At 40.9% G+C, this 1,090,000-nt stretch overlaps 3 protein-coding genes, 1 long non-coding RNA gene, 6 other non-coding genes and 2 pseudogenes across 11 annotated transcripts; 6 read left to right on the top strand and 6 right to left on the bottom strand.

Annotated features, from left to right (window-relative positions):
• Nucleotides 1-119,927: 119,927 nt before the first annotated feature.
• Nucleotides 119,928-120,063, top strand: LOC126029361 (small Cajal body-specific RNA 23). Its single transcript, XR_007502972.1, has one exon. It is a non-coding gene; the product is annotated as a small Cajal body-specific RNA 23 (non-coding RNA).
• Nucleotides 120,064-161,537: 41,474 nt separating this feature from the next.
• LOC126027135 (uncharacterized) lies at nucleotides 161,538-162,413 on the bottom strand. Its single transcript, XR_007502210.1, has 2 exons — nucleotides 162,374-162,413; nucleotides 161,538-161,625 (listed from the first exon to the last, which is right to left on the bottom strand). It is a non-coding gene; the product is annotated as an uncharacterized LOC126027135 (long non-coding RNA).
• Nucleotides 162,414-255,025: 92,612 nt separating this feature from the next.
• On the top strand, nucleotides 255,026-257,861 carry IRX3 (iroquois homeobox 3). The gene is made up of 4 exons (XM_049786076.1): nucleotides 255,026-255,337; nucleotides 255,535-256,669; nucleotides 256,864-256,930; nucleotides 257,422-257,861. The coding sequence occupies exons 1-4, from the start codon at nucleotides 255,068-255,070 to the stop codon at nucleotides 257,474-257,476; spliced, it is 1,527 nt and encodes a 508-aa protein (XP_049642033.1). The 5' UTR covers nucleotides 255,026-255,067; the 3' UTR covers nucleotides 257,477-257,861.
• A 170,173-nt stretch (nucleotides 257,862-428,034) lies between these two features.
• On the bottom strand, nucleotides 428,035-856,583 carry FTO (FTO alpha-ketoglutarate dependent dioxygenase). Of its 2 annotated transcripts, XM_049786073.1 has the most exons (11): nucleotides 856,513-856,583; nucleotides 738,195-738,272; nucleotides 714,109-714,718; nucleotides 704,364-704,399; nucleotides 701,420-701,476; nucleotides 699,645-699,791; nucleotides 672,578-672,657; nucleotides 658,376-658,519; nucleotides 648,959-649,078; nucleotides 600,782-600,906; nucleotides 428,035-428,325 (listed from the first exon to the last, which is right to left on the bottom strand). In XM_049786073.1, exons 1-11 carry the CDS (start codon nucleotides 856,555-856,557, stop codon nucleotides 428,172-428,174), a joined length of 1,596 nt encoding a protein of 531 aa, XP_049642030.1. In that variant the 5' UTR covers nucleotides 856,558-856,583; the 3' UTR covers nucleotides 428,035-428,171. The 2 variants fall into 2 exon arrangements, with proteins under 2 accessions (XP_049642030.1, XP_049642031.1); XM_049786074.1 differs by lacking the exon at nucleotides 701,420-701,476.
• Nucleotides 547,784-547,879, top strand: LOC126029204 (uncharacterized; annotated as a pseudogene).
• On the bottom strand, nucleotides 550,799-550,905 carry LOC126029094 (U6 spliceosomal RNA). Its single transcript, XR_007502749.1, has one exon. It is a non-coding gene; the product is annotated as a U6 spliceosomal RNA (small nuclear RNA).
• LOC126029282 (U6 spliceosomal RNA) lies at nucleotides 618,175-618,279 on the bottom strand. Its single transcript, XR_007502908.1, has one exon. It is a non-coding gene; the product is annotated as a U6 spliceosomal RNA (small nuclear RNA).
• Nucleotides 662,415-662,547, bottom strand: LOC126028755 (small nucleolar RNA SNORA51). The gene has a single exon (XR_007502471.1). It is a non-coding gene; the product is annotated as a small nucleolar RNA SNORA51 (small nucleolar RNA).
• On the top strand, nucleotides 690,820-690,925 carry LOC126029146 (U6 spliceosomal RNA). The gene has a single exon (XR_007502799.1). It is a non-coding gene; the product is annotated as a U6 spliceosomal RNA (small nuclear RNA).
• Nucleotides 856,584-856,915: 332 nt separating the features above from the next.
• On the top strand, nucleotides 856,916-996,389 carry RPGRIP1L (RPGRIP1 like). Its single transcript, XM_049786057.1, has 26 exons — nucleotides 856,916-856,941; nucleotides 860,591-860,682; nucleotides 862,351-862,492; nucleotides 868,142-868,440; nucleotides 881,360-881,462; nucleotides 882,877-883,020; nucleotides 896,970-897,075; nucleotides 899,132-899,278; nucleotides 901,172-901,245; nucleotides 915,186-915,325; nucleotides 920,409-920,515; nucleotides 920,797-920,847; nucleotides 922,044-922,223; nucleotides 922,697-922,814; nucleotides 928,288-928,740; nucleotides 932,332-932,483; nucleotides 934,424-934,802; nucleotides 943,534-943,724; nucleotides 943,831-943,917; nucleotides 947,009-947,110; nucleotides 948,088-948,244; nucleotides 951,223-951,296; nucleotides 977,312-977,495; nucleotides 986,575-986,659; nucleotides 992,630-992,763; nucleotides 996,104-996,389. Exons 2-26 carry the CDS (start codon nucleotides 860,598-860,600, stop codon nucleotides 996,214-996,216), a joined length of 3,807 nt encoding a protein of 1,268 aa, XP_049642014.1. The 5' UTR covers nucleotides 856,916-856,941; nucleotides 860,591-860,597; the 3' UTR covers nucleotides 996,217-996,389.
• Nucleotides 927,730-927,835, bottom strand: LOC126029163 (U6 spliceosomal RNA). Its single transcript, XR_007502814.1, has one exon. It is a non-coding gene; the product is annotated as a U6 spliceosomal RNA (small nuclear RNA).
• Nucleotides 996,390-1,003,461: 7,072 nt separating the features above from the next.
• LOC126027114 (60S ribosomal protein L37a-like) lies at nucleotides 1,003,462-1,003,762 on the top strand (annotated as a pseudogene).
• Nucleotides 1,003,763-1,090,000: the final 86,238 nt, after the last annotated feature.

The following is a 1,090,000-nucleotide window of genomic DNA, read 5'->3' as shown; positions in this document are numbered from 1 at the left end:
AATTGCAACAGCTAAGCTCTCAATTAGAACCAAGTTATAAGGATTTGCCACTAATCGAAAACGGAGGCCAAGCTCATTGGTAAAAAACATGCCTGGTGTTTGTGGATCTTGGATTCTGCGTATTGCAAGAATGCGCTTTCTTCCCTGGTTAGATATTGGAAATGCCACCTGATTAGATTAAGACAATCATTTTTATATCTATCTCAGTGATTGTTTTCTCTCTGCCAAATCCTCAGCAGCACTCAGCTCCACATGGAGCTGGCAAACAGGGCTTCTGATTGATTGGAACGTACAGGAAGCTGCCAGAGGGCCGCATAGTTAAAATAAAATATACATACGGGGTACAAGAGGCAGCTGTGCTCAGCCACTGTTCACTTCAGCAGGGATTGGCATATGAAATCTCAAAAGCACAGCTTCATGGGATTGTGGAACAAATAATTTGGGGCACAGTGTATAATAGTGTATCTTCTGAGGGCTTCTTCCTGCCTGGGTCTGATTTTGTAAAGCTATCAGAAAGGTTCTAGAAAGAACAGCGCTATTCTTCGCTGTGAGAGCCTGGTTTAGCTCTCCATGTAGTTGGAAGCTGGTGAGTAAATAAGCAGTACTTTTAGCCAAGTGTGCCTTTTCTATGGGGCTTCAGGAGAGCTATTCCGTAAAGCCACTGCCTCCTGATCTTTGCAGAAAGCCAGTACTGCCTCTTTGCTCCCCAAATTTTACCACCATGCCAGCCAAGGCTCTAGGATCATACTGCAGTGCTCTCTGGATGGAATTATGAGACGTTATCAGATGTGAACTGTTCTTTCACTGCAGTGAGATAATTTCTGGAGGCAAGACACCTGGCTGGCCCTGAGTGGTGATTAATTTTATGTGTTTAGGGTGCAGTCATCACTCAGAAAAAGAGGTTGAGGGCTGGGATGATAGATGATGGGCAGGAAGGCGATGGCCCATGGAACTGTTCTACATCATCAGTTCCTTTGATCGCTGGCAGAAGTTCAGCGATAACTTCTTTGCATCTGCCCCTGAATAAACAAAGCTCGCCTTGATTTTGCAGAGCCCCCTACTACAAGCAGTGCGAGGACCACAGTAGCATAGTCCTTGAAGCTGAGAGAAGTTCTTGTTGGCTTTTCAAAGATGACATCAAAAATACTATGCATCTGCCTCTATTTTGCATTCTGCTTGCATAGATGTGGGTGCTGCGGGGTGCTGCTTGCACATCCCTTTAGGACTGATGCTGTCATTCTCCATTTCTATCTTTCAAAACCTGGGGAAAGGGTGATTCACCGCTCACATGTCCTCCCTGAACTGATCCCTCCAGCTGGCAACTCAGCTCCAAAGGCTGGTCAGTCTTCAGGACACAGAGATCGAGGCCTTCTGTCTCACTCTGGGTCAGCTTTAAGAGGCACCCCAGTAGCCTTCTATCAGATGTGGTCTCAGCAACACAGGGACTCCTCTTGCTTTTTTATTTTTGAATTAATTTATTGAATTACTATTAATAATAAATTCACAAAGTTATACATAACTGAGCTTATGAGATAGAATGTTTGAGCATTTCACCAGTGTCCACTTTCTCCACCAATGCCCCCAGTTTTCCTCCTATGCCCTAGCTTGCGTCTCTGGCAGACAATTTTTCACTTTTTTCCTTTAAGACGCTGTAGTTTACTGTTATAGGTAGGGTATCTTACACATCACTTTATGATTTTGATTCACTTTACCTCCTTTCAGCACCCAGCTCTCATCCAGAATGGCCACTTCTCTCTCTCTCTCTCTCTCTCTCTCTCTCTCTCTCTCATTGTCATGGTGGTCTCTTTCCTGATCTATCCCTTTTTCCCCCACATTGGGAAGCTTCCTACTGAAGGCCAATTTTCCTGCCCTTTATTTCTATTGTCTTTGGGCATTAGTTGTTCCCCTACTATGTTTCTTTAAATCCTGCAAATGGGAACTCCCCTTTTGCCTCTCTGCTCCCCTCATTCCCCAACAAGTAGTTTCACTGAGAGTGCCCTGCATGCAAATCTCCATCTCACAGTCTGTTCTCAGAGACCTTGACCTCAGGTGACATTTATCCTTCCTGAGATTATGTGATCCCATTTTAGTGGTACCCACTCTTTTGTCCATAAAACTGCATTAATAATGACAACAACAACCACCAATCTAGCCAGCCTGACAGATACAAAGTGGTGCCTATCTAATGTATATCTGCTTCTGCAGCTTTGATGACAAACTGTTCTCTGGTTAAAGCTTGGCTATGTGAGCAAGGACATTATAGAAGAGCTACTAATCAGAAAAATGATGTATGGATTAAAGTAAACACTCCAAAAGCATTTTTGCTCAATCAAAGAGATTTAGAGAAGGGATGCTTATCCCAACCAAAAGAGGGGGAAAAATGCCCCTTTTGTACTTCAATTAGCAAACAATAATTTGGATAATTGGAAGCAAATGTTTCTCTTTTTTATCACATGAATTCCACAGTTCTTTGCCCAATGCTGTCCCCTGCAGGGTAGAAGAAATCAAATCAGAAGATTCTGAACCATTCATGGGCCCCAGATCTCTGAGATCACAGCTAAGGAGCTAAGAGTTTGTGTCCTCCAAGGCTCCCTATATTTACAGGTCCTCACCCAGAAAGGAGGGCACTCTTTCACACAATATTATTTCCTAAGAGCTAGGCAGGGAAACACTTTCTCAGGTCCCCACAACCAGTTTCATAGATTTTCTTGGTTAAATGGGCTTGTAGGTCATTTGCTTCTTCTCAGTGACAGTGATTACTGCTGTTTTGAGAAACCAGTCTATCCAGCTGACTGTCTGCGAAGCTCTCCCAGCTGGAAGACAGCATTCCTTTTTGAAGAGGTAAGTAACAAAAGACTGGAGGAAGTGCTCTCAACCCAGGTAAATAGAGAAAGCAGTAACTCTACACTATTGCAGAAGGCTGTGCTCTCTCTGGTGATGAGGGAGAGGACAGATACCATGGAAGATGAGATAAGACTCACTCTGGGAATGGCAATTGTCCAACTGCAGTCTGTGCTATGCTCTCAGGGGCAGTGATGTGGACAATAGATGGTCCCAGGAACTTCTTCACTCTGACTCACTTTGTCACACTGATCACTCAGTAGCTCAGGAAGAACCTTTCAGAAAGAAAAGTGTCATCTCAACTTACATGGTCCAAGGAGGCTGATTTGATGTGATTTTTTTTCTGTGTCCTAGATACAAGAGCCCAACTCCAACCTTCACAGCTTACATATGGCTTCTTTTTGTTGTTATTGTTTTTTGTTTGTTTGTTTGTTTGTTTTGGGGGGGGCACACCAGTTTGATGCTCAGGGGTTGCTCCTTGCTAAGCGCTCAGAAATTGCCCCTGGCTTGGGGGACCACCAGGGGATCGAACCACAGTCCTTCCTTGGCTAGCACTTGCAAGGCAGACACCTTACCTCTAGCGCTACCTCTCTGGCCCCACATATGGCTTCTTACATCTTCACCCTCAATCTCCTTTCAGCAACCTCTTTGCTTGAGCTGACCTTTCACCTTATCTCTGCATCATATGATGTTTTTGGTGAAGCTGGTGCAATTGGTGGTGATTATAGTAATGGTGGTGATGATGATGACAGTTATGGTGATGATGGTGAGGGTAGTAATAAGACATTTAAAAAGGCTCATTGAAAGAACCACAGTGAAAGTATCGTGGGTAGGGCATTTGCCTTGCATCAGGCAGACCTGGGTAGTTTAATACCTGGCATGCCTTATGGCTCCCTGAGCCTATCAGGAGTAAGCCTTGAGCACTACTAGGTGTGGCCCAATAAACAAATAAACAAACAAAATGCTCATTGGCTCTACAGCAATTTTATAAAGTGAGTGCTATTATGCCAATTTACATATGAGGCCACTGAGGTTCAGAGAAATTAAATCACTTGTTCACCTTATTAGAGTAGCATCAAAGTAGAGGACATTAGTTCCTGAATCATACCCCTTCCTCAGCAAAATCAGCAATAGGAGGGAGCTGGGAAGGGGTGGTTGACAAAACTCCATTATGTAAAATACTCATTCTTTAGAAGTCTGGAAGCCAAGATTGGTAGATACTTTAAGATCTGGGGGGCATAGTGTGGCTGACCCCTGTGAGATAGATTCCTTTATTCCTCCATTCATTCATTCATTCATTCATTCATTAACATAGAACATATTTTGTATTTATCCTTGTCTTGAAGTATAAAATTGGTCAAAACCTTTTATTTATTTATTTTTTGATTTTGATCCATACTCAGCAATGCTCAGGGGTTACTCCTGGCTCTGCATTCAGAAATCACTCCTGGCAGGCTCGGGGAACCATACAGGATGTCAGGATTTGAACCATGGTCCCTTCTGGATTGTCTGCATGCAAGGCAGACACCTTACCACTGTGCTATCTCTCCTGTCTCCAAACCTTTTATCTTAGAGAAATCTACATTGTGCTTGAAAAGAGAGGTTTGTAGTAATGGGGTCTTACTCCTTCTCTGCCTCCTGCTGTTCAACGGGGTCACTGGGCTGGCTAAGACCCAGCTCTGCCTGAGAAGTTATTGGGTTGTAGAGTGAGCATCTGGCAGCTGCCCTGCATTTTCTAATTTCTGATGGAACGTGTGCATCCATCTGTTTTATCTCTGATATCTCATCTTTAGTCATTTCCTGAGCCTAATTCTGAAATTATGGAAGTAAGTCTTATTTTACCTCCCATGGGTTTATTTTAAGACCCAGGAGTCAATGATCCTGTTTTGGAAGTGAAATACTTTCCTCCTCCCGGAAGGCTAAGAATTGGTGACCACATTTCCACTGGGCCTATTTCATATATATAACTGTTTCAGTTAATATTCCCCCAGGACTCAGTACTGTGCATGCTTGAACAGAGGTGGTGTTAGAACTTATATAAGAACTTACATCTGGTCATCTTAGAAAACCATATATAAAGTGACATGTTTTATAACATATATAAAAGCATGTGATGATGATTATAGGGAAATCAGGGCCAGGGTGATCCTCCCACCCTACTTAGGGCTCAAAGGTGCAAGTCAGTGCTCAACCTGAGACAACGGCTAACTGGAGATTGGGGAAATGAACTCCTAGCACTGAGAGCTCTTTAGTTCACAATTTATCCTGCAAGAACAATTTAGTGAGATCCTTTCACATTTTAGCCCTATATCAGACATAGTCACTGCCTAAGTGAGTTCTGGTCCAATTAGGGAGAAAAACTTGAAACAGACAATCACAAAACATATGGACAGTCCCAAGGCTTCCCTTATTCTCTCTATAGCTCAAGCTTCCTGCACTCCCTCCTGCTGAGTAGAAATGAGAGTCATCTCAGGGAACTCTTACAGTCCATTCAGCTCCTGCTCTAAGCAGAAGGCCACAGTTCTTTTTTTTTTTTTTTTTTTTTTTTTTTTTTTTTGGTTTTTGGGCCACACCCAGCGGTGCTCAGGGGTTCCTCCTGGCTGTCTGCTCAGAAATAGCTCCTGGCAGGCACGGGGGACCATATGGGACACTGGGATTCGAACCAACCACCTTTGGTCCAGGATCGGCTGCTTGCAAGGCAAATGCCGCTGTGCTATCTCTCCAGGCCCAGGCCACAGTTCTAATGTCTAACTTTTGCCTGCCCTGGTCCCAGCAAATATTCTGGGGAGACTCCCAAGATACTGTTTAATAAGAAAAGAAAAAAAAATCACTATGTACCATAACTAATTCTGTGAAGAAAAAAAATAAAAAAACAAGATACTGCTTAAAAACCAAGCAGTCCTCATCTGCTCATTTGTTCTCAGCTTCTGAGCACCATGTGTACTAGAGTAGACACTACTGCTGCTTTGTTGCTAATAAGCTGTCATTTGCATTGCCATGGACCATAAACCGCACCCATAATCATTAAGGATTTTCTGGAGCTGGATTGTTGATGAAAACATTGATCTTCTCTAGAAGTTTTCCACATCCCATCTGTTAGAGGTGTGACCTTTCCTTCACACCTGTTAAGAGACAAAAAATTAACCTACTGAAGACAAAACCCAAAAAAGGTGAATGTTTGAAAGAGAAGAATTTTACATCTAGGATTCAAGTTTTGTGTGTGTTTGTAAGCAAGAGAGTATTGGAAAACAACACCATAATCCTGCCAGGGAAGTCTATGTCCCTTCTGAAGGAGTGGGAGAGGAAATTAGGTAAATGCATTTCTAGGAATGATATGGAATTACCTTGTCACCCACTGTGCACTTTTAGAACCCATCTCCTTCATTACTAAGCATAGATGCTGGCAGGGAACTCGGTGTTTGTGTACAAGAACCTTTTGGCTGCACTGATCTGGGGTCCATTTTACTGGGGTTCAATGGATTGATCCTTTCCCTCATTCATTCACCCATTTGACTATTATTTCCTGAGTGCCTAATAAGAATCAAACGTTGCTTGACAAAGCACTAAAATAATATTTCAAAGAGCTCATATTTAGAGATCAGACAAATCACAACTAAGACACAATACGATCAATATGTAAGCTAAATGTGTGGCGAAAAGAGAAAAACTAGTTAAGTTCCAAGAGAAAAATAATGGGGCAGAAGAATAGGATGGGATTTAAAACACGGGAGGTTGAAATTTTATTAAATTTAGTTCATCAGTCAATTGATTTATTTTGTTCAGTGACAGAATTAAACCAATGGCATCATCCAAACAAGGCAAGAACGTATCTATTGAGTTACCTCATAGCCTTGGAGATTAGAATTTTTAAAAGGAACCGGAGAAGAGATGACATAATTATTTTTATATTCTCTCTTCTGAGAATATAAATATTCACTTTTTCCCAAATCAATCCAGGAGCAATGAACACATTGCCAATCTCTTCTCCTTTTTTTAATTATTGGGGTTTTATTATAAACCCATTTTTGGTCTGAACAAGTTTCCAAATATCCCAAGATCAAGAAAATTACCTGCATTTAATAAATGAATCAAGAAAACCTGAGTGTGGAAAGATTCATATAAACAGATAAAGTCAAATAAATTCAAAACATAATAACTGGAATGGCTATTTTCATGACAAGGCAAAAGTTTTAGAAAATTACTGAGGACCCAATATGTTGGAAACCCTTATATCCATGCCACATCCTTACCCTACTCTGTGCTATGTGGCAGTGGCTGATCTATGCCAAGATAATGGTGGTTTCTATAATCTCTGGTCAATCGGAGGCACTGGAGGTACAGAAGTAAAAAGTAACCAGAGAAACTGTTCCTGACTTTCATGCTTTGGGTACTCTCTGAGCAATGATCCATCATGACCTCATTCAAACTCCTGGAAAGTAGATCCCCTTGCATGGCTCCAACTCCTAAGCAGTTCCCCACCATGGTTCCTCTAATTTCTGGAAAGTGCACATCCAAGTCCCAGCTGCCTCTCTTTGGTGCCAAACTCCTGAAATCAGACATTGTCTTCTATTGTACCAGTGAATGTAACTATCTAGGTCACCATTTTGCTCTGTCAGCTCCTGAAACTCTTCAGTTCTTTAGTACATTGTAATCAATCGCCCCAATTAAGAACAAATGGGTGTAATGCTTATGTTTGAACCAAGTCATGGGTATTGTTGGACATGTTCTTACGCCCCCATATACTCTGATAACGCCATGTGGCTTTATTTCTTGTTTGCTTAGGCACACTAAAACAGGAAAATACTATACATACCGATAAATTCTTATCTAATAGAGATGGGAACACACAAATCTTGTAGTGCAATGGGACCTTACACCCTGAACATTGACATAAAGACCTGGCACAGGCCTCAGAAGAATGGGCATTCTCCATTCACTCCTGATCTAGAGAAGACATCTACAAAACATCCAAGGTTGTCTATAACATCTCCTGGAGGCATTCCTCTACCAGGGAAGACCCTACAGCTGCTCTGACATCGATCTACTCAAAAGAGACTTCCCTTAACACTGAGAAGACTTAACAAGAACAATGACCTGCTTACTGGACAGGGCTTTGCCCCTTAATTGTGAGGTGAAACTAGAGGATACTCCACACCAGCCTGACTTCAATGTAGGATGTGCAGATTCCAGGATCTTTAATACAGAAACCTGATGCCAACAATAGGACTGCATGAAAAATAAAACTGTATTGGCACTACAGACAATGAATTGGATTGAATAAACTAGTTTTCCTGGAGCCTAGAGTTGGTCTTATGCCAGGAAACTTCAGGGGTAGTGGTCTCCTTGTATTTAGACCAAGGCTATTCCTTTCTATGACCCCCATATTTTGGTGGGCCTATGCCAACATTATTTGCCACTCTAACACCGTTTTTACTGTGTCCTTTTGACTAACCCTTAAAAAAACCTCTTAAACTTTTGATGTTAACTTAAACTAATATGTAAGTGCATGAATATATAAAAATACTATGCCTTCAAAGTTAAGGAGTCACATAAATCTCATGGCTTTAGGTTGCTTTGTGTACTGCTAAGAAATGTTATAATGTCCTACAATCTGGGGACTTGTGGACAAAGTAATTTTACATGGGTTCTGCCTTATTTTTCTTAATGATTTTTGACTGTAAGTTCAATATTTAGGCGTCAGCAAGGGGATTTCTTCTGAGAACTCTGTTTATGGGTGATTTGTTCTTTCACTGTAACTTTACCTTGTCCTCTTTGCATCATTGTTCTCATAATTAAAAATTAAAAAAAAAGAACAAATGGGTGTAGAAATGGCCAACCGACAAAATCTCCATGTCCATTTGTTTCAGGGGCTGAAAACTCTGGGATGTCCTTGAAGTATGGGCTTGTAGCCTCCCTCCATCTTTCTTGAACTTCCAGAGGCTCCAGCAGCCACCAAATCCCACAACCTCCAATATGCAAGCTGGGATCCTAAGGTTACTGGACACCTCCAACTTCCTCCATACTGACACCCCCATAGGATCAGAAGCCAATTAGTAGAAGCCACAGAAGCCAAATTATCTTAATAAGTAAAAATAGTAACAAATAGCTCAAAGGCTCAACTAGCAACAAATAGCTTAGTAAATCCTTAAACAATTACCTAATGATCCTATTATGTAAAAATTTTCTTTTACTTGAAGTAATTTTTGATAATTCCATTAGTGATTATTATCATAAGCTATATAAAATACATTATTTTTTGCCTTCCTAGAGATCTGGTTTAGTTCGGTGGGGTAGGAAATTGGGGACAATGGTGGAGGAAATGTTACACTGGTGGTGGGATTGATGTTGGAACATTAAATGCCAGAAACAACTGTATTGTGAACAACTTTGTAAACCACGGTGTTTAAAACCCATAGTGTTTAAATAAAGTAATAAAAAATGAACAATGGACACCAATTAAATAAAGTAATAAACATAAGTAATGGCTAAGTATATGAAGAAACACTCAGCATCATGCTGGCCATCAGAGAAATACCGATAAAACCACAGTGAGCTATTTCCTTGAACCTGTTAGAAAGGCCATGATGGAAAAGATAAGAAATAGCAAATGTCTGTGAAGATGTGGGAGAAAGGAAACTCTACATCACTGTTGGGTGGAAAGGTAAATTAATGCAAACACTATGGAAAAGAATATTGAGTTTCCTCAAAATATTAAAATAAATGACTATGATGCAATACTTTGACTTTTGGTTATCTATTTGGAGAAAATAGGAACTAAAAAAGATGTTAATATGTTGGTGACAGTATAGTAGCCAAGAGTTGAGGGAAAATATAATACCTATCCATGAATAAATGTGACATATAGATGATAGATAATATTTTACACATAGAGTATTATTCAACTATTAAAAAGTAAGAGCCTCCTTAGGGCCGAAGAGATAGTATAGCGGTAGGGCGTTTGCCTTGAATCCCAACATCCCATATGATTCCTCATGCCTGATAGGAGTGATTCCTGAGTGCAGAGCAGGAATAACCCCTGAGTGCCACCGGCTGTGACCCAAACCCAAAAATAAATAAATAAATAAAGGAGGGCCTTCTATCAGTTGTGATAGCATAGGGACTTCTTTTTAAATATAAATTACTTTATTTAAAGACCATGTATCCATAGTTGACATAGTTAATTATAATGCACATGTTTCCAGGTATGTGGGATTGAAATTATTAAAGAAAAAAAGAGAAAAGAAAACAAAAGAAGAGAGAAAATAAAGAATACAACAACAAGGGGCCAGAGAGAGAGCATAGCGGTGGAGCGTTTGCCTTGCATGTGGCTGACTGGGGAGGAGCCCGGTTCAATTCCTGGCATCCCATATGGTCTCCCAGCCTGCTGGGGCAATTTCTGAGTGCAGAGTCAGGAGTGGCCCCTGAACACTGCTGGGTGTGGTCCAACAACCAACCAACCAATCAATAAATAAAGTTTAAAAAAAGAGAATACAGCAACAAGAAAATTTGTGAAAATTATTATATCTCACAATGAGACCATAAAATCATTATCAGAAGTTTTAGTAAGCTCCTGTTGCTAGTTGATTATTCTATTATTTCTTTTGTTTCTAAAAGTTAGATGACTTTAGACATACATTGGCATCTAAATTGATGTGTTTCTCTAGGGATGACAATATAAAAAATTAGAGTTGCCCAAGGATTCTAAGCATTATTTCCGAAACTGCAGCTTTTGTGGGAAGTGTTTTCAACTGCATAAATTCTTCCTTAAGTATGAGAAGGGAAGGTAGGTTTCCAGCGCTCACTCCATAAAAGTCCTAATGATGTCAGCCCAAAATATGGGCATATCTGGAGTTTTGGTCAGATTAGTATCTCTACAAAGAGCCATAGAGGAGTAGTGAAGCAGGGCCATTGTCAATGAAGTGATTGTGGATTATTGGTGCAGCAGATGTGGTTTTGGCAGGACAGGGACTTGTCCCACCTACTCCTCCTGAGATTTGCAGCTTTCAGCAAGCATGGAGATCTTGAAAGGTTTGTGCAAAGTGATATTAATAAGAAAGATAAATATGTCTAATCTCATTTCCTATGAAAATTTTAGAAACAAAATTTATAAATACAGAAAACAAATTGGTTATCAGACATGAGCAATGGAAAAGTGATAGACGGATGATGGAGTAAAAAGTGATTAAAGACCTATGCTGGAAGGATAGACGTAAGGAACTTGCCTTGCTTTCAGTGAACCCTAGTTCTATTCCTGCTGTTGCATGTGTCTTGAATACCAAAAGGGATCACTCCTGAGCACCTAACAAGGAATATCCCTTGAGCATCCCCACCTGTGGCTCACCTCCAAAAATAAAACAAAAATAAAAGATACAAATATTTATGATAAACATATGATAAATAAGTCCTGGGAATGTGAGGTACAGTGTGGCAAAGACTGTGAACAATATTGCTTCTTTTCAGCTGTTAAGAGTTGTTCAAAGTTTTCCTCCCAAGGAAAAAAGTCTATGAATGTATGGTAATGGATGCTAACTAAACTTAATGTAGTAACCACCTCACAATCCTCGGTACATAGATCAAATCATTATATTGTGTACTTGACATTAATACCATGTTGTGTGTCAATTATATCTCAATTTAAAAGAATTCCCTGACTAAATTACCTGATATGAGTTCTGTTTCCCTGACTGGGCCCTGACACGAATGCAAATTGACTTTAGTTGCTCCAGTGTGACGCAATAAGAGAGCTCTCTAGAACTTCCCAGAGCCTCTGTGTGAACAAGGAGAAATGCTCCTGTCTACCATAAACCATTCACAAATTTGTGAACTTGTGTTCTGTTGGTCCTGTTTCTCTGCCATCCCAAACTCCAACAATATCTGTTGAAGGACTCTCTTTGGCTTGCTGAGTGCTGGACACTCACAACACTGCTCTGACTTCTAAAGATGATCAGTCCCCACCTCCCACCCTCTGGCTCCTTAGTAAGAGATACAAGGGCCACTACATGCAGCAATAGGTTCTTTCAGGTAATCTTTACAGATCCAGCCATGGAAAACGATGACTTAATGATAGACCAGTCTGCCTCTCTCTCATTAGCTGTCACTAACTCCCTCACTGACATTTCCTAGAACCCTCAGAAATCTATTCATCAGTGAACATATAAGAGATAGTTTCTTTTTGAAAGTAGCTATGTGTGTGTATGTGTGTATGTGTGTGTGTGTGTGTGTATGTGTGTGTGTGTGTGGTGGGGGGGGGCAGAGTGATAGCACAGCTTTAAGGCGTTTGCCTTGCACACTGCTAACACAGAATGAACCCGGTTTGTATCCCGGCATCCCATATGGTCCCCAGCGCCTGCCAGGAGCAACTTCTGAAAGTAGTGCCAGGAGTAGCTCCTGAACACTGCTGGTGTGACCCAAAAAACCAAACAAACAAAAAGATGGCTATGTGGCACTCAAAGCTTCAAGTTGGATGCTGAACACTGGCTTTCAGTAACCCTGAGTTTTCACTGTTTTCTGAAGGACAAGGGCAAGCTGGAGCGTTAGGCCCTTTTTGATGCACAAAACAAGCTCAAATCTCTCCTCCATGGCCTTTCTGAAGCTTGCATCTAATGATCAGTGAGTTCTGTGTATACTGAATTTTTTAAAAGTAAAGATTTCAAACTGAAGAGGTGACTCAAAGGACTGGAGCACATACTTTGTATGAAGGAACTTTGAGTCAAAAATTGACACCACATGGTTCCCCAAGCACTGAGCCAGGAGTAGTCCTCTAGCACTGATGGGTGTGGCTAAAATAAATAAAATTTTAAAATAAAGATTTTTGAGCCCTACATCAATTTTCTCAAGCAAAACTCTAGTGCTGTAGCCTAAAAGCACTTATCTGAGCCTGCCCAGGCTTTCTTGTGGTTGAGAAGCAGTGGACATGGAGTTTCAAAGCCTCAGACAAGGGCCACAGAGACCTCATGGTTTTGAATGCTCAATTACTCCTCTATTTCTACAAGAAGTGCTTCCTTTTTTTTTTATAAGGGAGGTATTTTTCTACATGACCTTGTTCAAGGTTAGAGTTCCTTGTTGAATTGTAAGCACCTGGACAAATCATAGATCATCTCTGGGATTTTCTAGCTGGAAACAGGAAAGAAGGGGGAACAAGGAAGGAACAAGAAGCTCAGTTTAATCAGAGGTCATTTTCCTAATACATATAGATTGAAATTAAGTATCATGAAATTAAGTCATCAGAGAAGACTCCAGACAAGATCAAGAGAGTCAGAATAACCTGGGTTTCAGCTCTATTCCTCCCTTTCCGAAAGTTGTCAGGCATATGAAATTGGCTTTCCTGACTTCTTTGGACTCTCCCTGCCATAAAATCTTCCTTCCACCAAAAGAATATCCTTTGACTAGAATAGAATTTGCAGAAGATGGGATTAAAATTATTCTTCATGGTCCCACATTCATGATCACATGCCCATATTTTCTCTTTCCAATGAGCCCCTACAAATGTAATTTGAATCTTTACTTGAGACTAATATGACTCTAGGTCAAAAACTAGGAGGAAGTTTGCCTCTGCTGGGGATTTCACACAATATGTAGAGTCCCAAGTTTTCCTGAAATCTTCCTGAAGATGTTGAGCAGGCTCTCGAAAACCAGGATTCGAAGAGGAACATTATTTAGTCTGTTTATATATTGAGGATCCAGATAAAAGTTATACATACACAAACAAACAAACACACACACACTTTTTTCTATATACAACAGAGCAGAAAGCTATGTTGTCATTTACTCAGAGTTAAAGTCATTCAAGACTAAACTCCTTTGAAAACCAAAAATTTGATTGAAACAGTCAAAAGTCTTAACAAAGATCTCACTAACAGAAACTTCACAGGCAACAAATACAACTGTATTTGTCATTTGTCATCAAGGCAAATTAAAACAGCAAACAAAACTTATTACACATATATTATAATACCTTACATCCAGATCAGAGGCAATACTGATTGCTGGTTAGGATATGGAGTAATGGAAATCTTATTCATTACTGTCACATTTATTTATTATTTATTACTGTTTATTATTTATTACTGTCATTTTTTACTACCACTGCTGGTGTTCCATTCTAGAAGGCAGTATTTTTTTCACCAAACTAAAATATCACTTAACCTCTTAATGATGAACCAACCATCATATTTCTGAAAGTGTTGAAAGCTTGTGTACACATAAAAACCTACACATGGATGCTGAGAACAGTTTTGCTCATAAGTGCCAAAACTTGAAAGCAACTAAAGTGTATATGATAAATGAATAAACTCTGAACCATCTGTACAATATAATCATATTTTAGTACTAAAAATGTGCAATAAATTTGAAAAGGCAAAGAGAAAGTTAAATGTATATTACTAAGTAAAAAAGTTTATCTGAGAAATCTTTGTACTATGCATTTCCAAAAATATGATGTTACAGAAAAGGAAAAACTATTGAGACTATAAGGCTATCTTTGATAAGGGTATGGGGGAGAAGAAATTAGCAGAATTTAAAGATTTGGAAAGAATTTAAATATTTAATATTATACCTAGTATTATACCTAATAGTGGATCCATGTCATTGTACCTTTGTCCAAATGCATAAAATTTAGACTACCAATAGATAATTTTTTAAATGAAAGACTTATTTTTTCTATTTTTCTTTCTTTCTTTCTTTTTTTATTAAGATGTGTCATTGTAGGTCTAAATATATTATTTGAAAAGATCTCTGGACTCTCTCCTTAAGTTTGGTGTGGACAAAATACTATAAAAGAAAAGATAAATTGACCACCTCCCAAATTATTAAAGTTTCACAGAAGCCTATTATATATCTTTTTTTAATTTGCTCTACTAAAAATGTTCATATAATTTCAAAGGTATGAGATTTTAAAAAGAAACAAACAATGGAGCCAGAGTAATAGTACAGTGATAGGGCATTTGCCTTGCATATGGCTGACCTAGGATGGACCTGGGTTTGATCCCTGGCATCCCATATGGTCCCCTTAGCCAGGAGCAATTTCTGAGCACATAGCCAGGAGTAGTCCTTGAGCATCACCAGGTGTGGCCCTAAAACCAAAAATAACAAACAAACAAAAATGGAGATATAGTACCCGGCTTAAGGCAAATGCCCTGTATTCATTGACACCAGATCACTGCTTGTCACTACATGGTCTTCCAGACCTCCAAGCACCATTGATGTGGTTTAGGTAATCTCTGGCTCTACAGGGCCTGAGCAGCACTACATATTCATGTCCTCAACTAAACCACCAAGCTGATTGACTAAGAATTGCTTAGAGGGGCCTCAAAACTTCTTGAGCACTATTCAAGAGTCCCTTTCTCATAAATCAAAATTTTAAAAGCTTAACATTAGCATGAGTTTTCTTTACAAATCTATTATCTGGAAAAGCATCTCTTTAGTTAGGCTCTTCTCTTAGTCTGCATGGTTCTGCCACTTACGTTTCACTAGATTTCCCCCACTCAGAAGTTATCATCACATGAACAAATGGCAACCAGTTACCTGGAATACAGTAAGTCCACCCCACTCCCCACCAAAAAAACCTGTTGGATCAAGAAATAGACCTTTCCACTTTGAACAGCCTTTGTTCCCTTAGTTAAAGCACTCTTCCGAAGCAAACACTCACAGCACGTAGTTTCCCAGCTAAGTAAGGAAAAGAATTGGGTGGACAAAACTGTAATTTCAGATTTCTATTGCTGATAAAAGGGCAAGGTTAGCCACCTTCAGTGTTAATCTGCAAAGTATGAGCAGATCTGGAAACAGAACTCTAGGCTTCCCAACTATAAACTATTGATCTGTGTGCCGAGAAAATCTAGTTATCTTTATTGCAAGCTGCCCAGTTCCAAGGGCCTTCTTTTTGTTGGGGGTGGGGCTTCTAAAACTAGTTTTAGTTGGGACAGTATAAGTTCTCATCAGATGGCAGTGGTCAGAATGGCTGGGTGATAGGAGAGGCCAGCCAGGGCAGGGAACTATACCATTAATTTACCCAGGGCCTGTGTGCCTGACTGTGAATAAACCACCATACACTCCTGGACCAGAATGAAGCTTGAACATAAAGCCTCAACTCCAACTCCAGCTATGTAGTATCAGGCAGGTAAAGCTTAATCTGTGGAGATTGTGCCATCTGAGATTGCAGCCTGTGCCAGAGCAGGCCCTAGAGAGTCATCGTTGAATTTTCTCATGTTGGGATGCCCAGAAGAAAGAAAGATCAAGAATTACACAAGAATTATAGAAGGTCTTCAGGACTCTGTTCTATGAAAGAGTAGCCCTGAGCTATTATAGGACATGAATGTAGGGGCCAGAGAAATAGCATGAAGGTAGGGCATTTGCCTTGCATGCAGAAGGATGGTGGTTCGAATCCCAGAATCCCAGATGGTCCCCTGAGCCTGCCAGGAGCGATTTCTGAGATTAGAGCCAGGAGGAATCTCTGAGCTCTACCGGCTGTGACCCAAAAACCAAAAAAAAAAAAAAAAAAAAAAAAAGACATGAATGTAAAGAAAGAGTTGTAACCTTCAAGGTTGGAACCCGATCTTCCCATTCGCTCTTGTGGAACAGCAGGTTAGTCTTTGCGCTTTCCTGAATTTCTCTGTGCTCATCTGTGAAATAGGACCATAGAAATATAGGCCTTATCTCTTTGAAGAATTAATAAGATCACTCCTGCTTGCTACTCATCACCATGAGAGTTCAATAAATGCATGTTATTATTGGAGCAATGATAATTAAGATGTGGATGTTGTCTAGGGAGCAACTTTTTTCCCCAGCCCATGGCACTACCTTCCACTTGTTCATCCTGCCCATCACAACAGTTCTGTTATGCTTATATTCTTTCTTGGGGCCAGTCTTTCCACCTAGCCTAGTTACATGTCATCACCATAAGCAAAGAAGGCTTATGTATCATTTGTATCACTGTACCTTTGTAACATTATTCCAGTGTGTTTTGAATAGTAGTCAATATGTTTTAAGCAAAATAAACCCAAGATTCTAATAAACATGGAGGAACATATTTAAGTATTTATTCTTGGCCCTGAATCATTGACTGAATTCACCAGAAAATTAATTTTCCCTTTCTTTTATAAAGTAAAGGCATCAGGCATGGTTAGAGCATAAAAAATATCTGGCCCATCTTAAGAGGATGAGGTATAGAAATACTTTGTTGAAAATCTCATTTTATCCTGGCAAAATCTTACTCTGGGGGGGGGATGTCTTACTTGCCCCCACTTCACAGATTTTATTAGATCACAGAGCCAGTAACCCCTGAGCACTGCAGGGTGTGCCCCCCCCAAAAAGGCAACAAAAAAAGAAAAGTAGATTTTATTAGAAAAGCTCGTTAAGGCTATGGTTGTGAGATCATACAAGTAATGAGTGCATGAAAAGATAGAGTTCTAGTTTCGAATAAAATAACAGATCATAGAGGTTCCTTCATTATCACAATATATTGAAACCAAAAAACATTTATCTCTAGGGATGATCTGACAATGTTTGGAGACATTTTCTATAGTAATAAATTGGTAGAAGGAGGTGCTACTGGGATATAGTGGGTAGGTTACAGGAATTCTGCTGAGCATTTTCTCATACATCAGATGGCTTCCATAATATATCAGGAATGTCCTGATTCAAATGTTAATATTGAAGGGTTGCAGTTAGCCTCTGCCTGCTGCCATAGGAGCATTGCAACAGAGGCCATGAGACAAGAGAAAGAAGAGAATGAACTAAATTAGAGGTAAGGGGCAAGTTTAATCACACCTTTTTACTTGGCCTGAAATTAAATATCAGGATCTATTGGAAGAACATTTTAGAATAAATATTTTAAGATTTGATTATTTATTGTTATGGCAAACATTTGCTTGAAATTTTCAGTTTTTGTTGGCATAGGTATCACTAAAGGTTGCTTTTCTTTGGCCAGGCCAAGTTAGGAATGGACCACTTGATTTACTTTTCTTAAAGAACTGTGAATAAAGTTATTGTCCTCACTTCTAGAAGATGATTTACAGGTCAGAGAATTTTGTTTTTAAATTTTGTTTTTGAATTTTGTTCCCATTTATTTGCACTGGTAAATAGGGGAAGGAACAGATGGAGAAAGATGTGGGAAGAACAGACAGACAAATATATAGATTCAGAGACAGAGACAACAAAAACAAGGGAACTATCCTATATATTCTGAGCTAGTTATTATCTAACTCCATGAGTATAAATGAGGGCAAAGTCCTCATTATACATCTGATGATATGAAAAATCAACAAGAATGCCTTCATTGTAATGTCTTTAATATTTAATATGATGTATTATATTTTGTACATTATAATAGTCACTCCAGAAAAATTACTATTTCCCCCATTGGAAAATAGATTTCCTAGAAAGACCCAAAGGTCACATTTACTTGGAGGAAATGAGAAATATTGGGAATTTTGGGTCTTTGAGAACCCTATGTCAAGATTAGTCACTCATAGGGAACATGTCAATTACTATTTGCTTAACCATTGAGGTTTGGACTTTGTGATACCTGATAACAATATTAAAAGTTAGTGTGTCAAGCTGAAGAACTAAACAAGTATGTTACCAGACCTAACTATTTAGGTAAAGGTAATGAACACAACCCTCCCCTTTCTTCATGATGGGAGAATCTAAGACAGCCTTGATACCTGTAATAGTTGCTCTTAAATTCTAGGTAACAAAATTCATCGCACGTTCTGATAAAAAGACATCAGTTTATCTCTATATTTTAGAAGATCTTTATCCCACTATTAATTCATTTGTTTGTTCATCCATCCGATTCACCATTAATTTGTTCATAAATATAATATTCATGTATTTACTCATTCACTTATTGCCATTTTCTCTCTCATTCAACAGCCTTGTAGCCATCACTTTTTGTTTGGAGATTTAGAAATGTGCACAGTCTGACCAGCACAGGCAAGTACTATTCTAACACTGAGATCAGCTTGAAGTTAGAATGTAGGTGGGCAATTGTCTCCAAAAATAGTTATTAAGAATTACTTCCACTTCTGTATCTACACACATCATTTCAAATAAAGTAAGTGTGGTCTATTTTCCTCCCTCTGAATATGAAATGGCTTACTTTGAGCAAGGAATTTAACACAGTAGATAGAGTACTTACGTTAGCTTGAGAATAGTTCTAAGGTCGCCAGACTTCTGTTCTCTTTCTATTTGAAACACAGCCAGTTTGACTCACTTGAGGCTGGATCCTCCTGTTCTACTTGACTACCCCCAGGTGACATCAGGTGGAGCAAGGGTGAGCTATTCTGAAGAACTCAGCCACAATAGATGTAACGTGTTACTTTCATTGCTTCTGTTTGGACATGTTGCCTATTAAAGATAACTGAAACAGTATGACTGATGAGAGAGGTCCACAAGAAGATGTGGAAAGTGATATTGGCCTTATAACTATTCATGATAAAATTTGGGAAGGGAACGCAAATGGGCAGTAGTCAGTTTTCAAGCAGAATTTAGCAAGGCACTAGCCCCAGAAAAGTCTTTCTAGCAAAGAAAAATGTTTTTGAAATGTATTACTTTCATATTTAAAAGATCACTGTTAAGGTTTCAGAAAGTTTTAAATATATTTAGAATAAGAAGGTCCTATTGAATGGCAAAATGAAGTACTGCAAGGGAATTGTCCAAAGCCCATCTCAGAAAGAAATTATAGTTATAGCTTTTGGGATATAGTATTATATTATTATTGTTCATAGATAACGTACAAGGTTTTTTAAGGGGAGTTTGGTTTTTGGGTCACACCCGATGATGCTCAGTGGTTACTCCTGTCTAAGCATTCAGAAATCGCTCCTGGCTTAGGAGATCATATGGGACGCTGGGGATCGAACCCAGATTTGTCTTAGATTAGCCTTGTGAAGGGCAAATGCTCTACTCCTGCTCCAGTCCCCAACCTACAAGTTTGTTTTTTTTTTTAAAGAATTGTATTGGTACAATTAGTACTGTGTTAAATCAAGAGAATAACACTGTGTTGGTTGTTCAAATTTTTGTTTTTTTTTTTTTTGTTTTTTTTTTTGTTTTTTGTTTTTGTTTTTGTTTTTGGGCCATACCTGGCGGTGCTCAGGGGTTATTCCTGGCTGTCTGCTCAGAAACAGCTCCTGGCAGGCACGGGGGACCATATGGGACACCGGGATTCGAACCAACCACCTTTGGTCCTGGATCGGCTGCTTGCAAGGCAAACGCCACTGTGCTATCTCTCCGGGCCCGGTTGTTCAAATTTTTAACTTTGTTGAAGTGGCAAGATGATAGGAAATGTATACAGCTATAAATATGAACCATTTCTGGGCCCGGAGAGATAGCACAGCGGTGTTTGCCTTGCAAGCAGCCGATCCAGGACCAAAGGTGGTTGGTTCGAATCCCGGTGTCCCATATGGTACCCCATGCCTGCCAGGAGCTATTTCTGAGCAGACAGCAAGGAGTAACCCCTGAGCAATGCCGGGTGTGGCCCAAAAACCAAAAAAAAAAAAAATATATATATATATATATGAACTATTTCTTATGAGAAAAGAGGGCCCTCTTAGAAGACAGTCAAAATCCAAGTATTAACATAGAAATCTGGAAAGAAAACAAAGCTAGGAACCTTTTTCAAGGGAGAATTGGGTATGATCAACTGATAAACAATATTCCCAGATAAATAACATATCTAGTTGTATGTGCCTAGTTGAATTTAAGCAAAGCTATTATGTACAAAAAAAAAGTACTCTTCTGGTTCTCTTCTTGTTCACTTTGAAAAAAATATTACCATTATTCTGTTCATATTTAACAATTGATTTGGAGTGTATGAGTAGAGATAATTTATCTTTTTACTTTACATATCTCTCAGGAAGTCCTCTTTAGGAGTTTTTATCAGCATCAAAGTGTGATTTCAATGACTATACCTTGGGCTTCTAACTAATGCTATAATGGCATGTGATTTATGCAGGAGAGTTTGCATTTTACTTGCACAACAAATCCAATTGTTGTGAGGAGAAAACATGTGGCAAGTGGTTTGAAATTGCTACAATAATTTCTCCCACCTGAATATACATTTTGAGTGTTAGAGAGCCACCTCATTTCACTTGGAACTGAATAGCCTTGTGACTCTCTTTAGCCACGATCATGGGGACAGAGTGAGGTTCAATATCTGAAGTTAGACTTTCAGAGCCTTTGCAACTTCTGCTTTTTCTTTTGAAATACTGAAAGGAAGAATAGCCTAGAATATTAAATACTGGGAGACCACATGAAGAAGAAATCACATGAAGCACAGCCAAGGTGACCTATGTGACTGACAGTCAGCACCAGGTCTCAGGAATGAAGTCACTTGATTCCTCCAGTCTCAATGCAGTTCATATGAAGCATTATGGTTAAGTTGAGACCTGCTCAAATTGCCAATCACCAGAATCTTGAGCAATATAAAGGTTGTTTGAAATGACTAAGTTTTGGTGTGATTTGTTACACAGCAATAGATAACCAAAATAAGGGCTTTGTTCCGGCACCTTCACTCCTTCAGCTGAAGAAATTGTTTCCATTTCACTCCAAATCAAAGCTGAGCTGTCAGAAATGACATTTCAGACCATCACACCTCATCAGCAGCCTTACTTCTTGACAAGCCTTGAAACAGCTGCCAACATGTGGCTGGAAAGCTCACCAGGGAGCCAGACACAGCTACTGAGAGTGTTCTCTTTGCCAAGTTGACATCATATTTCTTGAACTTTTAGGAAGAATGAGGAGTGGGGGGACAAGAGAGGAAGCAATAACAGTGGTCTGACTCCTGGTTAAAATTCCAAAGGGGGATCTTTTCCTAATTTGTTTCTTTTTAGATACCATTACTAATCAACTGCTACATGCAGAACCAATAACTGAAGGTTCTTTTGAGATCCCCATTTTGCAGCAAGAAAGCTGAGATAGCCCAGATCTTATGTGACTTAGCTGGGGTCACCCAAGGAGGAGAAGAAAGGGAACCTGGGACAGGAGCCCATGCCACTGTCTCTGGTTTCAGAAGTGTGCCACTGTTCTGCATTCTCAAGATGTGTGCCCTGCACTTTCTCTGACACCACTAAGCTCTGAAAACAAAAATGTGATTTGTAACAAAGGAAACTGCCTGCTTGGGAGGCCTATGCTGTGGACCTGGATATGTGCTTGAGGAACCAGGTGTGGCTGGGGCCAGTCATGAACCTGTCTTGGACTAGGTGTTGCAGAGGCAGCCTGCTGGCATGAAGTAAGAGGAATGTTTTTAAATAGAGAAGGAAAGGCAAGATTTATTTGGGGCTTAATTCTGTTTGGCACTGTGCTAGGAAATAGATACCTTTGTCCTACTTAACACATGAGAAATCTGAAGCTCACTGATCACCCCAGTCATGTAGCCAATAGACAGCAGAAATGCTTAAATCCAGGCATTTCCAGACCCAATATGCTTCACTTTGCCATGAACCTAGGCTCACAATTGAAGGAATGGAGGACTGCACAGAGGTTCTTTCCACAAATGGTTAGAACCAAGGATTTGTATTCACAGGCAAATATTCACAGGCAAATATTCACAGGCCTCTTAGAAGGCCCTCAAAGCACCTTTGCCTGACTGTCCTGTCCAAACAGCTCCCTCTCCTCACCAAACCTCTAGCTATCTGAGTCAGCAGATGACTTCAGTGTGTAAATCAGCCTGACGAAATGAAGGTGTTCAGTTATTAAGTACCTTACATTTTCTTCCAGTGCTTTGTGTCTCATTTCTTTATTGACTTCTTTGTTGTTTCTGGCTTTTGACAACTGCAACTGAGCAGAATTTTTCCTAGGACCATAAAGAAAGACCTTGGGGTTGGACAATAAAACTACAAAGTCTGTAGTCAGTCTTATGACAGTATGCTTCATGGGTGGAAACACCCTGTATCTCTTAGGCCAAGAAAATTTTCTTTCTAATTTCCCCAATGTTTACTGCACCTATGCAAAAAAAATAAATAAATAAAATCCCTTGCCACATCTGCCCCCCCTCATTTTTTTCTTCTTTTAATTTAATTTATATTTTCTAAATAGAGACTCCTGCCTTTTTCATAGAATCTTAGAACTTGATCATTGGGCCCGGAGAGGTAGCACAGCGGCGTTTGCCTTGCAAGCAGCCGATCCAGAACCTAAGGTGGTTGGTTCGAATCCCAGTGTCCCATATGGTCCCCCGTGCCTGCCAGGAGCTATTTCTGAGCAGACAGCCAGGAGTAACCCCTGAGCACCGCCGGGTGTGACCCAAAAACCAAAAACCAAAAAAAAAAAAAAAAAAAAAAAGAACTTGATCATTCTGTTCTGCCTCATATTTCTATGTTGTTTTGTTTTTAGAAACTGAGAAAAGAAAAAAAAGTGGATGGGACCCAGGGGCCAAATGGTCTCAGGAGCATTGAGTGGGGGAAAAAAAGATCAGATCTAAATACCCAAGCCAAAGTCAACAACAATAGAATCAAGAGACCCAAACTATAACAAGCTAAACACAAAATGAACCTGTTACACCAGTAGTCCAGTAGTGGGCTATGGGTGGAGATATGGGATACATGCTGGGACGTATGATGGAGGGTGGTCAACACTGGTGGTGGGAATGGCCCTAATTCACTGTCACTATATGCCTGAAATACAACTGTGAAAGACCTGTAAGAAATAAAAAAAAAAAAAGAAATGAAAGTGGATTTTAGAGCACAGGGAAAAATGACTTCCCTCATGTATTCCTCTGAGATTTAGATGAACAAGTGAATGTCATAACAAATTTATCAGAGAGAAAGACCCAGTTGGATAACATTTAAGTGGAAACCTGAAGTAGCTCTGAATTTAGAGTAAGAAGAACAGGAGGAGAGTTGAAAAGTCTGCTGAGATACTGGAATGGCAAGGAGGAGATGGTTCACAAGACAGGAGGTGATGACTTCAGATGTCAAACCTCACCTCTAGGTGTTTGTCTTGCCTTAAGATAAGTTTCTCTGATAAACAAAAAAGTTGTTTCCAGAGATATACTGGAATCTAGGTAAATCTGCATTTTTGAAATAATTGGAACAATTTCTCCAGAGGCTCAAAGGACTTCAATTGCCTATGTTCCACATACCAAGGTGACACTTACTGGAAAAGACCTATTCTTTGGGGGAAGACTGAGTTACCATGTATGAGTCTATGGAGGGGAGTGTAAAAACAGACACCCTGTAATCTTCCAGGTCATTGTTATCTTCGAATTGACAGTTCTCTTTTGGGACATTCTTTCTCACCATTTCACTCATCTCAGGACTTCTCTAGTTACTCCAATTCATTCTATCCTGATGAGCTTTGGGATCTATTGGAGGAGACAGAACCTGTAGAGCTTTCTTCCACACAAATATCCACTCCCTTAATTCAGAACCAAGCTCAAGATTGTCTGCATAAAAAAAAAGGAAAAGAGAAAACTCCCCATCCATCTCCTTTCTATCTTTCTTAAAAATCGAAACGAATATATCTGGGATTACATGTCAGTGTATAATGATAATCACCTCTATTAGGAGTTCACACTGTGGTTGTCGAGTATTTGGAGGACCCTAGACGCAGAGCACTCTGCACCAATCCGCCCCCACCTTTGCTGACCACAGCACTCTCACCCAGAGCCTCCCTGCACAGCCCAGCTCCAAAGTGTCTCTTCCAAATGAGCCCGCAAAGCCCTGAGACATACTTTCCCCCTTACTGAGGGTAATTAATGTGCCACAAGTCATGGCAGAAATAAGTTGCTTATTTTAAAGCAACTCCAACGGGGTATTTAATTTTCTAGGCCTATTCATTACGCTGTTGATTCACTCTTCGCAAAAGCAATTGCAAACCCTATTTAGGAGGATGACCACCGTTCCAACTTTAGCTTAATTCCTTAGACTTGGAGGTTATTTACTGCTACGTCATTTGGGCCTGGTGAGAGAGCATCTTATTTTGATAGTTAATTCCAAGCCAGAGAGAGGACTGGGAAGGGAGAGGGTAATGAAATTGCCAGTTAGCATTGGTATCATTGGCAAGCATTTGTAAGGTCATTGAGGAGTCATCAACCCTCAGAGATGACAATTCCAAGAAAAATAGTCATTATAAAAGGGAAAACACCAATTGTTGTCTTGTCAAACAAAAAAAAAACCAAGCATTGTGTTTTGCATGAACACCCAGTAGCTTCCACCAATTTTACAAAGCACGTTTCCCTTTGGGCGGGGGTAGTTCAGTTTTCCCTTCTATTACATCCTTCCACTGACTTACTGAGGCCCCCAGGGGAGGAGGAACCCACCCAGATATTTGTAATTCTCAAAGTTCATTTGCGTCATTTGCGTCCAAGACGGGTCATTATTCTAGGCTCAAACCACATCCTGCAAAATGAAAACAACAGGGAGACCTTTGACCAAAGGCTGGGAGGAGGTGGCAGAAAAAGCCGGGGGCTGGCAAATCGTCAAGGTGTTAAAAGACACAGCTAGGGCTCTGAGAGTTTTGAGAAACAAACTCTCAGGCTGTGAAACGTAATTACAACCTTTTCTTGGCTAAGTGTAGTACCCTGGAGATTACTATAAGTAACTTATAATAGAATTTTTATTAGCGGTAGTAATTTTTTATGATAATTAGAGTAATCTGCAGCCCATAAAATCAGAAGATATATAGTTATATCTTTTGTACAGGAAAAAAAATGTTTCTTTGCACTATGGGATCCCCATAATGGCAAATGCGGCTTTATGGCCATGGCTGACTTTTATGCTGGGCTGTTTGGTGCTTGTCTTCTGACTAATGCTTTTCATTATTTTGGCAGTAAACATTTGATGGCAAACTCAAAATGTGCTCCATGGGATCAAAAGGCAGCAGCAGCATCTCCAAATGTCTGTGATCCCAGGGTCCTCCCCTCCACCCTTCAGATCTCCTGAAGGCAAGGTCATTTGTCCAGAGGCCTTCATGTCCAGGTCCAGTCCTTGTCAGCATCTGAGATTTGGGTATGATGCTAAACTATTCCAGAATGATCCACGCAGAACATAATTCCATGAGAAGGAAGAGGACTCCTGGAGTCAAGACATACTGAGAGAAAGATTTGGAACAAATCTTTAGTTTTACACTGACCATGCAATAAGAACTGTATGGTCAGTTAATTCTAATGAATTAACATTGACATTTTAATGGAGTAGCTTTTTGTTTGTTTGGAATTTTGGGGTTTTTTGGGGGGGTATTTTATATATGTACTTATTTGTTTTTTGGCTTTCCTGTCAGCAAGTAAATCAGAAATCAGCAAGCAAATCATCAGAGAGAATCTATCTGGTGATTTTGAGATAAGGTTTCTTCCAGCTTATCTCATGCCCTGGGGCCTCACAGTAAAGAGGAGGAAGAGGAAACCCACTCATAAAACAAAACTCATCCTAGAAGGGATGCATGCAGAACTAGTCAGATGGCTACAACTAGTTGCAAGGATCCTGGGAAGTCATTTTCGATGTAGCAGTTGCGCCATTATGAGCCCATCAAAGGCTCTAGTAAATCCTGCAATGAAGAAACCTGCTTAAAATGAAACATTAAACTTGGCTAATATTGTAATAAGTTTGTAGTTCTCAACTTTATTTGCTTTTAGGCCTCCTAATTAATGTAGCATCTATTATGATTAATACTGTAAGAAGTTAAGATGCTTTTTATTGTATCTTATCACACATGGGGTCACATTCTTCAGGATTCATCAGGAGTTAGCCGTTGAAAGGTTTGTTTCAGGGGATAGCTCAATGGCTAAAAGTGCCTCCCTGGTAAACATGAGGCCACACATTTGATCCCTGGTACCAACCACAAAGAATAAGGGTGGTCCCAGTGTTCTCTGGCATCCCAAGCATCACAAGAGAGTATGCGATCTCCAGGGCAATTGGCCAAGTGTGCGGGAGCATTATAACTTAAGTGGATGTCACCCCCAGTTATTGCAATACCAATGCCAATGGCAACCAAGAAGAAGAAAAGAGCAAAAAGAAAGGTAAAAATCTGTGTCAGAGAGCAATGACTTCAAAGCCTGAGGATGGACCCTGGGGATCCAGGTCAATAGCCTGAGAGTTTTCAAATATCTGCTGCTATTTAGGGAGGATTTTGAAGGGGTCAGGGGATGGGCAACAGAAGCTCTACTACTTCTTGGAATTCCTGGTGATGTTTTATCAATATTATTAAACAGACTTCATTCTAGCTCTGCAGCTAGCTCAGTACTCTCCAGTACCCCTATCATTAGCCCCAAGAAACCACTTGGCCTCCATATGCATGAAGTTGTCAAGGCATATTGGATAGGAAGAGGGGAAATGAAACCAGTTTGACACCCTTTTAGCTCATTATTTCACATGAAAATGTATGTGACTTTGCAATGTGGACCTCAACTAAATCCCTCAAAAATCTTGATTGTTAAATCAGCCAGAAATCAACTAATTAGAATTCTCAATTAACCAGAAACTTGTCCCTTTACTACTTACTGGAGAGGAAAAAAAGATAAATGACACGTTAATAAGCTGCTAATAGTCATTTTAAAACAAATGAGAAAATATTTTCCAAATGAATAGCAAATACATTATTCTTTTTTTTTTTTTTTTTTTTTTTTTTTTTTGTGGTTTTTGGGTCACACCCGGCAGTGCTCAGAGATTATTCCTGGCTCCAGGCTCAGAAATTGTTCCTGGCAGGCACGGGGGACCATATGGGACGCCGGGATTTGAACCGATGACCTCCTGCATGAAAGGCAAACACCTTACCTCCATGCTATCTCTCCGGCCCCAAATACATTATTCTTAATAAACAGCTCATAAAATAATTTTTAAAACCAATTGAAAATATAGACAACAGAAATGCATAGATTAGGTATAGAGATGAAAAAGTTACTAAACATAAACATTTATATTTCAACAAATGTAAATTGCAGTCTGTAAAACCAAATTTTTTTTTTTTTTTGGTTTTTGGGCCACACCCGGCAGTGCTCAGGGGTTACTCCTGACTGTCTGCTCAGAAATAGCTCCTGGCAGGCACGGGGGACCATATGGGACACCGGATTCGAACCAACCACCTTTGGTCCTGGATCGGCTGCTTGCAAGGCAAACACTGCTGTGCTATCTCTCCGGGCCCTAAAACCAAATTTTTCACTGGATAAATAAATAAAGATTAAACTGTGCCAAACTTTTCAGGGTGCTAAATGTTCAAGTGCTATTTGTCCTGTTAATGAATGCCATTTCTAGGAAGTCATCTAAAAAATAAAAGCAAATACGGATTCATAAACACAGATATTTATTGCAGTGTTACCTGCAATAATGAGTTAAGAGAAAAGATGAGTCTAATTGCAGAGGAAGATTTAGGGCTAGTGTGGTTATTCTTAGTAGGATATTAAGATGAGTATAAAGAGAGGCTGGAGCTATGGTGGAGCGGTGACGCAGCAGTAGGGCTTTTGCCTTGCACGCGGCTGACCTTGGGCAGCCCAAGGTTCAATCTCCCAGTATCCCATATGGTCCCCAAGCCAGGAACGATTTCTGAGCGCATACCCAGGAGTAACACCTGAGTGTCAACGGATGTGACCCCAAAACAAACAAACAAACAAAAAACCCAAAAAGATGAGTATAAAGCAATGCTTTTAAAACTGTATTCATTATGAAGGAAAATTCTCATGTGATTAATAATACAAATGACAAGGAAATAGACATTAATCATGTTTAAATCAACTCTATCTACAAGCGGATGAGAAGGAAAAGGAAGAAGAGAAAAATAAAGGAAATAACATAAGAATGCGTGAGAATTGTAAAATTAGAACTGGTTTGTATTGCCATTTTTTTTTGTATTGCCATTTTTATTGAATCATTTTTCCAGCATTTCTATAATGGTTATAAATGATCAATGTCATTAGAAAAGTTGAATTAAAAACAAAACAAAACAAAAAGCCAAACAGCAGAGATGAGGATGTTTTCTTATCACTGCTGGCTCAGACCAGTTAGTCTTTGTGCACCCAAGCTCGGGTGTAACTGCAGAGGCTCTTCCAAAGGACAAACTAGCAAATTTATCAGCTCCCAGACATATTCCCTGCCTGAGTTTCCTGGAGTAGGACCAGAAACACTACATCTTAGAAAAAAGTTTCAGCAATGAGATTTGAAATCAAAAGACTCTCCAGTGTTGTGGGGAGTCCTCTATAAACTATAAGCTATTTTTGTCAACAAACTGGGAGTTCTAATCAGATGAGAGGCGACTATAGGCATAATCTAATATTCTGGCTTTAATTGTGATATTCTGGATATAATATGTGATATTATGATATTATAGATATAATATGTGTGGTATTAAAGATATAAAATAACATGTGTGATATTCTATTATTTTGGCTGCGTGTGTGTGTGTGTGTGTGTGTGTGTGTGTGTGTGTGTAAAATGAAAAACTAAAGCCTAGTTACATCAGTTCTGAAGCATTCCCTCCACTCTTTATAGATAGCGTTGCTTTAATCTTATTTATTTCTCCCCAAACCTGTTATTAGAGTACATGTCTTGTTCTCTGTTAGTCTCCTTGCTCAACTGATGATTATTCTCTAGTTGTTTCAGTGACCAAAGAATATCTACTGGAGTACTCTACAGGTTCCAAGGCTAGGGACCCATTAGTGGCGAAGCCTGAATCCCTGATTGATCCTATAAGCAGGGTGCATGGACAGATGCCCACTTGCTGGCACACTCAGAAAGCCTGTGGGGACTGCATGCTCAGTGAGCAGTGGTGTGTTACATGACTCAAGTCCAAGAGTTGTTTGTTACAGCAGTTAGCTCGCCCCCATGAATATATCACCCCAGGACAAACCCACTCAGTGTATTACTCTTGGGAGGATGATGGCAGAGAGGCATTTTAGATTAAGCAGAAGATTTAGAGATTATCAGGCTTAGATTTAAATCCCAGTTCCACCACTTACTAGCTCTAGGGCCTTGAGCAAATTAACACACTCTCTCTGAAGTCAGTATACCTTTCTGCAGGCCGAGTATAAAAACAGTTCCTATCTCAAGGTATTGCCCTGAAGTTTCAATGAAGAGTGTAAATAATGCCATTCCTGAGGAAAGGTGAGCAGTTCCCAGTTTCTCTTTCTCTCCTGAAGCTCTGCTTTGCTCCAAGGAGGCTAAATTTCCCCCACCTAAAAGCAAAGTGCTAAGTCCCCGAGGCCAAGCTTCCAGCTACCAAGCCTTATCTAAGAGTTACCCACACTCCCCTAGTTCTTACTGACTGTGTGCATCCTTTCCTTCACATGTCTTGAACTGAAATGTGTCTGACATACTCCAAATAAGAGAGTCAACCAGGAAAATAGAAGCGGAGGCCCAAACATAAACTTGAGTGTGTTAGCGTGTGGCTGATGTCAGTCATGTAGCCACAGAACCAAAAACATCTGGGGCTGAGTTGGTGGGATAAAGAGACATCATTGGCTTGTCTTTTCAAACACACACACACACACACACACACACACACACACACACACACACACACACACACACACACACACACACACACGAGTCACCCCAGGCCTTCCTGTTATAACACTGACCGAAGTCCTTAAACCTTTTGTTTGAGGGGACTGTGGCAAGTTATAAACATAAACAGATGATATAAAATAGTGTTATTAAGGGCTAAACTCGCTTACTCAACACTGAGCATCAACATATGCCTAACACATCCTAGGTGTTGACAGGTCATCAGTGAACAAAAGAGAACAAAATAAAATCCATGCATTTTGAAAGTTTGCATTTCAGATAATGAACACCTCAAGCAAATAAGTAGAGTAGGTTCTGTATCATGCAGACAGAGTTTGAACCTCTAGGCACCATAGGGAGTGCTCAAAGGGAAAGAGTAACTGCCATTCTGGGGAAATTGGGATGAATGTCAGTGGGGGCCTGAGAGAGTTGGGGGAAAGGTGCTAAATTATCCCTTTAGGGAATAGAGCTCAAAGCAGAAATAATAAATGACAGGGTCAGGGTGCCTCATGTTGGCATGTGAACAGGCATGAACAGCAGCAAGGAGCCAGTGTGACTAGAATGTAGTGAGCCCCTCAGTTTTGGTCAATTCACTTTATCCATCCTTGTTTCTTGGCATTGGCCTGAGTGCGTTCTGGCCCCCAGAAAGTTGTGGGAGCTTCAGGCAAGAGGGCAAAAGTGTATAGAAAAGCAGATGAAGAAAGGTGATAAAAATGGAGAGAAAACAGACAAAGACAAGTATTTTCATGTTTGCTACCAGATGACACATGCTATCTCTCCTTTCTTATCCAGTGATAAGAAGATTGCAGCCCTGCAGGGCAGCACAGGTCAGATGGAAGCTTTAGCCATGTAAGTAAGTACTCAGGGGACATGGTGGGGAGCATAGAAAAGCAGATGTTCCTGCATCATGTGAGTGAGGCTCTGGAAAACTGAGGGGAAATGGGGTCAGGTCCCCTGGACAGCTCCCAGATATTCTTCCCACCTTCCTGCTGTTCCTTGCTAATGGCCCACAACCTGGGGAATCAACAGTTGTTTTTATTCTGCCACCCCCCTGAAAACTTTAAGGAGGATCTGGCCCAGTCTTTGCACTATTCCAGTAGTTCTTATGTCCTCATGGTCTATATGAGTCTATGAATGAGATGTAATACCACTACTAAAAGTTATGGGTCATGTCTGGCAGTTTGTGAGTCAGGCATCTGAACTTTGCTTTGCACACCCAGTTCTTTTAGATAAGATCTGGGACAGACTGGGGCTATACCTGGCAGTGCTAAGGGGCTTACTCTGTTTCTGTGCTCATGGATGGCTCATGGAAGTGACACAGGGGACCATATACAGTGTCAGGGATTGATCTGGAGTTGACCACATGCAAAGTGTCTTAGCCCCTTTACTATTTCTTCAGCCCTTGATCAACCAATTATTAACACAATTTTCATGTCCAACAGTGATCAAATATCAGTGTTTAAATAATGTTCGAAAACAATACTGTCCAAAAAACTCATAAGTCTCAATAAAATCCTTCTTGTTCTACCATTTTCCAGCCCTCAGACTTTGGTAGTAGCTACCAAAGTCCTTAGTCACTTAGTTGTCCAGCTGTCAACTTGTACCTATGGCTTTATCTTTAATCTATGAAAATATCTTGCTATTTTTACTTAAATGATAACCATTTCAGAGTTTTCTTGTTCTTCTTTGTCAGCTGCATGTTATTCCACTGTGTGGCTGACTCATGGTTTGCAGAGCCCACCTCCTGCTGTGAGTTTTGGACAACATTCTACTCCTCCAAACAATTTAGGCAGATCCACCATGTGTGCACTGAACTTGGTGCAAGCTAGAGAACAATTTAAGGAGAATCCCTGGAAATAGAGTTATATCTATTGTGAGGAGGGGTCATGGGGAGTACAGACCTGGTGATCTGGATGCTTCCAGAGCCCTCTGTGGAGCTTGTTCCCTTTTACCCTCCAATTAGCCATCAGTGAGGGCATCTCTTACTATGCCCACAAGCTCATACACACTTAGTTTCAACTGTCTTTATTCTGTCTATTCTAACAGGAGAAAATGGAATTTAATTCACTTTAGTTTGTTATGAGACATGTGGTCTCCTGGGAGTAGATTGCCTCTCTCAAAGCTCCACCTTATGAACTTCTCTTCTATTCTAGGCTAAAGTTCCACTATGCAGTCCCATATCACTTATGCCCCTTACTTGTGAGAGGAATGAGGAGGCATTCCGTGGCAGAGACATATCCTAACTGGACATGACCTCACTGAACTCTGCCTGTGTTAAAGTCAAAGGATTCAGAGCTATCGAGGTCTCTCATCAAGTTCCACCTACACTGTGTTTGCTCTTAGAGGTCTAAAGTGAGGTCGGCACCTTTCTGCATGTGCCCCTGCCTTTCCAATGGCCCATTAGCCATGTCTACATTGGAATAGTCTCATGGCTATGCTCTCTTCAATCAAGTTCCCTTCTAGGACTATAATGAATGAAAAAACAATCTTTATAAAAAAAATTAACATGCCAACCTTTGGGAGAGTTCAGTATTAGAGTTCAATTGATCATGGCATATATGAGAAAAATCCTCAAATGGAAAATGGCCTCATGTTGAAATAGACAAACCAAAGGCCATGTCTATTTCCATTAGCCACCTGCTCTCCTGGCAGAGGTGCCAGTCTGAATTGGCACGTCAGAGGAATCAGTTTTGTGTAAACTCACCATCTCCACTTTTGTGTTATCCTAGAATGTCTGGTCATTGTCAAACACCCCCAGAATTCAACAGCAGTGAATTCACCTTCAAGCCCTGCCCACTCTCAAATCCCTGTGGTCTTGTCAGACTTCTTTAAACCTCTGGTAACTCTCCATGTCCTATAGAATAAAGCTTAAATGGAAAAGGACAAAGCCATAAATAGGCTAGTGCCACCATGACCCGTGGAGCATGTTACCAACCAAAACGAAGGCATCAAAACTCAAACTCCAGGAAGAAGGAGCTATTTTTTTCTAGACACCCAGGAACCACCCATGGCATTGGTATTTGAATGATGAATGTTTGAAACCAAGAGAAGGAAGGCAACGTCAACATTGTTATGAGAAAGATATAAGTATGGCCTTGAAAATTATGGACAAGTCAACTTGCCTCATCAAGTTGTCATATGAGCATCAAAGCCACTGGAAAGTATTTTCAAACATCAACTATATAAAAATGTAACTCTCCCAGTCTTTTGTGACTTTTATTTGTTGTTATTATTTTGTTTTGTTTGGGGTGCCACACCCACTGATACTCAGAGCTTATACCTGACTCTGTGCTCAGGGAGCACTCCTTTTCTCAGAGGGCCATATGTGATGATTAACTAGGATCAGCTCTATGCAAAGTGTCTTAACCTCTATACTATCTCTCTGGCCCCTGAAATTAACTTTTGAAAGTAAAACTGTTTACTGATGAAATGTAAAGAATTAATGTGACATTTAGCACTGAACATCTGTTGGAGAGGATGGATTTTTATACTCAACCAAGTGGTATTTCAATTTTAAAAACAGTAGCCAATAGAATGATTTTGTGGCTGATGAATTTGACTTAAAAACCTTGAGGCCAGAAATTGGATCCCTTAAGGGCCAAGGCAATAATACAATGGATAGATCACTTGTATTAAACTCGTGACTGACATGGTTTGAGTATGGCATATCATATGGTAGTCTGAGCACTGCCAGGAGTAATCCCTGAGTAACAAGCCAGGAAAAACCCTGAGCACTGCCAGGTGTGGCCCTACAAAAAAATTACAAATCTCTAGTGCTATCTACATGCATGGAGGATTCTGTGCTTTGCCTAGTAGCTCAGCTATTTATAATTTCTGGTGCCATAAGTGTTTTGCAGCACCATGCACAAGTATATGAGATCACCATTATTAAGCCAAGGAGTAGTCACAAGCAAACATATGTACCACTTATGATGAGTTCATTCATAGCACCAACAAAAGGAACAAAATAAAAAGAAAAGCAGTCAACCTCAAATACACATGAACTCAGGGCACACTCACACCATGAACGCATTTGACAAAAACAACAACAACAACAACAACAATAATATTCTTGGAACTTGAGAGGTGGATGGTCTAGAGTACATGCTTTGCAAGCAATATGCCCCATGTTCTATCTCTGACAACCCACTGTCCAAAAACAATACCTGAGCCAGGAGTAACGCCAATCACTACTCTGTATGGTCTAAAAACAGCCAAACTCTAAAGAACAGAATTCTTAGTAAAATCTAGCTTGTACTTTCTTCTAGTTTATGATGTTTACTGGACCCCTCTGATTCAATTTCCCTTAGAGGTTTAAAATCTTAAAATTTCTTTTCAAGCGCATCCACCTTGTTTACTGAATCCTTCTATCCTGACATAGGATCTCAAGGCTCTTGAGTCTTCCTTGAGTTCCCACTGTCCACAGTTTTTCTTTGGAAACAAACATGTCTCAGCTCTGCTGAGCAGCATTGCAAGAGGATAGGACTCTCCTGGAGAGCTTGATCTCTCACACTTTCCTTGAGGAGTCACACTCTCTTATAGTACCCCCACACAGAGATCAAGCCTGATTATTAAGGCAGAACTTGTGAGCCCAGACTTTCACTGTGATCCCATTTTTGGAGTTTTCCAAGAATAGTGATCCATGCATAGGATTGGGGTCTTCTACAATGGGGGTCCCACAGCAGAAGCACTAAATCCAAGTTGAGTGTACCCTGAGGATTGGTCCTCCCTCCCCAGGGAGCTAAGCCACTCAAGTCACCAAGCTAACCATCTCCCTTCCTAGAGCCAACTCAGAAAGTTCTCCAGGTCTAGGTCTCCTTGGGAAAGAGGAACCAACTAGAGGCATTCAATGGGTCTTGTTCATCTGTTATTTGAGACTTAAGCTCAAAAAGCCAGATCCAATCTTCAGCAGCTTATCTTTATGGTTTCCATTTTATTGAATCTCATCTTGCTAATTCCTTGTGATTCCGCACTCGCTATTAGCCATAATGGGCTCTTTATTGGTTTACCCCTAATATGTTAATTGATAGCTCTTAGGGCTTTAGGACCCAAGCTTTCCCACGTAAAGAAGCCTCAACAACTGTGCCATTACTAATAAGCTTCCTTTGTGGAAAGATCTGTGTGATTTTTTGACTTGTCTGGTGGGGGTTAGAGGAGTCTGTGTCTCAGTACGAAGGCCCCCCCACCCCCGACCCTGTGTGATGTCATATCGCTGCAGCTGCTGATGGTGTAAAGGAAAGGCAACAGGGTCAGGGCACCCCAAGCCTGTGGGGCCTCCAGCAGTCTGACAGGTGATCTTTTGGGGACTGCACAACCTTAGTCCATCGCCGTTAATGGGCACCCTCCATGTCACACAACTCAGGCCAACAGCATGTTCGGCAATTTGCAAACCAAGCAGGTGCCCAGGCAACCTCCCGCCGCCCCAGGAAAACATGAAGTTGAAGGGGCTTGGAGTGGGGCTCGGCCCTTCCCCGAGCACGGAAAGACCTCCTCAAAGTGCCACAATAAATTAGTTCAAAGCCCATGACAGCCCGGCAGATTACCCAGCGCCCCACAAAGGAGGGGACGCTCTGGTCCCCTTCACGAGAACAGAGATAAAAATGGTGTTCTTCTCCTCTAATGAGGCAAGCTCCGATATAAGTCAATAGAGCAATTCATTAACAAATCTAATGAAATCCCCCGGGTTGCCCAGCGCCGGGGCGCACAAGTCTCCTTGGGCGGGGGGTCCATATGTTGAGGGTCAGATTGTGGATGGTTTCCTCCGGCCTATTCACTGCCCACATATGGCAGTTAAGGTCAGTGTTATCAGACACTTTCTCTGTACACAAAACCCAATTTCCATATGGCCCATGGAAATGGCCCGGCCTGGCTCCTGGGCAGCTTCCCACGGCTCGGGCTTTGTGCAGCGCTGGTTAGAAGTGTAAAAAGAGGGTGTGAGGGTTACCTCGTCACTCAATTGCTCGCCCGGCTTTGTGCGTCAGTCCAATTTAGGGGAAATCTGCATCACTTTTTCCCCTGTCTTTCAGGCACAAATGCTCGTGTCAGTCTATTAGAACGTGATGGAAGTACTGATCGCAGCCTCTGTCTTTAAATCCTTTTGAAACTGCCGTGACCTGCTGGAGAGGGTGCCGAGGGGAAGGGCCTTCTCAGTGCTCTTTCAAATCCACATAAATAAAGGCCTTGCCTGGCTTCAAGTGGCCCCTCCAAGGGAGCCCCATGGAGCCCCTAAAAAAAGCCCAACACGATTGTCATGGATATTACATGACAGTAACAAGAACAGGCCAGGGAAGACAAGGCTCCGGGCGGCACAAAACCGGACGGGGCTTTCTTCATGATTTGGGCCTCGGATTGTTGACAGCCCAGTAAATAGGCTGTTTAACCCTTTGAAAGTGAATAAAGAGGGTGTAGACAAATGCTTTCTGATGGAGTTTGTGCATGTAATGGGCAAGAGCATACACACACTCGGGGACTTGGAGGACTCCAGAGAGTGGGGGTGAGGGAACAGAGGGGCCAGTGAACACCACGGGCTAGGAGGCTTCCTTCTTACACCTGGGCAGAGGCCTCCTTACAAATTTGATGGGAGCAGTCAAGGGTCTGATCAGGGCTTGCAGTCAAGAAGGAACAATAGAAAAGGCTGACAAGTTTGGTGGAGAATGCCCACTCTGTTCCCTCCAACCTTCAAATTTTCACTTCTGGTCTCACTAATATCAGGAGGGAGAGAGTGTCCTAAAATATAAGAGCAGACACAGGTAGGCTGCTTACTGAAAGGTGCCCTGCCAAATCCTCTTTCTTACTGCCTATCACCTGGCCACACTCATAAGTAGTAAGGACTGAGCCCATTGTTCAGATGAGGACACTAAGGCACAGAGTGATGGCACCACAGCTGGGAGGAGTCCAGTGGAGCAAGGCCATAGCTTAACCTGCCTCGTCAGTCTGTTTCTAGGCCTGGCCCTCCCATTTTTTTCCAAATAGGAAAATTCCTGTTCAGTGGTCCCATTGCTTTAATAAATACCATCATGCAGTCTCTTTGTCTCTCAGCTCCTTTCCCTCTCTCTTCCAATTTGATTTTGGGCAAAAATATATTCCTATTGACCCAAGGAGCCAAAGTAAACAAGGGAATAAAAATAATGCCTCCCAGAAATTTAACATTATGCACATTGCCTCCAATTTCATAAGCTGTTTCAGTTCCCATTGAAATGACTCCCCCGTGAACCACAATTCCTAAGGCTTGGCAGCCCTGGAGTTTCCATAAATCCAAATCCTACTGTTTCTAACCTCTGACTGTACTTTAACTGGGAAGGGCCTTTTTAATTCATTTAACTCATCTTAATTGTCTGGGGGGATGAGTGCTTTCTTGGGCCAGCTTCGCTGGCAGGAGCAGCTGATTAGAGCCCCCACTTGGCTCCCCAAGACCCCTCATGAAAATGCATGTGGGCTGCAGCCCCCCTCGGTCATCGTAATATTTCTTCCTTACTGTTTGTGTCAGAGAGTCATTACCGGGAGAGGCTGCCGCATCTGACATGCGTGCCATCGCCGCACATTAGGTGGTCCTCAGATAATTTCTAGACAAAGTTTGCGCGGTGCAGCGGGAACCAGCCCTGATGCATGCAGCAGAAATAAAAGAAAAAACATTTCCTATTGACTTCTTTAATGAGATCTTCAGCCCTATTCAGGGACTGCTGTTTGCTCCCTTTTTCAGAATGTGAAGTTCAGGGACTCTAAGGTTGGATCCTCCTCAGGTATGTCCCCTCCCCTTCTCTTGCACTGAGGTCTGTGTTTCCATTGGGTACTATGGAGCCTCCAGCCTTAGGTTGGATCATCTTGAACAAGTTCCTATGGAAACCTGGACTTCAGCTTGTAGTCATGGAGGAAAGTTGAAGCACAGAGAGGTTAGACAACTTGACTAGAGTGAAACAGCTCAGAGACCCAGAGGAAAACCATGCTGTTCCCTGACAACTGTCCCCTGGACTTCCACACCTGAGTAAGTGCTCGTGTGCCTTTCAGTGGGAGCCAAAGGTCAAAGGTCAAACTGCAAAGTTCTTGACACCAGGTCTGACCTCACTACCAATGGTGTGTCTTGAACTCACCAATCCCCTGCTCCCCATCTGTTGTCCCATCATAACACTCTGGGCTTTCCTTTAAGGCTAAATCAATCCACATAGGGTTTGTTGTTGTTTGTTTCTCTCAGTTTTGTTAAAGTAATTGCTCATGTTCTAATACTGAGAAATAAATGAGTATTTTCTAGTACCAATTTGATAGATATCACCTGGCTTGACTGCAAGAGGAAGTAAATCAATGGTTAGCCAAGGAGGAGGAGCTTTTTTTTTTTTAATAACTCACTTTAGATACGTGATCTCTCAGTTATTGCAAATTATAAGGTTAAGACCTCTTAGACGAATCCTAGCTGCTTAAAAATTTAAAACTCCAGGGTACAGCAGAGAAGTGCTAATGAGCTTCAGGCTTGTGACTACCAGAATCTGTGGGGGAGGCCTGCTGCTTCATGAGCACAGAGAAGCCTGTGCATTGTGGGCAGGGCACTGGGTAAGGAGGAACTATGAGAGTGGTAGCAGTGGGGAGAGTCCAGGGTGGAGGTTGGTGGAATGAAAAAGGTAAAGGTGGTGGCTTAGAACCTTCTGGATGTGACTGACTGGTTTAATGATTGAGAAGCGTGCGCTTCCTTGGAATGCTTCATTATGTCAATATAGCATTGGGTTTCTGCAGCACAATCCTCCATGCTCTGCATTTTATGAACTAGGGTGCCTTCATCGTAGGCTTGGAGAGTGTCTATGTGTGTGTGTGTGTGTGTGTGTGTGTGTGTGAGAGAGAGAGAGAGAGAGAGAGAGAGAGAGAGAGAGAGAGAGAGAGAGAGAGAGAGAGAGAGAGAAAGAGAGAGAAAGAGAGAGAGGTGCGGAATCAGGATTAAAATCTCTAAGAAAATAGAGCAGGCCGAAGTGACATGCAGTATTTACTCTCCCAATGGAAATGTAAACATTGGTGGGAGATGATGGAAATATTCAGAGAACAAACTGACCCGACCCAATTAAATGCTGCCAGAGAAGTCCCGCCTCTCAAAGGACTGGCCAGCAGCTTTGCTGTGGGCCTGAGGGGATGTATCCCTAGACCTCACCACCATGGGTCTTGGATTATCATCCAGCATGCCACTCTGCTCTCACCTCCACCTCTCAATCAAGGTCATCATCTAGTTCAAAGAGTCCATCATTGGCCAGGGGATCCAGCTTGAATGATTTGGGGGTCCTTCTTTCCTCAGGTGCAATCCCATTCTCATCAGCCCTCTCTATACTTCTCCCCTCTCCCCTACTCCAGAGCAAAGGGCAGCCCACGGTGATACCCGCACAGAGCCCCAGGGGTCCTCCCTCTCATCATCAGAATCCCTACTGGACTGCTGGAAAATCCCACCACCACCTCGTTTTAATTAAGGACGCAAAGATGGGCTGGGGAAGGGACTCCTGTTTACTCAATACAACCCTCCCACTCCCGGGCCAGCCTGGCGCAGAGTTCCACATGGAAAATTAAATTATGCTTGGGATAATATTGTCTTGAGCTCACAGTTGCTGACATGGATATTGACAAAGACTTAGCCAGTATTTTAATAAGGAAACAAAACGCAGCAAAAGGCACTGGAGTTTCCAGGCGGATCATTAAGAAGTCGCCTCGGAGGCCAGAGGCCGACTCTGACCGCATCCCAGTTCGTCATACAACTTAAACTTCTTTTGACATCTAGTTATGTCGAAATGTGACTGATCACGTAGGGGTTGGAGCTCCTGAGAGGGAAAAGTTCACTGACAGACAGCCGTGCAGGAAGCGGCTCTTAAATGAGAATCAAGAGAAAGTAGGCATCCGGCCGTCCTGACATTCTGCAGCTGCTACCTGGATCCATCTAACTAAGGCAGGCCTGTTCGGGTGAGTTCTATTAGCATCTGCACGCTTCTGTCTCATTATCACACATCTGCCCACCTTTATTCCGGTGACGCCGCCTCTCATCTGACAGCTCAGACATTGTCAGAGACTGGATATTATGGGAGCAGGGTGCAGCCGGCTCGCTACGTTGGTCCCTTTTATTTTCTAAAGACTGGTGTACAGTTTGACAGTGCCATGCAGTGGAGGTAAAGGAAATCATTAACATATTGGGCAGTTCCTAAACAAAGCAGAGGTGCAGATTTAAGGGGTTTGAGGAAGGAAACCAGCACTGGGCTAGTCGGGTTGTGCGTGGGGCTGGGAGATCAAAGCCACCACAGTAGAACACAGTTCTTTACCCAGTCTCCAAGCTTAGCTTCTCGACATTCCGGATGAAAAGCAAAAACAACAACAGAAAAGCCACGCTTCCATTTCGATCAACTTAACAACTGTCAGCATCCTGCCTTGGGGATTTTCTGTAGGAACCGGAGCACGTCCTCTGGGTCTGATGCTTCCAAATGGACCTCCTGTGGATGGATGAGAGAGGGGGAGGCCCTGCTTGCCCTCAGTTTCCTCCTGTCATTAAAACAACAGGCAGATGACGCTCCATTCATGTTAACAACAACCGGCATTGTAGTGCCGCAGCTGCCACCCCAGAACCAGTGCTGGGTAAGGGGAGGTGGGCTGGGAATACTGACCCCACCAAAAGGCCAGATAGGGCAGTTTGGGACATCTCTGCTCATTTCCAATCGCCAGAGGAATTTGCTGTCTCCACTTGCCTGTTCATCTCTTCCCTGGGGAAGGAGGCAGCCCAGCTCTGTTCCTGAACCTTAGGTCTAAAGGAGCCTTGAGCATTTCCCAGTTGAGGTCAACAGGGAGGCTAGATCCCCAACCTGGGAAAGAGCTGGGTGAAACCTCTTTACTCTCAGAAAAGACAACACAGCCACCTTGCTCCCCACACCCAGCTTGGGAAGGAAACAATAGAAACTGGCAAAGGGAGATGAAGGGTGCTCACTGAGACACAAATCCCAAGGGACCTCAAGGGGCACCTCAAATGGTGTCCCCCCATGAGCCCCTCCAGCCTAAGAAACTGGTGTGTGAAGTTGCATTAAGAGCCATTTAGGAAAACTCCTGGCTTGCCTCCCGGCGCTCATGGCTTTCATCCCTCTGATATTTCTTTGTTCTCCTGCTCGCTGAGGGTTTGTATGGGTTAATGGAAAAATTACTGCTACTTTGCAACAATGCAATCAAAGTCAGTTCAGCAAACCCTGATAAAGTGAGAATAGCTTATTCAGATTGAGCTGGCAGGCCTGAACTCACAATTGCAAAGTTTGAATACAAAATAAGATATTCCCTTTAAAAAAAAAAAGACAGAATCCGTTGTCATTCATGCTAAAAAGGCATTACAGACTGTCGACACTGTACAGAAAAATAGGAGATGTTGACCTTTTTATTATAGACTTTTCTCTTCTGTTGCCCTTCTTTCAACTGCACACCGCGCCCCCCGCTCCCCCCGCCCCCGTCTGCACTCACACACACTCTTTTCAGCTGTATGTTATCTCAAATAATTACCCTCGCTTCTGGCTGTCCCTGGTGACTTCTGCTGCTAAAAAAGCTACTCATTGTCGGAGACTGAAGAGGGATTTCAAACCTGCTTCTTGTGGCCGGGCAACGGCTCTTAATTAACCACTCAGGTATTGAGGAAGCTCCCAGCCCAACTCGCTTCCATATGGCTGGAACATGTCCGCAGTGATAATCACGGAAGGAAATATTGTATCAAAAAAAAGCTCCCACAACCGAAAGCTTGTGCAAATTATTTTTAATGATTCTTCTCTGGTGAGTCGGCTTATTTGTTATTTCAAGGAGAGAGAGAGAGAGAGAGAGAGAGAGAGAGAGAGAGAGAGAGAGAGAGAGAGAGAGAGAGCAATGCATTTGTCCTTGACCTAGATATTAAGAGCACATGCCCGAGTGTCTCCCTACCCCAAATCAGATGCCAGACACTGCCATAAAGCATGTCCCCCAAAGTAGCCAAGCCCCTCCAGATGCCCAAGAAAGCTCTGCTCATTACGATTCTTCATAAGCTTTTGTTTCTATTGGATGCCTCAGACTTCTCAATCATACACACGGAAATCAGAGGTTTTTCCAGCAAGCGATTTTAAATCACTCCAGGAGTGAGCTGTTCTGCAGTCCTTCGCATATTTATGCCTCCTGTATTTCTTGTTTTAAATAAATCGGAGGGGGGGGGGGCTTTCGAGCAGAGCTGGTGAAGTTTATAAATCTAATTAAAAATGAAGTTGCATTTACATTTTAAAAACCACCCATCCACCAGCCTACTGTGTCACAAGACATTATGTACGATTTTACTTTGCGACAGAAACCATTACATTTAAAAATTCATTACAGCAAGGTTAGTTAGACACATGATGGATGCAGCTTTAATCCTGCCATATATTATTACAGTTAAAATGTAAATGATGAAAAATATTTTGTGCTTATCAGCATTTATGTGGAAATGTGTTTTACAGTGATATATGGTGTTATATTTCTATTATTGTGATGAAAAGAAAGCAATACAAAAAGATGAAGTGTTTATTAAAACATGGTTACTTGTGATAACATATTCCTGTTGTACATGACTTTAAACATATTCACTGAGGGCATTTGTCCAAAACAACTGCAAAATGTATTTGCTGAGCGAATTGGGCTAAGTTTTTTTTTTCCTTCTGATTACAGCTCTTTCTAATAGACTGATCCTAATTCAGGCTCATGTAGAGCTCAGCCAAGTTAGCCGTTCTGTTTTCTCTCTGGTGTGGTTCAAAATGCACGTGTACGTGTGTGTGTGTGTGTGTGTGCGCGTGCGTGTGTGCTCAGAAATATTGGCTGGTTATAAAAGAAAAGGCTAGTGTGTTTATTTTGTACAATCATCCAGAGGAAAGCGGGGCCACCCCACTGAATAATCTTTCCAAAGTGATGTCATCTAGGGCATAATCAAGTCCTGTTCGAGTTGTAATTAACATAATGGAAAAGTATTATCACACGTCACTTTCCAATCAGGTGAGCATAAAACAATATGAAAAGGCCATGTTGGGCACATTCATGGTTCTACCAGGGCACAGAAATATTTCAGTGGTGATCATGGAAGAACTGAGGAAACAGAAGCTCTGCAGATCTCGGATCCTCAGGCAGTGAGACCAGAGGGTTCCCTCCTACGTGTCCATTTGCCAAGTCGACTCACAATGTAGTTCCTGCCTGCCGCTCCCCTCCCTGTTCACCAGCTACAGAACAATGCTCCATCCAACTTAAAATGGGACATAAAAAGAAAATAAACCCTCATCGGTAACAAAAAAAAAAAAGGAAAAGAAAATTTATTACTAAGCCCTATTTAAAGAAAAGGAACAAAAGACAAAAGGTCTTCCTACAGACATTCTCTGTGGCTTCTGTCATCATTTAGGACAGGAGAACTAACATTTCAACAGGGTCATTCTGCAGACAGTTGAGAGTTAGAATACAGTCATCACAGTAGTCAGGTCTTGGGAAATCACACCCATCCGTTAAAGGCAGATCTGCAGTACCTGGTTCCCTTGCACCTGCTTCATAATACCTGACGTAAGCTATAATTTTTTTCTCCCATCTTATTGATGACAGCTCTGGTAATACACATGGAATTGACCGGAACCAGTATAAAATCAGACTTAAAGCAAATTTCCCATCAACTTCCCAGAGTACCCCCATACCCGGCTACCCCCCCCCCCCGCCTATTTTATTCCTTCTTCTAACATCTGCTTTTAGGAGGATGCTGTTGTGTATGTTAGTTATGTAAAGTTTTGCACCCTTTAGGGCTACCTTTGGCTCGGAAACAAGAAGCCAACGTGCCAAGGAAAATAGCAGCCTGGAGTTTCCTCTCTCAGCTTTCTCCCCTCGCCCTGCTCCTCAGCTGCCTACGTTGTTATCTTTAGGAAGTCCAAGGTGGAGGAGAGGCTACAATTATCTGGCTCCCATCCTAGTCATAGACATGAAACCCCTCCCTGAACACCTTGGGAACATGGTCACAGAGGCCCCGTATCTTCCCAGATCTGCTGCCCAACTAGTTCACCACCCTTTACCTCTCTTTGGCTAAATCTCCATTCATCTGCTTAGAAGATATCTTTGTGAGGAAAAGGCCTTCCATCTGTGCGGCAAGACTTTCTCCTGTGTATCTTTTTGTTTCTTTTTTCCCATATTTTGCTTTTGTTTTCATTTATCATTGTAAAGAGACATGCTCACATTTATGAGTACACATAAACTCTTTCAAAGAAACGGGCTCTTATATTCTTTCAGTCCATTTTCCTACTTAAGGAATTTCCCCAAGCTAGGATCCCAGAAGCTGTGGGCTGGCTTGAGGTTGCCCTGTTACATGTATTTATTTCTTGGAGCTGAAGAATATTTGCTGAAAGCTGGATTATCACTTGGTAGACCACCAGCAGCTGTTGAAAACCAGGGCATAAAAGCTTGTTTATGTCTTTAATGGTCCACTTAATGATGGAGTAAGTATGTTATTCATAATAAAATGCCAAAGAATAATCTTAATACCCCAATGCATGGTGCTTGTGAATTAAGAAACAGCTGCTGTGTCATAAAAGAACATTTTATTTGGGGTCTACATTAAAAACATGATTCCATGGAGTTCTACTGATTTATATTATACACAACAAATTATGATGTCTTGAAGTAATTATACTTTACAATTAAACCTACAAGGGCCACTCTTGGGAAGTGAAAATCCTGCCCAGTCTTCTTCATTCTTTATCTTCCGTCATACAGTGCAGCCTGGCCTCAATCTAGTTCACCAAAGTACTGCTAAAAATCTCTCCTGGCATCTGTAACTCTCTAGGAAGATAACCCAGTTAAATGGTATCCCTGAAAGAATAAAAATAAAACCTTCCCACTTGCCTCTGATCTGATTCTGGCCTGGTAGCTCATTTTTATGCTACTTAAGGAAGGAAGGAGATCTAGAACTTTGATCTGGTCAAAATGACCCCCTTCCCACAGGCTATATACATATTTAGAAATGTGTGTGTGCATTTGTGTGTAATAAGTTGTGTTTTTATGTATATATGTACATGGCATGTGTATTTATGTATATGTATTTGCATAGTTGCATATGGGTATATATTAATATCCACATGTGTGTTCATGTATGTGCATATATTTTGTGCATGTGTGTATAAAGAGAACCCTACCACCACCATGGGAGAGATGTCAGCAGTCTGGGCCAGAGAAGCCTTCTGTGTCTCCATAGAAGGAAGGTGCTGAAGGGACAGGGTGTGGCCAGTTCTATCCCAGCCCTAACCCCTCTACTCCAGATGGCGTCTGTCTCCCACACACCCGCTATCAAACCAGGAAGCCGTGTGTCACCACCTCAGTGCCCAACACACTCATGAGTCCAGGGACATGTTGATTGCTTCCTGGAGCTGGGTTCCCCCAAAGGCATAGGCAGTGAGAGAAACGATGAGTTATTTTAAAAGTTGTGCTAGGATTGGACAACAGCTTGTGTACTGGGCTATTGTGGGTAGTGAAAGGAGGGGATTACCTGACTTTACCCAGGGGGCTTCCAGCCTTCATAGTTCAAGGGGCTACATACACACACACACACACACACACACACACACACACACACACACACACACAGTGGTTTTTTAGGCACTCACTTCCCAAAGAAATTCTCATGTGCAGTAAGTATAACAGCTGCTTTTGGGGGAAATTTTATTTTTCTATGGTCCTTTATCAAAACTATCCCTTTGTGGAACTTTGATTAGAGATAAGGCTGTTGCTGGGAGTGACTGTGGAATGGTGTGATCAGTGTAGTAAACAAGGCATCTGCTTTGCTAAAATTGGGACATAAATTTGCCCCAGGACCCAGCAGCCCTCCTCTAGGTATAGAAATGATGAGTGCCAGTTCTGAGAAAAGACACATACATCTATGCACATAGTAGTGTGACTTATGTTAGGCCAAGACAGAAATAGCTGAACACCCACCAAGCAAGAAGTAGGTGAACAAAACAGAGTCTGTGTACACAGTGGACTATTACTCTGCCTGGAAAAGGAAGGGCTGCAGGCCCAGGTTGCATTGCAGTGAAGCTGATATGTTAGTCCCCAGAGAGATAGATCAGATTCTGTTGGAGTAATTTATCTGAGAATCTGACAATAATCACATTCTTAGAAAAAGAGGAAAGCAGGTGTCCATGTGCTGTAATAGAGGGATATGGAGGGCCAGAGTTCCATGGTGGTGAGTAACAGTGGTTGTAGAACAGGATACATAACTTACTGCCACGGAAGTGCAGACTTAAACATGGCTAAGATGGTGCTTTTTATGTTCTGAGTGTTTTACCACAACTTTAAAAATATGTAAATGAATTGCCTGAGCTGCTGAGAACACAAAGACAGAAAATACAAGTAAAGTATACTTGTCCCTGTAAATGGCCTGAGACACTATTTAGGGTTCCTGCCACTGTCAGTTTCACAGATTCTGTTGCAAAAATTCTCTTTATTTTTACTAAATCACCATGAGATACTTTAAAAAGTTGTTGATGGTGAGTTTCAGTCATACAATTCATCCCTTTACTATGTTTTCAGGTACTAGGCCTCCATAGACATCCTGGAGTGTGTCAAAGTTACAAGGGCTTGGGCACTGGCCTTAGCAGCCACATCTGCCTCAAGCAAGACCTGGTGAAGATGCTTTGGGGGTTGTCTGAGATGGAAGCTGTGCAGGAGGGCACAGGATGAGGCAGGAAGGAGAGTTCTGTCTGATACCTCTAGTTCTCAGGAATGCCTTCCCTCAGAAGTGGGCACTTCTAGCTTTTCATTTGCACATTTTTGAAGGTTGCCTAGCAAATTATTGGTACCTTGGGAGGTACCTTGGGAAGTTGAATTCTCAACCTTGTACTAAGATTTCCCTGTCTCAACTGGTATAGACAGGACTCTGCGTCTGAGTGTTCTACCCTTTCTTGCCCAACTCAGATTTATTTGTTTGCTTTTAGTTTTGAGGTCCGCACTTGACTGTGCTCAAGGCTAACTCCTGGCTCTGCACTCAGTTATTATTCCTAGGGGATAAGAGAACCATATGTGGTGGTTGGGATTAAACCTAGGTGGGTGTGAGCAAAGCAGGGCCTTACACACTACACTATTTCTCCACCCTTATCTCCCTTCTCCCAGCTCAAATTGTAGTGAAATTCTCAGCAGTCAGCTCTTCAAATGCAGTGAAAACATGGTCCATCCACCGACTTTTGCCCAGGTTGCAACTAAGAGGAAAGAGGTTGTGGGGAACTGCTACATGTCAGACTGACAGCTCAGACCCACCATTTCCCTTGGACCCCCAAAGCTGGCTCCAGCTTTTCTGTTCTTTCTCTCACCTGGCAGAAAACTGACAGGAGGCGACTTTTAAGACAGATAAGAATGTGATAAACTTGGGACCAGAGTAATAGAACAGCTGATAGAGTGTTTGTTTTGCACACAGCTGACCCAGATTTGGTCCCCAGTGTCCCCATATGGTACTCTGAGCCTGACAGGAGTGATCTGTGAGCACAGAAAAGGAGAAGTAAGTCCTGAGAACTGCTAGGTATGGCCCAAAACACAAACAAAGGGGGGGATAAACTCATGAAAAAAAATTTTATTTGGATTTGGGGCCACATCTCATGGTACACAGGACTTATTCTTAGGTATACTTAGGGATGGTGATGCTTGGGGGGGGGGGGAGAACCATAAAAGATGCCAGGGGTTGAGCTCAGTTAGGCTGTGTGTAAGGCAATTGCCCTGCCTACTGTACTATCACCCTCATGAAAACATTTTTATAAGCTATGAAAACTGGGTGAGATTTCACCCCCACCTGAGCCTTCATTGGCAGAGCAGGATTTGCTGGAGGAATATCATCACTAAGCAAAGGGTTGGCAACATATTGTGACTCCAGTGCCACCAACCAATGAAGTCAGTAGGAGTTCCATGACATGAGACAAGATAACCTTATGCTTCCAGGAGCATATGTGGTTTCCATAATCTTCCGTTTTTGCCCTCTGTGAAATGGGATTATATCAGACAGTGCTGGCTGGCTGTAAGTTCAGTGAAGGTTTTGCACTGGCTTCCTAGTAATCCCTGGCATACCTCCTGCCGCCATACAAGGGAGTGCTACTGGGGTTCCCCCTACACAATCAGTAACTGTGGAGCTCAGATTGAACTGAAGGTATTGAGCCCAGGAAGGAAGATTTACCAGACAATAAAGTCTGGGCTCCTCTATCTTTAGATCTTTTCTTGCTTTCTTTGAAATAACCCTACTTTTAGTTTTCCATCTCTCTTCACTGCCATTCGTCTCCCCTATCCTCTCTCATGTCTTCTAGGTAACTATTACCCAATCCCAGTTATTTGCAATTCTCTGTTACAATTTTCAACATCCAGCTGCATTTATTTGGATTAAATGTGTCTGCATTCAAAGCCCCACAATAACAAAGATATTAAAAAAATTCAATGCTTGTCTTGCTTATTTCAAGACTGGAAGAAGTTGATTCAGAGAACGCATGATGTGATTATAGAAACCTGTCACCTTATCTTTGATTGCTTTGCCCTGTGTGACCCGGGTTCAGGTGTGGTTCCTGAGGCTCCAACTAGAAGTTGGAAGTGACCAGAGTTGGAGCAAGACCCTTTAAGGACATACCGTGTTTTTCTGCTTATAAGACGACTTTTGAACCGAAAAAAAGTCAACCGAAAATCGGGGGTCGTCCCAGTTAACATCATGTACGAAGGTAAAATCCAAATGGATTAAAGACCTTGATATCAGACCGGATACCATAAGGTATATAGAAAAACACATTGGTAAAGCACTCCATGTCATTGAGACTAAGGGCTCTTCAAGGAGGAAACTGCACTTTCCAAACAAGTGGAAGCAGAGATCAACAGATGGGAATACATTAAACTGAGAAGCTTCTGCACCTCAAAAAAAATAGTGCCCAGGATACAAGAGTCACCCACCGACTGGGAGAAACTATTCACCCAACACCCTTCAGATAAGGGGCTAATATCCAAAATATACAAGGCACTGACAGAACTTTACAAGAAAAAAGTCTAATCCCATCAAAAAATGGGGAGAAGAAATGAATAGACACTTTGATAAAAAAGAAATACAATTGACCAAAAGTCACATGAAAAAATGCTCCTAGTCACTAATCATCAGGGAGATGCAAATCAAAACAACAATGAGATACCACCTCACACCACAGAGATTGGCACACATCACAAAAAATGAGAACAATCAGTGCTGGTGGGGGTGTGGAGAGAAAGGAACTCGTAACCACTGCTGGTGGGAATGCCATCTAGTACAGCCTCTATGGAAAGCAATATGGAGATTCCTTCAAAATCTGGAAATTGAGCTCCCATTCGACCCAGCTATTCCACTCCTAGGGATATACCCTAAGAACACAAGAATACAATACAAAAACCCCTTCCTCACACCTATATTTATTGCAGCACTATTCACAATAGCCAGGCTCTGGAAACAACCAAGATGCCCTTCAACAAAGGAATGGCTAAAGAAACTGTGGTACATATACACAATGGAATATTATGCAGCTGTCAGGAGAGATGAAGTCATGAAATTTTCCTATACATGGATGTACATGGAATCTATCATGCTGAGTGAAATAAGTCAGAGGGAGAGAGAGAGAGATGCAGAATAGTCTCACTCATCTATGGGTTTTAAGAAAAATAAAAGTCATTTTTGTAACAATCCTCAGAGACAATGAGAGGAGAGCTGGAACACCAGCTCACTTCATGAAGCTCACCACAAAGAGTGGTGAGTACAGCTATAGAAATAACTACACAGAGAACTACCATAATCAAGTGAATGAATGAGGGAACTGGAAAGCCTGTCTGGAGTACAGGTGGGGGTGGGGTGGGATGGAGGGAGATTTGGGACATTGGTGGTGGGAATGTTGCACTGGTGAAGGGGGGTGTTCTTTACATGACTGAAACCTAATCACAATCATTTATGTAATCAAGATGTTCAAATAAAGAAGAAAAAAATGTAAAAACAAATCGGGGGTCGTCTTATATGCCCAGTATATCTCGAAAAACGTTTTGATATGCCGCTAAACGAAAATCGTCTGGATATTGCCTCTAAACGAATTTTCCAACTCGATCCTGCACCAATCACTGCAAGGCTGCTTGGACCGCCTCTCTAACTCAGCCAATACAAGCAGGCTTTTTATGCATGCAAATTAGACAATGTTCTGGACCCGAATCTGCACTATAAAAAGCCTGCTTGGATTGGCCAGAGTCAGAGAGGAAGTCTATTACAGTATAACCTTTAAGCCTTTGCTTGTTGTGATTGGCTCACTGTGGTACATACAGTTGCAGCACAGGAACGTTCTGTCTGATACAGCGAATATAGGCCTAAACCTATGTTTTAATTGTAAAATTAGAGGGTCCTCTTATACGCCAGGTCATCTTATATGCCAGAAAATATGGTATCTCTGAAACTGTCTATTCTGCTGCCGTTTATAACAAGTTTCTCCAAGCTCAGAAGCAAGGAAAGTATGTTTCTAGCATAAAGCCTTAATTCGAGGTGGGCAAATATCCAAAGAAAAATTAGGGGTCTATTTCAGAGAAGAAAATGGCTCCTGAGCATGATTAAAGGCATCTACCTTATTGAGATATAGTTATATTGACATGCCTTTACTTGAAGCATATAGTAGGTTATCAGAGTTTATGCAGGCACATAATTGAAATAGTAAAATCATTCTAAAAGCTTTATAATGCAAAAAACATTTTTATCACTCACCCTGATCTAGCGCTCCAGAAGCATCCATTTTAATTCTTTTAGTGCTCCTTCAGGCACATTTCTAACAAATAATATGATGATACAGCTATCTCCTGATTCATTAATTTCAGTCTCTTTATATTGACTTTCTACTTTAGTAAATAAAAACTTGGCTCTCTTTCCTTCTCACTCTGTCTCTCTATCTCCTCTCTTTTTCTCTTTGTCTCTTTCTCCCTTCACACACACACACACACACACACACACACACACACACACACACACACACCTCTGCCAGGCTTCCTCTCTCCCCCAGATCTTCTCAACAAGCTCAGATAAAAGTTTCCAGTTAAAGCAGAGTCCAATGTTTTTATTATTATGCCTGGTGCACTCAGCCATGACAATGCTTCTTTTTGGGAAAGCATCTTTTTATGACATAAATAATGGTTTCTTTTTTATTTTCTATTTTCCAAAAAGAAACACCCATTTTGGATTATTTCCACTCCCTCCTGTAACTCCTTAATATCATGATGTGTGTTCAATGACTCTGATCAACTATTTATTTTTTTCCTTAGATGCTCTCCAGGGACACTATCCTCCAGTTCCAGTCTATAAGGGTAGGTTTTCAGGATTGTATGTGACTACTAATATGTCTTCTTTCTGCAATGCTCTTTGCTGCTTTCATGTGCTGGATTTGCTCCCTGAGTCCCACTGCCCTTTTTTGATGAAGTCCTTCGTTGTGATATTTCCTGGGAAAAACCCATGGGAGATAAATGCTCTGTATGGAAGATATCTACCCAATGCTTGATCATTTGACTTTCATTGGAATTCTAAGTTGCAATTCTTTTTCATCCAGCCTGGTGAAAACTATCTCCTCTTTCCTAATGTGACTTATGGCTTCCTCCTGTCACTCTTCCCCATAGCTTCTTGTGTGGTAGAATTTCATTCTCTGTTCTCAGTATGGTTTCAGGGATTCTGTGTGTGTTCTGAAAGACTGTTGATGGCCCTCAAATAGGGTTTAAATTTATTGTGCTGAGTTTGAAGAGTTCTTACAATTCACATGAAAAACTACTAATTCCATTATGGAATTAAAAACTTTATAACTGTAATGAACCATTTTATTGATAATCTTTGGTTTACTTTAAAATATTTTAATTTGACACCATTATGTTTAGCAGTGCATTATGTTTAGTGTATGTTTTAAAATGACAATGTCACTATACCATGATCTGTTCTGAAGTAACCTTTAATCTTTGTCCATGCACCCACCCATACCTTTTGTTTTATAGAAAACTCAGTTTTATAGAAAAAATCTCAGAATCTATTGTTACTCTCTATTTTTGTTTGTTTGGTTTTTTAATTGTTTTAATTTTTTTATTTAAACAACTTTATTACATACATGATTGTGTTTGGGTTTCAGTCATGTAAAGAACACCATCCATCACCAGTGCAATATTCCCATCACCAATGTCCCAAATCTCCCTCCTCCCCACCCATCCCCGCCTGTACTTTAGACAGGCTTTCTATTTCCCTCATACATTCTCATTATTAGGATAGTTCAAAATGTAGTTATTTCTCTAACTAAACTCATCCCTGTTTGTGGTGAGCTACATGAGGTGAGCTGTAACTTCCAGCTCCTTTCTCTTTTGTGTCTGAAAGTTATTATTGCCAGAATGTCTTTCATTTTTCTTAAAACCCATAGATGAGTGAGACCATTCTGCGTCTTTCCTTTCTCTCTGACTTATTTCACTCAGCATAATAGATTCCATGTACATCCATGTATAGGAAAATTTCATGACTTTATCTCTCCTGACAGCTGCATAATATTCCACTGTGTGTATGTACCACAGTTTCTTTAGCCATTCATCTGTTGAAGGGTATCTTGGCTCTTTCCAGAGTCTTGCTATTGTAAATATTGCTGCAATGAATATAGGTGTAAGGAAGGGATTTTTGTATTGTATTTTTGTGTTCCTAGGGTATATTTCTAGGAGTGGTATAGCTGGGTCGTATGGGAGCTCGATTTCCAGTTTTTGGAGGAATCTCCATATTGCTTTCCATAAAGGTTGAACTAGATGGCATTCCCACCAGCAGAGGATAAGAGTTCCTTTCTCTCCACATCCCTGCCAATACTGCTTGTTCTCATTCTTTGTGATTTGTGCCAATCTCTGGGGTGTGAGGTGGTACCTCATAGTTGTTTTGATTAGCATCTCCCTGATGATTAGAGATGTGGAGCATTTTTTCATGTGTCTTTTGGCCATTTGTATTTCTTCTTTGTCAAAGTGTCTGTCCATTTCTTCTCCCCATTTTTTGATGGGATGAGATTTTTTTTTATAAAGTTCTGTCAGTGCCTTGTATATTTTGGAGATTAGCCCCTTATCTGATGGGTATTGGGTGAATAGTTTCTCCCACTCAGTGGGGGGCTCTTGAATTCTGGGCACTATATTTTTTGAGGTACAGAAGCTTCTCAGTTTAGTATATTCCCATCTGTTAATCTCTGCTTTCACTTGCTTGGAGAGTGCAGTTTCCTCTCTGAAGATGTCTTTAGTCTCAATGTCCTGGAGTGTTTAACCTACGTGTTGTTCTATATATCTTATGGTTTCGGGTCTGATATTGAGGTCTTTTATCCATTTGGATTTAACCTTTGTACATGATGTTAGCTGGGGGTCTAAGTTCAATTTTTTGCAAGTGGCTAGCCAGTTGTGCCAACACCACTTGTTGAAGAGGCTTTCTTTGCTTCATTTAGGATTTCTTGCTCCTTTATCAAAAATTAGGTGATTGTATGTCTGGGAAACATTCTCTGAGTATTCAAGCCTATTCCACTGATCTGAGGGCCTGTCCTTATTCCAATACCATGCTGTTTTGATAACTATTGCTTTGTAGTAAAGTTTAAAGTTGTGGAAAGTAATTCCTCCCATATTCTTTTCCCCAGTGATTGCATTAGCTATTCTAGGGTGTTTATTGTTCCAAATTAATTTCAAAAGTGCCTGATCCACTTCTTTGAAGAATGTCATGGGTATCTTTAGAGGGATAGCATTAAATCTGTATAATGCTTTGGGAGTATTGCCATTTTAATGATGTTAATCCTGCCAGTCCATGAGCAGGGTATGTGCTTCCATTTCCACGTGTCCTCTCTTATTTCTTGGGGCAGAGTTTTATAGTTTTCTTTGTATAGGTCCTTCACATTTTTAGTCAAGTTGATTCCAAGATATTTGAGTTTGTGTGGCACTATTGTGAATGGGGTTGTTTTCTTAATGTTCATTTCTTCCTTATTACTATTGGTATATAAAAAGGCCATTGATTTTTGTGTGTTAATTTTGTAGCCTGCCACCTTGTCACTATGTCCTGCCACTGCCTTCTGGCCTTGAGTGTTTCCGGTGACAGGTCTGCAGTAAATCTCAAGGATGTTCCTTTGAATGTATTTTCTCTTTTTGATCTTGCTGCTTTCAGAATTCTGTCTCTATCTGTGGAATTTGTCATTGTGACTAGTATGTGTCTTGAGGTATTTTTTCTGGGGTCTCTTTTAGTTGGTACTCTTCAGGCATGCAGGATATTCATTAGCTCTGGTAGTTTCTCTTTAATGATGTTCTTGACTGTTGATTCTTCCTGGAGATTTTCTTCCTGGGTCTCTGGGACTCCAATGATTCTTAAGTTGTTTCTGTTGAGCTCATCATAGACTTCTATTTTCATCTGTTCCCATTCTTTTAGTAATTTTTCCATTGTTTGATCATTTGCTTTAAGGCTTTTTTCCAGTTTCTTTTGCTGTATGGAATTGTTATTCATCTCATCTTCCTGTGTACCAATTCTATCCTCAGCTGCTGTTAACCTGTGGGAAAGCTCAACCATGTTTTTCTTCAATTCATCTACTGAGTTTTTCAGACCTGTTATTTGACCTGAAATTTCAGTTTGGAGTTTTCTGATTTTTATCTTCATTTTCTCTTGATTCTTATTAGTGTTTTCTTCTATACTTTCTTTGAGTTCTTTGAACATCTTTTATATTGCGACTCTAAACACCTTATCTGAGAGACTGACTAGTTGGTTGGTCATGTTCAAGTCATCAGAGTTGCCATCGTCATTCTCTATGTCTGGAGCTGGCCTGCGTTGTTTCCCCATTGTCACACTTTTATTGTGGGGTTTTCTACGTATTGTGGTTGTATTTATTGGCTAAATGATGTGCATGGCCCGGGAAGTGAAGCGAGCGGCTGTGCTCCTCTGGCTCCACCCTTTCTGGGCTTGTAAACTCACCTCCAGGGAAGGCTCCAGGGAAGGCGAGCTGTCCTCAGATGAGCCACACACAGGATGAAGTCAGGCCGAAAATGGAGCACAGCACAGAAGACAGGCAGATAGGGATGCTGGCATCTGAGTTCCAGCAGAGTTCAGTGGCTTCTTTGTTACTCTCTATTATCCCATTATATTTCTTCATACTCTATACATGAGAAACAATATTCAGTATGTGTCCTTTTTTCCTTTGATTTTGCTTAGCATGATATGCTCCATTTTCATCCAAGTTGCAATGAATTCCTTATTGTTGAGTAGTATTTCATTGTGTCTCCACAACTTCCTTATTCACTTATCTGGCTTGGGCACTTGGGTTGTTTCAAGATCTTGGCTACAATAAATATAGGTGAACAATTATCTTTCCAAATTTTGTGCTCTTATGCCAAGAAGTAAATTCACTGGAACATATAAAAGTCTGTTCTTAATTTTTGGAGATAACTCCACATTTTTACCACTATTTTCTTTTTTTACCATTTTTTACCATTACCAGATGACAGGCCCATCATATTTTTCCAGTTTTGGAATTTTTCTTTGTACTCTTTAGTAAACTTTACATTTATTTTTGAAAACTTTACTTGAAACAGTAATATATTTCTTTTTTTTCATAAAGTTTTATGTGCTAAGAGATTTTTTTCACTGTATTGTCCAAACTTTAAATTGCATTTTTATTTCTTTAATCCTCCTTTGAGTTTGTAGAATTCTTCAATACTTTATTTTAACTTTAATTTCCTCACTGTTTTGTTGCATTGGCTGCCTTCCTTCCACACTCCTGCTTTCCTCCGCCATCCTCATATTTAGTTGCAATGCTTGATAAGGGTCACACATTTATTCTAAGACTTGCACACAAATGGTTGAGGTGCTCCAGAAATCACACACTCTGAACTTATATAACTTAAAAAAAAAAAGAGTCAGCAATTAAAATTAAAATGTGAGTAGAATGATACTTCAAGCAAAAAAACATATCAGTGACTGCATTGCCACTGGCTACTAGGGAGATTCATATTAAAAACACAATTAGACACTACTTCACATCCAAGTAGCAGAATCACCAGAATCCTACTATTGTGTGTGGAAAGCACCTGGAATCAAACTCAGTCTCACATTTCCAAGGTAGATGCTTTTGTTCCTGAGTCATTTTGCCACTCCAATCCACTCCCTTGTCATTTTTTGTTAACTCATCTTCTTTTTGATTCCACCTCACATTTTCCCATTTCTAAATTTTCATGCCAACTTTAGACAACTTTAATTCTGTTATTAATATTCACTGCTTTTAAATTATTTTATTATTAGATTACTTTATTTGGAAGACATAGATAAAATCATATGAAGCTTCTCTTCCTCCACCTGACTTATTTTCTTTTTTTCTTTCTTTTGTTTTTGAGGTGGGAGGCTTGGAGCCACGCCTGACAATGATCAGGGGTTATTTACTCCTGGCTCTGCAGTCAGAAATTACTTCTGATGCTGGGGGAATCATATGAGTTGCTGGGGATCAAACTTGAGGCAGAAGCAAGAAAGTCAAGAGTATAATCTCTTTAGGCCTCTCCTGACTTATTTTGATTCATATGATCCCCTTGACTTCCTTCCATTTTTCTGAAAATCAAAATTTCATCTTTTTAAAAATAGTTGAATAGTATTCCACAGTTGAACTCTATCTTCTTTATTCAGTCATCTCTCCTGGGGCACTTTGGTTGCTTCCATATTTTAACTACTGTAAATAACTCTACAGTCATTTTTTGTATTGATGTTCTCCTGTTCTTCAGCTGGTACCCAGAAGTGGGATTAGTGGTTCATATGGGAATTCTGTAGCTCCTTGTTGAAGCATCATTCTGTTTTCCAAAGTAGTTGCAATGATTTATATTCTCACTGACAATCCACATGGTTTCTTTTTCTCCACATTGTTTTCAATACTTTTTCTTTCAATATAAATCATTCTCACAGGTGTGCAGTAGTGTCTAATTGTGGGTTTAATATGAATTTCTCTAGTAGCCAGTGGCCAAAAGATATAGGACAAGAATTAAGGTGACTTGACTTGCATGGTGACAATGCTGGTTTAATCCTCCACCCCATATAGTGTCCCTGAATACTTCCAGAAGTGATCTCTGAGCACAGAATCAGGAATAATCTTGAGCATCACTAGGTGTACCCCCCAAAATAAATAAAAATATTTTCAATTCAACACAATGCCAATTGCTTATACTTATTTTTATTTTCCTCGCTTTTGGAATAGAGACCCAAAGATGTCTCTGGTACTAATGTCAAAGAATGTTTCAGCTATTCTTTTATCATCTCAAGATCTTTGATCCAATTTGAGTTGATTTTTGTGTAAGGTAAGAGATATGAATCCAGCTTTAATTTCTTACATGTGGTTACCCAGCTGTCCCAACACTATTCGCTAAAGAGGCTGTCTTTATTCTATTTCATATCCTGATCTCTTTTGTAAAAAAATTAGTTGAACATATACTTGGGGGGTTGTCACTGTATATTCTTTTCTGATCCATTGGTCTGAAAATCCGTCTTTGTTCTAGTACCATGCTGTTTTGATCACGGTGACATTGTAGTACAGCTTCATGTTAGGTTTTTGGGTTTTTGTTGTTGTTGTTGTTACTCAGTATGATTTTGGTCATCTGGGGTATTTTATAATTTAGGATTGACTTTAGAGATTTAGGATTAACTGTTTTAAGTCTTTAAATGATGTCTGAAATAGTTAAGGACTACATTGAATCTATATAGTAGTTTAGGTAGGATAATCATTTTGGTAATATTGATTTTTCTGTTCCATTAACATGGAATGTTTTTCCATTTCCTTCTTCAATCTCTTTCTTAACTCTTTTGAAATTTTTATGGCACAGGTCTCTCACCTCTTTTGTTAAGTTGATTCCTAGGTATTTGATGACTTTTGACACTATTTTAAATGGGATAGATTCTTTTATCTCTATCTTCTCTGATTTATTATTTGTATAAAGAAATGTAGATAATTTTTGTGTATTGACTTTGTAACTGGCCACTTTGCTATATTGGTTTGTTGTTTCTAGGAGATTTTTTGTGGACTCTTTAGGGTCTTCAATGTATATCATCATGTCATCTGCAAATAGAGATAGTTTAACTTTCTCTTTTTTAATTTTGATTTTCTAACTTTGATTTTCTTGTCTTGCCTGACTGCTATTGTTAGGACTTCTAATACTGTGCAGAGTACAAGAGGAAAGTAAGAGTGGTTGCCTTTTGCCTGAACTCATTGGGAATACTTTCAGTTTTCTGCCATTAAGAATAATACTGGCTGTGGGTCAGAGAGATAGCACAGCAATAGGGTATTTGCCTGTATGCAGCCCTTCCAGGATAGACGGTGGTTCGAATACCGGCATCCCATATGTTACCTGGTGCCTGTCAGAAGCAATTTCTGAGCACAGAGCCAGGAGTAACCCCTGAGTGCCATTGGATGTGACAAAAAAAAAAAAAACAAAAAACCCAACCAAACAAACAAAGAATCCAAATATTTAAATAAAATTATTTTTTTAAATAATACTGGATATGGGCTTTTTATAAATAGCTGTTACTATCTTGAAGAAGTTTTCTGCCACTCCTATTTTGCTCAGAGTTTAAATCATGAATGAATATTGAGTGTTGGATCTTGTCAAATGCTTACTCTGTATTAATTGATATGATCATATGACTTGTATCTTTCCCTTTACCGATGTGATGTATGATATTATTTGATGGAATCTTATATTTATTGTTATGCAGTTATGTTATTACATACAAATTTGTTTCTAAAAAATTTATTTCTGTGTATTTAATGCTTAGGATGCAATTGTATATGAGATTATTTTTAATATTATCATCTTGTTTGCATATACAAAGCAGATAGTAATAGATTTTTGTGTGTTGATTTTGTAACCAGATACTTTATTAGTCATTTATGCTAGCTTTTGATTTTGGAGTCACTCTCAATAATGTCAAGGCTTCTTCTGGCTCTGCTCTCAAGAATCATTTCTGCCTGATCTGGGGAGCTATATAGGGTGCTGGAAATTAATCTGGGTCAGTTGCATTCAAGATAAATGCCCTATCCACTGTATTATCTCCCCAGTAGCTTTTAAATTAAGTCTTTGGGACTATATATATAATATATATTATATATATATGATCACATATACAAAAATGATAGTTTTTTCTTTTCTATAAATCTGAACTATTTCATTTTTTCTTAAGCAATTGCTCTACCTAAGACTCAAATAAATACTAAATTAAAGAGGGTTTTTTTTTTTCTTTTCTTTTTTTTTTTTTTGGCTTTTGGGTTTTTTGGGCCAGGGGTTACTTCTGGCTCTGTGTCCAAAAATCTTTCCTGGCTCGGAGGACCATGTGGAATGCCAGGGATGAAACCTACGTCCATCCTGGGTCAGCCATGGGCAAAGCAAATGCCTTACGATAGATAACCATGTCTTGTCCTTTATTCTAAAGAAAAAAGCTTATTTTTACTTGGCCATCTCTAATATATTAGCTTCTATTATAACATATAATTAGTTAGCATCACAAATAACCCTAATGTCATCAAAGAGTGAATCTCCAGGGCCTCATTCTTAGAATATTTTGGGGTGTTTCAAAAGAAGAGGAAAATTGCCCTTCTAGAAAAGTCTATGCTATACTTGGAGGGGAGGCAGGATGTGGGACTTCAAAGAAGCCCACTGTAGTGATACTTAGCCAACCGGATCAGATATTTAATGCGTTACTCAGCAGTGCTAAGGGCCACCAGGGCCCCAAAAGGCAGGAGGTCCTGGGACAAAACTATAATCCTTGCATATATAAGACACAGTCTCTGATCTCTCATTGTCTTCCAGTTTCCGATGCTACAGTGTAGTTAATGGTTATCTAATTTGTCCTTTTCATTTAGCCACATTTATTTGAACAAGATATTTTATATCACCATTGCCAAGTGACAAAAGAGAAAAATATAAAATTAAAGCAAGAACAATTGAAAAAAACGTGAGTTAGCTAGTTGATGATTATTACTTACTAAGATTCTAGACTTTTACTCTACATTTTCTTTTGTTGTTGTTGTTGTTGTTGTTGTTTGTGGACCACACCAGAATATGCTCAGGTTTTACTCCTGGCTCTGTACTCATGGATCACTCCTGGTAGGCTCAGGAGACCATATGGAGTGCTGGGGATCACAGTTTACCCCCAAGTATTAAAAAAAATGTTACCAATAAAAAGAAAAATTGGGGCCGGAGTAGTGGTGCAGGCCTTAAGGCATCTGCCTTGTGTGCGCTAGCCTAGGACGGACCATGGTTCAATCCCCTGGCATCTCATATAGTTTCCCAAGCCAGGAGTGATTTTTGAGCATATAGCCAGGAGTGGCCCCTGAGTGTCACCGAGTGTGACCAAAAAAAAAAAAAACAAACAAACAAACAAAAAAAAACTACCAAAGGAAGACATTTGAAATTTGTTAATAAAACAGATCAGAAAAAATGCTGGGAAATAAAAATACCTATCTAGTCTGTAACACTGAGACCTGAATTCCTGGTCCCCTGCCAACATGTGCCTTTGCAAATCTGGCTTCTTGTCATTGTTTAAGTGAAAACATCTAAGAGAAACCTCTTTGATTACTCCCTTTATGGAATGTCTAGCCTATCTCCCTCCCCTTTATTATTATTTGCGGGGGGGGGGGGCACACTCAGCAGTGTTCAGATGTTACTCATGGCTCTGCACTCAGAAATCACTCCTGACAGGCTCGGGGGACCATATGGGATTCCAGTGATCCAACCTGGGTCAGCCACATGCAAGGCAAACACCCTATCTGCTGTGCTATTGCTCCAGCCCCTCACCTGTATTATTTAATTTATTAGTTCTTACTGAGATTTCCAATGACCTATTTTTTTACTGGTCAATATTGCTTCACTTCTTTATCCCTATTGGAATGAGAGCTTCTTGAGAGTAGAAACACACAATTCATCCCTGTCTAAAATACACATTGACACATCAACGAGGTCCCAGGATATTTAGATAAATAAATGCCTAAAGGAAAAACATACAGTTAAAATGCTTGTTAATTTGGTTTTAATCTTCCACACACTCTACATCTTCCAATGGCTCTTCTAACCCTTCACCTCCCGTCTTTCTCTTATGTTCCCTCGGTCATTAGGTTTCAACCACAAGGCTCACTTCCATGCCAAGGTGCGCACCAGTTAAGAACAGTCATTCTTAAATGGTGGCCAAAACCACGTTGAAATGCACCGACAGGCCTCACACCACCTCTTAACATCTCTCATGAGAGCCAGCATCTCACAATGGCAAATGCTGGTCAATTAGGCAGAAATACTTTCATCTTAAAAAAAGAGAGAAAAAAAAGAATGTAAAGACCCAAAGGTATTACTGGCTGACATAAGTGTAATTAATTTCTTCGCAAGACAAAACGGACAGAAAATGAATGCCATTAAAAGGCGCGTTTCCTTGCTGCCAAACCAACAAATCAATTCAGCGACACCAGCAAAGTGACATGTTTCATTTTTCTCCCATCCTTTTTGTTTTATGTAAATGAAATTAGCATTGGAGAGTAGACTGCGGTTACTAAAACTTCGCATTTCCAGTTAATCTTACTAAATGGGATTATCCGGCTACTGACGGGGAGGCGATATTCCTGGACCCTTGTTTTCATGGCCTACGTCTGCTCATAAATGGGCCATGGAACTGACTGATTCGCTTCACAATCCCTTGTCAAAACTGGAGTTCGTGAGTCTTGAAGATAGAATGGCTTCAGGACTGGGAGCTGGTTCTAACGCACTTCACATGCCCTACAAGACCGGACATAGTACTTAATACATATTGGGTACTTAACTGCACCACACTGCTTGGAAAACTTTCCTGGCACTCAGCTACTCTGTAATATATGACCAATCTATTGAGTCTCACACTTTTGTCATTTATTTATTTATTTATTTATTTATTTATTTATTTATTTATTTATTTATTTATTTATTTATTTATTTTGGGTTTTGGGCCACACCCAGTGACGCTCAGGGGTTACTCCTGGCTATGTGCTCAGAAATCGCTCCTGGCTTGGGGAACCATATGGGATACCAGGGTATCGAACCTACATCCATTCTAGGCTAGCGCAGGCAAGGCAGACAGACGCCTTCCTGCTTGCGTCACTGGCCCCACACTTTTGTCTTTTTTAAGAAAACAGACTATTTCTCTGCGTATGAGTTTCACTCTCATCAAGAGAGTTCCCTAAACTTGTTCACAGACAATATTTGCTTTCAGAAATGAAAACATTTTCTTTCATTGGAAAAAAAAAGGAAAGATGTCAACAACTTCTCTGCATCCATAACGGGGCAACTGCCCCTTAACTGTGCAGCAAGCCTTGCCCTCACTTCCTCCCTGATGACCACACAGGAACTGTTTTGAGACAAGCTAAGTGTCTGTGCCCACAGAAACTATGGCCCTTGGGCCACATGCCATCTGTGGGCACCACAAGGGCAGGCTGCACAATGGCATTTGAGCTGAGACTTCAGGGAGCTCCCAGCTCATGTGCGCTTCGGCCACAATATGAATGAAAGAATAGAAGGTCATGAGGCTTGAAGAGGTGGATGCCGAGGACTCACTGCAGAGCTTTTGTGAGCACAGGCCAGTTTGAGAATGAACCGACATTATCCTCCAGGAGAAGTTCTTGCTATTGAGATGCTGTGCAAATTTATTTAAGGCTATTTCAAAGAGCAGTCACTTGGTAAACTTGGGAAATGTCAACATTTTCTTTTTTTCCTTTCCTTCCCCGTAGTTGTTTAGAGGATGGGGGCGGGTGAGAAGAGAGGGTCATGCATGAGCTTGGTTGTAGAATCTGCATTTTTGGTTAATGTGTTGGCTGCAGATCCTGTGCCTTGGATTGTGGAGCTCACTATGAGCCACTGGGATGTTAGTGTACAAACTTGTGGCCTTAGCATTCGAACATTTTGAAGGGTGGTGCGTATGCCTGGCTGTGTAATGAAGTTTTCCCTCTCTGGGGAGACTGGGGGATCCAGAAAGTAAAGTGGCCCTAGGGGCAGTGCTAAACCTGTGGGTAGCACTGGAGATTGAACTCACAGTCTCACATTTGCAAGACATCTGCCTTTGATACAGAAACATCCTCGAAGCCTCCATATTTCCTTCTGATGTTGGTGAATTTTCTTACTGTTCTCCCAAATTAAAAGAGGGCTGTGTCAGATTTGTGAAAGGTAATATATAGAATATGGCATAACAATTAGACTAATAATAGAAAATGACATTTTACATGTGATTCATCCTTTTACATACAAGTAAGACATAATTTAAATTAATTCATAGAGGATTCTCACACATTCATTTATCTGAGTAGGAGAGAAATGATGTGGTTATCATATATCGAGACATATATATATATAACCCAAAAAGCTTGGCTTATCAAGGCAAAATTGTATGTTCTTGGCTGTTGTTTCCAATGTTTAGCACATTGATCTTCAAGGTTTACTTCTCAGCATTTTTTTTAAAATTAGACAAAACCTGTATTCCTCCATTAAGGCACAACATTCAAGTGTATCTTAACCAAAAATCAAATGTTAAAACCCACTGTTCATCTTCAGAGTGGTAAAACATTGGCAAGTTATCATTTTTATCCTTTATCCTATTATGTGCCTTATGTAAGGATACATGCAATAAATATCTCTAAGGATTTAGTACCAGAAAAAAAATGTTTCTCTCTAGATAAACTTATATATTACTCCTTAGGAGCAGCAGGTCATGAGATGAACTAAAAGTCTCAGTTTTATTTCAGGTGGTCTGCAAGTTTTGAATTGAAAACCACTTTGCAGTTGGCTACAATTGAAAGAACATTAACCAGGAGCTGTATGGCCTGTCTTCTCGACCTAACTTGGCTGGGCCTCAGTTTCCACATGTGTCAGTGATAAAAATAACACCTGCCACCAGAGAGCTTGGCAGACTCTTCAGCATGTCTGAGCAGACTTGTCTGCCAGCTTTTCTATTGATACAGGGGCTCTGTATTATTTAAGTTCCCAATGACAACAGGCTCAGGAAAGAGGGGCCCAAATCAAGTGAATGAATCATCTTTCATAAAAACTAAATAAAATCAGGATAAAAACCAAATAAAGCAAAGGTTTTCCATTCCCCATGATAATTTTAGAGATGAATATGTGGCCCATCACAATGAAGAAGATAATCAAAGAGGGTATGAAGAAGCTTAGTAAAAGGTTTCCTTTAAGTGAGGTGAGTAAGGAGAAAACCAGATCACCTCTGGTCCTCAGGCTTTCATCCTTCTCTGAAACATGCTTTTGGATGTGAGAACAGGAGCAGGGTTACTATCTTGGAACCATAGAAAAATTCAGCCCAGAAATCAGGCCCTGTGTTGACATCATGATCCTGAAAACTTCAAGACTTCATGATAAATAGAACAATATTCATCAAAATCTGCAGCCCCTAGTAGCTGAGCATGTATTAATTGATCATCAAAATATTTTATTACAAGTCCAGAGTGATAGTACAGTGGGTAAGGATCTTGCCTTGCACACAACTTACCTAAAACTGACCCTTAACACCACATACGGTCCCTTGAGCACTCAGAGTGATTCATAAGTTCAAAAGTAAGCCCTGAACACTGCCAAGTGTGTCCAAAAAGGCAAATAAATAAATAAATAAATTTAATTATTAGATATTTTGACTAATCAACATCAAAACAATAAAAAGTGACAATTTGAAAATTTTTGTTTTCAATACAGCTATTTCTCCTTTTTGGCCCAAGGATTCTTAATTTAAAGTTCAAATTTTTAGTTTCTTATACTATGGTATGTGATTTCTATCGGAAATAATTAGCCCTAGGAACGGTTGTTATGCTTAGGATTGTTACTATTGCTGCTTTGCTCCAGTAGAGCTTGTAACTGTGCTCAAGAACCCTATGTGGGAGATGTCATCATCATTTTCAATTTACATGAGTCTAGTGAAGCTCTGACAACTTTGGGAACTTACCCAGCATCACTCATAAGCAGGCCAACACACAAAAACACCAATTGTAGTCTGAGTGACGCTATAGGTTGTATGCCCAACCATATTCCTCCCATTTGGGAGACATAAAGGACCAATCAGTCTATCTGTCAATATAGTTACACTGCTTTAGCATATCAAAGATTTTCCTAGAGATTTTACAAGGGTCCAACAGGTTCCAATTTTGCCAGGTCAGATTCTTACCACCATGCTTGGTGGCTGGGCCAGTCACATAGAAGCTTGAAGACAGGAAGGTAAGAATCCAGATTTTTCTTTCAATAAGAGGAAGCAAAAATGATATACAAAAGACAAATGAGGCACATCATTTTTTCAGAGGCCCCAAATGCTACAAAACAAATTTCAGCATCAGTTAGGTCAGTTGGCTGTGGGCAAATCTCACCCTGTGGACCTCACCACCATTGTTCTCTCACACAACCCTGAACTGGCTCGTGTCAAGAACCTATCAATTAGCTCAAATGCCTGCTGACTTGACAAGAAACCTTTATCATCCACAGGATGACACGGGCATGTTGGAGAAGGTGCTGAGAGAGAAGTTTTTCCATTGGGCTCATCTGAATGAGAAATACCTCCCCAAAGAAATGCTTACTTTTCAGCATGTCAGACTCCATTTCGACAGACGAAAAGGCAAAAGCGAAAATCATATTGAGTGAGTCAGAAATTGTCTCTCGTACCAAGATCACGTTCTCCTCATAAAGGGTGCTGTCATTCAGTTTGTCATCAACTGTCCTCCGGCAGAATCAGCAGCCTAGAAGACAAGGGGAGGGCAGAGATGGGGAAGCTGAGAATCAGAAGCCCTAAGCGGAGGTGATAGGTGAAATCCAGCTTCCTGTGTCAGAAACAAATGTCAGTGCCTGTGCTTAGGAAGCTGACTCAATCCCCAAAGTGTGCTTTGGTGCCAAGAGGGTTTAGAAAGAAAAAAAATAAAATAAAGGAATCCAGTTGTCTCTGGACACAGAGCCTTGAATAACATGGTTAAGAGCTTGTGCTCTTAAGAAGTGGCTGTTTTCAAGGATGCAAGGAAGCAAAGCAGGGTATTTGTAGGGAGATTTTCTGGCAGTAACCCTTTTCTAGGCAAGAGTGCTGGTATACATTCATTGTCCTAGAATGGTTTGATACTATTCTGAATGTATATTGGGAGAGAGGCAGGTGGAGAAAAGGGCCTTACATTGGCTACTGGGAAGGTGAGAAAATTCTAAATAAAATATAGGAAACAAAAAGTATTTAAAACGAGATCCTTGCACTTGCTTTTTATTCTCAGGGTCTTTTGGTCTGTTGGTTTGTCACTATGTTGTGAGAAGACCCTTCTTACTTTGAGTGAGCTGACAGCCCCTTGCCCTTTTACCAACACAAAGCCCACCACTGTACTTTCTTGCATCTGCCACCTATAATGCTGTGGCAGGGCTACCTTCCACCCAAACTCTTGCGGCTCAAAGCTCTGGCTGCTCATTGCTGTAGGACCTCCTTGGGCACCATGGAGCACTGGGACTGGGAGTGTTCAAAGTCTCTTCCCTTATCCCCTTCTTAGGTCAAGCAAATGAGCTCTTTGAGTAATTCATGGAGCGCCTATACTCAGAGGTATTGCACAATGTCATTACCATTAATTTTTGCATATTTAACTACAGTTTTTAATTAGATGGTATTTTATTATTCATGCACATAATTTGAGCCCAAGTCAGGCTGCTCTCTTGGAGAAAAGGAGAAGTGGGGTGGGGGAGATTCCTCTGAATTGAGAGTTGGGGTTGCATTCCTTCTTGACTGGTGAGCAAGCATGGCAGGCTGCGTCTATAATGGTTCTCTTTTAATTTTGCTAATAGCTATCATGTTATGTACCTTTATAAATTTGTTCAATCTAGAGTGCTGGGAGTTGTCTCTGTATGCGGTAACTGTAAATAGTTTGCTCTGTTTGGTTTGCACATACAAACTGTTTGCTCAGGCTCCTTGATGTATTATTAAAATGGGTAATGGGCCCCTGGGAAACCATCTAGTTATATGCCTTCATTTGCAGAATAAACCATGCGTTGTTTTCATCTTTACTCATGATTGTTAATGGCACTGATGATGAGATGGGTGGATTTTTTTTTCTCCACTGCCTTTATCAGCCCTGTTTTATTATGCAGGCAAAATAGCCAGGCTGCTGATTTTGTCTAAGATTTTCAATTAGTCATTTGACTGAACACATCTGTGCTGGCATCCACCCAGAGCCGGACTGCAGCGATTACTGGTTTACACCTGCTGAACCATGGCCATAAACGCGGATGGGAATAAACCTAAATTGGCCTTTTAGATATGGTTGAAAAGTTGTAATGTTGCAGTGTTTTATAACAGTGTCAGGAAGGTGTGAACTTTTCCGCCTTAAGGCCTAAGAACCTGCCACGATATTCCACTCCACTTACATGACTCACTTATAGGTTGGTTATTAATATCTGTTTGCCAGTTTGCAGCCCCGATGACTTAATCGGCTGACGTTAAGTAGATAAGATTATGTGTGTACTGCAGCTGGGAATGGCTGAGGTTTAATTGTGTTAGTAAACAGAGTACAGTGGCTGCTTTGGAATCTCTGCCGATGCCTCCAAATTATTCTGAATCTGTTTGGAATGTGACATCAACGTCTTCCACTGAGATGAAAATTGCTTCATGGCAGAGCAGGGGCCTCGGGGCTGGCACTGGAGGTGAGGCAGGACTTTAATACTCCAGAGAATCTGTCATCTATCACACAAGAGGAAGCCAGGGCATATCTCTGCAAAATAAAATGGAAGTGCCACACTGCTCTGTATGCCCCTATATTGTGAGCAAAGGGTAAATTGCTGAGTAGCTGGAAGTCCCCTCGGCTGCTCCTATAGATCCCCCAGGAATAGGCTAGACTGCAAAGAACAGCACTGGATGCCTGGAGAAAGGGTTCACATTTGGATAGTGAGAGATGAACATTTGGGGAAGTAGCAGCATTGCCACTAAAGCCAATAGATTCAAGGGTTTGGGGAATAAAAACATCATTTTTCTGGCACAGAGCAAAAGTATAGCCAGTAGGACATTCACCTTGCATGTGATCAACCCAGGTTCCATTCCCTGTATGTCATATGATTCCCTGAGCCAAAAGTGTTCCCTAAGTTCAAAAACATCTCTGTGGGAAAATCCTGGACAATCATTGAGACTCTGTGGATGACAAAAGATATTGGTAATGGAAATGCTCATTGTCTTTTGTTCATTTCACTATGGTCATGTGACTGTGACCACCATATTTACTCTAATGAGCATCAACACCTCTGTGTTGAACCCTTCAACTGTGCTTGCAAAGGGAAGATCCTGTTTCTTTGTGATCCCTGCCTCACTTAGGGATCACCACCAATGGTTTCTCTAACCATTTTTTTTACTTCAAAATGAGCTTTTGTGGTTTGTAACTGAGGATTAAATCTTCCATTTAGTTCATAACAGCCAAGTTCTTTTCCCTATGATTTATTTTTTATGGTTTTCTTATTTGTGTATTTGTAGAGCGGGGTTCTATGTTATAGTGATCTAAGTTGCTCTTGGCTCTGTGCTCAAGGGTCACTCCCAGAAGTGCTCAGAGTGGTGGGGGGACCAAATTCATCTGGGTCCTGTGCTAGTCTATCTCCATAACCTCTCGACTATCTCTCTAGCTCCTATTCTTTTTTTTCTTTTGTTGTTGCTACCATTTCTATTTTCCAATTAATGTCTAAAACAAATCCAAATAACAGCTAATAGCATAATCATCATCTCATTCCTTCTCACTTTTACTATAATATAAAATCCACCATTCTAAGTGATTCTCTAGCATTGTGCCATTAATTTCCATGGCAACCCTTTATTAAAAAAAAAAAAGCACTGTCACCATTGCCCCATTTTACAGATGTAGTAGCAAAAGCATAGCAAAGTCAAGAAAGCATTTCCTGGGGGCCGAAGAGAAAGCATGGAGGTAAGGCATTTGCCTTTCATGCAGAAGGTCATTGGTTCGAATCCCATATGGTCTCCCGAGCCTGCCAGGAGTAACCCCTGAGCACTGCTGGGTGTGACCCAAAAACAAAAAAAAAAAAAAGCATTTCCTGATGTTACTTTTTTTGTTTGTTTTGGGGGGGGCACACCCAATGATGCTTAGGAGTTACTCCTAGTTCTGTGCTCAGGAATTACTCCTGGCAATGCTTGGGGGACCATATAGGATCCTGGGGATCCAACCTGGGTGGGCCACATGCAAGGCAAACAGTCTGCCACTGTGTTATTGCTCAACTCCCTCCTGAGGTCACATTTTAACTAATGGAAGCAACCAAGATTCATGCCAGGTACCTGTTGCTAATTATTTGAATGTCCAGCTTCAGCATCAGAAAATGTTATTCAAGAGCCGGAGAGATAGCACAGTGGTAGGGCATTTGCCTTGCACACAGATGATCTAGGACAGACATCGGTTAGAATCCCGGCATCCCATATGGTCCCCGTGCCTGCCAGGAGCTATTTTTGAGTGCAGAGCTAGGAGTAACCCCTAAGCATGGCCAGTGTGAACCAAAAAAGGAAAAAGAAAAGAAAATGTTGTTTAAATCCAGGGTTTAAAAGAGCAAATTGAGGTGTTGCTAGAAAAATCCTATGAGCTGGAACCTTGCTTTTTCTTCCAATACTCATTAGTTTATATTTAGGTTGTTTCTGATTGTGTTTATTGCTGTAAAAATATTGTTTTCTTCTTTTATGACACAGAAAAACATATTTAGAAGAGAATTTAGACAATCGTATATCATGTACACTCAGAGTTTCACAATCCCCAAATCATCGCCCAAGATATTTTATACCCTTCCTAGAAGTTCATGGGGTTACTGTTTCTCCTGGCCCTTGCCCACATGTTGATATTATCAAGATCTTTTAAGTTTTGTTCATTCAAATGTGGTATATATTTTTTCAAAGTTGAGCTTTCCAAATGCTTTTGAAGGTAAGATTTAGATTTGTGATGTGTGAGACAAAGCTCTCTGATTCTCAAGCTAATCCTCTCACTCCTGCCTTGGCACTTTGAACAATTTGTTGTGTTTATTTATTATTTATTTATTTAGGTTATCTTTTTATATGTAAATGTAAGAAACCTATGTTATTTCAAATATAAGTGCAATCCCTGAGAGTGGTAGGTGAACATCACCCAAATTTATATAAAAATATGCATATATATGTGAAAATAATAGGTCTTTTCTCCCCTGGTTGTGATATTTCTGTGTATCAACAGTAGACTAACTGATTTTCAAGTCCATGTAACCTCTAGAGAGAGGGACTCTTTAGACCCTTTCAGCTGCTAGTCTTTTGGTGTGAATCTCAAAAACCACACCTTGAGGTCATATGGAGCTCACTACAGGTCCCCCGTGGCAATATTCCTTCTCCTATTACCCTGGCAGCCAGCCTCAGGTCATCTGCTGTCATCCAGTATTCTAAAAGGATTTCCTGCCAATTTCTGTCACCTCCTAATTTCATGGAAACCATTGTACCTTCTGGAGGATCAGTTATTTAAAGTCCATGGCCAAGTTCACCTCTGCATAGGTTTCCATTGCTACACTTGTGCTCATGAGCTCACTTAGATTGCAGGTGGCAGGACTGCTGGGACCTCCCAGTGGATATGGCCTTCCCCATCCCAACATTCTCCCCAAACCAGCACAATCACTTTCTTTCTGACTGAAGGACAATCTCTGGCTTGTTTCTCGTCCCAAGCTTAACTCCTGCTCTTCTTTAATTTGTCTAGCTCCAACCAACTCTCCTAGTTCCTATTTTATCTGGGGGATTTCGAGCATCCCTCAATTTAGTCCCAGTGTCCCTCCTTCCAATGGAAAGAAGGCTAATTTGCCAGATCCATAGTGTGCTTAGAACATATTTGGGGCTGAAGGACAATGTGAGTGCAGCTATAATAATTTTTGGGAAATCTCAGTTCTGCTTAATAAACATTATTTCCACTGGAGGAAATAGCAGTCATTTCTTGAAGCTGCTTTTAAGGGATTGAGGCTTTCTGGACAATGCTCAAGTGCAGCTAACATAGGCCTTTCAAGGACAGCTGTTTGCAGAGTCCTTTCTATGCATATCAAAGCTGCTGTACTTTATAATGACCCCATCCACTTCACCAGGATGATACCTATACCAGTGCCCTACCACGGAGAAGGAATCAAAGAAAGAGAAAGCAGATCTGCGTAGGTTTAGATCCTGGATTCAAACCCACAACTTGTGGTTCCATACAGCATATATTGCAGTGGAAAGTCCTGGAGTTTGTTCTTCGACGTGCCCCTCATGTCCTTCTTTACAAGGCAAACAGGCCCAGAGTTGACCAGGACTTGTTGAGAAGCAAGGCCAGACCAGGTGAACAAGGCAGCATGGCCAAATTCCCTGACCAACCCCACACACAACAGGGACTAAGGGAATGTGACGGGATACAACAGTGTTTCATGAAGAAATCAATTCTGACTTGCTTCGGTGCCTTCCTCCAGGCTCTGTCTCTGTTCCCCAAGACCTCTGGTGGAGAGGTGGCCTCCCACTTCTCCATTCTGGGCCCCAATTGACAGCCTATGCCTGAGTCCAGTCAGCCTTCTCCCCTTGTGGTAGTTGGGAGGTACAACCCCACACATGAAAGCAGGGGGCCCGACAAAGGGAAAATGAAATTTCCCTTGAGCTATTTGCCCTGGCTGACTAACCCGAACCTTCCTTCTCAGGATGAAGAGCAGCTCTGATGTTCTGATGTTGAAAGCATCAAAGGCTGATCCCTCAGCTGAGCAGTGACACACAGTTGCTCGGCAGCCAGGGTCTCAGGAGGCAGCAAGGGCCTCTAGAGCTCCCGCCTCCACGATTTCCAAGTCCAGACCCCCACCCCACCCGCAATCCACCCTGAGTCATTAACAGCCAATTTGCCTTTAGTGAGCTGGCTATAGCTGGACCACTCTATCCACAGGCCACCCTCTGACCCCAACCTCTAAGTGACACTAACCCTGCTCTTGCCCTCTCTGCACCAGCTGCAAAGTTCAAAGTCAGGGGAAGGAGAGTCTCAAGAAATACAGATCAGTTTCCAGAAGGCTGGATAATGTAGTTTCTAGAAAATCTTTTTCTTACCAGTTTCATCTTTCTTTTCTGATGGCTTGTAACACTCCATGTTTCAGAAATTCAGAAAAATAGAGAGAAGAATTAACTGGCTGTAGTAGACCCAAGTCCCTCCTGGGAAAGTCTCCTGTCATCTTCTGCTAACAACTGTCCACTTTAGCTCCCCAAAATGTCCTACCTAACTTGGACATTACTCTGAGTGTGGCCCCAAGACCCACCTTCTGTAACCCAGATTCACCACCTCATTTTCATCCTAGACACCTCAGTGATTCTCTTGCAATATAGCATGAATTCTGAACCTCTTCCAATGCTTCCTTTAGAACATAAGAGCTTCCTGCTGCTTTGCTGCAAACTCTGCTTTTAAGCTAAATTAGACACGAAAAAATGTGGCTGGGAACCAACTTCAGACAACCCCAAGCCACTTTGTGAGACAAAAGCCTCTCTTCATGATTTGTATAAAGCAAAATCATGGCCCCCTCCTCCTTTCCTTTGTTTTGAGAAATTAATAAAGCCTTTCCAACACACTGCTCTCCATCACTCATAGCGAACCGTCAAATCACGGCTTTTATTCCCAGCTCACCACATCAAGTAAATAGAAGCTTACAGGATAGACGGGGAGAACGATAAGTAATTCCCACTGCAGTGAATTCTTAATATATAAATTCATCTAGCAGCAGTTTAGTATCAACTGGCAAAACCAGGAACAATGGGACGCAGCCAGGCCTTGCTCTGACGAGGTCAACCGTCAAGGTTATCTATATTCAATTACTGGTATCTACAAACTTGCATAGCTGTCAGCTGGTCAGAGCCCAGATGAAAACTCACCATGCACTCAGAAAGCAAATATAGTTTTCCGAGGAGAGCCTCAAATTAGCTCTGTGAATGACTTGGCTTCAACTATACACAAGCCATCTACCTTGGGAGCTGTTGCCACCGGCAGTGCCTCCATGTCTAAATTTGGGCATCATCTTATAAATCTCTGTCCCTGAAGAAGGAAGGGACTGAAATTGCTCCTTAACCCTGCACAACGATAAATTATATCACTTAACAATAGATAAACTTAAGACACTTTTCCTGTACTGAGAACCTATTGTGAGGTAACCGGCTAATCTCCTGTATCTCTTCTCCCCTGCTGGCCCCACTAAAGACCTCTCAGTGGTGAAGAGACACAATAATTTGTTTTCTGACTCCTCCTCCGGAACCATATATCATGCATAGAAACAAAGCCCACCAACAACAGCTAGCTATCTGCTTCCTTGATCTAAGTTCCTCTTCCCATGACAGGCAATGCAAAGACAACACGTTTCTGGGGCTACATCCAGAGCCTGGAAGGAGACCTGCTCCTTTCCAGGTCCAGCTGGCAAAGGGTAGAAGTCTGGTTGGCCAGAAGGTGAGAGAGCAATTGTTGCAGAAAGGTTAGTTCTCTGTTCCCAGCCACATCTCACAACGACTTCAAAACACCAGTTCTGGCAGGTGCCTTTCAACTCAGGACACATTTTCAACTCCCTTGGAAATTTAATGGTAGGCAAATCATTGTTGAGGTAACTAATAAATCGAAGTCCTGTTAAGAATTGAAGGTCTGGGGCCGGTGAGGTGGCACTAGAGGTAAGGTGTCTGCCTTGCAAGCGCTAGCCAAGGAAGGACCGCCGTTCGATCCCCCGGCGTCCCATATGGTCCCCCCAAGCCAGGGGCAATTTCTGAGCGCTTAGCTAGAAGTAACCCCTGAGCATCAAACGGGTGTGGCCCAAAAAACAAAAACAAAAACAAAACACAAAAAATATAATTGAAGGTCTGGGGCTGGAGATATAGCAAGGAGGTAGGGCATTTGCCTTGCATACAGAAGGACAGTGGTTCTAATCCCGGCATCCCATATGGTCCCTTTAGCCTGCCAGGAGCAATTTCTGAGCATAAAGCCAGGAGTAACCCCTGAGCGCTGCAGGGTGTGACCCAAAAACAAAAACAAACAAACAAAAAAAACAACAACAAAGAATTGAAGGCCTAGGGTACTGGAGCTGTAGTACAGCAGGTATTTGCTTGGCATGTGGTCAACCTAGGTTTGATCCCCAATATCACATATGGTCCCCTGAATATTAGAAGTGATTCCTGAGTTCAGAGCCAGGAGTAAATCTTGAGTACCACTGGGTGTGTCTCTAAAAAAACAACAACAATAAAAAAAAAAAAAACCACAACTGGACCCAAGTGATAGTGCAGCTGGTTGGGCACATGCCTAGGTTATATTTGACCTGAGTGTGATCTCCAGGATCCCATATGGTCTCCGAAACCCACCAGGTGTGAAGAGTGCAGAACCAGGAGTAATCCCTGAGTACTTCTGGATGTGACCACACCATGCCACCCTACTCCCCCAAAACAGAACTGAAGATCTTGGAAGCTTTTGAGTTGTTCCTCTTCCATTTTCCAGCTTGTGTTCCAATAAATATCTCATCTTTTTCATAATGTTGGTGATTCAACTTCTATACACATTTCCCCATCCCACCCTGCCTTCTGATGACCTCCTGAAAGCACTGCATAACCCCTTGGTACTTGGTATCCATATGCAGGGCACAGTTCAGGACTGGACATTCCCATCTGGAATTTGTTTGGGTTAGATGAGCAAGCTTTAGGACAGAGGTGAAGCTAAATCTCTATTCATAAGAAATGACTTAAGATAAACTCTTTTATTTTAATTATTTTTATTTATTTTTTTTATAAATTTTTCTTTATTTAAGCGCCATGATTACATTTATGATTGTAGTTGGGTTTCAGTCATAAAAAGAATACCCCCTTCACCAGTGCAACCTTCCCACCATCAATGCCCTCATCTCCCTCCTTCCCCACTCCCCTGCCTTTATTCAAGATAGGCTTTCTACTTCTCTCATTCATTAACATTATCATGATAGTGTAGTCATCTCTCTAACTAAACTCACCACTCTATGTGGTGAGCTTCACATCGAGAGCCAGTCCTTCCAGCCCTCGTTTCTGTTGTCTATGGGCATTTTTTTATAATAGTGTCTTTTATTTTTTTTAAAACCCAGAGATGAGTGAAACTATTCTGTGTCTATCTCTCTCCCTCTGATTTATTTTACTCAGCATAATAGATTCCATGTACATCCATGTATAGGGAAAATTTCATGACTTCATCTTTCATGATGGCTGCATAATATTCCATTGTGTATATGTACCACAGTTTCTTTAGGCATTCATCTGTTGAAGGGCATCTTGGTTGTTTCCAGAGTCTGGCTATTGTAAATAGTGCTGTGATGAATATAGGTGTGAGAAAGGGATTTTTGTATTGCATTTTTGTGTTTCTAGGGTAGATTTCTAGGAGTGGTATAGCTGGATTATATGGAAGATTAATTTCCAGTCTCTTAAGGAATCTCCATATTTAACATGAACTCTTACAGAAAGGGCAAGACAAAATGGAGCAACAATATATCAACAATCAGACCAGGAAGTATGGCCACCTCCATCCAGGTACCTGAGTCCACTTAGTGAGACCAAAATATGACTATACAAACTGTGTACTGCATAAGAGCTCACATGCAAGAAGCCATCCACAACACATCTTTTGGTGACTACTCTACTTCTACTTCTTACAACCATCTTCTGTTGTCAGTTTTCTGATGACAAGAATATATTTCATTCAAACAGGATCTGTAGGATGTTTTATTTGACATAAAAATATGATGCCTTGAGAAAGGAAGTCTTTATTTAATCATCACAAAGGCCAGGCACCATGTAAACTTCACATTTCTGATGCTTACAGAGCCACTTAACCCATGACTGTCCTTTCTCTGTTACCAGGATTCTTGTCATAATGGAACAATCTGTTTGTGGGTCTGTATCCTTGCTATAAGGTCTCCTGGCCCCTTTTGGTATCCTGAGCACAGAGCCCATAGTTTGACCCATAAAGGTGTCTAATACTGGCTATTGAAAGGAAAGAATAAAAGAAAGAGAAATTTTATATCCTTCACTGCAAACCTGCTCTATATTGTCAGCTGTGTTAGTAAAAATGAACATTTTGTTAAACCAAACTGATTTTTATTTGTCTTGAAAATACTTCCTATTTGCTAAATGAAACTCTTGTGCCTACATTTCCTCATTTTTCAGGATGGGAAAATCACTGTATTTACCTGTGAGTTGTCAAGGTGAAGCAGATTAATACACTTAAATACATTTAAGACCAGTTCTGGCCTCATTAGGAGCAATGGAGGTGAGAGGAGGGGTGGGGATTATAGAAAAACTTTCTTGAATGTTCACTGTGCTTGAATTCAATTCAGATAAGTTTATGATAAACAGGACCTGTCTCCATGAAGCAATAGTCCAAATAACTGCAAATTGTTATCATTGCTATAAAGGAGACAAATGAATGAATGAAAAAAATGGGGTCGGGGCAGGGGTTGAGAGGGAGTGGACTGCCTGAGATAGAGGCCAGGAAGGCCTCTGAAGAGGCTGTAGAGGCTGAAAGCTTTTAAAAAGGTGCAGTTATATGAGCCTGATGAAGGAATGGCATTTTTATCACCTAGAGGCAGGGGGCGCTATGGATATTCATCTAGAGACAGAGGCCATTGAATGGGGGCCAGACCTCCAGTAGCCCCCCACACATGCCAACTTTAGGATTCTAGTTCAAGAACACAGGGTAGTGACTGAAGGATGATGCTTATTCAGATCAGAAACACAATATCATTGTCAGCTAGATGATGCTTAACTGCTCAGTGTAGAATGGTGGGGCAGAGGAGGGATTGGTGGGTGGTATCTCAGCTTTCTTTTTTTTTTTTGGTTTTTGGTTTTTGGGTCACACCTGGCAGTGCTCAGGGGTTATTCCTGGCTCCAGGCTCAGAAATTGCTCCTGGCAGGCACAGGGGACCATATGGTGCGCCGGGATTCGAACCGATGACCTCCTGCATGAAAGGCAAACGCCTTACCTCCATGCTATCTCTCCGGCCCGGTATCTCAGCTTTCTAAGACTGCCCTAGAATAAACTGCTCTCACACTCAGTGACTTCAAATGATGTTTCTATGAGAAATAGTGTGTTTTCTCATTTCTGTCAAACCCGAGTGTTTGACAGTGTTAGTCAAACTAGGCAGTGTTAACTGGACTTATTTTCTGCCTCTGTCTTCTGCCTCTGGTGTCTTTTGCCTCTACCAACCAGGTAGCTGGTTGGGGTTGGATAACCTGGAACACTTTTGGATGGGGGTGCCTAGCTCTGTGTCATGTGATTATGAGGAAAACAAGACAGAACAGCTTCTTAGATATAAGTGTAGAACCTCACAGTATACCTACAGTTATATTCTACTGGTCAAAGGACCCAAGGAAATTGCAGTCAGTCATAGCCAACCAGAGGCTGGTGGGAGCTCATGCTGAGAGGGTAGATCTGTGAGGGAAATTGGGGAAATGAGAAAATATAACCAAAGAGGAGAATAAATTTCACATGAAGCTTGGACACCTGACAGACACCTATTGGCCACTTTATGACCCCAGATTTTGGAGAGCAGTGACAAGGTTGAGTTCAGAAGTAGAACCTATTGTGTTGTGTGGTAGGTAAGACAGAATTGCTTATGGAGAGACCCATGAGCTGAGGATGATAAGAAGATTGGATTGATGGTATTTCTAATAAGTGGAATATTATTAGAGATAATTTGACCATAGAACTAAAAACTAGGAAGGAAGGAAGGAAGGAAGGAAGGAAGGAAGGAAGGAAGGAAGGAAGGAAGGAAGGAAGGAAGGAAGGAAGGAAGGAAGGAAGGAAGGAAGGAAGGAAGGAAGGAAGGAAGGAAGGAGGAGGAAGGAAGGAAGGAGGAAGGAAAGAAGGAGGAAGGAAGGAAGGAAGGAAGGAAGGAAGGAAGGAAGGAAGGAAGGAAGGAAGGAAGGAAGGAAGGAAGGAAGGGAGGGAGGGAGGGAGGGAGGAAGGAAGGGAGATAGGGAGGAAGGGAGGGAGAGAATGAGAGGAGGGAAGGAGGGAGAGAAGGAAGAGAGGGAGGGAGAGAAGGAAGGGAGGGAGAGAAGGAAGGAAGGAAGGGAGGGAGAGAGAGAAGGAAGAGAGGGAGGGAGAGAAGGAGGGAAGGGAGGGAGAGAAGGAGGCCAAATCCCATTATATTCTTTAAAATAGTAAATGTTATTGGAAGTTTGGAGAGCTTGTACAGGAATTAAGGCTTCCAAGTGACCAACCCCAATTCAATCCCCAAAGCTGATGGTCCTTAAAGCACTGCCAAGAGCAACCCACAAGCACAGAGCTGGAGCAACTGTGCCCAGTCCCACTCAAAAAGAAAAAAATACCAGGAACAGGAAAAAAACAGTTAGGCATTCACATTTCATCAAAATGCCATTTATCTTTTTTTTCTTTTATCTGCACATCAAGTTCTTCACAGATATAAGAGCTTTTTTGTTGCTGTTATTTGGCCTTTTCAGTTATACCTGGCTATTCTCAGTGCTTATTTCTGGATCTGCACTCAAAGAGTACTTCTGGTGGGTCTTAGAAAACTATAGAGGGTGCCTGAGGTCTAACATGAATCAACTGCATGCAAGGCAAGGACTTTACATGCTGTCCTCTCTCTGGCTCAGCATTAACTCATTTTAATTTAATGTCCCTCATCATAAAACTGGACCAGATGACAGGTTAATGGGGAGCACACAGGGATAAGGGGAAAAAAAGGATGGTTCAAACCCATAGCTATCAGAGTCTTCAGACTTCTTTGTAAGATGACACCAGCTATTAACCCAAAACAAAGGCGTTCCCCCATCTTCCCCTGTCTGTTAAATCTCCTTTGATATGTAAAAACCCACCTGGATTACTCTGCCCTGCCCTGGTGGATTTTGTTCTCGGAAACAAAGAAAAGTCAGTTTTGGTTTGGTGCTCAGAGACACCATGAGAAGCCACTGGATCCATGTTTTTGTTTTTTTTTTCTGACTGGCTTGGTTTATTATTTCTTTATGGATACTGTGCTTCTTTAGACCTCTCTGTGTAGGATTTAAAAACATATTGCCTGGGGCTGGAGAGATAACACAGCAGTAGGGTGTTTGCCTTGCATGTAGCCAATCCAAGACAGATGGTGGTTCTAATCCTGGCATCCATCCGATATGGTCCCCCAGCCTGCCTGGGGTGATTTCTGAGTGCAGAGCCAGGAGTAACCCCTGAGTGCCACCAGTTGTGGCCCAGAAACCAATGAATCAATCAATCAATAAATAAATAAAACTTAGAAACATGGTGCCTGGGGTGATCTCACAACTCATTATTCATCATGATGGAAATGGCAGTGGTGATTGTATTAATAGTGCTGGTATTAGTGGCAGTGTAATGATGGTGATCATGGTAGTAGGCATGGTGGAGATGGAGGGAGTGGAGGTACCACTGGTGTATTGGTAACAGTGGTGTTGGTGGGTAGCAGTGGCAATAGTGGGATTATAATGGCAATGATAGTATTTATGTTGCGATCATATCAATGCTCTTGGAGCTGGTAATGTTGTTAGTAGTGGTGGTGGAGTGAATAATAGCAGCAAAGGATGAAAGTAAAGGTAAATATTGAGTGTAATGCTAAGAATTAGCCTTACTTCAGTTATATCGGGAAACATAAGCATTGGAACCATGAAGGCACTGAGAACTTTCTGGCATATGCTACATTTCCAGGACCAGGGCAAGGCCAGAGCAACCCGAGTAAATCACACCAGCTCTGGGGCTCTTGCCGACAACATCTTTGCTGATTGCTCTCTCTCGACTCTAAAGAAACACCACCTCACCTTCTGCCCCACCCAATAAAACAGCTCGGTAAATATAATTACTTGCACCATCTAATCAATAGTGGATTGCTCCTGGCCCCTACTTGTTCAATATCAGTGTCTGGGATCACAGAATCTTGATACTTCCCTCAAGATGCCAATTTCTTCCTAATGTTAGATAAACCCTATCTATCAGCCCCCATCCGCTAATGAGATTTTATTGTGTCATTAATAATACCCATCTTAAAAAAGATGTTTTCGACTAATATAACATGAAATATGAGGTTGCAAATTCGCTCCACTTCCCAGCCGTAGAACTCCCAGTTGCCAATTGAACAACCCAAATCAATGTTGTATTAAGCAAGCTCAGAAAGTGATTATGGAATTTGAAAGACAACCAACGGGTAGGCAAAGAGCAACTATTTCCCATTGATTTGAGAGAGAGAGAGAGAGAGAGAGAGAGAGAGAGAGAGAGAGAGAGAGAGAGAGAGAGAGAGAGAGAGAGAGAGAAAGAGAGAGAGAGAGAAAGAGAATTAAAAGGCAGTTTCCATTCATATTAAGAGATCTGTTAGTAGAAGTTAACTTGTAGCAAATATTACCTCCAAAGAAGGTGAGTTTGGATCACTAGTGCCCAAGGAGCACAAGACTTTGAGATCTCCCAGGCTCCCCAACATATGATAACCAGAGCTTAGACTTTGCTGTGAAGTGCAGGCAAGATGCATCCACCTCATTAGAAACACATTGCCAATAGCATGTGGCTGGGATGCCTGCTGTTGAGGTTCATCCGCACACAGAATACACACCAGGGAAGCAGCCCAATTCGGCATGGAGCTGTCTCCACGTCAAATCCCAGGACGGAAAACCCCAGGGATGTCAAACTACACCACAAAACAAAAACAGCTGCAAGGAAATGCAGGCGATGGGGGAGAGGTGCCATGGGGTAATTAACAGGCCCAAGTTTGCTTGATCTGGAAAATCACATTCATTTTAATTGTCTCGCTGTTGTGTTCATGGGGTAAAGAATTTGGCTCACTCTCCTTTCCTTCTGAGAAAACGCTTTCATTTTGGAACAAGGCGATCATTAGTTCCATCTTCCCAAGGTTTGTGGCTCTTAAATGAATGACAGCAGAGTCTCTGTGAGGAGAGGTTGTCTAAATATTTTGTTAGTAACTCACCCTAATATTCTACTTACATAGCTCACTAATGATTTAATTAGTAACATGATAAATAGCACATCTCTTAGTAGATGGAATCAGCCCATGGGGTGGCACCCACACCGAGGCCTCTCCTCAGAGCCAGTCCGACTGCATTGGGGTTCTTATTCATAGGACCACTTGTGCCCTGACTGGGCATCTTGGCAGGTTCTAATTTTGGGAGCCAGTGTCCTGATCTGACAATTCCCACACTACAAAAGATCATGGTGTACATGTACAACATACACACACACACACACACACACACACACACACACACACACACACACCACACAAACACATACACCAAGGCTACCTCTGTGCCGCCAAACCTATTGCTATGGCTAGACGTGTGGGTTTCATCTAAGCCTGGGACCAGCTGTGACATATGATTGCATGTCCCGTAGTTTCTCTGTTCATCCTCTGATTGAAACTCTGGTTATTTCTCTGCAGACATCAAAGAGTTCAAACAGCTGTTGAGTTTCATCCAACAGGCCTCTCCATATGAGCAAAGCCTGCATCTCTTTCGAAGTCTTTCTTTTTTTCTACTTCCTGTTCCCCTCTATTTCTCTCACCATCAAAAAATATAAATGCCAAAATATTTTATTCTTACCTACCCATTGTTTATTTCCCTCTCATTTTCTAATGATTTTCTACATGTGCTTGATATAACATTGACAAAGATCAATGTTCAAATTGCTGTGATCTAGAATTTTTTGCTTTTGGGGGCTGCTATTCTATTTTAATCATTCGCAGAGGGTGGAGCCACCCACTCCCCTCCTTAGATCTAGCTTCCTTTACTCTTTTTCAATGTCCGTTCTTCTACCACAATTTCATTTGACCCTCGAAACAACTATGGTCATGTGGTGGATTTAATTTCAAACAAGAGTCTTTCTGCCTAAGATATGACAAGAAAACGAACAATGGAAGCTGCATCCTCTTTGTAACAAAGAGAAGACATGGAACTATGTGTTTGGTTATGTACTTTTGAGAACAAAATACTATATATAGGGGAACGCAATTTGGTAAAGAAATTGGGAGCAAAACTTATTGCTGAATATTTATATTGTATTTTTGAGCTATTTGTGCTATATTAAATAGCTCTGTGCTATTTAATTAACGTTAGAATCTTTTCAAAGCAACCCTCATCAAAAAAAAAACCTCATCGTCTTGGGTTGTTCAAATGGCCTTTCGGGTTATTCCAACCTTATGGCTCTTTCCCATCAAAAATAAGCAAACATTCTTTTTTAAAAAGTGGGACCTTATGTTTGGCATTATCTCTTTAACCTACAACTTCCCTGGGAACTCTCACTGCAGAGATTAGTTTAGAGGTGGGTAGGCTAACCTTGAGAGTAACTGCTGAGACCAGAAGGCTTATAGATTTTTAAGTATAGGTAAATCTTCTGCTAACTTTATTACTGCAGCTATTGGAAATGGAAACTATGTAAAACAACATAGAATACCATTGATTTGACTATGGGCAATTGCTAGAAAGAAGAGTTATATTCTGATGGCAAATTTTTCAGCCACTAAGCAAACTTTAATTAAAAAGCTCACAAAATAAAAAAACAAAAAAGCTCACAAAATGGGGTCAGAGATGTGGCACAAGCGGTAAGGTGTCTGCCTTGCCCACACTAGCCTAGGACGGACCCCAGTTTGATCCCCTAGTGTCCCATATGGTCCCCAAGCCAGGAGTGATTTCTGAATGCATAGCCAGGAGTAACCCCTGAACATCACCGGATGTGACCCAAAAACCAAAAAAAAAAAAAAAAAGCTCAATCTTTCAATAGTCATCAGGCATTTGTAGTTCTTAACACCTAGTTTAGGAGCTCAGGTGTAAGGTAAAACCAAGACTAGATGCTCAGGTACCATAAGGCTCATCACACTCACACTTTTCCAACCTCAGAACACATCTTTAAGGCACGAGAGGAAAATGCCGAAAAAATGCACCCAATCACAGGGAACAGGAGCTTATTTCTGAAGGTGACCCTGGCTGCACATATTTAGGACCAGCTGCACCTAGCATGGGAAGTGTGGCTTTTCTGGAGTTACTCAAAGAGGCCCTAGTTCAGAAGAAGACAAAAAGTGTGAGAAACTGGAGCACAAGATTTAGGGAGAATGATTTTTCAAAGTGCATCTATATCATTATGACCCTCAATCATTACTTTTTTGCGAAATACTAAAGTATTAACCGGGTTCTCCTGACAGTGTGCACAGGGACCATGTGGTGGAATGGAACCAGGGTTAGCTGCATGCAAGACAAGTGTCTTAAACCTAGTGCTATCTCTCTAGCCTGAGCCCCTCAGTTATGAAAAAGATTTGAACAGGCTTTTGTAGTACATGAAGCATCTCAGCATGAAGTGAAAGATGGCTATTTTCCCTGCTAGACTCGGGGGTTAAATGGGGCTAGTACTCTCCAAGGCCATTACTGAGTTGAAATTAAGGATCTTTCTGAACTGCAACTGAAGACCATGCAGCCACTGACAGCCATTCCCTCTGCTCCATTTGTTCTATTTCTTCTATTTTCTAATCCCTGCACGTCTTCAGGAATCCTGCTAGATAGAGAAGCACAACATCGAAAGAACAGCACACGGAGTTTTCATTTCTCCTTTCTTTCAAGCAAGGGCTTAAAAATGTGTCTGAAAAAAAAAAAGTGTCTTTGTTTGTCTAAAAAAACTGCACTATGATTGACCCACTTTATTTTTGATGGCTGCAATAAACACCTGCCCCAAGAAAGGGGCAGGAGAAAGAAAAAACACAACAGCGGATTCATGGGCTGGAGACGGTATTTATGTGTAAGTGATACCAAGACTAAGCTGGGTAACTCAATAGTAAAATGGGCAGGTTTTAGGGCTGCTGCCATTAAGAAAATAACACTAATATAAGACACATGTGGGTGCTGGCCTGACGCATCCCCAGAGCTCCCGGGCAGCCCACTCTGGGGATAAAGGCTGAGCACTCAGCCCCAGTGCATAGCCTTAGATATGATCCCAGGTCAGAATCTGCTAATGTAATTTTCTGCCAAAGTCGGGGCATCCATGTGTTCTCAATGACATGTCAAGAGGTTTTGTTTTGATCTATTATGTCATGGGATCATTGACCTTTAAAGTTCTGAGTTCTATAACTTCTGCCAGGCCCTTATTTAGAGAAACTGCTTGGCAAGGTTAAGAGACCTTCCCAAGTTCACCCAATGAACTGCTAACAGAACTAAGGCCAGCACTCAGATATTGCGAGGTGTTTTCTCATTCATATGTCGCAAGGAATAGGGTGGCCCCACATCACCTCCCCTTTTGCATCATGCTTGCTTAGCTTGGATCTATTCTAAGATGCTGTGAAAAGACATTGCCCTACATCAGAATACTACTCAATAAGTCAAGAGCATAGGGAAATGAAAGCACAATACAGATTAAAGTAACATGTGGGATGGTACTAAAAAAATAGTATGGTGGGTAAGGCGTTTGCCTTGCATTTGCTGGGTCAAGGTTCAATCTTTGACACTCCATATGGTTCACTGAGCACCATCAGATATGATCAATCCCTGAAGACAGAGCCAGTAATAACTCCTGAGCACTGCCAGAAGAGGTCTAAACACACCCTCACCCAAATAACATTTGAGTTTCCTCAGTTTCTTATTTCTATCTCCTTTAAAGACTTTTCTCATTCGCTGTTGCACATCTAAAGGTCACCCATAAGCAAGACTCTAACCACCCAACTCACACTGCTTGGTCCCAAAGCTTCCTGACACTTTCTATCTCTGTCATGTTGTTGCTATCATGGAATGACCCGACTTCTTAATCCTCTCACTTGATAATTCTCTTTCTAGAATGAAGGTCTGGGGTTACTTTGTTCAATGCTCTTTCCCCAAGCAAAGCTCTTAAGTGCTAACTTTTTGGTGATGTGTGTATGTGGGGGGCAAACCAAATAGTGCACTGAGCTTACTTCTGGCTCTGTGCCTAGGGATCACTCCTAAGGGTCCATCTGCAGTGCAGGGAATCAAATCAAGGTCTGCTGTGTACAAAGCAAATGCCTTAACTTCTGTACTATCTCTCAGACTCAAACTCGCTCACTTTTGTCACCAACACAATAGAGATTCCACAACTGAAGGCCATCTTCCTGAAAGCCTCCATGTCACCATTTTTCACTTCTTCTAGAACTCCCCAGCTCTCTTCCCTGGGCTGGAAAGTCTTTGAAGACAAATAAACACATTTCTACCTGCATCCAAAATTTTCCTGTCTGTCTTTTTTTTTTTTTTTTTTTTTTTTTTTTTTTTTTTTTTGCAGTTTTTAGACCACACCAAGTGGTGCTCAGGGATTACTCCTGGCTCTGTGCTCAGAAACTACTTCTTGTGGTGCTCAGGGGACCATCTGGGATGACAGTGATCAAACCTGGGTTGGTTATGTGCAAGGCAAATATCCCTAACTATACTATTGCTCCAGCCCTTATACAGTCCTTTTTATTCTGGTTCTAACTTTTTTTTTTGTTTGTTTTTTTGTTCACACCCGGCAGTGCTCAGGGGTTACTCCTGGCTCTACGCTCAGAAATCACCACTGGCAGGTTCGGGGAATCATATGGGATGCCGGGATTTGAACCACCGTCCTTTTGCATGCAGAGCAAATGTTTTACCTCCTTGCTATCTCTCCGGCCCCTTTATTCTAACTTCTAACTAAGACAGGCACATACATCCAGAGGTTTGGGAACTATCCCAAAGTAGAAGTCAACTCGCCATTTCTAGCAAAGTCAGGTGTGCTGTTTAAAGAACTCTTCAATTGCCACGAGTTACTACATTCTGGTCTTTTCTTTCTGGACTTGAAGCTGGGCATGGTGGAAACACTGTTAAGCAAAGCTATCTTGGACCACATTCTTGTTTGTGTCTCCTGAACAGCTACACCCAGCTGGCTCTATTTAAGTGATCATAGGATAAAATTTCCTCGCCATCTCCAGTGAACGTGACAAAGTATTGCTTCATCTAGTGTCTCTAGTGCTGGGACACTAAGGTCCATCAGTCCAAGAAAAGTCATAAGACAGGAAGGGAGCCAGCACCGAAATGGAGAGTCACTCCCTGCCCCTCCCTCTGAGCTTGGAAGCAGTAGTGTCTACCTTGCCAAAGAAGAGTAGTGGACAAAGTCTTGAGAATCAAATTAATCTGCGTTCAAATTATGGGTCTCTTTTAGACATGGTCATCAGGACCTCAATTTGCTCACTTGAAAATGGGAATATAGATGTTTCTTGGTATATCAAAAGGTTCCATATTTGTGGGTGCCTGAAACAAGTGGCCCTATTACCTAGTTCATCCTATACTATTCTTACTACAGCTGTGCCACACCATATCTTGTACTTAAAATTCACACCTGTGTTTGTGTTAAGGCATCATGCTCTGAACTCTGTCCCTGCACAGGTTTTGGCATTTGCTGCTTCTTCCATTTCTAAATGGAATGTGGCTATGAACAGTTCCCAGTAGCATGGTTGGTTTTATTCCATCACTAGCTTCTAAAGTCAAATGCTGCATTTACTCGATGCCTTCTCCAATGGCCTTGGGACCAGGAACCACATATTGTCCCCATCTTCTGAATACTTTTGAATACTCCAGTACATACATCCAGTTTTTGATCCTTCTTCACTATTGGCACCTGTAATCTGGAAGCTCCCTGAGAGGGTAAACCTGCCTGTTTTAATTTTTACAGATGCCTAGCATTTGTAGGCACAGTATAAATATGTATCAGGTGGAAAAGTCTATAAACAAATACCCTTCCACCAATAGTACTTATAGTTAGAACTATCAGAGGACTAGCTATGCAATTTTCAGGGTAGAATGCAAAATGAAACTAGTATTTCTTAGTTCTTAATTAATTCTTTATTTTAAGGGATCAGAGAGATGGTACAGCAGGTGGGGCATTTGTCTTGTATATGGCCAACCCACTTTCAATTCCCAGCACCCTGATAGACCAAGGGACCCCATTAGTAGTGATTCTTGAGTGCAGAGCCAGAACTAATTTCTGAGCACTGCCAAGTGTGTTCCCCCAAAACAAAATAATGAACAAATAAATACAAATTTCAAGGGGCCAGGGAGATCACTCAAATGGTAGAGCGAATGGCTTATATGTTGGAAACTCTTAACTTTTATCTAGCCATGTCATGGGTCCCATTGGTTGTGTCTAAGCATTACTGGGCCAGTGCATCTCTAGAAAGGATCTTAGTACAAAGACCAATGAAGACTGCCAAGAGAAAAACAATCAAGTGGTAACCAAGCTCACAGCACTTCTAAGCTACTACTCCCAGAAGGCAGAGGAGGCAACTGGAGATCTTGATGATGGGCAAGACCTTGAGAAGGTTCTCATATTACCTCCTGTAGTGACTGCAACAAACATAATTCATGTCTGGCCTCTCTCCTTTCCTCTTTTAGCTCTTTCTCTTTATTATATTTGGCTTTTGTTATGCTTGGGGGTTTTGCCTGATTGTGCTCAGGTCTTACTCCAGGCTCATTCCAGAAGTATTTAGGGGAACCTATGTGGTGTCATGAATTGAAACTGGATCAGTCATATGCAAGGCAAGTGACTATGGCTCCAGCTCCTCTCTCTCCTTAGAAAGCTGGTTCTAAAAATATCCTTTGCTAATCCCAAACCTTCCTGTGAGTCTTTTCCCTTTCCCAAGGTCACTTTTGGGGTGGGGGAGGGTATTTCAAAGTAGAGTGGCATAATGAGAAGATTTTGAAGTATCAGTTAGAAAGTCACAACATTGGAGGGAGGGAAAGGGGGAGGAAAAAATGTCACCACATTGAGAGGACAACTGTTGGGAATCTGGGGGTTGTCAGACAGTGAGAGAACTAGGAATAAGATAGCCATCTACAGCTGTGTAGACTGCACAGCAAAAGGCCCAAGAATGAGTAAATTTGAATCCCAGCTTGGATTACAGTTGTTCAACAGTGTATTTTATGTCCTAATTTTCTTTATACTGTTTATCTGATCATTCTCAGTCTGCTAAGAGGGGGCACCAATTCAGATTTGCTCAAAAGTTCTGAAAAGTTTAGAATTATTCCTGCCCAAGATGAGGCATTAGAAGTTCTTCACTTACTGTTGTTGCTGTTGTTGTTTTATTACTTTTGAGTCATATCAGGGCTTATTTCTTGCTCTGTGCCCCTGGTGTTGATCAGGGAACCATATGCCAGGGATTGAATGAACTGGGGTCAGCTACATGCAAGGCAAGTATCTCTACACCTGTATGTCCTTCTAGTCTAGTGGAAACTTTCTGAGCAATCAGAAAAACATGAGAGTAACTAAGAGCAAAATATTTTTTAAATTTTAGGGATATTTGGTAGCTGGAAATGTGCACTGGTGAAGGGTGTTGTACATTATATGACTGAAACTCAATCATGAACAACTTTAATTGTGAGGAAAAAACTTATGAACAACCTTGCAAACCACAGTGTTTAAATAAAGAATTATTATGAATGTAAAAATATTTAAGATTCTTCCCTACCCTTTTGACTGGTTTACTATTAATTTGCTTTATTACTGAATTCTAGAGTCAATCTTGATAATACCCTCTATTGTGTAGGATTCCCCACAGCCAGGGCCAAGATCCAGGTCTTCCTCACACTGAATTTGTTCAGAGAAAAAAAAACTGCCTCCCAATTCTTTTTCTCTCCTGTTTACCCACTATCCTTTCACCCATCTTTAAGAGTTTATTTGATTGTTTCCTACCATTTTTTTTTTTTTGCTTCAGTTGTTTTACATTCCAAGATGAATACAATACACCAGGAATGGTCTTTCACTTTCTTTCTTATGTCACTGAGCACAATAACTTCAAGTTCCATTCATTTTATCACTAATGATATGAATTTATCTTTTTTTTTTTTTTGAGTGGCAGAGTTACTTCTTCAAGCCTGCAGAGTGCATTTTCTCTATCTAGTCATCTGTCAGGTTCACTGGGCCGATTCCTGTTCTGGCTACTGTGACTAACACTGCCGGGAACATAGGGGCACACATAGCCTTTCAAATTGGTGTTTTCATGTGCTTTATATAAATACTTTGGATTGGCCTCACTGAATCATACGGTATTTCTATTTTATTTTTTTAAAGGTATCTCCACACTGTTTTCTACAGAGGCTGCATCATTGACATCCACCCAAAGTGTACTGGGACTGCTATTTCTCCACACCCTCACCATCATCTGTTGCTTCCAGTCTTTTTGAGATATTCGCTGTCACAGAAGGGAGTTGATATCTCATTGTAGCTTTGATGTGCATTTCCTCAATTCTAAAGAGAGTTTTTCATGTTTGCATGGGTTCATGGGACACCTCTGAGGAAAAGTATATCTGCTCGAATTTTCTGCCCATTTAAAACACTAGATTATCTTTTATTGAGTAGGCTGGTCTACTCAGCACCAAGCAGAAAGCAAAATAAACAAAGAGGTCCCTTGGAAGCCCATAGATAGAGGCTATTGGGCTAGGACAGGAAACTAGAAGTGGACAGCACAGAAACCTTTTCTCCTGGCCTACAGTCCACACTGTTTGTTCCTTAGCCTAGGTCTTTGGGGGGGGGGCATAGTTAAGATGAAGACACAGTAAGAACACAACAGTACCAATGGAGATGAAAGCTGACTTCTGGGGCCATTTGGAGGTTGAAGCCTGGGATTGGTAGAGTTCGGTTTTTGTTTGTTTGTTTGTTTTGGGGCCACACCCGGTGATACTCGGTGTTATTTCTGGCTATTCGCTCAGAAATCACTGCTGGCTTGAGGATGCTGAGGAATTGAACTGCGGTTTGTCCTAGGTTAGCACATGCAAGGCTAATGCCCTATCACTTGCACCACTGCTCTGGCCCAGACTGGTAGAATTTTAAGGGTTCTCAAAACAGTACTTGCTGGAAGAAATCTGTGCTCCTTCTTAGACTGGGCACCTCCAAAAACAAGAAACAATAGAGGAATAAACCCTTGCCCCACTCCCATTACATCAGGATGTGCCCCATGGAGATTTCTCTGTGGGTTCCAGTAGGAATGGAGGCCTCAATAAAACCAATCAAGGATCTTGATAAAATGCTTCACTCACTCCTTCCTTAACTGCCTTTAAAACTTAACCCTGATTTTATTATTTTTGTTTTGTTTGGGGCTATCCCTGACTATGCTCAAGGCTTATTCCTGGCTCTATATTCAGCAGTCACTCCAGGAAGAGCTTGGGGTGCTGGAGATCAAATCTGGGCCAGCTATATGCAAGAAAAGTGCCCAGTCCACTGATCTGTCTCTTGGACCCCAGTCCCTTACTTTAAAATGGAACTTTTTTGCAGCTCACCAAAAAAATGTGAAAGAGGTATCATGGAGTTTTGTATTTGATTTGTTTCTCAGTGCCCAGTTTTATCCACATAGATCAGGGAGTCAAGGGAAGTGAAGAGGCTCTAATGCTGCATGTAGGTACATTGCAGCTGTGTCAAGTAGCAAGACTCCCTACCCTCTGCTCTTTTCCAAATATGGAAACCAAGAAAAACATGTCAAATGATATGGGTTCTCTGAGCAATATAGTAAATGTTCTGTAAACAGCCTGATGTACTGGGTATTACCATAAATTCCCATTTTGCAGATGAGGAAATAGCTTCCTGAGCTGTCAGGAAGAGACATCAGGTTGATAGATCCAAGAAGTGGCATCCCCAAAAAGTTGAACTTAAGGGTCTAATTCTTTCAGTTCTGTATCTATCTCGAGTATTATAAAGCAAATGTACAGAGTAGCCACTAGGGCCAGACTCTGCTGAAGCATAGGAATCCTTTCCCCAACTCTGGACGGGAGCAGATATGAAAAGGAAATTCTTCATTTGCGTGTTTCAAAAGTCAAGTGGTACACTCTGAAGCCACCATCTGGGTGGGCAGAACCTACCCTCCCAACAAGCTCCCCAGTTGCCGGAACTGAGTAAAGCCAACAAGTCAATGGCAAACATGCTCCCAGCTCCTACTAACCCCCCCCACACCCCACACCATGAGATTTACAACTGCCAAGGGCTTTTCTTTGGATAGAAACCAACACAGCATCATGATCCAGGCCTTGAAGGCTAAATCCTCGGATGTGGAAACATCCTGCCCTTTACAAGTCCATTCTCTCTGTTGGTTTTATTAACCAGAAGGCTGCGAGGTGGACATGGGTTTGCAATACCAGTTACCAGCTGGTAGAATCACAGAGCAAAGTCCTCTCTTCAGAACCAGCCTAAAAACCATGCCAAGCCACCAGATGGGCAGTAAAATCTTTTAAACAGCTGCTGTCTACAGTTATGCTACTACTGGAATTTTAAGTTTATTTTATAGGGATCTTGGGTGTGCAAAGCCCTTTAAGCTGGAAATGAGAAAAACTGTGTTCCAGAGACGGGTTCATCTTTAAGCATCCTTGGGATCATGACAGCTTCCTGGAGTTAGCTTGGAGAATTCTACATTTGTCCATGTTCTGGGACCAGAATGTAGAACCCTCATCAGAAAGAGAATAATAACCATGCTCACATTCTTTAGCTGAACATTTGCTTTGTGTCTAGTAGGTACCACCTCTCTTAATCATTGTGACTAGTCCATGAAGTAAGATCCTACTACTTGGTCCACTCAGTAGATCAGTTGTTGTGATTAAGGAACCAAAATGACAAGATAGGGTCATTAGTTTTGGGGAAACTTCCCCAATTTTGTGGCATCCATTTACCTTTGGAACAAATGACCACGTAGAAATATTAAAATTGGAAGGAAAAAAAAAGAGCCTCTACCTCCTGGGTCTTTTATATTCATTTGAGTAATGTGCTGCCTCAGTTTCCCCAACTATGCAATGAACATGCTCTAAGAATATTCCTTTACTGTATTGTGTACAAAGGTGCCATGACAATAAATGCAAGATACTCAGCAAAGTGCTTGGCATGTAGCAAAAATTCAATCAATGTTGGCTGTTCTGCTGCTTCTTCTTTGCCTTACTCTGATGAGATAAAGGATGCAAAGCCTCTCCCCAGGTCCCCAAAGACCCTTTCAGCGCCTGGCTCCAATTGCCCTTGGAAGAACACTATCTGGGAAAATTCTGCCTTGCTTTGTTTTTAGAAGCCAAACTGGTGCCCTCTTTCTTTCACCATCGTTTGTAGAAAGTTCTTAACATTCAAACCAGATCCCGCTTAACCTTTTACCCAACATAGCTCTACCTACTTCAAACCCCTTTGGCTCTCTGAGGCCTGGCTTCCTTCAGGCTCAGGCTGTAAATGTTTGACTTTGATTTGAGATACATGACAATAAATTAGGGGACATTTATCAAAGCTGCTTTTTGCATAAATTACTGCATTATACAAATACACTTAGCAGGATCCTGCTTCTTTGATGTTGGAAGCAAAGATTTATGTGCAATGGAGTTTTTATTTATCTGCCCTGTTCACCTCTACAAGAGCTGGACATAGTCCTCAATTAGTTCCATACTTCTTGAAATGACATGTATCTCTTGCAACTTGAGTCAAAGGAACAAAGACACTGAGCCCCCATCCCAGTGACCTTTTTAAGCAGAAGAGAATCTTTAGCTGACACAAAATATCTCTGAAATTTTCTCTTGAGAAAAGATTGTATGACTAAATAGGTTATTCTAGAACCTTCCCACACCATTAAATTTTTTTCCAGAGAAAAGAATTTTCTCTCTTTTCTGATAGGTAGTCATCATTGACATTTTTGTTAGGATAGAGCCCCCAACATCAATGTCTGTCCTCCAATGCAGACCTCTTCTCCTCCATCGAGGCAACTACCCAAAAGTATTGTTTTCCCCCTTTTTGAAGAATATTTTTTTTAAAAAAGAAAATGATCGATTTGGGTCACCCATCCTTGATTAAAAATGATAAACCATCGAAACACAGGATTTAAAATAGAGGTAGAGGTTCAAGTTCTGCTGTTAAAGCAGCAAGTCCTACAAGTGGTGTAAATGGGTGCAGGGACCTCTTTGTAAGGGTTATAGCTCATTTTCAGAAAGAGGGTCATTGGTCATTTTTCAGCCATTTCAAGAACCTCATGTGCCCCACACTTATAAGCAGGAAAGATGGACCAGTGATCTAGGACTGGAAAAGTCTGAGTCCTGTCCCTTTCAGGTGGAAGGAAGGTTTGAAGACTCTGAACTACAGTGCATGGGGGTGTAGCTGGGGGCTAGGTGGAGGAAGTTGAGACAGCAATTGCAGTCACTGTCCAATGCCCAATGCACAAGTCATACCACAAAAGGGAGCAGCCTAGAAATTGGGGAAGAGACGGTTTTCTAGCTCCACTCTCCTTTCTAGCCCCAAGAACCATCCTCCTCTCCCTCATTTACATAGTAGAACTGCACACTCATTTTCTATGCAGTCCTAGTGTCACCAAAGCCCCTACATGCAGACAAAGTAAAAAACAGAAGTGAGAGAAAAGCACAACTTAGGGGAAGATGTGGTCAGGTGAAGGTGAAAGAAAATGGTGCTTCAACATAGGAAAAGAGTGGAATCTAGGAGGGAGAAATGTTTAAGAATTATGAGGTTAGGGGCTGGTGAGGTGGCACTAGAGGTAAGGTGTCTGCCTTGCAAGTGCTAGCCAAGGAAGGACCGAGGTTCAATCCCCCGGCATCCCATATGGTCCTCCCAAGCCAGGGGCAATTTCTGAGCGCTTAGCCAGGAGTAACCCCTGAGCATCAAACGGGTGTGATCCAAAAAAACAAAAAACAAAACAAAAAAAAAAGAATTATGAGGTTAGAATAATATTTACAGTTGTGTAACACCTGCTCTAAGCACTTAATTAAGCTATTATCTAACCTTGGCACAATCTAGGAGGTAAAAGAAGCTGGTAGCTCTATTTTATATACAGACAAACTGAGTTTCAGAAAGGCACCACTGCTTCATCATGTCCCATAAAATCCTCTTGGTTATGACAACTGTTAGAGAATCTTTGCATTTGAGGAGTTTGATATTAGTAAGGAAAACCTACTGGTCTTGCTCCAAAATGTCCCTCAAGAGGGATTTATCAGAGGTATGTCTCATTAGACTGGGATCATATAGGAGGGACACATCATTCTCTCCATCATATTCAGGGCACATGCTATCAACAACTGTCCACTGTTGACTTTGGGGGAGGGGGATTTGGGCCAAACCCGGTGACACTCAGGGGTTACTCCTGGTTATGTGCTCTGAAATCATTCCTGGCTTGGGGGACCATATTGGATGCCAGGGATTGAACCGAGGTCCGTCCTGTGTCAGCCAGGTGCAAAGCAAACATTCTATTGCTGCACTACTTACTGCTCTAGCCTTGACCACTATTGACTTTGATCTCCACCCCTGGTTTGGTGATCAGTTGTCAAGTTTCTCTACTGTCCAGTTATTCCTTTTTATTTTATTTTCCATCCTGTTCTCTGAAATATGCATAGCCTCACTTAGAAGTAGATACTATGTGCCAGTTCCTTGAGATCTGTGCCTTTCTGTAGATTATTTAGAATTCTTCATCATAGAAGACAGGGCTGCTCTCCCCATCTTAATTTCTTTGTTAAGATAGTTACTTGCATCAACATGTGTGTTTACTTTATTATGTCCATTATAATCCTATTTTGCTACACATATTGCTCTAATGCCAGCCAGTGGGACTTTACTTGGATCTTGGAGTACTTTGTCATTGTCCCATCATTCTGGCTTTGGTTTTCTGGTTCTGAGTTTGCTTTTCTGCACTTTCTTTCTGGCACTAGAAGAGACTTCAGGTTCATCATATATAAATATATGCATGTAGGCACATCTGTAGATATGTGTGTCTATATACTTTATGCTCCAGTCCTATAATCTTAGATTCAGTGGCTTTCTTCATCCCTGGATCTTTAAGGAGACAGATACTAGTGGCTGAAGTCTGTGCACTTAGGTATGGACACTATAATTGGAGCATGATAACTTATAAGTCCTTTCAGCATCCAGAGCAAGGAGATGAATACATATTTGTATTAAAACTTCTCTGTAACTACAATTCATTAAAGCACTAGTTACCTCCAATTCAAATCCCTTATCCTATGGCTTCTTCTAGCCTCCTCCTCTTGCTTATCTGTAACCTCTCACTCCTGCTGGTTCCTGCCATCTGCCATTCATTTAGTTAATCATCCAGTTCCGATATACACGGATAGTAGTTTCAGAATCATTAACCCGTAACTCTGTAGGAAACAACATTATTAACAGAGGAGAGTGTTTATGGATGCTCCTTTGGCCTTCAGTCTGACAATTTCTCATTTCCAAAGTTACTTAGGCCTGTGCCCAAATCTCCCCATACCCTTGCGTAAGAAGCTTCCAGACATTAGCAGCACAATCAGATTCTTATATCTGATTCTACATTGCCATTGTTGAATTCCTCAACCTCAAATAGCTTTAAACATTGTATACATTTAGTGTTGTCTTTTGTTCTTTGAGTTCTATGGGTTTTGGCCAACACCACAAACCTTCTATTTGCCATCACAATAACATAAAGAAGTTTCAGTGACCTAAACAATAACAATCTGTTATCAGTTGAACACTTCCCATCATCCTCCCCATCTCTTAACCCAGATCTTGAAACCACTGAACTTTTCACTCTAAAGTTCTGTTATTTCCAGAATATTCAAATTGAAAGTCCACGGTGTGTAGCATTTACAGGTTGTCTCCTTCCACTCACTTATGTAACAATGCAGCAATCATCCATAAATATCTTTTTGAGATTTGATAACACATATCCTTTTTATGGCTGAATCATTTTTCAGATTCTTTCCTGTTCATTCATCTCCTGCAAGAACTTTTGGTTGTTTTAAGACTGGTGATTTTGATTAAAGCTAATATATATATGTTCTATACAATAAGTTTGTGTTGAATGTGTTTTCAAAGCAATTGGGTAAGAATCTAGGGGTTTTCTTGTTGAGCTGCCTGGTTAGGGTACATAGATATACATTTATATATAATATATAATAACATATATAAAATTCCTGTCCTGATGTTTCACATTTCGCCCACAGTAAATAAGATTCCCTTACTCAATTGCACCTTACCCAATTGTTAATATTGCCAGATTTTTTAATTTTAGTTCATTTCATAGTTATCTAGTGGTATTTCATTGTTTTTTAATATAAATCTTTATTTAAGCACCATGATTACAAGCATATTTGTAGTTGGGCTTCAGTTATAAACAGAATACCCCCTTCACCAATGCAACATTCCCACCACCAATGCATTTCATTGTTTTTTAATTCACAATTCCTTAATTGCAAATGAGATCAAGTATCTTTTCATAAGCTCATTTGGCATTAGACATCTTTTTTTTGATATCTCTCTTTACATCTTTCGGTCATTTTGAAATACTCACTTAAATTTCTGTATGATTACATTTTCAAATTTTTTTTATTTCTTTAAAATATGTTTCTTTTTATCTTTGTCTGACTTTCTTGGCCAGTTCATGTCACATTGTCCTTGCCTCTTCAGGACTTATGGAATGTTCCAGCACCCTAACCTTACTCACACATCTAAGCTTAGGAAAGCAAGAGCTGACTCCCCCATTGAGGTCAACACTGAGATACTTCTCAAGGAATCCTGACCCACTGTGAAAGACACACCCAGAGCACAACTGAAAGCTCCTCAGTCTCCTAAAATCATGACTCTGGGGACACGTTACCCAATGATAACAGTGATTCATCAATAAGTTGGGAACCCTTGAGCTGAAGACTAATTTCTTGACTAAAGAGTCAAGAAATCCACCTGCTCTCAAGGATTTAGTGTTGTATGGATGCTGTGTCAACAGATTCCTTCACAGTGTTTGGCTAACGGATAGACAGCTACCTTAAGTACTCTTCACAGAAAATGTCTGTGCCAGAGACAGGAGAGCTGGTTAGAACTGGTCAATGGACACTGACTATATATCCCAAGCTTGTCAGAACATTGCCTCCTACAGAACAGCCCATGGGGTCGCTGGGTTATGAAGTTCTACTCTAGCAGTTCCCTGCTCTACCTGAGACACACCAGGATGGGGGAGTGGCAGCCTAAACCCATGTCCCCCATGCCTCCTTTGCCAGGCAAAACCTTTTTTCCCTGCCCTGTGCTGTCCTGTCCTCATCATGGACAGTCCCTGTATATGGCACAGAGAATTCAATGCCTTGGGCATCAGGCTGGCTGCCAGCCAGACTGGACACACATGCAAGTTATTTTTATGGGACATCAAATTCTGGAAAATATGTGGTTTAGAAGCAACATAATTATCATCCTCTAAAATTAGGCTCATAGTCTAAACAACCCCAAGTCTTCCTTCTGCAAGAAAACAAACAATCGCAGGCAGGAAGCCTGCAGTGCTGAGTGTCATGTTGGCCAACAAGGCCTTCTAGTCTCCCTGCTGGGCGAAAGAGGCAAACAACATGCAAAAATGTAAATATTATATTATTTTTCAAATACCACCTATTCCATTCTCACCCCAGCTGGCTCTGTCTGTCCACCTCGGCGCCCTCTGAGACCCCACCCTTCCCTGCTTTGGCCGTGAAATACATCTGTGTATTTTTTTTTTCAGAAGCCATTATCTAAACTGCTGATGTAATAAGGCCCTGTATATGAAATTCACTTAATAACTCACGCTTTGTTATTTATTGTGAACCTAGGTGCCTTCTCCCTGATTCCATTTCCCAACGAAATATAAGTGCAGCTTTCATCACGAGTGCCTGAATTTATGGCAAACAGACCGAGTGACATTAAGAAAGCCGCACAATCCCTTCATTCAGTCTTTAATAAGGAAGCCAAGGAAAAATTATCCTAGCTGGTTTGCGGGTGACAGCACAAGAACTTTCTGGAGTCAGAAAGTTAGCACCGTGCCTCCTTGTCAGCCCATTAAAAAGCAACGCTGGCATGGCATGATATTAGAACCATGTGTGAGAAGGAATTTCTCCTCTGGTAAGACATTCCAAATACTGTCTCCGAGCCAAAGACTTTGGTGTTAGACTAATTTAAGCAGCATGTTGAAATCAGCGCTCTGGACTTTGATCATACGGAGATCGTTTGTTACAAATTGAACTAACCCAGTCTCTATTTCTGGCGGATCAGAACTCTGGATTTGTTGAATTAAATGCCTCATTTAGTGCCGTTTGCACATGAAAAGGAGCGCTGCACTCAGGAATCTGATAGTGAATTTTTCACCTAACCAACAGGTCTACTTTTTTATTACTTTTAAACCTAATCCATACTTGGCCACACTGTTCTTAATAACCCCAGGGCTGTTCCTAGTGAAGTTTTAAATCAACTCCCATGTTATTGGGAGCTGGGGGGAAGGGGAACAGGGGGCTAGGGCAGCGGGGATGGCTGGGCCATCCTTGAGTTATCAAACCATGTAATAAAGAACATATTGGAACCCAGCACTGAAATAAGAGACAAAAGGCAAAAAGAAACAGAAATTAGTCCTCCGTTGTTATTTACTATCTGAATAACCCTGCTTCCTTTCATGACAATTCTGGACTCAAAGAATAAAAAATGCTTTAGCAGGCTCATACTGTTGCCTGGTCTGGTTCAGCTGAAGCAATGAGGGAAGGGGGTTAGAGGCCACAAAATAGACCATTTCCACATATGGCTACACTTTCTTTTCATTTTTGAAGTTATAATATCTTTAACTGTAGATAATGATATTATAAACTGTCATTTAGTGCATTTTAAGTATATTACATACATGAAACAAAAATCTAGGAGCTGCAGCTGAAACCTTCACAAAAAGATTGTGATTCCAATCCGCCAAGCAGAAAGCAGGTACCAGCTTTGCGAAGAATGTCTCGGAGCAGATAATCACAAACACAGACCACGAACTGACTCCTGGGCATCAATTGTAGGCCTGGCCCAAGCAGGCAATGATGATTTAAGAATAATTAACTGCTAATGATTAACACTCAGGGGTCAACAAGCTACTTCACAATGCTGTCTCACTTCTACATTGTTTGGTTTCTCTGTAACTTTATTTTCCCATGAGTTATCTGCTGACGGTGTTGAGGGGAGTGGGAGGTGTGTGTAGGGAGACAGAGGAGGATGAAGGTTACAGCTATCTCTGCTTCAATAATGGGAAAAGGCCTGACATCTCCCCCAGCAGGGGAAGATACCTGTGTTTCAGGATGTTGATGCTTTCCTCAGACCCAGGTAGAGCCATTTATCAATGTTCTTACCTGCAGGCTTAAAAATTCTCAGGCATGACCATGATTTTCTTCTTAAAAAAATATTTTTAAAGGTTCTGAGGCTCTTCTGTACCTCCAAGAAATCAACAGAGGATTCCTTTATATTGTGGCATGAAGATGAAGTTGATTGCTGCCCCTCCCCCATCCTCCCCCAACTCCCCCTTCCTGGAGAAAGAAAATGGTTAGGAAACAGATAACGAAAATAAATGTTTTATTGGTGAAAAAAAAAGATCAAATCTTTAATGAAATCAGGATGGGCCTTGAGATGAACTCCGCCTGAACTCGGCAGGATTCATGAAGCTTCAATTAAAACAATTTCAGAAGGGCAGCTGACAGCAAGGCGCTGGGAAGTGTAATTAAAACTGAGCAACGTTTTCAAGGCAGGTTTGCTAGTAGGGCCCTGAGAACAAGGAAGAGAGCAGGGCACTGAGAGCAGGTACAGGAGGCAAGAGGAAGATAGGCCAGGGAGAAACACAGATGCTGACCTCAGCCTTTGGCTACAATAGATTGCCTCTGTTTTGGTTTGATTTGGTTTTTGTTATCTGGGCACACCCTATGGCGCTCAGGTCTTCTGGCTCTGCACTCAGGGATCACTCCAGGCATTAATTCAGTAGATAATATCAGGTGTTGGGAGTCGAACCCAAGACAGTTGAGTGCAAAGCAAGTGCCCTACCCACTGTACTATCACTCCAACCCCTCCAGTTGGTCATTTTGAATATATTGTTTTTACTGCCATTGGAATAGTAGCAGAAAACTTGCTTTGTGAGCTGAGACCAGTGCTTCCAACCTGAAAAATTCTTTATGAATTCTACCTTTTAAAATGTCTTTGACAGGTATTAATTACAGTTAGATTATCAAAACGGGCCTGTAAGATTTGCAGCTTGGACTCCAGGCCAGAGGCCCTTGGCTTGGCGTGCTCGGCCACCTGCCAGCTCTGAAGTTCTGCACACAGTACGGGTGGGCGTGGAGCCTCTCCTTGCCTCCCTGTCCCCAGCTATACACCAGGGTGCTGATGGCTCCTGCCTCTTAAAGTTGAGAAGAAGCTTTAACAAGCTATTGCTTGTAAAGTGCTTAACACAGTGCCCAGCACCTAGTTAGCACCCAATAACTGCAAGCCAGCCAATATTGTTGTTTATTAGGACTGAAAATTAGGAACGTTAGCTCCGGAAGTTCAGCCTCTCCTTTGAAGAGGCAAAGCCTTCAACCAGATGTGGCACCCGTGCCGAGTGGAAAACATGGAAGGTTTGTACAGACAATGGCAGGGTTCAGCACCACAACTGGGCTGGCTGTACAATGAGACCTGGGGGCACCTGTCAGAATCTGGGGCAGGTGGGCATATAATTCAAGGCCTTTGATATGGGAAAAGAAGAAAATGAAAAAGAAAGAAAAGAAAGGAGGGAAGAAAAAGAGGATGGGAGGGATGAAGGGATGGAAGGGAGAGGGAGAAAGGAGAAGGGAGGAAGGAGGGAAGAAAGAAGAAAGGAAGGAGGAGGGAGGACAGAAGGGAAGAAGGAAGGAAGGAAGGAAGGAAGGAAGGAAGGAAGGAAGGAAGGAAGGAAGGAAGGAAGGAAGGAAGGAAGGAAGGAAGGAAGGAAGGAAGGAAGGAAGGAAGGAAGAGAAAAAGGAAGGAATGAGGGGCCAGAGCGACAGACACAGCCTTGCACGTGGACTGGGTTTGATCCCTGGTATCCCATATGGTCCCCCAAGCCAGGAGTAATTTCTGAGTGCATAGCCAGGAATAACCCCATAGTGTTACCAGGTGTGGCCCAAAAACAAATAAAACAAAAAAAAAAAAAAAGGGAAGGAATGCAAGAAGGAAAAAAGGAGAGGGGAGAAAGGAGAGTCAGAAGAAATGAAAGAATGGAGAAAGATATCCCAGCCTACTTCAGGTTAAGAAGTACTTGTTGAATTTTTTATGATCTCTGCAATGTTTTGGAGTGGGCTTGTTTTGGACATGGTAGGGATAGCCTTTGTATCTTTTGTCCTTCATATGTTTCACATATTGCCAGCATTTGCTTTCTGAGGTGACCCATCAGACTAAGTTGTGGAATTTTATAGAATTTCATGGAGACCCTTGCAAGAACCCCTTCTCTGACTTCTATTTCTTGGCCTAGGAAGTACATTCCCAGCATTCTGAGAGGTCCCAGTCTATCAAGGAGAAGTTTCCAAAACATAGTTGGAATCAAGGTAGCTAACTCTTCAGAGCATAGGGCAAACAGACTATGTACATGGCACTTGGATTATTCCTGACAATCACCTAGAAATAAGAACACTCACCCATTGGCCATACAACTCAGGAGCATATGACTTTTCTGTTTCCAGATTCTGGTTTCTAGTGAATCTTCCAGCTCTGTTCCACAATCCTTCCCAAAAGACAAGGTCCCTCCAGGATCTTAAAATAAATCTCCATGGTGTGAAATCACCCCAAGCACCATATTTGTAACTCCCATGCAGACAGTTCTGAAGCAGCAGGGTAGCGGCAAAGGATTAATAAACCAAGCCAGTCAGGAAAGAATCATGAAGTCAGTGGCTTCTCCCTTATGATGTCTCTCAGCACACTAAGCCAAAACCACTCTTTATCAACTCAGTACAAAATTCAACCAGATGGGGCAAGGGGGGAGTAAGATCCAGGTATACATTTACATATCAAAGGAAGAGGTATAATGGAAAGAGGAAGAGGAGGAACGCCTTTGTTTTGGATGAATAGGTGGATGTCATATACACAGGATCATCCTACCACAAAAAGCTGGGACTTTCTTACCTCTTCCCCAAGACTCACTGCTTCTTGGTAGACATGCCACCCTGACTCTCAGAACTAGCCCATGATTTTGAGTCCTCTCAAGTAATGTAGAGAACTTTAACCCATGAGTCTGAGTCACAGGTGGAAAAAAAGAATGCCAATGCATTTGAATTGCTTTCTGTAATTTTTTTTAGAACTGCAGCAGTTGAATTACCTTTTAAATTATATTGGGCACTGGTTATTAAAATGACTTTCAATTCCCTGAGTACACAGTGATAGACAGTCAGGCAGGGAAGCTGAAGCCAGGGATGTTCTTCCTGACACACAGAGAAACACACACGCATGCGTACACACAGATACATAGGCACACGCACACACACACACACATATATATATACACACATGTGCACTCATACACTTCTTTTAACTTCTTGAGATAAGCTACAGGCAGATAACTGAGAATTGACTGTTTCCATCTCCAATTAATCCATTTCCTCTGGTATCTGGTATTTACTCCTTGATTCCCCCTGGTTTACAGTACAAACTGACACTCTTTTAATACTCCAAATCCATTAGACACTTTTCTTTTCCCTCATGAACAAAGGAGAAATGTTTTCGTGCAACTTTATGGAAGCCATCAATCTCCCTGAGAGGCTTGTTACGCTCAACAGAATCCACATTATAACTTATGCAAAACAGAGGACTGTGGCGTGGGGGGAAAGCCCGCTTCCTAGAAGCAGTAGCAATGCATTAAAGAAAACATGCATTTCTGCTGAAATTCATATTGGTAAATGGATTTCCCATCTGAAACATTGTTTTTCACTAAGAGAAGCTTTTAATCCCCTTAAGTTCCTTTCTAATCTGCCTTGGAAGTGCTTGTCTCAGGAATAGAGCAGTGATGATATAACAGATTTAATTTATTAGGACACGACAGCACCAGCCAGCAGAGTACATGAGAGTGCAGGCCCACTAGAGAAGAGGGGCCTTCATTTCTGGGGCAGAGAGTTTTTCCAGACTCCTCCAGAATCCAGTGTCAATCAAGACCTTAACCTCCTGTGTCTCTTTGAAGTCAACACCCTCAGTTTCATGGGATAATGCCCTTTATCCTCTAGAGACCAGAAAAAGGCCTGGAAAGGCAGATCCCTGCCTGCTGCTGGAGCTCCATCCTCACAGCAGATGAGAACCAGTCTATAGGTGTAACAAGGCTGAAAACACAGGTATCCAGAGAACATGCTGGTTGATAGGAGTAAAGACTACTCCCACCCATCCCAATGATAGGATTCCATGCCCTCAAACTTGGCAAAGGCTTTCCATAAGCCACAGACCTCCCATTGACGAGTCTGATGTGCCAACAAGTCTAATGGGCCATCTGGGAAAACAAAAGACCCCAAGAAGCCAGGCATCAAAAACAAGGGACATCAGGACCTTTCTTTCCAACTCAATCCCACTCAAAATGGAGATGAGATGAAAGCTTAGGAAGATCAACAAATGCTCCTCAGCCCAAACTCAGTCAAATCTGGGTAAGAGAAAGGTAATTAACTGCTGGCTTAGTCAGTTTGCTTCTTCACTCACATTGATTAAGTGTTCTGTTTGAACAGAGACTCCTCAAGACAGGACACAATTGAGCCACCTATCTGGACTGTGACCAAACTATTTTGAGGGTCCCAACTGTATCCACACATAAATCCACTTCCTCTTCCACTGAGTAGGGAGTCATCCTTTAATGGCACAACATGGGCCTATGAATGCTATCATGAGCCAGCTTAGACTTGACATAATGCCAATATTCAACCCCATGAAAGTACAGTGATTTCAGCACAAGGCCTTCACATCCCTTCCCAGTTGGTCCCTATGCTATCACATACAACTTTCTGCTCATGGTCAAGAACATGATCTCTAGAACCAGAAAATCCCAGGTTCAGCACCCATGATTTAGGAGACCTCCCTGAAGTAATTCAACCTTACTAAGTGGTTGTTCCCTCATCTGTCAAATAGTAGTGGGACCATTCTCCTCCTCCAGAAAGGAATGATAAGTCATTCTAATAAAATGCTGAGTTGAATGCTCATACGTAGGAAGTGCTAGTGAACTCATTAAAGATGTGGGTTCATCTGTCTTTTTGTTGCTCATGTATTCTTTCAAAAGCTCATTGAGTACCTAAAATGTACCAAACATTCTGTATTATAGCAGATAAAAGTGAGTAAGTGAGAGAGAGAGAGAGAGAGAGAGAGAGAGAGAGAGAGAGAGAGAGAGAGAGAGAGAGAGAGGAGGATATAAACCTGGATGGGAGAGTTATTTTGAATTCATCATTTTATTTGAAACTCTCTCTCTCTCTCTCTCTCGCGCTCTCTCTCTCTCTCACACATACACACACACACACACACACACACACACTTGGCAAATAACATCTCAGAAGACATGATAATCAATCCCACTTTAGAGACCAATAGACATATCCAGTAAGATTAGATTTTATCAAATGGCAAAGTTGAGTTGACCCCCTTGAGTAGAATTTTCCAGAACACAGGTTCATGAGTCTAGTCACAGTAAAATGGAATAACACCAGACTCCTGTGCACAGGACTCCAGGAGACCAGAAGCAAACCCCTCCCATGGCCAGAAGCTATACTCCATGCTCAGTGGGAGCTGAGGGCCTGCTGATTTTTGATGAGCAGACTGCCAGGAGAGAGACTAGACTGTGGAACTGGGCGCTTATTAAAAGCACTTGTTCACAAGCTGAGTTCCTGCCTACATGATGCCCAAACCCAGAAACCCAGCCTCAGCAGGGGTCAATGCCCCGCCTGACAAGCGTGAGCTAGGGAGTCTGGGCTGAAGATGAATGGGGGCGCGAAACATGCCTGTGACAGCAGTAATCCTCATGACCCAAGATTGCAGGCTGGTATTTTGACCATTTCCCCACACTTTTTATGGGCCTGAAGGCGGGGGAGCGAATTTTCATCATTTCAGACATAAATAACTCCATGAGCAGTGTCGAGATCAGACGCCTCAAAATGAAGTACTTTGAGCAACAATGAGCCTTCTGCTGTACTGAATTTCCTTATTGCAGAGCTGCTGGACTCAGGCAATGCTTAAAGGGCCTCACACTACCTAGCCCTTCTCCTAGTCCCTGAAGAAGTCCCTATTCTGTACAGAGATGCCTGTTTAGTGACTCACTGTCATCCAGGACTGATGACCCTGCCCCATGCTTCATGGAGAGACTGAGAGCCAGCAAATCTATACTCTCTTTCTCCACCACCCATCTCACTACCCTGCTCCTAGATGAAGCCAATGTTCTTCATGTTTCTAGTCATAATCCTCTTCCTTATACCAAGGACCAGCCTCCGCTTGTGCCCTGAATTGTTTCTTTCCTAAACCTACCCATTCAACTTGGCACACCTCACACATCAACAGCCCCCTCCTGGATTACTCTCATCTGCAATGACACATATTCATTCTTACCTGCACATATCTCTCATCTCAAAACAAAACAAAACAGGAACTGGAGCAAGTGGTGGCAAAATGGGTAAGGCAATTGCCTTTGTGGCCAACCCAGGATGAATTCTTGGCATCCCACATGCTGTCTGGTGCTTGCTAGGAGTAATTTCTAAGCCGAATGACTCCTGAACACAGGTCCAGGAGAAGCCCTGAGCACCACCAGGTGTGGCTCAAAAACAAACCAATAAAATTTACTTAATTTCTCATCTTTACACAAACAAATCCTGTTCTTCTAAACCCATTCTTGTCAATATATCTTAGTGACACTTTTAAGGTCTGTCTCTAGCTCTTCAACTATATCCAGCTTGATTTCACCATCACTCCAACCAAATTGATCTCAAGTTTATCAATGGCTCCATATCAGATGCAAAACATTTTTCTTCCTTTTATTTGATTTCTCAGTCAATCCCTTGGTCCCACGTAGACCCCTTTTTTCCTATTCTCTTCTCTCCCTAACCATTGCAACTCAGTTTTTGGCTAATTGTCCATCCAATCTCAAAATAAAAAAGTTTCCCAAGGTTCAGTCCCATTCTCTTATCTTTTCTATGTTTATTCTCTCTTTGGGTGAATTCATTTATTCTCATGGTTTGAAATACCATCTGTGTTTCATTTACTTCAAGACCAAGCCCAGAAAGTTTCCCTGAGCTCTCTGTCTTGCCTATTTGGATGCATGTTGGCATCGCCATGCAGAAATCTTGTCAGCCCTCACCTTGACTGACATTTCACTGAGTTTATAAACATTGACTTTATATAACAAGAAATAGAACCAGCTTTCAGACATGTTGAAGATGTTTAACTCACTGAGAATTAATAAAATGCAAATTAAAACAAACTGAGTTATTTTTCATCTGTCTGTTTGATAAAGGAAGACCAACCCCATTAAAAAACATACTGTTAATAAGGATTTGAGGGAAAATGTGCCTTTGTAAATTGGTGTGTAAAATAAATTGGAATAATCCCTTTGTAAGGCAAATCATCAATATCTGTCAAAATGAAAAACATGCCTTCTTTGACATAGCAATTCTATTCTAGGAATTTATCTATTAGATGCATGTAATATATTCCATAAATGTATTTTTCATTAATATTTATCCAATAGAGTTACACACCTGCCAATGATTGTTGAAGGTTTCAGGAAACTCTCTAATAATACAGGCCACTGGAGGCAGGCTGCATCATGGAAGGAAGTTCAAAGGCAAACTTTCACTGCTATGTGAATGAGAAACTTCACAAGCTAATACACAAAGTCCCCGAGGTATAATTTCAATTGAAAAAGCAATTAAGGTGCAGAATGTTAGATATTATGGCTACTATTGGTGTTTTAAAGTGAATTTCAAGTTAGACATACATAGAGTAGTTATTGTCTCCAGACAAGTAAAAATAGTAGATATATAAGGACCACAAAGATAGAAATAAATAACATTATTCATAATATGAGTATTTCCATGTGACTGTTTCTGTATTGACAGTTTACCTGATCCAGATTGACCTACCACAAGTTAAGTGGCAATAACTATTTTGAAGACAGATAGGATAAGATATTCTATGGATAAGTGGTTAAAAGTCATGGTCTCAAGGGCTCCACTTTTTTCTTTTCTTTTTTTTTTTTGAATCATGCTTAGTTTGGATACCATTTCTCATCTTTTTTCAGTATATCCAACTGATTTTACTTTTGATTTTAAATTACTGATTTTCAAATAAATAAATTACTGATTTTTCATATCTTGGCTCCTTATCACCTTTCAGTTCTGTCTTCCTGAATAATCTACCTTATATCCACCTAATGATGCCCCCATTAGTCTATTTCCAATCAGAGAAACTCCACTTTCAATGACTAAATATTGGGCTTCCAAGGATGATTTAATTCAGAAACGCTTCTCATTCACCTTATTAATGAAGCTTTCCATGTGCTCTACTTGAAATAATAATCTCACCACGTCACTTTCTAATCTTTATCTTGCCTTTACCCCAATGCATTTATCAGCATTTGACATATTTTTACAATTTTTTATTCACTTTCACTAGTATATAAGATTCAGAAAGGTAGAAATCTTGCCCATTTTTATTCCTAGCTCTATCTCCTAATAGTCAGTCTAGAACAATGCCTGCCTCAATACACATGTCCAATAAATATTTGTAAAATTAACCTAGTGCTAAAAGAAGACAGATTAAATTAAGTTTAGAGGTCATTGATGTAGGAAAGAAATGCTCAAAGGCCTGAGAGTTTAATGTTGGGACTAACATCCACATTAGAAAATCACCAGCACTCCATCTGATTTGCTAAGCAGGTGTGGGCGACATTAGCAGAGATCCATGAAGACTCAGATTAGAGTGCTCTGCAGGAAAAACTCCTGTGATAGTAGGAAGCAGAAGGAGAAATGGCATGAGAAAACAGGGAAACATCTTTAGCAAACCCTATTTGTAAATGGGGAATCACCTTCCCTAGGGTACATAACCCCTGTTGGAGAGAGTCTAGGAGAGCAACGAGCAGTTCAAAGGGTCTCCTAGGCCCTTTCTCTCTTCCCCATGGTGCAGAGTCTCCACTCCTGATGGATGACACACCAAGATGTCATAGGAACAAACAGTTGCAAGGGAAGGAGCATGACTCACACCCTTACTAAACCAGCAATCCAGTTCAAGGCTGAAAAAAACAGAGTCAGCAAGTCCCTGAGAATCTTGGAGGTGAGTGCACAGACTTGGAAAGTGGGCAGTTGTTTGAGCCAGGGGAAAGAAGCACATGCCAAGGACACCTCCAAACTTCCACTCCCATGACCATTTTTGCAGGGAAGTTTGAACTGACACGAAGACCTCAGAAAGCTATTCTCAGATCAGTTTGTATGAGAGCTCGTATTGATCCTGTCAGGGCCTACAGGAACCTTAGGAAACCTCCTGTTTTCTAAATTGCACTTTCATGCACAGCAAGCCCTCAGGCTACCTGGTTAAAAGTTTACATGAAAAAATCCTGCATAATCGGTTCCTTTGGAGAGAACCTCTGCAGTCATCATTCATTAGCGGCCCTTATATAGAACCCCAGCAACTGGACAATTCTGGGTCTGGAGACACTTTTAGGCCAACAAATGGCAACCCTGGAATTTTAGGGATGGCAGGCTTGAGATAGCCTCTGCTTAGCAAGCTCTTCCCTGCCTTGGAATTTCTGCTATTTCAGACCAAATAATTCTTGAGAGGTATAGGGGTAGAAGGCACTGGTCTGTGCATTCTAGGATCTTATCAGCATCCCTGGTCTCCATCCCTTACTTATGACAACAAAAATGTCCCTAGGGGTTGCCAAACATGGGTTTAGTCCCAGGCGTTGGAGAATTCCTCTTCTAAACTTCTATGTGTTTGGAAGAAAAGTCAATTCACAGGCCAGAGCTGTAGTTCAAAGGGCTGGTCACAAAGTTAGCATGCAGGGAACCTTATAAATTTACTATATAAATGTTACAGTATCTTTAAGGGGTGATGACGCTATAAAACACACCCCTGTAATTGTCAACTGACCAGGCATAAAAGGGGAAGCCTGACAGAAAGGGGTGGCCCAGAAAGAAACCAGGGAAGAACCCGTGGGCAGGGGTCCCAGGGTGCCTAATAAGCATCAGCCAGATGTACCTCACTCCTCTTTCTCTTTCTTTCTCTCTCATGAAGCAGAATCTCCACACTTAGTTCAGCCCTGGAGTTCCAGGACCCCTTCACCAGCTCTCTCACTTGCTCACTCTCTCATCTTCTCCCTCCTCCCCAGCACATTAGTTGAGCATTAAAAGGCTACCTTTTTCCTTCTTTTCTCCCCCCTCTGAGTTGATTCTGTTTCACTACAGAGCTGCTGTTTTGATCCTGATACTATCAGGAGTGACCCTGGAGTATTGAGGCAGGAGTTGTCTCAGAGCACATCTCAGAGGAGTAGCCTCTGAGCATCTTCAGATGTTTAAAGAGGTGTGGGCTTCCACAAAATGAAGAAGCAAACATTTCATGGATTGGAAAAAGCCATTTCTTACAAGTCTACTGCCTGCGAGGTGTCATGTAACACATTGGATGCATTCAAATAAAATTTTAAAAGGTGCAAAATACTTCATTCTTCCTCAATGATCCAGTTTCTGGGCTCAGCTTTCTAAGCAAGAAGAGGAGAGGGTAGGTGAGATCAAGCTGTCTCTGGAGAAGCAAATGGGTGGGGAAGTGCTTAAGCAACTCCTGCAAAGGCGGCCTCAGAAAGACTTGTTTCTAGTACCTTGCCTCATGTAAACGGAGGTCTCAGGCCTTGAAAAGAGCACAATGGGTGTATTACTGAAGTGAGTCATCTCTGTTCATTACAGAAATCACCCTGCAGCTGGGCTCCTCTTGCAACACCAGACAGCAAGAGCCTCCATTGGTGATGAGGCTCATGTTCCTAACTGACACAGCTACAGAGCTCTCCTGGTGCCAGGCTGGAGTCAGGAAGAGCACAGAAGCAGTGAAGAAAGGTATTACAGCGTTTATCATCTCCTCTGTGAAAGCCAGCCCCCATTTCATTCCGGCATGGTTTATGAGAGGGATTGGAAGGGCCAGCAGGTCGAAGAAGAGAGGGTGGGTCTGTGGTGAGGGCAGGGTGAAGAGGTGAAGGACATAGCATGCAGATAAGACTGGCAGCATGATGGACACAGATTGAGGTTTCTTCAGGATGTCAGTTGATATCATCAAAGGTTTCCACAACTAACAAGAAGATTGCTCAGGGACTGAACACTGCTGTAGAGAGGTACCCCCAAGGATTCAATAGTAGAATTATTATTTCTGGGTCAGTGTGAGGTAAGGAAGAGAATTTGTAAACACCCAGTCTTTCCAAGGCCAAAAGAGTAATTTCAAGCAGCCATTCTTAGATGGAGAGTAAGGAAGAGACTGTTAACCTCAAATCCATTCTTCATAATACCGTCATATGGCAGACTCAGGCTTTGAGGACTATAGGTTTTCTTCACACTGAATTACCCAGGGAAAAAGTTCTTTCTCTGCATGACCAGGGAGTCCTGATGCAGACAAGGGAGAATCTTGATGGCAGAAAATATTTAAGGACACTACAATAAGAGGCCGCTCCCTCTCTCTTTTAAGTAATGAGGACAGTCCTTTGGGTTGATGCCTTGGAGCAGCAGGGATATCTGGCCATAATTTTAATAATCCTGGTTTGTATGCTTCTTTTTAATGCCAATTATCAAGGCAAAATTTACTCAGTAAAGTTTACCTTTTTCCTAATACGGTTCAAGGAGTTTTGACATATGCATGTCTATAATCACCATCACAACCACAATTTAGAGCTTTTCTACCCACTACAAAGCTCCCCTCTACCCCTCAAAGGCAATCTTCTGCAACTCTGGTTGCTGACAATCACCAATCTATGTTCTGCCCTTTTAGCTCTGTCTTTCGCAGCTTGTCATGGAAATGGAATTATATACTATATTGCCTTTAGGGATTTATGTGTTGCATTTATCTTCAGCTTAGATTTATGACTCAACAGACTGGTTTTCCATGTATGCCCATTACATGAAGAATTCCTTTAAAATAAGTCAACATATTCAGAGATGTCTTCAGTTTATAGACAAATAGTAAGTCAGTAATTGTACAGGTGTTGTGGACAAAAGGAGGAAGACTGGGTCTCAGGAACTGGGTAAGGACGTAGATGTTATCCTTCCTACAAGTCTATCTTCCCAAGCTCATTTGCCAGTTTCGAGGATGCTGGCAGGAGACACAAGACACCTGGATCAGAGACAAAGAACGTTATTACTCATGGCACTGCTAGCAGTGCTGAGACAACAGTCTCCTTTGTCCCCAGCCTACGGAGGGGGATCAGATTAGCCAGATGGATGTTGTCCAGGCAGAGGGCTGCATTATAAGAGAGAAACCAGCCCCACACTTAAGGAACAGCATCTTTTATAAGCAGCCATGATATCTGCCCTTTGTTCTTGGGAGACGCTCTCTCCATCTTCCCAAGTTCCTTTGCAAGACCTGCAGAAACATAAGAGGCCCTGGAGAGTTATCTCCCAATAGGAATGCCTGGAATCTGGGCCACGGAGACTAAGAAAAATCTGGGTGTCCATCAACAGTAGGGGTGTAGGGGAGATGGCAATGGTGGATGGTCAACTGAAACCTTTGCCTGCAGAAGACTCTCTGAAGAGGAGAAAAATCTCCAGTGTGCTAAGACCTAATAATGTCCTTCTGTTCCCAGAATAGGCTCTGAAACGTGACTTTCTCATTATTTTATGTAACCCAAGTTTATCCCAAAAAAAGGTGTACTGATCTGACATGTGGCCGCATCATTTTCTTGGCTAGTTACCATGATAATTGTTTTTTTACACACACCAGTTTATATGTCCACTCCACACTGAATATGTGTGTCTGTCTCACTCCGTATCCATAATATTGACCTGCTAAGTCTGAAGGATGCAGAAACAGGTCCCTCAATTTAACACATAAAATGAACTATAATCATTCCTCAATATCCAGAGTAGATTGGTTACACACACACACACACACATACACACACACACACACACACCAGATATAAGAATCTTCTACAAAATAATACAGATTTTACACAGAGTCTATGCATACCTTCCTGTAGATTGGAGGATATCTCCAGATGACTTCAAATACCTCCAGTTATATGAGTAGCAATTAAACTAATAGTTTAGCGACTAATGGCAAGGATAAAAGCCTGGATATGTTCCATACAGACACAAATGCCTAGACTTATTGATATATTTGTGCAGAGTTGTGACCCTATGTTCAATTGAATGCAGTTGAGGACCCAAAATAATAACTAATAATAGCAGTATTTATTGTGTATTCCAAGTTTTTGATACTCAGGATCTCATTTAATTCTCTAAACCATCATAAGCTTAACAGAGAACCCATGAGTATCATTCAGTTAATGATAAAAGTAAAGCACAAAGATGAAATCCCCCAGCTTTGGGCTCATGACTGTGTCTGACAGAGCTGGGGTTTACAAACAGTCTAATTGAGGTCTGTCAGTCAGCACTGTTCCCCATGACTGCACTAGAGAAGCTTCATCTGCCATGTTTCACAGGGGTCCTCAAACTTTTTAAACAGGGGGCCAGTTCACTGTCCCTCAGACCATTGGAGGGTCTGACTATAGTAAAAACAAAACTTATGAACGAATTCTTATGCACACTGCATATATCTTATTTTGCAATGAAGAAACAAAACAGATACAAATACAATATGTGGCCCGTGGGCCATAGTTTGAGGACCACTGGTCACTCTGCCATACCAGTGAACCAAGAGATGAGAGTCCCCGGTTCCCAATGTGTGTCGCCTGAGAACACAGATAGAAAGATCTCATCCCCAAGCCCTTCAAACCCTCAGCTCTCCAAGCCATTAAAATGCTTAGAACACTTTTTTCTTCTCAACACTCCATCTAGAGCTGACTAGAAGTTCCTCATAAACCTTTGCATTTTATTTTATTCACCATAGTTATATCACACACACACACACACACACACACACACACGAACTTAAAACATTTTATTCTACTGATTAGGAATTGGAAATGGATTAAGGCACGCTCACTTGGGATGTTTCATGAGGATTGCAATCACTATTATCAGGGACAACCTGCATCTGAATGGTTGAATGAATTGGACATTCCAAATTAGAAGTGTCTGTATGTAGGTACATATGCCAGTCACCATCCACTCTGGCAGTCATAATTATTAATTTGATCTTGCTTTTGCCAGACCCCAGAACCTAAAGGAAGTTTAGGAGGTCTTTATCAAATTTTATTTCAATCACCTGATAGATTCTTTGTGAAAAGCGTATTCCCAGAAGTGACCACATTCAATAAACATTTCTTGGAAGTAAGAGTGTAAAATCATTGGTATACCTTGATCTTAAACCCCACATCTCAACCCAATTTCCTCTTCTTGGTTCAAACTAGCAGCAGGACACTCCCAGAAATTTTTTTCATAAAGATACCCCAAGGTAAAACAGTTGATGAATTGTTGGGTGTTGGCTGAGGATAGTATGTGTGACTGTCATCTAATAATTATAATGAGGACCCAAATATGCATGCTCTGCCTTCATGAGTTAATAATTTGTTTAGGACTTGTTAACCTTAGTTATGTCAGGGCAAACCCTGGGAGATGCTAGAAGGAAGCTAAGAGACATCTCTTATTTTCAAAGATGCCCAGATTCTTCAGAGGGGAATAGATGGGTTGTTCCAGGGCCCCTGTGTGACCATTGAATCTTCTCATTTGGGATAGACAGCTTCAAGTTTTAGTGGGAGGCTGCATGTGCTTCCCCTTACACATCAAGTCTAGAGACACAAGGACACCCCCTTAAAGGTAGGGTGATTATAAATGGTGAAGGGAGTGGAGTAGATGTCAATCATTATTTTCCTCTATTTTTTTCTTTTTTCTTTTGTTTTTGGTTTTTGAACCACACCCAGTGATGCTCAGGGGTTATGTGCTCAGAAATTGCTCCTGGCTTGGGGGACCATATGGGATGCTGGGGATCGAACCCAGGTTCGTCCTGAGTCAGCCACGTGCAAGGCAAATCCCCTACTGCTGTGCTATTCCGCAGGTGTCTATCATTGCCCTCTTAAAGATGTGTTTTCTTGGGAAAAAACTGCACCACCAAGGAAACCTGCATGGCTTCCTGATATTTCTCTTGGACCCTGAATCCCCCTCTAAAGAATGGTAACCACCAAGTTCCTGAATAACAACAGAGCCCTACTTCTGCACAGAGGCATTGGGGGTATAAACCAAGGTCTTATCTGTCCTTTCATTACAGATGATGTATCAAGGAAGAATGCAGAGGGAATAATATTGATTTACTATATATACACAAAATGCACCTTTTTTTAGCCAAACACTCAAAATTCTCCACACATATAAATCACCCCTCTACACAGGCCTTTGGCTCCAAACTTCAGGGATGTGGCTCAAAACGGGAGTTTAAAGCCAGATATATTAGCAAAATTCTGTGCTGACTGGTTGCATGATCCAGACCATGCTTGGATAGCCCATCTTCAGTGTCTTCATGGAGCAATCATGGTCTCAACTTTGCATAGTTTAGAGCAGTACATAGTATACAGTAAGCACTTTCTGCTTTGTAAATTTAGAATTATACTCCACCTAAGGAAGCATCATCAATTAAAGCAACTGCTCTTGAATATTCAGATGATTAAATAGCATGACACAACCCAAACATGGCTTCCAAAGATTTGTTTGCAGTTCTCACGCTTGCTAATGACCTCCTAAAACCATCATCCAGTGAGAGCCAGAAGAATGTTGTTAGAGTTCCAGTGCCTGCAGGCAGCAGCCTGATGAGCTTCACCTATGGAGAGATCCAGGTACATTTGCTTGTGCATGTCACCAAAAATAACCCAACTTGAAAACATTTGGCATTCTATAAAATTTTGTTACACTTTCTTCATATAGTGCTTAGCATTATATATCTTTACATTAGTACATCTAATTGACTAATTAGGGTTATTTAAAAGGATGTACAGTGTTACTTTATTTTTTTTTTGAAGTTTACTTCAGGAGGATAGGGACCCCATCAGTAGATTCTTGTCCAGCTTGTCAGCAGTTCAATGCAAGGGCATTAGGATGTGTACTACTTAGGCCCTGAAGTACTGGAGATAACTGGGTCTCCCTAACAGTACCAAGACGCCTCTAGGACCATGCCTCTGGCTGTGCCCAAAGTTGTTCAGGGGATCATATGGTACTGGGGATCAAACTCAGGTTCAGCCTAAAATATATATCTTAAACACTACTATCTCTCATTCAACAATGGACATTTCAGATATACACACTTGGAATATCCATGTGTGCTGGTTTTCAAAACTCAATTCTCACTTAATATTCAATTTAGGGCTGGAGAGATAGTACAGCATATAGGACATTTGCCTTGCATGCTGCTGACTCAGGTTCTATACCTGGCGTTCCAAGCTTGCTAGGAGTAAGCTTCTGAGCACAGAACCCCATAAAACCTAAGCACTGCTAGGGTATGTTCAAAAAAGAAAAAAAGGAAAAGGCAACCCACTGAACTTCATTTTCTCTTTTCAGCCTTACAGTTAAGGTCTCAGAGATCTGCTCTCTGTTGGAAGCTACATGATGAGTTGTAGGCATGGGATTCAAGTCGATTCATCTTTATGGTCCTGTGTCCAGCCTCTGCCAGCAATATTTACTGATCCATGATTCCTCTGGGCCCTACATCTGTCACCAAAGAACTTAATAGCCCAGTCACAGATATTATTAAGTGAACTGTAGCAAGAAAAGATTGAGAGCAATGAAGTTCAGTTGAGTCATTCTCAGTTAAACTTCTCCCATAACCTTGATATTCTTCTTCCTCAGTGCTCAGGACTCACACTACCTCTAGGGAAGTGTTGTTTCTGGTATTTCCTAATTCACATGCTTTGTTGTCCAGTGTCCCCTCAACATTCATGCCTGTTATCATCTCTGGAACACAGCTTTGTGAGCTCCTCATATGTTCTAAGTCTTCAGTAGCTCTCCCTGGCCTACAAGAAAGTCTGAATAAAGTCTTGTTCATGATTGTGTTCAAATCCTGGGTTCCTCTCTAATATTCTTAGCTGTAGCCATACTGCATCCCTCTAAGATGACCCTGGTCCATTCCTGTCTCTCACTTAGCAGCTAACTCGTGTGGCCATGAGCTGCTATGGACATCAGTGGTCTGAGCTTGCTGTGTTCTTCCTGTGTTCACTTGCTCACATATTCTTTTATTCAATTAACTCATTCTTCAGTGGGCTTCCACTGTATGCTAAGTAGCCCATGCTGGATTATGGGTCCTTTAGAAGTAGAAAGCTGTGTGCTGCCAGATTGTCAGCTCTAGGTATAGCATTAAAGGTTAGTTGATAAGAACATGTTGAGAGGGGATGCAAAAATTGTTTACCTGGTGAAAGAAAGGAGTGATCGGTGAAGGGGAAATGGGATGTCTCACTGGTCAAGCACTGTTGACCAGAGAAGAAGGAAAGGTAGGATAAGGGTCAGCAAAGGGTCACACTGAGAAAATATGGAATCTGTAGTGAGACATTGGTTCTTTGAGGGCTCTGGAAATAAAGTGGCAAACTCAACTCAAGCTGACAGAGTTAAAAAGAGAGTTTATGTTCTTATGTTAATATGAAGTCTTTAGGCAGATCAGAAGCTAATTGATGTCATCAGGCTTTAGTGCGGTTCTCCTTCTTCCCCACAGCACTGTTTGCCTCAGAGTTAGCCTACCTCAAACAAGCTTTTTTCTCACAAGAAGTAAGTTGACCTGTAGCGCTCTGAGATAGCTTTCTCTCTTTCAGTACTGCTGTAGAAAGAGCATCTCTTTCTACTGGGATTGACTCTTAAAGTGCTGATTGACTCTGGAATATACTAAGTCAATTTTCCATACATAAAGTAGTCAGCAGTGGCTTAGGGAGTAAATATTCTAATTGGCCAGACCGAGTGGTCATATGTTCAATTCTTAATCAAACACTGAAACCAAAGGGGTTTCTTTGAACCAGCCATAACTGGGGCTAGCCATGACTACTTTGAATGGCTTGTCCTTGGTCACATGTCTAGACCTGGAAGTAAGACAAATGGAGAAAGTTCCCTGTGGACTGAATGTGATAGAGAAATGTAGAAGGTTAGAAACCAGCTGACATCTCTTAAATATTGGGCAGCCATGGAGTGAAGATTTCAGAGCAAGCACTGACCTGCATATTTATAAGTTTCATTGAACAGCCAGCCTTGTCTTTCCAAGGCCTCTAAAGAGGGGTGCACCCCTGAGAATGGGCCTAGCCCAGGAAGAGTAGCCTCCACTCTTTACCACTCCTTGGAGCCGAAAATGCTGAAGTCATCACAGCATCCTGGCATCCCTAGAAGAAAGCCTCTCTCCCCTCAACACAGGAACAGATACAGTCTCCACTCCAAACCAGAGACCTGTTAGCTGGCCGACCACAGTGCTCCCCCTGACCCCTCTTTCTTCCAGCTGCTTAATCTCTAGAACAGGTGGTAGCCTTGGTCCCTGGCTCTCAGCTTTCATGGCCAGGAGCATGGCAAGGGGAAACTCATTACATGGGTTTAACGGATTTTAAAAGGCATTAAAGAGTCCTGTGGGCCAAATTAAGGGCCTGGACTTATAAGCTAAGTTCTGAAGAGATCTAAGGCATATTTAGAGCCCTAAACACACTCTTGGACAGTTGTATTGAGAAAGACCTGAACTCTGATCAGAAAGGAAATAATAGGTGTTAGAGGCTGAGAGGCTGGTCGCAGGCCAAAGGTAAGGAAAATGCTAAGATGAGGATCTCTTTCCTTCTCTCTATAAAAGCCCCCCAAACCAGGTTCTATCAGCAAGATACAACTAGCTAAATAAACCCAGTTAAAATTGTGGTCTTTTCTCAGACAGAAATAATATACAACTATTAAAAATAAATGAGCTGAACCTTTAAGGACTGACACAAATGGTTTCCATAATAAAATTATTTGGTTAAAATCAATACAGATGTATCAAAGCAGGTGATATTTGTGCCTGGCATGAACAAGGACCAGGACTCTATCTTGGCCCTAAATGTCATCCCTCCACACCAGGTGGTCCTTAGTTCCACCGGGCATAAGCAGTGAACTGTCAGGCCTATCCCACCTGGTGACTCTCACCAGGTTGGGTCCATATGAAAAATGATCATTGTTAAACAAGCTGTTAAAAAAATGTTTTGAATTGGCTGTTGTTGTTTGTGCACATAGGACATTAGGTTGAACCAGAGTAGATAACCATTTTTGTAATTTAAATAGTTCTTCATGTATCCATAACTATGTTGTTAAATATCTCCATGCATAAGATATACAGGCATCCTGGGATAGTTACAGATGGCACTGATAATTTGGTTGTCCTCCAGGGATTCCTCAAGGACTCAAGTGCCAATAATGGAAGATGCAGTTTCATTCTGTACTGAACCACTCAGCTAGGTCCTTTTGTCTTCTGCTTATTTATGTTGGGCAGCATTTTAAGAACACATTGAGTGTCCCTGCGATGCAGAGAGTTCATATAGACACCCTTATCTCATTCAATCCTCATGGTACATCACATGTTAAGAACCACTGACAGTCTCATTTTAGAGTTGAGAAAATTGAGACTGTGAGGATCAGAGACTCTCTTTCCCTTTCTCTCTCTCTCTCTCTCTCTCTCTCTCTCTCTCTCTCTCTTTCTGAAGGTCAAAAAAACAGGAGCTAGGGTGAAAAATGAGGTGTCAGCATCTCTCCAGAACATTCTTGACCCTAAGGAAGTCTCTGTTCTTCTGACATGGGTGACCTAGGCAGTCTGGACTTTCCTTCACTTCCCTATTCAGTCCCATTGCAAACTCAACAGTCAGCCAAGAATTGATGGTCAGTCTCTACTGTCACCACGAAATAGGAATACTTCCCTTGCTCAGAGTCCACTTTGTCTGTAGAAGGACTGTACCACTGAAGCCTATGCCCTTCTCCGATAAATCTTCATACAGGAATGAAGTATCATGGGACTTACCCAGGAGGGGATGCTATCTATAGTCCCTAAGAGGGTGATCAATTCAGACCAGTCCTTGTGGCTCCATTCCCCACTGGCCAGATTCCAAACATGTTTTCTTACCTTGTGGCTAGGCCTGGGTCACATTTCTTCAAATAGTCAGAATTTTGTGAATAGTGCTACAATGAACGTAGGAATGTAGAGGACCTTTTGGTTTTGGGTTTCCTACAGTCTATTACAGGGAGTGGTATAGAGGGACCATATGGAATCTTAATTTCTAGTTTTTTGAAGAACATACATATTGTTTTCCAAAATAGCTAGACAATAGCCAGAAGCCGTAAACAACCCAAATGGCCAAGAACAGATGAGTGGATAAAGAAAGTATGGTACATCTATACAACAAAACACTATGCAGCTGTTAGGAAATATAAAGTCATGAAATCTGCTTATATGTGGATTAATATGGAGTATGGAGAGTATTATGTTGAGCAAAATGAGTCAGAGAGAGGATAGATATAAAATAATCTCACTTATTTGTGGTATATAAATAAAGTATAGTATGATAATAACATCCAGAGATAATAGAGACGAAGACCAGGAGGACCAGTCCATAGTAGGAAGCTTGCCACAAATAACAAGGGAGTGTAGTTAGGGCAGAGAAGGAACCACTTTGATAATGATAGTTGGAAATGATGACTCTGGACAAAAACTGGGTGCTGAAAGGAGATCAAGTGATACACTTGGTACCCTTTTATTAACAATAGTGCAAAGCACAGTGTCAAAAAGGTACAAAGGAATAAAGAGAGAGAGAAGTAAAATTCTATTCCAGAGGCAGGCAGTAGGAAGGGTGGAGGGAAACTGAGGGCATTGGTGATGGGAAATATGCTCTGGAGAAGGGTGTTGTATATTGTATGACTGAAACACAATCATGAACATCTTTTCAACTGTAAAAGAAAAACAACTGTCCTGACCTTTCCTTTATGAGCAAGAGAAATTGAACTGATTTGGGGGATACCCCATCTAAGTGGACATGGGAGACCACGGTTTTTAGTACAACAACAAAAACAAAAAAGAAAGAAAGAAAGAAAAAGAAAAAAAAAAACAACTGCATTATGAACAACCTTGTAACCACTGTGTTTAAATAAAATTAAAAATCCAGTCAACATCCAATTGAGCCCATGATGCCAGCCATCCACTGTGGGGAGCAGAGTTGCCCCTGAGTCCCAGCTATGCCCAGGTTCTTCCTATAGTGGCTGCTCTAGCTACACTTTATCCTACCCCCTAGGCCATGTGATTTAGAAAGTGGTCTCTGTCTCCCTGTGCAGTGGGAATGAGAAAGAGAGAGACCAGGACACTTCTCCAGAGCTGCCTCAACTTTTCACACTTTTGTGTCCTCTAGAGGGAGGTATCAACTGTGGGGAGAAGGGGGTCTATAGACCTTCTAGGGGTGTTTTCTCCTCTTTGGGTTAGACAGATGGTTAGGGGAACTTTTCTGGCACGTGAGGGCAGGTTTAGGTATCTGCCATATCTCTGGTCTTCACCTGATGACCTGCATCTTTGGCTCTGAAGCCCACAGAATGGGGAGAGCCATTGGTTCACCCTTGAAGAAAACAGCCAGTTACCTCAGTTTTAGGAACTGTTTCAGTTGCCTTCTTTATGTCTTTGGATGGGACAGAGGTCCATTCATATCAGGCATGTCCTTTTGAGAAAAGGGGCCTAGGATCAACTTAGACACAACATAATTACATTATTTTGGTACTAAGAGCAAGGCAGTGTATACCTCCACTACCTTTCACACAAACAACCCCCTCCCCAAAATTTAGGGTTTCACTACAAATACTCCTGAAAGACATTTTTGGCCTGCATTCATTTTGTAAAAGAACAAAATCACATACATTTTGTAGTTTCCCTATGTATATAAAGATATATTTACCTACTAGTCTAAGTGTACTATAGCATTATATTTTTAAGTACAGGCCTTAATTTTTATTTATTTATTTATTTATTTATTTTTGGTTTTTGGGCCACACCCGGTGGTGCTCAGGGGTTTCTTCTGGCTGTCTGCTCAGAAATAGCTCCTGGCAGTCACGGGGGACCATATGGGACACTGGGATTTGAACCAACCACCTTTGGTCCTGGATCGGCTGCTTGCAAGGCAAACGCTGCTGTGCTATCTCTCCGGGCCCAATTTTTTAATATTTTTATTAAAAAGTGCTCACCATCCATGGGGCTGTTGGGGATATGGTGCTGAGAGAGCAGCTCTGTTCTAAGTAGGCCCGAGGAGCCTCCAGCTTGTATAAAACACAGAATTGGTAAAGTCCAATGAAATGAAGTATAAATCAAGCAAGGCATGCCTGTATCTGATTTTGTGGTGCTGAGAATCATACCTAGAGCCTTATTCATGTCAGGCAAATAGTCTACCACCAACTCACATCTCCCACCCTTATTTGTACTTGATGTTTTTAATGAAGTCATCATTATGAGAAATGATTGTGAGGGATTTCTATTACTTATGGCAGAGAACGTAACTCTTGTCAGTGCCTCAGGCCTCAGTTTGAGTTTGGGTCATCTCAGCTGCTATAACAATCAACCCCAAATGTCTGATGTTGCAAACATAATAGAAAACTATTTATCTCTAAATGAGGTCTGAAACAGATGCTTCTGGCCCATGCATGGCTCTCCTCTGAGCAGTAGTTCAGGGTCTAAGGGTCTTCTACTATGTGCTCTCCTCTCGTAAGACATGGCTCTGAGTTACCACATTCAAGGGCCTTGAGTCTCACAGGCTGAGCTGAGAGTCATATCCACCTGCCCAAAATCTGTTGAGGAACGCCCAGTTTACAGGGCATGCCTAATTGTGAATGAGGCCTAAGGACATATTTTGGAAAGCAGCTGGCCAGTCTCAGAAACAACCACCTCAAGGTCTTCATTTGACCCTCATGGAGGTGATAATTAATCCCGAATTCTGGGCAAGATAGTAGGGGAGACAATGGGAGCCTTTGTCTCCAATCCTTGTAACATAACTGGAAAAAGTAGCTCTTCAATAAAGAATAACTGATATTTTAAATGTAATAAATTGACCAGAAGAAAAAAAAAACTATCAAAAGATGACCTAAAGTTAGATAAAAAGGCACTTTCTACTCTAATGCCTTTCATTTAGGATGTACTTCCTTGGAACTTATCATAAGTGAGCCCCCCCCCCCAGGAAAATAAAAAGCTCTCCAAAACTCAGTTTTCTAAGGGAGATAAACCTTAACTGAACAGTCACATGGAAGGGTGACATTCCCAAACCCCCTTCCATTGTGTCCTGCAGGACTGATGCCACAGGGCTACCCTGGGTAATTCCTTAGACTGATTCTGCAAAGCAGATAGAAAATTGGGGTACTTCTATACCAAGTGTGGTCAGAAATAAGAACACTAACTTCTTGACACTTCTAAGCTGTTGTGCCATTGGGCAGAGTAGAATTTCATGGTCAAAGAAAGTACTCAAGAGGGGTTGGAGAAATAGTACAGCAGGTAGAGCACTTGCCTTGCAGAGGTTGACCCAATTTCCCTCCCGGGCACCCCATATGGTCCCTGAACCCTACCAGGAATGCTCCTTGAGCACTGTCAGGTGTGACCACAAAGAAACCAAAAAATAATTTTAAACAAAAGGGCTGAGTTTCAAAGTTGAAAGATGGGTCACTTGGAAGATGGATCACCACCCACACTCACACACAACTGCATGTGCTGGCAAAGGTTCTGGGTTGGATGCAGTGAGAGCTACTACCTCCCAGGACACTGCATGAGAGACACACAGGAGTAAAAGAGAAGGGCTGGAGTGATTGGGCAGAGCTGAAAAGCAGATGGAGAGTGTGGCATGAATCCCTAGCTCTTGCCCATTGCAGTGCTGTGATCTCAAACATGTCCTCAGTTTCCTCATCCATGGATGGGATAGACAAGACTACCTGCTTTTGGGGAGGTGTCCCCTGGCCCTCATGGTCTGGAGTGCCCTAAAACAGCCCAGGGGAGTTGTGCTCTCCCCTTTGTCATTCCACAGCAGGTGACTTCCTCTCGCAGAGAGTTGTCAAAGCACCACAAATCATGTGGCCCTTCCGGCCTCTCCCATGGAAACCCAACTTCCCATGACCCAGGAACTGGCCCAGTCCTACCCTGGCCGCCCTCTGCGCTCCATTGATCCTGCTGGACACCCGATAGGCCATTTGGACATGCCGGCCTTGACTTCTCCGTGTGTCACATTCCAGTTCCAGGCCAGGTCTAAGCACCCGGCCACAGGGAGAACAATGTCCCCTCTGTTCCCCCCAACCCATTCATGTCGACTTTTGTTTCAGCTTAGAATAACACCACGCTGGACAGTATTTTCTTAACACCAGCAAGCCCTGTGGAAAATGGGCCAGTGGTGGCTGCTTGGGGTCCCGGGCTGATAACGACACTGTGATGTAGAGGTGAACTTCTGCTCCTCCAGGGCCCAGGCGACCCGGGGATTAGGGCTGCACTTATCTGCCAAGACATCTCAGCGAGTCTGGGATTCGGTTTCACCGCAGAGGCCCTAGGGGCCGAAGTTATGTTATGTGCTTATGAGCAAAGTGGACCATTCCTGGTCAGGCCTGGAGTGGATTAGGGTAGATCACTCGACCTAAAGCGGGGACATCTGAGAATGTTGAAGAAGGGGAAGAGACCCCACAACCCAAACAAATGCTGACTTCACGCAAAGGGCAGACACTCAATGTTTTAAAAGGCCTGTCTGAGGGCAACACGGACCCCAGGAAGAATGGGGTCCTCAAGTCGAAAACCTCTTCAAAGTCTCCAGCCAACCTGCCGAGCACCGGTCACAGCACAAGCTCTTAGCAGCTCCATCAATCACTACCTTTCCCCTCCTCCAGGCAGCTTTATGCCAAAAGGTGCTATTAAAAAAATTAAAAATGGACTTGTCCAAAGGACCTTAATAAAAAGTCACCAACCAGCACTTTCTTTATTAAAGTTCACAGAAAATAAATATCAAATTTCTTTCAGCTTGAATTTTCGCTCCAACTATAATCATAGAAACTAGAGATGAAGAAAGAGAAAAAAAAAAGGTGGAAGGGAGTGGGTAACTTTTTCCATAATTTGTGCAGCAAAATGTGTTTGTAGTCTTTTGCAAATTCACTTTTCCAGCTGCTCTCAAAGAAATCAAACAGTATCCCATCATTCTAATTCTAGAAATTTCTCAAAACAGAGCAGAGCCCCCTCCTTAAATTTTTTTCTTTGTTTTTGTTTTTTAAGAAAAGCTTTCCTTAAATTTCAAAAGAGCTTTCCTCTTCTATTTAGGTTCATACCAGTCATGGAATGGGATTGGACTTCCTCTCTGATTCATTCCTCAAAACCTCAATGTCGATTTTATCAGAAGCAGATCTGACTCCCGACTAGTCTCCATGCTGAACGCGCGTCTTCATCCGAGCTCATCTCTGGTTCACTCAGGGAGAAATCCCAACCTCAGGAGTTCGGTTACTTCTCTCTTTGTGATAAAATGTACTGACCTTTCCCTCGCCTTATTAGAGTAACTGGAGGCAACAAAAGTCCCCAAACACAATATTTCTCAAAGGAGACCCCAAACCTCCAGCTAAAACTCATAGCCCTCTCAGTGTTCCAGCTTGTTGTGCTCTGACCCTGGAGGCTTGAGAGAGTGAATTAGGAGGAGTCGCTGGTACCACTAAGGTCCCTTTCCTTGGACACACTCAGCTGACTGCAGATGTCCCTGAAAGCTGGAAGAAACCATGTAAGTCCCTTCCCCCACCCCCACAGACCTTGGCATAGATGCCTCCTTTTCTCACTAACCTTAACTAAGCCACTTAAAAAAGAAAGTGGAGGGGGCTGGGGAAATCTTTATAGATCGCCATCAAAACCTGACCACAAATGGTTCCAATTTGCCGCAGTGATTAAATCTATGTGAGTTTAAGGGTTTTCATTCAGGTCATTTGCTACTTTGGAATTTTGCTGCATGCCTTGCTAAGAAAACGAACTTATGAGTCACCAGTGAGCATGGAGAAGGAAGGTTACTAAACAAACACCAAGCAGAGCTTACTTAAGTGGATACAGAAAATAAAGACTCCAAATTCTAAATATGGATCTGCAAGGAGTGTAGAGGGGATTAGAGCCGCCTTTGTGCCTGGTGGGGTGGCCCGAAGCCGGTTCGCCTTTTTGGAGCTGGCAGCCAGAAATCAAAGTCACAGCCACCAGTGTGTCAATATGCTAAGCTGGGTGTTTTCACAAAAGTGTCAGAGCGCGCTTTCTTCCACAAAGAGGCTCAAGCAGTTGAAGATTAATTTTTTCCAAAACAGAGATGGTCAGTCAACACTGGCTTCTGGGGACCTCTCCTCCTCGGGGTTACATACTGAGCCCCAGGCTGAGATGCTGCCAAAGGCAAAGAACAGAGGGCCAGACGCCAGAAGGTGGCCAAGGCCCACCTGGAGGCCACTGCCTTTGCTTCTATTCGTGTGGTTTCTGCCTCTTTGCCCTGCCTGAAAGACTTAGACTGGTCTCAGGAGGCCTGGTGGCTCCTAGGCGATACTTCGCTTTTGTCTCTCACTTCTCCATGGTGTCTCAAGGACCTGCTTCCTCATTGCTCCACTCACCACCATAAGTATGTCCTGGCCTGGGGTACCAGGAGTGGAGGAAAACCTGAAGTCTGCAGAGACCTTGTGACATGAGCTCAGGTTTATCTGTTTCAGCCTCTGTAAAAGGACAGGCAGCATGCATACCCCATGTTAAAAGATTTAAAGGAAATATGTGACTTGTCATAGAGAGCAACAAAGCAAAGGTGCTCAGTTCGATACCAGCATTTTAGGATGTGTTCTAGATGATCCTGAACATGGGCCTGCATTTGAACAACCTCCTCCTGACGCACGCACGCGCGCACACACACACACACACACACACACATACTTACATACTAACAGACACATTCTCACATACATATTTAGTTACACACACAGAGATACACACAGATGCACATTCAAAAAGACACACTCACATTCACACAGACCAACACAGTTATACATAGTGACACTCACACACAAATCACAAATACACATACATATTCATCTCACACATACACACACACACACACACACACACACACACACACACACACACACACACATACCTCACACCAAAAGCCCAGTCAGGAAAGAATCCACAGAGTTACTCTCAGACCCCAGACACAGGGAGGACTGGGACAGCTGTGTCAAGGCAGATTCCCATGATAAAATCTGTAATGTAATGCTTCCAAATATGGCACTTCTGGGACTGGTGGCACCAGTATGCATTGATTTGTGCAGGAAGAAATATTTTTCACTTTTCTATCCATTTGTTTATATTACAGACTATTATAACCAGTTGTACAGAACAAATAACCATGACTTCAGAGTAGATCAGCATTTAAGAAAAACAGGAATTTTTTACATAAAAATTACCCAAGTGTTGGGGCTGGAGTGGTGGTGCAAGTGGCATGGTGCTTGCCTTACGTGCACTAAGCTAGGACGACTGCAATTCGATACCCCTGGCACCCCATATGGTCCCCCAAGTCAGGAGCAATTTCTGAGTGCATAGCCTGGAATAACCCCTGAGCATCACTGGGTGTGGCCCACCCTCCCCCACCAAATTACCAAGTGTTTTTGGATATCTATAAAATTACCTAAGTGGGCAAAGATTTCAGAATCCAAAAGGTCATACTGCAGAGGGGAGGGATTTATCCAGGATCCACAGCTGGACAGTACAAACTCATGTCAGCTCTGAGTTTTAGAAGCAGGCAGATTCCTGTTCATTCCTCTGTGTCTTAGCAGGGCACTGGGTCAACAAGCAGGAGGTGTCAGCATGAGATTTTGAGTACAACTGACAGATATTGCCTTTGAAGCTACCCCCCAGAACCTCTTCACCACCCAGCAGCTGCATAGAAGATATTCCTGAAGGACATATGGACTAGTACTGGGGAAAACTTTTCCCCAAGTGACTGCTAAGGACTCCTTAGTTCTGTTATGTCACTGATGTGCATATAGACAGTTGCTCTACATTCTCCCAAGAAAAACCCAAAGTGTTACAAGAAGATCTACTGAGTTAGGGCCAAAGTGTTAATATAGAGGGTAGGGTATTTGCTTTGCATGCAGCAGAGCCAGGTTCAGTCCCAGGCAGCCCATAGAGTCCCCCAAAGTCTTCCAAAAGTGATCCCTGAGTGCCCAACCAGGAGTAGCACATGAGCACTGTTGTATGTGACCTAAAAACTAAACATAGAAAAAGAAAATCTACAGGATCAAACAGTGGAGGGAAAGAAAGGGAAAGAAGAATCTGTTCTTCCAGGCCCACTTTGAATTCTCCATGTCCACTGGTTTTTATTTGTACATGAGTCAATGTGTCATGAGGACCTACATAGTGTGGGGTGCTGTTTTAAGGACCCTAGAAACAACACTGATGAGCCTCCTGTCTTCAGGGCAAGGGCTCCAGGCAAGAGCTCATGTCTGGGTGGGAAAGTGTGGAGCAGCTGGCAGAACCCTCAGTGTGTATGTGAGGAGGAGACACAGAGGGAGAAGGGCTGGATGGCCAAGGGTGGAGATCAGCCATGAGAATAGGGGGTGAGGGGTAGACTCTGACCATTTGGAACGCCCATCTGACTAACAGATGAAGAGCAAAGGGCCTGGCCACACCAGCTTCTCTGCTCTTTACCACAGTCTCCAAGTCTACTCCTGCCTCTGCACTCAGGACAAACCACCTGCGCCCTGGGGCTTGAACATGCTCTGAGGCAGAAGTGCCTTGTCATCACCTTCTTTGACTCTCATCTCCTGAGCCAGTCAGAGAGCTTGGCCCTGACCACATCTTTTCTAGCTTATAGCTCTTCCTCAAGGCTTCCTGTCTCTTCCTGGTCTGTCTGTCCTTGTCTTGGGAGCAAGGAGTTGTTACACAGTGTACGCAAACACACACACATACATACACACACATACAAAGTGTTCATCTCCCCCAGTGACAGGTGAGGCCTTGGGCCAGAGCAGGAGCTCAGTAAAGGTTGGTGAGATGTGCCAAGTGGTAGCAAGAGGCCTAGGCCATCAATCAGCCTCTTACAACTCCAGGCTCACCTCTTATCAGCCTGACTGCTATCCTTTGGAAATCTATCCTTATCCATGCATGATTGTCCTTTTTTTATATCAATTTATTCTTTGACTCATTTAAAATATATGAGTTGAACAACTTCTCTATGCCAGATACTACACTGAAAAGAAATGTAGCAATGGATCAAAGCAGCTACCTAACAGACTCTGGTAGCCTTAACAAACTCAGGTAGCTGATCCAATGGTTTAGGACTGAGATTTCTTCAGGGTGGCTACATTTTCTCTGACTGTGCGCTTAGCCACCTCTGCCCTGTACTGTCTATTCTCCTTGACTCTGCCCTGTGCCTCAGGAGACTGATCCCAGAGACAGCTTGCTTAGTCTCAATTGAGATCAAGGAGAAAAAAGGACAAGTTGCCATTATCAGTCTATGATTTCCACTAGTGACCAGGAAACTCCTGGGGGGCAATATTGCTCCCTTGACCCCTCTAAACTAAACCTGTTCCTGCAGGTGTTTGGCCAGCAAGATGTCATCTCAGAAATAAACATTGTTGTCTTAGTCTTTTGGGAGGCTCCAACAGGCTTCTGGTCTGTGTGGATTATCAAGCACATAAATGTTTTCTTACCTTGCTGAAGGAAGCAAGTCTGAGATCAGGGTTCCCTGGTCAGGGAGGGTTCTTTCAGGTGGCACATTTTTATTGTATCTTTATTTATTCATTCATTTATTTATTTGGGGGGGTCACACCCAGCAGTGCTCAGGGGTTACTCCTGGCTCTACGCTCAGAATTCACTTCTGGCAGGCTCAGGGGACCATATGGAATGCTGGGACTCAAACCACCATCCTTCTGCATGCAAGGCAAACGCCTTACTTCCATGCTATCTCTCCAGCCCCTTTTTATTGTATCTTTATAATGAAGAACAAAGGGAATAAGTGAAGTATGAGTTTGCTGAGGTATCTTTCATCAAAGCAAAAATTTCATCCAGAAAAGCTCCATCTCATGAACTAATCACCACCAAACTAACTCCCTAAGCTAAATTTAACATTCAAGTCATAGTAATCATGTGTATTTAAACAAATAATTTTTATAGGAATATAGATTAGATGACAGAGAGATAGGTAGACAGGGATAGATAGATGATAGATAGATAGATAGATGATAGATGGTAGATAGATAAGATAGATGATAGATAGATAGATAGATAGATAGATAGATAGATAGATAGATAGATAGATAGATAGATAGATAGATAGATAGATAGATAGATTCTACACCCCTCCAAAACAGTTTTGTATGTTTGGAAACATCACACTGGATGAACTTTTGACATAACCCTAAAGACTTTATCCCCTCACCCACAGCCCATTCTTGCGACAAGCCTTTTTCCCACCCACTGCACCATGGCATCAGGCTCACCCATGCACTGTGTCCTAATGTGCTTTCCAGAGGTATTTGTGGCCTCGTGTCTTCCACCCACGGCAACAGCTGTATCTACACCTTGGGATCAGACTGGTCAGTTTACAGATTTCAACTTGTCATTAAGCCTGGGAAGGAGGTGGCTGGATAAAAGTCAACTTGCAAAATAACTGTCAGCCCCTGGAGGCTGCTGGCGCACATTTATTCCTGGCATTCAATCATCCCATCAACATTTGTCACAGGCCAACAATATACTGGACACAAGGACAGTTTCTGGGGAGCAAGAGAGGTATCCAGCTCATCAGAATGGATGTCATTGGGTTCCTGACCCTCAGGATGGGGAGGAGAAGGGATGAAGTTCTTCAGGATTGTCATAGCCCTGGGTGACCTCTGAGAGACCTCCTTTCTCCAAAGATAACTTGAGTGTTCTTCCCCAGTTGGCTACTAATTGCAGGGCATTGTTCTTGAGGGAGCCAAAGGGAGCACTAAGCAATAATGCTGCAGAGAACACTGCTAGCATGGCTAATTACAGAAGGCTTGGCAAGCCTAAGGGAGGTACAACATGTTGTTCAACAAGAAAAATGACTTGTGTGTCCTCACCAGAGTCCAGAGAACTTCTTTAAGGTTGCCCAAGCCTCTCCCTGCTCTTATCTCCCATTGGGATCATGTCCATGATTGCAAAACAGAGAAGGTGTTATCACGCTCATCTGCCTGTGGCATCCGATGCTATTGTGTTTCATCACATAATCATTGTGGACTTTATGCCAATTTTGGGATTTGGAGTAGGGGATTATGGTGGGAAAAAATGGAGTGCAACCATCATGTGAAGCTCTTTAAAACATGTACAAAAAAAGCAGTGTGATTATTAGACAGCCAAATATGAGAGATGGGGATGAACAAAACAGTGACTGAGCACAGTAACCCAGAGCCTGGAAGCTCTTTCCTGGGTACAGGGTGCCCCGTATTAGGGTGTAGCCTGCAGGACTCACAGGGCCCTGATAAGAGGACAGATAAGAGGGTTGATTGCAGTAATCACAGTCTATTCAGAAACTCCCTGGTGGTCAACAATTTACAGAAAATTCCCACCCTCATACATTTCCAGGGAAGGAAATTTTGGAAACGCCAAGAGAAAAGAACCAGTCCTCTCCCAAGAGAGCTGTGATCCACAAGGATGTAAACAGTTTCTTCTGATCTGTCTTATTCAGTGTAGACCAGAGAGCCCAGCTTGTACCTGCATGAGTAGGAGCCCCTGCTCGGTCAGACAGAGGCACATAGTGCAACGCCTTTGAGATCATCCAGTACACTCATCCCCACAGCCTGCAGTGACTTGGCAGGTGGCAGCTAGGTGGCAGCATATGGAGCTGAGGGAGCCACCCAAGGGCTGGGGGGCTAAAGCCACATAGTCTGGGTTTGAATCACCATGACCTTGGCAGCTGATTTGACTCTCTAGGCCTCAGTTTCTCCATGTTTTAAGTAAAGTAAAAATGTCACCGCTAATGTTAACAGTGTTGATAACACTATTACAGCAGGGCCTGGCAACTTATACAGGAACTTTGAGTAACTTCGTCATTACTCTAGAACAGATACTATTGCTTCTAAGACTCCTACACTTTTCTTTTGGGAGGGGCCACACCTGGTGGTGCTCAGGGCTTACTCTGGCTTAGTACTCAGGGATCACTCCTGGGTGGTTTGGGGGACCATATGGAGTACCAGAGATTGACCTCAGGGCAATCATGTGCAAGGCAAGTGCCTTACCTGCTGTACTACTGGTACAGCCCAAAAGCCCTTATATTTTCTTACAGTGAAAATAACTTGAGTATGTAAGAATTTAAGTATAAAAAACTCAAAAGGTTGAGTATGGGGTATAACTATATTAGTATATATGATAGCTGTGCATACATATGTATAGATGCACAGTTGAGTGCAGGTGTCTGATGTCTATGTATGATTATGATAGGTATGTGTTCATATAAGTGCATTCATGTACAGGTATATGTATATGTGAATGTGCCTGTAGTGTCTTGTGTATATATGTAATGCATACTGTGAGTGTGTGTGACTACATGTCTGTGTGCAAGTGTATGAAATAAATATGTGAAACTGTGTGCATATGAGTGCATATAGGTTTGTTAATGTATGTGAATACATAGGATTAGTGTGTATGAAATAAAATAACCAATCAGGGAGAGCAGATGATTTGGGTACCTGACTAGCTGGTGGCCTAGTTATCAGAGATTGAAAGATTCTGACTGATTTTGTAATGGCCTTTCTGTGGGCTCCCAGCAGAGCTTGCTTGCAGATCCCACAATCTGACATGTTCCTCCCAAGCTGCATGTCTCTACTCCAGAGAGGTGACATTGTGTCCAACGGCCCTCATCAAACCCAGCCAGGTTCCTCAGATGCTGGGAGGTCCCACAGTGCTGCTGGGAGGTACAAGGCTGAGGAATATGATGCCATTGTTCCCCATCAGATGGCCCAACTATTCTCTGTTCCACCTTGGCCAACTTATCTCTCCTTCTTCCTGCCAAAAATCTAGGGGGAGCTAAAAGGTGGGTGTGACCTGACTCATGGAGTGATAAGAGAGATTTATGGAAACTTTGGTTCTTCCCACTCTCTGCCCACTCCCCTGGCCTAAAAAAAAAGTGTCCACATATGAGCCCACATTGTGCGATAAGCTACTGCTCTGCTCCTCTTGTCTCGTGGCAAACTCAGCAGCATTGCCACATGCCCCTTGTAGAAATACAGTGGTGCACTCTGTCACTGCCTCCAGGGTCCTTTCTGAAATGACCTTCGGAAGGATTTTGTTCTGCATGTCAGAACCAAATGTCCTTGGAGGGGAACCAAGATTAACTTGCTTTATCTTGAAGTTAGCTGACAATCAACTGGGTCATGGCAAAGTTCCACTACAGGCAAAGAAATTCAAGCCCTGCCACAGTACCTTGCTCTCCACCAAATCCTTCAGAGACCAGGACCCCCAGTGACCCCCAGATGATGGGAGTGCTCAAGACAGCAAAGCTTTGTGAAATCCTGCAAGCATGGCTGGAATTTGATCTGCTACTTCAGGGCTGAAAACCATACATACTTGTCTCTGTTGGGAAAGAGGGATCATAGGTGTCCAAGGTCATAGGGAGCAGCCAAAGGCCACCAAGAGGAGCAACAGCCTGAGCATGGGGATAGACCTGGGAAGAGTCATATTTTATCAGAAATCTTCAGGACATCATTGGACTGGTTACAAATGAACAAGGAGATTGTGGGGAACATAAGGGCCCCATACCAAAGTCCATATCCTTGGAATATGCCAAACTAAGATACAGGTGTTTATCAGTGTGTTGTGAACAAAATGGTTTTATCTATAAATGGTGCAGGGCAAAGCAGTAAACAAACCACCTTTTGGAGAAAATAGAACAAAGTCATTACCTGTTTTGCACATGCAAAAATAAGTTCCAGGGAATTAGTACTTAGTTCAAAGATCGGGAGAATATTCTTACATGCCCTCCCCTACTCCAGCTGGGTATAGTAGCTCTGGTGCCCCTCAAAGACTAACACTTCTGGGTATTACACTCGTGATTCCCATGTACTGCCCATGTAGCATTGATGGCCTCTAGTATTGCCAGGCCCAACATTGAATATCAGTTCAGTTGACTGGTATTAATGGGACTAGCCTCTGGGCTCCCTAAACATTGCTTTGGAAACACAATCAATCAATCAATCATAAATTCCAGAATAAATAAGCTTATCATTGTTTTTTCAAATTACTTGAACACTTGGTGGTGTGAAATAAGTCAACCACAGAAGAACACATTCTACTTGCAAGAGGCATCTAGAACAGGTCAGGTCATGGACAGAAAATGGGCTACTCGTTGCCAGGGAGTAGGAGTTATTTATTGTTTCATGGGGACAGAGTTTCAGCTGAGGAAGATGGAAAGAATTTCAGAGCAAAAAGGGAGGGGGCCTTGGAGGGTGGATATTTCACAAGAATGAGAGCAGAATTTATGTTGCTGAGCTATACATTGACAAGCGGTTAGAAGGGAAATTTTCATGTTACACAAATTTTTTTCAAATAAAACTTTAAAATATTTGTACTTTAAAGAAAGAAACTGGTACTTTAGAAACCCTTATATAAACCCCTAAAGACTATTTTAATAGAAACATTTCTACAATATTAGTATGGTGAGGGGTTTAGGGTGCCTTAAGCAAGACACAAGATCTAAACTCCACCAGAAAAAAGTCCAGAGAGAGAGTTAAAGTCACAATTGCATTTGATTGACAAATCATGCTAAGAAATGTTTCATGGACAGGTGGGAGAAAATACAACAATTCCTGGCCTTATCAGGAGCTCTGAAACCATCTCTATATTTACATATTTGTCTTTATTTTTACATAATTCCCATTTTATAACTTATCTTTCCTCTAAACTTGTCTTTTCATCCACTTCAACAAGATATGTTTTGCAGATAATAAAAAGTGATCCCTTTAAGTTCACTTACAGGAATCTTGACAAGCAGATATGCCAATTTGTCCATGGTCAAAACACAGTTTCTTCACCATCCTCAACAAGTAAAATGGTAAAGCCCTTTTGGAAAGTAGTATGGACAATCCTCAAAAGACTAAAAAGGGAAATGTTATAAAATTCAGTTATCCCACTTCTGGTTGTTTACCTGCAGAACACTTGTGCAAAAGATCTATGCACTTCATTTTCATTGTAGCATTATTTATTTATGGTAGCCAAAAGTTATAAACAACCTACTCTTGGACCCATTGAATCAGGGCTGGCTAAAGATGTGATACATACACATAATAAAAATCCACAAAGATTTTTGTGGATTGAAATCCTGCAGCAATACAGCTGGACCTGGAAGGCATTATGCTTAGTGAAGTCAAGAGTAAGAGATACGCCATGTGCTTTCATTGTATTTTGGTACATAGAGAAACAAAATAAATAAGCTAAATGAACCTAACACATTATATAGACCATAAAACAATATTATTGGCTACCCAAAGGGAAAGGAATTGGTATGTAAATCAAACAAAAGGACTTAATTATATAGTGGAAGATAGACATGAACTTTTAGGGGCAAACTTCATATGACTCACCTGCATGTTGCCTTATAGTGATGCTCATCTGAGATGTATATTGTGTATAATATTATATTATATTATGTTATATTATATTATGTATATTGTGTGTAATATTATATCAATAAACTAGGCTCTTTCATAGCCATCATTTCCTTCACCCTAGGGCTCTGGTGATCTCTTTATTATTGGTTACAATTGGCTTTTCTGCAAGTCATATAAATGGAATCATATATAAAGTGGGGGGGGGGACGACACCCTTCAACTCTCAGGCCTTACTCCTGGCTCTGTGCTCAGAAATTATTCCTGGCAGGTTTGGGAGACCATATAGGATACCAGGAACCAAACCCAAGTCAGCAACAAATGCCCTCTTGGTGGTGGTATGCTCCAGCCTTATATATAAACTTATTTATATATGGCATCTTTCATTTCATTTAATCCAACAGAAACTTGATAATTGGTTCTGTTCCAATGTTTCTCCACTATATGAAAAGGCATGTTTACTTATTCACCTGTCACTGTTTCGATGCAGGGTTATTATGGATAATACAAACATGATCATTTGTGGAAAAGTCTTTAGGAGAACTATGATGTTACTTCTCTTGAGGTAAATGCTTAGGGCAGGTGTTGGTTCAGAGGGTAAATTTGTGTCTTGTTTTCTATTTTTGTAAGGATCTCCCAAGTGTAACTTGAGGGGTTGGAGACACTCTTGACAATCACCAGGCACAATAATGTGAACCTGACAGAGTACTATTGTTAGGGGAGGTGCATGTGTGTGTAGGGTGGGATGTAGTCAGGGGTATGTGGTGTTGAAGTTATCTTCATCAACTCAGAGTCTGCAGCAGGCAAAGGATGTGTCCCACCTCTTCAAGCTATTTCCGTAGCTTCTATTTCCTAAACTAACTTCAACCTACCACTCCAAAGAGAATTTGATGTCACTACTATATTTATAACACAATGGCTCTTTCCAGAAATCAAATGGCCAAACTAAACCTCTGGTTTAAATAGCCACTAGAGCATTGGCTTTTGTGTGCAAATTTCATAAGTTATAACCTTATGCAAAATAATATTCTTATAATTGCCTGAGAACTCTTATTATCTGCCAGAGGCTTTGGGCCTTAGCTTTTTTCTCAATGAACTCTCTGGAGGGGGAAATTAGCCTGGTATCCAAAGACCTGAATTGTCACAGTGGGAGGGAAGGCCATTGTGGGTTGAGGTGCTTAATGTCCTGACCTGTGCCACCTGCCGTCCTACTGAGGATCTCTAAAGTGCTTCAGGGACCAGGGAAAAGGGTGATAGGGAGCCAGTCCCAAGTGCTCCATTCTATTCACTGCTGGGGTAAAGGAGAAAGATCTTCCAGACATTTCTTTTTACTTCACAAGTTACCAAACACTTCTGATGGGCCAGGCAATACTTGCAGTGAACTCCAGATCATCCCAGCTTCTTGTGTAATGATGAAAAGGTGGAAACATCGGGTAGAAAGGTGAAGGGAGATGAACTCACATTTTTGTTTCAGATGTGAGTGAGCTTGGCACCCTGTGGAATGACTTTTAAGGACCACGTTGGTAAGAGTGTATTGTCCCTGCACAAATTAAAAGCAGCATCAAAGATGAGCCTGGTTATGATACAGAGGATGTGTCATATTTCTCTCAAAGGTCCAGATACTGAGCCCTCATTGCCCACCACCATGGGGCTGGAGCTCCAGGTAGGTAACTAGCTGTCCAACCCGTGCCCTTTATATGCAGTGCAACCTAACCACAGTCAAGCAACTGGCTCTTTCATCACCTCCATTTTCTCATCTGTTAAATGGGATGAGCCAGAATATATCCTCCTCAGCTGCTGAAAGTGAGCTGGAAGAAGGAAGGACATGAGATAACAGATACAAACCATGGAGCTGGTGCTAGCAAACATCCCCCAGGAATCTCAGGTATGGTGGTGTAGCCCTAAAAGAAAAAGGTGAGAACACAGCTATTCTATGGATTCAGGAGGTGACTGGCCAGTTTGTCCATAGTACTGATTGCTCAATGCTGAAGTGCAGTGCCTGGCACTGAATTCACTCCAGATCTGTGGTAGGAAAGGAAACAAAGTCCTCCAACTTCCCTTATGAAGCTTGTGATCTGTAGGAGAAAGAACAAAATCAGTCTGAAAACCAATGATAAATGCAAGATTCTTGAATTTTTGGCAACTGTGAAAGGTCATAAACAAGAATAAATGGATTCAAAGAAGTTGGGTCATTTCTAGAGGAAAGTACTTTGGATCTATGAGTTGAGCCTAACATAACAACAGTTGGATAGAATCTTGAAAATATATATATATTTATAGATAAGAGGTAGAGAGAACTTTCTAGAAGGAAAGCTTATTTCAGGGTCTGAGAGATAGCACAGCGGTAGGGCGTTGGCCACACAGCCAATTCAGAAAGGTTGGTGGTTCAAATTCCAGTATTCCATATGGTCCCCCATGCCTGCCAGGGGCAATTTCTGAGCACAGAGTCAGGAATAACCTCTGAGAGCTTCTGGGTGTGACCCAAAAACCAAAAAAATAAATAAATAAAAAGATAAAGCTTATTTAGCATATGCAAAGGCCCTGGGGTTGCTGGGCTTGGGTGCAGTAAAGGCTAGAGACAAGAGAAGTGAAGAAGGCCTGATTATTATTCAGGAAATGAAAAACCATGCAGAAGTTTATATCTTTTTCTTGTGGGAAGACAAATATTTTCCTCAAAGTGTTTTATTATACTAGGGAAATGTATCGTTGGATTTTAATTTCCAAAGAATTATGCTGTCAGCTGTGCAGAGGACACCTCTGGCTTAGGAGAAGGGAGACCAACTTGGACTTGGCCAATCACTCTGCCTTCAGAGATGTGGTTCCTCACAGGTTGCATTTGAAAGCAAAAACAACAGATGTTCTGATGGATAGAGATAATGAGTGGGAGGGAAACAAGGGAGTTGAGAAGAATCCTAGGCATTTGACCCAGAAACTGGGAAATGTTGTTTCTCCTTCCAAAGATGGATAAAGATGGGAGAAGAGCAGGTGCCTTCAGAGCTGTTACCTAAGACAGAGTAAAAAGCAAGGTAGTGTCTGGAGCCTGAGGGGAATTTCTCACCAAGCTAGAACTTAAAATTTCAGAGAGAAATGGAATGTATTGTAAAGCTATCTAACAGATGACATGATGGCAGTGGGGAATACCGGTAGTTAAAGACTAAAGGGAGTCAGGTTTCTCACTATTTTTTGACCCAAGGGAGAATACATGGTTGAGAAGTGTTACATCCCATATTCCCCTCTGGGAGATTCCCAATGTGCATAAGTCCTGTAAATGTTCTGATAAGTTCTGCACCAAAAGGAAGCATGATAGCATTTGCTTTGGAATTCCTCCTATGTATTTTGTCACAAAAAGTTCTTTACAAATAAAACCAGTAAACATGCCATTGAGTGCCAAGCAAATCAAGCACTCAGTAGGCCCTTTAAAGATGTCAATGTCAATGAAAGGATGAAGGACAGGGGTCGTATAATTTCCACACCAGACCAACAAGGATAGATTTTAAGTTTTGAGTCCATCTAATCTCTTATATCTAGTCAAAATACTCCTTTTTGCCACTATAACACAAAAGTTGGCACAGGGACTGGAGAGATAATACAGCTGGGAAGGTACTTGCCTTGCATGCAGCCACCCCCGTTTCAGTCCCTCACACTGCCTATGGTTTCACTAAGCATCACCAGGAATAACCCCTGAGTGCCACCAGATGTGGCCCGTCAAACAAAATGAGACTAAAAGCAGCCACATACCAGAGATCAATAAACATTCCTGTGTGACTGGGTGTTAGATTACACCTTGTTTTATCCAAAACAGAGACTTTTTCTCAACCCCAAGAGTCCTCTTTCACCCACCCTTTTTTACATGTTAAAGATCCACCTAGACTAGATTAGCTCAAAATAAGTACTTTGTCACTCTCTCCCCCTTTCTACTCCTGGTTGTAGACTGAGCTGGTCAATAGAGAGATCTGTTCAAAGCCCACCTCGCACTAACTCCATATTTTTCACCTTTATGCTTGCTTTGTATTATTAATTATTGCTGCAAAACTGCTCAAGACCTATTCTTCCAGAATTGAATTACAGAAAGTGTAACCTTACAACTAGTCACTCTTAGTTTCAAACATAGGCAGCTCCTCAGATGTGGCCCATGGGCCAATGTGAGTTGACATCATTTGCTGATCTAGGATAAAGTTATCTGAAAATATAGACATTGTGGAATGAGTGGGTAGCTGAGCTGGGATGGAGCAGTGAATGTCTAGCTGCAGGTGGTCTCGTCCTTCATTGAGGAAGGCACTTTCCCAGCCAGTGATGATAACAGAAGGTCTCAGTGGAGACAGAAACTTAAATGCTATGAGGTGTCTTGTCCACAATCCTCTCATGGAGCCACATTTTCTGTTCTTAGGCCCCCTGGACTCCCAGAGATCTCCCACCACTCCACCACCCCAGCAGGTGAGAAAGGTAGGAAGAAATAATCCTCACCAGCCTGCTTTCCCTCCCACATACATGGGATTCTATTCTGAGGCCACAGGCCCCTCTGTCCCTCATCCAGACTAGGATTTGGAGTCAGTCTCCTTTTGGGTCCAGGTCAGGCTGCCAACCTCATCTCTGTCTTCCTAGGAACTCTATTCAAGGCAAGCAGAAAAAGCTGAGATGGGCTGTGGCCAATGCCAGGCCCTCCGGGTGCCCAGGACAGCACAAAGAGAACCAAGGAAATGCAGAGAGTTTTTGATCTCGTGTTTTCTTTCAGATCTAGCAATGTGACAATAACACGTGTCACCATGAGCCTCAGCTCTGCTGGCAACACCTTGAAACTCCACAGAGGTTCAGCAAATAAACAACAGCCACTCTGATTCCAGTGATAAAATGCAGTGTAAGGAGAGCCTCCTGGGATCCATAATCTGGGATTGTCAGGGGGAAAGAATTGTCTGCCTTTTTGATAAAAGATGTCATCTCCCCTTCTGGGGTGTACACAGAAATCAAGCTTGCAATGAAGCGGTGGGTTGGCTGGCACTGAGTCTGTGGAAAGGTTTTGTGTATACCAAGAGCATGAGTTCCTGCCTATCACTGACCTTAAAATTTCTTAGCAGAAGAAAATTCAGCCGTGTCAAGTGTACTAGAAAATACACAACTCCCACTTCAGCTGTGATATAAATTTAGTTTATTTCTCTGAGCACCTGTTTCACAAGGCCTGGGGGCTCCTGATTCCTATTCAGTTCATCATTTTCCACCATGGCTTGCGAATTGGCAATTTTTTTTTAAGGTTTTGGACTAATTAGCTTCATGAAAGATTGTTTTGTTGTTTGTGGTCTGTGGTAGTTATATAGCTTCACTTACCTCGAAAAATGCTACAGTTGCTTTCTTCTTTAATAATTGGAATTCAAGTTGGGGGTAATTAAGGAATCATCAGTGAATTGTCTCACACAGAATAAAACTCAAATAAATATTTATTGACGAGTTCATAAATATTAAATAGCTCTGATCCTGAAACAGATCCATCCATTCAGGGAAGAAATTCAGGCTTGACAAAATGCTAAGGTGTGGAGATGAAGTGCTCAGTGGTGAGCAGCCCTTGAGTTGCATATATGAAGTCATGGGTGTCATCACTAGAATATCACACACACACACACACACACACACACACACACACAGAAATGAGATGAAACTTCTCTCTCAAAGTCCAGGAGACCCATTGAAGAAGATGTTATGTAACTTGAGCCCTATAGACAACTAACAGGTCATGTGAAAGCATTGGTGTTAGTGACTTGGAAGTAAACATCCTTCACAAGGTCTGAGTTCCATGTTGTAACAAATGACCTCAAGCTCTGCTGCTTAAAGCAATAGAAATCCATGCTCTCACAGATTGGAAAAGCCAGAAGTCTAAGCAGTATTTCTAAAATGAGATTAGGATCACCTCACAAAGAGGTCTCTGGAAGATCCTTTTCCTCACCTCTCCTAGCTCTGGAGCTCACTGATACCCCTGGCTTGTGTCTGTACCTCTCTCCTTTCTGCCTCTGTTTTCTCCCTGCTCTTCTGTGTTTGTGAAGACACTTTGACCAGTGTCCATCCATATCTCTGCTACTAGGCTGATGAAGATTGTCTTGTTGTTTCTCTAACCTCCCTCAGTTCTTCCAGCATCAATCCACCCTCTACTTTCTTGTTGCTAGTTGTACTCTCTTGAGTTTATCAAGGTTTTGCTAGTATACTTGATTTGGCTCTCTGGCCTTCTCAGAGGCTTGTCATGAGAAGGCGGTTTCAAGATCATGTGGTGCTTCTTGCTAATCTCCAGTCCAGCTCCCAGCACTTCCACAGGTGCTGGGTTTATGGGACCCCAAGGCCCAGAAAAAAAGTCAGGTCAACTATCCAGTGACCAGGACCCATGCCTTCCATGAGAGCTACCTGCTTTGCATGCCACCTGCAACACTGTGTCCTTCAGTTAACAAGAGATAGGGCTCCGCCAACCCCCACTATGAAAAAGGGGCGCAGATTGGCTACTGGCTTTCTGTAGTGAGGCTCCCTCTACAGTCAAGAAGGACAATCTGCTTTCCTAGGGAGCAGGCACAGCCTCAGCAGGCCTGAACTCCTTTCTACAGGGAACATAGGACAGTGTGACCCTGTGCCTAGGACAGCCCCAAGGACTGGAACTCTCCAAGCATCAGCCAGGGGATACTATTATTTTCTGTCTCCGCAGATACAGGAAAGGAAATCCTAGTACCTCACCCAGAAGACAGGATTTAAAAAAGTACTTTAGAGCTACCACATGACCCAGTAATACCACTTCTTGGCATCTAGTCTCCAAACAACAAAACATTAATCTGAAAAGGATCTATGCACAACTATGTTCATCACTTAATATAATAGCAAAAATATGGAAGCAACCCAAATGCCCAACTAAGGATGAATGGATCAGAGAGTATGATATGTGTGTGTGTGTGTGTGTGTGTGTGTGTGTGTGTGTGTACAAACAATGAATACATGTCTTAAGAACAAAATTATGCAATTTGCAAAAACATGGCTGGAACTAGAGGATATCTTGATAAATGAATCAGTAAGAAAAAAGAAATAGATAAAGAATGATCTCTCTCATATGTAGGACTTAAAGATTTACATTAAGACAGTAACAAATGGTCGAAGTCAATATCATGGCAGAAATAATCCACACAATTTATTTGATAGGGATAAAAAAGAAAGGATGTTGGGGTCCTTTAAAAGAGAGATTAATACACCTAGTAATGGGTATGGTGTTGAAATTATGTCTATGAGACATTATTATTGTTTTATAAACAATCAACAGAGTCTCAATCAAAAACGTATAATAAATAAAAAGATGTTATTGTAACAGAGTGTTGATGGGATGCCTCAAGGAATTAATAAACAAGACCTTCAAACACCACAGAGGTACTAACCTACTGGCTATTATATATAGTATTATATATAGTAATAATCATTAGCATTATTAGTTATTGCTAGTATTGATGATATTGACATGCTACAAATAGGTTTGTAGGTTCCTGAAGCATCAGAATGTTCAAGATAATGGTGAATGAAGTAACCCAATTTCTCAGCTTGGAAGGAGCAATTCCTGACACCCCAATTTTCCAACTCTACTTTACAAATAGGTCCGAAACACCATGCCCCTGGGAGAGAATAGAATAGACTCATTGGTGGGTCAAAGAATGTTTCACAAATTCAGGAGATACTGAAGCCTCTAGGACCCCACTGAAGTTTCAGGGATCCCAATGGAATGGATATGGGCTGTCCAGTGTACAGGGAAAAGCTATAGAGTTGTGTTCTCCTGGGTCCAAGGCCCCACATCACCCCTCCTGGGCCCTCTGTCCTCATTTAGGAAATGGAAATGAGCCCTTTTGCCATAGGGCCATTGCAAAGATAGAGTAAGACAATATTAATCTTATTAAGATAACCTTAATAAGATAATTAAAAGATAACAGTAATTGTATTAAGATAATCTTAATAAGATAATAAGATCTAATAATCTCCCAAAATTATCTCATTCCCTGTCCTGGCAGGATACTGGAGAAATTCTGTCTTCTCACTGTGGAGAACTGGGGGAATCTTTGTGCTACTCTGTCCCCATGAATGGTTGAAGAAGCTGCTTGCTGTCATGGTGCTCCCAAAAAAGGAAGTGATGGATCAAGAGCCCCTCATGTGCTGCTGCCATTCTAGGGCAACAAGAGTTGACTAGATTGGGGAAAATCCCCCCAGCAATATTGGACGAAACAACCCTGCCATGTTGCTGTTAGATCTGCCAATCTGTTGGGAGCTGAGGACTGACTTCCCTCCCTATGGGATCTAACTCTGGAGCACAGACCAGCTGCATGGCCTCCCCAAAGGGCCTAGCCACCAAATAGCTTGCCCCAAAAGCAATTTCAAACAGGGCATATTTCCTACACATTTTATTTAGCTTAACAAGTTCATAGGCTTGCATGAAATCAAGCAGTTTTCACCTGCTGTTTCCTTGTGCTCGAGACTTCCATTCTCAAATTATGCTCAATGGTCAGATGAAACTGCCACGACCAAAACAAGGCTAGTTCCCAGGCACAGCCCCGTCCATATAGCAGCCTCTCAGGGTTGTGAGCTCTGTTCCTTCAGCTTCATCCTCAGGTGTCTGAGAGGTTGTCAATCTGGATGGGGAGAGAGGTCTAGATGGTGCTAGGGAACAGAGCTCACAGCACTCTGAGACACAAGGAAGCATCAATTCTTCCTCTTTCAGAGTGCCCCTGTAAAATCACACCATGCCCTATCTCCAACCCCAGGTGAATAAGTTTGAATCAGGGTCACGGATGAAATAATTCAAACCAGGCTGAGGGTGAAACACTTGTAGTCTGCCTGCCAGAACTACCATTTTTACTGAGTACAGAGACCATTCCAAAGTGCAGCAGCTATCCTGAACCTGTCCCACCCAGGTTTACATATTAGACTATCTTTGTTTTGGGTAAAAACCAAGTTGTAAACACACAGATACAAAAAAAAAAAAAAGAAAGAAACAGGAATGAACTTTGTTTTAGATAAAATAAGGTGTAACCCAGGAGTCCTCCTTTGATGGATGGAGCAGAGAGGATTTTAGGCAACAAAGGAGCTGCAGAACTCAGAACTCAGCCTTAGGTCCTTCTTCCACTCCTGTGCTATGACAAGAAAGTTAGAGGCAGTTGGGCTGGGCTCTAGAAATGGGCATTAAATTGACACATGCCCTCAAAGGTATTGGACCCTTTGGGCATACTGTGGAGGAAAGTGGGGGTGACTCAGCCCCCAGGTGTCTTGTTGGGCTGGGAAGTGGCTTTAGAGATCTCCTTTCTTATTTCTCTGAAATATTTTCCCTCTTCCTAGGTTTCAACCTTCTCTCTCCTTCGTGCCCACTGTGACACTTCCATCTATAAATTTAATTTGAATAAAGGAGGTGTCTCGCCAGGAGAGAGGTTTCATGAGACAGAATGCTGTCCCCACACCCCCAGTTCACACATTTTTCTTCAGGTCACAGATGTTTCCTCTGCCTTATCAGGCATGCTGAAAAGAAATCCAATATGCCAGGCTTTCAAATGTTCCGCCTCGGGGACAAAAGACAACAGGAGGGAAGGGGGCCTGGCTCCACGTGGAACAAGGATCCAGCTAAGATGGGGCCAGCAAGGCAGGGGGGTGGCCTGGGAAAGGAACAGGAGTGCTCATCCATGGACCCCAGTTCCTGCCCCTCAGTCCCACCCTGGCTGAATCACATTTATTACTTCTCCCCCCACCCATGTAAGCCGTGATGTGTCCTTTCGGGGTGCGCTTAGGAAGTACCTATATACTCGAATATAAGCTGACCCGAGTATAAGTCGACCCCCCTAATTTTACCTTAAAACTAGGAAAACTTAGTAACACAAGTATAAGCCGAAGTGGAAAATGCAGCAGGCACTGGTAAGTTTCAAGAATAAAAATATATACCCAAAATGATTACAATAATTTATGAATCAGTAGATTAAATATTTTTCAATATTTATTGCTAAAGAAAAACTAAACTAGGAACAATAATTTAAAAAATTTAAATAAAGTGGAGAAAACTGTTGCTTACCAGGTAATCAAGCTAAATCACAAAGGTTAAAATTCTTCAAAAATGGATTCCTCATCATCATCTGTACATCTAAACAGAGCTTCAGCTGTATCTGATGTGAGGGTGTCAGCATAGACATGGTCATCATCACTGAATTCACAGATATCATCATTACTGCTGTCGGTCTCATACAAAGTGCCTAATATTGTGGGTTAAATAGGTCAGTGGCATACAGTTCAGTTCAGCCGCCTACCTCTTCAGCTCAGCCGTGACTTGTGGACTGAGCTGAAGCATCATCCCCTCCAGCAGACGGCAGAAGATGACTGGAGACTATATGCATCGCCTACCGAATCAAATAACCTGTATGACCTGAGTATAGAGTTCGGGTTTTTTTGGCACAAATTTTGTGCCAGAAAAACTCGGCTTATGCTCAAGTACATAGGTACCTCCTTCCCACTCTGTAATCTACTTCTAACTCGCTGTGTCTTTCCTGTATTCTGGGAGTTCAACTTTTACTGTCCCAGCACCAAACATCCTGATCTCTCAGAACATCCCCATGCCGCACTATTTATATTTATATCTCCACACTATTTACACATATTCATACTCCACACTATTTACACACATACACAGATATTCTCACACAGCACACCACACACAAGTAGACACTCACATTCACACATGCATGCTTCATTCACACACAGCACACCACACACACATTCACATTATATACCCGCACACAGAAACATAGCATAGCACACACACATCCGTGGGTGAACCCCTTCATTAACTACCCAGCCCTGACACTTCATACATATTCATTCACATTCATATGTTCATATATATACACTCAGCACAACAGACATATACGAGTGCACACACACCTAGGCTGAACCCCTTTATTAGCTACCCAGCCCTCAGGCAGGCCTCATTTCAGCCCTAGGCTGCCACATTGTGTTGCAAAGACCTGAGTCCCCCACCTTTACCCTGTCCCACTGATCACTGTCTAGAACTTCACTTGCTCAGGGCTTAATTTTTTATTTCAAGAGCCAGACATTGATTTGATGGTATCTGAGTGTATTTTTCACTTCTAGTAGTGATCTAAAACTGCGTTTTGAAACAAGAATGTATAAAAACTAAAGTCAGCCCTCTGAGGTGTTTACAGACCAAATGTGAGCCTGTCTCTCAGACTGAAGCCTTACTCAGCTGTCTTCTTACTGTGTGACTTTAGCAGCCCCTCTGTATCGCATAGGGATCAGGGGAGGGTTTAGAGAGTTGGGGCTCACAAACCCCAGGGTGAACCTTAATCAATGTCCCTTCAGTGCCCCCCCAGTAACCTATGGTCATGCCACTTTACTACTAGAAGGATCCCAATCTCACACAGAAAATGTCCACACCTCTCCCAGGTCTCACACTCCAGGAACTGTACTAGCCATGGCTGCATCTTTCTTTGTTACTGACAACCTGTAACCAACATTGCAGCCATGTCCACTGCCTTACTGCACTCCCATGTCTTTTGCCATCCTTGCCTCGATCCTTGACCCATGCCCTATGACCAACTGGGGCTATCTTTCTAGTCCATTTTATATTCCATGAAGATCTGTTCCTCAAAGGATAATCCATCTCTCCTGACAGGGTTCAGCACTCTGACAGATTCTAAAACACTGACCAAAGTGCCTCCATTTAAAGTCACAAACTAAAATGACTCAAATATTAAGTTACCCTTTTTTAAATTCTTTGTTAAAAGTACAAGGGAGTGGGGTAGTTAAGGCTTATCTTGATTCATGAAAGAAAAATCATTTCAAAGCCAGGGGTAGCATGTTTAACAACCTTTAGTACTATTACATTGGTGAGTAAATTTGCACAACTCACAACAATTCCTGTTCTTAGTTTACAGTTCCTATAAAACTGCATGATGAGTCAATACTCATCATACTCCCTATTTGACTGTGATCACAGGATTATTTTTAAAAGGCCTTTTGGTGAACACATCAGAGGATTTCCTTCATTTTCTGGAAAAACGCTCAATACCTGGTTATTCAACTCCTCCTCTTGAAAAGCCCTTACCATGTCATCATCTTCGCAAATTTTCCTTTTTCTTTTGCCAACTGCTTCACCTCTGCCAGGTCCTCTTTGACCACTGGCTTTGAGAAGTTCTCCAAGTAGCTCAACAGTAAGTTCATCAGCTTTGTGAAACCTCTCCTCTTTGGCAAGACTGGTTGTTTGTGTCTGCTGTTGACTGGAGTTGGACTCAACCTTCCCAGGGTGTTTTAAGAGAAGTATGCAACACAGAGTGGCTGGAAAAAGAAAAAAAAGCTAAAGACAAAGAAGTGAACAGGGTCTGGAAAGGTGTCCTGCAAATATTTACTTCCAGCCTCAATCCAAGACTTCACAGGCTTTTCAAAACTCAATACTCAACTAGCATGGTCCTCTAATCTTCTGTCATCATCAGCTATTTGGAAGCCAGATATTTGGACCTGAAGTGGGATAGACACAATTTTCCTTCAGTGTCCAATATCTTTTCTACATGAGTGCCCCAACAACTATTTCCATTCTTCCAGACCCTTCTTGTCCCAGCACACAGAGATGATTTACACACAAGTCCTTGATTTCCACTTTTGAACACTTAATGTTGAGAAAGACGATTCTTGTTGACTATGTTGGGCAGGAGTGACATATATAATTTTCTTATCATGCTACATCTAATCAGCTAACTGCCAAGTTTAGGACTCTGAAAGTCAGAAGGGGTTTATAGAAGAGGCTGCCTTGGGGAATGTCTCTGTCTGTCCTGAGCTTGGAGGAGTGTGAAAGACTATAGGTTTAAAGGTGCATCCAAACTGGCCCAGAATGAGACATAGCATGTTCATTTTTTTCCTCTCAAACTCTTCTAAAAATTCTTACCTGAAGCTCTGTCATGCTCATTGCCAAGATGAAGGAATAACACAGGCTCTTAATATATTTTGTATTGCAGACCCAGGTGAAGAACTGAGGATGAAAAAGCTTCTCTCTGGGGCTGGAGTGGTAGCACAAGCAGTAGGGCATTTGCCTTGCAAAGGCTAACCTAGGACCAGCCACAGTTCAATAGCCTGGCGTCCCATCTGGTCCCCAAGCCAGGAACGATTTCTGAGCACATAGCCAGGAGTAACCCCTGAGCATCACCGGGTGTGGCCCAAAAAGAAAAAGAAAAATCTTTTCCCTGTGTCATCTCCCCTGCCACAAAGATACCTCCTCTCTAGAACTGAAGAACATACAAACCATTTTCTATGGAGGCCATGTAGTGAACCAGAAATTTAAAGCCTCCAATAAGCTCAGAAGTGGGTCATAGAGAAACGCATCTCCAGTGAAGTAGATCTGTTCTATCAGTGGAACACTTCATTCATTCATTCATTCAGTGAGTCAAATCACCAGGCAGCGCTGCCATGGTATGAAGAGACTGAAGTCATTCAGGTCTTTCTCATGGACAGGGTGGAACATGACCAATGGGTTTTGGAAGTACAATATTCCTGTGAATGAATCACTTTTCTAACGTCAGGCTTCCTTCCTACTTCTTAAGTATTTATTATGAAGAATTGGACAAACACAATGAATGTGGAGTCCATAATAAACTTCCCTATATGCTTTACCCAATTCCATCCGTTGGTTGACTTCATTGCACAGAGAGCAGCTGAGGACATTCATTGGCAACACTTATTTTTCAACAACAGTTGCTATGAAGCTAGACAATCTCCTTTCCTCACCCCACCACCACTCATCTCACCGCTTGCCAGAGGGGGGCTGCTGGCATTAGTTCAGTGGGTTCCCTCCCAATCTGTTTCTGTGAATTTCCACACATCTGTGTTCTGAGAGAAAAGTAGGGTGCTGCCTGGGGTGTGTCCTGTGGTTCTGTTTCTTTACTCTCTGTACTTTGATATGGTTTAAGTGAGACCATTGGGGTTTTTCTGTACTATGATTTACTTGCTATCAGAAAGTCTATGAGAGCTTTTCGAGACTGTACATAGAGTTCTAGCCTACGGCCATCAGTGAGGGTTTGTTTCTGTGCACCAGAGGGAATGAGGTCCATGAAGCACACAAAGGGGGGACTGTCCTGGGATGCCACATACACCCCCGAGATATTTTACACTGGTGCAATCAACCTGAGAGTGCCAAACAGCCTGAACATGGATGTTCCTTAGGCAGGAGTGAGATCTCAAATCACTGGGTGAAAAGGCATGTCTGTGCCCATTTTTAATGATAGTAAATCCTGCCAGATCTCCTCGACCAGGTTACATTCACATCAGAATAAAAAAAAAAAGCCATTTCCCCCACATTACACAATACTGAAATGATTAGACTTTAAACTTATTTGCAATTGGATGGGCAAATGAATGTATGTTGTTTCCTTTTTTTAATCCATGTTGCCCTTGTAAATCTGCTTGTAAATCAGAGTAATTGTCCCTTTCTTTCATCTTCTATTGCAGTCTATATTTAGGTTCTTCCCACCTCCGCATCCCTGTCTTCCCCCTGCCCCTATACTGTTTGCAATGCTGGGGTTATACATCTGTGGCTCTGATGCTCACACATTTCACTGAGATGCTAGCTGTTTTGTACCAGTTTGTACCCTCTTGAATTGCCTAAGAACATGCTCATCAGAATACAAGCCCTGGGTTCATATATCTTTGTTGTGGGGGTGCTCCCTAAGGCTCATACTCCCTAGTTGGGGTGCTCTCACACACCTGGCTGAATAGGGATGGAAACTGAAAAGCAGGGATTCTCACCCAATAGAGTTGGCAGATCATGTGAAGTGCATGTTCATCCTTGGTACAGTGTGAAAGTGCCTCTTCTCCCTCCCCAAAAGCCTTCAGGGAAAGGGAAACTCGATGGGATATCCCTGCCTGGTCCCAACCCCCCAACACACACACACACACACACACACACACACACACACACACACACACACACAGATTTGGTCAAAGTCTAGCCACTGTTCCTCCTTTGAGTCTTTGAAGCTACCTGTGAGGACCCCTGTCTTCAAGACCAGGAACATGAATCAGAGGGTGTCTAACATAATGGAAAACTGAGATTATCAGTGAAACCCACTGCACCTGTTTCTTCCATAGGGCAGATTTTATATTCTTTGTCTGTTTTTATGCTTCATTTTGTTCAACTTTTTTGTTTGTTTTCGAGTTTCATCTGGCTATGCTCAGGGTTTACTCCTGTCTCTAATCACACCTAGCATGTTCAGGAAACCACATGGGGTGTCAGGGATTGAACCTATGTTAGTTGTATAAAAGGCAAACACTGACTCTATTATTGCTCCAGGCCCCATTTTGTCCAATTTTTAGTTATATAAAAGTTATACCAAGTATTCTTGGAATTTGAGTAGGCCCAAGTCCCCCATGAACATTCCCCAGCACCAGAACACTCAGAAGCCTTCACTTTCATCTGCCATCTTCCTGGCAGAAAAATAATCTAGTTCCTTTACTAAAATCCAAAAAAAAATGATGGCCATTGATTATTACAAGGTAGTATGCTCTGAGGTGAAAACTCTGGAGTCTTCTAAGAACAGAGGGGTGCAGATTCCCCTTTCTGCCTTAAGACACAGCAATCCACCACACCCAACACCCTGTGACAGAAATGACCCAGCTCCATAAATTGACCTTATGAAACTGCCAAGTCACCAAATATGCTCCAGATTTATAGATCCTGGATCACATAGCCACTTGAGGTCACTCAACACCCTAATATTTCTTGGTAGCATCAGCTCAGTACAACCACCAAAAGTCTAATGGGAAGGCTACATAGAAACCCACCAAGCTCAGTGAGCCTAAACCTTGAAACCAACACAGACCAGTAAATCCTAAGGCAATGGCTTTAGTAACACTATTGAGAGATATAACAATTATTGCAAATTGATCCTGATTGATCTAAGTTTTGATAATTTATTTAGTTGAGTGTTATAATAAATAATATGAGGTAAATTAATAAATATTATTATAAATAATAATAAATAAGTAAGTAATAAATAATATGAAGTGCCTGCCAGGAGGCAGGCTAAAGTGTTGGGTACAAAACTGTGGATCCTGGTGGAGGAAAGGTCACATTAGCAGTGGGATTTATGTTTGAACATTTAATAATTGAAGCAAATGTATTTGGTAAATCATAGGATTATAATAAAATATTATAAAGCTCTATTATACCATTATTTGCTTACTAGCTTTTTTGAAATCAGCTCTCAAAAAAGGTTGAGAGTTGCTATAGCAAGAGTATCCAAGAAAATAGGAGTTTGATGCAAAATTGATAAAGTTTGCTTCTATACCTGAAAAACTCTGGAATAAATGAAAACTATTTTAATATCAATCTCTAGCCTTCTATCACCCACATAGTACCTGTAGGGCTCACCTGGTCCACCCTAAGTCTATTCTGCAGTCAACCTCCAACTGATTGGAGGGGAGAAGGTGAAAGGAAAAAGTGCTAGGAGTTGAGTTCAGTCCTGGACACTGACCACTGGACACTCCCTGCCTTTCTGAGCATAGCCAAACCTCTTCTTTGCCTAGCACCTCCATTTTAGTGTCTAGAAAAAGAGTTAATAATAGCAGCTCCTTGGGCCTCTAGAAATAGAAAGTATAGCTGTTAAGATGCCTTGCAAGTATCCAACCCATATTCAACCCCCAGTATCCCATATGGTCTCAAAGTCCTGCCAAGAGTGATCCTTGAGTGTAGAGCCAAGAGCAAATCTTGAACAATATTGGACGTGACCAAAAACAACAAACAAAAACCAAATAAATAATAGCACTATGGGGCTTGAGGTAGCAGATGCATGAGATCATGCATGGAGCAAGGCTGGCCCTTGGTAGCTCTCACAGTGTCACTGGCCTCTGGGAAAACAGCATCAGGGAGCTTCTGGGCCAGGGAAAAGCTCAAGGACTAGGTATGGATATGCTGAGTCTTTGTCTTTGCTGGGTCAAATCCAGGCATCCTCCTGACTCACAATGATCTGCAGCAGGGAGAAAGGGAATGAACCCTGACCACATCTTTGTGCTCAGGTCTGTTCTCCTGTACAGGGCAAGTCAGATGCAGTAGGGTGAATTACTTAGGGTTGTGTTCCCCCCGGGACTTCCTAATCTCCCTAGAGTGCATCTATGAGCTCTAGTGGTAGATCTCATCTGTACTACCTGTGGAGCTAGAAGCCCTCAGTGGCTTAGTTATGGGGTATAGACAGATTCACATTATGATGATGTTTAGGAGATCTTTCTACATAAAATGTTTTTTACTAAATGTTTTTTAAATTTTTAATTGAGATTCTGTGGTTTATAATGCTATAAAAATGATTTATCCACTTCCAAATAGCTATTATGAAGCCAACATCACCTTGATACCTAAACCAGACAGAGATGCTACGAAAAAAGAAAATTACAGACCAATATCGCTGATGAATACAGATGCAAAGATCCTCAACAAAATCCTGGCAAATAGGATTCAATGCCTCATTAAGAAGATCATCCACTACGATCAAGTAGGTTTCATCCCAGGAATGCAAGGACGGTTTAACATCCGTAAATCTATCAGCATAATAAACAACATCAACAACAAGAAAAATAAAAACCACATGATCATATCAATAGATGCAGAGAAAGCATTTGATAAGGTCCAACACCCATTCTTGACCAAAACTCTCAGCAAGATGGGAATGGAAAGAAACCTTCTCAATATAGTTAAGGCCATCTACCACAAGCCAGTGGCAAATACTATCCTCAATGGAGAAAAAGTAAAAGCCTTCCCTCTAAATTCTGGCACAAGACAAGGCTGTCCTCTCTCATCACTCCTATTCAACATAGCACTGGAAGTACTTGTTATAGCGATTAGGCAAGAAAAGGATATCAAGGAAATCCAGATAGGAAAGAAAGAAGTCAAGCTCTCACTGTTTGCAGATGACATGATACTCTACCTAGAAAACGCTAAAGACTCTACCAAAAAGCTTCTAGAAACAATAGACTCATATAGCAAGGTGGCAGGCTACAAAATTAGCACACAAAAATCAATGGCCTTTCTGTACACCAATAGTAATAAGGATGAAATGGACATTAAGAAAACAACCCCATTCACAATAGTGCCACACAAACTCAAATATCTTGGAATCAACTTGACTAAAAATGTGAAGGACCTATACAAAGAAAACTATAAAACTCTGCTCCAAGAGATAAGAGAGGACACGTGGAAATAGAAACACATACCCTGCTCATGGATTGGCAGGATTAACATCATCAAAATGGCAATACTCCCCAACACATTATACAGATTTAATGCTATCCCTCTAAAGATACCCATGACATACTTCAGGCACTTTTGAAATTCGTTTGGAACAATAAACACCCTAGAATAGCTAAAGCAATCATTGGGAAAAAGAATATGGGAGGAATTACTTTCCCCAACTTTAAACTTTACTACAAAGCAATAGTTATCAAAACAGCATGGTATTGGAATAAGGACAGGCTCTCAGATCAGTGGAATATGCTTGAATACTCAGAGAACGTTCCCCAGACATACAATCACCTAATGTTTGATAAAGGAGCAAGAAATCCTAAATGGAGCAAAGAAAGCCTCTTCAACAAGTGGTGTTGGCACAACTGGCTAGCCACCTGCAAAAAATTGAACTTAGACCCCCAGCTAACATCATGTACGAAGGTAAAATCCAAATGGATTAAAGACCTCGATATCAGACCCAAAACCATAAGATATATAGAACAACACATAGGCAAAACACTCCAGGACATTGAGACTACAGGCATATTCAAGGAGGAAACTGCACTCTCCAAGCAAGTGAAAACAGAGATTAACAGATGGGAATATTTTAAGCTGAGAAGCTTCTGCACCTCAAAGGAAATAGCGCCCAGGATACAAGAGCCACCCACTGAGTGGGAGAAACTATTCACCCAATACCCATCAGATAAGGGGCTAATCTCCAAAATATACAAGGCACTGAAAGAAATTTACAAGAAAAAAACATCTAATCCCATCAAAAAATGGGGAGAAGAAATGGACAGACACTTTGACAAAGAAATACAAATGGCCAAAAGACAAATGAAAAAATGCTCTACATCACTAATCATCAGGGAGATGCAAATCAAAACAACTATGAGGTACCACCTCACACCACAGAGAATGGCACACATCACAAAGAATGAGAATAAACAGTGTTGGCGGGGATGTGGAGAGAAAGGAACTCTTATCTACTGCTGGTGGGAATGCCGTCTAGTTCAACCTTTATGGAAAGCGATATGGAGATTCCTCCAAAAACTGGAAATCGAGCTCCCATACGATCCAGCTATACCACTCCTAGAAATATACCCTAGGAACACAAAAATACAATACAAAAACCCCTTCCTTACACCTATATTCATTGCAGCACTATTTACCATAGCAAGACTCTGGAAACAACCCAGATGCCCTTCAACAGACGAATGGCTAAAGAAACTGTGGTACATATACACAATGGAATATTATGCAGCTGTCAGGATAGATGAAGTCATGAAATTTTCCTATATACGGATGTACACGGAATCTATTATGCTGAGTGAAATAAGTCAGAGAAAGAGAGAGAAAAACGCAGAATGGTCTCACTCATCTATGGATTTTAAGAAAAATGAAAGACATTCTTGCAATAATAATTTTCAGACACAGAAGAGAAAAGAGCTGGAAGTTCCAGTTCACCTCAGGAAGCTCACCACAAAGAGTGATGAGTTTAGTTAGAGAAATAACCACATTTTGAACTGTCCTAATAATGAGCATGTATGAGGGAAATGGAAAGCCTGTCTAGAGCACAGGCAGGGGTCGGGTGGGGAGGAGAGAGATTTGGGACATTGGTGATGGGAGCGTTGCACTGGTGATGGGTGGTGTTCTTTACATGACTGAAACCCAAACACAATCATGTATGTAATCAAGGTGTTTAAATAAAATATTTAAAAAAATGGTTTTTCATGTGGTCAGAGTGATAGTTCAGTAGGTGGGGATTTGCCTTGCATGCATTCAACTCAGTTTCAATACCCAGCATTACATCTGGTCCCCCAAGCATGGCCAGGAGTAATTCTTGAGTACCATCAGGTTCTCAAAAACAAACAATAAAGGTTTCTCATGCACTTAATCCTAACACTATACCCATCACAAATGTACCCCTCTCCCTATTTCTCTTTCTTAGAGAAAGTACCCCAGCACCCTTCTCTATTAAATATTTAACAGGGGCTGGGAAATAGAATAATGTTCGAATTGTTTTATTTCTAGCACCAAGTGCTCTTCTGAGACAATCACTGGGTACAGCCCTAGAGACCCCTGAACTAGCTAAGCAAAGGAACCCTGGCACCAAGCAGCACCCCATTTTCAGGTCTCTGCCTGGAACCAGTCTAGTTAACCAAGAATTAACATTGGAAGCCTCAACACCAGCCCAGCTGGCCATGAGTCACCACTGGGCTCTCCCAGGTCACTTCTGAGAACTGCTTGGGAGGGGGGTGTCATAAATAAACAAATAAATAAAATGAATGAAAACAAAATAAAACCTATTTTACAATAGAATTAACATCAAGACAAGCTGTTACAGGGATCCTTTTATATAAGACTATATTCTTTTCTTCAGAGTATGAGAGAACAGAGAGCTGGGGGCCTAAATGCTACCCAGGCCTAAGATCAAGGTTCTTGGGGGTGATGAGGATCAGTCTGGCTGCTGAGTCCCAAGGGAAATACTCAGTGATCTCAGGGTGTACCTGGTACCCCAATACAGTCTCACGGGGTTTTCCCTACTTGGTCAGAGGAATCAGCACAGAAGCTGGGGTAACCCTCCCACTTCCAACCCCAGTTTGGGTCTATTGCATGGGGTCCAGATGCAGGCTCCACCCCAAGGGCCAAGGGGGGAGGGATGAAATTAATCATGGGGCAGAGCTAATTGATCCCTCCAGCCAATGTCTTCTCTCCCAAGACCCTCAAAGGATAACCACCTAAAAAAGTGTACATCCTCACTTCTAAAACTAGATGCTCCAGGATCAGGTCAGAGAGATTGTGCAATCTTGCATGTGGCCAACTTTGACTCAAATTCCCAGCACCTCATAGGGTCTTCATAGCCTCACCAGGAGTGGCCCCTGAGCACAAACTCAAGAGTGACCCTTGAATTGAGAGCTAGGAATGGAGCGATCCAAAAGAGAAAAAAGAGAAAAGAGCCAAGAGTGATCCCTGAACTCAGAGCCAAGAGTGACTCCTGAAATCCGGGCCAGGAGTGACCCTTGAGCATCATCCGGTGTGGCCAAAAGTCTAAAGAACAAAACAAGGGCCCGGAGAGATAGCACAGCGGTGTTTGCCTTGCAAACAGCCGACCCAGGACCAAAGGTGGTTGGTTCGAATCCCGGTGTCCCATATGGTCCCCCGTGCCTGCCAGGAGCTATTTCTGAGCAGACAGCCAGGAGTCACCCCTGAGCAACGCCGGGTGTGACCCAAAAACCAAAAAAAAAAAAAACAAAGAACAAAACAAAATAAAACAAAACTGTCCTACTATGCAACATTTTAGCAGGAGTTGGTCTGAACACAAGACAGCTAAGACCTTTCCTCAAAACAAAGGCTTGTAACAGGCCTTGGGGTGGAGGTCGGGGGCTGGAAAGCAGCTGCAGCCCTGGAAATAGAGGGCACTAGGTGTTAAAGGGAAGTTGAGGGGTGTAGAGAGTCTCCTTTTCAAATCATGACTGAACATTTCTGCTCCATTGGCAAAGCTGATAGAGATGGGATTTGGGCACCATCTGAGCTGGTCTTGCTGCCTCTTCATCTCAATTTCTTGATTGCAAGGCTAGAGACATGCATATCAGCTTGGGTGAGGAGTGCCAAACAAGCAGGAGCTCCCAGGAAAACAGCATCTCCATGGCCTTTGTCACCTGCATTTAAGCGCAATCTTCTCAGTATTGGGGGGAGTCCCCTAAACTAGGACAGGGCTCCTAGGAAGGTACCATCCCAGATGTTTACTGGGTCAGAAGCAGAAGGAATGGCAGTAGCCAAGTAGGGAGCCTATATGGAACCAATCTGCTAGTCAAGTGCACTCAGGGGAGGTGGGCAAGCAGAGCAGTGACCCATCTGTCTTCATCGATGTGCCCACACTCCATTCGCCAGAGTGTGATATTTACCCACCCAAGGCCCCTCTGGCAGGCCCCACACACACAAAGCTTGGGCAACTGGGTTCCCTGACACAGTGCAAGGAACCTCTTCCAAGCAAAGAGCAGCTATCTTGCCTCCCTCAGGTCCTGGCTCTCCACCCCTTAAGTGGAGGAAGACCTACAAGAAGGAAGCAGATCAGGGCTGGGTGGGGATCACTGGGTCCCATAGTGAAGTTTTCAAGCCAAGGAAACTGCAGCCGACATACCAGGACAGCAGACGCGGAGCAGATGCCTCTGCTCTCTGCCATCCTCCTAGGGAGTCTGCCAAGTCCCTGGGCCCAGCCTGCGCTGACATTTAAAGCAAAGTATCAACCACACTAAACAATAGGCCAAGCTGTGGTTTATTAAATGTAGGGTGAAGTGACCGCAGCAATTAAGCTGAGATTAGGGAGTGAGAAAGCCAGGCTTCCGGGAACCCAGGCCTCAAACCGGAACTTAGGAAGCTGGCTCAGACCATGGAAAGAGCTACTACAAAAGCTTGGGGTGCCTCTAAGAGTGCTCCTCCAGACCCTTCAGTCCAGTAATTCCCACCTTTATTTGACTTTGTTTTATTCCCAAAACTGTTCAGAGCCTCTGCAACTGATAGGAGACCCCGGGAGCTAGAGGTAGGCTGCCTAGAGAAGGGGTTGCCAAACTTCTTTGGCCTAACACGCCCTTTTCAGAAAACTAACTTCAACACTTCCCACCTCAAAAATCAGCCTTCTTTAAGTAGAAAACAGCCCCAAATACATCTAAGTCACCCAAACACATACATATCCCATTTGGGGAATGATTGTGTTTAAGGTTCTCTGCCCTCTTTCTCCCCTTTCTACTGTCAATACACAGATTGGGGGTGCTGTTTAGTACTCCCAAGACAGTAAAGGTAACTCTCAGCCTGCCAGGAACAAATACCCCACAAACACCCCTCCCTCAGCCACAGATGGAGGCCCTAAAGGAGATAGGGAGAGTCAGGAAGAACACAGCTAGGCACCCCCACCCCCAATATCAGTTAGATGGAGACTTTTTCAGCACTTGAATTTGAAGGGTCAATTGGCCCATGAACACACCCTGGACAGGAACTGTTCCCTAAGGGATCTGAGACTACCCTAGTAAAGTGGGAGTCTCCCCTTCTACATTGTAGGTTCCCCACAAACACGCAACAAGTAGATCAACCAGAATCTGAAGGAAAGGCCCACTGAGAGGCAACCTTTCTTATTAGAAGAGGTCTGAGCTCACTGCAGTACTGACTGAGAGAACAAGTAGGGACTCAGCTGTTTGCTTCTCAGCAGAACAATGTGATGGTGGTTGGGGGCTGGCAAAGCAGACTCCAGCCCAGCTTCCAGAAAGTCACTGGAGTGAGTGCGGTATAGGGGACCCCATTAGTCATCTCTTCATGACCACGTTGGTGGCCTTCATCTCAATGGGACATTCAACTCGACTCTTTAGGGGAGGGGAGTCACACCTGGCCGTGCTCTGTGTTACCCTGTGCTCTGCACTCAGAAATCACTCCTGGAAGGCTGGGTGTGTGTGTCAAGGGATGCTGGGGACCAATTCCTGGTTGGCCAAATACAAGGCAAATGTCCTCCCTGCTGTGCCATCTGACTCCACTATCTTTCGTCTATGCTATGGGTGGGGGGCATGGTAGGAGCATCTTGGGATGTTTAGTAGCCTTACACATACTCCTTTCCTGCTGGAGGCAGATCTGAACAAATGAACGGTCATTACTGGCCCACTCATTGCGGTTGGAAAATGATCGAACCAGCAGACTCTGGGGTCAGCATACCACTAGGCAAATGTTGGTTGGGAGAATTTTTTTGTTCTGAGTTGTCAGGAAGGATGAGGAATACTCTGTCCCGAATTGAATAGATTCCACCTCTGCTAACAGATTTGGTGTCTTACGTAGGTTTGCCCACTGCTATCTGGGGACAACTTAAAGGGACTTCAGCTTACTACACAGAGTGGTGAGTTCAGTTACAGAAATAACTACACGAACAACTATTATGACAATGGTAGTAGTGAAAGAAATAGAATGCCTGTCTCAAATACAGGCAAGAGGTGGAGGAAGAGGGAGATGAGGGCATTGGTGGTGGGAAGGTTGAAGAGGTGAAGGGGGGTATTCTTTTATATGACTGAAACCCAACTACAAACATGTTTGTAATCATGGTACTTAAATAAATATATTATTAAGAATAAATAAATAGGGGCCAGAGAGATAGCACAGTGGTAGGGTGTTTGCCTCGCATGCAGCAAATCTAGGATGGAAGGTGGTTCAAATCGTGGCATCCCATATGGTCCCCCAAGTCTGCCAGGTGTGACCTCTGAGCATAGAGCCAGGAGTAACCCCTGAGCACTGCCAAGGGTGACCTAAATACAAAACAAAACAATAAATAAATAAATAAAGAGGCTTCAGGTTCTTCTTTTATTTTGAATCAGTTTGTTTGAATTAACTAATAACTAATAGATCACATATCGCAAATTTCTGTTAAAGTACTCTTTTTAAAGTGTGAGTAGCTTTCCTTTCATGAGCTCACAGTAGAGACAAAGGGTGTTTTAAAGTCAGTCTTTTGAGAAGTTTATTTTATTCATGTAAATATTGGCACTTTAAAAATGATATTTTTATAGCAGTATAAGGATTTACAAAGATGTTCATAATAGTTTCAGGCAAACAATGTTCCAATACCAATCCCACCGCCAGTGCCAACTTCCCCTCACCAATGTCCCAGGTTCCTTCTCACCCTCCCCACAGCCTGCCTCCTTGACAGGCACATTTTTCACGTAGATTATTATGGTTGGGTGCCCCTGCTTGCACAGTTGTTCGCTCTGTGGTTTAAATATATACATGTACCACACCTCGGCATCAATGATGTGCCTAAGGTCCCTGGAGGCCCCAGACTCTATTCCCTCCAGTCCTCTTCCCTTAACTCACCCCCCTCTCTTTTTCTCTTCTTTCCTTTCTCCCATTTCATTTCTATAATCCAGAACCAAAGATCTGTTGCACTGAGAAGGATTTTAGGCACCAATAATGAAGACTCAGTCTAATGACCCCTCTCTCTAGAAAGCTTACTTCAAAAATACTTTTCTGGAAACAATTGAGCAGGGGTATTGGGAGACCTTGAATAAGCAACATGCCCTCTTGGTAACTGACTTTTTGCTTATTACTTGAGTAGACTTAACGAAGTTAATTCTTAAAAGCCCAAACTGCAGTACTTGATGTTCAAGTCTCTCCATAGTCATACTCTACACTGAATTTTAGTGTTCATCTTGCCCTTATAAAAAAAAGACTGTCTCATTTTTATATTGTATATTCTACACATTAAATTATATATTATAAATATGATATGTTTCTATATTATTATGGTGCTATAATAATGAGTTAGGGGGCTAGAGAGATAGTACAGAGGGTAGGTGCTTGTCTTTGCACAGGTTGACTTGTGTTCAATCTCCAGCATACCAAGTCCAATCAGGAACAATTCCTGAGTGCAAAACCAGGAATAACCCCTGAGAACTACTTCATACTTCATATGACCCCCCCCAAAAAAAAACTAAGAAGAGAAAAATTGTAATCTTAATAAGGTGGTGATGCCTCTTGAGTACTTATTACGGGCCACATATGAAGTCAAGCACTTTTTTCATTTGATTCTGAAATGCTTGAGCCACTTGTGCACACAGCATGAAAGGGCTGGGCTGGGGTTCAAAGCCAAGCAGTGGAGGTGCTGAGCTAGGGCCTCGTGCTGGGAAGACTTGTGCCCTGGATAAACAGCAGGTCCCACTCACTGTACGGAAGCAAACACAAAGCTCAAGGAGGTTCGGTAATTTGCTCAAGGTTATGTTAGCACTAAGTGGCTTCTGAAGCACTTCCCATGACCTACCCTGTTCCCACTGGATCCCCCAATCCTCCTGCTGCCCACTGGTTTCTCAGCAGCCCCTCACCCACCCTCTGGAACTGCTTGACAAGAGCATGACCAATAACAACAGCTCCTGAAGTGGCCTGGCTTAATGCCCCATTGCTCTACTGGAAAAGTAGCAGAAGGCCAGACTAAGAGGAGATGAAGGGTTTGGAAGGTTCAGTAAAGGCAGCCAGTTGCTCTTCTTTTGTGAAAATAAAACCAAAGAAAGCCAAAGACTTTAAATCTGACCCAGAAAATAAACTTCCTTTCTTCTGAGCTGGGGCAATAGATGCCAATTTCCACCTCAGGCCTTTAAAAAACAAAACCAAACTAAACACTCCTAAGCTTTAAGCCCCTCCGTGATTCCGTTTTTTAATAAAAACATCGACTTCCCCTCTCCCCTGGTGGGGTGAATTGCTGTGGTTAAAGAAACTGTTTTCATAGTCAGTTAATTATCCCTTAAAAGATGCCTGATGATCTAACTTCCTGCTTTCAGCTTGACCTAAGAATTCCCCAGCTTGGCTCAAGAGGGCTAAGTGGAGGAGAACCAGACCCCAGAAGGGAGGAGGAAGACCAGAATTAAAACTTTGGGGTCCCCCCCCCCAGAATCTGAAAGAAGAATGCTGATATCTAAAAACCTGGTTTCTGAATTTGTTCTTGGCTGTTGCTCAAGGGATATTATCTTCTTGGGACTGTTTCCTCATCTGTAAAATGGGATGGTTGTCATTTCCAGCATGTTTTTCCCCAATAAAAGCATTCATAATGAGCTATTAATGACAGCCACCAGCTGAGATGTTTATTACATGGTCTATAGGTAATCTGCAATTTAGGAAGACTCTTCATGAGTTAAGTCCAATGTTATACCTTTTTCAAAGCAGAAACAATTGAGACTGAGCAAGACTACCTTATTCTGAAATGCTAACAATGAAATGCTAATCAAATTAAAACACAGTTATATTCTAGTGTCCTCCTGTCCCACACCAAAGTCCTCCAGAAAAGTCAAGAGAACTAAACCATTTTCACTTCTCTGGAGCATGGAAAACTCAGGCTTTACTGAAAAATACCCAGGTATCCTGTTCTCTTAGGCTGGTTGTGAAGAGCAAACCAGTTGACAAAGGCTTCATTGTCTCTGAAGAGAAGCTTTGGGTCAAAGAGATGATGATATGACCTAGCTCAGGCATCTCTTGATGACAAGTGTTCCCTGCTATATTTCAAGGCACCTATATAGATGAAAAAGAAGCTAAGGTGGAAATTATGTCTTTATAAATAACCCAAATTTATTCATTATGATAAAAGTTAGAGGGAAACCAGCAGAGTCAGAGCTAGAGATCATAGCAGGCAGGAAGGTGGGGAAGGTGTGAGGAAGGTGTCTCTGGGAAGGCTAATGTCTGTCCTGGAGGCAGAGGAAGACTTGTTTGTGGGAAAGTAGTGGACAAGTATTGCAGAAGAATAACACAATGAGAGTTTTCTGGACTCACAGGAACTTCACGGTTGTTTCCTATACTATAGGTTCCCCACATCCAACAGTACAGATTTTCTTTTACAAACACAATGTTGGGTTTGAACACAGAAAAGAATCTCTCTACTTTGGTTTTAGATCAGGTTGTGTGCTTTCCAGTTGTGTACAAGCTCTGTTCCTAGGATTTCCCTTTGCCATTCCTTCCAGTTTCCTGGATTCCTTATCATCTTTATTGGATCATACCTTTAGTATGGACTGAATGTATCCCCACAACATTCATAAGTTGAAACCCTAACACCCAACATAACTATATCTGGAGATAAGGCCTAGCATGATCAAAGTTCAATGAAGTACAAGAAGTGGAATTCCAATCTGAAATAGCTAGGGCTCTTTTAAGAATGTAAATAAATGCAAACCCCACCTTTGCTTTTCTTTCTTAGCCCTTTCTCTCTTTCTTCCCTCTTCTTTCCCTCTCTGTCTCCCTACCCATATCCTTCTCCCTCTCTCTGTGTGTGAAGATACAGTGAGAAGGCAGCTCTCTGTAAGCTGGGGTGAATCCTCACAGAACTTTAGCTCTATCCTGCCAGACCATGGTCTGAGATTTCTAGACTCCGGAACTCTGAGCAAATACATTTCTTTATATATATATATGTGTGTGTGTGTGTGTGTGTGTGTGTGTGTGTGTGTGTGTGTGTGTGTGTGTGTGTGTGTGTGTGTATGTGTGTGTATAAATATGTGTGTGTATGTGTGTGTATTTTTTGGGTCACACCTGGCAGCGCTCGGGGGACCATATAGGATGCCAGGATTCAAACCACTATCCTTCTGCATGCAAGGCAAAGGCCCTACCGCTGTGCTATCTCTCCGGCCCTACATTTCTATTGTATAAGTTGTCCTGCCCATAACATTTTGTTATGGCAACCTGAGTTGATCCACATTTTGCTAAAATAAATCATGCAGTAGTTATCTTAGAGTTTTTGTCGTGGTGGTGATGGTGGTTGCATTTTGCTTTCAGGCTCTAAAAAAAATGGATAAAGAATTTGTCGGGTATAGAATCCTAGGATTAAGAGACTTTTCTCATGGCTTGAAGTAATTTTCCATTCTCTTCTAAGATCCACTGCCATCGCTGAGAAGTCTCATGCCATTTTACGTGCAATCCTTCAAGTATGATTGTTTTTCTGCTTTAAAAACTTTAAGATCTCTTTGCAGTTCTGCAATATCATCATACCAGGCTATAAGGTCATTTTTTGTTCATTATATATGTATTCATATATATTAATTTATATATTTATGTATTTTCATATATATATTACATGTATATATTCATTATACCCTAAAACTAATAGATCATTTAATCTCAAGATTTCTAGACATTTAATTCTAGACAGTTTTCTGACATTTAACTTTTTGCTAATTTTCTTGTTCCCAATTTTATATGCATTTTCCCTAAGCTTTCCCAGGTAAGATAAAGAATACATGAGTTTGGTATCTCCCTCTGTCCCCAAGGGTTAAGTCTACTAACTTTTTCAGAGACACCTTCCCCACAGGAGGTTCCTCCCTACCATGATCTCTAGTTCTATCTCTGCTGGCATATCTCTAGCTCTTACCTTCATGAATAATTACTAGGCATTCATAAAGACATGATCTCTTAGTACCAATCTTTACAGTTTTAAACTAATATTCTGAATTTTTCTCAATTTTATCTTCCATTTTTTCATTAGTTTTTATTATCTTTGCTATTGTAATAGTCCAATGATTCTGTTTTGCTCTACTCAGGTTGATATTTCATAAGTAGATACATTCTCTTATCACTCTGGAGATATTATAATGTTGGTGGGCCTTATGGATTTGATCTACCTGCACACCTGTGCTTTTGTAGTCTAAAAGTAGCTATCAATAATGCATAAATGAATGTATTTGGCAGTGTTTCAATAAAATTTTATAAAAACATGGGGCCGGAGCGACAGCGCAGCAGTAGGGCATTTGCCTTGCACATGGCTGACCCAGTTTGATCCCCCAGCATCTATATGGTCCCCCAAGCCAGGAGCGATTTCTAAGCGCATAGCCAGGAGTAACCCCTGAGCATCACCGAGGGTGGTCTAAAAATTAAAAAAAAAATACGTAATCTAGGGCCTGGAGAGCTAGCACAGCGGCGTTTGCCTTGCAAGCAGCCGATCCAGGACCAAAGGTGGTTGGTTCGAATCCCAGTGTCCCATATGGTCCCCCGTACCTGCCAGGAGCTATTTCTGAGCAGTCAGCCAGGAGCAACCCCTGAGCAATGCCGGGTGTGGCCCAAAAACAAAAACAAAGACAAAAAAAATGTAATCCAGAGTTGGCTGACAAAAATAATTTTCTGCCACCAAGCGAATACAGACTAGCCAAAGAAAATATTTTCAGGAATCCTAACACCTAAATATCACCAACATTGGTATTCACATATATTTACAGTTTTTGCCATGTATGTTTCATGTGTGTTTCATTTTCAAAACAAATTATGTTTATAGTTTGTTCCTATTTTTCCCATGTTTTAAGAATATTTGTCACTAAGAGTATTCTGCAATATTGTATTTCCTAATTATGAAATATTCCATCTTATAGGCATGTCACAATTACCTAACTATAATATTTTTCCATTTTCATCTTTCTTACAAAGAATCATGACCAATATTTAGTGTTTACCCCTGTTTCTTGCTGCGCCGATGAATAGCTGAGGACCTCTATTCTGATTAAATCCACTGTTCTTTACATAATGTAATTTGAGTATCAATCCTCTGACCAAGATGTGAACAAATACAGAACTGATGTCATCAATTAAATTTGTTGATAATTTACCGGAATGAATTTTCTAGGATCTATTTCTGAAAAAGAACTTACAGTTTACTAAGCACATTAACTTTTTTTTTTTGTTTGTTTTGTTTTGTTTTGTTTTTGGGGCCACACCCGGCGGTGCTCAGGGGTTACTCCTGGCTGTCTGCTCAGAAATAGCTCCTGGCAGGCACAGGGGACCATATGGGACACCGGGATTCGAACCAACCACCTTTGGTCCTGGATCGGCTGCTTGCAAGGCAAACGCCGCTGTGTTATCTCTCCGGGCCCAGCACATTAACTTTTTGACATCAACCTCCAGAAAGGTGATTCCAATTTCTAATCCAACGAACATACTATGAAAGAATGTATTCTACAAAGGATCCTTTTTAATAAGTAAATTTTACAAGTCATTATAAATTCTTAAACTCATGAAGAATATCCAGGATTAATGTCATTTATTCTCCCCCTTACAATTGCATAAACTCTCAGAACACATCTCAGACATGCCATCTTTGGCCTAACCTTTCTTTAACCTGTGTTCTGTGGATACTCATTCTAAGAGATATATTTAGAAAAGAGGATTCTGTGGCCAAACAAGTGTAGGTCAGTACTAATTACTATCATTTCCTTCTTTGAGAGTCCTAGAGCTCACTAGTTTATTAAAAGATCAGCAGTCCAGAGGGTGGATAAATATTACAGTGCTTGCCTTGCATGCAGCCAACACTAGTTTGATCTCTAGTGCTGCCAGGATTCAGGAGTAACCCTTAAGCCCTAGCAGGTACAGTCTCCACCCCAGTCTCCCCCCAAATGAATAGACCTGCATTCCATTTAAACTATTTTCCTTATTTAATTTAGAATTTCCGAATAAGGTCTCTTCTTGATGTATTGCCTATTAAAAGTTCAAAGAACTTGCTCTTCAGAACAAGCTTGAGAATCTGTTCTTATGTGTTGCAAAAATGTACAATCCTATTGGTCTACGAAGTTTGTGTGTTCACACCCAAGAATCCTCCTATTCATCATATAATCCTCCTATTCAGCATATAAAATAAAAATTAACAAGCAATTAAAATTATTAGCAGATAATAGAAATCTTTTTATATTATGATAAGGGGTTTTTTTAAGACAAAGACTACTATTTTTGGAACAGTGACTGATGAAAGGACTATGATTGAGTCAGAAAAGAGCTTCATCTATATACTGGAGGTAGTTCATAGAGCTTGAAAGATATTGTTTAACCTTCAAATGGGACAACGAAGTTGAGAAACTCATTACCCCATCAAACTCAAGGAACAGTTAGGCAAATTAGTGGGTGTCAGATTCATAATGGATTATTTGAGAAGAGTTAAGGATTTCAGGGAAGGAAACATCGATGACCTTTTAGAAACTGACATCATAGAAGGAAATTATCTTGTTCTTTCTCAGAGTATGCCAGTTCATCACTTAGGGTTTTTTTTTAAAGGTCTCCTAAAGGAGAAGTTCTCTTGGCCATTCAAAACAGTTCCTACCACCCATCACTAATTGCTTGGAAAGATCATTCTTATGCCCACCAAGACCCCTCATCTTCTTTCCTGTTTGGAACTGAAAAGTAACCATGTTAAACTCCTCTTTTATTTATCAGTGTACAACAAAGAGAGAATAGTTGATGTGAGAAGACCCTGAAAATGTACTCTTACCATGGATTCCTTGTCATCCTCCCAGGATAACTTGGAACTTTTTTTTTTTCTATTTGAGGCTTCAATCAGCAGTGCTCAGGGCTTACTCCTGGGTCTGCATTCAGGGATCACTCTTGGCAGGGATGTTTCTTGGAGGACTATATGGGTTGCTGGGGATTGAACTAGAGTCAACCATGTTCAAGGCCAACTCCCTACCTGAGATCATGGTACTTTTAGCTGCAAAAATGTTCCAAAAACCTATCACTTTCAACGTTCCTGAATAATAAAGTGTCTTTAAGACAATATTCATTCAGGCTTCTGTGTCCTGTCCAGAGGCCTCGGCCATCTCAGGGCACATCACAGCTCCAAACAGCTCAAAAGGTCTTGTGGCCACATAATAGATAAAGCTGAAGACATCCAGCTTGGAGGTCAACACCCCAAACTTCTCAACATCCTCATGTCTTGACAGAGAGAACATGGGAAGACCTACCATTCTAAGACACAGAAGACATGATCACATCCAATGCATTTCTTTTCTTTTCTTTTTCCTTATTCTTTCTTTTTTTCTTCTTTCTTTCTTTTTTGTTTTGTTTAGTGTGTATGTTGGGCGGGTGGCACTCAGTGATACTCAGGGCTTACTCCTAGTTTTGTGTTTAGGATCACTCCTAGCAGTGCTCTAGGAACTATAAGCAGTGCCAGCGTAAAATTAAGGTCAACTGCATGCAAAATAAGTACCTTAACCCTTATATTATCTCTCTGAAAAATCCACCATTTCATTGTTAGATGAACCAGGAGGAGGAAATTTTCCCCAAATAACAGTTTCAGAGTGACATTGTTAGGATCAGAATCCTGTATATCCTTCTCCAGTCCCGAGCACTATCCATTTGCAGTTCTACTCTACACTGAACGATTTTTGCCAGCTCTTAAGGGGTATTTGGTAGGTCAGAAGTGTCTAGAAACACTCCTCACAGGAAGATGAAGATAAACTTCTCATCTAGAACAATAAAAACCTCATTCTGAGTTTTTTAAGCCTTTGTCTTTTGGGTGCTAAGAGTTAAACTTTCCACATGGAAAACACTCTTTCCAACTGCCTAGCAAGATCCTTCCAAAAAATGCTCCCTTTAATTATACAGAAAACAGCTTTCTTGCTAGTTGCCAAATAATATTGCAGAAACTAAAGCAAAACTAAAGATTGTTTTCCTCTCTTTTCTTCTCCACTGTACATCCTTAGTTGGGTTTTAAATTTCTCCATTCTCCATGAGTATTGGCAACGGTGGATTAGTAATGCTAAAAAATTTATCTTTACAACCTATTGTCTTAGGTAAGATTGTATCAACAGCTCCAGATGGACCCGTCTCTAAGAATAATTTCACTTCCCCTTATCATTGACAGGAATCACATTTACATATTCTACTGGTGAGTGAGATAATGCAGAGATGATTAATGTCCCTTGATGTACAGATACCTGTAGTCTGTTTGATCAATGTCTCCCCAAGAAAGTGTCTTTCATTCTGGATGCTCAAAGTCCAAAAAAGCACGGTGATTAATGTAAGTAAATGTTTGGGGTCGGTGGAAGCTGCAGGTTCTATGCCTGCATCCCCTCACACTAAAGAGAGGTCACCAGAGATGGGATTAGTCCTGTGGAGAAAAAGGGGGGGGGCATGTGTGAATGGGATATTTAAATGTCCCCTCAAAGAAAGAAATGGAATCTTCCTTCCAGAGTGTCTGGTAAGAGAAAAAAAATACTGACAATCTTTCATGCCAGTTTCACTCCCAATTCAAATGCCAAGTAGGTCTGATCCTGGGGGTTAGACTGGAGTTGGGATACATTCTGATTTATTTCACTCACTTCTTAATCAGAAATATCTGGCTTTTCCAAGTCATCCTTTAGAGGGACCCTGGAACCAGCCAGAATCATGGAATAAAAAGGCCATGAAACTGTGCATTGTTTTCTTATCCTTCAGGTTTATAAAAACACTTCCTCTGAGATGTTTCTGAAGATTATTCAAATTCGGGGCATCCATACCTAAAGTCATGAGTGCAGAGAGGTGAATGAGCCTAAACACTTTAGGATCCAGCCCTTCCTCACTTGGTAGCAATGTCCAACCCTTCTATGCCTCAGTTTACTCATCAACCAGGGGTTGATAATTACAAAAACTGAGGGAGGTGAAGGATGGGCAAATTTAAAGGTGGAAGCATTTTAATGCCTTTGTCCTGTGCTTGCCACTTAGCAAGGATTCAATGAAGTCTAACAATTATTCTTGTCATTATTAGCACTAGAAATAGTGTGTTGAAATGCCTCATGCTTTGCATGTCTCATGCATGCTTTATGCAAACAATGAGCCTTTCTGCAGGTACTGCCTGGCTGGCTTTCTTGAGAAACTACAAGGAGATCCATTTTCCATCGGAAAATATGTTTAAGGAAATTATATTCAATTCAAGTACATTTACATAATAATATGCATATCTAAAACCTGACTAAGCCTGGCTGCCCCTAGCTGTGGGAACAGAGGAGGCCATATTTAGGAATACAAATTACTTTTGGAATATGTTTCTGTGCCCTGGACTGTTCCCAAGGAACACACGTGGGTCATGAGTAAATGGCAACACTGAAGATTCGAGAGGAATTAGAAAAGCAAATCCCGATGTACAGACTGTGGCCAAATCCAGATGATGAAATTGAGGAAGGAGGAGCCTGACTTGGTTATGGAGGGCATTTCTCGAAGTTAAGCATAGGACAAGGGAAAACCTTGAAAAGCATTTGCTTATTCAGTCATTGGACAGAGCTTTACTCAATGCCAGATTGTTCTGAGCATTGGGATAAATAAAATGGTGAATCAATAAGACCAAGTTTGTGCTCTCAGGAGGTTGCCATCCCAGCAGAGGGAGAGAAGGGATTGGTAGGCAACAATTCATAACATGTCCCCCAGGCTCTGAGGAAAATAGAGTCATCTTTGTTTCAAACCCCCCCACCCCTTAAGCAGTGAGCCCTCCTCCATTGAAAAATAACTCCCAGGCATTTGAGAACCTTATAGTCCACTCTCTTCTTTCCTATCCTTTGTGACTATGGAAAATACTATAGCCTCCACATAGTTCCAAGAGCTACAAAAACATGTGCAAGGCCTCAGATTTAATCCCAAGTCTTGTTGCTACCACTGAGTGTTGCCCCCTGGTGATCCCAGGACCACTGCACCACATGACTGAGCTCTGAACCATCAAGCCCTTATGGCTGGGTGAGATATAGCTGAGAGTAGCCTGGGGGGGGTGCCGGGGGGGGGGGGGGAATCCCTGAGGAAAAAGTTCACATTCTCTCTGGAGCTGCCTTAGATTTTGGGATGTGAATCCCATAATGTCCAGTCCCATACATAGGATTCTTAGAAAGGTCAGTCACACAGCAGCTAGGCAATCTCAACCAGATCTGAGCCCATAGCCCACCCCAAAACTCACCCTGACTGTAATGCAATGAGTTTTCAAGTACATATCCCATCATAGTCCATGGTACCAGCCTGCTGACCCTGCTGACTGTAAATGTGGAAGTCCTAGTCACATACTCTCTTGCTCCCCCCTACCCTCTGGGATGACAGCTATAAGCTGTCTAATCAGAAAGACCCCACTGAGCAGCAGCCGATGTCTTCTCCACATTCATCCTTCCAACAGCCATATTCTTTTCCTTGAGACATCTTATTGTATTTGTGCTTTTGTTTGGAGCCATACTTGGCTCTGCTTAGGGATCACTCCTGGAGGTGCTAGGGATCAAATCCAGAATAACTGCATGCAAGGCAAGCATCTTACCAGATGTACTGTCATTCTGGCACCCATGAACATCTGGACCTGTGAGTGATGACAGTCGGCTGCTCCAAAACTCACCCAACAGAACCCCAGTCAATACCTCTGGCAACTCCATCCCTAAACACCCATGTTAGAGTGAACATTGTGCTAGTTTTGGAGTTCCTCCCTTCTGATTTTAATCCCAGACTTCTCTCCCTGCCATGACTTCCACCTCTCTTGAAGTCTAGTTCTTTGAGGTCAATGGGATAATAACAGTATTCACCCAGTAAGGTGAGTGTAGAGTGAGCCAGTCCTTTCCAGGCCTTGCACATAGTTAGTCCTCAACAAATGTTCCATATTATCGTTGTTATTATTGTTATCTGTTAACAAGCAAGCAAGCAGGCTGCAAGAGCTTCATGGGGACCCAAATGCCTAACAGTCTGCTAAATAATGCAGACTGTTTGCCCTTTCCAACTGTGAAGGTTCAGAAGAAGGTTTATGTGATTTTGCATTTTTCTCCAATGGGGCTAGAGAGCCAGGAGGGAGAGTAGCAGCAGGAGGACTTGTCTCCAGCAACAAAAAATAAAGAGAGAGAGAGAGAGAGAGAGAGAGAGAGAGAGAGAGAGAGAGAGAGGCACATTCAATAAATGGAAAAATTATTTAAATAAGCAATCCTGGGGAAAAAATATGGAAGCCAATTTTATTCATAAAACAACTGATTTACAGCATTCTAGCTAAGAGCAGCTTTTAACTCAAGCCTCTGAGATCCTATTTATTATTCAGCAAAGTATTCAAGATTAATAAAGGTATCTTTAATACTAATATAGCAGCAAGAGCTAATATATGTAAAATAATTATTATGAAAAGTATTATCAATATTTGGGGGGAATAATGTCCATGCATAATGAATGAATTTTGCCCCTGGGTTTAGGCTTATATCTTGGCCTGATTTTGCATGGAGAAAGTCTGCATTCTAATGAAAGGCAAAATGATCACACATTATAACTGTAAGTTTTTTATCACTGCTTGAATGCTCCTAAAACTGTCACTTAAACAAGAAATATATGTGTATATATACTCATATATATATATGTATATTCCATAGTGTGAAGTTGATGAGATTTACATTCTTTGAGTAAGGACAAAACACCAAGTGTTTTCAAAATGACAGTTATCAACTCTGAAAAAAAAATAAATACCATTTTTAACAGTGAATTATCACCCCAAAACTACAAATCTTAGGCAAAGAATGACTTGCTTCAATTTATTTTTCAGTCTAAACATTCCTGAGACTAAAATCCTCAGGTATTTCTCAAATGGCATGTACAAACTAAATCAAACCAAGAACTGTTTCTATTTTCATGGTCCATTAGAACCCATTCCAAATTTCACAGAATGAGCTGCTACCTCTTGTCTCTGCCTCTCCCCCTGCCCCAATCTGCTGGAAAAAAATATCAATTCCACAATCATCCTTCCTGGCACCAAATGCTGTAAAAATATCAAGAAATTAGTGGTCCTTCTTCTCAATCTCAACATCAGAAAATCAAATCATAAAGAATTAGAATTAGAATTCTAGAGCAAACTCATTTGGCTATCCACCCCCTTTTTCAGAAAAAATAAAAATCAATCAATACTCCCCAGGAAATCTAATTTCTTGAAGTTTTCAAAGGAAAAGACCCAACTCTCTCGTCCAACACCTACCTCTGCTTTGTACCTGAGGTTCCCATAGTACCCTGTGGATCTTTCCAGACCTCCAAGGGGGAAGTGCCACCCACTTATCCACCACTCTCCAACAGGAAGGGGAATTCTCTTGTGGTCTAATTACAGGTGAAGAAACTGAGAGCAGTAGGTGGTCCCTCTTTCTATGGTGAATCTTCTGACAAACAAAGCAAGGTACGTTCCTCCATCCTCTACACCTTTGCCATGTTCACCTGGACAGCCAAATAAAGACACTGCATTTACAGTGACTACAGCCTACAACCATTTCTCCATGAGATCAGCAACCCCATCACTGAAGTGGGGCTAAGATAAGGGGGAGCAGGAATGCGTTGACATTACCTTTCACTACCTTCAGCCATGATCCCACTTTTGCACAACGGGTCCCCTTCTCTGCCCAGAGCCTAAAGTCTGCCACCCTTCATTGCCATTTCCGTCCCAAGGTGTCTACCTTCAATGATCCCTGAGATGGCAGGTAGGTTCAGCATCATCTAAGGAAAACAGAAGTTTCCAAACATTGGCAAGCTCTAGAATTTATGTGTAAGAACTCATGTTGGAGAGGTTTTATTTTTTATGTTAAAGGACTACACTATAAATCTCTGGAACTGCATAAATCAGTCTTGACTCCAGCCCCCTGAGTGAGACTGGGGCCGATTTATGGCGAGGCAGGAAGACGCACTGTGAGTTTGATTTGTTTTACCACCTGGCATTTACATGCAGAAGAGCCTGGGGAGAGTTGGCCAGTGCAGGCAGGAGAACAATCCACAAGGCTCTGATAAATCCACCCGGGACTGGCAACCCACTTTGGGTGAAGAACAAGAACTCACACCACCACAAAGACACCTTGTCTGGTGCCAGGTTCTTAATTCTGGAAAGGGATGACAGTGAGGCTGTGGAAGATGAATGGGACAGGCCACACATGGCTTTTCACACTAACACGGAGGAAGATTAAGGAGTCCTTTGTGGGCATTTCCCATTTTTTTCTAATTGGATTTTAGAGACTGGAGATCAGTATGCTTTTTTTGTTGTTGTTTTGTTTTGGTTTTGTTTTTGTTTTTTGGGGTCACACCCTTTTGATTCTCAGGGGTTACTCCTGGCTAAGTGCTCAGAAATTGCCCCTGGCTTGGGGTTGGGGGGGACCATATGGGAACCTGGGGGATCAAACCGAGGTCCTTCCTTCACTAGCGCTTGCAAGGCAGACACTTTACCTCTAGCGCCACCTCGCCAGCCCCGAGATCAGTATGTTTTTGTTAGTTGTTTTAGTTTGCTCATTTGCTTGTAACATTTGCTCAGTGTTGCTCATTTTAGGGCCATACTGATGGTGCTCAGGGCTTACTTTTAGCTCTATGCTCAGTGATCAATTCTGGCAGTATCCAGAGGACCATTTGGGATACCAGGGATTGAACTTGTATCATCTACTTGATAACAAGCAACCATCTCACTCTACTCTCTTTTTTTTCCCTGGAAATTGATATAAAACATTTTGTTTTGCTTTGTTTTGGTGACCATACCTAGCAGTGCTCATCATGGCTTACACCTGGCTCTGTTCTCAGGGATCAGTCCTGGTAGGACTTAGAGGACCATGTGTGGTGCTGAAGATGGAACCCAGGTTAGGCCATGTGCAAGGCAAGCACCTGATGCCCGCACTGTACTACTTTCAAATACCCAAGGAAGCGTTTTATGGAACATGTTAGGAATTTTGAAATTAGAAAACTTTGCCTTTAAAAGTTCAATAGCTTCCAGGGCACTCTCAAATCATTTACTTTTCTAAACTGTATTCTTCTTTTAAAATTATTGTGAGAAACACAAAGTTGACCATTTTTAGGTGTCCAGTTTTATGCCATGAACTCCATCCCCATATCATAATCTTTGTCCTCAGACCATTTTCATCATCCTGAACAGATACGAAACACCGTCCTTATGAGACTTTCACTTTAATTTTCTCCTCCCCACTACCCCTGTACCACCCAACTTTCTTCTTCCTGCCACTGAAAGCCCCTTCTTCAACAGTTCATAACCACACAAGAGGTAGTAAGTAGGCCTCTCATGATTTTCTTTTCTTTTGAGGTGATAAAACAGACAATATATTCATAATAGATGAGACAACAATTGCTATAGGGAAACATAGAGAGTGATGCCATATTTTTATAGACAAGGACCATCCTCTGGAGAAGTAAATATTTCATCAGAGACCTAAATGAGAGGTGGCAGAGCCTAGGTCATCACTGAGCCAGCAACATAGGTGTGGCTGAGAGCAAGGTTGTCATCTTGATAGATCCACAAGGAAGCCAAAGTGAATGACACAGAATAACAGAAAAGTAAGGATGAGATGAGAAAAGAGGCTGGCATCCAAACTGAGCAGAACTAAAGCTTTAAGGCAGAGAGATGGGAAGCCTCAGAAAACTGGAGCAGAAATGTGACTCAATTCTTGGAAGTCTCCATCTTGCTGAAAAAGCAGAGAGAAAGGCTAGAAGCCAGGAGACCAGCTTGCCCTTGCCAGTGATGATCTAAGTCTGAGATGGTGGCAACAGAGACAAACTCCCTGATTCGTCTCTTCCATCTATTCCCACTCACTGCTCACTAACCATCAGGCCCACTTTTAGGAAGACAATATCTAGATGAATCTAAGAATTATGGGTAATTTGAGGAAAGTGCAGTTTCTGAAAATCAAGGATAGTGGCCCTTTTTCATTAGGTACATATGAGGGTGTCTATAGTTCTGTTGGAATATGAGTCCACTCAGGACCAGAACTTGATTCCCAATGCCTGGCCTGAGACCAGTTGCTTTCCCCATAGATCTAGCTTCTGGAGGGAGAAAGCTCTAACCCTGTCTACTACTATGTCAAATAGTTTCAGAAACCTCGATGAATCTAATCAAAGCCCAACTGAACTTCGTAGAAAAGATGAAGAGAAAAGAACACCAAAGAGTGAGCTGGATGGTTTGGGGCTGCTGTAATGTGGTCTCTTCTAGCAAATTGGTTTCTGGTCCTGAGAGTGAATAGAGAAAAACACTTAGGAGTGATTACTAAAGGGGGGTGCACCAGACAGTGAAGAATGGGGCCAAATGGGAGGGACTGGACAAATTAATGATTAAGGAAGGTTTTTTTTCTCCTAGGAGTCATGTCCAGCCTAGACTCCCAGATTTACACCATCTTTCACTGTCAAGAGAGGCCAGGAGATTGATTCAATTAAGATTAGCAGAGTCAGAAAAAATGGCAGGGTTCCTTCTGATTACCAGTGTCTTTTCTCTCATCTCTGGACAGTGGTGCCCGAACACAAGCAGAGTTTAGCTTGATCAGATATCAAGGAAAGCAAAGTTTCCGAGAGGGGTTCACAGACCAGGCCAGAGGGTAGGTGGGGAAGTGTTTCTCAAGAAGTGGGATTTAGGGGCTGGAGAGATAGCATGGAGGTAGGGCATTTGTCTTACACGCAGAAGGATGGTGGTTCAAATCCCGGCATCCCATATGGTCCCCCAAGCCTACCAGGAGCAATTTCTGAGTGTAGAGTCAGGAGTAACCCCTGAGCGCTGCCGGGTGTGATCCAAAAACAAAAACAAAACAAAACAAAAAAGATGAAGAAGTAGCATTTACTTGTTTCTACATTTTGGTGTCTCTCCTTCTAAATGTTCATCTTGGAAGGCAGGAGGGAGTTTCTGATAATTAGCGACTTCTTCCCTTTCTAAGGGAGGGAAACTCTGAGATGGAAGTCGGGTGGCAGGTCATTATGGGTTACACTTCCTGGAAGCAAATGTATGTAATTGGGATCTCATTATTCTTGAGGCCATGCCAAAGTGTCCTCTTGGATCTACATGGAGGAAGGAGAACTTTTCTAGAGCTGGAGCTAGTCTGAGACATATGAAGAGTCTGGCAGAGTCCAGGGTGAAGGGAAGAGGGTTCGGGGTGAAGCAAAAGCTGGGAGTGGAGGAATTCCAATCACTTCCTCCCACTGCCATCTCCAAGAACCTAAAATGCATTGCTGAGGGCTTTTTTTGCCCAGCAAATCCTCGCCTAAAGGAGCAGCCGGCAAAAATGTGGAAGATGAATGTGACTTGTAATTTACAGCTGCCTCTAAATTCATATTCAGGCCCTGTTGCTGGATAAGTTTCATGAAAGTGGTACTTTCCACGAGGTCCCTGGTGGTATTAGTTCACATTACAAAATCATTATACATAATTTGACACTATTGTGCACCGTTAGCTTAGAAAAAGAGCTTGTTTTACAGCTCTGGGGACAGAGGTCCCTCCAGATAAGGTTGGGCTTATAAGAGAGGGAGAGAAGACAGAAGTGTCTCCCTCTGGTTAGCAATGAGGACTTTGATGTGCCAATGCAGTTCTTCTTTTTATCCTCATAAAGACTGGTATTTAGTTGGAGGGGGGTGGCTGAGGACTAGCCATGCAATTCTCTTAAAAGGCACCATGAAGCCAACACCAATGTAGCTTTCAACATCAACATTTCATCTGTGCTTGAAAAGTCTCTCTGACATCATCAATTGGATTTATTTGAGTCTGGAAACTCCTTCATACTAGCACAGCTTCAGCCTGTGATGCTCCACAAAATGGTCACACAAGCTGCCCTCAGTCTGGGCCCCATAGGCAAATCTTACAAGCTCCAAAGGTAAAATGCATTCATACTACCAGAACCCTGAGGATCTATGACCACAGGTACCCTAACTCACATTGAGAGCTCCAAAGGTTCTCAGGATCCAGCAGGTAAGGCCTGGAATTCCAGAGGATATACAGGACTGAACTTTGTATGCTGTCTTCTACCAAACAAAATAAATAAAAAAGCAAGTCCCTTCTGTGTGATCTGGAGCTCAGATCATTTTAAGGAGACCACGCAGGTTGGCTATGGTGACCAAGGGGATCCTAATTCCACCCCATGCTATCCTTATAAGAAGACATGCTGAGGGGCCAAATAAATAGTATAGTGGGTAGGGCACTTGCCTTTCATGTGGCCAACCTGAGTCAATCCCAGCACTCCATATGGTCTCCTGAGACTTTCCAGGAGTTATCCCAGAGTGCAGAGCCAAATGTGGGTATCCTTTGTGATCCCCAGTTTGAACCATATGCTTCTCCCAACATCACTAAAAGGAAGAAGTCCTGTGCATTGAGCCAGGAGTGCTCCCAAGCACTGTGGGGGCATGGTCCAAATATACCCCACCCCTAACAACATAAACTTATCAGTGGTTCTTTATCACATCATAGAACCTGACAGTATGTACAAGCTAGATCTGTAAATTTGAACCTTCCAGATTTTTGCTTCTGTTGCCTGAACCAAGCCTTTCCCTGTTTGTTCTTTATTTAGGCTCCACACCTGGCAGTACTTAGAGCTTACTTTTGGCTAGTGCTCAGAGATTTCTTCTGGAGATGCTCAGGAGCCATACGAGTTGCTAGGGATTGAACCGGGTCAGACACAGGCAAAGTATTTTACTACTTGTACTGTCTCTCCTATACCCCATAGCTCTTATAAGTTCCCACAGTGGGTCACTCCCATACACATCTGGTGGGCATCAATCTGATATCTGGCAGGGGTGGGGGGCAGGCTTTTCACCTGGGACTTGGTCTCCTAGGGATCCCACTTCTGGACAAGCCCAAGTTGTGCACCACTGACAGGGCTGAACTCTCTTGCAGTCGTCATTCTCAGCAGGATCCTTCTTCTGTTTCCCTAATTCTTTCCCCAACCTTCCCAATGTTCTGAGCTCCATGGGGTATTTTCCTTCCCTGCTGAATTCTCTGGTTCCTGAGGTGCCTGACATTCAGTTGGTTGTTGCATATAAATGAAGGAATCACTGAATGCTAATAGCAAGTTTCATGCCCTTGTTTTATCACCAACAACAACCAAAAAAAAAAAAAAAAAAGACTTTGCTGAAGAGGAAGGGAACATCCAGATCACAGGGCAAGAGAGTGGCAAGGCCTGGCTAGATGAGAAAGAACTTCAAAAGCAATTGGAGCAAACTGATCCACTCCAGTCCATTTCCTGATGACCTGAGAAGGAAGTAGACAAGACAGACGGGAACTTTTCCCCAAAGGCACAGTTGGAATAATGCAAATTTCTGCAAATGCCCATGCCCTATTCCACTATCATTTATTTGTGGGAAAGGGATACAGGCTGATGAGATTTTAAACACTGTGCTATTCTGGGCATTCATAACCCAGACCACAGGCAGGAAGTTTGGTTCATCTCCCAGAGGGAGACAAATGTGCTTTGGAAAATTTTCGGAGGGAAGGAGGGCATCACAGGGGGAAGCTCCATCTACTTAGCAAATCTGGCCTAAATCAGACAAGATAAAGGGGGAACCAGGTGGTTCCTTCACATTCCAGAATTTTCCTGGAAACAGTCCAGGTAGAGCAATGGGCATTTCAGAAGAAGACGAGAGGATCTAAAAGCTGAAATTGTCATAGAGATTCATACTGTCACCACCGTATGAGTAAACACACACACACACACACACACATGTGCTGTGCACATGCATGCGTGCAACTCTGTACAAAATACTGCTTCCCCACAAATGTCTTTCTTCCCCTCACCTCTCCTGCCATTATCCCAAACAACAAAGGAACAAAAAAAAGCTTATTTCAGAAATTCAGAGAAAATCTTCTCCTGCCAAGAAGTAGATGCAGAGTCCCCAGGATTCGAGATGCCACAAGATATACAAAGAAAATACTACCAAAAAAAAAAATCCTAAACAAAAAGATAGAAGAAAGTGAGGTTTAATCCTACTAACTTTAAATGTACAAATAGAGAAAAAAATAAACCTTTATGAAAAAACCTGGAGAAGGAGAGAATGAATATACTCATCTCTGTTTCTACCTCTCTGTCTTTGTATCTCTGTGTCTGTCTCTAGTTCTTCTTTCTTTGTCAGAGACTAGACTTCATCAGGATCCTGGGCAAGTTTAATCCTTCATAGCAATGGTCTTAGTCACAGAAATAAAGCACAACAATGATGTTATAAGTGGCACCTGATGTTTCTGGAGCTTACGCCACATAACCGCTACTCCAAGTTCTTCTCACTCAATCCACCCCAGGCCTTGCACATCAAATTCTTTTCCCTCTCACAGGGGGAGGACACCAAAAGTTCAAAGAAGTTTGTCATCAGTCCAGGGATAGGGGGCCATTCTAGCTGAAGCTGGGAGCTGTCAGACCTCAGGGGCCCTCTGCCTGGCATCTGCTGGCATCTTGGCTTTTTCACCATACCCCCCACCAACACACACACCTACTTTCCCAGCATTTCCTCACCCACAATCTCAGTTTATTCTAGACACCCCCCCCCACTCTGTGTTACAAACCTGGAAGACATTGCTATCAAATGTATTCCAATCTGGGCATATTTCCATCTGAAATTATCTTCATCTGAATTGAAGGTATTTTACTCTTTCCTTTTATTCTCTCTCTCTCTCTCTCTCTCTCTCTCTCTCTCTCTCTCTCTGCTTACTCCTGGCTCTGTGCTCAGGTACTCAAAGGACCATATGTGGTGCTGGGGTTGAAACCAGGTCCATCACATGCAAGGCAAGCACCTTACTTACTGTACTATATCAATGACTCCAAAACTTTACATAAAACTTTACTTTGTTTTTTTTCCCCCAACGTCCTCTTATTGGCAGAGTTAAGGACATGGTCAGGGGTTGTAAGGGAGGAAACTACTCCAAAATTCTTTTGAGGCTCCTTGCCATCTGAAAAGTTTCTGGAGCAGGACATCTGAAAAGTTTCTGGAGCAGGACAGGCTGTATTCTATGGCAGAATCTATATTTAAAAAAAAAACAGGAGTATAAGGGAAAAATGAAACCAGAATAATCTCAAAAATCTCAAAAATCAGGATTAATTGTCAGGGCCAAAGCCATAGCACAGTGGTAGGGTATTTGCCTTGCACATGGCCAATCCAGGATGGACATAGGTTCGATACCAGGCATCCCATATTGTCCCCCAAGCCAGGAGAGATTTTTGAGCACATAACCAGGAGTAATTTCTGAGCATCACCTGGTGTGGCCCAAAATAACAAACAAACAAAAAACATTTAAAAATCAAGATTAATTGTGCTTCCGTGGTGTTTCCAACTTTTCTCCCAAGCAGAGATGGGCCTACTGTGAGAAGCTCAGAGTTAATCCTGGTCTCACTTCTCTCCTACTGTTGCAGTGCCAAACAAGGCATCCCAGAGAGGTGAAGCTGTTTACCCAAGGCTGCACAGCAGAATTGAATCTTGGACTCACTTCTCTTGAAGTAAAACCTAAGCAGACACACTGAGATGCAAGTTCAGCAAATTCCACTGGAAAGTCCCTTCCCGGAACAGAGAGGTTTGGCACCTCTTGGGGTTGGTTGGGCATTGCCAGCATGCCATCCACATCATCCCTCTTTCAGTTTCTATCTTGTTGAGTCTTAAAAATCCAGGGATGAGATTAATAAAATTGAATGATTTGGACACAATTATTAAGAAAGATTTTACAAATGCCTTGGCTCTTAGGACAGACTCAATAAACCATTAGCTAATATTGCCATCCTCTATATTCAAGAAAAGACTCCCTTTCTGCATGCCAGGTCCCTTTCCAAGAGAGGCAATGCTGGTGAAATTTCTGGAAAATGTCTTTCTAACTAGGTCAAGACTCTTCATTGCAGTAGGCTGAGTTCTCTTCTGTAGAGTGAGCACCCAGCTGATCCTCCATCCTCCAGCCTCCATCTTCCACCTTCCACCCTCCATCTTCTATCATCCACCCTCCACCCTCCATTCTCCACCCTCCATCTCCCACCTTCCACCCTCCATTCTCCACCCTCCATCCTCCACCCTCCATCCTCCATCCTCCACCCTCCATCCTCCACCCTCCATCCTCCATCCTCCACCCTCCATCCTCCATCCTCCATTTTTCATTTTCCACTCTCCACCCTCCAACCTTCATTCTCCATCCTTCATTCTCCACCCTCCACCCTTCATTCTTTACCCTCCACCATCCATCCTCTATCCTCCATCTTCCATCTTCCATCCTCCATCCTCCATCCATCCTCCACCCTTCGTCCTCCATCCTCCATCCTCCATCTTCCATTCTCCATCCTTCATCCTCCATCACGGAGCCTACTGTCTATAAGCATGCCTACTACTGGCCATGCATGCAGCTACTACATCACTAGCAAATGCTGTTTGCCCAAAAAGTACTTCTACCTCCTGCTCTAAAATCAGCTATCAGCTTTCCTGAAGCTAGATTTGGGCTATGGCTCCTAGTGACTCTCCTTTGGGAAGAACAAGTAGTCTGGGAAGATGACATCAGGAGATGGGTTTTTCCTGGTGTCAAGGGGAAGAAATTTCTTAATCCAGACCTCCTTAGCTTGTTCCCTCCTTGGTCAGCTCAAACCCCCACTGGGCTGAGCGGGCAGAGGCCAGATCCCAGAGTCCTCTGGCTCCATTCAAAACTCCCTTTTCAGAGCTTTGGCAGTTTTATGGCCTTTAATGACCCCCTATTGTCTCCTGATTGCCAATCAGGGCACACGTAATGACCAAGCAGCGTCACTTAGCCCTTATTCCTATGACAATGGCCAGAGCGGCCAGCTCGCTGTTTTGACATGAGCGGGGTCACAGGGAAAGTTTTCGGGCAGTGATTTAAAGAGGCCGACTAGCCAGCACCCTCTCCCCCTTGGTTGCTGGGTCTTGGACAAAAGAATGAACTCTGAACTTTCTCTTTGACGGATGGAGGTCATTAAAGCCGGGGTGGAGCCCCTTCAAAGGCAGGTGTAGCCTAGTCTGTCCCTCAAAGCGCCTAATAAAGAGAAAACAGGCGATTGTGTGGGATTCCAAGAAGGGGGACTTCTGAGAGATGCACTCAAGTGATTCAAAGAAATCAATACGTCCCTCTGGCCGATTGACAGGGGCCAGAAGCACCACGCATTCCCCTACCACCCCTTGAATGGGTGGCTGCCCCGATTGTTCCCAAGTAGGGGCCCTACAATAAATGCTTGCGGCTCTTTCAGAGGTCCCCTAGACTCCAGAGTCTTAGAACAGTCAGAGAATCCAGAGAAAAGCCTGCCACCAACTCCCACTTTAAATTCCACCCATTTTAATCAAATGTCAAGAGACCTTCAAGCAGCTTAAAATAGTAAAGGTTTCTTATCAACATCTTGAAGGTAACATCTAATTACAATGTGGTGGTCTAGGTTATTAATATGTAATCAGAACTAATCCTTCCAACAGAAACAAACAGCCAGCAAAAATCCTGACCCTTAGAAGTATCATCTTTGTAGAAGTCCCCCAATACACATGATTTCAGATCCACACACACACACACACACACACACACACACACACACACTGTCGTTCCCACACTGGCACAGTAAACCACAGCCTCAGGCTGCCCTTGGAGTGGCAACCCAGGAAAGATGGACAGGTCCCACCATTAAAGGAAAGACAGGTTAGCTCTGTCATAGGCTACAAGACATATGGACTCTACAAGTCCAACCAGAAAAGAGAACAAAAGCTCGAGAAATTTTACCGCCCTCTTCTATTTGTTCAAAATGGTGTTTTTGGCTTTGAACACATGGATCAAGAATTTTGATCCAAAAGGTCTATTATAAATGAATATGGTCTAGCTGGAGGTAGAATTTAGGGGGATCAGTGTGCCAACTGAATGTTAGGGACATGCCTGAATAAAGAGATCTTTTGGTTCGCTCCCACCCTGCCCCACTTCTGGTGGTCCAAGAAAAGCACAGAACTCAAAGGAAGGAGCTATGTTGGAGAAAGGAAGTCCCGCCTCTCTGTGGGACATCCATAGGGTGAGCCACATCCTTCATCTGTCCAAGTCAGATCACAGCCACTTCTATACCACCAGTGCAGTCAGCATGACTAAAGACAACAGTGGTGGCTTGTGGCTACTGTAGGGAGCTCCAGAACCACTAAGGAGACGCTGATCTTCTTGGATCTTCCTTACCTCCTTCTCATGGGTGCATGAAAAGACACAAAGATGCAGAGTTGCTCCCAGCCCCCCCCCCTTCCAATGATGCCAGGAAGTTTCAAGCTGTCCCAAGAGATGATCCGGACTTTCTTCTCTCCAGGTTCCCAAGGAAATGGGTCTGTCCCACTCTACTGTTTCCTGCTCATGCAGAGATGTTCAAACTTTTTGGACACTCTTCAGAAGCGCAATTGCTCAGTGCTTCCTGGAAATCTACCGATTTGCACTGAACAAAGCAAAAGGGCCCTCTTCATGTCCTGCAAGGCTATCAATGTTCCCTTGATTTATTCCAGCCTTTCCAGGAGGGGTCACTCCTTTGGGATAAAATAGTCTCATGGAGCCAACATCTTTGAAGAAAGCACCATCTAGGCATGGGATTTGGGATGGACAGGCTCAACCTCATTGTCACTGAAAGCTGGAACTTGGTGATAACTGAGTTCAGGGACACTTTGAGAGAGGCCACTGGGAGAAGATCTCCAGCCCTCACTAGGGGCCTAGAAAGACCTCATGCTAGGAGAAATGCTGGGAAGGTTATCAATGTGAGCAGATACAGATAGGAAGAGAGACCTTGGTGGTCCAGGACAAGAAAGAGGAAGCAGCAAAGACTTGCATAAGGATAAGACAGCAGTGATAGTAACAAAGAACATTGTCTCTTTAGCCGCAGGGTGAAACATTTGATGAGACATGTTAGGAACTTTGAAATTAGAAAAATTTGTTTTCAAGAGTCCTAAGCCTTCCAAGGCAAGCTCCAGAGACTCTTGTCACTAAGCCACCTTTGTTAACTTTTTTTTTTCCATTTTGAGAAACCAGAGTTGACCATTTTTAGGCCACAGGTTTGTGTTATAAACATCAGGGTCTGAATACAGGTGGCAATGACAGGACAAGGAGTGGAGAAGAAAGTTACTATAAGCTGCTATGGGATGGTGGGCTTCAGACTTGTTTACTGCAGTCAGTTAATGAAGAAGAGACTGGGAAGAAAGTGGAGGTGGAAGAGAAAGAAGAGGAGGAGGAAGAGATGTAGAAAGAAGGAAGAGGGAAGGAGGAGGAGCAGGAAGAAGAGAAGCAGGAGAAGATGGACAAGGAAGAGAGCAGAAGGAAGAAAAGAAGCAGGAGGAGGAGGAGCAAGAGCAGGAGTGGGAGGAGGTAAGGCAGAATAAGAAGCAGGAATCAGATAGAGCAACAGCAGCTCCCTCCACATGTCCTAGAACGACTGCGCCCCCTCTATATTCTTACAGGAGGGTCCACACTATGGCTAGGGACCTCTTTCTTTAGGGTTGACCTATTGTTCTTGCTTGGAGTTCTTCACTGAAGAGCAGCTTTCTTTATAAAATAGAAAATCCACAGACGTGGCTCTCCCTGTGGCTCACCCTGAGTCAGGCTGTGCCACTGACCTTGGCCTCCTTCAATAGGAGTGAGTGCTGATAGTCCAAAAGAGGAAACTGAGGCTTCAGGAGCCACTTGCCCCAGCACCTTGACCTAGAAGTAGATCTGAACCCAGATCCCACGTGTCAGTGGCTTGCACCCTTCTGGTACAGAAGGAAGAAAAGCCCCCACATACTTGTTAGCCCCAGGAACTTACGGGCCTTGAGGAAGCCACTGTTGAGCCCTGGAGTGGGCTGTAAGTCACACTGGGTGAGTGGCTCAGGGTGGCCCTGCCTGGGGACAAGAACCCCCACTCCACAAGCAGACATGCTCACCAGGACTCAGAAACTTCCTCTTCCTCCCTCCCTGTCTACTAGATATTGTTACTCTTTTGTTATCTGGGGTCCAAAAGGAGACTAGCCAATACCTCAACACTTCAGAGAGGAAGAGGCCCAGGAAGCTGAGTGCTTGGGGCCAAAGAGGAGGAGGCACCTACCCCATCTCTCAAGCCAAGGGCCAGGGAGACGCTGGACAGCCAGTGGCAGCTGACATCCTCGCCCCTCGAAGGAGCCCCTGCTTTGTGTGGCAATGACGCGTCCCCATGCCTCAGCGCCTAATGAGCACCGTGTTCAAACAAGTGGAGCGAACACATCTGCCCGCGCCTGGACACTTGCGACTGTGTGACCAATCTCAGCATCTGAGAGTTAAATTAACAGCAAAGGGTTTAATTGTGAGTAAACAATGCGGCCTGCAGGAGCAGTAAACACAGCCATGGGGACCCCGGCGGGCTTCGGCAGCACAGATGCGGCTGCTTGGCGGGGCCCTTGTTAATAGTCCTCCAGACCAGATGTCCTCACGGAACCTCTGAGACCATTTGTCAAGTCCACGGTCCTTCCCACATGGTGCGATGAATCAGGGATCATTCACGGAAACAAACTTCTCCCCAGCAAGTGGAAGTGCTTGGCAAAGTTCCAGTTTTCGCCTGAATTGGTGCGGTGAAGAGACATAGACACCCCCTTAAATCCTCTACCAGGAAAGCCAGCCAATCCTGGCTTTATTTATTTAATAATTTATTTATTTATTTGGTTTGGGGTCACACCTGGCTGGGCTCAGGAGTTACTCCTAGTTCTTTACTCAGGAATTACTGTTGGTAGTGCTTGGGGACTATATGGGGTGCAGAGGATAGAACCTGGATTGGTCCTCTCGTACTATCACTCTGATCTCCGAACCTCTGTTTTACTCCAGTGAATAGGGGGAACCAAATAAAGTTCTCTTTAGATTAAAGATCCTGAACTATACCAGAGCACCTCGCCTCACATGGAGGGGGCTGAGTGATCACAACCTCTTCAATATCACCTAGAAACTGAGCTGGACAGGGCAGGTGGACAGAATGGCCAGGCCTTCCCAGCAGTCCCCAGAGAGCAGGGTATGGTTCATAAGCTCTGGCCCTCATAGACTCTCCAGCCACAAGTGGGCTAGGTTACAGGGCATTTGGGGTGCAGGAATTAGGGGATTCACACTGTGCTGCCTCTCTACCACCTTACACTGTCCCCACACAGACTTTGCTTGGCTCTGCCCCCCTTCCCTATTACTAGGTAAGATGATGCCCACTTCCCTTCACATGCCCCATGGGTCATGGCCTCCCATGGGTCAGTTTCTCAGGTGGACTGAGGCTGAAGACTCTGGGAAGAGGAGGATCACTCATGGCCTGAGGGATTTCTTCAGTCTTTCATGAAGGCTGCCAATCTCAGTCGTGTTCATATAGCAAAGACCCCCAGCCATGGCTCTCTTCCTGGCTCTGGGAAAACCTGTGGCCGCTGTGAGGAAAACCATGTTATGTGGGCACACCCACTCCCAGATCAGCCTCACTCCCAGATTAGCCTCTTGTCCCCACTCAGCCCCTTCCCTGTCTTTGAGTAGGCTCCTTCAGACATGGATGATTCCATATGGTGAAGGGTCAAGGGTATATTGAGTATTCAGGGGACCTCAGAAGAGCTACATGGATGGGGTTCATGGAGTTCCCTTTTACAGAACTGTAGGCTATAGGGGTTCTGGGCCCTGAAGGCTTCCTTCCCCATGCTTGTATGTGCCAACACTTAGCCTCCTTAAAACTACTCTAAGTCAAACCCAGCTCCCAAGCACCAAGCTGAATTCTCAAAAGTAAATGTGTTGGCCAGAGTTCTTGCCCTGTTTGAGAAGTTTCTTATGGTCTAAGAACATGATCTGGTGAACCCCCACATTTCAGTCCAGGATACTTCTCTAGCCAGTGTAAGCCCTTGCTGGTTTCTAGGTATAGACAGGGCAAATGCAAACATTGCTCAGGGAACTAGAACTTCTAGACTGGGTGCCCAGTGACACAAATTTGCTGAGACTGGGCTTGAGGGGACCTCTGGGTTTCATAGCTGCTCACTGCTTATTTGAAGCAGCTTTGGGAGACACCCATGGCTGTGCTGAGGGTAGGGGAAGCTGAAATCTCATACTCTCTCCTCCACAAAGACAAGTAAAAGACAATGAGGGCAGTGACCCCACACACAAATACCAGTCTTCGGAGGTCTGCTTTCATTCTTTATTCCTCTTTGAATATTTTTATTATTAATTTTCTGTGACTCACAAAACTATTAATGGCAGTCTCCCATGTACATAGTTATAGCACCGTATACCACACCCATCACCAGATTACCTGCTTCCTTCCACAAGAACCCTAATGTTCCTCCTTCTTTTGACCACTCCCTAACTCAGTTATGTGAATCACTTCTCTTGCTATGTTGCCTTTGGCCTTTTGTTGCTACCTCGCTCTGTATTTTTAAGTTCGACATATGAGAGCTCATTCTGTGAGCTTGTTCTCTTTCCTTCTGACTGACTTCACTCAGCATGATATCTTCTAGCTCCATGCATGTTGCTGCAACTTTATTCTTTCTTAGGGCTGTAGAATATTCCATTGTGTGTGTGTACCACAACTTCTTGATCTATTCATCCATAGTTGGGCATTTCTGTTGTGTCCATATCTTAGCTGATATACTAAGTACAGCAATGAACATAGGTGAGCATAAATCTTTCCGAATTAGTATTTTTGCGCTTTGGTGCTAGTCAATGCCAGGAAGTGATATCTCTGGGTCTTTTGGGAATGTCTGCTTTCTTCAAAAGAGTCATAGACAAAATGGCTATTGCATGTCCTCAAGATTAGAGACTCATATTTCTACACCACCATTTCAGGGTCATCTGTGTCTCCAAGTTCAAAGTCACCTGAGTCTGAGATGTAGCCTACTACTCCCTCTCTGACCATCACACGATAGCACAGAGATGCAGAGAGAGCCAGCACTGAGTGACCCATGGTTTGCAAAGCAAACCGTCCACATTTCCAGGACCAGCTTAAAACTGGAGTGCATATCCTTCCACCTAGGCTGATCCCCTCTATTTTTTAGACAGCTCTGCCCTGGTCACCGGAAGGAAGGAGGTGGAGTTTGTCCCAGCTGGGCTGTCAGCAACAACTTTCGGGTGTGGAACGGATGTTTAGAGACAGAGGTGGAAGGAAACTTGGAAACTCTCTCCTTCTGAGATTTTCCCCCCAAACTTTCTCTGCTGTGAATTTCTATCTTCAACAAAATCTTTTGTATGAACCTGTAAAAGCTATTTTCATCACTAAAAACCCAGAGCCCTAACCACTCTGCCCCACCTCAACTTTCACTTATTATCTATCTCCTCCTCCACCACACCCCCCATCACCACTGTGTGGTTTCTCCCAGAAAAGTTAGACTGAGAAGCATGGCCTTTGATGAATTCCATTTTCAGGTTGAGAAAAGTCAGAAGAACCAGTATCATGTGGCAGGAAGTTAACACAGCCTTCAAAAGTTAATTTCTCCCCTTGGACCACAATATAAGCTCATCCCCAACGTTGTCATCCTTAACATTCTCTGTAGAGCCATTTAGAGTAAAAGTACAATGAGTAAGGCATTTGCTCGGCATGTAGCTGAGCTGGATTCAATCCCCAGCATTTTATATGGTCCTACAGCACTATCAGGAGTGATTCCAGAGTGCAGAGCCAGGAGCAAACCCTGAGAACCACTAAGTATGGCCACAAAACAAAAATAAACTAAAATGCTCTTTTAAAGGGAGATGTCCCCCATTTATCCCATAACATAAACCTTTAAACCCAGGCCCCAGATCCAGACATTCTACAAGAAAAGATACTGAAATCCATGGAAAGACCAAACCAAACATGGTCTTCTTCCCTCTGAATTTATTTCGGCACTTATTGATTTTAGTTTTCCATGCGTCTATGAATGACAACTTGAATCAAGACAATCTGGCTGAGCGAGCACGAGGCAGTGTGCAAGAATGCTTCTTTCCACCAGGCTCTCAGGAACCCTCCCTATCTACCAGGAACTCCAGTTAAGTCAGGACAGATGTCTGAGATGAGGGAGGCAGTGCTCCCCCAGTGCCCCTGCCAGTCCTGCAGTCTCTTTGCTGAAGCAAGGGGACTTGATTACTGAAAGGACCTAGAAGGCAGGTCCCTGCCTCAGTCCCTTCCTTCCCACTCCATAGAAACAAGTTCACACACACACACCTTACAGAGAGAAAATGAAATCTTAAGAGACAATGCTGCTAGCTTCTAAAGGGTCCACTTTGGACAGCCTTTCTGCAGCAGTGCTCAGTGAGGTCAAGTTTAAAGTCGCATCCACAGTGCATCCTATGCCTCAATGTTATTAGAGTAAAATACAATCACAAAACCTTTAACCCAGAAGTTTCACTTTTTTTTTTTTTTTTTTTTTTTTTTGGTTTTTGGGCCACACCCAGCGGCGCTCAGGGGTTACTCCTGGCTGTCTACTCAGAAATAGCTCCTGGCAGGCACGGGGGACCATATGGGACACCGGGATTCGAACCAACCACCTTTGGTCCTGGATCGGCTGCTTGCAAGGCAAACGCCGCTGTGCTATCTCTCCGGGCCCCAGAAGTTTCACTTTTACAAATTGAAGAACATCATAGTGAAGATGCATCAGGTGTCTATGAGAACTGTTGGAGCAGCCCTTTAACAACCCTTAAGTCTAACCAGAAGGGGATGACCAAGAGCTTGTGGTACATCTGCTTAGTTAAATCCAATACAGCCATGTAAAATGTGAATCCTGGACAATATTAACTTACATGAAGACAGAGCTTTATATTATGTTATGTTTACGTTATATTGCTAAGCTAATTAAAAAACAAAATTTATATAATAACATGGAGAGAATGTTTAGGTCTTTCTGGAAATCTTTCTTTTTTTGTTGTCTTTGCTTTGAAGCCAACTTGGTACTGTTCAGGGGCTACTCCAGTTCTGTGCTCAGGAGTTGCTGTTGTGCTCAGGGGACCCTGTGCAGTCCTGGGAATTAAGCACAGGTCTCCTACATACAAAGGGAATCTCCAGTCCCTGGAAATCTTTCTGCTTGTTATTTGTGTAGTACAAAAATAAGAGTGGAGATGGACCAACATGTAAGGTCTTGATCCCCTTCTGATTGACTTCTGTATGCCCTAGTTTTAGACACTAATGGTTTCAAAATGGGTTATTGGGATTGTCATAAACAGCCTCAAATCCTACTCAAATTTTTTGATCTGTCCTCAGATTGGATTCCCAGCCCAAACTGCAGTTATAAGGGGCTGCCTGCCCTCTGCATCCTCCAAGCTCCCAGTTGGGGGCGCTGTGCAGACAGATCTGGAAACCCCCTTCTCACTGTCAGTTGGAAAGCTGGAAGTAAATGAATGTTTTTTTCTCTTGATGAAATAAAGAAAACCGAGGCCCAGAGAGAAAACGTATGATGGGGAGAGAGAACACACACACACACACACACACACACACACACAATAGGAATCAGGAGGAGAGAGAGGAAGAGAGGAGGAAGAAGAGGAAGGAAGGCTGGGACTGAAGAGGAACAAAGCTCATTTGAACATTTCACCTTAGGAAAAGCCCCAAGCTCCTGAGTGAAGCTCAGCCCATAGAAGCACGCTCACACATGCATGCACACAGACACACACACACACACACACACACACACACACACACACACACATACACACAGAGGAGTGCCTCCATCTAAACAACTCCCTAGAAGACTTTTCTGATTGCTGTGACTTCACTTTGAACTCACAGCAAATGGGGGAGGGGTCTGATGGGTGTGGCAACCCCCTCCGAGAAAAACACATGCCTTCCCCATTTTGTTTCAAGGTCATCCATGAACCTTTAGGGGATGAGCCGTGGAAGCTCCCTGAGTGGGGACCAATGTCCAGGTTTGAGGGGCACTGGCCAGTGCACTCCTCACTTTTTTACACACCACCCAGTCCCAGATTTCGTGAGGCTGGACAGGGGAATAGACCTCATGACCTTGCAGGAGGCCCTATGAAAGGCCAACAGAGCAGGAGAAATGGGATATCCTAGTCCTCCCCATACACACCTTCCTACAGAAGAAAGGTCCTGCCAGATAAACCCCCCTGCCAGGCTGGACTTCCTCAGAAGCCAGGACAACCTTGGGTGTTTTTCAAGGTGTTAAAGAGGGCAATTAGAGAGACTGGAAAGGGACCCCACACAGGACAGTCGGATCAGATCACAGGCCAGGCCTCAGAGGCTCTCAGCTGGGCTAGGGCTGTGCCAGCAACAAAAGGTGTTAACAGCCTGATGAGGAGGCCATGCTGATAGATGGCCCATTATGGTGATCGCTCTTGTGCAAATGGCAAATAGGTTTGATCAATTAGATTTTAATGTAAAGTGGGGCCTGGGGGGGAAAAAAGGCAACCAGGAGAGGGAAGACCCTTTGTTACTAATGTGTCTGAAAAAAGCACTTAATTGAGGTCATAATAATATTAGCAGTTTTCATCATCAATAATTCAGCCTTATTTATTACTACCCGATAAAGTCCTGTCAGGTGGAGAATGTAGGGGCCTTTTGTTAGACAGGACTTGTGTGTGACTATTCAACATCAAGTTTTCGCATTTTTAAAATTATCTGCACGATCAAAATGATTATCCCCACTCAATTTTAAAAGAAGGTACAGAAGAGAGGAGTTTGCTTTAAGGTACAAATTCACCCTCGCCTGCCCTTTTCCATGTGAGACAACATTAAATAAAAGCAATCTAAGCATGGTCTCTAAAACGGTAATGACTTTTACTTCTGAAATCTATGCAGAGGAAGTCAGTGTCCACTCTCACTTCATGTCAAAACCCCAATCGGCTTTTCCCACATATTTAGTCACCTGTAGTGTCTTATCTTCTAAGGCAAAAGAGAGCGTGAGAGGGTGTGCCAAAGGAATGCCTCATTGTACGATTAAAGATGCAAGCGCCAGTGTTCACATTTAAAATGTATTAGTCTCATAAAACCGCCTCATTAGTCTGCGTGTCTTAAAGGACAGTCTTGTCCATAATGAGGGGCGTAGGAAACGGGCAGGGGTGAGGCGGGGAAGGAGACGTGTGTGCTGGCTGCCATTTCATTTTTCAGAAAGGGGGAGGAAAAAACACTTAATAAAGATAATTGGGCTGGTAGTGCCTGTTCCCATCTGGAATCTCCACACAGACAGACCCCAGGGCAGACGATCGGTCATTAAGCAGGAAAATAACCTATTTGGAAGGGATCCGTTTGTTTTATAAATGATGCTCCACTTGAGAACAGCTTAACCGCAATAATAATAAAAGTTCCTTGGAAACCCAGCCAGGGGATGGTGCTAAAATATCGATCCAGCTTCTGCTGAGAGCGGCTGCCCTTGGCTTCCGCTTGGCTTGCAGGAAACTGTGCGGGAAGTTTTGCTTTTTACCTCCTTCCTTTTCTTCTTCTTTAAAAAAATATCTACATAGAATTCCAACTGCCCTTTGGTGATCAGTGGCTATTAGTGGCGTTGGTTAGGAAATGCTGCGTTGTGGGGTCAGTAAAGGTTGCCCAGGCTGTGGTTGGAAGCAGAGACCTGGGACAAGAGGGTGGGGAGGTCAGCTGGGGGTCAGCAGTCTCTGCAGAGGAAAGATGCAAAGGTGGGGGACTGATCTGGGAATCAACTCTGGGAAGAAAGAATTCACCCCAGCCTGTTAGTGCACCCCAATGCAAACACATACCACATAGACATAGAGGCACACACAGAGACATACAGAAACACGTGTGCAACCATGCATGCACACATTCATGAGCATGTGCATGGATATATATGTACACAGAGGCAGGGGGACATGTATATACACATGCACTCAAGGAACACAGAGGTTATGTGTTCTCGTGCACATGGGTACACATGGGTACATACAGTCATGCAACACACACAGGCATACAGGCACCACAGACACACACACACACACACACACACACACACACACACACACACACACACACACATATATATATATATATATATATATATATATATACACAGAGGCACCAGGTATTACCCTGCCTAACCATCATGGTGTACCAAAGAAAGATGCACTCAGGCCATGGGGGGCCCTGAGAGAAAAAAGTGAGGCACACTGGTGAGACGTGGGTCTCAATCCTCACACCCTAGTCTTGGCCTCCCCTTCAGCTTCACTGGGTAATAAGAAAAACATTGTTCTTTAGATGTTTGGTTCATCCCTACCTCCAGTCATGGCCCTCAGAGCCTCATTCTAAATATCCTTCCTTGAGTGATTTTAGCCTGGCAGCTGGAAGGCAGAGGACTGAAGGTTTGTCTCGGCACACAGGATAGATATGCCTCCCTCTTTGGGGTGCCCTGTGACTCCCAGGATCACCTTTATACAATCTTCCCATATATAGTCATTGTGCCCTCTTCTGCGCTATGAGATGATGACCCCAGTACCAGAATATAGTGAACACTCAAGGAGAAACTCAGCAGACAGAAATGGCAGGCAGGAACTAGAGCAATAGCACAGAGGTTAAGCATTTGCCTTGCATGTGGCCAACACAGGATGGACCCCGGGTTGAATTCCAGCATCCCATATGGTCCCCCGAGCCTGCCAGGAGTGCCTTCTGAGCACAGAGCCAGGAGTAACCCCTGAGTGCTTCCAAGTGCGGACCCCCCCCCCAAAAAAAAGAATAGAAATGGCAGGCAGATACCCCTAATATCCATGGGTATCCCTTCCCATCAAAAGCCGCCTATCATTGTATGGGGCCAGAGCAATTGCACAGTGTGTAGTGTATTTGCCTCACACATGGTCGACCTGGGTTCCATCCCCAACATCCTATATGGTCCTCTGTGCCCACAGGAATGCAGAGTGCACCTCTGAGTGCAGCCAGGAGTAACTTCTGAGCACTGTTGGTTGTGGCCCAAAAACCAAAAAATTAAAATAAAATAAAGCTGCCTATCATTTTCTGATCATAAAACAAAGTTAATGCACAAAGCTCTCTAGAGTAATCATGTCCATTGAGGGGTGCATTTACACCAGCCCCTCATTGCTCACCTTTCTCCCTGTTGGTTGAGAAGAAAAAGAGTGGGGAGAAAGAGAGAGCAGGGAAGGGCAGGGCATGGCCTGACCAAATTTCCCCCTGCCAGCTCCACTGTTCCCTCTGACAGCATTTGACTGTGCTGATTACTTCCAGCAAAGCCCTTATCATTTTCAATGTGAATTTCAAATCACACTGATCCAGCCCTTCTTAGCTAAAGTCAGCTTTATCAACCACAAGAGATGTGGGATTTGAGGGAGATCTGAGTAAATTCACATTGTTTGGATAAACTCATTCAGGGAGCTCAACAAATCAAAGCCGAAATGGATATGTATTCCAAAGAGACAGAGAACTGCTTGGGGGTAAAAAAGAACAAAAAGTTACCATTAACATTTTTATTTTTTCACACACACACACACACACACAACACACACACACACATGCACACAACATAGTGATGCCTTTTTAGTGAGTGCTTTCACCTGTGTGTGAACCAGCCCAGCCTCCCTCGGCCTCTAGTAAAGGGCTCCGATGCTTCTAGGTTATTGCCAGAGGGAATGAGTTGAGGGAGAAAAAGCTTTCAGGTCCCCACCCCCACCTGCCATCCCCTCCCTTGGTCAGTTAGAACACTATCAAATATGGTAATGGGTGAATTTATGCATTATCCCATGATTTAAGAAACTGTGTGTATCATGTATATTTAAAACTATTTCTCTGTAGTTTTAATTATCTCAGTCTGCAGGGGCAAAAAGGAAAAAAAAAACCAGGCAGCTCCCTTGCCTGAGACCAAAATGAAAGCACTTGCCTGCTGACAGCTAAGATGTCTGTCCTCGCTGGGTGAGATTTCCTCTCAAATTTGCATTGGAAAGGCAGCTTTAAGTATACTTAAAATAAAAAAAAGGGGGGCATTTGCATCTAATTTGCTACACTTGCAGTATTAGAGTTTTATCTGAATAAAGACACGTCAACTGGATTTATATAGTTAAGCTGATAGCTGGGGAAGTCAACACAGAAAACATCCACCAAATGCAGCCAAAGTCTGGGAGTCGCACAGAGGATCTGCATGTTTCCAGAGCTGTTTCTCCCACTGAAATGACTTTGAACCTGTCACAAATTGTCTTCTTCTTCCACAGGACTGGCAATTGCAAGGTTTTAACCTACCCGCCACCGCCAACAACATACCCTAATGAAGGGGTGATGATGACGTGTGGCAGCAGTGGATCCTACAGCTTCCAACCCCTCTGCTACATCCAGCCCATGTGACCTGGGGAGGTACCTTCTGTGTCTCCTTTTTCTCTGTAAATAAGGATCATGAGATCTCTCAGCCAGAGGAGTCTGCAGATCATACTGGGGGAGAGGGGCGAACCCAAAGACTCAGTGAGATCCAGTCCTTTGCACCCAGCCTGTGAGCAGACTGGACCTCTTTATCTGATTCACCCTCTGGGTTTATCCGCGGCTTCTCCCACATTTAATGTTGGAGTTTCCAAGAGGGTGCTTGAGGGAAAGACTTTAGGTGAGCACACTAGGCTGGAGTGAAGGCCAAAGAAAGCAGCTGTGGTTCTAGTGCCTTTGGACATTTGGTAATAGAAATAGAACAGGAGAACTGGCCTTGAGTAGAAAGCTTGCTGCTGGAAAAGAGCCCAAGAACAATGGTGGAGAGAAGCAATCACTTGGAGAAAGGGTGGGTGCTAGAAGGTGGTAAAGTAATAAGTATATGGAATCCACTCAGTAACAATCCTGTAAATCGCAATGCCTAACAGGGGAAATAAAGATGGGAGAGAACTGGGGGCATTGGTGGAGAGAAGTGGACACTGATATGTGATTGGATTTGTAACACTGTATTGATAGAAACTCAATCATGAATTACTTTGCAAATCACAGTATCTTGATTTTTAATAAAAGAAAGAAAAGAAGAGATGGTCTCTAAAAAAAAATAAAGGAAGTAGAAAAGAAACGAAGAAAACAGTTACAATGCTATGAGTGGTCCCAGGGAATTATCTTGGAGGAAGTTTCTGCGAGTTCAGTCACTCTGAAGACACCAGTGGACAGTTCTGCAGCTGTCTGTCCTGGGGGACTCTGGGCTCACTCACTGCACCTTTTAGCTTGGGAGCATTGGCCCTTCTCTCAGCACACTCTCCCCAGTTCTTGGCAGGGACTCACACAGCATGAAACCCCTAGTCCCTCCTCCCTGCCATTCCCTTTGAAGGAAATTCCCATGGAGAATGGTTACAGCACCCCAAGTGTGCTTCCCAGCCTCATCCCATGGAAACCCAGAGGTGGCAGGGAAAGAGCAGTCAATTCTCTGCCCATTGCAGAGACAAGAAATAACAATTGGCAAATCAAAGAGAAAATAAGCACACTTTGTACAGAACAACCCACATTAATGTATACTACAAGACCACTGAGTACCAAGAATCCACCATGTACACACAAGCTTATCATATACCCAAATCTCACAACATGGAATGGACTCCTCCTGTTCAGCCTCAGACTGATGCTAAAGTCCAGCAATCATTCCCCAAGCTCTGATCACCCTCATTCATTGCTGGGACCAGCCTGACAGCCACAGGCCAGCTGAGATGTCTGTGTCAGGGGAAGCAAAAGGTCTCTGGCCTCCTCAGACTGGTCACAGAATCTCCTGGATGATTTAGTGAGGCACCATTACATTGGCAACTGGTTTGACACTTTTGTGGTGAAACTAACATCCAAAGTGCTTCTCATTTTATAGAACAAGAGCCAGGGATAAAGAAATGCCCTTTGCTGGCAGCTTCCTTTGGGCACCCATGTGCCATCACCCAAGGAATCTGCTATTAAAATAAGCCCTGAACTCCCCCATACTGCCTTTCTCTCTATAAACCACAGAATGCATCACCTCCAGCCACAGAATGAGTTCTCGGGACACTGCACCAGGGCTTCCACAGTCATGTGCCACAGATCGCTGACCTAAAAGAGTGTAACTGGGGGCAAGTATGCTGATTCTGGTGTAAGCTGGGGATTCTCTATAGGGGTAGATGAACAAGGGAGAGGAGGAAAGTTTTCTGCAAGCACACAGTAAGCAAATAACCCATGTGGGCAGCATGAGCTGTATGATGCTGGGAACTTCTGAGATAGTGCCAAAGGCACCAAAAATGTATCCTCCAGCAGCCACAGAAGTTGGGGTATTTCCCACCAAAACCTATGTGTCAGTGGTTCAGGAACCTTTTGAAGACCTAGTTTCTGGGGACTATCACCCTCATCAGCCACAATAACACACAAAAATAAAACCACCGAGGAGTCTGGAGACTGAGTGGTGGTACCATCCTGAGCATCTTCTATGTTCTACCAACTGTCTGAGGGGGGGAGACAATTCTACTCCATTTTGCAGAAAGGAAAGCTGAAGCTTAGAGCCACAAGACTGAAAGGAGTAAAGAATGGGGTAAAAGTGATAGCACAGTGCATAGGGAATTTGCCTTTCACATGACCAACCCAGGTTCAACCCCTGGCATTCCACATGGTCCCCAAAACCCTCCAGAAGAAATTCCTGAATGCAGAGCCAGAATTAACCCCTGAATATTACTGAATGTGACCCCAAAAAACAACAACAACAAAAGAGTGGAGTTGGAGATGGGACTTGACTCACCTCTGACCTGCCAGGTTGCACTGCACACCCCCGAAAGTCTCCAAATACAGAGAAGTGGAAGAAGGGAGAATATTCTCTTAGGCAGCCAAAATCAAACAGTGTATGTCAGGACAAAATAGCTCCCATCACTGCTGTGCTCAAGAAATGCTTTACAGCCATTGTCTTTGCTTCCAGCTCACTGAGCCCCTTTACTCACTCAGGCTAGTTACCTCTCTTGGGAACTCCCATTACTTCAAGCCTTGGCCACCTCTTCTCAGTTCTGAGAGTGGGTTCTCAGTTCTAATGTTGCACTCAGGAGGGGACCCAGGAGACCAGCAACCAGGATAGATGAAGAATAGGATCTCCAGAGCAATACTTGCCTAGGAAATAGAATTGGGAGAGAAAAGAAGATGGATGTAGGACAGACATTGTGAGGCCCACTTTGGAATGTTCCTTGGGTGACTCAGGGTACCTCCTTTACCTCAAAGAACCTTCCTTTGTAATAGCCTAATGGCTTGAATCATTCCATCAGCCAAGTTTCCTTCCTCTGGGATTGTGTTCAAGTCTGAACTGGCACATTTAAAATATCTAAAGATCTAAGTTCAGCAAATGCTGATTTTTGTGGGGCCAACCCCATTTCCCAGAGAAGCCACCAGAACTGTCTAATTTGAATCCAGCTTGGATACTGGTCCAATGCTCAGCACTGCAGACATACCCCCCAGTTTCTCTCTTGGTGTGATTGCTCCTCAGCTCAAGAAATTAGAACAAATTGATCCCCAGCATCCCAGTATTCACCACCACCACCACCACTGACTTTAACATGCACAATTGTCTGATTCTGCCCCAGTGGTGTGGACTGTGCAACACTCAATTTGGGGACTATACTTTCTGAATCTCAGTTTCCTCATTCACACAATGAAAAAACAATGTGAAGGGTGATTTCTAAATTAAAATTTGATGGTGTTATAAATGCTGACTTACCTGGCCCAGAATTAGAGTAGAATCTGGATTTGTCTACTTCATCAGAGCTTCTTAAACGCTTGCCACATGTAACCTTTTATTGTATAGGAAATGTCTATGCGACCCAAGCATAGAGGATATAAAAGAGACATTTAAATAAAACATTTTTATACTAAATCATAAGTTTATTTTAAAACAAATTTTTCAAAAATGTATGTCATTCTGGGGCCAGAAAGGTGGCACTAATGGTAGAGCATTTGCCTTGCATGTGCTAAACTAGGACGAACCACGGTTTGATCCCCGGTGTCCCATATGATACTCCAAAACAGAATGATTTCTGAGTGCATAATAAGGAGTAACCCTTGAGCATCACTGGGTGTGGCCCAAAACAAACAAAAAAATGTATGTTATTCTATGTGGAGGCAATGACCGAGAGTTTAAGAAGCTAAGTATACACATACACACACACACACACACACACACACACACACACACACACACATCCCACAGGACAAAGAAAAGGAGTTGGATAAAACAATTTTAGATATATTTTTAAAAGCATGGAATAAACTAATAAGAAAAACAAAAGGAAGGATGGGAGACTCAAGTCCCAAGGAAGGTCCACAGCAGAGAGAAATTGAGCATCAACCAGACTTTCCTGAGGAGCAGCTGCTAAAACCAGGGGCTTGGTTATTTTCATAATAATGTGTGGAGAAAAAAAAGGACCTCAATTGAGACCTAAGCCAAGGAGTTGTTAGACTGAGCACCTTGCAAACACCTAGTGAGAGGACCCTCTCCATGAATGAATAAAATAAGAAGCTTCATTTCACAAATTAATGACATTGATACAAAACAAAGAAAATCCTATCATCCCACAGAGAAGGGTTTGGGGGTTGGGAGGTGACTGCCAATATTCTTTGTGAATTCCTTGTCATAAGTCTAATTTGGACAGAAAGTCAGAACCTCCTTCTCTATAAATGGCATGATAAACCTTATCCCAAGGATACTCCCAATAGTGGCTCTGTGTCATAACTAACCTAAATCCCAGTGAAGAAAGCACACATTTTCTTCAGACTACTACCCAACAAATTCCAAATATTGCCACAGAGGGTCATATCTTCACTGACCTCTAAACAAACTGCCCTAAGAATAAAACCTTCAAAGTCTGTAGATATTTGAATGAACCAATAGAATAATAAAACGGGCATGTAGACAACCCATCCACACAACTACATTAATGAATTTCAAAAATGTACCCTTTTCTGAATAGTTGGACCATATCCAACAGTGCTCAGGGACTTTCTTCTGGCTCTGTGCTCAGGAGTGACCCCTGAAAGAACTCAGACAACCACATTCATGGAAATGGGGTCAGCCACATGGCAGACAAATAAATGCCTTAACTTATGTTCTTTCTCTCTGACCCTCAAAAATGTACTCTGGAGTAAAAAACATCAGACAAACAAAAGGACTTGGGTTGTGTTTATATGTTTTACATTTACTCAGTGAAAATAAATCAGGCTGAAAACCTATGGTTTCTATGCTTCTCTAAATACTAGTTGTATTTTGATTTTTTTAAAAAGTAGATGTGGAGCTTGAGTGATGACATAGAAGATAGGGCATTTGCCTTGCATGCAACTGACTTGGAATTGTTCCACAGTATCCCATATGGTCCCCTAAGCACCACCAGGAATGACCCCTGAGCACAGAGCCAGGAGTAACCCTGAGCACCACTGAGTGTGACCCAAAAACCAAAAACAAAAGTGGATAACTAAAATAAATTAGACATAGATGAGGAAAAATTAGTGAACTAGATGACAGTTCTGAAGGAATTACTCAGACTGAGCACAGTGAGAAACAAATGGAAATTTTGGAAGAGAGGTTTTACAAAGTAAAACACACAGGGATAATGGAGAGGAATGGATACACATACATCTGATTTAAAAAGATTAGAGGTGAGACAATATTCAAATAAAAATGGTTGTGTGTTGAATAACAGCCTTGGATGGGGCTGGATGGTAATGGGATGGATGGAGGGGCCTTTCTCTGCCGGCCTACACCACGCGCCTTCAGCCTCTCTCTAACTGGTAGATCTGAGGGTTCAGAGTAGCGGTGAGGAAATGATCCAGAGACAGGTTTCAGGAGACATCAGGCCCTAGCCAACAGGTGTGGCTTCTATCATAACCTTTCATGCTGAATTCATATCAACCCTGCATTCTACTTCTTTCAGCCATCTCTCTTCCTGCTGCTGCTTCTTCCATCCCTCTTGCTGAATCTCTCTCAATCTCCCTTCCAAATCCTCCTCCTGCCCCCGAGGTGAACCTTTTGTTACCTTCCAAAGATCTCTCCCAAAAATGAGTAGGTCTTACTATCAGGCAGAAGATGGGGGTGGGGTGACAGTTGTGAATTTTCTAGAATTGATGTATCTTATCAATCCTCATGCTTTGTCCATTTGAAATAATAAAATGCCATTGATTTGGCTGGCTTATAAACAACCAACACCCACTTTCTACCTTCTGGTGATGGTAGGTTTTAGATCCAGGTGTCAGAAGATTTGGTGTCTGTACCCACTTGATGGGTTTTTTTTTGTTTATTTGTTTGTTTGTTTTTGTTTTTTGGGCCACACCCATTTGATGCTCAGGGGTTACTCCTGGCTAAGTGCTCAGAAATTGCCCCTGACTTGGGGGGACTATATGGGACGCCAGGGGATTGAATCACTGTCCTTTCTTGGCTAGCACTTGCAAGGCAGACACCTTACCTCTAGCACCACCTCGCCGGCTCCAGGAAGTAGCAGCGGTGGGACTTACACCTGCGCAGATGTGCGTGAGAATTCAGGCATTTGTCCACTAGACCTTCCTTTCTTTTTTCACAGGGTGGTTTCTAAACAGTCAAAATATCCCTGAGTTTTCACATAACAGGTGAAGTGGGAGTGTCACTGGTTTTACTTTCACAGGGTTATGAATCCCACTTGTTACAAGTCCAACCTCATGACAATAACTAGCTAGAGGTCCCATCTCCAAATATCCTCCTGGGGATAAAATGTCAACATAGTAATTTGAGAAAGATACAAAACAGTGGGAGCACCTCAAATTCAGGAAAACAAACAAACAAACAACAAATTAATAAACCCATGTCTAGATTATCTTAAAAGCAGAACACCAAAAAAAATCTTGAAAATGAAAATAAAAAGAATCTATGATAGTGCCCACAATCATCCATGACTTCTCAATGACAACAGGCAATATCATATAGAGACCTAGTGGTGCCATTCTTATTTGAGCTTATAATAGTAACGAGAATAGAAGTAATTAAATTGAAGTTCTCCCATTGTCTTTATTGTTAATCTAGAGTAAATAATGTGGTCTGTAAAAGTTTTCTTGTCTTAAAAATAGGGTTTATGGGTGCTGGGGGAGATAGTGCAGCAGGTAGGATGCTTTTCTTGCCTGTGACTGAACTGGGTTTGATCTCTTGCATCTCATATAGTACCCAGAGCACTACCAAAAGTTATTCTTGAACATAGAACCAAGAATAACTCCTGAGTATTGTCAGTTGTTCCCCCTTAAGGGAATCAAAAAAGTAGGGTTTGAATAGAGATGACCTGATAGAACATAAGTAAAGAATTTAGCACAGGGGGCCGGAGAGATAGCATGGAGGTAAGGCGTTTGCCTCTCATGCAGGAGGTCATCGGTTCGAATCCCGGCGTCCCATATATGGTCCTCCCGTGCCTGCCAGGAGCAATTTCTGAGCCTGGAGCCAGGAATAACCCCTGAGCACTGCCGGGTGTGACCCAAAAACCACAAAAAAAAAAAAAAAAAAAGAATTTAGCACAGCAGCTGGTACTTAGTTTATATGAAAGGAGGCGGTCAATAATGGTGGCCAGACACAGTCACCTGCTGTGTAGGAGTAATGAGGCTCAAGTTCATCTAAAGTTAATAGTGAGTAATTGGTTTTAGGATCTTGATTTTAAAGTTTAGTTCAACTCTCCACAATAGAAAATATCTATATGGAAAATGTCAATCAAGGACAGAGGAAGAAGCTCTATGGAAAAACATGTAAGGGAAACCATTTCCACATTCTTGATCCCAGGTCACTTCCATTTCTAGGGACAACACGCTTTCTACACCCACATCCTATATACCCATCAGATGAAGAAATATGAATCTCATTATTGTGTTTGTAACCCCAGCCTGCTTGTCACTTTTTAAGTGGCACATTGATTACAGTGACCTTGCAGAAAACAGATGAAGTCAGCTTTGCTGGCTAAGTAACAGAAACTCAGAAGAATGAATGTCCTGCCCTAGGATATTGCATCTATAAATGGCAGGTCATGACTAGAATCTAGGCCTCTCAAATCATCTAGTTATTTTCCTCTGGGGCTTGGTCGTGGACTCTCAAGTTCTTCCTCAAGTCTTCAAAGAAGCGACTTCAAGTGTCTCTTTCTCATCAAGTATTATCCCACCAACTAACCATATCTCTGCCATTGTACCCTTGTAGCTTCCAAAACAGCATTTTCCATTGCTTATAATCACATTACTTTGTGTTGCCTATTTGCTTAATGCCTTTATTTTGAGTATGACCCAATTCTCAGTGTGCATGTTTGTAGTGTTCACTCAATAATTGTATAAGCAGTGAATAATTTCATGTTGGGAAAAGTCTAAATGTTTAATGGATTCATTTTTACTGATACCTCTAATCGTGTTAACAACAATAACATCATTTAATAGGTATCAGTATTATTTCTTCTTATCACTCTTTCCCATCCCACCAGAACAATACACACTAGGCAAATAATAATAATAATAATAACATGGAATCAATCAGTGGAAAAGAGTCTGGCTATAGTCATATTTTTTTCTGCCTCCTGCTCCTCATTTTAAGCCACTCTTGAACAAAACTAAGACCTCTAGGAATTAGAATAAATCCATAGCCAAAACCTGTCTCTCACATCCATGCTTCCAATCAAGTAAATAAACACAATAAATGTGAGCATCTCCTATTCCGTGATCAATATTCCAAAAAGCTTCCTCCTGCTCATCTACCTCTGTTTTCTGACTCTATGACTTTTCTGAATCCCAATCCTATCTGGGAATGAAACATAAAGGAAGAGATGGAGAGAGGTTGGGGGAAGGAGGCAGTAGAAACACATTAAGACAAAGAGAGAGAAAAAGAAAGGGAGGGAGAGAATGAAATGGTATAAGGTTGGCCACACATTCGTCATTAAGTCAAAGCCAAATCCCAGTGTTTGTGTGAGGTGGAATTATCTCATTCTTTTAGCCTGTGAGTCTCTGTGATCCACCAGTCAAGTATGTGATTGGATTTTGGCTCAACAAAACCTTAAATTACACACCTATTGTGCCTGATCTAAGCCTAGTTTCACAGCGGTGGAGAAGGCTTCTCCCAGTTTCCTGGGTAGTGTTCGATCCAGTACTGTTCTCATCTGCTGGTTGATGAATGAGTAATAGGATTAGAGCCTCATCTTGAGCATGGTAATTGTTGTGTTGGGTGTAGGGACAAAGGCTGGGTGATGGATAGGGGCTGTGCAGTGGATATGGGCCTCTTCCCCCCAGTGGGCGCTGACATCGAGGAACAGGCTTCATGAGGGACAAGGCCAAGTCCCAGGGAGAGGCCAGCCAGCCTGTGCTCAGAGTCTCTGGGTGGGGGGGTCAAGATTGGGGTGATACCTAACAGAAGAAATCTGGTCCAGCGGATGTTTGATTTTATACTGGATGGACATTGAGACCACCTGTGGTGATTTGTTTGGCTGTGTGATTGTCGACAAGTATTCCATTCTCTATGAACATCAATTCTTATGTCAATTATAATAAAAAAATAAATATACCACTCCTTTGAGTAATTATAAAATACAATCAGATAAATACATATGTTATAATGTGTGACTGCAGGGAACAGAAATATACCACTTACTGAGACTTAAAAAGAGGGGGAATATTTTTCTTGAATGCTAAGACATCAAATATGAACAGTTCCAGAGTTAGATCAAAGGTGGTGATTGCACAATAAGTCTAAGCCAAGGTTCTTAGGAAGAGGTGCATTCTCATGCCTCCCTACTTCAAAGAGACTACATCTAGCACAGTTCTTCCAGGTGTCAGACACATCTAGATCACAGGATTCCCAGACTGCCTAACACATCTCTCTTCCATGTCATAAGCCACAACCAGATTACATGACCATTCCTAGCTGCAAGAGATACTAGGAAGACAAATATGTGAGAAAGGGAAATGAGCTTTCCATGACTAGTTTTACCAACTCCAATTTATTACAGGACTAAAGTAAACTCCAGGAAGAGAACCCAGCCCCCTATAAGATCCTCTAGGGAGTGTCCCATCCCTACCTGACCTTGCCTAATTGTGTGTGCTATTCTGGAAAGAAAAAGAGGGGCACCGAACAGCCATGGCTTCACCTTACATTCATGGTGATCATGTGAGCCCTCCTCTGTTTCTAGATGTACCAGGGCACATGAGTGACAGAGAGCCAAACAAGCAGCTGAGTAACAAAATTTTAAGACCATTTTTTTTCTGGAGCACTGCACTGCATGCTGGATCCTAAGCCAGAAGCAGGGCTATGACTCTGAGCACACACCGTCCCACTCTCTCAAATCACAGACACATCTAAGAACCTCTACTCTGCAGCCAGGAAGATTCTTGAAGAATATCGATATTCTAGAGGACCATGTGTTAGAAGACATGAGCAAGGAAAAGCTTCAAAGAGAAGCAGGATCCTGTTGCTAGCAGGAGGTTTACCCCTGGGGTTCCTAAACTCACAAGTCTCTCTGCTTCTCCCAGTGTGGTCACAGCCTATATCATACAGAAGAGCCTAACTACTGCTTAGGGCAGCTGGAGATTGACCTTTGCACTGTAGGTGGTTTAGGGTAGTGCTGGGGCCACAGGGGATCCTTAATGTGAGGCCTGGAGAATATGCCCAGTTGATCCCGTAGGGCTTTGGGGAAGATGGCCGAGTAAGAGAAAGGCAGGTGAGCAGAGAAGACCCTGAAACCTAGTGTAATTTATTTTTTAATAATTTTTTATTGTGACCAAAGTGAATTACAAATCTTTCACAGTAATATTTAAGGTACATAGTGACAATGAATCAGGGGCATCCCACCACCAGTGTTATCCTCCCTCCACCCATATCTCCCTCCTTTGCACCCTTGGACTGCTGGTGTAACTGGTTCCCTCTGTGTATAGCTTGTTGTAGATTGGGTATAGATTATGTTGTAGTTGACTTTGGATTTGGTGTTTTAATCTGATCATTTTTTATTTCTACTCAATGTTCATATGACTGTTTGATCCTGGTATCATGCTTCCCCCCTCTCAATTTATGAGGCAGAACAAGATGATTCAAGTTATGTGGTTCTGTTTGAAAAGAAGAAAAGAAAAAAGAAAAAGCTGGGAAGAGTCCATTTAGAGGTTATAAATATCAATTTAAAAGAAGAAAGGGAAAAAAGAAGAAAAACATCACAACAACAAAAACAGACAAAACAAAAAAAATTAAAAAACAGCAACTACGGGGCCGGGTAGGTGGCGCTGGAGGTAAGGTGTCTGCCTTGCAAGCGCTAGCCGAGGAAGGACCGCGGTTCGATCCCCCAGCGTCCCATATGGTTCCCCCAAGCCAGGGGCGATTTCTGAGCACATAGCCAGGAGTAACCCTTGAGCGTCAAACGGGTGTGGCCCAAAAACAAAAACAAAAAAAAACAAAAAAAAAAAACAGCAACTACAAAAAAGTACACTGCAACAAAAAAGCAACAACCAAATAATAACCACAAGAATGAAGAAAAGAAAAAAATGGAAGGAGGGCTGATGTGGCAAGATTTTGTGCTTTTTTTTTTTTTTTTTTTTTTTTTTGCATAGGCACAGTAAGTGTTAGAGAAATTAGAAAGGGAATTCCCTTGGCCTAAGAGATACAGGATTTCTCTGTCCTTGAAGCATACTGTCATGGGAACAACTACAGGCTCCGGACATGTTCATTTTCATACCCCAAGGTCTTTCTATAGAGCCAGGAAACTATCTGCTCAGTTGTAAATGATAAAATCCGGCCTAACTAGAGATCTTGGTATTTGCACAGATCATAGGACAAAGCCTAGGATAGAGTCTTTCTTTACGGTTCTAAAAGCTCTGTTCCATCACTGTTGTTGTAATCAACCTTCTGTAATTAGTGGTCTTGGTTTTTGCTCAGATTTTAGGACAAAGCCTAGATTAGAGTCTTTCGTTATGGTTCCAGTTCAGCTCAGTCACAGTTGTCAAAGTCAGACCTCTGAAATTAGAGATCTTCGTTATTGTACAAATCCTAGGCCGAAGTCTAGGCTAGGGTCTTTCTTATTGGTCTCAGGATAAGTTCTGCCCAGTCATAGTTGTCAAAGTCAGTCTTCTGTAGTTAGTGATCTTGGTTTTTGCATACATCAAAGGACAATGTGTCTTCTGATATCATCTTACCATTAGATGATGATATAGGACAACCTTCTCTTAAATCAAGTTGTTGCCATTTCCTCATGGTCAGGATGTCATATCAAAACTGGTGAAGTCTGGCAAGTTGGTGCCAGACCAGTATTAGGAATTTCTTAGGGGAAGTTTGGTTCCTGATGCTGTTGCAGGGAACTTTGTTGGTTCTATGTCTGAGATCTAGGGTTTGGAATTGGACAGTTGCTTTCGGATCACATGGAGTTTAAGTTGGGTTCACATGACACATGTTTAGTGAAACCTAGTGTGATTTTTGAAAGGGACTCTCCAGCTGGCTTGCCTCCATCCACAGAAGTTAGCTGCATGTCTCCTCAAACCCTGACATCCACCAAATCAGGAAGCAATGGAGCCTCATCTTCACAGGGGTACATGCTAGAGGGCGTGACCTTCTACCGGACATCACACACCTGCCCATACAGGAAATGGCCACCCAGCCCATCCAGCAACTGGATCTGAGTCCCAACTGGTTCTGCCCCAGTTAAATTGGTGCAAAAAGTCATTAGGGGGCCCCACCCCACTGCCTCTCCAGGCTGCTTGGAGGGTAATTGTTTGAGAATCTGCATAATGTCATCAAAGCAGTAATATCCCCAAAATACGACCCAAACAGTAAGGTGGAGCCCTGGGAGGTAAAGGGGCCTGGGTGTGTGTCTCTGTCTTTGTGTCTGTCATTGTGCCTGTCTGTTTCTCTTTTGTGACTGTCTGTCTCTGCCTCTGTCTCTGTCTGTCTGTCTGTCTGTCACACACACACACACACACACACACACACACACACACACACACACACACACACACACACACACACACACACACACACACACACTAACCTCCTTCCTCTCCAAACTCCTGGAATGAGAAACTGTTTCACTGGTGAATAACTTTGCTGAAGAAATTCATCTGGGGCATTTCACCATCCCCAGCTGGTGTTTCTTGGCAGCTGAAGCAAGATAATAACCATGTTGAAATGGCACCCACCTCCTTGTAGGAACAGGGCATGACTTGTTACCTCTGCCTGCCAGGCCAGGTCCACCTCCGCTGCACCATCTCTCCCCCACAGCGGCTCAGGGCCAGCTAGTTTGGAGGGGAGCGCTCCTATAGCTTTAGATCAGACCAGATTGGGGGGGGGGGAGGGGCGTAATAAAATGGTATATGGATGCTCTGAGTCAGTTCCCAAATAAATTACCACTAGCTCCTCCATGACACACCCCATCTCATCTTCCAGGAACCCCTCCCATTCTCCATTCCGCCCAGGTGTACTTGTACCCATTTGGAAAATCTGTTTAATAAATTACCACCTCTACATGACCTGACAATCGCCACAGATAATCCAGGGCTATTAGACGGCTTGTTTACAAGTCATATAATTCTAGGTTGTGCAAAGCCCAACAAGTTAGGAAAGGTGTCAACCTTCCCTAGGTTAATGGCATAACTTGTATTCACAAATTATATGTAATTGATCCAAAGATGTTACAGACATTTGAAAAACAAAAGCCTGGCCTCCTCCCACCCAGCCTCTCCTTCTGGGAATTTACCCGGGAGGAAATTACAGAAAACGTGGGCAAAAAAAAAAAAAAAGAGAGAGAGAAATAAAGAAAGAAAGAAAAAAAAATGATCACAGGCCTGTTCTTCCCTGTGTTATTTATAATAACAAAAACTTTAGAAACAGCCTACCTGCACAACAATGGAGAATTAGTTCAACAAACTTCGGAACATGCTTACAGTAAGATACTGAGCTGGCATTGGGAAATATTAATTAGTTGCTGGTAAATGAATGAGCCAAAGCAGGTTACAATGCTATACTTAATGCCATTGAAAGAGTTGATATAATACTTTAATGGTGCTTGGGAGGGGCTGTGTTCTTCAGGCAGTCAGCTGTGATTAGGGTTTGAATTTTATAAAATGGTGACCCTGAACAAATGATACAATATCTCCCTCTGCTTCAGAAGTTTACCTATAAAATGTCAGAAATATCTACTTAACACAGCTGCTGCAAAGATTGCAAAAAAATTATCTGTGTATATAAAATATTTAGAATGAAATAAAACCTGTTGTCATTTATACCCTGCAAAATGGTTAACTCTGTAAATAAAATTAGAAATCTCTCTCTCTCTCTCTCTCTCTCTCTCTCTCTCTCTCTCTCTCTCTCTCTCTCTCTCTCTCAGTTGCTGTTGTTTTTCTTGTCCTCTTCCTAGAAAGTACTGACATTGTCAAAACAAATAATTACAACAAAAATCCACATTTTTTTTTTTTAAGAATAATGAAGTTGGGGTAGGTGGGGAGTTGTTGCTTTAAGGAAGGAAGTGGCTTAATTAAAGGTGAAGCCTGTGTTAGCTCTGCAGGTGGGGCTGAGCCAGGTCCCCATTCTAACTGATCCTGCCACCCAGAAGGGGAGAACAAAGAGAAGCAGGATTCACACACACCCACATCTGAGGCTGGTGTTAGGGGTGTGGGAAAGCAGGGGAGAGAAGGCCCCAAACATTTGGGAACCAAGTGAATAAAAGGCACCCCCATTCCCCATCTCAAGTCCCTCAGGAATCAAGGGTGTATGGACCCCTGTGTGGACTGAGAAGGGGAACCTAAGGTTGAAACACATGCAAATAATGTCCAATCCCTACCCTCAGAGATAATATCCAAGCATCTGGGCTCTGGGAAGCCTCCTTCACTGGTCTGTCAAGGGGACCAGTGAAGTACTAAGGTCACTAAACCCATCTTCACCCAGGACTGAAAGAACCACCCACCAGACCAGGACTTGCTCCTTTCACAATGGGGGAAGAAGTTCCTAAAAGTGAGGTTCTTACCCAGATTTGTGGGGTGGAAAGAAGCAGGGAAGTTGAGTGTCAGGCAGAGAAACCCAAAGAACCTGGCATTGCCTTCCTGGTATTCTAGGAGTTCCAGAAGAAGTTTCAGGAGGAGTTGTTGTAGAGTAAGTTCTGGAAAATGTTCTAGGAGTTTCAGGAGGAAGGGTTCTAGAAGGAGTTCCAGAAGGAGGCTGGGGACCTGAGTGAGGCAGGCCTTTTAGGGAGACCACCATGAGGCCTCTGTCATTCCAAGCTCATCCTAGGTCATATTACTCCCCAAAGAAGAAGCTCACAGCTCTTCTGCCCAAATTTCCACCTGATCCTTTGTTAGCTGGGCCTGGCCCTGCACCCTGCTCTTCAGCTCAGGAACCACAATAGTGAGCAAAGAAGGACCCAATGGAGTGCATAATCTCCAGCTTCCTCTGGCATGGGTCCTTCCCCTCAACAATGGGTGAAAGCAGGCTAAGTGGGATGAGGCCACTTGACTCCTAGGTTCTCAGCAGGAAGCATCTGAAGCCACACCCAAGAGCCCAAGAGCCTAAGGGCCCATAGCATAGCTACAGCTGATCAACATTTCTCAAAAATGTAGGTCAATCCTAGATCCTGAACTCCCTTCCTATATGTCACTGCTTTACAAAGTATGAGATGCCATGGAGTGCCACTCAACCTCCACAGGAGATTTAAAATAAAAAATAAAAAGTGGGGGCCAGAGAGATAGCATGGAGGTAAGGCATTTAGCTTTCATGCAGAAGGTCATTGGTTCAAATCCCGGCATCCCATATGGGCCATGCCGTGCCTGCCAGGAGCAATTTCTGAGCACGGAGCCAGGAAAAACCCCTGAGCACTGCCAGTGTGACCCAAAAACCACACACACACAAAAAAAAAAGTGGTCTGGGCTGAGGACCTGGCCAAAGGGCTAGGAAATGGACTTTGTATGCAAGAGCTCTAAGTTTAATCAAAGCACTGCCAGGAGAGACCCCCAAGTACCTAGCATACCCCAATAATGCTGGATGTGTTCCCACACATAAAAAAGAAAAAATACATGTCTGGCATCCATTGAAACCATCACATGCTACTGGTCAGGGTGTGAAAGGGCTAAGCGCTCAGAAGAGTTTGGCAATTCTCAAAAAGTTAATCAGTGAGAGGCCCAATGGCTCAGAGCTCTCACTTCTCAGCACTAGAATCTAGGTCTCCACAACACCCCTTTGATGCCAATTAAATAATCTTTGGACATCATCTAACGTTCCCACTCTTGCTATCTCAAACCTGGCATGGTCAGCCTACCTGTCTTGTTACCAACTACACTGTGAATGGACATAGAACCCAATTGGGTCAACAAGGCAGAGAGGGAGGTCTGTTGGTCTACTGAGAAATGTGTCCTTGCTCCAGGAGGGCACAGTTCCCTTTCTTCCCCTCAAATATCATTAAACCTAGATGTGAGGTTGGGATGACTGAAGCCAACCTATCTCTGCCAGAGAAGACGATTCACAAGAGGAGAAAGAGCTGAGATATGAGAGGACAGGCTGGTTCCTTGTGAGTCCAGTTGGCCCATCCACATGTGAGTAAAATATCCTCACTACTTAAACTGGAATTTGCAAGATTTGAGCTAAGATATCTTACCTGACACAAGATCCAGAGCAGTAGAATGACTAGCCTTGAGTAGGAACTCAAGATTATGAACCCCAACTATGGCATCACCTTCACCATTGTAAGAGATGTCTCCTTTCTTCCATCTGCTGTCTATACAAAGGCAATGCCTTGTTCAAACTGGAGTAAGACACCTACCCCATGGGAAAGAAACCAATCCCCCAAAGACCCAACAGACCCGGTTTGAACTTAGAGCAGAGGCAATGTACAGTAGTTATGGTCCCCACTGCCTGAAACTTAGCCCTGCCAGACCACCAATTGATTTCTGGAGCATAGTTTCCTGCCATTCTCTGTCCCAGGTCACTGCATGGATACCCCTATCCTGCAAACTGTCTCTCTTCCTACATGGGAGATTAGAAATCAACCATTTCTGCTAACCACACAGCATCCAGAGACACCTTATTAAAGAAAAAAGAGCCGAATCCCATCAGCTCTTGCTGGAAGCCTTCTTCACTCTTGTATGCATGTTAGAATAAACCTCCTTTTGCATCCCCAGCCCCTAAGACTTTCCTTCCCACCAAACTATCTGTGCTCCCTCTCATTGTCCTTTAACTCCTCAAGCCAGAGCTCATTCTCAGTCTGGGATTTGCCCACCATGGTCTCTTAGGGAATAATGCTCTACCCCCTGAGTCTGGCCCTTGTGGACAGGTTGAAGGGGACTTCCCTACTGAAGTCAGCTGAGTCTCCATCGCTCTGGGTCACTTTTTTCATCTTTTCCAGAGCATCTCTAATTGGGCATCCTGTTTGCAGGACTGTGTGTCTTTCCCCTCATCCCCTCCACAGGAATGGACATACTCTGCCTGAGTCACTGCCACAGCACACACCGCAGGTGCCCATAGCTCTTTCAGGGATGAGCAGTGAGTTTGGATAAAGGGCTAAAGGCCTGCAGAGTCCCCACACTCCTTTGCTCTTCACACACTTGAAACATCCAAGAGCTTTGTCATTGTTCCATGTGTTGTTCTTGGTTCTAGTGGTCAGCTCAGACTTTTTCTCCCCTCATCTCTGTCAGTGTCTTAGGATGAGCCCTGAGATTATCACTTAACCTGTCTGTGCGCCTCAGTTGCTTTCAGAAAGTGGGGCCCTCTTTATTTTGGTGCCTGTGTGGGAAAGACATTCATGTTGGCTGTGCAGAGAACAGTCAGCATCAAAGAGCTGCCTCTGTGTCTTCTGTGATCACAAAGAAAAGGAAGATAAGAGAAATGGATGGGAGGGAAAGAAAAAGTAAAGGGGGGGGATGGAAGGGTAGAGTAGAGAAAAGGAGTGGGAGGAGAGAAGAAGGAAAAGGAGGAAGAGAAAGAGAAAGGGGGGCCATGTGTAGAGAATCACCTCCCTTTCAAGGGCATGTCTTGCACCCACTGATTCCCACTCTTTGTCTTCTTTTTCTTTTATCATATGTACTCATTAAAACTTCAGCAGAAAAGTATAGTAGAAAATGAAATACACTGTCCCTGATCTCATCCTTGCAGGCCTTCCAGATGGATACAGAGATAAATCTTACTTTTGACATTGAGTATTTAGAAGATTAATGTAATGAATATCCAAGTACCTACCATTTATCTTAAGAAATAAAACATCATAGACAAGATTGAATGCTCTTGTGCATCTTCCTGTATCATTCCCTCTCTCCCTCCACTAATGTAGCATCTGCTACATGAAGAGTGTGATCTCCTCGAGGGTCCTCTAGTTGTATTTGGTGAGACTCCATCCAGAGAGAACAGCTGAGGTTGAGCTGCCACAACTTCTCTTCCTCTCTATGTCCTTTCCAGCTTTTCTGTGTAGTTAGAAGTGGCCTAATTCCAATCCTTTCAACAATAGCATTTGATCATATGAAATAACCCAAAAGTGATTTCCCATTCTTCTGCTAGAACAACTGAGACTTTTGTTTATATTTACATGGTCCAGACAGCACTGCAGAGAGCATTTGGGTGCCCATCTCTCAGCGTGTGTGCAGTGAGGAATCCAGAGGTGCGAGAAGTGAACTGGCTGGGACAGGATCCCAGAAAATCTTCCACTGTAATCAACATTGCCCAGAGCACTCCAGTAGTGTGGGACTAATTTGTATTCTGCCATCGAATATAAATGAATGCCACCGATTTAGGGAGCAATTTGGCACTATGCGTCGGTGTATTTGAAAGTGCTTGTGGCTCCACATGCTCCCCAACATGGGATTGTCAACATTCAAATGGACTGCTCGCTGTGACTTGATATTTCATGCATTTTTGCTGAATTTTTATGATTACTAATGAGAATACTCACTTTCATGAGAATACTCACTTTCTTATGTTCCCAGTCTTTTCAATATCTTCTGGGACTTACCCATAAACACTGTTTTTCCCCTATTCCCGCCATTTCCCTATTTTAGTAGGGGAGAGAGGAGAAAGTCTACCTTTCAAAATATATTTAAAGCATTTTATCATATAAAATAAACATAGTCTATAGCCTTTATAATATCCTACAACATTCTTTTTGCTCATTTGCCCTAACATGTACATTTTTCCAGACTAGTAACTTGTCATATATTTTTTAACTGCACAATATGTATAGATTATGATTCACTAACCATTCATCTACAGATGGATATTTAGATTATTTTCCTTTTCTTTCATTATAACTAATGAATACTTTATAGGGTAGTTAGAAGTATAATTTAGCAGCAATAAGGTTAGGCAGCATCACAACTTTTTTGAGAGTCAAAAATTGACAGAGGTAATGATATGTAATAAAGAGAAAGTTAGAATTCAATAAAAATGCAGGAAAATTAATTTAGTCTTAAATCTCTTCTAGGCTTAATTACTCCTCTCTTTTTCATTTTTTCAATTCAAAAAGAAAACTTTTGAAATCCACTTGGGAAATACATTTGGCAAAATCTTCTAAAGCTCAATATATCTTTTCCTGGAATTTTCCCTCCTATGTATTCACTCATCAAAATTAGGCTCAGGTCTCTGGGAAAAGGCAAGAATGGGAATGTTTACAACAGGTTTTTGTTGGTTTGTTTTGTTTGGGGGCCACACCCATCAATGATCAGGGTCTACCCCTGATACTTTACTCAGGAATTACTCTTGGTAGGAACAGGAACCCATATAGGATGTCAGGGATTGATCCTGGGTAAGCTTTCTACAAAGCAAACAACTTACCTGCTGTACTATCACTCCAGCCCCCATTCACAACAGTTTTATTCATAAATAACTTAAAATGAGACAGGACCCAACGTTTGCCAGTAGATGTGTGTGGATGGACAGAAGACATCTTGAAATGAAGATGCCAGACGCAGAGGAGTATTATTTTATGTCACTTGCATTCAGGAACGAGCAGTACAAGACATTGTTATCAAAACTAAAAGGGACAGGAAAGATAAGACAGCAAGTAGGGTGCTTGCTTTGCACACATAAACCAGGTTTGATCTGCAGCACCAAATATGTTTCCCTAAGTCCCACCAGGAATGATCCTTGAGCACATGGCCAAAAATAAGCCCTGAGTACTACTTCCTGGAGAATGCTCATCTCTGGAGAACAGTATTCACAAGGAGGGAAAACAATGGACCTTCTGGGTGTATATATGTTCTTTCCCTTGATTTGGATCATTGCACGCTGAGTTTTACAGTAAAAAATGAACACACTTTATTTTGCAGTGCTTCCATAAGGCCCTTTTTCTTAAAGAAATCACCCTGATATTTATATCTAACTTGCTGCTTATGAAGACTCTGTCTAGAAGTTGACTGCTAAGAAGCTGCTCAGAGACCAGAGCATCTTTATACATGTCTATGAATTTCCATTACAGTTGCATAATGACTTCCATGCTACAAATATGTTACTCAGACAAGATGAGTCAGATCCTCAAGCCGTTTGTCTTCCAGTACTGACCCACCTGAGAACCAGCTGATGTTTCTGGGAAGCAATGAAAAGAAACACTGTCTGAAATTACACTCCTATTACTGAGGAGAAAGTTGTCTGGTCCATTCTCCAGCTCTCACAGCCAATGGGTGGAGAGACCCCAATCTCCTATCCACATTCCCAGCTCACCACTAGCATCTCTACCTTGGCAATGTGGGAGGCTGGTTCTACCAGGTGCACCCAGTACTGGGCTTCCAAAATGCTTGGGGCTCCTAGCTTCAATTCAAGATTTTCTGGTAGAAGCTTCTGTTGATGTGATTGTTCACTTGTTTTTCACACTCTCATCTGTTCAGAAAGTCACAAAATGATCCTCAAACCCACACATTCTGAGATAACTGACAGGCAGATATGCCCAAGGCAGAGGGCAGGGCAGAGGAAAGGAGAAGATTCCCATAGCTCCCTTGTCTTGCCCTCCCACCTGGGACTCCCCTGCTTCCCCCGGGGGTCTCCACACAGACAATAAACTAGCAGCCAAGGACTTGCGGATACATGCTTTTCTGCAGAATTAGATCTTGCCTAAGACCACAAATTTAATTTTTTTTATTTCTGAGCCACACCCAAGAATATCCAAGAACTAGTTCTGGCTTAGTACTGGGGGGATAGGGTAGCCCTAAAAGTCTTGAAAGGATCATGTGGTGTAGAGATCAAGCCCAGTCCTCCTGAGTGCAAAGCTTATGCTCCAGTTCATTTTGCTCTCTCTCTCCAGCCTAAGAGCATAACTTTACGGTAAATCCAGCCCCATGAAAGTGCTTTCCAGGTTTAAGAAGAGTGACTTTGGTCACCCGTGGCTGACTGATGCCATGGGACAGAGGGCTCAGCGGGGTCAAGAGGACAGGGAGGGTTCCAAATTCACCATTTCATAAGGTCTGGGCAGTATCCACTTTCTGAGCAAGTGATCCTCTTCCCAGAAAGCCCACCCTGGGTAGTCCTATGCCTCAAGCACAGAGCCCCATCTCAGGTCACACTACCCTGACATGGTGTGTCTGGTGACACACCTGGTGACATGTTGCCTGGTGACATGTTATTTCCACAATAGGAGAAATCCTTGTGAATGCACATCAGGGACTCTTGGACCCAAGAGACAACAGACTGAGCAGCATGGCATGGGTTCATCCATCTTGGTAGCACCATTCAGGCAGAGAGAAAGAGAAGAAAGTCATCCCTGACTCACCATGAACAGTTCTAATAATGGAATCAGCCCTATATACTGAGAACCTACCAGGAAGATCTTCTGTAATTTGCTTTTGCCCTTCACAGACCATGCAAGGAAGAAACACATATATCTCCATCTCTGTGACTGATGACTGACACTACAGAGGGCCATGCCACCTGGTTCTCCTGATCCAACATCTGCTTCTGAATAAGCCAAATCACACTCCTTGACTCCACCTAGAAACTTATCAACCAATGTTACTTCATTTTAAAAAGTAATTGATAAATAAATAAGTGTGGTTGCCTATCAATACCTTCAACACCTCTGTCCTTGATTTTATCTTCTTGAATAGAAGTGCATCTGACAAGAATGGATCATTTTAATCCCTTGTGGTTTCAGCAGCATGAAGTAGGGTTAAATGTTTGTGCAATCAACCTCACCAGCCCCCTCTAGAATGTCTCCCATCTCCCTCAACTGCAACTCTTTGGCCCAGTAACAACAAGCCCCTTTTCCTCTTCTCCCAGGCCCTGTCCACCACCAAGCTATTGCCTTGTCTCAAAATACTGCCTTACCGAGAATTAAGAAGATCTGTGAAGGTGCTTTGACTAGCAAACTGAGAAGCTCTTTTGACAGAAGGTTAAAAGGCAGTATGGTTCATGCAATGGAACCCCTGCTTCAATATTCTCCAATCACTCTCATGAATTCTGTTCATCCCACAACCTGTTGCCGAAGGGACTCTGGAGCTTCTCTTCACCTTTGATCTTCTAGGAAGTACACCCCCAAAAATCAATCTTAAAAGCAAGACAGCAAACAGAAGAGGAATGACACAGGGTCAGTGATTGTATAGAAGGCTCCTGATAATGCTCAGAGAGACTATTCCCAATTTTCTGAAAGTGATGTTATAGGTCCACAAACAAGAACACACAAAGAACCCACTGCAGGGATTTCTGGTGCAGACCAAGTGATGCTTTTCTAACCCCAACATCCTATGGCCCTCCAGGCATGCTTTAGAAGCTATGCCTGAGAGCATGGAGAATGACAGGAACCTGAGCAAAAGATGCAGCATGTAAACTCCTAACAAGTTCCTCAAGACTATCCCATGGCACATATTTATGCAGACTGCTCTTTCTGTCTCTTAAGTAGTGGGCCACTTTCTGAACATGGAACCACCAAGCTGGTCCTCTGCTAAAAGTACTCAATAGATGCCCCTTCGACACATCCCTGGGAGTGGGAGCTGCATTGCTCCTCACGAGGCCTTCATACCAGCAAAGCTCACTCTGTGCGGGGCCACTTCTGCAGTTGCAGGAATGATATATATGCATTTGACACAGCACCTCCTCCCAGACAAACTCCCATTTGCAGAGGGTTGCCAGCATCTCACTGTGCTGTTTTGTTTTTAAATAACAGTCAGGTAGAGATCTCAGCTAACTGGCTCTGGAGATGCCGACAGGTAGCATTTCCTTCTACTGTTCCAGCACCCCCTGCACACACCCCATATCCGCAGTTGCTGAATTTTCGGGAGCCTTCTGTTCAGTTCTGGGACGGGATGGACCCACACAAAAAATGCTTGCACAAAGCTCTAGAGTTTGCATAGTTCCTCATGTCTGTTATCCATTCCTCCATGGGTTCCAGGTACTAACCTCTCACCCCTCAGACTCACAAAACACCTCAAAGAAGTGTTCAAGTACTTTTCTCCTCTCTCATTAGAAGCCTTCCCTTTGTCTTGAGCAAAGTCTCTGGAGTCAGACCACATTTATACTCCTGGCCCACATCCAACCAACAGCCTGTTCACTGGAAAATCTATAACTGAGCAGGATGAAGTGTAGTAGTAGTGGGACTGGGTTCGACTTCTGCCAATCATAGGCCTATGGCAAAATCTTGCTTTTCCCAGAAAGAGGGGTGTGACTTAATCAAATCATGTGAATTAGATTTGAGTAATGAAACAAAATTGAGCTTGTGTTGCCTGCTCTGGAAAGCCCTTCTTTCTATCAATGCTGCCTGAGCAGCAGTTGTGGCCTATTCTGCAAAAGTCTAATTGAGAGGTCAGCTTGACATAGATGGAAATATAAACAGAAACTAAGTCCTCTGTGGTATCTTTGTGCTTCCCTCCGAACTGAAATTGTCCTTTTCCAACTCTCTCTTAATTAACAAGTAATTAGTTGCTTTGCTTCAGTTTGTCATTGGGTCTTAGTTTTTATCCTGTTTGTAGCTGAAAGCATTTCTGCCCATATTTCCTTCTTTGCCTAAGGTTGTTAGAAGAAACATAGCAAGTAGGATTTCCAAGAGAAGATAATCAACATTTTTAAGATCATTGCTTTCATGACTCAGTAGTTCATTCTTTTTTTATTTTTTTAAAATATCTTTATTTAAACACCTGATACAAATATTATTGTAGTTGGGTTTTGGTCATGTAAAGAACACTCCCCTTCACCTGTGCAACATTCCCATCACCAATGTCCCGCATCTTCCTCCTCCCACCCCACCTCAGAAGTTTATTTTCATGATTCAGCATTCTCTGGGGTTCCAAGATATCAGCTCCCCATCCCAAAAGGAATGACCAACCTGGGCTATGACAAGAGCCTTGAGCAGCACTATGCAAAGGTGGGAAAGTATAAGGAATACTGGCTGCCACTGTCTTCCTGAGCTGTCTTGCTTTCGGTAACGGTGGACAGATTCTTACCCTTCTCAAGGCACAGTCTTTGGTTATAAAACTAGGAGCATTCATTTGTTCATTATGATCACCACTTCCAATAAAAAAGATTTGATGCCTCCTTTTAAAAAAGAGAGAGACATGACATCTACTTTACTAAATTGTTGACACAATGCTTCTGCAGACAAGGCTTCAGCACCCCTGAATTGCTTGCTTCATTCACCTTCCCACTTGCTGCCTCTCACTCCCACTCCAGTGCCCACAGACAGCTGCTTAGATACACCACAGAGCTTTCCTCTGCATTCAGGAATTCTATCACCCAGCAGGAAGCTCATTCCCTCCTCCACCTCCTATCTTCAACTAGCTGGCCCTTGCTTCAATTCTTTCTTCACTTAAGTCACTTCTTCCTGGAAGCCTTCCTTAGACACACACAAACACACGCACACACACACAAGGGGGAGGGCACACCCCTGGAGTACTCTAGGGCTCTTCTCAGCTCATTACTTGGGTCATTCCTGTAATTATTCAGGGGTTCTTTGGGGGTCCATGTGGTGCTGGAGATGGAAACTGGACCTCCTGCATGAAAAGCATATTCTCTATTACCACTACCACTGGTTTTAAAATTTGGAGGCACTGTGATTCACAAGATTATTCAGGACAAGATTTCATGCTTACAATGTTCCAACACCCTATCCCCTCCCAGAATATTCACTTTCTGCCACACCACAATGCCCCCTCATGGAGTTCCCATAACATGCTCACCAGCCTTCCCTGCTGGTCTGTGAACTAAATAAGGACAAGGTGCATCCCTAGGTAGTGAGTGCGCCATCACACTCCAGCATCCAACAGATGACATTTAGGAAAATATATCCAGGCAGGACAGGCACCAACTGAAGAAAATAGCTCAGCTGCAGGCTCTTGGCAGGCCCACAGCAAACTCACAGCTACCTGTGGCCAGTTCAGCTCTGTGGCCTGGTACCCTGCCCAGCAATATCTCTGCCTGGGTCTGAGTCCCAGCTGGGCCACTTAGAAACTATGAGACCCTAGCCAGATCTCTCAGCTGCTTTGAGGCTCAGTTCCTCTTCTAGAAATAACTGTCCATGAGAAGATTTTCAAGGATTGGTGTGCGAATGAAATTATATAAATACCAAGAAAGTTCCTGACACACAGTAGGCACAAGCACTTCATTTTATTGATCCAACTTTTATTTCGCCACAGTTATAGGGATGAGAGTCAAAGCAAGTGGATTCATGGAGATCTCCAGCCCCTAGACTCTACTACCCTTATGGGTGCCCATTCTACACCCCCATCATTGGTAAGGCCACCTTGTCCCCCACCCAGTCCTGCTCCTTCCTCTTCACCCCCACCCGTCTCAGATGCACTTGCCTGATTGATCAAGTCCCTATCTGGTCATTTACGAGCTGGCTGCTGAAGAGGCAGCTCCTGCCAGCTTGAAAAGCAATTAATCTGCAAACAAGCTGGGCAACAGCAGGCCTGAGCATTGCAGTCTCGGGCCGAGGCCGCTCCGGAGAGCAGATAAGACTGCAGTCGGCTATTTATTGTACATTTTAATTAAGTGCTTGTTAACGACAGATATTTTAACAGTCATAAAATTACTGTTGTAATGCATTTTGTTGGAGGGAGAATGGAGGGGCCGCAGGACTTTATGAAAGCAACCACAGATTGCCTTCACTTTAAATCAAAGACTAAATTCTGAAGAGGAGGGACGGTGCTGTGGTCCGGGCCGAGACGCTAATGGTTATTTAATGCGCTCTTCGGTGTTTGTAAGTCCCGAGCATACGGCGCGGACACAACAGCCTCCAAACCCTCTTTAACACTTATTTGAGATGACAGGAAAAATGAAACCGTTTGTGCTTTCAATGGAAAAGCAATCATTGGTACATTATATTCGCCTTGCCCTATCATGCTAATGCATGGTAAAAATGTCACCAAATGTATTTAAGGGCCTGATGGACTGTTACCGTTGGATCCCCGGTACTGGACTGATTAATAAAAATCTTCAATTTGTATGTAAATGCAGAGAGGCCTCCTATCATCCGCGTACCTGCACCCAGAGAAAATAATAAACTGAAGTTTAATGCAGCAATTATCAGCATTTATGGAACTCTTAACGGCGGCAACAGCTCTTAAAAGCAGGGTGGTAGAGGTGCCTGGCATGGGCAGAGGTGCTCCTGGTGGGGTACATGACTGTGCCCCCAAAAGTACTGGACAGAGATGGACACATCACACCAGTGTTCCCTGCTCTGCTCTGAGGGGTGGTACAGGTAGTGATGCCGCATGGTGATTGGAGCTGCTGCCAAGGAGGTGTGGCCAGGAGAGATCAGCCCATCTCTTGGTGATTACCCCATCTGCGGGGAGGATTGCCTCTGAGAGTCTCTGCTCTGACTCTGTGTTAAGACTCCTTGTTGAGTCAAGCCACAGGCCATGATGAGAAGGACATGCTGCATGCTCGCAGAGACTCCATAGTTTGGAACAAGGGGTCATGGTGATAGAAATAGCCACTTACTTCACTGCTTGAGGCGTGTCAGGCCTAAAGCTCTAGAGTTGACATAGTACCTTGATCCTTTTAAATGCTGTGCCAGATACTGATGCATTGTTCACTGAACTCACTTCTTTTTACTCCTGGACACACAAAACTACATTTCCCAGAATCCCTTGCAGTGAAGTGTAAGCATGCGTGTTAGTTTGGGTTTCCTAGCCGGAGCGGTGGTGCAAGTGGTAGGGCGTTTGCCTTGCACCTGACTAACCTAGGATGGACAGTGGTTCGATCCCCCCAGCATCTCATATGGTCCCCCAAACCAGCAAGCCAGGAGCAATTTCTGAGCGCATATCCAGGAGTAACCCCTGAGCATCACCGATGTGCCCCCCCAAAATAAAAAAAAGACAAAAATACCCCCCCAAAACACCCAACCAGCAAAGGCCTTTTGGCCATGTATTTATATGCTCTCAATGGGATTAAAGTAGAGAGAAAGAAAGATGGATAAGGACAATATTAGACTGCATCTCACTCCAAAGAAAGCTTCGGCAAGCCAAGGGAAAATCTTGCAGTCGAATCTCCCATTGATTAAGACTTCAACCAAGCTAACTCAGGAGTTGGGAACATCGCTGGTAAATGTGAAGAGATTCAGAACCACAGAAAAAGTGGGGAAGTTTGTTTTCTGTGCTTCCCACAATGGGAAGAAAGTTGACCTACTGCTTGAGAAGATCCACCTTTCCAATCAATCAGAAACACCCATTTAGGACCATCGTGAGTGAGGCAAAACTCCATCATGTCAGATCACTGAGCTTTGGGTTAAATATTAACCTAATATTGCACCTGAATACAATTGTTCTGAGCTCCAGTTCTCAGGTGAGAGGCAATCCTGAAAGGTGAATCACTTGCCCACAGGTAATTGCAGGATGTCACAGAACTAGGATAGACTCTCAATCCATCTTACCCCAGAGCTATAGGCACTGCTTCAGGAAAACATATATTCAGCAGGGTAATAGTCACAGAACACCATCATATGATTCTATTTCCTGAAATAAAAACGATTATCTTAGTGAGTGCCTCAGGAGGAGCCCGAAAAGCAGGAGTTTGGCTGCTGGAAGAAGCCCCATTTCAGCACCATCTCCCACACACCCCATCTTAGTGTGAGAATTGTTTCTAAGAGTCACAGATCACTCCTTTCATCAGAGCAACGTTTCACATGTGTTATGGGAAGTCTCCTGGACAGAGCCTTGGCCCCAGGAAGAAGATTGAGAGTGTGAAGTAAAGTGAGGAAGGAAAAGCCAGAAAGGGAGTATGTGGAGGGTGGTTTTGTGTGAGCACCTGATGCTTTCTCTCACAGAGTGCTTCTTGGAAAAGATACAGAGCTCTGTGCAGGGAGGTCCCAACCTAGATCGGATGGGAAGTGTCAAGGTGAAGTTAAAGCATATTCCTTCTGTGAGGCATCAAAGCCGCACTGTGTCAAACTCAGAGGGACCCAGGATAAAGGAAATAGGATATCACACATATCCACATATCCACTTATTCATGAGCACACACGCACGCATGAACACATAAACTCATACATATATATGCACACACATGTGCACAGAAACACACAGTGCTCCCAAATAGTCACACACACACAAGTATCCCAAATAGTCACACACACACAAGTATTCACACACACACATAGGCACAAACATATGTTTACATAAGAAAAGACACCCAGAGCCAGAGTCTTAGCATAGTGGGTAGGGCGTTTGCCTTGCATGTGGTCCACCCAGATTCAATTCCCTGCAACCCTGAGCCACCAGGAATGATCTCTGAATGTAGAGCTAGGGGTAACCCATGAACACAGCCAAAAACCCCAAAATAGATGTATACACACACATACACATACACAGTCAGTCCCTGAGACTGGTATATGTGCACACACATACATGTGCATACGTAAAACACAGTCCATCTCTGAGACTGATTGCAGGCATCTGTTTTCTGCATTCCTAAATTCACCCAACTACTGACATCAGGTGAGCCCACAGAAGTGGAAGGCTTCTCCCTCTTTAGGAAGGGACAGCTCTAAACTATATTTGCATTTCTGGCTGCATGGGGAGTACCTCTGCCTCCACACTGTTCAAGTGTTTACTCAAACAACAGCAATACCTGTTATATCACAGAAAGTTGTGGGTGAACCTGGGAAACACCCTTCTCCTAAATAAGAGAAGGTTTTTCGATCCTTTCTCTCGATTCTCAATACCTAGAGCCTAAAACCAAAGGCAATCGTATTATGTGCCATACAAATTATAAAATAAAAACGGTAAGCTATATGTACAAGATCCTGTGTTTATTCTTTACCCCATGTGACTCCCCAATTATCACCAAGTACTCAACCCTAGTGACCTGCAGGCCCTAGAGCCTGACTTGAATGCTCCAACCCCATAAAAGAAAAGGGAAAAAAAACGACTTTCAATTATCATATGCTAGACTCCTCCCTCCATCTCCTGCCAATCCCTGAGAGCCCATCTGTGAGGTTTATGTGTCTTGACTACGGTCTAAAATCTGGTCTGATCTATTAATTGTACCAAACAGTCTAGGAAGACCAGAAACACCCCATATCAGAGAACAGAATTAAAGCACCTATAGATCCGCTTTCAGAAGTTACCCAAAGACACAATATTTTTTTTGTTTATTTTGTTTGTTTGAGGTCCACACCTAGCTGTGCTTAATTCCTGGCTCTTCACTCAAGAATCACTCCTGATGTACTCTGGGGACTATATGGTATTCGGTGTGTGTGGAGGGTTTGAACCTGGGTTTACCACATGCAGGGCTATCTCTCAGACCCTGCCCACTAGACTATCTCTCAGATCCCTGAAAGGGACATTTAAACACAGGTCCTTGAATTCTCTAACAATTCTTTAAGAATCTTTTGTGGTACTACTCTCCTCTGAGCTCCTCAGTCAATGGAGCCTCTGCAGATTCATAGGGGTCGCTCTGGGGTTCCTCTCTCCAATCACTACTGTGAATGTTGTTTCCATTGAGTCTGTCCACAGCTTTTTGTAGTTATAAGTAGATAATTTCTTACTTCAATTCCTCTATGTTCCTCTTGCTGCCTGTTTGAGGGAGGGGGGGCTTCTCAGTCCTGCTGAAAACTTAATATGCACACCCAAGAAATATCTGGAGTTGCCCCCCCTTCCATAACCCCCGCACACATACACACACTCCTGCTCCTGGCTTTTCCCAGACAAATTTCCTGCTCATCAGCCTTTGTTTGAGATCAGCTCTGGGGAGAGTTCAGGCAAAGACAGTTTTCATCAAAAATAATCAGAGTGCCTGAAAGGCTAGGAGTTTGAGCTGGGTTTTAAAGTAGGAAATAGAAAGAGCTTGGCAGAGAGAAATGGCACAAGAAACCCCAGAAAGACAAGGAGAAAAATGAATCTGAAGGAGAGAAGGGGCAGGATAAGGAGACTGGAACTGCAGGCCAGCCCCTGCCTGCTTCTCAATCTGTGTTCTGAATTGCCTTCGCTTTCTCAGAACTCCAATCAAGGTTCTTCCAGGGAAACACAGCAGTGGGTACATCTCCACCTCCTGACCTGGAAGCATCTTGGAACTCTGCTAAATGAACACTAGAGATCAAGTAGAAAAAGAAAAAGAATCAATGCCTTGGGGAGCGTGTGTATTCCCTGACCATCCTAAATGTACCAGCTCCCCCCATCCCCTCCACTGCTCAGTGCCTCTTTGTTAAAGTCTGTCCTGCCTCTCAAAACCCAGACCCCTCTACTCAAGGGCATTTGAACTCAGGGGAATGCCTCTCTCTCTCTCTCTCTCTCTCTCTCTCTCTCTCTCTCTCTCTCTCTCTCTCTCTCTCTCTCTCTCTCTCTCTCTCTCTCTCCCCACACACACACACACACACACACACACACACACACACTTCCAGCCAGACTGTGGCCCACAGCCAGGTTCAGGACAAAGACAGAAGATGAGATGCGGGTTGGGACACCTCCGATTACAGATCAGCAACAAAGGGACTCCCAGAAAACTCTGTGCTATCAACTCTTTCCCGGGACAGCATGGAGGCAACTTCTACTTCTGATATGCTTGTTGTGAAAAACACAAAACATAAACTTGATCTTCTAGGCTATTTTTTCTTTTGTTGTGTGGCCATGCTCAGGGGTTACTCCTGGCTCTGCACTCAGGGATTGTTTCTAGTGAACTCAGGGGACTGGACCGGATGTCAATGATCAAACCAGGGTCAACTGCATGCAAGGGAAATGCCCTATCTGTTGCAATATTGCTCTGGCATGACCAGCTGTTTTTTGAGGACAATTTAGAACAGATACTCGTAGGCTGATGAAGTGAAAATGCCATGCTCAGAAATCTTTTTTGTCCTGGGAAAATATGCTTCTGTCCCCACAAAATACTGACTCCCCGTTTTTGTGCTGCCGCACCCCTGGCAACTCACCCTCCTACTTTCTGTTTCTATGAATTTGACATTCCAAGTATCTGAGTTAAGTGGAACCTTGCAACAGTTGTCTTTCTGTGCCTGGGTTAGTTCACTGAGCATAATGCCTTCAAGGCTCATCCACATTGTAATGTGTATCAGAATTTCCTTCTTTTGTAAGTCTAAATAATGGCCTACCATATGTACAAGCTACTGCATTTTGTTGATAGGCTCATCTATCCGAGAACATGTGGTCTGTTCCTACTCATACTGGTCAGAATGTGAGAACCAGGGAATAAATTTCTCTTTGAGGTTTTTCTTCTAATTCTTTCAGGATCCAGGAGAAACCACTACAAGTAATTCCACAAGCAGTTGGAAAGTTTGTGAGCAGGAGGCAAGTTCCTCATGACAGAGATTTGGCTGTCAGATAGAACTGGTTTCAAATCCTGATTCTACCTGTTACTGTACATCTAACCAATTAGCTAACACTTGTTGGGCATAGGCCATCTGGACACATTCTTTAAAAACTCTTATACATATATTATTAGCTTATTATAATTCTCAGAGCAACTCCAAAAGGTATATAACTATTATTAATCCTTTCTCAGCAGAGAGAGATGCATAGGTGTTAAGTAGTTGCCAAATGTGGCAGATTTGAATTCAGGTAGACTGCTTTCAGAATTTTTTTTCTTTCATTTTAGTGAAAAAAGATTTTTACCGTCACCACTCACGATGGGCTGGGAACACTCTCATGGGTATTCATTTCTTGTCGGGCACTCTTATCACATCTAAAGAAATTGCCCAACCACTCTCTGAAGAAAAGCTATAATTTCCCTGTTTTTGTTCACAAGAAAAGTGTTTTTCCAGACAGTTTCATAACTTGTGCAAAGTCACGTGGTAAGCCAGAAAAGACTCCAGGATTCAAAGGCAGAGCCTTTTTCTAGCCAAGTCCTCCTTCCCCTGTTCATCAGATCATTGATCTCAGCACGAATCCTTCTGCAAAGAACGAGGAAGGACTGGGGGGCAAAGAGCTCGCATGGATGTCCAACCCATCCAGCCAGTTCTTTGGCCAGAGCCGAAATTCCAGGGACATCTGGCAGTGCACGAGGCAATAAAGTGTGACATGTGGAAAGGAGGAAGAGGAAATGTCATGTGGGTCGGAGATGATGAACAGATTTAGGGGCATTTGGAGAGTGAGCACCCCCATGGCAGCTGCAGGATGTGGGAGAATTGAGAAGAGAGAAGAGGGGATTTTAGGAAGTGTCACTCTACATGATAAATGGGATCCATGTGAAAGTGTTTTGAGAGTCACAAGTAGAGATTAGGATCCTTTTAACATTATGCATATTTTCATTGTGTACCGTTTCTCTGAATCCAACCTTGAGGTTAGACTGGGCCACATGGGGCCCAGGCTCATATTGGGTTATGCTTGTTAAATGCTACTATTGGGGGGAATATATGCTTTGTCTTCTAGATGCTGGGCTTATGGCCACAAACTGAGATAGAAACGTTGCTGCAATTTGGGGTTCCCTCCTCACAAGCCAATGAACCCACTCCAGGGGCTGGTTTAAATTAAAAGGCAGGACAGAGATCTTCAGGGTGTTGGAATATTATAGTTTCTCTCTCTTTCTGCTTTCCTGAATCATGCCAGGGACTGTCCAAGCAAGTCTGATTCCTACCTTTGTATTGACATTTGTCTTGGAGTCTCTCCACTGTCATCCTCTATCTTGGGATTCGATCTTAGCCCACCTTTACACCCCTCCCACCACTATCTTGCCACTGTCCTGGCAATCCTGATGGGGGTGCAACCCCCACCTCATGCATTTAATTAGGATGCAGAGAAGACACCTCATACACAAAGACAAGGTTCAAGGTTCCTAAGTCTCACATTTGGATTCCTACTATGCCCCCACAAAGGGATCAACATTTCTATTTTTTATTTGTTTGTTTATTTGGGGGCCATACCCAGCAGTTTTTAGGAGTTACTTCTGGTAATCTGTTATCAGGGATTACTCCTGGTAAGTTTGGGGAACCATATGGGATAGAACCTGGGTCGGATGCATGCAAGGCAAACCCCCTATCTGCTGCACTTATTCTCTGGCTCCAAGATGGACATTTCTTACCAGACATTGACTCCAAGGCTTCCAAATGACAGAAGATGACCACGGAATTCCAACCTTTCCTCTGTTGTCACTGATCTTTGCCCTTTTGCCAGTGTTTCAGAAATTGCCATTTTATGTTCTAAAAGCACATTATATTTTCTCTGAACTCTAAATTTTCATGTTTACAGTGCACAAAACCTTGCCAAACAGGACCAAAAAATTAATATTACTTAAGCCAGGAGTCATTGCAGTTGACATCCTAATAAGATGAATTTGCATCCACCAGAGGACCGCTCTAAAGCACAGAAAAACTGAATGGTTTCTCAAATGTCACCAGCAGGTAAAAGACAGGTCTTTCTGACTTTGAAACTCTTGAGTTGACCTCCTTCATTTTCCGTTCTTTTCTGTCCCTCCTCACTGGGTTTCCAGCCACTTGACCCATCTGCTCTGCCATATATGGAACAGGTGTGGGACATCTGGCCAGGCTGCCCATTAGGATAGCAACTGAGCACAGGGCCTTTGCACATGAGAACAATCGCCCACTCTGGAGACTGTCACTAGAGCCAAAAGACACTGGCCTTCACTCCTCTCCCAGGCCTTGCATCTGAGGAACTCCAAGGCCCTTTCTATCAGCCTAGCCCCCTTTAGGGGACAGAGGCCCTTGGGGGGTTGGAGGGATGTAGGAAACCTGGGACTGCTCACTCTGAAGCTTTGCAGCCTCCCTTGCAAGAATTTAGAAAGTCACTCAGGAGACTGCTGCCTGGCGTGCCTGGCATTTCTGTTCATCAGCAAATGGCCCTGATGGCACCAGTAACACAGGCTGCCTCTGAACAACATGATGGCTGGAGTATCCAGACAGCACTGAACACTTCCAGACAGATGTCTGCAACATGTTGCCCATAACACTGCCCCTGGGAACTGGTTCGCACTAGGGACCCAGAGGGACCCAGTCTCCCACACAAGTGTGTATCCATGAGGTCTTTTTTTTTAAATGACTCCATGTTTTACAAACTTCAAAATAATGTTAAACTTCAAAATAATGTTAAACTCCATGTTTTACAAACTTCAAAATAATGTTAAACTTCAAAATAATGTTAAACAGGCAATTAAAATTTTGAGGTATGTGAAAAGTTAGGAAAAACGTAGCATATAACCAGAAGAAAAATAAATGAACAGAAGATCCGGAAATAAAAATAATGAGGGAATTAGTAGAAAAAGGATAGTGAAGGCTTGTTATTAACGTGTTTAATATGCTCAATTATATAAAAATAGATAATGATACAAAAAATAGAAAATATAAGGAATGACAAAAGGAACTTTTAGAGATAAAATCTATAATACTTGAAATAAAACTAACATTAGAAAGAATTAGCACCAGGTTAGATGTGGCAGAGAAAAAAATCAATGAATTTGAAAATATAATGTTAGAAACTATATATAAAGGACATGATATAAACTTTATTACATAAATTATATAATAAAAGGAATTTTCATAATTTGCTGATTTAGATTAGATTTTAGATAAAAGGATTTCCTTTTATAAAAATGTTTATGATGTCTTGATATAATGACTCATCTTCATTCACAAGGACTCTAGGGGCTGTGTACACACACCCATGATCTATACTGTGGATTTATCTTGTAACCCATTCCTAGATTTACAACACTACTGTGAGGGTATCTGCTTTATCCACTCAATCGTGAGCTTCCTGGTGATCAGAAACAATGTCAAGACTCCTTTCCCAGAGGTCAGTTGTGCCTCTATCTTTGGCAATCACCGTCCAGCAACGTGGGAATGAATGAGCCGCCCCCTGCCTTGTCACCTTGTGCTTTCCTCCCCAAACTCCCCTTGTTCCTAGTTCACTACATTCAACATTTTACCTGGTCACCAGTCTTCATATACCCAAGATACTTCTTGCCTTAGGGGGCTCCCTTTCTGGTTATAGTGGCAAAACTGAAAAAGGCATCAAATAAGAACTACCTAACTTAGTGGTTACATGTGTTGAATCTCTTGGTTATCAGAAGCAGAAACCAACCTCAAATAGACTGTAGTAAACAAGGAAACTGAGATAGATTGCAGGCCTGGCTGGATCCAGAATATCATTAGTGTATGACAATGTGGTCAGAGTCATTTTGCCGTGTCCCTCCTTGGTCCCCCTGAAGGACTCAGTTGTGCCTCTTGGTTCCTTTCATTATCTCATTGAATCTCCCCCTTGTGGTGGTGAGATGATCATCCTCTTCTCCAGGGCTATCCCTACTATTTCTTCTTCCCCAAAGAGACAGGAATTCACTTTTTCTCACTAGTTTCAGAGTAAAAAGCCACAGTCACAAAATTGACTATGGGAGAACTCTTAGGGTCACATGATGCATATAGACCCATCTCTGTGCTCTGGGACAACAAATACACTTATTTGGGGCTACACCTATACCTCTAGAGTAGGGGTCTCAAACTCGCGGCCCACAGGCCGTTTGCGGCCCTCCGTACAACATTTTGTGGCCCGCGGCCAGCCTTCAAATATTGCAGTATTCACGATTATTCGCTTACCGAATAATTGCAATAAAATCGCATTAGTAAGAAAAAAAATCGCATTAAACATTCGCATACCCCGAGCAGTTCCATTCGGGGTATGCAAATGTTTAATGCGATTTTTGCGATTTTTTTTCTTACTAATGCGATTTTTTATTGCAAATATTCGGTAAGCGAATAATTGTGAATACTTTGCGCCTAGCACAGAAGTTATTTCCGCTGCTCCTGCCCGCAGGATTTTTTTGTAAAATCCCTTATGCGGCCCTGCTTCACCCCGACTTTGCCTCCTGCGGCCCCCAGGTAAATTGAATTTGAGACCCCTGCCCTAGAGCCAGGTAAGATAGGGGCAACCTTAAACAAGACCTGAATGTGAGATGTGCTTCCTCAAAGATGTGAGTCCATAGGTACCTGAAACAGGAAAGGATTCAGTGCAGGAGTCAGTCACCCCAAGTTTATCCAGCTCATTGATCTTCCCCAGGTCACTCACTCCCCCCTGTGACCTTCATCATCATGTTGAATAAATAGAGGTGAAAGGGCAGGGAGTTTGCATAGTGGGTGACATCAGTGGATCCCCCCAAGGACAGTGAGTTTGACAGGGGTATCCAAACAAGCTGACATTTCATGGCATTTCATTTTCTTGTTATTATTAATTTAGGATTAATTTAGGATTGTAAGTTGAGACCCTCTCTCTACTGTAGTGGATGATCAGGAGGCACAGGAACTGGAAGGGTCCCATTGCATGATTGTTTCCTAATCTTAGAGTCCCCAAAGCAAAGCCTAAGGTCTGAGGAAGGGAGTTAATTAGGGGATTAGCTCCTGACACCACAACATAACCACAGGAAAATAGAGGCAGAAAGAGAAGGGGCATGAGGAGCAACTTATCCCTGCATGTGGCCCCCTGGATTGCTTGACAGAACTAGGGAAACTCCCCTTGGAATCATGCCACAAAGGGATGGAAAAGCTGGGGTGATCATTCACAGACTCTGTCCCCCACGGATTAGCCACATGAATGGAAATACAAATTCCCATCTAGTATGACCTGCCATGTGTGTTAAATGCATTCACTATTGGTAAATATTTGAAAAGAGCCATGCTCAGCCGATGTGATGGCTCAAAGGACTGGAGCCCATCTGGCAGCTCAAGGCCCAGAGTTTAATTCCCATCACCATGTGGCCTCCAGAACACTACCAGGCTTGGTTCTTGGGTCCCCGAGCAATTCTGGCCAGGCTCAGATAATAACTAAGTGCATTAAAATGTAGGTGAGTATGCTGCTTTAGAACATTATCTGGACTTTCTGGACTCTTTGGAAGAATTGAGGTGCCTCTTAGCAATCCAAGTGGGGTCCCTTTCAGTGAGTATGGCCTTTCTGGTGTGAAGCAGAATTGGGATTTCCTAGGATGCATGCCACTATTGGAGATTTGGCTTTTGCCAGGGAAAATTCCATTCCAAATGGCTTCTCCACAGGCCCCTCTGGATCATCAAAACACAACAGGAACGCCCTAGGGTCACAAGCTGAGCATTTGACCACAGGCTATCAGCTCCCTGAGCTGCTCTGTGAGGGTTAACCTCATTGCCCCAGAGGTCTTGGTGAGCAAGGACCTCTCTCCTGCTCCGAACTCTTCCTTCCTTCCTTCTAGCTTGCACAATGGAGAAAGTCCCGTTATCGTGAATCATCTATGGGCCACCAGGGACGGGAACTGCAGGATTTTAGAGCTGCTGAAAGTGCCCACATCAAAAGCACCCGTTCAATTTCCATCCTGATTTGCTGTCAGGAAGCCCAGAGCCAGTTCAGAGCTTGTAAGAAGCAGGGAAATTGGGACCGAAGGGAGAAACTGAGGACAGCCTCTGGGCTTAGCTACTGGGGGTGTTTTATGAGTATTTTCTCTGTTCCCCAGCCCTGGAGAGATGGTGATCTCCAGATGAGGCAGACTAGGAGGCACTGGCCTGGGGCAAAATGAAAATGAGAACTTCCAGGTTCAAACAAGGTGAAGACTTTTAGGCCCGCAGTAGCTGCTCATCAAAGGAGAACACGAAGAGCACGTGGTAGTGGACCAGGGAGCCAATTTCTCTAAGCCAGAAATATCTCTAAGCTGGTGTCCACACACCAGATCTACTTGTGCTGTTCCAAGGCCATTTCCTTCTCTGATCTCAGGCTTTCTCGTCTCTCTCTTTCAGAATTTCTATTTTCTAACCATACTTGGAAAACACTTGTCGGAATATGTCAGCGTGCTTGTTTGTATTTGAACCTCCAGAAGAACAGAAATTCCCAGAAGTCAGGCAAACCAGCCTTGTATGCCACTATGTCTCCAGGGAGTAAGCATGGGGCTAGTCCCACAGGAAAGATTTCATCAGCATTTGGGGAGAACAAAGGACATTTAGGGGATTTTAAAGTTCAGAGAGCTCCAGCTCCTCTTCTGTTCTCAGGAAGCTATATCATCATCCCTTTCCCTCTTCCCTTTCTCAATCGATCTTTCAACTCCAACAGTGACCTCAAGAAATCTGCCAGTTTTGCCCTTTCAGCCCCTTAACAGGAAGGGGCTATCCTGCAGAAATGTGAGATGCTGAGATGTCTAACGAAACCTCATCAATAAGTCTATGGTGTGCTTTGACAACTCGTGCCTGAGACTAGGTCCAAATGTCATGTTTGATTTCCAGGCAAAAGTCAAGAAGGGAAATCACTTGCAAAGTGGCCTGAGAGATAGTACAGCAGGTAGGGTGCTCACTTGCTTCGCATGTGGCCCAGCTGGGTTCCATCTCCAGCATCCCATATGATCATCTGAGCACTGCCAGGAGTTATTCCTGAATGCAGAGCCAGGAGTAAACTCTGGCCATTACCAAAACTAAAACAAACTAAAAACAACAAAGTGCCCTACCTACAACTTCCCTCCCAACACAACCCTACTATGTCCTGAAAACTGGCAGTACATTCTAGAGTTCAGTATATATCAAGGCTGCATTCCACTCCAAGTTAGACAAGCAGAAATACATATTCCTGTGTGTCAAAGAGCACAGACCAGAATATTTCAGCCATACCATTCATAAGAACTTCCCAAAGGCCCAACTAAAAAATTAGAGAAAAATATTGCATAGGGGGCTCTCTGCATTAATGCAATATATGAACACAAGCCTCAAGATAGATGAAGCTTATATGTATACATCACATAGAATCAAAAGTGTCAAGAATAGGGCCCGGAGAGATAACACAGCGGTGTTTGCCTTGCAAGCAGCTGATCCAAGACCAAAGGTGGTTGGTTCGAATCCCGGTGTCCCATATGGTCCCCTGTGCCTGCCAGGAGCTATTTCTGAGCAGACAGTCAGGAGTAACCCCTGAGAACCGCTGGGTGTGGCCCAAAAACCAAAAAAAAAAAAAGTGTCAAGAATAAATTCACACCACATCATGACATTTTTGGTCATTTTTACACAAGACAAAGCTAATCTTTGCTGTTGAAGTGGAGCTAATGGATACTCTAGCAAGGGCAATAAGGAGACCCCAGAGACTCTGAAAAGGTTGTCTTCTGTTTCTGAATGTGCTATTTGCATGTAATTCTGGGTCTGTGTTAATGAATGGGTCCTATAGCATTTTGTCGCTGTATTTTATTCAAAGATAAGAAGTTACCTTATGAGAGAAAACACTTTTTCTTTTCCACTGTCAGGGATTGATACCAGGGCCTCATAAACAAAAAGCAGGTGTTCATCACTGAAGCCCCAAACCCTGGAAGTCAACAGCTTGATTGAAAAAGGATGCCTACTCCACATGCCAGGATTTCGTGGGCTTTTGACTGGTATGATGGGGGCTCTGGGCAGGACAGCTAGCCATAGGACCCCTGGGCTGACCACTTAGTCCAGGTGAACAAGATTCCCCCCACACCAGGCGGGTCTTCAGGGCCACGCCTGGTTAATCGGGCCCTGGGGGGAGGGGATGAGAAATTCCTCCCTAGGCATCCTAAAAACTACAGAACCTCGCGGGGGCTCACGCCCCCGCGCGTACTTCATGTACTTCATGTATTCAGAATATTCCTTATTCTTATGTTATGTTTTCCGTATACAGAATGTTCACTTTGTATTCTGCCCTTTCCCACACCCCTACAAAGCTCTTTTTTACTCCTTAATTCTCTAACCTCCTCTCAAACATCACTAACCTACTTTACTCTTTTTAACTTCAGTAGTGTACAATCCTAATCACAGTCCAAAGCTGTGCATTGTGTGTGACAACCCCAAACTGTTTCAAGATACATAAAATGGACACGTATTTCTTTAGAATATTTTGTGGTTTTTCTCTGACAGCTATAATTCTTACTAAATGTTGTCTTATACAGTGATGATTCTAACCACTTTTTATCTTCTCTTTTTGAGCTGTTTAACAAGAAATTTTGGTGGAAGAGTCCCCCAGTTTAATGCTTATGATTGAACCATGTCATGGGAATCATTGTAATTGTTCTTATGGCCCCCATATGCGCCAATAACACCATGTGGCATTGCTTCTTATTTGCATAGGCACATTAAAATGGGAAAAAACTATACATACAAATAAGATCCTATCTAATAGAGATCGGAACACACAAATCTTGTAGTGCAAAGGGACCTTACACCCTGAACATTGACATAACGACCTGGCACAGACCTCAGAAGAAAGGGCATAATCCATTCTCCCCTGAACCAGGGAAGCCATCCACGAAACATCCAGGCTGGTCTATAACATCACCTGGAAGCAATCCTCTACCATGGAAGACCTACACTGCTCAGACTTCGACCTGCTCAAAAGAGACTTTTCTTAACACTGAGAAGACTTAACAACAACAACGACCTGCTTACAGGACAGGGCTCCCTGCTTTGCCCTTTGATTGTGAGGTGAAAGGAGAGGATGCTCCACATCCTGACTTCAATGTAAGATATGCAGATTCCAGAATCTTTAATACAGAAACATGATACCAACAACAGAGACTGTGTGAAAAATAAAAGTGTGTTGGCACTACAGACAATGTATTGGATTGGACGATCTAGCTTGCCTGGAGCCTAGACTTGGTCTTGTGCCAGGAAACTTCAGGGGTCTGGTCTCTTTGTACTTAGGCCAAGGTTATTTCTTTCCATGTCCCTCATATTTTGGTGGGCCTATGCAAACAACAATTGCCACTCTAACACCATTTTTACTGTGCTCCTTTGACTCTAATCCTTAAAATGCACCCACTTAAAATTTGAGGTTAACTTAAGCTAATATGCATGTATATGGAAATGTAAGAAAATACTATGCCTGTAATGTTTAAGGAGTTATGTAAGTTTTATGGCTTTAGATTGCCTTGTGTACTGTTAAGAAATATTATAATGCGTTACAATCTGGGGACTTGAGGGACAAAGTAATTGTACATGGATTCTGTCTTATTTATCTTAATGTTCTTTGGCTGAAATTTCAAAGTTAAGATATCAGCAAGGGGACTTCTGAGAATTATGTTATGGGTGATTGTCCTTCCACTGTAACTTTACCTTGTCCTCTTTCTTTGCACCCTTGTTCTCATAATTAAAAATAAAAATTAAAAAAAAAAGAAAAGAAAAAGGATGCCTAGGGGCTGAGCGGTGGCGCTAGAGGTAAGGTGCCTGCCTCGCCTGTGCTAGCCTTGGACAGACCGCAGTTCGATCCCCCGGCATCCCATATGGTCCCCCAAGCCAGAAGCGACTTCTGAGCGCATAGCCAGGAGTAACCCCTGAGCGTCACTGGGTGTGGCCCAAAAACCAAAAAAAAAAAAAAAAAAAAAAAAAAAAAGAAAGAAAAGAAAAAGGATGCCTAGTAAAGATATGAACAGATAGCCCTAGTACAGAGGACATCTTGGGGACTCTGGGACCAAAGGCCTGAATCTTGATTCCACCTTGTGTGAATCTTGATTCACACCGGTTGTGTCTCAATTTTCTTTATCTATAAAATGTGGAAGTGACAGTCACTGCATCATTATGATATTTTGAGGTCTAAATAAAATTTATAAGGACTGAAAATTACACTTTGGTGAATGGCAGCTAAATATGTGTTCACACACAGTTATGAGACCATAAATCTGGCCATATATCCCTATGTCAAAGAGGAGTCATGAGCAGTGGATATAAACTAGACTTTTGGTGAACATCATAACATGGCTAATACAATTGTCCAAGTTTCCTCTTGTGCACCTGAAAGCCGGGTGGACTTGCAAATCCATGTTACTTCAATAAAAATTTTAATAATAATTATCATCAGAAAGGACCTCCTTAACTGTTAAATATATAATTATGCACATAAGTACTTAATTATAGGTTCAAAGCACTTTACATGCATTAAGTCATTTCATTTCCCTCACGGCATCTTGCAGATGGGAACACAAGGCACAGAGAGGCCAAGTAACTCTCCCAAGACCCCCCAGAAAGCAAGATACAAAGCTGGAATTGGAGCCTCTACTTGGCAGGAAGAAGCCAGGTGCTTCTTCCAGGAAGCTGGATGACAGTCTCAGCCTGGTCTGCACTGTCAGTTGAAGACATATCACAGAAACCAAAGGATGTCCCTGCACCTTAGAAGTCATTCAAACATGTAATCCTGCTGAACACAAGGGTAAGACCACACTTCTGAAGCCATGTGCTGGTGCAAAGGAATTTTCTAGAGAGTTCCCTGATTATCTATTTCCCTTCTGGGAATAAGTCTCCAAGTGCAGGAGGCATAGATAGGCACCAACCTAGCAAAAGCCATGGTAGTTTATTTTTCTCATCTTCTTTCCATCCAAGCTAGGAAAAGCTGGGGAGGGGGAGAGAGGTTAGCACTCACACATATCCCAGCATGCCAGCCTGTGCCCCGCCGAGCGACTTGACTTGTCGACTGCTTCTAAACAGCTGGAAAAATGTCAAACTGTCATCAGTGATTAAAGGGGATTTTCCAAAGGTTTCAAAAAATATTTCAGAATTCAAGACCTTATTCCTAGTGCAGAAAATAACACGAGTGGCCTTCCCTTAAGCAAATGCTACAAGGGCGCTGCTTTCCTGCCAGGAGTCCTCTCTGACTTTTCCCTTATGGTGGAGGGCAGACAGGGTCTTGGCTGGGATTTCCTTTGCAACTCAAAGTTAGGTCTTTATTGTTAGTTCTACTGCTAAGATGTATAAGAAGAACAGACCATGGCCCCGCACACACCAGAGAGCATATTACTGTCACACATCCCCTGCCACCAGGTCTGTAGGCTCTGGGAGACAAGGACTTTGTTTATTCCTTCAGCGTGCAAGTCAGTCACATAACCTCAGGGCTCAGTGAAAATGTGAAAGCTTGTTCAAATCTGAATTTCAAAATGGCGACAGCAGAGCATGACACACCAGGGCAGGGTTTTGCTAAGGACGAGCCACTGTGCCCTGACACTGGCCCAAGAATCCAACCTGGTCTGGAGCATAGGGGGGGCATTGCCAATCAACTGCACTGAATGGACATATTGCTGTGACCATAGTCTCCTCTGAATTTATTCTTTTGATTCTGGTTAGCATTTCTTTTTTATTATTTCTTTATTGATGAAAATGCATCACATTGTTGGCATAACCGATCATAATATTGTACAATTGTTTCAGGAAGACCAAAAGCAGCATGATTTAAAAAAAAATAGAAAATTGAAAGAAAAACTAAAAAATAGAAAAATTGAAAGAAAATGTTCAGTGGCAAGTATATTTTTGAAAATTACTGAATCACTAATGAACTCATTAGAGCACTAGCAGAAAGTTTAGTAAGCTCTTAATTTTTAAAGGATGAGAGTTTGAAAAAATACAGTATAACAGTGTGGGTGGCAATTGTTGTTTGCATAGGCCCAGCAAAATATGGGGGAAATGGAAGGGAAAAGCCTTGGCCTAAATACAAGGAGATATCACCCTTGAAATTTTCTGGCATAAGACTGACTCAGGGCTCCAGGCATACTAAGCTGTCCAACCCCTAATTCATTCTCTGTGGCCCTGGTAAAAAAATTTTTGCAGATTCACTGTTGTTAGTATCAGGTTTCTGTAGTTGAAAATTCTGGTTTCTGTGCATCTTCATCATCAAAATCAGGATGATGTTGAGCATCCTCTAGTTTCACCTCACCATTAGTGGGCAATGTGGAGAGCCCTGTCCTGCAAGCAGGTTGTTGCTGTTACTAAGTCTTCTGGTTGTTAAGAGAACCCTCTTTGGAGTAAGTCCATGCCAGGGCAGTGGTAGGGTCTTCCTTGGTAGAGGTTTGCTTCCTGGTGATGTTATAAACAATTGTAGATGTTTCTGTAGATGGTATCTATGGTTCAGGGGTATATAGACAATGCCTGTTCCTATGAGGCCTGAGCCAAGTCATTATGACCATGTTCAGGGTGTAAGGCCCTACTGCATTACAAAATTTGTGTTCCTATCTCTATTACATAAGAAGTTGTTTGCATATGTAATATTTTCCCATTTTAATGTGCCTATGCAAAAGGGGGACAATACCACAAAGTATTATTGGTGCATATGGGGACTGAAGAACAAGTCCAACAATCCTGGTAAGTTGGCTCTAACATGAACTTTAAACAGAGAGGCTCTTCTGACAGAATTCCCTATTGAACAGAACAAACAAACAAAAAAATCTCAAAACAATGGGTGAAATTGTCACTATATAATAGAATATTCAATAAGAGTTATAGCTGTTAAGAAAATACACTTAAGATATTCAAGAGAGATATACATGTCCCTTTTATCTCTTTGGAAATAGTCTAGAGAGTGTTAAGTCCGGGACACGACTTTGGTCTGTGAGTTGGCCTTCTGGAGTCTTCAAAACTGCCCTAGCAGTCCCATATCAGGAAATGTCTTTGAGTGGGGGCTTCTCAGAAACTGAGTAAGGTAGCAAGCACATGTACGCCATGAAGAAAAGTGGAGGAAAGGAGGCCAAGGAAAGGAGGCCGCTGAAAGTAGATCAATAGCAACAGAATATTGGTTTCTTCTCAGTCTGAGATTTTTTTCCACTTTGGGAGCTGTTTGGCAGCTGGCTTGAGTAGGGAAAATGATCTGCTTGTGAGGAGCCAAGAACTGATTGTAAAAAGGGTTAAATGTGGGATAACAGGTGGTGAGATGAGTGGGTAAAGAACTAGAAATGCACCTAAAGGTGGTGACCCAAAGGGGGAAGGACAGTATTTTACATTCTGTATAATGCAAAGTGGATTAAACTCTATGATATCCTATTAATCTACATAAACTTTACGTGCGGGGGCAATAGCCCCTGCGCAGTTTGAAAATGGGGACTAGCGAGGAGGAAAGTTGCCATCAACTTCCTCAAGCCCTGGGGTCTGGGAGAAAGGAGAGAGAAGGTTGTGGGTGCAGCTAGAGCCCACATCTTCCCCTAAACTTGCCAAAAAGCCTTCAACATGAAGCCATGCCATTCCCCTTGCTGCCTGCTAAAGCTTCCATCTGGTTAGCATTTCTAACAATTACTGTTTCTAGGTATGGGGCACTGTTAGCACTTGGCTATATACTAAAACTAATGTTTAATTAATATTTTTATTAAAATGGCAGAAGGGGTGGAGAGATAGTGGGTAGGACTCTTACCTTGTTCATGAACGACCCAGGCTCAATTCCTTGCATCCCCTACGGTCCCCAGAGCCCGTCAGGAATAATTCCTGAATGTAGAGCCAGGAGTAACCCCTGAACACTGCCTGATATGCCCCCCCCTCTGAAAAATAAAGGCAGGTGGAACCTCTGTTGATCTTAGAATAGGCATCAGGCATAATCTTTTTTTTAGATATTTAAAAATTATTTATTGCAGAGGCATACTAAAGTGGGAAATCTTATGGATAAAAAGAAGTTCGTACCTAACAGAGATAAGACCCCATAACTTTTATAGTGCAGTGGCATCTTCCACCCTAAACATTAGTCACAGGGGCTTGACTTAGGCCTCAACTGATTGGATATCAACTGCCTACCCCAAACTTCGATCCCAACATTAGAACTGGCAGTTTCCTGCACCAGCACCAGGAATCAAACCCCCTCTGGGGGAAGCCCTAATACTGCTCTGGCAACAATTTGCTCCAGGGTAGGTTCATATGACATCTTGACAATGAGGAAACAACAACTTGATCTAAGGGCAGGTTGCCCTACCTTACCACCTAATGGTGAGATTAAATCAGAATACCCTTCCTCCTAAGATCTGTAAGATCTGTGCAAAAACCAAGATCTCTAATTACAGAAGACTATGACAAATGCGACTGAGCAGAAATCTTCCTGGTACAATAAAGAAAGATTTTACCTTAGGCCTTGTCCTAGTGTCTGTGCAAAAATCAAGATCTCAAATTACAGAAAACTTACTTGGACAACAGCACTAAATAGAACTTCTCCTGGGACCATAAAGAAAGAAAGACCTTGGGGTTGGACAACCAACATGCCTAGAGCCTGTAGTCATTCATATGACAGTATGCTTCATGGGTGGAGATGCTTTGTGTCTCTTAGGCCAAGGAAATTTCCTTTCTAATTTCTACAATGTTTATTGTGCCTATGCAAAAAAAATCTTGCCACACCTTCCCTCCTCTTTTTTCTTTCTTTTAATTTTATTTATATCTTCTAGATAAGGGCTACCACTTTTTACATAGAACCTAAGAACTTGAATTATTTTGTTCTGCCTCATATTTCTATATCTTTCTACAAATTGAGAAAAGAAAACAAAAAGTGGATGGGACCAAGGGGCCAAGTAGTCTCAAGAGCATTGAGTAAAAAAAAAAAAAAGAAAAGAAAAGGTCAAATCTAAATACCCAAGTCATAGTCAATGACAATAGAATCAAGAGACCCAGGCTCTAAGGATCTGGACACAAAATGGACCTATTACACTCGTAGTTCAGGGGGCAAAGGGAAGAGGTATGTATATATATATATATATATATATATATATATATATATATATATATATATACTTGAAATACAACTGTGAAAGACTTATAATTCACAATGATCGCAATAAAAATTTTTAAATACTTTATTTAAACATCGTGATTTACATGATTTCCCCCCACAGTTAGAGAGTTGTTCACAATTCAGTTTTCGTCATACAGTGTACAACACCCTTCACCCTTCACATTTTCCACCCCCAATGTTCCCAATTTCCCTCTCTTTCTCCCCCATGCCCTCTTCCCTCCCTGCCTTTGTGGCAAATATTTTTCTTCTTTTTCTTTCTCCCTTTCTCTCTCTCCCTTTTTTTTAAATCCTTGTAGACACTATGGTTTGCAATATTATTACTTAAGAGGTAACATTCACATCATTTATCTCCTTTCAGCATCCAGTTCTTGTACAGAATTATCATTTCTATCATTGTCATAGTGATCCTTTTTTTCTGCCCTAATTGTACTCCCGGCTATTTTGGCAAACCTGGAGAATCTTGCCTGAGGTGAGAAGTGGGGTCAAATTTCTCTCCAGAAGATCTGGCTATAGATCCTCTTCGCAAAGCAAAGTATTTTGAAGATTTTTTAAATGCAGGGCTTCCAATTTATTCTTCTTTTTTTATTATCTTTTTTCTGTCCTCAAAGGAGGCAAAACCTTTAGTAGACAGCTCAGGTTTCTTTCTGTTCTGTAAACCATATCACTGATATTTCTTCTGCACCAGAAGGCAGGCTCTTGGAAGCTTTAGCTCTGTGCTCTTATTCAGGCTCTTAGACTAAGGTGGAACAGTGGTTGATAGTGGTTGGTAGGTGATATAATCAGGACTTTATCTAGAAGTGACATGAAAACGTTTCATTACTGGTTGGACGTGGGGACTGGCCAATCAGAGTCTAGAAGTTTGTACGGGAGGGCTCTTCTTGGGTCATGATTTATGCACTTTGGTTGCTGGATCATTGGACTAGGGAGGAGTCAGGAGAGCTGGGGCTGTAGGAGGCCAGCAAGACTCAGAGTAAGGAAGATTGAAATGTTTCCATATTTTAACTACCTGCCCTCTGTGTGTGCACCCTCACTGAATTTTTCTGACCACGAAGTTTTTTGTCATGTTCCAAATTGTTTCCTGAGAGTTCTAATCTCTAAAATACAATCTTAGTCCACAAACATTGGCATACTTACAATATCAAAGATGAAGGAAGTGCCTGTGGGCATTGTGGATAAAGGAATGAATGTGGCATTCAATAATATGACTGACCAGGCTTGGCATACAGTAGGTGTCCAGATAATTCCATTAAACTGAGTTCCACTGAAATAATAAATCCAAGACCTAGAAGTTAGTTTAGGTCCCAACATAAAGCTAAATCCATTGCTCTAGATCTTTTATCAGTTATCTATTGCTATGTAACAATTTTTTAAATCATGATAATATAAATCAGGAGTAAGCAAACTTTTCAAAGAATCATCTTAAAGGGCCAGAAAGTAAAGATTTTAGACATTTGGTATCTCTTACTCAGTAGCTACCATTATTGTAGGAATCAGCCATAAGTAGTCTGTACATGAACAGGCCTTCTTGGTTCCAATAAAACTTTATTTACAAAGATAGGTGGTCAGCCCATTGGGCTATATATAGTTTGCCAACCTCCAGCTTTAAATAGCTAATATTTATTTCAGTTTTCATGGGTTTCAAAAATCTAAGTACAATTTAGCTGGGTTCCTCTGCCACAGGGTTTTTCATGATGTTGTAGTTGAAGATCTGCAAGGACCAGACTTATCCAAAGATCTAGCCGGCACTGGAAAATCCATTTTCTAACTCATCCAATTGAATGTCATGGTACCTTTCATATGGATTTTACCATAAATCTGCAACATGCCAGCTGGTAGTCAGAGAGTAAGGGATGAAGAGGGTGAGAGTCCAAAATGAAATTTCATTTGATGACCTAATCTCATAAATAGTATCTCATTATTTCTTCATTATGTATACAATGGAAGCAAACTAGTAAATCAAGCCAGGCTCAGGGGACAGCACTCACTCCACAGCACCTGGGTACCAGAACCTGAATTTACCAGCTGCCAAGTCACTCACCTTATTACTCACTGCACCTCCTACAAACCATCAGGTAAAGCACTGAAAACATAGTGGAGACAAGACACATGCTTGTCCCTGCTCTCCTGGTTCCACCAGTATGAAGTTTTCTTAAAACTGACCTTTTCACTATACTAGAGATAAAGGAAGCAAAAAAGAAAGTACTTCATATTTGGGAATATTCCCTGTAGAATTAAAAAAATAATTGTAAAAACGTATAAGATATCTGGTACAGCTGATGACTCCACAACAGAAATAAGTCTCCCATCCCCTTGGAAAGCACCAAAACCTGCAGGCAGCCTATGACCCTGGAGTCACTTACCTTCAGGCCCTTAATGGGCTCAATGCATAACAGGAATCCCCTCTCAAGACAGTTGCCCACTTTCAATCCAGTGATTTTTCTAGAATTTCAAATTGGGGTGTTATAATCTATAACACCTAAGTTGTAAATATGGCCAAAAGTCAGAGATTGTTTTCATATACCTTTGCAGGACTGCCTTGGCATAGTTTTTTTTACAAGGTTATCAGATCTTCAGTTTAAGGCAAATGACCCATGGAATAAGTACAACACCCGAGAAATGGAACAAGGAAGGAGGGAGAACTACAAGGAAAGATTGTTGGGGTGGCCACTGCAGTGATGCTAGAAGCTACCCAGGGCAGATACCCCATAACTGCCTGCCCTTGGGAAGATGAGATCCTTTCATCCATCTGCTTTGTCCCCTGTAACCAGGGTTGACCCCAGAAATGTTCATTCTCCACACTGCCATTGCTCATGAGTGAGCACCTATGAGTACCCCTGGCATATCCATCAGACAAGCAAGAGGAATGCACTGGTGTGTAAGCATGGGTATGCTCCATCTGATTGAAACTAGAATAAGCTATAATAGTGAGGTTCACAAAAGGTGGCTCCCAGAGTTGCCTTCCTTGAAGGAGGTGTCTGAATCATCACCCCCATAGACCTGAAGTTTGGCCACACATGGTTGTTCTACAAGAAAATAGAAGCAGAGCTAACACATCACTTTAAAACAGAAGCTACCAGAGCCCAGATGTGCTGCAGTGCACTCTCTTGCTCTGCTATGGTCTTTAGCAATGCTCCCAGTGGAATCTATTCAGCCGTGAATGAAAGCATATATGGGGCAGGAGGTCAGGACCTGGAGTGAGGGTGGCATGCAATTAATGTGGGACCCAGGTCATGCCACATGGGTGAACAGCAGCTCTTAAGAGTTGCAAAAATGTTAAAGCAACGATGAAGCTCCAGAAAATGAAAGGGAAAGAGCCTTTATTCCTATCCAATCAAGGCATTTATCTGTGGGAGAAAACATCACACTCTAAGGTAGGAGCATCAGGTTTCCACACCTATCCAAGGCTCTACATTCAAAGATCCAATGAAAAACAATGCATAGAAATTGAAGTAGAAACAAACAAATCCCATAATCCCACAAATATCTTTGGACATTGGCTCCACAGATAACATTTGATACCATTTGGTGGTCTCCATTCGTAAAGACAAAAATTCTGACTTTATACATTAATTTTCATGGACTTTGGAGGACCATGGAGGTGTCTATCTTTTTTATTTCTCTCTTATAAATTTAAAATGTTTTATTACATAATTTTATAAATAAATTCTTTAATTGAATCACTGTGAGGTACAGTTATGAAAGTGTTCCTGATTGAATTTCAATCATATAACTTATAATATCCTGCACCAGTGCAGATTTCCCTCTATCAATGTCCCCAGTTTCCCTCCTGTCCTTCCCCTGCACTGCCTGCCTCTATGGCAAATATATATATATTGGTTTTTAGGTCACATCCGGCAGTGCTCAGGTGTTACTCCTGGTTCCATGCTCAGAAATTGCTCCTGGCAGGCTCAGGGGACCATATGGGATGTCGGGATTAGAACCAATGACCTTCTGCATGAAAGGCAAACGCCTTACCTCCATGCTATCTCTCCAGCCCCTATGACAAATGTTTTTCTCCTCTCTCTCTCTTTCTCTTTCTCTCTCTTCCCTTTTTCCCTTACACACAATGGTGTGCAATATTATTACTGAAAGGTATCATGCCTATCACCTTTCAGCACCTAGTTCTAGTCCAGAGTAATTATTTTCAACCATCATTGCCATAGTGCCAGGGGGTCCAGTCCATGGTTGGAAGCTTGCCACAAATAGCAGGGTAGTTCAGTTAGAGAGGTCTCAGCTCCCTAGCCTAGTGCCATGGTAGGGGGACTAGCCCTCAGCAGGCAGCTGCTTCTCAGGTAGGTCTTACTCCAAAGACCTTCAGGCTGAGAAGCTTCAGGAGAGGTTAAGGTGAGCCCCCGCCCTCCTGCTGAAAGCAAGAGCGGAATATGTGCCCTTGTTCTTTATCACAGGGTGAAGGAGCATAGGAAGGAAGCTGCTTTCATGAACCCCCTTTCACTGAGCAGAAGAAGGAAGAAAGACTCACAGATTCACCCTTAAGTCCAACAGAGTTTCAGAACTCACCTCCCCAGGTTAACAACATCCCCAAATAGCAACCTGCATGCTGAGTTCAGATCTGTAGACCACAAGATGCTCTCTGCCTGTCCTAGGGCTTTGGCATAACGGGGCCTAGTCCATCTAGATGGAACAACTATGAAAGAGGCAGAATGTGTGCTGCACCAAACCTCTAACATATAAGTCTAGTACCCACGTTTAGAATGTAAAAACAAACAGTTGAGATTTGTTTCAGTACTCTTTATTCAACTCAGCAATAGTCAAGACTATCATTTCCACAGGAAATCAATAGAAGAACTAGATATTGATATTCTGTTCTTGTACCACATCTTCTCTCCCTACTACTCTCTCAATGTCATTGTCTCGCATTTTGGATCTAGGCCCCATATACTGCCAATGAACTTGCACTATTTGTGGCTCTGGTGCAACAGCTTTCCAATATTCTTATCCCAATTTCTCAGGACCTCCTCCAATTCAGCTTAACCATCACCTCTTCACACAACAGTGTTCAAGCTCCCACAACCTAGGCAGCTTAAAACATCAGCGATATATTTTCCTATATTTCAAAAGACCAGAGATCTAAACTTCTGTAGGGACAAGGCTTGCCCCCTCTAAAGGCTTCATGGAGAGTCCTAATTTCCCATCAGTGCCTCTGGTGACAGACGGCCATCTTTGTCTTCCATGTCTTCCATCCTGGTACAACAGCAGTTCCTGTTGCCTTCTTCAGTGTTCTTCCTAGGGAAGAAAGTGGGTAGGGCCTTTACCTTGCATGCAATGAACCCAGATTTCATTGCCAGGACTCCATAAGGTCAGTTTTCTGAGGCAGCCAGGGGGATTCCTGAACTCAGAACCCTGAGCACCACTACTCCCCAGAGTAAACAATTCAATGATAATTTCTGTGTCTATCATGGTGTCTTCTCTTATGAAGACATGATTCATGCTGGATGTCACCCCCACACATGACTCTAGCAGAACATCAGAAAATATCACTAATGACACTAGCTGATGCAACCCAGGAAGAAGACTCCTGAAGAAGGATAGGCCATGTGTGGCCTACTCACCCTTGTTCTAGTCATTTCATGGACTTGACACTAATTCATCTTGCTGCAGTGTTACATTTTATAGCTAGTGACTGATCTTACCTGTAAGCTCTCTGAGGACGGGGCCCTGATCTGTCTAGCTCCTTGTTGTATGTCAGCACTCAGCATAGTCCTAAATATGCAGGAATCAGTAAATATTACAAAGAGAACAGGGAAGAGGAGGAGAGAAGGGAAGGATGAAAGAGAGTAACCATCTTTTCAGTTGTACCTTTTTGTTTAGCTGGTGTGTGGGAATCAAGAAAGGGCCAGTGCTAAGGAGACAAAATCAAGAGCATGGGGGAAATTTAGGGACCAGTTTTTCTATTCTTTTCCCCAGAAGCTTGAAAATATGCCCAGCTAGAGCCTTGGGACTACCTCCCAGTGCTATTCATTCCCATGGCTCCCAGAAACTCAGCCCACCATGGAAAAGCAGTTACCCAGGAGACTGGTAGGAAGAGAAGTAGCAGTGTTGGGCCATTCCAATCCAGCTCTGTGCCTGCACTCACACTGAAGGAGCAGGGATTATTCTTGTTGAAAAGGCCCGCCCATTCTTGCATTCTTCAAGCTGTGCTAGCAAGCTCAGAGGTCTGCAGGTGATTGAGAAGAGGGGACTGGAGTAAGCAGACATGTCCAGGTAAGGCAGCAGTAGGCATAAGCTCTATGTGGCTGATCTCAGAAACTCATACATGTCTTATGCATTTTTTTAAATTTGTTTTTGTTTTGGGGTCACATCCTATGGCACTCAGGGGTCACTCCTGGCTCTGCACTCAGAAATTGCTCCTGGCAGTTTCAAGGTCCATATGGGTTGCCGGGATTCAAACCACTGTTCGTCCTAGGTTGGCTGCATGAAAGGCAAATGCCCTACCTCTGTGCTACCTCTCTGGCCCCTGTCTTATGCTTTTCAAACAAATTTTGAGAACTAGATTATTAAGTAAAGGTTTCAAATTAGCAAGAACTGGCAAGCAAGTTTATGAAAATGACAACCTCCTTAAAAAAAAAAAAAACAACCAAATAAACAAAGAAAAAACTTGTAAAAGCCCAAATCTAAAAACAAAATCCCAAACCACCAAGAGCCAGAGGTAACCCTTGATTGACAAACTCTGTTGCAATACAGTTCCTCAGTTTGTCCTTGAGACTATAAAATCTGACCATTTCAGAAAGCATTTAGGGACCAGAGTAGCCCTGGTCTATAAACCAAGAAGACAGGAGCAGGTCCTAATTGCAGAAGTTGGCAAGTCTCTTTCTCCCTCCTTCAGCATGGCCTCACACAGGTTCAATGAATTTTGGAGTTCAGTATTTCTTCCAAAATATTTGCATGAAGAAAGTGAATTCTAGAAAGAAATTTAGGCAGCCTTCTTGCACCCCCCACTCCCAGAGTTCCCTTCTCAGTATCCCAGCACCATTCCCAAATGGGGTCCACTTCCTTCTGGGGGGGGGGGGGTGGAGGGGAAGCGTCACAGTCAAGTCTTCACTTGGCTAAGCTCTCCCTGCCTCAATTTTCTCTGGTTGAAGCTAAGGTGATAGCCTAACTTGTGTAAATTAGAGAAAGGTCCTTGTGGCATCTGGAATCAAGGCATGTGGCCTGCTGAACACAGGGGACTGACTGGCTATCAGATTCTCTCAGCACATTAGCAGGAAGCCCTTGATCAGTGAGCAACCTGCACAACCACACATGACCAACTTGGATAAATGTTTCTCTTATATGTCTAATATAAGAATGAAATGCGATAGTGGTTTTAGTGGTAACATGGTTTTGCTAAGTAATGACTCATGATGTTTTCAGCTTAATTTTTTTAAACATACTTCAGAAAAAATGACACTGGTTATTCATAAGCCAGTGCTTACACCCTTTTAGTGTTCTCAGCAAGATTTGGGGTAGTGAAAAATAAAAGAATTAAATTATAGTCAATAGTGAGAAACACTTCCCACTCCTGTGACAGGACAAATGCACATGAACCTTTGGAAGTCATTCAACAATATACTGAGTAATACAGCTCATAAGCATTCATGGAACTTGGTTTGAGTTGTTTATCTTTTACAATTTCCTGTTATGGTGAGTAATCGCTTTTTTTTTTTTTTTGTAACTGACAAGAGTAGTATCAAGCTTTCTTTCCAGAAACATGTATGCAAGTTTTTTTTGGGGGGGGAGGTATTTGTTGCTGTTGTTGTTATTTCATTGTTATTTCAATGAGTGCAAAGTTGTTGAGTAGGGGATAGAAAGCAGAAAGTCAGGGATACTGGACAGGCCCAATTCCAGGTAAGGCTTGCTTCTAGAACAGCTTGATGCTTGCCTAGCAGAGCATAAAGAGAGAATTGGGGGTGGGGGTAGACCAAACATCTCAGGTTCCTGAGATGCCTTCTCAGAACTCCAGTCCTTCTGATAGTCCAGCAAGGACACAGATGTCCTTTGAGCTGTCTGAGTGGTGTTTCCTGACTCTGGGTCAGAGTTCCCTGAGTTTGGCCTGAAAGCTGTTCCCTGAGCTCTAAGGACTCTAATCAGGCAGAGCCCATTGGCAGGGCAATGTGAAAGCCACAGCCCAGGGGTCTGCTCAAAAACTTCCCTGTGATGCCAATACTCCTCCAAGATTGAGGTGGAAACTCCTCTCTCTCTTTTTTCTTTTTACTTACTTCTCTTCTTTTTTCTTTTTCTTTCCTCTCTCCTCTCTTTTTCCTCTCTCTTCTCTCTCTCTCTCTCTTTATCCCCCAACCCCCAGGGAACCAGGGAATCTCAAACAATTTATTGTCATTATCCAATATCATCAGGCAATCATTTTCTGGTGGGCCTTCATTGCAGGCTTGGAAATATCAGGGAGTGAGGGCACAGAGGCCCACTAGTTAGGACACTAAGGAAATATCTCAGTAGAAGGGGGGGGGGTGTTCCCTTAATGAGCTTTTAATGAGGGCGCACTGGCCTCCTTAGTGAGGCCCTAAACAGGCAGTGGTAGCATCTTGGCCTGGCCTGGTGCTAGGTAAGGTCACTCGCTCCCAGGATCCTTGAAGGCAGAGGGGCCAGCTGCAGCAACCAGGCTGGGTGCCCACTGCCGGTTCTCTAGGGCTTTTGCCCCCCTTTGCCTACTTTGAACTGCACTGCGGCAGGAAAAGGAGTATTTCCATGCAACAATGCAAACGCGCTCATTACCATCTCCTCAATATGCAGGAAGAAAAGGCACTCGCTGGCCGAGCCCCATCACAGGGCTCTGGCCTGGCGACCAATAAGGCGACTGGTTCATCTCCCCAGAAGGAGGAGGGGGGGGGCGCGGGGTCCTGGGGAGGAAGAGGAGAAGCCAGAAAGCACTCAGAGACCCTGAAAGGCGCAACCAGGAATCCAGAAGGAAACGGGGAAAAGAAAGAATGAGAAAGGAAAACGGGGAGAGAGACTCAGACTGAATGCGGGGAACAAGGGCGTGGGGGGAGAGACTTGGTGCTAGGAAGGAGGAAGAAGCCAAATTGAGAAAAGTTAAATAAAATAAAAAAGCAAGTGGCCCAGATTGGGGAAAGAGGGGGAGGGGTGGTGGTAATAAATTAAACCAGCGAATGCGGGAGATAGTGGAGGGAAAAGTAAGGGAATTAAAGACCTAGAAATCGAATATATGGATGTCCGAGGAGCAGACGGACTGAGAGAGAAAAACAAAGGCTGGAGAGCGAGTGAAACAGCCCGGGGTGGGAAGCGGGTCCGGTGGGGAGGTAAAGGGGCCAGGGCGCGTTGCCCGCCCAGGACGGGTCTTCGTTCCAAGCCGTCCTGGTTGCAGCGCGACGAGGGCTGCTGGGACGCGGGGGAAGGCGTGGGGATCCATCGGGGACGCCAAGGCCCGCGCACTTACGCCTGCCTGCACCCTCCTGGTGCGACTGCTTGGCGCGCCCGAGTGTGGGGCCTGGTGTGCGGCCACCCCGCACATCTATCTCGGCCCACTACTGTCTCGCCAAGAGTAAAGTTGGCAAAGTTTCCCCCAAAGTTTCCCAACGCTCTTCAAAACTCAGGGAGCGGGTCCGAGGCCTTGCGGCATGTGGGGAGCAGTCGCAGGTTGCGGGGCGACTCTGGAGGCCAAGCGATCCCGAGCCTCTTGGGATTGTCGGGGTCCGGGTTCCCAGCCAGATTGAAATCCCTCCCGCGGAGGACGCCAGGCCACGCACTCCGAGATCTCAAAGGCTGCTAATAGCGGGGAGAGAGAGAGAGAGAGAACGCGGAAGAGAGAGAGGGAGAAGAGGAAAAAAATATTCTCAGCTCAATTTAAGTCTCATGGAAAGGGCTTACAACTGTAATTAAATCATTAAATTCTTGTCTACGCTTCACAGAGCGGAGAGAAATTAACTTCCCACCAACCTCATTTTCTATTTGAACATGAAATAATGATTTTCTGCCCGTCTAATTACAAAGCCAACATCTGATCAAGCCAGCATCCAGAGGGGATTATCGCATGCACGAGTATTAGACCTCATTACCAGCTTGAGTGCAAAATTATTACATCTTGTAATTGGATGGTGAGATTTATATACAGATCGGCCCGGTTTCTGTAAGATTGTAATTACAAGCTTCGTTGGTTAGCTACTTATCAGAACTTTGCAGGAAAACAAAACAAATGACTGAGGAAAACGAGCATTTCATTAACCTGTAACCCGAGCGCGGGGGGAGGGAGCGGTGGGAGCGCGCGCCGCGGCGTCGTCTGCAGGAAGCTGTGGGATCGCGGGTCCACAACTGCAGCCGAGAGATTCCCGGCCTGAGAGGGGAGGACAGAAGACGGGCCTCGGCAAGGGAGAACCGAGGACTGAAGCGGTGCCCCCCCGACGGGGACGCGCACGCACCGGGGGTCTGGGCACGGAAAGGGAAGGAAGGGAGCCCCGAGGCTGGATCTTGGCGAGGCGCGCGGCGCCACTAACCCCTCGCGGGCCGCGCGGGCCCTGGGCACACGTCGGGCCACGGCTCCCCAAGTGCGCGTCTGGTAAGCGCGGCTGTGCATGGCAAGCGTGTGCTCAGGACACCTCCGTGCACTCCTGGCACCCCGGGCCGCGTTCCGAGAGAGTCGACCGCGAACCTCCAAAGAGCTTTGCGCGCTGGGAACGTTGGAAGAAGGCGAAAGGATGGAGCAGTTTTTGCGCATGGCGCGCCCGTGTGCATGTTGCTTTTTCCAAATCAACTTAACATGCACCTGCTTTTCCTTCCAGGGCGAATGTGTTTCTTTGACCCAATCTCTCGGATTAAAAAATTCTGAAAAAAGGTTTTGCTGCGGGCCGGAGTCGGGCTTAGCTGGTCTGGTCGAACTGAGTCCACGTCGGGGCTCGCTTGTTTAGGAGTTTGGGGTCAACGTGGAGCGGGGATCACCAGGACCACGTTAGGGCTTTTTTTCAGTTGGGTAGCGGGGAGGACCATTTCTGCTCGGAATCTGGGTACCTGGAGGGAACTAATTAATTGGAGTTCTTGGGTCTGCCCCTGGGTCTAGTAGCTATTCACTTTCTGGGCCTTAGGCGCCCTTGGGCCGGCAGGACTAGTTGCCTAAGAGGTGCTTAACCCCTTCCCTAATCTTCTTTCCAGCCTCCCTAAGTCCAACAAGACTTAGTAGATGGCTGGCTAATATGGACAAAGCCGTTCTCCTTATATTCTCTTTTTCTATTGGGACCGCCGAATCAAAGAACCAAAGATCAGCGTCTCACCTGGACAGGGCACTGGAGGCGCAGCCTAAGTACCCCCATCTCGGACTTGCCCTTGGCACCATCCCAGTCTCATGCTAGCACTTGAGTACAAATGGTAGGACCCTGGGCCATCGAGGCTCGAGGGTTGACACCTAGGAAAACACCCCAAGAATGGATGTTTATCCTCAATTTTGTAGCCTCAGACTTCTTACGGGAAGGTGAGAGTATGCCTCTTGTGGAGTTTCATTGGAAACGAAATCAGGCGCCGGGGACACATTTCAAAGCCCAAGATAAATCCTGCAATTCTCCTCCTCCCTGGGGGCTATTGCTAAGGCCCGCGCGGGCCCCCAGGTGGAGAGGAGATACCGAATGCAGCCTGACACCACTAAGAAGGTTAGACATCAGTTTCCCCAATCGGACCCCCAAATTGGGTGGCACCTCCTTCTCCCCAAAAAATAGTCTTTCCCCCAAAGTAGCTTCGAAGTGTTCACTACCCCCTCTGGGAATTGCTGAGGGGTGGGAAGGAATGGGGAAGGGCGGCAGGGGGGTGCGTGTCAAAACGGGAGTGCCAGAGTTCCTTCTTTCCTGGACTGGGCTCTCCAGAGGTGCAGGGATCAGACTCGGTCACCCGGATCCCTTCAGACTGCCCCACACCAGTGGAACGGGGAGTCGATTCCTCCATCCATCAGCGCGCTGCAGTCCGTTTCCGCCCGCGAGCGAGCCGGGGCTGCCAACTTCACGGCAAGTCGCCGCCCCCATGTTGTCCCCGAACGCGCCCACTGCAGGCCCGGCCTGTGCGGCCGATCACCGGCGCGGCCTAAAGCGTTTAGCCCCAAGCCGCTGCCATTCCGGGAATTTCCACCGCTCGCCTGACGGGGACGTGCGGCACGTCTACTCGGTCCAGGCGGGCTCGGGGGTGGGGGCTGGAATGGCAGGTTGGATTCGGGAAAGAACCCCTCACCCTCGGGCTCAGGGTCTTGAGAGCCATCCACACCAGAGACCTAGAAGGGTCTGCAAACAGGTTTGGCGCAGAGACGCGGCTGCCGGGCAGGGGGTAGTGGAACGAAGGCTCTGCACACCTTACCCCACCCACCCACCCAAGAGCCAATTTAGAAACTTCTCGAAAACCTCTCCGAAAGTTCCTGCAGCCTCCGCAACCCGGCTCTCCACTCCACCCTTGCACTCTCACTTCTTAGAGCCCACTCGGAGAGAACCCCCTTAGCCCCCCGGGCCGAGCCCGCCATTTCCCATAAGGGATCCTCTCCTGGACCCCGGCGCCGCCGACAGTTGTGACTCGGGTCTCCCGAGAAAGGGGTGGGCCGGGAAACGGAGGTGCCGGCTGAAAAGTGGGGGGGCTGGAGGGGCTGGGTCGGCCGAAACCCACGCGCCAGGCCCGGACCCGAGCCCAAGGTCTGATCGCTGCTACGGCAGGGGGGCGTGGGTGCCGGGGTGCAGAGGTACCGCGGGGGCAGGGCGGCAGGGAGGAGCGAGCCGACCCCGTGGTCACCCGCGTCCCGGGGCTCCCGCTCCCCCTCTTGGAGTGGGGCGGGCCGGGCCCCCGCGCACCGGCTCCCGCCCCCGCTCCGCCCCGTCCGGCGCGCGCTCTCCGCGGGGGTGGGCAGGCCTCGCCGGCAAGGCGCCCCGGCGATTGGCGACTTGGGGCTGGAGACGCGCAGAAAAGTCAAATAAGAGGGCGCTACGTCAGACCCGAGATTTGGGGAAGGGCCGAGGGAGGGGGAGAGGGCGGGGACGGACACACAGACGGAGACACCCAGACGGACACACACGCACACCCCCACCCAGCAGCACCCTAAGAGTCCACAACTTTGGACCGCCTGAACCCAGGGGCGCGCCAGGGGGCCGGGAGTGGAGTGAAGTGGAGGTGTGGTGTGGGGTGGGGTGAAGGGGTCCGGTAGGGAGAGCGCAAGGGTGAGAAGAGCTAGAAAGCGAGAGCCCAGAAAAGGAGAAAGGGAAGAAAGGGTTGCGGGGAGAGAGAAAGAGAGAGAGCGAGGCGCGAGAGAGGAGTTTTTTTGGCTAAGCGTCCCGGTGAGTGAAGGCGCCCCCAGGAGCGGAAGCGATCCTGGGGGGACGGGGAGCGCGGCGAGGGGAGGAGAGAGGAAGGGCGCGGAGGGGGAGCGCCTAGGAGAGGAGAGGAGAGCAGAGGAGAGGAGAGGAGGGCGAAGGAAGCCAGGCGCGACAGTGCTGGAGAGAAGAGGAGGGCAGCGCGGAGCCAGGCTCCGGCGGCCGAGAGGAGGGAGCGCGGCGCCGAGAGGAGGGGCTTGCGGGCCCGTGGCGATGTCAATCAGAGCCCGGAGCCCCAGGAATCGCCGCCAATCTGTTCGAACCTGACCTGGCTGCTCGCCGCCGCCGCCGCCGCCGAGCAGATCAATAGGCGATCGCGGAGCGCAGCGCAGCGCGGCCCCAAGCCCAGCCCGGCCCAGCCCCCGATGCGCGCCGGAGCCCGCGGGCGGCGCTGAGCTGGGCGGCCCCGGGGGCCGGGCCCCCTCTCCGTCCGTGCCCCGCGGGCCACCATGTCCTTCCCTCAGCTCGGATACCAGTATATTCGCCCGCTCTACCCACCCGAGCGCCCGGGGGCGGCTGGCGGCGGCGGCGGCAGTGCAGGGTCCCGCGGAGGCCCGGGGGCCGGAGCCTCGGAGCTGGCCGCCTCGGGTTCCCTGTCCAATGTGCTCTCGTCCGTGTACGGGGCGCCCTACGCCGCGGCCGCTGCGGCCGCCGCCGCCGCCCAGGGTTACGGAGCCTTTCTGCCCTACGCCGCGGAGCTCCCCATCTTCCCGCAGCTGGTAAGCACTCGGGGGACTCGGTGCGATGGGGGGCTAGGGTTGTGGACCTTCGGGCGCCCAGCGAAGTGGGTGCGCGGGAGTGGAAGGAGCCTAGGCCGGGGCCGGGCGGGAGGTGCAGGCGGCAACGGCAGCCAGAACTCATACGCGCTCCCTCCCTCCCTCCACGCGTGCCCCTTCCTTCTTCTGTGTGCGTACAGGGCGCGCAGTATGAGCTAAAGGACAGTCCCGGGGTGCAGCACCCAGCCGCGGCCGCCGCGTTTCCGCACCCGCATCCCGCCTTCTACCCCTATGGCCAGTACCAATTCGGGGACCCGTCGCGTCCCAAGAACGCCACGCGCGAGAGCACCAGCACGCTCAAGGCCTGGCTCAACGAACACCGCAAGAACCCCTACCCCACCAAGGGCGAGAAGATCATGCTGGCCATCATCACCAAGATGACCCTCACCCAGGTGTCCACCTGGTTCGCCAACGCGCGCCGGCGCCTCAAGAAGGAGAACAAGATGACGTGGGCGCCCCGCAGCCGCACGGACGAGGAGGGCAACGCGTACGGGAGCGAGCGCGAGGAAGAGGACGAGGAAGAGGACGAGGAAGATGGCAAGCGCGAACTGGAGCTGGAAGAGGAGGAGCTCGGCGGCGAGGAGGACGACACCGGGGGTGAAGGCTTGGCCGACGAGGACGAGGACGAGGAGATCGATCTGGAGAACTTAGACGGCGCGGCCGCCGGACCCGAGCTGGCCCTGTCCGGGGCGGCGCATCGGAATGGGGGCGAGCTGGGCCTGGGGCCCATTTCCGACTCCAAGAACAGCGACTCGGACGATAGCTCGGAGGGCCTGGAGGAGCGCCCGCTGCCCATCCTGAGCCTGGCACCCAGGCCCCCCGCGGTGGCCACAGCCCCTCCGTCTCCGCCCTCGCCCCCCGTGGGCCTGGACCCTTGCGCGCCCGCCCCGGCGCCCGCCTCGGCCGCCCTGCAGAAGCCCAAGATCTGGTCGCTGGCCGAGACGGCTACCAGCCCGGACAACCCGCGCCGCTCGCCTCCGGGCACGGGGGGCTCTCCCACCGGCGCCTCCGTCGCGCCCTCCAGCCTGCAGCTCTCGCCGGCCGCTGCCGCCGCCGCGGCGCACAGACTGGTCTCGGCGCCGCTGGGCAAGTTCCCGGCTTGGACCAACCGGCCGTTCCCGGGTCCACCACCCGGCCCCCGCCCGCACCCGCTTTCCCTGCTCGGCTCGGCCCCGCCACACCTGCTGGGACTTCCCGGAGCCGCAGGCCACCCGGCCGCCGCCGCTGCAGCCGCGGCCACCTTTGCCAGGCCTGCGGAGCCCGAGGGCGGAACAGGTGACAGCAAAGCGGAGAATGCGGAAGGAGAGAGGGGTGGGCCCCGGGGGTCGCGCCCAAGCAGGCCAGGCCGGTGGGGCAGGGTAGGGGGGAATGGATTTAGTCCTAGACGCCTGCAGCTGGGGGCGCGGGCCACTGGTGCAGCTCGCTCTAAAGGCCCTTCTTTTCTTTCCTCCCCTTCCCCCTTGCCTTAGATCGCTGTAGTGCCTTGGAAGTGGAGAAAAAGTTACTCAAGACAGCTTTCCAACCTGTGCCGCGGCGGTAAGAGACTTGGGGGTGGTGCGGCGGCGGGGAGGTCAGACCGGCGGGGACAGGGAGAGAGGACACGGGGAGTCAGCTTTGGCCTTTGCCCCAGCTGAAGGTTGAGATGCGCTTTGAATCGGGACGGAATTCGCTTGGCGTCTCTGCGAACCTGGCTAGGTTCGGCGGTCTGTGCTCAGGCACCTGGACCACCCAAAGTACCAGCTTAGGGACACCTGAACCCTGTTAGTCTATGGGCCCCTACATTGGGAAGGCTCTGGAGCCCACTACCCTTTCTCTGGAGCTTCGGGCCTGCCGCCTCGACTCCTGACCGTCCAGTTGTTTTGATTAAACCCAAAGACCCGCATTTTCGGCTGGAAATCATTTTCTGGGAGAGCCGTCCAGGCCAGAGCCTCTGCCCCAGGGAGGAGGGTGTAGTAGCCCAGGGCCGGCTCGGTGCTGTCACCCCCTTTGCTGTCACCCCCTTTGCTACCTGCACTTCTCTTTTGTAGGCCCCAGAACCACCTGGATGCCGCTTTGGTCTTGTCTGCTCTCTCCTCGTCCTAGTTCTTTTTAATTTTTTAAAAATCGTTGTAATAATTGTAAAAAAGAAAAAAAAAAACGGAGATGAAGAAGTGCTCTGTATAGTTAAGACTTGTAAGCATGTCTGTGTATGAATACCTATCAAAGAAAACCAAACAAAAATAGTAAAAGAAAAAAAAAAGAAATAAAACGAGTTCCTCCTCAGCCCTCCCCAGTGACTTCTGTCCCCCCACATTAGCTGAGTTTGTGAGTTTGATTTTGGGGTGGGGATGAAGTTTCAGTGAGAATAAGAGTGTCTGACTTTTTCTTTTTGTATATACAGAAAAATGTACATATGTGTGAACCAAATTGTACAAGAAAGTTATCTATTTTTGGCTAAATAAATGAGCTGTTGCCACTTTGACTATAAGTGCATGTCTGCACCCTGGATGGATCTGTTTGGGTTTGGTTTTGTTTCCTCCTCTCCTCAACACCCCTTCCTGTGTTTGCAGAGCCCCGGGTTGAATTCAGGCACTGGAAAAGCAAATGTCCTACCAACGTGCCCAGGTGTCTCAAAGGTCACTGAATCAGAGGAGTCGGCTCTGGGTTGTGGCCTGAGAGCTGTGGCCTGGCTGGGGCAGAGGACAAGCAGGCCCTGTCGCAAACCTACCTGGCCTGAGAGGGGCTGATAGGAAGGAGTGAGACCCCCACACACACCTGAGCTGGGAATCTGGGCCCAGTCACTGATCCAAGGAACAAGTGCGGGTCTGGGGCTTCTTTGGGGCTCAGCAGAGTTGAAGAAGGGCCTAGTGCAGGGTTAGGCTGAGAGCCCTCGCGGCCCCTGCCAACACCATTGAGATTTGCTCCGTCTCAGTAAGGTGCACCACGGGCCCAGTCTCCGTACAGATGCTGGGGTGCTTGGGGGGGGGGGGTGTCAGCCAGTGGAGCCGGGAACTGAGGGTCGCCCTTTCATTCTTTGGGGAGTTGTACCCAGCCCCGAATATAGGGGCGCGGGGATCCGAGTAGAAGTGATGCCTGAGTGCCCTAGACGAGGCAATTTTCGGGGCTCCTGGCGCCAGGGCAGGCAGGCCGGGGCCGCGGCGGCACCGATCCAGCGGGGTTGCGGGCTCCCCACGGCGCCGAGGACGGGCGGGCGGGGTGCGAGCGGGAAATTTGGGGCTGGAGCTCCCTCTGCAGGACAAAAGGGCTGCTCGGCGCCCGCAGTCTCGCTCCGTGTTCGTTTGAGCTCAGACCTAGCTGTGCTCGCTCGTCGGTGGAAGGCCTGACGCCTGGAAACATGCACTGTTGGTGTGGGGGCGGACACACATTCTGAGGCCCCTTCCAAGAATTTGGGGAAGCTTAAACCCCATCACCTCCAGCACTAAAGTCAGGGAGAGATAGAGCCTTGTGCTGTGGAGAAGAGGCAGAAGGGTCTCAAAAGTCAGTCCCACATGCCTGCCCCCTGCTGAGGTGTGGCCAACAACATGCAGAGGACCCAACTATAGATACTTAAGAGATAGACACCAGAAGAAGATGTGAGAAATCGAGGGTTTCCTTAACCCCCAAAGCCAGAGCCATCTGCCCTCCCCATTCTTTGTAGGAGGGTTTCTTGGGTTCAGACAGTTCCCTCAGGTCCCAAAGGTTCGGCTTTGGCTCCAGACTCAGCCTTCTTCCCTCACCCAGTTTCCATTCTTTGAACCTCGAACCCCACATGTACCAGACCAGCCCAGGGCAGAAGCCAGGGATTATGACAATGAATATCCTGACATGAGTAACACCCCCTAACTCTTGCCTCATCAGTGCCGCTGTGACCCAGAGCTCCTATTGATGTTGTGGTGGTTGTTGATACTTTGGGAGCTATACCAAGTGGTGCTCAGGGTTTACTCTAGATTGCACTGCAGTAAACACTACTGGCAGTTGCTCAAGAGGCCATAGAGGGTGCTGGAAATTGTACCCAGGTGAGTCCACACAAGGCAAACGCCTTCCCTGCTTTCTCTGGCCCCTAATTCTGGCCTAGAACCCTTTCCAGAATTTCGCTAAGTCTCATTTTCTCCTCTGTGAAATAAAATCACCAGCCTCCAGGGAGGTTAGGAAGCAAAGTGTGTGCCAGGCAGTGCTGGGGTGCCAATTCAGGGCCGGGCACATGCAAACATAGGCTCTCTCAGGCCCCTGAAAAGCCCAGCAATTATCTTTAAACTCCAGAGTTCAAAGCCCCTCCTGCAAAGCCTGGTACCTCCCTCAGCCCACCGCTATTGACCTAAAGGTGAGGAAGCTGCAGAAGACTTTTGAGGATTCCGTCCAGTTTAGAGAAGCGATGAAGGAGACCAACCTCCCACCCCAGCAGAGCTGCAAAAGGGGTACTTATGACCATCCCTCAGCCAAGGTGGAAACAGGTAGTTGCAAGAGACTAGGATCTTAGAGAGACTGGCTCTGGATTGTTTTTGATGCCTCAGTCAATCCTATTCCAAGAGATAATTCCTGGCTCTGAGCTACCCCACTCCTCCCATGGAAATGAGCTGGTCAGGTTGGGGAGAGTTTGGGCCACTCTGCTAGTGGCTCCTGCATATTTGTGTCTCTAACCTAAAGAACCAGCCTCAAGTTGACCCTTATGAGATAATGGTAATCACACCATAAGAGAACCCCTCGAGTTTCTAGCTGAAAGTTTGTGGGGGGGGGGGCCAGGAGGTGTTTAACAGGAATGGTTTCAGGGAATAGGTCTTCATTCTCCCAGCAACACCCCAGAGTGACAACACCTCCGTCCCTGTCTCCTTCCTCTCAGGGAAACCCAGAAAAGCCTCCATCCTTTATTGTTGGGTCCTCAAATTTGAAAAGAAAAAAGGAGACTGGGGCTTGGTAGGGGGGAGAAGAGGGGCTGAGAATATCTGGGAAATCTCATCCTCCGTCCTGATTAAGCTTCAATTAGAAATAAAATATGTCAATCACTCAGCCTGGAAGGGGCTCCTGCTGTCGGGGCTGGTTATGCAAAGCACTCCCAGGTGTGTGGGGATAATCAATTAGGTCAGAGGAAGGGGTGCATGTCACTGCTTCCCTCATTATCGGCCTGGAGCTGGAGCTGGGGGTGCCGCACAGGGCCAGGGAGCCAGAGGAGAATCAAATTATCTCCCTAAGTGATGGCCCACCTCCGGGACCGGCACATTAGCAGCCTCCAATTGAATTTATTTGGGGTGAAATATCTGGAGGAGGAGACAGACCCAGTCAGGAAGTGGCGGGCAGGCCCAGGGGAGGGAGGACGGAGGGTTCCAACCACTCACCTGCTACAGGTAAGGTGCAGGGCCTCACCTCTGCACTGGTGTCCTCCAGGGATTTGGTGAACATGCAGGACCAGAGTTCAGCAAGGGAACAGGAAGAACGAATGGTGCCTGTAGGCTGGAAGCAGATGGCAGATGTCCTCACTAGATTGCTGAGACTTTCTTTCTAGAGCTTGTTCTGTGCCTCATTGTTTACGTCCTCCTAGAAATGTACTCGCCCTCCTAATTTTCAGCGGTGATCTCCTTTTCCCTCATCAAATAAGAAGAGACAATTGTGGACATGAGAAATAATATCTGTGTTTAGGCATAAACCCAACATTGGTGAAGCTTCTCTCTCTTAGATACTCCCAGAACCACACACCTGGGAAATGGAGGAGCCCGGATCAAATTAATTCACCCAAACTTTCCGACAAAACCAACATGTCCGAGATTGGGCAGAAAGGAGACACAAGTGTTTTACAATATAATTATGGGAATGAGTAGACCCTCTCCAGATACTCCTTTCTCTTCCAGCTTCATCACATGAACAATCCATTTTTCATATGACCAGTCAGCTAGGATGCAAAGCCCACTCGACCAATGGAGCTTCCAACCCCTCTAAAGGCCATCCTGACAAGGACATCCCACAAGTCACCTCTTCCACAGGAAAGGCCTTGACTGAGGGTAGAAAGGCCAAACAGAGAGCTGGAAGCATTCCTTAGTGACCTTCAGCTGGGCCCTCCCTTCTACTTCCAAATTATAGGGGCATATCAGAGACGATTTCCATCATGGACAGATAATTTCCTGGGTAAGACCAGCGCTGTTGCTAATGGTCCTACCAGGTCCAGGCCAATTCTCACAATAAAGAATTATCCAGTCTGAATTGTCATTGGGGCCTAGATCCAGCAACCATGGGGCTGCAGAAGAGAAGTGTCTGGAGGAAGACAACAGCATTTTTCCTCAGCTTTGTGGCAAGAAATATTACAGTGGGGTACTCAGGGAGAAACTTCTGTTCTATAAAATCATTTGATCCAGGGAGAAATAGGAAAGATAGGTGAAAACAAGAGAGGGTTTCAGCCTAGCTCAGTGCCTGAGAGTCCCTGGAGGTGGGTTGTTGCCACTCTAAATGAGAAGAAGGGGACAGAGGCCATTCCAAAGACACTGTATGTCTGGAAAGTTGTGGCCTTTCTCTCTGGATATTTCTCTCAAGAGCAGATTATTGGAAGGTTCTCACAGATAAAAGCTTACCTCCTGCAGTTTTCACCTCATAATTACTGCCAACTTTTAACTACTGCCAGCCTTTTCGTGCCCCTAAATGGGTCCATTTATTTACTTGCTTCACTCGGAAGTGGTGTGTGTAATGTGTGTGTGTGTGTGTGTGTGTGTGTGTGTGTGTGTGTGTGTGTGTGATGGTGGGGAGAGATGTGGAAAGGGTGCCTGTCTATGTGTCTGTGTCAGGGAGCAGGACAGAGACAAAGGCCTGGTAAGGTCTTACTCTGGGACCAGCCGTCTAGGCCGCCAAGGCTGTGATTTCATGGCTTTTGTGCCGGGTGGCGAGCCCCACATTCTCTCACTGAGCTAGGCCGCTAACAAGTGGGCCCACAGCCCTCCAGGGCCTTTGGAGTGCACTCATCTGAGAGATTGTGCTTTTCTCAGCCGCTCAGATTTATTTTGCCAAAGTTACAGGGCAATTATGGAAATGCGCCCTTTGAAGCTAGGCTGATTTCTCTTTATTTTCTTCTCCCTGACAAAGCAGAGCTTCCCTGCCTCTTGTGAGCTTTCTCCTCCCGCCTCCTCGCTCTCTCTCTCTCCCTTTTATTTTTGATAATTATTAGATAGCAGGAGTTTCCAAGGGTAATTTGGAAAAAATCTTCGAAATGGTGATAAAATATGTGTAGATTAAAAACACATTACTATTATTTTATGTCATTTAAGAAATAGGCAATTTGATGGCCAGGAGGAGAGAAATAGATTCATGAGAGCCAAAGCAAGATACCTCATGTCCAGTGTCTGGGTTTCTCTTGACCTTGTTGCTTGTCTGAAGCCCATGGCAGCTACCTGACTACTACTGTAATACTGGAACCCTCAATTCTCCCCATGCCTGATATAAGAACTCTTTCCCCTCTCATCGTCCAACACACACACACACACACACACACACACACACACACACACACACACTGGCACACTGGGCTCACACACAGGTTCAGCCACCCGACTCACTACTGTAATACTGGAACCATCAATTCTCCCCAGGCCTGATATAAGAACTCTTCCCCTGTGGGGTCCTGGGTTTCCATGTTCTACAGTGACTTTGAAGTTCTTCTGTCCCTTTTTTTGATTTACTCCTTTCTTCGTGTCTTGGGGAGAATAGCTTATTTGTCTGGAACACAGACACCAGCACGAGGGTTTGAACCTTCAGGAAGGGGGCATACAGGCCTCAGCAGCCTCTCCCAAGTGGAGGCCATTTCAGCCTTCACTCTCTCCACTTCCTTGTAAAATGAATTAAAAAAAAAAAGGAAAAAGAAAAAAACGAGCTCTGCTCAGTAAGTGCTCACTCTTGAGAGACCCCATGTGAGGGCTTTCCCAAGCACTTTGTTGCCGTGAGGGCAGGAAAGGAGTTGAAGAAACTCTTCTGGTATCAAAGAAAAACTTCCTGGGAGTGAATGTTTCTAGAACAAGCTTCAGCTGAGTTGGGGAAATATACCTTGGTCTGTTCAAGAAGCTTGTGAAGATAATTTCAGGAATGGGACCCAGGTTCTCAGAAACAGGATTCAGGATCTCTTCAGAAGCAGAACACAGGTTCTCAAGAATAGGGCCCAGGTTTTCAGGAACAGGACCCAGGCAGCAACTGGTAGTCAAAAAGGCAAACAATAGTTTCCAGTTCACAGCCATATTTTTAATATTTATTCTGTTATTTTATTTTGGATTTTGGGCCACAACCAGCAAAGCTCAGAGGTTACTCCTGGTAGGCTTTAGGTACCATATAGCATGCCGGGGATTGAACCTGGGTTGGCCATATGCAAGACAAACACCCAACCTGATGTACTATCACTCTGGCCTCCTCCACAGTTGCTTTTTGATCCTCTTTTCTGTAGAACCATGTGAATGTGTCCAAATGAAGAGCTGTCCCTCAAACTGTCTTGCTTTTAAGGACCTGAAAGAAGGGAGTAGATGGTGAGGGGTGGCAAGAAAGAGAAAGAAGGCATGATATGGGAAGGTAAGGGAAAGAAAGAGGGGAGAGCAAATTTTTTGATCTGTGCCCAGACTCCAAACCCCTCTCTAAGCTTTGCTCCTTTATAAAACAGAATAAATAATTAATTTTATCTCCCTGGCTGATGAGGAGTTAATTCATGCTTAGAACAATACATTATCAATACATTATGGTTAAGGTTGGTCTTGCACGCATGAATTTACCTAATAAAGCACATAACTACAGATACTCCTTGCTTACTGACCTACCTGTTTAGGGACAGCTCGTACTTAAGACCATCTCTTCACCATTATTTTATTTTAAATATCCTTTTTCTATCTTGTACACACTACAGTACAGTACTGTGGTTTTTGGTGCTTTAATGTACCTACATTACTAACTTTATGTTCTGTAATAAATTGCAGTACTGTGTATAAATTACACAACCTGTGCAAATTAAAACAAGTGGAAGTTTTCAGTTTGATCTTTCTCATTATTTTACTTATTCAGAATACTGTATTGTCAAATACTATGCATATACTGTACTACTGTATACAGTACATGCAGTTCCTTACCTAACTACCAATTCGCTTAACGTCCAAATAGAACTTTGGTACTTCTGTACTTGTTATTGATGGTCATCTTCATTTTAGGTGACAGGTTGCCCTCTCTAGGGCATTACAGGCAGGTGAGTACTGATCAGTCACTGACCATGTGTGGTTAAGAAAGGTGCAAACAGCCTACCAAAGGCTTCTGTAAATCCTGCTGGGCCCTGGTATGTTCAGACCTGCCTTCTGCTCTAAAGTCTACAACTAACTTGTGCATGGGAACTTGGAGTATCAGGCTCTGCTGCTATTACTCCTTGTACACACACACACACACACACACACACACACACACACACACACACACACACACACCCTACTTTTTAGATGAGCCACAGCCCCAAAGCAGTCCTGTGTCCTCAGCTCTCACAGTGACCCAAGTAGACACAGAGCCAAGCAAAGGCTTGGATGGGCTGTGTCCAGAGGACAGTCTTGACCCTGTCTCTGAGTTTCTTTTCCATGTGTGAATTGGGTGACATGAGGAGCCTTGGCAACTCAGGCCTTCTCATCATGCAAAGGCTCCAGCCATGGCAGTGCTGCCAGGAAGTGTCTATGGGGCTTGTCCTAACCACAGTTTGGCTCCTGCTTCTTGGGCCTGTAGCAACAGCCCAGATGGGGGAACCTTTCAGCTCCATTGAATTCAACCCCACTCTTCTCTAGGACTCGCCAGGTATATTTGAAAGTATGTGGGGGCGGCAGGTCTAATCTGATGTCTCAGTAGAACAGAGCAATCTGGGATCTGGGCCTCCCAAGACTTTGCAGGACACTGGAGGGCACAGAGGGAGGGAAGGGGAACGTTTAGGAAAGGAAGGTGGGAAGGTATGAAAACTGATAAAAAGGACAAGCCCTAGCACCTTTAGGTTTATCATGCTGGGACTGAAGTTATACTGACCCCTATTCTACCTTCCAGCATGTTCCAGGCTGAGCTCCTCATGACCATTATATCTTTCAGAGATATTACAGCATAGCATTAGGGGATATCTATGTCATCTGAAAATTTCAACTTTATTGGGAGTAATTAATCGCTATACATACTTCACAGCTGATAACCTCTAAACTCAGGTATAGCTCATTAGCAGGAGAGCGAGGGAGGGGGAAATACAAAAGAAGGGAGGGTAGAAGAAAGGAAGGAATGGAAGGAGAGAGGAAGAGAGGGATAAGGAAGGGGGAAAGGAGGGAGAGAATTGGGAAATGAGAGAGGGAGGGAAAAAGAAAGCAAAGGAGGGAAGGAAGAAGAAAAGGAAGAATGAAGGAAGAAGGGAAGTAGGGAGGAATGAGAAGAAAGAAGGAAGAAAGAAAAGATAATGGGAGGGAGAGGAAAGAAAAAAGGAAGGAAGAGAAAAGGGGAGGAAGAAATGGAGGGAGAGGAAAGAAAATGAAAGAAGGAAGGAAGAAAAAAGGGAGGAAGAAAGGGAGGGAGAGAAAAGAAAAAGGAATAAAAAGGGAGGGAGAAGGAAGGAAAGGGAAGGAAAGGAGAAGAGAAAGAAAGGAAGGAAAGAAGGGGAGGAAAGGAAGGGAAAGAGGGAGGAAAAAAGTAAGAAGGATGGGAAGGAGGGAGGAAAAAATGGAAAAAGGGAGGGAGAAAGGGAGAAAGGGAAAGAAAAAATGAGGGACACAGGGAGGAAGGGAGGGAGAGCAGCAGAGCTTCCAGGAGACTGAGTTGCTGACAGACCCTAGTCCAGCACCACTGCTGCTTTCCTTTGGAAATGGTAATATTTAGCATTTATTGAACATAACTTCAACTCAAATGAAGTGATCATTCCATCATCGCAAGATCCTTTGAGGTGGGTACTATCATGCTCTTCATTTGTCAGCTAAAAAAACTTAGAAGCTTAGAGAGCTGGCACTTAACCAAGGCATATCCCCCAAAAAGTGGTGGGGCAGGATTTAACCTATGTGATCTGGCTTCAGAGCCTGCAGTCCAAAACCACTGTGCTGCCACCTTCCTAACCATGGCACTCCACTCCTCAGGATTGTCATGGAGGCTTTTCACTAAGACAAAAATATGTGCAAGGAATTTTGAGATTCATCTCACAATTTGTAAGCACTTCTTAATTGATGGTTAATACTTTACAAAGGATTTTTAACACCCCCTCCCAAATCAAGCTATGAAAGTACAAAGTACTTACCTGATTTGGCAGGAGTCAATATTAAGGCATTGGATTGATAATCCATCACAGAGTACCTCAAAATTATCTCACACCTACTTCACAGATGACTTCAAAATATACTTGTGTAAAATAGCAATTATCTCACATTTTCTGTCCATCAGAAAGCCAAGAGTTGCTTAACAGTTTTTCATGAGGTTGAAGGTAAGATGTCAGACAGAGCCAGCCCCATCAGGGAGCCTGTCTGAGATTGGAGCATCCATTTCTGGGACACCTCACTCACAAGCTGTGGGCAGGAGAACTCTGATCTTTGCCACCTGATGTCTCTATAGGGATGCTTTAGTGTCCTTACAACATGGCAGGTGTCAGCCCCTAGAGCAAATGAACTGAGAAAGACAGAAGGCATCTTGTCTTCTTAGAACCTGGCTTGGAGGTTACATGCCATTATTTCTACTACATCCCATTGGAATTACATAAACCAACCTTAGTTGGGGATGACAGCACAGGGCTTGAATTCAGAAAATAGGTGCATTGGGACCATTCTATGCTATGACCACTGGCATTAAGCTTTTCCACCTGAGTATCTTTAGGGACAGGAGTGAGATCAGCCAGCAGAAACTGAGATCAGTTGGCCTCCATAAAGGTCCATATCTCTTGTCTTACTTTTCTTCTTATTTTCATCCTACTTCTGGAGTAAAATTTTCTTATGATCACTCTTATTACTTTGTTTTTCCAGTAATGATCATTAAACAAAGTGCCTGATTTAGTGCTTCCTGCAGCTTATCCTGTGGCATTGATGCCTTCTGGAATATGGCTGTAAAGGGCATTGGGGTTGACAAGAGCTGGACCCCAATGAGTTGGGAAGGAAATGCAGGCCAAAAAGCTGGGGTAGAATTGGGAGGCCAGAATGGGATGGGATGGTATATGAGTTGTATAATATCAGTGGAATGTTAGAGTCTTATATTTCCCTTTCCCTCCACTATCCCTTTTCTCTCTTTTCCTTTCATACTTGATCTTGAGCAGGGGGATGTAACTTTGTGCCAGAGACTATCTTGTCTCTGGGGGTATCCCAAAACCTAGGATTAGTGAGCTCTCAATAAATATTCATTGAAAGCACTGTTGTAGAATTCCACAATAAAATTAGACTTTTCCTAAAAATGTCTTTTGGGTCTTTATTAAAACCACTTGCAATATATAAAAATACATATACATTTACATATACATACATATGTCATAGATACATATATAGCATTGTTTTGGTTTTGGATCACATGTGATACTCAGGGGATACTAATGTCTCACTATTTCAGGGACCATGTGCTCCTAGGGGTGGAGCCATGGCATCCTGCATGCAAAGCAAGTTCTCCATTATATTGAACTATTTATCAGCCCCATATGAAAATTCTTTATAAATTAAAAATGATTGATATTAAAATTATAAGTATAGAGAAAAATGGCCCCGTTCCTTTACCAAACTTCAAAAGAAAATAATGGTTGTTGCTACTTCCCAGGTAGTACTATCTTGGCTGATATCCCTGTAGCATTCTCAGAAAGGGGTAAGAGGAAGATTCCTCTTTCTGTGTGAACTGTTGCAGCCCAGTACCACACCTGACTAGAAACAGCCCAGCTCTGAGATTTTAACATTATCACATTTCTGAGCCACCAAATTTGTTTCAGAGTGATAAATTCTAGATTGTAGAACTGCAAGTGGCCACAGTATACCTAAATATTTTTAAAGTAGTGTCAGTCTAGTAGAATCACAGAATATCTGATGGGAAAGTTACACAGTAATCTACCAAACTCAGTGGGCCTAAACAGTAACACAGAAGGCTCAACTAGCCCCAACAATAATCCAACAAATCCTCAGACACTGATTTTTTTTAGATATGATCATTTTTTATTTTCACTCAATGCTTCTGAGACCATTTGGCCCCTGGATCCCATACACTTTTTTTTTCCTTTTCTCAATTTGGAGTAGGACATAGAAATATGAAATAGAACAAGATGATTCCTATTTTATGGTTCTGTAAAAAAGGCAGGTCTCCCTATTTAGAAGCTATAAATAAAACTACAAGAAAAAGAAGACGAGGAGAAGAAGAAGAAGAAGAAGAAGAAGAAGAAGAAGAAGAAGAAGAAGAAGAAGAAGAAGAAGAAGAAGAAGAAGAAGAAGAAGAAGAAGAAGAAGAAGAAGAAGAAGAAGAAGAAGAAGAAGAAGAAGAAGAAGAAGAAGAAGAAGAAGAAGAAGAAGAAGAAGAAGAAGAAGAAGAAGAAGAAGAAGAAGAAGAAGAAGAAGAAGGAAGAAGAAGGAAGAAGAAGGAGGAGAAGGAGGAGGAGGAGAAGAAGAAGAAGAAGAAGAAGAAGAAGAAGAAGAAGAAGAAGAAGAAGAAGAAGAAGAAGAAGAAGAAGAAAAGAAGAAGAAAAAGAAGAAGAAGAGCAGATTTGGCTCTCTCTCTTTTGCATAGGTGCAGTAAACATTGGGGGGGAAATTAGAAAGGAAATTCACTTGGCCTAAAAGATACAGGGTATCTCTACCCTTTAAGCATATTGTCATAAGACTGACTACAGACTCTGGGCATGTTAGTTGTTAAACCCCAAAGTCTTTCTTTATGGTCCCAGGAAAAGTTCTGCTCAGTCATGGTTGTCAAAGCCAGTCTTCTGTAATTAGAGATCTTCGTTTTTGCACAGATCCTAAGAAAAAGCCTAGGATAAAGTCTTCTTCTTTTTTTTTTTTTTTACTTGTGCTTAATTTTTAATTGAAATACCATAAATTACAATGTTATTTATGATTGAGTTTCAGGTATACAATGTTCTAATGCCAGTCCCTTCACCAGTGACCACTTCCCTCCATTATTGTTCCCAGTTTCCCTCCAACTCCCCACCCACAGTCTGACTCCTTTCAGCATTCTATTTTGTCCAGAATTATCACTTCCTCCACCACGTCATTGTACCATATTGTACACTTCCCTTACCTATTCCTGCCTCCCACCCTCCAGTGGGAATCTTCTTGCTAGAAACCTATTCTCATGATCATTGTTTCTTTTTTTTTTTAATTTTTATTGTGATCATAATGGCTTACATATCTTTCACAATAGTATTTTAGGTACATATTAACATTGAATCAGGGGAATACTCATCACCAGATTTGTCCTCCCCCATCCCAGTTCCCTTTCTGCAACCAATATACCCCACCATCAACCCCCCGACTGCTAGAGTAGGTGGACCCCTCTTACTATTAGTGGTCATATATCTGTTTGGTCCTGGTACCCTCCCTTGTTTCCCCCTCTATTTAAGAGGCGGAGCTAGATAAATCGAGTTATGTGGTTTTGTTTGAAGGAAAGAAAAGCAATAGAATGGGGTACAAAATAAGAAAATAAATAAATAAATAAAAGAAGTCAAATACTTTGAAAATGGGTGGAGACCTTCTAGAGGCTTTCAACCTCAGTTTGAGAGAGGACATGAAAAAGGTAATTGAAACACCACAACATTAAAGAAAGAAATATCAAATTAAATATCCAGTGAGCACTACAGCAATAAAGACAAGCACCACACAATAGTCTTGGTTCTGAAATCAAATCATGCCAGAGTGCAAAAAGAAAGAGAAAGATAAGATAAAATTAAATAAAATAAAATTGGAGATATCAACTTAAATATCTACACCCAAATAAAGACGTCAAAAAAATCAATCAATAAAAAGTGTGTGGAAAGATGATTATTTTGTGTCTCCCACACCCCCCCCCCCCGCATAGGCACATTAAGTATTGGGCATATTATAGAGGGAATTTCCTTGGCCTAGGAGTTACAGGGTTTCTCCACCCCTAAAGTATACTGTCATGGGATTAACTGTAGACTCCTTGCATGATCATTTACTCTCCCCTCGGTGCTTTTGTGGTGTATGGAAGACTTCTGCTTCATCTTGGTTGGTAAAATCAGACCTCTGTATCTAGAGATCTTGGTGACTGTGCAGCTCAAGGAATGGAGCTTATGATGGAGTTATTCTTTGTGGTTCTAGGAGTTCTGCTTCTTCAGTGTCATTTTAATCCATCTTCTGTAATTGGTGGTCTTGGTCAGACACTGTTTTTAGGAACACCATGGAGAGATAGAACTATCATTTTAAATTGACCTATTTTGATCTAAGTTTTGATAATTTTATTTGGTTTTGTATTGTAAAGAACAATATGAAGTAAATTTGTGTCTGCATGGAGGCCAGCTATGATGGTAGGTGGGACATCGGGGACTCTAGTGAAGGGAAGGTCATACTGGTGGAATTGGTTTTGGAATATTCAATGACCAAAATAACTGTATTATTACAACTTGGTAAATTGCAGTGTTAAAATTTTAAAAATTATAAGTATAATTTCATCAAAGTTTTATAATCACTTTCTAATATAGTATACATTTAAATAAAATTCTAAAGTTAAATTTTAGAAAAATGAAAAGATGAGGGCCAGTGTGATAGTATCATGGCATCCTATAAGGTCCCCTGAACATCACTAGGAGTGATTTCCTGAGTGCAGAGCCAGAAGTAACCCCTGAGCATTGCCAGCTATGGCCCCAGAAAACCAAACAAACAAAAGATGGAAAAAGTGATCCATGAAGCAGAGAGATATAATAGGGCTTAAAGCACTTGCCTTGCAAGTGCCATCATGGTTCACATGTCCAGCACCACATGTGTTTCCCAATTATGGCCAAGGTCATTCTAGAGTACAGAACCAAGAATAACCCTTGAGCACTACTGGAACAAACAGAATTTAAAACACAGAAAAGGGGCCGGGCAGTGGCGCTAAAGGTAAGGTGCCTGCCTTGCCTGCGCTAGCCTTGGACGGACCGCGGTTCGATCCCCGGTGTCCCATATGGTCCACCAAGCCAGGAGCAACTTCTGAACACATAGCCAGGAGTAACCCCTGAGCGTTACCGGGTGTGGCCCAAAAACCAAAAAAAAAAAAAAAAAAAAAAAAAAAAAAAAAAAAAACCACAGAAAAGAGACAAAATCAAAACCAAGAATAGAGTGAGCATACTGGAAGCTGTTTTCAGGTTTGCCATGAGACAGTGTCTTGGAAGATTGTTCATAGTGATGTCAGCATGAGGACATTGCCTGAAGGCAATGAGCCCCCTCCACTTCTGTTGTCCTACATGCAGTCTGACATCTTACCTGGGAACCCAAAATAGATGCCCAGCCCTACTGTGTCCCCTCCACACATTGAACTTTAATGTTCAGTGGGACATTTTCAAGGTAGGTGACAGCAAGACTGGGGTCCTGTTATGGCTGGTCCTGTTTTTACAGGATGCTATTTACTGCCCATATTCATCAGACTGTAGACTGCTCCACAGGGTCTGACCCCAGAGACCAGGCTGACATGACTGGAGACCTTGCTGAGGCCAAGGACAGAGTCTTTATGACCTGATGGAAGGCCAGACACCATTGCTCAAAGTACCATTTCTCAGAAGTGGGAGCCCAAGAGTCAACTGAAGAAGGTCACAGCTGGGAAAAGGGTTCAGAGGTTAGGGAGAGGCAGAGCTGTTCCAGGATGATATAGAGTTGTGCAGAAACTCAGATGGAGTGAATACTCACCTTCCTCCTGAGACTTTCCTGTCCTTTTCAGGAGAGAGATGCTTTCCTCATGCAGGAACATGGAGAATCCAAATCATGTGCTTGCTTCTCAAAGGGCACATTTGTGTCAGGAGTAAAGGACAGGCTTCAAGTCTGCAAGGGAGGAACCTAAATGGAATCTTCTCATCTTGCCCCCACAAAATCTTTGGTTCAGAGTTTCTCAGGAAACCACCAAGCTCATTTGGGATGTCAGTACTCATGAGTGTGAGAAATACCAATGAGTTGGCATGACTTTGCTCCAGCAATGCCTCCTTGAGGTCCAATCTGTGGTCCAATTCATGACAAGATATAGGGTATGTCTGAATGCACTAGAAACCCCAAACCCAAGACTGCATGGAATATACACCAACCAACACATAGGTGTGACATTGAAGATCTTTAACAAGTGGCATTCTGGCATTCTTATCAAGACTGATAGTGGTTTAAAGGTTCCTGACAAGCCAGTGTGTCAGTTATGGAAATGTCCCCATAGGACCCCAGGGAAGGGCAAGAGCTCAAATGGGGACACAGTTTAGTAACTGCCATAGAACTGTTTTAAGTACAGACACAATTGCCATCTGGGTATTTGCAGCCAGAAAGACAAAGTTGAAACTTCCTCAATCCATACACACAAAGTAAATAAAAATATTTTGATTTAAAAAATTGAAAGTCTTAAAACACAATTCTTTTATTTTTTACTTTATTTTTGAGCTAAATGCTTCCCCAATATGTAGTGTTGCATGGGAGATACTCCTGGATTCTATTTAAAAATTATTTCTAGTGGGCTCTGGGGACTGTATGTAGTGCCAGAATTGAATCTAGGTTGATTGCATATAAGGCAAATGCCTTATCTACTGTACTATATCTCCAGACCTTACCACCCCCCAAAAAAACTATAAGACTCTTAAAATGAATAGGCATTAATATTTATGACCTTATTAAACTTAATGCCAAAAGCATAAGAAATGAAAAAATAATAGGTGAGTTGGCTTACATTAAAATATGAAACTGTGGGGCCGGAGAGATAGCATGGAGGTAAGGCATTTGCCTCTCATGCAGAAGGTCATCGGTTTGAATCCTGGCGTCCCATATGGTCCCCCGTGCTTGCTAAGAGCAACTTCTGAGCATGGAGCCAGGAGTAACTCCTGAGCAACTGCCGGGTGAGACCCAAAAAAAACCAAAAAAAAAAAATATGAAACTGTGCTAGAAAATATTTAATAAAAGCTAACACAATAGAGGAAAGGCATATTGGCAAATTACATATCTGGTAAGAGGATTGCATCTAGAACATAGAACTATAACAACTAAAATAAAATACAAATAACCCACCTTAAATACGGGCAAAATAATTGATCATACATTTCTACAAAAGATCTTTATATGACCAACAAGCAAATGATGCTTAACCTTAGTCTTCAGGCAAATGTAAATAAAAATGTAATAAGTTATCTTTACTCATAGCATAACTGTAAAAAGGGGAAAGGTGAATAATTACAAGGGATAGCAAGAAGAGAAAACTGTAACTCATATACACTTTCGATGAGCATGCAAAATTAAGCATTCCTGTGGCACTTATTCTAGAAACTTTTCTACGGCACAGCAATTCAATTCCTAGATAGATCTCTAAAAGAAACAAATGGTGGCAGACATCCAAAAACATATGTGGCTATTCCTAATGGCATTGCTAAAGAATTAAAAGTGGAAATGACATGTGTTTATTAACTGATGAATGAAGAAACAATGGCATGAGCCATAGTAAGTCATCAAGAGAAATTGACGATGTACAGGTTGCATGCTAGGACATGAACCTTGAAAACACGCTAAGCAAGTCACAAATGATGCCATCACGTCTATGTAACCAAGAAGATCAAGAAGAGGCAACCTAGTAGAAATTGAAAGTACATTAGTGGTTTCCTAGATAGGCAGAAATGGGAAGGAATGATTAAAAAGTACAGGATTGGGCCCGGAGAGATAGCACAGTGGTGTTTGCCTCGCAAGCAGCCAATCCAGGACCTAAGGTGGTTGGTTTGAATCCCGGTGTCCCATATGGTCCCCTGAGCCTGCCAGGAGCTATTTCTGAGCAGACAGCCAGGAGTAACCCCTGAGCACTGCCGGGTGTGGCCCAAAAACAAAAACAAAAAACAAAACAACAACAACAACAAAAAAAGTACAGGATTCTTTCTAGAGAGATGGCAATGTTCTAAAATGAATTGTGGTGACCACTGACAGCACCATCTCAAAGCCATTGGCCACTGTGAAATTTAAATAATTGCATTATAGTTCTATAAAATAGTCTCAAGAATACCATGGGAGATGCTCCATTGGCCAGTACACATACATGCTACTTCACCCCCAAAGAGTTCCAATATTGGTGCACATACATACCACACATAAAGAAAACACAGCACTAAAGGAAGATATTGAGAGAAATAAATCAACACAAAGAGTTGTGAACACTTTCTTCTGGGGCTGGTAATGGAGAATGAATTTTCATTGTAGATTTTTATCATAAAATTACTAAAAATACTTATATATAATTTTATAAATAAAATCATTTATTTTATATTTTCATATTTATGTTTATATTATATATATTTATATTTTATAAATAAAATTATATGTAAATAAATATCAAATAATAAGATACTACTGTTTCCTTAAATTACTATGTTGGGAAAACCTTTTTTATTTGGGAAACTCAGAATTGTTCCTTCCCATAATTATGATAGTGATAGAACCTAAAAGGAACCCTACTTTAAACTTCCAAAGTCTTGCTGTTTTCCCATTAAAAAGACCCACAGAGGGGTGCTGGATTGATATAGAGCAAGTAAGGTGTTTGTATTGTTCGTAGTAGACCCAGGTTCTTTGCCTATCATAACATATGGTTCCTCTGGCTCTACCAAGAGTAATTCCTGAGTACAGAGCCAGGGTTAGGCCCTGAGAACTGAGAGGTGTGACCCTAGACCCATAAATGAATGAATGAATAAATGAATAAATACATAGCTTCACATGGGATAATTACACCTCTCACACCACCCGCATTAGTAGTCATAAAGATTTCTGGCCACCTACAGGGCAGTGGGTTTGTTCTGAGGCCCAGGGAACAAAGAAGCTTTAGTGATAAACACACTGAATAGGGCAGAGAGCTTATACTGTACATAGTGGGAGATTCTTGAAAAAGCCCATTTTCCAGGCAGATTATACCTAGTCTTTTACAACAAGGGCCACATCACTGCCAAATATGCTTACGATTAAATGCAACTTTGAGGGAAGATATGTCTGGCTTCTAGAAAGCACTGTGGCACTCTTGACAACCCATCTCTAGTTCTGGGGCACAAAATCAATGCCAATGACTCTATCCAAGTTACTAGGACTATTTCCAATATACTGGGCACTATGATAGGACCCTACATGCGGCTCTCTTTTAATCTTCAAAGCCCTGGGGTTGGGGGTGTTGATGCAATCACTATGCCCACTGTGCAAGGGGAGAACTAGTCTCAGGATACAGGGTAAAGTTCTGAATTCTGCTTAGCCTGACACCTCGGCCAAACTCTGAATCACTGGTATTTCAGAAGCAGGTGCTGCAAAAACAGACTCATAAACCAATATGAGTGGAATGGCCAGCGAGTGTCAAGGCCATGACCATCAATGACTGGGGAAATGCTTGAGAAGCAACATTGTGGAGCCAAAAAGGAAGAGACTTTTTCAAAGTACAGGGGGAGATGAGAACAGGCAGGGCAAGGGAAGGGATGTTTCCCAAGGGAAATGTCTTCCTGCAAGTTTTAGCAACCCAAAAGGAGCAGTGAATTAGTGAGGAAAAAAGATGTCTACCAATGGCCTCTTCATCCTCAGTGCTGGACAGGCTTTCCTGCCCTTTTCCATAGATGTGGGGTTGCACAGTCAGATACCCCCATATTCTGTTTCTCGTTGCAAACAAAAGGTCTAGAGCCCCCAGGAAGGGAATCTCTCCTCTTGTCTTTCAATTCTCTGTGCCCTCCCTGTAAATGAATAAGGAGACACTGAAATCCTTCTATTAAGCTTTGACCTTGACCAGAAGTTTTTCCAATGAGCCACACAAGACAAGAAAGAAGTCCCAGGACTAAACAGGGAGTATGGAGCCAGAGGCTCAAATCTCAGCAACAGCAACTTTTACAAGACATCTACTTTGGTTTCTTTCTTTTAACTTTTGGCCTACTTTTAGATTTGTCTTAATTGCAAGCATTGTAGAAAGGATTCCCATAAAACCTTTACCCAGATGCTGCAAACATAAACATTTTACTATATGTTTTGCTCCCTCTAAACTGATAAATAGCTAAAGACATATCCAGCCATATATCTGATACTAGTAGAAATATATGTTTGTATTTATCAAATATCTGTATTTATAATATATGCATAGCTATAAAGACATAAAATATATTTAGGCAAGTACATATATACAATTCTACATTAGCACATCTTCATGCTTCTATGTATATATACATGAGTATATTTATACCTTCAACTCAACATTGTGGAGTTCATTAGATCCTGTGATTTCCATAAATGTAATTCCCTTCTCTGTCAGCAAGAAACCTGGTTCCCATTAAGCACAATATATTTGCTTGCTTGTGCAAAATGCACAGCATTTCAGAATGTTAACCCATGTTTCTGCAAAAAAAATAAATAAAGGAACTGGTTATCTGGCTTCAACTTTCAGGTAGTTGGATCTGTCAGGTAGTTGGTACCTTTCAGGTACCTTAGACCTTCCCCCAAACCTTTAGTTCCAGAGGGACTGAAGTCAACTCTCTCTAGCCACTCCTATAGTGTGGTTCTGCTTAATGTGAAATCTAATTTAATTCACTTATTTTTTACTTATATAGTTCATTTAATTTTATTTATATAGTTCAATTAATTTATTTCACCATTGTAGAGTTTCAGGAATACTGAGTCCTAAAATTTAGACATAAATTAAGAACTATATTCAGAGACATATCACTCGTCTTTTTTTCAAGCTCTTCTTCCTATCCATTTTCAATAACTAACCAATTCCCTTAGTTTCCATTTTATCTTTCAATGTATTTTTGTACAAATTGACTAATAAATGTTTCTTTTCTCCCTTCTTTCCTATACAATCTATTAACATCCTACTTAACAATCTGTCCTGAAAATTACTCCTATATAAATTCCTTTATATCCTCCTTTTTTTCCCACAGCTCCATTCTACTCCACTGGGTGGATCACCACAAGAAGTCAACCAATCTTATAGTTAACTTCTTTTAGTATAAATACCGTATATAAATATTTATTTATAAGTTTTGGGAGGTGTTTGGGTTATATCTGGTGGTTCTCAGGACTTACTTCTGGTTCCGCACTCAAGAATCACTCTTGCTAGTGCTCAAAGAGCCATAATGAATGTCAGGCACTGAACCCAGATTTATTGAATGCAAGATAAAATTTTGGTAATATGTTTTCAAAGTTTATTTATAGTGCTAGGTTTGAACCCAGAGTCTCGTGCATACAGGACATGAGTTTAACCACAGAGCCACATCCCTATCCCCTATCATTTTATTCTTTCATTCCTGGTATGTTCTACTATCACTGTTAACTCATGATCAAAAATGGCTGCTGATGTTACCATTATCATATGTGTATTCCAGGGAGAAGAAGGAAGAGCCATAGAGATCACCTGCATCTTTCATCTGTTTCTAGAAATACTGTGATAGTCTCTCCCAACAACTCTAATTGAATCTTACTGTTCAAATTTGATTACATCCTTAAATGGGAGCTTGATAAAATTGTTTTCTAAAGATAGTCACACCACCTAATCAGTGATTATGATCCTTTTTGTGAGGAAAAAGGGAGAGAAAGGGCATTTCCAGGCAATGAGCCATCTCTACTACATGTTACAATGAACTTCTCAGCACTTCTGTTGCTACTTAACAACTAGTAAATCATTTTTTTTTTTACAATAAAACAACGAAACATTCCCCCACCCATATACACACCCGCACACACCATCACTTTCCCCTAGAGTATTTAGGGAGCAATTTAGGAGAATTTTCAGTACCGGTCCTTCCATGAAGACCAGAACTGCCCAGGAGAAAGCATTCTCAGGGGACAATGCTGTTATCTGAGCCCCTAGGCAGGTCAGGTGTTTTCCGGAGATGAGGAAACATGTTGATCTTACAATAAGCTTTGGAGATAAGTTCAGAAGCCAGATGCTACTGCCTTTCAGCAGAGGTGAGTGTCTGTATTCAAAGAGACCAAGAGAAGTAAATGTATCAGGAGACATTAAGAAGTGTCCCAGTTTCGTTAGTCTCTGGGGACCAGGTTCTGTGTATGAAGCAACACTAATACAAATTGTATAGTGTCAGGAGGTGTCAGAGTGATCCAAGTTTAGTTTTTCTGGGTGAATTGGGATGTGCAGCTGGAGAGGGAAGGTTGGCTGGGAGGAGAATAGACTGAGCTGTGGTGAATTCTAGGATTGAACAAGGAAAGGGAAACTCCTGTGGTAGGAAGCTGTGTTTTCGGGATATCCTCCAGTCCACTATGCTATCTCTCCTGCCTAGTGTTCGGTATGTTTTGAGAAGCCAACAGAAGCTCGGCTTGGGCTGGTTATTGAATCAGAAATTGCTCGTGCCCAAATATCAGCAGGGCAAAATGCATTAATGCTCATTATCTCTCCAGACTGCAGGGTGAGCTCCTCCCAGCACTCTCTAAGGGAAAGCTGTCCCTACGCTTCAGAAGTGCAACTCATAACCTCCTTTTCATTTTACCCCACCTGGGGGCTGGGAACCTTCACCCTTTACCTCTGACTAAACTGAAACTCATAGTGGCTAAGAGACTGTCCAATGGCCTAGATCTAGAAAATAGCCAAACAGAGAATGAGTGGGGACCAGAGGCATGAAAGAAGAGGTGGGGATGGCTCAAAGGGCTGACACACACACCTTGCATGCAGGAAGCTCTTAATTGTATCTCCAGTAACACACGATGCCCTACCTCCAGCCTGCTGGGTGTGGCTCTATTCCTAGTACCAATATACCAATACCAATCTAGTATCAATACCAGATTTCCACTGGTTAGGGAGCTCCACACACACCCCTTAGATCCATACTGCTCTACCCCACAGAAGACCCCATGGTGTCCAATGACAGCCATTGGCGCAGGCAATCCTAGGCTTCTTCCCCCTTTCCTTCTTTCTCAACCACAATTAAACCAAGTTTATTTTCATTCCCCCAGTCCCATGTTCAAGGAAAACAGAACCTGGCCCAACATTCCATTCTAAATAAGAGACTGAAGGACTGTTCCATCTAATTAAGATGATTTTGGAGTTTTGAAAGAAGAATCATGCACATGCATGTAAGCACACACTCACGCACAAAGGCACATGCACACACAGCCACATTTGCCCGCATGCACACACTTACCCACCCACTTGGCAGACCCATGGGTTATCCCAGACACTGGTTCTTTTCCTCCAGTTGCACAGGATGGCTGTGCAGGCACACTGTTGCTTCAGGGGCTGCCCTTTCAGACACAGTTGAAGCACTCTGGGGCCTCTTTTTTCCTTTCTCTTACTTTTTATTATTTTTTTTGGTCTATCCCCAGGACAACTTTCCTGCTTCCCAAAGAACAACAGAAAAGCAGAGGTGAGGTGGGAGGCACCAATAACAGAAATTATGGAGGAGAAGGGATGAGTACTGATAACAGGACTGAGAAAGCTTTAACTTGATGTTTCAGCTTTAGCTCTAACCCCATAATATCTAGAGGCAATAGGACAGTCTTTGAAAATCCTGTCTTCTCAAAGCAAGGTCATGTCCAGCTTTGTGTCACTTAAAAACCCAGGACCCAAATGAACACATTCCCAGTAAGGTTTTGTGAAAGGGCCTCAAGATTTTGAAAGCCCCAAAGTCTCTCTTGCTACTGTCAGTTATAGATTTGAGTTTGGAAGGCTGAGAACTTAGCCAAGGCTTCCACAGGAGGGTGAGTGCAGGCTTGGCACCAGTGCCCTTGCCAGGCTCCATAGCAAGGGAATCCACTTGCTGTTTTGCCTAACTGAATGCTTCCCACAAAACAAAAACTTTTTGGACCACAATATTCTGTCCATGAGTACCACACAGATGAAGATCTTTTGGTAAATGCAATTCTGATTTGTAGGAGAGGTGATTCTTTTGAGGGAAGAGGAGGAGAGTTCAGCCACATCCAGTGGTACTCAGGACTTACTTCTCACTCTGGCTATATGCTCAGGGATAATTCCAAATGGTGCTCATGGGATCATACGTGGTGCAGGGGAATAAGTCAAGATTGACCATATGCATGGCAAATGCCTCAGCTCCTGTACAATATTTTTCCCACAACTCCATATATCACCTCCAAAAAAAGACAATAGTGGCATCCATGTGACATCACATTGGAACAACTGCTGAAGCCAGGAGCTCAGGACAGCATGGTCCCTGATAGGCCTGTGTAGTGTATGAAAATATTTCCTTAGGAGTATTCTTGGAATTGTTCTATGTGAAAGTATTTCCATAGGATTGTTCTTTGCCTGTCATCCCACCTGGATGTTCCAGGTGGGGGCAATTGAGTAGGGAATAAATAGCTTGTTGGTGAGGCGTGAGGGAGCTTTTTAGCAGAGCTGACGGCTGGTTTGGGGGTTTTGTGGAGCTGGCTTCAAACTGTCAAAGGACTCTTTTTGCCGAACAGTTTGTCCCCTAATCTTTCTGTCTGTGTGGATTATTTGCTGCGGATTATTATTACCTAGGTCTTCCCCAAAAGGGGGGATGGAAGAATGAGAATTAATCTCTCATTTTGGGAGCTATTTGTGGATTCACAAATAACCAACAAGGGGTTTAGTTTCACACCACAGGCCTGGACTCCTACAAGACCTGAGGCTCAGCCTTCTTACCCCATCTCATCCCAGCCACCTAAAACCCTGGTTCTTCTCCCAAGTGTCACCCCCAGAACTGCTCCCTCCACCGCTGCCTACGTCCCTCCATCAGGCCCTCCTATCCTAATTCTATGGGTCTCTTGCTCCCAAAGACTTCCCACTTCCTGCCCCATTTTCTCCATCATTCACCCCTGCCATAACAGCCAGGGGGGCTTCAGCTACTGTCCAGCTTCTGTTATACTGCTTCAGTGACACCATCATCCTCATCATCACTAAGGAGGACTTCATTTGTCCTAACGCTAATATTTGAATATTGAATATCCTGGAGTGGATAAGAATAAGGAAAATTATCCAGGCCTCACATCCAGTCAATTGTAAAATGAGCATTAGAAGTTGGACCATAGAAGCCAGAGTGATAGCACAGTGGTAGGGCATTTGCCTTGCACACAGCTGATCCTTGGTGGATGGTGGTTCGAATCCTGGCATCCTATATGATCTCCATGACTGCCAGAATGTAGAGCCAGGAGTAACCCCTGAGTGCTGCCAGGTATGACCCCCTACCAAAAAAAAAAAGAAGAAGAAGTTGAGCCATAGAGTACAAAACCTGTACGTACTTGGCACTGACATCTGTCTTTAACAAGAGCACCGTGTAACTTCTGTGCTCCCACTGAGGTGAAAAATGGCACAATCACGACCACCCTCCAACCTCAGCATGGAATCTAAGCTCCAAAATTATTCCTTCACGCCTGCCCATTCCCCAGCTACTCTTATCTGTGGAATCCTCTAGCACCAGTATGGAACCAACAGTCAACTTTGCCAGAACATGTATCTAGTTGTCTTTTTTCTAAGGCCTCAGAATTGGTTTTCTTTTTTTTTTTCTATTCTTCTTTTCCTTTCTTTCTTTCTTTCTTTCTTTCTTTCTTTCTTTCTTTCTTTCTTTCTTTCTTTCTTTCTTTCTTTCTTTCTTTCTTTCTTCTTTCTTTCCTTTCTTTCTTTTTTCTTTCTTCTTTCTTTCCTTCCTTTCCTCCCTTCCTTTCTTCTTCCTTCCTTCCTTCCTTCCTTCCTTCTTCCTTTCTTCCTTTCTTTTTCTTCCTTCCTTCCTTCCTTTCTTTCTTTTTCTTTCTTTCTCTTTCTTCTTTCTTTCTTTCTTTCTTTCTTTCTTTCTTTCTTCTTCTTTCTTTCTCTTTCTTTCTTCTCTCTCTCTTCTCTCTCTCTCTTCTTTCTTTCTTTCTTTCTTTCTTTCTTTCTTTCTTTCTTTCTTTCTTTCTTTCTTTCTTTCTTTCTTTCTTTCTTTCTTTCTGTTCTTTTGTTTTAGGGTCACATCCGGCAGAGATTACTCCTGGCTCTGCACTCATAACTCACTCCTGACAGGCTCAGGGTACCATATGGGATGCCAGGAATCAACCCGGATCCATCTGGTAGGGTTGGCCTTGTGCACACCCTACCGCTGTGCTGTTGCTCTGGACCCCCTCCCTCATCCTGCCTTTCCTTCCTTTTTCTTTTCTTCCTTCCTCTTTTCCTATCCCTCCCTCCTTCTTCCTTGTTTCCTTTCCCTTTTCCCTTCTTCTTTGCCTTTCTTTTTTTCTCTCTCCTTCCTTACCTTCCTTTCCTCTCTTTTCTATTTTTCTTCCCTTTACATTTCCTTAGTTTTTCTCTATTTCTTCTTTCTGTTTTATTCCTGCTTTAGTTCTTTTTTTTATTTTTTCCAGTTTTTATTTTTATTTATTTCTTAATTGATTGGTTTTTGGACCACACCCAGTGATGCTCAGGAGTTACTCCTGGCTCTGTACTCAGAAATCACTGCTGGCAAGCTCAGGGGACCATATGGGATGCTAGGAATTGAACCCGGTCTGTCTTGGGTAGGCCACATGCAAGGCAAATGCCCTGCCACTGTGCTATCTTTCTGACCCCAATTCTTTTTCTTAATTTTTATTTTGCTTTATTCCTTCTTTCATTTTATTTATTTCTTACTTCCTCCTTTCATTCTTTTTTTCTTCCTTTTTTTAAAATTTATCTCCCATCTTCTCTTCATCTCCTTTTTCTCTCTCATCTATTTATTATAGATATCTCTTCCATAGAATCTAGGCTGAGCAATTTGGTACATAAGACTGGGAATGCTGTGGAGCCACCAGGGATAAACCCATCTGTGCTGAAGGTCTGGGAGCTATATAACTTCCACTCATGGCCTTTCATTCAGGATACCAAAAGCACTGCTCAGAGTTTTACCCATCCTCTGGCCTATTTGAAAGAACTGGAGCTGGGAGCAGGAACAGTGGCTCAAAAGGTCTGGAGTACATGCTCTGCATGCAGGAGGGTTTAATCTCCCAGGGCTGACCTCTAAAAAACAACCCTGAGTGTGGTTTCAAGATAAACAAAATAGATCTGGATAGGTATGGATAACTTTTCTTATGAACACTTCTAACATATATCAAAATAAAAATTCTAATAAGTAAAAGCAGAAACTATGGTTTGACCAAACCTCTATATAGCCCATATCCCAGTTTCAGTGGTTTTCAAAATTTTGTCAGTGTTGGTTCACTTATTATCTACATTGTTTTTTGATGGAGACTAGGAGAAAATAAAACCTTGGTTCCAGATCACATAACACATAATTTCAACAGCATGTAGCCCAAATGTAGAGGAAGTAGCAACAACACTAACAACCCTATAAGGTTGATGTTACTACCAATGATAAAATTAGCATTTGTACAAATATTGGTAAACTATGGACCATGGGCCAAATACAAACCTCTCTCTGTTTTTGTAAATAGTTTTACTGATACACAATCACACCCATTTGCTGTCTGAATGTCTGTGGCTGTTTATAAGCTCTAATAGCAAAGGCAAGCAACTGTGATGAACAATACAGTTCACCAAGCTAAAATATTCATTCTTGCCCCTACAGAAAGTCAATTGACTCCAGATACTTAATATCCAGTCCACATTCAACTTCCCTGAATTGAAGAGAATTTTTTTGCCTGTGGGTAGAAGATCAAACACCCAGTGGAGCTTTGCAGGTCCTTCAATCCCGTACTCCCTCTGGTTTGGCAAGCTGGTTTTTCTTCAACAGTCTCTTCTCAGGGCCTTGTTATAAACAGTTGCCCTAGACCCAAGTCATCTCACACTTCCCATTCACATCTTTACCCATTGGGTACCACCTCTTCTCTCAGTTCTTTCTCAGTTAGCTCAGTTCTACCTCTGTTAAGGGTTCCCCACTGAGCCCTATTGATGACAGTGCATCACTGACCTCAGGATATAAGAACATTAATAACTGTGCCTTCTTCCATTGTAGGTTGTCTGGCCATCATGAGCCTTTTCTGTTGTCTCTGAATCTCTGTTCCTCAGGATGGTGCCCAACACACACACACACACACACACACACACACACACACACACACACACACACACACATATTTTCATCCTAAAATAATTGCTTCACTGCACTTAAAAAATGAGTTTTGTTTCATCCCTGGCACTACATGGTCCCCTGAGTATCTCAGGGAATGAGCCATGAACACCAAGCCAGGAATATATCCCCCATCTGTAAATATTACTTAAGATATTTTAAGTAAATAAAAAAATTTTAATTTCAAAAGCAATGTAAATGTGTTTCAAGTCCTTCAACGATGCTAAAAAGGCATAACAACAAAATGGCTTCATTCCAATTCTGAAATAGCTGATAATAGTATTTTTTTCACATCTTGACTGTGCCTGTACATTGTATGTGTGGACACATATAACAAACTTATAGGCATATGCCTGACTACATTCCCCCATATGGCTGCATATGACAGGGGAGGGTTCTGGGCATTAGCTCTTGAAACTTTACACAATGCAGGCAACAACCCTGAGCCTTCTCCTCTGGCCAATCAGCTCTATATCAGGTCAGGCCAGAGAGCAGGGCACATGTGCTGGTCAGCCCTTTCTTAAAGGTTGCACCTACATTAAAATGAAATTAAACAAAAAAAATTGAATGGAGTCACTCATTTGTCTCACACCAAACCCTTCCTGCTTAATATGCACCATCTTCTTATAATCCTCACAGGAAGCCTGTGTTGTAGGTAGTTACTACTACTACTACTACTACTACTACTACTACTACTACTACTTACTACTACTATGATCTACATTTCATAGATGAGAAAACAGGTGCAGCGAGAGAAAGTGATTTACGCAATTTAAACCAGGACGGACGCCCAGTTTGTCCTACTCCAAGGCCGTGCTGGATATCACCAGGCTCTGTGGCTTCCTTTATGGCCCAAGCATGCTAAGGATGAAGCCAGTGCTTGGCGGGTGGCCCTGCACCCGAAGAGGAGAGCTGGGACTTCATGAGGAGCAAGAACATAGGCAGGCAGAGGGAGAGAGAACAGGAGGAGGTGGTATTGAGATGAGACAGCTAGGATTTCAACAGGTGGACTGGACTGGGGCATGCCCAGCTGAGGCAACAGAGTACCAATGCCAGGAGGCAGGGCTAGTTTCAGGACAGCGGGGTGGACCTTGGCAAGGCCATAATCACGTACCCGAGGGAGTGAGGCAAGGCATCAATCCCAGCACTGAGATCAGCATAACTGGAATGTAGGACTTCACCTTGCCATGGGAAAACTCCTCTTAGATTTGTATGGGCACCAAGGCCTGCAGTGTCTACTGCTGTCCACCCTATAGGCCTGAGTGGGGTTGCAGGCTTGTGCACTCTGGCACTACAGAAAGATTTGGGGCTGAGGCAGGAACCTGGGCTGCCCACCTCTAGGCATTCTTTGGTATAAAAGAATTTGGCCCAAAGGCATGGCCCCCAAAATTCCTGGAAGCCACAGTGCATTGGACAGAATCCCAGGGACACCCTTGGATGTGCAGGTGCTGATTTTGGGGTCCAAAAGGAGTGAAGACAAGCAACTGGCGAGGATGATATCTCTTTCCTGTCCCCTCCATGTGAAAATGCCATGAAAAGCCTGAGAAATTATTTAAGAAAGACAGGAAAGACAGGGCTTGGCCAAACAGTCCCCTTCTCAGTTATTTGTAGAGACTCTCTGTGGAGAATCAGTAATCTCTTAATGAGCTGCGGAGCCACCCAGAACACACGCTACTCACCCCTTTCTGCCCTTGGTAGGGCCTCCCTGGGCCCCCATCTGGCTCTCTTTGACATCTGTGTCTTCTAGCCCAGAGGAAATAGGTAGGACCAGGGCTCAGGATTGTGGCTCAGATCACACCCTGCCTTGCCTCTGTCCACTAAATTGCCAGCTCTTGCACCACAGACAACTCTGGGGCAACTCTGGAGTTTCCCCACCTGGCATCCACTAAGGCTTGGTGATCTCCAGTTCAATAACGAATGAGTTTAAGACTGAGTTTCCTGGTGTTGGATGTTTGGTCCCCTGGCAAAGACCTCATCAGGGTATACCACCACTGAGTGTTCTAGTAACTTATACATATAACATATACAAACACAAAACAGATACATACATATACATAACATACATATACAACATATAACATTGGATAATCACTGTAGCAAAGCATAGGCAGCTAAATTTGACCATTATAAAATAGAAAGTCAGTGACCACCATATTACACCATTACTGCCTAGATCCACAAAAAAAAAAAAAAAAAAAAAAAGACTCTTACCTATTTATCTGCCCCTGCCCTTTCTGCTTTAGGCTACAGCCAGTCTGGTTTTGAATTTGTGAATTTGTCTATTCTGGATAGTGCATAAATAAAGTCCTATAGTAGATTACCTTTCGTTTTTGGTTTTGGTTTTTGGGCCACACCCAGAGGCGCTCAGTGGTTCTTCCTGGCTCTATGCTCAGAAATCACTCCTGGCAAGCTCAGGGGACCATATGGGATGCCGGAAATCGAACCCAGGTCCATCTTGGGTCAGCCACATGAAAGGCCTACTGCTCTGCTATCTCTCCAGCTAGTAGATTACCTTTTAATCTATCTTCTTTAACACAGCATTGCTTTTGTTTGTGAGGGCATACCTGACATGATTTAGTTTTTACTCCCAGTTTTTTGCTCAGAGATCACTCTTGGTAGTGCTTGAGGGACACAAACAGTGCCATGGAATGTAAGGTAACTGCCACAACCTCTGTGCTATCTATGCTATCTATTTTGCTCCACTTACCATTAAAAATTTTATTTATGGTGTCGGAGCAATAACACAGCAAGTAGGGCATTTGCCTTGCACGCAGCTGACCCAGGACTAACTGGATTTCGCTCCCCAGAATCCCATATGGTCCCTTGAATCTTCTAGGAGCAACTTCTGAGTGCAGAGCCAAGAGTAACCCTGAGTACCACCAGATATGGTCCAAAATCAATCAATCAATCAATCAATAAACAAACAAACAAATAAATCCTAGAGATGGAAAAGATAATTCAGCAGGTAAAGCATTTACCTTGCATGTGGTCAACCCAAGTTTGATTCCTGAGCAACACCAGGAATGATTCCTGAGTACAGAGCCAGGAGTAATCCCTGAACATTACAGGTATGCCCCATACCTGAACATTACCAGGTATGCACATACCTCCCTAGTATGGAAGTAAGGTGTTTGCCTTGCATGCAGAAGGATGGTGGTTCAAATTCTGGCATCCCATATGATCCCCAGAGCCTGCCAGGAGCAATTTCTGAGTGCAGAGCCTGAAATAACCCCTTATCGCTGTTGGGTATGACCCAAAAACAAACAAAAGAAAACATTAATATGAAACACATTCAGTAAGAGCTGGGGGTCCTAAGGCCATTCCCAGCAATGTTGGGTCTGGTGATATTTTGAAGCCACCAGGGCTGCATTCAAGCCAGTGCCAGGAGGGACCAGGAGATACATGGGTGGAATTCCTCACTCATGCTAGCTATATATTCTACGACTTGAACTATCTCCCCAGTTCATCATAATGTTTTCCAGCTTTATCCACACCATGGCAAACATCAGCATCTCCTTCATTTTTATGTCTAAATAATATTCCAGGGGATGAAATTCCACATGATAATCTTCCATTGTTTCACTGATGGATGTTTAGGTATTTCAACTATTTGACTATTGTGACTATGGCCATTCACCCAAGCTTTTATTTGAACACCTATTTTGGTTTGGGGAAGGGTTCAGTTCCATTCCACCCAAGAGTGGAATTTCTGGATCATATGATAATTCTGTTTGACTTATGAAGGAACTGCCAAATCCAATTTCCATGTTTTCCCCCAAGCATGTGTCTTTATCATAAGATATTTAGAAAATGCAGGCATGTGAAAGCAGAAGATAACATCACCCATATTCCTGGCACTCAAAGATAAGCATTGCTAACTTTCCTCAATCTTCCCTACCAGGATTTTTCAGACTGTATCTATTAAAACGCATTTTAGTGTACTTTCCATTGAAAAGTTTACACAAAAATTGATGGTGGAAATGCCAATGGATGTGCCTTTCTCTGTGGTAAGTCTATTTAGAATTACAGTCCTAGCAGGTCCTTCTTTATTTCTGTCTCCTACACTCTTCCTTCTCTACTTTCTTCCCACAATGTTTATAAATGTAAATGCTAAGGTGGCCAGCTACTGAGTTCACTGCCCTACACAAAGTAGGGCTTTTCCTGAGTTATCCTTCGTGAATGGAGATGAGGCACTGGAGTCAATTTCCAGTGTAAATTACCTTATAGCTGTATTGGTCAGAGACCATGTTATTCCCCACTGGAGACAGGCACCCTGGCCTTGTCTTATACAGAGGAAGATCATATCTCTTATCCCAAGCAAAGGAGCATCCCTAGGAATTCCCTCAACTCAGACTCACGCCTTTCTAGTTTTCAAGGAAGTTTCTTCCAGGCCAGATTCCCAGTTAGGCCTAGTAAAGATGGTCTTGAAAAATCTAACAACCTACACCCCATTTGGTCCTAATTTCGGACGGGTTTCTTCCGAAGTCCAACCAAAGCCACGGGTCCCCCAGGGGGACCATGTCTCTGCCTCCCCCTTCCTGTCCATGTCAGAGCAATTCTCCCAGCCACCTTGTCACGAGCCCACTGCGCGGCCGCTATTAGTTACAGATGACGGCAATTAGAGGCCGGATCGCCCTGGCTCCTGCTAGAATATTGAGACAGAGCTACAGCTATTTTAAGATTTTAAGCAGATTTATACTTAGTGCTTCAAAGAAGGCCAGCCAGCCAGGAAAATATGGTAACTGTTGCTTTAAATTATGGCTATCATTACTTCAAAAGGAGATTCAATCAGAAACCACTGAAGACTCAAACTATTTACATCTCCTGACACTTAAAAGCAAGCAAGCAGTTTTAGCCTGTCAGCGTGGACATGCTGGCTACAAAGAAAGAGGTACCTCACAGGCCCCGCGAAGAAAAACATTTGCAAAGGAGCAGGCAGGGAGACGGGAGCCTGGGGGTCCTCTGGCTCAGAGTTTGCCTCCCATCTCTCTCCCACGGCCCAGGAGGCACCTGGGGTCTGGGGCGAGGCGGCTCCACCCAGGGCTGCAGACACCAGTCTCCAAAGTCCTGGAAAACCGGCTTGTCTCCGAGGAGAACTGCCCTCTCCTGTCTGGCCTCTGGCCCTCGGGCTTCGGCCCTAGGGAACTCCTGTCTCATCCCATTAATACATGTCCTGGGACAACACCATCCCCTACTACTCCTTCAAGCCTGCAGCAGCCAGTAAGGCCAGGCTCTGCAACCATCCAAACCAGAGTCACTGAATGACTGTCTGAAAGCTTAGTTTTAGGAGACAGAGTTCTCTGGGCTTCTTTCGGGGCCAAGTGACCCTGACTAGTACACTTAAGTTCTCTAAGATCCAGCACTCTGGTTTGTCAAATTGGGGTAGTTCAGGTCCCTACTTCAGAGGACTGTTGAGAGGCAGGTATGCCAAGTTCCTGACAAACTTCCTTCACCAATAACACTTAACAATTTTAGTTGCTCAGCGTGATGAAACTCTAGTTCCCACTCACATCCCGATTCGAGGCCAAGGCTTCTAGTCTGCGGACAGCTTCTCCCCATCTGATCATCTGGCTCTCAGCTTCTGTGGCCAGGCCACCTTCCAGGATTCTGCTTCCAGCTTTGGGCAGGGCAGATGCCAGGACCCCAGGAGGCAAGCATTTCCCAGGTCACTCATTTTGGAGGATCAGCTAAAACACTGGTTGCCCTCACTCTGTGGGTCTGTCACATGCTCTGAGAAGCCATCTGCCACCTCTGGTTCGAATTAGAGGTTTGCCCTGTATGGTACCCTAGTGCTTGTACTTACTTACAGCTGTTGCATCACTAGAAGTTCATGTCAGAGGTGAGTCCCTGGTCCCTGTTATTTATATCCATATTCCAAAACAATTGAGCCACTCAAAAGAGTGTCATAAAAGTTTGTTAAAATCATTTCCAACTCAGAACTCTGTTACAAGGCAAATGCCAATGAGAACATTGCTAAGCAGTCGATCAGTAAATGTTACTCACTGACAGATTTTAGAGAAGTATAGACAAATATTTTATGTTCCAGAGGCTAGCTAAGGCCTGAGAGTCAAATTCAGGCCACCTGTTAATGCTAATAAAGTTTTCTTGGAACATAGATTCAGCAATACAGAAGGGGGCCACAGGCAGCAGGCCCTGTCTGAATTCCCTTTACCGAAAGGTCTCTACTCTGTGCAAGAGCTCATGTTTTCCATGGATAGGTAGAATTTAGTATTGGAAACACGTGGTATACCATTATTTGAGTGTTGTTTCAACTCTTCTCTTTTGCTAATGGGGTCCTCTGCACCCCTGAAAGTTATGGATCTTTGACTTTGACTCGGTTCTAGCAGCAGAACAGAAACTTTAGTTCCAAATTCTTCTGGTTCTGAGCCTTGCCTGGAAGCTAAAGGAGAAAATTTCCCAGGCAGAGTTTTCCCAGAATTCAGGAAACCCACATTTCAGGCCTGCTGACAATTTTGTAGACCAGGGGAGGATCTAATTTGCTTTTTATCATGGTTTTGGAATCAAACCTTCCCAATCTGACTTGCTCAGCTGGAGTTATGCAACCTATTGTCACTTGCTGTCCATACATGCTCCAGCATCTCCCTTCAGCAAAGCATGGTCGCAGCAGGCCATGGCAATGATCAACCTGTGCAAATTGTGCCTCACTCTCTCCTGACTAGGGCCCAAACTGCCTCCATCTAGATTGGAGGAGGACAATTGTGGTCATTTAAGCTCACTCCAACCTCTCCCTAGCCAGGCATTGGATGGCCTAAGCAAATATAGACTGAAAGCTGGCAAGGTGGGGGAGAGGGGCAGCAGGCAAAGGCAGTGGTTTGTTAGATGCTTTCAATTAGAGGGAAGGTCACTTAGTTCTTTAAGTTCCTGATTCTCCTCTACTCTAAAGATAGTGTCACTTGCTCAATCACCTTGTGGGGAAGTAGAGGGTAGGAGCAGAAATCTAGAACCATGACAATGTCCTACAGAGAGAACACCTATTAATTTTTCAATATCCCAGAATAAATGTTTCTCTTTTTTTAATGTAAAACTTCATTTCTTTAGAGCCAGTGATCCTTTTCTAACTCTATACAGACTTGAAGAGATTGTAATCAAGATGTTTCCATGACCAATAGGAGTGGACAAGAGTTCTGCTCAACCGCTTCCCAGAGTTTTTCGTTCTCTTTTCTGGGTTTTTAATTCTGGAGGAAGTTCAGAGGAGGAGAAGGGAAAAAACATTTAGGGAAGTAGAAGCATCTTGCCATCCTCTACAACACATACAAATAAATGCATGACATGTCACTTGTCCTCTAGTACATAACACATAGACAAACCACACCACTATGAATAAGACACCACATCACACACTTGCCTTGGGAGAGTGTCTTAAGATCTTAAGATTGTGTCTTCATCCCCAACTCCTTCATAAAGCTGTTCTGAGGAGAAAAGGGAAAACATCAATAGATTACCTAATGCATAAAAAGGGATTGTTGCTATTATCAACAATGACTACTGACCCTCCAACCTGAAGGCAAGTAAATGTTGCAAATAGCTACTGTTCTTTTCCAGGGGAGGTAGATACCAAAGGTTTTCATGAGAATTCCCCAAATTCAGAGAGCTCCCATGTTCCCCAGGCAATTCCTCAGCACCTAGGATGGCCCAACACCTCCTGTTAGAGCCTCCACATGAGTAGCAATTTAGCCCCTTTCAGTTCCAGATTTTCCTTAAGAAGGAGTACAGAAAACAGACTCCTTTTTTAGTTTTTTTTTTAACTGTCTCCAAGGTTTTTATGAAGCATGTGTACAAGTCACAAACCTCAGAACCACCAAGAAGTCTGTTTGCTGTCTGTAGTCTTTACCACTGGGTGCTCGATACTGCATCCAGACTCCATTTTTTTTTATATATGTACATATATTTTTATTTAAGCACCATGATTACAAGGTTGTTCATACTACAGTATTTTTTTTTTTTGAGATAAAGTTGTTCATGATTGAGTCACGGTCATACAATGTACAACAACCTTCACCAGTGCATATTTCCCGCCACCAATAAATATTCACATGTCAATACACAAACTACAGAGGCAGGGGCTGGGCTCAGAAGACTCAACATGCCAGGACTTCTGGGTGTCTTCGACTGGTATATAGGGGGCTCTGGGCAGGACAGCTAGCCATAGGCCCCCTGGACTGCCCACTAAGTCCAGGGTACTATGATCCTCCCATGCCAGGTGGATCTTCAGGGCCACACCTGGTTAATCGGGCCCTGGGGGGAGGAGGAAGAGAAATTCCTCCCTATGCATCCACAAACTACAGATGCAGGACTGCACCTGGAAGACTACACATGCCAGTTCTTCTGTTTCTCTTCAGCTGGTATGTTGGGGGCTCTGGGCAGGACAGCTAGCCATAGGCTCCCTGGGCTGACCACTTAGTTCAGGGGACTGAGATCCCCCAAGCCATACAGGTCTTCAGGGCCACGCCTGGTAAATCGGGCCCTGGGGGGGGCAGGTGGGGGAGAGAAATCCCTTCCCTATGCATACACAAATACAGAGGCAGGGCTGGGCTCAGAAGACTCAACATGTCATGACTTCTGGGGGTCTTCGACTGGTATGTTGGGGACTCTGGGCAGGACAGCTAGCCATAGGCCCCCTGGGCTGCCCACTTAGTCCAGGGGACTGAGATCCCAACAAGCCAGATGGGTCTTCAGGGCCATGCCTGGTAAATCGGGCCCTGGGGTAGGGTGAGGGAGAGAAATCCCTCCCCTATGCATACACAAACTACAGAGGCAGGGCTGGGCTCAGAAGACTCAACATGCCAGGACTTCTGGGTGTTTTCGACTGGTATGTTGGGGGCTCTGGGCAGGACAGATAGCCATAGGCCTCCTGGGCTGCCCACTTAGTCTTATGGGGACTAAGATCCCCCCACCCCAGACTGGACCCCATTTAGGAGTTCTCTTCTTACAATTATTCATTTCAAAAGCACACAGGCACATTTGTGCTCGCGCTACATATATACTTTTAAACAACACCCAAAATATTCTTAATTCTCGACTGTTTTTAGAAAAAAAATGGAATTCCCTAGATTTGGAGGATAATATTCAAATAGGTCTCTAAAATCAGTGTATACGTAGACGTGACTTCCTATACAGTGGTCCTCTCTGACTGCCAAGCCTAATCCATAAACAATTCATTCTATACAATGTGTAAAACCCCTCTGATATATTTCCCCTCCTCCACACAGAGCCCCTTCTACTCCCTCATCTCCCAATCCGATTCGTTATCTTCCCCTTAATTAATCCTCTTTACCCTCAATTTTTTAATTTGTTAGGCACCAAGACTGACTTCCTGTCTCAACAGATTCTACCCTTTCGCATACCCCTACAAAGCTCATTATTACTCCTTAACTCTCCCCAACCATCAGTACCTCACATTTACCCTTTTTAACTTCAGTACTACACAGTTCTAATCACAGACCAAAGTTGTGCATTGGATTTAACAACCCCCAACTACTTCAAAAGACAAAAAATGGACACATATGTCTTTTGAATATTTTATGTGTATTTTCTTTAACAGCTATAACTCTTTCTAAATATTCTTTTACCGTGATGATTCTACCCACTGTTTATCTTGTCTTCTCTTTGTGAGCTGTTCAATAAGGAATTTTGGTGGAAGAGTCCCTCAGTTTAATGTTTATGATTGAACCATGCCATGGGGATTGTTGGACTTGTCCTTATGGCCCACACATGTGCCGATAACACCACATGGCATTGTTCCTTATTTGCATAGGCACATTAAAATGGGAAAGTACTATATATACAAATAAGTTCTTATCTATTAGAGATCGGAACACACAAATTTCGTAGTGCAATAGGGCCTTACACCCTGAACATTGATATAATGACCTGTCACAGGCCTCAGAAAAATGGACATCCTCCATTTGCCCCTGAACCAGGGACACTATCTACGAAACATCCAAGGTTTTCTATAACAACACCTAGAAGCAATCATCTACCAGGGAAGTCACTACCACGGCTCTGACTTCGACCTGCTCAAAAGAGAGTTCCCTTAGCACTAAGAAGACTTGACAACAACAACGACCTGCTTACAGGACATGGTTCTCTGCATTGCCCTATAATTGTGAGGTGAAATGAGAGGACGCTCTGCACCATCCTGACTGCAATATAGGATTTGCAGATTCCAGGATCTTTAATACAGAAACATAATACCAACAACAGAGACTGTGTGAAAAATAAAAGTGTATTGGCACTACAGACAATGAGCTGGATTGGACAAACTAGTTTGCCTGGAGCCTAGAGTTGGTCTTATGCCAGAAAACTTCAGGGGTAGGGTCTCCTTGTATTTAGGCCAAGACTTTTCCTTTCCATGTCCCTCATATTTTGGTGGGCCTATGCAAATAATAATTGCCACTCTAACACCGTTTTTACTATACTCCTTTGACTCTAATCCTTAAGAAAAACATGTGTCTTTTGGCCATGTGTATTTCTTCTTTGTCAAAGTGTCTGTTCATTTCTTCTCCCTATTTTTTGATGGGGTTAGATGTTTTTTTCTTGTAAAGTTCTGTCAGTGCCTTGTATATTTTGGAGATTAGCCCCTTATCTGATGGGTATTGGGTGAATAGTTTCTCCCACTCAGTGGGGGGCTCTTGTATCCTGGGCACTATTTCCTTTGAGGTGCAGAAGCTTCTCAGCTTAATATATTCCCATCTGTTAATCTCTGCTTTCACTTGCTTGGAGAGTGCAGTTTCCTCCTTGAAGATGCCTGTAATGTCCTGGAGTGTTTTGCCTATGTGCTGTTCTATATATCTTATGGTTTTGGAGCTGATATCGAGGTCTTTAATCCATTTGGATTTTACCTTCATACATGATGTTAGCTGGGGGTCTAAGTTCAATTTTTTGCAAGTGGCTATCCAATTGTGCCAACACCACTTGTTGAAGAGGCTTTCCCTGCTCCATTTAGGATTTCCTGCTCCTTTATCAAAAATTAGGTGATTGTATGTCTGGGGAACATTTTCTGAGTATTCAAGCCTATTCCACTGATCTGAGGACCTGTCCTTATTCCAGTACCATGCTGTTTTGATAACTATTGCTTTGTAGTACAGTTTAAAGTTGGGGAAAGTAATTCCTCCCATATTCTTTTTCCCAATGATTGCTTTAGCTATTCGAGGGTGTTTATTGTTCCAAATGAATTTCAAAAGTGTCTGATCCACTTCTTTGAAGAATGTCATGGGTATCTTTAGAGGGATGGCATTAAATCTGTATAATGCCTTGGGGAGTATTGCCATTTTGATGATGTTAATCCTGCCGATCCATGAGCAGGGTATGTGTTTCCATTTCCGTGTGTCCTCTCTTATTTCTTGGAGCAGAGTTTTATAGTTTTCCTTGTATAGGTCCTTCACAACTAATATGCATGTGCATGGAAATGTAAAAAAGTACTTTGCCTTCAATGTTTAAGGAGTTAGATAAGTTTTATGTCTTTAGATTGCTTTGTGTGCTGCTAAGAAATATTATGTACTACAATCTGGGAACTTGAGGGACAACGTAATTGTACATGGGTTCTGTTTTATTTTTTTTTTTTTTTTTTTTTTTTTTTTTTTTTTTTTTTTTTGGTTTTTGGGCCACACCCGGTGACGCTCAGGGGTTACTCCTGGCTATGCGCTCAGAAGTCGCTCCTGGCTTGGGGGACCATATGGGACGCCGGGGGATCGAACCGCGGTCCGTCTCCTAGGCTAGCGCAGGTAAGGCAGGCACCTTACCTCGAGCGCCACCGCCCGGCCCCTGTTTTATTTTTCTTAATGTTCTTTGGATGAAAGTTCAAAGTTAAGATATCAGCAATGGAACTACTGAGCATTCTGTTTATGGGTGATTGTCCTTCCACTGTAACTTTACCCTGTCCTCTTTCTTTGCATCTTTGTTCTCATAATTAAAAAGAAAAGATTAAAAAAAAAGAAAAAAAATTCACATCTCTTTCCATTTTTTTAGTATGCACAAATAACTGATGAGATCTAGGGCAAAGTCACATTTTAAATAAGCATGAAAAACATTCAAATTTGTAAAATCATTTAAGAAATGAGTGATTATAGTGAAAAGATGTAATTTGCTTTCTAAAATAATTTGCCTTAGATAAGAGTAAGTAACACCTCTTGGTATAATTCAGACTCCATTTTTGAAGCCATTTTTCCCCTAACAGAAATAAAATTATTGTTCCTATGGGTCTCAGATTCCTGGGTTCTCACACTCAAGGAAACCACCACCCTCCTTTTGGCAGTTTTCAGGGTATGGAGATACCATTAATCAGATGCAAAAAGACCTGAGCTGAGGGTAAGGCCCCAGGCTGAGGAGAGCATGGTGAATAGGGAAGATGGCAGACAGGGTCCATGGCCCACCCCTAAAGTTGCTTCTGCTTTGGGGTCCTGAGAACTGAGGTTCACTATGATCATCCAAGTTCTCAATCATTCCTGCTTCCCCACCCCATCACCCATATGAGATGGCCCCCAGGGAATATGGCATGAGAGACAAATGGAAAGAAGAGAAGAATGAGATGGACACTGTATTCTCTCACTTCTTTCCTAGGAGGCTCTAGGGCCTCACAGAAAGCCCAACAAAAGGCTCCCAAGTCTCCTTTAGGGGTGTTTTTCTCTTCCAGACCTTGACAGCAGCTTCTTTTTGTAGCCTTCTGAGTGAAGATGGCCTCACAGCTATCCTTTCTGGTTCTCTGAGTCTTGGCCATACCTTTGACATCAACCCCTTTGGGGGTCCTGCTGAGGCCTAAAATGTCCCTTGCTTGCCACATCCAGTATTTTTCTACCCCACATTCTCTCAGTCATCCCTGATTTAACCTCCTGAGAGAAGCAGCCATGAAATATCCTCTGTTCAGGAAAAGCTTGGGGAGAGACAAAAACTTGTCCTGTAACAGTCAAGGAGAGGCCATGCTGGAAATGGCCATAACAATAGATCTTTCTAGACAAGATCCTGGGGGTGTTTCAGCTGTAGGCCCCCTGTGGAGGGGTCTAGAATTAAAGGGGCTGGAGGGCAAACCCCACCCTCCTACAACCTAAGCAATTCTATTTCCTGACCATCATGAAGTACTCACCTAAGTGAGGGGGAAATGGAGATCGTGTCCCCCCCCCCCCCACCAGATTCACTATGCCTCGACAGTCCCTGAGATAAGTCGTGGTGACTTTAAAAGGTTGCTGACATTTTCCGTTATGTATCTTTTCATTAGAGGTAACTATCACTTTAAGCAAATTGTTTTAGGGTCTGGAATGTAGCAATAAGTGATCTAATTAGTGTAGGCTGTAATTTAGGAAGGTTCATTATGTCACAGACATTATGACTCCTGGGTATTACTAAAGGACTCATTTCTAGCCCTTGAAATGATTTTCTCATGAACACACGAATGTCACTCATGTGCAGCGCTGCTCTGTCCTATATGAACTTTAGCTTTCTTGGGAACTAGGTTTCAAGCAGCAGAAAACAAATGGACTATTATAGGAAACCCTATTTTTCATTATAGCAATCCTGGATCTTCCACTGTCACCCAAATAACTTTTTTTTGGGGGGGGCCCACACCCGGCGTTGCTCAGGGGTTATTCCTGGCTATCTGCTCAGAAATAGCTCCTGGCAGGCACGGGGGACCATATGGGACACCGGGATTCGAACCATCCACCTTAGGTCCTGGATCGGCTGCTTGCAAGGCAAACACCGCTGTGCTATCTCTCCGGGCCCTAAATAACTTAAGATATCTGAGAGTAAATGATAGCCAAGAAATCTATTATGTCTAAATATTTTTGTCTCTCATGGAGCCTAAGCCTAAGAAAAAACTGACTATCTTCAGTGACCCAAACCCCCCAAAGATAGCACGTTTGTGATATCCATGTGCAAAAAATAAGACATGCTACATTGAAAGTAGCAACTTGGGGCCCAGAGAGATAGCACAGCGGCGTTTGCCTTGCAAGCAGCCGATCCAGGACCAAAGGTGGTTGGTTCGAATCCCGGTGTCCCATATGGTCCCCTGTGCCTGCCAGGAGCTATTTCTGAGCAGACAGCCAGGAGTGACCCCTGAGCACCGCCGGGTGTGGCCCAAAAACCAAAAAAAGAAAGAAAGAAAGAAAGTAGCAACGTGGTATTGGGTCCCTTGGAGGGCGGGGGGTACAGCAGAAACAAGCTAGCTACATTTTTTTCCTTTTTAATGCCTAGACACTCGAATGCACTACATTTCCCAGCTTCCCTTGCCTCCAGGAGACCTCATGACTCGGTTTAACCAATGAAAAGAGGGCAGTACTGAGAAGCCTCAGGTCAGGCCTAGTGTAACATCTTAGCACTGCTTCTTGCTTTCCACTCATTGGCTAGCTAGCTTCCACCTGCTGTCATCAGGTAAAGATATAGTGGGATCTCTGGTGCAGGAGAGTGGAATGATCAAGTGGAAATTACCTGACTCTGAGGGACTTGGTGGAACGTGGGGGGGGGGGGAGGGTTCAACTGGCAAAGAAAAAAAAACAAACAGATAAAATGTAATTGTGTGTCAGCATAGCACAACAATAGTCTCTTGACCTATCTCTGGGTGTTCCCTTTAAATCAGTCTCACCAAATAATATATAATGGCCTTTCCTTTCTGTAATTTGTTCTATAAAAGCAACTGGGTCCCCCTCCACCTTCTAAAAAACATGTTTAATTATATAAGTGTAATGACTTACAATGCCTTTTAATTTATATCCAAAGATATAAATAAAACTGTATGCTAGAGTGAATTCTATCAAATCTACTCCCTGTGAACAACAGATATTTTTTTTCCCTACAGGGTTCTAGGAAACCCCTTTGGCAACCCTAATTTAGGGTCGAAAAGGATGCCTCAATATGATTGGCCAGTTTTGGTCACATGACCACCCACTGCTGTCATCCCAGGTTCCTTAAACTAAAAGGGCTGAGAGTGGAGATGAGATAATTTCTCACGGAAAACCAATATATTATTAGCAAAGGAAATGAAGAATGGATGCTAGGCAGGTAAAAGTTAGAAAGAAGGATTAGGTTCTACATTCAGACGTGTAACGCACTAAAAATTTTTCAGGGGCTTTGTCAAGATCAAAGAGCAGAGAAGGGCAATAGTAGAAACTACCCTCATCTACTTCCGCTTTCTCCCTGGTGCCCCAGTGGTAACACAGGACAGTGTGTCCAAGAGACAGCTGTTTTTGGTGCGATGACCCACAAACTGCCAGCAACTGTGGATAATTATAACCACAGAGGAACCATGTTCCCTAATGCATGGACCATAAACCCATCAGTTGTTCAGAGGCTCAGAGGGATTTATAAAAGGCCATTCATCTCATTAATAATTGGTCTGCTGCCAACTTAAGTGGTTTGGTGCTGTTAGCTGTAAGTATATTTTTAATGTAAGGAACTTGCTCCCATTAGCTGTCTTCCCTTTTGAAAATATGGCTAAGTAAAAGGCCAAGATTTCACAAGCTAAGAGACTAGCCTGGCATTAGCCAGCCTCTTAGGAGTTTACTTGTGTAGCCAAGTTTGTTCCCAGACTCATGCTTTAAAAGATAAATTCATCTTCCATGGCATAAACTCTGAGCAAAGATACCGCCGATGAGGGTGATACTTCATTACTTACATTTGTCCCTGGTGGCTTTTACGTGAACGTCATTTGGTTCATAGCACCAGAGGTCAGGTATGGAGTAAGACCTACTGGATGACTGTGTTACCTGCATTATTGATTAGGACTCATCTCCTTTGCACTTCTTAATGCAGAAGCATTTCTTGCAGACCGTAAGGGTGGGAGGACCATTTATGTCTTAGTTTGCTAAATGGTTGTCTTGTCCTGAGAGGCAACTTGGTGTACTAGACAAAGTTATGAGCCCCTACTCTCAAACTCTTGTGTTGAAGCCCCATTCTGCAATGTGGTTGTACTTGGAGATGGACCTGAGAAGGTAATTAGATTGTAAGGATGGGGCCCTGACAATGAGATTAGTGCTCTTACAAGGAGAGACACAGAAAAAGTTCTCTTTCTTTGCAATACTAGCACACACTACGTGAGAAATAGATCTAGAAGACCACTTAGACAACTAGGAGAGGGCTCTTAATGGCTGCATTGCATGGCATTCTGATAATTTGTGAACTTCCTTGGTCTCTACAAAGTTAGAGAAAATTTTTTACTTCTCAGCCACTAGGTGTGTTGAGTTTTGTTAAAGCAGCAGAACAGACTCAGATACTGCAGGTGTTCTTTCCCATTAACCACTTCCCTTACTGAACCCCTTGCAGATAGGAACAACACAAAACTTTCTTTCCACCAGAAAAGAAAAAATGCTTCAGAATTTTCTCCTGGGTTAGATGCAAATCAGAATTCTTCCAGCTGATGGTGATTAAAAAAAAGTAAGAGTTATTAAAATGTTTAATTTTGTCCAAAGCTTGCATCAGCAGCTTGATCTGATGGATAGAAACAAAAGAAAAAAGAACTTTAAAATCCTCCTAGGACTTCACCAGACGTTCTCAGCTTTTGCCAGGCTGTGATCTAATCCTAGAAACCTCTTCAGGGTTGTGTGGGCCCCATTCTAGTTATTTCAGGCAAGCTGGCTGTCAGCTGTACAAGTGCACTCAGAGCAGTGGGTCCTCAGGTGCCCAAGGCCTTTGGTGCTCATATCAGAATAGCAGCTGCACTCAGGACCTCAGAGTTATTTAATCCATTCCACAAGCATGTGGAGTTTCAGCAAAATCCTCCACATACAAGAAGAAAGATGCTTTGGGGAGATTCAATGGGGATCAATCTTTTGCTAAATGTGAACCGGCTTTATAAAGATGTTAAATACATTAGACATTTCCCCTCAAACATCCAGCTGTTGTCTTCTAACTGCTTCCAGAGAACCCAGGCAGAACCAGGAATTCTTGAAGAAGGAAGATTCCATATTTCTGAAAAACAGCCCTCTACTGCCTGAGCCTCCTATGGAGAAGTGCCAGCCCCAAACAGCATACTCCGGGGTGCTGTTGGCTGAGAGGCCCAGGCCTCTGCATGTCAAAGACCCACCCAGCCCCCACAACCCCACTTGGCTACAGTCAGACCAGATGTGAAGCTGATGATAGTTTCTGGATTTTTGAAGAGAGAAAAAAAAAAAACCCGCATACATCTTTTCAGCATCCCCTGCAGAGATGCTGAGCCCATTACTGAGAAGCCCAGGAAGAGGAAACCCAGAAAATTGGTACCTGGCAGCTTGGAGCAGCAATGATGGCTCAGAGTCTAGAACATCTGGAGTGAGGCCATGAGGCCAGTCTCTCTTTGGGATGAAATACATGCCAGGCTAAGACAACTTTCAGGGTCTAAGGGAAAGGCTTGGGCTCAGTACTTCCCAGTGGTCTGCTCCTTGGACCTATCCAGAAGGTGGTAACAGCTCTCGATGCCAGGGTGGGAAGGGTTTTCTGTTTGTTTACTTAAAAAGGTACCTCTTCAGAGGGCTACTGTGTAAATTATTTTTTTCTGAAAAGAGAGTGATGAGCCAAATAAGTTTGGTGACCTCTATTTGTCTAGCTTTTCACATTGGTCTTCTGCAGTATTCCAAAGCTTTTCTCACTCAAGACCCATTTTTGCCAGAGAAAATTTTACATGACCCCTAGCAGACAGATATATAAAACAGGAAAACCAGAGAGATAGTGAGACAAATACATGTCATGCTGCCAACCCCAATTTGATCCAAGCTTTACATCTTACCCACCCAAGAACCATGGGATATAATTCTGGAGACCCTTAGCACCACCAGGGTAGCCCAGGCATTCTTCAGACCACAGATTTTGAGTAGAATCCCACATCACATCCTTGAGCCCTTGAATTAACCTCTGGCCCAGTTGGCCTACAATTGCTGAGAGGGGTCCTGAGCCCAGAAACACACCTCTATATATATATATATATATATATATATATATACTAATAAACACTACTAATAAGTTATAAATTTATTTTAAGATATTTTAAAATTAAAATCATTTTATTTAGGGAGTGCTGGAGGGATGCAGGGGAACAAGGTGAAAGAAGGTGGGTTTCTCCAGAGGAGAAAGATTCAACCATTTTTTAAAAGTTACATGGCCATATCTGACCCACAGTCAAAGAAGCTAGAGTCAAAAGACCAGGTTCCATAGGAAGCCCTTGTTTACTTAAATTACTCACTTGGTACTTTTTAGCAATTATGAAGCCTGGGCAAAGGAGAATCTGAACATGATGATAGTAGAGCTCAAAGCAAATACTCACTAATGTGTGGCATCGGGTCTGTGAATGATGCTTCTTATCTGCCCCCCTTCAATACATCTACATCAAACATTGGGTCATGACTGGCACCACCACTTAGTGGAAAAGAAAACTGACAGTAAAGGCCTGTGTGAAATACCTGCAAGGAAATAGTCCATGTTACACCCGAGGTTCCCAAGACACCTGACAGCTCTTGGGCATAAACAAGGCCTTTAATGTCCTTCTGACTTGCTCTGCCACCTCTTCACCCAAGGGGCTTGAGTTAATGATTTCCTAGCACAGTGTCTTAGCAAAGAAAACCCCATCTTGAAAGCTGTGTGAAGACAGAGATCCTGCTTGTCTGGTCTTACAGGGTTGTATGGTGACTGGAAGCTGAACTCAGTTTACCTGAGAGTCTGAACAGCTCATTTCCCTAGTCATTCCAATGTGTCTACAACTGACCAGATCAGATCTGAAAGTCACAAATAAAAACACACAACGTGAAGGACTGGGAAGCTCACTCATCTCCTTCCCACCTTTCAGCGAAACAAAACTATTTTGGTATTTCCTCTATGAATTGTAGACAATTTAAGTCAATAAGTGACAATAAAGTTATTGCCCATCCTCTCCCTTTTTAGCCTCTCTCACTTTCTCTTTCCTTTATCTATCATTTCTTCATTTATCATTTCTTCATCTTTTTATCTATTTATTTATCTATCTTCCCCTCCATCATTCTTTCCCATTGTCTCTGTCTCTACCCTCCCTTCATCCATCTACCTATCCATCCTACCATTCATCCCGTCATTCATCTATAAATTCATCCATATATCACCCCTCCATCCATCTCTCCATTCAACCAACCATCCAGCCAGCCATCCTGCTATAGATCCCACTGCCACCATCCAAATGTTCATCTATCTTCACAAACATACATCTATCCTACTATCCACCCCACCATGCTTTCATTCACTTATCTATCCAACTTCAGAGACCTGTTATGAATCAGGCTCTAGCCAATATATATTTTAATGGGATATTTAAGATCAAAATGTACGACAACATGGCGGCACCTTAACTAGCTAGTTGATCTTAATAAAGTCAGTACTTTAATTGTTGGATCATAGAGTCAGGTTGGGTTTCTTAAATGATCACTCCTCAATTTCATACTTGATTTTTATTCTTCTCCTTGATCCAAACTTCCTGATGGAATAAGAGCTTCCCCCCATGCCTTCATCCTGAACCCCTCCTCTACTTCATGGGGCCTTATGCTCTACGTGTCCTCAGAGAAAGAGCAAAGAAAGAACCCATGACAAGGAGGAGGACAAGAAGCATGCACATCACTTCTACTCTTATTACACTGGCAACAGCTCAAGCAAAGACCACAGATAACACTATGGTAAAGAAGAAAACACAGTCATTTTGGAAGGTGCTAGCAGTTTCTATCATAGGGCTGGCAACTGGTTTCTTATGACAAAATATAGATAATATTGACTGTGATGAGAATGAAGTCAGTAAGAGGCCTCCAGAGTTCTATTACCCCTAAGCAAAAACAAAGACTCTATGCTAACCCTGATTGCTACCAGAGCAAAATGGTTCTTCTGGGTTCCACATAGCCTAGGATATTTATTCAAGAGTGAATTCAAGAGTGAAAAGCATCAAAGGCTTCTTAACCTCTGAACTAGAGTCTTTCTGACATTGTTCCAAAATGGAAGCAAGAAGATCCTATTCTGATCTCCTTCAATAGTTGACATTGGGAGGAAAGGTTCATGATAACATCTAATTATAATCTTCATGTATCTATATTAGTATTCTGATGGCTAGGTTTATACCAGATTTTTCTAAATATGTGTGTGTGCACATTTTGGAGCTATCACACACCACCATCATTGCTGAGACCCACCAAATTATCACTGTGTCCCCTGCAAAGTTCTAAGAGCTAAGATCATTAAAGAATTTATTTACAAGAGCCTTATAAGTAAGTATAGTTATGATACTCATTTTATGTAACCTCAGCTAAGTTGTCTTTGCTAAGATATCTGTGCCAGGAAGGATACAGGGTTCTTATGAAGCAACAGGGGGTAGATATACCCACTTTGGCCTCTCCATATTACCCCTCTCTGCCAGAGAACCAGCATGCCTCAACTTTCTTTCCCTCTCTGCAAAGCTGTGGGGGCCAGACTCCCCCACCCTCCATGTTCCTGTGGGACAACTGGGCTTCCCTCCTCCTGGAGACGCGTGAGCATCTCTGCCTCTGGCAAGCAGGCCCTTTAAGCCTGTCTTTATGTCCTTATCAGTGCTCCACGGCAGGCCCAGGTGCCAGGCCTCGTTCACTCAATTACCGTCTTCGCAGGACACAATGCGCTCTTCTGAAAGCCTATGCTGGGCGCAGAGCGAGACACTTTCATGGCAAGGGTTCAGAGCTCAATCCTCTTTTGATATCGTCAGAACTCCCTGCCAAGCTGACACAGTATGTTAGAGGGAAGAGAGCTTGCCGGCGCAGAAAGCCGAAATTAAATTAAACAGGATATTAATACCTAGCTGTTAAGGAAATGATATTTCCTCTTTTTGATTCCTCTCTTGTGCTCAGTGCTGCAGCCAAAACACGCATCCAGCTTGGCTGAAGCAAGGGGCCCCAGGTTTCAAAAAGCAACTCGCCAAACTGATTCCTCCCCAAGAAGTTTCCAAGAACTTCCAGAAGCTTCTATTCTATTGAAGGGCATTCTATGGAATCCCTCTGAATGAGAAGGAACTTGAACTGTAGAGCTAGTGTCCCTTGTGGAATCTTCCTGGTTTATTTTCTAATTTTTTTAAATTAGAAAATTTTTAAATTCATTTTCTTTTCAAAGATAATTTTTTTGAGGTTTTGGGGCTACATCCAGCAATGCCTGAGGATTTTCCTGTAGGTGCTCAGGGGACCATGTGATGCCGGGGATCAAACCAGATTAAGGCTCTAGCTGTGCTAGCTCTCTGGCTCCTACTTTTCTAATACAAACGGTGTTGATGTTTATCTACAATACTCCCTTTTCCCTTTTCCTGAGTCCACAGACATAGAAAACATCTCTCTCAAATTCTGAGTCACAGATCATCTAAGGTCTAGGCTAATGGGGTTCTTCGGTTGTTCAATCTTGATCAAATGGCGTTCGGTCAACGCATTGTATAGACTGGACTTGAGGGAATTCTCTTACATAATCCTCACCAGGGTGACTACTTCCCCCCCACATTCCAGAGATGATGTGGGCATCCTGGTTTCTGGCAGCATTAGAAGAGTCAAAAGATCAAGGATTCCCAATTAGCAGATAAATGAATGTATGAACAAAGCATGGTATAAACACATGATGGGATTTAAGTCAGCCTTCCAAAATGAGGAACATTCCATCTGCCATGTGTTTCCATGAAGATTACCATGATCCTAATGAGGTAAATCAAGATGAGCACTGTTAGATTTTTTTTTCTCTGAGATGCCAAAGCAATCCCATAGAAACAGAAGCAGCATGATGGTGACCAAGGTTAACAGGAGGATGGTAGGGAGTATGTAATGAATCATTTCTAAAAATATGAGTGGTGATGGGTAGACAACGCCATTGATGGTTGGACATATCTATGATACTTTTCAGTGGTACATTTAAAAATGATAAGACTATTCATTAGGTTATATAAATTTTATGATTAAAAACTATCCAAATAGTGGGAACATTCAGATTCAGAAAATTGGAATAACTTGTCCAAAGGCAGTATTAATAACTAGCAAAGCTATTTCAAGGTCATTCCTGTTGGAAGTACCAAGGTTCTTCTTGTTCGAGAGCACTGTTGCTCTGAGTGCAAGTAGGTACCTTCTCTACAAATCTCTCTTTTGCTACAGACCTGCCAATGGGTTCCTGTTCCCCTGCTGAAATTATAATCTAAGTGATAATTATAACAAGGAATACACCATGGCAGTAGACTGAAAAATAGACAAGTCTTAAGAATATGTGCAAGGAGTCAGACTTCTGAGACTATGGTTCTGTGACACAATGTATCCAAAAAAGCAAATCTATTAAACAGGGACTGATTGTCTCGCATGTGTGTGTGCAAGGGGCTGGGGAGAGATGGGATTTATGGAGCTAGGAATTAACAGTCAAGATACAAAGGGATTGTTGCAGAGTGAAAACACTTATTCCAGGGATGGAGAGTTATGGCCACACAAGATGACCTGTTCCTGGGAAGGCACCTGAAAGGGTGAATGAATTCCCTGATGGGCAGAATGGGCTTTGGAAAAATTCATTCTCAGCAATACAGGCTAAGTTATGACAGCTTCCATGGCCCTACGGATGCTTCTGTGAATTGTTTTCTCCTCCAGTTTTCCTCCTGTGGCCTCTACTTAGAGCACACTGTCCTTCCACTACCACTTGCCAGTTTCCACCTGCAGCCAGTGTCCTGGCACCCTAGGGGTTTGAACAACTGCTCCCAGTACCCCCTAGAACTTGGCTTTCTCCACATGTCCCAGGGATCCACCTCACTCCACCCAGACCTCTGCTCAACTGCCACATCAGAAGGGCCTTTCCTAACTCCCTGTTTAACACCATCCTCTCAATCTTGGCCCTTTCAACTGCCTCCGTTTTCTTCTCAGCACTCCTCCTCTTATCTTAGGCTTTTGTTTCTTCTACCACAATGTCCCCCCTTAGCAGGAATTAGTATCTGTTCACTACAGCACCCCATGCCTCAGACAGTGTCTCATCCAAGTGAGGGACTATACAAGGATGCTAAATAAGTGGATCAAGTGCAAATGAAGACAGTGGGGAGATTCTTTGCAGCATATTGTGAGAACAAATGCCGTTTCCTGTTCCCTGTTTTCTAATCAGGTGTAGGGTGTGTTTCCAGTCACCATGTATCAATAGTTTCAGGGGTCTCATGGACATTATTAACTTCCCAGAGAGGGGGTTCTTTTGATGGACCTAAAACATTTATTGTCTTGACTCTTCATCACTCAGATTCACGTAGAGAAGAGCCACAATAGTCAGACCTTGATCAGAAGATCCAGAGTTCCCCCAATTCACCCAAGGCTCACTCCTGTTCTGAAGGAGCTTATCATGAGTGCTATGGACATTGGGAGGGAATCATTGTACCCCAGGTGTGTTGCTTGTCCTAGTTGGTGACTTGAGAAAGAAAATGAGTCAAGCCCATTTCCACCACCACCACCACCCCCCTACACACACACACCCATGTCTCCTGAACAAACCATACCCAGATACAGGAAGACCTTCCAGAAAACCAGATCAAGCCCAGCTCATTTAAAGTAGCTTTCAAGGGGCCAGAGTGATAGCACAGTGATAGGGCATTTGCCTTGTACATGGCCAATGTAGGACAAACCCCTGTTTGATCCCACCATCCCATATGTTCCCCCAAGCCTGCCAGGAGCAATTTCTGAGCAGAGAGTCAGGAGTAACCTCTGAGCACCACTGGGTGTGACCCAAAAACCAAATAAATAAATAAAGTAGCTTGGGAAAGATACTGTTTAGTTAAGTGGCTCTGAGGACCAGAGAACTACGCAAAGCTAACAAGGTAAGGACTCTGAGGAGGTAGTAGAAAAGCAAATCGGCTTAACCATCAATACTCAGAACCCTCCTTGAGCTCCCTTTGCCCTTTGCAAGGTTAAAACCTGACCATATACTCCAGGGTCCCAATGCAAGTTTCGCCCTATCCAGGCCTAACGCAGGTGAGAGACAAGGGCTTGGGCAGAAGTGGACTTATTTGAAGTCACAGCTCCTTCCTTCACTAATGTTCCTTTCTCTATGTTTCATACACAGCACTGGCAGCACTGGGCTGAATGCAGAGGGGAGTGAGTGAGCCCTGTCCCCAGTGCTAATCTTTAAGGACAGAGAGGGGGTCAGAAAACACATACCCCTTTTCCCACATGCCAAGAATTTCTGTACTCACCAGCATTTCCAACTGTTGGTGTGGCACTTTGCCCAAACTTGGCACCCAGAAAGGAAGTCTTACTCTACAGGTGAGAAACTGAGGCCTGGTCTACTGACCTAGTTGGACTAAGGTGCTCAGAAGACTGGAATATGGGCTCATGCTAGTGTCTGATTCCTGATGCTATATTCTCAAATTCCACATTTTCCTTCTCCTTGGGTCCAGCTGCCTCAGTTCCAGGGGAATCTTCTGGACCCTTCGAGGAAGAGCTCTGCAGAGCCCCCTTAGAAAGGTCTAAGTGTAAATTGATCTGGAAAAGGCAGATTTCTCTCCATTACCTCCTTGATTCCAAGAACAGAGGACCCAGGGAAAAGTGGGGCCACACAGAGTCATGGGTTTGGGCTTCTGTGGCAGTTCCCTGCTTCTCAGAGCCACAGAGTGGCTGTTCTCTAAGGAATGGTCCCCAGGGTGGAGGGAGGGTCTACCGGCCTAGCCACGCATCTGTCAGCACCTGCGCCCTGTTTGTTTTTTCTCTTGTAGGAAAACGAGCTGTTCTGACAGCCTCCTGGCATGGAACCCCACAGAACAGAAAGCAGCAGAAAGATTGATCCCCCATAAATCAGTCGGGCACAGTCTAACAAGTAATTATGTGATTGCAACAAGCGCTGTCAGAGGGGGCAGACCGTGCCTGGCCGGGCTCTGCGGGCCTCACACTCAGCCACAGTACCACGTGGTGTCGAGTTGCCCCAGTTGGATTTCTTTCTAACTAAATAAATGATCAAAATTCATGAAGAATAAAATTAAGCCTCTGCTTTATTGGAAAGAAGCAGCAATAAGGATTGGAGCAGCAACAATGATTGGTTAGAGAGAAAATAAGGGAAGGCCTCCTCTTCACTTTCTACCCACTACCCTTTGCTCTACTGGACCATACTCCCTCCCCTACCTTTTTCTTCCCGAAGCATCCCTACTCTGCACTTACTAGTTCCTCTCCCTTTCTTTGGGGGGGCTGTAATTTTATTTGTTTGGGGGCCACATCAGCAGTGCTCTGGTTTGCCCTAGCTCTGCTCTCAGGAATCACTCTTAATGGTGCTCTAGGACCATATGGAATGCACTGATTGAACTCAGATTAGTCACATGCGAGGTAAGCTCCTTACCCACTGTACTGTCTCTCTGGTCCCCGATGTCGTTTTGTAAAATATTGCTATTTTGTTCATCATGAAAGTATTGCGCCACTCTTGGTTTATAAGCACTTCATTAAAAGATTATTTATCTTTGGGGCCGGAGAGATAGCACAGCGGTAAGGCATTTGCCTTAGATGCAGAAGGACAATGATTCAAATCCCAGCATCCCATATGGTCCCCCGAGCCTGCCAGGAGCAATTTCTGAGCATAGATCCAGGAGTAACCCCTGAGCACTGCCGGATGTGACCCCCCCCTAAAAAATAGATTATTTATCTTTATTCCTAGATTTTCAGGTATTCCCAGAAATTTGGCCTTCCTTTCTTCTCCCAAGAAGTAAATATTTGTCTTGAGATGGGCAAAGCACAGATTTCTAAATGCTAATTCTTTTTAGTATGTTTGGTTTTGGTTTGGGACCACATGTGGTAGTGCTAAGGGTTTATTCCTGGCTCTGAGCTCAGGGATCACTCCTAGTGGAGTAGAGGGGATCATATGAGATGCTGGAAATTGAGCTCAGGTTGGTAGCAGTCAAGGCAAGTTTCCTACTGCTATACTCTCTCCAGTCTCTTCAGTGCTAATTTTTAAGTGATCTAATGAAGATCAGATGAGGAGATAAGAGGGAAAAGTAAATCATGTCAGCTCCCTGCTCACTCCTCTACATTCATTCAACCCCTTTGTGGCTGATACTCCCTTGACAGGCAGGAGAGTGACCAGTAATAATAACCATCAGAGAAGCCAACTTGGTGCTGTTTTCTCAATGCTGAGTTTCTTTCTGCTCTTCTTTCTGCACTTCTGTCCCACTGTGACTCTGTGACAAGGTTCTCTTAGGAACCATATGAAGTGGCTTGGCTGTGTCTGACCTACACTGGTGGCAATTTCATGTGGTTCATAGCATTGACTGTTTCATTAATGAGCAAATCAAGACCCCAAACAGGAAAGCCACTTACTCAAAGTCTCAAGGGTAAAACAGAGATTCCCACTTGGGCTGGGCTGTGTTGTGTGTGTGTGTGCTGAAGCTCTGATAGGAAACACTTCCCTCACCTACTTTCCCCTTCACTACTGGACTTTGTTTTGTAAAGAGGAATGTAGGCTTTGATAGATCAAAGAGCAGCCCGGGTGTCTGACCAACTTAGAGTTCAAGACCCAAGAGAGAGATTACTCAATGCCTCCTCTGAGCAGTCTGAAGGATTGAGATCTCAGTTGATTCTTAGAAGAAAGAATGTGCAGAGTGTAGTTCGAAGAAGTAAATACACCCACAATTTCTGACTTGTGGGGCTACTCAGGTTAGGGATCCACAGGGAACAGGCCACATTTGCTTTTGGAGGTCAGTTATCATCTGCAAATATAGTGCCAGTGATGGAGGATGAATACCAGACTGATTCCTATCTTGAACTCTGCCCTGCCATAACTTCCCAAGTTCTTTCCCAATATCCCAGAAGTTTCTAGACAGAGTAAGACCAAGCTCCCAAACCATAGCTAATGGTCCCTGGGTCCCTGATGGACACAGATCCAATAAGACATTGAGAACAACAATGACCACAGTCACCTGAAGGATGAGAGCAGGTAGGACCAGGCTTTAAGACAGAGTACAGAGGTTGAAGGCAGGATGAGCTTGCGATGATGATGCTCCGTTCCACCAGCTCAGCAGTGCCTGTCAGCAGCCAGGTGTCAGGAATTTCTGTTCTCTGCCGCCAGAGAACCCCAGCTGCCACATTCTTATGCACCAAAAAGTCCAAACATTTTCTCTCTTCCCTCAAGGGACACCTGGACCCAAAGACTCCCATCTGACACCTCGTGGCCTCCTGCTAGCACTCACTGCTCTTACCATTTCTGATTTAATAGCTATCACAAGGCCTCCTCTCAGAGTCCCCGTTGAGCAGTCAAAATGAAGCCAAACTGCAAATCAGCAATTACCCAGCTTTCTTCATTTTCTCTCCAGTTTTGGCAGATGGATGAGATGAGCAAGAGTCGGGGAGTTAATATCTGAAGCTCCTTCCCTGGTAGCACTAGCTCTGCACGTCTCTTGTCTTTTGTGCAAGTTTAATAAAATAAATTTTGAATATCAATAAAGTGCGTCCTATTTTTCTTGGCATGTCCCGGCCCTGCTCCATCCTTCTATTGCAGAAGTCTGCTACAGAGAGATCACTTTCCACAGATCATTGATGTGGTGCCACGAGGGCTGCAGATGATTTGCTAAAATGCTCCAAAGGTATTCAAATTTCTTTAAAGAAGAAATTCAATTTATGTGCATTTATATTACAATGTCTGTCAGGAAGAAAGGTTATAATCACCAGCATATTTTAGATTTACATTTTCTTCTGTCCATGAGGTAATGGTATCAGAGGGAAACTATGAAGCTGAGAGTTGAATTGGACGCATGGTCCTATTTTCATTGCTGCTAAAAGCAGGTTTTTGAAGTTCGGGAGGGAAGCATATGTTAGCATATGTTAGGGAAATAGCAAGAACAGGAGGCTGGGTGGCTGAGAGTTTCAAAACATTTGTCTTTCCTTCTGGCCTCTCCATGTGGGGCACAGACAGGCGGTTCCTCTCCACCTCGACCCCTCAGAACTCAATGGGATTTTCAGCACCTGACAGAGGCTAAGAACAAGGAGAACATAGTCCAAATTGGGGGGGGGGTGCTCCCACAGCACAGGTTTAATGGCCTTTTCAGGTCTATGTCCAAGCTGATCACATTCTTTTTATAAAAAAATTATTTTGTTTTAAATCTTTAACTTCTTCTAGTACTTTCTTCTGGGAAATTATAACAATTATAGGTTCTCTAGAAGCTTCAATTCTCTGATCATCTAACAGATCAGTGCACCAAGATGGCAGCTGAACCTGCCTTTGGTGTAAACTCCCAGCTGACATCTGTTTTCTGCTTAAGACCTATGGCCAATTAGAGGCCCCACTAGAATTTGAATCCAATGAGGTTGGCTCCCCAGGTTATGGTATTCATCCTGTCGCCTTGGGCCATCCAGATGGAGACCACACTCATGTTTCTTAAGCCATGCTCCTTCAAATATAGATCAGTAGATGCTAAGGGGACAGGTGTCCAACTGCAAAACTCATCAGGTTCTTGTCATCCCTTTCTTCTGCTCTTGAATCTTAGCCTTACTGCTTTCACTTATGTATGAAAAGGATTGGGTGACGAAAGGTAAAACCTTTTCCCAACTTCTCTTCTAAGTTGAGAAATGAAGTATCCAGCAGGTAGAGAGATACAGAGGAGATAGCACTTGCTTTGCACTCTGTTGACCTCCAACAGCACATATGGTCTCTTGAGCCCTGCCAGGAATGAGTTTGAAGAAGAAAAGAAAAAAAAAAGGAATGAGTTTGAGTATAGAGCCAGGAGTAAGCCCTGAGCACTGCAGGGAGGAGCCCCCAAAACAAGAAAACAAAAAAGAAGAAATCTCCTTGTTGATTTTTAACAGTATTTTTAACTTAATGTCACCACTTTTTTCATCATGTTTCATCTCATACTGATGTAATACCTAGTGTATGTTGGACCATAATTTATAGAAACTATCCAAACCTATAAACATCTAAAAATTTTTAAATAAATCCTAATTTATCTTCCAGAAATATCACCAGAGATGACAAGTATTAACATTTTGGTATATATCTTTTTTATATATGTGTATACATAAGTAATATGATATATTTATATAAACATATTTTAATAAAGATAAAACAATAAAACAATGGTTAGTCATATACTGATTTATTCATATATTGATTCACAATAGACTTATTTCCAGAACCCTTTATATCACTGACCAGTGTTCTAAAATATAGCTTTAGGGGCTGGAGAGATAGCATGGAGGTAAGGCGTTTGCCTTTTATGCAGAAGGTCCGTGGTTCAAATCCCGGCATCCCATATGATCCCCCATGCCTGCCAGGAGCGATTTCTGAGCATAGAGCCAGGAGTAACCCCTGAGCACTGCCGGGTGTGACCCAAAAACCAAATATATATATATATATGTATATATATATGTATATATATACATACATATATATATAGCTTTAATAGCTGCATAGCATTCCCTTCTATGGCTGTACCTTAAAGCAATTAACCAATCCCTTTATTTTATTATTGCTTTTTGAGTCACACCTGGTAGTGCTCAGGGCTTACCCCTGGTTCTATGCTCCGGAATCGCTCCTGATAAGATCTGGGGACCATTGAGGGTATTGAGGATACAACTCAGGTGGGTTGCACACAATACAAGCTTCTTACCCTCTGTAATATTGCTCTATCCTCCTTTGCCCCAATCAACTTTGTTATACGTTTAAGTTATTCCCAGTTTTTTCACTAGTGTCACTGATGCCACTATGCACATCCATGCATTCAATCTTCGCTAGTATTCATGATTATTCGTGATTATTTAGGACACAGCCCCTACATGAAATTTCGGTGTCACAGGATATGTAAGGCTTTTTTTGGACATGATTGCTACGTTGTCTCCAGAAAAGTTGTATCATTTATTTTCCCTATAACCAAGCACAGCAGGATATTCTATATTTCATTGAACAGCACTCTAACCTAATTAATTAAGGGAATTGCTGATAACTTTTTGCTCCACTTGGAGAAACATGGACAATAGTTTTCCTAAGAACTTTGACTCTTCCTGGGCAATAGAAGAAAAGTCACCTTTAGTTAATAGAGAAGGGTCTTGGCTAAGTCTATAACCTATAATTAGGTGTTCAAGAACCTTTGGGGTAAGAAGGGATCTGAAGTCCTTATTTTATTTCTGCATCCTCCAGAATTACTTAATAATAATATACCACTTGAATATGATTTAATTAACACAAATGGAAGCACCAGTGCCAATGTGTTAAATTTGGTAAGATGGAAACCGTTGACTGGGATATGAACATGAAAGGAAAGAAATTGTTTTGTGTTTGAAAAGAAAAATATTATCTATATAAGATGCTGGGTAGAATCACACAGTAGAAATCCACCAACAGAGAAATAGAGAAGTGAATTTGAGTAAACAGAAATACATAGATTGGCTTCAAACAATAGCACTTCCTATTTCTCATGGTTCTGTGAGATGGCTGGGCAGTTGTTTTATAGATTCCATCTGGACTCAGGAGAGTCCACAGCCACCCTCACTCTGCCATCTGTGGTGCTTGTGTATCTTTCAGTGTACCCCTCACCTTCTGGAAAGCCAGGTTGACTTCTCTGTGGAGACTCTCAGGATGAGTTGCACCAGTTGCTATAAACCATCTTCAGGTTTAGGTTCCTATTCACCTCATCTTCTTTCCATTTTCATCTGTTAAGATAGAGGTGTAATATCTTAGTCCAGGGGACTGAGATCCCTCCCCCCCACGGCAGACGGGTCTTCAGGGCCACGCCTGGTTAATCAGGCCCTGGGGGGGAGGGGGGAGAGAAATTCCTCCTATGCATCCACAAACTACAGAGGCAGGGCTGCACCCAAAAGACTCCACATGCCAGTTCTTCTGTTTCTCTTCAGCTGGTATGTTGAGGGCTCTGGGCAGGACAACTAGCCATAGGCCCCCTGGGCTGACCACTGTCAGATTGGACCCCATTCAGGACTGGACAGCTAGCCATAGGCCCCCTGGGCTTACCACTTAGTCAGACTGGACCCCATTCAGGAGTTCTCTTCTTACTATTATTCATTTGCGCCCGAGCGACATATATACTTTTTAACAACACCCAAAAATATTCTTAATTCTTGACTGTTTTTAGGGGAAAAAATGGAATTCCCTAGATTTGGAGGATAATATTCAAATAGGTCTCTAAAATAAATGTATATGTAGACGTGACTTCCTATACAGTGGTCCTCTCTGACTGCCAAGCCTAATCCATAAACAATTCATCTATACAATTTATATAACCCCTTTGATATATTTCTCCTCCTCCACGCCAGAGCCCCTCTACTCCATCTTCCAATCCGGATTCGTTATCTTCCCCTTAATTAACCCTCTCTACTCTCAGTTCTTTAATTTGTTAGGCACCAAGACCGACCTCCTGCCCCAATAGATTCTGTCCTTTTGCACACCCCTACAAAGTTCATTATTACTCCTTAACTCTCCCACCCCCAACCATCAGTACCTCACATTTACCCTTTTTAACTTCAGTACTACACAGTTCTAATCACAAATCAAAGTCGTGCATTGGATTTAAACAACCCCCAACTATTTCAAAAGACATAAAATGGACACATATGTCTTTTGAATATTTTATGTGTATTTTTTTAACAGCTATAACTCTAAATATTCTTTTACCGTGACTATTCTACCCACTGTTTATCTTGTCTTCTCTTTGTGAGCTGTTCAATAAGGAATTTTGGTGGAAGAGTCCCTCAGTTTAATGCTTATGATTGAACCATGCCATGGGAATTGTTGGACTTGTTCTTATGGCTCACACATGTGCCGATAACGCTACGTGGCATTGTTCCTCATTTGCATAGGCACGTTAAAATGGGAAAGTACTATACATAAAAATAAGTTCTTATCTATTAGAGATCGGAACACACAATTCTCGTAGTGTAATAGAGCCTTACACCCTGAACATTGATATAATGACCTGGCACAGGCCTCAGAAGAATGGGCATCCTCCATTTGCCCCTGAACCAGGGAAGCTATCTACGAAACATCCAAGGTTTTTTATAACAACACCTAGAAGCAATCCTCTACCAGGGAAGACACTACCATGGCTCTGACTTTGACCTGATCAAAAGAGACTTCCCTTAACACTAAAAAGATTTGACAACAACAACGACCTGCTTACAGGACAGGGTTCTCTGCATTGTTCTTTAATTGTGAGGTGAAATGGGAGGACGCTCTGCTCTATCCTGACTGCAACATAGGATATGCAGATTCCAGGATCTTTAATACAGAAACATGATACCAAGAACAGAGACTGTGCGAAAAATTAAAGTGTATTGGCACTACAGACAATGACCTGGATTGGACAAACTAGTTTGCCTGGAGCCTAAAGTTGGTCCAGGAAACTTCAGGGGTAGGGTCTCCTTGTACTTAGGCCAAGGCTTTTCCTTTCCATATGTCCCTCATATTTTGGTGGGCCTATGCAAACAATAATTGCCACTCTAACACCATTTTTACTGTGCTCCTTTGACTCTAATTCTTAAGAAAAACAACCCACTTAAACTTTTGAGGTTAACTGAAACTAATATGCATGTGCATGAAAATGTAAAAAAGTATTTTTCCTTCAATGTTTAAGGAGTTAGATAAGTTTTATGTCTTTAGATTGCTTTATGTGCTGCTAAGAAATATTATGTACTACAATCTGGGGACTTGGGGACGAAGTAATTGTACATGGGTTCTGTTTTATTTTTCTTAATGTTCTTTGGCTGAAAGTTCATTGGGACTACTGAGAATTCTGTTTATGGGTGATTGTCCTTCCACTGTAACTTTACCTTGTCCTCTTTTTTTGCATCTTTGCTCTCATAATTAAAAATAAAAATAAAAAAGATACAGGTGTAATTTACCACTTGGGATGTTTGTAAGTGTGCAGTTCATACCATTCACTTTGATGTCTCCATTGCTATCACCTATACACAGAACTTTTCCAGTTTTTCAAATAGAAACATCCCCCAATTAGTACAACCTCTTTGAACTCCCCTCTCTCCAGGATCTAGAAACTGCCATTTGACTGTGTCTCTATGATCCAGTTCCTCTTGCATATGTTGTATGCAGAAGTCAGACTAATCTCCATAAGTTGGAGAAATACATCCTCCTTCTGCCACAGAAGCAAAGCAGGAAGATGTGACAGAGACCATAAAATGACTCAAAGGGTTAAAGTACATAATCTACATGAAAGAGAACCAAATTCAATCCCTAAACCATACATGGGAGTGACCCCCAGGTAATGCCAGGTGTGGATCCCAAAATTTTAAAAAAATCAATAATAATAAAATAATAAAGTTAGAATGATGGGAACAGAAGCACAATGGGATTTCCTAGAATGTTGGTGGAAAGTAAAGGGCAGGGAATGTGTGCATTTCTGTGTCACCTGTGTGCTGGGGAGAATATTGCTTCTTCTTGCACCATCAACATCACGGTGTGACTAAACAGAAGCCAAACCTATCATTATTATAAAGGTCAAAAGCCAGTTAAATTATTTGAAAAAGATAAATTCCTCCAAATTGGATCAAAAGTAGCATGGTAGCATGATGATCTCAATATATAAAAACAACAACACAGAAAACAGCTTAGTAAACTTTCAGACAATAAGTTAATGTTCCCATTGTGTAACAATTTGTACAAAAGTTCCTTCAATGAAATATTTTTCATTAATTCTATTAACCATTTAATTTTAACATGTCATATAAAATAAACTATCTTGGTCCTGCTAATGGGTCAGTTTGGGAGGATGGGGAACTAAGGACAATAATGGAGGGAATGTTACTGGTGGTGGGATTGGTGTCAGAATATTAAATGCCAGAAACAATTTCATTATGAACAACATTTTAAACCACATACTTAAATAAAGTCATAAAAGATGAAAAGGTGTATGGATAGGAGGAGGGACCCTGCATCCTAATTCCTTGAACCCCATCCCACACCAGGAAAAAAAAATGTTGCATTCCCTAACATCAAGGAGCTTTATTCCATATCACTGCTTGCCTTGTCTCAATAGCAAAATGGAAATCACAGATCACATCTTGGCATGGGGAGACAATGAACTCGTGTTTGTGAAAGTCATTAAAAAATAAAAAGGAAAAACATTCGAAGTCTTGCTCCTTCTTCCTTCCCCGGGTGATCGCTTTCAAGTAGCCACATACCCCCTTTCTGGTGTCCAATTCTCTCTTTTCTTCCCATCTGGGGTCACTGACAATAGCCTTGTTTTTGCTTTATTTGATTTCTCTCTGAAGTAAAGCCAGGTGCCCCCAAAAGACTAAAAAGCTAAGTTTACCAGGATGCTTCCTGGTACATTTTGATTTCAAAGTGCACTGTGGGTTCTTAATGCTTGTTAAACAGTAACAACGACCACAACAGAAATAGCTGGGCTGTCCCTACCTCCTGCTATTTGCTATTCTCCTCTGCCCTGTTAGCAGAGGATGAGCAGAGGCAGAATAAGGCCTCCTCCAAGGCTCTGTGTTCCAAGGCAAGAGAAGGTAACTCCCAGCCCTGGTTTCTGTGTCTATAAGATTTGGCGATGTCAGACCTGGGATTAGGCCAGTCCTATAAGAGAGACTTATGGGATAAGATGGTGTAGCTACTCCTCTTCCCATAATTGTGAATTTGAGTTCACATTTTGAGTTTACAATTTGAGTCCATTGTGAATTTGAGTTCACATCTGGCAGTGCTCAGTGTTTACTCCTAGCTCTGTGTTCAGGGATCACTCCTGATGGTGTTCAGGGGATAGTAAGTGGTACTAGGGATTAAAATAAGGTCAGTTATATATGAGGCAAAAAGACACCATGATCCCTGTATTATCTTTCTGGCTCCCACTGTGACTTTTTAAATTTTATTTTAATTTTTCTTAATGACCTTGACTTATTATCTTGATGATCAAATTTTATGGGGTAAAATTTTAGGGGTAAAATTTAGTGCCTGGGACCAGTATCTTACCCTCCTTACATTGGCCATGGCCCTAGACCCCAGTGTTAACCCCATGAGGTCACTGAGATTAAATGCAGTGACCAGACAGGTCCATTTTTCACCTCATGTCTTAAGCTTATTTTTATTTAAATGCTGTGATTTACAAGATTGTTTATAATGCAGTTGGTTCAGGCATTTAAGCATTCAAAGTCCCAATACCAATCCCACTACCAGTGATACATTCTTTCCACCAATGCCACCAATTTTCTACCATCTCAAAGCCTGCCCCTTAGTGGGCATAAACAAATTTACTTCATATTACTTGTTACAAAATGGCAAATGGAATTATCAGAAAATAGGTCAGTAAAAGTCAATTTGTGATCATTGTTATATCACACAATAATTGATGTTAATAATGGCCTTCTGGGAATTTACTACACTGGTTGGTGCTGATTGCGCTGAAGCTATCATTTCTGTGCTCACCTTACCCATGTCTGTCTGCCTATGAGACAGCATGAAGCTGGGTTCCCAGAGTCAGCCTAGTCTTCTTGGCCATTTCCTACTGTGTAGACACCTGATGGGGTGGGCAAGTAAGAATTCATTTAATCCCAATTAAGATGAGGTTTCTCTCTTACTTGCTACTATCTTTAGAAATGTCCCCACCAACTAGACAACTAAAGTTGTCCCTCTTTGCAACCCCCATATTTTAGGCAAAGCCCTAACATTGCACACTGGCCCTGCCCAGGGTGCCAGGAGCCCATCACATCACTGTGGGCAGCTTGAGGTTCTGTTTTTGATTACTCTCCAACTCCTCAACCCAGAGAGGAAAGGCACGTGACTCCCATCCATGTCTAGCCTATCACCCTCCGTTCCTGCCCACCCGAAGAGAACTTGACCAAACAAAAGAGCAGAAGGGAAGTGCCAGTCACATCGTGAGGGGACCTGCCTGCACGTTCCACTCTGTCTTAGGTGGGGTGTTCCCAAATGGTGCTCAGGAACCCAAGAACCACCCATGGCAAGCTCAGCCAGCTGAGAGATTTAGGGTTAGGTGCCTGAACCAAAGCCAAGGTTTGAACTCATGCATCCTGACTTTCACCCAGTCTGTTGAATGTCACTTTTCTGCTCTACACATGTAGGCCTGTGTCCACACTTACGCTATCATCTCTAGAGGGAGTGTAGGAAGAAATTGCTTCTACCAAGACTTGACACATAGAAAATGCTCCAGAAAAGTCACAGGGGCCTTTTCTCATCCAAGCCAATGGCAAAGGAAGAATATTTGGGCTTCTCACAGATACAATATTTTCAGACTGGTAGGGTCATGCTTGCTGGGGCAAGAGAACAGTCTTGTGCCCTGAAGGCAAGTCACCTCCCTGACATTTCTCATAAAATGCTAGTAATAGAACACCCCAGTACGACAAGCAAAAAATCCATCTCATACTTTACAAAATGTCCCTCAATGGGGAAAATTGCACCATGGATGATAAATACTGATGGAAGTCATCACCCCAGTTTGGGGTTAGGGTATTCCAAAAGTGATCAGAAAACTTAGGGGCCCTACCAGCAATCCTCAGCCACCTAGGCTGGCAATTTTACTTGAGGAACTGAGAATGCTCCTTAGTCTCTGGTCCATAGTGTTGGAGATCACTTAGACAAACCAACAGTGCTTGGGGTGTGCAGGACCACACCCAGCAATGCTCTGGGGACCATATGGTGCTAAAGACTGAACTGGGGTTGGCCACCTGCTAGGCATATCTTAGTCTCTGTGCTAAGCTCTGAACTCCAATTTATTTGTTTGGAAGCAACATCTAACTGTGCTTCATTCTTGCTCCTTCCACTGTGCTCAGGGACCACTCCTGGCAGTGTCCAGCAAACAATACACAATTCCAAAGATTTGAACTTGCAGATAAGGCAAGCACTACCTCTCCTCTACTATCTTTTTGTTTTAGCCCTGAAATTAAAAAAAAAATAAGAAGGGGCCGGAGAGATAGCATGGAGGTAAGGCGTTTGCCTTTCATGCAGAAGTTCATCGGTTTGTATCCCAGCTTCCCATATGGTCCCCTGTGCCTGCCAGGAGCAATTTATGAGCATGGAGCCAGGAACCCCTGAGCACTGCCGGGTGTGACCCAAAAACCACACACACACAAAAAAAAAAAAAAAAGAAAAAGAAAAAGAAATAAGAACAACCTAAAAGAATTGTGATTGTGTGGATACATATTAGAATGGCCAGATATACTAAGTGAAGTCAGTCAGAAAAAAAAGGAATAGATACAGAATAATCTCTTTCAATAACACAATCACTGTGTCTGCATTTGGCCAATACCATAGGCTCTACTCTGTTCTTGAAAGATAATAAAAAATTATTAGTACACCAGACATGCAGCTGAAAGCTGGCAATCTTGAGAGGAGAGAGTGGGCCAAGTCACTGCCCTGCTGAAGCCATGCCTGCTACACCCATTACTCACAATGGTTCTGCTTCAACACTCCTCTACAGGATGACTATGGGCTTTGTCTGTTTCTACCTCAATCAGTCTACACATTGTTACTCATTGGATGGAATTATTTTTTTGTTTGCTTGTTTGTTTTGGGCCACACCGGATGACACTCAGGGGTTGGTTACTTCCGGCTATGTGCTCAGAAATCACTCCTGGCTTGGGGGACCATATGGGATGCCAGAGGATAGAACCACGATCCGTCCTAGGCTAGTGCCAGCAAGGCAGACACCTTACCGCTCCTTGCCACCGCTCTGGCCCCTGGACAGAATTATCTTTGAATGTAGAACCATTGATTAGTGTTGAGACCAGATGATCCCACCTTCCCGGTAGGATCCTCAGATTAAAAACTCGGATGGTGGAGGAAGTGAGTCCTTACATTTTCCAGGTCTCCTGGAAGCTAGCAACTTGGAGCTGGGGCCTACTAGGAGCAAAGGGTAATATGAAAAACTCCTGAAAATCCTTTGCTTTCTACATGCATGTGTATGTTTGTGTGTGAATTATTTTCCAGACCACCATTTAATTTCAGACCCATGTCTCTCCAGTGTTCTGGTGTTGGAACCTGAGGACTTAATTCAATATTCTACTGCCCTCTTTAGAAACACCAGTCTGACCAAAAGTTTAAGTATGCCAATATTTGGGCTGACATTCCTAGGACTCTTTTGAAATGAGTGTTGGCACCCTCCCTTTGCCTTCTCATACTTTCAGAACCCATGGCAGCCGATAGTACACCCCACAAAAGCCACAATATCAGTAGTAGTGCTTGGAATTACTGGACAACTCCAATTTTTTTCAATATTGTCATCCAGGTAGGAACCAATGTATATCCCAATGTGTTTCTGAAGCCACCTAATGTTCAGAAACAAAAGAAGTAACAAAATGATCAACGGGCAACAAAAACTTACTAAACTTCTGACAATGATTTAACGAACTTCATTGCAAGATACAGAAATTTTCACAAATTTTCTTGTTGCTGTACTCTTTTTTTCTTTTGTTATTTTTTTTAATAATTTTGTTCCCATTTATCTGGAAAAATGTATTAGGATTAACTGTCAACTATGTGATACATTGTTTTTAAATACAATAACTTATACTTAAAAAAAAGTCTCTCATATACAGGACTTGAAGATACACAACAAGATAGCAACAAAGGCCCAAAGTCAACATGAAAACAGAACTGATCTACACAACTGAGTTACAGGGGAATTGGGAAAAGGAGGGGGTACACTGTTGTTGGGTGTGGTATTGTTGGAATTATGTGCGTGAGAAATCATTATTAACAGCATTGGAAATCACAGAATCTTAATCAATAAAAAGTTAAAATAAAATAGGAAAATACTAACAAGGGCATTATGCTAATGGAGGACTGGAAGTAAAAGCTTCCTGGCTCCAGCCTGTGTTTTAGTCTGTCCCTGAAATGCCATCTTCCCACCGGGTAACTGAGACTCAGAGACTTCATGCAAGGACTCTCTCTATGGGGAGCGGGGGGGTACATCCAGAGCAGGCATCTTACCCCAACTGTATTCAGATGTCCTTATCGAGCTTTAATTTTCCTGCAAATTTCTAGCTGAAAGATCTCAACCAACTCCACCCTCCTCCCCACACCCCACCAAATGAAAAGATCTCTACTCTTCACCATACCAGCATCTGGAAGGCTCATGGGTGGGAACTGAATTAGGAGAAGGCATGCTGGAACTGGTATTTTCTGTTAAAAGGACCCCTGCCAAATTGAATTGACCCTTGCCTTGTTAGTTTTGGTCAAAGGACAGAGCTGGCTCTCCATGCTTCATTGGAACAGAGATGACTGCCCACAGAGCCTGAGAGCAGCATGTGGACACTCCAGTGACCAGAGTGGTCACTCTGGTGACCAGAGTCTTACTTATCTGATTTCTGAAAACTCTTTAAGAAACCAGCATTGGAGGGGCAGGGCCAATAGTACAGCATGAAGGGCATTTGCCTTGCATGCTACTGAACCACATATGGTTCTCTGAGCCCACCAGGAGTGATGTCTGAGCATAGAGCCAGAAGAAATACTTGAGCACTATCATGTGCAGCCTCAAAACAAAACAATAAAATAAGGAAACAGCCTTTGGGCCATCCACAAACTCTGACCACCTCTCTGCTCCCTGGAAATCTAGAAGAGGCTCCCCTCTTCTAGAGGACTCTAAGTCCTCCAGGAACATCATCTGAGACGTGCTAGAAAAGCTACTTCTTAGATCTGCCACTAGCTCTATTTAAGCTAAACCTCTGGAGGAAGGCTCAGAGATGTTTTGATTGTTGTGTTATTCAAGAACTCTCCTTGGGAGGCTGATGTCACTGGTCTTGTTCCCTCTGTGCTTCAGCCCTTCCCTTCACTAGCTTCATGACTTACAGGAGAAGGAACTCTGGGCCAGAGGGGTGGCTCAAAGGGGTAGGACACATTTCTGGCATGCAGAGGCCCACAGTTTGATCCTCAGTGCCACATGTTCTCCCATGCACCACTGGGTGTAGTTATGATGACTTTAGCAGAGCCCAGCCTGATCACTGGTATATTCAAACAAAGTTGAATCTTGTGAATTCTTGTGAATGACCATCAACTTGTTTGACTCTTAGATACAAACACAGTTGGAAGGAATGGGGAGAGTGGTGTTGATGGTGGAGGGGAAAGACTGAGTGTAGCACAGAGTGCAACAGTGTGCAGTGCAATAGGGAATAGGAATTGGTGCATGACCGAAAAGACCACTGTCTCTTCTTGGGTCCCAACTTCTTCCATGTCACTCTGCTGAAATCTACCGCAATCTGTGGTTTCTGCTACACCATCTGAAAGAGCGCTAGACAGACCTTCTATAACCTGCCCCCTGTTTTTGTGCAGCCACATCCCACCCCCTGTGGTAACAGTCATTTTCAGCTCCTATTTTCTGCCTAGTCCCTCTTTAGCTCCAGATGCTGATGGGTCCCATCCCTTCCATGAAGACAGAGACACCTGCCGGGAATTGCTCTGAAGAGATCAGCGCCAGAGGTCATTAACAATCTATACACCTCTCTCTGCTTAACTGTACTATAAAAACTAACCAACTGCCTTGCTCCAGCACTACTGCTTGACCAGTCAACTCCAACAGAGTTGTTAAGAAATTGTTGACCCTGAGGAGGGTCTGGAGAGATACTGAAGTGGGTAGGGTACTTGCCTCTAACTGAGACCACTCAATCCCAGGCACCTCATATGATCCTCCAAGTACTATCAGAAATGATCCCTGAGTATAGAACCAGGAGTAGTCCCTGAGTACAACTGTGTGGGGCCCAACAACACTGCCCCCAAAGAGAAAGCTGGCTCCATGGACATACTCCTGAGTACCTGTCAGAGCATACTTGGGAAATCCCAAGCCTTGGAGAAAAACTCTCCTCTGCCTCCCATTGTCTCAACCCTGCTCTATCCAAGGTAGTGCCTCTGTCTTTCCCTCCAAATGCTTCCTATTGTGTCTAGGCAGACATTCCTAATTGTTGCCTCTGTAAAGCCTCTGAGTTGCATTAATCTCATGACTGAGGCACTATTCCTTTTTCTGGAGGAAAAAAATCAGGGCTTTATTCCAGTTCTGACTCATGAATAAAGATATCTGGTAATTATCACCCAGCCTGCTTTAATATTTAGCCAGTACCTTTGTCAGAAAGTACTCACCCTACTTTTAAAAATTGTTTCATAGAAGCAATATAGCATCATGACGTATGGGTGGTTCTGCATCATCCAAAACAACTTTTAGGTGTCTTCCTTCAGCTTCCCAAATGACAGCAGGCCTAGGCTTTTCAGAGCCTGCAGGCAGCACCCAAAGCAATGAACATTAAGCTTTGCAGTAACAGGTGAATGGCCCTGAGCTGGAAGTGCCCACAGGCTGCCAAGGACATGGGAAGCAGAAGAAAGCAGCTGGAGAAACACTGTGGGGAGAGGGAGTAACTGGACAAGAAGAATCAGTCTGAGGGGCACATAATCAAGAGAAGACCAGCAGCAGAGCTGAACCAGTGACGTGGAATAAGGCTGGGTTAGGTGCCAACTTCTGGTGAAATGACACATGTTTCTGCTTTAAGTGATCGGTTTGGACTTTTAACGTTGAAGATTAAAATTAAGTGCATTACCATAGATCAGTTTACAGGGATTTGGTACATCTGTTTTGGAAATGTAAAACAACACTGAGTAACATCATTATATGTATCGCCAGAGTGGGGGTTCGGTATCTGCCCTGCCAGGGACCCCTCCCTGCCCTGCTGCATTCCTCAGTTCCCTCCCAACGCAGAGAGGATGGAGCTCCTAGAAGCTGGAAGCCCCAAGTAAGCATTTCTTGAAGACCCCTACCTCAGCACGCATCCTATCCCTTTTCTCCTCTCCCACTAACCTGGCCTAACACCCCACCACAAAGTGCCTGCCAAGAGTTTCCACTGACAACACCCCCCTAACCCAGCTAGTAGAAAGAAGACTCATTGCATCCATAATGAACAAACGGTTTCTGGTTTGCTATTTACACTGCTCTCTGGGCGAGAAAACAAGTCTTCCAACTGAAGCACTCCAATTTCTACTATTTATCTAAGATTACACGTATAATCCCATAATAAAACCCCGCTGCCCAAAGAGCCCTGATTGCCTGCAGATGTGCCCCAGCCCACATATGCACACCACCGAAGTGTCCGCCATTTGCTCCAAGATGGCCTTCTAACCCAGGAAACTCACCCAGTGGTGGAAGTGCCTAGCTAGGGAAGGGGAATCTGGGCTGGGACAGAGGCCGAGGCTGACTTCAGGTCACACCAGGCAGGCTGATGAAGTTTGGCCCCCTCTGCCTGCCATCCTGACACATGAAAATAAAATGCTTGCCTAATGGGGCTTGGCACTGCATCAGGAAAATACCTCATCTGAATTTTTATTCCACTGACAAATGATGTGTGTTCCTGCCTTTATCTGGCTGTGTCTATTAAATATCTGAGTGTAGTCAAAATTTCTTACTCCGCTCGTTTCTCTAGGCCCCTCTTCGAGAAAAAAAAAATATCCGAGACACAAGCAAATGAAGTCTACCTGTTCCTCTCAGCCCTCCTGGAAACTGCTGGGCCCTTCTGCATCTTCTCACGTAATCATCTCAGTTCTTCTTTGATTTGTCTCTCAATATACTGTTTAAAAATGTAACCCAATCACCAGGCCCAACAAGCAGTCTGTTTATTATTACTTTTGATAGAAAGGTTCATAACACCCTGTAACGTGTGTGCATTTTTTATTCTGTTTGGCTACTAGACACTGAAACCATTTGGGACATTTATTAAAATGCATTCAGCCGCTCTTTAGGAGGAGGTTAATGTGGGATTTATGCCTCTGCGGTGTGCAGTGCGCAGAGCGGTAATAATGCTTGTTTAGTACTTAGTTCACGTACAAAATGGTTGGCTATAAAAATCGAAGGAATACAAAGATGGGCTAAGAAAGCAGAGAACTAGAGGCTCATCTCTTCAGTTTGGTGGGGGACTGGAATAGAGCACCAGAAGAGAAGAAATTTATTTTTGTGAGAAATCTAATTCTCTGTATGAGACAAGCTGGGGCATTGGAGGCTTTGGAGAGGTTCAGATCCATACCCTACCAAGGGGGAGCCTACACCTCCTGGCTTGAACAGGAGATGTTTCAGTACCACCTGGCTTCCTGCACAGCTCCCTAACTTTTCCCCAAGCCCTCTCCCCAAGGAAAACCAAACCTGCCTGCAGTTTGTGAGGGGGAAACTTGGGACCAAACACACCAAACACACCAAACTTGGGACCTATCTGGCATCCAGACACCACATAAACCTGTGAGAAGGGGAAAACCATTCCAAGCTCCTTTCTGGAGTGCCCAGGTGATGGAGTGGGTGAAGACAGAGTAGGATGCTCCTTTCACGTACAAGTTATGTGCTCATTTTTGAAGTGGTGGGAAAACAAAGTCAACCAGGTAAGCCAAGTTGTTTTCTAGGAGTTTCTGGATTCAGGTCCTGCACACTTGTTTGGCCTGAAGTGAGGCCAGTCCAAGTTGAGTTCTGGTGGCAGAGGACAAGATGGTGACAGCCAAAGATGCTAAAAGAAAGAATACCCCCTTTCCCCTCCCTGCCCCTTTCTCTGTGGACCCCTGTGTGAAATCATCCCTCTAACAAAACCCCCAAGGTGGGGATAGTCCCTTGGGCTTTAGTATAAAGTATGTCTTTCAGTCTAAATAAGGCAGCAAACATGTATCAGGAAAGGCTAGAATAAAAGAGTTGAGTTCTTCTAGATGCAGAGGGTAGCACAGGCAAAAATAGAGTAGGAAGTTGTCATGATTTTAGTCTTGAGGGACACCTGCTGATTAACATGTGAAATATTCCAGCTCTTTTCATTATGTACCCATTGACATTGATGGGCCTACTAAATGTTCTTAGTATCTCTGTCAACTGAAACAATGTCTAATGTGTTAGGAACCAGGGTCGAATAGCAATATTGAATTGAATAATGCCAGTCTGTGAGCTCACTTGGGTTGCTCAGGTGAACCCAAAGCTTGTACCATCTTTGTGTGTTCGTTTTGTCTCTGGACAGATGGATGGAGGCCAATGGTATCAATCTGACTGACTTTACTGTGACCAATTGCCACACTCTAAATCACCCCAAACCCCTAGCTAGACCAACCTCGACTTCTTTGTGCCTTCTGCACCCCCTAGTGCAGGGGTCTGCAACCTTTCAGACATAAAGAGCCACTTGGACCCGTTTCCGAAGGAAACTGGGAGCCGCAAAACCATTGCAACATTTAAAACAAATATAACACTGCATATATTGTTTCTTACCTTAATGCTATATACGTCACCAGGTACGGCTGCCTCCATTGGCTCCGCTCCTCAGCTCCGCCTCACTGCTATAGATATAGCGGAGAGAAGCGGAGCTGAGATTAAAGCAGTATTTTTTTTTTCTGACATCGGCTCCGGAGCCGCGGCAAGCCTTCAAAAGAGCCGCATGCGGCTCCGGAGCCGCAGGTTGCCGACACCTGCCCTAGTGTATACACACTTCCAATCCTTCCCCAGCTTTCTACAGGCTTCACTCCCCTGCCCCCACCCTAAAGCCAGCACCTTTAAAAGCTTTTCATTGAATTCATAATGCACAGACCACAGAAGGTCATGAGAAAGCTGTGGGGAGAGGTGCAAAACCCACTGTGGATTGAGATTTGGTTAATGGGTCCTCTGGCTTCAGAGGCTCTTGCTACGTGCCTGGAGTGTATTGGAGGAATTATTCTCGGGGACCATGTGTGCTCCTGGCACCTTGGCCCCAGCATGTGTATTAGATATGTCCCAGGGCAGGGTGTTTTGCTCCTGTTATGTTCAGGATGACGGATGTTTCCACAGCTGCAAACTGGATGCTTTTGTGCGAAGCTGGGAGCTTGTGGAGAAGCCTGGGGAGCCTAGGATTGGTGCTAAAATGGAAAAAGAGGGAAGACAGCAGAGATGCCTCTAGACGGCATCAGGGCAAATGACAAGTGTAAGAAAGACAAATGGAGTGAGCCTCTGCTGGCATTCTAACAGGCAAAGCATTTAACTGAAAATATACCAAGTAAATAAATTAAAGCTGGCAGAACCCCACTGTGCAGCTATCCGAGAATCCACAGCAAATGCTGTGGGTTGCTCTACGCCAGGCACATGCACCACCTTGCTTGCTCCTGGCCTCAATTCTCCAGCTCGGATGGGCTGACCTGCATGGATGGAAATAAGAAGATGCAGGAAGATGAAGTCACTGGCTGGTATAGAGAATTGGGTCCTGAAAGCCCAACTATACTCGTCAAACTTTTGTCTTTTCTGCCCTAGTCCTCAGCTCTCTACTCTTCACATTTAGACTATAAATAAGGTTTTAGATCCACCTGCCCAAGAAAATTGTTCCAACATCTTTGCTTCATCCTCAGCTCAGAGCAATGAAATAAGAACTTGTAGCAATAGGACATCAGATCTGGGTCTTTTCCCAAAGTTTTCACCTCCCCCTCCCCAACTAAAGGAGTGCTAGACTTATACAAAGGTTCTTATAGTGGAGTTCTCTAGATCAATGAGACAAGCTCTAATACTTTGCTAGTATATTTTGGAGTTTACATGGAAGGTTTTATTAATGATAGGGAAGACATGATGATAACCACACCAAAACCAAAGTTCAAAATACAATTTAATGCATTCTATTTTAAATGCAAAGTTGAAAACATATTTATGTAAATGAGAATAGACATTAGATTCTACTGCATTAAAAGATTTGAATTTATTTACATAGGTTAAAATTTTAGTGCAATCAATCATCACAAATTTGTTTTTATTGATTTATTTTCTGATAATTCATTTGACATTCGTTTAAGTCTTGTTGGAGCAAGCAATATGAAGTCAATCTATCCTACTAAGGAGAGATATAAGGGAAACTGAGGAAATTATTAGAGGACGGTCACACAGGTTGTGGGACTACTTTTTGAACTTGTATGTCTGAAACAACTATATTATAAACAACTTCGTATATCATGATGAATTTTTGTTTGTTTGTTTTGTTTTTGGGCCACACTCAGCAGCACGCAGGGGCTACTCCTGACTATGTGTTCAGAAATCGCTACTGGCAGGTTCAGAGGACCATATAAGATACCAGGGATTGAAGCCGAGTTCATCCTGGATCTGTCAAATGCAAGGCAAACACCTGGCCACTGTGCTATCATGGTGTTTTAATTTAAAAATATCAAATACGGGCCCAGAGAGTTAGCACAGTGGCGTTTGCCTTGCAAGCAGCCAATCCAGGGCCTAAGGTGGTTGGTTCAAATCCCGGTGTCCCATGTGGTCCCCTGTGCCTGCCAGGAGCTATTTCTGAGCAGACAGTCAGGAGTAACCCCTGAGTGCCACCGGGTGTGGCCCAAAAGCCAAAAAAAAAAAAAGAAGGGGTGAGAAAGTCTAGAAACTTTTTACAGTAGTCTAAAATAAACCAAAGTTGAAAAAACACTGCTCTATATGGGGGGGGGGGTCGTGCCAGACCATGAGTTAATTTTTTTAGGATATACTCTAGAAGTAGAATTGCTAGATATTTCTTATTTTTATTTATTTTATTTTATTTTATTTTATTTTATTTTGTGTGTGTGTGTGTGGTTTTTGGGTCACACCCGGCAGTGCTCAGGGGTTATTCCTGGCTCCAGGCTCAGAAATTGCTCCTGGCAGGCACGGGGGACCATATGGGACACCGGGATTTGAACTGATGACCTTCTGCATGAAAGGCAAACGCCTTACCTCCATGCTATCTCTCTGGCCCCCTTATTTTTATTTTTCATTTTTCAAGAGACAGTTGTCCATTGTCACATCATTTTTGCAAGCTCTACAAAAGGGCCAAGATTTCAATTTCTTTACCTCCTCAGCAGTACTTGTCTGCTGTGGATGTCTGATAATAATCCTCCTGACGTGTGGGGGTGATGTCATGTTTAGATTTGGATCTCCCTGATGATCATTGACAGAGAACCTGGTTTTCACTTGTAAGCCATTTGTATATGCCAATATATGTTCAGCATTACTCATCAAAAAAAAATCCCGGTAAATATCAATGGCATAAAAGTAAATAAATAAATGTGCTCTACAAGAAATTCCACTTCTTGGAAACTATCTCCAAAACCTAAAAACCTTAGTCGTAAAGGATACCTAGCTTTCTTACTGCACTTAGTATAGTAGCCAAGATATGGAAACAACACATATGTCCAACTATGGATCAATGGATCAGAAATTATGGTATAAATACATGCTGGAATACTATGTAGCTCTAAGAAAGAACTAAATTATGTATTTCCAGAGACATATATGGAATTAAAAGATATCCATCAGGGCTAGTGAGGTGGCGCTAGAGGTAAGGTGTCTGCCTTGCAAGCACTAGCCAAGGAAGGACAGCAGTTTGATCCCCCGGCGTCCCATATGGTACCCCCAAGCCTGGATAATTTCTGAGCACTTAGCCAGGAGTAACCCCTGAGCATCAAATGGGTGTGACCCTAAAAACAAAAACAAAAACAAAAAAAGATATCCATCAAAAGGAAAAAGGCAAGTATAGAGTGATGTGGGACTTAAAGATACACAGCAAAGTAGCGAGGAAGATACAAAGACAATGAACATGATGGATAAACTGATTTACATAATTGAGTTGAGGAGGGTGAAAGGGAGAGAGGATGGGGTCCTGGAAGGAAGAGAAGTGGGTACACTGGTAATGGGTATTGTGTTGTAACTATGCCATGAGAAAACACTGTTAATAGTAATATAAACCAAAAAGAAAAAATAATGTAGTCTAGACACCCAGTGGTTACTGAGCAACCATCAAGGGAAGGAAATGAAGCCTGTGTTGCAACATGGATCAGCTTTTTGGATATTATGCTAAGTGAAACAGGCCAGATGCAGAAAGACAAAGTTCCATTTATGTGAGGTTCCTAAAATAGTCAAGTTTATTCAATCAAAACTAAAATAAGGGCTGCCAAGGACTGAGGGGATTAGAGGAAAATGGGAAAGGATTAATCAATATGCATAGTTTCAATTCAATAAGATAAATACGTCATAGAAGACTGCCTACTTCTAACATTGACTCTACAGTCAACAAAAAAAATGTTACACACTTAAAATGTACACAAGGATAAATTTCATGTGTGATCTCATTTCAATGTTAAAGATGTATAAACAATTATAATAAACAAGTAATTAAAAACATGGCTTTTTCTAGACTGTAAATTGTAAAAGTAAGGACCTCATAAGTTTTATTCACCTCTGTAGACCAAGTCCCAAGCCCCAGTCTTATAGAATGAATGAATGAATTTGCAGGCTATGTTGGACTGTTTCTATTTCTTTTTAAAAAAGTTGAACTGTAAGATTTTCTAGATCCTTCTTTAAAAAATTAAGAAGATTCCCTTTTACTATGTTGGTAAGATTATAATCTTTTTTGCCCCAAATCTTTTAGTTTGTCTGAATTTTTTCCCTTCTAAACAGATGACAAAATTGACTCTAATCCTTGAGGTGGTCAAGGCTGGCCTAACCCCTGATGTTACAGCCCTGGAAAAAGAAAAGATAGGAAAATCTTCTACAAAACTGTTTTTTGTTTGTTTGTTTGTTTGGTGTTTTTATTTTATTTTCTCTCAGAATGAGAAGGTGGCAGGCAGTTATTGACAAGACAGGAAGAAAACATGTCTCACCATTTAAAGAGTCGGTCCTGCCCAGCCCCAGACCCAAACAGAACTGCACCTTAATCAGAGAGAATTAAGTCTCTTTCCAATTTCTACTCAGTGAACAATGGAAATACCATGTATTTCTGGCAGCAGCTTGTGTCTCTCTCCATTCCCTTTTCCACTGCCTGACCACAATTTTACTGTGTGTGAAAAATGACTTGGAATCTCAGCAGTACTGCAAGGGAGCAATGATTAAATTTGTCCCCACAATTAATGTGCCTGTGATTGGCAGAGGGGAGGAGCGGGAGGACTGCAGGCAGGGTGTTATAGAGCAATCAACAATCAATGGTGGGAAGGTGACCTGACACCACAATCTCCTGCCATTGTAATCAATATCACTCTAGCTTCAGCAAGCCCCTCTCAATTGACACTACTTCATCTTGATAGAGTTTGTTCTCATATAAATACCTTAAATAAATGGCGTGAGGAGAACACCCAGGGATACTTGAAATGACATCCATATCATGCAAAAGCCAAAGCGGGATCCACTGGGGAAGAATTCGTCTCTCAGAACCCAACAAGCTTCTCCTTTAAAAACCTCATCATTGGTTATTTACACACTGCACGATTTTGCATTTATACCACAGCCCAATTATCATAAGTGTTTCTAATTTGATAAATTCCGACTGCAGTTATGGCAAGCAAGCTCTTCTCACTTGCAATGCCAGAGAGAATGGCTTGTAATTTGAATAGGAGAATGTCTGCTCCATCTCAGAGCCAGTGCAATGCTCCATTCTGGAAACCCTCAATGGATGGTCTTTAGGAATCATAAACATTATTACAGGGACCAGTATGTTGGTTGTTCTTGCTTACTCCTCCTTGCTATGCGGTAAGGGGGAAGGAAAAGATTCGGTAAACCGGTGGAGGGAGTGTCCAATGCCACAGTCTGAGCTAGTGGGGTGGTGAGTAGTAACATCAATTACATGCAGATCAATGTAATCACCAACACCAGCACTGACCGAAAAACTGTTTGTGCTGCAGGCTATGGGGATTCTAAGAAGACAGTTATCTGCAGAACTTGCCTGCATTCAATTGCTCCCCATGTGCCCCTCCCTTCTTCTGCAGGAGCCCTGAAACTGGGTAGCAGCACTGCAGAGTGGACTCCACACATGCCTACTTTTCCCTGTGCATGATGCTACCACCAGGCATTCCTTCTGCCACCCTGAGTTCATGTACCATAATCCATCCTGCACAGACTGCTAACCCAGGCCTTCTGCCCAAGTTCAAAGTGGTCTTTTCCACAGTAGGCATCAGGTCATGGAGTGCCTGGGACTGAGATACTCCCCAGTATCTGTTGGCTCCAGGGTGACAAGGTTTTACAGGGCTCCCTGACAACTGTTCCATCTGCTACACTCACAATGTGTCTTCTTTCTGTTTCTGGAACCCAAGTCTAAGTCCAATTCAGGCATTTTTCAAGGCTTCCCTGGTACCTTCTCATGGTGTGATGCAAAGTTAATAAAGATGACAGATGCCACCTATTCGTGTTCTATATCTCTGCAGATATATAGGTCTGTACTTATAGCCATAAAGATCTTTCCTCCCCTTCCCCACGTCTCCCAATGATGCTCAGGGAGCCTGAAATCACTCACTGGGATTCTCCGCCAGCCAAGGCCAAGTGGTGGAAAGTTCTAGAACTGGAAAATGCAAAACTGCAGTGTCTGCAGGCTGCACCTTGGAATGCTCAAAGGAGGGGCATGTGGTTCTAGGGATAGAACTGGGATCACTCTTGTGGTTATTATTTAGAGATTTATTTTTATTTTTATTTGCCGGGTCCATTTTTTTAATTTTTTCTTCCATTTTTCTTATCTTTTTTTTCTCTCTTCTTTCTTTTTTTGGTAGTTGTCATCAAATTTTTTCTCCCCTTTTTCTTATCCTTTTTATCTCCAATGACCGTGGAATAGATGCTCAATCTACAACAAGCTGTAAAGTGAAGACCAGTTGCACTAGCATTCTGGGGGCTAGAGGAGGGAGATATGGGATGCATACTGGGAACAGGGGCGGAGGGAGGACAGCACTGGTGGTGGGAATGCCCCTCATTCATTGTCACTATGTACCATAAATGATGCAGTGAAAGATTTGTAATGCACTTTGGACACAATAAAAATTTAAAAAAAAGAGTATGCAAGGCAAAAAATTAAAAAAGAGTATGCAAGCCATGAACCTTAACTTCTTTCCCAGCTCCTCACTAGACATCTTCCACGTGCCCCCTTGAAAACCCCACACCCACTTCTTACCTAATGCCATGACCCAGAACGTGCCCCCCATAACCATGTTTTGTCACTCCACCATACCATCGTGTCTGCTGTGTCTCATTTGTGACCTGTAGCCTGAGCCACTGTCATAAAATATTGGATCTTGGGTAGGCAGGGGATAGTTTGTCCTTACTGCTTGCTGAGTCAGTCAGAGCATCTCCATCAGAGTCAGGCACAGAGCTGGTGCTCAGAAATAGTTAAGAATGAATGAATGAGTGAATGAATGAATAAATGAAAGAATAAGTTAAAGAATAATGAGTGAATGAATGAATAAATGAGAGAATGAGTTAAAGAATGAATGAGTAAGTGAGTGAATGAAGGAATAAGTTATAAATGAGTGAATAAATAGTAAGGGCATGAATGAGTTCATAAATAAATGAGTGAGTAAAGAATGAATTAATTAATTAATCATCATGATCCAAAAATACTGACTATGGTGATGTCTATATATTAGCCTATCCATCCACTCATCACAATGCTCCATATTTACTTTACCCTCGGTCTAGCCAAGTTGGGGTGGGGAACTTTCGAATAAAGACAAACAGGAAGTGGGGACCTCCATCCACAAGACAGGCAGAAAGAAAAGTTGTCTCAGACACTACAACCATCAACAACTTGCAGCAAGAAAGGAATTTTGAGCAATTCCATCAAAGATCAGCAGACTTGCCTGAATCTCACTTCCCAAGAAGGCAAAGCAGGAAATATTCTACTCCACCTTTCAGTCTCGATGGGGTGCTTAATCTTCCCAGGATCCATGTGCCCTATCCACAGGGTTTCATTCTCCCTCATTTCCAATTTCAGGTCCTTCACCTTCCTCTTCTCCCTCCACATTCAATTCAGGTCAGGCCACCTCTGTTCTCTGCCCCAATGTTCCAAGGTGCTCCTGCAGAGATGGAGGTCCCACCTCCAGAAGCACCTCATGAGGAAAAGGGGAACTGTAACCCTTTGTCACAGAACCCTCCTCATCCCCCAGAAACTTGGATTACTCAGCAGATAAGCACCTCATCCTCACTGGGCCTCCAGCACCCTACTTCGGTGACCTCCCATTTCACCATCAGCACTTCATTCTTTTGTAAGAACTGAATTCAGACTCAAATACAGATTATTGGGCAGGGATGGGGGTGTCCTGAGGTTATGTATTCATACTAGGGAAGGCGAGGAGGCCAGAAAATTGAGGTTCTCAGCCAAGGCTGAGCCTCGTTTCATTCTAATAGAAACCCAGAATCTAGACACAGAGCCAGCAAGTGTTCCAAGTACTTTTGGCACAATGTGAGTGACAAAAATCACCCTCCAGGGCCAGTTTCACCTAGTAAGCCTACCCCCAAAGAAGCCTGCTACTCTAGCATTTGGGGGACTATGGGATGTAGAGTCCTCTGGCAGGTGTACTATGAAGACAGAGGCTTGGGCCAGGTATGAGATAATCCTCTGAATGTACCTTGGATTCTCAATGTTCCTGGAAAAGGGGCTGGAGCAAAGGACTCTTGGTAGCTTGGGAGAAAGAATTGGCTAATTATTATGGACCCTGACTGTTTATCCAGAACACCCAGACAAAATTTCAGCAGAGGTACAAGATGTGCACAGGGAAAAATGAGGAATAGGTTCTGGGTGCCTTTTCCAGTGGCCTGCATGCCTGTCCCTACTGCATCAGCCTGCAGGCTGCCTTGAAGGATCTAGGGGAAAATGAGAATTAATGGGATAGGAAAGGTAATCAGCAAGGAGGCCACACTTGCTAATAACCACCCTCCATCACAGAGAGAATGAGACAGAGCACCCACTCAAGGCCAGGGTCACCTTGGGGAAGGGGGTGGGGGCCCAGGAAGAAAATTTCAGCCCCAGTTCCTCCCCAGGTCATGAAACAGCCTATATGCAGACCACCCACTTTGAACTTTGGAGACTTGAAGGCACTTTTCAGACAGCTGTTAGAAGCAGTGGCACCATCCAATGCCTAAGCAAGCTGCCTTGCCCTCCACTGCACTGCCTTTTGCTCTTCTCTAATTCACCCCACTTTCTCCATCCCTATTCTACCATCACCCACAAAGTCACCATAGAAATGGAGAAGTTGGAGGCCAGAGTAATAGTACAGTGGTAGGCTGTTTGTCTTGCACAAGGCCTGAGTTCAATCCCAAGCACTCATAAGGTCCCCCGAGCCCACCAGGAGTGATCCCTGAGTGCAGAGCCAGAAGGAAGCCCTAAGCACCACTGGGTATGGCACAAAAGCAAAAAAAGTGGAGAGGTTAGGCCGGCAAAATAGTACAGCATATAGGGCACTTGCCTTTCACAGAAGTGACTTTGGCTTAATGTCTAGCACCACATAGGATCCCCCAAGCACTGATCTCTGAACATAGAGTGAGGATTGAACCCTGAACACAGCTGATTGGATGCCAAAGCCCCGCTCCACAAAACAGAGAGGTCTTAGGGTTGAAGCTGAGCACTCCCAAGGCCTCTCTATGCCTCCTTATACAGCCAGTTGACTGCTACTATGCTTGCCCTGTCCACACCGAAAGCCTGCCACCCTGCAGGCAAACACCTCTAGCAAGCTGCCCCTTTGTTTCCAAAGCCATTCTCATTACCCATGTGCTTACTTAGCCTCCCTAAGCCACTCCTATTGCTCCATGATGGGTGATATGGGTAAACAGGAAACTTGCAGGCTGCTCTTTGAAGTATGCCCTGCTGGCCATGGAAACCCTGAGGTTGGGGAGTGGTGGGGTAGGCCCACAAGTCAATCTTGGGGGGAGGTCAGGGTTCAGCAGGGAACAGGATCCTGTCTTTACCTGGTCCCTTTAAAAGATTCAGTGTCAGATGATTGCCCAACCCTGTCCAGCCAGCAGCCAAGGTTTAAGTGTGGAAGCCAGGCTACCAGAGGTCAGATCCAGTCCTGCCATTACTCAGTTGTGGGATCCAGGACAAGCACCTCAAACTCTCTGGACTTCCTATGCCTATAGGAAGGTCTGTCAGAAGCAAATAACCACATTTCCATCTTGAAGATACTGGGAAGTTTCAATAGATACATGGACAACATTGCAAATAGTTATATTCACAGCAATTAATCACCAGGTCATCAAGATAAAATGCATGTTCCTAGAGAAATTATTCTTTTGAACCAAGCCCATTGGGTTTGTTTTGAGTTTCTATAAATATAGACCCAGTTGGGACATTGGGTGGGAGGGGCAGGCAGCAGGGGGCTGGTCTGCAAAGGTTACTTCAGAGAAAACCAAAAAGTTCAAGGCCTAGACACCAGCCCCACGGGTCCAGGGATTCACTCACTCTGCATGTGCACATGCAGACAAGCTTCCCCCAGAGTCCTCTTGTGTTCAGGGAGAGGTGGAGTTTCTCTTTCACTTCTCCCAAGTGGACCTGGTCCAACAGGGTGAACAGCTTACCCCAGAGACCTCATTTAACTTATAGCCCATCCTCTCACATCTAATTGCAGTGGGGACAAGGACATCAGCATTTAAGTTGAGCTTATTGGGTGGGGAGATAGATCCTGGGGATCTATTCAGGCACAAGCTCTATGAAGACACCCATCGTTAGTATGATCATTGGATAACCCCCATCTGTACAAGAATGCTGAGACCCAAAGAAATAACAACACTTATCCTGGACCTCTGCACTAGATTGATATCAAAGGTCTTAGATGGAACCAGAAGCCAAATATTTGGCCCTTCTCTTTAGCTCTTCAGGACATTCAGCCCTTGAGATGCTTTATTCAATGCCCATTTATTCCCTGAAGACCTGAAAAAAACCTTAGGAACTCTTGACAAGGAACTGACATTGTTAAAGTAGAGGGCAGGTGGGTGGGGCTTGCTTAGAAGACTGGAGACTCTTCGTTCCTCCATCCCAAGAACCCATCCTCAATGTCCTTTTAAGACCCTGGACTGGCTGTTTACAAGAATAGGCAAGGATATAAAGTGGGAAAAGGCTAAGAGTCAGAACTGGGGCTAGCATGATAGCACAGTGGGTAGGGTGTTTGCCTTGCATGCAGCTGGCCCGGGTTTGATCCCCAGCATTCATATGGTTCTTGAGCCTGCCAGGAATAATTTCTTAGTGCAGATCCAGGAGTAACCCCTGAGCACAACCAGATATGGCCAGAAAAAAAAAAACCTGTCAGCAGGCTCCACTTGACCCTCAGGAGTTGAAGGATGTTGACCTGACAAGATTCTTCTTGATCTGATTGGTATCAGAAAGAGCCCCTGGACCTTTTTGCTCCATAGATAGACTTTGATGATAAGGCCTGTTGCAGACATCTGCCTGCCCAGCAGCCAGGCTTTTCTTATAGAAATAGCATCTGGTGTTGCCTTCCAAAGCCACCTGTCACATCTGTCCATGGGGCAGTGCTGAGCAGTCATGTGAATTTGGTTTGACTTCATCTTTTCAGATACTGTCTTGGTTCAGGAAAGGGATTTAATCCACACCTAGGCAGACCAGGAAATAAAAAAGAGTAAATTCCAAGGTAATCGTTAGCATGATCAGGAAAGAGCCTTTTTCCTCACTGAAGAAGCCTGAGGGTACAAAAGGTCAACCTGAAGCTGTTGGCTACCATCTTGTTTGCTTCTCTAAAAAAGAAGCCACTGAAAGTAGAGTCACTAAGAAAGACTGAGATAGACACATTCTAATACTGTTTTAACACTCAAGCCCAAATATCTCCCCTCTTTCTAGTGTGACTTTGGTTTCATGCCATGTAAAGAAGACCTTTGAAAGAGAGAGAAGGGAATTAGAAATAGTGTATTTCATGCTGGCTATGAGAGTTGTGGCTTTCTTTCTCTTTCCTGTGGAGCCCAAGTATTAGCCTGTTCTAGAAAGGAGAGGAATAGGCACAAGTATCAGCTCTATCCTCAAACCTGACCAGAAAAGATACTGGGGATTTCAGTAGTGTGGTTTGGAGGCACTGGTCCCTAGTGTCTTAGGAAGCTAAGCACTTTCAACGGGAACTTCTGTTTTAGATTTTGATTTTAAACGTTTTAAACATTGGTTTTGATGTCATGGCTATGTGCTTGCCAGAGTGAGATGATCAAGAGGTTTGATTTAGACTAGCTCATGAATCAGAGGTGAAGAGACCTTCAGAATGGCATAACTATCTTTCACCAGCAAGTTTATTTCAGACCTAAACCAAAGCACCTGACCTAAGGGAGGCTGGGAACCTTGAGGACCTTGGCTTATCATGGACAGAGGGGATGAGGAACTTGAGGCTGAGGGACTAAGTTACAGAAGGACTCACACAACACAACACAACACAACACAACACAATACACAACAAACACACACACTTCAATTGCCCCATAATTGTTTTAGGAAGAGAGGCCCGTAGCAAATGGGTGTGCCTCTCGAGCTACCAAAAGCCAGGTAAATCCCCTTCCAGGAGACCACCCCCCCCCCCCCCCCCCCCCCGCTTACTAAGTCCATTTTTAGAATCATTGCAAGTGAAGATAAAACATGAGGAGAGCATGTTGGCAAAGCAGGAGAGCTGAGGGAGGTTTGAGCCTAGAGTGGGCATGGATGAAGCCTCAGAGAATGTGAGGATTTAATAGAAAAATAAAGCCAAGCAACCTCTTAGAAGAGTGTTCTGGGGTCAGGGAAGTCAGGATGTCCACATTTAATTTCCTGGCCTTCTTCTCCCACTGACTTCAGGGCAACCATCCTGGCTTTGCAGAATGACTATGGGGGGGAAGAAGGAGTTTCCCCCAGAAAGAAGAGAACAGAGATGGTAATTCCTACATCTGCTTCCTTCTCTACTACTTGAGAGACAGGTTGGATCTGACAGGTTTCACCTCAGCTGGCAAAAAACACAGAGAACTGACTAGAAAGGTGTGAGGCAGCCTAAGAAAAGGCTGAAAGAGAAGAAGACAGATGCCTGCACACAGCCTCCTCAGAAAAATCCAGCTTCTGTCATTTTCCATCTTGAGTAAATCTGATTGGCTGAGCTCCAGTCAAGTGCCCACTATGGTTCAAACAAGAGGAGCACCTCATTGGCTAGGCTTCAGTCACTGCTCCACAATGGCTGAGGGCCTTGATTGACAGTTCTGCCCAGAGCAATGCCAGTTGGGGAAAGGGGGAGGTGGGAAGCTCTTTTATCAGAAGAAAACCCAGTACTCATCAGATATCGCTTGGGTAGTGGGTAGTAGGTTGGATAGGAAGATGGAATATGACCTATATCAAAGAAGACAATGAACAGTCCAACACAAGACTTAGCAACATATGATCAGTAAGACAAAGTTGGAGAGATAGTATAGTGGGTAGGGCACTTTAAGGGGCAGAAGTGAAACCCCCTTCCTGGCACCTTGGCTAGCACCAAGCCCAATGGACCTAGGTGGCCAGACTCCCTTTTATCAGCTGGGCTCCAAGTACAAAACCTCAGAAAACCTGTCTGTGCTAAATTCAGGCCTCCCTTAAGCAAAGTTTGTGAAAGGGCACCCTGAGAGAAGAAATGGTCTTATCTCAGTGGAGTCCCGCTAAGATCCCAATAAGCCCCACTGCGAGTTAGAGATTCAAGTGTGATTTTGCCATCTCTGCTCTGGTGTGGAAAGAGATTACACTGAGTCATATTTCAAAAAGGTAGCACTGACACAGTCTAATCTCTGGTCTTAACTTCCCCTGACCTTGAGAGAACAGCAATAAAGCAAAGCGGCAGCCTTGGGTGGGAACAGAGACACTGAGACAATGAGGGAGAAGGCCAGCTGCCAGTCGATCTCAGCCAGTCTTTTTTTTTGGGGGGGGGAGCAAAATGACATGTTCCAGGGAGAAGCAGACCTGATCAGGGTCCTCTCCCACTATCCCCCAACTGATCAGGCTCCAAGCTCCCAAGATCTAACCAGGGTCCAGCTTCTTCTCCCCTGGACTCCAGCTCAGTCCCTTCCCAGAACCTCCCTGGTACAAGCCCTGGGGCCTTCACCAGACCTTCTCATTGCTGCAGAACCTGGTCCCTTTTAATAATGAAGCTGAAAATGGTCGCCAGGAAAGACATCGATCTGTTTATCTGTCACTTGCTAATCAAAAGTTTCCTGCCCCCTGTTAAATAGCAATGATTTCCTTTGCAGAATCAAACAAGTCTGTTCTCAGGCTGAGTGCTTTGGTGGAGACAGTTTAATTACTGCCTTTGACACACCTTCCCTGAATACCAATCTTTGCTGAGTTGCACAGCAAGTACATCAGGGAAAGAATTAAATCAGAAAACAGGAGCTGACTAATTGTGGAGCGTCTGGCGTGGAACTGAGCTTCCCTGCCAAGCACTCAGTCCCTTCCCTATGTCCCACACTTATCCAGGGTATCTCAATCCAATCCCAGGTGAGCCTTTTGTTTACTCACAAATCTCACAAGGAAAATAGATTAAATACTATGTGTATATCATGAATGTTAGCAGGGAAGACTGGTCTCAAGCTCAAGTCCCTGCCCTAGCCATTTAATTTCTAGGAGTCTCTGACAGTCTGTAAAGTGGGAACATTCAAGGTTGCGGTGCAATTTCAATCAGGTGAAATAAGCAAAGTCTTGGTCAATTCCTGAGAGCTGTTATATTTTTTATTGCCAATAAACATAACCATAAGCGGTTGTTTATAAAAATAATCTGTCCTATTCAATGCAAACTAGATTTCTATAGATTTTTATGTTTTTATCACTGTTGAGTGGAGAAGGAACTACTAGGAGAGACCTGGTGAAGGGCGTCTGGGCATACCCTTGGACCCCAATTTTTCTCTGCTGGACTCTAATGAGCAGGGGAAATTAACAAGGTCATTTACCAGCCTCCTCACTATTCCCCACTGCATCCAGGGCCTATAACTCCAAAGCTGTTCTGTAAGAGGAGGGTGAGAAGCTGCAAACCACTAGTGGGCCTGGTGGTGGCAGAGCCCTCACTCACCCCAGCCACATCCATTTGGACCGAGACAAAGGACTGTTGTCGGATTCTTTTATGGAAAAGAAGACATGTGACAGTCATTTAGAAATGACCTAAGCAGTCTCAACAATAGAATTATTGTAATGATTACTATTGTTTCTGTGTTTATTATGTTGATTATTGTGTTTTGTGGATCATTCCCAGTAGTACTCAGGGTACTTCCATTTCCTATTTAGGGGTAGCTCCTGGTTGTTTCTGGGAGATCAAGCAGTACCAGCGAGTGAACCCCAGTCTCCTGCCTGCAAAGCATAAACACCAGCCCATTGAGTTATTCCCTGGATTCTCCGTGATAACATTATTTATTGAAATAAGAAAAATTAGCTCCTTGCTTTTGTCTGCAAAACAATAATGTCCCTGGTCTTCATATCCCCTCTCTATCTTTATATGCCTCTCTCCCTCCACAATGGTAATCTCTCACCTTCCGGTATGAATAGAAACTGAGTTTCCACTGCTATTTAGGGGAAACACAGAAGGGGCTAGATGGAAATCATACCCCCCCAAATTGCTGACTCTCACCTTTTATTATCATAGCAGCAGAAAACTTCAAATCAGAGGCGAAACCCCCAAGCTCAGAAAGGAGGTCTAATTCACGGGGATGGGGGTGATGTTTCTCTAAGAGGGTCGAACTGATGAGTTCATTCCCAGGACAACTTCTTAAGTCCAGTATCAGGAGAGAGGTTGTAGGAGAAAAGAGGGTCCCTAGTCTTCTGGCAGGGGGCAGGAATCATTCCATCAAAACTCAGCCCAGAGAAACTGAGGCTCTATTAGCTCATTCCTTCCCCACTCCCAAGAATCCACAGAAATGAGATGCTGTATTCTAGAGGTCTTGACCCCCAAAACAGCAAAGTCTCACATATAAGAATAGGAAAAGGTCCTTTCTGGGGGCTCCATTAGGAGCAATTAAAATGGTGCCATTCAGTGAAGGACAAAGGCATGAATGTCCACTCATGTGCCAGCACGTGCACAGGTGGTGACTGAGGCAGGCCCTGGGAAATAGACCACACCACCAGACATCAGGATGCAACAGGAGCAATTTGGGATGGGGAAAGTGGGGTGTCCTGTTCCAGAGGAGGTGCTCATGAGTCCCATTCTGCTTTGGAGAGGGCATGGGGTTCACCAAGAAAGCAGGACTCCTGGTGTCAGTGGGAAGCATCAACAACTTTGCACCTGAGATTGGCAGGATCCCTTTGCACTTGTCTTTGGCAAAGTGGCTGGCCTCTAACAAATAAGCACAACAGGAAAGCGGTTCCTCCTCCTGAGAGATGGTACTCCTGCTGTCACCCACTTGCTATCTGTTGGGGCTCTGTGGTAGCTGCTCTTCATGACCACCAATACTCTAGTTTTGATCTCTGGCCTATATCAGGGGTTACCTGCTCAAGGAGCCCCCTTTCTCTCTCTCTTTCTTTCTCCCTTCTCTTCTTTCTCAGGGTTTCCTTCCCAGGGTGGAGGTCTCTCACCCTTTCCCACTCTTAGTCCTTCCCCTTCCCCCATTGGATGTCCTCCCTTTAGCAACAGCAGCACACACATGACCCATGCCAGTTCCTAATGTAAATAAATATGTAAAAATATGTAAATATGTAAAAATAAATATGACCTTTCTTATATCAATTAAAGAGATGAATTTTCTTCTCTGTGCATGCTCCGTGTGCATGGGAGACCTTTCTAGCCAGGATACTAAAGGCTCACTTGCTGTGACCACCAGATCGGTTATCTCCCACTACTGGTGGGCTAAAGGACTGAGGGTGGGGGCACAGGCAGGAGGCAAACAGGAAAGAACATTGTCTAGTAGCCTCTCAAAGGCCCTTTATGCTATGGATGACACCAAGCCCCTTTAAGTCATTATAGAAAGTCAAAGGGAAGTGGGTGCCCTCAGCTTTTTGCTCTTCCTGGTTGTATTGGGCTATCCCAGCTATTCTAGGTTTCCAAGCACCATTCCCAATGATGCTGAGGGAGAATATATGCATGAGATGCCAAGGGTCAAGCCCAGGGTTTCGCACATGCTAAGCATTGCCATCATATCTCTGGCTCTCTTTTCCCTTCTTTTGAAAGACATGCCAGACCCAGGTTTGGCCTCTTGCTCTGGCCTCCCTGTAACTTGTTCCAGGAGTCCCTTCATACCACCAACCCTGGGAGTTAAGGAGCCAAAAACAAATCTCAGTTGATGCGAGAAGCAGTTTCTTCTTCCTTTGGCATCTTGCAACACAACAAAACCAAACAACTTTCCAATTTTTAGGCAATTTTCAAGAAACTGTCTTGTGTGCAGCTGCAGTTTTTTGCCAGTTTGGTCTTTGAGGGGGGGAGTCACACCCATCTCTGTGCTTAAGGATCACTCCTAGAGGTGTTCAGGGGAATATGCAGTGCTGGGACTCAGTCCCAAGCTCCTGCATGCAGAGTCTGCACTCAGCCTGTTGAGCTCTCTCCATATCCCAGTTCAGCAGCTATGGTCCCTTTTCTGCCTTTGGTTTCCATCCCTCTTGTCTCTCTTCATCCACTTCCTCCCCTCAGGTCAGGGTCCACTTCTCGGCTCCTCAGGATGCTGTTTCCTGCCTAACCAAAGTTCTCATAAAGAAAGCCATGTGGTAGAGGCCTGGGAGTGAGGCTCCTCCCATGCCCATGTGAGTCCTGCATTCCCTAGGGGAGTTCCAGACCTGGGTTCACCTGCAGGAGAGATTGGGGAGCAGAGAGTGGAGTCTGGAATATAGGAGTGGAGCAGGCACAATGGTTGCAGAAAGAACAGAGAAACTGACCATCCATGAATTTCCACCCTTCCCTGGCTGAGTATCCAGGTACCTCATTCTGGGCTCTAGTTCCCTGCACCAGACATCCAGGCCCCAGGAAAGGGATCACACAAACCCCATTGGCCCATGGCTGCTACAATCATGGCTGCACAGGGGTAAGGAGGGGGACTCTAAATGGCCAGGGAAGCCATTTGGGAAATCATTCTGTGTACACAAGGCACTCAGATGCCTTGTGAGGGGCATAATGATTGCAAAAGTCTGGGTCCCGTTCCTGAAACCCAGCCACATCCAGAACAGAGGCAGCCCAATGCTCAAGGTTAAAGACACTGGCAGGTGTGGAGAGGAGGCATAAGAGAAATGCCTCAAATGATCAGACAATTTGTCTCAGTGTCTGAGATGTTGAAAAGTGCTGCCCAATTTGGCTCCACACAAGTCACTCCTGACAAAAAACAGATTTTCAAAGTTGTCACCAATGGGGGAGAAATGGTGGCTTAGGATCCTGAGTTGGTTCTTTCCATCCTTGATTACTCACTTACACATACTCAGAGTCACTTACATATATATATATACACACACTCACACACACATACAAACACACTTATATATACTCAGACATTCACACATACATCACACTCACAATCTCACATTCACATACTCAATTATACATACATACACATGCTCATATATACAGATTCTCACACACATAAACACATGTGCTTGCACACTCAGTAGCAATGGTGTGTGGGTAACAAGCTTGCAAAAGTAGCAAGGGGCTCTGCATCTGGTCATACCTTCCATCCCAAATCTTCTGTTTATTTAATTGTGACGCTGGCCAGGGATATAGCATATGTCTCAGATGTATGGGGCCCTGGGTTTGATTTCAGACACCACCAACATTTTTTAATTAAAATTTCAAAGTGTGGTCCAAATGCAAAGGCTTTGAAAAAAGAGCTCCAGAAAGTCCTTCCTGCATTCCCTTGCCTCAGTCCAGGACTGTTCTTCCCAACTAAGAGATATAGTGAGACCTAATTACACTCACTCTGCCATTTCTGGGTCACCTACTATGAGGGTTAGCTCCCCGAAATTCAGAAAGGTAAGCACTAGAACATCCCAGCCAAATGACTACTCCCAGGAATTGATCCTATGGACACACAGTCAAATTTTCCAGAATCTACTTATGCACACACTGCTTACAACTCATTAAATTGGGCTTGATGGACTACAAGCTCACATAACTAAGACATGATGATAAAGAGGGGATGAGGCAATAGAGGTGATGAGACAATGCCCCCCCCACCCAACATTCCTGGAGCACAGGGGCCAGCAAGAGGGCAATCAGGCAGGTGGACTAAAAGCGACTGAAGGAAATGTTTAGTTCTGCAAAGGACTGGGATTTCCTTTACCTTCTTCATCATTCCAGCTCTCTTGACTGTGCTGTGTCTTCTGCTTTACAAAAGTGCATCAGTTTTTACCCAGCCCCAAAAATAGCTGTTTTCACTACAAAAGTAAAACCATCTTCAGAATCCCAAGAGGTTTCTACTTCTCATCTCAACACAGCTCAGCTTTAGTTCTGTAGCAGCTGTTTGGAGAAGCGCTGGTGCCCTGTGCTGTTAAGAGGAGCACTAGCTTTGTGATTTCCTTCCAAGGGAACTGCTCTGCAGTTTATGAGGATGAATTTGGGTTATATACGTTATGTGGAATGGTTAGGAATGTTTTTTTTTTTGTTGTTTATTTTGTTGGGAGGGGGTTTGCTGGGGGAGGCTTCTGGGAATGCTAACAAAAAGTCTTTCTGTGTAAATTAATGGTAACTGTTTCTTAGCTTACCCATCTCAGTTTAGAAAATACAGCTTGAGAACAACCTCCTTTTGGAGATAAGGGCCCAATGTTGATGCTTCATCTGGCCTCTGGAAGTTCACTCCCCAGAGTGCACGGATGCTTCAGTGGAGGGTATGTGGCATCCACACATTAGCCACTACAGTGGAGTCTCCAGGTGAAGGTTACTATTTCAGCCTGTAAGACTTTCGTGAACTTCCTCTTCTCCTTACTGAAATGAGATACCCTGAATCTCTAACTTCAACTACCAAATGACTAATGTGTTTTTCCTTCTAAAAAAAATCTTTTACAGCAGGATGTTTGCCTGGCACATGGTCAACTCAAGACCCACCCTGATCCCCCAAGCACACCAAGAATAATAATCCCTGAGTGCAGAGCCAGGAGAAATTCCTGGCATGGCCAGATATAGTAACCCCCCAACCAAAAAAAAAACCCCAAATCTTTATGATCTAGAGAGGTGCTAGTAAATTAGTCATTTTCATTATCACCACAGTTATTTATTGCTTATGTATTTAATAAAAGTTCATCTTAATACCATGTTAGTAAAATATTTAGTGGCTTGCAAAACCAATTCTGCCATATGGTTTATTTGGTAAGAAACCTAAAAGGGGTGCTGGTAGGGGGGTCCCTGATAAAGTTGTATTGATTGGAAGACTTATGCAAAAAAACTTAAGACTCTGTTTCTGAGGTGGTTTACAAAAATGACTGTGGCTGCAGCCTTGGGTTGTCCCTTGGGACTGCTGCACATGGCTGCTTGCCACTTCTCACGACAAGACAATTTTTCCCAGAGGAAGGGATGTATCCCAGTAATGGGACCCAGAGTCTTATATGCCTAGATCTGGGCAGTAATTTGTCACTACTTACACAAGGTCATTTCAGTTCACCCTGAGTTAACTCAAGGGCATGAATGCCAGGAGGCAGGAATGGGGGGGGGGCTATGTTGAGGTTTGCCTATCATATAGTAACCAACAATTAACAACACCAGGCACCTCTATCTTTGTCTCTGACCCCTCAAATTCCCCAAGGGTTCTTACTTGCTACTCTCTCAAATACTTTTTGAACTGCAATATATAAGTTTACTCATTTATTAAAACAGTGCCATCCTATCGTTCTAGATTGATGGTTTGGAGACTCCTGTCTTGTTTCTATCACTTCCCTCCCACCACTCTAGAATCCTACTACTCTCAAAGACCTAGATGTGAACTAAATGTGGATGATTATTCCACACTCTTGGCTAATTTCTTTATTAAAACTGGCTTGTGGGGCAGGAGCCTTGCATGCAGCCAACCCAAGTTCAATCCCCAGGATCCCATATGGTCCCTCAAGCCTTTCAGGGATAATTTCTAAGATCATAACCTGTAGTAACCCCTGAACACTGCCAGGTGTGGCCCAAATACATAACAACAACAACAAAAACTGGCTGTGTGAAGGCACAGGGGACCATATGGGATGCCGGGATTTGAACCAATGACCTTCTGCATTACCTCCATGCTATCTCTTCAGCCCCATTATTTACCTTTCTGACCATCTCTTTCCTCATCTGTTAAATGGGAATAATAAAGATTCCCACCTCTCTTGAATCAAAAATGACCCCACCTGACATGGATTAAGCATTGTTAATAGTGTTACAAGGAAAACACCTCCTTAATTGTAGCACAGAGTTAATGATGTAGCAAAATTGAATTATAATGCTATACACTTAAAATCTTCATGGTATCAACCAGCTACTTCAATTAAAATTTTTTAAATATTGTGGTATATATGTGTAACATAAAATGGACAATTAGAACCCTTTTGTAATGGTCAGTTGGATGATATTAAGTGTAACCATCACCACCAATTTTCTTTAGGAATATATGCTCAAAGAAACTCTGTACTCACCAAGCATTGACTTTTCCCAGTTCATCCCCCAGCTCCTGACAACCCCCATTCTAATTTCTATATCTTTGGGTATGACTATTCTGACTCATCATATAAGTGGAGTGCTTGTCCTTTTGTGCCTGGCTTATTATTTTTAGTACAATATCTTCAGGGTGACCCTCCACTCTAGCATGTATCTGAATCTCATTCTTTTTATAGCTAAATAATATTCCTTTGCAGTGAATACCACATTTTGTTTATCAATTCACACAAAGGTGACTTATTCATCAATGACTATGAGAGTTGATTTCACCTTTTGACTAATTTAAATAAACCTACCATCAACTTTGGCATTCAGTTCCAGGTTTTGTTTCCAATAACTTTAAATATGTACCCAAGACATGGTACCGCTAGATCATGTGGCCGTTCAATGTTCAAATATTCTGAGGAGCTGTGACTTCAAAACTGTACCAGTTTTCTCTTCCAGCATGCTCAGAATTCTAAATTCTACACATCTTTGATATTTCCTGTATATGAGTTGGTGGGGAGGAGGGATAAGTCCTCTTAGGGTTCATGTCCTTATTTACCAAAGAAATACACACTGATGCCTGGAACGTGACAACCATTTCATCAGAGTTGACAACATTTTTTAGAGCTCCAGCTCAAGCAACACCATGACTGGAAAGAGAAATTCTGGGGGCTGGTCCTTAGGAAGAAAAGTCTCCCCTCTACCCAAAGGCAGATTCCAAAGTGTAAACCAGCACAAGCTTTTCCTCTTTGCCAGGCATCTCACAGCTCACACCTGTTTCGGCTCTCCCTGAGGTCTCTTTGAAGAGCAATAAAGACTGAAATAAGGGTAGAGATATGAGTAAACTGAAGATTAAGGATCTTCAAGTCAGACCTCTCGGAGATGAGGCTCTGTAGAGAGAACAGAGCTTCACTTTCACCAGGAAGCCAAGTCTCTACCGGAATTCATTCATAAAAGCTTTCTTCTTGGGACTCCACCTGAAATGTCAAGTAACACCATTGCTTTCCTTTTGTTTGCTTCACTCCAGAGACACTGACACAGCAAGGCAAGCACACTGCCTGCTGGGAGTCTTCAAACAAGTGTCCATAAGCTATAGTGGTGAGATACCCTGCAGGTCTAGCTTTGGCCAGATGGGCCCATTAAACTATGAATGGTCTTTTCTCCTGAGTCTATATGAAGGTGGAAGAGGAAGAAAATGTTCTAACTGGGTAGAGTGTCCCTCCTTCCTCCCTCTCACTGTCCACTATGATTATGGCAATTGATTGTACATCTGCCTTCTTGAAGTGCTGGAACTGCTGAGGCCTCATTTAGAAAGAAATTCCCATGTACAGGATGAGGGTTTCTTCATGGAGTTTCCACCCAGCCACAAGGATCCCAAAAACACTTCATGGAAAATGTGACTCTAGATATCTCCTTTGAAACACAGGAAAGAGTCACTTGCTTCATTTGGTTCCCCTGAAAGGGTTGTCTTCTGTCAAATTCAACTAGAAGTTATCTTCCAGGCTGTTGCCTTTTTAAAGCATCTCTCTGCCCATCGATGGAACTCAGATATTTTCAGTTATTGGTTAACAGGAGGACCACATTTTTAGCTACGGGGAATGTCCATGCAGATCAGGAAAGGTAGACTTGGTCCCATTGAAATGGAAGTTGAGGGTTGTTGTGAAAGAAGGGTGTATGGGTGAGAGCTGCAACATTTGGCTCGAAATTACCACCTGGATTTGTTTTTGTCTTCTTAACAGATGACTTTAATGTACTGCAAATGATACTGCTATTCCATTTGTGAAATTCCTATAAATTTTCCACGGAAATAATTTACTTAAGCAGAAGGATAATCACTTAGATGACTGCTACCGCGTAAGTAATAACATAGTACTCAAATATGTCATAAGTCAGGATGGCAGTCAAGACAGCGACATTTGGAAAGAGTGATTGAACCAGCCAACCACACTGACATACTCCTTTGCTTCAATCCATTCACTTCCATCAGGTTATCAGCACCAATTACTGGGCAAAGAGCATTTTCTGGCTGTGCCACTTTGCTGTCAACTCAGCATCTCCACAATCTTCTCTGTAGCATTTCTCTGTAGCAGAGAAACTAGAACTGAAGTGCCCCAGATAAGAAATTCCCCTTTTGGTCTAAATTAGAGTTAGAATCGACAAGAAACCCCAAATTGAGGTGAAGATGGCAGCAGAAAGTCTTTTTTTTTTTTCTTTTGGAAGTGATCACAAAGGTGTAGAAGATATTGTGAGGGTTACAGAAAATCTCTAAAAATAAGGCCCTTTGTACTTCTTACTCCAGGATTGGGGGGGTTTCCCTGAGAACTGCCAGGTCTTCCCAGCAAGCTCTTCAGTAGTTACTCAGGTAAGTGCTTGAAGTCTGAAGACTTCAGCGGGCTTCCCACACCTGTGTTCTCTGGTTTTTCTGTGATTGAGCAAGTCTCTAATCACCCCCAACAAGCCTCTCTAACTTCAGCACACAATGGAAATTCCATTTTCCTGGAAGAAATCAATCCATCTTTGAGAATTTTATTTTCATATATTAGAAGATACATCAAAAGTTAAAAGAAATTATTAACTCTCCTCAACATCAAGGATATAAATTTTGTACAATATGCCACATCATGCAATCATTCAAATCAGAACATGACAACAAAACTTCACAGCAAATAATTGAGCCTGTTATGGGTCTACTTAAAAAGAACCATACAAACTAATTTATGCATATTAGAAGTTCATCTGATATATAAATATAGAACATAAATAAAACCTCTTACCTGAAAAAATTATTCTACTGATATCAAAACATAGAAGTTAAGTAGAAATAAAACTGTAGACCAGTCCATCTTTTTTGGAAATCAATATGGACATTCCTTAAAACAATAGAAATTAAGCATCCATAATGACCCAGTAATATCACTCTGGGATTATACCCTAGGGGCCCCAAAACACAATGCAGAAAAGACAATTGCACTCCTATGTTCATTACAGTATTATTCATAATAGCAAGAATCTGGAAACAACCCAAGTGTTCAAGAACAAAGGAGTGGACAGAGAAAGTATGATACAGCCACACGATGGAATGCTATGCATCCACGAGGAAAAATAACTAACTCTCATGACAATGGTAATGAATGAAAGAAATAGAATTCCTGTATAAAAGACAGGCAGGGGGTGTATAAAAGACAGGCAGGGGGTGTATAAAAGACAGGCAGGGGGTTGAGCAGGAGGGAGATGGGGGCCATTGGTGTGGAAAGTTGCACTGGTGAAGGGGATGTACTTTTTGTGATTGCAACCCAACTACAAACATGTTTGTAATCATGGTGCTTAAATAAAGATATTTAAAAAAGATAAAGCAAACATAAAATAAAATACTGGAAATATTGTTAGGGCATATTGTTCAGAGCTAGAGTGATAATACAGCTGATAGGATGGTAAAAAAAAAAGTGACTCGAACAGAAAGCCAGAAGTACCCTGAGTACTACTGAATATGACCCCAAAACCAATAACATCAAAACACAAATGCTGTCTTGAGAATTTTTTTTTTTTGGTTTTTGGGTCACACCCCGCAGCACTCACGGCTTACTCCTGGCTCTACGCTCAGAAATCACCCCTGTCAGGCACAGGGAACCATATGGGATGCCGGGATTCGAACCACCGTCCTTCTGCATGAAAGGCAAATAAATGCCTTACCTCCATGCTATCTCTCCGGCCCCGAGAATTTTCTTTCAATATAAAAAAAAAATAGGTCAATGAACTGTAGATGTGGATGTCTTAATGTTTCTGGCCTAAACAACCTATGTTCAGAAGATTTTAGGCCTGAATTCCACTGTTTTGGGTTTTGGGACCCCTTAGATAATTGAGAATCTATCATAGCACATTTTTGTTTATGTTGGGCTAAGTGGAAACCAGAAAAACCCTTGTCACCTCGCAAATATCTTAAAGCAAAATTTTTCAAACTTTGTTCAGAAACATGAGTTCTTTTTTTAATCGTTCCTGGCTTGGGGGATCATATGGAACATCAGGGATCAAACCTCGGTCCGTCCTAGGCTAGCACATGCAAGGCAGATGCCTTACCACTTGTGCCACCACTTCAGTCCCCAGATATATGATTTCTTAAGGCTATTGATTCTTTGGAGAAAAATACAATATTCTACAGTTAACACAGTCTATAAAATACTGACTTTAACAGAACTAAGTTTCTTTTATTAAAGAACCTTCTAGAGGTTTAATATGCTTTTGTCCATAGGCAATATCACAGAAGAGAATATAGACTGACATGGGGGACTGAAGGTTCACAGTTGGTAGAGTACATTGAATACTGAATGCTGTAGGTATGGTTCCAAAAAATAAATCTAGTCTCTCTGTATATGTATGTATGTATGTATGTATATAATTATGTATGTGTGTATGTATATATGTATGAATAGTCTTGCATTCAGTTGAACTGGGTTTTAGATGTTTGACACCACATATGATTCTCCACACCTACCAGGAGTGAGCCCTGAGTGCAGATCCAGGAGTAGACAACCTTCCTGGTATACCATGGGCCAGTTTGAGAGAAACAGAAATCTACACTTGATCTTAGCCAAAAGGCCGAGAAGCGATGAAACAGAAATCTAATCCTCAGATCCCTTCCTCAAACTTCAGAGCAAACAGAATGGTTAAGGAATATGGTAAAATGGCTGTGAAGTCCTTGGTATAAACAAGAATGACACAGGAAAATTAAGATATCTCTGAAACAACCACACATATACAGAAATTGAGGTGGGGAGGCACATAGGGATACAGGAAAACAAGTGTGAAAAAAGATCTCAGGTCTTAAACTTTATGCTGAGCCAATTCCAAGCATTAGAATTTGCTCTACTAATTGGTGTACTAACTCACAAGTCTGAAAAGACAGGAGAGAGAGATGGTTATTTTGTTTGGTTTTTGTTGGTTTGGTTTGGTTGGTTTGGGGCCATATCAGGCAGTAAGCAGGGTTTACTCCTCACTCTGTGCTCAGGAATCACTCCTGATGGTGCTCAGGGGACCATATAGGGTTCTTGTGATCAAACTGGGGCTGACCATGTGTCAGTCAAGCACCTTACTTGCTGTACTATCTCTCAAGCCTGGCTTATTTTTAAATAACTAATTTTAAACAAAATGTTAGAGACATACAAAGAAACACGGTCCATTAAAAAGAATAAAATTTTACACAGTGTTTCTGAAGAAAAATAGGAGTCATATTTACAAGACAAAGACATTAACTTCTGTTTTTGCTTTAGTTTTTTTTTTTTTTTTTTTGTGCTCAGGGCTTACTCTAGATGGCATTAAATCCCATGACAATCATCTCCCTCAATTTCAATGGATTAAATGCACCTGTTAAGAGATACAGAGTGGCTAAATAAATTTAAAAAAAAGATGAAACCAACCTTCTGCTGCCTACAAGCAACATACCTGAATAGTCAGAACAAACATAAACTCAAAATCAAAGGCTGGAGGAAAATCATCCAAGCAAACAACACACTTAAAAAAGCTAGTGTGGATATATTACTATCAGACAACACAAACTTTAGACTCAGAAAAGTTGTAAGGGACAAAGATGGACACATAGTATACTAATCAAGGGATATGTGCAACAGGAAGAAATCACACTACTGAACATATATGCACCCAATGAGAGACCAGCAAATTATCTAATATAATTGTCAAATTTGAAAGAGGATATCAAGAATAACACAATAATTGTGGGAGACTTCAACATGGCCCTGTCAAAACTTGTTAGGTCAACCAGACTGAAACCCAACAAAAATATACTAGCCCTGAAAAGAGAAATGGAAGAAGAGGCCTAGTAGATATATATAGGACTCTTCATCCCCAGAAACCTGGATACACATTCTTCTCCAATGTACGTGGGTCATTCTCCAGGATAGATCACAAGCTGGCACAAAAATCATATCTTCATAAAATCAAGAGTATAGAAATTTTGCAGGCTACCTCTGCTGACCACAAGGCTTTGAAATTAGATGTGAACTACAAAGGGACTCAGAAGAAAAACTTTAACAACTGGAAATAAAACAGCCTACTACTGAACAACCAGTGGGTCTGACATGAAATCAAAGAGGAAATCAAAACTTTCCTGGAAACAAATGACAATGAAGACACAAACTATCAGAATCAATGGAACTCAGCAAAAGTGGTACTGAGAGGAAAATTTATAGTCTTGCAAGCACACATCAGGAAGGAAGAAGGGGCATACCTGAATAGCTTAATGATACAGCTCATAAAATTAGAGAATGATCAACAAAAGGAACCAAAAATAGGGAAACAGAAGGAAATAACAAAGCTTAGAGCAGAAATCAATGAAGTAGAGACCTAAAAAACAATCCGAAAGATAAATGAAATCAGAAGTTGGTTCTTTGAAAAAATAAACAATATTGATAGACCATTGTCAAAACTCACAAAGAAAGAGAGAGAAACTTGATAACCCATATTAGAGATGAAAAGGAGATTACTACAGATATTGCAGAGATTCAAAATGTACTCAGAGACTACTTTGAGAAACTCTATACCACTAAACATGAGAACTTGGAAGAAATAGATAAATTCTTGGATTCTTATAACATTCTACAATTGAAGAAGGAGGATGTAGCATATCTAAACATATCAAAACACCCCATCACTATTGAGGAAATTAAAATGGTAATCAAATGTCTACCCAAAAACAAAAGCCCAGGCCCAGATGGATTCACTAATGAATTCTTTCAAACCTTTCAAGAGGAACTAACACCAATCCTGGCCAGGCTCTTTCATGAAATTTAAAAACTGGGAACACTTCCAAATAGCTTTTATAAAGCCAACATTAACTTGATTACAAAACCAGACAGAGATGCTGCCAAAAAAGGAAATTACAGACCAATATCCCTGATGAACACAGATGCAAATATCCTCAACAAAATTCTGGCAAATAGGATCCAATGCCTCATCAAGAAGATCATTCACTATGATCAAGTAAGTTTCATCCCAGGAATGCAAGGATGGCTTAACATCCATAAATCTATCAACATAATATACAACATCAACAACAAGAAAAATAAAAATCACATGATTATATCAATAGATGCAGAGAAAGCATCCAACACCCATTCTTGAAAAAAACTCTCAGCAAGATGGGAATGAAAGGAACCTTTCTCAATATAGTTAAGGTCATCTACCACAAGTCAATGACAAATATTATACTCAATGGAGAAAAACTAAAAGCCTTTCCTCTAAACTCTGGTACAAGACAAGGCTGTCCTCTCTCACCACTCCTATTCAACATAGTACTGGAAGTACTTGCTATAGTGATTAGGCAAGATAAAGATATCAAGGGAACCAGATAGAAAAGGAAGAAGTCAAGCTCTCACTGTTTGCAGATGACTTGATACTATACTTAGGAAGCCCTAAAGACTCTACCAAAAAGCAACTAGAAATAATAGATTCATACATCAATGTGGCAGGCTACAAAATTAACACAAAAATCAATAAACTTTTTATACACCAATAATGATAGGGAAGAAATGGACATTAAGAAAACAACCTCATTCACATTAGTGTCACACAAACTCAAATATCTTGGAGTCAATTTGACCAAAGATGTGAAGGACATATATAAAGAAAACTATAAAACCCTGCTCCAAGAAATAAGAGAGGACATGCAGAAATGAAGACACATACCCTGCTCATGGATTGGCAGGATTAGCATCATTAAAATGGCAACACTCCCCAAAGCATTATACAGATTTAATGCGATTCCTCTAAAGATACCCATGACATTCTTCAAAGAAGTGGATCACACACACTTCTGAAATTCATTTGGAACAATAAACACCCTTGACTAGCTAAAGCAATCCTGGGGAAAAGGAATATGGGAGGCATTACTTTCCCCAATTTTAAACTGCATTACAAAGCAATAGTTATCAAAACAGCATGGTATTGAAATAAAGACAGACCCCCAGATCAGTGGAATAGGCTTGAGTACTCAGAGAATGTTCCCCAGACATACAGTCACCTATTTATTTTTGGTTTTTCGGGCCACACCCGTTTGATGCTCAGGGGTTACTCCTGACTAAGTGCTCAGAAATTGCCCCTGTCTTGGGGGGACCATATGGGATGCTGGGGGATCGAACCGCAGTCCTTCCTTGGCTAGCACTTGCAAGGCAGACACCTTACCTCTAGCGTCACCTCGCTGACCCCCAGTCACCTAATTTTTGACAAAGGAGCAAGAAATTCTAAATGGAGCAAGGAAAGCCTCTTCAACAAGTGGTGTTGGTACAATCAGTTAACCACTTGCAAAAAAGCAAATTCGGACCCCCCAGCTAACACCATGTACAAAGATCAAATCCAAATGGATTAAAGACCTTGATACCAGACCTGAAACCATAAGGTATATAGAACAACACATAGGAAAAACATTCCATGCCATTGAGACTAAAGGCATCTTTAAGGAGGAAATAACACTCTCCAAACAAGTGGAAGCAGAGATAAACAGATGGGAATATATTAAGCTGAGAAGCTTCTGCACCTCAAAGGAAACAGTGCCCAGGATACAAGAAACTATTTACCCAATACCCATCAGCTAAGGGGTTAATATCCAAAATATACAAGGCACTGACAAATTTTTTCAAGGAAAAAAAATCTAATCACATCAAAAAATGGGGTGAAGAAATGAACAGACACTTTGTCAAAGAAGAAATACAGATGACCAAAAGGCACATGAAAAATTCCTCCACATCACTAATCATCAGGGAGATAGATGCAAATCAAAACAACTATGAGGTACCATCTCATGCCACAGAGATTGGCACATATCACATAGAATGAGAACAAGCAGTGCTGGCAGGGATGTGGAGAGAAAGGAACTCTTATTCACTGCTGTTGGGAATGCCATCTAGTCCAACCTTTATGGAAAGCCATATGGAGATTCCTCCAAAAACTGGAAATTGAGCTCCTATATGATCCAGCCATACCACTCCTAGGGATATACCCTAGGAACACAAAAATACAATACAAAAATCCCTTCCTCACATCTATATTCATTGCAGCACTATTTCCAATAGCCAGACTATGAAAACAATCAAGATGTCCTTCAACAGATGAATGGCTGAAGAAACTGTGGTACATATACACAATGGAATATTATGCAGCCATCAGAAGAGATAAAGTCATGAAATTTTCCTATACGTGGATGTATATGGAATCTAATATGCTGAGTGAAATAAGCCAAAGGGAGAAAGATGGACGCAGAATAACCTCACTCATCTATGGGTTTTAAGAAAATAAAAGACATTTTTGCAATAATTCTCAGAGACAAAAGAGATGAGGGATGGAAGGTCCAGCTCACAACATGAAGCTCACCACAAAGAGTGATGAGTGCATTTAGAGAAATAACTACATTGAGAACTATCATAACAATGTGAATGAATGAGGGAAGTAGAAAGCCTGTCTAGAGTACAGGCGGGGATGGGATGGGGAGGAGGGAGATTTGGGACATGGGAATGTTTCACTGCTGAAGGGGAGAGGGTGTTCGTTACATAACTGAAACCCAAATACAATCATGTTTGTAATCAAGGTGTTTAATAAAGATATTAATAAAATAAAATAAAAAGAAAGACTTATGAGTTAATTGACACAAAATAATATATGCAATCTAAGAACCTTAGAAGGAGAAGAAAGTGGAAAATGAGGCAGAGAGATTATTTGAAGAAATAATAATTAAAAATTTGGGGGGGGTAACCCCCAGCACTCAGGGGTTACTTCTGGCTCTGCACTCAGAAATTGCACCTGGCAGGCTCGGGGGAACATCTGGGATGCAGGGAATCAAACCCAGGTCCATTGTGCGTCCAACACGTGCAAGGCAAACTCCCTACCACTGTATTATCTCTCAGACCCCAATAAATAAAAATTCTTAAATTTTTAGAAAATAACATCTGCTACATATCCAATAATATCAACAAACTCCAAGCTGGAAAAATATACGTATCCATTTATCTAAAAATTTTAGTTTAGAAGTTTTTTTAATAAGGAAATACTGCAATTGTTTTCTATCTGGGTCACATTCTGCATTGCTTGGGCCTCTGTAGACTCTGGACAAAGGAGGCCATTCCCAGTAATGATCAGATGAACATACAGTGGCAGGACTGAACCCAGTCTCCTCCTGCTTGCAAAGAATGCATTTGACCCCTTGCACTTTTTCTCTTGCCTGGTTTCTAGACGTTAAGAGAAGAATTACAAGTACTGATCCCAAAAGATTTTAAAATTGTAAGCAGGTGAAATAACCTATGTAGCCAGCAAGAGATGATTGGATAACTAAAGCATATCTATCCCAAAAGGACATTGTACAGCTATTAGAAATAATGTTACCAATGTGCAGAATTAAATAATAAAGACAAGAGTGTGATTCAGTGTTAGAGCACTGGCCTTGTATGAGTGAGGCCTTGGGTTCAGTCCCTGGTACCTAAAAATCCAAATGAATATTGTAGGATGAAAAAAGAGGTTCAATCTTATGTTTGTTACATAGATGTGTTAAGTCTATATATGAAAGAGGATTTAGAAGGCTATCCATGAAAGAATTAAGTTTAATAAGATTAGACTATTTTTCTGGATGAGTAAGTTTAAGAATGTTTTTATTTTCTTCCTTTTGCATCTAGACCTTCTTGCTTTTGTGCTGACAAACAAAACCAACTTTACATTTTATATACCTTATAGTTTCTGGAGTAGAATGTGAACTTACATTGCTTCCCAGAAGACTGTACTGTCCTGTCAAGCACCAAATATCTGCTGTTGAGCACCTTCATTTGGAATGATCTCTATCCCTAGAATACCCTCTCCACATTCCTCACTGGGTCCTTCCACTCAGAACAGATCTTAGGATGAGAACACTGAAAATAACACCATTCACTTGCTGTCCTCAATTATCTATTAAGCCTAATGGACACTAGACCTTAATCACCATTTCACTTACAAATCAAAAAGATACCTGCTGGTTGTTTGATTATTTTTCCAGTGATTGTGGATCAAATCCAGATCTCATACTCATGGTTCATGCACTTTACTGTTGAGCCCCATTCCTGGCACACACAAAAAAAGACCCTTACTCTGAAAGTCACACTTACTCGAGGGCCTTCAGAGTCTCTTGTATGCATTATCAGGGCAAGAGCCAAGAACTAGAATGGCCAACCACGTAATGTAAGATCTTCTCATTTCTCCTTTTGTCAAGGTGTCTTAGCAAATTTCCTCTTTAATTTCTGTAATTTCAGCCAGCATTCCTTTTCCCCAAGGGGCTTTTGGATATCAAACATAAACAGGAAATACGAGTCATTCCCTCACCTTTGCCAAAGCCTAAATGAAATCAAATAAAAAAGGTAATAAAGTAAAATGAGGGATGACCTTTACCTTGCCACAGCTATTTCACCATAACAGGGTCTGACAAGTATTAATTTGCAAAGCAGACACACACATGCCCAGACTCTATGAAACAACTCACTTCCTGGGACTGCAATCTAAGATGTTTCTATCCCAAACAGTCTTCACAATTTAAGTTTATAAAGTTGGGGCCATGTCTACATGAAGAAAAATTCCATCAGGGAAGAAATTCACCTAGATGTGAATGGCTAGATGGTTCCACTTGTAAAAAAAAAGTTGTATCTCAAATCCAAGAGTGCATTGCTGCTAAGATCAGAGAACAGAACCTTGGAAATGTGGAAGTCCACTAATATAGCTACACCTTTAAAATTATTCAGTGGCAGAGGATCAGCAAATCCATTTTATGTTTGAGAAGCAGCTCTTTTATGACATGTATTTTTAAATTTCAAAGGCCTTGATACCTAGAACAGAGAGGCCTTTGGTTATAATATTAAATATGATATCAGCAAAGTAGAAAAAAGGTGTCTTCTCCCTGCCCACCAGACATTCAGGAAAGAATCTGTCCCATCAGAGGTAGGAACCAGGCATCAGATTTATGCTGTTAAAACAATGGGCACGTATATCTTCTCAGGCTATTCTCCTGAAAACTGATGCCTGGGTTTTTAGAAGACACCCCCCCCCCAAAAAAAGAATAAGTGAATGAGCCTGTTCACCAAGGTTTCTGTAAATTTTTGAGAACCAAATAACATACCTGCTTTTTCATTGATGCACAGAGTGTAAAAGGAAGGAGAGGAGTTAATACCAGGTGTCATGTATTTAGATATGGAGAATCCTGTGCAGTTGGGAGAGGATTCCAGGTGAGTGACTTTGGGAGTAAGACCACAGGAAGCAGGGCATAAGGGGAAAGGTGGCAGACAGGAGTAGAGGAGCATGCGAGGCACCTGGCTGGCTGCTCCCAGACTGGCATGGGCTGGGATGTGTGTAAGGGCTGGAGGGCTCCTTCATCTCACAGAAGCAGATTCCAAGTCAGGACACTAGTGTTTTTTGTTGGTACCTGCCTTGTTTGGGCAACCTGGAAAACTAGGATACTGGCAGTGCCCACACCTTCCCTCACTATTTGGGTTCTAGGAGAAGTTTATCAATAGAAGAACGTAGAAGCCACATGGGTCCATTTTATGAAGCTCCTCTTGAGAGATGTTTGAGGTAACTTTTGCTTTAAGAGTGGGAATTGACAGAAGCACAGATGGGAGATGAAGGGTAGGATGGAGGAAGGATTTATATGAAAGACAACTTAGTTTCACAAGGACATCAAACGCAGAATCATCTGGAACCTACTTCTTCCAAATCCTCAACTCTTCTTGCTCACACATGGACCTGTCTCCTTGGATGAGTCTAAATCTCAAAATGAGACATGGGCACATTTCCCTTTCTTTAGTACCCCCTCCCAAATAACCCTCAAATTCATATTCTAAGGAATTTAACCTGCATATTAAGTTAAATTTGCATTTAAGTACGTGATTCTAACCAGGGTAAAATGTATGCAGCCTTCAAGGAAAATTTAATGGTAATAACTATGATAGGTTACAATGAGGACAATGTGAGGCAGAAGTTCTATGGAACAGAAACAGTAACTCAGACTAGCAGATGTCACCTTGGCCTAATGATTAGATGCAAGCTCCAAACTTTTGTTCTGGTATTGATTGGCCCACAGAAGAATAAGAAGAATCTAAAAATCAATTATCTGAGGTCTTAGCCATGGGTTGACTTGAACCTCAGTTTCCTAACTATAAAATGAAACCCACTGGAAATTGATAGGAGCTGGGAACTTGGAGCCTAGTAACAGGAATGTTACCTGCAATAATTATCCTAATTACTTATATGCTGTCCTACTGATCCTTCCCATGTTCATCAGTGCCACCACCCATCAAGAGGTCTTCTAATAGAGGTCATAAAATGAAATACAGCTAATAGGCCTGGTCCCTTAGTGATATCATAAATGATCAACATTATGTTTTAGGTGATGGCTACTGAAGTCAAATTGGCTTCTACAAAGTGGGAGTTTACCCTCACCTTTTAAAATAAACTTAGGATTTTAGAAATGGGATGGCTTGATGGCTTCAGGCATGGCTGACTCCAGAGACTGGGGAGGTTATTATGAAGACTTAGTCTTTCTATCTCAACTTCTTACTTCTGTTTTCCCTGCAGTGACTTTAATATCAGGCAGCCAGGTACTATGTCTTACTTTGGAGTGGTTTCTCTGGCAGCTCCTTTAGCTAGCACTCTCTGCATTTTAAAAAGGCTCCTTGCTCCAGAGAAGTATAGAAATATTTGGGACATTGGTGATGGGAATGTTGCACTGGTGATGGTGGTGTTCTTTACATGACTGAAACCCAAACACAATCATGTATGTAATCAAGGTGTTTAAATAAAATATACTTAAAAAAAGAAATATGAAATTACTAACTGTGGCCAGAATGTTAGAGTATCTTTATTGCCAAACCTGAGTCCTGCCCCTCTAAGGGGACAAAAGTACTAAATCATTGTGGAAGCATCACTTTCCCTGGGATATCAGAACTTGATTAATGAGGGAAAGGGAATGATGAGACTCAAACAACAGAGACATACAACCCACCTCTACCAAAGAAGGGAAGACCGAGAGATGAAGGCAGCCAGCTTTCTCAGCAGCATTAGAACATGCCCCCCTCTGTCTCGGGCCAGTGATGGGAGACCTCACAGAAGAGATGAGATGTTCCTAAGAGTGTCCACAAATAAGAGCTGTTTCTTTTTTTTTTTTTTTTTTTTTTTTTTTTGGTTTTTGGGCCACACCCGGTGACGCTCAGGGGTTACTCCTGGCTATGTGCTCAGAAGTTGCTCCTGGCTTGGGGGACCATATGGGACACCGGGGGATCGAACCACGGTCCGTCCAAGGCTAGCGCAGGCAAGGCAGGCACCTTACCTTTAGCGCCACCGCCCGGCCCTGTTTATTTTTAAGAAACTAAGACCTCAAACTAAGACATCTAGAAGGGGAAATGAAGTGGTAAAAGTCATAGCAAAAGAAAAATCAGGAATGGGGGTGGCTAAGACCAACTAACCTTTCCTTTTAAGGACTTTTTAAAAATGTTACAGACTTAGGGGACCAGAGAGATAGCAAAGTGGGTACGGTGCTTGCCTTGCATGTGGCAGACTTGGGTTTGATTTCCCAATATGGTCTCCTAAGCCCCAGCAAAAGGGATCCCTGAGCACCATTGAGTGTGGCCCAGAAACAAAAATAAATAGATAGATTAAATGTTATAGACCTAAAAGATAACAAACACACATTCCAAAAGATAAAAAGAAAGGCACAAAATTGAAGTTACGTGTTTAGTGAAAGTATCTGCAAAACTCAATATTAAGTCAGCTCCCACTCATAGCTAACTTTGGAAATCATATTCCATTATATTGGATAAACAATTTGTGAAGTAGTTATTTCTTCCTTTACAGGCATCCTGAGGTGCACAACCAGAGCCAAGAAATCTCGATCATCATAATGAAACCGGGTATGCACAGCTAAATCAATGGCAAAATGATTTTTTTATTGTAAGAATTTATTCAAGAGACAAAATTGATTAACATAATGAGGTAAACTAACATAACATAATATAGTGACATAACATATAATATAATTGATATAATAATAATACATGTAAGTCAAAGAAAGTTTCTGATTAAAAACACATTTTTTTTCCATAATGGCTTACATGTCTTTCACTGTAGTATTTTAGGTATATATTAACATTGAATCAGGGGAATACTCATCACCAACTATGTCCTCCCCCCATTCCAGTTTCCTTTCTACAACCCATATACCCCACCATCACCCCCCCGGGCTGCTATAGTAGGTGGACCCCTCTTTGACTGGCTTACTATTAGTGATCACATATCTGTTTGGTCCTGGAACCCTCCCTTGTTTCCCCCTCTATTTAAGAGGCAGAGCTAGAAAAATCAAGGTATGTGGTTTTGTTTGAAGGAAAGAAAAGCAATAGATAGGGGTATAAAATAAGAGGAAAAAAAAAAGTCAAAAGTCAAATACGCTGAAAATGGGCAGAGTCCCTCTAGACTCTAGACTAGAGGCTTCCAACCTCAGTTTGAGAGAAGACGTGAAAAAGGTAATTGAGATACCACAGCAATACAGAAAAAAATATCGAATTAAATCTCTTCCACCATCATAATAAAACTTGGATTTGGATGGCCGGTCAATGCGTGAGATGTGATATGGACCAGGGTTCCCTAGGGAGTGGTGCCTAGTTGTCCGAACAGCCTTCCATGTGGGATCCTGCCTGGACAGAGGGGCAGAAGCCCCAGTGGGAATCTGTGCAGAACTTGCCCCTTCAAACCACTCCCCTCCCCTTTGGGTGCCCTAAGCCCTGCCCGGCTCCCAGCGCCTAGATGGCTGAGCCCCTACTTGGCTTCTAAGCCTCGATCATAGCAACAGCCCTGAGGCCAGACCCCTAATTGCCAGCTCCTTCTAAGTGCCAAGGAAAAAAGCCTCTCTCACCCTCCACCTCCTCCCTGCCACAAGCTCAGGAGGTCAGGCAGGTTCAAAAGGTGAAATAAATGAATCTTTACACATTATAAGGACCCCAGCCACATTCTCTATGGCATTAGTGCCTGAAATGGCAGCAAGTAAAAGCAGGTGTGCCGGGCGCCCTGTCAGCTAACGACGCTGATAAGCCTGCCATGCCCGGTTCTGCTTCATTTCAAACAGACTGCTGGAAAAAAAGGAGGGGAAAGCCAGAGCAGAAATAATTGCTGGAGCTTCCAGCGAGCTGAGAGCGCCTGCAGGCAGAGATCAAGGCGCCTGATTTCATCCTCTTCCTTTTATTTCTATAACCTTAAACGTTCTGCTATTATAAAAGTCATCATGTCAGCTTTCTCCCCAGCCTCTCGGGCTGCCCATTTTCAAATTGTATCAATTGGGAAGGCTTTGGGGCTGAAGGATTTTCATCTTGATTTATGGTTTCTGGGCTTTAAAGATGAAGCCAACCCCACCAACCTGAGTCAACCTCCGAGTTTACACCGTCTGGGGCGTGTTCGCCGGCATAGCTCCTGAAAGCCTGAACGCTTGGTGACTTTCTCCCTCGCTCGCTCTTTTAAATAAGAGCTATGAAAGCCAATTGCAAGTGGACAGCATTTATCGTGAATCTCCAGCTCAAGTGGGTGAGGGGAGGAGGGGAAGGGGCTTTGAATCTTAGCAGTCCTTTGCACACTGATGGACATGAATGACAGCTGGCTTCGAAATGGGGGAGTGGCAGAGGGCTGCTCTGAGGAGATGGTCAAAGGACAGAAGCCCTGGATTCGATCTCCAGCACCACTTGATCCCCTGAGCACTGCTGGGAGATGACCCACCCACGCATATCACTAGGAATAAATAACTTTGAGCACAGTTGGGTGTGGCCCCCATTTTTTTTTTAAACAGGGCATTAATAGGTCTGGAGGCAGACCAAGGAATCCTCTTAAGGTACTTTCTAAATACAGAAAGCAAGGGGCAGAGGAACCAGGTTGATACTGGTTGTGAACTGAAGAGTTGCAAGAACAGTAAAAATAAATAAACACAAAATAGACAGACCCCAAATGTCAATCACTGCCAGGACTTGGTTTGCAAAGGAGCCTGTCCATTGCTTTCCAGTGTGAGGCAGGGTAAGGCCATGTCCCTCATGTCCCTGAGAGATGGTTATTTAAATGTTATGACAGTGACTAAAGAGAAAAGAAGGGATTAAGCCTTGCATGTAGAGGACCTGGGTTCCATCCCTAGTACTGCAAATGGTCCCCAAGCACTACCAGGAGTGATCCCATGGACACAGCCAGGAGTAAGCCCTGGCAACATTTGGTATGGCTCAAAGGTCCCCCTGCCAAAATAATGTTTAGGCAAGTTGGGGGAAAGTTGAAAAATAAATAGTAACTTCTATAATCCTCTTCATGCATTGACCTTCAGGAACTCCAAAATAAATAACCTCCTAACTTTGTCATGTGGAAATAAGGAATAAGGACTTATCCCCAATACTCCCAACATCCATTCCCCCATCTACACCTTCCTCCTACTGGACAGGAGACAATAAGGGAAGTGACACTAGATATGGAGGAAAAGGGGGCTCCTCACTCTACATTAGATGGCTTTGGGGTAAACTGGGAGCTGTGCAGTGGAACCTTCAAGAATCTCTTTTCACTGAGGGAATGATAGAGTTGGATTCAGGGGCAGAGCAATCTCAATGCACATCCTCTCACTTATCAATTAATCAGACACCTGCACCAGGAAGGTGTGGCAGGAGTGATGGGGGTGCTCCTGCAATGGATATGGCAAAGATGAATGAAGCTTCATCCACACAATTCCCCTAGAATACTGTCGGGCTTCCCCATAGCCTGTGTCCTAATTCCTTCCAATTAATCTAAATGCCGATTACAGGCCTATTGGGTTACATCACACGACCTCCAAAATGAAAGAGGAGCTGTCCACAGTCAAGAAGCTACGGCATGAAATAAAACTGAGAGAGAGAGAGAGAGAGAGAGAGAGAGAGAGAGAGAGAGAGAGTGAGTGAATGCTAATTGTGCAAGGGATCCGACAGGCTTGACAGAAAGTGTCTTCATTGAGAAATCACGATCTGAAGTTCCCCCTTGTTCCTTCAGAAACAGGAGAAGAGGCATGAGGGAGCCTGACAGGAAGTGAGGATTCGAGACTTCAAATACAAACATTATGAAAAACAAGCAACATCTGCAAACAGTAAGTACTTATTTATATTTTATGGAGTGTGCGCTTGGGAACCTGACAGGTTTTTAAACAGAGACCAGATTAGGCCCCTTCACAGGCGAGAATGCCCCTTTTAAAAAAGGCCCTCCCTCTGCCAGCAGGCCTGCTGGCCTCAGGTGAGCCCTGACCCCCCCGACCTGGCCTAACGCATCCCACATGGGCCCCGTTCCCGCGTTCACCTTCGTTTGCGCCCCTGCCAGGCCGGCTGGGGCTGAGCATTCAGCCAGTCTCTCCCTCAGCACACAGAGCCGCTTTGAACTTTTCCCTTTTGAACAAATAGGAAGGGGACCTGCCAGGAAACAAGTGCCTGGAATCATAGAAAAGAGCGCGCGGCCAATAAATAAATAAGCCGCAAATAAATAAATAAATGGGCAGCAGAATCTCCGGCAAATAAAAGACCCCACTCCTCGGCTCCCAGCAAGTTCCGTGCATTTGGTGCATATGAGAAACTTGAAAATAAAAACAATAGAATAAACCCACTACCTTTCCCTCTCCCCCCCCACCCCTAAAGGATGAACCCTTTATTTTTTGACAACAAATAAGAGGCAGTTGGCAGGTACGGTGTGCTCTGCACCATGAAATATTTAGTAAGGCAATAACGACTCCCCGGACAGCTTAAGAAAACCACGATTATATTCTGAGAGAAAGCCACGAGCAAACAGAAGGGGAAAATACAAAGAAAGATAAAGGCAGGCCTTTCATCAAGACTTCCTGTCCAATAATGCAGCCAGGCTTGATCCATATGTTTTGAGAAAAATCAAAGTGTCACAACTATCCAAAATGTCAATAGCTCCGGTAAGGAATATTGTCTAACATTTTCTATTACACCGTTCAAGAATTTGCCTCCCAGCGCAATTTGGAAGGAAAAAAACCTCTTTTATTTTGAGAACACTCAAAGGAAAGAAAGGAGAGGGGGAGGAATGGCAGCAGAACAAGGCGCATTTCAGGGCCGCGTGTAACACAATCACGCTCTGGGCTCCCAGGCCCGTCTGAAAGGCGCTCCTCGATGAAAGTGCTTTGTCCTCCACACCTCGCCTGTGTTCTGGCCTTTCTTCACAGACGCTCTTGCAAAAGCACTTCCGGGACAGTTGGATGGAACTGAGCGATCTCCCTGCGCCCAGAAACTGGAGAAGCCCCACTTTCAGCAGCCTCAGTATTTGGATAATCCTGCATAATGACTTCAGGGCAGTCTGGAAAGTTCCATGGCTCCTCTACATTTTAGCAGCTCAACTGACCTGCTTTTTATTTATTTATTTATTTATTTATTTTTTTGATGGTAGTAGTGGGGCTGCTGGGGATGGGGAACCTGGTTAGTAGTGGAATCAAAGGCTTCAGGATATAAACAAGCAATTTATTGCTGCCCTGGGAAATGGAGATCAAATCCAGCTCCTTGCCCTGGGACCAACCCACGGTTGCAGGGGGACCGTTGGCTGCAGGTCTCCCTCCATTGGACTTGCAGCCTCCACTGCCTGCAGCTTGCAGAAGCGAACAATCGCATGCGCAGGAGTGGCTGCGGGCTGGTGGAATCTTAAACAGAACGAAACCGGCCTCCGACAATCAATATGACTGACAAATTAATCTCTGTGAATAAATTGTAGCCAGCTTCAAGGCTGGGTGTCCCTCAAATAATTGTTTCAATAAAACTGAGGTTTGGGTGCCAGCGTGCTGGGATTTTTCTGGTCATCTCCCAGGGGGAAGGGCACGGATTAGCCAAAGAATTTGCTTCTCTAATAATGATGTGGTGGCCCTGAACTTGCTCCTTACATTCCCCACTCTGGCTTTGTCTCTGCTTCAGAACAAATATTTTTGCCAAGTACTAAAGAGATACCCTTAATCTAGTTGGGTGGGGACACCAGGTGGTGGGGTCTCCTCTTTTGCCCAAACTCTGAGTTGATCTGTAATCATTTGGAAGCACAGGGTAAATGAGTCACTCCCTGTCAAGGTATCCAATGCCTAGTTTTTTTTTTCCTTAGAAAATAGCAAGGAAAGGTAAAAATCCTGTGGCTTTCTCCAGGTTCCTTCATTAGGGGATGGTAGGGGATGGGACTTCATACCCAAGACTAAAACTTAGCCAATCTGCACCAACACTCAGTACTGGGGTATGTTGAACCCCATCTCATACTCTTTATTGCTAATTTGCTTTCATTCTAACCACCGCCCCACACTACTCTCTAGCTTTCTCTTCTTTCAATGCAGCACCTGCAGGGTTAATAGCTTCTCAAAGCAGAGGAACCTTATAGAAGTGGGGACTGGTGGGCACTTTGTCCCCACATTGCTAACAGTATGGGCAGCCAAGATCCCCCATATTCACTGCCAAGCCTGAGGTCATTTGGCCTGCCACTCTGCATTGCAGCTCCTGAAGGCAGGAAGAATGACCACCAGGGCAAGTGTACCTGTGCTTTCCTGTCCATAGCAGCAGATTTCCTAGTCCACTCAGCTCAAACAGGTACATGGAGGTAGGGGACACCTGGCACTAGAGCCAAAGACAAAATTCTGTGGCCTCCTTCCCAGGTCTTAGTCAGTAAACAGTAGCAGAAATCAACAGTCACAAGGGTATAATTGTCATTAGTATGTAAATTTTAAAAGCTCAGTCAAAAAATATCAATACCTCCCACTTAATTTATTACTATATAAAGATGGATGGTAGTGAACCGTAGCATTGATTTTTAAAGCCCTTAAAAAAATAAAACTGCAAGGAAGAAAATGGTCAAAGACAACCTAACACTAAATGCTCTGTCTCAAAATTAATCATTGTGCTTTTTAAATACAACATAACACACACACACACACACACACACACACACACACACACACACACACACACACACACACACACACACCACTTCCCTTCCAGAAAATACTGTATCCTCAGCTTATGTGGCTTGATTGTATTGGATGGCCTTTTCTGAAAATGGAGACGTGGGCCAGGCTGTTTATGTAAAGAGCCTTGGCGATAGATTAGATGTAAAGATGGGTTAGCATTTTTATGGTATCGACAGCAACCATTAGGCAGCCACACTCCAGCCCCAACTCTGAGAGAAAATCGAAGGCGGCTCCCTGGCAAGACAGGACAGGGCAACCAATCAGCACCGGAGCTCCAGTGGGCCAGGCTGCCCCCATCTTCTGGGGTGGAAGGTGGGTAGATTTGTGGCACCTCCTCCTGTTTACTTTGATGTTCATAGGGCTGGTCATGACCACCAAGCAAATAAGTGAATTCATCTTGATGTCTAGAATTATTGTAGAAAGCCAGCAACCCTTGGAACCGGGGCAAGGTGTGAATGACAGAGACATCAGAACAGCATCAGCCCTGGGCCTTTACAGGATGGGTCATGTCTATGCTGCTGATGTTTTCAGATGTTTGCACCTAGAGAGCAGGAGGCAAGGTGGTGGTAGTGAGAAGGAGTGAAAAGGATGTTCAGGTTCTCAGCAAAGATGGCAGATCACAGCTACCCTGTATAAGCAGGTGGATCCTTTCCACATGCAGGAGAAGGATGACCTCTCTCTCTCAACATTCCCGGGAAGTCATGGCTTCCATAAGAACAAGAAATTCAGGTTTTATATCAAAAAAGAGTAGATGATTTTTTTCCCACTTCCTGAAGTCAAGCTCCCATCTCTTCAGCAAACCTTGTAAACGCTGTACTGTTGCCTTGGACTTTCTTAGGGCATCAGGAAACTTTGCTTATAAAGATAGTTCAACAACAATTAGGCTTGAAGTCCAGCACAATCCCTCACATTCATCAGTCTTGAAATAATCCACCCCCACTTTTTTTTTTTTTTTGGCCCAGAAAAGCCCAATCTCCAATCAGAGCTGTTCCTCGGGGTCCCTGCCATTAGAGTGGATCTTTCTAATTTATCAGGTTGTTTCTGCCATATCAAGCAGCAGACCAGTTCTCCGCCTCACTTTGCTTCTAAAGTGGAGCTGCTGCGGTTCTAAATGAACATCAAGTTGCTAGCTGTCTTCTTGCTGTAATTGGATTTAGTTCATTATCTTTCATTTCAATAAAATCACAGGAAAACACAGGGATGTAAATGTGTAGGCTAATTGCTTATGGAAATTCAGGTGCCAGTCCTACTCGTATAAATTTACCCCTCGCAGGAGGAGGACACAGTTGTGTCATTACCATGGAATTTTACAACAATATGTAATTATAGAGAGAAGCAGGTGTAATTAGCAAGTCTTTCCACAAAGCAGGTAGCATTCTTGGTTAAATATTTACAGCTGCACAAACAGCCGGTAATAATGAGCGTTTTTCTCAGCCACACGTTACAGAACATCCAACAAATATTATGAAAAGCGGTCATTATCAGCCCGGTGAGCACGGCTTTGCCTTCTTGCTTGCAAGAAATGCTTCTGCCGTGATTTGCAGGATGGGCGCCCAGGCTGAGTTGGCAGTTAGTGTAGTTTCGAGGGCAGTGAAAACAAGTATCTGAGAGCTCTTCCTCCCGTGTTGCTGCAGAGAGGAGCAATTAAAGCAGTCTCTTTCGAGATGACATCAACCAGGGATCACTGACACAGAGAAAGAATGCCTCGCTTGTTTCCTTGCCTTCTTTTCTTGCTCCCCTTTCTGTCCAAAAGAAACCCACGGCCAAACGCAGAGATGCAGAAGCTGCAAGGCATGCGGACACCACACCGCCTAAGGGTGAGCCTGACCTGCAGCTGTTGCACAAAATAGAATCATCACGACCCACCCCGGGCAAATACCCTCTGAGGCTCTTTATTAACAAATGATATGAACTTTGACCTAACCCTAGCAAAATTTAATATTTTCTCCCAAATATTTAAGAAATTCATTCCCAGGCTCCAGAGGAGTCAGGGCGTCTGCAGGCGTAATTTGACATCTGGATTATTCTGCAGCTAATACGGAAAGCTATTCACAAGCTTATTTGGAGATGTGTCAATCAAGGTATCACCGTGCAGGGGAGATGGACCGAGGCTTAGGACTGAAGATCGCTTCTAGGGAACCGAAAAATGAAAGGAAAGTGAGCGCTGATGAATAGGTTACGTCTTCATTCCTGATGCTGACATTTTTTTTTTTTCTTGTTAGGAAGTACAGACCTAGAAAAGCAGTGTCCCAGGGATGGGGTTTTTCTCCACACCTGTAAAAACATTTTAACATTTATTAAAAATGATAACCATAAACCACAAACATGGTGTCGGAACTCGCCTCTGCTCATTTTAACACACTGATTAAGATTTTAAGCAACGCTTCTAAATTAGACTGTCAGACCGCTGTCGCCTGCATGGGGCGGAGGTTCTGATCTCATCCAGGCTTGTTCGAGCAAGCAGCCTCTCTGGGTTAATTGTGAGCCGGGCTAGTGAGGGTCAATGTTCTTGTATTCATTTTCTGTGAGTTCGGGGTGATGCGATTAGCTCTGATTGTCGGTGAGATGTGGCCCAAAATAAAATGACCAGCTATGATATTTTTCTCCTCAAGTATTTCCCTGATGACAAGTAACAATGTTAATTACCCATTGCAAGGATCTGAAAGATACCAGAATTTTAATCTTTTAAATTCAGAGCCATTTTGTTTCTATGAGCAAATATTCATATATATTATCATAATATACAACTGGTCTTTTCCTTTGAGAGGATATTACTGTTGGTTTGTAATCTTAGCAAACTTACCGAAGAAGCCTGTGGTGTGTCAGAAAAGAGATTCTTCGGTCTGTGCCTCTATCAAAATTGAGGGATGACTTTGTTTTTACAAGATAAAGAAAAGAACCTGGTCTTTGATTATCTATTTCTTCTAGCGTTGTTCTTGGGAGGCTCTGACAGCCAGTGAGCTTGGCTGTGTCTGCTAACATAGAAGATTCTAGAATGGGTGCTTACTGCGGTAAACAATGCCTTCAAGTTTGAATCCTATGAGGGCTGGACTATTAACCAGTAATCTGACATCATGCACCCTCAACTCCAAATAAGTTGGGAATGTTGTCAGTTCACCAAGAAAACTCTAGAAAAATGCTCCAGGCTGAAAACTTCCCTCTATTTTCCCCAGAGGGCTGTTGAGGGTTTCAGAAACTTTCATTTCTCAAGAGGAGTCTTTATGTCAAGAAACAGTTCTACCTACAACCGGAGGATTCACTGTCTGACTGGAGATGCTCAGATGTTTATTGGGATATCAGGATGGATTTGATTTCATGTACTCTCAGCTGGAAGAAAACATAAAATTTTATGATAATAAAATAAAATAAACAGGAACTCAAATTTAAATTTATTAATTTTTGAGGATAAAAAGGAGGCCTGGAAATAATTCTCTCAGAAACTATCACCTAACTCTTGCCTTCCCTCAGAAGAACCCAAATTCTGGTGTAGGTGTGAGCCAAGTGCTTTCTTTGCTGGGCAACAGTGGTCAGAGTGTTTTAGAAAGTCTGGAATCCTCTGACCTTCAGCAGTTTCTGATCTGGGGTCTCTCTTCCTGTTTCCTAGTCAGGCATAAAATTAAAGTGATCTGGACTACATCATCTTGCCAATAGTGTTAAGTTGAATGCAGAGGACTTGACAGAGCAGAGAGAGAAAGCCTGGGCAGGGAAGCCATGGGGTAACAGGAGGAAAATAGGGGACTTCACAAGTTGATGAGCTCTGAAGCCAAGGAAACAGCTTGCCAAATCTTATCCAAAAGAGGAGAAAAACTGAGACATCCAATACCAGGCTAGATTTTAGTAAGATTTTGGTGAGTAGATATAATAAACATTTAATAACATTTATGCAAATTTACCAGAAGATGCTAACAAACATAACACAAAATCAGAAATGTGACTACCATGTTTTGAGCTTACCATGTGCTCAAAATCTCCTTACATGAACCCCATCATAAACTTCTTTGCTACAAGATTTTGATAGGGGAACTGGTCTAAAATCTTCCTGAGGACAAGAAGTAGCTCAGAATTTGTTCAACATCTCCAGAATATGACAAAATGAATGGAGGGATGGATAAATGGATAAAATGGAAGGAGGGATGGATAAATGATGGACATACAAACATGGGCAGATAGATGATTTGTGACACCTTATCTCCCCAGATCCCATTAGTGGGACTTTAGAATGACTTCCTTGAGATGAATATAGAAACATAAATGGCATTCAAAGAATACAGGACAGAGAGATGGAAGGGTAGACTCTATAGCTGGAATAGTAGGTACAAAAATGTAGTTGATGAATTGTCTGTTTGGCCAATTGTTTCTAGGCTGTTAAGGTAACCTATATGTGAATCACCCCTTTCCTCATACCCTTACCTTTCCTACTCCCCTATCCAAATTCAGTATTATATATTGACTGGAATGGAGAACTGGCTTAAGCACTGGAGGAAGTTTGCAACATCCTTTTTTTTTATCCACAAGATTCCAGTGGCACTCTCCTAACTGTGGCCACCAAATATGTATCCATAAATGGCCAAAGTTACCTTATAGAAGAGCAAATTCTCTTCTGCTCTGAAAGGCCTAATCTTCTTCCAGCTATTTTATTACCAACTAAACTAAATTTAGATATTGACTACCCCCCAAATATACTTGTCTGTTCCAGACCTCTCTTCTAAGTATGAACTTATTACCATTAAGATCAAACTTGGGTCCCTTCTTTTTCAATCTATCCCAAACACATAATACACACACAGTACCTTCAGTTCACTACATAAACCCATTTGAATATTTTCCTGTAACTACCTTCTGCTTTCCCAATTCTCATATCCCTACCCTCCCCAAAAAAGTTGTACCAAACAATTCCTGGCTCACCAGTCCTGCCTGTTCATGCCTTCTTCACAACATCCAATTACAGGTTTGCAAGGAGCTAGGTTGCTTTTTCTGCTCCCTTTCCACTGGTGATTCTTAGAAGAAAGACCAGACTCTCTCTGTGGTTGAATGTCTACCTGATCAAACCCTGCCAGCCATTCTAGACTCTTCACTTGCATCGAATGTGGCCTAGCCTTCAAACATGTTGCCTCTTCACTATATTGACCCTGTGCATCTTTAAGGACTCCAGTTTACTGTAGGTTGGTTACCTTTGTCCTGATCCCTGGATGACCTGTTTCTACCCTGTTCTACCTCTCTCATGACTATAACCTTCATTGAACCATGTTTGCCACCTTAAAGAGGGTCTTCTTTACTGGACTTAAACTCTGTGAAGATGGAGACCACAAGAATCTCAGACACCATAGTCTATATTTATAAGCAATTCAATATGGTGGCCATGTTTGGTTACTGAGCATTGGAAATGAGGCGAACGGGAATAAGATTTTATTTTTCTTAGAGTAGGATTTCTAAACAATATTTAGGGGTCACACCACTTCCTATAACACTTGACCCCACCTATTCAGGTTTGATGGTTTTATGTTCTTGTCCAGGAATGTGATACTACTTGAACTCTATGATACTAAGACCCACTAGGAAGTGGAAGTTTGGGATGGAGGTGGGGAATAATGGATCAGGGATTGAACTTTGGACCTTATGCTTTCCAGTCATCTGTGCTACCTCCTAACCCCTAGATCTGTTTTAATTGTAAAATAAACACTAGATTTTTGACAATAAAAAAAATAATGTAATATGAATCTTGGAGTAAAAATATTGGGGTAAAAATGTATATTAAGTGTATTATCTTCTTTTCACTTTATTAATAGTGATTGCTGGAATGCATAATTATGTATGTAGCCTACATTAGTTTTTTTTAATGGCAGTACAAATACAAGTACCCAGTGTCTGATCTGGAAAATAGTTGGGGTTTGCTTTTATATGTAATGAATAAGCTTAATTAACAAACTCATCTACACACAGATAAGGTACAATGTCAACCAAATCTGTGGTTCTTTAAAATATGCTTATTCCCCATGCCCACAAGGTCCTTCAGATCCAACTCTGCCTATGACTGCATAAAATTTCCTTCTACAGTTTATCTGCCCAACACTCTCCAACATCTTTCTATGTCTAGGAAGTCATCCCTTAGTCATTCTCATAAAATGGGGTCTAAGGCCAAGGTTTGCCATCCATCTACCCATCCATCCATCCCACCATACATCTATCATATAACCCACCAAAAATCCACCCATCTATTCATCCTCCTATTCATCCATTTATTCATCCCACCAATAAGCCAGCTGGCCATCTACCTGCCCATCTATTCATTGATCCATTCACCTACCTACCCACCCACCTACCAACCCACTCACCTATAGATGATGACCCATCTATCCATCCACCTACCCATCCATTTATTGATTCATCTACTACCTATCTATTCATTCTACAGTCATCTATTCACCAACACATCAATCTATCCACCTACCCATTCACCTACCCACCCACCTATCCATACATACACCCATTCATTCAGTGTGTTGGCTTCGATCAATCCAATAGTGAGCAAAATCTGAGCTTCATCCTGTCCTCGGGGAGCTTTTAGATTAGATTTTTTTATCAGACTCTGGGTTACTAACAAGTGTGAGTCTTTCATGTCAAAAATGCTGCCCCTAGCTCAGAGCTTGATTTGTGGTACACACTCTGTAAGTGTTTCATAGATAAATGATACTAATGCCAAGGTCTCACAGTCAAGTTTCATCAGTAAAGGTGTTTCCCTTCAAACCTCCATTATGAGTGCTGGCCTCCTCGCTCTCTTCCTGATGGGAAAAAGGGGAGATGGGATGGCTCAGCCATAGAGTTGCCAGTTAGGCTAGTCATTTGCTCAGGGATTATTGAGCCCCCTACAGAGGAGGATTACTTTGCGTCCAAACTCACCAGGCTTGGGAACAGCCCTCTAAATATTTGCTGAGAGTTCCTGACCTTTACCTTCTGTCCCCTGGCCCCACAGGGCCAGTGCTCGAGCAGTGGCTGCAGTTGACTGGCAGCTCATAGCTCCTCCCCATTCTAGTCTCCCAGCTTCCCAGTCTGTCTCTTCGGTATTCAGACCAGGCCTGGCTGGAAGGGCAAAGCCTCTGCTTCGTCACTCTTAATATTAAATAGGGAATGCATGCTGCTCTCCATGTTGACTCTGCTAAGACCATTCATGCCCTGGGTGGCATCACTTTAATTTGTGTTCTTGGAGGCAAACCACTGTCATAGGAGAACCGGCTGGGAGAATATTGCTTATATTAAAGATCAGGATGGAGGGGGAAGCCAGCTCTGACCTGCAGCCGTGCAGTGAGAGGATTGACTCGAGGAAAAATGAGACCATTATTGAATATCTGTGATAAGAGAGAGGATGAGGAAGGAGGCTATAGCTTCTGGGAATTCACCATTTCTCCAAAACCCCTGCATCAAGATGAGACACTTAACTAGTCCACAGACACTACCTGTTGGGGTTTTCAAGGACAGAAACAATGAGACTGCTGCTTAGTGAGGTACAGCAACAGAAAGCAAGAGGCCAACTAGTCCTGAAAAGTCAGCCCCTCCCCCCTAGGCTAGGGTAAGGGAATGGAAGACCAGAGGAGATTGTCCCCATGGAAAGGGGTGTCCAGAGTTCTTAGTGATGGGGGGATGGGGAGAAGATTTTTTGATAAAATAACCCAGTTAAGGACTAGAGAGATAGTACAGGGGTTAAGATGCTTGCCTTTGCATGTACCCAATGCTATTTCAATCCCAATACCACATGTAGTCCCCTGAGTACCACCAGGTTGTGATTTCTGAGCCTAGATCTAGGAGTAAGCTCAGAGCACAGCTGGATGTGGACCAAAAACAAATACTTTCTTTCCATTGATTTTGGGGCCAATGAGATGGCACAGTAGATAAATCACTTGTCTTGTATATGACCAATCCATATGATCCCTGGCACTATGTATGTTCCAAAGATTTGCCAGGAATGCTCCCTGAACAGAGTCAGGAGTAAACCCTGAGTACTATTGGGTGTGACATAAGAACTGCCCTCCCACCAAAAAAGGTTAAATTTGGTTTTCAGAGAAATGTCACATAATTTTAACAAATTTATTGAGACATCTTTGATACATAAAAATTATACACATTTAAGTTGCTTACTGTTTCTAATTAAGCTAGATGACAGTTCTCCTCTGCTCTGCAATGATGGTTAATATGCTATGTTGAGACAATATAAAGTCTTATCCTAGAAGCAAAATTCAAGTTGACACTACAATATTAACTGTTTCCACTTTGCTATAAAATCAGATGAACCCACTCAGCTTACATAACTGAAATTCTGCACTCTTAGACCAAAAGAGAATGCCATTTTCATGGGATTTGTTTATTATGGAAGTGTCTCATCTTCAAAGAGAAGGCAATCCTGCCCTTTGCACCAGCATGGACAGCAGACAAACCAGGAGGGTCTTATGATGACTAAAGCAGAAGCTGACCAGTAGGTTCTCACTTTTTTTGGAGTTTAAACCAATCTCAATGAGGCAGAGAGCAAAATGGTGGTTGTCCGTAGTGACCAAAATAACCAGGAGAAATGATGAAGTGTTGACCAGGATGCACATTCTTGGATGGGGTGCTCTTTTAAGAGGTGCTCAGGGGGTTCAGGGCTACTCCTGGTCAATTTTAAACATTTGCAACTGGAGTTCAATATTTTGTTTGAGGTTACTTTTAGGTATCAAGGATTACCTAGGCTATATCAGTGATACTCGGGGGGCCTCTAGGGCCTACCCGGAGAGGCTCTGGAGGCCATCCTGTGTGGTCAATATTTGCATGTATCCTAACTTCTGTAATACCTCGCCAAGCCCTCATGTGACATTTTAAACTGTGGTAAATGTACATACAATAAAATTTACCATCTGGCCCACTTTTTGGATGTACAATTCAGGAGCATAAAGTAAGTTTCCAGTGTTGTCCAGCCACTCTCTTGCTTCCAAGTTTCTGTCACCCCACACAAGTGCCCATTAGGCGACTATCCCCAAACCCAGTCCTAGTAACTGCTATTCTGCTTTGTTAAGGTGAACTGATCTCATTTTATCAATGGTTCAGATAGAGTCATACAGTAGGGCCTTTGGTGTCGAACTTTCTACAGCATAATATTCTTTTTTTTTTTTTTTTTTTTTTTTTAATTTTTTTTTTATTTAAACACCTTGATTACATACATGATTGTGTTTGGGTTTCAGTCATAAAAGGAACACCACCCATCACCAGTGCAACATTCCCATCACCCAAGTCCCAAATCACCCTCCTCCCCACCCAACCCCCGCCTGTACCCTAAACAGGCTCTACATTTCCCTCATACATTCTCAATATTAGGACAGTTCAAAATGTAGTTATTTCTCTAACTAAACTCATCACTCTTTGTGGTGAGCTTCCTGAGGTGAGCTGGAACTTCCAGCTCTTTTCTCTTTTGTGTCTGAAAATTATTATTACAAGGGTGTCTTTCATTTTTCTTAAAACCCATAGATGAGTGAGACCATTCTGCGTTTTTCTCTCTCTCTCTGACTTATTTCACTCAGCATAATAGATTCCATGTACATCCATGTATAGGAAAATTTCATGACTTCATCTCTCCTGACAGCTGCATAATATTCCATTGTGTATATGTACCACAGTTTCTTTAGCCATTCATCTGTTGAAGGGCATCTTGGTTGTTTCCAGAGTCTTGCTATGGTAAATAGAGCTGCAATGAATATAGGTGTAAGGAAGGGGTTTTTGTATTGTATTTTTGTGTTCCTAGGGTATATTCCTAGGAGTGGTATAGCTGGATCGTATGGGAGCTCGATTTCCAGTTTTTGGAGGAATCTCCGTATCGCTTTCCATAAAGGTTGAACTAGACAGCATTCCCACCAGCAGTGGATAAGAGTTCCTTTCTCTCCACATCCCCGCCAACACTGTTTATTCTCATTCTTTGTGATGTGTGCCATTCTCTGGGGTGTGAGGTGATATCTCATCGTTGTTTTGATTTGCATCTCCCTGATGATTAGTGATGTGGAACATTTTTTCATGTGTCTTTTGGCCATGTGTATTTCTTCTTTGTCAAAGTGTCTGTTCATTTCTTCTCCCCATTTTTTGATGGGGTTAGATGTTTTTTTCTTGTAAAGTTCTGTCAGTGCCTTGTATATTTTGGAGATTAGCCCCTTATCTGATGGGTATTGGGTGAATAGTTTCTCCCACTCAGTGGGTGGCTCTTGTATCCTGGGCACTATTTCCTTTGAGGTGCAGAAGCTTCTCAGCTTAATATATTCCCATCTGTTAATCTCTGCTTTCACTTGCTTGGAGAGTGCAGTTTCCTCCTTGAAGATGCCTGTAATGTCCTGGAGTGTTTTGCCTATGTGCTGTTCTATATATCTTATGGTTTTGGGGCTGATATCGAGGTCTTTAATCCATTTGGATTTTACCTTTGTACATGATGTTAGCTGGGGGTCTAAGTTTAATTTTTTGCAAGTGGCTATCCAATTGTGCCAACACCACTTGTTGAAGAGGCTTTCCCTGCTCCATTTAGGATTTCCTGCTCCTTTATCAAAAATTAGATGGTTGTATCTCTGGGGAACATTTTCTGAGTATTCAAGCCTATTCCACTGATCTGAGGACCTATCCTTATTCCAATACCATGCTGTTTTGATAACTGTTGCTTTGTAGTACAGTTTAAAGTTGGGAAAAGTAATTCCTCCCATATTCTTTTTCCCAATGATTGCTTTAGCTATTCGAGGGTGTTTATTGTTCCAAATGAATTTCAAAAGTGTCTGATCCACTTCTTTGAAGAATGACATGGGTATCTTTAGAGGGATGGCATTAAATCTGTATAATGCCTTGGGGAGTATTGACATTTTGATGATGTTAATCCTGCCAATCCATGAGCAGGGTATGCGTTTCCATTTCCGTGTGTCCTCTCTTATTTCTTGGAGCAGAGTTTTATAGTTTTCTTTGTATAGGTCCTTCACATATTTAGTCAAGTTGATTCCAAGATATTTGAGTTTGTGTGGTACTATTGTGAATGGGGTTGTTTTCTTAATGTCCATTTCATCTTTATTACTATTGGTGTATAGAAAGGCCATTGATTTTTGTGTGTTAATTCTGTAGCCTGCCACCTTGCTATATGAGTCTATTGTTTCTAGAAGCTTTTTGATAGAGTCTTTAGGGTTTTCTAAGTAGAGTATCATGTCATCTGCAAACAGTGAGAGCTTGACTTCTTCCTTTCCTATCTGGATTCCCTTGATATCCTTTTCTTGCCTAATCGCTATAGCAAGTACTTCCAGTGCTATGTTGAATAGGAGTGGTGAGAGAGGACAGCCTTGTCTTGTGCCAGAATTTAGAGGGAAGGCTTTCAGTTTTTCTCCATTGAGGATAATATTTGCCACTGGCTTGTGGTAGATGGCCTTCACTATATTGAGAAAGGTTCCCTCCATTCCCATCTTGCTGAGAGTTTTGATCAAGAATGGGTGTTGGACCTTATCAAATGCTTTCTCTGCATCTATTGATATGATCATGTGGTTTTTATTTTTCTTGTTATTGATGTTGTGTATTATGTTGATAGATTTACGGATGTTAAACCAGCCTTGCATTCCTGGGATGAAACCTACTTGATCGTAGTGGATGATCTTCTTAACGAGGCATTGAATCCTATTTGCCAGGATTTTGTTGAGGATCTTTGCATCTGCATTCATCAGTGATATTGGTCTGTAATTTTCTTTTTTGGTAGCGTCTCTGTCTGGTTTAGGTATCAAGGTGATGTTGGCTTCATAAAAGCTATTTGGAAGTGTTTCTGTTTGTTCAATTTCATGAAAGAGTCTTGCCAAGATTGGCAGTAGTTCCTCTTGGAAAGTTTGATAGAATTCATTAGTGAATCCATCTGGACCTGGGCTTTTGTTTTTCGGCAGACATTTGATTACTGTTTTAATTTCATCAATGGTGATGGGGGTGTTTAGATATGCTACATCCTCTTCCTTCAACCGTGGAAGATTATAAGAGTCCAAGAATTTATCCATTTCTTCCAGGTTCTCATTTTTAGTGGCGTAGAGTTTTTCAAAGTAGTTTCTGATTACCCTTTGAATCTCTGTCATATCAGTAGTGATCTCTCCTTTTTCATTCCTGATACGAGTTATCAAGTTTCTCTCTCTCTCTTTCTTTGTTAGGTTTGCCAGTGGTCTATCAATCTTGTTTATTTTTTCAAAGAACCAACTTCTGCTTTCGTTGATCTTTCGGATTGTTTTTTGAGTTTCCACTTCGTTGATTTCTGCTCTCAGCTTTGTTATTTCCTTCTGTCTTCCTGTTCTTGGGTCCTTTTGTTGAGCATTTTCTAGTTCTATTAGCTGTGTCATTAAGCTACTCAGGTAAGCTCCTTCTTCCTTCCTGATGTGTGCTTGCAAAGCTATAAATTTTCCTCTCAGTACTGCTTTTGCTGTGTCCCATAAGTTCTGAGAGTTTGTGTCTTTATTGTCATTTGTTTCCAGGAACCTTTTTATTTCCTCCTTGATTTCATCTCGGACCCACTGGTTATTGAGCATGAGGCTGTTTAACTTCCAGGTGTTAAAGTGTTTCTTCTGAGTCCCTTTGGAGTTCACAAATAATTTCAGAGCCTTGTGGTCAGCGAAGGTAGTCTGCAAAATTTCTATCCTCTTGATCTTATGGAGGTATGTTTTATGTGCCAGCATGTAGTCTATCCTGGAGAATGTCCCATGTACATTGGAGAAGAATGTGTATCCAGGTTTCTGGGGATGGAGTGTCCTATATATATCCACTAGGCCTCTTTCTTCCATTTCTCTCCTCAGGTCTAGTATATTCTTGTTGGGTTTCAGTCTGGTTGACCTGTCCAGTGTTGACAAAGCCGTGTTTAGGTCCCCCACAATTATTGTGTTGTTGTTGATATTATTTTTCAGATTTGTCAGCAGTTGTATTAAATATTTTGCTGGCCCCTCATTCGGTGCATATATGTTTAGGAGAGTGAATTCTTCCTGCTCTACATACCCCTTGATTAATATAAAATGTCCGTCTTTGTCCCTTACAACCTTCCTGAGTATAAAGTTTGCATTATCTGATATTAGTATGGCCACTCCAGCTTTTTTATGGGTGTTGTTTGCTTGGATAACTTTTCTCCAGCCTTTTATTTTGAGTCTATGTTTGTTCTGACTATTCAGGTGCGTTTCTTGTAGGCAGCAGAAGGTTGGATTGAGTTTTTTGATCCATTTAGCCACTCTGTGTCTCTTAACTGGTGCATTTAGTCCATTGACGTTGAGAGAAAGAATTGTCCTGGGATTTAACGCCATCTTTATTTCAAAATTTGGTGTGTCTTTTGGGTAGTCTTGTCTTAGATTAGGTCTTTCAGTTTTTCTCTTAAGACTGGTTTTGTGTCTGTGAAGTTTCTGAGCTGTTTTTTGTCTGTGAAACCATGTATTCTTCCATCAAACCGGAAAGTGAGTTTTGCTGGGTATAGTATTCTGGGTGAAGCATTCATTTCATTCAGTCTTGTCACAATATCCCACCACTGCTTTCTGGCATTGAGCGTTTCTGGTGACAGGTCTGCTGTAAATCTCAGGGAAGCTTGCTTGAACATGATTTCCCCTTTTGATCTTGCTGTTTTCAGAATTCTGTCTCTATCTGTGGGATTTGTCATTGTGACTAGGATGTGTCTTGGGGTGGTTTTTCTGGGGTCTCTTTTGGTTGGTACTCTTCGGGCATGCAGGATTTGATCACATATATTCTTTAGCTCTGGAAGTTTCTCTTTAATGATGTTCTTGACCATTGATTCTTCCTGGAAATTTTCTTCCTGGGTCTCTGGGACTCCAATGATTCTTAAGTTGTTTCTGTTGATCTTATCATAGACTTCTATTTTCGTCTGTTCCCATTCTTTGACTAATTTTTCCATTGTCTGCTCATTTGCTTTAAGTTTTTTGTCCAATCTCTCCTGCTGTATGGAATTGTTATGTATCTCATCTTCCACAGCACCAAGTCTATTCTCAGCTTCTGATACCCTGTCCCAGAGCTTATCCATTTTGTCATTCACTTCGTTTACTGAGTTTTTCAGGCCTGTTAGTTGACATGTTATTTCAGTTTGGAGTTTTGTCATTTCTGCCTTCATATTTTCTTGGTTCTTATTAGTGTTCTGTTCAACTCGATCCATGGTTTCTTGGAGTCTGTTGAGCACCTTCCATATTGCTAGTCTAAAGTCCTTATCTGAGAGGTTGATTAGTTGTTCAGTCATTATCTGGTCCTCAGAATTGTCATCTTCATTCTCTATGTCTGATGCTGGCCTGCGCTGTTTCCCCATTGTCACATTTGTATTGTGGGTTTTTCTACGTGTTGTAGTGGTATTCATTGTCTATATGATGTAGGCAGCACACTCCTCTGGCTCCTCCCTTTCTGGATGGGCTGACTTGCCTCTAAGGGAGGGGAGTCCTCCGTGGATGAAGCCTCACACTGGGTCAAATCTTAGGCCCGAGCATGTAACAGAGAAGACAGTCCAGAGAGAAATGTTTGCTTCTGTGATATAGCGCCGTTCTTAGTGTGATTTTTCCTTCTTGTTGCAATGGAGTTCTTTCCTTAGAAAGAGTGCACGGCCGCGTAGCGAAGCGGAGCGGCCGTGCTCCTCTGAGCCTCTTTTTGCCCCACTCGCAAGAGTTTCACGCAAGAGGACAGTAGACAGACATAGACAGGTCACACTCACAGTCTTTCACAGCTGAGCCCCACTGGGCCGGTGTACTTTCGCGGATTTTCCCCGCCTGGTGTCACACACAGGGAGCCAGCTTTTGCAAAGGATAGCCGGTTTTTATGCTCTGAAGTCCCTCCCTGAAAATGGCGTCTGGGCGAGCGAGGTTTCTGGAGGCTCTTTTTGCCCCACTCGCAAGAGTTTCACGCAAGAGGACAGTAGACAGACATAGACAGGTCACACTCACAGTCTTTCACAGCTGAGCCCCACTGGGCCGGTGTACTTTCGCGGATTTTCCCCGCCTGGTGTCACACACAGGGAGCCAGCTTTTGCAAAGGATAGCCGGTTTTTATGCTCTGAAGTCCCTCCCTGAAAATGGCGTCTGGGCGAGCGAGGTTTCTGGAGGCTCTTTTTGCCCCACTCGCAAGAGTTTCACGCAAGAGGACAGTAGACAGACATAGACAGGTCACACTCACAGTCTTTCACAGCTGAGCCCCACTGGGCCGGTGTACTTTCGCGGATTTTCCCCGCCTGGTGTCACACACAGGGAGCCAGCTTTTGCAAAGGATAGCCGGTTTTTATGCTCTGAAGTCCCTCCCTGAAAATGGCGTCTGGGCGAGCGAGGTTTCTGGAGGCTCTTTTTGCCCCACTCGCAAGAGTTTCACGCAAGAGGACAGTAGACAGACATAGACAGGTCACACTCACAGTCTTTCACAGCTGAGCCCCACTGGGCCGGTGTACTTTCGCGGATTTTCCCCGCCTGGTGTCACACACAGGGAGCCAGCTTTTGCAAAGGATAGCCGGTTTTTATGCTCTGAAGTCCCTCCCTGAAAATGGCGTCTGGGCGAGCGAGGTTTCTGGAGGCTCTTTTTGCCCCACTCGCAAGAGTTTCACGCAAGAGGACAGTAGACAGACATAGACAGGTCACACTCACAGTCTTTCACAGCTGAGCCCCACTGGGCCGGTGTACTTTCGCGGATTTTCCCCGCCTGGTGTCACACACAGGGAGCCAGCTTTTGCAAAGGATAGCCGGTTTTTATGCTCTGAAGTCCCTCCCTGAAAATGGCGTCTGGGCGAGCGAGGTTTCTGGAGGCTCTTTTTGCCCCACTCGCAAGAGTTTCACGCAAGAGGACAGTAGACAGACATAGACAGGTCACACTCACAGTCTTTCACAGCTGAGCCCCACTGGGCCGGTGTACTTTCGCGGATTTTCCCCGCCTGGTGTCACACACAGGGAGCCAGCTTTTGCAAAGGATAGCCGGTTTTTATGCTCTGAAGTCCCTCCCTGAAAATGGCGTCTGGGCGAGCGAGGTTTCTGGAGGCTCTTTTTGCCCCACTCGCAAGAGTTTCACGCAAGAGGACAGTAGACAGACATAGACAGGTCACACTCACAGTCTTTCACAGCTGAGCCCCACTGGGCCGGTGTACTTTCGCGGATTTTCCCCGCCTGGTGTCACACACAGGGAGCCAGCTTTTGCAAAGGATAGCCGGCTTTTATGCTCTGAAGTCCCTCCCTGAAAATGGCGTCTGGGCGAGCGAGGTTTCTGGAGGCTCTTTTTGCCCCACTCGCAAGAGTTTCACGCAAGAGGACAGTAGACAGACATAGACAGGTCACACTCACAGTCTTTCACAGCTGAGCCCCACTGGGCCGGTGTACTTTCGCGGATTTTCCCCGCCTGGTGTCACACACAGGGAGCCAGCTTTTGCAAAGGATAGCCGGCTTTTATGCTCTGAAGTTTGAAAACTTTTCAATTGACCCTATCTTTTAAAACTCAAGTGAAGATAATTCAACCTGAATTTTAACTTTTTTTTTTTTTTTTTGGTTTTTGGGCCACACCCGGTAACGCTCAGGGGTTACTCCTGGCTATGTGCTCAGAAGTTGCTCCTGGCTTGGGGGACCATGAGCATAATATTCTTATCCTGCTCCAGAACACATCAATTCTTGTTCTGGCTGAATCTCCATAAACATCTCTGTTCTGCAGAGTTCACAATGCACATCTTCACTTGTCCACTGTGAGGCTTCCACTGCTTGGCTGTCATGAATAGAATCACTGGGAACATTCTGGAGGGCCCCCATTCCCTTACGAGGGAAATGGATGGATCTCATGGGAACTGCAGGATAGATTGATGGGAGAAATGCTCTGATCCAGCAGGGCTATACCATGTACTACCCACCCCCTGAACCCTACCAGGCAGTATAGCTCCCATAGTTCTGTGGGGAAGAGTTGTGTAGAGAGTTCCCAGTAGACACAAATAAGTCCCAGAGAGAAAAACATGCAAGAACCAAGGGGAAATGAGATATTGAGAATAAAGTGTGGGGGAGATGCGGCATCATTTATGGAAATAGGCAGAGGGATGGAGGCTGTTTATAGGTCAACTTGGGTTTGTTACAGGATGTGTTCATATGTGATTTTTAGGGGTCTTAACTTGCTCCAAGCACTGTTTTTCAAAGATGGCTTTATCCTCACTAGTGAACTCAGAGAGGAACAGTTCCTTGCCCAAGGTGGCATACATGGACAAGGAACGTTGAGGGCTAGAGGGCACAGTCAATCTGAGCACTGCCCAGACTGCCCTCCAGCCTGCTGCCTTGTTTCCACTCACAGAGGTAGTTCCCAGATATTCCTGGGGAGCACTAAAAAAATTCTGGGGGCATTAACTTATCCTCTTAAAGAAGATCAATTTCCAGGGGATTCTGAGCACCTTTTTTCTGAGAAGGGGGTGGAGGCCCAGCGAGTTGGGAGGTTGCTACATGCAACACTTATTTTCTTCCCTAAATGTTGACTTTTCATTTTCATTAAAGACCCTCCTGGATAATCTTTAAATTAACCAGTGCCTCATCCCAACTGCTTTATTTTTATAATTAGAAAGAAGATAGATTTTTTTCCCAGGAAACTACCTAAACAGGTGAGAAGACAGAGACTCAGGATTCAGGATGTTTCTCTGAAGCCTGAAAGAAGCTATTTGGACACATGTAAAAGCGAGTGTCACCTGGACTCCTTGTGCTGGGAGTGCTAACATGACCAACTCCCTGTGCTACACCTATAAGGAGCTAATTAAGATACATTCTGTGAAAAGACAAGATGCTGACATTTCATTAGGCCACCTTCATGTGTGGCACATACAGTATCATACACTGTCCCCTCTCCCTTACCCCCAAGCTGATGCCCCTGAGCACTGTGGTAGCCACTATCATACCTAATAGAAAGTATCATGTTGAGTGGCAGCAGTAGACTTCATAAGGGGAAACAGGACCCCAAGTCCCTGTTCTCTGAGCCAGGGCTAAATTCCTGAGATATCACTCAAAGGAGAAAGAAAGGTAGCAGGAAAGTGCAAGGCAAGAGTAAGACTTCCTCTTTCCAGTTTCCAGTATACCCCAATTTCAGATTGGGGTGAGCAGAATAACAATCAACAGGTACAATGAGGACATGAACTTGACCCTGGGACCCTCCTCTGAGACATCCCTCAAGGTCATCAGTGGTCCCCACTAGGAATGAATACAAGGACCAAGGACGTGATACTTGTTCTTTCCAGGGAGCTAAATGATCCCAAATTTAGCAACTGCAAAGTTCCTGGCCTGACCCTTGCTCAGGGTCTTTCAAGACTGCCCCAGAGTGGAGAAGGACCACTGAACCATATCACATGCTCCTGGCCCTTGGCAATGGCTGTTGTCTCAGAGAACAGCCTAGAGAAGCTTCCTGAGTGGGCCACGGTATAGACAAGTCAGTTCTTGCTTTGGGGGAGAGGGATACTGTTGTGGTGGGAGAGGTTAGAGCAGAGATATGGACTGGTGAGTCAACATCAGAGAATATATTTAAAGTCACAGGTAGAGATTCCATTACCCAGAAAGCAAATGAGCATAGAGAAGAGGGAGGCCCAGGTCCTCCTACATGAGAGAAGAAACCAATGAAGGGAGCTAAAAATAACCAAGAAGTCCCCAAAGTGGGCAAAGAATTAGAAGTGAGGGTCCTGAGATACCCCACTCCACTCCAGACAGCTCTATTGCAAAAGAGAAAGAAACAGCTATGTGTGAAGAGGAAGGTGAGGACAGAGAAGTGCAGATAAGTGAATGCTGGTCACTAATTCTCCAGGGAGGACTGTGTCCATCCATGAGCTGGTCCCAACAGAGAATAGCTAGTGGAACTGGAGGCTCAATTGCAGGTAGCAGTTAGCTCCCCTCCTGCCCTGGATGGTCCTTATACTACCTGAGTGTTGTCTTCCCCAGGGGGGTGCAAGCCCCTGAGAGCCAGGATCTTTCTCTGCTACAGCTCCACAATGAAGGACCCTGATCCTTACTTGGGCTCCTTCCATTTTCTCCCACTAGTATGTTCATATCTATGTTTGCTTTTGTTTCCCTAATGACTCATGGAGAGAGAATTGCTTTATTTTCTTTCATTTATTTTATGCTTTCAGGTATCACATCCAATTCTATCATCCACTTTGAGAAGTGTCTGCTGTTTCCCTTCCCATTTGTCTGTCCAGTTTACCCTTCTTTCCTATGAAGATGATGTGCCAGAAGGCACCTTTAGGCTTGCATGTGTCTCACCTTCCTCAGCCTATAGAACTTTGACTTTGACTTAGCAGTGGAGGCCCCAACTACATTTCTATAAATGCAGGGGCCATACTGGTAGGTTCAGCTGTTGACCCTCTTCAAGAATGGCCTCAGTTAAAGCTGTCTTGTCCAAACCTTTATATCTCTCAGAGACCTACATTCTTTAATCAGTTGTTAATGGGACCTGAAGCCCCCTCATGATTGCTCAGGGCTATCCTGAGGGGTCATTCCAGTCACACAGTTCCCAAGTTGGACTGAGTCCTTCACTGCCCAGACTCAACTCTTGCCATAGATGCTACCTTCTCTTCCCTCCTCTACCCCAGGATCTCTCTCCTGGGGAATGCACTGGACTTACAAATTCTGGTGTCTCTTTTTCCATCTATCCCATTGCCTGTCAATTCTCTGTTCACCCTCTGCTGTGCTGTTACCGCTCCTGCCCTAGAGTGGCACACAATTCTTTGCCTTGCCAATATTGACCTGTCTGGGACTCTGGTATCTCTCCCACCTCCACCCAGTCCATGAGCAGCTTGGGTCCACACATAGTTCTGTCAAGTTTCTGGGGATGGTCTTAACCTCATGATTGCTCCTGAGGGAAAGGAAGGCACTGACTTTGTTCACCCACATCCTTATTCCTTTCTTGTTTCTCAATCTCAGTGAGGGATAGGAGTGCACTGATTTAATTTGCAAAGTCCCTGGAGGGGACAACAGATGAAACTATGACCCAAGTGGAATTTACAAACTTGGGAAGACCTAAATATATGAGACCACTGAAAAGGAATTCCCTGTCACTAAGAAGATGTTTTAAAGATGGGATTTTCTTTTGAACAGCACAACAGGTTATTTTACCAACCTGCATTTCCAACTCCGGTCTTCAAACAACGGGCAAAGACTTTCCTCACCTCAGGCCAGAAGCAAGGACCTCTTCAGAGGTGCTGGTCCCTTGGTAGGCATATATTGTCACCCCTGGCCCTGCCCTGGACTTGGCCCCTTTGTGGGGCCTTGTTTTCCTTCCTTCATACACAGGTTATGGGATGGGCAGGAGAGAGCTCAGTGCCTTTCATAATGGGAGGTCAAATGAAATGAAAACCCACCTCCCTTGCCCCATCATCTGAATTCCTACATTGGCTATGACATGGCTAAGGGGAAAATATTGGATTTATTTTTATGAGTTAGTCATCACCTAAGGCCCTTAAGAGGAGCTGTGCGAAGTGAATCCATTCCGAAGGTCAGAAGGTCATAGCTAACTTGTAAAAATAAATCCAATATTTTTCACTCTGTCTTATTAGATTTATATGATGCAGACATCCAAGGGAGGTTTGTTTTTTTTATTTTTTTTTTAAAAAAGGTCATTTTCCTCTACTACTTAGAGTATTTCTTCTTAGCCTCTACCAAAGTTTCTATCCCATCTCTAGCTCTTGTTGTTCATCTGCCTAGTGAGTTTCTTGATTACAAAAGAAATGGGGAAGGGGAAATATGGGGCTGACAGCAAATAAGGCACTTGCCTTGCAGAGCCAGGAGTAAAGCCTAAGCACCCCTGGGTGTGGCCCCAAAACCAAAAAAATTTTTGTCAGGGTTAGAAAGTATACACTTGTATACAGCTGACCCTGATTCCATCCACGGTATTGCAAGGGTTTCCCAGGCCCTCCAGGTGTATCCTCCATCTTGAAGAACCACACATAAACTCTGAGTACTGCTGTGTGTTGTCTCTAAACAAAAAAAGCAAAATATTCCTTTTGAAAATGAGAGCCCAAGCATCTTCACGGCATAATGTGGTCATTTCTCCTATGCAGTATCCATGATCCACACCTGCCAAAGACAGAGCAGGGCAACTGACCAAAGGTATTTCATAGATAGTGGTACCAGAGGGTTGGAAAACTACATCTTCATCTGGAAAAAAGACTTAATGTCTCCATTCTTCTTATCCATGCATCCGAAGGGAGAGCCTTCCATTTATTCACTAGGTGTTGGTACACCATCAGGGTCTCTGCAGAGAATAAGGGTCCTCGGTTGCTGAGGAAGTATTCCCGTACATGCCCTACTGTTTTTCTCCTCCCACCTCTTTATCTGTGTTCTGTCCCCTAGCTCAGACATTGCTTTTCTCCATCAGCAAAAGAACCAATTAGAAAATTTGGAGTCAACGTGATAGTTGAGCACTAGCATTGCATGCAGCCTACCTGGGTTCAGTGCCCGGCCCTCTATATGGTTCCCTTAGCACTGCAGGAGTGATACTTGAGCACAGAACCAGAAGTTTGTCAGGTGTGGCCCCCAAAGAAACAAACAAACAAACAAAAAACAAAAACAAACTAAATTTTGCATTAAACTCCAGCAAGGGTGATCACTCTAAAAAACCCCAATGGGCAGCTAGAAGGAAACGAGGGTGTTTCCATCACTGTGGCAGCTGGAAGACAAAAACCAAGGTGCTGGCAGGTTTTTACCCCTCCTGTACTTCCAGAGTCTGGCTCTGTGATCCCCATCACTGCCATGGAACTCCCACTCCCAGCCTACACTCTGCCTTTTAAAATCAACTCTGCTTTGAAGACCCTATCTCCAAAGGCATTTGTTTATTGAGGTGCTGGAATTAGGGCTGCAGCATAGAAGTTAGGGGCCTATACTTCAACCCCACACACCCTCCAAGGACACTAAACATTCTCTCCACAGAAGCATCTGTGTTCAGAATGCTAAAGGCCGCTGCCTGTGAGCCAGAAGCATCTGAGAACCCATGAAACGAGCAGCAGCGATGTTTGAATTATCTTTCTCATGAAAACACCCAGCCATCCCCATTTCCATTATTCCATCACCTTATTGCCTGTGGTAAGTGTGTGCACACTGTCCCTGCCCCACCATTTCTCAGGCTCCCTTTCTCTACTTACAAAGCTACTTCAAACATTAAAGAAAGTTGCTGCACTGACTGATTCCAAAAGTGAGAACATGGAAGGCCTCATCATGGGTTTTACTCCCACCTATGTTTTTTAAGCTGAAACTTCTCAGGAGAAAAGTCTCTCTGTCTCTGTCTCTCTGTCTCTGTCTCTGTCTCTGTCTCTCTCTCTCTCTCTCTCTCTCTCTCACACACACACACACACACACACACACACACACACACACACACACACACCTCTCTTCTGGATCTCCAAGGTTACTTTTCAGCCTCTGATACTGACCATATACCAGTCTCATTCACTCCTGGGCTATTCAGGTCTGAGCGCACATGAAGAGGTGAGCCATAGTGTGGTCCCAGTACATTTGTGCTGGCCTGCCTGCCTCTTACTTCTCATCCCTTTGGGAAGGATTCAGTGGAGGAGCTCAGAGCACCCACAGTTTGGGAGTGCTGGAGAGCAGGTAAGTTCTGGCTTCTGTGATCTCCATCTGCCAATGAGCTACCTCTCACCCATGTGAGCTTCCTTCATGTACAGGCCCTGCACTACCTCTCCAACCCAAAAAAGAGTCTTTAAGAGAGGAAGAAGACCTCTTTCTTTCATACTTATTTGGTCATCTATGGGGCCTGACACAAAGGCTATACAGTAAGTCTATGGAGAATGATTGCCTAACTTTGAGAAAGGCAAGTTTTTTTAAATTTTATTTTGGGGGGTACTCAGCAGTACTAGGGTCATTTCTGATTCAGTATTCAGGAATAACACCTGGCAATACTTGTGGGCCACATGTGGCTTCAGGGATTTAAATCAGGGCCATCAGGAAAGCAAGGCAAGCACCTTTATCCCCATAACATCTCTAAGGCCCTAATATTTGAGAAACACCAAAAAACAGGCAAAGCATGCAAGATTCCTTTTCCTATGCTTTCTCAGGGCCATAGGGAACAGAGAAGACTTAGAAAATATCAGGAGAGGGAACTTGGCTGTAAGCACATTTATTTGGGTTCAATACCCACTAATATTACTGACCTTCCTGCTGGGAAATGCTGGCTCACAGTGGAGTAATTTTCTAGATGAAGAATTTCAAATGTAGACTGGGGATATCATTCAGCAGCAGAGTCTTGCCTTACATGAGTGGGGCCCTGGGTTTCAACCCCAGCACTGCATTGAAAAGCTTCATATGCTCTGTTGAGTAAGAACACCGAAGAAGCCATCTGATAATTAGTTTTCTCTTTCTGAGTTGTTTGGCTTAGCATAATCACTTTGGGTTCCTTCCATGTTGTTGCAGATGGCAAGATTTCATCTTTTTTTAAATAGCTGAGTTGTATTCCTCTGAGTCATATTCTACCTCTGAGTGTAAAGATCTCATCTCCTTTATCCACTTATCCATCTGCAGGCATTGAGGCTGTTTTGTGCCTTTGCTATTGTGAACAAAGAACAGAGGGTGTGTCTATTTCTTCTAATTAGTATTTTAATTTTCTAGAATATGACACCTAGAAATAGAATCATTGGATGACCTCTATTTTTTCATTCATAGAATATAAAGGCCAAAGCAAGTGAAACAATAACTCTGACAAAACATTAACTATTTCACTTGAACAACAAAATGGATGACGTTTGGGCAAGGGTAGAGGGCAGGGAAAAAGCAGTGAGACTCTGGGTCAAAGAGATAAAGAAGGGTGCCAAAGCATAGGGGGTTGTGCAGAGTGGCCTACACATTTATTGAGGTGTGAGGCAATGCCATCAAAATTCAGTTTTGTAAACCAGTATTACTGTATTTAAAACATATTAAACTGTTGCAAGTCAGACCTTGATGGGGCTGGAAGGTGATGGGATGGAGGATGAGGTCTTTCTCCTCCAGCTCGGACCACTTGTCTGTCACCCTGTTCAGCTGGCGAGTCTGAGGGTTCAGGATCAGGATAGCAGCTGGTAAAAAACTCACAGGCAGTTCAGGAGATATCAGCTTTATTCAGTGGATAAGACTGAAGAATCCATCCCAGAATCCCAGAATGAACCTCCCCGCCTCCCCGCCCACCTTCCTAAGACCCTTGCTTTTATACACAAGAATCAGGTACCTGGCACAGGCCTCAGAAGAATGGGTATTCTCCATTCACCCCTGAACCAGGGAAGCCATCCACGAAACATCCAAGTTTGTCTATAACATCACCTGGAAGCAATCCTCTACCAGGGAAGACCCTACCGCTGCTCTGACATCGACCTGCTCAAAAAACAAAAACAAAAACAAAAAAACAAAAGAGACTTTCCTTAACACTGAGAAGACTTAACAACAACAACAACGACCTGCTTACAGGACAGGGCTCCCTGCATTGCTCTTTAATTGTGAGATGAAACTAGAGGACGCTCCACATCCTGACTTCAATATAGAATATGCAGATTCCAGGATCTTTAATACAGAAACATGATACCAACAACAGAGACTGTGTGAAAAATAAAAGTGTGTTGGCACTACAGACAATGTCTTGGATTGGACAAACTAGCTTGCCTGGAGCCTAGAGTTGGTCTTATGCCAGGAAACTTCAGGGGTAGGGTCTCCTTATATTTAGGCCAAGGTTTTTCCTTTCCATATCCCTCATATTTTGGTGGGCCTATGCAAACAATAATTGCCACTTTAACATCTTTTTTACTGTGTTCCTTTGACTCTAATCCTTTAAAAAAAAACCCACTTAAACTTTTGAGGTTAACTTAAACTAATAGGCATGCGCATGGAAATGTAAAAAAATGCTATGCCTTTAATGTTTAAGGAGTTACATAAGTTTTATGGCTTTAGATTGCTTTGTGTGCTGCTAAGAAATATTATAATTTATTACAATCTGGGGACTTGAGGGATAAAGTAATTGTACATGGGTTCTATTTATTTATCTTAAAGTTCTTTGGCTGAAAGTTCAAAGTTAAGATATCAGCAAGGAGATTTCTTCTGAGAATTCTGTTTATGGGTGATTGTCCTTCTACTGCAACTTTACCTTGTCCTCTTTCTTTGCATCTTTGTTCTCATAATTAAAAGTAAAAAAAATTAAAAAAAAATCAGGTACCACCCTAGGGTGGGAACAGAATACCAAGTAAGCAATAATCCAATATACTATCACCAGGTCACACCCTAGGGTGGGGCACAATTATTGATTAGGGTAGGATCAGTAATACAACATTAAGCCACAGTAAATGACAATATAATCAAGAAATACAAACTATAGCAATAAACACAATAAACACAAAATGGAACTGTTATACTGAGGGCTAAGGGTAGAGGTATGGGATACATGCTGGGACCTATGATGGTGGGTGGTCAACACTGGTGGTGGGAATGGCCACTGTCACTATATGCCTGAAATTAAATTATGAGGGACTTGTAATTCAATTCACAATGATTTCAATAAAATTATTTTTAAAAATAAATAAATAAATAATAACAGTCATTATCTACTTTGACCCTGTTCTTCAACAAGCAACTAGAATACATTCACTGTCACCATATGCCTGTAATACAATTATGAAGGACTTGTAATTCACAATGGTCTCAAAATTTTTTTAAAAAACATTAAAAGGGGGTTCAGACTATAGTATCGGGATAAGATAAAATGATAGTACAGCAGGCAGGGAGCTTGCATTGCACACAATAGACCTAGGCTCAATCCCTGGTGGATGCCTGGCACCCTAAATGGTCTCCTGAGTGACTTTTTTTGTTTTTGTTTTTGTTGTTGTTGTTGTCGTCGTTGTTTGTTTCTGGGCCACACCCGGCAGTGCTCAGGGGTTACTCCTGACTATGGACTCAGAAATCATTCCTGGCAGGCTCGAGGGACCATATGGGATACCGGGATTCGAACCACTGTCGATCCTGGATAGGCTGTGTGCATGGTAAATGCCTTACCACTGTGCTATCTCTCTGGCCCTGCTAAAGTGATTCTTGAGCAGAGAGTCAGGAGTAAGCTCTGAGCACCAACATACATACACACACACAAACACACACACAACACACACAGCAACAAAAAAACACTGAAAGGGCTGTGAAGAGGTTGAAACCTGATAAGTGCTGGAAAGATAGTACAGAAGAAGGGCTCTTGCCTTGCATGCAGCAGGTTTGATTCCTGGTACCAAGCTCAGAACCAGGTATAAGCCCAGAGCAGTGCCAAATCCTAAGAGCCAAAAAAAGAGGACAATTTAATCTGATAAAAGATGACCCAAGAAGCAATTGTATAGATAAGAAATCTGGAGATTTGGGGAACTTGTGGTTTTCCAGAGTTCTTTTGAAGGACATGACATGCTCATAGAAGATACTGAGCCTGGAAAGTGCTGAATGAGCAAATCTGGGGAGAAAAAAGAACGGGATGAGTTCTGGAGAGAGGACATGACCCAGTGCATGGTGTGGCCCTCAGCAGAGGAGGGACAGAGATGTCTGGAACAGGTAAGTCTTTAATGGAAGCAGAGAAAGAAGAGCAAGTCCATGGAATGGAGTCTCTAGGGCTGGCAAAGCAGGAGGGACAGGTGAGATCTGGGTCCCCTACAAAGAGCTTTAAAAGCCACATGACACATTTCACTTCAGACAAGGCCAACTCCATCCCCTGGTGCCACCAAATAAAGATCATCTCCTTATCTAGAAGCCCATTCTTCTCATTTTGGAAAAACTAGAGACAGAGAGAGAGAAACCTAAGAGCTCCTCTCTCCCCGAGCTTCAATTTAGCTCACCCCTTGATGAGCTGCCGGCATGATGCGCACAAAACCAGTGCAATTTAAAACTCAGGAAACTCGGCTTTCAATAATTCCCTGCTAGGTTTCCGGCTGCGGAAGAGTAAATAACACAACAGCTACAAACGCTGGAAGCAAAATCGCCAATAACAGCTCCATGCTTATGATAACTTTCCCAATTTTCTGCAATCTCCACTGCTTCTCTCTGGAGTTGGGTCTGTATCCGATTTTTTTTTTTCTTTATTGAACATCTGCCTTGGGAGCCACTGTCACAAAAAGTAATAAACACATCAATCCAAAAGAAACAGAGAAGATTGTGCAGTCCAAACTACTTAACCAATCAAATTGGCAGCTGGCGGAATGAAACGGAGGGGTGAGAGCACACAAACCCCCTTTCTGGAGACCACTTGGAAGGATGATGCCCACCCCAGGCACAAGTTGTGCCCACATTGCACAGGGCTTCTAAAGAAGCTAATTGCTGTTTCTTGCACTAATTATAGATTTTAACCTTTGTTGTGATTTCAAGCCCTGGGATTAATTTGTAAATCGTTCATTCAGCCAAAATTTGACAACTCTGGCTTTGTTTTTTGCCCCCTCCAAAATATAAAGGAAGAAGGAGAAGATTTGTTTTCAACTATAGAATTTCCTCCCTTAAAAAAAGAAACCCAAACAGTCATGCCTTTCAAATGATCATGCATGGATTCTGCAAACGTGTACAGGAGTGGGCAATTATACTGCTCACTGTCCCAAAGGTCCCCCCTCCCGCCCAAGTAACAACAACAAAAAATTATGCCTGAAAGGAAAACAAAAGCAATTTATGTTTCCCAGTTATCGTCCCTGAAATAGCCAAAGATTACTTGCATACCGAACAGATGAAATCAAATCTTTCTCTACTGTTTTCTTTTAAAAAAAAATATCCTATTACAAATTACATTTAACTCAGGTGTGTATAGTTTGCCAGTTCTTATCCAATTGTAAATTAGACCAAGGTTGCCTGTTGGGAAGGAAAAGTGGCTTTTGAAACATGTCTTATTGACTGGGTATAAATTACCTGCAGCAGATTTGTGAAGCAAATTTGTAGCAGGAGATGCCTCCAGGCAACTTTGTATTGATTGGAGATTGATATTCAGCTGATTTTAAGGTGAAAAATAAATAATATTTTAGCAGCAATTTAATTAACAAATCATTGCACAAATGGTAAGAATATTGTATTGTCTAATGCAGGGATTTGAGCTTGGAAAATATTTACCATGATCTGAAAAGTATTTAGTGTCACATGTTTGGTGTCTCATAGTAATAGATTTATTCTCTTTAGTTACCACCCTCCGTTGCTCCAAGAATCTGCAGAAAGCAAAAAGATGATTATGGGCATCCTGTTCATTTTCTTTAGGCCTTAGACTGATAGGGTTTCCCTCTGCCTAAATTAAATAAACACACAATCCTTCAGTACTGGCAAAAAACTGAATGGTGCTATTCCCAAGAGAAGTTTGTAGGACAATGAGAAGCTGGAGGCTGTCAAGAAAGTCAGCTCTTCCTTCAGTCTGTCATGTGACCAGAGCAGTGCAAATCACTTCTCCCAACTCCAGCTCCTTTCCAGATTTGATTATTCATATAAGGCCTAATCCTGTGGTAAACAACCAGCTCTTGGAGGGTGAAGGCCTGGTATGTAGTATTTGCCCATTTTCCTGGTGTAAGTACCTTCAAGCTGATTACTGAATTCAGAACTGGGAAGAGAGACCTCAGGTCAACTAGACCCCACCAATTTGCTACTGCTCATCTTAGTTCAATAATTTCATGAGATTATGAAGGATGGACCACAGTTCGATACCTGGCATCCCTATGGTCCCCTGAGCCAGGAGCAATTTCTGAGTGCAGAGCAGGAGTAACCCCTGAGCATCACTGGGTGTGGCCCCCAAAACAAACAAACAAAAATGATGAATATCATTAACATTTTTAAATGTTTCTTAGATTTTTAAAAATTGCTTTATTTAAACACTGTAGCTTACAAGGTTGTTCATAATCCAGTTGGTTTTTATTTCAGCTTCAGTGTTTGTTATTGAGTTTCAGTCATACAATGCATACCTTTCACCAGTGCACATTTCCTTCCAACATATCCCCAGTTTCCTTACTGCCCTCCCCCTTCTCTCTCCCCTGCCTGCCTCAGTGACAGATATTTTTCTTCTCTCTCTTCCTATTTTTTCCTTTTAGACACTGTGGTTTATACTATTGTTATTAAAGGGGTATCATGCAGATCACTTTACTCCTTTCAGGAACCAGTTCTTGTCCAGAGTGATCATTTCCAACTCTCATTGCTGTAGTGGTCCCTTCTCTGACTTAACTGCACTCCCTCAATATTTGTGTGGCAATTGTCTTACCATGGATTGGCCCTCCTGGTCCTTGTCTTTATTGTCTTTGGACATTATTACCTTACTATCTTTTTTTTTTTATTCCACCAATGAGTGCAATCATTCTATGTCTATCCCTCTTCCTCTTCCTCATCTCACTCTGTATACTCTCCTTAATGTTCTCCATTTCCATCTTTGTATAAGGAAATTTTATGACTTCATTTTTCCATTGTGTATATGTACCACAGTTTCTTTGTCCATTCATCTGCTTTTGAGCACTTGGGTTGTTTCCAGATTCTGGCTATTGTGAATAGTGATGCAATGAACATAGGTATGCTGCAAGGCTCATAGGGTATATTCCTCAGAGCGGTATCAGTATAATGTAAAGGATATCCAACTTTCTCATTTTGTTTTTTTAGAGCAGGGGTTGGAAACTGCTGGGTCAGTGGGCCATTTAATGCTCATGAAATCATGTGACCAGGACCTGGTAGCTGAACAAACGGACACATAAGCTTTTTGGCTATCCCTGGTTACATTTATATATGACTGTAATTTGGGGTTATAAATATCCAAATAGTAGGAAAAATTCTTATTTCCTATTCCTGGTTTTGGGGGGCCAGGAAGAAGTAACTCAGTGACAAATCTCATCTAATATGGAGATAACATCTTGAAGCTCTCAAAAACATTCTAGTAAACAGCTTTTTTAAATTACGTTTTATCACTGAATTCAAACAAGAATGTGTACCAAGAGAATGCAGAGTTTGGGAACATTTGGGAAAGTAAACTTAACATTGTCAATACTAAATTTGGGAAAGTAAAAAGAGCAAAAATGTCTCCAACTCTACAGTTACTTCAACCAGAGACAAACCAATTGGGGTATTAATTCAGTTATTTCTTCTCTCAGTCTCCATCTCACATACACATTTTCCAGAAAAAATAAGACCAAAGTTTTGTGACTTGTTTTATTTTGTTTTGTTTTGGGCCACACCTGGCAACGTTCAGGGATTACTCCTGACTTTGTGCTCAGAAATCGCTCTTGGAAGGCTCAGGGGAACATGTGGGTTGCCAGGAATAGAACACAGGTCTGTCGCAGGTCGGCCATGCATAAGGAAAATACCCTACTGCTGTGCTATCTCTCCGGCCCCAATTTTGTGACATTTTATAAATTAAACAATGGAAGTACTATATCCCTTTAACTATTCTGGAATTTCTTTCAAGGAATGTGTAACAAAGTCTTTCTCAATCCCCCAATCCTTTATTTTTGGACTAATAGCCTTTTCTAGTTGTATGTCAATGTCAAACAAGTAGGTATTTAGTACCAGGGATATTTGGCTACACCCATAATTCTTGCTGATGAATAAGTTGTGACAATTAACTACATGACATGAGAGAGACTCAGGGTCTATTGACAAGCTAGCATTGTGAATGGTGTCAGATGGCTCCTTCTTCTGACTAACTTCAACTGGGATGCTAACTGTTCTGACGTCTTTGGGAAATATTATGCACACTTCCCAAAAACCTAAATATTGAACTTCCATATATGACATGCAATTCTACCTCTCAGTATCTACTCTAAGGATTCAAACACTATTTCAAAAAGACATTTGTGAACAAGCAGTTAAGTTTCCAAAATAACACAGTTAAATCCCTCACATCTGAAAACTACTAGGTCTTCTTGGAATTAGAATGAGCAGATTCTCCGTTCTTCCAAGCATGGCCACCACACTTGCCTTCCTCTGACATATAAACCTACCAGTTCCAAAGTGCCTGGATATGAGGCCAAATTTCATAGTACTAACAGTCTGGTAGGAGCACAGCAAATTTGATAGGAAAGTTGCAAAACCAACCAACACCATGCAGCTCAGTAAATCCTCAGACGATGACTTTAATAGCACCATTGTGAGATATAACAATTATCACAAATTGACTTTTATTGATCTTTAATTCCTTTTGCCAATTTGTTGTAATAAGCAGAATGAAGTAAATTTGTTTGTGCTTGTTAAAGGGGCAGGCTTGAAAGGTGGATGAGAAGGAAAGTTCATGCTGGCAGTGGGATACTGAAATACTGAATGCTTAAAACAACTGTATTAACTTTGTAAATCAAAAAAAATTTTTTGTGGTTTTTGGGTCACACCTGGCAGTGCTCAGGGGTTATTCCTGGCTCCAGGCTCAGAAATTGCTCCTGGCAGGCACGAGGGACCATATGGGACGCCAGGATTCGAACCGATGACCTCCTGTATGAAAGGCAAACGCCTTACCTCCATGCTATCTCTCCGGCCCCTGTAAATCAAAATTTTAAAATAAAAAATAGTAATAAAAGTGAAAATGCAAAGGGAAAAAGAAAAAAAAATTGGGCCGCTATGTTCATTACAACACTAGTCACCACAGGTAAAACCTATGTCAAGACCTATGTCAAGTCAAGTGCCCATAAACAGAAGGTTGGATTAAAAACAATTTTTAATTTTAACTTTTGTGTATTTATACACAATGGAACTTGAGAGCATCATGCATCATACAGTTTTATTTTGGTTTTTGCACAAGGGAATGAAAAGGAAGTAGAGTTGATGTCATCTTGCCAGTCCAATACCACTTCTATCTACAAGGCTGAGAAGTAGCCAGGAGGGTGGACCCATGAAACTGTCCCCCATTTCCCAACCCTCTCAAGGCAGCCTATCTTGGAAGCGCTCAGAGAAAACCTGGACCACAGGATAGTTCCTGCTAAGAGGGAAAGGACCAAGATGAATCTCCTCCATTGATACAGGCAAATACAGGTGAGTCCTGCAGCCTGACAGGCAATAGAAATCATGCCATAAGCTCTGAGAAATGTTACATTTTCTTTTCAACATCTCCAAGAAGTCATTGAATTTCAAAAACTTGAGCCATCAGAATGAGAAAGAAATAGTTTGTGATAAGAAAGGAGTGAACAGAGAGAAAACAAACTGATTAATTAAAAACCATCATCTGAACAGCAAGTTGGACACTGCAGAAAATCAATTTAATGAGGTAAAAGATAAATTCAAGATATTTTCCATTATTCACATGGGAAAGTTTGATAAATACCAATATATAATTATAGAGAGAAATGATCAAAGGTGCATTTTTAAAACTTGGAGGTTGTCACTAACAGAACAAAAATGAAATCCATCCTTCAAAATCACTTTTAAATAAAAAGAAGAAAATAAAAATTATCTAAAGAAATAAAGGAAGAGGGTATATAAATCTTTTAAAAGAATGGAGTGAAACACTACTGCCCTAATAGGTAACTAGATTAGATGTTACATATAAAGCCATATAAAATTATTTAATTATATTAAATTTAAATCTTTTCATATAGAATTTAAAGTTACTATTTAGCGAGGCAACCTTAAACAAATGGCTCAAGAATTTACACATAAGAATAAAAAGCTAATAAATTTGCTGATGTGTACATATATGTATATTCCAGATGTATTCCCTGCAAAGGAAGACTATTATTATTAATTTTTAGAATATTAATTAATAATTAATTAACTTGGCTTTCAAGAATAAACTAAAAAAAAAGCGGTAGCTCCTGCAGGTGGTCTAAGATTGAGACTCAAGAGATTAGAGAGACAGTACAGGGGTAAATCCCAAGTACTATTAGAATTAAGATCTAAGCACCACTAGGTGTGAAAAAAAAAATAACCAAACAAATAACAGAAGGTTGGGAATCAAGTCCAACTCTGACTTATTTCCAGAATTCCATACAAGTTTTTACAGATGTCTAAGCACGGGAAACAATTTGAAACTTCTCTAGAAAACAGAGAAGAATGTGAATCATAGACCCAAATGTCCATTTTAAAATTGCAAAATAAAAGCTTACAGAAATTCAGAGTGATAGAGGTGGGCATGGAAGAGCCCTTACAAGAATCTGGCTCCCAGGGGCCCAAGAGAACCCCTAAAATTAGAAGGGCAAAGCTTAGAGGATCCTCAGGGCTTGTGCCTTAGTTCTTGAGCAAGGCCTATGGCACTGAGTCTGACTTCCCTTTCCATCATGGTATCAATCCTAAGCAAAGCTCAGGAGCACTTCTAGTTCTCCCTCTGGCTCCTGGGCTCTGGCTTCTTACACTGCAGACAAACTATTTAAATCTGTGAGTAAAGATCCTTAGTAGCAGCATCATAGTGGAATGTTTTCTCAAATATGAATCTGCACAATCCCCATGTAAAATCGACAACATATTTGTTCTCAAATTCCAAAAAGTCAAGTTTAAAGATGAAAGGATGCCCAAAGTGGGAGGGGTATTTGAGGCTGGGAAAGCCCTACTGTAGCCCCATCTTGAAATGAGATCAAAACAGCTCCCCACCCCTTGATAAAATATAATTCCCTCCCCACCCATGACAAAATATAATATCTAGCGGTACTTTAGAAACTGTTTTTGTTTTTGGCCACACCAGTGACACTCAGGGGTTACTCCTGGCTATGCACTCAGAAATCACTCCTGGCTTTGGGGGGCCATATAGAATGGGAACTGTAGTCCATCCCATTTTTAAAATGTAAAAAAAATATATAAAAACAAAAACAGGGGTCAGATCGTTTTGGTAGGCAAGCGGTAGGGTGTTTGCCTTACATGTGCTAACCTGGGGGGGGGGGGGAAGCTTTGGGGCCACAACTGGAAGATGCTTGGAACCAATTTCAAACTCTGTATATGACAATTGCTCCTGATGGTGTTCAGGGAATCAAATCAGAGATGAACCCAGGATCCATCGTATGCAAGAAAACCGCCTTAACCCATTTACTACCTCTATGCCCAGAATTGTTCTTCAAGCTCATATTGAACCAAATAACATATTCTGGTGTTTTACAAAGTGCTCCAAAACATGCGTGATTTCTTTTGCTCTTCCCACTAAATAATTACTCTGGGTATGATGAGCCTGTGTATCAGAAGATCCAGTAGGAAACTGAGGCTCAGAAAATTAAGTGGCTTGCTCAGGGTCTCTGAAAAGTAGAACTGTTAAGGCTCTTGTTCTTGCTCCTTAACCAATGATCATAAAGTCTTGACCAACTCGGACATAAAACTTATGAAGAGCCTTTGCCACATTCCTGGGAGCTGGGGTGATTCACTGTGAACAGAATGGGAGTAGCTATTACACTATTGAGAGCTCCTTGTTTTCTTTAATTCATATGTTGATGCTGAGGCTACCACTGTGTGACTTAAACTACATTCTAGTGTGAGCCACTAGTGGTACATACTGACATCGACATGTTAAGTTGGGTAGGACCTTCCCCAGCTCTAGCAGGTCCCTTCCAGAGAAGCATTGTACTCTGGAAAGATGAGGAGGGTTACAATACTGAGAGATACAACCTATCTCTCAGCACAGGCAGCCGAAAGTGGTGAAGGGTGTCTACCTTCTGCAGACCAGGTGTCCTGTGTGATTTGCCTGGAGCCAAGCACAAGTCTCTCTGAACTATGGAGTTCATTGGCTTTCTTCAGTCTGAGGCTTGGCACTAAGATTTATGTTCCTGGTGTGACCACACTTGCCATCCATCACGATTAGTTACAATAAAATCTCTCTTCGTGTTTTTAAAAGCCCTTCGAGTTACATTCCATTATGCAGTTAACATATCGCAGATGGTCGGGCCATTGTTCAACCCGGAGCCATTTTTTGATCTCTGAAAAGGAGGGCCAGGGAGCAGCGCTTGACCTCCCCAGAGGCCCCGGAGACCCTGAGACCGGAGCCGAGGAGGGAGAACAAAGAAGGGGGGCCCTGGTTTGCCCCCTGAGAATGCAGTCTTAGGACTGGAATGAGTGGGTGAACAAAGCAGCCGGGTTTGGGTTACCGGCCTAGTTCCTGCGGGAAGTTAACCTGGGTGCCCTGTGCTCTCAGAACAGTTCCTTGGACTTCCCCAGAGCATCACAGTGCTGCCTCTGGGCCTCCCTCCCAACTCTGCCTGATCTGCCTCAGATTCGCATCTAATTGGAGCAACTAATGGGAACTCAGACAACTGAAGGTGAGGGGAAGGTTGTCAGTACTGTCCCCAAACTTACTACTTCCTCTCCACCTAGTCTTAGTACAGGGTCCTGCTGGTAGCCCAGGACTGAGGTACATTTATTTTGCTCCCAGGAACTTGCCTCCCTGCCTGCCTTCCGTGCTATGTCCTGTGGGAGAGGAGCAGTGCCCCACTGACCACAATAGTGGACCTGGCAGGGCTATCTCCTTCTGCAGGCCCTGTGGAAGAGGCAGGAAGAGGCCAAAGTCTTGAAAGGAGTTTCTGCAGGCCACTTGCATCCCTGACCTCCAAATCTAACTGAGGGAGCAGAAAGAGTGATATCAACACCCCACAGTGCGCTGCCTCTGACTAGCCTTCATGTGGGAAATAGCCTTTAGTTTTCTGAGTAGTTTCTGAGAAGCGAGTGGGGAGGAAGGTTTCCATGGCCTGACCTCAGAAATCCGAGTATGGCAGCCCCAGGAGGTCCATCCTAGTGGCCCCTTTTTCAGCCTCCACCATCCTTTTCACCCTCCTTGTCTCCTCCTGCTTCGCTTCCTAGACAATAAACAAAGGAATATTGGGGAAGAAATATAGGCTCCCAAGCACCCCAGTTGCAGCTGGGGGACATAGGACTGTGTGTAAGATCTCTATGAGCAACTCACTCGCATAAGGACACTGACCAAATCACAGGCCCCCTCGAGCACTGCGGGGTACACAGCAAGGTGTCAGAGGGCCTTGATCCAGGCTAGGAGGCGCCCCTACCATTGCTCATTAGAAATAACTGCCCAGGCTCAACTCTCAAGCAGCCAGGAATTTTCAGTGACTCCTGAGCAAAGTATTGATCTGCTAACGACCCACCTAAATCACTGGAAAGCCATCTGCAAACAAAATGCCCTTGAGAAATCATCTGTTGTCATCAGCGCCTTAACCTTCATGGCCACGGGAGTCAGACAGCAAACTTCATTCTCCAATGTTGTCTCATGGCCCTCCCTGGATCCTGCGAGCTGCCTGCTTAACAGCTTTGGGAAGTCGATGCTAACCTTCCCAGACCACCCCCCCTCCCTGCTAAAAAGGCATTGAGCCCTATGTCGACCTCAGAGAGCTCCAAATCAGATTCATTTTCTCCAAGTCTTAATAAATGAGAAGGAGGCTGGGTGCTTCATCTCCTGCTTATCAATCGGCCGATCCATCCTGGTGCTGTGGCAGTGAGGCTGGGTGCCTGCCAGATCCATCTCATTAGTTGGCGGATTCATCAAACCTTGTGGCTCTGCGCTAAGTGTCCCTCATTTGGCCCTGCTGGCTTCCCTCTTACCACCTCCTCACACCGACTCAAAGCACTGCTCCTGGCCAGGTCACATGGCTGTGGACTGCAAGACTGTCTCTGCATCAGGATATGGCTTCCCTCATTGACATCTATGAGCTGATGTGACTTCTGATGGGAGCTCCAGCTGTGTGTTTGGGGAATGTGTGTTTGGGGAATGCCAGAAGGAAGTGAACCACGTTGGAGCCCCATCTGACTTAAGATTATATACCTCATATACCTGGGATCTTAACCATGACAGGAGAGTAAGATGCCCCTCCTTGCACAGACATGGGCAATGTCCCACACTCCAGTATCCCCAGTGCCCTCTTTCTGGTGAGTCCTTCCTGTGTCCTCCTCCATAGGGGTTCCAGGAGGTCTCCAAGAAAATTCAGCAGAAAATTCCAAAAGATCAAAACAGGAGTGAGTGGTATACAGATAAAAGCCATCTGGTATGGCCAACTCAGGCTCAGGCCTGTGCCTTGCAGGGGTGAGACAGAAGGGATGCTCCTGAGTTGTCAGCACAAGCAGCACTGCCCCCAAAGCTGTAGTAGAGGGTTATATGAATAGCAGCCCTGGTCCAGCTTCAGGATTCTTGCTGAGGAATCTCAGGGCCACCATGAACTGTGCTGCACTTCCAGAGATGACAAGTGTCACCTGAGGACATAGAATTTAACAGGCCTGGCAACCATATACCCTAGTTTAGGGTCCCATTAGGCCCTAGGCCTGTGAACCCACACCTGTGCACAAATATACCAATATCACCTCCTGGGACATGGCCTTAAGAACATGCCAGAATGTTGGACCCATATTCAGTCCCACTTATGGCTGGTTGTGGAGTTTTAGAGTTAGACTTTGCTCTTGGCAGACTTCTGTGCCAAGCCATTTGTCTTTGAGCTGTGATTCAAGCAGCATCTGAGAGCATCTGCCTCTTCACTATGAGAGCTGTAGGGGTGCAGGGTCCATGAGGTGACTTACAATTCATAAGGAATTTGAGGGGTACCACACCCAAATCATTTTTTCTCACTAACTTTTTGACGTAGGACATCCACAAAGTATTCCTCTGTGTGTTTAGAAAGGTCTTCCCATGTTTAGAGACCAAAAACTCCTGGACATCTTTCTGTTAGTGTGAGTATGAAGAAAGGGGCTGACAGAAGGGGTGTTGGAAATGATATATCATCTGTCATAAACATCCTTGAGTGAACTTACACCAATAAATGGTACCATCTACACACCCAGACCATGTAGTCTCTGTTAGGGACCCCATTGTATGTGTGGTCAGCTGTTGGTCAAAACATTGTTAAGCAAGGCACAACTGAAGCTCTTCTTTCAAAATATTAGTGTAGGCTCATCAGAGGATCCAGAAATTTCATTTCTGGGCATCTGTACAAAGAAGGAAATCGAAAAAAAAAATCAAACAGATATATGTATACACACATTCAGAATAGCAGTCAAAACAGACAAATGGTAAAAACAACCTTAAAAAACTAAGTAGTGGAAAAAATGTGATAGCTTTGTGCAATGCAATGTGAGTTAGCCTTAAGAGGAAAAAAATTCTGACACTTGTTATAACATAGAATCTTGAAGATGTAAATATTTTTGTTGTTGTTGTTTTTGAGTCTCACCCGGCAGCGCTCAGGGGTTACTCCTGGCTCTATGCTCAGAATTTGCTCCTGGCAGGCTCAGGGGACCATATGGGATACCAGGATTCGAACCACTGTCCTTCTGCATGCATGCAAGGCAAATACCCTATCTCTATGCTATCTCTTCGACCCCAAGATGTGAATTATTTAATTTAATTTTTATTTAATTAAAGAACCATGGTTGACTAAGTATTGGTAGTTATTTTAGGCATACATTTCAGCACCAACCTCATCACCAATGTCAACTCCCATCACCAGTGCTCCCATACCCCATCATACCCAATGTCACCTCCTAATCCACCTCCTCCACCCTTGCCTTGGCAGGCACATTCAAGTTCTTTGAATATACAGCTATACCACTCTCCCACATTTTTTTTGTGTGTGTGTGGTTTTTGGGTCACACCCGGCAGTACTCAGGGATTACTCCTGGCTCCATGCTCAGAAATTGCTCCTGGCAGGCAATATGGGGGACCATATGGGACGCTGGGATTCGAACCGATGACCTTCTGCATGAAAGGCAAATGCCTTACCTCCATGCTATCTCTCCGGCTCCTCTCCCACATTCTTAATATATCCTAAGCCCAGATGCCTCTTCCCCCATTATTTCCCTTTCTCATCACTTCTTTCCTGCCTCAATTTCTTTTCATCTCTGTCCTTTTTACTCTCTAGGCTCTGGGATCAACGGTGATCTAGGCATTTTCCTTTACTATATTATATTTCCTAATACAATAATTTTTTATACCACAGGTGAGATCTTTACCTTTTTTATATTTTTATATTTATATACCACAAATAATGAGATCATCGTGTATTTTCTTTTCTTCTTCTGGATTATCTCACTCAATATGATATCTTCCAATTCCATCCAGGTTGTAGCAAATTGCATGATTTCATTGCTCTTTGAAGCTGCATAGTATTCCATTGTGTATATGTACCACATCTTCACAATCCACTCATCTGTCTATGGACACCTGGGTTCATTTCATATCTGAGCTACTGTAATCATTGCAGCAGTGAATAATGGCATGCATACATCCTTTAGAATAAATGTTTTTAAGTTCTGGGTATAGATACCCCAAAGTGGAGTTTCTGGGTCATATGGCAGCTCAATTATAAGTTTTTTTGATAACTTTTTTGTTATGTGCTATTTTCACTGCTATGAGATGATATCTCATTGTTGTAAAAAAGTGCTTCTTAGTAAAATAAGCCATATACTAAAAAGTGAGTGCTGGGTGGCCCCTCTTATATGAATGACTTGGATGACTAGAGTGATAGAGACAGAGAGAATAACAGTATTTATTCTGGTTTGGGGTGGAGTTGGTGTTGGAACTTAGTTTTGGTGGGTACAACATTTTAGTTTAAGATTATGCTCTAGAGGTGAATAGTTGTGATATATGTATAATGATGTCTAAGTATTTCATGGCTCTAAATTCTATGTCAAAATGTTTATAAATGGTCCGTTTTTTTAACGAAGTATTTTTTCTCATGAGAAATTTGTTTTAAAGGAAAGAAAAGCTCAGCTAAAGGGAAGACTTCCCTCTCTTTCCTCTAGGAGCACAGTAATAATCAAGTTCTGACTATAACTAATGTGAGTCCATTGGCATATTCCGGGTTATGTTAGGTAGCAAACATGTCCCAGTTTCTTGTACCACACATGCTAGGCTCACTCTGCTATAGTCAGGGGGTCCAGCAGCACATGCAAATGTACAAGGATAACATCCAAAAGCTCTTTCCTTTACAGATGTTATAAAATGTAAAAAAACAAAGTAAATGGTTTGTCTTGGATATCACACATGTATTTCTGCTAAAAAATTGGACCAGAACTTATTACATGGTTATACCTAAGGTGGAAACCTGTCTTATGCTCCCAGTGAGAGAGCACCAGAAGTCTTTGCTAAACAGCACTAATGATTATTATAGAAGTGTAGAATAATACAGAGAAATGATGCTCCAATTCTCTTTGATACTAGATATGTCCTCAACAGGACATGTCCTGTTCAACTGTCCATTCAGCATCCATTCATCTAGTCATTTACTCATTCACCCATATAGCAATGGGACTGACTTTCTGGGCATGGACATTTCTTATCATCATGGATTCCATAAAGAGAGGTCTTTGTCTGCCAGTCAAGTCATTAACTCATCCACTGAGGAGGCCTGAGCTTTGAATAATGTCAGTCACGCTCCTTCATCATATAAAAAAGGACTTCTTCAGGGCAGTTTTCACTATCTTCACCTACCATCCTTCCATACTCTTCAGTTATTTCAAGTGATTACAGAGACAGCTGAGCTCTCTGGTTCACTGGTTGCCCCTGGAGAGTAAAAGGTCTCAAAACAAGCATGTTCCCATCAGTGTCACTAGAGGCACTGGAGGAGGTACAGCCACTAACCTTGAGCAGCCCTCTGTTAAGAATTTTGAGCAAATCCTGATATGAGATCAAACATTTCTTTCTAGCTGCTCAGTGGAAATACTGAGGCTACCAGCTTGCATCTGCCTAATACATGAGACCAGCATGCTTTCATCCTCGAATGCTCTTAGTCATGACTTTCCAATTCCTTCACAGAGGTGAAAGGGAACTTCCATCTTCAGGCATCTCCATGTGTTTCTTCCTAGCTCTGGCCAACATGAGCCCCAGTACTCTGACACCAGCCCTCTCTCCTTTCAGGACCAAAGCTTCTTTCAGCAATTTTTGAGCTTCAAGATTCTTCCATCACACCCAATTTCCTGAATTCTTTCTGCATACCTTTAAATATGCTCAACCCAATTCTCCTTTAATAATTAGATTTAAAATATTTAAAAGATGACATTTCAGCTCAGTTTGGGAAGAAATGATTGTCCGTTGACTGATTATAAGGGGCTCTAGACAGACTGGCATGGGGCAGGGACCCTCGCTTGCATCCTTCACAAAAATCAATGTGAGCTGAATGGCAGACTAGAAAGTAAAATTATATTTTTAAAGCACCTGAAGAAAAGAGTCATTTGTATTTGTGTGAGCTTTGAGGTCACTAGCAAGAAACAATAATGAAAAATCAGAATATAGCTGATTGTATTAAAAGCCGAGACGTTTATGTATGATAAAATTATCCTAAAGAATAAAAGATGTCAAAAACACCATTAAAAGATAGTTTGTAGGAAATCTCCAAAATAGGTCAAAAATTCCCCACAAATAAATTCCTTAAATTTTTGATAATTATTTAAATGACAAAAAAATTATCATGCAGTTTTCAGAAAAGATTTCCAAAGAGCCAATACTAAGCTCAAAATATCCTTTTGTAGACTTCTCCTCTTTCCCTGCCTTTCTAACATAGATCATTTTAAGTGGTAAAGCTGCAGAAGGTGTCCACTTCATTTTTACTCCATTCTAACAGGATCTTGGGCCAGACACCTGCCAGACTTCACTGACAAAGGCACCAAGGAAGCTGCACAGCTAGCTGGCTAGTGTATTTGGATATAAGAAGTGCTGATTGATGGGATCCAGGAACTTGGGAGAGTGGGTGCAAGAGGAGGCTCAGGGATATGAGGTCCTGTAGGACCATATGGGATGCAGGGATTTGAACCACTGCCCGTCTTGGACCAGCTATTTGCAAGGCAAATACCCTACCGCTGTGCTATCTCTTTGGCCCCTGGGAAAAAAATTCTATTTAGTGACAATTCTTCTTTTTCTTGGTCAGTCTTTAAAATCAAACACTGTGGTGCCTCTGTTCACGCTTTCAAAGGAAACTAGTTGTGCTCACCACCATGGAGACTGGAAAGGAAACTTTCAGAAGCAGAAAGTCTTCAAGGGAATTTCTTCCAATGGCTGGTGAATAGGTGAGGAGTGAGGATAAGGGACTAGCAGAGTTCAAGCAGAATTCTGGAAGGGAGAGGGATAGACTCTGAGGAATGTCCAGTCACAGGAAGAAGAACCTTCAGGCCTGAGGACACCTTGAAGACACACACACCTTCAAAAAAACTTCCTCTTCTACCTAGTATGCTATTTGATTTTGAAGACTGACCAAGAGAAAGAAGAATTATCACTAAATAGAATATTTTCCCCAGGGCCAGAGAGAAGCACAGTGGTAGGGCATTTGCCTTGCACACAGGACAGACGGAAGTTCGAATCCCTGTATCCCCCATGCCTGCCAGGAGCAATTTCTGAGTGCTGCCTGGTGTGACCCCCAAAAAAAAACTATTTTTTTTCTTTTTCATATGCTTGTTTGTTTTTATTTTGTGTTTAGTGGTTACTCCTGGCTCTGTGCTCAGACATCACCCCTAAAGGGGTTCAGGGATTGTGCCAATGCCAGTGATTGTACAAGGCTGGACCACATGCAAGACAAGCACCTTATCCTTTGTGCCATTTCTTCCAGCCCTCAGTAGAATGGTTTTTCCATAGGTCTGTCATGGCAATTAACTGAGATGAAGATGTTTACAAAGAGTTACTTGAAAGCTATCAGATCTCAAATAAATCTGAGTTAACTCTCTAATGTCCTATAAATAAATCATTAACTCTTTGACAGGATCTCTCAGCCCCAAATATACTGTCAGATATTCACAGTCTGCCCCATGATCCATGCTCTGTATCATCACATGGATCTGAGATCTGCAGTCGACTCCAGATCATTGCTGACTTGATCTGAAATGGTGGTGATGCTAGCAAAACAAGCTCTCTTGGCTCCACCACTTCTTTCCCCACCTCCTTACAGCTGGAAACCTTCAAGGAAGAACAATAGATTGATAATATAAGCAAAACAAAGGCATCAGGAAGGCACAGCTCTTGGAAGTAAGTGGGTCAAGACACAATCAATTTCCAAATTTGAAATTATGTTTTAATCTGGGAGCCTGCTTGGGCCCTGTGGGGTGAGGTATGTAGGGTTTAAAGTTCCTGAGCAGCTGCTTTATCAGGTAGCCTGAAGTTTACCCTGGAGGTTAAGCAATAAAATGGAAACAAAAATAATTTAACAGTTTTGCAGTTAGTTTAACCCAGTAACAGCTCCTTAAATGGCTTTCACCTTCCTGGACTCGCCATGCTCATAAAGTTACAAGATGCATTTCAAAGCTATGAATTTGCTAAATAGAACTTCATTTCCTTTTCTTATTAGAGGTAATTAAATTTATTAGACGTCAGTAAAAGCCTTGTAAACAGAAAATATGAATGCTTATAAAAGTCTGCCCTCTCTTTTCAGCCTAATAATTAAGATGCAATGAGAAAGCAGCTAATAACAGCTCATAATTTATGAGGTGCCATTCAGCCCTGCATCTGAGACATATTGTGGAGGTATTAAACACTGAAATGAAAATAATACCCACTGAAACACATTATTTATTAAATACATAACCACTCAGAGAAATAAACACATCACACACTAAATTTGATATTTCTGATGGAAACAGTATATACATCATCTCCTGCCTGGGATATATTTACCCATCAAGTCAAATTCTTAAATCAAAGTCAAAACTTGTTTAAATGCAAACTGCCCGTGGCAGCCTGGCAAGGCCCAAATTTCCACTCATTCACCTTGATGTCAGTTTTCAAAGACCAAGTCACTGAAGGGCCTTCATTATGGCTTTCTTTTTTTTTTTTTAACATTCCCCCCAAAGAAAAGAAATAGTCTGACAAACATTAGAGAAATAGGAGAGAGGACAGGGAACAGATTCCAGCACAATAACGGGATCTAAAGGAAACCTTCCCCACCCTCCAGCACAGATGAACTTGTGAGGAGCTGCTGGGTGCTTGGCCTCCTAGGGATGGTGCCTAACCCCAAATGCAATCTCTTTTTATTGCAGTTTCAGACGGACTTTACATCTTTATCAACAGTCCAGCTGAATTCTGCCCTTTGAGCTCCTTAGAATAAACAGTGATGAAAATTTGAGATAATATTTCATCGATTCAAAGATGCCCTTGGTTACAAGGGACATCTTTATTTTATGTAGCTGAAGAAGTAAAAAGGCGAACACTGCTCATTAAACCATGATGTGCCGTCCTTATAAGATACAACCTGATGTCAGAGACATGAGACCTGAAAAAAATAAATATTAATAAAGCATTTTAGAATCCACCCAATACATTTCATAAGGCCAGATGAGGGAAAGATTAACATCAGCATTAAGACTGTCATCTGAGCTATATGTGGATTAGATCTGAATAAAGCTGTTATTTTTAAATGTCATTCTGGAGTTAACACTGAAAATCCTGATATTCCATTTGGTGTAAGGGGTCAAAAGAAATCACACTTTGAAGGTGACATTTGAGTGAGGAGAAGATAGAGTGGCATAGCTAGCAGAGAGAAATGAGTTTCTGCAGTCAAATGCAAAGGCACTGGGGTCAGTGAGTCCTTGGTGCAGGGAAGCCAGGTGGATGGTGAAGAGATGGCAGGAAGTGGCATGAGTGGGAGTGAAAAGGCTCCAGAGATGAGATCAGAGAGGTGTGGGCAAAATTAGAAGTAGCCTCCAATTTTCTATGCAGTTGAGAAATATATTTTTTTTAAACACCTTGATTACATACATGATTGTGTTTGGGTTTCAGTCATGTAAAGAACACCATCCTTCACCAGTGCAACATTCCCATCACCAATGTCCCAAATCTCTCGAGGAATATTTTAAATATATATTAGGGGTGATGGTATTATCCACCAATGTCACTTCCAAACCCTTGATAGTTTTGAGAACAATTTAAAAATCAGTTGCCTTAGTATCTCTGCTAAGGGATGTCTTTTAGCTATTCTTCTTCAAGTCTCCCCCGAATTCAAAGACTCATTCCTGGCAAGTTGTTTCTGCCTTTTTTTTTTTTTTGAAAGGGAATAAGATTCTAGTTTCATAGCTTTAGAGTATTTTTTTATGTTGAAGGTGATACTCAGAGCTTATTCTTGGCTATACACTCAAGGATCACTCCAGTTGGTACTAAGGAGTTTGGGGGATTGAACCCAGATCTGCCATGTGCAAGACAAATACCTTAACTCCTGTACTCTCAATATGTCCTCCCTATCCCAGCTTTTTAAACTGGGTAACAGCCCCATATGGAATCCAAGATATTTGGCCAACGGAAAAGGTTTTTGAGGGCCCAGAGAGATAGCACAGCAGTGTTTGCCTTGCAATCAGCCGATCCAGGACTTAAGGTGGTTGGTTCGAATCCCGGTGTCCCATATGGTCCCCCGTGCCTGCCAGGAGCTATTTCTGAGTAGACAGCCAGGAGTAACCCCTGAGCACCGCCGGGTGTGGTCCAAAAACAAAAAAAAAAAAAAAAAAAAGGTTTTTGAATATGCAATAACCAAAACTCAATTTAAAACCAAGCATGTAATGATAGGCAGTGTTTCTGGCAGCTACTTACCCTAAAGCATTTAGGGGGAGAAAAGGACTGGTGAGTGGAAGGAATATAAGCCCCCCCAGACCCCTCCATGTTACACCATCTCCAAGTTGGTCATCTGAATGTGGGATTTTGAAGATGGTACCTGGTGTTTCACCAGGGATCAGAAACTACTTGTATGTAGTCACACCATAGGGACACTGTCCCATTCCACAACTACTACCCAGCTCCAAAGAGCAACACTTCTTTTCATTTTAAGCAATATTATGAATATTATACTATACTAAAATTTGTGTGTATTTTTTCTAGAGCCCACTACTCTGCTATGGGAAATTCCTCTTAACTGACAGGGACTGGAGGCAACCAGTGTCTTGCCCTTGTCCACCCAATTATTCAATCTATGCTGGAGCCCCACTGGAGAAACAGTTTATGATGTGAATTTCTGGAGCTGTGCTGGGCCTGGACACTGGATGCTAAATGTCACATGGCCTGGCTGCATGTCATGCACAGGCATGCACCACACATAGGACTTGACAATACCTTGTTTGGGGCTCTTCCTTCAGGTTCTTTCTCTGCACACTAGACAGAATAAAGACCTAGTATGCCCAGGCCCCAAACTCTCCAGCCTATGTGCTGGGTCATTGCCCTGGATTACATGGCCCACTGAGTCACTCACTTTGCTGACCAGATTCTCCTAAATCCACCCTCACCAGCTTTACTTTTTGCTCTCTATTGTATTCGACCAAATCCACAACTGCACCCTCTGATATCCAGAACCTGGGGAACTTTCAGGCTGTGGTGCAAAACCAAGTGTGGCTGGAAGCAAGGTTGGAAAGAGAAGTTGAGGGTAGGCCTCATCTGAAAAAATGCAACTAGAAACTCTTAGGATCAGGGGCTTTGGGGATAATTTATATTTTTTAAATTTTTCTCCCTGTTATTTTTATTGCAGTAATATGGGTTATTTACAACCAGGCTGAATATTTTGACTATTTAATTGAGCTTATTTGGGGGGCATTGTCTTTGGGACACTGGTGGAGGGAAGCTGGTGAGTCCAGTGTTGGTATGACAGATATCTGAAAAATGTGATTAACACATTGTAAAAGTCCAGTTCAGTACCCCCAATAAAAGTAGTTAAATCATAAAAAAAAGATTTCCTCTTCTCCTGAGTAGAGTTCTGCTATGAAATATATAGTACCACAAAATAGCCACGATATATCATCACAACCACTTGTATCCACTCATCTGCTGTTGTCCAACTGTTTCCAGTTCTCAGTTACTGTGGAGAAATGCTGCAGAGAGCAGAGTCATGCATCTTTGCTGCTTGATGTTTTAGTTCTTAAAGGAGGATCTCAGGAGAAGAATCACTGCATCATATAGAAGTTCATGTCTTAAGTTATTTTTAGAAGAAAAAAAGGTTTTACTAAGGAATTCTGGAGAAGGGGAGGAAAGGGAAGAGAAAGAGAAGTGGGCTCAAGAGAGCATAAAGCTTCTCTCCAAAGTGGAGATGGGACTCCAGTTCCCAGCTCCCAGCATTAAAGAATGGAAGAAAGTATGAAAAAACAAGCAGGTAGGTCTCAAGAGAGGAGATGCAGGATACATATACATGGGCACCAGGTACTCAGGCAACACATGCACCTTGTCTTAATTTCTTGAGGAGTTGCCCCACCATTAAAAACATAACCAGATACAGCACTCCAATGAGTGAGGGTCTGTTTGTTTGTTTTTTTTTTACCTTATCCCCTCCATGGCTGCTTATTGCTGGGATTTCTGACATGGGCCATTTTTATCAGGCTAAGGTGCTAACTTATTGTCATTTTGATTTGCATTTCTCCTGGGGGGAGATTTTAAAGCTGGGGTGGTGATGATGGATTCATTTCCCGGTAGTAAACAACCAGCCAACAAACGTTTATTGAGCATCCATTATGTGTCAGATAAAAGCCAGTTAGATTGATAACTAATGAATTTTAAGTGATGTGGAGCTAGAAGTCTATTCTGAGTACTGTGAAAGGGATGGGCATGGGAATAAAAATTGAATCCTCTAAGCTTTGCCCTCTGTACTTTATAGTCCAATATGGAAACTGAATCTGACAAGTCAAACAGCATTCATAAATGTCCCAGTGATGGGACAAATGGACACAATCCATTGAGAGTTACAAGTGAGACAAGAATTCAGGTGACAGAAAGGCTGGGTTGTAAGAACACAAGGGCTGGATGATAAGGACACAAGGCCTTCCTGGGGATGGAGGGCGGAGGCCAAGAGCACAGGCAATGAGGAAACCAAAAGAATTTGAATGGCACTGGAAGGGGGAGAGTGAATCAAGAAAGCAAGGTGTGTATGGTAGCTTTGTTCCAATGTACATTTCTGCCTGTCGGTGAGGTGAGTCTTTTAGAATTTCTTACTAGGCACTCAAAAGCCAGTGGTCTCTGGGTTCAGAGTGAGCCATCATATATGGAATAGCACCACAATATCTATGTTTTAGGGAACTTGTATAATGACACCTGCAAGTTAGAAAGCAGATACACCCACACCCCAACATCTGGGGTGGGGTGTGTGTATGAATTAGACTAAATCACTTGATCTCCTAAGGCATGAGGACTTTATATTCAGCCTCAGGAGAGAGGGGACCATTCAGTCAAGTGGTTCTATCAGTCTGCTGGGAGGCCTAATAGATGAGATGCCTGGACCCTGCTTCTGGGTGGGAGTTCTCCAGTCCTCTCACTACATTTGTTGGGCTTCTTTATTCAGGACTAGCCCAAAGGTTGCCCCTTCCATTCTATATGCCCTAAAATGACATTGCTTTGACACACCTTGGTCCAGCAGTGAGGACCTTGGTCTGGGGTTTGCTTTGGGTTGGGATGACATGGTAAACCCCTTATCATTTATGTGTGTGAGTAAACTTCTAGTCCTGTTGATTGCCTAGCACCTATTGCAGGTGACAGCAGCAATCCTCTAAGCCAGGTCAGGGCTAAAGATACTTTTTTCTAGAATAGACAGGAGATATTTTTGTTGAACTCTGCCATCAGCTCAGCATGCCAAGGCCACAATTGCTAATATGGAAACAAACGAGGGTTGTATTCCAGTGAAACTGTGTTATGGAAACACAGACAGATGCTGGCTTTTCCTGCTGTCTGTTCTATCTAGATTTTACTATTATACCATTTGCTTAAGTGGTTAGAGTTTATGTGCTGACTCCCAACGTCAATGCTTTTTTTGTTTTTAGGTTATACCCAGCAGTGCTCAAACTTACTCCTGGCAGGTCATGGAGAACCATATCAGGTGCTTGGGATCAAACTTGAGTCAATTACCTTATCTGTTATACTATTTTTCTAGTCCCTCAGCCTCTATGACTTTAATCTCCTGTATCACCAAATCCAAAGGCTTGTTAAAATCACCCACATTTAAAGAAATTTGTGGCCCAAGGGGAAACAGTTTCATGGTGAATGCACTCTTTTATTAGATAGACAAGACTTCTTCATTCTGGACTGAATTGGAGAGAAAAGATCTTATCCTTTATAAATAATCTAGAGCCATCTTTCTGCTCAACATTTGTAGGAGGGGAGGAGTCAAAAAAATCCCTATTCTTCCCCAATCTCTTTATATGTCAGAAACTTAAAGTTCAATTTCTATATTTCACCTTAAATAATTCATAGAGTTTTAACATGACCTTATCTTTCCAATGGGTACAATGGATAAAACTGCTGAGGGATAAATATCCTTTCCAAAGTGCATGTTGCTTTTAGGGTGAAACTGTTCACTCATTCCCAATCTTTTACTAAAATAAGCAAGGAATACCAAGCAAGGTAGCAACAAAGGTCCAAAGGCAACATCATAGAGGAGAGAACTGATCCACAAACTGAGTTGCTGGGGAGGGTTTAGAAAAGAGGGTTTGGGAATTCTTGGGCAAGGGAGGGATACACTTAGTGATGGGTGCAGTATCTCAATGTGTGTATGAAAAACCATTATTATTACTACTATAAAGCAAAGAATATCATTGGTTTATTAAAACTTATTTTTTAATGAGCAAGGGGCTAAGAAAGGAAAAGTTGGTGAAGAATAGGATTTGAGTATGGGGTCTGCCATTTAAGATGGCAGCAACCAGTGCTTGTTAGACTCTACTTGGTCAAGGCCTGCAAGATGGAATTCTATAAAGTATTAGTATTATGGTAGCCAAAGGCAGTGGACATCCTCACCTCTCTCATCCAATCACCTTCAGCTTGCCAAGCTGTGCCCTGCCAGGAAGCCTCTGACACAGCCACATTACTTTTGCTTTGTGCTGGGCACAGAGTTTTGCTGTCAAATTCACTTCAGTTTTGGCCTCAGCTGGGCTTCATGCTTTCAGAAAAATTTCCCCCACTGCCTCTCACTTAAGGTCCTTGGCCGGGATGCCTCTCCCATTCTGCATGCACAGCTCACTTAATGGGCACAAAGAAATGGGAGAAAGAAAGAGGGGGAAAAAAGCCCACTCGACTCTCTGTAAGCCTTGGGAAATCTAACAGGGTCTGCATCTCTTTAAAAATGATACACAGACCTTTTCTGCTCGAAGTAAAACCATGTTTCTCAGAGAGGACTGGAGACAGCAAATGAAGCCTTAGTCATACACAGTTAGTCTCAAACTTATATTGCTGCTCACAGAGAGAAATCAATGTACAGTATATTAAAAACAATCATAGCGGCCCTTAAATGATCCAATAGTTTAGCTTTGAATGCATTCAAGCTAATGGGGGCTATAATGGCTTCTGACAGATCATTCCATTGATCAAGAAGCATGTATGAAATCTGCAGCCTACTAAACTCTGTTTTGATTTTGAGAGAAGAAAACTAAACGGCCATGGTAAACAGGGCTTGATTGTCCACATGCTCACCAAGAGCCCTCTTGGTCTGACCCCGGTGGGGAGTGCAGCGGGGGGGACAATGGGAATCCTATGTACCTGGCCTGCTTCTTCCTTGACTCTAATCAAGGCCTAATCAAGTGGAAATCTCTGTCTGCAGCATTAGGGGGCAGGGGGAGTGGAGGCTCCAGGGTGAGTAGGGGGTCTCGCTTTTTGTGTTGAGAGAGTTCTAAGCAATAGCTTTAGCAGTTCTAAAAAGCAGACGCAGTCCTTTTGGGGTTCCAGGTTTAGTGGCTGACTCGTGCTTCTTGCTCTGAAGTGAAACAAAACAAAAATAATAAAACTCCTTGATGTGAAAGGGTAACTGAGGTTTTCAGTGTGTGTGTGTGTATGTAGAGGTGAGAGGTGCAGTTTGACTACAAAACTTGGCAAAGCATGCCACCTCTGTTGCTGTGTGGAAGTACCTAGATTGTTTTCTGTGGGGCTGGACAATGCTCCCAATTACCTTCCCCAACCTCCTAAACCCTCTACCCAAACCCATATCCCCCTTCTCCAGCTGAGGGTGTGTGGGGTTTGAGAACATCTGAAAAGAGATGGCTGCATTATTCTTTCAGAACTTTTTAAACAGGGGGCCAGTTCACTGTCCCTCAGACCATTGGAGGGTCTGACTATAGTAAAAACAAAACTTATGAACGAATTCTTATGTACACTGCATATATCTCATTTTGCAATGAAGAAACAAAACAGATACAAATACAATATGTGGCCCGCGGGCCATAGTTTGAGGACCACTGGAAGAGGTGCTGACACTACCTCAAGCTCCATTTGCTTATGGTAGCCTCAAGAGGGGGGCACACGCCTCTCTCTGGGGTTCACCTGGCCTGAGCAGAAGTGGCATCCTGCATGCATTCCTCAACACACCCATATCACACCAGCTATGCAGTGTTGTAACAGCCCTTTTAGGACTTCAGCATCTGTTTTGGGTGAACAGCTGCCTGTATTGGGCAGGTAAGGTGAGATTTCCCATAGGGTCCTCTTAGATTCTCTTAGTTTGGGAAGTTAGAAAAAGCAAGATGGGGCCGGAGAGATAGCACAGCAGTAGAGCATTTGCCTTGCACTCAACTGAAATAGGACACACGGTGGTTTGAATCCCGGCATCCCATATGGTTCCCTGTGCCTGCCAGGAGCGATTTCTGAGCACAGAGCCAGGAATAACCCCTGAGCGCCGCTGGGTGTGACCCAAAAACAAAAACAAACAAACAAACAAAAAAACAAAACAAAAAAGAAAGAAAAGAAAAAGCAAGATGAACAGTCATGGTATGGGCACCACTAAAAGGCGAGGGTTTCTGTGGTCTCAATTTAATCCTGAATACCCAGCGAGACTGCAGATAGTCACAAAGCCCAGGGATATTAACCAAGGGGCTGAGTTTGCTCTATGCTCATAGGGTCCAGAACCACTATGCTGTCCCCACATTTCCTGGCGACTGGCCTTGATCTCATGGTCTCCATCCACAGGGGAAAGAGCTGCCCCAGGCCAGCACTTCCCATTGCTCAGCAGGAAGCAGCGTGCACTTACCAGATTAAAAACAATGGGGGCAAGGCGCGTGCTAAGAGCACTTCATTTGTATGGGTGCCATGTTTAGTCAGTGACTTTTGTAAAATTGATGAATCTGGTCTAAAGGCAAGTGCAGACAGGCAAACAGATCTGTATCTGCTGTTATCCATTTAGCTTGACACACAAGTGCAGAGGAACTATTTTACCTCGATTCTTTCAGGACTGATGAAAAGTAAATGCAAGCAAAGTCATGAACTGCATCATTGGAAAAGAATCACTGAATCTAATACTGGGAGTTAATTAATGCTTCCCTCCCCTTGAAATAGACTGACCCTGGTACTTAGACATTCAGAGTCAATAAACAATTGTTGTACACAGATCATCCATTAAAAGGTGACAGCAAAATTTTTTTTAAGCAAATCTAAAATTGCAATGGGTGACCTAATCCCACTTCAGTAATGGGAGTACTAAAGAATCATTTTTCATAGTATCTATTTATAAAAAGTCCCACACCATCTGCCCAGGAAAAAAAAAAACAGAAGCTATGTGGAGTAAATGAGATAATATGGGCTGGTAACATATTATTCTGGTGCTAAGTACCAGACATGATGTGAATCACTTAGCACACAGGATTTCAGCAAGAGAACAGTCCAATGATTAGGCATTAGTCACATCCTGGTTATATAAACAAAGACGGGAGCACAGAGAGGTCAAGCGATTTGCCCACGTCACAGAGCTACAACTATTATTGCAGGAAGCTGGGAGAATAAGCATTAGTGCTATGACCTGTGTGTGCTAGACACAGCATACTGGGGACATATTCTGTGCACCTGAACTCGTGAACCCATACGTAGTAGTACATAAGTACCATCATCTCTACTTTGTAGGCAAGAAAAGAGATTTGAAAGAAACAAGATTCAAACTCAGGAAGTCTGTAGCCAAAGAACTGACTGAAAGAAACCAAAAGATCTGATCAATATTAACAGACAATCTAGGGAGGGTAGGTAGATGAGTGAGTGATGGATGGGTGGGTGGATAGACAGGTGGCTGGATGGGTGAAAGGATGAATAGATGGATGGATGGATAGATGGGTGGGTGGATGGATGGTAGACAGAGGAATGGATGGATTGAATGTTCAGAAGACTAGGTTTGGGCATTTTTTGGACTGAAAGACTGTGGAAGTTTTCTGAAGAGAGGAGTCATAATAGGCTCTTTGGGCATTAACTTTCTCTGTTGATGAGAATGAGTACCAAGAAGCCCTTTAGGGAGTTTCCGGCAGTTCTCAGCAGGTTTCACACTATCAGGATCTCTGAGGTGAGTGAGAAGCAGGTGTGCATCCCTTTACTATCCACCCTGAGACCTGCTTGAGCAGACAAGGTGCAGCCAGAGGACCGGCAGGAGGGCAATTTGGGCTATTCTGCTCTCCCAGCCCCAGCCCATCCTCTTAAAGCCGTGTGGCTTCCCCTGCAGCCACCATCATTACTGCACTCCTGGGCCTTCCCTTCCCCTTTATGGTTGTCAAATTGATTTCACCACTGCGATACCTATGGCTCCCAATGAAACTTAATTAAAAATACCATTTAATCACAAAGTAACAAAGGCAAACTGGATAAACGGCATTACCAGTTCAGCGCATTTTAATCCGCATGGCTCCTCTCCTCCTCAATCTGTTTGGATGAGAACTGCCTTTTTCAATAAGAATCCCCCCTCCCCAACTTCCCGTGCACTTGCCTCTGACAGATCTCCAAAATAAACAGTATTTAGCACGGCACAGATCCAAATGTATGCAATTTGCCCAGTGGTAAAATCAGCTTTAACTAGAGTGGGGTGGTTGGGAAAAGGGGGGAGTAGTAGGGGGGTGTTGCATTAGAAAACATCATCCCTTCAGAACATACTGCAATCCCTTTCTGAAGGTGGGGTATCCATTATAGAAGCTCTATGGCATCTCATTTTTAGCAGCTCTAAATTTCAGCCAGTGGTAGGGTTAGCAGCATATGACTAAAATAGTGTCACAAGGAATGTCTCCATACAGCTGTTTTCTGTTTCGTTGGGGTGGGGGGGAGGCAGGAGGGTGGGTATAGTCTTCTAGACTATGGACACTGCTCAGAGTACCCTGGGAAGAGGAAATGCTGGCTGAAGGTCAGGGGATCCTCTCTGCATGTGGCACTTGGCTCCCAGAATGTGCTGGATATGAGTTCAGTAGACTAATCACCTGAAAGTCCAAGACTCTCCCCACCAGAAGTCCCTCTTCAGGTGCTCCTACGGCATTGAGAAGAGAATATGAAGGCTGGCCCTGCCAGCTGTCCATCTCCAGTCCTCCCAATTTCTCTTGCTTCTTTGCTTTGGTTCACAGTGACCCTTGTTCACCCAGAACTGCCTTCCCGCCTCTGGAGCCTTTCCTGCATCTGCTGCTCCCTTTCCTGAAAAGCTTCCCAGTCACCCCATCCCTTGACCTTGGCTCAGCCCCCTCTTCATCACAGGGCTTCCTTCTGGCACCAAACAACATTCTGGAACACTCCGGTTGATTTTATTTGCTGACATGTGGTAAGTTTCTGCCTTCCATGGGCTAAATTTCTGTTTGGGGCCTGGGGCTAGCATCATGGATGGGGTGGGTTTGGAGGAGAGCCTCCCTGGAAGTCAGGGCTCCACTCAGGGCTGCCCTTTGTGAGGTGCACAGAAAGTCACAGGGCAGCGGCAGGAAGTCATAGATCTGAGGACCTTTCTTGGGCTAACAGGTACCTACAGGAGGGGTCTAGTAGGGAGGTTTGTTGGGAGGTGGGTTTTCTATGACCTCAATCATGTACATAAGAATATATCCTTCATTTCAGGTCTGTCTGTCTCTTCCTTTCTTCCTCCCTTCAACCCTTCCTTCCCTTTTAGGGGGGAGGCACACCTGGCAATGTTCAGGGGTTACTTCTGGCTCTGCACTCAGGAATTATTCCTGATGATGCTCAGGGACCAGATAAGATGCCGAGAATGGGACCTGAGATAGCCTTGTGCAAGGCAAGCATCCTACCTGTAGTACTGAAAAGTGCTGTTGTACCATCTCTCCAGAAGTTCTCAGTTAAGTCTTCAAACTGTATATGTGGGAATATATCCACATTCCTAGGTAAATGTTTCAGTTTGAGCTGAGCAGAATCTAAATTGAGTGACTTCCAGTACTCCTAACAGTCCCCTATTTTAACTCTCTTTCCTTCCACCCACCAGAAATCTCCCTGAGGAGCATGTGACATCCTCAAACACATCACTTATTGCTCCTTAAAAGCTACTCTTTCTCTTGAAAAACTGGGACCTTGCTTTTGTGGTTCACTATAGGCTGTAGGGTGTCCTACCCTGGTTGTCCTCACTAGTCTCCTCTGGAGGACTTGGAGACACACCTTTGCCTGAATCCCACCCAGTACAGGCCCAGTCTCTGGAGTGTGAGGAGGAAAGAGCAGAACTTTGATGGATCTTAGTGCATCTTATACTAAGTTTATTGTCAGTGAATAAGGAATAACATACATAACCTGACTGTACAAGCCCAGGAGTAAAAGACACATTGGGCTGAGCACTAGGCATTAGGATTTAGTCTTCTTTAGGGGGCGAAGTAAGCAGTGTTGTTTTCTTGCTGGGGGTAAACTGACAAAGGAGGTGGCACAGGTCAAATATATGAGAACTTAGGGAGCAGTGAGGGCTTGTACCTGCCTACGAGTGAGGAGACACCATCTAGCTGGGGTCCACTTGGGGGCTGCGAGACATTCTGAATTGAGTGCAGCCAGTCAGAAAGAAGGGGATAAAGCCAGAATGATCTCTCTCATATGTGTAACTTAAGGATATCCTGCATGGAAGAAAGAACGATCCAAAGGCAACATAACAGGAGAACTGATTCACACAATTAAACTGAGGGTGTGGGAAGAAAGGGATGTTGGGGTTCTTAGGAGGGAAGGGTTATACTGATGATGGATGTGGTGTTGAATAATGCATACAATTAACCAATAATAGGGGCTGGAGAGATAGTACAGCGGCATGCCTTGCATGCAGAAGAATGGAGGTTCAAATCTCGGCATCCCATATGGTCCCCCAAGCCTGCTGGGGGCGATTTCTGAGTGTAGAGCCAGGAGTAACCCCTGAGCACTGCCAGGTTTGATCCAAAAACCAACCCCCCCAAAAAAAGACAATTAACCCATAATAAAGGCACTGTTAACTGCAGAAACTCAATAATAAAAAATTAATGAAACAAATTCTAAAATGGACGCACACCTTCTTGTTATACCTGAAAACCTTCAATTATTCACACTGATGCCTGATGAAATGTGGCCAAGAATGAATATCATGGGGCTAAATATAAAATCCAGTCCAGAAGGCCTGAGGGCACCTGGTGTGTGATGTCTCTTAGGCCAACCAAGCCTGGCCTATTGGGTCTCTCGGCTCCCACAATCCACTGGGAAGTGACATGAGCCTCAAGGCTATTCAGGGAATTCATCTGCAATCCAAAAAAGTGGAGTTCCAAGAGGATGAAACATGGCCTCTAAGCCTAAAGGTTTCTTTAGAAAGGCTCTGGTTCCTGTGTACCTCTCAGAGGCCACTAATGCTCCACTAGCGCCAAACTGTCAGTAACTACAGGGCTCTAAAGGAAACAACAGAGTGGGGACAGAGACTGACTAGTAATATTACAGACCAGGCCTGAAAGGCCTCAGAGATGTATTAATGATGCCACCAGACCAGAGGGGCACTGGACTGGGGGGTGGGGATGAAAATTTGTACCAAGGGGCCAGGGAATCAATACATGATACTTATCTGTTTAAGTTTCAGAAACTGTTCTGGACCTGCACCTCCATTAGTTCATGTAATTTCATCTTCTGAACTGCTGCCTTCAGTATCTCATGAAAGAGATAAAGAGGGCTGGAGTGGTGGCGAAGCCATAAGACACCTGCCTGTGCCTGCTAGCCTAGGTCAGACCAAGGTTCGATCCCTGGAGTACCATATGGTCCCCCAAGCCAAGAGCAATTTCTGAGTGCAGAGCCAGGAGTAACCCCTGAGCATGACCTAAAAACCAAAAACCAAAAACCAAAAAAAAAAAAAGAGAGAGACAAAGAAACAGGCAGCAGCATGCCAGAGGATGCAAAACTAGTGGGAGCTTAAGTTCAAGCACTAAACCCTGAGCCTAGTGGGATTCACTTATCTAGAGTGTCTCTCCATGGGCCTGATATTAGCAGGATGTAGCCAGTGGCTCTTCAAGCCTCAGTTTCACCTGCTGTTGAATACTTGCGGAGGAATTAAATAAAAGGAAAAGGAGTTGTCTCTTTAAAGGGTCATCTTTTTTGAAATTTCTCTTTCCTGCTCATAAACTTTCCACAGAAAGTGTGGTCTGACATGACTTTCTGCAGAGATAAAAATGTTCCCTGATTGAGTTGACCAAGACAGGAGTACGAGCCACAGAGGGCAATAAAACACTTGCGATGTAGAAAGTGCAATTGAGGAACTAGATTTTTAATTATAACTGGCTATAAATTTAATTGGAAGGAGCCACATCTAGCCACATCTAGTCAGTGGCTACCATATTGGATAGCAGAGTTTCTAGATGAAGTGGTGAGGAGAAATGAAAATAAACATTTTAAAACTCTGTCTCCATGTTTCCTGACTTTAGAGTCATTCTTTTGGAAATCTGTAGAAAAGCTTGGGAAGAAGAAAAGTTAGACAGACAAGGCATAGATCCAGCACCTATGTTACCTTGGTCAAATTGTACTCATTAAAAGACACCAGTGAGGAAGAATTTTGGGGGTAAGGAGAGGTTGTTGATTCAGAACAAATCAGATCAGAATATGGTACCATTTTTTCAAACATTTTCATATTTATGAGCCCAGTTTTTTAGAAGTTTCCAACTGGAACCTGGTTCTACAATCTACAGGCTAAGTTTATCCATACTGCCTTTGCCCAGAGTAAGGCTGGAGGGGCTTCAAGTTTCTTCTTTTTCCTCCACCGTCGACTTGTGTTCCTTCTAGGGCTTTCCTTCCAGAAGTAGGCCTTTGAGTTCTAAAACAGTGTCTGTGAGGTCAAAGGGCAGTGGCATGGAAGGATCATCCTTTTCCCAGTAGGGTCGACATTCTGGCTTCTGGTCTGTGGGGAGAGTTCGAACAATTCGGGACTGGCACCTGGAAGAAAGAAGAAGAAGAGGTGATCAATTCATAGGAGAGAATTCCTGGGTGACCCCAACACATAGGCTACTAGGGATAACAAGGCTCTGTGCTCCACAGACCATTTCCTGTGGACGATGGTGAGAATATGAAGAATGAGTCTGTAGGGCAGAGTGAGGCTTTATAAGAACTGTTCTTTGTGGCACTACCACTTCTTTTTTTCCCCCTTTCCAATTCCCAGATTTGTGTTGTTTGCAGTGGCTCTGTGGAAGCCAATCATCAGGGAAATTCAGTTACTCTGCCTTTAAAATGGTGAATTATTTTTTCATTATCTCAACTGTTATTTAAAGTGTGATTAAGCCATTATCAGATTTAAATGTTTGTGGGATTTCAATGTATTACTAGATTACTGGGAAAGATTAAATTGAATTTACTGCATTAAAATGTCCAAGAATAGATTAAACAATATTACAGGCCAGGATTGACTTTGGAGATCCCAGAGATTTACAAGTGCCCCAGCTTGCTGTGCTCAGGAAAAGGCACTCCAAGGAGAGCATGGTTTATAAGGAAAGATGCAAATAGAGGTTAATAGTCATTTCCACTGATGAAGAGGTGGGGAAAACTTCCACAAAATTAAATTAAGAGGCTAGCCAGAGTTACTCCCTAAGGAAAACACTTAAATCACGGTTTTTATTAAATGGATTATTCATCAATGGTAGAGAAATTAATTAACATCATATGCAAGTAAATGAGAAATGAACAGAAAAAAAAGTTAGTGACATCCTCCTATCCTGGCAGAAATCCACCTCTCAGAAAGTTGTGAATTTACCAGTAGTTTGGGAGATCTCAGTGGCTTTAGTTGCATTTGTCTGAAGAAAAAAAAAAAAAAGGAAGCTCAGAGTGAAGGAAATGTACATTTTTACCTGGAAGGAATCATTTCTCTATTATCTTGGAGCACAGGATAGTGAAAGCTTGTGCACCAGAAAGAAAAGCTTTGCTGAGTGAGCATGGAGGAGCACCATAGCTCCTCCCCCAGGGTATGTGCCCCAGTGTATGGCTCTCCCTGTGTCTAGCCTCTCCCCCTATGCATAGGTCCTCTCCAGTGCATCAGTCTTTCCACCTGTGTATGGGTTCTCCCCCCATTGCCAGGTTCTCCACTACCAAGACTCCTCCTCTATGCATGGGTCCTCCTCCTTAGCTTGCATGGCTCATTCTCCACTATGTATGGGTTCTTCCCCTATTCACAAGTCATCCCCCTACTGTGCGTGTCTTCCCCACTGTATAGCCTTCTCTAAATCATCTGAAAGTGGTAGTATCCACCATTCATCTTCAGTGTAGGACGATGAAGAGATTTTAAAAAGTGAACTATTTGGCCCCATTTCCAAGCCTGAAGGTGAGAAGGGTCCTAACTAAAAGACATCATCTTCTCTGGGGAATTATTAATGGTGAGGGGGTCCCCGTGGGAAAACATACTTCAACTTTACACCTATTTTCTCCTGTGGTTAATTGCCACACCGGCATCCCTGGCACTCAATCCGCAGTACATTACACGTAACATTCCAATATATCTTCAGCTCTCCGCATCAGGCCCTGATAATAGCGTCTGTTAACATGCACTAAGTACTATTATGGAGCACATCACTTCATAAATAATAAGATTAGCTGACCTCAGGGCCCCAAGAAGAGTAATGTGTTTAAATGTTCTCATTATTTATTTAAAACAAGAATTAAAGCAACAGAAGCTGCTTTTGACAATCCTCTTAGCATAAATATTAAACTATTTGCACTGATAAACCCCCGCACGAGTGCTGGAGAAGTGAGGTTGTGTGGCCCGGACTACTTAATAATAGGTGTTGGGGACCAGCAGCCTGCAGTCGTGGTTTGGAGGATGCAACTCTAGTTCTAGAATGGTCTCTAAATCTCACGCGAGGGATGGGGGTGAGGATTAATATTCAAGGGAAGCTGCAACTAATTACTAAGGAACTCTGCAAAGCTCTTTCAATCGTGCTTTCTCTCGGCCTTGGAATCAGAGAGTGATGCTCGATTTACCAGGGAGGGAAAGTTCCTCCAAATTGAGCCTTGCAGTCTTGGGGCGGATAAATGATCTGTGCACACATTATTCTACTTGGCAGATTAAAGGGCTGTGATAAGTGTCGATCCACCTCAAATATCATAAGGTTTGTGAAAAGTCAATAGAGGTGCTTTTTCACCTGTCACTTGGGTTCGCCTCTCACTTGCAGAAATTATTAAAAATATTAAAACCCGGGCTGGAGAGATGGCATGGAGGCAGGGCGTTTGCCTGGTATGCAGAAGGATGGTGGTTTGAAATCCTGGCATCCCATATGGTCCCCCGAGCCTGCCGTGAGCGATTTCTGAGTGTGGAGCCAGGAGTAACCCTGAGTGCTGCTGAGTGTGACCCAAAAACAAAAACAAAAACAAAACAAAAAACAAAACAAAACAAAAAGATTAAAACCTGCTATGGACGTCTGCTGAGGGCATTTGGTAGTTGCATTTTAAGACCACTAGACTCTAAGGGGGCCACAGTGGCCTCTTGAGGTTCTGTTCTGTTCATCAAGGGAATGTCTGCTATGGGAAGCAGCACCTGTCCACGCAGGCCATTGTTGCCTTAGATGGCCACTGCTCCAGTCCACGCTGGGCTCTGTCATTCCCATCTTCTAAGGCTGCTTTCGAACTCAGACTGTGCTGCTTCGTGTTGCTGGCAGACTTTCAAATGGCATCATGTGGGCCCAGAAGACTTGCTATTTGATGGATCCATTTATGTGTGAGAAAGGACAGTCAACTCTCATCTCCAATTAAACTGTCTGGTTCAGCGGGGTGTCAGACTGTGGGACTGTCTGACTATGGGCTGAGAGTTTCTGGAAGGCACACACCCTGCTTTGGCCTTTGGTTTCTCTTGCTCAGATCAATCACCCTCTCTCTCAAGTCTGTCTCCTCAGATGTAGAGGTGGGCAGAGCTTGAAGTCGAAGTTTGAGATCATTCTCTGGATGGCTGAAGTTGTTTTCTGAGGGCAATGACACTTGGCTGGTGGTGTCTTTTTATTTTCCTTCTCTGATTTTTGGGCCGTACCTGGCAGTATCAGGGCTTATTCAGGGCTCTGCACTCAGGGATCATTCCTGGTGGTGCTTAGAAAACCATAAGGGGTGCCAGGGATTGAACCCAGGTAGGACACAGGCAAGGCACGTGCCCTATCCGCTGTGCTATCATTCTGGACCCATTTGGTCCAGCATCTTGGACCAAGTGAAAATAGTGAGGAGATGGTAAGAAATGTACCTTCCTTACAGTGCTCTGGGGCAGATGACAGGACTTAATACGATGGAAGTGTTTAGATAGTGTCTGGCACATAATAAGCTCTATGATGTGAACTGTTCTGATTATCATCATTAATCATACTTTGAAGATGAGACAGAAGTTTTGGTCGTACCTGGAGCACTCCCCTCCCCTCACACTAACTGAGTGGGTGGCCTCTGGCCTGGTTTTCTCTAGGGGAAGCTCTAGAGACACAGAAGCAGCTCTTTCTGGTGAGAATCAAATTGAGCCTGCGGCTGAATCTTCTCACAATGTGACTTTCCAGGAGGCTTCGGCTTATGCATTCAAGCTGTTACAACTTCCCAGTGACAGGAGAAAATGTTCTGATTCAGGAAAACTCAGCAGTTGTTCCTGAAGACCCAGACTTTATAAAAAGGTACTGTGGTCGGGTTTTATAAGCAGTGACTGTTTTAGGCTGTTTTTGACATTTACAGGAAATGAAGCTAGATTGTTTCTCAGCACACAGATGAAAAGGTCCCTTTGCAAAGGAAAGGGGCCTCCAAGTTGTCTTAGAAAGTGATGGAGAATACTGGTGTCAATGAACACCAGTTATTCCCTTTCTTCCAAGAAGATTCTAGTTTTCCCAGGGAGGGGAGGTCCACATGCTTAACCACATGTTTGGATTGGACAATCAGAGTTAGGGGAGAGCTTTGACTCTATACTGAATCAGCTCATTCCACTCTCCTAGTCCCAGGAAGGCCCATAGCCCAACTGGTTGGGAATGAGGGGTAAGAGAATAAATCAGGACCCAAATGGAAGTTAGTGAACATAATAATGTCTGAGTTGCTGAATTGTGTCCTAATAAAAGAAAGCTTAGATGTTCTTAATCATGAGCTGCCATTGGTTAAGGTTTCTCTGTCGCTTGGAACCCAGAGCCCTGGGTGATATGGCAGCTATGCTTTTCTCCTTTCTGGTACTTTCTGCCTTTCATAACATAGGTGGCCTTGCCCTAGTCTGCCTATGGGATGCTGATGGTCCCCTTCCTGGCTCAGATGCTGCTGTTGGCATAGTTTAGTGTGCACAGATGTGCAGAGATCAACTGTGTATGAAAAAAATCAAAACACTTGTTTTGTTTGAAGTTGAAATGATCTTTAATTTGGAGCAAATTTCTACCCCCAAAATACGAAAGTGCTAGTTATGTCATCCACATTGATCTCTGATTGAAAATAAATCAATTGTAATAATTGGTTTTGAATGATCTTTCTAAATAAAAGTTGAAAAAAAAAACCCTAAACTCAGTGTTCCCAAAATAGCAGGTTATTCCAATTCCTACTGAACCCAGCTAAAGAGCTTCTTTTTTTTATAACACCAGGCACTCTTTGCTCCTATCCCAAAGAAACCTCTTGTTTTTGTTGTTGCTTTTGTTTGTTTAAGTACTACTTTTGGTGCTTAGGGATTACTCCTGGCTCTGTTGCAGCTCAGGAATCACTCCTGAAGAGGGTTTGTGAATGTGGGGATAGAACCCGGGAGAGCTGCATGCTATGCAAGCACCCTAGCCGCTGTACTATCTCCCCAGCACCTGAAACCACCTACTATAAAAGCATTTTGATTTAGGATTAAATGAGGCTCGGCTTTTAAAACCCCGTCCTTGCAGGAAGCCATGAAAATGGAAATTAAGGAAAATAATATATATTTTATATAATATATAAAATGAACTCCATCCCAGGTTCACTTTATTCAATTCAAAAGCCTCCATGAGCTACCTTCCGGATCTCATGCTACTTAAGAGTGGTTCTCCAGGAATGACCTAATGATGCAACAGGAAGCAGCTGAAAGGTGTCTGCTGGCTGTAAGCAGATGTCCAGAGGTCCCTGTCTCCCAGAACAGGTGTAACTCATTCAGGGACCCTGACTGATGAATTTTCCCCTGGGAAACACATTTGGATGGTCAGGATTGCAGTTACATTAGTGAACATTGGTCACCATGCTAAAATTAACCACTTTACTAAAGTGTGTGTTAATTATGGGTATGCAAGCAGTCAATAAAAGGTTAATGCAAAAGTCAAAGGATAAATTTCTTCCCTTATTGCATCACTTCACAGACTAAATGACTAACATTATACTTGTGTTTTTAATCAATAGGTTTTACAGTAATGTGCTATCCATTGATTAAAAAAAAAAACATGTATGGTCTTCCTCCTGGTCCCTAAATTTTGCAACAAATAAGGCAGGACAGGTAACATTTCCATTACCCTTGATTAGATAATAAGGAAATATTTCAGGAGAAATGGTCTCTGCTAAAAGATTCACTATGATAAAAAAGCTTAAACAAAATGAAAAGAGCACCAAAATGAGAATGTAATGGAGAAGTATAACCCAGCACAAGGCCAATGAGAAGTCAAGAAAGATGAAGCTCTAAGAGAGAATTCTTTAATGGGAAGGAAGAGAGCAACTACTGATTAAAATAATCACATTGGAATCATTGTTTAAATGTCCCAAATAATCTTAATAAAAAAGCTCAGTTTTATTGGATTTTCCCAATAACCCAAGAAGGGGCGAGGGAGGGATCAGATTTCTATTGCAAGTGTTACCCTGGGGTTACCCTTGGCCCAGGTTAAGGATAACTCAAGGGTAAGTGGCAAAACGAGACTGGGCAGACTTTTTACATTGGGCTGGCTGCCCTGTCCATTACAGTCCATATTTTTCCTGGTTTTTCCATCTGGACAAAAGGACACCTGGTTCCTAACTACTTATGACTCTTGCCAAGCCATATCAGGGCCAAGAATGGAGTAAATAAAACATTCCTATTCCTTCCAGTCCCCCTCCAAGTTTTTAGAATAAATTTTTGTTTGGGGGCCACATCCAATGAGGCTTATACTTCCAGCTTGGTTTGGTGAGTGCTCAGGGATCATTCCTGGTGATACTGTAAGACCATGTGGTGGTGAGACCGTGAGGATTGTATCAGGGCCTCCCGTGAGTCAAGTGTGTGTTTATTATAGCCTTCTGAGCTCTCTCTTAGCCCTAGAAAGTATTATAATAAACTATTGAAAAAATCTTTTTCCTCTTCATTTTAATGATGGTGGGGTTCTTAGAGATAAGCATCTAAGAAAGCATAAGCCCACGAAATAAAATATATGCATTCACATTTTATGAGCATAAACTACTTCTAATTTTATTCTGGAGTGACATTAAGAAAAATCTTTCAACCTTAGTTTACTTGGCTGCTACATACATTAATGCTTTATTGCTTCACTGTATTATGTGAAAAGAAAATCTAATAACATATATAAAAGCTCTTTAAACTATGTAAAGTAGCACAAAAATATCTGTATTCCCCTCAATATTCCTTTCCATGATCAGACACAGACACAATTTTTAAAATACAACTGATGGTGCACCACTTCCCAGGGAGGCCTGTAAAACATGCACACACAAAACAGAAAACAAGAAATTGCACTAAAAGATGAGAGAAGCTAATTAGTGACATAACCAGAAAATATTTAATAAACTAGAGAGTGTGCTCTTCATGTCAGCATTTTCCTCAATCTTAGATTTAGGTTTTGTTGTTTTGCTGTTTGCTTTGGGGCCACATCTGTCTGTGTTCAGGGTTTACTCCTGGCTAGGCAGTGCTGGGGATTGAACCCAGGTTCACTGTGCGCAAGACAAACATCCTGCCCACTGTACTATCTCTCCAGCTCTGGGCCTTCAATTTAAAATGAGTTGAAAGGGGGTCTGCAAATGCCAAATAGGAATTTATTTAAAGGCAATGACCACATCAGGATGTGTTTCCAAACACAATCACAGCGAGCGAGACACCCACCTGTAGAAAACAGTGGAGCACATAAATTCACATGGAAATAAAATGAGCGAAGGGGAAACAAGCTCTCAGGGGCTTCATGCTTTGGAGAAAGTACCAGGCCCAGAGGGGTCTGAAGGTTTCAGTCTTTCCAAGCCAAGGTGGGTGCCACCAACTCTGCATAGCATGAGTTCTATGCTTATTGGAGGAAGAAGGGGAGGCTAAAGGAGGCAGGCTGGGGGTCCTTCAAGGAGGTACACTGTTTTATTTATTTATTTATTTATTTATTTATTTATTTATTTATTTATTTATTTATTTATTTATTTATTTGGTTTTGGGCCACACCCAGCAGTGCTCAGGGTTTACTCCTAGCTCTGTACTGAGAAATCGCTCCTGGCAGGCTCAGGGGACCATAAGGAATGCCAGGAACCAAACCCAGGTCCATCCTGGGTTGGCAGCATGCAAGGCAAATGCCCTACTGCTGTGCTATCGCTCTGGCCCCTAGGGAGGGACACTGTTGACAGGCATGGTGTTGAAATTATGACTATGAGAAACCACTATTAATAGTATTATAAACCAAAAAAATAAAATAAAAATAAAAGGATACATATTTTAAAATAAAATCAAATAGCAAGGAACCTATTGGAATTTCAAATATATTATTGGAACATTGTAAACCTGAAAATCACAAAGAATTTTGTAACTTTTGAATTCACAGTGATTCTAAACATTTAAAAATTTGAAAGAAAAAAAAAAGAAAAACTGAGAGGGGAAAATATAAATCACCTTGAATCCCATCATAAAATAATCAGCAATAAAAAGTTTTATCCCAGACAGAAAATCCCAGACAGAATTTTATAAACAAGTTAATGGGCTGCTCTGCTGCTATCTACTACACTTCACTGTAGCCTGGCGTAAGACACTTGTGGGCTCACTCTGCTTTGATCCAAAGGCTTTCTCTGTCATTGAGAAGAGAAAAAGGCAATCTGGTTTATAATCACCTTACCCTGGACACTCCAGGTCCCTTTGAAAAGTGGAGTGAGTTAATATATTTATAATTTGTCTGCTTGAACTTTTTGTTACTGCCACCATGGCTCTGTGGACAACGTGCAAATGAATGGCCAGCCTGTCATATCTATCATAGTGGGCCACTTGGACAAAGGCGGTTTTATAAAATCAGCTAGTTAAATTTGTCTAACTCAGTTTACCTATTGCAGAACTACGAAGCAAAACCAATTCCTAAATGCTTCAACAAAGGACACCTTCACTTTCCCTTTGAAAGGCTTTTAACCTCTTGCCTCTGTACCACATGTTAATGTTTCCAGATCAGTAAAGTCAACACACATCAGAGTGAGGGAAAGCCATGGGTCAGCTTTATGGCTTTTTTGGGGGTGGGTGGGTGGGAGTAAAGGAGGGGGAGTGTCAATATCTTTTTAACAGGTAGTGCTTTTCAACCATTAATACTTGTGAAGCTTAGCTTGACTTAACTTCTAGTTGTTTAAGAATCTACTTCTGAGTTTCATACTTCAGGAAAGAAGTGAAAAGCCTAACATAAGAGAATCTATTAAGGTATTTTAAAGACCAAATATCTACAAAATGCTTTGAACACCAGGACACTGCCATCCAGCCACCTGGATAATAAGCCATTTTTCAAGAATTCGTTGTTCTACCCAACACAGATAACCCTGCTGCCTGGATCTTAATCATCGCTACTAGAGAGAACCTACCATACAGGTCCACTATTCTGCTCATGGGGAGGAGATGGAAATGCCTGGCTGTAAATGTGATTTGTGTATTCCACATTTGTATGGAACACAAAAAGCAATTTTTTTGTGTTCACTGGTCCACTAGTACCTTTACGCGCCTCCTGTTTTCTAAGGGTTGAAGAGACAAGGTTAGAAAGAGCTTCTTGTTGTTCAAAAGGACACTGTTTGCTCGGTGAATGGCTCAAAAGCACTGCCACCTTTTCTTTCTGGGTCTGGTGGAGAACTGGGCCCTTTTTCTTCTACTGCTAATATCTGCTTACTCCTTCCGGGCTTCTTCCCAGCCATAATGACAGAGTATAATTATACTCTGTCATCCCTGAAGCATCTCCAGATCCCTCTGAATCCACCTTCTAATTTTTTTCAGGTTTCTTTTGACATGGGAGATAGTAGAAAGAAATTCTATCTGATGTCAACACTCCTCCAACCATATCTTTGAGACCAAAAGAATAGCTATAGTTAATCAATACATGAAATGGTCAATACTAAATACCTTCTACACAACTTCATCTACATCTTCAATTTAAATGTTTGACCTTACATTGGAAATTGAGGCCCAAAAGAAGTGAGGTTTTGCAGCCAAAGATCAGAGTCAAGTTTGGGCCAAAATCTATGAAGTGCAAATTCTACAATTCTAAAAGAACCAGTTGTTTTGGACAAAAATATAGTTTCCCAAGGTCATCTAGTCTCAAGTCAGACTCTCCAAATCAGGGTCCTGGCAAGCCATATTTTCACAAGTAACTCTTTGGATCAAGTCAGGTAGTGAAAACACTGTGGAGTGTTAAGTTGGCCTACCAGGAATGCCGATAGGTACTGAGGGTAGGTATCTTTGGGTCCATAAGGAACTCATATTAGATTCAAAAAGATTTTAGAGGATATTAGACTCAACTTTTCCAGACCTGTAACTTGGTCCCCTAGTCAGGCCAGGTCACTGATGAATTCCCAGGTCCATCCAGTATATTAAAAAAAAATCTCCTTAGTCCTTCCTCTTACCTTAGGGACTCTGATGGGCCCTTGTAAGCACTTAATATGTGAAACTGCTTGGCCCACCACTGGTGTGTAAACCCAGGAGGTGGAGGATTGAGAACAATTTTATCCCCAGGTTCATTTGTCGGCTTGTCAGTTACATAATGCTAGTGATGAATGGGCTACCTTGACAGCTGAACATTTAGGAGCTGCTGACCTTTGATCTCTGGTCACATGATAGGGTCACCTGAAACTGGCATGACTTCTACCTGCCTGAGGGTAACAATATAAAGGTCAAATGGGCTGGACGATTATATGGATCAAGTCTGAGGCAGCTTGGTTAGGAGTTTTAAGAGAGGCCGGCTTGGGTTCCCTGGCGCACAAAGCTATGGAACCATTGCAGAAATGTGCTCAACAAAAGATATACAATTTCAAAGCAGTCTAGAGTAACTTTCCTTGCAAGGGAATAGAATGAACTCATTATTTTTAAAGGGCAACAATGAAAACAAACACTTTGGAAGAAAATATATTCTACCAGTGACTCTGCCATTGGGAGGGAAAGCATACAAGCTTATGACTTAATGAGTGATATTAATGCTATACCTGCAACATGGCAGAAGGTCCAATTTGATGCAATTACTGGAACAAAATCCCCACTGGGTAGTATCAAGCCCTCTTTTCAGCCATAGAATATGGTCTCTCCGCTGTCCTCTGTCAGCACAGTAGCCCACAAAGGACCATGATTGACAAAAGATAACCCTTTCCAAATTTCATGGTGTCCCTGTTGCTTGAAACTTTAGTAAAGTTTGTATGGGGTAGTCTCAAACTTCAGAAAGATTCCAGAATAATTTATATTCAGAAATGCAAGGCGGCTGTAATTTGCAGAGGCACTCTTAATGTTAGGGAAAAACAACCTTCCACCAAATATTTATACTTGTAAATCTGAAGATTTTTTCAGTTTGACTATCTGGTTTAATTTTATTGATTCCAAATTAGATACTAGCAGTCAAATAGGTGACAAATACAGTTAGAAAGATGAAAAGCTAAATGGCCCATCTCATTGATTTCCAGAATCTAGAAGCATCACAACCATGGAAGAAGGAGACATGACACAGAAATCTGATTTACATTAAGAGCCCATTTTCTAAAAAGGATTTTTCCCTGCAAAGTCAAAGACTGACAGACAGACGGCCATTGGAGTCTAATCCACTCATACTCCTGAGAGATGAGCAAGGCAAAGGACAATGGCTTACAGAATAAAAGGCCAGCTGTTCTGACTTTGGAATGCTCATTTAGGTTGTAAGCTGTGAAATAAATTTGAGTTGATGGTTCCCCCATCTGCTCACCTGTCAGTCTATTTCCACTGTACTGCCTGCTTTTAGAAATACTTCCGTGTAACCTGCTTAATTGGTTTTTGGATGCTGAGAAACATTTCTCAAGTTTATTTCGACCTTATTCAGAATATGAGGCTACTGAGCCTTTGATTCCTTTCTCTTCTTTAAGAATGGTCACTAATAGAACAGGAGAAAACACAGTGTATTGGAGCCTATTCCCAATAGTGCAAGATGGTTCAAATTCAAAAATAAGAGAAAATGGTAGGTCAAAATAAAATGTCAACTTATCAAGGACATACCAGTGTGTGGATGAAATTTTCTAATGGATTTAAAACTGAGTAACAGTTGAATTCCTTGTAACTACCCACAAATCCCTGCTTAATCTGCTTCTTCCTTACCAGTATTTTCCTGGCCTTCTTTCCCTGCCTTGCTGCTTACTTTGCTTCAGTGATATTGGTTTATTTACTCTTTCTTGAATAAGGATACTGTCTGCATTTTAGTGTCTTCTGGTTCTTTTTCCTCAAAGACTTTCCCTTATGGCAGTGCTATCTCACCTCTACCTGAAATGTCAGTGTTTCCCCCCTACTTTCTTCACAATGCCACTGTCTGTGCTTGCATGTCTATATTAAGCTTCCAGAAAGCAGGAATTTTTGTGTGTTTCGTTCACTGCCTCCATGCATGCCTATAGTGCAACTTGGCACTTTCTAACTATGCTCAAAGAAAATGAAATGCATAAAATTATTCAAAGCAATTTGCCGATGAGTTGCACCTTTTAAAAAGGAACTAATTCCCTTGCTAGCAATTTTTTTTTTTTTTTGGTTTTTGGGCCACACCCGTTTGACGCTCAGGGGTTACTCCTGGCTATGTGCTCAGAAATTGCCCCTGGCTTGGGGGGACCATATGGGACGCCGGGGGATCGAACCGTGGTCCTTCCTTGGCTAGCGCTTGCAAGGCAGACACCTTACCTCCAGCGCCACCTACCCGGCCCCCCTTGCTAGCAATTTGATAATGATGATAATAACTGTGAAACACAATCAATGGAAGATTAAAAACAGTGTCATTGTCCACTAGCAAGGGAGAAGAGTTAGTAGAAAGAACACTGGCCTGGAAATTAAAGACCTGGTTCTGCCAATACCTCCCCAGGACCTTGCAAAACCTTGACTTAATATTGTCCATTACTAGATAGACAAGATGGGTTAGGTTAGACTCTACCTATTGGTTGGGAATTTTATTCATAATCACTGGTTATGGTTTATTTCCCCATACTTTATCTCATGTGGCGCCCACTGCTTGGGTGGGAAAACTGGTCAGGAGACAAGGAAGCAGAGAACATATATGGTCACATGGCTAGAAAAGTCAATAGGCTAGTACATCACACAGCACGGAATACAACTCAGGTCTTTTGGGAGTCCAAATTTTTCCTTTTACAGTGCACTTTCTCTACTAGGAGAAGGGAAGTACTATTACTTGCTGTTATTTTGATTTAAAAACTATTTTTGATGGCATTCCCACCAGCAGTGAATGAAAATGAAAATTCCTTTCTCCCCACATCCCTGCCAGCACTGATTGTTCTTGTTCTTTATGATGTATGCCAATCTGAATCCAGCCTTTATGGAAAACACTATAGAGATTCTTCAAAAAACTGGAAATTGAACTCCCATATGATCCAGCTATACCACTGCTGGGGATATACCCTAAGAACACAAAACACAATACAAAAATGCCTTCTGCACACCTACATTCATAGCAGTGCTATTTATAATAGTCAGAATCTGGAAACAACCCAGATTCCTGACAATAGATGAGTGGCTAAAGAAACTGTGGCACATAGACACAATGGAATACTATGCAACTGTCAGGAAAAATGAAGTCATGAAATTTTCCTATACATGGATGGACATGGAAACTATTATACTGAGTGAAATAAGTCAAAAGGAGAAAGGTAGACACAGAATAGTCACACTCATCTATGGTATTTAAGAAAAATAAAAGATATTATTCTAATAACACCTAGAAACAATAGAGGTGAGGGCTGGAAGAACCGGCCATGATATGAAGCTTACCACAAAGAATGGTAAGTGCAGTTAGAGAAATAACTATACTAACAACTATCATGACAATGAGTAGTAGTATGCCTGTCTTGAATACAGGCAGGGGGTGAGGAAGGAGGGAGATGGGGGGCATTGATGGTGGAAGGTTGTACTGGTAAAGGGGGGGTGTTCTTTTTTTATAACTGAAATACAACGACAAACATGTTTGTAATCATGGTGATTAAATAAAGATATTATAAAAATAAATGTACAAATTCTAATTCCCTCAGAGGTAAAACATGTGTGCATATCAATGCCTCAACTTTCCATGGGGCATGACCCCAGTCTGGCCAAATAATTCAGAGATTCTTGAAGCTGCTGTTTCATCTCAAGTCAGGAGACACTAAATGACTGCATTTGCCTATGGATGTTCCATGATAAAAACAGAATCGCATTCTGACACAGATCTACAGTGATCGGAAGGGAAATAGTCTAGCAACTGTGGCATCCAGACTGCTAGGCTAACAAGGCCATGAACTCTATAGATGTTAGAAGTGTCCTACACTTAATGTCTAAACATATTTGCATCTTATACCCTAAGGAACAAAATGACACTTTTTTTACAGCTAACATTTATAAAATAAAATTGCTTCTGTTCATATAAATATTGATGCTACTGTTTTCAATGAAAAGAAGGCTGACAAGTCAATGTACCTTACCAAGAGGTGGCCTATGATAAATCTGGACTTGAGCAGAACTATGGTGATTTCTGGCTGGCTGTGTGGCTAAGTGTTCACTCATTGCACAAATATTTACTAGGATCTCGAGCTATAGTGGTGAGCTAATCCAAGTCCCAGGTTCCATGGAGGTTATAAGCTGATGGAGACAATAAACATGGATCACATAAACTGCATTTATCTGCCAGCCAGAGGGATTATAAACAAGAATGGCTCAAGATGCAAGTTTATTTTTCTTTGACATCAAAGAAGCTTGAGGTCACAGGAGAGCAGTCCCCAGACGCCCAGGTCCCAGGCTGCTGCCTCTTCATGTTGGCTCTGCCGTTCTTCACAGACGGCTGCCCTCCTTGAGGTCACCTCCCGATCCAGGGAGCCCCAGCCAACAACTCTTAAGTTCCAGGTAGGGAGCAGAAGGGAAGTGAGTAAAATATGCTTCTTTTTAAGGAGGCCAGCCATGTAACCCCCACCTCTGACTCACTGACTAGAACTCAGTAACTATGCAGAAGAGGCTTTCTCTCTCTCTTGCGCATGTGCGTATGTGTATGTGTGTGTGTGTGTGTGTGTGTGTGTGTGTGTGTGTGTGTGTGTGTGTGTGTGTAGGGGGAATGATTCAAGTGGACACACTGCCTTCTTCTTGCAAAAATAGAGATTCTTTATTAAGAATAAAAGGAGGGACAGGAGCTAAAAGGGAAAGAAATATTCTCTACTACATGCTGAAATAAACAAGTTGATAGGAAGATTCTTTCTGCTAGAGATCAATGTTCCAGGAGCAAATCCAAAAGGGACATGAATGAGTGAAAATGAGGAGCTCTCTAGTGAGTGGTGGTGGTACAGATATCTGGTAGGGAAGGAACATTTAGGTTATTTGGTTTATTTATTTTGGTTTATGGTCCACATCTGGTAGTGCACAGAGCTTATTCCTAGCTTTGTGCTCAGAAAAATCACACTCAATCCACCTACTTTTCCCATCTTCCCCAGATTAACTATATTCATCTGAAGAACTCAGCTCATCCCATTTGGCCCTGCTCTTCTCTTGGGGGCTGTGGATTCAGGGGGCACCCTACAGATGCTGGGAACCATGGACGGTCTCACAGGTTCATGAGTCAACACTGGCTTTGTTTCTACACTGAAGTGACTAGAGAGGAGTTTCCTCAAACTGTCTTTTTGTAGCAGCCAGCTCAGGCCCTCTGATCCAGCCCTTGCTGGAAGGGAGGCCACATGACCTCCACAGTAGGGGTTAACTGGGTGGTTTTATTAATTCATCATCACAACCACAACTTTTCCACCTGGGCCTCATTGAAGAGAGAGTAAATGGGGAGAGATGTGTCATTATCTATTTATTGCTGATATCCTTGGACTGCCAGTCTTGGGGGCCGGGGTAAAGGCCCCCTCTTTGGGGTTTTGAAGGCTGCCACTGGCAGATTCCTCACTGTTCTGGGTGATCTCACTCTCCCAGCATCATCACTTGCTTTGAGAAGAGGTGATGAGCAGCATTTTCTCAATTCTGAAGCCCAGACAGCCCAGTCCGGGGAATCACATTTGGTAAATGCTCAAGGGTGGCTGCATCCTGGCCACCTCATCTCCAAGTCCCTCGCTCCAGGAAGGGGACTCTTTCCAAGAGGAAGAATAAGTGAGGCTGTGTCCCTGCCATGCCACCTACCCTGAAGTGTGTGTGTGTGTGTGTGTGTGTGTGTGCGTGTGTGTGGTGTGTGCACACGAGTGAAGCACATGTGAGCAAATGCATGCGTGTAAGACGAGAGTGTTCCTCTGCAGGAGAGACATTCGTAGGCCCTTGCTGCGATCTCAGGCGCTTTCTCATTTGCCAAAATTCCAGAAGGTCATAAGGAATCAAAGGACGACATCTGCTTGTGCAGAATGTCATTATAAAGAAGTCTGGGAACCAGAGACCTGTTACAAGTCACCTTTTGGGCTCCTGAAAACAGGCCGATTAATGAGTGAGCTGGGCTTCTCACTGAGCCATACAGGAGTGGGGTCAGTTGGGAAGGGGCCTGGCTGGGGCATGAGTGGGACAGCATAGCCAGGACGTGATTAGCTGAAATGACCTCCTGGCCCCCCAACCTGCTCTGCCAGGCAGCCCAGCTTCTGAGCAGACTGTTAAGTTTGAATTTACACTTTTTGGAAGGAGGGCTCTGCAGTCAAGATCACCCGGGAGCTGGCACTGAATACCTTACCGGGGCCATTATGCTTTCTCTGCAGCACAGTGGATGGTTAGCTCAGTGGAGGCTGTCAAATATAGGAAGTGGCTCTTCCTCATTCAAACAGCGCCTGGCAGCCAGAATTAGACTAGCAAGGTCCTAATGCCCAAAGGCACCCACCTGTGGGCCACAAGGCTGTGGTACCTATCATCATGTGGTCTAACCAGATGATGAGACTGAAGCGACCTCAGAATAGTGGGTCCATAGAAAATAGTTCTGTTCTGGCCTATATGACCTTTATGACCAGCACCACAAAGTGCACTATGAATTCTGGGTAGAAAAAGGGAAAGATATTTTCAAACACTACCAAGGAGGAGGTTTTCTGTGGTCTCTCTGCTGGACCGAAGTGCTGAAGCGCTGCATTCTTTGGGGTGAAGAGAAGGGGTGGGTGTATCCAATCCCAATTTTACCTTCTTTACACTTTTAGCAAAATCTGACCATGTGAAGGACCTAGGGGAGGTTCATTTTGGAGGTTGGCAGATAGACTAGAAGCAATTTAATTGGCTCCAAGCTAATGTCCTTTTCCAGTTGGTCTCATTTAAGCACCTGGGAGTTATGGCCACTAACTTCCAATGATTTATAAAGTTCTTTCTCAGGAGAGAGGTCTTTGGACAGGCAGCAAGTGAGGCTGTGAATTATTTCTCCTGAGTGAATCTGGTGCATTCAAGAAGGCACAGGTTCAACTGTAAAGAAGCTGAAGTTCTCTCCCCAAAGGAGGAAATTCTCATTTTTCAGCCAGGCAAACCTTTGACAGCCATGTTAGCTTTCCTAGACTTGCAATTTGACAGAAGCCCTGCTTTGAGGTGCTAATCTAACCTCAGACTCCTTTTGCTATTAAAAAAAAAAACTGGGGTGGGGTGCTCACAAGTAGTGCTTAGTGTGTCTGGGACATTCTTGGTGATATTTGGCATACTGCAGTGGATGGTTCAATACTTGAGCCTGAGGAGGTGATACTGGTCAGGCCCCATATGCCAGAAGCCATCAGGACCATGCCAGGTGTGTTTCTGGATCTCTAGGGCTAAACCTGGTGGTACTCAGAGGTCATGTAGTGCCAGGCTTCAAACTGAAGTCCTAAACCTGTGAAGCAGGCAACCCTATGCTATCTCCTCGGCCCACCTACTCCCACCTTAAAGGTAGAGTGAGCAGACAAGTTTGATCCAGGTGTCAGTGAGGAGATAAGAATCCATGCGCAGGAGGCTGGAGTCCCTGTGGGCTGGCTGCTTTTTCTCCTTTAACAAGGTCATTATTAACAGCTAACATTGTCTGAGTGACCCTTTTGTGCATGATGTTAAATGCTTTACTTATGTAATCAGAATAAATCCCATGAGGTTCTCCCAGCCTTACAGATGGACACACTGAGGCACTGAGTCATTTCTAATTTGCCCCAGGTCATAAGGAGTGTGAGGGATATGCAGAAGTTAGGAGCCCAGACCATGTGTCAATTCTCCCAATCTGTCACGTTACAGAAACAATGCATTTAAGGTCTTTAAAAATAGTGGGTTCCTAAAGTAAAAGCAAGGCTCTCCCTCTCTAGTTCATCCCACCTCCAATTTCTCATGCTGGTCCCCTTTAGTATTTGTACTAGTATGCACACACCACCTTTTCTTGACAGATCAACTCCAAGTTGGTCTACTGAAATCTTTCTTCCTTTGATGTTGTTGCTCCTTTATTCGACACCAGTGCAGTGTTGGTGGCAATTTAGCCCCCAGAGACCTCACTTCTACCATTCACGCCTATCTTGGGTCTAAGATGCCCTCCCTGACACAGGCTTTATTTATTTAAAACATTCTTTATTTGTTTGGTTTTGGGGCCACAGTTGACTATGCTCTAGGCTTACTCCTGACTCTGCACTCAGAATTACTCCTGGTGTGTTTTGGGGGACCATATGAGATAATGGGAATCAAACCCTGGTCAGCTGCATGCAAGGCAAATGTCCTACATCTATACTATGGTTCTGGTCCCTGCCACAGGCTTTAAAACTTCAATTAGTAAACTGTGGGTCCCAAACACATATGTAGGGGTAGGGTGAGAGACTGCACAGAAAATTAGGGAGCATGAAGAATCAGGCAATAGTAAATTATTTCTGAATGCTCAATGACCAAAATTCAATTCAAAGTTAACCTCATCATGAGTCCTCAGAGTTTCTAGCAACGGTCCTCTGTGATACAGTCCTTGGGTAGAAAGGGGTGATGAGCAGTGAAAGTTGGAGAAGCCCTGCTTTAAACAGACTGTGGCAGAGGTGCCACTTGCATACTTCCCTGGAAAACCTGCCTGCTTCTGCTTTTGAGTTTTTTGGGGAATCTTGAGCTTCCGGATCAAAAGTTTGGCTTCCTGCTGGGGACCACACAGAAAGGCTGTCAGAGGGAGAGGCCCAGAAATTCTACACTCATGTGATTGCAATCTTTCTGTCCCAGTTGTGAATAACTATGTCATAGCAAGACCCCTTTTCTCCATCAGAAAACTCCCAGAAGACCCAACTAGTGTCTGATCTGAGAACAGTGGTTGATTCAGTACGTTCATGCTGGCCCTGTAAATTCAATTAAGTCACATCCATGTGTGAGCCACCAGTAGTATGCACCAGACTCAACATTAAGCCACTGGAAAACTGAAATAGCATTTTTTCAAAATGTTTTAGTTTCTCAAATAGACACTTTAAAAACTTTAGATAAGGGGGCTGGAGCAATAGCACAGTGATAGGGCGTTTGCTTTGCATGCAGTTGATCCAGGATGAACCACAGTTCAATTCCCTGTGTCCCATATAGTCCCCCAAGCCAGGAGTGATTTCTGGGTACATAGCCAGGAGTAACCCCTGAGAGTCACTGGGTGTGGCCCAAAACAAACAAAAAAAACAAAAACTTTAGAAGATATATTTAAATTCTGTATCTATTCTCATTAACTTTTTTTTTTTTTTTTTTGGTTTTTCGGGCCACACCCGTTTGATGCTCAGGGGTTACTCCTGGCTAAGTGCTCAGAAATTGCCCTTGGCTTGGGGGGACCATATGGGACGCTGGCCAGGGGATCGAACCACGGTTCTTCCTTGGCTAGCGCTTGCAAGACAGACACCTTACCTCTAGTGCCACTTCACCGGCTCCTCTCATTAACTTTTTTATTCCAAACCATATATATGCATAAAAATAGTAATATATGTATATGTCTATATACATATATGTCAGAAAAGCTGACATTTTGTCCATTAATTTCTTTTTTTTTTTTTTTTTTGCTTTTTTGGGCCACACCTGGTGATGCTCAGGGATTACTCCTGGTTATGCATTCAGAAATGGTTCCTGGGGCCGGGCGGTGGCGCTAGAGGTAAGGTGCCTGCCTTGCCTGCACTAGCCTTGGATGGACTGAGGTTCGATCCCCCGGTGTCCCATATGGTTCCCCAAGCCAGGAGCAACTTCTGAGTGCATAGCCAGGAGTAACCCCTGAGCATCACTGGGTGTGGCCCAAAAACAAAAACAAAAAAAACAAAAACAAAAACAGAAATGGTTCTTGGCTTGGGGGACCATATGGGATACTGGGGGATCAAACCACGGTCCGTCCTAGGTTAGCGTGTGCAAGGCAAATGCTCTACCATTTGAGTCACCGCTCCAGCCCCTTGTCCATTAAGTTTTAATCATAAAATTCACTGACATTAATTGCACTCAAAATTACATTCTAGAAGTATTAACTGCATCATCCTACTTCTAAGGTTTTGCCATTAACCCAAACAGAAATTGCACCCATGCAGCAATTTTGCCCCAGTCCTAGCTCCCAGTCCTAGTTACCGTAAAGCTACTGTTTCCATAAATTTCCCTGGTCTAGAGAGTTTATGTAAGTGGAATCACAGAGTATTTGTCTAATGTCTGGTTTACTTTACTTGGCATAATGTTTTAAGGTTCACTCAGATTGCAAGTGAATCTTTTGGTGGGAAGAGACACTCGGTGGTTCTGAGATCTACTACTGACACAGTGCTTTGGGGCCACTCCCAACAGTGCTGGGGGCCTATGCAGTGCCTAGGATGAACTGAGGCGCCAACATAAAGAGCATGTGCTCCAGCCTTTGAAGCGTCTCCTTGGCTCTGTTTTAAGATATTTTATGAATTATATACCCAGGAGGATAATTGCTGAGGCAATAGCAATTCTATGTTTAAATTCTGAAGAATCATAAAATTATTCTCCAAAGACAACACACTATTTTACATTTCTACCAGCAATGCATAGGTTTCCTTGCCAACACTTGTTATTTTTATTTGTTTTGCTTTATTATTAAAGCTATCCTGCCAGGTGTGAAAGTCTTTCTCATTTTGATTTCTATTTGCATTTCCCTAATAGATTGTGATATTAAATATATTTTCATTAATTTGCCATCTATTTACCTTTTCTTGACAAGTGTCTAATCAAATCCTTTATCCATATTTAATTAGTTTACTATTATTAAATTTGAGAAATTCTTGACATATATTTGATAATACATCTCTATTAGATGAAAGATTTGCAATATTTCCCATTTTTTAGGTTTTTTTTCACTTTCATAATGCTCTTTGATATAGAAACGATTTTATTTTTTTATTTTTTATTTTTGGTTTTTGGGTCACACCAGGCAGCGCTCAGGGGTTACTCCTGGCTCTATGCTCAGAAATCGCTCCTGGCAGGCTTGGGAGACCATATGGGATACCGAGATTCGAACCACAGTCCTTCTGCATGCAAGGTGAATGCCCCACCTCCATGCTATCTCTCCGGCCCCAGAAACGGTTTTATTTTTGTTGAAGTCCAATTTATCTACTTTTTTTTAGGTTCTATTAACTTTTGGCAGCTTCTCCCAACTTCTTCATTCTATCAGATGAGAATATGAGAAGAATAAGACTGAACTGCTAATATATAGCAGGGGAACTATAGGAATAGGAGATATACAACATTTCATATGGGTAAAATAATTTCATATGTAGACCATTGTAATTCATTCTGAGTTTTCACTAAAGTAGAACCTCTAGTCGAGAGTTCCTCTAAACTCAACTTTGAATAATTTGAATAAACCCAAACTTAAAATAATTAGTGTAAAAAAATCATTAGTGTGAACTTTTTTCTTAAGGGATCTTTCATAGGCTGGAGTGATAACACAGCAGTTAGACATTTGCCTTGCACGTGGCCGACCCAGACAGACTCAAGTTTGATCTCCAGCATTCCATATGGTCCCTCAAGATGCTAGGAATAACCCCTGAGCACTCCCGGGTATGGTCCAAAAACCAAAAACAAACTAAACAAAAAACAAAACAAAACAAGAATCTTTCAGATGAGGAACTCTTACCTACTGCTGGTAGAAATGCTACTTAGTACAATTATATAGAAAGCAGTATGAAGGGTTCTTAGTAAACTCAGAAGTGAGTTGCCATATGACCCAGAAATTCCACTTTTACATTATTTATTTCCAAGGACAGAAAAAAATTTATTCAGAAGGACACATACACATGCTTATTCATTGCAGCACTCAGTACAATAGCTGAGATTTGAAATCAACTTAGATGTCCAACTGTAGATATGTTTAAATTCTAATCTAACCTCATTGACTTTTTATTTCAAGCCATATATGTAAATATATATAGTGATGTATGTATATACATGTATATACATATAAACATGTATATGTATATATATCATGTATATACAGATGACAAAATGTGGTATTTATACAATGGAATACTACACAGCTATAAGCAATGATGAAATCAAGCAATCTGATGCAACATAAATGGAACTGCAAGATACCATGTTAAATGAAGCCAGAAGGAGGATAAACATACAGGATGATATCACTTATATCATAATTGCATGAGGAAATGCATATGAGAAAAAATAGGAGGGAAGGAGTCAAGGGGATACAGTTACAGAGCTGTATTAAGGAAGGACAGAACTCAATATCCATAATACTGAAATCATGAGATACAGACTTTAACACCCAAACTCAAAAAGGTGCCTGTCAAGATGGCAGGCTGGGGGAGGGAGAGAGAGGCATGAAAGAGAACCTGGAATATTGTAAAGAGAAGTTGACACTAGTGATGGGATTGGTCCTGGAACAATGCTTAGCTATAATTCAGTTATGAATAACTTTGTAAATCATGGGCTTTAAAAAATTAGAAAATATCATTATTTGCACTTAATCAGACAAGAAGTTTATCTTACTGTGTATCTGCCTTATATCTTCCATTAACCACAATGAACCAGAGGGCACCTCAGCATCATTTAAATCCAGAGGAGATGGTTGAGTTGAAATGAGATTCATTGCAGCACTATTTACCATAGCAAGACTCTGGAAACAACCAAGATGCCCTTCAACAGATGAATGGCTAAAGAAACTGTGGTACATATACACAATGGAATATTATGCAGCTGTCAGGAGAGATGAAGTCATGAAATTTTCCTATACATGGATGTATACGGAATCTATTATGCTGAGTGAAATAAGTCAGAGAGAGAGAGAAAAACGCAGAATGGTCTCACTCATCTATGGGTTTTAAGAGAAATGAAAGACATTCTTGCAATAATAATTTCCAGACACAAAAGTGAAAAGAGCTGGATGTTCCAGCTCACCATAGGAAGCTCACCACAAAGAGTGATGAGTTTAGTTAGAGAAATAACTACATTTTGAATTTTCCTTATAATGAGAATGTATGAGGGAAATGGAGAGCCTGTTTAGAGTACAGGCGGGGGTTGGGTGGGTAGGAGGGAGACTTGGACATTGGTGATGGGAATGTTGCACTGGTGATGGGTGGTGTTCTTTACATGACTGAAACCCAAAAACAATCATGTATGTAATCAAGGTGTTTAAATAAAAAAATAAAAATTAAAAAAAAAATAAATTCAGAGGAGATTTTTTAGGACAGCCCTTAATCAATAGTAGCTGCATGAAAGGCAAGCACAAAAAAAAAAAAAAAAAAAAGAAATGAGATGACCAGGAAGAACTCGGAACCTTCTGATTAAACCCTTTGGGTCCTTTAAAAGATTTTTCTGTCATCTTCTGGGATCATAAAAACTGAGATAGGTTATTAAGGTCTTAAACATATGCTTATCTTAATTGGCAAATTGTCCCTTATATAATCAATGATATCTTTTTTTCCTTTTGTTTTTGGGCCACACCCGGTAACGCTCAGGGGTTACTCTTGGCTATGTGCTCAGAAGTTGCTCCTGGCTTGGGGACCATATGGGACACGGGGGATCGAACCGCGGTCCGTCCAAGGCTAGCGCAGGCAAGGCAGGCACCTTACCTTTAGCGCCACCGCCCGGCCCCTCAATGATATCTTTTTAAAACATGAGTGTGAGCCAACAAGCAAATGGAGAATATCCAATATCACATAGAAGAATGTTAAAGGACAGACTTTCTCACTACAGTTGTGGCTTGGGGGTATAATCTGATCCTCTGTATAACTGATTCTAGAAGTCTACTGAGGCGATGCTCTTCTTATACAAAAGCATTACTTGGACATTTCTGACAGTTGATTATATTTTTCCATGTTAAAAACAGTTTATTGCAATTTGGACCATCTACTTGTAAAGACATTTGTGGGGACACCTAGTACTGTATACCAAAAGTGTATTCTAACTGGTATTTTTTGGTTTTGTTTTGTTTTGTTTTGGGGCCACACAAGGCGATGCTCAGGGGTTACTCCTAGGTCTGTGCTCTGGAATTACTCCTGGTGGTGCTCGGGGGACCATAAGATATATTATGGATTGAATCCAGGTCATTTGCATGCAAGGCAAGTGCGTTACTCACTACATTATTGCTTTGGCCTCTCCTGATTGGTTTTGTCCTTGCCATTAGAAAAGAAGTATGGCTTGGAAGTACATTTTTAAAAAGTATTTTGTGCTGCCATATTGGTCTACAATTCTAGAAACCTTATCGGAAAAGATAGCTTGATATTAAATATAGGAGAGTCAGGGAGATGGTGCCAAGGGTAGAATCATGCTCAGGAATTCATACTCTGGTGCCTTACAGTTCCCAGACCATTGCTTAGAAGTAATTCTTGAGCATGCGAGGGGAGTGGCACCCTCCCTTCCACTGCTGGTCAGCCCCTTAACACACAACTGCCAGGTTGGGCCCCAAAACAAAGAAATAAATATTTCCAAATAGATAATGATGTTACAGAATTGCTTCTGATTAAAAACTGGAAGCATTTGGGCTGGAGAGATAGCATAGTGATAGGACATTGGCCTTGCACGCAGCCAATCCAGAATAGACAGCAGTTCAAATCCTGGCATCCCATACGGTCCCCGAAGCCTGCCAGGAATGATTTTTGAGCACAGAGCCATGAGTAAGCTGGCTTACTGAGAGCTGCCAGGTGTGACCCAAAAACAAAAAAAACTGGAAGCAGTATAAATGTCCACCATGGTAGAAATGACACAGAACTCTGATCTACCTTCTACAAACTTCTCAACAATGAAATGGTATAGAAAAGGATGACAATATATGTTTTAACATGGGAAGATTTTTTTCTTTGTTTTTTTTTTTGGGGGGGGGGCAAAACCAGTGATGCTCAGGGGTTACTCCTGCTATGTGCTCAGAAATTGCTCCTGGCATGGGGGACCATATGAGATGCTGGGGGAATCGAACCATGGTCTATCCTAGGTTAGTGCTGGCAAGGCAGATGCCTTACCATTCCACGCCACTGCTTTGGCCTCAACATGGGAAGATTTCTAAACATAAGGTATACTATTGGGTAACACAAGTAATCTGGGTGCTGATTTGTATGAAATAATGATCCCATTTATGTAAGACAAAGAACATATTTGTCCAGAGCATATCCTTTGTATGACAAATACATGATTATATGCACTGAAAGATTTTAAAAGGACAAGAGAGTTTGAGACTGGGACTACTGGTCATAGAGGCTTTGCAAAGTTTCAGGATTTTTATCAAGTGAATGCATGTGTGCCTGACTTGCATAATTCAAACTAGATAAACATTCCACCTGATGGTGAGTAGAACAGCTGGAAATGAAAATTAGTGAAGAATACAACTGTGATTGCCCTTCTAGCAGGCAGACTTCTGGGATTTCAAGAAGAAATAAATTCTTGGCTTGGTCTATATGGGACTTTGAAGTCAAAGAGGTAAAACAATTCCTTTGCTTTTTACCTCTTAACATTCTTAGCTGTTTTAGTCAAGATAGGGTCATTTGAGGATTGGCGGAGAAAAAGTTCTTTTGACTGTCTACCTCATACCCCACACTTCCGCCATCCCACGGAAGCCCGATAAAAAGAAAGAACTGGTTGCCACACTATTTTAAACACTGAAGTTTTCTAAAATTTCTTTCATCTCTGCACCTCTTAAGAAAACTGTCAAAGTAACAAAGATACAAAGTAGAAACAGATGGTTTTCTACCAAAAGTATTCTCAAGACCGGTTTCAGATAGTCATGTTTGTTTTCTAAGTAACCTTACCAACTAACTTTTCTTGTTCACCACTAGAGCCCCTGGCATGGTTCTGGGCTTTGCTGGGCACACAAGCTCAAACCTGTCTGACCAGGCAACTGGGAGTCAGAGGAAAGCCTGAGGTGCTCAACTTAGCTACCAAGAACCCAGCACAGAGGGCTCCAGAGCATATATATATTTTATCTATAGCCTGATGGAGGACAATGGCATTTTAGTCTTCATTTGATTTTATTCTTTCCTTTTTTGAGAAGGGCCAGACCACTGGAACTTCTCTGAGATGCTGAAGGTGCTTGGGAACATAACATCCCTTTTCAGTTCATGACCCCCTCCCCGACGCCTCTGCTTTTAGGCACCTCACTCGTTAAAGGCATTTAACTTTAATTCCCTTTGACTTCAATTGTGTCCAAATTACTGTAAGAGGGAAGAAGACAACAAGCTGTAAATATGAAGAGAGACAGAAAATCATTGAGAATCCTGCCTTTATGAATATTTGATGAAGAAAGGTTAGATCCATAGCTGCTAAATTATAAGAAATTATGTCCATCATGTGACTCTGTCAGCAAAGGTTAATACAAATGGGTTGGGACTTAGTTGGGATGACAACGCAGATTAACTAAGATTTGTCCTGTCCCACTGCAATTAGTTTTTCTCCCATTATTAGCGTAATAGAGTTGATCATTAGGATTATGGCAAAAGAACAACTGCTCAGTGAAATCATTTTGTTTTTCAGACTAGCCTTGTATTTTCACAATAAATTTTTCATCTCTGCTAATCTTGCCCTTAATTGTGTGGTTGCTGTGGGCAGGATCCAATTATTAACTCTTTTGATCCTACAATGCCCTTGCCATCAACTCCACTGATTATATGCAGACTGAAGAGGCGATCCTACATTTTTCTGCAGCTGGATACATGAATATCGTGGTTCATTTAGTGCAAGCAGAAAAATGGTTATTTTTGCTCAAATAACAGTGCCAGTCAAGTGTGAAATTGTATATAATTGTGTTATAGAATTTTGCCCAGGTTAAAGGGCCTCTTTGGACTTCTATTATGAACCTCATTTCTCAGGTATTTATGATTTGTTTTCCACTTTAAAAAAAAATCAGAATTAGGCTTAATGTGCTCTGCCTGGAGGCCTTATTGTCATTGTGTTATTTTGCAGAGGAGATTAAGTAGTCATGTGCACCAAGGTAGAGAATGTTGCTCATGTCAAGTGCAGTAAGCTGGGATGTACAACAAATGGTACTGTCGACCCCAATGGCAGAAAGACATCATTTCTCAAGTGATAGGGATTTCCAGGGGTGCCTTCATGCTTCTTCAACATGGCTGAAGAGCTAGAAGGCCTAAGTCAGACAGAGGATGGGGTGAATTAACAACAACCAAAGAGAGACTATCCTGTCCTAAAGTTTCTAGTCATTCTAGACCAGGTTCTAAATAGTAACTCCTATATTCTTGTGTTTGCCTATAGATCAGCACTATGCTCCCTATAGAAAGTGGCACTGCCCTGGCCTAATGACACCCTTTCTTTTGTATCTCCATATTATGAATTATATACCTTTCACTAAGTTGCCATGTAATTTTAAAGGAGGGGAATAGCAGATAGAATTTTGGCTGAGGAAATATTTAAAGATGAGGCTAGGATAAGGAGAAAAGGACATTTCAGTTTTTACTAGGGAGGCACATAAAGAAGGCAAGCCTAATAAACTCACAACAGCAGGCTAAGAAGAAAAAAAATGGAAATGAAGGCAATTTGTTCCAATTAATCTAGAAAACCCTAGGAGCTAGTGTAGAAGGCAAAGTATTTTTCCAACTCAAGAGTAAAGATAGAGGGGCCGGAGAGATAGCATGGAGGTAAAGCGTTTGCCTTTCATGCAGGAGGTCATCGGTTCGAATCCCGGCGTCCCATATGGTCCCCCGTGCCTGCCAGGAGCAATTTCTGAGCCTGGAGCCAGGAATAACCCCTGAGCACTGCCGGGTGTGACCCAAAAACCACAAAAAAAAAAAAAAAAGAGTAAAGATAGAGGGCTGAAGTGATAGCACAGCAGGTAGGGCACTTGCCTTGCACACTGCCAACCGTGATTCTATCTGATATGGTCCCCTGAGCTTGCCAGGAGTAATTTCTGGAACCAAGAATAATTCCTGAGCCCCCCTGAGTGTGACTCCAAAACAAACAAAACAAACAAAAAACCCCAACCAAACAAAAAAGAGTAAAGATAGAAAACATTGGTAATTGAAGCATAACTGGGTCAGGAAGGGTTAAACATGAAAATGGGGAGATGGGAAGAACTGTCAGGTCTACAGCAATCTTGCTGTCCAGGCCTAGCTTGAGCAAGGCCCGCTGAGACCTTGACCCCCTAAATCCTCAGCTGCTGCATCCACTCTGCCCACACTTAAGAGTCATCCAAAAGGAGGAAATTTAACACATCAGGAGCCTGCTGGATTATCAGATCAACTAATCAATAGCATTGACAATATTTCTCCCTAAAAGCATGGGGAAGCAGGTAGGCACCAAAGCATATGGGATCTCTGCTGATACATCATCTTGGACCTTTGACTTTGAAGGGCCCAAGAGGCACATGACTTTTCCCAAGACCTGGGATTTTTCTGCTTAAGCGATTTTGACCTGCTTGAGTTGAATCAACAGCCTTCTTCAATGGGAATTAGTACAGGTGGTGTATGCAATGGGCTCAGGCCCATCTCCCACCTGTCCTGTCATATCATTATTTCCAATGGGCAGCCCTCCCTCCCAGTCTCCATAAATCTGTTGTGTACATGCAATAGGATGGGACTTGGAGGGATACAATGGCTTCTCCATGTATCTTGGGGACTCCAGAGACTTGAGTCACCTAAAGAGTTTGGTTTCCTCTGCATGACCTATACCTGGTAGGTCTAAAAAAGACATTTTGGACCCTTGAGGCTCACTAAATTTAATGCTCCAGAAAACAACCAGATTTCATCAATGAGGAGAAAGCTAACTCAGAGAGACAAGAGAGAATCTACTTTTCAGGACTCCAAGTCTACAAGAAAGCATTAGGTGTGCTATGCAACCCAACTCCACAAATCCACAACCAAATTGCTCTGTGGCATTTGGCCAACTCAAACTATTTCTTCTGTTGTACAGCAATCTGGAAGCCAATAATTACATATCAGGATTAATCCTGAATCAAGAAACACTTGATTTTAGATGGTAAAAACTGGAAAAGAAGGGGAGGTTAATACTTGTTAAATAGACAAGCTGTTGGATTTTTTTTTTTTTACCTATAGTAAGTCAAGGTTGCCTAATGAGGATACTGAGGCCTAGAGTGTGTGAGGTATCCCAGGAACAAACACAAAAAATTAAGACTGGTTTTCAAATCCAGGCTGTCAGACTATAAAGTACTACCCCTACTCCTTGGTACCAGAAACTGGGCCAACATGGCCAACACTGCTTCCAGATGAGGTGTGGGTGAACTAGGTTTGTGTATATGATGGGGGAATAGCCTCTAAGCAGTTGGGGACCATCTTCTGTTAGTTTACACCAAAATGGATGCTCAGTAAATTTTTTAAAAGGGGCATTAGGCCAAATAAGTGTGGGAACCTCAGCACTAGACAATCACAGAGAGAGCTTATTTATAAGCATTCAAGGAAAAGAGATTGAATGCCAACCACCCTTCCCCCAATTTCTGAAACCCAGAGCCTGGGACAACTGGAAAGTAGCACACTTTGAAAGGAAGTTACTGGTATTAGGGTCCCATTCTCAGAGAGAATCAATGATGGGGGTGAAAAAAGAGAAGAAGTGCAGAACGTTGTATGAAAGCAGAACCCTCCTAGACCACATCTGTGCCAGTCACTGGGCTCCCTTGCCATGACAAAGCCAAGATTTTCTCAAACTGGCATATTATTGTTGTTCGCCCGGCTGTGCTGTAACTATTTCAAGGACTATTAAATTAAACCCTGGAGACAGTTTCCCTTAAGATAAAGAGCATGCTTTTTATTGTGCCATCAAAGGAGACCAGAAAACCTGAAGCTTTCAGCTTTAGAGACAACATAATGAGATCAGAGATTTTGCTTGCAAAGAAATTAACTTTCGGTTAATTAATGAAAGTAACCTTAAACAGCGGGCATGTTGCCAACAACCAGGACACTATAATAAAACGGAGGAGGGGGGAGATAATGGGCTGCTTTCAAGAGGCCAGGGCTCACCAGCCCAGAAAAGAAATTTGATGAGGATGCTGCTTGTAAATTTGATCTCAAATTCTTAAGATGAACAAATAATAGTCTTATCTGTAATAAAGTCTGCTACAAATGCTTTCTTTTTGCCCATAATTTTCTGTTCCATTTAGATAGAAGATTTAATTAGATATTGGTGAAACACTAGTTATTTAATAAAAACTTAATAAAAATCTAATCTATGTACATAGAAACCACTGTAACATAATCACAAATTTAAAAACACAATTTAGAGTATTTACCTTTTTTGTAATTAAGCATATGCATGGGCTGTGTTGTTTTTCACTCACAGAAAAGACTAAAAAAAGCAAACCTAAGTTTAAATAGCCTCCAAACTGCAATTCTTTCTTCCTTCTCTTGAAGTTTATTTTTAAAGAGTTTTTTGTTGTTGTTGTTGTTGTTAGTTGCAACCAAAGAAGTCATTGAAGCTGAATGAATGAAAGACTCATCCATCACAAATCAAGGGGGTTTTTTTTTTTGAAAGAAAACTTGCTTATTATGGAAATGGACTTTAGGATTCATAAAATTGTCTGATAAATAATATGGGACACCACCTAAGCAAATAATAACCATAATTTTTATATGAACAGCCAGCCCAGCAAACTGATTTTAAGACATTTTGAGTATATTCTTTATTTTATTATGATTGTTTTTAGGGCAAACCCAGCAATGCTCAGAGATTATTCCTGATTGTGCAGTCAGGGATCATTCCTGGTGGTGCTCAAGGGGATCATATGGGATGCCAGGGGTCAAAGCAGGGTGGCTGAGTGCAAGACAAGCACTCTACTCACTGTACTATTGCTCTAGCCCTGAAACTCAGTTTTTAAATATCTTGATCTAAGGTGGAATTCTGAACTGGATAGCCATTCCTAGAGGTTATATATTCTGGCAAAACTTCAATGCTGGTGAACATGTCAGTTTCCATGTGAAGTTGCTCCTACATAGCCAGCACCTGGAGCAAAAGTAAAAGAAACTGGAGTGCCACATAAAATGCCAGGCATTCTGCTTTTCACAGGGGGTGCTGAGAGACACTGAACAGTTGGGAGTGGCCTCAACCATGACTCCACAGTTCAGAATGCATTTCCTAGTTGTCCCTAGTGTGGCAAAGTTGTCACATTGTTCCACATGTGAATCAGAGTTCTTGGTTATTTAGGCAGTAGAATAGGGTTGAAGTTATTTCAAGGTTAACAGAGTGGAGGTGGAATTTGAGGTAGAAGGGGCATGCAGATGCAGTGTAGTGGGAACAGCCTACTGTCTCTGCTTATCTAGTACCAACATGAGCATGCACACGGAAGAGAACTCCACAGGTTCTTGGTTGAGACCCTGTGGCACTTTGGCTCAGATATGATTGAGAAGGACACTGGTGAATGGATCTGGACACTGTGATTATCCAAATTTAATCACCGGGATGAAGAATTGGTGGCTTCTACTATGTATAAATTTAAATAATGAGCCCTCTTCTCACAAAGGCCAGGAAGTCTACTGAGTTTGCCCAATTGTTCCATGAAGCTGCTCATTTTGAGTTTCTGATTAAATGCTATAATCTCCAAAGAAATGCTGCAGTGCTTTGTGGGGAGTGGTAACTGTGATAATTTACACTGTTGGTTACTCTTATTCTTCTTTGGCTGCTGGCTCAAAGACTTGTGATGGCATGAACCTGGCCCATGTTTATTTACATTCATTGCACTGGGAGAAGTGAATGGGGTCCCTCAGCTGCAGCTCTAGTTGGGTGCCCTACTGGAGTTCATATCTGTGACTTCTTTTTTAGTACTTGCATGGCTGGTATAGCCACCACACACATCTAATCCCACTCTGGGCTGGAGAACATGGGAAACTGGGGGCCTGTCCCCACCCAAATTCCTGAAAAAAATGAAGAAGGAGACAGAAAACCACCCAGAAGGTGATCTAAATGCCTGCTTTGAGGTATATGCATTGAGGTTGGAATGCACTCCAACTCTCTTCAAACATCTCTCAGCCACTCCTTCCCAGCACCACAATTGGCTTCATCTTCATTTTAGCCCAGGGACAAGAGACACATTCTTTTGTAGGAAAAAAAAAGTTGATATGCTTCCATGTCTGAAAATAAAAAAAACTGGGGTGGGGAACATACACCTTCCCTTCCCCATTTTCAGTATAAAGCACAGAGACCGTCTCTGAAGCTTCCTTAAATATTAACATTATAATGAGGAAACATGGGCCTTTACTTCACACCTGTGTTTCTCACAACATCCTGCCTCAACAGGATCTTTGAGAGCCTGTGATGCTCCAAGCACGAGCTGTTCTTCCAGAGGGATGTTGACTTTTGTGGTCTATTAAGCAAGCAATGCATAAGTCAAAGTATACTCTTCCAGGAGCAGCATAGTGATACAAGTGCTTCAGGCCAAACTGCACTTGTCAGTCCCTTTTCCCAGGGGCTTGGTTAAAAAGAATTTTCCAGGACAGGATAAAGATAATGACAAACTTGGTATTCAAACAAGTTATTCACTAGGTAACAAATGGCACCTCAGTTAAATGTTATCTTTGTGTTATTGGGGATGCCACAAAGCCCCTGGTTCTTTTGGATGGATATTCCAGACCACTCAGTGCTGGTTTCTTGGTGCAGCTCTGGAGAGTAGTGGGAACAAAGGTAGCCTGGTCTCCAAGAGAGGGTTAGTGCATGGATAACATGACTGGACTTGGGAAAACACCAAACACTTGCTAGGTGACCTTAGCTATACATGGAGATGCGATTAACTCCCTCCTCAGGGTCTACTGAAATCAGGACTATAAAGAGCACAGCACAAAGCCTAACCCAGCATAAATAATTCAGTCATGAGTTATTATTATTATTATAAATTCATCACTAGCATTTGATTGCAAGCAGTGATGCTTTGTTGACAGTCATTCCATCACTGTCACCAACACTCCTATTCTTGTACACAGGATTATTAGCCTTCTCTAGTATTCCAAAGCACGAAGACCCTACTATTGCTAAGAAGAGCTGCACAGAACAATTTAAAGCCCTGGCACAGAGGTGACAAAACAAGTGTGTCATAGTTAGCTCTCAAATCTTTTAATGTTGGCTCAAATAGTATTGGCTCTTCCCATCCCTATCCCAACCCCCACCCACCCAGATATGAAGAAGTTATTTAAAAAAACAGAAATCTAGAGAGTCACTGAAAAATCAAGACTTCTTGAAAAAAGAAAATTTCCTAACTATATTCAGGGACCAGAGTTGAGTAGCTGCTACTTACATTGAGAGAGGACACACATGCCCCCTTTGAAACAAATCTCACCCTACTCTGCCTGGCCGGCTTCATTCATCTCTATTACCAGGTCCTGCTCCGGTTCACTGGGCTGTCAAAGAGTCAGACCATTTGTGTTAACGTTCGCCCTCTCTCTACTGCTTGTCTGTTTGGCGTCTGCCACAATCTCGCCACTTTTGCTCTCTGAGTTCTTTTAGCTCCAAAGAGTCTTGGAGTTCTGTCAGTAGACTGTCTGCCAAGGCACCCCACTCTTTAGCACCTCCTTATTGGGGGTCCTCTGCATATCATCTGTTCTCAACTCCCAATTCAAGTTAAACTTGACTTACCTATTTCCTCTATGCCTTCAGTCTGAAGAAAGGAAGGTGATAACATAAGAAGTTAGTCTCAAGATTTAGTCCCCGTTTGGCCAATATGTATGTCTTTCCTGGTCATCATGGTCTCTTCAAGCAGGTATTTGATGATAAGGTGCCAATACCAGGACATACAGGCACACTAAACATGATTCCTTGTACCTCTCACCTTCCACCTAACAAAGCATTTCCAATAACAACTAGGTCATAATCTTTAAGAATATTCTTCTCATGTCCAGTTCAAAAGAAACGATAAATTGGGGCCAGAGAGATAGCACAGTGGGTAGGGTGCTTGCTTGCCTTGCATGTGACCATTGTAGGTTCAATCCCCGGCATCTCATATGGTTCCCCAAGCCCCGCCAGGAGTCATTTCTGAGCATAGAGCCAAGAGTAACCGCTGAGCACCACTGGCTATGCTCCCCAAAAGAATCAATAAACAAAGACTAAATTCCAACTTTAAATTAATCTATATGCTTTATGCAGAGATTCTATTTTATTTTTACCAAATAAAATATTACACAGTGGTTTATAAATTGTTTCATTGTTTTGAATTTAAAAAAGGAACGTGGGGTGGGGAGGAGGAAGATTTGTGACATTGGGGATGGGAATGTTGCACTGGTGAAGGGGTGTTCTTTACATGACTGAAACTCAACTATAATCATGTTTGTAATCAAGGTGTTTAAATATATTTAAAAAAAGGAATGAAAACTTCCAGTGGCCACAGTTTGACAGGTAAAGTGGCTCAACTGGATTTCTTTGTCTTAATTTTTGTCCAAGTTTTCTTTTTTTGAATTTTAGTTTTTAAATTATATTTGTGGCACACACTATCAACAATAGGGTCTTATGCAAACAATGTTCCAATACAACACCTCCACCCAATGTCCACTCCCCCTATCACTGTCTCAGAGCTCCTCCCAATCACCCCATGGACATGTTATTAACTGAGGATTCTCTATTATATATTATATTCTCTGTTATATATTATTATATATAATATATACTATATATTATAATTCTCTGAATTAATGTCTATATAGGATAAAATATTTGTCAAAAGAAATATTTCTAAAATGTACTGAGATGTAGGTATTATTAAAACCCACATTCATAATAACATACCAGCAAAATTCAGAAGCAATGAAAAATTATGCAAAATTGATCAATAAAAGATTTTCCTAAGAAGTGTCCTGTCCTAATCACTACATGAACTGATGGGGCTTGGTGATGCTGAAAGGCATACACAGTCTACTGTCAGCTTCATTACTGTTTTAAAGCCCTCTAAGACAGAGCACCCGATGGCTGGAACAGAGGGCAGAGTTAAGGAAGAGCTAAGGTGAACCATTTCACTGGCCCAACTTTGCTAGGAAGTTGCATCTCTTACCTCAACTTTCTGAATCTTATTGTGAAGAGATTCTGGTCTGATTTTTAGACTCCTTTGGGAGAATTCTGTTGAGAATTTTATCTTTTGGCTTTCAACCCATTCATCTAGTTTCTTCATTCAACTGCCAACATTCTGCTTGCAGACCTCTTCTGCCTCTTCCTTCAGGCCCAGTGCCCTGCCCTTTGCTATCTTTGAGATACCCTTGCTTGCCTGATGGAGGGCCCTCTGTAAGCTTTCCTTCCTGCTTAACAAGTATGTAGTTAATCAATTCCCAAGTCCCTACTCCCTACTTCTCACAGGGGCACACATATGCACATAGCATCGCATGGGATGGCTAGGGAAGCACACTCGGTCTGAATGTGACGCTAGGTGAGGATAAAGTAATACTCTCAAGGGAAGAGAGGTAAAAATCATGACAAGCTTATTTCCTTTAAGGGTGAAAGAAGTGACAATTTAGCAGGTGTTGGGCTCAGGGTAGGGTTTAAGGCTTTGACTCCATGCTGGGTCTACTGGGCACCAAAGGCCAGTATACTGCCCTCCAGCAGAATTTATGATCTTCAGTTCTTGGATGTCAATAAAAAAATCATATGGCCAAGAGGGGGTTTTCCTCAGTGGAGTCTAATAGAGAATGCTTATCTTATTCAGGCACAGCATCAGCTTTTAATAACTTGCTAAATCTGCAAATCAATCCATGATTTTTAAGATTTCTTTGAGAGGCGTCTTAGGCAGCCTGGAGTTCCTTTATAGATGATGATGATGATGATGACAACGGTCATTAACTTTATCAGCTAATCACAGATGCCCATAATCACATAGGTAAGCTAACAGAAATTTCCTCTGCTTGTGTTTGCCTACAATTTTAACCTGTTTTTATAAGAAAAAAGAGCTTCTTTAAGGATAGTGATTGTGCCTCCTCATTCTGGAAAAAAACCAAGACAGAGGTTCAATATTTAATTCTCAATCCTGAGCATCCATTATTAATGCATGTGCCTTTATTAATTTGTAGCAAGGAATAATAACCCAAATCTTTCATTCCTTTTCAAATGAAATAATACTTAGCAACTCACTGTTCTGATTCTACCAGGAGGATGCTAGAAAGCATTTTAAGGTACAGCTTCAATAGGCTAGATAATACTGTATCCTATTTATTTAGCCCCTATAATCTAGCAAAATACTATTATCCAATAACACATACTACTTAATTTTACAGGATAATTTATATGAATATATATTGCAAAACTCTGATATATAAACATAAGCATATAAGTCTATTGGCTATTCTAAGATGTTTAAAACAGTTTCAAGGGGGAGTTTATATCAGTGTGATAAAAAAGTAAGATTTAAATGCTTTTTAATATTCATTTCTATAATATTTACTTTGTGCAATTTAAATATTACTGGTTCCTATATAGCTATTATATGTTTCTAGGATGCTGCTTTGAAAAATCTGGGCCACTTGCAGAGATTTTATAAAGTGATCTCTTTATTTTCATAAAAAAGGGAAAAAGCCAGGTTAATTATCTATTGACTCCTCAGTCTTATTACTGACATAAAGATCTGGTTTTGCTAAATTTCCTCTTTTTAAGTTAACTAACAAACATGCATCAGCAGGAGGTGCAGATAAAGATCGAAAGATTAAGCTTTGTCACTCAAATGATAATTAAAAGAGTATTTTAAACACACTGTAAATATACACAAGCCATCATAAAATCATCAAAACCCTGCTAAGGCTCACCACCTCCAGAGTATATAGATTATCAGGGAGAGGGATATTGATGTTAAGTCCTGCTTGTCTTGGAAGATTGTCATTAACTGTCCCAAGCCTGCACTCAGCCAGCCACCTGAGCAAGGGGAAGACAGGGAATCTGGATTCAAATATTCTAGCAGTAGATTAGTGGGATTTGGGAGGAGCAGCTTAATATGCATTTAATTGTGATCCTTTTCTATTCCACTTCAAGATTCCTTAAAATATATTACTCTAAGTACTTAAATTCAAAACAAGAGAAATCAAGGTTTTTGCCATCTTGCTAAAAATTTACATACAAGATTTAGCAAAGATTAACTTAGTACAGATTAATTTCTCCAAAATTTTTCATTTATAGCATGTCATAGAAAGACACATGAGCCCATGTATATTAGAAGCATGCAGTAACATCACCTTTCATAAAAAGCAGAGCTTGTCATCACAATCTTATTAGGATGTCATGCATTGTTAAACTGGTAAAATATTTCTGTATATTCCAATTAGTGCAACCATTTACTGGCACAGACATTAGATAAAAAAAAAAAAACAAAAAAAAAACAACTATCTTTTTTTTTAAAGGCCTTTCCTCTGGGAACTAATCCTTTGTTTGACAATTCAGAGAATGTTATTTAGAGATTTTAATTGCTCAGTTGATCTGTGGCTGGATCTCAATAATCAAAACAATAAAATTGTTGGTCTTTTTCTTTTCTTTTTTTTTTGACAACTGTAATAAAATGCTGGTAGTGTCCTGGGATAGTTAACTCAAGCTGGACCCACTGTCAGGTTCTTTTCAAATATCTTTTTTATCATAAGCAGGCCAGCCACTTTTGAAGTAGGAAGCACTTTAGTAACATGGCCATTATTAACAGATATTCGAAATATAACACTGTAAATAGAAAAATATAATTATTATTTATAAAAAGAGGCCATAATTCATAATTTAAAAATAAAAATTCATATGAAAATATGAGACAATTATCATCATCCAATATTTTAAATGATAAGGACCAAAGAGGAAACTACCTCTCTCAACTGAGTTAAGAGAAATTCAATATGGGCCCGGAGAGAGATAGCACAGTGGCGTTTGCCTTGCAAGCAGCCAATCCAGAACCAAAGGTGGTTGGTTCAAATCCCGGTGTCCCATATGGTCCCCCGTGCCTGCCAGGAGCTATTTCTGAGCAGACAGCCAGGAGTAACCCCTGAGCACCGTTGGGTGTGGCCCAAAAAAAAAAAGAGAAATTCAATAAATATACTTCACCTCTACAAGGGAAATTATATCCTATGAACAACTGTTTCCTGGGAATGTTTTAAGATATTAAGATCTGCTCATGGTAGCATAAATAAAAAGAGGTATGTTTTAAAATATTCTGATTCTAATTTTACTCATATAAAAGATAAGATTAGAAGACACCACAAGAAAATATTCCTAGTGCCCACCCTCAAGGCAATAATAGGATTGTGAGGAGACTTTCTATTTTATTTTTTCCTGACTTTCCAAAATATAAATGAATTAGTAAAAATAATTTAATTGGCACAAATTATATATCAATTTAAAACATGTTCTTTTAAAAGGCAAACTAAGAAACAATATTTCCTATCCTATTTCCTGAATCATTTTCTCCATAAAAAGTGTGCTTAGATCTAAAGAAGTTCTCCTTTTTTAGAGAAGAGTCTGGGAATATCTTCACAATGAAAGATTTTACAAAAAATGTAGAAACAGGCACTTAAAAAAGCTTACTAGAGTGGACCTGGCAGCTGACGTGGGCAGCCTGTAGGCCTGAGAAAAGAGCTTGTTCATTATGCAATGCTCACCCACTGGACAGAAAGTAGGACACCCCAAACATGGCCTTGGGTGCCAAGGGAAACTAGCACAAACAAATGGCTATTAAAAACAGCCAGTAGGAGAAACACAAATTGGCTCTGAATTTCCATTTAATTTTGATCTTAAAATTGTACCAGTGGCAAAATCTAATTTTAAATTAAACTCATATTAAAGGGGCTAGAGAGATAGCATGGAGGTAGGGCATTTACCTTTCATGCAGAAGGTCATTGGTTCGAATCCCGGCGTCCCATATGGTCCCCCATGCCTGCCAGGAGCAATTTCTGAGCACGGAGCCAGGAAAAACCCCTGAGTACTGCCGGGTGTGACCCAAAACCACAAAAAAAAAAAAAAAAAAAAAAAACCACACAAAAACAAACAAAAAAAACCCCTCATATTAAAAAAAAGAATTCCTCCCAGTGCTGTCTGCTTTCTTGCCTCGACCTCTCCATGACAAAACATACAGAGGGATTTCCCATATCCTTTCTCAGGCACTAAAGTGGTCCCATTGGCATGTGCTCAGGGAATCCCTACACTAAGAACCTGACAACAGGAGGCCCTGGCTAAGGTGAGTGAGACAGAGCAAAGAGGTACCAATGTCTCTAACTTAACCTGTCTCCTGTTCAGTGTCCCCACTTCTACTTTTCCTCTTTTACCAGATTCCACTTGGGAAGAAGGGTTACTTGATCCTTGAGAGGGCCATCTGCTCTAGCCTGTTTGAAGGAAGTGGACTGTCTTGACCATAAGCTTACACCACCAGAGAATGCATGGAGGTGTAGCTATTCAAGAGGAAGAATGTGCTGGATGTTATTTGATGAGGTCCATCCTACAGCCTGAACTCCCGAACTTACAAAGCTGTTCTCACCTCCAGCCAGGATCCTTCTTTGGACTGTCAACTGACATTCAGGCATATTTCAAAACACAAAGTTGAATAAGGAGCCCAGCACAGGGTTTATCATTCATTACGTATGATGGAGCACCTTACCCGGGTGGTAGTAAGGAGAGTGGTCAGACTTCCTTTCAGACTGTGTAGCGGGGTTCCTCCATAACCGGAAGTCCATTTTGAAACTTCCTACCCCTGGTCTGATGAGGAGGGCTGACTAACAGGGGAGGAGTGGGGGGTGGGGGGAAGAGGCATCACAAAGTTACAACCTGGGCTAAGGATAACCAAAAGCCTCTCTCTGAACCATGCATCACCTGGCAATTCAACTTCCAAGTTTGCTTTTGTTCCAAGCTCAAGATTTCCAAATTCATATGCAGAGCAGACACTTTCTTCCCCTCCTCCACCCAGGCCTGCCAGTCCAGGCAAAGCTCTTGCTAAGCTGTGCGGCATAAATAACTGGAAGCATGCTTTATGCTTGGCCACCCCTCCAGCAGGAGACGACAGGCTTTCTCGGTGGTGTTCAGCGAGACCCACTGAGCCCCCGCCAATGCCTCATTAGAACACAAGGCACTCCTGCCAGCCCTGGGCGCTGGATGCTAGCTGCCTGTGGTCTGCATCTGTAGTCATGACAGACGGCCGAGATGGTTGCCTTCCACCCAAGACCAAGTACATGATCCGCTGCAGTTAATCAATAGGATAATGGAATGAATCAATAGGAAAGATTTTTAGAAGGTCTTAATTAAAGAAACACTTGCAGATACAAATGATGTCTTCAATCTATTGATAGTACCAAGGTGAAGGGTTAAACACAAACAAAACCATCAACTTTATTTTGCCTACATGCCTTCCGTGAGAGAACACAGCAGCCTCCTGGCCCCAGGGTCGGCCCATTAATCAGGCCCTTGTCAATTTCAAGGCCATATTGTATGGGAAAATTAGGCTATGATCAAAAATTTTAATTACTAAACAGTGGCTCCAAACAGTGGTGAAAAACAGACAAGCACAACTTAACTTGGCCTTCCTCTGCTCTTAAGAGAGAGGCAAGTATACCCCTTAAAAGCCAGCTCTGTAGACAAACTTCTTTTTCCTTGCAATGCGGAGAATTAGAATAATTAAAGGAAGCCTAAATTGATGGATCCCATTTAGGCGGGGAAATTCTCCAGTGGGCCTTCCGCTCAAACATGTTACATCAATATTTTTGATTCCCTAGACAGTCTTGCACTAGGTACTGGTTTAAAGAGACATCAATCTGTGATGTCAGCATTTATCTAATGAACCTTCAAAAATCAATGTCTAGGATGGCCTGTTATAGGCAGGCACCCAATTTGTTCACTCTCCAGTCTTGCTGGCTACACCTAAAGTGATAATAACAGCTGACTCAAGTGGTGAGTTAAGATGGTTGGCCAGGAGAGGCTAAGATGCCAGAATTAGTTTCAACCCAGAGAAAGCAATGATATGAGAACAAACAAGAAAGCAAGATATCCTTCTAAACTTGCCAGGGGTCCAGGTACAAACACAGTACAATGGCCTGCTGCTTAACCCCACCACCCCCTCCCTCAGGACCCGCCTTTCCCTCACATAGACTCCATTCTCTTTACTGCTGACCAACTTCTGGTCCCATTCCTAAGAATTGTAGTCATTTTCTGCTTTTTTGGGTTTCTGGCTGGGCTTCTTACTTAGCTCCACTCAACAGGAGGCCTATGCTTAGTTCCTCTTGTTAGTGTTTATGCTCAGCCCATTCCCACCCTTCTTTTAGGACTCTCTGACACTGATAGCTTGACACCATAACAGGCCCAAGTTTCCTTCCTTTCCTTTCCACCTCTTTAAAATAAATTGGCCTGTACTTGCTAACATGAGGCTGAGCTATTCTAAGTACGTACCTTAGGGTGACAGGTATCCCATTCACTGTACTAGTATCTTGGTCTTCCTTATAATATCGGCGTTTACAGCAGTTTCATTTCTCTTGACCCCCCCAGAGTGGGTCCTGAGAGCCGTGCGGTGTTCGGACAGCTAGTTGCAAGATGTGATGTGCAGGCTGAATTTTCTGGTGTACAATCCCTGTCTATCTCTTTGAATCCAGCTTTCAGCAGCCCCTCCTGCCAAGTTTGAGTCCAATTAAGCTACAATGAAAGGTACCATGATTTCATTTGCTTGGATTGTCACATTTCAGAAGTTCAGTAGCCTGCAAAATGTTCGCTGTCTCTCATTAAGCCCGTTGCGGCAACTGTGTAAAGTCTCTAATTTAGCTGCTTTTTAGACTCTGCATTAAGTCCTGAAGATGGCTGCCTGCAGGGAAGGATCCTACGCCATATCCAACGTATTAGAATGTGTCTGACCAGACTAGGAAAATGCTTGAGAATAACCTAGCTGGCTTTGACAAAAATGAAATGATACCCTAGAGGTTCTGGCTGTGTTTGCTATCACGTATTTAGAAAAATGAGAGATGAGAGTTTTAGAGTAAAGGTGTGTGTGTGTTTAAAGTAAAGGTGTGTGTGTGTAGGACCCATTATTATGTTTTCACTATATATTATTTTATAATAAGCTATTATTAAACTAGGAAACAATTAATATGTTGTTTATATTTCCAGGACACTAAGATGTAAAACATTCTGATACAAATATCTATTTAAAAATCTCAAAGAACTATAAAAATATTTTCAATGGGTATATATATATATCTGGTATAAATGGCCTTTAATCAAACTGTGCTATATGAAATCAGGTTAGTTGATCCTGAAAAATGCAACATGCTAGATCTCAATAGAGCTCTAGTTGGGGGTTTGGAGGGAAAATTTCACCTTTCTGGAGCCTGTAAATATATTAATTCCCATATAAATCTAGTTCATGGAAAATTGCTATACCCATGCTAGTGATAACAATGACCATTTATTAATTGCTTATTAGTGTATATTAACCTATATCATTTAACTCTCTCAATAACCATTTTTCCAAACAAGGATACTGAGGTAAAGAGAAAACTAAATAGCTTGCTCAAAGTAATAGTTGGCACAAGACAGAATCAGAAATTAAATCCAGGCCTTCATGTTCCCGCCTTTCTGCTTCCCAACAATTTTCATTAATGCTTCACACCAAACACTAATGTAATACACACACACACACACACACACACACAAAGTGGGGGCACATACATGATGTTGGGAGCAAAGTATGTCCCACCTGAGCAGAAATCAGTGTAACCTGTTCATTCACCACTAGCTAATGCATTCATATCAGTGGACAGGAGGATTCTGAAATGTCAGTCCATGCTACTAACTCTCCCATTTATAAAATAAAGAACTGTGTAAGATTCTTTTTCTAATGACAAAACAAAATTATGCAGAAATGCCCAAAGAAGGAAACAGTAATCGCCCATAATCTCACCATCCAGATATATAGTCTTGGTTTTTAGATCTTATAAAGTCTCTAGTGGCTCCACCTCTTATTTCTTTCTTTCTGTCTTTAATTTGCTCCATGTTTGGTCATTTTTCCAATGAATATCCAAGACTACCCAAATCCTGTCGCATTTTTCCTATGTGGATTATACTTCCTAATAGGATTATATTCCCTGGATTGAACTGGCCACTCCCAGAATGTTAAACCAGGTTTCTTTTAAAATATGCTGCCAACTCTGCTGACTAGAGGCAAAATAGAGAGTTTATTATTATTATTATTATTATTATTATTATTATTATTATTATTACTTTTTTTCAGACCCAGCCGGTGAGAATGGCCCCAGCTGGCTGAGAACTGAAGGTCAAAGAGGCCCTCCATCTGGCTGACTGTGCCAAACTCCCAATCCCTGAAGCTTAAAATGTAATCATGTTCCTCCTACCAGCTCAGGACCCACAGATCTCCTAGTCTTCCTTCAAAAAGAAATGATGGGAAAAGCCCCACATAAAAACCAAAGAGATCAGTTTAATTATGTATGCAGAGAAAATAATCAAGATCAAAAACTGCTTTTGTTTGTCTGGGTAATTTTTTTTTTTTGAAACATATAGGGTTGATATTCTTGCTTGGAAGATGGAAATGATACTTCAGCCTCCAGCAGTCAAGGGTTTACAGAGCTGGGGCTGTTGCTCTTTGCCTGGCCCCAGGAAGGGTGTGATGAACACAATCTGAAATCAATATCAGCCAACAGTTACTGCATCTCAATAATATTTGCGGAGATGGGCTGCTGCAAGCAGAGTGGGGGAAGAGAGATATATGTCAATAGCTTTAACGAAGCACTCCACAGCCATGCACAAAGGGAGGCCAAATAACTATCAGCCAACCAATCCCTATTGTAAGTAGTAAAAATGATAAAATCAATATTATTAAATAAAAAGTTAGCACTGTTATTGAACTCTCTCATGATCTTGGCAGCACCTGGCTGAAAATGGAGGAGGCTATATTTTCCTTTCTCTTTCGGGGGGAAAATGTTTAGATCATAAACATTTGCAAAATGGGGGTGCCGGCCGTGGGGGTAACCCAGAAGGGTATTTTTCACTTACACGCAGAGCTAAGGGAGCATCTAAAAGAGCCAGGTAAGTGTTGTCTTCACAGAAGACAGTGGCTTCCTACCCAGATGCATAGTCTGAGGGCAGCTGGCAGCATCATTCAGAGTTGGATTTTTTTGTATGTCCTTCAGGGTGACAGAGGTCAAGCTGGCTCAGGACTTTCAGCAAGAGAAAGAAAGCTGCTCTGTGTGGTCCTTTCTGATCTTGAGACTTGGAAAAGTGCCAGAAAAAATGTATGGTGGGAAAGAGGGAGGGATGGATGGAGAGAAGGGAAAAAAGAGAAAGACACGGAGACAAGGAAAGAGAGAAAGAAAGAATGAGAATAGAAAGGGAAAAGAAAAAACAAGGACATTTCAATAGCAGAGTTGGCCTGTTCTTGAGCCCAGAGGACTGGAGAAACAGCTCAAAGGCAGGCTGCTGATGCTGGGTGGTTAATTGTGCAAGCAGAAGGTAGTGGAAAGCAGGTATTGAAAAAGATATATTTAGAATAAAGATAGTCCAGCCAAAAAAATGCTTTATGAAAGTAGCAGGCTTCAGTTATATCTGGAGGAAGAAGGGGGGAACACAAGGGGGTAGAATGTGTAAAACTGAGTGACAGCCCATCGGCAAGGCTGCATTTGCTGCTCTGACCTGCATTTAAACTGCAATGCTTAGCCTTTTGAACACCTAAAGTTGCCTCCCTTGTTTGCATTTCATAGAAACTACTATAGAAAGTAAACAAGAACCTTTGGTGAATTATTTAGCATACAAATAAACCAGCAGAGAGGGCTAAGTAGGCCTATGAACTAACTGGATTGAAATATTCATCTGTAAATAACCCTCCAATCTGGTGCTTTCACGTACAAATACTACATGGAACATTAGACACAACTAGCTTCTAGGGATATTTAGGCTCACTAGAGAGCAATTTTTATGTCTACTGGCATCTGTGGGTAGTGATATGGACTGACTGTTAATATAACCAACATAAAATTTATGTGAACACTCACTGAAATAGCAACACACTGTCAGACAGCTGGTGGCTGATGCGGAGCACATGCGGATTTTATATGCACTGCGAAAACTAACCTTTGCAATAAAGATTTAGCAGGTTTATTAGTTTAGGAAATCGCTATAATTAAGGATAATTCATAATGGCCGCTTATCCACTCTCCAGCAATAGCTAGCTTAATTTAGGCTCCATTTCTTTTGGCCATAAATAAGTGAGCTGCTATCTTCTGCACAGATGTGGCATTCAACCTGTTCATGTTGGCTGGTTTTTGCTTGTGTTTTAATCAAAAGCATTAGTAGATAAGACTATAAAAAGCACAGAGTTTGCAATAAATTATCAAGAATGCATGGGCAAAGTCTTTTTTATTTTTTTACCTATTTCAAAAAATAAACTAAAACAAAATGGTAACCTCTCCCTTCAGAGGTAAAGCTATTAAAAATAAATAATCCTTTAAAATGTGCTAAAGGAACTTTCATTTACAAACCCGAGGAGAGAGAAAGTGACAGAGCAATAACATTAATGAAGGCCAAAAAAATATTGTGACCTCTCTACAGTATTTCTACTTAACTGTGAGTGTCATTAAAGCATGACCTCTGTGAATGCAACAGTCTATTCTGACATGTGTGGTGGCTTCCCCGTCATCCAAACCAGGCTTTCAGACAAGATCTTTTCTAAAGAAAACTCTCCTAGCGCTTCAGAGTCAGCTCCAAAAGTATGGCAGCTTTCAGTCCTATGTCCAGGAATGGGGACACTTTGTTGCTGGTCCCTAATAATACCTGAACGAACCCCTTCCATTAGCATCCTATGCTATTTGCAAAGCTGAAGCTGGAGTCGGCAACAGGCAAGCAGTGCCAGAACATGGGTCCAGGTTGTCAGCATCTCTTGGCCTGAGGAGTTGGGTAGCAAGTGCTAGGCGTGGATACCTTGTACTAAGCACTAAACGACCCACCCAAGGGGACCTTCTAAGGCAATGGCAGCCTGAATGACCATGGGAAATTAGCCATGTATGAAAGGTGAAGCTAGCTAGAGACTTAGAGAATAGTTTTGTCTTTAGATTTTTCTAGATTGTGAGGCTAATCCTGGTTTAATGGAAAGGGTGTTGGCCCCAGAGTCAGAAGATCTGGGAAATGTTCCCAGCCATGTCACGCATGTGTTTTCATGTGAGCCAGTCTGCTTCCTAAGCTTGATTCTCACCTTTTGCAAAGTGAGACATTCCCTATCCCATCACAGCCTTGACTACTCTGAATAACATAGGGAGACAATGCTTGGCAAAAGCTCCAGGAACAGAGTCTACAGAGAAAGCACCAGAGTTAAGGAGACTGCCTGACATATGGCCAATCTGGGCTCAATCCTTGGCACTTCTAAGCACCACAGGTGTGGCTCAACTCACCTCCTGTAAACATATCTAAGTCAGATACATATAAGAGTAAAAACACCACAGCTCTAGCCCAGTCACTTTGCCATGAAACCTCTCCACCTTCCAGTGCAAAGCAGGGTCAGTGATACCTGCCTTATTCATTCCCCAATTGTACAGAATCAAGAGAAACAATGTGGTTAGGCAGCTGAACAAGCACTGCCATGTTAGCTGTTTGTCTTTCTTTTATATTAATAAGGTGCAGGGGATTGAACCCAAGACCAAATACACGCAAAGCATGTGCTTGATCTCTGAGCTACATCCCTGGCCATGTGTAAATTAATCTGAACCATGTCTCCTCCAGATGATTTCCAAAGGTGCTGGTTTCATGGTGTATTCCAAATACACCATAGACCCCCACTCAGACAAAAGGAATGTTAGTAAAGAGAGTTTTAAAATGGTAAGGTATTGCCAAGTAGAGATAGAAAAATTGGGTTGGGTAAAAATACAGATTTGGGGGTGGGAGGACAGTATTCAGAATGTTTAGAGAATACTCAGCCAGGAATAAGTGTGGCATTTGCTACTGGCAGTCTCAGAGAACCACAGAGTGGCAGGGATGGTAAGGAGCCTCCTGCATCACAATCTGCAGTCAGCTAGCTGAGCTCACTTTCTAGTCCTAAGATTTGTATCTTGTTCTCAAGATAAATTTTTCTATTTCAGGGGAAGTACCAGAGCTCTGGGGCTCAATTTTTTTTTAAATTTTATTGTGAACAAAGTGAATTATGAATCTTTCATAGTAATATTTAAGGTACATAGTGACAATGAATCAGGGGCATTCCCACCACCAGTGTTGTCTTCTCTCCACCCCTGTTACCAGCATGCATCCCATCTCTCCCTCCTTTAGGGGCTCAATTTTTGACTGGGCTAGGCTAAGAAAGCCAGTGACCAAGTGAAGATGAACTTGACAGAAGAAAGAATAAATTCTCCCAGAGCCCTGCTTCGAAATTTTCATTTTGGAGCAGAACTAGAAGGAAACTGCATCTTTTGGTTGCATTTTATTGACAAGTTCTGGTGCTCAGCATCCTACCTGTGAAAATATACATAACTCCAGGAGACCTGGGATAAGTTCAGCTTATCCCCTCAGCTCATCCTTGCAAGCTGTGCCACACAGAGACCACTGAGAAATCCAATGAGAACAGGTGAGCAGGAGTTGAGCAACTCCAGAGGAATTGGCTCCAGTCAAAGTGTGGTGTTTTGTGGTCAGGGCAAGGCCCCCCTCTGCTGGGTAGAGAACAAAGCCAGAGAGAGTTCCTTCATGGGACTGTGTTGCTCAGCTGGTCTTCTTATCTGTGGACTGGGACAGCCAGGAGCTCACCCACTTTTTTGCTCATGTCCAGCCTTATTTAATCAGGTACATACTGGGAGATTTATATCCCAATACAAAAGTGATCTTGGCAAAACAAAAGTCTAATGCACTGGATCACAGAATGAGGGAGCAAGTGGGGTCAGGCAGTGGGCTGGCCCTCTTTGCACCCCAGCCTTCAGACTGAAATTATTAGCCCAAAATGAGGAACATATTTATCAAGAAAATCTTCTATTCTTTTTAAAATAGAGTTTCCTTGAAAAGTCAAAGTTCACAGGAACATTTACCATTCTGGTGCACAAATTGACATCTTTAATAAGGCTTCTGGAAATTTAGAATTTAAATCATGTCTAGAATGACAGGGTCAAAACACATCGAAGTAAGAACCCAGGGTCAAAAAATAAATGTTTTCATTACAGCTGAATTGCTGGAAAACATTCATAGCCTTCAAAAATTATAAACTAAAATAAAGAATCTTAAAACCAACAAACAGGCCCCAGGGTTCTCTAAAGAGGCATCTGTGTATAAGAGTTCATAGGCTGGAGAACCAGAGATCAAATATCTAGCACTCAGAAAATACAGGAACAGTGATGGCAAGAGCAGAGGTGCCACAGCAACAGGAACTGTGGGAGTTCAAGATGCTTAAAAACTATTTTTTTAGAACATGAGTTTCAGGGGCTGGAGAGATAGCAAAGCAGGTAATGCAATGCCCTGCATCAGTAATACCTGAGTGCAGAGTCAGAAGTAAGCCCTGATCCCTGGGTGTGGCCCAAAAACCAAAAAAGAAAAGAAAATGAGTTGCAGAAACCCAAGTGCCCTTTGTGGAATTCTAAAAATACAATTAGCAGTACAGTGTGCAGGAGATCAAGTATATCTTTCACCTATGATGACGATGGTGACAACTACTAAAAAAAAGGACTCATTTGTGGGGGTGCTTGGGGGGGCAATGCTTACTCTGGAAATTCCTTGAATGAAGATAATTGTTACATCAAAAACAACCGGAACCAGGCCTTTATCCATAAGCCCACATCTGCCGGCTGTCTGCCATCTCTGAGGTTAGCAGCCTGCTCACTCTGTGGAAGATGCTTGAATATTGGTTTGCTTCTATATCCCCTCCTGCCCCTAGCACACCATCTCTGAGGTTAGCAGTCTGCTCACTCGGTGGAAGATGCTTGAATATTGGTTTGCTTCCATATCCCCTCCTGCCCCTAGCACAGGAGACAGACACGGTGACCTCTTTGGTCAGAAAGCTTTGGGTCCCCATGCAGGAACACTTACCCTGGGTAAGACCGTCTTTCTAGGGAAAAGGAAAAAGATCTTCCAGTGACAGGATATTCTCTAGGCTTCTGGCCCAATCCCTGACCCAAGGAGGTCCGACTCCTGAATGCATTATTTGTCACCTTGCCTGTTGTGCACCATTTTCCGGGGAGCTTACAGGCCCAGCCAGGCATCCTGGTCTGAAGAATAATTAAAACAAAGCCAGCGTAGTCTGCATAATGACACCGATGAATTTCCTAATTGGAGTCCCCAGCGCTGGCTGCGTCTCAGGCCCTAGTGGGAAATGGCACTTCAAGCCAGCACAGAGCGTGCTTTCCCTAGTGATTTCCTCAGCAGAAATAACAAACCTTTCCAGGATAAAAGAGAAATGGGAGGCCCCCTGCTTCCGTCTGCCCTTTGCCTACTGCCGCTGACACCAGCAGCTGAGCAGTCATATTTTGCGAACTATCAAAACTTAGATTCATTTGATTTGCAGATGGGGACCCCTATTGGTATGAAAAAAATTCCCAGGGAAAAAAAAGAAAACTCGACATAGCCTTCTTAAACAAACATGCTGGAACCTACCAATAAAAAGACAGCGCATTACAATTCTATTTCACAAAGAAATAAACAGTGTCACTATCCACCCCTGCACCCACCCCTGTGTGGATCACACACACACACACACACACACACACACACACACACACACACACACACACACACTACCCTGCCAGGTTGTGTCCCCCCCTCCCAGGGGCATGCATGCGCATGCTCCCCGTGTTCGTGTCACCAGGTTGCAGTCCATCTCTCTGCTGACAGGTCTCCATGTTGGGCAGGATTTCCAATCCTTCATGACTATCTATTTGTCACTGCAGGTGAGTGGTGGCACTCAGCCTGATCCCCAGCCACTTTCACAGTTACTTATCTGTCTTTATGGATTCATCCTGTGTGTCAAGCCAGCGCATAACAGCATTACTGTCAGGGTGACAAAACTGTCCCCAGAGTGCCACAAATGATTCTCTCTCCTTATGGCTGCTAGCCGGAGAAACACAGGGACACTACCTCGCCTCACACATCCTTCTCAGGCTGTGCCTGCTTTAGCGCCCCCTACCACTCACCCCTATGCACAGGAAGAGATGGCTAAGGAAAGTTTCAGGGGAAGGGAGGAAGGACATTCGTCTCAAAGGATAAAGAAGCACAAACATGCACACACATACACACACACACACACACACACACACACACACACACACACACACACACACACACACACACACACGACCCCCAGGTTGCTCGCTGCCAAGTCTGAAATTTGAACTGAGCTGGCAATGTGTCATTTGCAGAGCAGGAATGCTAACTGGAACTAATAATAATGATCGATACAAATTTCAAGGGTACTTTGGATTTGCCAAATAGTGTGCAGTTTTGTGATGTGACTGGCTGCAGTAAATGAATGAATGAATGAATGACAACTCGTTTCCTTTCTGGGTTTCAGTGGTGTGCCCCCCTCCCTCTCCTTCCATCTCCCTCCTTGGGCTGCCTTCCTTCACTGCGTAATTCTGACAGCCTGTGGTGTGGTGCTGGGAAGGATGCTTTTTCGGTGGCTCCTTCATTTTACCAGCAGGCTAGAAGGGGAGCATTCAGGGAAGCTCAGCCTTTCTCCCACTGCTGGGAACTTGTTCAGAGAGTCTGCATAGAGACTTGCAAGTTGGAAATCAGATCCCCAGCCATTTCACGGGCTTCACAGAGTGGCCTTCTAAGGCCAATAGTTTTCACAGACCCTACCCAAACCAAGGCTGCAAGGCAGGCTTTGCTCCCTGGGGCAGTCACACTCGGGGCTTCGAGAGGAGATGGAAAAATAGACAGTCAACAAGATAAGACACTGGATTCGAGGGCTGCGGGGGAAGGGAGAGCGTTGAGAGTGCTGAGGGGTGCAGTCATAGTCGGGGACGAAGCCTGCTTTCCTTCCCCTTTGAAAGGTCACCTGAAATCCGGGCATGCGAGCACCCGCATACACATGCACATACGGGCTCAGGCATGCCTCAAACTTTTGCTTTGTTCTTACCTGATGAGCACCTTCACTGTCTGAAGATTTTTTTTGTTTTAAATAGGTTCAATCTGATTTCTGACACTGGAAAAACAAACCTAAAAGCAATTTAGAAAACACCTGCCCGTGAAGTCAGATGGCAAAATATCGAAAGCTTCTCTCGAAATCTGTGACCTCAGAGGCTGACATGGTTTGATGGGAAATTTAATGTAATAGGCTGCGAAAGCCAAGAGGCCTGTTGTCAGCAATGAAGTCTGAAAGTTAGCAGAATTAATAACACTGTACAATGGAAGAGCCCTCCAGGGACAAGGCTGCAGAGCCAGGGCAGTGGGGAAAAATGACTTTTGAAGTCATTTCACTATGACATTCTGTCATCACTGCTAAACGGAAATAAAAAATCATCCGAATCACCACATGTTTCTTTGTGTGTCCTTCCCTTATCTAATATAAAGTAATAACACCCCACCCAGGCTGGGAAGGGCCCCTCGAGGGACTCCGAGAGCTCCATTTTGAATCGCTAAATGCAATAAGAATAAATGCAAGTGGGAGTCTGTTTAGCAGAGAGTGATGCCTGGTCTGTTGCCCATCGAAAGCCAATAAATCTCAATGCTTCAACAAGAGATGAAAATGGTTATCTCATCATTGCAGTGCCAGGGCGAAATTTTCTCTGAGCCAGAGTATTTTTATAGATGATTTATGTCCGGGAAGGATAGTTATTTAGCAAAATGGCAGATAATGATGAATAGAAAGTAAATATGAATAGCAGCAAGGGAGTGGTGCTTTGCAGCCGCAATAGACCAAACAAAATACCTCCATAAAGTACATGCCACAGATAATTGCCATTATACTGAAACTAGCATCCTGATATGACTGAGAGTAAAATACAAATGAGCCCATCTGATTTAGTAAATGGTTGCTTTTGGTTGTTCTAGAATACAAGCCCCCGAAGTCTGATAATTTTTCTTGAAAGCATAGTGTGTGTGTGTGTTTGTGTGTGTGTGTGTGTTTTGTGTGTGTGTATGTAGAGTTGTAGTTAGGAGCTCAAAACATCAAACAAACCAAATTGATCGAATTCAAAGCACAACATCGTCGTTGCTGAAAGATCTTGGGTGAGTTCCCTAACTTTTCTAAACCTTAGTTACCTCATCTATAAAATGGAGATAAGGGAATATTGACCTCTTAGGTCCACTGTGATGATAAAACAAAGGAGTCTGCAAAATAATGAGCTGTACTACTGTACAGTGAGTAAGGATATTTGCTTTCATGTGGCTGACCTCGGTTCAATTTCCAGCATCCTATATAGTTCCCGGAGCACTGACAGGAGTGATCCTTGAGTGCAGAGCCAGGAGTAACTCCTGAGCACTGCTGGGTGTGCCCCTCCCCCTGAAAAGTTCTTGGGGAAAAATCAACACTCCAGAAAAAATAGCTATTTCTATTACGGAAGGATCAGGCATCCAGAGAATCGTCACTCATAATTTCATCCAATTATTCTTTAGTTATAGAATCTTTCTTTGGGGGTAAGCCCAGAAAAAAGGAGAACAAGAAGTGGAAATCTGAAAGACTGGGTGAGGTCCATATTTCTTCCCCATAGTTTGATGATGTCACTCATTTTGCCCTTAATTCTCAGAGCACATGAAATGACCACATTACCATGTTGGAAGAGAAGTGAAGAACAAAAGAAATTATTCATGGAGTTACAATGAAAAGGAAGTCAATTTTAAAAATAAACAGAACTGAATTTTTGGAGTCTTTGAATAAAATATAAGTTGACTGCGCACAGAATGTCAAAATGGTATGGACGTATTTTTTAAAAACACTTATTTTTTTCAGTGCTGAAGCACTACACTAGGAAAAAAAATCTAATTATAGTTTTAAATGTCCAAAATGCCATGTCCACCAAAAGCCCGATGCTCATTAGTACTAGTAATTAACTTTACAACTGTCAACACAAACACTGCACAGGCTGACAGATAGAGAGTAGCTCTGAGGGTGCTAATAAATCCGGAAATAACAACTTGACACACAGATGCACAAAAGGATGCAGGTGATAAAGAAATGTTGACATCAAATCTAATTATCTTCGAAACGGCCAACTACAGCATGAGCCACAGTAATGCACTGTTATTGCGGGTGACGAGCCCCACCGGAACAGCGCTTAACCACTGCCTACAACCCAGCTTTTACAGCCCTTGTCAGAGCTGGTGAGGACAATATCAAACAGGAAATTATGAGTGCCATGACCCCTCCAAGTCAAAAATCCAGTGATGAATATGGGCTCAGCAAGGCATAGCAGATTACCCCCTCACGAGTTCTAAAGCTGGGATGATAGATGACATTTTTATCAGGCACTTTCTCAGGAATGTCACCAAGAGGGAAAATAAAGGCCCTGCAAAGAGACGACTAGGTGAATTATGCAACTGTAATTGCCGATCATAACCTGATATGAGTTGAAATTGCTCTGTTTTCATATTGAGATAGCATAAAATTGTCGGGAAATGCAATGGCTCCTTAATGTGGGCTAGATGAGTCTAATATTCTGATCATTTTTCACTCGGCTGCAAGGTAAATCGAGCTTCCTTAACACAGCCACTGTGGCCCAGGGCAATCGAGGGGCCCAATTTTACACTTGAATTGAGCAAATATGTGTAAACTACGATTTTTCATATTTTCTGCATGCATAAGAAGATGAAACATCTTTATCATCTGTATTGTCTGGCTGAGCTTATACAAAATATTAGTTTATCTCTCCTACTTTGGTTCATTCCATAAGCGAGACACATAGATCTGAAGGACAGGCAATATCCCGTATATAAAACAAGTCCATCTTTTATGCAGTCTCATTTCACAAGTTCTCCTATTTAAAACAACAACTCCCACAACAAAAATAGACACAGCGGAAGTGCACAAAGAAAGAATACTTTGAAAGGGGTGGGCAGGGAGGAATAAAGGCCTAAACATAGTCAATTATTCTATGATTCTCCTACTCAGGCTTAGAGGTGGGGAAAAAGCCAAATAATTTTCAGTATCTTTCCTCCACGATTTCCCTTTACCCAGTAAAATCAGTTTTACCTGTGGGAGGATGGTATCAGCATTTTATTGCTTTCTCCCTGTTGCCTGTGGCAAACGGGGGATGGGGTGGCGGCAGAAATATGCCCACTTTCTTCCTACTTGGAATTATTTCTAGACTTGGGAGCATTCTGATATTTTGGGGGGGGGGGGGCGTCCTCTGGTGCCCAGTCTTGTTCCTGAGTCTGTTTCCTTGGGAGGACAAAACAATGGATTTCAACCTCTGGCTCACCAAGTGTTTGTCCAGGCAAAAATGGTAGAAAACCTGTGGGGGAGAAGTCCTAGGCCAAACAGAGCAGTTTCTCTTTCCAAATTGAATTTCTCCCTCTGGAGTTTGTCTGTAGTGCACAGGTCCTGGGTCTGCTGCAAAGCATCATCTGCATGGGGGTAGGGAGGTGTGCACACACGCAAGCTCAGCCAGCTCAGAGAAGGCATCAGTTCTGGGGCATCAGTGACCCAGCCATGAAAAGGGCAAAGCCAGCAGAAGCCGGGGACGAGGTCACTTTCTGTTGGGATTTCTGATGAACCATCAGTCTCTAAGGCCAATGGCTTTAATCTTCTTGGCAGTGCCTGTAAGGACCCTATTTGTGGCATAACTTACCCCTGCTGTCATGAGCACCAAGCTACATTTATACAACCAGGGACAAACACAACCCCAAAGCACCACCTTATGGGTTTTTCTGCCTTATTTTTTTTTTTTAACACAACCAATTCATCTGTTCTGCTCAGAAGGCCATTAGAAAACAAGGTGAGTGATAGAGGGAGACCAGGAAGGAACAAATAAAATGAATGAAATTCAAGGGTCCCTAAAATTAAATGGATTCACCTTTGGAGATTCAAGGACAGGATGCTGTCTGCATTGCAGACCAATTCCACCTGAATTATCACAAGGGACTGCTGAACAAAGAAAGTGGCAGAACTGAAGTTTACTGAGGAAAAAGTGCTTCCAGGACTGTGTCTGGTGAGAGGAAGCCAAATAAGCAACCCCTCTATCAACTACATGGCTCCTCATATCACAACTCTCTTTCTGTCCATCTCCTGCACCTGTACCTAAATGTTGCCTGTTATGCAGCCACCAGCCTTGCCTACACTAACTTCCTCCAAGGCACTTAGCACTTAGCACTTAGCTTTTGCACTTAGCACTCTCCATGGCAGAATTACTGGGCAATGAATATGAAATGAAGTGAATGAATTATGGGTAACAGTCAGTGTAGTCCTTATCTACTACTCTGTAACATATTGCTCCCCAAACAAGTGACTTGAATCAACATCATTGTTATAATAATTTCTGTGGGTCAGTAATTTGGGAGTTCAGGGTCTATTATAGAATGCAACTGATATCTCAGTAAGTGGTAGTTATCAAAGGTTCTAACTCACAGACATGGCAGGAGATCTTAAAGCCTTGCAAGACTATAAGCAGCCTTGGTTACAGCATGGCCACTGGCTTCCTCAGAGTGAGTGGTCCAGACAGAAAGATTTGAATGGCCACGTTACCTTTTACATTCAAACATCCCTTTATACTCTGTTGAAGCAAACCATCAAGTCTAGACACACTGAAAGGTACCATAGGCTCCTAATACTAGAAGGCAGGGATCACTGGGGGTCACCTTGTTTATTTATAGGCTTTTTGAAATATAACAAATCCCATGCCATGATCCAAGGCTCAGTGGGAAGCTCCTGCCCCTGGAGTTAACTATCCAATATGGAAGAAATTGGAATGTTCAGTAGCTTGATCTTACTTAAAGGAAGGTGGGGCTGAGGTGAGAATGAAGAGTACACTTAAGATACTTAATCTGGAACCATGGGATATTAGACAGATTGTGTTATTTATTAGGCCAACGTTTTGCATGCCAGCCATCATTTAGATTCAATCCTACATTGTCCTGAAACAGTGCTATACAGTGAGAGAGAGAGAGAGAGAGAGAGAGAGAGAGAGAGAGAGAGAGAGAGAGAGAGAGAGAGAGAGAGAGAGAGAGAGAGAGAGCTCTGTATTACAAATAATAGGCAAGAATTAGAGATGATTATGACTTTTCCCTTCTCCACTGAGGAATTTCTGCTCGGAAGGGCCAAGATTTTCTCAAGTGCAGAACAGTAACATTATATCAAATACCGCCATTCTTCAGAGAAAAAGCACTTTGCAGATGGACACAGAAAATGTGCTTTCTCACTATTTAATGGAAACTGAATTGTGCCCACAAGTAGCTGAATCAAATGGAACCACAACAAACATTTTCTGTGTAGTTTATTTACCAATTTACATTTTCTTTTTTTTTTTTTTATCTTTTTTTTTTTTTTTTTTTTTTGTGGTTTTTGGGTTACACCCGGCAGTGCTCAGGGGCCACTCCTGGCTCCATGCTCAGAAATTGCTCCCGGCAGGCACGGGGGACCATATGGGACGCCGGGATTCGAACCGATGACCTTCTGCATGAAAGGCAAACGCCTTACCTCCATGCTATCTCTCCGGCCCCAATTTACATTTTCTTAATTTCCATCTCTAAAGGAATAGAAAGGATAAGTTTTTCTGGTTCTGTTTTTTCTTGGTTTGTTTTTTAATCCAGGAATCGACTTCCTTCTTCCCAGGGAATCTTTATTGAATTGCAACACACTCGATATTATTAAGAATTCTGATCAGAGGTAAACATGCAAAACACGCAGCCAAGGGGATTAAGACTCTTTGTTAGTGTTTACGTTATCTGTTTTTAATTCCTATATATCCTTTCTTTATCTCAGTGTTTCAACACTAATTGCAAAACAGCTCTCACTAACAGTAACGAGTCCCTGGACCTTTGCAGACCTCCAGACACAGCTCCTTGAGTAGATAAGGCAGCCCCTTAACAAGGCTCAGTATCTGGATCAAGGTCTTTTACTGCTTTTTCACTTTCTTTTGCTCCTCTGGCCTTCCAGAGGCTGAAACCAGCTCACTTAAATCATGGAGTTCAGGGTGATATCTTAGTCTGCTGAGAATCTCTCGACTCAGCCAAGTCTAATGAAATGGATAATGCTGTTCTTGGCTTCTTCAAGGTAATGCCTTACTTCAAATGGAGTGAGATCGAAAGCAAGTATAGAAACGGACCAGTTTCACCTAATGCCACCAGCATTGGAGCCCTGTCCCCAATTACTTCTAGTTCACTGATAAAAATTGACAAAATCTGAGTTATGCTGGTTCTAAAGATTTCAAAATCAAGCACAACTTGATTTTCTATCTCTTTCTTCCAATGAATTTTCACGCTGCATTTGGGGGAAATAATGTTCCCTGAGCTTTGCTGGCATTCAAATCACAGTAAAATGTCAAAGAAAGAGAATGAGCTCATATCAATGGGGTTGGCTCAAATGCCACTTACTCTTATTTTATTTTGCAAAAGAGGATAAACTACATTGTGCCCCTTTCTTCTGTTAGCCCCAATTTCCCACTCAGCTGTTTCTATGATTACAAATATCTTTTACGCTTTTTTCATTACTGACTCACCTACACATTGAAATGGTACCTATTTCATCTTCCTGTCTTGTCTCTTCCTGTATGCCCCTTCTAGAGACTTAATTCAGAGAACGTTGCTAAGCAACCATACATCATAGCAGCCAGTCGCCAATTACTAATTGTCCTCAGCACTTTAGCCTCACAAATCTGGACTGCCTGCGACAATGGCAAGTAGTTTCCATGGCCAAAAACACACCCGATGGTTTCTGAGACCAGTGAAGACAGACACTAATAACAAGGCAATAGCATCATGGCAATAACAAAGACTTTTCGTCTCACGCCGGGTGAATTGCAGTTATCAATCCATCAGCTGGGCCTCAGCCTCTGCTCTTGCACCGGAAATAAAAGGAAAGTATGCAAGAAACGGAACACACAGCCCTGGATGGAAATGGGGATCCTGACATCCATCGTGCACACCTTCCTATTTCTCCCTGCCAACACCACCCCTTTGCCTATGGTTTCTACTTGTATTGAGGATCTACTAGTAATCGAATTTCAGCCTCAATTTTATGGTGAGTGTAATGGAGTTAATTTCTCTAATGCTAGCAGTTCATGGAAGGGGTCTCTTGTGGCCGCGCAGACCTGGGATTCGCAGCAGCTGTCAGAGATGCCGCTAAGGAATTCCTTATTAGCTAAGAAGCAACCAGGCAGAAAACTCATTACACAGTGCTAAATATACTTAATCACATCTATTAGAGAAAAATGAACTTGATAATTACAACAAATAACTAAACTGCAGAAAGTGTTCAAGGAAAAAAAAACACCATCAACAGAACACACAACAACCCATACCAGGTTCTAAGGGTACCAGGAATGGGACCAGCTGCTCAAGATCCAAAGAGCCAGTCGGAAAGGGTGGTTTTGTGTAGAAGGAGAAACCAGTCTCCAGGTAGGTGGAGCAGATCTCAGATTTACATTTCAAAAGTGCCCTTGTTTGTCTGATATATGTAAAATTTTAATTAGAAGGAAATCCCCAGAAGGGTGAAAGCTTTGTTTGCTGACTAGGGCTAAGTACAAGGAGGAGAGTGCTCTGCAGGGACCACACTTAGTATAACTAATAGAGATCTACTGGGTTTTTTGTTTGTTTTTAAGCCATACCCAGTGGTTCTCAGGGGATCACTCCTGATTCTGCACTCAGGAACTGCTCCTGGCTTTGCTTGGGAGACCATATGGGATGGTGCCTGGGTTGGCCATAAGCAAGGCAAATGTCCTACCCAGCGAGTTATCTCTTGGCCCCTAGAGATCTATTTATATAAATTCTGTAGCATACGAGGCTTCCCTGGGACCTAACAAATGTGGAAAGTCAAAGTTATTTCTTTTCCCAATGATCAAACTTAAGCCGCCATATTGGGGACCTTCAATTGATGCCAGAAGTCCCAAATAGCCCTCATGCATTTTTTAACATTGACCTTATTTAGTAAGAGCAGAGGCAGTCACTATGATTAGAGATGGTTCGGGCAGTTAGGACTTAGATCAGGCAGTCTGGCCACAGACTCTGGCCGCATAGCCAAGCTAACTTTGAGCCCAGAATTGGAAAGGGATGATTTCGGGAATCTAGGAGAGAAAGGGGAAAATTAAGAATAAAGTTGGAAATTTAAAGAGAGAAGGAAAGAAGGACTTCCAGAAGAAAGAAAAAGAGGGAGAAGGTCAAAATGAAGAGCAAAAGAAAGGCCAATGGGCCAGAGTAATAATATAGCAGGTAGACTATTTGCCTTGCACATATCTGACCTAGATTTAATCCCCAGCACCCTAGATGGGCCCCCATACACCATCAGGAGTGATTCCTGAGTGCAAAGCCAGGAGTAAGCCCTGAGAAAAGCTACATGTGATACCAAAAGAAGAAAGGCTCAGAGCAGAGACTACTCTGGTCTCTGAGGGTGTGGCCCCCAAACAAAATAAAATAGAGACATTGCTCTGTTTCACACTATTTTGTGGAATGGTCTTCTTTTGCAAAGGTAAGGGACATTCTTAACAATAGAAGTCATTAATCTCAGGGTAATTCTCTCCAGGAAAGGGCTCCATTCCAGACAATTAGTCCAAAGGGCTTCTACAGTATCATCTCACTCTTCTCCAGGGGACAGAGGATGGGAGAACAGTGCCCCAAGAGCTGCTGGCAGCCATTCTGTGACTGAGAGGAGTTTTAAGTGGGCTGATAAGTAAGGCGAAGCAGCATATGGAGCAAAGAGAACAAACAGGTCACGCCCATCTCATTGAACCCATGATCCTGATGTATGGTAGGTAAAGCCAGATATTGGAACTTTTTAGACACCAGAGACTAATAAATCATCTTTCCTGCTGCCTCTCTGCCACATTCCAGCCAGGCTCTTTCCTCCAGCTTCAATGGAAAGAATCTAACTGATGGCACATCTCACACCCAGTGGCAGCCATAATGTTTCCCATGGACTCCGCCTGTCCTCGAAAGAGGAACAGACAGGGGAGAATCACATGACTTAGTAGGAAAGATCAATGCCAGGTGTGGAATGACTTTGTATTTAGCACCTGCATGCAGCCGCCCAGATGCCCTGGGAATGGACATTTCACAACCAGGGGCTCAGCAGGGCAGATGGCCTGGTACAGGCGCTTCACGTTGGCAGTAGAAACCAGCGTTTGTAGGGTGGGAGTATCAGCCTCAGCCAGCTCACCAGCCCTCCAGTATTTCATCACATATCAACTTTTACTGCAAAGAAAACCATACAAATTTAATCAGGTCTTCATATGGAAATATTTAACTTTTTTTCCCCTTGGAGTTGTTTGATATTATTGTTTTAAGAGTCAGGATTAAAAAAAATAAAACCCAAGATGTGTGATAGTGGTGGACACAGAAAAGCATCCATTCCTGGCAAGAATGCAAGTCTCGTTTCCAGTAGACTCAAGTCTTAAATGCACTGGCGTCTCCGTCAATTGCCTGGCTCAATGAAGAACATATTACATGCCCATAACCATGAAGTCTAAGACAAGAATGATCCATCTAGCACAGCCCTCACCCGCAGTCAAGGCGGAATGCTATTATCGGTGAGAAGAATATGATCTAAGAAAAGCTCCTGCTGCCCACAAGTTTAGGGAGTGTTCTGTTTTGGCATTCAACTCTCTGAGGTTTCCATTTGCTCCTTCGCCCTTCAAAGACGTTATCAAACAACCTTGTTCCAACAGAACTTTTAATCTCTGAAAACCTATAATGTGGAACTCTCTTACATATATACCTATTAAAGAACTATGTTCTCTCGCAGTAGTCATAAAATGTAAAACACCTCTTAAAAGGGACTTGCTTTGTTTCTCAGCCAAGGGTGCTGGAGACGAAAGAGGCTGCCTTTTAAATATAATTTTAATACACTGCATTAAATAAAATGAAGTATTCAAGATATACACAGACTACTTTTTGAGATCCTGGCATTTTAAAGTACAAAAGTGATGTAAGCAAGAAGTTCCCATTTCAGAAAAGCTGGCTGAAAAAAAAAATACACATAGCAAACTACATCAAGACCAGTGCCAATCCTAGGAGACCGGTCAGTTCCAGGCAGGGGTGAAGCTCAGGCAAGACAACTGCCCCAAACTAGCTTCAAACCCTGAGAAACTTGTAGTCCTGAGATCCTTACGAGGTATTTACACATCTCGCCAGCAGTGACTAAATCTCCAATCCACATCCAAATTCAGATTAATTTTCTCACCCTTAAGCTGGTTTGATTCATTGGGTAGGGGGTTCAGGGCAGAGAGTGAAGAGGGAATTTTGTCTACTAAGTGCAATGATACCTAGGGTGAGCAAAGTGACCCTCCCCCCCCCATTCTGGAAGATTTCTTCTGGTCTTTATCAGATTAGGGCCACTGATCTTCGACCTGAAGAAAAAATAGAAACAGCATTTGAGAAGATGGGCATTAAGTTCATTCTTGAGAAGGGAGTTTAAAAGCCAAAGCATGAAAAATTTTATTTCAACATTATAGGGAATGCTTTTTATCCCTTCTCTCTTTTTCTTAAAAAAAAAAAAAAAAGAAAAGAAAAGAAAAAGAATAGAAATCCCATTTCTATTACATAATCAGGAAATCAAAGATTTCAGATAACCAACCGCTTTGTGGTGCGATTTCAGTTGGAAACTTGCACACAGAAATGTTTTCCTACTGTCTGTTGGGGTGTTTCTGTCACTTTACATTGACTTTTTTTGCTCACTGTTGCAAATAAATCAGAAAGTTAATAGCTCTGCTGATTTGTTGAAGCTTTTTTTTTTTCTCCTTAAAAAAAATAAAGGAAAAGAATAGTGCTAAAGGGGGGCAGGGGGACGACAAAACTGATCCCAGAGTGTTAACAACTCCATCGCGGTTTTGGGCTGTGGTCATGCCAACTGTCTAGTAAAATAGAGAAATTCCACTGTAGCAGAAGTAATAAAATCTTCTTTTAAAGCACAAATACCAAGCAGGGAGGAAACGTAAACCCAGGCTGGGCCTACGGAGGTGGGGTGGAACAGAGTGAAATGTGGACTGGAGTTCTGGGGATCTTTGGTCACCATGTTGCTTTGGACAATCTTTCTCCAAAAGCTGCTGTTTCCATGACCCAGAACCTTCTCTTCCTCTTCATCCATCATCCGGGCAGATTTTAGAAAGATGTAAGCTATTATTCGAAGCCATCTTCATTGTTATTCCCATGACAAAATATTTATCACACACTCTGCTCTTTCAAAGCAGCTGACCCGAGATGGAGAGTTAGAAAAGTGTCATCCTCCGCAAGGCACTGTGCATATGGCGAGCCAGAGAGGCAGGTCCAAGTGGGAGAGGAAACTTCTGTGGCATATTCGACTCCTGATCAGGGGAGCTGGGCACCGAGTATCTGAGACGCCTATCTGGATTTCTAGGGCTCATAATTGACAAATAATTGACTTTCCTTAAAATCAGGGTCAAAGCTCCCCAAATTACCACCCCTGGTGATGAATACACTGGGCCAACTGTTCCCTGGGCAGCCAGGAGGAATCCTGTCTGCCCCACAGTCCCCCACTCAGTTACGCTAACAAAAGGCAACAGTTGAATGTAGAGAAAAGTCAAGTGAAAGAGCGCGGATCCTGTGACATGGGGCATTCACCAGCCAGATTGCTTTCACACAATCACTCAATATCCCTGATGATGGCCAGACTTGGAAGAGGGATCCATTTGCCAGGTACTGCTCTGACACTGAGGGCACCCCCCCCCCCAACCCTTCAAGCTGGGGGAAGAATGCAAGGCCAGATTCCAGTTTCCTGACAGACTCAGCTTCTTCATTAAAAACACCTACTTCCCCATCCTCAGGCAAATCTTGAGAAGAGAGCTGCAGAGCCCAGAGCTTGACAGGGCCCAGCCCCAGGGATGGGCATCTAACAGCATCTAGCCCTGATTTGTTCTCCTTCTTCTCTTTTCCTAAAACTGCCCCTGAGGGAAAAGGAGAGGAAAGAAAAGAAAGAAAAGCAACCCAAGGCCTCATCTAAACACTTGAATGAATTAAATGTGAAGATACCAAGTGTTGTATTTCATCTCATCTGGTATTTCCTCAAGTCCTCCAAGCTATATGTAAACATGACCACTTTTCCCCTCATCACTTTGGATTTAATTGTATTCCTAATTGAAAATGAAAATTAATTTGCTTCTGATCAATTCCAGGTGGCAGAGCAGCCTGAAACGGTAGCAGTGCTTATATTTATTTATTTATTTATTTATTTATTATTTATTTATTTATTTTTGCCTCTAGGAGTGACCACACACATGTGCCCAAAAAGCCCCGAATGTAGAACAAGGTGGAGGAGGAGGCGGCAGCCTCATCCCTGTATATGTTGTCTTCTGGGGTCTCTTCCCTTCGTTGATTGGCACCATTCAATTTTTAATAAAAGATTGACCGGAGTGACGATACTTGTGGAAGTAGACCGCTGACAGACTTGCCGAGTTAAGTGCGTAATTAAGGCTGTGGAACTACAGATGTTGAACAATGGGGGCTTACATCAAGATGTATGCGGGTATCACAAATAGCCCGGCATCTGGTTTCTTTATCTAAGTACCTTTCTTACGGTTTGGATCTTAATTTTTTACAGTTGACAGCAGTGTTATTTGAGCCAGTCAGTGGCATCTGGCTGCTGAGGGAAAAAAAAAGAGAAAGAAAGAAAGAAAGAGAGAAAAAAAAATCTCCATGCACTTTAATTAATTGTGGAGAAATTACATGGTCCTTCAACCGTGTAGTTTGTCATCAGTGCACATTACAGATTTATATTAGATGTTTCTCCACAGTGTCAAGAATAATTAAAAGGGGGTAGGAAATGATGCCAACCAGCAATGCTTTACATCAGTGGTGAAAGTTTTATATTTATTACAGCCAAACAATTTGAGAAGAAGATGTCAACTCAGAGGCTTGGCTGTGCATGGAATACATATCAGGCGGGTGAAGCCAAGGCTGCTGGGATAATGAGAGAAAGTTCATGTTTAATCTATCAGGCTGGCCAGAATTGGGGTGGCATGCCAGAGTTATTAATGATGGGGTGCCCCTGTTCTCAGAAAAATTCACCTCCAAACAATAAGGAACATATATTATTTTTCTCTTTTCTGAAAAGGATCTTCATTCGATTACTCTTTCTAATCCAAATAAGAACAGAAATAACAACTGTATGGGAGTCCATCCTGACTCCCCCCACCCCCAATCATTTGTGCCACACTTATGGCTTGGGCAGACTTAGAAACATTATTTAGTAGAAAGATCCCAAAAATGACTTTTGCCTTCAGTGAGTACATGACTGTGGGTGTTCTGATCAAAGTCTTGATGGAGGGGCCACACTCAAGACAACCTGAGTGGCTATTGCCATCCTGTAACCTGGGCCAGTTGAGAAACTCAAATCTTAGCTGTCTTAGTTTCAGCTTTCTTACATTGAGAAATTCAACTCTTAGCTTTCTTACAGTGAACAAACCAGGAACATATTCCTTTATCCTCTCCTAAGATCAGAGCCAAGGACTACTGCATTTAGAAACCAAAGGTCACCAAAAACAGCTCTTAGAAGCATCCCACAGATCTCCATCAAAGGGAGCCGTCATTCTGGGAACATCCATCTTCCAGTTCTCTCTCCAATTGAGCAGATTTCCTTTTGTATCACCAGCTCGTCAGGCGGCACATTTCAGGGGGATTATAGATGCCCTCAACCTTCATCGTGTGTCTTGCAGAAGAGTCAGTGCGTGCAATAATCCCCTAATATGCAATGCCTGTCACTTCTTATTTATTAGTTTCTTGCCCTGGATATTTTCATAATTTCCATTTAGCTAGTGCAGCTCCAGAAGTGGAAACACCCTGGGAATCACAACCTCAGGACAACCTCACCTTTGCCCTTTTGGACTCAGAGGAGAGCAGGATGCCAACAGGGATTCTCTCCTCAAGGTCTGTGGGTCCAAGGGCTAGCAACCACTCCCTTAACCCTTTATGAAAGAGAAAATGAAGAAGTCTTCATTGTAATATGGGTCACAGGGGGTGGGGTAGAGATGGGCTAATAGGGGAGATTCTGCTTCAACTTTAATAAAGACTCTTCTACAATAAAGTATAATACTTAATTACATTATACACTTCAATAACGATTTTTTTTTTTTCAGTTACACCCGGCTGTGCTCAGGAAGGTCACTCCTGGCAGTGCTCAGAGCCCCATATGCAGTGCTGGGGATTAAACCAAAGTTGACCATGTGTAAGGCAAGAGCCTTTATCTCCTGGTACTAGGTCTCCAGCCCTAGTAACATTATTTTTAAGTTTACATAGTACTTGGAAATTTTCCAGAAAGTCTTAAAAAAATATTTCACTTTACTGATCCTTTTGTAATTCAATATAGAAGTCTGGAAAGAAGACTTCCTTTTCAGTCTTTCTTCATCCATCCTATATTTAACATCTCAGACATCCCTTTTCCTTTGATTTAGAGAAAAAAATAGTGGTTCTAATATATTCTCTATACTGCAAATAAAAATCTATTCTTGCCATGGGTCCACTTTCCTACTACCTTGTCCATCTCTCACCATTCCCCCACAATTATTACCCCACTGTCTCCTAAGAATTCAGACTCATTGCTGCCTCAAAGATATTGCATTTCTAATCTGGAACATGGCATCCACTCCATGTCTTTATATGGCTGCCTTTCAGATCTCACCTAAAATGCCTCTCAACTCACATCTCTATCTAGTATTACTATCCATTCTTCCACCTCACTCCATAGTTCTATACAAAATTATCTTTTTTTTTTTTTTTGGTTTTTGGGCCACATCCAGCCGTGCTCAGGGGTTACTCCTGGCTGTCTGCTCAGATATAGCTCCTGGCAGGCATGGGGGACCATTGGGACACCGGGATTCGAACCAAGCACCTTAGGTCCTGGATCCGCTGCTTGCAAGGCAAACACCACTGTGCTATCTCTCCAGGCCCTATACAAAATTATCTTGACTTACATATCTGTTTAACACAAGTCTCTCACCCATAGAAATGTAAATTAAGAGGTCTTACAAATATAACTTCAGGAGTGATTTCTCTATGTGCTTATCAATAATTTATTTCAATTCATCTATATGCCAAATATATTTTGTGTATTATATAAATATATACAAAATAATTTTTTCTTTAATTCAGTAGATAGTCTTTAATTGGGTCATTATAGCTAAGCTTTTATTTTTTACCATATAAGCGATATGTCTTTAACCCAACTTGATTTCAAAGTTACTAATGGAATCTTTCTTTTGGAGTGATCCTAATGGAATGAACCAAATTTAAAGGGATATTGATTTACAATCATTAGTACAGGGAGGAAAAGAATTCTAATTAAAGGTCAAAGCATTATATCTATGTCGTTATGAGAATTATTTTGACATCGTTTTCCACTGTTAGTATCGTTCTACAGAGTCCCTAGGTTTGAAGTGAGTTAAATCGAGGTTTGAGGGGTTCAGCCACATTTCCCAGTTAAAATCAACTTCAGAGAGAAGCAGCTAATGTAAGAATCACTGGTTACCACATTCCTAATTCCAACAGGAACAAAGCCCCCTCCCCACCCCCATCCTCTTACCTGATATCAGGTAATTACTGAAATGTCCACTAACATTGAGTAGACACTGTGTTTCAAAATTTTCATTTTGAGTCTAAGCCAATGCTCAGGGCTTACTTCTGGCTCTGGGTTCAATGATCAAATCTGGGTTGGCCAAATGAAAGGCAAGCAATCTACCCACTCTACTAATCTCTCTGGCCTGAGGCCCAACGTTTTTAGTTTTAATTCTCTGATGTCTTATTGACACAGGGGATCCTCTGCATTTATTCTCCTCTAAATTTAAGTAAGGTCCTGGATTCTCAGCCCCAAGAAATGGGTCAGGTATTTTGGTGGTTTCCTCTCAATCTAGCCCCTAATGAATGCCCTCTTATGCATGCAGAGATGCTAACAGAGATAGGCAACATGGAAGCTGGAAACTGAGTCCAGCCAAAATGTTTAAAACATTAAAGAACTAAATATTAGATTAGGACTAATCTGGTAAATTCAGAATACTAAGGGGCAATAGGAACCTTACAATAGGATAGATAGCTGAAAACATGAGCTTTTATTTGTGCTTTGCCTTAATCCACCAACCTATCTGAAGGACTAATCTATCAGGTATTTAACTATATGCCAGAGATATTTCCTTCACTCCTGGGGGGAAGGAGGCAAACTACAATTGGTTCCATATGAAACAATGTGATCTCTATTAGACTCCAAAATTAAAGCTTTGCAGCTTTTAGATGTGATAATTGTGTCAGTTCATTACAACATCTCTACCACACTAAGGGGGGGGGGGGACGACGGAATCTGAATTTCAAAGGCAAAAAAAATAAAAATAGAAAGGAAAAAAGTACATTTAATAGAATTCCAATATCCAGGGACCAATGTATAACTGAGGTTTGATTTGAAAGGGTAGAAAAGTAGAGGAGAAGAAAAAAAAATCTCGATAATTCTGGTTATTTAGTTTTAAAATACAAATTTAAAAATAATTTCTTGGTTTTATCCACAACAGAACGTCTCAATGTTTCCATGGGTTCAGGAAGATGCTTTGTCAAAGATCCTAAAAAGGCATTGCGGCACACTGGGACAACGATCTCCAATTAAGAGTTCTCCATTGGGCCTCAACAGGACAAACCATAATGGCTCCAAAGGAGGCCCTTAAACCTCACCATGTCAATGAGCTTCTCACAAGAATGGGGATTTAGGGTTATAGATTAGACCTTTAACCCTTCTCTTCCCTCAAAAATATCTTAAAGACCCTTTCCTCCCAAGGGAAGAATTGTAGTGTCCAGCCAAATGATCTCTGGTATGCCATTTAGACACAGATCTGGATCTCCTAGTGAAGACTTCATTCAACTATACACTATCCACATGAAGAGGTCATTTTGTACTTTCATTTATTTCTTGATATCAAGCCCTACAAGAACTCGGAGAGCAATTAGATATGCCACCTATTTTCTTGATGCTTTGATTTTTAACATACTGATGTGCTCAAAGTTATGTTAAGGAATTCCTTTCAATAAATGAGTAGAGAGGATTTGACTAAAGAGAGCATCTGGCTTACAGCGAACCACCCCCCATATTCAACCAAAAATCAAGAAACAAAGCTCACAATTCAGACTCTGCTCAATTAGATGCTTCCTGCTGAACATCAGTCACTTTGAGTGAGGTATAAACTCTTTCAAACATAAAGGGAAAACCTGGAAACAACTCTACCTTTTCTGAACCAAACTGTCAGAGTTATCACAGAAAATGATCTCAAAGGGGATGATCCAAAATTCAATATACTTAGAGTGCTGGCCATATACTATTGCTTTGGAACAGATTCATTTTCCCAACTGTGCTTTGCTGGAGACTCAATGTGCATTGCTCCCTAAGAACACACAGACAGTGGTAGATGATCACTTAATACACAGAGTGGCAGGAATAGCATAAGCTGGTAGTTGAGAATTTCCATTTTAAACTAATTTCAACCATTTCAAGCTAATTCATGTGTAAATATGAAATATGCTTGTTGGAAAGTAGCTCCAGAGGCAAAGATACTTTGGCTTGAAACTTTACTTGGCCCTTTCAAGATCTTGACACAATTGGGGCAGTCCTAAACCTGGTCTTTGGCTGAGAACCCTACTGGTCTCAAAAGCTCAGTTCATTCCCCACCTGTAGCTAAAGAGTTTCCAGGGTAAGGTACTGTACACAGCTTTGGGAAACCTTTTTGGAGAAAGGCTGCAGCCAAACTGGAAACGATTATTTCCTAATAAAAGCTTCCTCTTTCCAAGGCGCTCATGCCAACAGGCTGCACTGAGCACAATAAGGTACATTTTCTTGGCAAAAATTTTCCATCACTTTCTCTTTCTTATATAGCAAGAAAATTATTTTCATTTTAGAATCATAAAGCTCTTAAACTTGGGCTTTAAGATGGAAAAGCAACTATATCTTTTATGAGGAAAGTGCTGTTGAGAGCAGCTTTATTTCCTTGTTACACAAACATCTGCCTTCCCAGGAAGAGGTAAGTCAATGTTTATTATGAAGTCTATTTAAATATATGAATGTAAGATTTTACACATATCTCTCAGTAATAGGAAAAATAACCACCTCTGAGAATTGATTTCCAGATTTTTTAAATGATTTTAAGATTTGGCAAACCTGCTATGTCAAAGTAAGGGGCCAAGAGGCACCCAAGAGGCATCCTCTTCTTGTCCTGGCCAGTAAGGAAAAGCTGAGGGTCTAAATGAGGACAAAGTTCTGAACACCTGACTTATCAGACACGTGGAAAGTTTTAAGAACTTTGTAGGTAATTCACTCTTCATTAGGCCATGTAGCTTGGTGCTGTTTCTGACCATCATATCATGGCTCTGTATCCCAGAACATGATGGGGGCATGTTTTATAAAAAGCTTTTTGTAGGGGCCATGGTGGTGGCGCAAGCTGTCTTGCCTGCACTAGTCTAGGACGGACATTGGTTCGATCCCCTGGAATCCCATATGGTCCACCAAGCCAGGGGCGATTTCTGAGCGCATAGCCAGAAGTAAGCCTGAGCATCATCGGGTGTGGCCCCAAAACAAAACAAACAAACAAAAAGCTTTTTGTAAAGACTCAGGACTTGTCTTGCATGGAGACTCCTAATAGGAGGCAATGGCATTAGGCTCTATTTCTCTTTACTCTTCAGATTTAAGGGTGTTGCCCTAAATTTTTCTAACTACCCAGGGCTTTGCTTCTCTTCTAGTCTTAAAGTGGCCAATTTTCAAACTCTCAGGCATAGTTGCATTGCTAAATGAAAAGCATGGAGTCTTTTTTGTTTGTTTGTTTGTTTGTTTGTTTGTTCTATGTTTGGGTTTCACCCAGCAGTGCTCAGGGCTTACTCCTGGCTCTGTGCTCAAAAATCCCTCATGGTGGGCTCAGGGAACCATAGGATTGCCAGGGTTTTAACCCAGGTCAGCAGCACACAAGGCAAGCAGCTTATCTGCTGTACTATGACTTGGGCCCCAAAGCGTGAATTCTTTAGAGACAACTGTCTTCTATTTGAGCATGTGGAGAGCAAGGGGTGAAACATCAGTCTGGAGTTGACAGACTCTGGGCAATGGGTCAGTTTCTAAGAACCCAGGTTGCAGAAAAGCTTCTTAAACTAAAAAGGAAGGAAGAGGGAATGTGGCAAGCATCTGAGCAAGTCCTCAACCACAAGACTTTAACAAGATAGTCAGGATGATGATGGATCTACAGTAAAATATCAAAGCATTATAAAAATAGGAATATTTTTCCTTTTCAATTGAACACTTGACGTATCAGACATTTGGGAAATTTTAAGAACTTTGTAGGATATTCACTGTTTATTAGGCCATGAAGCTTGGTGCTTGGCTGTTTCTGACCATCATGGCTCTGTCCTGGGACATGCTGGGGACACATTTTTTGCTTTAGGTAGAAACATCTCTCAGGTCACTGAGAGATTGTGACTTCATAAGTGCACAATCAGGAGACATCATAGCTGTGCTATTCTCCTTGCACTTGAAGTTTTACCAAGTGATGGTCAGAGCTGGGCCCTTAAACTGGCCGGAGATATGCCAAACTCTCCCCATTGATGACTTCCAAAATGAGATCAGATAATCACCTAGAGAATCACTCCTGAGTCCCATAACCAATTGGTGATGAGCTTCTTTCACACTAGAAATCCTGTGAAATTTATGCCCCTTTTTAGCTATCAGTGCTTTGTATGACCTTTAATTTCTGGAACACTGCACATCTTCACCACAACCCATGGAATAAGAACACCTCCATTCATCATTGATCAAACCAACCTTCCTAAGACATCAGTGTTATGTCATTCTCTACCATGGGCATCTCTTATGGCTTCTCTAGCTGTAGCCATATCTTATCACCTTCCAAATAAGAGTTCCTGAACATTCTGTTTTGGCTAGGCAAACAGGGTGAACCAGGTCTGGCCTAGCTTTCCCCCCATTTCTACTTGGATTCTAACTGGAATGTCCTCACCTAACCATCTCTCTACACCTCACTAGGAACTCAAAATTCACTTTTCCCCCTAAAATCTTACCAAATCAGATTGAAATAAAACCATCCATTTGAACTTGGATCTCACTATTAAAATGATGACTTCAGTTGCATCTATATCTGTGAGGTCCACAGTCAATTTTTTTTAAAGACCCATGAACTCTATGAAAATTTAACATTTTTAATGCCTTTACTTCAAGAGGATCTAAATTTTTTTCCATTGCATAGATCAGATGGTTGCATTCACTGAAATTCTAAAAAAGGAAAGCATTTTCATATAAGTGTAACACTTCAATTTCTAACTCTATGAATCCCTACTATTTTAGTCTAAGAGTATTTTTCTTAAAGGAATTATGTAAATCTGTGACAATCATCTATTATTCTGTTAAGTGTTTTTTCAAGTGTTGTCATAACCATGATTTAAATCCTTTATTAGAGCTATAGTTTGTGTACTGTATGTCTTATCTTTCCAAACATATGGTAAACTCACTGGGGAACAGTGATTCTGTCACAGACTTCCTTGGATTCTTAATGCACCAAATGTATTTTTGCAAAAATCAAGTAAGTGCTTGGTCAAAGTCAGTTGCTTTGGTTTGACAATGACAGTCTGACTGGTTCCACACTGGAAACTGAGGTGGAGTAAGAGAGGTAGAGGATAGAGGGCAGAGACCACCAAGAGTTTCACTAGAAACCAAAAGATATACAACTCAAAATTATTGCAAGGGAGTGTTGAAATTGCCCAAATGCCCTTCATTCTGATTATGTTGTATTACTTGGATTTATCCCATATAGTTGCAAGGCTCCTGTTTTGTAAACTAGATGGTTCTATTATTATCTTTCTTTTAATAAGACAATAAAACTCAAGACTGTTGGATCAGAGAGATAGTATGGGGTTTAAGGCATTTGATTTACATAAGGCCAAGCATGCTTCAATCCCTCGCAATGTATGTGGTCCCCTGAGCACCTCCAGGAGCAATCCCAGACACAGAGTTAGAAGTTGCCTCCAGCAAGGCCCCCTTCCCCAAATCAAGACTGCCTATTGAGCAATACAATTAAAGCATTTCTTTCTTATAACTGGTAAGAAGCAATGGAATAAAGAAAAAGATCTAATCTATTATTGTTTCTGGTCAATTCTTTTCTTTTGGTTTTGATGTTTTTGGTTTTTTGGGCTCCACCTGGTGATGCTCAGGGGGTTACTCCTGGCTATGCACTCAGAAATTGCTCCTGGCTTGGGGGACCATATGGGATGCTTGCGGATCAAACCATGTGTGGTCTGACCTAGGCCAGTGCACTCAAAGCAGACGCCTTATGGCTAGTGCCATTGCTCCGGCCCCTGGTAAATTCTTAATCAAAGCTACTTTCATTTTATTTCAGAACAAATTTTAGAACTGCCATTTTTTCCCTTTATTAACAGGGTGATCCTACATGCCACCCTTGATTTCATTAATAGCAAAATGAAACCAGAGGGAGATGTCAAGGTATAAGATTAGAAGAAACAGAACCTCAAAATGGAATTTTCCCACTTGAGAACTATAAGAGGATTGAAAAATTAATTGATGAAGATCCATACAAAGTATGTTTCATTGATTACCTGAAATCTTTTCTCGTGCAAGTATATAAAGATGATTTACATGGATTTACAAAAGTTTACTTTCTTGCATTCCTTAATAACTTGGGCAGCAATATCAATAGCAGAGACCAGTATAAATAGAGCCATGATCTTATTTATTAGAAGTAAGTATATTCTTTAACCAGTGACTTGCTTTTACCTAGAAACAAAGTCATGGAAATGAGAATGGGATCAATGAGCCTGATGGCATCAGATTGTTGATTGGGCTAATCCTATGGTTCAGCAAATGTCATTCTTTTCTCTACAGAGATAGATTTGTGGAGTTTCATGAAGAACAAAAACAAGCAAAGAAACAAAAATCAAGATTGGAAAGTATTTGGATTTCACAGACCAGTAACATCTATAAGCAAATGAGCATAACGTTTTATTTTGGGAAGCTCATTCCAAACAATGTGCTCAGATTATGGAAGAGAATATGAAGGTGTTCTGAGACATATGGGAAAGTTAAAAAAATGCTCTATGCCTCACATCCCAACTGAAACAGAAAACAGGGAGACACTTTAGTAAGAGACTAACGAAAATGAGGGTGAAGTGAGAAAGCTTTTCTCTCTCCATGAACTGTTCTTTGTTCGGGTGCTGCTGCATGTTCAGCAAGGAAGTTAATTAACACACTGCACACTGCTGCCTGGAATGCCTTACATAATTACACCTGGAGTCTAATTAGGCAACTCTCCACTATCCCTTGTCTAAATCACCCAAGCTACAAATCTCTCAAAGTGCAGTGAGCATTCATTTAGTGAGGCTTGTGACATGCCTGTGAAATTAAAAAGTTGTCACTTCTAACATGTTAGATATACTAACAGCCAAAATGAGTTTCCCCATATGTTTTTCGTGCAGAAATGAAAATCTTTAGAGATTCTTCCCGTAGTCCTCTCGATTTTTTCTTGGTATTTTAGATTCCAGAATTGCATGTTAGGTAGAATGAGACTTTAGTAAAGGCAGTGTTGGGCAATCACTCAGTAAGGTATTGCACTTTTAATTCTAATAGGATAATTTATATTGATTTTTGCTTTTTTATTTTTTTTTTGGGGGGGGCACATCTGGTGGCGCCTGAGTACTTTTCCTGGCTCTGTGCTTGGGAATTACTTCTGGTAGTGCCAGGGACTGAACCCAGGTCTCTGATATGCAAACCATGCACTCCAGCCCACTGAGTTCTTCTCTGACCCTGACGTTTATGTGGGCCCACACTCAGTGGTACTTAGGGCTTATACCTGGCTCTGTGCTTGGGGACAAGTCCCTGGCAGGGACTTGGGAACCCACATGAGGTACTGGGGATCGAATTTAGGTTGTCTGTATGCAAGGAAAATGTCCTACATGCTGTACGATTACTCCAGCCCCAATAAGTAATGTTTCTTTTCTTTAAATTTGTTTGTTTGGGGGCAACACCCAGCAATGCTCTGGGATCATTCCTGGTAACTCAAGAGGACCATATGGGGTGTTAGGAATCAAGCCTGGATTGGCCATATGCAAGGCAAACTATTCTACCTGCTGTACTTTCATTCCAGCTCCCTCACATTTACTGTAAATACTGATTAACTGAGTTGATAGAACTATAGGAAATTAAGGTGGTTTCTTTTAGATTTTTGGAATTTTGCAACATTCCTACACAGCATCATTAGAATCTTTATACCAACAACAAACAGTAAAAAGAAAATCCACAAAGGACTACTCTATTAAGTGATGCCACCTGTAATTTCCACAAAGTAATGTTTCAATGACTACCATGTTACACATCCAGTAAAACATTATTTCTGAATTTGAGTACTTTATAATTTTTTACAATAACAACAAGTTTTCCTTTATGCAAGCAAACTGAAAGAACATGCAATCCATGCTATAAATTACCCTACCCTCAAGGATGTACGTGGCTCAGTCAAATGCTGTGTAAGGTGACATAATGTCATGTGACTCAATAGCATGTGATCTGACAGGATTGCTAATTGGTGTCTTGGGTCAGTCATTTCTGTAATCAGGATAAAGTAATATAGGGAACACCTTGTCCCTAGATCATGTGAGCAGGGAGGGGTAGAAAACCAGCTTCACCTGAGTACTCTCCAAATCAGTGAGCCTTAAGGGAGTAACAATGCCTGGGTCTACTGTGATAATCAATGATGCGACCCAACCGGTGGGCCAGGCCAAAGGGATGAGAAACAGGTCTATGGTGCCAAGTCTGTACTCTGCCTGCAGCAACTGTCACCTAATGATAGATTAGAGAAATCTGATTGCTCTATCAAAACATTCATCTGAAATCTTGATTAGTAAGCCTATTGAATTATGATTAATTCACAAGGGTGCTGCTGACAGATAAGATACTTTATCTGACAATGTGTATGTGAGATGCTTTGCCTGAAGTAAGAAAATGAAAATAAACCCACCCCAAACAACAACAACAAAAGGAAAACCAAACACAAATTCCTAAAGTTGCCAGTAAAATAAACAGTATCAAATACAGCACATTGAGGAGGATATAAGGATAGAGGCACCTTTTAATTTAATAAAGAGATTGTGACTAAGAGCTTCATCTTGATACCAAAACAAGGGGATTTAGGGAGAAATATATACTGAGAACAATGTACTGCAAACAAGAACACTGGAGCACCCTCTGGCCTTTTCAGGATTGTGTAAGAGACAGAAGTTTGGGATTTCTTGAGGAGGCGTCAGTCCCAGTTTGGGTGATAACCCAGCTACATGGTCTAGAGCAAGGGTCTCAAACTCAATTTACCTGGGGGCCGCAGGAGGCAAAGTCAGGGTGAGGCAGGGTCGCATAAGGGATTTTGCTTACGGAATATTCGCAATAAAAAAATCGCATTAGTAAGAAAAAAATAGCAAAATATCGCATTAAACATTTGCATACGGAACTGCTCGGGGTATGCAAATGTTTAATGCGATTTTTTTCTTACTAATGCGATTTTTATTGCGATTATTCGCTAATCGCGAATACTGCAATATTTGAAGGCCGACCGCGGGCCACAAAATGTTGTTCGGAGGGCCGCAAACAGCCCGAGGGCTGCGAGTTTGAGACCCCTGGTCTAGAGGCAAACCAGAATTTGCCTGCTTCAAAATTACCATCTATTTACTCTCCTTGTCTCTGTGAAGAAGATATCTGCATAAATAGTCAGGTCACCTAATCTCTGGGGACCTTCAAAGGGTGAAGTAAGATATTATGTATATATAATGTATCATATATACATATATAACTTTATATATAGTTAAGGATTAGTGTGATGAAGGGGAAGTGAGTAGTTCCTGTTTTGTTTTCTTAAGTAAATGAAAAATACTTCTTTCTTGTTCTTTCAGTGTTGTTTGTGCAAAGACACATTCAATAGGTGCACCTTCAAGTATTAATTTAGTATTTAAGGAATGAATGACTCAGGAAAATAAAATGAAGACAGTATCACTCACTCCCTTATCAAGCCAGCTCATCAACCCAGAACCTCAATGTGTGAATCAGACCACATCTACTGACAGCTCCACCAATCCTCAAATTGGCCAATCCCTCACACTGCAGACTGGGTGGGGGGTAATAGCGGATGGGGATGGGGGCTGCAGCTCAGTAAGAGGATGCTAAGTACTCAAAGTTTTGTGTAATTTTAAGATGGTATCATTATCTGATCTTGACCTTATGATTTTACCAAAAGCCTAATGTCCTATAATCATGTTTCTCTTTAGCTAGTATTAACCTTTCTGTGACTTCTCTCCTCTCTCTCTCTCTCTCATAACTATCCTCTGTTAATCAATTGTGCACTGCAGATGGGGTCAAGGAAACCTACTTCCTCCTTTGATAGCCTCCAATGTTTCTACTCTTGGGGATAAAAGTGCTTTAAATGGAGTTATATTCTAGGAAAATCAATATATGATTACTGCAAAGATTTGTATTGATTGTCCTGTTGCATTGCAAAAAGGCTAAAGAAAAATTGCACAGCACATTTTCCTCTAATTCCTACTCCACAGAGTTTGTTGTGAACATTTGGGGCATGAAGAAAATGTTGGAACTTTATTTAATGACCTAAAGTTTTCATCGTTCAATCCATTTACTTCTTTCTACCCTGAAAATGCTTCCTTATTACATGCCTGGCATCTCGTCATAACTCGGGCCAGCATCAGGCCCACTGGGAGAGTTTACAGCTTAAGGCTGTCCACTCAGAAACAGGGCTGTGCCAGAAACCACGGCACAGTAGGCCCTTGTTCTGAGTGTACACAGTAGGCCCACTTCCAAGCATGCACACTAGGCCTGCTTTTTGAATGTGCATTTTCCTCTTGCCTCTGTCTGAGATAATCCTCATCTTGTCTGAAGCAATAAAGGAGATAGCTGACAAACATTTCTGAGTTTCCCTACTGGACAGGTACAACTGAGTTTTGGCTAAAATCTGGCACTGGCAACCTCCCTCCTTTTTTTTATGACTTAAATGACCAGTTATGAGGAGTTGCAAGGATCCTCTGGAGACCAGGACAGAGGGATGAAGATGCCAGTGGCTGTGGTTCCTTTTCTTCTGGATCTTTCACAGGAAGGGAACAAATCCCTCTCTTTCAGTACTGTGATATTTGCAATCTAATCTGTGAGTGATTTTTCCTCCCCAATGCACGATTGTGTGAGTTCCCAATGAAATAATGACTAATGACAAATGAGTGACATTTATTTCTGGGACTAGTATGAACCCACTAGGTGGTACAAATGCTTCATGGTGTCTGTAATCACTTAGCTGTTTTCCCAGTCTCTCGCGTTGAGGAACTGCCATAGAATTACTTTTAATTTTTAAAAAATAATTTAAGGGCCCGGAGAGATAGCACAGTGGCGTTTGCCTTGCAAGTAGCCGATCCAGGACCAAAGGTGGTTGGTTCGAATCCCGGTGTCCCATATGGTCCCCCGTGCCTGCCAGGAGCTATTTCTGAGCAGACAGCCAGGAGTAACCCCTGAGCACCGCCGGGTGTGACCCAAAAACAAAATTTAAAATTATTAATTTTTTAAGTAATAAAAAAAAAGTAAGAGCCCTATTCCCTTTAGGGATACCTACAGTGGTATTGGCAAAGTGGAGAGGTTGACGAAAACCATGATCAGGATTGAACTTGGATCCTCCACTGTGAAATAACTCCAAGTGACACACCAGTTGTGAAATCACCCCATACACCCCAGGTGGATGGGTCTGAAGAAGGGTAGGAACAAAAATTAATAAACCAAGCCAGTTAAGAAAGTATCATGGAGTGCATTTGGGCTTTTCGCCTCATGATCTCTTTGTACCTGCCAAGCAGAAACTGCAACCTCCCTTTATTCTCCCAGTACAAAATCAACTGGGCGAGAGAGGGTCTAGTGAGATTCAGGTGGACTTTTACATATCACAGGGATAGGTGAAAAAGAAAGAGGAAATTGGGGGACCATCTCTGTTTTGGGTAAAAGCAGGGTGTGTCATCTAACACTCAACCATGAGCTTTACTACTGTAGGCTTCCCTGGTCCTTGAAAGAATTATGTGCCTGTATCTGTTCTAGTTTCTGCCCTACTTTTTTCCTTTTTCTACTCATAGGACTTTAATTTTCTTTTAGGCAATTTTTTCCTTGGGAGTGTCTGAGATTCTTAGCAGGATGGTCAACAAGGTGTTCCAGCATCCCCTAGCCTCGCTGAACAATAGCCACAGTACTGAGACAGGGGGCTATCAGACTCTGGTTCTTGAGTGGGCTATAGAGCACCCCATTCTAACAGCGGCACCCTGATCTGGGGTCTTCATTCCTGCATCCTGGACACCTGGATTCTGCTGGCACTATCTTCTCCCTTTTTTCACAGGAAGTATAAGTCACGACAAACCCCCCCCCCCCCAATAGAAGTTCTCTTCCTCATTCCTTTTTCAACCATTTTCCTACATCTGTTTCTATTGCTTACAATCAAAATATTAACACAGAAGTTATCAGAAGGAAACTATAAAACTGCACACTCCTTTTGGGTAAAAAAAGTCTCGGGGCAGAAGAGATAGTATAGAAAACCAGGATTTTGCCTTGCATACACAAAACCCGGGTTTGATTCCTGGCACCATAAATGGCCCTTCAAGTACTACAAGTTTGGTGCCCACAGCACCAGGCCAGTAGATCCTAAACACTGCCAGGGGTGGTTCAAGTGCTCCCCGCCCCTCCCCAATACAATTAGATATTGAGAGTAACTAAACTTCCTCTGCCCAGGAAGCAGCTGCAGTCTGGCTGGGGGCTGTGAGCTTCTGAGCCTAGCCTGAGCAACACTTTCTGCTTATCCACTTAGAAGTGCTGTTCTCAGACCTCAGTAAGACACAGCAGGCTCATCTCATCAAAACCAACCCATGAAATAATACAATTAGTAACAGTTTTACTTTGAAAAATAATAAATTTGAATTCAATTTCCCCCAACTAAAGGGCCCCGGAAACCAGCTCTTTGGAAAGACACCTGATGTTACTTAATATGGCGGCGGCTGGGTTCTCTCTGAATATGAGAATCACAGAATCAGCAAAGCATGTCCCAAGGCTCTGCAACTTAGACTACTCTGAAATAAGAGCTATTTATTATTCTACATTAAGAGAAGCAGCTTTCAAACAAAAAATTACAGAGAAAATACTCATTATTACAAATTCTTCTTACAGCTATTGCCTAAACTACTTAAATTTCTCACTAAATACAGATAGACACTGTTGATCATGGTGTCTATTGACTGGTTGGCTTTAACGCCTACTACAACATTTGCTTAAGAACGTCACCTTCAATAGGAGCTGATATTAAATTAGGAGGACAAAAGCAAAACTTTATTGGGACAAGGGAGATGGTTTATATGATGGAGACTAGGGTTCAGCTCTAGGCACAACATGATACCCTGAGCACCACTATTGGACAGATAAACTAATATCATAGTTATATAATTATCCCAGAGGCAAGCACAATTACTTTTTACCTCCCTCCCCAAGCACAATTAATTTTGGGGAAAAAAGGGGGCCTTACACCCGGAGGTGCTTAGGGTTTATTCCTAGCTCTGCACTCAGGACCATATGGGACCCCAGGATCAACCACATGCAAGGCCGGCAGCTCACCCACTGTATTAACTCTCCAATCCCAGAAGCACAAATATTACCCCCTTTATTTTGATGGAGAATAATTAGATAAAGGTGAAGTAGAGAGGTTAAGCAACATGTCCAATGTTATTGAGCTTGTAAATAGAAGAGCCAGGATAAATCTCAATGCTACTATAATAAAATCTGTATCTTTCTTCTACATGGCTGCAGGCAATATAAACAACCAACCCAGAAACCTGTTCTAGTAATGTAAGGCAAAAAGCCATCCAAATGCTTACACCTTTTATGTAATAATTATGTCTCTAATAATATATTCCACAGTAACAATCTAAATGAAGAAAATACCTAAAGAGATTTTTATTACAGCATTACTCATAAGAGTAGAAAGGAGGCCAGAAGGATAGCTCAATGAGATGAGTACATTTATGCACATGGGAGGCCTATTCTATTCCAGGCACCACCTGGTCACCTGAGTACTTCCGGAAATGACTCCCCCAAATGACTCCCAAATAAGCTGGGAATAGCTTCCAAACATCACTAGTGTGGCCCCAAAACCAGAAAAAAATAAAAGCGAAAATTAAGTGGCAGTAACCCAATTTTTCAATAATGAAAATAATTAGATAATATAACATATAACCTTAATGGATTATTATTTGTCATTAAAATGCAGAATTACTAAATGGTGAAACAACACAGGAAAAACACTTTGGTAGTAAAATTTTAAAATAATATATAAAAATACATATGCTCAGCAGTTGTACCTAAACAATGTATTTATATAGCCCTGACTAGAAATCTACTTTGTTTTCTTTGTTTTTGTTTTGTTTTGTTTTGTTTTGTTTTTAGCCATACCTAGCAGTCCTCAGAGGTTATTTCTGGCTTTGCTCTCAGGAATCACTCCTGGTGGGTTTAGGGAGCCAAATGAAGTGTCTGGCATAGAACCAGTGTCAGCCCCATGCGAGGGAAACACCGTACCCACTACTATTACTCCAGCCCTGGGAACTCATTTTTAAAATAAAGTTGTGACAGGAAGCTGAGACTGAAAAAATTCGCCCCCTTTTTTTGGTTCATTTTCAACATTCCAAAAAGGCAGGTGAATGATGTTGGGAGTGGGAGAAGAAAAAAAGCCTTCCAAAAAGGGAGTGAAATAGTATAAAGTTCCCATTGGCCCAGGAGGCTCCTGGACCAGGCTTGGGAAAGTGTATGTCCCCTTCATTGTGGACTAAGCAGGATGCTACCAAGGAAGGAGGCTTAGCAATGCGAAGCTCTTTATCCAGTCAAGGGAAATGAGGTTCGGCTGGTCAGGAGAGTAAATAAGATTAGTTATGGGCTCCAGGTCATCTACTCATGGAGGTCAGCGAGTGTGAGATTATTAGCCTTGGTAGAAGAGCAGCAAAATAGCATTAAGGAATAAATTAATGAAAAAGGTAGGAGATTATTTGAACTAAAGCCCTAATCAGGTTAGAGATTTCACTCAACTGCTCTACTGGCCATCAGTCAAGCTCACAAAACAAATATGCTTGTTCTCTTAAGTAATTCCAGGAGATCTCCCTTTCTTGCTTCAAAGACATCCAATCTACGGAAAATCATGAATAAAGTTACCCCAGTCTGCAGTTACACCTCACACTAAGCCCACTGAAGCATAAAGGTGCATGCCACTTAAACAGTGAAGTCGACTATTTATACTAGATGCATAATTGTGAGTCCTGTTTGGCCTTTGATTCTAAAGAGAACATCATTCCGTACCCATTTAGAAACACTGAATTCACCAATGTGCAAACTGCATATTTTATTAAATAAACACAAACTAGGAGATAATGACATACATTTGTTTTCATTACAAGTAGTAATGCAATATTTCTCCAAGGCTTATGGCATTAGCATTTCTTGCCACGTTTCGAATGCCTTTGAACTTTCTGAAAAGCTACATCTGTTAGCTCCCGTGTATACAGCAGAAAGTTACCAAGTGAATTAAGTTTTAATATAAATTGCTTTGTTCACTATTAAGATTGATGTCGGATACACTGTACTGTAAGTTGCAAACTGCAATTACAATTCGTTGCAATTATCTTTGGTTGTTAATAGCACAAGATAGCATGTCACTTTCTACCAAGTGTATAATTTATCATTTGTGTTTTTTTTTTTCTGTGAACTCTTGTGGTATTCCAAATGTATAATCTTGTTGTATTTATTTCCCAGCGGTCCAACAAAATGCACGGCAAGTGCTGACTAGAACAAACTAAAAAGCACTGCTATTGACAAGCCGTCACTTGAGCAGTAATGAACATTCTGCCTCCACTTTCACCTCAACAAACCAGCAGCTTTAATTTATGATAAAGCAAAGGAGAGGCAACCTCCAGGTTTATTATACCCTCAGTGCTGTTTCAAATAAAGTAATTAGAAGGTCAAGAGACAGGTCTGGAAAGCCAAATATAAATGCAACCCTTCTGTACCGACATAAAAAATGGGGGAGGGGGGAGACTAGTATGTTCAAAGAGCATTTTATCCATCTTTCTTCTCTGGAGCAGGGCAAGTCCCCCCCCTTTTTTTTTAATACTACCGTAACCAATCAGAAACAGTGGCAGCTCCGTTCCTTCATTCTCTAATTTGCTCCATATGGACCAGGCAAAGCACACCTCAGATCCCATCCTTAAGAGAACATGACTGAGTCGTTTCCCCCAAACTGCTCTGAACTAAACACTCGGGACAGGTGATTAGGAATTTTTCCCTTCCTCAGATAATAAAAAACTCAGTAAGTGAATAGAGAAAATGGGTTCCGGAAAAAATCCTAGAGAATGATAGCCCACAAATAAATAAATTTAAAATAAATGAATTTAAGGCTACTTAAATAGTTTGTTTACTTTTTTCTTCTTTAAGAAATACCCGGGGGGGGGGGGGAGAGTTGATTTGCAGAAAAATGATCCTCTCACATCTTCTGTTTTTAGTGATGGAAGAAACAATGAGTGGAGCATGCAGTTTCTAAGGTATTGTTGGAAATACCATCTTGGTTCACAAGGTCCCTAATTCTCCATACATTGTGTTTGGTGTTTACTCTCCTCATTAGCAAAACAGCACTAAATATACTTGGGTGGGGACGGGAAAGGAGGCTGTGCTCCCTAGTAAAATCTGACTCTCTCCAGTCAGGTAACTCTCTGATGGGTAAATCCCAGAAATGTAAGAAAGGACTACACTCCTTCCAGGCCAGTTCAAATGTGATCCAAGGATTACGTTGGGGGCTGGAGGGCAGGGAGTAATGTCCAGGGATCTGCTCCTTTTGTCCTCCATTAGCTTATGCGTTCAATCCTATTTCCAGGAACTGCCTTAATAATAAAAAATGAGGGGCCAGAGCGATGGCACAAGCAGTAAGGTGTTTGCCTTGCACACACTGACCTAGGACAGACAGCAGTTTGATCCCTGGCATCCCATGTGGTTCCCCCAAGCCAGGAGCAATTTCTGAGTGCATAGCCAGGAGTAACCCCTGAGCATCACTGGGTGTGGCCCAAAAAGGAAGAGACTGGGTGGTGGCACTAGAGGTACCTGCCTTGCCTGCGCTAGCCTTGGTCGGACCATGGTTCAATCCCCAGAGTCCCATATGGTCCCCCAAGCCAGGATCGACTTCTGAGCGCATAGCCAGAAGTAACCCACTGGGTGTGGTTAATAACCAAAAAAAAAAAAAAAAGGAAGGAAGGAAGGAAGGAAGGAAAGAAGGAAGGAAGGAGGGAGAGGAAGAAAGAAGAAAAAGAAAGAAAAAGAAAGAAAGAAGAAAGAAAAGAAAGAAAGAAAGAAAGAAAGAAAGAAGAAGGAGGAAGGAAGGAAGGAAGGAAGGAAGGAAGGAAGGAAGGAAGGAAGGAAGGAAGGAAGGAAGGAAGGAAGAAGTAAGGAAGAAAGAAAGGAAGGAAGGAAGGAAGGAAGGAAGGAAGGAAGGAAGAAAGAAAGAAAGAAAAAAACAGAATGAAAGGGAGAGAGGGAAGGAAGTACAGAGGGAAGGTCAAAATAGAACTAGCAACTTCTACACAGGCCACCATGAGAAATCTAGCCATATGGATCTCTCACCAGTCTGTCTGAAAAAGACTAATCTCATAAAATGATACTAGTAATTCTGAGCCATAGCCAATGAAAACTCTAATAGCTATTCAAAGGCTATTATATTCATCTAGATCCAGCTATGGGGGTGAAGCGGGGGTGTCTGGAGCAAACTTTCGAAAAGCCTTTCTGAAATAGCATTAGGTTGTGCAATTTTTGCTCCAAGTAATTCTTACCATTGTCTGTTCAAGTAGTCAGTATAATTGCACTTGATTATATAAGTGGTGGAAATATATGTAATCTCATAATTAGAACATGTAATTATGTTGTAAAAATCCTTAAGAAACTGTAAAGCACAAAGTACAGAAGTATAGTAGGTGGGGCTTTTTGTTTGTTTTGGGGGGTTTCCACCTAGAAACACAACTGACACAATAAAGACTGGTCCTCACGTGGCAGGGAATGAGTATAGTTTGGGCCTGCAACTACCTGTACGAAGGAATGAATAGTTCTGATCCATGACCAGGTATCATTTTGATAACCCAGATACTAAGTGATGTTTGCAAGTCAGGCATTAAAGGAGAGACCACAGCTGTACCTTGTGCAGTATAATCCCGTACTGAGTTTCCAAGATTCCAATGTACCTAAGGGGGTGTCTAATTCAGGGGCTTGTTAAATTTCTTATCAGTATTTTTTTTATTTCCTCCTGTTTATTTTACTGAAGTGTAACATTATTGATAATTTGTATAGTTACACAGTGGGAAGGAAAGTGTTGAAATAAAGCAGGTAAGTTTCTCTTTGAGACAGCAACTTCAACATTTAGACAACAGCCTGAAACAAGAATTGGGACTGCTTTATGCTCCTCAATGCTGCCCTTTTTCTGGATCTTTCTTTCTCTAGAGGTCCTAATAAGAAGTAAAACATTATAAATTCTGGGCTCTGCGGTGTAATGAGATGCATGAAGTTTGAGAACTCAGACAGGAAAGTGAGACATGTTTCACCAGGCGGGAAAACCTTCGTCCCCATGGAAGTCCAACAAATGCACAGCTAGATGTGAAATCTCTACCCAATGGGCAATTTTCCAAGAGAAAAACCAGTTCTCCCATTTCCCCATAAGGAGACCTGTGTGCCAGAGGTAGACAAACACAGATGAGCTTGTGGGCTCTGGGGACCCACCTTTGAGGAGGGCTTTTAGGATGTGAAGAGAACACTGGCCATAACACTCACTAACATTTTGTTATGGAAGGGAGTGACAGCTCCTAAAACTCTAAATAGTTTTGAGATCATGTCAGAGACTTGAGAAAATAAAATCGTGTAGTCTGTGGGATACACTGTTGACTATCTCCTCAACAAGCCTTTCTTCTTTCTTCCTTGCTGACAAGGCCATATTTTCTCTTAGCTATTCAATGTTCAGAGAACATTGGCACGTCTGTCAGCTCAGAAATAAATCTGTGAATAAGTCCATCAGTGATGTTCCTTGCTCTGCTGCTGGTCACTGGTTTAGTAGTCTACCTCTGACATAAGCAAAGGGACCAGAAACTTCCCTTGGAGTGTCTAGGAAGGATTTCTTCACTCCTGAGACACTGGGAAAATTGATTTCTTTCCAATGTGGTTGTTTCTACATCTGGTTGTGATGTCTGGTGCAATGCAGCCATTTGAAATGTGAAGGAAACCATCATGAGGGTAAAGGTTACAATGATCGAGCTTAAATAAGGATAGAGATATTTAGTGACATTACTTACCAGGCCTAAGATTGGATCCTATCGACAGCTTCCTACATCTGAACTTCTTGTAATGTGAGATAATAATTGCTTTTGTTAAGTAAATTGAATAAGAGCACCTCTGAATAGGAGCTATAGTTTTAGTGTAAGGCACAATAACACATTTGCATTTATAATTCATTAAAATAAAATATAATTTATAACATATAAATGATACATTTATATGTTATGATCATATATTTTTTAAAAATTGGTATTCTTTTGGAGAGCAGTTTGTCAATATTTATCCAGAATTTTAAGAAGCAGTTTTGGACTGAAATGTCTGCCTCAGATGGGTGACACCCTAGAGATGGACCCTAACACCACCAGCCATTAGGAGAAATTTTAATTTAGTGCTTCATTTTGAACAATTTATCTCAGGAAAATCATCTAAAACATAGATAAATGTATATCTTACACTTGTTGGAGTACTACTCATCCATTAAAAATGCTAATTAAAACCATTACTTAAGGGAAAAATTACTATGACAAGTGAAAGGAGATAATGATAATAGCAAGAACATGGAAAAAACAACAGATGCAATGTGAGAGTATGTTTGAGAGTTCAGAATAACATCTACTAAAAACTCACAATTGCTATCCCAGTATAGAATTAGGAGTGAGTTATTTTTCCCTGTTTTTTTTTTCTCCAAATTTTCTAAATAAAAAAGACATCTATTCAAATAGACAGATGAAATCTCCACCCTGCATTATTTAGCTGCTTAGTTCCACTTGTGGGCAGTGCTGACTGAGATATCTGGAGAAGAAAATAGGGGGAAAAGATCGAAGGCAGATATGGAAAGCTCATTAGCACTAGAATTTTTTCAAAATTAGCTTTTTAAAAAATTCATACCTTTTTCATTCATTCATTCTTCCTTTCTATTTTTTTAGATAATCATTGCATGATTCAGGAAAGGTTTGCATAAGCATTGGATTTATAGGGTAGGGAGCTAACACACCATGATTAAGAGAAGAACACTGGGGAAAATTCTGATTTCCTAATAAGAAGAAAAAAATTACAACTTCTTAGATGCAATGGTTTTGCTTCAGAATAAACCTGCCCATAAGCACAGAAGCAGACAAGATGTGGTAGGGCCTGGGAGGTATTAGTTTATTCTTTTAAGTAAAAACAGGAACATAGATGCTCCTTCTAATCTAAGCCAACAGTGGCATTATTGATAGGGTCCCAAAGAAGTCCAAAACATTCCACATAATTAAGAGGGATTGTTGGTATCTGAGGAACCAGAAATGTTCTGTGCAGATTAACTGCTTACTTTATTGCTAATGACTGCCCAATTTCTTTAGACTAATTGGTGCAATCTACATTTTTGCAGCAGAGATAAAGTATCAATTTGATTTGGTGTCGATAAAAAATTGATGGATGCTACTGGCTGCTTCTTCTCAACAATACATGGATTATTACTACTATAATTATCATAAATGACAAAACATGGGCAAGTGGTGATTACAAGTCTAATTCTATCTTGAGGTTTTAATGGCATAAACCACTCAGGCTTTACACTCATGATTTACAGCATCATCAAAATCCCTGAAAGGATTACCCTTGGGTGAATGCCACTCATTATCTTACCAATAATACCTTGGTTTGGCCCAACATGGAGCAAATATTCAAGATAGTTCTTAGAAAAGCCTCTTCCTAAATATATAAACCTCTAGCTTGAGAAGGAGATTTCAACCCTGCCAAATTCTTCCTCTTCGTTCGGGATGTCAGAGCTATATTTGGTCCTGATACAAACTGTGCCTAGGTATCTCTGGAGTGACAAAGCTTGGAGATGCCACCACTTTGGTAACTGTCAAGTAAGCACCTCCAGTGTGGCATCAGCCAAGCATTACAGTGCTCAGGGGTTATTCCTGGCAGGCTCATGGAACCATATGGGATGCCGGGGATTGAATCTGGGCCCGTCCTGGGTCAGCAGTGTGCAAGGAAAACATCCTGCCGCTGTTCTATCACTCTGGTCTCCCGAGGTGTTTTCTAAAGGGAAATCAGGTGCCTTCATGTGAATGTCACATATTTTATATTAAAACAAACAAAAGGTGGGGACTGGAATGATAGTATAGCAGGTAGGGCAATTATTTGCATGCAGCAGTCCTGGGTTCGATTTCTAGTCACCTGACAGGAGTGAACCCTGAGTGTGGAGTCAAGAATAAGCCCTGAGCAACCAAAAAAAACAACAAAATTTTAAAAATATTATTTTTTAGCATTAAAGATTAGGTGGGTTCTGGGACCAGGCTGCCTTTCTACAAGAGACTTAATCTCAATTTCAGTTTTCCTCTCTGGTAAAATGGGGACAATAAAAGCCACTTATGTGAAGGAGCAGTTCAGCGGATGATGGGAAGAAATAATGAAAATGTTGTGGAGTAAAGCTGACATACTCTCATGGCTCTGCCAAGCCTGCTGTTTGGAAGGTGAGATTAGGCCTGCTGGCTCTGCCTTTATGGCTTCTGCTGTAAGAAGAAATGGCATGTGAGGTAAGACCTAAAAAATGGCCAAGGGCACTGCTCTGAGGCTGATTGCTTGAGTTGAAATTCTGTTTTCTCTCCTTGCTGGAAGCTGTCTGACCTTGTAAGTCACTCTCACAATGTCTCAGCTTTCTCATCTGGAAAACAGAGATAACACTGCACTTACTTGCATCTTAGACTTTTGTGAAGTGTCAATGAAAAAAAAAATGTATACTACACAGGGCATGGCACCTGACAAACATTCAGTTAGTACCCACAGTCAGTATTCATGTCCTTCAGTAGGTGAAACATTTCCAAAGGCTTGAAAGTATACTCACTTAAAAAAAAAAAAGCTGGCCAAATTTTCCTGTTTTTGTCCCAATCTATTCTGCCATGGTTATGTTAGCACTTTACTTTTAGTTATTGGTTATGGAAAAATTTCTACTTGAAATTTACTGTTGCATTTAGTTTAGTTTTTGTTTGGTTGGTTTGGGGACCACATCTGGTGATGCTTAGGGCTTACTCCTGGCTCTCAATGCAAGGATCACTAGAAGTGCCATGGAACCAACCAGGGTTAGCTGCATGCAAGGCAAACACCCTGCCTACTACCTCATCACTGTTATTGCCTCTCAAGGTGCTATTTTATTACAACTGCTACCAAGTGCAAAGAACTACTGTATCCACCAAGTGTGCAAACACAAGGAAATGTAGAGTCCTAGGAAAGAAAGTTGCCAGCAAGCTTCATGTGAAACACATTGTTTCACATGTCTGACCCCCCTCCAAATAAATGGACTACAGCTGCAATGTCTCCATCCTAAAACATCTGAAAGTCCATGTATATTTTCTAGCTCATATTTTGAGTATGCTACGCTCATATGAATGACAGGATCATGGCATTCTCCAGCTGAGTTGTCTAGTGATTATTTGGTTTAGTTAACAAACTTTCAAATGTATGCAGATCCAAGTTGCTCCAGTTTGTCTCAAGGGGGTGGTGGGATTGTGAACTTTCCTCTCTAAAACAGAGAGGGCTTCAACCAAAGCCCTGCAGACTCTGAAAATTCAAGTGGAGTTTCCTGACTAACAAAGGGAAAAAGAACCCACAACATTTCCCTTTAAATATGTATGGGTAAGATGGGACATAGATTATACCAGAAATGCCAACAGGCACACAGGAATGAGAAGTGGACATGCTTCAAGTCACCAGAGGTCCCCTATCATTCATGACTTTCAAATACCCTTCTTTTAGCACATGGAGAATCTTAGATAACACAGCTATTTGGGAGAATAAATTACTGGTATGATCGGGTATTCTGAAAAGCACCAGACTGTTAAGGTTTAAGCTCCTGCTCCCTAATACCAAATTTTATTCTGTGACTCATCAGGTAAACTTCTGGGTCTCTCCAAATCGCAAGTGTGTGGATGGACATGCAAGGGCTTTCCAATGGAAAAGTCACCTGGAAAGTTCTGAGAAATAGCTCCTTTTGCTAATCATCTCTGAACTGGAACCAACATATTCCTAGTTTATTCTCCTCATCAGGGATCCATGGGTTAGACAATTAGATGCAGATAACCTTTGTATTACTCTGAGATCATGTAGATATCAAAGAGTCACAATCATGGTTCCATGCTCACTTGCTTCAATGACAACCTTTTGTGAATGTGCCCCTCATCAGATGCACATGAAGTGGAGGAGGTGAGATTAAAAGTGAAGTTCCCTCTGGACATATTCGGATGTAACCATCTCCCCTTCTTCCTCTCCACTCCCCTCCCCAAGACTCAAAATTTCAAAATGCCCCAATCCAGTAAGAGATATCACTTACTGTCGGGGATGTACATACCAGAGGAAGTGCTGGGGATAAAGGAAATCTGTGAATCAGAGAAAGATGTTGGTATGCAAGATTGAAGATATACCAGCTGGCCCACAGCTTCAGCTGGTTTCCAGAGGCCAGGAAGAAATTAGTCTCACAGTTCAGTTGAAAGAACACCTGGCCATTCACCCAGAGGCACAAATTCACTGTTGAACAGGGTTATCTTTGTTTCCATACCAAACACACCTAGGAATTAAGTTATTTAAAATCCTGTGACTCTCACTGTCCTAAATTGCTTGCCTTCATAAAATTCAGGAGGTAAGAACAAGGGAGCAGGGATTGGTTGTTAAAAAAAAAAAAAAAGTTCCTGTCAACAGGACTGATGCTTTTTTAAAGGCGAGAATGGTCTTTCTTTGACTCTTTGCCCTGGATTGGAGCATGTCATATTGATTTCCCACATACATTTTACTCAAGTTTTACAAATGTGAAGAGCCAGGAGGGAAGGGATTGCTGTAAGTCAAAGAATTAGCACTCTGCCCACAGCCAGAGAAGACACATTAGCACTACTGAGGCTTAGAAGGATAGGTGCATTAGCTTTAGGGTGCTTGCTTTTTGGGTCTGCACAAATCTCATAGCTGCCTTCAAATTTTAACCTAAGTGCTTTGGTGGCCCAGGAGATCTTACAAGTGTGGGAAACATCATTTGATAGCAGAGTCCTCAACTCTGACACTAATTCCTCTTCTCTGAAGAAGGGCCAGGTTGAGTCTTGCAGTGAAGCATGGAGCAGTGTGGCTGAGTGGGGTGAGTCATGGAGGAAGCTCTATGGAAGTACAGGAGATTAGCAGGCTCAACTCAAAGCAGAAAGGCCAGATGTGCATGTAGGCAGGTGGGAAATGATGGTAGAGGAGCTGGAAACTTGTGCAAACAGAGGAACTGGCAATATCTGCTGGCAAGAGACTTGGTGGGAGGCCTGGGCAACCCCATTTGGAAAGCCGCCTGGGATCTGGGCTCTCGGGAGATAGCATCTTGGAATCCATATCAGGCACTAATCTTTGAGAAAACCCCAACGTATAGCTTTGGCTGCTTGTTTGTTCTTCTTCCCAGTACATTTCATTCCCTTTCCTTGACCTGCTTATGGGCGGTCTTGAGCTTTCTTTCTTGCTCCTGTCATTTAGGATTGCTACACCTTGTAATCTGTGTTTCTTTTTTAATTGAGGCCCAATTAAGTTATTTGAAGAGCACAGTTTAGTTAACTCAAAAATAAAACCTTTTTTTAAAACTTGATAATCACTATAAACTCGTATAAAAGTACCTGTACACACCCATCAGTTCTTTATCAAAATTAACATTCGCTGCAATCTTTTTCTGGCTGAGGTCCATCACTACTTGCTTAACACAGTGACAAAAGGAGTCTCAGAGAATTCAGGATGAATTTGCTAAATAGCTGCTGTAGTTTGAATTGCATGAGGTGCTGGAGAAAATAAGAGAATGGCAAGTCTCTTTCTCAAAGAATTTACAGTTCAGCTACTAGGCACCCACAAAATGGCCAATGCCACACTCAAACTGCAAAACTTCTTGGAAATAAAGTTAAAGCAATGCTCAGGGGACCTGGGGTCACTCCCATCAAGACTGTCCAGCCATTAGGACCCCAAAGGCTCAGTGTTTGGGTGTGTGGTGCTCAGGCCCAGGGGTGCTTAGAGGCACTTAGGGGCCACCAGACTTACACCTGGTGATTCTTGCAACACAATGGAAAGTGTGAACTCAAACATGCTGAAGATCTGAGCTCTGTTACTTGAGCTATCTCCCTGGTTCCTGAATGTATTTTAGTTCATGCATTCTGGTTTGGATATGAAAATAAATGGTTCATAGCAGTAAACTGGCCCTTCTCCCAATGGGTCAAACAGTACTTGGAACTTGGCATAGTCAGGTATATAAAGTGGGGAAAAAGCAGGAGTTGGTGTCCTTGGTCAAATACAATTAGGTGACATTTATTTAGACAATCTTTTCCGAGTAGTTCTCTATTTCTTTTTCTTTCTTTTTTTTTTTTTTTTAGGCCACACCCATTTGATGCTCAGGGGTTACTCCTGGCTAAGCGCACAAAAATTGTCCCTGGCTTGAGGGGACCATATGGGACGCTGGGGGATCGAACCCTGGTCCTTTCTTTGGCTAGCGCTTGCAAGGCGGACACCTTACCTCTAGCGCCACCTCGCTGGCCCCCCGAGTTGTTCTCTAAATTGAAGTTTTCCATCAGAAGAAATTAAGTTCATTTTAGAGCCTTAAAAATAAAGCATTTTTGAGATACTGAGGGCTGTCTCATTAGTTTTTAACTGCATCATGTTTTTTAATCAAAACCCCCGTGAAGTGCATGTTTTCTTGAGTTCTTTATCTTGGAGTCTACTCTATCCTCAGCACAAGCACAGAGTCTGGCACACAGCAAGAACTCAAAGAATATTTCTGAAATTTATCAACTAGATTCTGATAAAAATACTGAAATAATTCGTATGTCAAAGATTACTAGTTGGTGGCTTGCAGTCTGCAGTGGTGGTTTATTTGGGCTGGGAGAGGGCTTTTTATTAAACAAATAAAATAGGCAATTGTTAGGAGCTGGAAGCTTCCTGGAAAAAAATCTAGGTTCCTGGCATCTTCAGAAATTTTAGGAAATTTGGGGCCAGAGCAATGGCACAAGCATTAGGGCATTTGTTTTGCATGCAGCTAACACAGATGGACCACGGTTCAAATCCCAGCATCCCATATGGTTCCCCGAGCCTGCCAGGTGCGATTTTTGAGTGCAGAGGCAGGAGCAACCCCTGTGCACCGCCAGGTGTGGTCCCCCCAAAAATAAAAAAAAAACAAAACAAAACGTTTTAGGTGATTTGTCATTTTTAGACCACCGTTACCACACAGCTAAGGTTCTAACCAGTGTGGACTAGAATGGTGGCTGGAAGTGAAAAGCTCTCTCTCTCTCTCTCTCTCTCTCTCTCTCTCTCTCTCTCTTTTTTTTTTTTTCCTCTCTCTCTCTGGAAGTGAAAAGCTCTCTCTCTCTCTCTCTCTCTCTCTCTCTCTCTCTCTCTCTCTCTCTCTCTTCCCCCTCCTCTCTTGATTCTATACAATTCATGGTTTTCTTACCAGGGATCATTTCCCTGGTATCTCCAGACTACTTAATCATCAGAACTTAAAAATCATGATGAATGGTAGTTAATAAGACGCAGTACTTATTAGGTGCTAGGAACCACTTGATATATTCTGATATCTACTAATTTATAACAACCCTTTTTACAGGGGAAAAAGAGAAGGGTTAAATAACATACTCTAGGTCTCAAGTCCAATAAAGGGCAAGTGGTCTGAATTTGAACTCAGACCATCTGGCTCCAGAGTCCTGGTCTTCACCATCAACTTCTGCAGTCTTCATTTCATGATCATACTTTCTTACACTGGGTTTTGTTTTAACTTCTCATGTATGTTCTTCTGTGTATTCTCCCAAATGATATCAGCCTCGACAGCAAAAAATATGTATCATATTTCCTTTGTGTTTTACTTGAGTACATTTTTTCTTTCTTAAATACTTTTGATTTCACTTGGTCAGGAGAATCAGTGTAAGTAAACACATTTCATAACTTCCCTCACCCCCTTGAGGAACCTAGCCAAAGTCTGGCTCCCCAAGAGCAAGTCCAATATTGACCAAAGCTGCTACAGGCTGGCAGCCCTACGCAGTAGAGAATGGAAGTCTGCCTTCACACGTCTCACAATGACAAGCACCATTAGCTTGCATTACACATATCTAAGCTGATGATGGGAATACACATGGATTTGGTTTCACCAGCCCCCATTTGGTTCAGTGTGGGTTTATCCAAACAGCTGGCTTGAAGCCTATCCTTTCACTTAAATTAGTTCTAGTTCTCTATATTTGGACTTAAAGTGCACTCACTTTATTATTTGTGCATAGGAGTTTTATGTGGGCAGAAAGTGTGATGGGTACATCTGGGCCAGCTGGGTCACTGAGCATTTCTACATGGTACACTGACTGGAGGAGGATGATATAATATCAGCAAATGAAAATGTATTCCCCATGATTTGTTTCCTGTGGAATTTGATTCACAAATTATCTTAAGGAAAGTACATTTATGTTACCGAGTCTTTGATTTCTCAGGGAAACTAATAAATAATCAACAAAATATGATTAAAGACTGCTTGAACTACCATCCAAAAAGGAACTCTAGCCAGCAAAGGATCTCTCTGATCCTGATCTTTTTATTCCTAGAAACAGAATTCTTACTTAGCCTTTCAAATGCCTGATGAAGGCTTCAGCTAAGTTTTGACATAAGATTTTCATATTCAAAATATCTGTTGAAATAAGGGAAGAAGGGATATAGATCTTGAAACTGCATTAGTGTGAAATAGAGCTTAGTAAGCTAGAAAGGAAAATTACTTCTCTGTAATTGGAATTCTCTTCTAAAAAATCCCTTTGAAATCATGTTCAGCTACTTTCCCATTATGTGTCCCAGAGAAGCTAACATTAACCCTTTCTGAAACAACCCATCATAAAAATCACCTGATATTTATAAATTGCTCTCTGAAGAAATTCCTGAGCAATGGTCTGTGTCATCAAAAAAGTTAATAATGAATGAGTAGTTCCCAAGAGCCTTAGACACATTAAAAAATGTTTTCCAGGACAGTACCTCCCACTAGTACATTGATGCTTACATTTATAGATCACATTTATCTTGGTCATATAATCCTTAGGCAGGTGCCAGGAAAAAAAAAAAACAACAACCCAATTTGAGTTCCTTTAGCCTTGAAATGGCACATCTAAATTCTGCTTTGGCATAGTTAGTTAAGTTCCTTGAAGGCTGATACTTTTTTTGAATTTTTAATGTCAGTATGTAGAAAGTGATTATAAATGCCTGTGATTCACCAATGAAGAAAGGAGCCCTAGCTGAGTAAGCCTGCATGTATGTCGCTTAACTTCTTTCTAGGTTTTCTTATCCATAGAGTGATATTAATATCTTCTAAGACCTCACATAGGATTAAATAAAAGAATACGCATAGCAGGTTAAGAACGAGGCTTGGGAAACAATGTTAAATAACTAATAATACAGTTAATATAGTGATTATGTCATGTATGTCTATGATACAAACTTAATTAGTTGTAGCCTATGAAGAACATAGAAAAATGAATGGGTCATTTTTACATCTATCATGTGGTTGAGACCAGAAATCTAGTACAATCTGGCAATGCCCCATAAAGGATAATAAAGCATTTCACTGCCAGTGGTCCTCAAACTATGGCCCATGGGCCACATATTGTATTTATATCTGTTTTGTTTCTTCATTGCAAAATAAGACATATGCAGTGTGCATAAGAATTGGTTCATAAGTTTTGTTTTTACTATAGTCAGACTCTCCATTGGTCTGAGGGACAGTGAACTGGACCCCTGTTTAAAAAGTTTGAGGACCCCTGGTACACAATCAAGCTATGTGAGCTTCATCATAGAAAGAAGTGGCTCTTGGTAGCAAAGACAAATGGGAAAAACTCTGCCTATGAAAAACTTCTCATGTGTATATTTGACCTGTTCCATTTTACCTATCTTCTTTTGTGAACCATGTATACTCATTAAAAAGCATGTGATGGCCAATATGGACACTTCATAATTGATAGTCAGAGCTGAGTTCAATGATTGCTCATAGGAATGATGAAGAAATTACCAACTAAGATTTGACTGGGGATATAGCTGCATCCATAGGAAAATTCCAGATTGGAATTTTTGCTGCTTTACTTTCAAAAGGATATTTTCCCTAAATGCCTAGTTAAAAAATGAGTTTGTAAATGACTGTGTGACATGTCACATGTCTATGAGAACACAACCTTGAACATGTGATTGAGGAATGATCATATTTCCTACCTTCAGGAAGCTTCCAACGTGACATTATATGATGAAAAGAAAAAAAATTAAGTCATCAAAATTCAGTGTATTAAAGAAAAAAATGCTAAAGGAAAAAATAGTATTTCAGAGACTGAATGCATAGAAGTGAGTAAACTGAGCAGTGAACTGTATTTTGCAAACTCTCAATTAGATCACAATTTCAAGGTCCATTCATTTTTTTTTCTTTTCCCTGCCTCTGGGTCCCCTCAGGCAATTAGGGATGCTACATCTCAGTCTTCTCTATATCTTTGTATATATCAGAGGAAAGGAAATAAAAGCACCCAGGTAAAAGGCTTTGAGCAATTTCCAGTGCTGGGAGACCACCCTAACAGAACCAGGACATCTACTCTCAGCTGACAGCAGAATACACTGTAATATTCACTCATTCATCCAACAATATGAGTGTCAGGCACTGGGCAAGGTCCTGGAGATGAGTTCATCGATTAGTCCCTGCTCCATGAGAGGAGCTTTCATCCAATATAAGAGATATGGACTAAGCCAACAAATAGGAATTTCAGATAAAATTGAGTGCCGTGAGGAAAGAGCAATAGTATGATGAAACTCTCTGTGCCAGAGATGGGGAAGACTTTGCTAAAATGACATCTGAGTGACAAAAATGCAAAGACGGGGTATGGTAGAGCAGATGGGTCAAAGGATTAGCAAGGACACAAACATACAAAAGACTGGACACACACACACTTATATACACAATTCCAGCACCAGTATAGCAGCAGGAGAGCTGGAAGAAGGAGGATACCTGGGGCCTCTTTCTGGGAAGGCTGGCTGAAACGGTGAAATAAGGACTGATAGGGTCTTAACCTAATATTTTTAATAAAAAATTTTGTAAATGCCTTATTGACAAATAATTCCATAATTTAATTATTTGCCCCATAAAAAGTACTCTCTGGTAACTTTTAATATGTTCCTGCTCTCGTAAGTCCAGCAGCCTTGACCATATGAACTCAACATGAGAACAGAACCGTTAACATGTGATTAAGGAATGATCATATTTCCTATCTCCAAGGAACTTCCTATATGTCACATGTTCTACATTCACTTTCTGCTTCTAGAGTCTTGCCTATAAATTTCCTATAAATAAAATTATTTCCAATAAGTTGAATCAGAGCATGTAGTGCTTTGTGATGTTTCTTCTGCTTTATGTGTTTTCAACACTCCTGCATTTCACAGTACATATCAGCACTTCCTATTTCATTGCTAAATAATATTCCGCTGTATTCGTAGCACTTTTGGTTCACCATTTATCTTTTAATGGGACAACCTGGAGTGTTTTTCATTTGGAGCTTTCAAGAAATACTGCTGATATGAATTGTATAAAAATTGTATATATGTATTTATTTACCCTTTTTTGGGTAACTAGGACTGACATTGATGTATCACAATGATTCCAAGAATGCCTTGATTATTTTCCAAAGTGACTACAAAGCATTACATCCCACCAACAATGAGCAATGAATGTATGAGGGTTCCATTTTCCTTGTCCTCATTAACACTTACTAGTTGTCATTATCATGGCATGTATTTTTTTTTTCAAGATCACTTAATGTGGCCAGAGAGATAGAACAGTGGTAGGGTGTTTGCCTTGCATGCAAATGGATGGTGGTTCGAATCATTGCATCCCATATGGTCCCCCGAGCCTGCCAAGGGTGATTTCTGAGCTCAGAGCCAGGAGTAACCCCTGAGCGCTGCCAGGTGTGACCCAAAAACCAAAAAAAAAAAATCAGTTTAACGATATATATATATATAGGAGATATATATCACACCTGGCAGAGCTCAGGGGTACTCCTGGCTCTATGCTCAGAAATCGCTCCTGGCAGGCACAGGGGACCATATGGGATGACGGGATTTGAACCACCGCTCTTCTGCATGCAAGGCAAATACCCTGTCTCCATGCTATCTCTCCGGCCCCCCACTTAACAATATTTTTAAGTTATCATTGTTTCAATTATGTAAAAGTCAGTGCTAACTATAAAAACTATGATGAGCTAATGGACTTCTTAAACATATTTAGAGATAATGCCATATCAAAAGAACAGAAATCTCCTTTGTGGAAAATAAGGCGAAGTAGCTGAATTGAAATATAAATTTTTCTTGGAATTTTTTTTTAAAAAAAATGCATTCAGCTTCATAATCAGATAAGAACTGTAGTATTACAGAGGGGTCCAATCATCATGTATTTCTATTTTCATCCAAAAAGTATGTGTTCACATAGAACTTTAGTGCTAACAGTTACCTAGCTAGCCCCAAAGCAGCCTGTTGTGAGCTTAAAGAAAATCTAGATGGGTTTGAAGGCAGAGAGAGAGGCTAGTGATTTATGTGTTGTCTGAATGAACAACATGGTGACCACATTCTCAAAGTCAACTTCTCAAGGGTTGCTGGGAAAGAATACATCTCAGAGGACAGTTCAGTAATTTTGAAATTTATAAAGCACTTGGGGTTAGATGAATTTACTTCTGTATTTCTAACTCGATTCATCATTTCACAAACCAACTTGGAAACCAAAATATATGAGAGAGAAGAGAGAGAGAAGAGAAGCAAACCCAGAGGCAGGGGACATTGGTGGTAGGAAATGTTCATGGGTGAAGGGTGGTGTACAATGTAAGACTGAAACTCAACCATGAACAACTGTGTAATCATGATGTTTAAATAAAAAAAAATAACACTTAAAGTATTTATACTGATAAAGAAGGAATTATAACCTGTTACCTAATATAGTTAATACTGACCTTTATCAGTGCAATGTTATTAATTCTGGAAGACTTAATCAGAAAGGATGATTATATTTTAGTTAGGGAGTCTTATTCAGAAGTTCTCAGGCTTGCTTCCTCTAACTCTGTTATCTGGTATCATACTTAACAGGATTTGGGGGGGCAGATGTGATGCTAGAGATAGAACTTGAGATGGCAAATGATCTTTAATAACGCAATCAAATAAATTTTGAAATAATTTACTTAAAAAAATGCACAAAACCCCACAGGTTTTTTGGTAAGTGAAACCTATTTGATGCTTACTGATCAGGGAAAAGGGCAGAGGTGTCAGATTCTAAAGTCAGGAAATCCAAAATTATGAAGAGTCAAAATTACACTTTAAAAATCTCTTAAGCGGAACACAAATATTTACTTGTATATTGTTGTTTTTCTTAACAAATCCAATGAAGCTAGTATTCCTGCCTTCTCTGGAACAGATAAGCTTTCAGTTAATTACCAAATGTTCGGTTAAGCAACAAATAGTTGCTTATGTTCAGAAGCCATGTTGCGCAAAGCCAATACATTATCTTTAAGTTGTAGGATGACAAACAGAAGATATTTACATCTGAGATGCCAGCACAGATTCCTAACTCTGGTCTCACACTTGCCCCAGGGCAAAAGCTCCTGGAATGTAATGGAAGGGAAAGAACTATTTAAATTGCTATTGAGCTCTTCTCCCTCCTTCCTCTCCCCATTCCTCTTATAAATTAGCTTAATATAAATATGATGCAATTCTGTAAAATCAGTTTCAGAAATCTAGAACTTCTGACAAAAGTAATCTCTGCCATAGATTATAAAAAAGAGAGACTCAAAATTACTGAAGGCTAAAGATCATGGAGTATAGTCATAAGATCTCAAAAACTAGAAATGACCTTAGAATAGTCAAACTAACAAATCTGAAAAGCTATGTAGATCTGATTTAGTCTAAGCGCCTCACTTTATACCAGTGGATGATAGGACCAAAAGATTTTTAGTGACTTATCCAAAGTCACAGGTTGTCAAGTGACAGAGTAGTATACAAACTGCTCTGGACACTATTTTATGCTGCAACAAATGCTGGCAAATCAAAGAAATAGCTCAAAAATAAAGAATATACCTAGCGGTTCCAACTTGACTCTTCATCACACATTATATCAGTTAAGATGCAATATATGGGTGATTATTGTCGTACTTTAATCATATTGCTTGTCTACAACATGCTGATGGACATGTGTTTTAGAAAATCAAATAAAACCACAGAGTTGTTTGTCACTGGCTCAGTTTCTTTCATTTACATAGTCTCAGCTTGCCTTTGGGGAATTTAGAGACCAAAGCAAACCTGTCCCCTAGAGACACTGTGGAAACAGTTCTTAAAGCTGAGTTATTCTCTTTGTTGTTAGTCACTTATAATCAGAGAAATCAGAATTTTTAGTATGATTCCACTGATACATGGTAATTACAATTGAACCCAATCTTACAAGTTCCAGGAACTACCAGAAGCTGAAACAATATTCTTGCTCCAGGCTCTGACTTGGGTCCCAAAAGTTGAGATTTTTTCCCCTCATTAATATATCTCCAACTCAATTCCCCCTTCCTTTTCTTTGAAATTTGAGTATGAGTTCAATTCCTATTGACCTGTTGGACTAGACTTGCTTGTTTGCTTTCTCCTATTGTTCTTAATGCAATAACTTGGAATGTCAACATGAGGTAAAAATAGTAAATCCTCAGTCAAAATAACTTGCAACCAAATTGGGGGAGCAAAAGAAAAAGTATGTGGAATACCATATTGGAGGCTGTGGAAGGGTGGCCAGCTCCAGGATCGCAGCTGAGCAGGGCAACTGGAGTCAACCAAGATTACTCATTCTACACACTGCATGCCAGGGTCTATGTCTTTGACTCTTTGCATTTGTACTGGCTTTATTCCTGCTGTAATGAATAGATACACAGATCATGATATATTGTCTGGTTATATCCTTCCTTCCTTCCTTCCTTCCTTCCTTCCTTCCTTCCTTCCTTCCTTCCTTCCTTCCTCTCTCTCTCTCTCTCTCTTTCTCTTTCTTTCTTTCTTTCTTTCTTTCTTTCTTTCTTTCTTTCTTTCTTTCTTTCTTTCTTTCTTTCTTTCTTTCTTTCTTTCTTTCTTTCTATTTTAAATCAGAGGTATTTATTGGAAGACTATTAATTTTAGAAGGGATGGGGGGTGTGGAGTGAGTACCTTTTTAAAATATCCTCGCAAAGCAGAACTTTAACTGATCAATGACACTGTGATACAAGTAAAGAGAGAATTCAAACCCTTCCATACTAACATACCACAAAGCTGGAATAAAAAAAAATCTAGTGAATGAATGACTTTCTATACTAGAGAAGAAATAAAGGTCAGTGAAGTAGTCAGTGACAGAGTGCTCAGCAGCTTTCCTGTGGTCCTTCCCAACAGCGCTCCAACCACCAAGTGGCCTCCAAGCAAAAATGCACGTAACACCACCTGAGCAAAAAGTCACCATTTTATGTAATACCATATTTTCACCATCAGTTCTGCCTCTTTCTTCCTTGGATTGGTCTGTGTGGCCTTTAGCAGCTTGTCTCCTTCCACAGGACCTAAGCTAGGAGGGATGAGTTACAAACTCAAATCCCAGTGTTTGTTAAGGGGATTTATGCATTTGGTTCCCTGAAACTTTACCCGGAAAGTCTTCCTCATTCCTCTGCTGGGCTTCCGGAAGAGAGAAATCCCCTCTGCGAATCTCCCTTTGACTTCATGTTGGATACCAGCGTGTATAAATCCTGCTAATGACTTCTGCTCGTGGCTGACAGGTTCTGGTCTTTGGTGAAAGCTGGGTTCCCCAAAACTGCTTTGTGTTATTTTCCAAAGAGGATTTATTGCAGAACTTCTTCAGTAAGCGTCAGTATTCCCCATGACAGCTGTCAACACCTTTCACTTACGTGGGGACTCCAAATGGCGGGAGCTAATTCATGCTGTCAGAGGGAGGACCCTAAACATTCCAACATTTAGAATTTCAATCATTTTGAGTAAAATCTCAGGACACTATTTTGAAAGTCCTCTTAGGCTTTAAGAAGGAGTTACCTCAACATACTCCATTTTTGTTGGTATCCTTTGGGAATTTCTACCCCTGATGTGTGTGTGTGTGTGTGTGTGTGTGTGTGTGTGTGTGTGTGTGTGTACGGTTACAGGGGCACTGGACTAACTACTTTAAGTTATCACATACAGATTGATTCTGTATGAACATATCATGTATGATTCTGAGATGAATATATCATTCATTAAGATTGAAGACATAAGAAAAATGCTGGGAAAAACATAAAAATAAAGAAATGCTGGGGTTTTCTTCTTTTTTAGAGAATTTGTCCTGTGATGGCAGATGTGAAGTTTGGAGCTGCAACCATCTTACATCCACAAGAGGTTAACACTACTAGGAGTCACAAAGCATCTAGGAATGAGATCAAATAAGAAGATTTGACAAGCAGAGAGATAGCTCCTAGTGATATGGATAATCCCGGATCAAACTATACCTGAAGCTAATTACTATGTACTCTCCGTTACATGAATCAATAAACTTTTTACTTACATCAACTGGAGTTAGATTTTCTATCTACAGAAATTCAAAGTATACTGACAACCAAATTCAGTAAGTAGACTTGATATAGATAATAAGTCTCTGCTCGCAAGGCCTTTTCTTCCAGTGGAACCATCTTGACATCTTGAATAGACATGCTGGCAAATGGCCTTTAATATTCTCTTCCTCCTGGATTCTCAGTTACCTTGCTTGTCCTACCAATCATGAACTACTGCTCCTGAGTCCACCACTACTGCTTTTTATCCTTGACATAGCCACATTTGACAGACTCCCTCATAATGAAATGTGTCCCATCACACACTTCCCATTGTAGTTGTCACCTTATAGCAAGTACAATGCTACAAGTGCTTCTTTCTCAGTAAAGCCGTCTCAGGGAGTATTATTCTACACCAACCCTTTCCCAAGCCTAAATTCTGAGATGGTTGCAGGAGACTGTATAGGCAATATAGTTTGAGAGATGATCCAGGTGGGTTCTTTGAACATTAAGAAAAAACATGAAAATATTAAGGGCTCTAGAGACTATAGAGGTGAAGGCTATTCCTTTCCTTTTTCTTTTTCTTTTTTCTTTTTTTTTTTTTTTGGTTTTTGGGTCACACCGGGTGACGCTCAGGGGTTACTTCAGGCTAAGCGCTCAGAAATCATTCCTGGCTTGGGGGACCATATGGGACACCGGAAGATCGAGCCGGGGTCCATCCTAGCATAGCTCAGGCAAGGCAGATGCCTTACAACTTGCACCACTGCTCCGGCCCTATTCCATTTTTATTTTGACCCACTGTCTCCTAAACTTATTTGACAAAGGAAGCCACTTTTATTCCGCTTCAATTTTTTTTTTAATATTCTAAGGAATAATATCCCACTCTGAGGATAGGCACTTGGAAACAATGTTCTGTATTTATTACCATCATCCCTTATTTCCCTTTTATTCACTTATATGTGACTATGAAATATGTTAAATATCCCAAAATAAAGAATAATGTAATAAACATGAGGGTATTGACAGTTATGCTAAATATTAACAAAACTATTTAAATTAAAATCAAATATAGTTAAGATGTGCCATTTTGAAATATCCTTTCAAATGTACTTCTCCCAGGGCTCTCTCTTATGCACATACTCCCTTTGTCTTGAAGAAGTCTTCCCTCCTTTCTTGATTGCTTTTGACAGGTAAAATGCTATTTTTCCCCCTCAAGATTCAGCTCAACTTTTCTTCAGGAAATTTCTTCCTTCAGGAAATCTTTGCTGATTTCTTCTATTTTTCTAGTCTATCAGAGTCTGCAGGCTCTCCTAGATTCCCAGAGTCCTCTCAATGTGCTAATATCAGGACAGCAATGATCATGTTCTTGGCTGTCATAACTTCCAGTTTACTGACCTTCCTAGAGCAAAAACTTGTCTTAGAAGACTAAAAGCTCTTCAAAGAGTGAAACCATCATTTTTATTTTCCATATCCTATGCACTTCCAGGAATATTAAAATTATTTAATGTTTCTTCAATAATGAATGACTCAAGGCAACTCTCCACCCACCCCCACCCCCTCGACTTCAAGCTGTAGTGATAGAACAGTTAAATCACTTGTCTTGCATGCAGCTGACCTGGGTTCAATCCCCAGCACCTCATATAGTCCCCCAAGCAATGCCAGGAGTTATCCCTGAGCACAAAGTCAGGAGTAACCCATTGCTGGGTGTCATCCCTACTCCCAAATAAAATAGAAATCAGTTACCAAATGTCTTTTCTTCTATATTATAATCTATTTTTTCCAGTCATTATATTCCCTCTTAGGATGGAAGATCCTTCACTTCTCATGTTTCCATTCTGACTTTCCTCTCTAGAAGAAACAGAATTTGCTAGAAAATGGTCCATTGCAAGTAAGAGAAATTAATTCTCATAAACTGAACACTCAGTATTTATGAGGATACTCATGTATTAAAGAAGTTTTGGGTTATGAAGTTCCAGGTAAGTCATCATGGATCTAGCTTCTTCCGTTCATTTGTTCAACAAAGGTAACTATAAAGAAATGAACGACCTTTGTATTGTCTTATGTGTCTCATGTGCCAAAGCAAGAAGGCCCTGTAACAGCTGAATTATCAATGAAGCTCTTTCTTTTTGTACCAGAAAGAGATCCATCCTAGAAGTCCCTGAGTTGGGGCCTTGCTTTCTGTTACATAGGTCAGAACTTGTCACATACACCTTAACTTGCAAGGGAGTTTGGGGAAGTCAGCATCTAGTAAGGGGGACTAGGAATTCCAGCACACATTTGACCCAATCATGGACCAGGCAGAGACTGGCTTTCCCTGAAATCAAGGGACTTCTCTCTACCAGGAGAACAAAGATTGGGTTTTCATAGCAGGGATGGAGAAAGTTGGTTTAAGGTAGAAGACTGTTGGGCAGGCAATGCAGTGTGCCTACCAAGGAGCATTGACAATGGTCACTACGGTATCTCAAACTAGGAGTCAGATTTGCAAGTATAAGGTATCTCTTTAGCCAACTATGTATTCCTGGCCAGCTCCTGCTATCTTTAAGTTCAATGTCGATTAGCTCTAATATAATCTTTCCTCAGCAGTATTTTGTTCTTTGTATGTTCACTAATGACTTTTTCAAAAAAACAAAGTCCAAGACTCTTTTTTAAAAGAACAAAAAAAGACTCTTATTCACCCAGTATTTTATGTTTGGCATTACTTGACATTTCTCAAACCAAGAAAACATTCGTTCAGGCAGTCACTTACCACAGCTATTGCCACCCATCTCCCTCATGGTACTTGGGTACAGAGGTAGTTATAAAAATTCCAGAAAAGATAAGAAGGAACCTCAACAAGAGATGGAACCACACAGCAGTTCAGAACTGCAGGAAGTAGAGAGAGAGGAGATAGATGTGTTGGGCAGCAGATAGTAGGCAACAAGCTACAGCTCAGGGCTGTGTGGGCTGTGCTCTGCACAGAGGTTCCCAGGTGCATGAGGATGCCCTGATCACAGCCCTTAGGGTCTCTAGAACTGAAAACATTTGTACTGGAAGAGAGCAACTGATAAAGAGGGATGTTAAATATGCAGAACTAATTTTAAACAAGGTGCTCAAAGAGAAGAAACCCCACAAAGAGAATGAACATCTAAAAGTACACGGGCAATATGGGGGTACGGCAAATGCTCTGGAACAGATCCTTTACTGAAGAAAAAGCTGGCAGTGGGGTAAAACTAAATGGAACAGGGAAATTGAAAGGAATATAAGACTTTTGTTTGTTTACTTGTTTTTGAGTTACCTACCCAGCAGTGCTCCTGGCAAGCTTGCAGGACCCTATGAGATACCGGGTATCAAACCTGAATCAGCTGTATGCAAGGCAAACACATTCTTGCTGTTCTATCGCTCTGGCCCCAGGAATATAAGACTTTTTAAAGATCTTTTTTTTTTGTTTGTTTTGTTTTGTTGTTCTGGCCTTTGGGCCACACCTGGTGGTGCTCAGGGGTTACTCCTAGCTCTGCATTCAAAAATCACTCCTGGTAGGCTCAGGCGACCCTATGGGATGCTGGGGATCACACCGGGTCCAACCAAGGTCAACCACATGCAAGGCAAATGCCCTACCACTGTGCTATCACTCTGGCCTCAAAAAAAAATTATCATTAGTTTGCATTGAGTTAATGAAAGTGTTAAAGCACTAAAGCTTTGTGGTCAGAGAGATAGTACAGTGCATAGGGTATTAGCCTTGCATCCAATCAACCAGGGTTTGGAGAGCACAAAGCTAAGGGTAAGCCCTTAACACCACTGGCTGTGATCCCCCCCAAATAAAAAAAAACCAAAAAAAAAAAAACCAACAAAACAAAAAACACAAGTAATTCTTTCCTTCCAAGAGTAGAGGGGCCAATCCCATTTGCAAATTACATGACTACTAAATTGCGGTTCTTTTAAATTACAGCAAACTATGTTTAACAAAACAAAGAAGTCATTATAATGTTAGAGAAATAATTTTCAACTTGTTTCTATTACTTTAAAAAAACTATGATGAAATGAATACCCTCTATTTTGTCCTTCCATAAAACCGAACAGGTTAGAGATGTATCTCATAAATCCTTTAATTATTTAAGGCACAAACCATAGCTTTGCTACATTATCGCTTTTAAATAACACATCACCAGATTTCATGTTCCCAAAACCACTTTGGGGAAAAATGCTTTCCTAAATGACATCACTCCATTTTCCATATAAAAGAAAAAATAAAGGCTCATATTCAGAAGCAGCAGTCTATAAAAGGAGGCGTGGAATTCTTTAAGAGCCCACTATGGAACCCCCTACTGCCCTCAGAGAAACAAAGAAATAAATTAAAAAATATAAAGACCCCCAAATACACAGAGTTGACTTTAAAAGAGGTGGGCTGCTTTTGCCCAAATCCATTAATAAAATAAATCATTGTATTTCATATCCACAGTCATATTTGAAAGTTCTCCTCTTAATTGCTCCATGGCATCGTGTTTTATTTTAGTGAAGTTCAGATTTTATTGCCAGAGACTAATGGGCAAAGAATCCCCGAAGAACTTGTTTTAAAACATTGACCAGTAACATAAAAGGGATATTAAAAACAGCTACAGAGGCTAAATAAGAATTAAAAAGTATAACCATTTATTTCTAAATTAGAATCCTCTTTCACATTTAGGAATATAATAAAATGTGTCATAAACTTTCTACCTTCATTCCAAAGCATTGTTGTAAGACTTGACAGTGATGTAGATACGATCCTTTTAAACAGCACTCATTAAAATAAAACGCTGGTTATTTAAGCTATTATTGAAGGCATTTTCAAATTATCAATGATTATCATACAATAAAAACCTTCCAGGGAGAGAAGGAGAAAAGGAGAAAAAAGAGGAAGAAGAATTTAATGAACAAGGCTGCTAATAAACTTTTACATCTGTGGGTCAAACACTCAGAAGCAAAGCTGTGCAGGTCTGGAAAAAGCTCTCAGACCATCGGGAATCTGGAAAATAATTCATTCAGATGGGGTCTGATCACAGATCACCGCTCAGTTGATCCGTGTCCTTCCATAGAGGGCAGGTTCTGGTCCTGTGCCTCTTTCTAAGGACACTCACTTGCCTCATGTGGTCCCCATCTTAGTGAAGATTTTGGATGATGAGAAGAGGAGTGAGACAGCCCCCATCTGCAAGTAGAAATCTCACCAGGAAATAGGGCAACCTTTATCTTCAACTGGTGGCCAAGAGAAAGAGTAAGGACACCTAGGACATCATCCTGCAATAAGGTGTGCAGGACACAAATACAGAAAGCACCTTTTAGGGTCCTTTTGGAAATTGGATGAGACACATAGGAAACTAAGAGCAATCTGGCCAAATAGGACAGACCCAAGATGCATAGCAGAAAGGAATCCACCCCTCCTTTTATTTTTAGTAGATGTGATTATTGAAAAGGCCCAAAACAAGAATCTCTGCAGAAATCCAGATTGATGTGTGTGTGTATGTGTGTATGTGTGAAAGAGAGAGAGAGAAAAAGAGAGGGAGAGGGAGAGGGACAGAGAGAGAGAGAGAGAGAGAGAGAGAGAGAGAGAGAGAGAGAGAGAGAGAGAGAGAGAAAGGAAGAGGGAGGGAAAGAAAAAGAGAGGAGTGGCAAGTTTGGGAGCAGGATGGTATGAGACTCAGACACTGCATTTCTTCTAATCCAGCAGCACCTTCCATTCCTCTAAACAGTTTCATGAAAGCATCTTGAACTGGTTTAGATTAGTCCCCACCAGGCACATGTGTAAGATAAAAAGAACAAGGTTGTTTTCCTTCCTCTGAAAGGGGGCTGGTAAGCGAGGACAGCAGTGGTCAGCCTGGTTTGGGAGAGGAGAGAAAACTAGAAGAAGCGGGTGTTTGTTTAAAAATAAGCATGCCAGGTTGATCAGAGACTCTGTGTGTGTGTGTGTGTGTGTGTGTGTGTGTGTGTGTGTGTGTGTGTGTGTGTGTGTGTATGTGTGTGTTGGGAACAGTCTTTTAGTGACTCAAGTGGGTCAAGCGGGGCAGAGGGAGTAGAGGGGCAGTGGTAGTGGCTGGAGAAGCGTGATTTGCTTCCCTCACTGTCCGGCAGTTCGTGGCATCTGAAGAGCTTGTGTAAACATTCGGGAGCTTGTGCGGACCTTATTTTAGAGCAAAAACAATTTCAGTTTTAAAGTGTTCGAATTACTTTAGCTAAATCTGAGGATTTGCCTATTGAATCTGGAGCTGTTCCCTTTCAACTCTGAATGAAGGAAGAATTATGAGACTGGAGTTATTCAATGAGAGCTATCTGTCCTGGCACTCAATCAAAGGGATTAGGATTTGGAAAGAAAAGCCTACAGGTTATCCTCCAGGAAGCATACCAAGCAGTTATCAAAAACATACAAGTTCAAAGCAGCTCAATTTTCATATGTTAAATGTACTTGGATGCAGCCCCAGGCTCCTTTCTAGGTAAAGAACTGTGTTAAAGCTGTTTGTACTTGCATACTTAGCAGACAAGGGAATAAAAAAAAGCATGTGGTACAGTGGTGCCGGGTCCACCTCACCCTCATGTAACACAATAAATCAATCTTGTTCTCTGGGTGAAACATGATCTGATACTGTGTCCAGACTTCTCAGAGGCATCCCTGACTCCCACCTTCAAGGCAGGTCCCTGCTTACCTCGATCAGTGTAAAAGAGCTGTCACAATATGAGCAAGGTGGGGTCAGCCACCTGCCACTGGTGGCAGCTTGGCAGCTAACGGCGTGTCCCGTACTATTTGCGAGTCTTTGGTGTTCCTAAGTACCATGCGCTGGCATTAACAGTACATCACTTACTTACTAGCTTAACCTGGACACATTGAGAAGACTGAGAAAGGGACCCATACTGACAGCATGGTCACAGAAAAGCATACATTTTGGGTAGCTTTCCCATTAGCAGCCAAGTAATGAGATGAAGAATTTACAGTGACACCGAAATACCGCTGGACACCATGTAGAAGGCTACAACTCCCTCTGGTGTACCCAAAAGGTTGCTGGAAATACAACTATCTCATGTATAGAAAGTAAGTGAAGGGAGGAGGTGAAAAACCTCCATTGAGAGATTAGAAATGTAAACAAAACATGGAAGAGCATGCCACACATGTGCTCTGTACTCCATAAAAGAAGAGACTGCTATGCTGACCCTCTATGGGAGAAAGGTCCAAGTAAAGCCACATTCTATCTAACTCTGTCTCCCTGTTCTGTATGCTTCTTCGTGTGAAGCATTACTCCTCTACTACTGAACTAGAGGACCCGCTGCCTTCCTCAAACTCTTCCCTTCCCTTTTACTTCCTAGTGATGGTGGTGGATGGCTGACCCCTTCCATTCAGCCTTTGCAATGACATTCTATTTTATGCTCTGTTTTATTGTTTGTTTGATAAGGTTTTTTGGCCAGGGTTCAAGTGGAGGCATTTGACACCTCATCTTTAATTATTGCAGTAGGTCAGCTTGCATTTTCTTGCTTTCATGTCTCTGCTTATTCTGTTCCTAAAGCTGGAAATGCCGGAACAATCCTACAGCATGTGCACAGGCCAAAGGAAGCTTTCTCTGATCTCTTTTTAGGCTATTACTCCTTCCTATGCATCCCCAGAGCACAGCAGTTGAATACTTATTTTGCAAGTGTTTTGTTCTCTTTGTCAATATATTTATCCAGACTCCCTGACCCAAACCTCTTATGAAACCAAACTGTAAGTATGATGAGCTGAGATCAGGGGGTGTATTGTCCATTTATTAGCTGCACTGCAGCATATTGCAAATTAAAAAATGGACACATGCTGAGATTTAGGTTACATACGTGGGGGGCTTTCCTGTGGTAGAGTCATTAGGAAATACAACTTATAATGCCAAGAAACATCAGCATCAGCATTATGTCTGATTTTGGTTTCTGTTCCACCTAAGTCTTTCAAATACAGTTTTTTTTTTTTTTTTTTTTTTTTTTGCATTGGGGGTTAAGGGAGAGGAAAGAAAAATATCTTAAGAGTTTTTTTTTTTCCTCCAAGATTATTTCTTTTGAATCACAGAAGCTTGATCCAGGTGATCAACAACTAAAAACAACAGAACCTCAATATTATATGAAATATGAAGGATGGTGGGCAAAAATCCAGGTCTTAGAGTCTCATTGTCAAGGTTAAAACCTTAGCTGTGTGTCTTAATTAGTTATCAGACCTTGAGAAGTACTTTAAACTTTTTATTGGTTTCAATTTCTTCAACCCAATAACAATAATACTCCTATGAATTTATTGTAAATGATTAAAAATAATAAATGAAAGAGCTGGAGAAACTATATAGGAGGTTAAGGCAATCCACGTTAGTTCATATCCCCAGCAACACATATCCCCTCAACACCACCAGGGGTCACTCCTGAACACAGAGCAAGGAACAACCCATGAGCACTGCCAAGTGTAGCCCAAATCCCAAACAACTCCCTCCAGGGAAAAAATAAGCCATAATAAATGAAGCATCTGGTATAGTACTTGGCACACAGTAAGTACTTAATAAATGAATAATGTATCTGTAGGTTGCAATAGTTTACTCCCTTTCCTTGCGTCTTAAAATAGGTGAGACTTAAAATTAGACATATAGTTCATGTTTTCTCTCAGAACTTTAGATGGAGATTTAGAAGGAAAAAAATAACTCTCAAAAGTTGGATATTGCAAGCACCACTTGAATTTTTGCCTTCATAGTTCAGCTGAAGGTCCCAATATAAAAGAACAAAGCCATAAAGCTGACTCCTCCTGCCTTCTTATTGTCCTGGCACTGAACAATCAATTTGAAAGTACATTAAGTTCTTTAACAGGTCACCAAGTAGCAGAAAGCTAAAAGTTTAACCATATTTACAAGGAAGAATTATATGAAAATATTTTTATTGATGCTATAAAAGCCACCATTAAAAACGACTGCATTGAAAAGCCAAGCATGCATGGAACAAATGGGTAACTCTTAAAATAGTACCTGGTTCCAGACAGTCCAAATTTTGTGTCTCGTTAGCAAATAAGATAAATGGCTTTGTCTGAAATGATGTTCTATAAATCCTATTAACAGGCAATAAGGGAGGTAATGGTTCCCAAAACAGGGGAATTAATTTCTGAATTCAATCCCCATTGTGTCCACAAGAATGTGGAGGGAAGATAGGGGCGGGAGTGAGGGGAGAGGCTTTCTGCTCATGCTGTTTGGAAATGAGTATTTTCATAACACTCTTCAAAGAATTGTATCTTAGACTTTTCAAAATATCTGTACAACTCATCTCACTTCCTTATTATAAGTTTATGAGGTAGGCGGGAAAACACTACCCTTTTTGTGTGTGTTTTTAAACATTAGAACAGAGAAGGACAAAGAGGTGTCACTACCAGCAGTTTAAAGGAGAACCAGGTTAGAGGGCTGGTGACTGCCTGGCCCGGTAGCCAGGAGAGCCACTGTCTGCGAGGGAGCCCCACCGGCCGCATAAACCCATGAGCGAAGGAAGCCAGACTGTCATTCTAAACTCTGGATTCAAATAAATTCCCAGGTCCTTGTTTGCTCTTTTATGTTGTAAAAAATAGAAGTGATGTACTTTCATCACCATATAAAGAAGGGCACAGTGCTGTATATATACTTTTTCTTTTTTTCTTTCTTGCTGTCTTTCTTTTTAAATTTTAGGAGCAAGGCATACTCCAATGATTGGTGCAATTTTGTTTTTGCCTTTTCTTGCCAAAAAGAAAATATGGCTTTAATAGAAGTTTACATCTGCGTGGTATTACATGCATGTAAAACAGATGTAACCTAATTACATTTTCATTTAAATTGCTAAATAGCTACTTAAGTAAAAAGCTAAAATAACATACAAACAACAGTTACTATAATAACAAGTGTACTTAGAATTAAATGAAAAGGATCAAAGCTACAGCATATAGAATTTGAGTTGGTCTTTCAAAAAGTCAGAGTGACATCACAACACTGCCTTCATTTACTCAGTAATTTAATGTCTATACAGCGAAGCCTAAAGACACAGCTCAGCTCAGCCCAGACACATAGAAGAAAATCCATCGAATTTATGTAAGACTCTAGGTTTCATGAAGATTAGACACACTCTACCAGAGATTATATAGCAAAACCCTAAATTGGAAGTAAGAATTCCAGGGCAATACAATCATCTTGATTATAGTTTCAAGCCAACCTGTCTGGGCTGAAATCAGAAATCAGCTTTCAGCTCTGGAGCTTAGAGCACTCTCTTGTTTTAGGGGCAGAAGCTGCACATCTTCAATCTTCACAGCCCGATCCTTCGTTTGCACCACACAAAGCCTCTTCAGAGGGATTCAGAGCATCTAAGACAACATTCAGGTCTGGAGCCTGGTATTGAGGACAAGGTTTAGTCCTCACAAAGGAGCAGGGGAAATGGCAGGCTGCTGGCCTGACTGGGCTGAAATCTTTCACAGGACACTCTGGACAAACTCAAACTGGGTTAGCCTAGACTTTCTGGGTAATGTTCATTCATCTTCTTTTCCTGTCTCAATCATATTTTAACTAAAGTGAATTTTCAGGAGTTGGGGGACAGTGGTTATTTTTTTTTAAACAACTCAAAAAGAAAGCAGAACTTGCAGAGTGCTGTGGAAGTATAAAACCATTTTGGAGTCGGAAGAACCTATTGACTGAAAGCAAAGGCCTGAAAGCAGGAATGCAGGATGAAAATGCTCCCCACATTACAGTTTTCTTCTAAACCAGACCAGCCAGTTTTTCTGAATATTGCTCAGGAGTGCAGAAAATAAAAGACTTGGATCCAGTCAGTCCTTTTTGATCATAGGTCTGAAGTGTTTAAGAATTTTTAAGCACCAAATGGAACATCATTCCTAGAACTAAGGGATTGGTTGTATGCTTCAAGCCAAGAACTTCCTTATCAAAACATGAACAAACCCTTTTCAAAATGAGCTTCAAATTATGCCCCAACATATCTGATGCTAAACATTTAATTAGCTCCTGGCTTCCCTTTTCATTTTATTCAGGAAACATCCTTTCTAGAGATATAAAAGAATCAAACAACTAAGGAATCAGAGGTGAGGAATGAGAATGGGGATTTGAAAAAACAGAAACCACCTAAGATCAATCAATATTGGGGGTCAGTCTTCCTAATGACACCTCATAGTTATTTGTTTGTTTAACTCCAGGGCCTCTCACAGTACTGAAATAAGTTCTGGAAGGGCTGCTGATTTGTACCCTCTCACCTAACCTTCTAAAAATGCCTTTGAATCTTATTAGCCCAATCTTAAGGTTTCCCAAGCATTTATATTTCAGCAGAGGGCTTGAGCTCATGTTCTGCACACAGGAGGCCTGGGTTCAATCCTCAGCACCACATAAGCACCTCTGGGAACAACTTCTAAGCATGAAATCAGAAACAGCCTCTGAGCACTGCTGGGTGTCCTTCCCCTGGTAAATGCCCACTTCCCCACTAAAACATACAAATAAACAAAAATGTTAAAACCCCCAAAAGAGATTTTTTTGATAACATTTTTTTTCTTGTTCCATTCATTCTTGGCACCAACACCAAAACTGTTGTGATTCCCTGTCTGAGATGGTCTCTGGATCTAAAGTTAACAGTGAGGTGTGGTGAAGACGGCAGGAAGTAAATTTTAGGAGACTCCTGGCTTCATAGCTCTGCCCAAACTGAGTGCCTTGGCTTGGTCTCCTCAGACTCATTGCTGTTTGCGTTCTACAGCATTCATAAAGTTTCACAATGTGTTGAGAACAAGTTTGCAAAAGACAAGTGAAGGCTTGTCATGATTTTGTAACCAATTATTTCATTTGTATTTTATAAATCGGCCATAAATGTCATTGACTAATTGCTGCCTCCCCAACCCCTACACCAGTGGAACAACCAGGCAGCTTTATATCACTGTTGCCAGAGGCCAAGAATTAATGGCAGGTTTTAAACTCAACTTCACCTATTTGGAAGGACATCAATGGCAGCTGAGGACACACTGTAATTTTTCTACTCACTACCACTCCTCTCTGCCCTAAAAAAAAAAAAATAATTCCATCTTTATACTCTCTGCCCAAGAAATTCAGATGCCAGGAGAAAATCTAAATAAACAAGAGACAAAAAAAAAAGGAAATGTAATATTAAGAGTCATATTACAATATCACTGACTTAGTCAAGGCCTTTGTTTTACCTATCTGATCCTCACTAAACCTGTTATTACTCAAAAGCACACGAGGTGATGCTTTACTTGTTTGCCTGCAGTACAGATACTCTCTGTCATTGACACTGAGTGGCTCTGAGTAAGGAAACATGAATAATGCTGAGCCTTGGAATGAACTCGAAAGTGTAACTGCATTCCAAAGGCTTATAGAGGGCAAGAGAAGGAGAAGAGAAAGTAATTACTTAGTGGTGGGTTAAATGTTAGTAAGAAAAGAAAGTGGAGGGCAGCTAGCCCTATCAACTTTTCTGGAACTTGATTCGCATAAGTCAGTCTTTGACAAAGGATCTGTGTCACTAAAATGAAATGATATAAAAGTGACTAGCTGCCCTCAATTTCCGATACCACAGTATTCTTTACAACAGAGTTTGGAGTCCTAGAACAGTACCCTGCTCAGAATATATCAGCTATACACACCACTTTTGGAGAAAGAGTAGTCCCATATACTTCCCTTTATTCCACTTTTAGCAATTCTTTGTTGTTGGCATTTTGTCTTTCGGGCTACACCAGGCAGGGCTCAGGGGTTGCATTGGTATCTGTAGCTCAAGGCTTACTTCTGGTGGGGCTTGGAAGATCTTAGATAGTGCCGGGAATCAAATCTGGGTCAGTGGCATGCAAGGTAAGTTCCAGGCCTCTGTTATCTCTCCAGTCCCATTTTTCCCCACCTTGAAGGCAGAAAGAAAAACATTTCAGAAGCTTTAAGTTCTTGCAGTTCCAACTGTGACCAAAATTCTACTCTGTGGAGCTACTTGGAGTTTGAATTTGAGAGCAACTTACACTACACATCTTCATGTTTGCCTGAAGACATCCTGAGTCCAGTTCACTCAACCTGGCTGACCACTAGGTCAGTGCCTGATCTCAAAAGCCTCCCTGAGGGTCCTGTGCATATTTTAATGTCAAACTATGGGGGTGGGGTGGGGAGAATGTGCTATTCTCTAAAGCTCTAAAGGAAAAAAAATGGATTCTATTCTTAGTGATGCATACTTATTACTCTCAAATTAAGTTTGTTAAAAACCGAACTATTGGACACACATTTTCAACTCAACTCTTACAGTTAGGGAGGAGAAAACATGCCATTGCTCATGATATATATTTTTATAATGAGGACGACGAGCAATGCAGAGAGAAATCTCGAGATCTTTGGAAATAACAATGAATGTACATATTTTGCACTTGCTAGCAGTAATTACTTTACCAAGTGAGGCTCAGGGTAGATAGTAATGTGTAATACCTTTAACTTGGAGCCATCCTCAAAACACAAACAGAAAGAAAATCTGACCTCTAACCCTGTTTTGAAGCATCAGTATCCGCTTGGGTAGTGTTTGCATGTTAAAATATTTATTTCCTTCATAAAAAAATCTATCTGAATATCCAATCTCTCAGCAGTCAAGAGTCTTATTTCCATGTTAGCAGAAGCCCTTAAGTAATTTGGGGCTATGATCTAAACACTACAAGCTTTACCCACTTAAAACTTTGCCAGCTACCAGCTGCATATTTTCCTCACCAGCTCCTCATTTGCAAAACATCGTAGAAATTCAGGTGAAAGGTGAGTAAGTTTCAACAGTCACAAACCCAGTTAGAAAACTCTGTTTCTTGGGCATTGCTTCCAAGAGAGTAACAGTTCTGAGTATTCTGTCACTGGCAGACATAAATTCATACTAGTGAGGACAAAGAAGTTCTCTCAGGGAGGGATTGTAATGATATCTTCTGTGTGTGGTGTGAGGGAGATAGAAGCTTCTTTCACCTGGACAGGAAGTGTCTGTTTCACCAAAATAGCTGTTTAGAAACATTGGAGTATGCTGGTATTGCTTGCTAAGTTTTTCTTCCTATGTTCATTGGTTGTGATACTTATTAAAGGGGCCAATAAAATTACTTAAAAATGTCATTTCCAGGGCCAGAGAGAGTACAGGAAATGAGATACTTGACCTTGCAGCCATGATAGCAGTGGCCCTGGTTCAAATTCCTGGCACATATGGTCCCTGAGCACCACCAGGGGTCATTCCTGAGCACAGAGCCAGGAACAGCAGGGTGCGCCTCCCCCAAATTTAATTTCTACCATGAGAAAGGAAAGTCTAAATCACACATAAAATGCACCATTGAAAGTGATCCACCAATTTGGGCCCTTAAAGAGGAGCAGCTGAGATGTGCTTTCACACCTTTCAAAAAGGTGTGACCCTCCACCTAGATCAACAATCCAATACCTCTTCAGAGGAAACTGCTTCCTAATAATGGAGTGCAGTTAACCTTTAACCTTTGCTTGATTTTCCTGTGGCCCTACTTGAGACATTAAAATTAGCTCAAAATGGCTCGTTCAAAAAAAGGTTCTCTCTCTCTCTTTCTTTCTCCCACCCCTCCCCCCCTTTTCTCCCATCCTAACTACCTCCCTCCACCCCCAATGGTTTTTGGGAAAACAAAGCAATCTTGAGCCATCACCAGTGATTCCATCAGAATAGTACTTCCTAATTAAATTGCTTGGTGGGACTAACACTCTGTGAGGAAACTGCTGTGTTATCTTTAGACTTGTCTATAATGTGGAAATTTGGTATTTTAGGATTCCAACCTGCTCCACTCACTAGTTTGGACACTAAATTCTGTTTCATTATTTGCTGCTCCTGGGGGCAGGTAGAGGGTTACAATAAAAAATTACCATTGGTTGTTTATTACGCTATTTAAAAAGAGAAGCTTCCCTACCTAAGAACTTTCCATTTAGATTGGTTGATAAGAACCAAGTAAAAGTATATCCTTAACAGACATGGTTGCAAGCAGTCATTAAATGAGATTTGGGGGTTACAAACAAAAGGTTTTACAGACAGTTTTGGGTCCTATTCTGTTGTATGGAAGAAGCAAGCCTGCGGTAAATGGAACAATCTTTCACTGGGCCTCAGCAAGTCTTTTTGGCATCCTTGGGCAAATTAGAAAAAGGTGCCCCCTGCGGGCAAACAAAATCTCCCAGTTAGGAGAGCTGGAGTTGAGAGTCCAATTTCAGCCCTCCTAGCTCCTGTCACCACCCCCTCAGCTAGGAGTCTGGCTGCAGAACCTGTTTGCCTGGAAAAAAAGGTGGAAAGGGGACAAAGAACTTGGTTTCCAGCCTCTCTAGTTTCCAGGGAGCTGAAGTCTTGTCAAAAAAAATCTCACCAGAAAACTAGGGTGAATGACTAACCTCACAATTATTTGGTAAAACGACTCTGGTGACATCCAGTTTGAAGGAGGCATAAATCAAGGGATTCCAGTCAGAAACAATTAGGAGACAAAATAGAAAAGAGCAGACATGTAGTTTCATTGCACAACTAACCAGTGCACTAACCCAGGGTGGGACTCGTGTCTTCTTCATACTTTGACTCATGAAGGACACACACAGAGCTGAGACCAGTAGTTTGGTTCTATAGCTGGTCTGGAGGAATGATGAGTAGTATAAATCTGGAAGCCAAGTTTTAAAGTTCAAAAATCAGACTAAGTCACTGTGGTTTGTTTCTGACATTTTCTGGAAACAAATACACTCCTTTGGGAGAAACCAAAATGAAAGTCTTCTGAAAAGGGTGCAGATACAGAATAGCTTCAAAACTGACTTCAGAGTTGACTAGGTGACAAGCACTGCCAGATTAGAGGCACTGATGCTGGAAAGAAAGCAGGAGACCAGAAAGTAATGATGGCACATTGGTGATGGGAATGTTGCGCTGGTGAAGGGGGATGTTCTTTGCATGACTGAAACCCAACTACAATCATGTTTGTAATCAAGCTGTTTAAATAAAGATATACAAAAAAAAAAAGAAAGTAATGATAGACGGCCAGAGACTTTACAACCCTCACCCTTACCTCGTAAAGGAGCTTCCCCACAAAGGTGTACACACACACACACACACACACACACACACACACACACACACACACGAGTTCAGGAACTGAATATGCTTTTCAATTCATTCTATCTGCCAGGAGCAGGACAGAGATAAGAGGTGCTGAGGATGCCACATGTTTGACGTTGCTGTGAAAAATATGCATTGTTCTTTACAAACTAGGTGTTTGTACATGGGATAATGTAAATGTCTATTTTTAGGGAAATACTGATGTGAATTAGGATTCTAGCCTCATGAGCAAAAATTGAAGAGAAAGAAAAAAGAAACTTTCCATTTAAAAAGTGTAATTGCAGGTTTCAAAAGATGCAGCATCACAATTCAATGAGATATTTGTATTCTTTGCCCATAAAGGGGGAGGGGAGGGGACAAAGAAATGGAAAGAATAATGTCAACTCTTTCTTCTGTAAAGCTATAAATAGAAATAAAATTCAAAGATGTGAGGGAAGCTGCCTGCAAAAATACCTTGATGCTAAAACAGCCAAGTCAATGAAGCCCTGGACACATTTCCAAAGAATCAACATCACAGAAAGGCTAGGAATAAATGAATACTATTAAGGCCTGTTAGCTGGAATATCTCAAGGGAAAAGACCTTTCTATAGAAATCTCATTTATAAAAAGAAGATAAACCAGTAAACAAACTATTAGCAAATCAAGTCCATCCAGACATTAAATTAGAACCAAGAAAGGTCTGTTGCAATTAAAGAAGTACAAGGATGGTTCAATGGTAAAAAAAATATAATAAAGGCATATAATCTATAAAATAATGTATTTGCATGCATACACTTTAATATATAAAGCATTCTCTAGGGATGATACTGAAATTCCCATATACACCTCTAGAGGCATCTAGAGTTCATTATAATATGGCTTGTCATAATAAAATAAACCTCAAGAATTCACATGCCATCAATAGTACAATAGGTTCATCCATATTATGGAAACTGGTGTAGCATTCAAATAACTGTCAAAGCAACAAATTTGAATTCTATGCATTACCATAAATAGCTATGTCAGTATATCATCAATAAACATTTAGGATTCTATGAATTATACTACTATTTACAGAAAACATGAAGAAAAGAGAGAAAAGAAGGAAAGGAAGAAATAAAGACACTGACAGAGAAAAAAAGAAAAAGAAAGAAAAGAACAAAATTATATGTTGAAGTCTACAAGCACTGAAGAAGCAAATCAGGCTGACTACTTTTTGCAGAAAACAAAGCTTTTCTAAAAATGCAATGCGAATCACTGATTAAATGCAAGATGATAGTACGATGTCTGGTTCTAACATTTATTTAAATGGTTCTATGGCTCAGCCTCTTCATCTCTAAGTAGGAGTAACAATACTCAATAAGTGAAATAATATTCCTTAGCAATGCTGGCATATAATAAGCCTAATACAAGTATTAGCTGTTAGGGTGGCAGCATAAAATTTTTGAGTGATTTTTAATTTATAAAACTATGATTTTATGTGATTCATTATATTGATTTGAATTTTTAAAATATATATTACATGCCTTTTTATTTATGTTTGATAAGGGATAGAATAAGCAGAGTATAGGTGGGCTGGAGGGAATCACTAAGAATAGAGATATTAAATAATTCCACTATCTGTGTTTAAAAAGATATTATATATTTAGAATATATTTAGGAATTAATATATTTAGGAATATATTTAAAATAACCCGTGAGTTAAAACTTAACACATGTTTTCAAAATCTAGTATGTGCATCTTGTTATATAAATTTGGACCAAATTTTTATACAAGAAACTATGTTCTGTGAAACAGTAATTCATCAAGACTGGATTTCAAACAAATATTAAAAATTAAATAGTGTAGATCATGGCATAAAGATAAAATTATTTGTGCTCTCTTCAGTAGCACATATACTAAAATTGGAACGAAACAGAGAAGATTAGCATGGCCCCTGCACAAGGATTCGTGAAGCATTGCATATTTAAAAAAAATAAATAAAATTATTTTGCCAAGTTATTAAAGTACTTTATCCTAAATAAATAGCACATCTTAAATTGGTGATGACTTTAACACTCATAGGATAATGCTTGGAACACAATTGTAATATGCAGATATTACAACACTTGAAATCAAAATAAGCGACTCTTGGATATTATAAAGGTCAGATAGGTCATAGTTTAAGTTTTTGAATGCTAATATCAATATTTAAGTTTGCTTTCTATAAAAACCTAAAGTAAATCATTCTCAGCTGAAGCCAATTTAGAAATCTATACTTAAATATAAAAAAACCAAATCTCTAGTATTAAATACACAAACAACTCAAGGAGAAGAGAGATTCCTAGGAAACGTTTCTATAAATAGTTTGACATTATTACACAATCTTCTCTGCATATCTTGTAATGGAAACATTGCTATGGGTGATTGAAGAAATAAGCAACTTTGACATTTCTGGATGTAACTTGAGCAGATTATTTCATCACAAAGGATTGGTATAGAATATACTAACCAACAACTCAATATCAAAACTCCCCTTGCAACTCTAAAAACAGTGCAGAATGACATTTAAGATAATCCATTTATCACCATCCAATACAGGCTGCTTGTTCGCAGAATGTCAGTGACAAGGCTGGTGTATTCGGATTCCTAGGCAGTGAGTGGCTGTGACACGGAATCTTTAATATAGCATCAACTTCATTTCCTTATATGTGCGACTGCCTTTCCTCAGTTCCCAGAGACTTTGCAATTTATATGAGCAGCTGTACAAATGAAACGCCTCCTGTTTTTGTCACACACGACAGAAATGTTCCCCTCCATGGGTAATGAAAAGTCTGCATGTTCATTTGCAGGCATGCAACTCACTGCTTGCGAATGCCTGATCTTTTATTAAGCATCTTTAAAAAGCTCAGGGTATCCCTTCTGAACAACACTCACTCTAACCATGTAAATAATTCTTTATAATCAAAATAATAATACAGGTAAACCATGACTTCAATTTGTATGCTTCTCATTCCTGTTTCAAAGTGGTTTTGTACAAGGATATCTTGATGCTCTTAGCCAGATCTCTGTAAGATTGATCAAAAACTATCAACATTTTATAGGTGAAGAAACTAAGGAGTAGGAAAGTAAGTTTACTATTTTGCCCAACATCTCAAAGCAAAGCTGAAACATTGAATATTAAGAGCTGAGATGATCCCTGGAGTCAAACTTAGAAGCCTTTGGTTTAGGAAACACAAAACCGTCCTACTAGGACATAATTGGCCCATGAATGAGATTTTATAGAAACTCTTAGTCTCTGGCTTTTCTTGAAGATGTAGCAGTTCAGAGCTCACATTCTACCAAGAAGCAATTGACTCCAGCTCATCACTGTCCTCTTTAAGTAAAGATCACTGTTTCTAATTTACCAGCAGACCACTTGGCATACAAACAGAAAAAACAGATCTTAAATTAATGTTCAATGAGTTCTGAAAAAACCTGTAATCTTCACTCAAATAAAGTACATCTCTACCCGGTCCCAGAGTTTTCTGAGTACACTGGCCCTCCGCCCTGCTTACTACTATTGGTTACCTGTCAACATCTGAATTTCAAAATCCTGACCTAGTAGAAATCTTTTCAGATGACAAACAGGGAAGGTGAACCCCAGGGAGAAGCAAAGGCAGAGGCAGAGCAGAATCCCAAGTTTCCAAACTTCTGGTTTCTAACACCATTCTCCCAACTACTTTTTAACCTAAAGTAGCCCAAGGGCTGACTTAAAAGAAAATGCAAAGATATCATCTTGGTAGGCTTTAAAGAGACAGTCAGGATAGGTGAACAATTAAGGCTGTTACTTCACTCCAAATGAATCAGATTTGGAAGCAGCAATTAAGTAGTAAATGGATGAGTTTAGACAAAGACTTGTCTGGGAGGGTAACTGTGACCTAGATTAGATCAAGTTTACTCCCCACAGCGGAGGTGGGACTGCTCCATCCTCACCAAAGGGAGAGCATCTGGGGTCAGTCTCCTGCAGTGCAGCCTTGCCACTGTTAAAACTCTACTATGGCAGGAGCCCAGCAGCAAAAATAACCCCTGTGATCTGTGCCAGGCCACCTGCTTCTTGTCTAGAAAGGACGATCTCTGTGTAGGAGGCTAAGTGACATATGGGATCCTGAATCCCTATTCAAAAAAAAAAGTATGTATGAAATTAAGTTTGAATGCATTTCTGTGTGGTGTGAACACTCCTTTATTTCTCCATTAACCACCTCGGTTAATTAAATTCTCACCAGAGGGTAGGATATGAGGAAAAATATAAATGAGCTATCTTTTCACTTTTATATTTTAAGAAGTCACAAGATTTGCCCAAGTAACATAAGCATTTCCATGATTATAAAGTGGCCAGAGGTCACTGGTTTCTCCATAAACTCACTATAAAAATTTCCCTTTATACACCAGAGTAAAACAACTTCCTTCCTAAAAGTTTGTGATGCTGCGGCTAGAGAGATAGTACAGTAGGTAGGATGCCTGTCTTGCATGCTGCAGCAGACCTGGGTTCAATATCCAGTATCCAATATGGCTTCCCAAGCTCACATTCAGGGATTACTCCTTCTCAAAAAAAAATGGCTCCAAAGGTTGTATGTACCTACATTGCGTAGTTGACTGCATGTGTATATATACATGGCTTTTATTTACCAAGACTTGAGACTGTAGCCAATGAGCAAATATCCTAACCAAAAATAGTGAAAAGAACCAATGAAATGTGAGCTTCAGTGCCTACATTTTATGAACGAAGAAAGTCCAGAATTGTGGACTAGTCAAAAATTAAATGATTTTAATACTCAACATGTACAGGGTATTATTTTAGTTCCAATTAAGGATCTTTAGGTGAATAAAGTGAATCAATTCTATTTTGCAGTTGAGCAAACTAACTTTTTTTAAATATGAAATGCTTCACAAATTTCTGTGTCATCCTTGCACAGGGGCCATGCTAATCTTCTCTCTATCATTCCAATTTTAGTATATGTGCTGCTGAAGCGAGCACAAGCAAACTAACTTTTAAGAGAAATAAACTCATTTTAGTTCAAAGGAATGAAGCGTGTTATGGGCAAACATTTCAACTTTCAGAGTAATAGTCTCAACTTCTAGGACTGCGATGATGATTCATTAGTATCTGAAGAATGCACTGCGTCATTTCTCTCTCTATAGCACTTGCATTAGGTGCCCTTTGCATAAGATCAGAGGTTTTCAAATTATTTGGCTTATTGTCCCATTTTCAGAAAGAAAACAAAAATCCTCTGGAAGTCCACCTTCTTTAAGAAGCAGACTTCCCATTATTTCAGTGCACCCCTCCAGGAGGCAATATCTTCTGCTTTGATAAACAATGCATTTGATCATCCTATAAAAAATGCAGATTATATAACATTTGGGGGTAGGCCATGCACCAAGCAAATTACTAAAGGAGAATTATCGGCCAAGGACAAAAACCTTCTAAGAAATAGAGATTAGCTGGGGCTGGAGCAGTGGCGCAAGTGGTAGGACATCTGCTAGCCTAGGATGGACCATGGTTCGGTCCCCTGGCATACCATATGGTCCCCCAAGCCAGGAGTGATTTCTGAGTACATAGCCAGGAGCAACCTCTGAGCATCACCGGGTATGGTCCAAAAAACAAAAAAAAACAAAAAACAAACCCCAAAACAAAAACAAAACAAACAAACAAGAAAAGATTAACTGATAGAAAAAATAAAATAAAAAGGCAACAGGCAATCATTGTGCAGATTTGTGACTGCATTTCACAGAACAGCTCGAATGGGATTTTTATTAGATGGTTCTGCCAAAAACACATTGGCAGATACAGCCCTGAGCTTGTGGTTCACCAGACACATGAGAGCCCCTCTTCAAGAAGGGGATCCTGCCTAGGCTCTGGCCCCACTCCAAGTTAATGTAGTTAAAAGTAGCAGCTGCAGCAATGCTGAGTTAGGGGATCCCCTGGAAGAAAGCCTTGCCAATGAGGGTCTTCCCAAACTACTTATCAATTGCTAACAGAACTTAAAACACACACACAGACATGCACACATATGCACAAACAAAAACCTTAACAAATTCGTTTCAGAAAATACAGCTGTTACAAGAACAGTTAGTCAACAGATTTATGGGAAAGCTGCAAACAAATGCAAATTTAAACATCAATGAAGTCAAATGTTCCCCCACCAATTTAGAGGGAGTGGATCTCCAAAGTGTAATAATACTGGCAAGGATATATATTGGAAACTTGTATCCTCATATTTTGCTGATTACAGTGTAAATTGGTACAACACTTTTGGAAGGCAATTTGGCAGTAGGTACCGAAAGCCATAGAAACAGTCATATCTTTTGACTTAGAATACTTTCAGATTCTAAAGAAAGCAAAACAAAATAAGGGAAATGAAGAGTGGATGTGTAATGGTAATACTGCTTATAATGGTGTTGAATCAAAACCAACTTAAACTCTCACCAATAGGGGGGTAAGTTTGCATTCTACTATATGAAACATTGCTTGGTGGTCTTGGAGCCATTCTAAATTAGATGAGGAATCTGTCCAGCATGGTCATGAAAAAACACTGTGATCCCTAGGTGTACAGCTATTTTAAAATATGAAGGAAGGGGGCTGGAGCAATAATACAGTGGATGAAGTATTTGCCTTGTGCATGGTTGACTCGGATTTGATTCCTGGCAACACATATGGTCCTGGTAGCCCACCAAGAGTAATCTGTGACAGGAATAAACCCTAAGAACTGCTGGGTGTGGCCCCTAAGTAAAACCAGCAAACAAACAAACAAAAAAAAACATGAAGGGAAAAAATGTGTGTGCAGTAAAACGAAGACTCAAAGGAAAACATCTCAAAATATTATTAGTCATTGAGTTTTGGGGCCACACCCAGCTGTGCTCGGGGCTTAGGGAATCATTCCTGGTGGGGCTCAGGGGACCATATGGATTACTGGGGATCAACTTTGGTTAGGCCATATGTAAGACAAGCACAGGCTATATTAATGCGATTGACTTTCTCTAAAAAAATAAGTTTCTACATTATTAATTTAATATGTAGAATATCCCCACTTTGATAGTGTTACTCTATTATATATCTATACAAATCAGCAGCCCATAAAGTACATCTGGCTATAGAGAAGTCTTATTTAAGTCACAGTATTGTGAGGGTGGGAGGGCACAGTAAGGCCATCTACTTAGTAACTGATAAACTGAGGACCACGAGGATCATACCTGGCAGTGCTCATGAGCAGAGGGCATGCAGTACTAGGGATTAATCTCAGAGTATCAGGCATGCATGCTAAACATGTGCTTCTAGAACTTTTAGCTAGTCTTCTGGCTTGGCCTGCACTGTGTTGAAATGGTAAATGACCTGCTAACATTGGAAAGTTTTGCATTCACAGCTTTCACTAAAGAAATCTTCCCCTGCTTCACACCCCCAGGTTAACCTCTGGTTGGAGTTAAGATAGTATACATGCTGGCCTATTTGTTTTGACCAGGAAACGATTATCTATTATCTTTTCACCAAAACTATATCTATTATCTTTTCACCAAAACAGCTCCACTCTTTCATGATCTCTGGCCATGTCTAGTTTGCATGATTAGATTTAAAAAAATAAAACAAAATAATTCAACATATCTTGAATCCCCCGTTTAAAGGTGAATTACTGCATGTTAAACTTGTTTTTATTTGAAATGTTACAACATAAAAAAGACAACAACTCAGGGGCTAGAGTGATAGTACAGAAGGTAGGGTGCATGCCTTGCCTGTGGCTGACCCAGGTTCACTCCCTGGAATCCTGTATGATCCCCCAAGCCCACCAGGAGTTACCCCTGAGTATAGAGCCAGGAGTAAGGCATGAACATTGCTGGTTGAGACCTAAAAAACAACAGCAACAAAAACAAAACAAAATCCTCTGTATAATCTGCAGTATAAACCTCTTCTTGACTCACTGAAGTACAGGTAGACGGCTGGAGTCATTTAGTTTTCTCTACCCTGAGAAGCTACCTAAGTCCACAGTCTTTGCTTGTCCAACACTTCCTTACTCTTTCCCTGAAGCCAGTCCCTTGGCCAGGTGTTGGCCCTCCTCCTTCCCCAGACTAAACAAGCCTAGGAGGGTAAATGTATTCACAGAGAGCCATTGGTAGCCACATCCTCTTACTGTATTTCCATAATATACATCCAGATATTCAGAGGTCCAGACAGAGATCCAGCAGGTTAAGGAAGATGCTCTCTCTTTCTCAGATCACAGTTCATAGTTGGGCTGTGATCTGACAGGAGATCCCTGTTTGCCCTGGCCAGATGTTTCCCATTCCCTTTCACAAGAGGCGGGGAATACAGTGTAGATATAAATGCATCATCTCTACTGCATCAAGATAGATTCTAATGAGATGGTTGCAGAGTTTATATTTGTACATCTCCACCCAAAGGTGTCCACTACCATTAACATTTCATTTCAGTTTATATAAGCTCCTACAAAAAAAAGGTAATCACTTTAATAAATTAAAAACAACCCTGATAAACCCAACCCCACCAAGATTTTTCCTGTTCTACAAGTCTGATCAAGTCAAAGTTCAGAGCCGGACACAGGATGATGGCCTTGAACCAAACACCAGGACTCCAAGCAGAATGTCCTTAACTGTTTCTGAACGCTTGGGAAACTGTTGTTTGAGGCAAACAGGAAGATTTATTTCCGATAAAGGACAAATGCTGTCCTTTAATTAACAACATCTATCTCTGGGACAAGCACATCAGGTAGACAATACGGAAGACTCTTTTAATATAAAGGACAGATGGCAACTTCACTCCTGGGACTTTCAAGGCTGCCCCAGAAAAACACACACTTTTAAAAGGCTTTGAGAATCCTCCAAGGAGGGAGCCAGTCAGGAGACAAGAACGCTTCATTGCCCTATTTACAAAGTAAACCAGAAAGTATCTCAAAAACACTTGGAGAAAAGCTGGGCTAACACTGAGAGAAGAAAATTAATGTGGGCCTTATAGGGGAGCTGAGCCTATCATGAAAGCTTCTTCGTCTCTCAGCCTGAATAGCACTAGATGAAAAGGAGTTTTAATGTGAAGTATTGACTAACACTTTGGGCTCTGATAATGTAACAACAGAGCAAAACAAAACTTTCAAACAATCTCTTTTTACTAATGAAGAAAACACCCAACCAGGGCAATTTCTACCATGCCAAGCACTAGTTTGCTTGGGAAGTGGACAGGAGGAAGTCCCCTGCCTGAGAGGAATATTTCTCCTTTTATGGTTCTCATTAATCTGACTCAACACACGCATGTGTTGGTACAAGATTCCTACAGCATGTGTTGTACCTGCCTAACTGGGTGCTAACATTATAAACCACACATCAACACTTCTTGCCTGAGTGTTAATGTCTATTAATGTCCTGCTGGGGGAAAGGCTCTTAGAGCCAGCCCAGAGCCACAACTCAAACTGGCTGCCACAAGTTCTAGCATTGGCGTGCTGATTTGAGACCACACATTTAATTAACAGAATTTCTGGAGGAGTGGTATGGTGGTGTCAAGTTGCTGAGATTATCTTCATACAAGAAGCTTAAAAAGCCACATAAATCGGAAGGAATTTAGGGTTGAGTACTTACCCATGTGCAATCCTGCTACTGATACCCCAGATACCAAATTAGGCTTTTCTTCTGCTGCATTTTTTTCTTCTAATGTTTTATAATGCAGTGATATAGGGCAGAAAAAGGCTTGGCAATGGCCTGATGAGTTCCTGCCTGCATGTTCTCCCTATTGCTTATGAAATGGTACCCATTTCCTTCAAACTGCTTTTACTAAGTGGCTATGAGTACATACAATATGTTTGTGTCAATAACATGTATGTATGCAGGTCACCGATAGAACTGAAAGAAGCATACTGCAGATTTCTTTTGCACAGCATGTAAAGAATACATAATGCAGATGAACATACATATATTAAAACAAGCGAATTAAATAACAATTACATAAATGTTGAGATATTCCCTCAAGCTTTTCTTGGATATCACTAAAGTGCATATCTAAGCCACACAACTCCATTTTTGCAATTTAGAAAAAAAAATATTAGAAAGGGCATACACACAAGCACAACCGTCAAAACCGGATTTGCCCTTGTCTAAATTAATCCAATTATTCAAATGTCAGTTATATCTGTCACATCCTGGCTCCTTGAGCTAAACCAAACTGTTAAAAATTAAAACTGTTTTACTTCGTTTAGTCTTTCTGCCTTTTCAGTGTGAAATCCACAATCTCGACAAAAAGTTGTGGGATTTGACACCCACTGCAACACAACCCTATTCCTGTCATCCATGCATAATTCACTTTGGAAATATGCACTTACTTGAAAATATTACTAAAATATACATGTAACATATGCTAATTTCACCACGTTGGCTTGTAAGCTCTCGCCACTAGGTTAGATGTAAACTTCGCCAAGTGCATACACTGTACATAAAGGGATTATAAATGAAAGGAAATATCTCTGTCCCTAGCTCTCTGTCTCAAGCCTTGGCCAAGCTGACAGCCCCAAATCCCAGCACCATCTAACATGCCCTTCCCGTGGAGAAGACAGCCTGTTCTCAGAGTCTTAATTACATCCCAGCTGACTGCCCAGCATTGCCAAAATCAGGCAACAAACGCCAGCCCTTCACTCACAATATGGTCTGCTAAACAGACTCCTGGTCACACAGAAAGAAACTTTCACAATGTGGAGAAATAAAGGGACAAGCAGGAGATCAAGGGAGAGCATAAATAGTAACCTAGGGGATGGAGGAGAGAGAAACAATTCATCCCACCACGCAAAAAAAGAAAAAAAAAAAAAAAGGAAAAAGGAAAACTTCTTCCCAGAATGCTTCGGCACCCCCGAGCAGCAGAATTTTAACAAAGCTATCCTTATTGCAACAAAATCAAAGACTTACTCATCCAGCCAAATACTGCTGCTATTCAAGATGGGCTGCTGATAGTGAGGCACAGTAGATTAATGATTGTTAAGCAAGACTTGCCCTCCCCACCCTGATCAGGCCATTAAAATTACAGAAGAACAGCATGCAATATTCCACTATTGCAAATGGTATCGTATGTTTTTCTGGCTGGCTTTGAGGGGAGGGTTTAGCTCAGTTGCCCTAGGCAGAAGGTACTGGAGTCTCCTGTTCCTAATCTTTCTGACCCTCCTGTCTATTATACTCATACAATTAAGTTTCCTTCTGTTTGTGTTTATACACATGTGAATTAAAGCAAAGCTGGTGATGAAACTTAAAAGGCTATTCTTGGTTTGGTCCAACTCTAAATATAGGTGAGTGACATATCCAGGCACTTATTCTCCAGAGCATCAGAAACAAAAAACAACAAAAGATTTTGAAAGAGTACTAATAATATCTACCCTATGTATTAATGTTGTAGATGGAGAAAACAAAGAGTTGCAAATGTGAGCCCCAAAGAACAATTAAAATGGCAAGCCTGGCAATTTTGCTTATTCACTTTTGTATTGAAATTGGGTTTCTGGGGCAGGAGAAAACTCAGAAATCTGGAGGGGATGCTTTGCATGCTAGAACCCTAGATTTGATGTTTAGCACAACAAAATAAAAAAAAGGCAATTAAAAAATGAGAAAAAAAACTGTGTTTCTAGGTATCCCCTTTATTCAACACAGAACCAACTTCCCCTTCCCAGAGTTCAGCCACAAAGCTACCTCAGCTGATTTACAATAAGTTGCTTCTTACAGGCAGCACCATACAGTCCTTCCTTCCTTCCTTCCTTCCTTCCTTCCCTTCTTCCTTTCCTTTCCTTCCTTCCTTCCCTTCCTTCCTTCCTTCCTTCCTTCCTTTCCTTCCTCCTCCTCCCTCCCTCCCTTTCCTTCCTCCCTTCCCTCCCTCCCATCCTTCCTTCCTTACTTTCTTGCTTCCTTCCTTCCTCCCTTCCTTCCTTCCTGCCTCCCTTCCTTCCTTCCTTCCTTCCTTCCTTCCTTCCTCCCTCCCTTCCTTCCTCCCTCCCTTCCTTCCTTCCTTCCTTCCTCCCTTCCTTCATATTCTTTCTCCCACCCTCCCTTCCTTCCTTCCCTCTCTCCTTCCCTTCATATTTTTCCTCCCTCCCTCCCTCCCTTCCTTACTTCCCTCTCTCCCTCTTTCCTCTTTCCCCATCCCTCCTCCCTTCCAGCACACCCAGCAGTGCTGAGCCAGGGTTTACTCCTAACTCTGTGCTCAGAAATCACTCCTGGTTGACTTGGGAAACCATATGGGATTATCCCCACTGTGCTATGACTCTGCCCCCTGCCCCCGTATTTTCTAAAGCAGGTCACAAACTTGGATAGTTTTAAAGATAGAGGAGACTCCTGAACAAGGTAGGACTAGAGTGCTAGTTAAACTGTAAAAATAACTCATATGTAAGAGTTCAATTTACAAAGCACTTACAAAAACACTCATTAAGTTTCAAAGTCACTCTATAATACAAGGTTGGTATTATTATTCTGATTTCAAATGAGAGGAAACTGAAGGGCAGACAGGTAACATGGCTTACCAAGAACTCCAGAATTTTACTCCCAAATTCATATTTTTTCATGGCCCTAGTTGTTCCAGAAAAAAAGGAGAGGCAGGTTAGGGGCAATGAAATATATCACCTACCATGTTAGGGAAGTCAGGAAAGCAAGCACAAGTGCCAAACTCTACTTCAAGGCTTAGGTCAGCAAGCACTTAAGAGAAAGCAGCAAGGGGACAGCACTTGCCCTGCACGTGGTCAACCTGGGTTAGATCTCCGGAATCCCATATGACTCCCAAATTCTGCTAGGAGTAATTCCTGAATAAAGAGCCTGGAGTAACCCCTGAGCATTATCAGATGTGCTCCCCAAACAAAACAAAACCAAGAGTGAGTAGCAGCAAGGAAGCTGTTGAAAGTTGTAATTCCTGCTGATACCTCTGCTGCTCCCAATATAGCCACCTCAGATAAAGAAAATGCGGACACCTGTGATGTCTTTATTACCTAAGCATGCCATCACTTAAATGTCATCACGACTACCATTAGTACTCACACTACTCAAACAAATTCTTAACTGTTATTGAGTAGGAGGTGAGGTGGTAAAGAGGTATCAGGTCACACCCACTGATGCTCAGACCCTATGCTCTATGCTTACTCCTGGCTCTGTGCTCAGGGATCACTTTTAGTGGTACTCTGGGGACCATATGCAATGCCAGAGTGCAAAGCAGAGCACTTTAACCTCTGTACTATCTCTCTGGTCCTAAAAATTGCTATAATATGGTGACAACAAGGCGAGGTGTTTTAGAAGAGGACTCAGTACTCTAGAAAGAGAGAAATAACCAGGAAACTATTATAATTGTTAGGGTGAATGATTCTGGCACTCATGAACTGTTGTTCTTCATTATAATCTGATTTCAGAATCGTTTAACAAAAAATCATAATCTAATGCCTCATGCAGAACTAAAATTCTATCTCTCTATTATTTTATCTTGTGAGCTAACATAAAACAAAGGAGTCAGTATACTTTTAACAGTGCTGAATAATAACCATTTTAGTGACCCCCTTGCTTTCTATGAAACTTAAATAACAAAGATTTGGGATCCCATTTCTAGCATGAAACAGACTACTTTCAAATTGGATGTTGAGAATTGATACCAAACATCCTTTGGGGATAAATTCACTGCAATTTGGAGTCTGGGAAGGCAACCAAGATATTTAATGGAAAGAACATGGACACATTTAACATGTGCTTAAACAAGAGACTTAGAACCACTGCTACCACCAACTTTAAAACCCAAGCCCAGTGAAAGGGTTTCAAATTTTTATGCTAAGAGTACATCTCTTCACCAGTAAACTACATACACAACCAAAGGCAATGAAATATTTGTTTCTCTTACTGTTTTTTTGTTTGTTTTTGTTTGGGGGCAACACCAGGTATTGCTCAGGGATTACCAGGGGACCAAATAAAATGGTGGGGATTGAACCTGGGATGGACACATCTAAGGCAAATACCTTACCCACTGCACTATTGTTCTGATACCAAAGGGCAATGAAATATTTGGTATGTTTTTTAGTGCCTTAAAATTTTTTTTCCTTAAAAACATTGCCTTCTGGAATGGAGCAATAGCAAAGTAGGTAGGGTGTTTGCCTTGCATGTGGCCAACCCAGATTTAATCCTCAGTATTGCATATGGTTGCCTGAGCCTGCCAAGGGTAATTTCTGAGCACAAAGCCAGGAGTAACCCTAGAGCGCCATCGATGTGGCCCACCCTATCCTCCAAATTGCCTTTTTCATGGTCTATGCCAGTGAGTAACAAGCCATGAATAGCTTGTGGGCTAAGTCCTGCCTACTGATCTTAGTAAATAATGTGAGCTCAGACTACAGTTACTCTTACTCAGTTGTTCACAGTTGCTTCTGTACAACAGAGTAGAGTTACTGTGACAAAGACTACCTGGCTCACAAAGTTTAAATGTTTATGATTTAGCCTTTTACTGAAAATTTTGTTGACAAAAACCTATTCTGATCCATAGAGCTGGGAGTTTAAGAAATTCTAAATATTTAGAAATGTAAAAAACTTTAAATTTTTTTTTTTTTTTGAGAAGGGTTTGGGCCACACTCAGCAGAGCTGAGGTGTTACTCCTGGCTCTGCCTTCAGAAATTCATCCTGACAGGCTTGAGAAACCACATGGGATGCCGGAGATTGAACCCAAGTCTGTCCCAGGTCAGCCGTGTGCAAGGCAAACGCTAAATGCTGTGTTATTGCTCTGGCTCCTAAAAACTTTAAATTTTAAAAACAATTCTTGCCTTATATTCTGATAACTGAGTTTAGTTTTCATACCAAAGAGCTAGCACTGGGTTGGTATTATTATTACAAATTATGTGCAATTTTAAAAATTGACTAGAGCTTCTTGTTAAAAAGTTCCATTACTTTCCAAGACAAAGTCATTTCATCTCAAAGAGACACAAAATGTTTCCCTTTGAAATCTAATGTCACTGTTTTAGAAGTAACAGATTCAGAAGTGGGATAGGCACTTTTAGGGTTTAGGCACACGACTTGTATGAGATTGACTCTGGTTTCATCCTGCCACCATATGGCCCAGCCCCACCCCAGCAACACTGGGCATCTCTCTGGAAGTACTGGTGGTACCACCCAACTCCTCTAGGGTGATAATCTTGGGCACCACAAGGCCCCAGCAGTAGCACATCCTCAGGCTCTTTCATTGAACCTTCTGTTTAGTTGACTGAGAATTGCTGGAAGGGACCCCCAGACTCCTGAGCTGAATGAAATAACAAAATGAAATAACAAAATGAAATAACAGACTCAAGTTCCAGTTAAGTGGGAATCACTACCAGAGCTTTTGGAGACCTAGTCTCTTCATTGGCTAGTATGCACTAAACTAAAGCCACAGATTAAGGTGAAGCTAAAAATGTTACACTGAATGTCAAGACCTGCAGTTAATGAAAAATGTGACTCAATGGAGTCTATCAGAAGAAGAAAGGATTTTAGAATTTGTGGAATCAATATTCCTCTTAATGCACTACTAAATATTTATGCACTACTAACTACTAATCGCCTTATCTAAATATTTGCCCTAGAGGCAGGGAGGAGGGGGGCAATGGTGGTGAGAATGTTGCACTGGTGAAGGGGGGTATGCTGTTTATGACTGAAACCCAACTACAAACATGCTTGTAAATATCTATCTATCTATCTATCTATCTATCTATCTATCTATCTATCTATCTATCTATCTATCTATCTATCTATCTATCTATCTATCTATCTATCTATCTATCTATCTATCTATCTATCTATCTATCTATCTATCTATCTATCTATCTATCTATCTATCTATCCATCCATATTTGCCTGTTAAAAATCTTTTCACTTAGCAACCTGTCAGTAAGTATCTGAATTCTTAATGCCATAGAGAGGTACTTGTTTTTCACTAATATACCTTTTTTTTGTTTGTTTGTTTTTTGTTTTTTTGGGCCACACCCGGCGGTGCTCAGGAGTTACTCCTGGCTATCTTCTCAGAAATAGACCATATGGGACACCGGGATTCGAACCAACAACCTTAGGTCCTGGATCGGCTGTTTGCAAGGCAAACGTCACTGTGCTATCTCTCCAGCCCCTGAAATGTTCTTTTTTTTTGGGGGGGGGGCACACCCATTTGATGCTCAGGGGTTACTCCTGGCTAAGCGCTCAGAAATAGTCCCTGGCTTGGGGGAACCATATGGGATGCTGGGGGGATCGAACCGCAGTCCTTACTTGGCTAGCTTACAAGGCAGACACCTTATCTCTAGCGGCCCCTTAATATAGCTTTTGAGGGCCTTAATTAAAGTGTATTCTCTTTCTCTTCCCTCTCCTCTCTCCTCCGTCTCTACTCTCATTTTAGAAAGCTTCCAAATTCTCTACTTCTAGGAAGCAACTTCCCAAAACGCTATAACAGAAGTTCACTTACTGAGGTTTCCATCATGCTTTTCAAGCAATCCAATCAAGACAAGCAAACAATCAACACCTCAAAGACAATACAAAACACATAAAACAAAGACTGGGAGATCTGGGGGAGACTACTTAGAGCTCCTGCTACAAAGAAACTGAACAGAGAGTAATAAATGGTTCTAGACATGAAATGCACACATAAGCATTTGGGATACTTTGAGTTATTTTGGGATGGCATCCCAAAATACTAAGGGAACAAATGCTCATCCAAAGAGCCTCTTGACATTTGTTTGTGAATATTTTATTTTACAATAATAAAATGGTCATAAATTTACCAAATTAAACAATTTGGCTTTTTTTTTTTTAATTTTTAAACTTTATTGATCGAATGGTGTTTGGGCCACAACCAGTAGTGCTCACTGGTCACTCCTGGCTCTACACTCAGAAATCGCCCCTGGCAGGCTGGGGGACCATATGGGATGCTGGGAATTGAACCAGGTCTCTCCCAGGTAGGCCACATGCAAGGCAAATGCCCTGCCGCTGTGCTATCTCTCCGGTCCCTGTCTTCTTTCATGTTAAAATCGCCAAATTTTTGGACTAAACTGGAGGATAAGAAAATAAATCTCCTAGAATTTTATAACTTTTTGTCCTTAATGCATGCCATATATGAGTGAAAGATTAAATATGTCTTTCATTTTTCACAGTGGGGAAAAATACCTGTTTATTTTGTTGAACTACTGTACATTATAGTAGTCCAATTTTAGCAGATCTAAGTACTGTGAAATCAATGAAGTCTTTTGAATATCTGAAATAAATATATGAAATATCTGAAATATCTGATAGTAGCCAATGGCATTTCAGGTACCCATGATGGACTGTGAGATAGTTCAAAGGGCTGGAGCACATGTACTTTAGGCTTTAGGTCTGAATCCCTAGCACTGCATAAACTTTCCAGCACCCCCTCCATGATGTCCAGTTGTACTGTTGGAGAGAGCACCATTTACACACACACACATACCACACACACTCCAACAAACCCCTAGGAAATGAAGTACTAGTGTTTATATAAGAAGAGAAATTACCAGAGTAGGACTTTTGAAAGTCTTTTTTTTATTCCCAAGTATCCTCGTATCAGGGGATTTGTGAAAAATTTTAGAGATGTCACTAGGTACAAGGGGTAGACTAATGAAACCAATAAAATCAAAAACCCTCTGTCTATCTCAATTGCTTTAAGTTTGAGCATTTCACATCTGTCTCTAATCAAAGAGGAAGTTAAGTCTCTGGATGATTCCTAAATGATAAAAACTTTGAGTTCTAAGATGTTTGTTCCTTAGAATGTCTTTTAGGGAGATGCTCTGTCTGCGGGTCCACAGGCTCCAGGTAGAGATTAATGTGATAACCTTATTAGGGTCACTATCCTCTCCCTTCAAAATCATTAAAGGTAAGTAGTCCTTCCTTCAAGTCCTAACCAGAGCGGAATGCTTATTTTGGGTCCTGTCCAACCACATGCTAAGGCAAACAAGTGAAAGCTATACAAGAAATGGTCTGTGCTGTCTACTGCTCAAACAGGGGTCTTGGAAATTGCATGACAGTTTAACTCATTCATATTCTTTTTTTGTTTCGTTTTGGGTCATACTTGGCAGCAGTCAGAGGTTACTCCTGGCTCTGCATTCAGAAATCACTCCTGGCAGTCTTGGGGGGCCAGATGCTATGGTGGGAACCGATTTGGGGTCCATCTTGGATTGGCTGTGTGCAAGGCAAACACCCTACCTCTGTGTTATCGCTCCAGCTCTAACTCATTCATATTCTATAATGGAATGTCTACAAAAGATTTCTTCTTCTTCTTTATTTATTTTTTTGGTTTTTGGGTCACACCTGGCAGCGCTCAGGGTTTACTCCTGGCTCTACACTCAGAAATTGCTCCTGGCAGGCTCAGAGGACCATATTGGATGCTGGGGTTCGAACCACTGTTCTCCTGCATGCAAGGTAAATGCTCTACCTCCATGCTATCTCTCCGGCCCCAAATGATTTCTTCTAAGCACAAAAAATACAGGATGAAAAAAGTCAACAGAAATCCGAAGACAGTAAAAAATCAGACACTGAGGACCAGAAATTCAGACAGATGTTTTCAAAGTGAATGAGACATTATACTGCAGCATCTTGCTCCAGTGAGTTCTCAATGAAACAGTACTACCTGATGTCTTTGAGAAGAGCTACTTAGGGATCTTTAAGGTGTGCCATAAGGAAGTCTTAATTCATACTATCTTTTTATTTAAGTGCATGCAATGCAGAAAACATAATGAAACATAAATGGATGTTGGTATTCTTGGTATCAGGGGCCAAGCAGTCTAATGATAAACATTGTCAATGTGGATCATTATATCTGAATTTCCCAGAGCTAGTCCCAATGTAGGCTGGCTAAATTAGCAGTCAACGAAGATTTTAAGATATTTCATGGAAAGCTGCTAAATATTGGACCAGACCTAAAATGGAAATGTCTCTAATAACAATGAGATATAAGCCAGTGCATTTGGCTAGGTAAAACCTTCCCAGCCTTGAGCTGGAGTTTGGAGTCTATCTTGGAAGAAGGCACAATAGAATGCCCATGAATTAGCTCCAAGAGTTTAATACCTTTTGCAATTTTCTCTAATTTAGTATATGAAATAATAACACAGACAGCAATTACCATAAAGAAAAACTTCAGGTGCAACAGCATTAGTTCAACAGCTGGGATCAAGTGTCAGCCCAGAATAACAAATTTTATTCATTTTATCTACAGCTCTGGAGACATGCTGTTACTAGCACCAATAGTCTGGAATGTCTGTTAGCTAAATGACTGTAGATCTAAGTCATGTAAGGGTTGCCTGTGATAGTTCAACTGGGCTGCTTGCTAGCTCTCTATCTGTGGGCTGTAAGCAGTGTACTATAAACAAGCATGGAGATGCACTTGGTGCCAAACAGAACAGACTGCAAGAAGGAGAGGAGAGAAGTGTGTGAAATGACAGCTTCTCACTGACACTGGCGTCAGAGTGACTCCAAGTGAACTGGGAACAGTGTAGCAGCCACAGTGGAAGGATGATAGGTTAAGAGAGCAGCCATTGATCTTGTATTGATTTCTGGACACAGTGCCCTAGATCCACTCCAAGACAGAGCGACAATTTTTAGTTTTGTGCTTGTAAGAAACAAAACAACCAGCACTTGTCCTCTTGTCTTCTGATCCTCTTTCCTCTAGAAACATGCCACCCATGGATTTCTGAGGAGGTCAAACAGGGAAATCCAACCAAGTTCATCCTGCCGAAACAGAGAGCTAGGCCGGTCAATCAGCTATTTGTCTTTGCTGCTCTGGATCTGGGAGCCGAGCACAATTGGGCTCTTTGGTGTTTATCTCAGGTAACCCCTCCTGTCCCTGGTAATTGAACCCATTGCTTGCGGTCAGAGTTCCTGTCACTCATAGTCAATGTCTGTCATTACTGAGAAATGCTTCATGTCATATTACACTGGCAGAACTACTGCAGCAAGGCTAGCAAGATTCCCCCAGCACCAGAGGTAAGACAATAGGAGTCTCTCTCAGACCATGATGTTTAACATTTTATGTGCTGACACTGTGTCTGTAAGCACAATATAATGAAAGTCTAGTAAATGGGAGATAAAAATTCATACTCTCCCTCCTTCAGGGGCTGCCAGGCAATATCAGAAATAAAATCCGTTGGCAGCTCTGGCAATACCCTGGCCCCGGTGCCACAGCAGGCCTTCCCCGATGCAGTCCATGCGCCCACACTCAGCACCATGCAAACACACTCACCTTAAGCCTGGATGAGGCCTGTGGCCAAAACTCACCTTTCCCCTGGCAGGGCCTGAGTCACTGTGACATCGTGGAAATCAAAATCTGCTCAGAACATATTTCTGACACTCAAACTGTGAAAGGCAGGGCCGGCCGGTGGTATTCTTCACGAAGTAGCTTTGGAAATATGACCCTTGTGCCAGAGCTGCAGCCGCTACTAGAATGTCATCGACTCCTAATTGTCAAGGCCCTGCAATTGCCTTTTCCAACCTTCATTTCTTCCCTGAAGCTCACAGAAGTCTCTAGGTTTAGTCCCAGCAGCACCACTCCCTGCTTTCCTGCCCTTGGGCCTTTGCAAACTGCCAGCCTATTTGGGAAGCCTTTTTCCTCTTCTTCCTCATACAGTGCCTGGCTTCCCCCACCTGCCTGAGTTAAGAGCAGTGGCTCAGTTCCCCTCAGCTGTCACTGCTCTCTTCTGTCACTGTCGCTCTGAAATGATGCTAGGGTAGCCTGAATGTTAACTTGGGCATTTAGGCTAGTTTTGTAAAATGGGCCCGTCTCCTTCAAGGTAGCTGGGCTAATGGTGGCATCGATCATATGGAATGTTGTGAGAATCAAATGAGAAGCCATAGTCACAGTTACAAGGGCTACATGGCTAGGATGCAGTGTCCTCAACAGAGCAAGCAGTTGGTAATTACCAGCTCTAATAACAGGAGGGATGTTTATAATGGCAACACCCACTGTTACTGCTATTATTGATATGCTCTGAATATATTAGCAATGCAGGTCCACTTCCTTGGCTTTACAGCGACTGCTTCCCGCTGCATTCTCCCAACTGGCACAAGTCTGCTGGCCTGGGTGCTTCCTGAGTACACTGTGAGAAATCTAACTCTCAAACCACCCTGGAAATGGCTGGCAGGCTAGGCCTGGCAAAAGAACAGTGCTCAGGCCTGTCAATCTGAGGACATAAGCACGGGGCTGGGGCCTGGCGATCAGATAATGCTTAGAAAACGCAGTTCTTGGCCATTTAGTGAGGGTGCTAAGAAAGTTACCCACCTTCTTGTAACTTCAATTGTGCCCCGTAAACATTGAAAAAATAAATACTGGGTAAAGGTCTTAAGTGACCAATTAGAATGCCCACCTCCCGGGCACTGTCTCGGATCAATTCTGAACACCACTGGTATGTGGTATGATCCTCAAGCCTCCCCTCACAATATTTTTTAAATAAAAACATAATAGATATTCCATACCTGAAAAAACTGCTTCCTGCTGTAAAAGGAGAGTTAATTCACCTCAATCACAGACATGCTCAATACAGCTGAGCTAGTTTCATCCTCATTTATGAGCAAACAAGTGCTTAATAATTGGTGCAGAGCATTTGGATGTTTTTCTGCTGGGGGTAGGCTGGGGTGTCTACTGGAGCTTTTTTGGTTGTTTATTTTGGGGGACTATAACCAGAGGTGCTCAGAGGGTTCCTGACAGTGCTTGGGGAACCATATAGGATACTGAGGATCGAATTCAGGTCGGCCACATTCAAAGCAAATGCCCTACCCCACTATACCATCATTTCAGTCCAACACTTGAGTTTTTAGTAGTAGTTTTCATCCAACTGAAGCACCATGAGGGCAGAGACCTCACATTTGATGGTCTCTATAACTACCCTGGAGTTCAGCCCAGGCTGTGCATTAGCAGCACTCTGAAAGGGTTTGCTACCTGCACTTCTGCTGTGAATGCTGAATCAAGAGGCCGAGGAATCAGGCTGGGTATTGATTGGGGGTTAGTGGTCTGCTGGCCAGAAGGCAGAGAAACAAGACAATTCCCTTTGGCAAGTCAGCAGCATCCCTGAGGCCACCAGCATGTGGGTCAATTGTCTTCGGCACAGATCTCTCCTCCTCGTTCCAAGGCAGCTTTCACTAAAGGTCACACACCCTAAGCATCGTAACTTTGGATTTAAAAATCATCTTGACTTGATATTTTACGGGGAACATGGCAGGCTTAGTGAGTTTAATCTCTCGCTCTCGTTGAATACACCGGGGGTGGGACACCTTTTAACCTATCTGACAAAGCTTTAAAAAAGCCTCTGCTTACATACTGACGGCTGCCTGAAGCAGAATGTAAAAGCTGGCGCTGAGCTTCCCGCAATGGAGGGGCAGCCCACAAAGAGTCACAGTCTCGCAGCCCTCCTCTGGCATACGTGAAAGGCACAAGTTCATCTCCTTCGACACTCCTCCCTAGAGAAAAGCAAATCATCCAAGGAAAAGAAATGGCTTTCCCTTTCCTGCCAGTAGCTGGCCTTTTCTGAATGGTCTGTTTCACCAATTTCCAAAAATAGCCAGGTGTATGCTCTACTCAGCATGTTAAAGAGCTGATTATGTGGCCAAGGAAAGAACAAACCTGCTTGGGAAAAGATCCCACTTGAGGCAGGTGCCAGGATCACAGTGCTTAAATTGGGGGAAAAAAGGAAAAAGGACAAGGGAAACTGGGAACACTGTTGGAGGGAAGCGGACACAAATGAAGGAATTGGTGTTAGAACATCATACACATGAAACTCAGTCACAAATAACTTTGTAACTCTGTAATTCACGATGACTGATATAAAAATATTTTAGAGAAGGCATAGTATAAAAAAATGGTAGGTGCTGTTCTATTAGAAGAAACCATGCTATAATTTTTACTATTAATAATGGAAGGCTCATGGAGGTAGTTCAATGATCAAAATCATGAGACTAGGTCTATAAAGCTTTACTATTATCCAGTAGAAGGTGGGACCCCAAACATCAATGTAAGCTCCCCCAATGGCATTTTGTAGGAGGGAGTCTCTGTTTCAAAACAGACAGGCCCTGTTGGCATTCTGACAGCAAAAGCAGCACTGTACTTATTTTTATTTCTTAGTTATTTTATTCTAGCCTATTAAGTGAGGAAAACCAACAGTTTGATAACCATGCCTATTTATTTCTTGAAACAATAGTTTACTGGTGATTTAATGGTTTTTTTTTTCTATTTCAAATACAGAGAATTTGGGGAACTTGAATAAACAATGTTTTGAGCAGTAACTGGGAGCAACAATTGGGAAATCCAGATACTAAAATTATAGTGACAAAAAAAAGACCCATAAAAAACAAACCAAAACAAAAAACTAATTATTCATGCTTCTCCAAAGACACTATCAAACTGGATGCAATGATCTCGCAAATATGATCTCAGCAAAAAGGGCAACAGATTCTATTCCCTCTACTAGATCATAACAGACCCTGGATGGATTTGAACCACTAACTGGAGAGGTGTTGGAGAGGTACAAAATCGATCCCTATGCTTATCCATGTCTGAGTATCATGAACCATCAGGATTTCAGAAAGAAACATTTCAGATCTCAAAGCCCCAATTAAGACGAAAAATAGTCACCAAGTCAAGTGAGGGAACATGTTGCAGAGATGTTACTAACGCTGAAATATGAAATATTACATTGCCAAATGTTCCTGTCAAGCCATGGTTTAATTACTTTGGCCTCTGTGCCTCTTATAATCACCTGCCATTAGCAACAATGCTTGCATCTGTTTGCTCGTCTGTCAGAAATGCCAGCCCAACTAAAGCCAGGGGAGAAGAAACTTTTAGTGGGATATGACTTCAGTTTATTTTTTAAGTCATTTTAAAATTGATCTAGTTATATCCAGAGCCTACCTCAAGAGATAACCTCAGAAAGACTCCTAAAGCAAATATCTTCGAGGCATAGAAATATGGTTGTATTATTAGAGGCTCTAGGGTCAAAGAATTGGAAAAGATGTAGGGCTTCCAGGTGTAGGAAGAATCTTTTGTGGCACCTCTACTATCTTCAGAGAGTATTATTTGCTTTTTGCTTATTTGCTTTGGAGCCACATCCGGAGATACTCAGGTTACTCCTGGCTCTGTACTCAAGATCATTCCTGGAGATACTCAGGGGACCATATAGTGTCTCTCAGATTGAACTAGGATTGGCTGCATGCAAGGCAAATGTCCTACCTGCTGTACTATAACACTCTGGTCCTATAAAGTAACAGTCTGGGGTGATATGTTCTATATTTCAGTTATCTCTGAAGGGCCTTTTGCATGAGGCTTCCTGAACCCTCTGAGTTACCGCATTTGTCAGCATATAAGACGACTGGGCGTATAAGACGACCCCCTAATTTTGCAGTTAAAACATAGGTTTAGGCCTATATTCGCTGTATCAGACAGAATGTTCCTGTGCTGCAACTGTATCTTCCACAGTGAGCCAATCACAACAAGCAAAGGTTCAAAGGTTATACTGGAATAGACTTTCTCTCTGACTCTGGCCAATCTGAGCAGGCTTTTCACAGTGCAGATTCGGGTCCAGAACATTGTCTAATTTGCATGCATAAATAGCCTGCTTGAATTGGCTGAATTAGAGAGGTGGTCTGAGCAGCCTTGCAGTGATTGGTGCAGGATCGAGTTGGAAAATTCGTTTTGTGGCAATATTCAGATAATTTTCATTTAGCGGCATACTGAAACATTTTTCGGGATATACTCGGAGTATAAGATGACCCCGATTTTCGGTTGACTTTCTTTTGTTTCAAAAGTCGTCTTATACGCCGGAAAATACGGTACATCTGGCACACATCTTCCACTGTTTTCCTTTCTCCTCCTGAGGAGAAAGGACATTCAGTATTTACCACTGACTACACTATTCGAGAGGATCCCACACCCTCAGTCTGGCTCACAGTAGACCATAATCTCTCAAGAGTTCTCTTTCTCCTCCTATCTTTAAAAACAAACAGGTACAGATCTTTTTGTTTCCACATTTTAGCACATCAACAGCTGGACAGGAACAAAGGAATGAAAGCTAGAAAATAAATGACTATTCAAAATCCAATCCTCTTGGTGGCTAAATGATTTCTAGGTTTTGCTTCTCTTCTACTTGCTCTTTCAACACAGGGTTAGAAGAGAACCTGCTCCTATTACTTTTTAGTATTGAAGTTTTTTTCTGTAACTGTATCTGAATTCAATCCCATTTTCTATAAAACGGAGATACTAGAACTCACTTCTGTGTGGATACCTTGAAGTTAAGCAAGAGAATACACATAAAGCATCAACACACGGGAGATCCTCACTACTCATTAATCTCCTTTAGAAATCCTTTTTTCTTTCCCCAAAATATTCCCAACTCATGATGACTATCGAGAGCTCATGATTCACTCAGGCTAATGCCATTTGGCATTTACCTCACAATTATATGCATTTTCTGACAATGATGTTACAACTTTGATTAGAAGCCCTATCAAAGTCTTGTACACATAGAAGATACTCTCAAAACACTCTGTAAATGCATTTTGGATTCATTTTTATTCTGAAATAAGTAAATACCATGGCAGAATGAAAATACTGAATCTGGGATGGAAGTCTTCTATCCCCATTCACTTGGTTCCATCACATTGGTTCTTCTCATCAATCAATTACTGGAGATTTCGTGGAGATCCCCACAATCATAGCTCCCCTAAAAGGCCTAGTTCTTCCACTATTGTCCACAAGTTTTCTTTATGTGGTGATGATGCTGGTGTTAGGAGACACAACAAAGCTCAGGTGCTAGGGCCTTCCCCTAGAAATGTTTAGAGTCATGGGGTGCTGAGAATTGAACTCAGGGTCTTTCACATGCATGTATGTGCTCTATACTTCAGTGACATCCAGGGTCCATCTGCTGTCTTCATTCTATAGTATTTATTATCTGGCATTACCTTAGTTATTTATTTACCTATTTTCTCTTTCAACCATTAGCTGCCATATCCGCTACTCCACCAGCATCAGAAACATGCCTTTTTGTTATTGATATTCATTCTTAAATCTCTACGTAAGCTGACTGCTATTGTCCACAGGAGGTTGGCTTCTGTTCCAGAGAAAATGAACAAGATGATGGAGACCTCCCCTATTGGAGTCATACAGACTGCTACGAATCTCTGGAAGCTACCCCTGAAGACCGGTGAAAGAAACCCCCAAAACAAACAAACCAAAAATAATCCAAAAGATTGCATCTTGCTTTTTATGGAAATATGTGGACATAAATTGTGTGTGTGTGTGTGTGTGTGTGTGTGTGTGTGCGTGCACATGTGTGTCCCTTCATACAACTTTAGAAAGCCAAGAGGAAGAGTTCTGTCCAGGCACAGTATTCAAAAAGTATTAACTAAATAAATGAGGATATTTTGCTTTTCTTACCACCCATCCGTCTTTTACTGAAGAGAATGATACAAATTAAGAACCCACAGATTGTCTGTCTCACTAAGGCATTGTAACATAAAGCACCTAAGAACTGATCAAGAAACATGATGAACTGTTTGACTAATTCTAGTAGAAAAGGTGATAACCTGCAATAAAAAATTTGTTTTCTCCTTCAGAGAGGTCTGTTTCAGAGAATTTCAAAAATGAATTGGGTCCTCAGAAAGCCTCTCTAACCAAAACCAAGTCTTTCATTCTCATGCTTGCTTGGCCAAGTTTTCTTGAAACCATCTGAGCTCCTTAAATATTAACCTTCATATTCTCCAGGGTCTACCCATTTTCTGAATCTTGCTTTAATCAGTACCTGCTCCACAGTGAAGGTTGCAGGGAGAAGCTGAAAACTGTCCCATCAGAAACAATGGAGTCTCTGCACTCCATCTTTTGAATTTTGAGAATTTTAGCCCTGTCTCTATCCTGTTTCCACTCCAGGACCCTCCAAGGGCATGCCCTTCTCTCTGTAGTTCTGCCTTTTTTTTTTTTTTTAAAGGCAGCCAATCTACCTTTGCCCTTCTTTTCTCATTGACTTTAACCTTCATTGATCACTACGTCCAATGATAGTTATCTCGATGTCTCAAGTTTCATTGCTGGTCAAAGTGTCTCCTCTTTCCTTAAATAACAAGGTAATGTTTTGTTCTAGGAAATGACTCAAAACCCTATCTACACGCTAAGATCGGTTTGGGAAAACAAATCATGTTTCTTTTCGAATGAACGTCTCATCCACAAGTTTCCCTGTTTCTAATACGTTCTTTAAAGGAAGATTATTCCTTTGCGCCACAGAGAAGTCAGAGAACACTGAATTTCCCTTGGTGGTGATTTCAACAACCCGACTTACTAACTCCTCACTCTTTAAGATGTGGGTAAGTAGATCCATTTCCACCCATTTCCCTTGTCTCTTATATTTCAAAACGAGTAAGAGCAGAAGCTGCAAATGTTTCTTCATATGTATCAGCAATCTATGAACATCTATTCCTTGACAAGTCGGGGAGCTGGTTCCTGGACACTGTCCTTTCTGTAAGATCTCACTGTTTAAACTATAGGTTTATATTGTTTAAACTGCAGGTTAACAACAACTAAAACAACAAGCAAACACACACACCAAAAAAACCTGGTTATCTTTGCAGAGATGCATATGGGGACAGCTAGTAAAGGGCACTTTTCTTGCTCAATATGGTAAAAGAAACCAGCCATAAGCTGGCACCACCACATATTGTTTCAGAAAAATGCTCTATAGAGAACTGACACTGTACCTATAATTTTCAAAGATTTTCTCATTTAAACCAACCAGCAGCGTTTTCTGCTGCATAATGGAGAAATTCACAGGATGCTGGGCCCCCTCATGGCTTCTGTGGCTATAAAAGGCCCTTCATGCTGGATTTTTTTTTTTTATATTTAGTAAATTAATAGTTTACTGTTCCAAGATTCCTACGTGTTTATATTATTGCTTTTCTAACATAAAAGTTTGCAGTTGTTATGGAAACATATGGTAACATTTGCTGCTAAATTTTAAATGCATTTTCTACCCCTGTTCCACACCTGAAATGATGCCAAAAACTCTCTTTGCTTTACATTAGAGTGAAATTCAAACTGGTCTGGGTGACTATAAATGGTTACTGTTTGTCTTGGCTCCTACCTGTATCAGATTTAGACGGAGGAATCTTAGGGAAGAAATTACACGGGATAAAATGGATATTTCTAAATTACAAGGCCTGCAATTCCAGTGGCTCCAAATATCAGCTTTCTGTTTCATCTCAGCCTGCCAGAAAGAAAACGGTGGGGCAGGACAATAAAAAAAAAAAAAGTAAAAAGAAAAGATCGACAACATTTATTCTCCAGAGCCAAATGCTTCTTGTTTTGATTATATGGAGGAGGAGGCTACAGATCCCAATCAGTTAAGTCTTGTTAGCAAATTAAATGGTTGTAGATTACAATGGTACAAGACATAAGTTTTAGCCCCTGGCTTTAAGTTGAAATGACAAAAGTATAAATTCTTTCAACCCATTTTGTTCTGGAATTTTCCACTTTGAGCACCTCACAATTCTCAAGTAATTGTTCATGATGACTCTTGGCCCAGAGGGAGGTTGGCTTAGAAATGTTCATTGGACAGGTTTTCTAAGTGGCCCCATTCCCCATTTCTCCAGTTCACCTAAATAAACGTTCCTTTTGCTATATAACAAGTCATAAATACTACCAAGGAAAAAAATCTAAGCACTTTCACTCTGAAAAATATCAGATGAGAAAGACAGATGACAATTATTTCTTGTTTAAGCATTTTTTCCCCCCTGGAACTTTAAATCAAGACAAACCAAGAGAGCTGAAGAACTACAAATATTTGTATTAGTTCTTGCTTTGGGACTTAGGGGGCTAAATTCTCACCAACATTTTGGTTCCTATGAGCTTTGTTCTTCTATTCATCTCAGTGTTTTTGCTAAAAGTGTCAAGATTAATTTTCACAGGTTAACTTTTTCTTTCTGGGAATACAACCATGCTAATAGGTAGAGAGTTTCGCTTTAAGTTTCAGATAAGATCAGACATTGTTTACATATACTTGAAGTGAGTGGGGGAAATAATTAAGGCTTTTCTAAGTACTAAAATATGGCAAAAATATGTCAAAATCTTGCCAAAGACTTTTGCTCCATAAATCCTTGTGTAATATAAGATACAAGTATTAATTCTCCCTCAAAAGTACATGTTGAACGAATGCTATTACAGTACCAGAATAAATGAAGTTATACACTCTCTGACCTTCCATTTCATTAACTCAAATAAAACTTTCAAGTTCTGAAGCAACTGTTCTGATATAAATACAGTCAGTATGCTATGTAAGGAAACCATGAATTCAGAATACCATCAAGCTGAATCAATAGTAGGTTAAAGCACTCATAAAAAAATACATAGCTAATTACTGTATCATCACATTATGGATAATTACACATAACACATGCCAATAATATATACAAATTATATACTAGTTACATAAATATGCAGTAAAAAATACACCAATGTTAACATTATTTCCTAATTCTTCTACTTTCATTTTTAGGGTACAGAGGGTAATATTTTTTTGAAGGTTCTAAAAATTATAATTTTATTAATTTGCCACTAACACAATAAATGTATAATTTGGAGTACTGCCTCATACCTTGGTGTGTGCAAGTGCCTCACCACACTCACCACCAAAGTTCTAGCGCCACTTCCTCTACCCCTTCTGCCTACTCTAAGCTGCCCTCTGCTTAGATCATATTTTTCACAGTCTGAGTTGTTTTTGTTGTGGTTTATTAGTTTGTTTGCCTTGGTTATTTATAGTCATAGTGAGAAAAACATTCAGTACTATGCTGCTATGAAAACTGGGGTGCATATATTATCTGAATAAGTATTTTCATATTCTTTGATTAAATGCCCAGGAGTGGATATTTATCCATCAGTAGATCACATTTCCTTCTAAGTACTTTCCAATTTCTTATATCCAAGTCCTTAATCTAATTTGACTTAAATTTTTTTGTTTGTTTTGTTTTTATTTTTGTTTTGGGGCCACACCTGGTGATGCTCAGGAGTTATTCCTGGCTATGCACTCAGAAATCACTCCTGGCTTGGGGGGCTATATGGGACTCAGGGATCAAACTGCGGCCCATCCTCGGCTGGCTCATACAAGGTAGATGCCTTACAGCTTGTGCCACCGCTCCAGCCCCAAATTTGACTTAAGTACATATAGTTATTTTTTTTTAAACAATTTTTTTTGGGGGGCCGGCAAGGTGGCGCTAGAGGTAAGGTGTCTGCCTTGCAAGCGCTAGCCAAGAACAGACCGCGGTTCCATTCACCCGGCCTCCTGAGCACTTAGCCAGGAGTAACCCTTGGGCAACCAATGTGTGTGACCTGAAAAAACAAAAAAAAAATGTCTTTTTGTTTTGGTTTTTGGTTCATACCCGGTGGCGCTGAGGGGTTACTTCTGGCTCTATGGGATGCTGGGATTCGAAAAAGGGTCCATCCTGTGTTGGCCCCTAGTTAATGTGATATCAACCACCTGAGGCTAGGGGATCAAACAATAGCAGTAGAGGGTAATAAGAAGAATACAAGATGATAAAAAAAAGACATAGTAAAAAGGATAGAGATCTCTGGACCTTATTACAGTGGGATCTGAAGAGGGGACCCCAATTTGGGTGCATTTAATATTTATTATTGAGTTTTCTAGCACCTAATTGTGTATCTAGTTTCCAATAGAAATACTGTAATTTTTATTTAAGAGAAATCATCTGCTACTTGTCTGATTTTAAAAAATTTTTAAGTATCTTTATTATTTTTATTTATTTATTTATTTATTTATTTATTTATTTATTTATTTATTTATTTTTGGGTTTTGGGTCACACCAGCAGTGCTCAGGGGTTACTCCTGGCTCTACGCTCAGAAATCACTCCTAGCAGGCTCAGGGTACCTGAGCACATGGGATGCTGGGATTCAAACCACCATCCTTTTGAATGCAAGGCAAATGCCCTACCTCTATGCTATCTCTCTGGCCCCTTAATATATTTATTTAAGAACCATGATTACAAGCATGATTGTTGTTGGGTTTCAGTTAAATATATATATATTCATAAATATATATATGAAAGAACACGCCCCCTTCAACAGTGAAGCATTCCTACTACTGATGCCCTCTACCTTCCTCCTCCCCCACCCCATGCCTGCCTTTCATGACAGGCATTCTATTTCTCTTACTCACTGCCATTGTCATGGTAGTTGTTAGTGTAGTCATTTCTCCAACTGAACTCTGTGTGGCAAACTTCATATTGTGGGCCGGACCTTCCAGCCCTCATTTCTATTGTCTCTGTGTATTATTACAATAGTTGTTTTTTTTTACTTTTCTTAAAACACATAAATGAGACACTATTCTGTCTCTATCTCTCTCCTTCTGACTTATTTCACTCAGCATAGATTTCATATCCATCCATGTAAAGGAAAATTTCATGACCTCATTTCCTCTTGTGGCTGCATAGTATTCCACTGTACATATGTACCACAATTTCTTTAGCCACTCATCTGTTGTCGGGCATCTGGATTGTTTCCAGATTCAGCTCTAAGTTTTCGATTCTACTATGTTGTTCTGTATATCTGCTTTTGTTACATACTGCTTTCCAGCATACTTTGAAAGCAGGGAATGAGTTATCTCCATTTTTCCTTTTTCCTGGGACTGCTTTGAATCTTATGTGGCTGCATACTAATTTTAGAAATGAGTGTCCTTGCAATCACTGAATTTTCTACTCTTGATCATAACAAATGATTTTTTTTAAGTACTGCCAATCTGATTTATTTAGATTTGGATTTTTACATCAGTGTTCATCATTACTGATCTAATGTCTCCTTTTATGTGTTGTCCTTTTCTGACTTTGGAATTAGGGAAACAACCTCCTTCTAAGATGTATTTGGCAGTGTTACCCCACCTTCAATATTTTGGAGAAATTTGAAAAGAATAAGAATTATATCTTCAAGAGCCAAAGCAATAGCAGAGTAAGCAGGGTGTTTAACTTGCACATGGCCAACATGGGTTCAATCCCCAGCATCCCATGATTCCTTATACTTGTCAGCACTAATTTCTGAACATAGAGCCAGGTCTTCTGGGGCCAAAGTGACAGCACAGAGGGTAGGGTCTTTGTTTTGCCCCAACTTGGCTTCAATCCCTGGCTTCCCATATAGGACCCCCAAGCACAACCAGTAGTAATTCCTGAGTGCAGAGTCAGGAGTCACCCCTGAGCATAGCTGAGTGTGGTGCAAAAATAAAACAATTTAAGAACTAGGTCTTCATTGAAATTCTGGCATAATTAGCTAGTTAAATCATCTGATTCTGTGCTTTTGTTGATAGAAAAAAGTTTAATTACTATTTTAACTTTTATATTTATATTGATCTGCTCCAAGCTATTTCTTCATAAACTAGTCTTGGTCAAAACTAAAAATGCATCCATTCCTCCTATGTTGTCCACTATGTATGCCTATGCTGTTTAAAATAGTATCTTACACCAAGTTGTAATATCATCTTTTCCATTTCTGATTCTTTTAATTATTGCTTTCTCTTATTTTTCATAGTAACCATAGAAAACCATTTAATTATGTCATTTTTAATATATCATTAAACATTATTTTTTGAATACTCTATTATCACTTTTGGTTTCTAGTTCATTCATTTATGCTTTAATTTTTATTATTTCCTTCCTTCTACTGACATTTTATTTCTCCAATTTCTAGTTCCCTCAGACAAAAGGTTATTTATTGAGGATTCATCAATGTACCGATGTAGTCCTATATGACTATGAATTAAATAATACTTGGATTTTAGTTCATATTACTTTTACTTAATATTTACACTTAATACTACCTTTCTTGCACTACATGAGATCTGATAGCTTATTTACATATTTTGTTTAATATCAAGACAATTTTTCATTCTGATTTCTTAATTGGGCTGCTCAAGAATACTTTAAATCTTCACATGTTTGCAATCTATCAAGTTTTCTTTTAGTAGTTTCTAGCCTTATACCACTATGTTTGGAAAAGGTACTTGTTAGGACTTTAACCTTCATATATTAACTGAGACATGTTTTGTGCCAAATATCCTTAAGATATTGGGTTATTTCAGAAGAGTGGCTTTTCATTTCTTTGGGGTAGGGGTTTGAAATTTGTATGCCTGTCACAAGTTCATATGATAAACTACCTTATAAAAAGCTTCTATTTCCTTACAAGTTTTTTTCTTTGGCCTGGAAGAGCTATCCATTGATGTCAGTGGAGTATTGAAATATCATACTATTTTTATGTTGTAAAGTATTTCTTTATATGTCAATATATTTTCTATGTTTAGGTATACCTGTGCTCAGTACATGCTTATTAGTGACCATTTATCTCACTGTAGATAAATTGATCCTTTGATCATGACATAGTCCCTCTCTTTGACTCTATCATTACGTTTTTCAGCTGAAAGTTAATTCTACTATATAACAAAGTGGCAGCTTTTATTTTTTCTATGTTATTGCTTGAAATATCTTAATCTAATCTTTCACCGCAAGTCAATTTTCCTTCAGATCTGATGTAGATTTTATATACAAAATATATAGATCATTCACACTGGCAGTGATAATTGACACTTGAGGCTTAATTACTGCCATTTGATTTTTGTTTTCTTATTGCTTTATATTTCTGTTGTTTATTTTTAATAAATTTCTGTCTTTTCTTTCATGACTTTTCATGATTATTCTCTCAATTTATTTTATTCCTCTAAATATTTCTATCTTGATTAGTCTTTTGGGTTACCATAAAGACTATATGTCTTTATATAATATCTTTTTCTGCTCGTATCAATTTGTCATTAGACTAAACAGATTCTGTTCTTTTCTTCCCCTTTTAATATTTTGGCTTTGTCGCATTTTGTTCTTATTTGTGACTCTGACTTGCCTATTTATCATTGTTCAAAATAGTTTATTTCTTTCCTTTTCATGTAAAAGAATTCCCTTCAATATATCTTGCAATGCAGTGGTAAATTTTTTTTTTATCCTAGAAAGACTTTATTTCTCAATCAGATTTGAATGTTAATTTTTCGGGTAGGACTAGTAGTTTGATACTTTTAGAATTGTGATTGCTATTCTATTGTTCATAAGCGATGAAGTTTCTGCTGAGAAATCCAATGAGCACCTAATTTGAGTAGCGTAGTCTTTCTCTATTTATTTTCCCTGGGAGTATATACTATTTTTCTCTATTCTTAACTTTTGAAAATTTAGCAATGACACACAATGGTGTAGATATTTTTGTATTTAGAAACTTAGATGTTTAACATGTTGATTCCAGCACATACCACCAGTAGTTCACACATAGCTGTGACTTAACACAAATTGCAGTGCCAGACTCCAAGTGTTCATCTACTCCTAGACACCTATTTTCGGTCCTTTCTTTAGGCCTGGGAAGTTCTCTGTTACTATTTTTTAAAATACTGGCTCTAAGGGCTGGAGAGATAGTATAATGGGTAGGGCATTTGCCTTGCATGCAGCTGACATCTCATATCGTCCCCGGAGCCTGCCAGGAGTAATTTCTCAGCACAGAGCCAGGAATAACCCCTGAATGCTGCTGGGTGTGGCCCCAAAATGAAAAAAAAAAAAACTGTCTCTGTTCTCCTTTTCCTCTCTCTTCATCTTCTGGTATGGCCATTATCCTTTAATTCCCTTTTCAAAGGAAACCTAACGTTTTCAAAGAATTTCTTCATTGTTCTTAAATCTGATTTTCCTCTTTAAGTCATTGGTAGCATTTTATCCTTGACTTCACTGCTTCTTTCCTTTGAGAAGAAAACCCAGTTTTGTTTGCTATGCTAAATCCTCTCCATAGAAGTTTTCATTTCACTCATTGTACTTTTTCATATCCAGCACCTGGTTTAGAAATTTTAATATAATTTTGCCCTGGTTAAGAACTACTACTACATTTCCCATTTTTACATCATTACTGTTTTATTCAGTTAGGAATGCATATGATGTATATAGTGTACATTTTTTCATAAATTTTTTTTTTTTTTGGTTTTTGGGCCACACCCGGCGATGCTCAGGGGTTACTCCTGGCTGTCTGCTCAGAAATAGCTCCTGGCAGGCAAGGGGGTCCATATGGGACACCGGGATTCGAACCAACCACCTTTGGTCCTGGATCAGCTGCTTGCGAGGCAAACATCGTTGTGCTATCTCTCCGGACCCTTTTCATAGATATTTTAAGTTCACTATCCATTAGTCGCCTCATTTGTGTCATTAAGATTAACTTTTAAAGATTTTTCTTCCTCTTTCATTCTATCATAGATCTAGCCTTTCTAGCATTTGTTTTTATTTTTCTAATATTAGCTGGTGTAGCTCCTGCTCTGAAAGTCTTTTGATTTTTAGGACCTCTGGTATATCGTGGGAGAGAAGCAAAATTTGTCAAGGACTTCTGTCCTGGAAGGGGGATAGTGAGCTATGGGTCTCATGGCTCTTCCCTTGTGATTGAAACCATAAACTATCTGAACCCAAATGTGTGGTCCCATTTCCCTCTTCTAGATATAGTTCCAGATATCTTTAGCCAGCTGAGACAAACTTCCAGTATTTCAAGAGGAGGAAAAAGGGGGTTATGCTTGTCATATCTTAACTGCAAAACTGCTACAATGTTTTCCCCAAAATAAAACATCCTCCAAAAATAAGACCTACTTATAGGTTTCCTTCTGGGTGAAATATAAGGCATCCCCCGAAAATAAGGGCCCCCTAGGCTCTGTCTCGAAATGAAAATTAATTTATCATAAACTGATTGCTAGGGTTTCTCCAACAGGCTACTATAGGATACACAGTTTGTCTGGTTTGTGTTGACAATTACCATACTACCATACTGTATAAAGGAAATAAATTTCCTTTATTTTCATATAATATTAAATGTGTACCATATTCTCCTTCATTGAAAAATAAGACATCCCCTAAAAATAAGACCTAGTGCATCGTTGGGAGCAAAAATTAATATGACACTTTCTTATTTTTGGAAAAAACAGGGTAGGACTCAGTGGCTAGAGCAATAACACAGTAGGTAGAAAATTTGCCTTGCATGCAACCAACCAGGTTTGACTCTCAGCATTCCTTCTGGTCCCCTGAGCCTGCCAGGTAGTAATTTCTTTTTTTTTTTTTTTTTGGGGGGGGGCACATCCGGTGACGCTCAGGGGTTACTCCTGGCTATGAGCTCAGAAATTGCGTCTGACTTGGGGGACCATATGGGACGCCGGAGGAACAAACCGCAGTCTGTCGTAGGCTAGCGCAGGCAAGGCAGGCACCTTACCTCTAGCGCCACTATGCTGGCCCCGTAATTTCTGAATAGAGCCAGGAGTAACCCTGGAGCACTGCTGGGTGTGGCCCCCAAAACAGAACAAACAAAAACCCCAAAATGCTAGGATCTAATGGCTGGTGATAGTACCTAGCACCAGGAAGCTATATAGAACTTCCCCATATTCATAAAATATTCTCTTGAGCTCAGGACAAATCAGTGTCCCCAGAGTACTGGCTCTTCTGCAAGTTTAATCTACACTGCCAGATCCATAATGCACCTCAGTGGTCACTTCAAGCTCTATGTTCAGTGATCATTCCTGGTGATGCTCAGGAAACTAATTATATGCAGTGCCAAGGACTGGACTAAGGTAGGCTACATCTAGGCAACTGCTTTAACTCCTATGCCATATCTTTTTCAGTCTTAAAAGACTAGCATTTCCTACACTTTATGAAACAACTCACTATCATGATTTGTCACATCCATGAACCACCTACATCATTATATATCTAATATAAGAATTATGTTAGGGGGCTGGGGCAGTGGCGCTAGAGGTAAGGTGTCTGCCTTGCCAGCGTTAGCCTAGGACAGGCCGTGGTTCGATCCCCCTATGTCCCATATGGTCCCCCAAGCCAGGAGCCAGGAGTGACTTCTGAGCGCATAGCCAGGAGTAACCCATGAGCGTTATCGGGTATGGCCCAAAAACCAAAAACAAAAAAAACAAAAAAAACGAAAAAAAAAAAAAAAAGAATTATGTTAGATATAGAACATCCACTTGTTTTTGTGGGTTTTTACTTGTGGGGGGCGGGGAACATACCAATTTGTTCTCAGGGCTTACTCCTGGCTTTATATTCAAGGACTGCTTTCTCCTTTTAAACTTAAATTTCTAATTTTTAGACATCATAACTATATAATGAGAGGTGTTCATAATTCTGTTATGACTTGCATTCAATATACCAATGCAGTGTTTCCCTTCATTTTTGGTTGTTTGTTTGTTTTTGTTTTGGGGCTATACCTGGTGGTGCTCAGGGGTTTCACCTAGCTCTTTGTTCAGAAATTATTCCAGGCTAAACATATGGGAGGCCAGGGATAGAATGCAGATCTGTTCCAGATAGGCAGCATGCAAGGGAAATGTCCTACTGCTCTATCACTCCGGCCCCTCCCTCTCCCTTTATTATCAGATTATATGGATTACTTTAGGCAAGGGCTCTAGGACTGTAAGAAGTGTCAGGGTTTGAACACAGATCAACCATATGCAACACAAGGGCCCTGTCCAACTGTACTATCACTCTGGCCCCTTTATAATAACTTTTTAAAACCTCCGTGACTGACTTTAATCTTCTCTTCAACAATATTATTTAAGAATCATGGATAAAATGCTAATTACTGGTTTAATTTAAAGCAAAATGAATAATTTAAAAAGAAAAAGTGAGCTTGGGAGATGGCTCAAAGGGCTGGAGCATGTGCTGCTTTATATGCAGGAGTCTCAGGTTTAATCCCCAGCACTGCCTGGTGCCCTGAGCACCACTGGGAGTGACCTCTTGAGCACTGAGTCTGGAGTAGTCCCCAAACACCACAAAATGTGGCTCCCCAATCAATCAATCATTCAAATATAAAGTATTCATTGAGCTTGAGTGATAGTACATCATCAGGTAAGGCACCTGCCTTGCACATGACCAATCCATGTTCTAGCCCATATGATGCCCTGGGCCCTATCAGATGTAAGTCAGAGGAAACCCTGAGCATAAAGCCAGGAGTAAGCCCTGAGTACCACCAGCTATGGCCCCAAAACAAAAAAGTATTTACTGATATAAAATCATCCTGTGAACGACTAGTAGAACGTGTACAATATTTTGGGAGCTTCTAAGCCAGGTCCTAGTATGTTGAAGAAGGACTTACCAAATCATAAACTGGGAAACAGCTCAGATTTAACAAAAACAGCACAACTATCTGTATGAACATACCTTGTCAGGATCCTGGACAAGAATGACTGCCACTAAGTCTGAATTCAGTCTCTGTTCTATAGAACTGAATATAATCTCTTTTTAATCAGTGAAAATTCCTAGTGAGGTGAGCGATGTTATTGGTGGGTAGAATGCTGGGATTGAGGGAGGAACTGTTGGTGCACAGGAAGATGCTATACTCAGAGGTTTCATCCAATCTCTGCAGACCAGATTAAATGCATTTTGACCCCCGTGCTAACCCATTTCCATGTGATACATTTGGTACAGGAAAAGATTAATCGCTTATGAAAAACAAGCTAACGTCTGTACAGCAAATATATTATTGCAATATAGAACAGGACATAAAGGTTTGCACTTGCATCATTAGCTCAATTATAATAAATGAGATGCTCTATGTGATGTATAGTATGGTAAAGAAAGCACAGCTGCTTGCTTCTGTCGGCTCATGCATAGGTGCAGCACACCTGAGTCTGCTAACACTTATTGAGTCCTCAACAACAAAGCTGCACCACACAGAACGGTGATGGCCGAAAACCATTATCCATGGATAATTAACCATGTCAGGACACTGAGGTCCTAACATGAGGTCCTCATAATTCCCCACTAAGAGAAAGACAGGAAGGCATTATTATAATATATTACTAATATTTAATAAGAAGACTGTTCTATTTGTGTGTTATTAATGCAAGCTGTAAGTTACAGAAGCATTTGAATTATTGTTAGTTCTTTTGGGTATTCTATCACTTGAAGGGCAAAGCAGCTCTTTGAGCCATAATGAAATACTTCCATTTGGGATTAAGATTTTTAAGATGTATCTGCAATTTGTTCCATTTATTTTCCTTCTGATCACACCAACATATCTATGGCAGGCATTTATCACCAGAAAAGCCATAACAAAAGTGACCAATATTAAGTGAAGCTACACACTTGTAAATATACAAATCTACACTTGTGTAGTCCACACACTTGTAAATTCATTTCATCTTTAGATAATATCTTTTCTTGCTTTTCCCAAGTATCATGCTCATTTCAAGACTCTCCCCTGTAACACATAGTGTTTAAATTTCTTGTAACAGGGCTCTGTGATGTTTAAAGACAAAAGCCCCTCTCCATTTATTAAGAAGACTTCCTACTGTGTGGGGCTGTTCACGATCACGTAATTAAAATAGCACCTGAACAGGACCATCTGTGAGCATGGATTAGGTTTTTACAAAATGTAAATATTCTTTTATTTTTCCTTCTTCGCCAAATGCCTCTAAATCTCAAACACATTTTGTGTGAACAAAAAAAATCAAGAAAACATGCCCAAATAAACTTTTACTTAAGAAAAAAACTTGGTTCTTCGTGGCAATCCTTCATGCATCAATACAATCAATCAATAAATATACAGTTCCGTAATTGCAGTGAAAATGAAAAAACTGTCCACCTTTGCTTTCTGTTTCTAGGTTTCTGTCAGTTTATGGCAACCCAGAGACGCAGCTTGCCACTTAATTTTCCTCTTCCTTTTTCAAATATACACATTTTGGAAAAGACATTATTTATACAAAAGGCTGCCAAGACATTGGGTTAGGATGGATTTGGATATACAGTCTATTTCACAAGCTAGTCTTATTTAACCAAAATAAGGTCTCTTTGGGAGTTTTTGCACAAACTGCAAATCCATAAATGCAGAGATTATAAACATTGATACAGACATTTCTTCCAGAGGGCTTTCTGACCCGATGTTAACTTTACATTAGAAATTCATGTTTCTTTAGAAATGTTGGCTTACTTTAGTGAAATGGCTCCTTTGGTACAGTTGGGCCTGTGATGTCAACCTGGCTTGATTCTAATAATTCTTATGAAATATTTACAATGAAATGTAACCACGCATGTGTAACAGCTGACTTTAGTGGCAGCCAAGGTTTAGGTTTACCTTTTTCTTTTTATGAAGGAAAAGAAATCACTTTTATATTTTCCTCTCTTCCAGAAGATCAATTCCACATGTATTTAACAGCTTCCCAGACATCACCTCCATGTGGTCATCAGTCTGATGTGGCAAACCTTCAAGGTGATTCTGACCACATGACAGCTCTGTGCTTTAAAAGAATAGTGGGGCCCCTTCCTGGAAGAATTTTGAATAAGACAGAAACCCAGGGTGTCACAGGAGAAACAGAGCCGGTGAACAAGGGTGCCCATCCTTCTGGGGGGCAAGCCCATCATCTCAGAATTGTGAACATTTTTGCAGGATCTCTTTTATGTTTGTTTTTGTGCCACACCTAGGAGTGTTCAGGGCTTACTTCTGGCTCTGTACTGAGGGATCATTACTAGAGAGAATTGGGAGACCAGAAGTGGTGTCAGGAATAAAACTAGGTTGGCTTCATACAAGGCAAGCACCTTAACCCCTGTTCTCTCTCTCTCTCTCTCTCTCTCTCTCTCTCTCTCTCTCTCTCTCTCTCTCTCTCTCTCTCTCTCTCTCTCTCTCTCTCTCTCTCCTCTATCCTCTCTTTCTCCTCTCTCCCCTCTCTTTCTTTCTCCCCCCCCCTCTGTGTCACGTAGGATCAGGATCCCTTTTTATATAGACATTAAGTACCATATTATGATTTTCACTTAGGAAACTCTCAGATTCTTCTTTACAAAATAAAGAAAAGTCTGCTGATATAAGGAGAAAGAGAGAGAGAGAAAGAGAGAAAAGAGAGAGCATGAACATACAGCACATACAGGGGCCAAAGAGATAGTACAGTGGGTAGGTCATCAGCCTTGCATATAGCCAGCCTAAGTTCAGTCCCCTGCAACATTCCACATACGGTAGCCAGAGCCCCACCAGTAGTGATAACTGAGTACAGAACCAGCAGTAAAGCAAGTTCTTTAGGTGTGGCCCCAAATCCCCAAATCAGTAAGCCTTCATGGAACAGAATAAGGTTACAGGGTCACAGAAGGCAGAGTCAAACAATAAATGCAGTCTTCACGCCAGAGTCATGGCTTCCACGATAGAAAAGTCTGAGAGGTTGGTAAGATTTTCCATTCAAAGCAGAGTAGATGTCCATTTAATGTCAGAATCTCTTCTATATAGATCCTTCTCCAAACCCACATTAATTGTTCTTAAATCACAGGTAGAGAGAGTGGAACTGATCCTAATATTTAACTAGTTAGGACTCAGAAGCAGACACACACTAATCTAAATTTTTCCACTTGTGCTGAAAATGCAGAAAACCTAGGAACATGGAGCCAGGTCCCTGCAAGGGGTTTGCCTCCCTGTTCATGGGGTCCTACTACAGTAGGTTTACCTTTCCAAAAAATTTGTCAGGTGCTTTTGGCATCTGAATTTGCAATCCTTTATCTAAAGTCACAAGAAAACTCACAAAGACCTGTATGTCATGCCACATTATTGAGTAACTGGAAGAACATCTCTTCAAGAAATCCATTTCCTCCAGGGGCACAATTTCATCCTTCCATGAGCCCTCCTAACCTCTCAAAACCAGGTCTCAGGCTCTTTTTAACAAAGCCAAGCCAGAGTAGGCCTTAGCCACACCTAAAACAAAGCTGCCTTGGAGAACTGCCCGGGAGAAATAGGGAGTAGGAGAGCCTATCCCAATCTGAACCCCAACCTGGATAGCCCATGATCCCCTCAAACCCAATCACAGCTATGTTCATGCTGGCGTGCTCTCTCAGCAGCACTCTTCTCACTTCTCTGCCACAGCCAGTTTGCAAAAGCTGCTAGAAGATGCTGTGCTTAATACAGCTCCCAATTCTCAGCGGCCCCCTCAAAGCTTTTAAAGCGAGCAGAACATGCAGAATTTCAAATGAAGAACCAACAGCAGAAAGATCATTTACAGTAACTATACAAACAAGCTAAATGAAAGACTTGTGTTCAGTCATTAAAAATAATAATGCTAAAGCCCTGAGGGCTAGAATGTAAAGCTTATACTTTGTGTGAGGAAACCAAAAAAAAAAAAAGAAAAAGAAAAAGGAGTGTGTTTATTATCCCAATAAGATAACCTGCTCATTTATCTATGAGGCAATTTTTGAGTACATTCATTCACACTGAAATCACATTTGATCAGATATTATAAAAAGTAACAAGCACACACACATACACAAAGCTCTTTTCATGCCAGAGGCTTTTGCAAGACACAAATCACAGGGCGGAGACCAGCATGGGGAGGCTGGGAACTGTGGCCTATAGGAACTTCCGCTCCCCAGCTCACAGCATCTCCCCAACCTGGCCCGGAGTTAGTTATAGAGTCATCTCTCCCACACTTTGCAGATGATGCCTAACATCATGACAACAGAGAAGAGGCAAGGTCTCCGGACCTGCCTGCCTACAACAAGTTTCTGTAAAGTAATGAATACAGACAGCTGGGGGACCATCCACCTGCGCTGCCTGCCTCTGCCTGCCTGCACAGTGAAGCCACCAGGGATTGGCAGAAGGTACTTGTCTGACAGGGCCAGGACAGCCTTTCTCCTCCGTGACAGCCTGGGCCTCCCCTCTTCAACCTGACCCACCATAATTCCTTCACAAGGCAACAGCGAGGCAGCTGACAGTAGCAGCTGCAGCTCCTAAGCGAGATGGATGGAATTTTCATAACTAGTTCCCCAAGTTACATTTTACCTTCAAGATAATTTATGAGCTGCTCTGAAGCCTTGAAGAGACAATATGCTTGCCATAAAATTAACTGTAACAGTCTTGTAGGTTATAATTAACACTGGGAGGGTAGCACCAACTGGATGAAACACAGGGCATAATTGATGGTGAAACTGGAAATGAAGCAAGAGAACAATATCATTACTGCGCGCACAGCCTGAGCACAGCCTCTGCTTTCTCAGGGTTAATTAGACTAGCCTTCCAGGCCGAGATTCTGGTAGGGGAGAGGCCAGTGGTGGGCAGGGGGGAGTGGAGGCTTTGCTGGCAAGGCCACAGGGCACCTGGATGGAGGCGGAGACCGGCAGCAGTGAGGAAGCAGAATCCAGAACAGAGTGGCTGTACCTCTGGCAGGACGCCTGGTGCACTGCAGCTCCAGGCCCGTGCAAGCCTGCCAGTGGGGTACAGCGTCATCTACTCAGGGACCAGCATCTTTCTCAGTGAGCATGATTAAAAGAAGGGATACAGAACTTCAAAAATGCTCTTCAAAGGGACCCGAGTCTGTTAGAATACAAGAGAGCTAAAAAGCATTTCCACCTAATGTGTATGTTCTCCTAGGAAAATGTTAAGATGGCTGGCCAACCTGATTTTCTAACTAAAAAGTACCATTTGGAGGAGACTATGGAGAGAAAAGGAATTAGAAGACCACTGTCAATCTCTCCAATTCTTTTCTTGCATAATAGTAAATAGCCTGATCAATACTTAAAACAAAATAACACACTATCATAAACACCGTGTTTGATGCAAATCATTCCAATAAGCGATGTTAAGCTGATTGACCTACTTTGGTTTCTTGATTTGTTTGCGTTGTTTTTGGTTATGGGACAAGATACTGAAAATCATTCTGATAAATGGTGCAACAGTGTCCCCTACAGGCCAGCAGAGCTGCTCCTACTGTGCCTTCCCCATGCCCCCACTTCCTGCTCTCAACCAGAAGGCAGAGACAAAACTTTTATCTGTAAACTAGAATATAGGGAAATAAGCTTGTCAAATACACTAGGGACAGCCCTGAGATTGAATAAAATTACTACTCTTCGTGTGCAGTAATTTTTTCTCGCTATTCACATACTGTAGTAGGGTTGGTGATTAACACTTGATAGAGCAGATGAATGTTACCTGTTCACACTCAAGTCAGCCTGAACTAACTCAGTCCCCAAATGAATTCTCTAGAGGACTTACAGACTCTTGGAAGCCAGGCTTTGGTGGTGTTGATTTTGTTTTTGTTTCTTTAATCAATATCCTACCTTCTAGTTTTTGTGTCCTTGTTTGTTTTTGTAGTTCGATTACACCCAATGGTGCTTGGGGCTACTTTCAACCCAGCGCTTTAGGGTCACCTCTAGCAGTGCTTTGGAAGGACCATGGGGTACCAGAAATCAGGCCTAGGCCTCCTGAATGCAATTATGCGTCACTGAACTCTCTTTCTAGTCCCCAATTTCTATTTTATCACTTTCTAAAAGGTTGTAACAATATAAGAGAAAAAACATTCCTATAAAGGTAATAACTTGGCTCTAAGAGATTTATGATAAGGGCTCTCTCGCTCTCTCTCTTTCAAGCCCTTATTCTCCCTTGAACATGTATCTCACTTGCTTGTCACTCTGGATCTGCTTGCTTGTTCTTCCAGGCTCATGTTCTCTCTTGAACACATTCCTTTCCTTCTCTCCACCCTCAACTTTTTAAGTTTCGTTCAATAAAGCTATCTTGCTATCTACAAGAGAAAGATTTATAGTAGGGAGATTTTATAAAGCATGAGCCATCCTTCTAACAAGAGATGCATCCACAACTAAAAAGGGTGGAACATTTTAGGTACAGAGGGAGCAAACACGGAAACACACATAGGCCTAATCCGCACTTGGAAGGACTGTGGAAGGTCTCTAAGCCCCAGGCTGTGAGACCTGAGTCACAGCACTAAGAAAACTATCACTGGCTGGCCAAGAGCAAAGCTGTGTAACTGCTACTCCACCAGCCAAGCAGAGCAGTGTCTGAGTGAGGTAGTGTGGGCTAGTTGCTCTGCATCTTTATGGCTCCATTTCCCACCCCAAAAAGCCCTGCAAAACTCTGTAGTCTGTAGTAACTGGTTATATCAGAGCCAGTGCCTATTTCAAAGAAATTGTAGGTAGAAGGGTGCAAGTTCCCAAGACTTAAACCTACCCTGCCTTCAGCGGCTTCTCCTGGGATCTCAGTGAGAATTCCACACCTTGTCCCGGCTAAAGGATGCATTCTAGGGCATCTAAATCAAGCCCTGGCTTTTGCAGATGAAGATGCAGAAATCCAGAGTATATTTGGTACACCCAGAATCCTACAGCAGGCTCAAAATAGGATTCTAATGGGTGGTCAGGCCTCTGCCAGTTCTAGGTGACACGGTTTAGCACTGGACATGCCACCAAGAAGAGGTCCAGCTCGCATCCCCCCCTGTTCAATTCAGAAATCTCAATATCAGGGACCCCAGTTATTTCACAGTGATATGTTCTTAAAAGAGCACTCCAGATGGTGCTTAGTCTTGTCTTTCTTCTTTGGAATGAAAGAAACTTATAGTACATAATTTTTTATTGAACACTTAGTATTTAATAGGTACTTGTTCAAGGAGTTTTACATGGAATCCCTTAATCAGACCTATGAAATAGGTTTTTACTATTACCCCAACCCCCAGGCAAGGTACAAATGAGAAAATTGAAGTTCAGAGGGGTTATGTAACTTGCCTGGTTAGGTTCTATAATTGTAACTTGGCTGGAATTATAGAAGTGGATCTAAAATTCAAACCCAAGCCACAGTGCCATACTGAATAAAATTTACACAGATGGGGCTGGCGAGGTAGCGCTAGAGGTAAGGTGTCTGCCTTGCAAGCGCTAGCCAAGGAAGGACCGTGGTTCGATCCCCTGGCATCCCATATGGTCCCCCCAAGCCAGGGGCAATTTCTGAGCGCTTAGCCAGGAGTAAACCCCTGAGCATCAAACAGGTGTGGCCCGAAAAACAATAAAACAAAAACAAACAAACAAAAAAAACTTACACAGAAAGAAAACCATTTCTTTCCCCATTTCATATTAAAACTAGGCCTCTCCAGCGAGAACATAGCCCAGAGATGATCTGATATTCTAAATCTCAAACAGCTGGATCAGTACTTCTTCCCTTGGTCTCATGCATGCTTGGAGATTGGTGGTCCAGCAGTGTCCCCATGGGGCAACCTTACCTAGAGAGGTTGGGCAGCTGCCAGTGAGAGCAGAAGTTGTTAAACACCAACAACTCAGGAGAATTGTCCAACTTCTTCCTGGGGCTCTCCAGCATCCAAATTAGCCTCTTTCACAGTAATTATGGTACAGGGCACAAGAGTCTCACTCTGTCAAGAGTCACAGAGTTCATTGATCTCAGGGTCGGCCATGGTGCTTGGTATCACAGAGGAACTTGCTATCTGTGGCACCAAGGCGTGACTGACAGCTCACTTACAACAAGCACACCACATCTCTCAAGTGCTGGGGCACATATACACTGCTCCCCCAGTACCTAAAAAATAAGAATTCCTTCCACAGTTCCCTTGTCATGGTTATTTGTGAATGTGGCCTGAATCTAAGTTTTCTTTCAATCTAAGCCTTTTTCGGTCGCACCTCGTATTTAAAAAGTCCCTGGGATTCCTGGGCACAGCTAATCTAAGGAAAGAGTAAGGCTGTGATGGATTTTCTCAGGGTGGTGGTCTTCAGAATACTGGCACCACTACCAAGAGCTCACAGTTATAGCCTACTATGACTGGGAAATGCAAGGGTTAGTAACTATTTTGGAAGGAAAATCAGAAAAAAAATCTGTATCATTTCCCCATAAAGTTACTATATTTTGAATTTGCTCATATGCAAGCCATGGTAAATACCTACAGTTTAGATAAGTTTCACTGAGAAAAAATGATTTGTCATTCCAAGAGTACTAGAAGAGAAAATTTTTCATCAGTTTGTTCACCGCTATAGTTCTGGAACAATGCCAAGTAAATAGGAGGCAGTAAACACTTATTGAATAAATAAATTAATGAACTGATGTTTTGTTTAAGAGTTAAGAAGCACTGCCTAGGAGAAATATCAGTGGCTCATCAGTTAGAAAACTACCCAGGGCAGACCTCAGACCAAAAACCTATGTGTTGATTTTATAAATAAGATGCACAGAAGTCAATTGGCTCTTGTCTCCCATAAAGCTGTTCAAATAATGACAGTAACAATGGTAATAACATTAACAACACTTGCCTTCTTAAGATAAGTTGCTGTATCTTGGATAAAAAGTAACCCTATCTCTAGACTCATTTAATCCTTGCTCTAAATTTATACAATGCTTCAATTCCTACACATTTATGAGGAGGTTTTATGGAGTTATCAGGTTTTATGGAGTAATCTGGTGCAGAGACACAAAGGCCATTCTTTTGCTACGGGCAGCAGAAAGCAGAGACTCCAATTATCAAAGAAGATGGGACAGATGCATTAAAAAGACAGACACCGATGGCAAGTTGCAGGCCAGTCTCCCTGCTTCTGCACTGAATCTCCTGCATTCATTCCTCATGCCCGTCCCCCCTTACCGTGAACTGGTCAGCTGTCCACGGCAGCCAGCTTCATGGTTCTAACTCTCCCTGCCATCTGATAGGCAGCCACACTGGACATGGGTACAGTCAATTAAGAGCCATCTCCAAAGGGCAACCCAACAGGCTCATCCTATTCTATTCTCAGAACTGGTGGCCCCACTTCTGGGGACCACAACTCTTTCCATTGAAAACAACTCCAGCCCCAATGCTACATCCCAATATCATATCCCAAGGCCCCTCACTGCCCTGGGTCCTGTCATTATTTGAATGTCCACATCAGGACATTAATTAGTAGGTAACCAGCAAATGCCTCTGCTGGGGCAGGTGATCTCAAGAGCTGAAACTACATTTGGTCTCAGTTTTGCCCTCTGGCCTAAAATCCACCTCCTCATTGAAAGAAATACCCCAAGAAGTCCCCTACCCCCTCTGATGTCATTTTCCTGGCTTTTTCCAGGTCTATTTCACTTCCTGGAAAGGCATGGGACCTAGAGGGGTAAACTTGGAAACAGGACCAGCTGAGTTCCATAGTGAGTTATTCTGTCTACTCAGCGGCATCTCTCATGTGGGAAGCAAGGGTCCTCCCTGAATGCTGAGTGGGACTGAAGGACTCAGAGAAAGCTTATCAAAGGTCTCACTTCACGTCCAGTTTTAAGCTTTTTACACTTGTGGCAAAGTTTAGCCCACTCCCCCTCCCTATCTCCATTCCTCCCCCCATCCTCCCCACAAACAGAGCAACAGGCATCATGTTCTCACATGACTAATTCTTGGCAACACCAAGCATAAATATAAAGGACCTAGAGGACTGGTGACTTAGAGGGAGACTTTGCCTTGCAAAGAGAAGGGTACTGATTGAGTTCCCGGGGCCATGTGCCCAGAGAGATCCTAGCAGCTCTATGGTCTGCGATCTCCAGCATTAGAAGTGATTCCTAGTCATACTGCAGCCTTGTGCACATGAGCAACACAACACAGGGGTACAATCCGTTGGTGAGCACATGTGTGATCACTGCAGTGAATCCCCTCCATTACCAGGATGTTACAGCTGGAGTGTGGCCCTGGAAAGCTTGTGAGCAGACACCACAACTAAAGGAGAACAATCCCTGATATGTGCTACAGCCTACTGAGGGTGACACCCGGAAATAAACACACACACACACACACACACACACATATGACTTCATTTGAATGGAACTGGAGGATATTATGTTGAGTGAAGTAGGTCAGAAAAGAAGGACAACTATTGGATGGACTCACTTATCTCTGGTATAAATAGTAGAAATTCACGGTAGTAAAGAGAAGAATTCCAGATTACCCCTGACTCTAGAAAACAGAAATAAGAAGGACAGGAAAGGAAAGAAAAATCCAGAAATGGGAAGAGTAAGAAGAGGTGGATAGGAAGTAACGGAGACAGTGTTGGCCACATGGGTGATACAGAGGTGCAATATATGTACAGATCTAAACCACAGAACCAACAGCAACAATGTAAGCAGATGAGCCAAATTATAGTAACCAAACTTAAAAATGTGCCTATTATGGAGGCAAGCTGGGGGGTGGGAGATATCCTGGGGTCACTGGCAGAGGGAAGTTGACGATGATGGAAGGATTGATGTTGGAACACTGTATGCTTAAAACCCACTTTTTAAGACAACTTTGTAAATTAACTCACGATACTCATGTCCAACTTTATAAATCACTGTGCCTCAACAAAAATTTAAAAATAATAAAACAACAACTCACATTCCTTGTTTCCTTTTAAAGCACCAAACATTTAAAGCGGATCCCCTTCTTTATGGGACTTTCACTAAGTCCAATTTAATAAATTATCATCCTAGTGTAAAAATAGAATCTCTTACAAGAGTTAGTTTAAATAACACATCTTGGTTCTAAAGGGTGCTAGACTATTCTAAAGAAGTGTGGTCCTACTAAAGAGATTTAAACATTTTTAATAATAATAATAATAGCTTAATATGCACATGAAAACATGCCAACACATTTAGTCATCAGGAAAATGCAAATCAAAGTCACAGTAAGATACCACTGGGAGGGGGCCGAACCGATGGCATGGAGAAGGACGATGGTTCAAATCCCAGCATCCCATATGGTCCCCCGAGCCTGCCAGGAGCTATTTCTGAGCGTAGAGCCAGGAATAATCCCTGAACACTGCCGGGTATGACACAAAAACAACAACAACAACAATAACAACAACAACAACAACAACAATAACAATGACACCACTGGGAACCAAAAATGGGAAAATAATAAATGTTGGGAACTTGTAGAGAATAGCATCATGTGGGAAACCCAGAGTTTCTAAAAAGTTAAACACAGAGTTAAAACAGGATCTAACAACTCTATTTCTAGGTAGATAAACCAAGAAGTTTAAAATAGGCCACTCAGACCTGTACAAGAATGTACAGAGAAGCATTATTTATCATGATCAAATGGGAGAAAGATCCCAAATATCCTTAAAGTGATAAACAGATGAACAAAATATGGTATGTCCACAAAGTGGAATATTACTTGGCCATAAAAAGAAATAATTATGTGTAACATGAATAAAACTTGAAAACATCTTGATAAATTTAAAAAATCCAGGTATAAAAGGTCACGAATTAAATGCTACTGGTTATAAGAATGCTCAAAACAAGTAAATCTATAGAAGAAAGTAGCTTAGTGGTTGCAGAGAAAGGAAATTAAGCAAGGCTATTAATAGGTATAGTGTGTCTCTTCTGAGTAAAGAAAATGCTCTGGAGATAATGGTGATGGCTGCACAATCTTGTAACTACAACACTGTCTTCCTCCCACTCCCACCCCAATCACTTAATGGTACACATTTTTTTATTATTTATTTATTTATTTATTTATTTATTTATTTATTTATTTTTGGTTTTTGGGTCAAACTCGGCAGCGCTCAGGGGTTACTCCTGGCTCTATGCTCAGAAATCGCACCTGGCAGGCTCGGGGGACCATATGGGATGCTGAGATTCAAACCATCGTCCTTCTGCATGTAAGGCAAATGCCCTACCTCCATGCTACCTCTCTGGTCTTTAATGGTACACTTTTAAATGATGACTTTTATGTTACCTGAATTATGTCTCAATTTTTAAAACCCTAATGGTTTGGCTTTCATCTTAATTTTTGTATATAAAACTTACTTAGCCAAAAAAGTTAAAGACACTGCTTTTAGTTAAACACACACACACACACACACACACACACGCACATACACACACAAATGTACAGAGTTAATTCTAAAAGTGCTGTGCAGCTCCCTGCACTATTCTTCATAGCCAACTCCCTGCTCATACTAAATCCACATGGACACACACAGTCAAGTCAACCCATTATTAAAAATATGTGAACGCTGGGCTGTGTTTAGAAACTTCTCCTTTCTTTTTAAAATATAATCCTTGTCCTGTTGAGACCTGTCTGGTAGAGACAATACAGTTCACTATAAGGGGTTTTCAATATTACAGCAATTCTAGACTTCAAAGACACCTACAATTAAGCACTTTGTTAGATGAGCGCGAACTACCATTCTCTTGGACAGGCAGTGGCTCCCCCATTTCCCTTCCACCAGCCTTTCTGGGAACGCACTAAATACTCATCCTCAGATAATTTACTAACTTGGCCATTGGGCAGCAGCTCTTAAGCACAGTGTCTCGTGCAGTCCATAGCAGGTATAGAAATATGCAGCAAAAAATAAAAAGTGTGTTGAATCAAACCATCCTTGTTGCACAAAGTACAGGCCTGGGATGTGCCAAATGTCTGCAGAGGATGGGGGTTTGATGGGCTCCAATGCTGCTGGTTTTGAAAGCAACCTACTACTCCATGTACACAGGAAGCCAAGGGAGCTTTAAATAGATTTACTCTTATGAAGTGACAGTAAGTGAACATATAACTTGTGATCTCTCCATTGTTGGTACTAATTAGCATCAGTATATGGTTCTTTGAAAGAAAGAATAAAGGAAGAAATATGTCTACTCAATTAACACTGTGTGCTTTCTTTGTATTTTTACAGAAAAACTGCCAAGCTGGAGTAAGAGTATGCAAAAAAATTGTGCATTATTGTTCAGTGGGCTAGCGATGGAAATGAACACAAATTTGGGGGTAAAGCATTTTTCTCTAATGCATGATTTATCTACATTCTCTAAGCTGAGTAAGCAGGCAGAAATAAAATATTTGATTCTCATTCTGACATATTCAAGGTGAAGGAAACCTATTCCCATCCTTAAGCTGACCTGTGAGTAATTATCCCATCATAAATACGCCCTCAAAATTATCAGCAATTTCAGAAAGACCCTAGAGATTCAACTAACGTAAAGACACTGATTTTTGCAATATTTTATGTAGAAAAACTTGGGTCTAGGCATTGAACTGTACCTTTTCTTTAGTGCACTTTTCAAATGATAATTTCTTCCACTGTCACCATTAAATCTTAATCCATTCCAGCTCCTTGCATGGGTCATTGAGTCTATATGTACTGCTGTTATTTTAAAATGTTTCCCCTTGGTAGGGAAAGAGGGGGAGAAAAGATGTTAGAGCCAGATGGGCCTCTTCACAGTTCATTTATCAAACCTAATACATCAGGCTCCACCCTCCTCTCACTCACTATTGCGGTTAAACTTCCATATAATTTGGTAATCATTTTCATTATCAGAGAGTGACCCTAAAGCAGCCTATGCTGGGACACCCAGTCCTTGCAGCTGCTCTTTTTCCTGCCTCTTCTTACAGTAGATCCTAAGAACCTCGGAGTTTATTAGCTGCAGACTGACCTTTGGGCTGCAGAGGTCAAGAAGGGGTCAGATCAGAGGGCTTGCCCAGTTCTTTAAAAGCTATAACAAGCTGTCCATCAGGCGGAGTGGACTGTATAAACAAAGCCAAATCTTCGGAGATTCTGTACCACTTCTGTTAACACTTACCCTGCATTCATCCAGCTTCTCCCAATGTACTCGCATCATTCAGCTCTGGGGAAGTGAATAGACAGCCCTAATAAGCCTATTTGGAGAGGGTTGTTTATGGGATTACCAAGCTTGGGGAAGGAAACCCACGGCACTCAGATGTGCCTCTGGAGTCGCAGGGTTGTGTGACACTGTGACAAACTCGGTTACCCTGAGTCATGCAGAATTGACACTTTCCTCCCAAAGCTAAATTACTGGGAACATATGCTTTCAGTTTAAGAGACTCGGCGACTTCCAAACAATGGCTCCTGGCCTGGGAGAGATACAAATATCTTAAAACCGAATGACAAGTTTTACTGAACGTGTTCTCACTAATATGATAGCCAGTGAACCTGCAGAAGAGGGTCGGTGAGACACTTTTGTCACAATAGACCGACACAGAGGTTCCAGACAGCTGTGGAGTTTCTGTTCACCTAAATAATTTCTCAGCTGTACTATTCATAACACAACTCCAACGTGCAATAGAAGATAATTAGAGTCATCTGTATTTAACTTTCTGGGGGAAAACTTCTATTATCTAATCTAACTGATCCTCTGATAGCTTGGATGAAAGTAAAACACTATAACCTATTGTGTGGCCTTTGGCGGGCACTAATTATTTTCTGTCAAAGTACATTCCCCCACCACCATGACCCTGTAATTCCGAAAGAGCAAATCCAGGGCCGCTCCCTGAACCCAGGTGGCTCAGTGGGCAGTGCAGGCAATGCCCTCCTGCTCTCGTCATCTCGCTTCACCAACACACTGGCTGAGCCTGATTCCAGACGCCAGAGGAAGCTTTGATGCAGGGAAAGCAAGGTGTATGGTAACAGTCTGTTCCCCAGGATCATAGGCCTGAGTCCATCAGATTGGTCACTGGAATGGGAAACATCAAGTGGGGGTGAAGGCAACTGACGGTTATTTAATACTCTAAGGGCACTCTTCTTCCTGCACTCTTTCAGGCGTTTAGCTTGAAGGAGGTCTGCAGAGTGTCAGCTGCAAAGCCCTTTCGCTTCTCCTCCCCTAACCTAAAGTACTTGGGAATTTTTGTTTCAGATGCTAGACTATATCAACTTCAACACTGGCTCCAGCTCCTGATTAAATTGTTAGCAGTAAGGCCCAGAAATGCTTAAGCCAGACTCTCTACTAAACAGGCCGTTTTGCCCAAGCTGTCTGATGATTTGGTGTATTAGGAAATTATTGTTAACAAACCAAAGGCACTTCAACAGACGACTTCTATTCTCCACACTTGGTCTCAGAGCTGTGCTGGTTTGGGAGGGCTATGAGGAGCTAGAAAAACGATCATAAAGAAATTCTTTCTCCCTCTCCTATTTACTAACAATCCCCAGGAAGAAAAGATATAAAATACAATAAAGAGAGAAAAACAGAAAGAAAAACTTCTTAAAAATCCCGACACAGATATTCCATGAATACAATATACAAATGAATGGACATACTTAAAATGTAACACAAAGAAAAAATTTAAATTTATTACTGAAACTTAAATTGGAAATCATGTAATTGCCATAGCTAGAAGTGCCATTTACTTTGCCTGAACTACATAAAGGGATCAGGAGAGGCGAGTATCATTAGGAATTTAAAAATTATCGCAATATGAGCCAGAATTTAGAGAAAATACCCATACTTGAAAAAAAGCTGCTTTCTAATACCCACTCAGAACAAACAGCGAGTTCATATTCCTTACTCTAGCCATCTTGGAAAACGCTCTTCTTCAGTCTTGTTCAGACAAATCTATTTTTATGATAATTGTTAGCAGTAAAGCTATCAATTACTGTAAATTCTGTTGCATGAACTCATTTGGAGAATATTATGGCCATCAATAAATGCTCTTGACTTCCAGGCACATGGAATTTTCAGCATCAAACAAGACTCTGGACAACAATAAGCACAATCCTCTGCTCCCTCTCCCTTTTGCTTAGTTTGACAAATAATAATTCAACAACCATTTTTGATAAACTGGGTATCTAAATGGTAACACTGACATTTAAGTGAACATGTTCCAATCTCTCACCCATCACTAATTTTTCAGGCAAGAACAGGATATTTAGTGTGTGAACATCATTCTGCAAAACAGTGATGACCAAAACATTCTACGAATAAGAGCTTCCTAACCATAGATGTAAGCCCACATACAAGGAAGTGAGGCTAGAGTAGGAGAGATTTCGTCTTGATCAACTGAGACTATTTTCGATCAATCCATCTCTCGTTGAATGATGGAGAAATATTCTGTGGATATTTCACATTTGTCTTCACTACACAGCAATGCTTGGTCTTGTGGACACAAAGGTTCTTCTGTACTAGGTATTTAAATTACATTATACACGAGATGCAAACATATTTATACTAAGCATTATAATCAGGGATAAATCATATAAAATGACAGATGACTTCACGGTTCATTACAATCATGTGCAGGAAAGCTAAGTTTGGTCAAAAGCATCTGTAACTAGCTTATTTTTTGCAGCCCTTCCAATGAGAGAAGAGACCAGCTGTAAGGAAAAACTTTGCCAACTCTACCTCTTGTTTTTCAGGGACAACAAATCCCATTTCAACAACAGAACTAACCTGGCATGCCATTCCTTCCTCAGGTTCTGGCGTGTAGTGAGCAAGGCCAGGATGGCAGTCAAGATTTCATTTCTTTGTTCCACGGGGAGCACCTCTGTTCTAACTTCATGAAGCACAGCATTTGTCTAGAAGAAATGACCCAAAAAGGAGAAAGAAAAAGTGAAAAATTAATAATTAAAAAAAAAGCCCATAAGCAAATAAGGACAGTAAATCAATGGCTTTTTTATTACAGTTCCCCTGCTAACAAATCAATACAGTAAATGATGGTCAAAAATGGCCAACATATATTTTGTATTTAATCAATGTACATGGCACATAAGGTAAACTCTAAAGCTCCATTGCCTTAAGTAACACATCATGATACTGTGCATTCTCACTCTCATTTTCTCAGAACACCAACGATTTTTTTCCCTGGGAATTGCCTTCCATGAACTATTATTAGAAATGATTTTCACGTACAGTTGAATGTGAGTTGTTTATTTTGCTTTCTTAAAAAGAGCAATCTCTGACTTCTCTCTCCCCAATTCCTGCCACCCAGCTGAGGTTTTCTGCACAGCCTTTCCTATTTGAATCATTAATTTCAATTTCCAGCAATGCCAACACTCCACCCCCACCAATAATCCTTTCACTCATTTTCCTTGCTTGTTGTAAATCAAGATCTTACAAGAAAAAAAAGCACAAACACACAAAAAAAATCAAAATGAGTATTATATTTCAATGAGTATCTTTCTAACTGTGAAATTTGACTCTATACTTCCATTGCTTTTCAGGGCATCTAACACATAGTAAACTTAGGATGGGGGAAGAATCATTACTCCCCAGATGTCACTATGGTTCCCTCAAAGAAATCGGGCTTACAGGTGAGAAGAAAGACAGACAAACCTGTACCTCACATTGCAAAATAGAGATGTTGCTTTCAGAAGCACCTCAAACCCAACAACACCCCACCCTGCTCTCTATCAAGCAGCATTATTATCAAAACTCAGGCTTGAAAGAGCCCTTTCAATTTTTATCTCCCACTCACCATTCTAGGCTCTTGTTGTCTGACTATTTTAAACATAAAAAAATTTATGTAACACTATCAAAACAATACAGGGAACAAGGAAAAGTATTCTCTTGGTACTTGAAATTTGAGTTTAGCAAATACCTCCTGAGTTTTAATCACAGAACTTTTCATCACAGGCATTTATCTTCATGTAACCAGAGTAGAAACTTTCAGAATTTATAAATGTTTCCCATCTAAAGTTAGTGTGGTTTCTTGGGAGGTTTTATAACCACGGCCAATTGCTAAATGATATGAAATTGTCATTTTCTGTGTCCTGGTTACTCAGTACAGTCTTCATCTAACCAATGCCAATATATTTGTTGACTTAAAGATCACGCTCAGAACGTGGCTCTCATGTAACTGGAGATGCTACTCCCCTACTCCTCTCGAGTGGTACATGGTGTCCATTTATTTTACATCTACAGCACAACCTGGAGAAGTGTTGCAGGCTGCTGTTTTTGTTGCCTTCTAGCCAAATCTAGTTCCCTTTCTGCTAACTCCCAAGTCTCCTCCGATGTAGTAGTTCCTTTTATTGTACAAAGTCTTAGAGAGACTCTCAACAGCTTGTCCCACTCTCCCCTATATCAAGGATGTGGGTGGGCCAACTTGATTCTCTTTTTAAGGTCTTTGGCTGCTTAAGAAGAATAACACAGACTGGCTGGAGTACAGGAGGTTGGGTGCTTGCCTACTTGGTTTTGATGTGCAGTATCCCAAGCCCCACTGAGAGAGAGGAGAGAGAAGACAAAGAGAGAAGAGAGAGAAAAAGAGAGGCTGGGGGTGGGATTTGTTTCCTGAACCCTTCCCCTCAGAGCATTCCTGACTTCTTTAACTTCTGAGTCTAGATCACTCTCTACTTTGATATTTTGAGCTTTCCAACAATCCTTTCAATAAAGTCCCACTTTGTTCAAATTCACCAGACTCTGTTTCTGTAACTTACAATCAAAACCACTATGATATAAACAGATAAGACAGGAAATACTATCACCGCTGGGACGGAGCTGAGATAACCTAAATAACACTAGTCAAGGAAAGCAACATAATCTCTGCCTCTGCGATTAAGTATTACATCTACTGTCCTGGGCCAGATATCACGCTGGACACTCAATCAGTTTCCATGCAACATTTTCAGAACAGGGAGGAATGTTCAATTTCAATTCTACTGCACAAAACCCAAGGCTCATATAGTAAGCAGAGGAGAGAAAATTCTGGAGACCTACCCAATTGGGCCACAAGGTAACATAAGTGAGTCAAACAGTGGTACTAGAAGAGAACATGTGTTCTGTCTACAAAGGCAAACATTATTTGGCTCTAGTAAATTCCACCAATCAAAAGAGAAGATTTAGAAGGTCCCAGGTCTTAAATTTTCAAACAAATGATCTATATTTCTCTTTATATGAAAACACTTCATTTTTCAATATTTGATATAAAATTTTCACAAATTTTAAATACCAATTGGGCAAAAAAATGCATTGGTTAAATAAAACTAGTGATAGTCTTGTGATTTATTTTTTATCTAAAAGATGCCAAATATAAGAGAGACTGGCATCAGTGGAATTCAAACAATAAAATCTGTGCTATCCTACTTCCTGTACCAAAGTTGCATGGGATCTCAAAAAAGACTTGCATTTTTTCCCACTACTTCAGGTATACATTATTTTTGCCAATATACAAAAGCCATGTCAAGCAGAAAATAAAAACAGACAGATCCAAAGACATGATTAAAATAAATTATTTCTCCTTTTGACTATTAAAATAAATTATACAAGGAGCCGATCCCGGTTCCATCCCTGGCAATAAATGAGTTTTCTCAATAGTGCCAGAAGTAAGCCCTGAGCACTGCCAGCTAGTAATAAAATTAAGTAAAATAAACTTTAAAAGGTTCTTTATCTACTCTTTGTCTTTCACATAACCCTTATAAAAAGTTTAAGTTATGTGGATCCTGAGTACCATTTAAAAAGGGAATTAGGAAGAATTTAGAAATTAAGTTTCACAAAGGCATGGGACCTTATCATTCAGTCCACTCCAAACCATTGTTCATCTAATGAATTCATAAATATATATATGTATATATATATCAAATCAGTGAATAAATAATGCTCATTGGTGAAGAATTTAAGAGAATGATTTGCTTCACCAATAAGCATTGTTTCCTTCACTCAAGAATTCATCTGAAATTCTTTGAAATAATAAGATTTGGGGCCAGAGAGATAGTATGGAGGTAAGGCGTTTGCCTTGCACGCAGAAGGACTGTGGTTCGAATCCCGGCATCCCATATGGTCCCCCGAGGCTGCCAGGAGCGATTTCTGAGTGTAGGGCCAGAAGTGATCCCTGAGCGCTGCTGGGTGTGACCCAAAAACCAAAAAAAAAAAAACAAAACAAAAAAAAAAGAACAGGATCTTCTAGCTCAGGTTTCCCAACTGCACACATTCAGCATAGCCTCATAATTCTTGGCATATTTGTAAAACAACTATAAAACTAATACATAGTATTTTCTTCAAATTTACCCATCTTTCAAAATACAAAATAAGTTAATTTTCAGAGGGATAAAAATGGAAAAACTAGTGGCAATTATCATGAATAAGTAGTTAAACGTACAAAGTAACGTATTAAAACAAAGCTATGTTTTATCCTAGATAAAGATTATTGTTTGCTGGTATTTGTGAGACTGAGTTTACTCCCTCTTTGTGAGAGGACATTAAACAGTGTTGAAGAATATTACAGTGTGTCGACCCAATAAACCTCCCTGACTTACTGACAAGGACTAAAAAGGAACAGAATAGGAAGCCACTTTGTGAGAGCAGAGCAGTGAGCACCATGTGCAACATCCAGATCATCACTCAACATCACCCTGGGTAAACCCTGTGGAACAGCATTTCTCAACCAGGGGCCCTATTCCCAGAAATTCCAAAGGAGTTATAGGTAAAAATTGCAGCTCATGCTGTGGGAGTGCTATGTAGCATGAGACAGGGAATGAGGAGCAATGGTCAGAAAGAGGGCCATGGTGGGAAAAAGTTGGAAAACATTGCTAAAGATTAGAACCCTGCTTTGAAGCTCTAATGAAGCACTTAAAATGCTCTCCCTTTGTTACCGGTCATCTCTTCAAAACTCCAAGGCACTGAAAAATATAATTTGCCAACCCCAACCCGAGCACCTTAAAACATCATTCAAGTTTTTAAAAAGTTTGTACATTGGGGGAATGGAGTGATAGCACAGCACTAGGGAGTTTGCCTCACATGCAGCCGACTAAGGATGAACCAGGCTTCGATCCCTTGCATGCCATATGGTTACCCGAGCCTGCAGAAGCGATTTATGAGCACAGAGCCAAGAGTAATCCTTCAAACACACAGGGTGTGGCCCCAAAACAAACAACAAAATGTACATTTCTTGTGGGGAAACAAAATACTGCCATTCTGGTAAATAGTTTGGTATTTTCTAATTAAGTTACACAAACACATATATCCTCTTTTTCTTTTGACAGATGACATAGCAATCTTATTTTTAGAGACTTATCTAAAGAAATACAATTAAATTGATCTGAAAACATAGACAAATACTTACAGCTGCTTTATCCATAACTGGAAAAAAGAAAACTGAAAACCATTTCATTATCCATTCAAGAGCAGTAAGTGGATAAACACACGATAAGATATCAAAAAACAGAAAGGGATGATCAAGACAGAAAGATAATACTATAGGTTAGATACTTGCCTTGCACTGTCAACCACAGTTCAAACCCTGGCACAACATATGGTTTTCCACAGCAGCTCAAGAGTGACTCTCATCCAGAGCTTAGTGTAACCAGTAAGAACTGCCAGGTATGAGTAACAAAGAGGAATTGATACATGCAACTACAGAGATGAAACTCAAAAATTTAAAAGACATGATGTGAAGTGAAAGAAGCCAGTCTCCAAATAGTTAACACAGTATAATTGCATTATTCTGACATTCTAGAAAAAGCAACAGAGAAACGGGACAGAAAAGGGACAGAGATCAGCTATTGTCTATTACCAGAGAACAGAAAAGAGGGACTACTGGATGATAGAACTTATTCTGTATTCTGATGATGGTAAAGATTACATGATTTATACATAGGTTAAGTTAACAAAATTGGGCCCAGAGAGATAGCACAGTGGCGTTTGCCTTGCAAGCAGCCAATCCAGGACCAAAGGTGGTTGGTTCGAATCCCGGTGTCCCATATGGTCCCCCGTGCCTGCCAGGAGCTATTTCTGAGCAGATAGCCAGGAGTAACTCCTGAGCTCCGCCAGGTATGACCCAAAAACCAAAAACCAAAAAAAAAAAAAAAAAAAAAAAAAGATTCACAAAACTGTAGGTGCAAAAATTTTTATTTTATCAGATAAAATGTATAAAATTTAATTTTTACACTATCTTTAACACATTATCAAAACATGAAAGCATACAGAGAACAAGTTTACCTCAAAATATGTCTAACTAGGTGCTTCCCTGTTCTGGGAGTGGCCTACATCTCCACATGAGATGTGTCTTATGGCCCTCTCTACTTTGGAGAAGTCTGTGCCCTCCCTTGAACATTACTCTCTCTCTTTTCTTCTTCATAATTTCTAAACACAACTTTAATTTAAAAAAATTGCTTGGGGCTTGAGAGATAGCATGGAGGTGTAGGCCATTTGCCTTGCATGCAGAAGGACGGTGGTTCAAATCTCAGCATCCCATATGGTCCCCCAAGCCTGCCAGGAGAAATTTCTGAGCATAGAGCCAGGAGTAACCCCTGAGTGCTACTTGGTGTGATCCAAAGAACAAAAACAAAACAAAAAAACTGCTTTTTGTTTGTTTGTTTGTTTTTCAGACACACCCAGTGATGCTCAGGGGTTACTCCTGGCTCTGCATTCAGAAATTACTCCTGGCAGGCTCAGGGGACCATATGGGATGCCAAGAATGGAAGTTGGGCTGGCCATATGCAAGGCAAAAGCCCTACCCGTTATGTTATCGTTCCAGCCCCTATTTTAAAAAATACTTTAAACAGTGATAAAAAATAATACAGAAAAATATATCTGGAAGACAGAAGTTCTACTATTTAAACATTAGGAAAGAACAGGAACACAGGACCACTTAGTGTATAAAATGTTAAAAATAAAACTCAGTTAAGAGTATTTCATAAGGGGACATAGCTATAGCACAGTGGTAAGGCATTTGCCTTGCACGCGGCCAACACAGGATGAACCCTGATTCGAATCCTGGCATGCCATATGGTCCCCTGAGCCTGCCAGGAGCGACTTCTAAGTGCAGAGCCAGGAATAACACCTGAGCACCATTGGGTGTGACCCCAAAACCTAAAGAGTATGTACAAACAGACTTCATAACATCAAAGAACATTCTTCTTATAAGGCAAATACACAATGCTATGCTTCTTATGATAGTGCTGTCTCTTCAAGGGTTGACTAATCTAGAAATGCAAATTGTTCATTATCTTATTAGTTGCCACACAGTATTGTCTTCAAACACATACCAATTTTCAAAGTCTCCCAATACCAAAAATACATTCTGTTCTCCCCCTCAAAATATGGGAAAAGTAAAACCACAGATTTGGGAAATACTCTCTGGAGGTTAAATTTTGTTAGTAGTTCTTTTTCAAAAGAAATATATAGAAATGTTGGCTCATCAGGGAAAGACCAAAAGTATTTTCTTCCAGTTAGTATCTCTATGCTATGAGTTGTTCCACGGTTGCAGAATACAGCTGAATATTGAACCCTGCCATGGTTTCTTGTGTGTATTTTGGCCAGTACATCTGCTATGATGGTTATTATGGTGGTTTAGTTTCACACTTGTGCTAGCTTATGCTATTTTAACAAAAGGATGTCCGAAACTGTATGTCAATGAAAATTAAAAAAAATTTTTCCTTTTTCTTTCCAGAGAAAATTTTAAAAAATTTAAGGGAATCAGATAACCACTAAACAATCACAGCCATTATACAAACTGAATCAGGCATCTATGGTATATTCTTTTGCATATCCCTGTGGTAAAAGTTCTCTATCCTTTGAGAATAAATTTGCTTTCCTATTGTTTTTTAAGAATCAATACTATATGGGGCCAAAGCGATGGAGCAGCAGTAAGGTGTTTGCCTTGCCAGCAGCTGACCCAGAATGGACCGTCGTCCGATTCCCCAGTATCTCATATGGTCCCCCAAGACAGGAGCGATTTCTGAGCGTATAGCCAGGAGTAATCTCTGAGCGTTACTGGGTGTGGCCCAAAATAAAAAATAAATAAATAAATAAGAATCAATACTAGAGGAGCCAGTGCAACAGGACTGTTGGGTAGGGCCTTTGCCTTGCATGCGGTTGACCCGGGATGGACCCAATTTGAGTCCCAGCATCCCAAATAATCCCCCAAGCCTGCTAGGAACAATTTCTGAGTGCAAAGCCAGGAATAACCTGAGTGCTGCTGGTCGTGCCCCTCCCTGCAAAATAAAAAACAAAAATACCCCCCAAAACAATACTAGAGGCTAAAGCAATAGCACAGTGGTGGGGCATTTGCCTTGCACGCAGCTGACCTGTGGCCGACTCAGGTAAAATCCCTGGCAATAAGTTCCCCCAAGCCTGCCAAGAGCAATTTCTGAGCACAGAGGCAGGAGTAATCCTTGAGCACTAAAAGCAAACAAACAAACAAACAAAAAGGATCAATACCAATACTACTTGACTACAAGAAAAGATGAAGTCATGAAGTTTCCTGTTATGTGGATGGATCTGGAGAGTATCATGCTGAATAAAGTCAGTCAGATGGAGAGGAACAGACATAGAATGATCTCTCTCATATGTAGAATATAAAAAAATACAGAATATGTGGGATATCCTATAGAGACTATATGGGATATTCTATATAGAATATGTAGGCTATAAAGAATACAAATTACATGTGGGACATATATAAGAAATATAAATATGTGGGATATGTATGTGAAAATATGTGGAGAATATAGACTATGTGGAATATAAAGAAATACAGAATATGTAGGATATAAAGAAATGTAAGAAAATAACAAATGCCCAAAGGCAATTGAAACAAAGAGAAGGAGAACTGGTTTTTAGTAGGAAGCTTGTTCCTGGATTATTGGGAGGGTGGGGGAACAAGGGGGTTAAGTTAGAGACAGGAACAACAGGACAGTGTGGAGGAGAAAAGTGCCTGACACAGTTTTATTGTATCACCATGAATTCCAGAATCAGAATTTGTTTAAATCTGATTAAATTAATTTAAATCAATAAAAACTTTAAACAAGCAAATGAAAAGTCAATTCTAATTTTATTTGCCCTCCCTCTCACATGCAATCCCCATCTCTAAGATCAGCACCTAACACATGGTCTGTCTTTCTTGGACTCCTCATTGGTTGCTTTCAACTACTGCAAGCCCATAGCTCTATCCTTGCGGCCTTGCTTACATCTTCTACTTCTTGGTGTGGGTATCACCTCCTCCTCGAGGGCTAATGACAGTGATGCTTTTGTCTTCCAGCAGGTCACAGTGCTGAGTACTACCCCTACATAACTAATAGCTGCTGTTCCTTCTTAAACATGGATCTCAAACAAATATGGCCTCTCAATATTAACTTGCCCACATGTGAACAGACTGTTTTAAATCTCTTCCCTCTTCAATTGGTTCCTCCTAGAATGGCAACTGACAAGGCCACCACCAATACAAACTAGATGCCCAGAAATCCTTCAAGTCTTCTTCCCATCCCTTCCTGGCTACCTATGTCTAAACAATAAGTTTTGTCAATTCTCCCTGTTCAACATAACTCTACTCTACTGTCAACTGTGCAGGCCAATCTCTCATCTAGATCATGAAATAAAATGGCATTGAATCTCACCCCTTTCATAATTTTGATTTTCCTGCTACAGGAACAATCTCTCAAAAGTACAAGCCCAAATTCCTTACCTTCTTATTGATTCAAATAAACTCAGCCCTAACGCAGCAGTTCTACATTGTCTTTATGAAACCTGGGTATTTATAGCAAGTACCTCAGGTCAAAAAACGTAAGGACCATGAGAAACTATTATTAACAGTATTGTAAGAAAATTAAGACAAGAAGCTCCAGTTTCAACAAACCTCACTAAACTAGAATAGTTCTGTTCAAATATGCTTCAGTTATTGGTATTTGGGGAATTTTAAAATTACATACTTTTGGAAAGCCAATATTTTACAGCCTGGCAAAAAAAAAATATACCCTTCTCAATATAGGTCCTATTGGCCAAATTTTTACTTTTCCTATCTTCAATTTCATATAAAATTAATATTTCAGTTCCCTGAACAGCCATGTTTGGTCTATACCATGGATTTCCTTGTACCTGGTTATACAACTTACCTATAATTAATTGTTTTTCAAGAAATATCTTAAATAATATTGCCTCTGAGAAATTTTGCATGAATCATATCTACCTACTAATAAATTAGTCAGAGTGATCTACTCCTTTTAATGTGCCAACCAAGCATCTCATAAATCATACTATGTTCTATCACACTTCTCTGTTCAATAGATGTTTCCCTGTCCAGATGAGCACTCCTTGTTTATTCCCACTTCATATTGTCCAAATTCTCATATGGTGCCGTGTCATGAAAGCAGATTTCAGTTAGATGCTTTTTGAATAAATGAAATCAAGAAGCAAGCAAGACACTGTTCAATAAGGTGAATAGTCAGGGCCGGCGAGGTGGCACTAGAGGTAAGGTGTCTGCCTTGCAAGCGCAAGCCAAGGAAGGACCACGGTTCGATCCCCCGGTGTCCCATATGGTACCCCCAAACCAGGGGCAATTTCTGAGCGCTTAGCCAGGAGTAACCCCTGAGCATCAAACGGGTGTGGCCCGAAAAACCAAAAAAAAAAAAAAATAAAAGGTGAATAGTCAAACCAGGAGTTAACAATATGTGAAACAAATTGGTTTGATTAAAACGGTTCCCCAAATCAATTCTAAGGAAAAAGAAAAAAATCTAAAAAATAAAAAATAAAAAAAAATCACTTGTAAGCAAAAATACCAAGAAAAATAAGTACAAATAATTCCTAAGATGTAACTTAGAAGGACAATGTACTCGTTTGGATAAACAATATACTTGTTTGGATAAAAGTCTAAAAATACCTAGTTTTACCAGATCACACTTAGTCTATGAATATCTCCTAATAAGTCAAAGAAGTCTCACTTTCTCTATTTCAATAGAGGAACTATTTGGTCTCTGGCAGTTCACAGAATCCTAAGGACTTCCAAGAATTCCCCAGTGTGTTTAGTTTCTCCTCACTCAAAACATTATGAATAAAACCAAAGCAAATATATATATATACAAAAAAAGAGAGTGGAGAGGTTTAGAGGTAGAAAAGAGAAGCCAAAACTCTAAGGAACTTTGAATTTCAGGATTTTGTTTCACTTCTCTTTAAGAAAAATCTCACTTCTAAATTTATTTAATTAAGACTGAGCAACTCAGCAAATACTTGTTGGATATAGTCTCCTTTTTGAGGGGAGGAGAGTGGACAAGTCTGGCATAACTCACGGGCTGCTCCCAGCTCTGTGCTCAGGGATCACTCATTACTTGTGGACCTCAGGGGGCCATGGGCAGTCAGCGATGGAACCCAGGCCTCCTGTACATCCTGCATTCACTGCATGTGCCCCTGAGCTAGTGCTTGTTGGATATATTCTTACACTGAATTACTGATTTTAGGATATTCCAAGGAAGCACATATGAATCCACAAGAAATTATCTAGAACTTGTAGCATGTATCATTTGCAAACAAGGAATCACTCTAAGACTGAAAAGAACCTACAGCATTTACTCCTTATTAAGAATTCTATGTAAGTCTTTAATTCTTTTTTTTTTTAAGTCTTTAATTCTTTTGGTTTCTTTCTGATATGGGCTGACGACAGCTTCTGAGAGGTTAACCTTTCTACCTCTAAAACTCAGATTTCTTAAGACTCTTTTTTACAAATCAGAGAACTCTTTGTCTAATAAAATGCTAGGTTTTCCACAAACATGACTGGTAATCCCTCTGCTTAGTTTATTAAAAATAAGTAATTGTTTTAAAAGAAAGAATTCTGCTACTGTTTTGGTTATTGATTTCAAAAGCACATAGAAAAAGGTGCAAGAACTGCTTCTTATTCCACCTTCCCAACTCCCCGCCTTCTTCATTGCCAATAAAGTAATATGGTCATTATGAGGCAAATTGCCATTCCGAACACTTTTATAGACATGGCTGCCTCATGTTAGGGTTTGTCTTTTCTCTCTGCACACAAATTACAAAGATATGCTCTGAGTGATAATGAGGGCTAAAGGTTCAACTTGTGAAGAAACTTGGTTTAAGATGTTATCAGCTGGGAAAGCTATTTCCTCACATCAACATTGCCAGGGGCTGTCAAAATCCCAACCAGGGCTCCCCTCTTCAAAAGTCCAGGAACATTTTTTTTCCTTCCTTTCTTCCCCCAGCCCCCCCTTTAAAAAAAAAAAAGGAAGAAAGGCACAGAACCCACTGAGATAGCCTTAGTCCCATCAAAGAAAGGTCGATCTCAGGTCTTCCTTCATTTACTGATTGTCAGCTGAAGATGGCTCTTTTGTGAGGCCTCTATAGCTCAATGCTGAGTGATGCCTTCACATTTTCTAAACTGGACTGGGCACCACCAAAGATTTCGAGCATGCTTGGATCCACAGTTCAGCAGAACAAATAAACATTCCTCTCAGCCCTTTTGCCTACTTTATCTCTCTCTCCAGGAGAGGGATTTTGGGGGTGCTAATGTTTACACAATGTTAAAACTTTCTTTCCCCTGTTTCCTGAATTTGAGAAAACACATCCTGGATGACCTGGGCTAAAAGATAACACTGAATCACCCCTGGGGGCTATGTCTACTGGGCTACTTAAGGCTGCAGTCTTCTTCACCCTGCCCTCCCTCCCCCACCTTCCAGAGTCTCCTCACCCAGGAGTGCAGGGGAGAAGCTGCACAGTTCATAGAGGAAGGCACAAAGGTAGAAGTCTCCAAGAGACTGTGAACAAAGCAAGCCTTTTATTCCTACCTAAAGATAGACTTGGATCAGTACTTCTCAAAGAGCCACTTCACTTGAAGGAACATCTCAGCAGCTCCCCAAATAAGACCACAAAATGGCACCAGTAAGACACACTTCAGCATTTCTCCATCACGTCTGCTAAGCTAAAGGGGCTAACCAAGAATAATTGAGAATGTCGGTGGGGAAAGAATCCAGAGGGAATGTTTCTTTCATCAGCTTCCTCATCTGTGAAGGAGTCTATGTAGTGACACCTCAAGCTCTCAGGAGGATGACACAAGATAATCCCTTTAAGTGCTCTGCAAAATGCCCAGCACATACAAAAGGCTGGACAAGTGTTAGAGATTGTTACTTGTATACGTATTTTTTTTTAATTTAGGATTAGAGATCACTGAAAATAGGGATAGTATTTTTTGCCATTCTAAAATGCACCAGCCATGAATATGAATAATTAATACACACATGCCTTCCGTGATCCCTCCCATTTTTCTCCTCAGACCAGTATTGACATCACTACATGACTCACTCACAGCCTGGTATTGTGGAAAGTCAAGGGACAGTCATGGGCAGGGGAGTGGTGCAAGTGGAATGCCCAGGCTAAGGGAAGGACAGTGTCCTGCTCCAAAAGTTTAACCTCAAGTACCAGGACAGAGAAGCAGGGATGGACCTCAGGGCTCCATTTGGCAACTTTGGTATTTCAGATGTTCCTGAAGAATGACCCATATATTTGTAAAGGAAAAGTGAAAAAGAAATACAAAGGGAGGAAAAGAAAAAGAGAGAGGCAAAGAAGGGGGGGGGGAAGGACAAAAGGTGGGAAAGTGTTGTTTATAGAACCCAGCTGCTTGGGCCTTGGCGCCAGCAGCCCCTCATCCTGCTATTTTATGCTTGCAACCCCACTGCCCCCATTGGCACAGGTACAACTAAACGTTGACTTCAATGCTTCAGAGAGCACTCGACTGATTTTGTACATGATTAATTGCCAAAGACATGGCTGGCCATATGGAACAGAGAAAGCATCAAGTAATTCATACTTCTGTATGTGATCGTTTGGCCCCTGTTGTTTTAATGTACAGGAAAGAGCTAGTATAGTACAGCCCTGGTGTCTTGCCCCTGACAGCCCATTAAGAAATCTCAAAGCACCTAGTCGAAGTTATGCTGCTGGCTTTTCAATAGCAGCCTAATAAAACAGAAGCAAAGCTTTCCAACTAGTCTTAAATCTTTCACATACAGTACATTAACTACCGCAGCTAAAACAACGGGCTTCTTATTATAGGAAATGGGATTTGATTTCTAGATTCTGCATACTTACTGAAAGCTTTTTTTTTTTTTTGACCTTTATAGCATTTACAAAACCATTGTTCTTTTTCTCCCTGTTTTCCAAGTAGTCAAACAGATTCTATTGTTTCAGTTGCATTTACTCATAGTAACTATTCCATGTAGTCTATATAATACAATTGATTCATGGAGAGGTGAAAGAAACAGCATAGTTATTCTTCCCAAGAGAGCCCAGGAATCATTCTAACTTCTGAAGCATTAACTTTCTTAAAAAAAAAAAAATGAAATCTGAACTCTAAGGGGCAAAGCCTTACAAACATGCTTATTACCCTCACCTCCCTGTCCTATCACTCTGAACTAAATCTATTTGATGTGGTAATGAATATCCATTTTCCAGTTGTTCTATAGTTGACTCTGGGTGACACCATTCTAGGCAAAAGAAAAAGTGCCACCATAGGCTTAACACCTCTCATAGTCTACTTGCTTTGTCCACTACTAATATCTCTGCAGACTAGAATTTTCAGTTTGAGAACTATATAGAAACACACACACACACACACACACACACACACACGTGCGCGCGCACACACGCACGCATGCGCGCATGCACGCACACACACACACAATCTTCCACCTTTCAAGGATTTTCAAATGACAGCACCTAAAACTATTAATAGCACCTGTAGTTTCCTTTGTCAGTTCAGGAATATACTATTAGGGATATCTTCACTGGCATTCTTCATTAGATGTTATTTCTAGAATGCTTTATGTCTGAGGTTGTTTAGCTATTGAAATTTTCCTTATACCGGAAGACACTATATATGGGAAATTCCATCTAACTGCCTAGTCATTAGCAGGACTCAGTAGCCTTTGAAATGAGTTAATAAACCAGTAGAGTCCTAAACCATGGGAAATTCCCTACCTCCAAATGTCTCTCCTTTCTTTGAATATCCTGGTGCTTTCCAGGATGAGCAACTCAACTAATAAAATAATATCATAAAACAGAGAGTCTGGCAAAGACTCTAAGAAGAAAATAAAAAAAAATAAAAGTGACTCAATAACATGGCAATGATGACACAAGAACTCTACAAGGAAAACAAGTATTTTCACTGACCATGACCTCATCAACATTTATCTTGTTTCATTTGGACAGACATTGCAAGGTCTGATGATGATGCAGTTCCCATTTTGTGAGCACAAAAACTATGACTGGGAAGGTGACGTGCCCAAGGCAACACACACCAGCACAGAAACATTGCATGCAAATTTCTCACATTTCTAGCTCACTATTCATTGCCATGAAAAACTTTGATAAATTAAATGCTGTGTAAAATACTGTCATGTCACAAACATAATAAAGTATTATTTCATTTATAGTATTCGTTATGTGCATATATGTGCATTATATATTATAAAGATAAAAATATTATTCTAAAGTCTCTGTCATGGAAATCAACTTACTATAGCTACAAAACCTTTGATTAAAAAAAAAAAGAAGCCCCAGTTTAAACTACAGTTATGGCAAAGAGTAATACTCTCTGAATCTAGATTAAGTCAAGACATATGTACAAATTCACATAATGAATACTAGAATGACAGCTGACTTTTCTCCAATTACTTTTGTAGTGCCTTATCTTTTTTTATCTTTTCATCAAAAACCATTCCCTCTACCGATAAAAGCAATAATTCTCCCACCCCCGCCACCATATATACATACCCCAGTTCCCACCTGCCATTTCTAAGAACCTCTCCTGCTCTGATGTAAACTTTGCCCCGGCTTTTAAATGAAGGCCAAAGAACTGGCCAGCTATACCCAGCACTAAATAACTGAGCCACTGATGATGTTTGGCCTAGTAGCTTTAGCACCTTCTGATCCTTGGGCAAGTGAAAAGTTACCCAAGATCTACATCAGATCATCTCCCCCCTTCCCCCAGCCACCACACAAAGGCTGAAGTAGTCTGTCATGCACACTGGATTATATGAAGTGTAAAACATTGTGGGAGAGGGGAAAAGGGTGAGGGTGAGGTGCTTTGAAAGGGAACAGGGGGAAAAAGAAATCACACTTGCAAGAGGATCCAGCTGACAGCTCAGTCCCTAACAAGTGAGACAAGTGAATATGTTTGGAAACATTGTGAATGCAGGAAGAGAGCAGGCCTTTTGTCTGCTGCCCTACAGTGTGTCTTTAACCCAACTGCTGCCTGCATCACTGAACATATGTTTTCTACACAAGAACTGAAGCAGAAAAGGCTCTTTGTTATAATTCACTCCTTTGTATATATCTGCTTCCCCCCTTCTGTTCACCCCCTCTTTCAGTAACATCCAAACCAAAGCCCTGGTGGAAATTGCAACTGCTCGGGAGAGTGAAGCCAGAGTGCCCAGCTGAGACCCTTCCATTGATCCCAGGCCTCTCACACGCTGCTCCTCTCACAGTTGCAATCACCACACGAGGCGCATTTATTTAGTGCTTACTAAGTGCCAAGCAACACAAATGTTCTACCAGCATGAGCTCATTTAACCCACCACTGCCAACTAAGCTGCATTTCTCTCTTAAAGAAGGAAACTGAGGCACAGAAAGCGTAAACAATGACAGAAGAGCTTAGTTTAGATTTAGAGATTTGGAAATGCATATTAGACACCTAGTAGATGGGTATGAGATAAAAGCGAATGAAAAAAACAAATTTTCTAGATTTGAAGCATTGGATAACACCCCCCCACCCCCCACACACACACCATTCTGCATTTATTTATTTTTATTTCCTATTTTTTTAGTTTTAGAGCTACAACCGGAGGCACTCAGGGATCTGCACTCAGGAATCACTCCTGGTGGGATTCAGGGGATCATATATAGTGCTGGAGATCAAACTCAGGTCAGCTATGTGCAAAGCAAGTCCCTTATCCACTGTACTGTCTCTCCAGCCCTTTTCTCTTTGGGAGAGGTGAGTTTGGAGCATACCCAGCAGTGCTCAGGGCTTACTCCTGGCTCTAGTGCTCAGGGATCACTCCAGGCAGAAACTGAGGCCTATATGTGGTATTGGGGATCAAACTCAAGTCAGCTATGTGCAAAGCCAGTGCCTTACCCTACCCACTGTACCATTGCTTCAGCTTCTCTTTTATCTAATGTTATAGGTATTTGAAGCATGGGGTTGGGGGTGGTCATCCTGATGATGCTCAGGGTAGTGATGTGGTCGGGCCAATAGTGGTTCAGTGCTTGGGCCAGTAGTGCCTGGAAGCCATATGGTGCCAGGGCTGAACTTTGACCCATTTATCTGGCCTCCATTCTTCACTTTAAACACCAACATAAATAAGCTGCAAATTGGAGACATCAGAAATTCAAATGAAATCAGAATTCCAACTGAAGCAAAGTTGATGAAGCTGGTTTCCCAAGTCTTGGGGAAGGGAAAAGTTATGGTCGGGGAGTTAAGAAACTCCTCTTATGTCCTTAGCGATTATAGCATGGGAAGAACTCGGGATATGGGACTCTACTTGCTTCAGTAGATTGAGTTACTATGATGACTTACTGTTATGATGACTTACCCTCCCTGTACCTCAGTTTCTGTACCTGTACACGGGAAACTTAGAGCATTTATATTTTAGAGGGTTGACAGAATTTCATTTTCAGACATAAGGTCCTGAAAACAGTACACAGATAAAGCAGTGAACAAGAGTTAGCTAAATTAGTGCTCCAGTCACCACAAACCACAGTGAAGCTGCTAATGCTCCACTGTTTTTTGTACTACAGACACCTATATTTCTCTTTCTACTCAGTTCTGTCCACATCCTATTTCTAGCACAGATACCTTGGAATGGAAATGACAATGACAGGATGATATAGCAGTTAACATTATTGAGTCCTCACTACAGCCAGATGCAGTTGCATGGTGATTCACTTTTATCTCTCTCTTTTTTTTTTTTTTTATTTTGGGCCACATCCAGTGATGCTCAGGGGTTACTCTTGGTTATGTGCTCAGAAATTGCTCCCAGCTTTGGGGAACATATGGGATGCTGGGGATCAAATAGGTCAGTCACGGGCAAGGCAAATGTCCTACCACTACACAACCACTCTGGCCCCTATTTTATCATTTTAATATGGGATGCTTCATGAATTTGTGTGTCATCTTCACACAGGGACTGTGCTAAATCTCTGAACCTTTCAAGTTTTTGTAAACATGCTGCTGAAGCAAGCACTGTGATTGTATTATTCAATCCACTAAATATCATCTATGAAATCAAGGTATTATTGTCTTCCTTTTGGTTAAGCAATTTACCAAATTTTACACCATTAGAAAGTAACAGAAAGAACTCTGACTCAGGCCAACAGACCCCAGTGAATGAAGCCTGCAAATAAGGCCTGACTTAGCCTTTATGGAATACTTTTATCTACAATGCCTCCTTTAGTTCTCATTTTTAAAAACACAGTTGAGATAGGGGATCCAAGGATAACTCTAGGAAAAGTGTCTGCCATGCAAGCATGAAGGCCCCACATCCCAGTCACTCATTCTGAGTCCTCTGTTTAGGACCCCAGAGTGGCAATGGGATGTGTGCCCCCCACCACACTGCAGACAGGCATGTACAAGCACCGTAACTAAAATGCTCACATGCACACAGCCAAGTGTGTGACACTCAGCAGCCACCGCCATCTGAGAGCCTGAAACAACCACAATGGAGACTGAATTGCCCTAGATGAATGCTGTGGCTCAAGGTACAAGCACTGAAAGCAGAACAGAAACCAGGTATATAATGCTACCTTTAGGTTTACCATCACAACGAAAGCAAGGAATGTGAGAAAAACCGTGGGAGTGAGCTAGCAGAAGTGTTATGAGCCAGGGTACTGTCAAGAAAAATCTCAGGTACCACTCAACCAAATAAGCTATATTAATATAGAAATTGCACTGAAGTTCGAAATTATGTGTTCCAACTCCATATCCAATACATTTTACATGAACCACTTGGAACAGGATATGGTAAAAACAAATTCCCAAGTAATAAGTCCATTAATTTGAGTCTCTGCATTTCGGTGGACATCCATAATGTCTCAATATCTGGCTACTAGGTGCTCACATGTAGTATATACATACATACAACATACAAAACAGATTACAAAGATTACATAAAATAGAAGCTGTGGTCACTTAAGGTCTTAGGATATTCTGGTTTATAAAAAATCATCTCTAAAATAGTTACTCCATGAGAAAGCCCATCTATGATCAATCATGACCTTAATGCTCTCATTTAATACAGATCTGCTAAGCCCCATTAGCTCTTTAGTTCTAAGGTAATGAAAACTAACATACAAACCTGTATGGACAAAGGTGTAATTAATACATTTCACCACATACATCTGTTCACCCTCCAAAAATCTTGTTCTTCTTGGAATTCCAGAGGCAGCTCACATTATTGACAATGTGACTATTAAAACTCTAAATGAAGGAACAATCTGGTAGGGAAAGATAATTCTGGGAAAATCACATGGGCAGAGTTGCTGCACTGTCCTTAGATAGTATCTACCTAAGACAAATGCTGTCCCTGCCTAGGCCACTCTGTAAACAAAACTGTCTACAAAACCTTCAATGTCAGCATACTTGCAGTTTAGTACAGACCTACACAGAGGAGACATACAGAGAGACTGAAGACACCATTAGCAGATACACATATACATAGTTTTGAGACAACGTTTTTCATATAGATTCATTTAAGTGCCAATTAGTCAGTAATTTGGGTAGAGTCACCAGCTATTAAAAATATGTTCTTTGGGGCCAGAGAGAAAGTACAGTGGCTAATGTACTAATGCCCTGGTACACAGAACTGGGTTCGATTCCTGGTACCCCAGATGATCTCCTGAGCACCACAATAAATTATTCCTGAATACAGAGTCAGAAGTAACCCCTGAGCATTACTAGTTATGGAATAAAAAGAAAACAAACAACGATTAACAAAAAATTTTCAGTAGGTACATTACAATCTTAAATACTTATTATCAATAATAGTAAAATCTCTCCCCAAAGAGCATTATCATGTGTCAAACCTTGTCCACTTCACTTTTCACTAAATCCTTGGAATAAATTTGGTGTGATAGGTTTTTATTATTATCCGAATTCATAGATGAGGAAAATCAAGGCACAAATATATTAAGCAATCTGCCTCAGACCACAGATGGTATGTAAGTGGTAGGGCCAGGTTTCAAACCCAGGAAGTTCTGCCCTCTTACCCACTAAGTTTAGGAGACTAATATATAATAATAATAATAATAATATAAGGATCATTTTAATGAGGCAGGGATACATCATCTCAGTGCATTCTTCCAAAAACCTTTCAAGGTTAGGGTTAGTATCCTTAACAAACTTGGATTCCTAGTGTTTATAAAACATGCTCCAGGATCTTATTGCCAAAGAGGGCAGAACTGGACAGTAAGTGATGCTGAGCTCTTTACATCATTTCAATAGCAAACAGGAGTTCAGAGATGGGATATACTTATTGGAAAGAGCTATCTGGAGTCAGCGGTCTCAATTGTCCACCCCTCTTGGATACATGGACATAGCGGAGGCAGAGAGAAGCTTGTAAACTGCAAAATAGAAGGCAAGATTCTGAGTTCTCAAAATGGTTTTTATTTGGGGCGGCCCACACCCAGTGATGCTCAGGGGTTACTCCTGGCTATGCACTCAGAAATAGCTCCTAGCTTGGGAGACCACATGGGATGCTGGGGATCGAACCCATGTCAAACCTGGATCAGCCATGTGCAAGGCAAATGCCCTACTGCTGCGCTATCACTCAGGCCCCATCAAAATGTGTGTTTTTTTTTTGGTTTTTGGGCCAAGCGTTGCTCAGGGGTTACTCCTGACTGTCTGCTCAGAAATAGCTCCTGGCAGGCACAGGGGACCATATGGGACACCGGGATTCGAACCAACCACCTTTGGTCCTGGATCGGCTGCTTGCAAGGCAAATGCCGCTGTGCTATCTCTCTGGGCCCTGTTTTTTTTTTTTTGTTTGTTTGTTTGTTTTGTTTTTTTTAGTTTTTGGGCCACACCCGTTTGGCGCTCAGGGGTTACTCCTGACTATGTGCTCAGAAATCGCTCCTGGCTCGGGGGACCATATGGGACGCCGGGGGATGGAACCGAGGTCCTTACTTGGCTAGCGCTTGCAAGGCAGACACCTTACCTCTAGTGCCACCTTCCTAGCCCCCAAAATGTTTCTTGAGTCAGATTCACTGCAGACATCTCAGAACCTTCCAATCCCAACTGTCCCAAAAATCAAGGTTTAAAACAATATCACTTAGGGTTTTCCCTACCATCTCTTTTCCCCTTACCATCTCTCACATTTATGAATGTCACATAGGACAGAAATATGACTATCAGATGAGAATACTAACTTCCGTATGCTAGTATGATGCACTAATTCTTTTGTTTTTGTTTTTGTTTTTGGGTCACACCCAGCAGTGCTCAGGGGTTACTCCTGGCTGTCTGCTCAGAAATAGCTCCTGGCAGGCATGGGGGACCATATGGGACACCAGGATTCGAACCAACCACCTTTGGTCCTGGATCGGCTGCTTGCAAGGCAAACGCCGCTTCACAAATTCTTGAGATTGAGGCAAAAACTACTTTGTTCAAATATGTAGTGCCCCTGATCATCATGACGTTTGGCACCAAAGGCTTAGGCACCAAACACAGATCCTTCCCAGTTAGGAATAGAGCCAATGTGCACAAGAGCATGAGAGCATGAGTCACGGAGTAGCTTCACATTTAAGCACTTGTGCCTGAAGCTTAGGGGGGGGGTAAAGTTTTCAACTCTAGTCTTTGCAGAAATTTATCAATGGAAACTACCACAGCACTACCTTCATTCTGAAATCATTCTAACTGTGACTTTGAAAAAAGAAACTATTAGGATGGCGCAAGGAGAAGACAGAGATTTGGCTCGTGAATGGGCGATTTGGTACCTTCATCTTGAGCAATAAAAGGAATTTTTCAGAGGTCTGCCTTTGCCCTGGAACTCATCCTTTAATGTCTCCTACTGAGAGTGCTTTGGGGTCTGGAATAAAAAACTACATTTCATTCATTGGCAGGTGAAAGGAAGCAAGTGTTTCAACCCCGTCTTGGATGCCTATGCGAAAAGCTATACGCCATGCACAAAACACCTTGCTATCAATAGACGTGGAGCATGCAGGGTTAGCTGAAGCTAAACTCTGAGAAGGGAAGGTGGCCATCACCAGGCTGCTCTGTGCACACAAGAGCAACAAAATTTACACTTCTGTCTTCAGCAATACAATCTAAAACCCGCGAGCTACCACGGCTGTTGGCATGAACTCCTAATTAACTCTAACTTGCCACATTCAGAACAGTTTTATGCTTTGATAAGCAGATATTATTGGCTCATCTTAGAAAGATAATTACCTTTTCTGCCTTGTTTAGCGGTTCTACATTCCGAACCTAAAGATTAAACTGTTGTAAAAAACCAGTGATGGGCACGGTCCTTTCATGCTGAAATTGTCTCCGTGAGACTGAGCAGGAAGACTTTAACTTTGGGGTTTAGACAATGGGTACTCTGAAAGGATGAGAAAAATGGGGAACAACTGCACCTCCTTCCCCCACCGGTGTTCAAGTCTCCCACCTGCTGCGGTATTTTTGTTTCACTAACAAAGAAGCCTTCATGTTCCAGGCTCATATTTAATGTTTGCTGAACTGGCCCCTTTGGGCGTTGGTTTAACTCTTAAGGAACGGAAAGAAAAAAAAACACTTCCTGCCAGACAAGTAAACTAGACTGATAGCCTCTGATGGGTTTTGATAGAACCACACACACAAATGCATGCATGTGTCTCTGAATACATGCACATCTGCCTTCTCACCTTCATTTGGATGCCGCCCCAGGGCTGGGGAGTGCTCTATTTATATTTAATAAAATATTACAGGCCACTAGGAGCTGCATAACATTTGTGATTTCATGGTTTGCTACAGTAACAGGTGCTGGGGTAAACCGGAATGCAAAGCGTTAAAAGGAAAAGTGTGGGGAGAGGGGGGCATCACTTCAGAGACATTAAGCAGCTTTAAACACTGACAGTAGAAAGGGAGAAATTTTAAGCAATTTGGTCGGGTCAGTAAAAAGAAACACAGGTCAAAGGAACAAAATGGTACCCCAAATTTCTGCCTATTGATAAATGGGAATAGTGCCTCGTGGTTGGGTGCACAGGCAAAGGCTAAGCAACTGTTGTATGGAAACAAAAATATGCTCCCTTTGTGGCACTCTGACAATAAGTTACTTCAGCTTGGTGAACGCCTGAGGCCCCCATTCTCCCTGTATATGCGGCTAGGGTATACATTAATGAAAACAAAAGGGTCCATTTTCATTGTAACCATGCAGAAGGGTTAAGCATTTGACCTTCAAGTATGGTGTGCTTGTGCTCGGTGGTAAGGCTCTTGACAATATAAACAAGAATTACTGCTGTTAGAGAAAGGGGACACAATTAAAAACAATCTCAGATGCTTGTTGTACAGCTGTTCAAGTTTCAGCTCTGTCTGACCTCTAAGGATGCTACATGTTTAACTGAGACAATTTAAGATATTTTAGTGAGTCCCCTAAACCATTCACCATCACGATCCTTCCACTTGGGAATACCTAGCCTTAAACACAAAGCATTTTCCCAGTAATGAGATTTTACGCTGTGGGGTTTACCCTGAAGGCCCTTTGCCTTCCCAATCTGTCCTCCTCTGCTCTCTGACCATTCCCAGAAGCAGGAAAAGGCCAGTTCTTACAGGAGCTTGTCAGAAGGCTGGCCTGGTTGACATTAGAGACAGCACAGCTCCTTTAAGATTCCACTTTCCACAAAGCAAAGTCTTAACAGGATTGACTTTCAAAAAAAAGAAGGGATGTTACTGATGTGTGCTGGGGGAGGGGGTATGGTGAGGGGTGTTACTCAGTTCATAATAGCTTAATTTATCTGAAAAGAATTTTTCATTATTTGAACAGAACAGTCAAGTCTTCAAATCTGAAAAGGAATCCCAAACAGTTAAAAATAGCAAAAACAAACCATGCTTCTGAAACAACAGAGAAGATGGTTTGAGAAAGAGAAAGAAAAAAATTCTAAGGTAAAAGACTAGCTTCTTTGTCCAGGCTAAGGGAAAGCATTGTCTTCCTTTGTTTGATCTTCCTAGAGTCAGCAAAGGCTCTTAAACTCTTCCACAGAAAAGACAGCCCCTGGGCAGTGGCTGAGAGAAGGTGCTGTCCACCACTGTGGCAGGACAATGCTGGAAGCACTGCAAAGCCACTCTGGGCCAACAAGAGCCTTTTCATGAACAAACTGTGGCAGCCGGGTCCGGCTTTGAGGAGTTGAATCTTCCCACTTCTCAGGAAGAAAGGAAGTCATACCCAGGGGAAACAAAGGCAGGAGACTGGCCAAATCACATACAGAGAGGGGTGCCGGGAAAGTTTTGCTTGTCAAACACACTTTAATCTCTAAAGTCACTGGGCTTTGAAGTTGCCCCAAACAGAAAACCTACATGGTTTGCAAGATTTACAGCATTTCTAGTGGGAACAGTTTCATGCTCCAGGGTTTTTCCTTCGGAGATTAAGGTTTATTTTATCCCCGATGTTCAATGTGTCTGACTCTAGAGCTTCATCAGAAACAAGGACATTTCCTGCCCTCTGACTCATCAAATACACCAAACTTTTATTCATCAAATCAAGTTCGTTTTCCAGGGAACAAAGCCACTTGGAGTTGATCCAAACTGTGGGGTAATCACTGTCATTCTAACAAGACAGAAGTGTTTCTTTTGCAAAGAGTCAGCTCCTAAGAGAGATCACCAAAAAAGTGACTTTAAAATGGCAGCACTAATCTCTGCATTATAAAAGACCACACAATTCACTCTTAGGCTGAAATGAGAAGAGCCAAAATAGATGGGGCAAGAAAGAAACACACCAGCACCTTTTGCTCCTCCATCAAGGATAACCCCTCTATACACACACACACACACACACACACACACACACACACACACACACACACACACAAGAAACCCTGGCGCTCAAATAATTATAAGCCCTATAGAACCAAAGCAGTTTAAAATCTGGGCCAATTCAAGGCACAATTCAGTGGAAGGAGCTCTTAGCACTTCCACTAACACTCCTTTCTTTAAGCTGGATTTTATTCTTCTGACCTCAAAGCGAAAGCTGCCCTGAAAGGTTAGAACTTTGTAATATACTAAACTAAGAAGATGGTAGTAAATTTCAGCTGGATCATGGATCATAATGAATCCCAGCACTGCTTAGGAAAAGGGCAGAATAGACCGTCCTGCATGTAGAAATATCCACTTCTTGCCTTGGCACACAAACAACTATACAGGATTCTGCAAGACATTTCCTGGTTTTCAGCATGCTGCCGATCTCCATATTCTGGGAATCAGCTAGAGTCTGAAATGATGAGTCTTTTTTACCATGGTAAGCAAGGAACACTGACATTTGTCAAAACAAAAGGTGAAAAACCAGACAGGAATTCTCACATATGCTCACTGTGCCCTCTAATGCGTAGCTTCGGTCAAAAGAAGTATAGGACTGGAAAGACAGTACAGAGATAAGGAACTTGACTTAGAAGTGTCCTAGCCCAGCTTGATCCCCTCATTTGATCCCTGGCAAGCCAAGGACCCCAAAGGAGGATAGTCCCACTTCTAGGAATAGAAAATGTTAATAATCCCCTTGGGTGCCTTAGTCATAATGATGCAAATGAAAGACACTCCTTTTTTCATTCAAGTATATCCATGCATCACTGAAGTACTAACACACAAAACCACAGAATGTACTAAGGAGTGAAGAGAATTGTCTCATACCAGCCTGTGATTAGCAGAGGCTAAAAGGATAACCCAGGTACCCTTGCTTCTAACCCTTCCAGAGATTACTGCTTGAGGTTGCCTTAGGACACACATAACCGTAAGTGAGGTTTTGCTCTAAATTGCAATGACTTGATCCTTCTAGTACCCCCAGCTACACTATAATAACACCCAACCATTTTCCTTGGCCTTTTCCACACACACAAAAAAAGAAGATACACAGCTGTGGGATAATGAAGGCATGTTGTCCCTTTGGGGGTCAGTTTCTCCCCATGCAATTTGCAACAAAACACCCCTTGGATTTTAAGAGTCATCCTGCAGTTACTATATTGATTTTTCATTTTGCTCCACAAATACTACCACAACTTTATAACTAATATACAGCATTAACAGTTTCCTTGGCCTCAGAGACAAAAATTAATCAGAAAATCAACAATCTGTTTTTATGCCACAGAGTTCAATGTTTGCTTTCCCCATAAATTGCCAACAGCAGCCAGTATCCAGTGCAATTTTGGAGATGCATTGCTAAATTGCCTCCCTTTTGTGATTTAATACAACAATGGTTTTGCAAATGAAAATGTTTACAGCTTTAGGTCAGCCTTTATTCATTCAGCTACGGGCACCAGAAATGTCTGTAGGCTGATTTTTTGGAAGAACTCAGGAGAAAGCTAACCAGAATACCCCATCTGGATAAATGTTCCTCTTAGGTACTTCTGGTTAACTTATAAGCATGCTTGTCAGACAAAACTACACCAAGAAACTTCCTCCTCTCAAATCAAGTCACAAACAGAAACACACAAGTTCACATCTCTTCTACTTTTTTCCTCCTGCCCTTCTATTATGCAGAAACTCTTTCCATGCTGAAAGCAATAGGAAAACAACGTTAGTAATATTTCTGAAAGGTTTGACAATATTTTTTTTGGTTTTGGTTTTTGGGTCACACCCGGCAGCTCTCAGGGGTTACTCCTGGCTCGACACTCAGAAATCGCTCCTGGTAGGCGTGGGGAACCATAGGGAATACACAAATTCGAATCACTGTCCTTCTGCATCCAAGGAAAACACCCTGCCTCCATGCTATCTCTCCGGCCCCTAGGTTTGACACTATCAATCCTGATGCTCCTCTCCTCAATTCTACCATCTACTCCTCACATCCCTCCAACTTCCCTAGCTGTCATGGTAGGCTGTTTCACAGGCAATTTTGTGCATATCCTTTATATTGTTATGAATGTTATTCCTATATTTGCCTTTGATGCTCTTTAGTCTTGTAGCTATATTATCACTCACTCCCAGTACTTCTGCTATTGATCATTTCAATCTAAATGTGTGTCATGTGTTAAGGGCTTTCAAGCCTGGTTCTGCATATGGAAGAACATAAGGCATGCATAGGACAAGTACACATGAATGTCTGCTGAGGCAGACACCCCAATCTATCAATGGTTCTTATTTTTCTATTGAGCCCCAGATCACTATTATACAGTTTTCCTTAGATACTCTACTGTCCCTTCAAACTCTATATGCTCTTCCTCTAGTTTCTTCTAAATTTGATAAATTGTAAATCACCCATCTAGAAATGAAGCTAGAAATCTCCCTTTTTTCTTTGAGCCTCTTTGCTTTATGTTTTAATTAAAATTTGATTAGTAAAATTTTATAATGGTGTTAATGCCTCATTCCTCCATGGCTCCATTCCAATCATTCACTCTTCACAATATCAGTTCTGTTGTCATGGTTAAAGGGTTTATTTTTATTCACTATTACCCATTCTCTTTATATACTACATGAGTGAGATCATCTATAGCCCTCCTTCTGATTTACTTCACATAAAATGACCACATCTAGTTCCTTCTAAATTGTAGTAAAAGTGGGATCATGATGGTGTTAGAATTATTAAAAAAAAAAGAGGGAGGGTGTCAGTAATTGAAATAAGCAAACAAAACTAAAATATTTTTTTTAAAAAGGTGAAATATTTCCTTCTAGCCAGGTCCATTGTATGTATACTAGATTTTTAATCTACACATCTTTCGTGGCACATTTAAATTATTTCCAGAGCTTAGTATACATATTTGTTCAAATATGCCATCCATGTTGTGACTTATTCAAGTGTCTACTTCCTTTTCTGGTTTTTTTTTTTTTTTTTTTTTGGCTTTTGGGCTACACCCGGTGATACTCAGGAGTTACTCCTGGCTGTCTGCTCAGAAATAGCTCCTGGCAGGCACAGGGGACCATATGGGACACGGGGATTCGAACCAACCACCTTAGGTCCTGGATCGGCTGCTTGCAAGGCAAACGCCGCTGTGCTATCTCTCCAGGCCCTCCTTTTCTGTTTTAATGTGTTTGCTTCCTTAACACTCAAGCCAGAAATGCAGCAACTCTTGGTGTCCACCAGTACTTGACATATTAAATCTTAAGAAATAATTCAGGGCCCGGAGAGATAGCACAGCAGCGTTTGCCTTGCAAGCAGCCAATCCAGGACCAAAGGTGGTTGGTTCGAATCCCGGTGTCCCATATGGTCCCCTGTGCCTGCCAGGAGCTATTTCTGAGCAGACAGCCAGGAGTAACCCCTGAGCACCGCTGGGTGTGACCCAAAAACCAAAAAAAAAGAAACAATTCAATAACTGTCTTGTGGATTAAGCCATAGTCTTACCTATATTCTGCACCTCTTCTGCTATCTAGAAGATGCCAACAAAATATGAAAGCTGCTTGTCAAAACATTTTATAGATTCTACTAAAAGAAGATGAAACAATTAGGAAATGGCAATCTGGGCACCATCCCAGTCAGGCGTGCTGGTAAAAGTCAGAGGGGCTTTTGGAACTCAGAGAAGGATGCTAAGTTATCTTAATTTCAGCCCACAGAGAAAACAAATGAATACTCTCTGGGGGGCTTGAAGGTTATCACATTTCTCCCTGATGCTCAAGACATGTTTATAAACACAGAAGGCTATAATAAAACTCACATGAGAGACAAAACTCAACTTCAGCAAGTGTTTACATTCTAATCAGGACAACAAATCACTTCTCACCAGGAGATTCCAACTCAATCAGCATGAGGATTCTTGTGCCCATGCCAATGGCAACTCTGGACCAGAAAAACTCCTGGACCCTCCAAGCTGGATGGTGAGTCTGGGCACCAATACAAGAATGAGAGAAATGACATCTCAGTGACATTTAGGAAGCCACTGTCCAGATTCTGCATGATTCGCAAATGGCAAAATATGTAGACCCTTGATATGTCCTGATGTGTCACATGACTTCAACTGAGATAAGCTGTATCACCACTCCTGACCTGACAGCAAAAGGCTGAGGGTCAAGGTTCCCAGAATGACTTACATCCGGCCAGGGAAACAAAACTGTGATCACCTCAGGACCCCTGGCCTTTCTTACATTTAAAGGGGAATGATGGTGATAACTTAAATTAGGAAAGAACAACTACAGAGGACATAAATGAGATTCCACTCGAACTGCTTATTCTAAAGAGCACATTTTCACCAATTCACCTATTTTCTCATAATCTGTTATGAAGTAGACAATGGCTTTATCGTAAGTTTGGAAGGGCTATACAGTTGATCTTGCTTCTTACTCGATTTTATTTATTTATATATATATTTCTTTTAATAAGGAAGTATTACCCTTCTAAACTCAAACATTCAATGCTTAGTATAGTACATCAAAGGTATATCTTGTTCTTTACAGTAAGTTCTCTGAAAACATTATGACATAATTACAGGATACACACAAAATTAAATATATCAGCATGATGCAACTACTCAGTACTGCATACAGTGCATTATTTATGACACCACTAGGACACAATTCTTATAAATTCTTATAAATTATAAATTAACATGGATTGTTGTCCTCAGGTTTGTGCTATTTATACCTGTTAGTGATAGTGACCATCAACTTTTTTTTTTTTTTTTTGGTTTTTGGGCCACACCCGCCATTGCTCAGGGGTTACTCCTGGTTGTCTGCTCAGAAATAGCTCCTGGCAGGCACGGGGGACCATATGGGACACCGGGATTCGAACCAACCACCTTTGGTCCTGGATCGGCTGCTTGCAAGGCAAACACCGCTGTGCTATCTCTCCGGGCCCAAAAAATCCATCAACTTTTTTTAAGGTTTGGAGTCAAAGGCGCACTGTAAAAACAATGTTAGTGTGGCAATTATCGTTTGCATGGGCCCACCAAAGTATGGGGGTCATGGAAAGGAAAAACTTTGGCCTAAGTACAAGGAGAACCTACCCCAAAGTTTCCTGACAGAAGACCATTTCTAGGCTCCAGGCAAACCAGTTTGTCCAATCCCGGTCTATGTCTGCAGTACCCATACAGTTATACCTTTCACAGTCTCTGTTGTTGATCTCACGCTTCTGCATTAAAGGTCCTGGAATCTGTACATCCCACATTGAAGTCAGAATGGTGCGGAGTGGCATCTAATTTCATCTCACAATTAACAGGCAATGCAGAAAGCCCTGTCCAGTATGCAAGTCGTCGTTGTTGCTTAAATCTTCTCAGTGTTAAGGGAAGACTCTTTTGAGTAAATCAATGTCAGAGCAGCAGTAGGGTCTTCCCCGGTAGAGGACTGCTTTCAGGTGATGTCGCAAACAACGTTGAATATTTCATAGATGGCTTCCCTGGTTCAGGGGTGACTGGAAAATGCCCAAACCTCTGAGGTCTGTGCCAGGTCATCATATCAATGTTCAGGGTTTGTAAGGTTCCACTGCACCACAATATTAGTGTGTTCCCATCTGTATTAGATAAGAACCTATTTGTTATGTATAGTATTTTCCATTTTAATGTGCCCATGCAAACAAGGAATAATGCCACCTGGTGTTGTCAGCGCATAAGGAGGCCGCAAGAACAGGTTCAACAATCCCCGTGACCTGGTTCAAACATAAGCATTAAACTGAGAAACTCTTTCACCAAAATTTCTTATTGAACAGCGAGATTGGTGCCTATGGGGATGCTAGAATAAGTCCAATAATCCAATTGACTTGGTTCTTATATATACGTTAAATGGAGGGACAAACTTCCTTATTTAACAAATAACAAAGGGAAGGAAAGATAGAGAGGGACTCCTTCACCAAAGTACCTTACTCTGGGTGTTAAAGGAAAGTCTCTGTTGGATAGGTCTATGCCAGAGCAGTGGTAGGATCTTCCCTGGTAGAGGACTGCATTCAAGTAATGTAGTACAGAACCATGGTTGTTTTGTAGATGGCATTCCTGGTTTAGAGGTTAATGGACAATGCCCAATCTTTCAAGACATGAGCCAGGTCTTTATGACAATGTTCAGGGTGTAAGGTCCTACTGCATTACAAGATTTGTGTGTTCCCATCTCTATAAGAACGTGTTTGACTATAATTTCCCATTTTAATGTGCCTATGCAAAAGAAGAACAGTATCACGTGGTGAGATTGGTGCCTATGGGGATATTAGAACAAGTCCAACAATCGAATTGACTTGGTTCTTATATAAACGTTAAATGGAGGGACACTTCTACTAACTTCCTTATTTAACAAATAAAAAAGGAATAAAAAGTAGGGAAAATAAACAATCTAACTTAAGACAGTGGACTCAATAGTCACCATATGTGGGAGCTAATCAGAAACCTAGTATGGTAGCAAACACAGTTACACAGTGAAGAAAGAAAGAGGCCAAGAAGCCGCTGAGAATAAACAAATAGAAAAAGAGTACTGGTCTATTCCCAGTCTGAGAGTCCATCCTCTCATTTTTATTTTGAATATATATATGGTACCCCCACACAAAGTGGTCTCCTCCCAGACTGAGAGTCCATCCTCCCATTAGCGCCCCCACGCGGTTTTTAAAATGGAGACCAATGAGAAAAAAAAATACCAGTGAATGTCAAGACATACACCAGTGCTGCATCGGCCCGCCCTCCACTCCATGCGTCCCCCCCCCTTAGTGTAGGGAGACAAATGCAGAAAGACTGAGGACCACGATAGAGTCCACCTGGGCCGGCAACCAGGGAAGACCTGAAATAAAGGGGAGAAATAGGGGAATAGGCTTGGCAGGCCCCCCAGCATCCCCCAAGCTAGGGAAAAGGCCTCTGGAATGGGGTGTCCCCTAACCCCATACCTGGAAAGAGCTGGCCTTTAGGATCAAGGCACCAGAAGCCAGCTATCTACCCAAACCCTCCCTCTGCTCCTCCCCCCTAGGGTAGGGAGGTGGGGAAGCCTGGGGACCCCTAATAGAGCCCACCTGGAACCCACAGCAGGCCACCCGAGGTGGCACTCAGGCCAGGCCTAGAGTCCAGGGGAGAAATAGGGGAACAGCTGGGGGACCTGCCAAGCCCCCCAGCACCCCCCAAGCTAGGGAAAAGGCCTCCAGAATGGGCTCTTCCCTAACCCCATACCTGGGAAGAGCTCTCAATTTTATTTTTTAAATTGTTGTTGACTATAGCAATCAAATTAATTCTATGGAACAGGTCTGTTTTATACCCAGAAACCACAGAACTACTCACATTACTTTTATAAGGTGATAATCAGTTATTTGTCAAGGGATAATTAGGGAGATTCATAAATTAACTCAAGAAGCAATTCACCATTGGTGAAGGGGAGTGTTCTGTTTATGACTAAAACCCAACTACAGTCATGCTTGTAATTATGGTGCTTAAATAAAGATTTTATAAAAAAAAAAAAGAAGTAATGCACCAATTTCAGTATCTCTAGCAGCACTGGCACATATGAAATGAATACCATGGTTTTTTTTTTTCAAGTTTTAACTGCCACAGCTTAAACTCTCAGGCAAAGGTCTCAGACAAGGACAGGAAGACACAAAGTCCCATTTGATTGGGCTAAGAGGGACTCTCCTTAAGAAGGCAATAGAATTGAGATCTGAAAGCAGAGTAGAAAAACATCTGTCAATAGATGCTTAGGTTGGAGAAGACATTTCACAGAGAGTAAGTCACTGTATAAAGATCACGAAAAAGAAAGGAACTTGGTGCACTAGATTTCTTGAGAAAATACCAGTATAGTATGAATATGAAGGGGGAAGAGGTGGTAGAATGAAGGTCATGAAGAAAAGGTGGCCTAAGGACAGAAAATTTTCATTGTTATCCTAAAAGCAAATGGAGTCCATGAGTAGGTTCAAGTAAAGTGGGAGAGGGCTACTGAAAGAAGAACAGAGGAAACCAAACAGGAAGCTTCTGCAACCACCCAGGAGAGTGATAATGATGTCCTGACTTAGACTGACAGCATCGGAGATATAGAGAAGTGGCCAGATCCAGGATATAATTAAGGGGCAAAAATTCTCAGGGCTGACTCTAAAGGGTCTGGATGGGCCATCTTGAGGCTGATTACCATTGGCATGAAGAGCTACCTGCTCAGTGGTGCCATTTACTGAGAGTTCCCTCAGGAGAAAGACTATAGGAGTCTCTACTTCACAGCCTGAGCTTGACTATATTCTGCATCCACCCCCAACCCCCTCTCCCCACTTTTACCAACACATTTGCTATTCTCTCTGAAAAAAACATCCACGCTCTTCCAAATCAACCTTCCAAAATTCTCTTCTTCCTAGAAGACTCAACTCAAAAGTCCCTGCTGATCTGAACGTGGTTTGAAATTTTATCCCACCAAGTATATATATTGCCCTCTTCCAAGCTTTCACTTGCTCTTTGCATCTTCCATCAACTTCATCTTCTGCTTTATAGTAAGAGTTTGTAAAGTGTGTGCTTACCTCATGAATCCCCCCAAAATAAAGGAGTCATACCAGGTATTCAATACATCTGTTTGTGGGTGCTGGCATATTTAAATACATGTAAAGTGAGAGAGTTTTCTGTTAGTTCACTTATATGTTTATATTAATTCCTCCAACAAATCTAATATGATGTGAGGTCAGATATCTATTGAAGGATAGTTCTCAGCTGAAAATACATATCAGAATCACCTGTGAAGTTTTTTAATCAAAGTGCAGTCTGGGCAATAAACTGGAATCAACTGGGTACCATAGTTCAGGCTGATGAGATTATAATCTCCAGTTGGGACTTGGGTGATGATATATTTAAAATGTGCCCAAATCCTTGGAGAATAAAAACTGTGTGTCTCTCATGTATATCCTAATACTGACTGTTTCTAATACAAGTAAATTGTACTCCACAGAGATAAAAAGACAATGCTTCTGCAATTGGTCAACTACTGAACATTTTCATTGTTTGTGTTTGAGCCACACCAGCAATGCACAAGAGTTACTCATGGCTCTGAACTCAGGAATTATTCTTGGTGGGCTCAGGAGGACCACAGCATGACTGACTTCAAAACCAGGTTGGTCACATGCAAGGCAAGCACCCTATCTGCTGTACTCTCTTCAACTTCAACAACTGGAAATTTTTTTAAGAGTAGACTTTATAAAATAGACAATACCTCGAGGAAACTGCAGGCAGTCAAGAATATCACATACAAAGCTGCAGTGGCATAATTAGAGACACCAAACCTGCACCCACAAACAATTTGTGTCATTCACCTAGCAGCGAGGTGCAATGTCTGACTTCATAGGCTTTAAGAAAAGGGAGATGAAAGGCTCCCTGCCCACATAGGCCTATATCCAGTAAGAGGTGAATACACTAAGATACAATTTCTTTTTTTTTTTTGGTTTTTGGTTTTTGGGTCACACCCGGCAACGCTCAGGGGTTACTCCTGGCTCTATGCTCAGAAATCACTCCTGGCAGGCTCAGGGGGCCATATGGGATGCTGGGATTCAAGCCACCATCCTTCTGCATGCAAGGCAAATGCCCTACCTCCATGCTATCTCTCCGGCCCCAGATACAATTTCAAATAGGTTAAATGCACTGAAGAAAATTAAAGCTGGGTACAATGACTCAAAGAGCTTGGCTGTGGGGGCATTCAGATAATTTTCAATAGAGAAATGAATAGAGAGCATGGTGATATATATCCAGAGCTACAAATGAGAGCAGAGTCTAGAAAACCATTCATATAATGGTTTATATATGTGTATATATATATATATATAAACTCATTGATATAATGACAAAGGTGAATTAACAGATGACAGGAAGAACAGTAAGAAGAGGACACACTCAAAACAACAATGGTAGAAATACACCAGGCAACATGTCCAATGCTACAGATTTACCTCATATAAATCTCACAAAATCCCATAATGGAAAAGACTTTCATTGTCCCTTATGCAGATGAGAAAACTTGAGACTCACTTTGTGACTAGCCAACATCAGTTATATCTAAACAAAGGAATCAGTTCTCAAATGCTAGTTGGACAAACTTGAGAGCTAGAGCCTTTAATCCCAAAGGCTAAGCTTGAATCCTTTAAACATGATGGGGGGCTCAAAGTGATAAAAGATGACTGGCATCATAGGGCATACTAGTCATCAACAGAACCCAACTTTAGAATAGCGTGGGAGAGAAGGAGCGCAAGAAGAGGTGTGACCACCCAACATGGTCTCAAGAGGTCATGTGGATTCCACCCAAGTCCTGAGAATTAGTCAACCAACACAATATATTGAGAAATTAAAGAGAAATTCTCTACAATTCCTGTTATCTTTGACCAGTGTTGCCTTTATTTAGAAATATAATTCTAATTACTGTTCAATCATCTCATTCCTTCCCCAACATTTCTAGAAATAAACTTTTAGCTAGAAGTTTATTTTTGAAGCCGGAAGGCTTCAAGTTATAGTGTAAGAAAAGAAAAGAAGTATTGTTTTATTTTAATTTTAGTTATTTAATCATTTATCTGTTTCACTTTGTGCAGATAAGAGTGAAGTTACACAAAAAGCCAGCACTTACGTCTCCTAGGTTGATAAGGCACCAGGCAGTAAGTAATTCGGGGGAAGAAAAATCAAAAGAGCAAAATGGATTCTGACACAGGCCGTAGGGGAATAGAAAAGCTTTTGATGGATGGTGATAGTGGAGGATATTCAGAGATGGTCAGCACAGAGCCATCCTAGTGGGAAAAACCTAAGACCTGTTCTCAGCCTTGACAAATTTGGCTGGAGTCTGGTGTGTAGGAGTACAGAGGAGAGAGCAGATGAAGAAGGTTGGCAAGACCTTTTCCTAGTGCATTTCATTGCAAGGTACAGAGCTCCTGCAGCTCTATGACTGACTCCCTATCAAAGTCAGGGGAAGCAGCTGAAAACAAGATTAAAATTCTTTCATCTTGCATTTTCAAAGGTTTTACCTGGGAAACAAGTCAAAAATGTATTATTATTTGTACTGATTTCAAGGCTTATATGCCTCCTAAACTAGCAGATAAGAAGCTGTATCTTTGTAGAGACTTAAGAGATAAGTTGAGTTTTTTCCTAACAAGGTCAGTGTGGTCTTCTTCTCCTTCCTTTTTTCCTCTAAATTTGAATAGCAGTCTTAAGAATTTTACACGTTTGCATGCATAAACCACTTAATATTCTCTTCCTTGTTAAGGAATCCAAGGCCTTTTTCTTCTTTTTTTTTGCTATTAGAATTGTGGTTTAGAGAAAATGATATCTATAGTATCTTGGTAAGTTATAGCGCCAATAGACTTGAGGACATAAGTGCTACTTGGGTTTTTTGTTTTTTTGTTGTTTTTTTTTTTCTTTTTTTAGGCAGTTTTGAAATACAGCCAAATGGTCATTCATTGAGTTATTTAATTTGGTTCAGGATAGAGGGTGTGGTAATCTGTCATTTCCACTGCTGAAAGTAGAGTGGTTTCTTTCCCACGCATATCTCCCCATTCTCTGGCTAATAGCTCCACGTCAGGGCTTGTGTACCCCATGCTGTCCTCTATTTGCCGTTGCACTTTGGTGTGTAAGTCACACCACTTGAAAGACTGAGTGAATGTGTGGAATGTAAATGGTTCTGGGCTCTCCCCCTTTCAGATCCAGACTTCTGCTCCCTGCACCCTTTGCTTGTAGGTGATGCTTTTATTTCCGGCAGCTGGTTTAATTACTTCTAAGGCAGAAAGTCTGAATTCTTGAGTGGATAAGAACTGTTAGTATGCTCTTTAAACATGTTTCTTTAAGACTGCCTTTACCACAAGTATCTTAAAACTTTTAGTTCATTTAATTTTTTTGGGGGGGTGCAGTTTGGACCACACCTGGTTATGCTGGCTCTGGATTCATGATCATGCTGACATGGGGCATCAGGGCACCATTGGGCATTGATGAATTAATATGGGTCAGCCAGTGCAAGGCAAGCACCATACCCACTGTACTATCAGTCCGGCCAGTAAATTAATTTAGAAGCCATTCCCTTATATGATAGTAAAATAGAGGGATGATGTTGTGGGACAAATGTTAAATTTTCCCCAAGCTCCTTCGCTCCTGCCAGGAGCCATCCCCAACTGGCATTTCTCTAAGCATACATGGATTTTGTGCATTTTAGTCTGCAACTCTTCTGTTGCTCTCTCTCCTCTTCACGATGCCAGGAGCTGGTAGCAGGGATACTATTAGATTTGTCTTGGCTTCATTTCTTCTTTTTTTTTTTTTTTTTGGTTTTTGGGCCACACCCGTTTGACGCTCAGGGGTTACTCCTGGCTATGTGCTCAGAAATCGCCCCTGGCTTGGGGGGACCATATGGGACGCCGGGGGATCGAACCGCGGTCCTTCCTTGGCTAGCGCTTGCAAGGCAGACACCTTACCTCCAGCGCCACCTACCCGGCCCCGGCTTCATTTCTTCTAAGGTGTAGAATGGCTGATTTTTTTTCTTGCCTGTACTGATATATCTACACCACTATGCTCTCCTCACAACCAAGATCCAAGTGCTACAGAGGAGTCCTGGAATGCCCATGATGGCAGCCGGGAGATGTGGGTTCTGTTCTCTTTTGATAATACAAGGACTTAAAGTCAGAAGAAGTCCAGTGAGTGAAGAAGAGGGAGGGGCAACAGCCACAGATTGGTGCACTCAGAAACCAGCTTTCTCAATTCTCAATTTTGTGAATCCCACCATTTCTTAAAACCTCTATGACCTTTCTCCTTCCTTTACAACTACAGAGGAAGACAGGAGAAGGGAGAGGACTCTTCCGGGCACAATGGTATTCACCTTGAATCTCTTGGAAGTTTTAGAACTCTTGTTTTATCCAAAGAACCAACTCTGGCTCAGAGAATCAAAAAGCAAAATCAGTTCTGTGGCTTCCTAAATGATGATCAAATTTTTCCCTTAGTTGCCGCATAAGGCTTCTTAGGAGATGGTGATAATCCTTCCAGGCTTTCCAGTGCAAAGGTCTCTCCAGGTCTAACCCAGCATCCCCTGTGGAAAGCTTAATCACATCACAAGGCCTTTCTTGGTTCCAAGATGTACTTGGGTCTCAAGGACTTCTGGTGAGGAAAGAAAACTGGTCATCTGAACATCCTTGCCTTGGAACTGTCTGAAGTGTAGATAAGAAGCAAAGATGAATATTAATATGGCTTCCCTCATCAAAAGCTATTGCATACCCAAAGGACGATAAATATTTTAATCAGTTTTCAGCTTGTCTAGTGGAAGTCAGTTTACTCTTCAGAGACTTCTCTAGTGCTGTGCCCAAAATCTGTCCAGTATATACTGCATTCCCTATATAATCCTGAAATCAGTAATAAAAAGCCATACTTTGACAGAGAACTCATTTAATTTTATGACAATTCTGCTCTTATAACTTTCTCATGCATAAGACAATCGATTGTGAAGGATGCCAAAAAAGAAAAAAAAAAGGAAAAAGAAGAGAGAGAGAGAGAGAGAGAGAGAGAGAGAGAGAGAGAGAGAGAGAACATACAATTTTTAAGTTTTAGGGGCCGGAGAGATAGAATGGAAGTAAGGCGCTTGCCTTGCATGCAGAAGGTTGGTGGTTCAAATCCCAGCATCCCATATGGTCCCCTGAGCCTGCCAGGAGTGATTTATGAGCCTAGAGCCAGGAGTAACCCCTGAGCAATACCGGGTGTGACCCCCCCCCCCCAAAATTTTTAAGTCTTAGCACCCTTACTACTCAAGGGAAAAATTACATTTTGGTAATAGAACCATGGTTTAGGCAACTGCCTTGCATGCAGTCAACTTGGGTTTGATTCCTGGCACCACATATGGTATTCTGAGCATCACCAGGAATAATTCCTGAGCACAGAAGCAGGCGTAAACCCTGAGCATTGCTGGGTGTAGCCTCAGACAAAATATATTAAAAATGTTTTTATATTTGCATATGATATTTGCCAGTGCTGGCTCAACCTTCTAGATGTGTCTGACAACAGTATAAAACAAGACATTCTCATATGTTCTGAGTTCTTGATATTAATGTTTTTTAATCTAAGGATGTTTTGAAATGTTTTTGTAAGCATTATACTTCCTTAAAAAGAAAAATAATGTAAGGAGGGTAGGAGAGACAACTCAAGGGTCAAGGCATATGCAGCTGACCCTAGTTTGACCTTCAGTACCACCTGGTCCCCCAAACATCTCTGGGAGTAGCTATGGAGGTCCACAAGTACTGCTGGAATGAATCAGGTAGTTTCCAGCACCACCAGTCAAAGATGGCACCATATCCTCAGGGCCTTGCACTGACCTGCCTGCCCAGTTGGCCATGAATTACCAGGGGAGGGCCCAGGAGCTAATGTTTCAGGGAAAATGTCCAGGGTTAAAAGAAATGAGGGGAACCTTCTGCAAGCACAGGTGCAAGGCTACACTGCTGGCATCACTCAGCTTCCTGCTCTGCTTGTTAAGAGCTGGATACCTTAAACCAACATGCTGCTATGTATCACTGTTTTAATGCCGGGGAAAGAAAGAAAGATGACTAAAATCAATTGCATTCAGTAGGCCTAACTAGATACCTGGTTACCCTAAAGCAGCTAAGGCTAAGCAGGATATAACCCTTAAGCACAACCTCTAGCTTGTGGCCCTAAAAAAATAACAACAACAACAACAAAAAAAAAGACTGTAAGAAAGCTAGTGAAAAAGGGCCAAAGGGGAAGAGATGGAGTAGGTGTTTGGGGGTGGTAATGAGGAGGCTAGGGGAGATCCCACAGGGCATGAGGCCACTGTCAGCAAGTGTTGAACACATACATGCATATTTGGGCCAGCAAAGTGGAATAAACATTCACTTTCATATATATTTTAAAGAACCCTCAAAAAAGGTAGAATAGAGAGAAAAAGTTTTGGGGCTGATCTTTCAACAAAGGAAATTGGCTCTTGGCAAGGCAGTGGCAGGATGGATGGGGAAGAACAGCCAGAAGAGGACGCAGACTGAGAATACAGTTAATTGGCTTTGCTGATCCAACAGGAGAATGTTCCCAGGTTTTTAGGCTAGGTACCTGACTGAGCTGTGTAACATAGGAAGGAAGTGTGGTAGGCTATGAGAACAGAGAGTGTGCTTTCTGAAATATGGAACTGAGGGCCTTCTAACAGATGTCTAACAGTAGCCATCCTCTCTCTACTATTTCAGGGACTCAAACATGAGATCTCGATACCAAGAAAATATTAATTTGTGATAAGACACTGGCATATGCTCATTTCAATCTGCTAAAAAAATTCACTGTTAACTCATGAAAACTTTATGACATAAAATAAGATACAAGTCCTCTTACTCCCCCAACATCTGCTAGAGTAGGTCTGATGCATAATTCTGGCAATTTCATAATTGTTCACTTAAATTAATAATAGTTAATAAGGGGATGTTATTATCAAACTACCACCTGTTCCAAGCCTTTATAACCAAAGCAGGTATGTTTAAAACACTGAAAATTAATTTTGAATATTGCCTGAATAATGTGGCTTTGTATTTGAAGGTTAATTTAACCAGTCAGTCAAAAAACAAGTTGAAGATTCATTGAGAAAATTTTTATTCACAGCCAGGAAAATTTTACAGATGCAGCTGATTAAAGATGGGCTGAGTTTATGATAAGAAAATATCAAACAAACAACAATAATAACAACAACAACAAAAGCCCCATAATTTATGTGGTAGGAAAGATGCTAAAAATATTCTTCACAAATGATACTGAAACTCTTTCAGGAATACTGAAAAGGTGATATACTTCCATTTCCTCTGCTTCTCTCACAGAGGTCAATAGACAAGAGAATGGGACAAAGTCATGGTCCCTCGATGCACTTGCTCCCAGCACTCTCACACAAGTCAGCTTTTGGCACTTGGAGTACATTTCTCCAGACACATTTGTGCAAAATGTGGAAAGATTCCAAGGCTGGGGAGATTGAACAGAGGTTAAGGTGTTTGTCTTTTTTTTTTTTTTTGGTTTTTGGGCCACACCCGGCGATGCTCAGGGGTTACTCCTGGCTGTCTGCTCAGAAATAGCTCCTGGCAGGCATGGGGGACCATATGGGACACCTGGATTCGAACCAACCACCTTAGGTCCTGGATCAGCTGCTTGCAAGGCAAACACCGCTGTGCTATCCCTCCGGGCCCAGGTGTTTGTCTTTGATTGAAGCTCAGAGCACAGAGCCAAGAGCAGCTCCTGAACAATACAGGGTGGGGCTTAAATCCCCTCAGAAAAAAAACACTATCACTACCACTAAAACAATAACAAAAAGCAAGTCCATTCTCCATAGTACTTAGCCTACAGTGGTGTAAAGTGTTACTAGAGTAGAACTGAGTGCCAACTTCTTGTGGATCTCTGGCTCCAAGGCTTCCCTCCAGTCTAGAGATAAACCTCAGAGAGCAGAGTGGTGTCCTGAGGAAAATGGTCAAATGGTCTGTATGGAAGGATCTTGGAACTGAGGACTTTGATCCTTCCTTCTGAAATCACTACTGGTGAGGGGCCCTGTATGCTTGTGCAGTTGCTTTTTTACTTTACCCCATTTTTCCAAAGATATTAAGTTTTAGGTAGGGGCTATTCAGAAATCAAACTGAGGGGAAAAAATGACCTAAAATCTTGATTAATAGCCCCAATAAAGATATGCATTTTTTGGAAGTCTTGCTTCCCTTTCAAAACTATACATGTTTGTGCCACACCTGGAAATTTTCAGGGGCTAGCCCTAGCTCAGTGCTCCAGCAGTTACTTCAGCTCAGTGTTCCTAGATGGTGGGTGTTTGGGGCTCAAATATGTTGTGCTAGGGCGCAAACTTGTGTCTTCTGTGTGCAAGAATGAACTGAGTCCACTGTGTCCTTTCCTTAGTCCAAAATCGTACATTTTTAAAAAGCTGTAAGTTAATTCTTCTCAACTGAGAATCTTCTAAAATGTTTCTAATATATCAAAAGACAGATTATAGACCAGAGCTTAATTTAATGTTCACTCTCCACCTCCATCCTCTCCCCCAAAGAAAACCACTAGAGGAAATAAAGTACACATTTGTTGTTTCATGCCATATCTTCCCTTGGAAAAATGGAAATTCCTGACACCCCAGTCTGGCACCAGGGTTTCTGAATTCACATCTGAAATGCTATAATGGTCTGTTAGTCACAGCAATCTAAAATAAATTCTAGCAGGCAAGGCTGCAATAGCACCCCAAGGAAAAGTACAGAGCCTCACACCTTCCCATCAATCTGAATTCGAGGGTAGTCAAAATTATTTAAAACAATAGAAATGTAAGAAGGGAGGGAGGAAGGGAAGGAGAGAGAGAGAGAGAGAGAGAGAGAGAGAGAGAGAGAGAGAGAGAGAGACAGAGAGACAGAGAGACAGAGAGACAGAGAGACAGAGAGAGAGAGAGAAAAGATGAAGATTTTTAACAAAGGCCAGCAAAATTTAGCTGAAGCCTATAAAACAAAGGCTAAGCTCGAAACCTTGGTTGTTGGTTCCAATTTTTTTCTCTCCGCACACTATCAAGAGTTGAGACATGGCCTGAAATTCACTTGGAATTTCCCAATGCTTCTCACTGCTTACCATCTCTCCATTTTTCAGCCTCGCCCCTTTTTTTGTGTGGAGAGCACTTGGTCACTTGGGACGACCTTCTTAACATTCTTGAGATGTAGCAGGCACATCCTAGCACTTGGTACCAAAAAAGCTCAGTCCTGACAAAGCGCATGTTAAGGGTTAAAAAACAGAAAGTCCTACCCACTGGCTTGCTCTGATGTTCCTGGAGATATTGTCACTGGATGTATCCTCAGTAGAATTCTATTCAACACCTCTGTCTTTAAGTACAAAGCTGTAGGCTGTAGCAGCTTTAAGAAACATAAGTATCCCTTTTTTCTGCTGCACAGTATCTGTGTGTGAAATTCTCTAAAGGGGTTTAAGTATTTACCCTGAACACTATCAGACGGTTTCTAAAATTTTCCTTATCCAGTTGCAAAAACACTTCAAAGAGAATCATAAACATAGTCCTTTGTGCTTTCAATGCACATTCTGCTTCTGAGGCTTAAGCCTGAATTCTCTTGGAATTGTAAATCTTTTCCCAAAAAAGACAGGATATACAACACTTTTTTTTTCTTCCCCAATTCATTACTAAGTCTGTGACAACTAAGGGAAAAATGAGAAAACTCGGTAGAAATTCAGAAGGCAATCAAAGAAAGAATCAAGAGTTGACAGAAACTCACTGCTAAGCTGGCCCCCCACAAATACCTCCCTGTAATTTAACTCTTGCTGGAGCCAACGGAGAGACGAACATAAAGAACTAACTTTCAATGGCCACATTGAGGATGATTTTTTAAATACATGAACCAAGGATTTTATGTCCCCTAAGCAAAAAATGACTTTCCCTCCCTCTTTCCAAATTTCCAAAGCTAAGCATAGGACTCCAAATTCAGTGGCCCTGTACCTATTGCAGTATTTGAATTATTAAATGTGTGTGACTATTTTTCTGCCTTGGATTTCTGCTTTTCTAAGTCATTCAATACTATACCAGTACTAAAAAAGAGAGAAGGAAATCTAAATTTTAACTTAAAACCCCTAGACAGCTTATACCAAACCTAAATAACTGAACTAGACTTGACATTTAGATCAGAAATGCTAATAACTCTGAATAATATCAACAAGTTTAAGTTGCAGGAGTGATTTAATATATACATTATTACTAACATAATGAACATAGAAACACACACATATGTAAGCTGGTGGCCACCATTAGAAGGAATTAAAAAAAAATCCCTATTTACATTTATCCTACCTTATTCCCTGACACACCCCAAACCTTTCATCCTAGAAGAAAGTCTGAAATGGACTTAGTTAATTGAACCATAATATCATGATAAATACCAGGAGATTCAGTACATATTTCAATCTGTGAAAAAGGCAACTTTGTTCTTCCATTCACTTACAAAGAATTTAATCTGAAGCCTGGGCCGATGATAGCTTCATTAATCTCTCTAAAAGCAAACAAACTGCACCTCATTTCCATCATCCCACCTTGTGTACCTTCCACTAGGCAGGCTCAAGCTGAGAGCAGGGGACAGTTCCCTGGCAGGAGACGCTCTGAGATGATTTACACAAGCCACGATTGACATGGAGGGCAGGGCTCCTCTCAAAATGAGACTATTACGACCAGCTTGTGCAGAACCCCACCTTTACTCTCTTAAGTACACTTCCCTCTTCAAATCAGAATAAGACACTGGTCATAGTACGAATTAAAACACCTATAACCTCTGCTCCTCTCTCTGCTCCCCAGTGCCAAATTTTAACATAAATGTATAAAATTAAAAGTAGTCTCTTGGCTTCCCTAACATAATTATTACATGTTGTGTTTTTTTACAGCCTTAAAAAAGGGATATATTAAAATAATCCCGATTTGGATCTGTCCCACTGAAGTCACTAAAGGTTATTAAGGCCAACTGCCATATCAACATGTATGCTATCCTAACACCAGGAACTGTCAAGGCAGGAAATGCATTTCAAAACAACCACAAGGCAAGACACATACTCTTCTAGCCTCTGAAAAAAGAAGTAAGGTGTAGGGGGGAGAAAGCAGGAAGAAATTTCCCTCCAAAAAATAAATCACGCAGTTCTTCTGAAAATATTTACTCTGGAAACCATTCTAGAAACCTTCACTGAATTACAAACTGACCTTGTTTTTTTTTTTTTTTAAAGGAAATGAATAAATAAGTGTCACCAATTTAGAGGACAGCACACCTAGCATTCTTTGAGATATCACCCACAAAGTTGATGGTGTTTAAACATTTTTATAGTTAAAATAAATGTCAGTTTTGCAAAGCATGATACCAGACCCTGAGAGACAAATGGCCTATCCATTGAATCTCCGGCTGCAGCAAGACTTCCTCCTCTCACAGGAGATTTCAGCTTTTCATATTTTCTTTACCCAGAAAGCAAAGATTGCATGGTTTCTTTCAAATGGTAACTCTTTCTTACCCTGAAGAGTCTCCTTATGATATGCTAATCTCAGATGTGGGGTGGTTTTTAAGAAAATAAAACAAAATACTGTACAAATATTTGAACAGTGTTATAGTGTTATAAATACTTTCCTGAATAGAAGGCAGAGATGAAGGGAGGGTGAGGAGTAGGTGGAGGGAGAAAGAAAGGCAGAGTAAAATTCCAGGGTTCTAAGAAAGGGTTATGTTGCTTTGGGCTTAATGGCTCATGAATTCATGAGGTAATATTCAGGGAAAATGTGATATTTTATCAGAATGTCATTCAAATATAAGGTTTAACATTTACATCACAAGAGCATGTATAGAGTAAAACTATCCTCAGGGAGAGAAATGGCAAGAATAAACTGTGTGATAAAAATGGTGCTTGCTGGAACAGGGCATGGGAAACAGCAGCTGGGGGAGTTTCAGAGACAGCTGACTAAACTTTTGAAATATATGACTGGTTATGACATGTGAAGCAATTACCATTAATGGAAGAAAAGTGATTTCAAAGCTCATTTTCCATTCTTCTGCTATATCCTACCTGGGACTACACCTTCCAACCACAAAGTGAAGGAGAAAAAAAAAAGAACAGACAGAGAGAAATTACAACACAAGTTTCTTCCTGGGTACGAGGGCTGTCAAAGGGTGCTTTACTCATAAGCAAAAGGTGAAAAGTAATGTACATATCGCCTCAGGTTTTTTCCCTTTTATTTTCTCACCAAAAAAAAAAAAAAAATCGATGGTATGTTGCAGTACAGGCAAAGTACATTAATTAGAAAAGTCTTTCCACAGTACCAAGTACATTATTTTATAATTCAAAAATAAAAGCATAGAGATAAAGAAGAGTAATTTGTCTAGAATTATAATAATTTTTGAGTAATATATTTCCTAGAAGCAATGTGGGTAGATCCAGAAAATGCCTTTTGGATTAGCCTAATTCTATAGAATACAAATGTGCACTAAACACTGCACTTTTTATGTTAAATTGCTGTTGAATTTGTTAACCCACAACTTATTTCCTGTGTTATGGAATCTTGGAGATTATAGCTAACTTGAAGCAACAGGGATAATTCTTGATAGCTAATGGTACATTTGTATGCATTTTTCCTGAAAGAAAACCGTGGGTAGCTCCAACTGGCAGCTCAACATTGCCCCCTACTGCTGGTCACTGAAAAACATGCAATGTGAACTGGTACAAAGCAAGAATTGAAGCAGCTAGTGCCAGTTCCACCCAAGTACACAAATACCAGATGGCACAGCACTAACTGCCAGTGACTATTCTCTCTGTCTCTTCCAATCACAACATGAAGTTATTATGAATTTGTTAAAAGTCATTTAAAAAGACCTGAAGCAATGCTTAAGTTTAATTTAGAAGGAATATCCCTTTTATCTTGGCCCAAACCTGCACTCGTGCCGATAATGATCATCTTGAGGCTTGCTGAGCAGACACTGGAGCCATTGATTTCACTCAATACACTTAGTAATGCCACACCAAAGGCAAGGGACAGAGCGTTGGAGAATTCCCAAGATTGCTCTTCCTTTTAGTATTTCTTACGTAAGAGTTATAAAGTCAATAGAAGATATTCCCTCTAAACAAAAAATTTTTTAAATAAGAGATATTTTATTAGATTAATTATAATTATTATTTATTACATAATGAAGCAGTAGACTTTAAGAGGTTAATAAAAACAAAGAGTTAATCTCAAATGATGGCTAGATCCTGTGTATCAATTTTTATGCCTTCACAATGGTTTTCCCTGTATTATCTCCTTAGACTAAATATTTTTAATAAATTCACCATGAGCTCCACCAACAAATTCACCATTACCAAATACATCACTTGAAAAAAAGTAACAACAAATAATTTTGGACAAAAGCAATTCCTCTTTATTTTATTTTATTTTTTTTTTTGGTTTTTGGGCCACTCCTGGTGATGTTCAGGGGTTACTCCTGGCTATGTGCTCAGGGGACCATATGGGATGCTGGGGAATCGAACCAAGATTTGTCCTAGGCTAGCGCAGGAAAGGCAGACGCCTTACTGCTTGCACCATCACTCCAGTTCCTCCTTTTTCTTAAAAAAATATTTTTTATTTTCTTGTTTTTCAACTCTAATTACAATCCTAGAGTCAATATATTACCTTAGTAAGTAAAAGATTTCTACCTCAGTATGTAAATAAACAAAACCAGAATTGTGCAGCAATTACACAGGACCCTGAAGCTAAGGCTCCCTCTATATATATCCCATAAAAAAAAAAAACAGCATATTCCACACAGACTCATTTCAGAAACAGAACTAAGAACTGATCATTTTCTCCAATTCTATTGCAGAGCTCAGTTTTGCATTGACTCAGATCTTTGGCAAAATCTTTGTGTGTGTGTGTGTGTGTGTGTGTGTGTGTGTGTGTGTGTGTGTGTTTGGCAAAATCTGTGTGTGTGTGTGTGTGTGTGTGAGAGAGAGAGAGAGAGAGAGAGAGAGAGAGAGAGAGAGAGAGAGAGAGAGAGAGAGATACTATTAATGAATTGAAGATATTTCCACTTTTAGTCACCTGACATGTGTCCACAAAAAAGCCTGGGTTAAAGATCTCAGGAAGGTGTGCAAAGCAAATCAGGCTTTCAAATGGGTTGTCCAAGGATAGATATTTTCTTTATGATGAAGATTAGCAGTAGCTCCTCATCTTTGCAGAATTTGTTTCCTACTTCCAGAACATTTAAAAGTCAACAGAGTAGGACTATCTCTAGAGTTTAGCAGGCTTTTATCACTTTTCCACTGCATTCCAAATCCAACTATTTAGAGGAGAAAAGGGAGGTGGAGAAGGACATAACCATGGGTAAAGCTTTGTGAGTTGAAATCCCCATTCACCCAAGTTTTTGTGTAACCTTGAAAAAGTTAGGTAGATACATAGTGCTTAATCTCCTTGTTTGTCAATTGAGTTAAAGAATACCTATGTTATAAAAATTCAAGAAAGCATTCATTAAACATTTAGAATAGTATATGGATCAGTAAAGACTAAGGTGTTGCTACTATTTCTATTATTTAAGAATGAATCCATCACTTCCAAGTGACCTCAACTTGCCTCCTAGCCACATTCTGTACTTATTACATACCCTGAATTCCTTGTTCTTTCCTACTTTTGATCTTCTTTCAAAAGTTCCTGGAGCCTTATGCTTCTCCCCAACTGTCCTATCTGACCAATTTTTTCCTGTCCCAAATCCCCAAAATGACATTTACTGTTTTGCAATGTCCCAGTTCCAGAAGTCCACATTTAGTCATCTTGTCTTGTCACTTAGTCTGTGACCACCTTGAAGAAGCAATTAATTTTTCTATGCTTTGAATTGCACATCTATGAATTAAGGCTCTAGGTTCCATATCTCCTAGTATGGTACTGCTGTAAGACTTTTTTTGTTTTTGTTTTTTTGGGTCACACCCAGCAGCACTCAGGGGTTACTCCTGGCTCTATGCTCAGAAATCGCTCCTGGCAGGCTCAGGGGACCATATGGGATGCTGGGATTTGAACCACCATCCTTCTGCATGCATGGCAAATGCCTTACCTCCATGCTATCTCTCCGGCCCGTGCTGTAAGAATTTTAAAAGTTAAGACAAGGAAATCTTTTAGAATAATGTGTAAGAAAATGCAATTGACTTTTCAGGTAGTTTTTGTATTACTTCCCCTCATTGTCATTTTCCAGCATAAGAACAAGTCTCTGCTGTGTAAGAAAATACTCAATAAATATTCTTTGCACCAAACTAAGGTTATGCTGACAAAATTTTGGCTGCTCCAACTACCTGACCAGGAGTAACTGATCAAATCATTTATAATAATTGAATATATATTTTTCTATGCAAACCACCCAGTAGGGATTTCTATAGTATAACAGGCAAGAAAATGAGGCCCCAGATACTCACCACACCTTCCATCTTCTTCCACATGTCCTCTAATTGAGCTATAGGTTGACACCACCACTCAGTACACTTAGTATACCGATTGCCTTGAAACCAAAACTGTCTCAGCCACTCAAACTCCACCTGTGGACCATAAAGACAAAGCTCTTTGTTTTTGTTTTAAAGCTCTTTTTGTTTTGTTTTGGTTGGGAGGGGGGCTTTTATTTAAGGATTATAATTTTTTAAACATATTTTAATTGAGTCACTGTGAGATAGTTACAAAGTTGTTCATGATTGAATTTAAAATATATAATGTCCAAGACCCATCGCTTCACCAGTGTTCATTTCCTGCTACCAATGTCCCCAGTTTCCCTTGAACCCTTCCTCCTGCCCTTGCTCTCTCTCTTTCTCATTATATATACATCCGCACATACACACACATATACCCTCTTCTTTTTTCTTTTTAGACACTGGCTTCGCAATACTGTTACTCAAGGGTTCATGCCTAACACTTTACCTCCCTTCGGCAACCAGTTCTTATTCACAGTGTTAATTTCCAACTATCATTTTGATAGTGGTCCTTTCTCTACCCTAATTGCACTCTCCCACTCTTTGTGACAATCTTGACAATCTTCCTACCATAAACCAGTTCTCCTGACCTTTGTCTCTATTTCTCTTAATATTATTAATCTATTATTATTTAATATCCTAAAAATGAGTGCAATCGTCCTAACGACAAAGCTCTTAGGACAATCATGAACAATAAATTTCATCACTTGAATCTGCCCCTGTAACTTAACAGCCACAGGGTGAGAAAAGTTTGGCCTAACCAGTTCCATAAACCGGAATCTCCAGAGTATTTCTGTAACTTAACAGCCACAGGGTGAGAAAAGTTTGGCCTAACCAGTTCCATAAACCGGAATCTCCAGAGTATTTCTGTAAAGCCAAGAAATAAGTGGTCATAAAGCTGAAGTCCTTTCAATAAGACAACCCCATGGAGTGTTGTCAGTCATATTTAGTAGCTAGAAATGAGGAATCTCTGTGCCAATCAACAAAAAAGACTGAGATGCTAACGCATACACAACCGCCTGCAAAGAAAATGTACTTTGTTAAGTTAAGCATCACTTAAAGACTAAAACCTAGAGTAAAATATGTGTATTGTGAAATATATCAATTTTATGTTAATATACGTGAATCAGAAAAATCTGTTGATAATTTCCATCTATGTAACTAAGTGATATAAAAGAGATGATGGAAGAATACAATGGGTTTACAAGGTCATTTAAATGCAATTTCAACTCAAGAAAAAAGAGTAAATACAGAGAACAGGATAGGAGGGGCCAGGCTGACAGTACAAAAGGGGAGGGAGGATAGGGCCTTGCATGGGCCACCCTGAGTTTGAACTCTAGCATACTGAGCACAGCAAGGAGTAATTCCTGATTTCAGAGACAGGAATAAGTACTGAACACTGCTGTTGTGGTCCAAAAACCATATAAAAGAGCCAGAAAAATACTTTTCCTTCCTACAATACCTACTCTGGTAAAATATAACTTGTCTCCTTAATGAACCTCTTTTAATTCCCGCACAATGGCTTTCTTTATTTGATAATCCACCCTCTTGCCCTATCTCAACCCATGAAGTAGAGTTCCAGCTTCAATACTAGAGGAAAATATGAAACCTAAGTCAGAACCAATCAGCCACCACATTTTTCCAGCTGGGCCTGCAGGGAATAGGCAATATTCAGAGTAAGTCATGAAGTAGTCAGAAGATGTAGGAAGATTCTGTATCGATTTTGCCATTTATGGAAAGAACAAAGGCAACATTGCAGAATGTAGCCATACAATAAAAAGATAAAAATCTGGTCCCCAACACCCAACATCTATTGACCCAGCTCCACAAGTAATCTTGAAAAGAACTCAATGCCACTGAATCATCTCAGGAAGATATGTCTGGATTAAGAACTCTGGAGCCTTCTTGGAGTGGTTCCAGAAGATTATCCTTTGTGCCTGAAGGCCCTGTAGCCCACAGTCATACCTGACATACCCTGACATAGAAATGACCCAGTTCCACACTTGAACCTCCTCAAGCTTCCAAGCTCTAAAGCTCCTGGAATATATAGTCAGATCAAAATTTCACAGTATCAACAGCTCAGTAGAAGTACAGCAAATTTGAAAGGAAAGTTTAACAAAAGACCACCAAGCATAATGAGTAAAAATAATAACACAGAAGACTTAACCGGAACCAATCAGCTCAGTAAATCCTCAAAGACCTTAGTAACACCATTATGATATAACAATGATCACAAATTAAATTTTATTGAACTGTTTTTTTTGGTAATTCCATTTGCCTTATTGTTGTAACAAGAATTACTAGGTAAATTTGTGTGTGTCTGTAAATAGGCAGGCTTGGAGGGGCGCAGGGAAACTAGGGACACTGGTGAAGGGAAGGTTATACTGGTGGTGGGATTGGTGTTGGGTGTTGGAATACTGAATGCCTGAAACAACTGTATTATGAACAACTTTGTAAATTACAGTGTTATAATTAAAACAATTAACTATTCCTGGTGACATAAATTGATGTTTGATCAATCTATATTTGAAGTCTTTCTATGCCTTGCAATTCAGGTTACATTTTCAATCCCTTGCACTTGAAGTTTATAAGATGGTTTCTAAGTATGTTTATGAGAAGTTGAGTAAAGCTTTGAGGTGAAAGAAAGTTTCCTATCTACTGTTCATGTCTAGACCAATCATCTTCAACTTGAAAATCAAAATTTCCCTTCACAGTATCATTTCATTAATTTCCTCTGCCCTTCATAAAAATGTCAAGGTTTGAGGCTCAAGGGCTATCTCATCTCTTGATGTGACTAAGAAAGCACCTGCTATGTAAGCAAGAAGTGATAAAATGGATCCCATACCGCCACATTTCATGGTGGCTCTGCTGACTGCAACTTTTGGTACCACACTGTGGTCGGTGATCTCTAGTGAACAATTCAGATGAGAGCCTGTGTCAAGATTGAAGTCAACTAGTCCTTGCAAGCAACTGTGACTTAAAAAAAATATGTGAGTCAGGAGTGTGCCAGTGTGTGAGCCCCAGCAGTGTGTGAGCCCCAGAGCAGTTCCCAGTGACCACTACAGCCAAAGTGCGATTGAACAGCACAGGTAAATGAGGGCGGCCCCCAGTGAGCACACCTATAAGCACCACTACTAAAGTATGTCAGCCTTAGTAAGCACAGCAGTTGGGCACTGGTGACCCAGGTCATCCCCAAAACAGCAACAAAGAGAAGAGGGGTTGGGTGGGGGCAAAATGCCGAGCTTTCATGGCTTAATTTTGGATCAACTGACTTCGCTAAGGTAATCGCGTTTCATATACAGACACAAAGCTATTATAATCATCACCTGTTACGACAAAGAATTCTTTTTTGTTTGTTTATCCATATTGAACTTTCATGAGGCAAACAAAAGCAACTTGTGAAGATTTAACAATGGTGAAAATGGCTTGAATAGCTAACCTGAGAACAGCAGGTTGTATGAAAAGGTTTTAGTTTACATTAACTAAATGTTTGTTTGATATGTAGAACTGATTTCAGTTAAAGCTGTTTAAATAAAATATAATAATAAAAGGAATGTCTACAATATTAAGACAATAGTCACTAAACTTTATCTGTGGTATTAAAAGACAGTGGTTAAGAGAAGTAAACTTGACTGCTTTGAAAGGACAATGAATACAAGTCAAGTTCAACTTCTATGACGGTACAGGTTTCACGACTTGATTTACTATAAGAAAAAAAAAGAAGTTCTTTTCAGTAAGTTCCACTTAAAATTTGTTTACACTATAAGAACAACCTGTCAGCAAGGTATCAAGCTCTACTAATGGGAGTTGAAAAGATTTTGGGGGAGTTTTACTATCTGTGAGTTGGTTATTTCCATCAATAGAAGTAAATCATATAATCTTTGGCAATTGTGGTGCCCCAGGAAATAAACTGGATTACGATACATAACTAGCAAGCTCAACCTACCTGAAGACACAAATGTCTGGAGCTCAGCAAATTCAAACTCGGAAGTCAGAAGAGGGGCATCCCTGCAGCCTTCACTATCAGGTAAGAGTGCAAAGAAATGTTCCCTGTATCCTTGAATAAGTAATGATTTCATTCGCCCTCTCTGAGGCCCATTCACCTCTTGATGCAGATAGTGTTTTAGTTAAAAATAAGTGCTCTGGAGACAGGTTTAAACTGAGTTCCATCTGACTAGCTATTGTCATTAGTAAAATAAGGATAACTGCATAAAAACCACAGAGATTCATGGAAAGGATTAAATGGGTTAATGATGAATATCTTGCTCTATGGCAAGCACTTGTTAAAAGACCGGCAGGGTCACAAGAATTAATTGTCCATAAGAATCTGTCTCAGGATATTTTCTGAGCAGTTTTTGCATTCAACCACTTCATAAACACCACTTCTGGGTTTGAAAATTTCAACAATGAGGACTAACTCCAACAGAGTCATTCATGAGTTGCCCAAGAGATGATCTTTGTGGCATCAAATTCATTGGTATGTGTTTAATTCAATTTAATTCCTTCCTCCTTCCTTCCTTCCTTCCTTCCTTCCTTCCTTCCTTCCTTCCTTCCTTCCTTCCTTCCTCCCTCCTTCCCTCCCTTTCTCCCTCCCTCCTTCCCTCCCTCCCTTGATTCTTCCCTTCTTCCTTTCCTCTCTGCCTTCCTCCCCTCTCTCATTCATTCCCTCCCTCTCTTCTTCCCTCCTTCATTCTCTGCTTTTCTTTTAGGTTTGGCAGTATTCAGGATCAAACCCAGGTATGTCATGTAAAAGGCAATTGGCTTACTGAGTGTACTAATTCTCCAGTCAATATCTTACTTTTTTCTTTTTAAATTAGTAGGTAAAATTATTGTAGGATTTTAATCAAATGGCATCCTCACCACTTCTCCCACTGACAAAGTAGTAGTTAACTCTCATAAAATTATTTTTTTGTTTTAGTTTGGGGCCATATCCAGCAGTATTTAAGAGTTACTCCTGGCTCTGCACTCAGGGATCATTCCTGGCAGGCTCAGGGGTAATAGCTGGTAATCAGAAAACCATCTTTATAACCCTCTTAACTAACCTGTGTAAGCTCTGCAGGGGCAGCAGGGAATGAGAGTGAGGGTAAAAATAATCTCCTAGAAATGTCTAAAATAAGTCCTAATAGAAAGAAGTTCTGTCTACTTTGTCCAAATTTGTCCACTTTGGTACTGGGGAGTAAAACTTAAGACTCCTGTTTCTGAGCTACTGCATCATTGTACAGCTGTGGCCCATCCCCATCAGAAACAGATAAGCAACTGTCATCTACTTTTCTTTTACCAAGTTGCTCAGTTCACGTTGTTTCCTTGAAGATAAATGAAAAATACCATTAGGGCTAATGTCTCACAGTAACAGGTGAAATACGTCAATTCACAGGGAAAGAGTGATGTGACTTATTAGAGCAGGGAGAGATGTTAAGGACCAATCTGCAAAGAACCTTAGACGACTTTATAAAGACGCTTTTGATGAGGGAAGATGCCAGAGTGGCAAGGAAAAACAGAACCAAATTCCACTACTAAACACAATTCTCATTTGGGGGAAGTTTCCTAAGTGAAAAGGCTGAATTTCCCATTTTAATGTTTTTTAAAAGGAAAATGGGACTAATAATACAGAGAATGATCCAATTTATAAGTGAGCAAAAAGCTTTTTCAAAGCAACTTAAATTAAGGGTAAAAATCTCTAGGTCTTAGTGCAATCCCTAAAAGTTCCCAAATTGTTCAGTTAAGAAAGCATTTAAGATAAGGAAAAGAATCCACTTCTAAATCCACAGAGCCAAAGAGCTTTGCAGCACATCAAACCAAGGAGTTGATCCTAGGATTTGTCCAGAAAGGGTACATGGATTTAAAAAAGCAAAGGACTCAAGAAGAACGAGGGGGACTATTACAAACACCTATGCTTTCATCATACAATAGAGCACAGTTAGAATGAACATGCAAGTATCCAATCCTAGGTCAACTTGAATAGCATAAGAAAAGCTTCAACAGTATGTTCTAACACAGAATTAATTCATTTCATTTTTTGATTCTGGGGCCACAACTGCAAGTACTGATGGACTACTCCCAGCTCACTATTGGGGCTCACTCTCAGCAGTGTTTGGGGCACCATATAGTGTCAAGGACCTAATCTAAGACTCCTGCATGCAAAGCACACTTTCCTTTCTTTGGCCCATTCCATCTCCTCAGACCTGGAATTAATTCTTAGTGTAAGGAGATGACCTTGAAGAATCAAGGACTGGAAGAATGCAGAAGATTGGCATGCACACTGTTTAGATTGTAGAACTCTTCTTCATTCAACCATGGCCAAGTCTCAAAAAGCCAAAGTTTCTGATATATCGCTTCCACACTTCTCTAATATGTACAATGTCAGAAATAGTCAGAAACTTTCTGGATATGGATTTGGAAGGAAATACTCAACTGTTAAATGAACAGGGTGATTTTATACATTTTCCCCATCCACTGATAATGAGGCAACATTAGTCTCATAAAAAGCAAAGAAAAAAGAACCAGGGGGAATAACACCCTCATGCATATTAGAGACCAACCCATCTGCTTGCTTGACTTCTAAAATTGTAAGGCTTTTAAGACAATAAAAAAAATACATTTAAAAAAATAAAACAAATAAAAAATACAAGAATCAAATGTCTTGACTATGAATGTATAGGAAAACTTAACTTTGCTCCAAGTACTAATTCAGGGCTGTTGTCAGGCCTCTTAATGTGTATCTTTCTTGATATGCTCCATAATATCACTAGCAAGATGTGATGAGTGAGAACGTATTATTGCCCCCCAAAAGAATGGAAGGAGTCAGTTATGGGGCCGGAGCAGTGGTACTTGCAGTAGGGTGTTTGCCTTGCACACACTGACCCTAGGATGGACCATGTTCAATCCTCTGGCGTCCCATATGGTCCCCCAAGCCAGGAGCAATTTCTGAGCACATAGCCAGGAGTAACCCCTGAGCATTATAGGGTATGACCCAAACCCCCCCCCAAAAAAAAGGATGGGAAGGAGTCAGTTTGGGGTTCAGCTCAGCATTAGTTACAGTTATTAATGACCTAAAAGATAAAGTGTTTTTTCCTGTGGTTCTGGAGCTTAGAGCAATGCTTCACAAAACAGCTCATCTGATACATAAAAAGAAAAAAAAAAAAACTTCAATGGCTCCCATTTTCTACTTGACACAGAGTAAAAGGAGGAAATATACCATCCATGTATTCCAATCCCAATACCCGATAGAATCTCTGTGACATCTGTGGCCTCATCTCTTATAATTCATTCTGTTCACACCAGACTGTCTCTTGGCTCATCCCAGAATACTAGGCATTCTCTCACCTCCCAGTCTTCATAGGACTTGCTCCTTCTGCCTGTTCCCCAGATACCTACTACAAGTTCTACCATCAACTACATGGTTCCTACTCACATCCTGCAAGTATCTGCTCAGGAAACATTTTAGTAAGGCTGTTCTCTGATTTTCTCTGTTTGCTGCTTTCCCATATAGCATTTCTAATACAACATCTGATTAATCAGCATGTTGTATTTGCTGTTATACCTCTCTGCACTCAAATGTTAAATAAGTACTTTAACAATATACCACCAATATATCTAAAAAATGCCTGGGACATATTCAATATTAATTTTGAAAGAATGAGAATGTTTTTGCAATTCAAATTCCCTACCAAACCTTGTAATCAGAGCAAAGAGAAAGCCTCAGACTCAGCAATTCTTGACCATTTGGCTAATTTTCACCATCTCTCTATCACTTGGTAACTGTTTCTCTTTTAACATCTTAATAGGCTTTTTTTAAAAGGTATAATTTTACTGTCATAAAAATCCACCCAGGTTAAGTGTAGAATTCAATGACTTTTGTAAAACTTATAAAACCATGGGGCCAGACAGATAGCATGGAGGCAGGGCATTTGCCTTGCACGCAGAAGGACAGTGGTTCAAATCCCGGGATCCCATATGAACTCCCGAGCCTACCAGGAGTGATTTCTGAGCGTAGAGCCAGGAGTAACCACTTAGCACTGCCAGATGTGACCCAAAAACCAAAAAAAAAAAAAAAAAAAAAATATATATATATATATATATATATATATATATATATATATATAAAACCATCCACAAATCCCCTTTTTACCATGAGAATAAAGACCTTCATTGATAAGAGCATCTATGATAATGCAGTAACCCTTCTCTGTTTTCAATGGTTGTCAGTCTGGTTATTTTTCTTTTAGCTAGTGATATCAACATGAAATGATAATATAAAACTTCCTTTTTAAAGAAATGTGCTAATGTACAAATGAGCTGATTTTTTTGAAAAAATGTATCTTGGACCAGAGCAATAGCACATTAGCACTAGCATTTGCCTTGCATGCCCAGGACCAGGATCAACCCAGGTTCAATTCCTATATGGCATTTAATATGGACCCCAGAGCCTACCAGGTGCGATTTCTAAGCACAGAGACAGAAGTAACCCAAATGCCACTGGGTATGGCCCCAAAACAAACAGACAAAAAAAAATAACATATTCTTAAACAGATGAAAATATCAGTAGTCCAGATTAAAGCAAAAATTGAAATGGCATTAATAAGAACAGAAAAGTTTGGGAGAAGAGTCACAAAGAACTGTGGTCCAAATCATCTGGTCTCAGAGTACTGACAGTCACTAATAAAAAGAACCAAGTCATTGACCCCTTTCTTATTGGGCCCACCCTCAATTCCCACCAATCTTACTTCAAAGATTACTCTTCATGGGACTCTATATTTCCACATGCCTTTGTGAGGAAAACACAAAATGCCTTCTATTCAGAGTGATCTCAGGAATGCTTATACGGAAAAAAAGATAGTTTCTCCTTCAAAAACAAAGAGACGATTTGCTAGCAGTCTTGTAGGATACAGAGAGTTTGTTGACTGGAGTGAAGAATGGGAAAGCTATATACTATTCTAAAAAATTCAGTTCCTTAGCTCAGGCCCCTCTCCTATATGAACTCTCTCCCTTCACATGTTAACTCTACTATGTCTTGTGGACAGAGGCTGGAGACTGACACAATAAACTGATGATGTGGTTATGAAGACTGAGATAATAAAGAAATTTCTTTTCTCAAAGTCTCTTATAAGCATATAAAACTAGAGTAGATTAAACTGACTAGCTTATAGATAGGACAGAATCTCATACAGTGACTAGAATGAGTTGAAAGGGCTAGTGTGCATGTTTTTGTATGAAGGAAACCTGGATTTGATGCCCAATACCCAAGGAGAGTCCCCTGGGTACCACTTGGAGACCTCCCCCAAAACAATGAGCAAGAAGCAGCCCCTTAGTGTGGCTCCAAACAAAATGAACATCAAAAACATTTTAGGGCCTTCACAATTATGCAGCTCTAACCTCATTGTGGATGTCTTCCCCTTGTTTCAGTACTGCAGGATCCAGGGATTTTAAAGAGATGTCACCGTTGTCTGACTCCTCGCGGATATTCTGCAGAGCCAACTGACAGCGCTGTAAAATATAATCCAAGGTTCCCGTGGAGCACTGTAGAGAAAAAAAATAGTGATCAAGATTAAAAACCAAATTCAAGCTATCATGTCCCTTTTTCTAAGGCCATTCACTTGCAATGCTATTATATATTTACCTGCAATACCCATAGCTCCACAGACCCTTAATTAAGAATTATAATAGTGGGAAGGTAAAGACAAGAAGATGAGAAAAGAACGAAATCCAAGGAGCATCCACAGTACCACAATAAACACGGCAAAAAAAAAAAAATGATTTAGGACTGAGGCCTGCCCTCTCAAGTCAATATTCCACCTTGAATAACTATCTTGAATGATTGTTTCTATCTCAATGTCTCTTTGCTCTTCAGGTTCATCTTCTATCTTGAATGTGTATCCCTGCCCTTCCTTCACTCTGCCCACATTTCTAAGTAAGCTTAGTTCAATAAAAACAATTTTAATTCACTAAAAAAAAAACCCTAATTCATCAAATTTTAATGAATAGGGTTTGAGATTGTACAGGGACATGCTTGTGTACAGCCAATCTCGGCTTCAACACCTGATAACAAATAGTCCATCAAACATTGCTTGGTATGGAATTGAAGGAAGGCCCGAGCACTGTCAGAGTGACATGGGTAATCCCTTGGACCATTGCCATTGAATTGTTATATAGTTGTAGAGTAGGCTGAACATCACCAAAAATACCCTTGAGATCTCCTTAATATTTCTTCGGAGTGCACTCTCCCTTGCTCCCTTTCCCTTTTTCTCCTCTCCTCTTCCCTCCTCTCTCTCCCTCTCTCTTCTCTTCTCTTCTCTTCTCTTTCTCTTCCCCTCCGGACTGCCATCCAAACCAGAAACTCGCTCCTAACTCTTACAATAACACTAAACTAGATGAAGAAATGGAAGGATTCAACTGTATTAATGAAGAAAGACAAATATCTTGAAAGGATCCTGACACACAAGTGCTTGCTAAATTCTCTGATGAGGGCTTTAAAGTGATAATGGTGAGAATGCTCACTAAACTAAGGATAACAGCTCTAACAAGTAGAGAGGATCTATGAGAAAACTGATCAGAAAAAAATTCAATGAACCACACTGAGTACCACCAGAAGTGATCCAGAAACACTGTGCCAAGAACATACATCCTAAATTCCTCCAGCTATTACCACCAACCCTCCCCCACAAAAAAGAAATCAACTAGAACTAGAGAACACTAGAGGCAAGAAATAAAAAACACAACAGTAGAATAATAGAAAATGACTAATTAGTAAAGGATAAGGTACATGAACGATCAAAAATAATATAAAAATGTAACAAAAACAATTAACATTCACATCTTAGAGGTTCTGAAAGAGAAAAGAATGAGGGATAATATGATTAAAGAAATAATAGTCAAGGGGCTGGAGAGATAACATGGAGGTAAGAATTTGTCTTTCATGCAGAAGGTCATTGCTCAGAAGAATGGGCATCCTCCATTCACCCCCGAACCAGGGAAGCTATCTACGAAACATCCAAGTTTTTTATAACAACACCTGGAAGCAATCCTCTACCAGGGAAGACCCTACCACTGCTCTGACATCGACCTGCTCAAAAGAGACTTCCCTTAACACTAAGAAGACTTGACAACAACAACGACCTGCTTATAGGACAGGGTCCTCTGCATTGCCCTTTAATTGTGAGGTGAAACGAGAGGACGCTCTGCACCATCCTCACTGCAATGTAGGATATGCAGATTCCAGGATCTTTAATACAGAAACATGATACCAACAACAGAGACTGTGTGAAAAATAAAAGTGTATTGGCACTACAGACAATGACCTGGATTGGACAAACTAGTTTGCCTGGAGCCTAGAGTTGGTCTTATAACAGGAAACTTCAGGGGTAGGGTCTCCTTGTATTTAGGCCAAGGCTTTTTCTTTCCATGTCCCTCATATTTTGGTGGGCCTATGCAAACAATAATTGCCACTCTAACACCATTTTTTAAGGAAAACAACCCACTTAAACTTTTGAGGTTAACTTAAACTAATAGGCATGTGCCTGGAAATGTAAAAAAGTACTTTGCCTTCAATGTATAAGGAGTTACATAAGTTTTATGGTTTTAGATTGCTTTGTGTGCTGCTAAGAAATATTATGTATTACAATCTGGGGACTTGAGGGACAAAGTACATGGGTTCTGTTTTATTTTTCTTAATGTTCTTTGGCTGAAAGTTCAAAGTTAAGATATCAGCAATGGGACTACTGAGAATTCTGTTTATGGGTAATTGTCCTTCCACTGTAACTTTATCTTGTCCTCTTTCTTTGCATCTTTGTTCTCATAATTAAAAATAAAAAATTAAAGAAAAAAAGGTCATTGATTCAAATCCCGGCATCCCATATGGTTCTCTAAGCCTGCCAGGGGCGTTTTCTGAGCGTAGAGCAGGAGAGCTGCCGGGTATGACCCCCCAAAAAAAAGAAATGATAATCAAGAATTTGTCCAATCTGAAGATGGACATAAAGACTCATATTCCAGATCCAAGAAACTCAGAGTTTCAAACAAAATTAAGAATAAAAAGGACTAAAGTCAAAAAGGCTAAGGTAAATACAAACACAAACACCAGCAATGAGTAACCAAAGTGACAGATAGAGACAAAATATTGAAATCAGAATGAACAAAGCAAAAACCCACATAGAAGGGAATCTCCATAAGCCCCACAGAAGACCTATCAGATTAGACCCCACAGGTTAGAAGGGGAAGCATATTATAGGAAAAGCATTAAAACAAAATACCTAACAGATATCAATTTATAGGGAAGAAAATAAGAAGCCAAAGACAAACTTAGGAAACACCCAGAATCCATAGAGAAAATGATAATCAAAGGGCTGGGCTGTCATGTAAAGTGGATAGGGAGCTTGTCCTTCATACAGCCAATCCAGGTTCAATCCCAGCACCTTGTCTGATGTCCCAAGGGCTACTCAGAATGATCCACCCCACATGATCCCTGAGCACAGAATCAGGAGTAAGCGCTGAGCACCAATATGTGTGACCCAACACCTCCCTTGCTCAAAAAAAATTGAATTCTTCAATGTTCCACACTCATCTTCATCAAAGCATTCACAAAATTTTACAACAATAAAAAACAATCATCAGAAAATAGGGAGAAGAGCTGAACAAAATCTTTTTCAATTAAAAAATATAGATAAGGGGTCGGAGAGATAGCATGGAGGTAAGGCTTTTGCCTTTCATGCAGGTGGTCATCGGTTTGAATCCCAGCATCCCATATGGTCCCCCGTGCCTGCCAGGAGCAATTTCTGAGCCTGGAGCCAGGAATAACCCCTGAGCACTGCCGGGTGTGACCCAAAAACCACAAAAAAAAAAAAAAAGGTGATTAATAGACACATAAAAAAGTGTTCACCATTACTGATTCTCAGAAAACACAGATCAACACAACAGTGAGCTATCACCTCAAACTGGAGAGAATGCACTATAACAAAAACGGTTGGAAATAACCAGTGCTAATGGGGATGTGGTGAGAAAGGAACCCCTCATTCTTTCCTAGAGGTGATATAACCTGATTCAGCCTTCCTGGAAAAGTATGAAAAACCCTCAAAAAATTGATAATACAACTAAACCATGATCCAGTAGTCTCAACTCCTGGGCACCTATCCCAAGAACACAATAATCACTGACTTACAAAGGCAAGCACCTAGTCTGCTGTACTGTCTCTAACCCTTCTTGATTCTGCTTTTGTCAGAAAAATATTTTTTTCCCCTGCAGGGTTGTCCCTATCATTTGGTATAGAATGGCAGTGAGTGTGTGAAGAATTTTTATATTGAAGACTAGCCTTCAAGGTCATTTCAGAGGCATCAGTTTAAAATATTAATATTAAAGTTAAAGTGCTCCAGGAATATATTTCCCTTGTTTTTGCAAAGGATATTTTTTTTTTTTTTTTTTTTTTTTTTGTCCCCCAATTCACAATACATACCCGGCAAGGGGCCTGTGTTGAGGTGTATATGGGGTGCCTTTACTGTACCTCCTCTTTCTATACAGCCAGTGTAAAGAACACAGCCTGTGGTAAGAATTGGGAGGCCTTATTTTATCTTTTATTTATTTTTTTTTCTTCAGGGCAAACTAAAGTTTTTTTTTTAAGTAAGAATTCATTTAAAGGACAAAATTGATTAACCTAATAAGGTAAACTAATATAACATAATATAGTGACATAACATAACATATAATATAATTAATATAATAATACATGTAAGTCAAAGAAAGTTTCTGATTAAAAACACAATTTTTTTTCCATAATGGCTTACATATCTTTCACTGTAGTATTTTGGGTACATATTCACATTAAATCAGGGGAATACCCATCACCTAATATGTCCTCTTCTCAATCAAAAATCAAATATACTGAAAATATTTTTCAAAGGATATTTTATAATTTGTTTTTTTCATCATTCTAGAAAATCATATTGTCAGAACACATGGATTAAACTCCATCTGCATCCTCTTTCTGACAAATGATCATTCAAAGGAGACTGTTTATTTGACCTCTGTTTTGTTCCCAGAGGCTCAGAGAAGGACAGACTAGTTATCTGTGCCCTTGTTAGAACCCAGGTACTATGTGATGCCTTTGAATGTGCCTTAAGGGCATGAGCCACATATCTCCTATTATTTGAAGAATTTGTTCTGCCAAGGACTGCAACAGTTTTTTGCAGAAAAGAAAATTGAGTTCCTTGCGCTGTGTTTATAATTTGAATTTTTCCATACTATTTCAGTTAAGCTGTATATTTTTAAACCAGTTTTATACTTTCTTTCCCATTGTTACATTAAGAATAGCTGGGAGAAAATCAGTGTCCACGGTCCTGGTTAATTAGTTTTCAGTTACTTATTAAATTTCCTACTTAGGACTCAGTTTTAGATGTCATAGTATATATAGAAAATATAGAAAATGAATGTGTTAACTAATAAGTAAATGAGTTGCTGAAATGAGGTGAGGCAGACAGCACAAAGCTCAGTAAGCTAAATCACTATATTAATTCTACTTTTTAAAGTAGATTTAAAATTTTTTATTAATATACATGCTTTACAATGGCATTTCTATTTATGCCCTAGCCAATACAATGGGCCTACATCACCACATCCTACTAGCAAGGTGCCAATATTTTTGATGTTCCACACTCATCTCGTCTTCCCTTCCTGGGAAGCCCCACATATGACATTCATGCACATATACACATGGTAAATTCAGTTCTGTTAGCAGTCAAAGAGTTTGTTTTCATAAACCATTATCTTTTCCTTGCTTTGTGTCTAATTTCCCACACTTGTGAGATCATCCAGTATTTGTTTTTCTTTTAGAGTTACTTTGCTTGACATGTCACCCTGGTGTTCCAGCCAGGTTTTAGTAAAATGCAAGATTTATTTTCTCATAGCTAAGTAGCATTCTACTGTATACCATTGAACACCACAACTTACTGTATTTTTGTACCATAAGACGCACCATAATTTACCGTATTCTATACCATAAGACACCCCCCCTCTGCATTTTATGGCGTGAATACAGCCTGGAGCTGAAGCCTGAGGGCAGGGAGAGAGAGCACCTAAATAACTATGTGTGTCTTATGGTCAGGTGAGTCTTATAGAGAGACAAATATGGTAACTATCCACTCATCTGCTGTTGGGTTGTTTACAAATCTTGGCTATTGTAAAAAGTGCTGCAGTGAATAGAGGTACCCCCATGTTTCTTTATTTTGGCCCCTGCAATGCTGGGCCTTGAGCAGCACTGACCATTGAACTGCTGCACCCAAACAACCAGAGCACTACTGTTTGGAATGGCCCTGGAGCCCCCTAAGTACTATTTCAGATGTGCTCCCATCCCATTCACCTTCCAAAGTGATAAGAGAAGCATTTACCACCAATGCAATGATACAAAACAAAACAGAATAATAATTCATAGGGAAGGCCACCATCTGCATAATGTATTCTTAAATTACATACATATCTGCTTATTTATGTAACAAGAATTTGCTAACATTGGCTGCCTCTAGGGAGTAAAAGCTATTTGGCTTGAGGAAAAAGAGATGTTTAGCTGAATACCCTCATGCATTCTCTGAATTATGAACCATTTCACAATCTACTCAAAATTTAATTATATTGAAAATTTTAGTTTATAAAAATCCTATACTAAATCCTCCAAACAACTGATAACAAACAAAATGATAAAATCAAAGAAAGGCTTAGGTTCATCAGACATAATTAGTCAGATACAATACAAAAAAATACATCATGAAATTTTCCTATACATGGATGTACATGGAATCTATTATGCTGAGTGAAATAAGTCAGAGAGAGAGAGAGAAAGAGAGAGACAGAGACAGAGAGAGAGAGACAGAGAAAGACAGAGAGAGAAACGCTGAATGGTCTCACTCATCTTTGGGTTTTAAGAAAAATGAAAGACATTCTTGCAATAATAATTTTCAGACACTAAAGAGAGAAGGGCTGGAAGTTACAATTCACCTCATGAAGCTCACCACAAACAGGGATGAGTTTAGTTAGAGAAATAATTACATTTTGAACTATCCTAATAATGAGAACGTATGAGTGTTATAGAAAGCGTGTCTAAGAGTACAGGCGGGGTTGGGTGGGGAGGAGGGAGATTTGGGACACTGGTTATGGGAATGTTGCACTGGTGATGGGTGGTGTTCTTTACATGACTGAAACCCAAACACAATCATGTATGTAATCAAGGTGTTTAAATGGGCCCGGAGAGATAGCACAGCGGCGTTTGCCTTGCAAGCAGCCGATCCAGGACCAAATGTGGTTGGTTCGAATCCCGGTGTCCCATATGGTCCCCCGTAAGTGCCAGGAGCTATTTCTGAGCAGACAGCCAGGAGTAACCCCTGAGCACCGCCGGGTGTGGCCCAAAAACCAAAAAAAAAAAAAAAAAAAAGGTGTTTAAATAAAATATAAAAAATATATATAACACCACAACAATGAATTTCTTTCTCTGACTAACTAAAATAAATTTCCAAATGTAATTTTTTCCTATACATTGTACATAGGCAGAAAATCACAAGTTATTTTGTTTGGCACAGCAAGGATAGACTATTAATAATGAATGAAGGGCTGGAGAGATGGCATGGAGGTAGGGCATTTGCCTTGCATGCAGGATAGTGGTTCGAATACCAGTATCCCATATAGTCCCCAAGCCTACCAGAAGCAATTTCTGAGCGTAAAACCAGGAGTAACCCCTGAACGCTGCAGGGTATGACCCCAAAACAAAAAACAAAAATACTAAATGAAGGAGGGAATTGAAGAACAGTAAAGGCTACAGAGGAGGAGGAATTTTGTTCCCCACTTCTTGAGGAGATAAATAATGCAACATTGGGAAAAACTACCTTTCTTCTTCTAATATTAAAATATTAATGCAATATATAATTATAACCATCTTATACACGGTTTCACTGAATTATTTCCTAAAACTTTATTTCCAAAATCAGTGTTGGAGAAACTACCAATTAGAAAAACTATCAGGGGTGTAAAAATGTATCTATTTCTCCATAACTTTACCAGCATTGCATATTACCATTTTTCTATTTTTGTAAAAATAAAGACAATTTTTAAATTACCTTAAAATAATTACATTTTGAAATACTAAGCTATAAGAAATGATGAAATGTTGCCTTTACAAGGTCAATGAAGCTGGAGTCAATGGTAAGTGAAATTAGTCAGAAAAGAGTGAGAAGTGCCAGTGCATCTCACTAGAGCGAATGCTAATAAAATAAAAAAAAAAGAAAAAGAAAAAAGGAATAAACAGTATCTAATTACCACCTCTTGAACTTTGAATAGAGGATTGAGGTTGTCTAGCTTAAGGGGATGGGGTTAGTGCCCAGTACAGAGATAAGCGGAATTGGGCAGGACCCTGAAAGTAGTGAAAAGGCAATAAATAATTTTGTAAAGCAAAAGCATGAACAGAACACTACTGTAACCATGATAGGCCTCAAATACAATAAGATGCAATTAATAGGTGATTTATTTTATTTTTTTTAAATATATTTTTTATTTACGTAACATGATCATAGTTGGGTTACAGTCATAACCAGAACACCCCCCTTCATCAGTGTAACATTACCCCTTCCCCCCTTTCCATCCCCTGCCTGTATTCGAGACAGGCATTCTACTACAGTTATTTGTTTTTAAGTTCAGTAAGTTGTATTTTTTTTTCCTTCAAGGATAAGAGTAAAAAAAATATAGTAAAGGTGTGGTAGTGGCAATCGCCGTTGTTTGTATAGGTCCAGAAAAATGGGAAAATAGAAAAAAAAATGCTTGACCTGATTACAAAAGGCCTCACCCCAGAAGTTTATTGGCATAAGACTGACTCTGGGTTCCAGGCATACCAGTCCGTCCAACTCGAGTCATTCTCAAGGTCCCAGTGAAACTTTTTCACACTTTAGCTATTGTTGGTATCAGATTCTTATATTTAAAGACTCTGGATTCTGTGCATTTCTTTCATTGATGTCAGGCTGATGTGGAGCATAATAGGTGATTTTTTTTAATTACTTTTAACTTCAAGTGATTTTTAAAAGCTTTTATACACAACATCATGTAAACACCATCAGCAAGCTTCCTACATGGCCAGTTAAGTAATTATTTGAGGCTGGCAGGCCATCAGGTCTGTTGATGCAACTACTCAACGTTGCCAATGCAGCTCCAAAGCAGCCATAACCAATATGTAAACAATTGAGTGTGACTGTGCTTCCATTTTTTATTTTGCTTTTTATAAAAAAAAAAAAAAAAAAAACAGACCATGGGATGGCCAGTCCTAATTTAGAATATATAAATTGGAGCAATCACATCATGTTATGCAACTATCTGAATAGAAAATACCATGTATTTGAATCAAGGTACAGAAAACATCAAAAATATGGACGGGGATAGTTTCTGTCCCCACAGAGGAACACAGTACATATAGCCACCTCTTTTCTCACCATCAAATTAGACTTAAAATTTAGAAGATACAAATATAGCTGTGAATAGGAAGAATAAACTTAACCTCGGGATATCTTGGAAGCAATGCTACTAGGATAAAATTGACTCACCTGGGGAAAGGGAAAGAGGGCCTCAGGGATGCAAAAAAACCTCTTTTTAAAAAGACCAAAGGGATACTTTTTAAATATACCCTTAAGAACTCCATTATGGTGTTCCCTGTCTTGTATTTATTGTTGGGGTAGGGAGGAGGCATTTCCTGATCCCACATATTTCTGTCACGTATTTCCATTTTTTCTGTAGAATCTCTCCACCTGGCAGCTCCAATTCCATCTGTTAAAAACTGTCTTCTAGTCTGGGAGATGGTGCAGAGGTTAAGGCCATGCCTTGCATGTACATGACCTGGATTTAATCTAAACATGCTGGATGTGCAGGGATAATCCTGCATGAAGGGCCCAAGCCCCATCACATTCTCGGGGTCTTATACTGAACCGATCAATGGTCCAGTTGGCTGAGAATTGACTGTGGAACACTGAAACCATATGAGTAATGGTTGGGAGCCCCGCCAAAAAAGAAAATAGAAAACAGAAATTATCTTTCAATGTCTTAGATTCCCTCTCGATGAGAGGCAATATCATCCCTGAATCACCCACACACAAGGGAAGATTTCATAGGATTTAGGAAATATTTAATAAAGATTTAGTTCATTCGCTCATTCACTTCTCCATTCATGCTTATAGTCCTCCCTCCACTTCAGGAAGTCAGCTGCCAGGTCTGTCTTCAACACCAGTATCAGAATTTCTTCTTTTGTCCTGCTGCCTCTATGTTAGTGGTGCCTATATCATTTTCATCTTCTTCAACATAGAACCAGTATGTCACTACTAAGGTAATAAGTAATCAATAATCCACATGGCAACTGCTTCAGTTCAACCTTACTCTAATGGCAAAGATCTTTTGCAATATGGTCCCTTTAAAGAATAGTATTATCAGCCACACTCCAATGCTGGCATCCAGTGCAACAGTCAAAGAACCACTCTCAATTTATCTAAGCATTGCTAATTATAGGGCTCTTGAGTGAATCCTGGATTATTCCTTTAACTGCACAAAATGTCCTAAAATCTTCTAAATCCAAATGTCGAGTCTTCTATACAATCTCGTCCATGAAGCCTTATGCTGTTTGCAGCTCTTGACAATGCAATTCAGTGACTCAAAATTGGAAATCTATTGATTACAACATGTCATTGATCCTATTCACAAACGCTTCAAAGAATACCTTGAAGAATGAAAAATTTAAGAAAAGTTTGATGAATGTATAAATGAACAAAATCGGGGCCAGAGAGATAGCATGGAGTTAAGGCGTTTGCCTCTCATGCAGAAGGAGGGTGGTTTGAATCCCGGCATTCCATATGATCCCCTGAGCCTGCCAGGGGCGATTTCTGAGCATAGAGCCAGGAGTAATACCTGAGTGCTGCCGGGTGTGACCCAAAAAAAAACCCAAACAAACAAACAAATAAATAGAGATAAATGAACAAAATCACTTCTCCTCTTTTGAAGCCTTTATTTTTCCAAGGAAAGAAGTTTATTTTTTCAAAGATGTTATGCTATGGTTTTATTTTCCCTCAGACTTTAGAGTTTTAGCTCTTTTTTTTAAAAAAGTATTTAAAGCATTTTTATATACAAAGTTATTAATAGTTATATTTTAAACATAAATGTTTTACTATCAATTCTACCACCAGTGTGAACCTCTCTCCACCAATATTTCCAAAGCCCATCCCATACCTCTCCTACCCCAGTCTGTCATCCTAATAGACACCTTTTTAAGTTTTGTTATTAAAATTTGGGTCTCATGATTGCTGTGTTGTCTCCGTGGTTTGAATATTTATTTCCATTCTTCCTGTACCACCAATGTATTCAAATATATTGCCCTCTATCCCATGTTATTGAACATCTTTCTCCTCCTACACTCTTTCTTTCTCCTCAATATACTCTTAAACCAAGAGTGTACTCTGTCATGCAGTTATTCTAAATACCATGTAAGTATTTTACATGGTAAAATATAAGTGATATTATCCTGTATTTCTCCTCCTTTTCCTGGCTTACTTCATTTAACATGATATCTTCCAGTAGCTTTGTTTGTTAGTTTGAGGCTACATCCAGCAGTGCTCAGGTATTTCATAGCTCTGAAATTTTTTCTGGCAGGGTTTGGTGGTCATATGGGATGACAAGGATCGAAACCCTATTAGATAGGATTAAATACCCTATCAACTGTGCTATCACTCCAGCTCCTCCAATAGCTTTTAATCAAAGCACATCATTGATTTAATGCTGGTTACTTTAACATGTGCAGGTTAGTTACCATATACATGGAGAGAGTCTAGCATCCATACAAAGGGCACTGGGTACTACTATCACCAGTTTGAGAAACATCACTAAAAACATAGTATCAGAAAGAAAAAAAAAAAAAACCCTGCCATTCCAGCATTCCTTTTTCTTGTTCTGTTTTGTTTGTTTTTGATATTTTCCTTCTCTTTTTTCTTCCACTTTTTTCTTTCTTTTTCACTCTTGTGGATATTATTTGGTGAATTATTTTTGGTAGTTGATACAAAATTTTTCATCTCTTTTCTTAACCTTTTTTTTTTTATCTCCAACAGAACTGCATAACTTGAATCATTCAGCCTCATAAATTGAGGGGGGAAAATGATGATACCAGGACCAGTCATATGAACATGTAGTGAAAATAAAAAATGATCAGACTGGAACACCAAACCCAAAGACAATGACAACAAAATAGATACCCAATCTACAACAAGTTGTAAAGTGGAGACAAGTTACACTAGTATTCTGGGGGGTGGGGATAAAGGAGGGAGATATGGGAGACATGCTGGGAACAGGAGTGGAGGGAGGACAAAATTGGTGGTGGAAATGCCCTTCATTCACTGTCACTATGTACCATAAATAATTCTGTGCATTGCACTTCAGTCACAATGAAAATTTAAAAAAAAAAACAAACAAAAAAACATAGTATCAGTAAAAGAAGCAACAGAAGCAGAGCATTATAGTAGCTGTGGTAGTAGTAATGGCAGAAAAAGCAGTAGGACTACAGTACTAGTAGTACCATTAGTGCTGTAGTAACAGTATAGTAGCTGTAGCAGTAGAACTATAGTACTAGTAAAGTAATAGTAGCAGCAGTAAGGATAGTAACAGTAGTAGCAATGGTTATTAGTGATAATTTAAGAAAAGTTTGATGAATGTATAAATGAACAAAATCGGGGCCGGAGAGATAGCATGGAGGTAAGTGGAAGCATCAACAACAATTTAGAAAGAGTAATGGGGACTAGCAATTGTTCTAAAAGACATATATTATAACTCATTCAACTCTCATTCAACCAAAATTTAAACACATACTTACACATTTGTTAGTCCCTGTATACTAAGAACCCTGTCAATAACTTATTATCTGCATAAAATATATTTCCCAAATTTTATTCATCATTATCTTTCAGCCCAATGATCACAACACTAATGATGGGTCTGTTACAATTCCAGGCTTCATTAGGAAACAAGAGATGAGGGGACTATACTTAAGTAGCCAAGCATTCACATGAATATACAAGAAGGGGGTTATAGCTAAAAACAAAAGGGATGCCTTTAATATTTTGTATTGTATATGTCCTTTGAATAATAGAAAGTATATATTATATACTCTGTAATTATTCTTTGCTTTGTTCTGTCCAACTTTCTAATGTGACATACATTTGACTTATATTTAGGTCGCAAAAAATTATTTTTATGCTGTTTGTTTTATATGTCTCCCCAAATAAAAATGGAAACAGAACTTAGAACTGGTAGCCACAGTGCCATACTGATGGTGTTCACTCTGTTTCTCTCTCACTCACTCATTCACTCTTATCCTCTCCCATGGTGCTGCTAGACATAGAGTAAGGACTCAAAAATCAAATATTTGAAGATGATTAAGTGACTAAAAGGAAGAAAGAGCAATAAAGAAAAGGGAATAAGCCATGCCTGAAGTGCTTGCTGACATCTGGATTTCAATAAATGCTCACCTGTTCTCTACCACATAGTAACAAGATCAGTTCTTTTTTTTTTTCTCTTGTTTTTTGGGCCCCACCCAGTGGAGCTCAGGAATTACTTCTGGCTCTGTGCTCAGAAATCACTCCTGGCAGGCACAGGGGACCATATCAGATGCCAGAATTTGAAGCACCATTGGGTAAGCCGCTTGCAAGACAAATGCTCTACCGCTGTACTATCTCTCCAGCCCCAAAATCAGTTCACTAAAAAGACAACTTCACCATTAAAAATATGACACTGATTACAGACTCATACAATTTCAGCACAGAAATTCTGCCTATGTTTCCCAGATCTGTTGTATTCTGCCCAACTTTCTCAAATGGATCCCCCGTGACACAATAAAAAGTCAAGCTATATAGTAAAGCACAGATAACTCTTGGCTATGAGTTCAATTTGTAATCCTTTCATGATTATTCCCCTGCTCTCTGGAGGTCTTCTTAACTAAGTATATAGTAACTAGGATGATTGTTAATGGCTTGCCTCATTTCTGAACTAATCCAACCAGCTGATCAGCAAACACTCTTAAGTTGTAGCAGAATTTACCAATAAATTTTGGGCTATGAACACACTGAAAAAAAAACAAAATTCCTTGACACCACAGTAACTTTCTCTAACTTACATTCACATGCTCATAAGCCTGACCAAAAGTCAGGGAAATGTAAATTCCCAACCACTGGAGCCTGGTGATCGCTATCATGCACAAGCACACAAAAATCTACCCTTTTATTCTAGTAGTCCCTGACCTTGACCTTGACAGATACAAACCCCTTAAAATATCTCTAACTACCAACACCTGACAATGACATTTACCTTCTCCCAGAAACACAGCCCCAAAGAAGCAAAATATACTTAGCTCATACTATGAATACATCCTAAAACCATCCAACACAACTCAGAGCTTCAAAAGCAAGTAAATAGAGACTAGAGTCGGGCTAGATGGAAACAATTTTCCTATCAAATACTCTTCCAAAGCTCTATGATAAATTGCCCATTCAACCACTTGTGTCACATTCAGTTAAGCTGAATCACATTTTTATTTGCACTTACCTCTGCCACTCGGTGGGTGGAACTAAATCGAGGTGGTAAACCAGCCAAAACGCAGTGTTGGTGGGTAGCATTGAGATCATCTGCAAGAAATAACCAAAATTTAAACACATACTTAAACATTTGTTAGTCACTGTATACTAAGTAGGATGCAAAGTAAACAGTAAATCTATCATCCAAACAGAATGTCAATGACCAAGGAATTAACACTTCATATTCTTAAGTCTTTGTTAGATGACTATGTCTATACTTTATAAATTATTATGTGTATTATATACTGTATACATAAAATTATCAAAATCAGGGGCCGGGTAGGTGGCGCTGGAGGTAAGGTGTCTGCCTTGCAAGCGCTAGCCAAGGAAGGACCGCGGTTCGATCCCCCGGCGTCCCATATGGTCCACCCAAGCCAGGGGCGATTTCTGAGCACATAGCCAGGAGTAACCCCTGAGCATCAAACGGGTGTGGCCCAAAAACCAAAAAAAAAAAAAATTATCAAAATCATAACACTTTTAATAGTGAGAGGAGATGTTACTAATAATTATTCCAGGATAAAAGGTATAAATGAAGACTGTCCTTAACAAAAAGGTTTAATTATTAGGTTACTTGTGTGTGGTCTTATGATGCACACTTACCACAAAAGTTTACTATTTCTGGATTAAACTTCTTTCTCTTTCTCATTTATGTTAAATTCTACCATGCCTTAAAATAAGCCAAAATTCTTTTATGTTGCTTGAGGCTGACCATCTTTTCATCTTAAAATTTGCAGTGTTCTCTCCCCAGCATATCAATTTTAACCCTAAAAGTTTTCTGGGCAACAAACCTCAGCATGTTGCAAAACTTTCACTCCTGGGACTGGAGCGGTTGTGCGTGTGGTAAGGCATCTGTCTTGCCTGCACTAGCCTAGGACGGACCGCGGTTCGATCCCCTGGCATCCCATATGGTTCCCCAAGCCAGGAGCAATTTTTGAGTGCATAGCCAGGAGTAACCCCTGAGCATCACTGGGTGTTGCCTAAAATTCCACCCCCCCAAAAAAAAAAACCTGACTTCCATAACAGAATTCAACTCAAAATATTCACAGCCTATGAGTGGAGTAGGTAGTGAATTCATCAGAAGAAGTATAAGCCTACAACTATATGTAGTGATAGAGAAATGACCAAGGCCTCACATATTTTAAGAAATTAATGTGCCGTACACCAGGCCACAGCTACATGATCTGTGCTTAAGACAACTTCTATTACAAAGAGGATGATATGGCTGTACCCCAGCAATTCCTGATTTCCTCAATAGGTAATATAAGTTCCTTAAATAAATTAAAAGAAAGATAATGACTTAAACCAAGACAGAAAGGACACATCTACTACATGCCACTGGAAAAAAAAAAAGAATATAACTCATTTAAAATAATGTCATTACTCGGAACAAAGATCAAAGCTGTTTTTTGGTAAGGCTTGCAGCTGACCCAGATTTAATCCCTGACAACCCATACAATCCCCAGAGTCCTGCCAGGAATATTCCCTGTGTGCAGAGCCAGGAGTAAGCCCTGAACACTGTCATCTATGGCACAAACAAATAATAACAAAAGTAAGTATCCAACAAATAAAATTTGCAACATCCAGCATCTATTCAAATACTAAGAAGAAATGAAGGACGCAAAAGTAAACTATTTTATTAAATAAATATACATAAACACAATAGCATTTGACACGTGAACAATTTTGTATTAAGACCATTAATATCCTCACTATTAATTCATACAAATTTTTACTTCCCCAGACTTAACTAATAGCCTACAGTTGATGTGAAGTCTTAACAATAACATGTTCCATCAATTCCCATTATATGTTATATGGATGACATACTATTATTCTTCAATAAAGTAAGTCATAGAAAACATTATAAAGAAAATCACAAGGAGTCTACTGTAAAGGTCTTTAGCCTCATGTTCTCCAAGTTGAACAGTCTGAGGAGGAAAAGAGACTGAAAAACAGTTTTATGGAAATGAACCCCAGCAGTCCAAGCCATGTTGCTCAAGGATCAACATATTTCTTTCTAAAGACAAATCTTCCATATGTATGTATAAGTAATGAAGCTTTGAAATATAAAAATGTAGTATATAAAATCTTTAAATCACATTAAAATTAATAGTACTTTATTAGAGATTAATAGTCACTATCAAAAAAAGCTCAGTACAGTAGAATATCCCAAATAGAAACTACCCGCAATGAAGCGCACAAAGGGAGAAAATTCATAAAACAAGAAAAGGCATTAATGATCTATGGACAATACAAAGCAGTTGAACATAAGTGTAATTTGAATTTTAAGAAAGAAAAAATAGGGGCCGGCGAGGTGGTGCTAGAGGTAACGTGTCTGCCTTGCAAGCATTAGCCAAGGAAGGACTGCAGTTCGATCCCCCAGCATCCCATATGGTCCCCCAAACCAGGGGCAATTTCTGAGCGCTTAGCCAGGAGTAACCCCTGAGCATCAAATGGGTGTGGCCCGAAAAACCAAAAAAAAAGGAAGAATGACAGAAAAAATGGAAGAAATGATGACTAGAGAGAAAAATAAGAGCAAAGAACAATGCAACAAATTGAAAACATTAACAAATGAAGTATATATTAACCATATCAATAATCACTTAGATACCAATAAACTTTCATCCATCAGTTAAAATCCAGAGTTTGTCCAAATTGATTTAAAAAGAAAATCAGGATTTGGAGCTGGAATACAGTGGAGAGGGAGGGCACTCGCCTTGCATGTAGTAGCTGACTCGAATTCAATCCCCAGCATCCCATATGATATCCTGAATTTGCCAGGATTTCAGAGCCAGTGTAACCTTGATCACTGTTGGGTGTAACCCCAATTCCCACAATAAAAGTCAGGACCCTGAACTCACTCTAAATGAAAAATAAATAGAAGAGATGGGGAAAAGTAACACCATGCTAACATTAATTAAAAAAAAAAAACACCCATATACATGTTTTTAAGAGTTTACTTCAAAATAAGGAAAATGATCAGGGAAAAGTAGTCCATAATGGCAAAAGCACCAATTCTCCATATACATTAATATTATTTTTGTTTGTTTTGTGGTCATATCTGATGTTGTTCAGGGCTTACTCCTAGCTCTCAGCTCAAGAATCATCCACAGTAGGACTCAGGTACTGGGAATGGCTAAATGTAAGAAAAAAAATATTTTTTTGGTTTTTGGGTCACACCTGGCGGCACTCAGGAGTTACTCCTGGGTCTGCAGTCAGAAGTTGCTCCTGGCAGGCTCAGGGGACCACATGGAATGCCAGGATTCAAACAAGGGTCTGTCCTGTGTTGGACACATGCAAGGCAAATGCCTTAACGCTGTGCTATTGCTCTGGCCCCAGAAAAATTATGTCTCAGCAGTGTGTGTGTGTGCTTTGTAACAGAGCATCAAAATACAGAAGACAAAAACTAACAAAACAGAAAGGAGATATCAACTTTTATCCTTTGTTACAGTTGAAGACTTCAACATCCCCTTACCAGGAATTGACAGCTATATCAGGCAGAAAATAAGTATGGACATGGTTGAACTCAAGAACTATCAATAAACTGGCTATAAGTGACATCTAAAAACTATTGTATCAAAAAACAGTAAAATACACGTTTCCACACTCACATAGAATGAATATTCACCGAGACAGAACACACTTGGACTTTACTCCCACAAATTTAAAATAATATGAACCACACAGGGTCTGCTCACCGATGAGAGGTTTCAACTGTCATCCAGGCCCAGTGCTGGTCTGCAGGTGTTAAAAGATTGAGAACCACAAAGGAATTAAATAGGAGAATAACAGAAAACAGAGCTAGGAAATCTCCAAGTAGTTACAAGATTAAATAACAACCATATAATGCATATGTTCAAGAAGATCTATAATCAAGATTATTATCTTTAACCTTAGGAAATTAAAAGGTAAAGCAAAGTAAATCTAAAGTAAGCAGAAGAAATAATAAAGAGCAGTGCAAAAAGTCAATGAAATAAATCAACAAAACAAAGTTAGTGCCCTGATCACATCAACGAAATAAACAAACTTCTATCCAGACAAGGAAAAGAGGAAAAAAAATTTAATTTGAGTCTAAGGGAGAGAGAATAAGAGAAAAAAGTGAGTGTGCATGAAAATGGGGGTAGGGGGTGTCAGAAAAACTGTGGGAATAAAATGAACAAAAGGGAGAGAATAAAAATGAAAAACAATGGGACAGAAAAAAATGAAAGAAGCCTGGGAGCACCCCAGTCTTTAAAGTATGGTTCAGCCTTTTTCTCATAGGGTAGTTTGTAAACACAGCTGAGTGTGGGCTTGCCCAGGACCACTCCTGGATAAACTAGTGAGCTGAAATAGTCCAAGATTCCTGATGTCCGATGCCCTGTACTTAGCTCAATCCTCAGCCTGGACACTTAGCCTGGTCTTAGGAACTCAGCATTTCATCAGAACCTTGCTAGGAAGCCACACCCAGATGCCATCGTTTCTACCTCGTCTGAACAATACACTGCCTCTAATGTGGACATGGGAGACTGTACATCATATTTCAGAAAGCATACATTAATTCTAGTCATCCATTCATATGAAAGAAAAAACGTCAGAAATGATTGAGGAGAGAAATAAGAAAAAGAGCAAATGAAACAAGTAGAAAATATTAACAAACAAAAGACAAATTAACTCTAACAATATCATCTAGATGACAATGAACTACCTCCATCAGTTAAAAGCCTGAGTTTGTCAGAAAAGATGAAAATAAAACAAGACCCAACTATACTGAACTCACTCTTAATAGAAAATATACAAGCAAAATAAAGGAATGGGAAAAAATAATAATAATCCAGTGCTAACATTAATCAAAATAAAGTTGGAGTATATACGATGGACAGTAAATCACTGCAAATACTATAGATGGTAAAAGGAAATAAAATAATACTATGAACAGCACTAGGCCCACAAATTTGATGACCTAAATGAAATAAGCCAATTCTTTCAAAGACACAATCTGTCAAAATGCATCAGACCCAGAAGGGTTCACTGGTAAATACCACCAAATACTAAAGGAAGAAATTACATCAATTCTTCATAATATCTTCCAGAAGACAGAATTGGAAAGAATATTTCCTTACTTGCTCCAAAGGGTTGCAATATCCTAAGACCAAAACCAAAGACATTGTAAGAAAACTATAAAAAGGCAAAAATTGCAATCAAAATAGTAATATATTAAATTGTTTTATAGCATTTGAGATACTACAGTGGTTAAGGTGCTGATCTTGCATTCAGTGAACTGGGTTCTATCCCCAGAACAACTGGTCGCCTGAGCTTCACTAGTACAGAGTACAGAATCATGAATAAGTCCTGAACTCTTTCTAGTATAAATCCCTCTTCTCCTGAAAAACATCATAGGTCTAATGATCAAAAAGAACTTATACCATATATGGTATATTGATTCCACATGTAAAAATCCATTACATCAAAAGGCTAAAGTGAAGAATCATATAATCAAACAGATATAGAAAAAATTGACAAACCCCAATACAAATTTAGAAAAAAATTCTCAGTAAGGAACAGCTGGGAACTCCTTCAAAATGATAGTGTAATAAATACCATCAATAAAAAATAGTATTATTTATTATAATGAACAAACTTGATAGCAGGAAATGCAAATCTTTCCCACTAACTTTATGAAGAAGATAAGAATATCTCATCTCACTAATCCTTGTTTACTTTCACTTTGGTGATCAAACCTAGCAATGTTCCGGGGGTTACTCCCAACTCTGCACTCTGGAATTACTCCTGATCATGTTCAAGGAACCATATTTAATGCTGGTGATCAAACCCAGGTCAGGCAAGGCAAGCATCCTACCTATTGTACTATCTCTCCAGCCTTACTCCTTTTCAAGATCATACTGGAAGGGCCAGCCAATGCCATAAAAGATTTTTTTTTTAAAAAAAAAGGATAAAAAAAAATGGTTTGGTATTTTGTTTGTGTTTTGGCTTTTGGGTCACACCCTGTGATGCTCAGGGGTTATCCTGGCTTAAGGGACCACATGGGATGCCAGTATGAAACCACGGTCCATCCTAGGTCAGCCCATGCAAGGAAAATGCCTTACCGCTGTGCCACTGCTCCGGCTCCAAAAAGATGGTCTTGGAATAATTACATAATCACATGCAGAACCCAAAATTGAATCTAGACTCAGGTTTCAGAGTTTGTAATAATTTTCTTAATTACAAAAGTAATTTTTATAAGTTTTTTATAAATAGTTTACATAAAAGACACTACACAAAATCTTAAAAAAAATCATGACTTAAGTGTAAAATATATAAGAAAATACAGGGAAGACACCAGAAAACCCTGGAGAAAAATCTTTAGATACAATTAAAGGCATGATACATACAAACACACACACACATACACACACACACACACACACACACACACACACACACACACACACGGAAGATACCAAAAAACCCTGGAGAAAAATCTTTAGAAACAATTAAAGGCATGATACATACACACACACACACACACACACACACACACACACATACACACATTTACACACATTAGACTTTATAAAAATTCAAAGTTTTTTCACTGTTCTGTGAAAGATACTACAAAGATGATGAGAAAAAAAGTCAGAGTCCAGGATGTGGCTCAGGGATAAGGCTTGTCCCTTGCATGCATCAGTTTGATCATTGGTACCTGCCTACAACACACATTACAGCAATTCTAGGTACTAATAGGTATATTCCTCGACACCACTAACAAGTGTACAATCCCCCAGCACCACAATAAGTGTGACCTCCAAGTCTTGCAATAACAACAACAAAGACAAGCCACAGGCTAGAATAAAATAGCTGCCAGGGTTAGAGATGTGACTTAGGCAGCCGAACATACCTGAGGCTGCATATCTGATCCAAGGCACTGCAAAAACCTTAACAAAATATTTGCAAAGACACGTTCAGTAAAGGAATGTTGCCCACAATGCATATAAACAACAATAAAAACCTCTTAAAACTCAATAAGAAACAACTTTGTTTTTTAAAAAAGGAGGGTGGAGTCAAAAGACCTGAATAAACAACTCATGAAACAGAGACTGCAAATAAGCAGATGAAAATCGGCTTTAGAATTACTTGTCCCAGGACTGCAAATTAAAATAATGAGGGGTGTTTGAAAAAATATTCACACATTACACACCAAAGAAATGATATCTAAGACACATAAAGCATTCCTTATGCTGAACAACAAACAAATACCAAACAACCCTATGAAAAAATGATGCAGGAGATGAAAAGATACTTTCTCAAAATAGACACAAGACAGCCAATAGGTATATGAAAAAGTATTCAATATCACTGATCATCACAAAATGCAAATCCAAATGCCCATAGCTGTTACCTCATATGAGTGGCCCATGTCAAAAAGCATAGAAACAACCAATATTAATGCAATGCAAAAAATAATGGGGCCCTCGATCACTACTGGTGGGCCATGGTCAGGTTCAAACTTTATGGAAATTTGAAGAAAGATGTCTAAACTGTCAAACCACACAGAAAGAGACAAACATTTGCTCTCCTTTGCAGGTTGAGTGTAAATAAAAAGAAAAATGAGAACTGTTGCAAACTAGATTGCTATAAAAAAAAAAGTGAGGGGATGAGAAAAATTCGTTTTATTTTTTTTAAATCTCACCTCATTGGAGGGGTGGGAATAAAGAAGGAAAAGGGGGGGGGTCTGAGACAGTTCAGTCACACTTAGGATATTCTGGGCTAGGGCAATAGTACAGCAGATGGGCCCTTGAACATGGTCAATCATATGCATCTGAGCCTGCAAGGAGTGATCCCTTAGTGAAGAGCAAGGAGTCAACCCTTAAACACGAATGGGTACAGTAAAAAAAAAAAAAAAAAAAAAAGAGCATGGCTCTTTCATTTCATGGCTGAAATGAAAGGAGCAATCAAACCGTGAAAGGGCATGAAAATATTTAAATATGTGAAAGAAGTGAAAGAAGCCAATCCTAAAAAGCTGATTCCAAATTTCCCAAACACTATCTGGACATTCTGGATATGTACAAGTGTAGACAGTAAAAACACTGTAACAAATACTATATGATGCAAGTCTGGGAGTGTCCATATAGGAGGGCAAGGCTATGTGGGACTTCCTTGTACTTTCTACTCAATTTTGTTGTGAGTTTAAAAATGCCCTAAATATATACTGAAAAGTCTTAAGAAAAGTTCTCACTAGCTCACCATCTTAAGTACAATAGTATATAAAATTTATATAATATATACATACATATGTATATATACATATTTACAAAATATTCAGAATAAAGAAAAACAATTATAATACTTCACTTAATATTTGGTTGCGCAATTAACTAAGCATAGTATGATTTTAGGCACAGTGAACAAAATTAAGTGTTTACTTAATTTTTAGATTAGAGTATAATGGGAAAAAAGTAGATAGTAGGGGGCCGGGCAGTGGCGCTAGAGGTAAGGTGCCTGCCTTGCCTGCGCTAGCCTTGGACGGACCACGGTTCGATCCCCCGACGTCCCATATGGTCCCCCAAGCCAGGAGCAACTTCTGAGCGCATAGCCAGGAGTAACCCCTGAGCATCACTGGGTGTGGCCCAAAAACAAAAAAACAAACAAACAAACAAACAAAAGTAGATAGTAAACTAACCAACAAGAGGCTCTGGTGTGAAAGATGTGGAGAACCTAAAGGAAGGTTTGAATGTAAAAGATTATACAGGAGAGAATTGAACATTCAGAAGAGGCTGCTGCCTGTTCTGTATACAGAGAATCCTGGTTAAGTTTCTAGAATCCATATAGTCTGGAAGCACTATCAGGAGTGACCCCTGAACATGACCTGGAGTAGCCCAAATAACAAAAGAAAAAGAAAGGAGAATTTAACAAGTTTAAGAGCCAGTGGAGCTACAAGGCAACAGCACACTATTTCATACAGAACCTGCACTGGGACACTTAACTGCGCTGAGATCAGAAGAATGAGGATACTACAATCCTGATACCTCCTAGAATAGGAGAATCCAGGCAGAGAAAAGACTGTCCTGGGCCAAGCACTGGAATGGGAGGGAGTTTGTTACACTGAGGAAGAGGACAACTGTTACACATAGAGAGAGGGATAAAAGGCAGTGATGGTGGAAAACAGGCTGCTGAAGAAAGTCTGCTGGTCATGGCAAAAGAGTTGGGGTTTATTTCAGCACAGAGAGTGAGCCTTTAATAAGGGAGGTGAGCAAGATTTAACCTTGGAGCATGTTGGAGAAGAAAGTGGACTGAGAAGGAATCACTCAGAGCAGGACAGGCCATCAAGAAGAGGATGCAGTGATGCTCTTCAGGTGCAGACAGTGATTCATACTATGGGGACAGCTGGGGTCAATGCAGTTGTGAGCATTTGCTCAAAGACTGCATGAGTGAAGCGTAGTAAAGGGCCAACTCAAGAACAGTACTGGAGTTCGCCAAATGATGGCTGATGACAAGGTTATCTCAAAACAATACTGTAGGTAGGTGGTACTGCCAAAGGCAATGAGAGGTAAGGAAAACTACAAGGCTAAAACAGCCAGAGTTAAGAGTAGGAAGACAGAAAAAAGGCAAATAGAGAGAAACAAAGCTGAGGAAGTGTCCTGTGAGGCTGATAAAGAAATTGTAAAATGGTTCTCCCTTCCAGTCTGCCTTCTCTGAGATTCCAGTGAAGACAGCACTTGAGAATTTCTGCTTGATCCAAACTATTTTGTCTCCAATAGGTATCCAAGTTCAGGTGGTTGAGCACATGCTGAGCATGTACAAGGTCCTGAATTCAATCCCTAGAACCACATGGCCTCTGAAGCATAGGGAGCACCACCAGGCTGTCCTTATTAGAAGAAAAAAGAAAAGAAAAATAGAAAAGAATCGCCAGGCCAGATTCCCACACAAAGTTGAAACATTTTTTAAGAAATACATAAACACCACTCTTACTACCCAAATTAAAGATTTATTGCTCCTCTGTTATCACCACCATTGGGAAAAGGAATCATGTTAATAAAAAGATTTGTTCGGTGCTCTTTTACCACTGAGAAGCAACTAATCTGAGACCAGTCAACTGGCAAACACAACAATAAAAGTAATACTTTGAGGCATGTGTGTTTATTTAAATCCTTGGCAACTCTCAAATTGAACAGCTCATTTAAAATTGCTCCCAACTATCTCTAATCCATTCTGATTTTTAGAAGGAACCCTGTAATTTTCACACAAAAGCTTCTAATGTATCTAAAAACACTAAGTCCATAAAAGAAGATTCAGTTTTGTGATCTATACATCTCAAAAGCTATCCTAATGACCTTTCTAGCCTTAAAGGACTAATCCTAATACTGCATAGAAAAAGAAGACAAGAGAATATCTATTTGACTTACCTACTTATGAAGAGAGATGAAAATCAACAGGACTTGGTATTCAAGAGGAATCAGAGTTTATAAAATTTATAAAACAAAACAAAAGAAAAAGAAGCTCTCACTCTTTGCTGGCTAGATCCTTTGTGTTCTATCACTGGGTGAAGACAGTTCGAGGCATTCATTGTAGCGTGAAATCTCATCTCATGTATAGAAAATACCACAGAGGCAAAAGCATAATTTACGCCAGAGTGGTCAATTCATGCCTAGGACTTTCCAGGTTTTAAAACTTAGTCCACATGCTCAGAACCCATTCCCTGCAGACAAAGCAGGACAGCTGGTCACCCTAAATTTAACCCAGGCCTTCTTTCCCTGGTTTTGTTGTCCAGTGGATTATCAAAGCTATTTCAACCCAAATTTCTTAAAATAACAATCAAGAGCTTCGCTACAGGCATTGGAGCTAAGTAAGTGCAATACTAAAATCTAATCTTCCCAGCTTCACACAATCACTGAAGCTTTTCATTCTTACTCACCTGTCCATTCCCATCCCTCAATCTTAATATTTATGGCCTTATTTTCCCTAGACACGGGCGATCCATGACTGAGAACATTTTCAGAATTTAATAGCCAATAAAAGGGGGAGGGGAAGCTTCCTAGCAAGATGGCAGTATAGACTTAGGCTTCCAGCTGCCCTATTCCTAGATTTGCAATGAGACCACCAGGGACTATAAAAGTAGATTAAATACTAGTTTCAGCATTAAGTATGGGCCAAAGGTACCCAATAAGCCATAAGTTGAAAGGAAATGTGCTAACTACAAGAGAGAGGAATGATTCAAAGAGAGAAGAAAAGATTGGCCCATGACTATCTATTCTGAAAGAATGAGGATGCCTCGTAAATCTATCAAGCAGATCCTAACAGAAGTACTTGCCTTCTAACTCAGAAAGTGAGCTAGAGGACAAGGTGGTCTGAAGGCACAGAGAAAAAAGACCTTTGCAGCTGTGAAACAGCATTATATTCACACAACCTGTGGTATTCACGGACCCCCGGAATATGTTTGTTGTTGGCAGAAGTCACAACATTGATAACATTAAGAAACTAGAGCAGGGGAGGGGGAGAACTAGAGTAGAGGGTCTAGAGAAATAGCATAGTGGGTAGGGTGTGCCTTGTAACCAACCTGGATTAGATCCCCAACATCCCATATGGTCCCCTGAACGTGCCAGGAGTAATTTCTGAATTCAGAGCCAGGAGTAAACCCTGAGTTCCACTGAGTGTGGCCCAAAAAACAAAAACAAACAAACAAAAAGAAACTAGAGCAAACCTGGAGATTTACCAGAAGGAGTCCTAGGTCTGGCAGCCCCCCATGTCCCATGCTCCCTTAAGCACTGTAGGAGCAAACCCCTCAGCATCATCAGGTATGGTCTAAAACAAAGAAGAAAAGGAAAAGAAAGAGCAGCAAGCAGCTTAGCCCAGTTGGATCAAAGGCTATACCAGTTTTCTTGTACTGCAAGCAGATAAACAGCAAAAAGACAAAAACTAATGCTTCAACTATCTTGATTTATCAAGACCCTCATCTGGCTGAGAGGGTACATTTTCTTCCTTCCTCCTTCAACTGAAGAATTTGGTCAGAATCCATGTAAGTTTCTACATTTTCACCTTAACAATCTCAAGACCTGCTTGCCTATGTGTTAATTCTGATCCTCATTCTAAAAGGAACAGGCAAGGACATATTATCAGATTCAAAACAAAATAATGTACTTCAAGGAAGAAATGATTGAAATCATCTCTTCTGAGAAAGTTTTAATCACACTAACAGGAAAAGTTTATTAAAATTTCGTATATTAAAAAAAACAATGAAGAGAGGGAGGGAGGGAGGGAGGGAGGGAGGGAGGGAGGGAGGGAGGAGGAAGGAAGGAAGGAAGGAAGGAAGGAAGGAGGAAGGAAGGAAGGAAGGAAGGAAGGAAGGAAGGAAGGAAGGAAGGAAGGAAGGAAGGAAGGAGGAAGGAAGGAAGGAACGAAGAAAGGAAGGAAGGAAGGAAGGAAGGAAGGAAGGAAGGAAGGAAGGAAGGAAGGAAGGAAGGAAGGAAGGAAGGAAGGAAGGAAGGAAGGAAGGAAGGAAGGAAGGAAGGAAGGAAGGAAGGAAGGAAGGAAGGAAGGAAGGAAGGAAGGAAGGAAGAAGAAAGGAAGGAAAGGAAAGGAAAGAAGAAAGAAAGAAAGAAAGAAAGAAAGAAAGAAAGAAGAAAGAAAGAAAGAAAGAAAAAAGAAAGAAAGAAAGAAAGAAGAAAAGAAAGAAAGACAGAAAGAAAGAAAGAAAGAAAGAAAGAAAGAAAGAAAAAAGAAAGAAAGAAAAGAAAGAAAAGAAAGAAAGAAAGAAAGAAGAAAGAAAGAAGAAAGAAAGAAAGAAAGAAAAGAAAAATGCCTGCCAGAGGCAGGGAGGGGAGAGGATAGCTGAGAGGACAGGAGAGAAGCTGGGAACACTATTTAGCGGGAAATGTGCACTGGTGAAGGGTATTGGACATTATGTGACTGAAAATCATGAACAACTTTTAACTGTATATCTCATGGTGATTCATTAAAGAATTTATTTATTAAAAAAATCAAAGGGAAAAATTCTGTGTACTTTAATCTACCTTTTGCTACAACATGAATGGAGCCTGAGGGGGTCATGTTAAGTGGAATAAGTCAGAGGGAGGACAAGTACCAGATGATCTCTCTGTAAATATATAGACAGAAAAAGCAAGGGAATAGATAGTACCTAAAGATAACAAACCTGGAGCTCTGACTACAGGACTGAGGTTACCAAATAATGACAGGGAACATGGAAAGGAGGAAGAAGCAGGCTAAAAGTGGCAGAACAACATTGGTGAGGGGCTTTGACACTCTGGTGGTGCTGGTGTTGGAAGTGAAGTAATGTATACCAGAAGTATAAACATTAACACTATGCAATCATGTTATCTCAATTGCAATAAAAATAAATTCTGAGTACTCCAAGAAAATACATGATACAATAAAGGTTCTGCTTTTGTAAAAGTGTAGGATCTGGTAAGATTGCTTCGAGTTGTTTGTTTAATCATATCCTTATATTGTGAATACTGGTAGATAGACTGAACAAGATGTATGGTACAGAGAAATCCAATTACAGAGAAATCCAAATTGTATCAATGAACTCAAACTCACCTAAAACTCAAAAGGGGAAGTAAAAGTAACAGAAAAGAAAAGCTATGAGAAATTCTTTAAGCAACATATATAGAACAGGAATCGCAGAAAACAAAGATGAAGGACCACTAAAACATGCAACAGAAGAATATTTTCCAAGTTGTGAAAATACCTCCGTATTATGAAATGGATGATCTAATTTATATGGGTACACTTACTACACTATATTCACAGAACAGATTCTGTTTAAAACTTACATTTGAATTACTGCAATGTCAAAAGAGAAAACAATTTGCCACAACAGATGCCTCAGACATCTCCCTAGCATTAAATACCAGAGGTTAATGGAAAATATATCTAGCTTCAAGTCTTAACTTGAAGGACATATATAATATAGATCATAATATAAAGTCTTAACTCTAGAAAACTAGAGCTCTCTGATGAGGAAGTTATGCAACAGGTATAGAAAGTTGCTTCGTGCCAGGACTCAGATGCTGCCATTATTCCCTTGCCAGATGCCATCGAAAAAAGTTGTTGGCACATTATTTAGCCAACCAAGACAGCAGGTAAAATAAATAAAACTGGGACCGGAGAGATAGCACAGTGACGTTTGCCTTGCAAGCAGCCGATCCAGGACCAAAGGTGGTTGGTTCGAATCCCGGTGTCCCATATGGTCCTCCGAGCCTGCCAGGAGCTATTTCTGAGCAGATAGCCAGGAGTAACCCCTGAGCACCGCTGGGTGTGGCCCAAAAACCAAAAAAGAAAAAAAAATTAAATCTACTATATCTAAAAACTATCAGTGAGCATAAATGTAAATGCTTTCAAACATACAATACTTCATGCAAGCCTAAATTAACATATTTAAACGTCTAAATCAAAGACCCAAGTATATATATCTTAAAAGGAATGGAAAGGGGGTAGAGCAGTGGCACATGGGTAGGGCATTTGCCTTGCACATGGCTGACCGCGGTTCGATCCCTCAGCTTCCCATATGGTCCCCCAAGCCAGGAGCGATTTCTGAGTGCAGAGGCAGGAGTAACCCCTGAGCATCACAGAGTGTGGCCCAAAAACCAAAAAGAAAAAGAAAAAAGAAATGGAAGGGGGATTGAAGCCATAGTACACAGGGAGAGCACTAGCTTTGCATGAGGCAGATCCCGTTTCTATCCCTGGCAGCACATACATATGTTCCCCCAGGAGTATTCTCTAAGGAATAAGAAACCTGAATAAAATGCTCCCCCACAAAAATTAATTAAGAAAAAATTAAAAACTAGCAAAAGAATCCAAAAAAGTAAATATCAAGGAAAGCAGTAATATCACCACAGAAAAATTAGAAAACATGATCAATTAATAAGTTAAATTAATGAGTCAAACAAATGCCCAACAGGGATAAAGTGCCCAACACTTTATCAATAATAAAACAAAATTTGTAAGCAACAATCTGGCTTTCTATTAATCAATAACAGTTTCTAAACTATGATATCCAATACAGTCCAGGTATGGTAAAGTAGGCGGTGACAATCATTGATAACCACATTTCATAAACTGCAGGTGGGAATACTAGTTAAAAACAATCTTTCCAAATAGCAGTTTGACAATATGTACAACTTTAAAACATCTATATTTTCATTCCATTTCCAGTAATTCATTTCAGTAATCTTACTGAGGGAGAGACGTAAATAGAGAAAGAAAAATGCAAAAAGATTTTCACTGAAGAAATACGTGTAATATAGAACAATGAAATGAATTAAATGACCAAAAATATGTAGGCCACTTCTTGGGGGGAAGAATGGGAGGCTATCAAGCATTCTGAGGAAGCCCAAACTGGCAGTGGTGGGTCTGATGGGTAGGTGTAATGCTGGCATTGCAATGCTGCTCAGAGTCAATAGTATGGAGGGATACCAGCTACCCAGCAGTGCCAAGGGATCATGAGTTCCTAGGGATCAAACTCTGGGCTCAAGCACTCCAACCTTCCAGCTATCTCCCATCCTTTTAAAAATAATATCTCTGGCTCCAGGTTATTGCTCAAAGGGTCAGAGTGTGGAATGCATGGGTTTGATTCCTGGCACTGTGCATATGAAAGTAACTCCAAGATCAATCCCCAAGCACGAATCTGGGAACAGCCCACAAGTACCCAAAGAAACAGAACAGAAAAACAAAATAGCATATATTTAACAAGGAAAAATGTTCAAAACATAATGCTTCATAAAACCTAGTATAAAACATTCTATCTTATACCTTACTGATTTTTTAAAGTATATTATCAGCTTTAAAAATACTAGAAGGAATTAAACAAGAGTTCTATATAATAGTATATTCATGTATTGATATTATGATCTTTTTCTATTATTTATTGTATAGTTTTTATAATTTGCAAATTCTTAACAAAGCACCTGTCATGTACAATCACTTCCAAGGTTCACATATTTTTGTCATGTTTAATCTCTTTAAAATTGGGGTCTATTAGGACCAAGCAATAATACAAAATACAGTAAGTAGGGCATTTCCCTTGCATGTAGCCAACCAGATTCTATCTCCACCATCCCACATGGTGCCCTAAGTACAGTCAGGAGTGATCCTTGAGCACAGAGACAGCAATAACTCCTGAGCACCACCATATGTGACAAGAAAAAAAAAATGATGATAAAATTTGGTCCTGAGTAATAGCACAATAAATAGGGCACTTGCATTTCATTGAATCAGTTTGGGTTCAAACCCTGGCACTGAAGATAATCACCCAACCCTAACAACAGTGATCCCTGAGCACAGACCTAGGAGTTCTAAGTCCTAAGCACTGCTGGAGGTGGCCCCAAAATTAAAAAAAAAAAATTAACCTCTCTAAAACTGGATGGCATCTTAAAATGGATGGTAGCTTTGATTGATGATAGACTTCCAAAATTAGCAGTAAAATAGAAAATTATTTCTGAAAGATCCCAAGAAAAAAATTCAATGCAGGGATCCATAAATAAGAGTAAAAGAGGTATTCATTCACCAAATAAAAATGATGGGAAACTATCTGCAGAGGAGGCAGTTAAGAGCTTTGATTACTTTTGTAAATCTTCCCTCAAAACTGTTTTCCATGGTAATGATGACTAAAGGAACAAGAACAGAGACAAAGATGACCTTGTATAAAAAACATCTCTACTTCTTTAAAATTAACTCTTATGGAATGCTTAGTTTGTTTTGGGGTTATGAAGAGAATAGATTCTTGAGGTTAATCATTCATTTTTGCTTTCTAAAAATGAAAAAAAAAGTTAAAAAAACTTTTTAACCCCATTTTGTCAGGGGCTGACATTAATCTTCCAGTCTGCAACACTTTCCAAGAGATGGAATGGGAGAGAGAAAGGAGGTTCAGAAGGGACAGAATTTAGAATGAAATGCTTTCCTTTTCTCTTTGTACACAGATTCATTATTTCTGTCCACCGTTGAAGTGAAATGTGGGGACCCAAAACCCTCCAATCAAGCTAATGAATGAAGCAGACACAGCCACTTCCACCTTTCATTTCTGTTCTTTCATATATTTGTTTACTTCCTTTTTAATTTACTTCTATCTCAAACCTAATTTTCTAATTGGCTATTGCTATGACTCTGGCTAAAAGCTAGGAAAAAATAAATTCCTGTCCAAGTATATGAGAATTCCTATCCTGTACAAGGCACTAAGTGTAGTATATAGCATAGGAATGTGTGTATGCGTGTGCGTACACATGGGCATATAGACACCTATATATGACAGGTTCTCTCCAAGCTTAGCTCTAGTAAATGGTAATATTTCTGGTTTTTGTTTTGGGCCACACCCAGTGACGCTCAGGGGTTACTCCTGGCTATGCACTTAGAAATCGCTCCTGGCTTGGGTACCATATGGGACACCAGGGATCGAACCCAGATCCACCAGTCAGCCACGTGCAAGGCAAACACCCATCCACTGTGCTATCGCTCCAGCCCTAAATGATAACATTTCTATCAATCACTATCATATAGAGAAAAGATTTATGCCATCAACATGATTGGTTGATTACCTGGTCATTGTATCAAAATTTTATAATTTGAGGCAGTACAAGAGTGATGAAGGTACTTGCTTTGCATGCCACTGACCCTCATTTGATCCCTAGCCACTGAATAAATTTCCTGAGCACCACGAGGATTTAATCCTGAATACAGGTCAGGAGTAGTCCCTGAGCATAAAAATTAATCAGTCATCTTGGCAAGAAGGAACAAAGGGGCCACATTAAGGCAGATAAGTCCCATAAACATGACAAATCCCCACAAAAAGATGGCACAAATCTCCGTGGCAATAATCTTTCCAAATCAAGTGGGCAAAATGCACCAACTAAGAGACAAAGTGTTAAGATGGATTAAAAAATTGAATCTGATCTTCTGCTGCCTGTAAGAAACATCTGAATAGTCAAAGCAAACTCAGATACAAAGTCAAAGGTTACAAGACAATTCTTCAAGCAAAGAACTCTTAAAATCGTTAGGGTGGCCATATTTGTATCAGATAACAGATTTTAGTTGAAAATGTTTATAAGATAGCATTAGTGATTTCTTCCTACTTTTGAGGGTTATTTCTTTATGATCAAGGGCTAAGTATATCAGGAAGAATTCAAACTCATTAATATATATGTACCTAATGAGAGGCCAGCAAATTATTTAAAAGAATAGACTTGAAAACAGATAGTGATAGCAACACAATAGAAGTAGGATACTTCATGCTGACTTCGGCAGCACATATACTAAAATGGGAACGATCCAGAGAAGATTAGTATGGCCCCTGCGCAAGGATGACATGCAAATTTGTGAAGCGTTCCATATTTAAAAAAAAAAAAAGAAGTAGGACACTTCAATACTGCTCTGTCACCTATCTATAGGCCAACTAGACTAAAGCTCAGTAAGGTGGTATGGCTATAAACTAAAATAAATAAATAATAAATAAATAAATAAAGCTCAGTAAGGCAAGACTTATTTGAAGGTTGAAATGGAAGAGAACAGTTTAGTAATCATAAAAAAATGTATATATTGATTTTCATCATCAAAAAGCCACATACACATTCTTCTCCAATGCACAGGACAGTTCTAAGATAGACCACATACTGTTCTACAAAACAGACATGTTTTTCCAGAAAGTGAAAAGGTTAGAAATTATAAGAACTATCTTCTCATACCATGGTGTACTGAAAACAGAAGTCCAAGAATAGATGACTGGATAAAGAAAGATATACAATGGAGTATTATTCGGTCATAAGAAAATAAAGGGTGGGGCCAGAGAGAATGCATGGAGGTAGGGCATTTGCCTTGTATCCAGAAGGACGGTGGTTCGAATCCCAACATCCCATATGGTCCCCTGAGCCTGCCAGGAGCGATTTCTGAGCATAGAGCCAGGAGTAACCCGAGTGCTCCCAGGTGTGACCCAAAAACCAAAAAATAAATAAAGGGTTATGTAATTTACTGCTACTTGGAGGGAATACGGAGACTATCCTGCTGAGTAAAGTTAGTCAGAGAGAAAGTAACCAACAGAGAATTCTCTCTCTCATATTTGGACACAAAGAAACATAATGGGGCCAAAGTGATAGCAGAGTGGGTAGGTTATTTACCTTGCACACAGCTGACCAGGTTTGACCCAGCCAGGAGCAATTGCTAAGCTCAGAGCCAGGAGTAACCCCTGAATGTTGTGGGGTGTGCCCCAGAAATAACAACAAAAGAAACATAATGGTGGAATAATAAACATTCAAAGACAGTGAAAACAAATACTGTGGGAACCTGTCTTCAGTAGGAAATGTGACACTTAGGGCAGGGGCTACTGGAGATCATTTGGGGTGTCCCATTTACATACTCTGTGACCTGCCACTCTAGCCCCATTCCCAACACCACATTTGAGTTTTTGAAAAGTAACAGAGCAACAACATGTAAATATATTAACAGACCTTTACTTTTACTTTTATTATTGCTTACAAAAGGATATATATGGGGCCAGAGAGATAGCACAGTGGCAGGGCCTTTGCCTTGCATGCAGCCGGCCTGGGAGAGGACCTGTTCGATTCCCAGTATCCCATAAGGTCCCCCAACCTGCCAGGGGTGATTTCTGAATGCAGACCCAGGAGCAACCCCTGAGAGCTACTAGGTGTGGCCCAAAATCCAATCAATCAATAGAGTTAAAAAAAAAAAGACATATATGTATACAGAATATATATCAGTTTGGTGCCATACTGGGAGTGCTCAGGCTTATGTGATAAAGCTCATAAAATAATCTTGGAGGTGTTCAAGGGATTATATGTTTCTGTAGGACTGAACCCAGATAAGCTATATGCATGACAAGTGCCTTAATCACTGAACTAACTCTGACCCCCAAACTTCTATATTTAATCTATACAGTTCCATGGTGTTTAAATCCTTTATGTTGAAAATATATGTATAGTCATCTATCCATTATTTTCCATGTAAAAGGAAAAAGATTACATAACTTAGTAGAGATAGCATGGTTCAGTAGACATTTATGGGGAAAACTATTTTTTCTCCAAAAACCTGAATTCAAACATAAGCTTCACTTAGGTATATTCCTGGAATAAGTTGATTTTAAACTAAATTTCTTTTTGTTTTGTTTTGTTTTGTTTTGGGGTTACACCCGGCAGCACTCAGGGTTTACTCCTGGCTCCATGCTCAGAAATCACTCCTGGCAGGCTCGGGGGACCATATGGGATGCCAGGATTCAAACCAATGACCTTCTGCATGAAAAGCAAACGCCTTACCTCCATACTATCTCTCCGGCCCCAAACCTAAATTTCTATTTTCTTTTCTTCTTTTTTTTTTTTGAGGCTACACCCAGTGATGCTCAGGGCTTACTCTGGCTATAGGCTCAGAAATCGCTCCTGCCTTGGGGGACCATACGGGGCACCAGGTAATCGAACAGTGGTCTGTCCTAGGTCAGTGGCTTTCAAGGCAAATGCCCTACTGCTGCGCCACTGCTCCAGCCCCTATTTTCTTTTATTTTTTAGGTAAAACATAATTCATATATCAAAGCCATTCATTAAAAGTATACAATTCAAGTTTGTGAACCATCACCACAAACTAATTTTAGAGCACTTCTATCCTAAAAGAAACCATGTACCCATTAGCAGTAAATCCCAAGCAATTTTATTTTCTTGGGAAAGGTGGGGCCAAAGAGAAAAGACTACCCACATAATAGATTCTGCCACAAGAAATAAAACAAGTCAAAAATTCTGGCATAGTGCCAGCCTTTGGTAGCCACTCCTAACATATATTCCTCGTAAAGCTCAATGTAATTTGTAGAGAAATAAAAAGACTGGATAGAAGAAAGTATCAGAAGTAGGTGAACCCTCTCAAATGACTGTAAATATACTGAGATTCCTATTCACCAAGTAAGTAGATCCCACCAATCTCAAGTCCAAAAGTGCATAACCAAGAAACATTGGCAACAGAAGACATATTTCAAGAGAGACATATCTCAACCATGCAAAAAGTGAACAGCAAGCAGTGACACAGCAGTTGCTAAGAAAGTAGGTAAAACACCCTAAGTTCACATTGGACGCACAGTTGGAACTATGCTGTCATGTTTCTACTTTTCAAAGTGAAAATAAACATGACAGGTGCTCATTTGGCTGTTCAAGCACTTTCCACTTGGCAACTTCTCCAGTTTAACAGCACAGCCTGAAGTTATGATTTATCACTGTTTCTGGGCTATTCCCTTGCCTCGGCAGAAAAAAGAACAGGGCACTTACATTTCAAGACTCGCAGAAAGTAGTAAAGTACAATTACTTAAAATTTATTATGAAGTCATATATTATGGGAACTTTTTTTAACTTCAGTTGGTCAGTCAGAGCCATTGGGAGGACAAGGAGAGGAATGAGATCAGAGAACAAAATAAAAAATGCTTTGTCCTCTGAATAAAATGTCCAACTGGGGGCAGTGTAGAGAGACCCCCAGAGGACTGACCAAGATGTCACTATCTCCAGAGCAGAACTAAGTAACAATGAAATCTAGTGGGTTCAGTTCTTCCTGTACGCAGGGCTGCCCCTCTGGCTTGAGAGCGCCTATCATCTCCAAACTCTCAGGTTCTACCGCATTAAACACTGTCTGAACTCTGGGTCTCACTGTTATTGGCTGGACAACTACAAAGAAGGTAACAGTCTAGAAAAAGCAACTGATGCTGTCTCTGCAAGACTGGCAATATTTCCCTTTCTTAGAATTCCTTTATGTGGCTCTAGAATTATCTGAAATGGCTAAAATGGACAATCTGGCACCTCTCCAGACATGAAGGAGGGCAAGGATACACTATTCAGCATTCTGCTGTTCCTCGGCTCGCCTCATTATTTCTCCAAGAGAACATGGTCCTGGTCAACACATTTCATGAGAAGTCCCCAACTCCAAGCTCCAGTCTGCAAAAGCGGTCTCCCACGGATCTCACAATAAGCCTGGGCACACACAGCATGGAGCTCTGGTTCAGCAGCAGAGACTGAGACTCTGGTGCAAATAAGCACCTGTGACAGACAATGCAGTGAGTCTAGGGCCTCTTCAGCTGGCCAGGGATGACCTTTTCATTCCCCTCCCCTAAACTGCTGGCAAGGAAAGGCGAAAAAAGAAATACCAAGTGTTTCCATTTCTATTGCTTTTTTCTTTCTTTGCACCATGGAATTTTTACTTGGCAAGGAAAGCTTTGAAATAGCTGATTGTTAGAGGAACAACAGGCACTGGACGGTGACATTTAGTTGGACTTAAGAACACAGAAAAGACACAAGATAGAACACAGTCATGAATAACAGTCTTAATAAATTAAGGATGTGAGGGTGTGAAGGAAGTCAGCCTCCAATGTTTACCTAGCCCTCACCTTTGTCCTGAGACATCTACCTCACACCCAGCTCCTGGTTAATGAACTTAATTTGGTTGATGTTCCTTGAACTGTATAATCTGTTCCACATAAAAACAAACCCACAGTTTGCCTACCCGCTACCTGAAAGGCCCTCACTCCCCAATTCCGTCAGGTCTATAGAAAACATCTGTGGCAAAATAAATCATCCTATTCTGAGAAAGACCAGAGTGTATTTTTTTCCCCCTCTAAAAGTGTGTTTTGAAGTCCTGGTTGGAAAATTAGTGAAAATTGTAAATCTGTTTACAAATCTGGTCTTGTCTCACTCTAAGATTAGGGCAAAGATTCCAATTTAAAAGTAAAACCATGACAACCCCAGTTAAGTGTGTCCTCAGGCACTGCCAGCAGGGCCTTCACTCACCTCCACAGGCAGTGGATTTATTACAGGCACCCGACGCCTTCCCCGTCAGACACCCCTGGAGTATGTACTTGAGACAGCAGGGTTCAGTCTGTACTTCCTCTGCAGACCAATATATTATTATAAATGGAGCTAAACTGTTTCCTTTTCATAAATGCTATGAAGTTCAAATTTCAGATATGAGCACAGAGCTGAGGTCCCACCACAGGCTCCTTATGCTACTACTTAGACTTTTAAAGGCAAAGAGAAAAGGTAGCTTTATGCCACTGTTGCTTTTATTCTTTGTTTTGTTTGAGAGGGGAAGGAAGGAAATTAACTCTCAGACTAGAGTATTAGATTTTAACACTGCCAACTTTCTAAACGCCTATGTCTGCCACATTGGGCTATGTTTAGTTCAGCCCATCAGGATTCTACTTAGTCCACCTGTTTCTACAGGCAAGAGGGGGAAAAATTAGAATCTTAGATATCAGTTCCTAAGAAACGGTAACATCCCACTTCCAGCCCACATAATGTTTACATTTATGTGTATCTTTGTTATCACATATAAGTCAAATAATATAATTAAATGTTCCATCATTAACCTTTGAATGTGGCAAAAACTACTGAAAGTGAAAAAGGAACAAATAGGACACAAACAGGGCAAAACTACTGCTTCTGCTCTTTCCTGCTTAAGCTATTTAATCTTCAGACCTTTAGGTAGGTGAAGCAGAAGCTGGGAGTGCAGAGTACAGAAGGAGGGAATGAAAAGTGACCTTACATGGGGTGTCAGCACCCAAATGGAATGAAGAGAAAAGGTCTGGGGTCAGGAGATACTAGGTTCAATCTCCAGCAACATTTGGCTGCCTGAGCAACAGTGGGTGTCTCCCCAGAGGCCACCCAACATTGTCAGGTAAAGCTGAGGAGGATCCTGCCCAGTTGGCTCTAGAGGCCTGAAGCAGCATTGGATAAATCTTGAATAAACCTTGACCCCTCCAGGTCACTGCATCCTCAGATTCTCACATGAAACCCCAGCACAACTGACAAAGAAATGCCAGGAGTGGCCTAAGATCCTGAGCACCATTAGGAAGTTCCTTCTGCCTCCAAAACACAAACTTTTAACTCATTTTCTCACTAATGGGGAAATCTAGTTCAAGGAACTAAATAGGTCTAATTTTGATGTTTTTCTTCTGCAGACTCTATTCTTTTGAGTTGCAGAGAAAATTAAAAGAATGTATCTTCCAGTTACCCCCAATAAATGTAGAATTAAATGTACAGAATACATCTAATATTCTACATTCAGTTACCTATGTACACAAAAAAGAATGAAAAAGAACATCTTAAGTCTGTTATAATAGGATGCCAATAGTAAGGGCTATATCATCAAATCTGAATAAATGAGATTATGGGGGGCTGGAGCAATAGCAACCAGGGACAGACCTGGGTTCAATTTCCAGCAACCTACATGGTTCCTTGAGCCTGCCAGGAGCGATTTCTGAGTGCAGAACCAGAAGTGACCCCTGAGCGCTACCAATTGTGGCCCAAAATAAATTAATAAAAAAAAAAATGGGACTGCATTAAGCTAAAAAGTTTTTGTATGGCAAAAGAAAAATGGGCTAAAATTAGGAAAAAGCTAACTGAATAGGATAGTTTTTGCACTCAACACATCAGATAAAGATTTGATATCTAGTATATACGAAGTACTCACAAAGGTTAACCCCATAAAAACTAAAAGCCCCATCAAAAAATAGGGAGAGAAAATGAACAGACACTTCTCTGAGGAAAATCAACAGATGACCAATAGGCACATTAAAAAATGCTCATCATTCCTTATCATTAGGAAAGTCCAAATTAAGACAACAATGAGATATCATCTTACACCAGTGAGGGTGGCACATATCAAAAGTAATGGGAACAATCTCTGTTGGCGAATGTTGTGAAAAACTCTCATTTACTGCTAGTGGGAATGCTGCCTGGTCCAACCCGATGGAAAACACTATGGAGGATTCTCAGTAACTTCAAAATTGAGCTGCTCTGGGACCAGCGAGGTGGCGCTAGAGGTAAGGTGTCTGCCTTGCAAGCGCTAGCCAAGGAAAGGACCACGGTTCGATCCCCCGGCGTCCCATATGGTCCCCCCAAGCCAGGGGCAATTTCTGAGCTCGTAGCCAGGAGTAACCCCTGAGCATCTAACGGGTGTGGCCCGAAAAACCAAAAAAAAAAAAAAAATTGAGCTGCTCTATACAACCCAGAAACCGCTCTTTTGGGTATCTTCCCCAGGATAGGAAAACACTCATCCAAAAGGATGTACATACACCACTATTCATTGCAGCACTCAGTACAATAGCCAAGACTTGGAATTAACCTAGATGTCCAACAACAGATGAGAGGACGATGAAGATATGGCACATATATACAATGAAATACTACATAGCTATAAGAAATGATGCAATCATGCAATATGCAGCAACATGGATAGAACTGGAAGATAGGCTAAATGAATTAAGTTAGAAGAAAGATAAATACAGAATAATATCACTTACATGTGGTATTTAGAATAACTGCATAAAGAAATGCAATGGTCCAAATGGGAGTTGTCTCATACACCCTTGGCCCAGAATAAAGTGAGGTAAAGGAAAGAAACTGGGTGGAGGATGAGAAATTTAAATAGAAAAGGATGGGGACTATAGTCCAAGAAGTCTCAAGTTGCATTCGTGGATTAAAACAAACAAACAAAAAAAGACAGAACTAAATATCCAAGCCAAATGCAATCAATGGAATCAAGAAATCCAGACTCTAACCATCTAAACTTTAGGGGGCCTAAAGGGTGGTGGTTGGGATATACTCTGGAAACACAGTGGAGGAAGGTCAACACTGATGATGGGATTGGCCCTAATTCATTGTATGTATGAAACACAACTATGAAGGATTTTGTAAATCACAATGGTGTCAATAAAATTTTAAAAATGTTTTTAAAAAGGTATCTTAAACATGAATCTGATTTTAATTTTCTTTCATTTTGTACTCTTTAGTTTCTTTCTTCCTACAATGACTTTACAGTACTTTCTCTACCAGGAAGAATATGCTATTTAAATAGATGGAAGATAGGCCATGTTTTACAAGGTATATTTACTACTTTTATATGCAGAAAATTAATTATGCCATTTAAAAATGACATCATTCTGGCCCTCACTTCTTTAACCAATGCAATTTGCCAACCCAAAGTCTAATATCCAAGGGAAAGTGATATTTTTGGCTGAAATTAATATATGTGCTTAACCTCAAAATAAATATTCATATTTTGACATATTTAAAAATAAAATCAGGGGGGCCGGGCGGTGGCGCTGGAGGTAAGGTGCCTGCCTTGCCTGCGCTAGCCTAGGACGGACCGCGGTTCGATCCCCCGGCGTCCCATATGGTCCCCCAAGAAGCCAGGAGCAACTTCTGAGCGCATAGCCAGGAGTAACCCCTGAGCGTCACAGGGTGTGGCCCAAAAACCAAAAAAAAAAAAAAAAAAATAAAATCAGGGCCAGAGTGAATACACAGCAGAGAGGGCATTTGCCTTGCACACTACCAACCCAAGTTTGATTCCTGGTCTCCTAAATGGTCTCCCATTTAAATGGTCTCCCAGTAGTAATTTCTGAGCATCACCCAGTGTGGCTGAAAAAATGATGTAATTATTATCTATTACTCAAAAATGTCATTCCATGAATGGATAAAAGAAAAGAAGAAAAGAAGACCAGTAAGGATAGAAGAAAAGAGTAGTAAGAACTTATATAGATAGACAGGGGGAGAAGGAGATTTGAAACTTCAGTTTGAAGAGTTGATTTAGATAATGTTAGCAGCTCTGATGGAAAATACCTTAAAAAGTTTAGAAGACTGGGGAAACACTATAAACCATTTGAAAGGAAAAGAGCAATTTTTAAAGAGTAGCAGCATCTCCAAAAAATTACTGACATTTAGGAGTTTTATAATTAACATGAAACGCTTGAGAAGTATATTTCTAAGAGCCTGGAGCAATAGTATAGCTGGAAGGGTGTTCACTTTACATGTAGCCAACTTGCATTCAATCTCCAACATCCCATTTAGTCCCCCAAGCACCACTAGGGGTAATTCTTGAGCACAGATTCAGGAGTAACCCCGAGCATCACCAAGTATGACAAAAGAAAAAAGAAAAAGAAAAAGGAAAGGAAAGAGAAGAGAAGAAAAGAAAAGAAAAACAAAAAGAAAAGAAAACATTTATTTCAAAAACACACTGATATTATCTACCCAATAGTCTAAATAACAGGCACCAGAGTTTCTATTATTTTTGATTCTGCTAATTACCAAGCATAAAATAGCAGTCTCCAGGGTAGAGGGGTATTGCCAAGCCAGGTGTTTCTATATCCCAGGAGATCTTAAAACCAGCGTGCCAAATGTCAGGATCTCTGCCTTCGAACTCAGGATCGTCATCGCTTTCTTCTCCCTTAGAACCTGTTAAAATAAAAAAGAGGGAGATCAGAAAGGAAATGTTTCATCTAAAGTTCTGGAATCTATTATACTTCAAAACTGAAGTTTTAATAAAAATAGGATGTTTTGTTAAAGTGATGTACATCCTTGTTACTTAAAAAATAGCTGGAATATTTTTTTTTAGATATCACGCATTTTTATTTTAAAACTTTTAAATGGTGAGAAAACAATGAATATATCAATGAAAAGAAAATTATTTGGAGGGCTGGAGCATGGCACAAGTGGTACCGGTTCAGTCCCCCCACATCCTATATGGTCCTCCAAGCTAGGAGCGATTTCTGAGTGCATAGCTAGGAGTAATCCCCTGAGCATCACTGGATATGGCCCAAAAAAAAAAAAAAAAAAAAAAAAAAAAAAAAAAGAAAAGAAAAGAAAAGAAAATTATTTTGTTCAATTACATGCAAGTAAGTGCGAATTAAGTGAAAAGCTTTTTAGATAGATTTAAGTATCAAAAGTAACATCAAGTAGTAGGGATAGAGGAAGCTGTCAAAATCTATATATCAGAAAAATATATAGATATACAGAAAATATATACAAATATATACATATACAGATATATATCAAGAACTAATTTCAATATAAATTATTTAAAGAGTATAGAAAAAGATTAATGTATCAAAATTCAGAAACAATATGCCCAATCAATTTCATACCCCAAAACAATAAAAACACCTAATTATAAGGAGACAGAATATAAACCCAATATCATATTAAAAGAATAACATTCAAGGGGCTAGAGTGACACTTCAGCAAGTAGGACACTTTTCGTGCACAGAGCCAGCCTGGGTTCGATCCCTAGCATCCCATATGGTCATCTGAGCCTACCAGGAGTCACTTGTGAGTGCAGAGCCAGGATTAACTACTGAGCATTGCTACATGTGGTAAAAACAAACAAACAAACAAACAAAAATAACATTCCTCAAAAAGAACTGATTCAAGGAATACAAAGATAATTTAACATATAAAAGTTTTACTTGAAATGTATCATTCACAGAATGAAACAAAAACCATGGTTACCAGAGACACACAAATGTATTCTATAAGATATGTAACAAGCATGGTCAGAGAAATATTTCTAATAAAATATCTTGTTATATAATAATAGACAAATAATTAAATTTTTAAAAATGGACAAATTTATTAAGCTAAACTCTAAAGTAAAACAACTGTGTAAGCATATGGAAAAATGTTCAAATTTATTCATGGAAGGCAGGGGTCCTCAAACTTTTTAAACAGGGGGCCAGTTCACTGTCCCTCAGACCATTGGAGTGTCTGACTATAGTAAAAACAAAACTTATGAACGAATTCTTATGCACACTGCATATATCTTATTTTGCAATGAAGAAACAAAACAGATACAAATACAATATGTGGCCCATGGGCCATAGTTTGTCTAAATATTTACCATTTTTATACCAGAAAAGATCAAACCCTGATAAAAATAAGATGTTAGTGAGCATGTCACCTAACAACACACTCAAACTTTCGATAGTGAATAATTTAGTGATTCCTAACAAGACTTTAAGTGCATAGCCTTATAGGAATTCCACAATTTTACTTTCAGACATATATATATGAAAATTCCTACTTACAGAGGCTGCAAACTGACTTTTCGGTAAGCATATTTCTTGCAGTAGTGTTTTGAAGACCTAAGATCAGAAATAGCCAAATATCCCTCAGTAAGTTTCTTGGTGAAGCATGAAATTTCAAGTAGTAATATAATCTCTAAAAGTAATGTGAATGACCAGCTACTGATCAATACTAAGATATTTGATGGGAGGCTATAATTTATATAAGCGTTATCTAAACATATACACATACACAAAACAGAATGTGCTGAAAAGAAATTTAGTAGTAGTTTTTCTGCAAGAACTACACAGAGGAGCAAACAGATGAATAAAGGAAAATGCGCAGGCTATAGTTTGCTTACACTTAAAATTCTGCAGGAATTTCCCTGTGAAATACATGTTAAGCTCACTAAAGAGATAAATAGATTGGGAGGAAACTCAACATGATGGGTTCCCAACATGGCATATGGCACCCAGGCATCACCAGGTAGTTCTGGTGGCAACATAGACTGCCAGCAATATTCCCTGATTCACCAAACACCACTGTAGAAGTGCCCAAGTTCCCATCACCCCAAAAATATTTTTAATGAAAAAAATATATATAATGAGTACTTAATACTTGCTAATAATGACCCAGACATTTGGAAATTACCCATGAATGAAACAAAGAGTTAAACCCCAGGAGAGTTTTGATTTTAGAGAAGCTGTAAAGTTAATCAACAGTTATGAGTAAGGGGGGCATTTTCAATCTTACTGAACTTTAGACCAATCCATAAGACTGGTCTAAAGATCAAGGGCAGAATCTGTTACTGCTTCATTCACTTCTTTTTTTTCCTCTCAGTTCATATCATTTATGGTCTCTACTCTACTGTGCTAAATAGCAGGAAAATGTAATTCAAGAAGAAAAATTCAAATTAAATCAAATAACATAATTTAAGTATGATGCCATTACTGCTAAATTAGTATCATTTTTAGAACTAAATAAATTTGTTTATAAAGATTCAAACTACAAATGAGTAGAGCAGAATTCTTGAAGAAAATAAACCTTAAAGACACACAGGTCTTAGATGAGCAGAGGACAGAGAACGAGTGATGATGGACGGAAGTCAAAAAGATGCATATCAGGGCCAGGCGGTGGCGCAAGAGGTAAGGTGCCTGCCTTGCCTGCGCTAGCCTTGGACGGACCACAGTTCGATCCCCCGGCGTCCATATGGTCCCCTCAGCCAGGAGCAACTTCTGAGCGCATAGCCAGGAGTAACCCCTGAGCGTTACCGGGTGTGGCCCAAAAACCAAAAAAAAAAAAAGATGCATATCTAACTGAGCAAAATGGACAGCAAACTATCTTACTTAGCATCACATTACATATACAACCCTAAAGTACAGGCAGGAGCCAAAAGATAGTAAAGCAGGTAGGGAACTTGCCTTGCATGTGGACAACCTGGGTTTGATCCCTGGTACCCTAAACGGTTTCCAAGTCTGCCAGCAGTGATCCCTGAGCAAAGAGCCAAGGTTGAACCCTAAGCACTGCTGGGTGTGGACACCAAGCAAAATAAAATCCTTGCAGTAGATCCAATGTAGCACCTCTATAGAAAATCCCTAAATTCATAACATCTTACTCTGTAGCACAAAGATTAAGAAAAGGTGTGTGGGGGCGGGGGTGAGAGGCATCTCTCTTAACTATACACTCATATTACTTTACACAGGTACAGTGAAGAAAACCAGACCAGAAATCCAAGTTCACGGTCTGTTCAAGGAAGGAATGCTACTAAATCACTACTAAGGACACAGCCAACTTTGGAAATTCTTCAATTCCCTAAGTTTGAGTCTAAAATCTGACACAGCCACATAAATAGAATCTTACTTTTTGTTATCTGCTGTTCATTCTAAAGCATGATATCATGTTCTGATTTTCTCAAGAATTCTTTAGCTGATACAAACTTTTTGTTAGATTTATGAATAGAATCATCTAGTTTCTTTTTTATTAAAAAAAAAAAGCCCAAAGCCATTTTCTAGGTTAATTCAAGAAAAGGCTTTAACATTTTCAAAACCCTCTAGAACAGAGATGACAGATACCTTACATATCAGAAGGCCCGACTAATTCATTAGTTGTGGCTTTTGAGTCCTAGTGGAGAATTGCCCTGAGATTTCTGCAGGTTCAGCAGGAAAGAGGTCTGATCAACCAGGGATGTCTGTCACAGGCAATGGAAGGGGGACTAACAGCACCAGAACTAGGAACTTGCTATCCCTGGCTGATAATAATCTCCAGGTGATTCTCCTTTCTACAGAATGTATATAACTACATCTGAAAAAAAAATAGCAAAACTTGCAAAAATGAGTCCTAAAGACCAGGAACAAAAGCTCACAACACCGGGAAATATAGTGAGACAGAGAACGGAACATTATGACAATGACAGTTGGAAATGATCGCTCTGGATGTGAACTGAGTGCTGAAAGGATGTGGTATCCATGATATCCTTTTAGTAACCATATTCCTAACTACATTGCCTAAAAGGAAGAAGAGAGAGAGAGAGAGAGAGAGAGAAAGAGAGAGAAAGAGAAAGAGAGAGAGAGAAGTAGAGTGTCTACCATAGATGTAGACTGGGTGGGGAAGATGGGGGGCTGGGCGAAAATTATTGATAGTGAGAAATGTATTCTGGTGAAGGTATGGTTATAGAAATATCTGTGACTGAAACTCAATTATCAATAGCTTTTAACTCTGTATCTCACAGTGATTTGATTAAAAAAATAACTCACAGTTAGTTTATACTAAGTATACTAAACACCTAGAATAAGTCTATAGGAACTGTCCCCTGCTAAGAGCACTCTGTATACAAATAACCCCTGCCAGCTGCCTTTGAGTGACAAACTTTGGCTCTTTGAACCAGCCACAAGTGGGAATAGGGAAAATGCGACTGCACCTTTTCAACAGGGTGAGTCTGAACATGGATCTCAGCCTCAGAGCACTTACCTTGCAAGTCTGAGACCCTGGGTTCGATCTCAGGCACTGCAAAAGAGAAGAAAATAAAAAGAGAAAGATCCATGAGTCTTGTTGCCTGCTCACTAGTGGCAGTCCCATCCTGGTCACTCCTTCCACCCCCATCTCCATCCCTCCACAGTTTAATAGCCTAAACCCTGCAAGAATTTAGGCCTGTGGATGTAGCTCTAAGTCAGTGTTTCTCAACTCTTCTCCAACCGTGGCCACTTCAGCCTCAATTCTTTCCCATGATCGCCTTCTCCTACCAGTTGGCTCCATAGTCTTGTGCCATGGATCCCTACTCACATGAATTTTATTTATGGCATACCACATTCTTGGTATATGCTTGGGTTCCACGGAGGGGGATGGGGTGGTCACATAACCCCATGTGAGAAATGCGGCTCTTGCATCATAGAGCCCAGGGGTCTTATACCTGCTTTTACAAAGCTTAAAATAAAAAGCTTCAGTGCAATATAGTCATATGATTTAGTTTACATATTGTCTCTGACCACCTTCATACCTCACAGCATGGTTAAATGAATAGCTAAGACTCAAACCATGAAGCCTACAAAACCAAATATACCTATTATCTCATCCTTCACAGAAAATATTTGCCAGCCCTTGCTCCAGAGTCTTACTACTTGTGACCTAACAGAAAAGTCTATGCCACCTACTAGTGAGGAGTCCATAGATAAATATAAAAATAATCTAGTGAGATTAATACCGAATACTATGATATGACCAACAGTATTATCCCAGGCTAATAAACTAACCCAGGCTAAATTATTTTGCATCCACATCTATTAACGAAGAGTATTGATAAGATAAATGCACCAAGTTACAAAGGAAAAAAGAACAGAAAAAAAAATCCTTTTTCTTCTTGCTCCACTGTGCTCAGGGGTTACTCCTTTCTCTGGCCTCAAGAATCACCCCTGGAAGGCCATGTGCAAGAAAGAGTGCTTACTCTATTTGCTGTATTTACTGTATCACTCTGGTTCCAAAAATAGAAATGCTTTAAGAAGTCCTTCAAAATGTTTCTCTTTGGTGAAAACAACTACAAAAACAAGGGCAAAGACAGTATCTTTCAGAAAGTTTCACTGCCACTATGTATGACTAACAGCCTGGTTGACTACTTCGCCCTCTTCCTTTCCCTTAACTCTTCTCAGTATGGCACCAAGGAAGTCTTGAATGACAGAGACAGTAAATATAATCAGCATATCCTCCTGCCTCCCATAAATCTTGTACCTCTGAGATGTGTCCATTATAATAACATTTTTGTTTCCCCTTTGGTTAGAAATGAGGGAAGCTATATCTCTAATCAATTTTATTGTGTAAGTATACAAGTGTTCATCACTTTCCCAGTATGGCCTGACCACTTCGTCAGTAAAATTAAGTTTTCCCTATCTAAGTATCTAACCACAGCTGATTACTTCAGATGTTATTTTGGAAACAAGCAGCTGTAAGAGGCTCAGACACACATTTCAGTCTCAAGTAACATAAAAATTTTAAGTGTTCTGTGGACCCAGGCTCTCACTAACAAAACTGTTAGAGAAATGAAAAAATTGTGACAAAATACAAAAGAGTAATAAGTTTAGACATCAAGGTTAAAAGTCAAAACTTAATCCAAACTAACCAATAGATTTTGTTTGATGGCCATGCCCAGTGGTGTTTAGGGTCCACTCCTCAGACCCAGAAATAAAACCTGGACTCCACATGCTGCCCTTTAGCCCATTGGCCCCAGCAGTTTTTAATGCTTTTTATGCAACTTTTGGAGAAAACATTTTTCATTCAATAAAAGTAATAAAAAAAAAATAAAGGCCATCAAATATTACATTTTTAAAGCATTATGCAACCACTATTATATAAAAAATAAAGATGTTTGAGAGTAAAGGAATGACCATTCTAATCAAATATATCTTTTAAAATTTTTATAGCATCTTAAATAGCATATACTATTAATACTGTATCAATAAACTCCCTAGTATATAAATACATTTCATTAGCACTACACATTACAAATGAAACTAATTTAACTTGTTCCTGTTTCCTGAGCCAAACATTATGATTTGTTTGTTTTGGTTTTGAGGCCACATCTGATGGTGCTCAGGGCTTACTCCTGACTCTGTTCTCAGGAATCACGCCTCACATGGCTCAGGAGAACTCACGGAATGCTGGACATTGAGCCTAGCTTGGTCAAACAAAGGCAAATGCCCTATCTACTGTACTATATCTTTGCTTCACACTGTGACTTCTAAGACTTTAGATATGAAAATTATTTTCTCTCTTTCTGTAGCCCACTCAAAGAAGGACTTAAAACTTCTTTTCTTTACCCAGGTCAAAGAACTCAAGACAAATGGCACTCTGTTGCAGGTGATCAGTTGGTACAGTTGGTACAAAATCTAGTGTGAAAGCTTTTTCATCCAGTACTAAATAATGACACACTTCTTTTTTTTTTTTTTTTTTTGGTTATTGGGCCACACCCAGCGATGCTCAGGGGTTACTCCTGGCTATCTGCTCAGAAATAGCTCCTGGCAGGCACGGGGGACCATATGGGACACCGGGATTCGAACCAACCACCTTGGGTCCTGGATCGGCTGCTTGCAAGGCAAATGCCGCTGTGCTATCTCTCCGGGTCCGACACACTTCTTTAAACAAGAACAATGAGCTTTATTTTTAATTATTATTTTGGTGTGTGATGAACATAGTATTCACCTAAAAAATCTAAAGTTGGGAAGCACTCTTTTTTGTTGTTGTTTCTTTGTTTTGGGGGCCATACCCAAGTTGTTCAGCACTTGTAACTGGATCTGCACTCAGGGATTACTCCTGGTAGGGCTGTGTATGTGGTATTTAGGATGGAACTTAAGTATCAGGTGCTTGCAAGGCAAATATCCTGCCTACTGTACTATTGCACACACTCAAGAAGAAGCACTCTTGGAAGGGAAAAACTGAAGAGGTGAGTAGGAAGAACACCAATCTGAATTGGAGAAGGCCTCATAAATGGAAAAATTGGCAAAAGAAATCAGAGATGCGGTTGAAAAGACCACTAGCTAAGGGCCAGAAGGCTCTGTGAACCACATGGTCAGGATCTTGTCTCATAGTGAAGCAAAGATGAGCTTTACAGAATGCTTCAGGGGTTACCTCTGTTTTCCAGAGTGATCTAGAAGGTGGAATTCTCTGTAAGCAGACTTTAGACACTATTTCTCAACAGTTTTCCAAAGTAATGGACAAGGAGAAAGGGCAGAATACTGCTGGCAAACAATCTAAAGGACTCTCCCCCAGGAAAGAAAGGTTGGTGGAAAAGTTCTCTGGGGAAGAGTCAACAAGTTAGAGCTGTTGATCTGGTCTGTTGGTTAACTGTGAGAAACAGAGTCAGATCTGGTGCATGTGATCCCTGCTTGGCCCCAAGATATAAGTGGTGGAAGAAATATAATTCGGAGAAGTCAGAAGTGAAAATGAAAAGAACATGCTGGCAACACATTACTATCAAAAATATTATTACTGTCAAAAAAAAGAACATCTGCTCAGATCGATGAGACCTCAGATCTCAGCAAGTCTTCATCTTTTAAATTAACCCAAGTATTTGCTATTTGTATTCAAATAATCTTACTAAACAGAAATTGGAGCTGCAGAAATCTAAGTTATTGGACAATGTACTTGAACAGTACAAACTATTTAAGTACAAAAAAATACTATTTGGAGCCATAGTACTAAAAAATTTCCAATTATATATGCTCATATAAAGAAGGATCAAATCACCAGTGACCAAGGATTTCAGAGATACTACAGTAGGTAGGAAACTTGCCAGGCACATGGCTCATCAGGGTTCACTCTCTGGCACCACATATGGTTCCCCAAGTCCCACATGAGTGATCCCTCAGCAGAACCCAGGAATAAGCCCTAAGTACAGTCAGATCAGGTTCCCTGATTTTTTTTTTTTACAGACACCTTTAATTATATCTTCAAAGAGCTTTCAATTTGGGGACTGGAGAGATAGTACAGATGGTAAAGCACTTGCCTTGCACATGGCTGGCCGGGTGTGATGCCTGGCATCCATACAGTCCCAAGCATCACCAGGAGTGATTTCCATGCCAACATCTGTTATTTAGTTGTATGGCAGTTTTTATTAATACTCATTCTAATGGAAGTAAAATAAAATCTCATTGCATTTTAAGTTACTCATGTTAGGTGCTAGGGAGTAAACCAGGGACTCATTCATGCAAAGCATGTACTCATTCTATTGCATGCTCTCACTCCAGCCTAGGAATTTTGAATTTTTTTTCTTAACCAGACTAGAGGTATTTGAGATAACATATATATATATATATATATATATATATATATATATATATATATAGTGCCAAGGATTGAGCTGGAATTGGCTTCATGCAAGGCAAATGCAAGTACCTTAACCCCTGATATTTTTTTTGCAATGACATAAGAAAGACTCCATTGCAAGATATGACAATTTTCACAAAACTGGGAATCCTAAAGTTCAAAATAAATTACTGCAAAATTTCTGCTTTCTAGTATATCACACACACAATATAAATCACATACTGGACTCTCCCTCTTTTTCTCATTGGTTCATAATGAGATCTGGAAAATAACATTAATGAACTAGAAAGATATTACAGTCTTGCATTCAGATGACTCCAGTTAGATCATAGCACCACATGAGCATTGTTGGTAAGTGCAGCCCTGGAGACATCCTAGCACTCAGAATGGCTCAGATAATGCCTAGTACTGCGGCAACAGCACATTGAACCCTTATATTAAATCCCTGGCTCAGTTGGTCAAGAATTGTTGTTAGGAGGAGGCCAGAACAATAGTACAGTGGGTAGGGCACTTGCCTTCCACTAGGTTGATCGGGTTTGATCCCCAACATCTTATAGGTATCATGATACGCCAGGAGTTATTCGAATTGTGATAACCCCTGAGCACCACCAAGTGTGGTCCAAAAACAAAAACAAAAAAAAAAACAAAAAGAATTATTGAGAGGATCTCCAGGCCTCTTAAACATTTATTAGGAGTCAAAAATTAAAAAAAAAAAGTGTATCAAGAACTTACAAAATATAGGTTTCATCAAAAATTTAGTTTTTTTATAACACAATTCACATAATATTTCCTTCTAAATAAAATAATACAGTTTTTGTTGAACTAAGTTTCTAAAGGTGTTCTGGTCAAAAAAGATGAAGGACCATAGTCAAGACTGGGTTTCTAATGACTTCTCTGCAAAATCTGTTTTTCAGTAAGTAGGAGTAACAAGCAATTGCTAGCAAAGCTAGAGGAGGAAAGGCAAATACTCTGCCTATTTACATATGGTTCCCTGAAGCCGTTCCTGATTAAAAATTGTACCATTTCAATCTTCCTGCTAGAGATATCTATTAACTAGAACTGCTTAAGAAGCCAATGAATTTAGTATATAATTACATATATCCTATACAAATTACTTCACAATGACCTCTATTCATGAAAATAAACCAAACAGGAATGATTGGCTCATTATAAATCTACATGAAGATTTCATTGGGAAAAGGTATTGAGAGCAGAGTCCTAAAAGAGATTAAGCTTCCACAGAATTTAATTCAGCAGGAGGTAATCATTTCTATTTCTGAACCTGCAGTGCATCAATACCATTGTTCCTATGGCAGATAAAACCCAGTACTGAGTAACTCTGAGACCCTGCACATGTCATTTCCAATCTTCCCACCTTAGTATTTTTACATCAGTGCAATGGGAGGATAGGTTATTTCAAAAATGCCCTTCAAATGTCTGTCATAATGGCAAATAAGTGGGAGGCAGAGGGAAGGGCGAGAAGTATATTGGGGATGTTGGCGGGAATGGTGCACCGGTGAAGGGATGGATGTTGTACCTTGTATAACTGAAGCTCAATCGTGCACAATTTTGTAACTATCTCACAGAAATTCCATTGAAATTTTATTTTTTAAATCTAAAAAAATTTAAGTGTCACAACCCAAGCATGTCTTATTACTCCTATCTTTTGACACTATTTACCTTCAAAGTCTTCAGCCCATTCTAGTCAGCTAACTGAGCTTCCCTTAGCAAAAGCTAGACACGCAGTCAATGACAATGAAAGGAGAGGAGCTGTGTGAAAAACTCAAAGGTCCTTAAGTCTTTAAAACTTTCCCATTGGAGCCAGAGTGATAGCATAGTGGTAGGGCATTTGCTTCTGACATGGGATGGACATGAGTTCGATTCCCAGCATCCCATATGGTCCCCAAGCCTGTCAAGGGCAATTTCTAAGCACAGAACCATGAGTAACCCCTGGCACCACCTGGTGTGGCCCCAAAAACCACAAACAAACAAACAAACAAACAAACAAACCTTTCACAACTTTTATTATGACTTTAGTCTATGTCTTTTTCTTCAAATCCACCTTTGCCACACTTCAAGGTAGATCTCATAAGGACACTGGAGTAGAAACACACCATTTGGAAGTGATAAAAAGTCACTTAGAAGAAATGCAAAAAGCTTCAAGGAGCCTGCTTTGTAAAACATGTGTGCTTGCATCACATCTACAGGCCAGAGATCTAGAAAAAGGTATATCCCATAGAATAAACAAACATAATGTATTTAAATAACCTGACCCAAAAGAGAAAGCTATAGTATACTGTTGTGTGGGAGGAAGAAGGCAGAATACCATGTGCTACAAAAGGAAAAGCAAGTAGAACACAAAACATATTTTAAACTTTTAGAATCTCTACCCCAGCATCACTACTGGCTATCAGGACTCATATTTCAGTGCTCAGGTGCAATGATACAGTGCCTCTTGGGTCCAATGGTGCTTGAAGTCATCTCTACCCAGAAGTGATCAGAAATCCTGAAGTGGACTTGTTAGGGGTAGGGTGCTCTGAGCTTAGTCCCTAGTAGTGAACATTCTAAAAACCCAAGTCACAGAGACAGCTGGAATACATCAGAGACAGACTGAAATACAAAAAGCAGAATATGTCCGATTTCTAAACCAAGCTAATTAGTAAATCTACACCAATGGAAAAAGCCATCATCCTCCTGTGCCTCAATTTTCACATCTATGAAGTGAGGCCAATGACACACTTTGTTCATCGGTTTGTACTTTGTTCACAGGGTTGACAAAAACAAAATGGAGCTGAAATGTAGCAGCTCCCAAGATATACTTCACTTCACCAAGTTCTGATACTCACTGTTGTTAAGAGAACAAAGGAATCATAGAGCTCTTAGAGATCCAAATTCTGCAGCTGCCCCAGTACAGTGAGAATTATGAGGATAAACTTTCATAAATGTATATATATATATATATATATATATATATATATATATATATATATATATATTTGTATACTTGATCAGCCATAACAACTCTGGACCATGGAAACCAGTTATGAAAAATACAAATTCCTGTCTGGAAGATATTCTGGTTTCCAAAATGACTTGATCGCCCACGCTCAGGGAGTACAATAGGACTATTAAACTGGAGGGCTGAGAAGAAGTGGGAACACAAAGACACTTTTGTAGGCACTGGAGCTATCACATAGCTCTGCCTCAGCTTCCAAGAGTTGCCTCCTTAAGAAAGAAACTTAACAGACTCCATTGTTCTCTCACATCAGAGTGCTTGGATGAGAGAGTTCTTAAATCCCTGGCAAGGAAATATTAAAGATCAGAGGCTCTCGATCTTTTTATTAGGACAACATCAAATCCCTTCAAGCAATATTCTTGGGCCAGCATCATTACTTAAAATGCTAGGGAAACTAGTGACATGTCTACCTGCTAAAAAAGGTCCTTGTTTCAGGCTGAAAGACTTAGAGTTAGAAACTATATTTGCTATCCTGAAGCACTGAGGCTGGCAAAACTTAAGAAATTTCTAGAGCACCATGAGAATCTCTTTTTTCAAACTCAATTTCCAAATCACGCACTTTATTTTTCGGTTTTTCTGGACCACACCAGTGATGCTCAGGGGTTACTCTTGGCCATGCGCTCAGAAATCGCTCCTGGCTTGGGGGACTAGATGGGATGCCGGGAATTGAACCGAGGTCCGTCCTGGGTCAGCTGCATGCAAGGTAAAGGCCCTACCTCTGCGCTATCACTCACTATGGCCTCTAAACCAGTCACATTATTTTGTTTTGTTTTTGGGTCCAGTGACACTCAGGGGTTACTCCTGGCTATGTGCTCAGAAATCTCTACTGGCTTGAGGGACCATATGGATGCCAGGGGATCAGTGCTTACAGGGCAAACACCCTACTACTTGTGCCACTGCTCTGGCCCCAACCACTCACTTTTAAGTAAAATTATATTTAAAAAAATTTTTAAGTCTGGTGGGGGGAAAACATAGAAACTGGGGTTAAGGATGTGTGTGACTAACTGGTAAAACACAGTCATATGTGTAAAGCCATGGGTCCAAGTCCAATAATGCAAAAAGCAAAAGCAAAGTTTTCAGACAACAAAAACTTGTAAATTCTCAGGGTCAGCGAGGTAGCTCTATGGGTTGGAGTACAAGTTTTGCAAGCAAAAAAAAAAGGCTTTGGGGCCTGAGCAATAGCATAGCAGTAGGGCATTTGCCTTGCATGCAGCTGCGCAGGACGAAGCTGGGTTCAATCCCAAGCATCTCATATGGTCCACCAAGTGAGGAGTGATTTCTGAGCGCATAGAGAAGAACAGCCCTTCAGCGACACCGGGTACCACCTAAAAACAAAAACAAAAACAAAAAAAGCTTCAGTTCAAACACTGCCACCACATGGTCCCCTGAGCACCTTTGACAGAAGTAGCCCCTATACCAGCTATGGACCAAAAACTCAATTTCAAAGTTTAGTTTATCCCTTGATGGGCTATCCAGAATCCTGGCTTCCCAAACATTTTTTTCAAATAAGTCTAAGTGCTAATAAGCACAAAAACTAATATTCTGTCTTTTAGTGTCATAAAAAGAGTCAGCAATAGTTATGCTGAACCAGGTACAGAGCTACTACCTTTGCTGAAGCCATGTTCTGAAAAACAAAGAAGACCCTAAACACACAAAACCCAAACAAGAAGGATATCCTGGGTAGGTGACCAAAAAAGTAGCCTATGATCACTGCTGCAAAGAGACCAGATTTTAGAGCTGCAAGAACAAGTCTGTCCCAGCAACCCTATTAAGTCTAAAACTATAGAACTGATTGAGGGGTTAGAGTTTCCTGAACGTCGAAACTGTCTGCTTGAAAAACCCACCTCAACTGCTTTTGGCAGGAAGGACAGTAGTCAGAATGCACGAAGCCAAGACAAAGTCCATATTTGACAAATCACTCCCATCAAGCCAGTGATGTCAACCATAATAAAGTATTCTGGCAAGACTGCAAATGTGCACCTGTGGGAACCTGGAAAGATTTGACAGATTTTTGTTTTCCCAGTCCTTTATCAGCAAGTTAATTATAGTAACCATACAATATATGAGGAGCTATGGAGAAAGGCGATTGGCTATACAAAACCAAGATGAGACCTTTGGGCTGGGAAAGACAAAATGACTACAGAGCCTAACCATGAAAATGCCCTGGTACAGGAGAACAAGGGGCTAGATTACACAGCCAGATGAGAAAGAGGCATATTCTATAGACATGGAGATGGGGTGATCCTACATAAGGATACAGCACACATAGTAGATGCACACATAGGGCATGCACACACAACCACACATGTGTGCACATGCGTACAGATATCTCCAGAGTCTACAGAACTCTGGTCATGCTATATTCCAAAGTTGCAGAGTGAACTGTACCTTCACAGCTATAATTGTACACTGCCACCGCCGACTTGTCCACCAGATTTTCATCATGATGCCAGCTCACCGCCATTTTCCCCATGCCAAAATAAGGTTCTTCCTTCAAGTATGTCATTTGCTGAGGATCCATAAAATTTAAGAGAGTCACATTGAATGCTGACCTGTTCTTTAATTCCATTTCATCTGGTGTATCAACCTTGGGGAAATTTGGACCTATACACACTGGCACAGAATCGATATCATTTTTGTCTTTGGCAACAAGTTCTTCCAAGGCGTGGAAGGTCTCTAACTGCAAATATTCGTTGAGCTTCAGGAAGATTTGGCATGCTTCGGCTATTTCATCCGTGCTGTATTTTGCATCAGAACCCTTCACAGGCCAAGGTAATGTAAAGAGCCGGGTATTCAGGTACTTGTAGGTGCAGCCTGGGTTACCAATGAGAATGCGAGATACAGGAGTGAGTACATCTTTGCCTTGGACTTTCACCAGGTCCCGAAATAAGCAGCCGTGCTTTTGCAGTGTAAGAAAGGCTTCTTGAACCTCTTTATGGAGCTCTTCTGGTATACTGCTAGCCTCTCGGAGAATTAATTTAGGGTATTTCAGCTGCCACTAAAACAAAACCAAAGCAAAAATGTGTTTATAGATGGCTTGATAACTTTGTTTTCAAAAGTATGTTTTTGTTGTAAGCATTTGGGGGGAAAAAACAACTCTCAGGTATTACTTCAAAAAGGGTCTCACAGCTTCCTAACCTAAAACAGAAGATATAATAAAATAAATGTTATCAGTTTTTCAGCCAAAGTTCTTCAGGCCCAAACAATTCATAATCTGGGGGCTGGAGAGATAGCTTGAAGGTAAGGTGTTTGTCTTTCATGCAGAAGGACGGTGGTTCGAATCCCAGCATCCCATATGGTCCCCTGTGCCTGCCAGGGGCGACTTCTGAGCATAGAGCCAGAAGTAACCCCTGAGCACTGCCGGGTGTGACCCAAAAACAAACAACAAAAAAAAAAAGAAAGAAAGAAAACCAATTCATAATCTTTCATATACACAAAATAATAATTCAAACTTTGATCTCCTAGCATTTCTATGACCATGCATTTATTTACTATGTGCCACATTCTAATCTAAATGATTTATACACATCAATCTATGCACTGCTCACAATTTCACATGGTAGTACTATTATCTCCAATTTATCCATGAGAATATTGAATCATAGAGATGTTTTTAAAAACTTGCTCTGTCACACAGTTAATAAATACAAACACTGAAATTTGAAGTCACAGGCCTCCAAAGTCATTCTTCTTTCCTTTTTTTTTTTTTTTTACCTTTAGGTAGAGCCAAATTCCTGGCCCCAGAGAATTAGTTCTTAACCACTCAATTGCACTGCCTCTCAATAAATTGCAAACTGGTTTCTGCTTCAGTACTTTCATTGCAAGAGAAATCATTTCTATTTGTGAGTTAGACACTAAGTTAAATGAACACAATAGCGATGAGAAGTTTGTTCAAACCAAATATGCTACTGTCAGAACACTCTTAGCAACTATTAAAGGGATAAGTAAACATATGAATGTGGTATTCCACTGAAAGCTAAAAAGTTGTCCTAATTCTACTGGCGTCGCTGGAGGAAACTACTACCTTAATATAGTAATACCAACAAAGATAGATATGGTTTAAGAATTCATATCCCTTAATCTTCTACTGCTATAAAGAGGCCAATTGAGTCCAGGTCAGAAATTACCCACAAAGGACCAGGTGATGTTTGCCTTGAATGTAGCTGCCCTGGGTTCAATGGAAGGGGAAGAAAGGAAGGAAGAAAGGGAAGGAGGGAGAGAGGGAGGGAAGGAAGGAGGGAGGAGGGAGAAGGAAGGAGGAGGAGGGAGGGAGGAGGGAGGGAGGAGGAGGAGGGAAGGAAGGAGGGAGGGAGGAGGAGGGAGGAAGGAGGGAAGGGAAGGAGGGAGGGAGGGAGGAGGAGGGAGGGAGGAGGGAGGAGAGGGAGGGAGAGGGAGGAGAGAGGAGAGGGAGGGAGGAAGAGGGAGAAGGGAGGGAGGGAGGAAGGAAGGTAGGAAGGAAGGGAGGGAGGAAGGGAGAGAGGGAGGGAGGGAGGGAGGGAGGGAGGAAGGAAGGAAGGAAGGAAGGAAGGAAGGAAGGAAGGAAGGAAGGAAGGAAGGAAGGAAGGAAAAGGAAGGAAGGAAGGAAGGAAGGAAGGAAGGAAGGAGGGAAGGATTGCTCCCAAGATTTGGCAACAGAAAAATAAGAAGTATTAGTGATGAGTCAACTGAGTGAGCTAAGGATGAAATGAAGCATATGACCACATATGTTCAACTGGTTTTGCTAGAAACAGAAATAAAAAAATGGGAGTCGTTAATGAAGGAAATACCAGACTATGGAAGATAGTAGCGTAAACAAGTGTGTCTCGGTTACTCAGAGGAATGATACCAAGGGAAGACCTTGCTGCAGAAGACAGTCATTAATAGGTGTAATGTCCTTAAGTGCCTAGAGCAGCAATGTCCCAAATGAAGTGCCTGTACCTTACAGGATGTGCCTGCCATCCACTAGAAGTAAAGGCAAGAATAGGGCCAGTATTCAAATTTGGTTTGTTTTTAACTTACAAAAACAAACCAAAAGATCAAGCCTTACTAAAAATATATGTTTATGCTTCTATACACACTAATATATGCATACCTGTGCTGCTTTACGCGTATCACTATAAAATAAAGACAAGTACACAGTGGTCATTCTATTTAATAAGTAAGTACCAATGATATAGTGGAGTCACTTTGTATCCCTTTGTAAAAGTCTACTGGCACATCTCTATCCAGCTGCACACTCAGTAACATTGTTGGGTGGGCCCAAAGAGATAATGCAGCAGGTAAGGTACTTGGCCTTGAACAATGCTGATTTAGAACCTGTCCACAACACCCCAAATGGTCCACCAAATACTGCCAGAAGTGTTACTGGAGTAGTACCACTAGGTGAGGCCAAATGAAACAACCTCTCTCCCCACAAACACACAAAAGAAATTTATGATGGTAATTTCTAAATTACTAATATTTAAATTCTAAACTCTAATTTAAATTCTAAATTTAAACTCTAAATTCTAAACTCTAATTTAAATTCTAAATTTAAACTCTAAATTCTAAACTCTAAAATAAATTCTAATTAAATTAAATTCTAATTTAAGTTCTAAATTCTAAACTCTAATTTAAATTCTAAATTCTAATTTCATAAATTCTAAATTTCTAATAGTAATTTCTAAACCTTGTCCAGAGTCAACTTGTAAACATTTAATAGAATGCCACTGTAAATGCTCAAAATTTGTTACAGACAGGGGCCAGAGAAGATAGTACAGGGAGTAGGGTACTTGTCTTGCAGGTGGCCCACACAGGTTCAATCCCTGGCACCATATATGCATATATGGTCCCCCAAAACCCAACAGGAGTGATTCCTGAGCATAAAACCAGGAGCAAGCCCTTAGCATGCAGGTGTAGCTCAAAAACAAATAAGCAAACAAAAAATAACAATGTTACTGACGGAAGCATATGACCAAAAACATGTATTCAGAGAAAAGATAGTCCTTAGAAACTCTAGTAGTGGTAGTTGTGGTGTTAAAATATTGTAAGCATGATGCTATCCTTCACATTATCGTAAACCAAAGTGTCTCTAAAAGTTGAAAAGAAAAGATACATCCTAATTTGGGACAAGCAAGATGGAGAGAGAAGATATACATTCAGATGGAACCATAAATCTGATAGGAGGTGGATGGCTAAGTTTCAGGCCTTTGAAGGGAGGAAGGTATTGCAATTTCCTCAGAAAAATGTAACATGAATCACTAACAAGGAATGTGTATTGGTCATTAGGGCTGTTTGCCAAATAGTGCTGGATTCCTATCACCCAGCTGTAGGGGCCCAATACAGAATTCAGAGTCCTAGCTACCTCAAGAAAGATGAAGCAGGAAAACTGAATCAGCCTTAAAGGTAGGATATGTCTTGGGGCTGGAGAGATAGCGTGGAGGTAGGGCATTTGCCTTGCATGTAGAAGGACTGTGGTTTGAATCCCGGCATCCCATATGGTCCCCTGAGCCTGCCAGGAGCGATTTCTGAGCGTAGAGCCAGGAGTAGCCCCTGAGTGCTGCCAGATGTGACACCCCTCTCCCCACAAAAAAAAAAAAAAAAAGTAAGAAGAAGAGTAGGCTATGTCTAGCCTGCAGTATCTCAATTCCAGGTCTCTAGGGCAGAGCTTCTTAAGCTTTTCCCACCTGTGACCCCTTTTTGCCTGAGAAAATTTTGCTTGATCTACAGATACACAGTACAGGTAAACAAATCAAGCAATGATATCATAAAGGGACTATGCTTTTAAACAACTTAAATTTTTTTCACAATCTCAACTTTCAGTGTCATAATCCCACACTTTAAGAAATGATGTTCTAGACTATTCTTTTCCCCTTTTGGACAGTAACCACCTTGGGCCACTGAATTCTCCCTTTACTGAATCACAAGTGATTCCCTAGCAAGCCACAAATGATAAGTGAACGGAAGAATATAGTTAAAAACCACTGAGATTTCTGGGCTGTTTATGATTACAGTAGTATCTAATCCATTCTTCTTCTTAAAAACTTTATTCATTTATTTATTAATTTATTGATCGATTTCTGGCTCACACCCAGCAAAGCTCGGGTTACTCCTGGCTCTGCACTCAGAAACAACCCCTGACAGGCTGGGGGATCATATTGGATGCCAGGAATTGAACCAGGTCCCTCCCGGATTAGCTGCATTCAAGTAAAATGCCCCACCGCTGTGCTAGCTCTCTGGTATCTGTATCTAACCCATTCTGACTGATCCAGCAGGCAGAAAATAGAGAGCACGTAAATAAAAAAGTTTGACTAAAGAAAAAATTGCAGGGACAACATAGCGGGACTGCCATGCTTCTTGGTGTGTCTAAGTAAGACTAATGTTAGATCATGAATCTAAGTGACAGAGAAAGCAGAATAATGCAATTTATTTATAGGGAAAGTCAGATCTTTGGAATCCACATCTAGGATATAGTTTCTACATTTCACTTCAAAACTCTTGAAAAGAGAAACATACACTAATGAATATAGAACATCCTAGAGCCATGAGCAGCAACTCCTTCTTTAAACTGCTTATTCTCTGTGCAAGTCCCTGACCCCTCTGTATATTTGAAGTACAACAAACTAGCAAAATCAATTAAGGGTATTTCTCTATGCTTCTTGGGTGGGTAGGGGGGTACACTCAGGGATGCTCAAGAGTTACTCATGGCTTTGTGCTCAGAAATTAGTCATTTGCTCAAGGGGCTGGTACTAAACCCAGGTCAGCTGCATTCAAGGCAAGTGCCCTACTTGCTGTACTATCTCTCCAACCCCTCTATATAGTCTCTTAATAAATGCATTGCTCCTAGTAATTCATAGTGTAAAGACTTAAAGAAAATAAGATTATTCCCAAGAACTTTATTTTAGAAAATATTCTCTAAGGAACCTACTAGAAGACCTGAATATATATACACACTGTAATATTTGCATACACTCTTGATATCATTGTTCAATTTACTAGACCTAGAGATCATACAGACATGTTTAGTGCATGGGACACATAATGTTAAGGACCTGGGAAATACAAATAACTATATATATATACATATATATATATATATATATATATATAGAGAGAGAGAGAGAGAGAGAGAGAGAGAGAGAATATCAACTGTAAATACCATGACATTGGAAAATACTAAAAACAGGGTTCAGAACAATACTACAGTGGGTATGGTACAATGGGTAGGGCACTTTCCTTGCTCGGGGGCCAATCTGTTCAATCCAGTACCCCCCAAATACCACTAAGAGTGATCCCTGAAGAGAGCCAGGAGTAAGACCTGATCACTACCAGAGGTGGCCCCAAATCCAAAATAAATTAATTTGTTCTCCACTCTGTGGCCATATGCTCTTCCTAGTCAAAGAATACCACCATGACAATGAAGCAACACAGACCTCCACCTAAGCTTAGAGAACTAAGATGACTCAAAAAGTACCAACCACAGGGGCTGGAGAGATAGCATGGAGGTAGGGTGTTTGCCTTGCATGCAGAAGAACAGTGGTTCGAATCTTGGCATTCCATATGGTCCCCTGAGCCTGCCTGGAGCAATCAGGATTAACCCCTGACCACTGCCAGGTGTGACACCCCCCCCCAAAAAAAGGCACCAGCCACCTATTTGGCCTCTCAGATAAGGCCTTTAGAGAAAAAAATATGGAGGATGTTCAAAGAACTCAAAGAAAGCATAGAATGAACTGAATGTGCCACAAAAAAAGAATTAAGAAGATATGAAAAGAGAAATGAGAAAACTCCAAACTGAAATAACAGGACTAAAAAACATGATAGGCAAAATGAAAGCCTCACTGGCAAGCCTATCCAACAGAGTAACAGTGGCTGAAGACAAAAATCAGTGAGCTGGAAGATGAGATGCATGACAACTCCATACAACAGAAGAGGTTGGAAAAGAGCCTCAAAACAAATGATCAGACATTGGGAAAAGTCCTCAAAAAAATGTCAACCGATAAAAATAGAAGTCTTTAATAAACTCAACAGAAACAACATAAGACTCATTGGAGTCCCAGAAACATAGGAAGAAAACCCCCATGAAAATATCAACAATCAAGGACATCATTGCAGAAAAACTCAGAGCTAAAGAGAGCATGCAATCAAATTCTACATGCCCTAGAGTACCAGCCAAAAGAGATCCAAACAAGATAAATTAATTTTAAAAATAAAACATCAATAATGACATAAAACATTATTCAAAAAAATTTTTTTCAGGGCCAGAACAATAGTACAGCAGGTAGTACTTGCTTCCCCTTGATTCATGAGGCCGACCTGAGTTTGATCCCTGGAATGCCATATGGTCCTCTGAGCCTGCTAGGTATGATACCTAAGCACAGAGCCAGGAGTGAGCCTTAAGTCCTGCTGGATGAGGCCAAAAATTTTTTTGTTTTAGGCTGGAGCAGTGTCACAAGCGGTAGAGTGTTTGCCTTGCATGTGCTAACCTAGGATAGACCTCGGTTCCATCCCCCAGCATCTCATATGGTCCCTGAAGCCAGGAGCAATTTCTGAGCGCATAGCCAGGAGTAACCCAAGTGTCACTGGGTGTGGGCTCTCAAATTTTTTTAATTTATTTTTCAGTGACATCTCATGTCATTTCCCTTAGCACTTCTGTTTCACTAGGGCAGTCCACAAAGGCCCAATAGCCTATACTTTCTCAAACTCCCTAAATAGAAGGTTTTCCTCATCAGCCTAGTCCCCATCTTAAATTATCATTCCTGAATTTCTACCCTCAAATAAGAGGCCCCTCTACCATTCATCACATGCTTATCTTTCTTTTTTTTTTTTTTTTTTTTTGTGTGTGTGTGTGTGTGTGGTTTTTGGGTCACACCTGGCAGTGTTCAGGGGTTATTTCTAGCTCCAGGCTCAGAAATTGCTCTTGGCAGGCACGGGGGACCATATGGGGCACCGGGATTTGAACCAATGACCTCCTGCATGAAAGGCAAACGCCCTACCTCCATGCTATCTCTCCGACCCCAACATGCTTATCTTTCATAGCAATTACCAAGCTCTAACTATATGTTTATTTGAACTCTGACATGACCACGAACTTTGAAAAGATGGTTGCACTTTTATTTCTCATTATATCTATAACACTTGGCTCAAATTAAGTGCGGAAGTCTTCTTTGTAATAAGCAGCTAACAGCTTTAAGATTGACCAAAAAAAAAAAAAAAAAGACTGACAAAAAGCAGAGTAGTAAATGTCGAGATTAAAAAAGTTTGTGGGGAGGTTCTAAACTGTGATGATTATACAAGTCAAAAATTAATAAATTATGCAACTTGAAAGATTCATTTGATTCAATGAATAAAATGTAAATTATACATATTATACATATAAATTTTATAAATTTATCAATAAGCTGTTTGAAAAAGAAAAAAAATGACAACTGCCCATAAAAAATGTATGCTTTGGGGGGAGGAGCTAAAAATGTATGCTTTTTCATTAAAAATTATAAAATGAAAAGGCAAATATGAACTGAAATACATTTGCAGAAGTGCTAAATATTGAGGCCAAAGCAATACTACTATGAGGAAGGGTACTTTCCTTGCACAAGGCCAACCTGGTTCAATTCAGTACCCTTATACGGCCCTACCAAATACCACTAAGAATGATACCTGAGCAGAGTCAGAAGTAAGACCTGAGAACTACCCAATGTGGCTCCAAATAGAAAATGTCAAAGCTATAAGGCACTTGCCTTGCGTGTGGCTGACCCTCATTTGATTCCCAGCATATGGTCTCCCCAAGTGAATCCTAAATGCAGAACAAGGAATATCACCTGAGCACTGCTGGGTATAATACACCTCCCCACCAAAAAAAAAGAAACAAAAATGTTATTCTTGGGGCCCTAGCAACAGCAAAGCTGTAGGGCATTTGCCCACAGCCAAGAGTAACCCTGAGCATCACAGGGTGTGGCCTACAAAGCAATAAAAAAAAGTTATTCTTGTTTTATATAGAAAAATTGTATTTGCTTTTTGTTTGGGGCCACATCTAGTGGTACTCAGGGCTTACTTTTGGCTCTGCATTCACAGATCAGTCTTAGAATGACTAGGGTACTATATGAGGTGCTGGAGATTGAAGAGGGTAGATCACATACAAGGCAAGTGTCCAACCTGCTAGGTCATCTCTTAACCCCAAAATGCTTAATATTCTTAATAAAGAATCATTCCAAATTAAAGTCCACGTACATATGAAATTGTGCCTATATGTCAATAGCAAAATCATGCAAATAGAAAAGGATGCTAGAAAGAGAAATATTCAACTGTACCAGAGGTTAAAAAAAAGTTAATATAATCTATATTGTATGTGTTATGTTTATATATCAAAAGGGAATATATCAAAATGTTATAATAGTAATATACATTGTTGAAGAGGCAAAAATCAAATATTCTGTTAGTCTGCAATTATGAACATAAACCACAACTTTGCTTAAGGCAATTGGGTAAAATCTATTAGAATCTGAACAGGATCCTATCATTTCAGTTAAGTCTATTTCCAAGAATTTATCAGGGGGAAATCATGAGAAACAAAACCAAGATGGTAAGGATACTCATTATGCTGATGCTTATAATTATTAAAACACAACCAAATACCCAAAGATGAATTCTCAAGAAACATACTGTAAAAGAATTTTTATATTGTTTTATGTAAGCAAATAACTACTGATCTGGGAAATCGAGAATAAAACAAGAGGATACTACAATCATAAAAGGAACATGTATATAACTTATCTATGAATATGCTCATAGATTTAAAAAAAAGGGGAAAGAGAAAAATGGTTAATTCTGTATAGGAAGCCTGAATGTAATTTAAATATTTTCCTTTAGACATCTGTATACTCTCCAATAAATATAAAATACTTATTACATCAGAAAAATCAGAGGAAGATGTTGCATTCAAAAGTTCTGAGGGTTTTTTGGGTTTTTTTTTTTTTTTTTTTGCGGGGGGGGGGTTCACACCCGGCAGCACTCAGGGGTTACTCCTGGCTCTATGCTAAGAAATCACCCCTGGCAGACTCAGAAAACCATATGGGATGCCGGGATTCAAACCATCGTCCTTCTGCATGAAAGGCAAACAGCTTACCTTCATGCTATCTCTCTGGCCCTAAAAGTTCTGAGTTTTTATGTCATTTATTTGCCAAGAGATTATTTTTAATAACTCTCTTAATTAAACTCTCCAAATTTTCAAAAAAATTTCCATCCAATAAACACTATTACTTAAATCTCACTTGAAATGTTTAATGACTTGGGAAACTTTGGTTCTATTATGATAAACTTCAATAATAACAACTGAAAATTCTACCACTATCTCAAAGAAATGTGAGAAAAAACATCTTATCTTTCATTCATAAAATAGATTAGTACCTGATAGTCAACAGTGCCACATAATGTTTGTTAAATTTTTCTTTAAAGAAAACAATAACTAACTCTGGAAAAGTACAGAATGTTACATATTTAACATTAACTCATCCTGTCAGACAAGTGGGTTCCCTTTCCGTTTTGAACAGGTACATGAAGAACATCAGATATCACATAATAATTTGGAACAGCTGTTGGCCAATTTTCAAATATGCTAGAATATTTTTTCACTTAATCCTATTAAACATTTTCCAGAGTATACAGTTATGCAATTATATTAATAGTTGTCTGTTAATATATCTATTGAGATCTGCAAAAAACAGACATAAATGACAATTACGTAGTTTAAAAAGCATCTAGAAAAGCATTTTAAATATTAACTTACTAATATGGAAGGCCTCTATCAAGGGCTGAAATATATGGAAATTCCAGTCCTCTGGAAAAATACTTTCTTTTCTGCCTTATTTAAAGGTATGTATTAAAAAATTCCACTTCTTCCATATAAATGTATAGTAATTTCATCAGAGCACTCACAGTTTAGAAGAATATAATGCCTAATTATAGAAAGTTTCCCTAAATAAACTAGCTCAGCCTCAGAGAGTGTAAAATAAAATGTAAATCTTAAGAGACCAGGAAGATATGTCTTTTATTTACAACTCTAAATATACCCTGATTTTATGAAAGTATATTTCTAATCTGATTGTCAGAGACTTCATATTTTTCATTCTACAGATGTCATTCTTCATAGTAAAATGTTTATTACTTAGCATCCAAATCAAGACAAATGGTCAGGGCACTTATCTAGCCTACAACAGCTGTAATACACTGACCAGCCTCCCAAAGAAGGTGCAATTCCAAAATCAGGGTTCAGGCCTTTCAGTTGCATTCACAAAGAGTGGTAAGAACCACAAAGTGACCCAAAGTTGTTTGTCCATTCATTCATTAATTCCATTGTTCTTTTGGATTTATTTAAAATGTGCTGGTTATCTGCTATGCAGAGTAGACCATTTATCTGGCCCATCAGGTGTTTTTGCCTCCGCTGCCTGTCCTGCTTAGCCACCACCAAATCATCCCAGGCCCACAGTGTGCATTTGTAGAATGTGCGCTGCATTGACTCCCCTCCTTCTCTCTGTCTCTTGATTACTTCTCTCAGTTTCAGGCAGGGATATCCTTAAACTACAGACCGCTAAAAACAGTCCCATAGTTCCTGCTGAAATATTGGTAAGCTTGCTGATTTAATTTCACTTGTTCTTATTTGAAATATTCCATTTGTTCCCATTTTGTATTTTTACTTCAAAATAAAATATGTGCAGTGTGCACAGGAATTTGTTCACTTTTTTTTAAACTATAGTCTGGCCCTGAACTAGTACCCTGTTTAAAAAGTCTGAGGACCCCAGTAGTAGATACTGCATTAGACGCTATAAATTCAATGATAATAACAAATCACTGCTTAAGAGCAAAGATAGAAATACAAACCAATAGTTAGAGAAAGACTTATCAAAAAAGAAGTGTGAATATCCTGGTATCAAAGGAAGACATAATCAGCAAGAGAATCTGGAAAATTCTCATTTCATGAACACACATTTATCAAGCCTAGACTATCTAGGCTTGGAAGAAGTACCACTTGCTGAGTATACAGAAGAAAAAAAAAACAAAATATATGTGACAAATATATTTACATATGTGCAAATATATGACCTATATAAGTCATAATATATACTTGTGTTTATCTCATATTTACTATTAGTAGACATATGACACTTTGGATTTTGAAGAAAAATAGATCCAAACTGAATGTATAAGGAGTGTTAGAGTAAAATGTTGCAAACAGACACAGAAAAATCAGAGAAAACCTCTAGGTAAAGCAACAGAACAGAAGAATGTCAGGAAGGAGAGGTAACAGGTCTTGCAGATAGGGGCCGGAGAGATGGCATGGAGGTGGAGCGTTTGCCTTGCATGCAGAAGGACGGTGGGTCAAATCCCGGCATCCCTTAAGTTCCTCTGAGCATGCCAGGAGCGATTTCTAAGCATAAAGCCAGGAGTGACCCCTGAGTGCTGCCAGGTGTGACCCTCCCTCCCCGCCAAAAAAGTCTTGCCGATAGCTAGGGGCAAAGAGTTCAAAGGTGAGATTATGGGGCCGGAGAGATAGCATGGAGGTAAGGCATTTGCCTTTCATGCAGAAGGTCCATGGTTCAAAATCCCGGCGTCCCATATGGTCCCCCATGCCTGCCAGGAGCGATTTCTGAGCATAGAGCCAAGAGTAACCCCTGAGCACTGCCGGGTGTGACCCAAAAACCAAAAAAAAAAAAAAAAAAAAAAAAAAAGGTGAGATTATTACCTGCAAAGGCCCTGGGGTAGATGAGTGTTTGCTTTACTGTAAGAAGAGGCAGAATGTGAGAGGGGAAAAGGAGGGAAGGTAAAAAAGGGAAAAGAAAGCAGAGAAAGAGGCAGGAGCTAGATCCTAGATTGTTACTATAAACAAGATAGTAAGTTCTCTTGCTTGGAGCAAGACAAGGCTTAGAGTTGCTTTCTGTTGGTAAAAAAACAAAAACAAACAAACAAAAAAAAAACCAGCACAATAGATAATGAATCACAAGCTGGAGGCAGGGGAAAGAGACTATAGGAGCTGCTGTGTCCATGTGAAGAAGATATAGTCCCTTGGCTGATCTGATAGGAGAAGTGGTCAGAAGTATGTAAGAATGAGCTGAAGATTGTCCTATAGGAGCAGAAAGGATGGTACTCCAGACATAGGGATAGTTGGCACAATGGAAGAGGAAGGTGTGTTGGTACTATGAGAGAAGTATGTTGCAGGAAAAGGTCTGAGAACAGTTTTAACTGTTCTCAAAGAGACCTATCTCCTACATCTCCACAAGTCTTGGCTCAAATACCACTGCATAAAGTCCTACATGGAACCAAACTAATTGCTATCACACACCCACATCTGTTTTCTCTTGCAATACTTTAGTGTTCAATTTTCTTTTTCTCTCTTTTTTTTTTAATCTGCTCATTCCACATATGGCCTGGCGAGAAAAAGGTTCAAAATGGCAAACTCTGTTTGTGAGTTATAACACTTGGGACACTGGTGGAGGGAAACGGGGTACCTGGTGATGGGTCTGTCATTGGAATGAGGGGTAGTAGAATTAATGAAAAGTAAAATTAATAGTAGAGGAGCCGAAGAGATAGTACATTAGGCAAGGTGCTTGCCCTGCATGCAGGCAGCATCCTGTCATACTCTATGGTCAATCAATCTATTCAAGGAATAATTTCTAACTGCAGAGTCAGGAGTGCTGAGAAGCTTCTGCACCTCAAAGGAAATAGTGCCCAGGATACAAGAACCACCCACTGAGTGGGAGAAACTATTCACCCAATACCTATCAGATAAGGGGCTAATATCCAAAATATACAAGGCACTGACAGAAATTTACAAGAAAAAAACATCTAATCCCATCATAAAAGGGGGAGAAGAAATGGACAGACACTTTGACAAAGAAGAAATACAAATGGCCAAAAGGCACATGAAAAAATGCTCCACATCACTTAATCATCAGGGAGATGCAAATCAAAACAACTATGAGGTACCACCTCACACCACAGAGATTGGCACACATCACAAAGAATGCGAACAAGCAGTGTTGGCAGGGATGTGGAGAGAAAGGAACTCTTATCCACTGCTGGTGGGAATGCCGTCTAGTTCAACCTTTATGGAAAGCGATATGGAGATTCCTCCAAAAACTGGAAATTGAGCTCCCATATGATCCAGCTATATCACTCCTAGGAATATACCCTAGGAACACAAGAATACAATACAAAAATCCCTTCCTCACACCTATATTCATTGCAGCACTATTTACCATAGCAAGACTCTGGAAACAACCGAGATGCCCTTCAACAGATGAATGGCTAAAGAAACTATGGTACATATACACAATGGAGTATTATGCAGTCAGGAGAGATGAAGTCATGAAATTTTCCTATACATGGATGTACATGGAATCTATTACGCTGAGTGAAATAAGTCAGAGAGAGAGAAAGACACAGAATGGCCTCACTCGTCTATGGGTTTTAAGAAAAATGAAGGGCATTCTTGCAATAATTTTCAGAGACAAAAGAGAGGAGGGCTGGAAGTTACAGCTTACTTTACAAACCTCACCACAAAGAGTGATGAGTTTAGAGAAATAACTACATTGCGAATTATCCTAACAATAAGAATGTGTGGGGAGCCTAGCTGATGAAACCTGGGACATAGGACACCTCAGTAATTCCTAATCTGATCACCCACGTGACCAAAGGCGCCCATGCCTTGAGGACAAAGGAAATAGACAAATAAAGTAATTCAGAGCAGCCCAATATATCCAGCCAGAAAGAAAGATATAGAGTTTGCCTTTGTGTTAGCAAACATTATTAAGAACTCTGTTTGAATCTTATGCCTTTTAGTAAAACGTGCTCAGGTCTACCTCTTTGCCCCTCCCTATTACCTGCCCCAGTTTATGCTAATGAATGCTTGTAACTGTGATTGGTGTAAAACTTGTAACACCCCTGACGTGTTTCAGCCCTTAAAAGCTGATCCCCCAACAATAAACTTCCCTTTTTGAACAGCATGCGTTGTCTTGAAGGCTTCTGTTACTAATTTCTCTAGTTCTTCTTTACAGGTCGGTTCTGCTCGAGTGAACCCACTAATAACTAGCAACCTTCATTTCCACACCCCCGTGGGTCGGGGGACTCTCACGAAAGTTGCAAGAATGTATGAGGGCGGGGCTGGGCGGTGGCGCTAAAGGTAAGGTGCCTGCCTTGCCTGCGCTAGCCTCGGACGGACCGCGGTTCGATCCCCCGGCATCCCATATGGTCCCCCAAGCCAGGAGCGACTTCTGAGCGCATAGCCAGGAGTAACCCCTGAGCGTTACCGGGTGTGGCCCAAAAACCAAAAAAAAAAAAAAAAAAGAATGTATGAGGGAAATAGAAAGCCTGTCTAGAGTACAGGCAGGGAGTGAGGTGGGGACATTTGGGACATTGGTGATGGATATGTTGCACTGGGGATGGGGGGTGTTCTCTTACATAACTGAAACCCAACCATAATCATTTTTTTAATCAAAGTGTTTAAATAAAATATTATTAAAAAAAAAAAGAACCTAGCACTGCCAGGTGTTGTCTAAAAACCAAAAAGGAAAAGATTAACAGTATTATGAATTCTGGCACCTCAATAAAAAGTTTAAAAAATAAATATTAAATAATTATTTGTATATATAATTATTAAAAATTAAAAATAATAAATACTTTAAAATAAAATATCCTGTGACACAGAGAGGAGATGGAAATAAAATTGATTGAGTAGGGAATGAATCATTATCAATCATGGAAAATACATATATATGCAAGGTTTTCAGGAAAACCACACAGAGACAGATGTCATTGGATGTCATTGGAAGTAGCAGGAAAGGATAGGGATGCAGACAGAGGCTTGGGCCATTTTCCAGATGGAAGGATCAGCAATCCTAGAAAGGCCAAGAGAAATGGGGAAGATAGAAGTGGGACTATAGTCACAAGTCAAAAGCACGCTAGACAAGACAGGCTAGAATCCTGCTCTTTGTTGTTTTTGTTTTTTTTTTTTTTTTTTGGGGGGGGTCACACCGGCAGCGCTCAGGGGTTATTCCTGGCTCTATGCTCAGAAATTGCTCCTAGCAGGCTCAGGGGACCATATGGGATGCCGGGATTCGAACCACCGACCTTCTGCATGCAAAGCAAACACACCTTGCCTCATGCTATCTCTTCAGCCCCTAGAATCCTGCTCTTGATGCTGGCTAAGGAAATCTGAAAAAATGTTTAACAGTTGGTGCTCTACTTTCGTCATTTCTAAAATGAGGTTTTAATACCACTGGCCTCAGAAGGCTGTTGTAATGATGAAATGAGGGTAAGTACTGAGAAAGAAACAGAATTGCCACTGGGAAACACAGTACTGCAGGTCCAGGGGTTCTGTTACAACAGGCATCAGGGGCTGGAGCAGTGGCACAGCAGTAGGGTGTTTGCCTTGCATGCAGCTGACTTAGGACAGATCAGGGTTTGATCCCCCAGTGTCCTATATGGTCCCCAAGCCAGGACCAATTTCTGAGTGCATAGCCAGGCGTAACCCCTGAACCACCGGGTGTGGCCCAAAAACAACAACAAAAGCAAAAACAAAGATGGGCATAAGTGACATCTCTAGAAGGCATTTTCTATGTAATTCCTCTCTTCCCTTGTTTGGTGAATAGGTTCCCTCTGCTTTTTTCTGCATTGAGAATTGAGAATTTTTGTTTTGTTTTTATTTTGGTCACCATGATTTATAATCCTGATACTGGCAAGGTTTTATGCATACAATAAATAAGAACCAAGACCACAACAATGTCAGAGTCCCATCACCCCCATCTTGACTTCTGTTCTTAGCCTAGTGCTCAAAATCTGTTACTTTGGCCATTTGCTATCCCCTTACTATGCGTCTTTTCTTTTACTTTTAGAAGAGGGCCCACATGTTGCTTAGGGTTTGCTCACAATCTTGCTCAGGGAATCATATGGGATGTCAGGGATCAAACTCAGGCTAGCCTCAGGCAATGCAGGTGCCCTAACCACTGTACTATCACTCCAGCTCCTGCACAGAGTTCTTTGTTGTTAAATTTATTTCTCTTTGGTCTGACTGAGAGAACTTATAAACTTCTCAGATAAGTTTTTTGGAATCTGAGCATACACGAAAACATTACAAAAAATAAAACAAAACAAAACAAAACCCTCAGGCCTTAAGAATTAAATAAATAGCAACTTAAACTTCAACTCTGCCATTAAGATTAGTTAACATAGGGACAGGAGCAGTGACAACAAGTGGTAAGGCGTCTGCCTTGCCTGTGCTAGCCTAGGACGGAAAGGGGTTCAATCTCCGGAGTCCCATATTGTCCCCCAAGCCAGGAGTGATTTCTGAACTACTAGCCAGGAGTAATCCCTGAGTGTCACCAGGTGTTGCCAAAAACAAGCAAACAAAAAGATTAGTAACTTAGTTTCTCTGCACTTCTAAAACAGGATTGATAGATAATAACAATCTTAATCACAACAGAGATGAACAGCAGCGGCTAAAGACAAACTTAAAGAATGAATAAATGAATGAGCTACTGTAGAGAACACTAAAAAAACACTGAGTACCATCCTGGCACACTTTAAGCCTCTTTAAACAAGCCCAAGATGGAAGCTGCATTATGTCTTGTTTTTTATGACTAGAGGCTTGACTGGCATTCCTGGGGCCAGGGCCTGTATCAGGAACCCAATGCCAGGTTGAAACTTTCTTTATTCGTGTCATTCAAATGTATTTTCACTTCACTTTTTAAAAGAATAGATTTACTTTACTAAGGTTTTGTTGAAGCAATAAGCCTTATTGTAAGGTGAACTGAGCATGATTAGATATTGGTATCAAGTTTGTCCTGGGTCTTGCTAAGATAAAAGAGAAACCTTGATCGTTGTTCTGTTTGCCTCTAAGTTCCCTTTTATCCTCCAGTGTACGGCTGTTTCAGGGCACCAACGCTGATAACCTCTCATGTTTAATACTTCGTGTACTACTTTCCCAATAGAAAAGCTGAAGTAGACCAGCAGTTGTTTTATAACAATGTGTGTAATCAAGGACCAAAAAGTTTCTATCTACAAAAATACTAGCAAGAATTCAAGAACTGATTGCATTTCCTATATTAAAGGAACTTTTTAAAGTACTTTTTCCCTGATTACAAAAGAATACATGTCCATTTAAGAAAACTTGGAAAACAGAGGCTCTGGGAGAAAATAAAGAAAAGCAGGAGAAAAAAAATTTGCAAAATAGAAAGGATCAAAGGAGAAAACCTGGTGACTCAAGAATAAATTATTTCTTTATAACTCTCTACTCTTCCAGATGCCACTTCCCTAAGGGAAGAAGTATATGTGTATAAAAAAAAGTCAAATCACATGTAACTCATGATTACAGAACTTTAAAGTTAACTAAGGTATATGCACACACTCATTTATTCAAGCAAACTTAAAAACTGGTACTACATAGTACACAAAGTAGAGAGGATGACGGAGGACAACTTATAAAATCTATTATAAAACACAAGGCATCGAGGTTTTTAATCCATTTGGGTTTTACCTTCGTACATGAGGTTAACTGGGGGTCTAAGTTCAATTTTTTGCAAGTGGTGCCAACACCACTTGTTGAAGAGGCTTTCTTTGCTCCATTTAGGATTTCTTGCTCCTTTATCAAACATTAGGTGATTGTATGTCTGGGGAGCATTTTCTGAGTATTCAAGCCTATTTCACTAATCTGAGGTCCTCTATTTATTTCAATACCATGCTGTTTTGATAACTATCGCTTTGTAGTAAAGTTTAAAGTTGGGGAAAGTAATTCCTCCCATATTCTTTTTCCCAATGATTGCTTTAGCTATTCGAGGGTGTTCGAAGTTCCAAATGAACTTCAAAAGTGCCTGATCCACTTCTTTGAAGAATTTCATGGGTATCTTTAGAGGGATCGCATTAAATCTGTACAATGCCTTGGGGAGTATTGCCATTTTAATGATGTTAATCCTGCCAATCCACGAGCAGGGTATGTGCTTCCATTTCTGCATATCCTCTCTTATTTCTTGGAGCAGAGTTTTATAGTTTTCTTTGTATAAGTCCTTCACATTTTTAGTCAAGTTGATTCCAAGATATTTGAGTTTGTGTGGCATTATTGTGAATGGGGTTGTTTTCTTAATGTCCATTTCTTCCTTATTACTATTGGTGTATAGGAAGGCCATTGATTTTTGTGCGCTAATTTTGTAGCCTGCCACCTTGCTATATGAGTCTATTGTTTTTAGAAGCTTTTTGGTAGTCTTTAGGGTTTTCTAAGTAGAGTATCATGTCATCTGCAAACAGTGAGAGCTTGACTTCTTCCTTTCCTATCTGGATTCCCTTGATATCTTTTTCTTGCCTAATCGCTATAGCGAGTACTTCCAGTGCAATGTTGAATAGGAGTGGTGAGAGAGGACAGCCTTGTCTTGTGCCAGAATTTAGAGGGAAAGCTTTTAGTTTTTCTCCATTGAGGATAATATTTGCCACTGGCTTGTGGTAGATGGCCTTAACTATATTCAGAAAAGTTCCTTTCATTCCCATCTTGCTGAGAGTTTTGATCAAGAATGGGTGTTGGACCTTATCAAATGCTTTCTCTGTATCTATTGATATTATCATGTGATTTTTATTTTTCTTGTAGTTGATGTTGTGTATTATGTACGAAGGTTAAAATCCAAATGGATTAAAGACCTCAATATCAGACCCCAAACTATAAGATATACAGAACAACACGTAGGTAAAACACTCCAGGACATTGAGAATACAGGCATCTTCAAGGAGGAAACTGCACTCTCCAAGCAAGTGAAAGCAGAGATTAACAGATGGGAATATAATAAGCTGAGGAGCTTCTGCTCCTCAAAGGAAATAGCACCCAGGATACAAGAACCACCCACTGAGTGGGAGAAACTATTCACCCAATACCTATCAGATAAGGGGCTAATATCCAAAATATACAAGGCACTGACAGAACTTTACAAGAAAAAAACATCTAATCCCATCATAAAAGGGGGAGAAGAAATGGACAGACACTTTGACAAAGAAGAAATACAAATGGCCAAAAGGCACATGAAAAAATGTTCCACATCACTAATCATCAGGGAGATGCAAATCAAAACAACTATGAAGTACCATCTCACACCACAGAGATTGGCACACATCACAAAGAATGAGAACAAGCAGTGTTGGCGGGGATGTAGAGAGAAAGGAACTCTTATCCACTGCTGGTGGGAATGCCATCTAGTTCAACCTTTATGGAAAGCGATATGGAGAGTCCTCCAAAAACTGGAAATTGAGCTCCCATACAATCCAGCTATACCACTCCTAGGAATATACCCTAGGAACACAAAAATACAATACAAAATTCCCTTCCTCACACCTATATTCATTGCAGTACTATTTACCATAGCAAGACTCTGGAAACAACCAAGATACCCTTCAACAGACGAATGGCTAAAGAAACTATGGTACATATACACAATGGAATATTACGCAGCTGTCAGGAGAGATAAAGTCATGAAATTTTCCTATACATGGATGTACATGGAATCTATTATGCTGAGTGAAATAAGTCAGAGAGAGAGAGAGAAAAACGCTGAATGGTCTCACTCATCTATGGGTTTTAAGAAAAATGAAAGACATTCTTGCAATAATAATATTCTGACACAAAAGAGAGAAGGGCTGGAAGTTACAGCTCACCTCATGAAGCTCACCACAAACAGGGATGAGTTTTGTTAGAGAAATAACTATGTTTTGAATTATCCTAATAATAAGAATGTACGAGGGAAATAGAAAGCCTGTCTAGAGTACAGGCGGGGATTGGGTGGGGAGCAGGGAGACTTGGGACATTGGTGATGGGAATGTTGCACTGGAGATGGGTGGTGTTCTTTACATGACTGAAACCCAAACAACACAATCGTGTATGTAATCAAGATGCTTAAATAAAAAATATATTAAAAACATATAAATAAACAATTTAAATAACTTAAAAAAACACAAGGCAAATGTTAATTAAAAGTACAAATAAAATACTATAGAACAAGTAAGGGGAAGAGACAGACCTGTCTGAAAATTAACAGGAGACCCATGACTATTACTGAATGGCAACACAGAAATTCACCAATGGAAAAAGATGATGCATCAATTGCACAAGTAACATAATGGGCACAAATATGAAATCACTGAGTTAGTACCTAAAACTCACTCAGTGATTTCATATTTGGAGACATTTTACTACTTTAGTTAGTATTCGGTATTAATTAGTATTATATTAGTATTAATATTTAATATTAGGCAAAAATGTAGATTGGGATAAAAAATGTGAAAGAGAGAGATGAGGCTGGAAACAGGAGTAACATGATGAATGGCCATTGCAGGTCTGAAGCTGAGAGCTAATATGCTCAGATTTATGGGGTTTTTTGTTTATGTTTTTGGTTTTTGGTTTTTTGGTTAGGTTTTTTTTGTTGTTGTTGCTGTTGTTGGTTTTGGTTTTTGAGCCACACCCAGTGGCGCTCAGGAATTACTCCTGGCTCTATGCTCAGAAGTTGCTTCTGGCAGGCTCGTGGGCCATATGGGATGACAAGATTCGAAACGGAATCCGTCCTGTGCTGGCCGCTGTGCTATCTTGTCAGCCCCAGATTTATGTTTTAGTGAGAATACATAGACCTGTGTTAGCTATTGAAAAATCAGAGGAAGTTTAGAATAATTCATAATAGGAAAAAATAATGAAACGAAAGACTTGGTCCTAAAACTAGCAGACTACATTTTGGAAGAGTAAACTCCTTCCTTATAGTCTTCCTTCCATAGTTACCTAGAACTGGTTATTGAGGAATGTATGCAAAGTATAGGAGAAAGCATGATGCTATGAACTAACTCTTATGACCCCAGACTTCATACTCTGGCCACCGAACACTATTATTCATGGCTTTTAACCTGCCAACTCCTGGAAGAGGCTGCTAAAATCTGAGGAGGAGGATCAGTTTTTTCTTCTAAAATCCACCATGCTAAAAACTATACACATAATTTGGGTTTCTGTTCAAATCAACACAAAGTCACAGCTTTCCTGCATGAGGCAGGAACATAACCTCTTTAGGGCCCAGCACAAGGTAAACTGTCTCCACCTAATAAGGGTAGAATCTGTTCTTGCCATATGGTAGGGCACAAGAGAGCCATTAGAAAAGGCTGCTGCCTCACTTCCTGCCTGCTTTCCTGTGAGGCAGCCAAAAGCAAACATGATCTTGTCAGGGCTCAGCACAGGGTAAGTTATCTCTGCCCAACAAGCTGTCTCAACTTCGCTCTGCAGATGCATGCATCTTCTAGCCCATGAACCCTACATGTAGTAAAAAACACACTACAAGCATGTCAATGGGGAAACAACACATGCATTGAGAATGAAGATGGCAGCTCTGATGACCCGAAAAGTACCAACTACCTAGTTAGTCCCTCAGATAAGGAGTTTAGAGTAGAAATATGGAGAATGTTCAGAGAACTCAAAGAAAACATAGCTCGAGCTGAACAGACCACAAAGATAGAAATCAGAAAATTCCAAACTAAAATAACAGGACTGAAAAACTCAGTAGATGTAATGAAAACCTCAATGGAAAGTCTCTCCAACAGTGTAACAGCAGTTGAGGACAGAATCAGTGAGTTGGATGATGAGGTGCAGAACAACTCCATACAGCAGAAGAGATTGGAAAAGAAACTTAAAGCAAATGATATGACAATGGAAAAAATTCTCAGAGAATGTAAAAATGGATGAAAATGGAAGTCTTTGATAAACTCAATAGACACCACATAAGAATCATTGGAGTCCCAGAAACATAGAAAGAAAATCCCCAGGAAGAATCAACAGTCAAGGACATCATTACAGAGAAACTACCAGAGCTAAAGATGCATGCCCGAAGAAAAGCAGCTAAGAGACCTGAAGAAAAGTACTCCAAGATACATCTTAGTCACAATGACAAATCCCACAGATAAAGATAGAATACTAAAAGCAGCAAAATTAGAAAGGGAAAGTATATTCAAAGAGGCATCCTTAATATTTACAACAGACCTGTCACCAGAAATACTCAAGGCCAGAAGGCAATGGTGGGGTATAGTGACAAAACTCAACAAAATAAATGCTTCGCCTAGAATACTGCACTCAGCCAGATTCACTTTCAGGTCTATAGGAAGTATAGCTTCATGGATAAACAGCTGCTCTGAAACTTTACAGACTCAAAATCAGCCTTAAAAGATAAACTGAAAGGTCTACTTTAAGGCCTAGAGACACAACAAACTTCTACACAAAGATGGCTCTAAATGGCATGACAATTACCTCTCTCTAAGTCAAGGGGCCAAATGCACCAGTTAAGAGACACAGAATAGCAAAATGAATTAAAAAAAAGCTGAATCCAACATTCTGCTGCCTACAATAAATACATCTGAATAGTCAGAACAAACACAGACTCAAAATCAAAGTTGCAAGCACATATTAGGAAGAAAGAAGGGTCCTACATAAATAATTTAATGACACAGCTTATAAAATTAGAAAACAATCGACAAAATGAACACAAAATAAGAAGGCAGAAGGAAATAGCAAAACTTACAGCAGAAATTAATGGAGTGAAAACCACCCCCCCAAAAAAAACAATCCAAAAGATCAACAAAAGCAAAAGTTGGTTCTTTGAGAAAAATAAGCAAAATTGATAAACCTCTAGCAAAACTGACAAAGGGAGAGAAACTTAATAAACCAAATTTGAAATGAAAACAGAGATCATAAGGGTAATCAGAGACTACTTTGATAAATTCTATGCTGGAAGTTCCAGCTCACTACATGAAACTCACTACAAAGAATGATGAGTGAAGATAAAGAAATAACTACATTGAGAACTATCATAACAATGTGAATGAATGAATGAGGGAAGTATAAAGCCTGTCTAAGTGAGGAGTGGGGAGGAGGGAGATTTGGGACATTGGTGATGGGAATGTCACACTGGTAAAGGTGGGTGTTCTTTACATGACTGAAACCCAACTACAATCATGTTTGTAATCAAGGTATTTAAATAAAGATATTAATAAAAAAAGATAAACTCTATGCTACAAAACATGAGATCCTGGAAGAAATGGATAGAGGGAGGAAGGAAGAAAGAAAGGGAGGGAGGGAGGGAGGGAGGGAGGGAGGGAGGGAGGGAGGGAGGGAGGGAGGGAGGGAGGGAGGTAAAATGAAGAAACTTCCACAAGGAGGTAGTAGTAAAAGTGAAAACTTAAGCCATCTGAATAAGGAACTAAAGGAATTCTATGCTAAAGAAACAAAATGAGCAGAGGCAAGGGAAGGACATGGGAAAATTTAGGGAAGTAAATACAATTCACTATGTTAAATTACTAAATTACAGCAGAAAGCAGATTACAAAACCCTCATCTGGGGGTGATGAAGAGACAGTGAATGGTCAAATCAGACCATTTCACTGCTCTCTTGGCCACTCCAGACTATGGTGCCTCATAGCTAAACTTAGGTAGACCAGAACAAATCATTTCAAATGAATAAAGACATTAAAAAAGCATACCTGTTGATTAAATTCGTCATCTTTGGGGGTTAGATAAGGAAGCCAAGTGTCTTCAATCTCTTCAAGAAGTCTCAGTTTCTGTTTAAAGATAAAAATAATTACAAATTACAATATAAAATGACCCAAAATGATAAGGCAATCCCATCTTCTCATTCAAAACTTAAACTAACTTGAGTGCTTAAACACTAGGGGATTAAAAAATTAGTCGACTGAAAATTATAAAATATATCAACTGAATTATCTCAAAATAAAAACATTATAAATTCAAATTAAATAAATTATAATCAAATTAAATATTGTATAAAGCATATTTATGGAGCAAGCTAATTTGCTCTTTCACATTTATCTATAATCAGTTATCTCATCACTGATGTCACCTTTTGAGTTCTCTTTTTGGCCACCCCCAGCAATGCTCAGGTCTCACTCCTGACTCTGTACTTGGGGATCTCTCCTGGTGGGGCTTAGAGAACCCTATTAGGGTGCCAGAAATCAAACCTAGGTCATTTGAGTGCAAGGCAATCTCTCTGGGGCCCCTATGACAATTTTCTACAGCAAATCTTGCTTTCTATATAAACTGCTGTGACAATCTTTCAATCTTTTTATGACAGATCTTTTCCCTGGAAAGAAAGCCAAACCAAGTCACAAGCAAATATTTGCACAGCACCAAAATGTTTATTCACTCTATAAATAACTATTTAAGTTATGATCTACTTAGAACATAGTGCTTTTTCAAACAAGTGTCATCCCAACAGTGCTGGGGAGAGGGGGGGAGCTGGGGCTACTCCCCAGGGCTTGGCCCCACAGAGCTGTGCTACTCCAGCAATGGGGGGTTTGGGGGCGCTGCTTGGTCAGGCCCACCTGGGCTATAGGGAAGCCACCATTTCAACGCTAAAACTCAGGGCCTCACACGTGCTTGGAATGTGCTCCACAACTTGAGCCATAACCTTCCCTAATTTAGTACATTTTAAAGTGATGTTTTATCTTTAAGATAATTACTAGATCTGGGGCCGGAGAGATAGCATGGAGGTAAGGTGTTTGCCTTTCACGCAGAAGGTCATCAGTTCAAATCCCGGCGTCCCATATGGTCCCCTGTGCCTGCCAGGAGCAATTTCTGAACATGGAGCCAGGAATAACCTCTGAGCACTGCTGGGTGTGACCCAAAAACCACAAAAAAAAAAAAATTACTAGATCTGTGTTAGGGATCTTTGAATATTATCCATTTGTATAAAGAAATATTTTTAAATATTCACAGCCAGCACTGCCGAATCCATTTTAATACTGTAAGCATCACTGTGTGTACATGACAGGAGAGGAACAAGATCAGGAAATTGCTCAAGTATGACACAGATGAAATCAGCTCAGTACATCAATATTAAAAAAAAAAGAGGGGGCCAGAAAGATAGCACAGCGGTAGAGCGTTTGCTTTGCACACAGCAGATCCAGGATGGACAGTGATTCAAATCCTGGCATCCCATTTGGTCCCCTGTGCTGCCAGGAGCAATTTCTGACTGCAGAGCCAGGAGAAACCCCAGAATTTCTCCCCGCCAGATGTGGCCCAAAAAACAAAACAAAACAAAAAATTTAGATTGGTGGTGGGAAAGTTAAACTGGTAAAGGGTGGTGTCCATTCTATGATTGAACCCCAACTACAGATATTTTTGTAACCACGGTGCTAAAATGAATTATTTTTAAGTAAATAAATAAAATGAAAGGTAAAATGGTAGTAATATCAGAGCCAATAGAGATGAGGGCCAGGAGGACAGTGCATGAACATCAGAGATTGTAAAACTTAGGACAAGAACCTTGTCTGGTTCCACGGAAGAACCTGGTTTTACATACAAATACAGGACATGGACTTCCCTGAGAAACTCTAGCCCACAGAATATAGAGATGTACACCCATGAACCATGATTTTCTTCCTGTAAAGGCACACCTGAATGAACCCCTCCCCCTCACAGTGCTTCTTCCTGCCTTGAGCCAAGGACTGTATGGATGGTTCCTCAGGAAATACATGGCTTTTCGGGAATCTTTGCAGCGTTTGTTGCAATTGAAAATTGTAAAATCTACAATTTTGTAAATCTACCCTAAATAAATGTGTTCACAAACTCAAAAAAAAAAAATTTAGAAAGCCACACATGGCAGTGCTCAGGGCTTATACCTGGCTCTGCACAGAAGGATCATTCATTCCTGTTAATGCTGAGATGTGTGGGCCATAAGTGGTGCTGGGGATCAAACCCTGTTTAACTGAGAGCAAGGCAGTCACCTTATCTGCTACATTATCTCTCTGGCCCTGCACATAAACACTGACAAGCCTCAAACGTACCAATTAACTATTCATCAATTTTAAAAAACAATTTATATATTTAAAGAGAACTTTGGTCACGCTGATCATGATAATACAAATCAAAAGTCAATATTAAATCAAATTAGTAGTACATGAATATTGCTTTTCCCTAAACATAAAACTGCTTTATAAAAGGGCAGTTTAAAATAGTTAAAACCCTGGCATGACAAGAAAGGGGAGAAAATTCCTTTTATACTTCTTTTTCAAGAGTACAAAATACTGTAACAGACAACAAACACATTTTTAAAATTCAAGCACATGTTCCTTTTGATCCAGCAATCCTAATTTTAAAGATGTTTTCTATGGATATACTTGTACTGTGTTCAGAGAAATCAAGCAAGTTTACTCATGCACAAGTCTACTCGTGGATGACTATAAAACAAAAGTTGAAAATATAGCTAAAAGCCATTTAGTACACGATTTAAAAGAGTGCATTTTGTGATAATATGGATTATATCTGAACTGAGCAAAAAGTTCAAAAGTAAATCTCCATTCACAGAGGACAGTTAAATAAATCACAGTTCATACACACAATAAAATACAATGCAACAATAAACAAGAACTAAGAAGCTCCCAGTTAAGGGATTAGAAAATACTTCAGGGTGGCCCAAACCCGAAAACAAAATAGAAAAATCACAAAAGCATCAGAAAGCTTCAGGATTGGGAAAAGAGAGATGGTGCCAAGTTTAAGGTAAAGCACTTACCTAGCCAAACACAGGTCCAAACCCCAGCACTGCATATGGTCCCTGAGCACAGAGCATGGTGTGGCCACTGAGCACAGTGTCAGGTGTGGTTCAAAATAAAAACTTTGAAAACTTAAAAGAAACTTTTTAAAGGAATCTCTAGTGTATTTTTGTTAATAAAAAAAAAAACAAGATACTAAGGGACAGGAAATTTGCTGATGGTTAGGGCAAAGAAGGGATCACTTTGACAATGATACTTAGTAATGATCACTCTGGACAATAACTGGGCGCTGAAAGGTGGTAAAGTGATAGACAATGATAGCCCTTCAGTAACAGTATTAAAAACCACAGTATCTAAAAGGAAAAGAGAGAGAAGAAAACTGCTATAGAGGCAAGGGAAGCTTGGGGGGGGGGGTGAGAAGGACAGGAAATGTACAATGGTGAAGGGTGTTGTACATTTTAAGTCTGACAAACATTAACAGCTTTATACTATGTATCTCAGAGTGATTCAAAGAATTTATTAATTAACAAAAAATAAAAATCTTGTTTTTTGCATAAGTAATTGCTATTAAATGGGCTAGAACATAAGGAACATACCTTGCTGACCGGGGTTCTATTCCTGGCACTGCAGGAGTGATTCCTGAGTGCAAAGAGTGCAAAGTAACAACTCAGAGTGTACCCCCCCCTTCTCCCCAAAAAGGAGAAAGGGAAATTGCTATTAAAAAGATTACAGGCTAAGGTTAGATGTGGAAAAACAAACTAAGGAGGAAGCAAGACTATTCAAAATAATTTGTTAATTTTGATTTTTGAATTTTTCAAATATACTGCCTAGTCACATATTACCTATTATCAACACAAACATATTATACTTAAAAAAAATTCAGTACAAAATTGGATAATTGGATTTGGGAGTTTGTTTATAGAAAGTAGCCACTTCCACAATATATAGTAAAATGTTTATTTGGGAAGTTAAAGACTGAAGAGCACAGGGGTGGCAAAATAGCTCTGGCCATTTCTTTGTGTCAAAGCCAACCAAACTAAACACACATGCTCTGAAGTGGGGGATGAAGACACTCGGAATTGACCATCAGATCTTGTGAAATCTCCCCCTAATGAAGGGATAAAAATCCACCCTGTCAGGCCCTGCAGCAGCCTGCTTTACTCACCCCTGCTGCCAAACACAACAAGCTACTCACAAAAGCTCAGAGAAAACCCAAGAGTGTGAAAAGGTTGGAGCTCAGGTGGCCGGAGCCTGTGAGACCCTTCCAGGCAGACATGTGAGCCAAGAAGACACCACAACCACTTACTTAAACCTTGGGAGATGGAAGGAAATATTGGCGATAGGCATAATGTTGGAATTAGTGCATGAGAAACCATTATTAACTACTTTGTAGATCACAGAATCTCAATTAAAAATATCTAAAAAGAAAAAATACAATAAAACACATTGTAAACTCAAAGCCATGAAGGTTTCAAGCTGAATGCCAGAACTGTGTATTAAGCCTCCGACTCTCCATGAAAAGTTACAAAGCCCTCGCCTTGTACATTCTGTTAACTACAGATATGGTTTGAGATTCTTATTAGAAACTGCATTAAAGTAGTAAATGTATAAAAGGATTAGTAGTATTATGATTATGAAAGATATAGCACACCTATAAATGAAATGTATGCTGTTTTAAAGGACTTTAGCCACTTAAGCAACACCCTCAAAATATAGCTATAATAATTCTTTAACAAATCACAAAAGACACAGGCAAGTTATATATCAAAGACATAAGAGAGCTAATAAAAAAGGTTTAAGTTTTGCATATGATTCAAGTTGTTAGGTATGTTTCTCATATCTGTAATCCTCATGATAACCTCATGATAACCATAAACTCAAAAAATATAATAAATAAATAAATATATAAACAGAAGGAAATCAAAGTAGAGCTTATAGCAAAATTATAATTCACAAAGATAGTAAGACAAGGATACGTAAGTAAACAGCTGCATTAGCAAATTCTTACTTATTCATAATTATTCTAAATGTAAATGGATTAAACTATTGGGGTCACATCTGACTGTGCTCAAGGCTTACATCTGGCTCTGTGCTCCGGGATCACCATATGGGTGCTGGGTGTTGAACATGGGTCATCCGTATGAAAGACAAGTTCCCTGATCACTCTATTATCTCTCTGGCCCCTGAAAACAACTAATTATTTGCTACAAAAGACTCACTTAAGCATTAAGCATTAACAGACTCAGAATGAAGAGACATAAAATGACAGGTGATGCTAAGTGAAAACCACAAGAGAGTAGAGTAACTATATTTAGAAAAAAAATGAACCATATGTCAAAAACAATAGCAAGAGATAGAGTGCCATGATATAATGATAAAGATCACCGAGAGACCATCTAACTATCATGAATACATACACTTCAACATTAAAGCCCTGAAACCTGGTAAACCAAATTATGTGAACAGTGAAACACAACAATACGGCAGTGTGATACTTCAACACCACACTTCAATAATAAATTATCTAGACAGAAAATCACTGAGGAAACAGACACAGACTACACATTTACTTCAAATGCAAATAGTCAGAGACACAGCACTCAATCCAACAGCAGCAGAATGTGCACTGTTCTCCAGCATAAATAGAACATTCTCCAGAGAGATCATAGGTGAGACCACAAAACAAGTCTTGACTAATTTAACATTATAATAATTCCAAATATCATTCTCACCACAACGATATTAAACTAGAAATCACTAACAGATGGAAAGTTGGAGAGTTCACAACTATTTGCAAAGTTAACAAAAAACACTCCTGAACAACCAATAGGTCTAACAAAACAACAAAAGGAGTTTTCTTTTTAATAAGTTGAAATAGATAAAAATGGGAACACAGCATACCAAAACTTATGGGATATAGAGAGAAAAAAGGGTGGTAAAAGAGAAGTTTATATCAAATTTTTAAAGACAATTTCACAAAGGTAGTAAAAAAAAAAAAAATCCTAAAACATAAAAAGTCCCAAACAGCAAAAGTAATTCTGAGAAAGAACAAGGCAAGGATTATATACTTCCTAACTTTGATTTAAATTACAAGACTACAGTGCTGGAAGCAGTAGTATTGGCATTCTGGAAAAAAAAAAAAAAAAAAAAAGGACTGAACCAGTCAGGAATAAGTCCAGTCCAGAAATAAAATCATATAATCAATTAATATCTAATATCTTACAAAGTAGACAAAAGTATTCAACAGGGAAAGAAATATGTCTTCAATTAATAGTTCTGTGGGTCAGAGCAATAGCACAGTGGGTAGGGCTCTGGCCTTGCACACAGCTGACCTGAATTAGATCCCAGCATCCCAAATGGTCTCCTGAGCCCACTTGGAGTGATTCCTTAGTGCAGAGGCAGGAGTAACCCCTGAGCACTGCCAGGTGTGGCCCAAAAACAAAAACAACAAATTAATAGTTCTAGGAAAATGGAATATCATTAAAGAGAATTATAAATGAGAACAGAGAGATAGTGCAGTGAGTACTATCACTTCTTGCACTAACCTTGCATGTGTCTGACTCTGATTCAATCCCTGATACTCATTTAGTCTCCAAGCCCTGCCCGGAGTAAGCCTTGAGCAACATGCCGTGTGATCCAAAAATCAAAATAAATAAAAATTAAGAAATAAAAGTGGACACTATCCCAAAATACTTAGAAATATTAAGTCAGCCATGAACATCACAGGATGTCGCCCTGGAACAATAATACAAAGTTCAGAAAATTGATAGAATTCAATCCAAAAACAAAGCAGGATTATTACAAGAAAATTACAGATCAATGTACCTCAGTAATGTGAATTTAAAAATGAGTGACAAAAGTTTGTCAAAAAAAAAATGCAATAATACATATAAAGGAAACTGAGCCATAATCAAATGTTATGCCCAAAGTGCTACAGAGGCTTAAATTCAAAACTCAACACTATTCATCACTGTATTGATTTGAAAAAGAAAAACTATATAGTTACCAAAAAATGCATTAAGATCAATGATCCAATATCAATCCTAAACATATCAAGGCTTACTACTGGCTGAGTGTCAGGGATCACTCCAGCAGGCTAAGGAGACCATATGCAGTGATTAGGAGACTGTATGAAGTGCCAGGGATCAAAACTGGATCAGCTATGTGCAAAGGAATGCTTGCCCATTATCCTATCTCTACAAGCCCTGAAATTGAAAAATTTTTAAGAATGCCATTTATGCTAACAAAATGTTTTAACTAGTTAGGAGTAACCAGTTAGGTAACTAGTTTTAACTAGTTAGGGATAAATCAGACAATTGGTTTTCAAGACACATGTTTTTGTTTGTTTGCTTTGGTTTTAAGGCCACAAATAGCTGTGCTTACTTCTGCCTTGTGCTCAGGGATCATACCTGGTGGTGTTCAGGGACCTTACCAGCTGTAGTACCCCTAACCCACCATACTGTCTTTCCAGTCCCAAGACCTACTTTTTAAGTTGAAAGACAGACTGAAGATGTGATTTATGCCACATTATTATACGAGCCTTGTATTTTTGAGGCCCTGGATCTGCTGCTGGCATTGCATGCCCCCCAAGCACTTCTACAACAGCAATGTTAAGTGTAGCGCCAAGAGCCCCCAAAACAATAATTTTAATACTAATGAAAAATTACATAAGTTAAAAATAAATGGAGAGAGGTACTATTTTCATGGTCAAATTGTCCCACAAATTAATGAAATCTCAGTCTGAGATTCGAGCAAGTATCTTTGAAAAAAATTTACATGTCACTATGGAATTCCTATGAAAATGCAAAACTTTAACTGATCAATGCATCTAAAGAGAACACAAGGACTGGAGATATGGCTCAGCTGGGGAGTATGAGTACTTGCCTTGCATATGTGAGGCACTGGGTTCAATTACTAGCATCACACACACACACACACACACACACACACACACACACACACACACACATTTGAAGACTTTAACACTAACCTCAAGTATTACAGAAATCAAGACAGTGTGATACTGGCATAAAAGTAGGCAAATAAATGAAACAAAATATAATCCATAACAGATCCACCTATTCACAGTAAAATAACAGATTTCAAAACTAATTCAGTAATTCAATGAAGAGAGAAAATATTTTCAACAAATATTGCTTAAAAACATAGACATAGGGGCTAGAGCAATAATACAGCAGGTCAAGTGCCTGCCTTGCATAGTGTTGGCCGTACATCTCAGTTTCCCATATGGTCCCCAGAACCCACCAGGAGTGATATCTGAGCACAGTGGTGTGGCCCAATCAGCCCTCCAAAAGAAAAGCACCTTATCTTTAAATATCATGTTTAAATAATCTGTATTTAAAGATCAAACCAAAAAAAAACTAAAATCCACATCTTGAACTACACACAAAAGTTAAAAACTATGTCAATATAAAACCCAATAAAAACACATTAGTAGAAAACTAAAAAAATACTTGGAGATTTAATATTAATATTATTTGTGATATGACTACAAAAAGAACAAATTATATACTTAGGATAAAAATTCTTTTTTTTGTTTGTTTTTTGGCCACACCTGGTGACGCTCAGGGGTTACTCCTGGCTATGTGCTCAGAAATAGTCCTGGCTTGGGGACACCATCCCGTGGTCTATCCTAGGCTAGCATGCGCAAGGCAGATGCCTTATGGCTTGCCCCACCTCTCCGGTCCCAGGATAAAAATTTTTAACTAACTTACTATTTTTTTTTCAAAAGGTACAGTTTAGAGTGGAGAGGTAGTACAGCAGGTAGGGGGTTTGCCTTGCAATCGAACCTGGGTTTGATTTCTGGCACCTCATGTGCACCCTGAACACACCAGTACAGGGTGCAGAGTGCAGATCCCAGAGTGCAGAGGCACGAGTAAGCCCTACGCACCACTACGTATGGCACCCCCTTACAACCCCCAAAAGGTATTTGGTGTTTTGGGGTTAGTTTTTCATTTGTGTTTTGTGGCAGAAGGGGCCATCCTCCAGTGATGGGCAGGGTGGGGTGGGAACAACTTCTTTCACGGTGCTTTAAAGTCACTTCCAACAATATTCAGGGCTCTTGCAGTGCCAGAGACCAAACCCAAGGCTTCTGCATGAAAAACCTGTGCTCCAAAACTTTGGGTTTGGTCAAAAAAAGAGGTGTAATCTTTTGAGATCTAGAACTTATATTGGAAAATTATCATCCAGGAAAAGTGTCAGTTTCATGCTGCTCAACATACAATACCCATTTCTTGATGTATTTACCACGCCAGTTTCCATCAGTCTTTTAAATATGTGACTAATTGATAAATGGAAAAACAAATCTTCGTGATTTAGTTATTTGATAGTTAATAATATTGAGTAATTATTCAGGATAACATATTTTCAACTGCAAGTTATAGTTAGAATCACTTGCACTTTCAAATTACAGGCTGGTTAGTTCAAATTCATTTCGTGTTCTTTTTCCGCAAAAGCACATTTGTAACGAGTTACTTAGTTCCTAGAGGAGTTCACCTTTATTGCACCAAGCTGTAACATTACATTTTCCAGCACTTTTAAAATGTCCTTACTAAAATAGTACCTTTCACTATTACTAATGTATTAACCAGGTATTCTACAAAGCTTTCTTTTGAATTCCTTGCCCTCGTAAGAGTTCTTTCAAAGGGAACTTTGATAAGTAAAAGTCATAAGTACAAAATATTTTAGCCCTTAAGATATTATTTTGAATATCAAAATATAATTGCTTCACCAACTTGATGTTAGTTTCCTATCTACAAATCATCAATTTAAAGAATGTAGTCCAAGTTTCAAATGAGGCGTTTCTAGAGGCTGGAGCAAGAATATATTGGGTAAGTGATCCCTAAGAACCAGAGATGGGAGCCGGAGCAGTGGCAAAAGCGGTATGGGGAATGCCTTGCCCGTGCTAGCCTAGGATGGACAGTGGTTTGATTCCCTGGCATCCCATATGGTCCTCTAACCCACAAGCGATTTCTGAGCACATTGCCAGGAGTAACCCCTGATGGTCACCAGGTGTGGCCCAAAAAAAACAAAAACAAACAAACAAACAAAAAAAAGAACCAGAGGTGTAGCCCAACTGTAACTGAGGAAGAGACAGACAGAAACAGAGAGACAGAGTCAGAGAAAAAGAAGTGTTTCCTAAAGAAAAAAATTCTATCAGCCAGCTGAACAGCATCAAATAACAATAATAACAACAACAATAATAATAATAAAGCTTGGGGGGGGTTGACAAAATAGCACCACGTTTAAGTCATTTGCCTTGCATGAAGTCAACCCTTGCCCACCTGGAGTGACCTGTGAGCACAGAGGCAACAGTGGTTTACTGAGCGCTGCTGGGTATGATGCCAATTCCCCAAGATAAATAAGTAAAAAAATATTTTTTTTTCTTTTTTTTTTTTTTTTTTTTTTTTTGGTTTTTTGGGCCACACCCTGTGACGCTCAGGGGTTACTCCTGGCTATGCGCTCAGAAGTTGCTCTTGGCTTCTTGGGGGACCATATGGGACGCCGGGGGATCGAACCACGGTCCGTCCTAGGCTAGCGCAGGCAAGGCAGACACCTTACCTCCAGCGCCACCGCCCGGCCCCGTAAAAAAATATTTTTAAATAAATAAATGTTAGGAAGTGACTATAGAAGGGATTGAAACTTTGTAGGGACAAATTTTACAAATCTAAAGAATATGGTATTCACATCAAAGTAATAAGTACATCTGAACATAACACAATATTGGATTTATTACTCTGGAAGTTACAATGGCTGACACAGCACAAATTTACCATTGTTTTACTTCACTTTGCAAGCTCACTTTTCCTTGACCATCTAGGAGCCAAGAGGCAACCACTTATCCAAGGTTCCTCTTCATAAAGAGTCTCCTTGAGGATATAAGAACAGAAGTCTATGAGATTTCACTGCGTGTCTACCAAGCAGAGCATTACCATCATCGACCTCTTTTCCTGCTAGTAGTCCAGCTGTCAATAGCAATCACTTCAGACCAATAGGATTTCTAGCTTCTTCATAATTTTACATACCTTTATCCTTTATACCAGGACCCTGCAATGTGGCCCAGGAGAGCTAGCTGCTGGAAAAGAGTGACAATGAAGCCTGGAGACTGCCCAGGAAAGAAGCCTTAACACCCTACTGTCCTTCTATGAATTTGATGCTATCACATGCTGCACAACCAGATATTAAATAAATGCTTCTCTTGGAGCCACATTATGTAGGACATGATGTTACTTTAAGAACAGCCAAAAGGGGCTGGAGTGATAGAACAGCAGGTAGGGCATTTGTCTTACACGTGGCCAACCCAGACTTGATCTCCAGCACCCTGTATAGTTTCCCAGCCTGCCAGGACTAAATTCTGAGTAGATTCTGAGGGCCACTGGGTATGGTCCAAAAAAAAAAAAAATCCCTTTTGTTGACACAGCTGTATCAATCTATCAGTTTTCCCTGCCAATGAAAATAAATTAAAATCACCTGCAAGAGTTAAGTTACTTAATAGTTATTTTGGAGATCCAGCATATTATGTTGATTATTCTTTTTACTGTCATATTATCCAATTTCAAGATTTCAGATATATACTCTATAGTATCATAATTTCTTGGTTGAAGCATTGTGTAGAACTCTGTAACTTCATCAGCAGGTATTTAATCTTTTGATGTTCTCAAGTTTCCTTTCCCAATTATATTACCAATAAAACAAAAAACTATCATTGCAGACTTGTCAGATGAAGAGAGTAATAATACTAATAAAGTTACTCTTCTGCAAATATGCCAAGTCTTGCAACTTTACCTGACATCAGTATAACTGCATTATGCAAATTTCATTCAAAATACAACATTCCAATTTGAGATGTAATGACCAGACAACTACTTAGCTATTCAGATTTAATTGCAGACACACAGCTATTTCTTTTCATAGCCTCCAACAGAAAGATTAAGATTATAGGCTCCCGAGCTGGAGAGATAGCAGCAGGTTTGGCATTTGCCTTGGACACTTCCAACCCAGGTCTGTTCCCCAGCAACCTATAATGGTTCCCCTATTCCCTACAGGAGTAAGCCCAGAGCCCAGAGTTAGGAATAAGTCCCGAGCATGACTGAGCATGGTTGGTCCTTTACTCTGGCATGTGCACACACAAAAAATAAAAAATAGGGCCCGGAGAGATAGCACAGCGGCATTTGCCTTGCAAACAGCCGATCCAGGACCAAAGGTGGTTGGTTCAAATCCCGGTGTCCCATATGGTCCCCCGTGCCTGCCAGGAGCTATTTCTGAGCAGACAGCCAGGAGTAACCCCTGAGCACTGCCGGGTGTGGCCCAAAAACCAAAAAAAAATAAAAATAAAAAATAAAAAAATCACAAACCCCAAAACAAAATCTTACTGGCTCAAATTTTGCCTCTGCTAATTACTAGTTGGGTGATCTTGAGTAAGTTACTTAACCTTCCTGTGCTTTAGTTTCCCCTTTTGTAAAATAAATAGTTATAGTGACTATTTTAAGGGCTATGATGAGGAATAAATTGACTACTATTTGTAAAGAAACAAATATTCAACTGCTGAGCATATTCAACAATAAATGCACTTATTCCATGTATTTGTCTGCAAATGTTACTTAAAGTTTTAAACAGACGATACTAACAAGTTCTCCTGTGTTCATGGTTTCACTCCTTGCTGCCTCTTTCAGGTGATATGCCAGTCAACACTGTACTATTTTGCCTCATCTTCCTCCCCAGGGGCCTCTTTATCCCTGTGCTCAGACCTCAGAAAGAACCAAGTGACCTTAAAATTTACAAATTATATCATTTTTACAGGCTGAGAGATAGTCTAGTGGGAACAGTGCTTACCTTGCAAGTGGTCAACCCAAGTTCAACCCAATTCAAACTACACTGCATATGGTTCCCTCAAGTCCCCTCTTATTTCTGAGAAGAGCGAGAAGTAAAGCCCTAAGCACCACCAGGTATGGTATGAACAAAATAAAGAAAAGAAAATCTACTTTTTAAGTATTATAAATCCAACAATTACTCAATTACTTAACTTCTTACTTTCATTGTAGCTTTCCTTTCCCTATCAAACTTGCTGAAGAATAATTTTTCTTTTATTTGTTTTTTTGTTGTTGTTGTTTGTTTTTGTTTTTTTTGGTTTTTTGTTTTTTGTTTGTTTGTTTGTTTTTGGTTTCTGGGTCACATCTAGCCAAGTTAAGGACTTACTCCTAGCTCTGAGTTTAGAAATCACTCCAGGCAGGCTCAGAGACCTTAAGAGATGCTGGGGATTGAACCCGGGTTAGCAACAAGTCCAGAAAATGCCCTACTCTCTGTATTATCGCTTATAGCCCCTTTCTGAATAATAATTTAAAAGTCCAGAATTCATACAATCTATATATGATCTGGTTTCTACCTCTGCTATTCTATAAAAACAAATTCTATAAAAACAAATTCTATAAAAACAAATCTTCTGGGGCCAGAGCGATAGCACAACAGGTAAGGTATTTGCCTTGCACAAGGCTGACCCAGGTTCAATCCCTGACATCCCATATGGTCCTAAGCCTGCCAGGAGTAATTTCTAGCAAAGAACCAGGTGTGGCCCCAAAACACAAACTTTTCTCAAGGTCCACAGCCTTCTTGTTGAAACACACCAACAATTTCTTGGTCATGGGATGTGCTGGTGAGAGTTACCTGCAGCTCTATCTCAAAATCGTCCTTTCCCTTGGTTTCTCTAAAAGAGCTTCCTTTAAACTCCTCCAGTCTATGCTACTCCTTCTCTGTCTGCTCATCTTTCTTCTGCCCTCAACAGCAGACATTTTCTACCCATCTTCCCCTTCTCACTACAAAATTTTCTCCCTTTAGGCATCACGTCTTCTTAAAAGGAGTTCATTACAAATTATTCTCAAACCCTCCTTTCAATAAACAGTTACATTTAAAACTGTCTCCAGGATATTACAACATAAATGTCCCACCTCCACTTAACATTCAATAAACCCTAAAATCAAAGTGAATATTTTCCTTTCTGAATATCCTTCCATCTATTTTTCCTAATTTTAATATTTTTTGTTGCTGTTTTGGTTGTTGGGCCACACCTGGCAATGCTCAGCATTTACTTTTGACTTTGCACTCAGGAATTCCTTCTGGTGGAGAACACATGGAATAAAGGAAAATGTGGGTTGGCCACATGCAAGGCAAATGCCCTACCCAGTGTCCTATGGCTCCAGCTCCCTTGCCAGACCTAAAATGTTGGGAAATTCTGTTGATCTGTTTCTTTCCTGTTTATTGATTGCAAAGGTTATTTAATCTATGTTAACTCCTATAATCACTGCAAAATCTTATGCGGATGAGATACCACTCTTGACGTTTTGAAAAAAGGAGCTTAAAAGCTGAAACTTAGAAATAATGCCTAGCTCAGAAACACAAAGCTGGTTGAATTCTCATATTATTTTTAGAAAGTTCCGAGTGCATATTGCAATACTTTTATGTTTAGTTGAGCATGACTAGGTCCACCCAAATGTACGCACCTCAGCCATTTCAACTATTAAGAACAGGTCTCAAGAAGACAACTATCATCAAAACAGAGATTAAGACCAATATTCTTGACTTCCAGGAACTCATCGCATCCCAGAAGTGGCAATCAATTAAACAAGAAAACCATAAACAATTTCAAGAAGTTCTGTGATAGAGGAAGAGAGCTGTTTCAGGGAGTTCAGGAGGCAAGGCTTTCCACAAAAGGGTTATGTAGAGGAAGAAATAAAATATCCATAGGTTTTGGTGAAGGAGACGGGAAGATGGCCCAGAGGGACCTCCTCACCCACTGAAAATACCAAACATAAACACATACCCACATGCACACATACACACAGACAGAATAACAAGAGTTAAGCATAGAAATGTGGAAAAACTGGATCCCTTGTACATTGTTGCTGGGAATGTAATGGTGCAGCCACTATGTGATGCAATTTGGCCACTCCTCAGAAATTAAATACCAATATGATCTGACAGTGCCACTCTGAAGAGACAACAAAAAGTAATTAAGCAGGAGCCAAAAACAATACTACATCAGGTAAAGTGTTTGCTTTGCACAGAGTCAACTTGGGTTCAATCCTTGGCACCACTTACAGCCCCCAGATTCTCACCGGGAGTGATCTCTAATCACAAAGCCAGAATCCTAAGCATCACTGGATATTTCCTACCACCACTGAAATTAAAGCAGAATATCATTGAGGCACTTATAATCCAATTTTCATTACAAATAATACAAAAACATACAAATGTTAGTTTAGCCCAAGTGTACATCAATGAATGAATAGATCCAAAATGTGGCAGATATCCAGACAATAGAACATTATTCATCTTCAAATGACAGGGAAAATGTGGTACATACTATAACATGAATTAACTTAGAGGAACTCTATAAGAAGTGCAATAGTACAATCATAGACAAATACTGGATAATTCCATTACATACTAAATTAAAGAAGGCATTAAACAGAATAATGTTTTTGAGGGGCTAAAAAGAGTGGGGAAAAAGGAGTCATTCTTAATGGATACATTCTAGAGATGCTGCTGATGTTTGCACGATGGTATGAATAAACTTCATGCCAGTGAACCATAAGCTTAGCAATGTCCAGATTATCAATTTTAAGTATGTAATTTTTGAGTATTCTAGACAGTATATGTGAAGCTCCAAAAGAAAAAAACTAAAAGCAAAATATTTATGAAGGCTAAGAGCAAAAGACCAAAAGACACATAGGTCATTGACTATGTTCTTGTGTAGACGAGAACACACACTAGTCTCCAAATAATGCAGCCATATATATAGCTTTTTGGCATTATGAAACTAGAACCAGAAAATAATAAAAGCTGGAGTATTCTTGTGGCCACCACAATCTGCAGTAGACAGGAGTTACTTCTGGTTCAGTGTTGGTAGGGAGGGATCACTCTTCCAGAGGTGTTTGGTGTGGGTAGAAGGGAAGACTGCAGTGTTGGGGCTCTGGCATGCCAAGCATGGACTCCAACTGTTTGAGCTATCTCCCAAACCTAAAAAATGCCAACAATTGCTTAATCAAAAATAAGAGCCTTCTCTTGCTTTAAACTTAAGAAACTTTCATCATCTTCCAAGAGCACTCATGTTTTTAAGCTGAGCTGCAGAGGAATCTTATGCACATTAAATCTAAACCACAAAGACCCTTCAAGATCTATGACAACTCTCCGAAAAGACAAGCAGTACTTGTTGCTTTTGGAGAACAACCTAGCCCATGAGGAGGAAAATGCTTTTGTCTGAACATTTTATAGATCTTGAGCTCATGTTGCAGATCATTACAGCTCTGCCTATTTAGTCAGATTGCATATTAGGTTATATCAATGGTTACATTTTCAAGTATCACTCTCATCCATAAAATTCAATCCAACTTAAATTTGGCAGAGAGTTCCTTTTAAGAAAATCTTTATATTTGCATTAATAAAGATGGGCTAGAGAGATAGCATGGTGGGCAAAGCACCCAATTCAGTACCTTATATAATGCCTGTCAGGAGTGATCACTAAGCTCAGTTAGGAGTAAGCACTGAATTCAGTCAGATGTAGCCCAAATACACCCCCACACACAAAACATACACACATTTGTTTACTTTTTTTATAATTGAGCACACATCAAAAAAGACTTAATTTTTGTAATAAGTGTGTATTGTTGTGAGGACACAAGGACTATTCAGCATGCCCAAGAATTATATCTGATGGTTACTCCCAGGTGCTGATGATGAAGGGGGGGAGGTGAAGGCGGGAGGAGGATGCTGAAGTGAATGAATGAATCTAGGAATAAATTTAGGCTCTTGTTTTCTACTGCTTGAGCCACACTGTCTGTCCCCAGTCCCAAGAATGAATATTTTTCAGAGTCATAATTACTGCAGAATTTAAGAATGTTTTTCTCACTGTATTACATTACATGACAGTTTTGCAAATGTATCAGTTTTAGACTAAAACATTTTGTTTTCAAAATAAAATCTGGTATGTTATTAATTTATTTAAATACATGGTTCTTATTACTTAAACAAAATGCCTGAATAGGAAAGCACAATGAATTTGCATGCTCTTTCATAGAATGAGAAAATACAAGTAAAAGATAGTGCAAATACAAGTAAAAGACAAACCCAAGTTCTCACTGCTCCCAAAAAGGAAAAGATTGTACATATATGGCCAATATTAGATCAAAAACAAAACAGTACACAGAGAGAGAGAGAGAAAGAGAGAGAGAGAGAGAGAGAGAGAGAGAGAGAGAGAGAGAGAGAGAGAGAGAGAGAACCAAAGAAAGAGAAAGAATCAACAACCTTTAGTTGGGCTCATATGTGTAGACTACCTGGCATGTTATAATTTCCTAACCTCAGAGATGAGTAAAGTTTACTCCTAATCCAAGGTACACATATTCTATAAATGTTGAAGGACGGGAAGTTGAAGAGAGCAAAGGAGGTGTGGTGCTTGCTTTGCATGAGGCCACTCTAGTTCAATCCCTGCCACCACCTAGGGTCTTCTGATCATCAACAGTAGTCACTACTGAGCACAGCCAGAATTAGCCTAAGGGTGGCCCCCCTCTCCCCATAAAAAATAGCATGTGAAGGGGAAAATATATAGCCTATTCTGCTAATGTACCTTTAGACCAATTGTGCTACTCTAAAACAAAAGTATGGGATACCCAACAAAATATGTTTACCAGAAGGAAGGTAGGCTGAGTAGGACAGGATGCAAAGGGGTCAGCCCTAGAAATAATCAACCACATGGAATTAACGAATCACCTCACTAAATTGGCCTCATAAACCAGTAACAATGAATACTTCAATTTGAACTCTTTGATTGGTTTGAATTGTCCATTTTTACTGTACAGTCTAGAATCATTTGTCTTAGCTCTCATATTTTTGTAACTTGATTTTACTCTAATATTTTAACTCCTCTAGTCTGCTAACATCATATGAATGAGTTGAGTAGCCTTAAACTTTTTCTTCTACAGTTCCTCTGAAACCTAATGCAAAAGAAATAGCAGTTTTTGTGTTGGTCTTTTTGGATTTTGTTTTTGTTTTTGTTGGTTGGTCTTGTCCTAATTATCTGATTTTCCTTGGGCCAACAAGTATATCTACACTTAGTATCTGATGTAAGGCAGTTTGCTCATCTGTAAAATATGTGGCAGCAAGTGACCTCTACCCAGAATGGTTGTAGTCAGTGCAACTTTACAGCTACCAAAATCATAGGCAATTAGCAGATCTTGGCTTCATTTTGCATGAAAATGAATCCCATGTCCTTTTGTGCCCCTTCCATTGACAGTCATTTCTACCTGACTTTGTCTCTTTATTGAAAGCAATTTTTAAATGAATTCCTTAATTGAATTACCATGAGATACAAAGTTACAAAGTTGTTCATGATAGTATTTCTATCATACAATATACAATACCCTTCACCAGTGTACATTTCCTGCCACAACATCCCCAGTTTCTCCCCTACCTCTTTGACAGACATAATTCTCTCTTACTCTTTTCTCTCCCTTTTTTCCTTTTAGACATTGTGGTCTGCAATACTGCTATTAAAGGAGTATCACACATATCGCTTTATCTCCTTTTAGCACCCAGTTCTTATCCAGAGTGATCATTTCCAACTATCATTGTCATAGTATTCGCTTCACTGCCCTAACTACACTGCCTGCTATTTGTGGCAAGCTTCATACCATAGAATAGTCCTCAGAGCCCTTGTCTCTATTGTCTCTGGATATTAATACCATACTATCACTTTTTATGAGTGTGATCATTCTATATCTTTTGCTCTAATGAATTTCACTAAGCACAATACTCTCCATATCATCCATTTATAGGTAAATTTCATGACTTCATTATTCCTAACAGATGCATAGTATTCCATCATGTAGATGTACCAGTTGTTTTTTTTTTTAATCCACTCATCTATCTTCAGACTCTTGGCTTGTTTCCAGATCCTGGCTATTATAAATAGTGCTGCTATAAATATGAATGAGGCTCTGCATTGTATTTGGGGCACCTAGGGAATATTCATAGACATGGAAGATCAATTTCCAGATTTTTTTGAGGAATCTATAATGTTTTCCATAAAGGCTGGACTAGTTGGCATTCCCACCAGCAATGAATGAGAGTTCCTTTCTCTCCACATCCCTGCCAGCATTGATTGTTGTTTGTGATGTATGCCAGTCTCTGTGGTGTGAAATGGTACCTCATTGTTGTTTTGATTTGCATCTCCCTGATCAGGGGTGGTGAACAAGTTCAACACAAAGAGCCAAAATTTTAAACTGTGAGAGTCAGAGAGCCACACCACGCAGTGACCTGCCAAAACAGACAAACACTCACACAAAAGCATCTAATTTTAACAATATTATATTAAACACATATTGCATTTTGCCATTCTAAGTGAGGGTAAAAATCCTGTTCACCACCCCTGTTCCTGATGATTAGTGATGTGGAGCATTTTTTCATCTGCCTTTTGGTCATCTGTATTTCTTCTTTAAGAAAGTTTCTGTTGATTTATTCTTCCCATTTCTGGATGGGGTTAGATGTTTGTTTTTTTCTTGTGAAGCTCTTCCAGTGCCTTATATATTTTAGATAATAAAATTTATCCATTTATCAGATGGATATTGGGTGAATAGTTCCTCCATTCTGTGGGCAGTCTTTGCATCCTAGTCACTGTTTCCACTGACTTGCAAAAGCTTCTTAGTTTAATGTAGTCCCATTTGTTTATTTGCTTACACTTGCTTGATTGGTGATATTTCAGCCTTGAAGATGCCTTTAGCTTCAATGTCATTCTACCTGACTTTTCTTTTTTGTTTGTTTTTGTTTTGTTTTTGGGTCACACCCAGCAGCGCTCAGGGGTTACTCCTGGCTCTATGCTCAGAAATTGCTCCTGGCAGGCTCAGAGAACCATATGGGATGCTGGGATTTGAATCACCATCCTTCTGCATGCAAGGCAAACACCCTACCTCCATGCTATTCTATTTAACTCATAATGGGTTATACCCTAGTCACTCAAACTGTAATCAGGAGCCCATACAGGGTCACATAACTGAAAATGGAGTGCCATAAAAAATGGCAACAATAAAAGGTTTATTAACAAGGCAGTGATCAAAAATTACTTCATAACAATCCTGTGGTAGATCCAAGGTGTTTTCAGTAGCACTCTATGTTGCATTTTTAGGCTAAAAGGGATTATGAGTTAAAAAATACTGAAAGAGTTCCAATGTAGATTAACAAGCTCTCAAAAAAAAAAAAAAACATATACAGGTTGCAAAACAAATGCACTGAAAATTGAAGACATATGTTGCTAAATCATCCCACTCAACCAAAAGATGATGTTTAAAAAAAAAAAAGTTTAAATCACTCTGTGCCATCTTGTATTGCAACACTGAGTTGGTAATAACCAGCTTAAAGTTAATGGTTTCAGAGTACTGGCTATTAGCATTTCAGTTTGCTTTTATGTGCTCCCGCTCCATTTCTGGCTGTTACCTATTAAAACTTAAGAGTAACAGAGATTATCCAAGTGGATCACTGAATTTACAGCAGTCAAAAAGAATCCAGGATAGTAAATCAGACATTCTAAATGCATAACTGATGTTTGTGTTTATAAGAAGGTACATTAACTCATATACTGGACTTGAGATCATTTCGCCTGAATCCTATTTCATTCAAGAACCAGAGTTGAGTTTTCTGATTTTGTTCGCAGTGAGCTCAGGTCTACAAGAAGTTACACAGTGCAGGCAGCCATTTTGCCTTGAATTCATGATGCCAAAAAATGCCCAGACCATACAGCCTCAGCAACATACAACACAGAGTTAGCTTTCTCCTCTTCTAATCCTCTCTAGTATTCTCCATTCTTCCAAACCAGCACAAAACTATTACATCATTTAATGACTCCAGAAGGCTCTGAGAAATGTCTAGTTAGGAGATTTCATTGATGTAGGAATGTCACAGAGTGCAATTACACAAACTTAAGTGATATGCACAGACTATTCCATGCCTAGATTACATGGAAAGAACCAACACCCATATGAGACCTGTGATCACCTGAAAAATTAAGCAATACCCGACTGTAGTTTTCTCATTTATGACCAATAAGCTACTAATCCCATCAGCATTTTGAAAGAAGATCCACTATAAAGAGACAAAGTATCAACCTTCTTGTTTAACTTTCTAGCCCTACTACAGAATATTCTCTACCCGAAATCAAATCACTTATCAGTACTGCTATTCCCATGTAGAAAGATTGCACACGGCCAATCCAGGACAGATCTTGGTTCGATCCCCAGCATCCCATATGGTCCCTGAGCCAAGACTGATTTCTGAGTGCATAGCCAGGAGTAACCCCTGATCATCACAGAATGTGGCCCAAAAAGCAAAAACAAACAAACAAAAAAAAATCTATTCCTATAGTCTCTTCTTCACAGTAATCAGAGTAAAAAAAAATATGACCCTCTCCCTTCCTGTGTTTATAACCTCTACCTTCTTCAATGGTGCCCACTGAAAACAATATAAAAATCTATTCATTATCAAAATCCATCCCTTGCCTATAGAGCAATTCTCCTTCTTAATCACCATTTTCCAGCAATGCCGGCCTTCTTTCTGTTCCTTAAACAATACTATTGCCTACAAGCATTCTGAGGTTCTCTTTCTCATCAACCAGTTTCTCTACCCCAATCCTAGTCAATCTATGAGAAATACCACCCTCACGCTGATCTAATCAGAATTACATATCCTGTCTTTTTATTCAAACTTATTTTTTGTCAGTCTCTCCTATATTAGACCTTAAACTCCATCAAAGCAGAGATCAAGAGACTTTCTTTCATTTCTTTCATTCAGCAATTATTTTGTGTCTATTTTGTACCAGGCATTCGTCTAGTGGCTAGGATTAAGTAATACCAAGACAAAAATCCCTCTCCTCATGTATTGCCATTCTACACCTTTCACTCCCAATCCCTAGGACAAAGTACACTCTCAAAAAATAGCCATTGAGAGATTGCAATGATGTGTTCTCAAAGTATGCTGTGCTTCAGTTTGACATTAAAAAATATTTTCATTGTCATAAAGTCACTAATGAATGAAGACTAGTCACAAACATATAAGTAATATATAGACCATGTTCATGTCAAAAATCTTAGCTCTAACACAGGTTGAAATGAATATTTTCCAAGAACTACTTAACATCACTCCTATAAGAAAAAAATTACTTTGCTTATCAACCTTAAACTCTTTTATACAGTTGCTCATAAAATACAAATACTCTTACATTTTTCTTCAATCTGCATCTTCACCCTGACAGAGGCAACTGACACAATTTTGGAAGAGTTTTTACATAGGTGAATAGACTAAGTATATTCTTACTTTCTTCTCAAACTTGTTTTTTTTTTTAAACATAAGGCATACCATTTATCTATTCAATGCTAGTAAAAAAAAAAAACATACTTGGCAATTACCTGTTAGATTTGTCGCACCCAATTTAGCACTTTGAGCAATTATAGTAAGTAAAAACCAAATGTGAAGTCAGTTAAACCTCATCTCATTTTGCTGGTGGGATGCCCTGAGTCCCACCCAGAGGAACAGATCACTGCCAACACCTTGACAGCTCTCCTGCCTCCAGGTCTGCTGAGATATGCCTGGCTCTCTTTCTGACAAATCAAGGAAGAGATATTCATGCACACCTAAAACTTACATAATGCTACTTCAGTAAGACAAAAAAAATTAAAAAGAAACAAGAATTTTGGAAAACAGAGCTCCATCTCCCATGTATTACCAAAAAAAAAAAAAATTTTTTTATCCTCGAAAGTCAATACGGAAGCAAATCACACTCAATTTATATGCTGAATCGAGCTGAATAATTTCACAATGAAAGATAAAAAAGAGGGTCATAGCGGGCTGTAACCAGTTCAGGCTCTATCTGAATTTTCAAATTCATTTGTCTATATAATCCTATAGTTTTAAAGTATGGACAGCAAACATCCCACTTGATAGTGCAGAGCTCCCAGAATAGAACCATGTACTAAAAAGAGCATAAAAGTCTTTGAAGGCGATAATGCTGTGAGTAGGCAATCAGATGTGGGCACTAAGACCAAATACTCATGCTCACAACTCGTCTATAAAAGAAAGGCAGAATCATATTAGACTGGACTGCTATCACAATTGCCTCTGATAGTACTGTTGTCAGTACAATGCCCAATGCCCTCAAGATCTCTAACCATATATAGGACCCCCTGATCTATAGAATCTAAAATCTGAACTTAAATATCAGAAGTTAGGCAGAAAATTGAGCAGTGTTGTGGGTGTAAAAGACACAGAAAATATTGATCATATATTCAGATTACATTTTAAAAATACTGCAGGCCAACTCTTGTAAGCTGCTTTGATTTTACTATTATTAATATTTATAAGTTGTTTCTTTGGGGATTTTGTGGGGGTTTGTTTTTTGGGAACCATACCCCAGAGCACTCAGGAGTTACTCCTGACTGTGCTTAGAAATTATTCCTGGTGGCGCTCAGGGGACCATATGAGATACTGGGGAACAATCTTGGTCTTTTGCTCTGGCTTGTACTGTAAATTCCTGAAACTAGGTACCATGCCTTATTGTTTTTGTATCTCATATAGTATATAATAAACATGTTTGCTAAATTAAAAGTCAAATGACACTCCAACTCCTTTTACACTACCAGAAAAAAACTCCTCCCTAATCCATTTATTCGATTCTAATAAATCCAAAATTTATTACAGGTCTACTATGTATAATGATCTAAATAAATACTTAACTAAAAAATAAAAAAAATCCTTTTCTTAAGGGGCTGATATATGTGGAAGAAAGAAGGTAAACTCAGGGAATAAATATTCATAAATAAATGCAAACATACCAATTTTGGAGTGTGACATTATTTGGTATTAAAGTGACTGCATTTGGTCTCAAAGACTGTTAAACTACACAGAAGTTAGTGGATTTAATTACATCACAGGAACGAAAAAATACTTATTGTAGGGGATGAATGGGGCTTTTGCGATTGTGAGTCACCTACCCTGAGCTCTGCCACTATAGCAATTGAGTGACTCCAAACAAGTCAGTTAATCAATGCAGAAGAATTAGATTAAATGCTCTCTAATACATCCTTGTCCTAAAAAATTATACTGTGAGTAAAATTACATTAGCCAAATTTCACCACCCTTAACAGTTGTGCTAAATCGAGCATTCAAAAATTTTGAAATGCTATTCATCAGAAGTTAGGTCTTAAGGTTGACATGTTACTATAAACTAAAAAATATTTTCCAAGCATTTCAAGAGTCCACCTCTACTGTTTACCTTAGGAAAAACCACAGGCTCAGATATTTATTGCCACAGAGCAATGGCTACTGGCATGCCTAGACTAGGTTATGAAGCTGGCACTGTCACAGGGCCTACGGCAAAGGAAACCAAATATCAAGCTCAAGGTGATTAAGGAACCCAGAAATTAGTTAAATTCCCTCACTCAACAAACATTATTAAACATTATTAAGAGGCTGCAGGAAGCCAAATGCTAGCCTAACTCCTAGAAAAGCAAAAAACAGGAGGCTCTTTCTATAAGGATTTTGGTCTGGTACAAATTTTTAACCTGTGTTTCAGAGACTTCAAAAACCCTATGAAATTATATGCCAAGTTTTGGATTTACGACCACTCTTTCACTCCGCAGGGAAAATATATAACAATTATTTATTCTCAAAAGGACTAACGAAACTACAAACACTATAAAAAGACAGTTTAGGCAAGCTCTTTCTCTTTCACTCTCCCCTCCCACCCTGACGTTTATGCCATTATATAAACCAAAGTTTAAAAAAGTTATGTGCCGAGACACAGCCAAGAAGTATGCACAAGACACAGCACAAGAAATGTGAACTCTGATTTGCTAATAGTCAAAATCTATATTTTCCCCCATCTGTGATATGTGTTCTCAGTATTTTCATAAGTTACCAACATAAAAATAAAGGCTGTTTACAAGAATGTATCGGCAAAATCCCCACAAGCCTTGAAAAAGTGAAGTCAAAACTACTATTTCCTAAAAAATGAAAGGAATCAGTCAACTTTCCAACTTCTACTTCACTCACTAAAATAAGACAAGGACCCAAAGGTCCTGAAGTATAGGACACTAATTAGATGAGGTGAGGATAAATTAATGTGAGGAGCCTGTTACTAAGTCTAAGGACATGAAACTCCTCAGGCACCTTACATATTCCCAAGGCAAAAGTCGGGGGAATTTCTACTCTACCACTTATATTTTATGGGCTCCCCTACATCACACTTTCTGAACAGAACTCTGGGTCTAATTATTGGCCCTTATTTGTTCACACAAATAGCTCTTTCCATTGGATGGCTTACAGAAGTCTCCGCATTAAAAGGCAACCTGAGAGACTGGAGTAATAGCAAAGGGTAGGGCGTTTGCCTTGCACACGACTGACCCAGGATGGACCTGGTTTCAATTGCTGGCATCCTATAGCACCCCCTTCCAGCCTGCCAGGATGGTTTCTGAGTACAGAGCCAGGAGTAATCCCTGAGTGCCACAGAGTGTGCCACCCCCCCCAATAAATAAATAAATAAATAAATAAATAAATAAATAAATAAATAAAAGGGAACCTGAAAAATCAAGTGCCAAGCATTAAATAATTGGAAGTAAAAAAGATATATACTTATTTTTGGTGTAATAATAAGAAAATATAACCTTAACATTTATCAGTCTATCTCTCACTAGTAAGTACTGTTCTTTAGTAGCTGTAGAAGCTGAGAAAGTTACTTTACAACTCTCTGAAAGCTGAATACACATTTTCTAATACAGAATACAGGGTTGATGGTAATCCTAATCTTAATATGCAACAAAATGTAATGAGCACTTACAACATGCCAAGCTCTGTTCTAGACTTGAAGGGTACATTAGTGAATGTTTTGTTCTTCATGATTTAGTGAGGCAGCCCAGCCCACACTCTTCATTTAGCCATCCTGCCACAAATTTCAATGCTTGTCAATACCAGTAAAATAAAAATCATCAATTCCCTAGAGAGAAGCTTATAAAAGGGGGACCAGAGAGATAGTTCATGGGATAAGGCAATTGCCTTGCATGAGGCTGGATCCTGGATCCATCCTCAGCACCATATATGGTCCCTAAGCACCACCAAAAGTGACCTCCGAGCATCTCCATGTATGGCCACCACAATCCCACCCCCAAAACACATAAAAAGCTAAGCAAGTGCAACTCCAGTTCTTGGGGAAAGTCTTCTCATTGCTCAAAAAACTCAAGAATAAATATATCCTAGCTTTATATATAAAATCAATGATCATAAGACACAAGGTCTTTTGGAGAGTCAGCTTGGGTCCTATCTCCTTAGCTGCCTCCCTTTGATCTGTGTAAAAGCCCCTTTCAATAAAGATTTGCTCTAAGCCAGGAAGATTACTCAATGGAATGAGCACCTGCTCTGCATGAAGGAGACCCAGGTTTGATTTTCCCCAGTGCTACATGGTACCCAAGCATAACTAGCAGTGAACCTCCAAGCATACAGATACAAGTAGCCTGAGAGCACCATATTTGGCTCCAAAACAATAAATACGCAAAGAAACCAACAAATAAAAAAACCTCATTCTGTGCTACATTGCCTTTTTGTGACTTCTCTCCTAAGGAAGCAAAGGAACCTCTTAGTTTTCTATAAAAATTAAGCTAATATAGATGCAAGAGGCAGAGAGAGTCAAATGAAAGGCAAGGAAATAGAATATAATTTTGAGAACACTGATGATATAATCATTGCCCGAATCAACTATAAAAGATACATAGTCAATTGTTTAAATCTCTTAGAGTTGGGACACAGATCATTTTATCCATTTTATAGAGGCAAAAACTAAATCCTGGAAAGGTTGAGAAACTTGCCCAAAGGCACAGAGTCAGTAAGCAGCAGGACCAAGACTGAAAGTGAGACAACATGACAGCACCACTTGACTCTCTCCACCATCAGGTGATGTGATGAAATGCAATTATGAAAGAGGAAACTGGCAACAGCATGCACTTGGTCAGGGAGCCACGCTGAGAAGGTGTCACTTTAGGTCAGACTCAAATCTCAAAAAGAAGCAAGACCTACTGCAAATATCTGGAGAGATGCTCCAAGCAGGATGCACCATGAGCCTAAAGGCCCCAAGTACAGTGGACAAGCTTAGAGAGGGTAGTGGAAGACTTCACAGAGACTGCATTGAGATTGCAGGAGCCATATGCCATGTTGGGCTTCACCAGCCCACCAAGCATAAGGATTTCATTCTCAGTAAAGGTGAAGGTAACACAATTAGATTTCCAGTTCAATAATGTTAGATCTAGGGACCAGAGAGCTAGACTAGGAACTGGAGTTCTGTCCATACATTCTTTGCATGTGGGAGACCCAGGTTTCAGGCGCAACAAAACAAGGTCTCCCAAACATGACCTGACCAACCCCATTCATATCATGTCAGGAGTCTAGCAAACAATGCTAGCTAGATGCACTATTTGGCCAATAGCTCTGTGGAAAAGAGAGAATTATAAAGGAAGGGTGGTATGAAAAGCTAAACAGCAAGATCAACATGGAAATAGGAACATACAGGCAAGAGATAATGGTGACCTGTGGGAGCAGTAACTGTGGTTGAGAAGAGCACATAGGTGCACAGGTATCAGAGTCACTATAAAAATTCAATGTAGAAGTGCCTAGCACCCCATGAAAGAGACTTAAAATTGCCAGGTACCGGGGCCAGAGCGCTGGTGCAAGCGGTAAGGCGTCTGCCTTGCCCATGCTAGCCTAGGACGAGCCGTGATTCGATCCCCGGCATCCCATATGGTCCCCCCAAGCCAGGAGCAATTTCTGAGCACATAGCGAGGAGTAACCCCTGAGTATCACTGGTGTGGCCCAAAAAAAAAAAAAAAAAAAAAAAAAACCTGCCAGGTACCTTCACATCTAGCATGAGCCAGTGAGAGAATCCTGAGGATAAACGTGTGAATCAGACCCAAAATGGCTAAGCCTCTGTGACCTCAGCCCTGGTGGCTCCAGAGAAGCCCTCAGCTTAGAGCGTAAGACTGGGAATGCACCAAATTCAAAACACAATTGAGAATTGATCTATTAAAGGAGCTGGACTGTTAAATTAAAAACCTTTCTGTGTGCCAAGCTGAAACACAAAGAGATCAGTCTTCTTGAACAATAAAGACCAGTTAAGAGGAGACTCCAGTTACACAATCTCCTCCTCTTCACCGTGAGGCACTTAGTTGGGTTTTTTTTTTTTTTAATAGAAAAGACAAACTCTTGAGTAAATGTAATAATTGTTTCAATAAAGTGTCCCAACCACACAAGAAGTTGAGAAAGAAAAAGAGAAACTGGCAAATTGGGATTCTTCTATTACGTGATCAGCTAATAATTGCTGCCTCGAGTCCGAGCTATGTACACCCCAAGCCAAAGATGATACTGTTTGGAAGATCTGAGGGCCTGACAGCGATTGAGAAGCAGGAAGATTGCTTTCCAAACAGAAACAAATAAGCAAATGAACTAACAAAAACAATCAAAGGCTTGTGAATGAGGCCAATTGACTGAAAGAATGTTCCCATGTTACCCCAAATTGGTGCTTTTTGGAGAAGAGTTTCCTCACAAATGTCCCTAACAGGCGGGCTTCTGATGATCTCCGGGCACCTCAAACACAGTACTGCTCATTCATTTTTTAAATAACAACAACAACAAAAACCCACAACCAAATGATCCAAGTTAAACATTAATTATCAACAAAAAGCTTCTTAAACTTAAAAAAAAAAAAAAAAAAGCTCCGGGAATTAGTCCCTCGACTGAGAACAAGCCCAGAATAGGAGAGAATGTGTTCTCTGAATTGCCTCACTCAGGCAGCTTTCCAGAGTAAAGAGGAAATTAGCCTGGAAGATACAACCAATAAAATTCTTATGCCATTCTAAATTCTGACCTATTCAAATCTTCGTAATTGCTCTTGTGCTGCAAGGAATCTACAAGGCCAGCACTATTTTCATAGTAATATCATAGTAATACTACTATTGGCTTTTTCCATGGGGCTGACGTGCACTGCCAGTTCACAAGAATGGGGGGTAAAACTGCAGGTGCCCTGGCATGAATCAGGCCCGTGGCACCAAACTTCATATTCATCACTACATCCTTCACCACTAGGCAGTCCAATAAAAAGAGAAAACAGGAAAATAAAAAACATTTTTATTTAAGAATGTCCTGGCAGAGGTAGTTCTTATTAATTTTATTAAAACTTAACTATTCAGTAGCTGTCCTTTTATCTGTTTGGCATGACAGAAGAGCATTTTGGATCAATAATCCAAGTGATTAAAAAGAATACTAAAGTGATGACTAGAGTTATGGACTGAACCAACCTTTTAATATATATGTTACTATATTAATAAATAATTATCTAGATACCACTTTTACTTGAGAAAATGACACACAAACAAAATAAAGTTCATCAGACTTGGGTGATGTGCAGATGTTTTTTAAAAATTAATGAAGCCTGGGGCTGGAAAGATAGCATGGAGGCAGGGCATTTGCTTTGCATGCAGAAGGACGGTGGTTCGAATCTCAGCATTCCATATGGTCCCCCGAGCCTGCCAGGAGCGATTTCTGAGCATAGAGCCAGGAGGAACCCCCGAGCATTGCCAGCTGTGACCCAAAAACCAAAAATTAATGAAGCCTAGGGCTGGAGCATATGTCTTGCATGTAGCCAACCCACGTTGGATCCTCAGTATCCCAGATGGTTCCCCAAGCACCACTCGAAATGATCTCTATTGCAGAGCCAGGAATAAGCCCTGAGCACTGTCGCTGTGGCCCAAAAACAAACAACAAAAATAATAAAGCTTCAATTGACTCTAATTCAAATTAACAAACTTAAGATTTTAAATCAAAAATCTGGAAAATTCATGTGTCCTGCTTTACACTAAAATTCCCTAATCAAAAACTTTTTTTTTTTTTGTTTTTGGGCCACACCCGGCAGTGCTCAGGGGTTACTCCTGACTGTCTGCTCAGAAATAGCTCCTGGCAGGCACAGGGACCACGTGGGACACCAGGATTTGAACCAACCACCTTAGGTCCTGGATCGGCTGCTTGCGAGGCAAATGCCACTGTGCTATCTCTCCGGGCCCCCAAAACTTTTTTGATCAAATCAGAGGTAAATATTTTTTTGGTTTGGTTTGTTTTTTTTTTTTGGGGGGGGGCACACCAGGAGATGTTCAAGACCTACTTCCGACTGCACTCAGGAATCATTCCTGGTGGGCTCATGGGACCTTATGGGATGATAGGATCAAACTCGGGTTAGCCGAATGCAAGACAGATTATCACTCCAGCCCAAGAATTAGATGTTGAACTTTGATTGCAATAATAAAGTAAATAAAATGTCAACAGTTGAAAGAGTTGCCTAAGTCAGTGAAGAAAGATGATTCCAAATAACCAAAGCACATGGACTAGAAAATCATGCGCAAGAAAGAGATCCATTCAGAGTTCTCAGCGGGTCAATAAATAATAACATGAGGAGTAAAAGGTCACTGACATGGTTCTGATGTAATATCAAAGACGATACCCACTCTTGGTAGTTAAGAGACAGAGGAAAAACTACCTTTTTTCTGATAGTGTCTGTGCAGAGCTGGATTTTCTTTCTATACCTCATCCAAACAACACATTACAGGGGCCAGAGTGACAATACAGCAGGTAAGACATTCGCCTTGCACGTTGCAGACCCAGGTTCTATACCTGGCATCCTATATGTTCCTTAAGCCTGCCAGGAGTAATATCTGAGCAGAGAGCCAGGAGAAAGCCCTGAGCATTGCTGGGTATAGCGCAAAAAAAAAAAAAAAAAAGCAATGCATTACAACAAAATACAAAAGTAGAGGTGAGAAGCCAGTTTCTATTAACGTTAAAAAAAAATCAAAGAGATTTACAAACATGTAAAACAATCCCATTCTTCCTGCTATATTTTGGGGGCTGGAAATACCAATTTTTATTAAAAATATTAATATGTTGAGGCCAGAGCAATCGCAGCAAAAGGGTGTTTGCCTTGCACGCAGCTGACCCAGGACGGACCTCATATGGCATCCCATATGGTCCCCAAGCCAGGAATGATTTCTGAGCACATAGCCAAAAGTAAGCCCTCAGCGCCACCGGGTATGGCCCAAAAACCAAAAAATATTAATATGTTGAGTTTTTTTTGGTTTAAGTAAGTTTGTTTCCCCCAGTTTAGTTCCTACTATAACATATATCTACAAATACGATTCCTAAAGACAGAAGCTGAGAGGCGGGGTAGAGGTTGTTTCCTCTTTAGTAATGTAAGTATAAAAGGAGTCAACAAGTTGAGAACTTTGGCTTATAGCAAATATATAATAGCTGCCTTTTCACACACTCCCTACACAAACAAAAAACAGAAAGAAGACAAACTGAATTGCTTTGGTCTCTGTTGTGTAATTTACTTAAGGCCCATGGGCCTTGCTAATTTGCATGTCTGATTTACTCAGAATTCTTTCTTCCTCCTCCTCTCTGGCAAGAAACCACAGACGGATTCCATTGCTATTTCACAACCCACTCTTAAGCAAACTACAATGCAGTGGGATAGACCAGAGCTCACACAGCCTGGCAAGCAGGGATAAGAAGCTCAACTCCCGAGTTTTCTAGCCAAGGACCCTTTTCAAATACTAAATCCACAAAACATAGCATTTGCTCGCTCAAAGCAAATAGTTAATTTGTCCTTTCACTAGAAATCAAAAGGATGAAATCACACAGCTCGAGTATTGCTTCAGCCCCCACAGTGACCCTCCACCATTCCCTTTTTCCCAAGCAAGTGAATGTCTAAACCATGAAGAATCAACAAGTCAGTCAATCCATAACAAATATTTATACTGTCTACAGGAAAGAAAAAGGGAGACTATATTGTCATAAAGAAAACTAACCTTACAGGTAATAATAAAAAAAAAAGTCCAAGTAAACAGTTCTATTCAATTATGAAGGAAAAGAGAGAGAGAGAGAGAGAGAGAGAGAGAGAGAGAGAGAGAGAGAGAGAGAGAGAGAGAGAGAGAGCTCTATATTATTGTGACTATTGGGAAGAATAAATGGAGAAAAAGGGAAATAAAATGCAGGTAGAAAGGGGAACAAAGCTAAAAAAAAAAAAAAGACAACACTCTCATACATGAGTACATAGTTACTTGGGCTAAAATTTTATTTTGATAGGGGAAATGAAATATACACTGGAATGGTAGATTGGCCCCAGAATAAGTAAAGTCTTGAATGTCAAGCTAAGAAGTTTGGATTTTATCCTGAATGTAATTAAGAGTCAAAAAAAAAAAAAATCTTTCAAGCAGGACAAGGAAGGATACAAAAGAAGCATGTTATTTTACTGGTTTCAGTTTTTGTTTTTTTTTTGTTTTGTTTTGTTTTGTTTTTTAACATTAGAAATTGGTTTAGCTAAAAGAAAAGAAGACTAGAGGTTGGAGAGAGCAAAAGGAGCTACGAAAAAGCCGAGCAGTTAAGAATAAGTAGGTCTGAAGAGAGAGCTAAATGGAAAGAGAAATGAGGAAGACTCAAGGTAGGAAGATTTGGAATCCAACATGGAAACAAAATTGGAAGAAAAAAAATAGATGGGACCAGAACACATAATAACAATATAAAATATATCTACTAAGGTCTATTAAATTTGTTGTTGTAGTTAACCATAAATTAAATATTTGTCTGAAGATAAAGATTGATTATTTCAAATATGCTAAATAGGAGGGGGTCCATATGATGGACTGGCACTCAACACCCTTCCATTCTCCCATTGCACCTTTCTATGCCACAGAAGACAAAAACATTAAGAAGTTTATTTCCCAGATCTTTTTTCAGCTAAGGATCTCTATAAAAGTTAGGTTCTGTCAATTAAATGCCCTAGTGTGAAATTTAGAAGGCAGGCAGATAATGGAGGCCATCTTCAAGCCACTTGAACTTTTTCTGTCAGCAGCACAGTCATAGAGACACTGCAGAAACACCGTAACATTCTTCAGGTCTGGCCATTAGTCATTTCAAGGTTACCCTGAGTTAATATATTGATGGTAGCTTCCAGTTCTCTGAATCAAAATGAAAGGGATATACTCTTGAAAATCAAGGGCTCTATAGGCCAAGGAGACAACTCAAAGGAGTGGAGCACATACATTTTCCTTTATGAGTTTAGGAGGGAGAAAATGGGACCATATCCAGAGCTTATTTCTTACTATGCATTCAGGGATTATTCCTGGTGGGCTCAGGGAACTATATGTGGTACCAGGGATCAAACCCTACCTGCTGTTCGACTGCTCCAACTGGTAGAGCACATACTTAGCATGCATAAGAGCCAGGGTTTGATCCTAGATGTTAGGTCATCCTGAACACCACCAGGTGAAGCCTTAGTAGCCCTTAGCATGCCTAAGTACCCAGCAGTCACAGCACAGGACCAAGTATCGAGTCTCAGAGGAGTAGCCACCTATTGCTCACAGTACCACTGGGAAACCTCCAGCACCACCACCCAAAAAGTGAGGAGTTCTAATAGGACTAAAACTAGCTTCCAGTTCGTACCCTTCCCTGGCAGCACCTGGAAACCAGCCCTGTTCCAGAAACCTACTTTGAGGGGCTTGACTTCAAGCTCAATTCCAAGGTCTTCCCAATGACAAAATAAGACACTCTCCCCATATCTGGCCAAGTTTGTTTCCTACAACAAAACCCATACTCACAAGTGGGTTTAAATAAAGGCTGAGCCACAGAATGAAAATATTTGTTATAGCTAAAAGCAGAGAAAGAAAACAGAATTGAAGCTAGACCAGAGGGCATAAAAATAAGACCTTCGTGAATGGCCACAGTCACAGACCCCAGGCTGTTCATTCATTCTCTAAATCCCCACAACTCTGGAGTCAACAAAGAAAAGTCTGCTACTCTCTCTCTCTTAAGTAACTGCAATAGCATCTTGCATATTATCTGGAAGATGAGTACTTTGAACATCTTCCCTTCATTTTACCTGACCTATGACCAAAAGGGCAGGTTACTCTTCTCTCCATTTTAAAAGTGAGAGATCCAAAGCATCAAGAAGGTAAACAACTGGCCCCAGGTCACAAAGGCTAGGTGAGTGGCTGTCCTAATGCGTTTCCTGCTTTACACCTCTCTTGTCAGTTAACTCTAACAGAGTTCTGAAGTCAACGTTCATATTATTGGTGTAGAAATATTAGGCGCCTATGAGGGCTTGTAAAACCACAAAGAATCAAATGGGGCATAACTTACAACCATGAAAAGAAATTATAAAAACTCCATGTGCAATTTTCTTCTCCTATGTTGAACCCGAAACGTAGTGCCAGTGGCAGCTCCACTGTCGCCATGACAAGGCTGCCAGCACACACTAGGCCCAAGTGGCAAGTGTCATCCAGACAGCTACTCATTTATTTCTCTGTCATTCTAGGGGTTGGAAAATTAACAGTGTTTTGTTTACAAACCTTCCCTGGGCCATTACATAAAAGCTCAAATATGTTTATATTACACACAACTAGGGTTTGAAGAAGCTCAAACGCAGGTTAATATAAACCTATGCCAAACAAATGTGCAGAAAGTAGCCCTTTCAGACAGAGGTTAAGCTGTGACCTTCCCAACTTGCCACAGAATGTACAGTCCATCACGTACAAAAAGCAGAGTGAAGATGTGAGATGTTGGTAAGTACCCCTGTTAGTGAAAATATTCTGCTAATTATTACACCAAATAAGCATAGTTAACAGGCCATGGCCACAAGAGGGGCATGTTTCAGGGCATTAAATAGCTGCCTGGGGTGGAGATGAATATATTACACTATGCCCTTTACCAATAAAACAATTTCCCTGACACCTAGAAATCCAGTCAGTTGAAGGAGTCGACTCTGTGCAGACTGATGCTGCAGTGCCACCTAGCGGCGGAAACCGTTTTGCCTGAGACCTGACAATCTTGGTCTGCCTATATTTGGAAGCAGGAAAAGCGGTGGAAGAAATTGAATTATGAGTTCTTTCTTCCCCCACCTCAACATTTCTAAATAACCACAAAACAGGTATGTTTTCAATATCAACTCCTCTAGAGAAAAATCAAAGGAGCAAAATAATTAGTTCCCAGAAATGTATTTCCTTTTTGCCAACTATCTTCTGACAAAAACCTCATTAAATTTCAACCTTAAGAATATCCCAAGGTAGAAAAAGACAGTGGAGAGACAATAGTTTAAAACTAAAGGATTTAATCTATAGGACATTGGAAAACTTTTATACAATATTTTAGTACAATGCAAATGGCTAAAATAAAAGGTTAGGTAAACTTCAACTATACACCAAAAACTATTCGACAAAAAAAGATTTTTTTTTTATCCTTGACAAAGATCCACTCTATTCTTTGAATCAAAAACTATTTTTTTCCCACAGAGACTGTTTCCAGGTAGCTGATTTCTAACTTTGCCTCAGATACACTGAAGTTTCCACCGAGATAGTTTATTCCCTTAACAGCACTGGTCTCACAGAAATCCATGTTTTTCTCATGCTAATAAATGGTAAAAGAGAAATGTGGCCTACAGACACAGCAAGGAACAAAGCAAAAATCACTGCCTCCAGTGATTTAATTCTAATGGGGAAAGATCTACAATAAACAAACAAGAAAACATACTGTTTGTCAGATGATAGTAAGTGACTTTAAGAAAAATAGAACAAGTAAAGGAATAGGAAGATCAGCAAGAAATTACACAGAGCACTGTTTCTGGGTAATGAGAAAGTCATCTGAGGCTACTGTATTTTAAAGGAAGGGTAGATGCCTGGGGGAATAAAGTGCTAAAATTTGAAACTAGCAAATGCAAAGGCCCTGAGACAGGAAACACTTGCCTAGTTTGAGGAACAGATAGTAATTAAATACAAGTAAGTGGGTTATAAAGGAGAGCCACTGGAGTGATATCTGAATGCATTCTTTGCATGTAGGAGGTTCAGAATTAATCTGTCACCAGAGTCCCCAAACACAAAGCAGAGAGTAGTCCCAAGCACCATAGGAGACCCAACACCAAAAGAGAAAAGAATTAAAGAAGGAAGAAAAAGAGAAGCTAGAAAAGGTATATGCAGGGGAGGGTAAAGGGGTGTTGGAGAGATGAGCAGAGCAGACAGAAGGCAGAGTTTTAAGATGCAAGTCATATATTACACAATTTGCCCTTTATTTTTGTTTACTTTTGTTTGTTTATTTTGGGCTTATTCCTGGCTCTGCTTAGGAATCACTCCTGGCAGTGCTCAGGGACTGAACCTAGGTCAGCTGCACACCAAAGCAAGCACACTATTTGTGGTTCAACCTCTCGGATCCCCAATTTTACTGTTATTAAGTATATAACTCAGAATGTATATTCACAGAATTATGTATCTGTCACGATGACTTAATTTTCAGATTTTCTTCATTATATGAGAAAAGCCCATAGCCACTAGCAGCCACTATTCATTTCTTTCCCTCAGCACCTGGCAACCCCTTACCTACTCACTTTCTGTCTCTATAGACTTGTTATGGATATAAAATCATATTATATGTCACTGGTTTTCTCCCTTAGCATGGTTTCAAAAGTTTTTATATTACACCTCTTTATTACCAACTAACATATAATACATTTTGGTTATCCACTCATCATCTTAAGGACATTTGGGTCATTTCTAATTTGGGGCTATTCTGAAGAATGTGATCATGAACAGTCATTCATGTACAAGGTTTTTAGGCTTTTGATTTGGAGGATCCCCAAGCTGTGCTCAGAAGCCCAGGGACCCTCCCAAAGACTTGTGCCCAATAGGAGTGGACATCCTGCTCAGCACCACTAGGGCACTTTTAGGACTATGACCAGCAGTGTTGAGGGGACAGAGAGTCACACAGTATCAGGGATCAAACTCAGGGCCTGGTGTATTGAAGACAAGTACCTCTAGCCCTTGAGTTATCTCCCCAACCTCTCATACAAGTTTTATGTCTGCATGTTTTCATTTATCTTGGGTAATTAGTAGAATTGTACTCTACAATAACTTTTGTTTGCGGGCCACACCCGGCAATGCCCAAGGGTTACTCCTGGTTCTGCACTCAGAAATCACACTTGGCGGGTTCGGGGGTACCATATGGGATGCCAGGGATTGAATCCGGTCAACCACCTGCAAGGCAAATGCACTACCCGTTGTGCTATCGCTCCGACCCCTCTACAATGACTCTCGTGTAACATTTTGATGATCCTGGAGGCTTTTGGCTTGAGTAACTGGAAGGATAAAGCTATGTGCTGTAGTGGAGAGAACTGTACAAGAAATAATACTTGTATCAACTTTACTCCTTCCTGCTGTGAAGACCCCACACTACCCTTCTAGATATCATGGAAATATCTGATCAGAAGCAAATGACATATTTCTTATGTGACCAAGCTCTTTTAAGGAAGTTCTATATTAAGTCTCAACTGATATCAAAGTTCCTTCAAAACTATTCTGATTTTGTATATAGTAAAACAAACTCCAATATGCAGGATTTTGTGGGGGAAAAAATACCCAGAATAATCAAAAGTCAATGTAAATAAATGCAATACTTATGCATTAACTATCAACTTGAGAACTATCCATATACATACATATATATACACACATACCCATATTTCACTATGCTTTTAAAACATTTCATTAGAGTTAGTCATTTTTATTACTCCATTTTATAATATTTGTAATTTGGAGCCAACACTATTTTTTCCCAGGCCTTTTACGCTCTGAGAACAGAAAACCTCTATAGCTGCCAGAGGTAGTTGCTATGCTCAGGCTGACATAGAATGTGAACACAGGGATGTGATGAGTGCCACTTCCAGGTTTGACCCATAAAAAAAAGATTTCTGTTCGCTTGTCCTTTCTCCCTCTGATGGCTCAAGTACTGATAACCTAATGTAAACCCCCACCAGCAATGCAGAAAGATGGAAGAAACTCCTTCAACTTGTATCTCTAAAAGAATACGCGAGGGCAAGTCAGCCCACAACCTGGTTTACCACCTCGTTACTGTAACCTGAACAAGACGTAATTGTTATTATACTCAAGCCTTTCTGGAAAGAGTTGATCTAATTTGTGTTGTAGCTGTGAGCCACTCCAATATACCCAGAGTGCTAGACACAAAGCCGCTAGTACCTCAGAGATAAATGGCCCTGATTAATGATTTATACCTATGTCTTTTTTATTTGTGCAATTACTAACCCCTAATAAGAACAACAGCTAACATTTGTAGAGCAGTTACAATGAACTAGGTTCAGTTCTAAATGCTTCATATAAATTAATTCACCCGCTCTTAACAACGCCTGATGGTAGTTACCATAATTATCCTCACTAGGCAGATAATGAAACTGAGGCACAGAGAAATTAGGCAACCTGCTTGGAGTTACACAACGAGTAGGTGGCGGGGCCAGGCCTCCAGCACAGTTGGTACAGAGCTGGGGCCCATTAATTTAATCAGCTACAAAAGCTGGGAGTCCAAACTGGCTTAACTTTCTTCTGTTCTTCTCACCCACAAAAAGCCAAGACAAACAGACGACTCACCACTAGTTCCCCAAGTTGGTCAGATACACGTTTGTAATTGACCTTACAGAAAATTCCAGATAACTTAGGGCAGTTATGATTTGCTCCAAATCCTAACTTTAAAAAGGCATCCACTACATATGCATATGCAGGTTCCACGGGTCCCAAAGCCCTTGGAATTAAAGGCTTGCTTTCACGAAGATGCCAATGTTTCTGAAAGCAGCTAATAAGTAAATCTGTACTTTTCCAAAGAAGTAAGGATTAACTTCATTGTGGGTTAAATTAGCTGAACATCAGAAAAGGACATCCAAAATAAACAGCCCTGGTCTGCTGGTAGCCGGGGGTGATGTGACCGAATGCGCACTTGAGGAGGAATTCCAAATGTGGTTGTGAACATTTTCCTGACTCAAAGTAAACAAAGAAACAAGGCAAGTTTTGACATGGACAAGACATATGAGATCATGAAAAAGCAGCAGCCTCGTCAGCAGGCCACAAGTCTACATTAAATGCATATTTCAGATGACTCATAAACCACCTCCAAAATGACTTTACTCAGGAGCCGGAGGCCATTGCTCCACTTACAAGAAGATGGCCTGTCCCTTCCACCAAGGTCCTGTGACAAAGCAGGACACTTTATGCACTAACTAGAGAATTGAAAAGAAACTTAAGAACCCCTGAGTATTCTCTCCTGTAAAGTAATTCTTCTACCTCAAAAGGAGCCGCATCCCCATTTCCCAACATTGTCTCCCTAAAGACAGAATGGACCAGCAGCTATGACACTGGGGCAGCCAAGTGACCTAAGCTATGCTGGGCACAGTGCTAGGCACGTTACCATGATCTCTTCTAACTGCACAGTATTTAAACCTGAGCTTGCCTGGCAGCTAATGAAAAACCCAAGCAAACAGAGTGGCCAAAATTAATGTAGCCCCATATGAAAGACTGCTGGATGTCAAGTATATAGACCATTTCAGAAAGCACATGAATGTTATGAGTGTGAAAGGAAATCCCAAATGTTGGAGACATCCGTCACTCAGCCTAAACATTATACTGTGTGCTTATACCTTCCTGGACATGGTGGCTGACAGAAAAGGAGTCTGCAAGCTATTATCACAGCAGCTAATAATAGCTAACATCAGTTAAGCACTTAACTACGTGTGAGGCACTGTTCTAAGTGCCTTGGCCTGTATTAGCTCATTTAATCCTGACATCAACCCAGCACGAACAACTCAGTCAGAATTTCCAGACATGGGGATATGCATGAGTCTTATCAAAATACAAAAGGCAAAACACTTTACATGATATTCATTTGGGAGGACTTCTAGTGATTATTTAAATATTGGAGGCCAATAAACACATAGTCCAGGAGTGATTATTAAATTGTTCAAAATATTCTCAAAGTCTGTCATGCTACATGTCATAGTAAAACCTAACCTGTAAATAAGAGAATGTGGACTATAGACCCAGTAACCACAAAGAAACACTTTCGTTGATGGAACATTTCAAGTATAGACCCCGCGTGGGCTTAACCATGGCAATGTGGGACTAAAAGATGGTTCAGAGGGCTGGAAACATGTTTTCCATGCTGGGACTCTGGGTTAAATCCCCAGCACACATGGTCCTCCCAGCACCAAGCCAGGAGTAGCCCTTGAGCACCACTGGGTATGGCCCTAAAACAAAAGGAAAAGAAACAAAACTGAAGCATTCCTCAGGTTTCATAATGGCATTGTGGGTCTGAGAATGTGCTCAAAGGACTAAAGCGCATGCTCTACATGCTGGAGGCCCAGTTTGACAGCTAGCATATGCTATGGTTTCCTCCATCTCATACCCACACACCTCAGGATGGCCCAAAAACCCAAGGGAGAAAAAGCAAACATCTTTAAGAGATATCTTCATTTTCATTTTTTTTTAAACCTATAAACTGGACCCCTGCTCCAAAGCAATATTGAAAACCAGGAGAGGACGGTCTGATTATGGTACCTTCCTGGGAAACTTGAAAACAGACAATTCAACATGAAACCCACTGCTAACTGATAAGAGAAAAATTCTGAACAATGTCAAAAATATTAGTCTTCACATTTACAAAGAACAAGGGGCTTAGCGCCCATCTTTTTTTTTTTTTTTTTTTTTTAGCGCCCATCTTTTAAGGTCAGATTAAGGTAACGGACAGACTGGATTGAGCCATCCATCAGGCAAAATAAATGCTTTTGGACAATGCCTAGACTAAACAGGACCAAGAATTCCTAAGGAAAATACCACTTATAACAGAGGAGGTCAGGACAGAGGCCTGACCCAGTGGAGAAATGCCCTATAGCTGGAGGTCTGGAAGGCAATTCTGCAAATTCTCATCAGACGCTTAATCAATATCATGCCCTAGGACCTGAACTGCTACTATGAAATCAATATTACCTTTATTTTAAGTAGCAGGAGGAACAATGAGATTATCTTGTTTCTTACAAGTCTGTCATGGAAAATCTTACTCCCAGTCAGAGTCATCTTCTGGCTTTTTGGGAAGGAATGCATTTGCAGGGCTTGGGGACAGTATTTAAATCGGGCCAATAATGAGAAAAAGGAAAGGAATTATTGAGCTTTCTTTAACTCAAGAAAGCTGGGCAGAGACCAGAGAGATAGTACAACTGATAAGGCCCTTGCCTTGCACATAGCTACCAGGTTCATTTTTCAACATGCCATGTGGTCCCCTGAGCACTGCCAGGAGTTAATTTCTGAGTAACTCCTTAGCCAAGAGGAAGTGACTCCTGAGCATTGACAGGTGTGCCCCATAACCAGATAAAGAAAGCTGAGCACTAAAAGTTCATGACAGCCAGAGGAAAAATGATTCACGGTGAAAAATAAACAAAAAGGGGGGGTTTAAAATCTGTAAACGGTGCTAATCATTCTCAGAATAGAAGCTTCCAGACTGATGTCCAGACCCTCCTTACCTAGCAGCTTGACTGACAGCTCTTGGCATGGCAAATGAGTTTGAGGAGAATACTTGATTTCACACCCAGACCTGCTCTTCCTTGGTCTCCCACAATCTCAATAAATGGTCACTGTCCAGCCCATCAAACTAAAACCACCAATTTTACTTCGGTTCCTCTTTTCTTTGTTGTTGTTTAATTTGTATTGGGGGATGCTTAGAGTCCCATACACAAAGGACCTTAGAGAAAACTCCTGGCTCAGGGATCACTCCTGGCAGTGCTTGAGGATATGAAGATATGTGGTGCTGAGGATAGGACTAGAGTTAGCCTGTGCAAGGTAAGCATGCACCTTAGTCCCTATTCTATCTCTCCAGACCTTTCTCTTTTCTTTCAAAATGACTTAGTCAATCAGTCCACCTGCAAATCCTATCCACTTTGCCTTCTTACAAGCATCCTAAATACTTTTCCTTCTCTCCACCTTCAGAATCACTACCAGGGCTGACCCAGTAGCAGAATCATCTTGATTTTTCCACCCTAATTGTTCTCTGTCCTTCCAGTATTCTCCACAAAGCAATCGAAGAGAATTCTATAAAATATAGTTAGGATTTGGGTCAACAGAATCACGGTCATAGAATCACACACACGTATGTGTATATATATATATATGTGTGTGTGTGTGTGTGTATATATATATATATGTGTGTGTGTATATACACATTATATATATATATATATATATATATATATATATATATATATATATACACATACCTCAGATCTTACAGTGAGTTTCCATGAGGCTTAAAATAAAAACTAAATCTTTGCCATGGCCTAAAGGGTTTAGTGAGGTCTGGCCTCATCCCTCTTTAGGTTATGGCCACGGACCTTCTCTGTTCCTCCTACATGCAAACCTTATCAACTTCCCTTGTCTTGTCCCTGGGCTAGAATATATGCCCTCATTATCCTTTGGATCACAAACCAAATGCCACCTCAGATCATCCCATCTTAGGAATACTGCCCCCCTTGGTCATTATCATGCCATACTGTGTATCAGTATTAGACAAGGCCTTAATTTACTTATCATCTCAAATACAGTTCACTTGTTCATTGATGTTCTTCCTCTAAATTGAATGCTAACCTCAGTGTCAGAAGGAAGCTCTTGTCATATGTCACCACTTCACTAACAGAGGAAAGCAATGAGCATAGAATAGGCCTCAGTTACCATTTGCTGAATGAATATATAGGTAACACCAGGAATCAGGTACTGATACCAGTCATGCTTTAAGAAAATAATCAGTACTGTTTTCATCAAAGTATTATGATTATTGACAGAATTCAAGAACACATAAACTTGATAGGATCTAGAGGCAGATCAAACATTTCTAACCTTCTATTTGGAGAGTAAGATTGAAGCAGATGGCAGGAAAAAATTCTCAACTTTATGTAAGTTCTCTAATCTAATTCTGAGAAGTAAATAAAGAAAACTAAGCTAATATGATTATCTCAAGTCACCAATATCACATTTTCCTCTCAAAGTTTGTAAATCTAACTCACTGTCTCCATCTCACTCTCTCCATCTCTCTCCATCTGTATATGACATGCACACACATACACACACACATATACACGCGTGCATGCACAAACTCTCTCTTCTCACCATCTCACATAGTTGTCCACAGGCCTCAAATACCCTTCTGGTTCACTGCCTCCCTCCTTCCATCAATCAAAAGCTTCTAAAAGTCTCATTTCCTAAAGAAAGCCTTTTGGGACTAAGTGAAGAGGAAGGAAAAAGGAGCTAACATTTATGGAGTGCCTCCCACATGCTGGGTACCGTGCTGAATGCCTACAAGTTTTTTTTTTTAACTGAGAAGTAAATTATCATTTGCTCCATTTTTAGAGATGAGAAAACTGAGTCTCAGGTCAGTGACTTCCCAGAAGTCAAACAAGTAAATGACTGAGGCAAGATTTAAATCCACATCATTCAAACTCTAAAATCCCAATTCTTTCTAAGCCATCATTCAGCAACTATAAACATGCCAATATTATCTCACTTCTACTGTTTCAATTTGGGGATTAATACACTCTTTCACAAACAGATCCATATCACATTTCACTGATACCCAGTCTGAGACTATGAACTTCATTGTAATGCAAAGGGTTCCCACATTGCAAACAAGTCCCTCACAAACTTTTCTGCAGACAAAATATTACAAGAGCAAAGGAGAACCTTTCCTTCTACAATCATAAAAAGCAAAGAAGCAAAGTAAAAACATTACCTAAAAATGTCAACTGAATACAGAATTTTTTGTTTTATTCTGAATACAGACTCTTTTTAATGAATCATGAACAAAATTAAATTTAATGTTCCCTTTATTTATCATCATCAATAAGTATTTTCAAAAATATTTTCAAAATTTCAAAAAAATGCCATGAAGTCTAAAAATGGTTTAGTATATACAGAAAAAAACTTACGTTTATAAAGAAAAATACCAGGCAGAGGGTCAAAACAAAGTGGCATGACATGTTAATCTGAGCCTACACTATTAGATATTAAAAATTTGCTAAGTATCTATCAGCTCCAGTGATATTTTCCAAACTGTTCTGAAGTAACCTAGAAACTTCTTCCATTTGACTAATTTTATCTGTGGATCATTATTCAGTAAGTTCACATAACAATTTAAAGCAGCACTGTCTTTGCTTTTCAAGTCCCCATGATGACAGATCATAAAATGAGGAATTCTGTGGCATTTTAAATCATATTGATTAAATTAAAACTTTAAACTTGTAGCAGCAACAAACCAGAGCTTTTTGCTCTTTCTTAAAGGCTGGCTGAAATGTGGTTCTTGGTAAAGCTGCTGTCTACAAAAGGACCTATGCTTTTGTGAACAGAGGGCAAACAACAAAGTATCACCCAATCAATATTTTTCTTTTCCTTCTTTCCTTTCCTTTCCCTTTCTCTTTCTCTCTCACTCATTCTCTTCCTCACTTTTTTTTTTGCCTTGCCATTAACATCATATAATGGTGAGTTGCATGGCATCAGATCCAACCCAAAATGACAAAAACCCACATGCTTTCCCCATCCCCCACTCCGCACGCTCTCTAGGCGTAAATATTTCATGGTATTACCATCATTCACTTGGTGGTTATATTGTCTGATCAAGCCTCTATTTCTGTCTTTAGATACTCTGGAGGATATCGTTTTTTCATGTCTGCTGCTCAGTCACATAAAGCCCTTGCTTCTCAAAGGTTCTTCAAAGTTCAATAATTTATTAAACACTCTGCCGAGGTTGGTAACCACGCACAGAAATGCATAAGTACGGAATATGTGGAGATACTGAAGAGTCTCTTTAATAAAAAGGTGACTTTAGAGAAAATGGCTGCATTGTGAACTTGTACTTAGGCAAACTCTGAACAACTGAAGCGATCCAGTGCTAAGAGGCAAAAGCTTAGATCAACAGACGCGCTTCGTTACAGGTAACTTACAGTTCTTAATCAAACACTCTACAATGTCTACAGAAATCCGAAATGACAAACAACCCCAGATTTCCTCTTCCTAGCAAGAGGGCTAATCAAATCTCCATTTCTCTTTTTTCTAAAGTATGACTAAGAAATGTGCACATTTTGTAAGATACTTTCAAAGCTGTGGACCAATAACATTTTTCACTCAATAATCTGATCCCCAAAATCTGCTCATTATACTTTCTCCTTCCTTCTTACCCCTGGTCTGTAATGAGTACAGAAACAGAGATATCACCCTATGTTCTCAGGCTGCACAATCTAGTTCGGTGGTAAGAGAGCACACATCTTCAGTGTTTGCTAGAAGAGCGCGAACAGCTCAGAATTCATTACTAATGAGCCTAGTTCTTCAAAGGTCACAGCATCCCAGAGAAGGTAGAATAAAGCCTTGGCAAAACAGGACTCAGTTTTCTACATATTACTAAGTCTCTTTATTTGATTTCCAAATAAAATAGGGGAAAAGAAATGAACCCCATATTAGCTTTCTTATTTATACTAAAACACTGTAGATACAAAATATGCACTTCCCAATCTTGCCGAAATACCTAGAAAGAAAACAAGCAAAACAAAACAAAATCAAAAATCTTCAGATACAAAGAATATAAAAAATATAACAACAAAAGCTAATCTCATAAGTTAGAAGATGAAAAAGGGAGTATTAGAAGTTAATGCACAACAGAAGAGAAAGGTTGACATCACTGGCTAGGCAATGGTTGAAGAAGAGAGGTCAGTAAGGACTGAGCTGATTCTTGCCAGGACCTCCAGATAGGTTGAGAAACTACAGGAACTAGGCACTTTGGAAGTCAGGTGCTCTGGGAATTGGAGCCAAAAACAGGATGTCCGGTTAGAAGTCTCTGAACGAACATTAGACTCCACAGCATTTCCATCCCAACAACTTCCAAGCACACAATTAAGGTTGCCAAGAAAAAAAAATTCTGCTTTATTACCTATTAGCAGTTGATCTTGTAAAGCCTAAACCAAGTTCCTGGCCCACCAAAGGCAGAAGTGAGTGCTGCATGTCAGCTCCACAGACATTTTTTCCCAGAGGTACCATCATTTCACGATGAATAAAGTGTCTTAGTGGGGTACTGGGCACTCAGTCCTTCTGATCTTAGATCAGATTTTAGATCAAGGAAATTAATTCTGTGATACTTTTGTTTTTATTTTGTTGGGGAGCCATACCCAACCATGCTCAGGGATCGATCACTCCTGGTGGTGCTCAGAAGATCAAATGCAGTGTCAGGTAAAAAAACCCAAGTTGGCTTCAAAGAAGACAATTGCCTTACCTGTATATTATCTCTCCAGCAATGATACTTTCTTTTCTCCAAATATTCTGGTTCTTATTCTATAACACCTGGATAAATCCTTTAATACCAATATCTTCCTTCTCTGATTTTTTATTGCTTTGTCTTTCTGTTCAAATTTCTGAACCCTATTTTATTTTTGCTATTGTATTCTTTTTTTAATTTCTGACAGCTTTCTTGCTTTCTAAATGTATTCAATCTTTTCTCTGAATCATACCCTGAAGCATTCAGGGTTGGCTCTACACTCCAGGATCACTCCTGGCAGTACCTAGGGAACCATAGTAGGTGCTAGGGATCAAACCCAGGTTGGTCGCATACAAGGTAAGTGATTTTCCTATAAAATTTTTACTATATAATTATCTCTGGAGATACCTATATTTTCTTCTCTCCTGATAATTTGGTTTTATAAAATTGAGAGATCTGTATCATACGTCTTCATTGCACAGCCTCACAGTGATCAACATTTTACAAATTTTACATATCTATTCTCCCATTCATGTTTCCCCATATAGTTCTTCAAATAAATCTATAATCATATTTCTATCATAATTTTTGGTATTCATATTATATAAAGGCAACTTTAGAAAAAAGAGAATCATAGCATAACTATCAAACTTAGCCATGGGAAACATTCTTTCCTCTTGTAATCTTGTTCTTTTCACATGTTTGTCATCTAAGAATATTAACTGTACACTGTTTTGAAGATTTAAAGTTGCCCTTTGCTCTACACATAACTCAAGTTTCCCTGGGTTCCTCTTTGTCTGTTTGTTGAACTGTATTCCCCATTCTTGCTGGAACTATTTTTGTATACTGTATGCCTAACCCATTAGTTAAAATTTTCAGATGAGGGGCCTGAGAGATAGCACAGGGGTGTTTGCCTTGCAAGCAGCCGATCTAGGACCTAAGGTGGTTGGTTCGAATCCCGTTGTCCCATATGGTCCCCGTGTCTGCCAGGAGCAGATAGCCAGGAGTAACCCCACACCGCTGGGTGTGGTCCAAAAAACAAAACAAAACAAAACAAAATTCAGATGAGATAATATAAATGGAAATGGAAGCTGTGCTGAGAATTTTAGTATGTCAACAGGCCAGGTTTCACTGTAACACTCTCCTTTCTCCAATCTCCCCCTATATGTCAACCTATATATTTTTCTTTGAGCTGGTTAACTTTGAAGAAGTATCCTCATATCTCCCCTCTGGTTACAATAGTTATATAAAATTTCTGAATAACAGAGATCACAAAGTGCAAGCTCAGGACTGCTTTCAACTTGAGAAAGTAGATAAAGTATATTGAAACCACAATTTTTTTCAATTGCAATTAATAAAATAAAAATTAAAGGAGAGGACAAGGTATTTTCCTTACACAGAGCTGGCCCCAAGTTTCAAGTAAGCCCTGGCATATATATAAATATATATGGTCCCCTGAACTCCTCCAGGAATGATCTCTGCACAAAGTCAGGAGTAGACCCAGAACACTGTTGGTACGGTACCAAAACAAAATATAAACCAAAAAAAAATAAAAATCAATTAACAGAATCTCTTTAAAATAAGGAACTTCCAAATAAAAGCACACACTTCAGCTTATAGGCCTGGCATTCACACAGGAAGTTAAGTTACAACAGAACACTTTAACTGAATAAGAACTTATTTCACCAATGGGCAGCACTAGTTCCAGTTGACTCCTCTACACTGAGAGCTGAAGGTTTCATTAATCATCTACCCCTCTGTGGCCCATACACAAAGGCAAGTTTAAGATTCAGGCTTTAATGAGATGTGTATGCATAAAAGGAAAAGACATTTTTAAAATATACTTGAGTTTTTTGGTATCCTGGGGGGGGGGAGCTGAATAATCCAAAGGAATAACAAGATCAGGCAAAAATACACCTCAATACAACTTGGCAACAACAGACAAATGAGAGCTTGTAATTTCATATCTTAGAAAAATAAATAGCACTACATCTGACACCCTCACTAAAATAGCACTTCTTGGCAAAGGCCATATGCCAAAGACCCAGAATTCAGCTGCTCAAAATGGGGTGAAGGAAAGCAGAGAGACAGACAAACAGAAGGGAAAGGGAGAAGAGAGAAAGAGAATAGAATTTTGTCTTCTGCATTTCTAGAAGGAAAGGAAATTTTCAAAAATGCTTTTTCTGCACCAAAGGGCAAGCAAACCAAAACAAAGTTTAAGAGGGGGTAAAAAAGGATCAAGATCTGAAGGCAAAGACTTATAAAACCCCTAAAGGTTCTTTTTCAGATAATATACTTGAGCATTATTTATTGATACACATACACACATATACGTACACATCAGAGAAATTCCTAGAAATGTCAAGAGTTTCACCATGTTCAAATAACTTTTTAAAAACACTTTTTAAAAGATCAACCCTTGAAAATATCCAGGGACATCTTTTTTACTTCTTTACTCTTTAAAAAAGGGTCCAAAACACAGGTTTTTCTTCAGTTTCAGGCTTAAAAGTCATCTCTGTGACTCCAGGCTATATTCCTATTAGCTAAAAACAACAATGCTACAAACTTTGCTTTGGGATTAACAGCCCTGTCATTTATCCTTTAAATGTTTATCTCCTTTGGTCACAATTTTATTGTAGTTAAACAGCAACTAGTGTGTGACCAAAAGCATTCAAATTCTCTGAGTACACAAAGAGCACACTGTTCCTTTTCCAGCTGAATGGACTTTTACTTGCGTGAACAAAAGACAAGACCCTGCTATTCTTCAAATTAAAAGGCAAGAAACAGCAAGAAAAAACATGGCACAGAAAACCCGCTCTCTTGGTTCACTTTACAAATGCTAATGAGAACAGTGAAACAAATAGCAGCTATTCTCCTGAAAAGTTTTTTAAAATTGTGAAAAATAATTACACATCTCAGCATCTCTTTGAAAGGAGCCCCCTAACCATCATTTGCAACCCGCTACAGCTAATAGAAAATATATTATCTTGAGAGATAGATAACATTCGTGGCAGGCTAGCCACATGCAACTGAGGCAGTATAAACACCAATAAGTCAGACAAAATGGAAACAGCAGCATCGTAGAAAGGGAAGCCTGGAAACATTTGATGTTTCCTAAAAATTTAAAAACTCCCCAAGTCCTTAACAAAGCAGGTGAAGTTCAATCCCTAATAGCCCATTGCTGCCAATTCAAGCCTGCATTAGAAGAACTCCCTAATTCTCACAGAAGATACTAAAATCAATTCTGCTCATCCTTTCTTCTGTTCCAGTCCTCTCACTCTTCTACTTTTCATACTATTGGACCTCATGTCTTTAGTTCTTAAATACAATGTTTTCTTTGGGCTTGGTTGGTTGCTTGATTTTATGGTTCTCCCCTCTCCCCCACCCCCCCAAAGAAGTTGGAAGATGAAACAGTGAAGAATATTTCCATCTTGATTGTAAGAGTAAGAATGAGATAAAACTTGGGACTGAGTTTCTTGTGCATGCTTGGACATGGTGTACTTCTCGAGGTTGGTTCATCTGCAAGTAACAGAAAATCTGAAACAATGATGGCTTAGCCAAGCAGGTACAGGATTCCCTCAGAGACTCAAGAAAGACCCTTTCAGCTCAGAATTCTTTCGCCCTTGAAAAATCATCCTCATGCTTCAAATCCAAAGGCAACAATTCCTGTCCAGAAGCCTAAGCAAAAGGTAAAGGGAACACACACACCAGTGGTCCCTCTGTCTCTCTCTCTTGCTCGCTCACTCTTTTTTCTTTCCCTCTCTCCTTCACTCTCCCCTCTTTCTTTTTCTTTCTCCCCTTTCTTCCTTCCTTCCTCCCTTCCTTCCTTCCTTTTTCTTTCTTTCTTTCTTTCTTTCTTTCTCTCTCTTTCTTCTTTTCTTTCTTTTTTTCTTTCTTCTTTCTCTCTCTCTCCTCTCTCTCTCTCTCCTCTCTCTCTCTCTCTCTCTCTCTCTCTCTCTCTCTCTCTCTCTCTCCCTCCTCTCCTCTCTCTTCCTTCCTTTTCTCTTCTCTCCCCTCTCTTCAGGAAAGATCCTGTAAATTACCCAAAGAGATATTCCTTGACTTAATTCATACAGCCACACCAATCACCCAGGAAAAGCTGATCCACAATGTGGATTCTGGACAGTTAGGGCCAAGAAAAGTCTATGACAAGGCAAAGAGAGATGGGGTATTTATTATCTTACAGTCCTTACGAGGAGGACATTTCCATGTCTCAGTAAACAAGAAATAGTTGCTGATTTCAGTTCAAAAATCCTCTACAAAATGAAAACCTCGCAAATGCCTCCAGTAGTTTAATCACTATGGACCTGACAACAGAGCCCTTGAACTACATCTCATAATCCCTCGAGTACACCTCTATGCATCTAGACCAGACAGTCAAATATTTCCAAATCTTTTCTCCCTTAGGGGCCAAAGGTTACCATTCTTGGGTCTCCTGCTGGCCTGCAGGGGCTCTCCTCTGAGCTGTGTCAACCATACAAGTTTCTCAGCCCTGCAGCCCCATCACCTGCCATCATTAAGAAAGAAAGGCCTTTCACATCCAAGGGGCAAATCTCACATAAATGACATTTGGCTGATGCCCAAAGGTGACAGGGATGAGAGCAGGATAAATAAAGAATAATGTTGAAGCCAGTTGGGGCAGCCTTTCATTATAGCCCTTTCAAGAGCTATTAATCTTGGTCATAGTCAGTCGGCTCAAAATAATTACTTCTTCTAACACATGTTGTACACACCAACTAGCTATAGTAACAGGTCAGCCCTTTTACCTGGGAAGACAGGGTTTGGGCTCGCCTGTCACCATCTGTGTTTAGACAGTTGTCCCAGCACAAAGTTCCTCTTCAGGCTCATCCACCACTAATAGCAACAGAAAAAAAATTTTTACCAGCAATAGTCTCGCTCTCAGTTAAGTTAGAAATATTCAAAGACTGTCAGATATTTCATAATGTCTTACTTCTACTAATAATAGTGAAGCTAAATAATTCAGCAATAATTTTTCCAAAGTATATTTTGTTGTTATTGTTCAGGCTATTTTATTTGGAAACCAAACCTGAAAGCGCCGAGAGCCTGGATTTGTGCTCAAAGATCACACTGGGCTCAAGGGACCATATGTGATGCCAGGAATCAAACCAGGGTTTACCATATGCAAGGAAACTCCCTTAGCCCCTGTATCATCTCTCTGATCTCTTAAAGAGATTTCCTTACAGAGTGCTCTTTGCCTAATTCAATATCTACTTTTGAATCATCTGAAATTCATAATACCTTGTGAGCTTTACTCAAAGTTTTGTTTTCTCAAAGTTAAGTTTTGAAAAAAAATTTTCTGGACCTGAAATTCTAACTTATGGATTCAGCCATGCCTTAAAGAAGTCAACTAGAGGCTGGCGTGGTGGCGCTAGAGGTAAGGTGTCTGCCTGACAGCGCTAGCCTAGGACGGACCGTGGTTTGATCCCCCGGCATCCCATATGGTCCCCCAAGCCAGGAGCGACTTCTGAGCACATAGCCAGGAGTAACCCCTGAGCATCACCGGGTGTGGCCCAAAAACCATAAAAAAAAAAACAAAAACAAAAAAAAAAAAAAAGAAGCCAACAAGCCTCAGCCAGCCTCAGCAGCACAATGAGGAGTTTTGACTCAAAAAAGCCTAATGATCTGATTATTAAAAAGGTTGATGGGACAAATGGATGTGTTTGTAAACATCTATAGTAAATGATACATCAGAACTAAAAGAATGAGAACCTGTCTAAATTTAAAAATTCTTTGGGGCCAGAGTGATAGCACAGAGGGTAGGGCATTGGCCTTGCACAAGGCTATCCTTGGTCCAATCCCCAGTATCTCATATGGCCCCCAAGCCTGCCATGAGTAATTTCTGAGCACAGAGCCACACCTAAGTGCCACCAGGTATGGCCCCAAAACAAAAAACAACAAAAAATTTCCTAAATAAAAGATTTCCCTAAGAAAGAGTCACTTCTCACACTGCCTGTAGGCCTTATATTCCAACTTAGTTCACATTAGATCTTAAAAATGAAAGGAAGAAAGAAACTGTGTAATTCATGCATTGTCATGAGAATGAAGTGACCAAAGTTACTGCAGCCCCTCACAGAGGGAACTGGGGTGAGAGGGAGCAAACAGCAGAATATGAATTGAAGCTCATCTTTCAAGTGAAAACAGCCCTTCAGAGTAGTCAGGCTTCTACTGCTGGGGAGAGGACAGGAAAATCCTAGCTTCCCAGATGCTTCAGACTCAGGAGCTGATGCTTCTGCATACGTATGCTTCCCACTAAAAGAAGAGAGTGATTTCACCCATCTCCCCAAAGAGAGATCTCAAGTGCAGTCATGGGCACTGAGTCAGATGTGGGAAACAGGCACAGTTCACTGCCAAAGTGCATCCCCTCAGGTGAACGTCATGGCAAGTCGGAGTTTCTACAAGAACTAGGAGTGGGGTAATAGTCAAATTCAGGGTCCTTCTAGGAACAGGAATAAAAAATCCAGATAGTATCTTGTAAATTACATGAAGTTACTGTTATGAAGCAAGTCAAAACAAAAAAATTTTTTTAATTATACCAACAATCTCCTAGACTGAGGAACTGTTGTAAAGCATACATTTTCATACTTTATCAATCCTTGTCAAGATTTCAAATATATGTTCAAAATAAGATCCTATCCTTGAATTTTTTTAAAGATCTCAATGAGTCAGTCACACCAAAAAGAGAAAGCGATAAAATAAAAATTCACATCTATCTATGGATTTTACTTGCAAACTCCTATCTTGGGGGAAAATGTGTTTACTCTTATTATAACTCTAAACTTCATTTATCATTTCACAGGAGACATTAAAATAATTGTGGGCAATCTGATACTGTCCCTTGCAAGCCACATTCCTGCCCTGCAGATACAAGGCCGACAGACAGCTGGGCTAGAAGACAGTGTTAAAATTACTATGGAACCACATAATTGCTCCATCATTAGTGGTTGGGGACAGGGTCGGGAGTATGAGACTTAAAACAAATACTTCCACGTGGATTGAAAAGGGGTATACACAAAGAAGATTTTATTTGTTGAAAAACTGTACCAAGATATATATTTTTTATTTTTAAGAAAATATTTGAATGCTATCCTCCTATCATGAAATTCCTAAAGTAAAACTGATTTATAGTCAAATCCCTTTCGATCCAGCTCTTCTTGGTTCATTATGAAAATTAATATATTTGAAAAGAGCATATTTTGTTGATTTGTTCATCAGGTGAAGGACATATACCTTCTTGCCACTTTGGAGCTTCTAAGATCAAGCTGCCATTAAACAAAAAAGTAGAAAATAAGGCCGACCCTGCCAAAGACTCTCCTAGTAACTCTCTATTAGCCATGCTTTCCCTTCTAAAGCAGCAACTTCTAATAAAATTTCCCAAAGATCCTCTATGCAAGTATTCTATACAACTAGTTAAACTAATTTCAAATTATCTCACGAACAGCTTCCCATTGGTACAGAGAGAACTGGCCTCATTAATTTTACCAGCTAAATCTTTCTTAATTCTTTTGTCATGTTTTCTCCTGGTGAGTACTTACAAGTTTCTTGTGTTTTCACACTACAAACAATACCATAGTGAATATTCTTTAAAATTGGTATTTGTATACATGTGCCAGTAAAAACAATGGAATAAATCCATCTAAGTAGAAGACTGGGGTCAGAGGGAACTTGAATATAAATCATTTTTGTTTCCAGAAGATTTTAATTCAAAGTAAAATATAAAAGACTGGAATCCTGACAGTTGCTTAAAGAGGCATCGTTAGAAAAAATGAACAGTCTGCTGTATAATTCTTTTTACTGATCATTTTAAATCAAAGTCTGATACATAGCCTATCAATTACCCACTTAGAGATACAGTTCAGAGATTTTTAGCAGAGTTAGAAGCTTTACAGCAATTATTGCCACCTAAACTTAGAACTTTATCATTACACCAAAATAAACTCTCTGAAGCCTTTTATCGAATGCATTTCACCCACCTCACTCCACTCCCAGGTAAAGGCAAAGAGTAATCTGTCTCTGTACTCTGTGTCTGTCTCTGTAACTATGTCTTTTGCAGCCATTTTTTATAAAAAGAATACATTGCACAGTCTTTTGTATTTGGCTGAGCTCTCTTCGAAAAACGCTTTCTTTGACAATTATTTTACTTTTTCTGAGATGACATAGCTTACACCGATGTCAATGTTGATACTTGCAGCAGAGACAGTTACAGAGCACCACCAAGGATGCCTGCCTGCTGATGTTTGGCATAAAGTTTCCAAATTTACCATTATTGCATAATGTGTAAGTTGTACATTCCTTACTGTTACACAGTAATATTCCATCACAAAGATACGTTTTGCTCATCCTGAAGTCCTTAACTGATGCACACTTTTGGTTTTTTCTCTAGTTTGGCTCTTTTAAATAACTTTTCTACCAAAAGTGCTTCTATATCCATGTTTTCTCTGGACACGTTTTTTTCTCTTGTAACTGAATGAATCAGTGTAGAAACCGACAAAAATATTTTAAAAGACTACCAGACAAATAAGAGTGCTGTTTGAGGGAAAAAAGACAGCAAAGCACTAATTCTAAGAGAGGAATAAGATATTTTTATTTAACTACCACTGTATAATTATATGTGTCAAGTATACATCATTGACAATCAACATGAAGTAAATCAAATCATACTGTTTTTCCTGGTTTATGACCCCCCCAGCTCCAGAAGAGGACACTTAACAATACTATTATATCAGTACACATTAATCCACAAAATCTTAATCTACACAGTTATAAACATCCATCTATATTAGGTTTAGACAACCCAAAACTGTCACCAAACAAGAGAACAGAGAAGGGTAAGTTCTGTTCAAAACTACCAATTTTCACAATTTTTTCTCAGTCCCCATCCTCTAAAATGTTCTGGACATAATTCTATTCAATAAATTGGTTCTGGGCCAGAGAGAGAGTACAGTGGTAAGGCTTGCCTTGCAAGCATCTGACCTGGGTTCAAACCCCCAACATCCCATAACCCCCAGAGCCTAGCAGGACTGATTCCTGAGCACAGAGACAGCAGCAAGCCCTGAGAACAGAGACAGCAACAAGCCCTAAGCACTGCTGGGTATAGCTCAAAATCAAAAAAATTTGTTCTGAAGATGTACTATGTTTTCATGCCCCATGATAAGTTGGAAGACAAAAGAAATTAACAAAATCCTCAAGTTCCCTTTCTCAAGAAATTCATATTTCAGTGAATTTAGATGACAGTACAAGAAGATTTCAATGAGGGGGTCAGCAAACTTTCTTCTGTAAAATTATCAGATGGTAAATAATTTAAGCTTCATAGGTTCTATATTACAACCTATCTTATATTCTTAGTCCTTTTTCTTTTCAATCATTGAAAAATATAAGGAGCCCTTCTTAGCTCTGTACAAACTATAAGCAAAAACAAAAATTACTAGATAACAATCTTATCAATAAAACATGTTGAATGCGATTCCAAATTAATTATGTATGAGTTATAATAGCATCAATTCAACTGACCATTCTTAATAATTATTCTCTTATTTCCATACAGGGTTATTCTCCTAGATATCTTAATAAACTTTTGTCCCACCCAAAATTAGACTGACCCTCTCATAACTGACCCTTCCTAACTGAAACCATAATCTGCTAACATTGCAAAAATCTTGATCAACAGGTCCTAAATGAGACATGAGATACATGTGTATATACTCACATACACACACACACACACACACACACACACACACACACACTTTCCACATTAATTCCTCTGTATTAGTGAGGCTGGTTGGTCACAAAATGAACAAACTCCTAAATTTCTGGTTTCTTTCCCTTTTTGTTTGTTTTGGGGGTTACACCCAGCAGTGCTCAGTTTTATGCTCAAGGATCACTCCTGATAGGGCTCAAGGTACCAACGGTGGTGCCAGGGATCAAACCCAGATCAGCCATGTTCAAGGCAAGTACCCTGCCTCCTGTCCTATGTCTCTGGCCCCTCAGATTAATATTAAAAGAACTTACCCTATAACATTGCAATCAATATGTGACAATAGGGATACAGAAACAGAGGAGGTTTTTATTTTACATTCACAGAGACTGTAGCTTAATGGAGACCCCACCACTGCGATCAAAGCCTTCAATTCCCCGGGAAAGGCATAGTATACTAGTGGCTGGCCAGTCCATAAAGTCCATAAATGGCCAGTCTATTTTTGATGAGAAAATGATACATCACTTTCATTGACGCCCACAGCTAGATAACCCACATGTGACATCATCAACAGCAAATGAACATTCAAATACATGCCCAAGAACAAGAGGGAAAGAGGAGTATAAAGGCTATTTTGACCAAAAGATTCTAAGCATCTTCCTTCTGCATACCCCTTTAAATACATATCACATAAAACCTAGTTTACCTCTGTACATCCACAATACGTGCTCAGTACTTTGGACCTACTAAGGCGCTCAATAAGACTTCTTTATTTGGAATGAAACAATGAAGGAACAGAATCAATGAAATTATAGTGGGGCTGAATCCTATTATAAGCATCGCCCCTTTCACAGCAACATGCAAGGGCTAAAAAGCTGGGACAGAAGGAGCTGCGTGTTTCCCAGAAGAATCAGAGAAGGTATTTGGAGTGGGTAGCCAAGTTGGACTCTGGCTCACAATGCCCCAAGGACACTGACAAATAGCCCAATAATAACCCATCTGAGTCTCAGAAGTCACTCCTTAGAGCTGCTTCATAAAAGCCAAAGGGAATTATTCATTAGCAAGTGTGAATAACACTAGATACCACCAGCAGATTGTGTTTGGCTTTGCTGAATTATTCATTAGCATTTGTGAGAAATGTACAATCCAAAGGATGTTAAACCAAACCAGATTGTTCAGCAATGTTTGTTTTCTTTTTAAAAGCTCTATTTTTTTTTTAATCACCTCCGAGCTACAGTTCTTCTATTTAAGGCCAGTTATAAATCTGGCTAAACAAGGAGGTGAAGAGTAGAAAGTCAAGTAAGAAAGGAAGATCAGCAATCTTATTTAATATTCATCACAATGACAGGCAGTAGACTGAACCCATGTTTGTTTACCTGTCCACATCTCGCCTTTTTTGATGCTGTATGGTCAAAGACAGCAGGAACTCTGCAATGAGATTCCTATGTGGAGGGAGGGGGGAAAAAACCTTTGAGCGCTGTCACCGAGCAGATGCAAATTTAATTACAGCACGTTAAGCTTTCCATCTTGTCTAGGTGTCCTTGGAAAGCAACTGTAAACAAGAAGCACTCAGCAATCAGGTGTCAGGGGCTCATTTGATCTGCTACAAAATATGTCACAAATCCCTGGCAGGAAGTGAGTTGGGAAGGGGAACAAAGAGCAAGAACTGACAGTACTGGAGGCTGATCTTAGGGGTGTGACTGTAACGCAGAGGGCTGTTCTATCCCCAGGTCCAACTTCCCAGAAAAGGCGCTCCCTGCCTGACAATGCCCTCTCATCTTACATTTGTTACACATTTTCCTAGGGTCCACAGAAATCACCATCACAACTCAGGGCGGGGGATTGGGGGTCAACTGAGAGAGACTATGAACACAATAAAAATTATTTCAGACTTTTAAAACAAAAGCAAGAATTGGGCTGACTTTTAAAAACAATCGAAGCAACCTAGAAATTAACATGAAAACTATATTCAGGTAAAAGAGATCATAACTGCCAACAGTCTTAAAGAAAACCCTAAGCCTAGCGGCTTTCCCAGCTAATTTTAGTGCATCTCTAAACGCATCTTTCTATGATGCTCCAGGCCTGCAAATGCCCCGCTGTGCCTACTAAGATAATGGGTGGATAACAGGTGCTGCATTCGTAGGCAAATGAAGGAAATGATGCAATGATGCGGAGTGCACACAAATATAATCCTGCAAAGAGCCTGTAACCTTCCTGAAGGCAACCCACATCCAAAACACACCACACTGCTCATTTGTACACATGTAGAAAACAAGTTTTTGCACTCACAATCAAACCATGCTTCCAGAAGCACTTGCGGCTGAATCATTTTATACAAATTTTAAATGTTATGCACTTGAAATATGGTCTCTAACACCACCATAAAAAATTACCAACTTCCACATTTGGGGCTGGTGGTAAGGTCTGAAAACAACCTAGCTCAGTTAAACTTAGACCAAATTAACCAATCTCAGCATCAGTCTCCTCACTGCTAAAATCAGAAGGGACATGACAACTCTGCAAGGTGCCAGTGAGGAATATAATCCGCATAATTTAGAGCAAGCACTGTGATACTGAAGAGCAGAGAAATTAGAATTACTAATATTATCATTATTTGCCTAGAACAAAAGTGTTCCCGTGATAATAAATTATATTAGAAATGCTCTGAAAACTCACTGCAAGCCCGTTACAATTACTGTATTACTTAAAAGATCTAGATGAGCAGAATAGTTCATTCCTCGGCTCCCAACTTACCCACTTTGTTTTTTAATAATTTTTATTGTGACCAAAATGTATAACAAATCTTTAACAGCAATATTTAAGGTACATAGTGACAAAGTATCAGGGCCATTCCCACAACTTAACAACTTTTATAAACAAGAAAAAGAAGCAGAGGTATAAATGAGATGAGATATAGTTTCAAAATATCAGCCTGAAGAGAGAAGAAACAAAAAGGACAGAGAAAAGGACAAAGCAGGCAACTGAAACATCAAAACGCAGGTCCCATTCATTTTCCAATCTCTAGGCGTCTTTATATACTCTTGGAGTGCCTTCTAGGAGTGTGCTTTAAGCAGGAGCCACCTAGTGGCTAAATCAGTGTCCATTCAGACTAGTTTAAACAGCAAATCGTAACTTCATATCCCAGGGGGGAGGAAAATATTTTTTTAACATGTGCTATGTCTATTCAAAACAAAGGAGAGGTCAGATAAATAGCTCAAGATGCATGAGACCCCTGAGTTTGATTCTTGGCTCTGCATTCCACCCTCCCCCAACCCCATGCTAGTACAACCTGCAACCTGTAACAGAACAAATATCTGCTGTATCGAGTTGTTAGTTGTGTAGTCATTTACCACACAGCATTGATAGAATATGGTCACCATCTTACAGGTGTCACCATTAGAGAAAGAGAGAGAGTGAAGTATAAAAGAAAAATAATCCAGGTAAAAAAGAGCTGTCTTTCAACTCTGATGATTATCAATCTAACTAAAATCTCGTGCTTCTATTGGAAAGGGCCTAGTTATGGACAAAACGGACATCCATTTTCCGAAATCCAGGCACCAAAACTCAAAACCCCAGCTGTGCTCAAAACCCACCTGTTGGTAGTGCAATAAATCTGAATCTTTCCCATATCATGAAAACAACTATCTCCAAGGAACATTGAAATAACCACAAAAGGTCACTGGGAGCAGAACTAAAGGACCCAGAGGCTGCAGCTGACCATGTCCCATCTTCCCATCCCACAGACAAAAAGAATCACACCATTACTTCCACAACATATGATCCACTCAGGGCCACCAGTGGGAGGCCCATCTTCCACAGTCCAAGGTTACTGAGTCTAAGGTTCCTCATCTATAAAACATAACCAACTCCATCTGCCCTCACACATATATTCATTCTCCTCTCCCTCTCTCTCAGGGAGCTGAGTAACACTTGTTGAACTTCTTGATGGAAAGGTCCAGGTGGCAGGCAGTGATGTCTCCTCCATCAGCGTGGCTCTACGGCCTACCCACAGCCATGGCAGAAGCATGGAAATTCTCTTCTTCTTGACCAGTCTTTTTTTTTTTTTTTTTTTTTTTTGGTTTTGGGCCACACCCGGTGACGCTCAGGGGTTACTCCTGGCTATGCGCTCAGAAGTCGCTCCTGGCTTGGGGGACCATATGGGATGCCGGGGGATTGAACCGCGGTCCGTCCTAGGCTAGCGCAGGTAAGGCAGGCACCTTACCTTTAGCGCCACCGCCCGGCCCCTTTGACCAGTCTTAAAACAATGGCTGTTCCAGCCCACAACTGGAGTACTGCCTTATAGTAGATACTGAGCCAGAGTCCACTACTAAGCTCTATCTGCTTTCTGACCACAGAACTTGAATCAGAACAAATACCTGTTGCTTCAAGTTGTAGCTGGGTAATCATTTGCCACATAGCAATGATAAAATCTGGTAACCACCTTCCATTGATATTATGTGCTGAGAATGACCTTCTAGGACAGCTCCACAGACACCATCCTTATGATGCAGCTTCCATGCAAAACCTAATAGACCTTTACGTCATTAAACAAAATTAATTCTACGAAGCACTATTCGAAGTCAATGGAATAAAATGACAATAAAAAGAACTCAACAAAAGTTACTGGTAAATATAGTTTAGATAAACGGATAGATTACAAAAGCACACAATACGATCCCAATGTTTGAAATGCATATATTTACACTGAATATATATTTACATATTTTATTTACATATTTACACAGAATAGGAAAAAGGGTTTGAAGGTTACAGAACAAGACAATAAACTATTTTTTTTCTGTAAAGGGTCAGATAGTATATATTTGATATTTGTATTAGTTTGTACTCAATGCTGCCATTTTTATATAATGGCAATAATATAATACAAATAAACGGCTATGTTCCAATAAGACACTATGGAAACTAAAGTTTAAATGTTGTGAATTTCCATGTCATGAAATAGTAACCTTCTTTGGATCTTTTACAATTATCTTTAAAATGCAAACACTAATACAAAGGCACTTGTGTTGCATTTTGCTAATCCTGGTTTGAATCCCTAGTACCATATATGACCGCTAGACACTGCCAAGTAGACCCTAAGCACCACCAGTTATATCCCAGAAACAACCAAACACACATACAAAAAAAGTGAACACCATTCTTAACTCAGAGGAAAAGTGAGGGGTCTGGAGAGATAGCATGAAGTAGGGCATTTGCTTTGCATGCAGACAGACAGTGGTTCAAACCCTGGCATCCCATATGGTCCCACGAGACTGCCAGGAGCAATTTCTGAGCATAAAGCTAGGAATAACCTCTGAACACTGCCAGATGTGACCCAAAAACCAAAAAAAAAAAAAAAAAAAAGGAAAAGTGAAAATCATTCTAAACTCACAGGTTATAGAAATCAAACAGCAAGCTGGGCCAGAATCAAAATGTTCAGAGAAATTATGTCTGCTTATCTGGAAGTAAGAATAAGGGTGACTTTTAAACTTTTCAGTAGCGTCTATCTGATCCTAAAACACAGTATATATTGTGAAGTTCTGTCCATTTGAGCGGGAGTTCCTTGTGAGACACTAAGGATTTTGAAATGCACTAAAAAAGCAAAGGACATTATTGATATAAAATCTCAACAAGAAAGATGATCAACTAAGCCAGAGATGTTTTTCACTATCCCAATGACTTTCCTCAACAGAAAAAAACCACGTAGTTAATTAAAAATTAGTATTATGATAGAGAATTGAAACAAATGGGGGAATAAATGGGGGGTTTCTATGAAACGTACAAGTTTTGTACAAACACACACATACACACAAACCAAAAAAATTATGCCATATTGAATAGAAAGACAAGAAGAACCTGAAGTATCAAGTTAATTCAATTCTTCAATTAGATGTGTATATCCAAAGCTTTATATTTTCAGAAACTATTCTATTCACTTGCAGAAACAACATGGTAATAGAATTTATTGTAAAAGCTAAATCTGTAGTTTCTGTCAAAGTACATGCAAAATTCAGGACTATAAAACAGATGTAACTGATGACATCTAGTCACTATGCTCAGTCTAAAAAATAATAAAATAAATAAAAAACAAGAAACACACTCTACACCTATCCAGTTAACTACATATGTAATATTCAACTCTGTAGGCGCAATGTCATAAAGCCATTCTAGCTGTCACCAACCCTGTAGAGAAACAGTCAGACAGAGAAAACACAAGTTCTGGTGTTTCTTGTTAACATTTACCATATGATCCTCGGGTTAGAGATGACTGCTAAATATTCATATCAGAACACAAGGAAGGCATATCCTTCTAATTTGAAAGAGCTATATCTATAATATAGAGAAATTCACATAATTGTCTTAATTATTTCAAAATAAGGAACTTTTGGTTTGCCTTCTGGTCCTATGTTCCTGTTTCTTCTGTGCATTCATAATGAATCCCTGGAGACAAAACTTTGCATTCCTCCCTCATTTTTAGAAGCATATAAAAATATTTTTAAAACAATATCAATTTTAAATATTCTGTTTGTTTGGTTTGGTTTGGGGCCACACCCAGCAGCACTCGGGTTACTCCTGGCTCTGTGATCAGAAATCACTCTTGGCAAGCTCAGGGGACCATATGGGATGCAGGGGATAGAAACCAAGGAAGCCACATGTGCTATCACTCCAGATCCCTAAAATATTCTTAAAACAATTTCTTAGGGCTGCTAGTAGTAATAAGCCCTAAGAAATACAAAACAAAAAACTGGCACCTCATGTGCTTTAATAAATAGTCATTTTGTATCATAATTATTGATTTCTGTCTTTGTTTGGGGGCCACATCCCATGGTGCCCAGGGCTTAATTCTGGCTCTGATCACTCCTGACAGTGCTTGGGGAGAAGGGCCGTGACAATTCCAGGGACTAAACACATGGAAGGCAGGACAGAAGACAAGTTTTCTATTCATGGGACTACCTCCCTGCCCTTTTTAAATGCAAACAAGGGCTTGCAGATGTGACTCAAGCAGTAGAGCATATGTGTAAGCCCTACATTCGATTCCCAGCAATAACTGGTACCCCCAAACTACCTACAAGAATTTAAAATATGTAAGAAGTCAGACTGATAAAAACAAAACTGGGGGGTAAGGTGAAAAAAGTGATCTCCAGCATCCAACAGAGCTCTGTTGATATACAATTTTTCAATCACTTTTGAACTTTATCCAATTTATCAAGACTTCTTTTTTTCCTTTCTATTCACTCATGTCAAGCATCTCATTCCACTTATTGACTGACTTGGAATACTTATCTACAAAATAAGAGTAAGATTGTTTTCCTTTGGCTAGCTTATAAAATTGCAGTAATTAAATGAAGTGGAAAAGATGAGTAATAACAAGTGTTGGCAAGAATATGAAGAAATTGAAACCATTTTTATGTTTGCAGCGATGCAACATAGCTACAGTGGCTTTAGAAAATACTTTTGGAGTTGTTTAAAAGTTCCAACACAAAACTTCCAACTTAAAGACTCACAAATTCTACTCACAAAATCCAGAGGTATATACCCAAGAGAAATGAAAGCATATGCCCACAAACATTTCTAGTGGCTTTGTTCAGAACACCAAATGTAAATCATTAAATATCCTTCAAGTGGTTAAAGGTAAATAAAATGCAGCATATTCACAGAAAGGGATATTGTTCAATCCTATAAAGAAGTGAACCATGAGGAGTACAAAGAAAAGGGTGTTTTCCTTGGTCATGGCCGACTTGGGTTAGATCCCTGGCATCCCATATGGTCCCCTGAGCCCACCAAAAATGATTCCAAAGCTCAGAGTGGAAGTAAACAGAGTGCATTGCTGACTGTGCCTCCCAAAAAACAAAGAAATGAAGCACTTATAACATTCTACCACATGTATGGATAAATTTTGAAAACATTTAGGTTATTATAAGTAAAATAGTAGAAAAAACCACACACAGAATTTTACTTAGATGAAATGGTCTTTGATAGGCAGAGAGATAAATTAGGACAGGGGATAGTGGTTGACAGGACTGAATGGTAAGTGTCAAACTACCAAATATGGGGTTTCTTTGAGAGGAGATGAAAATAATCTGAAGGGTCAGAGAGATAATTCAGAAGGCTGAAGCATGTGCCTTGCATGAAGAGAACAGACATTTGATGCCTGGCACTGCTTGGTGCTCTAAGCACTGTTTAGTATGGTGAGAAAATGCTAGCATTGCACGCAGAGCAGTACCAAATCATGACGCCTGACAGCCAGACAAGGATCACTGGAAATGGTCCCTGGGGTTCCTGATCACTGCTTCAGAGACCCCTGCCAAAAAATATTTTTTAATAAAAAATTAAATATTGTAGAGCCAGACTGTTCAAAGGACTAGAACTCATGATTTGTACTGCAGGAGTTCTGGATTAGAACCCAGTATGACAGGACTCCCTGAGCACAATCAGGAATCAACCCCAAACACAAAGTGAGTTGTAGCTACCAAGTATACACCTCCAAAAAACCAAAATGATCTATTGGGGGTCACAGAAGAGAGTCAATGAGGGGAAAAAAGAAGGCAAATTCTAATATTCCTACTGAACACTCAATACCAATCTGAGTTGTACATAAATTAATCAATGAATTAATCAACAGCAAAGTATTTCAGACACTCAGCTGTGCTGGCAATTCTCTTATGGCATTTATGTGACAGATTATTATCTCCACTTTAAGAATACAAAAAATTAGGTTCAGAAAGATCCTGGTTCCTCACACAGCTACAGGCAGAAACTTGGTGTGCTTGGTTCCAGCGATGGTGCTATTTCATATTGCTCTCAGGTGCTTCCCAAGCTGCAGTATATGAAATACTCAAATTGCTACTGTTTCCACAAGAAGGACAGACTTTATTTTCCTAAGAATAACAGTTCATCGTTTTATTATTTGTTTTGGGGCCACATCCAGCAGCGTTCAAATCTTACTCCTGGCTTGGGAGACCATGTGGTGCCACATATCAAACCTGGGTTGACTACTTGCCAGGCAAATGCCTTACCCACAAACTATCTCTCTGGCCCCTAGTTCTTCACTTTCTGAGATGAAATGAGACCTGGCAAGGATGTGAATTCCAAGAGGAAGACCCTGATCTTCCTCCAGGTTTATTTCCAAAATCTGAAAATGATTTCGAAAAATTTCCAAAATTCCAAGTTTTCAAAAATCCAAAAATGATTTCCACTAGCTACACAATAGACTGTTTTGTCCCTAGTCTAGTCATTTATACCACTAGTATGAAACTACTTCCTAATTTTCTGTCCTACTGGTCTACAAGCCCTGAGTTCAGGGCAATCCACCTAATTTCTTGTCATATCCTTCACTTAAATCAAGACTCTGAAACACTCATGTTGAATAGACAAGTTAAAGGGTAATCTTACCCAGAAGGAGGGACTCTATCCTTTGTGATTCTAGAATGCCCATTTCCAGTCATACATATTCACTGAGTAGCAGAAACCAGTGGCTACTTACTCAACAATACTTCTTTCTCCTTCCCTGCAAATAACACAGCAATACACACAAGTTTCAGAAATGGATCATAAGCTCTCCTAAGTGAGGCACTGCTTAATTTGGGTTAACACAATACAATAACTCAGACTGAGAAGCTTACACAACAGATGAGACTGGGAGACCAGTATCAAGGTACTGATGAGGTCGACTTCATTCTAAAGTCTCTTCTCTTCCTTAGAGGCAGCCCCCATCTCTCACTGTGTGCTCATCTGATTTCTTTATGAGCAAAGAGAAATGAAAAATAATTTTTCGTGCCTTTTCTCATACGAACCTTAATCCCATCTTGAGGACTCAATTCTGATGAGCCCAATCAACCCTAATTATCTCCTAAAGTTCTCAGCATCAAATCTGACCTCATTGGGATCTAGGGCTTCTGCATATAGTTTTTGAGAAACATTCAGTTCCAAACATATGAAATTCTCATTCCCTCTAGCTAGATACTAGATTTTTCAGCTACCTTTGCAACAAGAAATGGTAAAGTAATCCATCTGGCCAATGGAGTAAATACCCCCCCCCCAAATTAAACTGTTCTCTTTTTATCATCTTACTCTGGATTTGAATACAATTACATGAAAACAGGCTGCCTGACGCTATTGCAACAATCTTTTAATTGGTCAGAAGTCCATAAACCCAAAATCCATGAGCTAAAAAGATGGTAAAGTACAGTCAAACTGGGGATACCATTAAGTCATGCTCCAGGTGAACCTCTCTTTTCCATGGACGTTATACTAGGAAAAAGGCACATCTTTACTGCTTAATCCAGTGATAAATGGAAATTCTGAAACTTGTAACCAACACTTATTAAACTCACTCTGTGTAAATACACAAAACACATAACGCACATCAATGCTAATGTGATGGTCCCACCCAACCTGAGTCAAGACCTCTGGGATTTACAATCAGATGCTAGTAAACATTTTTCCAGTTGGAAAAAAAATGTCATTTTGAAAACATTAAAGTCTGTCTATGACTGTCTATTCCTCTCAAAATTTGCAGAGTTCATAGCATACAGAATAGAATAAACAGTGTTAGGAATACAAATTACTTTCTGCAAGAAGTAAAAGATTAAATCTCTTATTCATAAGGAACCAAAATAATAGAGCAGAAATCAAAACTCTGAAGTCATGGTATTATTCAGCTTTTTAACTACTTGCAAATTATGTTAACAAATGTAAAACTTCGTGTTTAAGAAGAGATAATCTGGGGGCCGGAGAGATAGCATGGAGGTAATGCGTTTGCCTTTCATGCAGGTCATCGGTTTGAATCCCAGCGTCCCATATCCCTGTGCCTGCCAGGAGCAATTTCTGAGCATGGAGCCAGGAGTATCCCCTGAGCACTGCCTGGTGTGACCCAAAAACCACAAAAAAAAAAAAAAAAAAAAAAAAAAAGAAAAAGAAGAGATAATCTGGCAAGGAATTTCATTGTTAGACCTGGCAAAATCATTAACCCCGCCCCAAATTACTTTTTTTTAATATTTTTCTATTCTGAAAGTTCTTTAAAACCTGGACTTCATGATTGATTCAAATGAGGGAGTGAAACAAATATTTAAAAATACCACCAATTTGTAGAATTTGGAATGCTTGCATTATGTGGTTTAAGTATATTTTTATTATTATTATTGAATGTGTGTTTTTTGCTTCTTCCCAATCAGTCTTCTATTAATATAAAAACTCTTTTATTCTGCCTCAAATAAATACATTTTAAGATTAAAAATCCCGGGCCCAGAGAGATAGCACAGTGGCATTTGCCTTGCAAGCAGCCGATCCAGGACCAAAGGTGGTTGGTTCAAATCCTGGCATCCCATATGGTCCCCCATGCCTGCCAGGAGCTATTTCTGAGCAGACAGCCAGGAGTAACCCCTGAGCATCACCGGGTGTGGCCCAAAAACAAAAAAAAAAAAAGATTAAAAATCCCAAAAGCAATCAACCAATAGTGTTACCACACCACAGGAACATAAGACAAACTCCGATTTTTTCTGAGACACCTAGAAGTATCACAAATAACTTTTACCTTAGTATCTCATAATTCATATTCCAAGATAAAAGAGTCACCTGCATTACAATCGCTGTCCTAAAAAATGTCTCACACAGGTGAAATGTTGAAATGTCTCACACTGGTAAAGGGAAGGGGGTTAGTGTTGAGGGATTGGTGCTTGACCATTGTATAGCCTAAAACTCTAATCATGAAAACTTTGTAACTTGGTAATTCCTGATGATTCAATAAATAATCAAAAATAAAATAAGGATCTGAGAGATAATACAGCCAGTAAGGTATTTGCCTACCATCAGCACATGGCTGACCCAGGATTCGATACCCAGTTTTTCATAGGGTTCCTCCAAGACTGTCAGGAGTAATTTCTGAGTAAAAACCAGGAGTACCCTTGAGCACCACTGAGTGTGTCCCAAAAACCAAAATAAATAAGTAAATACATACAATTTTTAAATGTCTTAAATTAAACAGAGCATATTAAAATGCAACAGCACAACTTTTTTCCACGTTGTAGTTACTTTGTCTTCAAACCCAAGTAAGTAAATTCACTTGGTAGATAAAATATAGTAAGCTTAACATTTGTTATTTAATTGAGCATATACTTATATGCAAGGAATGAATTCTCCTTCTAACTTTCTACTCTATTATGTCCTTAAGAGATTATAAACGTTTATTTATTTATTAAGCTCATCTTCAGAGAAACAAGGAAAGTCATATTAGAGATCTTGGCCCTAAAATGCAGATGGAAAGCAAGCTGTCCTTGCATTGGAATGTCCTTGTGATTTACAGCCTGGTTCCAGGAATCAACTGTCTCTTTGGGCTTCTTACCTTGAAATTGCAGCCTGTTACTAAATTTCTAAAAGCCAACTAAAAACAAAAGCCAATAGCATGGTCAATTCTACTGCAATCATACCCATTACTAAGAAATCATCATTCCTATTAAAAACTACTTGAGAAACATTATATAATTACTTAAGAGTCTACTATGTCAAAAATATCCATTCCAACAACTATTCTTATTGGGAACTGTCACACTACCTAAAAATACATTAAAAGGGTTACTTAAAAGGAAAACCCTTTCAAACTTCTATGTACCATGAGTTAAAATTGGCAAAAGGCACATAATATATCACATCATTTAAATAGAAACATAATCTGGAGCTTCCCTGATACTATATTCTGGTATTAACTATTACTATTGGGAAGTAAATATATTATTTCTATTTTCAGTTTTGTTCAAGCTCCACTCTCCTTTCCTTTTAATATGATGGAATGGTTTGACTCAGGACTTCTTCCAAAGGTCTATTCTAGTCTGATAATATTTAAACCTCATTATAAATCTATTCAGGAATATTTCTATAATGTTAGAATAGATGACAGTTTAGTGAGAGTGTATTTCATTCCAGACACTATGAATAAAAGACATGTTTTGCTTGGTTTTCATTTTGTCTTCAAAGAACTCACAGACCAGTTAAGTAAACTGCTAAGTGGGTAAAATGAGTTGAAAGCTAAGAAAGTGACTAAAATACTAAGGGTGGCAGATTCAGAACAGAGGAAGTAGCACTTGAGAAAATCACTGAAGTAATCTTTTTTCCTAGGTGCCCATCAGCAGGAGGAATATGGTCCAGAGAGAGAAACACAGTGCAAAAGCAATGAGGATTATGTCTGGCCAGGAAGGCAAGAGCTTCAAGAATATCAGGTGTGGGGACAAAGCAATATAGCACACAGATAGGGCATTTGCCTTGCACACAGCGGATCTGGGTTTGATCACTATTATCCCATATGGTCCCCTAAACCTGCCAGGCGTAATTTCTGAGCACAGAGCCAGGAGGAATTCCTAAGTGTCGTTGAGTGTGGCCCAAAAACCAAAAAATAAATAAATAATAACTTCAGGTATGATGCTGCAGCATGAGAGGATAAAGCAAGATGTCAGCCAGAGATGATAAATGAATCTGAGACAATAGGACACAGGTAGGTGTAGGATTTGACTCGTAACATGTAGCCAGAAACATCTGGGAAAGCAAAGAGGAAGAAGGACAAATAAACATGAGAACAAGGCAACTTTACATTTTTAAAGATGGCAAGAGAAATATCTGGTGGAAAGAGTCTAAGGAAATTAGAGGTTTGGGGTGGGGAGATGCCTTAGTGGCTCAGGCTTCTGTCATTCATGCATGGGGCCGTGAGCCTGACCCTCAGGGCCACTACATGCATCAAACACAGCCCCAGAGCAGCACTGCTGTCTGGGATCTGCCTTGACCACAGCAATTTTCAGAGTGCACCGCGGCCAGCATGTGTGAGAGCTACCCCTAAAGGATGCCAGCCCCCGATATGCACAACTAAAACAAAACTAACAAGACTTATAGCCAGAGGGCAGCCTGTGGAACCAACAGCACCCACTGCCATAAGGGAGCACAACAATTCTGAGTGCCACAACCAGGCCTGTCTCTGACCACAGCCTCAGCCGCTGCAACATCAACAAAGGAAAGGGAAATTAATGAACTATTAAAAAGAAAAGAAATTAAAAGAGGCGAAGGTGTGTGTGTGTGTGTGTGTGTGTGTGTGTGTGTAGTACAGTGGTTAAGGCACTTGCCTTGCATGCAGCTACTTGGTTCGACCATTAACCCATATGGTATTCCCAGCTCACCAGAAGTGATTCCTGAGCACAACTCCAGTAGTAACCCATGAGCATCTCTGGGTATGGTCTCAAAAATCTTTTTCAGGGGCCGGAGAGATAGCATGAAGGTAAGGCATTTACCTTTCATGCAGAAGGTCAGCGGTTCGAATCCCGGCGTCCCATACGGTCCCCCGTGCCTGCCAAGAGCAATTTCTGAGCACGGAGCCAGGAAAAACCCCTGAGCATTGCCGGGTGTGACCCAAAAACCACAAATATATATATATATATATATATATATATATATATATATATATTTCAAAAGCAAAAAAGAAATTAATTTGGAAGGCTTAAGTGGTATGAAAATAAAATGGTTTCCTTAAAAAAAGAAAATAAAAGGGAGGCTAAGCAAAACTATAAACATATCTAGCTCTTAAAGGAGTCAAAACTAATAGCAAAAGCTCTTAGACATACTGATCTGGAAGATGAAGGCAATGGCCCTTCAAAGGCCCTTCTCAGCAGGACAGGGCATGTCCCATCCCACTCCCCACTCCCACCATGTTGAAGCCCTAGGAGCTGCACACTGAGACCTTCCTACAACCTCTGTCAAACCACAGCTTCACTGCTACTAAACTACTAAACTCTGCAAACACTCCTGACTGTTAACAAGCCCGGGTATGCTGGTTTTGTAGCTGACATCTCAGGGCAGCCTGGAGCCAGGCCAGGCACCTCTGTACTTCCAGAAGTCCCAGCAGCTACACCTGTGATCCAGAGGCATCCACCATGTCTGCACAAAGGGCCAACACCATACTCATCTAACTCTTGAAAGAAAAACCCAACAAACAGGAAAAACTCATGGGCATACAGTCTGCAGCTGATGAAACTTGGGCCCTTTCCTTTCCGGGGCCCACACCTACCATTGCTGTTACTTTCCTTTCCAGGGCCCCCACCTACCATCGCTGTTACCTATGTTATCTATGAGCTCATCAGCCCAATTCCACAGATCCTCAAATTCTTGTACCCCCATAGCCACACACATACACCCATAATTTTAATATTGACTTCCCAGAAGGAATACACCAATTAGATGTGAAATTTTCATAGAAGGCACATAAGCTCAACAAACAAAACTGAAAACAGAACGTTCAACTGGTAACATACAGCTTAGTAAACGTTCAATTGACATAAGATCCCATTGTGAGATGACAATTTTCATAAATTTTCTTTTAATAAAATATTTTTATTATTTCATTACCATTTAATTGTACCAAGCAATATTAAGTAAATTATTCTTACGTGCCAATGGGCAGGCTTTGGAGAGGTTGGGAAACTGATGACAAGAGTGTAGGAAATGTTACCCTGGTGGTGGAACTGGTGATGGAATACTGAAAGCCAGAAATAACTGTATTATAAACAAGTTGTAAATCACAATGTCTAAAATAAAGAAATGTGACATAAAAATTAATTTACTTAATATAAAAATAAATTTAAAAAATTAGGGGCCACACCCAGTGACGCTCAGGGGCTATTCCTGACTGCGCTCAGAAATCACTCCTGGCTTGAGGGACCATATGGGATGCGGGGGATCAAACTCAGCTGCATGCAAGGCAAATGCCCTACCACTATGCTATCACTCCAGCCCCTTATAAGATTTATTTTAAAGGGGGGCAGATAGTACATCAGGAAAGGTGCTTGTCTTGCATGTAGCCTATGGGAATTCAATTCCCTACATCCCATTAGGTTCCCCTAAGCATCTCCAACAGAAATTTCTGAGCACAGCTTGGTGTGGCCCAAAAAGCAAAAAGAAGAGAAGAGAAAGAAAAAAAAGAAAAGAAAAAGAGTATGAACACAGAAGTGACCTAATGATGAGATGATGCAAGAAAGACATCAAGGCTTAAGCTGTAACTTAAGGATCAAATCAGGAATGCAAGGAGAAAGATACCTATTTCCTAAGATATCACTCCCTCCAGCAGTCTCTAGTAAAAGAGTCCCCAACTGAGAGGACTTCCTGGACAGCACAAGTGACTCTGTATCCTCCAACCCTGCCTTATTTTGCTTCAGTTTCAAGACTGAAGAGACAATACAGTGGTAGAGTGCTGCCTCACATGTCCCCTGGCACCCTACAGGGTCCCCTGAGTCCCAGCAGGTGTGACTCCTGTGTACAGAGACCAGAGTAAACCCTGCATACCACCAGATGGTCCAAAAACCAAACCTAAAACCAAAAAAAGAAAGAAAGAAAGAAAGAAAGAAAAAAGGTCTTAAGAAAAGTGATCATGGTAGACCCTGGTTCTATGCTTGCCACCACATAAAGTCCCCAGGCAATACCAAGAGCAAACCGTAAGCACAGAGCCAAGAATAAGCCTTGAATGTGGCCAGTTGTGACTCAAAACCTAAAAGAAAAATAAAATTACCCAAATATCAACATTTATTTATTGGTTTAAGTTTTGTTCTCGCTGCAGAATGTGAAATCCACAGAGGCAAGTACTGTTCTGGTTCATGGCTCTATCTTCAAACTTAAAATGCAACCAGATACAGTAAGGGCTCAAAAAAATTATCTGTTGTTGAATCAATGAATCAATCATCAAGAGAGGAAAGGAGAGAAAAGGAAGACAGATAGCAGAGAAGGCAAACGTGTGGTCTGAGTACTTGACTATAAAATGTGATGCTATAGATGAAAATCAGTCATGTGAGGGGAAGAAGGGACAAAACAAGAGTAGCAGTTTACAGCAGGTAGGCAGCCATTAATGGGCAAGAAGTTGAAAGTCATTGTGGTAAAGAATTTTACCTGCCCAAACACTGCCTTATATACTTACTAAAACTCTCCTGTTCAAAAAAGAACAAAAAGGGAAAAAAAAAAAAAATGGGACCAGCGAGATAGCACAGAGTTTGCCTTGCAAGTGGCTGACCCAGGACCAATAGTAGTTCAAATCCCGGCATCCCATATGGTCCCCCGTGGCTGCCAGGAATAAATCCTGGATGCTGCCAGGTATGGCCAAAATAACAATAAACAAAAACAAAAACAAAAGAACAGAAAGGGGCTGGGAGATAGCACAGTGGTAGGGCTTTTGCCTTGCTTGCAGCCAACCTAGGACTGATGGTGGTTCGAATCCCAGCATCCCATATGGTCCCCTGTGCCTACCAGGAGCAATTACTGAGCAGAGAGCCAGGAGTAACCCCTGAGCACCTCCGGGAGTGACACCCTCCCCCCCAAAAAAAATAACAAAAAGGAGCTTTAGCTTACCAACATAAAAGCACATCCTTTCATCTTCAGGAAATGATTAGTACCCCTTCTTCTGCAAATGAAGAAACTGGAACTGACTTCCCAAGATGACCAGTTAGATAGAGCATGGCAACAGAAAAGTAAAATGCCATGTCACAATGATAGAAACAGAACAAGTTTAGTTAGAAAAACTTTTTGTCATGGGGCCGGAGAGATAGCATGGAGGTAAGGTGTTTGCCTTTCATACAGCAGGTCATCAGTTCGAATCCCGGAGTCCCATATGGTCCCCCGTGCCTGCCAGGAGCAATTTCTGAGCATGGAGCCAGGAATAACCCCTGAGCACTGCCGGGTGTGACCCAAAAACCACAAAAAAAGAAAAAGAAAAACTTTTTGTCTACTTTAAGAATATTGTAGGGGCTGGAGAGATGGCATGGAGGCAGGGCATTTGCCTTGCATGCAAACAGACGGTGGTTCAAATCCTGGCATCCCACATGGTCCCTTGAGCCTGCCAGGAGCGAGTTCTGAGCATAGAGCCAGGAGTAACGCCCTGAGCGCTGCTGGGTGTGATCCGAAAACCAAAAAAAAAGAATATTCTAGAGAGCCGGAATGATAGTATAGTGAATAGGTTGCTTGTTTGCAGGTGGCTAACCTGGATTTGGTCCTCCAAACCCACCAGCAGTGATCCCTGAGCACAGAGCCAGGAGTAAGTCCTGAGCACCGTGGGTATGTCCATCTCCATCATCGCCCCCCAGCAAATAAAGTATATTCTTCAACTTCCCTTATCTTCTTTATAATGCTTTTTATTCCAGAGTTTCACATTTTTAAGAAAAGATGTTAACTATCATATTTTGCTGTATATGAAAAATAAATTGCTAAGGCTATAGGTTCTGAATTAATGGCAGTCAAATGAGTTATCCTACCATGAATGGAAAAATGTTTTACATGAGATAATCAAATACCAGCAATATTCCCATCTTGTTAGCTCTAACTTTTGATTCTAACTTCACAAATCACATATTGCATTCTCTACAACATTAACACCAAAGTAAATGTTTGATCCTGTCTGCTAACCCCAGATACTAGCATCCTGTTCCTGAACCCAAGCTGACAGAATATGCAAGACAAGTCTGAGAGTTTAAGTGGCAGAGCTGCTCAGATCGACACTGTGCTATTTGAAACTCAGACCACATGAGACAGCAGTTGACTTTTTTTTTTTACCAGGGCAAGAGATTCAACCTCTTGGCCCTGTGAAAGTCATCTGAATATATCTTAACCAAAAGAAAAACAAAAAGAAAAAGAGAGAAAGAAAAGAAAGGGGGGGGGGGGTACTTCCTACCTCCTGATTGAAGATATATTCACCACTCTGATTTTTTATGCACATTTGATCGTGCTGTTGACAGCCTTGGAAGTTAAGTAATATGGACTGCTGCACAGAGGTTTCAAACCTTGATGGAAACCAATGGCAGGCTCCTTCTGACAGTCAAATAATGACAAGCACGTTGCAGGCCAATGCCCGTCATTCACCAGCATCTCCAACCTGCTCCAACTGCTGCACAGCGACTAAGTGGAGGGTCAGAGGTTAAGCTCCAAGAAGCCAGCGATGAAGGGCAACTGTCATGCACCACTGCCTATTGTGAAGCAGCAAGGAGTGGCTGTCTCTTCCAGAACATGCAAAACGTTCTCATTCTGTCCAGGCAGAGACACATCTGAAGGTCCTAAATGAGACCATTGCCAATTCATGAAGCTCCAAACTGACAGAATGCCATTCAAGCTGTCTCCAATTTGACTTTTTTTTTCCTATTTCAAATCACAAATGCATGCAAAGTATACACAGTTAAGCACAACTCTTCAGCCATGCTATGCTTTTAGACACATCCGTAAGCCTTAGACACATACACATTCTCAGAACTAAAAAAAAAAAAAAAGAGAGAGAAAAATTGCAAAATTAAGGGATTTAGAGAGTATCCAAAAAAGTATATAATTTAAAACAGCACAACAGAACCAGGTGTCATTTTTTAGGGAGCGTTCATAAGCATATTTAAAAGAAAATAATCTTAAGAAATGATTTTATACTACTGTAATATTATGCTATAGTTATAAGCACAAGAATATAGATATAGATACGCAGAATTCTATTGATGAAACCTATATAATTTTAACTAAAATAATTTTTCAATACAAATATATTATTTTATAATAGATTTTCAGATATTAAGTAGGATACTTTTTAGGGCACAACATACACACTTAGTGTAAAAGTTTATAGACTTTTCTTAAATTAATGTAACACTAGTTTTGCAAGAATAAGTTTATATTTAATGGAAAAATTACATATATATATTTGTGTGTGTGTGTGTGTGTGTGTGTGTGTGTGTGTGTGTGTGTGTGTGTGTGTGTGGTTTTTGGGCCACACCCGGCAGTGCTCAAGGGTTTCTCCTGGCTGTCTGCTCAGAAATAGCTGCTGGCAGGCACGGGGGACCATATGGGACACCAGGATTCGAACCAACCACCTTTGGTCCTAGATCGGCTGCTTGCAAGGCAAACACCACTGTGCTATCTCTCCGGGCTACATATATCTTTTTATAACTGAGTCGGTTTTGTAAGAATATAGGCCATCCAGTCAAAAGGTTGCATTTGCAACCTTTGACAAGTCTAAGTTTGAAATTGTAATGCTTTTTTATGTACTAGAATTACATAAATATGTATTACTGACATATTAACAAGGATATTTCTTCTGCTTTTCTGAGGAAAAAGAAATGCCTTATTTTATTTAGCAGTCATGTGGTTGTCACTAAAGTTATTGGTCAGGATAAAGAATTAAGTTGAACAGTTCTTATAACCTTTTCTCAACAACAGAATGTCAATCCACAAATAGTCCAATGTAGTCCTAACCAGAGACCATCTGAACTTGAAAATAAATCTTGTTAGCTTCGAACATCTATAATATCACTGTCACTCTTTAAGCCTTCATTGGTACAGCCAGCCTTCCTTAAGGAAGCCTGGAGAGACGAGATAACATCCCAACTCTAAGGAACAAAGCTAAGATGCCCCATTAGGAAAGCTTGCACAGACTGAGGTCAACTAATTGGCCTATGCCCTGCTAGCTAGTTTCTAATACAGAGCTGCAGATGACAAAAAAAATAAGTAATTTCATGTAATGTATGAATGTATCAACCTTACGTTCTTAGGGGAAAAAAACAGAAATTTTAATAAATAAACCCAAATTAATATATGCAGTTAGGATTTTAAAAAACTATCTTAAACCACAAATATGTATCACATACTTTTGGGACAGCTAGATAACTAATGATCAAAGCAAAGTAAGTGAGCATGCCCTAGTATGAGAGACATGTTAAAAATCTGAAAATAAAATGATTATTTCTCTTTCTAGACAGTTAACTGGCGAAAGTAAGAAGAGGGGAGGGAACTATTTATTTTATATGCAAGTGTTCAAATCATAAAATTATAAATCAAAATCATAAAGACAAGGGACTTCTTATTCAAATTATCTTATTTTAGACTTGGATTTTAAATATCAAAGTTTATTGTAAAAAACACACTAGAAAGTAGTATTCCTTTAGGGTCAGAGTAATAACACAGCAGTAGGGTGTATGCTTTGTACGCTGTCGACCCAGAACAGACCTGGGTAGGATCCCAAGCATCCTGTATGATTTCCCAAACCTGCTAGGAGTGATTTCTGAGCACAGAGCCAGGAGTAGCTCCTGAGTGCAGCCACGTTTGGCCCAATAACAAAAACAAAAAAGAAGTATCTCATTAATCATCACAGAACCAACTAATGGTAGTCATATTCCTGAGGAATAAAACAACACAAAAATTAAAGGATTTTAAAATCAAGACAGATCTGCTGATTAATCAGTCATAGACCAACAAAGGCAAACAAAATTAAACTAAGAATTCAGGAGCAACCAATCCCTCAAATATTTTACATGAGGGGACAGAGAGATAGCAGAGCAGTAGGGCATTTGCCTTGCATGCGGCAGACCCAGGATAGACCTGGGTTCAATTCCCGGCATCCCATATGGTCTCCCAAGGCAGGAGCAAATTCTGAGCCTAAAGCCAGGAGTGACCTCTGAGCGCCACCAGGTGTGGCCCAAAAAATAACAACAACAACAAAAAATTTACAGGGACAAGTCCAATACTAAAACTTACTAGTCAGCAAGATCTATACTCTAAGAAATAGAGGGTGTGGTGTCTGAATCTGCTGTTTTACACCAGAGACTCAAGAGATTCAGGCTGAACTCTCTCCCCACCCTCACCCTAGCCCTCCTGCTCCATGACTGCATGCAGGGATCCCATTTCATTCTTTCATGAAAACAACACCAAAAAATATGTCTGGACATGAACCCATGTGCATAAAATCTATTCTCTACCTCCTTTGTACATTTTCTGGAAGTGGGAGAAATGAAAGAGGGGAGAACAGTAGTTGACAGGAACCACCAGGCACACATATTTGGAGTTTGAAGAAGGTACACGAAAACAATTTCTCATAACACTCAGAGAAAGAGCTAATGCTCATATTTCCTCGCTAGCCCAAAACTTAGTAAACACTCAATTAATATTTGGTAATGAATCAATAAATGCAATGCCCAATGCCCATTAACTCCAAATAGATCTATGGAGTTAATGGGTAAAATAATATACCAAAATATTTTCTGAGATTCATGTGACTCGGATCCTCAAAAGATCAGGAAGGTAACTATTTATGCTCCCTCTTCCCCATGAGCCACCAAATCTCTCCCATATTATCAAAGATCCCTAATTTCAATACTAGATTCTTTTTTACATATACATATATATGACATATGTGTATAAATAATATAAATAAGCATGATTTTTTTTCTAGTTACTGAATTCAACAACATTCACAAGGAGTCAAATTAGTGACTCCTGCCATTTTAATGTTTCAGCAGTCAGAGGTGAAATGGGGTCTGAAGTACTGGTCCCAACAATGTCCCAACAATGCATACTTTGTTCCAAGTACTGGTAGCAGCTGAGAGTCCCATCACACCAAGACCAAAATCATCAAACCATTTACCTTCGATTAAGTCCTCAGCAAAATAGTGACATTGCATTTGGTTTGGGATTGTTAATTTTTGCAAAAGAAAACAAGGGATTATATATAGAATGAATTTTTGTTTTGAGGCCATAACCATTGATGCTCAGGGATCACTCTTGGGGGTACTTGTGGAACCATAGGGGGTGCTATGAATCATGCAAGGCAAGCACCCTACCTGCTGTATTATGTCTGGCCCCAATCAAATGATTTTTAGGAAGCTATAAGTCAGGAGTGTGAAGGATGAAACAAAATAGAAGCACTGCAATTCTTGGCTAATTCGGTCAGTCAAGAAGCTTCACTAAAGAAACTAAGGGTTTTGAAGTCATTAGTTTAGAAATATGAACTAAATCCAAGCAAGTGTTCTGCTTTCTCCTTCTCAGCTGAACAAAAGCCAGACACACTTATTTTACCATATTCATTGTACACCGAACTGTTCGGTGCTAGGAGTGCTGGTTGCCTCCGGGTCATGAAATAATACTAAAAACTTTATAATCATTCATTGATTTAGTTTTCAGCATACTATATCATTTGAATCCAATGGGAGCATAAAGAGCTATTTGTGAGGTCAACCACGGTACAGACAGATGCTGACATGCTATTGATGGCAAGGTGGAAAGAAATTGCTAAATACAGCAGATCAATACCTCGTTTCACTGTTACAGCCTTCTGCAGACATAAAATATATATCTTAACAGCTACAAAAATAATAATAATGAAAGTGGGAGATAAATGCTTCCCTCAAGGTAAACTATTTGATTAGCTAAGGGCAAAGGTGCCAGCAGCAGTTACACTAAAGTAACTTTATAGTCTTAAATAAAAACAGGAGGAAGAGCAGTAGATGAAATGGCAAAATGAATGGAGACACATAGGAGGTTCAAATATAACTCTTCTGAAAAAACACAGTGGTAGGTAAAGGGTCAACAAAACCTTAAGATTTTTTTCCTATGGCCCACAATTATAGTTCCCCAAGATCTATTTATCATGTTTTTATACAAAACATTTCAAAGCAAAATATGTGCTATTATTGATGGAGAACAAATGGAGAATTGAGAATAAATAATAAATGCTCCATAAAATTGTGGGTTTTTTTTTAATCTTTTAGTCTTTATGCCTCCATTCAACAACAACAAAAAAAAAGTTATGGTTGAGGGCCAACCATACCTTTAGTACCTTCCTAGACATGTGACATAAATTTACAGCCTGGTTCTTATCCAAAGGGATATTATAATCTCCTGAGGGAAAAAGAAAAAAGCATAAAACACAGAGAAATATGCAATTAGAAGTCAAACTTAGCACGACCAAATGTCAAAATGCTTCATATATTACTCTAGCAATTGTACAACACACATTTAACTATTGTTGCTTTGACAGAGAAAATAGGCTCAGAGAGGAAACAGATGAGTGGAATAATCCTCCAAATCTTCAGGAAGGTGTACTTGAGATCATTCCTTAGGGATTGGTGAGTCCAGTATAACAACATCAAATCAGCTGTCATTCTTCTAAGATGAAACTTTTTTGGACAAATATCTCCAGTCTAAGCTTAAACACAACCAAAGAGAATTAACCAACATCCATCAATTATTTGAAAAATTAATTCTCAGTAGAAATCTTTAAAAACAGCCTGGGGCTTAGGAGGAGGCAGGAGATAGATCAGTGATCAGGGCACTAGGGCGCATGCTCAGCATGTAGCAGACCCCACTAAATAGCTGTAGAATCCTATATAGCATGATGGCAAGTTATGAACTAGGTTAAATCTTGTGTGTAATGAAAAGTTACAATTCATACAGGAAATATTTGCTTAGTAACCTATTCTTTTCAAGACTACATACATTGAAAAACAAATATAGTCTGTGTAAAGATAAAAGAGATTAACAAAAAAGATCATTATAAACTGAATATGTGCTAAAAAACATACATAAATTGCTAGAGAATTTGAAATGTTTTCTGTATACTAAAAAAGGAATAAAAGAAGTCAGAAAAAGGGCTGGATAAAAAGTACATTGGATAAGAGCATTTGCCTTGCAAGCACCACATATGGTCCCCTGAGCCACACCAGGAGTCATCACTGAGCACAGAACCAGGACTAATATCCAAAATATACAAGGCACTGACAGAACTTTACAAGAAAAAAAATCTAATCCCATCAAAAAATGGGGAGAAGAAATGAACAGACACTTTGTCAAAGAAGACAAATGGTAAAAAGGCATATGAAAAAACATCAGGGAGATGCAAATCAAAACAACTATGAGGTACCATCTCACACCACAGAAATTGGCACACATCACAAAGAATGAGAGCAAGCAGTGCTGGAGGGGATGTGGAGAGAAAGAAACTCTTATTCACTGCTCGTGGGAATGCCCTCTAGTTCAACCTTTATGGAAAGCGATATGGAGATTCCTCTAAAAACTGGAAATTGAGCTCCCATATGATCCAGCTATACCACTCCTAGGGATATACCCTAAGAACACAAAAATACAATACAAAAATCCCTTTCATTGCAGCGCTATTTACAATAGCCAGACTCTGGAAACAACCAAGATGCCCTCCAACAGACGAAAGGCTAAAGAAACTGTTGTACATATATACAATGGAATATTATGCAGCCATCAGGAGAGATGAAGTCATGAAATTTTCCTATATCTGGATGTACATGGAATATATTATGCTGAGTGAAATAAGCCAGAGGGAGACAGATAGATGCAGAATAGTCTCGCTCATCTATGGGTTTTAAGAAAAATAAAAGACATTTTTGCAATAATTCTCAGAGAGAAAAGATAGAAGAGCTGGAAGGTCCAGCTCAAAGACATGAAGCTCACCACAGAGTGATGAATACAGTTAGAGAAAAAACTACATTGAGAACTATCATAACAATGTGAATGAATGAGGGAAGTAGGAAACCTGTCTAGAGTACAGGTGGGGGGTGAGGGTGGGGAGGAGGGATATTTGGAACATTGGTGATGGGAATGTTGCACTGGTGAAGGGGTAGTCAAGGTGTTTAAATAATAAATAAATAAATAAATAATCAAGGTTTTTAAATAAAGATATATAAAAAAGAAGTTAGTGAATGAAAACTAAGTTTTTGCATATAAATAATATATGATTGAAACCAAATTATCAAAAGTACAAAAATTATAAATAATTTAGTTTAAGCAAAGCAGAAGAAAGAAAAAACAGAAGTAGAAATTAATAGATTAGTGAAAACAAATTCGAGTAGTTTTTTTTTATAATTTTTTTATTTTGAATTATGAGAACAAAAGATGCAAAGAAAGAGGATAAGGTAAAGTTACAGTGGAAGGACAATCACCCATAACATAATTATCAGAAGAAGTCCCCTTGCTGGTATCTTAACTTTGAACTTTCAGCCAAAGAAAGTTAAGATAAAATAAACAGAATCCATGTGCAATTACTTTGTCCCTCAAGTTCCCAGATTGTAGCACATTATAATATTTCTTAACAGCACACAAGGCAATCTAAAGCCATCAAACTTACATAACTCCTTAAACATTAGAGGTCTAGTATTTTTTACATTTCCATGTACATGCATATTAGCTTAAGTTAACCTCAAATTTTAAGTGGGTGTGTTTTAAGGATTAGAGTCAAAGGAGCACAGTAAAAACGGTGTTAGAGTGGCAATTGTTGTTTGCATAGGCCCACCAAAATATGAGAGGCATGGAAAGGAATAACCTTGGCCTAAATACAAAGAGATCCTATCCCTGAAGTTTCCTGGCATAAGACCAGCTCTAGGCCTCAGGCAAGTTATCCCTCGATCCAAGACATTGTCCGTAGCGCCAACACACTTATCACACAGTCTCTGTTGTTGGTATCATGTTTCTGTATTAAAGATTCTGGAATCTGGGGCCGGAGAGATAGCATGGAGGTAAGGCGTTTGCCTTTCATGCAGGAGGTCATCGGTTCGAATCCCGGCGTCCCATATGGTCCCCCGTGCCTGCCAGGAGCAATTTCTGAGCCTGGAGCCAGGAATAACCCCTGAGCACTGCCGGGTGTGACCCAAAAAAAAAACCACAAAAAAAAAAAAAAAAAAAGATTCTGGAATCTGCATGTCCTACATTGAAGTCATGATGTGGAGTGCCTTCTCGTTTCACCTCACCATGAAAGGGCAATGCAGGAAGCCCTGTCCTGTAAGCAGGTTGTTGTTGTTAAGTCTTCTCAGTGTTAAGGGAAGTCTCTTTTGAGCAGGACGATGTCTGAGCAGTGGTAGGGTCTTCCGTGGTAGAGGATTGCTTCCAGGTGATGTTATAGACAAACCTCACCATTAAGGGGCAATACAGCAAGCCCTGTCCAGTAAGCAGGTCATTGTTCTTGTTGTCTTCTCAGTGTTAAGGGGTGTCTCTTTTGAGTAGATCAATGTCAGAGCAGCTGTAGGGTCTTCCCTGGTACAGGAATGCCTCCGGGTGATGTTATATACAACCTTGGATGTTTTGTAAATGTCTTCTGTAGATCAAGGGGTAAATGGAGAATGCCCATTTTTCTGAGGCCTGTGCCAGGTCTTTATGTCAATGTTCAGGGTGTAAGGTCTCATTGCACTACAAGATTTGTGTGTTCCCATTTTTATTAGATAAGAACTTATTGGTATGTATAGTATTTTCCCATGTTAGTGTGCCTATGCAAACAAGATATAAAGCCACGTGGTGCTATCAGATATATGGGGGCATAAGAACATTTCCAACAAGACTCATGACTTGGTTCAAACATAAGTATTAAACTGAGGGATTCTTTCACACCAAATTCCATATTGAGCAGTTCACAAAGAGAAGATAAAAAACATGGGGGGGGGGTCATCACTGTATAAGAAAGTATTCAGCAAAAGTTATAGCTGTCAAAGAAAACACCCATAAAATGTTGAAAAGATATGTGTCCTTTTTATGCCTTTTAAAATAGTTGGGTGGGTGTTAACTCCAGGGCACCACTTTGGTCTGTGACTTAGGACTCAACAGTACTTAAGTTAGAAAGGGTAAAAAAGGAGTAATGATGATAGGAGTTAAAGAAGTTAAAGAGAAATATGAACTTATGAAGGGGTATGCAAAAGGGCAGAGTACAAAATGGACATTCTGCATACATAAAAACATAATTCAATGATAGGGAGTACTATTAATGTTTCTTGTGAGAGTACTATTAATGTTTCTTGTGAGAGTACTATTAATGTTTCTTGTGAGAGTACTATTAATGTTTCCTGTTTAGAGCCCCACCCAGACCCTCCCTAAGGAGCTGAATGGATAATCGGGGAAGGCCTAGGGTACCTTCAAGCTCCACCAAGGGACCCAACTCACCGGCTTGCCCAGGCATGTGGCCCGGGGAAGCCCTGGAGATCTGGAGCAAGGTGGTAGAGGGGTACTGGGGTTACCCAAGTCCCACACCCCCACTAGGCCAGGAAATCGAGTAGTTTTTTAAAAAATCACGAGTAAATAATTTTTTTTTGGTTTTTGGGCCACACCCGTTTGATGCTCAGGGGTTACTCCTGGCTATGCACTCAGAAATGGCTCCTGGCTTGGGGGGACCATATGGGACACCGGGGGATCGAACCGCGGTCTGTCCTATGCTAGCGCTTGCAAGGCAGACATCTTACCTCTAGCGCCACCTTCTCGGCCCCTAAATAATCAATTTTTAAAAGACTTATAGGGGCCGGAGAGATAGCACAGCGATAGCACGAGTGCTGACCCAGGACCAATGGTGGTTCGAATCCCGGCATCCCATATGGTCCCCCGTGCCTGCCAGGAGTGATTTCTGAGCAGAGAGCCAGGAATAACCCCTGAGCATCGCCGGGTGTGGCCCAAAAACCAAAAATAAATAAATAAAAATAAAATAAATAAGACTTTTATATAAAATAAGTTACCACTGCAAAGTAAATATAAAGATTGAATATTAATTTACCCATAAAACTAGATATAATTCAATCTTAGTAAATCAGAAAGTAAATCTTAGTAAATCATTGCTAATGTCAATGTCCAGGAAGTACGTTTAAACAATCAATTTCTGAAAAGATATAATAGCCAAAATTTATTCAAGAAAGTAACAAATAGACCATTAACTAGGGAAAAAATTCCAAAAGGGGGCCAAAGAAATAGCAAAGCGATAGGACATTTGCCTTACATGCAGCCGACCTGGGATGGACCCCAGTTCAATCCCCGGCATTCCCCGAGCATGTCAGGAGAGATTTCTGAGTGAAGAGCCAGGAGTAAATCCTAAACAAGGCCGGGTGTTTCCCACCCAAAAAAAAAAAAAAATCTAAAAATGATCTCCATGGAGGCAGTACAGGGGTTAAGGCATTTCCTTGGATAAAGCCAACACTCAGAGGTCCATAAAACCAAATATGGTCCCCCAAGCTCCAACACCGTAAGTCCTAAGCACAGAGCCAGGAGTGGCCCCTATTAACATCAAGTTATTTGCCCCCAAAACAAGACAAAGCAAAAAAATAAAAGAATCTTCCCCAAATCACATAGGGTTGGAGTTTTTTTTTTTTTTTTAAGAAAATTTTTGCTGTGTGTGTGTGTTGCTCAATGTCCCAAAAAAAAGACAAAGCAAAAAATAAAATAATCTTCCCCATGTAAGAATTTTTTTGCTGTGTGTGTGTGTGTGTGTGTGTGTGTGTGTGTGTCTGCGTGCACGTGCTGTACCCTACCAGCTGTACTATCATTCTGGTCCCAGATCACATAGTTTTACAAATAAGTTAATTCAAACTTCTGAAGAACAAGTAATTTTTTTATTATATATAATTTTTATTTTGACCATATTGGCTTACAAATCTTTCACAGTAGTATTTTAGGTACATATTAACATTGAATCAGGGGAATTACCATCACCAAATTGAAGAACAAATAAGTTTAATATATTGTACATGACTCTAGGATATAAAAAAGCAAATTACTTGATGATATAAAATTTACTATCTTATCAAAATTTGACAAAAGAATAAAAAGGAAGAGCCAGACAGAGTACAGCAGGTAAGGTACTTGCTTTTCATGCAGTTAACCTGAGTTCAATCTCCAATATTCCAAAAGGTCCTCTGCACTCCATCAGGAATGGTCCCTTAGCACAGACCCAGGAGTAAGCCCTGAGCACAGCCTCATGTAACTCAAAAACTAACAACAACAAAGGACTGTTACTCCCAGCTCTGTGCCCAAGGTTCCATGCATGTACTCAGCCCACTGAGCTATCTTTCCTGCCAGCCCCTCCAGTTTTTTAACCTAATTTACCTCCCTCTATGCCCAGTTATACTCATCCATCCAAAGAGCTGTTTACTACAGTTTAAAACATAACTATAAATGAATATTAAATATGCCTCAGTAACGAGTCTGCTACATTGGGAGAAGATACTCTTTCTTGATAATCACTGGTACAAACTCATCTTCAATTCCTAAATGAAATGCTCAAAATCTAAATATGATAATAACTTAAAAGGCCCCAATAATGTTACTGACTAGAACTTACCCCAAGGAACCACTATTAGAGCAATATTATTACTTCATTATCTATCACTAGACATTAAAGACATTTCAAACTAAACAGAGGTCAAAATATATTCCATAAAAATATAATTTCAGGGGCCGGAGTGATAGCACACCAGTAGGGTGTTTGCCTTGCAAAATGCTGACCCAGAACGAACCCAGGTTCAATTCCCAACATCCCACGTGGTCCTCGGCGTCTGCCAGGAGTGATTTCTGAGCACAAAGCCAGGAATAATTCCTGAACACTACTGGGCATGGCCCAAAAATAAATTAAATAAATAAATAAATAAATAAATAAATAAATAAATAAATAAATAAATAAATAAATAAATAAATAAATAAAGGGCCGGAGAGATAGCATGGATGTAAGACGTTCGCCTTTCATGCAGAAGGTCATCGGTTCAAATCCCGGCATCCCATATAGTCCGTCCCTCCCCCCTCCCCACCCCCCACCCCCCCCCCCCCGTTCCTGCCAGGAGTGATTTCTGAGCGTGGAGCCAGGAGTAACCCCTGAGCACTGCTGGGTGTGACCCAAAAACCTAAATAAATAAATAAATAAATAAATAAATAAATAAATAAATAAAATAGTGATCTCAATCCTTAGAAGAGAAAAAGTAAACAAATAAATAAATAATGTCCAATAATTATCATTATATTTAGTACTAGAATCCCAAAGATAATTAATCTGTGTCCGTGATCATAAGTATCATCAATTGTCATTAGATCTTGTAGATCACTGACTAAAAGAAAGAAATACAAAGAAGAAAGAAAAGACAGGAGCTTAATTACTTAAAGAGAAAAACAAGTTCTATCTGTATATGTCTAAATTCTCTACCTCATATTTACCTGGAAAACTCAAAATCCACTGAAATATTAAAATGATAATGCATTCTATACTGTGGTCAATTACAAAAACAACACATCAAAAAAGTTCTCTTTGGCCACTTAAAATAAAATTTAAGGGGCTGGAGATATAGATTGGAGGTTAAGGCTTTTTTTTTTTTTGGTTTTTTGGGGCCACACCCGTTTGATGCTCAGGGGTTACTCCTGGCTAAGCACTAAGAAATTGACCCTGTCTTGGGGGGACCAGATGGGATGCTGGGGGAGCAAACCGCAGTCCTTCCTTGGCTAGCGCTTGCAAGGCAGACACCTTACCTCTAGCGCCACCTCTCTGGCCCCCGGGGAGGGGAGGTTAAGGCTTTTGCCTTAAATCCTGTTAACCCCAGTTCAACTCCCCATATCACATGATATCCACATGGAGTTGACCTGGGTTCAATCTCCCATACTCCAAAAGGTCCTCTGTGCTCATCACGAGTGATCCTGAGCACAGCCCCCATGTAATCCTAAAACTAATAACAAAGGACTAATCCAGTGGCCCATATTATCCCCAGCACTGCAGTGTCCCAGAAGCATCTCATTCTCAGACTCTTGTATTGAACTGCGAACAGGCCTAGCTGGCCAAAAATTACAGGAAGGAAGGAGAGCTGTAATATCCTGTAATATTCTACTTGCAGGGCCAGCAAGATGGTAGAGGACAAGAGCATCCATGAATGACATCTTCAATACTGTATATCATTCTTCCCAGTTCCCTTACATTATCAGGGCCCTGGTGGTCCCCAAGTCCCAGGAAGCAAAAGAACTAAATCCCTGAAACTGGATCAGAAATCTTCAGGAGTGCCCCCAGCCCTACCCAAAGCATGTCTGAGGGTGACCTCTATTTTTTTTACTCATTTGCAATCAAATATATAAAATTATATGAAACACACAGAATTAAATCCCAACAGAATTACAAAGTTCCTGACTGAATAAAATTACATAACTTTCTGAGGATCATAAGAAAAAGCATAAGCAAAAAAGTCATAACAATGTTGAATAAGTATTTAACACCAATACTTAGATTCTTTAAAAATTAAACTGTAGTGTAATAACAATGAAAAGTGTTGATAGAGTAGATGACAGGCCTTAAAAAGTTATTTTTAATTTCTCTGGGAAAAGGTCTGTGTTTTTGCGGTGCAAAAAAAAAGGAAAGGAATTTCTGAAAATGAAGCATAAAAAAGGAGGTCTTGTTCTGCCAATACTAAAGACATTCTATAATTCTGAAAGTCAAAATATGTGTCATTAATAACAGAGAGTGAAAGGGACCTCTATGATAATGATAGTGGGAAGTGATCACTCTGGATTGGGTGCTGAAAGGAGGTAAAGTGATATGCATGATGTCTTTTCAATAACAGTATTGCAAACCATATTGACTAAAATGAAAAAGATAAAGCGTGTCTACCATAGAGGCAGGCTGCAGGACAGAGGAGAAAATGGGAACACTGTTGGACACAAGTGGACACTGGTGAAGGAATGGGTGCTCAGATACTATACAACTGAAACTCAATCACAAACAACTTTGTCATTTTGTACTTCAAAGTGATTCAATATATTAACAAAATTTAATTTGAAAATAATAATAAAAGAGCAATAGCATAGTGGTAGGATGTTTGCTTTGCATGTGGCCGACCCAGGACCAACCAGGGTTTAATCCCCAGCAAACCTGCTAAGAGCAATTTCAGAGCATAGAACCAGGAGTAACCTAACCTGTGAGCGCTGCCAGGTGTGGCCAAAACAAAAAACCCAAAATAATAATAAATAATAACAAAGTAAAGGATTTAAATACATGACTGGTAGTTATCAGGTATCAGTATCACGTAAACAGTTACCTGTTGCCTGTGCTCTGTGCTTTGAGCTTTGTGCTTTGAGCATTACCCAAAAAAAAAAAAATAGTGACAAATATTAAATATGTAATCAGAAAATATTTTAAATAAGAAATCCTTCACCATATTCTATGTCCTACATATTTCAGTCACATATTCACTCAGGAATGTGATTAGACACATGTAACAAAATTCATTTCATTACTCACAGTCTCATCCATGATGATGATGATAAATATATACCGCACTTACATGTTCATCACTATTAAATGTTTAAATCACTTTATCCTTACAACTAATTTTATCCCCATCTTAAAGATGAAAATTGAGGCTCAAAAGCATCAGGTGATTTGTCCACAATCACTTACCTACTAGTATATAGGGAAGCAAGGCACCAGAACAAAGCATCCTGACTCTAAAACCCATACTTTCTACCACAGGCTCTTCTCTCACTTGAAAATTGTACTGTAAAGCAACAAGACTGATATCATACATATAATTACTATAATACAAATGTCAGAACATAAACAACCAAGTAAGATTATTCCCTCTAACCTCTTCTACAGTGAACTTGACATATCCAAAAAGATGATTGGTTGGCCACCGATCAAAACAGTTTTGGAAATCCTTCCTTTTGAAATCCCCAGGGGGCAACAAATAAGTTTCCCTTAGAAAAGGTGAAATTTCTTTCAACAGCTAGGAGTCATTCTGAAACAAATCTTAAAGTGTGATTACACTGCACAATTCCATTTCTGATAACACAGCAAGAAAAAAATCAATGATGTTGATTTGACTATTTGCACCCATAACTAGTATTGACTCCCAGAAACTACATTCACAAGTGAATTTTAGCATTTCCTATACTGCATTAATGTTATTATGTGTTCACATGTTAATCTTTTCACTGAGCTGAGGCTGTCAATAGCAAAGATTATATACTACTCTTTCCTGAATTTTCAGCTCCAAGCAGTCCCTAGCACAGAAAGAGTACTAATTATGTAAATTATGTATGGAAGGTGGGAGAGGTTTGGGGACCACACCCATAGTACTCAGGATTTACCCCTAGCTCTGTGCTCAAGGATTATTTATTCCTCTCAGTGCTCAGGAGAGTCATACATGCTGCCATGGATCAAAGCCAGGGTGGCAGCATGAACAGTGAGTATCTCACCCACGGTATTCTCTCTAGCCCAAAAATAATATTTTGAGGGGGGCTGGGAGCAACACCTGGCTGCACTAGGGGTTTACTTCTGGCTCTGCACTCAGGAATCATTGCTGGCAAGCTCAGAGGACCATTTGGGATACCAGGGATTGAACTCAGGTCAGTCACAAGCAAGGCAAGCGTCCTACCCACTATACTCCATCCCCATATGACAGATTTCTTAATGAATTCTTTCAAGAATGGCACATCATAAGTTAAAATAAATTAATATCAACAGGATGGTCTCCCTATGCAAATACAGAAAGTATAAATAGAATGGAAATTTAAAGAATAATTCCTAAAATTCTAAACATTAAGGAAGCTAGAACTAGGGGTTGTTTTTCATTTTGGGTTGTGTTTTTTTTTAATAGTTCTCATAATATCTAGCAGTAGTCATTTCTCACAAAACACAAGGGGGGGATAGATATGCCTCATTGTCTATAAAGCAATCTACTGAACCAAGGAGGCAGAAATAACCATAAACTTTCTCAGACAACGATGCAAAACACATCTGCTTCACAGAAGACACCGGGATGCAGCCTGCCTAAGAGTTCAATCAGCAAAGCACAGTCTGGTGCCCGAACTATAAATCAAAGAGCCTTACCTCCTTGGTACTATTGACACTTGCTACCTGCAAATTTCTAATATGTGCAAGAGGAGCATATTTTTATTTACAGCACAAACCACAGACTGAATGTAAAACAAGATGCTTAATAAATCCAGAGGAACATAAAACACCAGCATAACTCAGACGGCAAGACAGACACTCACTCCTTAATTAAGTGGGTGATGTTCTGTTTAAAACAAAAAGACAACCCTGGGCTATAGCTAAGATTAAGCACTCAGTGTTGCGAGGGAAACGCCAACCATTTGCGGGGCAAAGGCTTTAAATCATGAAAAATAAACCATCTAATAGTCTGCATTCAATAGTAAGTAGACAGTCAGGACACAGACTGATTTGGATTAACACATTTTCAGTTATAACAAGTAATTTTACAGAGGATTAGTATCTTGATGGGCTGATCAATATGAGGCACTGCTGCTATTACAGATGAAGAGAAAATGGCCCCTCTGGTAATAAAGTGTGCCTGTCTTCGTTCCCCTTCATTTGCTGAGTCCATTACGGTAATGGTTCCAGCATTAACAGCTGGGGCAATTTAAGCAGCAGGGGTCTGATGAATTTAAAAGCTGGACACACTGGCTACTCATCCTTTCCTCCCTCTCTGTTTGCATATGCAACTCCTCCATGCCTGGCTGGTTCCAATACAAGGATCATGTTTCAGGAGAACAATGACCACCTTTCCCCAATTATTGTCTCATTAATAGTGCTACCAGCCAATAATATGACTAAAACAGAAATTGCTCGAAGCACATTGGCTGCTGATTCGGCAAAAAAACTGCACACTATTTACCTAAACAACAAGATTGACATGAGAACAGACAGACTGAGTCCACACAAACTAATGTTTGCATTCACTTGCCTGCTGTAACTCTCAAGCAAAAAAAAAAAAAAAAGCTGAATTCTCGAACTGACAGGAAAAGAAAAAAATCATCAGCAAAAATTTCCATATGTGGTTTCAAAACAAGGCAAACTGAAAAACAGTGAAGCAAAGGGCTGATGTCCATAGGAATAGAAAATCCATATTAATGAAGCTCTGAGACTTTAATCATGCCCAATTCAGCAGTGAATTTGGGTTGCCACATCAGTCTACTTTATATTATTATTGGAGAAATGCAGGCCTTGGGGCTCAGACTTGAATGATCCAGTCAGTAAATGAAGGTGCCAAAGGGCAGACTTAGGGCTAATGCAGAAATCAGAGCTCTTAATTTTCTGATCACAGTTAAGAAAACACTCAATGCACTGGCAACAAATCTCCAAACAGCTGCAACAGAATCTAATTCTTCAACTAAGTTATCTAGTCAACAGCCAAGCTTTGATCTTTTTTTCAACCAAAGGTAAAATTTCTCAACTGCCACTTAATTAATCTATATGGCAGTTCTTTAACATAAAGCAAAGTATGGTGCTGATTTTGCATGTAGGTTCTTTCCAAAGGAAGATAAGAGGGCTGGTGAGGCACTTGCCTTACACACAGCTGTCCTGAGTTTGGTCCCCAACAATGCAGATGGTCCCCCGAGTCCAATCAGAGAGACCCCTGAGCAAAGAGCCAGAAGTAAGGCTGAAAAAAGTTGAGTGTGGTCCCAAAACAAAAACAAAACAAAACAAAAAGCCAACAATACAGAGCAAATCAATGAAAAGGGCAATGGGACAGATGCATAAACAGAAATAAAAAGCTGGAACATTTACACACGGTCCAGTTTTCAAGCAAGAACTGGACTAGCAGAGAAATTTCATGCCAAGGTGAAGTGTTTAGAAACAAATTCCTACCAGAGCAAATAATAACAGCCTGAACAAACGTGACCCACGTCAACAGTCTCCAAGTTTCCTCCCAGCTTACACTGGGCAATCAACCAATGAGGCAACTATTCAAATTAATATGAAATTTGTTTATAACTGAAGTTTAAGAATATAAACAAACTTAAGAGTTTCCCTTCACTTCTCTGGCCTTCTTTTTTTCAGGTTCTAAAAGATATTAGCAACACAGTTCTTCAATAAAATAAAGCATCCAAGAAGAAACATGTGTTTAATGATTTCAAATTCATAAAAAATTTCTGATGCTTTTAGATTTCACTTCCAATTTCATATTCCAGTTCCAGCTTGCACTAAAGAAAGTCTAGCACCAATAACAGGGAATGTTCTTCATCACTCATTCACTGGATAAGCACTTATGAAATATTTACTATGTGCTGATACCATGTTATATGCAAGAGATAGAATGAATGGTGAATAACAAAAGTGAAACAGACATGGTCTCTTAATTTTTTGAAGTATAAAGTTTCCAAACCTATATCGCTAAAGTAAGTCACAAAAAAATTCAACCAGAAGCAATGAAATAAATAGAATTATAAAGGGCCAAACAGCTTTTATAGCACAGACACTGAATGTTCTCAACCATTCACTCCTTCCTCCAACAATTTTTAGAAATGTCTCATACGAAAACCGGCTAACCTTTGCAAAAGCTGGCTCCCTGTGTGTGACACCAGGAGGGGAAAATCCGCGAAAGTACACCGGCCCAGTGGGGCTCAGCTGTGAAAGACTGTGAGTGTGACCTGTCTATGTCTGTCTACTGTCCTCTTGCGTGAAACTCTTGCGAGTGGGGCAAAAAGAGGCTCAGAGGAGCACGGCCGCTCCGCTTCGCTACGTGGCCGTGCACTCTTTCTAAGGAAAGAACTCCATTGCAACAAGAAGGAAAAATCACACTAAGAACGGCGCTATATCACAGAAGCAAACATTTCTCTCTGGACTGTCTTCTCTGTTGCATGCTCGGGCCTAAGATTTGACCCAGTGTGAGGCTTCATCCACGGAGGACTCCCCTCCCTTAGAGGCAAGTCAGCCCATCCAGAAAGGGAGGAGCCAGAGGAGTGTGCTGCCTACATCATATAGACAATGAATACCACCACAACACGTAGAAAAACCCACAATACAAGTGTGACAATGGGGAAACAACGCAGGCCAGCATCAGACATAGAGAATGAAGATGACAATTCTGAGGACCAGATAATGACTGAACAACTAATCAACCTCTCAGATAAGGACTTTAGACTAGCAATATGGAAGGTGCTCAACAGACTCCAAGAAACCATGGATCGAGTTGAACAGAACACTAATAAGAACCAAGAAAATATGAAGGCAGAAATGACAAAACTCCAAACTGAAATAACATGTCAACTAACAGGACTGAAAAAGTCAGTAAACGAAGTGAATGACAAAATGGATAAGCTCTGGGACAGGGTATCAGAAGCTGAGAATAGACTTGGTGCTGTGGAAGATGAGATACATAACAATTCCATACAGCAGGAGAGATTGGACAAAAAACTTAAAGCAAATGAGCAGACAATGGAAAAATTAGTCAAAGAATGGGAACAGACGAAAATAGAAGTCTATGATAAGATCAACAGAAACAACTTAAGAATCATTGGAGTCCCAGAGACCCAGGAAGAAAATTTCCAGGAAGAATCAATGGTCAAGAACATCAGTAAAGAGAAACTTCCAGAGCTAAAGAATATATGTGATCAAATCCTGCATGCCCGAAGAGTACCAACCAAAAGAGACCCCAGAAAAACCACCCCAAGACACATCCTAGTCACAGTGACAAATCCCACAGATAGAGACAGAATTCTGAAAACAGCAAGATCAAAAGGGGAAATCATGTTCAAGCAAGCTTCCCTGAGATTTACAGCAGACCTGTCACCAGAAACACTCAATGCCAGAAAGCAGTGGTGGGATATTGTGACAAGACTGAATGAAATGAATGCTTCACCCAGAATACTATACCCAGCAAAACTCACTTTCCGGTTTGATGGAAGAATACATGGTTTCACAGACAAAAAACAGCTCAGAAACTTCACAGACACAAAACCAGTCTTAAGAGAAAAACTGAAAGACCTAATCTAAGACAAGACTACCCAAAAGACACACCAAATTTTGAAATAAAGATGGCGTTAAATCCCAGGACAATTCTTTCTCTCAACGTCAATGGACTAAATGCACCAGTTAAGAGACACAGAGTGGCTAAATGGATCAAAAAACTCAATCCAACCTTCTGCTGCCTACAAGAAACGCACCTGAATAGTCAGAACAAACATAGACTCAAAATAAAAGGCTGGAGAAAAGTTATCCAAGCAAACAACACCCATAAAAAAGCTGGAGTGGCCATACTAATATCAGATAATGCAAACTTTATACTCAGGAAGGTTGTAAGGGACAAAGACGGACATTTTATATTAATCAAGGGGTACGTAGAGCAGGAAGAATTCACTCTCCTAAACATATATGCACCGAATGAGGGGCCAGCAAAATATTTAATACAACTGTTGACAAATCTGAAAAATAATATTAACAACAACACAATAATTGTGGGGGACCTTAACACGGCTTTGTCAACACTGGACAGGTCAACCAGACTGAAACCCAACAAGAATATACTAGACCTGAGGAGAGAAATGGAAGAAAGAGGCCTACTGGATATATATAGGACACTCCATCCCCAGAAACCTGGATACACATTCTTCTCCAATGTACATGGGACATTCTCCAGGATAGACTACATGCTGGCACATAAAACATACCTCCATAAGATCAAGAGGATAGAAATTTTGCAGACTACCTTCGCTGACCACAAGGCTCTGAAATTATTTGTGAACTCCAAAGGGACTCAGAAGAAACACTTTAACACCTGGAAGTTAAACAGCCTCATGCTCAATAACCAGTGGGTCCGAGATGAAATCAAGGAGGAAATAAAAAGGTTCCTGGAAACAAATGACAATAAAGACACAAACTCTCAGAACTTATGGGACACAGCAAAAGCAGTACTGAGAGGAAAATTTATAGCTTTGCAAGCACACATCAGGAAGGAAGAAGGAGCTTACCTGAGTAGCTTAATGACACAGCTAATAGAACTAGAAAATGCTCAACAAAAGGACCCAAGAATAGGAAGACAGAAGGAAATAACAAAGCTGAGAGCAGAAATCAACGAAGTGGAAACTCAAAAAACAATCCGAAAGATCAACCAAAGCAGAAGTTGGTTCTTTGAAAAAATAAACAAGATTGATAGACCACTGGCAAACCTAACAAAGAAAGAGAGAGAGAGAAACTTGATAACTCGTATCAGGAATGAAAAAGGAGAGATCACTACTGATATGACAGAGATTCAAAGGGTAATCAGAAACTACTTTGAAAAACTCTACGCCACTAAAAATGAGAACCTGGAAGAAATGGATAAATTCTTGGACTCTTATAATCTTCCACGGTTGAAGGAAGAGGATGTAGCATATCTAAACACCCCCATCACCATTGATGAAATTAAAACAGTAATCAAATGTCTGCCGAAAAACAAAAGCCCAGGTCCAGATGGATTCACTAATGAATTCTATCAAACTTTCCAAGAGGAACTACTGCCAATCTTGGCAAGACTCTTTCATGAAATTGAACAAACAGAAACACTTCCAAATAGCTTTTATGAAGCCAACATCACCTTGATACCTTGTGGGGAGCCTAGCTGATGAAACCTGGAACATAGGACACCTCAGTAATTCCTAATCTGGCCACCCACGTGACCGAAAGGCCCATGCCTTGAGAACAAAGGAAATAGACAAAAATAAAGTAATTCAGAGCAGCCCAATATATCCAGCCAGAAAGAAAAATATAGAGTTTGCCTTTGTGTTAGCAAACATTATTAAGAACTTTGTTTGAATCTTATGCCTTTTAGTAAAACGTGCTCAGGTCTACCTCTGCCCCTCCCTACTACCTGCCCCAATTTATGCTAATGAATGCTTGTAACTGTGATTGGTGTAAAATTTGTAACACCCCTGACGTGTTTCAGCCCTTAAAAGCTGATCCCCCAACAATAAACTTCCCTTTTTGAACAGCATGTGTTGTCTTGAAGGCTTCTTTTACTAATCTCTCTAGTTCTTCTTTACAGGTCGGTTCTGCTCGAGTGAACCCACTAATAACTAGCAACTTTCATCTCCACACCCCCGCGGGTCGGGGGACTCCCACGAAAGTTGCAGAGTGGCGCCCAACGTGGGGCTCGAGTTACAGAATCTGATCGGGTGGCAGAGTGCGACGAGTCCGGAGCTGAATTACGTCAGGTAAAATAAATTAAAGCAACGTAATTTAGTTAGTCTAATGCCTAGGTAAAAACCGCCACCCCATTACAGTCCCAGAGTAAAGATGGGGACCAGCCCGAGTAAAGGGGCGAAAATTATTATATACAAGAGGAACTAAGAAGTAGGAAGGTTAAAAGTTAAAGAAACTTGTTAAAATTTTTGGATCTGCTCAAAAGCATTATTGTTAACTCAAATCTTAACCCTAAGAGCTTGCAGATTGTGAAAAATGCTCGGGAAAACTTAATAATGGCCTCCAGTGCCGGCTCCCAATCTCTCCAAAGGAAACTCAAAGAAATGTGCTCTCTCTCTACCAGCGTTTACCCCTCCCTTCGAGCTGTCGCCTCAGCTCCCCGGAGGCAGACTCGGCAACAACCTTGCTCTCCCCCCCTGCCTTCCTGGCCAGCTGCCGTTTTAGCAATCAGCTAGCAGGGCGGACACCCCTCCCCCCGCTAGCTCTAGCTCGCTGCTGGAGCTCCCACAGCCCCTCCGGCTGAGGATCCGGCTGAGGATGTCGAGGCAGCAGCCCCAGATCCAAAGCTCCCCAGAGCGCCCCATTCATAAAACCTTTTGGTGTTTTAAAAATTTAAATGTACACACAGGTATTAAAATCTGAGTCTTTTTATATTTCTATTAGAAAATTTATTTTAATTCTTAAGGTATTTAAAAAAAATGTTAAAAATAATGTGGTTAACCTTTTTAAATAATATAGTTAATTTTATTGCAGTTAACACCCAGGTGTGCTTCATAATACCCTTAGTTTTAATTTTGTGCTAAAGAAATTGTTCTTTACCTTTGCATTACAACAACTATCCTTTTAAGTGTATTCAAAAGGTCAGCACATTATACAAATCTGTACATTTGTGTCAAAGTAAAAAAAATCTAGTATTAATAAAAATATATATATTTAATTTTATAAGTAATATTATAAAAGCAAATTAACTAGTATCAAATATAATTTTGGTCTTAAGTTCTAGGTGTAAAAATGCATCAAATGTCTTTATATTTTATAATGTCTAAACATTTTGTTAATTTGGTATCTAATATTTTTTACAAATTATTCACTTAAAGTCTTCAAAGTAAAAACAGTTATTTTTTAAGGTCAGTTTTTTATACCTTTAATAATCATAGTTCATGCTCTCGTGTTTAATCATAAAAATTTTAACACTTTATTACAGCTGTCTTACTATTCTACTGTGAAACCAATTTATAACAAACCTGTTCATTTTCAGCAAATAATATCATACTTCACAGTGAAAACTCCTTCTTCAGTGCTCCCCTAACCATTTCACTTAACAAAATTTTTTTTAATTGCTAACATTTTACTTCATGTTTTAAATTTCAAATTAGAATTGTTTTAAAAATGTTTTGTGTTAAAGCTAAACCTTAAAATTTATTTTCAGCAAAGTTCCACTCCAGCTACATTAAAAAATTTTTTTACAAACATGCCGGCTAAATATTTAAAAGCGCTTGTCAATTTTTCTAATGCAAGTTTTAAATAAATCCTCTTGTCTGTTCATGTGTGTGTGTTATGTGTGAAAGTGGCCACAATGTTGTGTTTCGTGTTGTTTGTTTTGTCTATTTGTTATTTTTGCATTTCATAATAATACAATTTTTAAAGTCTTATCCATTTTTAAAATTTCAATTAATTTTTTTATCTGGCTTAGTCTGGTCATCTAACTAACTGTAAAATCCTGCTAAAAAATCCTGTGCTAAGCTAGCTTTGTCCTAACAGCATGGCAGAAAGTGTGGGGGATGGTAAAATCCAAAATTTTTCAATGGCCATCCGGGATAACTTTTCCCTGAAAAATTTCTGAACTTTACAATCCCCAACTTTCCTGCTATGTGTAATTTAAGGCCTATAAAATATAAATTTGTAGCAAAAAAAAAAAAAAAAAAAAAAAAAATAGCATCTAGCTTTAAAATATAACTAATAAGTTTAAAAAAAAATCATTTAAGTTCAGGTTAAAAGTTTTTGAACAATTGGCTATCATTAATTATAAAATTTTTTAAGGCTAAAGTCTGGCAAAAGTCAGAAGGCATTCCTGTGGCATTCAAAAATAATCATTTTACCTCCTGCCCAGTTGTTTTCTTATAGACCTCCTACAGCTTCCTGCAGTCCTGTCCTCATTCACTTCAAAAAAGCCTGCCACCCCACCTGCTAGCTGCAATTCCTGCGGACCTGTTTCTGACTAACTCCACCTTTAACAATGCTAAATTTGGTACTCTGCCTGGCTGTCCTTAATGCCCACTGCCGCCAACCACCCCCTTCGCACCAAGGCTTCATTAATTTGTTTGCTACACTTGACTCTCCCTTGCAAGACGTTGACAACACCTCTGGTTCCTTCCCTTCCCCTTTTATGGCGCCGAAGCTCTTCAAAACTCTGCCTGCTTCCCCACCCTTCCAGCCCATGCTGTCCTCCGAACCCCCCTCCTCTTCTCAGCTCATCCTTGTCATAATCAACGCCTCCGCCCAGACGCCTTCGGTACCTGCTATTCACCCACCTCACCGGCCTAAATTGCTGCCTTGACCTGCCTTACTTCACCAATGACACCAACCTTCTGCGATGCGGTATGAAGCTTCAAGAACGTGGCTTAACTTTAAAACTAGTGGTGGGACTTGAACTTTGCCCCTTGGTACCCAATATGATTCCCCCTATTGAAAATTGTAATCAAATTCTTGTCGTTAATTTCTCCTTTCAGTTCATAATTGCCCCCAATTCAACGTTTTTTGCCTGTTTCACTGGTTTATCTCCCCCATTGTTTTACATTTGTTTCTTTAGTCCTAGAACTACTGTGTTTTGGTTGTTTTAATGCCAAAATTAACTGTTAAATCAAAAATTGCCTTATTACCTCTTAAATATAACTTTGTCTCTCTCCCGCTGCAGTATAAAAACATTGCCTCCACCCCAGCCTTATTGAAAGGCCTGGGTGTTACTGGTGTAAGCACAAAAATCTATTCATTGGTTCATACTCTAAAATCTGTTAATGCCTCATAACTGTTGTTAAAAATGTTTACAAACTTAGAAAAAGTTTACACTACTTAACTGTTCAATCCCTAGCAGTATTAGAGCAGAAAAACTGCCGTGGTTTAAAATTAACCTTTTTTGAGGGAGGGGGAAATTTGTGTCATCCTTAGAATAAAATGTTGCTTTTTAATATAAACTTGGCTTAGCTAGAGATAGCATTAGACTTATGGTAGAAAGTCTAGAGGATAGAAATAAACAGGGATTAAGATGAGTCCTGATATAAAAATTGGTCCTCTACCTCATCCTGGCTGTCTAAGCTGCTACCTAATTCGGTCCTTTCATTGGCTTTTTGCTAATTTTTCCTTTGGCCCCAAGGCATTCTGTCGCCTCACAAGTTTGTTAAAAATCCGGTTACTGAGATTGCCCTAATGTTCAGTATAGGTCCAATATCAGTGGCTCTCCTAAATGCACCCCGAAGAACTTGAAGCCTTGGATATACCTCTGAGCTTTAAGGAGTTTTGAGTATCTGGCTAAACGCCCCTGCTTGCTCTGCTCCTGGCTGTGGAGATGCCCATGACGGGGAATAGTTTGGTGCCAGTGTCTGGGTGCAAACATGGCATTCCTAATATTTTGCGCGCAAAAACTTTTAATTTGGTCTCTTGTTGCCATGTCCAGAACTGGAAGCCCACCAAATAACCTAAGACAGGTGACTCCACCCACTTTGCTCTTCTTCTTTTATTATTACAGTAAAGGGGGAACTGTGGGGAGCCTAGCTGATGAAACCTGGAACATAGGACACCTCAGTAATTCCTAATCTGGCCACCCACGTGACCGAAAGGCCCATGCCTTGAGAACAAAGGAAATAGACAAAAATAAAGTAATTCAGAGCAGCCCAATATATCCAGCCAGAAAGAAAAATATAGAGTTTGCCTTTGTGTTAGCAAACATTATTAAGAACTTTGTTTGAATCTTATGCCTTTTAGTAAAACGTGCTCAGGTCTACCTCTGCCCCTCCCTACTACCTGCCCCAATTTATGCTAATGAATGCTTGTAACTGTGATTGGTGTAAAATTTGTAACACCCCTGACGTGTTTCAGCCCTTAAAAGCTGATCCCCCAACAATAAACTTCCCTTTTTGAACAGCATGTGTTGTCTTGAAGGCTTCTTTTACTAATCTCTCTAGTTCTTCTTTACAGGTCGGTTCTGCTCGAGTGAACCCACTAATAACTAGCAACTTTCATCTCCACACCCCCGCGGGTCGGGGGACTCCCACGAAAGTTGCAATACCTAAACCAGACAGAGACGCTACCAAAAAAGAAAATTACAGACCAATATCACTGATGAATGCAGATGCAAAGATCCTCAACAAAATCCTGGCAAATAGGATTCAATGCCTCGTTAAGAAGATCATCCACTACGATCAAGTAGGTTTCATCCCAGGAATGCAAGGCTGGTTTAACATCCGTAAATCTATCAACATAATACACAACATCAATAACAAGAAAAATAAAAACCACATGATCATATCAATAGATGCAGAGAAAGCATTTGATAAGGTCCAACACCCATTCTTGATCAAAACTCTCAGCAAGATGGGAATGGAGGGAACCTTTCTCAATATAGTGAAGGCCATCTACCACAAGCCAGTGGCAAATATTATCCTCAATGGAGAAAAACTGAAAGCCTTCCCTCTAAATTCTGGCACAAGACAAGGCTGTCCTCTCTCACCACTCCTATTCAACATAGCACTGGAAGTACTTGCTATAGCGATTAGGCAAGAAAAGGATATCAAGGGAATCCAGATAGGAAAGGAAGAAGTCAAGCTCTCACTGTTTGCAGATGACATGATACTCTACTTAGAAAACCCTAAAGACTCTATCAAAAAGCTTCTAGAAACAATAGACTCATATAGCAAGGTGGCAGGCTACAAAATTAACACACAAAAATCAATGGCCTTTCTATATACCAATAGTAATAAGGATGAAATGGACATTAAGAAAACAACCCCATTCACAATAGTACCACACAAACTCAAATATCTTGGAATCAACTTGACTAAATATGTGAAGGACCTATACAAAGAAAACTATAAAACTCTGCTCCAAGAAATAAGAGAGGACACACGGAAATGGAAACGCATACCCTGCTCATGGATTGGCAGGATTAACATCATCAAAATGTCAATACTCCCCAAGGCATTATACAGATTTAATGCCATCCCTCTAAAGATACCCATGTCATTCTTCAAAGAAGTGGATCAGACACTTTTGAAATTCATTTGGAACAATAAACACCCTCGAATAGCTAAAGCAATCATTGGGAAAAAGAATATGGGAGGAATTACTTTTCCCAACTTTAAACTGTACTACAAAGCAACAGTTATCAAAACAGCATGGTATTGGAATAAGGATAGGTCCTCAGATCAGTGGAATAGGCTTGAATACTCAGAAAATGTTCCCCAGAGATACAACCATCTAATTTTTGATAAAGGAGCAGGAAATCCTAAATGGAGCAGGGAAAGCCTCTTCAACAAGTGGTGTTGGCACAATTGGATAGCCACTTGCAAAAAATTAAACTTAGACCCCCAGCTAACATCATGTACAAAGGTAAAATCCAAATGGATTAAAGACCTCGATATCAGCCCCAAAACCATAAGATATATAGAACAGCACATAGGCAAAACACTCCAGGACATTACAGGCATCTTCAAGGAGGAAACTGCACTCTCCAAGCAAGTGAAAGCAGAGATTAACAGATGGGAATATATTAAGCTGAGAAGCTTCTGCACCTCAAAGGAAATAGTGCCCAGGATACAAGAGCCACCCACTGAGTGGGAGAAACTATTCACCCAATACCCATCAGATAAGGGGCTAATCTCCAAAATATACAAGGCACTGACAGAACTTTACAAGAAAAAAACATCTAACCCCATCAAAAAATGGGGAGAAGAAATGAACAGACACTTTGACAAAGAAGAAATACACATGGCCAAAAGACACATGAAAAAATGTTCCACATCACTAATCATCAGGGAGATGCAAATCAAAACAACGATGAGATACCACCTCACACCCCAGAGAATGGCACACATCACAAAGAATGAGAATAAACAGTGTTGGCGGGGATGTGGAGAGAAAGGAACTCTTATCCACTGCTGGTGGGAATGCTGTCTAGTTCAACCTTTATGGAAAGCGATATGGAGATTCCTCCAAAAACTGGAAATCGAGCTCCCATACGATCCAGCTATACCACTCCTAGGAATATACCCTAGGAACACAAAAATACAATACAAAAACCCCTTCCTTACACCTATATTCATTGCAGCTCTATTTACCATAGCAAGACTCTGGAAACAACCAAGATGCCCTTCAACAGACGAATGGCTAAAGAAACTGTGGTACATATACACAATGGAATATTATGCAGCTGTCAGGAGAGATGAAGTCATGAAATTTTCCTATACATGGATGTACATGGAATCTATTATGCTGAGTGAAATAAGTCAGAGAGAGAGAGAAAAACGCAGAATGGTCTCACTCATCTATGGGTTTTAAGAAAAATGAAAGACACCCTGGTAATAATAATTTTCAGAGACAAAAGAGAAAAGAGCTGGAAGTTCCAGCTCACCTCAGGAAGCTCACCACAAAGAGTGATGAGTTTAGTTAGAGAAATAACTACATTTTGAACTGTCCTAATATTGAGAATGTATGAGGGAAATGTAGAGCCTGTTTAGGGTACAGACGGGGGTTGGGTGGGGAGGAGGGAGATTTGGGACTTGGGTGATGGGAATGTTGCACTGGTGATGGGTGGTATTCCTTTTATGACTGAAACCCAAACAATCATGTATGTAATCAAGGTGTTTAAATAAAAAAAAATTATGCATTAAAAAAAAAAAGCAAAAAAAAAAAAAAAGAAATGTCTCATACATGCATGACCCTACAGAAGGTATGCTGGAAAGAAAGATGAATCCAACAGATATTCTGTCTCCAAAGCAGCTAATGGCTGTTGAAAATGTCTAAGAGATTTTTCAAACGGTAAATTTAATGAACAGGACCATCAATAAGATGATTAAAAATAAACCTGAAAATAAGAGGAAGTAAACCAAGAATTCACTTGCTAAATGGTTTAAGATAGGTTTATTTACAAGGAAAGTATCATGGTGGTTTGTGAACTAAGAACAATTTTTTTTTTATTTGGTTTTTGGGCCACACCCGGCAGTGCTCAGGGGTTACTCCTGGCTATCTGCTCAGAAATAGCTCCTGGCAGGCACGGGGAACATATGGGACGCCGGGACTCGAACCAACCACCTTAGGTTTTGGGTCGGCTGCTTGCAAGGCAAATGCCACTGTGCCATCTCTCCGGCCCCGAACTAAGAACAACTGAAGTATCCCTTCTCTTCCTTAGAGAAGACAATCAAAACTACTGGACTACTAAGTAAATAGTATTAATATACAGTTACTAAATTATGCACAACGATTGATACATAAAGTCAAGCAAAAGATGAAAATGAACTTTGGGGAAAAAAGTAAAGCGATCAATGCAAAGTTTTCCCTGGTCTTTGGCCCACCACAAAAATGTCCTACATTTCAATTCCTAAATTGTCTGACCATTAGATATAATGCAAGAGAGCCAGCCACAGTAAATATGGTAGAGATCAAAAGGAGTTTTGGAAAATTTCATGGCAATGTCAGAGTAGGCAGGCAGTTAGTCTGACAAGGGAAGAAGATGGTGAAGGTATGAAAAACTGCCCAGAACCAAAGCACCCTGGTGTGCGGCACTGCAAGCCTAAGAATGCCATCAAACAGGATCCTTAAGAGACCAGGCTTCTTGAGGAGAGGAGAGCAATGAGTAGGTGTGGCTAATCCTGGAGGCAGGACTTTACCAGCCAAGAAAGCTTTAAGTAGCAGAGAAATGCTTGATAGTGGGAACAAAGGGAGAGAGAAGGATACATGCTCAAAGAGCAAGTGTGGTGTCCACTACTATCACCCACTTCAGCTTTCTTAGCCTTCCCTTTTCTTAATGAATTCTGTACCTCTCGCCTGCTTGTCTCCTCTCCTCCTGGGAGACAACAACAGAGACCACACAACATGAAAAATGCCAAACTGCAACCAAAAAAAAAATAATAATAATAATAATAATAATTCAGGCTAAATAATTCCAGTTAAATGACCTGGTATGGAGTTCCCCTCCATGCCTCAAAACTTACTTTTTTTTTTAACTGAAGTAATTTTGCACAGAGAGATGAAGCAAGAGTGCACAGATGGAATAATTCATGATGAGCCTATCCCCATTACTCAGAGATGAGTGATGCCCATTTTACTCCCTTCTCTAACTCATCTTTCTGCAGAAAGTATTTTTGCACAAAGGAGACTGTTACTAAGAGGAATATTCTCCTGGAAATAACAGGGACTCCCCAATTACATCTGATGAATATCTCCAGCTCTCTGCACAAAGGAGACTGTTACTAAGAGGAACCTTCTCCTGGAAATAACAGGGACTCCCCAATTACATCTGATGAGTATCTCCAGCTCTCTGCAGATCACCCCAATAAGGCAGATCCCCTGTCACCCATTTTATTTTATCCACTGGGCAGCTTCTACTCCTTTAGAAACTATTTACTCCTGACAATGTGTTCTAATAGATCTGTCTTTCACTTATGACTCATGACTGAGCTAAGTTCTTTCCTGACCTGAACGGCAACATCAAATGGTGGGTGTGCATATAAACAAACTTCAAGCTTGTGACAGGATAACTGACATGAAAAACAGAAGGTAAGAAGAGCTTACTAAACCTTCTACTAGTGCTTTAATGAGTTCATTGGTGATTCAATCATTTTCAAAAATATACTTGCTACTGAACTTTTTCTTCTTTCCTTTCTCTTCCATCTCCTTAGTTTTTCTTTAAATGTTCTTTTTTTTTTAAAAAAAAATACTTTGCTTTTGGTCTTCCTGAAACAAATGTAGTATAATCAATTATGTCAACTACGTGATGCATTTTCTTTAAATAAATTTAATTAAAAAAAAAGAAAAAGAAAAGGTATTTTAATGACTTTCATCTGAAACAGCCAGTTATTCTATACATATTACTTTATGATAAAAAAGATATATATTAAATAAAATTATATTTCTATTAAGTACATAGTCCTTTTAATAAAATTTTAAACAACCCCATCATTCAACCTACTGGGGTGGAGGATGAACTCAGTGATTCTGAGCCCAATGCTTAGTGCTCAGAGATCACCAGTGCTATACTAGGGCATACCCTGGCTCTGTGCTTAGGGATCACTCCTGGCAGTCTTCAGGAAATGATATGCAATGCCTGAAATAGAATTAGGGTCAGTCAGTATAAGACAAAGACCCTAATCCCTGTACTATATCTCTGGCCTGTTCTCTTTTAAGTTAGCTTAAGAATCTTTGAAGCTGGGGCGGAGAGATAGCATGGAGGTAAAGTGTTTGCCTTGCATGCAAAAGGACAGTGGTTCGAATGCCAGCATCCCATATGGTCCCCCGAGGCTGCCAGGAGCGATTTCTGAGAGTAGAGCCAGGAGGAACCCCTGAGCGCTTCCAGGTATGATCCAAAAACAAACAAACCAAAAAAAAAAAAAAAAAAAAAGAATCTTTGAAGCTAACTTAAAATTTACATCAAAAGTTCTCTATTCCCTGAATAAGGAACTGTTCTACTATTCCTTTTTTGTCTGTTTCTTGGGCCATACCTGGCAGTGCTCAGTGATTACTCCTGACTTTGCACTGAGGAATCATTTCTAGCAGGCTCAGGCACCAAATGGGATGCCTGGGACTGAACCCACATAAAGCCACATGCAAGGCAAGCATCCTACCTACTGTGCTAGTTTTCCAGACCTTTAAATAGATATTCTTTAAGAAAAAACTCCAAGATCTCTACATGACTTGAGATCTTCCTTCATACCACACATCTTGCTACTATGAAAAAAAAAAAAAAAAAACTCACCAGTCCACTGATGAGTTACTAAAGATTTACTAAAAATGTATAGGTAATAATAAAGATGATGATGATGATGATGATAATGATGATGATAAAATGTTTTGATGGTGCTAGTACCATTTATATTTACTAAGTGCCAGAAAATTCAGTGGTGGTAAAAGGGCTCTAAACATGCAAAGAGTAATTCAAAAATCAATTGCATACTAATTCTGACATATTTCTAGTAGCATTCACCTGTGCTGTATTTCCAAAAACAAAAGGGGTCACAAGTACAAAATGTTTAAGACCCTTATTCCATCGCCAGTACATCATAACTCCACAATTAGGCAAAGTCATACACAATCCAGCAAACTTAGACTCTGGTAAATGAGCATTGTATTTCCGATCTAAAGAAGAAAGCAGCCACTGCTCAACTGCAGTTAGGTTAGTGAAATACTGCAAGTGTTGCAAAAGTTACCACATAGCTTAGTTTATTTTTTAAAAAGGCATAAAATCTAGGCACAGAAAGATAGTTCAATGGGCTGAAAAGTAAGCTTTGTGCATTATTCATAATAGCCAAAACCTGGAAACAACCCAAATGTCCAAGAACAGGTGAGTGGATAAGGAAACTGTATTACGGGCCCGGAGAGATAGCACAGCGGTGTTTGCCTTGCAAGCAGCCGATCCAGGACCAAAGGTGGTTGGTTCGAATCCCGGTGTCCCATATGGTCCCCTGTGCCTGCCAGGAGCGATTTCTGAGCAGACAGCCAGGAGTAACCCCTGAGCACTGCCGGGTGTGACCCAAAAACTAATAAAAAAAAAAAAAAAGAAAGAAACTGTATTACATCTATATAATGGAATACTATGCAGCTGTTAGAAGAAATGAAGTCATGATTTTTTTTTATACATGCATGGATATGGAGAGTATTATGCTGAGAAAAATGAGTCATAGGGAGAGGGATAGATAAGAATGGTTTCACAAATTTGTGGGATGTAATAATATGCTAATAATATACAGACACAATAGAGAAAAGGGCAGGAGAACCAGTCCATGGTAGAAGCCATGCCACAAATAACAGGGAAACAGGGAGGTGCAGTTAGGGCAGAGGAGGGTCCACTATGATAATGATAGTTGGAAATAATCTCTCTGGACAAGAACTGGGTGTTGAAAGAAGGAAAAGTGATATACATACAGTACACCTTCACTAGCAATATTACAAACCAGTGTCTAAAAGAAAAAAAAAAAAGGAAGATAGAGACAAGAGAAGAAAAATGTCTATCACAGAGGCAATTAGGGGAGAACAGGAGGCAGACTGGGACATTGGAAATAAGCACTAGTGAAATAAGCACTAGTAAAAGGTATTGTACATTATATACCTGAAACTCAATCATGAATTGAGTTTGTAACTGTGAAAAAAATAAATGAGATCACACAAAATAACTTAATATGCTTTGTATGAAATAAACATAATTTAAATTAAAAAATAATTTAGCCCCACAAAAACACATTACAAAAATGCCTTCCTCACACCTACTGCAGTGCTATGTACAATAGCCAGAATCTGGAAACAACTCAGATGCCTAACAGCAGATGAGTGGTTAAAGAAACTGTGGTACATAGACACAATGAATGCTATGCAGCTATCTGGAAAAATGAAGTCATGACATGTATGGACATGGAAACTATTATGCTGAGTGAAATAAGTCAAAGGAAGAGAGATAGACACAGAATAGTCTCACTCATCTGTGGGATTTAAGTAAAATAAAAGATATTATTGTAAAAACACCCAGAGACCATAGAAATGAGGGCTAGAAGGACTGGCCCATGATATGAAGCTTATCAAAAAGAGTGGTGAGTGCAGTTAAGAGAATAACTACACTAACAACTATCATGACAATGGTAGTGAGAAAAATAGTATGCATGTTTCGAATACAGGCAGGAGGTGGGGGAGGAACGGGGGGGCGGCATATTGGTGGTGGGAATGCTGCACTGGTGAATAGGTATGTTCTTTTTATGACTCGAAACCCAACTACAAACATATTTGTAACCATGGTGCTTAAATAAAGATATTATTTTAAAAAGTAATTTAGCCCAATTTAACCCTAAAATAATGTTTATTGTACTTATAAGTAAAAAAGTATGCCTTGTCGGGTTCAATTCCCAGCACAGCATAGAACCACCAGGAGTGACGCATAGCACTTGGAGTGTTCCTGAGCACCAACAGGTATAATTTTAAAAAATATGAAATTTTAAAAGGCAGACATCTAGGGGTTAGAAAGATAGTTTGCCTTGCATGCTGCTAACCAGATTTGATCCCAAACATCCCATAAGGTCCTCCTTGACCCATCAGGAGTGATCCCTAAGCACAAAACAGAATGCCCTGAGTATAGATGGCTATGACCCAAAAATGAACAAAAACACAGGCATCAAGACTTTTATGTGGCCAGAACAGTGGCACAGAGTGGTAAGGTGTCTGCCTTGCCGGCGCTAGCCTAGGACAGACCGCGGTTTGATCCCCAGCATCCCATATGGCCCCCAAGCCAGGAGTGATTTCTAAGCGCATCACCAGGAGTAACCCCTGAGCGTCACTGGGTATGGCCCCAAAAAAACAAACAAATAAAAGACTTTTATGTAAAATGTCTCCCATTTTAAATATTAGAAAACAATTCATAACTGTTTGATTACAATTTTCATACATGCTTATAGGCAAGATGAATATAGTTCAAATATAGACTAAATAAAATGAATATGTGCTTTTATATATTTCTGATTTCTAGTACGTTTTATCTTTCCTCAAGATTAAAGATACCAAAAACACATAACCTGAATCTAATTATAAGGGGAAGCATCAGACCAAATAAAAATACAGGGACATTTTACATATTTGCCTTTATTCATCAAAAATGATATTATCATAAAAGGAACAAAAAGGACAGGGGCTGAGCATTATCACAGCAGGTAAGGAACTTGGTTTGCAAGTGGCCTACCCAGGTTTCATCCCCAACATCCTATATTGTTCCCTGAGCCAATATGAAGTTAGTAATAAGTCCTGAGCACCCCTAGGTGTGGCTAAAAAATGAAAAGGATTAGGACAATAAAGGAGCCTAGATTAAAAGAGATTTAAAAGAAACTGAAGATAGGATAATTAAAAGTAATGTATAATAATAAACTGGAACCTGGAACCAAAAGGCGATAATACTACAGAAGATGTTAAGGGCTCAGAAAGATAGCTCAACAGGATAAGCACAAGCCAAGCATGTTTTGCATGCAGGACACTGGATTTTGATCCCAGAAAAGTAGCCCATGCATAAATAGAGTTGGGAGTGGCCCCTGAGCACCACCCAGTGGCCCAACAAAACAAAACCAAAAACAAAGGTGTCAAGATGATTTGCAAAACTTAAATACAGACTGCAATAACACTAACTTTTCTGAAACTGACAACTGACGTTGCTTATATTTAGTTTCTTTGTCCTTTGGAAATGCATGCTGACGTTTAAGACTGATGTCTCCAACTTATTCAGTAATTATTCTTTTTTGTTTTAAAGTATAGTGGGTACGGTGCTTGCCTTGCACAAGACCAACCTTGATTTGATCCCCAACACCATTTATGGTCCACAGAGCCCACCAGGATTGATCTATTGAGTGCAGAGATAGGAGTAGGTCCCAAGCACTGTCGGGTATAGCCCAAAACCAAACCAAGTTTGAGTATGTATGTGTGTAAGTATATGTGGAAAGAGAACTAAAGCAAAAATGACAGAACTGCAACTACTTCTGACTTTGTTAGGTTTGTAAGAGCTTTGAAACTTACAGCTCTTCATAAATTTTAAATTATCTCAAAATAATAAATTGTTTCATCTGAAAAAACAATCCCTGGTTTATCCCTGCATTAACAGAGGAGCCATGTGGGCTACCTAGCTCAATCACAATGAGTTATTTTTCCTCTGGCACAATGGCAAAACCCAATTAAACTGTATTTTCATAGCAACCCACAGAAAGCTTTAAGTTTTCTGGACTCCAACCCAACAGCAAGAAAACCTGAAGCCATCGTTTTTTGTTTTTGTTTTTGTTTTGGGGCCACACCGGTGATGCTCAGGGGTTACGCCTGGCTAATGTGCTCAGAAACAGCTCCTGGCTTGGGAGACTATATGGGACTCGAGGGGGAGGGTGGCAATCAACTCAAAGTCCGTCCTAGACTAGCACATGCAAGGCAAACGCCTGATTACTTGCGCCACTGCTCCGTACCATGAAGCCATCATTTTAACTGTGCTATTCAAAAACTGATCTGGACTATACTGCTATATGTCTTAAAAGAAAAATTCATTTTGAAACTGCATCAAGGAGAATGTAGCTCACTGGGAGACCATTTGCCTTATGTAGATAAGGCCCTGAGTTAAATCCCAGATACCACAATAAATAAATAAGCAAAAACATACTTTTGGTGATTGATCTTTTATGCTTTAAATTAGTCTCAAGAAATGTTAAGACTCTTCAGTACCAAGAAATGTCCAGTATTATTAATCATACTTTATCATTTGAAACTAAAAAGTCTGTAACATAAACAATTGTGGTGTACCCCAAGACCCACCCATATCTGGGAGGAGTTTTGGGAACCGGATAATAGGTGTAACTACCTGCAAGACCTCCCATTTCTGGGAGGGGTCTGGAAAAGGATAGATAAACCTCTGAGCCAGGGGATTCGGCCCTTTGGCCGTTTCTCTCTTGGCCCGGCTTGGCTTCCTGGCTTTTGGATCTTTGGGCCGCATGGAGCCCAAAGGGAAGATGGCTAACAGGAGATAAGATGCAGGGCTAGCAAAATATAGCTGAATGCTTAAAAGGTTGACATAGGCCACACACCTGTGGTGGCTAGGGCATAAATAAAGATGATTCTTCCTGAAGCCTGCGTGTGAGTGATTTCACCTGGGCCTGGAACTCGCCGGCTGCATGGAGGTTGCAGAGCCATGTGGGCTGGATGGCATCATCCACCATCCAGCCCCATCGTTAATTATTTAATGCAACAAACAATGACCTGAAAAAAATAAGTTTTTTCAAGTAAGTTAAATATCCATAAAAGAAATAATGATGTAAACAAAAAAATCTTTGTGAACTTGTACAGTTAAAACTTTCAGATATGACACAAAAAATTCTTTTCATGAATCATAAAAGGAACTAAGGATCAATTAAAGCTTTATTTTTAGTTATAAAAATAAAATACTTTTGCTTTTCAAAAATCTTCAAGTAATAGGGTTGGAGAAATAGTACAAATGTCTAGGTGTTAGACTTGCACATGGCTGATCCAAGTGAGATCCCCAGACCACAAAATGATTCTTCCTGAGCAACACCAGGGGTAATCTCTAAATTCAGAGTGAGGAGTAAACCCTAAGCATAGCCAGGTGTGGCTCAAATATCCAAACCCCTTCATCAAAAAAAAAATCATTATGTAAACTGAAACAAAGTTCAAATATAGACAGCTGACAAGGGACTTGTAACCCACAAAATACAAAAAAAAAAAATAACAATAGATACAAATAACCAACCATTAAAAATAAAAGTAGAAAACAAGTAAAACTATTTAAATACTTAAGGTTGCAAAGACAGTACAGCATATAGGTAACTGCCTTTGCACATACCCAATCTGAGTTCGAGCCCGATACCTGAGTCCTGACAAGAATAAAAGGATGAAACCAAAGTGCAGAACTAGGAGTAAGCCCTGAGCACCACTGATGTAGCCATAAAACAAAACAAAACTCAAAAGAAGATATACTAAATACAAATACAAGGTTAATAAGCATAGAAGCTCAACATAGACATTTAAAAAAATTAAAATTGGGGCCAGAGCAGTAGTGCAAGCAGTAGGGTGTTTGCCTTGCACACGCTAACCTAGGACAGACTGCAGTTCGATCCCACGGCATCCCATATGGTCCCCCAAGCCAGGAGTGATTTCTAAGCACATAGCCAGGAGTAACCCCTGAGCATCACTGGGTGTGGCCCAAAAAGCAAAAATAATAAAAATGAAAACAAAAATTATAATTAGAAACCACTTCATATCCAGGACGATGGTTATTTAAAAGACAGATAATATGATCAAAGAAATAGTACACTGGATCGGTGCTTGCCTTGCACGAAGCCCAGCTGAGTTCAATCCAGGGCATACCATATGGTCCCTTGATCCCACCAGGAGAGGGTCCCTGAACAGAGCCAGGAGTAACCCCTGAGAACTGAGTGTGTTCTATAAACAACAACCAAAATAAAAAAAAAAGGCAAATAATAATGTGATATAACAAGGATGTGAAGAAACTGGAACTATTAAACACTGCCAGCAAGAAAGTAAAATTTTCATTCATGGTGAAAAACAAAGTCTTTTTTTGCTACATCAAAATGCCACAGACTGAGAGAGAGACATCTAAACACCAGAAATTTATTGTATATGGTTCTTTCTGAAGGCAGCAAGATCTGGGTTGCAGAGTGACCACAGGGTAGTCTAGGTAGATAGAACCCTCTGGCAGTTGTAGAGTCTGCATATGGCAGCAGTGGTGAGGAAGCTTTACCTCTGTCTCACAAGCGCACTGATCCCATCCATGAAGCATGCCAAATAGTTCTTAGCAGTTATCAGGAAAAGCAAAGAGTTAAGAAAAGAATAGTCCCTTGAGCTTTTATATGGAAACCTCCAGTCAAGGCATTGATTTCAGAGTTATCTCTTGGAACTTGGAACATTTCTAGAATTAAGACACCAAGTTCATGGGGAACAAGTTCCAAGAAGATAATACAAAAGTGAGTATCTTCCTGTAAAACCGCAATGCTGCATCTTCATAGGTTAAACATCTGACCATATTATGCAGCAAAAGATATTTACCCAATAAAAATAAAAACAGAAATACATGTAATTTGACCTTACAGCTTTTTCCTAAATGACCCCAAACCAGAAACATCCTAAATATTCAGCAACTGGTAAAGAATAAGCAATATGAGGCAGTCTCACACAATACCAGTAATTCATTCACTGATAAAAATGTAACTACTAGGGGCTAGAGAGCTAGCACAGAAGTAGGGTGTTTCCTTCATGCCCAGCCAACCCATGACCAACCCCGGTTAGATCCCCGGCACCCCATATGGTCCCCGAGCCTGCCACGAGTGATTTCTGAGCACAGAGCCAGTAGTAACCCCTCAGCGATGCCAGGTGTGGCCCAAAAACAAACAAACAAACAAAAGAACTATTGGGTAAGAGACAGTATAGGAGGTAAAAACTTGTCCTGAATAGTCAACCCAAGTTTGATCCCCAGCAACACATGAAATCTGCCCAAGACCCCCCGAGAAGAACCTTTGAACAAAGAGCCACAAGTCTTGAGTAGAGGTAGTTGTGACCCAAATACAACACAATATAAAACCAAAAATTAACTATCTATAGAGAAACAAGAGAAAAATCACTAAAAATCTTTATTATGAGTGAAAGCAAACACATTAGAAGTATATTTAACAAGCTTTCATTTGTGGGAAATTCTAGAAAATCACTGATAGTGACAAAACACATGAATGACTGGTTGCTTAATGATTTAGCCAAGATGAGGGAAAAAATTAGCTGCAGATCAGCAATAGAAACTGTTTTGGGGGAGGTCATACCTACTGATGGTCAGGGAATTCTCCCAAGGTGCTTGAGGGTTACTCCTTACAATGCTCAGAGGACCATATATTAACTAGCATCAAACTTGGGTCCCTACATGCGAAGCTTGCACATTAGCCCTTTGAAAGGAATAGGAAACTCATGAAATGATCTGTCAACTAAGCTGTTGAAAGTCTATACATGCGGCTGGAGAGATAGCATGGAGGTAAGTTGTTTGCCTTGCATGCGGAAGGACGGTGGTTCAAATTCAGGCATCCCATATGGTCCCCCGACCCTGCCAGGAGTGATTTCTGAGCATAGAGCCAGGAGTAACCCCTGAGCTCTGCCACATGTGACCCAAAAAAAAAAAAAAAAAAAAACTATACATGTCAAAATTCATCAATCCAAATATGGGAGACATAGTAAAGCCAGTAAGTCTCTTGCTTTGCAGGCAGCCAACCTCAACTGGATCTTCAACATCCACCTGGTCCTTTGAACATTCCCCACAACTGATTCCTTAGTACAGAGCAAGAGTAAGCCCTAAGTATGGACAGTGTGACCCAAAAAACAAATCAAAATCAAAACAAGCAAACAAAACCCCTCATCAATACATATAGATGGGTGCAAATTAATATAAATTAAACCTCAATATAGTTTTTGTTGTTGTTGTTGCTGTTGTTTCTTTGGATTTTTGGACACACCCGGCGATGCTCTGGGTTTACTCCTGGCTCTTTGCTCAGAAATTGCTCCTGGCAGGCTCAGGGGAACAAATATGATGCTGGGGATCAAAAAAGGTTCTGTCCCAGGTTGGCCACATGCAAGGCAAATGCTATCTCTCTAGCCCTAAACCTCAATATAATTGATTAGAGGAAAATTCCATAACTGAACATTGTGCTATTAAATTTTTAACTAAGATGCCTATCAGATGTTGTCATAATTTTCTATAATTTTCCATAAATTAAAAAAGACAAATGAATATTTTCAAGTAAATGGATCATTTATTCCATCAATTCAACATGGTTCATTAGCATAACATGGGACTATGGAGTCAAGAAAAACAGATTCTGAGCCCCACTTCCACAGAGTGACCAAGTGGTTCTTGGCAAGTCATGATTTCATCAAACCTGGGTCTTCATTTACAAAAAATATAGAGAGAAATCAATGATTTCTTCTTCACAGGCAATGATTAGAATCTCAATATAGTAAAAAGCTCTACAGGGATTCTATCAAAATCCAAAATCCCAGCATCTAGCAAATAATGGGTGTTAAATTAATCAGTATAAAATAAATTCTTTTTTGTTTTTTTTGTTTTTTGGTTTGGGGGCCACACCCATTGACTCTAAGGGGTTACTCCTGGTTATGCACTCAGAAATCGCTCCTCACTTGGGAGACCATATGGAATGCTGGGGGATCAAACCATGGTCCATCCTAGGTCAGACAATTGCAAGGGAAATGCCTTACAGCTGTGCCCCACTCCGGCCCCAAATTCATATTTTTAAATGTAAAAACTAAATGCTATGAAAATATGAACCATGTCACTGGTTCATATTTATTTCTTCACACTGTTGATACATGCAGAAAGGAGCTTTCTCTCTTAGAATTCATCTTTGATTTACAAACTAACATATACATACTTAGCATGTAAAGGTTGGGGTCCTGGTGAATCTGTTTTGTTTTGTTTTTTGAGGCCACACCCAGTGATGCTCAGGGGTTACTTCTGGCTCTGCACTCAGAAATTGCTCCTGGTTTGGGGGACCAAATGGGACAACAGGGATTGAACCCCGGTCTGTCCTAGGTCAGCTGTAGTACAAGGCGAACATCCTACTGCTGCACCACCACTCCGGCCCCATAGACCATGGGTGGCGAACACGCGGCTCCTGGCCAAAATGAATGTGGCTCTTTGCCTCTTATCATTATTTTGTATACTGTGGCTCTTTGCCAAGTTTGGATTTTGTTCTGCTGCTTCTGAGGGACCTCTGAGGAGAGATCTCCAAGCACGTAGTCCCTTCTCCCATCCCTCAGAAACAACTGCACGGGCCAGCGAGCGGGGGACCCGTGTGTCACATGTTGGGTCACATCTGGCCGTTAGTTCTTAGTGTGGAAGATGCAGCACACCCTCACCATCACTGCAGGATTTTGACCCTCACTCAAAATGGCAAAATGCAATATGTGTTTAATATATTATTGTTAAAATTATATGCTTTTCTGTGAGTGTCTGTTTTGGCAGCTCACTGCGTAGTGTGGCTCTCTGACTCTCACAGTTTAAAATTTTGGCTCTTTGTGTCAAACTTGTTCCCCACCCCTGCCATAGACCTTACTTTTTAAATTAGAGGGCTACTAGCCTAAGACAAACTCACTTGCAGGAGTCTAAACTCCTGTTGTTACAGGAGTTCCGTAACAACAAGAACTGCCTTATAAATTATCATTCTTTACTTCCTATTACAGGGTATGCAACAAACAGATTCTATACAGACCCTCTGACCAACTCAAACACAAGAAAGAGGGTCTTTTAAGGGCCAAGGTAGGCTAAGGAACAGAGAACTGAAGGAGTGTCATGTCCAGGGAAGCTAATGACATTATGTTTTTAAAACACTGTATTTCCACTCCTGTTTTTTTGAAACCTCAAGCAAGGCCATTTACCCAGATAATACAGCTCAGTTTCATGATTGCATAGGAAGGACTGAGCTATACTAAAATGGCCTATGTTTTGTCCCCTTTGAAGACCCTCCCCACCAAACCATCCTAAGAATGCCATTATCTGAACATGTGATGTACGAAGGAACATGAGCAATCCCTGTATAAGCATAGTAAAATTTCACTAATAGAATAGAAAAAAATCCCTGAACTAATTAACCAGGTAGGTAGTACTTAAGTATTACTGTATTTTCCAGCATATAAGACGACTTTTGAAACAAAAAAAAGTCAACCGAAAATCGGGGGTTACCTCATACACTGAGTATATCCCGAAAAATGTTTCAATATGCCCCTAAACGAAAATTGTCTGAATATTGCCACAAAACGAATTTTCCAACTCGATCCTGCACCAATCACTGCAAGGCTGCTCGGACTGCCTCTCTAACTCAGCCAATCCAAGCAGCTTTTTATGCATGCAAATTAGACAATGTACTGGACCCGAATCTACATTTAAAAAGCCTGCTCAGATTGGCCAGAGTCAGAAAGGAAGTCTATTACAGTATAACCTTTGGGCTTTGCTTGTTGTGATTGGCCTACTGTGGAAGATACAGTTGCAGCACAGGAACATTCTGTCTTATACAGCAAATATAGGCCTAAACCTATGTTTTAACTGTAAAAGTAGGGGGTCGTCTTATACGCCGGAAAATACGGTATTTCTCTACCTCCTTACTTTGTTTGGAGTAAAATATCATTGATTTCAACAATTTCTTATGGATAGCATATGCAATTTGAACCTCAAAACCCCTTACATTTTAGTAGCATAAGACTAAGAGGCCAATATTACAGGTCCTGTCATATATATCTTATAGCATATATAACCTATGCTAAGAAAGTCAAGAAAGAAATTAGGTGAATGGTGGAGAAAGTCTTCTTTTCCTTCCTAGGAAAAATTATAAGTAAATAGATTTGCATTTTGAAAAGACCACACTCCTAGTTTGGAGAAAAGAGGAGTGTGAAGGATGTAAGAAAAGGAGAAGAATAAAAAGTTGTGGTGTGACTGTAAATTAATGGAATATTGCAGCAGGTCATCAAAGTGATCATGATAGCTTGGTCCAAGATGCTGGGGAATGAAGAAAAGTACAGATTACCATTATAGTTAACAAATCAGTAAGACTTGATCTGGGAATGAAATAAAGGGGGAAAAATTCTTCTGGGCCTCAGTTCATCTCTAAGACAGGGCTGTTGATCCTCCATCTCTATAATAACTATTTTGCCATCTGCTGTGATAAGAATATGAAATAAATACATTACAAACTTAACAGAGCTAGGCACCTAATAAATGCTAAAAAATAAAAAATATTAAGAATAAATCATTTATACAATTATTATCTACATCCCATGGAAAGAACTCTATCACGGACAAAATCCCAAAGGTAGAAAACAGAATTACAGTTCAACACTCATGTTCTCTGTACTGAAGATACAGAAGCTAGAAATGGTCACTTAGAAAACAATTTCAAAACAGGACCAGGCCTGCATCCTAAGCAACTAAAATTTACATTTCCAAAGTAGGGATTTGCGGACAAGGCCCTTTCATTCCAGGGTTTAGGACAGACCGTCCAGTCGCCATCAAATCAGACTCTTCCTATTCCTGGACCCATATGCAAAAACATGAAAGATCAAAGACTCCAAAGAACGTGACATACCTTTGCTTCGCGCTCGCGTTCCTCGGGAGTCGGGGACCGCTTCATGCTGCCGCTACAGCCGCCTTCACCAAAGCAAACCGCGTAGATCCCTCGCCTCCAGGACCCCGCCTCCTACTTGTAGTTCTCTAAGCGACCCGCTGCCGCCTGGTACCGTTTTTTATTAGAGCCTCGAAAACTACAACTCCCACTATGCATAGCGGCGGCTCCTGAGCGCGCCACGAGGTTTGGAGCCCTAGCGTTTCCCAGGTTCACAGCTCGGTGAGAGTAGTCCCTTAACCTGCGATTTGGCCAGCGAGGTCCCGAAGAGAACTACATTTCCCAGCAGGCAACAGGGCCCGCCATGTTTTTCCCGTGATCCTCTCGGCCTGCCTCCCCACACAGTGTAGGCGCTATAGCAACGGTAGCTAGCTAGCGGCGGGGAGAGAGGCGGTGAGTAATCTTGGGGGGCCGAGGGGGATGGAGGCGGACGACCCTCTCCCTACAGCACGGGCTGGAGTCTTGGTGTTCGCTCTGCGGCCTGGAGAAGGCCCTGGAGTTCTACTCGCGTGAAAATCAGCCTGCACGAGACCTCCCCATCATCAGGCCCGAATGACACCTTCCCTGCCCTAATATATATATATATCCCCATGCCCTGGACAGCTTGAAATTTTTATCCCTGCCCTAGGACTTAACTGATAGAAAAAAAAAAAGTTGATGCTATTTACTACCCTGGTCAAGTCCTTAAAATTAAAAAAAAAAAGGCATAAAAACACAGTTTGCTCATTAGCCCTGGGTAAGGAGTTGGTGCAAAAATAACCTATTGTTTGCCCTTGGGGGGGGGGGGAAGAAGAGTGACCAAGCTGCAGGGCATACTCAGGTCCTACTACTGGCTCTGTGCTAATGGATCGCTTCTGGAGGAGCTTGTACAAGCCCGAGATCCAACTTGAATAAACCCCAGAGCTAGTAAAGATAGTAAAACTATCTCTCAGACCCATTTTTGCTCTTATTTGGGAAACAAACGCCCTACCTACTGTATTGTCTTTCTGCCCCCACGCCCCCACACACAAACATTTTGCATTTTTATAATTTTCTGTTCATGGTCTGGTTTATCCCAGAACCTATTAATTCTCAAAGGTGATGACTTAACATTTTAGTCTCAATAATGTACAGGCACTAATTTTTCACGCAATAAACGCCTGTGAATGGGGCTGCCATGCCTCAAGGGGCTTAGACTTGACTAGTGAAGGCAAAGTAGGAATGAACTAGTGAAAAAAATCCAGTAGTAGAGGCAGCTACTATAAATGAAATAGATGATGAAAATGAAGTGGTGAATAGCTCTATCACTGCATGGTCAGGGAAAGCTCTCAGAAGAGAGGAACAAAGAATGAACAATCCTGTCGTGCAGCAGCCTTGAGCAAGATGAGGGAGAATAGATTATCCAAAAGGTGACTTCTGTAAGCAGAATTTAGCAAACCTAGCATCCTAGTTCTGGGTTTCTCAGCCTCCACGCTATTAGCATCGTGGGGCCAGATAATTTTTGTTTTGGTTCTTCCGCACTGAAGAATATTTAACATTTAACATCATCTCTTACCTCCAGATGCCATTAACAGTACTAATTTCCCAATTGCGACAATCACAGATATCACTAAATAGCCTTTTTCAATTGTGTGACCTTGAGGAAATTATCTAAATTGTGTCTGATCTCTGTAAGTTAGGAATCACTTGAATAACATATCAGATAGTTAATTTTTACAAGCTGAATGCTTTGAGGAGTGCCTGCCACATCTGAGTAAGCATTCAATATGTGTATCATCATCATCAATATTTAATTATAAGAGCTATCATAACTCGATCATGGAAAAGTTGTTTTCACAATACTTGGTCAGTAGCAATGGCCTGTATTTAAATTTTTTTTTTGTAATTTGGGTCCTCAGATCGACCTTTTTTGTAGCAGTGTTTTCAAAAATTGATTTCCCATATATAATTCTAGGGTGGTATCAAAGCAGACTGCATTGGTGGGTTTTTTTTTCACTTTTTATGATGTTACAATAAAAATGATAAACCTTGACCCTAAAAGATATCGCATATAAGCATGCATATAAAATTTTGACTCCCGGGGCTGGAGAGATAGCATGGAGGTAAGGTGTTGGCTTTGTGTGCAGAAGGTTGGTGGTTCGAATTCCGGCATCCCATGTGGTCCCCTGAGCCTGCCAGGAGCGATTTCTGAGCATAGAGCCAGGAGTAATCCCTAAGCGCTGCAGGGTATGACCCCAAAAACAAAAAAATAAATAAATAAATAAATAATAAAAATAAATAAAAATTTTACTCCCTAGGCAGACCCTGAGAATTCATTCATTCATTCCACATCTGTTCACTGAATATCTGTTAGTGCCTTGCTTTGTGCAAGCCTGTAAGAATATAGAGCTGAACAAAACAACTCTCTTGATAATCTCCATCTTGGCACTTTTTTTTTCTTTAAAGTACAAACAGGGTTTATTGAAAAGTACTGAGGGAAGGAGAGGGAAAGGATAAGGGGAAAGTGTAATGTGCTTAAGAGCGAACGTGACTTCACCAAAGGTGACAAAGGTGGAAAGAGTCCCAGTACACATCCCAACTTATGAAAGTAGTATAAAGTCTATTTCCCTAGAGGGGAGATGTGGGTGATATGTGGACATGTGCACCATGGTACTTCTTAATTGACAGTTTTCATTTGGATTTATGTGGAAGCTTAAAATAGAAGCACTTTAAAAGGGACCGGATCGGTGACCACGTGGTAGGGCATTTGCCTGACCACGCGGCTGACCTAGGACGGACGGACCATGGTTTGACGTCCCATATGGTCCCCCAAACCTGGAGCGATTTCTGAGCGCATAGCCAGGAGTAACCCCTGAGCGTCACTTGGTGTGTTCCAAAAACAGGGGGGAAAAAAAACTTAAAAAAATTTTTTCCTGCTAGACCTTTCCATGGATATTCACATACAAAATTAATTTATTGTGATGCATCTCTGTAAAGAAGAGAAACTAAAAATTCCAGAATTAGCAAAACAGCCTGTTTGCTAACGTTGGAAATTCTGGGATCTACTCATGCCAACAAAGATCACACACAAACACACACACACAAGTCCAATACATGAATATGAACCTCCTTATTTTTTATTATATTTAATTTATTTTGTTTGTTTTTGTATTTTGGGCTACACCCAGCAGTGCTCAGGGGTTACTCCTAGCTTTGAGGAAATCGCTTCTGGCAGAAATCACTCCTGGCAGGCTCAGGGGACCATATGGGATGCCAGGAATCGAACCCAGGTCGGTCCTGTGCAAGGCAAACGCCCTACTGCTATGCTATCTATCCAGCCCCAAATATGAAGTCCTTCACAAAACTTGGAACAACCCATTACTTTTTGATCAAGTTTAAAATACTCATACTATTGGCATACTGTTATAGCATATAATGCCATGTATTATCACATAGTATAATGGCATAATATAATGTGTATACTATTGGCAATTTTTTGTTAAATTCTCTTAATTTTCCTATAGAACAATTCTAAGATAATTCCCCATATTTTTCGTGGTGCTGGGGATTGAATTCAGGATCACACACATGCAAGGGCAAACACTGTCATGTGAGCTTTATCCCTGACACTCTCCATTATTATTTTTTTAAATTAAGAACGAAAATTGATTTGACCAATTAAACTAATCATATTTGAATCAAATTTCTAATGTGTTTCTCCACCCACCACCCACTCCCAAGAAAGCTGCTATATTTGGGCATCAGAAGAAATAGGAGGTGAAAAGATGCTTTTCTTAAGTTTGGGGAGTTCATTTTTATTTTAGATGAGAGAAGGAAGAATGATAATCTTACCTCATTTCCTAAGCAAACTATAGGAAATATACTGTTGAAAAGAACACTGTCTCTATGATTGAATGCAGCATTTCTTTTAGAGTAGAAGCTTTCATCTTCTTGAAACAGCACATGTGGGCAATAAGAGGTCCATTAAAGTTCTAGTGCCACATTCACTTTATGTGGTTCATTCCATTGCATAGTTAGTGTTATGACTTGGAAAATTTTTATTTGAATTTTCTTTCCCCCATAGATAGGCCATGTCTGGTCCAACGGATGAGACGGCTGGAGACCTGCCTGTGAAAGATATAGGTCTAAACCTCTTTGGAATGGGAGGGTTACAAGGTATGGCCAGCTGTTATTTATTACAGTTATGAACTTTGATCAGTAACTTCTTTACTTTTAATTTAGAGTATTGCTGATATTCATACAAACCAAGCCATTTAAGTAACTATATAGCTCTTGATTGGACTATACAAGATGGAGCATTTTAGAGAGCAGCATATGGTATTTTACTGTATGCATCAATTATCAACAGCTCATAGAAAATGTAAAATTCCCCTCTGTTCTGATAAAGAATTGTTATAAATCATCTTTTAAAATTCCATTCATCAGTAGAAACTACGCAAGGAGTTTCAAGCCTCCAAACTGAATTGCCTGGTTTAAATCACATTCACCATTAAAATGCTTCTTTGTGTTTAAATTTTATATGGGAGGAAATTCCATATTTTTTTTTAAACTTTTTCCTTTCAAGTAGAGTATCTCAAAATGGCTTGTTTATCCAAGAAATATTGACTTTGTTTTATCATTTAATATACATTAAAAGTCTTCTTTATCCTTTAATACCGCTACTTTAAAAAAAACTGTACTTTTAAAGTAAGGAAGGAGAATAATTATTAATAGATTAACTATTGTTATTAATTTTATTATTAATAACAGAATTATTATTAATCATAATAGTGAAAGTGGTCATCTTGAAGTACTATAGAACCATGATCAATGTATTAATCAATAAAAAAGATAAATTTCACTACTCAGCTTTAAAATGTCCACAAAAGCTCTGCTTAAGTGTATGTAATTATCACTGAATTTTAAGTTCAGATTTTGCCCTCTGTATCTTTAATCTTTGTCCATTTGTTCTTTGTTTTATTTAGAGGACTGTTAAAAAATTGACCTACTTGACAGTGATATGAAAAAGACGTCAAATTTAAGTATCTGGGGCCAAATATAAAGCTCAGTGTGTAAGGCCTTTGGTTTACTCCCTGATAAATGGGAGGGGAGGGAAGGAGGAAGCTTTTGGATTTCATATAGAATCCTGGTTGTTTTTGGTGTTATGACTCCTCTCTTTAATTAAAAAAAAAATCACAAGTTACTGATTGTTTTTGTTTGTTCAATATTCAGAGTATAAATGTCAAAGTCTTTATTGACTCAACTTTCATCATACATTCTATATATATTTTTAGGAGAGGGATAAATCTGGCAAGTCCTCAGAAACCATTTAGAACCAGAGATTGAACCTCGGGCTAAGGAGTGTGTGATTTTTTTTTTCTAGAGCCCTGGATTCAATTCTTGATCCCACATGTTTCCAGGAGCATTACCCTCATGTCCTCGCAAAACAACTACAATAATGATAATAATAATAAATATAATTAATTCTTTATAAAAATGTTCTAAGGGGCCATAGAGATAGCTCAAATGGCTGAAAACATACCTTAATACCTTGTAAGCAGAAGACCTGAAGCACTGCTGGGAGTATCCCCCTCAAAACAGGAACCTGGAGTAACTCCCCAAAACTGCTAAGCGTGGCCCAAATACTAGCCAAGATTTCTTCACTCATTTCTAAATAGTGATATGAATAGTTCTATAATTTTTATTAAAATATTTTTAAAATAATGTTATTTGGAAGTTTCAAAGAAAAAAAATGTCTGAGATGTGTACATTAAATTTTATTGACAGTTTGTTTTTAGAAACTATACTAAATAATTCGCTACTAATTACTTGACATTTTTACAGAAACTTCAGCATGGACTGCAAAGTCTCGCCAGGCAGTGTCACGTATCAGTCGTGAAGAATTAGAAGACAAATTTTTGCGTTTGCATGATGAAAATACCTTACTTAAACAGCATGCCCGAAAGCAAGAGGATAAAATTAAAAGGTTATGATAAAATTTTGACTTTTAACTTTTTTATCCTGTCTCTGTTTGGAGAGTGTACTTTTTTATAAACTTCATAGAAAGCTCTACCTTGAATAATAAATTGGGTTATAAATAATGCAATTTTTAGAAATGAAAAACTTTACAAACTAGAATAAGAAAGCCGAAGGGGGCCAGAACAGTGGCACAAGCTGTAGGCGTCTGCCTTTCGCGCGCTAGCCTAGAACAGACCACGGTTCAATCCCCTGGTGTCCCATATGGTCCCACAAGTCAGGAGCAAATTTTGAGCGTAGAGCCAGGAATAACCCCTGAGCATCACTGGGTGTGGCCAAAAAAAAAAACAAAAGAAAATCATAATAATTATGAATATTACGTGTGAGGTCATTTGAAATCAGAGCTAATAACTAAGAGTACCTTATATAGATCATATCTATGAATAACTTTGGACTTAGAGGCCAGAGATAAGGCTAAGTAGGTACAACATATACTCCCATCTTTGAGGTCCTATGTGCATTCTCAATAAAAATAATAAGTAAGCATTTGGTTTAATATTTACAGTTTTATAAGCAAAATGTCTTAAATGTAAGTTTTTAAATTTGTTTATTTTGAAGTCCACATTTGGTTGTACTCAGAGATGATTGCTGGTTCTATGCTTAAGATTGACTCCTACTGGTGCTTAGAGGAACATAGGTGGTATTGGGGATTCGAACCAGGTCCATGCAAAGCTAGTGCCTTACCTCTGTACTATCTTTTCAGGACCAAGCATCTGTTACAAACATCTTGATCTTATAATGAAAATTTTAAAAGTAATTAGCATTCAGGGCCAGAGCAATAGCACAGCAGGTAGGGCTTCTGCCTTACAGGCCTGGGTTTGATTCCCAGCATTCTTTTTTTTTTTTTTTTTGGTTTTTTGGGTCAAACCCGGCAGCGCTCAGGAATTCCTCCTGGCTCTATGCTCAGAAATCGCTCCTGGCAGGCTCGGGAGACCATATGGGATGCCGGGATTTGAACCGCCATCCTTCTGCATGAAAGGCAAATGCCCTACCTCCATGTTATCTCTCCGACCCCGATGCTATATGGTTCCCCCAAGCCTGCCAGGGATGATTTCTGAACTCAGACCCAGGAGTAACCCTTGAGCTCCGCCAGGTGTTTAGCATTCTAAGATATTTCTTTAGAATTTGAGATTTACTGGAGTTTAATGAATACATAGGATTTAATGGCAAGATTTCAAACTGCATATATTTAACTTTGCTTGGATTTATCTAGGACTTGTTAATGAGACTTCTCTATAATGAAACAGTCACTTCTTGTTTGTTTGTTTGTTTGTTTGGTGGCTATACCCGGTGATGCTCAGAAGTTACTCCTGGCTATGCGCTCAGAAATCGCTCCTGGCTTTGAAGGCCATATAGGACACCTGGGATCTAACCGCGGTTCGTCCTAGGCTAGCACAGGCAAGGCAAGGGCCTTACTGCTCGCGACACTGCTCCAGCCCTGAAACACTCACTTTTACGTGCAAAATGATTCTTAGGAGTTCATACTCTTGGTTCTTGTCGAGAAATACTATGACTAATTAGAATATGTACACTAACATTCAGAGGTATGAACAAGTGTGTATGTATATTTTTGTTCTAGGATCAATGAAAAACTTGAGAAAGCTATGAAAAGCAGAAAATTTCCTGCTTAAAATTATACTAAAGCTCCCCTCCTCTATTAGACTCTATTCAGTTTAGTGTTAATTGAATTCAGAATTAAAGTTAGTTCTATTTTTATGTTCTAGACTTCATTGCTGTGTGTGTGTGTGTGTGTGTGTGTGTGTGTGTGTGTGTGTGTGTGTGTGTGTGTGTGTGTGTGTGTGTGTGTGTTTGCTTTTGGGGCGGATGTATTTTGGGTTTCGGTGGATTTTGCTGTTGTTTTAGTTTTGTTTTTTTGTTTTGTTTTGTTTTGGTTTGGTTTTTTGGTTTTTTGGTTTTTGGGTCCCACCTGGCAGCGCTCAGGGGTTACTCCTGGCTCTGTGCTCAGAAATCGCCCCTGGCAGGCATGGGGGACCATATGGGAAGCTGAGACTCAAACCACTATCCTTCTGCATGCAAGGCAAATGCCCTACCTCCAGGCTATCTCTCTGACCCTGTTGTTTTAGTTTTGAGGCCATACCTAGCTCAGGCTTACTCCTGGCTCTAGGATTAAGCTCAGAGATCATTCCTGGCAGTTTTCAAGACTTTACACTATGTTGGGAATCAAACCCGGGTTGGCTGCATGCAAAGTAAGCACCTTAACCTTTGTGCCATCACCCTGATCTCTGGACTTCATTTCAGTGATATTCTTAGGTATAGATATATATGGAGCACTTTATGTTGAGTTGGTTTTTGGGTGAGGATTATGGCTTTTTCAAAATCTGACTCTCTTGACTCCTCTGACCAGAAATAAAGTTATATCAGCCTATCAAAATGAGACAGTGTAAGACAACTAAACATTGTGGTGTTTGTTTTTTATAAGACTACTGGCTGGTAAAAAATAAATTTATACCCTTGACCTTATTAAATTTGTTTTAACAAAAGAAAAATAGAAAATATGGGAACAGTGTGTTAAGTTGTATGCCTGTGTTCTATTGCTCTCTACTACCACTTATCAGGGAATTTTATTTTATTGAGACCCCCTGATTTGGATCTAATGTCCTAAAATCTAAATTTCTTCTCAACTTCTTACCACTGACACTATCTAGGTACCTGCACAGGTTTGGAATTGTTTTTCTTTCCTTTCATTTTTTTTGGGGGGGGGCACACCCGGCAGTGGTAAGGGTTACTTGTGACTGTGCTCAGAAGTCATTCCTGGCAGGTTCAGGGGACCATATGGGATGCCAGGGATTGAATCCAGTTGGCAGGTGTAAGGAAAATCCCCACACACACACTGTGCTATGACTACAGCCCCCTAGAATTGATTTTTTATAGGGGGACACACCCAGCAGCGCTCAGGGGTTACTCTTGGCTCTGCACTCAGAATCACTCCTGGAAAATTCGGAACCATATGGAATATCAGGGATCGAACCCAGGTCCAACCTAGGTCATCTGCATGCAAGGCAAACACCCTATTGCTGTGCTGTCACTCTGGTCCCTAGAATTGCTTTTCTTAAGCTGGAGAGATAGTGCAAGTGGTAGAGCACATGTCTAGCATGGGCAGGTCCTGAAGTTCAGTCATGAGCACTATAGGCCCTCTAACCCAACACTACTGGGCATGGCCCATATAAATTTATCCTTAGGAGATCATTAATATTTTTTATATAAAAACAGACTTTTAAAGACACCTTTTAAAGTAAGTAGTCAGGGCAGGAAAGATAGTAGAGGGGTTAAGGTGCTTGGCTGAACCCAGTTTGATCCCCCAGCACTGCATATGGATCCCGGAAATGGCCCTGGAGCACCACTGGGTATGGTCTAAAATAATAATAAATTTAAGAAATAAAGTAAGTAGTAAAACTTAACCAGATTATTACATGTTGTTATGAGAATAATCAAGCCAAATACACAACAGATATTATTAGATAGATGCCAAAAGTTTGAGGGGCCGGTGAGGTGGCACTAGAGGTAAGGTGTGTCTGCCTTGCAAGCACTAGCCAAGAAAGGACCAAGGTTCAATTCCCCCTCACCCTACCCCCCGCGTTCCCATATGGTCCCCCCAAGCCAGGGGCAATTTCTGAGCGCTTAGCCAGGAGTAACCCCTGAGCATCAAACGGGTGTGGCCCAAAAAACCAAAAAAAAAAAAAGTTTATTTGACCATCTCTGAATGAATTTCAGGTCACTCTATTGCTATGTTTACCTAGTCTTAAAAATTGAGTTATTTATTTTTCTCTAGATATTGACTACTTGTTCTTATTCAATTTTGTGTTGTTTTGTTTTTGTTTCTTTTAGTTTTGGTTTTGGTTTTGCCATACCCAGAGGTGCTCAGGGCTAACTCCTGGCTTTGCCCTCAGGGATCTTCCTGGCAGTGCTGAGGGGACCATTTGCAGTGCCCAGGTATAGAACCTGGGCTAGTCATAAGCAAGGAAAGCACCTTAACCCCTATGCTGTACTATCTCACCAGCCCCATTAAGTGTTTTTCTTTTTGAATGTAACCTGTCTGAAAGTTCTCTGTAACAGAAGATTCAGATATTTAGGTTGACATATCACTTAGATGGCTTTTTTCCTGTAGATAAGCTCTTAATTGGGCACCTGATCCTAAACTCATTAAAGCCTAGGTAGAGTATGTAATGGTAGAGTATGCGACTCTTCTGGGCTCAGATACCGGGGCTGCTGTCTCAGTGATGTATCATTCTCTGGATTAGGTGGAAAAGAAAGCTATCCATTGATTATTTCACTAGGGTGTTTGTGGTACTCCTGGTTCTTGGATTTTATTATCCTCTATCCCTTATAAAGCATATTTAATGGATGTGCCTCAAGGGAAAGAGAAAACTATCTTAACTGATTATGTTATGCATAGCTCTCCCTCATGCCACGTGCTGGAGGCCAAGTAGCCAAAATGGGTAGAGAGACATGTATTATTACCATTTTTACAGAGGACTCTGCTTAGGGCAAAAGAAAAAAAAATCGGTAGTTCTATGACATCCCAAAGCTGTTATTTTTTTTTTTTAATTTCACTTTTGTTCTCTTAAGTAAAAGCTTCTGTCCGTAATCATGCTAAAATAAAGCAAACCCCATTTAAAGAAAAATGAAGTGTGTTTTTATTTTCAATCTCCTGTCTGGGTCTTTATAAAAATAGATTCTCTATAAAACTAGAATCAGCTATTGAAGATGTGCGACCAATTTTGTAAAGTCTTGAACTTGTGTCTCTCATCAAAGCCACCTTTTCTTTCTTGTCCTGCCAAGATTTTTCCATTCACTGTCAGGCATGTTTTCTGTACGTGTAGATTACATCACCCCCATGTGCCCTTTCTGTCTTTTGTTCTGTCCAACTAGTTTTTATCAAAACTTAAAAGAGTCAAAGGTATAAAACTGCTGAGATATATCAAAAGCACAATGGATATGTAAACTTAAAGGTAGCATTAAAATAATATTTTTTTCATCGAATTATTTTCTGCCATTAGACATGCATATTTCTGAACACTAAACAACTTTTATTTTAATATGTCTCACTTTGGTTACTTTTGCATTTTTATGGACTTTTAACTGAATATATATATGGAACTCACTTTTATATATTTGTAATATGTCTTAATCTTATAGAAACCGAATACATTATATCAACTAAATACCGCTTAGACTTAACACAGTTTTCAAAACTTTCAACTTACCGTGGATTGCAGATATAACCCATCACATCCACAATCTGTAGCTACATTTAAGCTCATACAGCATTCCTACATAAGGTCATGCGTTAAAAATTGCATTTGAAGAACATATGGAGTAAATATGTGTCCTCTCTTTACTAACCTTAAATGATAAGCCTTAGGAAACTGTTATTTGTCAGTGCTATAAAGCAGATTGTTGCCCAGTGGTTTCAATTATCATCAAAGGCTTCTTCACAGGCAGTAATAGTTACATCAAAACCTGAAATTTATTATTCAGGTTCTGCACTGAAGTCTTCACAGTGATTATGTTCCTTTCAACAGAATGCATTTTATGCTGACTTCTCACATTCCTTTTCATCTTTTTATTATTTCCCTAGAATGGCCACCAAGTTAATACGGCTAGTTAATGACAAAAAAAGATATGAGCGGGTTGGTGGCGGCCCCAAGCGGCTGGGACGAGATGTGGAAATGGAAGAAATGATTGAACGACTGCAAGAGAAAGTTCATGAGCTTGAAAGACAAAATGAAGTCCTCAAAAACAGACTAATTTCAGCCAAACAACAACTTCAAATCCAGGGTCACAGGCAAACTCCCTATAATTATGTGCAATCCCGCGTTAACACTGGGCGTAGAAAAGCAAATGAAACTGCAGGCTTCCAGGAATGTCCCAAGAAAGGTAAAGAAAATTTGGATTAAGTCCCAAATATTTTTTAAAAGTTTTTAATTGGTTACTTTACATGTCAAGTTTTATTACTGTATTATTCATGCTTATAAATGACTTTAGAAAGAGGTGAGAAAAATAATTTTTGACTTTTTGATAAAAATCCTTTTAATATTAGCATCAAAGCTTTATTTAAGAATCACTGCATTATATTTCAATTTGATTAGTTAATGCAAAAGTCACCAAAATGATCCATATTAAAAATTGCTTAGTGTTCAAGAAACATGCATATTTAACAGCAGAAAATAATTAGATGAACAAAGCTGTGAGTTAGTTTTAACTGACAGAGGAAATAAATTTGAAATTAAGTAAAATATGAGTTAATTTCTTATGATACATGTAGGAATCGGATTGTTTTGGGGTAAAAGAGACAAGAGCTAGTCTGCTCCTAAACGATCCTTCTTACTTTTATATGAGTACATTTAACTTCTTTGACCAAAGGCCATTGAAAATTTACAAAATTGTAAAAAATCGTTTTCATTATATAAAGATAACATAGATGAAATATGCACATAAGTAGAGGTTTGAAAATTTTGGTTTTGGGCCAGAGAAATCGTATAGGGGTTAAGATGCTTGCTTTGCATGCACCTTTTTAACATACTTGATTCTCAAACCACCAAGCACCCTCACCCTGGCCACCACCAAATGTGACCCACCCACCCTCAAATTAAAGAAAAAAGAAAAGTTGAGTTCTTTCTCTACTTACTTGCTAAGGCTTTAGACAAAACCTCTAATGATCCTACACAGTTTCTTTTACATAGAAAACAAAAAAATACAAGCAGTGAGTATAAAGTTCTCTTCCATCTCCAAAAATGACCATTTTGAATCACCTTAAATCTGTCCAACTTACATGGCAATTCAACTTCATAGGTAAGACAATGTAGAAATCAAACTATAGCTAACAAATTTCCAAGTTCTCTCCACTCATACACAATCTTTATAATGAAACAAAAGCTAGTAAGTATTTTTAAAACATTATTTCAGCTACTAGATAAAGAAATTAATTTTAGCTCTAATGGTCTCATTTGGATTAGATTTCATGTGAAGCCCTAGCATTTAGGGGCATTAAGAATATTGTGTAAAAATTTTAATTTATTGAGAAAGAAATAAAATACCATGTGAACAGAAAGGGAGAAAAAAATGTATTCTTTTTTTTTTTTTTTTCTTCTCTCTAGCCAAACCGTTAATACTATCTGGTCCCTAGACAGAGAGTCCTTTGAAATCAGTAATGCCTTCACTCAGACAGGAGGCAGCTGCAGGATGAAAGAGGTCTTGGCCACTCATAGCTATGTGAGATTGGCAACAGACTTTGAATATAACTAAAGTCTTAATAATGAATTAAAAATTAGAAAATATATTTAATTCCTAGCACAGCATGATCCCTCCCCTGAGCTCTTCTGGGATCTATCTTCATCCACAGTATCAGAGTAGTCACCCCCCCAAAAAAATTATAAAATAGGTTCTGCCAGTAATTAACTTTGTGTCTGAAAGACCTCCCAGGGCTTTATTTTACTAATCTGAAAAATGGAGTGAAGACACCAGATGAGGTAAAAGACCAGAAAATGGTCACTCCACAATAATATGTTTTATGTTTTTAAATCACATATCTTCTTTAAATCTTAGTTTTGTCATCTATGACTGTAGCTGGAAAAATTAATGTCCATTGTCGACAAGGTCTTTTATGGTTAAAAAAAAAAAAAAAAAACCCGAGGACCAGAAGGATAACACAGAGAATAGGGTAGACATTTGCCTTGCACATGGTTGACCTGGGTTAAATCTTCGTCATCTCATATGGTCCCCCAAACCTGCAAGGAATGATTTCTGAGCACAAAGCCAAGAGTAATTACTGAGCACCACAGGGTGTGACCCAAAAACCAAACCAAATATACATACATACATACATACATACATACATACATACATACATACATACATACATAAAACTGAAAACATTTAAATTAAAATGAGATTGGTGGGGTAAGTTGCCATGGTGATAGGATAGGTGTTTGAATATTGCATGCCTCCTGAAATTGAACTATGAATAACTTTGTAAAGCATGGTGCCTTGATTAAAAAAAGAAAGAAGGGATGAAGTGATACAGTGAAGCAGTACAAAGAAAGGATGAAACAGTAGAGTGGATAGAGCATTTGCCTTCCATGCAACAAAGCCAGTTTTAATTCCTGATACCCCTTATGACTGAAGTATAGTCAAGAGTAACTCTTGTGTGGTGGAGAGCGAGGGAGTAACCCCTGAGCACCACTGGGTGTGGCACCCAAAACACAAACAATGACAACAAAAAAAGAATAAACTAAATAGCAAACAAGCTACTTTATTGCTATGAACTGTTGTTTGTTTAATTTTAATTAGTAAAATTTGCTTAGATTTCTCCCCCTGAAGAAAAGATTCAGCAGAGGCCTTTCCCCTGTGTCTGTAAACTCTTCAGAGTATATACCTTTTTCCTTTTTTTATTTTTTTATCATATCTTTATTTTTTCTGTTTTTTTATTAATATCTTTATTTAAACACCTTGATTACAAATATGATTGTAGTTGGGTTTCAGTCATGTAAAGAACACTCCCCTTCACCAGTACAGTATTCCCATCACCAATGTCCCAAATCTACCTCCTCCCCCACCCCACCCCAGCCTGCACTCTAGACAAGCTTTCTACTTCCCTCATACATTCACTTGTTATAATAGTTCTCAATGTAGTTATTTCTCTAACTGCACTCATCACTCTGTGGTGAGCTTCATGTCTTTGAGCTGGACCTTTCAGCCCTCCTCTCTTTTGTCTCTGAGAATTATTGCAAAAATGTCTTTTACTTTTCTTAAAACCCATAGATGAGTGAAACAATACTGCATCTATCTCTCTCTAACTTATTTCACTCAGCATAATAGATTCCATGGACATCCAGGTATAGAAAATTTCCTGACTGCATCTCTCCTGATGGCTGCAAAATATCCCATTGTGTATATGTACCACAGTTTCTTTAGCCATTCATCTGTTGAAGGGCATCTTGGTTGTTTCCAGAGTCTGGCTATTGTAATGAGCGCTGTAATGAATATTGGTGTGAGAAAGGAATTTTTGAATTGTATTTTTGTGTTCCTAGGGTGTAGCCCTAGGAGTAGTATAGCTGGATCATATGGGAGTTCAGTTTCCAATTTTTGGAGGAATCTCCATATTTGTTTCCATAAAGATTGGACTAGATGGCATTCCCACTAGCAGTGAATAACAGTGCCTTTCTATCCACATCCCGCGAACACTACTTGTTCTCATTCTTTGTGATGTGCGCCAATCTCTGTGGTGTGAGATAGTACCTCATAGTTGTCTTGATTTGCATCTCCCTGATGATTAATATGTGGAGCATTTTTTCATGTGCCTTTTGGCCATTTATATTTTTTCTTTGACAAAGTGTTCGTTTTTTGATGAGATTAGATGTTTTTTTTTCTTGTAAACTTCTATCAGTGCGTTGTATATTTTGGATATTAGCCCCTTACCTGATGAGTATTGGGTGAATAGTTTCTCCCACTCATTGGGTGGCTCTTATATCCTGGGCAATATTTCTTTTGAGGTGCAGAAGCTTCTCAGCTTAATATATTCTCATCTGCTTATCTCTGCTTCCACTAGTTTGTAGAATGCAGTTTCCTTCTTGAAAATGCCTTTAGGCTCAATGTCATGGAGTTGTTTTGCATACGTGTTGTTCTATATACCTAATCGTCTTTAATCTATTTGGATTTTATCTTCCTACATGGTGTTAGCTGGGGGTCTGAGTTCGCTTTTTTTGTAAATGGCTAACCAGTTGTGCCAAAACCACTTGTTGATGAAGCTTTCCTTGCTCCTTTTAGGATTTCTTGCTCTTTTTTCAAAAATTAGGTGATTGTATGTCTGGAGAACATTCTCTGAGTACTCAAGCCTGTTCCACTGATCTGCAGGTCTTTTTTTATTTCAGTAGCATGCTGTTTTGATAACTATTGCTTTGTAATACAGTTAAAAGTTGGGGCAAGTAATGCCTCCCATATTCCTTTTCCCAAGAATTGCTTTAGCTATTCGAGGGTATTTATTGCTCCAAATGAATTTCAAAATTGTTTGATCCATTTCTTTGAAGAATGTCATGGATATCTTTAGAGGGATTGCATTAAATCTGTACAATGCTTTGGGGAGTATTGCCATTTTAATTATGTTAATCCTGCCAATACATGAGCAGAGTGTGTTCTGCGTGTCCTCTCTTATTTCTTGGAGCAGGGCTTTGTAGTTTTCTTTGTATAGGCCCTTCACATCTTTGGTCAAGTTGACACCAAGATATTTGATTTTGTGTGACACTAATATCAATGGGGTTGTTTTCTTAAAATCCATTTCTTCCCTATTATTATTGGTGTATTACAAGGCCATTGATTTCTGTGTGTTAATTTTGTAGCCTGCCACATTGCTATATGAATCTATTGATTCAGGAAGCTCTTTGGTAGAGTCTTTAGGATTTTCTTTTTTTTTTTTTTTTTTTTCGGTTCTCCGGGCCACACCCGTTTGATGCTCAGGGGTTACTCCTGGCTAAGCGCTCAGAAATCGCCCCTGGCTTGGGGGGACCATATGGGACGCCAGGGATTGAACCATGATCCTTCCTTGGCTAGCGCTTGCAAGGCAGACATCTTACCTCTAGCGCCACCTTGCCAGCCCGAGTCTTTAGGATTTTCTGAGTATCATGTCATCTGCAAACAGTGACAGCTTGACTTCTTCCTTTCCTATCTGAATTTTCTTGATATCTTTTTCTTGCCTAATTGCTATATCAAGTACTTACAGTACTATGTTGAATAAGAGTAGTGAGAGAGGACAGCCTTGTCTTGTACCAGAATTTAGAGGGAAGGCTTTTATTTTTTCTCCATTGAGGATAGTATTTGCCATTGGCTTGTGGTAGATGGCCTTGACTATACTGAGAAAGGTTCCTTTCATTCCCATCTTGCTGAGAGTTTTGATCAAGAATGGGTGTTGGAACTTATCAAATGCTTTCTCTGTGTCTATTGATATGATCATGTGATTTTTATTTTTCTTGTTGTTGATGTTGTGAATTATGTTGATAGATTTACGGATGTTAAACCATCCTTGCATTCCTGCAATGAAACCTACTTGATCACAGTGAATGATCTTTTTATTTATTTTTTTTTTTTTTTGGTTTTTTGGGCCACATCCATTTTGATTCTCAGAGATTACTCCTGGCTAAGCACTCAGAAATTGCCCCTGGCTTGGGGGGAACATATGGGACGCTGGGGGATCGAACCCTGGTCCTTTCTTTGGCTAGCGCTTGCAAGGCAGACACCTTACCTGTAGCGCCACCTCATCAGCCCCGTGAATGATCTTCTTGATGAGCATTGGATCCTATTTGCTAGGATTTTGTTGAGGATCTTTGCATCTGTGTTCATCAGGGATATTGGTCTGTAATTTTCTTTTTTGGCAGCATCTCTGTCTGGTTTGGGTATCAAGGTGATGTTGGCTTTGTAAAAGCTATTTGGAAGTGTTCCCGTTTTTTCAGTTTCTTGAAAGAGCCTGGCCAGGATTGGTAGTAGTTCCTCTTGAAAGGTTTGAAAGAATTCATTAGTGAAGGGGCCGGGTAGGTGGCGCTGGAGGTAAGGTGTCTGCCTTGCAAGCGCTAGCCAAGGAAGGACCGTGGTTCGATCCCCGGCGTCCCATATGGTCCCCTCAAGCCAGGGGCGATTTCTGAGCACATAGCCAGGAGTAACCCCTGAGCGTCAAAGGGGTGTGGCCCAAAAACCAAAAAAAAAAAAAATTCATTAGTGAATCCATCTGGGCCTGGGCTTTTGTTTTTGGGCAGACATTTGATTACCGTTTTAATTTCCTCAATAGTAGTGATGGGGCTGTTTAGATATGCTACATCCTCCTTATTTAGCCATGGAAGGTTATAGGAGTCCAAGAATTTATCCATTTCTTCCAGGTTCTCATGTTTAGTGGTATAGAGTTTCTCAAAGTAGTCTCTGGTTACTCTTTGAATCTGCAATATCTGTAGTGATCTCCCCCTTTTCATTTCTAATACGGGTTATCAAGTTTCTCTTTCTCTTTTTTTGTGAGTTTTGCCAATGGTCTGTCAATCTTGTTTATTTTTTTCAAAGAACCAACTTCTACTTTTGTTGATCTTTCGGGCTGAGTGCAGTATTCTAGGTAAAGCCTCCATTTCATTCAGTCTTGTCACAATATCCCACCACTGTCTTCTGGCCTTGAGAGTTTATTGTGACATGTCTGCTGTAAATCTTAAGGATGCTCCTTTGAATGTAATTTCCCTTTTTGATCTTGCTGCTTTCGTATTCTATCTCTATCTGTGGGATTCATCATTGTGACTAGAATGTGTCTTGGGGTGTTTTTCTTTGTGTCTCTTTTAGCTGGTATTCTTCAGGCATGCAGGATTTGATTGCATGCAGTCTTTAGCTCTGGGAGTTTCTCTGTGATAATGTCTTTTTTGTTTTGTTTTGGTTTTGGGTCACACCCGGCAGCGCTCAGGGATTACTCCTGGCTCATGCTCAGAAATTGCTCCTGGCAGGCTCGTGGGACCATATGGGATGCCAGGATTCGAACCACTGTCCTTCTGCATGCAAGGCAAGCGCCCTACCTCATGTTATCTCTGACCCCTGTGATGATGTCTTTGACTGTTGATTCTTCCAGGGGAATCTCCTTCCTGGGCCTCTGGGACTCCAGTGATTCTTATGTTGCTTTTGTTGAGTTTATCAAAGACTTCTATTGTCATCTGTTCACATTCCTTGAGTATTTGTTCCATTGTCTAATTGTTTGCCTTAAGCTTCTTTTCCAATCTCTTCTGCTGTATGGAGTTGTTCTGCATTTCATCTTCCAGTTCACTGATTCTGTCCTCGGCTGCTGTTACCCTGTTGGAGAGGCTTTCAATTGAGGTTTTCAGTTCAGCTACCATGTTTTTCAGATCTGTTATTTCAGTTTAGAGTTTTCTGATTTCTGTCTTTGTGTTCTGTTCAGCTAGAGCTATGTTTTCTTTGATTTCCGTGAGGATCCTCTATATTTCTATTCTAAACTCCTTACCTAGAGATTAATCGGACGGTTGGTATTTTGGGGGTCATCATAGCTATCATCTTCATTCTCTGTGCATGTGTTTGCCTGCAAGGTTTCCCATTTTCATGCACGTAGTGTGATTTTTTTCTGTGTGTTATGGTGGAGTTCATAAGTTAGAAAGAGCGCGAGGCCACAAAGCGGAGTGCCCAAGCTCTTCTGAGTCCTCCAGGAGACAGTTTTTGCTGGGCCCTTCCTGGCTCTCCCAAGAGAGCTTCAGGAGAGAGAAGAGAAGAGAAACACGCAACGTGGACAGGTCCCCTCGGTCTCTCCCAGTCGCCAGTCTCACAGCAGGGCAGACCCTCTCACCTGCCTTCACAGACAAAGGAGTCACCTCTCAACCTGGCGCCTCTGGTAGTTGGTTTTCACTCATTCAGTCTTGGCCTTTTGGCCTGAGCGGCTCCAGGAGACAGTCTCTCCCAGTCACCAATCTCCTCAAATCTTTATTTAAGCACCATAATTACAAACATGATAGTAGTTGGGTTTCAGTCATAAACAGAACACCCCCTTTCCACACCAATGTCCCTTTCTTCTTCCTCCACCCCTGCCTGTATTCAAGGCAGGCATTCTCCTCTCATTCATTAACATTGTCAGACCTTTTTCTTACTGTGGTACGAAGTTCAAGACATAGCAGCTGCACAATACATTAAGTATACTTTCCTAACCAATATCTTTCTAAATAAACTTAAAGCATAATGATCAAGTTTTATATGTTAGTAACCTAACAGACTCTTCAAGGCTGGATCTTGGGCCAAACATGTCAAAAATATCCCAACCCAGGGGCCAGAGCAATAGTGCAGCGGTAAGGTGTTTGCCTTGCACAATACAGGATGGACCCAGTTCAAATCCTGACATCCCATATGGTCCCCCAAGCCTGCCAAGAGGTACTTCTGAACACAGAGCCAGGTGTGACCCAAAAATAACAACAACAACAACAACAACAACAAAAATCCCAACCTAGAGTGACAGGAGGAACAGAAGGGAGAAACCCCAGACCTCTCTAGTCACTAAAAGCTTTAGCCCCAACCTATTGAACAGTATTATCATTATCTGTTTGTGCCTTATCAGTATAAAGAATGAAAAGTATAGATATAGGAAAAGGTATCGGTATGATTTTATGACATAGAAACAATTCTTTTTTGTTTGTTTGTTTGTTCGGCCACACCCATTTGATGCTCAGGGGTTACTCCTGGCTAAGCACTCAGAAATTACCCCTGGCTTGGGGGGGATGCCGGGGGATCGAACCGTGGTCCTTCCTTGGCTAGCACTTGCAAGGCAGACACCTTACCTCTAGCGCCACCTCACCGGCCCCAACAATGCTTAAGAACTAGTAGAAGACATTTTTAGGGACAAGAGAAGCAGTATAATGGGTAGGGTGCTTGCCTTGCACACAGAGGACCCAGGTTTGATGCCCTAGCACCTCATATGATTGCTATCAGGAGTGATCAGTGTCAGGAGTGTCAGCACAGAGACAGAAATGAGCTATGAGCACCACCAGGGTGCCCCCACCAAATTGGTTTTTGTAAAGTGATTTAAGTTATAACTATTGATTTTTTTTCCTCTAGTTTTGGATACACACCTGACAGTGCTCAGAACCTACTCCTGACTCAGTGATCAGAGGTCATTTCTGGTGGTAATTAAAGGGTCACCCACTTTAAGATAAAGAACATGGGCCCTGCATGCAAAATATGCATAATATATCCTGAGAGCTATCTCCCTCTGCCCTAGAAATTTTGTTGTTGTTTTTTTAAGGTTTAGTGATATTCCATTTTTTCCATGATCAATGTAAAACAAAATGTTTAAGAAGTAGTTTTCTGGTGCCAGGAAAATGACTCAGTGGCAAGTCAATGGGTTCCATCCCATGCACCCCCACAATGCCTCTCCACAAGTACTGGCAGAGTAGCCATGGTTTCTCTGAGCAATGTTTGGCTGAGCTCCACACCATCAGTCTGTACCACCTTTTGGTCCCACCATAAGATTCAGAGACAGTGACTACAACCCCCAAAGCACCATTGGGGTGTGCCACTATTTGAGAAAAAATTAGCATTACTGCCATTAGTATTTAATTGGCAAATTTTAACACAGTAAACTTTTAATATTATAGACCATTTTCTGTTCATTATTGAATTACATTAAATAAGAAAGTCTGGGGGGAGAGAAATTCTAGGAAATAGCAACTAATAGTTCTATTATTATTATTATTATTATTATTATTATTATTATTATTATTATTATTATTATTATTATTATTATTATTTGGTTTTTGGGTCACACCCGGCGGTGCTCAGGGGTTACTCCTGGCTGTCTGCTCAGAAATTGCTCTTGGCAGGCACCAGGGGGACCATATGGGAAACCGTGATTCGAACCAACCACCTTTGGTCCTGCATCAGCTGCTTGCAAGGCAAACGCCGCTGTGCTATCTCTCCGGGCCCTAGTTCTATTATTCTAATTAAACTTTTCATTTTCTTTTAGATATTTAAGGGGAGGCTTCCCAAGCAGGGCTCAGGAGACCTAGGTTCCATTCTGGTGACTCAGGCCAGCCATAGGATGCAGAACCTGGTGGTACTGTGGAATTGCCCAAACCTTCTTCAGGGCTCTGGAATAGCACCTGGGCATGCCCTAATGAGACTCCACTGCTGGAGATCCAACTAGGGTCAGCTATGTGCAAGTCACAACCCTTAACTCCTGTACAATCTCTTCATCCCTTGCAATTCTTATTTTTAAAAAGCCAAATTTCCTAAGGAGAATTTCTATTTTTTTTCTCTTGTAGCTTCACATCTGGGATTATTCTTTATTTTAAAATCTAAATTAGGGTCAAAGAGCTAGCTCAGTGGGCATGATCTGCATAATGACGCCGAGTTTTGATGTCCTGTGCTGCAGTTTCCTCAAGCACTGCCAGGAGTATTTCTTGGCCCCCAAACAAGAAAAGACTCTAAGTTATTTGGGACCAGGATACTAATCAAAGGTCTAGAGCACGTGCTTTGCATGTGGGTCCCTGGACTTACTCCCCAGCCAACATGGTTCCCCAGATACCAGTGAGGATGTCACCCAAGCCCTGAGCTAGAATATAAATGCTAAATAACGCTTATAGCATTTGGCTTATATTTTCAATGGTGAGACCAGAGTTGTGAAATTGTATTTAACTATTTTCATGAAGAAAAATTATATTTTAAGTGAGCAACAAAATACTTTATGCAAAAGTATCATCTTTGGAGAAATAAAGCCAAGAGTAATCCCTGAGCACCACTTGATGTAGCCAAAAAATATCCAAATCATCCCTTTTCAAGTTACTCTTATTTAAATATAGGTTTTTCTGGGGTTTGTGAGATAGTACTGTGACTAAGACTCTTGTTTTGGCGTAGCAAAACAGTTTTTGATTTGTGGCCAAGTTTGATTTGTGGCCCAAGTTCTTGAGCACAGAACCAGGAGTAAGCCATGAACACAGCCAGATGTGACTCAGAATTCTCCCCCAAAATACTTTAAAACATTTTTTGGGGGCCCGGAGAGATAGCACAGCGGCGTTTGCCTTGCAAGCAGCCGATCCAGGACCTAAGGTGATTGGTTTGAATCCCGGTGTCCCATATGGTCCCCCGTGCCTGCCAGGAGCTATTTCTGAGCAGACAGCCAGGAATAACCCCTGAGCACTGCCGGGTGTGGCCCAAAAACAAACAAACAAACAAACAAAAAAAAAACAAAACATTTTTTTGGAAGTCTATTTTCCTTCATGCTTCAGTTTGTATTATGAAGATCTATACTAAAGACATGGATATTTTAGAAATTACTTCAGGAATTCTAAATCTAAGTCAGGGGTCTCAAACTCCTGGCCCACGGGCCACAAACGGCCCTCTGTACAACATTTTGTGGCCCTGCCCTAGAGGAATCTTTTTTTGTTTTGTTTTGTTTTAGTTGTTTGGGTCATACACCCCCAATGTTCAAGGCTTACTATTGACTTTGCACTCAAGGATCACCCCGACTTTGCCTCCTGCGGCCCCCAGGTAAATTGAGTTTGAGACCCCTGATCTAAGTTGAATCTAATTATTTCTAGGTAAATTGATTTCCATTATACATTTTTAAGTTGTTATAACTGATTTAACTTTAATCAATAGCAAAACATTTTAGGCAAGAAAGGAAGGGTATTTAATTATTTAACATTAAGATAGACTAAAACTAGGTAATCACCTGAAATTGTGACCCAGAACAGGGGTACAGAGCACTTTTATAAGAGCTTTTCTGGCGATTATAGCAATGCTGAAACAAAGAGAAGTCGGCACAAAGATGGGAGTTTTTTACTGTTCACTTCTCCAAAGTACACTGAGACACACTGAGGCAGGAGGGGCCCAACGTACGGCTTAGCTGGGGATGTTGTTGCTTGAACCTATTTGATAGATTGTTTTAGGTCCTGTTTTTTGGTGGTCTCAGTCCTCTTCGCCTAGGTAACAGGTTGAAGTTGATCCTTCTGTCTGGTCAGCTTAATGATTTATGACCTTTTTGTTTGTTTGTTTGTTTTATTATTTTGGATTACACTTAGCAGCTCTATGTTCAGAAATCGCTCTTGGCAGGCTCAGGGGACCATATGGGATGCTGGGATTCGAACCACCAACCTTCTGCATGCAAGGCAAATGCCTTATCTCCATGCTATCTCTCCAGCCCCATGATTTATGACCTTTATACCAGCAACCAGAACAGGCCAATTAGGACTCCTGCCTCTAGCTGCCTCCTTGGTTACCTGTGCTTAACTCCCTGCTCATGTTTACCAGTGTCCCATCATTGCAATTCTACATCAGGATAAGGCATTTCTTTTTTTTTTTTTTCTTTTTTTTTGGTTTTTGGGTCACACCCAGCGGTGCTCCGGGGTTACTCCTGGCTGTCTGCTCAGAAATAGCTCCTGGCAGGCACGGGGACCATATGGGACACCTGGATTCAAACCAACCACCTTAGGTCCTGGATTGGCTGCTTGCAAGGCAAACACCGTTCTGCTATCTCTCCGGGCCCAGGATAAGGCATTTCTTAATTCAAAGTGTATAGAGAGAACAGCAAAAAAACTTGAGTTTACCTCTTATATATCACAAAGTGGACAGTGCTTGCTGCTGTGTTTTATGCTTACAGATGACTTAGTTCTAATACCTTTTGTAGCTAATCCTCTTAAGCACACACCCTGTTTTACTATCCAGAGCACACATCCTGCCTTCTTTAATCCCCATATCCTGTCTTCCCTTAAACACAGAAGCACAAACCTTGCTATAATTCCCTTTCACATCCCACTGATTGGCTGACACAGAGTCAACTTCCTTATCTCTCCTAAAATAAATAAATATCCATTTCCCATCTAAAATAAACTGAGTTACTCTCCAGAAGAGGCTGGTGGATGTTTCTTTGGGAGTGCTCTACTGGCCTGAGATCCAACTCACCAGTGACTTCTACTCTTCGCATCTGATCTTTCTGGCTTTTTTTTTTTTTTGGTTTTTGGGCCACACCCGGCAGTGCTCAGGGGTTACTCCTGGCTGTCTGCTCAGAAATAGCTCCTGGCAGGCACGGGGGACCATATGGGACACCGGGATTTGAACCAACCACCTTTGGTCCTGGATCGGCTGCTTGCAAGGCAAATGCCGCTGTGATATCTCTCCAGGCCCCTTTCTGGTTTTTTTTTTTACACCTTGGGCTATGTAGTTCTACTTTTAAGTACTCTAGAATGTACATTGTACAAAAAAATTCATTGTGTTATATTATGAATATTCTTAACAAACTAAGAATCCTTTTCTTTCTAACTAGATATCTATAATCTCATTGATTTTTATTTAGGTAATAAAGTCCAAAGTGGAGATGTAGCAGAAACTGTACACTCTGTGCCTACAAAATATGGCAGCAGTTTACTTGAAGAAGCCAGAGGAGAAATAAGAAATTTGTATGTATTTTAAAGTCATTTTCAAACTTTATTCATTGTGCCATTTTTTAATTTTTACTTTTATTTTAAATGAAATGGATTTATAAGGCATTTGTTCCACTAAAATAAAGTTTATTTTGGAGGCTAAAACAGATATTATATACCAAATAATGTTTTTAGGAAAATGAACAACGTCATCAATGGAAGGATTTGTAGAGTAGTAGTTGTAGAGTAGTTGTATTATTGTTATAAAAATTGTTTTTTAAAAAGTTTTTTTAAAACCAGTAATTTAGAGTTAGAGGCAGTGTTCTGCCCCCCCCCCATGGAAAAATTACAAGATATTTTAGATCCTGAATTAATCAGCATTTGTTTGCTTAAAAAGAAAATTGACCAGAGAGATCATTTATTGAGCTATACTGCAAGCTACACAGTTTCCAGTACTACAGATAGTTTCCCCCAAGCAATGCCTGAAGTAACCCTGGAACAACCCCTGAGTACCAATAGATATGGCCAAAACAAAAGAAAAAAGAAAAAGAGACTGGATTAGAGATTTGGCTTAACAGTTGGAGTACTCAAAACATGTTAGATATTGTTTAAGTCTAATTCTTCATCATACTGTCATTTAATGAAAATTACTTCTGCCACATTAAGCTTACTGTTTTCAGTTAATCAAAGCATCCTGGGTGATTTCTATGTCTGAAGTTATACAAATGAAAATAAGATTCTAGCTTCACAAAAACCTTCACCTGGGTCATCAGGAATCACCATTCAAAAATGATGAAAGGAATCTCAAGACAGTCAAGTTCTATACTTTATATATAGTTTCCTAAGAATAAATGGGCTTCAGGGTTTTTTTCTTCTTTAAATAGCCGTTATAGTAATGATTAGTTTGTTGGAAAATACTAAAATACTAGATTTAACCAGCTGAAAAACTAGTGCTCGTGCCAGTTTCCCGAGATTCAGATACAGGGATGCTGCCAATCGTGATAGAAACAACTACATGCCAAAGATGATGAGGTTTTGGTTTGCAGATTTCCTAAAGGGTTCATTTAGGTGGGAGAGGTGGATGGTATCCATGAAAGAACAAAGGTATTATGAGTTATATGAAGATGAACAGACTATCAAATACATTGTAGGTGGTCAATAAAATACCTACTTCAATGAATTAAGCCAACTACAGTCCTTTGCTTTAGACCAATAAAATGTCCACTTGAATGAAGTAAGCCAACTACAATCCTTTGCGCAGCATGATGCCTCATAAAAAAGCAACATCTTGAATATTTTAACATATATGTCTAATCATAAGTCATCTATAATTTTGCTACGTGTAGAAGCACTTAAAGTTTATAACTTGCAAATTCTACATGTAATTTTATTTGCATGATTTTAAATAATGTACATTTTCCCAAACTCACAGAAAAGTTCTTTATTTCAGAGAAAATGTTATCCAGTCACAGAGAGGCCAGATAGAAGAATTAGAACACTTGGCTGAGATCCTGAAAACTCAGTTGAGGAGAAAAGAAAATGAAATTGAGTTATCTCTTCTTCAACTTCGAGAGCAGCAGGCTACAGATCAAAGGTATGTTAAAACAGAAATATCACTTTGATAAGGTCAAAATTAGTTTAAAATACTTTATCATATGCCATATAGAAGGATAAATCTAGTCTACTTAAAAAATAATGTTTTTACTTAACATTCTTCCTGTAAACGTACTCTAAGCCTACCAACCGCTATCAATAACTATAGTCTAAGGACATTTTTCCTCGAATCTCCTCTCCTTCATTTTATATGCCCATTACCGGGATTGAAGGAGATTTTGATACCACTGATTGACTTTGTTTATTCTATCTGTTCACTTTATTTTTTTTTTCAGTTAACTAACCCCAGCCAGAAACTATGTCATCTCACTTATAAATACTTTCCTATAGATTTCTGATTAAGAATCTTTTTGGGGGGCCCGGAGAGATAGCACAGCGGCGTTTGCCTTGCAAGCAGCCGATCCAGGACCAAAGGTGGTTGGTTCAAATCCCGGTGTCCCATATGGTCCCCCGTGCCTGCCAGGAGCTATTTCTGAGCAAACAGCCAGGAGTAACCCCTGAGCATTGCCGGGTGTGGCCCAAAAACCAAAAAAAAAAAAAAAAAAAAAGAATCTTTTTTTGGGGAGGAGGGTCACACCAGGTGATGCTCAGAGGTTACTCCTGGCAGAGTCTGGGACCATATGGGATGCCAAGATTCGAACCAGGGTCCATCCTGTGTTGGCCGCATGTAAGGCAAACACCTTATTGCTGTGCTATTGCTCTGGCCCTGATTAAGAAATTTTTAAGAACTGGAGAAATGGTACAGGTATTAGGCACATAATTTGCATGCTGAAGATTCTGGTTCAATTTGGGCTGCCACATGTTCCCTTATACATCATCTGGGTGGCATGGGTAGTCTCAACTCCACAGGGCCCAGCTTGACTGCCTCCTTGGTCTCTTGCATTGAGCCACCAGTCACAGGCAAGAACTATCTGATAATCAGCTGAGAATTTCTGGAAGGGACTCACAGGCCTCACAAGCACCATATGGGAAAACCCCTCCCAATTTAAAAACATTATTTTTATTTTTATTTTTATTTTGGTTTTCGGCTGCACTCAGGGGTTACTCCTGGCTCTGTGCTCAGAAATTGCTCCTGGCAGGGGACCATATGGGATGCCAGGATTCAAACCACTGTCTATCCTGAATTTGCTGCATGCAAGGCAAATGTCCTACTGCTGTGCTATCTCTCCAGTCCCTAAAAACATTATTTTTAACATAACCACCATACCATTATGATATTTACCAAAATTAATAATAATTGGGCCCGGAGAGATAGCACAGCGGTGTTTGCCTTGCAAGCAGCCGATCCAGGACCAAAGGTGGTTGGTTCGAATCCCGGTGTCCCATATGGTCCCCCATGCCTGCCAGGAGCTATTTCTGAGCAGAGAACCAGGAGTAACCCCTGAGCACCGCCGGGTGTGTGGCCCAAAAAACCAAAAAAAAAAAAAAAAAAAAAAAAATTAATAATAATTCCTTGATGACATTAGTCAATTTATATTTATAAATTCTCTCAAGGATGTCTTTTTTCTAATTGTTTGGATTAGAATCCAATTGAGATCTACATATTGCATTAGGTTGTCTATTTCGTACCTTTCTTTCAATATTTTTCTTTTTTTCAATATTTTCTTTCAATATTTTTTTCAATATTGGGAGATGGGGTCCACACATTGACTGTGCTTAGGACTTCCTTCTGACTCTGATGACTCTTGGCAGTACTTGGAGGATGATAGTATGTGTTACCAAGGATAAAGCCAGGATTTGTCTTATTTAAGCAAGTGCCTTACTCCCACACAGACGTTATCTCTCTGGCCGCCTCTCATTTATCTATGGCAAGTATTGTTACATTGCTAGGGAAATCATCAAGACTAAACCCAGCAGCTCTTCATGGTAATGTGGCATTAGAAATAGAACCAAGAAGTCTTACATATGCAAGGTGTGTACTCTATATCTTGAACCACATCCTTGACTCTTTTGTTTTGTTTTGTTTTGTGGTTTTTGGGTCACACCCAGCAGTGCTCAGGGGTTTTTCCTGGCTCTGTGCTCAGAAATTGCTCCTGGCAGGCACGGGGGACCATATGGGACTCTGGGATTCGAACTGATGACTTTCTGCATGAAAGGTAAACGCCTTACCTCCATGCTATCTCTACGGGCCCACATCCTTGACTCTTAATATTTTTTTCAATTACTATATTTTTCCTATTCACAGTTTTTCTGATTCAATCCTCTGTTTTTTCTATTCAATACGCACTTAAGGGGATAGGCTCTTAATTATAAAAATTAAATATTATTTTGTAGTTCTTATTTTCAGAATAAGACTTTGAATCTCCTTTAGCAAAATAACCTTACATGGTATTGTTTAATTTACCATCACTTAATTATGTTAACTTATTAATTTTTATTTATTTATTTGTTTGGTTTTTGGGTTACACCCGGCAGTGCTCAGGGGTTACTCCTGGCTCTACGCTCAGAAATCACTCCTGGCAGGCTCAGGGAACCATATGGGATGCCAAGATTCAAACCACCATCTTTCTGCATGCGAGGCAAACACCTTACCTCCATGCTAAATATAGGGGCCAGAGAGATATGTATTTAATGATATCAGTATATACCCCTCAAGCACAAGTTAAAAGAATTGTGCATATTATTGTGAATTATATTTATATTGGGTGATATTACTTCAGGCTTTGATTGGCTTTCAATTTAATGCATCCCCTGTTGCAGCACTAACTATTCAGGCCCAGAGTTCTCCATGGCTCTATATGGTGGTTCTGAGAAAACCTTGTGTGCAAGAATGGGACTCAGTGCTTGTGCATGCAAAGTGTGCACCCTTGACCCCTGAGTTAGTGCCTCAGTTCCAGGATATAGGACTTTTGAACCTTGCCTTGAAATTAATTTCAGTGCCTAGTAGGTATTCATGTTCGTCTCACAAGAATTGATCTAGACTCGACCTTCTTTAAAAATTGTTCCTGTGAGGGACAGTGCTGAAGGACCAGATCCCAATATTGAACATAATAATATAAAGTGCCATTGGTCATGTTTAAGATATAATCCACCACAAAGATTCTAATCAGGCCTAGCCACAGCCTGAAAGCCATCCCTGTCAGCTTTATTCAGCTTTGAATTAATCAGAGATTACTTTTCCTGTTACATTTCTTAAGTTTACAAAGACTAAGATTGACACATTTGAATATTTTATCTTCAAAACAGATATGATCATCTAGGAACTAGAGTGTTCAGTGCGGTTTTGTTTGTTTTATTTTGTTTTGAGTGGCTGATGAGCACATACAGCTGTGCATAGGGCTTACACCTGGCTCTGTGGTGAAGGATCATTCCTGGTGGTGCTTAGGAAATCATATGTGTTCACAGGGATCAAACTGGACATGCAAGTGCCTTAACCCCTGTACTGTCCTCTTTTTTTTTTTTTGTACTGTCCCTCTCACCTCTATTGTGTTTAGTGTTAATTATAATGGCAACCCCAAAACTCTTAATTTCTGGGACTAGAATAACAGAATTTGTATGTGTATTTCCTGCTATAGCAATTTCTATATGCATAGAAAAAGGTACTGACTAAGCTTCTCTGAGAGTTATATTATTCACCATAGCATTTTATTTATTTGTTTGTTTATTTATTGGGTTTTGAGCCATACCTGGCAATGCTCAGAGGTTACTCCTGGCTCTGTGCTAAGAAATCACTCCTGGCAAGTTCAGGGAACCATATGGGATGCTAGGAATGGAACCGGGTCTGTTCCCTGTCAGCCACATGCAAGGCAAATGCCTTATCTCTGTGCTATCTCTCCAGCCCCCTCATCATAGCAGTTTAATATTTTTTCACATCAAAAAGTAATATTGAAGGGGCTGGAGAGATAGCACAGCTTTCGGGCGTTTGCCTTGCACGCAGCTGACCCAGGACAAATGGTGGTTTGAATCTCGGCATCCCATATTACCCCCCATCCCTGCCAAGAGCGATTTCTGAGCTCAGAACCAAGAGTAACCCCTGGGCGCCACCAGATGTGACCCAGAAACAAACAAACAAACAAACAAAAAGTTATATTGAAATAGAGATAATGGTGTTTAAATAAAGATAAAAAATTTAAAAAAGAAATAAAAAGAAGAAAGAAAAATAAGAAATAGAGATAAAAAAGAGTATTACATAAAGAGAAAGAAACTTTGTTTTAAAGGCCCAAATTAATTAACCACTTCGTACCCTACCTCACTGATTTTTAAAAAAACCATTTACATACAGTAAATAGCATATTGTTTCTTGAAATACAGTTGGTGAAAACTAAATAAATTACTTCAAATACAGATCTTCAAGGCTTTTATTTCCCTTATATGTTTACACAGAGCTCAAAATGTTATGTGTAGTAGCAAATTTTTGAGACTAATGGAAAACTTGAAAAAATGTTGGGGGAACATAAAACTTGGTATAATTTACTGTAGAGAAAAATCACAAAATGGGAAACATATTTAAACTTCTCTTTCACGGATCCATTATTTCAGATTTGAAATTCTAGAAGTCTGATCTGGATGTTAGACTCCTGTTCTCAAGCATGAACCTAACGTTGTTGTAATCTTCAGAGTGTGGTGCTTGATATTTATGGCAAAGAGTTTTCATAGAATATTACAGAAACTCTTGATAGTATGTATTTAATAGACCAGTTTGGTTTGGCATCAGCTTGACATAAACTTTTGGTTATCCAAAGCTCTTAATTGCTTTGAAGTAAAAGCCCAATGCTGCTCTTTTTTATTAAAATCATGTTTTTTCCTGTTATTGTGGTCTATTTTGGAAGACTGAGTTGTGATTTTTGCATATGTTCTACATAATGCCTCATTAGCAAAAAATCTTGTATTATTTACAAGTAGCCTGAATGTCTGTGTTGTTTTGAACAAAAATCCATATTAAAATTTAAACAATATAAAAATGCACATTTTCTGCTTATTAAAAAGACTGTCTTAAATTAAATGTGTAGCAGTAACCAGTGAACACATGTACACGAACATTAAAATCAAAATAATTTTACCTTTTATTGACTTTTTCAGCTCCAAAATATTTATGCTCTTAACAAATGTGTAACGAGTTTGTACTGTGTTTTCATAAGTAAATGATATGGTGTTTGCCTTATTAATTAAAATGCCGTAATGTCCCAGAGGAGGAAATTTAACTCATAAATGTTTCAGACACTCTGACTTTGCCTCTCCTTGTAGATGACAGCAGTCTGTCAAATGTTTAAAGAGGCCATTCACAGCCATGCAGTGTATGACACTTTTCTCTTCTGTGCACAAACATAGTATTCCTTTTCTAGCATGTCCAAGGTTTTTGGGTTTTTTTGTTTTGTTTTGTTTTGTTTGTGTTTTGGTTTGTGGGCTGCACTTAGTGACCTTCAGGGGTTACTCCTTGCTTGGGGGACCATATGAGACGCCAGGGGATCTAACTGCAGTCCATACTAGGTTAGCACATGCAAGGCAGATACCTTAGCACCTGCGTCACCGCTCCAGCCCCCCCAAGTTCTTTTTTATGTTTTGCATTTTGTGAAGTTTCATATTTACCACAAATTTCTAAGAATATACAATATAGTTCATACCTTTTACTATTTGCATAATTGTAAATGATTCAAAGTTGTTCTGCATTCTGCATGTTGTACTCGATCTCTTGCCCTGAACTCTCCCTTTTATTCTGAGAGGATAGAAAGAGAAAGAGAAAACCAGAGAGATAGTACAACAGGTAAGGAGTTAACTTTACATGTGGCTAACTTTCCTGAACATCACCAAGAGTTATTCCTGAGCACAGAGCCATGAGTAATTCCTGAGCATCCCCTGGTGTGACACAAAAAAAATACCCCCCCCCCAAAATGTAGATATGTAGGTAAAAAAGCTTTGATGGAAATATACTTCAATCACTTGAGTCTCTTTACATTTATAAGTGTCATCTAGGAATAAAGGTATACTCCTATTAAACCACAGTACAACCACCACAGGATCATTTAATATAGCCCATAATCACATTTCCTACTTGTCCCAATAATGTCCTTTATATCTCCTTGTAGAGTTTTTTCAGGTGACTTTTTAATTTTGCTTTGTTTTGATCTAGAATTCAGTCAAGCATTGTGAACTTAATTGCTCATCTTTTAGGTTTTCATTGTTTTAGAGCAAATTCCCCCAATCTTTTCCAGCCCATTGATTGCAAAATGCTTCTCAATTTCAGTTTGTCAGATTGCCCAGTCTCCTGTTCAAAAGAATGCATCTGGGTCTTGCAGGGAAAGGTTGCCGGGGACAGGGATGGGTATAATCATGCAGATATTATTGTTATTAAACAGAGAGGTAATCTGTACTCTTTTTAAAATACTCTTACTGTTTTAAATACATTAAAAAAAATTTCCAGTGAAAATACCAGTAAGATACCATTAGTTTGTTTATTTCTGGGAATCAAATGCAGGACCTCACATGCAAGGCAAGTGCTCTGCTACTAAGCCACATCCCTAACCCTATGCTTTAAAATTAATATCCTAGATCTCTCTTTGTGATAGCTGCTTGACAGAAACTGTCACTAACATAATTAGTTTCTTTACTTGCATCAGAGAAGAGGCACACTAAAACTCAGGAACATCTCAGAGGAAGAAGGCAAGAAGCTGTGGCAAGAATTTCGCTCTAGGAACTGGCTTTGATGATTGGCTCCCTCACATGAGAATTCTGGCCACACACCTCATCTCTCTCTCATTTTTTTTTTTCTTAGAATCTTTTCTTCATCTCTTTGGGGAATTATGGTTCAGTACAAATTTTGGCAGTTTTTTTCTGAGACCTTGAAGAATATCATTGGAATTTTAAAATTAAATCTAACAGTGCTTTTGGTAAGAAGTTCATTTTCTCAGTGCTGATACTTCCAGTTCATATACAGGAAAACTTTTCTATTTCTGGTATCTCTTCTATTTCTTTTATTTTTTCTTTATTTTTAAATATTTTATTACTCTTTTGTTTATTTATTTATTTTTTAGTGACTTGCAGTTTTCACTGTATAAGTCTTTTGCCTCTCTTATTAATTCTAGGTATTTGACATTTTGGAACACTGTTTTGAAAGGGATGTGTTTTTCTTTTTATTTTTTTTTTCTTTGTTTTTTGGTTTTTGGGTTACACCCGGCAGTGCTCAGGGTTACTCCTGGCTCTATGCTCAGAAATCGATCCTGGCAGACTCGGGGGATGGAACATATGGGATGCCAGGATTTGAACCACTGTCCTTCTGTATGCAAGGCAAATGCCCTATCTCCATGCTATCTCACCAGCCCCATGTTTTTCTTTTAGTTCATTATTTTCATGCAGATATGCCACAGGTTTTAATTTTGTAGCCTGCTATTTTGCTCTACTGGCTTATTGTTTCTCAGAGTTTTTTGTTGGAATTATTAGAGTATTTTGTTTATTTGTTTGTTTTTGGAGTCATCCTGGGTTGTACTCAGGGGTTACTCCTGGCTCTTAACTCAGAGATTACTCCTGGCAGACTCAGGGGAATATATGGGATACAGGGATCAAACCTGAGTTGGCTACATGCAAGGCAAACACCCTATACACTGTATTATCTTTCCAGCCCAGTCTTTTATGTATATAACCATATTCTCTTCAAATAGTGATTGTTTATGTGGGATATAAATATTGGAACAATAGTACAGTGGATTGGGTATTACCTTGCATCCAACAGACCGAGGTTTGATCCCAAACACCCTTTATGTCCTCTCAAGCCATTCAGAAGTGATCCTGAACACCACTGGGTATGCCCCTCTTCCCCACCCCCCACAAAAGCCCAAATAAATACAAAGTAAGGGAACAACCAGCGTTCAAGGAATTGAGAATTGATGCACAGAACCGAGTTTACCTGGGGATGGGAGAGGAGCTTTGGAACTTTGGTAGAGGGGATTTGAAATTTTTGTTTGTTGGTTTGTTGGTTTTGGTTTTGGTTTTTGCTCAGCAGTTACTCCTGGCTCTGTGCTCAGAAATAACTCCTGGAAGGCTAGGGGGACCATATGGGATGCTGGAAATTGAACCCAGGTCCAACCCAGGTCGGCAGCATGCAATGGAAATGCCCTATCGCTGTGCTATCACTCTAGCCCCTGAAATTCTTAGTGGATTTAATGATGGAACGATGTATGCTTGAAATCATTAATAACAATATTATAAATCACAGTACCTTAATAAAAAGGTAGGAAGAGTTCTGGCCAAATTATTTCAGATGATGAGATTAAGTGAATAAATGGTTCTTTTTCTTTGCACTTAAGGTAACATGGTTACAATAATATTAGTTTTATTTCAGAGTATGAAGTTACTGCACCTCCACTTCCACCAGTGCCAAGAACCCTCCTATATCTCTTTACCATTGTCCTGTATCTCTTCTAGTTCTCTTTTTCTTTTCCCTGTGCCCTAGCCCCTCCACCCACCTCTTGGTAATGTCAGTTATGTAGTCAAAGTCCAAAGGTTAACTATTACTAAATACTATTTGCTTCTTTATAAAGACTATATCTACAAATCAGTGAGATTACCTGGTAATTTTTCTTCCTTTGACTTATTTCACTTAACATGATTTCTTTAATTTTTTAACTTGATTGATTGGTTGGTTTCTGGGCCACACCCAGCAGCACTTCCGGGCTATTCCTGGCTCTGCACTCAGAAATCGCCCTTGGTAGACTGGGGGACCATATAGGATGGCAGGAATCGAACCAGGTCCCTTCTGGATCAGCCACATGCAAGGCAAACGCCCTACCACTGTGCTATCTCTGCGGCCCTTTCTTTTTTATATTTGGGCCACACCCAACAGCGCTCAGGGATTACTTCTGGCTCTGCTCTCAGAATCGCTCCTGGCAGGCTCGGGGGACCATATGGAATGCCAGGAATCGAACCCAGATCCATGCTGGGTCCACCGCATGCAAGGCAAATGCCCTACGGCTGTTCTATCTCCGGCACCTGTTATTGATACTATAATACAGCAACACAAGAAAGACATGATTTTTTGGCTAAGAAAATAATACAAACAATATTTTGCTTTTGTAGTTGTAACTAGGGAGCACTATTTTTACTTACATACTTGAGTAGCAGTTTGGAGCAAAGCTTTTCAAGTAGATTTTCCTTCAATGTTTCCATTTAATATACTAGCAACCTTGGTAATCCTGCTCAGAACTGATAATCTTCCTAATGGTTGGACTGCATATCCCCAATAAGAGCTGTAAGTAACCTCAACTTCTTACAGCAAAAAAACACTTTCAGAACTTGTCTGCCTTTGCTAATAAAAAAAAAGTGAAATATTTTTAAATTCTAAAATTGTTTTCAAGCGTATCCCCCAAATTTAACCAATATTAAAACCCTTATTCAAACCATTGCTTACAAAAAAGAGAGAAAGAGATTCTTGCTATTCTATATCTAATATCAACTTAACATAACCTCATAGGCTAGTGGAAGCTTTCTCCTTTAAGTGACATTTTTGTCTTAAAACTGAAAGCATTTTTCAGTATTTAGATTTCATTACTGTAGCAAAGAATAAATTGCCAACAGGGAAAAGTGGGAGATTTGGGGAGTGGGGATGACCGGGATTTGTGTGTCTGGAGAAAGAAGCTTTCAATAGAGCAGAGAGGTTTTTTGCTTCTTAAGCTTTCATATTAGACTATACATTACATAGTTCCACTGAGTATTTTCTTCTCCAGTCTATCTGAGGTTTTAAATTTCTGGATTTATTATGGCACCCAGTAGCAAAACTGGAGTCAAGTGTTTTCAAGGCTTCCATTAGAAATTCCTTTTTCAGAGTTTATTGCTTGACTGTTTCAAATTATAGGAGAGAAACTTGGCACATAGGTTGTTGAGCTGGATTACTTTTTCAACATAAAATCTAATTTATTTCAGTTTGTTTTTAATCTAGGGATGATCCAACCACTCCTCATAGTCTTAGAAGGTTGATCATAGTACTAAATAATATTTATGAAATATAAAGAGAAACTGCATTTTTCAATCCAATTGCTCAAGAGTTTTTAAAATCCTTGTTGAAAAATTGGAGAAATTAATTTTTGCAAAACATTTAATTAGTATGCTAGTTATCTGCAAATCATTTCATCGTGTGTAATACAGCATGTATGAATTGGTACATGCTTAGAGTTAGTTTATCTGACTGATTTCATTATACATTGTTTTTCCTGATAGAATGTCTGGGGCCAGAACGGTGGTGTGAGGGTAAGGCATCTACCTTGCCCGCACTAGCCTAGGTTGGACCACAGTTCGATCCCCCAGCATCCCATTTGGTTCCCCCAAGCCAGGAGCGATTTCTGAGCACATAGCCAGGAGTAACCCCTGAGTGTCACCAGGTGTGGCCCAAAAAACAAACAAACAAAAAATGTCATCATCCTAAAGATTTGATTTTCGTCATAAGGCATGAAAACAGGTCACTTAAAATCCTGCTCATATAATTAACCCTGTCTCTTCATTCAAGGAAGCCATTGTCAGTCTTCCCTACATGCACAAAGGACAACTGATTTAGCAATGACCCTCTTCACATTCAACATGTTATTCTTCTATTCTCTTTCACTTCTGCCATTCTCTTTCTCTCTCACTTTCGCTATTCTTTTACCTTATTCTATCTTTTAAAAATGTTGAGGGGCTGGAGCAATAGCACAACATGTGGGGCATTTGCCTTACACCTACATTTAGTCCCCAGCGTCCCATATGGTTCCCTAAGCACCGCCAGTGCAGAGTCAGGAGTAACCCTTGAGCACCACCAAGTGTGGCCGAAAAACCAAAAAAAAAAAAGTTTCATTAATTGTCAGGGTTGAGACAAAGGCTGAACCACATTCATATCATTATTGATTTTTAACCTTGAAGTACTTCATCTCTTTTGATGCATTGATGTAATACTGCCCCCAAATAGGTAGACTCTAAAACAGTATTTCTTGGCTGAAGGACATATGACCCACATGTGGGTCCTCAGGATATTCCAAGAGGTCCATGGGTGAAAAAAAATAACATAAATAAAGGGCCAAACACACGGTTAAAGGACCAACATAGGATGAGAGATGGGGTTCACAAGAAGGAAATAAGATTGGAAGGGTGCTGGAGTCAGAAAAAGTTTAAAGTAGAATAAAATTTATTTAAAATACTACATCACTATTATTGTGTTCTAAATACTGCTAGGTTATAGTTATGATTATTGTTAGGCATTATTACTATAAAGCACTAAGTCATTTTTCTTGGCAATATTTTGAAATCTTTAAACTTCAAGGAATATAGGAGAATGTTCAAGAAAATACCTACCAATTAAACCACTGAGCATTTTTTTAAAGATACTTACTCAACTTTGCCTTGCAAAGGAAATTCAAATTTATTAAAGTTCTATAATTTAGTGGTGCTGAAGAGATAGTGCAGTGGGTAAGGCATTTTGTTTTGTATGCAGAAAACTCATGTTCAGTTCCTAGCACTGCATAGCCCCCCCCCCCCCAAATCCTTCCAGGAATCAACCAAGCACAGCCCTGAAATGAATAAACCCTAAGTGTGATCCCCAAAACCTTTTGTACTTTGTTTGATCCTATTTAGCTAAATGTGTTGCCGAGATTTAATTCTTTAATAGAGGTATTGGTCATATATGTGTAGCAGATATATTATTTTCTTTTCTTTCTTTCTTTTTTTTTTTTTTTTTTTTTTTGGTTTTTGGGTCACACCCGGCAGCCGTCACGCATTGCTCTTGGCTCTGCACTCAGCAATCACTCCTGGCAGGCATAGGAGACCATATGAGATGTCATGACTTGAACCACCATCAGTCCTGGCTCACTGCATGCAAGGCAAACATCTTACCGCTATCTCTCCTACTCAACTGATATATTCTTAAAGTATTAATATACTATAAAAAGGAAAAAGAAAAAGCATTGGGCCAGGGAGAAAGTACAGAGGTTAAGATGACCTTCTTCTTGCATCCATCTCACTCTCCAAGTTCGGATTGAATTCCTGATAGCATATATGGTCCCCAAATGACTAGGGGTTACTGAGCATAGAACCAGGAAAAAGTCATTGATTGTGGCCTAATTCTCCTACCCACAAATAAAAGAAAAATTATTAGGAAACTGAAAATATATTAAACCATTTGAGGCTTGGAAAATTAATAACTGGAATGAAGGTGCTTTGCCATGCATGTAGTCCACCCTGGTTTAATCCCCAGAACCACCTATGGTTCCCTTATCATTTCCCAAAGTAATCCCTAAATGGAGAATCAAGAGTTTTCTCTGACATACCCACACCCACCCTCTGGCAAGGAAAGATTTTGCAGTTAATTTGTATTTTATCACCTTTCCATTATCATTTTGCTGAGTGGTCTTACCAAGTAAATTTAGGAAAACAGAAAAATTATATTTTGACTTTTAAATATGAAAAGTCTTCTGCCAGTTAAAGAATATATACATTCTGGGGCTGGAGCAATAGTACATTGATTTGGACCCTTGCATTGCATGAAGCCAATCCAGGTTGGTTCCTCACATCCCATATGGTCCCCACAGAGCACAGCCATCTACATTCCTGAATGTAGATCCAGGAGTAACCCCTGAGTATCACTAGCTATGTATATTTATGTATATATATTTATATATTATGTATATATACACTTATGCATATATATACATATATATATATACTCAAGGGTTATTCCTGGTTCGGTGCTCAGCTCTGAGGACCATATGGGATGCCAGGGGTTGAACCCAGTTTAGTTGTGTGCAAGGCAAATCCTACCTGCTGTGCTATCACTCTAGCCCCTATATTAGAAATTCTTAGTGAGTAAATGTAATAATGAGGAGAATAATAGTTACTTGCTGAACGTGGACTGAGAACTACTAGATAACATGTTTTAGACACATAATTATTTTAACATTGTGTTAAGACTGTACCCTGGGCATGATCCAGGTTCTTGGACTTGTTTATCTTCTGTGTGAGGACAACTAACTGTCTGATGCCAAAACACAATGAACTTTTAAATATCAAAGGGGAAAATTAAGTATTTCAAGTCCTCAGCTGGTTTACAGATGTGTGAGCTTTGTAGTCCAATTTCTGGTTTTTAGTAGGGCATTGTGACAATTTTTCCAATATGTGTACACTAGATAACTTTTGGAAGTAAAATTACGTACTTTGAATACTTAAATAATTTTTTGAATTATGACTTTTATATTCCTATAAATTAAGTCTAGAATCAAGTTTTGCCATATTTAGAGCATAAATAAGTATCCTCTCTTTGTCACAAAAATAAAAGCATTTTGAAAACAGGTATTCATTTAGATCTGTGATTAACCTTTAACAAGATCTTTCTGTTAAATTCTACATTTGCTTTAATCTCAGTAGGAAAAATACAAAATAGTATGCAGCATATAGAGTTTCTATATACCCTGTGGATGTTAAATGATCTCTTACAGCTAAAGGCACATCTGTAACATATTTAAATGCCAGCTTTGGGCATTATTAGTGTAAAATGCTAAGTCACTTTTTTGGAAATATTTTGAAAAGTTTAAACTCCAGGAGGAAACTAATAAATTGTAATCTTATGATACTATTTGTTTCAAGAAAAGAGTGGGAAGATGAGTAGCTATATTGCATATTTCTCATGTAGAGAAAAATGTTATGATAATTTTCCTTAAAATAGGCCCAAAGTTTGGTACTGGAATGATTGCTCTGCTGAAGACTGCTGGATCACCTTCAGGAACAAAACTTATTTTAAAGCCATATTATCTGTTGTTAAAGAGATAACCCAAGTCATCAAGTTTGAGGTTAACTTTGAACTAAGATTCTTGGAATTTATATGAATGTTAAAGAAGTATTACTGACTGATTTTATATAATCTATCCAAAATCTACACTAAAAAAATTGCATGATATTTTCTAAGTGACAGTCGATATATCTTTCTTTTTTTCCCCTCTTATCTTTTTTTTTTTACTTTCTTTTTTTCTAACCACATCTTTGAAGATCAAATATTCGGGACAATGTAGAAATGATTAAGCTACATAAGCAACTAGTGGAAAAAAGCAATGCACTTTCAGTTATGGAAGGAAAATTTATTCAACTTCAAGAGGTACTGTGATCATTTATTTTATGATGATGATACAAATATACAAAGCCTCAAAAATAGTGTTAGATTGTATTTTTATTATAATGCTTGTAGATCTAAAAATGGTTTCTAAACATTGCTCTTTATTCTCAAATGTATATAATTTTATTTACTTGTTGTTTACAAATTAATAAGAAATGACTATGACTGTCTTATGTTTTATTTAAATAATAAACATATTTATCATAAATTATCTCATGCCAGGAAAATTTATTTTTAACTCCTTTACTTTGATGAGCACATGGCACTAAAGATTTAGATGCTTTTGCATATATATTAGATCTAAGTATTTATAAATCTGACATAGACCAAAGTTATAAATAGGGTCAGCAGTTAGATCTTATTAAATCTTTGATGTGGTATTTGTCATTACCATTATCAGAAAAATATTTGAATATTCAGTATGTCAACTATTTTGTTTATTTATTTATTTATTTTAAATGTTAACGAAGTTATAATACTTGGAACTCTTTAGCTCCATCGTTGTTTTAGAAAGGACTATCTATGGCTCCACAAAAATGTGTCATCAGAGGATTTGTATTTTTTGGCACTGCATAATTACCATAGGTTCTGGAATTAATGAACTCCAAAACATTCCAGATGAGCAGAATTTATATTAAGCAATACTTTCTTTGAAGTACTGAGACAAGTAAAGCAATAAATTTATGTGAAGCAGAGGTCATCTGAAGCTTAAATTCACTATTGAAACAGATAGTTAAATATTTTAAAGTCACATGCTAAGTATTGTTTATATCCATCAAGAACCTACTTAAATGACAAATAATAATTACTTTCCCAACAATTATGGAAGTTTAGTAAAGAGAGGAGACTAATTGGAGGAGAGTGATAGTACTATCTAAAGATAGCAAAGTAGATTAAAAATGTACAAAAGTAAATTCTAAATTGGGGGGGAATTAAAGATGGGATTAAAAAGTGATTTTTAGGGGTGATGGAGATAGCTGAAAGGGCTGGAATACATGCTTTGCATGCAGGAGATTTGGGTTCAATTTTTGGTACCCCAAGGCCCCTTGAGTTCACCAGTTTCTAAGCATCAAGCCATACCAAGTGCTACCTCATAACTTAAATCAAAGTGATTTTTATATTTTTTATCCCTGATTCCTTTTTCCTTCTTACTGTGACCCCAATTGTTTGTTTAAATATTAGTCATAGTAATTATCTACTATACAATGGGTGCTTCAGAGGGAAACTAACACAGGGTGGAGGTTTGAGTTCATACCCACAACTTCAATGAAGTAGGAAGCCAAAGGAAGCATTTTAAGATAATGTTACATAATAATACCAAGAAAAATTAAAATGAACCTCAAGTAGCTCAGTAAGCATATTTTTTTTAAAATAAGGAACTTCAGTAGAATTTAATTGATTTGAATTAGTAGATGAGGTATATACATGTTATGGTCATATGGTTTCTATGAAAAGACTTTAATCACTTTTTTTAATTTAGAAAAAAGTATATGGCAATTAAGTATATAAAATTAATTCAAAGCATATTTATAAATAGGCCTTTTTAAAAATGAAGACATTTGTGATATTTTTGCTGAATTGTTTTTCAGCTTAATTGTATTAAAATGAGAAGCTGTCTTTCCAAGCTTGTTTATATAGTGTGGTGACAAATCCTTTCAATTTGGGTATCTGTGGTCAGCATTTATTTTTGACCCATCCTGCAGCAATTTTAAACAGCATGCCCAATCATTGTAACCATTGAAAAGAAAAAAAAAGTCACTAAAACAGATTTGCTAACTGGTCACTCAACAAGTCAAAAACTAAGAGGAAAAAGGGACAAGCAGTTCCTTAGCCACTCTTAAGAAAATCCTGCTTTTCCCTTCCTTATTTCAGTGGAGAAGTTCTTCTAAAGACAAGCTTAATGTATACATTATTTGTGATGCAAAGAGAAAACCATGTGTCATAAACTTCAGGAGTAAATTTACTTGTAGAATTATAATTATGTTTTTAAAAGCAGAATCCAAAAGTTACTCTGAAAAGATGTTTGATTGTCTTGTAGAAACAGAAAACTCTCAGAATCAGCCACGATGCCTTAATGGCCAACGGAGATGAGCTAAATAAACAACTTAAAGAGCAGCGTTTAAAATGCTGCAGTCTGGAGCAGCAACTGCACTCCAAGATGTTTTCAGAAAGAAGAATAGAGGAGGTAAGCTCCCAAAGCCTTTGAGATCCCATGACATGAAATATCTCTGACACTGTTTTTGAAGAGTACAAAAAAAAGGCATTTTAAGTATTTTATTTGTTTTAAACTTCTCAGCTGCCTATATGACACCTTGAACACAGTGCAAAATAGTCACTGATATATTGTATACCTAGCAAAACAGTTACAAAACACCCCAGCAAAATTAGAGATGTTTCAGATTCCAAGAAGAATGGTTTGTTTATTCTGAAGCATCAGCAGTTAGATTTTCCCAATTTTTTGCTAGAAAGTTGTTTAAAGACTCAGTTTCCTATTGTTGCCCTCTTTCCATCTTACACAATTTTTTTGTAGTGTTAGCCTTTTTCTTAAGGAGAAATAATATGAATTTTGAGACTACTCTGATAATAAGAAAAGGGAAAATTACAAAGGAGATGTGTGAGGCTTTTGATTTGATGCTCAGCACCACAAAACCAAGCAAGCATACTGGTGAATACAACTTAAAGATAAGTGTTAGAGGCCAGAGAGATAGTACAGCAGGTAAGGCACTTATTCTGCAAATGGGTAACCTAGGTTTGATCCCCAGCACCACATAGGGACCTCCAAGCCCCACCTGGAGTGAGCCTTCAGCTCAGAACCAGAAGTAAACCCTGAACACAGGATTTACTTAATAATTAATTAAATAAATAAATACTAGAGATAATGCAGAAGGTTTTAGTTCATCATGAAGAAATATTACTCATGTTTATATCTAAAGGTATATTTACTGGGTAAAAACATGCTATACTATTTATATATAGGATGTGTCTATGTGAAAATAATCTGTTCTCAGAGTAAATAGTAATCAACAGTTTGTTTGAATCATGCATCAAGAAAAAAGTTACTCTTATTTTCAGTGAGTGGAAATCAATACAAAATTAATATGATGATGAAATTCTATCTGGAAAAAAGTTTAAAATGTTTTCTTATGGACTAGTACAGTGGGCAGAGAGCTTGCCTTGTCACGGCCGACCTGGGTGCAATTCCCAGCATTCCATATGGTCCCCCAAGCTTGCCAGGAGTAAGTCCTAAGTGCAGAGCCAGGAGTAATCCCTGAGTACTTCTGGGTGTGCCCCCACCAAAACAGTTCCCTTAGACTCAAGAGCAAATTTTTAATTATTTCTCTCCTTTTTTCCTCCCTTCCTTTCTCCCTTCTTTCCTTCCTTCCTTCCTTTCTTTTTTCCCTTTCCCTTCCTCTCTCCCTTTCTCCCCCCTTCCTTCTCTCCCTCCTCTTCTGTTCATTGTTGATGCTATAATTGCAATGACCAGAGGCTACTACATTTTTCTGGCTGTGGAGCTTACTGGGGCTTACACAGAAGGTTGTGGTGCTGAGGATCACAGTTCCTTTAGCCTTATACATGCGATTCCTTAGGTTCACAGTCTTTTAGTTTGGGTCTTTTAGTTATACATTCTGGTTTTTAGTACTTGCTCTATTACTCATGCCTGTAGTATGCCTGGCAATCACTTGCAGCAAAAAGCAGAACTGAAAGACTCAAACAACATAGCTGCAGAGATTGTGATTATGCATATGGCAGCACCAGAATTCGAACTCATGACTATAGATTACAAGACCTGTGTCTATGCCACTGAACTTGCAGACCCTATTAACACATTGTTTATAGAAATTTGGCACATACTGTTACAAACAGTAACATTTCTACTAAATTTAAATATCATTATCATGTTTAACAATTTAGAAAAATCAATGCAGGATTAACTACAGACGATATGAATGATTTACTTGGTAGCTGCACGTTAGAAATAAAAAAACGAACATGTTAACTTTATTAATATATTTTACCCCCATGTGGTTTCATATGACAGTTACTAATGTATCTCTCTCTCTTTTTTTTTTCATTTTAGCTGCAGGATAGAATTACTGATTTAGAAAAGGAACGAGAACTATTAAAGGAAAACTATGATAAACTTTATACCAGGTAAATAATTGTTCCATGTAGTCATTCTCTTAAGATATTTTTAAATTTAGGGTTGGAGAGATAGCACAGCAGTAGGGTGTTTGCCTTGCACACAACCGATCCAGGACAGATGGTGATTCGAATCAGGGCATCCCATATGGTACCCCGTGCCTGCCAGGAGCAATTTCTGGGCACAGAGCCAGGATTAACCCCTGAGAGCTGCCAGGTGTGACCCAAAGAAACAAAAACAATAAAAGATTATTTTTAAATTTAAACATAAGGTGTTAGAACCAAATACTAAAATTAACAATAAATGAAAGCAAGAAATATGTTTTTAGTAAATTTTATAAAAAGAAAAAAATGCATGTTTGTTCAGGCATTGATTATAAATTCTATAATTTTATTAGTTAATCATTAAAAAAAAAAAAAAAAGAAAACCTGGGCCCGGAGAGATAGCACAGCGGTGTTTGCCTTGCAAGCAGCCGATCCAGGACTTAAGGTGGTTGGTTCGAATCCCGGTGTCCCATATGGTCCCCCGTGCCTGCCAGGAGCTATTTCTGAGCAGACAGCCAGGAGTAACCCCTGAGCACTGCCGGGTGTGGCCAAAAAAAAAAAAAAAAAAAAGAAAGAAAAGAAAAAAGAAAACCTGTCCTCAGTAACACCTACTATCATTTATTGAGCACAAACTAAGCTATCAGGCACTCTGCTAAATACTTTAGATATTCATCAGAACCTTGAAACAAAGATACTATATTTGTAGACAAGAAGATGAAATGAAATTGATTTGCCTATCTTGTTAAAACTGTGAAGTAAAGGGCTAGAGCTGTGGCGCAAACAATAGGGCGTTTGCCTTGCACATGTCTAACCGAGGATGGAGCGACGTTCGATTCCTCAGCATTCCATATGGTCCCTCAAGCCAGGAGCGATTTCTGAGCACAAAGCCAGGAGTAATCCCTGAGTGTCACTGGGTGTGACCCCCAAAAAACAAAAACAAACAAAAAACTTTAAAGTAAATGACTTATATTTTAACTTCTCTTAGTTTTCCTTGATTCTTCCACTGAAATATCCAGCCTGCTAAATGAGTGTATCAGTTGGTGAAGAGCAAAAATGTTCACTCAAAATTGTCTCTGTTCCATATAATGACAACACAAACGACCTAAGATCAAATTTATAACACTATTGGGGCCAAGAGTGATAGCACAGTAGGTAGACATTTGCTTGCATAGTGCTGACCTGGGTTCAATCCCTGGCACCCAATATGACCCCACAGCACCTCTAGGAATGATTTCCTGAGCAACGAGTCAAGAGTAATCAAACCCTGAGCATCACTAGGTGTGGCCTCAAAACAAACAAAATTTATAGTGCTGCTTAAACTTTGGGGGTTTTTTTCAGCTTCATAATTATTATATTCTGAAATTAATCCTTTCTGGTTATAGCTGTTTGGTTTAGTGATACAGAAATTTGTGTGTATTTTTAAGTATTCTCAAATGATACTGCTAAGTAAGAAGTATAGTTTTACATAAAATAAGTGTGATATATAGAGGCTGGAGCCATAGTACTAAGGGTCAGGTGCTTGCCTTGCATGCTGCCACCCCAGGTTTGATCCTTGGTATTCCATATTATTTCCTTAGCACTGCTTGGAGTAATTCAAGAGTGCAGAGCTACAAGTAACTGCTGGGCATTGTTAGGTATGGCTCCCCAAAGAGAGAAAGAAATGATAGATAGATATATATGAAACAAATTATATTCAGAATTATTTTTATTTCTATACTGAAACATATGGAAATCATCCTCTGATATACTGGTAAATCTTTTAATTTTTAACTGTATAGTTTATGTTTTGCATGTTTTGAATTTACCTCATTTAAGTTAGGCATCATTCCTATGGTATGGGTCACCTGCTTGTGTTATTTTTTTTTAATATAATTTTTATTTTGATCATAGTGGCTTACATATTGTTGACAATAATATTTTAGGTATATATTTACATAAAATCAGGGGGGATTCCCATCCCTAAATTGTCCTCCCTACACCTCCGTTTTTGTCCTACCTCCCATTTCCTCTTCCCTCACCCCCAGGGCGTCTAGAATATGTGGTCCCCTCTGTATCTAACCTACTACTTAGTAGTCTTGCATCAGTTTGGTCTTGATGCCTCCCTTATTTCCCCCTCTAAGTGGGGGCAGGGCTAGCTAGTTCAAGTTGCGTGGTTTTGCCTGAAAAAGAGAAAATAAATAAACTGGGGGTAAAAGTCTAATACCCCGAAAATGGGCAGAATCCTTCTAGAGGTTCTCATCATCGATTTGGGAAATGAATGAGAGAAAGAAGGTGAAACACTCCACCAGTACCAAAAGAAGTGTCAAATATCCAGTGAGGACTCCAGCTATATCGATAAGCACCACAAAAGACAGATAAACAAAACAAAACAAACAAAAAACAAAACCAAACAAAAAAACAAACAAAAAATACGCCGTGGTCTTGAAATAAGAAACATGGCATAGCACATATCGAAAGAAAAGAAAGGAAGAGAAAAAAAATAAGGATAATTGGGGACAACAATTTCAATAATCACATCCAAACAGAGATATCGACCAAAATAGCTAGGTAAATAAAAATAATAATAACAATAATAAATGAAGGTTATATATATATATATATAAAAATGTCCAAGGTTTTGTGTTTTTTTGTATTTTTGTTTTTTTCCCTCCTGCCCTGGCACAGTAAATATTGGGGTCATTCGAAAAGGAATTCACTTGCCCTATGCGATATGGGGTTTCTCCGTCCTTGGAGTATACTGTCATGGGATCAGCTCTAGTCTTTGCTCAGGATCATTACTCTCCCGGTGGTGGGTTTTTTTTTGTTTTGTTTTGTTTGTTTTTTTTTTGGTGTGTGGAAGACTTCTGCTCTGTCCAGGGTGATACAATCAGAGCTCTGTGTTTAGAGGTCTCAATATCTGTACAGATCCTGAGGTGGGACTTATGGTGAAGTCAGTCTTTGTGACTCTAGAGGTTCTGTTACCTCAGTGCCATTTTAATCCGTCTTCTGTGGTTGGTGATCTTGGTCTTTGCCCTGAACCTAGGATGGCATCTAGGATAGCGTCTTTCTTTGTGCTTCCAGAAGCCCCTTTCCGTTACAATTGTCTCTGCCGGACCTTTGGAACTGGGGATCATGCTTATTGTGCAGGTCTTAGTTCAAACCCTAGACTAGGGCTTTTTTATTGATCCCAAGATGTATACAGTCTGGTCGTGGTTCTCTTATCCAGTCATCTGTAAAACACGATCTTGGCTTTTGGACCTACCAAAGGGTGCCACGTCTTCTGGTTTTGTCTTGTCGTTAGCTGGTGAGGTAGGCTAAACTGCTCTAAGGTCAAGTTGTTCACATTTTCCTCATTGTCGGGATATCATGTTAGAGCTGGCCCTTGTTGTTTACCCTGCAGTAATAAGGCTGTCCCAGATGGAGTTTGTTTCTTGCAGCTGTTGTGAAGAGCTGTGCCGTTTCTATGTCTGGGATCCAGGGTTCAAGGCTGGTTGAATGGTATCTAATCACCTGAGGTCTAAGTTGATTCCACATGACATATTTTCAAGGTAGGAGATAACCCTGTATTGTAAACAACTATGAGTTCCTATCTCTAGTAGATAAGAGCTCTTTTTTTTTTATATGTAAGATTTCCCCTTTATTTAGTGTGCCTTTGCAGAGGGAAGTGGTGCTCCATTATATTGTTGGTGTATTTGGGTTGGACAGAGTGGGTAACAGAAATAGGTCGCATACCCAAAAACGATTATAAAAAAAAAAAAGGAAATAAAAGTGTATGTGCCCACAAATGTATATGTAGGGCAAACATTTAAAAAAAAAAAAAAAAAGAAATAAATTAAAAAAAATAAAATAAAATGAGTTAGCGAAGTTTTTAAAGGACCAAAGTGGTGCAAAAGACTACTTTACATTTGGGGGAGAACAGGTAAAGAGGTGGTGTATTACAGGTCTTATGCCTATGTTGAAAGTACAGTTTTTCCCGTTGTCTTTTGGATTTTTCTTGTGGTGTGTGGGTTCCCAGGCATCTTCCAGTCACACCACCTGACCTTCTTCAGATTGGTAAAAATTTGCGGCAGGGAAGTCTTGGAAGAGTTCTTGCATTGGGGATACTATTGGACCTAAGTCCGGTTTCAGGAAACAGTCCACGTTAGGGGGAGATGGTAGGGAGGGTTTCGTAGCATGAGTCCACAGGGAAGTTGGCTGTCTTTTCTTGCAGGAGACGAGGTGTGGGATTGGCTGGGTGTCCCCTCGCCTGGGTGCTGGGTACTGGTTCGTTGGGTAGGAGGTCGATCTTGATGCCTAAAAGATTAAGGACTGAGGGTGGAGAGTTTTAATATGGTGGGAGATCTGGATGGGATTGAGGGGTGATGGGATAGTTGGATTTCCGGGGGGGGGGGGGGGGAGAAAGGGGAAGGTATATGGGAGGGGTATGAAGGAAGAGAAAAGAGAAAATACCGTAGAAAGAAAGGGAGAAGAGAAAGGGGAAAAAGTAAAGAGAAGAATAGAAGAGAAAAAAAGAAAAAAGTAGCGAGAAGAAAGGAGAGAATAGCAAGGAAATGCTGGTTTGGTTGAATGTGTTCGATGACTAGAGCCTGTAGTTTAGGTCTGTACGTCGCAGGTACTGCTTTGGTGGTCTGATTGGTCCCGTGCTTCAATTCCTAAAAGAAGGTTTAACCTAGAGATAAAGTGTATGTTAGTTTTCTCGTGGCCATCTCGTAGTGCAATCAAGGTATGGTATCTCGTGTGGTATCCCGAGTTGCCATCTTAGTTTGTCCGCCCTTTGTATCTAAGGGTGCCTGTGGACAGAAAAGCTGAAAGGTTATTTAAAATATAGCAAGGTAAAGGAATTAAAACGTAGTGTTATGGTATGTTGCCATTGCAGTCCGTGATTTCCCGAGGTGTTCTATACTTGTGTTCCTGTTTACGATCTCTAAGGGATTATTGTGGGCTTTTGTTGTGGGAGTCTGATTACATACCTGTTCTCTCTATGTTGCTGTTTCTGTTGTTGCTGTTTTCTTTGTGGTATAATGTGCAGTCAAGAGTTTGCATTGTTCCTTTTTCATGTATTTTGGACACTGCTCCCACGTATATGTTGACTATTACAGTGTTCGGAGTTTCTGCCCTGTTAAACCCTGTTGTATGATTGTTAGGTATTAGTTGTGTGTAAAATATATGTTCTAGGTGTTTCAGAATAGTGCTACCATTCTGTGTTTATCTTTTGTCTTCTGACTTACTTCGTTTAACATAACATGAGCTAGGTCCATCCACGTTGCTGCAAAGTCTGTGATTGTATCATTTCTAACTGCCATGTAATATTCCATTGTGTATATGTACCACATCTTAATGATCCATTCATCTGTTGTTGGACATCTAGGTTGGTTCCAAGATTTGGCTATTATACTGAGTGCTGCGATAAATAGTGGGGTGCATACGTATTTTGGAATGAATGTCCTTCCATCTTGTGGGTATATGCCTAGGAGAGCAATTGCTGGGTCAAATGGCAGCTCAATTCTGAGTTCTTTGAGCACTCTCCAGACTTTCCTCCATAGGTGTTGGACTAGGGGGCATTCCCACCAGCAGTGGATGAGAGTTCCTTTCATACCGCATCCCCGCCAACAAAGGTTGTTTCCATTATTTTTGATGTGAGCCATCCTCACTGGTGTAAGGTGGTATCTCATTGTTGTCTTGATTTGGATCTCCCTGATGATGAGTGAAGGTGAGCATGTTTTCATGTGTTTGTTGGCCATCAGTGCCATAGAGGTTTAGACATCAGTTGAGATCATTTTCTGGGACCCAATTCTTTTGACTGTTTGTTTTGGGGGCACACCTGGCAATGCTCAGGGGTTACTCCTGGCTCTGTGCTCAGAAATTGCTCCCAATCGGGGGACCATATGGGATGCTGGGGATTAAATTCATATTCATCCTGGGTCACCCACATGCAAAGCAAATGCCTGACTGCTGTGCTACCACTTCGGCCCAAGTTCTTTTGACTTTTTTTAAACTTTATTTATTAATTGTTTGATTTGTTTTTGGGCCACACTCAGCAGCACTCAGGGTTACTTCTGGCTCTGCATTCAGAAATTGCCCCTGGCAGGCTGGGGGACCATAGGTGATGCCAGGAATTGAACCAGGTCCCTTCGAGGTTGGCCGCATGCAAGGCAAATGCCTTACTGCTGTGCTATCTCTCTAGCTCCTCTTTTGACTTTTAAGACTGAATTTCTCCCCCTGTGCTTCACTCTCTGGTTTTAATTGTATTGGAACCCCTCACCCCTTTGAATCATAACCAGCTGTTCCCTGGGCTTACTCCCAACTATGCTCAGGGATCATTCCTAATAAGATACCAAGGACCATATTAAGTACTGAGGATTGAACTTTGGGCCACCATGTATAAGGCAGTCCCAATTATACATTAGTTCATGCTCCTGCATTTGAAATTTTTATATTGTGAAAAGAAACTCTTTTTTGTTTGTTTTCTTTTATTTTTTTATTGTTTTTGCACTATATCAGGCAGCACTCAGTGGTGACTCCTAGCTCTGTACTCAGAAATTACTCCTGGCAGACTCAAGGAACCATATGGCAAACACAGGTCAGCCACTTGCAAGGCAAACATCCTACCCACTGTGCTACTGCTCTGGCCCCTGAAAAATATACTCATATTTAATAACAAAACTGTCAAACATTCAGAAACTTTTTTTATTTTTATTTATCTTCTACATTTTAAAATCTCAAATAGTTTCACATGGTCAAAACAAATAAGTACTCATATTTAAACATTTTTCCCCTAATTTGAGGACTTGCTGAACGTTTTTTGAATTAAAAAAATACACACACCTGGGCCCAGAGAGATAGCACAGTGGCGTTTGCCTTGCAAGCAGCCGATCCAGGACCAAAGGTGGTTGGTTCGAATCCCGGTGTCCCATATGGTCCCCCATGCCTGCCAGGAACTATTTCTGAGCAGACAGCCAGGAGTAACCCCTGAGCAACGCCAGGTGTGGCCCAAAAACAAAAATAAATAAATAAATAAATAAATAAATAAATAAATAAATAAATAAATAAATAAATAAACAAACACACCTTAAACTTAGCTGGGAATAATGCATAACCATAATTTTGTGAGACATGTTTTTCTCATATTTACTTATTACCATGAATTTTTATCTTCCTGAACATGCAGATGATATAAGAGTATAAATCTGACTTTAAGGGGTTTCATTTTGAATTATGCTTGAATTATATTTCCTTCCTGCCACATTAAAACAAAAACATTACTACAAAGGTTAAAGTACTCGCTTTGTATGAGCTAACCCTGGGTTCAATCCTTGGCACCACATTTACCCTGAACACGGAGCTGGAAGTCGCCCCCAAGCAAAGCTTGATGTGGGTCCGAACCTCCACCCAAAAAAAATATGTATAAAAGCAATATTCATTAGGATGCATACATTTGTATGTATGTATATATAGGTTAAATGTGTGTTATCAGTTCCCCCCAAGAAACAAATGAATATCACTTTAAAAAATCCAGCAAACATACACATTAGTAAAGATTAAACTGTTAAATTCTCTAATACAGTTTTTGCTTCTTTTGCGGGGGAGGCAGGTAGGATCACATTTGTCTTTTTTCACAGGCTATTCCTAGATCTGTGCTCAGGAGTGACCTCTGGTAGTGTTCAGCGGATTGTGCCAGGATTAGTCAGATGCAAAGCGAGAGCCTTACCCCCTGTACTCTCTCTTTTTATATGTTTAATGTGCTGTCAGAAGCACAGTTGGAAAAAAATCCACAAAAGTTTTTATCACCCCTGAGATTCTTTTTAGCTCCATTTTTAATGATGAGCACTTGTTATTCTTTATTACCAGTAACTGGTGCATGTCAAAAGCTACATGTACTCCCTTTTTTGGTTAGTCATAATGATAGTATGTTTTTAGAAGTTGAGCATTTGTTTGTTATTCAAAATTGGCTAGTTTTCTGGAGAAAAATATGATTTGCAGATTGCATCCTCATCATTCTTTTTTAAATGAAATTTTGAATGTGTTTATTGCTTGACATGTGACATATTAGAAAATTATCCTGGTATGACATGTTAGTACTTGGCTTGACTTTTTCAGTATGCTAAAGTGTTTTGATACAATGTCAAAAAAATGTAATTTAATAAAATGGACTGTTTGAATATTCAGAATATTTGCAATTAATATTTCTGTTTTGAGAGAATAGAGTAAATTTGAGAGTAATAGAGTAAATTTTATAATAAAGTTGAAGTTACTGTACTTCTAGGGTGATATAATTGAAAATTCTCCTTCAGCTATAATGTCCTTCAACTATAATGTACAAAAGTCACTGGGAGGGGGCTGGAGTGGTGGCACAAGCAGTAAGGCATCTGCCTTGCCTGCGCTAGTCTAGGACAGAGCACGGTTCGATCCCCTGACATCCCATATGGTCTCTCAAGCCAGGAGTGAATTCTGAGCACATAGCCAGCCAGAAGTAACCCCTGAGCATCACCGGAAAAAAAAAAGTCACTGGGAGGATCCAGACAATAGTACAGTGGGTAGAGTACTTGCCTTGCATTCAGCTGACCTGGGTTCACACTCCAGCACCTATCTAATAGCCTAAGCCTTCCAGGAGTGATCCCTGAGCACAGAGCCAGAAGCAAACCCTGAACACCACTGGGTGTAGCCCATTCACAAATATGAAAAACAAAATAAAAATTAACTGGAAACATACCAGAAGAGAGATTTTACCATCCCCTTTGAACCCTTTCTATTAGCCTGCTTCCATTTGTGAGCCCCCACCCCCACCCCCACCTACTTTCATTCACATTCAGTCAATTTGCATCATGTCTAGAGAATCTATTGAAAGTTATTTTAAGGGTCTACAGCAATAGTATGACAGGTAAGGCACTTGCCTTATACACAGCTAACCTAGGGGTTTTTTTTTTGGAGGGAGGGGTTATGGTCACACTCGGTGACACTAAAGGATTACTCCTGGCTATGCACTCCTGGCTTGGGGGACCATATGGGATGCTGGGGGGTGTGTGTCAAACCACGGTCGGTCCTGGGTCAGCCACGAGCAAGGCAAACGTCCTACCACAGCACCATTGCTCCGGCCCCTAACTTAGGTTTTATCCTTGGCATGCCATATGGTCCCCTGAGCCCAGCCAGGAGTTATTTCTGACTGCATTAAGGGTTTGTGACCCTCAAACCAAAAAGTGATAATTAGGGTATTCAATTTATTTTTTAATCCTTTATTTTATTGTTTATTTTATTGTTTAGCATTTTATATAAAAATATCCTCACAGGGGCCGGGCAGTGGCGCTAAAGGTAAGGTGCCTGCCTTGCCTGCGCTAGCCTTGGACGGACCGCGGTTCGATCCCCTGGCGTCCCATATGGTCCCCCATGCCAGGAGCAACTTCTGAGCGCATAGCCAGGAGTAACCCCTGAGCGTTACCGGGTGTGGCCCAAAAACCAAAAAAAAAAAAAAAAATATCCTCACCAGTGCAACATTCCCATCACCAATGTCCCAAGTGTTCTTTTTCCCCACCCCACACCGGCCTGTGCTCTAGAGAGGCTTACTACTTCCCTCATTCAGTCACATTTTGTTATGATGGTTCTCAGTGTAATTATTTCTGTGACTGCACAATAATAAGATATTCAATTTAAATTTTTTAAGATTTTAGCCTCCTAAGAAAATTAATGCTTCCCTTTTAAGTATTGGTCCAGTTTTTGAAGAAACTGTTTTAAGACTTGGTAAATCAGGGTTGGAGAGATAGTACAGTGGGTAAGTGTTTACTTGTTCAACTCAGCCCACTTAGGTTCAGTCCTCAGCAACACATACTGTCCCTTGAGTCCCACCAGGAGTGATTCCCTAAACGCAGAATCAGGAGTAAGCCCTAAGCATACTGGGTATACCCCTCTCCCTAAAAAAAAGGAAAAGAAAAGAAAAGCAAGAAGCACTTTATATTACTTCATTTTTTTCTAACAGCTGCATAGTATTTCATTGTGTAGATGTACCACAGCTTCATTAGCCATTCATCTGTTGTTGGGCACTAGGGTTGTTTTTAGATTCTGGCTATTGTGAATAATACTACATTGAAAATAAAATTGCAGGGGTTATTTTTATATTGTGTTTTTGGTCCCTTAGGGTATACTCCTAGAATGCTATTGCTGAGTCATATAGAAGCTCAGTTTCTAGCTTTTGAGGCATATCCTTATTGTTTTCCCAAAAGGTTGGATCAGTTAAAATTCCCACCAGCAATGAATCAGAATCCCTTTGTTCCCACATCCACGCCAGCATTAGTTGTTCTTGTTCTTTTTGATGTGTGCCAATCTCTGTGAGATGATGCCTCATTGTTGTTTTGATCTCATCTCCCTTATCAGTAATGATATGGAGCATTTTTTATATGCCTTTTGGCCAGCTGCCTTTCTTCTTTGAGAAAATGTTCATTTCCTCTCCCCATTTTTGGATGGTTAGATATTTGCTTACACATGGATGGATATGGAGACTACTTATGCTGAGCAGAATGAGCCAGAGGAAAAGGGATAGACCTAGAATGGTCTCACTCATTTGTAGGATATTAGAAAAAGACATTACCATAATAATATACAAAGACAATAGAGATGAGGGCAGGAGGACCAGTCCATGGTAGGAAGCTTGCCACAAATAGCAGGGGAGTGCAGTTAGGGCAGAGAAGGGACCACACTGTCAATGTAGTTTGATCACTCTACTGTGTGCTGAAAGGAGATAAGGTAATATACGTGATAACCCTTCAGTAACAATATTGCACACCACAGTGTCAAAAAAAAAGGGGGGAGAGAGAAAGAAGAAAAATGTCTGGCACAGAGCTAGGCAGAGGGGAAGGTAAGAAGGGGAAACTGGGGACATTGGTGATGCGAAATGTACACTAGTGAAGGATCTTGACTGAAACTCAATCATGAACAATTTTATAATTGTATGTCTCGTGGTCATTCAATTGTTTTATTTATAAATTTATCAAATACAGAACTTTCTTTTATAATGGATATAGTAATTAGCATTATATTTTATTCAAAAGTAAAAAAGAAAACACTGCTGGACCCCATAGACTCTATACTCTGTTTCTGTAGAGTGACCAACTATCCCCTGCATTCTAAAAGGAAACACAGAAGCTCACATGATCTTCATTTATGAGGACTAAGTGCTTTCTGGAAATCAAACAAGTTCAGTTGGTACATCAGTTTTCCTTTGGGCATCATTTAAGTGAAATACTGTGGAGTAAATATGCATTCAATTTTCACCAAGCCCTACCTGCAGTGCCTCTAGATTTCTTTGTGGGCGATTTGATCTTCTTGCTCACATTTCACATTAGGATGATTTTGAATATTGGTATCGCTAGAGTTTCTTCTGTGAGAAATAAGACCTTTGGGTGGAGATAGATTCTTCAGCCCCTCTTTTGATTGTATTATGTTGATTAAAGTGTGTATTTACAGGACTCTAACCCATGATTGTCATTGGACATGCCAGTGACCACAGGCTACAGGAAATATTTCACTGCACAATGACATTTTGTCACTCCTGCATGCGCATAATATAACAATGAAAGGTGCACAAAGACCAACTGTGATCTCCCACTCAGTTGTCACTGTAGGCAATATACAAAAACATTTTCATGAATAAAAGGTTCTCAAAGACTGTTCTCATATGCAGATTTAATCATGTACACAGCCTTTACAAAGAAAATGGAGCCAGATGTGGTTTACCATTTATAGTTACACAGATGGCTCCAAGCATAGAGGAATACAGTAAATTCAAAAGGAATTCCTCGTGAAACTCCAGTGGAATGTAATCCTAAAGTTAGAGTGGAGATAGCAGTGGACTAAATTCAGATTGACTTATGCTGATTTACACTAGTATTTTGTGGGTTTGGAAAAACCAGGCTGCTAAATTGTTCTTAATTTAAACACATACAGCTTCTGATGTTTCTGCCAGATTAACTGTTGGTGATCTTTCTGCTGGTACTAATGCTATTGGAACACTACTGTTTCTAATTTTTTGGCGTCTGATATAATGTATGGTTGTGCCTATTTCATCATGCTAATTTTTTTTCCGGCTAGTATATGTTTTTAATAATAAAGGACACACACGCACACAGACACATATATACTCACTTACCATATAGAGAGTATATGTTTATATAATTTGACCAGGCCCAGAGATTATATTTATTCTTTTTATTTTAAAATGTAATAGAAGGTTTTTTGCTTAGTGTCTAATGTTTATATTTTATTTGGAATTCATCTAAGTCTAGGTAATTGTACCTTTAACAATTTTTTTAATATTGGTATATCAGATTCAAGCATTTTTAAGATTTCATTTGTGAATTGAGAACATTGATAGAAGAAGCAGATGTCATATTTAGGGAAACTTACAGAATTGCATTTGTGGGAGTGTGGGTTTGGGCCACATCTATCAGTCCTCAGGGATCAAACTGGGGTCAACTATACTTTTTCTTTCAGCCCCTTTTAATAGTATTATTTTTAAAAATACAATAAAATATTCAATATGTAAAATGAATACAGTTTTGCTCTCTTGAAATCTGTCTCCCAGAAAAGTACATATTATATACATTTACATATAATATTATATATATACATATATATTGGTTTGGGGACCTCACCCAACAGTGCTCAGGGGTTACTCCTGTCTCTGTGCTCAGAAATCACTCCTGGCAAGTTCAGGGAACCATCTGAGTTGCTGGGGATCGAACCCAGGTTCATCACGGGTCAGCCACATGCAAGGCAAACACCTTACCACCATGCTATCACTCCAGCTCCTATATAGTATATATTTGAATAAAACCAAAAGACTAGCTGGGACAATAGTAAGAGCAATTCTTAATTTCCTTTTACATCTTTGTTGGTACAAAAACAGACTTTGTAGATACTCCTTTGATTGACTGGTTTTTAAATATGGAGAATAGTCAAAGTTGGTGATCATTAATTCTGTCATATCAGGCTTCACAGATAATAGTTTTCTGCTAAAATGTAATCAAGATCAACTCTTTTCTAAAAACTATCAACTGGACATGAAAATATGGATTTAGGAGCCCTAGGATCTTCATCTTCCTCAGTGTTCTTAGTACAGGCTTAGTCTAATGGCCCAGCATAATGTTTAGTTTATTTGAGAACTGCTGGCCCAAGGTAAATAGAAGCTTTAGGCCATTAGTTATATTTTTTAAGGTGTTCTTCTGATATGCTGGGTCTTGATCGTTCTTAGATTTTAACAACAGTTTAAATGATAACGCTTGTATTGAGGAATAGTAATTCTATCATTTTCATTCTTGTCAGGGTTTCCTTGTTGGGTTTTCATCCCAATCATGTGTTACAAGTAAAAATGGTTTTTGTTGTTGTGGTGGTTGTGGTTGTTTGCCTGATGCATTTGAGAGCTTTCGAACAAAAATCGCTTTCATGTCAGAATTGCCATCTTACTGTTCAGTGTGCTATCATTTTGTGGCCAGGATTTTGTGAATTCATTATTATCCCAGACCCTGAGCATTTAGAGATCAGGTGGAGAGCCTCTTTTCTCTGAACTAAAAGGGTTTGTGTGTGGGAGAGAATGATTTTGTTCAACGTCAATTGCTGAGGTTTAGAATTGTGGATTCCTTTGGAGTATGTACAGTATCTGAATTCCTTCACTAGTCCCACAAAAGCAGCACACTGCCAACTTTTCTGACTTTAGAGCTCTAAATTAAGGCCAGTTCCTTTGCTCATCCCACAAACTCTTTCATGTTCCCTAACCGCAGCCTGAGAAAGGCGCCTCGGTTTCAACAGCAGCAGACCAGCATATGTTTACTTAATTCCTAAGACATGATGACAGTGGTCTTTGTGCCACTAAAAGCTTTACTCTTTATTATTTTCGGTTGAAGCTGATTTCCAAGCTTTCCTTGCATGTCACGTGTGTTTTGCAGTGCCTTCAGTGCTGCCCATGAAGAGCAATGGAAGTTAAAGGAACAGCAGCTTAAAGTACAGATTGCTCAACTCGAGACTGCCTTAAAATCTGATTTAACCGACAAAACTGAAATCCTTGACAGAATAAAAACTGAAAGAGGTACATGTAAAATGACTGCTGACTTATTTCTCTCAGACATCTGTGTTATTCAGTGCTATCCACTATCTAGTCAGTAAGTACTTTTGTGCTACCTGTTATGCCAGGTTTCTTGCTATCTAGGGGGAATTCAGTCTATATTACTGGTTACTTAAAATTTCCCTTTACACTCATTACTAATGTATATGCCAAAGGAATCATTTTTCCCAAGGGTGCTTTTTTCTTTTTCCCTTTTATTTGTTTGGTTGCTTGTTGTTTTGGGGCCACATTTGATAGTGCTTAGGGGTTACTTCTGGCTCTGCACTCAGAAATTATTCCTGGCAGACTCACCATACAGGATGCCAGGGATCAAACTCTGGTCAGCCATGTACAAGACAAATGCCCTACCTGATGTGCTATTGCTCTGGCCTCTCCTTTTACCTTTCTTAAAATTTATTCTGATGGAACCATACCTCAGTAGTATTCCCTTAGCAGGGAAGGGTGCAGGGACACATGCACAGGGGAAGAACTATATGGTACTGAGGATCCAACCCAGAGGCCTCACAGACACAAGTCTCTACTTGACCACTTGAACCAATATCCTAAATCTAAGTTGTCTTTAATTTTGTCTCATTTTCCTAAATTTGGATCCTTTATTTATTATTTAATATCCAATAGATATTTGTTTAGCATTTGCTAGACAGTAAATAAATATTTGCTAAACAGTAAATAAAACAAATGCCTTGCCTGCATTTACCTAAAATTCAATTAGGAGAAATTGAAAGAAATTAAATAAATATATAATTAAAATTTAAAAAATGTAAAATGTAGTATGAGAAATTGTGATTGGGAATTAAATAGCAGTATAGAGAGCAGAGAATCACAGAAGTCATTGCTTGTAAAAAACAAGATAGGTCAGGCAGGGACTATGTCTTTCTCTGATAATGAGGTGTCTAATTCTCTGTGACAGAGAAATTAGAGCAGGAAGCCTTATTAAGGCTTTAAAATATCAACTGCTAAAATACTGATCATTAATAAGTTTCATGTTATGAATAAAATCTCATCCCTTTTGTCTTATAAAAGTACAATAATTAAAGTTGATGTCTGATATTATGAGCACATACAAATACAGTAAGGGAAAAAGAATAATTTGTTTCAAATGTATTTATATGTTTTGTCTACTAATAAACCAAGTAATATTAATAAGGTTGCTCCTTTTGAACATTTTCCAATTTGGTAGCATGCAAATGTTTAAAGATTTAATGCAAACTCGATAACTAAAACAGTTTTTTATCTAGTCAGGCATTCTATAAATATATATAGACCACAATATCGTATTTCCTTTAACTATTTCTTCACTTTTCCACTTTAATATCTCTGAATTGTTATTCATCTTATTAGAGATTACAATTCAAAATATGGTCTGACTACTTAATTTTTCACATCTAGGAATCCTTATCTTATAACACTTCTCTTAATCAATGGAGTCTTAATTTCACTGAGATATGTATACAATATATTTACTTACCAGTTGATTCAATTTGACAACAGAAGTTTTGTGAATTTTCTTCTAGAAGATTGTGAGTTAAGTAAATACCATAGTTTCTAACAGAGTTGATATTTTAAGGTTTCTGTATCCTAAACATATTTTAGTGTCTTAATTTTAATGTGCTGTAATATGTACTTAATCATGTCTTTAATTATTAGCTACTCAATAAATTTATGTTCATGGAAGTGAAAATATTCACTAATACTTACTCTCCATATTTCCCTAAAAACTTGCATAAACTGTTCAGTCTTAAGAAAAAGGGAGATGAACTAAACCTTTCTTATTTGCTTTCTTTATTTCCCTAGATATCAGGAATTCCAAAACTTGTATCTTTAGACATCTGAATTGGTCTCTGGAAAGAAACTTACTCAGAGGATAGAATCTGGTGGTCTTTTTTTTAAAAATAACCTGTTTATTGCTAAATTAATCCTGAGTTTTATTTTAAATTATTAAAACTACCATTGTTATTTTTATTCAGCTGATACATTCTTTATCCTTTTTACTGATTAACATTTTTTAGATTTTTGAATAATAAATCACTCATACACATTACAAAAGTTCAGTAAATAAAAAGTATTCTTAAAACATTACTTAATACAATCGCTATTTTATATGTGACCTTCCTGTTATTTCTAAATATTTAGATATTAATCATGACATTTTATTTACTATATTGTTAAATTAATCTTCCCTTGATCATAAACATAAATCTACATCATTATTTTATGGTGGCTGTCACAGTTTTTATGTTTGAGAATGTCCTATAGATTGCTCAATACTTAGATGCATTTTAATGATTTCATAAACATTTTATGCAAATATTTTATATTCATCCACTTATTTTAAGAAAATTTGCTTAGCTGAATATTTGTAATGCTGCTATTATTTGTTTTCTTTGTTTGAATACTTAAAATTTACAGGTCTAATGATTTTAAGTTTTAGTTCTTTGTGAAAATGGAATAAAAAATTAAAACCTGTTACCATTTTTCCTATGGAAGTGCTAAACAGAATATTTAAATTATTTAATTAAGGAAATCTTTTAATATTTAGAAAGTTTCTTTTTGTGTTACAGATTTCTGAAATTTTTTAATTTTACTTTGAAGTCTCCTTACAAATTTACCTTTTCATGTATCAAATGTTCTTTGCCAGAAGATGTTTCCCTGGCTGCTTGTAGTCATTCATCTAACTGGCAAATTATTTTTAGAGAATACTCACCTCTTTATTCAAGGTACAAATTAGTTTCAGATTGTGTGAATATGTTGGGAAAGGATATGTAAATGCAGTTTGCATTTGGTTAATGCTTAAATTAACTGCATGTGTTTAAGGGCTTGCTTTTGAAAGTTCCTTTCTATCTTTAACTGAAATGCATAATTCAGCATAATGCATATGGTTATATTGATCACAGCTGAAGATATTAGCACAAAGGCGCTCTGAAAATTGTTTAGATGAATTGTTCTCTGCACTCTCTTATTAATGGTGTGCTTGAAGAACATAATTTTAAAAGAGTGAAAATGTTATATCATTTGAATAAAATGCTGTTTAGCTTAACCTGCTTTTTGTCAAATCATAAGGTAAGGAGGTTATTTTTCATCTTGTACAGGGTGCTTTGATATTTCATATTATAATTCAGTGAGTCTATTTTCTCTTTGAACTATGGTGTCTCTGTGTGTTTTAAAGACCCAGGACTTTAATCCACAATAAGCAGTTCAAGAATGGAAAAATAGAGTGGAATATTCCACATAAAACTCAGTAGAATCTAACTAAAATTTAGTGATGTCTTCAGGCACTAGTGCTATCTACCCACTAATAAATAAAACTCAAAATTGGAAAGTATGAGTGAAACAAGAACATGGTTATTGAAACAAAATTCAGTGTAGGAAGAAGCATGTGAATAAGCTTATACCTACTGGCGTATACTTCTTAGTACCCTGCTTTGAAAGACTGAACTAGGAAAATTAAGCATAAAGAACATCAAAATATTCTGTTTGGATAAAGAGGGAGCAGTGTGTCTTTTACACTTTAACTAACCCTCAGAAAGTAACCCTGAAAGTGTTGCCTACGAGAGAATAAAGTGAAGTCTTCTTTGGTTTTACATTTTGTTTTACAACTTAATCATTTCATTAAATGTTTTAATCTAATCACTGTACACTAAATGGTTTTGTATTATTATTATTCTACTCTAGTCAAAGTAACATTATCTTATAAGAATTTACTTTTAATGTTAGTACTAATTTTATTTTAAAATATAAGTGTTTTCATACGAAATAAATAGCTGTTGTTCCCATTATAAAATTCACTAAATATTAGATTAGGTATTTAACCTTTCGATATGATATTTGATCATATCAACATTACGATCAAATATTTTGTAATGGTAATAGAATTATATACCTTAGGATCACTATTTTAAATATGTCCAAATTTCATCCATATTTTTCCAACTTTAATTTACAACCTTATTTAATTGTAATAATTCTGCTTTAGAGCAAAGTATATAAAAGTCAAATACTTTTGTATAAAATCATTGCAAATTAATGTATAATTCCTAATAAATATGCTGATTTACTTGTATTAAGAAAAAGAAACAAAATTCTATAACTTGAGTTGAGGACTTAGGATAAATAGACATCTTGGCAAGTAGAATAAAGTAAAGGGAGATATTGGATACCATGGCTGAACATTAGTTTACATGGACCCAGAATATGATTCTTGGCCACAATACACTCCAGAAAATAATACAATTAAGAATATGAAGCTGAAGAATAAATTTGCTAGCTAGCTATTATGCTTATTTTTTATATTGATACATTAATGTAAGGAGTGAATATTTAATTTTTTTATGAATTTACTGTAATCAGAAGATCTATTCCTTTGCTTATTTTGTGGGTCTTGATAAATGAGTTTCTAGATGAACTGAACCTATCTCTGTTCTTTTCATATAGATCTGAGCTCATATCTAAATTCATACTTATGAATAAGCATGTACCTAGTGAATAAACAGCACATAGAAATTAATAGTAATAGTAGTAATACCATGTACTATTTAAAAACTCATTTATCCTATCTTAACAGATTTGTTTAAAGTATGTTTGATGGATTCAGTCATTAACAGAGTGTGTCTTGTTTGTAATAAAAAGACGATATCATTGGGATAAGAAAGTTCAATGAAATCAATAAAAACTAAAAGACTAATATTTTTTGCATGCTTTTCAGGACCTTTATTAAGTAAGTAAAATTCATAAATTTAGAGACGTATTTTCTTAGGGTTTTTTAGATAGAATGGTCCTTTGAAGTTCCAGAGGCCACAATTTCCTTTATTAATACTGTGAAGTTAAGTCTTAAGTTTTTGATAAGCGAGTGAATCATATGGTAGACACATGAGAGTACTCTTTTGTTCCTCATTCATGCTGCCTTTTTCTAGGTGCTAGGTCAATTTTCCTTTCTTACCAGAATAATACTAGATAAGGCTTGGTATGTATCAGGAATTAAATTAATTTTAGATAATCTCTTATACTTCATTCTCACTTACCTTTCTAATGTTGTTGTCTTTATTTTAAGTCCAAAATGAAAAACTTGTTCAAGAAAATAGAGAACTACAATTACAGTGTCTTGAACAAAAGCAACAACTTGATGAACTTAAAAATCGTATGAAGTTTTACAACCAGGTGAGGTGATTATTTTTACTTATTTTGGGGGAACATACTACAATGCAAAAGATTATATTTTCACTGCTTGATTATTTTCTAATACATGATGTCAGGCAGCATATGTTCCAAGAAGAGATTTTAAATAGTTGGAATATCTCTTTTTCTTAGTTTATATAATAAGATTCATGGTATCAGGCAGTTTCTGTTTCCTGAGGAGAATCTACATAATCTGTTGAAACGTCTCGTATAGTCCCCATTAATATCACATTGTGAGCTTTTACTTCCTCTTTCTTTTGCAGGAGAGTGATATTAGTGCAGACGATTTGAGTGAAGCTCTCTTACTTATAAAGGTAACTTTTTGAACTTCACCTTGAATTTCATGTCTACATATAACTATTTCAGCATAATGATGATCCTGATCTGTAACCCTTATACTTGGAGAATGAATTATTCAGGAAAGTGGTCAAGTGACATTTAGTTACAGCGTGTACATATTTCATAATGACATCAAAATTATGTTAAAATAGACCTCAAAAATTCTTGTTTGAAGCACTTTTCCAACTGTAACAAACATTTTACTTTTACATGCCTCACATAAAATCAATCCATTATTTCTAAAAAAATAAGTACACCTTATTATTTTTCATAAAGTATTGAATATACTGAATATACTTACCAACTCTGGAATATGCTGTTCAAGAAAATACATTTCTTTCCTTTTAGATCATCATGTGTAGATTTTAATCTAACTAAAAAGTTAAAATAAATAGTAATTACTGTCTTTTATATTTACTTCATTTAAGGCCCATAGCGATTATACAGTGGGTATAGCACTTTAATTGCATGCTTCTGACCCAGGTTCAATCCACAGCAACCCATGTAGTCCCTCAACCCTACCAGTATCACAGAGTCCAAAAGTAGCCACTAAACACCAGCAGAGCATGGCCCCAGAAGAAACAAAAAAACAAAAAGAAACTAAAAAGCCCCCAGGGCCCGGAGAGATAGCACAGCGGTGTTTGCCTTGCAAGCAGCCATCCAGGACCAAAGGTGGTTGGTTCGAATCCCGGTGTCCCATAAGGTCACCCATGCCTGCCAGGAGCTATTTCTGAGCAGACAGCCAGGAGTAACCCCTGAGCAACGCTGGGTGTGGCCCAAAAAACAAGCAAAAAAAGCCCCAAATTTTATTATCTGTAATATTCCAATATTCCAAAAATTATTCAAATATATATATGTATATATATAATTTGTTTTTTGGTTTTTGGGTCACACCCGGCAGTGCTCAGGGGTTACTCCTGGCTCTATGCTCAGAAATCGCCCCTGGCAGGCTCTGGGGACCATATGGGATACTGGGATTTGAACCACCTTCATGCTATCTCTCCAGCCCCATAAATATATTTTCTTTATCAGGGCTACCTTATTCCTGATAAAGTAAAATGAAATATTTGATTCTAATTAATAATTATTCCACTCTAAAGCTATATATAATAATAATAGCATTCATATTGTTACATTCTCATGCTAGTAATGAAATATATCTTTCTTTTAGGCTCAAAAATCACAAAAAAATGGAGACCTTTCCTTTCTAGAGACAATAGACAGTAAAATCATTAGGGATCAAGAACGTGCTATGAAAGAGCTGCAAGCAACCCATGCAGAGACAGTACAAGAACTTGAAAAGACAAGAAACATGCTGATCATGCAGCATAAGATTAATAAAGATTATCAGGTATGTTAAATTAGGAGGATAGTTTTCTGATAGTGTTCTACTGATGCTAAAAAGTATCATATATTATCAGCAGAGATCATCTATTTTTATGTATTACCACATGCATGGAATTTAGCCTTTTAACTAGATAATTGGAATAAATCACTTAAAAACAAAAATTTTAAACTTCTAGTTGTAGTGCACTCACTTCTACTAGTATTAGAACATTCCACAAATGAATTTTAGTTATCCTGAAGCTTGCCACAACATGTATTATAACAGGAAAATCGCCTCCATAAGATTGAACTAATTTTGTTTATTTTATTTGTAAAATTTGCCAAGAATATTTTAGTAAGCCAAGCTTTCTAAGATTGGAAAGCCATGGGTCACAGCTCCTGGAATCCTTGAAATCTGATAAATGCTTAAATCATAACTATTTATAAAATGAAAATGGAACTTAATCAAATATATTGAAATGCATCTTTTATTTCTAGATGGAAGTTGAGGCAGTGACCCAGAAGATGGAAAATTTGCAGCAAGATTATGAACTCAAAGTAGAACAATATGTTCATCTTCTTGATATTAGGGCTGCACGCATCCAGAAACTAGAAGGTATAATATGCACAATTCTTTGTCCACAATAACTAGGAAAATAGATTTTATGACAGTAGAAATTGTTATCCAAATCTCCACTCAAGATTTATTTGTGGTCTGTTTTTCCCCTATTCTAAACTATGTTTTGGTTTCAACCAAAAAGCTGGTTTTATCTGATTCTTGTTCTATTCAGGAATGTTTAGTAATTACCTACTGCTTTTTGAATTAAATGTTGTAGAAAGGATTTGAAAGTACTTTATAAAGCACCACAAACTAAATCTACCACCTCATTTCCAATTTTTTTCTTGTGTATTTCAGCCAGACAAATCTGCTTACTCTTTTTCTTTAATCTTTTTTACATAATACTATTCTTGTTTTGTTTTATTTGTTCTTAGGGAGGGGGTCACACCCAGCAGTGCTCAGGGGTTACTCCTGGCTCTACGCTCAGAAATCGCTCCTGGCAGGCTCGGGGGACCATATGGGATGCCGGGATTTAAACCACTGTCCTTCTGCATGCAAGGCAAATGCATTATCTCCATGCTATCTCTCAGCCCCTAATATTATTCTTATACTGGTGGATCTTTGCATATTACATCTGAAACCCTTATTCTATACTGACTTAAAGATATACCCTATTCAGCTTAGAAATCTAAGGTGCATCCAGTGCCAGAAAGCTGGCTCTGATTATTCCTAGCCATTTTTGTACTTGGAATACCCATGCAATGGTTTTCAGACTTAAACAAGTATGAAAACCATGTAGGGAACTTGTTTTAAATGTAGCTTCCCAGATTCTACCCCTAAAGATCTTGGAGTCTATGGTTGTGTATATTTAGAAATAACTCCAAGCAATTCAGCTGTAGGTACAAGACGACACTTAGAGAAACACTACTTAACAATTAACCAATTTTCGTCTCATGTGCTCAACAAAGGATATTTGGGAATTATTTAAGTTGTTTATTGTTAGTTTGCTTTTTTTTTGTCATAGCAGTATAAGTTCTGCAATAAATATTTGAACTCTGTTTTATGACTCTGCCATACACTGAATGCTTAATTCAGTGATCCATGCCAGCAGCAATTTCACACTCTTAAAACTTACTGAAAATCTCAAATGCCTTTTATTAAAATGGGCTATAATGATTATATCATACTAAAATTTAAATTGAGAAATCTTAAATATTTTTAGAAATGCTAAAATGATATTAGTAAATCCATAACAAATTAAGGTTAGAAACCACCATGTCTGCTCTCAGCAATTCTCAGCCTGCAGTACATGCCTAACAGTTCATTGCCTGGATCTGGAGGTATAGTTCTTAGTATTAATAGGTATAGTACTCAAGTGCTTAAAGGTCACCAGAGCTACACTGGCAGTTCAGGGATAAACATAGGGTATGTGGTAGGGAGGGACTCACATATGCTAATCATATGATCTACCATGTGAATTCTCTCCTGGCCTATACTTTTTTTTTTTTATCTTTGTTTGTTTGTTTGGGGTCACACCCAGTGGCATTCAGGGGTTACTCCTGGCTCTGCACTTAGAAATTACTCTTGGCGGGGCCGGAGAGATAGCATGGAAGTAAGGTGTTTGCCTTTCATGCAGGAGGTCATTGGTTCAAATCCCAGAGCCCCATATGGTCCCCCGTGCCTGCCAGGAGCAATTTCTGAGCCTGGAGCCAGGAATAACTCCTGAGCACTGCCGGGTGTGATCCAAAAACCACAAAAAAAAAAAAAAAAAAAAAAAAAGAAATTACTCTTTGCAAAAAAAAAAAAAAAAGAAAAAGAAAAAGAAAAAAAGAAATTACTCTTGCTAGACTTGGGGGACCATATGGGATGCCAGGGATCAAATTCAGGTCAGCTGCATGCAGGGCAAGCACACTTTGCTATTGCTCCAGTTCAATATAGTATTAATTTTAAAAAACTGTGTTCTATACCCCCCAAAGAAATGACATTGTTGAAATTTTTTTATTATTTTAAATTCCTGCAAATCTTTTTAGTATCTAGCTTAATAGAAAACAGCTGGAGTTTTTGGTCTGTTGTATTTAATCTGTTCTCATCACACATAGTGAATATTTTCTGCAAACTTTATTCTACACTTTAGGAAAATAAGAATGAAAAGGTAAAGTCATATCTTAGTATTATTTTTAAAGTGGTTTGACTTTACAGATTCCAAACAATGTCAAAGAGCTACAGCTGTTCCCCTAAGACATTGCTCACTAAATATCTTTATCCAACTGAATAGAGTTTTCCAAAAGTCAGAGAGCAGTTTGCATCTTTTATTTCAAATAGTACTCAATAAAAATTTGCTTAATGCAATTTTCTTGAATAAAAGGGAGGTCACAGACTTTGGATTTTTATTCCTTTCATCTTACAGAAACCTTACCAGCACAATTATTATTTGTAAGCTCAATTTCTTGATTCATTCTCTAATATGATCAGTCCCTGAATATAAACTAAGTAAAATGCTAGCTAGTAAAAATACAGACACCAGGGGCCAGAGAGATAGTACATTGGAAGAGTGCCTTACACAAGGCTGACCAAGGACTGATAGTAGTTCGATTCCCAGCATCTCATATGGTCCCCTGAGCTTGCCGGGGTGATTTCTGAGTGCAGAGTCAGGAGTAACCCCTGAGCATCACCAGGTGTGACCCAAAAACAAAAACAGAAATAAGCAATACAGACATCAGACTATAGAACTGAGGAATATGGAGGAGTAAGGAATTTTATTTCAGCACAGAACTTGTGAAGATTAGATAGTAGAAGGCTACTAAGGAGACATTGAGAAAATATATATACATAAAATATATATGTGTATAAATATATATTTTACATATATATATATAAGACTTTATAGTAAATTTGGATTCTTTAAGGATTAAATAGTTTACCACGGGCTATAAGCAATGAAAGGTCCTTGAAGAATAGATGAGATGAAAATACAGGCCAGTGAGATATAAATATATAAATATAAAATTATTTATATAAATATATATTTAATATATTATAAACATATAATATATTAAATATATAAAATATAAAAATATTTATAAATATAAAATTCTGCTATATTTTTAAAATAGTGGGTAGAGGGAGCTGGAGCGATAATTCAGCAGGTAGGGCATTTCCTTGTACAAAGCAAACCCAGGTTCAATTCCTGACATCCCATTGTTGTTCATTCCCCAGAACCACATGGTTTCCAGGCCATTGCTTGAGACCCAAGCACCTATGGGGTAGCCTGGGTAATCCTCATCACTGCAGAGCCTGAGCCCCACATTTTTGGGCCTCTTATTGAACTACCACCCCAGTTGGCTGAGAATCAGTAGGAGAAACCTCCAGGCATCTGAGCACCCCTCAAAAAATAAAAACAAACAAATAAAAATACAGAAGCCCAGGAAAGAGAAATTAAAGGTCTGAAGAGAAGCCAGACAATGCCATGAAACCAAGATAGAAGAGAATTTCACAAAAAAAAAAAAAAAAAAAAACCCAAGTACTCATCAGGATTAGAGAAGTAGCCAGGGGCCAGAGAGATAGCATGGAGGTAGGGCATTTGTTGCATGCAGAAGGACAGTGGTTCGAATCCTAGCATCCCATATAGTCCCCTGAGCCTGCCAGGAATGATATCTGAGTGTAGAGCCAGGAGTTACCCCTGAGCATTTCGGGGTGTGACCCCCCCCAAAAAAAAGGATTAGTGAAGCAGAGAAATAAAGTGATAAAGGGCCAGAGTCCTTTGGATTTAGCAACTAAATGGTTATTTTACTTTATCTAGAGTATTTTCCTGAGAAAAGTAAGACATATACTGTTGTATTAAATATTCAGTACAGAGTCCTTGATGGTGGTGAGGGTGAGGTGATGGATGGTGAGGCCTTTCTTGTCCTGGCCCAGCGCCTGTAGGTGTCAGGGTAACGGCGACCCACAGCCAGTCAGTAGAATTCTGTCAGAAGACATGAAGCTTTATTCTAAGGCCCTAACCACCAGGTGTGGCTTCTAAGCTAAACAGCTTCTCTGACCCAACCTGTCTTTCTCCTCTACATTCTGCATCTTCCTGCTGAGGCTGTTATTATCTTTCCCCTCCTTCAAGGCCTTAATTGCCAACCACAGACCTTGCATCAGTGGGCTGGTCTGACCATCAGGTAAGATTAGCATTTTGCCCTGGGGAGGGGTAACAATATACTATTTGCAAGAGGTTGAAGAGGTCTGGGGGATGATCTGAGAGTGAACCCAGATTCAATTCCCAGTATGGTTTAGTTCCCCCAACACCACCAGAGTAGCCCTTGAGTGCTGCCACTGTGCCTTCCCTTCACCCAAAGAGGAAGAAATTGAAAGGGTATTTTAAGTGAGGAGTTGAAGACTCAAGTATACTTTACCCTTTTAGAAGTTTGATTGTAACATGGAGGTAAAAATAAATTTAAAGCACTGTTTAGAAGTATAACCTGAATATTTTAAATTGCAAATAAATTAACAGGAGTCTGTTAATTAATGTGATAAACTCTTCATATATTCTAGATCATATTTAGAAGTGTTTATATGTACGTATATACCCATCTGTCATATTTAGACATATTACCTATGAGTATATAAAAAATATTGCTGTTAATTTACATGAGACAGAAATATTGAGGACACATCCTTTTGGTGAATTAGGTTATGTATACATTCAGTCAACCATCACCAGACAGCCAAAAGGAAGCTATCAGTTAAAAAAAAAAAGTTTTTTCTCAAAAATCAGAATACCAGAAATGAGTCTAAAGAACTCCTGAAACACTTATAGGAAGACAGAAAATTTGTTTTTTGACCATCCCAAGTGGTTCTCAACTCTTGGTATAGTTAGTATTCTGGATCCCAATGGTGCTAGGGGTCTCTGCCGTGCAGAAGATTAATTCTTGGTCTCCTGTATGCATTGCCATTCTTTATTCCTCTCAGAGTTGGGTTTTATTTTTTTTTAAATATGGAATGCTTCATGAATTTGCATGTCATCCTTGCACAGGGCCATGCTAATATTCTCTGTATCGTTCCAGTTTTAGTATATGTGCTGCCAAAGCAAGCACCAGAATTGGGTTTTAATTGACTCTAGTTCCCAAAAGGCCCCAGGAGTATCAGTTAGAGGTCAGCCTTACTGTAGAATGAAAGTCACGCAGAAGTCTGGATGTGGATGTTGGCCTATAATAGAGATGGCAAACATCATGCATCCACACTTCCAGGAATCAGGTGGAAGGGAATAGAATCAATGCTTCCGGTTCTGAAAATGCCTTGCAGGTATCAGCCAAAAGGTCAACCATATTTGGAGAATGAAAGAGAGAGTAAAAGGTCTGGGATGTGAATATAGGCTTATGGAAACTTCAGAACTAGAGTATATTCTTATTTACAGAAAAACAGTGTAGTCATAGAATTTAAGAGAGCTTATTCATCAAATGTTCTTAGACTTCCTACCACTTCAGAAGCAATTATGAATCTTAGTATGTCAATTCTAAAAATCTCTAACCTGTATCTTCTCTTGCAGCCCAATTAAAGGATATTGCCTATGGGACCAAGCAATACAAATTTAAACCAGAAATTTTGCCAGATGACTCTGTTGATGAATTTGATGAAACCATTCACTTAGAAAGAGGAGAAAATCTGTTTGAGATTCATATCAGCAAAGTAACCTTTTCCTCAGAGGTTTTTCAGACTTCTGGGGATAAAGAGCTTGTCACTTTCTGTACCTATGCTTTCTATGACTTTGAGCTTCAGACATCTCCTGTAGTGCGAGGCCTTCACCCAGAATATAACTTCACTTCTCAATACCTTGTTCATGTTGATGACTTATTTTTACAATACATTCAGAAGAATACTATTACACTTGAGGTGCACCAAGCTTTCAGCACAGACTATGAAACAATTGCAGCATGTCAACTGAGATTCCATGAAATTCTAGAAAGAAGTGGTAGAATATTTTGCACAGCAAGTTTGGTTGGTAAGTACTAGCTTTGAATGCAGAAATCACTTATTTGATTTATTATATTAATATGAAGTTCCATGGTACTATTTTTCCTTAGATTCAAGGTTTCTTTTTTTATTTTGGTTTTTGGGTCACACCCGGCAGCGCTACTTCTGGCTCTTCGCTCAGAAGCCACTCCTGGCAAGCTCAGGGGACCATATGGGATGCCAGGATTCAAATCGGGGTCCATCCCAGGTCGGCCGCATGCAAGGCAAACACCTTACTGCTGTGCTATCTCTCCAGCCCTAAAATTCAAGATTTCTTTATAGGACAACCACAGCATTCTGTGGCATCGCACTCACAAGTGGACTATCTTCACTGTCATTAATGGTGTCAGTACAGGAATGATTTTTTTTCTGTTGAATGGAGAAAGAGCTCTGTTGACAACATGCCAGCAGGCTAGAGGATGGAAAACTTATGTCCTCAATGAAACTATCTCTTCATGATCACAAAAGGATTTTGTTTTTGTTGTTTAAAAAAAGATCAAAGGATGGGGCCAGAGCAATAGTACAGCAGGTAGGGATTTTGCCTTGCATGTGGCTGACTCAGGTTTGATTCCATATGATCTCCCAAGCACTGCCAGGAGTAATTCCTGGGCACAGAAACAAGAGTAACCCTTGAGCACTGCCAGGTGTGGTTCCCCACCCCCAATACAATTTTTTTTAAAAAAAAATAATCAAAGGTCCAGGCCAGAGCAATGGTACAGTGGTGTAGGGCTTTTGCCTTATGTGTTTAAACATCCCAGGTTTTTCCCCAGCATCCTATATGGGTCCTGGTGCTCAGTAATCTCTGAGAATAGAGTAAGCCTTGAGAATTTTTAGGTGTGGCACAGAAACAAACAAAAATATCAAAGATAATGAATGAATCACATTTTGTAAAGTCACTTCTTTCCATGTGCTTTCTTTTAATACATATAATTATATATCCATATATATCATATACTATAATCCATATGATTTGAATCCATATGATCTTTTAATGCATTTTATATATGGGTACTGTTATTTATAGTACTATTAACAGAGTTTAGGCATGCTGTCAATGCTCCTACTTCACAACCGCCACCAGAGGGTCAGTGTTCCACTAATGTCTCAGTTGCTTAGTTTGTACTGGGACTACATAGCAGTGTTTAGGATTTACTCCTGAAGTGACCCTATGTGGTCTCAGTATTGAACCTGGGTCAGTCAAATTCAAGCAAGTGCCTTACTCACTGTTCTATCTCTCCAGCCCTTAGCACTTTTTTTTTTATTTGCAGTCTTACAGGTAGTTATATTGCCTTTTTTCAGTCTTATTCTGGTTTGAGAGAATCACCACTTGCCAGTACTCAGGACTTACTTCTGTCTTTACACACAGATATTTACACATCCCTGTGTAAATTTACACACGTTCTGGCTTTACACACTCCCAAGATGCCTATATTAGCAGATTTGAATCATGTTGTATATTGAAGAGAATAGTTCATTAGCAATAAAGAAATTGAGGAATTAAGAGATAATATTGGTAATATTTTAATGTTATCATCAAGAAATTTATACATAAAGTATTCTCTGTTCAGCAAATACTCAGTACCCACTATGCCCTAGTACTTTTTTTCTTTGTTTTTGTTTTTGTTTTTTGGGTCACACCTGGCAGCATTCAGGGGTTACTCCTGGCTCTACGCTCAGAAATCGCTTCTGGCAAGCTCAGGGGACCATATGGGATGCCAGGACTCGAACCACTGACCTTCTGCATGCAAGGCAAATGTCTTACCTCCATGCTATCTCTCCAGCCCCTACTTTTTAAAGATTGAATGGGTGCAAACCACTAACTAACCTTACCATCAAAAAACTTACAGTATGGAGAAATGGACTGGTGAACAGTTTTGTATCCTAAAGTGGGTGTAATCTTCATTCTGTGAAGTGAGCAGAGAGTTCTCAAGTTGCTAAAGCTATTGAAGAAAAGAGGTGAAGAGATATCTGGGTCAAGAGGTGTACTTGTGGGGCTAGAGCAATAGCACAGCAGGTAGGGGGTTTGCCTTGCATGCAGCCAACCCAGGTTCAATCCCTGGCATCTCATATGGTCCTCTGAGCCCACCAGGAGTAATTTCTGAGCGCACAGCCAGGAGTAACCCCTGAGCACTGCTAGGTGTAACCTCAAAATTAAAAACAAAAGAGAATGTTCTTAAGGCTAACTCATACAAGTGTCTATTACATACAGGGCTAGAGTGCTAGGACAACAGTGCATTTGCCTTGCATGCTCTAAACATGGATTTCATCCTGAGCACCCTGTATGGTTCTCAAAGCCCCACCAGAAGTGATCCCTGAGTGCAGATAGGCGTAAGCTGTAAGCACTGCCAGATGTGGCCCAAAACAAAACTATAAAAGAAAAAAATGAACGTGATAGGTATAGCATAACTGTGTTTTTCCTACATGTATGACAATAGAAGTGTGGGAAGGTTTCAAGAAAAAGTTGGTTGTAATATAGAATATATGTACATTATGATGTGGAATGTATATTATATATAATATGAAACGTATTTGAGTTTTTATATTGTATATGTCAGACTGCATTGTTACAGCTCTAAATGTATATATTTAAATTTAATTGATATACAGATATATGTATGTAATTGGGCCAGAGTGAGTACAGCAGGTAGGGCATTTGCCTCGCATGTGACGGACTTGAGTTTCATCTTGGCACCCTATATGACCCCCTGAGCCCAGCAGGAGTAAGCCTTGAGAACCTTTAAGTGTGGGCCAAAAAAATAATTTTGTATATAAAATATTTTGTATATAAATATATAGATACTTGGGCCCGGCATGGTGGCGCTAGAGGTAAGATGTTTGCCTTGCCAGTGCTAGCATAGGACGGACCGCGGTTCGATCCCCCGGCGTCCCATATGGTCCCCCAAGCCAGGAGCGACTTCTGAGCGCATAGCCAGGAGTGACCCCTGAGCGTCACCAGGTATGGCCCAAAAACCAAAAAAAAAAAAAAAAAAGAAAAAAAAATAAATACTTTGTATATAAAATAATTTTGTATATAAAATATTGTACCACCAAAAATAACCTATGAATTCTTTACTCATAGATTTTTTTCTTTATGTTTTAGTATTGAAATAATATGAAGTGGAACATCTCAAACATAATTTGACATTGTTCTTGAATGATAGTATAGCCAGTAGTGCAGTGGGACTCAGTGATAGAGCACTTGTCTTATTTATGTGAAGAAACAACAACAAAAAAACATGTTTTGTGTGTTATTAGGTTCAATTCTGGCACTGTCCCCCAAGCATTGTCAGGAACTTTCGTCCAACATTAAACTGAAAGTTTAGTCATCCCTTAGCCCCTCTAGGTTTGGCCCCAAAATAAAAACAAAACAAAACCAATAGAAAAATAGATTGAAACTCTTACTAACAGAAATAACTATCATCTCTGTTGTTTGCCAAATAATACAATTGTACAAATCATATATTTCCACCATGTAAAATATATATTTTATGCTTAATAATGTTGACACACTTTTTTACTAGTATGTTTGATTTACAAGACTACTTTAACAACCAATAGTTAATTATGTATTGATTTGTAGGAACTAAAGGAGACATCCCAAAATATGGTACAGTGGATTACTGGTTCCGATTAAGAGTTCCTGTAGATCAAGCAATTCGACTTTATCGAGAACGGGCAAAAGCATTGGGATATATAACATCAAATTCTAAGAGACCAGAGAAAATGCAAACGGTAAACCTCTTTGATGTTAATGACCTTTTATGATATTGAAATTTTGTAATATTTCTTTACATGCCATATTTTATGAATGATAGCATTTTTCCAGACCGTCAAATAGCATTTTTGTTTTGTTTTGTTTTGTTTTCTTGGTTTTTGGGTCATACCCAGTGGCACTCAGGGGTTACTCCTTGCTTCTGGCATGCTCGGAGGACCACTTTCCTTTTGCATGCAAGGCAAATGCCCTACCTCCATGCTATCTCTCTGGCCCTCAAATAACTTTTTTTAACTATTTAATCATAAATTTATAGGACATAGCAAATATATAAAAATATATCAATATATAAAAGTCATCTGTACTTTTCACCCAATTGATGTACTCTCAGTTGATGTACTATAATTAGACAGCATCTTACATAGATATATGACAATATAAAGAACAGAAAATGTGCAGCGTGGGGCCCAGAGAGATAGCACAGCGGTGTTTGCCTTGCAAGCAGCCGATCCAGGACCAAAGGTGGTTGGTTCGAATCCCGGTGTCCCATATGGTCCCCCGTGCCTGCCAGAAGCTATTTCTGAGCAGACAGCCAGAAGTAACCCCTGAGCACCGCCGGGTGTGGCCTCAAACCCAAAAGAAAAAAGAAAAAAAAAGAAAATGTGCAGTGCACAATTCTGATCACTAGGTTACAGACCTTTTCTATAATTTTTAAATTATGTTTTGATATGTGCATTTTTAGGAAGACAAGTTTGTTGTTGTATTTTTCAGTTGAAATTTTATAACTTTAAATAAAGAACTAAATTATACAGGTTCTTTAAAGACCAAAATGATATTGATTCCCAAACTTAAGAAGGAATGGCACCAGTTTCCTAGAGATGATCTTTCTGGTCTAGTATTTTTCAGAATGCACTTTAGGAAATGGTGTATAGAGGAAAGGAAATTTGATATAGAGACCAGATTACTTAATTTTGTAACTAGAAGTTTAAACTCCCAGTTTCTGGATTGAACAAGTAGTTTATTGTCAGCATTTCAGCATTTGGGGTACACTGATGAGGAATTCGGGTTTTATTTTGTAATCATGCCCCTTACCATCCACAGCTGAATGCACCCTGGAGTAATAGCATTGTGGCTCTCTTTCCACACACCACCAGATGTCTCCACTAAGGAGATGAGGACCAGGCTAAGCTTTTTCCTTCCCTTAAGAAACTTCTCCCTCCAGAGATGTCATCCTAGATGCTCAATAAAACTTTAAAACTGCTGTGAAAGGGGGCCCATTTTGGAAGGAATAAAAATTATCCAACAGCAAAAATGACCGTGAAGTATGATTTTCTTCACACTAAGTAGTGTTGGCTTAACTGTGTAGTTATATCTGGGAAGATATTTATGCACTAGCTATCCAAGTGCTATTTCTAAAAGATCAGTTTTCTTTTTTTGTTTTGTTTTTTTTGGGGGGGTCACACCTGGCACTCAGGGGTTACTCCTGGTTACTCAGAAATCGCTCCTGGCAGGCTTGGTACGCTTGCTCTGCCAAATAACTGCCTCATCTTAAATGTCCTCCCAGCCTTTTTATCCCCTCCAAGTTACATCTCTGATTCTGTTCTCTTGTTTCTGTAGCAGTTAGACTTTGATATGTTGGCTAATATTTGGCCCTAGACATCAGCTTCCTCAGTCCCCATTGGTTTAGGATGAGAAGCAGCAAAATGATTTCTCTATGTGGACCCCATCAAAGAAATAGTAAGGTAACACGGTCATTTTTTTTTAGTCACACATGTTCTAGTGAATATTGGTCTTAATCAGAATAAAACAAAGTAAGTGTCATTTATTGATCAAGTCACCACAAAGTGAACATAAGCAGGTGTTTCTTCTTTAACAAAATTATTTTCTTTGGAATTTTCCAGCTGCTACTGAACTTTTAATTGTGATATTACTATAATGTAAATGTGTGTGTTTTTTTCAGTTAAGTCATCAAGAAACCAAAACTACTGAGTCCAGTTCTTCCAATTCCACAGATGGCAACTTGAATGAACTTTATATTACAGTAAAGTGTTGCAGCCATCTGCAGTCCAGAGCAAGCCACCTTCAGCCCCATCCATATGTTGTGTACAAGTTTTTTGATTTTGCAGACCATGACACAGCCATCATTCCCAGTAGCAATGATCCAGAATTTGATGATCATATGTGTTACCCAGTGCCGATGACTATGGACTTGGATCGATATCTTAAGTCAGAGCCTCTTAGTTTTTATGTGTTTGATGATAATGATACGGAGGAGAATACTTACTTAGGAAAAGTCAATGTACCTCTGATTTCATTGGCACATGACAGGTGTATCTCAGGTAAGTCCATTCCTTGAATCTATGAAATTTTAAAAGTAAATTACATTTCAGTAGTGTCAGTATCAAAGATTTAACTTTTGGGGCCGGAGAGATAGCATGGAGATAAAGCATTTGCCTTTCATGCAGAAGGTCGGTGGTTCGAATCCTGGCATCCCATATGGTTCCCCCCCCACCCCGTGCCTGCCAGGGGCGATTTCTGAGAGTAGAGCCAGGAGTAACCCCTGAGCGTTGCCAGGTGTCCTCCCCCCCAAAAAAAAAGATTTGACTTTTAACCAGTCACCTGAATTCTAATCTTAAACATTAAATCTTAAAAATTTATGATTTAAGTATATCTAAAGTTATTTTCTTCGTTGTTTTGGGAATTGCCATCTTATTACAGTAAACTTAAAATTAGTGCTAGTATAATTAATAATTATAATATAATTATATATTAATTATATATATTAATATATATTTAATATATAATATAATATTATAATATATTAATTATAATTAATATAATTAAGTATATTAAAATATAAAACATCTGCTCCAACATAACTTCATTCCCTTTCCTGTTTTTGTGTTATTATTGTCCTATATGCTTATATTATGCCTGTATTTGTTATAAACCCAGCCACACAGTGTTATAATTGGCAACTCTTCATATCCTCATATTCTTTTAAAGAATATTCTTTTAAACAAAGAGATCATTTAATTATCATGAATTTTTATTTATTTATTTATTTATTTTTGGTTTTTGGGCCACACCCGGCAGTGCTCAGGGGTTACTCCTAGCTGTCTGCTCAGAAATAGCTCCTGGCAGGCACGGGGGACCATATGGGATGCTGGGATTCGAACCAACCACCATTGTTCCTGGATCGGCTGCTTGCAAGGCAAACGCCACTGTGCTATCTCTCCATGAATTTTTATTATCAATTTTTAATATCTATTTTTTTCTATAGATTTGAGCTACTTCATTACCATTTTTTACTCCAATCCAAATCAGTCTTTTCCCTTACACTGCTATTGCTATATATATTTTTAAATATATATTTTTATATTTTATATATATATTTTATATATTTTTTTATATTTATTTTAAATCTTAGATGTACATATATAGCAAGATAATTTTGCAAGATAATTTTATGCAGCTATTTTTAAAATAAGCTAGAAGAAATGAGGAAAAACTATCTTTATATTTGTGTAATTATCTTTTTTGCTCTCCATTCTTTTCTTTTGCTTTAAGTGACCATCTGAAAACACTTCCTTTCGGCCTTTATTATGGTTTGTAAGTTAGACCTATTGTCACTGAATTCTCTCCATCATTGTTATATGTCAGTGTCTTTGCTTTTACTTTACGAAGGATAATCATACTAAATAATATTATTGGTCTTAAGCTGTTGGTTTTCTCTTCTTTTCTTTAAGTGATTTTGAGTAATTGTTCCTGGCATTCCTTGTACTTGATTCTATATTTAAGATTTATTTGTTTCACACTTTTTTTCTTTTTTGTTTTTTGAACCACACCCAGCAGCACTCAGGGGTTGCTCCAGGCTCTGTGCTCAGAAATCGCTCCTGGTAAGCTCTGGGGACCATATGTGATGCCAGGAGTCGAACCCAGCTTCCTTTCGTGTAGGCCATGTGCAAGGCAAACGCCTACTGCTGTGCTATCTCTCCCATCCTGTTTCTTTTTTTTTTTTTTCTTTTTCTTTGGTTTTTGGGCCACACCCGGTATTGCTCCGGGGTTACTCCTGGCAGTCTGCTCAGAATCCCACCCTGTTTCACACTTTTCAATGAGGCTGCTGCCCAAGAACCCAGCTGCTTTTGCTGGGACCAACCCTGCCGAGAAGAGCCTGCAGAAGTCATGTTATTGGAGGTGAGCTGGTCCCCCACCCACATGGGTCGGTGCCTGATCTCTGCCACACACTTTTCAATGGGGCTGATGTCCGAGAACCACAGCTGCTTTGCTGGGACCAACCCTCCCAGAAGAACCTGCTGAAGCCATGTGAATGGCAGCTAGCTCTGCTCACAATGTGTGGAAACCAGTCTTTCTGCTTCGCTCCTTAATCACTCACAACTCCTAGTCAATAAACCCTAGCACAACATGCAGAAAATATCACACTACAAGTGTGACAATGGGGAAACAACGCAGACTAACACCATGCGTAGAGAATTAAGATGGCAGCTCTGATGACCTGAAAAGTGCCAACCATCTATTTAGCTTTTCAGATAAAGAGTTTAGAGAAGAAATATGGAGGATAATCAATAAAACTCAAAGATAGTATGGATTAAGCTGAACAAACCACAAATAAGAATCAAGAGGATATGAAAATAGAAATCAGAAAACTCCAAACTGAAATAATAGGACTAAAAAAAATTGGTAGGCAAGATGTAAAGCTCACTGGAAAGTCTCTCCAACAGAGTAACAGCAGTTGAGGACAGAATCAGGTGGAAGAAGAGATACATAACAATGAGACTGGGGCCAAAGTGGTAAGGCGTCTGCCTTGCATGCGCTAACCTAGGACGCACTGCGGTTCAATCCCCTAGCGTCTCATATGGTCCCCCAAGCCAGGAGCAATTTCTGAGCACATAGCCCCCCCCCAATGTTATGAGACAAAGATGGACATTTTGTAATAATCAAGAGATATGTACAACAGGAAGAAATAACATTTCTAAATATATAATCACCCAATGAGGGGAGGGACCAGCAAAATATTTAAAACAATTGTTGACAAATCTGAAAGAAGGCATCAATAGCAACACAGTAACAGTGAGAGTCCTCAACACCACCCTGTCACCACTTGATAGGTCTACCAGAATAAAACATAAGAAGAATATACTAGCTCTAAAAGGAGAAAAAGGAAGAAAGTGGTTATATAGTGATATATACAGGGCTCTTCATCCCCAGAAAACTGAATACTCAAATGCTCATGATCATTCTCCAAGATAGACTACATGTCAACCCATAAACATACCTCCATAAAATCAAGAGGATAGAAATTGTACAGACTACCTTCTCAGATCACAATGCACTGAAATTAGAAGTGAACTACAAACAAATGTAGAAGAAAAATTTTCACACCTGGAAATTGAACAGATCACTACTGAATAATCAGTGGGTCAGAGAGGAAATCAAAATATTCCTAGAAACAAATACAAATGAAGCCACACATTACTAGAATCTGTTGGACATGGCAAAAGCAGTACTAAGAAAAAAATTTTTATAGCTTTACAAGCACAATTCAGGAAGGAAAAGGGGGGTCAAATAAATAACTTAATGACACAACTTATAAAGTTATAAAATGATCAACAAAATGAACCAAAAATAGCTAGGCAGAAGGAAATAACAAAACTTAAAGCAGAAATTAATGAAGTGGATATCCAAAGAACAATTCAAAAGATCAGCGAAAGCAAAAGTTGGTTCTTTGAAAAAAAATAACAAGATCGATAAATCATTAGCAAAAATCACAGAGAGAAAAGTAATAAACCACATTAGAAATGAAAAGGGAGGATCACTACAGATATACATGATTCAAAGGGTAATCAGAGACTACTTTGAGAAACTCTATGCCACAAAGCAAGAGAATATGGAATAAATGGATAAATTCTTGGATTCATAATCTACCATGGTTGAATCAGGATAATCTAGTATATCTAAATATGCTACTACTGAGGAAATTAAAATGGTAATCAAAAGTCTTCTCAAAAACAAAAGCCCAGGCCCAGATGGATTCACTAACGAATTCTTTCAAACCTTTCAAGAGGAATACTACCAAAAATGAAAACAATATGATCACATCTGTAGATACAGAGAATGCATTTGATAAAGTCCAAAACTTGTTCATGATTTAAAAATAAAACTCTCAACAAGATGGGAATGGAAGGAATTCTTCTCAGTATAGTCAAGGCAATTTACCACAAGCCAAAGACAAATATTATATTCGATTGAGATAAACTAAAAGCCTTTCCTCTAAAATTTGGTACAAGACAAAGCTGCCACTTGTCCCCCATCTTACCACTTCTATTAAGTATAGAACTGGAAGTACTTGCAATAGCATTTAGACAAGAAAATGAGAGCAAGGGCATCCAGATAGGAAGGGAAGAAGTCAAGCTGTCACTGTTTGCAAATGACATGCTACTATATTTAGAAAACCCTGAAGACTCTACCAAAAAGCTTCTAGAAACAAATTCATATGTAAAGTGGCAGGCTACAAAATTAACATGCAAAACCTTAAAAAAATCCCTTTCACATTAGTGTCACACAAATTCAAATAATTTGGAGTCATCTAAAGAGGTGAAGGACCTATACAAAGAAAACTACAGGGGCCGGAGAGATAGCATGGAGGTAAGGCGTTTGCCTATCATGCAGGAGGTCATCGGTTCAAATCCCGGTGTCCCATATGGTCCCCCGTGCCTGCCAGGAGCAATTTCTGAGCCTGGAGCCAGGAATAACCCCTGAGCACTGCCGGGTGTGACCCAAAAAAAAAAAAAAAAAAAGAAAAGAAAAGAAAGAAAAGAAAACTACAAAACTCTGCTTCAAGAAATAAAAGAGGACACAAAGAAAAGGAGACACATACCCTGCACAATGATTGGGAGGATTAACAGCATTAAAATGACGGTGCTTCCAAAGCATTCTATAGATTTAATGCAATCCTTCTAAAGATACCCATGGCATTCTTCAAAAAAGTGGGCCAAATACTCCTGAAACTCATAACAATAAATACCCATGAATAGCTAGAGCAACCCTTAGGAAGAGGAATATCACTTTCCCCAACTTTAATTTGTATTACAAAGCAATAGTCATTAAAACAGCATGGTATTGGAATAAAGACAGACCCCCCCAGATCAATGGAATAGACTTGAGTATTCAGAGAATGTTTCCCAGACATCAATTTTTGATAAAGGGGCAAGAAATGCAAAATGGACCAAGGAAAGCTTCTTAAACAAGTGGTGTTGGGACAACTGGTCAGCCACATGCAAAAAAGCTAACTCAGACCTCTAACATCACACACAAAGATTGTAAATCCAAATGGATTAAATACTTTGATATCAGACCCAAAACCTTAAGGTATATAGAACAATATATAGGTAAAATACTTCATTACATTGAGAATAAAGGCAAGTTCAAGGAGGAAATATCACTCTCCAAACAAGTGGAAGTGGAGATAAATAGATGGGACTATTTTAAGCTGAGAAGCTTCTGCACCTCAAAGGAAATAGTGACTAGGATACAAAAGTCACCAACAGAATGGGAGAAACTAATCACCCAATATCCATCAGATAAGGGGTTAATATCTAAGATATACAAGTTTCTGACAGAATTTAACAAGAAAAAAATCTAACCTCATCAAAAAATAAAGCAGGGGAGAAGAAATGAACAGACACTTCCTGAAAGAAGAAATACAAATAGCCAAAAGCACATGAAAAAATTTTCCACATCACTAATCATCAGGGAGATGCAAATCAAAACATGTCACGCCACAGAGGTACCATGCTACAGAGACTGGTGCACATCACAAAGAACAAGAACAATCAGTGCTGGTGGGGATGTGAAGAGAAAGGAACTCTCATTCACTGCTGGTGGGAATGCTGTCTATTCCAACCTTTATGGAAAACAATATGGAGATACCTCAAAAAAACTGGAAACTGAGCTCCCATATTATCGAGCTATACTCTTCCTAGGGATATACCCTAGGAGCACAAAAGCACAATACAAAAATGCCTTCATCACACCTATATTCATTGCAGTGCTATTTACAATAGCCGCAATCTGGAAACAATCCAGATGCCCTTCAACAGATGAATGGCTTAAAGAAACTAGTACATATACTCAGTGGAATATTATGCAGCCATCAGGAGAGATGAAGTCATGAAATTTTCCTATATGTGGATGACATGGAACTATTATGCTGAATGAAATAAATCGGAGAGAGATAGACTTAAAATAGCCACACTCATCTGTGGGTTTTAAGAAAAAAATAAAAGACATTATTGTAATAATGTCCAGAGACAATAGAGATGAGGGCTGGAAGGACCAACTCATGATATGAAGCTCACCACAAAGAATGGTGAGTATGGTTAGAGAAATAACTACAATAACAACTATCATGAAAATGTTAATAACTAAGAGAAGAGAATGTCTCAAATACAGGCAAGGGGTAGGAGAGGAATAAGATGGGGACATTGGTGGTGGGAATGTTGCACTGGTGAAGGGATGTGTTCTTTTAATGACTGAAACCCAACTACAAACATGTTTGTAATCATGGTGCTTAAATAAAGTTATTATTAAAAAAACAGTATGGAGATTCCTCAGTAAATTAATTGAGCTCCCATATGATCCAGCTACACCACTCCTATGGGGTATTCCTAGGAACTCAGAAACACAATAAAAAAATGCCTTCCTCACACTTATATTCATTGAAGCATTATTTATAATAGCTAGAACCTGGAAACAACCCAGATATCTGACAGCAGATGAGTGGCTAAAGAAACCATAGTACATAGACACAATGGAATACCACACAACTGTCAGGAAAAAAGAAGTCATGAAATTTTCCTATAATGGATGGACATGGAAACTATGGTGCTGAGTGAAATAAGTCAGAGGGAGAGAAATAGACATAGAATAGTCTCACTCATCTGTGGGAGTTAAGAAAATCAAAGACAGTATTGTAATAATACTCAGAGACAATAGAGATGAGGGCTGGAAGGATCGACCTACAGTCGAAGCTTACCACACCTGGCCATGCCCGAGTTATTTCTGCCTCTGTAATTAGAAATTAATCAAGGCAGTGCTCAGGGAGCAATATGGGATGTCAGAGATTGAACCTGGGTCAGCTGCATGCAAAGCAAATGCCTTACCTGCTCTACTATCACACCTGCCCCTATCATGTTTTAAATAGGGACCACATTTCTAGTATTACTTCAGGGTCCCTGTGCCATTTTCAGAGATGCTCAGGGACCAGCAGTGGCTTGGAAGGGCCAAGTTGTGTGATTCATTAGGGGGAAGTTTGGTGTTTGGGGGAATTTGTGGTACCAAGAATCAAACTCAGGTTTACATGGCATGCTAGGCTTGTGCTCTAACCTCCAGCCCTATTACTATTTTTTTGGTTTCTTTTCTATGTTGTGTCTAAAACCCAGATCTCATGCATGAAAGGCTTGCACTTTACCACTGAGCCACATTCCTTTCCTTCCACTTCTTTGGAATTACTTTTTATGGGAATTGTTTACTGTGTTCTTTCTGAAGCAATGGGGAAGTCCTGCTTTGAGTTTATCACCTCCCTATATTCCACCTGTTTACTTTTTTTCTATTTAAAATATAGAGTTTTTGTGGTGTTTGTTTCCTACTTAGCAATTAAGAGAAATATCAGGGGCTGGTTGTAGTCATTTGCCTCACAAGTGGCTGATCCAGAACCAACGTTGGTTCGAATCCCAGCATCCCATATGGTCCCCTGTGCCTGCCAGGAAGGATTTCTGAGCAGAGAGCCAGGAGTTACCCCTGAGCACCTCCAGGTGTGACCTAAACCCACCCCCCAAAAAAGAGAAATATCAAATACTTTAGGAACTAGTTAAAGATCCTGAAACTAAAGTTATGCTTCAAGTATGTTTTGTTTTTTTCAAGTCCTAGATTGTTCATGCTTTGAAAAAGATATTGCAATGGTTAAACTCTGTGAGTCAATATCATCAATTTTTATTAGTACTGTATTTTGAAGTAGGTTTAATTTTTCTGTTGAATTATTAGCTAAGAATTCAACAAATAATATTTAAAATTATGGTAAAATTATATAAAAATATAGGGGCCGGAGAGATAGCATGGAGGGTAAGGAGTTTGCCTTTCATGCAGAAGGTCATCGGTTGGAATCCCGGCGTCCCATATGGTCCCCCGAGCCTGCCAGGAACGATTTCTGAGCGTAGAGCCAGGAGTAACCCCTGAGCGGTGCCGGGTGTGACCCAAAAAACAAAAAACAAACAAAAAAGAAAATATAAAGACCAGAACAACCCCCCAAAATTCTGAAATTTCAATGTATTTTCTAGAGATGTGTTTTGTAAGAATACTCTAGCCAAAATCAAAGTTGATAGTTAAGCTTTAATTCAGGTAATGTCTTAGAGGAAGAAAGGAATTCCAAATAATCTCTGAATTTAATTTCAGTGAATTAAAATATAAATTAATTTAGTCATCTTTGAGTCGGCATATCTTGGAAGCCTTAATTTCTGAAAGCAACCTGCATGAGAAATAATGTCATCATTGATTTTTTTTTTTTATGATTCATTTGAGTTGAAAAAGCCAATGTGGTGTTGCAGAGGTCTCCCAACTGCTATGGACTACCCCAACCATTCTTGGAAGTGGTCAGCAGTTAGAAAGTGCCTAGAATTCCGAGGCCAGAGAGATAGCATGGAGGTAAGGCATTTGCCTTGCATGCAGAAGGACAGTGGTTTGAATCCTGGCATCCCATATGGTCCCCTGAGCCTGCTGGGAGTGATTTCTGAGCTTAGAGCTAGGAGTAACTAACCCCTGAGCACTGCCAGGTGTGACCCAAAAACCACAAAAAAAAAAATGTGCCTAGAATATTTATTTTCATTTTCTATGCATTCAATATTTAATAGGAATCCAAAAATAACAACCAGGACCTCCTACATGAAAGCATATGTCTATCACCCTAAGGTGTATTCCCAGCACCAAACCAGTCATTCCTTCATTCATGTGGCAAGAAAACTTTAGCATTAATCAAAAGTATCTGTAATTTGACAGGAATATTTGAGTTAACAGATCATAAAAAGTGTCCTGCAGGAACCATCCATGTCATATTGAAATGGAAATTTGCTTACCTGCCTCCAAGTGGATCCATAATAACTGAAGACTTAAAAAGTGTCATACATAAAGAAGAGTCAGAAGCTGTTCAAAGACTATCTTCAACATCTTCTGTTAGCACACCGGTTATAGTGAGTAACAGTTACTTTTAATTTCCAGTGAGGCTTAAAAAATAGTTGAAGCCATGCCTGAAAGATATTTTAATCATATTAAGTATGCCAGATTTGTTTATCTTAGGCACCAACACCTAAACCAAGACAACGTTTAACAAAAGCTGTAGAAAAGAAAGTATCTTTTGTGGACATCATGCCGGATCAGAGTTCTGTAAGTAGTGAACACTCATAAGATCAATACTTTTCAATAACATATGTTTAAAATAGATGAAATGAAAATGGGTGAGTGAGGGGCCGGATCAATAGCACAGTAGTACAGCATTTGACTTGCACACTGCCAACCAGAACAGACCCAGGTTTGATCCCAGCATTGCATATGGTCCCCCGAGCCTGCCAGGAGTAACCCCTGAGCATTGTGAGTGTGACCCAAAAACAAAAAAGAAAAGAAAAGGAAAGATAAAAGAAAATAGGTAAATGAATAAGATATTTTCACACCTTTGAAATATTAGCTTTATTATTTGGCATTGTGTATAAATGTTAACCTTTGTTGCTCTCATACTAGCTACTATCCCATTTACCAAACTGAAAATAAAAAAGTCTTATAAAAAATATTCCCAAATTGTCTTGAGCCAAATAAAATCTCCTTAATTTTCTCTCTCTTTTTTCACCTATTGAACTCAGCTTCACCAGTGATTGTTCTCAATCTTGGCCCATACCTGGAAATATTGAAGTGCCTCAGTAGTCAAACTTGAGAGCTATACATTTTAATCTACCTTGAGATTTAGTCAGTCACAAAATTTTGAAAACATATATGTGCTAACTTATCTCTAGTCATAAACTTTTGTCTTTATCTCACTGCTGAATATCCTATTCATTTTCATTTCCTCTGCATTAAATATTTAATAAGAATCCAAGAATAACATCAAGAAACAAAACATGGTTTCACTGTCTCCTTCACATTTCCATTTGTTCTCTTTTAATGTTTCCCATTCCCAATAAATGCCATACTCACGTATGCCTTTATAATCATATTTGGGGACATCCCCATAACTTTTCTTTTTTCCATCCCACCTACAATTCTTCCAGAAAACTTCTCAACTGTAGCTTCTTTCAAAATATATTTTCTGATATCTACTGATCTGAGATATAACCCGTTATATCTGTAGATAGTAACTCAAGTTACTATCATCTCTCAGAGATGGAATAAAAAAGTGGGATTTTTTTTTTGCTAATTCAAGTTTTAAATATTAACAGATCTGTGCATCCACTAACCATGTTAAAAACTCTTTTCCCCAAGATTTAAAATAACACTTAGCATTATAGTTTATACTGCATGTACTCCTATTTAAAAATCAGGAAAGTAGGAGCCAGGCCTTGAATGCATGAAACCTGAGTTCAATCTTTCACACAGCTATAAATAAATCATCAGAAAAGTGATGGATGTGGATGTTAAATAACTAATTGAGGACATTTGAGATAGTAGTTCTATTGACCCCTATCTCAGGGTTTCCACTGAGGGTTGTGTAATCGCTTGCTTTGTTTCTTTTTATTCTGCATATGAGTAAGATCATCTGGTATCTGTTTGTTTTTCTCACTTTACTCACATGACACCCTCCCATTCTATTCAAGTTGGGGAAACTGCAGGATTTTATCTTCCTCATAGCTAAGTAGTATTTCATTGTTTGCATGTTCCACCACTTCTTTAACCACTTGTCTATTGCTGGACAGTTGGGTTGTTTTTAGGTATTGGCTGTTATAAATAATACTGAGATCGCTTCTCAGCCTTTTGGCTAATATCAAGTATAGTATAAACACCACTGTGATGGTATGTACATGGCTTTTGAGTTAATGTTTTTGTGTATTTGGGATCAATGTCTAAGGAGTATAATGCCAGGGTCCCATGGAAGCTTTATTTTTAATCTGTTGTGAAATCTATAAACTACTTCTCAAAGAAATTAAACCAAGCAATAGTTTTACCAGTAATTTCTGTAAGTTCCTTTTTCACCATATCCTTGCTACCAGTTAATGTTTCCACATTTTTTATATAGGCCATTCTGACTGGTGTGTCATGATAACTCATTGTTTTAATTTGAATTTCCCTGATAACCAGTCCTGACAAATGTTTAGTCATATATCTATTGGCTTTTTTTAATGATTTTTTTTAATTTGGGGGGGGGGTTGGGGTCAACCCAGCAGCGCTCAGGGGTTACTCCTGGCTCTATGCTTAGAAATTGCTCCTGGCAGTCTCAGGGGACCTTATGGTATGCCAGGATTCGAACCTGTTTTCTGCATGCAGGGCAAAAGCCCTACGTCCATGCTATCTCTCCAACCCCTATTTAAATTATTTTTATTGTGACCAATATGAATTACAAGTCTTTCACAGTTATATTAAAGGTGTTTTTATGGTATCATTTCTTTCTCTTTTTTGCCACACCCAAAGACACTCAAAGCCTTTTATTCCTGGCTCTGTGCTAGTAGTGACTCCTGGTCATGCTTGGGGGATCATATGCAGTGTTAGAAATCTAACTGAGCCAAGTACCTTAACCCTTGGGCCTGTTTCATCTCTGAGAAAGTGTCTATTCAAAAAACAAGAAAAAGAAAAAAAAAAGAAAGTGTCTATTCATCTCTTTTTCCTTTTTTTTTTTTTTTTTTTTTTTGCCTTTTGGGCCACACCCTGTGACACTCAGGGGTTACTCCTGGCTATACTCTCAGAAATCTCAGAAATGGCTTGGGAGATCATATGAGATGACGGAGATTGAATCAAGGTCTGTCCAGGATCGGCCTTGTGCAAGGCAAAAGCCCTACTGCTGCTCTATCACTCCAGCCCCTCCTTTTCACATTTTTTAAAAGGAGTTAATTATTTTCTTTGTTGTTGAGCTTTTAAGAATGTTTTATATATTTTAGATATTAGCAGTATCAGTACAAAGTTTCTTACCACTTTTTTCATGATTATATGCAACTCATTCTTGGGTAAATCAGATTTATTTACCTAATGCCCTATTGTTGGAATTTTTACTTTTTTATATAAAAATACTCCAATATGCTATTTTGCAGTCATATAATTGAATATATTCTATATGTATATGATATATATATCATGAATATAATCATTGTCCTGAAATACTCTAATAAATATATTCATTGTCTTAAGGGTAATTATTACATTTACTCCTAGTTTTTACTTGTGCGTATACATATATGTATGTATGTATACGTATGTGTACATATATGTAAATTTTTAAAAATAATTTGAGAATCAGTTAATATAATAATGTGCTCTAATGTTTTTGCATTAATCTAAGGAAATATCTCCTCCTCCTGAAGATATGAAAAATAGTCTACCAGAAATAAAACATAAACCAGAAATAGAAATGAGTATACCAGCTGTTTCACATATCCCTAAGGTATGTATACATAATTATTATTTGAGAGGGCATTTCCAAAGGCCACTCTCAGTGATTCTTGGCTAACCAGACTGGCAGCTAAGTGCAGGGACCTAAAGATATGATTCTGCTAGGATCTTGTAATGCCAGGATTACCTAGGCCACCACGGCAGTGCTTAAGGTCTTCCAGGTTGCACTTTGGCAATGTTAGAGGACCATGCAATACCAGAGTTGGCCACATTCACCTCAACCCCTGACTGTCTCTCTGAGTCCCTTAAAATTATTATTAAAGGTTATATTTGGTTCAATGGTTCATTGGCTGGAAGGATGCTCCTAAGTATTGATCAAGGGTTCCTGGAAGCACTCTGAACCAATTCTTGGACCTATTTAACAAGCCTGAAATTCAATGTTTGGGCTCGACAGCATAGTACTGCTCAGCCCAGCAATGCTTTGTGCTTCCTTGGAAGTGCTTTGTGGCTATCAGGTCTATACCTAGAGATGCCTGAAGGGCCTTGTGTTTCTAGACATTGAATCCATCACATCAGTATGCAAGGTATACACATCATTCTTTGAGCTAACTCCTGAGCCCTTGATTTAGTTCTCTAAAAAAAAATGTGTCTATTGGCATGCATCAGGAATTACTAGCATTGATCCTATTTTTAGTTATGACTTTCTTAGAGCAGAAAGATAAAAAATGACATGTGTAACAGCTACAGTTATGCTGATATTAGCAGGCAGTGAATCAATACATAAATTTAAGAATTAATGTAAACCACTTTGAGATTAATGCATTTTTCATTCTTAGTTTTAATCAGATTTCATTTATCTGCATATTTTCATTTGTAAATTGTAGCTGATTATTTTCTAATGAATTATACATAAATAGTACATGTCTATAAGTTTCAAGTTTACATAATTTATTTTGCAAGTGTTTCAGTAAGAACGCTATAAATGTGTCTCAGTATAATAAGTTCACTGATGTGCATTCATATCTTCAGATTTCTCAAGGAAGTGATGTAAAGGTAAAAGAGAACAGTGAGAAAATTCAACCAGGAAAAGAAGATGATATGTCTTTACTATCTGAAGGTCAGCTTGCAGAACGAAGTTCAACTTCTGAAGATGAAACAGAAATAACTGAGGAATTGGAACCAGAAGGTGACTTTATTTTTAATTTAAATATCTTACCTTTGGGTTTTTGGACCCTAACAGTTTTTGTACTTGACAGTTGCTCCAAGTGGTACTTAAAATACCACATCATGCCAGAGATTGAACCCAAGCCTCCTATGTGCAAAGTATACACTCAACCCATTGAATTATTTCTCCTGTTCCAGCTTTCTTATTTTTTTTTAATTTGGGGGCCAACCTCACTGACTCTCAGTGCTTCTGTTCTGTGTTCAGGATTCACTCCTGGTAGGTCTTCAGGGACCATATGTAATGCTGAGGGTTAAGCCAGAGTTGTCTACATGCAAGGCAAACAGTTTAGCCTCTACTCTTTTTTTGTTTGTCTGTTTTTGTTTTTTTGTTTTTGTTTTTGGGTCACACCCGGCATCGCTCAGGGATTACTTCTGGCTCTACACTCAGAAATCGCTCCTCCTGGCAGGCTCGGGGACCATATGGGATGTCGGGATTCAAACCAGCGTCTTTTTGCATGCAAGGCAGACACTCTACCTCTAGGCTGTCTCTCCGGCCCTAGCCTCTGCTCTTCTTTTTTTTTTTTTTAATTTTTGTTTTGGTTTTTGGGCCACACCCAGTAACACTCAGGGGTTACTCCTGGCTATATGCTCAGAAATCATTCCTGACTTGGGGGACCATATGGAATGCTGAGGAATCAAACCAAGGGATCAATCCATCCTAGGTCAGTGCATGCAAGGCAAATGCCCTACTACTTGTGCCACTGCTCCAGCCCCCTCTACTCTTACTTCTAACCACCTGCTTTCTTTTATAAATAAACACTGTGTACTTAACTCTTTGAGATATTCAATCCTCTGGAGTTTTCCTCAAAGTACATCTTTATTTAATAGTGGGCATCTTTATGGTATATAGCTTTTTTGTTTCTTTGTGTTTTGATTTGGTTTTGATTTGGTTCACACCAGGAGTTGCTGTGGTGTAGTGTTACTCCTGACTCCATGCTCAGGGATTGTTCCTAACAGTACTGCAGGGGCCATGCAGTGCTAGAGATCATACCTAGACTTCTTACATACAAAACATGTGCTCCAGCACTTTAAGACCTATCTCCAGCCTGTCATATATTTTCTTAGCAGAAATGATGGGTTATAGACTAAAGTCTAGTCAGCTGTAGTCAGGTATAATTACTGCATGTCTTATTTCTATGTGGCACACAGCGTTATTGTTGACCATCTTCCAAATATATTTTCTGTTTGTTTATGTTTTGGGTCACACCTGGCAGTGCTGAGAGTTTATTCATGGCTCTATACTCTACACTCAGGGATCACTCCTGGCATGTTTCAGGAACCATAGGGGGGTGCCATGAATCAAATCTTGATCAGCTATGTTTAAGGAAAGTGTCCTACCCACTGTACTATCTCCCCAACCCTCCCTGTTCCTGATATTTCAAATGACTTTATATCCTATTTTGGGTCAGGATTATTTGAGAGGACTTAATTTATTTCTGTTTCTTAAAAGCTAAAGCTTTTAAAATCTCAGAACTCAGACCAAAAAAGAGGCAATGTACTATATTACTTAATTTATATAAATAGCTAAAGTCAAACTAGTCTATACTGAAGAAAATAACTAAAAGTTGGGTATCTTGGAAGAAAAAAATTAGAGCATAAGAAAGAGGCAGAAGCACGAGATTGCAAAAAAGAATGAAGATTGAAGTTGATATATTTACTGTCATAACTGTAGTGTTGCATTCACAGAATTAATTATGTATCAGACTATTGATTTTGTGCCTTAAAATATAAAGCTTATTATATATCAGTTTTACCTTAATAAGAGTTGGTGAAATTTATAAAAAATGTTTTCAAATATGGGGCCCGTGAGGTGGCGCTTGCAAGCGCTAGCCAAGGAAGGACCCCCAGCGTCCCATATGGTCCCCCCAAGCCAGGGGCAATTACTGAGCGCTTAGCCTGGAGTAACCCCTGAGGATCAAATGGGTGTGGCCTCAAAAAAATGTTTTCAAATAGTTAAGATAATTTTAATTTTACACAGTAGTATTGGTTGGAATGTAGGAAACATCTTTTTTGAAACATCTCTTAACCTGTGTTTTATTTTAATTATCTTTTAATTTTTATTTAAATTCTATGGTTTACAAAGTTATTCAGAATACAGTTATTTTTTGGCATTTAGTGTTCCAGCACCATCAGCACCAATCAGTGTAATTGTCTTCATCTTCCATCCACCTTCTAAGCCTGCCCCTTGGCAGACACAAAATAATTAACTTTATGTAGCTGATTATAACAAAATGATAAATGGAATTATCAAAGATAGTATAGTAAAATAAAATTTGTGAAAATTGTTATATCTCACACTAGTATTATGAAGTTATTAAAGTCATTGTCTGAGGACTTACTGAGCTACTGGTTGAATCTTCTGTGTTCTTGTTTTCACTTATTGAGTTTAGTAGGTTTCTATGCTACTTTCCCATTTAATTTTTTGTGCTCCTGCTAGACTGCCTGTATTGTGGAATTCAGAGGCTTTGGGATATGGGTATGGCCCCTACTCTGAGAAAGCCCCAGAATTTTTAGTCCAAAGACTGGTGAACCTGGGAATTTTGTCAGCTTGGCCTATATTCCTAGAGTTATCATAAAGCTGTGAAGCTGGGTCATTTTCACAAGTGAGTCTGCTTGGCCTTCTGGCCATATGGGGTGGAAGGATTACGGAGGTGGGGGGCTGCCTGTCCATCCACTCTAAGGAGACCCCAGAGTTTCAAAATGTATAAGCTCTATTTTTATTTTTATTTCTTCACTTCAATAAAGCTAAACTTAGAATTCTCAGCAATTTTTTCTCTTTTCTAAAATATATTGTAATTTTAAGTATCTTTATTATTAAAAAGGATCCAGTTTTTATGTTGTTCTCTTAAAGGTAATCTTAATGTGCTTGTTCTCTTCTTCATCAATTATAAATATGATTTTTTAACACATTCAAACCAATATACTTTACTTTTTCAACAGACGAAGAAGACAGATCAGCTTCTGACAGTGATGAGTGTATTATTCCAGCTCCTGTCTCTAAGAATATCAAACTGGTCAGTAACTTGATGCCAGTTAATAATGTTTTATTTTTTGTTGTTGTTGTTTCTTTTTAAATAATATCTTTTATTAAGCATCACGATTACAAACATGATTTTAGTTGGTTTCAGTCATAAAAAAAAACACCCCCCTTCACCAGTGCAACCTCCCACCACCAATACTCCCCATCTTCTTCTTCCTGCACCCCGCCTGTATTTGAGACAGGCATTGTACTTTTCTCACTCATTAACATTGTCATGATAGTTGTTAGTGTAGTTATTTCTCTAACTGCATTCACCATTCTTTGTGATGAGCTTCACTAATAATGTTTTAAATAAAGTTACTTGTCATTTATAATGCATCATTCTTCATATATGAAAATCTTAAGGCAAATTTTTTAAAAAAATAATCTATTGACATCTTATTCCGGTAATTGTTTACCATAATAAATTATATTTTTGATTTAATTACATAAACACAGGCATTATTTTATTTTTATGTGCATGTTCAGAGTAATTTAATATTAGTAACTTCAATTGTGACTTGCTAAAACCAGTTGACTTAGGGAGTAGAGAAATAATGTCAAGAGGTAAGGCCTGAGTTTGATTTCCAGACACAAGAATCTCTATCATAATCTCTATGAATAACCCTGGACTAGCTATATATATATGTATATATGTGTGCATACAATATATAGTATATACATGTACATATATTCCTAGTTTTATAGCACATTGCTAATAAGTACTGTGTATGTTATATGAGAAGTATTGTGCTTAATCAGGACTTTTTTTTTTTTTTTTGCTTTTTGGACCACACCCAGTAATACTCAGGGGATACTCCTGGCTATGCATTCAGAAATCACTCCTGGCTGGGGAACCATATGGGTCACCATATAGGATCAAACCTATGTCCATCCTGGATTGGCTGCATGCAAGGCAAACATGCCAGGGCTATTTCTGAGTGCAGAGCCAGGAGTAACCCCTAAGCATTGCTCGATGTGACCCAAAAATAGAAAAACAAAAACAAACAAACAAAAGTAAATAAAGCCTGCATTAGTTGGGGAAATTGTTCATGAAAATGCAAGTAGTAATTAGTTAATTTACAATATAAAACTATAACAGAAAATAGCAGTAATTAAATCACTGTTGTTTGAGCTAAAAAATGTTTAGCTTGGGACCGGAGCAAGAGCACAATAGTAGGGCATTTGCCTTGCACACAGCTGTCCCAGGGAGGACCTTGGTTCAATCCCCAGCATCCCACATGGTCCACCATACCTGGAGCGATTTCTGAGAGCATAGCCAGAACTAATCCCTGAGCATCACCCGGGTATGCCGAAAAACAGAAAAATAAAATAAAAAAAATTAGCTGTTTTCTGACCTATTACCTTTCGTTTTGAAATGAGTGAAGTGAAATAATACTACTACTTAGGAAGCTAGGAAAAATTTTGGGTGATCTATTTTATTTGGTGAGAGAGGTTAGGCCACACTTTTGTTTCTGTGCTCAGGAGGAGTGCTTGGGAGGAGTGACTGAACAGGGTGCCAGAGATAAAACCCTAATTGGTCATATACAAGGCAAGTGCCTTACCCACTATACTACCTGGGTGATTTGTTAAACAAGTTTCCAAGAGCAATATGCGCAAGAACTGCCCCTCTTACCGTCAGACCCTTTCTTTATGGACTTTTTCTTATTTTAAGTTGACTTTTTCTGCTTTTTTCCCCTACCTTATTTACTTTCTTTTACCAAGAGATAGTCACAGACACAAATAGATAGGGTCTATATTCATTGTGTACTCTTGATTAATTCCTCTGTGACTAAATAAAATAAAGTGCCCTGTTCTGTCACAATACATTAACAGCCTTTTCTTCATATAAATATAGAAAAGCCTCAGTTACAATCCAGAAGCCTAAATAAACATTTCTAATTTTATTCTATTGGTACTTGGAAGAGAATACAATAATTTTATTTTCTGCCATATTTATCATCTAAAATCAGCATTTAAGTCTGGGAGATATCTCCAAGGCCTGGGGAACTCTGGGTTCAACTCCCACCATTGCATACTCCCTACCCTCAAGCTCCACCAAGTACTACTGGATATAGCCCCAAAACCAACAAGGGAGACTTGGGACATTGGTGATGGGAATGTTGCACTGGTGATGGGTGGTGGTCTTTACATGACTGAAACCCAAACACAATCATATATGTAATCAAGGTGTTTAAATAAAAATAAAATAAAATAAAATAAAAGTGCATTCAATGGAAAAATATTATCTAAAATTTATAAGTCCAGACCAACAAAGATGTCCTCCAAGGGATATTAGACAATGTGGAAATATTTTTTATTGTCATATCAGGAGGAACTGATATCATCTAGTGTTTAGAAGACAAGATTGCTAGTAAAGTTGCTATAATGCACAGAACCTACAATGTATGTATTTTTCTTTTTGTTTATATGGTGTATTATGTTGATTTATTTACATATGTTAAACCATCCTTGCATTCCTGGAATGAATCCTAGTTGATTGTGGTATATGACCTTCTTGATGAGGCATTAGATCCTATTTGCCAGAATTTTGTTGCGGATCTTCGCATCTGTGTTCATCATGGATATTGGGCTGCAGTTTTTTTCCTTGCAACATCTCTGTCTGGTTTTAGTATCAGGGTTATGCTAGCTTCATAAAAATTATTTATGGGTGTTCCTGATTTTTCAATTTCATAAAAGAGCCTGAAAAGGATTGGTAGTACTTCCTCTAGAAAGGTTTGAAAGAATTTGTTAGTGAATCCATCTTGGCCTGTGCTTTTGTTTTTGGGAAGACTTTTGATTACTCTTTTAATTTTCTCAGTAGTGATGGGTCTATTTAGATATGCTAGATCATCCTGCTTTAACCATGGAAGATTTTAGGAGTCCAAGAATTTATCTGTTTCTTCCAGATTCTCATATTTCATGGCACAGAGTTTCTCAAAATAGTCTCTGATTACCTTTTGAATCTCTGCAGTATCTGTAGAGATCTCACTCTTTTCATTTCTAATCTGGTTTATTAAGTTTCTTCTGTTTCTTTGTGAGTTTTGCTAGTGGTTTATCTTGTTTATTTTTTCAAAGAACCAATTTTTACTTTGGTTGATCTTTCACAATTTTTTTAATCTACATTTCATTGATTTTTCTGCTCTGAGCTTTGTTATTTCCTTTTGCCTACCTATTTTGGGTTCCTTTTGTTGATCATTTTCTAATTTTAAAAGCTGTGTCATTAAACTATGTAGGCCCCTTTTTCTTTTCTGATATGTGCTTGCAAAGCTATAAATTTTCCTCTTAGTACAGCTTTTGCTGTGTCCCATAAATTCTAATAGTTGGTGTCTTCATTGTCATTCGTTTGCAATATTTTTGATTTTTTTTTATTTCATCTCTAGCCCACTGGTTGTTCAGCAGTGTGCTGTTTAATTTCCAGGTGTTAAAGGTTTTCTTCTGTGACCCTTTGTAGTTCACTTCTAATTTTAGTGCCTTGTGATCTGAGAAAGTAGTCTGTATAATTTCTATCCTCTTGATTTTATGGAGATGTGTTTTATGGGCCAGCATGTAAACTATCCTGGAAAATGACCCATGAACATTGGAGAAGAATGTGTATCCAGTTTTCTGGGGATGGAGTGCCCTATATATACCTACTAGTCCACTTTCTTCCATTTCTCTTTTCAGAGCTAGTATATTCTTGTTGATTTTCAGGCCTGGTTGACCTATCAAGGGGTGACAGGACAGTATTGAGGTCTCCCACAATTATTGTGTTGCTATTAATGTCTTCTTTCAGGTTTGTCAACAATTGTACTAAATATTTTTCTGGTCTCTCATTAGTGCGTATATGTTTAGGAGATTGATTTCTTCTTGCTGTATATATCCTTTGATTAGTATGAAATGACTATCTTTGTCCCTTATAACTTTTCTGAGTCTCAAGTTTGTGTCATCTTATATTAATATAGCCACTCCAGCTTTTTTAATGGAGTTGTTTGCTTGGATGATTTTTTTCCAGCCTTTTATTTTGAGTCTATGTTTGTTCTATTTAGATGGGTTTCTTGTAGGCAACAGAATATTGGCTTCAGCTTTTTGATTTATTTGCCACTCTGTGTCTCTTAACTGGTGCATTTAGTCCATTGACATTGAGAGAGAAATTGTCATGGGATTTAGTGCGCGTTGTGTAGAAATTTATGTCTGGGGGGCCGGGGGGTGGCGCTAAAGGTAAGGTGCGCCTGCCTTGCTTGCGCTAGCCTTGGACGGACCGCGGTTCGATCCCCCGGTGTCCCATATGGTCCCCCAAGCCAGGAGCAACTTCTGAGCACATAGCCAGGAGTAACCCCTGAGCGTTACCGGGTGTGGCCCAAAAACCAAAAAAAAAAAAAAAAAAAAAAGAAATTTATGTCTGTTGGTCTGTCTTGTCTTAAAGTAGACTTTTCAGTTTTTCTTTTTTTTGTTGTTTTTTGTTTTTTGTTTTTGGGCCACACCCAGTAACGTTCAGGGGTTACTCCTGGCTATGTGCTCAGAAGTTGGTCCTGGCTTGGGGGACAATATGGGACACCGGGGGATCAAACCATGGTCCGTCCAAGGCTAGCGCAGGCAAGGCAGGCACCTTACCTCTAGCGCCACCACCCGGCCCCTCAGTTTTTGTTTTAAGGCTGTTTTTGAGTCTGTAAAGTTTCTAAGCTGCTGTTTATCTGTGAAGCTATGTATACTTCCTTCAAACCTGAAAGTGAGTATGGCTGGGTGCAGTATTCTAGGTGAAGCATTCATTTCATTGAGTTATGTTACCATATTGCACCACTGCCTTCTGGTCTTGAGGGTTTCTTGTGACAGGTCTGCTGTAAATCTTAAGGATGCTCCTTTGAATGCAATCTCTCTTTTTGATCTTACTGCTTTCAATATTCTGTCCCTATATGTGGGATTTGTCATTGTGACTAGGATGTGTCTTGGGATACTTTTCTTTGGGTCTCTTTTAGCTGGTACTCTTTGGGCATGCAGAATTTGATTGCATGCTGTCTTTTGCTCTGGGAGTTTCTCTGTGATGATTTCTGTGACTATTGATACTTGGGGATTTTTTCCCCTGGGTCTCTGGAACTCCAATGATTCTTATGTTGTTTCTGTTGAATTTGTCAAGGACTTCTATTTTCATCTATTCACATTCTTTGAGTATTTTTTCCATTGTCTGATCGTTTGCGTTAAGGTTTTTTCCCAGTATTTTCTGCTGTTTGGAGTTGTTCTGCATCTCATCTTCCAGCTTACTGATTCTATCCTCTGCTGCTGTTACTCTGTTTGAGAGGCTTCCCATTGAGTTTTTAATTTCATCTACTGAGTTTTTCAGTCCTGTTATTTCATTTTGGAGTTTTCTGATTGTGTTCTCTTCAGTTTGATCTATTCTTTCTTTGAGGTCTATTAGTATCCTCCATATTACTACTCTAAATTTCTTGTATGAGAGGTTGAGTATGTAGTTGGTATTTTCTGGGTCATCAGAGCTGCCATCTTCATTTTCTATGCTTGCTGTTGTCCTGCATTGTTTCCCTATTGACACACTTTTAGTAGAGCTTTTACTGCATATACGTGTGGAATTCATGGGCTAGGAGATGCTTGCTACTGCGAAGCAAATCGGAGTGGCTGTGCTCCTCTGTTTCCTGGCTGGTGAACCTTGATGGTATTAAGTTTACTGGGGTTTTCCTCAGCAGACTTCTGCAGGGATCAGGAAGCCAAAAATGGAGGCATGCAGAGTCTTTTAAAGGCACCAGACAGGAGATGGTACCCGCCTTGTGGGCTGGGACCTCCTACTTAACCAGCAAACCTTGGTGAAATTGAGTTCACTGGGATATTCCACAGCAGTCTTCCGCAGGGATCAGTGAGCCACTAATTTCTACCTGGCACCCCCAGGGACCGTCGGCCTCCTTTACAGATCCACAGAGACATCTCTGGTTGCTTCCCAGCACCCAGGTGTCTGCCTGCACCTGCCTTGAAAGAAGTTGCCCACCTGGTCCACCTGCTAGCAGCTCCCCCAACTCAACTGATATAAAATTTTCATTGCAAGGCATTACTGAATAGCTGTTATGCACTAAGCACATCCTATGTAATAGTGGCATTAATTCCCAAAGTTCTTCGTTCATTCGCATCTACTTTGTCTCAGAAAGGAGGCTGCCAACACGAAAGAATTCACAGCCTATGGTGTTTGCACCAACTACAGTGCATGATTGTCCTGTGAGGAAAATGGAATGTACAGGGGAACTATGGGAGCAATCAGGAAGAATGCCCAACTCCACATGAGGGACCCTCATCAAGGATGACTTTGTAGCCTCGGGGACACGTGAGCCAAGTATTGAAACTGACTATGAGTTAATGAGAGTCAGAGAGGGGTCACTATTGGCCCACAGGAAGGGAAGCAGGAGTCTTTGAGAAAATGTGATACTTAGCTTGGTCTAGAAATTCAGTGATTTCACAGTGATGAATTCAGCTGATGGTGCACATGGAAAGCCCCAAAGCATCTACTGCAGAGGCAGAGCACTGGGGCCTGTGTTTCACCTATAGAACTTGAAGTCTGTCCTGAAGTTCAATGAGCAGTCCATGAAAAATTTTAAGGGAGAAAAGAAAAATCACTCATTTATTAAACAGATGATTAATGATTAATCTATTTCCAGCTTTATTCTAGAGACTGAAAATATCACAAATAGAAATGGAATAAAATTTGTCCTTTTGTTTTATTTTGTTTTCTCTTGCTCTCTTTCTTTTCCTTCATTTTCATTTCTGTTTCTTTGGAAGCAACACCTGGTGGTGTTTGAGGACTATTTCTGTCTCAGTGTTTGCAGATTGCTCCTGCCAGTGCTCATATGCAGTAACAGAAATCAAATCCTGCTTTCATAGTCTGTTGAGCTGTCTCTTTTTTCCTTAGGTTTTTTTTTTTTTTCTTACCCATTGATCCCCTTTCACCTATTTTATCCACCATCCACTCTAGAAATCATGTCTATGAGCTTGGGTTTTTTATTTTATTTTTTAGATTTCACATGTAAGTTTATATACAGCCTTTTTTTTGTGTGTGTAACTTATTTCACTTAGTATAATGTACTTATAGCCACCAGATTGGCAGTTGGCACAAATGGCAAGATTTCATGTTTATGTCTGGCATAATATTCCATTGTGAACATAGATATAGCATATACCTAGCATTTATTTTAGCCATCATTCATCCATAGGTGGATGCTTAGGTTGCTTTTCCATCTTAAATATTGTAAATATTTATGCAATTAATGTTGGGGAGCATCAATCTTATCCAGACAATTTTTTTTGTCTTTGAATTCCCACCAAGAGGTGGAATTTGTGGACCTGTATGGCAGTTTTAATTTTAAAAAAATTTTTGAGACATTTCATACTGCTTTATCTAAGTGGTCATACCACTTTATTCTAGAAGTGCACACGAAATTCCCTTTCTCTTCAACCTCACTGAGAATTGTGTTCTGGATGATAGTTACTCTAACAGGTACACCCAGGCTTTTATTTTTAAGGAATTTATACAGTTGAGTTTCATTTTTAAAGATCATACTAACATTAGAGATATATAAATAGGCTTAAAAGTAACCAGATAACTATGCTTATTCTTATTTTATTTACATATATACATACATACATACATATTTTAACTGGCTTTATCCTTTTATGCCCAAAAATTGAAACTAAAAATAGTGTCCTGAAATAAATATAATTTATGCCAATTACACTGTGAATTTGACTTGTCTACTATACTGTATAAGCAATTTACAATAATTCCATTTTGCAATTTAAGATTATTTTTTCCTATGTTACAGAATCTGACAGCTTATAGAAATGTTGATCCTTAAAAGCAATCTAACAGATTTTCTAGGACATAGACATATTACTTGGTTCTTCTTCTTTTCTTCATGTCTGTGATGTATAATTAATCATAGATTACTTCATTTTGTTTCATTTCATTTTCAACATTTATGAGCTTCATTCACTTTGTCAGAATGAAATGCCTGTCCCCTCCTTTCCTTTCCAAAGTGGCATAATTAGTGTTAGCATCTTTTCTAACAGACTACATAAAGTTTAGTGGCTGGATTAAATCAAGTTATTAACATAATGTGCTGCCCAATTTGCCCCTATCTCTCTTCGTTTTCAGGACATCAAAGTGCCACATAGCACCAGTATAATCGGGCCTTGCTGGCCTGTCAGATTCCGTCAGCCTGATGACTGCAGCTTTTACCCAAAAGCTTCTGGGCATGATAATTAATGGGGGTAGGTCTGGGAGGGGGATAAGCCTGAGACTTATAAAACTTTGGACATTGCTTTATGAATATTTTATTAATTTGAAAAATCAAAAGTTAACAGTATAGACTTGATGTATAATACATAGATTAATATGCCTTGTTTTAAGTCCTCCAAACAACACATCAGAACTGAAATTTTGCATCTGCCATGGTATTGAAAGAATGAACAATCCTTCTGTCATGTTATTTCTCATATTTATCACTGTTGCAGTGCCTTTTTTCTGTATCCACAACTGAGTATAATACTGGCAACTCAAATTTCTGTATGGGCATCTACAGGTGAGAAAGGCAGGCACGGTGGGCTCAGGAGCAGTGCACTCACTCATCCATGTGCGTGTTTCTGTTCTTTCCTTTCTTAGTCCCCACTAATAGCAATTTTGTAAAAGCTGCCAGATTCAATTGCATTAAATTGCTATTCCACCTGGAAACCATGGTCTCTGGAAAGCATGAACTAGTTTCCCAGGTGACTACCTTAACAATGTTCTAAAAAGTATCTCTTACAGCTTTGGAAGACAAAATGCAAACATTAGCTCACTACTTTTATAGTTTATAATATTAAAACTTATTAAGTAATTTTAGAATCAAATATAATATTTCTTTGTGGATAAAATAAGACCCAATGTTTTATCTTTGAATTTTTAAGCTAGATAAAGTAGGTTTCATAACCTATTTTAGATAAAAACAGAAATGTTAAGTGACTCTACTGATTGCAGTTTATCTTAAAACTATTTTTATTCCTTACAGTTTAATTTTAATTTTTTCTTACTAATATACCCAGTACATCTTTTCATAGTAACATACTTGATTTCTCTCTTTTACTATTGGCTACTGGACCATATTGGATGCCAGGAATTGAACCTGCAAGGCAAAGTTCCTTACCATTGTAGTATCTCTCCAACCTAAATTTGATTTCTTTTAGCATATGCATAATATTCCATAATTAGGTACATATTTATTTAAATAATCCCTTATTGATGAACCCTTATATTTCTATTGATTTTGTCTAGTACAAATATTTCTGGATAAAGCACTTTTTATTCATACCAAATTGTGAAAATTTATTTCCTTGGCTAGAGCCATAGTACTGTGGTGAGGAAATGCATTTGCCTTGCATGTAGCTAACCTAGATTCTATCGCCAACATCCCATATGGTCCCCAAGCACCATCAGGAGGGATCTCTAAGTAGAGCTAGGATTAAGCCCTGAGAACTTCCAGATATGGGCCAAAAACAAAAAGAAAAAATTGTTTCCTGATGTCACATCCTTTCCCAAACTGATGTGTAAGGTTGTATACCAATGATTCCTTTTAAAAACAGTTCAACCAAAAGGTTCTATTCCGAATCAGAGAAAAAGCTCAAAGGGGTGAAGCTCATGTCTTGCTCATGTAAGGCCTCAAGACTGATCCATGACACTGCTTGATCCAAGCACTACTTGGGTATAGTCATTCACACACACACACACACACACACACATTGGTGTTTGGGTCACACCCAGCAACGCTCACGGGTTACTTCTGGCACTACACTCAGAAATCGCTCCTGGCAGGCTTGGGGGACCATATGGGATGCTGCGATTTGAACCACCAACCTTCTGCATGCAATGCAAACGCCTTACCTCCATGCCATCAATCTGGCCCCTCATACATATATTTTTAAATAGTATAATCATGGCATAAAATTTAGGTTTATGTAACTAAAGAAAAGGTTTGGAAGTATATAAACCAAACACTGGTGATCTGAACAAAAGTCATTACATTCTAGCCTATATTTCAGCCACTACTAAGTTTTGCTAATAGCTGTTGATTTGGAAGACATTCATACACATCCTTTATATGGCATCTATGTGGCTGCTTTCATTCAAGAGCAGTTGAATTCTTACAGAAAAGATAGATACCTGCAGTGCCAAAAATATGGCTATTTGACCATGGGGTGGGGAGTGGGTTCTCATTCCCTGACTTAGGGAATGAAAAGAAACAGGAACTTTTAATATTTTATTTTGTAGGATTTCTATTGTTGGATATGTTCTTCTTAAAATTAAAAAAATTTTTTTTATTTGTATTAGTGAGGGTCACCCAAGCAGTTTTAGGATGTTTGGATGCCACTTCAGGCAGCATTCAACTTGACTATGCAGGCCCTGTAATTGAGTGTTTGGGCCCAATGATAGAGTCCTTGAGGGTCATCAGAGCTAACCCTGACTAGTGCTCTTAGGACCATGCAATGTTAGAATTGGGTTCAGGTCTTCGCATGTCTTAACATGTTCTTTTGAATTAGTTTCCAGTCTCTATGTTAGATAGTTTAATCGATGCGTTAGAGTGCTTTTGAAAAGGAAATAATGTATTAGCTAATAGTGTATTTAAATAATCAATAATAGTGACTAAAATATTCAATTCATTCAATGTGATGGAGATTACTAAAAGCACCATTTCTATAAACATCTTTAGAAGAATCAACAAAAACAGGTTGAATCTTTTTTCCCAAACAATTAGCATCACTTGAAAATCATCATTAACATCACTTGAAAATTTCCAAGAACCACAAGTTCTTGGGTTTCATTCAGATCTGCTAAACCCAAGATTTAGCAGTTTTGTGCTACAGTTGGAGAACCACAGTTTCAGGGATCCACAACTTCTAGCTGAGACGTCATGATAAAATCACTAGGGGAGCAGTTTTAAGGGCCAGGTCCACCTCAATCAGTAAAACAAAACTTTTGCTTAAAGCTCCCTAGGTGATTCTAATGTGAAGCCAGAATTGAGAACCACTGTCCTATAGCATCTGTTCTCAGTGATGGGATGTGGAATAGCATTTACAAATCACCTGAAATTGAGGGTAATTTTAAAATTCCCTCCTCCTTTTACTTTACTGCCATGGTAAGCCACAGTCAATGATGAAAATGTCTCCTATCCTTCAGGATAGTAGAACAGGGAAGAAAACTTTGACCACTGTCTTTACAACATGCGATGACAAACTTCTGTAAATTGCTGACTATTATATATGCAGTAATTGAGATGATGTTTGAGGGGGGATGAAGACAGTGTTCTAAATATAGTCACCCACTAGGACCGTTTTGGTCTCCATCACTGAAATTTTTAAGTTACATTTTTTCAACATTGATTTGTTCAATGTAGAAAAATTTTAATAGACTCTCTTACAAAAGAGAGGTTATTGGGCTGGAATGATAGTACATAATAGACTCTCTTACAAAAGAGAGGTTATTGGGCTGGAATGATAGTACAGAGGCTAGGGCACTTGCCTTGTACTCAGCCAATCCTTGTTTAAGACGAGGCACCCAAAGAGTCCCCTGAGCTCCCATCAGCTCCTCTGAGTGCAGAGCTGGGAGTAAGTCCTGAGAAAAGATAGGCTATTGTCACTAATGAAAAATGACTTTGTTTTGTTGAATAAAAACTTAAGTTTAAGATTCTGTTTGTTTGTATTTTGCCCAGAGAGCTCTTATTTTAAAAGTCGCATACTTGTCAAAGTTGATATGAAGAGTGGAAGGTAAGGTCTCTGCCTTGTACATGTCCAACCCAAGTTTGATCTCCAGTACCACAAAATGGTCCCCAAAGCAATGCCAAGAGCTCTGAGCACAGCCAGGTGTGGCCCCCAAAAGACCCAAAAAGTTTTAAAAAAGAACAAAACAATACATGGGGCCAGAGAAATAATACCATGGGTGGGGCACTTGCCTTGTATATGGCTGACCCAGTTTCTATCTCTAGCATCCTATATAGTTCCTTAAGTACTTCCAGGAGTAATTTCTGAGTATAGCCAGGAGTAATTACCTCTGGGCATTTCCAGGCATAGTCTTCACCTCCAAATAATACATGAAGAATAAATTTGATTCCTAATAGAAGGAACTTTGTAACTCAGTAGAAAGTTAAGGGGCCTTTACTTTGGAATTTTAAAGATATCTCTATCCTACACTTCGCCTCAAGATACTTTAAGAATCCTAGCTAATCCTTATGGATCCATACCATATATATATATATATATATATATATATATATATATCTGGTTTTGTCTAGTATCAATGCAAGTTAGATTGAACTAATTGAGCTTGTTTTAGATTTCACCCCAATTAAAATTTCAGTTTTTAGAGGGCATAGAAATAGATCATTGTCTCCCACTTTATTTCAGTTGTTTTAATCATACAGTACCAAGTTCTACATGAAGCTCCTGTAGGTAGACTTTATTTGTATTTATTTACACATTTGCATATACATAACAGGCTTATGGAGATAAAAATAATATAATGTAAATTCATATACCCCTTGGGAAGTTATTTAATAATCCTGTGAAGTTGAATTTCTCACAGTTGGCTGTTGTCAGCAATTCTCCTAAGACATTCACTTGCATGTGTTTTTTTTTAAAAATAAAATAAACATAAAAGAGTATTCAGTGCAACATTACTTATAATCGCATAAAATTATAAACTTTTCAGTGCTAAAAATGTGAATAAATGAACAGTAGTATATGTAAGAAATATAAATGAGATTCTATTCAACAGGCTTGAGGGCATGTATGGGGGGTATTATGAAATTTCTTATTTGTTTTGTTTTGGTGGGCCACACCCAGTAGTGCTCAGGGTTTACTCCTGGATTTACTCATGGATTACTCCTGGCAGGCTTTGGGGACCATATGGAGTGCCAGGATTGAACTGGGGTCTATAGCATGAAAGGTAAACTCCCTACTCCCTGAACTATTTCCCCATCCTCTATTCAATTGAAGGGTTTTTTTTTAAGAGCTTCTTAAGCATTGTCTTGGGGGTATAAGGGTTTCTCCTGGAGATACTTAGCCCAGTGCCCAGGCTGAATGGTTCATTGCTCAGTCAGCAATGCAGTGCCAGGAATTGAACTCAGGACCTTAGGTATGCCAGGCATGCCTTCCAGTCCTTTGAGCTATCTCCCTTTACCTTGAATTAACTAGATTTTTTATTTCACTTGATATAATGTAAAAATGTAGTATTTATAAGAAAAGACTACATGGGGGGCCGGAGAGATAGCATGGAGGTAAGGGTTTGCCTTTCATGCAGAAGGTCATTAGTTCGAATTCCAGCATCCCATATGGTCCCCCGAGCCTGCCAGGAGTGATTTCTGAGCATGGAGCCAGGAATAACCCCTGAGCACTGCCGTGTGTGACCCAAAAACCAAAAAAGAAAAAAAAAGAAAAAAAGAAAAGACTACATGGAAGGATTGGAGCATTCATGCTGAGTAAAGTCAGGAAAGGGACGAATAAAGTGATTGCTCTCATATGTGGAATATTAAGAAACATAATAAGACAATAACAAATTCCCAAAGGCAATAGATCCTGAGAACTAGTCTACAGAAGTAATCTCACCAGTGTGGAGAAACAGAAGGAAGGAAGTATATTGAAATGAAGAGGGTGGATACTAGGGACAGTGTTGGAGAGAAACCGACACTGGTGGAGAATGTGGTGTTGGCACATTGTATGCATGAAACTCTAATAGTGTTGTAAATCATGGTGCCTAAAATTTTTAAATGTTATTATTATTATTTTTTTTTTGGTTTTTGGGTCACACTCGGCAGCACTCAGGGGTTACTCCTGGCTCTATGCTCAGAAATCGCTCCTGGCAGGCTCGGGGGACCATATGGGATGCCGGCATTCAAACTACCATCCTTCTGCATGCAAGGCAAACACCCTGCCTCCATGTTATTTCTCCGGCCCCTATTTTTTAAAATGTCGTATTGTGAATAAACACAAATTACAAAATTATTAATAGATGATGCTATTGATAAGAATCTAAACAAAACATGATATTTATGGAAAATAAGAAATATTAATAAAAAGACATGCTTGGGAATGATAATACCAAGTTCAGGATATTGGTTACTCTGAGAATGAAGAAACAAATATAAGGATTGGGATATAAGGACTATTGTAAAAAATATTTCCTCGGGCCCGGAGAGATAGCACAGTGGCATTTGCCTTGCAAGCAGCCGATCCAGGACCTAAGGTGGTTGGTTCGAATCCTGGTGTCCCATATGGTCCCCCGTGCCTGGCAGGAGCTATTTCTGAGCAGACAGCCAGGAGTAACCCCTGAGCACCACCGGGTGTGGCCCAAAAAACAAAAACAAACAAAAAAATTTTCCTCAATAATGAAGACAAAAGAGGTTTGACTCAGATACAGCATACCTGAAACATTTGTTTGAATACTTAAAAATGATAACTTGTTTCTTATACTTTTCTCATGTTTGAAATATTGTATTATTTTAAAGGTCAAATATGTGTTCACGGTATAAATCCTGAATGAAATAAAACTCAGATGTAATTTTTCATAGCTAGATTTAAATCTAACTGATTGAAGCAAGTTGCAAAATCTGTATTATAAACTAGTCCAGTTAAGCAACTCTGTGTTTAAAGCTTGTCAGGATGAATTAGTTTTTATAAGTCTAGCACTACAACTCCATGTGGCTGCCCTGATTATTGAAACAAAGGAAGAATTCAGCATGATCTCTGGAGGTAAAAAAAAAAAAAATTGAAGCACGCCAATAATAGGCTCATGTAAATAATACTATGGGAAAATGTGGTCTAAATGTGAATTAGGATTGGTCAGGCAGCAATGGTGGAATTGAACCAAAATCATGAGAACTATAGCATTTTTCTCTCTTGACTAATATAAGCTGTCATCACATTTCTAGATCATTCAGTCACCTAATGTGTAATATCCATCTATACAGCTAAAAGTCAGTTGAATGCATCTAACTTACAGTATCTTTACATTTCATACCCTGTTTTTAATTAGTAAATATTTTATTGGATCACAGTGAGATACACAGTTGCAAAGTTGCTCATAATTGAGTCTCAGTCATACAATGTTCCAACACCAGTCCCTTAACCAGTGCAGAGTCAGAGGGAGAGGTATAGACATAGAATAATCATACTCATTTGTGGGATGAATGTCCTTTTTATATGCTGATGTTAGCATATTTCTAATGAGGGAAGCAAATAGGGAAATTTGTGAATATAACAAAGCCAAATACTGAGAAATAGCATCATAGCTACTGATTTATATATAAAAAAAACCCAAGAACACAGTACAGCAGTACTCTCTTGCTTACTATTATCTGAAAAAGGTAAGCAGTGCCCTGCAGAGATATAACCAGTGTTATTAAGATAGCAGTATTATTCTGAACAGATATTATTATGCAGCTGTCTGCAAAGACTTTGCTCAAGTCACTATATTGCTGCCCTTTTCAGTTTTCCTAATTGTGCTTCCCCCCTCATTTTATTGTAAAAAAAAATAATGTAAATATAGAATAATAATACCCGAGAACTAGATTTTGCACTATTGCCCTGCCCATCTTTGAAATACTTGTTCACTTAAGATCAGAACAAGATTTTTTAAATCTTTATCAGGTCTTCATCACCAAAAAAAAAAGTATACAATAAGTATTTGTTTTAAAGAGGAGAACACTAATAACTATAGTTCTATTTATTTCTGGCAATATATAAAAGATAAGCTGAATAGATAGAAAACATCTGGCCTCCATTGACTTTCTATCATGAAGTACTTACTGAAAGCCTATTATATGTCAGGTCCTACGGAGAATGCTAAAGAGCACATGGTGACTAGTAAGCCTAGTTGCTTAGAGGAGACAGGCATATATGTGAACATCCATGGTTTCAGTAAGTGGAATTGTGTGCAATGGAGATGAAGATTTCAGATGTAGAAGCTAAGCAATAGCTCACCACAGATCTGAGAGATAGCTACCGTTCAAGGTGAAAGAAAGGTTTCCAAGCAGAAAGGTAACTAAGCTGGTTTTTTACTTCTGCCCTAAGAGAAATAGTTGTGGATATAGTTTAGTGATTAGGGGCCCTACTCTATTAATGAGGGTCAATCCATTCATTTTTGATTCTATATTCTTTACTACATCAGAGATACAGTAAGCGAGATTATTCCTGTGTCACTGAGTTAATAAGTGTCCTGTCTCCCCTCTCCCTACAGCCCTGGTTCCTTCTATTTTTATCCTCCTTATTCAAGTACTAGGAAACCATTGTGTTATCTCATTTCTTCCCTCTGATGAGCTGATAACCTAAAGAAGTTCATCTAGAAATGAAAATAAGAAACCTATTAGCTGACACAATGTCAAAATGTAATAAACTTTCAATAATTCAATGGACTGGTGATATACTTAAAAAATAAAATTAAATCTAATAGGATATGATGGGTGTTAAAATGGAGATGGCAAGAATTTCTTTAGGGTCTCCTGTTTATAGATAACCAGCTAGATGGTGATGCCATCACTTGAGATAGGAAGTATCAGAGGACAAATGACATTAAGTAGAGGGGAGGTAATAACTTATATTTAACATAAAGTCTGATTGTCAGTTACACAGTTGCTTTTTTTTTTTTTTTGGTCACACCCGGCAGCGCTCAGGGGTTACTCCTGGTTCTATGCTCAGAAATCTCCCCCATGGGGCCGGCGAGGTGGCGCTAGAGGTAAGGTGCCTTGCAAGCGCTAGCCAAGTATCAGGACCATGGTTCAATCCCCCAGCGTCCCATATGGTCCCCCCAAGCCAGGGGCAATTTCTGAGCGCTTAGCCAGGAGTAACCCCTGAGCATCAAACGGGTGTGGCCCGAAAAAAAAAAAAAAGAAATCTCCCCCGACCAGGCCCAGGGGACCATATGGGATGCCGGGATTTGAACCACCGTCCTTCTGCATGAAAGACAAACGCCTTACCTCCATGCTATTTTTCCGGCCTCACAATTGCTTCTTAATCTTCAAAAATCCTAGTTGAAATTTTGATTACAGGGCATGAACATAGCCAAAATTATTCCAATGTTAAAAAATGAGTTGGCAGCTCTACTAGCCAAAAGTCATGGTTGTAAAAATTTTTCAAGGTATGCTTCTCTAGATATTATGTCATTTTGAAATTTAACAATATTTTTTAAAAAGTTAAGTTGAGGCCCCGGCGTGATAGCACAGTGGTAGGGCATTTGCCTTGCACTCAGTCAACACAGGACAGACCCTGGTTTGAATCGTGGCATCCCATCTGGTCCCCCGAGCCTGCCAGGAGTGACTTCTGAGCACAGAGCCAGGAGTAACCCCTGAGCGTCGCCAGGTGTGACCCAAAAAAAAACAAAAACAAACAAACAAAAAAAAACCCGACAAAACAAACTGAAGTTGATTTTTATAGCATCAAATAGACAAAAAAAATATAAATTTTGTCAGTAATTAAAAAGAGAATTCTGGATGCCAGAGTGGTGGCGCAGCATTAGGGAGTCTGCCTTGCACGCGCTGACCTAGGATGAACCGTGGTACGATCCTCGAACATCCATTATGGTCCCCCAAGCCAGGAATGATTACTGAGCACATAGCTAGGAATAACCCCTGAGTGTTACTAGGTGTGACCCCCCCCAAAAAAAGAGAGAGAGAGAGAGAGAGAGAGAAAGAATTCTGTGAATTTAAAAGCACATGGAGGTAATGAGTCCAGAGGGAGAAATATTAAGAAAAAATGGACTTTAAAAGATAAATTTCATAAAAAGAATTTAATGCCCCTTTAATCCTTTTGCAGAATTATGATTTTTTTCTTTTGGTTTATTTGGTTTGGGCTTGTGTTATTTTGTTGCTATGATCCGGGTAAATACTTTAATTTAGAATCGTATTTTTCTCTATAGTCTTATTTGACAGTCTAAATTTGTTTTTACAGTAAAGCATGTTTTTATGCAGGATCATGAAGTTTGCATATTATAAATAAAATGTCCATTTAATTAAGTTTATTTCTTTGCTACTTAAAAGTTAATTTGTCTTTTCACTAGTTTCTAGGAAAAACAGTTATGATTTCCATGATATAGTGAACCATTTGTACCTCCCTCACATTTCTCAACTAATTTTCTTAAGTCGTTTTGTGAAGAAGCAAAACTGTCTTCACAAAAGAAGATGTTATTGGTACACAGTTCTAAGTTTGTTCAATTTCAAGTTATCTTAAAGACATCATTATGCATTGTGCTGTGTTTGACTCAGAGCTAAAGTGTGTGTGTGCTCTATTTTGGCTACCACAATATATCTTAAGAGGAAAAATATCATTTATAATTTTTTCTTTACCACATTAGTCTTCAGCAAGCAGAGAAGGGCTTTTCTGAAGTAAGATTAGACAATAGCGCCAACTTCATTTTTTATGCACGTGAATAGAGAGGGCTTGAGGTTATTAGTTGAAACCGAGTAACCTTTCCAGGCTTTCATCTCTTTCTTTTCAAATTTGAATATGAAAAGCATATTCAAGCCAAAGACCATCACTTTAATGACATTTGGCAGTCATTTGATTTATTAGGTTTTAGAAAAAAAATTTCCTTTAAATATTTCATCATACTATGCTAATCCTAGTAATATTGCCAGCTGCAGCCTTGTACCTGTATTAGTGGAGACAGAATGGTGTGGAATTTTCTCTGTCATCCTAGTAAAATTTCCATGAATCTACTGAATAATAAAATAACCTTATTGAAATATTCAGATTTGGGTTTTTAGTTAAAGTGCCTTAGAATACCTAATAAAAGAAAATGTCTTTTAAAAGAAAGGAGTAAAATTACTTCATCAAATATTGAGGGGGTTTGACAGCAATAGAAATTGTTCTTTATAGTGATATTTTTACAATAGGATACTTATGTTTTTCAATTTTATTAATTTTATTATATGCTTTTATATTAGTAATAACTAGTGATTTTGTACACTGATATATGTTTAACAATTAACTCCTAAAAGTTGGCCATATAAGCAGATTTTATTTTTAGCATTTACCAATCATTATTTAAAGTTATATTACAGTAGCATAATCTGAATTTTATTTTAAAAAAGGAATTAATAAAGGAAATTAAAATTTAAAAATTAGAAAAGCAGTCATTTAACTGAGGAATTACCTTGATGAGACCTAATTTTTTTTTAATCTTAAAACAATTAAGATTTTATTTTTTACATAGGAAAATCATAATAATAAACTATGTGGTGATGATGCAGGTAAGTGAGGTCAGCTTTGTTGGAGCAAAGTTCTATTATTGGTGGGTGAAATTGGGAGCAAAGTGATTAAGACTCAATGATGATCATTAATAGTTCATGCATAAAAACAGGGAAAGCAGAATTTATGGATAAATATACAGGAATACTAATCATCCCAAGTCAGTGTGTGTGTAGGTGAAAACCCAGATGTCCAGATATTTACTAGACCTGGAAGGTAGAAGGCCAATTATTTTTCATGTTCTGCTTCCAGGGTGGAAGTTTATTTGACTTCCATAGCTCAGTGCCAGGAAATTCCCGTGGGTCAAAATGAAGCTCAGGAATAGAAAGACTGAAGTGAGAACAGACTCTTCTTGCTATTTTCTGAGCAGAGGAACATTTCTTTGCAACCATGATTCTTATTTCCTTTCTTTTTTTTTTTTTAATTTTTTTTTATTTAAACACCTTGATTACATACATGATTGTGTTTGGGTTTCAGTCATAAAAGGAACACCACCCATCACCAGTGCAACATTCCCATCACCCAAGTCCCAAATCTCCCTCCTCCCCCGCCAACCCCCGCCTGTACCCTAAACAGGCTCTACATTTCCCTCATACATTCTCAATATTAGGACAGTTCAAAATGTAGTTATTTCTCTAACTAAACTCATCACTCTTTGTGGTGAGCTTCCTGAGAAGAGCTGGAAGTTCTCTTTTGTGTCTGAAAATTATTATTACAAGGGTGTCTTTCATTTTTCTTAAAACCCATAGATGAGTGAGACCATTCTGCGTTTTTCTCTCTCTCTCTGACTTATTTCACTCAGCATAATAGATTCCATGTACATCCATGTATAGGAAAATTTCATGACTTCATCTCTCCTGACAGCTGCATAATATTCCATTGTGTATATGTACCACAGTTTCTTTAGCCATTCGTCTGTTGAAGGGCATCTTGGTTGTTTCCAGAGTCTTGCTATGGTAAATAGAGCTGCAATGAATATAGGTGTAAGGAAGGGGTTTTTGTATTGTATTTTTGTGTTCCTAGGGTATATTCCTAGGAGTGGTATAGCTGGATCGTATGGGAGCTCGATTTCCAGTTTTTGGAGGAATCTCCATATCGCTTTCCATAAAGGTTGAACTAGACAGCATTCCCACCAGCAGTGGATAAGAGTTCCTTTCTCTCCACATCCCCGCCAACACTGTTTATTCTCATTCTTTGTGATGTGTGCCATTCTCTGGGGTGTGAGGTGGTATCTCATCGTTGTTTTGATTTGCATCTCCCTGATGATTAGTGATGTGGAACATTTTTTCATGTGTCTTTTGGCCATGTGTATTTCTTCTTTGTCAAAGTGTCTGTTCATTTCTTCTCCCCATTTTTTGATGGGGTTAGATGTTTTTTTCTTGTAAAGTTCTGTCAGTGCCTTGTATATTTTGGAGATTAGCCCCTTATCTGATGGGTATTGGGTGAATAGTTTCTCCCACTCAGTGGGTGGCTCTTGTATCCTGGGCACTATTTCCTTTGAGGTGCAGAAGCTTCTCAGCTTAATATATTCCCATCTGTTAATCTCTGCTTTCACTTGCTTGGAGAGTGCAGTTTCCTCCTTGAAGATGCCTGTAATGTCCTGGAGTGTTTTGCCTATGTGCTGTTCTATATATCTTATGGTTTTGGGGCTGATATCGAGGTCTTTAATCCATTTGGATTTTACCTTTGTACATGATGTTAGCTGGGGGTCTAAGTTTAATTTTTTGCAAGTGGCTATCCAATTGTGCCAACACCACTTGTTGAAGAGGCTTTCCCTGCTCCATTTAGGATTTCCTGCTCCTTTATCAAAAATTAGGTGGTTGTATCTCTGGGGAACATTTTCTGAGTATTCAAGCCTATTCCACTGATCTGAGGACCTATCCTTATTCCAATACCATGCTGTTTTGATAACTGTTGCTTTGTAGTACAGTTTAAAGTTGGGGAAAGTAATTCCTCCCATATTCTTTTTCCCAATGATTGCTTTAGCTATTCGAGGGTGTTTATTGTTCCAAATGAATTTCAAAAGTGTCTGATCCACTTCTTTGAAGAATGTCATGGGTATCTTTAGAGGGATGGCATTAAATCTGTATAATGCCTTGGGGAGTATTGACATTTTGATGATGTTAATCCTGCCAATCCATGAGCAGGGTATGCGTTTCCATTTCTGTGTGTCCTCTCTTATTTCTTGGAGCAGAGTTTTATAGTTTTCTTTGTATAGGTCCTTCACATATTTAGTCAAGTTGATTCCAAGATACTTGAGTTTGTGTGGCACTATTGTGAATGGGGTTGTTTTCTTAATGTCCATTTCATCCTTATTACTATTGGTATATAGAAAGGCCATTGATTTTTGTGTGTTAATTTTGTAGCCTGCCACCTTGCTATATGAGTCAATTGTTTCTAGAAGCTTTTTGATAGAGTCTTTAGGGTTTTCTAAGTAGAGTATCATGTCATCTGCAAACAGTGAGAGCTTGACTTCTTCCTTTCCTATCTCGATTCCCTTGATATCCTTTTCTTGCCTAATCGCTATAGCAAGTACTTCCAGTGCTATGTTGAATAGGAGTGGTGAGAGAGGACAGCCTTGTCTTGTGCCAGAATTTAGAGGGAAGGCTTTCAGTTTTTCTCCATTGAGGATAATATTTGCCACTGGCTTGTGGTAGATGGCCTTCACTATATTGAGAAAGGTTCCCTCCATTCCCATCTTGCTGAGAGTTTTGATCAAGAATGGGTGTTGGACCTTATCAAATGCTTTCTCTGCATCTATTGATATGATCATGTGGTTTTTATTTTTCTTGTTATTGATGTTGTGTATTATGTTGATAGATTTACGGATGTTAAACCAGCCTTGCATTCCTGGGATGAAACCTACTTGATCGTAGTGGATGATCTTCTTAACGAGGCATTGAATCCTATTTGCCAGGATTTTGTTGAGGATCTTTGCATCTGCATTCATCAGTGATATTGGTCTGTAATTTTCTTTTTTGGTAGCGTCTCTGTCTGGTTTAGGTATCAAGGTGATGTTGGCTTCATAAAAGCTATTTGGAAGTGTTTCTGTTTGTTCAATTTCATGAAAGAGTCTTGCCAAGATTGGCAGTAGTTCCTCTTGGAAAGTTTGATAGAATTCATTAGTGAATCCATCTGGACCTGGGCTTTTGTTTTTTGGCAGACATTTGATTACTGTTTTAATTTCATCAATGGTGATGGGGGTGTTTAGATATGCTACATCCTCTTCCTTCAACCGTGGAAGTTTATAAGAGTCCAAGAATTTATCCATTTCTTCCAGGTTCTCATTTTTAGTGGCGTAGAATTTTTCAAAGTAGTTTCTGATTACCCTTTGAATCTCTGTCATATCAGTAGTGATCTCTCCTTTTTCATTCCTGATATGAGTTATCAAGTTTCTCTCTCTCTCTTTCTTTGTTAGGTTTGCCAGTGGTCTATCAATCTTGTTTATTTTTTCAAAGAACCAACTTCTGCTTTCGTTGATCTTTCGGATTGTTTTTTGAGTTTCCACTTCGTTGATTTCTGCTCTCAGCTTTGTTATTTCCTTCTGTCTTCCTATTCTTGGGTCCTTTTGTTGAGCATTTTCTAGTTCTATTAGCTGTGTCATTAAGCTACTCAGGTAAGCTCCTTCTTCCTTCCTGATGTGTGCTTGCAAAGCTATAAATTTTCCTCTCAGTACTGCTTTTGCTGTGTCCCATAAGTTCTGAGAGTTTGTGTCTTTATTGTCATTTGTTTCCAGGAATCTTTTTATTTCCTCCTTGATTTCATCTCGGACCCACTGGTTATTGAGCATGAGGCTGTTTAACTTTCAGGTGTTAAAGTGTTTCTTCTGAGTCCCTTTGGAGTTCACAAATAATTTCAGAGCCTTGTGGTCAGCGAAGGTAGTCTGCAAAATTTCTATCCTCTTGATCTTATGGAGGTATGTTTTATGTGCCAGCATGTAGTCTATCCTGGAGAATGTCCCATGTACATTGGAGAAGAATGTGTATCCAGGTTTCTGGGGATGGAGTGTCCTATATATATCCACTAGGCCTCTTTCTTCCATTTCTCTCCTCAGGTCTAGTATATTCTTGTTGGGTTTCAGTCTGGTTGACCTGTTCAGTGTTGACAAAGCCGTGTTAAGGTCCCCCACAATTATTGTGTTGTTGTTGATATTTTTCAGATTTGTCAACAGTTGTATTAAATATTTTGCTGGCCCCTCATTCAGTGCATATATGTTTAGGAGAGTGAATTCTTCCTGCTCTACGTACCCCTTGATTAATATAAAATGTCCGTCTTTGTCCCTTACAACCTTCCTGAGTATAAAGTTTGCATTATCTGATATTAGTATGGCCACTCCAGCTTTTTTATGGGTGTTGTTTGCTTGGATAACTTTTCTCCAGCCTTTTATTTTGAGTCTATGTTTGTTCTGACTATTCAGGTGCGTTTCTTGTAGGCAGCAGAAGGTTGGATTGAGTTTTTTGATCCATTTAGCCACTCTGTGTCTCTTAACTGGTGCATTTAGTCCATTGACGTTGAGAGAAAGAATTGTCCTGGGATTTAACGCCATCTTTATTTCAAAATTTGGTGTGTCTTTTGGGTAGTCTTGTCTTAGATTAGGTCTTTCAGTTTTTCTCTTAAGACTGGTTTTGTGTCTGTGAAGTTTCTGAGCTGTTTTTTGTCTGTGAAACCATGTATTCTTCCATCAAACCGGAAAGTGAGTTTTGCTGGGTATAGTATTCTGGGTGAAGCATTCATTTCATTCAGTCTTGTCACAATATCCCACCACTGCTTTCTGGCATTGAGTGTTTCTGGTGACAGGTCTGCTGTAAATCTCAGGGAAGCTTGCTTGAACATGATTTCCCCTTTTGATCTTGCTGTTTTCAGAATTCTGTCTCTATCTGTGGGATTTGTCATTGTGACTAGGATGTGTCTTGGGGTGGTTTTTCTGGGGTCTCTTTTGGTTGATACTCTTCGGGCATGCAGGATTTGATCACATATATTCTTTAGCTCTGAAAGTTTCTCTTTAATGATGTTCTTGACCATTGATTCTTCCTGGAAATTTTCTTCCTGGGTCTCTGGGACTCCAATGATTCTTAAGTTGTTTCTGTTGATCTTATCATAGACTTCTATTTTCGTCTGTTCCCATTCTTTGACTAATTTTTCCACTGTCTGCTCATTTGCTTTAAGTTTTTTGTCCAATCTCTCCTGCTGTATGGAATTGTTATATATCTCATCTTCCACAGCACCAAGTCTATTCTCAGCTTCTGATACCCTGTCCCAGAACTTATCCATTTTGTCATTCACTCGTTTACTGACTTTTTCAGTCCTGTTAGTTGACATGTTATTTCAGTTTGGAGTTTTGTCATTTCTGCCTTCATATTTTCTTGGTTCTTATTAGTGTTCTGTTCAACTCGATCCACGGTTTCTTGGAGTCTGTTGAGCACCTTCCATATTGCTAGTCTAAAGTCCTTATCTGAGAGGTTGATTAGTTGTTCAGTCATTATCTGGTCCTCAGAATTGTCATCTTCATTCTCTATGTCTGATGCTGGCCTGCGTTGTTTCCCCATTGTCACACTTGTATTGTGGGTTTTTCTACGTGTTGTGGTGGTATTCATTGTCTATATGATGTAGGCAGCACACTCCTCTGGCTCCTCCCTTTCTGGATGGGCTGACTTGCCTCTAAGGGAGGGGAGTCCTCCGTGGATGAAGCCTCACACTGGGTCAAATCTTAGGCCCGAGCATGCAACAGAGAAGACAGTCCAGAGAGAAATGTTTGCTTCTGTGATATAGCGCCGTTCTTAGTGTGATTTTTCCTTCTTGTTGCAATGGAGTTCTTTCCTTAGAAAGAGTGCACGGCTGCGTAGCGAAGCGGAGCGGCCGTGTTCCTCTGAGCCTCTTTTTGCCCCACTCGCAAGAGTTTCACGCAAGAGGACAGTAGACAGACATAGACGGGTCACACTCACAGTCTTTCACAGTTGAGCCCCACTGGGCCGGTGTACTTTCGCGGATTTTCCCCGCCTGGTGTCACACACAGGGAGCCAGCTCTTGCAAAGCTTAGCCGGTTTTTATGCTCTGAAGTCCCTCCCTGAAAATGGCGTCTGGGCGAGCGAGGTTTCTGGAGGCTCTTTTTGCCCCACTCGCAAGAGTTTCACGCAAGAGGACAGTAGACAGACATAGACAGGTCACACTCACAGTCTTTCACAGTTGAGCCCCACTGGGCCGGTGTACTTTCGCGGATTTTCCCCGCCTGGTGTCACACACAGGGAGCCAGCTCTTGCAAAGCTTAGCCGGTTTTTATGCTCTGAAGTCCCTCCTCACAAGTCATTTTCTGGGCTGCCGGTGGCTCCAGCTGTCTGGCCTTTCCACCACTCTTCTCCAAGATCGTCTGCCATGTGCGGGCCGGACTCCGCCGGGGCGGGCTGGGCTCGGGAAGGACGAGCCAAGTGGGACCCCCTCGCTGCCGGGGCCGGGCCGAGATAAATGTCATTTTAAAAGCAATCATCAACCAGGATTTCATAATCTTTACTCCTGATAGACTAAATGTATCCTCAGATGTAAATCAGGATACTATTGCCATGACACTGTTAACTCTAAACCCCGGGGCACTTAAATCTCTTTCTCTACCTCTTTCCCTCTCTGTTGTGAATAATAAACTTTCATCTGTAACTGTGTAGTGTTCAGTGTGTTCCCAGAACCCATTGGATTTCATGTTTCAGATTCAATTGATAGTGGAAAAAATTTTTTTAATTTTGTTACTAATATATACTTTTTTTTTTTTTTTTGCTCTTGAAGCAGCTGTCCGAAAAAGTTCGAATTGAGATCATAGCTCTAAGCCTTACTGATTCTCGAGTAACTGTGGATGACACTATTCAGCGATTGTTTGTTGAGTGCAGGTTCTACAATCTTCCTGCCGAAGAAACACCGGTGTCACTTCCAAAGCCCAAGAGTGGACAGTGGGTCTACTATAATTATAGCTATGGTATGTATGGTTATAGGTAGTATCAAATTTTTATTTTGATAATTTCTTCTAGCTCAAATTCTGTTATTCTACCTTCAGAAGTCCAGATAAGAAGTCTTATGGGAAAGAAGTAGTCAGTCAGGACAAGAATCTGATTTCCTCCTTTCATTGAATTGATAGAGCAGAAATATTTCCAACATTATCTTTTTCAAGCTTCCTTGTGATCTTTGAACTGCAAAATGCAGACAAGTTAAACCACATCAAAATATTCTTTCTAACAAAAAAACTATTCAGTTGACAAAATGTTCATGACTATAGCCTAGAGAAGAAACAAACTTCTCTCGGGCATTTCTCCTTACATTATTGTTTGTAAATGTCCAAAGTAAAAATTTTTGGTTAGACTGGCAATAAAATTGTTTTTTAGAAATTGATTGAAAGTTGCGAAATTTGGCCAAATAGCAGAACAGATGTTTCCTTTTGCTCAAAAATTCTTGATGGAACCTATTATAAGTGCTGTAGTGTCCTGAATTTTGTACATTCTCACCCTGCAACGTAGATCTCTTGGGGCATTTTGTTAGTTGGTTGGTTGACATTGTTTTATTACTTTTTTCCCCTTTTACTGCATGATAATGTACTAATTGGTTAGGGTTTTTGCAGGAATTGTCGGTGGCCAGTATCCCAGGAGGAAGCCAGGGATCTCTCCCATCCTGGCTGTTGGAGGATGAGTTATGAACAGAATTATGGGTTTGGGAGAAGCTGGAGGGAGAGGCCTCCTAAGCTTTACTCAAGGGGCCTGAAAGTCCCACTAGTGATTTTAGGACAACAGGCCACAAGCTGATTGCCTAAGGATACAGTGTTGCCTGGGCCACCCTGGAGGTCCACATCATTGGAGGAACTCTCTGGGACCCATAAACAAATCAGTGTCAGGCACATCTAGGCATATTCCCTAAGTGCTGTACTGCATCTGCTGGCCCCCAGAATTTGTTTTTAAAGAGTTTCTGATGTGGGGCAGGAGAGATAATTCAGCAGGTAAGACTCTTGCCTTGTACACAGTCAACCAGGGTTCAATCTCAGGCTTCTCTCCCCAAGCACTGCAGGAATCCTGAGCACAGATCCTAGAGTAACACCCCAAGCATTGCTGGGTGTAGCCCGAAAACAAAACTAAAAGAGTTTCTTAGGGTCCAATAAACTATCCATCTTGCAGCAGCAAGGAAAAACTAAACTTACTATTATGAATTCAATAGATGTGTTTACCTCTTTCAACTTCTATTTCTACTTACTGAGACTTGACTCTGTAAGAATCTCAAGGTTAACTGGAAATGGGGAAATAATGTACTCTGTGCTAAGAAGCAAAATAATACTGTTTTATATCTACTAAAAAATTCTAGGTTATCAACATATTTAAGAAATAATATTAACCTATTAGTATGGCATAACATTTTTAATTATTATACTTGTACCTTTATTCCAGGGGAATCTGTAGTTTTCAATTAATAAGTACTTTATCTAATTGTTACATAATTCACTGATTACTTGACATGAAAGGTTAATATAATATAGTCTTAAATTCTAAATGTTAATAAGTTATTTTATTTCCAAATTCAGATGGAAATTATAGAGGGCAATTAGTGTATATATACCATCTCCTGTTTGAGCCCCATGCCAATCTAGAGGTTAACTGAACCTTGCAATGATTTTTTTTTACCCTGCTTTATGACTTGAATATATTCAAAAGGGATTTGTAGGTGAGGCCTTAGTTAGGTATATAAAATGAGAGAGGTTTAGACTGTGATCTCCAGGATTATTCATAGCCTAATTCAGTCTTTATTAAGAGGTGTTAATACCACTTTCACCTATACAAAAAAATATAGCTTCTTAGCAAGGAAAAAAGTTGAATTCACGTGCTAGTGAATTAGGAACGTGCTAGTACCAAGTACAAGATATTTGCATCTTTTGGACTTGAATTTTTTTGCTTAGACAATGCTGAGAAAGCGAGAAAATAGTTTGGAAAAAATAAGATTAATGGTTGTTCTGAAGAATGTTGTCTGAGCTAAATAAAGCCTTCTAGGTACTTGACAGTGGGGAGAAAAAGATTAATGAAATCATTCTAAAGTTTTTATGTCTTGTACAGATCTAAACCCTAAATCTCTAACGATTGAATAGTCTGTCTTTTAGAACAATAAAAATTAAATTCAAAAGATGAAAAGGATATAAAACTTTAGATTTTGTTACTAAAGGAAGGAGAAATTTGGATTGGGATTAGGCATTAATATTTCCAGGTTTTTCTTTTTTGGGGGGGTCCACACCCGGCAGCACTCAGGGGTTACTCTTGGCTCTAGGCTCAGAAATTGCTCCGGGTAGGCTCAGGGGACCATAGAGGATGCCAAGATTCGAACCACCGTCCTTTTGTATGCATGGCAAATGCCCTACATCCATGCTATCTCTCCGGCCCCAGGCATTGATATTTCTAACACAAAAAAGTAATCTGAGGTTCAAGATTTATCTACCCTTTATTTAAAACATTTGTATTTCTAATTTCTACAAAATGACATTGATAGAGAATAAATGGAGTTTTTTCAACCAGCAACTAGTGAGGGATTTGTTCTTAATAGACAACTCAAAAAATATTCCTCAATTCAGATATTTAGACTATTGGTTTATATCTTTTGTTGAAGTTTTTTTTTTTTTTCAGTTAAAGTCAAACAAATCCTAAGCAAATGTAATTTCTATGTTGTTGGGGTTTTTCTGTTTTTTGGGGGGTTTTTTTGTTTTGTTTTGTTTTGTTTTGGTTTTTCGGGCCACACCCATTTGATGCTCAGGGGTTACTCCTGGCTAAGTGCTCAGAAATTGCCCCTAGCTTGGGGGGACCATATGGGACGCTGGGGGATTGAACTACAGTCCTTCCTTGGCTAGCACTTACAAGGCAGACACCTTACCTCTAGCGCCACCTCACCACCCCCAGCCCATGTTTCTTTTGCCATACATACTTTTTAGTTTAATGTAGTCCCACTTATTCAGATTTGATGCTATAGACCTTGTCATTGCCATCCTATCATTGAAGACTTCTTTGAGGTCTAAGTCTTGGAGTGTTCTGCCTATGTTTTTCTCACTGAACTTTATGGATTCAAGTCTAATCTCAGGGTCTTTAATTTATTTTAAATTGACTTTTTGTAAGGTGTGAAATACGGGTTGATCTTTGATTTCTTACACATGGTTATCTAATTATTCCAAAACCATTTGTTGAAGAGACTGTCTGTATTCCATTTTAAATTCTTGGCTCTTTTGTCAAAGATTAATGACCATATACTTGGAGGTTTGTTACTGGATATTCTATTCTGATCCAGTGGTCTTAAGGTCTGTCTTTGTTCCAATACCATGCTGTTTTGATTGCTATGGCTTTGTAGTAGAGCTTCAAGTTAGGTAATGGGAGCCTTCCAGTTTCTTGTTTTTAAATATGGATTTGGATATCCTAGGTCTTCTATGGTTCCACACAAACTTTATGATTAATTATTCTAAGTCCATGAATAATGTTATTTGAATTTGAATAGGGATTGCATTGATTCTATATAGTTTTGATAAGATGGTCATTTTCATCATATTGATTCTTCCAATCCATGAGCATGGAATGTTGTTCCATTTCATTAGTTCTTCTTCAATTTCATTCATAAGTGCTTTGAAGTTCTCGTAGGTCACTCATCTCTCCTTAGGTTGATTCCTAGGCACTTTTGGTTTTGTTTGTTTGTTTTTGTTTTGCTTTGTTTTGGGGCCACATGCATTAATGCTCAGGGGTTACTCCTGGCTATGTGCTCAGAAATCACTCCTGGCTTGGGGGGGGGTGCATATGGGATGCCAGGGATCGAACCACGGTCTGTCCTAGGCAGACACCTTACTTCTAGCACCACTGCTCCAGCCCCTAGGTACTTTAGTTTTGAACATTATTTTAAATGGGATAGACTTTTTGATATCTTTCTCTTCTGAGTCATTTATAGCAGTGGTCCTCAAACTATGGCCCGCGGGCCACATATTGTATTTGTATCTGTTTTGTTTCTTCACTGCAAAATAAGATATATGCAGTGTGCATAAGAATTCGTTCATAAGTTTTGTTTTTACTATAGTCAGACCCTCCAATGGTCTGAGGGACAGTGAACTGGCCCCCTGTTTAAAAAGTTTGAGGACCCCTGATAAATGAATGCAACTGTCCTTTGTGTATTGACTTTGTAGCCAGCCACTTTGCTGTATTGGTTTATTGTTTCTAGGGGCTTTTTGGTGGACTCTTTAGGGTCTTCGATATATATTATCATGTCACCTGAAAATAGAGATAGTTTGACTTCCTCTTTTCCAATTCGGATTCCTTTGATCTCCCTCTCTTGTCTGATTGCTATTGTTAGGACCTCTAGTACTATGTTGAATAAGAGTGGAAACACTGGATATCCTTTTTTATATATCTTTATTTAAACACCTTGATTATAAACATGATTGTAGTTAGGTTTCAGTCATATAAAGAACACCCACCTTCACCATGCAACATTCCCATCAACAATGCTCTAAATTTCCCACTCCCCCCCCCCCGCCTGTATTTGAGATAGGCTTTCTACTTTCCTCATTCATTCACATTATTATGATAGTTGTCAGTGTAGTTATTTTTCTAACTTCACTGACCACTCTTTGTGGTGAGCTTCATATCATGAGCTGAACCTTCCAGCCTCATCTCTATTGTCTCTGAGAATTATTATAATAATGACTTTTATTTTTCTTAAAACATATAGATGAGTGATACTATTCTGTTTCTCTCTCCCTCTGACTTATTTCACTCAGCACAATATATTTCATGTACATCCATGTATAGGAAAATTCCATTATTTCATCTCTCCTGAAGGCTGCATAATATTCCATTGTGTATATGTACTACAGTTTCTTTAGCCATTTATCTGTTGAAGGGCATCTTGCTTGTTTCCAGAGTCTGGCTATTATAAATAGATTTGCAATGAATATAGGTGTGAGGAAGGGATTTTTGAACTGTATTTTTATGTTCCTAGGATATATCCCTAGGAGTGGTATAGCTGGATCATATGGGAGCTTGATTTCCAGTGTTTTGAGGAATCTCTATATTGTATTCTATAAAAGCTGGACTAGATGGCATTCCAACCAGCAGTGAATAAAGTTCCTTTCTCTCCACATCCCAAAAGCACTGATTGTTCTTGTTCTTTGTGATGTGTGACTGTGAGATGGTACCTCATTGTTGTTTTGATTTGCATATTCCTGATAAGTGATGTGGAGCATTTTTTTCATGTATCTTATTTCTTCTTTGAGGAAGTATCTGTTCATTTCTTCTCCCCATTTTTTGATGGGGCTATATGTTTTTTTCTTATTAAGTTCTGTCAGTACCTTGTATATTTTCAATACCCATGACATTCATCAAAGAAGTGGATCAAGCACTCTTGAAATTCATTTGAACAATAAACACCATAGAATAGTTAAAGCAGGGCTGGCAATGTGGCGCTAGAGGTAAGGTGTCTGCCTTGCAAGTGCTAGCCAAGGAAGGACCGTGGTTCGATCCCCCGGCATCCCATATGGTCCCCCCAAGCCAGGGGCAATTTCTGAGCGCTTAGCCAGGAGTAACCCCTGAGCATCAAATGGGTGTGGCCCGTAAAACCAAAAAGGAAAAAAAGAATAGTTAAAGCAATCCTTGGGAAAAGTAATATGGGAGGCATTACTTTCCCCAATTTTAAATGGTATTACAAAGCAATAGTTATCAAAACAGCATGATACTGGAATAAAGGACAGATCCTTAGATCATTTAAATAGACTTGAGTATTCAGAGAATGTTCCCCAGACATCAGTCAACTAATTTTTGATAAAGGAGCAAGAAATCCAAAATGTAGCAAGGAAAGCCTCTTTAACAAGTGGTATTGGCACAACTGGTTAGCCATTTGCAAAAAAGCAAATTCAGACCCCCATCTAACACCATGCACAAAAATCAAATGCAAATGGATTAAAGACCTTGATATCAGGCCTGAAACCATAAGGTATATAGAGCATTATGTGGGTAAAACACTTTATGACATTGAGATTAAAGGCATGTTCAAGGTGGAAACAGCACTCTCCAAACAAGTGAAAGTAAAGAAAAACAGATGGGACTATATTAAGCTGAGAAGCTTCTGCACCTCAAAGGAAATAGTGCCTAAGATATAAAAGCCACCACAGAATGGGATAAACTATTCACCCAATACCCATCAGACAAGGGGCTAATATAGAAAATACACAAGGTTCTGACAGAACTTAATAAGGATATCTTTGTCTAGTGCCTGACCTTAATGGAAGTGCTTCCAGTTTTTTTGTCATTAAGAATAATGTTGGGGGTGGAGCAATAGCACAGCAATAGGGCATTTGCCTTGCACACAGATGACCCAGGACAGACCTGGGTTCAATCCCTGGCGTCCTATATGGTCCCCTGAGCCAGGAGCAATTTCTGAGTGCATAGTCAGGAGTAACCCCTGAGTATCACTGGGTGTAGCCCACAACCCCCCCCTCCCCAAGAAGAAGAAGAATGTTGGCTGTGGGCTTTTTGTTGTTGTTTTTGTTGTTAATAGCTGTGGGCTTTTTATAGATAGCTGTTACTATCTTGGGAAAGGTTCCTTCCATTCCTATTTTGCCGAGGGTTTTCATCATGAATGGGTGTTGGATTTTGTCAAATGCTTCATCTGCATCAATTGATATGATCGTGTGGTTTTTCTGTTTTGTTTTGTTTTGTTTTGTTTTCGGCCACACCCTTTTGGTTACTCCTGGCCAAGAGCTCAGAAATTACCCCTGGCTTGGGGGGACCATATGGGACGCCAGGAGATCGAACTGCGGTCCTTCCTTGGCTAGCGCTTGTAAGGAAGACACCTTACCTCTAGCGCCACCTCGCCGACCCTGATCATGTGGTTTTTTTATGCTTCCTTTTACTGATGTGGTGGTTGATGTTGATTTATTTGAATATATTGAACTATTCTTGCATTCCTGGGATGCAACCCACTTGTCATGTTGTATAATGGTTTCGATGAATCGTTGGATTCAGTTTGTTAAGATTTTGTTAAGGATTTTTGCATCTATTTTTATCAGTGAGACTGGTCTGTAGTTTTCTTTCTTGGTAATATCTCTGTCTCAATTTGGGAATTGAGTGTGGTATTAGTTAGACTCCCATCTCTTAGATATTTTGGAAAGTCTAAGGATTAATGGTAGTAACTCTTCTCTGAATGTTTGGTAAAACTCACCTAAAACCATCTGGTCCTGGACTTTTATTGTGAGGGAGTTTCTTAATTACGGTTTCAATTTCCTTGCTTGTGATTGGCCTGTTTAGGCTTTCTACTACTGCCTTCTTCAGTTTTGGGAGATTATATTTTTCCAGAAATCTGTCCATTTCTTCTAGGTTTGCTAGCTTAACAGAGTACAGTTGTTCATGATATACTCTTATGATGTCTTGGATTTCTTCTTTTTTTTTTTTTTTTTTTTTTTTTTTTGGTTTTTGGGTCATACCCGGCAGTGCTCAGGGGTTACTCCTGGTTCTATACTCAGAAATCCCTCCTGGCAGGCTCGGGGGACCGTATAGGATACCGGGATTCGAACCACCATCTTCTGCATGCAAGGCAAATGCCTTACTCCATGCTATCTCAGTTGTTCATGATGTGCTCTTATGATGTCTTAGATTTCTTGGAGTTTGGTTGTAAGTTCTTTATATTTTAAAGGTTTCAGTTAAAATGGAGTTTAAATGAAATGTTCTGACACATCTTAAATTGGTTTTTGACAACAAAAACAAAAAAATTCTGATATATATTTACATACTGGCAGCCAAAATGAGATGTCTCTTATCACAACTTCTTCACTTTGATAAGTAAACATTTTATTTATAAAATACTCTGAGCACCTGGTTGTTTCCTATAGAACAGTAATCTGTAAAAGTAGTCACATTAACTAATATGGCCCCATGCTTAGAGAGTAGCTGGTTAGCCTTGTTGCTTAAACCCCTCAAATCCCTGCTCACCTCTACACAGACGTTGTTGTGCCTCCCACCCCATGTGCCCAACCCAGCCACTGTCCCAACACAACTGAGGAGTTGATAGCATCATAATCTGAAATTGAACTAAAAGAGCCCCTTCTCTGTGTGAAATATGTTTGTTCCCATTGGAGCTTGGCTTTAGAAAAAGAATGTTGCGCATCTTCCTCCCTTTGTGTACTTTTTTCATCAGGGATAATCTTTAATGTGAGATCTGGCCACAGGGAGCATTTACCACCAAAATGTCACGAGGGAAAAAGAAAACTGTCTTCAGAAGTCAAGGCATGACTGAAAGGCTTTCATGCTGAGTAAATGCAGGTTCAAAATTGGAGCATTGACACTGTGAGATGCCATTTCCCAAAGTGCAGACATTTATTTATAGTTTCAGGTGTTCCTTCTTCATGGTGGAGCTTTATATCAGTGATCTAATCTCCTGTTTCACCTTAGTAAAGTCTGGCCACCTTCCTGCATGCAAACAGGTACCTTGAAACACCAAAGAAAACTTTACACTCCAGAAAGCCTCTCTGCCTTCCTCCACAGTTCTCTCAAGTTCCCCTCCCCCCAAACAATACACAGGGCTGCCTATGGATTTCCTCAGCCTAATGCACTCAGTGCTGCTTTTATTGCATGTTGTGGCTGGAGAAAGGATTAAATTACAGAAGCTGTCCAGAAGGACAAGCTCTCTGCCATACATTATCATTATCACTCGCTTCTTGGGTAAAGGAAAATGCAGTAAATCTCTCAAATACAAAGCAATAAAGACCACTGGCTTTTACTGTCATGACTGCTAGCACCATTAACAGGCAGTGACAGCAATGTAGCACTCTCAGATGTTACTTGTATCTCTTCTGACAGTGCACACATAAACCTGCCAGTGATATGACATTTGATCACATGACTATTCCAATTTGATTCTGGTTTCCAGTGCTGCTTCCTTTTCCCTGGCATGCAAGTGAGGTGGCACAACTTATATCTCTAAAAACAGGTATTTCTATGAAAACAGATGGCTCTAATGTAGCTTATTCCTGAGTGACTTATTTTCCTGGATTTTTGGTTTTTTTCATATAGTGATCTACATGGATAAAGAAAACAATCAAGCAAAGAGAGACATCTTGAAAGCTGTACTACAAAAACAAGAGATGCCTAACAGAAGGTATATTCCACCATTTTAAATTATCTGGCAGTTTATAGTAAACAGATATACATTGGGTCAGAAAGATCATGCAAGTGGTTAGGGCATTTGCCTTGTACTTGGCCCGCCCTGTTCTATTCCTGGCAGCCCAGGAATAACCACTGAGCATGACTGGGTGTGGCCCCCAAATCAAAACCAAACACACCCCTTTTTCCAAAACATTTTTGCCGTATGATGTGGTGAAAAAGAAAAAAAAACACAAAATAAAACACTTAATTTACCCTGTGATCTTGAATGTGTGTAGATTTTCTGGATTTCTTTTCCTCTAGAAATACAGCAGCCTTATATTTCTATACAGTCAAGTGTCAAATACAGTCAAGTGTCAGAGCCATGGGGCTTTGAAAGCCTCGGCGGATGCAATCAATATAAGTGTTGCTCAAGTCTGACTGTAAATTGTGGGTACAGGGAGGGCACCCACTGGGGTCAGGTGGTTTGAGAAGATTTTCTTGTTCCATCACTTTCTAGATCTCTGACCTAGGAACAAGTTATTATAATTCACCAGGTACCTCTTTTTCTTTAAGTGGAACTAATAACACCATACACAGTTGTTGTGAAGTCTAAATAAGGTATTCTGTATAGAACAGAATAGTAACTAACATACAGTAACTACATAATAGTTATTGTGATCATTGTAAATAGATATTGATATTGTTACCTTTTTTATAATAATTTTTATGTTGACCAAAATGGATTACAGATCATTCACAGTAAAATTTTAGGTGTATAGTGACATTGAGTCAGGGGCATTCTCACCACCAATGTTGTCCTCCCTCTCCCTCCCGTTCCCAGCATGCATCCCCTATTCTCCTCCTTTGCTCCCCGGGCTGCTAAGTATAAGTTGTCCCCTCTGTGTCTAGCTTGTTGTAGATTGGGTATCGATCCTGTTGTTGTTGGCTTTGGATTTGCTACCTTAGTCTGATCATTTTTTATTTCTACTCAATGTTCATACAACTGTTTGGTCTTGTTAACCTCCATTATTTCCCCCCTTAGTTTGTGAGGCAGAACAAGATGGTTCAAGTTAAGTGGTTCTGTTTGAAGGGAAGAAGAAAAAAAGGAGGGGACAAAAATCAAACAAGCAAAAAAACAGGAGGAGTTCTTCTTAAGGCTATAAATATCTGTTGAGAAGAAAGGGAAAAAGGAAGAAAAACATAGCAACAATACTAAAAAAAAAAAAAAAATCAAACTAAAAACCCGAAAAGCACCACAGCAATAAATACAACAACCAAACAATAATCTCAGTCCCGAAATAAAACAAAACAGAGCTCAAAAACATAAATCAAAACAAAAACAACCTTTTAATGTGGTTGTTTTGTTTATTTTGGATTTTTGTGGTTTGAGAATTTGAGTCAGACACTTTGGTTCTGATTTAGCTAAAAAAAATCCCTCCCCCCCCCATTTGCTTACTGAAAAAAAATTTGTTTTCTTAATTTATTTAAACACCCTAGTTATAAGGTTTTTTTAAAATAGTTTCTTTTTCACAGATATAGTTGTTCATGATTGAGCTACAGTCATACACTGTACAATTCACCAGTGCATATTTCCTGCCACAATGTCCCCAGTTCTCTCTCACCTTCCCTGATACCCCCTTCATTCCCACCCGCCCTCCCTGTGCCTGCTTCCAGGACAGGCATTTTACCTATCTCTCTCCCCACCCCTCTCTCCCTCTTTCTCTCCCTTCTCTTCCCTTCCCCTCCCCTCCCCTCTCCTCCCCTCCCCTTTCCTCCCTTCCCCTCTCCTCCCCTCCCCTCTATTCCCCTCCCCTTTCCTCCCTTCCCCTCTCCTCCCCTCCCCTCCACTCCCCTCCCCTTTCCTCCCTTCCCTTCTCCTCCCCTCCCCTCTCCTCCCCTCCCCTCTGTTCTCCTCTCCTCCCCTCCCCTCTCCTCCCCTCCCCTCTGTTCTCCTCCCCTCCCCTCCCCTCCCCTCTCTTCCCCTCTCTTCCTCTCCCCTCTCCTCTCCTCCCCTCTCTTTTTTTTTTTTTTTTTTGGTTTTTGGGCCACACCCTGTGACGCTCAGGGGTTACTCCTGGCTATGCGCTCAGAAGTTGCTCCTGGCTTCTTGGGGGACCATATGGGACGCCGGGGGATCGAACCGAGGTCCGTCCTAGGCTAGCGCAGGCAAGGCAGGCACCTTACCTCCAGCGCCACTGCCCGGCCCTTTTTTTTTTTGGGGGGGGGGCCACACCCGGTAATGCTCAGGGGTTGCTCCTGGCTATGTGCTCAGAAGTTGCTCCTGGCTTGGGGGACCATATGGGACACCGGGGGATCGAACCACAGTCCGTCCAAGGCTAGCGCAGGCAAGGCAGGCACCTTACCTTTAGCGCCACCGCCCGGCCCATCCTCCCCTCTCTTCTCCTCTCCTCCCCTCCCCTCTCCTCTCTTCCCCTCTCTTCTCTTCTCCTCCCCTCCCTTCTCCTCTCCTCCCCTCTCTTCTCTTCCCCTCTCTCCTTTCCTTCCCTCTCCTCCCCTCTCCTCCCCTCTCTTCTCTTCTCCTCCCCTCCCCTCTCCTCCCCTCCCCTTCCTTCCCCTCTCCTCCCCTCCCCTCCCTTCTCTTCCTCTCCCCTCTCCTCTCCTCCCCTCTTCTCCTCTCTTCCCCTCCCCTCTCCTCTCCTTCCCTCTCCTTTCCTCCCCTCCACTCTCCTCCCCTCCCCTCTCCTCTCTTCTCTTCCCCTCTCCTCCCCTCTCCTCTCCTCCTCTCTCCTCTCCTCTCCTCCCCTCTCCTCTCCTCCCCTCCCCTCTCTTTTCCTCTCCTCCCCTCCCCTCCCCTCTCTTCTCCTCTCCTCTCCTCCCCTCCCCTCCTCTCCCTCACTGTCATGGTAAACATGACAGTGTCTACATTTGTGGATTTTATTTATTCCTGAGGGAAACAAATCACACATGACAATAACTACCCAGAAAGAAAAATAGAAAACAACAGTGAAAGAAAATGAAGAGATACCATTTATGTTGATTATGAGGTTGAGAGGATCCAGTTTAGTCATGAATAGCCCATTCTAGGCAGAGAAAGTCTGAGCATGAGAACTTTGTAGAGAGAAACATGTTGGTGAGATGGGGAGGTCAGCAAGGCCCATCTTGCTAATGAGTGTATAGAGAAAGAGGTAGAAAGAGAGAAAAAAAAGAAAGAGAAGCATTTTGTTTCTACCTCCACTTGAGTGTGTGGCTTTTACTCCATCTGTATATTCAGGCCCTCAAAAGACTTTAAGCTTCTTCAAGACATGAAACAAGTTTTTATCTCTTTGCTTATCTGTGTTAAAGGTAGGTAAAGTATGAAATACATATGTTGTGTAGTTTGACGAAAATATAGTTCTTAAAATTACTTTCATGTACTCTCTCCCTTTTTATGTTAAACTTTGTAGGCTCTTCTCAAAGTAAACTAGGTAAACTTTAGGAGGGCCAGGGATGCAGTTTTCAGCAGGGAAGTTCTTGTGAATTTCAGTCTGTAGCATAGCAAACAAAAAAAGAAAAGAAAAATAATTTAAAGCCAGAAATACTATTTTTATTTTTGTTGTTTCTATCCTATTTTATTTTGAAGGTTTTTAATCTCTGTCTCAGAGTTCTCTTACATTCATGGTGGCAATGGTCTAATTTTATAAATTAACATGATCTCAAGATATGAAGCATTGTAAGGATAGCCCCACTATCATTAAAAAACATTCTGTGTAGCCTCCATATTTCTGTAAATCTTATGAAAAGAAAATGTACACAAAGAACACTTTTAATTCCTCGGCTTCCATGTACATTAATTTAGGACAATTTCTTTCATCACCATCATAATTCATTGAAATTAGTATATAATTGGAAACCTAAGTTTTCAAGGGAAACAATCCTTTCCATGTTTTGTTTTCTCACTCCTGATCAATATAAATGCCTAAGCAGCTCTATCCAGAATAAATAAAGTAACAATAAAAAAGCAAATGTTTAGTACTTACTATGTCTGAGCATTGTTGACATACATTGTCTTATTTGATCTTCACAAGAGCCCTATGAGGCAGGTATATTTATGCCCATCCTTCATAAAGAAACTGAAATTAGGAAGATTCGGAAAAGTGTCCAAGATCACACAGCTAATAAATAAGAAAACAAAATTTGAACCCAGAATATAAGATGGTTAAGACCATTCCACCTTCATCCCTTTATATTTTGCATTGCATGAAATATTCAGCTCACCTACTTTCAGACTTCATAGTTATTGTGGGAAATCTTTTAGCTTTTACTGAAATTTAAGTTTTGATATTTTGTTCGTTTTCTATTTTGCTTGTTTGGTTTTTGTTTTGTTTTTATGCCACCTGGCAGTGCTCATAAATTACTCCTGGTAGTACTTGTGGGACTATATGGGAAGCTAGGGATGAAACATTGGTGGGCCGCATGCTAGGCAAACACCCTACCTGCTATACTATAACTCTGGCCCAAGGAGTTTCTATTTTCTAAGCAAAATTTATTTCTAAGTAAATCAAAGACTTTGTAAAAGAATGAGATGTTGGATAATTTTTAGCAAATTAATCATATATTTTGAAAAGCCTTTGGAAATAAGTTTATTTGTTAATACTTTTCAAAGTATGGTTTCTCTAAGACTTAAGGTTGTTTGTTTTATTTTTTGGTGAAGCAAGATACTTTTTATTGAAACTTACTTAAAAGATATGGGGGTAAGAAAGAGAGAGAGAGTACATGTCCTTCACCAGAGTGGACAAAGCAAGCAAAGAGACATAGAAACAAGCAAGAGAGTTAGTTACATGTTCAAGAGAAAACATAAGCTTATACAAATTATTTTTCTAAGAAAAAATACTTTCTTGGGGCCAGGTAAGTTTCTTGCCTTTTACATGGCCAACCCAGTTTCAGTCCCTGGCATCCAATATGGTCCCACAATCACAACCAGGAGTGGTATCTGAGCACAGAGCCAGAAATAAGCCCCCAAAATTTAAAAAAAAGAAAAAAAAGAAAAGAAAAGAAAGAAAAAATGTTCTTGTTTTTTCTCTATTTGGGAAGGACTACATTTTTGAGATGGTTAAAATGGTAGTTTACAAGTATCCAAGGTTTAAACTAGGCTGCCAAGACATATCAAAAGAGTACTTGACTTGACTGTAAATTCCTGTCATTTGGTCAATCCGACTGTGTTTGGCTTCAACACAAGCCACTAATTCAAATCAGTTCCATCAGAACCCTGTAATTATGTGTCTAAAAGTAAAATAAAACTTGGATGCTCTGATCCTAAGTTAAAAGATTGCTGAAGTCATGCAAACATTTCTTATAGTTCTTGGGCAGAGCTACAACACTTATCTAACATAATTCAGAATGTTACCTAGGGAATATGATCTGTTCATTTTGTAGAACACAGACAGTTAAATCGCTTGCTTAGTAGCAAGAGCAACTACAGATTTATACATCTTTTGAACATTCTGCCTTAACCTCCATGATCTCTCTTCACTTCATTCCTTTAGCCTTAAACATCGATGTGTCAAAATGTGATCAGATAATGTGTAATGGAATGAACATCTGGTTTTTCCCTTTGCCTAGTAATTTTCTCAGATTCTAAAGATAAATGTTAATCATCATGCTTAGAAAAATGGATTAATAATTTACTTTAGGGCTGGAATGGTATAATATAATAATTTATCTAAGCTAAGGTAATTTACTTTTTATTAAAATAATTGGAAACTTTAACATTTTATGGGGGAACAGAGCAATGATACAGTGAGTAGGGCACTTGACTTGCATGCCGTTGACATGGGTTTAATCCCCGGCATCTTATCTGATTCCCCCAAGCCCACCAGGAATGTTTTCTGAGCACAGAACCAGGAGTAGCCTTGAGCACTTCTGGGTGTGTCCCAGAAACCAAAAAAAGTTTTTTCATACTGGGTGATAAAAACCCATTTGAGAGTTTTGGTGGTGGTGCCGTTTTCTTACTTGGTGGTGACTTTCTCTATTCTCTTCCTTCCAGTGTTCGCTTTACTGTGGTTAGTGATCCTCCAGAGGATGAGCAGGATCTGGAGTGTGAGGACATTGGCATTGCCAACATCGACCTTGCCAAGATATTTCAGGAAGGGAGAGACATCATCGAGCAAGATATTGATGGTATGTTTGGAAGTATTGCTCAATTTGTACAGGCAACAACTGCTAAGATCCAAAGGCTTTATTAAAACCTTCTTTTAGCTGGCTACAGGGATGTTGAGTCACACTCTAGTCAAACTCTTTGCAACTCAAGCCAACTTGGGGTACAGCTAGGAAGCCCTTCCCTGCATCTCTCTCTCACTCTCCCTCTCTCACTCTCGCTCGCTTGCTCTTGCTGTACACTCCCTTTTTCTCTCTTTGATTCAAGAGAAATTTAACATTAAGAAAATTGATCTTTTTTTAGTTTCTTACCAAAAATTTCCCTTTGGAGTTTTCTGATGATGCTCCTAGAAGTCTAGCCCCATGTCAGTGAAGGCAGGTGTTCTGAGCGACTGCTGGTGTTTGCTGCAAAGGCATCCAGTGACAGTCACTGCCACGCAACTCTAAGGATTGTTAGTCATTGTTTCTCACTGTTATTCAGGGAGGTCTGAGAAATTTCTGACAAAGCAGATTCCTGGATTTTCATGTTACCCAACAGTCCTGAGTTTCTGCCTCTGTACTTTGTATACCCTTTTCCTTTTTCTTTTCTCCCCCAAAGGTTGTCAAGGACCAAACTCAGGCCTCACATGTAAGGTGCATACACTTGACTCTCCTGAGCCACGGCTCTAGCCCTCAACCTCTGTTCTTTATTTCCAGCATCATTTTCCTTTTTGGGGTGGGGGTGTGGCCAGGAATATCACACACATGCACACACACACACTCACGCACACACACACACATTAGCTGGTTGTGATACTTACATGTTTGTGTTTGGGGTTTGTCTGTGGTTGCAGTGCATGCACAGACATGGCTGAAGGGACCAAAGATTATAGACTCCATTGCAATAGCAGAGGCCCCAATCCTCAGAGCTTTTGGGATCATTGCTGACTGTATATGAATGGCGCCAGGGATCATACCTGCAGTCTCACACTAATAAAGCAGGCACTAAGAAATCCACTAGGCACTCTAATTCTATCCTTTCAAGGCTCACTCAGAAATCCCCCAGGCTCTCTAATTCTCTTCTTTAATGATATGTTTAGAACATGCTAAAAGGACTGTACTTTAGAAATCAGACTTTTTCTTACATTATGGTCAGGATTAAGCCTGAGAGCAGAGATGAGACTGAACCAAGACCTCACAATTAAATGAGCAAATTCATCTCTGGAAATTATACTTGGTTCATTTCTTCATTTATTCATATATTAAGTAAATACTTAATTGAGTCTATAATAGAGGCCAGATTTTCTTGCATTGTAGTCTGACTTTGGTTCAGATGTCAAGCTGAATCTCCTGACTGTGTGTCAGCTATTCAAAGTCAGGATCAAACCAAATACTTAACCAAGTTAGGCCTATTAAGAAACCAGTAAATGATGAAGGTTGTTGTGCACTGTATGACTAACTCAATCATGAACAACTTTATCTGTGTGGGGAGGGAGCTGTATGATGAACAGCCTTGTAACCACAGTGCTTAAATAACTTTTAAAAATATAAAAAACAGGGACCAGAACAATAGCACAGCAGTAAGGCATATGCCTTGCACATGGCCAACACAGGCTGGACTGTAGTTCAAATCCCGGCTTCTTATATGGTTCCCCGAGCCTGCCAGAAGTGACTTCTGAGCACAGAGCCAGGAGTAACCCCTGAGTACCACCGGGTGTGACCCAAAAATAAGTAAATAAATGAATAAATGAATAACAAGAAACCAGTGAAATCTTTATAAACTATACATATCTAATTTTGCCATACACAGGTGAGTGAAATATTAACGCTATTAAACACTTACACTCCATGTCCTAAAGAATTTGACAGAAATGGCCAAAATGGTCTATATATCCCATTCTTTTTTGTTTCTGAGTCAATTATCTTTCACAGCCTTCTTCTCATTTTGAAGGACCACACTATTCTGAGAGAGGCAGCTGTGGTCATGTGGTCATGTTTGGGAGAAGTCAAAAGATTAAGCGCTGGTCAAGACAGGATTTCAGTGCTTTGTTTCATGCTAGACATGGAAATGAGAAGTACCTAAGATGTAAAAATTTCAGAATGAGCCAGGAACCTCGTGTGCCCCTGCCTGTTCAATAGTCTCAAAGTACAAGTCTTTATATACCAGGCTTTGTTTGAAGTTTCCTTCAAACTCTTAGAATTACATACACACATACATGAGTACTAACATTAAAATAAGAAAAAAATATCACCAGGAATATAAATAGGAAACTACATAAACTTAAAAGTCCAAAATTTGGACCCTGTTGCTGGTTTCATTATCCACAAGGGAATAGGTCCCAAGTATTGAATTAGCATCTCCCAATCCTCACTACTGAGTTCAGACAATGCCCAAGATTTCTATCAAATTTCTTCATACCTCACTGAAAGCAGTGACTCTTATTCCAAGAAATTCCCATCTGCCTTCAAAAATTCAAAATTGTAAACTAATCCCACAGGGTTAGTTTAGGGACCTCACAGCAATTCACAAACCTTAGATTCCTGTGTTGACCAACTTTAACTTTTTCTAACTTTCCATGTAATCTTTTTTTTTTAAATTAAAAAAATTTTATTTGGGGGCCACATCCAGCAGTGCTTAAGGGCTATTTCTGGCTCTTCATTTAAGAATTATTCCTGGGGGCTGGAGAGATAGCATGGAGGTAAGGTGTTTGCCTTGATTGCAGAAGGTTGGTGGTTCGAATCCCAGCATCCCATATGGTCCCCTGAGCCTGCCAGGAGCAATTTCTGAGCATGGAGCCAGGAGTAATCCCTGAGCACTGTCAGGTGTGACCCAAAAATCAAAAAAAAAAAAAAAAGGAATTACTCCTGGTAGTACTCAGGGTACCATATGGGATTCCTGGGATCAAACCCTGATTTGGCCATATGGAAAGCAAAACAAGCATTCTAGTACTTAACTACCTCTCTAGACCCTGTAATCTGTTTTTTTCATGTATCATTTTAAATGGAATGTCTTCCTTAGACAAATAGCCAATGCAAATTATCATCTTGTTCTTACATCAGTTTACCATGCTGAAATGTGTTATTAACACTCATTTAGAGCAAATAATTGTTTATTATATACCTTGGACTCCTTTGCTTTTTGCTTTATTAGCTTTGATTCAATACAGTAATCAGGCTTGTCTTTGTCATTCTAGCTCTTCAGTCTAAAAGGTATCTCTTCACACACACAGGGTAGGCGTGATTTTTTTCAATTCCTGAAGTAGTGGTGAACTTTGGACTTTACAGAACTGTGATTTTTTTTTTCAATCCCTCTTTCAATACTATGTCTACCTGAAGAAAAGTCTGTTGAAGGCTATCAATGCTCCTTTTGCTATTTTCTCCCTAGTTTTCGATGTGCGCGCAGATGGAAAAGGCATCGGCAAGCTCAGGATAACAGTGGAAGCTCTCCAGGCCCTGAAGTCTGTCTACGAGCAGAACAGAGATGACTTAGAAGATTGAAAGAAGCTGCTCTACAGCATCTTCTAGTCCTGAGTAAATGCTCCCATAAAGCATCTTACATGATGTTTTTGGAATTATTCTTTCTGGTGTATAGACTCTGTTAGAGGAAACTGGTAGGGGGTGAGGCCTACAGTTAACATGTTAAGTCTTGTAGACTTGTTTATTTTGCTGCTTCCTCCGTCCCTTGTCTGCCACTCTAAGGACTTAAGTTCTCCATGATGGGTAGCACCTTTTCAGTGATTCAAGCCTACATGATAGCCTGGAAAAAAGCTATGCACGTTTCTCTCAACATTTTTTATGAAGCACTAAAATACAGTTGCCATTTTTGTTTTTTTATACACAAAAAGCATAAATCATTGAAAATTGATTAAAAAAAAGAAGCACCATTATGTAGTCATCCCACTAAATGGAATGCCGTGATTAGCCTCATTAAGAGTTTTATACTGTGAAGATTTTATTAGAAGCAATATATGAAAATTACTTGGATTAATGTGTTAATCTTCCTCTTTAAAATGCTAATATCCATTTTCCGCACATTAAATCTCAGTCTGCATTTTCTTTGATGCATGCAGTTTCTATCAATTAAATATAAAGAATGAAACCTGGTACCAATTTACTAAATTCCTGTAAATTTTTGTTTTTAAAATGACAGTTTTTCTATTTGTATTATTGTCATGTATTTGTAATGGTCATATGGAATCTAGCAACATTATATATAGAGATAAATATATATACAAAAAAATTGTACTTTGAAAATTGAACATGATCTTGAAATTACTTTAAAAATATGGGTCAAATTCTGATATGTTTAGTTAAACCTGAAAGAAGTGTCTTTTTATCTTTTTTAAAATTTACATCAGGCTTATACAATACTGGAATATATCTGTATAACCAGATCCTCAAAAAGTGGCTCAGAAAGTTAATTTTCTAGCTTTTACCCAATCTCACTGAAGGATTTAATTGATATTTTTAATGGAGCTGTGAATCAATGCTGCAAAGGAATTGTCTCTAGAGAACTAGGATATAATACATTTCGTTTTTTAATTTACTTTTTTATTTGTCATTTTCTTCAAAGGATTTTTATAGGCTGTGGGTTTTCACTATTTGCAAACAGGCTATGTTCCTTCTTAAGCATATGTAAAGTATTCAGGGAGATAAGTAATTTATTAAAATCTACCTAATTTGCCGTGATATATTAAATCTCTGCTTCAGTGATCACAGACCATTTCATTTAGAGAATTAGGCATTCCCTCTTTGTGTGATTAAAGCTCTGGAAAATGAGTTCTTTGCTCCTATTTGTGAACATTCAAAGCCTGCTAATGGCAAGAAGATGGAATAGATTATGAGACAATTCATTACAGTTCAACAGAAAAAAAAAAGCCGCTATAATGCAAAAATGCAAGTATGAATATCTGCATATAGTTTGAACCATCTGTGCTCTAATGGCTTCAATAATGACTCTCGTCTTTAGAAGGCTTTGAAATGACATCCGTACAATATTAATTTGTTGATGTACATTGTGGAACCAGTAGAGTATGATATGACCACAGAAATCTATAAATTCGGTCTCACCGGCCTCCCTGTCTGAGAACCTACCATCTCTGAGAAGAATCTTGCTCTCATCAAACTCTGCAAATCTTCATAACAGCTCATTCCTCTGGAACCTTCTAGAGACCACAAACATCTGCAGACTAAACCTCTCCAATCCTAGTAAACAGCCACATGTTTGTTGTCACTTCAGCTGGCTCTGAGCTCATCATCTTGGCCTCTCTTTCTAGCTTTCTTTGGCTTTATGCAGTTACAGTGTCATTAAGGCCCATAATATTCCCTGCAGTAATTTGAAACAGCCGGATTATACCCTGGGATTAACTGAGTGGTTTTGAGACATTTATTGTGGTATTCTCCCAGGAGGTTTGTATTATTGTTTTAAAATGTCACATCCCAAACTAAATTCACTTTATGCAGGGAGAAGAACCCAACAATACACAAAAATAATATTCTTGTTATATTTCAATGGAGAAGGGAAATTTGTGTTATACTATGTGAGAGTTAGTCAACTCTATGGAATGTATACCTCAGATAAGATTAGGGAATGAGATGTTTATGTTTTCTTTATATTCTCTGAAATAGATATTAAAGATTCCTTTTTTGGACTCAAGTGATAGTACAGCAGATAGGGCATTTACTTTACACGTGGCCGACCCAAATTTAATCCCTGGCACCCCCTGAGCCCACCAGGAGTGCAGAGCCAGAAGTAAGCCCTGAGCACCATAGGGCATGGCCAAAAGAAAAAATTATATATAATATATATATATATACACACATATATAATAAAAATTCTTTTCTAGTTTTAAAATACTCAGCTTCAAGCTACATAATTTTCACAAAATTTATTTTTCTAAATAACTGAATAGCTACTGACACATTTCGAGATAGAGAAGTGGTTTTGAATGCTGATGATATAGATACTTCAGTTGGGTTTCAGAATCTGCCCTAGGATAGCTCCTTGTTTTGTCTTGAGTTAGCCAGAGTTCATTGGAAAGTTCACCACCTTTTGGGCTGCAGAGCAAGGGTTTTCTCTGGTGAGCCAAGCCTGATACATTAAATACAACAGGGGATGGGGACCGAGGGAGGGAGGCTGTCAACAGTGGCCTGCCACACAAATACACTAGTTAAAGATAATGCCTGTGTGAACTTAGAGCTCTGGGTGTAAACGCTTATAGTGCACTCAGCAGTTTTTCAGTCTGTAATGCTTTTAGTTTAGAAATATAAATAGAGATGTGATGTGGTATGTGGGAGAGTGTATTTTACATGTTTTTTTGCCTACTGTAGTAGAAATGTCAAATTCCCAGCCACTGTCATGAGAAGCAGTTGACAAAAATAAGTTTTATGGTTTATAGTGTGGTTTACGTAGAGAACATTTCTCTTCACTCTCAGTTTCAACATGTTTTCTAAATTATTATGGTTTATTGCCATTTAACTTAAATTAGTTTTTTTAAGAATAAATAGGGAATATATTTAATCAAATAAAAAACAGCCACATTGAAATTCTGCTATTCCTGCCATTCATTTGTTACCACAAAGCACAAATAATTTCTGTGTGTTATGAAGAAGTGTGGGCTGAGAAGTGGTCATGTGATTTGGGAGGGTTCTGCATATGCCCATATTCCCACAACAAAACATAAATTATTTTAGTAATCTGACATCAAGAGCTGTGACAATGAGAACCACTTCTTACACATGTTCTAACAAGAGGCTGATTAACATTTTTGTGGATATGGAAAATAACTTTTTTAGTTAAACTGGCACTATTGCTGAATGCAGAATGATTTCCTTATGCACTTAGGCAGCAAAATGTGAATCATGGTTGTGAACAAATAGGAGACTAAAATGTCATCTTTGTGTAGTACAAAACAACCAAGAGAGCTTTGGCGATATAAAATTATCAAGTGATTGACAATATCAGAATGATAATTCATCCTCAACCATAAGAGTACATTTTAATAAGTTGCTCATGCCTGAAGGCCTCTGACTACCTTAACAAAGAAAAACTAAGCTATGATTTATTACAGTTGGGCAACATGCCTAATTAGGTCCATGAATGGAAGCAAACACAGCTTTAGAGCTCTTTGTTCAGAGCAAAAACAACCTCCCGGTCACCCAGAAAGCTGAAAATATATCAAAGCTATTCAAAACTTAACATTTAGAATTAGAAGGGTTTTTTTTTTTTTTCACCCCTGTATCTTTTACTTTGCAAGATAATTTTTACTTCCCGTTCAAAGGGTGCACCTTACAATCTAACACAGACTGTGGACCCAGGTACTGTTCAGCCCATGCCCTTGCCCACATTGCATGGACTTATTATATCAAATTATATTTTCTTCAGTTTTTCTGAAACAAGAGCTTGTCCACCCTCATTCGGGACATGACCACGTTTCTTTATTTTCTTGTTGTTGTTTAGTTTTATTTTATTTTATTTTTGGAACACACCAGACAATGTTATTCTTGGCTCCACACTCAGAAATTACCCCTGACAGGCTCAGGGGATCGTATGGGTTGCTGGGAATTGAACCCGGGTTGGCCGCATGCAAGACAAATGCCCTACTTACTGTGCTATTGCTCTGGCCCAATGACTACATTTCATGACTGAACATTTCTGGGCTTTTCCCTCTGCTTTTTGGTCTCTTCTTCATCACCTGTTTCATCTCTGTATCATTACAATCTCTACACAAAATGATCAGATATATTTTTTAATCAAACTTGTCATTTTGATCCTTTTATTTCTGTCATCTGTATTGGTTGCACCTATGTTCAACCATCAACCTTTTCCCAGCACTTCTGGGCAGCCCCAGTGACCTTCCTTTGTGTAAGTAGGTACTACAGTTTAACATTAAACAACAGGAACACTATTAATCTTTATGAAACTCATGAAATAGCAAGGTAGTTTTGAATTTTCCTTCTTGTACCATTTTTACAATGATTTTTCTGTAAAAGATGGAACTCAGAGAGTTCCCTGGAATCTGGTGTGGTGCTAAAGCACAAGGAACTTATTTAATATTGAAGAAAATTCTCTATGTTGAAATGTTTTGTTTTGTTTTGGTTTGGTTTGGTTTGGTTTTTGGCCACACCCGGCGGTACTCAGGGGTTACTCTTGGCTGTCTGCTCAGAAATAGCTCCTGGCAGGCACAGGGGACCATATGGGACACCGGGATTTGAACCAACCACTTTAGGTCCTGAATCGGCTGCTTGCAAGGCAAACACCGCTGTGCTATCTCTCCGGGCCCGTTGAAATGTTTTTAATGTTGAAAGAAATGAGCCATTAATCTCAAGCTTTATTTGATTCATAGATGCACTTTCATAATTCCATGTCATCATTGACAGTAGGGAAAACAACCTTAGTATTAGATGGACAATCTAGAGCTTAAGGAGATAATTATTATTCAAAAGGGGCTACAAAGCAGGAGAGAAGTGTATTGAGTAGTGTTTGGGAAGTCCCAAAAAATATAAACAAGACTTAAGAATTCTCATCACAAGGGCCTGAGCGATTTAGCACAGTGGCAGGCTGTTTGCCTTGCATGCAGCCAACCCGGGATGGACTCAGGTTTGGTTACTGGGATCCCATATGATTCCCTGAGCCTGCCAGGAGTGATTTCTGAGTGAAGAGCCAGGAGTAACCCCTGAGCACTGCCGGATGTGGCCCCTCTCAAAAGAAACGCTCTTTAGAAATTCTCATTAGAAAGAGAAATTCTATTTTTAATGCTTTCTTATTTTGTTTTTATTATATCTGTGAGAAGATGAATGTTAACTTACTGTAATCATTTCACAATATAGGTAAATCAGACCATTATGCTAGGTAATGGTTTACATTTACACACTGATGTATGTCAGTTATCTCTGTCATATTAGATCACTAAAGCTGGAAAGGGAGAAACGTCCTGTATCAGGGTCATATGTGAAAGCATGTGCATTATATGCATGAAATGTTTGGAAACATCAAAATGCTACTAGTTAACTCGGTAAGAAATCACTGGAACAAATCTGAGAACAGAAAAACCTCTGGGGTGCAGCAAGCATTAAGGCTGGTTTTCTTGAGGAAGGCACTCGTCTGAAAGAAGCAAAGAAACTGAGAAGCTGAGCCGACCTCACAGGACACTCTTATCAGAGATTGTGCCTGACAAAATTTTGGGGATTAAATTTCTGCACCTGCATCTTTTCTCTGTGTTTGTTTGGGGTTTGTTTTGTTTTGTTTTTGTTTTTGTTTTTGGGCCACAAGGCTTATTCTTTTTTTTTTCCTTTTGGTTTTTGGGTCACACCGGGCAGCGCTCAGGGGTTACTCCTGGCTCTATGCTCAGAAATCGCTTCTGGCAGGCTCGGGGGATCATATGGGATGCCGGGATTCGCACCACTGTCCTTCAGCATGCGAAGCAAGCACCCTACCTCCATGCAATCTCTCTGGCAGGGCTTATTCTTGGCTCCGCACTTAGGGAATCACTCCTGACAGGCTCAGAAGACCACATGGGGTGCGAGGAATCAAACTCAAGTTGGCTGTATACAAGGCAAGCACTCTACTTTTGTACTATTTCTCCAGCCCTGATTCTTTCATCTTTATGTACATAGTCTACACTGTGTTGGGGATTTGGGATTGGTTTGAGGTACCATCCCCAGCAGAGCACAGGGACTTCTCCAGCTTGGTGTTAGAGTTACTCTAGCACCTAGAGTACTCCTAGTTACTCCTAGAGTGCTCAGGAAACAAACATTGCATGGAATTGAACTGGCGCTCCCACACAAAAGCATGTACTCTAGTCCTTCTAACCATCTCATTTGCTTCAGACATATGACAGCTCTTAAATTTGTCAAGGAATTGTTGAATGGTTTCTCACAATTGAATCATTTTACATGATCACTAGCAATTTACAAGGAATCAAATTTCTTCACACCACTATGACACTTGTTATTTGAGGGAGGGGAAGCAACACCCACAGTTATCAGAGGTTATTTATAACTTTACACTTAAGTATCAATCCTGGCAGTGCTCAGGGTAACATATAGGATGTCATAGGCCATACCGGGATCAACTGCATGCAAGGTTAGCACCTTTTCCATTGTACTATCACTTAGGACCCTTGTTATTATTTCCCCCATTTTAATAGACATTCTTGTGAGTTTGAGTCATTTCTAACTCCTTACAGGGACTGTGGGTCTTAGATAAGCCAAAGATCAAAATAATGAGTGTTATATGCTCTAATCATGTATATGAATAAAAGTAGAACCCAATATTTTTAGTAAGAAAAAAGGGGAGAAAAGGGGAAAGTAGAATAAATGTATTGATTCCACACAGATCATAGCTGAGAAAGATATTTAATTAGATAAAGCTGATAATATATGCCTAATAAAGAGCCCACAAATGGTAGGGCCTGGGAGGTACTTAAAGGGCTGGAGGGTGAATGTAGGAATCCTTGTTTTATTCCTGGCACCTCATGGTTCCCTGAAAATCACACCAATGGGTGTGACCCAAAAACAAATAAGAAAAAAATTAAAACTACTCAAAAAAAAAAAAACCCTCTAATTAAAAACATAAAATCAGAGTAAAAACAAACTAAAGAATAAGCACATGGGGACTATAAACAGTAAAAGTAAGTTAGCAAGACCTGGCTAAGACCAGTAAATGTAAACTGGTCACAACTAATTTATTTTAAAAAATGGTTTTCAGCTCTCTGTATGTATCCTGCGGTGTTTTCAGGGAAGATGGCTAACTGCACAAAGAAGGTGGGGATCGTGAGTAAATATGGGTCGCATTACGGCTCCTCCCTCCGGAAAATAGTGAAGAAGATTGAGATCAGCCAGCATGCCAAGGACACATGCTACTTCTGCAGCAAGACCACGATCAAGAGATGGGCTGTGGGCATTTGGCACTGCAGTTCCTGTATGAAAACTGTCGCAGGTGGCGCTTGTATTGGACCTACAATACCACTTCTGCTGTCTCAGTTAAATCTGCCACCAGAAGACTGAAGGAATTGAAAGACCATTAGATCTCCCGTCTGAAACATTGTTGGCCTATAATAAACGGGTTAATTTATGTAAAAAAATGATTTTCTGATTATTTTATGGGGCAAAATATAGCTCTGTTCTGTAAAAACAGTCCTACACTTTAGTGCAATGAAGTTAAAGATAGTACCAGTCAAAGGTACACTAGAAAGCCAAGTTTATGAACTTGATATGTCGACAGGATGAAATTGATGGAGGGAAAAGCACTAATGAGAGAAAGGAAGGATACTGGAACCTACTCTGGGCCCTAATTCATAGTGAAAATGAAAGGTGTTAGTAACTGCAGCCAACATGGAGGGTACTGGAAAATAGCATGTTAAATGAAGTAAGCCAAAAGAATGATAAACACGGGGTGTTATCACTTACACATGGTATTTAGAATAACTAGATTAGAAAATACAATGGCTTACAGGGGGGTTGCTGGGTCATAGAGATAGTATAGAAGGAAGGGTGCTTTCCTTATATGTGACTAACCCAAATTCTATCCTTGGCAGCCCAAATGGTCCCTCAAGCACTTGCAAGAGTGATTTCTGAGCATCGCTGGGTGTGGCTCAACAGCAAAAAATAAAATAAAAACAAAGAGACAATATGTAGATCACCCTTGGCCCAAAAACAAAAATAAAAGAAGGACCAAATGATAGCCCAGGGATTGAACTGTTTGCTCAGGCAATGCCAATGTTGAGGCCACGAAGACTTCTTGTGCACCTTGGGGTAGTGTAGGTAATTCTGTTTACCATAGGATTCAAGCAGCACCCTTCTTGGGCTCCCCAGATCTCCTGAGTGTCACTAGGGAGTACTTTTCCCCCAAAAAAAGAAAGAAAACAGAAAAAAACCAGTGAATTAGGGACATAGATTAATGGAATAGCATATACTTTTATTTTTTTCTACCCTCTCCCCTTTTATTTTAATTCAGATTATTTTAATCTAAGAATTTACTCCCATGATGTACATGGCAAGTATAAAAAATTATGTTAAGACAGGTTAGCATAATTTAAAAGAATGAAAATTGGAAATACTCTATCTTATTGGAATCTTTTAAGTCTTGAAATTGAAAATTGCCATTATTTAAGAGGAGTCAGGGCTGTGGATGTGGTTCAGTGATAGGACACCTGCCTGAAATGTGGGAGACTCTGGGATGGATTCCCTGAACAAAAGGAAAAGCGTGTGCAGGAGTAGCTCAATCAATGAGTTGAGGCTGAGACTTCATCTCCAACCCCACCCTCACATGCTGAGTGTGATCCCAAAAGACTTCTATTTGGAACACTATCGCCACGACAAAAAGAACCCTCTCTGGCACCTCAACAAAATGTATAAATCCTAATGTGTTTGAACACACACAAGTATGCAACCCTTTGTGCAGATCACAACCAAAGTGTGTGTAAGCACCACAAGTAACCTGCAAGAAGACTGCAAACAAATGTTCAGTCCCAGCTATTGCACCAACAAAGGGAAGGTAAGTGTGGGGTTGTAGTGTATTTTGTGTGTGTGGAAGAGTCTTTCAGATACATGGTTGTTGGTTTTTTCCTCTAATGATGGTCATCATCATTTTGGACTCTTCTGTTAATGGGCTAATAAAAAGGAGGGTGAGGTAAATTACTTTAAATGTTGGATTAACAATAGTACAAACTCCTGCCATCAAGAAACAAGCTCTTCCTTTCTGGCACCTTTCATCCTACTACAAGATCTGCCCTGGACCTGGAAGAGCCATGAAAACGGGAATGCTTTCAGGTTTACAAAGGCATCTTCAGCAAATAGACTCTAAGACAATCCTCATACAAAAAAAGATGAAATTGGAAGTATTTTTAGGAGGGGTGTTTTGGGGTCACGCACAGCATTGCTTAGGGCTTACTTCTGGCTCTGTAACGATTTCTGGATTCAGGAGACCTTTTTCTTGGGAGGGGAGGTTAGTAACCCAACGACAGCACTTGGGTTACTCCTGGCTCTGCACTCAGAACCCACTCCTGGCAGATTCAGAGAACCATATGGGGATCAAACTCAGGTCCATTCCAGGTCTGCAAATTCCCTACCACTGCTCTATCGCTCTGCCCCCTTCAGGAGACCGTATGTGGTGCCAGAGATTCATGCTTGAGTCACCTATCCCTACACCCCCTGAGTCTGCTGTGTGCAAGGTGTGAATGTACTGCCATACTATTGCCCCATCCTCCAAAAGTAAACTCATTGTTTTGTCAAATTCTAAAGGACCATTTTAGTGCATCTTTTGCTGATATAAAGGCTCAAAAGAGGGGCTGGAGCAATAGCACAATGTTAGGGTGTTTGCCTTGCACACGGCCAACACAGGATGGAACCCAATTCAATTTCCCTCAAAAATAGGCTCAAAAGAACCAGAAATCACTTTAAAAAGTTAGAAAGAAAGAGTCACAGGAGCAAGCTATCAAGACTGCCAAGGTAGCAAAGAAGACTATGCAAGACTCCCACAGGGCAGCACCTTGCAGAAGATTGGGAACCTATCAGTTGCTGCTTCCCAAGTTGTTGAGAAGGTTTTTTTGTTTGTTTGTTTTTGTTTGGTTTGGTTTTGGTTTTGGTTTTTTGGACCTCACCTGGCAGCATTAGGGTTTAGTTCTGCACTCAGAACTCCTGGCAGGCTTGGGGAACCATATGGGATGACAGGGATCAAACCTGGGGTTTGTCCCGGGTCAGATGCATGCAAGACAAATTCCCTACCGCTGTACTATGGCTCCAGACCTGGCGAGAAATTCTGTTGTCAGAACCAGATTTTAAATAAAGATCTGACTACAACTAACCACAACAAGAAGAGGTGAATCTCCTTTTCCTCTTCTTTGCTTTGGTCCAAGTAAGTAGAATGGAAGTATTCCTGTTGTTCTTGATGATGTCTTTAAGTGCCCCCATTTAACAAATCTAAAGATCTAAACACTATATATAGTTATGTACCTGGTATTGAAGTACCAAAATATATAAATACAAAAAGAAAAAAAAAGTGGAGGGAACGCCAAACCCTACCACTGCAGCACCCTTTCTTTTTCTTGTTCTGTTTTGATTTGTTTTTGACTTTATTTTCCTTCTTTCCTCCACTTTTCTCTTCCCTTTTCACTCCTGTGATTATTATTTGGTGATTTTTTTTTTCTTTTCTCATTAGCCGGGTGCATTTTTTTTCTTCTTTCTCTCTCTTTTTTTTCTTTTTTTTTTTTGTAGTTGCGGCCAATTTTTTCTCTCTTCCTTTTTTTTTCTCTTTTCTTCTTTCTTTTTTCTTCTTATCCTTTTTATCACAAACGACAACAAAATAGACAATCTACAACAAGCTATAAAGTGGAGACCAGTTGCACTAGTATGCTGGGGGAAAAGGGAGGGAGATATGAGATGCATGCTGGAAATGGGGGTGGAGGGAGGACAGCACTGGGGTGGGAGTGTCCCTCATTTGTTGTCACTATGTACCATAAATAATGCTGTGAAAAATAAAATAAATAAATAAATAAATAAATTAAAATTTTGAAAATAAAAAAAATATATATATAGTAAAAAATGAGTGAAGCTAAGTAGAAGTCTATATCAAGAAGTATGAAACCAATACTGGTAGAAATATGGTGAAAAGGAAAACCTCATTCACTATTGGTGGGAGTATAGCTGGAAAACAAGATGAGGACTTCTCAAAAAATTTGTAATAGAAATCCTATTTGAATCAGTGGTTCCATTTCTTGGCATCTAAGAATCCAAAAACATTAATTTGAAAAGATACATGCCTATCTGGAAATAACCTAAAAGTTCAAAGACAAATGAATGGATAAAAAAAATTATGACATATCTAATGTCAGTGTGGAGGCCGGCATTGTGGGCACTTTTCGGCTGATTTGGGGCGCTTGGAAGGCGATTCTGCACCTCCTCACAGGGATTCTTGGATACAAAGGGTGGGCACCCTAATTTTACACCTCAGTGCTCAGTCATATAGGTACTATATTCAGTTTGGATTTTGATAATGTCTTGATAAAACACTCCAATATACCCTTTTCCTCTGGTTTAGGTCCTCTATTAGGATTTGAAGCATATGATTATTCAGACCACTGAAACAGTCAACTGTGAACCACAGACTTAAGTTACAATCACGTTTTGGCAAATTAACATTTCCTTTCTCACTCTCTATCTCTCTCTTCTCCCTACCTCTTTTCTTCTCCCTTTCTTCTTCTTCCTTTTCTTCATCATCATCAATTCAATCTAGGTCAAATAAAACCCATACTATTAGTTTCTCTTTAGGAAAGGAACTTCTATACATAAAATGCAGCGGACAATACTACATAGGGTAGCTACCTACATAGGTAGGCCTCATTACCACATTGCTTAGTACTTGAGATGCGAAACCTATGTGTATCCTAAACTGCTCCAGCCATTATCTAACCTGAAACCTTCATTTAGCAAGGCCCAACCCCATCATGATGAAGTGCCTAGAAACTGGGGGGGGGGGGACCAACTCCGACGCACCAGCCCAACCTCTTTTATTTGACCTACTTAATTTTAACTTATTTTTACTATATTTACTTATTTTTCTTTTCTCCTCTCTCTTATCTTTTGCTCTTCCTCTCTTTCCTAAGTTATACTTAAGCTAATTATGTATCTTAATTTAACCAGTTCTTAAGAGCTCAGACCCATCCTATTAGGGTCAGATCTCAGAGAACAACACCTTAAGAATAGATCACTAATGTATGTGTTTATGTGGGCAAGCGTACATAGACAGAGGACTCCTCTCTAAGAGCCAATCCATTCTTATAGCATATATAGCCCCTCCTATATACTATCCCTTTTCCCCCCTTCAGAAATTCTACTATCCCTTCACCCCCCCCCAATCCTGATCTGATATACCACCCTTATATCTTTACCTTCAGTTCTTAACTCATTAGGTAGCAAGAACAATTCCTGCCCCAATAAGCCATCACCCAGCTCCCAAGTGAAAGGACATTCTCTCAGCCCCACATCATGTCCCCAGCAAGAAACTACAACCAGCACTCCAGCTGATTCATGCTCTGTGGCCCTCCTTCTCACCCCCCCCCAAATGTGGACTGTTGCTTGATACTGGATTCAGCTTCAGAAGGACCCCCAAGTGCAAGAACTCTACCCGAGCCCTTTCAGCTGCAAATCACTTCTCAAACTCAACAAGACCAGGTTTGTGATGAAAATGTGCCCTGGATTCCACCCCCCACAAGAATATCTCAAAAGACAATGGGGAAGCCTATATTTCCTTTATATGTTTAATAACTCTATAATACTACCTCTTAACCTGTTTATCCCCAAATGTAAGGTAGTCTCCTGCATCACTTTTTTCCCTTAATTACTTTTTCTAAATTTATTTTTATTTATTTCTTCCATTATATATGTGTGTGTAGTGTGTGTGTGTATATATATATATATATATATATATTGATTTGTTTTTGTTTTTTACTCTCCTTAACTTCATCTGTTTTGGTTTTGCTTGGGACAAAAACCTACAAGAAAAAGTCTTGCATGAGATAAAAGAGATGATGAAGCCTGACACTCTCACCCCCCAAATGTACCAGCAATATAATAGAGCACCATTTCTTTTTGCAAAGGCATACTAATAAAGGGGAAAGTTTATGTATAGAAACAAGCTTTTATCTACTAGGGATAAAAACTCATATATTTTACAATAAAGGGGTGCCTCCCACCTTGAACATATGTCATGTGGACCCAACTTAAGCTCCGTGTGATTAGACAGCAGTCGTCCAACCCGGAACCCTAGATCTCAGGCATAGAACTGACACAGTTCTCCGCAACAGCTCCAGGAACCAAACTCCCTCTGGGACATTCTTACTACTGCTCTGACAACAACATGAGCCAGTTTTGATATGACATCATGACAATGAGAAAATGGCAACAACTTGAGGTAAGAGCAGGTTGTCTTAGCTCATCACCTAACGATAAGATGAAATCAGAAGACACATCAGCCTCTGATCTGTGCAAAAGCCAATATTGCTAACTACAGAGGACTGACTGTGATAACCATGACTGTGAAGAACTTATCCTGGGAGCAATAAGAAAGACCCTAGCCTAGGCTTTGGCCCACAATCTGTACAACAACCAAGATCTCTAATCCAGAGGTCTGACTGAGACAACTGCAACTGAGCAGAACTTCTGGAAACATAATAAAAGGCTCTATCCTAGGCTTTGTCCTAGGATCAGTGCAAAAACCAAGACCACCAACTACAGAAGACTTATTAAAATAACAGTGATGGTACAAAACTTCTAAAACCATAAAGAAAGACTCCATCCTAGGCTCCACCCTATGATTTATGCAAATACCAAGATCTCTCGTTACAGAGGCCTGATTTTATCATTCATACTGAGCAGAAAGTTTCCAGGCACCACAAAAAGACCTACGGAAGAGTAAAAGAGCATGTACAGAGCCTGTAGTTATTCCTATGACAGTATACTTCAAGGGTGGAGAAACCCTGTATCTCTTAGGTCAAGGAAATTCCCTTTCTTTTTTTTTTTTTTTTTTTTTGGTTTTTGGGCCACACCCGGCGGTGCTCAGGGGTTACTCCTGGCTGTCTGCTCAGAAATAGCTCCTGGCAGGCACAGGGGACCATATGGGACACCGGGATTCGAACCAACCACCTTTGGTCCTGGATCGGCTGCTTGCAAGGCAAACACCGCTGTGCTATCTCTCCGGGCCCAGGAAATTCCCTTTCTAATCTCCCCAATATTTACTGTGCCTATGCAAAAGAAAAAAAAAAAAAAAAAAACCACAAATTTTGTTTTGTTTTGTTTTTTGTTTGTGTTTAGTTTTGTTTTTATTTCGGGATTGTGGTTATTGTTTGCTTGTTGTCTTTATTGCTGTGGTGTTTTCGGGGTTTTTTTGTTTGATTTTTAATTTTTTTATTGTTGTTGTGTTCTTTTCTGCTTTTTTTCTGTTGTTTTTGCTTTCTTGTTTGTCTGGTTTTGGGTTTGTTGTTTTTTTTTTTTTGTATTTTTATTATGTTTTTCTTCCTTTTTTACCTCTATTCTTTTAAATTGATATTTATAACATCTAGATGGACTCCTCCAGGTTTTTTGTTTGTTGGATTTTTCCCCCACTTTTTTTTCTTTCCTTCAAACAGAACCACATATCTTAAATCATCTTGTTCTGCCTCATAAATTGAGGGGGAAATAATGGATGGTACCAAAACCAAACAGACATATGAACATTGAGTAAAAATTAAAAAACGATCAGACTTAAACACCAAATCTAAAGCCAATCACAACAGAATCGATACCCAATCTACAACAAGCTAAACACAGAGGGGACCACTTATTCTAGCAGCCTGGGGGCAAAGAAGGGGGATCTTGGATGCATGCTGGGAACAGGGATGGAGGGAGGACAACACTGGTGGTGGGAATGCCCCTGATTCAATGTAACTATGTACCTAAAATATTACTGTGAAAGATTTGTGATTCACTTTGGTCAAAATAAAAATTATTTTAAAAAATTATGACATCTATAAATATATTCTTAAATTTTTAGGAGCCAAAGCAAGAGTACAGCAGGTAAGGCATTTGCCTTGCATGGGGCTGACCTGGGTTTGATCCCCACATCCCATATGGTCCCCCGTACCCATGAGGAGTGATTCCTGAGATCAGAGCCAAGAGAAACTCCAAGCACTGCCAGATGTAGCCCCAAAACAAACAAAATTCTTAAAATTTTAGTAATAGGAAATATGAAATATTGCCTTTTGCTACAACTTGGATTGAACTAGAGGTGTCATATTAAGTGATATAAATCATAAGGATAAGGGAAAATGTTGGATTATTTCACTCATGTGGTATATAAAGAAATAAATCAAAGTAATGAACTGTGTCCAATAAAAACAGTCTTGGACTTTTAAACAGAACTGAGGTTACCAACTGGAGTGAAACAAGGGAGCTAGGAAATGAAGGAAGTGGTAGACAAGAAATGCCAAGGCCAGTAGTGAAGAGTCTTTGGCACTTTCATGGTGGTGGAGGAACAGTAAAGTCATACACTAAGGGCATTAACACCACTCGAGCCATGATACAGCAATAAAAATAAGGTGTTTGTAATTAAAAAAAATAAAAGGAGATAATTAAGGCACTTGTCTTACATATGATTGATGCAGCTTCAATCTCCAGCACTGTATATGGTTCCTGAACATTGCCAGAAGTGATCCCTGTACACAGCTGTAGTCAGGAGAAAATCCTGACCACCACCAGTTATGCCCTTCCAGATAAATAAGTGGCACTATAAACAGCAATACAATATTAGTAGGGGATTAATACTCCACTCTCCATACAACACTGGAATTCAAGTGGCCTAACAGACATAAAAGAACTTTCCGTCCTTGAACAACAGAATACACATTCTTCTATTTTTTTAATTTTTTTATATTTAAGAATACATATTCTTCTTATGTGCACATGGAACATTGTCTAGGATAGACTACATATCAGATGACAAATCAAATCTTAGCAAATTCAAGATTTTTTAATTCATATTAAGTATTTTATGACCAAAAATACTTTGAAAATTAAAATTAATAGCAAAAGTTAAATGGAAAAATTTACAAATACTTTAAAACTAAATAACACTTTAAAATTAAATAACAGACAACTAATGGGTCAAAGAATAATGTAAAGAGAAAATATTTTTAGATAAAACTGAAAATATAACATACCAAAAAAGTATACAGCTTAAGCTCTTGAGAAGTTTAGAGGGTGGAGGTATAGGATTCATGCTGGGAACTATGGTGAAGGGAGGTCAACACTGGTGATGGGAATGGCCCTAATTCGCTGTCATTGTATGCCTGAAATTTAACTATGAAGGAACTCATATTCATGTGTAAATTTATATATTGTGAACTGTAATTCACAATAGTTTCTATAAAAATTATTTTAAAAAAAAAAGTGAAAGAAGGGGCTGGAGAGATAGCATGGAGATAGGGTGTTTGCTGAGCATGAAGAAGGACGGTGGTTTGAACCCCGGCATCCCTCATGGTCCCCTGAGCCTTCCAGGAGCAATTTCTGAGTGGAGAGCCAGGAGTAACCCTGAGCACTGCCGGGTGTGACCCAAAAACCATAAAAAGAGAAAGAGATAAAGAGAGAGAAGTTTTTAGCAATAAATATTGTTGAGAATCAAAACATTCCAAATAACCCAAATTAGCATATTTTTATTTTTGTTTTCAGCATGCATCCTATACCTCCATCCTTAACTCCCTGGCCTAACAGTGTAACAGGCCCATTTTAAGTTTAGATTGTTATAGTTTGGGTCTTTTCATTCTTTTTTTTTTTTTTTTTTGGTTTTTGGGCCACACCCAGTAACGCTCAGGGGTTACTCCTGGCTATGTGCTCAGAAGTTGCTCCTGGCTTGGGGGACCATATGGGACACCGGGGGATCGAACCGCGGTCCGTCCAAGGTTAGCGCAGGCAAGGCAGGCACCTTACCTTTAGCGCCACCGCCCGGCCCCGGGTCTTTTCATTCTATTATTGACTTTGGCTTGGCTATTTACTAGTTCTGTCCTTTTTTATCTTCACCAATGTACATGAGACCACTTGACCCCTAGCCCCCAAACGTTTTTTTTTCTCGTCTTTATAAAACAATGCAAAAATATGAGGTAAAACAAAGTAATTCATGTCCCAAATTTCTATTAAAAATAAAGGTGGGAGCCCCTATACAAATAACCCAACGTAACATCTTTTTTTTTTTTTTTTTTTTTTTTGGTTTTTGGGCCACACCCGGTAACGCTCAGGGGTTACTCCTGGCTATGTGCTCAGAAGTTGCTCCTGGCTTGGGGGACCATATGGGACACCGGGGGATCGAACCGCGGTTCGTCCAAGGCTAGTGCAGGCAAGGCAGGCACCTTACCTTTAGCACCACCGCCCGACCCCCCAACTTAACATCTTTTTTTTTTTTTTTGGTTTTTGGGCCACACCCGTTTGACGCTCAGGGGTTACTCCTGGCTATGTGCTCAGAAATCGCCCCTGGCTTGGGGGGACCATATGGGACGCCGGGGGATCGAACCGCGGTCCTTCCTTGGCTAGCGCTTGCAAGGCAGACACCTTACCTCCAGCGCCACCTACCCGGCCCCCCAACTTAACATCTTAAAGAGCCCTGCGCTCTTTCTACTGAAAAAACGCCACTACAACATGCAGAAAAAAATCAAACTAGGAACTGTGCTGGATCTCTGAAACCCAGCATTTCTCTCCGGACTGTCTTCTCTGCTATGCTCGGGCCTAAGATTTGATCCTGTATGTGGCTTCATCTACGGAGGGCTCCGCTTCCTCGGAGGCCAGTCGACCGGGCCAGAAAGGGTGGAGCCAAAGGAGCATGGCCGCACACATCATTTAGCCAATGAATACCACCACAACACATAGAAAAAAAACACAATACAAATGTGACAACCGGGAAACAACACAGGCCAGCATCAGGCATAGAGAATGAAGATAGCAACTCTGATGACCGGAAAATGGCCAATCAACTAGTCAGTCTCTCAGATAAGGAGCTTAGAGAAGAAATATGGAAAATGATCACAGAACTCAAAGAAACCATCGATCGAGTTGAACAGAACACTAATAAGAACCAAGAAAATATGAAGACAGAAATCACGAAACTCCAAACTGAAATAACAGGTCTGAAAACTCAGTAAATGAATTGAATGACAAAATGGATAACTCTCCATCAGGGTACAGAAGCTGAGGATAGAATTAGTGCTCTGAAAGATGAGATACATAACAACTCCATACAGCAGAAGAGCTTGGGGGGAAAAAAACCTTAAAGCAAATGAACAGACAATGGAAAAATTAGTCAAAGAATGTGAACAGATGAAAATAGAAGTCTAGGATAAGCTCAACAGAAACAACTTAAGAATCAATGGAGTCCCAGAGACCCAGGAAGAAAATCTCCAGGAAGAATCAACAGTCAAGAACATCATTAAAGAAAATCTACCAGAGCTAAAGCATACATGCGATCAAATCCTGCATGCCTAAAGAGTACCAACTAAAAGAGACCCCAGAAAAAACACCCCAAGACACATCCTAGTCACAATGACGAATCCCACAGATAGAGACAGAATTCTGAAAGCAGCAAGATCAAAAAGGGAAATTACATTCAAGGGAACATCCTTGAGATTTACAGCAGACCTGCCACCAGAAACAATCAAGGCCAGAAGGCAGTGGTGGGACATAGTGACAAAACTCAATGAAATAAATCCTTCGCCTAGAATACTGCACCCAGCAAAACTCACTTTCAGGTTTGAAGGAAGAATACATGGCTTCACAGACAAACAACAGCTCAGAAACTTTACAGACTCAAAACCAGTCTTAAAAGAAAAACTGAAAGACCTACTTTAAGACAAGACTGACCAACAGACACACCAAACTTTGATATAAGATGGCACTAAATCCCAGGACAATTCTTTCTCTCAATGCCAATGGACTAAATGCACCAGTTAAGAGACACAGAGTGGCTAAATAGATCAAAAAACTCAATCCAGCCTTCTGCTGCCTACAAGAAATGCACCTGAATAGTCAGAACAAACATAAACTCAAAATAAAAGGCTGGAGAAAAATTATCCAAACAAACAACACCCATAAAAAAGCTAATATCAGATTATGCAAAATTTATACTCAGGAAAGTTGTAAGGGACAAAGATGGACATTTTGTATTAATAAGAGATATGTACAGCAGGAATAAATCACTCTCCTAAACATATATGCACCGAATGAGGGGCCAGCAAAATATTTAGTACAATTGTTGACAAATCTGAAAAATAATATCAATAACAACACAATAATTGTGGGGGACCTCAACACGGCTTTGTCAACAATTGATAGGTCAACCAGACTGAAACCCAACAAGAATATACAAGACCTTAGAAGAAAAATGGAAGAAAGAGGCCTAGTAGATATATATAAGATACTCCACCCCCAGAAACCTGTATACACATTTTTCTCCATTGCACATGGGACATTTTCCAGGATAGACTACATGCTGGCACATAAAACATAGCTCCATAAAATCAAGAGGATAGAAATTTTGCAAGCTACCTTCGCTGACCACAAGGCTCTGAAATTATATGTGAATTCCAAAGGTACACAGAAGGAAAACTTTAACACCTGGAAGTTAAACAGCCTCATACTTAGTAACCAGTGGGTCCGAGATGAAATCAGAGAGAAATCAAAACTTTCCTGGAAACAAATGGTTTTTTGGTTTTTTTTTTTTTTTTTTTTTTGGTTTTTGGGCCACACCCGTTTGATGCTCAGGGGTTACTCCTGGCTATGCGCTCAGAAATCGCCCCTGGCTTGGGGGAACCATATGGGACGCCGGGGGATCGAACCGCTGTCCGTTCCTTGGCTAGCGCTTGTAAGGCAGGCACCTTACCTCCAGCGCCACCGCCCGGCCCCGGAAACAAATGATAATAAAGACACAAACTATCAGAACCTATGGGATACAGCAAAAGCGGTACTGAGAGGAAAATTTATAGCTTTGCAAGCACATCAGGAAGGAAGAAGGGGGATACCTGAATAGCTTAATGACGCAGCTCATAGAATTAGAAAGTGCTCAATAAAAAGGACCCAAAAACAGGGAGACAGAAGGAAATAACAAAGCTGAGAGCAGAAATCAACAAAGTGGAAACCCAAAAAACAATCCAAAAGATCAACAAAAGCAGAAGTTGGTTCTTCGAAAAAATAAACAAGATTGATAGACCATTAGCAAAATTAACCAAAAAAGAGAGAGAGAGAAATTTGATAACTCATATTAGAAATGAAAAGGGGGAGATCACTACCGATATTGCAGAGATTCAAAGGGTAATCAGAAACTACTTTGAGAAACTCTATGCCACTAAAAATGAGAACCTGGAAGAAATGGATAAATTCTTGGACTCTTATAACCTTCCACAGTTGAATAAAGAGGATGTAGCATATCTAAACACCCCCATCACTATTGAAGAAATTAAAACGGTAATCAAATGTCTGCCCAAAAATAAAATCCCAGGCCCAGATGAATTCACTAATGAAGTCTTTCAAACTCTTCAAGAGGAGCTACTACCAATCCTGGCAAGACTCTTTCATGAAATCGAAAAAACGGGAACACTTCCAAATAGCTTTTATGAAGCCAACATCACCTAGATACCTAAACCAGACAGAGATGCTACCAAAAAAAGAAAATTACAGACCAATATCCCTGATGAACACAGATGCAAAGATCCTCAACAAAATCCTGGCAAATAGGATTCAATGCCTGATCAAGAAGATCATTCATTATGATCAAGTAGGTTTTATCCCAGGAATGCAAGGATGGTTTAACATTCGTAAATCTATCAACATAATACACAACATCAACAACAAGAAAAATAAAAATCACATGATCTTATCCAAAAGCTGCAGAGAAAGCATTTGATATGGTCCAACACCCTTTCTTGCTCAAAACTCTCAGCAAGATGGGAATGGATGGAACCTTTCTCAATATAGTTAAGGCCAGTGGCAAATATTATCCTCAATTGAGAAAAACTAAAAGCATTTCCTCTTAATTCTGGCACAAGGCAAGGCTGTCCTCTCTCACCTCTCCTATTCAACATAGCACTGGAAGTCCTTGCTATAGCAATCAGGCAAGAAAAAGATATCAAGGGATTCAGATAGGAAAGGAAGAAGTCAAGCTCTCACTGTTTGCAGATGACATGATACTCTATTTAGAAAACCCTAAAGACTCTACCAAAAAGCGTCTAGAAACAATAGACTCATATAGCAAGGTGTCAGGCTACAAAATTAACACACAAAAATCAAGGGCCTTTCTATACACCAAAGATAATAGGGAAGAAATGGACATTAAGAAAACAACCCCATTCATATTAGTGCCACACAAACTCAAATATCTTGGAGTCAACTTGACTAAAGATTGTAAGGACCTATACAAAGAAAACTATAAAACTCTGCTCCACAAAATAAGAGAGGACACATGGAAATGAAAACACATACCCTGCTCGTGGATTGGCAGAATTAAGATAATCAAAATGGCAATACTCCCCAAAGCATTGTACAGATTTAATGCGATCCCTCTAAAGATACCATGACATTCTTCAAAGAAGTGGGTCATGCACTTTTGAAATTCATTTGGAACAATAAACACCCTCGAATAGCTAAAGCAATTGTTGGGAAAAAAGTATATGGGAGGCATTACTTTCCCCAACTTTAAACTATATTACAAAGCAATAGTTATCAAAACAGTATGGCATTGAAATAAAGAGAGACCCTCAGATCAGTGGAATAGGCTTGAGTACTCAAAAGAACATTCCCCAGACATACAATCACCTAATCTTTTATAAAGGAGCAAGAAATTCTAAATGGAGCAAAGAAAGCCTCTTCAACAAGTGGTGTTGGCACAACTGGCTAGTCACTTGCAAAAAAGCGAACTTATACCTCCAGCTAACACCATGTACTAAGGTAAAATCCAAATGAATTAAAGACCTCTATATAAGGTATATAGAACAACACATAGGTAAAACACTCTATGACATTGAGACTAAAGGCATCTTCAAAGAGGAAACTGCACTCTTCAAACAAGTGAAAGCAGAGATTAACAGATGGGAATATATTAAACTGAGAATCTTTTGCACCACAAAGAAAATAGTGCCCAAGATACAAGAGCCACCCACTGATTGGGAGAAACTATTCATCCAATACCCATCAGATAAGGGGCTAATATCCAAAATATACAAGGCACTGACAAAACTCTACAAGAAAAAAAAACATCTAATCCCATCAAAAAATGGGGAGAAGAAATATACAGACACTTTGATAAAGAAGAAATACAAATGGCCGAAAAGCACATGAAAAAATGCTCCACATCACTAATCATCAGGGAAATGCAAATCAAAACAACTATGAGGTACCACCTCACACCACAGAGATTGGCACACATCACAAAGAATGAGAAAAAGCAGTATTGGCGAGGATACGGAGAGAAAGGAACTCTTATCCACTGCTGGTGGGAATGCCGACTAGTTCAACCTTTCTGGAGAGTGATATGGAGATTCCTCCAAAAACTGGAAATTGAGCTCCCATATGATCCAACTATACCACTTCTAGGAATATACCCAAGGAACACAAAAATAGAATACAAAAATCCATTCCTTACACCTATATTTATTGCAACACTATTTATCATAGCAAGACTCTAGAAATAACCAAGATGCCTTTCAACAGATGAATGGCTAAAGAAACTGTGGTACATATTCACGATGGAATATTATGCAGCCATCAGGAGAGATGAAGTCATGAAATTTTCCTATACATGGATGTACATGGAATCTATTATGCTGAGTGAAATAAGTCAGAGAGAGAGAGAGAGACAGACAGACAGACAGACAGACAGACAGACAGACAGACAGACAGACAGAATGGTGTCACTCACCTATGGGTCTTAAGAAAAATGAAAGACTTTCTTGCAAAATTTTCAGAGACAAGAGAGGAGGGCTGGACTTTACAGCCCACCTCATGAACCTCACCACGAAGAGTGATGAGTTTCGTTAGAGAAATAACTACATTGCAAACTATCCTAACAATGAGAATGTATGAGGGAAATAGAAAGCCTGTCTAAAGTACAGGTGGGGGCAGGGAGGGGAGGAGGGATATTTGGGACATTGGTGGTGGGAATGTTGCACTGGTGATGGGGGGTGTCATCTTATATGACTGAAACCCAACCACAATCATGTTTGTAACCAACGTGTTTAAATAAAAAATATTAAAAAAAAAGATTTTTGTGAAGGGGCAGAAATGAAGGCTTGGGAATTGGTGAGGGAAGTGTCTAAACCATCTCAGTCACAATGCTGAGTTTCTTTTTTGATGGTCTTAAGGGTATGTAGTATTCTGAGTCCAAACTTAAATAAGAATAGAATGTGTATTAGAAATGTGTAAATAGGATGTTTATTTGTATCTTGTACAGAGTGAATTTTTTATGTTAGGTAAGTTGATGTCTCCAATTTTATTTTATTTTATCTTATCTTTCTCTTTCTTTTTGCACTCCGGCATGAGTGGTGCTTGTCTCTATTGCTGTAGTGCTCACTGGATATTTAATTTGATATTTCTGTATTGTAGTGGTGCTTCAATTACCTTTTTCATGTCCTCTCTCAAATTGAGGTTGAAAGCCTCTAGAAAGACTCCGCCCATTTTGGCTTATTTGATTTTTCTTTCTTTCTTTCTTTCTTTCTTTCTTTTCTTTCTTTTTCTTTCTTTCTTTCTTTCTTTCTTTCTTCTTTCTTTCTTTCTTTCTATCCTTCTTTCTTTCTTCTTTCTTTCTTTCTTTCTTTTTCTGTCTTTCTTTCTTCTTTCTTTCTTTCTTTCTTTCTCTCTCTCTTTCTTTATTTATTTCTTTTTCTTTCTTTCTTTCTTACCCCATTCTATTGCTTTTCTTTCCTTCAAACAAAACCACATAACTCGAATTTTCTAGCTCCGCCTCTCAAATAGAGGGGGAAACAGGGAGGGTACCAGGACCAAACAGATATATGATCACTAACAGTAAGCTAGACAAAAAAGGGACCACCTATTCTAGCAGCCCGGGGGATGATGGTGGGGGATATGGGTTGCAGGAAGGGAATGGGGACTGGGGGAGGACAAATTTGGTGATGGGTAGTCCCCTGATTCAATGTTAATATGTACCTAAAATATTACTGTGAAAGATATGTAATCCCATATGATCAAAATAAAAATTAAAAAAAAGAAAAAGAAAAAATTAAACTCCTAAAAAAATAGAAAAAAAAACTCCATTTAAAAAAATCCATTTTCAAAAATATATCCAAAGAAAACAAAAACGCTTCACTCAAAATGTTATCCAACACACTATCTTTATGGCAACATTATTTATAATAGTCAATACATGGGAATCACCCATGTCCATTTATGGATAACCGAAGAAATAAGTTGTGAGAGATCTTGGTAGATCATTATTTGTCATGTACGCAGTATAAATATTACCAATAGTAGAATATCATTCAACCATTAAAAAGATATTCTGCCACTTGCAGCAAGAATAAAACTCAAGACAATATTGTAAATAAAATCAGAGAAAGACAAATATGTATGATCTCATTTATATGTGGAACCTGAAAAATCCAAACTCATAAAAATATAGAATTTGTGATAATGAGGTGAGAGTAGGAGAAGAAGATTTAGAGGGAGGAGGTCAAACCATACAAACTTCCAGTTATTAGATCAATAAGTACTAGGTATATAATGTATAATATAATGTATAAATCAGAGCTCACATTATTATGGTATATACCATATATATGTATATATGTGTATGTATATATATATATATATATATGAAAGTTGAGAGTATATCTGGAGTTCTTATCACAGGAGAATATTTTTTCTTTCTATTGCATCTACATGAGATGATGGCTATTAAGTATAACATGATTATTCGTTCATAATATATATGTAAAATAACTCTGCTTTGCTTCTTGAATTATATAGTGATATATGCCAATCATGTTTCAAAAGGAAGAAAAGTTTCCTGACTTTTATTTCCTGACTTCTTATCCATCTGAGTTCATTGACTGATGAGCACACAGGTAATGCTATTTTTTAGATCAAACTGCCATTCTCTTTTCCCCAAAGGTCTCTGTGACATGTATTTCATTGGAATCCAGCTTCTCGAAATGTGACTGTCTTAATACCATCATTGTCATTTCTTGTCATGGCATAGCGACAACTAGTACAAATCCTGATGTTTAACATATCTTGGGAGTGTAGTCATTACCAGCCCTGGCCCTTGCCACTGGGAACAGTGCAAGAAGCATTCTTCCACGAATCAGCATGACCGGCTTGCCAGGGGACTGGAAAAAAACCCTCTGTTGATAACACCTGGCTTTGAGTTCAAGCAAGATGTCATCAGGAGCAACAGCCTGGGGAGAAGTTACTGCCTGCTAATCCCAAATCAGGACTGACATGTGCAGCCTGGTCTGTTTCTATCACAGATACTTCACTTGAAATAGCTACAGTGAACAACAAAAGTAATTGTAAATATTTATATTTCCATATTATGTACCCATGGAAGTGATTTGCGTGAAAGAAGCTTAAATGCCAGATAAAACATTATGATCAAACTCTAGTTGAAACCAAATGATTGTTTTTATGACAATTAATATCCCACTCCGGGTAAGTCTGTTCTGGTCATTGTTTGTGTTATTAAAAATAACTACACAACATCAAAGTCGTGATCCATGAAAGAAATAATTGATAAGCTGAACCTCATTAAAATTTAAAACTTTTGCTCTATGAAAAGCACTGTCAAGAGAATGTGAAGACAAGCCACAGACTGGGGGAAAATATTTTGCAAAAGAGATCTCTAATGGAGGATGTATTCAAAAATATACAAAGAACTCTTAAAATTCAATAATACAAAAATGAACAAGCCAATTAAAAAGTCGACAAAAGACCTGAACAGACACCACATCAAAGAAGAGATGCAGATGGCGAATAGACATAGGAAAAGATGCTTAACATGTGTTGTAAGAGAAATGCAAATCAAAACAAGGAGATACCACTACACACATATTAGAATGTTCAAACTGGACTAAGGCAAAACAAAATGCTGGCGAGGATATCGAGCCATAGGAATTCTGGTAGGAATGTAAAAATAGTTCAGCACTTTGGAAGATGTTTCAATTGTTTCCTACAAAACTAAACATAATGTTTCCATTTGGTCCATAAATCATTTTCCTAGGTATTTATCCAAAGGAGCTAACAACTTAAGTCAAAACAAAAAAATTAACACAAGCCTGTTTAAGTCAGCTTTAGTCATAAATACCTTGGACAAGTTTTTTTATTTATGAATAATAATAAATAAAATAATTAAGAATATTATTTATGAAAGAGAAATGCATGTCTAAGCGTGAAACCATGTGGTTGAGCTATTCGTGCCACCCATATCTGCCAAGCTTGGTCCCTGTGACCTGAAGGCTCTGTTGTTTGGGTCCGCCATGCCACGACAAAAGTGTGTTCTCTGACCAGGTGTGTATAAGTACTTTGGCAAGAAGGTGACCCTTAGAAATTATGTGTGAGCAGCATGGCAACCCCTGAGGAGCACTATGTCCAGAATGTGCCCAAGCATCATAATTAAAGGAATAATCCCTAGTGAGCAAATGTACAGCACTGTATCTGTGTACAAGAACCACAACCTTTGAGACTCACAGTATTGCAACAACAATGAGGGACAGGGAGGGAAAGGAAGGGGAATGATGGTAAGGAGAGGGAAGAAAAAAAATTAAGGGAGAAGTGAGAAGGGAGGAGAAAGGGAAAGGGGGAAAGAGGGAGAGAGAAGGGAAAGGTAGGGAAAGAAAAAGAGGGTAGGGAAGAAGAGGGGAGGAAAGGGAAAAAGTATTAAATAATTGAATAAATAATTGTGGTACAACCAATGGAATATTATTTGGTGCTAAAAAATTTGGTGCCAGAAAAGCTTATAAAATGACATAAAGGAAATTTAAGTTCATATTATCAAGTGAGGACAACCTGAAAAATCTATATAATATGATTCAAACTATGGGACATTCTATAAAAGGTCTAACTATGGGTTGCTAGGGACTAAAGAAGGGGAGAAATGAATAATAGATAGAATACAAAGGACCATTAGGGTGGTGAAATGATTCTGTTTGTCTGATAGTGTTGAATTTATACTAATGTACATGTGCCAAGCCCATGGATTGCATTCACACCACCAAAAGTGAAGCCAGGTGCAAACAACAGATTTGGGTAATGTGTCAGTTTGATTAATTGTGACAAACTTTGAAGCACTCTGATCTTAATGATGATAGTGGAGGAATCTGAGCCTGGGGTGAAGAGAGCTGGAGGAAAGATTCATATACTCTGTACTTTGTACTAATTTTACTGAGGCTCTCCACAAAATAATCTGTTTTTAAAAATACAAATGGGACTGGAAAGACAATACAATGAGTAGGGTGCTTGCCTTGTACATGACTAACCCTAGTTCCATCCCAGGCACCCCATACGGTCCCCTAAATTCTGCCAGGAGTGGTCTCTGAACACAGAATCAGGAATTATCCCTGAGCACTGCTAAATTTGGCTCCCAAAATAAACCAACTATACATATATTATTATCATTGTTGTTGTTTGGAACTTTGAAGCCTTGAAGCAGTTTGTTACCAAGAAGCTCTTTCTTATATTTTTGTTTGTTTGTTTGTTTGGTTGGTTGGTTGGTTGGTTTTTGGGTCACACCAGTGCTCAGGGGTTACTCCTGGCTCTGCGCTCAGAAATCACTCCTGGCAGGCTCAGGGGACCATATGGGGTGCCAGGATTCGAACCACCGTCCTTCTGCATGCAAGGCAAACACCCTACCTCCATGCTATCTCTCCGGCTCCTCTTTCTTATATTCTTAGTGACAGAAAACTAGCACTGCTCACACAGAGGAGAGGGAGCTCTGAATACTTCCCCTTTCCTATCCCAGGTTTATGATTCAAACTGTTTTCTTGAATCCTTGAGTTCAGTGAATGAATTGTTCCATTCTTTAGCTTCATAGTCAGAAATGAAAATGTTTGTTGAAAATGTCATTCTGGACCCAATTATTTTAGAGTTAATTCAGACAGATTCTAAAACAATGCTGTGATGGATGAGAACAGGCAGTAAAATGTCTACACTGTGAATCTTCCCTAGTTACGAAGATACATTTGGAGTCACCATGTCTGCACCTGGCCAGCTCCATAAACTCATTCTGTTCTCAAAAGAGATGTAAACCAAACTGAAAAATCATGGCTACACCAGTCACACAGCTGAAAGCTGGCAGTCTCAGGAGGAAAGGTCAGGCCAAGTCACCACGGAGCACACCAGGACTGTTTTTAGAGTGAGTGGCCCCTACCCCGCCATTTTTGTACATCCAGAAGATGCCCACAAATGCTACACCATAAGTAATAGTGCTTGGAATTCCCGAAGAACTCCAATGTGTTTATTATTGTCATCCCAGTGGGAACATGCAAATTTAGACCCCAATGTGTATCTGAAGCCACATAATATTCAGAAAGAAATAAAGTAACAGAATGATCAACTAACAACAAGAGTTTACTAAACTTTCTAACTTAATGAAGTCATTAGAATTATAATAATTTTCACAAATATTCTTGTTACTGTCCTTTCTTTCCTTCTTTTTTCTCTTTCCGAATTTTAATAATTTTACTCTCAATTACCTGAAACAAATATATTATGTTCAACTATGTCATAGCATGAAGGCATGGCGTTTGCCTTGCATGCAGAAGGGTGGTGGTTCGAATCCCGACATCCCATATGGTCCCTCGAGGCTGCCAGGAGTGTTTTCTGAACATAGAGTCAGGAGTAACTCCTGAGCACTGCCGGGTGTGACTCAAAAACCAAAAAAAAAAAAATACATACTTTTAAATAAAGTAAATTAATTTTTTTAAATAAAGATACATTTGAGGACTGTAGTGATAGTAGAGTGGCTAAGGCAAATAAAGGAATACACTACTGGGCTATAAGGCAAATTAAGAGCTGGCATATGGCCAATCTGGGTTCAAACCCTGGTATTGCTTGGAGTCTCCAAAACTTGGCCAGGAATAATACTTGAGTACAGAGCCAGGAGTAAACCTGAGCACTGCCAGATATGGCTCAAAAACAACAAAATAGAAAGCTAATCATGAGTATGCACATGTCCATACAAAAAAGTTTCAGAATAGAGATTCCAAGGCCAGACCTTTGTACACCTGTAGACTGGCCCCTGCCTGAATACCACCCCACAGATGAGCAGTTATACCTGCCACAGCAGACCACTGGTTTCCAACCTCTCTAACCTGTAGACTGGATAGTCCCTGGTTGAAAGTCACCACATTAAGGCACTTGCCTTGCAAGAGGCTGATTTTGCACTGATTCCTGATACCTCATGGCGTATATGTTCTAGTCCCAGCACAGAAGCCAAGAGTAGTAGTGGCCCACACTCCTGCACCAAATAGATTTATATGTATATGTGTATATATGTATGTTTATTCCAAAATGTTAAGTGTTGGCTACTTGTAGGATTGTGGCAAGATCAATCTTATTTTTTTTATTATTTTGTTCCTTGTACTTTCTCATTCTAAAACGAATGCAGAGTAATTGTGAATTAATATGAAAAATAAATAAAATTTGGCACCAGAGCAATAGTACAGTGACTTACACGACTTACAAGACATTTGATTTACATGTGGCTGGCCTGTGTTTGATCCCTGACACCCCACATGGTCCCCTGAGCCCTGTCAGAAGTGGTCCCTAGTTGACAAGTCATAGGTAAACTCTGTGTACTGGCAGCTGCTATCCAAACACACACACACACACACACACACACACACACACACACACACACACATGATCCATTTCCTCCACCAGTCCACTGTATGATCATGTCTTAATTCCTTTTATCTCACAGTGAAACTGAGGCACTATGGTGGCCAAGCTGGGGGTGTTAAATGCTGAGCTAGTCAGAACCCCCCTCCCCCAGGGCCCATTTGGCTCAGGCATCCTGCATTTTCCAGATGCTTGATGAGTTCCTATAGAACTCCTGGAAATAACCTCAATTACTAGATTTGTTGGCTGACTTTCTAAAGAAAAGCTGCTCCAAAATGATGGATGCAACAAAAGCCTTGATAACCAGAATGTGGAGTCCTGGGAATGACTCTGGCAAAAGTGCCTAATTTGTGAGCACAAAGACACAAGTTCGATCCCCAGTGCTGCCCATGTGCACTGAGCACTGTCCCCAGCAGCACAACAAAGTGTGTGTCTCTTGGGTCTCACAACCAAGTGCATGCAAGCATCACTTCAAAGTGTTTGAACACTTGGGCCTGATGTGTGGCTCTGCTAAGCATGTATGTGAGTAGCACAGCAGAGTGTGGCTGACCCGATCTTTGCAACAACATCTAAAGGATGGTAAGGGGGAAATAAAATTAGAAACTGTGCAGAAAAGAAAGATCACATGCCCAGCACACCCAAGACCCCAGGTTTGACCCTCACCACTGTCTGTCTCCCCAATTACTGAGCCATGCAGCCTGAACACCAGTGGGGGTGGCCCCAATTTTTTTCCAGTGTGGTGAAAGTGTAACTGGCCAAGATGCAATAAAAATCCATTTCTAGGCAAAAGCTGGCTCCCTGTGTGTGACACCAGGCGGGGAAAATCCGCGAAAGTACACCGGCCCAGTGGGGCTCAGCTGTGAAAGACTGTGAGTGTGACCTGTCTATGTCTGTCTACTGTCCTCTTGCGTGAAACTCTTGCGAGTGGGGCAAAAAGAGCCTCCAGAAACCTCGCTCGCCCAGACGCCATTTTCAGGGAGGGACTTCAGAGCATAAAAACCGGCTATCCTTTGCAAAAGCTGGCTCCCTGTGTGTGACACCAGGCGGGGAAAATCCGCGAAAGTACACCGGCCCAGTGGGGCTCAGCTGTGAAAGACTGTGAGTGTGACCTGTCTATGTCTGTCTACTGTCCTCTTGCGTGAAACTCTTGCGAGTGGGGCAAAAAGAGCCTCCAGAAACCTCGCTCGCCCCCAGACGCCATTTTCAGGGAGGGACTTCAGAGCATAAAAAACCGGCTATCCTTTGCAAAAGCTGGCTCCCTGTGTGTGACACCAGGCGGGGAAAATCCGCGAAAGTACACCGTCCCAGTGGGGCTCAGCTGTGAAAGACTGTGAGTGTGACCTGTCAATGTCTGTCTACTGTCCTCTTGCGAGGAAACAATTGCGAGTGGGGCAAAAAGAGGCTCAGAGGAGCACGGCCGCTCCGCTTCGCTACGCGGCCGTGCACTCTTTCTAAGGAAAGAACTCCATTGCAACAAGAAGGAAAAATCACACTAAGAACGGCGCTATATCACAGAAGCAAACATTTCTCTCTGGACTGTCTTCTCTGTTACATGCTCGGGCCTAAGATTTGACCCAGTGTGAGGCTTCATCCACGGAGGACTCCCCTCCCTTAGAGGCAAGTCAGCCCATCCAGAAAGGGAGGAGCCAGAGGAGTGTGCTGCCTACATCATATAGACAATGAATACCACCACAACACGTAGAAAAACCCACAATACAAATGTGACAATGGGGAAACAGCGCAGGCCAGCATCAGACATAGAGAATGAAGATGACAATTCTGAGGACCAGATAATGACTGAACAACTAATCAACCTCTCAGATAAGGACTTTAGACTAGCAATATGGAAGGTGCTCAACAGACTCCAAGAAACCATGGATCGAGTTGAACAGAACACTAATAAGAACCAAGAAAATATGAAGGCAGAAATGACAAAACTCCAAACTGAAATAACATGTCAACTAACAGGCCTGAAAAACTCAGTAAACGAAGTGAATGACAAAATGGATAAGCTCTGGGACAGGGTATCAGAAGCTGAGAATAGACTTGGTGCTGTGGAAGATGAGATACATAACAATTCCATACAGCAGGAGAGATTGGACAAAAAACTTAAAGCAAATGAGCAGACAATGGAAAAATTAGTCAAAGAATGGGAACAGACGAAAATAGAAGTCTATGATAAGATCAACAGAAACAACTTAAGAATCATTGGAGTCCCAGAGACCCAGGAAGAAAATTTCCAGGAAGAATCAATGGTCAAGAACATCATTAAAGAGAAACTCCCAGAGCTAAAGAATATATGTGATCAAATCCTGCATGCCCGAAGAGTACCAACCAAAAGAGACCCCAGAAAAACCACCCCAAGACACATCCTAGTCACAATGACAAATCCCACAGATAGAGACAGAATTCTGAAAACAGCAAGATCAAAAGGGGAAATCATGTTCAAGCAAGCTTCCCTGAGATTTACAGCAGACCTGTCACCAGAAACGCTCAATGCCAGAAAGCAGTGGTGGGATATTGTGACAAGACTGAATGAAATGAATGCTTCACCCAGAATACTATACCCAGCAAAACTCACTTTCCGGTTTGATGGAAGAATACAGGGTTTCACAGACAAAAAACAGCTCAGAAACTTCACAGACACAAAACCAGTCTTAAGAGAAAAACTGAAAGACCTAATCTAAGACAAGACTACCCAAAATACACACCAAATTTTGAAATAAAGATGGCGTTAAATCCCAGGACAATTCTTTCTCTCAACGTCAATGGACTAAATGCACCAGTTAAGAGACACAGAGTGGCTAAATGGATCAAAAAACTCAATCCAACCTTCTGCTGCCTACAAGAAACGCACCTGAATAGTCAGAACAAACATAGACTCAAAATAAAAGGCTGGAGAAAAGTTATCCAAGCAAACAACACCCATAAAAAAGCTGGAGTGGCCATACTAATATCAGATAATGCAAACTTTATACTCAGGAAGGTTGTAAGGGACAAAGACGGACATTTTATATTAATCAAGGGGTACGTAGAGCAGGAAGAATTCACTCTCCTAAACATATATGCACCGAATGAGGGGCCAGCAAAATATTTAATACAACTGCTGACAAATCTGAAAAATAATATCAACAACAACACAATAATTGTGGGGGACCTAAACACGGCTTTGTCAACACTGGACAGGTCAACCAGACTGAAACCCAACAAGAATATACTAGACCTGAGGAGAGAAATGGAAGAAAGAGGCCTAGTGGATATATATAGGACACTCCATCCCCAGAAACCTGGATACACATTCTTCTCCAATGTACATGGGACATTCTCCAGGATAGACTACATGCTGGCACATAAAACATACCTCCATAAGATCAAGAGGATAGAAATTTTGCAGACTACCTTCGCTGACCACAATGCTCTGAAATTATTTGTGAACTCCAAAGGGACTCAGAAGAAACACTTTAACACCTGGAAGTTAAACAGCCTCATGCTCAATAACCAGTGGGTCCGAGATGAAATCAAGGAGGAAATAAAAAGGTTCCTGGAAACAAATGACAATAAAGACACAAACTCTCAGAACTTATGGGACACAGCAAAAGCAGTACTGAGAGGAAAAATTTATAGCTTTGCAAGCACACATCAGGAAGGAAGAAGGAGCTTACCTGAGTAGCTTAATGACACAGCTAATAGAACTAGAAAATGCTCAACAAAAGGACCCAAGAACAGGAAGACAGAAGGAAATAACAAAGCTGAGAGCAGAAATCAACGAAGTGGAAACTCAAAAAACAATCCGAAAGATCAACGAAAGCAGAAGTTGGTTCTTTGAAAAAATAAACAAGATTGATAGACCACTGGCAAACCTAACAAAGAAAGAGAGAGAGAGAAACTTGATAACTCGTATCAGGAATGAAAAAGGAGAGATCACTACTGATATGACAGAGATTCAAAGGGTAATCAGAAACTACTTTGAAAAACTCTACGCCACTAAAAATGAGAACCTGGAAGAAATGGATAAATTCTTGGACTCTTATAATCTTCCACGGTTGAAGGAAGAGGATGTAGCATATCTAAACACCCCCATCACCATTGATGAAATTAAAACAGTAATCAAATGTCTGCCGAAAAACAAAAGCCCAGGTCCAGATGGATTCACTAATGAATTCTATCAAACTTTCCAAGAGGAACTACTGCCAATCTTGGCAAGACTCTTTCATGAAATTGAACAAACAGAAACACTTCCAAATAGCTTTTATGAAGCCAACATCACCTTGATACCTAAACCAGACAGAGACGCTACCAAAAAAGAAAATTACAGACCAATATCACTGATGAATGCAGATGCAAAGATCCTCAACAAAATCCTGGCAAATAGGATTCAATGCCTCATTAAGAAGATCATCCACTACGATCAAGTAGGTTTCATCCCAGGAATGCAAGGCTGGTTTAACATCCGTAAATCTATCAACATAATACACAACATCAATAACAAGAAAAATAAAAACCACATGATCATATCAATAGATGCAGAGAAAGCATTTGATAAGGTCCAACACCCATTCTTGATCAAAACTCTCAGCAAGATGGGAATGGAGGGAACCTTTCTCAATATAGTGAAGGCCATCAACCACAAGCCAGTGGCAAATATTATCCTCAATGGAGAAAAACTGAAAGCCTTCCCTCTAAATTCTGGCACAAGACAAGGCTGTCCTCTCTCACCACTCCTATTCAACATAGCACTGGAAGTACTTGCTATAGCGATTAGGCAAGAAAAGGATATCAAGGGAATCCAGATAGGAAAGGAAGAAGTCAAGCTCTCACTGTTTGCAGATGACATGATACTCTACTTAGAAAACCCTAAAGACTCTATCAAAAAGCTTCTAGAAACAATAGACTCATATAGCAAGGTGGCAGGCTACAAAATTAACACACAAAAATCAATGGCCTTTCTATACACCAACAGTAATAAAGAAGAAATGGACATTAAGAAAACAACCCCATTCACAATAGTACCAAACAAACTCAAATATCTTGGAATCAACTTGACTAAATATGTGAAGGACCTATACAAAGAAAACTATAAAACTCTGCTCCAAGAAATAAGAGAGGACACACGGAAATGGAAACACATACCCTGCTCATGGATTGGCAGGATTAACATCATCAAAATGTCAATAATCCCCAAGGCATTATACAGATTTAATGCCATCCCTCTAAAGATACCCATGACATTCTTCAAAGAAGTGGATCAGACACTTTTGAAATTCATTTGGAACAATAAACACCCTCGAATAGCTAAAGCAATCATTGGGAAAAAGAATATGGGAGGAATTACTTTTCCCAACTTTAAACTGTACTACAAAGCAACATTTATCAAAACAGCATGGTATTGGAATAAGGAAAGGTCCTCAGATCAGTGGAATAGGCTTGAATACTCAGAAAATGTTCCCCAGAGATACAACCATCTAATTTTTGATAAAGGAGCAGGAAATCCTAAATGGAGCAGGGAAAGCCTCTTCAACAAGTGGTGTTGGCACAATTGGATAGCCACTTGCAAAAAATTAAACTTAGACCCCCCAGCTAACATCATGTACAAAGGTAAAATCCAAATGGATTAAAGACCTCGATATCAGCCCCAAAACCATAAGATATATAGAACAGCACATAGGCAAAACACTACAGGACATTACAGGCATCTTCAAGGAGGAAACTGCACTCTCCAAGCAAGTGAAAGCAGAGATTAACAGATGGGAATATATTAAGCTGAGAAGCTTCTGCACCTCAAAGGAAATAGTGCCCAGGATACAAGAGCCACCCACAGAGTGGGAGAAACTATTCACCCAATACCCATCAGATAAGGGGCTAATCTCCAAAATATACAAGGCACTGACAGAACTTTACAAGAAAAAAACATCTAACCCCATCAAAAAATGGGGAGAAGAAATGAACAGACACTTTGACAAAGAAGAAATACGCATGGCCAAAAGACACATGAAAAAATGTTCCACATCACTAATCATCAGGGAGATGCTAATCAAAACAACGATGAGATACCACCTCACACCCCCCAGAGAATGGCACACATCACAAAGAATGAGAATAAACAGTGTTGGCGGGGATGTGGAGAGAAAGGAACTCTTATCCACTGCTGGTGGGAATGCTGTCTAGTTCAACCTTTATGGAAAGCGATATGGAGATTCCTCCAAAAACTGGAAATCGAGCTCCCATACGATCCAGCTATACCACTCCTAGGAATATACCCTAGGAACACAAAAATACAATACAAAAAACCCCTTCCTTACACCTATATTCATTGCAGCTCTATTTACCATAGCAAGACTCTGGAAACAACCAAGATGCCCTTCAACAGATGAATGGCTAAAGAAACTGTGGTACATATACACAATGGAATATTATGCAGCTGTCAGGAGAGATGAAGTCATGAAATTTTCCTATACATGGATGTACATGGAATCTATTATGCTGAGTGAAATAAGTCAGAGAGAGAGAGAAAAACGCAGAATGGTCTCACTCATCTATGGGTTTTTAAGAAAAATGAAAGACACCCTTGTAATAATAATTTTCAGACACAAAAGAGAAAAGAGCTGGAAGTTCCAGCTCACCTCAGGAAGCTCACCACAAAGAGTGATGAGTTTAGTTAGAGAAATAACTACATTTTGAACTGTCCTAATATTGAGAATGTATGAGGGAAATGTAGAGCCTGTTTAGGGTACAGGCGGGGGTTGGGTGGGGAGGAGGGTGATTTGGGACTTGGGTGATGGGAATGTTGCACTGGTGATGGGTGGTGTTCCTTTTATGACTGAAACCCAAACACAATCATGTATGTAATCAAGGTGTTTAAATAAAAAAAAAATTAAAAAAAAAATCCATTTCTAAAATAGGCCCATTCCAAGAAATAAATCATTTTTCCCACTTATGTATTTCCTGCTATACTTTCCCTGGAAGCTTTGTTGTTAGTTTTTCTTACCACCCATAAATAAGAAATGCTTGTACATATGTAACAACTTAGTGTTTCCCTTCTAGACTGTGGTGCTCTGTAGCTGAGAAATACATATTCTTTCCACCTGCTCTGATTGTCATTGGTGTTATTAAAGAAAAAAAGAAAAAACCTTTCCATTTGGGTTTATTCAGAGAGAGTTAACATCTGATTTTACATGGGACTATTGAAAAGAAACAGAGCAAGATGGCCTGAAGCACTTCTAGCATAGGGTGTGGAAGTATTTGATGTCCGAGTCTTGTTCGAAAAAGAATGTTGTTTTGAAATCTGCAGTGAAATCAGGGAGAGAGATCCAAAGAAAGTTCCCATTGAGACAAAATCAAATCAACCTTTCTCCTACCTCCCCCCAACACTTCCCTACCAGACCTGGAGGTCCTTTGGCTTTGTGCCCACCATCTGGGCCCAAAGAGGCCCCAGCTCTGTTGCCTGTGGTGATATGTGAACACAGACTTGCATCCATCAGGGCACAGGTCAAGGTCATTCCTATGTCTCCACCTAGCAGTGCAACCCACATCACAAATCTAAACCCAAGTTGGCACATAAGTCCAGCCAAGCCTCCCTGTTAAGGAAATCCAACAGGGACCTCAGCCCTTCTGCCCTTGACACTGCTAACTCTGTAATCAGTGGCTGCAACTGCCCAACAGCGAAAAAATTACTTCCGCTTAACAGAGTTCACCTGAATAAAATGTTTCCTTTGACAATAATAGATGTAAAATCAGGGGCCACTAAGAGAGCGCAAGCCTAGCATGTATAAGGCCCTGAGTTTGATCCCTGACAACCATACACCCAAAGCAATGCCAGGTATAACTCTGTGCACCCACCAGGCCAAACCATAGATGCAGCATGTGCCCCAATTAGAAAATAAATAAGGGACCAGAGTGATCATACAGCGTAGGTAAGGCGTTTGCCTTGCACTTGGCCGCAGCTGACTAAGGCCTAATCCTCAGCAAACTCTGAGTTCCACTAGGAGTGATCCCTGAGCACCAAGCCAGGAGTAATCCCTGAGCAATACAGTATATAACCACAAATCCCAAAAATAAGTTTGTCCTTAAAGAAAAAGGAATGCACAAAATACTCTGATGAGTAATGCTTTCTGTTTCTGCCTTAGTGACCATTGAACTACTTGCCCTTGTCAAGTAAGTGTAAAAAGGTTGGGAAGCACTGCCTGGAAGAACAAGACCTGCCATTCTAGCAAATGAAGCTGAGTCAAATGGTCTGGTAAGCATCTCTGACCTGGAAAACTTGCTCTCACAACAGATCCTTCTGGGACCTTGCATATGAGATTCTGCAGCCCTTGGCACCCCGTCTATAGATGGTTTCTCCTTGCTAAAGGATAGCAAACCCACCCTTCATTTTCTTCATGAGGAAGCTGGGTGTGACATTTGTCTATGGTGGAGCCTGAGACACTTGTCAGGAGTGTGTGTCCCTCAGGTTGCCAGTTCCTGCCCAGGCACAGTCCCAAAGGTTGGTGGAGAGATTTTCCCCATCACCCTCTTCCTGGTCCCTGAGCATTGATGTGTTTATTCCCCCTATCCCCAACCCCTTTGTTAGCAAAAAGTCAAACCCCCTTTTGGTCCAGTGGGGTAGAGAAGCCTGAAGCGCCTGGGTTTGGATCCTAGCTCCATGTGGCCCTATGCACCTATCCTCCTCTCTTTGGACTTCAGTGAGCCCCTTTACAACTGAGGAGGCATCTTTAGGCAACCTTGTCAGGGCCATGATTTTGGAGTGGGGCACCCTCTGCTCTGAGTGTCCCCTTCACTTTGAGGAGTTGGCTTTGCAGGGTAGAAGGAGCCACTAACTCTGCTTAGTTCCCCTTGAGGGTGTTGGGACTTTTCATTCCCAGACTCCCTCCACGGGACACCTGTGGAAGAAAGATTCCTTCACTCTCAAAGAGAAGCTGGCCATTCTGGTTGAAGTATGAGTAGTGTGAGAAAATGAGCATCCAGAGCCCTGAAAACATGTCTCCCATCTCAGAGGCAAAGTCCCAACTTCCTCCCTCCCTAGGGCTGAGTCTGAAACCTTAGTAGCAGCTAGTGATAGTAATTTGGACAGGCAGGATGAAGCTGCTCTAAGTGTTTGCACAGAATTTGGACCATGGAGACGTTTTGGTTTCCAGAGAAGAAGCCACTGTGGGTGTCTTGTGTCAATGAAGCCTCTTCAAAGCCTGGCCAGATGGGAGAGCCCCATGGGGTGGCCAAGATTTCCTGAGTGTAGGTGTGACTAGAGGAACAAACACCAGCAGGCCCAGATGAGAGAATTCTTTCCTTTCAGGTATGCAAGCTTGCTTCTGCCCTAGAGACCCACTTTGGCTGTTAGACCTGACCATGTTCCACCCCAGCTCTACCTTCCTTCCCCTTTCCTGGCTCAAAAGACCCTAGCAGAGTCCAGAGCCTCCACATGGGCCCCCAAAGGAACAGCTGGGACATTGCCAACTCCATTACCTCCCAGGCAGCAAACAAGACCCCAAGACACAGGCTGACATCAGTTTGACAGAGTTCTGTGGAGCCAGCTGGCTATACCTACCTTCAGAACCAAATGCCAGGAAAGTTGAGCTGTCCCGCCAAGTCCCCAAGACTGAAGTCTAGAGGACTTGTTGACAAGTGCCTTTGTCCCTCACTGCTCTTTTCCCCAGGGTCCCCCTCACACACAGTGCCCCAAGTTCAACCCAGCAGAACCAAAACAACCAGGTCCAGTTCCAGCACTGAAGGGGCTTGGTAGTACTCAGTCTATTGCTGCTGGGATGTAACAGAAGTTTCTGGATCCAAGTGCCCGGAGGCAGCTCTCCCTTTGCTCCTTCCTCTCCAGAAAGGCAAAGTCTTCCAACCACAAGCCACAATTCAATCCTGGATGATAACTGTGCCCTGATGCTCCCCAAAAATGCTCTAAGTTTTTTCTTTTTTTCTTCTCCCCATCCAAATACCTGACAGGCTCCATCAATGTCTAGAGCCACAACCAAGTTCAAGGGACAAGAAAACAAGATCTTTATTAGAGCCTTCAGTAGTATCCTCATAAAAATTCCAGACTTATCCACAGCACAGCTGCTTATTTGTCATTCTTCCATGCCAGATATTTTTTGTTGGTTTTTGAGTGTTTTGTGTTTTCTGGTGCTAAAGTTCAAACCCAGGTTCCATGTACATAAGGAGAACCTTTATTGCTGCACCAGATCCCAACCCTGTCACTATGAAGCCTCTCTTCCCTCTCCCTTTCTCCCCCAGTTCCACTTACCAAAACAGTCATACATTGCTTCTTTCTCCTCTGCTTGCTGAGAGCCTCTCACCTTAAGCTGCTGGAGAGCAGAGCTCAGATTTGCCTTCCACCCACAGAATCTCCCCCCTTCAGGTTTCTACAGCTAATAATCCTGTATCAAAAGGTTCCTGAGCCTTGAATTTTTCAACTCCTTTCCCGCACCCCCACTCAAGGGAATGACCTCACTGTCTTTTCATCTGCACCTCTTAACTTGTCATGTGCGAGCACAAGTTTTCTAATGATGCACAAAGACCCAGACACCTCATTCTGGAAACTCACTGAAGGTCAAACATTTACTCAGCCATTAAAACTCTCATGCTAGAGCAATTGACATTTGTATTTGCAAGGAAAACATAACACCCCTAGTAAAAAGCATTTTATGGCTCTTTTCCATTAACTCAAGTAGGAAAGAGAAAAAAAATGGAACCGCCACACCAGCCAATAGAAGAAATCTCTCTGATCTTTTTCCTATCAGAGGAAAAAGAGAAAAAAGAAAAAGAAACTCCTGGGGTCTCCTCACCAAAGCTTAGGTCTGATCTCACTGGACAGAGTTGGTAGCACCATATAAAAGAGGGCACATCCTAGAACAGAAAATGTCCAGGGCCTGTTGATGACCTGAGTCTTGCTTTCCTTTGAGTTTTAACATAAGTTGAGGTCCATAGAGGGCAGGAGCATGCAGGATGATGCAGGCAGGATGCCCACCACCTGCATCATGGCATCAGCCTCTGCAGATCAGACCATCTCATGGAATAAGCTGTAAGTGAAGGTCTCTCCATATGACTAAGCATGAAAATTAAAAATGATGATCACCTGATGTAGCCTAGAATCCCTCCCAAACGTTTTTAAATGTTTTGAAAACGACAGAGGAAAATGTAAACCAAGTCATGGAGCTTCTAATCCAAGTGAGCAAAGCAGAAGAGCAATCCACCCCTGAAATTAAGCCAGAGAGAAATTCCTATGAACAATAAGTGGGGCTGGAAGTCCAAACAGATGGTTAATAAGTAGAGCCGGATGAGGATGATGACAGCCACAGGAATCCCAAAGCTTCCCATTGCTTAATGAGGGGAGAGAGAGTCTGGTCAACTCTAAAGACAGAACACAAAATGTCTCACTACATCGAAGGGATTTGTGTCAAAGTTGCAAAAGTGTAAAGGAAGAGGACTGCAGAGATAGCATGGAGGAAAAGGCGTTTGCCTTTCATGCAGAAGGACAATGGTTCGAATCCCAGCATCCCATATGGTCCCCTGTGCCTGCCAGGGGTGACTTCTGAGCATAGAGCCAGGAGTAAACCCTGAGTGCTGCCAGGTGTGACCCCCCCCCCCAAAAAAAAGTGTAAAGGAAGAGCATGCATACACTTAATTTATCATGCCTGATTTTATGTAGTGGAATTTTTTTGGGGGGTCACACCCAGAAGCACTCAGGGGTTACTCCTGGCTTTGCGCTCAGAAATAGCTCCTGGCAGGCACATGGGGACCATATGAGATGCTGTGATTCGAACCACTGTCCATTCTGGATCAGCTGCATGCAAGACAAATGCCCTACTGCTGTGCTATCTCTCTGACCCCCACAGTGAAATTTTTTTTTAAAACATATTTTACTGACCCCTACTACAAAATACAACTGCCCCATAGATATAAGAAAATCCACTCTTAGAGTATTTTCTTTGCATTAAACATCATTAACAATCAAGAATAAAGAACACATTTCTTCTAAGCTTTACAAAGACTCTGGACTACATTTTACTTCAGCTTTTTCTGGTGCTTCTACAGAAAAGTATAGGAGAGCCAGTTAGTTGGTTTTGTTTTAAGTTACAAGTGCATCACTGAATGGGTGATGCAATAAATTGTATTTGCTTTAAAATAACTCAGAGGGCAGAAGTAAATAGGGATACAGGTGAAACAGTGCCTGCAATTAGCTGATAATTGAGTTTATTGGGAGTTGAAGCAGTCATGGGTATCAGGAGTTTATTATGCCATAGTTTGGGGGGTTTTTTGTTTTGTTTTGTTTTGGTTTTTTTGGGTCACACTGGCAGTGCTCAGTCGTTACTTCTGGCTCTATGCTCAGAAACCACTCCTGTCAGGCTCAAAGGACCATATAGGATGCCGGGATTCGAACCACCGTCCTTCTGTATGAAAGGCAAACCCCTTACCTCCATGCTATCTCTCCAGACCCTTATACTTTGTATTTTTAAGTATGAAAAATTTATAAAACTGGAAAGTTTGTATAAAAAGGCAACAACAAAAATATTGCATTAGAATGTTAAAATTCATATCCAAAATTTGTAAGATATATTTGTCCTGGAAATATTCATCCTCTGTAATCCCCCAACCTCAGACTGCTGTTGGGAACACCCCATGACTATTGCTCTTCAGATATCAGATATATGTTTATACTGGGGACTCAGGAGCTAATCCTAGCTCAGTGTTGGGTGATAGAGGAATGTCTGTTCCAGGTGGTGCTCAGAGATCATGTATGCTGGGAGGCTCCCACATGGAAGGTATGAGCCCTGAGCTATCTGCATTGCCTATTGGATGAATTCTAAATTCTATTTTATTTTTAATTAAGATCTGTCATTTACAATATTATTCATAATGGTTTCTTGTGCACATAATCCCAACACCACTGCCTTCACAGGTGTACCCACCTCCCTTCCCTAAGGAACCCCACATTCCTCAGCCTCAACTTGCCCCTCCAACTCAATTGTGTGCATCAGGTCTTCCATTATATAGTTGCCTTTGAACCTTTGTTGCTATGTAAAAGAAGTTCAATAATGGGGCCAGAGCTGTAGGGCAATTTCCTAACACGAGGCTGACCCAGGATGAACTGGGGTTCGATTTCCAGCATCGGGACATTCCATATAACCCCTGAGCCTGCCAGGAGCCTGTCCAGACCCAGGAGTACCCCTAAGCACCACTGGGTGTGGCCCAGAAATCAAACAAACAAACAAAAAAGAAGTTCAATGCTATTTCAGAAACATATTGGCCAGGGAAAAGAGTACAAGCAGAGCTGAAAAAGAAGCACAAACCATAGAACAGACAGACCCCTCTGCCACAATCAGTTTGTCACTGGTGGTAGAAGTTTTCCAGAGCACACAATAGGTGCCCAGTTTTTCTCTACAGATCTAAAACAGAAAGTCAAGCAAATAGCATAGGAGCTTCTAGACCAGAGATGAAGCCACAGAGTTTAGAGATTTAGAGTTTAGATTTAGAGTTTAGAGATTAAGGCACAAGACCATCTCATTCCCTCAATTTGGGGGTATAGCTATATATAAATTGCCATTGCCAGTCTTTACAGACCTCCAAGAATGCATCCTTCTCTTCCACAGCTCCAGTGCACAGTTGTCACCACTGTCAGCTTGAAATCAATGGTAATGGAAAGCTTCACAGGGAAGAATAAGAAAATTTCCACTCAGTGTCTAAATCCCTTTGCTCAGGTAAGAAGATAAAGACAATCTTAGGTAAACCAATGGTTAAATCTCAGAGTGCCATTACCCTGAGATGGCCTGATCACCTCAAGGCCTGACCCAAAAGGGGCTGCAGAATGTGCTCCAGACTCTTCAGTCTGCCCAAAGGCCTCAGGAAGTCAGATGCCAAAGAAGAGGCACTGACCTCTGAGATGTCAAGGGCTGTAACAAAGGTGACCCCATTCCTGCTTCTGCTACTACAATGTGCAGCCCCTTCAGAGATGAGCTCTTCAGGCCTGACATGAACCTGCCACTTTCTTCACTTGCCCACCTGCCTTCACAAGTCATTCTAACTGAAAGTCCCCCCAACAAGAACAGCCACAAGAATTGATCTCCTGTGCCCCAGAAGACATGTGAAGGACATGCATAGAGGCTGTATTTCAAAGTTTCATTTATTCTTAAGTATTTACTCTCAAGTGTTTCAACATTTTATTGTTGTTATTGTTTGGACCACACCTGGCACTGCCCATGGCTTACTCCTATGGCTTCAAGGGACCATATAGGAGGCCAATGATCAAATCCAGGTTGGCTGTGTTCAAGGCAAACACCCTACTCATTGTTCTATCTCTCCAACCCCTTTTTCCACATTTTTTAAAATCAAAGTTGTCACAAGTAGTGGCCCTTCTTGGTTGGAGTGGCCCTATGGCTACTCTAACAACTCTTGGAATATAGAAGCTGCAAATTATGCTAGTGTATTATTTCAGAATCATACAGGGGCACTTCATAGAACCTCTGCTCAGAATCTGCCAAACCAAGGGCAAAGGGATAGTAACCAACATTCTCATCTGGAGATGCCACTGAAAAAAAGGTGCTTCTAAGTTGCTGGTAGTGTGGGACTAAGCCTGTTCTTTCCTACTACTGGTAGCAACTGTCTTTCTTTTTTCTTTATCATTATGTGTGTGTGTGTGTGTTAGAGAGAGAGAGAGAGAGAGAGAGAGAGAGAGAAAGAGAGAGAGAGAGAGAGAGAGAGAGAGAGAGAGAGATGTGAGAGAAAAAAAGAAGTGTGTGTTCAAGAGAGAACACGGGCTTCTCCAGGGTGAAAATAAGCCAACAAAGAGCCGTAGAGACAAGCAAGTTATGTGTTCCAGGGAGAACATGAGCTTTAAGAGCAAGCCAAAACTGTTGTTTTGTTACTCTGCTAGTGGGACAGAATCTGCCCTCACAAGCCTAGCATGTGGAAGACTTTGCATGGACAGGAGGCAGTGAGGCCCAATCTCTGCCCCCAAGTGGCTAAATTTAGGCAGACAGATGAACCAGGGCAGTTGAGGATGTGCCCGAGAATATAGATGAACAATGCTATGTGGGTTTCTCTTTTAGCAAATCTACTTGATTTAAAGCGCGCGCGCGCGCGCGCACACACACACACACACACACACACACACACACACACACACACACACACACACCTTCCCTTTCTTCCTGATAGCTTAGAAGTTCTTTTTAGCAAGGACTGTGCGGTATGAAGTTGGTTGAGACACAGGCTCTTAGGTCCACATGATTGTGTGTCTCTGATGAAATCAGTGAGTTATGCACCTCCTGTGGTCACTTTTTGCTCCTAGAGCTGGAAAGATAGTACAGTGGATCAGGTACTTGCCCTGTATGCAGCTGACTCAGGTTCGATCTCCAGCACCCTTTATGGTTTCCCTGAGCCCTCCAGGAATGATCCTTGAGCACAGCCAGGAGCTGAGCACTTCCAAGTGTGAGCCTCTTCTGAGCATGTGTTTGATGATGTTTCTCCACAAGCACACCACACACATCATCTGCAGCTGATTCCAAAAGCCAGTTAGAGAGGTGAGGCTGAAAGAAGAAAACTGAGAAGCCCCCCTTTTTTTCTGCAGAAGAGATGAGAAGAGGGGGTCACACCCAGTGGCGTTTAGGACTTGCTCCTTGCTCTGTGCAGGAATCACTCTTAGCAGGGCCCAGGGGACCATGTGCAGTGCTGGGGACTGAACCAGGGTCAGCAGCATGCAATAAAAGCACCTTAACCTCTGTATTACCTCTCCTGCCCCAATAAAGGGCCTTATCATGTTACTTAGTTGAGAATTGGGGACTCTTCTTGGCAGGCATGTGTAGAGCTGGAGCGGGCAGGGATGCTTGTTTTTGCTGAGGGCCATTTAGATATTTCATTCAAGGGTCATGCACTAAGGCAGACAGGTATGTGCAGTGATAAGCATGTATCTATCTGATCAGGTACCAAGGCCAGACACTATGATTTCATGAGTCCTTTTGACCTTGTGTGGACATTTTACACCCCTAGAGTGATCCTCCTAAATGGGCATGGAAACTGGGTTAAAACTGGGTACTGATCCTCCAGATTTATAAAGTTAGGGCTGCTGTGGTGAGTCTTACAGGACTTCCCCGTGCACAGTAGTTCAAACAGAGAAATCTCTTTGCATGGACTTGGAGGCCAATGACTGGTGGTCAGGACAATAGGCCAGAGAGGTTCGGCCCAAGTACAACAGGGACTGGGAGTCATTAGCTGCTTCTGCTGAAAGTGTGTCTCCATGTTCCTCCTAAGCCATACCAGGCAGCTAGAAATGCTGTCCAGACTCTACCCTAAGAGATGGGTTGTTCTAGGACCAGGTTCTCCTTAACAAAATCGCTGAAAGCAGCACCCCAGGCTCTCTGTGCTCAGATCTCACTAAGCTGTCTTTGGGACAGTGATTTTCCAATGAACTAGCTCTGGGCAGTGACCCAACCTGTCCCCAGAACCCTTCTTTACCCTCCCTACTCCTGGCTCAAGAGATTTGGGCATGTGATATACTCCTTTTTGCCAGCCCTTGGTGACCTGAAGCCACTGTTTCTGCCAGGGACTTCCCTGACTTCCCAGTCACCTACAGGTCACGGCGATGACTTAGGCAGCTGGTTGTCCCTCATACCTTCTCCTTCCCCTGATATAATGAGCCGAAGAAGCAGGCTTTGCAGTAGGCAACAGGAAAGGCCTGTTTTATAAAATATGGCTATGCTGGCAGTGTCCTCACACAGACGTGTGCCCAAGCAGCAAAGACACAGAGATCAGACTGAGTATGGACATGCCACTTCTCATGACAGAAGAGAATGATTCTGGGAAGGGGCACAGAGGCTGCATCAAAGAGCCGAAGGGGTGAGAATGAATGTCCTGAGAGATAAGATAGGAGCTCTTGAGATACCTGGGGACTCCCCTCAATTGTTGGGATGCCTTGTCAATTTAGACAGCAGAAGGGAGAAGGGAGCTGTATAGATATGCCCCCCCCCCAGGAAGAGGTCTCTAAAAGACAGCAGGGAGGAAGCCATGGGGATCCTTAAGGAAATATGAACCAGATGAAGAAATGGAATGAAGAAAGATGAACAGAGATGACTGTGTCTCTGACCCCAGCCTCAAGCAATCTGCTTGTGAAGAGAGAAAGGCAGGAGGCAAGAGATAGGGGGTGGGAGTAGAGTTGAGGGCAGAGGAGAGTGGGGCAGGACACCGTCGTTGTTCAAGGCTTCTGAAGCCACATCACCTTCAGGTTCTCAGTAGGAAAGGGGAGGCCCCATTCTGTGAATATGAAACCCCCCACTCTCACTGTGCTTGGCCTTGGTCAGATGCATACCCGGTTCCCTATCTCACTAGTCTGTTCTAAGAAGGCAGAGAGCAGGGGTCAGGTCCAATCTGATGAATGAACTCACCACAGAACTAGCACTGAGTTCTTTCAGAGGAGGACGTGGAGCAGGTGATAATTGCTGGGAGACAGAAAGCTGAGTCATCCTCCGGCCACCCCACCCCACATTGCTTGGCTCCTAGAAGAGGGCCAGTCAGTTTGGGAGAAAATAGGAAGGCCTGAGTTTCTGGCTGTTCACACTCAGAAATGGAAGTCGGCAAATTTCCAAGCATCTGGGCTTTCCAGCCCAAACACCCCCATGGAGGCTGGAAAGCGTTTAGTAAGGCTCTGGCTCCACCTACAGCCCGAGCAAGGACTGGCGCTCAGGCCCTGAAGCATCTCGAGCTCCTGGCAATTAAAGCTAACAGTGCCCTTTCCCCTCTGTGCGCCTTTATTCAACACAGACTTGGAACAAAGCTGGAAGTCATTTATTTCAGACTGTCTACAACTGCAGCTGTTCAGAATAGACTAGAACCCTAGCAGCCAAAATTGGTTTGGTGTTTCTATTTTAAACCAATGTTTATTATGAATTGAGTTAAATGGGCTCCCACACACACAACACACACACACACATACACACACACACACACACACACACACACACACACTCATTTTAACAATGGAACAAATGAAAGCACTTCAAATAGCAAAATCACATTTTCTTTCATTCACTGGACAAACACTTCATTAGCACCTCCTTGGGGGACACGCTCTGCGTGAACTCAGTAAGACAGGCCGGCTTGTAGTCTCCTTAGAGGAACTTTGCTGCTTGGTCACCAATTGGCTATGGAGTTTGGGACAACTTTCAAACACAGAGATCATGAAATCCTTTTACCTATGACTAAATGGAGCTGGAACTCAGTTCCATAAGCATTGGTGAGAATGTTTGGCCTGCTCTAGTTCAATTCCTCTTTCTTTTTCTTAGATGTGTAACTGAATTATTTTCCTAATTAAAAAAAGTAATGCAGATTTGTGGTGGGGAATTAGTTAGGAAAGGGAATATGAGGACAATGGTGGAATGGGAAAGTGCATGACATCGAGGCAGGCTGAGAGGGTGGGAAGGGAGTGGACACTGGTGAAGGGATAGGTGTAGGAAATAAATCATGAATATCTATGTAACTTTGTAATTCACAGTGACTCAGATTTTTTTTTAAGGAATCAGTCTAGAACTATTGTTAGAACTATAGTTTAGCTTGTAAGGCATTTGCCTTACATGTGGCTGACCTAGGTTCAATCTCTGGCACCTAAGCTCTTCCAGGGATGTTCCCAGACTGCAGAGCTTCAGAGTAAACCATAATTACCTCCAGGTGTGTCCCCTCTAAACAAACAAACAAACAATAATCAAGGCCTGGACGAATAGCACAGAGGCACAAAAAGGTGGCCTTGTTTGCAAGTGTATGGCTTCACAAGTTCAAATCCCCCAATCCTGGGCCTCTCTGCTGACTGTGATCCCTAGAAACACAATATTCCTACCTGCTTTGCAACCAGGCATGTGTGAGCATCACAAAAGGGATTCAATTCACAGCAAACACCAGCACTAAAAAGATGAGTGAGCACCATGACTGTTTTGAGCACAGTGTGAGCATTGCAGAGATGGTGATGAACAAACAGCCATGACACGTGTGCTTCAAGTAGGAGTGTGTCAGCACCCTAGCCTGTGAAGTAACCCCCATAGAGCAAGACCTCTTGTCATTGCAACATCAAATGAAGGGATGAAGAGAGTGTGGAATTTTATTATAAAAGTAACCCAAAGGGGGGAAAACAAAAGTAACACAAAGGTAACTACTTGATTTATGCAGAAAACTTGAGAGGACAAAAGGAATTGACTTCCCTAAGGCTTTCATGTTTCTGCCAACCAAGGATTGAGCACAAAGTAGACTTGAATGCTGGAATTTTCAGCCTACACACACAGATTTGCACCCGCTGCAGAACCGGAGATCCATTTGCACATAGCTGGCCTAGGTTTGATCCCAAGCACCCCATAAGGTCCCCCAATCTCTGCCAGAGTGATTCCAGAGGGTAGAGCCAGGAATCACCTGTGCCATTCTGTCTGATCTGGATCACTTCTATTTTGATCTGCAATGGATGTGACCCCAAAACCCGAAAGAAAGAAAAATGAAAACTATAAGTTTAACATATTTGCACATACCACTGGTGGTTCACACATAAATATGGGTTTATTTAACACAAATTGCAGCACTGTGATATGCGTATGCAAAGTGACTCTGCCCTATGGCTCTTATGGAAATGGAACTCTGTGTCCATGAACATTGTTCCAGGCCACTCTGTGCAGTGATTTATAATGGCTGCAGAGTGTTCTTTCATATGAAGGAACTGTTTTGTTTACACCACACAGTCCCAGTTTCCCCCCCCCCCCCCAATATAGGCTCTATACAGATGACCTACCTTGGGATGAAGCCCATAGCCACAGAGTCTTGGGCCAATGGGGCATGTCCTCAGGCTTCTGAATCAAGAGGAAGAATTGCTTCCGGGTCCCACTTCCTAGAATTTCACACCGTCTGCACCCAAGTGTAACTTCATGAGTTGTTAATGTTCACCCAGAAAGAGCCGTGTTGATGGGAACTGGTGGCCACAGGGTGAGGTCTACACCAAGCATCTCAGCTGGAGTTGACAAAGCAACTAAGAATATTTGTTGATTGAGTTCTTTACCTTGCAGATGACTTTGAGTCACCTTTAGGAAAATAGCCACAAGCATGTTTTAGACCTGGGAGATATTTATTATTGTTTTCCCAAATAGTACTTTTATTGACAAATAAAATAATTTATTGCCTAATGTGATTTTTACATGTCTATTAATATGTCTATTATTTATTTTTTCTCTTTTAAAATTATTTTTCTTTGAGCCACACTGGCAGTGCTCAGGAATTACTCCTGGCTCTGTGCTCAGGATCATTCTTGCTGGGCTTTGGGGTCCCTCTAGCTGTACTGGTGATTGAACCCAGGTTAACTGTGTGCAAGGCAAGTACCCTAATTGTTATACTATCTCTCTGGCTTCTACTGACAAAAAGTTTTGATTGTGTAAAATCTTTTTTTCTATCTCCATATCTATTTTTGGAAGGGGATTCACACCCCATATTTGGGTGTTTGAGACTTACTACTCCTGGTACTACTGGGACTACTACTCTTGGATCCGCACTCAGGAGTTACTTCTGGTAACAGGAGACCAGATAGGATGCCAGAGGTTGAACCTGATCAGCTGCATGCAAGGCAAACACCCTAACCACTGTACTATTGCTCTGGTCCCATTTTATATTTTTTAATTAAATTTTCTAACTTAATTGAGATTCTATGGTTTATAACACTATTAATAATGGTTTCTGTTGCACATAATTCCAACACTACAGCCTCTACCAGTGTACACACCTCCCTCTCCCAAGGACCCAACACCTCTCCCACCACCAGCGAGATATTTAATCAATACAGTATTACTTAAGGCTTGGCATGTTAGAATGACAGGATCATTTCTATCTTCTATACTGTCAGGATCCAGAGATCCAGGATCCAGGGTTTGAGTTTCCTTCTGCCATATTTTGTTTGTTTCTCCCCAGGTGCTTTGTCTTGTTCATAGTGTTCTATAAAGGGAAGCTTTATACAGGCTTACACAAAATAATGTAAGAGATAATTAGAATTAAGCCTTGCTTAGCAGTGGGAAGGTAAATGGAGAAGTGAGGTATTAAAGTGTATTCAGACAAACCCAGGTAGCAGGACTCCTGATACACCTGGTTCATCTGTGGGGAACACATCTTCTGGCCTTGCTATGCTTGAATGGGAGTGATAAGCTCAGAGCTCAGAGAGAGCTTGGAGGTAATGGGTATATTTTCTGTTAGAACTGAAATTGTTTTCTTCTGATCCTGGGTGCATTCTTATAGAGAAGCAACAAATTAAGGACTTGTAAGTATTATTACTTACAATAATAAGTATTACTTAATAATGCTTGTTAGTATTATTACTTGTAAGTAGTAATATTATTAGGGTAGGATTCTATAGCCAGTCATGTTGGGGGTAATTTTGAAAGAGACAAATAATGGGCCGCAGGTGAAAAGAAAAACTGAGACATCCTGAGCTGGAAAGATAGTACAAAAGGTTAAAGCCAAAAAAAAAAAAAAATGGTTAAAGCCCTTGTCTTGCAGATGGTCTCTTTGACTGTGACCTTATTCAATACCCAGCACTGCATATTGTCCCCTGAGCACTAATAAAAATAAGAAGATGACCCAAATAAACATTTTTTGTGGTTTTTGGGTCACACCCGGCAGTGCTCAGGGGTTATTCCTGGCTCCAGGCTCAGAAATTGCTCCTGGCAGGCACGGGGAACCATATGGGACACCGGGATTCGAACGGATGACCTCCTGCATGAAAGACAAACGCCTTACTTCCATGCTATCTCTCCGGCTCCCCAAATAAACATTTTTAATAATAATATCTTTATTTAAGCACCGTGATTACAAACATGTTTCAAACAAACATTTTTAATGATACATTCTGTCCTTGAACTTAGAAAGTCTAAGCTGACTTCATTTCAAGTCACCAAAAATCAAGAGGGTGGGGTAAGGAGATAAGAATGTGGCAAAGTCCCAAAATGTTACATTAAGCACATGGGAAGGCCAGGCTGAGAAAGGGCTGTCCACTGTCCTGGGCACAGAAGGAGAGGGCAGGCACCTTGCAGCCTGTTGGCCCACTTCATTCCAGGTTCACTGTGGAAGCAAAATGCTGTTATGAAGTCACTAAGTGTTGTGACTTCCTTCATTATTGGGGAGCATGAAGACATCAAAAGAGAAAGGTTAAAGAGACATCAAAAGAGAAAGGTTAAAGAGGGAGCTTTAGGGCCCGGAGAGATAGCACAGCGGCGTTTGCCTTGCAAGCAGCCGATCCAAGACCAAAGGTGGTTGGTTCGAATCCCAGTGTCCCATATGGTCCCCCGTGCCTGCCAGGAGCTATTTCTGAGCAGACAGCCAGGAGTAACCCCTGAGCAACGCCGGGTGTGGCCCAAAAACCAAAAAAAAAAAAAAAAAAAAAGAGGGAGCGTTAGGCAGAAAACCCATCCTTCACTCTTTTTGTGTCTGAATCTAACTTTGACTTCTTAGAAGTGTGTTTGTTTGGTTTTTGCCATCTGGAATATTTTGAGCAAAATCTGGAAGATTTTATAGCAAACCATATTGTACAGACCCAAGGTCTAGAGGCCCAGCCTTGCTGGGTTTTCCTCTTGTCCCTTGCTGGGGCTGCCTCCTCACCCTCCTCCAAGTGGCCCCATCCTCAAAATTTTGCAACCCCCAATATCCCCTCCCTCTGGCCTTTGGTCTGCTCAGTTCTCCCTCCCCCTACCCCACCATAATACCTCCCTGTTACCTGAGGTATGTGGCTAGATCACTGCTCCCCTACATAGTACAGCTCTGGTTCCTTTTGAGGCCCAGGACAAGGAGCAGGGCCTAAAAAAATTTTTTTTAATATTCTGCCATGCTCAGGGCTTACTCTTGGCTCTGCACTTAAGGTTCACTCCTGAAAAGCTCAGGGGATGACATGGGGTGTCTGTATGGGGTGTCTGGGATAAGTCCAGTCGGCAGTGTGCAAGGCAAGCACCCTACCTTCTATACTGCCTCTTTGACCCATTCTTTTAGAAACTGATTAACAGTGGACTTCAGATCCTGGGTTCCTTTTAAACTGAGGTGTAATGCAAGGGCCACCCAGATATTATTTAGATGGGGTAACTTCCCAAACAATGCTCAGTGGGGTCAAGGACCACTCCCAGCAATACTCAGGCAAGTAGAGTAAACCATTCATTATGAAGCTCTGTGGCACTGGGGTTCATCCAGGGTTCAACCTAGGAGGGCTGGGAAGTGGCTCTGCACTGATAAATGTTGAACTGTGGCCCATCCCTGCCCTGTGTGTGTATTTTTTATTTATGTTTTTGGTAACCATATTTGGCAGTGCTTGAGGGTTACCCTTCAGTCCTTACTTGAAAGTTGCCCCCAACAGTGTTCAGGGAGCTATGAGGTGCTAGCAATTGGACTAGAATTGGCCACATGCTTTAACCCCTGAACACTCTCCAGCCACTCTCACTACTTTTTTGTTTTGTTTTGGTTTTTGGTTTTTGGTTCACACCTGGCAGAGCTCAGGGGTTACTCCTGGTGCTATGCTCAGAAATCACTCCTGGCAGGTTCTGGACACCATATCGGATGCTGGGATTTGAACCACCATCCTTCTGCATGCAAAGCAAATGCTCTACCTCCATGCTATCTCTCCAGCCTCCCATCTCACTATCTTTTTATTGTTATTTGTTTGGGGGAGCCACACATGGCAGTGCTCAGGGCTTATTCCTGACACTGGGGTCAGGGTTTATTCCTAGTGGAGCTCAAGGCTTTCTCTGCATTCAATGATCACTCCTGGTGGGGCTTGATAGACTTTATGAGGTGCCAGGGATTGAACATGGGTCAGTTACATACAAGGCCTACTCTCTGTACTTTATTGCTCCAGCCCCATCTCACTTTTTTATTGATCCCATAAATTTTAGAGACCTACCTGCTATAATATGTGCTAATCAGCTGAGAGAGCAGGAAATGTCTTTGGACTGTGAGTCACACTGCAAAAGTGTTTCATCTGCTCACCAGGTGAGCCAGCAGTCTCCAGGTGTCCCTGGTGAGTGGGGGTATCCGGAAGCAGAGCTACTCCCCTTGCTACCCCTCACCTGTTACCTTCCCACAGGGGACACAGCCCTCGTGGGTAGAACTGTAAAGCTTTTGAGACGGTCACTCAGTCCCAATGCTACACCCATGGAAAAGTTTTGAAGCTGGAAGGGTCTCCTAGGACAGATGATTAACACCCCACACCTTAGCAGCTCACAGTAGGACCCTTGAGCATGCCCGATGGAACAACCGTGATCATCCCACCAAGAGGGCACATAAGCACAGAAATATTCCAGGGATATAAGGCATCGTGAGGCTTCAGTGTCATGAGCCTAAGGCTCTGCTGAGTACCCTCTTCTCAAGGACAGGCAGTGAGAGAGATCTACAGTTGTGTTCTAAATATGTCCAATACTAAACATCACCTGGAAACCTGTCTGATCACTATTCAGCAGGCTTATTGTTTCAGTACTTAACAGAGGAGGCTGGGCTTGACTATTTTAGTTTAGTTTAGTTTAGTTTGAATTTTTTTTTTTTTTGGTTTTTGGGCCACACCTGGCGGTGCTTGGGGTTTACTCCTGGCTATCTGCTCAGAAATTGCTCCTGGCAGGCACAGGGGACCATATGGGATGCCAGGATTCGAACCAACTACCTTAGGTCCCGAATCGGCTGCTTGCAAGGCAAATGCCGCTGTGCTATCTCTCTGGCCCCTAGTTTGAATTTTTAACCAATCCTGGCAATACTCAGGGCTCCCTGGTGGGCTTGGTGGACTATATGGGGTTCCGTATGGGGGTCGAACTCGGGGCTGCTGCAGGCAAGACAAGCACCCTACCCACTGTGTTATGGCTCCAGCAACCTCAGATGTTTTAAAGTGCTGTGGGATGATGCCTGTGATTGGATGATTGGGTGAATTTGGGGAACATGAACACGTGGCCACCATGCAACACTCTTTGTTTCAAAAGATACCAAACTTGAATATGCAAAGGCATCTTTATGACTGTTAATACTGCAGATCAGCCTCCCCACTTTTAGTGAACAGAAATGTAGCATGTCCTGTTCAACTTGAATTTTGGATCATAAGGAATAAATTTTCAGTAGAAGAAAATTTAAGAATTTTGATTCAAATCCCAATCAAATATTTGGGATGTACTTCTACTAAAAAGATTTTTTAATCCTTTCCAATGCTAGGCACCCCATTTTATTGAGTGATATAAAAAAGTTCAAGGAGGGCCCGGAGAGATAGCACAGCGGCGTTTGCCTTGCAATCAGCCAATCCAGGACCAAAGGTGGTTGGTTCAAATCCCAGTGTCCCATATGGTCCCCCATGCCTGCCAGGAGCTATTTCTGAGCAGACAGCCAGGAGTAACCCATGAGCACCTCTGGGTGTGGCCCCCCCCCCAAAAAAAAAGTTCAAGGAAAGCCTGATTTATTGTTTTGGGTTTACACCCAGAGATTCTCTGGACTTACTCTTAACAGTGCTCTGGCGACCACATGTGATGCTGGGGATCGAAACTAGGTCAGTTATGAGCAAGGCAAGAGCCTGAACCTGTACTCTCTGGTCCAGGAAAGTCTTCTTTTAGAAAAAAAGAAAAAAAAGAAAAAAGAAACAGCCATGATAGAAGAGGATTCATTTTACATTCCTCATTTTTTCTTTGCTTCCAGCTCTTCAGCAGGCAGGAAGGAAGAAGCGTCAGTTACAGACACTTCATCATTCTGACAAAAAAGGCAGAAATGGCAAAATAGAGGGTGTGAAGCTAGTATTACTGAAGATGACCAAGAAATCAATTTTAAAATAAAACACAGAAGTTTAGAGCACAATGCAGTCTTTGCTTATTCATATCCAATGAGATAGATTGCAAAGCAGGTGGGAATGTTAAAGCCATTCATTTACCAATATATTTGTGGATTTTAAAATAATTCGAGTATTTCTAAGCCATATGCCCTTTTTCCCCCTCTGGCAAAATTTCCCCAGGCCCCACAGCCTCCCAGTGTGAAGCATCTCTGTCAGTGAATGCCATGGACTCTGGCTGGAAGGTTCCATGCAGCTCAAATAGAGATGTACTTGCCCCACAGTTGGAAAGTTGTGCCAATTTGGAAATCCCTTTGTTAGTTCTAAAGAGGCTTCCCCTGAGGTGAGATGAGGCTGGAGAAGTGGGGCTGGATATGAGAATCCGAAGGAATGTATGGCCTAAGAATGAAATGTTTTCTCAATCGAATTAAGCAACATGGTGGAAATGGAGGAGAAAGTCCTTAAGGTGACTTTTAAATGAAAATGAAATGTCTGTTAGTAAGTTACAAAGGTGCCATGATACTGAGCGGCAGGCTTGTGTCTCATTCATTTCAAACATAGATTTTTATGTGAGGCTATTTGATTATAATTTGGTTATCTGACCCTATAATTAAAGTTTATTGCCAATTTGGAAGCTTACATGTAAAATGAACTGGTTTTTCTTCCAAGCAATATACAATCCTTTGGACTCATTGACTTCTGGTTTTGCATTTAAATGGAAAAGTCAGTTATAACGTGACAAACAGGTTGGGGTTTTGATCATTAATCCTGCTAAAGCAATATTCATAAATTCAATTCTGAATCAGTTGGAATACTTTTCTTTTATTAGTTTCTGTGTTATTAAATGAGATTGTTTCTGACTAATATATTTCTGGACTCAAACTGTAGCTCCGAGCTGTTATTCAAATCAAATAACATGCCCCATACTTGTGCCTCACACTAATAAATGCCAACTTGTGATACATTTGCAAGAGACTGTCAGCAATATTAAAGAAGGCAATAATGCCACGGAGGTCTCCAAGTGAGTGAATTTTTCTAAGGACTGAGATGTGTCATTTTTCTTTGGGAAAATACACACACTACCACCACCACCACCACCACCACAATTACCACCACTACTACCAGCTATTCAAACTGTTTAGTCTTGAAGTCACAAGTAGACTTCGATGGATAGAAATAGAATCCTCTAACATTTAAATGGCCTATAGACATCAAAATCAGAAGTCTCCTAACTTTGGAATTCTGATGAAGAGAAGCCGGAAGCTGATCTCAGCACAGAATCAAAGTTACAATAGGAAAATGGTTGGCTCCTTGGGGACAGAGCTATAGTACAATGGGGAAGGAGTTTGCTTTGCATGAAGCCAACCTGACTTGGATCTCAGGCATCCCATATGGTCTCTGAGCACTGCCAAGAGTAATTCCTGAGTGCAGAGCCAGAAATAACCCTTACAGATTGCCAGGTGTATCCCCAAAACAAACAAACAAAAAAAAAACACACAAAAAGATTGACTCTCTCCTTCCAGTACTTGATGAGAAGAAGAGGTTGTGTTGCTTTTGAAATAAGAATAATTAACAAATCAGTATTGGATTCCTGTAGACAAAATGTGGGCCTTACAAGTCCTCTTTTTTGGCTTCATTTTGCAGATGAGAAGCTAAAATCAGAGCCAACTCAGCCAGAGTTACATAGTGAATTGGATAAATTGACAAAAGGATACCCCAATACTCCCCTGTACTCTCACACTGTCCAAGCAGGCACAGCTCCTCTGGACAGGAAGTCTTCACTTGGTGTGGGGCATGAGTCTCTCAGAACCTCAGTGTGAAGCAGAAGACAAGTCCTCACACATTTCAGACACATGACCTTGAAAGGGCCTTGCTGTTCAGGACCTGCTGTGTTTGTGGAACCTGTGCACATGTGGGGTGAAATTACAGATCCTGCTTTATCACTCTGGCCCAGTGGCCACCCACACATTGCCTACACACTGCCAAGAACCTCAGCCCTTGGAAAGAGCTCTCCCGCCCATAATGCCTTCTGCCTTTCTCCATTTTTAGCAGGAGCTGATAAGTTAATTAAAGGGGTCAGGTGATGTCTATTACTCCCTTTTGAGTTCAAAAGCTTAACTGAGGTATACCTGGAATGCCATAAACTCTCTATCTTTCCCAAATAATCTTAACACTGAACTTGTAACTGCTTTGGCCTCTTGGTCCTTCAGGTGGGCCTCAAAGTCGGGCCTCCAGTTCTGTTTCATTTCTTCTTCTCCGAGATCCCTACATTCACTGGACAACTTAAACTGGCACCTTCTTCCCCTCCCCTGGCCCTCCATGGATTCGGGTAGAGGCCTGCGTGTCTCCACGCTGACTGTGCCTTCTCACAGAATTACCCTGGTGGCCCTAACCTCTCTATGGTGGCCCAGAAGCTGCAAGCATGGGAGCACTAGTCTACACCCCCATCACCAAGAGTACCCCTGGTAGGTCCCACATCAGAGTAGCCTTTGGGGCCAGTGATTGCGAGTCCCCCCACTCTGGGGAGCTAGAGAGATGGTGGGAACAGGTGCCCTATATTTATCCCTCTGGCCTCAGATAAGAGCAGTTGGGGGTGCAACACGGGCAAGGTGTAACCGAGGGAATGTGGGTTGTCAATGAACTGTAGCCTACCTCAGCAAGAACCTGAGGGAGAAGGAGTATGGAAGACTAATCTTGACAGCTTCTAGAAGGTTCTGTCTCCTGCCTGTTCAGAGGCCTAACAAGCCAGTCAGACAGCCTTAGCAGGGTGTAGTTGAGAGCAGTAAAGTCTGTCACAGGTTCTTTGTCTTTGTCTTTAAAGGATTGCAGGAGGGTGGGTGTTCCCACCTCTATGAGGCTAATGTACCTGTCTCATAACTAACAATCCCGCCCGCATCAAAATCAGGCTGGCCTCACCCCACAGATTTGCGCTGTCACGACTCTGTAGTGGGTAAGGAACTGGTGTCTCAATGGAATACTATGCAGCTGGCAGAAAAAATAAAGTCATAAAATTTTTCTATACATGGATGGACATGGAAACTATTATGCTGAGTGAAATGAGTCAGAGGGAGAGAGATAGATACAGAATAGTTTCACTCATCTGTGTAAGTTAAGAAAAATAAGACAGTCTGGTAATATTAGCCAGAGACAATAGAGATGAGGTTTGGATGGACCAGCCCATGATATGAAGCTTACCACAAAGATTGGTGAGTGCAGTTAGAGAAATAACTACACCAACAACTATCATGGCAATGAGTAAGAGAAATAGAATGCTTTTCTCGAAGACAGGCAGGGGGTAGGGGAGGAGAGAAATGGATATGGCATTGGTGGCAGGAAAGTTGCACTGGTGAAGGGGGGGTGTACATTTTATGACTGAAACCCAACTACAAACATAATTGTAACCATGGTGCTTAAATAAAGCTATTTTGGGGGATTTTTTGGGGTAGGGGCAAACCCAGTGTCGCTCAGGGGTTACTCCTGGTTCTGTGCTCAGAAATCACTCCTGGCAGGAACAAGGGACCATATGGGATGCTGGGATTTGAATCATTGTAAGTCCTGAGTCAGCACTTGCAAGGCAAACGCCCTACCACTGTGCTATCTCTCCTGCCCCAAATAAAGCTTTTTTTTTTTTTTTTTTTTTTTTAAGAAACTGGTGCCTTTACTGTTGGACTTGGAGATAAAGCACCCCTGCTTCAGGCTTGGTTATTACAAGTGCCTCCCCCACAAATCCTGGGCACCTTGTATCCCCAGGCATCTTGTTCTCCTGATAACCCAGAGGTGACTGAGGCTCTCGGATCCCAGGCCCAGCTGCTCACTGACACCCTGGGAGGGTCGGGTGCAGCTCTCAGGACTATCTGTTGTTATGGCTTGACTTGACCACTCAGCAAGCATGTAAGCTTTGCCATCAATGTGTCTACTTTGTGGAAAATGAGCTGGTTTGGGGGACAATGTTTACCTATCACAAAATTCACCACTTGTTTTTATTATTGTAGTTTAGGTAATATGTTTACAATGGTGTCAACACTTGTGGTATTGATATACAAATGTATCCCACACCATGGACACTGAAGTTTACTGACCCTCCACCCTGGCCCTCCCTGTATCACATCTGGTGCTTTCTTTCTTGCCTCTGCCTTTTCTTGAATTGATACTGATAGTTTTGAAGCACATGTGACCACCCTTAGCACTGCCCATGTGCTCCAGACCCCCCACTTAAGTTCATGTTACTTACCAACAACCCACTAATTCCCCTTCCCATCCCCCAAAAATAACCCCACACTCTCAGGTCTGTATTCCAATGTCCAAGGTTTATTATTGATTGATATTATCTGTTTTCTTGATTTGTTTCTCTATATACCACAGATGAAGTCAGCTTGTATTTACCATTCTTCCTTGGCTTATTTTGCTTAGCATAATATCTCCAAGTTGCCACAAATCTCATGACTTTATATTTTTCTTATGGCTACATATTATTTCATTGTGTATATTTACCACAGCTCCTTTATCCATTCATCTGTCATAAAATATTTGGATTGTTTCTGTCTTCAGGTTATTTCAATAAGAGCTGGCTGCAATGAATATAGGTGTGCTTATCTCATTCCAGTTAATGCTTTGGGGGGGTTGTTTTGGGGCCACACCTGGTGATGCTCAGGGGTTCCTCCTGGCTGTATGCTCAGAAATCGCTCCTAGCTTGGGGGACCATATGGGACTCCGGGGATCAAACTGCGGTCTATCCTAGGTCAGCCACCTGAAAAGCAAACACCCTACTGCTGCATCATCATTTTGGCCCCATCCAGTTAAAACTTTTGTGTTGGAGTTATACATAGAATCTGGGACCCCTGGATCATATGGGAACATGGGTTTTACTTTGTTGTTGATGTTGTTGTTTTGGGGCCACAACCAGCGATGCTCAGGCAATGCTATTCTATTTCTCTGACCTCAGAATTCATTACTTAAAAGAACAGTTTCAAGCTTAGCTCTATCTAAGTTCCTCCCCACATGGGCAGTTCCTCTTTTCTCCTCTACTTTCCAATTAACTTTTCTGCTTTCTAAAAAATTTAAAAATATCATGCCAATTTTGTGCATGCCACCATCTAGTTCATCCTACATGTATTAAAAACACTCTGCTATGTGCACAGAGGATGCAAACAGTCTGGACAAACTGCCATAGATGGAGGGAAGGACAATGACAGAGACTAGTGGTCTCTTGAGTGCTTAATACTTGGTTTCATTCCCTCTGCACCCTGGCCCCAGGTGGAAGAATCATTGGCTCCTCCTCCTTCTGAGATACCAAGAGAGGCAGGGAGCAGTCTAACCCTTGGGGTGTGATCTCAGCACCCAGCCTGTGTCCCCTCCATTATGGGAAGAGTTCCTTACAGGACTTGTTCTTACATCTGGAGGTTTCTTTGTGTGTTTTGTTGTTGTTTTGAATGGGGTAAAATATATTTAACATACATCGTTGCCTTCATTTGAAGTGTGAGGAAGTACATCTCAATTTGGTGCAATTTCTCAGCCCAAAGAGAACCTCTGTGCTCCTTCGACAATAACTCCTCAGGAACAGAGATAGTAGAGGGGTCAGACTCTTTGTCTTATATGCAGCTAATCCTGATTCCAACCCTCAAACCATGTAGTTTGAACCAGGCCGGGTGTGGAGATATATGTCACATCAGTAATGTTCTACCCTCACAGGACACTGGCCAACAGTTCATAGATAGAAAGGCCTCTGAGGCTGTGTCCCTCCCACTATCTTGTAGGTGAGGGAAACTGAGGCTCTGACACCTTGGCAGGTCCCCAGGAATCAGTGGGCAGTAACGCTGAACTCCATGGCTTGGGCCCGCTGCTCTAGCACCAGTGAATCGCTCTCACACATGTAACATCTGTGTCCTTCTCTTATACTTGCCAACTCACACACTTTGCTCCAGTAGTGTGACTCCTGAGCTCTGTAGATTGAGTAATCCCACTTCTATTGCTTCACTGAGTTCTGATGAGGTTTCTTTAGTGAAGGATAATAATAAAGTTGTTATTTTTGTTGGGGGGGTCACACCCAGCAGCACTCAGTGGTTACTCCTGGCTCTATGCTCAGAAATCACTCCTGGCAGGCTCAGGAGATGCTGGGATTTGAACCACCGTCCTTCTGCATGCAAGGTAAATGCCCTACCTCCATGCTATCTCTCCAGCCCTAGAGTTGTTATTTTGCAGCAGATTCTGCCCGGCACCTTCAATCTTCCCACCTTTCCTTTTAATATCTGCTAAGGAGGTCTTTTTCTGTCCAAGAAGTGTTGGGGGAAATTTATTTCATGGTAAAGATCCTCTGTACAAAGTCTGACTTCCGTTACGAAGCACTTGGCATTGTACATACCCTCTTAGTTCATCTGTCCTTTGTGCTAAGGGTTGCTGGTTGCATGACTTAGATTGAACATGCCTCATCTGCCCATTGAAAGTAGACTTCAACTTTCTGGTTACTGTTAATAAAATAAATTCACATGTTGTGTGGTCTTGAACTTCAAATAACTTTTGATCTGGAACCTTTCACAAAGACCTTGTGAAGAGGCCTCACCAATGACCATCCCTTCCACCTCCTCTCATGTGTCCCCTGTGCTTCTCTTGATCCTAAGGTTTTTAGTCACTCTATCCTTCAGCTTCCACCTGGCCCTTCCAAATCTTTCTATTTCTGCAGGGATAGGGGTACAACATCTATAACTAAAGTCCCCAATACTTCCACCCCATCATGTGCTATGTATTCCTAGTGAATTTCCTTCAGGCTCTTATCACACACTGTAAGTAATAATTTATTTAATGATTTCCCTTTCCTCCTGGAATGAAAATCCTAGGGGAGAGAAGCCAAGGTCTCAGTACACAGTTTGTTTTTTAATAGTTCTTAATTTTTCCAGTAGAAAGATGGGTGAATGTGTAAGACTTGAAAAAGAGGTTTTATAGTTCTGTTTTTATGAACCTGCAGGGATTTGTCACTAAGTTTGCACTTTGTGTCACCCGTATAAAATATTACTGTCAATGAAGCAATAGTGTATCCATTGAAAGAGACGTTTCAGTTTGAGTAAGCCAGAAAGAAAGCAAGGATAAGTATACACATATCTTATAAACATGAATCACTAGCAACTGAGGCTTCTGGTTCAATGAACAGGACACTAGGAAATGGCACTTAACATTAAACATATCTTACTTATTTTATCTCTTGAAATTTCCTAAAAGTTAAGAATCTAGTATTCATGGGACTGGAGCAATAACACTGCCAGCAAGGCTTTTTTTGCCTTGCACGTGACCAACCCGGCTTCAATCCCTGGCATTCCATATGGTCCCCTGAACCTGCCAGGAATGATTTCTGAGCACAGAACTAGGAGTAACCCCTGAATGCCATTGGGTGTGGCCCAAAAACAAACAAGACAAAAAACTGGTATTCAAAATATATATAGTCTTGTTTATTCTTTTTTGAGACCCGTATTCAAAATTAAATGGGAAGTAATGTTATTGTGGTGTATGTTTTTGAATGAAAGGGTATGAAATACCTTGCCGGGTATGTTTCTCATTTTTACCTGAGAAATGGAATGTGTGTGAAGTCACAGAATGAGCAGGTCATGTTCCAGCAGATCACACTGTGGTCATAATTTATTTTAAATTATGAACCCTTTTTTATTTGCTTTGGGGCCACATTTAATGGTGCTCAGAACTTATTTTTTCTTGACTCTGCACTCTGGGATCACTCCTAGTGGTAGAGAGTTGAGACTGAACCTGGGCCGAGACATCTCCTGGCAGCAGGAGGCAGAATGTAGAAGGGAGGCCTCTCAGAAGTGAACCAGTCTGGTTCTGAGGAACTCTTGGGAAACAGGGGGCAGCTCAGCACCATCATTCTCCAGAGATGAGTGAGATGGGAGTTCTGCCCCATAACCTCATAGCACAGAAGTCTCTCATAAAGAAGCCCCCATTTTTCTCTTTTAGTAAGGTTCTGTTCTTGTGAGTCAGAGATATCACCCTTCTCTTGGAATAAGAGTCATAGATGTTTCCAAGAAGGATGCAAGAGGAAGTCATGCTCATTGTTGGCCTTTCAAAATTGAACTTGATGAGGCCAGACTTACCTTGGAAAGAAATCAGTTATGTTGACTCCTCCAGGACATACCAAGATCTCTCTACATGCAGATAAGAACACTGACTGTCCTCGAGATGTGACCCACAGTATCTGTAATGGGACAATGCCATTAAACTGGGACTTTCAGACATGCTTTGCTGTGACCCACAGTAAGAAACTCATCTTTTTTTGTTTGTTTGTTTTGTTTTTGGGCCACACCCGGCGGTGCTCAGAGATTACTCTTGGCTGTCTGCTCAGAAATAGCCCCTGGCAGGCACGGGGGACCATATGGGACACCGGGATTCGAACCAACCACCTTTTGATCCTGGATCGGCTGCTTGCAAGGCAAACACAGCTGTGCTATCTCTCCAGGCCCAAAACTCATCTTTTTTTTTAAGAAACTCATCTTAATATTTAACCAGAACACACATGTGTGCACACACGTGTACATGTATACTCACTCAAAACAAATTCCAATTTTTTTATTCATTTATATTACACATATAATCTTAAATAATGCTTTTTTAAGAAACAAAGCAAAGGAACAAAAATGTAAGTAAATAAATAAATAAATAAACAAACCTTTGGGTTCTCTCAGATCTGAGGTTAGCAAAGGGCCTAGGGAAGGTTCCCAGTGGGAAGGATATCGGTACTTGGTGTGGGCTGGTGTGTTAACATATATAAAGTAGCATGGACCATCAACACATACAGTCTTGTGCCCAACCAAACAATAAGAAGACACTTTAAAAAAAAATATGCTGGTCTGGACACACTTGGTTTCACCTCCCACCTCTGGGTCATGACTTACTTTAAAGAAAGTTGAGGTGGTTTCTGTTTTTACATGTCCCAAGGTTCTTGGTACCAGCCTAGCCCCACAAAACACAATACAAACTCATGGAGGGAGCAAGGACTGGACCTTGGCAGACTGGGCTAAGGAAAGTCGGGAACTGGACCTGAGGTGGATGAGAGTCTCAGATGGGGCTCTGTCATGTCCATGCTCCACACTTTGCACTGGTGGGGACAAGATGTGATATAAAAAGGAAAGAGAGAAAGAAAAGAGGAAGGAAGGAAGGAAGGAAGGAAGGAAGGAAGGAAGGAAGGAAGGAAGGAAGGAAGGAAGGAAGGAAGGAAGGAAGGAAGGAAGGAAGGAAGGAAGGAAGGAAGAAGGAAGGAGAGAAAGAGAGAGAGAGAAAGAGAAAGAAAGAAAGAAAGAAAGAAAGAAAGAAAGAAAGAAAGAAAGAAAAGAAAGAAAGAAAGAAAGGAAAGAAAGAAAGAAAGAAAGAAAGAAAGAAAGAAAGAAAGAAAGAAAGAAAGAAAGAAAGAAAGAAAGAAAGAAAGAAAGAAAGAAAGAAAGAAAGAAAAAAGAAAGAAAGAAAGAAAGAAGAAGAACCCCCTAACTTCTCTGAAGACTTGAGAAATATATCTCTCATCTCTGCAGTATGCAGGCCTAGAGCCCACCAAAGAGAAGCTCAGTGAGTCAAGCATGGAGGAGGCTCCTGATTGGCTCTCCCTTCTAGGTGTGTGGGATCAGCTAGGAGCTTCCACCTCCAGAGGGATGAGAAGACTTTCTGAGAAAGATGAGATGTTAGAAGATTGTATAGTTCAAAAAGAGAGAAGCTAGGAGTTTGCGTGTTTGGGTTCCATCCACTACCAAAGAGAATTGCTGGAGACAGAGCAGTTCTGAACTCCGCTTGAGAAGCAGTATCCAGTAGTCATAGCCCCCCAAAAGCCAGAGCCAGGCACTCAATAGTTCCTAGAACCACCCTCACTCAGCCTTCGAGAGATGCTGGTTGTGCAGCTGGAGAAATCAATGCCACATGTTACAAACAGGGAGATATTTGCCCAGAGAACAGATAGAATTCTTCAGGAAGGTGGACCTTCAAAAAGACTTTCTGCTCACTCTTTGCATCGAACTGGGATTTGTGAAGACTATCTGCATGTTAGAGAAAATGAAGCCAGACTGATGAAAAGAGCAACAAGCCAGCAGCAGCTTGTGCGAGTGTCTGTTCCAAGCCAGTGGGTGGTACTTTGGCAAAATGGACTAAAACTGTGCTGGCGGGGCTGGAAAGATGGTGCCAGGGTTCAGGTTCCTTGTCTTGCATGTAAATCAATTCTGGTCCAGAACACCACCAAGAGGATCCTAAGCACTGTTGGATGCTCAGGAAACCATGTGGCCCCAAACTAAAGTGTGGGGCAGGAGGGGGAACAGGCTTGTGAGACTTGGAGAATTGGAGACTTGGAGAGATTATTATAGGAGTTAAGGCATTTCACCTTGAATGTAGCCAACCCCAGTTTAAATCCCGGGCACCTTCTATGGCCCCCCTGAGCACCACCAGGGTCACTCCTGAGTTCAGAACCAGAATAGCCTCCTGAACATCACCCAGAAATGGGGGGGGAAAAAAAGTGTGGATGGTTTGGTTCACAGCACTGCTGGCCTGGGGAGATCTTGGGGAGGAGGTTGGGGTGTGGGGTCAGAAGCCCAAAGCCTGCACTCTGGGCTCTGCCTGTTTCACCCCTGGCTCCATAGCAGTCAACTCTGCTAAACCCAACAATCCCACTCAGGTGGGGAGCCCTTCAAGCAGATCTCCCTGACCCTGCATTTTTTTTTTCCCGTCTCCTCCAAAAGCTTTGCAGAGTCCACCCTCCCACTTATCCACAGCACTGGACCCTCTTGTCAGAGAGAGCACAACTCACAGACTCCACTGAACCTGAGAGAGCTCTTGAGGTTCAGGGAGCCCAGCCAGCCCCCATCCCACTTCTAGGCAGGGCTCCCCTTAAGTGACCTAGACAGAACCTCCGTTCACGAGGGCCCCTTGGCTCTCAGTGCCCTGAGCAGCCAGTCTAGTTTTGTGCTGACTTGGTGGAGCCCGTGGGTGGTGGCGCCCAGCGCTAGCGCAGGAGGGAATCATTAGCGAGGCGGGCGGGTGTTCGGGCCTGCGGGCCTGTGGCAATTAACCACCTTCCTGGCTGGCAGCACCCGCTGTCTCAGATACAGCCATCCTGGAAGGCTCCCTTTAATAGTCCCTGGGGAAGGCAGGTGGGTGAGGGACCACCTGAGCTGACGTTAACCAGCAAACCCCCCTTCCCCGCAATATTTCTCCCCCCCCACTCCAATTTCTTTTTTTTTAGAGTATTCAGATATTTCTTCCTTTCCAGAGTCTGTTATTGGTATAAAGGTTGAAGCTCAGGCAGCTTAACTGTTATGTGGAATGACCTTTAGTTTTAATATTAATATATTATCGTAAAGTCTATGCGACTCATGAATGCAATTTTGGTATTCATATAAAATGCCATACGCTGAACCCGTTGCAACTTTTTTCCCCCCTCCCTGCCCGTCCTCCAGGAGGCTGCAAACGGAGTGAATTAATATGCGTCATATTCCTCTCCGCTTTATTTACTTAGAGAGGGTGACCGGGCAACTTTATCAAGAGTAACATTATCAAGAGCTTTTCTGCAAGCTTCTTTATCATATTCACATCCGCGTCTGCTCGACACTTGTCAGTGTCAATCAAATCGCAATAATACGCAGATGATTTGCTCATTTGGTTTAATAAAATCTTTCTGCTTATTTGCGCTGCCTCCATTACACCACATAATTGCTGTGCCGCCGAGGTGAAAGGCAGCCCGTTGCCTGGGGATAAGAGGAGACGATTGCTATATGAAGGATTTGTTTCTTTGCCTCTGTCTCTCCCCAGTCACTCATATTCCTAAAATTAATATTGTATTTGAATCCAGCCCTGCTATTCTTATGCAGGCTAACATTGTTATTACTTATTATTTGGATGTGAAGTCATTTATTTTTAGTTTTATGTCCAAGCTGTCAAGCTAAATTTCATTGTGAACTGCCACATACAATTTTTAACTGCCATTTAAAACAAGATTCAAACTCTAAATCATGGAGTGGGCTTGTTCAAAGGGCCGGCCCTGCCAGCGAGTGCAGCGAGAAGCTCCGACTGCCCCCCGAAAAATCAAAGGGGCGCCCAGTGATTATTTCCGAGGAAAGCCAAGAGCTCAGCCTTGGTTCTTTGTGGTCACTTCTAGGAGACACAGGTGGGTCTGCAGAGGGTGAGGCCTGCCCCTAAGATCTGCCTTGGAGAGAAGTAGGTGAAGACCTTGACCAGTATCATGCCCCAGGAGCCAGGGTGCTACCAGGTGTGGCCATGGCAAAGCCCACGCTCATTTGAAAGTGGGAGATACCGAAATGGCAGTGTTCCCATCCAGTTGAGGGTAGCAAGACAAGTACCCCAAGCTTTGACTTGCCTCTTGCAAGCTTAGGCAAATCTAGTCACATGACAACGACACATTCAGGGAGCACAATTCCCTCTGCATGTTGGATTACACCCTGTTTTACACAAAACAAAGACATTCACCAGTTTCCTCTTCCTTCTCATCCACCCATTTTTACATGTAAAAGGCCCACCTAGACTAAATAAGCTTGAAATAGGGTCTTCTGTCTGTCACTATTGAGATTCACTCATACCTTTTCTTCCCAATGACAGTTCTCCTCTAATGAATTTTAGTTTTATAAACAAAACTGTACAACTACCACCACCACCACTACCATCCCCATCATAACCTCAGAAAGAATCTTCACACCCTTTTAATCTTTTAGCTGTTACCCCATCTCTGCCACCTCCCAGCCTTTCATACAAAAACACCAGTCTACTTTCTTTCTAGATTTACCTGTTCTGGACATTTTCTGCAAATGGAATCATGAAATCTTTGGTCTCTTTTGACTAGCTTTATGCAGTGAGCACAGCATTTTCAAGATTTACCCAAGTTGTCCCAGGTAATAGCACTTAATCCCTTTCTGTGACAAAATCCTAGACTACTGTAAAACTTAACCACATGACCTTTACCTGTTCTGGGATGAGCACAGACATTTGAACAGTATCTACCTTTGGCTATTGAAAACAATATTGCTGTGAACACAAATGCATCAGTTTTTGTTTGTGTACCTATTTTCCATTATTTTATACATATGATATATAATAAGGATTTACATGGATTTCTATGTACATATATTTATATACATATTAATAAATACACACTTCTATATAGACATGCACTTCTAGAGTGGAACCAATAGATCACCACATCAGAATCCTTTTGACTCAGAGACTCAATGATGTTTCCTTCTCAAGCTTTTCTTCTTCCCCAAATATTCCATTGGCATAAACTCATGGCATAAACTGGATCAACATTACTGACAGTCAGACATTATCACTCAAAGAAGGGGTCTGTGATGAAACCCACAGTTCCTGAGACAAGGACACCTGTGTCTCAGTCACTTATCTCTAGCCCCATCATCTGTCTCTATCATTCAGCTCTCTGCTGGGCACTGTCAGGCATTCAGGTCCATGTCCTCTTTTTATTAATTTGGTTTTGGGTACCTTAGTTCCTTTTCTATCTTGTACCCTCCATCACCTTCATAGGCTCCTCAATTCCCTCTTCAAGCAGAGAACAGGCCAGGAAGACTGGGTAGTGGTGAGAACAAGCCTGACCCAATAAACATAATTCCTTGGTTCCTAAACCCAAAAGTCCAGAGTTGCTGGGAACTGAAACACATCTTCCCTGACCTTGCGGCTGCCCATGGGTCCTTGGAGTGGGTTATGGTCTTTCTCAGATGTGTGCCCTGAGGGTAGGTTTGATGAGGCCTTAGGTTTGATTATATTAACTACACTTACTCGACAGCCCATTTCCAGATGTAGATCAAGATTTCTGCTCCTCAAACTAGCCACGGCAATGTCCAATTTATCTCCATTTCATAAAATCTCAAATTTGTTTTTTGGGTTTTTTGGGTTGTGCCACACCCAACGATATTCAGGACATACTTCCTGGCAGTGCTTGGGATACCATATGAAATGCCAGTGATCAAACCTGGGTAGGCCTCATACAAGGCTCTACTTATTGTACTATCAGTCTAGTTCTTGTCTCAAATTATTATTTTTGTTTGTTTGTTTTTGTTTTTGGGCCACACCCAGTGTTGCTCAGGGGTTACTCCTGGCTGTCTGCTCAGAAATAGCTCCTGGCAGGCACGGGGGACCATATAAGACACCGGGATTCGAACCAACCACCTTTGGTCCTGGATCGGCTGCTTGCAAGGCAAACGCCGCTGAGCTATCTCTTCGAGCCCTCAAATTATTTTTTATTGTATTTTATTTAAACAATTGTGATTTAGAGAATCCTTTATAAGTTGAATTTGAGATATACAATGAGTCAGGGGCCTTCCCACCACCAGTGTCAACGTCCCTCCACCAATGACCCCAGAGTGTATCCTCTACCACTGCCCTTTGACCCCTAGTCTGCCAGAATAATAGCACCCTTAAGTTTAGATTGTTAAAGTTTAGGTCTCCTGATTCTATTATTGTTTACTTTGGCTTGGATATTTAGTTCTATCCTTATTTATTTCCCTGCCAATGCATCCGAGACCACTTTACCACTGGCTCCCAGCCTTTCTTTATTCCTTTATTCTTAGTTTTATTTAAAAAAAATGCAGAAATTGTGGTAAAACAAAATAATCCATATCCCAAGGTTCTATGAAAAAAGGTAGGTGTCCCAATTTAAAAGATAAGAGATCAGGGCCAGAGAGATAGCATGGAGGTAGGGCATTTGCCTTGCATGCAGAAGGATGGTGGTTCAAATCCCAGCATCCCAAATGGTCCTCCGAGCCTGCCAGGAGCTATTTCTGAGCATAGAGCCAGAAATAACTACTGAGCACTGCCGGGTGTGTCCCAAAAACTGAAAAAAAAAAAAAAAAGAGAGAGAGAGAGAGAGAGAGAGAGAGATTTAAAAAAAGGTACAATAAAAAGGTATGTGTGTGACAGAGATTTTTCGTTTTGTTTTGTTTTTGCAAAGGTACAACAAAATATGGAGAAAATAGAAAGAAAAAAACCTTTGGCCTAAAAACAGGAAGAAGTTACCCATCTTGTCATAAGACCAGCTACAGGCTCTGATCAGACTAAGTTGTCTAACCTACTTTTTCTGTGGTCCCAGTAAAAGTTCTTCACAATCACTGTTATTGTGGTTAGGTTTCTGTAGTTAGAGTTCCTGGTTTTTGTACAGATCCTATGCTGAAGTCAGGGTGACAGGGAGCGTCTTCTGTTTTCATCTCACCATTAGGTGGCAATGCAGAGAACATTGCCTTGAAAGCAGGTTGTTGCTTTTACCAAGACATCAGAGTGTCATATGAACCCAGGGAAGTATTAGGTCCTTCCCAGTAAAAGTCCGATTCCTGGTGCTGGAGTAGAAAATTGTGCTGGTTCCAAAGATGGTATCCAAGGTTCAGGGGTGAATGGTCAATGTCCAATCTTCTGAAGCCTAAGCCAAGTCACAATGACAAGTTTTCAGGGTGTAAGGCCCCAATGCAATATAAAATGTATGTGTCCTATCCCTATTAGATAAAAACTTGTTTACACACATATGATTTACCCATTTTAATGTGCCTATGCAAAAAGAAACAATGCCATATGGTACTACTGGTGCATATGGGGGTAAAGATAACAAGCTAAACAATCCCAATAAACAGGTTCTTTTTTTTTTTTTTTTGGTTTTTGGGCCACACCTGGCGGTGCTCAGGGGTTACTCGTGGCTGTCTGCTCAGAAATAGCTCCTGGCAGGCACGGGGGGACACCGGGATTCGAACCAACCACCTTTGGTCCTGAATCGGCTGCTTGCAAGGCAAACACCGCTGTGCTATCTCTCCGGGCCCCATTTTTTTTTTTTTTTTTGCAATAAACAGGTTCTAACATGAAAATGGAACTCAAGAGAAAATTATCTACTAGAATTTCCTACTAAATCAATCAAAAAAAAAAAAAGAATGGGGAAAACTGCCACTGTGTAAGAAGGTAGACAATAAGAATTATAGCTATTAAGGAAATACATCTAAAGAAATATTCAATGGAGCGGAACAGATAACTCAGTGGTAGGTCGTTTGCCTTGCACACAGCTGATTCAAGACATATGGTTGTTCAAATTCCGGCATTCTATAACATCCCTCATGCCTATCAGGAGCTATTTCTGAGCACAGAGCCGAGAGTAATCCCTGAGTACTGCTGGGTGTGATCCAGAAGCCAAATAATAATAATAATAAAGAAGTATTCTAAAGAGTTACATGTCCCCTTTAAGTCTTGAAATAGTCAGGGTGGGGAATAAAATCCAGAATACAGCTTCAGCCTGTGTCTTGTCTCAAATGATTAAGCTCAGAGTTTTGAGTATTTGGAGGAGAAATTTCACTTTTAAAAGGTAGGAGTGAATCCTGTTGACTACGCCAAAAAAAAAATAAAAAAGGTAGGAGTGAGGCGCCAGAGAGATAGCATGGAGGTAAGGCATTTGCCTTTCATGCAGAAGGATGGTGGCTCAAATCCCGAAATCCCATATGGTCCCCTTGTGCCTGCCAGGGGTGATTTCTGAGCATAGAGCCAGGAGTAACCCGAGTGCTGCCAGTGTGACCCAAAAACCAAAACAAAACAAAAAATAGGTAGGAGTTATAGCATAGCTTTTGCATTGCATGCAGCCAACCTAGCTTCAATCCCCAGCATCCCAGATGGTCTCCCAAGTATCACTAAAAGTGATACCTGAGTGCAGAACCAGGAGTACCAGGAGTAACCCCTGGGCACCACGAGATGTGGCCCAAAAACAAAACAAAAATTATTTGTCTCATTTTATACATCCAGTTTAAATATCCAGTTTAGGGGCCAGAGCAATAGCACAGCAGTAGGGCATTTATCTTGCATGAGGCCAACTTGGGATGGACCGGGTTCAATTCCTGTCATCCTATATGGTCCCCTGACCCTGACTGGAGTGATTTCTGAGCACCAGCTATAACCGCCCACCCCCACCAAATCCAGTTTAAACATCTGATCCATGGAGTCATAAAGACAGTACTGAGGATCTTGCTTTGTATCTGACTAATCAGTTTTATCCCTGACATGTGTGGGTTCCCCAAACACCATTGGGAATGAACAGAGAACAGGGAGGAATCTTTGAGCCCTGTATTGTGTGGCCCTAAGACCTCAAAATTAATAATAGTAATAATAAATTTAAAAGCCAAGTTTCCTGTCTTCTTTGTATTCTCCAGTTGTGGCCGTGTGTGCAGGTAGCAGTTGGCTAGAGACAAGCAGTGTGGCTGAGGTTGGAGCCAGCCTACCAGGCTCACCACCCTCACTTCTAATCTCCTGGCCTCAAAGGGCATTGCCCTTTGATTTCTTGCCTTTGCTCAAGAAGATGCCCCTAAACTTTCTTGGCCTACTTTCCCCTTTTCAGAAAATGACTTAGTGATTCCCTCCTGAGCAATCTATCTTCTTTAAGTAAACAAACAGAAAGCAACCCTTAATCTCATTTAAGGCTACTAACTCTATTGTTCCAGTTAAATACCAGATGTGGTATCACCCTCTTTGGGAAACACTTCTGGATCCTAACTTATAGGAATTGCATAAGTTCTTAAATATTTGTTTTAAAAATGATTTTAAATGATTTATAATCAGCCAATATTTGATTTGTAAACCTATTGTATTACTATATATATATATATATATATATATATATATATATATATATATATACACACACACACCCAAGATTTCATGAAACTCTTGGACAAAAGTAGTTCCAGAATGTCAGGAGCTCAGCCTCACAGCATCTCAGGGCACCTAAAAGAATGAGCAGGCACTAGGTGCCCACAGGCTGTCCACTGAGTGTGCTGAGAACCCCCCTGGGGCTCTGCCACAATGTGAGTGCAGACAGTGCGAAGGAGTGCAGTTCAAGGCATCAAAGGATAACATGGAGACAGAGAGCTCAAAGGACTGAGCACATACTTTGCAGATGTGACTCCGGTGGATCATCAGCACTTCATGATCCCTTGAATAGCACCTGAAGCACAGCCCCCAGGAGTGACTCCTCATAAAGGACGATATAACATGCCCTCAAGGAAGTGGACAGCCCTGCTCAGAAAATTTTCAGCATCTGTTACCTGTGGGCACTATTCTGATGTGTCCCTAGGCGCACTTACTAGACAAGTGAAAAAATAAAAAGACAAATCTGTGCCCTAGTGAGGTAACCATTCAAAAGGAAAAAGAGATAAATATATAAAAGGAGAAAGAGATAAATAAAGATAAATAAATGTAGCATGGGGTGATTAGATGGTGTGTCAGGCAATACACAGCAGGAGAATTGGGGGGAGGCTGCACCATACACAGAGTTCGCCCAGAGCAGGGTGATGTTTAAGTAAAAGCCTAAAGGAAGAGGAGGTGAGTCAAGGACTCTCAGAGCAAAAAGCTTCAGGCAGACGGAACTGTTGGTGCAAAGGCCCTGTAGTCAGTGGAGTTGAGAGGAGAGGAGGCTAGAGCTGGAGCAGTGAACAAGGGGAGAGTGGCTAAAGATGAAGCCAGAGTGATGGGGTGAGCACAGGGGGACAGGTGAGGACACTAGGAACTTCGGAGTTTAGCCTGAGATGGATGCCACTTGGGAGTTTAGGACAGAAAAGGAACATGACCTGAGTCAGCTTTTAAGAAGATCTAATTTGGCTTTGCTGGTGGGACCAACATGGAGAAGGAAAGTCATTTGGAGGTTTGAACTGCACATAGGAGGAAGTGGCTGAACTGGGCGGATGGTTAAAGTAGGGAAAGGCTTGCTACCAGGGTAAAGGGGTGAGGGGAGAAAAGTGCAACCTGGTCACTCAGAACACAGGCCTGTGGGGAGCTATGCTGTTTGACAGAAACTTCCTACTCTACCCTTGAAGGAGCTGGTAACAGTAGAGAGATCTGAGCTATATTCAGATAGAGAACCATGAAATGAGGCCATTGAGTCAGAAAAGCGGGGGTCCCTAGGGTGAGGTCAGGGACCCCTGATGCGAACAACAGCAATTGTCCTGGTGAGAGTTGGAGGTATGGCTGCCTTTTGGCTCATCTTTTTCATAATGTGGAAAAGTTTTGTAAATAAACTGACATACTAGATTTATGGCATATTATAGAATTCAAGAAAATAGTTTTCTAACTGCTTGGTGCCAAATCTAGAACTACAAATAAAACAATTTTGCATATTCTATACACATATCTGTTTCCAGTTTAAAAGCACTGTAAGGTGTTTTCCTTTGCCTCTTTTTGCTCAGCTGCTTGACTCCTTACCCCAAATTCAACAGGTCCCAGTTTCTTGTACATTCTTCCAGAAACATTCTTTGATTAAACAAATGGAAGTTTGACAATATGGACAGTCTTCAAAAACCTATAAATTTATCTAGCAATACCACTCCTGGGAATATACCCCTTAGAGCCAAAAAACACAATACAGAAAAAGGCATCTGCACTCTTATATTCATCACAGCACTATTTACAATACCAGAATCTGGAAACAACCCAAATGCCCAAAAACAGATGAGTGGCTAAAGAAACTGTAGTACATCTACACAATGGAATACTATGCAGCCATTAGGAAAAGTGCAGTCATGAAATTTGCTTATACATGGATGGACATAGAGAGTATTATGCTGAGTGAAATGAGTCAGAGGGAGAGGGATAGACATAGAATGGTAACACTCATTTGTGGGATATAAAAATTAGTATGGTTATAATATATAGAGACAATAGAGACAAGGGCCAGAACTTGCCACAAGAGGTACTAATAGTGCAGTGAGAGCAGAGAAGGAACCGGTATGACTATGATAGTTGGAAATGATTACTCTGGACAAGAGCAGGGTTCTGAAAGGAGATAAAGTGATAGAAAGTGATAGGCATGGTACCCCTTCAGTAACAATATTGCAAAGCACAGTATCTAAAAGAAAATAAGAGGAAGAGAAAGAGAGAGAAGAAAAATGTCTGCCATAGAGGCAGGCAGTGGGGAGGGTGGGAGTAAAACTGGGAATATTGGTAGCTGAAAATGTTCACTGGTGAAGGACATTGTATGACTGAAACTCAATCATAAGCAACCTTGTAACTATCTCACAATTAAATTAAAAGTAAATTAAACCATTTACTATTTTTTATAAATTGAAGTTGAAGGGGCTGGAGTGATAGCACAGTGATAGGGCATTTATCTTACACTCAGCCTACTCAGGCTTGATCCCCAGTATATGTAAACAAACAGAATACTACAAAAAATGAAGGTTGGAGACTGTCTAAATACTTTCCTCACTTAATCCACTATTTTTTTTAACCTTAGAATAGTCCATTGTGAAATGGAATTTCAATTTTTACTTTTTATTAAGGTACCTCTGGTCTCTCACATTGTCCAAGTCTGGAATTTTTGCACCTAGTTTGACATCTACACCTTAAATCATTGTCTCATTCCATCCACCACCATCCAGCTGACCCCTCACCCTGCCCCATTTCCACCTCCCTCCTTCTTCCTTTCCTTTTGGAAACCACCAATTTATCTACCTCGAAGAATGTGGTTGGTTTTGTGGTGTTTGTCCATTTTCTTTGTTTCTTTACATGCAGTAAATAAAATAAAATAAAATAAAATAAATAAATAAGATTAAGTAAATAAGATCCTCAGCCCTTGTCTTTCTCTCCTTCATCCACTTCCACAAATGGTAGTATATAGCTTGACTGGACTGAAGAGACAGCACAGCAGTTCAGGCACTTGCCTTACATGCCATCCACCCTGGTTCAATCCTCAGCATTTCAGATAATCTCCTGAGTACCAGGCACCAGGAATAGACCCCGAGCAGGCCTGCATATGGTTCAACATACACCTCCCCAAATACAAATAGCTTGATAATTGTTCCACCTCAGAAAATAAGAAACTTTCTCATTCTTTTTTTTTCCTGGCATATTTCACTCTCCATGTTTACTCTAATTTAACTAGCTCTTCTTTCAGGGTCTTTGATGTTGTTTCTAAACTGTCATAATTATTAACCTATATCTTCGAATATTGGACTGCATGTATACATCTGTTGGATTAAGTCCTAGATATGAAATTATTGGGTCAAAAAGTATGTACATTTGGATTTTCAACTGTATTAAGGTGGTACTAGGGACTGGAGAGATAGCATGGAGGTAGAGTGTTTGCCTTGCATGCAGAAGGACAGTGGTTTGAATCCCAGCATTTCATATGGTCCTCTGACCCTGCCAGGAGTGATTTCTGAGCTTAGAGCCAGAAGTAACCCTTGAGCACTGCCGAAAACAAAACAAAACAAAACAAAACAAAAAGTGGTACTAATTTAAACTACTATGAGCCAGATGAAGAAAATTTTGACTGTTGACCTTAGCAGCAGAAAATGCACACTGTGTAGGTTGTTGTATATTGTTTGACTATAGCTTAATTATGAAAAACTTTATCTGTGGGAAAAAAAAACTGAATGTAGTATGAACAACCTTGTAGCCAATAGTCTAAATATTAAAAAATTTTAAAAGAATGTTTTGACATATTTTCTTCCTTCCTTCCTTCCTTCCTTCCTTCCTTTCTCTTTCTCTCTTTCTTTCTTTCTTTCTTTCTTTCTTTCTTTCTTTCTTTCTTTCTTTCTTTCTTTCTTTCTCTCTCTTTTCTTCTTTCTTTCTTTTTCTTTCTTTCTTTCTTTCTTTCTTGTTTCTTTCTTTCTTTCTTTCTTTCTTTCTTTCTTTCTTTCTTTCTTTCTTTCTTTCTTTCTTTCTTTCTTTCTTTCTTTCTTTCTTTCTTTCTTCCTTCCTTCCTTCCTTCCTTCCTTTCTTCGTTCCTTCCTTCCTTCCTTCCTTCCTTCCTTCCTTCCTTCCTTCCTTCCTTCCTTCCTTCCTTCCTTCCTTCCTTTCTTTCTTTCTTTCTTTCTTTTTTGGGGGGGCTGAATTTTGGGTCACACCCAATGTCACTCAAGGGTTACTCCTGGCTCTGTCACTCCTGGCAGGCATGGGGGACATATGGGACGCTGGGATTTGAACTACCATCTGTTCAAATCAGCTGCGTGCAAGGCAAATGCCCTACAACTGTGCTGTCTCTCCAGCCCCATAACATATTTTCTAACACAGTACGTTACCACGTTATTTGATGATTGCTACCAGAGTTTTAATCTTTAATGCTCTGCTAATTTGATCAATATTGTCATTCACTGTGCTCAGCACTTTTTAATGAAAAAGTACTTGGAACAGAAGCATTTCTTTAAGACATGGCTTATTATTTTGTTTCTTTTTCTTTTTTTTCTTTTTAAAAATATCCTTTTATTTTGTTTTTGAGTTACACCTAGTGATGCTCAGGGGTTACTTCTGGCTCTATATTCAGGAATCACGCCTGGTAGTGCTTTGGGTGGGGGGGGTTATACGGAACACCAGGGATTGAACTCGAGTTGGCTTGATGCAAGGCAAGTACCTTACCCATTGTATTATCTTTTATTTAATTCTTTATTTAATGTAAATGAGACTTAATTTTTACATTTTGTGATTCATTTAACTTTGATAAGTTTCAAAGCATTCTCCCATTTGCATTATTATTTGGTACTTGAATAAGTATCACAATACTTGGTGCTAGACATCTCTGACCTATTCCTTGTCTTTTAAAACATACAAAACGGGCTTAAGTGATAGCACAGTTAGGGCATTTGCCTTACACATGGCTGATCCAGGATGGACCTCGGTTCGATCCCCTGCATCCCAAATGGTCCCCCAAGCCAGGAGTTACCACTGAGTGTCACTGGGTGTAACCCCAAAACAAAACGAAAAACAAAAAAAAAAAAACAAAACAATCTCTTTCTCACTATACAGTTTTCTATTTAGTCTCTTTTCAGAAGAAGAAAAAACTCTTATTCTTTCCATATGAAAATTTCCTATTAATTGAGTTTGTTATATGTCAGCTACAGTAATGGAGTCTTATTTCTTTTACATTTCATTTTTAATAGAGAATATGTTAATCATACATATTTCTATCTTCTAGAAAAACCCATCTCTGCCATCATTTAAGAGATTTTTTTTAAAGCAATAACTTGATGCCTATTGATTTTTCTGATCAATGCCACTCACTGATTGTATGTATCTGGAAACTATAATCGGCTTTCCAGAATTTGTTTTGCACATTCCTGGATAAATCTTTTTATCATTGTCTTTTCTACATAAAGTCAGTTGCTGAGGAAAGTAACAATTTTCTTATCTTCCCAACTTAGAGCATCGTGTTTGGTTTTTATAAACAGCAATCTTTTTTTTTTTTTAATGTTGGGTATTTTAGTATTATTAGAGTGCTTTCCTAGGGCTGGAGAGATAGCATGGAAGTAAAGCGTTTGCTTTGCATGCAGAAGGACAGTGGTTCAAATCCCGGCATCCCATATGGTCCCCAAGCCTGCCAGGAGCAATTTCTGAGCATAGAGCCAGGAGGAACCCCTGAGCACTGCCGGGTGTGACCCAAAAACCAAAAAAAAAAAAAAAAGAAGAAAAAAAAGAATGCTTTTTTGTTTATTTTCATTGTTCTGGTAAAGAGACATTTAAATATCTTTAATTCCTCAGCTATGGTGCTACTAATTTGATACCTTTTCATTTGCATATTATGTCCTTGTGGGTAGGAATTTAATTCAGTAACTGCTGGTATAAAGGTGGTGTAACTCTAGTGCTAACTGTTCAGTCTGACTTTTTTTGGGGGGGCCACACCTGGTGACACTCAGAGGTTACTCCTGGCTATGTACTCATAAATCTGTCCTGGCTTGGGGAATCATATGGGATGCAGGGAAATCGAATCACGATCCATAGTCTGCAGTCCATCTTGGGTCAGCCGTGTGCAAGGCAAATGCCCTACCACTGTTTCATTGCTAAGTCTGACCTTTTAAATTTTCTGAAGTGATGCTTGTAAAATATAAAGAAATGTTATGTATATATATCCTTTTTCCAAATCTGGTAATGTGTATATTCAAGTACCTGTCTTCTTAAATTTATTAGGGTTGTATGTAATACAACATTTGCCTTTAAATTTTGTGATGGATATGTCAACACAGATATTCTTCCAGAAATGAAGTAATCCAAAAAATTTGTATTTGTGGATTCCAAAAATGATTCATTTGTTATTCTGAATTTTTTTTTCTGATGGGGTTGCTATACCCTACAATGCTTAGGAACTTAGGAGTGACCCCTAACAGTACCATTGGTCAAACCAGGGTTAGTTAGGCATGCAAGACAAGCCTCTTAATCCACATAATATCTTTCTGGCTCTAATTGTGGTATCTTTAGCCATGAGATTAGGTGTTTTTTAAATGTAACATCCAGAATGTTTTGTTTAAATTGCAAATGTCTGCAGAAGAGCCAACAGAATTATGAAATAAATGAAAGATGTCTTGTCATGGAGCCAATGAAGTGTTATTAATTTGGGGAAAGCCTCCCAGGGAGTGCTCAAGAGGCATGGGGCCACCCTCTGTGATTCTCTGCTAACTGTGAGGCCTGAGAGTTCAATGCAAGGGTCCAATGATGTGTGTTGCTTAGGTTTCTTGGTGCTAGAGGTCACCAGAGCAACACCCAGCTGTGTTCAAAGGGCCATGAAGTGCCAGGGATCAAACCCAAGGCCTTGTGTGTTCTAGTATTTTTTCCAACCTTTTAAGCCATCTCCATGTCCCTGCAACAGAACTTCTAGAATTGAATCTTCATTTGTATGTTTCTTTTACAGGTGAGATCATCTGTAGTTCTAGACACAGAGCCCAGAAATGTCACTCGGGAAAGGGAATCAGGTCAGTAAAGTCTGAATTTACTGCTGTTTTACTTGGCCTCTTCCAATAGTCCAGACTATTCCAGACTGTTTCTCCCTATTCCCCAGGTTAAATAGATGGAAAAACTGCTTCCCAAGAGGATTTCAGTCCCAGGGAATGGGATTGTCCCTGAAAGCAGTTACTTTTCAGGACAGAAACAAAGGAGCAATACTTATCTCAGGGGCTGGAGTGATAGCACAGTGGTCAGGGCACTTGCCTTGCATATAGCTGCTCTGGGTTTGATTCCAGCACCACATATGGTCTTCCCAGCCCCGCCACTGATCCATGAGTTAGACCCAAAAGTAAGCCCTATATAAGGTCCAAAAAAAAAAAATCCAAAAGATGACTTGTCCTTTATAGTGTCTGGGCTCTCTTCATTCATTCATTCATTCATTCATTCATTCTTTCATTCATTCATTTATTTTATGCAGTAATTCTTGCTGAGCTTCTGCTGTACCACCCTGGGCTGGGCTCGAAAGAAATAAGAGCTCGAGTCACTGTGCTCAACAAAGCTTCTATTCAAGCAGGAGCCAGCCAAGAACCAAGAAAACAAAAGAGAATTTTAGGGAGCAGTAAGTGCTGCAAAAAAAAAAAAAAAAATAGGGCAGTGTGACAGCCAGTGAGAAGGGTGAAGTCACACAGGACTCTGGGGAGATGACAGCTTTATTGGGGCCTGAGAGAAGCAAATGGGATAGAAAGGAAGGAAAGAGCATTTCAGCAGGGCCCAGGATGTGCACAGGGTATGCAAGGGACAATCAGAGGCTGAGAGACAGAACAGGGGAGGAGAATTTCCAACTGCAGTGACAGCTGGGGACTCCAAAAGCCTAGTGGTTTGCTCTGGAGAAGGCCACAATGGGGTGCAGGTAGGGGATTGCTGACTGCAATGTGAACCTTTTCTCAGGGGCTTCCAGGATTCATGTTTTGCCAAATTCCTCCCTTCCAGACCTGCCACCAGGGCTTCTGAAGCACAGAGCTTGACTTGGCTCTACCTTGGGACTTTGAATGCAGACCTGTGTCACATGGCACTTTTACCCTCCCTGTTCTGGGGAGCCAGTGAAGAGGAGAAATGAACCCCCTTTGCCCCTCAGGAGGAAAGTCCCACTTAATGTCAGAACCTCCAGAGACACTGGGTCTCTCTGCTGTGATGTGTGTCAGTCCCAGCCATCCTCAGCTCTGAGGCACAAAATCTCTGATAGCAGCTAAAGAGCCAAGGAGGTTGGGGTGTGGGGGCGCTGAGAGGTGAGTTTTCTCTTTGTTTCCATGCAGCTTCCAAGCTTAATTGGGAGTGGGGTGAAGAGGGTAAACGATTCTGTGCAGATTCGCCATCCTTAACCTGCTGGAATTACTTTGGTCTTTGTTGGTCAGCAAATAAATTAATTTTCACTTGAAGAAACACCATTTTTAATGCCTTTCATTCTGGCCTGGCCTCATCCCACGGTCCGATTACTGAGGTAACCGTCCCTGGAGGCGGCAGGAGCTGTAGATCAGAGGGCGTTTGCCAGGCGCACAAGCATCGATTTAGTCAAGCTATCTGAAACAGCTGATCATATTTTATTTTCCCAAATCTTCGCTCTCAAATTGATTTTTCAGAAAGTTTTTAAGACAGGTTTATTCACCTGGCTAATCCATTTATCTCTCGTTCCACCTGTAAAGTCAAATAAAACCTCTGGGATAGTGTGTGAAAGGCAGGAGACCTCCTGTTCAAGGACCAGTCTCAGACCCTCCTCCTGCACACACAGTCATTCAGACACTCACTACACACTCTTACACACACCACACACTCTCACATACTTTTACTCACACACTTACACACCATATGTGTGCGCATGAGAGTCCCAACATAAGCAACGTTCAGGCATATACACACAGAGGTACTGATGCACAATCGTTTTCAGGCAACTACACACACATATGCACAATTACCACTCAAGCCCCCTCCAGACTTGTGGCTTACCTTACCTTATCTTACCTTCCTAGACCTCTGTTTCTCCTGAGAATCTTGGCAGACATTTCTTTCTGGCTTGAGATCTGGAGGTTCAGAGAGTGGGAGCTGGAAGGGAGGAGCTGAGCTTCTCCTTTGAGGACGGGGTCTCACATGCCCACAAATACTGGCAGACAGGGCAGGATGCATTTCTTGTGCCATGCTCGTTGGCCTCTAGGGCTATTTGTCACTTCTCAAGGAAGGAGCTACAGGGTCCGGAGAGATAGCACAGTGGCGTTTGCCTTGCAAGCAGCCGATCCAGGACCAAAGGTGGTTGGTTCGAATCCCGGTGTCCCATATGGTCCCCTTGCCTGCCAGGAGCTATTTCTGAGCAGACAGCCAGGAGTAACCCCTGAGCACTGCCGGGTATGACCACCCCCCCCCCAAAAAAAAGGAAGGAGCTACAGAAAACTAAGGGGTTTGGGGGGTGGGACACAGTGCACTATGATCTCCCTCCTCGCAGCCCTGAGTGAAGAGTACAAACAGTCTTCAAGGCGAGTGTTGTCCTGGGCTCTCTGGAGGACATTGCCTGGGAAGATTTGGAAGCAGAACTCCAGACAGAAGAACGCTGGACTCAGGACACCAGGGCCTGCAGGGGAATGCACTTGATTTCAAAAAATTTTTCAAGGAAAAAAGGAGGGGAGGGCCAGAACGATAGCACAGTGGTAAGGCATTTACCTTGCATGCTGTGACTCGGGATGGACCCGAATTTGATCCTGGCATCCTATATGGTCCCCTGAGACTGCCAGGAGCGATTTCTGAGTGCAGAGCCAGGATTAACCCTGACCACCTCAGAGTGTGTCACAAAAAACAAACAAACAAAAAAATGGTGAAGTTTATCCACCCACTTTTGTGCCCAACCCTGGCCTCCACACTACAAAACTGGCTATTAACATCAGTGGCCTGAGCCTTGAAGGAATTCACCGGCGAGCCTTTGGCCATGGCTCTCTAGCGTTGATGTGTGGGTTGTGTGGCATGATTCTGTTTGGAGAGGGTACTACCCATCTGAAGCACAGCTCCTGCCCTTTTCCTCCATTATTGGGAAGACTTCTCCAGGGTACCATTTTGCAAAAGAGAGGGGTACATACAAAAATATTGGCTGTCCCCAATAAATCTTTACAGTGTCACTGTAACTGAGAAATAAATAGTATCTAGATAAATAGATAAATATTTATTTCTAAATAGAAATAAATAATAGTATCTCTCCAGGCCCTGTGACCACCATTCTATACTGAGTCCCAGTGCTTCCCACTTGTCATGCCATTTGGGCAAGGGAGAGAGCAGCTGCCTCCTTGAATTGCTCCCACGGTGCCCCCAGGGCTCCCAAAACACTGCTGGAAAGCACTGGGAAGTTGGAAGTAGGCTGCTGCTTAGAATAAGGTAGGGTTGCCCAAGGCAGGAGAGTGAGAGATGGAGCCTCCTGGAGAGGCCCTTTTAGGTTTATGCTCTGCTGTAAAGTGGCGCAGGCACCTGGCCCAGGGGTTTTTAGAGCGCTCTGTGATCATAGAAGCTGTCCCTTTTACTGAATAAACAAGAGCAAGGCCATGGGAGCCTTCAGGAGCCACTCAGCCATGCCCAGAGGATTATGGCAGAAGTGGCCTCGCCTTCATGAGTTATACCAATTGAAGCTGAAAAAAGCCTTGTGACTGCTAGACTTGGGCACCAGAGTGAACCCAACTTGGGCTTGTCTAGGAAGAGTTGGAAGCATAAGCCCTTTCTATAGCATTTACCTATCACATCTCAAACAAAATGATAAAATTTGAAGCTCAATACAGGCACCACTCTGTCTATATCTGTTCCTCACATCAAAAAGAACATGTAGCTCACTGCTAGATTGCATGCTTTATATCGTTGATGGCCTGGTTTTGAGCCCTGGTAACATCAGCTCTCTCGCTCTCTCTCTCTCTCTCTCTCTCTCTCTCTCTCTCTCTCTTTCTCTCCCTCTCTCTCTCCCTCTCTCTCTCCCTCTCTCCCTCTCTTTCTCTCTCTTTCTCTCTCTCTTTCTCTCTTTCTTTCTCTCTTACACACACATACACACACACACACACACACACTACACTACATTGCCTGGGTCCAAATACAATGACATTGCCAATTGCTCAGAATTCCTCATATAAAAATATGCATCCAGGCTAGATGGGCAGATTCAGCTGCTTTGCAGGGTCATAAAGTGGCAGCTAGGGGACCTTTTGTGGCCATTTGCTTTGTCTTTGACATAACCTAATGAGGCAGATGCAGCTCAACCATAAAGTCGGGAGTTAGCACAGATCTGTTAGTGCATGTCTGGCCTGATCCACATGTTCCCAGTCTCTATGAAGCTGTGTGCCTCATGTCCTGGCACAGAGAGAGAAACCTGCCCCATGGTGGCAAAAAGTCTTCTCAGAATCAGTGAAGATGTGGGCCCCTAACTGTGAGGGCCCCTTGACCGGGGACAGCGTCAAGAGTATTGACTATCATTGTATCATTTTCTGCTTATTTGCAAGATGGAGGTTGAATGCCCACAGACAGCTGCTATGGTTCTAGGCCTGGCCAAGCTGGCACCATCATGTTCTACTACCCATGGGGCTGCTTATCTCAGTGACAGGAAGAGCCACATGTTATTGAGGGTCATGTCCATCCACTCAGCCTATAACAAGAGCTTCTGGTGGGATGGAAGAGATGGCTCAAAGACCCTGACACTGCAGGGTCTTTTGAGTAAGCCCAGGTATAAAATCTCTCAACAACACCCTCCCCCCAAAAAATTACTTATGGGACTGGTGATGTGTTTTACCTTTTATTTTGGTTGGGGGAAGGTCAGAGGAATACTCCATGGTAGTACTCAGGAGGACTTACTCCTGAGATGATGGGGATTGAACCCAGGTCAGCTATATATGCAAGGCTAGTGCCTAGTCAGCTGTACTCTGTCTCTCTCTCTCTGTCTCTCTGTCTCTGTCTCTGTCTCTGTCTCTCTCTCTCCCCCTCCCTCTTTTTTCCTCCCTCCCTCCCCCTCAGCAATGTGATTTAAAGTGCTGGAGCAGACAAGCATATGTGAAACCCTGATATATTCAATCCCCAATATATGATATCCCCACCACAATCCAAATACACCAGGTGTGGCCCCCAGCAACAGTGGACATGATCCAGGTTTTGCTTTGTTTTTTATTCCTTTTAAAAACTTTTTAATTTTTACTTTTTTTCCATTTGAAGCTTCATTAAATATCATTGCTTACAAAGTTGTTCATAATACAGTCATTGCAGATATTCAGTATTCCAATACCAATTCCAAGCCAAGTGTGGGAGGCCCTTCACCAAAGTACCAAGTTATCTATCCACCCCAATCTGCCCCCTTAACAGACACAAAACCATTCACTTTCTAGTAGTTGCTACAACATATATTTCATGTGACTGAGTGATTTTCAAAGAATTTGCTGAGTTGTCAGGAGCTAGTTGAGCCTCTGTGTGGAGGATGTTAGCAGTTTGCTCATATTCGTTCTGGAATGGATGGGTCAGCAGCAAGAAACAGAAGGATCATGGGACAAAGAACATGGGCCAGGAGTTGAGCATTCTCTTAAATCTCACTGAGCCAGCCTGTTAAGTCACTGTACCTCCCTGCTATTTTTTTCATTAGTCAGAGTTAAAATAACAAAGGTAATTTATCTGAGGAGTGGGGCTTATACATAGTTAAGGGTACTTATGCTAATTAAATCTAGGTGGGTCCCTAATCAAACCTGGGTGGGTTTTTACAACTCAAAAAAGATGAAGGAAAGCAGGGAGAGAGTTTTTAGACTAGCTACACTTCTGTGCTATTGTTTTCACTAATTGGCCTTCTATACAATTTTCCCATCTCTGTGTTCCTATTGACTGCCAGTACTGTGAACTTCGGAGATACAGCATGGCCACGTGTTTCCACAATGTATTACTAGGATGATTAAGCACCAGGGCTTAATCTCAAGTTTACCAGGTTTGACACTGCAGTGCTTTCTCCAGTCATGGGTTTGGGCCATTTAAATTTGAACAGAAGTTGATGTGAGGTGGGTGGAATGCTGGACTCTCCAACAGAGTAGAAACCAGGCCTGCCCCACCCTGAGAAGGCCCTAGAAATCTGGGTCCAGAGACCAGACCTACCAAGCTCCTGGCAGCAGCTTCCTTTGCTTTATTTTTATTATTATTATTATTATTATTATTATTATTATTTTGGTTTTTTGGCCACACCTGGTGACACTCAGAGGTTACTCCTGGCTATGTGCTCAGAAATCGCTCCTGGCTTGGGAGACCATATAGGACACTGGGGGATAGAACGGCGGTCTGTCCTAGGCTAGTGCATGCAAGGCAGACACCTTAATGCTTGAGCCACCGCTCTGGCCCCTCCTTTGCATTATTTTTTAATATAATTTTAATTTTAGCTATAGTGGCTTACATATCGTTCACAGTAATATTCCAGGTACATATTTATATTGAATCAGGGGGATTACCACCACCGAATTGTCCTCCCACAACCGCTCCCATCCTTCCTTCCATATCCTCCACTCTCCCCCCCCAGGAGCTGCTAGAATGCGTGGTCCCTTCTGTGTCTAGTTTATTACTTAGTGGTCTTATAACTGTTTGGTCTTGGTGACTCCATTACTGCCCCCTCCAATTGGGAGGCGGGACTAGAAAGTTCAAGTTATGTGGTTTCCTTTGCATTATTTTTTAAAAAGAGTTCCTTGTACACAAGCTAGAAGTCTAAGTCTCCAGGGCAGAAACTAGTTACCCAAATTTGCATCACATGACAAGCACAGACTTCAGGTGAAGGGAAGAACTATTGATTACTTGGTACTAGTTCATCTGTAACCAGGTTTGAGGAGTGAAGTTGGTCATACCTGATAAACCTGGACAAAAAGCAATTACTAGGGCCAGAGAGAAAGTGGGTAGAGCATTTGACTTGCTATGTGACTGACCTGGGTTCAACCTCTAGCACTGCTAGTAGAGTCCTGAGCCCTATCAAGAATGACCCCTGAGTGCAGTGCTAGGAGTCAGCCCTCAACCCCACAAGATGTGGTCCAAAAATAAAACAAAAAGCAAAAAAACAGCAAACAAAAGGCTTCCAAGAACATATGCCTGGATAAAGAAACTATGGTACATATAAACAATGAAATACTACTTAGCTATAAAGAAAAAAATAAAATCATGCAATTTGCTGCTACTTGGTTAGATGTGGAGAGTAACATACTGAGTGAAGTTATTCAGGAGAAAGACAGAGAATGATTCCCCTCCTATGTGGGATATAAAGAAACATAATAAGATAATCACAAAGGGCCAACAATTAAAAAATTAAGTGTAAGAACAAAAACCATAATAATCATAAAAATAATGAAAAGATATTCTTGACAATGATCTTGATATTTTTCAGCTATGACTCAGTAATAAAGTTAAAATCTGAATAGAATTGCATCAAACTATGAGTTTATATACAGCAGACAGCAGAGTGAAGTGGCAACCAACAGAATAAAAGACAATATCACAAACCATGTCTGATTTAAAAAACTAAGACACCCCACCCCCGGACCTGGAACAGCAATGGCACTTTCCTCACCTGCAACTAATTCAGGTTTGAGCCCCAGTACAGCATATGCCAGGAATAATACTTACTAGATTGCAAGGCTGCTTAGGGACCAAAGCTAAAGGTTAAATGACTGGCTTTTATGGAGCCGTAGAGATAGCATGGAGGTAAGGCCTTTTTGCATGCAGAAGGACGGTGGTTCGAATCCCAGCATTTCATATGGTCCCCTGAGTCTGCCAGGAGCGATTTCTGAGCATAGAACTGGGAGTAGCCCCCGAGTGCTGCTGGGTGTGACCCAAAAAAACAAAACAAACAAAAAATGATTGGCTTTTTCAGAAAGGAGAAAGGTGAGGATTCCCATGGGGGTGATAAACAGAGCCACCTATGGATGATGTGAATGACAGCAGTTTGGGGTGCTTTTCTCTCAAGTCCTTTGTCATTGGGAAGTCTGAACCCAGAAGACTCATCAAAACTCATCTGTGGTCAGAGGAACATTCTAGAAGGATTCCACCAGACCAGTGCATCCGGTAATGCAGCCATGACTTCATCAGATTAAAGGCAATGTTTGTGCTGGGGAGCTGGGTCCCATGACCCTCAGGGAATGGCTACTGGTTCAGGGACTGGTATCAGCAGGAAGGGGCAGCTCTCTGTACTTCTGCCTCATGCATACTTGACCAGAGAGGCCACACCCTGCTTCCTCAACTTGGCCTTAGTCTTGTGGGTATATATGGGGTTGGCTACTCATCCAGGGGTCCTCAAACTTTTTAAACAGGGGGCCAGTTCACTGTCCCTCAGACCATTGGAGGGTCTTACTATAGTAAAAACAAAACTTATTGGGGCCGGAGAGATAGCATGGAGGTAAGGCGTTTGCCTTTCATGCAGAAGGTCATCGGTTCGAATCCCGGCGTCCCATATGTTCCCCCGTACCTGCCAGGAGCAATTTCTGAGCATGGAGCCAGGAGTAACCCCTGAGCACTGCCGGGTGTGACCCAAAAACCAAAAAAAAAAAAAAAAAAAACTTATGAACGAATTCTTATGCACACTGCATATATCTTATCTTGCAATGAAGAAACAAAACAGATACAAATACAATATGTGGCCCGCAGGCCATAGTTTGAGGACCACTGTGTAAGACTAACTCTTCTCCTTCACCCTCCTGGGCCCCAGCTCCTCCTAGATAGCTCCTCCCCAATCACTCACACCTCCAGCTCATCTTCTAGGGAGGGCGGACTGGCTCTTAATGCTGGGGCCAGCGCTGGAAACCCCACCATTGGTGCTCCTTCCCTGTAATTTATGGCTTTGAATGCGCACTTTGACAGAGGGTTAAATTGTCATTAGCCTTTTATACTTTAGGCAATGAAGAGTCTGACTTCCTGTTTGGAAGACAGTGGGAGTAAGAGAGGAACTTCACAACTGGGAACTTGAACACTGATGGTTACCCTACCCTGCTGAAGATTACCACATACTTTAAAGGAACATTTTAAACTTTCAGGAGTGATTTTATAGAGAGAAAAATGTAGGTGCATTTTGGGACAGTTTTTAAAAAAAACAACACAGATTTGCTTAAACGCACCTGTATTATTTCTTTTCTGCTTTGCTACGTGCATTCTTCTCTCCCCCCACCAGAGGGCACTCAACCACCCACCAGGAAGTTAAAGGGATTCCCCAGGGTTGTTGAAACTGTCAACAGACACTCCCAGATTTCCGGCGGAGCCACCTTGAACTGGGAAAAGGGAGATTTAGTACTGAGCTTCAGAAGAAATTGCTGCCTGCTACCGAAGACAGTCAAATCCAGCCACAGGAGTCCATCAGGGCATACTATCCGTTGTCACCTTGATATAGATTGATATTCCGGAGGAAACCAAGAGGACATCTAGCTTTAATTTTATTTCCAATAAACTTTATTTCCTTCTCTCCACATAGTAATGAACATTCCACGCCTATCAGAAGGAGAAAAAAGGAAAACTTTTCAAAGTTTGCAGGGTGACAGGAATCAGGGACCCGAGGTCTTGGCTTGGCTGCAGAAAGCTAATGTGTAAGCGTTTACACTCAGGCGCAAGATCACCCAACTCCCCTCACTGACTTGGGAAGCACAACAACCACAGCTAGCCACCTAGTGACTTCTAGAATCACCTTCGGTTTCTTTCCATTGAATTCACCTTGACCAGCTGTGAGAGCAAACTTGATTTATGAACTCTTCTGTTGTGAGAACAAAGTCACTGGGATTAAACCACGCAGTAAAAACAGGAGGTAGGAACGGCCAGAATACTTAACCTCAAAGCTTAGCGATGCACATGATTTTCGACCTGTCTCAGAGCTTATTTCTGGCTTCCATTTCTCATGGAACCCATTGGGATGCAAATCAATGGCTCAAAGAATCATATTCTGTATCTGTTAAGTTTTCCTGCCAGAAATGCCAAATTATCTAATAAAGTCTTTAGGCTTTTTTTTAAGTGTGCGTGTATCCAAATATATATAGTTTGTTGTTGTCATTTGGGGTCACACTAGTGTTACTACGGGAGTCATATGGTGTCAGGAATTGAACCAAGGTTGGCTACTTTCATGTGCCATAACCACTAGGATATCTCTCCAGTCCGATAATCTTCTTCTTCTTCTTCTTCTTCTTCTTCTTCTTCTTCTTCTTCTTCTTCTTCTTCTTCTTCTTCTTCTTCTTCTTCTTCGTCTTCTTCTTCTTCCTTCTTCTTCTTCTTCTTCTTCTTCCTTCTTCTTCTTCTTCTTCTCCTTCTTCTTCTTTCTTCTTCTCCTTCTTCTTCTTTTCTTCTTCTTCTTCTTCTTCTCCTTTTCCTTCTTCTCTTCTTCTTCCTTTCTTCTTCTTCTCCTCCTTCTCCTCCTCCTTTCTCCCCCTCTTTCTCCTTTTCCTTCTCCTCCTTCTTCTGCTTCTCCTCCTCCTTCTCCTTTTCCTTCTCCTCCTTCTCTTTCACCTCCTTCTCCTCCTTCTGCTTCTCCTCCTCCTCCTCCTTTTCCTTCTTTCTTCTTTCTCCTCCTCCTTCCTCTTCCTCCTCTTCTTCCTTCTCCTTCTCCTCCTCTTCTTCCTTCTTCTCTTCCTCTTCTTGTTCCTCTTCTTCCTCCTCCTCTTCCTTCTTCAGTTTTTTTTGTTTTGTTTTGTTTTGGTTTTTGGTTTTTGGGTCACATTCAGTGGCCCTCAGGGTTACTCCTGGCTCTGCACTAAGAAATTGTTCCTGGCAGTCATGGGGGACCATATGGGATGCTGGGATTTGAACCACTGTCTGTTCTGGATCAGTTGCTTGCAAGGCAAATGCCCTACCGCTGTGCTATCACTCGGGCCCTCCAGTCCAATTCATCTTATAAAATCTATCAGAAAGATAGGAACAGAGGATGAAGCTTAAAAGAATTTTCAGGGTCAGAGTGATAGTATGGCAGAAGGGCATTTGCCTTGCAATGCAAAGGCTTCACAAAATCTTTGCAAAAGGCTGATCTAAGTTTAACCCCCAGCATCCTATTATAGTCCTCTGAACTGTCCCAGGAATGATCCTTAAATGCAGAGCCAGAAGTGAGTCTTGAACAGCTCACTTCAGTTTCTGTTTAGTCCTTCTGAGTCGCTGAGTCCTGCTCCCCACTCCTACCTCCAAAAAAGCATCTCTAGAAACCAATCAGAAAATCCAGATCAAGAGTCATCCTCATCTGTTCAAATCACCCACTCTATGGTCAGAGGGTTCTGTATGTGGAAAGATGTTCTAAATACAAAGATCAAAGAGATTCAATTACAAGTAATGATTGGATTCTGACTTAGGGAACTAATAATAATAATAATAATAATAATAGCAGCTTTTATGGTACATGTAATTAGGACAACTTATTAGGGGTAGGCACACAATGAAGCTAAGAGCTCAGAAAATGTTTCTATTTGTGACTGTGGTACCCCAAAGATAATCCTTGCACTTAGGAGATAGAGACACCAAAGTTTTCAACAGTGATGATCATAATGACTAAAACTTCCACTTAAAGAATTCAGGAGGAAAAATCAAATAGAAAACAACAGAATCACTAGCCATCTTGGAATCTGTGTGAGGCCTAGAAGGTTGATCATTAAATTCTACTTTTCTAGTATCTGAATACATATCTCTAATAAAAATATGGAACAAATGAAGAAGACAATAATTGTTTGCTTTTGCTTTAGGCTTTCAAAATCACTGAGACCCATGTGTTTCATGCCTCATCATGTGTGTGTGTGTGTGTGTGTGTGTGTGTGTGTGTGTAACTGCATCCTCTAATAGCACACAGGAATTACTTATCACTGGTACACATTCTGCTTTCCTTTTTTTACTAAAACTGCCACTCTAGCTAAAACAAACCTTAAGCCATTATCATCTTTCCAAACCACAGAGTGAGGTGGTTTTGTAGATAATGTCAATCTAAGAGAAGATTGCTCTGGTGGCTGGGGGGAGACTTACCTGCATGCCAAGAGGACCAGTGGTTATTTGTGGAGTCATGCCATGTCCAAAACACTGTTTCTTATAAGACAAAATCAATTTTCTTCAGGCCCACTATGAGCAACAATGTTGTCTGTTTGCATTTTTCTTAAAGCATAAGTATTCAAAGTAATCAGCTACTGTCATTTAGATTTAAATGCAAAATTCATCATGTTTCTGCCCAATCACTCATCCTTCCATCTCTCCCTCTATCTGTGTGATTCAAGAGTTGAATGTTCTAGAGATTAGGGCAGAGAATTAACTGGTGGCCAGATACCAGAATCACTTTGGGTAGGATATAAGCAAGAATTGTCATGATTAATTACCTAGGTGCAGAGGTACATAAGAAAATCACATCATCTCTCTCTCTATTTACATATATATATCAAAGTTTCTCAAACTTAATATTCAATATTTAATTTCTTGAATATGAGGAACATTCTTTTGTTTTAGGCCACACCCAGTGGTGTCCAGGGGTCACTCTAGTTGGGTCAATCAAGGTGAGGCTCAAGGGTTCAAACCCAAGTCAGCCATGTACTAGACAAGTGCCTTAACTATCACTGCAGCTGGGGACCAGAGCAATAGCATACTGGTAGGGTCTTTGCCTTGCATGCAGCTGACCTGGGATGGACCTAGGTTCATCCCATTTGGTTCCCCACACCTGCACAGAGCCAGGAATAACTGATGAGCACTGCTGGGTGTGGCCCAAAAACCAAAAAATACAAAACAAAACAATAACTGCAGCTCCTGAAACTTTTTTGTTTTGCAATTTCAAACTTTTATTTAACACTGTGATTTACAAAGATGTTCATAATACAGTTGTTTCAGGCTTTAAATGTCCAATACAGTCCCACCACATGACCTTCTTTCCATCAGTGTCTCCAGTTTCCCACCTACCAACACCTTTGCGGGCAAAAACAAATTTACTTCATATTGTTTGTTACAACACAAAAGCAAATGGAATTATCAAAACTTAGATCAGTAAGGATCAATTTGAAATAATTTTTTTTATCTCTCCAAGGTGTTATTAAAGTCATTGTCTAAGAATTTATTGGGCTGTATTTTGTGCTAGTTGAGCCTTCTGTATTACTGTTTAGACTCACTCAGCTTGGTGGGCATCTATACAACTTTTCCATCAGATTTGCTGAGATCCTACTTGGCTGACACTACAATAAAATTTTGTGGCTGCATAGTCCAGAATCTATAGATCCAGAACAAATTTGGTGACTTGGCAGTTTTATAAGGTTAAGTTGTAGAGCTGAGCCACTTCTGTCAGTGTCAGGTGTGGGCTGCAGTGAGTTCAGGCAGAAAGGGTAATCTGGCCCCATTCTTCTAAGAAGTCCCCATAGTTGTCAACCCAGACCAGACTACTGCGAAGAGTAAGTAGCTATTACATTCTTTTAAAGCTTATTAGAGGAGCTTGGATGTTTTCCTGCCAGAAAGATGGCAGCTGTGCACAGAGACTGCTGCAGTTTCTGGTGTGAGTGATGGGGGAAGAAAGTTGGCCCTCTT

This window comes from Suncus etruscus, chromosome 14, assembly GCF_024139225.1.
Source record: "Suncus etruscus isolate mSunEtr1 chromosome 14, mSunEtr1.pri.cur, whole genome shotgun sequence".
NCBI classification, from domain to species: domain Eukaryota; kingdom Metazoa; phylum Chordata; class Mammalia; order Eulipotyphla; family Soricidae; genus Suncus; species Suncus etruscus.
This window is presented reverse-complemented; position numbering and strand designations above follow the sequence as displayed.

Bases quoted from the DNA above. Each gene is read 5' to 3' on its own strand.
- IRX3 (XM_049786076.1), top strand. From the start codon at position 255,068: ATGTCCTTCCCTCAGCTCGGATACCAGTATATTCGCCCGCTCTACCCA. The intron at 255,338-255,534 runs GTAAGCACTCGG...GTGTGCGTACAG, and splicing joins TCCCCATCTTCCCGCAGCTG to GGCGCGCAGTATGAGCTAAA. The intron at 256,931-257,421 runs GTAAGAGACTTG...TCTCTTTTGTAG, and splicing joins TTCCAACCTGTGCCGCGGCG to GCCCCAGAACCACCTGGATG.
- RPGRIP1L (XM_049786057.1), top strand. From the start codon at position 860,598: ATGTCTGGTCCAACGGATGAGACGGCTGGAGACCTGCCTGTGAAAGAT. The intron at 881,463-882,876 runs GTATGTATTTTA...TCTTTATTTCAG, and splicing joins AGAGGAGAAATAAGAAATTT to AGAAAATGTTATCCAGTCAC. The intron at 920,516-920,796 runs GTGAGGTGATTA...TTTCTTTTGCAG, and splicing joins GTATGAAGTTTTACAACCAG to GAGAGTGATATTAGTGCAGA.
- FTO (XM_049786073.1), bottom strand. From the start codon at position 856,557: ATGAAGCGGTCCCCGACTCCCGAGGAACGCGAGCGCGAAGCAAAG. The intron at 738,273-856,512 runs GTATGTCACGTT...ATCTTTAAACAG, and splicing joins AACGCGAGCGCGAAGCAAAG to AAACTGAGACTTCTTGAAGA. The intron at 704,400-714,108 runs GTACAGTTCACT...TCTCTTTTGCAG, and splicing joins GTACAATTATAGCTGTGAAG to TGCCTGAGATCGAACCCAGG.